The sequence below is a fragment of the Bos taurus genome, chromosome 18, assembly GCF_002263795.3.
Source record: "Bos taurus isolate L1 Dominette 01449 registration number 42190680 breed Hereford chromosome 18, ARS-UCD2.0, whole genome shotgun sequence".
NCBI lineage: Eukaryota > Metazoa > Chordata > Mammalia > Artiodactyla > Bovidae > Bos > Bos taurus.
In genome coordinates, this window is record NC_037345.1 from 21,544,934 (window position 1) to 22,698,366 (window position 1,153,433).

General features: G+C 42.0%; 6 protein-coding genes, 3 long non-coding RNA genes and 3 other non-coding genes across 46 annotated transcripts; 5 read left to right on the forward strand and 7 right to left on the reverse strand.

Moving 5' to 3' along the window:
* The first annotated feature begins 10,536 nt into the window (after window positions 1-10,536).
* CHD9 (chromodomain helicase DNA binding protein 9) lies at window positions 10,537-237,138 on the forward strand. 15 transcript variants are annotated; one of them, XM_059876867.1, is made up of 40 exons: window positions 72,450-72,508; window positions 95,627-95,693; window positions 103,031-104,650; window positions 145,630-145,961; window positions 158,441-158,552; window positions 162,620-162,766; window positions 163,652-163,720; window positions 163,803-163,858; window positions 164,510-164,627; window positions 168,038-168,124; window positions 168,355-168,492; window positions 171,381-171,502; window positions 174,677-174,920; window positions 178,703-178,879; window positions 180,211-180,354; window positions 180,452-180,707; window positions 181,882-182,092; window positions 183,968-184,163; window positions 185,493-185,660; window positions 186,364-186,543; window positions 191,124-191,234; window positions 196,252-196,448; window positions 196,898-197,097; window positions 200,262-200,421; window positions 200,859-200,948; window positions 207,903-208,006; window positions 208,498-208,615; window positions 209,233-209,290; window positions 211,641-211,683; window positions 212,041-212,260; window positions 214,427-214,629; window positions 217,374-218,282; window positions 219,450-219,613; window positions 220,341-220,613; window positions 221,348-221,516; window positions 226,082-226,221; window positions 226,534-226,755; window positions 228,941-229,069; window positions 232,590-232,694; window positions 233,667-237,133. In XM_059876867.1, the coding sequence occupies exons 3-40, from the start codon at window positions 103,196-103,198 to the stop codon at window positions 234,540-234,542; spliced, it is 8,703 nt and encodes a 2,900-aa protein (XP_059732850.1). In that variant the 5' UTR covers window positions 72,450-72,508; window positions 95,627-95,693; window positions 103,031-103,195; the 3' UTR covers window positions 234,543-237,133. The 15 variants fall into 15 exon arrangements, with proteins under 15 accessions (NP_001192579.1, XP_005218746.1, XP_015331252.1 ...); NM_001205650.2 differs by lacking the exons at window positions 72,450-72,508; window positions 95,627-95,693 and adding an exon at window positions 10,537-10,652 and having other exon boundaries at window positions 219,453-219,613; window positions 220,341-220,565; window positions 233,667-237,138; XM_005218689.5 differs by lacking the exons at window positions 72,450-72,508; window positions 95,627-95,693 and adding an exon at window positions 10,567-10,652.
* A 19,837-nt stretch (window positions 237,139-256,975) lies between these two features.
* RBL2 (RB transcriptional corepressor like 2) lies at window positions 256,976-308,253 on the forward strand. 3 transcript variants are annotated; one of them, XM_005218649.5, is made up of 23 exons: window positions 257,030-257,370; window positions 261,208-261,338; window positions 263,893-264,093; window positions 268,415-268,479; window positions 271,928-272,056; window positions 273,398-273,558; window positions 273,650-273,714; window positions 274,293-274,479; window positions 279,366-279,532; window positions 281,648-281,757; window positions 282,465-282,568; window positions 283,783-283,920; window positions 284,756-284,920; window positions 285,726-285,837; window positions 289,543-289,812; window positions 290,002-290,282; window positions 290,375-290,551; window positions 296,461-296,532; window positions 297,198-297,303; window positions 298,145-298,350; window positions 298,968-299,132; window positions 301,679-301,850; window positions 305,399-308,253. In XM_005218649.5, the coding sequence occupies exons 1-22, from the start codon at window positions 257,131-257,133 to the stop codon at window positions 301,847-301,849; spliced, it is 3,423 nt and encodes a 1,140-aa protein (XP_005218706.1). In that variant the 5' UTR covers window positions 257,030-257,130; the 3' UTR covers window position 301,850; window positions 305,399-308,253.
* Window positions 302,793-312,523, reverse strand: AKTIP (AKT interacting protein). 6 transcript variants are annotated; one of them, NM_001206321.1, is made up of 10 exons: window positions 312,237-312,348; window positions 309,682-309,795; window positions 308,296-308,501; window positions 306,149-306,213; window positions 305,964-306,064; window positions 305,367-305,455; window positions 305,193-305,291; window positions 304,993-305,100; window positions 304,158-304,218; window positions 302,793-303,991 (listed from the first exon to the last, which is right to left on the reverse strand). In NM_001206321.1, the coding sequence occupies exons 2-10, from the start codon at window positions 309,721-309,723 to the stop codon at window positions 303,884-303,886; spliced, it is 879 nt and encodes a 292-aa protein (NP_001193250.1). In that variant the 5' UTR covers window positions 309,724-309,795; window positions 312,237-312,348; the 3' UTR covers window positions 302,793-303,883. The 6 variants fall into 6 exon arrangements, with proteins under 6 accessions (NP_001193250.1, XP_005218761.1, XP_005218760.1 ...); XM_005218704.5 differs by lacking the exon at window positions 312,237-312,348 and adding an exon at window positions 312,436-312,523 and having other exon boundaries at window positions 303,194-303,994; XM_005218703.5 differs by having other exon boundaries at window positions 303,194-303,994; window positions 312,237-312,354.
* A 25,092-nt stretch (window positions 312,524-337,615) lies between these two features.
* Window positions 337,616-337,687, reverse strand: TRNAC-ACA (transfer RNA cysteine (anticodon ACA)). The gene has a single exon. It is a non-coding gene; the product is annotated as a tRNA-Cys (tRNA).
* A 60,654-nt stretch (window positions 337,688-398,341) lies between these two features.
* On the reverse strand, window positions 398,342-496,132 carry RPGRIP1L (RPGRIP1 like). 4 transcript variants are annotated; one of them, XM_059877427.1, is made up of 26 exons: window positions 495,840-496,132; window positions 491,561-491,652; window positions 489,858-490,002; window positions 486,435-486,733; window positions 483,997-484,099; window positions 482,320-482,463; window positions 470,892-470,997; window positions 468,743-468,889; window positions 467,258-467,331; window positions 461,450-461,589; window positions 456,429-456,535; window positions 456,148-456,198; window positions 455,301-455,480; window positions 454,642-454,759; window positions 446,586-447,038; window positions 443,758-443,909; window positions 440,418-440,796; window positions 436,231-436,421; window positions 436,002-436,082; window positions 434,416-434,520; window positions 433,513-433,675; window positions 431,962-432,035; window positions 416,169-416,352; window positions 407,340-407,424; window positions 402,346-402,479; window positions 398,342-399,769 (listed from the first exon to the last, which is right to left on the reverse strand). In XM_059877427.1, exons 2-26 carry the CDS (start codon window positions 491,643-491,645, stop codon window positions 399,657-399,659), a joined length of 3,813 nt encoding a protein of 1,270 aa, XP_059733410.1. In that variant the 5' UTR covers window positions 491,646-491,652; window positions 495,840-496,132; the 3' UTR covers window positions 398,342-399,656. The 4 variants fall into 4 exon arrangements, with proteins under 4 accessions (XP_059733410.1, XP_002694827.3, XP_010812929.1 ...); XM_002694781.7 differs by lacking the exon at window positions 495,840-496,132 and adding an exon at window positions 495,211-495,260; XM_010814627.4 differs by lacking the exons at window positions 446,586-447,038; window positions 495,840-496,132 and adding an exon at window positions 495,211-495,260.
* TRNAW-CCA (transfer RNA tryptophan (anticodon CCA)) lies at window positions 420,071-420,143 on the reverse strand. The gene has a single exon. It is a non-coding gene; the product is annotated as a tRNA-Trp (tRNA).
* Window positions 495,560-919,541, forward strand: FTO (FTO alpha-ketoglutarate dependent dioxygenase). Of its 6 annotated transcripts, none has more exons than XM_059876983.1 (10): window positions 495,560-495,634; window positions 499,455-499,592; window positions 604,764-604,841; window positions 621,813-622,440; window positions 641,348-641,491; window positions 663,052-663,131; window positions 672,305-672,448; window positions 680,631-680,750; window positions 732,236-732,360; window positions 917,154-919,541. In XM_059876983.1, the coding sequence occupies exons 1-10, from the start codon at window positions 495,590-495,592 to the stop codon at window positions 917,305-917,307; spliced, it is 1,656 nt and encodes a 551-aa protein (XP_059732966.1). In that variant the 5' UTR covers window positions 495,560-495,589; the 3' UTR covers window positions 917,308-919,541. The 6 variants fall into 6 exon arrangements, with proteins under 6 accessions (XP_059732966.1, XP_010812872.1, XP_059732967.1 ...); XM_010814570.4 differs by lacking the exon at window positions 499,455-499,592 and adding an exon at window positions 535,335-535,443; XM_059876984.1 differs by lacking the exon at window positions 917,154-919,541 and adding an exon at window positions 892,709-893,603.
* Window positions 615,096-617,429, reverse strand: LOC112442286 (uncharacterized). Its single transcript, XR_009491313.1, has 3 exons — window positions 616,880-617,429; window positions 616,370-616,474; window positions 615,096-615,279 (listed from the first exon to the last, which is right to left on the reverse strand). It is a non-coding gene; the product is annotated as an uncharacterized lncRNA (long non-coding RNA).
* Window positions 850,351-859,419, reverse strand: LOC112442285 (uncharacterized). 2 transcript variants are annotated; one of them, XR_009491312.1, is made up of 4 exons: window positions 859,317-859,419; window positions 858,927-859,136; window positions 858,419-858,514; window positions 850,351-850,576 (listed from the first exon to the last, which is right to left on the reverse strand). It is a non-coding gene; the product is annotated as an uncharacterized lncRNA (long non-coding RNA). The 2 variants fall into 2 exon arrangements; XR_009491311.1 differs by lacking the exon at window positions 850,351-850,576 and having other exon boundaries at window positions 858,380-858,514; window positions 859,317-859,418.
* An 11,517-nt stretch (window positions 919,542-931,058) lies between the features above and the next one.
* Window positions 931,059-931,183, forward strand: LOC112442444 (U6atac minor spliceosomal RNA). The gene has a single exon (XR_003030538.1). It is a non-coding gene; the product is annotated as a U6atac minor spliceosomal RNA (small nuclear RNA).
* A 107,013-nt stretch (window positions 931,184-1,038,196) lies between these two features.
* LOC132342808 (uncharacterized) lies at window positions 1,038,197-1,041,161 on the forward strand. Its single transcript, XR_009491314.1, has 3 exons — window positions 1,038,197-1,038,238; window positions 1,040,069-1,040,233; window positions 1,040,944-1,041,161. It is a non-coding gene; the product is annotated as an uncharacterized lncRNA (long non-coding RNA).
* Window positions 1,041,162-1,070,087: 28,926 nt separating this feature from the next.
* Window positions 1,070,088-1,073,107, reverse strand: IRX3 (iroquois homeobox 3). 5 transcript variants are annotated; one of them, XM_024978460.2, is made up of 5 exons: window positions 1,072,473-1,073,107; window positions 1,071,153-1,072,305; window positions 1,070,957-1,071,023; window positions 1,070,633-1,070,763; window positions 1,070,420-1,070,512 (listed from the first exon to the last, which is right to left on the reverse strand). In XM_024978460.2, the coding sequence occupies exons 1-4, from the start codon at window positions 1,072,737-1,072,739 to the stop codon at window positions 1,070,676-1,070,678; spliced, it is 1,575 nt and encodes a 524-aa protein (XP_024834228.1). In that variant the 5' UTR covers window positions 1,072,740-1,073,107; the 3' UTR covers window positions 1,070,420-1,070,512; window positions 1,070,633-1,070,675. The 5 variants fall into 5 exon arrangements, with proteins under 5 accessions (XP_024834230.1, NP_001098466.1, XP_024834228.1 ...); XM_024978462.2 differs by lacking the exon at window positions 1,070,633-1,070,763 and having other exon boundaries at window positions 1,070,088-1,070,512; NM_001104996.2 differs by lacking the exon at window positions 1,070,633-1,070,763 and having other exon boundaries at window positions 1,070,402-1,070,512; window positions 1,071,186-1,072,305; window positions 1,072,473-1,072,900.
* Window positions 1,073,108-1,153,433: the final 80,326 nt, after the last annotated feature.

Below are 1,153,433 nucleotides of genomic sequence, written 5' to 3' on the forward strand. Positions count from 1 at the left end.
ACATTAGGCTGTATACCTTAATTCATACAGTGCTATCAGTCATGCTCAGTTACTCAGTTGTTGGGCTCTTTGTGATCCCGTGGACTGTAGCCCACCAGACTCCATGGTCCATGGAATTTTCCATGGCAAGAATACTGGAGTGGGTTGCCATTTCCTACTCCAGGGAATCTTCCCACCCAAGGGATCAAACCTGAGTCTCTTGCACCTCCTTCACAGCAGGCGGATTCCTTACCACTGAGCCACCAGGGAAGCCCTATGTCAATTACATCTCAATAAAACTGGAAGAAAAATAAACAAATAAATAAATAAGCAGATTAGCAGGTACCAAGTGCTACTCTGTGCCAAGCACAATTTACATTCATCATCTTGTTTTATCCTCACAACCATCCCAAGAGGTAGGTTGTGTTATTTAACTTTCATTTAACAGATGGAGACACTGAGATTCAGAAAGACTGAAAAACTTATTTAAGGTCTAACAGCCAGGAAATAGCAGGGGTGGGATTTGAACTCGGGTCCCTCAGATTCCCCTCTAATACCATTCTCATTTATTTTAAAGTCCCCATCAGACCATCTTCATGCACCATCATATGTGTAATCAGTTTGGGAGGCCTGTCATTGCTCTTTTAATCTGGACATATGAGTAAAGGTTTTCAAAGCTGTGAACGAATTTCTATATATTTTTTAAGTTTTTTTTTTTTTTTTTGGTGGTGCTGGGTCTGTGTTGCTGCAAGCAGGCTTTCTCTAGTTGCATGCCTGGGTTTCTCATTGCAGTTATTGTGAAGACCAGGTTCTAGGGATTTCAGGCTTCAGTAGCTGTGGCACATGGGCTTAGTTGCTCTGAGGCATGTGGGATCTTCCCGAATCAAGGATCCAACTCACGTCCCCTGCACTGGCAGGTGGATTCTTAACCACTGAACCACCAGGGAAGCCAAACACTCTATATTTGACTTCTATTTTATTTCTGATCACCTTGCTTTTCTTTTCCTAACTCCGAAAGGAGCCCGATAATTCTGGCCCAGCTCCCAGGAAGCTGGAAAGAGGATCAGGCAGGTCTACGAAGTAGCTTTTCAGAGAAGCACAGAGTGTACTCTTTTCCAAGTATGCACGAAGCCATCGAAAGTGACTAGCTCCCATTCACTGATGGAGGGGAGGGTACATGCCAGCCTCGGATATCTCACACAAGTCCCCTCGTTTACTCATCACAATCAGACAGCCCCACGTGGGAGTAGTATTAAGCCACTCTAGAGGTGAAATAATTGAGTCCAGAGTGGTTAGGTCAATGGCCTGAGGTCAACTCTGTGTCTGGCAGTCAGTTCAGGATGCTGCCTGCAAGCTCTGGAATCTTCCCAGTCCTTGTCCCCCGCCCGCCCCCCCACCCGCCGCCCTGCCCCCACTGCCTTAGGTTCATGCCATTTATCTTCCAGGATTTAGGCATTCAGTGATCCACAAGAATGTGGTAAGCCTTCCCTATAAATCACCTGCCTTTGAATGAGCTTCTTGCCAACCAGGCTGGCAGAATGACAATTAGGAAGACATTTAATGTTGTCAATTCACCTCTCCCATATAAACCCCAAAGTACAGTCTGGAGGTGTCAGGGTGGGAGAAGGAGGTTGCATTTGCCTTCCGATTAATTAGAGGCCCTAATTAAGGCAAATGCTCATTCGATACTGAGATGCTAAGCCAATGATTCTCTCGTGAAACCTCCAGATTAATCATGCTTATACCAACTCAGCACAAAAGATAGGCAGCAGGAGCAGCGAGGAGACAGGTAAAACCCTCAGGTTGGGCTTGGCTTAGTTTAGAGGTGTGGCTGGTGAGAACAGATGAGGGCCCTTTTCAGAGTGAATCTGGTGAGAAGCTTTGCCTTGCCCGTGACGCCCACACCCAGGACAGGTTACACAATCGTGGGGCCCACGTGAAATTAAAATGTGGGCCCTTGTTCAAAAATTACTAAGAATTTCAAGACGGTGACAGTAGAACTTTAAATAAAGCATAAAGGCCCATGAAGCCAGACTTGCCCACACCTAACCTCTTCCCTAATTTTTTCAGAAATGGATTCACCTCTGATGAAGACTGTAATTGGCCAGATCACTAGCTGGCTCTGCCTAGGGGACATTGCCCTAGGAACAGAATGAGGCCAGTGAAAAGACAAGGAAAGAGAAATGGGGTATGGACCACCCAATAATGGATAGGACTTCAGTAGGATAATTTCAATACATTTTCAGCTTTAAAATGCCTTCTTAACTTTTACTACCTATACAACATAGCATGCAGAAGATATCAACATACAGAACAAATAGGGAGACTCCCCTTGTGGTCCAGTGGTTGAGAGTCCACCTTACTGTGCCAGGGACCCAGGTTCGATCCCTGGTCGGGGAACTGGGATCCCGTGTGCCTTGGAGCCTCTAGGCCTGTGTGTTGCAACTACTGAACCCAAGCGTCATGATGAAGAATCCCATGTTACACAGTGAAGATACACGTGCCCCAACTAAGACCTGATGCAGCCAAAAAAAAATAATTAATAAATATTAAAAAAAAAAAAAAAAGAACAGATAGGGACTTGCTGGTGGTCAAGCAAGTGGTTAAGACTCCCTGCTCCTAATGCAAGTTTCCCAGTTCAATCCAGGGTTGGCAAACTAAACTAAATCCCTGGTTAAAAAAACTACAAATAAAAACTACTGATATCACATGTTGGCAAAGCTTCAGAGCGACCAGAACTCTCATATGTTCCTGGTGGGAATGCAAAATGGTAACATCACTGTGGAAAACAGTCCGGCAGCTTCTCATACGGTTAAACATACACTTACCATAGACCATTTACCCATATCAGTCTGCTCAGGCGGCCATAAAAAAATGCCACCAAATTGGTAACCTAAACAATAGACATTTTCTCCCAGTTCTGTAGGCTAAGACATCCATAAGCAAGGTGTGGGCAAGTTTCGTTTCTGGAGGGATATTTTTTTCCTGGTTTGTAGACAGCCACCTTCCTGATATATGTTTACATGGCCTTTCCCCTGCGCTCACAAAGATAGAGAACTCTGCAGGCCCTTTCTCTTATAAGGACACTAATTCAATGGGATTAGGACCCCATCAAACCTAATGACCTCGGTGCATGCTCACAAGCTCAGTCGTATCTGACTCTTTGTGTCGCTATGGACTGCAGCTCACCAGGCTCCTCTCTCCATGGGATTTCCCAGGCAAGAATACTGGAGTGGGTTGCCATTTCCCTCTCCAGAAGATCTTCCCAGCCCAGGGATCGAACCCACATCTCCTGCATCTCCTGCACTGCAGGCAAATTCTTTCCCACTAAGCCACCAAGGAAGCCCTAAAGGCCCAATCTCCAAATGCAGTCACATTGGGGATTAAATTCAACATATGAATTTGGGGAGGGACACATTCAATCCATAACAGTGTCTAAGGGAAATGAAAACCTATCAGTTCAGTTCAGTCACTCAGTTGTGTCCGACTCTTTGTGACCCCATGAACTGCATCACACCAGGCTTTCCTGTCCCTCACCAACTCCCAGAGTTTGCTCAAACTCATGTCCATTGAGTTGGTGAGGACATCCAACCATCCCACCCTCTGTTGTCCCCTTCTCCTCCCACCTTCAATCTTTCCCAGCATCAGGGTCTTTTCCATTGAGTTGGTTCTTCGCATCAGGTGGCTAAAGTATTGGAGCTTCAGCTTCAGCATCAGTCCTTCCAATGAATATTCAGGGTTGATTTCCTTTAGGATTGACCGGTTGGATCTCCTTGCTGTCCAAGGGACTCTCAAGAGTCTTCTCCAACACCACAGTTCAAAAGCATCAATTCTTTGGCACTCAGTTTTCTTTATGGTCCAACTCTCATATCCATATATGACTACTGGAAAAACCATAGCTTTGATTATTCAGACCTTTGTTGGCAAAGTAATGTCTCTGCTTTTTAATATGCTGTCTAGGTTGGTCATAGCTTTTCTTCTAAAGAACAAGTGTCTTTTAATTTCATGGTTGCAGTCACCATCTGCAGTGATTTTAGAACCCCCCAAAATAAAGTCTGTCACTGTTTCCATTGTTTCCCCATCTATTTGCTATGAAGTGATGGGACCAGATGCCATGATCTTTGTTTTCTGAATGCTGAGTTTTAAGCCAGCTTTTTCACTCTCTTTCACTTTCACCAAGAGGCTCTTTAGTTCTTCTTTGCTTTCTGCCATAAGGGTGGTGTCATTTGCATATCTGAGGTTATTGATATTTCTCCTGGCAATCTTGATTCCAGCTTGGGCTCCTCCAGTCCAGCATTTTCCATGATGTACTCCACATATAAGTTAAATAAGCAGGGTGACAATATACGGCCTTGACGTACTCCTTTCCCAATTTGGAACAACAGTCCGTTGTTCCATGTCTGGTTCTAACTATTGCTTCTTGACTGCATACAGATTTCTCAGGAGGCAAGTAAGGTGGTCTGGTATTCCCATCTCTTGAAGAATTTTCCACACTTTGTTGTGATCCACACAGTCAAAGGCTTTGGCATAGTTAATAATGTAGGTGTAGATGCTTTTCTGGAACTCTCTTGCTCTTTCTATGACCCAACAGATGTTGGCAATTGATCTTTGGTTCCCCTGCCTTTTTGAAATCCAGAAAACCTGTGCTCACATGAAAACCTGTACATGAACATTTAGAGCAGCTCTATTAATAATCAATAATTAGAAACAATCCTGGAGAAGGCAATGGCACCCCACTCCAGTACTCTTGCCTGGAAAATCCCATGGACGGAGGAGCCTGGTGGGTTGCGGTCCATGGGGTCGCAAGAGTCGGACACAACTGAGCGACTTCACTTTCACTTTTCACTTTCATGCATTGGAGAAGGAAATGGCAACCCACTCCAGTGGTCTTGCCTGGAGAATCCCAGGGACGGGGGAGCCTGGTGGGCTGCTGTCCATGGGGTGCACAGAGTCAGACACAACTGAAGTGACTTAGCAGCAGAAACAATCCAAATGTGAATGGATAAAGAGTGGTACGACAGATAAACCTTCATACAACAGATTATTACTCAGCAATAAAAAGGGAAACTTGCAGTTACATGTAACAGATTTGATGAATTTCAAAGATATTCATAAGTCAAAGAAGCCAGTCTCAAAGGATTATCTACTGCTTGATTTCACTCACATGACATTCTCAGAAAGACAAAAATATAAGGATAGAGAGAACTTCCCTGGCGATCCAGCAGTTAAGACTCTGTGCTTCCACAGCAAGGGGGTACAGATTCAATCTCTGGTCAGGGAACTAAGATCCCACATGCCAATCAGGCAAAAAACTATATATATACACACACACACACACACACACACACACACACATATATATATACATACATATATATGTATGTACAAGGATATATAGGGCTTCCCAGATAGCACTAGTGGTAAAGAACCTACCTACCAATGCAAGAAACATAAGAGATGTGGGTTCCCTCCCTGGGTCGGGAAGATCCCTTGGAAGAGGGCACGGCAACCCAGCCCAGTATTCTTGCTTGGAAAATCCCCATGTACAGAGGAGCCTGGCGGGCTACACTCCATACGGTCACATAGAGTAGAACACGACTGAAGTGACTTAGCACGCACCATATATAAAGATGGAGAACAGATCAGCGGTGTCACTACAAAGTTATAGCTTGAAAGAGTTTTTTTTGGTTTTCTGTGTCCTGTTTGTGGTGCTAGTTACACAAATCTATACACATGCTCAAATCATAGAACTGTACACCAAAATGTTTTTAAAATCAAATTTGCTGTATATTAATTTAACAAAAAAAAATGTTAAGAGCATCCAAACAAGCAAACAAAAATAAATAAAAACTGTTTTGCCAGGAGCCTAGGGGCTTATTTGCCATCTGGTCCTAGTACTCCAGATCATTTAAAATCCTTTCTCTCCTGCTTTTCATTTGAACAAACAAACAAACACACCTGCCCCTAATTTACCTTGACAGCTGTTTGTTGAGCCACATGGTACAAGGTTCCATTTGGGGTGCCATGTGCTTTCCAGAACCATAGTGAATTTCCATTAAGGAGGCCTGGATGTGCAGGCAGAGGGGGTTCTATGAAGGTAACTTGAAAGCTCTGGCTATAGGCAGGGGCGTGGCCAGCCCAAGCACCCTGCAGGAAGGGAGCTGGGCCATAAGCATCCCAACCTCACTGTCCTCTCTCCCTCTAGTCCCTCGCAGGTCTCCTGTCGGCCAAACCCAACTTGAAGTCAGTGGACACAGAAGCCTTTGGCTCTTGCTCGTTTAGGTCAGTCCCCCAGGATGCAGAGCAAGGTAGAAAAGGAGAGCGGATGTGGAGAGTAAAGAAATCATTTAGCACAATCCACGTGGATCATGTTCTCAAGGGCACAGAATCTGCAGGGGGAGGCAACATCTCTGCAGGGAATTAAACTGTGAGGCAGAATGCAGTGCTGTAATACAGGGAAAATGGCACGTTGGAAAAGAGGGAGAGGGAGCGGTTTCCCAGAGATGGACCCAGAAGGATGAACAGAAAACTAGCTGGTAGAGGAGGAACTGATATCCTGGCCCAAACCAAGAAGGCAAATCTGTCCTGAGGAGTTCAGTTCATTTCATCATTCGTTTGTGGAAAGACAGCTAATAACTCATGTGGCTCAGTGGTGAAGAACTGCCTACCAATGCAAGAGGTGCAAGAGATGTGAGTTCGATCCCTGGGTCAAGAAGATCCCCTAGAGGAAGAAATGGCAACCCACTCCAGTATTCTTGCCTGGGCAATCCCAAGGACAAAGCAGCCTGGCACACTACAATCCATGGGGTTGCAAAGAGTTGGACATGACTGAGCGACTAATAGGGTTAGAAGCATCAGATTCAGGAGCTTCCCTTGTGGTCCAGTGGCCAAGACTCCTCAGCCGCCCCAGGTTCATTCCTGGTCAAAGAACTAGATCTCACATGTCGAAACTGAGAGTTCACATGTCACAGCTAAAGATCCTCAGGCCGCTACGAAGACTGATCTTTCATGCCACAACTCTGATTTGACGCGGCCAAATAAACAACTAAAAAGAAGCATCCCTATTCAGCATGAGAGGGACTGGAGACTGAAAACCAACTCTATAGTGCACATGCTGTACATGTACAGCACGTTGTTTAACCTCTCTGACTCTCAGTTTCCTGGGCTTTTGGAAAGAATCAGTGACACAGCATATATGTCATCCTGCTAATACATCTCATATCTGGCTGGGTTTGTATGTGCAGTTCATGACCAAAAAGTGACCGACCTTACTTCTGCCATGAACATACTAGGGCCCCCAAAATCAAGTTGCCATTCAGTGCAAGGGCCAGCCTCACAAGATCAAGTGCCCTTCCTAGGATGGGTACCAGCCCCTTTCCTGTTGGTCTCTGGCATCCTCGCCTCCTTCCTTCTCTACCCCTCCTTCTGCCAGGGTCCTGACTTCCTGCCCATGCCCCCAGTGCCCCCATTTCTAGCTCCACCCACCTTGAAGGGTAGAGGATTCTCACCCTCTTTTGGGGGGTGGGGCTCTCCACCCAGCTTGAGGGATCTTAATTCCCTGCCCAAGGATTGAACCCTCAGTGAAAGCCCTGAATTTGAACCACTAGACTGCCAGGGGCTTCCCCTCACCTTCTATAATGGAGCATCATTCTGGAAGACAAACAAGCTCTTACCTACTAAAAAAAATAGGTTACATCTCACAGCATGAATTTATTAAAAAACAAAATGCAGCAAAAAGAATTCTCCCTTTGAAGGAAAGAATGGACAGAACAGGAGCACAGAGGGATGCAGATGAGATGCCCTTGTCCTCCTGCCCCATGTCTAAGACACGGTGTCCAGCGAGGCTGTCCAGGTGCTCAGTCAACAGTAGTGAAGTGCTCAAAGGCAAAGGCTGTGCAGGCGGGCAATCCAAATTCAGGTCTTGGCCACACGGCTTGCTAACTCTCCTACCCAACAGCAATTACTTAAGAGTTACAGGCCTCAGTTTCTTCCTCAATAAAATGGGTGAAATGATTGCTTCATAGGATTATTATTATTATTAAACCAGTTGATCTAAAATTCTGAGTGCCAGGACTTTCCTGGAGGTCCAGTGGTTAAGAATCTGCCTTGCAGTGCAGGGGACACAGGTTCGCTCCCTGGTCGGGGAACTAAGATCCCACATGCCATGGAGCAACTAAGCCTGTGTGCTGCAACCACTGAGCAACTAAGCCCAAACACCACAACTGGAGCCCAATCACCACAGCTAGAGGGAAAAGATCCTGCATGATGTGACAAAGGTCCCGTGTGCTGCAACTAGACCAATGCAGCCAAAATAAATGTTTAAAAATAATTTAAAAAAATTCTTAGTGCTGGGAATTCCTTGGTGGTCCACTGGTTAGGACTCCATGCTTTCACCACGAAGGGCCTGGGTTCAATCCCTGATTGGGGAACTAAGATCCCCCAAGCTGCACAGCCAAATAAAATTCTTAGCGCCTAATACGTTACAAGACTTCCCAGGTGGCTCAGACAGTAAAGCGTCTGCCTACAGTGCAGGAGACCCGGCTTCTATCCCTGGGTCAGGAAGATCCCCTGAAGAAGGAAATGGCAACCCACTCCAGTACTCTTACCTGGAAAACCCCATGGACGGAGGAGACTGGGAACCAACAGTCCATGGGGTCGGAAAGAGTCGGACATGACTGACTTCACTTTAATATGTTACAAATTATTTTTTTTATTATTGACACTACTTCTACCTATCAAACATGGCTCAGGCCCTCAAGGAGATCATTTATGGAGAAGCTGTGGATAAAAACAGACCTGTTGACAACCACAGTCCCCCAAACTCTGTAATTAGTGGAATGAACAGAATACTAGAAGAACTCAGAGGAGAAATTCTTTAGGAAACCTTTAACCTCATCAGGCGATGCCTGGCATCAGAATCGCAGAGGTTATGCTCTAAAGCTAGGTCCTTGCCTGGGCAAGCGTTGGGGCACAGGAGGGTGGTGTGTAGGGCGGAGAAGGGAGCTCCTGCAAGGCATGAAAGTGACTCAGAGACACTTTAAAGTGGCAGAATGGGAAGTGTACCTGTCAGCACTTCTCTGATAGATTCACCTTGACCAGGGCACGAACGGGCCCTGGGTAGGCTGGGGGTGGCCCCTACGACACACACACACACACACCCTCGTCACTCCAGGTACTGCCCATAGATAATCCTCCCTCCCCCTCCTTCTGTCCTCAATGGTCACTTTGACCAGATGACACCAGTACAGAGAGACCAAAGTTTAAATAGGCACAGGCAGGTGGGGGTGGGGGTGGGAGAATGAATCCAGGTCTCACTGTCACTAATTGTCTCTAATATTTCCACTTGGGTCAACTTCTCCCCAACTACCACCCCAGAGATAAACTGCCTTAAAAGAAGACTTGCCAAACTTGCCTCCATCACCAGGGCACTCTCCACTTTTGGTGCCCTATCGATTGCTACATTAAAAAAAACAAAACAAAAACCCTGTACTTATCCTGCCAAGAGCTCAATTACATTGCATTGCATCTGTGTGTGTGCTAAAAGTTAATGTGTTACATAAAGGTGAATTCAACAAGGGCAGAGACTTCAAGGTGTTTTGTCCTTTCTAGTATCTTCTATTCATAGGAAAGTATCCGGTGCATAGTAAGTGCTCAGTTAACATGGGTTGGAGGAATAAAAATAAATGAAATGTACACACTTTCAATAATTCACCATTTTCCTGACCTTAATAAGCAGCTAACGGGTTCTCAGCCTAGGGCGGTGCTCCCCCAACCCAGGAGACAATTGGAAATATGAAGGGGTGGTTTTGGTTGTCACAATGACTTCAGGGTGGCTACTGGCATTTAGCGCCAAGGAATCAGAGATGTAAATGTCCAGCAGTGCCAGGACGGCTCCAACCAAAGAAATGTCAATGTCAAAGGCGCCCGGGTCAGAAATATAACCTGCATTGCCAACTCCTTAGGAGCCTGTGTCTCTAGGCTCTACAAACAGGGTGTGATACAGACTGGATGTTTAATAACAGGGAAAGAAAGGTAACTGCTAGGGGGTGGGAGGATAGGAAATGGAGGGTGGCATGGGGTGGGGGTGGGGTGGGGTGGGGGCGGCGTGGGGTGGGGGTGGGGGCGGGGCTAAAAGAAAGAATCGCTAGTAGGGCAAAGGCCTCCCTGGGTTTGAGAGAGGCCCAGTCCCTTGCATCTTCTGATGCTCGCAATATATTTAAAAGATTCGGCTCTGCCAAATCGGGGTGTACTGAAAGCTTCTGGATGAAAGGCAAGATCCTTGAGTCCGGCCAGGAAAATCCCAGAATGGATCTCAGGCCAGCAGCCAAGGCCTGGCTGCCTCTCCGTGCCCCCAAGAGAAAGTTCAGCAAGTTCAGGTTCCAGTGCCCTCTAGGGAGTGAAGGTGATCCCACCCAGCCGGGATTTGCGCCCAGGGTGCGCAGCGTGCTGGAAAACCGCCCACGTGGGCAGCCGGGGCAGCATTTCCGCCCGGGACCTACCGCTCTCCCACCTCCCCGCCCGGTCCCCGCGCCTCCGCCCCGCGCCCACTAGGTGGCGCCTGCGCTCTAGTGGGCGCCTCTAGGGCGCAGACGAAAGCGACAGCGGAGCCCCGGCGACAGATCGAACCGGAGTCGCAGGATTCCGGGGACCGGAGGGCAGCGCCGGCAGCCAAGGTAGGAATTCCCGAGCCCCGGGCGTTTCCTGCGAACCTCTGTGGTCCGGGGTGGGCCCCGCGGCGGCCGCCGAGGTCGGCTGGCGGTCTCGGTAGATAACCAGACAGGTCGGAGCGGCGGCACGTGTCGTTGCCTGCGGGGACCCGGAGACCCGCCGTCTGCAAGCTGGGCCTCGGGGCACAGCTGGACGCCAGAACGCTCGCACGCAAACATCCTCCGCTGGCTGGTTCCTCTGGAGAGCCTGCCCGAATCCCCCAGCAGCCAGTCCTAGGCGGAGAAAAGAGTTACTGCTCCCCAAATCGACTTCAGCGTTGGAGCCAAGGGCTGATCCAAAAGCACCATTTCTCCAACTTGCCTGCACGCTGGAATCGCTTGGGGGAGCATGAAAAAAATGCCGATGCCCCGTAGCCCTCCACCCCACCCCGCTCCGAGGCTCAGATGGAAGCGGTCTGGGTTGGGGCCTTGGACCTCTGGATATTGCAGAGCTTCCCAGGCGATTCCAACTAGCAGCTAAGGGTGAGGACCCTTGACCCAAAGGGTTGGAGGAAAAGGAAGACGGTTGTTGCAGCCCACAATGCTGATTCTCCTCCTCCTCCTTCTTCTTCAGGGAGTCTTTTAAGCAGGAAATATCTCCGCCTTTGAGCTGTCAAAGCCAAGATAACAAACCAACATCCTCCCTCCCAACAGGGCTGGTACTGAAAGGGTTGAACTCCAAAGTGGGCAGGGAACACAAAGACACAGATGTAGAATATGAGAGAAGACTCTTGGGGAAAAGGGGGCTTGTCCTTACCCTGATCCCACAGAAGTTCAGGGGGCCACCTGGAGCAGCCCTCATCATTTTAGTAAATGCTATGTTTACAGTGAGCCTAGACTTAGAGTTCCCAGAGCCAGCCCTCCCTGGGCTGTGTGGCCCTCAAAAACTCATAGAATCACTCTTAGCCTCAGTTACTTCATCTGCAAAATGGGTATGATCGTATAAAACTCTTAGATTTGCCATGGAAATTATTGACCACAAGAGGTAATGTTTCCCAAGTGCTCACCTGTGCCTGGCACGATGCTAAATGCTTCCTGTGTGTGGGCACATCTACTCCTCACCCTGACCCACAAGGCATTAACTATACTAACTACCCCGTTTGATGGCCGAGGAAGCTGGGGCTCAGAGAGGCCAAGGAACGTGCTCAGAGTTAAATAATTAATTAGAAGCAGATCCTGTGTTTGAACCCAGGCAGTTTGATTCTAGAGCCCATGGCAAAAGTACAATGAGTTGCTGTTTCCCTTTTTGATGGAGGGAACATAGAAAAAGCACATTACACAGGGCAGCTCATGGTGCCTCCTCCGCAAACACTAGCTGGCATTGCTTCCAGTGGAGCACTTTCACAGAACTGACTCATGGGCTCATTTAAACTGGATGTCTTGTGGAAAGCCTACTGTGTGCCAGGTTGTAATCCAGATGCTACAGATCCAACAGTGGGTAAGAGGCAAACGAGCCCTCAGTGAACTCACACTCTAGTGAATGAGAGAAATGAGAAGGAAGTACAGTGGATCCTCCTTGTTTGCAGACTCTGTATTTGCGAATTCTCCCACTCGCTAAAATTGATTTGTAACCCCCAAATCGGTATCTTCAGCACTTCTCATGGTCATTCATGGACGTGAACAGGATGGCAGAAAATTCGAGTCACTCAACACACTTGTTCCCACCCGAGGTCGAAATGAGATGACCCTGCCTTCTTGTTCCAACTCTCAGAACTGAGCAAGCATCCCTTTTATGGTCTGTTTAGTGCCGTGGCTTGTTTTTTGTTGTTTTCGCATTTTTTGTGTGTTTTGTTGGTTATTTTGCTGTTTAAAAATCACCCCCAAGACCAATTTGCCGCATGACTCAGGGAACTCAACCCGGGGCTCTCTAACAACCTAGAGGGATAGGATGGGGTGGGAGGTGGGAAGGAGGTCAAAGAGGGAGGGGACACATGAATACCTCTGGCCGACTCATGTTGATGTAAGGCAGAGGCCAAGGAAATGGCAATGCACTCCAGTCCTCTTGCTGGAGAATTCCACGGACAGAGGAGCCTGGCAGGCCACAGTGCATAGGGTTGCAAAGAGTTGGACACAAATAAATGACTTAACTTTCTTTCTAACACAATATTGTGAAGCAATTTTCCTTCAATTAAAAATAAGTTTGGGAAAAAAAATCAGCCCCAAACATACTGCTGAAGTGCTGCTATCTAGCGTTCCCAAGCCCAGGAAGGCTGTGTTGTGCCTTATGGGGAAAATGTATATTTGATAAGCTTTGTTCAGGCCTGAGTTGTAGTGGTACTGGCCGTGAGTTCAATGTCAGTGAATCAACAATATATATTAAATAAGGGGTAATGAAACAGAAACACACATAAAACAAGGTTAGGTATTGATCTGTTGAGGAAAATGTGACCAGAGGCTTGCAGAAACCTACCCTTAGGTTGTTCCCTTTAGGAGCAGTGGTTCAGTATTTGCTAATTTCATGTTCATGGCAGCTTCAGAGAACATAACCACTGTGAATAATGAGAATTGACTCTAATTAGAAATTACTGCACATGCAGTGAGAGAATCCAGCACAAAGATGGAGAGGCATACAGAAGGGACCTGCCTTGGATTGAGGGTTAAAAAGGCTGAGAAGCAGCCAGACAGAGGGTGGGATAGGGAAAACATGTTCCAGGGAGGAAAAACAGCATATGCAAAGGCCAACAGGTAGCAAAGTCAAGGAGCTCAAGAAAAGCCAGTGTGCAGGGCGTGTGGAGGAAGCAGAAGTCTAATACTGTAATAATATGCTGGAGAAGGAGTCTGGGGCCGGGTGGCAGTGTTTCGTGGGCAGCTCTCCTTGCGTCCAGTTAGCACAGAAATCCTGGCAGGCGAGGCAGGATAGTTTTTACCTTTGACAGGTGATGAAATTGATGCCCTGGACAACTATATGCCTTGCTCAAGGTTATACCACTGGTAAGCGGTAAAACCCACCTCCCCAACCTGATCTGGATCTAATGTTGAACAGACGTTTGAGTGTTGGTCTGAGATCTCAGCACATGATCTTGGTCCAGGGATTTGGTTTGGTTTGGGGAGAAATCAGTTACTGAATGAAGCCATCCAGAGCGGATGAAACCACCTGGAACAGCAGAGTGTGGGAGAAGACAAGATCTCATGTCCTTTTAAAAATGAAATTATTCTTGGTGTTAAAACGTTAATGTCTCAGGAGAAGAGTCCTAAGTACCTGCAGAGAGCAGAGGGAGGCCACAGAGATGTAAGAAAAGGAAATGTGAGTGGCTGATCCAAAAAACCCCTCAATACTAGGTCTGGTGATAGGCTGTCCACCCAGGGGCAACAAGGTCTCAATCTGCCTCTTGTCCCCACAGGATAATGATCTGGAATAGGGGTCAGCAAACCCTTCTGTAAATGTTTTGAGTGTTGCGGACCATAGAGTTTCAGCTGTTGCTGTTGTTCAGTTGCTAAGTTGTGTCTGACTCTTTGTGACCCCATGGACTGCAGTACACCAGGCTTCCCTGTCCTTCGCTGTCTCCCAGAGCTTGTTCAAACTTATGTCCATTGAGTTGGTGATGCCATCCAACCATCTCATCCTCTGTTGCCCCCTTCTCCTCCTGCGCTCAATCTTTCCCAGCATTAGAGTCTTTCCAGTGAGTTGACTCTTTGCATCAGGTGGCCAAAGTATTGGAGCTTCAGCTTCAGCATCAGTCCTTCCATTGAATATTCAGGGTTGATTTCCTTTAGGATTGACTTGTTTGAAACTCATTAGGGTTTAAGTTGCAGCTACTCAACCCTGCAGTTATGGAGTAAAAGCAGCCATAGATGGTATGGGACTGAATGAGTGTAGCTGTGTTTCCAATAAAACTTCATTGATGGATGTTGAAATCTGGGTTTTATATCATTTTTATGGGCCACAAAACGTTATTCTTGTTTTGATTTTTCCCCCAACCATTTAAAATTGTAAAAGCCATTCTTAGCTTACAGGCTGTGAAAAAACAGGTGGGGGACGGGGGTGCCTGTGAGCCATGGGCTGTAGTTTGCTGACTCTCGATCTAGAATCATGGACCTAAGTGTCAGAAGGATACTAAATGTCCTCTTACTTGAATTCTTTCCCAATTCATGAAGCTCCAGGGAGTACTCCCAGCCATTTCTTCAGCGCCATAGTTAAACTGTGCCATAGTTGGGGTTTCCCTAAAGCACATCATGAGACCAGGATTTGGGTGCCTAAAATTTATTTGGAAGGTGATCCCAGAAAGCCCAGTGAGACTGAAATGGACTGGGGAAGAAAGGAAATCCAGTAAAGGTTGTGTTGATGAATGAGTTACTGTGGGACAAAAGGCTCAGCCTCTCTGGGGATTCTTAGAGAGACTGTGTGTCCCAGTATTCCCCCCAATTTCTGCATGCAGTCTGGAGAACACACCCTGTAGCCAAAAAATGCCTTCAGGTAGAAGGACGTGAGAGGCAGCAGGTGTGACTGGAAACTGCTGCAGGTGTCCTCTGGGGGCGCTGGTGAGTATGGTGGTCTACAACGTGTTTCTAATTTTGCTTTTTGAAGCATACTGATCATACCCTTTGGAGAAGGCAATGGTATCCCACTCCAGTACTCTTGCCTGGAAAATCCCATGGACGGAGGAGCCTGGTGGGCTGCAGTCCATGGGGTCACTAAGAGTCAGAAACGACTGAGTGACTTCACTTTCACTTTTCACTTTTACGCATTGGAAAAGGAAATGGTAACCCACTCCAGTGTTCTTGCCTGGAGAATCCCAGGGACAGGAGAGCCTGGTGGGCTGTGGTCTATGGGGTCGCACAGAGTCGGACACTACTGAAGCAACTTAGCAGCAGCAGCATCAGATCATACCCTTATGGCAGAAAATGAAGAGGAACTAAAAAAACCTCTTGATGAAAGTGAAAGAGGAGAGTGAAAAAAGTTGGCTTAGAGCTCAACATTCAGAAAACTAAGATCATAGCATCTGGTCCCATCACTTCATGGGAAATAGATGGGGAAACAGTGGAAACAATGTCAGATTTTATTTTGGGGGGCTCCAAAATCACTACAGATGGTGATTGCAGCCATGAAATTAAAAGACACTTACTCCTTGAAAGGAAAGTTATGACCAAGTTAGATGGCATATTCAAAAGCAGAGACATTATTTTGCCAACAAAGGTCCGTCTAGTCAAGGCTATGGTTTTTCCAGTGGTCATGTATGGATGTGAGAGTTGGACTGTGAAGAAAGCTGAGCACCAAAGAATTGATGCTTTTGAACTGTGGTGTTGGAGAAGACTCTTGAGAGTCCCTTGGACTGGAAGGACATCCAAGCAGTCCATCCTAAAGGAGATCAGTCCTGGTTGTTCATTGGAAGAACTGATACTGAAGCTGAAACTCCAATACTTTGGCTGCCTCATGTGAAGAGTTGATTCATTGGAAAAGACCCTGATGCTGGGAGGGATTGGGGGCAGGAGGAGAAGGGGACTACAGAGGATGAGATGGCTGGATGGCATCACTGACTCGATGGACATGAGTTTGAGTGAACTCTGGGAGTTGGTGATGGACAGGGAGGCCTGGCGTGCAGCGATTCGTGGGGTCACAAAGAATCAGACGCGACTGAGCAACTGAACTGAACTGAACTGATCATACCACTGGGCTTCCCTGGTGACTCAGCAGTAAAGAATCTGGCTGCCAATGCAGGAGATATGGGTTTAATCCCTGGGTTGGGATGATCCCCTGGAGAAGGAAATGGCAACCCATTCCAGTATTCATGCCTGAGAAAGCCCATGGACAGAGAAGCATGGCGGGCTATAGCCCATGGGGTCTCAAAGAGTTGGACACAACTTAGCAACTAAAAAATAACCATCATACCACTGGGTGACGGTTGAGATGATTTTGTGTGACAGACCGTCATGGCACTGAAGATCACGAAACCTCATTCGAGAAAAAGAAGTTATTTCCTTTTTAAACCATCTCTTTGATCCTGCACTGCCTCCCTCCCCAGCACTTTGCTGCTGTCTCTCCCCAGAGGAGGAGCTGCAGCTTTTCACTACCTTGAACTTGCCAGACTTTCCCTTCTGACCACAGTCTATCCCTGGCTCAGAGGGTAAAGAATATGCCTGCAAGGCAGGAGACCTGTGTTTGATCCCTGGGTTGGGAAGATCCCTTGGAAAGGGCATGGCAACCCAATCTAGTATTCTTACCTGGAGAATTCCACGGACAGAGGAGCCTGGTGGGCTGCAGTCTGGGAGGTCACAAAGAGTCGAATGTAGCTGAGTGACTAACACTTCATTTCCTTTTGACCACAGTCAACAAAAGAAGTCTCAGTGAAGTACCAGACTGTTTTTTGTAACACTTACTTGTCTCCCTTCTTAGGGAAAAAGCAGTAGTCCTCAAATTGAGGGGATGGAACAGGCAACAGTAGCTAGCTAAGATTTAATAACATTGTTTTATGTTTATTTGTACACTTGCCATCTGTACATGGCAAGTGCTTCTGGCTTTGCCTTTACAGTAATAATATGAAGTTTCCTTTCAAAAAAATTTATAGAAATAATGTGTCTCCTTAAAGAAAAATAGTACATAATAGTATAAGTGATATTAGATTGTAATAAAAATAGTAATAATTGCTACCACTTACTAAGAACATACTGCTTACTGGGTGCTATTCTAAGCACTTTGCATGTATAATTTGACCAGTCCTCAGCACAATCACATGGGTTAGGTACTATTTGAGGTAGGTACAATTATTAGTGGAGAAAACAGGCATAGGAAAGTAAGGTAACTTGCCCAAAGTTATGTAGCTAGTAAGTGACAGAACTGGACAGAGGAGCCTGGTGGGCTACAGCCCATGGGGTCTCAAAGAGTCAGACATGACTTAGCTGCTAACCACCAACAACAGAAAGAGACAGAACTGGAAAATGAACCCAGGCGTTCCTGTTCCAATCTGTGTTCCCGATTAGTTACACTGCATCTCACAAACCTGACAAAGAAAGAAGAAAGAAAAAAAAGTGATAATATTTGGGACTTCCGTGGTGGTCCGGTGGTTAAGTTTTCATCTTCAAATGCAGGGGGTTCGGACTTGAACCCTGGTCGGGAAGCTAAGACCCTACATGCCTCACAGCCTAAAAACCAAAATATAAAACAGAGGCAATACTGTAGCAAATTCAATAAAGATCTTAAAAATGGTCCACATTAAAAAAAAAAAAAAAAAAACTTTAAAGAACTTATTTGATGATATTTGAAGGATTGATATTAAAGGGGTATTACCTTCAAAAATTCCCCTTTAGGTGGACTTCCCCAGTCGTTAAGACTCCATGCTCCCAAGGCAGGAGGCCCAGGTTCCATCCCTGGTTGGGGAACCAAGATCCTGCATGCTGTAAGATGTGGCCACCTCTCAAATTTTTTTAAGTTTCTCTACTTTATCTTGTTGAAACCTGTCTCCCTGTATCTGCCACCCCCATGGTTGCTGTACTTTCTTCCAGAACCCCAGGGAACAGATGTATCCCCCCTGCATCACTGCAGTCCTTCAGATATTTGATGGCTAGGAACCCATTGGCCCTCTGGGATCTTCCCTGCTCTAGATTAAGCACTGCCAGTTCCTTCCGCTTTCTTTCTATCAAGTGTTCTTGGCATCTCCCCCACCCCACCGCCCAAGCCCAGAATTTCTTTCTTCCTTATTCTTTTCTACTCAACAGAACTTATTTTGGTGGCTCTAGCACTTTTTTTTTGCAGGCCTCCCACAGCTCATTCGGGGCTCAGGGGAGATGGCTGTGGTCGGAGTGATTGACGTGGCAAAGAGCAGCTGGCTAGTGATGTCGGGAGAAGAACCCCTCAGGGCCAGCGTGACTGGGGCGGGGTGGAGGGGTGGGTGGGGGAAGCTGGAGGCTGGTGATGCCACTCATTCTTTGCAGGTTACAGAGGGAGAGCCTTTATCGCATGTGAAGCTGATCAGGCTGAAAGAGACAGACTCACTAAATTCACAGCAGCCTGGTGAGGAAGCCAGATGACAAATATGTGAGATGGGACAAGCACCATGAAGCAGGCTGAAATCTTCATGTCAGCCTGTCAGCACATTCTTTCCCCTGTAGAAAAGTCACGGGGATGCCAGATTCTAGCTAGTAGGTTGGTATTCATGGAATTCAAACAAGGTGAACAAGATGAATGATTTTCATAGCCAGGATGGCCCGAGGTATTTATATCCTCTGAGGGACACAGGAGTCCAGAATGACTCTCGGCCTAATTCTCCTGCTCATGACTAATCAATAAACCAATCTTTGCCTTCCTATTGCTCCCTGGACCAATCTTAAGATTCTGATTAAGAAAGACTTCCAGGAAGCTCTGAGCTGCCTGTAAGGCTCAAGGGATTTCCACTACTGTGGACAATATGAAAGAAAAGATAAACTCTCAAAGGCTTGCTCTTTCTTACCCTTTTTTCTCAGCTCCTCACAAGTTTACCGTGTCTCTCTACCCAACATTCCTTCATTTTATGTTCATACAATTGGCCTCTCCCATCCCTCCCATTGTCAAGTTTTGATTTGATTTCCAGGCGTTGCTCTTCCTGCTTTGACCAGAGGAACATCCTGTCCTATCCTTAAGAACTTTTGCAGATCAGTAATCACAGACGTTTCGTGTGCATACTACTGATATACTGCCCCCACATTTCAGGGTGACTTGCTGTGTCCCTCTATGTCATAGCTTCTTGCAATCAAGAAGCAGCTTTCCAGGATATTGAATTTTGTTCCATTATAGAATTGGCAGGATCACAATTTTAAGCTGTTACTACTGTTATCACTCGTCTATGCCTGAAGACTGGGGTACAAGGTGTGTTGAAGAAAAAGGGGCCAGGAGAGGATGTTTAAGGCACTAAACCCAATAAATTGTGGAGTATGCTGCTCGTGACCAACACTTACGCTTATCTGTAGAGTTAGGAGTGGGGCTTCCCTGGTGGCTCAGTGGTTAAGAATCCACCTGCCAACACACCTGCCAACCTGGGGACAAGGGTGCCATCCCTGGTCCAGGAAGATCCCACTTGCTGTGGAGCAACCAAGCCCATGTGCCCCAACTACTGAGCCTGTATTCCAGAGCCCAGGAACCGAACTACTGAAGCCCATGCACCCTAGAGCCACGCTCCGTAACAAGAGAAGCCACCCCAAAAAAAAAGCACGAGAACCACAACAGAAAGTAGTGCCAGCTCCCCGCAACTGAGCACAGTGACGAAGACCCAGCACAGCCAAAAAGAAATAAAGGAATCTTTAAAACAAAAAACAAGGAATTAGGAATCCTGTTGTTTTGGAGCAAAGAGACCTTTTGCCAGCCATTAAAAATGTACATTTTGGGGACTTCCCTGGTGGTCCGAGCTCCCAATCCAGGGAGTCTGGGTTCAATCCCTGGTCAGGGAACTAGATTTCACATGCCACAACTACGAGCTCGCATGCCTCGAACTAGGAACCAATGCAGCCAAATAAATAAATATATATTTTTTAAAGTGTACATTTTGTTGGGACATCCCTGGTGATCATGGTGAAAACTCCTTCCCTCGTGGTGAAGACTCCATGCTTCCAACGCAGGGGGTGCAGGTTCAGCCCCTAATAGGCGAATTAAGTCACACGGTGTGGCCCAATAAGAGATATTTATATATGTATAACTGAATCACTTTGCTGTGCACTTGAGACTTAACCCAACACTGTAAATTAACTGTCCTTCAAATTTTTTTAATGTGCACTTTGCACGTAACCTCTTTTCCCACCCATATAAAGAACCTTGACTTACATAAAGGAAGATAAAATGCATTTAGAGAAGGGTCTCCTGGAGCACCTCAAGAGGAAACGTGGGCTGACCAGGGAGCTCCACTTCTCACTTGAAGAAGCCTGCCAGTCTAATGAGAAAGGCACAGCCCCTCAGTTAGGGGAGTCGGATGGAGGAGGTTCCTGCAGCGTCCTTGGAGTGAAAGGCCCCCTCTCCCTGCGGGCTCTGGCTGTATCCGCTGCTTCTCCTCAGTCTGTCAGCGGGCAGCTGGTGGGCCTGGCTTCCTTCACAGCCCCGCTACAGCTGTGCAAATGTGCACCACAAAGCCAAGGGTTCTGAGGGTCAACCCAGGAATTTGTTTTTAGTAGACTTTGGGGTTTTTTTTTTACCAGTTTAGATTTACAGAGAACTTGTGATGACAGTAGAGAGTTCCCATACACCCCATACCCAGGTTCCCCTACTAACCGTTTGGTAACCCACAGTCCATTGGTTCTAATTAATGAACCACACTGATACATGATGGATAACCCAAACCCACAGTTTATTCAGATTTTCTCAGTGTTTACCTAATGCCCTTTTTAAAATTCCAGGATCTCGTCCACTGTCCTACATTATTTCATTTTATTATTTCTGGCTGCATTGGGTCTTCATGGTGATGCTCGGAGTGGGGGGCTCTCTAGTTGTGGCACGGCTTGTGTGACCTTAGTTCTCCAAGCAGGGATTGAACCCACGTCCCCTGCATTGGAAGGCAGATTCTTAACCACCAGATCTCTAGGGTCATCCCCTAGTGGTCACGTCTCCTTAGGCTCCTGTTGGCTGTGACCGTGTTTCAGAACTCCCTTGTCTGACTCACCTTGCCAGTTTTCAGGGGTACCAGACAAATGTACTGTCAGAATACCACCCTGTTGAAATTTGTGTGATATTTTTCTCACAGTTGGACTCAGGTTATAGGTCTTGGCGAGGAAATAAAGTGAAAATAAATTCCGCAGATATAAAGTGCCTCTTTTTATCACATCACATGTCCGTGATACCAACATGACTTTCCACTGTTGCTACTGCCCTGGGTCACCCAGCTGAGGTTGCATTTGTCATACTGTTCTCTTGAAAGGAAGATTCTTATGTACAGTTCTACCCCTCCTCCTTTAGGGTCATGTGTCTACATTATTTATTTATTTGGCTGTCCAGTCTTAGTTACAATGTGTGGGATCTTTCTTATGGCAATAGAGCTTCTCTCTACTTGTGGTGTGCAAGCTTAGTTGACCCGTGGCATGTGGGATCCTAGTTCCCCAACCGGGGATCCCCTATATTGGGAGGTGGATTCTTAACCACTGGGGAAGCCAGAGTTTAGAACTGTGCAGGGGAGGTTGAACTCCTCTCTCCCACTGATTAATTTTTCTTGTTATTAGTAATAGTATGGACTTGTGGATTTTATCTTATACCCCAGGCTATAATCCAATGCTACTTTGTTTTGTTGCTCAAGTTATTCTAGCTTTGGCCACTATGAATGGAGTTTGTGTTTTTAAACTGGCTCGCACGCATTGTCCAAGTTGCGTGTGCATGCTCAGTTGTGTATGGCTTTTTGTGACCCACCAGGCTCCTCTGTCCATGGAATTCTGCAGACAAAAGTACTGGAGTGGGTTGCCATTTCCTTCTCCAGGGGGTCTTCCCATCCAGGGATCAAACCAGTGTCTCCTGCTTTGGTAGGCGGGTTCTTTACCACTGAGCCACCTGCAAAGTTCTCTTTAAAGTAGCTCCCGAGGCCTTTTTTATACATGTTGGAGTTTGGGACCCATGTAGGCCTGGGTTCACACACCGGCTCCACCACTTCCTGGCCGTGTGTGTGTTCTTGGCAGGTTGCTCTACTGCTGGGGCGTCGGTTTTCCCAGCTGAAAATGGAGCTGAGATTGCTGCCCGCCACTTAGGGTTATTAAGATGCTCTTAGTTTCAATTTACATTCCCACCAACAGTGCAAGAGAGCTCCCTTTTCTCCACACCCTCTCCAGCATTTACTGTTTGTAGATTTTTTCATGGTGACCCTTCTGATCAGTGTGAGGTGATAACCTCATTGTAGTTTTGATCTGCATTTCTCTAATAATTAGTGCTGTTGAGCATCTTTTTCATGTGCCTTGTGGCCATCTTTATGTTTTCTATGAAGAAATGTCTGTTTAGGTTTTCCACCCTTTTTTTTTTTTAATTTTTTGATTGGGTTGTTTATAAATTGATATAGCCACTATAAGGAACAGTATGGAGGTTCCTTAAAAAACTGAAAGTGGACCTACCATATGACCCAGCAATCTCACTACTGGGCATACACTCTGAGAAAACCATAATTCAAAAGGACACATGCACCCCAATATTTGTTGCAGTAGACAGGACATGGAAGCAACCTAAATGTCCATTGATAGATGAATGGATAAAGATGTGATACATATACACAATGGAATATTGTTGCTGTTGTTACTGTTCAGTCACTAAGTCGTCTCTGACTCTTTGCGACCCCATGGACTGAAGGACACCAGGCTTCCCTGTCTGTCATTGTCTCCCAGAGTTTGCTCAAATTCATGTTCTTTGAGTTGGTGATTCTATCTAACCGTCTCGTCCTCTGCAACCTCCTTCTCATTTGCCTTCAATCTTTTCAGTGAGTAGGCTCTTCCCATCAGATGGCCAAAGGAGTGGAGCTTCAGCTTCAGCATCAGTCCTTCCAGTGAATATTCAGGGTTGATTTCTGTTAAGTTGACTGGTTTGATCTCTTTGCAGTGCAAGGGACTCTCAAGAGTCTTCTCCAGCACCACCATTTGAAACCATAAATTCTTTGGCACTCATTTGTAAAGCCTCATCAGACAACCACTTTGCTTTCTTGAATTTCTTTTTCTTTGGGATGGTTTTGGAATATTACTCAGCCATAAAAAGGAATGAAATAGATCATTTGTAGAGGTGTAGAAGGCAATGGCGACCCACTCCAGTACTCTTGCCTGCAAAACCCCATGGACAGAGGAGCCTGGTAGGCTGCAGTCCATGGGGTCGCAAAGAGTCGGACACGACTGAGCGACTTCACTTTCACTTTTCACTTTCATGCATTGGAGAAGGAAATGGCAACCCACTCCAGTGTTCTTGCCTGGAGAATCCCAGGGATGAGGGAGCCTGGTGGGCTGCCATGTGTGAAACAGATAGCTAGTTGGAGGCTGCTGTATAGCACAAGGAGCTCAACTCGATGCTCTGTGGTGACCTAGAGGGGTAGGATTTGGGGGGATGGGAAGGAAGTCCAAGAATGAGGGGATATATGTATGCATATAGCTGATTCACTTCATTGTACAGCAGAAACTAACACACTATTATAAAGCAACTATACTCCAATTTTTTTTTTAAAAGACATACTTAGCATGTCCTCTGTCAATATAAGTTGTTATTATTGTTAGTTTGGCATTCACATTCCATCTGATTCTGGTTCCAGATGGTTAGAAATGAAGGCCAACATCCTTCACAAGGAATGAAGGCATCCTTATGGCTTCAAGCACTTCCTTTCCCAGATGACTGTGCCAGAGTTCCTGCGAGGGGTCCCCTTCTCCCAGGTCACCTCCTCTCCCCGCCCACCAGCCTTCTCTCCAGCTCCAGGTGGCTGCACAACATTTTCATCTTCCTTTTCAACTTCTGCCTCTCAGTCACACCACACGCCCACCAGACAATCTACCTCGAGTGCCCTCCAGCAGTTCACACAGCTGCACATCCTCAGCCCCTCAACCCCGCTTCAGCACCACTTCCTGGGGCACCGCCCAGCAGCCCAGCGGGAAGTGCCCCCTCCCTCTGCCTCCCAACTGCCAGAGCCCTGCTGCGCCTACTCTTGCCCAACAGCCCTTATCGCTTGAGACCCCCGAGTCCTCCCCTCAACAGTCCTCGTCTTTGTTCATCTTTATATCCCGCTTGCACCCTCTGAGACCCCGACACCAGTCTGTGGTCTCGTCTGCACCTGTGCTGAGTTTCAACAAGACAAAGGAAGCAGGGGAAAGGCCATTTCCTCAGCCTACCAGGCTCCTCTGTCCATGGGGTTTTGCAGGCAAGAGTACTGGAGTGGGTCACCATTGCCTTCTACACCTCTACAAATGATCTATTTCATTCCTTTTTATGGCTGAGTAATATTCCAAAACCATCCCAAAGAAAAAGAAATTCAAGAAAGCAAAGTGGTTGTCTGATGAGGCTTTACAAATGCCTTTACAAAGGCCTAACTGGACTTCCCAGAGGTCGAAGTGACCCTAGGTCACTTCCAACTTTTATATACGTGTGTATGTGTGTGTGTGTGTATATATATTTAAATTATGGTAAAATATACAGGGCTTAACATTTACCATTTTAACCATTTGAAAGTATACAGTTTGGTGGCATTAAGTACAATTGCAGCCATCACCAAAATCCCTCTCCAGGTGGTTCCAGAACTTTTTCTTCCTAATGAAAACTTCATACTCATTGAACAATGGATTTAACTGTTTAATCAGTTTTGATTTCCTCCCCCATTTTCTCCTTCCTCCAGCCTCTGACAACCACCATTCCACTTTCTGTCTCTGTGATTTTGACGACCCTAGATACCTTACATGTAAGGATGGATCACTTAATAGTTGTCCTTATGTGACTGGAGTATTTTACTTAATATAATGTCTTTAAGGCTCATTCACGTTGCAGCATATGTCAGGATTTCCTTCCTTTTTAAGGCTGAATTCTATTCTATTGTATGCACCTACAGCATTTGGTTTGTCCATTTTTCTGCTGATGGACATTTGGGCTGCTTCCACTTTTTGGCTGTTGTGAATAATACTGCTATGAACATGGGTATACAGATATTTTTGCTTTTAACTCTTTTGGATATATATCCATAATGGATCATAAGGTAACTCTACATTTTATTTTTTGAGAAACAGCCTACCATTTTCTACGGAGGCTGTACCATTTTACATTCCCACCAGCAATGCTCAGAGGTTCCTATTTCCCCACATCCTTGCCAACACTTGTTATTTTCTGCTTTGATTATTTGTTTTTTCATTAACAGTCATTCTAATAGGATCTCATAGGTTTGATTTGCGTTTTCCTAATGATTAAAGATGTTGATCATCTGTTTATGTGCTTATTGGTCACTTGAATATCTTCTTTGGAGAAATGTCTATTCAAATCTTTTGTCCAAGTTTTAATCAGATTGAGTTTTTTGTTGTTGAGTTGTAGGCGTTCTGTGTGTATTCTGGATATTAATCCCTTATCACATACGTGATTTGCAAATATTTTCCCCCATTCTCCCTTTTCACTCCCTTCTCCCTTTTCACCAGTGTCCTTGTGAAGTTCTATTTACCTAGTATGTCCTTGTGAAGTTCTGTTTACCTAGTTTTTCTTTTGTTGCTTCTGCTTTTGCTGTCATATCCAAGCAATCATTACCCTAACCCTGAACCTAACCCTAACATTGCCAATTCCAATGCCATAAAGCATTTCCTTTATGTTTTCTTGTAAGAGTTTACAGTTTTAGAGCCTATGTTTTAGTCTTTGGTTCATTTTAGGTAAGTTTTGTATATGGTATAAAGTGAAAGTCCAGCTTCATTCTTTTGTATATGGATATCCAGTTTTTGCAGCACTGTTTGTTAAAAAGATCGTCTTTTCCCTGATGAATGGTTTTGGCACCCTGTTGAAATAAGGGCATAATGGTTATTTGACCATATATATTCCAGGGTACATTTCTAGGCTCTCTTTTCTATTCTACTGGTTTACATATCTGTCTGTATAGCAGTCACATGTTCTTTTGTTTACTATACCTTTGAAAGATTTGAAATCCTAAGTCTGAGTTCTCCAGCTTTGTTCTTTTTCAGGATTGTTCTGGCTTTTGGGGTTCCTTGTGATTCCTTATGAATTTCAGTATGGATTTTTCTGTTTTTGCAAAAAAAAATTGTTATTGGGATTCTGGTAGAGATTGCAGGTGAATCTGTAGATCACTTTGAGGAGTATTATCTTAATATTAAGTCTTCCAATCCATGAACATGGGATGTCTTTCCGTTTATTTTTATCTTTCATTTCTTTCAGCAGTGTTTTGCAGTTTTCAGTGTACAAATCTTTCACCTCCTTAGTTCAATTTAGTCCTAAGTGTTTTATTCTTTTTTGTGCTCACTTGTACTTTTTGAAGCTCCTGATATATTGCAAAATGAAGAAATATAAAACAAGATACCAGAATGATGGTCAGTTTAAACCATATGTTCTTCTCAGTGTTTCTCAGGGACAGCACATATAGTAATGGGACTATATAGTGACAAAAGCCTAACTTGGAGTCCCTTCATGAATGTGAGGTCTCCCTGTCCACTATCCCCCACTGTGATGGGAGGAAAGAGCGTGAGTGGTTCCTGTTACTGGGGTGGGTGTGGGAATGACAAAATATTCCCTCAGGTGGGCCCGGCTGAGGGATCCAGGAGAGGCTTGAAGTCCCCGAGGCCTTATCAAAGCATCTTCCCAGAATGTGATGTTGAGAACTTCCAGACCTCTTTAAAGCCTCAGGCTGGAAGACCCCACAGTCCTGGATACTTTCTCCCTGGAACAAAAGCAGTCAGCCAGAGGTACAGCTGAAACAGAACAGCCAGCTTACCCACACCATGGTCTTGCTAACGCTGTGGGGATTTTATGGGTTGTGTTACTGGCCCACGCCAGTTTCAGTTTGAGGAGTTGAGTGAGGACAAAAGGTGAGGGAGTTCAGCGTGTGAGGGCCAGTCCCTGTTCAGGCATTTCCCCAGCCTCCTGGAAGGGCTTCTAAATGGCAGGCCTCTCCTCTCCAGCCCTTCAGCTGTCTTAGCTTTTTCTCAGCCGCTCTTTTTCAGGCATTGGATTTATTTTCCTTCTCCTTTTTGTGGCCTGTGAGGACACGCACACAGCATAGCCGCACACGCATGCACACACACCCCCACCCCCCGTTCTGTAGCCCTCCAAATGTCTGCAGAATTTATAGGCTGTGGTGTCTGGAGACACAATCTCTGTCTCCTCTCCTGTCTTCTTTCCTCCTTCTCCTTCCTGCTAAAGCCTGTTGTTGTCTTATCCCCAGCCGGAAGCCCCCCTCTGTCATGGGGCCAGGTTCCCGGCCACTAGCTCTGCTCCAGCTGCTGCTCCTGCAGGCCTCAGCCAACTCCTATTTCCATGGCAACCAAAACTCATTTTTCTATCCCTGCATTTCCACTTTGGAAAGGAAACCCATAATAGTTTTTTTTAAAGAAAAAAAAAAATTGAGCTACATCTGGCATCGTCAACTTGGACTGTACCGAATCCCTATCTCCCCCGACTCCCTTGGTCTCACGGAGACCCTCCCCCACTTTCCTTCACCTGCCTCTACCCCTCCCACACCCTGTGGCTCCTGACTCAAAAGCAGGTTTGAGGAGGAGCCTGGGTGAGTTCTTTGTCTCTTTAAATTAATGCAAGAGGACTCTGTGCTTTGCCAGTTCAAGAAGAGGATGCGATTAGAGGCTGTTTACCGTGGCATCATGTAATGCTAACCTGTGCCATCTGTGGTATTTGTTTATTTACCCTCCCCTTGGCTGGTGAGGTCAGAGGTTGTCTGAATATGTCATTATGTCATCTCTGAAGATGAAGCTCCCACTCTTGGGCAGCATGACTCTGAGGTTCTGAGCAAGATTTGATGACTACACTCTCAGTGTGGTGGGTTGGCTGGTTGGGCTGGCGTTACACATACAGGAACCTAGGAGAATGATGTGAAGGGGTTTGACAAAGCTCTCCCCTCCCCACCCCCACCCCTAAGACTTTCCTTACTGACTTGGCCTATCCCTGGTGCCTGGAAATTCCACGTTTGGCTGTGAATGCCATTGGGCTCACAAGCCATTTGCTATTAAAAAGGTAAAGTGCGTGTTAAGTTGTGGTCAGCATGGACATTTCACCCCTGGCACCGTACCGTGCACATGAAATGTGCTCGGTTACTGTTTGTTGAGTTGCATTAACGTGTTAGCATATGGCAGTTCGACAGATAACTTTGGTTTGTTTTGTTGTACTGCTCTGCATGGCTTGTGGGATCTTAGTTCCCCTACCAGGGATTGCACCTGGGCCCCCAGGAGTGAAAGCACAGAGTCCTAACCACTGGACCACCAGGGAAGTCCCAAGAAAGGATTTTCTGTATTATTATTCACGACTTCATTGCACTCCCCTGAACTACCCACCGCCATCAGTATTGATAACAGAGAGTCACGTGCGAAGTGCAGGCATCAGTTTCTACTACAGCAGTTGGCTCTTCCGGCTGCTCAAAACACAACGTGGGCTGAGAAAACAAGGAGCATCATTCAGCCCCTCCAAGGGGAAGACACTGTTTGTCTAAACATGATTCTTTATCTCTACAACATGCTACCCCCGCCCGCTCCTGCTACCCATGCGGGCCTGGCTTTTTGAGTCACTCGTGCTGTGTTTTTGAACATAACGTGGGGGAAGAAGAGCCTCCACGGTCTGTTCAGCTCTGGCTCTGAAAAATACAAGCTGCATTCAACTGAATGACAGAAAGAAATCTGTCGAGCCAGGAAGCGTAGTAAATACCGTGACTCTCTGCAAATGTGCACAGCCCAAACAGCTTTTTCCAGTCTGGAAAAATGAAGAGATGTGTCTGTGCAAAACCAGCCAAGCCTCCACCCCTCCTCCCTTTCCACCGCGCCACCCCCCACCTCCTGGCAGGGCCTCCCACCCAGCCCCAGACATTCAGTCATCAGCTTTCATCCTTTGTGACTTGCTTTGCCCCAGGAAATAACATTGCCCAGGCTCTGGGGAGATGTACCAGCCTCTCCCAGGCATCTGAGGGCCGTCTGTCTGGTTGGGTGTCTGTCTGGTTGGGTTTTGCTAGTCGTCTCCGACCTTGGCCAGCTTTGGCTCACAGCACTGTGGTGCGGGAAGCCGGGTGGGTCTGGTGTCTCCTCTTCCCTTGCTTGCTCCCTGCTGCTCTTCCCCTCAATCTTCCCCATTTTGCTCTGAAAGAACCTTTATCCCATCCCGACTTCCATGAGACAGTGTTTAGAGGGAAGGCTTGGACAAGGTAAGGGTTTAAAAGCATTCGCTTTGGACTGGTACAGGGGGTGGAGGTGGAACAGGAAATTTCTCAGTGACTCAGAGACCACCAGGGCCAGGACAACCTTTGGTGGGTACAGTTTCTAAAGGGGAGGGGCTTACAGGGAAAGTCTGGGTCTGCACCTTGCCTTGAAGATACATTTGTGTAGCAGCTCTGGTGTTTTTGCTTCGATGGTATGTTTAGGAATGGGATAGTGCCGACAAAAACATTTGTCTCCTGCAATGTTGACCCCAGAGACCACATATCCAACTGCAGTTCAGTGTATTGGGAGGGGCGCTGGGATGGGGACTGGAAGCAGTGGGTTTGAACCATGACTCCTGAGTGAGGGGTGGGTGTGTCATTCACCGCTGTTTCCGTAGCAGTGAGGGCCAGCCTGCCAGCAGCACGTGCTCGACTAATGGTTGCTGAGTCAGTGAAGGAATGAATGAGCCCATGACCTTGGATACTTTGCCTCCTTGAACCTCAGTTTCTTTCTCTGTAAAAAAAAATAGCATAGGGATGTCCCTGGTGGTCCAATGGCTGACTCCATGCTTCCCAACCAGGGGGCCCGGGTTCAATCCCTGGTCAGAGAACTAGATCCTGGTGCAGCCAAACAGATAAATAAATAACATTAAAAAAAAACCTAACCTGCCTAGTTCACCAGGTGAGTGCTCCTGCACACATGTGTGCATGTGTGTGTGAGTGTGTGAAAGGGAGAGAGACAAAGCAGCAGTATGAATGTCCTCTGTTGTAAATTGGAATTTAAAAGTCAGTTTGACTCAGGTTCTGGGCTTTACCCTTAGTGTTTGTGTCTTTCCTCAGAATAAGGGTCTATATTTGTGTCCCCTGAACACTTCGTTCTCCATGCTGTATTCTAGGAACCCTAACGACTGGAGTGCATTTCATTTATTTTTTTTTTAATTTTTATTTATTTTTTAAATTTTTTGACTATGTGGCATGTGGGATCTTAGTTCCCTAACCAGGGGTCAAACCCACACCCCCTGTATTGAAAGTGTGGAGTCTCAACCACTGGACCACCAAGGAAGTCCCTGGGGAGCATTTTAAATGCTCTTAACTGAGCAGTTTAAATCAGAGAACAAAAAAATAAATAAATAAATAAATCAGAGAACAATGATTTTCAAGGTTGGCTTCTGACCAGTGCCATGTTGGTCCCATACTTGGCTCCAGAACGCCACGAACCACCTCCCCCACCCCACTCCCACCCCCACCCCACCACACACACACACACACACACACACACACACACACGATGGAACTCACCCTAGCTCAAACAGCAGGTTTTCATCCAATGCTGGGGGACTGTGATCCTCAGATCTTTGCTCATCCTGTTTCCTCTGCCTGAAATGCTCCCCTTCCCTATTGCTTGGCTCATTCTAACTCATCCTTCAGATCTCAGCTTAGACCTCAGTTTTCTCAGAATACCATTTCCCACACTCCGCCCCCAAGCCTATCAGGTCACGCCTTCTCCTCCATGGCCTTTCCTTATCCACGTCCCCTGTCTGAGAATGGCATCTTCCCATTCACTTGTCTGCCTCCTTCATGAACTGTGGACCCCCTGCAGATGAAGACTGAGTCTTTCTTGTTCATCGATGGAATCTCAGTGCATATCACAGTGCCATATGCCAAGAAGGTGCTCAATAAATATATATTGATTAGATGAATAGCAAAAGTGTGTTGGTGAGATGAGAGACAGGAGTTAAGAAGGTTCTCTTAGGAAAGTATTGTATTTACTGAAGTATAGAAACAACACTTCTCCTTTCTCCTCCTACCAGAATGGCTTGCATACAAATGAAGCATGCAAATCCACACACACACACACACACACACACATACACACACACACCCTGAGATTCACGCACACACCCTGCTGCAGGCAATCGCTTGTGCAATGTACTTTCCCTTGGTCTGAAACTCTGCTCTTGTCAACTCCTCCCATGTAGCTTTCTCATCCCATGTATACAGGGAATTGCAAACCTAACTGGCAGAGTAAAGGTAATGCCAGGGAAAGAGATTCCATGATCACACCTTTGTGACTTGCTGGATCCAGGTTCCCCCACCAGGGATCGAACCGAAGCCTCCTGCAGTGAAAGCGAGGAGTACGAACCACTGGACCTCTGAGAATTCCCATGCCTAAAATCTTTTCTCATCTCTCTCTCTGCCCTCTAGATTACTGCACCATCCCATTGTGAGGACATTCTACTTAACCTTTATTATGTACAAATCAGGAAGACACCTGAACTTAAAAAAAAATAAAGAAAAAGCTTAGTGCATGGTTCTGCCAGCTGCTCAGAGTCCTCGCAAATGTGTCTTTGGGCAAATAGCTCCCAACTCTGTGCCTCTTTTCTATCTCACAGAGAGGAACAGAAGTTGTCCTCAAAGCACCATGTGACTTTTAAAAAACCTTTTTATTTTATATTGGTGTACAGCTGATTAGCGATGTTGTGATAGTTTCCAGTAGACAGCAAAGGGACTCAGTCATACTCATACATGTATTCGTTCTCCCCCACAAACTCCTTCCCGCCATCCAGGCTGCCACAGTGTGACTTTTCTGGGGGGAGGAAAAGAGCTCCTTAAATATGCGTGTACTGGTCATGGTTTTGTTGAGCCTGAGAGACAGGAAGGTATCACTTGCTCTTCCACAGGCAGGTGAATTTTAAGTTGTCTTGAAGGTTATCTTAAATGTGGCTAGAGGCTGAAGTGTCGACTTGCCTCTCCCAAAGAAAGAGTTCTGAGCTGGCCACGTGAACTTCCTTGGGGAGCAGAATTTCCAAAGAGGATGGGAGGGTGATTGGTAAGGACCCAACTGGCAGCTGATCCAGTGTGATAACATGACAGAAGCCTCCAAGTGTTTTATGAACCAGGGATCAGCAGGCAGGGCCACCTCCTTCCTGGCCTGGGTGGGGCCCTTTGCCCCGTGGCTGCATCTGACCTCCTGGCTCCTTCTCCCAATGGCGTGCTGACCACGTATAGAGCCTCTAGGTTGGGGCCGCAAACCCGGGCTAACCACCAGACAGATCTTACTGAGCTCATAAGGTCAGCCTTTGCAATATTTTTCTTCTGAAATCAGTTCCCAAATTGGAAGACTTCATATAAAATCCAGATCTCCACGTCTATGGAAAAATGCAAGATCTGGCAACACCAGGCTCACGTTCTCCCACAGGAATAACCAGCCAGAGGTGAGCAGCTGCTGTGCCTTCCTGAGAAGATGTGCTGTTTCCAGACCCCACTGTTACTGCCCCGGCTCCAACAGGCTGAAGGTGGTTTCCCTGATGGCTCAGTTGGTAAAGAATCCACCTGCAATATAGGAGCTTGCCTGCAATACAGGAGACCAGGGTTTGATCCCTGTGTTGGGAAGAGCTCCTGGAGAAGGAAATGGCAACCCACTCCAGTACTTTTGCTTGGGAAATCCCATGGACACAGGAGCCTGACGGGCTGCAGTCAATGGGGTCACAGAAGAGTCAGACGTGACTGAGCAAGTAAACCACCACCTCCTCCAGGCTGAACCCAGCATCCACTACCTTTCATCACTAATGGTATCTGCTGGGCCCCTGAAGGCACCTGCAGGTCTCTCCCTGGATGGGGATCTTCTGTCCCCCAGATGCTTCAAGAGCCCCTTTTCCTCATCCCTCACCCTGTTGATGTTGATGTGTCCAATATTTCAGTGCCCAAAACTGGGTTCTTTCTGCCTGTAAGTCATACATTGCCATCATCGTGAAGAAATACCAGGCCACAGGCTAAGGAGCAGGCAAGGACCTGTTCTTCCCTTCCCAGATAATACACTCCCACTTCAGCAATAACCTGGGAATCATGCCCGTGACTTTCCTTCTTTCTATTCCATTAGTGACTTTCAAAGTGCATGTTTCAGCCAGATAAAGGAAGCAGACTGCACTGTATCAGACCTCCTGCAGGATGAGCATTGCGGGGTGGGGTTGAGGGGGTGGGGTGGGCAGTCAGGGCTTTCCTGTGATTTGCTCTCATACCTGGGAAGTCAGAATCTGCCGGGTCATAGAGGTGCGTTCTCCTAAGGAAGGAATCAGGCCTTGCTTAACTTTGATCACTGAAATCACTGTTCTCCTTGCCCTTCTTTCATAAACAAGGAAATTGGAACAGAGCTAAGAGAGGCTTTTTCATGCACTTTAGGAAAGAATGAGCAATGGAAAAAGGAAATTGAGAGCTTTGGGGGAGTTTATAGCAGAGGAGTTGTTGAGTTTGAAATCGGAGCTGGGAATCCATATGTTTGGGAGGAAAGAAAAGAAAAGACCAGCCACACTCACAGAGCTTCAGTGGTATGTGCGGAAACGGTTATGGCAGAGGTGGTGGAGAACCCCACGTGGGCTTTATCAGACCCAGATGTTCAGGCAACAGTCCTCAGGATGCCCATGAAAGGGGCTGGAGCCAGAGCCTGCTGTGCCAGACCCAGTGTTTTCTTAACTACCGAGGAACACATGAAATCGGAACACGTGAAATCAGTGGCTGGGAGCTTCCCTGAAGCCCTGCCACTGTCTGTGCCACACCCGTTACACACAGGCTGGGCCGCCTCCGGGCAAGACAGATGTGGACGGGAGTGGCTCATCTTGTCCCCATCCTTGCCTGTCAGTCCCTGTCAAGCAGGGGCTGCCAACCTGCCTCTGCTGCCCTCCACCCCAGACTAACCTTGGAATACAAGAGTTGGAAAGCCTGGGTTCGATTCTACCTTGTGTAAGTGACTTAGCCTCTCTGAGTCTCAGTTTTACCATCTTTAAAATGGAGGAAAAAAATCATTTGTGAGGGGCACACAAGACATGCGTCAAGGGCTCTGCAAAGAATAAAAGCATAAAACATATTTAAAAAAAATTATTCATTATACTTTAAATATCACTATGGAAAATTTCAAACATATGCTCATGTAGACAGAATAAACCCTCACACACGGGAAACCTCGCTTCCACAATGACCAACTAATGCTCAATCTTATCTCATCTATAGCTCCACCTCCTTTCCCCAACCCCTGTTATTTTGTAGCATATCTCAGATAGCTTATTTGATCTGGTTATCAAAATGACATGGCTGACTTGCTCCCTCAACCAACTGAAATGTACCCAGTTCTCAGATGTCCCTTGTTGCACCCTTTTCCTCTTCCAGCCCCACCATATACCTAGTACCCTAAACCCTTCTCGAAGCCATTATTCCTATGAAACTGTCAGCTCAGGTTGTAAGCCCTGGATTTTACCAGACTCAGGGATCTGCAGAGAAAGGAGTAGAACTCTAGGGGATTCCCTGGCGGTCCAGTGTTTAGGACTCCATGCTTCCACAGTTGGGGGTAGGGGAGAGGGCTGGAGAAAGAGTTCAATCCACTATGGGCAATGACTTAATCCATCAGGCCTATGTGGTGAGGCCTCCTTAAAACCCCAAAAGGACTCTCTTCAGAGAGCGTCCTGGTTGAACATGTGAACTGGGGAAAGGGTGAGCTGGAGAGGGCATGGAAACTCTCCACCCTTTCCCCTCCATCACTGGCTGGGGATCTAAGATCCCATATGTCGTGTGGTCTGGCCAAAAAAAAAAAAAAAGAGAGAATAGAAGCCAAAAACATAGACACTGAAGCATCAGTCCTTGGAAGGAGATGATATTGGGCCATTTCAAGCCCTCCAGGCCTTTGACATCCAAGCTTAAACCCTGCAGAAGTTGACTAAGCTCCTCCTCTATCTGTGCTTTTCTTCCAGGAGGAGGGCACATGGGGGCAGGGATCACCAAGTGAATTAGGTCCTCCCTCAACCACTGGCTGCAGGAGAATCAGGGCTCTCCTCTGCCAGCAGATGCTCTGGAAGTGACAGTGTTAGTTGCACAGTCATGTCTGACTCTTTGGGACCCCATGGACTGTAGGCCACCAGGCTCTTCTGTCCATGAGATTCTCCACGCAAGAATACTGGAGTGGATTGCCATTTCCTCCTCCAGGGGATCTTCCCGACTCAGGGATCGAACCTAGGTCTTCTGCATTGTCTGGCTAGAGTCTGTGATGGAGCTGATTGTGAGTCTTGGATGTATTCTCAACCCCTGGAGAGTGGATAGAATGCAGGCTCCGGAGACCGGAGTTCAAATCTGCCTCTACTACTTACATCACTTCTTTGTGCCTGTTTCGCTCTCTCATCTGTAGAGGTTCCAGTACTTAGCTCACAGTTGGTGAATAGATTAAATGAGATAATGCCATATCCATTAGGATTACCTTGGTAACCAGGAACAGAAAATCCAACCCAAGACACCTTTGGGCAAAAAAGGAACTTAGGGGCTTATCTTAAGCTAAGAAGTCCAGGAGTGGTGAAAAGGTTTCGGACCCAATTTCCATTGTGTGATTTTGGGGTCGGTCCCCACAACAACAAGGAATTCTCTGAGATGCCAGCTGAGTATCCCACAATTCAATTCAGTTCTGACACCATCTACTTGGAGATAGTACAAGATCCCACAGGTTACATGACTGCCCTTCACTCGAAGCCCACCCCATGTCAGACACCAATGACAAGTCCAGCCTCTGCTTCTGACCAATTAGCTATATATCAGAGATTCCCTGGACCTCTTCCTCCGGTGTTTTTAATTTGCTAGAGCAGCTCACAGGACTCAGAGAAACTTAGTAGATTACCAGTTTATTATAAAAGGATGTAACTCAGGAACAGCTAAATGGTGGAAGAGGTGCGTGAGGAAGGTGAAGAGAAAGGGTGGAGAGCTTCCATACCGTCTCCAGTGCACCACTCTCCCCAGTTCACGTGTTCAACCGGAAAGCTCTATGAATGGAGTGCTTTTGGGGTTTTTTGTAGGCCTCACCACTTAGGCTTGATGGATTAATTCATTGCCCACAGGGAAATGAATTCTGTCTCCAACCCTCTCCCCTCCGGGGAAGTCCACAAGGGTGAGACTGAAAGTTCCAATCTTCTAATCACTTGTTTGGTTCTCTTGGTAACCAGCCCCCATCCTTAGGCACTTTCCAAAAGCCACATTATTAACATAACAAAGGACACCTTTATAGCTCTGTTCACTTAGGAAATTCCAAGAGTTTTAGGACCTCCAAGCAAGCAACTATGGAAAAAGACCAAATATTTCTTATTATAAATCACATTATCACTGGTGGCCTTGGCTGGGTTTGGGGTTCTAATCTCAAAATCAGGACTTGATTTCTGTCTGCTTCTTGGCTCCATCTTTTATGTTTCAACTTGAGTTTTGGGTTAAAGTCGTAAAGTAGATGACAGCGTCTGTTTTAGCCCCTGTATCCTTTCCAGATCTTCAGAGAGAATCTCTTTCTCAAAACTCCTAGGAAAAGTCTCACTGATCCTGATTGGGTCGCATGACTATCTGTGACACAGTCATGTGATTCAGGGAAATAAGATGCACTCATTTGCGTAGGCAGAGTCCTTGGATCTGTTTGACGGGGGCCGGGGAGGAGGGGTGTGTGTGTAGGTGATTATTAGAAGGAAATTGCAGAGGGAGTTGGGCAAGGTTACCAGAATGAATGTGGCTAAGCACTGGTGACAGTATTGAAGATATTCACTTTAGATGCTGTGTAAATCTCTGGGCACATTATCAAAGCTCATGAATATGATTTTTAAAAATTCCCTTCTATCTCATGGATTATTTTTATTCTTTTTCAAATATCTGAGCCACCAGGGAAGTGGGGGTTTTTCAAATATGTGCTGCATCTTTGATCTTCTCGCAGTCCTAGGAGACAGGAGGACAGGTACTATCCGCTTTTACGGATGAGGATATCAGGACACAGAGCAGTCACACAGCAAAATCATAAGGGTGTGATGGCCGTCAGTCCCACTTAACATGAGAGTGTGTGCTCAGTCCTGTCTGATTCTTTGTGACCCCATAGACTGAAGCCTGCCAGACTCCTCTACCCATGGGAATTTTCCAGGCCAGAATACTGGAATGGGTTGCCATGCCCTCCTCCAGGGGATCTTCCGACCCAGGGATTGAACCCTGGTCTCCTGCATTGCAGGCAGATTCTTTACCACCTTGCCACCATAACTGGCTCTGAATTCCCTGGCAGACCCGCTGGAACTGGAAATTGGGATGTACCGTGTATGGGTTAATCAGGACCTGACAGGGAGTTTGGATCAGCTGCCCAGGTTCATTCCAAAGTAAGCAGTGTAGACTGGCAGCAGTCTGGGTGGGTCAAGTACCCATCACTGATGCCCTGGCAGATGGCAGTGGAGAAAGCTACTACATGGGCCAAGCCTCTGCCACCCCAGGAACACCCTCTCATGACCCACTCCCTTTACCACAATAAACTGAGTACAGGACTTAGTTTTCCTCATTTCAGAAAAAAAAAAAAGTGGGGAAAAAAAAAAAAAAAACGAGGGGTAGGGGAGGGTTAAGGCTGTGCTTGTTGCTGGGCTGACTTTTCCCAAGGGAAATTGGTCCCAGAGCCAAGAGTATCCTTTGCCAAGAAGTGGAGAGAGAGAAGAATCCCCGGTCAAATGGGGGTGGTTTGGCCAGAAGTCTTCGGGATCCTCTTAAGTGTCGTTGGGCTCTCCAAGTGTTAGTCACTCAGTCGTGTCCGACTCTTTGTGACCCCATGGAGTGTAGCCCGCCAGCCTCCTCTGCCCATGGAATCCTCCAGGCAAGAATACTAGAGCGGATTGCCATTCCCTTCTCCAGCGGATCTTCCCGACCCAGGGATTGAACTTGGGTCTCCTGCATTGCAGGCAGATTCTTTATCATCAGAGCCACAGGGGAAGTCCTGGGCTCTCCAAAGAGCCTCCCAAAACAGAGCACCCCTCTTCTGCATCCAAGTTCTTAACACACTGAATAAAAAGACAAAGGAATGGCAGAGAGCCAAGGTACCACCTTAATTATCACGAAAGCTAGCATGGGCGATGTCACTTAGTGGAAGGACAAAAACTGGCTTCCTAACAACCTGGAAGGCAGAGGGAATGGAGCGGAACGTGGCGGAATGGCCTTCCTGGGCTTTCTAATCAGATGTCATTCCATGGGCAAGGGCAGTGAGAGTCAAGATCCAAAGTGTATTTAGGGAAAACCCTCCTCAAGGAAACCAGAAGTGGAGAAAACATGTGACCGTGGCAAGTTATTCATCTCTCTGGGCATCCGTCTCTTCTGGGCACAGTGGGTGATGACAGTACCTCCCTCGCGAAGGAGGCGGGAAGGACTGGCCGGCATGGTTACTGTGTGTGACAGCCCCGGCATGTAGTAATCACTCAGTAAAAGCTGCCTGTCTCTGTGCAGAGTCCAGGCTCATGGCAGGTGGCCTTGCTTTTCTCTCCAGCACTGAAGCCCAGGGCCCCCTGAGTCCCGCTGTGTTTGTGTACGGGCTCTTTCTCTCCAGCTGTAAAAATTCATGAGACTGTGGGTGTGCAGCGGCTTCTCAGTTCTTGGCTTCTTCCCAGGCTGTGTTCTCCCCACTTGGGGGGTAGGGGGAGTGGGGTGGGGTGGCAGACATCCTCTCTGCAGTGGTGGGAGCCCTCCTCCTCCCCCCCACAACCACCCCCAGGCCCTGTTCCAGCAGAGCCTGGCTCAAAGTTCAAAGCCGAGGTGGCTTTGTTGAGTAATTCGGTGACACTGCCTGCCCGCCCGCCATCTGAGGGGATGGCTCCCTCCCACACACCCATTTGCCGAGCATCTGCTGCCCTGTGTTTTGCGGTGTGGAGGCTGGGAACGGGCACGCCGCCCCTACTGACCGCCGCGAGGCTGTGCTTCCTTCCTCTCCCCGCTGCCCTTGGGCTCCAGGTCTCAGAGCCTCGCGCGGGGAGGTTTCAGATCCGCTCCCAGGCTGCCTGGCGCGGACTGCATCTGGACTCACCCCAGCCTCTTCCTCCTGGGGGTTCAGAGTGTTCTTGGAAGGAAGCCTGGGAAGGGAAAGGCCTTCCCCAGCCTTCCCCATGCAGCAGTTGGCCGACAGCAGAGATCCGAGCTGCCAAGGGCTCCGAGTCAGACAGACCCGAGTTCAAATCCCTGGGTGACCTTGGGCAGGCTGCTGTCTCTACACTTAGGTTTCTTATTCATGAAAAACTGTGACAGCAACAGGATCTGCCTCGTGGGCTCATTGCCAGGATTCAGCGAGATGTTCCCTATGGGAACGCTCACCCCACATCTGGCAAGTGAGGCATGCTGGAGAGATGGTAGCCCTTGACCATCAGGAGGGGATCTTCCTCCCCAGGAAGGGAGGGAACATCACCTATTTGGCCCATCCCACCGCCCAACCAAGACCCCTGGGTAGTTGCTCTGACTTGACTAAACTGGGTTGTTTTTTTTATTGCAGAGACCTTTTGGGCAAGGACTCGATCTCATTTATCTTGTAACTCCCCCACCTAACATGGTAGCTGGCACTTAAAAAGCACACTAAGTGTTCTGAGTAAATAAGTGGAAGGTAAAGGAGCTAGGGAGTGTCCGGCGGCTGCTTCTGCTCCTGGGCTGTTTTCTGAACTCTGGGCCATTCCAGTCTTTCTGCTTTTTTCTCTTCTCCCTCGCTTCCTCCCCTCCTTCCTTGCTCCCTTCCCCCTTCCCCTCCTTCCTTCCTCTCTCCTTCCCACCCTCCCTCCTTCCTTCTTTCCTTCCTTCTGACCTTCGTTTTGCTAAATAAAAATAGCTTCCGTGTTTCCTTTTCTTGTCCTCCAAAGCTGTGAGAGCACCCCTTGAGAGCCCTTCACCCAGCCGAGAGAGCTGCGATTCCTCTTTCAAATTGAGTCTGTCCCCTGACTCATTCATTAAAATGCATAGGGCATGTGACCAAACTGCATAATGAGTCTCTCATGAGGAAGGCTCAGAGGCACGGAGATGCTGCCAACTGCAAAGGCAAATACTTCCCCCCCAGCTGCGGATCAGGCTCATTGGCCGCCGTGCCCTGAGAAGGCCGGGGGCTGCCGTTCATCTCCAGTAAATCAGCCAAGCCCTGGAGAACTGCAGCCTGGCTCAGGCTGTGCAGGCTTGGAAGCTGCGTTCCTTTGGAGAATCCAACCCACGACCTTTTCTCAACCTTCCCCCACCCCTGCTTCACTTCGTTTTTCATTTCTCTCAATAGATTTTTAACCACACAAGTAGTATGTGAATATATTCTTTTGATAAAAATTTAAGCAGAAAAGTGAGGCTCCTATGACCATTGCCCAACAGTTCTACTTCTCTCTGAGACAGCCTTCTTCCAGTGTCTTTCAGCTGCTCTGTAAAGGTGCCCCATAAAAGCAATTTAGGGACCCAAATCCCCTTTTGCCCTCCTGAAGTCCCAAGGCCAGTTCTCAACAGAACAGTCAATATGCATCTTAGACCCTTTCTCAGCCCTCTTCCTAGCAGCCCTCCATTCTGCCACGTGTAATCCCCACTCATTGAGGCATCTCCCTTGAATCCCATCCCTACAAGAGAACTCTACCATCCACACTTAGGAGGCAAACAGATAAACCAGATTACTCCCTGATTAGACATTATGTTGAACTGTTTTCCAGAGGCATCTGCACTTTTATTTGGAATCTTGAAGCATGAAAAAGGTGTTGAAATCCAGTGATCATCACGGTGACCTCTCAGATACCAAGGCCATCTGCGTTCCACTTTCAGGGCTTGAGCCTCTCCAAACCCCCTAAATTATATTTCTTGGGTAACAACCTATTTCACCAGGGTGTGGCCTTGGAAAAATCACTAACTTCCCTGTGTCACATTAACTCACCTGCAAGATGGGAACAATACTAGCACCTCCTTCAATGGGTTGTTGTGAAGCTTAAGTGGAAAAGCTTTTGGCATTTTGCCTGGCACGTAGTCAAGACATGATTAATTATCATGTCATAGTAAAGAATTATCCTCATCATCGTTAGTTTTGCTCTAATCCATAATACTCCAGTTCATTCATTCCGGAAGTATTTTTGTTGAGCACCTACTATGTGCTAGGCACTGTCCTTGATCTTAGGAATCCAGCAAAGAAAGGGTCAAATATGGTTCCCACCCTCGACATTCTGACACAAATGTATCAGATCTTTCTGTTTGTTAAGTACTTTGTTCTCAGGTATGTCATGTCCTCACTGATGCCTTTTAGTCAAGCAGAGGCTGTATGATTATCTCTGTTTGGGTTTAGAGAATTAAGCTAATGTGACAAGTAGAAACTGCCCCCCCTACAACATGGTCTGGAGTCTTTCTGGTTCCAGTCTCTTGAGGTATCAGTGATTGATCCCGGGCATGGGGGTGGGTGAGCGGCTTGTAAGCAGCTCCCAGAGCCAAGGTGTGTTTTTTCCAGTAGTCATGTACAGATGTGAGAGTTGGACCATAAGGAAGGCTGAGCACCTAAAAATTGATGCTTTTGAACTGTGGTGCTGGAGAAGACTTTTGAGAGTCCCTTGGACAGAAAGGAGATCAAACCAGTCAATCCTAAAGGAAATCAATCTTGAGTAGTCATTGGAAGGACTGATGCTGAAGCTGAAGCTCCAATACTTCAGCCACCTGATGTGAAGAGCCGACTCATGGAAAAGACCCTGATGTTGGAAAAGATTGAGGACAGGAGGAGAAGGGGGCAACAGAGGATAAGATGTTGGATGGCATCATCAACTCAATGGAGATGAATTTGAGCAAACTCTAGGAGATGGGGAAGGACAGGGAAGCCTGGTGTACTGCAGTTCATGGGGTCACAACAAGTCGGATACAACTTAGCAACTGAACAACAAGAGCCTGAAAGCCCTGACCCCTCCAACAGTAGAACAAAAGAGAGAGAGAGGACAGCCTTCCATGTGCCTCTCAAAGAGTCCCAGTTAGTTCTGTCCATGAAGTCAGTCAACTGTGCCTAACATGCAAACGTATTCTCTGTCTGGGTGCCAGTTTCCAGGGCTTTGAGACGATTTCATTAATGAAAAATCACTTGCTCCAGCCTGTGGCCCGTGGGCCTGGCTATGACAACAGGCAGCTCAGCTGTCTAAGAGCATCTTCCCCTGGACTCCCCCCAGCGCAGGAGAGAGAAGGGCTGGGACTGTGGGCTCAAACTGACCAAACTGCATCTCCTTGGGGAGGTGTCGGAACCCCCAGCTAGAACGGGGTTCTCCGCACACAGCCAGGATCATCCCCCGAGTCAAGGCCAGGCCACAGGACTGGTCCTGTCTGAGAAGACACACAGAAACTGAAAGTCTGTGCAGGGCAGGCCTGGCAAAAACCCCATGGAAAGGGCACTGCAGGCCCACCACCTCTCAGAGATGCCCAGGACCCGAACAGGGCTCTGCCCACGGCATTTCCCTGACCCCATCACAGTGACCACTCACCCTGGCCCTCTGACCATGGGTGAAAAATCTGAATCTACACAATAGCATGACTGGTCAAGGGTCCCCCACCCTCAAGGTCAGCACTGCCTAATCCTCATGGAAATTCACACAGCCCTGTCCTTCTTTAGGGTCCTTTATTCACTCTGTCTGGACAAGCTCACACCTTTCCAAGGTGTGCTTCATACCCATCCGAAGAGTAGAGTTGCATTTTCTTTTATTGACTGCAAGTATACAGGATCATTCATAGTCTTTGATTCATGATATGCTTTCATCTTCATTTGGACCTTGCACAGCATTCATCTAATTATTATTTATCTATGATTACTTATTTATTTATAATACGGTAAACATCTATGAGGGGGCTCGCCTGCCAATGCAGCAGAAATAAGAGTTGCAAGTTCGATCCCTGGGTTGGGAAGATCCCCTGGAGGAGGACATGGCAACTCACTCCAGTAGTCTTGCCTGGAGAATCCCACGGACAGAGGAGCCTGGCAGGCTACAGTCCGTGGGGTTGCAAAGAGTCGGACAGAACTGAAGCGACACGGCACACATGCACGCAGACACCTGTGATCCCCACCCCCTACTTCTTCCTTTTGATGCGGAAAGCTCAGCATTTCTGCACTGGTACCAAATCGAATCTCGGAGACAGGGTTTGGGGTGAAGTAGGAAAGGGTAGCTTTATTGCTTTGCCAGGCAAAGGGGGACACAGCAGGCTAACGTCCTCAAAACCATATATCCTCACTTGGGGAAGACAGTGAGAAGTTTTATATTAATTGTTCTAAGCAGGTGTGGTCAGCTCGTGGACATTCTTCTGATGCGTTGGTGTTGAGGTAAGTAGGAGTCGGCGTATCAGCCTTCAGGTCCAACTGGTCTGGAGTCTACGTGCTTGTGGGCAGCATATCATCATTAATCTTTAACTTCTCCCACCTGGAGGGGGTTTCAGTACCTGTGAATTAGCTCAGAGATATTGTTGTGTGTATCCCTTGATGGGGAAATAGGACCTTGCTCCAAGGCTTCTCATGACTGTTTCTCCCTGGTCTCCCATCTTCTCCCTTCTCTAACAACTGCTTGCCCACTGAAACTCAGGGAACGTCATGGAGGCTGAGTGAAGGCTGTTTCCTATAATCAAAGAAAAGGGGGACACAGGAAGGCTTTGTGCCCAGGAGCCCCACAGGGCCCTGCAGGGTATCGCTATGTGTTTCTGCCCTTCCCATCACTTGACCTCCCTCATCCATCCTGAATCCTTTTTTTTGGCTGCATTGGATCTTCGCTGTGGCATACAGGCTCTCTGTAGTTGTGACGCTTGGGCTTCTCATGCTGTGGAGCACAGGCTCTAGAATGCATGAGCTCAGTGGCTGCGGCATGCTGGCTTAGTTGCCCCGAGGTGTATGAAATCCCAGTTCCCCAGGCAGGGATTGAACCCGAGTCCTCTGCTTTGCAAAGCAGATTCTTTTTTTTTTTTTTGTAAATTAATTCATTTTAATTGGAGGCTAATTACTTTACAATATTGTAGTGGTTTTTGCCATACATTGACATGACTCAGCCATGGGTGTACATGTGTCCCCCATCCTGAACCCCCCTCCCACCTCCCTCCCCAGCCCATCCCTCAGGGTCATCCCAGTGAACCGGCCCTGAGTGCCCTGTCTCATGCATCAAACCTGGACTGGCGATCTAGTTCACATGTGGTAATATACATGTTTCAATGCTGTCTCTTGAATCATCCCACCCTCACCTTCTCCCACTGAGCCCAAAAGTCTATTCTTTACATCTGTGTCTCTTTTGCTGTCTCACATATAGGATCGTTGTTACCATCTTTCTAAATGTTAATATACTATATTGGTGTTTTTCTTTCTAACTTACTTCACTCTATATGGCTCCAGTTTCATCCACCTCATTAGAACTGGTTCAAATGCATTCCTTTTAATGGCTGAGTAATATTCCATTGTGTCTATGTACCACAGCTTTTTTATCCATTCATCTGCCGATGGACATCTAGGTTGCTTCCATGTCCTAGCTACTGTAAACAGTGCTGTGATGAACATTGGGGTACACATGTCTCTTTCAATTCTGGCAACACAGATTCTTAAGACCACCAGGGAAGTCCCCCATCCTGAATCTTGACTTTCCAATTCCTTTGTATTTCTAAAAATTAATTTTAGTATATTTTTCTGAAAGTTGCATCCTTTAGATCTTGTTTTCATATTGCTTAAGAGAATATTCTGCTGTGTGTAGCCTTCTGGAATATACTTTTTTCTCAAAATGTTATATTGCTAAAATTCATCCACATTGTAGTATAAAGCTATGGTCTCTTTGTTTTCACTATTACAGTCCTTTTACTGTTATGTCCCACAAGCATTTATTTATCCTCCTGACAATCAACATTTGCGTTGTTACCAGCTTTCCACTGTGAATGGCTGAGTTAGACATTCTTGTTGTGGCTCAGCTGGCAAAGAATCCGCCTGCAATGCGGGAGACCAGGGTTCGATCCCTGGGTTGGAAAGATCCCCTGAAGAAGGGAAAGGCTACCCACTCCAGTATTCTGGCCTGGAGGATTCCATCATACCAACAACGGTGATAATAGATTACAGGGGACTTCCTTGGTGGCTCAGACAGTAAAGAATCTGCTTGCAATGCAGGAGACCTGAGTTTGATCTGTGGATTGGGAAGATCCCCTGGAGAAGGGAATTGCAACCACTCTAGTATTCTTGCCTGGAGAATCCCATGGACAGAGGAGCATGGTGGGCTAGAGTCCAGGGGGTCCCAAAAGTTGAACACGACTGAGTGACTAAGGATGTACATCCCTTGGTGGGCCAGTAGCAAAGACTGTGCTCTCAATGGAGGTGATCCGGGTTTGATTCCTGGTCAGGGAACTAGGTCCCACATGGCATAGCTAAAAGATCCCACATGCAGCAACTGAGACCCAGCACAATTTAAAAATAATATAATAGATTAAGCACTAAGTGCCAAGTGCTATGCTGACTAACACCTTTACTTTTATTATCTTGTTGCATCATTTCAGAAACTCTATAAAATAGGTTCTATATTACCCATTTATAAAAGAGGGGGAACTGACATTAAATGTCTTTCCCAGAATCACACAAGCAGTAAATGATGGAGGCATTTATTGTACCTGAACCCTGGCATCTGACATCCAAGCCCTTAACCATGGTATTATAGGTGTCCAATAATATTTGAATGAAGTGTCTTTACTTACAGGTAACCAGAGGCAGGATCAGATGCCTTGTCACTTTTACTTTTTATCTCCTATCAGATTATTTAACATGCACCTATATTTTGGTTACAAACAAAGCTTAGAGGATTTTTATAGTTTTACTCCAGTCAAATGCAACTCACAATCTATGATTGGTTATAATTTCTCAGAAATCATTATGCAGACTGGAGAAGTCCCACTGTGAGAGAGCTCTAACCTACAAATTGTTCTTAAATGTCATAAGATGTTTATGAATTTCTCCTTTACCAATAATTCCCCAACCCTGCTCTATTTTTTTCTCTTATCAACGCTTATTATCTCTAACCTACCATGTAATGTACTTATTGTTGTATCTGTTATTCTCCCACAAAGACAGGAATATTTGTCTGCTTAGCTCTGTCTACCTCTTTAATTGGTTTAGCGCTGATGTGGCCATAGCGCCTGAAACTGTACATGGCCAAAGAAACAGCTCAACAGATATTTGGTGAATGAATGGCAGAAACATATGCTTCCAGGAATGAATGAATGGGTGAATGAGTGAATAAGCCAATGAAGACTAAATTGAACAGCTAATGCAAATCGGCTATGTTATTTTGATTTGCTGGTTTCATTTTTTCTTTTGAAGCCAAGGATTTTTTTTTTCAGGGTTCAGATTTCAAGCATTTCTATAGGTCTGGGAGGCCAGAGATTTTGTGTCTCTGTGCCTAATGGCTAAAACAGTCCTGAGGATCCAAAACCATGTTCTGTTGCCTTTTCCTTTATCTCTTAAAAACCAAAAACATCAGCAGTGTGAGCAGCCTGCCTCAAATGAGACTAGCAGGAGGCATTTTAAAAAATAATAAATAAAAAAGCTCCTGGCAACTTCAATATAGGAATTGTTCTAGCAGTCTCCGTCAGTGTCCAGGTCCAATGCACCCTGTTATGTGTGCAAAACACCTGACGTGTGTAACAGGCCTGACCCCCTGGCTATTAGTCCAGACGAGGGTGCACTGGATAAAGGCAGGCATCAGGAACCACCCACCCCTCCCAGTTAAGCATCTGTGGCTCAGTTCTCAGAGCCGGGCCAAACGGGTAATTATAGCTTCCCTCTGTGGTGTACAGGGCAGGAGGCTGATTTAATAAAGGAAGCCTGCTGTCTGTCTCCAGCCCGGCTCTGACTCATGGAACCAGGGAGTCCCAAACTCGCTATCCTCGGAGGGTGGCGAGCCACCAGGGGCGGGTGGGAGGTGAGGGTGGCTGCCTTCTCAGAGCCAAAAGCCCCAAGAATGAGGAAACTCCCCACTTGGCCTGGAGGAACCTGCAGCTGGAGCCAGAGGAAGTGAGGCTCAGACAGAGCAGCTGCTGTTCCAGCAACTGCAGCCCCTGCCGAGCACCCTTGAAGGGAGGCCACCCACCCCCCCCCTTCCCCCCCCCCCCCCCCGCTGCATGGAGATGTAAAGTAAAAGGAGTTAGTAATTTTCATATTCAGGATTAATTGGGGGAAAAACCAGATCCCCTCTAGAGAGATGTCCGCCTTTGCCTGCCAGGCCGGGGGCCTTGGGTTTCTTTTAGGAGCCCAGGTGGACGGAGGCTGGAGTCCTGAGCGCTCTGTTCTCCTGATTTCTCACTTGGGGAAGGGGAGGCAGCTAATTGGTTCTTTGCAGCCACAGTGGCAGTTTGACCTGGGAGTGGCTTCAGCTCCGGGAGAGGGTGACAGTCAGCTCCGGGGAGGATGTGAATGCCGCCCTCCGTGGGTCACCGGAGGTCATTTTATCCTTCCATCTGCCTCCAGCAGCTTCTTTCCCCTCCTCCTGACTGGCAGCCCGACGGAGACAACTTGACCTCTTCCCCCAGCCCCCACCCTGTCATCCCTTCCCGCTGAGTCACCCCTATCCTGGTCAGGTGATCCTGCCCTGAGCCCTTCCGAGAGCACCTTGACCTATATTCCGAACTCTCCAGGATAGCGGATCTGAATGGTTCCCAGAGAGGGCCCGCCAGGGCCAGTGGGCAGGATGCCCGGGTGCCCGCTGCTGGCAGCCCCAGGCTGCTGAGCAGGCGCCCTGGGGGCAGTGGGAGGGGATGGTTCTCCCCCACCCTCCCCTGGCCCCAGAAGGAGAACCACCAGACGGGCTGGAAAAATGGAAAGTTAGGAGGCTGTGTGCCCGGCTGGGGAGGGAGGTGTTGAGTTGAGTCAGCTGGGAAAGCTGACAGCTACTAGGAGACGGGCCTCCTCCCCTCCTGCTCGGAGCCAGAGTCCCTGGCTCTGTGCCAAGCCCTGACTGCAGCAGGCTGCCGGGGACAAGCGGGGCAGGGAAGGACACATGCCATCCCGGCTCCAGGGTCGGGCTACAGGGCTCCCCGAGGGGAGGGGAAAGCTGAGGAACTATGCAAACCCTGGGATCAACTTCGTCCCAGATGACTCATCTGGTTAATCCCAGCCCAGAACACAACCCCCACCCCACCCCAGCCACCAGGAACAAGTTCCCATCCCCAAATTCCCCACAGAATGAACCCGACTTATTTTGTCTATGAGTTCTTTGTCTGTTCAGGCTTTGTGTCCCTGGGATGTGAGGATAACTGGGGGGTTGGCGGAGGCCGTGGGGTGGTGGAGTCGGGAGGCCACAAGGGTTGGGGGAAGGAAGCAGCGCTGTGGAAAAAGATTAACAGGGAAGAGTTCAGAATCAAACTTCAGTCACTGTGGGCCTCACTCTCCAGTCTGTCGCTGAGGGTGTGGGTTTAATAGAGCCACACCACATCCATCAGATGGCGTGAGCATTAGATCAGATGATATGTGTGAAAATGTTCTGTCAATCATGTATCATTATGTATAACTGTATACTTTGGCCACCTGATTCAAAGAGCTGACTCACTGGAAGAGACCCTGATGCTGGGAAAGATTGAGGGCAAGAGAAGAGGGTGACAGAGAGTGAGATGGTTGGATGGCATCACCAAATCAATGGATGTGAATTTGAGCAAACTCTGGGAAGTAGTGAAGGATAGGGAGGCCTGGCATGCTGCAGTCCATGGGGTCGCAGAGAGTCAGACACGACTGAGTGACTGAACAACAGCAATATGCTCTCCTCTCTAACTTGTTATATCACTCCCCCGTCCCTTCAAGAGGATCATTTTATTTATTGAATGTCCCAGACACACAAGAGCCTGCCTCTGGGTGTGTTCACAAATGTAAACAGAAAACCGTAGCTTCTAGCTCCATTGTGGTCCGTCAAGTCTAACGCCCAGGCCCACGTAGCTTGATTACACAGTACCCACAGGTTAACTGTACAGCGTTTTTTTTCTTTCATACCAAGAAAAGATGTGTCTGTATCGTAATTTGGACAATAATCTGTAGACTGGAGCAAAGTCCATTTTTTTTCATCAGAATGTAAACTTAGGAAGCCTGGTGCCCATGGGTGCTTGAGGAAAGGGCAGGTGCAGGTGACTCGGCTGGAGGCAAAGACGAAGGGAAGAGAGAAGGAAGGAAAGGAATTAGTAACTTTAAGAGCAGAGCTGATTTCCCAGGAAGCTAATTATGCTTAAATTTTAGGGCCTTTCATTTGCATGCATTCCAAGGCCTGGTACCTAATTTTTAATTCATAATTATGTATTCTTTCCTTAAAGAGAGCCCACAGTATTTACACTTCGAACCCCACCAAACCTGGATCTGCCCCTTTGCAAGAGGTCTCTGAGAGACCCAACCATTATTCTGCTAAAGATTCACAAGCACGAAAGAAACCTACATGGTGTGGGAGGTGTGGCCTTTCCACGTAGTCCCCACCGTGGACGCCAAATCTGAAATTTGCAGGAAGGTCCACATGTAGGCCAGGCAAGGACAACACCCCACGGAATGGGATGTAGAAAGAGGGTGGAGGTCAGGAATGTGCAGAATTTTTGGGCCAGTTCCAACTGACTTCCTGAATCCACTCTGGTGCTTCCAGGACTGGGTAGTGTCCAGGTTCAAATCTGGTTGCATAGCCCAGAGCAGTGGAGAGACAGTGGCTTGCAGTCTAGAATTCTCTTACTGGCCCTGGCTGGTCTTCTGTGTGTGTATGCACTCAGTCGCTCAGTCGTGTCCAACTCTTTGCAACCTGTAGCCCACCAGGCTCCTCTGTCCATGGGATTCTCCAGGTAAGAATACTGGAATGGGTTGCCATGCCCTCTTCCAGGGAATCTTCCCAACTCAGGGATTGAACTTGTGTCTCTCGTGTCTCCTGCACTGGCAGGCGGGTTCTTTAGTAGTAGCGTCACCTGAGAAACCCATGAGTCCCGTCTTAATAACTAGCTACTGGCCTTGGTGGAGTAACTTAACCTCTTTGGGCCTACATTTAAGATAACAGTGGGTGATTTCAAAGTGCTTTGCTTAAATCGCCTTGTCCATCACTGTATTCCCATTGTTGAGTACAATGTAATAATATTAAAAGTAATTGTTAGTATTGTTTTATATTAATGGCAAACATTAACATAGTGCTTATAGATGAGCAAACTGAAGTACGAAGCTGTTACTAAATTTCCCCAGATCATTCATCGAGTAAATGGTGAGGCTGTGATTCAAATCCATGCAGTCTGGCTCCAGAGTCCCCCTTTTCAATATGCTACATTTTCAATAAACATCTTTTTTTTTTTTTAACTAGTAGAGTTTATTTTTTAGAAAACTTCTAGATTTACAGAAAAATTGAGCCCACAGTACAGAGAGTCTGAGGAATGTAGCAAATCAGCAAATGAAGTATCCTTTGATTGAGACCATGATTCATTACCAAAGGTACAAGGAAAAGGAATTGGTGAGCTCTCTACTTGGGTAGGTTCCTCCACTTAATTCTCACAGCTAGCTGCTTTGTTAAATAGTAGCATTAACAGCATTTTGCATTGAGGAAACTAAGGCTCAGAGAGGGTAGGGGGCTTGTCCTAGGTCACATAGCAGATGAAGGTTGAGGACTAGAAAGCTACAATATGTCCGATTCTAAAGGTAATGTTTGCCTCTCTATAAACTTCACCATTATCACTAAAAGGTATTTCGTGTTGTATTTAGTAACCTATCGTTTGCCTCTAGTGCCTTAGAGAGTTCTAAAAATGCTTTGTAGGGACCTCCCTGGTGGTCCAGTGGTTGAGACTCAGGGCTTCGGGTGCAGAGGGCGTGGGTTCGATCCCTAGTCAGGGAACTAAGATCCCCTATGCCTCGTGTGCACCCAAAAACAAGCAAACAAAAGCTTTGTATTCTTTTTTATCTTTTGGTCCAGGAAGGTGGATGAAGCAATGACTGTGATTTCATTTTACAGAGGAGGCTGTGTGTGTGTGTGTGTGTGTGTGTGTTAGTCACTCAGTCGTGTCCGATTCTTTGCAACCCCATGGACTGTAGCTCTCCAGGCTCCTCTGTCCCTGGAATTCTCCAGGGAAGAATACTGTAGTGGGTTGCCATTTCCTTCTCCAAGGGATCTTCCCGACACAGGGATGAAACCCAGGTCTCCCACATTGCAGGCAGATTCTTTACCATCTGAACTACCAGGGAAGTACTCGGGCTTTAAAAATTAAGATCCTGTGGTAAGTGTTGAGGTAGATTCAGGACAGAAACACTAGTTTGTTAACTCTCCTCCCTTTTTCATCCAAGCATCCCTCCATCAAAACTACCTAACTGCACGTTGACTCTTGCTGAGCCCGTACAGAGGAAATCCCTTGTTTGCTATGAGTCCCCAAGGGGCTGCCCCTTTTACCAGGGGTTTGCCAAGAAAAACTTTTCCAGAACTGAAGCTTTGACTCCATTTAGGTCCTGTGCTACATATTTAGCATTTTATCTGCTGGGTGGCCAAAGCATGGAGAGAAAAGGTTAACTGTGACATTTTGTTTTTTCACCTGTGTATAACCAGGCCAAGGTGAGGAGTTGGGCATTTTCAGTTAAAGAAGGTTGTGCCTGATTAGGACGGCAAGGTCAGAAACCGCATCGCCAGTGTTGGAAACCCATTTTCCGATGGCGGCAAAGAAAAGATGTCCACTCTGCCCTCAACTTGCAGGCCAACATAAGGATACGTCTGAAGCACGCAAATTATCTTTGGCACTTCCCCTTTCTTGACAGCCTCGAGCTGGAGGCACCCAACTTACTGCCCCAGAGCAGAGCATATTCCTGTTTGTTTGCTTTTGGTACATCATCTTCATCTTGAAAAAATTTCAAACCTACAGAAATGGTACCTCCTAGATTAAGAAGGGCTTCATTCACTTTTAAAATATTTGAACTTTTAGTACAATTTTGAAAGATTACACTTCATTTGCAGTTGTTACAAAATGTTGGCTATATTCCCCATGTTGTACAATACATCCTATCTTACACCCAATAGTTTATACTTTTTCTAGAAGAAGCCAGTGATTCGGTTTATTATGCACCCTTCCAGAGATATTTCATATATATATACAAGAAAATATAACTGTATGTGTGTATTCTTGGGTTTTCTATTTTTATTTTTCAAGTTTTTAAAATGTTCCTAGATCAGTCTTTTTTTTTTTAATACTTATTTATTTGGCTGTGCAGCATGTGAACTCTTAGCTGAGGCATGTGGGCTCTAGTTCCCTGCCCAGGGCTCACACCCAGGCCCCCTGCATTACGAGCATGGGGCTTAACCACTGGGCCATCAGGGAAGTCCTTGGACGTATGCGTCCTTGTTTTACCTTTTGTCCCCACGATCGCATACTCTATTATTCCACATCTTGGTTCTGTCATTTGAAATCATTCTAATTCCGTTCATAAAGAATATTCTCATTAAAAAAAAATTTAATTGTATTCCATTGTATGGATATTCCATAATTCGGTTAACCAGGCCCCCAAGATGATCACTTGTTTCCAAACTTTTGTTTCCAAACTTTTACTGATGTACTGTAATGAATAACCTTGAACATGTGTTATTCCTTAGAATGGATTGTAATATAGACCAGAAATGAGGTTCTACTGTAAGATTATGTCTGGGAGGTTTCATAAGTTCAGGTACTTAAAAAGCAGGTCATTTCTTGTCTCTCTTCTACACTCCTTTGATCTGGGGTTGGTAACCTAATCTTATGTGCTCTATGTCTTAAAAGTTTCACTGATGATGTCTCCGGTGACAATGGTAATAAAATAACTTTTCTGAAGAGGTTACTTTCTTGTGCTGAAACTATCTGTTTCTCACGGATACCCTGTGCTCACCCCTGCTCAGGACATTAGCCAGTTAGTTCCATACAAATAATGCATATGTTACTTTAGCACCACGAATCTAATCTAGTCTGGGGTCCACCAGTGCCTTGGTGCCAGGTTAGAACACGTGAACCAGAAGTTCAGGCTTCATGTTGTTTGTATTTGGGGAATTAATCCAAGTTTCCCATGCATGCTGTTCAAAGATTTCAAAGAAGCATAGTAAAAAGGTATAAATACCAATAACAACAAAAAATAATAAAGTTATTTCCCAAAGGACAGCTGGAAGGCAGGGCTGCAAAGTTAAATAGCCAGAAACATCCTCTGTGGCTTTTTCAAATTAGGTCTTATTATATGTATTTACTAGGACATATTTCAGATAAAGAACTAAACTCCATCTTTGTTAGCTCAGAGGAAATGAAGACAGGTTCATAATCTAGTTAAAGGTGCAGCTGCTACACTAAACACACACACACACACACACACACACGCACACAAACACCTCACCACTGCCACCACATCATGTCCCACATCCCACATCTTACACATGTTTGGTTACATTGTAGCATTTTGACAAAAAAGTCATCTTATTCAGTTTCCTCCTTCCCAGATGGGCTACCCGTCTGATATATATATATATATTTCAAACATATATGTATATATATGTATGAAAGTGGAGGTGTTAATCACACAGTTGTGTCCAACTCTTTGCAACCCCACGGACAGTAGCCCAACAGGTTCCTCTATCCCTGGAATTCTGCAGGCAAGAATACTGGAGTGGGTTGCCATTCCCATCTTCAGGGGATCTTCCCCACCCAGCATCGAACCTGGGTCTTCTGCATTGCAGGCAGATTCTTTACTGTCTGAGCCACCAGGGAAGCCCAATATATAAATGTATACATATATGTAAAGGACGGAGAAGGCAATGGCACCCCACTCCAGTACTCTTGCCTGGAAAGTCCCATGGACGGAGGAGCCTGGTGGGCTGCAGTCCATGAGGTCGCTGAGTCAAACATGACAGCGACTTCACTTTCACTTTTCACTTTCATGCATTGGAGAAGGAAATGGCAACCCACTCCAGTGTTCTTGCCTGGAGAATCCCAGGGATGGCGGAGCCTTGTGGGTGCCGTCTATGGGATCGCACAGAGTTGGACACGACTGACGTGACTTAGCAGCAGCAGCAGCATATGTAAAGGAAAGATCCTGGAGAAAGGAATGGCAACCCACTTCAGTACTCTTGCCTGGAGAATTCCATGGACAGAGGAGCAGGACCAGGCTGCAGTCCATGGAATCGCAAAGAGTTGGACACGACTGTGTGACTAACTTCAGTTTTTCAAAGGAAAGACATCACAGCTTCTGAGAACCCTTCCAGCTTTAAAATATGTAGCCACTCTCATCATCAAGAAGTTCTATGTATCCAACTGTTAACTATGGAAATAATTGTCACCTGAGGCCTGGGCATGATACATGACAAGTTCATTTGTTTAATAAACCTTGGTTGAGCATCTTCTGTGGGCCAGGCACTGCCACAGCACAGAGGATGTGGTGGACAGACAGAGATCCTGGTCCCATGGGGCTTACGTTCTATTGGAGGCAGGGAGACAGTAAACAACAATAACAACAAGATACAGTGTATCATATGGTGCTAAGTGATATGGAGATACAAGGGATACAGTAGGGAGTGTGTTGGGGGAATGGTCATAATTTTAATTTATGTGTTTAGGGAAGGCCTCACTGAGAGAGTAGCATTTGAATAACATCCTTGAAGAGGGGAGGTGGTATAATTGGTAACCCTTCAGGCACAAAGTAAATAAACTTCCTCCTTTGTGGTATAATTTGAAGGTAAGCCTTTTTTTGTTTCCAGCTGTTCTTTTCATCAACTAATCATGATCCCTAAAATTCTGTTATTAGTGATACACACTTAGGTTAAAAAGCTAAAATAAAAAGTATCCAGTTTTGCAAACATAACATTGTAAAGCAACTATACTCCAATAAAAAAAATAATTTAAAAATACACAGTTCTGAACTATTAAAACCTTAGGGTGAATTTGTTTATCTGCTACTTTTGTAAATTTTATCGAGGGCATAGAGTAAGGTGATTGAACTGGTAGAGGTGTGTGAGGCAATCACAGATGTGGGGACGTGCAGGGAGCAAGAGTGTGACACAAGGACCCAGGTTGCTGCAGCTGGGAGCCAAGGACCGAATGCTCCTTAAGAATTGTCTCATTTTTGCCTGCTGTCCCCCAGCCCACGTTGCCCAGTCCTGGGCATGATTCCTCCTAACTATACTGCTGAGAGAGGCGCCCTGGGACGCAGGATGCGGCCTGATGTGTGGTTTAATAACGCATCTCCCGAGGGGCTCAGAGTGTTTGGAGTCATGCTACAGAAGTCATATGGAAGGGGACACACAGGGAAGCAAGTCTGAGTGTTAGTCTGTGGGTATTTTAACAGCTCTCAGAAAAATAAACGAGTCAGGACACCCAAAAGTTTAGTCCTTAATCAATGAAAGAGAGCAGCATTATATATGGTGACATTCACCTCATTTTTTCCTTTAACTGTAAGGCTGTGCTGGGTCTTCGTTGCTGTACCTGGGTTTTTCTCTAGTTGTGGGGAGCAGGGCCTCGTCTCATTGCAGTGACTTCTTTTGTCGCAGAGCATGGGCTCTAGAGTGTTCGGGCTTCAATAGTTGCAGCACCCAGGGTCAATCGCTTCGGCGCTGGGACTTAATTGGCCCAAGGCACATGGGATCTTCCTGGACCAGGGATCAAACCTGTGTCCCCTCCATTGACAGGTGGATTTTTATCCACTGGACCACCAGGGAGGCCTCACCTCATCTTTTAAAATGAGATTATCCCCTGTGTCTGATTCTTAGGTTTTACCTTTGTTTTTATAAGTTCCATTCTCAAAAAAAAAAAAAAGAAAGAAAGAAAGAAAAAAAGCTTCTATAGAGAAAAGCTTTAGACCGTGGGTCACAAATTCAAATGTCTACAGGGGGCAGACGGTAATGGACACAAACAGGTAGGGATGGGTGGGGACGGAGACACACCAAAGAGTGCCTGCCTCTTCTCAGCTCCTGGGAGTGTTAACTAGGAATGAGAATTCAGAATTAACATTTGAACAACTGTTTCTATTACAAAGGTAGTTCATGTATGCTTATGTTAATAAGCATTAGAAATTGTAGAGGGTTTTCTATAAAGTTTAAGAAACTACTAAGTTTCTTAACAAGTTTCTTTCTTCAAAGAAAATTTGAACTTGTTTATATAGATTTAAAATAATGCTGTAAAAACTGATGTCTAACGTTAATTTGGGCTGAGTGACTTCTATTGATGATCTTTCTCAGATGTTCTCTATTTTCATGGATCTACTGAAATTAGCACTTTGTGTATTACAAAATAAGTCTACATTTGCTTACCTCTTAAAACCTTTTGCTGGCCTTTCTTGGTTGATGTGCTTATTAAATAGGGTCACTGAAATCAGAGACCTGGGATATGGCTCAAAAGAGGAGTTCCCTGAGTATATCCAAACATTTTTGCTTAAGGCTTGTCTTGTTCCAGAGCTTTGGTTTTTGCTTTAATTGGTTGAATGAATTTTCTGTACTGGTATCTTTAATATTTTTATTTACTGATCTGTATCTTAAGCATATCACAGTATTGGTATAAATAAAACTCTAATAGGACAACATAGAATAAAGGACATGTTAGTTAAAAAAAAAGAGAGAGAGAATTCAGTATTGCTAGGATTTCTCCATTTTCAGCAGAAGTTGGAAATCCACATTTCTAGGCCAAAATCTTCTGATTTTTAAATGAGAGCAACCAGCCCAAGAGACTTGGATACACTGGGCAGACCATTTATGATGTCTGGTATAAAACAGAGGATTTTAGTACATTATAGAACATGATGGCAGAAGTAGACAGAGGAGGGACATCTGATCAACCTTCCATTAAGAAGATAAATTTTTTAGAGAGTTGACTGGCTTTGCCAAGGTTCTGCCTCACCTATTTAACCAGTTATCTTGGGAAATAAATCAAAGTTTCCCAGCTATGCTGTTTGAAAAATTCAAAACTAGTAACCTCTGAGTCAAGAAAATGCTGAACAGAGAAGTCAGAGGCCTGGGTCCCAGGGTTGGTTCTTTCATAGACTCACAGGACCACCTTGGGTGGATTTCTTAGTCCCTTGGGGTTTAATCTCCTTATCTGCAGAATGAAGGCCTGAACTGAAGGGATTTTTCAAAATGTTCCCCTCCAAGCCCAGGAAGTCTTCAGAGATGCCTTTCTAAGGGTGGGGAAGGGCAGGGGGTGCCTAAGCTTACAGAAAGGCTCCTCAGCCTTGGTTCTGTTTTTTCATTCAGGACTTCTGCTTTTCTGTGTTTTAGATCTTGAGCTCCTGGAAAAAAAAAAAAAAATTATAATAATCTTTTTAAAGAAAGAAGTTCCTCGTCTTCAGAAAGATTTCAAAATCATTGAATTAGTTTATCAATATCAGTAAGATGTTATTAGGTAAGGTTTGCAAACTCTGTGAGGCCTGCAGCTAATCAGAACGATAGGACTTTTCTCCATTGGTCTACCACAGCTTGTCTGTTTTACCTGCTATTACACCTATAAACCAAATCAACATGCAGCCAACAAATAATGTGGGAAGACTAGACACATGACCCAGTTTGTTTTGAGGGGATTTAAGAAAGTCTTTGTTCTGATGAACAGAGGTTTTTTTTTTTTTTTTTAAATTAATTTATTTATTTGTCTGCATCAGGTCTTAAGTTGTGACATACGGAATCTTTACTTGCATCACATGGACTCTCCAGTTGTGGTGTGTGGGCTTAATTGCCCCATGGCATGTAGGATCCTAGCTCCCTGACCAAGGATGGAACCCCTGTCCCCTGGAAGGTGGATTCTTAGCCACTGGACCACCAGGGAAGTCCCCAGATGTGATCTTTTGTGATACCATGTATACACATACAGTAGAGTCATATGTGCTACTAAATAAGCTTTTCTTGGGGTTGGGGAGCAGCACGTGGGGGGCTTCCCTTGTGGCTCAGATGGTAATGAATCTGCCTGCAATGTGAGAGACCTGGATTTGATCCATGGGTCAGGACGATCCCCTGGAGAAGGGAATGGCTACTCACTCCAGTATTGTTGCCTGGAGAATCCTATGGACAGAGGAGCCTGGTGGCTACAGTCCACAGGGTTGCAGAAGCATCGAACACGACTTAGTGACCAAACACAGCAACAACAAAGCTTTTCTCGGTTCATATGACTTGGTAAATTGTATCAGCAGTTTACAGTGATCTGTCAGTGGGAAAAATCTGAAAATCACTCAACTGGCTCTTAAAAATTAGCTATGATTTATTGATAACCTAATTTGTGCTGGTTTTATGTATATCATCTCTAAGCTTCGGATTATTTACACTGTAAAAGAGATGTTTTTAATCTCTATTTTACAAATAAATAAAGTCTAGGTGAGGTTAAAGACTTACCAGGACCACATAGGATTCTAATCCATACCTGTCCCAGCATATTCTCAGCCAGACAACCTCTAAGGTTGGCTTTTAACCTTGAAAAGTTAGGAGGCAGGAGTTCTGTTGTAAGCTGTCCTGGGATCAACTGCAAAACTGCCATCAACTTGCAACTTTCTATATCCTCTTACCTACTGAAACCCTGGAATAGAATTTTAAACTCATAGCTATTCAAATTCAGTGCCCTGATCTTGACTAAATAGAGGCTCTCTGGATTAATTGATTTTTAAATAATTTTATTCATTTATTTTTAGCTGTGCTGGGTCTTTGTTGCTGCTTGGGCTTTTCTCTAGTTGTGGCGAGAGGGGGCTACTCTCTGGTGGCAGGAGGGCTTCTCATTACGGTGGCTTCTCATTGGGGAACACAGGCTCTAGGGCTCTTGGGCTTCTGTAGTTGTGGTTCCTGGGCTCTAGAGCACAGGCTCAGTAGCTGTGGTGTACGGGTTTAGCTGCCCTGCAGCATGTGGGATCCTCCTGGGTCAGAGATTGAACCCCTGTCTCCTGCATTGGCAGGTGGATTCTGTATTCCTGAGCCACCAGGGGAGCCCCAAGGCTTTCTGAATTTAAATAGTCCCTTTTATAGCCTGGACATCTTTTGCAGGAGATGAAAGAACTTTAAAGGGTGGAAACAGACTTTTGGGGATGAATAAGTGGATTTATTGTGTTATTTCTGGATTTGGCCGAGCTGAGTTTCTCCTGTTGCAGAGGAAATGGCTTTCCCTGTTGGGTGATCTGGTTTAATGGATTCAGGGACAACTTCTTCAGCACTTTGCTGGACACTTCGTATATCCTGGGTCAACATTTCTAATTACTGTAACCACTGTGGTTTTTTTTAATAGTTGTTTGTTTTTTGCTTAAAAGTTCATTGTAAGACGGAAGACCGGTAATTTTCATTTTTTAAAATTAATTTTTATATTGGAGGATAATTGCTTTACAATGTTGTATTGGTTTCAGCCATACAACAACTTGAATCCCCTGTCTCTTGAGCCTCCCTCCCACCCAGGAATTTTCATTTGCACACTGCAACATTTTCAGAGGAAGTCTATGAATATTACTAGCAAGAAACAATGACATGGGGCAGGGAGCATAGGTGTTCTGATTCTCATTTAACAGGCAAGAAAAATTGCGGATCATTCATTCAGTTGGCAAGTGATAGGGCCTGGATGGTAACTCAAATGTTTCTACTTCTAATCCTGTGTGCACACTCATTTTACTATAGTTATTTAGGTTTTCTAACTGGAGGGGAAACAACATTGACTTTTAGCATGAATCTAGCTTTTGTGAACAGTTCTGATGGTGGTTTTGAAAAATAAAGAAGAGAACAGCTTATTAAGTTGCACAGTTTGAGGAAAATACCAATAACCATTGCTTTACCTTAAAAAAAAAAAGAGGTCCCAATTTTATGTAAGGTCTTAAAGTTTAGAGTTTGCCATAACAAAAAGTATGGACAAGTGTTTCTTTTCCGTTTTTTTTGTTTTTTGTTTTTTTTAATATTTATGTATCTTTTTGGCTGTCCAGGGTCTTAGTTGTAATCCAGGGGATCTTGGTCTTCACTGAACCACAAGAGATCTTTAGTGGCAGCATGTGGGATCTAGTTCCCTGACCCAGAATGGAACCCGGGCCCCCTGCATTGGGAGCTCAGAGTCTTAGCCGCTGGACTACCAGCGAAGTCCCTGGACAAGTGTTTCTGAGCCAACCACTACTTGATCACTGTTTCTTACAAAGAAGGGGATGGAATTTGGACACATCCCTCTTCTGGGAGCATTGTTTTTTTGCTTGCTTTGCACTTGAGTGATTGCTTCTGATTTCTACAGCTAAATGAAGAAGTTTGTTGATGACTTTCTTTTATGAAGGAAGAAAAATGCTGGAACTTTCCCCTTTGAGTTTGAGGTTTTCAGAGCAAGTATTAACAGATGAGGGGTTCCCAGGTAGCTCAGTGGTAAAGAATCCTCCTGTCCCATTGCAGGAGATGCAGGTTCAATCCCTGGTCAGAAAGAATCCCCTGGAGTAGGAAATGACAACCCACTCCAGTATTCTTACCTGAGAAATCCCATGGACAGAGGAGCCTAGCTGGGTTGCAAAGAGTTGGACATGACTTCGAGACTAAATAAGAACTAACAGATGAACCTAGGTTACTTGAACACCTTGTCTTTTTCCTGAGAGGTAAATTTTTCATTTGGTTTATGCCGAATTCTGCCCCTTTGTGATAACAAGGCAGGTATTCAGAAGCCACAAAGGTAAAGTCTAAAGAATACTTTGAGTTTCCCTAAACAGAGGTGACACAGGAATGACTCACCTAGAGGAGAAGAGCATGGTAGTTGGGTAGTTATTCAGTTCCATGTCACTTAGACCAGTACTTTCTACCTTGGTCACACAAGCAAAGACACAAAGAGCTTTTAAAACATATTGGTGCCCGAGACCCATCACCCCTAGGTTGGGGCGGGGTCTAAGCAAAGGTAGTTTTGAAGTTTCCCCAGTGATGCTAGTATGAAGGTTTGAGAATTTCCAGTTGAGGCTTCCAGTATCTTGTTCAAAACCAGGTGGGATAACCCCAAATGACAGCAGTTCTTCCAGCCAGGACATTACAGATATGTTGGGTAAGGAGTTCATCAGGATAAAATAGACATTTATCTTTTTGTAATGAGAGTTTTTGTGTTGGAGCATAGTTGATGAACATGTTGTGTTGGTTTCAGGTGTATAGGAAAGTCATTCGGTCATACATATAGGTGTACCTGTTCTTTTTCAAATTCTTTTCTCATTCAGGTTATCACAGATAGTGAGGAGAGTTCCCTGTGCCATACAGTAGATCCTTGTTGGTCATCCATTATAAATACAGTAGTGAAAATACGCATTTCTTGAGCACAAGCGTTCTAGGTGCTGGAAATACTTCCAGGAGCAAAAGTGGCCCTGCCTCGGCCTCCAGAATCTTGCTTTCTAGTGGGCAGAGACAAACACACAAACAGGACTGTGGTGTTAAGAAGGAAACACACTGAGTAATTAGGCGTCAAGGAAGGCCTCTAAGAGGAATCATTTTTGCAAAACCTGAAGGAGCAGCTGAACCCAGAGCCTATGGTAAGGCAGAGGGAATAGAGGGTGAAAAAATCCCAAGACAAGGAGAGTGGTGTGTTTGAAGAACAGAAAAGCCTGCAGTCCCTTTCGTTTATCTAGAAAGGGGAGTGGCAGAGAGTGAGCAAGCTCTAGCCTGACATTACTTATAGTTTGCACACATCGCTCAGCATGTCCCTGCCAAACAGCACACACTCTGCAAAGGGAACCCAAAGAGAAGTGTCCCCCAGGAGCCAGGGTACTGTGTGCTGGACACAGGGTTCCACAGGATTAGCCAAAAATTGCTAACTATGAGAAAAAGCTAGGCAGACCTCCATGACACTGAGATAAACTGTGAAAAGGGGTAAATTCAATTATATATTTGCTATCAAGAAGATTTGGCCTAACATTTTAGTCTTTTATCTTGTTACTAGCCATCACTCAAATACAGTCTATCAGTGTGGCAGAACTGGCCTCATTTTGGAAGAAATTCAGTTTTCTGAAGTACTGTTTTTGAGGTTTCTACCCAACCAAATTTTTTGGAAGGTGAGCTGTTTGTCAAATATCTGTAATGTTGGAGAAATCAAATTTGTGCCTATGGTGGTTTAGTCACAAAGTTGTGTCTGAGTCTTGCGACCCTGTGGATTGTAGCCCACCAGGCTCCTCTGTCCATGGGATTTCCCAGGCAAGAATATTGGAGTGGGTTGCCATTTCCTTCTCCAGGGGATTTTCCCGACCTAGGAATCAAACCCCAGTCTCCTGCATTGCAGGCAGATTCTTTAAGGACTGAGAGGCTTAATTTCTATCAATATCTTGTTTAAAGAAACATTGACTCAATTCCTTTGCTTGTTTTCATAAAGATTTCTACTTCAGTTGTGCAGGATATGGGAATTCCCTGGTGGTCCAGTGGTTAGTACTCTGTGATTTCACTGCTGAGGGCCCAAGTTCAATCCCTGATTGGGGAACTAAGATGAGATCCCCCAAGCCATGAAGCGAAGCCAAAAAAAAAAAAAAATGTTCAGGGTTACTAACTGCTTACTGTGTAATGGTAACCAGAGGGAAAAAAAAGCTACACTGATTTATTTTCAGCAAAGCTTTCTAAGGCCTCTCTGCTCTTGAATTTAAAACAATTTTTTTTCAATCATGTAACCTGGAATTAATTTTCCTCGTTGGCATGTTGTTACTCATTTTCTATAAAACAAACCATGGGGTTCAGTGCAGGGAAAACAACTATAATTAATATGTATCCTCAACCAGAATGTCCAAGAATTCCAATAATCCCCTCATGCTTTTACATAAGAGATGGTATGTTACCCTGATAAAATAAAAGTGCTGTAAAAGATGATCTTAATAAGAAAGACAGCCCTTCTGAAGAAATTCATATGAGGCAAGAAAAAAAATTTCAATTTTTTTTTTAAATACAAGACTAAAGTAATTGTTAAAGATTTTATTCCTAGCAATAATACATGAGTTCTGTAAGCTCTTTCCCAGACACAACAGGAAGTGTGAAACCTGGCCGATTATGGAAAGATGGTGACCAAATTATAGTCGTGGCTATAATGAATAAGGAAAAACAAGTCAAGAAATATTCACAGGAAACCTGGTGCAATTTTCTCTTTTTTGAAGCTGAAACAAGACAAGATGGATTTCAATTGCACCAGGATGGATTTCTCCTTGAAATAAGATGCCTGTAATACCTCTAAAACAAACTAGTTGATTAGAAAAATACAAGTCTACAGTTTCCATTAGTCCTTAGGCTCTGTGATATAGAGCATACTTCTTTTTTTAAGTACACCAATCACAGTATCTGTAAGTTAAGTATTAGAAAATTAGTAAAAATAATTAATTAGTGGGTGTTTATTTACTTTACAAAACTTGTCACAAGGCAAAGGACCATGCCTATTTTTTCACTGTTGTATTTCCAGCACCTAGCACTGCGCCTGGCACCTCACAGGTATTCTTTTCTTTTCTTTTTTGGCCGCACCATGAGGCTTGCAGGATCTTAGTTCTCTCACTAGGGATTGGACCCACATACTCTCTGACACGCTGTTTTTGAGTTCTCTACCCAACCAGATGTTCTGGAAGGTGGGATGTTTGTCAGAAATCTGCGTGTGTGTGTGTATGCTCAGCTGTGTCCGACTCTTTGTGACCCCATGGCCTGTAACCCTCCAGGCTCTTCTGTCCGTGGGATTTCCCAGGCAAGAATACTGAAGTGGGTTGCCACTTCCTACCCCAAGGGGTCTCCCTGACCCAGGGATCGAACCCTTGTCTCTTGCATCTCCTGAATTGGCAGGCTGTTTCTTTACCACTGCACCACCCAGGAAGCCCAAATATCTGTAGTGGAGAAATCAAATATAAGCCTGCAGAAGGCTTAATCTCTATGACTTTCACTGCCCTAGGCAGTGAAAGCGTCGAGGCCTAACCACAGGACTACCAGGGAATTCCCATTCACAGATATTCTTTAAATATTTGTTGAATGAATTAATTTCTTAAATAGCAGCTGCACATTATACACTTCATCCCCTCTAACTTGATTTAGAAACTTCTCCAGGACTGCTTATGTTACCCAAAGAAAAGCAGATGGACAAAGAGAGGGAATAAGATGCTCAGGATGTCTTATCAAAGAAAACAGCAAAACCTCTTTGAAGATTAGGACAAGCAACTGTTGTGTTGTTGTTTTTTTTTTTCGCCGTGCCATGAAGCATGTGGGATCTTAGTTCCCTGACCAGGGATCAAACCCAGACCCTTGGCAGTGAGAGCATGCAGTCCTAGTCCTTGAACCGCCAGGAAATTCCCAGGACAAGCAACTGTAGAAAATCAAAACAGTGAAAGATTTGAACTGTCAAGTAGGATCATGCTTAGAGGTATATTCCTAACTAAAAGCAGGGGATAAAATAGATACAATTTAGAGACTCTAAGATCTTTCCCTGATTAAGTAGGCCTAAAATAAGAGTCTGAAGAACAGCCGCCTGGCTGAATACATCCTTTGGATGTTTTTATCAGCAGCCTCTAGATTTGAAAACAGTGCTGAACATGCTTTTAATTGATCTTTGAGGTGCTCTAAGCTACAACTGAAAGCCGACCCTCTTTTCTATTTGCTTGAACAAGAGCCTGAAAAGGAAAGCTAAAGAGCTTTCTAGTGATGTCCTTTACCCCTGTTCTAAAAAGTACCTGTATTCTCCATGGAATTCAGGAAATTTCACAACACCCAGGGGCTAATGTGAAGTTAGTTTTTACTCACTACTGAAGGAAATGGCAACCCACTCCAGTATTCTTGCCTGAAAAATCCTCTGGACAGAGGAGCCTGGCAAGTTATAGTCCATGGGGCTGCAGAATCAGACACAACTGAGTAAAGTGGACAAGTATCTAAACTCCTCAAGCTACTACTTATAATTGCGGAAAGATGGAAAACATGTTAGATTCCATAATACAATGGGGCATAAAACATTTTAAGTTATGAATGTACTAAAATGTGTAAAAGATTACAAAAGTATACTCTGTGAAAGAACATTTACTTTAGTGCCTCAACCTGTGAATGAATGTCAAAGAAGATGAATGAAAATATTTTATCTACACACATTTGTTCAGTATTTATTACTAATAATTCATGATTATTTATATGGGAATAACAATCCCTTCTTCTGTAGCCAACACAGTTCCCAGCCTGGTAGACATACATGATGAGGGTATTTCAGTTCAGTTCAGTCACTCAGACGTGTCCAACTCTTTGCGACCCCATGAATCGCAGCACACCAGGCCTCCCTGTCCATCACCAACTCCTGGAGTAAATGCATATAAATTACCCCAAAGTCACCAAACTGGTGAGCTCATTGTGAGAAGTAACAGTGCCACTCCAATAATCTTCAAATTAAAAAAATTATTTGCTGCTTAATTGATAAATATAATTAAAATGTATCTATTCCTTTTGCTCAACATGTGTGTATGTATGTATATATGTGTATGTATATATATGTGTGTGTGTGTATATGTATATATATATATATATACATATATGTATATATAAATATTGGAGAAGGCAATGGCATCCCACTCCAGTACTCTTGCCTGGAAAATCCCATGGATGGAGGAGCCTGGTGGGCTGCAGTCCATGGGGTCTCTAAGAGTCGGACACAACTGAGCAACTTCACTTTCACTTTTCACTTTCATGCATTGGAGAAGGAAATGGCACCCCACTCCAGTACTCTTGCCTGGAAAATCCCATGGATGGAGGAGCCTGGTGGGCTGCTGTCTCTGGGGTTGCACAGAGTCAGACATGACTGAAGTGACTGCTAAGTCATACATAAATATATGAATTTAATGATCGTAATACTGTAACAAAGTTGAAAGTTGCTGGTAGGGATTACTTTTTAAAAAACAGCTTTAATGAAATAGTGTTTACCTACCATAAAAATTCATATTTCAGTGGTATTTAGTTGTACAAACATCACCACAATCTAATTTTAGAACATTTTCATTATCCCCCACCCCCCCATAAATATCTATTATCAGTCACTCTTCATTCTTCATCCCTTTCTCCCCAACCCAGCCATAGGTAACCACTAATCCACTTCGTTTCTCCCTTGATTCCTTAATCTGGACATTTCACGTAAATGGAGCTATATATGTGGTCTTTTGTATCTGGCTCTTATCATTCTGCAGAATGTTTTCAAGCTTCTTCCATGGTGTACCAGGTAGCAGTAGTCAATCAATTCTTTTTATGGTTGAATAATTTTCCATTGTATGGATGTAACACTTTGGTTCAGTTCGTCATTTGATGGATATTTGGGTTGTTTCCACTTTGGGGCTATTATGAATAACGTTGCTATGAACATCTGTGTGTAAGTTACACACATGTGTTCATCTCACTGGGGCTTCTGGGTCATATACTAACTATGTTTAACCTTTGGAAGGACTGTTGACCAAAGTGGCTGCACCATTTTTTGAATACTTTCCTACCAGCAATGTATGAGGGTTCTAACTTCTTCTTCACATCCTCACAGACACTGGTTATTGCCAGTCTTTTTTATGATAGCCATCCTAATGGATGTGAAGTCATATTTCATTGTGGTTTTGATTTGCATTTTGTTAATAACTACCAATTATTAGAGTGCATTTTTCATGTGCATATTGGCTGTGGTATATCTTCATCAAAGAAATGTCTATTCAAAAATACTTTGCCTATTTTAAAATTGGATTTTTAAAAAATAGCTGAGTTGTAAGAGATCTTTATATATTCTGGATACTATACCCTTATCAGATGTATGATTTGCAGATATTTTCTGTCATTCTGTAGGTGTCTTTCTTTGCATTTTCTTAATAGTGTCCTTTGAAGCACAGAAGTTTTCTATTTTGACATTCAGTTTATCTATTTTTTTCCTTTGGTTGCTTGTGCAAAAGTTTTTTTATTTTAATGAAGTCCAATTTATATTTTCTTTTATTCTTTATGCTTTTGGTACCATATACATGAAACCATTGCCTAACCCAAGTCCCTGACGATTTACTCCTGTGTTTTCTTCTTAGAGTGCTATAGTGTTACCTCTTACATTGGGGTCTATGATCCTTTTTCATTTATTCTTTTTTGTATTTGGTGTGAGGTAGGGATCCAACTTCATTCTCTAGCATATAGAGTTGCCATTCTCAATTTAAATGTCTTGGCAGTCTTGTTGATAATCAATTAACTATAAATGTAAGATTTTTTTTCTGGACTCTCAATTTTAGTCCATTGATCTATATGTCTATCCTTATGCCAGTACCACACTGTCCAATTTCTGCAATGCTGTAGTAAGTTTTGAAGTCAGAAAGTGAGCATCCTCTAACTTTCTTCTTTCTTTAAGGTTTTTTGACTGTTCTGTGGGAATCACTTCTGTAGGTCTCACTGAAGTAGGGTCTAATCCTTAGTTTTGCCATCTTAGAATCTTGATTTTACCAGTTATTCCCCAAAGTGCACAGTACCAGAGCATTGGTTCATACCCCTCAAACTTGCAAGAAAATGCCAAGTTTGATACACTATATGCATTTTGAGATATTCCTTTCTTGGTAATCTTAACTAAAATGGCTATGCAGGGAATTCTTCCTTACAAGGTGCCAAATTAGTTAATATAAGTTTCCTTAGTAAACTTGGAATTGGAAACTAAAGCTCAGGGAGGGATATAGTATAATAGCAAAGAGTTACAGGCTTTTTAAAGTTTGAATCCTATCTCTGTTACTCAGTGATTGTGTAACCAGGGCAAGATTTTTAACCCTTCCCATCTATAAAATAGGGGAAAATAATCCCTTTCTCATAGAATCACTGTGAATGTAAAATAAAATACAATTATGTAAATAATACTATAACAAAGCTGGAAGTTGCTAGCTTCCTGAGCAACCTTTATAAACCCTTACACAGTGCTTGGGACTAGTTAGATTTCAGTAAATGGTACCGACTGGATACACTTGTAGAATGCTTCATTCAGGGTGTGAAGAACAGCTGTCTGACATAGCACAGCTTCCTAGAGACCTGAAACATTGTGTTTGCAGATATGGGATCTTTGGGGTTTGAAAGACTTTGGGTAGGAATGGAGCCATTTTTAGAGTGGGATACAGGGACCTGGAGAGCGCATTGCTACCACCTGGTTGTGGATATTCCATTGCCTGAGGAACTAGTAAGCGATTATTACTAGATTTAGATGTTGATGATTATTGATTCTTATTCATTTAAATTGCAAAAAGTAGTATTTACTGATGTAGCCTCTAAATCCTCAAATGTAGAGCCATCCTTTGCAATGGTTTTTCTAGAGTGCACATATTCAGACACTTCAGTTATCAAGAATACTACTAAGATTTAAGAAATAAGTAAAAACTAGTTATTGAGCAGTTAAAATAGATGTCACAGAACCTCATGTGCTTAATACACAGGACAGCCCCACAGAAAATCGTTACTCAAAACTTGAAAGTCTAAACTAATAATAGAAGTTTATCTGTGTCTAAGTTCATAGTGCAATAGAATCATTAAAAACAAACAAACAAAAACAGGAAACAAGGTTGTTAGGTAGAAGAATGGAGAAGTGTCAGCCCAGTAGTGAGAAAGGAGACATAAAACAAACAGATGTAAATCTAAAGTAATCATAAAACAGCATTCTAGAGGTAATTTATTATAGAGACATCAGTTCAGTTCAGTTCAGTCGCTCAGTCGTACCCGACCGTTTGCGACCCCATGAATCACAGCACGCCAGGCCTCCCTGTCCATCACCAACTCCCGGAGTTTACCCAAACTCATGTCCATCGAGTCGGTGATGCCATCCAGCCATCTCATCCTCTGTTGTCCCCTTCTCCCCCTGCCCCCAATCCCTCCCAGCATCAGGGTCTTTTCCAATGAGTCAACTCTTCGCATGAGGTGGCCAAAGTATTGGAGTTTCAGCTTCAGCATCTGTCCTTCCAATGAACACCCAGGACTGATCTCCTTCAGAATGGACTGGTTGGATCTCCTTGCAGTCCAAGGGACTCTCAAGAGTCTTCTCCAACACCACAGTTCCAAAGCATCAATTCTTCGGCGCTCAGCTTTCTTCACAGTCCAACTCTCACATCCATACATGACCACTGGAAAAACCATAACTTTGACTAGACGGACCTGTCTCTGCTTTTTAATGTGCTATCTAGGTTGGTCACAACTTTCCTTCCAAGGAGTAGGAAGAATTTCAAATCCTGAAAGATGATGCTTTTGAAGTGCTGCACTCAGTAAGCCAGCAAATTTGGAAAACTCAGCAGTAGCCACAGGACTGGAAAAGGTCAGTTTTCATTCCAATCCCAAAGAAAGGCAATGCAAAAGAATGGTCAAGCTACCGCACAATTGCACTCATCTCACACACTAGTAAAGTAATGCTCAAAATTCTCCAAGCCAGGCTTCAGCAATACGTGAACCGTGAACTTCCAGATGTTCAAGCTGGTTTTAGAAAAGGCAGAGGAACCAGAGATCAAATTGCCAACATCTGCTGGATCATGGAAAAAGCAAGAGAGTTGCAGAAAAACCTCTATTTCTGCTTTATTGACTATGCCAAAGCCTTTGACTGTGTGGATCACAACAAACTATGGAAAATTCTGAAAGAGATGGGAATACCAGACCACCTGACCTGCCTCTTGAGAAACCTGTATGCAGGTCAGGAAGCAACAGTTAGAACTGGACATGGAACAACAGACTGGTTCCAAATAGGAAAAGGAGTACGTCAAAGCTGTATATTGTCACCCTGCTTATTTAACTTATATGCAGAGTACATCATGAGAAACGCTGGGCTGGAAGAAGCACAAGCTGGAATCAAGATTGCTGGCAGAAATATCAATAACCTCAGATATGCAGATGACACGACCCTTATGGCAGAAAGTGAAGAGGAACTAAAAAGCCTCTTGATGAAAGTGAAAGAGGAGAGTGAAAAAGTTGGCTTAAAGCTCAACATTCAGAAAACTAAGATCATGGCATCTGGTCCCATCACTTCGTGGGAAATAGATGGGGAAACAGTGGAAACAGTGTCAGACTTAATTTTTTGGGGTTCCAAAATCACTGCAGATGGTGATTGCAGCCATGAAATTATAGAGACATGCTGCTGCTGCTGCTGCTAAGTCACTTCAGTCGTGTCCGACTCTGTGCCACCCCATAGACGGCAGCCCACCAGGCCCCGCCGTCCCTGGAATTCTCCAGGCAATAGAGACATAGATCTACATAATTTTAAGGGCATTCATTGGTCTTAATAGAATGCAGTAATGGTAATAATGATAAGGATGCTCCTTAATCACCAAGCGTGTATTTTTCAAAGGGCTGTATTCAAGAAAATGTGGGTTTTCTTGGGGAGAGGAGTTCTGTAAAGTAGGTAGAGGTTTCATTTAAAGGGAGTATCTTGCCAGATAAATGAGATGTTACTGGCCTTAGATTTGACTCAGCAGGTAGAATTTGCAAGCTAAAGTGGCATTCAAATAAGTAGTGTAGGGAGCTCAAAGGTGAACTGGTTTTTGTGTATTCTTATCCTAGAGTGTAGTTGTTATTAAGTATCCAGGGGAATCAAAACTGTAATTGTACCTTTTCCCTCAGGAGGGTTTTCTCCCAACCCTTTCAGTATCTCAGCTAAACAACGCTGTGTTGATCTACTCTGGACAGCCTTAATAAAGAGTGAAATTACTTGGCAACTAGCTGTCTGTATACTGCAGCCATTCCATTCTGGTCAGGCATAAACATGCACAGTGACATTGCTCTATCCTTCTTTGTGAAGACACAAATTCAAGATATTTCTGTCAACTTCAAGTGCGGTGCAAGTCACTCAGTCGTGTCCGACTCTTTGCGACGCCATACAGTCCATGGAAGTCTCCAGGTCAGAATACTGAAGTGGGTAGCCTTTCCCTTCTCCAGGGGATCTTCCCAACCCAGGGATCGAACCCTGATGTCCAGCACTGCAGGCGGATTCTTTACCAGCTGAGCCACAAGGGAAGCCCAAGAATACTGGACTGGGTCGTCTATCCCTTCTCAAAGTGAATGTTAAATATCACCCTTCTAGGATGGGAAACGGAACAAACAAGGTGGTGCTGCATATTGCAGGCAGATGATTTACCGACTGAGCTATGAGGGAAGCCCGACTGAACTTGTAACCTTCCGTTATTTTGTCTTCTCTCGTTCAAATATGGATGTTAAAGTTTTAATCCGGTATTAAAGCCAGCTCAGGACCTAAGAGACCCGTAGAATTTTTAGAATCGGAAGGCTTTTAGAAAATGTGTCCACCCTCTTCATTTCACAGAAGGGAAAACCGAGGCCTTGGGACACGTTATGATTTAATGTAGGTCACCCAGTTAATTAGTGACAGAGTAGGAACCCAGGTGTCCCCAGGCCTTCGTAAGCCAGTGGTTTTCTAGTACGCTCCCTAGTCTTGGACCAGTTCCTTCCCCTCTTTGGGGTGGGGGGGGGTGGGGGTGGCGGGCGGGAGAGTCGGAGGAAGTTGTTCTTTCTTTCCCTTCAGAGCTGTGCAATTTAGAACGCGGGCCTGATCATGGGGATGACGAGGTGTCAGCCCGGCTCTCCACCACTTGAGGTGCGCGCGCTCTCTCTAGATGGGGACATGGGGCTGGGTCTCTCCTTAGCCTGGCGCCCCTTTCGCGGTTGGTGCTTAGCACCTGGACTGAATCGCTGTATCATCGCGGCGACACTCTCCTGGCTCCCGATTTTACGGCACAAGCGTGTGCCACCGCCGTCTCAGACCGAAGGGAGAACCTGGGGTTCGAAATCACGACAGTGTCAAGAGGGAGGCTCCGGAAACCCTCCCGGTTCCTCGGAGGACCCCAGCCTGGCGGGGAAATGCCCAGCAAGTGAGTGACCTCGGCGCCGACCCCGCCGCCGGTCAGCTCGCGGCCGGGGTGTGCCTGCCGGGCCTGACGTGGCGGTGAGGCCGCGGGGAGGGGAGAGAACGCCGCGAGGGCGCGGCCTGACGTGGCGGCCGCGGCGGGGCGGCGAGGGGAGCCCGGGCCACTGCACTGCCCCGCGCTCCGGCCAGAGGGCGCCCGGCCCCAACACTTCCCCGCCCCGAGGCCGCCCAGGGCTCCCGGAGTAATCGCACCGGCGATTGGGTCGGCGGCGTGGCGGGGCCATGTTGGAGCCGGGCAGCGACCCCGCCTCCCGCCGCCCTCCACCCCAGGTCAGACCGGGTCGTGTGGGAAGGGGAGCGACAGAGGGGAAGCCTCCCTCCCCGGTCGCCCGGCGCGGCGGGAGCGGCGGCGGGAGCTGCCGCGGCCTCGGCACCCCTCCGAACCCGGGCCAATCAGCGGCGCGGGCACAAATATGCAAATAGCGCGCCGGTGCTGCCGGAGTGCCGCTCGCAGGGGCTGGTGGGGTCGCGCTGGGGGAGTGAACTGGGCCAATCAGGCGGATGCGTGGCGGCGCGGGGGAGGCGGTGCCCCTTCACTCCTCCCTCCGCTCCCTCCCGGCCCCGCGCTGACAGGGGGGCCTGGCCGCGCCGCCGGTAAGTGCCGCCGCCACCCGTCGCTGCCACCCGCCGCCCCGGGCGTGGGGAGGAAGCCCCGGGGCGCCCCGGGGCAGCGGCCGCTGCTCAACTGGTGGGGAGAGGCGGGGGCGGGTTCTGTCATCCGGGTGGTCGCCTGAGGCCGCCCCCGCCCGGCCAGCCGCGCGTGTCAGTCTCGGTCGAAGCGCGGGGCGGCGGGGGCGCCTCAGTCATGGCGATGCCCGAGAGCCTGCGAGCTGCGGTGAGTACGTGCCGCCACCGCCGCTCGGCCGGGGTGGGGGTTGGGGGGGGTCGGGGCAGGCCGGGCCGCGTCGCGGCCGCCGAGGTGAGGGGCCGGCGCCCGGGGGCGGGCGGACGCCCAGGGAGGCCTGGGAGGGGGCGCTGCCCGCACGTGCGGCCCAGCCCGCCCGCGGCCCGCCCCGCGCCTGTCATGGCTGCGGGCAGCTGCCCCCGCCTCCCAGCCCGCAGACCCCGGGGTCGGGACCGGGTCGCAGAGCCTGTTGCGTCGGATGGAGGTGAGGGCAGGGCGGGCAGGGCGTGGGTTGGCAGGACCCCCCCCCCCCTTCCCCTCCCCGCTTGAGGTCCGGGCCTCCCCGTCCGCTCCCTTCCCTCCCGAGGGTCGGGCTTCCCTCCATCCTGCAGCTTCTTCCCCCGCCCGCCTGCTTTCTCGCCTCCGTGACTCATGACAAGGCGTCCCGCGCGAGTGCTGGGTGCCCTCGAGCCCGGGACGCCCCCGGAGCTTTCCCAGGCCTGGGCGTCCGGGTTACGACCGCAGTGCTTCTCTATGATACCCCGCCCCGAGGGCCTCTCCACGTCTGCAGCGGGGCCCCGACCCCACCAGCCCCTGTGTGTGTTGGGCCTCCGCCGTGACTGCTGCTTTCTTGGCATCTGGGTGTGGGACGTGATGGGTGGTTCCAGGGCTCTCTCGCGGAGATCCATCCCAAAGCCACGCACGACCCGGAAAGCCTGGGTGTCTGACTGGCCTGTAGCAGTCGCCAGCTCAGAGTGGTTTCTGTTTGTTCCTTTTTTGGTTTTGTTTTGCCCCCTCCCCCGCCCCTTTTCTTAAGGAAAATAAAACTTTTCAGAACAAAGTAGACGAGGTTTTTTTTCTTTTTCCCAATTGTGATTATTTACCAGTGTTACACAGTTACTTTCTTGGAAGACTAAGATTTGACTCTATAGTGACTTTTAGTCAATTTATGTGAAATACTCATAAGTACTTCAGAGCCCCTCCCCATTAAATAAAGTTTATCTTCATGAATGCAATCATTATCACAATTTAATTTCTTAGTTTTGCACTTCTCAGCTTATCCTTTTCTCTGATTTCAGACTCTAGTTTTACTTAAGCATCTATGATCTTGAACAGAATTTTTGTTATTATTTAGCCTAAACTCTGCATAATCGTACAGGTACTTAGAACCATTAGGTTTACAAATACTTGAATGTACCTAAGGGGAACTTGGAGAAGGAAATGGCAACCCACTCCAGTATCCTTGCCTGGAAAATCTCATGGACTGAGAACGGAGGAGCCTGGTGGGCTGCAGTCCATGGGGTCACAAAGAGTTGGGCACGACTGAGTGACTAACAAGGGAAACTTAAGGGAGGATTCCTCTTTTCGGGACGGGGGTTGTTGGGTTTGGTTTTTGGTTTTTGCAATGCAAAAGGATGAATTTAGTGTTTCTTTTATGTTAGATATACAGAACTTGAATTTAAATGTGACTTTTTGCTAACAGGTAGCACAGAGCCTTCCATATGACCAATGTTTGATAAATACTATTTTTGGGTTTCCTGGGTGGCTCAGTTGTAAAGAATCTGCCTTCAATGCAGGAGACTCCAATTCCATCTCTGGGTCAAGAAGATCCCCTGGAGGAGGAAATGGCAACCCATTTCTGTATTCTTGCCTGGGAAATCCCATGGGAAGAGCCTGGCGGGCTACAGTCCATGGGGTCCCAAAAGAGTTGGACATGACCGAGCAACAAAACATTTTTTGTTAAATAATAAAATATTTTTTTATTAAACAACAAAATATTTACTAAATGAAAAATATCTATTGCTACCATGTAGCTTTCAAGATTTTTCTGTTTATATTGCCTTGTTTAGTCACTAAGTGGTGCCTGACTTTTTTGTGACCCACATTGACTGTAGTTCGCCAGGTCCCTCTGTCCATGGGATTTCCCAGGCAAGAATACTGGAGTGGTTTGCCATTTGCTTCTACAGGGGATCTTCCTGACCCAGGGCTCAAACCTGCATCTCCTGCATTATCAGGCAGATTCTTTGCTGCTGTTGTTCTGTTGCTCAATTGTGTCTTATTCATTGTGACCCCATGGACTGCAGCACACCAAGCTTCCTTGTCATTCACTATCTCCTGGAGTTTGCTTAAACTCATGTCCACTGAGGCGGTAATGCCATCCAACCATCTCATCCTCTATTGCCCTCTTCTCCTCCTGCCCTCAATCTTTGCCAGCATCAGGATGTTTTCCAGTGAGTTGGCTCTTCACATCACGTGACCAGAGTATTGGACTTCAGCTTCAGCATCAGTCCTTCCAGTGAATATTCAGGGTTGATTTCCTTCAACCTGGTTTGATCTTGCTGTCTAAGGTGGATTCTTTACCATTGAGCTACCTGGGAAGTCCTTCACGTTAAATAGTTATGGTATACTCCAAAGTCTTGGCAGGTCTCAGTCCTTGGGGAGTTTCCTATAAAATCCACTTCATGTAATATAGACATAAAATGATCTCAGAAAGATCAAAGTAGTTGCCTCCCAGGCTTGCCTCTGGTATCTCTGTCATCCTTGAACAGTTTTAGGATAGTGGGTACTGTAGAGTTTAAAAACAAAAACCGTTGTGATTGATTAACTAGGAGAAAATGGTGTCCTAAGGATATTGGAAATAATATTAGGAAGAAAATATTGTGCTGGTGTAACCAGTAAAGCCTTCTTGTCTTGGATGGCGTGCTGATTGGAGAGACTCAGGACTTTGTCAGTTTACTAGCTGTATAGTTGTAGTCCAGTTAATTAAATGCTGTGAATCTTCATTTTCTCCCATTTAACAAATCTGTAATTCTAAATATCCCAAGATTTTTCTCTGAAATGCAAATTATTCTTGGATTTAAGTTTTCAAAAGGCAGAGGTTTTGAAAGAGATAGTGGTATATTGGTATTTCAGGTAAATTGGCCTTTCTGGGAAACATTTTTAGAATAACCTCAAGTGAGCAAGTATGAATAAAGGTAGGAAAGCAGTGTTCTCAATGGGAAAAGCCCACGACAAGAAAAGATTAATGAAATCATAGCCTTTTCAACTTGGAAATATCTTTAGATACTTCTAACTCCAGACCCTGTATCTAATATGACTGCATGCCTTCCATAAGGCACTGAACTAACTACACCTTGGTAGTTTACCTGTGGAAATAAGATAGACTCGAAGGAGAGGCTTGTGTAAATTTAGGATGGGGAACTGAAGTAGCATTACAGATTTAGAAGTAAAACCTATTGAAGCTTCTACCAATAGTAAAATGAAAATGTTGGATCAGTGATAGAAATGTAATACAAGAAAAAGTCAACTATTACACTTTGACAGCAAAGGGAAAAAAGTCTCAGGTCAAAGTCTAAAAAAGAAAAATGAATATGATTGAAATAATCTACTGGGGAAATTTCATCAGGTGTTAGTATAATGAATAAAAAACATAGCAATGAGAATATAGAAACTTGAGGTGGTTGGTCAGAGTGAAAATGAATTATGAAAACTAATTATGAGAGTGTGTTGTCATAAATGTTTGAAAAACTCTAAAAGCCAAAGACTAATTAGAAGGGATTCATGGAGACTGAGATAGAGTGATTTTATTGTAACCTTTCATATGTTTTGTAGATGTGGTCTTAACATGATTAAGGTGTTTTAGCAAAATATACAGATTTAGCTTTTTTACACTTATCTACTTTGTAAATATAAGTTGCCACATTGCAGTTTTGTAACTGTCGTCTAATACTTTGTGTCTCTTTACTCCTTATTTGGGCTTCACTCCCATACATTCCACCTCTCTGAGTTTTACCAGTCTGTGAATACTCAAGTCAAATTCCACATTGTGTAAAATCATCTCTTATCATCGTAGCCCTTAAGGATTTCTCCTTCCCATGAAATCATAGGATTATTATTTGTCTTACTTTTTTGACATTGTGTAGTTTCCTGGCATTCCTTCTATTGTATTGCCTTTGAATTTGCAAGAATACTTTTTGCTCCTTTCTTTTAGAAGCAGTTGGAAAGTTGAAAGAGTGATGGTGAGAAACCCAAAGGAGGGGAAAGCCACTTTGAGCTGTAATTTGTTTCCTGGACTCCAGGTCATAAACATCCATCTGTCCATTAAGCAGATTTATTAAGTGGTCCTTTTATTTAGTAATTTATTACATGTACTATAATGTGACCTCTGCCTTTCTAGAATATACAGTCTAATAGTGGAAACACATAACGAATAAACAATAAACAAATGTCAAATTTCAACTTAGGATGAATACAGTAAGGAAAGAGAACAGAATGCTATGAGAGGGAAAAATGGAAAAGGTTTTAGTGTCTATGGTCAGAGAAGGCCTCTTAGGTGGTGCTGTGTAAGTCACGACGACAAGACTAAGAAGCCAGGCAGGAGAAGAGATTCCTGGAATGGAGAAAAATACATATGAAGGCGAGAAAACAATTCATATCTTGAAGAAATGAAAGAAGTTCAGGGTAGCAAGAACATAATGGAGGGAGACCATGCAGGATGAAAAGAGAGAGAGGCAGAAAGCAGATCATGCGGGGCCTTGCAGGGCACGTTAAAGACTTTTGGGTTTTACTAAGGACATTTCAGTCATTGAAGATTTTGAAGCAGAGGAGTAATATAATTTTTAAAATATAACTTTCGTTTAGATTGGAGCTAAAGGCAAGAGTGAAAGCAAAGACATTATGCTACTGTCATCATTGAGGGAAAACAATGCTAACTGGAACTGGGGTAGCAGCTATAGAGATGAGGGAATGGAAAAGGTGATATGTGTATATGTATATATAAAATTGGATCTGCTAGAGACAAGGAGATGGGAATGATAGCGAAATTGACAACTTCATGGTGAACTGAATGTAAATGAAAGGTGTCAAAAATGACCTCCAGGTTCCTGGCTTGAGGAATTAGGTGGTGGTAAGATGTACTGAGAAGAAGATGAGGGAGAAAAAAGGTTTGGTGAGAAAGCTTTGAATACTGTCCATACACAGGTGTCTTCAATGGTTTTATCTGAGTGGTAGATGCCTCAGTCAGGATAGCTTTAACTATGTGTATGACACCACACTATGACATGTTCATAGCTTGTGTTTTGAGAGAAAGGTGTAGACTTCCTATTTATGTTAGAAAAATTGGTAACTGAAATGACCTTTATAATAGTGTCCTTCAGTTTTTGAATGTTTGTGAATATCTTAATGTAGATTGGGCTTCCCTTGTGGCTCAGCAGGTAAAGAATCACCTGCAGTGTGGGAGACCTGGGTTCGATCCCTGGGTTGGGAAGATCCCCTGGAGACAGAAAAGGCTACCCGCTCCAGTATTCTGGCCTGGAGAATTCCATGGACTGTATAGTCCATGGGGTCGCAAAGAATCAGACAAGACTGAGCAACTTTGACTTAATGTAGATTACATTGATACAGAGGTTTAAGGAAAAAAAAAAACTTGAGTGTAGTATTAGATGGGTTTATGTATTACTTGGGTGATGGTGTAGAATACAAGTCTTATAGTCTTGGTATCTTCAGGAAATCAGCAGTCTTTAAAGTTATTAGCTTGTAAGTAGCCTGATAGTAAACGTATCATTTTTAATGAGGCTTCTGGTGCTTATGAGTAAAAATTATACCTTAGGTTATTAGTAGCTATTGTTTATCAAATAGCTATAGATGTTGATATTTTTGTTATAATTTGGCATAATTAAGTGAAGTTAGCTAAATGAATTTAAGGTTTTTGTTTTTGTTTTTGTTTTTTTGAGGGGAGTGGTTTGTGCTTTAAAACTTTTTTTAACCAGTAATTTTGAACGTTGTTATGGCCACCTCATGCAAAGAGTTGACTCATTGGAAAAGACCCTGATGCTGGGAAGGATTGGGGGCAGGAGGAGAAGGGACGACAGAGGATGAGATGGCTGGATGGCATCACCGACTCAATGGACATGAGTTTAAGTGAACTCCGGGAGTTGGTGGTGGACAGGGAGGCCTGGCGTGCTGCGATTCATGGGGTCGCAGAGTCGGACATGACTGAGAGACTGAACTGAGCTGAACTGATTGCTCCAAACAGACGGGATTTGAAATTTGAGGAGAGGGGTATTTATCTTTCTTGGCCATTGATTATGTCAGGTTAAGTTCCTGACTAAGCAGCAGCCCTCTATTGAAAATCGGGAATTTCCTGGTAGTCTGGTGGTTAGGATTTCTTACTTTCACTGCTGAAGGCTCTGGTTCAGTCCCTGGTTGGGGGCCTAAGATCCTGTAAGTCGTGTGGCACACCCCCCAAAAAAAGGAGTATTGGAAATCAGTGGTTATTCACCTGAAAGATAAATGCTAATGTATCTTACTAGGTTTTTTTGTTTTTATGAGAAGGAAAAGATGGTGAAGATAATGTTTAGGTTTCATATATTTTGCATAAAATGTTTTGTCTTAAAATTTTGTGCTTTACTACAGTTTGGGTAAATTAAAAAATTTTTTCATCGAATTAGCTGACTCGAATTCAGTATGTTTCTGCATTTTCTCAGTTATTTTGAAAGAGTTGCAGTAATTTTATGGGGGCAGAAACTGAAGTACAAGAGGTTAACAAGCATATAGGTATTTGGAAAATGGAGTTAGTGTAGAATTTATTTTCAATATTTGTTTTTGAGTAGAAGGATAGAAAACAAGATGATTTTATTTGTACATTTACATTTTTGCTAAAGTAGGAGATATTTGCTCTTGCCTAAAGTTAGAAGGGAAGCAGGTAATTGCAGAGGGTGATTAAAGATCCTCCAGAGGTGGAACATTTAAGTCCCTTTGAAAGGCTGGATGGAATGGTGACTATTAAGAGTTGAAAGATTAATCTTTGGGAAGGAGTCATACTTCCTCTTTTGAAAAGAGTGTAATAGAAGAAAAAAGGAATAGATTCAAAAACAGATACATGCTTTGGAAAAGATGATTGGTGAATTTCAACTGAAAAACCTCAGAAAACTAAGAGGCAGAATTGTTTGGGGTGAAAATGGGGAAGTTAGGATTGCAGAATTGGGAGAAAAACAAAAAAAACTGCAAAGAGATAGCCTCAAAGCCTGGAAAAGTGAATTTAAACATTAAGCAAAAGCAGGGACTGCATTGAAGGCAAATGTTAGGTTCCAGGCATGTAATAATTGTTAGGAATATTATAAATATTGAAATTGTTAGTTGAAATGGACTGAGGCAAGGAGGTAAAATTACAGTGGTGATGTTAATAAAGTATGGTGGGTTGAGTGAGTGTAAAAGGACCCAGGGGTATTGAAAATGATGAGAGGACAGCATTGGAGATAATTAGTGAAAGAGTTTGAGGAGGTCTAGAGAAGCCTAACAGTCTTCAGAAGGTTTGGAGGACTATAGGTTCTTGGGAAGTCAGAAAAGAGATAAGAGGTATGAGAGGGAAGTCAAAGTTGCTCAGTTGTGTCCAGCTCTTTGCCATCCCACAGACTGTAGCCCGCCAGGCTCCTCTGTCCAGGGAATTCTCCAGGCCAGAATACTGGAGTGGGTAGCGGTTCCCTTCTCCAGGGGATATTCCCAACCCAGGGATCGAACCCAGGTCTTCCACATTGCAGGCAAATTGTTTACGGTCAGAGCAAGCTACATTTGTTAAACACTTACTGTATTTTAAGAACTTTGAATGTGTTTCTAAACTGTGCATCAACTTTGCAAGTTAAATGGTGATAATCAGCCTGAGTCTCAGTTTTTAGTGTATTTCGAATTTTGGAAAATTCTGCATTTAAATCAGTTTCCTGTTTTTAATGTTAATAGTATAGACACACACACTTAATTTGGTTATGAGTAAGACTAATATTCAGGACCACTTAATTAAACAGCTTAACCTGACTCAGTAGCAAATAGGAAACTTTTAATCTTTCTTCAATATCAGCCTCAAATTAATTTTCCCAGTTAGCTTTTACTAAGAGTAGAGATGAGATTATATTTTTAAAGATTTTCTTTCTGTGATATGTAAACCAACACTAAATTAAGTATGAATACCTACAGAGTAAGTAATTGAATTTAGTAAGTGGTGATCTACAGACCAGAGATGTTAATATAAGCGTTACCTGAGCGCTGTTGAGTAGTTGGAGTTCTTTTAAACCAAGGAATGCTTTGTTTTGAAAAGATCCTACTTGAAAGCTTAATCTGTAAAATAAAAGAATATGCAGGGCGAAATTTTACAGGGGAAGAAATGGGGGAAGGGGTAGTCTAAAGCCTTTCCTTCCTTTGGCTAAGTGTTATCCAGTAATCTAGAGAGAGCACAGTTTGAAAACAGCATTTACAGAGTGCTTTTTGTGGGTTATTTATTACAGTTCTAGGAGATTGGTATGAGTATATTACGCTCCCCATTTGCAGATGAAGAAACTGAGCTTGAAAATGATTAAGTGACTCGTTTAAGATTACATAGCCCTACTCCAGTATTCTGCACTGGGAAACCCCATGGACAGAGGAGCCTGGTGGGCTATAGTCCGTGTGGTCGCAGAGTCTGACACGACTGAGCAACTGAATACACACACACACAACAGGTGATAAAGCTGACCAGTCTCTTTTCAAAGCCCTTACTTTTACTTGCTGTGTTATAGGGTCCTTGTAGAATAACTTATCAATGAAAGCAGAATGCTTTGTGGGATACTTGGGCATTAAGCTTCAGTTGGATCACTGAAGGCATTCTCATGTACGCGACTGTGTGTGTGTGTGTAGGGTAAATGTATATAACCTAAAATTTACTATTTTAACCATTTTTAAGTGCAGTCCAGTGGAGGCATACTTCAGGTCATAAAAATGATATATTTTTGCTTAAAAGAATGCTTTTGAATCTCAATTTTTGGTGCAGCTATTAGAATTGAGAGGTTTTGTTTTGTTCAACATTATGACATTGAATTCTTGAAAACATTTGAGGATTTACTATGTGGCAGGAATTACACTAGATGTTCAGGATAAAGATGAGTAAGGACCATTCTCTGCACACCTCTTATTTTGTAGGGAAGACAGACAAGTAGACCAAGAATGATAATGCAGTGTGTGAAGTGTGGAACCCAAAAATTGAATGCTTGGGACTTGCCTGGCAGTCCAGTGGTTAAGACTCTGGGGACACAGGTTCGATCCCTGGTTGGGGATCGAACTAAGATCCCACATGCCACATGGCATGCCTCCCCCACTCAAACTCAAAACAAACCAGCCCTAAAATGAATGCTTAACCTTTCTAGAGGGCTGTGTGTGTGTGTGTGTGTATGTACACCATGTATTAGCTTCCTAGAGATTGTAGAACTTGAATTTAATATCAGAGCATTATCAGCTGAAGGAACAGGGGTGGTGGGAAGTGATATAGGTGAAGAGAACTTCCTGTGTGTATTAATGGAGATGTGAGAAAATTTGATGAATTCAAGCAGCATTTCAATGTGGTTAAGTCATGGGCTGTTGTTTAGTTGCTAAGTCAGGTGCGACTCTCTTGCAATGCCATGGACTGTAGCCCGTCAGGCTCCTCTGTCCATGGGATTTCCCAGGCAAGAATACTGAAGTGGGTTGCCATTTCCTTCTCTAGGGGATCTTCCCAACCTAGGGATTGAACCCACATCTCCTGTTATTGTAGGTGGATTCTTTACCACTGAGCCCCTGGGAAGCCCCAGGCATGGATTACCTATGGGGAAATAGAAGCAAAAACGGGTGGAGAGGCAGTGATATCTTCAGCAAAGGAATGTAAAGTGAGGTTGCTCAGTTGTGTCCGACTCTTTGCAATCCCATGGACTGTAGCCTACCACGCTTCTCCGTCCATGGGATTTTCCAGGCAAGAGCACTGGAGTGGGTTGCCATTTCCTTCTCCAGAGGATCTTCCCAACCCAGGAATCGAACCCCAGTCTCCCGCATTGTAAGCAGACGCTTTACCATCTGAGCCACCAGGGAAGTGCAAAGGAATGTAATGAACAAGCAAATATATTGGGAGATGAGTTTAGGCATATAATGATACTATTGGCTGGTATAAATACTTTTTTTAAATGAGTTGGAAACTAGGTACAATCAGATGCAACAGGCGCTTACTAATTTTTCCTCTAGTTAACATAGAATCTTGATATATGTTCCTAGTTCTGCAGATCAGTGAGAAGAAAATACATATTTATTGAGCAGTTACTATATTTTAGACTTCATTCTTCTGAACACTGCGACAACCCTGCAGTGTGGAAGGTTAGGTGAGGAAAATGAATTCCAAAGAACCATTGAAGGTTATAAAACTTAGAAATGGCAGTTAGAATTTGAACTCATGACTGATCTTCTTCAACTATGCTATGGCCGATCAGTATTTGCCAGAGACTTTTCTTATTGAGTAGTAATCTAATTTATTTTATAACTAATTAGCTGGATGGATACCTAATGCAGTTAATCTGAAACATACCAAGTATACAGGGAACAGAGGTAAGGATGGTCTTTAAAAGAGTTGTATAAACAAATGTAGTAGAGATTGGAATACATGACTTGTACAACTTCTTATATGGGCTTCTGTGATGATTTAGTGTGTTGTACGTTAATCAGATCAGATCAGATCAGTCACTCAGTTGTGTCCGACTCTTTGCGACCCCATGAATTGCAGCACACCAGGCCTCCCTGTCCATCACCAACTCCCAGAGTTCACTGAGACTCACGTCCATCGAGTCAGTGATGCCATCCAGCCATCTCATCCTCTGTCGTCCCCTTCTCCTCCTGCCCCCGATCCCTCCCAGCATCAGAGTCTTTTCCAATGAGTCAGCTCTTCGCATGAGGTGGCCAAAGTACTGGAGTTTCAGCTTTAGCATCATTCTTTCCAAAGAAATCCCAGGGCTGATCTCCTTGTACATTAATAAAACAACCTAAATTATCTTGTCTACTGGGGAAAATTTTGAAGGATATTCTTCTGTATAACTATTAACAAGTTAGTTTATCTTTCTGTTGTAGTTTTTGCTAGTATTGATATTGTTATGTAATAGGGTCAAATTAGCCTGAAAATCTTTTTCAGTGAGGACAGTGTTGTTCATGCAAATAGTGGAAGGTTAGAACAATCTTCTGTAGCATAATTTCTTTTTTAGAATTTGAGTATAGAACATTATGGGTGATATCTTCACAGGAAAAAAAGTAAGTTTTTTAAAAGTTAAGAGGTATTTGGGGGGCTTCCCAATACTGGTGGCTCAATAGTAAAGAATCCACCTGCAATGCGGGTTTGACCCCTAACCTGGGACGATCCCACGTGCGGTAGAGCAACCTAGCCCATGCGCCATAACTACTGACCCTGTGCTCTGAAGCCTGGGAGCTGCAGCTTATGAAGCCCACATGCCAGGTCTGCTGAAGCCCGTGCTCCTCAACAAGAGAAGCCACCACAGTGAGAAGCCCACATACTGCAACTGGAGCGTGGCCCTACTTACCGCAACTAGAGAAAAGCCCAAGCAGGAGCAAAGATCCAGCACAGCGAACAAGCAAATAAATAAAATTATATTAAAAAAATGTTTTTAAGTAAGCTAAGTTTCATAAATGTTTATTGGGTTGGCCTAAAAGTTTGTTTTTTCCACAAGGTAGTATGGAATAACTTGAACAAACTTGGCCAACCTAAATATTTTAGAATATAGAGCACTACTTTTTATCTTCCTAGTGTTTATTCCGTAAAGAAGATTTTAAGCTTTTTTCCCTGATATCTCTAGTTTGGTTAGGGTAGGTGTTTGTGTGAGTAGAAATTTAACCAAGTGTACAGTGTTGATTAAGGACACCTTCATAAGCATTTAGTCCAAGCCTGTTATTGACAAGGAAACTGGGGGGGCCAGATGGTTGTTAAATATGCTGTCACACATTTAAGTAGTTCCAGGAATTAGAATTTTGGTCTCTACACTATATAGGAGAAAACAAATAATACTAATAGGTTTTAGTTTATAGTGTTATGTAAGGACATTTTTCTTTTGAATCCTTTTAGTTTACTTGGAAAGTTTCTGTTCAGGCTTATAAGGCACTACCAGTAAATTAAGCAGAGACAAAGTTGATGTTCATCAGTTTCACAGTATAATATTTTGGTTAGCCCTGAGCAGGTTAGGTCTGATAATTGGGTCATAGTTTGGGGTTTGGTATCCTGACGTCTTTTAGTCTACTAACCATAAAATAGTTAAGTGTACTACACAGGTTAGATTCTATAGCATATCATGCTTCTTATTCACAAAGACTTAGAAAAATTTTTAATGAACCATCAGTTCAGTTTAGTCGCTCCGTTGTGTCCATCTCTTCACTACCCCATGGACTCTGGCATGAACCGTAATATATATAAAATTTATATATACCATAATATACATAAAATGGAATATTGTTCAGCCTTAAAAAGGAAAGACATTCTGACATGTGCTACAACATGGATGAACCTTGAATACATTATGCTAAGTGAAATAAGCCTTTTACACACATATACACAAATACTGTATGATTCTACTTATATGAGATATCTAATGTAGTCAAATTCATTACAAACAGACATTAAAATGATGTTGCCAGGGGACTGGGATTGGAGGAAGGGGAATAGTGAGTTGTTTAAATAGAAAAGATTTCAAATTTGCCAGGGGAAAAAATTCTGAAGATTGGTTGCACAAAAATCAATATGTTTAAAACTACTGAACTCTACACTTAAAAATGGTCAAGATGGTAAATTTTATGTTTTACAACAATTAAAACTTTAAAATATTTTGTGTTTTGCAGATTAAAAACATTAATTTTTTGAAAAGATACGTGCACCCTTGTGTAAATTGCAGCATTATTTATAATAGCCAAGATATGGAAACAACCCACATGCCCATCAAATAGATGAATAGATTAAAAAGATGTGGTATATATATAGAAAAAAGAAGACAGTCTTGCCATTTGTAACAACATGTATAGGCCTGGATGATATTATGCTATGTGAAAGAAGAGACAAATACTATATGCTTTTACTTGCATGTGGAATCTAACAAAACAAGTCATAACAAAAGAGAAACTGGAGTTATAGATACAGAGAACAAACAGGTGGTTGCCAAAGGAAAGATGGTGGCGGGGGGGAGGAAAGAAAGAGGTGAGGGAGATTGAAAGGTACAAACTTTCAGTTGCAAAATAAACGTCACTGGTATGAAGTGTACAGTTTGGGGAATACCGTTAACCAAGTAATCTCTTCGGTGATGTCATAACTAGTCTTAACATGGTGGTTTTTTGAAATATATAGAAAGAGACTATATTGTGTAACAGGAACTAACATAGTGAAGGTGAATTATACTTTAAGAACACACAAACAAACTGGGAAACAGATCAGATTTATGATTACCAGAGGCAGGAGTAGGGGCTGGAGGGAGGGGAATTGGATGAAGGCCATCAAAAGGTACATGATAAGGTAATTAACACTTCTGTTTGTTGTCATATATGAAAGTTGTTAAATGCTAAGAGTTCTCATCACAAATTTTTTTCTGTTTCTTCAATTGTGTATATATGTGAGATGATGAGTTGGAGAAGGCAATGGCACCCCACTCCAGTACTCTTGCCTGGAAAATCCCATGGACAGAGGAGCCTGGTAGGCTGCAGTCCATGAGGTTGCTAAGAGTCGGACACGACTGAGTGACTTCACTTTCACTTTTCACTTTCATGCACTGGAGAAGGAAATGGCAACCCACTCCAGTGCTCTTGCCTGGAGAATCCCAGGGACGGGGGAGCCTGGTGGGCTGCCGTCTATGGGGTCACACAGAGTCGGACACGACTGAAGTGACTTAGCAGCAGCAGCAGCAGAGATGATGAGTGATCTCTAAACTTAATGTAATAACCATTCATGATGTGTGTCAGAGCATTTTGCTGTACACCTTCAACTTACACAGTGCTGTATGTTAAGTACATCTCAATAAAACTGGAAGAAAAAAATTAAAAATAGTTTTAAATAGGCCATAAGCTCATTGTCCAGATAACCACTAATCCCATTTTTTAGAAAGTTTCATGTAAGATTTTTAAAAAGGACAAAAACAGTTTCTGCTTTACATTGCATTCGTTTTCCCCTCACCCAGATAGTTTTATGTGCATATTCCATGGATAAGTATTTTTTGATTGCTTATTGTAAGATAAAGATAGATTTCTGACCTCTTAGATAACGTACGTTTTCTGGAGAAATGTAAGCTTTAAACAAGATAAATATGAAAAACGTATAGCTAATACTAAGGTGAATAAAGGGAGGGGCAGAGATATGAAGGGTTGGAGGAGAGTGACATTTTAGATAGATTGGTCAGGAATGACCTTACCAAGAAAGTTATTTTGAAAAAAGCATTTACAAAAAATGAGGGGAGAATGTACTCAGCAAGTGCAAAGGCCCTGAGGAAGGAGCATGCTTGGCTTTTGTGTGTGTGTGTGTGATGGGGGATTATCGTATATGTTACATAAAAACATAAAATAGACCCTTTTAGACATTGTATATTCAATTCGGTGGCATTTCCATTCACAGTGTTCTGCAACCATCAGCACTATTTCCAGTCTTTCATTTTTCATCACTGCAAAGAGAGACTCTATTCATTAAGAAATAGTTCCCTACTTTCAACCCCTCTTACCAGCCCCTGGTAACCTCTGATATTTCTGTTTCTTTGAATTTGCCTATTCTAGATATTTCATATAAGGAATCATACTGCGTTTTTCCTTCTCTGTCTGCCTTTTATACTGGGCACAGTGTTTATAGGTTCAGCCTTGTTTGCAGGTATCAGAATTTCATCCCTTTTTTGTGGTTGAATAGTACTCCATTTTACCAGATTTTGTTTATCAGTTGATGGCATTTGGAGTTTTTTTCGACTTCTGGCTATTATGAAGAATGCTGCTATTAACATTGCTTTATAAATGTCTGTTTGAGTCCTTGTTCTTAATTCTTTTGAATGTATATTGTATACCTAGGCATAGAAATTCTGGGTTATATGGTAATTCTGTGTTTACCTGAGGAACTGCCATACTCTTTGCCTCAGTGGCTGTACCATTTTACATTCCTACGAGCAATGTAGGAGGGCCTCAGTTTCTCCATTCTCCTCAACACTTGTTCTCTTATTTTATTTTATAGCATCTCTAGTAGGTATGAAATGATACCTCTTTGTGATTTTGATTTGCATTTCCTTAATGACTGATGTTTAATATCTTTTCATATGTTTATTGGCCATTCCTTTAAGTTGAGTTGTCTTTATAGTATTGATATTTAGTTGTAGGAATTCTTTGTAGAGTATTGAAACTTTATTAGATATGATTTGCAAATGTTTTCCATTTTGTGAGTTGTCTTCACTTTCTTCATACTGTCCTTTGATGCACAGATTTTCAGTTGTTATGAAATTCAGTTTACCTGTTTGTTTGTTTATTTTAGTCACTTATGCCTTTATTTAAGAAATCACTGCCAAAACCAAAGTCATGAAGATTTGCCTCCATATTTTCTTCTCCGAGCGTTATAGTTTTAGCTTTTAAGTTAGCATCTTTGATCTATTTGAATGAATTTTTGTATATATGGTATGAAGTAAGGGTTTAGCTTCATTCTTTTGCAGTTGGCTCTTAAGTTTTTGCAGCATTAGTTGTGGAAGAGACCGTCATTCCCCACTGAATGGTCTTGGTATCCTTGTCAAAAAATCAGTTGATCATAGATGTGAGGGTTTATTCCTGGGCTTTCAGGTCCATCCCATTGGTCTGTTTGTCTGGCCTTATGTCAGTAACACACTGTTTTGATAGTTGTGATTTTGTAGTAAGTTTTGAAATTGAGAAGTGTGAGTCTTCAGCTTGTTCTTTCTCAAGTTTGTTTTGGCTCTTCTGGTTCCCTTGAAATTCAATATGAATTTGTGCAAAAAATGTCATCAGGATTTTGATAAGAGTTGCACTGAATTTATAGGTCACTTTGAGTAGTATTGTCATCTTAACAACATGAAGTCTTCCATTCTTGTCTTTGATTTATTTATATTTCATTATGCACAGATGTCTTTGAATTTATTTAGATGTACTTTAATTCCTTTCCTGGTGGCTTCAGACAGTAAAGTGTCCACTGACAATGCGGGAGACCAGGTTCGATCCCTGGGTTGGGAAGATCCCCTGGAGAAGGAAATGGCACCCCACTCCAGTACTCTTGCCTGGAAAAACCCATGGATGGAGAATCCTGGTAGGCTACAGTCCATGGGGTCGCAAAGAGTCAGACACGACTGAGCAACTTCACTTTAATTCCTTTCAGCTATGTTTTGTAGTCTTCAGCGTCCACATCTTACACAATATTAAAAAATATTTAAATATTTAAATGCTTCATCCCTCAGTTCAGTTCAGTTCAGTCCCTCAGTCGTGTCTGACGCTTTGCGACCCCATGAATCACAGCACACCAGGCCTCCTTGTCCATCACCAACTCCTGGAGTTCACTCAAACTCATGTCCATTGAGTCAGTGATGCCATCCAGCCATCTCATCCTTTGTCGTCCCCTTCTCCTCCTACCCCCAATCCCTCCCAGCATCAGGGTCTTTTCCAATAAGTCAACTCTTTGCATGAGGTTGCCAGAGTACTGGAGTTTCAGCTTCAGCATCAGTCCTTCCAGTGAACACCCAGGGTTGATCTCCTTCAAAATGCACTGGTTGGATCTCCTTGCAGTCCAAGGGACTCTCAACAGTCTTCTCCAACACCACAGTTCAAAAGCATCAATTCTTTGGTGCTCAGCTTTCTTCACAGTCCAATTCTCACATCCATACATGACCACTGGAAAAACCATAGCCTTAACTAGACGGACCTTTGTTGGCAAAGTAATGTCTCTGCTTTTGAATATGCTATCTAGGTTGGTCATAACTTTCCTTCCAAGGAGTAAGCGTCTTTTAGTTTCATGGCTACAATCACCATCTGCAGTGATTTGGGAGCCCCCAAAAATAAAATCTCACACTGTTTCCACTGTTTCTCCATCTATTTGCCATGAAGTGATGGGACCAGATGCTATGATCTTTGTTTTCTGAATGTTGAGCTTTAAGCCAACTTTTTCACTCTCCTCTTTTACTTTCATCTAGAGGCTTTTAGTTCCTCTTCACTTTCTGCCATAAGGGTGGTGATATCTGCATATCTGAGGTTATTGATATTTCTCCCAGAAATCTTAATTCCAGCTTGTGCTTCTTCCAGCCCAGCGTGTCTCATGATGTACTCTGCATATAAGTTAAATAAGCAGGGTGACAATATACAACCTTGACGTCCTCCTTTTCCTATTTGGAACCAGTCTGTTGTTCCATGTCCAGTTCTAACTGTTGCTTCCTGACCTGCATATAGGTTTCTCAAGAGGCAGGTCAGGTGCTGCCTGGTATTCTCATCTCTTTCAGAATTTTCCACAGTTTATTGTGATCCACACAGTCAAAGGCTTTGGCATAGTCAATAAAGCAGAAATAGATGTTTTTCTGGAACTTTCTTGCTTTTTCGATGATCCAGCGGATGTTGGCAATTTGATCTCTGGTTCCTCTGCCTTTTCTAAAACCAGCTTGAACATCTGCAAGTTCACAGTTCACGTACTGCTGAAGCCTGGCTTGGAGAATTTTGAGCATTACTTTACTAGCATATTGATGAGTGCAATTGTGCGATAGCTTGACCATTCTTTGGCATTGCCTTTCTTTGGGATTGGAATGAAAACTGACCTTTTCCAGTCCTGTGGCCACTGCTGAGTTTTCCAAATTTGCTGGCATATTGAGTGCAGCACTTTCACAGCATCATCTTCCAGGATTTGAAATAGCTCAACTGGAATTCCATCACCTCCATTAGCTTTGTTCATAGTGATGCTTCCTAAGGGCCACTTGACTTCACATTCCAGGATGTCTGGCTCTAGGTGAGTGATCACACTATCATGATTATCTGGGTTGTGAAGCTCTTTTTTGTAAAGTTCTTCTGTATATTCTTGCCACCTCTTCTTAATATCTTCTGCTTCTGTTAGGTTCATACCATTTCTGTATCCCTACGTATTTTTAAAAATGCTATTGTAAATGAAATTGTTCTCTTAATTTCTTTTTTGGAATGGTGATTGCTACTTCATAGAAATGCAACTGATTTTTCTGCATATATTTGTATCCTGAAATTTTATTAAATCCATTTATGAACTCTATATGTTTGTTATTTGTATTTTTCTATAAAGTCACGTTATCTGTGAATAGAGATAGTTGTATTTCTTTTTTTCCACTTTGGTTGCCTTTCATTTTCCTTTTCTTTTTTTTCTTCTATTTTGTCTGACTGAATTTTCTAGTACTATGTTGAAAAGAAGTGGTGAAAGTGGGCATCCTTGTCTAGTCTTGATATTGGGGAAAATGCATTTCCTAATTTTTTGTAATTTCATATCATCATAAGATTTGAGGTACTTACTATGAAATTCTTAGATCAATTAAAGATGTAGTATAGATTGGTCTATATGCCTATAAACCTTGTTGAAACTCACTAATAAGTAACTTTGAAGCACTACATTAAGACCAAGAGTTCTCAAATGCCAGGATTCTTAAAGTATCAGTGATCAGAAGGAACTTTAAGACTTGTCCAGTCAGTTACAATATGCTACTGGGCTCCTTTTCAATATCTCTATTGAGGTCTTGGTTCGTCTGTTAAAAATTGGAATATGTAACTTTAGTAATAAGGAACTCATTATCTTTGCCTTTGGATAGCTCTATTTCAAATTCCTTTCTTACACTGAGCCAGAATACTTTTCCCTATAGTTTCCTGGTATCTTATCATTCTAGATCAGCTGCTTGGGGTCCTACGGATGGCATGAGTAATAGCGTGGAAAATGAACAATGAAACATGTTAGACAACAAGCAGATTGGTGTGATGAGATTGTGGAGGATGTGGAGAGATGGTGGGGTGGTAACTGGAGATGAGAAAAACTTGAAGGGCATATATTTAGCATTAGGGAACAATAAGTTTTCATTGGCAACTAACATAAAATCTCTGTTTTACAAAACTTACTCTGGTCACAATGTGCAGGATAGATTTACAGTGGGAGAATATTTGGGGCAGAACTGTTGGTTTTACAGTGCCATTAGCCAAATAAAGCATGTAGGAGAAAGATTTTAGAAGAATGATTGGTTTTGGATCTCTTTCGTTTATACTTGTGGGCAAGTCCAGGGGGCAGCTGAAAAAATGTACTGGACATAAAGTTTGAAGTTGTCAGCATATAGATAATAGAGAATGCCTTTACCTGGGGAGGATGTCTAGAATGAGGCGAGTACTGAGAAGAGGAATTCTGAGAAGCATGGTTTCAGGTAACTTCACCAGTCTCCTTGTTGTCCTCTGAGTATATCCCATTTTGTCTGTGTTCTTCTTTAGTCAAGCTTGAATGTTATACCCAGGTTTGGTGTTACTAGCGTAAGTGAATACTACGTTTTGTTTAACCAGCATCCTGTTGTTGGACATCTAGGCTGTATTCAGTCTTTTGCTGGAGCAAGTAATAAATACCTGTATCTGCCATTTCACTCATACATGAACATATTTATAGAATAAATCATTAGAAGAGAATTTGTTCAGTCAAAGGGTATGTGCACTTGAAATATTTTAATACTGTTTTAAAAAAAAAATTATTTTGGCTGTGCTGCGTCTTTGTTGCTTTGTGTAGGCTTTCTCTAGTTGTGTGGGTAGAGGCGGCTACTCTTCACTGTGGTGCATGGGCTCATTGTGGTGGTCTCTCTTGTTGCAGAGCACAGGCTCTAGGCACACGGGCTTAGTTAGTTGCAGCTCGTGGGCTCTAGAGTGCGAGCTCAGTAGTTGCGGCACATGGGCTTAGGTGCCCCGCAGCATGTGGGATCTTCCTGGAACAGGGATTGAACCTCTGCCCCCTCCATTGGCAGGTGGATTCCCATCCACGGCACCACTGGGGAAGGGAAGTCCTGCCCTTGAAATATTTATGGATATTAGTAAATTTCTCTCCTTAGAGGTTTTACCATTTTAGCTTTCACAGCATATGAGAATTTTTAAGTTCATTAATGTGTTATTAAACTTTGGAATTGTTGTGAGTCTGATAGGTGAAAGATGGTATATAAGTGTAGTTCTAATTGACATTCTCTTATTTCAAATAAGAATATGAATTGACTGTTGGTATCCTTTGTCCATTTTTCAAATAGGCTATTAGTATTTTATAGTGAATCTTGATATATTTAAAAATAAGCACCTCAGAGAATTCCCTGGTTTTTCAGTGGTTAAGACTCTGCTTCCCCTGCAGTGGGTCCAGGTTCCATCCTTGGTCGGCTTGTGAGACCAGCTCAGCCTTAGAAAGATGAGCACTTCATCAGTAAATGAGTTGCAGATCAGTTTGCTAATTTTCTTTTATAATCTGATTTGTGATCTTTTTTTTTTTTTTTGCCACACATCTTGCAGGATGTTAGTTTCCCAAGCAGGGATTGAACCTGCACACTTGGCAATGAAAGCCACTGGACAACCAGGAAATTCCCTAATTTATGAATCTTTTCATAAAACTTTATGAAAAATTTATGTAATCTAATTGGTGATTCTTTAATGACATCTATATTTTGTTCCATAAATAGAAAATAAGGTATCCTGTCCATGTTTTCTTCTGGTATTTTCATGGCATTTCATTTCTGAAATTTTTTATCTTTGATCCATTTGTAATTTATCTTGGTTTGAGAACAAGCTATGGATCTAACTTTTTTTCAGGTAGCCATCCAATTGTCTTATTTATTTATAGTTCATTTCCCCTCAATTTGAGATACTAAATCACTTTCTATTGTATCTGTATGGCTTCTCATGTGTTAATACCACAGTGTTTGAAAAATGAAATTTTATAATACTTTACTATTTAGTAGGATTAGTTCTTCTTGGTTGTCCTTCTTTTTCAGATCTTTTCCTGGTTTTGGTTTTTGTCTATTTAAAAACACCTTGTCTGCCTCTTGAAAAAACTATTGAAATTTTTATTGAGACCACAGTAATATCAGACATTAGTATAAAGAGAGTTCACATATATATACGCACACACACACACACACACATATATGTATAATAGTATACAGAGAATTTGTGTATTTATAGTGTTGTTTTCTTTTTTTAATTTTATTTTATTTTTAAACTTTACAATATTGTATTGGTTTTGCCAAATGTCGAAATGAATCTGCCACAGGTATACATGTGTTCCCCATCCTGAACCCTCCTCCCTCTCCATACCATCCCTCTGGGTCGTCCCAGTGCACCAGCCCCAAGCATCCAGTATCGTGCATCGAACCTGGACTGGCGACTCGTTCCGTATATAATATTATACGTATTTCAATGCCATTCTCCCAAATCATCCCACCCTCTCCCTCTCCCACAGAGTCCAAAAGACTGTTCTATAGCATTTTATATAAAGAGTGTAAATTAATTATCAGCATTTAAAAATCAGGAAATTACCCAAATAAGTCTGGATGAATTTCCAGCTCCTCTTTACAGCTTAGAAACAACAATTAACTGAAACTGACTGGTGGCTTCCCCTTTGTTCTTTTTAGCTAGCCATAGTTCTCTTCTGGCCAGCTTCTCTCATTATGTCAGCCGCCTGGCCTCTGTAGAATTTGCAGCCTGAATATTCTTGTAGAGTTGGTCATCTGCACTGAAAACAGAACTCCAGGATTAAAAAGTATTAGATTTGACCCATTGCTCCATTCTCTTGAGATTGTTTTGTATCTTGGTTCTGTTAACTATTGTGATGAAGGCTGCCTTGCAACGTAAAATCACCTTGTTAAGCAAAGTTTCTATATCTTGGTTTAAGCTGACTCACTTAGACAAGCTGATGATAGGCCTTCTATGATACACTATTGGAAAATTAATTAGTACTACTTAAGTGTGGTTTCACCTAGTTACTAGTATATTATCACATAAATTTACTAGTATTAGGCTAGTAAACATTGTCACATTCTGTACTATCTGTCATATCCTTAATAGCACTATAGAAACTCTAAGGAAATTAGTAATATGTGGCCAGTAGTTGAAGGTTTAATCCCTTTAACACTAAACCTTTTATTTTAACCATTTGAGATAAAAAATTTCACATTTCAGTAAGCTGGAACATTTTGCAGATAGCTTTGAAAAGTTTTAAAGGGAGACATAAATCTTCAAGAATTTGAAGGTTTGTCACAATTAGATTTATTTTATAACAATCTCAAAGTAAATCCCTAGGAAGGCAGGAGGAAATTTGACTTGATGAAGTTTTGAACAGGTATTCAAGCATAGTCTGAATGCCTTAACAAGAGTTTGTTTCTAGACATCAACAGACCTTTTTTTCTTTAAACAAAGAAATGGCAAACTCCAGTTTGCCAGCTTTTTATTTTGCCAAATAAGAATATTCTCTCTTTTTTAATTTTAAAAGATCTAGTTGGCTTTATTAAATGATTCATGAATTGGGCATCATCCCATCTAGCAAATAGGAATTCCCAGGAAAAATCTTTAAAATGACTAATATCATTATCATCTTATTCTTTGAAATATTGGTCACTGTCATTAGTAGAGGTGCTATTTGCTATCTAACAATAACTTCAAATAGTAGTAGCTACCATAAAAATGTTCATCAAGTGTTAAGCCAGAGAAGAAATTTTAATCGGTGAAATAGTTCCCTATTGCCTCCAGGATAAAGTCCAGATTTCTTAACAGGGCTAATAAAAGGCCTGGATATCTGACCTCTGCTTGCTTCTCACCATCTCTCTATTTGGCTAGTAGCATGTTCTGGCCACATTATGCTATCAAGTAGTTCCCAAAATGTCCTGTCCTGCCTCACCTCTGGACACTTCTTTAGTGTTTCCTCTGTGCTGTTGCCAATTTTAGGTAACATGCAAGAGAGTGAGGGAATTGTAAAAGACTTATTCTCTACATGAACAGGGATTACTGCTTGCTGGTAGAGTCAGTATTTTATCTTACACATTTGAAGCAGATAGGACTATAGTTAATTGTTTGTATAGTTATTTTTGTTCTTTTGTTTTTTACAGATGAAAGCAGAAAGTATGTGATCTTCTCAAGGTCATACAACTAGATGGTGGTAGAGCCAGGACTCAGGTCTATGTTTGTTTGTTTGAAGTATCATGTTCTTTCTAATTTCTTTGTAGTCATTCACTGATTTAGTTAAAATATATCACATGCCTACCATGCTAGACAACATATTAATAATGATACAAAGGTTATAAAGGTGTTCCTTTTTCCCAAGGGTAGAGAGTCTATTGGAGAAAAAAGGTAATATATTATTATAATGAAAAATTATTTATTGTGTGCACAGGTTACTAAACCAGGGTTGAGTAGGCAGAGGCCTTCTATAGGAGGAGAATCCTAAATGGAATTTTCTGCAGGTACAAGTATGAAATACCTGTAAGTAGCTCATAAGCAAAGTAAAAATTGTGTTGTTTAGTCATTAAGTTGTGTTCGACTCTTTTACAGCCCCATAGACAGAGCCTGCCAGGCTCCTCTGTCCATGGGATTTCCCAGCCAAGAATACTAGAATGGGTTGCCATTTCCTTCTCCAGGGGATTTTCTCAACCCAGAGGTCTAACCCACATCTCTTGCACTCAGCTCTCTACTGCTGAGCCACCAGAGAAGCCCAAAGTAAAAATTAATGCAGCACAAATTTAATACTGTATAAAAATGCTATGGACATGACTATAATAGAGGACTGAATAATTTGGTAGGGATCAATGATTATACTAAGTTGGAAAAACTATTAATATGTAGAACTTACTGGGAAGACATTCATTTAGTAGAAAAATATTGAGAGACTTATTTAGAGAATATAGAAATGTTTTAGAGAAAAAGCAACTATTAGACACTGAGGAAAGTAAATTTACCACTGAAGGAAGTTTATATATATGTGTGCATGTGTATATATTGTGTTATAGAACACATATTTAGAGGCTTTATTTTTTATTCTTATGGCCCAGCTCTTTATGCCTTTCCTGATCTTTTCTGTACATAATTAATTACCATCTAATATATGCTACTGTAATATAGTGCTTTGTATCTCTGCTAAGATGTATATCATATTTTTTATGTGTTTTCTTCCCCTCTAGAATTTTTGAAGGCAGGGACTCTATCCTATTGGTTTTTGAATCCATTTTATATGATCATCATGTTTGGCATCAGATAATTGTAGAAACAAAGATAGATAAGTAATTTAATTTTGATTCTGAATACTTGCTTTAACTTTAAAATTCTGTGCCCCAAATGTCTTAATGTACTTAATGATAAGGTCCCCTATAGTGTCGCTCCAACTTGTATTTCTATGTCTATTTTCCAGTTTTCTCCTTTTGTATACTCTAAAATGGTCATACTACGCCTAAATATATACTTCCTTCCTTCCATTTCTTTATTCCTGAATCCTTTGCCTGGCCTGTCCTTTCAATCCCTTTATAAGATCCCTTCAAATGCTAATTGTTCTAAGAAGCTTTTCCTAAATACCTTGCCAACTGTGCTCTCTCTTCTCTTAATAATCACCTTATACATAAACTTGTGCTTGCTTCTCGTAGGCCATGTTTACCATATTTTATTCGGTATATGATGTGCTCTTCTTGTGCCATTACTCCTTATCTCCCCCATTTAGATTCTGAACTTCCTGAGGGTAGAGGCTTTTGTAGTTTCTGCAGAGTTGCTTTGGATGTAATGGACAGTCCATAATATTTGCTTAATTAAATAGAAAGTTAAAATTGGACTGATGTGGTCTTTTTATGAATTTGTACGATAGTACATTTATTAGAATGAAATAAGATGATAGATCTTAAAGAGGAACTTAATTGAGCATTGTGTCAGTTGTAGAATGAAGTGTTTAAATCAGAAAAGGTGACTTTTTTTTAGATTTTATGGGCACTTTTTTCTAGTTTATCTTTAGTTTCTATTTGTATAACTAACATTGACTACTTACGTGTGTCTTGTCACATACGAAATATGTATCTTCTTAGATATAAGGTGTCCATTTTCCTCATAGGATGTTCCTCCTCTGAATGTACTTTAATAAAAGCACAAGTATTGTATTATCTTGGTAATGTATTATATTGGCATTTACTTGTCTGTATCTCCTCTCAGAGGCCAGTTATTCATCATCCTAGTGCCTGGAAGTTGCTTCTCAATAAGTATTTGTTAGAAGAGTAAGCAGCAAAATTGTTTTATTATTTAAAGCCTCTCATATTTTTGATAAACTTTGGGTTACATAAATGTAGAAAATACTTTGCTATAGTATAATCAATCATAATGTACAAAATTCAAAGACTATCATTTCCTTCCTAATTGGAATATTACATCATAAGCAAATTTCCAGAACAGTGTTCTAAAAAACCTTTAATTATTTCTTAAGAATAAAACAGATGTACAAGCCTATAGTACATAGTGTAAATTTGGAAATGTTTACTGTTATCACAATAATTGGGAATGTATGAACTAATGTCGTATGCTTCAGGTAATTTACTTTCAATCAATTGGGCAGCAGTTTTTGTAGTTCTGAACTCTTGAAGTAATAGATTCTGTATATTCAAGAACTTATTTTAATCAATTCTAAGATGCATATTTTTTCTCCTTTTAATATCTCTGAAATTAGGATGTGTCTCAGTCACTGTCTGCCTGTTGGCTGTAAACTTAGTCATAGCTATTTATGTAGCCATCACTTCAGTTGGGCTGTGTACATTGGTACTATACATGTTTAATTATTTTAAAGGTCTCAAAAGATATACAGTTATTCGGCTTTTAAACAAAAAGTTATTGATTTTGCAGAGAGGCACAGAGTAGCACAGCATAAATTTAATATTCAGTTCAGTTGCTCAGTCGTGTCTGACTCTTTGGAACCCCATGGACTGCAGTATGCCAGGCCTCCCTGTCCATCACCAACTCCCAGAGTTTACTCAAACTCATGTCCATTGAGTCAGTGATGTCATCCAACCATCGCATCCTCTGTCGTCCCCTTCTCCTCCTGCCTTCAATCTTTCCCAGCATCAGGGTCTTTTCAAATAAGTCAGTTCTTCGCATCAAGTGGCCAAAGTATTGGAGTTTCAGCTTCGGCATCAGTCCTTCCAATGAATATTCATTTATTGAAATTCATTATTCATATATTCATTAGTGAAACAGATATTTGTTGTTGAAGAAATGACAGCAATTCTACATTTTTTTACAGAGCAACAATCAGGTGTTTTATGGACCAAAAAGTACTTCTTGGAAGAAGAAATTGTCAGATCCTTCAGAATAAGTCTACTTCTAAAAATGTTTTTTAAAAGTTACAGATAGATTATAAAATAAAGATTCAAAGTGATATAATGTCATAATTTATTTCTTCATGTTATATCAACTAATAATGTTCCTTATATTTGACAACATACTGGATTTCGTAACTTCTGTTGTATTTCTTCTTTTTCGCCTCTCGGTAAATGATCATACATCCATTACAAAAATATAGGACATTGCTTTCTCTGATTAACGGGTTAGGTATACATAGATGTTCCCTTGTCTAGTGTCTAATAGCGGAACATAAGATATGTTCCAGAGAATTGATTTAACCTACTTTTTTCTTTCTTTTTCTTTTTTTTGGCTAATGCTGTGTTCAGATTAGAGCACATAGCCCTCTGTCCATTTAGTCTCATAGTTATAAAATCTGGAAAAATAATTTCTCTTTTTCTGTATTTTACTTTTTCTAAAATTATGTATTTGTTAAAGTACTTGTATATCATTGTGATTGATAAGTCCATTTCCAGGTAAAATTAATGTAAATTTACATAGTTTTTCCTTCTCAGAAAATTTTCAAAAGTATTTTTTCATTTAAATTGTGAGCAGACATTCTCTTTAGGAAATTTATATTTTCTAATACGGACCTCCCAAAATAGAAGCTCTGGAAAAGTTTTTTAGACATTTACTAGTTTTTGAATAAACTAATATGTAGAGGAGCAAGAATCTTCATTTGGGTTCTGTATACAAGACAGTGAGGGCAGAACTCTAAATTCCCTTTTTGAAAAGGTTTGGGATAAATAATACAAGCCTGAAACAAAATTGGCAAGTAACCTATTAGATCCTTTCCACACATAAATTCTACATATGTTATGTGATGTGTCTGTGTATAAATGCTGCCATTTTTTTTCTCTTGCAATTATCATAAGACTAATTTATTGCTTAGCTTAAGCTACTGTTTGTTTTTGCCTCAGCTTGATTATCAGTACATTTTATTTTGCACAGTTTAGTAAATATAATAAGCGATAGGTATATTCCAAATGATTTAATGGTGGGAGACTTAGGGGTAGAGTGATGAATATAGCTGTTAACAAAAACGTGCTTGGTTTTGCTACATGGATGTCTGTATCACTTGGCTCTCAGGAGGCTGATCTTCCATGGTAGCTGAACAAGAGAACCATGGTAGCAATATGATACAGCATCTCCAACATACCACATGTCTGTGTTGTCTATCAGCTGACCAGATGGCGAACTTTTATCTCATTTAGGGCCAGCTATCATGACTTCATACAATTGCTCTTCTTGCTGTAATTTCATGTGTACCCTATAAAATAGTAGCTTTATCTGCTCAAGAGGTATAGAGCAAAAGATCACAACATACTTGCTAGTCTGAGAGGATCTGTTGTCAGTTACCTTCAGTTCAGTCGCTCAGTCGTGTCCGACTCTTTGCAACCCCATGAATCGCGGCACGCCAGGCCTCCCTGTCCATCACCAGCTCCCAGAGTTCACCCAGACTCATGTCCATCGAGTCAGTGATGCCATCCAGCCATCTCATCCTCTGTCGTCCCCTTCTCCTCCTGCCCCCAATCCCTCCCAGCATCAGAGTCTTTTCCAGTGAGTCAACTCTTCGCATGAGGTGGCCAAAGTACTGGAGTTTCAGCTTTAGCATCATTCCTTCCAAAGAAATCCCAGGGCTGACCTCCTTCAGAATGGACTGGTTGGATCTCCTTGCAATCCAAGGGACTCTCAAGAGTCTTCTCCAATACCGCAGTTCAAAAGCATCAATCCTTTGGCGCTCAGCCTTCTTCACAGTCCAACTCTCACATCCATACATGACCACAGGAAAAACCATAGCCTTGACTAGACGAACCTTTGTTGGCAAAGTAATGTCTCTGCTTTTCAATATACTATCTAGGTTGGTCATAACTTTCCTTCCAAGGAGTAAGCGTCTTTTAATTTCATGGCTGCAGTCACCATCTGCGGTGATTTTGGAGCCCCAAAAAATAAAGTCTGACACTGTTTCCACTGTTTCCCTATGTATTTCCCATGAAGTGATGGGATCAGATGCCATGATTTTCGTTTTCTGAATGCTGAGCTTTAAGCCAACTTTTTCACTCTCCACTTTCACTTTCATCAAGAGGCTCTTTAGTTCCTCTTCACTTTCTGCCATAAGGGTGGTGTCATCTGCATATCTAAGGTTATTGATATTTCTCCCAGAAATCTTGATTCCAGCTTGTGTTTCTTCCAGTCCAGCGTTTCTCATGATGTACTCTGCATATAAGTTAAATAAGCAGGGTGACAATATACAGCCTTGACGTCCTCCTTTTCCTATTTGGAACCAGTCTGTTGTTCCATGTCCAGTTCTAACTGTTGCTTCCTGACCTGCATATAGATTTCTCAAGAGGCAGATCAGGTGGTCTGGTATTCCCATCTCTTTCAGAATTTTCCACAGTTTATTGTGATCCACACAGTCAAAGGCTTTGGCATAGTCAATAAAGCAGAAATAGATGTTTTTCTGGAACTTTCTTGCCTTTTCGATGATCCAGTGGATGTTGGCAATTTGCTCTCGGGTTCCTCTGCCTTTTCTAAAACCAGCTTGAACATCTGGAAGTTCACGGTTCAGGTATTGCTGAAGCCTGGCTTGGAGAATTTTGAGCATTACTTTACTAGCGTGTGAGATGAGTGCAATTGTGCAGTAGTTTCAGCCTTCTTTGGCATTGCCTTTCTTTGGGATTGGAATGAAAACTGACCTTTTCCAGTCCTGTCGCCACTGCTGAGTTTTCCAAATTTGCTGGCATATTGAGTGCAGCACTTTGACAGTGTCATCTTTCAGGATTTGAAATAGCTCAACTGGAATTCCATCACCTCCACTAGCTCTGTTCTTAGTGATGCGTTCTAAGGCCCACTTGACTTCACATTCCAGGATATCTGGCTCTAGGTGAGTGATCACACCATCGTGATTATCTGGGTCGTGAAGATCTTTTTTGTACAGTTCTTCTGTGTATTCTTGCCATCTCTTAATATTTTCTGCTTCTGTTAGGTCCATACCATTTCTGTCCTTTATCGAGCCCGTCTTTGCATGAAATATCCCCTTGGTATCTCCAATTTTCTTTCTCTAGTCTTTCCCATTCTGTTGTTTTCCTCTATTTATTTGCATTGATCGCTGAAGAAGGCTTTCTTATCTCTTCTTGCTATTCTTTGGAACTCTGCATTCAGATGCTTATATCTTTCCTTTGCTCCTTTGCTTTTTGCTTCTCTTCTTTTCACAGCTATTTGTAAGGCCTCCCCAGACAGCCATTTTGCTTTTTTGCATTTCTTTTCCATGGGGATGGTCTTGATCCCTGTCTCCTGTACAATGTCACGAACCTCATTCCATAGTTCATCAGGCACTCTATCAGATCTAGGCCCTTAAATCTATTTCTCACTTCCACTGTATAATCATAAGGGATTTGATTTAGATCATACCTGTATGGTCTAGTGGTTTTCTCTACTTTCTTCAATTTAAGTCTGAATTTTACAATAAGGAGTTCATGATCTGAGCCACAGTCAGCTCCTGGTCTTGTTTTTGCTGACTGTATAGAGCTTCTCCATCTTTGGCTGCAGAGAATATAATCAATCTGATTTTGGTGTTGACCATCTGGTGATGTCCATGTAGAGTCTTCTCTTGTGTTGTTGGAAGAGGGTGTTTGTTATGATCAGTGCATTTTCTTGGCAAAACGCTATTAGTCTTTGCCCTGCTTCATTCCGTATTCCAAGGCCAAATTTGCCTGTTACTCCAGGTGTTTCTTGACTTCCTACTTTTGCATTCCAGTCCCCTATATTGAAAAGGACATCTTTTTTGGGTGTTAGTTCTACCTTAGCACAACATAACTTTCAAGTGTAATACATAAATATTTTGTACATGCTAGAGCTGTTGGGGAGTGATGGCCATTTCATGGTATGGGAGAGTCTGACATTCCATTCTCAAGTTTGCTTTACATTCTGTCATTATAATAATGACAGAATGCATATATATGCATAGTCATGTCCCCTGTAGCAGCAACTTTTTCCCTGTAAGGAATATCACTGAGCTATTTGCCATGAATTACTATACCAAAACATAGTATACACTGAGATTGTATGTTTTTTAAATCATATATAAACTTTGTTTGTAAAACTTTAATGAATATTCATTATTAAACTTTGCTTTTGTTCTTATTTCCTAGGATTCTGACACTTCATGACATGTCATTATCCAGAGCAATAATGAACATTGACCTGTTACGGATTAGTTGTTGACCTTTGGAAATGATCCAATAATATCTACTACAGAGAAACTGAATGTACTCCATTTGGAGTGAACAGCCCAGATTATTATTGAAGTTTTCAAGATGACAGATCCCATGATGGACTTTTTTGATGATGCCAATCTGTTTGGTGAGACCTTAGAAGGTTTGCCAGATGATGCATTTGTACAACCAGGACCTGTTTCACTAGTTGATGAATTGAACTTGGGTGCAGAATTTGAACCTTTGCACATAGACTCACTGAATCATGTTCAAGGTACTCCAACACATCAGAAGATGACTGATTATGAACAGTTAAATCAGTTTGATTCAATGAAATTTCACCAAGTTAATCAGTCTTTTGGTAGCCCAGCTGAACATGTGTTATCGCCACACTCTCAGTTTAATTGTTCTCCAATCCACCCCCAGAACCAGCCCAACGGTTTGTTTCCAGATGTAGCAGATGGCAGTCCTATGTGGGGCCATCAGACAGCTACTAGCATTTCAAATCAAAATGGGTCTCCTTTTCACCAACCAGGACATTCTCACTCTATGCATCAAACTAAAAGCTTTGTGGCACACCATGACTTTGCCTTATTTCAGGCCAATGAACAACAAACACAGTGCACTTCGCTACGCTCACAACAAAACAGAAATAATCTTAACCCAGGGCAAAATTCTCTTAGTCAGTCTAAAACTTTTATGGATGTTAATGTTTCTGGTCCACACAGAGTCAGTGTTAACCATCCACCACAAATGAATAATGCATCTACTTCACAACAGTCCCTTTCGATGCAGCAATTTTCCCAAACATCAAACCCTTCAGTACACTTCCTCAAGTGTAGCAGTCACCAAGAAGGTAATTTTAATGGACCTTCTCCAAATATGACTTCTTGTTCTGTCAGTAATTCACAGCAGTTTTCTTCACATTATTCCTTTTCCAGTAATCATGTGTCACCAAATAGTCTTCTTCAACCCTCTGCAGTTCTTGCACCTAATCATACAAATCAGACTTTATCTGATTTTACTGGGAGTAATTCCTTTTCACCTCACAGGGGAATCAAGCAAGAATCGACTCAGCATATGCTAAATCCTAATACATCACTGAATTCAAATAACTTCCAAATGTTGCATTCATCACATCCTCAGGGTAATTACAATTCAAAATTATCTCCTGTGCACATGAACTTCCCGGATCCTGTTGACTCAGGAACTCAAATGGGCCATTTCAGTGATCATGTAGAAACTAATGGCTTTTCATCTTTGGAAGAGAATTTACTTCATCAAGTGGAATCTCAAACTGAGCCATTCACAGGACTTGACCCAGAAGACCTCCTTCAAGAAGGTCTCCTTCCCCAGTTTGATGAGTCAGCATTTGGGCAAGATAATTCAAGTCATGTTTTAGATCATGACCTTGATCGGCAATTTACTTCACATCTTGTAACACGGCCTTCTGATATGGTTCAAACTCAGTTGCACAATCAGGCTCGGAGTTGGCATTCATCACTTTCTAATCATCAGCATTTACATGATAGAAATCGCCTGTGTTTACAGCGACAGGTATGTAACTCTTATTTTGGTTTGGGGTAGCGTGGGGGTTTTACTCACTGAGTTTATTTCACATGAGACATACTCAGAATTTCTCAAACTCAATAATTTTGTCAGGTGAATGTGCATATTTTGACGTAGATTTATAGTGTTTCAATAGTCTTATATGTGAAAGTCCTTCATTGATTTGCTCAAAGCAATAAACTTCTATTATTTAGATTTTTAAAAAATATATATCTTTTATAAGATACTAAGATATCTTTTGTAACTTTCAGTTATGATTGCCTTTGACAGAAAGATTTATTATCAAAACCAAAAAATAACCATAATTAAAAGAAAATAGATTGGGAATGTTTTATTGCCAATATAATGGACATAGAGTTAATATTCCTATAAAAATAATTTGATAATTTGATGAGATCTCATTAGTTGATAATTAAATAAAATGTAAAAGCTGAAATTCACAAAAGAAGTCAGTAAACGACATTCAGAATGATATGCAACTTTAATAATAATTCAGTTGCAGTGTGGTTCATTTTTATCTATTAGAAAAATTTTTTAAATTTGATGCTTAATTTATGCAAATTTATGGTGAAATTGGAATTCACATAGTTTTGTAATTGATACAGATATTTTGGAAAGCAATTTGGTGGCACGTGGCATATTTGGGTATAAAAACTTTATTATAATAACCCAAATATGGCAAAAGTAATATACCCAAAGATATTTCTCTTGCTGTATCTAAGAGGGAAAATTGGAAACAGCACAATTTATTATCATATCTATATTGGATGAACTGTTGTAGGCATTAAAAAGACTTTGAAGACTGATAATATGTTAATAATGGTGGAAAAGCATAATTCAAAATTAAGATCCCAGTAAAGTGGTTAAGAGAACAGGCTCTGGTACCACACTACTTGGGTTAGAATCTTGGTTCATGTTACTTATTAAGTGTTAATAATTTCGGTGCATCTCATTTGCTTCATCTTTAAATATGGGATAATAATAGGGCTTTGATAAGAATGAATCGAGTTATAATATGTAAAGTGCTTAAAACTGTGCCTGGCATATAATACATGTTTAGCATATAATAAGCACTTAACAAATGTTTTTATAACTATACTTTTTTCATAGCAGTTTGGAAATATACTTAAGAAAAATACTAAAAGGAAATAGGTTGTTTTAGGGTAGCACAATTGCTTTTCTTGCCTTTGTTTTTTTTATAGTTTTTGTCATATGAATGTATTACTTTAAAATTCTTTTGGTATATTTAATGTAGTATTTTATCAGCTTTCTGAAAGTTTGTTGTTAAAGATTTATAAAATTGCTTTAATACTTTGCTTACTGTGAGATTTGGTAGACAATGAAATACAGCATGGTTCTTGAAATTAAGTATTTACAGACCATTTTTTTATTTCAAAACTTTGAAGTATCTGAAAAGGATAAAATCTTTTGCTTCGTGGGTCATGATGTTTTTAGTACAGCATTTGAATTATCTAAATAGATTTAAGATACTTAAAAGCAACTTGTAAATTCTCTTTCTATCTTTTTGTTGCCTGAATATATTATGATTTTGCTCCCTCTACTGGAAGAGGGTCAAGCATCTTGGACTTTGGGGAAAAACTACTGATCAAACCCAGGATCATCTATTCACTTTTAATGTATATTTCTGACTAGTTTGACTAATTAATTTGTCCAGCATATAATTGAAGTTATTAAATCTGAAATTTATTAACTTATTTCCTTATTTTTTCTAAGGATTTTTTTTAAATTCATGTTTTCCTAAACATGTTCTACTGACTTTAAAAAGAAGACTCTTCTTCTATAGATTTGAAATGAATGGAGAATAATTATAAATATCTAAAATAGTCCCCAATACTAATATTTAGATATTAGTACTAAATCTAATACTAATACTCAACCTTAATGCTATCTGAGAGAAATTCTTTTCACACCAGTTCATCAGCCTTTAATAAATCATCTCATCTACACTGATACATTCATAAGGCTTTATTTAAATCTACTCATCTTCTTGTTTCAGCGTTTGTTTCATTTTGCTAACTTCTTATTCTTTTTGTTACATGTTTAAAAACTGATAAAGGGCAAATGTTTTTGAATACTTATCTGATTTACTGCAAGTCTGTTCTCAAGTTTCCTATTACTTCTTTGTGTTAAGACTTAGAGTTGTGAGTTTCTGATTGTGGGGGTGGAGAGAAGAGATGGATTGGTAGAGAAGATAGGAGATTATAATATGGTTAATAAGGATTGGATATAGATTTTTTTTTTTTGGATATAGATTTTATATGTATAGAATTATGTCAGATATCCCAATATGTGAAATCAAACTATTCAGTATGTTTAATTTATGATAAATTTTGGCAGAGCATATGTAAGTCTTTTATCAGAATTTTTTGGCATTTTCTGAACGATAATGGTTACTACATAGCCAAAATGTTGTATTATTACAGTTTTCCCCAAGTTCTATGAAAAGAAATTTTTTCTTAGGTTTTTTTTTTTTTTCTAAGTCTCTTGCTTAAATGCAATAATTTCATTTCAGACTAAATTAGCATTATTAATTATGTGTATAGAAGTTAACAGATTAAAAACTAAGAAAGTGGCATAATTTTTGTTTTATTAGAATTTTTAAAAGGACACATATTGTTATAGCCAAAACAAGATATGAATTAATCTGTCGTTGGAAAACTCATGGATGGCACTCTATAATTTTAGAAAGCTTCACTGAGAATATTAAGTATGTAAAGAATATCTGTAAGCCTTGTGTTTTCTTATTCCCCAATTGAGGTGGAGTATTTGTGGATACAATTTCAAAATCCTAGAATCTGTGTCAGTCATTAAAAACTGAATATTGCTGAGAAAATTTCTTTTATAATTGACTCTAGAATTTTACCATTTAAAAAAGAGAAAAGAAAAAAAGTGAGGTGCTACAGGAAGCATTTCTAAATGTAAATACAAAACATAATAGAGAAAATACTAACTTATTTTCATCTCTGGTTGTTAGAGCAGAGGAATATTGAGAGAATAATACCATAAAAATTTCCTAGCTCTTTTATGATAAATACTGCTCTTTAGTGACATAGAATCTTTCATTTTTGTCTGATTATTTGTTAAGTGGGAACACTGTATGGAGCACTGTGTGATCTTTCAATGTTTGTAAATTAAATTTACTGTAAAAGTTCTATAGCAGTGAAAGATATGTGGGATAGCTAAAATAGCTATCAGCATAGGAAATAGAATTTTAGGATGTATGTAATTGTACATAATTCCTTTTTGGCTTTTGTATTCTGATGAATTTATAACTTTATTTACTACCTTGAATTTTTTTTTTAAATTTTCCCTGAAGGTAGGGAAACCTGCCTTTTTTATAAGCTTTAAAAAAACTTAGAGAAAGATTTGAACAGCTTCTGTAAGGCACATTTTAAAATACTGGATTTGGGGGAATTCCCCAGTGGTCCATACTCTGCACTTTTCACTGCCAAGGGCCTGGGTTCATCTCTGATTGAGAAACTAAGATCCCACAGGCCACACAGTGTAGCCAAATAAATAAATAAGAAAATATTGGGCTTCTTTTCTGACAAAAAACTTAATACATAATTATTATTTAAAAATTGAACAACATAGAAAACAGATGAAAAATAAGTTACTTGTAATATCACTATGAGAAGATACCATTGTTGACATTCTGTAAGTTTCCAATGAGATCAGCTGTCTGTCTCTTCCCTATGTATTTTTGCATTTTTAAGAACAAAGTTGGGATCATATAGTTTATGCTGTTTGGCAAATTGCTTTTTTGTAGTTATTATTATTGTAACAAATTATTGTTACATTTTGCAACAAATTAATATGTTGCAGGCATTTTTTCATGTCCTAAAATATTTTTCTGAAAATGATTTTAAATGGCTAAAAGTTTGCCATCTTAAGTTTGCTAAGGGTGCTGAGTGCTAAGTCACTTCAGTTGTGTCCACCTCTTTGTGACCCTGGGGACTGTAGCCCGCCAGGCTCCCTTATCCATGGGTTTCTCCAGGCAAAAATACTGAAGTGAGTTGCCATTCCCTTCTCCAGGGGGGTCTTCCTGACCCAGGGATTGCACCTGTGTCTCTTATGTCTCCTGCCTTCACTGGCCAGCCGGTTCTTTACCACTAGCACCTGGGAAGCCCAAGGTTGCTAAAATGCGATATAAAAGTAAAGCTGTTATTGAGATCTGGGAAAAATCTGAGTCAAGGTAATTAAAATATTTTATATTTTTGTTGTATTTATTACTATAATAGTTCAATTTGAAGTAGGTATGTGATAGTAAGCAAAAATTAGAATATGCCCTATGATAGAGCCTTATGTTTGTGCCAACACCGTTCTAAATACTTAATATATGTTATTAACACATTGATCCTCCACAGCAGTCCTTTTATTTGGAGTTAGTTAACTCCTCCAGTTTCCATTTGAGGAAACTGAGGTACAGAAAAGTTAAGTAATATACCCAAAGTCACACCTGACTAGATTCAAATCAGATTTAGCTCCATTATATATGGTCTTAACTACTTTCACTTTCCTTCAGAGTATATTAATGCAGTGTGATGTTTACCAATAATACACTAAGTGATTCCTCCCTTCTCACCCTGCCCCTCCCCCAACCCCTTCAGAAATATACCTTACTGATGAAATAAAAACTTGCTTTAGAGTCTTTAAGTGAAGGCCATTCATCTCATGTATTCTGGCAATATTGACAGATAGTTTATCTGTTACCAGAGGGAAAGACAACCCCAAAACAAAGAACAAAAGTAAAGTGAAATAGCTATTGCTTCCAAAAGTGTTTTGACTTTTTAAAGAATAAGACTGTGTTTTAGATGATAATAACAAATGCCCTAAAGGTAAACCTCATAATTACCTTCAAATATTTGAAGAACCTTAGAGGCTAGAATTGCATCTACCAAGTGGAAGTCACAGAAAAGTAGATTAGTATAAGGAAGTTTGAAGTAAAACACTTGCACTGAAAGCCAGGAGGTGGAAAATGGACTAAATTGGTAGGTTCTTTTCAGCTATTCTGTGGTTGTAATTTTGAGTTTCTTAGTGAGATGTATTATTCATATTGCCTGTTTAGCTCCTGAGTGGCAATTACAAATAATGAAGAAAGGTAAAGATATGTGACAAGTTACCTGCTATCCAGGAATACCTGGGAATTATTTATCACAGATGGGTAAATTTTCCAGATAGTGGAAGTATGTTCTATTAAGCTTTAAAACCTTTAATTATATGGCTTTCTCCCAACCCCCACCCCAAGAGTGATGGTAATGGTGGTAGAATGATCAGTTAAGAAAAGATGAAAAAACTCTTAAAGTTTTATAGGGAGGTCCTATATGTTCAAATTTGTAATGATTATTGTTACACCTCCAGGAATCACCCTCACTTAAGTAAGGATTTTAGATATTTGAAAGTTATCTTAGAAGCACAACTAATTTTTCCTGTAAATGAAATTACTATTAAAAAACAAAGCGGAAAACTTCCTAAAACTGAATGTAAATCTAAAGCAAGAAATTTGCTATACTTTGCTCAAAGCCATTGAGTTCTGAGGATCCTGAGGTCTTTGCTAGTTATTTTTGGTTTGGGGTTTTGTTAATAGTGGTAACTTTTCCTACATCAAAAAGCCAACATATAATGAGTAATTTCAAAATTTGTCATTCCATTTATGTCCCAGACAAAAAGAAGAGAAAAAAATGACCTAACTAGTATTTAGATTGTTTTATTGAATAATTTAAATTCTTATAAAGTAACATCCCTCTATTTATCAAAATTTATTTGCATCTTTATACATTTGGTATGCTATTGCTTATAAGAAGTTGCAAAATTCTTAGTTGTCTAAGCTAATACACAAAATAGAATTCTGTGAAGGAATTTCCTGTTCAGTTGGTTTTTGTTTTTTCAGATAAAGTGGACTAAGTTTTTTGGTTTTGACATTTCTGTTGAATCTTCTAGATTAAAATGTTCTGTTTGGACTGGAAATTTGTGTAATATTAGCTACTTCTGAAATATCTTAATTATTAAACTGTGTATTATATTGTATTAGAGGGATTGAGTTCTGCACTGAGTAATGACATTCTAGTTGTTAACAGTAGCTTTAAGGCTGTTGACTTCTAACTTGCATACTTAAGGGTGAGAGGTGAACAGGAAGTGAATTCCAGGGGTGGGGAAGAGGCGGCAGTTGGTGAGAAATTTGTGGATTTGTGCAGTGTGTGAAGAGTATGAGATTCAAGCCAAACTTCAAAGTAGGTCTAACAGAGTTTATTGTATTCAGTTTTTTTGCTTTTGTGTTTTACTCTTTCTTGCTATTTTTTTAAATGAAAGTGCAGTTGATCATATAAGTTACAGCTATAGCATTGTAGTTAATTTTATTGAGGTGCATTCCCAAATGCCTTAGAACTACTCAGTCATTTATCCTTATTAATGTCTGAAATTGAAAAAATTGTGTTTGGGGCTACTGAACCATCAAACTTTATTCCTGTTATGATAATATGAATACTTTGGAATATTTAAATATGAGAGATCAGGTTTCTTTATTTGGATAGTTGGACTGAAATGATTTTAAACTACTGAAATATTTTAATGCAATATGCTATCAATAATACATGGAAGGAGATGGTAAGCACACAGGAAGCTTAGACTGCAGTTTTCAGTTAAATAAAATCTGGTAATTTACTATAGGCAACTATGCAAATAATAACTTGCACATTTATTATGCAAATAATACCTTACAAATTATGAAAGGAGGGTAGTCTTTTTTGTATTGACGTTTTATATTATTTGCAATATTATATTCATTTCAGGTATACAACATAGTGATTCAATATTTTTATGGATTATATTGCATTTAAAGTTATTATGAGGTAATAAGGGCTAAGAGCCAATCTTTAAGCAAAGTTTTTTGCTAGATTAATGTACACTTGTGTACCTGAAGAGTTTATGTTGAACATTTCCTAGAATTATAGAATTTTAGAGCTGGATAATATTTCACCCTATCCTAATACAAAAAGCAAAAACAGGTCATTTTGCTTGCTGTCATACAACTGGCTAACATTCCTTCTTATAGTTTAAACGCTATAGTATTTAAGCGTGATCAGAAATGAGAATGGCCAGGCATTTAAAATTAATGTGTTATAAGTATTGATATTTTTTGAGTTGCTCAGTTTTGTTTTTGTGTGGGATTTTTTTTGTATATCTTTCAATGTATTTTAAGTTTTTAACCATACTTCTAGTGTTAAAAAATGCACACTTATTGTATCTGTCAAATATAGATATAAACTGTGTATGTGTGAATGACTGAATTTTGTGTAACATCCGTGTTTTAGAAATGTTGCATTTTTGCTGCTTCTGTTTGTTCAGCATTTATTAGGTATCTACCAGGTGTAAGATGGAGAAGGTGATGGCACCCCACTCCAGTACTCTTGCCTGAAAAATCCCATGGACAGAGGAGCCTGGTGGGCTGCAGTCCATGGGGTCGCTAAGAGTCAGACACAACTGAACGACTTCACTTTCACTTTTCACTTTCATGCATTGAAGAAGGAAATGGCAACCCACTCCAGTGTTGTTGCTTGGAGAATCCCAGGGACGAGGGAGCTTGGTGGGCTGCCGTCTATGGGGTTGCACAGAGTCGGATACTACTGAAGCGACTTGGCAGCAGCAGCAGCAGCAGCAGCAGCAGGTGTAAGAGATTGTGCTGGGCACTGAGGTTGCAAAAATGAACCAGATATGGTCCTTTGCCTTTGAACAACTCAAACTGAAAATTAAGTCATACTTTCCCATTGATCTGTATTGTAATTTCAGAGGTGTTCTCTTTTCAGTTGTGATTCAGTTGACAGGTTTCTATCACTCCTTAGCTCTCCAACTAAGTGATTTTGAATGAGTGATAATTATAAACAATTCATTTCCTTGATCCATCCTATTTAAAGAAGGTATTCCTCTGAGTTTCTAAGATTAACTCTTTGTTACAGGACATTTTGTCATTCTGTATCTACTTGATCCTTTGTATGCGTTTATATCCGTATTATAATGCATGTACATATAATATCCAACTGCTCTTGTAAATGGCAGAGTCAAGAAAGCAGGCCCTTTTCTTTTGAGCTTCTAATCTGTTTAATTTTATTACAAACTATTATGTTACAGAACTGTTTTAAAAAAAACTATGTGATTCAACTTTTAGCACTACTTTTTTTTTTTTTATGTCAAAAGAGACATAAGTAATTACTGAGAGATACATTATACTTAAAAGATTACATTGCTAGATAAATTTCCTAGGATTTTTTCCCTCTAAATACCTCAAATGAAAGTAAGACTTTCAGAAGTAATTTTTAAAAATTAATGTGGTAAATAAACATTGAATTTAATTAGAAATAGAAATAATAAAACATTTGCATAATATTTTAAGTGGTTTACTTACATTGTTTGAATTTTTTAGTAATAACCTGAGGTATATATAAGTTGGTATTATTTCTCAGAGTTTATAGATTAAGTACTTGAGGTATCAAGAGGGAAAGTAACCTATCTAAAAATCTTTAAATTCATTGTGTTTTTTACCACATCAACTCATAAGAGCATAAACAACAAATATATTCATTGAGCACCTGGTGTTTATATATCAGGTACTGTGCTGGGTACTGACATTACAAATACAAAGAGACCTCTAAGGCTACGCTTGCAAATCTGTATTTTTGTTATATTGCAAGAATAAAGATGACTTTCAGTAAACTTAAGCAATATTAGAAATATGAATATTATGAATTTTTAAACTGTTTATATTTATAGTAATATTTACTTTTCCTGACTTTTTATTTAGGAAAAAAATAAAGTCAACTTAGGAGTTGAAAGGATAATATAGTGGACATCCATGTACCATCACATAGACTCACTAGTTTTTTGCTTGTCTCATTTGTCTTCTTACTCTGTTTTCATTTTAAATAAAAGTTACTTTTCCTATGTAATAAAACTTATCGTCAATAACAATATCATATGACCAAAATTCAGATACCTTTTAATTATCCTAGTAATTTTTATAGATGTTTATTTTAAAATACAGGATCCAGTCAAAGATCAGGCATTGCATTTAGTTATGTCTTGTTAATATTCTGTATCCTAATACAGGGGTTTTCATGCCTTTTTGTTTTCTTTTCCAATGTCATCATTTTTTAAAAAAGTCTAGACCCTGTCTGTTTTTATCTAATTGTTTCTTCATACTTCAAATGAAACATTTCTTGGTGAGGGTGCCACATAGATGTACTTCTCTTGGGTCACATTAGGTCATATTAGGAGTTTGTCTCATTAATGGTGATGCTAAGTTTTATCACCTATTAAAATTACCTTCAGACTTCCCTGGTGGCTCAGACGGTAAAGCGTCTGTCTGTAATGCGAGAGACTTGGGTTCAATGCCTGGGTCAGGAAGATTCCCTGGAGAAGGAAATGGCAACCCATTCCAGTACTCTTGCCCAGAAAATCCCATGGAGGAGGGGCCTGATGTCCATGGGATTGCAAAGAGTCAGACACAACCGAGTGACTACACTTTGTTTCTTTCTAAAATTACCTTCACTCCTTTTTAATTAGTAAGTGGGATTTGGCTATAAAGAGTTGGATCCATAGGTTAAAAAACACTGAATATGTTATAGTCATTTGCCCTTATTCTTTTTGAATATTTGCCAGTGGGAATCTTTGCAAGCCAACCCTGTGCCCTTCTAATGTGTCCTCTTTCTTCTCTAAATACTTCTACTTTCTGGTGTAAGAAGATGTATTTAATTGCTTTGCCTCAGACCTGGAATCAGCCATTTCTTTAAGGAGCTCATTTGCTTTGCTTATACTATGCAATGTAATGGATCTGAGTACTATTTGTAATTTCTTAGTTGGGTTTTTGTGTTAGAACCTTGAGATCCAGAAATTTTTGATTCACTTTCATAAGTACTTTGTCACCATCTAGTATTTCATGTGGTGCTATGTTATGTACGAAATAAAATGTAGTCCTTGCTTGGTATTTGATTTAGGTTAAACTCATGTTGAACAGAGGGGTTTGAGTTTTCTTTTTATAAGGTAGATAGAAATTTTTGAGAGCATACTATATGCTAAGCACTAATATAGTTGTAGTTCTGACAGCTTTGTTTATAAGACATTCATTTGTTTATGAATTCAGTAAATATATTCTGAACACCTGTCATATGAACAAAGTTAGTGGAGGTGATGGAATTCCAGCTGAGCTATTTAAAATCCTAAAAGATTATGCTGTTTAAGTGTGGCACTCAATATGCCAGCAAATTTGGAAAACTTAGCAGTGGCCACAGGACTGAAAAAGTTTTCATTCCAATCCCAAAGAAGGACAATGCCAAAGAATGTTCAAACTACTGCACAACTACACTCATTTCACATGTTAGCAACGTAATGCCCAAATCTTTCAAGCTAGGCTTCAACACTACTTGAATTGAGAACTTCCAGATGGACCTGCTGCATTTAGAAAAGGTAGAGGAAACAGAGATCAAACTACCAATATCTGTTGGAACATACAGAAAGCAAGGGAATTCCAGAAAAACATCTACTTTTGCTTCATTGACTATGCTAAAGCCTTTGACTGTGTCGATCACAACAAACTGTGGAAAATTCCTAAAGAGATGGGAATACCAGACCACCTTACTTGCCTCCTGAGAAACCCATATGCAGGTCAAGAAGCAACATTTAGAACCGGACGTGGAACAATGAACTGGTTCCAAATTGGGAAAGAAGAACTTCAAGGCTGTATACAGTCACCCTGCTTGTTTAAATTCTATGCAGAGTACATCATGTGAAATCCCAGGCTGAATGAAGTTCAAACTGGAATCAAGATTGCCAGGAGAAATATCAGTAACCTCAATATGCAGATGACAACACCCTAATGGCAGAAAGTGACAAGAAACTAAAGAGCCTCTTGATAAAGGTGATGGGGGAGAGTGAAAAATCTGGCTTAAAACTCAACGTTCAAAAAATGAAGATCATGGCATCTGGTCCTGTCACTTCATGACAAATAGTCGGGGAAGTGGAAACAGTGACAGACTTTATTTTCTTGGGCTCCAGAATCACTGAAGGTGGTGACTGCAAGCATGAAATTAAAAGATACTTTCTCCTTGGAAGAAAAACTATGACAAACCTCTTAGATAGCTTATTAAAAAGCAGAGACGTTACTTTGCCAGCAAAGGTCCTACGTATAGTCAAAGCTATGGTTTTTCCAGTAATCATGTACAGATGTGAGAGTTGGACCATAAAGAAAGCTGAGCGCTGAAGAATTGATGCTTTTGAATTGTGTTGGAGAAGACTCTTGAGAGTCTCTTGGACTGCAGAAAGATCAAACCAGTCAATCCTAAAGGAAATCAGTCGTGAATATTCATTGGAAGGACCGATGCTGAAGCTCCAATACTTTGGCTACCTGATGTTAAGAACTGACTCAGTGGAAAAGACCCTAGTGGTGGGAAAGATTGAAGGCAGGAGGAGAAGGGGTCAGCAGAGGATGAGATGGTTGTATGGCATCACCGACTTGATGGACACGAGTTTGAGCAAGCTCCGGGACTTGGTGAAGGACAGGGAAGCCTGGTGTGCTGCAGTCCATAGGCTGCAAAGAGTCCGACATGACTGAGCGACTGAACAACAACGATTGGGAATCTACTGTTTGAGGTACTGAGGGAGATGCAGAGACAATGCCCATATACTGTTTTTATGACTCAAAACTTCTGTGAAACTGCCTGAAAAGGTGTCATGGGAAGTTAAACATGGGGTGGTTTTTTGTCCCTCTGGCTCCTGCATTCTTCTGTAGCCCTGTTGAAGACAATCCACTGGAACTAGGATTTGAGACTCCATCATCTTCCAGTTGCATTCCAATGCCCACTGCTAGCAAAGCTTAACATTGTGCCACTGGCAGAGAAAAATGTGTACAAGTTCCTTTATTGTAGTGCAGACAATGAAGTATAGATTTAGACCTGAGAGGTGATAAAGTGACATCTGGCATGTAAAGTAAGCCTTTGGTGAGGTACTGTTTAGTACTTTTTTTATTATTTTAGTGGTTGCTTTAAGATTAATGGTATACATCTTTGACTTATCACAGTTTACCTTCAGTTATAATATACATCTTCAGTATGAATACATATGACTGATATCACAGTGTACTTCCATTTCCCACCATCCTGGCCTTTGTACTTTTGTTGTTGTCTATGTAAGTTATAAACTCCACACTAAATTTCTACTAATGTTCCTTTAGGCAGTCAGCTATCTTTGAATACAATTTTATGAATAAGAAAAAAAAATATTTTATATTTAATTAAATGTCCAGTACTTTGGCCACCTCATGCGAAGAGTTGACTCATTGGAAAAGACTCTGATGCTGGGGGGGATTAGGGGCAGGAGGAGAAGGGGACGATAGAGGATGAGATGGCTGGATGGCATCACTGACTCGATGGACATGAGTCTGAGTGGACAGGGAGGACAGGGAGGCCTGGTGTGCTGCGATTCATGGGGTCGCAAAGAGTCGGACACAACTGAGCGACTGAACTGAACTGAACTGATACCATTTCCAGTATTCTTCATTTCTTCATGTAGATGCTAGGTTTCTATCTGATACCATTTTTTCTGCTTGAAAGACTTCATTTAACATTTCTTGTAGTGCAGGTCTGATAGTCATGAATTCTTTTAATTTTTTGATGTCTAAAAAGTTTTACGACCTCTGTTTTTTAAAGACACTTTTGCTGGATATAGACTTCTAGGTTGACAGTGGTTTTTCTTTTTATCCTTTAAATATGTTGCTCTGCTGTCTTCGTTTTTGCCTTGTTTCTGGTGTGAAGACTTCTGTAATTCTTACTTTGTTCCTCTGTGTGTAACATATGTTTGTTCTCTGCTAACTTTTATAAATCTTCTTCTCTTTTATTATTTTTAAGCAGTTTGATTCTGATACGTGGTGTGATTTTCTTCATGTTTCTTGTGCATGAGTTTTGTTGAGCTTTTTAGATCTGTTCTTATAGTTTTTTGTCAAGCATGAACATTTTTCTTTGAAATTTTTTTGTTTTTGTTCTCAAATATAGGTATATTAGGCTGCTTGAAGTTGTACCACAGCTCACTCATGTGTGTATATGTGTATGTGTATTTTTTTTAGCTTTTTCCTTGTCTTTAGTTCTGAGTTTTATTTTTGTTGTTTTGTGTTTGGATAGTTTTTATTAATTTGTATTCACTATTTTCTTTTGTTGTATAATCTGTTAATTCCAGCCAATGTATTTTTTAAATCTCATTTTCATTCATTTTATGTCTTCCATGTCTATACTTAGCAGGCTTAATCTTTCCTCTAATTTACTGAACATTTGAAATATAATTATACTATGTTACTTTTGCTTGTCTACTATATCTATTATCTGTCATTTCTGAGCCTGCTTCTATTGATTGATTTCTCTCCTTAATGTAGGTTGTATTTTCCTGCCACTTTGCCTGCCTGATAATTTTTGAATGGATGCCAGACATTGTGAATTTTACCATTTAGTGCTAGGAAAGTTCTGCATTTTCTATAAATATTCTTGAGTTTATTCTGGGATAGAGTTAAGCTACTTGAAAATTGGTTTATAAGATCTGTTTTCAAGCTTTGGATGGACAGTCTTTAGGACTAATTTTCCCCCACAACTGACACAATAATAGCATTGTGAATTCTCTTTCCAATGCCTTGTGAAATAGAAAATTTTCCACTCTGGCTGAGGTGGACCATCCCTGGCCTTAGTGTGAAAGCGCGGTTCCTTTCAGGTGGCTTGTTTTGGGCCTTAGGGAACTTCACAAACTGGTAGTATTATTGATCAGTACTTATCTAAAGCCTTGGGAGGAGACCTTCTGAAGATCTCCAGAGGTCTTTCCCTGTGAAGCTCTCTCTGCTGCAGAATGTTCCCCTGCAAACTAGTAGCTTTGATTCCCCTGAACTCTCAGCTCTGTCTCCTCAACTCAGGCTGTGAGATTCCACCTGACTTTCTGATCTCCCTGTTCTGCAGCTTAAAGTAGGCTAATAGTCAGCCTTGGCTTGTTTCTCTTCTCTCAGGGGTTACTACCATGGGTTGCCTGATGTCCACCATCTAGAAATGATAGTTTTACATATTGTGTTTGGTTTTTTGGTTGTTTTAAGTGTGAGGATAAATCCAGTTCCTATTACTCCATCTTGGCTTTAATTGGAGGACTTAAAACACCATTTAATGACTATATGATAATTTATAATATAGAAGTAGTATGATTTATGTAGCCAGTTTGCCTTGTATAGTATAGCGAGTATCTTTGTAGATAAATTATTGTGTGTGCCTATAATTAGATTCCTAGAATATCAAGGTTAATGTACAGACTTTCCTTTAATGATTTATACAGTTATGAATAATAATAAGAATACAAGTAGCCAATAAACATTGAGCAGTTATACTTAAAAGATCATGTCTTTACATATTTTTTTCATTTAATTGTCAGAACACCTCTGAGGTAGATCTTATCTACTCTTTTTACAGATACTGACTTGAAGTACAGAATAATTATATAGCTTGTTCAGGGTCATACAGATAGTGTTGGATACATTTTTATATGTCATCACATTTTATCCTACTCTTCATTATGGCACCTTAATTTGTAATTTAAAAAAAAAACCCAAAACTCAGGGTATCACAGTTTATAAGTCACAGAGCAAAGACAACATGGATTTGAGAAAACTAGATAGTGAGAAAAGATAAAGAGGGAATCCCTTGAAAGTCCAGTGGTTAGGGTTCTGTGCTGTCCCTGCCAAGGGCCTGAGTTCCATCCCTGGTTGGGGAACAAGTCTCACTCACCACCCCCCAAAAAAAGAGAAAGAAAAGGTAAATAATTGATGATTTTGTAATACATAATTCAGTAGTTTGCTTAGTTGTTTTAATAACTATTTACATAATATTTATTATAAAATAATCTTATATAATTCCAGGTTAAATTCATAAGCATCTTAGATATTGTAGTACTGCAGGGAATGGTACTTTTTTTTTTAATCAGATAATCTGATTTCCAAAGTGTTGTATTTTATCTTGTAAAACTGCTGTTTTTGACTTTCTTTTTTTTCTTTTTTTGGCTTGACTCTGTTTCTTTGTAACTTACTCTTTCAGCACTTTCTTAATATTACTCATGTGGTTATATCTCTTACTGAATTGAGCCATAATTACTAGAAAGTTTAATTCATGAATTTTTGTCACCAGACAAATGAGCTATTTATGAAGAAGATAAATTAGTTTTTCTGTTCTTGGTATCTGTCATTCATTTCTCAGTTCCATTGTTGGATAATAAATATTTTGCAGGTTGATTTTTGAATGTCAGTTTCTTTTATAGAGTAGGAATAGCACTGACTTTGTAGTGAGGAGAACAAAGCTTGAATCCTAGCCCTGTTGTCTACTATCACAGTAGTCTTAGGCAAGCTTTCTCATCTGTAGTATGTGGCTGTATATTTTTTCTAACATTTTTGATTAATGTGACAGTAAATTTGAAAGTGCCCTGTAAATTGTAAACTCAGCTTATTATTTGATAATGATTCCTTGCTTCAAGGATTTTCAAAAAATATTATAACTAGAAAGACCTTTAATTATTAATCAACTTTTAAAAATCTTATCATTATAGAAACTGAAGCCCAAATATAAAGTCTGTATAACTTTTTAGTGGCATAATCTAAAATCTGATTCTATTTCCTTTTATTGTTCTTTTTCTTACATAACATTTTTTTACACTCCCCCTACTTTCTTATGTAACTATTTCTTAACTCATTTTTAAGCTGGCTTGTCCCTAGAATTTTTGAGTCCCAGGGAAAGAGTACAAATGTAAGCTCTTAAATTGTATGTCAAAATATTTAAAGTTGTGAAGTCAATAAATTGTCAAATATGTTCTGTTCTTCTTTGAGAAACAGAAGCATTTGTTTGAAAATAGAATCCTTGGGCCCTATGGAGTCCCACACCCAGAATATGGCAGAAATGGGTCATTCTACTTTTCTTCCCACTCCTGTTGCTATCTTGTATTTCTGGTGGCCTCATGAACACAATATGGACTTCTCAGCCTGCATATCCAGGCTCCCCTTCGCTCTTGCCATCTCTTTACCCTTGCCATACAAAGTGTTCCTTGCCAAACAAGGACTTCCTTGAGAGAACAAACCTAGGGAATAGACCCAGGTGAGCTCTGCAAGTGAGTGTGAAACTGTTTTAGGTAGGGAATTCCTACATACCTGGAGCATGTTCTAGAAGAGGGAAGAAGTAGTACATTCTTTTGGCCTTGAGGAGGGGTGTGACACAGGAATCAAACCCTCTAAACTGTGCAGCTCAAGGAAGAGGGACTCCTCTTACCTGATGTAAAGAAAGATGTTTTCTTTACAAGCAATGACACAGACATGTGAAGTTTGTTGGTGAGAGCTGGTAAGTTAGTGCAGGATGTAGGTAGCTAGCTTGTCTAAGACCAAGAGAAAAATTTTCTCTTTATGGAAATCTTTATCATTATCCATACCTTGGGCTTTATATCTGTCAATTCAAGTATAGCTGATTTGAGAATTAAGAGTTTGTAGACTGTATAGTTTTAAAATTTTCTTAAAAACAAAGCTGTCTTGGGATTAAAGTGAAATTGTCCTATTAATACATATGTGTGTTCCAGTCAATGAATTGTTAGTATGGTAGTGGATTAGGACAAGTTATTTTCTAATGAAAAATATTCGGTATCCAAAAACAAATAAAAAGAAGTAAATAAATAAAAGTAGTAAATAAATGTTCTTTCATTTCAGTAGGTGTTAACATTTTGCCTTTTTTGCTCTAGTTATAGTTAAGTACGTAGATTTTATTGTTTTGGGTGGTATGATTTGAAAGTAAATTCCAGTCCTCACAAGACTTTACCTCTCAATACTTCATGTTAAAATCTCCTAAAGAATGAGAGATAGGTTTTTAAATACAACCATTATCACACCGAAGATCAGTTAGTTCAGTCGTTCAGTCGTGTCCAACTCTTCGCAACCCTATGGACTGCAGCACGCCAGGCTTCCCTATCCATCACTAACTCCTGGAGCATACTCAAACTCATTTGCATCGAGTTGGTGATGCCATCCCACCATCTCATCCCCTTTCGTCCCCTTCTTCTGCCTTTAATCTTTCCCAGCATCAGGGTCTTTTCCAGTGAGTCAGATCTTTGCATCAGGTGGCCAAAGTATTGGAGTTTCAGCTTCAGCATCAGTCCGTCCAATGAATATTCACGGCTGATTTCCTTTAGGATGGACTGGTTGGATCTCCTTGCAGTCCAACAGACTCTCAAGAGTCTTCTCCAACACCACAGTTCAAAAGCATCACTTCTTCGGCACTCAGCTTTCTTCACAGTCCAACTCTCACATCCATACATGACCACTGGAAAAACCATAGCCTTGACTAGACGGACCTTTGTTGGTAAAGTGATGTGTCTACTTTTTAATATGCTGTCTAGGTTGGTCACCGAAGATAGTCAATAGTAATTTCACATTTCATTTAAAATCTTATTCATATTCAAGTTTCTCCAACTGTTAGGATATACTACTGAATTGTTTAAATCATTTTTACTTAAAATATACCACTGAAATGTTTGAACTCTTTAGTTTTGGTCATGACTTTAGAATTAAAAATATATCCAAGTCTTCATTGCTTTGTCATTAAAAAATTTTTTTAATAATCCTGGCATACCAATTTAAATTATCATGACATACAAGTTTTATATATTTTCTTGTTGCCAGGATGTTCTTTGAAGGAACAGTGGTCTGTAAGTAGCTATGAGTTCTCTCTGACATTTTAAAAATTAATTACTTGTCCCCTTTATTTTAACGTGCCTTCTAAATTTACTTTTTCCTTCAGGGAAAACGTTGGCTAAAATTGGGATAAATGAAAGGGATTTACATAATTTGAGGAGAACAAGTGAGTTACTGAAATCTCTTAGATTTCTTTTGAGGGAAGAGAAGAATGAGAGATTATAAATATTTGAAAACTGTTTTAGTGATATATTAAGGCAAAAATATAGATGACAGTACTTCTGGTGAGAATAAACCATCTAGACTTCTTGAAATGTAGAGTAAGGGTTATACCAATTACTTCTCATAGGTACTCAGTTTTTGACACTGTTCAGTTCAATTCAGTTGCTCAGTCGTGTCCAACTCTTTGCGACCCCATGAATCACAGCACGCCAGGCCTCCTTGTCCATCACCAACTCCCGGAGTTTACCCAGACTCACGTCCATCAAGTCAGTGATGCCATCCAACCATCTCATCCTCTGTCGTCCCCTTCTCCTGCCCCCAGTCCCTCCCAGCATCAGGGTCTTTTCCAATGAGTCAGTTCTTCGCATGAGGTGGCCAAAGTATTGGAGTTTCAGCATCAGTCCTTCCAATGAACACCCAGGACTGATCTCCTTTAGGATGGACTGGTTGGATCTCCTTGCAGTCCAAGGGACTCTCAAGAGTTCAAAAGCATCACTTCTTCGGCGCTCAGCTTTCTTCACAGTCCAACTCTCGCATCCATACATGACCACTGGAAAAACCATAGCCTTGACTAGATGGACCTTTGTTGACAAAGAAATGTCTCTGCTTTTGAATATGCTATCTAGGTTGGTTATAACTTTCCTTCCAAGGAGTAAGTGTCTTTTAATTTCATGGCTGCAGTCACCATCTGCAGTGATTTTGGAGCCCAAAAATTAAAGTCTGACACTGTTTCCACTGTTTCCCATCTATTTCCCATGAAGTGATGGGACCAGATGCCATGATTTTAGTTTTCTGAATGTTGAGCTTTAAGCCAACTTTTTCACTCTCCTCTTTCACTTTCATCAAGAGGCTTTTAGTTCCTCTTCACTTTCTGCCGTAAGGGTAGTGTCGTCTGCATATCTGAAGCTCATCACTTTTTCTGGGATCTGTTTCTATGGATTCAGGGATCTGAATTCAGGAATCCATATGGATTCTATGGATCTGTTTCACTACAAAGTCTTAGGCTGATTATTCTTTCTCCAATTTCTTGGTTCTTCTTTTTTCTCCTCCTCACTATTCCAGATTCTCCAAGATACTTGCTAAAGCTCTCCTAGCTTCTCGCTCTATATTTTCTACTTCTTTTATTTTATGGTATCCCAAGCTTTCTTATATCACTTTGTATAAGATACTCCCTAAATACATACCTTCTTTTTTTTTTTTTTCTTTAGCCATGGACTTTATCGTTTGAATATTTGCAATTATTATTCTATACACAAATGTTAATTTCTTACAAAACTCTGTATTCCATATTGCTAGGTCACTTCACTCTTCATTTTATGTCACATTTCCATCAAGAACTATTTCCCCAAATCACAATCTGCCTGATTGTGTGTTGTTGTTGTTCAGTTGCTAAATTGTGTATGACTCTGCGATGCCAGACACTAGCCCACCAGGCTCATCTGTCCATGAGATTTTCCAGGAAAGAACACTGGAGTGGGTTGCCATTTACTTCTCCACCAAATACATACCTTCTTAAATCTCGTTTAACATTTTTCATTTGAATGTAGACCTCTTTACGGATGGGCAGTGAGGGCTGATAACTTAGATGTACCTCCTCTAAATTACTGCCTCTGCTTTGTTCCACTTTAGTGCCAGGTTAATCTGGTATAGCTTTTATCGTAATTTTTCCTGCCCAACGTCTTCACTTAGCCTGGCACTCAAAGCCTCGTACATGACACCATAACTTCCCAAATCTCTCACTACTGTAAGTATCACTTATTCATTAAAATACAATGTTTCCTTTTCCTTAAAAAAGCAAAACAATTGAACCACAAATCACTATATACAAACACTTTTTTTTTTCTGTAGCTATCTCTTTTAGTGACTGATACATGTAAGATTAAATAGGATAATATTTGTAAAGAGCTTAAGAAATAGGCACTCAAAAAATATTATAGCCAATTATCACACTATGTGCTGCATGAATTAGCTTGTTTTAATACTGAACACAATCTTTTAGCTGGTAGGAGAAGGCAGTGGCACCCCACTCCAGTACTCTTGCCTGGAAAATCCCATGGACGGAGGAGCCTGGTAGGCTGCAGTCCATGGAATCGCTAAGAGTCAGACACAACTGAGCGACTTCACTTTCACTTTTCACTTTCACGCGTTGGAGAAGGAAATGGCAACCCACTCCAGTGTTCTTGCCTGGAGAATCCCAGGGACGGTGGAGCCTGATGGGCTGCTGTCTGTGGGGTCGCACAGAGTCAGACATGACTGAAGCAACTTAGCAGCAGTATTATACGCATTTTATGGATGAGGGCACTATAGTTTGGAAAGATTAACAAACTTGCCCAAAGTTACATGGCTGATATGTAACAGAAAGAAGTTTTAAACCCAAGATTGCCTAACTCCAGAGTCACTATTTTCTTTTTATTGTTAATGGTTATTTACATACTATTTTTAACATGGAGAAAATAAGCTAATCTTCATGAAATGAGATTAAAAATATATTCATATTTGCCTTATTTATTTGAAATCTCTCTTAAGGTTGAGAAGATGAAAAAATAGAAATGAATGGGTTTTTTCTTATTTTTTAAAAAATTGCAGTATAATTGCTTTACTGTCAGGTAAAGCAGGTATATGTATGCGTATATCCACTCTCTCTTGAACCAACTTCCCCCCACCCCATCCCATCCATCTAGGTCACCACAGAGCACCCAGCTGAGCTCCCTGTGCTATGCAGCAGGTTCCCACTGGCCATCTGTGTTACACACAGTAGTGTTTATGTGTCAGTCCTGCTGTCCCAATATTTGTCTCACCCACCCTTTCCCCCCATTTCCACATTGTCTGTTCTCTGCATCTGTGTCTCTATTCCTGCCCTACAAACAGGCTCATCTGTAAAATCTTTCTGGATTCCATACATGGGCATTGTGTTGTTCAGTCACTCAGTTGTGTCTGACTCTTTGTGACCTCATGGTTGCAGCACACCAGGCTTCCCTGTCCTTCACCATCTCCTGAAGTTTGCTCAAGCTCACATCCACTGAATCGGTGATGCCGTCCAACCATCTCATTCTCTGTCATCCCCTTCTCCTCCTGCTGTCAGTTTTTTCCACCAACAGGGTCTTTTCCAATGAGTCGACTCTTTGCATCAGGTGGCCACAGTATTGGAGCTTCAGCTTCGGCATCAGTCCTTCCAATGAACATTCGGATTGATTTCCTTTAGGATTGACTGGTTGGATCTCCTTGTAGTTCACAGGGCTCTCAAGAGTCTTCTCTAACACCACAGTTTGAAAGCGTTGATTCTTTGGCTCTCAGCCTTCTTTATGGTCCACCTCTTACATTGGTACCTGACTGCTGGAAAAACCATAGCTTTGACTATATGGACCTTTGTTGGCAAAGTGATGTTTTTGCTTTTTAATATACTCTATAGGTTTGTCATAGCCATAGATATTGTGATTATCCTCATTGCGTAGATGATGCAACTGTACCAAACACTGGCTAGGTTTTAGAGATACAAATCGAATATGACCTTGACTTCTAAATAACTACAATATGCTTTGGCAAACATAGCAGTAAAATTACATATTATAAAAAGGAAGTGATATCTACACCGAATTTTGAATAAGATGTTTGCTTGGCTGCCTTTGAGAGAAAGGGCACTGCAAACAACCAGAACAGTAAATTCAAAGTTATTGATATAACTTAAAAAAGAAAGTATTTCAGTATTTGGGAATTGGAGATAATAACTGGCAAAAGAGAAGATGATCATGTTATGTAGAAATGCTAACAGTCTAAAATGATTGTAGACTTAAAATATTCTATTTCTGTTTAAAATCTTCACATTTTGATTGTAGGTTTTAAAAAATTTCCTTTCCTTCCCCCATCACTAATTACATTGGTTGAAGTAAACTCTCAGATGTCTTTCAGTATCTTATAGGTTTCTCCTGGTATTGGAGGAGATATATAATATTTCCTTTTTATTTTTTACTATTTATTTTCATAAAAAACACTAAATAGCAGTAAAGAAAAATAATTTGTTTTTTGTGTCAAGACATCAATGCATTAGAACAGATGGTTTTTTTCTTAAATAGCTGGTATAACAAATCACTATTTACTTAGATTAATGATAGTAAGATTAAATAGTAGGCACTTTTAGAGTTGTAGCCTTTTAATTTGTTGTGTAACATACAGAAAAGTACACAAATTAGAAGTAAATAGTTTGATAAATTTTCAGACTCATCATCATCTACTTCACCAATCCAAATCAATAAATTGAACATTATCAGAATCCTAAAAATCTCCTCAGGCCTCCTACTAGTCTTGCTTGCCCTCATCCTAAAGGTAATCACTATTTTGACTTACACGTTCATAGATTAGTTTTGCCTGTTATCGAACTTTCTGTGTATTTATGTGGAGTGTGTACCCAGGAGTAAAATTGTTCAGTTGTAGGGTATGTGAATGTAGTGCCAGATCAACCACATATTTAGTAATTTAAAACAGCATCCATTTATTATCTCATAGTTTCCTTGGGTCAGATGTCCAGGCCCAGCTTAGCTGGTTTCTCTGCTTAGGGTCTCATAAGACTGCGTCCAGCGAGTCCACTTGGGGCTGTGATCTTATAGAAGACTCACACCCTCATCTAGGCTCACGGGATTGTTGGCAGAATTCATTTCCTTGAAGCTGTAGGACTCATAGCAGCTTGCTTCTTCAAGGCCAGAAGGAGACTGTCTCTGAGTTCTTAGGAAAGACTAAGCTGTCTTCTTTAATTACACATTTTTATCTTGAGATAATTGCAGATTTATATGTAATTATAAAAACAGCTAAATCTACTGTATTCTTTACTGAGTTTCTTGGCATATTGATATTTTCTTATGTACAAATTTTTTTATTTTAAGATTTGCATAGGAATATTTAAGGAAACAGTTTTCTCAGTCCAGGTTTCATATAGATAGGCCTTTAATAGAATGGAATCATTGTTAGTTTTATACATTTTACAAAAACTTGAAAATCTTTGCAATAGGCTAACATTTGAAGATAGTTGTCAGATCAAGATCTCTTTGTTTTCTCATCAAACTTTTGTTTTCATTTAAGAGTATTAGTCATGAGTTAAATAAACTGCAGAGCTAACATAGTCCCAAAACTGCCTTCATTTTTTCTTCTAATTAAAAAAAAAATAGTTTTATTTCTTTTTAATTTTTGGTTCTGCCGGGTTGTTACTGCTGTGCCATTATTACTGCTTTTCTCTGGTTGTGGAGAGCAGGGCCTACTCTGTAGCTGTAGTGCATGGGCTTCCTCACTGTGGTGGCCTGATGAAGCGCATGGGCTCTAGGATGCTCGCACTTCAGTCTTTGGGGCATGTGAGCTCAGTACTTACGGCTCCCGGGCTCTAGAGCACAGGCTCAGTAGTTGTGGTGCATGGGCTTAGTTGCTCTGCAGCATGTGGGATATTCCCAGATCAGGGATCAAACCCGAGTCTCCTGCATTGGCAGGCGGATTCTTTACCACTGAGCCACCAAGGAAGCCCCTGCCTTGACTTGTGACACCATCTACACATGCTGGAGGTTCCCAGAACCACCCTTAGTTTAAATAATAGGCTAGCAGAACTCGCTGAAGAACTATTATACTTATGGTTACAGTTTATTACAGGGGAGATTATAGGTTGTGTGTGTGTATGTGTGTGTCAGTCTTGTCTGACTCTTTGTGACCACATGGACTCGTGGGTTAAAACTTGTCAAAAGAAGGGATGCATAGGCAGCTTCAGAGGGTTTCAAACACCAAGTGCTCTCTTTGGTGGTCCCACCTTTGAGTGTGGCAGTATGCATTGGACATTGTTGGTCAGCGATGCTCATCTGAGCTTCAGGGTCAGAGTTTTTATTTTTATTATATCCATTAAATAGCTATAACTGTTTATCTCTTTGATTGATTAACTAATTGCCCAATATGGTCGATCCCATCTTCCAGGTAGACTAATACCAGGTGACTCAAAGCCCTCCAACCCTAAGCGAAGAGTCTGCGTTGAACCCCTAAGAAATAAAATTGAAGCGTTCATTAACCTCTCAGAACTGTGTATTTCAAAATTTTTTACTGTGACCCAGCATAGGTGTGTTTTTTAATGTTTATGAATGTGTATATGTAGGGGCGTGTGTGTATTAAGCTGTAACCAGTGTTTCTGAAAACACTAGTCCACTACATTTATAAAGAGTGTTAATGGCTATCCCCTGAACTGATGGCTTGTAATGAGATTTTAGTTCATAGTTAAAAATCCTGACTCTGAAAATCAGACCATTGAGAATAGTGATGGCTAATTATTAGAAGGAACCAGCTTAAAACTGTAGGACCTGAACAGATAAGATCTGAAGAGGAATTGAGGTTCTCTTGCATGGAGTGGTCTCCAGAAGTACAGACTGGAAAGGATAGTATAGTTGGTGCAAAATGTTATCCAATAGGGAAACTTGGATTTTTAAAATATAAAAATCAGAATGTTCATTTTTGTGCTTTGTTGCTAATTTCTCAAAGCTGCTTAGAATAATTTGATTCATCTTTCCTCAGATCTTTGCATGCTAATTCTTTCTTTTCATTCCGATTTCAGTATAAGTGGTCTCCTCAGTTAGACTTTCCTTGTGTCCATTTTAAAATAGTCACCCCATCACTTTTAATCTTGTCATCCTGTTTTCATTCTTGGCATAGCCATTATCCTTACCTGATTTTTTCCCCCCTATTTGCCTATCTCCTTCTCTAAAATGTTAGCTCCATTAGATCAGGGGCTTTATCTTGCTCACTGTTTTATTCCCGGTATTTATACAGCATGTCTGGTAGGTAGTATGTACTCAAATAATGTGTCTTAAATGAGTGATCTAGTCAGTGTTCCTCTTAAACCTCAAACAGAATACATTTCTTTTGGTGAGACTAGAGTATACTATAATTATCACCTCCCTTGTTCATTATACTTCTTTCCTGTTTGTGCAGTCTAAGATTGCATTTACTTTTTTGGCAAGCTCATTGTACCATATATTCATTTAGTTTACAGTGAGCTAAAATTTCCTGGTATTTTTCACATGAACTGTTGCACATACTTTTTCTCTCCCTGCCTTTTTTTTTTTTTTTTTTTTTAAGTAGGTAGTAGGGTTTGTGTGTGCGTGTGTGCATGTACACATGTGCTCACACGAATACCCATTTATAGATTTGGCCTTTTACATTTTTTTCATCAGCATTTTTGAGTATGATCTAAGAGGGAGGCTAATTAAGAACTAATGGTAGGTTTGCTGAAGAGATCTTAAGATGAATTGAAAGGCTAGAGGAACCCAGAAGATTGACCGGATCCCAGATTTAAGCTGAAAATACTCATTCATTTGGAGGGGCTATGTGCAAGCTGAGGAGGTAGATTCTCTTAGACAGATTTTGGAAGATCTCAGTTGACATGCATAGGTTTGCTTCTTCCTGTTCTTAAAAGAAATGTAGCATGATTTCTGCCAGGTTCAGACCTAGCATTGGAGTTAAACCCTTCATGAATCTAAATATTACTCTCTTTGAAACTTAGTATGGACATGAGTATAGTAATACTTGAAGAATTATGTTCTCTTGCATCTGTCCCCTCTTCCTTCCCTGATTTTCCTTTCCTAGCCATCCCACCCTCCCACACTGTGTCCTCAAGATCCTAACCTTCTTGTTTAAAGCAGTCAGTGGAGCATTTTTAATTGCCCTTTATCATTTATAAAACCTTAAGTCATTGTGAACTTCCCAGCACTATTCCTACAGGTCAGTGCCTCTTATATTCTTCTTAATTCTGTCTTTTGTACTCTGCGTTTTGAAATCTGGCAAGTTTGCAACCAGTATTTTTAGATATACTACATCTGTCCTTGTTAGAATCATTTCTTATTGAATTGTTGGAATTTGATTTTTGAGTCCTGACTTGCTGAACTGTATTTCCTGACTTTGTTGATCTGTCTTGTGCTTTTGTAAGTTTCAGGCCACATGATGATACTTTTTTTCCTTTAACATCAAAAGGCCTACATTTATGACACACAGCTAGTATGCCTAAGCATGTTGTGGATGCCAAAAGGTCATGTTTAGTTTTTTCATATAATTCCCATCACTTCTACTTCCACAAATAACTTCTCTTGTGGTTAGAGTTACATCCAGAGATGCAGTTTCTCTCACGACTTCCTTTGCATTCTGCAAGATGAAATTATAATATGAAATTAAGTATATTTTGTGATTTCTAAAATGCTTTTGACTTTTTATGTATAGCTACTCTTCAGTATTTGATTTTCTCTTGCCTAAAGCTGTAAATCAAATTCAAATACCTTATTTAAAAATTTTTCCTTATTGCAAATGTATTTAAATTAGCCTCCCCTTACCATCATTTTTATTTATGTTAGTAATTACTTGAGTGTTCAAGTAGTTTTTTAAATATCTCAGAATTCTGAAAGTAAAATTGATTTTTCATAAATTGTATACAAAAAACCAGTGTCTTTGAACATAACCAATTCTCAATCTTCTCTTTAAGGATTTGAGGGTTGTTTTTTTTTCCTTTATATTTATTTTATTCAGTTCAGTTCAGTTCAGTCGCTCAGTCGTGTCTGACTCTTTGTGACCCCATGATTCGCAGCACGCCAGGTCTCCCTGTCCATCACCAACTCCTCGAGTTCACTGAGACTCACGTCCATCGAGTCAGTGATGCCATCCAGCCATCTCATCCTCTGTCGTCCCCTTCTCCTCCTGCCCCCAATCCCTCCCAGCATCAGAGTCTTTTCCAATGAGTCAACTCTTCACATGAGGTGGCCAAAGTACTGGAGTTTCAACTTTAGCATCATTCCTTCCAAAGAACTCCCAGGGCTGACCTCCTTTAGAATGGACTGGTTGGATCCCCTTGCAGTCCAAGGGACTCTCAAGAGTCTTCTCCAACACCACGGTTCAAAAGCATGAATTCTTCGGCACTCAGCTTTCTTCACAGTCCAACTCTCGCATCTATACACAACTACTGGAAAAACCATAGCCTTGACTAGACGGACCTTTGTTGGCAAAGTAATGTCTCTGCTTTTGAATATGCTATCTAGGTTGGTTATAACTTTTCTTCCAAGGAGTAAGCATCTTTTAATTTCATGGCTGCAGTCACCATCTGCAGTGATTTTGGGGCCCAAAAAATAAAGTCGGACACTGTTTCCACTGTTTCCCCATCTGTTTCCCATGAGGTGATGGGACCAGATGCCATGATCTTCGTTTTCTGAATGTTGAGCTTTAAGCCAACTTTTTCACTCTCCTCTTTCACTTTCATCAAGAGGCTTTTTAGTTCCTCTTCACTTTCTGCCATAAGGGTAGTGTCATCTGCACATCTGAGGTTATTGATATTTCTCCCGTCAATCTTGATTCCAGCTTGTGTTTCTTCCAGTCCAGCGTTTCTCATAATATACTCTGCATATAAGTTAAATAAGCAGGGTGACAATATACAGCCTTGATGTACTCCTTTTCCTATTTGGAATCAGTCTGCTGTTCCATGTCCAGTTCAACTGTTGCTTCCTGACCTGCATATAGGTTTCCCTAGAGGCAGGTCAGGTGGTCTGGTATTCCCATCTCTTTCAGAATTTTCCACAGTTTATTGTGATTCACACAGTCAAAGGCTTTGTTTGGCATAGTCAATAAAGCAGAAATAGAGGTTTTTCTGGAACTCTCTTGCTTTTTCGATGATCCAGCTTTGAAAATATTGTCCAAAGAATTTAGAATGTGATGATTAGTGTTGTCCACCAAATTATGCAACTGTGTGGTGGTTAATTTGCTTACACTATTTCCCTTATACTGTATCAGGTTTTCTCAAGACTGTAAAAATGTATTTCACCCATGGGTTTTGTCAGACTGCCTTTACCACACTTTAGTCTCTCTTTTTATCTGGAAGAAATAGAAAATAGCAAATGGATTTACTGCTTTGGAAAGCCTACTGATGCCTTATTCATTGTCTTAAATGTAATGCTTTATGGACTTTGGACCAGTAGTCATCTATGACAATAACTTAGCAGAAGAGTTGAGCTTTGCTGTTATTTCAGTGTGATAGATATTTGTCCTGTCTGTGCCTGAACTCTTTCATCTGCAGTTAGGAATAATTAATATTTGATTAATTTTAATAATTTGATTAATAGGAATATTGTGAAGTCAAATAAGAAATAGTGAAAACTTTTGGGAAGGAAAATTATTTTTGAATTAACATATTCAAGAAATCTTACAGTAAATAGATGGGGAAACAATGGAAACAGACAGACTTTATTTTCTTGGGCTCCAAAATAATTGCAGATGATGACTGCAGCCATGAAATTAAAAGACTCCTGCTTCTTGGAAGAAAAGCTACGACCAACCTAGACAGCATATTAAAAAGCAGAGACATTACTTTGCTAACAAAGGTCTGTCTAGTCAAAGCTATAGTTTTTCCAGTAGTCATGTATGGATGTGAGAGTTGGACCATAAACAAAGCAGAGTGCTGAAGAATTGATGCTTTTGAACTGTGGTGTTGGAGAAGACTCTTGAGAGTCCCTAGAACTGCAAGGAGATCAAACCAGTCAGTCCCAAAGGAAGTCAGTCCTGAACCTTCATTGTAAAGACTGATGCAGAAGCTGAAGCTGCAATACTTTGGCTACCTAATGTGAAGAGCTGACTCATTAGAAAAGACTCTGATGCTGGGAAGGATTGAAGGCAGGAGGAGAAAGGGACAACAGAGGACGAGATGGTTGGATGGCATCTCAGACTCAATGGACATGAGTTTGAGCAAGCTCCGGGAGGTGGTAAAGGATAGGGAAGCCTGGTGTGCTGCAGTCAGTGGGGTTGCAAAGAGTCAGACATGACTGAACAACTGAACAAGAAGCATTTTAGAAAAGATGCTGTGGGAAGTTTGTATTATTTACCTAAGTGATATTTATATATAATATTTTAATTTTTTTGATAGAGTTTCTTTTTCATTTTCTTCTTTTTTATCCTTTTCTTTATTTTTGGTTTTGGCTGTGCTGTGTCTGTGTTGCTGCATGGGCTTTCTCTAGGTGCGGCAAGCAGGGGTTACTGTCTAGTAGCAGTGCATGGCTTCTCACTGAGGTGCTTCTCTGGTTGTGGAGGCTGGCTTCAGTAGCTGCGGCACGTGGGCTTAGTAGGCTTAGTTCCTTCAAGGCGTGTGGGATCTTTCTGGAACAGGGATCAAAACCGTAACTCCTGCACTGGCAGGCAGATTCTTAACCACTGAGCCACCAGGGAAGCCCTAATATTTTAATTTTTTATTAGTGGTGTGATAATTTTGAATTGTTTTATGGAAAGGGCTTTAAATTTTGTACTTGTGATAAAACTCATTCTCTAATTTCGTTTTCTCTCTCTCATACAGTGAAGTGAAGTGAACTCTCTCAGTTGTGTCCAACTCTTTGCAACCCCATAGACTGTAGCCTACCAAGGCTCCTCTGTCCATGGGATTTTCCAGGCAATAGTACTGGAGTGGATTGCCATTTCCTTCCCAAGTTTGCAATTCAACTGTAGCCTGCCATTTTCCCTTCATTTATTTAAGAAAAGTATTTAACACTGTCACTTTCTTCCCATTTACTTCTTAATCTACTGTAATATGGCTTACACCTCAACCACTGTGTTAAACTATTCTTACCAGTAACCTGGAATATCTTACAGTGCCAGAAAGTAAAGAAGTGTTCAAAATATGGTGCTGGTAAACAGAGCTTAGGAACCAACTTGAAGGAGCTCTAAAAGGTCAAAGATGGAAAAATTTGAATGACAAATAATCTTGTTATCAGATTATAACCCATAGAATAAAATAAGTTTATACCAGTCCATGAGTCTATACAAGTATAAATAATTGAATAAGTGAATGACTGAATGAATAGATAAAGAGAAGAGGCAACGTTTGTTTGTAGTAGAATTCCAGTTGAAAATGTGGAAGGAATGATGGAAATAAATATTTTCCATTAGGGAAATAACCACAGTAATAATAATTGTTAAAGGCAGCAGTCATCAGTTTTAGCTAAAATAACTAGGCAAATATTTATGAGAGGCAAGATATTTGCATAGTCTGATAAGATACTTAATAATTATAAAAGGAGAAATTTATGATAGTCATGGCAGACATTACTTTAACCAAGGGATCAAAGTTAACAGTACCAGTTATAAGACATACTGTCATCACAGTAAAGCCTGATACGGTGATGCAGTGAGGTGGGCACAGTATCACATTATAGCAGTAACAATAGTATCTGACATTTCTGAGTATTTGTGTGCCAGACGCCACACTAAGCACTTTACTAGCATTATCTGTTAGGCCTCACATAGCCCTAGAAGATAGACACTATTATTATCTCCATTTTACAGATGATGAAACTGGGACCCAGGGCTGGCTGAGTCCAAAGCGCTTTGCTTTAATCACAACATTATGCTGAGAACAGCTTTTAGTGTCATTAGTAATTTGTGGACTGCTGAATTCAGTATATTTAATGTTGTCAGTAAGGAACTTCATGAAATTTTGTGGTTTAATGTGTTTAAGATATAATTTTGTTTAGAAACAAAAGACAAAGTTTTGAACAATATGGCATTGAAAAAGCAACACAAACTAATGTAAAATAGGTTAAATATTATTTGTTTTTATATCACGTATAACCATTTTGTAAACAAAAAAGTTTTCATGAAATATTTGATATTTTTATTGAAACCACTTAGCAACTCTAACGGAGAAGGCAGTGGCACCCCACTCAGTACTCTTGCCTGGAAAATCCATGGACGGAGTAGCCTGGTGGGCTGCAGTCCATGGGGTCGCTAAGAGTTGGACACGACTGAGCGACTTCACTTTCACTTTTTACTTTCATGCATGGAGAAGGAAATGGCAACCCACTCCAGTGTTCTTGCCTGGGAGAACCAGCCCACCAGGGGGAGCCTGGTGGGCTGCCGTCTTTGGGGTCGCACAGGGTCGGACACGACTGAAGCGACTTAGCAGCAGCAGCAGCAGCAACCCTAAATGTAAAAATCTGGTCCTATTACTTCCCTGTATGTAGTGAATTACTGATTCCCTATTTCAGTTTAGCATAAAGTCCAGATATTTTAGCATAACTTACAACACTTGATAATCTAACCCATTACCTTTCTGTCTTAATTGCTTATCATTTTTCCACATGCATTGTTTTCTTGTCATGCCAAATTACTTGTTATTCCCAGAATACAACTGTTTAAATTTCTTTATTATATATAACATTTCATGTGTACACAAAATCAGAGTATCTGTCACTCAGCTACAACAGCCATCAGTTTATAGGCAATTTTTTGTCTAGATGACCCTATGGCTATCATTACCACCCCCTCCAGCAACTATCTTGAAACACACCTCAGTGATATCGTGTCATCTGTAAATATTTCAGTTTATATACCTAGAAGACAAAGGTTTTTGCTTTAAAACACAACTTTAAAATTAGTTTCACACTTAATAACTATTATTCCTTCATAATCAAATATCCAATCAAAGTTAAAGTGCCCTAGTATTAACAAATATGGTCTTACACACTTTCTCGGGTCTGTATCAAGACAAGGGCCACATATTGCATTCAATTGATATGAATTTTGAGTGTCTTCTTTTTTCTTTTTAATTTTGGCATTACATTTAGTCTTAAGTCTCTTGATCTGTGGTTACACTTTGTTTCTTATAGTTTCTTTGTGAAGAAACTGAGCCATTTGTCTTTAAAGTTTCCCACGTTCTGGATTTTGCTGAATACATTCCCATGGTATGCTCTAACATGTTTTCTCTCTCTGTATTTCCTGTCACATAATAATAAATTTTTATTTAAAAAAAATAACTTTTCATGAATATCTACTATTTGTCTGAACTACTATGTGGATGATTAAATGAAATACAATAATATTATCTTACAATGTACAATTCAGGACTTATGACAATAAAAGAGAATGTCATCACTAGGTAAAAGTGGAAACCTGGATACTAGCACAAGTCATAAGAATAAGCCTTTTAATTTGTGAATGTGGGAGTTCACAGATGTAAAGAAAACAAAATAAAATAATTGCCTCACGTCTATCAAAAACTCTGAAAACAAATCTGTGGGTAAAACTCAGAAGACTTTGACATAATAATTTGGATCAATTTTTCCTGCTTTTTTTTTCTCTTTAACAGCAAGTCTTTATTGGTACCCTTGGAAATAATGTTATGTAATGAATGCATAAGAAGTTACCACTAATGTTTGATAAATATTATTAAAATCAACTATAAATTTATTGTTTTTAGAGTTTAGTTTAATATGAGTACTTAAGGAAATAATTATATAATTCACCCTAAAATAAAAATATTAAAAACTAGCATCCTGGCTTACTATAAACAGTTTAACAGAACTAAAATGCCTTCTAAGTTAGGTTTATAATATCAAATTGTCTTCAGATATTTACTTTACATTTATTTATTGAAAATTTTTTTTTATTTGACTGTGCTAAGACATATAAAGGATCTTAGTTCCCCAACCAGAGATCGAACCTACACCCCCTGTAGTAGAAGCTCAGAGTCTTAACCACTGGATCACCAGGGAAGTCCCTTTGCTTTCCTTTTGATGGCAGAGTTTTTAACTCTTCCCTTTTGACTTCCATTTCAACACTCGTGATACTCACCTTACCATTTTTGTAGTTTTCTTTTTGTTTTTCTTTTTTTGACTCCTTTTCATCTCCAGCTATTCAAAACTTGATGTTTTGGGTTGCACTACTGGTTCTCTTCTTTTATTCTGTTGTCTCTTGGCAGTAAAACTCAGTCTTGCTCAAGTTTCATTATCTCTGTTCTGTTGTATATTCTCTTCCATTGGAAGCTCCATTCACCTCATCCCCAAAGTCTGAATCCTGAGAGTCCTCTCTTCTGAGAAAAGTTGGAAGGTTTTTAGCTGTAATACAGTTTAAATATGTTGTTGAAAATTCCTCATTTTGTGTTTTATTATTACCAAAGACGTATATCAGTTTTGTTACTTGAGATACTGTATTCCTTTGTATTGTTGTAAAAATGTGTGAAATAGAACTTTAATTTTTTTATATTTTTCCCTAAGAAAGGAACCTGTGCTCAGTAGAAGATGTATAGTAGTCATGTGACCATTCTCCCCTTCTTTTTGAAGATTTTTGATTTCCATTCATATCTACACACTGGTGATTCAAGTTTTTAACTGTTTGTATGTGGTGTTAGAGAAGACTCTTGAGAGTCCCTTGGACTGCAAGGAGATCCAACCAGTCCATTCTGAAGGAGATCAGCCCTGGGATTTCTTTGGAAGGAATGATGCTGAAGCTGAAACTCCAGTACTTTGGCCACCTCATGTGAAGAGTTGACTCATTGGAAAAGACTCTGATGCTGGGAGGGATTGGGGGCAGGAGGAGAAGGGGACGACAGAGGATGAGATGGCTGAATGGCATCACTGACTCGATGGACGTGAGTCTCAGTGAACTCTGTGAGTTGGTGATGGACAGGGAGGCCGGGCATGCTGCGATTCATGGGGTCACAAATGGTCGGACACGACTGAGTGACTGATCTGATCTGATCTGATGCAACTAAAATATTTGAAATGGATGAATTGAGAATGGGCCAGTATGTGGGAAAATTATTCCACCAAGAGGAGAAAGAATTGAGTTCCCACTTAGATTTTAACGTCTCTAACTCCTTACCCAAATCTCTTTGCTTCTTTTATGAAAGAAAAGAGGAGTAACTGTGGTATTAAAACCTTCTAATTTTTAAAAGGTAGCATTCATAAAGGCTGGGTACCACTCTTTTTCATTCTATTCTACTTCATTTTTTTAGTACTAGTCTGGACCTACTAAATTTATATTGTGACTTGTTATTAGGTCATGGTTTATGGTTTGAAAAACACATGTCATAAATCCTTGAGTTTCTCCAACATTGAAATATGACATCCAGGGTCTTCTGTATATTCTTCCAATTGCTATCAAAATAATTGATATGTCACATATATCAAATCTTTATGATTTGCTATGACTTGTTTTTATAAATATTTGTATTTTATGTATTTTTTTTTTCATTTAGCATACCCAATCCTTGGGGAGGAAGACCTTTGCCTTTATTTTTTTTAAGTTGTGTTTTGAAACTGTGACAAACCTAGAGAGAAATCAAAAATAAAATACAAAAAAATTCTATTATTTTGTAAAGAATTGGAGAGTGCACTGCAAATCTGATGTTCCCTCACCCCGAAAGACTTGATCTATTTCCTATTTAATAATAAATATTTGGGCTTCCTGGTGGCTCAGATGGTAAAGAGTATGCCTGCAATGCAGGAGACCTGAGTTCTGACCCCTGGGTTGGGAAAATCACCTGGAGAAGAGAATGGCTATCCACTCCAGTATTCTTGCTTGGAGAATCCCATGGACAGAAGAGCCTGGCGGGCTGTAGTCCATGGGGTCGCAAAGAGTTGGACACAACTGAGCAACTAACACACAATAAGTATTAATAAATATTACTAATAATAAATATAATAAATATTCTACAGATAATATTTTCCTTTATAACTATAAGCATAATGAGTGGGAAATTAATACAGCAGGAGCTGTTGGGACTGAGAGAAAGATTGGACAGAATATGTTGAATGCTTATGTGGGCGAAAAAGAAAAATTGTAACATTGAGAAAAGTTACTATTAACTACCCTTTTGTATATTTGTGTAAATTGGGAAATTGCCTACATTAAAAATGATTAGTTACTTAACATTTCAGTGTTCATGTTCCATGAGAATATAGTTTTAAAGTATAGTTTTAAATATATTTTTATAAAAATGTAATATAGTTTTAAAATCACTAGTAAAGTAATGCTCAAAATTCTCCAAGCCAGGATTCAGCAATACATGAACCGTGAACTTTCAGATGTTCAAGCTGGTTTTAGAAAAGGCAGAGGAACCAGAGATCAAATTGCCAACATCCACTGGATCATCGAAAAAGCAAGAGAGTTCCAGAAAAACATCTATTTCTGCTTTATTGACTATGCCAAAGCCTTTGACTGTGTGGATCACAATAAACTGTGGACGATTCTGAAAGAGATGGGAGTACCAGACCACCTGACCTGCCTCTTGAGAAACCTGTATGCAGGTCAGGAAGCAACAGTTAGAACTGGACATGGAACAGCAGACTGGTTCCAAATAGGAAAAGGAGGACGTCAAGGCTGTATATTGTCACCCTGCTTATTTAACTTATATGCAGAGTACCTCATGAGAAACGCTGGGGTGGAGGAAGCACAAAATGGAATCAAGATTGCCAGGAGAAATATCAATAACCTCAGATATGCAGATGATACCACCCTTATGGCAGAAAGTGAAGAACTAAAGAGCCTCTTGATGAAAGTGAAAGAGGAGAGTGAAAAAGTTGGCTTAAAGCTCAACATTAAGAAAACGAAGATCATGGCATCTGGTCCCATCACTTCATGGCAAATAGATGGGGAAACAGTGGAAACAGTGTCAGACTTTATTTTCTTGGGCTCCCAAATCACTGCAGATGATGATTGCAGCCATGAAATTAAAAGATGCTGACTCCTTGGAAACTTATGACCAACCTAGACAGCATAGTAAACAGCAGAGACATTACTCTGTCAACAAAGGTCCATCTAGTCAAGGCTATGGTTTTTCCAGTAGTCATGTATGGATGTGAGAATTGGACTGTGAAGAAAGCTGAGCACCAAAGAATTGATGCTTTTGAACCGTGGTGTTGGAGAAGACTCTTGAGAGTCCCTTGGACTGCAAAGAGATGCAACCATTCCATCCCAAAGGAGATCAGTCCCGGGTGTTCATTGGAAGGACTGATGTTGAAGCTGAAACTCCAATACTTTGGCCACCTAATACGAAGAGCTGCCTCATTTGAAAAGACCCTGATACTGGGAAAGATTGAGGGCAGGAGGAGAAGGGGACGACAGAGGATGAGATGGTTGGATGGCATCACTGACTCAATGGACATGAGCTTGGGTAAACTCCAGGAGCTGGTGATGGACAGGGAGGCCTGGCGTCCTGCGGTTAATGGGGTTGCAAAGAGTTGGACATGACTGAGCCACTGACTGAACTGAACTGAATAGTAGAAGGAATGTTTGATTATAAATATTTGATTGTCTACTGTTAAGATTCATCGTTAAATGGATTTTGAATCGAGTAATAGAATCTATTGAGAAGCTTTGTACGAGAAGTGAGATATTTTGGAAATCACCCTCGGTTCTGTGAATAGTGTCAGTGAGTTAAGATATTGAAAGAAAATGGCAAGAACATCTAAATTTTATATTCCAACCCTTACTTCTTTCTGAGGATCTAGTCCCAAATTTCCAATTACTCAAACTTTCCATTTCAAGCTCAGTGTGAAAAGAATTAAATCATGTACTCATACACACCCTTTCTCAACTAGATTTCCTGTTTCTTTTGTCTTGTCCTGTACTAGTACTTGGTCTAGAAAACAAGTATTGACTCTTCCTGCTTGTCAGCCATACCCACCCATGTATAGTTTATTTCTACATCTTGGAAAGAGGACTGGAAAAAACTGAATTTGTTTCTTGCATCGTTACTAGTATCTCTGCAATTTTGAGAAAGTCATTTACTTTCTTTTGTATTCAAATTAATCTCTATATCTTAGGGTATTTGAACCAGTCTCTGTAATATATTGGTATTTGAACCAATCCATGTAACTTACAATACAAATACAAAACTTACTTGTATTATACAGTGGTTAAGAGCATGTTTTCCATTATAAGGCTTTCTGCCTCCTCATCCCTGGTCCATCTTGGAGTAGCCGTGTGGTTTCAGGCAAGTTATTTCTCTATGCCTTAGTGCGTGCTTGCTTGGTCACTTTAGTCATGTCCGACTCTCTGCGACCTTATGGACGGTAGCCCGCCAGGCTCCTCTGTCCATGAGATTCTCCAGGCAAGAATACTGGAGTGGGTTGCCATGCCCTCCTCCCGGGGATCTTCCCAATCCAGGGATCCAACTGGTGTCTCTTATGTCTTCTGAATTGGCAGGCAAGTTCTTTACCCCTAGCGCCACCTAGGAAGCCTCTCTGCCTTAGTATCCTTAGCTATGAGGATATAGTAGTACATATCTAACAGAGTTGTTTTTGTTTTTTCATTTTTATTGGAGTATAGTTGGTTTACAATGTTGCATTAGTTTCAGGTGTACAGCAAAGATTACACATATATTTATATATATACATCCACTTTTTTTAAAGATTCTTTTCCCATATAGGCCATTACAGAGAATTGAGTCGAGTTCCCTGTACTAAACAGCAGGCTCTTATTAGTTTACGTCTTTCATATGTAGTAGTGTGTATATGAGGCTTCCCAGGTGGCTCAGTAGTAAAGAATCCGCCTACCAAGCAGGAGATGTGGGATTGATCCCTGGGCCAGGAAGCTCCCCTGGAAATGAAAATGGCGACCCACTGCAGTATTCTTGCCTGGGCCTGGTGGGCTACAGTCCATGGGGTTACAAAAAGTCAGACACGTCTTAGTGACTAAGCAGCCACAGTGGTAATGTGTATATGTCAATTTCAGTCTCCCATTTATTCCCCCCTCCCATCCCCTGGGAACCATACATTTGTTTGCCACCTGTACTCTACTTCTGTTTTGTAAATAAGTTTATTGGTATCCTTTTTTAAGATCACAATAAGCAATATCATATGATACTTATCTTTCTGTGTCTGACTTTCTTCACTGAGTATCACAGTCTCTTGGTGCATCCATGTTGCTGCAGATGGCATTATTTTGTTCTTTTTTATGGCTAATATTCCATTGTATATTTGTAGCACATCTTCTTTATCCATTTCTTTGTTGATGTACATTTAGGTTTCTTCTGTGTCCTGGCTATTGTAAATTGTGTTGCAGTGAACATTGGAATGCATGTATCTCTTTGAATTTTGGTTTTCTTCGTAGGGTTGTTTTTAAGATTAACTGAGTTACTGTACTGTAGATCCTTGAACAATGTGGGGTTAGCGACTCACTGAAAGATCCAATTATAATTTATAGTCAGTTTTCCCTTTATGTGATTCCTCCATATTTGTAGTTCATGATTCCTCCATATCTGTGGTTCCACATCCTTGGATGAAACCAGTGGTGGATTACGTAGCACTGTAGTATTTATTGGAAAAAATCTGTATATAAGTGGACCCAGGCAGTTTAAATCCACATTGTTCATGTGTATATCATATTAGGCATAGTGCCTAGAACATAGTAAGGATAATATGTGTTAGCTCTTCTTATTATTATTTCTAAAAATCATTTGTGCCCCTAAGTCTCTCATTTTGAAATACTACTATAAGAATCTCTCCCATGTGCTATACCTCTCCATTATCACTATTACCCTACTACTCAGGATTGAATTAATTATTACATGTAAAATGCTTAGAATAGTGCCTGTCACCTAATAAGCATTTGGTGTTAGCCATTATTATTGGTTATTATGATTTTTACATAGATGACCTCTCAGGTTACTAAGATCCTTTTCTTGCCATTAATGATCCTATGCCTTTAATATCCTTTCCTGCTCTTTACTTTAGTCTTTCTAGGATACTATTCATATAATGTAGCTCCATTTCGGGAGCTTTGATGCCTAAAAGGAAAAAAAAAAACTAAAAACAGGTTCTTTGATGCAGATGTTAGGTGATCTGCCAAGACCAGTTGAAAAAATGGCATTAATGAAAGAGGTCAATGTGAATTTTGAAACAGTGAAAATTTTGTTTTAGGTATTTCATTCTACTAAAACAGTCTCAATATTTTATAGGAGAAAAATGGTATTAATTATCAAATTCAGGAGGACTTGCTACTTATTTTTAGTAACTGACCAAAACTCAAATTGTTATATGAAAAACTCAACAGTTTAGTTGAAACAGAATGTGGAGAGTAAAGGTCAGGAATGTTTTAGGAGTTTTTTGAGGTTAGGAAAATAAATTAATGTATGAATTCAGGTTTAAGTAAGAGAAAATTTTAAGTAGGATTAGTTATTCTTTATAGACAGATCTTATGTGTTCATTTCAAAATCTTAAGCTTCTTTTTAGAATTTAAATGAAAATAGCTTCAGTTCTCTGTTTTAAAAATAACATTGTTAGCTTTTTGTTAGGAGAATAATGAGAGACCTTATCTAATTTCTTAAAGAGAAGTCACTTGTTATGTGTTCATTTCCATGACCTCCTCTTTAACCCTTCACTCCTCTTCAGCTGTGTTTATGCTTTAAATATTTTAGAATTGTCACGGAGAAAAGTATTTTTCTCTGTAATAATTGCATTGGACTTTGTTTTTTTAATGATGATAGCTACATAAAGCCACTTCACTACTGTTTTTGTTTTCAAATAATTTTTTGAAATCAAGTTTTTACGTATATTTTTTAAAAACTTTACTACAGGAAATGGTAGAGTGAGAGTTAAATATGTTACATGGAGGGAAGAACAGTCCATTGGGGGTTAAATTGCAGAGTCTAATGGAATAATAACTGGTAGCACCATCTGCTGGCCTACTTCCGCAGAAGGAGTCAGTATTTTTAACGACATCTCTAATATTCATGCTGATGCATTTTGATGCTTTGTGCATTCATTTCTTTCTGTGCTTTGTTGGAATCTGGCTATCTGCTTACAGCTATTGAGGAAACTCAGCTTTTTAGGAGGGGTTTACGCCTTTTTCATATCTAATTAGGATGAACAGTGGATATAAACTTGCCAAGGCAGAAATGTGTTGATAAATCACAATGTGTATTTGTGGAGGGTTGTGCATCTCTTGGTTGCAGCTTGCTAAATAGGCCATTTAGGAATCTTCTTTCAATGCTTTTTTCTTGAGCACTGCCTGGGGTGGTGAAAAAGCAGAGGGCAAGCCTTTGTCTGACGCCAAAAATGTCTTCAGTGAAGAGGCCAAGAGGAAGGGTAAGTGAAAGCCTGAATGAGTGGGAGGAGGAGGGGTTCTTTGGGCTAAAAGGCTAATGGGATTGAATAACCTTCCTTATTACTGGCTGCTGCTGCGGGAGTCGTACTGCATCGCCATCTTGAGCTTGTTGCTGTTTTCTCGCGTCTTGGTTATTTGTTATAGCCTGTAGGCCTTAAGGTGGCATTTTAGTGAGCGATTCTAAACCCTCCTTCCTTTCTCAGTGCTGTAGCACTGCTATGAAACCTTTGATGAGGCAGGTATAGAAAAGATATCCAGTGAAGCACACTGGAATCAGCATGAAAATGTGTTTGGAAATTCCTGGTGGTTTTTCCCCTTGCTGTAGTCAGAGGCATGTTTACGGGTAAGAATGTAACAAAACTGTGATCTAAGAATATGTGGATGAATGCGTGTTTGAAGAGGATATTCTTTTTAAAATGCTGTTGATTTGCTTCCTGTGATATTGCTAAAATATTAATAATTTTAACGTAAAACTATAAATTTGTTTTTTTCCAGAATTGCTTGAGCAAAATATTATGATATGGAAAGAGAAAAAAATCCTCATTTAACTCTTTCACAGAAGAACTAAAACTTTCTCTAATTTTTAGTATGGTTTTGTCTGTTTACTAACTAGCTATATTGCCGCATAGACTGCACATTAAAATGATTTAAATGGTTTCAGGTTCTAGTTCCAGTTTCTTGTAAAGCAGAGAGGCTTTGTTTTTCTAAAAATCATAATAAACTATGGGGAGTAGTCATTCTGAATGAAAATTGATATTTTAAATTTGTTAATAATTTTCAGAGTTCTGGAATGAAGAGGAAAGAAGATACTTATTCCAAATGCCCAGAATATTTATATGACTTAATTTGGATTAGCTGTATTTATAGGACAAAATTTGAATCAGCTAATTAAGAATGCTGTGAAAATATCAGTGAATCTATATTACCCTTCTTTAATCTTCATTTTTAAAAGCAATAGTTTGGCTTTTTATTTTATACCTAGACTAATATCTAAATCAGCAAAGTGTTTTAATTTTAAACTGTAACACATATATTTGCTTATGTATTTTACTTCTTTAAGCTTAATTCTAAAGTTTTGGTTGTGTGTATTAATTGTTTAAATGTACTTTTATATATTGTGTAAAAATTATTTTGATTTCTCTAGCCTCCATCTTCCAAGAAGAGTGATGGTTCTGGGACATACACTAAGTTGCAGAATACCCAGGTGAGGATCATGTCCGAGAAGAAGCAGAGAAAAAAGGTGGAATCAGAAAGCAAGCAAGAAAAGGCTAATCGTATAATATCAGAGGCCATAGCAAAAGCAAAGGAGCGAGGGGAACGCAATATTCCACGAGTAATGAGCCCTGAAAACTTTCCTAGTGCTTCAGTTGAAGGAAAAGAGGAGAAGAAAGGAAGAAGGATGAAATCCAAGCCAAAGGACAAAGAGAGCAAAAAAACAAAAACTTGTTCTAAATTAAAAGAGAAGACAAAAATTGGGTGAGTTGGTTAAGAATTAAATCTTCCTTAGAAGTTTTTGTAAAGGCAGTCTGTCTAATCTTCTACTTTTGATTTGCGTGTGATGTGTTTACTCTCACTTTGGAGTTTTAAGTTGTGTACCTCATTGCCTTTTTGAATGAATTAGGTATTGATTATATTCCAGAATTTTACTAAATTTACTGATATGTGAACATACCTTTTTGTTAGTAAAAAGAATTTAAAATAGGAAGATATTTTATATATAAAATGGAAAAAGGAAAAAGAAAATCCACATTGCTGTGCCAGTTCCAAATTTACTTTATTTAAAATTTAAAAGCGCCTTGAAATTCTTGATAATTGTAGATTTATTTCTCTCTTAGTTGTACTTCACTGGGTACTTTATAGTTTGGAAACATGAAATAGAGTATTTTCTCATAAACCCACAACTTTGAAATAAATGGAATGGCAAGGAAACTAAGACCATTTAAATCAACAATAAGCAGCTCTCAGTTCTTACAGACTTACTTCCTTATAGTCGTTCTGATTTACTTTATGTAATAAAGAGGCCAGGTGAGGATTAATCCTCCAAGAGAATTATAAGGGTAAAGAATTGCTTTTGGAGGGTACATTAATCCTAGGTGTTTTTATTTGACTACTTATTTTCAAAAAATAAAATGTAATAACTATTATTTGTTTTATGTGTTTGTTTATTTTATGTATGCAAGGGTAAAACTAATGTAAGGCTAACAGAGTTTAGACTTGTTTTTATGGGAATATTTGGTTATTTTTGAAGGCTTTATATGAAATTTTAATTAAGTATTTAATTTTTGTCCACATAAAAGAGTACACAATAAAGGAGAAATTTCATTATTATTAAAATCTTCATTTGCTTAAGAAATTGTTTATATATTATATAGATATTTAGAACTAAATTTATAACAGTTTATTCACAGCATTTTCAATGCAACCATCAAACTAAGTTATATCATTAGGTCATGAAGTCTTTCAGTCCAAATCTTTAAATAATATGGGCTCTCTTGTTATAATAGAGACATAATTAATATTATTGATTTTATATTTTATTTGCAGATAGCTAACATTAAATTTGAAGTTTAGATTTTTGTTCCTTTTATGTTTAAAGGTTTTGGTATGAAAGTATCTTATTAGTTCAATATTTTGTCTAGTTTTAATTTAGGAAACCCCATATATAATCCTTTAATGTATTAAAAGTTACCGTAATTAAAATTTTCCAGTTTTAACTTGTACAGGGATATGGACAAAGTAGTAGTACTATTGGAAAGGATATTTAAAATAATCATAAGAGGAAACCTTAGAGAACCTTCAAGAGTTACAGTAAGTTTAAATGGGGGAATGGGAGGATAACTAGAAGAAAGGAAAAGATAACAGAGGTGAACCTGGTTCAAGAAAAAAAATAATATATAAAGGGAAATTAGAAATAATAAATTATAATAAAGAAACATGGATTTTTTAAAAAGTGTAGATTAATATGGTAGGGGATAGTAATATATTAGAGTATCTGTAGTCTGTGATATTTGTATTTTTGTTAGATTAGTGACAATAAATTATTTTAATATTGTACAGCATGATCAATTTAGTGTACTTGTTTTTTAGAGATAGCATTCGTGAGAAGAGGTCAGAATTGTATTGGAAAGATATTTCTATGGTTAGGTATTGAGTAAGTGATAGAAAAATCACTTGCTGAAAGTGGATGAGTTTTTGATAGAGGAATTTATAAGTTGCAGGCAAGTAGAACTGAAGCTTGCCCATATATTATTAAGCTATTGGGAGTGCAGCAGTTTTTTGATCATCTTTATTAGACAACCAAAGATTACTTTCATGTTGGAAGAAAAAGCGTGGATGGAAATGAAATGCATATACAACCTGGAGTTCTGTATTGGTCACTTCTAATATTTCATTACTGTGCTTTCTAGTTAGCCCACTACGTTGTATTATTTTGAATTTGCAGTTTTAAATTTTTTGTGAAGAACGATCCTTTAAATAGTTAAGTTTATTTGCATCATTTTAATAGTATTTCATGATGTATTAAATATTTTCTTGTAAAGGTTTTGTTTTTCTTAGTTTTAGAAGAATCGAACTTTTGCTAGTATCAGATGATTTATATCAGATAAAATTAAAGTGAGTGTGTGCTGGAACTTAACCAGGAGCATCGATGAATGCTTATTAATGAAACTTAAATTTCAAAAATAGCTCAATTTGTAAACAGTAAGTTATGATTGTATAGTCAGAGTTGTTCACTTAATGCACATACGTGATATCATATAATCTAGGAATTATTATATACTAAGACTAATCTGAAGAAAACCAGTACTGCCTCTGCTTGCTAATATGCGTGAAACCTTTGTATTTTTTCTGCCACTTTCATAGATTAATTTTTTTAAATACGAGGAATAGAGTTTCCTTTTCAGAGACTTTGATATAGTGTCATTTAATCTTTGCAGCAGTTCTGACTTAGACGGGGCATGCAGTATGATAATGAGGTTCAGTGCTTTGACTTTGGAACTAGTTGCACTTATGCACATTCCCCCTTTATCGCTTACAAGCAGTGTGACCCTGGACAAATACTTAACCTCTCCAAATTTAGTTTCCTCATACATAAAATGAGGATAATGGTAGTGCTTGCCTTATAGTGTTATATTGAGGGTGAAATGATTTAATAACATTTAAAGCATATAGAACGATACCTGTAAATAATGTTAGCCGTTATTTTCTGAAAACATAAATAGCATTTAGCTATTTAAGGAAAAACCCAAGGCTAGGAGCTATGCCCCTTGTTTGAAACAAGTTCTCACCTATCTGTTTAGGTTCTCTTTCTATTAAGGCTCTCTTCCTGAATAAGATGAGTTTAAAAATGAAGCAGACAAAATAAAAACAGAAGCAGTTGGTGAAACTGATAAGAAGGAGAGTAGTTTCACTTCCCAATACTTTTTTTCTTATTGGTATGCCTCTGTTTATCAGATTAGCTAGAGTGGCATTTAGGACAGGTGGGTGAATTTTGTTTTGAAACATGCTTGGAGTTTGAAAGGAATTACATGGTTATATGGAAGGGGTTGTGTGAGTTAAAATGGAAATGCTAGGTATAAAATGAAGAGTGAGGTATAGGACTTTTTCTGCTTTGACATTTTTCATGATCTTGGCAGTCAGGTTACAACAAGCCACCTTTCAAATACAAGAGTGGGTATTTCTTTAATGATCTTTGCTACATAATAGAAGCTCCATGAATGGAAAGGAGTGAATTTTATGAAAAGAGTGAATGAATTGAAGATTAAATTTTAAATGATGCCAAATGGTTGCATTTGGTTTCTTAAAATCAGAAATGGCAAGCTAATCCTTCACTAAGTCACAGGAGCAAAATTAATGGTTTAGTAGTGATAAAGTAAATTCTAAAATAAATTCATTCTAAGACTTCTAGTAGAATTTTTCTTATAGCTCGGTTTTAGATTTAATTGAAGCATTTTTAGGTTTATGTTTTATAGCTTTGACATTTAAACTATGTTTCCATGTTGTCAATTATGATTTATACTTCTTTGCATTAGACTATCAGACTGACAAGTAGAATGCTTTTTACACTTAAAAATGTTCTTGTAGCCCTGTAAATTTAATCAGTAAAGGTAAAACCTTCACGATTAAAAGTTAAAAAAAACTTTTTTGTATTACTCATAATTATTCTTTCTGTTGTTACAAGAGTGGCAGTTAACAAGTGCTAGAAGTAGCTTTTCTCTTTAGTTAAAGCAGAAAACATCTAAATTAGGAGATATTTATCAAAGCAAGTTGGAATTAAGGGTGTCATGTTATAAAGAAAAACAGTAAAACATTTAATAAGATTTGGAAATTACAATGTGCCCTTCTTTGCGATTGTCATTCTGAGTGCCCAAGGGATAAGCAAAATAACATTTATTAATTACCTACTATGCATATACATATATATGTATGTTTGTATTTTTAAACAAACATGTAAGTATATCCATATGTGTGTCTAGAGAGAAACACACATTTAAATAATAATGGGAAAATCATATGAACAAAATCTGAGGGGAAAATAAGAGGAATCAGCAGAAATTGGGAATTATCACTTTATATTGCATAATAGTGAAATAACAAATGAGAGCCTTCCCTGGTGGTCCAGTGGTTAAGACTCCACAAAGGGGTGGGTGTTCATCCCTGGTCAGTCAGCTACTCCACGTGTCACAGGAAGTAACAACTGAGACCCTGATTGCAGACATTCAGAGTAGTAGGAATTTAGTGTGTGTTTGGATAAAATATAAATGTATTAATATAAATGTATTAATTAAATGTTTCTCAGCATATGATAAGAAAGCACTTTCAAAAATGTGTGGTATAAATTTATTATGTATTTTTAATTGTTAATCATGCCATTAGTAGACTGTGTAAGTTCTATAATTTTTAAATGCTAAGAAGATAAAATGTTTTATTGATTTGACTATTTCTAAACTTAAGTTCAATGAAAATCTGAAATATTCATCTGCAGAAAGAATTAATGTATAATTTATATATTATTTATGAATTTAAGATTTACAGGTCCATTTATAATACATATATTTTTATGTAAGATGTATTATAAGGTTTATCACTAGCAAATAATGTGTGATTATTTTGTTTAATCTAAAATGTCATTGATTATGACACTTATTTTATGTGTCAGTTAGAAAAAATATATTAACAGTTAAAACTTTGGCATACCTTTGATTATTAGGTGAATCTTGATTTCATAGATGTTAATTTGTGGGGGAAAGGTGTACTTTAGAGACACTATAGTATTTGATTTTAATTTTCCTATATTGTCAGTATTTCTAAGCATAAATTTTTTTTTAAAGAAAGGAAATAAGTTTTTTAAAGAATAAGGATTAAACTATGCTGATACATATACTGACTATGATTAGCTAATACTTGGACCTTAGTGACTATATGAAACAACTTGGTGAAATAAACATTTTGAAAAAAATGATGCCCAATCTTAAACTGGAAGTCATTATTTATTTGTTTTATTTAGTATTATTTTTTGTCCATGCCACATGATGTACTGGATCTTAGTTCCCAGCCAGGGATCAAACTCATGCCCCCGACAGGAGAAGTGCAGAGTCCTAACTACTGAACCTCCAGGGAATTCCCTAAACAGGAAGTAATTTATAATCCACCTTATTAAAAACCTCGAATACAGTCCTCCTTTCATAAATTTAAAGATTAACTAAAAACCGTTTTAAAAGTTGATTGTTTTTTTCCAAGTAAGTTTAAGCTAGAGTCTTGAGTTGAACTTTAAACTGGAATAATTTCATCAAGTTAAATATGTTTCTTCTTAAAAAAAAAACAATACACATGTATATATCTGATGATTTTAAAAATAGCCCCAGTGCCTGCAACTGGGCTTACAAAGAAAAGAAAATCATAATGTAAAATAGTAGGTTTGTTTGTTTGCTCTATGTTTGATGAATTGGATGCATTAATTACAACAAATGGACTAAATTGGATAAGATTCATTGTTTGTCCAATTATTGCAATGAGAGAATCTATAAGGGGCAATTACAGATTGACACCGCATAGAATGTAGCTTGTTACACAGCTTCTACTAATAACACGTGGGCAGGATTTAGATGAGTGCATAAATTACATCTGAAAATCAAATATAACCGTCAAGTATATAAACACTGAGGTTTTCTAGTATGTGTACTTATCAAATGAATTAACATTTCAAATTTATACTTAGTTTGAAATTGCCCTTTGCTGTCTGAAAACAAGCTATGTTTTGATATTTAGTTCTTTTACATGCCTGGACACTTGTTGCTGCAGTTTGCTAACATTGATAACAGATCCTTTTACTGTTTTATTTATTTTTTTTTTTTTTCCTTTTACTGTTTTAAAAAACAAAACTTGCTTAGAGTCTTTATTATCATTATAGTCTGTATTACTTTGTTGCTTTACTTTGTGACATTTCTAAAAAGCAGACTATCGATTTATTTGAAGAATGTACCTATAAGGACATTTTATTTTAGAATTAACATAGTAAACTTTCTGTAATTCATCATAGAGGAATGAAATGCTCTTTGGTAATTGGATATTTTGCTTAACTGATTTTATCATATTTCTTCTACTTGTGGATCATCTGATTTCCTTCAGATAACATTTATGGCTATCAGTTGTCAATGTACAAGCAATAGATATCCCTGGTTGTTCAGAAATAACAAACTTTAACCGTGGTATTTTCTAAAATATAATGTAGTTTCATAATCCTCTTTATTCATTAAAGTGTATTTATTGATATTAAATTATCTAGTTACTGGTTGAAGTATAGGATTTTATTTTAAAATCAGTAAGCTATGTTGAAAATAGCAGAGTAGGAGTAAGGAGACTTTTGTCTTTTACTAGACGTGTGGTTTTGGCAATTTGTTTTATCTTTTAGGGCTAAAGTTTCTCTGTTTAGTGAGACTGATGACCTCCTCACCTATATATGAACTTTTCTCAGGGTCAGCTGAGATACTATAGACAAAAGCACTTTGAAATTTTAAGTATTCTGTAAGTATAGAATAGTTTTATTATCCTGAATATTTGTTCCTGGAGTTTTCTTCACTAATTATTTTGAGCCAGTGGTTCTAAAACCTGGTGGGAATTCTTATAAAGTCTGATAAGGGATCCCACTTACTAGATCAGAATTCTGGAGTTGGAACCTACAAATCTGGAGTTTTGTTTTGTTAGTTTTTATTTTGAACTAATCTCACACTTGTGAAAATAGGTTAGGGTTCCCTTAGGCTCTTCACCCAGCTTCCTCAGATGTTAATAATATTTTACCCAAGCACAGTGATCAAAATCAGGAAGTAAACACTTAACACAATCCTGTTAACTGAGTTACAGCTCAGTGCAAATTGTGTCAGTTCCATTTTTTTGGCCAGGATCCAGTTAAGGATTTTATATTTTATTTGTTGTCTTATCTCCTCATACTCCTCCATTTTAGAATGATTCTTCAGTCTTTGACATTTTCCTCTTTGGAGTATACTGGGCATTTATTTTGTAGTGCTCAGTTGCTAAGTCGTGTCCATCTCTTTGCAACCCCATGGACTGTAGCCCGCCAGGCTCCTCTGTCCATGGCATTTTCCAGCCAAGAATACTGGAGTGGATTGACATTTCTTCCTCCAGGGGATCCTCCTGACCCAGGAATTGAACCTGTGTCTCCTGCGTCTCTGCATTGGCAGGCAGATTCTTTACCACTGAGCCACCTGGGAAGTCCCTTATTTTGCAGAATGTCTCTCAATTTAGAATTTTTATTTTTAACAAACAAACTTCTAATGAAACCTGACTCACATGTTTAGGAATTACTGATCAAAACTAACCAAATGTTTGTTCTTTGTAATATCCCTTATATACCATTTTAGAATGTTTAATAAACTGATATGACTTCATTATTTCTAAGAACCAATGTTCTATGTAAGTACCCATAGAATATGTGTGTGTATGCACATATATATAAACTATATATTTTATATAAAATATATATTTTTTAAACTCAGAATTATGTCAGTGAAGAATGACTTCAAATTTTAGAATAAACCTTATTTCTACAGACGAAATGTAGCTTTTTTGAACAGAATGGTCATATGTGTAAGTATTTGGACCTCAGAAGTTTAGTAGGAAACTATTGTATTTGAAATATTTCTTGCAAAGTTAGAATTTGAAAAATACTTTTGCATGGGTTAATGATAGCTAATTAGTTTATGAATTAAGATTTATTCCAGGCCTATACAATAATATTGGAAGAAAATGCAGAATATAAGAAAAATAAATTTTGAAGGTATTTTTGTAAGTACATTTTTCAAATAAAGTAATGAAGGTTTACCTTAGGTATTATCTGTTTAGTTTAGTCGCTTAGTCGTGTTCGACTCTTTGCGACACCATGGACTGCCGCACACCAGGCCTCCCTGTCCATCACTAGCTCCTGGAGTTTACTCAGACTCATGTCCATTGAGTCGGTGATGCCATCCAACCATCTCATCATCTGTCGTCCCCTTCTCCTCCCGCCTTCAATCTTTCCCAGCATCAGAGTCTTTTCAAATGAGTCAGTTCGCATCAGGTGGCCAAAGTATTGGAGTTTCAGCTTCAGCATCTGTCCTTCCAATGAATATTCACAACTGATTTCCTTTGGGATGGACTGGTTGGATCTCCTTGCAGTCCAAGGGACTCTCAAGAGTCTTCTCCAACACCACAGTTCAAAAGCATCAATTCTTTGTCTCTCAACTTTCTTTATAGTCTAACTCTCACATCCATACATGACTACTGGAAAAACCATAGCCTTGACTAGATGGACCTTTGTTGGCAAAGGAGTGTCTCTGCTTTTTAATATAAGATATTAAAACACTTATATCTAACTTATCCACCTCCACGAAAAAGAGTGAGTGTTCAAGACTAATTTGGTAGCACTTAGTATTTTTTTTTAGCACTTAGTATTTAGTCAATGTTTATTTATAAAAATATTATTTAAGCAGCTTAGTTCAGTGTCCTTAGAGTGAAAACTTACTTTACCTACTAGAAAGGCAAAGTACAATCTCTTCATAGTCATAAATATAAAATTTTAAATCTCTCTGCTCCTGATTTCATTGAAGTTTTTATTGAGTGGGATTTGAGTCTTTAAGCAGCAATATAGATACCATATTAGATTATATATTTCACATACAGAATTTATTTAGCATACCAAACACTAATAAAATGCCTTTTTAAGCAATGTACTGAAGGGTATTATCGGGCCTTGATCTGCATGTCATAGGAAGTCATTATTAACAGCTTTGCTGCCGCTAGTGTTGTCCTCATCTACAAACCAGTCTAAATTATGTTTGGGTTTGGCAATGGATAGCAGATGAGGGAGTGCCATGAAAACTGTATTTCTATCAATCATTTTTAGTTTGAGTTATCCCTTACCTTGCCATTGAAGATCACCTGCCCAAGTGCCTTAGGTTATATTAAATAACCAGAAGTAACACAAAGGTTACTCTTAGAAGGAGGTTGTTACTTGAAGAAAAAGCATGACAGGAGACTTCTGGGAAACCAGTGTCTTGTTTCTTGATCTAGGAGCTGGTTATACATTATGTTCAGTTTGAGAAAACTCACTGTGCTATATATACTCTTTTGATATGTGCACTTCTCTGAATTTACATTATATTGTAGTATTAGTACACTTTTTAAAGGAAACTGAGGAATTGCATTTGGGACCATTTTGAGATTTTAATATCTGTGGTATATCCATGTGGATATGTCTTATAAACAGTTGGTTATATGAATCTGAAGTTGAGGAAAGGTCTGAATTAGAGATAAGAGATTTGAGAATCTTCAACTTCTAAGTGGTTGTTACAAATGGATTAAATTTCCTAGGAATAGTATATAGAGAGGAAAGAAGTCTAAAGACACAACTTTGAGAAATACCAAAGTTTAAGGGACTGGCAAAAAAACAAAAACAAAACTGAATCCTGCTGAAAAATGACAAAGTAAAGAAGAGCCAAAGAAGTTTAGTCAGAACCAGAAGAATGTTGTGTCATGAATCTGAGAGTGGAGACAAGGAAAAATTAGTTATGTGTTGGTAGATAAAATTTTTTTTTAATTTCCATCGGATTTAGCATTACAAGGGTCATTGGTGGCCTTAAACATTAGGAGGTCAGTCTTTGGAGTGAGGCATATTTAATTTCTGTCTCAGTTCTTACTATTGGTATGACTTTAAACAAGTAATTTAATTCTCTAAGCCTCAGTTTCCTCCTCTTGTATAATTTGCCTCTCAGAACTATATGAACACAAAGTTAGAGAATGCATATAAAGTCAGCAGAGGTTGACTCAGTAAACTTTGAGTAAATGGAAGCTATGAATATGGAAAGTTGTTTTAAGAGTTTTGATTATAGTGGATTGAGGAGTGAAAGGAACAGTATAAGTGACTCGAGAGCTGTGGATAAGGAGGGAAGAACAAGATGATGTGGTATCTAATAGTAGGTATTACCTCAAGGGAGATTTTTATTTTAGGGGAGAAACCAGAGTAAAGGAAGAGGGACTGGAAGTTAGAGAGGAGATGACCTGTGTAAACAGAGGGGATAGAGTATGACTGTGGGTAGTTCCTTAATGTTGTGTCAGAGTATCCTTTTAAACTTTCTCTGATTTCCTGGTTTCAATGTAAACTGTATGTTTACTGTATGTCATTTATTTCACATACTCAGAAAAGTACAAGTGAGATAACCAAGTAAAAATTACCATTATCATGTTGAAAGTGGTGATCAAACCAATATGAGAATATCCTGGGAATTAATCATTCTAGAATTTTTTCTCACTTCATATCTCATTATCCAGTCAATAACCAAGTCTATTGTTTCTGCTTCCAAAATGAAAAATTATGTATCTTTTTTGACTTCTTCATCCACCCTACCATGGTCCTGTATTTCATTCTTCATTTCTCACCTGAATTGGCAGCTGGTTTCCCTCATTTACATTTCATTTCCTTCTAGTTGCATTGCTTCCTTATTTAAAATTATTTTCCCCCCAATTTTATTGAGAGGTAATTGACATATCACAGTATATTCATTTATGGTGTACAACATAATGATTTGATGTGTGTATATATTGTGAAACTGTTACCACAATAAGTTTGTTAACATCTGTCACCTCACAGTTAATATATATTTTTCTTATAAGAACTTTTAAGGTTTACTCTCTCAGTAACTGTCAAATATTTAACTCAATATTATTATCTATAGCCACCAGGCTGTACATTACATCCCTAGAATTTGTTTAAAATTCTTACATCTTTCAGTTGCTTTACTGTTCTTATCCATTCAAAATATCTCCATGCCATTTGTTGTCAGTGGTGAGCAAGTCAGATTTCTTTTCAATTTCTGCCCTATGGAGCTTAAAGATGGCCTTAAACTAAAACATTAACCCCTTGCATGTAAGACGGGGTCTTCTATGACCTTGACCCAGCTCTTCCTGTAGTATACTTTGTGTGGTCCTGGCGGTTCATGGGGTCGCAAAGAGTCGGACACGACTGAGCGACTGAACTGAACTGAACATGCTCTTATTGTTGGATATTCTCATATATCCTGTGGTATCCCCCTGTCTGGAATGTACCCAGTCTTTTCTTTCACTACTTGTTGGGCTCCCTTTCATCTTTCAGTTCCCTGTCTCAAACATTGTCTTTTCTGTAAAGCCTTCTTTACTCTTTAGTAAATATAAGCATTTCTTCCTTTGTCTTCACATTACATCTTGTTCTAACTTCCTCTTTATTTTAGCTGTGATCGTATTCTAACAATGATATGTAAAGTTAGGAACCTTATCAACTTTACCTTCAAATCCTAGAACCCAGGAAAGTGGCTGGCATGTCACAGTCAGATGTAGTTACTATTAGTTGAGAAACTACTATGTGTTAAAGGCTGTGCTCAGACGTACATTATCCCGCTTAATTCTCAACCAAAATATGGCTCTAGCTATTGCAATATCCCTGTTTTACAGGCAAGGACGCTATCAAGTAATTTCCCCAGTGCCACACAAGACAGGTAAATGGTGACATCAGGCTTTTATTTTTGAAACTATGATTTCAAAGTAGATGCTTTTAACCTTCAAGTTTTCCCACATTAGTAAATAACTGTTGAAAAAATTTTTGATATATTTCTAATATATCATGCCTGAATATAATCGGGAAGCTTTCTATGTTTAGAATATAGGTATCTAAAATAGAACTTTCCTAATAGTGATCATGTCATCTCATCTCTTGAACTAGATAAGAAAATGTGGGCTGTACTATGTATTTCCATCTTTCATCAGGAAACAAACATAGAAAACACATTTTCATTTTAGACATTTACATTCAGTGTGTGTTAATGTACATATATACGTGTATATGTTAGAGACAGGTAAATGTATGCATACTGTAGAAATATAAAAACTCTTACTCTTTAGAAAGATAGAGTGTAGCTAAGAAAAAAGCCTTAAGTGAAATAACCAAAGAACAATTAATTGTTTAAGTAAGGGAAAAACTGCTATAGGGTAGAAACAGTGGAGACTTGGAGACTAGGTGGGATTCAAAGAAATTAAGTGGAATTTGAAATAAAAAGAAGTAGAAGGAAAAAGAATCCCTCATTGCAAATCTATCCAAGATAATAAAATAAATGAATTTATGTTAATTATTAATTAAATCACCTGACATTTTTCTCATGAAAAATAATCATGAGCCTAAAGAAACAAGGGATAGAATTTAACCGTATTTCTAAGCTTGAAATATGTTAGTTGTATTATTGGTTTCTATTTGTCCCATTGGAATAGAGTTTATCATTTGAAAATACCATTTTTTATTTCATGATAAATAGCATCTTTGAAAGTTGAACATTCAAGGGATAAAAAACAGAAGAAAGTTTATCATTGAGATCTTACTTTGACCAAAAATGGAGAAATACAAAGAGATCTTACTGTTTACTCTTTTTCTCTTAAAACAGCAAACTCATTATTACATTGGGTAAGAAACAAAAGAGAAAGAATGAGTCTTCAGATGAAATATCTGATGCAGAGCAGATGACACAGCATGCATTCAAAGAGGAAGACTCTCAAGTGAGTATGAAATTTTTTTCTGAGAAATGAACACTGGCAGATTTAGATAGCATAATATTGTTTTATGGATGTTTATACTGTAGTTTAGTGGTAAAAGTACATTTTATTTTCATACAAGTTATATGACAAAACATTATTACAGTATGGTCCTACAGTGTTAGACCTGGGAGGAAACTTACACATCGTCTTCAAACCCTCTCAGTTTTCAGATAATGAGACTGAAGCCCAGGAGAGTTTAAGTAACAATCCAAAGACCCTGGTGGCTTTTAGCATGGAGAGTATCTAGTGATATTATTACCCTGTACTTATAGAGCATTATTAAATGAATTTAATGATGGAGATACTAATTTTAAAAGTCACATACAAATGATAAAGCAAATGGGTTGAATCATTCTTGAAGATAATTTCTTTGGTCTGCTTCTACTGAGGAAAAGATGAACAGGTATATTAAAAATCCCCTAAAGCAGACAAAAATACTGTGCATTTTTACTTTTTATTTTTTTAATAGCTGTATATTCAAAATAACCTTGTGAAGTTAAAAAATTATATAGTAAAGGTCATAATAATTCAGGCCACCCTCTGCTCTCTAATAATTAAAGTACGACCCTAGGCCGTAGGGGTGGTGGCAGTTGTTGCATTATGGGGCCAGAAAGCCCCTGAATGGCCTTTCTTCTTCCTTATGCAGCTTCTTATCCAATGGGAGAGTAGTGGCTCAAGGCTCCTGGGCTGCTGCAAGAGTTGAGGTAAGGGCAGTGACTGAAGCTCCTAATATTATATGGCCTGGCTTTTTCTTCATATGTTATCCTTAACTTAGGCAAACTTATCATTATTCAATATGAGAAAATGTAGTTAAATTTTTACTAAAATAATGCTGGCCATTTTTCCATTATGTAATTACCAAACAATGCAATGGTAGAATAGGTTAACATGCATATTTCTTCCATGCCTTTCACAGTACTTAACTAGGTTGCTTTGACAAGTGTTTTGCTTTAACACAAAAATTTTAATGGAGAAGGAAAGAAATATTTTCTGGTAAACAATCATAAATCTGTATTATTGATATATTTAAATATATTAATATATAAATTATGTATAAATATCTAAAAATAGTTTTCAACCACAATGGATTGTTAAGATTTGAAGGCTTGAAAAGTAATTGAAGGTTTAGAGTCAAGTGAAAAATCTAAAAATATGGTTATGGTATTTAATTTTTTACCTGATAGAGAAAATTCAATAATCTAACTACATTTAGAGACTTAAATTATTTTTTAAAGCCCCATAGCACATTTTAGCACATTTTATTAGGTCTATGATAGGAAACAAATGGTACGTTATCATAATGAAGTATTTAGTCATTTAAGAACATAATGTTTCTGACCTCTTATATAAAGTGCTGTTGATTGAAGCCTTTAAAACATTAAGGAAAAGTTAGAAAAAAGAAATTTGAAGAAATAGTTTGTCACTTTTAAGTTGTCCTTTGAAAAATACTATGGAGAAAAAGAAAGCCAAAGCAACCCACATTGGCCTAAAATATGGACATTCAAATTAGTTCTGTATTTTTAAGGTAGTGAAACTGTTATGTAACAGAGAAAGCTAATTGGTAAGAGTGGCACCTTACTTCTCTTTGCTGAATGTGTATCTATATGCTCTAGTGGAATGTAAGTTTTGGTGAAATCAGTTGGAAAACTGCAAAAAAACTCACAGTTTTTTAAATTACTCATAGACTGATAAATCTTCATAGAATGAGGGAGCAGTTTATAGTATGTGGCTCTCATTCCTTCTTGTAAAGAATTACCTGAATGTGCATTTTTGTGAGTTAAAACGATTGTTTCAGGCCACTTGTTTACTACTTACTAAGGATTGTGTATGGCATTTCAAAGTACCTGACCTAAGTGATCAGAAAGGAAACTTTAATGTTGAAATCATCTATAGAATCTTCTAAAAGTATACCAAATTATTACCAGACTTCATTATATAAACTATTTATACCTAGTGAGACATAACATTCATAATATATGTTATTGTTAGAATAATAAGTGTCCTGAATGGTTATTAAATTAAGGTATTTTTGAGCATTAAGAACTGATGCCTGTAATAGAACTCCAAACATTTCTTTAGCCTGGTATTAGAGATCCATCAGAGAAGGCAATGGCACCCACTCCAGTACTCTTGCCTGGAAAATCCCATGGATGGAGGAGCCTGGTAGGCTGCAGTCCATGGGGTCACTAAGAGTCGGACAAGACTCAGTGACTTCACTTTCACTTTTCACTTTCGTGCATTGAAGAAGGAAATGGCAGCCCACTCCAGTGCTCTTGCCTGGAGAATCCCAGGGACAGGGGAGCCTCATGGGCTGCCGTCTGTGGGGTCGCACAGAGTCGGACACGACTGAGGCGACTTAGCAGTAACAACAGAGATCCATAGACTCTTCTCTCCCAGGGAATAATAAATGTTTCATATCTTTTCCAAAAGAGAATGTGGGAGAATTGGCTTTCTATAAGTCCCTTGGGCTTCCTCAGTGGTTCAGTAAAGAAACCTCTTGTAGTGCAGGAGCCCCCAGGAGATACAGGTTCGATCCCTGGGTCAGAAGGAAATGGCAACCCACTCCAGTATTCTTGCCTGGGAAATTCCATGGACGGAGGAGCCTGGCAGGCTACAGTCCATGGGTTCACAAGAGTAAGACACGACTTAACAAGTAAACCAAAAGCTAGTATATTTCTTAGTGAACTCCCCAGCCTTTATGGGCTTCCCTGGTGGCTAAGATGGTAAAGAATCTTTCTGCAGTGCAGGAGACCCATGTTCAGTCTCTTTTATATAATTTTTGTTTGCCACCTTCCTGCCTCCCATAGTGACAAAATTGTCACCTTGAGCTTTGAAAATATGAATATCTTCGTGGCTAAGAGATGGTGACCCATCCTAATTGAAGCATGGAGTTTTCTACTACATTTGGCTGAGCTGCCTCACCACAGTAGTGCCTTTCTTTCTCTCAATATTCCACTACTTTCAAGAGAAGAGGCACTACAGCCTTTCTGAATACAAATAAGTTTGTCCCCACACTGCTGCGCTGATTCAGTTTTGTTATGGCAATGGTAGCATGAAAGACCTACCACATTGAAGACATTGGCAGAAACCAAAAGGAGAACACATGGGTATTCTGTTAGTTGCATTTTGGGGAAATGTTATGGGAGTTACTAAATACACAGAAGGATAGTAAAAGGAAGATGAAATATTGAGTAGAAGAACAGTTGACTGAGGTACCTCCATCCATGAGATTTTAGGGAGGTACACAAAGTTAAACCTAAGTCCTTAGGGATTTTCAGGCAATTGTGTAATTTGTTTTTTAGTGGGAACATCAAATATTAGATTTTTAGGGAGGTAAGTAAAGCCATGTGCATTTGATACTTGCTTTTAAATTATTTAGATTATTTTAAAATCATGTTACTGCACAGAAGACTTTCTGAAGAGCTTTCTTCCGTTTTTATGATAGTGCTGATCTTTATTTTTAAGGGAAGCTAGTAAAGGCAGTACAACAGTGGTTCCTCCTTCATTCACATTTAAGTTTTTAGTAGCTTTCATACTTTGTTATTTTGTGTATCTCTTTTAAAACATTTTATGTTATTTGTTTTTTTTCTGTTTTAAACACAGGTTCATGGGTTTTGTGTCAAAGTTTTTATTTCTTTTAGTTTTACACCCCTGATATTAAACTAATATTCATCTGATGACTTTCTAGGTTTGAAGCAAAAACTGTGCTAGTATTAATATTTTAAAATACATGTTTCCCAATCTGTGAAATAGTTAAATAAAAAGACCTTTTTATTCTTAACAAATTCAAAAGAAAAGTAATAAAGGTATTATTGTTAATCATTCCTACTTGACATTTTAGGAAGTAAACTAAAGATAACTAAAGATTGCAAATCTTTGGCAAAGGTAAAATTATAATCTTCCTTTAATTAAAAGTAAAAATGAGGAAAGATGAATACAGAATACAGTTTTGAAAATTTAATGTACAAAATTGTCACATGACCCTTTAAAATAAATCATGTGAATATGATCCTTATCATTCATTACAGAAAAGAAGATCAAATCGACAAATTAAAAGGAAAAAATATGCAGAAGATGCAGAAGGGAAACAATCTGAAGAAGAGGTTAAAGGCTCTATGAAAATAAAAAAGAATTCAGCTCCTTTACCTGGTGAACAGCCTTTACAGTTATTTGTGGTAAGACAGATTTTGGGTTGTATGACAAAAAACATTTTAAACCAATGTAAATTAAAAATCTTTAAAAAAAATAAATAAATAAAAATCTTCATTATCTTTCCTCCTAAAACCTACATTAACTTTTCCTCCTAGGTTCCATATTATAGTTAATAGAACCATTAGTTATTTGGATCAGAAACCTAGGTATTTGTTCTCTCTTTTTTTATCTTTACTTCTTGACATTCAATTTTTTGCCTCCTAAATATATTTTCATGCAACTCCTCCAAACTCTATGTTTTTTGTGGAGTGTTTCTAAATTACAAGTTTAATTAAAGTACTTTTCTTGAAAACTCCTCTAATGGTGTCCTAAATCAGAAACAAATGAAACTGCACTTTTTACAGCTTATAAAGCCTTTTGTATGGGTTTTTTGGCCTTATGTCCTTCCACTTCCCTCTAAGCTCTCAGTCCTCTGGTTTGATGAACATAGTTGTCTCAGTGCCATATTTTGATACCTTTATGTCTTTACATATGCATTTTCCTCTTTGTAGAGTTCTTCTACTCTCCCTTATCTGGACTGTAACCCAGCTACTCATTTCCTTGCTGAATCATCTGACACCTTGAACAAGTACTAATCTTCTCTATACCTGAGCTTTCTAATCTGCAAAATGTAAACTATTGAGAATAATGCATAAGAAATTAAAAAGCCCAATATGTTTACTATGAGGGTGATGCCAGTGATGATGAGGACAGTAACAACATTTTCATTTTGTATTTCTGACATTTAACATGATCCCTGACATGTTAAATAAGTGTTTGTTGGATTTTAGTATATTTATAGACATACAGAGTAGCAACTGAAATGTTTTCAGAATGTATCATCATACTTTTTCTCCTCCTTCACATAGGAGAATCCAAGTGAAGAAGATGCTGCAATTGTGGACAAGATACTATCTTCTAGAACTATAAAAAAGGAAGTAGGTAGTGATACATTACATTCTGTACTTTATATTCCATGGCCTGATTGTAAAACTCATAATTATTGAATCTTTTTCTTAGATATCATCTGGAGTGATGATTGATACAGAAGAATTTTTTGTAAAATACAAGAATTAGTAAGTATTTGAGTTGGAAAAAAAATAGAAAGATATTATTTCAATATGAATTAATATTTTGAATATATTAAGTTAAATTCTTATTTTTCTTTTATTGGTATTTTAAAATATTTTATTTGTTATTGCATGAACTTAAAAATCATTAAAAAGTGAATAGACTATGAAAACTTTTCATGTTAAAATTGAGTAGTTTTTTTCCCAAAAAAAACTACTGACTAACATCAAAATGCAGGAATATTTATAAATCATGCTTTTGGAAATAATAGACATTTTCCATCATATTATACTGTTAAACTTTTCAGATTTTGTTCAACTTTTTCTTCTGCTTTAGTGAAAGAAAGTATTTTAAATAAAATTACATTGCTTTCAAAACAAGTTTGCTTTCTGGTCATGACAAAACTGTTATAATGAAGAAATGAATGAAAAGTCACATCTTTGTTATCCTTATGATTCAGTTTACCATTCTGTGTAGTGATCACAGTGGCTTTATTTTAGAAATTATGTGAGAGTCTGTTGACATTAAATGAAATGATGAACAGCCTATTTGGAAAGTTGAAGATAATATTTTTAGAGGCCATGATTAAAAATAAATCTAAAAACAAAACATGATTTTCTATATCATTCTAATATACTACTTTTATAAAATTTTAGCTCTTATCTTCACTGTGAATGGGCCACAGAACAGCAGCTTCTGAAAGATAAAAGGATCCAGCAGAAAATCAAACGATTCAAATTGAGACAAGCACAAAGAGCACATTTTTTTGCAGATGTAAGAAGAAAAAGACTATTATGTGTTGAACTCTGAATGCATGTCATATTATGTATCAAAAACTTAAGTATTATTCATCTTAATTCTTAGGCTTCTACTTTTGATGTTTGACTATAAATGATATCTACATATTTTCCCCCCTAAATTTAGCTTGTGAGTGAAGTAGCTCAGTTGTGTCCAACTCTTTGCGACTCCATAGACTGTAGCCTACCACGCTTCTCCATCCATGGGATTTTCCAGGCAAGAGTACTGGAGTGGGTTGCCATTTCCTTCTCCAGAGGATCTTCCCAACCCAGGGATTGAACCTGGGTCGCCGCATTGTAGACAGAGACTTTACTGACTTGACTTTACTTCCCTGGTGAGGGAAGCCCTAAATTTAGCTTGGAAAGTAGCTAAAACAGGAACACTAATAAATCAGAATGGTAGCTATCTCCTGTATTTTAAAGTTAACATTTATTTCAATACCTTTTAGAGTTGAATGTGAGTATATTAATATCTTAAAGTATTTTATCAGCAAACTTATTCAAGTAATGGTGACATAACAAATAAATGAAAAAGAAGATTTTTCAGTATATGAGATACTGCATATTTTCTGTATCAGCTTTGTGTATGCATGAACAGAACATTATTGGAAAAATTCATTAACTTTTCCAGGCCTTTTTAAAAAGTCAGATATCCTTTCCTGCTCTAAACTTGTTAATTTTTCTTTTAATAGACTTTTTTAGAGAAGTTTTAGATTCATCTAATTATTTTAACTTTTTATTTGAAAATGTTAATACTGGATTTTCCCACATATATTTTAACTGGATTCCCTAAATGTTAACATTTTACCATATTTGCTTTATCATTCACATTAATTCTTCTGTCTCTGTGCACCTCTCTCCCTCTTTCTGCCTCTCTCTCCCATGTACATAATTTTTTTTCTAAACCATTTGATAATTCTCAATTTCAGTATTCTCTAGAAGCATTTTCCCATAATAATAGTACAATTAACACAGACATGGTAATATTATTTCATCTATTAGACCTGAATTCATATTTCACTAATTGTTCCACTAGTATTTTTATAGAAAAATTTTTTTTAAAGTATGTTTATGCTAATTCTGATCCAAAGTCTAGTTCTGCAGTGCATAATACATTTAGTTGGCATGTCTCCTTTAATCGGTATTTTTTTGTTTTCCATCCCTTGAACTTCTTTCTTTTTAAAGAATTTAGGTGGTTTATTCTATAGTGTGTCCCTCAGTTTGGGGTTGTCTTGATTTTCCTCAGCTTCAGGTCATGCATTTTTTCAAATGAACATTACAGAAATGATGCAGCAGCATTCTCAGTGAATCATGTCAGGAGGTATATGATACCTATTTACCCAATTACTGGTAGTGTTAACTTTAATCACTAGATTATGTTAATATCTTATGGCAGATTTTTCTACCATGAAGCTATTTTTATTTCTTTGTAATTGTAAAGTCTACTTCAAAAATTTGTTGATTGAAATGACCTATCAACTTATGGATGCTGGGAGGTCCTCAAAAATTTCTCTCTTCCTCACTCTGGTAAATCTCTTATTGAGCTGATGGGGCTTACCAGGTGGCTCAGTGGTAAAGAATCTGCCTGCCAGTACAGGGGATGCAGAAGATGCGGGGTCGAAATGATCCCCTGGAGAAGGAAATGGCAACCCATTCTAGTATTCTTGCCTGGAGAATCCTTGGACAGAGGAGCCTAGTGGGCTGTAGTCCACAGACACGACTTAGTGACTGAGCACACACAATGAGCCAAAGATTTTAGAAGTACTTAACTAATAATCTTTTAATTTTTCGTGAAGGTTAATTTTTTTAATGTGCCTCAGGCACAGATAAACTGGAGCTATGCAGATTTTCTTATAGAGTACTTTTTTACCATTCTGGTGTTGGGTAGTGCTCTTTTATTACCAAGTGTGTCTTGTACATGGAGATGATAGTATTGATCAGGAATGGATTAAGATAGTGAGAACTAAAGGCAGAGCCATGGAGTACTGTAACATTTAGAGGTTAAACAGAGGAAGAGATGCAACAAAGATAACTGAGCTGGGCTTTGGAAGTAAGGCTTTCAGGCATGATTAAGAATTAGCTAAGCAGATGAGAGAAGGAACAGCGATCTATTCAGAAGAGAGAAAAATAAGTATAAAAACATGAAGGTGTGACAGAACATGGAATTTGAAAAGCATGTGGTTTTGTACTTTTGAAGCATAATATCTTGGGTATGGCTGTGTCAAGCAGTAGGAGATGAGGCTGGAGGAAAACGTTTGAGCCTGTTTATTCCCCAGAAACTAATGTGGGCTTGTTTCCCAAATAGGGAAGTCAGTAAAGAATTTGAAGCAAGGGAACAATATGTAAGATTTATAAAGATCCAAGTAAGAAGACATGAGGCAGTGAGAATGAGGAAGGAGGAACCAATTTGAGTTATAAACAAAATTAGAATCTGTGTGAATCAATGAGATAAGGGAGGTGGGAGATGAAAGAAGAGAAAGAATCTAAGACGACTTCTCTGTTGCTGGCTTGTGTAACTGGGAGTAGCTGCTGCTGCTGCTAAGTCACTTCAGTCGTGTCCAACTCTGTGTGACCCCATAGACAGCAGCCCACCAGGCTCCCCTGTCCCTGGGATTCTCCAGGCAAGAACACTGGAGTGGGTTGCCATTTCCTTCTCCAATGCATGAAAGTGAAAAGTCAAAGTGAAGTCGCTCAGTTGTGTCCGACTCTTCGCGACCCCATGGACTGCAGCCTACCAGGCTCCTCCGCCCATGGGATTTTCCAGGCAAAAGTACTGGAGTGGGGTGCTATTGCCTTCTCCCACTGGGAGTAGAGTGTGGCCTAAAGTTGGTGCTGTGTTGGCCATTAGCCCAGTTAGAAACTACAGGCAGAAGTACAGGTTGAAGTGTAAATGAATGCAGTTGAGTGTGAAGTCGCTCAGACAGTTTGCGTTTAGTTAGGTAAGGGGGTCTTGAGCACAAGAACCAGCACCAGATAGTGTTTGATACAAATGAGAGAGGACCTTTCAGGTCAGGTGATTGGTCTTCAACTCTTGGACCTGGTTACTACTGAGGAAAGTAGCGCAAGAAGGTAAAGGAAAGCCTCTTTTCCAACTAGGAAATTTTAAAGGATATACCTTCTAGAGTAACTTACTTGTCTGAGGTGCCTCATTTTTTTAGTGCTTTTTAGTTGAGTTTTTTTTTATACATAACTTGGTGATTCATAGTACAGACAAATCATAGAAATCTTTTAGAAATTAAAATGGAAGTATTCCATTTTTTGAAATTCAGTTACAGTCAAACTGAAGTGTTTGTTCTATAGTGAATAGCTAGTAATAAGTTTGTCTTTATTTCACTTTTATTTTTCTACTTCTTTGTCAAATATCAATTAAGTTACTTTTAATTTTAGATGGAAGAAGAACCATTTAACCCAGACTACGTTGAAGTAGACAGAGTGTTAGAAGTCTCTTTTTGTGAAGATAAAGATACTGGCGAGGTAAATATTTGGTAGAAATTATTTTTGAGTAAGTAAGAAAAATCTAAAACCTTCCAGGTATTAAAACATTACTTTTTTAGAGGTAATGATCTAAAAACGTTAAACAAAGTTTCATAAGTCTTTACCAGTAAAGATTAATATATTTAAATTTTTTCTGGGGATTCTCAGTTTAAACTGTTTCTTACTATTCTTTTTCAAATTAATAAAGTGAAAAAAACTTTCTTTTACAGCCTGTTATTTACTATTTAGTAAAGTGGTGCTCATTACCGTATGAAGATAGTACTTGGGAACTAAAAGAAGATGTAGATCTTGCAAAAATAGAAGAGTTTGAGCAATTGCAAGCTTCAAGGCCTGACACAAGACATTTGGTAAGAATATGCCTTATCATCATGAAATCTTAGCATTTCCTTAATCAAGAGGTGTAGTGTGATTTTTGAATTTCGAATTTAGTCTGGTGTGCAATTAATACTGTATTTTTAAAATGACTACATAGTAAGTAAAATTACTACTTAGTATTGTATATATGTTAATTTAACTATTCCTCTATTAGTGGATATCCAGGTTTTTTCTATTCCAAACAGTGCTACATTGAAACATGGAACCCTTTATAAGTGAAATCAAAAGTATTAATATAATTGTTTGGTCAGAACATATGTGCATTTAAAATTTTTGATAAGAAGGGACTTCCCTGGTGGTCCAATGGCTAAGACTCCATGCTTCCAATGAAGGGGGCATTCAGGGGCCTGGGTTCAATCCCTTGTTGGGAAACTAGGATCCCTCATGCTGCAATGACTACAACAACAAAAATGATCCCATGTGCTGCTGCGGCTAAGACCTGGTGCAGCCAGATAAATTTTAAAAATGTTTAAAAATTTTTTGATAAATATTTCCTTTTAAATTTCCCTCCAGAAAAGTTTCAAATACTTCTACTTAATCTTGAATTTACTCAGGTCATTTATAAAAATGTCAAAGGTATCAGTTTTAGCTCTAAGCAGTGTTATTAATTCTCTGTCAAAGAAAAATCTTTAATATACCCACCTTTCCCTTGCTTTCTGTAAACCAGTTATTTCTTTATAACTGAATAGCTCTTCTACTTCCATAGTAGCTTTATTTTTAGAAAAACCGTTTGAATAGAATATTACTAAAGATCCACGTAAATTAAGTACACTGGTTTCCTATTGATTCATCCTTGTCTCTCCTTGCTTTAAAAAAAAAAAACTGAATCAGTTATTGATTTTTCTAGTACAAAGACTACAGAATTCTAGAAGGTTATATGGCAAGTTGTGTTATTTTAATAATTACATTTTTTTTTTTACTTAAAGCATAGGATTGTTACCATGTAAATCCAGTTTGCAGAACCAAGCAAAAGAAATTCACAAAGAGATATACTATGATTTTAATTAAATATTTTGGCCAGTCCTCTTTCAAATGTAATTTGGTCATAGAAATTTCTTCACTAAAGAGGAATTTGGTATATGAAAAGACTAGAAGAGATTACTTTTCAATTAGAATCAGAATTAAGGAAGGCTCTTATGAAAAATGTGGAGATGTAATATAAAAGAAGAAAGTTAATTGTTCCATGGAAGAGACCATATTGTTTTTATAACAGTTTTTTTTCTGGTTGTCATTTTATTTACTGGTCTTCTTAATCTGTCTCCCAATAATACCCATAGCTTATTACCAAGAGGACAGCAGCTCACCTCTATTCCTTTTGTCTTCCAAGTGCCTTTTCTTGAGCCAGGAAAGGAAAGTGTTAATTCAGGGAGGAACAGTCTAAAGGATATTATGAAGAGGAAAAATTTTCTTTTTGGAGTGGGGTCCATATTTCAGTGGTAACCTGATCTTTAGCCTTATTAAGTAAGCTGTTTCTTAGATTAGTGGTTGTCCGTCAGAGGTGCTTATCAGTACCACTTTGGAACTTTTCGAAAATAAGAGGTGCCTAGTTTCTGTATCCTGGCTCCAGAATCAGAATATCTCTGAGTGGACCCCAGGTGTTAAAAGTCTTTCCCACATGGTGGGAAGAGCCACTGCCTTAGATACATTTGTAGTCTTTGGTAATGTAGCCAATAGAATTAATCCCTTCAGTTAAAGTAAAATCAATTTGACAAAAGTGCTAGTTTATCAAAGTCAAGTAATATAGAAGGTAAGTGATTTTTTTCTTTTTGCCAGTCTATTATTATTAAATAAAACAACATATAAACGTGTTTTTGAACAAATGAAATTTGTTCCTAAACTAAGGAAATAGTGATTGGATTACTGAAAGGAAAATTATTAGAGAACATTATTTAATGTGGAAATTGTTTTAAAGTTCATTGGCTACTATTTAAGAAATTTTTTTTTTTTTTTAGTAAACCCTGGATATTTCATATTTGGGTGCTATTGTAAGATAGTACTTTTAAAATTTATTTATAGTTGTTTCTACAATGTAGAATACAATTTTCTGTATACTGATCTTATGCAGTGATGGTAAAATCACTTCTTAGTTTGTGTTTTTTCTAGATTCCACAGGATTTTCTGTATAGTCAAATCATGTCTTCTGGAAATTAATAAAGTTTCACTTCTTCCTTTTTCATCTTAATGACTTTTATTTCTTTTTCTTGCTTGATTACTCCTATTACAACCTATAGTACAGTGTTGAATAGAAGTGATGAGAGTGGACATCCTTGCCTTTTCTGATTTTAGGGAGAATGTATTCATTTTTTAACCAGGACATATGATAGGTGGTTTTTTCATAGATGCATCTTACTAAGTTGAGGAAATTTCCCTCTATTCAAAATTTAATTAGAGTTTATTTATTAGGAATAAATCCCTTTTTTTACATCGATCTGAGATTATCATAGGTTTTTTTAGCCTGATCAACACTGATTAATTTTCAAATTTAATCCACCTTCCATACCCAGAAAAAACCCCACTTGGTCTTGCTGTATTACCCCTTTTATATGTTTTTAGATTCCATTTGCTAAAATTTTGTTACTAATTTTTTATCTAGATATTGGTCTCTAGATTTCTTGTAATTCATTTGTCTAATTTCAATATCAGAGTTTCACAGAAAGAGTTGAGACTATGCCTTCCTCTTCAGTTTTCTAGAAGAGTTTATGTAAAACTTATTTGGTCCTTAGATGTTTGTAAAATTTCATCATAATGCCATATATGTTACCCTTCTGTGATTATTTTAAAAACAGTGCTTTTACCATGTATGAGATGTATGGAAAATTTAAAAGTCTGAAATACATCATTCATTTGTTTTTCTACAAAGGATCGTCCTCCTCCTAATATTTGGAAAAAAATAGATCAATCCAGGGATTATAAAAATGGCAATCAACTCAGGGAATACCAACTGGAAGGACTCAACTGGCTCTTATTCAATTGGTACAATAGGTATGTAGTATGTATTAATAAAAAAATATTTTATGTGTGTTTTAAAAATGTGTTCCAAAATACATTAAATAAAATTGATACTAATGTTCCTATATTATTACTATCATGGAGTCTTCATTATTGAAAGAAAAATTGTGGTTACCTCTGGAAGATAATGTACATTATAATTTAGAATTTTGACTACAGTTGCTTCCCTTAAATATGTAGCAATCAGAATAGAAGAAAGTTGATATATTGATTCTTAATCAAATTTGAGATAGCTTTCTTAACATCATCAAACATCAACTATGTTATCGAATCTTTTTCAACTTACACTGCTGTCTGCCAGTAATTGAACCTAGTTACTAAGGTGTGAGCAGTTTCATCTAAAAAGTTAAATAAGTCTGTAATGTACATCTTCAAGGAAGCAGATTTTCAGTAATTGCTAAGGAATAGAATACAAAATATAAGAACCTAGTAATGAATTACCCCCACTTATTATTAATTTTCCAAACTGTTTAAAAAACTTTTTGGAATATTATGTCACCTTTTTTTAGTGAGATGGAAAATTAATTGCAAAAGAAGTAAAAAATGGTATCTCGATTGATAAAAAAGTCTGATTATGTATATAAAAGAGCAAATGAAGGTACTATTACTAGTAATGGTAGCAAAATTTTATGACACTTATTCAGAATCATTTTTCTGTGTTTTTACTTGTCACATGATTCTTCTGTTTAACTAAGTAACAGTTAGTCATGAGTCCATGGCAATGGTGCATCCATCAACTCCATCAGATGGAGTTAGGGGGATCTGTTATCCCACACAGTGCTCTTCCCCTTGTTTATATTTTCTAAGTGTTATCATTTTTCCCAAGAGAATCTTCCTGGTAAAATAGTCAACAAAATTTTAATTGTCTTCTCTTATCAGTACCCTTTCTCAGTTGCTTGTTTTAAACTTATACCATTTTCCTAAAGCACTTTATCAGAACCCTACCCCCTTCACTCACTATATATGACTGCTTCTTAGAGAAGTCTAGGACCAGTATTTGAATTCATTGAGATTGTTGCCTGCCCTCTCACACCCAGGCCTAAAAATGTATCTTCATCCTTAGCCATTCATGCCTCTGTCCTCCTTTCAGAAGTTAAATGGTGCCTCCCCAGAACCAAGATTGATGCTACAACCTCAACTCTTGACAGGCATCTCATCTAGTCTTCAGAACCTCACTTCAATCACTTATCAGCCTTCTCTGTTGTATCTTCAAACTATCCCATTAAGACTAATGCCATCCCTTCAGTCTGTGAACAAATTTGGGTTTAACCTATATATAAAAATTTTTAAGGAAAGGATTAATCTTCTCTCAGCTCTGTTTTTCCTTCTAGCTACCTTGATCCCTCTTTGTAACTTCCAAGGTAGAGGTCTAGGAAGTATAGTCATCATGAACTCTTCCTGTTTTCTTATCTCCAATTCTCCTTAAACCTGTCGTTTGGATTTTAATTCTGCATCATCTCTGAAACTCTTAATTTTCTAATCCACAGTGTTTTTTTCAGCCTTAAATTGCTGTCTCTGCTGCATTGGATAGTAGTTCTAGACGTTCTTTAAACTTTTCTCCCATTCTCACTTCCAACAGCTTCCATAGCGTTAACCCTCCCAGCTCTCCAATACCTCTGTTACTATTCCTTTCAATAGTCTTTCCTGGTTCTTCTTCCTCTGCCTACCCTTTCAGTGTTGGTTCTTTTTCTTTCCCAATGTGCTGTCTTCTCATATTACATGTTTGTTCTGCCTAAGCCAAACTTTATACCGCCCCCTGTGTCTTCACTTATCAGTAACATCTCTAAGGCGTTAATTCAAGCCCATATTTGTTTGCTTCTTGCTTCCTTAATGTCTATCTCAGTGATATTTTAACACAACAAATTCACAATTAACCTTATTATTTCCTGTTTCATCCATATCAGACTTATTCTTCCACATTTTACATCTTGGTTGAGAATAATACAACTTACTTAGTCACCCAAATTTAAATCTGACTGTCATCCCACACTCCATATATCTGATTGATCATTAAGTCCAGATCATTCTAACATGTATTTAACTTCAGAATCAGTTTTCTCTTGATCCCTCCTACCTTAGTCCACAGGTCCACTATTCTTTGCTCTATTATTTTGGTACTTTCCTAATTACTGTCCCAACTTCAAGTCACCTCACCTTCTAGTATTCCCGTGGCACCAGAGTCAGCTTCAAGTACAAACCTAATCTCATCAGGTTTCTTTAACAATGTTCACTGACTCTCATTCTCAATAAAATGATGTCCATAACCTTTATGACCCCTGCTTATCTTAGTAATATCCCTTCCTTTACCATTCCCTCAAAACCATATTAAACTACTTCTTGCCTCCCAGTTAATCATATTCTTGACACTTGTACCCCTTTGTTCTGCCCTCTGGCAAAACCCTGCTCATTACTGACCTCCTCTCTGAAGGCAGTCTTAACTTCTCTCAGCCTTTCTAGATGCAGTTAGATACTTACTCACCTGAGCTTCCATAATGAACTTAACACTGATGATTCTTAATTGGCCATATATCACAATCATCTGTGCAGCTTATTTTAGAAATTTCAGTTGCTTTTATCCTACTTTGCATATTGAATCAGAATGTAAAGGAGAAGGCCATGGGTAATTGTTTCTTAGGCTGTTCCAGTACACAGCCAGAATTGAAAACCAGTTCTTAATTTGTGCTTCTGTGATAGCACGTTGCATGATTATTTATTTATGTCTGCTTTCTAATAGATGCAAGCCCCTGGAAGGCAGAGAACATGTTCTTTATATACATATACATATACATATATATATATATATATATATATATATATATCCCTGAGATAAGAAGGCATTTAATAAATGTTTCCTGAATAAATAACATTTAGTTTGCTTTGTTCTTGCCATTTTGTTCTTTTAAAACCTCAAGTATCTAACAGGTGGTATCTTTATTTTGGAGCTACAAAAAAATCTATAGTTTTCCCTTTGCAATACTATAATAAAATTATAATCTTTAACCAAATCTGCACTTCAGAAACTTTCACGTTTTTATAAATGCAAGTATTTTAACCTGATCTCTCTGCTTTTTTTATATTTATCTTTTAAAACATTGTAGTATACAGAAAACCCAAAATATACATGGGTAATATATTTGTTTATTTCAGACGAAACTGCATTTTAGCAGATGAAATGGGTCTTGGCAAAACCATTCAATCAATTACATTCCTCTACGAAATCCTTCTGACTGGTATAAGAGGACCTTTCCTGATTATTGCTCCACTTTCTACTATTGCAAACTGGGAGAGAGAATTTCGTACGTGGACTGATATTAATGTTGTGGTTTATCATGGGAGCCTGATTAGCAGACAAATGATACAGCAATATGAGATGTACTTCAGGGACTCACAGGTGTGTTATTGGTGATTTTGTTTGTTGTTTGAAAGGTCAGATTTTAAAAAGATAAGCATTACATATTAATTACTTTCAAATTTGTGATAGATTTTAATTGCCTACTTAGATCTTAGTTTGATTTCTTTATTCATCATATTTATTTTACAATAAATTTTAGTAGCTGAAGAAAAATGACCAAAGTAGGCAAGTTCACACTGTAGTTTACTGGAAGGAAGTATGCTGATTTATACAAATGTACAAATTTGATTTTCTACTTAATTTTTTAGCTAGAATAATTGTTTTATTAATTGTTTTAAATACACATTAAATTTATTTTAAAAATAATGACTGTCTCTTTGATCATCTTCCGGTTTTTTCCCTCCATTTAAAAAATTTACTTCTTCACTGACCACCATGGGTCTGAATGCCCATTGGGTGAAACCGTAGGTTGTCTTGTGTGTTCATTGAGTTTTGATGTTAGACATTTTGGGTTGTTTTGTATACTGGTACACACATACCTCTATGTCTTTCTTCCTTTGCTTTGATGGTTTTCTTCTCCATATTCTAGAGGAATATTTTCCATTTTACTTTGACCACTTTTCTTTAGGAAGGGATACCTCTTTTTCTGCTAAATATACAGATCATAAAATTGAGATGACATTATATGAAAGAATTTCCTAGCAGAAGGTTAAGTTTAGAAAACATGAAATGCCAAGTTGCAGTTTTTAGTAGTAGTTTGACTCTTCCTAGGTGAAACTTTTACTAAGAAATAAGAAACAAAGTTAACTAAAACACATTTCACACAAAATTGTGTTGTTTCATTAGAAAAGATTATGGCACTCTGCCTCAATAAGTACCTTAATATTTTATTTTCTTTTACTGATTCTTAACATTTTATAAGGATCATTATAACATACGGCCAGGTCATGAGATATGGTATAGGTTAAGGTAAGATAAAGTGCATAGCCTTTTACTTTTGCCTACCAATTATAACTGATTTTCTATTTAGTTAAGGCTGAATATCAGTAAAATTAACTTTCTTCTACTTTAATGTTTGAAACAATTAGATTTCTGTGAAATTAGGCATGTCTGTAATTAGTTCTACTGAAAATTATCAACTTTGCATTTTTGGAGCCTATGACAGCTTAAGTTGTTCGATTTCCTTCCGTAGTGTTTTATTATTCTTAATTGGACATTTGTAGAATTTTAGAGCTGTATAATATCATTAAAACCATTTACTCTAGCTTTTTTAAGGTATTTTAAAAATATTAGAAGTTTAAGATTTAATATGTATTTCATGAGTTTGGTATAAATGTGATAGCCAGAAAGCTGAAAGATTCCTGATGTGTTATAAACTGAATAGTATGTAATAAATTATATTTTATGGTAAATGTTATACATTCTAGAATATTGTGTGAAGGGTTTAAAATTTCAAGAGTTAAGGATGTCTCATGTAACGAGATAAATAGATCTATACTTTAAATATAGAAATAACTTTCAGATTAAACTCTTTCAAATATATATATTTTTTAATTAAATGAACATTTAACTTCTGCTTTTTTCCAAATTATTAAATAATTTGAAATCACAGAAATGGCAAAATTATGCTGTAATTTTCTGAATTGCACTGGAAAAAGTAATAGATAATAACACTAATATCTACAGACATTTATTGAGTATTTCCCATGTGCCATGTATTATGCTAAACAGTTTGCATGTAGTATTTCATGTAATCTTTGTAATAGCTACCCTGTAAATAGGTGATATCTTCCTCATTTACAAATGAGGAAGCTGAAGTAAAAAGAAGTGGTACTGTTTCTCCTAAAATCACAGAGCAAAACTGGTATTAATAAACCCAAGTCAGACTCAAGAACCTTTGTTTTTAAACAGTACAATACCCCTGAAACTGAATGCATCATATCCCGGGTTTTTAGAGCTGTGTAGACTTATATTTTGTACCTATTCTAATATTCTACTAGAGTTATTGTTCAGCTTAATGGCCAGTGTATGCAATCAATATGAATTGTTCTAAAATTACTGTAATTTAAGTTGATAGGAATTTAAAAATCTAAATCAGATCACATGATTTTCTTAGCCCTTCATTTCTCCTAATAGTTTATAGTTTTCAATGCCATTTAAACATTGTCTTCACTTGGAATCTAGAACTTTATTCTGTTCCTATATCACTTTCCTTTTGAAACCCCCTTTAAGTGATTCCTTCTTGTCTTATCTAAACTTGGGGGTGACCCAGGGCTCAGTCTTCTACTTTTTATATCCGTACTCATTCCATCAGAGATTTTATTCGGTCACACAACTTAATTACCATCTGTACTGCTGGAAACTCCCAAATCTATATCAACAATTCTAACCTCTTTCCTAAATTCAAGTCATATGCAAATGCCTACTCAGTTACTCCACTTGAATATCTAATAGACATCTCAAACATAACATGTCCAAAACTGAAATCCTACATTTCCTCGTGGTAGTAAATGGCAACCCCAGCTTCTAGTTGTTTGATCCCAAAAGTTTAGTCAAAACTTGAATCCTCTCTTAAACTCACTCCATTCCTATCCGTTAGTAAATCCTGTTGGTTCCACCTTCAAATTAAATCCAGAACTGGCCTCCATTGATGATGGAGGCCTCCAAATCTCATGGCCTCCATTGATGATCTCTTGTTTGAATTACTACAACAGCCTCTTAACTGGTTTCTATGATCCTGTCCTTGGCCTTTTTCAGACTATTTTTTACCAGAACAGCCAAGGAATTCTTTTAAAATATGTCAAATCATGATACTTCTTGTCTCAAAACCCTCTAATAGCTTCTTGCTCAAAGTAAAAGCCAAGAGTCCTCACCACAGCTTTCAAGACCCTATACAGCCTCATGCCCTCCATTCATTGGATTTTAGTCTCACTGGATTTCTTGCTAATATTTGAATACTGCCAAAGATATTCCCATGTTATGGCATTCACATTCTCTATTTCTACCAAGAATGCTTCCTGGTCCAGATCTCTAGATATCAACATGCCTTCCTCCCTGATCTTCAGGACTTGGCTCAAATGTCACTTCTTAGTGATGGCCTCCCAGCCATTGTAAATAGAGTTGGAATGGTCACCTCCAAGCCCATACTTCCCATACACATCCCTGTGTTATTTGAGTCTGTGACCTTTATTACTTTCTAACATAATTTCTTTGATTTTGTTTTTTAATCTTGGGGTTTCTTTTTTCCTTAATGGCTATGTTCTATATTTGAGTAATTGGAATGTAAGTTCCAATTGGATAGTTTTGTCTGTCTTGTTTACTGCTCTATCTCGTGCAGCTAGAACAGAGTCTGGCACATAAACACCCAATAAATACTTGCTAACTAAATGACATGAGTGGCCAGTTTTTATATTTACTACTTATTTGCCATTATATGTGTGGAGTCATAGATATAAATAATAAACATAAACACTGAAATTTATTTGGCTAGATTTTATAATAAGCATTTCTTTTTTGACTTAACATTGTTAATAAGATTCTTAAAAATTATCAAATGTCTTATCAAGGAATACTTTTTTGGATATAATTAATTGTATCATTGTTTTGGCAAAATTTTTGACAACATTCTTGAAAACTACAATCTAATAGTTTTAATGCTAAGGTTCCTCATTTTAAGGGAGTATCTCTGCATATATAAAAATTTCTATGGAAAATAGTTTTATAGCAAATGTCATTAAGTGATTTGTATGCTGCTTGATAGGAATTAAAAATTATGATCAAGACATTCTAGCAAATTATTACATTTGGTAATAAATTTCTAGGGGCGTATTATTCGAGGAGCTTACAGATTCCAAGCCATCATCACCACTTTTGAAATGATTCTTGGAGGCTGTGGAGAGCTTAATGCAATTGAATGGCGATGTGTAATTATTGATGAAGCACATAGGTTAAAAAATAAAAACTGTAAACTTCTAGAAGGTCTGAAACTCATGAATCTGGTAAGTGACTTAATGTCATTTTAATGACTTCCATTTCTTAGCTACATAGTAAAAAGAGCTAGTGCCAAAAACTTATTTCTTTATTTTTTTAATTTTAAAATACAGATTTCTAATTTCTATCTGATAATTAAGATTATTTTGCTTTAATTAGTAAGGGGAAAAAATCTTATCTGTTTTCTAAGACTTAAATTTTTTAGCACTTTTCTCTTAAAAGCTTTAGTAATTTTGTAATTTAAAAAGAGAGGAAAACCTTTGAAGAGTGTCCTATTGAAAAGAAAAATATAAGTTTTAAGGCTAAATTCCTCAATAAAAAGCCCTTTCACCAAAGTTAAAATATTATTCAGATCATTTTATCATAGAGGAATAAAGTATCTGCATGTATTTATTATAGTTAATGGGATTTTTGAAAGTCATCTTATTAATGTGTTTGCTTTCAAATCAAAGTATTTTGTGTTTTTTAACATTTCGATTTAATTAGCATCACATAATTAGTACGTGAGCACTTGAACAAATGACTCAAGTACATTTGCACAGAACTACATAAAGTAAAAGAACTACATAAAGTGCAGAACTACATCAAGTAAAACAGTAAAGTGCTCCTTCATAGTCTTCATCCATGCCCACTCGTACTCTCCACTCCTTACTCCAGTATTTACAGATTGGTATATATCAGTCTAGACTATTTACTAACATCAAATACTTACGTAGACATGCAGATACATATAGAAATATTTTGCTTAAGAATTGAGGTATTTTCAAATCAGATTTTAAATACTTTATACTAGTATCACTAAAATATTTTTATTTCCTTTTGTTACTATTACGTTTAATTTGTAATGCATTTCTAGCTCAGAAATATTCCAGTCAGCCTTTCACATTGTTGGATTGTTACTTTAATGATGTAAGAACTTGTTCTTTTGTAAGAAGTCAAGTGATGATCTGCTAAATTGTAAAGAATGAGCACTGTTTTGTATACTAATTACCATACCAAGAATGGCTAAGTACCCCTCAAGAATTTGTCTGTTTCCTTGAATAAAAACCTAAAAATAAACTTTTAATTATTTACTATTTTTCTTTTAAAACCAATAGGTAAAAATTAATAGCAGACAAAGTAAGCTATTATGAGAATAATGCAGGGTCAATTAATGAAGATGAGTGGGTAGAGATATATTTTGAGTTGATTCTTGAATTATGGTCAGAAAAATGTTTGCTTTTCAAAAACATGGAAACATTTGATAATCTATATCAACTTTCATGTCATCTTAGCACAATGCTGATTGAGATGGACTTGATAGTATATGATATTGGCATGATGTTCTTTCTTTATATAGGAACACAAGGTGCTTTTGACTGGCACACCTCTCCAAAATACAGTTGAAGAACTATTCAGTCTTCTTCACTTTCTGGAGCCCCTAAGGTTTCCTTCTGAATCAACGTTTATGCAAGAATTTGGGGATCTGAAAACAGAGGAACAGGTATCCTATTAGTCTTTGTAAATAGGTACATCAAATCTCTTCTCATTGTAATTATGCATGTGTATGCTACCTATATTGTCCATCATTTTTTATGCAGGTGCAGAAACTTCAGGCTATCTTGAAACCAATGATGTTGAGACGATTGAAAGAAGATGTGGAAAAGAAGTTGGCACCTAAGGAAGAAACCATCATTGAAGTAGAACTTACTAACATTCAGAAAAAATACTACCGGGCTATTCTGGAGAAGAACTTTTCATTTTTATCCAAAGGAGCAGGGCAGACTAATGTACCCAACTTAGTCAATACCATGATGGAGCTCAGGAAGTGCTGTAATCACCCGTATCTTATCAAAGGTAGTCGAAAAGGATTGCAAAGAAATCCTTTGCTTTCAACAGATACTCATGAAAAAATAACAAATGCTCAATAAAAGTAACACAGATGTAGTAGCTGCTACAAGGAAAGGCACTGACCCTGTGACTGTCCACCCTGGTGTTCTGTGGGATTACAGTTGTTCCAGAGTCGGGGGCAGTGTGAGCTACTTCGTAACAGTGTCCCATGTTAGCATTACCAGATTACAAAAGCAGGAGACGTGATCAGTCTAACGTGGAGTGCAGTTCCTCCACCAGCTTAATCCTCCTTATGGACAAAGACAGTAAAGCCCATGTTTGAATCTCTGAATTTACATTTTTCTTCCTGGTTTCTTTTCAGTCTGGATACACTAGTTATTGTCTCTAAATTTGTGTGCTCTGATAACAAGGTCTTGTTAGCTCCTCTATTAATGATCTGTCTGTACAGTTGAGTATTTTTACTTCCTGGGAGTATATATAAAGAGTATATATATAGATAGATAGATAGATAGATATTATATATATATAAAGATAGATATATATAGATAGATAGATAGATAGATAAATATATATATATATAAAGAGTATACTTCCTGGGAGTATACTCTTTATGCAAGACAAGCTATTTCTTAGGCCAGTATCTAACTTGCTTGCAGTTCTGGTACTCTTATAGCTAGACAGGCTGTAGGGAAGGAGAGCACCCTTAATGCTAATCTAGACTATAGGAGAAGTGTGGTCAAACTTGACTTCCCTTTTAATTTTTCCTGTTTGCTTGTTTTGATGGCAAGCAGGATGCCTATAGACACATCTAGGTTATTATCACCTTGCAGTGGTAATGACTGTTGTATTGGTTTTTAAATACTAGAAATTTATTTAAAAGTTTGTGTTTACTCACTTAGGATAGAACTGTGTTTTCACTAATTCTTATCCTAAGAACATCCATTCAACATTTAACAAACATAAATTTATGTAAGACATTATGCCAGTTATCTTGGGAGATTAAAAAAATGCTTAAGACACTGTCTTTATCCTCAGTGGAATTATAGGCTGGTGTTCTAGTACCTACATTAGAAAAATTTAATGTGTTAAAGAAGCACAGAAGATCACTAATTTAAAAAGAAAGTAGTTGAGAGTATCTGCATTTGTGTGTTGATGCTATTTTCTTATATTTTTTTTACAGGTGCTGAGGAGAAAATACTTGGAGAATTTAGAGATACATATAATCCAGCTGCTTCTGATTTTCATCTTCAAGCAATGATCCAGTCTGCTGGTAAATTGGTCCTTATTGATAAATTGCTTCCCAAAATGAAAGCAGGAGGTCATAAAGTGCTCATCTTCTCTCAAATGGTACGCTGCCTTGATATCCTGGAGGACTATCTTATACATAAAAGGTAAGGCATGTAATTCACCATGAATTATACTATAAAGTATGCTAAGTGTATGGTATTAAAGTTTCTGCAGAATGGTTTACTGTAACCCAGCTTTACTCAAGTCTTCCTTTTTACGTGGATTAGAATCTATTTAAATCTGTACATAAAGATTGTTTAAGATTATATATCAGGTTTTCCTAACCTACATATTTTGCAATAGTAGACAGGGCTAATGAGACTAAGACAATTTTGCACATTGACAGATATTTGCTGACCTATTGATGGGTGTATTAGGTTACATTTTATTTGATGTGTTTGTTAACCTTGTAGTAGCGACATTTTAAATGGATTTAATAACCGTCTTCAAAATTAAAGAAAATGATTCAAGATCCTTTTTCAGATCTTTTTCAGTGTTAAAATTAGAACCTGAACTTGCTGGACTTTGACTTATTGTACACTGTATAATATTTGCTCTTGCTTTCACCTTTTCTCATGTGTTTAATGTGGTTTTTTTGTTTTGTTTTGGTTTTTTGATGTATAGTAAGATAATCTCTGCAATAATATCTAATCAGTATTTAGATAAGTAAGATATTTATCAGAGTATTTGTGGGCCAACTAGAAATCAACACATTAATATCAAAGAGAATCTGAAGATTCAGCTGTAATTTTAGTTTATGATATTTTGACCCTTATTAATAAGTAAAGATCAGTCTATGCTAGTTTATATTTTCAGATATTTTATAGTACATTTTTATTTTTCATTTTGTTTTCAGTTCCGCTTTTAGTGTCAATGTTCTCTCATTTAGTCTTATTCCAAAATTTGTATGCTCCGTTTTATACCAAGTAGAAGGAGGATTAAATTGCAATAGTCTTAAAATAGCCATTCTTGTATTTTCTTGATGTCTTTACACAAAGAACTTTATAAGATAAAGATAAATTTGACTTAAGATGAATTTCATGGAAAACCTCAGATTTCTTTGATCCAGAAGTAACAGTATTAGGAGTCACACTCCCCCATTCACAGGCCCCAGAGATAACAGTGCAACTGCTGATAAGACTTAATTATAGGTGGAAAGAAGTGTCTTAAACCAGAAAAGGTGTGGCAAGAGTCATGTGTATTCCTCTTCTAGTTCCAAAGTCTTTATGTATTTTATATTTATTGATGTCTAGCAATTTCTCAGTTTTATGTTAAATGAGGAAGGATAAAAGAAGTTAAAATTTAATTATTTGGCAGTGATGACTTTGAAGAATTAGCATTGTAGTTTGCTGTTAATAAATTACAGTTTACAAGCAAGTATATCAATTGAGAGAGTAACATGATTAAGGTACAGAAAAATCTTGTATCAAGTTTTATTTAAACCTTTGCTTCTTGACCCCCACCAAAACAAAATCACTTGTTATAGTGAGATTGGTGCATGCATGCTGAGTCACTTCAGTCCTGCCAACTCTACGACCCTATGGACTGTAGCCTACCAGGGTCCTCTGTCCATGGGATCCTCCAGGCAAGAATACTGAAGTGGGTTGCCATGCCCTCCTCCAGGGGATCTTCCTGACCCAGGGATCAAATCCACGTCTCGTTGGCAGGCAGGTTCTTTACCTCTAGCACCACCTGGGAAGCCCAGTTAGATCAGTAAAGTATATTAATTGTAAAGCTTTTTACCTGTACATCCAGTAATGCAGAGATTTTGTAACTTTATATTATTTTGTGTTTCCTGTTTAGCACAAACACTGAGAATTATAAAACCATAGAAACTAGTTGGGGTAATATCACTTCTTAATTTTGTAGTAAACATTAATGTTGCAGCAAAACTGATAGCTATGTGTCTGTCAATTTGATAGAATGCCTTTATTTTCATTATATCCATCTATCTAAATTTATTGCATTTCACTTGATAGATATTTATATGAGCGAATTGATGGAAGAGTCAGAGGGAATCTTCGACAAGCTGCTATAGATCGATTTAGTAAACCTGATTCGGATCGATTTGTCTTTCTTCTGTGTACCCGAGCTGGTGGATTGGGCATCAATTTAACTGCAGCTGATACATGTATAATTTTTGATTCTGATTGGAATCCTCAAAATGACCTTCAGGTAAACCAATTCCCTGGCTAAGAGAATTTTTTAAAATTTCCATAGTTATCTTTGATAACCTGTTTTATTTTTATTTGAACAATTAACATGTATGTTTCCCTAAGAAATATCAGTGCCACATAAAATAGGTGAAATTATTTTATTTTAATTTAATGACAATAAAATATAATAAAATATACTTATTTAGATTACATATCTTCTAAAAATGGCTTACCTACTTGAGTATAATATTTAATTGTTTAAAATATATCATATATTTGTGAAATGCATAGAATAAGTTTAAGAATAGCTTATTTTACTTCTTTAAAAATAAGTGCTTCTGATTTCATCTTTTTAATCATTGCATAATGTAGTATGCATAGAATTGAGACATAATTGAATTTGCTTTTTATGAAATACTAGAGAAAATTAATGTATACATTTAAATTAAGACTACTTGAACTTCATAGAAGTATGGGAATATTAATTAGTGGTTACAATGAGTCAGAGTTTACAGAAAATGTGTTTCTAGGAAGGATACTACATGAGAACAAAGTATTGGAGAAATGCTTCTTTTATTGTTCATAGTAGTCTCAGTAGTACTGTAATTGATATTATTCTTGAGAATATACCTGACTTAATAAGCAATAATGTTTTAACCTTTCATTTGTATAATCTAGTTCAAAATTTATCAGACAGATTTTAAGTTCAGTAGGAATTTGAGATAATATATGAAGCTCTTACGTAATCTCTGCTGTCTTTACTTTCAAAATGTCTACATATTAGATAATTTGTTCTTTGCATGTTTAAGTAAAATTTAGGCCTCCAAAGTTATTCACCTTAAGGTTTTAGCCCTCTCAGAATTACCCAGCTTAACTAAAATATATTGAAAGAATTGTTGATAATGTAGCAGGGAGAAAAAAAAACTAGAAATTTAGAGTTAAAATTTATGTTTAAAGCCAGCGGCTAAAAAAGTTTGTTCATAGAATTTATGTTCCTGTCTAGAATTATATTGATGACACGCTCTTTAAGAAATAGTATTACTTCATGGATTTATGTTCTCCAGCATAGTTTAAATTTTAACTCATTGCTGATTGTGATATTTCTTCATGGATTCATATTCTCTGAAATATACATTTAAATTTTAATTTATTGCTGATTTTGGAATCATTTCTCATTTTAGTAAGCTCTGCCTTCATTTCCAGAGACAGGTTATATGCAGTTCAGTAGCAGGAGTTTCTAAAATATTCTTATACATATTTTTATATTCCTTCAAGATAGCTTAATGTGTAATGCCTTTTGTGCTATTTTATAAAATAAATTGAATCTATAACGTTTCATTTTTTACAGGCCCAAGCTCGTTGCCATAGAATTGGTCAGAATAAAGCAGTTAAAGTCTACCGACTGGTGACTCGTAACTCATATGAAAGAGAGATGTTTGACCGAGCCAGTCTGAAGCTGGGTCTAGATAAGGCTGTGTTACAGAGCATGAGTGGAAGAGAAAGTAATGTTGGTGGTGTATGTATATTTTCTTCTTTACTTGGAGTTTTCCTGTTTTTGTTTACATTTAATTTAAACCCCAGATAGCATATTATTTAATTTTGACCCATATTGAACACTAAGTAGATATTTTTATGTAAGGAGGAATTTCAGAATAGAGCTGTATTTATTAGATAACACTTTTGGAACCTGTTCTGTCTATATAGCTCCAATATTTGTGAATCCTAAGAGTAGGATTCACTACTCTGAAAAGAAGAAATTCTTCTTTTTCAAGATGTTTGTATTATGACACGTCAAAATAGAATTCCTTGTTTTTCCACATTTTTTCTATGAAAAAGTTTTCAAACTGGTCTCTTTAGGGCTAAACTACTACCATTGGCTTTGTCTTGTTATAAATGATGTTTTTGGCATTTTTCCCCTCAAAATCTTTTTTGTACCTTGTGATTATAACAACTACTGGATTCTAGTACTAAAAAGAACCTTGAAAGATTACCTGCCCCAGAGGCTTTGTTTTAACTGAAGTTATCATGGGCAAATGGCAGATCTTAGTTTAAAGACAGTGGAGTCAACAACTTCAATATGTTCTTCAGAGAATTCTCTTGGTACTCCCCAAGCCCAAAATGCAACTTAAACATGACTTCTGTGGTTTTTAATGTTCTTTAGGGATACTTTCTCATTTTATGAACTTTACAGAATTATTACCAAAATTTTTACTCTTTAGATTCAACAGCTTTCCAAAAAGGAAATAGAAGATCTGCTTCGAAGAGGTGCTTATGGTGCCATTATGGAAGAAGAAGATGAAGGTTCTAAATTCTGTGAAGAAGATATTGATCAGATTTTACTACGTCGTACAAAAACCATTACAATTGAATCAGAAGGACGTGGGTCGACATTTGCCAAGGTAACAGTGAGTGATATTTTATAACTATACTTATAGTGTTCTCTCCTAAAAAAATTTTAACGGTCTTTTACTTTACTATTATTTGAGGAGCACCTACTTAATATTTAAATAAACAGAATTACTCAAAAGAAGTAGGTAATATATTCTTTTCCTTCATTTTTATCTGCTCTCTCATATCAAATTTCACATGTATTCTTATGCTAGTGAAATGGATGGAGTAGGGGTTCATAACTAGAAATGGTTCTAAGTATTAATTAGAGTAGAAGTTAAATTAAGAAATGAAAGAACATACATGTGAAAATTAGAGAAAAATATAAGTAACAGTGTAGGAGGTTAAATCATTTTACATTAACTTATAATAATTTAGAGTACTTAAAGGAGAGAAAGGATTTCTAATTTGATTTTAAGTGTTTAAATGAAGTTTAGGGAGAATAAGATGAAGTTTGTGTATTGAAAATAAATATTATTTTAACATTCCTATTTGGGGAAAACATTTTTAAAATGTACTAGCTGCCTTTACACCCACCCTCTTCCCTTCTTCCCTCCCCCGCCTCCCTGCTGGTAAACGTATATCTTGTGTTCTTCTAAAGAGTTTTTTATTGCAGTATTCTGTCCCACCTATAGTGATTCATACAGATTTCCCCTTCACACTTTATTTCCTTTCTGCATTTTCTTCTTTTGTCCCCTCTCCACTTCCAACCCAGAAGTCTTTGTACATCTTTATGGAGATTAGTGTAGTATGGCAGGTAGTCCAGGTGCTACATCAAAAATAATGGTATCAGTCTTCATATGAAAATTTTCCTCTTGCATTCAGGAAGCAAACTAATGTAATCGTGTTGTCAGGTACTTTACTAAGTGGTAGGAATACTAAAATGAAAGGATTCTAGTCACTGAAAAGAGTAAAAGAGAAAGTATTAATTCTGCATAAAAAGGGAGAACAACAAATCAAGAAAGTCTTTGCAGAGGAAATACATTTAAGCTGACTCTGGAAGGAAGTTTGAATTTAGTTGTGTTACAAAAAGAGAAAGCCACAGAAATGAACTATATGTTGCTAAACTACAAGGAAGATTTCAAGAACTGTGGTGCAGGTGTGTATGGATGTGCAGAGTAAATTAAAATGGAGATGAAATGAAGGTTAGGGAGATTGGACCTAAATTGTGAAAAGCTCAAAAAAATTCCATTTTGAGGAATTTGAACTTGATCGTGAGGCAGTTGAAAAGCTTTTAAATCCCTTCAAGCAGAAAATGGACATAATGGTGTCTGGTTTAGAAATTTAACTCTAGCAGCAGTGTAGAGAATGAGATTGAATTGTGAAAGACTGAAAGTATAGAGACCAGATAAGAGACTTCTGTAAGCTGTGTCGATGGGCTGACCAGAGCAGTGGAGACCCATTTGGATCAACAGGAATTGATGAGCAGTTAGAAATTTGTGGAAGGAGGTGTCAAAAATAACTTTAATGTAAATTTCTAGCCCTATTTCTGGTGTCATTAAAGTAAAATAGAGAATGCAGAAGAGGAAGTTTATATGGAGAAGATAAAATATTGGAGCTGCTATATTTGTGACATTTATAGGGCATCCAAGCAGAGATATCCAGGAGAGTTGCCTAAGTTACAGATACAGATTTGGGAGTCAATAGAGAACAAAGCAGAAGAAAGTAGTGTTGTGGAAACAAGAAATACTGTAGAAGTATAAGGTTAAGAAGTAAAACTAGTCATGATTGGTTAGATATACCCTGGGTCTAGCTTCTTTCCTGGGAATCTTGTTTCCTTTGGATTCCTTACTCAAGTTGTCAACGTACTATGTACACACTTTGTATTTTCCCCCTCTTGCCTGAAATTATCTGAAGTTTAGTTAATTTAACCAAAAGGTATTAGTCATAGAAATGACCTTTGTTAGTTAAACTAAGCATAGGGATATTCTCCTTAATTATTTTTTAATTAATGAAGGCATATCTTCATTTAGAGTGTTAATTCTAATAATCATGAAAAGTCAGAACAGCAAAGACTTGAATTCTGGCTCAGAAGCTTAGTGACCCTGGGCAGTTAACATGGATGAGTTTTTCTTGTCCTGAAAGGAGAACATAATAATCATGCTTGACCTTTTCCTTCCATACTATAAAGTGCTCTGTGAGTTTTATTTTCCTCAGGTGTCTAATCATAACCAGCTGTACTCTAAGAATGCGAAATACTTAAGCACTTGTGTCTATTTTAAACCTTCAGACCAGATAGTAATTGTTGCATTTGAAAAAAGAGCTTACTGAAGAGGTAACACACTACAGTAGCTGAAGAGGTACCTCATACGCCTGCACTTAAAATTTTTCATTTCTGTAATTGTGTGGAAATGCCACTGTCTGATGGCATTGGGCATAGTAGGATGTGGCACTACTATGTAGTGGCACCCAAGGCATTAAGTTGGTACTATTTTTGGCTTTTCCCTAGAACTTCCAGAACTTCAGTTCCTCAGTTGTTTTCAGTGGTTTTGGTAACTAATTCCAGTACATGTTTCTTTGCATTTCCAAATAGTTTTTGATAAGAAGCTCCATATATGGAACAGGTTTCCTTGGTGGCTCAGACAGTAAAGAATCTGCTTGCAATGCAGGAGACGTGGGTTCGATCCCTGGTTTGGGAAGATCCCCTGGAGAAGGGAATGGCTACCCACTCTAGTATTCTTGCCTGGATAATCCCATGAAGAGAGGAGACTGGGGGGCTATAGTCCATGGTGTCACAAAGAGTTGGACACAACTGAGTGACTGACACTTTGATTTTCTTCACTACATATATGGAGCAGGGTGCATAATAAGACTAACTAGATTTAGTTAAATATAGTAAACACTTTTGGGGGATATGGGGGGCTGGGATCTTAGTTCCTCAACCAGGGATTGAACCCACATCTTCAGCAATGAAAGTGCAGTGTCCTAACCAGAGGACTGCCTGGGAATTTCCAACACTAATTCCTTGATACCATCCATCAGTTTTTCAGTGTTAAAACTTTCAGTTATCTATTACCTATGTGTAATTTTCTGCATTTTAAAGTTCCATTGAAATGCAAATGAAGATTTTTATCATTTGATTATACCTCAGATAATTAGCCATTATCCTACAGTCATTCACTAATTATATTCTCCTTTGAAAATCGTTTTATGTGACTATATTCCATTTATTTTCATAGAAGTTTTGTTGTTCAGTTGCTAAGTTATGTCCCATTCTTTGCAACCCCATGGACTGCAGGCTGCCAGGATTTCCTGTCCTTTACTATCTCCCAGAGTTTGCTCAAACTCAAGTGCGTTGATTTTGTGATGCGTCCAAACATCTCATTCTCTGACGCCCCTTTCTCCTCTGGCACTCAGTCTTTCCCAGCATCAGGGTCTTTTCCAGTGAGTCAGCTCTTTCCTTCAGGTGGCCAAAGTATTGGAGCTTCATCTTCAGCATCAGTCCTTCCAAGTGAATATTCAGGGTTGATTTCTTTTAAGATTAACTGGTTTGCTCTCCTTGCTTTCCAAGGGATTCTCAAGAATCTTCTCCAGCACCACAGTGCATCAAAAGCATCAGTTCTTCGGCGTTCAGCCTTCTTTATGATCCAACTCTCACATCTGTACATGACTACTGGAAAAACCGTAGCTTTGACTATCTAGACCTTTTTCGGCAAAATGATGTCTCTGCTTTTTAATACACTGTCTAGGTTTGTCATAGCTTTTCTTTCAAGGAGCAAGTGTCTTTTAATTTTGCGGCCACAGTCATCATCCACAGTGATTTTGGAGGATGAAAATAAAATCTGCCACTGTTTAGGCTCTTTTCTTAAAGTATTATATATCTTAACCACATATTTCATTTTTATAAAGCACTGTGATGACTTTTCTCTGAAGCAGCATATCTATTTTTAGGAACTTAAGTTGCAGATAATCACAGTTAGTGAATCACAGTGTCAAACTATAATGTCTAAAGTTTGATTTATTTAAAAGATTTTATATAATTTCTATAATATTTAAGAAAATAAATCATTTTTATTTTCTTTTATTCCTCTGTAGTTTCTTAATTTTTGCAGTGCTTATGCAGTATTTTTGTTGTTAGGAAAAGAGTTTTTAAAATAAAAACAGGCAGTGACTCATTTTTCTTTATTTCTCATCTTCTGTATTGCATTTTTAAGGAGACATATCTACTTTAAAATGGGATGGAAATAAAGGAGAAGAAATACCAGAAAATTAACTGTATAGGGCAAATACATTTAAAATTCTTGTAACCTAATTTCTTTATATTCATGTATTTTTAAAAATCAATTCTGTATCATGTGGTTTTTTTGACCAAAAAGATTTGATACCAGCTTACCCAAAGTTAAATAATTCTTTTGACTTTGCTCGTAAAACTCCAGCCTCTGTTGGTATTAAGCTTTTTGCCATAAGCAGATGCTGTGCTGTGTTTCAGATCATTGCAGTTTGGAACATCCTTTGAGTGTACATGGTATGTATATGCTGAATTCAAATTCTGTCCACAGTAAATATGAGGAGATAAGATTTTAGATATACTTTAATAGATTTTTCCTCTAAGCTTCAAAGGATTTTGAAAAATTACCATTATGTATTTCAGGCAAGTTTTGTGGCATCTGGAAACCGAACAGATATTTCATTAGATGATCCCAACTTCTGGCAAAAATGGGCGAAAAAGGCAGAAATAGATATAGACGCCATCAGTGGTAGAGTAAGTATTTCCGTCCCTTAAAAAAAAAGTTACCTTTTGGAATACTTTATTATTATAATATTTTAAGGTGTTCAACTATGTACTTACTGAAATTTATCTGCATAAATAAATTGATACAAGGCAGTTAAATGATAACATATTTTACTAGGCACTGCTTCAATTTAATTCTTCAGGTACCTGACATGTTAGGTTGTAATACAGGGAGAGTTAAATTTTGGAGGTCATTTATGTCTTAAAATTATAATGCGTTTTTAAGTTTTCTAATTGTCTTCAAATAATGGATTACTTTTATTTCACTCTTTAGCCTTCATTTTGCTTTTTTGGTGTTAGATCTCATTAATCATGATCTAGTCAACTATAAAAGGAGAAAAAAGAAATCAAGAAAGTGGCATTTTCAAATTCTGACAACTAAAAAAATTTAAAATCCGGTTCTCCTTATGTACATGAATCTATTATGCTTAATAAGTATTATGAAATTTAAAGAAAAAAGAAAGTGGCTTTTTAAACTTAAAACCCTTTGGAGTTAAGAAAGGGCCAAAAGCTAACACAGAATTCATGGAACTGATAATATAACTTCACTTCGAAAGACATCTGTCTAATAATTTATAGGAATCAATGTTTGTAAGTCTTACCTACTGTCAAAATAACTGCTAATGGTTTAAAGAAATTTATATTAAGCATTGATACATGGGATCCATTTTAATAGATAGCCTTTTAAAATGTAAAACTTTATGATGAAGAATAATGTGACTGCCAAATAATCATTACTGTTTATATGTTTTGGAAATATGTATAATTCTGTGTGAAACATTATAAATAAGTAAATTAGAAAAGAGATGTTTATTAAAATATTACTGTTTGCATATTGGCATGTTTATATGCCTAAAAAGTCAATGGCATCTGCAAACCACTATAAAATTAATGAATTAGTGAATTAACAGGATAGAGGATAAATATGACATTTAGCCTTCTTAATTATCAGTACTACCAGAAGTAGAAAAATTATGGAAGAGAAAATCTACTTCATAGTAGAAAAACTATTTAGAACACTTAGGGGTATACCTACTGGTCATGTATGATTTTAATAAAGTGAATTACCAAACTTAATTGTAAGATTTGTCAATTAGAAAAACTATACATTTTAAACTTGAGTTTAAACATAGAAATGCAATCCCAATCAAAAATGTTAACAATTTGTTCATATAACCAAACAAAATCTAAAAATTCCTCTGAAATAATAAATATTCAAGAATATTAAATCAGCTCTTAGGAATCTGACTCGGCAATAATCACATGTTTAATGATAATGTGGTACAGTGATGTACATCACTGCATTGTTCATTTTAGAAAAAAATTAGAAACTAATCAGTACTTTTATATTATCTAATGCACTAAGTAAAAATCATCATGTAAATCCCTAAATACTCACTTAGAGCTCTGAAACAGGATGTGTTAGTCACTAAGTCATGTCCGACTCTTTCCACCAGGCCCCTCTGTCCGTGGGATTTCCCCGGCAAGAGTACTGGAGTGGGTGGCCATTTCAGCCTCCATGGGATCTTCCCCACCCAGGGATCAGGCCCACATCTCCTGCATTGCAGGTAGATTCTTTACCACTGAGCCACCTGGGAAGCCCCCTAAGATAAGATAGTTAATTTCAGAGAGTCAGAGAGAGAGACCAGTACTTACAGTGTGATCTTGGTTTATAATTTTTTTAAAGTATATAACGGTAATACACAGACACTTGTGTATTTGGCCTGGCTCCAGCTAGAGCACACTGTGAAGTAGATACCATTCTTGTGCTGTGACTAAAATGAATGAGACAGATGAACTGCTGCTTTAATAGGGCTTATAAATTCCGGTGGGTATGTAAACAAATATATAAGATAATTTCTGAGACCAAAGAAAATGAAATCGTAAGATGGTAGAGAATACCTGAAGGAATGGAGATAGCATTAGGTAAAGTGGTCAAGGGAGATCACTCTGAGGGGACATCTGTCCTGAGACTTGAATGATGAGAACAAGGCAGCAATGTAAAGACATGAGAAATAAAATTGCAAGGTAGAGGGAATAGTAGCGAGCCACTGGTTGAAATAAGCTTAGTGTGTTCCAGAAATAGAAATGGCTTTGTGTCAGAACATAGGGAGTTGTTGAGAGTGGTGACAGCTTAGGTCAGAGATGATAGATATGGCTCAAATCAATAGTACCTTATAGATAATCTTATAGAGTAAGGATTTTTTGAATAAATGTATATAAGCATATAGATGGCTCCATAGTAAAGAACTTGCCCTCCAGTGCAGGAGGCACAGATCAATCCATGGGTTGGAAAGATCCTCTGGAGGAGATGGCAACCCACTCCAGTACTCTTGCCTGGGAGATCCCATGGACTGAGGAGTCTGGTGGGCTACAGTTCACAGCGTTGCAAAGAGTTGGACATGACGTAGTGACTAAACAACAACATAGTCATTTAACACTTGTACAGTTATGTTTTCTGATTTATACATTGTTTAAAATTTTTTATATTTTCCAGCAAGAAGTATCATGAAGACAGATGGGTATATATGTTTAAAATGTAAAAGTATATTAATGTATAATAAAGGAATTAAGATATTGAAAGAAATATATAGAGAGCAAAGAATAGAATAAGAATAGGAGAAAATCAATTTATAGGATGTAAATAAGTAGCATTAGAGGAAAAGGAAGTATGTAATAATCATGATTAGAATATTCAGTTAGCATTGGTGAAGCATTTTAATAATATGCTCTATACCAAGTAAACTCCAATTTGTGGTAAATGTATTTTTGAAACAAAACATGAAAAATAGGAAATCTGATTTCTATTTTATCAAATATTTGATGGGAAAACATTCTGAATTAGAAATCACAAAGGAAGTAATTGGCATATTTAAATATATGACAAAAAATTATGTAGTGGCAAAAGGTGCTGACTGGTGACTATTTGTAACAGAAGTATATATGAAAGTATTTTTATTATATAAAAGCTGATGTATTATAGCTGATTCATGTTATACAGCAGATACTAACACAACATTGTAAAACAGTTTTTTAAAAAAGCGCTAATGTAAATTGATCACAGGTAGAAATAAAATCTTTACAGATTATAGGCCAAAAAAACTTGAAATTTACTTGAGAAAGTAAATTTACTTGAGAAAATAAAACTAAGGGTTTTTTTGGGAGGGGGACAGGGGAAGGAATAACTCTTTGTTTTGTTTTTAATTAAATTTTATTGAAGTATAGTTGATTTACAGTGTTGTTTTAGTTTCACATGCACAACAAGGTGTTTCCATTATAAATACATTTTTTTTTCAGGTTCTTTTCCCTTACAGGTTATTACAAAATATTGAGTATAATTCTCTGTGTTATAGACTAGGTCCTTGTCAGCTTTTTCTTACATAGAAGATGCCAGTTAATAAGTGTAGAAGGAATAAGAGAGGTGAAAAATCTCAATTAATCCACCCTATTGATGAATTCTAAAATTAGTTTAAAATATAAGGAGAAGCTAAACTTCTATATATCTTTCAAAATATTTATTAATTACAAAAGGAAAACTAGTAAGTTTGCAGTCAAAGAACTTAATAGAGAAGGTTAGTGTCATGAGTCGGAGAAGGCAATGGCACCCCACTCCAGTACTCTTGCCTGGAAAATCCCATGGACGGAGGAACCTGGTGGGCTGCAGTCCATGGGGTCGCTAAGAGTCGGAAACGACTGAGCAACTTCACTTTCACTTTTCACTTTCCTGCATTGGAGAAGGAAATGGCAATCCACTCCAGTGTTCATGCCTGGAGAATCCCAGGGATGGGGCAGCCTGGTGGGCTGCCGTCCACGGGGTCTCACAGAAGTCGGACACCACTGAAGCGACTTAGCAGCAGTGTCATGAGTAATGACATACTAACATTCTATAACCCGTTAAATTCAATGCCCTGTGTACATAACTTACTGTGGGATAGCAGAACCTGCCTGGTCTGCTTCCCCCACTACCCTTTACCCTTTTCTGCTCTAGGACTTGAACAGAGAATACCTTTTCAAGGTCCATTGCTCTTTTCGTCACTTATAATGCCATCTCTTTCTTGGATGCCTAGCAAACTACTTCTCATTCTTGAAAATCTCTTTCAAGAATCACTACTTTGTAAATCATTCTGCCTTTTTTGTACCCATCTTGTATCATAATGTATTGTATCCTGAAAAGCATTTGTTTACACATTAGTCTGATCCTCAAGACTATCAGTTTCTCCTGAGCAGAAAGCTGTCTTAGTCACAGCTACGCCTGCAGCCCATAACATAGTGCCTAATTTAGAGAAATTGCTCAATAAAGGTAAGTTTGTCAACTTAAGTTGTTTTGAATGAATTAAAGTGCATTGAACGTAGTGAGGTTCATATACTTACTACCTTGCTTGTTGTATATTCAGTTCACTTCAGTCACTCAGTCATGTCCGACTCTTTGCGACCCCATGGACTGCAGCACGCGTATTAGTATGAATCTTTTGGAACACACTGAAACATGATTCCAGATCCATTAAAAAAAAGTATACCCTTTGACCGATATTTGTATTTCTGGATATTTCACTTCTTTGGACTTATCTATAGGATAAAGTATGAAGATTTACTTTAGCATTGTATATTTTAAAAATTGAAGACAATCTAAATTAAATTATGAATTAGGTAAAGAAAATGATTACGATGCATAAATTCAGTTTAAAATATAGTTTATGGTTGTAGAAGCACAATATAATAATTTTCAGATTAATAATAAAGTAATATACCAAATTCTTTTTATCCTATGATTGTAATATGAATTTATGACAAATGGTAATAAGGATTTTAAAGAAATACTAAAAATTTTAAGTTGATTTGGTAGGTCAATGGAATCGTTAGTATTTTCTTTCTTCTGGCTTTATGTAATTATTTTGTCGTTTGTACAGCTTGAAAGGTAAAAATGTAAAATATTGTTAGAAGCACAATAGTAAAAGGACCTTCAAGTAATAGCTGTTAAATTTTACAGAACAGCTTGGTTATTGACACTCCAAGAATTAGGAAGCAAACAAGACCCTTCAGTGCCACAAAAGACGAGTTAGCTGAATTATCTGAACCCGAAAGTGAAGGAGATGAAAAGCCCAAACTTCGGAGACCCTGTGAGCGTTCGAATGGCTATGGAAGAACTGAATGCTTTAGAGTAGAGAAAAATCTGCTAGTTTATGGGTAAAATATTATTTTTAATGTTTACTGTTAGTAGTCTGGTATATAAATTATAGGAAAATATACTATATTCTAGTATACTTTTTGTCTTGTTAGAATCAATAAAATTATTTTTAAAGTATCATGCATTTATATATTTAACATATTTAATAGAATGATGAGTACCTTAAATTTTAAAATTATAAATGTATTGCTAATGTCAAACTCCTTATTGTTCTCACATTTGCATATTCAGTAACAAAATGGATAATTTTGTTATCCATTATTGAATAAAATAATACTAGAAATTACCATGATTCTGCATGTTATTCATTGGAGACAAAAAAACTATTAGGTAAATCCTGTTAATGACAAGATGTGTTTTTTGCAGTTTTCAGGCCTTTTATCCATGAGTTATGTTTTTCTCTAGGATTTCATCCAATATTAATGTAAATATACCTTTTTTTAAACAGATGGGGCCGATGGAGAGAGATTCTGTCTCATGGCCGTTTTAAAAGGCAGCTAAACGAGCACGATGTAGAAATAATTTGCCGAGCCCTCTTAGCATATTGCCTTGTTCACTACCGAGGAGATGAGAAAATTAAAGGCTTCATATGGGATCTCATTACTCCAACTGAAGACGGGCAGACACGAGAGTTACAGAATCATCTAGGTAGGAGCATACTTTATTTCCTTTTTAAATTCAGCTCTGGTTGTATAACTAGCACTTAACATAGTACCCTATAAAATACTGAAGTATTTCAGATAATGGTAAAGAACTCTTAATCTTCCCTCTCAGTACAAGTTCCAAGTTGGAAAAGACTAGTCTGAGTTTTATATATTGTTATCAAACATGTATTGGTTTACAAGTTGTTGACCCAACAGTATTTCTTAGAGGTTGTCCATCTGTATTCATGTAGATCTATTTTATCTTTTAAACTCCTGCTTAGTAGTCCATAGTATGGGTATTTATTAATTCATTTAGCATCTCCTTTAATGATGGACATTTAAGACACTTCCAGTTTTAGACAATTGAAAAACAGGTATCATTGAAGATCCCTGTACATTGCTCGTTGTGCACAGGAACGAATCTTTCACGAAAGTAAATATCAAGAAATGGAATTGTTGAATTACAGCATACATACATCCTTAGCATCTAAAATGTGGTCTGTGAGCCTTTCCCGGGAGCTTTTTAGAAATGCAGAATCTTAGACCACGGACTTACTGCATCAGAATCTACATTTTAACAAGGTCCTCAGCAGTTAGTATGTATATTAAAATTGGGAAACAGTGATATCCATTTAAATTTTTTTTAATATTTTAATTTGACATCAAATGTGGCTATGCCAACTTACAGTCTTATCGAAGGGCTGGAAATTTTTCTTTGTAATCTTTGTAACCTTGCTAACAGAACATTCTTTTTTGCATAAGATAACTGAATTTTCTATAAAGATAAAAAAGATGACTATGCCCTTAAATTTGTGTTACAGTTTTGTTCGCTTTAATCAACAAATACTTGTCAAAGCACCTGTCATGTGCTTCTTTGCAAAGTACTGGGAAAATGAGAAGGAACAACACAGACAAGATCCCTGAGCTCATGAACCTTACATTCTGGTCAGGCAGAGTTAAGACTATATGGACCTTTGTGAGCAAAGTGATATCTCTGCTTTCTAATGTGCTATCTCAGTTTGCCATAGCTTTTCTTCCAAGGAGCAAGTGTCTTTTGATTTTTGTGGCTGCAATTACCATTCTCAGTGATTTTGGAGCCCAATAAAATGAAATTACTAAATACTTTTAGATTATGATGAATACTGTGAAGGAAATAAACCAGAAACTGAGATCGAGAACAGAAAGCACGTGGTTTAGATTTGGGGTGGTCATTGGGGTTCTATCCCAATAGGAGGGAATGAAATTATTAATGTGAAGAGCTGATTTCTGGTAAAGATGGAAGATTGTGTATTACACAAATATAATTTCATTCTTCCTTAAAACCCAACTTAAATGTCAATAAAGAGGAAAAAATTCAAGGCATTAAGCTTGATGAAGTATACAGGTAAAAATTTTAGTTTCTTAAATAGTAGAAGGGAAGGAAATGGAGAGGGTATCTATAAATCAGTAGTTCACAACCAGACATGATTTTGTGCCCTAGTCTTGCTCTTACTCGGGGTTGTTACAACTTTGAGGATGTTAATGGCATCTAATGGGTAGAGGCCATGAGTGCACAGGCAGCACCCACAGTAAGAAACTGTGCAGCTCAAAATAACAGTAGTGCCAAGATTGAAAAGCCTGCTATAATCTGAAAGAGATTTAAATGTCCTCAGCCAGTTATAATGTATGAGCCTTATTTGGATCCTGATTGAAAGCAGCAGCCCAGGGGAAATTTTTCTTTTATTTTTATTAGATAATTATAAATTTGAATACTAAATATTAAGTAAGTATTACTGCATTTCTTGGGGCTGACATGTTGTAGGGTATTGTAATTATTTTTTTTAAGGAAGTCTTTTACATATGTTAAAAGATACGCAGACATTTATTAGAGGTGATTATTGTCTTCAGTTAATTTCAAAATAGTATTGGAGGTTCAGGAGCAAACATAATATAGATGAAATAAAATTGGCCGTGAATTGATAATGAAGTTGGAAGATAGGACCCAATGCTCTATCGTATTATTCCATCTATTTTTGTGTATGCCTAATTCCATAATTTAAAAATAAATAAGAATAAACCTTTAAAAGTAGACAGGGTAGGAAACAAATTTTGGAATCTTGGAGTGTTAGATAAGTGGTAACTAACTTAACCAACCAGAGAGAACTAAATCTTAGGTCAACATTAGGAAAAGGCAACAACCAGCTGATTTTGCTTAATAGATTAGCCAAAAGTTTCAGGAGTTTGTGACATCCATGACCTCTGAAAGTGGGTATAAAAGACAGGGGCTTTGATTAAATGTTGTCTAAAAGGGAGATCAGACCCATAAATACCCTCTTCAGCTCCATGTAGCCACGATATGAAGACTGACTGTTTATTCTCTAGAGAAAATAACATAAGGTGTGCATTTCATTGGGATTTGCAACATGGACTTACCAAATAGCTGTTAAATTAATATGTATAATGGACAGTGTCATACTCAAGGAAGAAAACTAAGAAATTTTCCTTGGTTAATCTGACCAGAGCAAAACCTAAAGATAATGACAGGACAAAGCCAGCCAGATTACCCTTCAAAGAGTCCACAGTAATCTTCATTAATTCAGACGGCCCGTCAGTTTTCCTTTCATTCTTAAATGTGAGCAAGTAACCAAGAGTATCAGACATCTGAGGAAAGTCTCCAACATGAATGAGAGACTAAAAACAAATTGTTAAAATGTAATTGTAGGAAACAGGCTGTAAAAAGAAAAGTTTTTAAATATTAATATTTGAAAAGATACTTCAAGTATACCATGATTTTGAAAGAAGAGTAAACACACTTTTGGAAAACAGATCTTTTAGCCACAACTTAAACTTTTGTAACTAAGGCAGCAAAAAGTAAAGCACAGGGAAAGGTTTGATCTTTTGGTTTTTACATTTAGAAAAAAAATGTTTTGGAACATAGAGGTAATCAGAATGATTAATTAGAGATATTAAATTGGGTGTTTGGCAGAAATTGTGTTAATATGTGTGGAGTCATTGTATTGACTTATCTTGTAATTGAGTTAATATTGATACCATTAACGTTTCAAAGATCTCTGTATAGCCTCCACAGACCTCTGAAAGCCTCCAGAAGTTACTTGCATTGTAAAAATGTTTCAAACTGAATATCTTTATACAAATTATCCCTGATTTCATCTGTCCTCATTTCAACAGGCCTGTCAGCCCCGGTACCGAGAGGTAGAAAAGGGAAGAAAGTAAAGACTCAAACAAGCTCATTTGATATACAAAAAGCAGAATGGCTTCGAAAATACAATCCTGAGCAACTACTTCAAGATGAAGGCTACAAAAAACATATAAAACACCACTGTAATAAGTAGGTAGTAGGGTATTTTTAACACAACTCATTAAGAGTTTACTTTTCTGAATTTTAACAATCTTAAAGCATGCTGATTTGGAATACAGAGACAGTGTGGTCTAGGACCAGTCCTAATCCTAATCTTACAGGGTGTCCTTCAGCAAATCATGGTACCTCTTGTGTCACTTTTCATCAACAGAGAGAGAAATAAAACTGACCTCCAGGTGATCTCGTTGTATCTTACTTGGCTCTAAAATAATGATGATTGTGAAGATTTTGGAGAAACCTATTATATATATATATGTATGGTAGTAATGGGGTTAATTTAATCAGAAGTAATTATTATTATTTCATTATAAAAATTCTGTATACAAATTCTTTTTTAATTTTAACCCCATGAATGAAATTTCTTTAATGATGATTAATGTCTTTTGATTTTTTCCCCTCATTTTTAGAGTTTTGCTTCGTGTAAGGATGCTGTATTATCTAAAGCAAGAAGTCATTGGAAATGAGTGTCAGAAAGTTTTTGATGGAGTTGATGCAAGGTAAATAACATGTTTATATTTAGTTTTTAGCAACATGATGAGGCAAAAGTTAAATGACTAGGAAATTGTATATTAAGTGGCTCTTTATTCAGTGAAATTCACGGAAAGGAAAATCTACCAAATTTAGAGTAATCCTTGTCAATTTGTTGCCTTTCATCAGTAATCTCATTGTTGGCTCTGTCACTGAAAATTACAAGAAGAGTGAAAATAGCAGTAGTAGCAGCTTGCTACTACCATCTGAAGTGAAAGTCACTCAGTTGTGTCCAACTCTCTGCAACCTCATGAACTATACAGTCCTTGGAAGTCTCCAGGCCAGAATACTGGAGTGCGTAACCTTTCCCTTCTCCAGGGGATCTTCCCAACCCCAGGATCAAACCCAGGTCTCCCACATTGCAAGTGGATTCTTTACTGGCTGAGACACCAAGGAAGCCCTCCTTTCTGGTTGTGGTGGTTAAACAGCTTATTTATGTTTAATCCCATTTGAGATTAATGATCATAAGTTTGAAGTGAGTCATTTGACAGGGCTCATGCGATTTTCTCTAGCAGTGTTCAACTGCTTAGTTATAGGCAAAAAGGTAAGTGGATTTTTAGGTTTAACATGAATTGGGGTTGTGTCATGTGTGTAGAACAGAGGGAAAAGCCGGCAAAGAATTTTAGTGAGTACAGTGCTGGACTCAGTTCAGTTCAGTCACTCGGTTGTGTCCAACTCTTTGCTACCCCATGAATCCCAGCACGCCAGGCCTCCCTGTCCATCACCAACTCCCGGAGTTCACCCAGACTCACGTCCATCGAGTCAGTGATGCCATCCAGCCATCTCATCCTCTGTCATCCCCTTCTCCTCCTGCCCCCAATCCCTCCCAGCATCAGAGTCTTTTCCAGTGAGTCAACTCTTTGCATGAGGTGGCCAAAGTACTGGAGAGAATGCTTATTTATAATGAGGAAAGTGGGGGATGAAACTGGGGAAGAGAGTGATGATGGATACTGAGTGGTAAGATGGGGGACACCATGATGAAGCTGGAGAATTGTAGTGAAAAGTACCCAAGTTAATTGAGTTGGAAGGAACTGACAGTTGGAATTCAGATTGAAGAGATAATGCTGCTATTGGTGATGGTAAGATTAAGTATATGACCGTGTGCATGTGTGGCTGTGGTAGAGAGAAAAAAAAAATGATGTAAAGGTCAAGGAACTGAGAGACCAAGTATTGGATGGATCACATGAGGATGCACAAGTCTCTCATTGTAGTAAGAGGGAGGAAACTTAAGTTTTAGGGCTCCTACTACCATATCTAAGCCCTAAAACTGTAATTCTCTAGCTTCATCATGGTGTTGGTGTCCCCATGTTAACCACTTACTATTCATCATCACTTTCATCCCCCACTTTCCTCATTATAAATAAGCATTCTGTAGTCCAGCACTGTACTCACTAAAATTCTTTGCCTGCTTTTCCCTCTGTTCTACATACGTGACACAACCCCAATTCATGTTAAACCTAAAAATCCATTTACCTTTTTGCCTATATCTGAGCAGTTGAACATTGCTGGAGAAAATCACACAAACTCTGCCAAATGACTCACTTCAAATTTATGATCATTAATCTCAAATGTGATTAAACACAAATAAGCTTTTTAACCAACATGACCAGAAAGTTCATTTACCAGTTCTTCAAGAGGACCATTCCATACCTCTCTCCTCAAACCATCTTCCTATCCTACTAGCATCCCCTCCAGTAATGACTTCGGTATATATTTCATGAAGAAAATAGAAACAGACAAGAGCCACCTTCAGTTCTACTTGTCATATGTGTCCCCCTATTTATTCCTTCTCTCGGGATGCCCTAGAAATCTTCCTCCTCATCCTCTTAAGAGCAGCCCTTATGCTTGGAACTCATCTCTTACCTTTTAAAGATTTTACACCTTTGTTTCCTGAATCATCATTTCCCCCACTCTTTACTGACTCATTCTCTTGGCATATAAGCATTCCTTAATATCATTCACTTTAAAAAGAACAAAAAACCTACTATAATATACCTACATCCTTCTAATCCATTTCTCTGCTGTCCTTCACAAAAATAGAGAGCTGTGTGGGTTGATAATCTTATACCTCTTTACTTTGCATTTTCTCTTCTGCCTATTCCAGTTAATCCTATATCTCCACTCTGATTTTTAGTAAGGCCACTAATAACCTAGAGTGTGAAGTTTAGATGTCTCTGAACTTACTCTCTTTCTCCCTTCTTGAAATGATGTCTTCAGGAGACATCCATGCTACTACACCCACCTGGTTGTGCCTTTTTCCTTGTTGGTTTTCTTATTTTCCTTTGCTAGCTCTTCTTCTTCTAAAAGAGGCTTCCCAGGTGGTTCAGCTTTTAAGCATCCATCGGCTATTGCAGGAGATGCCGGTGCAATCCCTGGGTCAGGACGATCCCGTGGAGTATTCTTGCCTGGAAAATCCCATGGACAGAGGAGCCTGGCAGGCTACAGTTCACAGGGTCACCAAGAGTAGGATATGGCTGAGAGACTAAACAACAGCAGTCCCTCTGATAGAGCTCTAGATGTTGGATTGGTCAAGAGCTGTGTCCTCAGCTTGCTTTCTTGTCTGTTCTTTCTCCTTAGGTGAACCTATGCAGCCTCATCATATCAAATATAATCTATACATAGATGACTGTCATATTTACATATTCATCCCAGACCTTTCCCCTCAGCTCCAAAGTCTAAAGCAGCTGCCTCAAACATCTCCACTTGAAATATCTGATTAACATCTCAGTCTTCCCCTGCATCTTCCAAATCTTCTATCTCCTTTTCTTCCTTCCCCACCTTCCCACATTCGGGCCTTCTGCATCCTAGTAAATCTACCACCCAGTTGCTCTGGTATTATTCTTGATTATTCTCTTCTCCTCAAATCCTACAGGAAGACTTGTTAGTTTGACAAAGTATATGCGAAGTCTGAGCACTTTTTCACTCTTGCCTCTGCTGACTCCCCAGTGCAAGCCTCCATTATCTCATGTTTAGACTTTTACAATGGCCTCCTTATTGCGTCTCTTTGCCTCTTCTTTTTCAAGAGTCGTTGGATTTTTTTGTTGTTGTTTTGGCACAGCCCCACGATTTGCAGGATCTTAGTTCCCCGACCAGGGAGTGAACCCAGGCCCCCTGCAGTGGAAGCACAGGGTTCTAACCACTACTGAACTGCCAGGGAATTCCCATTTTTGCATCTTTTGCCTCTCTACAGTTGGACCTTGATACAGAAGCCAGAGTGGTCTTTGTAAAGCAAAAATCAGGCCAAGGCACTCCTCTTCTTAGAACCTTCTCATTTCTCTTAGAATAAAGACCTATCCTATAGTGCCCTACATAAGTATGGGCCTTCCTCCTCCACTCTGTCCTTCATCCACAATGTTCCTCCAGCATGTTAGGCTCATTCTGTGCTGTTTCCCCAGTGCAATACTCTTTCCCCTCATTTTCCACAGAAGTGCCTGCTCCCATCATGCAGGTCTCAGCTTAGGTTTCACTTCTGCAGATAGGCCTTCCCTGCCCACTCTAGCTAGAGCAGCCCACCGGTCACTGACTATGACTTAACCTTATTTTATCTCATTCATGATGCCTACTAGTATTAAAAATTGTATTTATTTTTAAATTATATTTCTCCTGTCAGTACAATTTAAGCTGACTGAAGGTGACATCTGCTTTCTGTCTTATTGATGATCATATTCCTAGCCCCAGAACCTGGGAAATAGTAACAGTCAGTAAATATAATTTGTTGTTGACTTATCGGCTCCTCTTTTTCTTTGCTCTGATTGAATTCAACCCCTCTGTGATTTCCTAGGAACTGTGATCTTTGAATTATCCTCTTTCATTATTCTCTCCTTCACTGGTTTCTCATTTGGGTTTTATTTGGATTTTAACGTATTCATTTCTCTCACAACATACTCCCTCATTGCCTCCAGGCCTTTGTGTTCTTGAGGCAACATTCTCTTTCCCATTTTCCTCCCTTCTCCCTCTCTTACTACTCAGGTGACCTCAAATCAGCCTCCCTGTCTTCTCAACTGGGTGCCTTGTCACAGCACTCATCACAGGTGTTGAAGAGGTTTTGCAGATACTTCTTCAAAAGGGAAGGGATCTGTCTATCTTATTATTGCCATTGTTAGCATGTAGTGAATACTGTTTAAATCTATTTTGAATGGATAATCTGGCCAGGGGAAGTCAGAGGCTTTATGCAAGAGATTGCAGAAATTAACAACAGGAGTATATGCACCTTATTGTATTCCTTTCCCCAGCAGTTAACGAACACTTAACATGCATATGGCGCATTTAAACGATGAGGTATATACTGAGTGCCCTTTACTAGTCGCTCCGTCGTGTCCAACTCTGTGACCCCACGGACTGTAGCCCACCAGGCTTCTCTGCCCCTGGAATTCTCCAGGCGAGAATACTGGAGTGGATTGCCATTCCCTTCTCCAGAGGAACTTCCCACCCTAGAACCCTGGTCTCCTGCATCGCAGGCAGATTCTTTACCAACTGAGCTATCAGGGAAGCCTCCTTTACTCTTTAAAAGAAGGAAAAAAACCTTCCACCTCAGATGTCACAGTGTTTTGAGCTTAGAGTGCCACCTGCTGGTTTGTATAGGGAAATACAGTATCTGACCCACTTGATAATTCCCCTTTGGGTATCCTGTCTCCAGTGTTCTTTTCCTCTTTTTCCTTTATCATTCTGTGCTTCTGCTTTGATTAATCCTGACCAGGAATGCAATCAAAACTAAATATCTTCTTTAACTGTGTTTTTCCTCATCTGTTTTTCAGCTTTTGCCATATCACAGGAAAACCTCTCTTCCTCTTTCTGCACTAAATTAAAAAATATTGTGATTGTGACACTTCTGTTTTTAAGCAAAATAAGATATAATGAGATGTGCATTTTAGAATGCTGAAAAATGTCTTTCAGTCTCCTGGCAAAACACGAAAAATAAAAAGTGATTTCCTTATGTTTTATTTACTTATAAAACTTGTAACTCTTTTTCATTGTCATTGTCTTTTATTTCAACTATATTAGTGCTTAAATATTGGGTTCTTGTGAACCAGACCAGAAACGTTGATCACTTATTTTATATCTGTAAAAGTTTGAGTTCCCAAAGATAACCAACTTGTAGATGAACTTTTGTCACACAACTTAGGAAACTCTTCATATCTTACATCCATAGTCCTTTGTTAATTTATAAAATTTATGATGCTAAGATGAAGAGATGAAATGTAACTAAATTTGTGGGGGTTTTTTGTGTGTGTTGTGTCTTTAAATCATATCTGTGATTCTTTGAAAACTGATAATTCATTAATTTCATAGAGAAATTCTCAAGTAGAATTTTGATTCCCTGGGGTATTATGCTGTGCTTAATCACTCAGTCGTGTCCAACTCTTTGCAACCCACTGGAGAATAGCCTACTATGCTCTTCTGTTCGTGGGGATTCTCCAGGCAAAAATACTGGAGTGGGTTGCCATGCCCTCCTCCAGGGAATCTTCCTGGCCCATGGATCGAACTCAGGTCTCCTGCATTGGAGGTGGATTCTTCACCCTTTGAGCTACCAGGGAACCCCAAGAATACTGGAGTGGGTAGCCTATCCCTTCTCCAGGAGACCTTCCCAACCCAGGAATGAAACTGGGGTCTCCTGCATTGCAGGAGGATTCTTGCCAGCTGAGCTACTAGGCAAGCCTTATTCAATCTCTGCCCCTTTGGCTGTTGAATACAATATAAGAATGACATATATTTGTATAAAAATTAGTGATATTTGCTAATCCTTGTCAGACATTATTAACTCTATGTTAGGCTGAAGGAGACAGTGGCTTGAATCTCTGGTAAAGAAGTGAACATTTCAGTCCTTTTATGTGTGGCATCTTTCCCTTTTTAGAGGTATATATTACTTTAGAAGTGTGTTACTTGCAGAATGTTTCTGGGAAAATAATAATTTCAAGTGATAAAGGAAAAGAAAGTTATATTTATAAAATTATAAGTGCTGTAGTTGTTTTATATTAATGTAAACCACCAAATTACCAGAGCATCATGGATTTATCATTGTGTTTTTAGTAACTTATCATATTATCGTTTTGTGGCATGGTATTATAAACAGCATAAAAACAGCACTTTGAGTGTTTTCATCAAATTATTAATCAAAAACTTGCATTTTCCTCTGCTTATAAGCAGTGCTTCATTTTTCAGTGTGACTTCGTAGCAATTGTTGCTGTTGCTGTTCAGTCACTCAGTCATGTCCAACTCTTTGCAGCCCCATGGACTGCAGCATGCCAGGCTTCCTTGTCCTTCACCATCTCCCAGAGCTTGCTCAAACTCATGTCCCTTGAGTTGGTGATGCCATCCAACCCTCTCGTCCTCTGTCATCCCCTTCTCCTCCTACCTTCAATCTTTCCCAACATCAGGGTCTTTTCTAATGAGTGGGCTCTTCGCATCAGGGGGCCAAAATATTGGAGCTTCAGCATCAGTCCTTCCAATGAATGTTCAGGATTGATTTCCTATTCCTAGCAATAGCAGTCTAAAAGAGACATAACTTGTTTTACAATGTAGAGCAATTGATTTGCTTTTTTAGGGCCTCAGTCTCTTCATATACAAAATAAAATATTTGAACCAGATGATTCTGGTCACATTGTTTGCTGACATAATCAGGTAGAACCTTTTGTCTGTATCTGAAGGAAATCAGTGAAAAGAATATTATTCCTTAAGGATAAAGTAAACCTATTGGAACTTACTTCTTCTGTTGTGCTTAAAAGTATTAATTCATTTTATGATATCTTTGTAGTTATTGTGCAATTTTATAATTTTAATTGGTGATAATTGTGGGAAATAATAAAATAAAGTTATATCCGCTTTTTGTTAAAAACCACAATGCTTTTTAGAAGCTGTGTAAACTTTTGCCTCCTCTTAGACTTGTTTATAGTAACTCATAAAGTCATATCATGCTTTTTTTTAAGTGACATTGATGTTTGGGTCCCAGAACCAGACCACTCAGAAGTTCCAGCTGAGTGGTGGGATTTTGATGCTGATAAGTCACTCCTTATTGGAGTTTTTAAACATGGTAAGTGAGAAGTAAGATAGGTAGAGTCTTCATCTCTGTATACTGTTAAATCAGCTATGTCTTAATTTATTGATTTCCACTTACAGCCTTATTTCAGTAACACCCATTGAATACACTGTATAAAGTATATACTCTCAAATTGTCCATCAGTCACTACATTTTCTTATGAGTGAGTGGCATATATAAACTACTTCTCCCGGACATGTCTCATGTAACATTCCCTCTCAGGAAGAGTTTTTACGTGAGATTTGTTGCATGTGATCAGCTTTTCCTCTTTTTCAGTGTAACTGATAAATTTAATCTAGATTCCTAAATATACTTATTGTCAGACCATGTAATGTTTGTGATAATTTCTAGAAAATGTTTAACCTGTATCATTTTAATATATGGTCCCTTTAGTCCAGGAACATCACCCATCATAAATATGAGAAATACTTACATGTTTTTCTTTTTTTTACCCTTTTTACCTCCAAAATTGGTGGTCCCTCTAGGTTATGAAAAATATAACACTATCCGAGCAGACCCGGCATTGTGCTTCTTGGAAAGAGTGGGAAAACCTGATGAGAAAGCAGTTGCTGCGGAACAGAGGGCAAATGATTATATGGATGGGTACGTGCATTTCAGAAGCATGAGTTCTCTGTATATCTCTGTCAACATCAGCATGTTCTATGTCAGTGATGTTTCTCTTTAAATAAAGTAGTAGTAAGAGATTTTGGAGTTTACAATCCAAACGAGCTAATGATAGTCTAATAAATCAGCACTTGTCAAACAGAGTGTGAATGAAGAAAGAGACTGGACCTTCCCCACACCCATTCATTTGATGAGTTCTTCACTTGTCCATTCTTAGTAGTCACAGCAATTAAGACCATAAAATTCTGAAGGTGTAAGAGGGAAGAAAAAGGCTAAGCATACACAATTGAAGAGAAACATGGTGTTCATTATACCTGTTTCTTTTCTCACCGAAAGCGAAAAGTAAGAAACTGTGTTAAGATTAATATCACATTTATAAGTGAACTTGGGGGTAAATTAGAACTAGCTTTCTTCTGACTTGCCATGTAATTGCCTTCATGCTAATAGACTTGAGCTCCTCTGGCTAAAGAACAGAGACTTCAGTCTGACCTTTAAAACATTAAAAAGTCTTTCCAACAGTACCCCATTTGTTTGTCCAGCCAAGGGAAATTTGAAGTTCGGGAACAATAATGATGGCATTTGTTCGTATTTAACAGGGATGTGGAAGATCCAGAATACAAACCTGCCCCAGCTATCTTTAAAGATGATATAGAGGTATGCTTTGGATCATGTTTTTAAGTCATCAATTCTAGTTATCCATGTTTTCTTTTGCTTGCTTTTTTTATGTGTGTTTTTCCTTCATATGTTTTTATTATGCATCATTTCTCAGAAGTTAGTGACCAGCTTAGGTTGCCAGACATCACAAATAAGCATTTAGAATTTGCTTGATCTCCCCTTCTAGACAAGCTGGAGAGTGGTTTGGACATATGGATGAAATGGAACTTGCCAACATGCTACAATGCTAGGAACCAAAGAAACACAGTGTTCAGGGGCAAAATCCCAAAGCAGAGTGAAAACTAGATACTAAGGTACACAGCAACAGGTAGAAACTGTGCCTCCGTAAAACAGTTTGAAATAGAGGGTAGAGCCTAGAGGAATTTTGAGCTGCTAAAGCACAGTTCTAAGTGTTCTATTTATGGAAAGTCAAAAAGAAGAAAAAGAGTTGTTGAAAGTACAGAAAATAATCTGTTGGATTGGAGAAATGATATTAAAAGAGGAGAGGAATTTCTCCAGTATTTCTAAGAGCATAGTAAAGACTAAACAATGCTATGGCTGTCAGGTAGGATTTGCTGGCCTTGGTTGCCAAGGGAATGGGACATTGGTGTGGTGCCTACATGAGGTTTAGGCCAGTGTGTACCAGTGAGAATGATATCCAGTAAAATCAGAACCGTTAAATAGTACTTTCTGCCAAATTGTGCATAAAAACGTAGAAATTTATCTCAGCATGGGCTTCAGGTAAGGAGAAAATTATCTCCTCTGAGAATTCATAACCATAGGCCTACCTTTTCTTGAGTTTATGGTTTGATTTTTTTTTTTTTTTAATTTAATCTGCATGGTCCAGGAATTCTCAAGGCAAAAAATGTAATATAAAAAGAGATCCCAAGCTGGTAATACACTTGAGGTACCTGGTGAAAGAAAACAAACAAAGATAAAGAAATAATAGAAGAAACAACTTCAGTTGAGATTATATTTGCGTCCTGAAGATAAAAGCCTTCCATGAAATAAGGTCAAAATCCAAAACTTAATCTATGAGGAACAATTTACCATGAGTTAATGTTAGCAAATACAACAAAGAACAAGATTAGATCTCTAAGAATTTCTAATAATAGATCTCCTGAAATAGAAAATAAATAAATTTTTTACTGATTAAAGACATTAAAGAAAACTAAGAACAGAACAAAAGAAAGCATATGATTTTAAAAGGGACATGTGAAGGAGAATTATATATAACTTTAGAAGTGGAAAATATTGACCTTGAAATTTAAAACTTAACAAATAAGTTAAACCTTGTGCTGGAGAAGCAAATTAGACACAGTTCATGAGAGAAGAAATTATTTACAATATAGAAGAAATTATCCATAATGTAGCATGATGAATCAGTTTGAGCCAAAAAGAGAGAAACCACATAGTGATTTCAATAGGGAAAGTATGATGTAAAGACTTACTGATTGTGATAGAGGAATTGAAATAATGAGAGAGAGACTAGAAAGCAGTGTCAGGAACTCTAAAGAATGTAAGAATAGCCACTGCTCCTAAGGCTGAGATACAGCACCCAGGGAAGGATCCTGTCCCCACGAGGGCTAAGGGTATATGGCCTTAGTAAACAGAGGACTGTTATCGAAAAGATTAGAAATAACAAGTATTGGATAGGATGCAGAGAAAAGTGAAACCTTATACATGGTTGGCGGGAATGTAAATTGGTGTGGCCACTATGGAAAACAGTATGGAGGTTCCTTAAAAATTAAAAATCGTCATGTGATCCAGCAGCCAAACTACAGGTACTTAGCCTTTAAAGAAAAACACAAATTTGAAAAGATATATGCACCCCTATTACATGTTGTTTCAAGTATTTATAATAACCAAGATGTGGTAACAGCCTAAGTGTCTCTTGATGGAAAAATGGGTAAAGAGATTTTGAGAGATATATACATAACACACATTTTCATATATATGTTTATGTATGTATGTATACAATGGAATATTATTCAGTCTTTAAAAAGAGTGACGTCTTCTCATTTGCAACAACATGGATGGACCTTGAGAACGTTATGCTAAGTGAAATAAGTCAGAGAAAGACAAATACTGTGTGATCTCTTAATATGTGGAATCTAAAAAAGAACATATTTTTAAACTAAATTGATAGATAAAGAGAACAGATTGTGCTTGCCAGAGGCTAGGAGTTAGAGATGAGGTGGAAATGGGTGAACTGTTTTTGGTTTGGGTTTTTTTAGTTTAAATACATTTTTAAAATTCTATTGCAAACAAAATATTAAAAAGAAAATCGATTCTCTTATTGTATCTTGACCCAGTTTCCCTGTGACAGATTTCTGTTTTCTTTTGAAAGGATGATGTTTCCTCACCAGGAGATCTTGTTATAGCAGATGGAGGTAAATAACGTTTCTTTCTTTAGTAGTATTGTAAATTAACATTGCCATGATACCATGAGATAAGTAAACTAGTACACTGTTATATGTTTCAAATGTACATGAAATTTATTTACAGTTGCAATCATTATAAAACATAGTTGATTGAAAGTTTAACAATATTTTTAGTTCTTAGAGCTCTAATTAAAGCTTTTTTAAAAGATTTGTTTTTGCGTTTCACTTAATTGGATTAAAAGAAAAAATTAAGTAGGGAAATTTTGCTGCTTTTGTGAGCTTCATGACAGTATTTAGTTTTTGTGTGTGTTTGTTTTTTAGTTGTGTGTTTTTTTTTTTAATTGACATGAGTTTGTTTAAATGTAGATGGTCAGCTGATGGAGGGTGATAAAGTTTATTGGCCTACTCAGTCAGCTTTAACTACCCGTTTGAGGCGTCTCATTACTGCATATCAGCGTACTAATAAAAACAGACAAATCCAGCAGATACAACCTACTTTCCCTGTGCCTGCCAGTGTTATGCAGCCTCTTTATGAAGAAGCCACTCTTAACCCTAAAATGGCAGCCAAGATAGAAAGACAGCAGAGGTAAGACTAAGTTTTTAATATATAGTATCTAAATATATTATTCATTCTGAAGTCTGTTAGGCTGTGATTATCTCACTTTGCTAAAAACATATCTAGGTAGAGAAGTTGGTCACAGCAAAATGCTTTATGCACACATACATGTGTACATAAGTATATGCACACACAAAGATGGTTAGACTAATACAGATTGCATTTTATAGTTACTAGGTCTTATTTTATGTGTAATTCATGTTTATGAACAGTGAGGTGTAAGGAAAATGAAGGTGAAAACTCAACAATTAAATTATAAATGAAATGTATTTTTAAATTATATGAAATAAATTCCACTGTGTCTTATTTCACATGATGGCATTAATGAAGTACAGAATTCATGAAAGAGAAGTTCGTCTCTGCTTTTTATAGAGGATGAACCCTTAAAGCTACTGATGTCAAAGGGAAATAAATGGTAGTAGAACTTCTTGCAAGAGATCTTATTAGGAAGACAGGCACACTTCTCTCATCCCCAAAACTTTAACTTCTTAAAAAGGATAGAATCCCTGGAAAAGAGTAAAGAAAGTTTAGCAATAACCTGGCCTCCTTGTTAAACCTGGATCTTTGGATTTTTTCTGAATGATAAATCACTGTTCCTTTGTTTCACTCGAGGCACATTCATTGTAACCAGAATTTACTCCAACATTTAAGATTTTAGCTATCCTAGATGTAATATTCAAATGCCGCTACCTATGTAAATACACTGTTTCAGTTACCTGTCCTTGCATAACCTCCCATCCCATTACACAGTGATGTAAAGCAACATCGGTTTTTTATTTCTCACGATTCTGTGGGTTGACCAGGTGGTTCTTCTGCTTCCCATGGTGTTAGCCAGAGTGTGGGAAGGGTTTGAAAATTGAGTTAGTTGCACAGTCACATCTGACTCTGTGATCCCATGAACTGTAGCCCACCAGGCTCCTCTGTCTGTGGAATTCTCCAGGCAAGAATACTGGAGTGGGTTGCCATTTCCTTCTCCAGGGGATCTTCCCAACCCAGGGATCAAACCTGGGTCTCCTTCATTGCAGGCAGTTTCCAAGAGGGAGCGTTCCAAATGCCAAAGGCTGAAGTTGCAGGTTTTTTATGGCCCAGCCTTGGCAGTTACAGAGTGTCACAGCTGCCACCCTACTGTTGGTCAAAAAAATCACAGGGCCAACCATGATTTAAGGGAAATGAGTTGCATCTCTCAAATGGAAGAGTGGCAAAGAATTTGTGGCCATCTTCAATCTGCCACATACATTTTGCCTCAGTCTATATCTTTAGGAAGATTTAGATAATCTTCCTAAAGTTTTAGTTTTATCATAATATTCAGTACCCTGTATTTCGTACAAGGATAAAGTCTAACTTCTTAAGCCTTAATTCAAGAGTCTCTTCAGTTTAGGCCTTAGCATGCATTTATAATTTTATTCACTACTATTTCCTCAGCCTGAATGCCCCACTTAGTCTTGATTCAATATCCTGCTTAAGTTGTTCTTGTCACCGAGAATATTCTTATTAACTCTTTAGTCTATACATGGCCCTACTATTCCTTCAGTGTTCAACATGGGTTCTTTATCCTGTGTTGGTTTTTTCCTGCACTAGACTAGCTCACGGTATTCTTTGTTTTCTGCACTCGTATAGCACTTAGCTAAAAAAAGCTAGTCATTTTCAAAATGATAAAAGATCCTGTAATAACATTTATCTTTTCCTTTCCATGTCTTATCTAACCTGTAAACAAATGCCATTTAATTCTGTGATGTCTTTCTTGATTAGTCAAGTTTGAACAAATCCTTCCATCTTCTGTGCTGTCCTAAACTTGTGGTTTCTATAATACATACAACTATAAAATACTACCTTATACTGTAAATATGTTTGAAATGTTTTATCCAAAGGGAGGGTCATCATGTCTTACACATTCTTGTATCCCATGCATATTTTTTCACACAGTTAAGTATGCAAAAAAACCATTATTGTCTGAAGGAAAAGAAACATGGGTAGAGATACTAGCATTTTTAAATGTGTTTATAAGGCAGTAACCCTGGATTTAATCTTTTAAAGTGTTAGGTACTTGAAGTGTTTTTGAATTTTACAATAGTTATTTATATTCAGCATTAATATTATTTCCATGAACAATGTGACTTTTTCTTTAATTCAAAATAGATGGACAAGAAGAGAAGAAGCTGATTTTTACAGAGTTGTATCTACATTTGGAGTGGTATTTGATCCTGACAGAGGCCAGTTTGATTGGACAAAATTTAGGGCTATGGCTCGGCTACATAAGAAAACTGACGATAGCTTAGAGAAATATCTGTACGCATTCATGTCAATGTGTCGGAGGGTTTGTCGTCTTCCTTCCAAAGAAGGTATGTATAAAATTTTTTTTTCCTTTGTTTCAATCAAAGAAACAATTAAAATCCAGAAGTTCCCAGCTTTTTAATACAGTTTCATGTAATTCAACATTTCACCAGTTTTTCTGAATTGTAAGTAAACTCTGCTTAACAGTCCTTTATTCCTTAATTCTACTATTGAAATGAGAGCTAAAGAGAATACAGGTACACATTTAATTTTGAGAAAATAGTGTTTTTATTTAGAACTAGATTTATGATTGTCGAGGGTGGGAAAATAAAGGATAGCTTTTGGTAAATAGAACTAACCTATATTTTTAGTCTGTCTAATAGGAACTGTGCTGGAGGGCTTATTTAGCACAAATGATTTTGCAAGAAATGAGGCCTCCATTCAAAAGACATTTTAGTAGGAAAATCCACCCAGTGCCTTCAGAAAACAAAACCAAAACAAGAGCAATTAATCAGAGCTGCTAATTCTCAGCCAATTTAATTGATTTTGAATCCCAGGTGGGGAGTTTTCATATATCCCTCACGTTTCCTCCCATAATATTAAAATCTTAAATCACTAATCATCTTGCTGCTGCTGCTGCTGCTAAGTCACTTCAGTCATGTCCAACTCTCTGCAACCCCATAGACGGCAGCCCACCAGGCTCTCCCTTCCCTGGGATTCTCCAGGCAAGAATGCTGGAGTGGGTTGCCATTTCCTTCTTCAATACATGAAAGTGAAAAGTGAAACTGAAGTTTTAGTCGAGTCCAACTCTTGGTGACCCCATGGACTGCAGCCCACCAGGCTCCTCTGTCCATGGGATTTTCCAGGCAAGAGTACCAGAGTGGGTTGTCATTGCCTTCTCTGAAATTATTAGTCCAGGAAACTAACATTAGTACAATACCATTAACTAAACACCTTTTCAAGTCTTATCTGTTTTTCTACTAATGTCCTTTTTTGTTCCAAGAGCCCATGTTGAATTCCATTGTTGTTTTCCCTTCACCTCCTGCAGTCTGTCACAGTTCCTCAGTTTGGGTTTGTTTGTTTGTTTCGTCTTTAATGACGCTGATACCGTTGATCAATTTTGCCAAAAACCCTTCAATTTGGATTTGTCTTGTGTTTTCACATGACTGTGTTGAGGTTATGCCTTTTTTTTTTGCAAGAATAGCTTAGAATTGATGTTGTGTCTTTCTCAGAACGTAACATCAAGGGGCTCATGATGTCAGTGCGTCTTTTTACTGATGATGTAGCCCTTGATTCTTTGTTAAGCTTAGGTAGTTTCTGCTGCGTTTCTCCAGTGTAAAATTATGTTCTCCCCTGTAGTTAACAGATTATCTTAAGAAGATACTTTGAGACCACACAAATCCTATTCTCCTCAAACTTTCACCCACTGATTTTAGTAACCATCAGTAGATCTTGTCTGCAGCAGTTTTTTTTTTTTTTTTTTTTTAATTTTATTTTATTTTTAAACTTTACATAATTGTATTAGTTTTGCCAAACATCAAAGTGAATCCACCACAGGTATACATGTGTTCCCCATCCTGAACCCTCCTCCCTCCTCCCTCCCCATACCATCCCTCTGGGTCGTCCCAGTGCACCAGCCCCAAGCATCCAGTATCGTGCATCGAAGCTGGACTGGCAACTCGTTTCTTACATGATATTTTACATGTTACAATGTCATTCTCCCAAATCTTCCCACCCTCTCCCTCTCCCACAGAGTCCATAAGACTGTTCTATACATCAGTGTCTCTTTTGCTGTCTCGTACACAGGGTTATTGTTACCATCTTTCTAAATTCCATATATATGCGTTAGAATACTGTATTTATGTTTTTCCTTCTGGCTTACTTCACTCTGTATAATAGGCTCCAGTTTCATCCACCTCATTAGAACTGATTCAAATGTATTCTTTTTAATGGCTGAGTAATACTCCATTGTGTATCTGCAGCAGTTTTTAACTGTGCAGTTCTACTGCAAGGAAAAACTGTTCCTTCTCCCCAGTCTACTCAATTATTTATTCATATTCATATTTATTCAAATGTGTGTTTATTTTTTATTCTGTAGGTTATAATCCAGTACTGTCAGTGTTAATTCTGGTGTTCATATTGTTCTAAATCTGGCCATTAGTAGCTCTTCAGGTAGTCTCTACATTATTCCAACAAACCTCTCTTTTTTTGAGTACTTTCCAACTGCCAGTGTCTCTGCTGATAAAGATATGACCCCACCAAAAAGAAGAGTGTGGTCTGATGTTGAAATGGAACTGTCTCAGACTAGTAGTCATACACCATTTGACAATTGTTCCTATGTTTATATCAAATTTTAAGAAAGACTTTGGTGTCCCTGTGAGTCCACTGTAATACTCTGAGTTACCTCAGTGCACTTAAAGACATACGGACTTAAGTTTGCCTATGGGATGTTATTTTAACGTTTAATTTGTATTTATAAGTGAGTTTGAGTGCTTTTCTCTTTGATTAAAACGGAGTAGTGTGACATTAGCTCATAGAGAATTTCTTAAAAGTTCATCCTAGTTCTATTAACATACTTACAAAGTAATCTTAATGTTTTATTTAACTTTCTATAGATCCAGTGTTATGTGTTACATGGTTATTAATACTTCTTTCTAAAACTTACATTTCTCCTCATTTAAAACTGTTAAAATGAAATTCTGAAACTATACAAGATATTGAGTAGATGTATATTTTAGAAGTTGCATTATTTGTTTTAAACCTATAATGAAATATTTTTTAGGGTAATATGTTTGTTCTTGTCTCAATATAGAATTGGTGGATCCAAGTATTTTTATCCAGCCAATCACAGAAGAACGTGCTTCTCGGACTTTATATCGCATTGAACTTCTAAGGAAAGTAAGGGAACAGGCCCTCCGACATCCACAATTGTTTGAGCGCTTGAAGCTTTGCCATCCAAATCCAGACTTACCAGTCTGGTGGGAATGTGGCTCTCATGATAGGGACTTGCTCATTGGAGCTGCTAAACACGGGGTGAGCCGAACAGACTATCATATTCTTCGGGACCCTGAACTCTCATTTATGGCCGCTCAGAGGAACTACAGTCAAAGTAAGATGGCTCATTCAAGGACTTCTACCCCACTTTTACAGCAATATCAAGTAGCACTTTCTGCTTCTCCTCTTACCTCTCTACCTAGGCTCCTAGATCCTAAAGCTGTTATTCTAGAGGATGTGAAAGTTAAAAGTGAAAACCTTAAAGAGGAGCCTCAGTCTTCTGAAGAAGAGTCTATGTCTTCTGAGGAAACCAGGACACTAATAAAGTCTGAGCCTGTAAGTCCAAAGAATGGTGTTTTACCACAGGCTACTGGAGACCAGAAATCTGGTGGAAAAGGTGAAACAGACAGACGCATGGTTGCAGCCAGAACAGAGCCTCTAACTCCAAACCCGGCTTCTAAGAAACAGCGAGTCCACAAGAGAGGATCAGAGTCTAGTTCTGATTCTGACTCTGATTCTGAGAGATCATCCTGTTCTTCCAGATCATCTTCTTCCTCGTCTTCCTCCTCTTCGTGTTCCCACTCTCGATCAGGCTCTAGCTCTTCTTCTTCCTCCTCTTGTTCTTCAGCATCATCTTCATCCTCATCCTCATCTTCCTCTTCCTCATCCTCCTCCTCATCTTCGTCAGAAGAAAGTGACAGTGAAGAAGAGGAAGTCCAAAAGCGAGGTATATGCATAAAGTGCTTTTGCTATTTTAAGACATTTCATATGCAAATGAGAAGTGATTCAGATTGCTTAAGCATGCTTAAAATTGTTAGTTTAAATTTTACGTGTACAGATTTTCTTAAAGAAGGACTGCTGAAAATGCAACTAGATTACTGGTTCATACTCTGTATTCAGTATTCACATTGCAAAATGGGTTAGTCAAACAGAGGATTAGAGACTTGGCACAGTAATTTTATTTCTTTGTGATTGCCTTAAATTTAGTATTGTATTTTTCCTAAAACAAGTTCATCAGTGAGCAAATAAAGATAATAATTTTATAATAGACACCAGTCCGACTAACAAGACCCTACTTGGGCCTACTCAGAAAGGTCTAGCGGAGGAACTCCAGCCTGTCCATAGAGTAGTGGTAGGCGGTCCTCTTCTGTGGGCGTCCTTGTTGCAGTCTAACAGTTCAGGTGTAAGGAAATGTGAGTGAGTATGAGTGCATTAGTCGCTCAGCCGTGTCCAACTCTTTGCTACCCCATAGATTGGGGCCCACCAGGCTCCTCCATCCACGAGATTTTCCAGGCAAGGATACTGGAGTGGGTAGCCATTCCCTTTCCCAGGGGATCTTCCCAACCCAGGGATCAAACCCAGGTCTTGCAGGTAGACTCTACCGTCTGAGCCACTAGGGAAGACTAAAGAATGAGTCAACATCAAATGGGCACAGGAGCCATAATAGCAAGCATCTCCTGGAACAACTCCACAAGCATGACTTTCTGGGTTTTCACACAGGACATGCCCAATTACAAGAGTTCCCTCCTGAAAGAATGATACCCTCCCCAGCAAATATTTGTGCCCTCCCAGTCCAAATTGATAAACTCCTGAGTTTACCAATCACGAATGTATGTGTTTTCAGGGAAACAGACCTAGAGAGTTACCACAGGTCAAATCTTCTTGCAGAAAGGGATGTTTGGTTAACCCTATTCCTTCAAACTCCGTAATGCCACTTATTTGGCTTTTGCTATAATTTAAAAAATAATGAGTACTTTATTGTATTCTAGGTGATTTTTTTTTAACTTCTCAACTTTTCATTTTCAAATCCTAATTATATAAGATTTGAGAAGTATATGCAAAATTGTGTTACACAGTCTTTAAAACAATTATAATTGGTCATAATTATTCTTAGCAGAAGGTACCCCTCACATGAAAGCCTACGATGAAGAAAGTGTCGCATCACTGAGCACTACCCAGGATGAGACCCAGGATAGTTTCCAGATGAACAACGGGACCGCAGAGTCTGCTTACATCCTACAGGGTGGATACATGCTGGCAGCGTCATATTGGCCAAAGGTAAGTAAATCATTTCTTGGTGATATAGTTCATTTTTTAAAATATTTTTCTGTCTATCTTTAATGGTAGATAATCTTATTATGTAGGAAAATAGAGTCACTATCATGTGTGGGATGACCATTTGGTGTTAGCATTAAAAGTAACAACTATTACTGTCCACTATTACTCCATTAGATCTATGTCCTTAAATGTATATGATTATCAACCTTAGAATATTCAGAAGAAAAGATAATGAATGCTTATGTTCACATACAATTCAGATGCTTCTTTATGAAATAAGTGCTTTTAAGTGGGTCTTCTTTAAGAAAATTTACGAACCAGTTGTGACCTAGAAAAATGTTCGTTTAAGTACATGTACATACAGTGGTGGAAGCTCAGACTGGATTAAGACAGTTCTTCCTTCCTCCAGTATGTGACTGGATTAGTAGAAGAGTACTTAACTTTAGAAATGAGAGAGAAGAGAACTCTCTACTCTTCTGTATACTCCTGAGTTTGACTTTTTTATGAAGACCCTGTATTACTCTTTAAAAACAAAAGAACAGCAAAATATCTTTATACTTTTTAACTTCACCAATGGAAATTTATACAGAATTGTAATATGTATGTGAGAAAATGTATGCATACCAAGTACACACAAGTTGTACCAGGGATAAATCCATCAAAGCTGTGATCCCCAAAGGTCTGGCTCAATTACTGAAATTACCCTTTGATGTTCATGCTGTTGTAGGATCGTGTGATGATCAACCGGCTGGACAGTATTTGTCAAACAGTCCTGAAAGGGAAGTGGCCTTCAGCTAGAAGAAGTTACGATGCCAACGCAGTGGCTTCTTTCTATACCACAAAGCTGCTGGACAGCTCTGGTGCAGCAACAGAATATAGCGAGCCCAGCGCGCCCCCTCCTGCAGGTGCCGCAGTCAAAGAAGAGCATGACCAGTCAACACAGATGTCAAAGGTGAAGAAGCATGTACGAGAAAAGGAGTTTACAGTGAAAATCAAAGACGTATGTTTATTTTTATTGCCCTAGGACCTGATTGCGATTGCGGTGTGCAGCATGCTTTTCCTGCAAATGGCTGCCTGCTCTTACTCTTACTTCCTTCACATACTTGTTTTCTGGTATTTGGATTGTTTTTTTCTTTTTGATATCCAGGTTATTAAACTTGAATATTCTACTAGAGGGATCATCATTAAATATGTTTCTCTACCTATACTTCTGAAAATAGTCCTTCTGCTGATCAAGATGCTTTCTTAAACAGTCTGACAATTTCTTATTGTTTAGTTCTTTTATATAATATTCGAATGGTATGTCAGTGCACTTTCTGTTTTAAATATTTAGCATGCCTTGTTATCAGTAACATTTCATTGTTCAGTATGATTTTTGAAGCTGAATTGATGCCTAAAACATGGGTAATATCTCTTAAAATGTCATGTGAATAATGTACACAGAAGATATATGTCAATCGCTGAACGGGTTACAATGTACTAGTCACATGAAACATTTGGTTTTGCTCAGAAAAGTGTATGTAATACCTAGGTCTTTTTTTTTCACTTAAAGATAGAAATTTTAATATTCATTATAGAAATTGATTAAATGTTTTTCTCTAGTTGATGTATGAACAAGAAGAGAACATGACTGATTTTTCAGGGTTTTTACCTCACTTTTTCTAAGTAAAAAATTTCTTATATACTGCAATGATTTTAATCATTTCTTTCTTGATAATGGCATCCGTTTAACAGGAAGGTGGTTTGAAGTTGACATTTCAGAAGCAAGGGCTCACTCAGAGAAGGCCACTGGACAGTGAAGACTGTGCTCCTGGGCAGCAGCAGTACCTCACTCGACTTCGGGACCTTCAAGGTGCGTCAGAGAGCAGCCTCGCCAGTTTCCCAAAATCCCTACCACTATCAGGTGAATATGCTAGTAATCATTGCCTCAGCATGAAATACTCCATTCTTCCTAAATCCTTCCTAAGTCCTCACTTACTCACAGAATACTTGCAAGGACGAGATCGTTTCTACTTTAAAAAGCCCCTTTATCATAAGAAAGCTCTTATCACAAAATTTCTTCTTTGGAAGCAAATTCTGCCCACAATTGGGTCTTCTCAATGATTGTATTTTTGTCTTTAAAGGCATCACAGAAATAACCTAGTCAAATATCTGCATGATAATCTTAACATTTTGAAAACAATGATAATATCTCCCCTTGAGACTATGATTTGTTCTAATTTTTTGGCAATGTGACTCAGTAATTATTAAATACTGAATTAGTGCCATGTTTTCTGTACTCCAAAGGCACTGAGGAATCCATCCGTGAGATTTTGTTTTATTTCTGTTGATCTGGTTGTATTTTGGTTTGTCTGTGTCCCTCTTAAAATGTGCTATCAACAATTGAGAATTTTAGTTAAGAGTAGTTGAGTCTTAAAATGTATGGACCACAACATACTGATCATAAAAAAATGTATCTTTTCAGTTAAAAGCAGATGAATGACTGGAATTTCCTTTGTACCTCTGTATACATAAAGTTAAGGACTCTAATTCGGTTGCCATCCACTACTTGAAAACATTTCAAAACTCCTGTGCTTGTGCTCAGTGTGTGACTTTCCTAAAATTTGGGAAAATAATCCTATATTATAGATGTTAAATGATTGCTGTTTCCAGTAGCTACTATTCAGTTCAGTTCAGTCGCTCAGTCGTGTCCTACTCTTTGCGACCCCATGAATCTCAGCAAGCCAGGCCTCCCTGTCCATCACCACCTCCCGGAATTCACTCAGACTCAGGTCCATCGAGTCGGTGATGCCATCCAGCCATCTCATCCTCTGTCGTACCCTTCTCCTCCTGCCCCCAATCCCTCCCAGCATCAGAGTCTTTTCCAATGAGTCAACTCTTCGCGTGAGGTGGCCAAAGTACTGGAGTTTCAGCTTTAGCATCATTCCTTCCAAAGAAATCCCAGGGCTGACCTCCTTTAGAATGGACTGGTTGGATCTCCTTGTAGTCCAAGGGACTCTCAAGAGTCTTCTCCAACACCACAGTTCAAAAGCTCAGCTTTCTTCACAGTCCAACTCTCACATCCATACATGACCACAGGAAAAACCATAGCCTTGACTAGACGGACCTTTGTTGGCAAAGTAATGGCTCTGCTTTTCAATATGCTATCTAGGTTGGTCACAACTTTTCTTCCAAGGAGTAAGCATCTTTTAAAAATATCATGGCTGCAGTTACCATCTGCAGTGATTTGCGAGCCCAAAAAATAAAGTCTGAGACTGTTTCTACTGTTTCCCCATCTATTTCCCATGAAGTGATGGGACCAGATGCCATGATCTTCGTTTTCTGAATGTTGAGCTTTAAGCCAACTTTTTCACTTTCCTCTTTCACTTTCATCAAGAGGCTTTTTAGTTCTTCTTCGCTTTCTACCATAAGCGTGGTGTCATCTGCATATCTGAGGTTATTGATATTTCTCCTGGCAATCTTGATTCCAGCTTGTGCTTCTTCTAGCCCAGCATTTCTCATGATATACTCTGCATGTAAGTTAAACAAGCAGGGTGACAATACACAGCCTTGACATTCTCCTTTTCCTATTTGGAAACAGTCTGTTCCATGTCCAGTTCTAACTGTTGCTTCCTGACCTGCATATAGGTTTCTCAAGAGGCAGGTCAGGTGGTCTTTCAGAATTTTCCACAGTTTATTGTGATCCACACAGTCAAAGGCTTTGGCATAGTCAATAAAGCAGAAATAGATGTTTTTCTGGAACTCTCTTGCTTTTTCGATGATCCAGCGGATATTACCACTATGATGATCCAGCTACTATTACCACTTTCTAATTGTAAATTATAACTAAATAATGAATTAGAGTCATCAGAATTTTGTCGCATAGTTTCATTAACCATTCACTGTAATTCTCTAATTACTAGACTTTCAGACAAGTATGAATGAGCCATAGTTCTCTTGCTGAAGTATAAATCCCCCAAGTGTGCTTTACAATGGTAGTGTTGCTATTATTTCTTTTTTCCATGAGAAAATGGGAAGCGGTGGGAAAGATAAGTTCTGGGATTTTTTTGCCCAACATAAGTGTGTTTAATAATTCTCCTGCTTGTACCTTGATAATTCCAGAACTATAGAGTGGGATTGATACTTCTGTCTTCTGAACATTTTATTACTATTGCAGCTGAAGACTTTCAAAGACTACAGCCTTTGCCTATAAGTAATTCTTTGGTAAATAATACTGTTTTAATAGTGTTAATAGTAATTATAATGCTAACTTGCACCTATACAAAATATTAAAAAGCCAAAACATTAAAACTAGATAAAATTATTTAAGAATTATATCTCATTCATCTTGATAATTCCAAATGTGAAATCTTTCTTTTGGCCATGCAACACGGTATGAAGGATCTTAGTTCCCCAACCAGGGATTGAACCTGTGCCCCTCCATTGGGAGCACAAAGTTTTAATCTAAACTAGACTACCCAGGAAATCCCCTTGAATGTGAAATCTAGCTCTGTCTTCTTACAGGACTCTTAGGAAATCTGTTAACATTTTTGAGCCTTTTCTTGTTTGTGAGGTGAGGGGTTGGGGTCAGAGGAAAGGTAGCATTGTTTGGTAGATTAAATAATATATGTGACGTGACTGGAATGGAACTTGGCACATAATTAGATGCTAAACAGATGTTAAAATTAGATTTTAGATTGGATATTGAACAAGTACTATTATAATTCTTCATATTAAGCCCTTTTATGTTTATATGAGTATGCCTCTGAATTTTATCTAAAAGCTTTGAATGAAGAGAGATTGTATAACGTAAATTATGTAATGTAAATTAATGAAAGAAAGTAAAATAGCATAAATTATAAGTCTTTAGTTTATTCCAGAAACCACCTGGAATAGTAATCAAAAGATGGTAGAACTAAACAGCCTGGAGTTGAATTCTGTCATTTACCAACTGTTGTGACATTGGGCTTGCAACATAACATTTCTGATCACATTTATAAAATTGGCTTAATACCTCTCTGTTTTGTTTGTTCTGTTTTTGGTAATTTAAGAAGACATTTGTAACACTTAGTCTAGTTTATGATGACACCTAGTAAGCACTCAATAGAAAGTGATATTTATTTTAAATTTTAATATTATTATAATTACATCTTAGAAAAGACAACACAGGCTTTATGAAATAGAGTAAGTTAAATTTTCCATTTTGGATTCTAGCCCAGAATAAATCAGTAATGTTTGTAAAAAGCACTCTCAAGAAGAAATTAAGGGAGCTGGGTTTTTTGTTGTTTTTAAAAAAGAAAGAAAGGGAAGTGTCTTTCATGAGTACACAGGACTTGCTCAAGAAATTCTCCTCAGATGATTGAAAATGTATTTCTCGCTACAAGCTGAACCATTATAAGCAAACATCTCATTCTTAATAATATTTTCTCTCATAAGAGTATTCTAGATGATGTAGTCTTTAAGGACGGGAACTGTGTCTTACCTTTGAACCATCCTAGTGCTTTGTACGTAGCTGTTTAAAAATATGTATCCATTGGGAAAAAATGAATGCATGGAACTGTTGGATTCATACCTCTTAAAAACTTTTTTTTATTGAGTGCCTACTGAAATAAGGAGTGTTTAACTGGCAAGAAACACTGGTGATCTTAGGGAAAATACCTTAAATAGTCTGGTCAGGGGCAAATTTTGGGAATTTGAGGAGTGAAGTTTGTTTTGAAAAAGAGGAGCATAACAGATACCAATGTTTCAGAAGTTTTGAAGGCTATGAAAAAGCCAAAATAAGTTTATTTTTTGTTTGTTTTGAGCCATGATTTTAAGTTGATACAAATCTAATGTAGATTAAGATATTTCGACACCAAAAAAGCAAAGATAAATGGTAAAGCAAACTTATACTTAAAAGATAAAGTAGGAATTAATGGATTCAAAAAAGGTGGAAAGGTTTGCCTTGTACATTTGAAAGGCATGCTTCTTCTCTGAAAGGGTGTGAAAGAAAAGATATGTGGATATCCAAGGGAAAATTTTGAGGAGACATGTTAAAACTTGAAAGAGGCCTGGATTGCAGTTCTCCTGGTTTTTAAATGAGAAGTATTTTTAGTTTAAAAAAAAAAAAGTATTGTTTTTTTTAATTAAACATTTTGTTTTATTTTGATCATAAGTCTCATTACAAGCATTCATTATTTTATTCTATTTTATTGAAGTATAGTTTACTTATAATGTATTAATTTCTGCTATACAACAAAGTGAGTCATTTAAACATCTATATCTATACACACACACACACACACACACACACACTCTTTTCCATTATGGTTTATCATAGGATATTTAACATAGTCCCCTGTGCTATACAGTAGGACTTACTGTTTATCCATCCTGTATATGATAGTTGGCATCTGTTTATCCCAAACTCCCAGTCCATCCCCCTAAAAGTGATTACTTTTAATTTAAGAACTAGATTTTTATCACTCTTTTGCATTTTTAATTTGTTAGGTACTCCCATTCAATCAACCCTTGGTGCCAATGGAGTTTTATTAGACAACCAGCCTGTAGTCAAAAAAAGGCGGGGAAGGAGGAAGAATGTAGAAGGTGTTGACATCCTCTTTTTTAACAGAAATAAACCACCTAATCATGTAAGTAAAGTAATGCTTAAAAGCTACTGATTCTTGAGTCCAAAATTCATCCCAGTAAAGATACATATTGCTGCTTTGTGAATTTTTTGTGACTAATAAAAATAACTGAAAAATTAGGAGTATACTGTATAGTTTTAGATTGTATCTCAGTAGAGTCCAGCACTGGCCAAGATTCATGAGAATTTTAAATTTGAAAGACTTAGAAGAAATTTTAAACAATTTTTGTTTCTCTTCAAAAAGAACTGCTTCATTGAACCAAAATCAGAATGCTAAAGCGTGGAAATAAAATTTTCATTTGGTGTTTTTCTACAGGTTACGTTAGGCTTAACCACCTCACAGATTTCTACAGGGATAAATCCAGCACTGTCCTATACTCAACCTCAAGGAATTCCTGATACAGAAACTCCTGTTCCAGTTATTAACCTTAAAGATGGGACAAGACTTGCAGGCGATGATGCACCGAAGAGAAAGGATTTGGAAAAGTGGCTTAAGGAGCACCCAGGTTATGTGGAAGATTTAGGAGCTTTTATTCCTGTAGGTGATACCTTATAAATCTTAGTATATTTTATGTCTATGATTCATTACATCTATAATGATGAAGCATAAATTGTCACCAACTTATGTTAAATATGTGTTCTGCCCAAGATTTAGGAAAGATGAACAGCAAAAACTAATGACCATCTTTCCTATGATATAATATCATTTTCCATTTTTCATTCTGTATTCAATGTGTTTAATAAAAGTCACCTGTCATATACAGAGTACTATCATAGACCCAATGACAGTTATAAAGGTATAAAACCTCCAGTCCTTTCCCTCAAGGAGTTTATTTTAAAATAATAAAAATGATCATAGTAAACACTTATTGAGACTTAACTCTGTACCTGGCTTTATACTTAGCACTTACATGCATTATCTCATTTAACACTCCCAGACTTTATCAGAATGGCCTTGTTATAACTTTATAGATAAAGAAATGGAAACTGAAATTTTAAATTAATAGTGCAAAGCCACACAGCTAATGTCTTAAATCCACTGTCCAAACCTCTGCTCTTAAGATCTTATAAGAATACAAGTACATAGACAATATTAGTCAAGATGAGAATAGGTCTATTCATTTGCATTTTCCTTATCCTCTAAAATACTTCCTACTCACTATCTTATGGGCATACGGCTTTCTTATAGAAATGTATTATTTCGGTTTGCAGTGCTTTACTATCAGATGCTTATGTACCAGATTTTGTGTCAGTCTCCCTTGTTGTTTCTATATATTTTATAAGGTAAAAGAATAGTCGCATATCCCCTGTATGCCAGTTAGTAGCCTTATTCTATCTGCCTCCATTATGAAGATTAATTGGATAACCCAGTAATGTTGTTTCCTACCCTGTGAGCTGCTTAAGGATTGTGTCCTATTCACCTTGTAGCCCCAGGATTTAGCACCTAATTTCTGATACAGAGAATGGTATCTAGTTCCCTGTAAATATTTACTGAGTCAGTGATTTGTAAATGAAAATCTTTTGAAAATGAAAGAATACCGTATAAAGGTAAAATGATTATTAACAGAAAAAAATTTAATTGCCTTATTTTTTCATGCAAAAGAACCACAAAAGCTCCAGTCCCTAGAATGTGACTGTACTTGTAATGTGTGTGTGTGTGTGTGTGTGTGTGTAGTGTCTTACATTGCTGTTATTATCACCAAAAGGTAACATGGTAGTCTAATACCGAGAACCTCAGTCTTGGCTTTCATATCCTAGTTTTTTTCAGAAAATGCCACTAATTCTCAAACTTCCACTTAATTCTTTTTATTAAAAAAAAAAAGGCCAAATAAAGCTCTTATAAGGAACAGGTTTTCAGTAAGATGAGCAATAATAAAACGAGTATGGCAATTCTGAAGATAATGAGAATCATTAGTTTAACCCTGTAACTTCTTAACATGTTAGAAAATAACATTCATTTATTTAGTCAATTTTTATTGAGCAACTGCTATATGCTAGTTACTGTTGTAAGGTATTTAGGATAAAAAACAGTGAACAATATAAAGTCCTTGCCCTTTTGGCAGTTATGCTCTCGTCTCTGAAGATTCTCAGACCTTTCTCTTACTACTGCAAAGGAATCTTTATTACTCTTTTTAACTTAGAGCCATTCATCATTTTCACTGCAAATAACCCTTTTATCACAATGTTTTATATTATAAAACAATTTTAAGACATTGTTATAAGCCACATTTGTTTAAGTAGCAAATACAACATAATGTTGGCATGATTTCCCAAGGGCACTTGATGTTAATGGTTTCTTGGCTCTCACATGCTACTGTGGTATGTCTACAGCAAAAGGATTGTACCATGGTGTATGTACTATACCTTCAATATATAACATAAATAGCTGGCCTTTGAACAACACAGGAGTTAAGAGATACTGATGCATGCCACCCTCCACAGCCAAAAATTCAAATATAATGTTACAATTAGCCTTCCATGTCCTCAGTTACACATCCTTGGATTCAATCAACAATGGATTGTGTAGTCACTGGAAAAAAAAATCCACGTATAAGTGCACCTATACAGTTGAAACCCATGCTGTTCAAGGGTCAACTGTATTAATATATCTTATATATACCATATATCTTCAGTTTTACATGGTTAAATTACTTGGATCAGCTTATTTGTGCCATTTGCATAGTTAAAGATTTTACAGCTATTTCTTTGTCTATATATTTTAGCGAATGCAACTCCATGAGGGGAGACCCAAACAAAAAAGGCATCGCTGCAGAAACCCCAATAAATTAGATGTTAATAGTCTCACTGGAGAAGAACGTGTTCAGCTGATTAACAGAAGAAATGCCAGAAAGGTACTTGCATATTTGTTGTTAATTTTTCATACTGATGCACTATGTAAGAGATCTCTAGAACACTGTTTCATTATGCAGTATTTTCTAACAGACCTAGTTGGGTTAAATCTAGAAGATTTGAGGGGAAAGACACGGACTACAATTTTATGCAGTCTAATTTCAAATCCCACACCTTTGGCTAAGCTGTTGAAGGAAATAAGTTACTTTCTATATCTGTACCTTTGCAGTGGCACCGAACCAGGGCACTGCATCTAAAGCAGTAGTTCTCAAAAGGGGGTAACTTTGTCCTCCAAGCGACATTTAGCAATCAGGGGACGTTTTTGATAGTCTTAGCTCTAGATGAAGGAGGTGGGTGTTGGGGAGGTGGTGAGCTGCTAGCCGGATGCTGTTGGCCTTGGCGGGTGAAGGCCCAGAACGCTGCTACACCTCCTGCAGTGCACAGGACAGCCCCCACGACACCAGTCCAAAATGGTCTGTGGTGCAGAGGTTGAGAAACTGCTGAAAGGGAACATTATTCTCATCACAGCCATTACAGATTTATATATATTTATCATGTATTGATAATTCCATCATTAGGCCTTAAAGTGTCTTCTTCTGTCAAAATTGGCATATTACATAATTTTCTGATAGATGGAAATTAAATGTTTTAAATCAAATGTCTTAAGGCAAAGATAAAACGTCTTATCTTAGAGACAAATGATACCCCTGTGCTTATCTTCTTGCTTTACTGATTGATGAATGGTAAGAGCTAGGTTTTTCCAGGTTTTTCTTATTTCTGAATAAAATGTGGCTCAACATTTGTTTCCCCGAGTTGTTTCTGTTTTATGTATGTATTGGTATATGTCTCTCTTACCTCACAAAGTAAATGATAGAACAGTTGAGGCACCTTTTGTAAGTTATGGCTTTGACACTTTTATTGTTTTTTACTCTGATGGGCAAGCAGCACAATAAGTAAAAAAAAAAAAGAAAGAAAGAAATGGCCTTCAAAGTAAGAACATCAAGTTTTCCATTGAATTCCTTCACTCACAAATTAAATTACCCTACATAGATCCCTAGTTAATTCCCTACTTCTGTTTGCTCTCTGTTGAATGACCTCACTGCTAGTATAAAAATACATGAAGTCATTTTAATTTCTCAGAAGTATTGAAATTGGAAGAATACCATTTTTAAAATAACAATATATTAATATTATTCTATGTACTAACTCATTAAAATTAATACTAATTTTCCCCCAAGTTTATTCAGCTTTTGTTAGTAGATTAAGATGATGTCAGATGTATTAGGGGAAGAACAAGATGACATTTTAGTTGCATTTTACTTAAATTTTGTGCTTACACAGATTGTGTTGTAAATCTTTGCACTTCATCTTATAACAAAAATTAACCTTTCTAGATATGAATGAATTTGTCTTAGCCAGTTTTAAGGAAATGGAACTATTTTGAAATTTTTACTTGGTTTAATATTAAACATCCTAAATTTTATTTTTAATTGTAGTAGCCTGGTAAAGGACCTGTTAATTTCCCTTGGTTTGTAGATTTCTTTATTGTTCTGAGTTTCTAGAGTACAGGCTTTAACATACAGAGGGCCTCTAGTTTAAACTGGAGTTTAATGAAGGAGATAATAAAAAGGAGATAGCAACAAAATTGAGAGGCTAAGTAAAAACTATAGAAAATAATTAGATAAGAATATAGATATTATAACTGGCCACATTAAACCCTGTCTGTATCCTAACAAGATATAGTACATATTCATTCAGAAAGCTGTGGGAAAAGGAATTATTTAAGAAGTGTCCTTAGACTCCAAAGGAACATTAAATTGGTAGGTTGAAATCATTTAAATATTTAAAGGGATATGTTTATTTTTATACTTTCAGGGTTCAGTTCAGTTCAGTCGCTCAGTCATGTCCGACTCTTTGTGACCCCATGGACTACAGCACATCAGACTTCCCTGTCCATCACCAACTCCTGGAGCTTACTCAAACTCATGTCCATTGAGTCGGTGATGCCATCCAACCATCTCATCCTCTGTCATCCCCTTCTCCTTCTGCCTTAAATCTTTCCCAGCATCAGGGTCTTTTCAAATGAGTCAGCTCTTCACATCAGGTAGCCAAAATATTGCAGCTTCAGCTTCAGCATCAGTCCTTCAATGAACATTCTGGACTGATTTCCTTTAGGATGAACTGGTTGGACGTCCTTGCAGTCTAAGGGACTCTCAAGAGTCTTCTCCAACACCACAGTTCAAAAGCATCAATTCTTTGGTGCTCAGCTTTCTTTATAGTTCAACTCTCACATCCATACATAACTACTGGAAAAACCATAGCTTTGACTAGGCAGACTTTTGTTGGCAAAGCAATGTCTCTGCTTTTTAATATGCTGTCTTATGTTGGTCATAGCTTTTCTTCCAAGGAGCAAGCATCTTAATTTCATGGCTGCAGTGACCATCTGCAGTGATTTTGGACCTCCAAAAAATAGTCTGTCACTGTTTCCACTGTTTCCCCATCTTTTTGCCATGAAGTGATGGGACCTGATGCCATGATCTTAGTTTTCTGAATGTTGAGTTTTAAGCCAACTTTTTCACTCTCCTCTTTCACTTTCATCAAGAGGCTCTTTAGTTCTTTTTCACTTTCTGCCTTAAGAGTGGTGTCATCTGCCTATCTGGGGTTATTGATATTTCTCCTGGTAATCTTGATTCCAGCTTGTGCTTCATCCAGCCTGGCATTTCAGCCTGGCATCCAGCCTGACCAAAAAAAAAAGCTCCAGTGATGCCTACAAATACAACTTTTATGGTATCAGTTTGCATAAAAGATACATGCATTGGTTTTTGAGACCTGAGTTTAAAGCTGATCCTGACACTTACTAGTTAGCTTTAGGCAGCTTGTATAACTTCTCTGAGGCTTAATTCCTTCATTTGAAAAATAGAAATAATCCATTCTCAAATGGATATAGTGAGAACTAAAATAAATTATGTACTTAAAGTCCTTAGCATAATACTTGGCAATATAATAATAACAACTTATATTTATTATGTGCCAGACCCTGAAGCTACTTAGCAGCAGCAGCAGACCCTTTCCGGAGGTGCTTGAATTATCTCATTTTCATAAAACCGTTTGAGGGAGGTATTATTGTTATCTCCATTCTGCAATTCAGAAAGCTGAGGCTCAAAGAGATTTACTGATTTGCCTGAGTTCATGTAGGTCGTAAGTCTGATGACTCCAAAGGATATACTCTTAACTAGGCTACACTGCCTACCCAGCATAGTACTTCACAGTACATGGTAGTTATTTTACTGTCCAAAGAATATACATGAAACATCTAAAATTTATGTTAGCATGTTCATGCAGTATATTGATAGTTCTTATGGGTTGTGGTAGTCCTTTTTACTATAAAAAAGATTGTCAGGGTGGTTCCAAGAATACATGTGTTTTAAAGAAATAAACTCTGTATAGCACAGATTAAAAGAAAGAAATGTCTTCACATTTAATATGCTTTTAAGTGTCTAAAAATCTGTTTTTTATTTATAGGTTGGAGGTGCATTTGCTCCCCCTTTGAAAGATTTGTGTCGGTTCCTGAAAGAAAATGCAGAATATGGAGTAGCTCCTGAATGGGGAGATGTTGTTAAGCAGTCTGTGAGTATTTCATGAACACTAATTTAGACATCATTTAATTATATCTTAGATTTTAAGTTAAGAATTAACAATATTTCATAAATATGTGATGATATTTTTTAGTTCACAGTTTTTATCTTGCAGAGTATGTGGCAAACTTCTCAGATACTTGTTGAATTAGAGTGCAGAATCAGTGTATACTAACTGGTGTCATATTTCTGCTTTACCTTTTTATTGTGGCTACTAGAAAACTTTAAGTTACATATGTTGTTTACATTGTTTCTATTGGACAGTGCCGATCTAGAGGTTGTAAACTCTTAAAATTTAGGAATTTTGGGTTGTTTGTTGAGGGGGAGGGTTGTTTTGTTTTATGGTTACTTCTAGGAGTTTTGAACCCCAGAAAATCTTGGGGGAATTTCAAGAAAGTACCATAGGTTGTTCTCCACTCAGGACTTGGTGCTTCCCAGTCTGCAGGTGCTACTACTGTTCTGAGCCAAGTGATTTTTTTCCCTATTGAGTATCTTTCCATCTTGGCTCTATCTCTATTATTCCCAAAGTGATAGAAGAGTCAGAAGCATCTCGTTTCAGTCATTACTTAACTTCTCTCCTTTCCATACTGTTCTTGCAGATCAGAAGAATGGCATTTCTTTAGTCTTCTGGTGATGTGAACAGTGTAAGGGCATGGCAGTAATAAAATTTTTTGGATCTTCCGGTTTCCAGAACTATTTTACAAACCTATGCCTCATAGTTATAAAAGAGAACCAGAGGCTCTCTTAAAATAAAATGAGAAGTGGAAGAACTGTTTCAAGCCCTACTTAAAAATAAGATAAAATTGGGTTACTTCTTTCATTATTGGTTATTTTGTATCAATAAATAACAGAATAAGTTTATGAATAATTTCATGTTTTTAATGGCTTATTTGTATCACTTGTTAATAGCTATTGATTTTATTTTTAAATGTTTATTGTTGATTTTTTTTTTTTTTTTTTTTAGGGATTTCTTCCAGAAAGTATGTATGAACGTATTCTCACTGGTCCCGTGGTAAGAGAGGAAGTAAGCAGGCGAGGGAGACGACCTAAAAGTGGAATTGCGAAGGCCACAGCGGCGGCGGCAGCTGCAACTGCCAGCAGTATTTCAGGCAATCCTTTGTTAGCCAATGGGTTACTGCCAGGTGTGGACCTCACAACTCTTCAGGCCTTACAACAAAACCTACAAAACTTGCAATCACTGCAAGTGACTGCAGGGCTGATGGGAATGCCTGCTGGCCTTTCTTCTGGAGGAGAAGCTAAAAATGTGGCCGCCATGTTCCCCATGCTGCTGTCGGGAATGACTGGGTTGCCAAATCTGTTGGGCATGGGAGGGCTCCTGACAAAGCCGACAGAATCTGGAACAGAAGAAAAAAAGGGAAATGACTCTAAGGAGGTGGAAGGGAAAAAAGAAAGGACAGAGAGCCAAAACCCCGAGAACGGCGGTGAAAACTCTGTGTCAAGTTCTCCTGCATCCTCTACTGCTGCGTTAAGTACAGCTGCAGCTGCCAGCCCATTAGCTCTGAACCCACTGTTACTATCTAATATTCTTTATCCAGGGATGCTTCTCACTCCAGGCCTTAATCTTCATATTCCAACTTTGTCTCAGTCCAACACTTTTGATGTACAGAAAAACAAAAACAGTGACTTAGGCTCATCTAAGTCTGTGGAAGTAAAGGAAGAAGATTCCAGAGTTAGAGATCAGGAAGACAAAGGGGGAACTGAACCGAGTCCTCTCCATGAAAACAGCACAGATGAGGGTTCAGAGAAAGCCGATGCTTCATCTGGATCTGATAGTACATCATCGTCATCCGAGGATTCAGATTCTAGTAATGAAGACTGATTCCCAGACTGCACTTAAATTATGAACTGATTTTGGATTTTTTTTTCCCCTTTAATTATTAATTGTAAATATGCCAGTGTTGAGTGCATCAATAACTTACTGACCGAACATTTCAGTTATTTGTTTAGAAGTGCAAACTGCTTTCAGAGACGTTTTGCATGTAATATTTCTTAAGATTCATAAGTTTCTGAACTCGTATGTACTATCAAATACATAAAGGTGTAAAATTACAACAAAAGGCATTATAATTTTGTTGGGGGTTAATTTTATGAAAATTATGCTCAATAAGAGTTGTATATTTAATATATTTGCAGTGAACACAGAATACTTTATGCATATTACTGATTTAATTTGAATATAGTTTTACAGCCTCCTTGACACCTATAATTTACAGATCAAAACTCAGCAATAATTTGGGCAGCTAATGAATGTCATGAAAGCTGTAGAATCTACATCACCATCCATTGCTTTAATTACATGAAAATGCTCTAGTGTTGTGATGCACTGCTGATATTTCCAATTCAGGTACAAGTGTGTTTTAAAGAAGAAATAAGTTTCCCAATCGGCCAATTTAACTGGCTACCTGTTACCTCAGCTGAGTTAGTTTAGGAAGTTTACATTCGTTTCTAATTCTATACTTGTTTTCAGGGGTTTTTTAAACACATCCTATATATCATGTTAATCGGGCAAGAAATATGACTTGCTTTTTGCTGAGCTTAACTCTAAAATCAGTAAAATTAAGTCATAAAATAATCCTGTGTCATGTGACTTTGACACCCTCTAGACACATTTAGTTTTAACTTTTCAAAGTTTGGCCTCCTATTAGAAATAATTATGTCTCAGATGAGTAATGTCTGTTTCCAGGGTTCAGAAAAGGTAAATCATGAAATACCACTGAAAAGAACTTTTCAACACAGCATACTTCATGTAAAAGAAATTGTTTGTTTGCTTTATTTGTGTAGATTTCTATTTGTGTTTTATGTCACGGAAATATTCCAAAATTAACAGATAATAGGGTAAAGTAATATGCAGATAGTCTAAATTCATTTTGCGTTTCTAGGTATAAGCAGACTAAATGTTGGCCCAGAATCAGTGTTGGGTTATCAGTTTATATTAAATATACTGAGTTGCCCATTTTGAAAATGCACTTTTAATAATCTCAAAAAATATATACATAATTCCTGTAAACCACAAAAAAAGGAAGCCGAAGGTTTCTGATCAATTTCTTAGAACCCTTTACCATGTAAAATTTGTCTGATATTTGATTTGTGATACAGTTTCTCCTGCTAAAGCTGCTATTATTCTGACAAGGTAGAGGTCCAGGTTCACCTTCATATACATTGAAAACAGAGCTGAATTGGTTATATAATGTCATTTACATCCTAAGGAGAGATAAGCATTGTTCTGGTACTTAAATAAATAAGTCAGTGACAAACTTTGCTAGGGGGGAAACTACCCCACTTCTCTCCCACGGAAAAATTAACTTTCAGTTCATTTTGATACAACTCTATTGCTTTGTCAGGAATTAAGCAATTATATTGGATTTTCCAAGACCTTTACCAGTAAATTATGTTTCTGTATGTAAAATAATCCCTTATTAGAGAGACAGTGTTACATGTATTTACAAAATTATATCGGTTCCATTGGGATTGTATTGATTTTTGTATTTTCCCGAAATAGTACTTTGAATTGATAGTCCTTTATGCAATGTCTTAGCAATAGTCACTATAATGCCCTTCCAGGAGAAGTGGGTAGTAATTCTTCATCATGAAAATGATATATTACATATTTAGTATCTTCCCTTTGCAGTATTGCACTTTTGTTTGACTAGAATACACCTATGAGATAGCCAAAGTTTTCAAACACAATTAACTTAGGTTGCCAGTGGAGTATTTCAGCACCATCCATGTTTCCCTTCTCTCCCTCTAGTCCTACCCACATGATCTTCATTCCTTTCTGTCTCCAGTTTAAAAGGGAAATAAAAAACCCTAGATCTTGTCAGTAAAATCTAATTTATATCAAATTTATGAGATAAAGTATTTTCCTAATTAGATCAAATGAATTTGGTTAACATCTTAGTGATTCTCTTTCTATGTAATAAAGGCAGTTGCAGTTTTCAAAGCATTAAGGCTAATATTAACTTTAAACATTTCTCTTGGGATTCAAGATACTTCTATCTAGTACTGATTGGGGAAAAGTTGTCCAGCTATCAGCTTAAAAAAAAACATGCAAACATGGTTGTGTAAAGTTAAGGGTTATAAGAAAAAAAGAAATCAGTAGAATTACGTAATACTAAAGTTGCAGTTGAAAGGATATCCAAGTATGTGTTGGTAGTTACTAAAAGAATTATAGCTGTTATTGCCTTGTATTTATAGCCCTGTTTCAGGTTTCATGATTCAAGTCTTAGTCCAATTTTTCTTTTGGACATTTGCAATATTTACCAGTTGTGTTTTGTGTAGTCTGAATTTGCTTTCTGTAGTTAAGCAAACGTCTTAAAAAGTCATTTGTAATTTATTAAATTACTTTCTATGATGTTCTATAGAGCAAATGGAAGTTTAATTATTTTTTATTAAACATATTCTTTGACTACCCATGATGTCAGCCTCTGTACATGACAATACTTTTATTATTTTATATGTAGTTTTTATTCCAGTTATGAAAGAACTACCCATGATGTCAGCCTCTGTACATGACAATACTTTTATTATTTTATATGTATTTTTATTCCAGTTATGAAAGAAACATTAGTCATAAGTCTTTAAAAGGAAAGTGAACATTGGAAGAATTTTTAAGAGACAGAAGCAGGCTATAATTATACCCACAATGTTATTATTTCCTTAAGTTCTCTTCTCCCAGACCTTTAAAAATCCAGAAAGCTCAGAGATACACCTAACCTCTTAAAGAAATCCATTTTGGAAATCAGTAATTATTTTTCCTTTGGTCTTAGAGGCTTTTCTAATTTATCACTGTTGTTTGTAGTGTTTGGCTGTTTTTTTTCTTTTTGTAAATACAAAAGAAATTTGTTTTCCCTCAAACTGTCAGAGTGGAACAGTGGAGTCTCATCACTCACTCATTTAACTTGACCACACTGAATTATACTGTCATGCTTAGAAAATCTTTTTTTTTTTTTTTTTTTTCATTTTTGTAAAATAAGGTAAACAAAAGTCAACTGCTTCATCTGATGCTTACCCAGAGGATCAGTAATATGTTCAGTGCTGGAGGAAGAATAGGCTATGTTGGATGTTTTTGCAAGAAGATACATATAAAATGATGTATTCTATATATTTTGAGCTGTAGGAAGAAAAAGAGTGAGTTGCAGGGAGAGTAATTTTTGGCTACAAGTGATGTTCAACTCACACAATAAATTTAGAACTTACATAAATGCAACTCCAGAACATAAGCTATTTATTTTTAAATGCAGAAAAATGAAAAAATTATTTAAATAATCCATCAACCTACCCTGAAATACTGTTCATGGAGCTATCAAATCTTATTTATATGTATGTTATATACATATAGTGGGTTGAATAGTTACGGGTTGACTTAAAAAAATTCACATCAACCCATAACTTCAGAATGTGACCTTAATTGGAAATAGGATCTTGGCAGATAAAATCAGTTAAGATGCAGTCATACTAAATTAAGGAGGGCCCTAAATCCAATGACTAGTGTCCTTAAGAGAAGAGGACATAAACACAGGGAGAGGGCCATGAGACAATATGCAGAGATCAGTGCAACGCAGCTTCGAGCCAAGGAACACCAAGGATTGCCAGCAACCACGAGGAGCTAGGAGAGAAGCATGAAGCAGATTCTCCTCCAGAGCCTCCGGGAGGAGCCAGCCTTGCCAACACCTTGATTTTGCACTTCTGGCCTAAACTGCGGTAGGAGTAAATTTCTATTGTTTGAAGCCATCTAGTTTGTGGTAGTCTGTTGGTAGCTTTAGGAAACATACATTTTCATATTAAATCAGTATTATATAGGACATAATGTTTGCTGTTTTGCCTTTTAATATACAGGCCTGTGTGTCAATAAGTACTCTGCAATGTGATTTTTAATACATATATTGCTCATAAAGATGGAATTTATCTAACCAGAAACCTAAAAATGGACAGTTGAGTTTATATATTCATTTTTTTGCATCCATCTTTAATGATTTGCTTAAGCCCTAGAATTGAAATACTTCTGTTTTTAAGGCTTTTCATTTGTGTTGCCAGTGCCAGTGATGACATTAGTTAACAGTTCATTCTACCATTAGCAACATATATTTTATGTATGATTTGATTTCTGTCTAATATTGTATTGCATTAGAAATCATCTTAGCCATTACTAACAGGCAAAAGTAACATTTTTTAATTGAAGTATGGTTGATATACAATATAATGTAAACAGTTGTTGTTCAGCCAGTAAGTCGTGTCTGACTCTTTTGCAGCTCTGTGGACTATAGCCCACAAGGCTCCTCTGTCCATGGGATTTCCCAGGCAAGAATACTGGAATAGGTTGCCGTTTCCTTCTCTAGGCGGTCTTCCCAACCCAGGGGTCAAACTCATGTCTCCTGCATTGGCAGGTTTGTTCCTTACCACTGAGCCACCAGGAAAGCCCCATTATATAAATTATAGTGTGCAATATAGAGATTAACAATTTTTAAAGGTTATACTCCATTTATAGTTATTATAAAATATTGGCTATATTCCCCATGTTGTACAATATATCCTTGTCGCATATTTTAGATTCTACATATAAGTGATATCACACACTGTTTGTCTGACTTATTTCACTTAGCATAATACCCTCCAAATCCATCTATGTTGCCAAAAATGTCAAAATTTCATTCTTTTCTATGGCTGAGTATTTCAATTGTGTGTGTATAACCACATCTTCATATCATAATAAATTTTTTAATTGTTCTTCCTTTTTCTTAGTAAAAAATAAGACAATATAAAAAATCAGGAGGAGGAGAGGAAGAGAAGCGCAAAGTAAACAAAAATCTCATGCTGAATACGCAGACATAATTGTTAACCTTTGAGTCATTATTTGGATATACATGTTATATATTATTTTAGTAAGGTTAAACTGTATGTGCCATTTTGTAACCTTTTTTCATTTACCATATCATACTAATATCTTCCCATGCCATTAAAGAATGTTTCATATTTTTAAGGGCTTTCTCATTCCACTTTTTAAAACCTTTGTCAATTTAATAGATTAGAAATAGACCCTTAATTGAGTTTATTTTGGTAAGGAATCTGAATTTCTCCAAAGACTTAATGCACTGTCCTAGCAGTGTGTAGCATATAATCTCTCCACTGATTTGACATGCCTGTGTTGGATTGGTCATAATCTAAGTAATGCATACATTTATCTGTATATGTGAATTATTTAGGTATATGTGATTTAGATCATATCTATCATAGATACATGATAATATCAATGATATGTATGAAGTAGCCATAAGAGTAACTATACTGATAAAAGAGTAATAGATTTGAGAACAAACCAAAAAAATGTTACTAGAAATAAAGGAGAACATTTTACAATGACTGAAGGGTCAATCTATCAGGAAAATAAAACAATTATCAACATACGTGCACCTAATAACAGGTCCACAAAATACATGAAGACAAACTAACAAAACTAAAAGGAAAAATATACAATGCAGCAATAATAGTAGGAGACTAATAGCTCACTTTCCATAATGGATAGAGCAAGTAGGCAAAAGATCAACAAACTGATTTGAAGGTCATTATAAATCAACTAGACCTAAGAAACATCTATTGGACACCACCCAACAATAACAGAATACATGTTCTTAGAGTACACAAAGACCATTCTCCAGGATAGACCACGTAGCAAGTCCAAAGTTCTCAAATTTAAAAATATTAAGTCATACAAAGTATGTTCTCTAGTCATGATGGGATGAAGTTAGAAATCAGTAACAAAGCTTGGAAATTTACAAATATGTGAAAACTAATAACTTATCAATAATAAGTCAAGGAAATCTCAGAGGAAGTTAAAAAATATTTTGAAATGAATGGAAACAAGTAATATACAAAGACATCATATAAAAAAACCAGTGCATGAAGGGAAATGTATAGCTCTAAGTATCTACATTAAGAAAACAAAAATCGCAAATCAACCTAACTTTCTACTTTAAGAAACTAGGAAAAGCTCAAACTAAACCCAAGACAAGAAGTAAGGAAATAAAGACAAGAGCATAATTACTGAAATACAAAGTAGAGACAATTAATGAAACCAAAAGGTAATTCTTTAAAAAGATCAACAAAATTGACAAACTTTTAGCTAGACTGATCAACCAAAAAAGAAAAGACTCAACTTAGTAGAATCAGGGAATTTCTTGGTGGTCCAGTGATTGGAACTCTGCACTTTCACTGATGGAGGCCTGGGTTCAATCCATGGTGGGAAACAGATGTTGCAAGCCACGTGGCATTACAAAGAAAAAGAAAAATTATTAGATGACTCGAAAGAACATCATTTGTACCAATATTACAGAAATAAAAATGTAAGAATATTATGAATAATTATATGCCAATAAATTAGATAACCTAGATGAAGTGGCTAAATTTCAAGAACACAACCTAGTGAAACTGAAACAAGAAGAAATAGTAACTAATAAAGAGACTGAATTACTAATTAAAAATTATCCACAACATAATCCCTAGACTGGCCACTTCACTGAGGGACAAAAAAAAAAATAAAGAATACCTATTCATCACATATTCAAATGGAAAAGAAAACAATTCCCAACTTGTTTTATAGGCAAATATATCTCAGTACCAAAGTTAGACAAATATTGTAAGAAAACTGGAAACAAATATCCCTTAGGAATACAGATGCCAAAATTCTTAACAAATTGCTAGCAAACTGAATCCAGCAGTACATGAAAGGTACTGTACACGACGACCAAACTGATTCTTTCTCAAGAATGCAAGGATGGTTCAACAATACGAGAAATAATCAACGCACTGTTAATGGGAAAGCGCGGGATGGGGGAACATGAGTATCCCAATAGATGCAAAAAAGACATTTCACAAAGTCCAACACCATTTCATGATTAACAAAAAGGCTAGATTACACTTTGCTCAATAAAGGTCATTTATGAAAAACGTACAACTAACATAATACCTAATGGTTAAAGACTGAATATTTTCTCCTAAGTGAAGACAAGACTAGGATGTCCTTAATTTTATTCAACATTGTTCTGCAGATTCTATCCAAAGCAAAGAAAAACAACAACGGAAGACATCTAGATTGGCCAAAGTAACCCAAGAGAGAAATGACTGGGAGCATTTGCGTTTTTTTTTCTTTATTTTAATCGAAGTATAGTTGATTCACAATGTTGTATTTATTTCAGGTGTACAACAAAATGATTCAGTTATATAAAATTTGTACTTCATCAGAATTAAAGTCTTTAGTTCTTCAAAGGACACCTTTAAAAAAGTGAAAAAACCCACAGAACAGGGGGAAAATTGCAAATCCTGTATCTGATCAAGTACTTCTATCAGAATATGTACAGATCTCTTACAATTCAGTAATAGAGACAAAAATTCAGTTGTGAAATGGGCAAACGATTTAAAAAGACATTTCTTCAAAGAAGATATAAAAATTAGCACATAAGCACACAAAAAGATGTTCAGCATTATTAGCCATCAGTTAGTTCAGTTCAGTTCAGTCGCTCAGTCGTGTCTGACTCTGTGACACCATGAATCGCAGCACGCCAGGCCTCCCTGTCCATCACCAACTCCCGGAGTTCACTCAGACTCACATCCATTGAGTCAGTGATGCCATCCAGCCATCTCATCCTCTGTCGTCCCCTTCTCCTCCTGCCCCCAATCCCTCCCAGCATCAGAGTCTCTTCCAATGAGTCAACTCTTCGCATGAGGTGGCCTAAGTACTGGAGTTTCAGCTTTAGCATTATTCCTTCCAAAGAAATCCCAGGGCTGATCTCCTTCAGAATGGACTGGTTGGATCTCCTTGAAGTTAGTAGCCATCAGATAAATGCAAATCAAAACCAAAAAGAGATACAATGCCATACTCCTCGGAATGGCCAGAATCAAAAAAACAGATACTAACTTGGGTTAGCCATGATGTGAAGAAATTAGAACTCACATATTGCTGGAGGAATGTACAACGATGCAGCCACTTTTCAACACAACTTTGCAATTTCTTGTGGTATTCCCTTATGACAGCAATTCTATTCCTAGGTGTATACCCAAAGAAATGAAAACATGTCCAAACAAAAGCTTGTAAACAAACATTCATATTATTCACAATAGCCCAAGAGTATAAAAATCTCAAATGACCATCAATTAATGAATGGATAAATAAAACATGATATACCAATAAATATACCAAAAATGATAGAATGAGCTCTGTTCATTTCCAAGGCAAACCATTCAATATCACAGTAATCCAAGTCTATGCCCTGACCAGTAATGCTGAAGAAGCTAAACGGTTCTATGAAGTCCTACAAGACCTTCTAGAACTAACACCCACAGATGTCCTTTTCATTATAGGGGACTGAAATGCAAACGTAGGAAGTCAAGAAATACCTGGAGTAACAGGCAAATTTGGCCTTGGAGTACAGAAAGAAGCAGGGCAAAGGCTAATAGAGTTTTGCCAAGAGAATTCACTGGTCATAGCAAACACCATCTTCCAACAACACAAGAGAAGACTCTACGCACGGACATCACCAGATGGTCAACACCAAAATCAGATTGATTATATTCTTTGCAGCCAAAGATGGGGAAGCTCTATACAGTCAGCAAAAACAAGACTGGGAGCTGACTGTGGCTCAGACCATGAACTCCTTATTGCCAAATTCTGACTTAAATTGAAGAAAGTAGGGAAAACCACTATACCTTTCAGGTATGACCTAAATCAAATCCTTTACAATTATACAATGGAAGTGAGAAATAGATTCAAGGGATTAGATCTGATAGATGGAGTTGATGAAGAACTAGGGATAGACGTTTGTGACATTGTACAGGAGGCAGGGATCAAGACCATCCCCAACATAAAGATGCAAAAAGAAATAATGGTTGTCTGAGGAGGCCTTACAAATAGCTGGGAAAAGAAAAGAAGCGAAAGCAAAGGATAAAAGGAAAGATATACCCATTTGAATACAGATTTCCAAAGAATAGCGGAGATAAGAAAGACTTCCTCAGTGATCAATGCAAAGAAATAGAGGAAAACAATAGAATGGGAAAGACTAGAGATCTCTTCAAGAAACTTAAAGATACCAAGGGAACATGTCATGCAAAGATGGGCACAGAAAGGAAAGAAATGGTACAGACCTAACAGAAGCAGAAGATATTAAGAAGAGCTGGCAAGAATAAACAAAAGAACAATACAAAAAAGATCTTCATGACCCAGATAACCACGATGGTGTGATCACTCACCTAGAGCCAGACATCCTGGAGTCCAAAGTCAAGTGGGCTTTAGGAAGCATCACTATGAACAAAGCTGGTGGAGGTGATGGAATTCCAGTTGAGCTATTTCAAATACTAAAAGATGATGCTGTGTAAGTGCTGCACTCAATATGCCAGCAAATTTGGAAAACTCAGCGGTGGCCATGGGACTGGAAAAAGTCAGTTTTCATTCCAATCCCAAAGAAAGGCAAGGCCAAGAATGCTCAAACTACCGCACAATTGCACTCATCTTACACGCTAGAAAAGTGATGTTCAAAATTCTCCAAGCCAGGCTTCAACAGTACATGAACTGTGAACTTCCAGATGTTCAAGCTGGTTTTAGAAAAGTCAGAGGAGCCAGAGATCAAATTGCCAACATCCGTTTAATCATTGAAAAAGCAAAAGAGTTCCAGAACACCACCTACTTCTGCTTTATTGACTATGCTAAATCCTTTGACTGTGTGGATCATAAGAAACTGTGGAAAATCTTCAAGAGATGGGAATACCAGACCACTTGACCTTCCTTCTGAGAAATCTGTATGCAGGTCAGGAAGAAACAATTAGAACTGGATAGGGAACAACAGGCTGGTTCCAAACAAGAAAAGGGGTATGTCAAGGCTGTATATTGTCACCCTGCTTATTTAACTTATATGCAGAGTACATCATGAGAAACGCTGGGCTGGATGAAGCACAAGCTGGAATCAAGATTGCTGGGAGAAATATCAATAACCTCAGATATGCAGATGACACCACCCTTATTGCAGAAAGTGAAGAACTAAAGAGCCTCTTGATGAAAGTGAAAGTGGAGAGTGAAAAAGTTGGCTTAAAGCTCAACATTCAGAAAACGAAGATCATGGCATCTGGTCCCAACTTCATGGGAAATAGATGGAGAAACAGTGGAAACAGTGACAGACTTTATTTTTCTGGGCTCCAAAATCACAGCAGATGGTGATTGCAGCCATGAAATTAAAAGATGCTTGCTCCTTGGAAGTAAAGTTGTGACCAACCTAGACAGCATATTAAAAAGCAGAGACATTACTTTGCCAACAAAGGTCCGTCTAGTCAAAGCTATGGCTTTTCCAGTAGTCATGTATGGATGTGAAAATTGGACTATAAAGAAAGCTGAGCACCAAAGAATTGATGCTTTTGAACTGTGGTGTTGGAGAAGACTCTTGAGAGTCCCTTGGACTGCAGGCAGATCCAACCAGTCCATCCTAAAGGAAATCAGTCCTGAATATTCACTGGAAGGACTGATGCTGAAGCTGAAACTCCAGTACTTTGGCCACATGATGCGAAGACCTGACTCATTTGAAAAGACCCTGATGCTGGGAAAGATGGAAGGCGTGAGGAGAAGGGAACGACAGAGGATGAGATGGTTGGATGGCATCACCACCTCAAGGGACATGAGTTTGAGTAAACTTGGAAGTTGATGATATACAGGGAGGCCTGGTGTACTGCAGTCCATGGGGTCACAGAGTCGGACACGACTGAGTGACTGAACTGAACTGAACTGATACCCATAAAACAAAATATTACTCAACAATAAAAAGCATGAAGTACTGATACATGCTGCAACATGGATAAACCTTGAAAACATTATGCTAAGTGATAGAAACTGTCACAAAGACCACATATTGTATGATTCTATTTCTGTGAAATGTCTAGAACAGGCAAATCTATAGAGATCGAGATATAATCTATAGGTCAGATAGATAGGTAAGGCTTCCCTGGTGGCTCAGATGGTAAAAGAATCTACCTGCAACGTGGGAGACCTGGGTTCGATTCTGGGGTCAGGAAGATCCCCTGGAGCAGGAAATGGCAGCCCACTCCAGTATTCTTGCCTGGAGAACTCCATGGACAGAGGAACCTGGTGGGCTACAGTCCATGGGGTCTCAGAGTTGGACACGACTGAGTGACTAACACTTTCGTAGAGATAGAAAGTATACTAGCAGTCACCTAGGGTTGGGGGCATTGAACTGCCCATGTATATGGGATGGATGTCTCCTTGGTATGACGGAAATGTTCTCAACAGATTTTGGTTTGTTGCATAACTGTGAATATAATAAACTAAAACCAACTGCATTGTATACTTTAAGTGGGTAAATTTTATACTATGTGAAAATAAAGTTGCTTTTAAAAACCGACAGAAAGTACAGTGTACAAGCTCAATGTGAAATCTTTAAACTTTTAAGCTTAATAAATACCCTCTTGTCTCCCTACTGGAGCCCCTGCTGAGATGTGGAAACCTCTGCCCCTTCAACATTTATTGCTGATCCATGAGGCTCAAACTAGCTAACAGCTCCTTCAACTAAGGGCACCCCCTGGGGATCAAGAGGAAAAGCAAGAATTCTGGAACCTCTTTTTTCCTCCTCTGTGCATTTACTCCCAAGATGGTCTCACCCTGTCTTTTTTTTTAAATTAGATTTTTGCTATTTAAAAAAAAATTTATTGAAATATAGTTGATTCACAATGTTGTGTTAGTTTCAGGTATACAGCAAAGTGATTTGGACACATGCTGCTGCTGCTGCTGCTAAGTCGCTTCAGTTGTGTCCGACTCTGTGCAACCCCATAGACGGCAGCCCACCAGGCTCCCCCGTCCCTGGGATTCTCCAGGCAAGAACACTGGAGTGGGTTGCCATTGCCTTCTCCAATGCATGAAAGTGAAAGTGAAGTCGCTCAGTCGTGTCCGACTCTTAGTGACCCCATGGACTACAGCCTACCAGGCTCCTCCATCCATGGGATTTTCCAGGCAAGAGTACTGGAGTGGGGTGCCATTGCCTTCTCCGGATTTGAACACATACATATACATATATACATACACATACACATACATATATACACATATATGAATATGTATATGTACACATATACATATATATAAACATATGAAAGAGATTGTTTTCCCTTATAGGTCACTACAAGATATTGAATATAGTTCCCTGTGCTACACAGTAGGTCCTTGTTGATTCTCTTACGTAGGATATTGTGTATGTGTTAATCCCAAACTTCTAATTTATCTCTCCGAACCTTTCCCCTTTGGTAACCGTAAGTTTGTTTTCTATATCTATGGCTCTATTTCTGTTTTGTATATAAGTTTATTTGTATCATTTTTTTTAGATTCCGCGTATGAGCGATATCATATGATATTATTTGTCTTTAACTTCACTCAGTATGACAATCTAATGTTGCTGCAGATGGCATTGTTTTCATTCTTTTTTGTGGCTGAGTAGCATTCCATTGTAAGCGTATATCACATCTTTTATCTATCATTGGACATTAGGTTCTTTCCATGAATAGTGCTGCAATGAACATTGGGGTGCAAGTATATTTTTATATTGTGATTTTCTTATGGAGGGTAATCTGCTCAAAGTCCACTGATTTAAATGTAAATCTTATTCATAAACACCCTCACAGAATCATCCTAAACAGTATTTGACCAAATATCTAGGCACAGGGGCCCAGCCACGTTAACGCATAAAGTTAACCATTACAGCTTCTATGTGAAGAAGAAATTGTGGTCAAAGGAAAGACAGAAGCAGAGAGGCCAGATAGAAGGACTTTGCAAGGATGCTGGTAAGAGGAGATGCTCAGATCAGAGAACGGGCAATGGAGGATCTGAGAGGTGGTTGGATTTTGAAAAGGTGAAGACTGAGCTGATGGATTAGATGGAGAAGGTAAGAGAAAGAGAAATCAAGGATCACTCCAAAGTATCTTGACCTAGTCAACCAGAAAAATGTTGTTGCCACTTACTGATGGGGGAAATGGAGACAGCAGGGGATGGGCTTCCATGACCTGAGGATGAGAGAGTGAGGGTCCAGTGGGCCCGGGGGACAGCAGAGAGGGGACAGCAGAAGGGACACAGCCCTTGCTCCTGACCTTGAACCTGGGAGACATGAGGCAACGTTGGACATTCCAGAGTGCACAGTGAAAGGGCTGAGTGGTCACGAGAAGGATATTTCTTCCTGGCCAAAGTATTGTTTAACTCTAGAGGGAAATGACTGGTAGGGTAAGCAATTTTTTTCTTTTTTTTTATTGAAGTATAGTTGATTTACAAAGTTGTGTTAGTTTCAGGTGCTCAACAAAGTGATTCAGTTATATAATGTTTCTGTTGTTGTTCAGTCACTTCTGACTCTTTTGTGGCCCCATGGACTGTAAGCCCACCAGGCTCCTCTGTCCATGGGATTCTCCAGACAAGAATACTGGAGCAGATTGCCATTTCCTGCTTCTGGGTTTGATCCCTGGGTCAGGAAGTTCCCCTGGAGGAGGAAACGGCAACCCACTCCAGTATTCTTGCCTGGAGAATCCCATGGACAGAGGAGCCTGGTGGGCTACAGTCCATGGGGTCACAAAGAGTTGGACACGACTGAACAACTAACACACACACACACACATCTATCTATTTACCTATCTATATATACACACACATATACACATACATACATAATACACATATATTATAAATATGTGTATATATTTAAGTATGCATATATTCTTTTTCAAATTCTTTTCCCTTGTAGGTTACTATAAAATATTGAGTATAGTTCCCTGTGCTATACAAAGGTTTGCATCTTTAATGAAAACTGAGGGAATCAGTTTGATCAGTATGATTGATTTCATTTTGACCTGGGCCTCACAGATTCAGTAGAGGCCTTGAAGTCAAGCTAGGTGTTTAGTTGCTGTTGCTGTTGCTAAGTCGCTTCAGTCGTGTCCAACTCTGTGTGACCCCATAGACAGCAGCCCACCAGGCTCTGCCATCCCTGGGATTCTCCAGGCAAGAATACTGGAGTGGGTTACCATTGCCTTCTCCAATGCATGAAGGTGAAAAGTGAAAGTGAAGTCGCTCAGTTGTGTCTGACTCTTCACGACCCCATGGACTTCAGCCCACCAGGCTCCCCTGTCCGTGGGACTTTCCAGGCAAGAGTACTAGAGTAGGGTGCCATTGGTTAAATAAATATTAGTTGAATACCTGTTAAGTGATGAACACTCTTCTAGGTTTTGGTAACAGAGTGTCACTGCTCTCCTTGCCCTAAAACCTTAACCTTCCAGTCACCTTTAGAATCAAGTCCAAAATCTTAACCAGGACTTTGACATCATCTCTATCTGTACCTCCTGCCTTTTCCTCTTGCTTTTTACACTTCAACCACATTCTCATTCCTACAACTCCCTGAATCACCCACGCTTTTTCCTGATGCACAGTCTTTCCAAAAGCTTTTTCCTCTGCCTGAAATGAACCCTTCCCTTGTACTGGCTATAACTTTTAGATTTTTTCTTGCAGAAGTGAAGGGGAAGAAGGGAAAGCCTTTATCCACTTCCATCCACCCAGGCAGCCCTACTCCTGTGCCTGGTAAAGCTCTTCCAGAATGCACTCCTGTAGTTTCCTGACTTTCTTTTTTTGTAATATATTCACGCTTGACAATTTCTGTTTGTTCTAGGTCTGTTTTCCCCATGTTAGCATAAACTCTGGAGGGCAGACACCATGCATTTATCATTCACTACTATATCTTCAGTGCTTGGCCAAGTACTTGACACATAGTAGGCACTCTAAACATCGGTTGAATATTTGAGTGGACGGATGGCACAATCTCTGGAGTGAAAGAATAATCACAGCCCAAGAACCAAATCTCTGGAATAGCTGAGGTTGATTTCTTTTTTTTTTTAATTCTTTTAAAAATTGACATAAAATTGACATATAACATTGTATTAGTCTTCGGTATATAATAATGATTTGATATATGTATGCATACATATACATATATGATTATCACAAGTTTAGTTAACATCTGTAACTACACAAAAGTACAACTTTTTTCCCTGTGATGTGAAATTTTAAAGTTTACTTTCTTTTAAGATTTCTTCTTTACACATACAATGTGGTGTTTTAACTGTAGTCACCATGCTGTACTTTACATTCCCCATAACTTATCTATTTATAACTGGAAAATTGTACCTTTTGTCCATGATCACCCATTTCACCTACCCACTCCTGCCCACCTCTGGTAACCACCAATCTCTTCTCTGTATCCGTGAGTTTCCTTTTGGTTTTTCCTTTATTTTAGATTTCACGTATCTTTCTCTGTCTGACTTATTTCACTTAGTATAATACCCTCATGAGCCTATGCTTGTTGTCACAAATGGCAGGATTTCCTTCTTCTTATGGCTGAATAATATTCCACTATATACAACTATCTTTATCCATTCATCAGTCAATGAACATGTAGGTGACTTCCATGTCTTGGATGCTGTAAATAATGCTCCTATGAATACAGAGGTGCAGATATCTTTCTGAGCTAGTGATTTCATTTTCTTCCAATAAACACCTAGAAGTGGAATTGCTGGATCATCTGGTAGTTCTTTTTTCTGAGGAACCTCCACATTGTTTTCCATAGTGGCTGCTCAATATACATTCCCATAAACAGTGTACTAGGTTTTTTTTCCTCTACATCCTTGCCAACATTTGTTATTTATAGCCTTTTTGATGATATCTATTCTGATAGGTCGGAGAAGGCAATGGCACCCCACTCCAGTACTCTTGCCTGGAAAATCCATGGACGGAGGAGCCTAGTAGGCTACAGTCCATGGGGTTGCTAAGAGTCGGACACGACTGAGCGACTTCACTTTCACTTTTCTCTTTCATGCATTGGAGAAGGAAATGGCAACCCATTCCAGTGTTCTTGTCTGGAGAATCCCAGGGACAGGGGAGCTTGGTGCGCTGCCATCTATGGGGTCGCACAGAGTCGGACACAATTGAAGCGACTTAGCAGCAGCAGCAGCAGCATTCTGGTAGGTGCAAGGTGATATCTCATTGTGGTTTTGGTTTGCATTTTCCTGATGATGAATGATATTGAGTATCTTTTCATGTGCCTCTTGGCCATTTGTATGTCTTTTTGGGAAAATGTCTATTCAATTCTTCTGCCCATTTTAAGAACTGGGTAGCTAATTTTTTAAGAGAATTTTTTTTTTTTTTTTGCCTGTCTATGTGGCTTGCAAATTTGGAAAACTTAGCAGTGGCCACAAAACTGGAAAGTCAATATTCATTTCAATTCCATAGAAAGGCAATCCAAGAATGTTCAAACTACTGTACAATTGCACTGATTTCACATATTAGCAATGTAATTCTCAAAATCCTTCAAGCTAGGCTTCAGCAGTACATGAACTGAAAATTCCAGATGTACAAGCTGGATTTAGAAAAGGCAGAGGAACCAGAGATCAAATTGCCAACATATACTGGATCATAGAAAAAGCAAGAGAATTAAAAAAAAAAAAAAGTGCTTCATTGACTATGCTAAATCATGTGACTGTGTGGATCACAACAAGCTGTGGAAAATTCTTAAAGAGATGGGAATACCAGACCACCTTACCTGTCTCCTGAGAAGCTTGTATGCAGGTGAAGAAACAACAGTTAGAACTGGACATGGAACAATGGACTAGTTCCAAATTGTAAAAGGAGTACATCAATGCTGCATACTGTTACCCTGCTTATTTAATTTAAATGCAGAATACATCATTTGAAGAAAAAGGCAAAATGGTTGTCTGAGGAGGTCTTACAAATAGCTGAGAAAAGAAGAGAAGCTAAAGGCAAAGGAGAAAAGGAATGATACACCCATCTGAATGCAGAGTTCCAAAGAATAGCAAGGAGAGATAAGATAGCCTTCCTCAGTGATCAATGCAAAGAAATAGAGGATAACAATAGAATGGGAAAGGCTAAAGATCTCTTCAAGAAAATTAGAGATACCAAGGGAATATTTCATACAAAGATGGGCACAATAAAGGACAGAAATGCTATGGACCTAAAAGAAACAGAAAATATTAAGAGAAGGTAGTAAGAATATACAGAAGGACTACATAAAAAAGATTTTCATGAACCAGATAACCATGTTGGTGTGATCACTTACCTAGAGCCAGACATCCTGGAGTCCAAAGTCAAGTGGGCCTTAGGAAACACGACTAAGAACAAAGCTAGTGGAGGTGATGGAATTCTAGTTGAGCTATTTCAAATCCTAAAAGATGATGCTGTGAAAGTGCTGCATTCAATATGCCAACAAATTTGGAAAACTCAGCAGTGGCCATGTGACTAGAAAAGGTCAGTTTTCATTCCAGTCCTAAAGAAAGGCAAGGTCAAAGAATGTTCAAACCGCACAATTGCACTCATCTCACATGCTAGCAAAGTAATGTTCAAAATTCTCCACACCAGGCTTCAACAGCACGTGAACAGAGAACTTCCAGATATTCAAACTGGATTTACAAAAGGCAGAGGAACCAGAGATCAAATTGCCAACATCCATTGAATCACAGGAAAAGCAAGAGAGTCCCAGAAAAACATCTACTTCTGCTTTATTGACTCTGCCAAAACCTTTGACTGTGTGGATCACAACAAACTATGGAAAATTCTTCAAGAGATGGGAACACCTGATCTGCCTCCTGAGAAATGTGTATGCAAGTCAAGAAGCAACAGTTACAACCGGACATGGAACAATGGACTGGTTCTAAATCAGGAAAGGAGTACGTCAAGGCTGTACATTGTCACCCTGCTTATTTAACTTATACACAGAATATATTGTGCAAAATGCCGGGCTGGATAAAGTACAAGCTGGAATCAAGACTTCCAGGAGAAATATCAACAACCTCAGATATGCAGATGATACCACTCTTATGGCAGAAAGTGAAGAATAACTAAAGGGCCTCTTGATGAAGGTGAAAGAGGAGAGTGAAAAGCTGGCTTAAAATTCAACATTCAGAAAACTAAGATCATGGCATCTGGTCCCATCACTTCATGGTAAATAGGGAAAAAATGGGAACAGTGTCAGTGTTTATTTTCATGGGCTCCCAAATCACCATGGACTGTGATTGCAGCCATGAAATTAAAAGACATTTGCTCCTTGGAAGAAAAGTTATGACAAACTTAGACAATGTATTAAAAAGAAGAGACGTCACTGTGCCAACAAGTCAAAGCTATAGTTTTCCAGTAGTCATGTATGGATTTGAGAGCTGAACTATAAAGAAGGCAGAGGTACTGAAGAATTGATGCTTTCAAATTGTGGTGCTGGAGAAAATTCTTGAGAGTCCCTTGGACGGCAAGGAGATCAAATCAGTCAATCCTAAAGGAAATCAACCCTGAATATTCATTGGAAGAACTAATGCTGAAGCTGAAGCTCCAATACTTTGGCCAACTGATGTGAAGAGCTTCAGTTCAGTTCAGTTCAGTCGCTCAGTTGGGTCCAACTCTTTGCGACCCTATGAACTGCAGCACGCCAGGCCTTCCTGTCCAACACCAACTCCCAGAGCCTACCCAAACTCATGTCCATTGAGTTGATGATGCCATCCAACCATCTCATCCTTTGTCATCCCCTTCTCCTCCTGCCTTCAATCTTTCCCAGCATCAGGGTCTTTTCAAATGAGTCACCACTTCACATCAGGTGGCCAAAGTATTGGAGTGTCAGCTTCAACATCAGACCTTCCAATGAACATCCAGGACTGATCTCCTTTAGGATGGACTGGTTGGATCTCCTTGCAGTCCAAAGGACTCTCAAGAGTCTTCTCCAGCACCACAGTTCAAAAGGAGGAGAAGGAAGTAAGGGAAATAAAAGTTTTGTAACCCTAGTCTAAAAGTCTAATGTCCAAGTCAGTTAATCGCCACCATCAAAAGTGCCTCTGACTTAAGTGCCTAGTTCTTTTTTTCTGGAAGGAATGTTAATGTCAATTATTAAGTAATTTTAGCTTTTCAAAGTTAAAATTTTTAATCTGTTGGTAAGAGTAGTGGTGGCATAAATATTGACCAAGAAAAAAGTTTGTTATTAAGTGATTTCTTTTCTTTCATCGTAATTGATAGACATATGTCTTACACTTAACAGATGTTCTGTTGTTTGTTGCTGTATAACAAGCCACCCCCAAAATTCATGATTTGAAACAATAACAATCATAATAATTATAATTATTTTTGTCCATAGATCTGCTGTTTGGCAGGGTTCATCTCTGCTCCATACAGCACTAGCCAGGACAGCTTGACCAGAGGCTGAAGGATCTGCTTCCAACGGGCTCATTCAGCATGCCTGAGTCTAGACCAGGGGACTCAGGTCCTATGGGCAAAAGGAAAACAGCAGAACTTCTGTCCAAACCCTTGCTCTAAGAGATGCCCAAACTCTTCATGGCTTCTAGCAACATAAGACTGTGTCCCAGGATGACTCCAGTCCCTATTAAAATGCCTGCCTGAGAAAGCTCAGTGCTGCCAGAATTTAAAGATTGTTCTTGCTAACATCTGATGAAAAGCCCCAACTGTCCCTTTCCTACAGCATTTACTAAATACGGCTTACAATTGTGATACCTTCCTCTGCCCTTCTTAGATGTACAGTCATCCCTTGGTATCTGCAGGGCATTGGTTCCAGGACCCCTACAGATACAATGTCTGCTGGCGTCGAAGTCATATAAAACATCATAGTATTTCCATACAAGCTATGCACATCCTCTTGTAAACTTTAAATCATCTCTAGATCACTTACGATACCTGACACAATGTAAAGAAATTGAAAGTGTTAGTTCAGTTGTGTCTGATTCTTTGCAAGTCCATGGACTATAGCCTGCCAGCTTCCTCTGTTTATGGAATTCTCCAGGCAAGAATACTGGAGTGGGTTGCCATTCCCTTCTCCAGGGGATCTTCCCAACCCAGGGATCGAACCCAGATCTCCTGCATTGCAGGCAGATTCTTTACCATCTTAGCCACCAGGGAAGCCCCACTCAATATAAGTGCTTTGCAATTAGTTTTAAATACAATGTAAATGCTGTGTAAATAGTTGCTAGGGTGTATGGCAAACTCAGGTTTTGCTTTTTGGAAATTTCTGGAAATATTTTAAAATTTATTTTTAATTGAAGGATAACTGCTTTACAGTATTGTGTTGGTCTCTGCCATACAAAATGAATCAGCTCTGCTGCTGCTGCTGCTGCTGCTAAGTCGTTTCAGTCATTTCCGACTCTGCGACCCCACAGACAGCAGCCCACCAGGCTCCCCCATCCCTGGGATTCTCTGGGCAAGAACACTGGAGTGGGTTGCCATTTCCTTCTCCAATGCATGAAAGTGAAAAGTGAAATTGAAGTCACTCAGTCGTGTCCGACTCTTAGTGACCCCATGGACTGCAGCCTACCAGGCTCCTCCGTCCATGGGATTTTCCAGGCAAGAGTACTGGAGTGGGGCGCCATTGCCTTCTCTAGAATCAGCTCTAAGTATACGTATATCTCCTCCCTCTTGAACATCCCTCCCACCCCCTTCTTGGGAATTTTTTTAAAAAATATTTTTTGATCCACAGTTGGCTGAATCCGCCAACGCACAACCTATGTTTACCGAGGGCTGACTGTATCATCTACAAATCAAGAGTGTCTTTCTCAGAGACCTGAAAGCCATTCCTTTGAAATGTAATCCTCAGGAAGGACAGTCACTGTTCCCAGTGTTTGTGAGAGGATACAATTCTACCTTCAACAAATTGACAGTTGGCAGGCCCAGCTGCCCTAATTATATTTATACTCATTAACCCTCTTAACAGTTTTGCTTGAGCTCTTCTCTCTTCCCCCACCTCTACTCTTTCATTCTGCTTTTAAATCCCTAGTCCTCTCCACACAAACCAGGCCTGAGCCTGGCTCTTTCCCCTATTGTCAGGAGTGATGGAATAAAATGTTTTCATCCCTTTCACTGATTTCTGGCTTTATCTATCTTTGATAATAGGCTACCCTAAGTGACCTGGGCTTCCTTGCAGTAAGGTGGCTATGTTCAAAGGGTCAAATGAAGAGAGAGAAAAGTGACCTCATAGCAAAACAGCAGTGCCTTCGGCTCCTGGAGCAGGAAAACGTTTTATACTATCAGTTCAGTCGCTCAGTCATGTCTGACTCTTTGTGACCCCATGGACTGCAGCACGCCAGGCTCCCCTGTCCACCACCAACTCCTGGAGCTTGCTCAAACTCATGTCCAGCGAGTCAGTGATGCCATCCAACCATCTCATCCTCTGTTGTCCCCTTCTTCTCCTGCCTTCAATCTTGCCCAGTATCAGGGTCTTTTCCAGTGAGTCAGCCCTTCTCATCAGATGCCAAAGTATGGGAGCTTCATCTTCAACATCAGTCCTTCCAATCAAAATTCAGGGTTGATTTTCTTTAGTATTGACTGGTTTGATCTCCTGGCAGTCCAACAGACACTCAAGAGTCTTCTCCAACACCACAGTTCAAAAGCATCAATTCTTCGGCTCTCAGCTTTCTTTATGGTCCAACTCTCAAATCCATACATGACTATTGGAAATAGCTTTGACTAGATGGACTTTTGTTGCAAAATAATACTCCTACTTATTAATACTATAGCCCTTTATAAACCAAAGAGGACTAGAAATAAAGTGATTCATATAGATTTGAAAAGAGAAAGCAAAGAAAAATGAAGTTTAAGCCAACTGGGCAACTAAGAACAGAACAAATATGTCACTTAGGGGTAAATGTAAATTCACACTATGGGGGAAAAATGAATCAAATAAAAAAATCAAATAATTATTTGAAAGTCTCACATAAAAGTAAAACATAGAAAAGGAGAATTCCCTGGCGGTCCACCGGTTAGGACTCTACTTCCATTGAAAAGGGCGCTGGTTGAATCCCTGATGGGGGAAATAAGGTACCATAAACCACTGCAGCTCGGACAAAAAAGAGATATAGGAAAGAACTAGAATTTGTAAGAGTGATGCCAAAATTTGAATTTAGGCAGACAGGCCCTGACTTTTACCTTGGTTTTTCAGATTAGGACACGCAGATGATAAGTATTATTTCTGAGGACACTTTGAGCAGTAAACCTTCACGTGTCAACGTTTCTTAGATACTTTCTCTTCAGTACAACCCTGCTGAATGGGTCTCTCGATGAAGAGGTACTTGAAATGTAGAGAAGTCGGTTTTATTTCAGGCCAAGAGAGAGGACGCGAGATGACTTTTTTTTTTTTTTTAATATGATTTTTGATCCCCGTGGGTCTCCGGCCTGGACTACATTTCCCGGCAGGCCGTGCTCGGAACTACGGGTGCCGGCTTGAGGTCCAGCGCCGTTGGCGGCGGCGCAGTCGCCGAGAGCGCGGCCGACCGGCGGGCGCTTCGCGGTTTGAATGGCTGCGGGCCCGGGCCCTCGGCTCACCTGAGGACCTGCCGCACAGGTGTACGCTATGCCGTCGGGAGGCGACCAATCGCCGCCGCCCCCGCCTCCCCCTCCGGCGGCGGCGGCCTCAGATGAGGAGGAGGAGGACGATGGCGAGGCGGAGGACGCCGCGCAGCCGTCCCGGTCGCCGGCCCCTCAGACCCAGCAGCGGTTTGACGAGCTGTGCAGCCGTCTGAACATGGACGAGGCGGCGCGGGCCGAGGCCTGGGAGAGCTACCGGAGCATGAGCGAGAGCTACACGCTGGAGGTGCGCCCGGGGGAGGAGAGCAGCGGCTTTCGGGGCCTAGCGGTCCCGCCCCGCCGCGGGGGATGGAGGCCCTTCTCTCTCCGGCTCGGGCGCCCCGCGGGGGAACCCCCCAAGTCAGCCCCGGCTTTCCAGGTCCCCAGCCTGGAGCGGGAAGGGAGTCCTTTCTGCCCACTTTCGTCTTGGAAACCTGGCTTTTGAAAAGCCCTTAGCGGTCCTAAAAGTGAACTCTGTCTCGGTGCTCTTCCCTCTCCGGTTCCGAAGGGGGAACAGCTTTTGCCCTGAATTAGCACCTCGAGGCTGAGGTCGTGCTGGGGTCTGATTACAAAAATACAGCCATCTGGTTGGCAGACTGAACAGGTGCAGTTGTCAGGACCGTACTCAAAGGGGATGGGGGTGGGGGGCTTGCCTGCGCTAGGCTGAAATTAACCCGATTTTAGCGTCTGCGTTTCCAGGCTTCTCCTTAAGTTCTTTGCAAGCTGTACCTAATTGCCTTTGTCCAGGCATTGCCATTTGAGTAAATGCGTTACGTTTCGGGCTGTGTTTGTGTATTTGTAAACAAAGACGAATCTTCCCGTGAGCGGATGAAACGGGCTTTCTGCCTACCTGGATATAGACTCATATCTGTCTCTAGGAAGTCAGGACTGCGGCGATCTTGAGGACCTATTGGTCACCCCAGACACTGCACAGGATTTTTAAGAGTCGCTGTCATCTAGACATGTTTTGTCCCTTTCTTCGGACGGGGCTTGCAATTAGAAAAATGGCCATTCTAGCCAGTGAGACTCAACTCTGTAGGCACCTCCCCTTTACGGGCCAATGGGAAGTGACACGGAAGTCTGTATTGTTTATCCGCTGTCTGACTGCCCGTGGGAGTGATATTTAAACTGCGGGCCATATGATTTTCTTAAGTTGTTTAATAGTTTGTGGAAAGAGTAGGGCAAATAGGCTCAGAATGGGAAGGCTAACCGAGGTGTTATTTAACTGTAATACTGTGTTTTTGCCTGTGTGGCACTCATTAAGTTTATTCTTATTATTTTTTATTCTTGCATTAATAGAATTTTAATTTAGTTACATCTGGGGGAGGCGGGGAGCTAGTAATGTACTGGCTTTAGAACCTGACAGGTCTTGGTGACTTCGGGCAATTTACTTAACCACTCCAAACTCAGTTTTGTGATATGTCAACTTGAGATATTTGTACCTACTTTACACAGCTGTTCTGAAGGTTAAGTAAGGTTGTGGCATTTCTGGAGCATAAAGCATTCATGGATAGTGCTTTAGAATTTACAAAGCTCTTTCACATGCTTAGGTGATATGACCGAATAGGCCATGTTATTGTTTATTTCCTAGTGGTTCCTGTGACAAAAGAGAAGAACTGTTTTTGGTGATGGGTGTAAGTGCCTCCAAATAAGCTCTTATTTTACCCTCAGGGTAACCTTGTAAATTAAATAGAAAAAGCATAATTTTACACTTTTTATGCTTAACTCACAGTGGTTAAGTCATATGAAGCCCAGGGTTATATAAACAAATGACAAATAATAGATGGTTCAGTTCAGTTCAGTCACTCAGTCGTGTCCGACTCTTTGCGACCCCATGAATCGCAGCATGCCAGGCCTCCCTGTCCATCACCAACTCCTGGAGTTCACTCAGACCCATGTCCATCGAGTCAGTGATGCCATCCAGCCATCTCATCCTCTGTCGTCCCCTTCTCCTCCTGCCCCCAATCCCTCCCAGCATCAGAGTCTTTTCCAATGAGTCAACTCTTCGCATGAGGTGGCCAAAGTACTGGAGTTTCAGCTTCAGCATCATTCCTTCCAAAGAACACCCAGGGCTGATCTCCTTTAGGATGGACTGGTTAGATCTCCAGTCCAAGGGACTCTCAAGAGTCTTCTCCAACACCACAGCTCAAAAGCATCAATTCTTCGGCACTCAGCTTTCTTCATAGTCCAACTCTCACATCCATACATGACCACTGGAAAAACCATAGCCTTGACTAGACGAACCTTTGTTGGCAAAGTAATGTCTCTGCTTTTGAATATGCTATCTAGGTTGGTCATAACTTTTCTTCCAAGGAGTAAGCGTTTTTTAATTTCATGGCTGCAATCACCATCTGCCGTGATTTTGGAGCCCAAAAAATAAAGTCTGACACTGTTTCCACCATTTCCCCATCTATTTCCCATGAACTGATGGGACCAGATGCCATGATCTTTGTTTTCTGAATGTTGAGCTTTAAGCCAACTTTTTCACTCTCCACTTTCACTTTCATCAAGAGGCTTTTTACTTCCTCTTCACTTTCTGCCATAAGGGTGGTGTCATCTGCATATCTGAGGTTATTGATATTTCTCCCAGCAATCTTGATTCTAGCTTGTGCTTCTTCCAGTCCAGCGTTTCTCATGATGTACTCTGCATATAAGTTAAATAAGCAGGGTGACAATATACAGCCTTGACGTACTCCTTTTCCTATTTGGAACCAGTCTGTTGTTCCATGTCTAGTTCTAACTGTTGCTTCCTGACCTGCATATAGGTTTCTCAAGAGGCAGGTCAGGTGGTCTGGTATTCCCATCTCTTTCAGAATTTTCCACAGTTTATTGTGATCCACACAGTCAAAGGCTTTGGCATAGTCAATAAAGCAGAAATAGATGTTTTTCTGGAACTCTCTTGCTTTTTCGATGATCCAGTGGATGTTGGCAATTTGATCTCTTGTTCCTCAGCCTTTTCTAAAACCAGCTTGAACATCTGGAAGTTCACGGTTCAGGTATTGCTGAAGCCTGGCTTGGAGAATTTTGAGCATTACTTTACTAGCATGTGAGATGAGTGCAATTGTGCGGTAGTTTGAGCATTCTTTGGCCTTGCCTTTCTTTGGGATTGGAATGAAAACTGACCTTTTCCAGTCCTGTGGCCACTGCTGAGTTTTCCAAATTTGCTGGCATATTGAGTGCAGCGCTTTCACAGCATCATCTTTCAGGGTTTGAAATAGCGCAACTGGAATTCCATCACCTCCACTAGCTCTGTTCTTAGTGATGCTTTCTAAGGCCCACTTGACTTCACATTCCAGGATATCTGGCTCTAGGTGAGTGATCACACCATCATGATTATCTGGGTCATGAAGCTCTTTTTTGTACAGTTCTTCTGTGTAATCTTGCCACCTCTTCTTAATATCTTCTGCTTCTGTTAGGTCCATACCATTTCTGTCCTTTATTGAGCCCATCTTTGCATGGTTAGTTATTTTTTAAAATATGTGTATGATTGCTCAATTTTTAAAAAAAGACTTTGATCTCAGATTCTTAGATCAGTTTACCCAATAAGTAAATCAGTATTTATTTATTTTCCAAATACTTGTTGATCACCTGTTCTTTGCCAGACACTCTTATCCAGGTGCTGGGCAGAGAGCAGTGCACAAAAACGTCAAAATCCCTGCCCTTGTGGAACTAGTAGTTGGGCATGCTGTCAGATCATGTGGGGTGTCAGTCTCATGGAAGTGTACAGTGGAAAAGAAAAGTCATTTGATATTCAGTATAGAATACTGGTTATAGACTTCTATCTTTTGATTGCTTGTATTTCTGTTCTTGTTGGGACTTCTAAGGTGTATGTCCTGAGAGAGAGAGCCACGTGGAATCCCTGTTGCTTTCATCACCTTGAAAGTTGCATCACTTTCATCTGTGCTCTTGGTGGAGCCAGAGCAAAGTGAAAGAACAAACTTATACTTCTCCTTGGAAGAATGTGTCATAAAAGCATTTGGGACAGGAACATGATTGAAAATGCAGTTTCCCACAAGCATTTTTCAACTGAAATATGTATAGTTCATTAGCTCAAACTCAATTGTCTTTTTTTTTTTTTTTACAGGGAAATGATCTTCATTGGTTAGCATGTGCCTTATATGTGGCTTGCAGAAAATCTGTGCCAACTGTAAGCAAGGGGACAGTTGAAGGAAACTATGTATCTTTAACTCGAATCCTGCGATGTTCTGAGCAGAGGTAACTATGTTAGAGTTGTTAAAGTGCGGCTAATATAAAAACATCGAGACAGTAGGAATTCTCTTTCACTTTCTGAGCCTTTGTGCCTGTGGAATGCTAAATTTAGAAATTAGGTCATGGTTTTCCTTTGCCACATCCAAGTACCCGTTATATTTTATTTCTTTGGAGAAAAATATTTAAATTTTAATGTATTTAACACTTAAATGAGGAGTTTACTACTAAAGGTTATGACTTATTGTAATTATTGGGAGAATTCTAAGTAAAGATACTCTAAGTTGAAAAGATAAATATTTTATGGTATTAAACCTGCAACTATATGCACAGGACGGGTATCTTCTATAAGTAATGTGTAAATACTCAGTTTCCTGTTTGGGGGATAAGTAACACTATTACAATATCAGAGAGAAGGTCAAAGAATATTTTGAGGAGGAAGAAATTGCTTTTTCTTTCTGTTGTGTAATTGAATTGATTATGTTTCATTATTTGGGCACTTTGGGTTAATTTTCTCATGGCTTATTAAAGGCTGGTGGGAAAAGGATGTTTGGCATTTTGGAGGAAATACCACTGTCAAAACTTAATGGACCTAGTGGTTTAAAAAAATCACTTACTTTAAAATAATTAACAAGAAATGTAATCTTTTAGCTGTGGTCTATTTATTAATCTTGAATTTCATCCTGAGTTATATTTAGGCCTAAGAACAAGAGGCAATTGATAAAGAATTGAACACCTTGGCTATAAACCTTAAAAAAGGTGCTAAGTATAATCATTGCAAAGAAGCAAAGTGGAGACACAGTAATCTAGTTAAATGACAGATAAGGAACTTTAGAAGCAAAGGTCAAATTATGGAATAATCATTATAGACTTTACTAGACTAAACTTATCTAATACTTTAACACAAGTAATTTCTCAGACTTCAGTTTTATTTCCATTTCAAAAACTCAAGTTTTTAACTTCTTATCTATGGGTTCAGGTTATTTACTTTTCTGCCATAATGGACTAAATGAATTAAAAGCAAAGAGCAGTTTGGGAGAAGATATTTACAATGTAACAATGGTCAATATCAAGAATTAAATAACCACTAACACTAGTTAATAATTGGTAAATAGGTACTAAAAAATGGGAAGAGTATATGATTTCACAAAAGCCTAAACTCAAGTAGCTAACAGATGTAACAAATATATTGAATCTCACTAGTAATCAAAGAAGCTCAAAGTAAAAATTAGATATTATTTCATTCTCATCAGATTGGGGAAATTTGGAGTCTCATAATACCATTATTTGGGCTTCCCACATGGCGCTAGGGGTAAAGTACCTGCCTGCCAATGCAGGAGAGGTAAGAGACGTGGGTTCGATCCCTGGGTCGGGAAGATCCCCTGGGGAAGAGCATGGCAACCCACTCCAGTATTCTTGCCTGGAGAATCTCATGGACAGAGGAGCCTGACGGGCTATAGTTCACAGGGTCGCACAGAGTCGAACACAGTTGACTGGAGCAACTTAGCATGCACGCACAGTACCATTATGCAGGGAAATAGGAACTCTATTGCTAATGTACATTAGAGAGAGTATAAATTGGCACAGTCACTCTAGTGGGAAATTTGGCAGCAGCCAGTAAAGTTGAAGATGCATATTCTCTGACTCAGCAATTCTATTTCTTGGGGATAATTCTTAAAGAAATTCCAATATACATGTATAAAAATGTGTTCCTTATAGCATTTTTTGTTACAGAGAAAAATTAGAAGCCTCAATTTCCATTGGCTGGGGAGTAAATGCAAAAAATAGTAGTTCATATGGAGGAATATTTTTAGCAATTAAAATGAATGAATTCGATCTATCCATATCAACATTACTCTGATAAACAGTATTGAATGGGGAATTCTCTGATGGTTCAATGATTGAGACTTCACACTCTCACTGCAGGGGGTGAGTTTGATAGGGAACTAGGATCCCACATGTTGCAGGATAAGGCCAACAAACAAACAAAAAGCCATTATTGAATGGAAAAGTAAGTTATAGAATGCTACTTACATTATACTATTTATATAAAATTTTAAAATCAGACATACAAAAGATACTGTTGCTGGGTATGTATATAACCACATAGTAAGTATAAAAACTTGGATGAGAAGGACTCAGACTATAGAATGATGGTTATCTTTGGGGAAGAAGAGTGAGAAATAGGATTGGGGAAGAGTACGAATGAGAACTTTGGCTGTTTCTATAGAATCTGAGGCAAACGTCAAAATTTATGTGCTGCGTTAATATCCGTTGGTACATGAATGTTGGTTTTGTTCTCTGGTTACTTATTTTATAGCGTGGATGTGTATTTCATAATTTAAAAAACCTTTAATCTCAGAAAAAGAGATTAGGAAAGCTTTGGATTAGGAAAGATTTGGAAGATGAGAGAAATAAACCGACCCGTGAGACTAAGCTAGTCAGTCATGAGTTGTGATTTTATGTCACTGTCTGAAAGTAACAGTGAGGTAATGTTGATTTACTTTTATTTACCTATATTTGTATTAATTATGAAAATCTCACTTTTTATTTTTACTATCAGCTTAATTGAATTCTTTAACAAGATGAAGAAATGGGAAGACATGGCCAATCTCCCTCCACATTTCAGAGAACGTACTGAGAGATTAGAAAGAAACTTCACTGTTTCTGCTGTAATTTTTAAGAAATATGAACCCATCTTTCAGGACATTTTTAAATATCCTCAAGAAGAGCAGCCGCGTCAGCAGAGAGGAAGAAAACAGCGGTATGTTAAGCAGGAATACACGCTCTTCTGTCCGTGCTCCGGTTTGGATCCCTTGGTCTGCGTCCCTCAGTTTATTTTGCTAGTCCTAAGAAATCAGTGTGATTTCATAAGTAATCTTTTTTTCTCATCATAATTTCTTGCTTCTCATTTTATTTTAGCTCTGAAGAGTTGAGCTTCTTTCATGTTGCAAAATGCGTGGAATCTTTGTTCATATAAACTTTTCCTTCTAGCAACCAGCTGCAACAACGGGACTGTCGGTGCCCTCGCCCGTTAGCCACCTTGGGTATAGAATTTGATTACTTAATTTTCTTATATTGACTATTGACTTTTTCTATTATTTTCTACATATTATAATGCATATAAACTCTTTATTTGACTTCTATGTCAAACTGAGTAAATTCCCCTGAAAAGGCTTCTCCTTGTATTTGGATGTTTGCAACCAGTGAAAAGTAGAGAAATTCGGTTGGGGGAGAGTAGTCTAATTGCAACTGTCATGACATTGTGCTCTGACTGTGTCTGCAAAGTCTGAAAACGTACTCTGGCTCAATGTCTTCCATCTTTCCTGGCAGATAAGGGCAGTTATGGGATACAGATTCTCTACTTTTCTCAGCAAAGTTGTTTCATAAAGTAGAAGAGGAAATAGAACTGGAAAGATGTTGACAAGAAAAGTAGAGGAAAGGGAGTTATTATAATTGAATGAATAAAGTTTGCTTCTCTTTCAATATATAAAAATGTTCCCAGATTGTGATGGATGTTTATAGTAAGTAAGCATCTTTAAAAATAAAACAATGTACATTTTTATATAGTTGACCCCACTGCTATGGAAGCAGCCAGTCTACTTTGCTTGCAGTTTTGGGGAATTGTCTGTTTATAATGAAGTATTCTAAAGTTTGGATACAAGCTTCTTTCTGAGCCTGAATGAGCTGATAGGATCATTTATAGAAAAATATAGAGTATCTTCTTTCCTTAAAGTGTTGCAGAAAATGATTTCAGATTGCATTTGCTTTGATATATATTATTACATATAATATATATATTATCAGTTCAGTTCAGTCGTGTCCAACTCTTTGCGACCCCAGCACGCCAGGCCTCCCTGTCCATCACCAATTCCCGGAGTTCACCCAAACTTACGTCCCTTGAGTCGGTGATGCCATCCAACCGTCTCATCCTCTGTCATCCCCTTCTCCTCCTGCCTTCAATCTTTCCCAGCATCAGGGTCTTTTCAAATGAGTCAGCTCTTCACATCAGGTGGCCAAAGTATTGGAGTTTCAGCTTCAACATCAGTCCTTCCAATGAACACCCAGGACTGATCTCCTTTAGAATGGACTGTTGGGATCTCCTTGCAGTCCAAGGGACTCTCAAGAGTCTTTTCCAACACCACAGTTCAAAAGCATCAATTCTTCAGTGCTCAGCTTTCCTTATAGTCCAACTCTCACATCCATACATGACTACTGGAAAAACCATAGCCTTAACTAGACAGACCTTTGTTGACAATGTAATTCTATAATATATATTATAGAATTTTCTTAATTATATATGTATATATATTATATTGCTGGAGAAGGAAATGGCAATCCACTCCAGTATTCTTGCTGGAAAATTCCATGGACAGAGAAGCCTGGCAGGCTACACTCCTTGGGGTTGCAAAGAGTGGGCCACAACTGAGTGACTGAGCACATACATATTATATTAGGTGTATATATTACTTAATTCTAATTAAGAAAATTCTAAGATAAGTTTACTAAAAGGTCTACATTTATATCACCCTAATCATAGTAATAATAATCCATACCATTTACTGAGCATTTATTATGGTGCAGGGACTCTGCTAAGACTTAAATTAAGCATGTATTACTTGATTTAATCACTACTTCAGCTTCATGAGGTTGATACTGTTGTTACAGGTGGGGGGAACCAAGCCTTTCAAAGGCTAAGTGATTTGGCCAAGGTCACACAGTAAGTGTGGAGCTTTTACTGAAACTTAAAGAGTCTGCCTGAGAGCCCATCTTCTTCTTATAAACTGTTCTTTGAAAATTTGTCATTGACTATTGAGAGTTTACTATATGAACTACTTTGTTAGGTATTATGTAGGACACAAATATTAAAAGCAAAAACAGGCCAAAACCCAAACCCACAGTTACTGTCTTTTGAGAGCTTACAGAAAGTATTATAAGGGAGAGGCACGTATAAATGCAAAAGATAATAGAAATGTAGGACTTCTGGGGCAAAAATAATTCACTCTGTATAAGCCCGTTAGGTAATGTTCCATGGAAGAAGTAGAAACATGTCTGAAAGGATGAGTAGGATTTTGGTAACCATCATTGGGTACCCATTTTGGTGAATTTGGAGAGATAGATGTTCTTCTATGCAGAGGATGAAGAATGAAAATACCACAGCAGCAAAGAGGAAATTTGGCTTAAGTTGGTTGGTTGTTCCAGAGTTTTCAAGTTACAGAGCCAGTTTTGGGAGTACCTTAATTTTATTTTCTTCCTTCCAGTTTTATTGAGATAGAATTGACATACAGCACTATATAAATTTAAGGAGTGCAGTGTAATGATGTGACTTATGAAATGATGACCACAATACGTTTAGTGAACATTCAGAATCTCACATAGCAATACAAAATTAAATAGAAAAAAAATGCCTTCTGATGAGAACCCTTTAAGATTTATTCTCATAACAACTTGCATATATTAACCTACTGCAGTGTTAATTATATTTATTATGTTGTACATTACATCCCTAGGACTTATCTTGTAACTGAAAGTTAGAATGGCTTGAAGGTTAAGCCTAAATGTTTGACTTTTATCTTGGTAGGCATCAAAACCACACAGTTTGTCCTGTGTCTGTGGTGGGAAGCCTGCTTTTTAAAGCAGGGCCATGACGTTTAACCCTGGCCATCAACTGGTGAATGAAGCCCTACAATGTGCTACCCAAGGAGAAGTATCTCTTAGTGGATGAGGAGACTAGACACATGGAGAGCAAGGGTACTGAGTTAATGACAGTGTGGGAACTAAACTCCAGTCTTCAGCTTCTTCTCCTCACAACACCTTGTAAGAATAAGGGTATTGGGATATGGAGCCAACACATGTCTGATCTAAACATTGGCAGAGGTTTTGGTAGAAAAGCCAGTTTAAAACAGGTCTAAAACTCCCTTTAGCAGATGACTTAGCAAATACAACAGGTACTCTTTTATTTTTTTCTCCCTCTTCTTCCCTACAACAGTACCTACAACAGGTACTCTTAATGATCGAAATATAAGGAATTATAGGACGCCCCGAATTTCCACTGAAAAGTCCTCTCGTAGGCCTTCCCTGGTGGTCCAGGGGGTAAGACTCTGTGCTTCCACTGCAGGGGGCACAGGTTTGATCCCTGTTTGGGGTAAGATCCTGCATGTCGTGCAGCATTCTCCCCCAAAAAAGTCTTTTCGTGACTTAATATAATCTGGAACGTATTTAGAGAGTGAGGGTTTACAGTTCATCAGCTGTGATGGAAAAAAACTGGAGGATTGTCTGACTGCATGAGTGTGTGCCAAGCTGCTGCAGTCATGTCCGACACTATGTAGCCCGCCAGGCTCCTCTGTCCATGGGATTCTCCAGGCAAGAATACTGGAGTGGGCTGCCATTCCCTTCTCCAGGGGATCTTCCTTACCCAGGGATCAAACTCACGTCTCTTACATCTCCTGCATTGGCAGTCAGATTCTTTACCACTAGCGCCACCTGGGAAGCCAATCTGACTGTATACATGGGTCTTCAAGCAACATTAGCCTTGCGATGTCATCAAAAGAGCTATTGTTATTTTGTTCATTTCATTCTTATTGTTATTTTGTTCGTACCCTTATTCTAACAAGGTGCTTTGAGGAGAAGAAGCTGAAGACTGGGATTTAGTTCCCACACTGTCCTTAACTCTGTACACTTGCTCTCCATGTGTCTTAGTGGCCTCATTCGCCACAAGATCCTTCTCCTTGGTTTATATTATAGGGCTTTATTCACCAGTTGATGGCAAGGAATAAGCATCATTGCCCTGCTTTAACGAACTCGTTAAAAAATAGAACTCGTTTTATTTTCTGCCTTAGCTATCTTGACCTGGAAAAGCTTCTACAGTTCTTCAGAAGTTTTCTTCTGAGCGAGCTTTCCCTCGCTCCCAGCTGTTTCCTTACCTGTGTTCAACTGGAGCAGAACTTCTTGCACGTTTTCCATGAGAAATGAATCTGCTGTCACTCCCTCCAACTGTGGGTTTTGTTTCTCACCCAGTTTACAGTCGTGTGTCGTGTCTTTTTCTGATTCTTCTGTTATCTCATGACTTTTTTCTCCCCCCAAAGGCGACAGCCCTGTACCGTGTCTGAAGTTTTCCATTTTTGTTGGGTGCTTTTTATATATGCAAAAGGTAAGGAAAGAGTAATATTTATTTCAATATTAGCTTACTTAAAAGTTCAGGTACTACTACTGTCAACCTATAATGTGTATCAGGAAAAGATGCTCACCGAAAAACTTCTCGAGGATTTGAATCCTGCTTTCTTTTTTTTAAGTATTGCCATTTTATAAATCTTTTGAATTTCTTTTCTTTTTTTTTCCTTTGATATTTTCTCCCTTCCTCCCTCTCTCTCTCCCTCTGTTTTTTAAAAAATGTATTTATTCATTTATTTATTTTTGGCTGCGCTGGAACTTTGTTGCTGTGCACGAGCTTTATCCAGTTGTGGCGAGCAGGGGCTGCTCTCGAGTTGCGGCGCGCAGGCGTCTCATTGCAGTGGTCTCTCTTGCGGAGCACAGGCTCGAGGGCTCTCAGGCTTCAGCAGTTGTGGTGCACTGGCCTAGTTGCTCCGCAGCATTGGGTTTCTTTGCAATATACCAAATATCGTACATTAAATGGAATATCCTTTAGTTTTTTTCTTACACAACATCTTTTCCAAAACATATTATCTCTGAATTATGGGCTGAAAACACATTAGTGTGTCTGTGCTTTTGTCTTGGACTTATATTTTGCACAAGACATGCATTACATAATGGAGTGGGACTAATCATTCTCAAAGTAATTTAGATTACTTTTTATGCCTTGTTCGGATAAACATGCTTGATCAAATGCCTTTAGATAGAACTCATTTTTGCTACCCTCTCTTCTCACTTAACCTGCCCAAGGTCTGCATTCAGTGAAATACATTTTTATGACTATCATTGTCCTTTCTGTGTTTCTATGTAAAAATGATTCTTAGTAATTTAAGGAAGAAAACAAAGTACAGTTCCTTAGCTTTTTCTGTAGACTGTGTAGAATGCCTTTGGCATTAAGATAGCCTAATAAAACAGAAAGTTAAAATCAAAGAATTATAGAGCTGAAAGGTGTTTCTTCAGTAGGAGAGAGTCTCACTATTAGGTCAGCTTGCCCAGTGTATTTATTTTAAAGAGTAAGTTACTGAGGCCCAGAGACCAGCTGCTGGAGCCAGAGCTGGGATGTGAATCCACGTCTTCTAGCTCTTGGTCTCATGCTGGGTGTGTGGGCCCTCCAGCAGGGATGTGTCACTCTGTTGGTGTCACTATGATTTGTCTGATTGTTATAGGTTACAACTTACCCTGCCTTCCCCGAGCTGCATGCTTGACTGAAAATAAAAATAATCTTTGTCAGAAGTAAGCTCTTGGTTACTTTTGCTTTCTATCACACTGCATGTTTCTTTAGTGCAGATGAAGGTGGTGTGATCAGTGGCATGAAATGTAGAACATCTTCAGAGCGCATAACTGTTTTCATGATGGTTTGAACATTTGCTGCCCCTTGGCTTACTGTGGCTGGTGTTATATATGATATTAACCTGGGCAGTAGGTTATGGGCAGGTATATATGACTTAGAGGATTTTTATCTGTTTTTGTGGTATGTGTACACTTGGAGGTAAGTATTTAGTACTGGTATATAAATTACTGGAAAAGAAGTGTATTGCCCTCAAGTAGGTTTTGGTCTCAGCTGAGCAACTGGGGTGGCATATTTTTGTCTCCACAGTTATCTCAGTGTTTGAATTTTATTTTACTGTTATTAATTCTGTGTGTAATTATTTGGTCTGAAGGGCCTTTGTCCACTCACAGTCCAGTGCTGTGATCACTTATGCTTCACTACGATCTTTTCCAGTAGAGGAGATTAGTTGGTTTTCTTCAGTTCTTGATTTCAGTATTTGGTGGGGGGAGGTGTATTCTTTATGGGCGTCTTTTTCATGACTTTGTGCACAACGGTGGGCATCCCAGATGATCTCATTCCTGATAAATAAGCCAACACTTGCCTGTTATCTTTGTTGACTTCCAATGGCAAGGACATACCAGTGACAAGTTTGGGCTTGTCATGAAGGGCTTTGTGGCCTGAAGACCGTTAGGCACCACTTCCTGTTTTACATGATATCCCAAGTCTTTACTCAGATTATCTTTGTTGATTGAAAGATAAAATATTTCACAAAGTGGGATTTATTTCTAAAGTCAGGATTGGAAAGGTAGACTCTGTCATGTTAGGAGAGTTCTGGAATTTAGATTCTGATCTTTAGGGGCATTTAAGTTTCTCATAAGAAGTTACTGGGCTGCAGGTTTTTTCCTTCTATGGCAAGTGCACACCAGCGACAAGTTTAGGCTTGTCAGAGTGATGGGCTTTTTAATTTGAAACTGGTAGGTACCACTTCCTGTTTTACATTTGAGGAATTGAGTGTATTTTAATATTAAGCATATTTATAGTCAAACCAAGCAAGTTAGTTTGGTTAGATCAATGCAGAATTTAACCTACTAATTATCATTTATGTTTTTGGCAACAGAAAAATATTTTTTTCTCTTTCTTTAATTCATTTAAATTGATTTGTTGAAATGTTTCACCTATTAAAAAAATGAATTTCTTATCCTGATATGCTGAGGTAAGTGGTAACTTTCTTTAGAGGAAAGAAGAAAAAAAGCCTGAAACCAAGTAGTATGAGTGTGTGTTTGTATTTAGTGTGAAAATGTCGAGGCTTAGAAATAATTCTTCAGATGTATGTTAGCTATTTAGATTGAATTCATCTGTTACTATGAGAATGTAAAATCAATATGGAGCATGTATAAGCAGTGTTTAATGGAAAGAGGGATATGCTTAAAGATACAGAATATCTAGAACGATATTTTAATTTCTAAGAATAACTCTTAACTGCCTGTAAAAACCTATTTTCAATGTTAGGGATAAACCAGAACTACAAAAGTTATATATTTCTATAGGTTTAGGTTTTTGGTTTATTTTTTTCTCGGTTACTAGGCATCAACAATTATTCCCAGGATATTTTCTCTAGAACTGAAATATATTTTATTGTGATCTTGTTGTGTTAGTTTGTATGAGCTTGTATTACTACTTCAAAAAGCATTGAACTATTACTGTTAGGAGTCTGATTATAGTTTCTGGTCTTTTTAAAGTACATATATGCTAAAAAATAATTATATTAATAATTTTTGAGCTTTTCCCAAATAAGTATTTATACCGGTTTTCCTGACAGAAAAGTATTTTCATATACAACAATTTCTTACAGCTTGAGATAGTTTATGAAGTTGTGTTCAGAGTTTTCAAAAGAAAAACCAGTGAGAGCAAGTTTGGACAGGCATTTAATAAATGCTTATTTAACAACTATTAAGTGAATGGCATTTTTAGTGAAGTTTTGGTTTTTCTTAAACTCTTAGAAATTTATTAAACAATAAGTAATATTTCAAAATGTAAATTTGCCAAAATACTTTCTGTAGCTCTTGAGTCAGGCTTGCATATTGTTGTATAATGTCATGTTAATTAAAGGAAGAGATTATTTTTATAATATTGTAAAGTTGATGCAAATTTGACTCTATAATTGTTTATAATCCTATAGGTAATTTTCCCATGATTAGTGATGATTTGGTTAATTCTTATCATCTTCTGCTGTGTGCTTTGGACTTAGTTTATGGAAATGCCCTTCAATGTTCCAATCGTAAAGAACTTGTGAACCCTAATTTTAAAGGTGAGTTTGTAAATCTGGGACGCAGATGACTCATGTGTCTACACTATGTTTACTCTTGGGGGTTGTGTACATAGTACAGGTTTCCTAGCATCAGAGAACATAAATGCTTTTCCACGCTTCATCACCATAGTTATCCCAGAGTACTTAGAACTAGGAGTTGAGCTCTCTGTAAAAATATTTGTAGAAAGAGAAATTGCAAATATCACAATGTTTTAGAAGTGTTAGATGACAACTTTAGAAGTTTCTGAAATATATACTCAATGAGAAGTAGGAATTTAGAAATCTGGAGTAGGAACGATGACATTCGAGCTGACGGTGGTTTTGTGTGTTGGCAAGTTTCATGCCTGACACACAGGAGGAGGTCAAAGAAGATTTATTGAAAGATTTATTCATTCAAATCTTTTCTGCAGAAGAGGAGTACCTATGGTTCTAAAATAATTAAAATGCATTTTCAACTCTAAAAGGTGTGTGGAAATGATCATTATTTTGGTAATGCATTTAGTAGGCTTTAAGCTGTAGAATTTCTATGAATGATATACAGTAAGAGGCCAAATTATGACTTATAAAGCAAATATTTAAAAAGTACTTATTGAACTAGTATGTAATGCTCTTGCTGCTTGAATAATACCTCGGTAGGATTCTGAGTGATTGTCAGTTTTGAAGTGGTTATGATTAGAATTTCAACTTGTCTGCCTCACAAGATAGATTTTTAAAGTTAGATGAGTTAATTACTTCAGTTGCTCCCGGTTTGGTAAGTCTAGTGTTCTCTGTATTCTGACCTTTCATTTATTTTCTTCCTAACTCCCTTTTGTATTTCTGTATCGCTGGTTCCCTTCATTTTTTCCCTCTTCTTTTATTTATTATTTGTGTTTTTTTTCCTTTGCCTTGCATTGAGTCTAGGGCAAGAAGGGCTGTAAAGTAATATAATAAAAACATCTAACATAATTAAAGTATATAAAGAGTATGTGCTTTGAACAGTAACTTTTCTCAAAGTGACTTTTTTATTTGAATGTAATACTTTTTTGCAAAATTTTATTTATCTGTTTTGTAGATATTATAGTAGTATAAAAAATAATTTTTTAGTTTTTCTTTTTTAACTTTCTCCAGATAGATAACTGAATAACTGAAATCTTTTGAGTCATAATAAAAGCTTTACTGCTATTTGCTATTTTTGAAGTGTATTTAAACAGTTAAATTAGCACCTTCCACTATTTCCTATACACATATGTGCTAACAACTCCTGTGCTGATTAGACTCTCTGTTATTTATATTTTAATTTATTACAGTTAGGCTTGTTGAATGCTACCTGATATCTCTGTTCTGTGCTTTTACCCATCATAGGTCTATCTGAAGATTTTCATGCTAAGGATTCTAAACCTTCCTCCGACCCACCTTGCGTCATTGAGAAACTGTGTTCCTTACATGATGGCTTAGTTTTGGAAGCAAAAGGAATAAAGGAACATTTCTGGAAACCTTATATTAGGAAACTTTATGAAAAAAAGGTTTGTAAGTAGAAAGAAATGATTTGAAAATATTTTCTGGGTAAAGACTTGATTTAATATGATGACTTAAGGATCTTTTTTTTCATCATAGCTCCTTAAGGGAAAAGAAGAAAATCTGACTGGTTTTTTAGAACCTGGGAATTTTGGAGAGAGTTTGTGAGTACTTCTATTATAAAAAGTGTTTTCATACTTTATGTGGTCAGGAAATAATGTTTTTATTGTTTGTATCCTAGAAATTTAGAATATGTTTTATGGCAGAATATAGGGATGCAGTAAAAAAATCTATCAACTCTTACTCAAAGCACAAGTTTTGAGGTAGTTGAAAATTGTGCGGCTGTTCTTTAAAGTTTTGATAGTTAAGTTTTGGGATCATGATTTTTGAAAGAAATCCTTTTGGAACTACCCAGGTGGCGAATGGTGCTGTGGAAGCACTGACGTCTTCACAGGTGCCTGGAGCAGCCAGGAGAGAGAACTCGGCTGGCAGCTTGGTACAGGGCACCCACCCTGGGGTACTGTCAGCGAGATACACTTCCTGTGCAAGGCCTGAGCACAGTGGAGCACGCCTGCATTTTTATGCTCCTCAGTTTTTATCTTAGTGATCCCACTAAAATCTAACTTTCACAGAACTATTAGAAGTTTTAGTAAATGAAAACAATGAAACAAGTAGCCTCACACAACTTCAAATGGCAGTTCTGCAGGTGTACATTTTGCCTGTTTTTTTTTCCCCCCTCTAGTAAAGCCATCAATAAAGCCTATGAGGAGTATGTTTTATCTGTTGGGAATTTAGACGAGCGGATTTTTCTGGGCGAGGATGCTGAAGAGGAAATTGGGACTCTCTCAAGGTGCCTGAACACTGGTTCAGGAGCAGAGACCGCTGAGAGGGTGCAGATGAAAAACATCCTGCAGCAGCACTTCGACAAGGTGAGCCAAGCCGACCCGAGAGAGGCAGCGCGAGCAGACGTGCCGAGGGCCTGCTGTGTTCTGGTGGTTGTGTGTGTGTGCATTTTACTGGCTTCCAGTACGAAGGAGAAAATTCACATCCTACCTCTCACAGTTGAAAGGTTATCATTATTTTAATTTTTGTTGACATGACTTTCACAAGTTTTGGTTAGAACTGTGAAAAAGAGTTTAATATAAATGTCAACGAATGCCTCATGCTGGTTGTTGGTTCTGAAAACAGAACCAGGGATATACAGCTGTTACATACTGAACATAGCAGGCATTTCGGAAATGTTGATTGACCCCAATCAGTACCTTCATCTAAGACACTAGGGAAACTGAGAATCTATAGCCTTTAAGAAAACTCTCTTAAACTGAGTTTTGGGATCATGTGTAATTTCAGGCAGGATGATGGAGACTGAGAGTTTCCCTTCTGTTGTGTGGTGTTCATAGAAAATAAGCAACTCCTGACAGGTACTTCCAGAGGCAGTGTGGCTAATTCCAAGGGGGTAACTCACCTGTAAGACCAGACTCAAGGCTGGTTTGCTTTTTTCATTCAGCAAATATTCTCAAGATATTCTATATACCAGATTGTATCCTAGACACTGGGACTACACCAGTGAACAAAACAGCTATGAACATCCTGTTTAGTATTCTGATGTGGGGAGATGGATAAGAGATAACCAAACAAGTAAATTTATAGTTATCAGATGATGATAAATGAAGAAAGCTAAAATCGAGTGGTAGAGCAAAGTATTGAGGAGAAGAGAGAATGGGTGGGCCTAGGGCTTCTGGTGTAGATAGGGTGGTTGGAAAAGGCGTCTCTGAGGAGGTAGTATTAACACAGACCTGAAGAAGGTGAGGAAGGAAGTTACAGGAACAGCTGGGAAATGTTTCTGAAACCAAGACAACAGCAAGCACAAAGCCACGAGGTACAGACATGGTTGGCTTTTTGGAGGAACAGTGAGTGAGAACACCAGTGTGGGAGAAATTGAATGAGTGAGAGAAACAATGACCGAGAAGTGCAGGGGGGTGGGCCAAGGGGAGAGGCCAACCATAGAGGACTGTGAGAGCCATGGGAAGATGCTCACGTTTGCTCTGCTTGAGAGGAAAGCCGTTAGGAAGGTGTTGTAGAGAACAGTGACTGATGGAATCTGGTTTACATTTTTAAAAGGGCTCGTGAAGAGGTGGGATGGGGCAGGGGTGGGAGTAAGGAATTAAGAGGCTATTGCAGTGATTCTGGTGATAATTCATGGTGTCTTGAATCAGAGAAATGGTTGTATTTAGGCTCTGTTATGGAGACAGCATCCACAGAATTTACTGATGGCTTGGATCTGGGGTGTGCAAGAAAGAAAACAGTGAGGACTCCAGTTGGGTGCATGGTATAAAAGCTAATGTCCTTACAGATGTCTGGAAGGTCATCAGTGATCTAGCCCCACTTCCTCTCTGAATTCATCTCTCACCACCTCTTCCTCACGTTTCCACTCATGTCACATTAACCTCCTTTTTCCTTCAGATATGCCAAGCCTACTTCCAACTCAGAGCAAGCTGTTTCCTTGGCCTGTAGTGTGTTTCTTCAAGATACTCATGTGGTTCACTTGTTCACTTCCTCCAGATCTCTAATAACCTGACTACCATATAAAACAATAACCACCAGCATCCTCCCATACCTCAAGACTTCCTTTCCCTCTCACTCTGTGATTAGTGTTAGTATTAATCACTGTCTGATGGTAGGTAGGTAGGAAGAATTGTTTATCTGAAGATGATAGAGAAAGACAGAAGGAGGAAGAGGGGAAGGAAGGATAGATGGGCTATTTATCATCTGTCTCCTTGCATTAGAGTCAAAGCTTCATGAGGTCTGTGACGGGTGTTGTGTTCAGTGCTTGTAGGCATTACATAATTATTTACTATTGACAGTTACTGAGGGGAGAAAGAACAAGTCTAGGGGGGTAAAAATCAAGAGTTACAGTTATGAGCATGTTCAATGTGAGATGTCTTTTAGACATTCTAGTAGAGGAGCTGAGTAGGCAGTTAAGAGACACACAAGACTAGGGCTTCCCTGGTGGTCCAGGGGTTACGAATCCAGCTGCCAATGTAGGGGACACAGATTCAGTCCCTGGCCTGGAAAGATTCCACGTGCTGTGAACTAAGCAACTAAGCCCATGAGCTGCAACCACTGAGCCAGCACACCTAGAGCCTGTGCTTGCAACAAGAGAAGCCACCAGATGAGAAGCTGAGCATCTCAACAAAGAGCAGCCCCCACGTGCTGCAACTAGAGAAGGCCTGCACACAGCAACAGTGACCCAGTGCGGCTAAAAAAAAAGATGAATACATCTTTAATAAAGAGAGAGAGACGTAAGACTAGCGTTCACGGCAAATGTAAAGGCTATGTATATACGTTCCTGTGTGTGTGCGCTCAGTCGTGTCTGACTCTTTGCAACCCCACGGACTGTAGCTTGCCAGGCTCCTCTGTCCAGGCAAGAAGACTGGAGTGAGTTGCCATGCCTCCTCCAGGGGATCTTCCTGATCCAAGGATCAAACCAGCATCTCTTATGTCTCCTGTATTGGCTTCTCTACCTCTAGCGCCACCTGTGAAGCCCATATGAAAGGACTTCACACACATATACATAGAGTCATTAGGACACAGACGGCTTTTAAAGTTACGGAATTAGGAGAGGTTACCTAGTAGTATGAGTTGACAGGCAATAAAAGAGGTCTAAGGAGTTAAAGACGCTTCTTGATCAGAATGCACAGGAAGTTTTAAGCTAAGAACTTAAACGGGGCTACCAAGCAGCCCTGTGCCGACCTTGAGGATGTGGGCAGGAAGTTGCTTGTGGTTGTCTTACCTCGTTTCCTTTGTGGAAGCGCTGCTGCGTGTAGGCACGGGGGTGGGATGCTGCTGGCTGCTGTTGCTTCTCCTCCCAGAAAGGCTCCGGGTCATACACAGGGAAGATGGTGGCTGCAAGAGAAGCTGCTCAGGGACTCCCCTGGTGGCCCAGTGGTTAAGACTCTGCTCCCAATGCAGGGGGCCCAGGTCTGATCCCAGTGCTGCAACTGAAGAACCTGCACACGGCAACAAAGACCCCAAGCGCGGCAACGACGAACTGACGGAGCCAGGAAAAAGCTGTTAAGCACCGAGAGAAATCTGCTGAGTGTAATCAATCTCGATCATCTTGTTGACCTAAAAAACGATAGGATTAATTTCTTTGAAGCAGAGTGGAAGTCTTGGCTCTACTCTTAAGTTACAGAGAAGCATATAGATTTATTTCTGTATAGTGGATTTCTGTGTTTTTCTGTATGTTGTGGAACTCGAACAGTTCTGTTGCCAGGTAAAATTTTTGGTGGGTGTTTTTACAGCTGTCTCTGGAATAAGTACATTCTACATAGGGAAACATAGTCTGTCTTGAGTATTAAAAAAGCTCTTAAGCTATCATAACCTTTCAGAGTTTGTTGGAAATACAGAAAAAGATATTTTATTAGACTGTGTATTCATGCTTAAATTCTTTGGCGTCAGGTTGTGTCTTTTTCATCTTTGTGTTCAAGAATTTCATTTGAACTTATTTCTCTGAAGGTCTGTCTGCTTTAGGGGGGAAGCCTACGATAGATTCTAGAAACTAAAGGAGGGGCAAGAAGACTGAAAAAGGCTCTTCTACATCAGGTTGTGTTCTGCATCTAGGAAGGCTTGCTTTATCCTCTCTGAAGCAAGATTTGATTATTCAGAGGGGCTTTTGTGAAATCATGGATTTCATTTGGGCCAGATTTAATTCTCAGTTTTCTTTTGTAAGTCTTTGAATAATTACGAAAATAACAGTAGATGCGAGTTATGAAATTATGTTTGTCAGAGATAGCCTTAATATTTTCATGCTTCTTTTTGCTTTCAAGTTAAGTTTTGAAGGAAAAATAATAGGGAATCACTGCAGATGGTGACTGCAGCCATGAAATTAAAAGATGCTTACTCCTTGGAAGAAAAGTTATGACCAACCTAGATAGCATATTCAAAAGCAGAGACATTACTTTGCCAGCAAAGGTCCGTCTAGTCAAGGCTATGGTTTTTCCTGTGGTCATGTATGGATGTGAGAATTGGACTGTGAAGAAAGCTGAGTGCCAAAGAATTGATGCTTTTGAACTGTGGTGTTGGAGAAGACTCTTGAGAGTCTCTTGGACTGCAGGAAGATCCAACCAGTCCATTCTAAAGGAGATCAGCCCTGGGATTTCTTCGGAAGGAATGATGCTAAAGCTGAAACTCCAGTACTTTGGCCACCTCATGCAAAGAGTTGACTCACTGGAAAAGATTCTGATGCTGGGAGGGATTGGGGGCAGGAGAAGGGGACGACAGAGGATGAGATTGCTGGATGGCATCACTGACTCGATGGACATGAGTCTGAGTGAACTCCGGGAGTTGGTGATGGACAGGGAGGCCTGGCGTGCTGCGATTCATGGGGTCGCAAAGAGTTGGACATGACTGAGCGATTGAACTGAACTGATGCCTTATTTTAAACATTAACTTTTTTTGTCTGTGCCACATGGTGAGGCTTGTGGGATCTTAGTTCCCAACCAGGGGTTGAACCCCGGCCCTTGGCAGTGAAAGTTCAGAGCCCTAACCACAGGACTGCCGGGGAATTCCCGTAAATATTTTTTAAGAGTCAAACTTCTTGGTTGGCTAAAGTATAGATTGTCCTTTAACACAATTTCACATGGATAGTGATGTCTCTTAATGGTGTTATAATTAAATTCCAAGGAAGTGGTGACATTTGAATCACTAATATTTATCAGTAATGTAAAGATAAAGTCTGATTGGCTTGAATTCCCATTTATGAAGTGATTGACAGTCTCTTTGACCTAAACTAGTGTTCCTTTCCCCTCTTTAGTCTAAAGCACTTAGAGTCTCCACACCACTTACCGGTGTGAGGTACATTAAGGACAGCAGCCCTTGTGTGACTCCAGTTTCTACAGCTACACATAGCTTGAGTCGCCTTCACACCATGCTCACGGGCCTCAGGAATGCACCGAGTGAGAGACTGGAACAGACCCTAAGGTTAGTCTGAGCCCTTCCTGCCCTCTAAGATTTGGTTGTTGACTGTCTTCCAGTGCTTTATTTTAATATTTTGCCATTTGTACCTTAATTCACCCATTGATAATTTTATATCAGTGTTATGCTCAGTTCTGTTGTTAGTCCTTAGAGGACAGAAAAGGTATGAATAGCAAATGATCCTTTTTTCTCAGTATCTTAGTCCATTTGGGTTGCTATACAGAATATGGTAGACTGAGTGGCTTAGAAACAACAAAAATTAATTTCTAACAGTTTTAAAGGCTGGAAGTCCAGGATCAAGATGCTAACAGTCAGTGCCTGGTTCGTAGACAGCTGTGTTTTTGCTGTGTCCTCACGTAGCAGAAGGAAGAAGGGAGCTCGCTTGTGTTTTCTTTATAGGGGCTCTAATCCCATTCATGAGGACTGCCCCACTCATGACCTAATCACCTCCCAAATTCCCCACCTCTGTACATTAACCTTGGGGATTAGATTTCAATACATGAAATTGAGGTGGGAGTAGGGAGGGGAGCAACTGCAACGTTCAGTTCGTAGCTCTCAGATTTTTTTAAACATAGTTCAGGAGACAGTAACTAATAACACTAGATACTATAGAATAAAACACTAACCTATCTATTATCAGTTACTCTATCTTAAGATTTCAAGGAAAAAAGGATCAGTAAACATGGGCATCTGTCAAAGAACTTCAGAATGAGGATTGAATCTGAGCAAATTTCTGAAGGGTGGGTCACATTTGAAAAGATAGCCAGTTAGATTCACAGCCAATGTAAAACCGCTGTAACTTTTCTAAGTTCTATAAAACACCTTTAGCCTGGAAAGGAAATAAGCTGCCTTTAGTTCCTTTGATCTGTCTGATACTAGTAAGAATATCAGGGAACTTTAGTGAAAAACACAATAGACTGAATTTCATTACCTGTGCATAATTTTTAGCAAATTTATTTGACAAAATTACCTCCAAGACTGCTTCTATTCCTAAACATTTATGATTTAATAACATAGACCCCTATGGGAGACCATTTAATTTCTGGCAGTATAGTATAAGAAAGCCCTGTATAAGCATACAGTAATTTTCCACTCATAGCCACACATATTAAATACCAAGGCTGATCAGTTTTCCTGTACATTTTTATGAAGTCTACTTTATTCATAAACTCGATTGTGATTGACACCCACTATGCTTTTTCTGTATGACCTCTTCCTAAGTCATATTACTCAGATGAATCTTGTTTACCTAGAATTCAGAAACATTTTATAAATACATTTTGGAAGGCTGTCAACCTCTGTGTCTTCCAGATCTCCTTGCAGTCTCTAACTAGGTGTAACAGCTTCTTTAATCCTAAATACCATTAGTGGGGTTAAATATTGCCAGTAGATACTAAGTAGAACAAAAGAGTCCTGTTTTTGTAACCTCTGTGTGTATTCATAAATAAAATTCTGCTTACATACGATATTCAGTAGCCATTAGTATCAGGACTATAATTGATTTTTACTTCCTTTGTAATTTTCTAAACTTGCTGCATTTCTACAGTGACTATATATGTTTATGATCAAGATAAAAACATAGTTATTACAAAAGCCCACATGGTGATCATTTATATTATGCTTCTGAATTGAACATATAGTGCCTTTCAAGTAAAACTAGAAAAATCAATGAAATAAACTTCATTTCGGAGGAAAAAATGTAGCATGCCAGTAATGATTTATATGACTTTGTTTTAGTATAGATTACATAACTCTTCATTCTGTTTCCTTCCAGGAGTCCTTAGTAAGAGTTGTGCTGCTATCTGGGTAAAGAGTTGAGGGCAATTTTGTTTGTCAAGAGTGATTGCAGATGTGTAGGGTAGGTGGGCGCCAGTCACATGCATCAAATGGGCACTGGTCAGAGTTGCTCCATGGAATCAATATTTTTCATTCAAATGGTAATACTAACAGCTTTGATAAGGAAGTATGGGATTGCCTGGATTAATTGGGATGTGTATAGTTTCTGCTCAAAGTATTTGATATTTACAGGTTAAAATTACTCTGAAATTCCAGAGTTGTAAACAGTTTATCACTTTGTGACTTGGCAAGACCCTTAAATCAGATAATTTCTTCTTTTTTTAGGTCATGTTCCAGAGATCCAACCCAGGCTATTGCCAACAGATTGAAAGAAATGTATGAGATATATTCTCAGCATTTCCAGTCAGAGGAGGATGGCAGTAATTGTGCTAAAGGCAAGGCTTAATATTACCCATATTGTTCTCATTTTTGAAATTTAACTATTAATATGTGGATTTCTTTCTTGGAAACCGAGTCAGAAATTGACTCTAGTCTGAGGGCCACAATACGGATATCCAACTTTTCTGTCAACCAACCGATTTCTGGGCTAATCTCAATAAGAGAGAAATTTTAGATTGATAATCTTTATTATGTTGGACTTCTGGCACTTAAAAAATCTTTAATTTTCATTTGTAGACTGGATATTAAGTATAGAACTATAGTGATTCCTCATAATATTAAGAACAAGGACAGAAGATATAGCTGTTAACCTGCCCAGGCTTGTTCTTGGAGTTGTTTGATGTCATGAAGTATAAGTACCAAATAGGACTGCAGTAGCAAGCCAGTTACATACCTCTTAGCATAGAGCTGCTCTATTTGGAATTAAAAAAAAGAAAAAAGTGTGATCTTGATGGAGTGCTATTACAGTTTTTATGTATAAATTTTATTTCCAATTTTAGAAAAATTTCAGTGTTACCATGAAGAAAATGTTAACGAATCTTAGGGACGGTTGAAATAGTAGTAGCTCTGGGAAGTACATACGTATATATGAAGTGTTGGGGTTGGTTTTTAAATTGTATTCTGTGGGTAGGAGATGGGATAGACCCTCATTTTCCACAATACTTACGTTCTTTGCATGTGACTTTTTTTTTTTTTAATTCAGATATTGCCAGCAAACATTTTCGTTTTGCAGAGATGCTTTACTATAAAGTATTAGAATCTGTTATTGAGCAGGAACAAAAAAGACTGGGAGACATGGATTTATCTGTGAGTAAATAACCAATGTACTGAGAAGCACAATAAATTGTAGTTCCCTTTCAGCCCAACCCACCAAGAAAACAGCCGCTATTGAAAAAATAATATATGACTTTGAGAGAATAAGATAAGGAAACTTGTGTTCTGAGCCTCTCATCTCCGGTTGCCCACTTAGTGTTTCTCATCGCAGCAGGCTGTGTGTTATCACTTAGAGATTCTGTGGGTAATGAGACTCCTTAGTCAAGGTTAACACGTTCAGACTTAGCCTTAATTGAGGTTTTTAAATAACATGGAGTTTTAATTCAAGCCTTGTATAGAATAAATTGAGTATTGACTATATAGGAATTTAACATAAATATTCAACCATTGATCTTTGACTAAGGTAATTTTTCTAGATTGTGGAAGTAATGCTTGCTTTTAATGACCTCAATAAAGATAATTTAAAAATAAATTAACTTTAAATAACATTTTAATGAAAACTGTAAAATTGACAAATAATGGTTCTGACTCCTTATAACTATCTACACTGCTTTTATTCTGTATAAAAATATGGCTGCATATACAATGGAATGTTAACCATAAAATAGAATGAAATTCTGCCATTTGCATGGTGTGGATGGACCTAGAGAACACTAAGTGAAATAATGTCACCTACATATGTAATCTTAAAAAATGCAAAACAGAAACAGACTCACTGGTACAGAAAACAAACTTATGGTTACCAAGGGGGAGAGGGAAGTAGGAACGGATAAATTAGGACTATGGGATTAACTATGCTGCTGCTGCTAAGTCGCCTCAGTCGTGTCCGACTCTTTGCGACCCCATAGACGGCAGTCCACCAGGCTCCTCCGTCCATGGGATTTTCCAGGCAAGAGTACTGGAGTGGGGTGCCATTGCCTTCTCCGATTAACTATATGGGATTAACTATACTAACTGCTATATACAAAATAGATAAGCAACAAGGATATTCTGTATAGCACAGCAAATTATAGCCATGGTCTTATAACAACTTATTTCCAGAGTATAATCTGCAAAAATACTGAATCATTACACTGTACAGCTGAAACTAACGTGACATTGTAAATCAACTGAACGTCAATAAAAATAGTATATGGTTGTAGAAGTTTAAAAGGCTGTTTTAGGACAATTTTTCTATTTTTAAAATTTTGAGACATACAGAAGAGTGTAAAAATGTTCCTACATGTTGAAGCTTTGTTTTTTTATAGGGCATTCTGGAACAAGATGCATTCCACAGATCACTCTTGGCGTGCTGCCTTGAGGTCGTCACTTTTTCTTATAAGCCTCCTGGGAATTTTCCATTTATTACTGAAATATTCGATGTGCCACTTTATCATTTTTACAAGGTATTTTTGAAAATCTGATACTGATGAGGAAATTGTAGAAGAGAGTAACATTTTGTTGTTAGTCATCTAATCCATTTTAATATGGAAGTACATTTCTTCTGTTTTTAACTACATATTTAATAATTTCCACTCTAAATGGGGAGCAAAGAATAGGAGAGTCTTAAGAACTATATAAATTCTTTTAATGTTTATAGACCTATTTTGTATAAAAGTTTCATATGGTTCCTCCATTTATCTGATAGTCTTTTAGAATACTTCTTTTTATAAGGTAAGAAAGTTTATAAAAAGTAGCAAATTATCACTAGCTAATCATGATAGCAACCTTTTTAATTTTATGAAAATTAAATGAAAGTGTATTTCAGAAAAGAACTTTTCACATGTTACATAGAGGCACACAGTTACAGCACTGATTTGGTTTCCCTCTTGATACTGATTTAGTATATAAACTTATCCTAATTCTTGTACAGTAGTCAAAATGAATTTTTATAGTGGCATAGACTGTTCAGTTTTTAAATATCACATTTTGAGTCATGTTTCTTAATCTCAATAGACACAGCATGTTTTTTAATTTAAAGATTTTTGAAATGTATTACCGTACAAAAGATTTTAGATGGTTCATACCTGCAGTTTAAATAATTATTTATTTAGGTAATGAAATGAAGAGCAGCTGTTTCGAAATAGTATTCTTTAACCTTAATTTTTCATTAATTGACTTCTGTTTCTATACATATGTAAAAAATATTGAAATATGTTTGCCCATTTTGCTTTTCCACTTGAATAATTTTCTTGTTAAAATTTATTACTAAACAAACCAAGACATTTTTAAACATTTCAGGTGATAGAAGTATTCATTAGAGCAGAAGATGGCCTTTGTAGAGAGGTGGTAAAACACCTTAATCAGATTGAAGAACAAATCTTGGATCATTTAGCCTGGAAACCAGAGTCTCCGCTCTGGGACAGGATTAGAGACAATGAAAACAGAGTTCCCACATGCGAAGAGGTTTGTGAAAAGATCTTAACATCTTTCTATGACAAAAAGCCTACCAACGTCTATCCTATTCATAATTCTCTTTCACTGACCACAGTTAAACTTAGCATCTTGCTCGTAAGTGTGGGAGGGTAACAGCTGGGTGTAATTTGGTACAGTCACCTCTGTATCTACGAGGAAACAAGAGTCAAATGATTAGTGACTGCCCCAAGGTTTAGTGACAGAGTAAGAATTCAGTGTTGTGTCTTGATTTCCTAGTCAAGTTTCTATACTTTAAAATGGTTGATTGTCTAATTCTCCAAATGAGTAATGAAAGTTAATTTGTATTTAGTATCCAGTTACTAGGTTTGAATTTTTTAAACCTGCCAGACTTTTTTTTAAAGATTTACTTATTATTTTGTTTGGCTGTGCTGGGTCTTCATTGCTGCCCTTGGGCTTTCTCTGGTTGCTGCAAGTAGGGGCTGCTCTCTAGTTGCAGTGTGCAGGCTTCTCATTGGGTGACTTCTCTTGTTGCAGAGCACGGGCTCCAGGGTGCACGGGCTTCAGTAATTGCTGGGGGGCATGTGGGATCTTCCTGGACCAGGGATCAACTCATGTCACTTGTATGGACAGGCAGATTCCTATCCACTGCACCACCAAGAAAGTCCCAGAATTTTTTTTAACTTCAGTATGAAAGTAAAAAAGATAGGTGATTTTATTTAGGTGGAAAAACTGATGAGCCAAGATAATTTCCTTTTGCCTTAGATTATTTTTTGGTGTTTAAAAAAAAAAAAAACTTTTTTGAATAATGGTATTTTGTGTAAACATTTCTTAATAGGTCATGCCACCTCAGAACCTGGAAAGAGCAGATGAAATTTGTATTGCTGGCTCCCCTCTGACTCCCAGAAGGGTGAGTGAAGTTCGTGCTGATTCTGGAGGACTTGGAAGAAGTAAGTTTAAAATACTAAGGGAAGTATTTTGGGGATTTAAATTCCATCCAAAACTACAAGTGAAGTTAGTAGGGTATATATTCTGTATATAGAAGAAAATAATCCGTGCATTATAGTGTCACATGGATCAGTTAAAGAGCACAGGAAAATGTATGATAAGTATCTTTTTAAAATACATAGAATGCTATATATTAATGTGATTCCTATTTTTTAAGTATATTTTTTCCTATAAACACACAAAAGGGCTGAAATGGAAAAACCAAACCATAAATGATTATTGTTGGGTAATAGAATTCCAGATTATTTCTATGAAGTTTTTAAGATGAATATGTATTACTTCTAAAATCAGAAGAAACAGAAAAAGGTTTCTTAAAGGTGGAGTCTATGATGGAATTAGGTATAAACGAGCCAGTGAGTTGAGAGGACTGAATGGCCTGAGTGTGTTCAGGTTTTTCATTTTTCTGACTATGCCTTGCTGCTTGTGGGATCTTAGTTCCCTGACCAAGGATTGACCCCGGCAGTGAAATCTCCAAGTCCCAACCACGGATCACAGGGAATTCCCAGGCATGTTTAGCTTTGACTCTTGTCAGTTGAGCAGTGCTACCTACCCTGGTTAACATCACAGCATTGCTGGCCCTGAGGTGCAGCAAAGGGAATTTTTGCTATTCATCTGGTTACAGTTTCAGTTCAGTTCGGTCGCTCAGTTGTGTCCGACTCTTTGCAACCCCATGAATCGCAGCACGCCAGGCCTCCCTGTCCAGCACCATGTCCCGGAGTTCACTGAGACTCACGTCCATCGAGTCAGTGATGCCATCCAGCCATCTCATCCTCTGTCGTCCCCTTCTCCTCCTGCCCCCAATCCCTCCCAGCATCAGAGTCTTTTCCAATGAGTCAACTCTAGACAGCTCTTTATAACAGTTGCCAAGTGCAACACATACTTCAGATAAAACTTCTTTTTTAAAAGCAATTCTGTAAATCCAGAGAGTTCTAAATTGTTAGATGCCATTAGAAAGATATTATTTCTAGATCAAATTTTTAATGTAATTGATAAGCACTGGCTATAGAAGATCAGTTTTAAAATCAGAAATCACTCTATGTCAGTGTATAGTCAATGGATATGAATCATCTGTATGAAAATGTCCTCGTTTTTTAAAGAGGAGGCATAATGGCTTAAGTTTTTCTGCTTGTTATCCACTTTAAACTTCATTTTTTGTACTTATATCTCTTCCATATTCATGCTGCTAAGCTGCTGCTAAGTCGCTTCAGTCATGTCGGACTCTGTGCAACCCCATAGACGGAGCCCACCAGGCTCCCCCGTCCCTGGGATTCTCTAGGCAAGAACACTGGAGTGGGTTGCCATTTCCTTCTCCAATGCATGAAAGTGAAAAGTCAAAGTGAAGTTGCTCAGTCGTGTCTGACTCTTAGCAACCCCATGGACTGCAGCCTACCAGGTTCCTCCATCCATGGGATTTTCCAGGCAAGAGTACTGAAGTGGGTTGCCATTGCCTTCTCTACCATATTCATGAGGTCTTTTAATATTTTACAAGATAATGATCATAATTTGAAACACAAAAAACTATTGAAGTGTAGTTGATTTACAATATTGTGTTAATTTCTGCTATCTAGCAAAGTGACTATACATGTATATATATTCTTTTTTCATATTCTTTTCTATTATAGTTTAGCACAGGATATTGAATATAGTTCCCTGTGCTATACAATAGAACTTTTTTTGTTTATCCAGAGATAATGATCATAATTAATGTATTCTTCTTAACTCTGCAACTTTGTTCCAGATGTAAATCTAGTTAATTTGTTTCCTTTTGTATCATCAAGAAATTGAAATGTTAAGCCACAGTCTGTCAGAAATACTCCTATCAATCCTCTTATGTCCTCCCTACATATATTTTAATACTTAAAACCCACTCATGTGCAGTTTTTACAGCTAGACATGGAAAAGAGAAAGGGATGCTTCTCAAAAATTCAGATTGGTGTGGATTCAAACTTAACAATAGATGAAGCTACAGTGGTTAACAGAGTTTCTGTTTGGGATGTTGAAAAAGTTTTGGGGAAAGATGGTGGTGGTAGTGGTGGTCTGCACAGTAAGTGAAAGTCACTTAGTCGTGTCCAACTCTTTGCAACCCCATAGACTATACAGTCCATGTGATTCTCCAGGTCAGAATACTGGAGTGGGCAGCTGTACCCTTCTCCAGGGAATCTTCCCAACCCAGGGATCGAACCAAGGTCTCCCGCATCACAGGCGGATTCTCTACCAGCTGAGCCACTAGGGAAGTCCAAGAATCCTGGAGTTGGTAGCCTATCCCTTCTCCAGTGAATCTTCCCAACCCAGGAATCGAACTGGGGTCTCCTGCATTGCAGGCAGGTTCTTTACAAGCTGAGCTATCAGCAAAACCCTCTGTGAATGTGATACCACTAGATTGTATACTTAAAAATGGATAAAATGCCAAATTACATGTATTTTATCACAACTTAAAAAAAAAGTGATGTAATATACCCCAAACCATTGAACTGTACAATCTAAATGGGTGAAATATATGTGAATCATATCTCAGTAAGGTTGTTTAAAGAATAGTAAACTAAGCTTGTTGCTGCTGCTGCTGCTAAGTCACTTCAGTCGTGTCCGACTCTGTGCGACCCCATAGATGGCAGCCCACCAGGCTCCCCCATCCCTGGGATTCTCCAGGCAAGAACACTGGAGTGGGTTGCCATTTCCTTCTCCAATGCAGGAAAGTGAGAAGTGAAAGGGAAGTCACTCAGTCGTGTCCGACTCTAGTGACCCCATGGACTGCAGCCTACCAGGCTTCTCTCTGTCCATGGGATTTTCCAGGCAAGAGTACTGGAGTGGGGTGCCATTGCCTTGTCTAAAACATGTATGTCCATTCTTACTGAATAACATTATTATATTTTAGTAACTTTCTACATGTAAAAAATGACAATGATGAAAAAGCATAAAATGGAGAGTAAATGCCCCAAATGTTACTGTAGTAATTTCAAGTCCATCAAGTCTTCATATCAAGTAGTAGCTTTACAGTGAAATCGTGTTATCTGAGTGTTAGGTAGAAACTGAATATGGTAGAAAAATAGTTATTCAAAATGCCCCTAAATCATCCAGACTTCATGGGAGTGGAGGGAAAAGTCTTGTTTGATTTAGCAAAAGATGTAGTGAAAAAAACAACAGTGTGAGACAAATAGAGAAAAATCCTTCCTTTAAATTTTGCTCTTAGTAGTACTCAGTTCGGAGAAGGCAATGGCAACCCGCTCCAGTACTCTTGCCTGGAAAATCCCATGGACGGAGGGGCCTGGTGGGCTGCAGTCCATGGGGTCGCTAGGAGTTAGACACAACTGAGCGACTTCACTTTCACTTTTCACTTTCATGCATTGGAGAAGGAAATGGCAACCCACTCCAGTGTTCTTGCCTGGAGAATCCCAGGGACGGGGGAGCCTGGTGGGCTGCCATCTATGGGGTCGCACAGAGTCGGACACGACTGAAGCGACTTAGCAGCAGCAGTAGCAGTATTCAGTTGAATTTTCATTCATTGAATTTAGCTATGATGTGACGCCTGTTATTTTTGTTTTTCAGTTATAACATTTCAAACACTTAGTTGTGAGCATAATACCTTGGATCGAAGTCAGATCTGTCTCCTTGAGTTAAATGCTTCAATCTTTTCTTTTCTCTGACCCTAGGCATATCATCTCCAACCACGCTGTATGATAGGTACAGCTCCCCAACAGCCAGTTCTACCAGGAGGCGGCTATTTGTGGAGAATGACAGCCCCACTGATGGAGGGACCCCCGGGCGCACTCCCCCGCAGCCTCTAGTCAATGCTGTCCCCGTGCAGAATGTAGCTGGGGAGGCTGTATCTGTCACACCGGTTCCTGGACAGACCTTGGTCACCATGGCAACAGCCACAGTCACAGCCAACAATGGACAAACAGTGACCATTCCTGTACAAGGTAACGAAGGCAGAGTTGGATATTGAATTCTTTCTCTGGCATTTATTACTTGAGATTTGGCTGGAATGATGATACGAGACAAGCACGGACTGGGAAAGGGGTTGGGAGGGGGAAAATGGGAAACCTCTGCCCGGAGAATCTGGTATTAACAACATTTTCTTTGTGCTTTTTCTTTGAAACAAACTTTAGGTATTGCCAATGAGAATGGAGGAATAACGTTCTTCCCAGTCCAAGTCAATGTTGGGGGGCAGGCGCAAGCTGTGACCGGCTCCATCCAGCCCCTCAGTGCTCAGGCCCTGGCTGGAAGCTTAAGCTCGCAACAGGTGACAGGAACAACCTTGCAAGTCCCTGGTCAGGTGGCCATTCAACAGATTTCCCCTGGTGGACCACAGCAGAAACAAGGCCTACCTTTAACCAGCAGCAGTATCAGACCCAGGAAGACAAGCTCTTTATCGCTTTTCTTTAGGAAGGTAATTTTTCACGTACCCTCACCAGGTCTAGAACTTGGGAAATACAAGGGTTAGATAAAGTTTGAGATATAATATTTTTGTTTATCTACTAGGTTTATCACTTAGCAGGTGTCCGCCTTCGGGATCTTTGTGCTAAATTGGATATTTCAGATGAACTGAGGAAAAAAATCTGGACCTGCTTTGAATTCTCCATAATTCAGTGTCCTGAACTTATGATGGACAGACATCTGGACCAGTTGTTAATGTGTGCCATTTATGTGATGGCAAAGGTGAGTACCATTGGGAATATAAGAGGAAAAAGATGCTACTTCCTCATTCTTAGAACACTTTTAACAGCTTTATACTAAGGTAAAATTCACATACTCAATAATCCACCCATTTAAAATATACAGCTCAGTGGATTTTAGTGTATTCACAGATATGTGTGACAAGCACCACAGTCAGTTTTAGAATATGACATTCCATTGTATGAAGATATATTTTGTTTATCCATTCATCAGTTGATGGACATTTAGATTATTTTTACTTTAGGGCTGTTATAAATAATGCTGCTGATGAACACGTGTATACAAGTTTCTGCATGGACATTTTTTCATTTCTCTTCTGTATATACCTTGGAGCATATTGCTGGGTCATGTGGTAAACTCCATTTTTAACTGCTTGAGGAACTGCCAGACTGTTTTCCAGTCACTGAACCATTTTACAGTTCCACAGATAAAATAATTTACTGAGGTGAAACTCACATAACATTATGCATTTTAAAACAAATGGTCCAATAAAGTTTTAAAATCGATTAATGTTTTTCTTCTTTTTCAAGGTTTGGCTAGTCTAAATTGCTTGACATTCTTGGTGAATTTTAGAATCAACTTGTCTATTCTTCTTGTTATAAAGAAGTCAGGTGGGGTTCAGATAGAGATGATGTTGAATCTGTAGATTAGTTTGAGGAGTATTGTTATCTTAACCATATTTTACCTCCTGATTAATGAACATTTCGGGCCCATGCTTTTCTTTGTGGGTAGTTTTTTCCTGGTTGCGCGTCTATTCAGACTGTCTATTCCTTCCAGAATCAGTTTTGGTAGTGTGTATCTTCCAAGGAATTTGTTTTCTCCAGGCTTTCTAATTTGTTGGCACCATTGTTTATAATATTCCTTTTAGTTCTTTTTATTCTTTGTCAGTAGTAATTTGCCAGTCTTCTTTAAAACTTTTGGTCAGTCTAGCTGAAAATTTTGTTGGTTTTGTCAAAGAACCACTTTCTGGTTTATTATTATATGCTCTAATCTTTACTATTCCCTTCTTTCTGCTTGCTTTTGTTCTTTTTGTTTTCTCAAGCTTTCTGGAGGCTTATTTATGTTCGTTTTCCTGGCTCTGCCACATGGCTTGTGGGATCTTAGTTCTCTGATCAGGGATTGAACCCAGGCGTTTGGCAGTGAAACTGCCAAGTCCAACCACTGAAGCACCAGGGATTCCCTAGGCTGTGTTTGCTCTTTTTTTTTTTTTAGTGTCTTAAGATGGATGGATAGGTAATCTTTCTTTTTTCTTACTATGGGCATTAAGAGCTGTAGATTTCCCTCTAAGCACTGCTTTAGCTGTATCTCATAAATTAGGGTATGTTGTGTCTTTATTTCAAAGCATTCTCTAATGTCTTTTGACTTACTGGTTATCTAGGTGTGTTGTTTAATTTCCATGTATTTGTGAGTTTCTCAAATTTCTGTTAATTTCTAGTTTCAATCCACTGTAGTTCCAAAACACACTTTGTATTAGTTACTTTAATCCTTTTAAATTTATTGAAGTTTTGTAGCCTAGCATATGGTCTATCCTGGACAATGTTCAGTGTGCACTTGGGAAGAATATATATTCGTTGTTGGGTGTTACATCTGTTACATCTATAGATGTAAGGTTTTTTAGTTGTTTTTTTTTCTTAATAGTGTTAAAGTCTTTCTTTGTTGATCTTCTGTCTAGTTGATCAATCCATTATTGCCAGTGGGGTATTGAACTCTGTAAATATTATTGAATTGTCTATTTCTCTATTAATTTCTGTCAGTTTTACTTCATGTATTTTGATGCTCTGTTATTAGGTGTATGTATGTTTTTAATTGTTAGATCTTTCTAATGGATTGACCCCTCATAATTATGAAATGTCCCTCTTTATCTTGAGTAACTTTTTTGTTTTAAAGTCTGTTTTATAGTGTGATCTTTGTATAGCCAGTCAGCTTTTTTGAGTTGCTGTTTGCATGATATGTCTTCTGTCCATCCTTTTCTTTTAAATGTTTGCTTAACCTAAAGTGTGTTTTTTGTATATGGGGTATATAGTTGGATCTTTTTTTAAGTAATGTGACAATTTCTTCCTCTGTGTTAATACATTCACATCTAACATTGTTGTAACTGGATTTATGTCTGGAACTTTACTTTTTTTGTCTCCTGTCTTTTAGATCCTCTCCTTCACTGCTTTCATTTCCATGTGCATTCAGTAAATACTTTGTAATGTGGTGTTTTCATTTCAGTATTGAGTTTTAAACTTTTTTTTACTAGTGGTTTCTTTACGGTTTTCTATATTTTTATTTTTGCCCTATCTGCCTTTTTTTGGTCTCATCTTTATTGAGATATAACATCACATTTCTTCACATATATATTGGCAATATCTAATCCCTTGAATCTATTTCTCACTTCCACTGTATACTGGTAAGGGATTTGATTTAGGTCATACCCTGAATGGTCTAGTGGGTTTCCCTACTTTCTTCAATTTAAGTCTGAAATATATCCATAAATTTTAACAAATTCCAAGTAGGACAAATGCAAAGAGCTCCATACCTGACACATAGTAAAAGAGTTGAAAGCCAAAGAAAGGGAGAATCTTGAAAGCCTCAAGAGAAAAGCAACTTTTTGCTTACTAGGAAACTCTAATAAAGTAACAGATAACTTCTCATTAGAAACTATGGAAGCTATGAAACAGTGTACAAAGTAAAATCTAAGAATCCAGTATGTAACAAAATTATCTCTTGTAAATGAAAGTGAAATGAATACAGTCTCAGCTAAACATAAAGACAGAAAACTTGAACCATCTTACATGAAAATACTAAAGCAAGTTCTTCAAGCTAAAAGTAAGTGACCCCACACAGTAATTCAACTACACATGAAGAAACAAAGAGCAGTGGTAAAAATAATTATGTAACTGGAAAGAATACATAATGTGTATTTCTTCTTAACTGATTTTTTTAATTGTATAAAACAATTCTATGTATTCTTGCCACCTCTTCTTAATATCTTAGACAGTGCCTGATGAACTATGGATGGAGGTTCGTGACCTTGTACAGGAGACAGGGATCAAGACCATCCCCAAGAAAAAAGAAATGCAAAAAAGCAAAATAGCTGTCTGAGGAGGCCTTACAAATAGCTGTGAAAAGAAGAGAAGCAAAAAGCAAAGGAGAAAAGGAAAGATATACCCATTTGAATGCAGAGTTCCAAAGAATAGCAAGGAGAGATAAGAAAGCCTTATCAATGATCAGTGCAAAGAAATAGAGGAAAACAATAGAATGGGAAAAACTAGAGATCTTTTCAAGAAAATAAGAGATATCAAGGGAACATTTAATGCAAAGATGGGCTCAATAAAGGACAGAAATGGTATGGACCTAACAGAAGCAGAAGATATTAAGAAGAGGTGGCAAGAATACATAGAACTGTACCAAAAAGATCTTGGTATGATCACTCACCTAGAGCCAGAAATTCTGGAATGTGAAGTCAAGTGGGCCTTAGGAAGCATCACTACAAACAAAGCTAGTGGAGCTGATGGAATTCCAGTTGAGCTATTCCAAATCCTAAAAGATGATGTTGTGAAAGTGCTGCACTCAATATGCCAGCAAATTTGGGAAACTCAGCAGTGGCCACAGGAATGGAAAAGGTCAGTTTTCATTCCAATCCCAGAGAAAGGCAAGGCCAAAGAATGCTCAAACTACTGCACAATTGCACTCATCTCACATACTAGTAATACTCAAAAGTCTCCAAGCCAGACTTCAGCAGTACGTGAACCGTGAACTTCCAGATGTTCAAGCTGGTTTTAGGAAAGGCTGAGGAACCAGAGATCAAATTGCCAACGTCTGTTGGATCATCGAAAAAGGAAGAGTGTTCCAGAAAAATATTTATTTCTGCTTTATTGACTATGCCAAAGCCTGTGACTGTGTGGATCACCACAAACTGTAGAAAATTCTTCAAGAGATGGGAAGAATACCAGACCACCTGACCTGCCTCCTGAGAAATCTGTACGCAGGTCAGGAAGAAACAGAACTGGACATGGAACAACAGACTGGTTCCAAATAGGAAAAGGAGTACATCAAGGCTGTATATTGTCACCCTGCTTATTTAACTTATATGCCGAGTACATCATGAGAAACGCTGGACTGGAAGAAGCACAAGCTGGAATCCAGATTGCCGGGAGAAATATCAATAACCTGATATGCAGATGACACCACCCTTATGGCAGAAAGTGAAGAAGAACTAACGAGCCTCTTGATGAAAGTGAAAGTGCCCGTGCCAGACGGCAAAGTCGATCAGGTCCCGAGAACGTGCACGGCGTGGCTGAGAAAAAATACTACAGCAAAAGAATGCTACAACAAAGATGGGGTCGAGAGGTTCAGACACGTCTCCACAAAGGGAAGCGGTCTGACCACGACTTTATTCAGCATCTTATATTTATACAGGAGAGCGTGAGAAAGACAAGACAGTTAACATTTTTTCTTGGTTGACCTATACATCTTACAAAAAGTCACAAGAAATCTTGAGAGCATGGGAATGGCACCCTGTTATTATTTCTTACACTAGATAACATTTCCCTGTGCGTGAGAAGTTTGTCCAGAACTCCAGGTGTCTGCAGTAAAGAATCGCCTAATCTCTGGGGTGGCGGGACAGAGAGCTATGTTTGCAAGCAAACCCTCAAGGACTGAGGCAGCTCCCAGAGCTGTGTCCTTCAGACAAAGGACCCCATTCTCATGGGCAGCTCCCCGCATGAAAGAGTGAAAAAGTTGGCTTAAAACTCAACAATCAGAAAACTAAGATCATGGCATCTGGTCCCAGCACTTCATGGCATATAGATGGGGAAACAGTGGAAACAGTGGCAGACTGTTTTTTGGGGGCTCCACAATCACTGCAGATGGTGACTGCAGCCATGAAATTAAAAGGCGCTTACTCCTTGGAAGTAAAGTTATGACCAACCTAGACAGCATATTAAAATGCAGAGACATTACTTTGCCAACAAAGGTCTGTCTGGTCAAGACTATGGTTTTTCCAGTAGTCATGCATGGAGAGTTGGACTGTAAAGAAAGCTGAGCGCCAAAGAATTGATGCATTTGACTGTGGTGTTGGAGGAGACTCTTGCAAGTCCCTTGGACTACAAGATCCAACCAGTCCATCCTAAAGGAGATCAGTCCTGAATATTCAATGGAAGGACTGATGCTGAAGCTGATACTCCCAAAACTTTGGCCACCTGATGTGAAGAACTGACTCATTTGAAAAGACCCTGATGCTGGAAAAGATTGAAGGTGGGAGAAGGGGATGACAGAGGATGAGATGGTTGGATGGCATCACTGACTCAATGGACACGAGTTTGAGTAAACTCCAGAAATTGGTGATGGACAGGGAGGCCTGGCGAGCTGCAGTCCGTGGGGTCGCACAGAGTCAGACATGACTGAGCAACTGAACTGAGACTTAATGTTTTTTAAATAAATTTGGAAGGTTTCAGCCTTGGAATATTTCTTCTGCTGCACTCCTCTGGTACTGTCGTTATATGACCTTGATGTGCTTAATGGTATGCCCCATTTCTCTGAAGCACTTTTTTCTTCATTCTGTCCTCTGTTCTGTGAACAATTCCATCTCAAGTTTGTTAAACTTTTCCTTTGCCAGTTTAAATCTAGTTTTTCATTCCTCTAATGAATTTTCTGTCACTATGGTTTATTCTAGGTCTTGATTCAGATACCACGTATTCCCTCTGTTGTTACTGAATTAGTAGATTTACTTGAATATGTATTTCTTCATTTGTTGTATGCTTTTTAGAGACATTTCCAGAGACTTGAAATGGTTGTTTTTAATACGCTTTTCCCCAGTGTCACTGGGGAGCAGGCTCATGGACCATCTCATACTATATTATGCTAGAAGTCAAATTCACTCTCCGTGTACCCTTATTCTTTGCCAGGTCACAAAAGAAGACAAGTCCTTCCAGAATATTATGCGTTGCTATAGGACTCAGCCACAGGCCCGGAGCCAGGTAACTACATTTTCTCTCAGGGCTGAAAATAAAGATGAAAGTCTTTTTGATGCATATAAAACAATTAACTACAGGTGATTCTGTACCCTCTTCTCCAGGATAAAAAATAGGACTCTATTTTAATCTTATTTAATTATTGACAGCCACACATCTTGATTAGTTTAAGTTTAGTTTAAGTTCTCTTTTCTCCCAAAGTTAATGATGTAAAATATTTGATTCCTTTTTAATTCAGATAATTACAAGATAGGTGTAAATTAGGAAGCTGCTGTTTGGATTCTATGTCACCTTGAAATCAGTCTGGTTTAGGACACACAGTGCTGCACATTTAACCAAAATAGCAGTAAGTGAAAGTTTAAAACCCATTTTACCTTAATGCTATATACTTGTCTCGAAGAGATAGGTAGGTATGTAAGATCTTTGTATCTGACTTAGGATGGCTTGATTTTACAATTAGAGATTATTGCTGCTCTGTAGTATTGTAGGCAGCACTTGGAAGGTGAAGCCTGACAGGCCCTGATACATAACCTTGGCTGCATTTACAAACCTCCCCTGAGTAGGACAGCTACTGTAGGGAACTGTGAGAATGAAATAACATGTTAAAGTTGTATAGTCTAGGATGTGCTCAATAGATATTGTTCTGTTGCCTTCTCATGCTCTGTTTAAAGGTGTATAGAAGTGTTTTGATAAAAGGGAAAAGGAGAAGAAGAAATTCTGGCAGCAGTGACAGCAGAAGTCATCAGAATTCTCCGACAGAACTAAACAAAGACAGAAGTAAGTGGGATCTTTATGAATGTATACAACTAAATTAGGAGCTCCTCTTATTTTTTAGGTCTAGGACTAAAGAATTAGTAAAATTACTGTTGTAGAAACTGTGAAAACGGTTTATTCCAACAAAAGATTTGTTGGAACAATAAACTGAATTCTAAATTTAGTAGCAAAGTTGTCCTTTATTTCATGGTTTTGAGACACATTGTGCATAAACATTTTTCTTTAGGGGTACTAGAAAAGGTTAGAGAAGACAGGCATTTGTTGACCTGAGTTCCAAAAAAATGTGGCATGTCAACAGAAACCATGCTATGGAAATACCATCCTTAATTGCTGGTTTATACCACTTAATGCAGGGCTCGGTCCTAGAAAACTGGTGTCAATTAATGAATACTTGCTACAATTAATGAATACTTGGTGTCAATTAATCAAGCCCTTGCTACATTAATAGCATGATAGTAGTTAGTGGGGCTTCCCAGGTAGCTCAGTGGTAAAGAATCCACCTGCCAATGCAGGAAAGCAGGAGATATGGGTTCGACCCTTGGGGTGGGAAGATCCCCTGGAACATGGCAACCCACTCAAGTATTCTTGCTGGGATAATCCCATGAACAGAGGAGCCTGGTGGGCTACATCCCATGGATTCGCAGAGAGTCGGACACGACTGGACACGCACACACACAGAGTTAGTACTAAATACCTTGTCTGTGCTTTGCTGCTCGGTGGCGAGGGCCCATTTGCTGCCATTTAACAAGGAGAGCTTGTTAAATGCTCTTCCTGAATTTTCTTTTTAAAAGCACCCTGCACCAGCAGTCTCCCTGTTTAACACCTTCTGTTCTACCCGGTACAGCCAGCAGAGACTCCAGTCCTGTCATGAGGTCCAGCAGCACCTTGCCAGTCCCACAGCCGAGCAGCGCCCCTCCTACCCCGACTCGCCTCACGGGGGCCAACAGTGACGTGGAGGAGGAGGAGAGGGGGGACCTCATCCAGTTCTACAACAACATCTATATCAGACAGATGAAAACGTTTGCCATGAAGTACTCACAGGCAAATGCAGTAAGTTTGAGGAGGATTATTTCATACTTTTTTTTCACTTGTGAGGAATGAGAAATCACGTGTTTTTGAGCTACTTCTGTGTAAATTAGTTTGACAAATAATTATTTTGTTAAGTAAAATATAACTGAGAAAGTCTTTAACAGAAATAATTTGCTTAATGAACGTAACTTCTACTGTTGTGAAGGGTTAAACATGAATAACATTGCATTTGGACTCCCTGCAAAGTATAGTCATATGAGACGGACTGCCTAAGTTCAAATTACCCAAAACTTGCCAGCTCTGGTGACCTTGCAAATTATTTAACTTTCTCTGTGCCTATTATTTCCTTGTATATAAAATGGGAATAGAAATAGTCCTTTGCTTATAGGGTTGTTGTGAGGATTAAATGACATAATATATTAAAAATGGTTAAAACAGTGGCACAAAGAAAGCATTTAACCGATTCCTATTGTATGGTTTTCTTTAATTTTTGCCACAAATACATCACTATCTACCATTCATAAAGCATTTAGTTTATTATACCTCTTCACTGATTCAGCAAGAATAACCATTTTCCCAAAAAAGTAATTGGTTAGGAATTTTGTTTACCGTAGAATGTTTTGGTTTTTTTTAAACAGATGGATGCTCCTCCACTCTCTCCCTATCCATTTGTAAGAACAGGCTCTCCTCGCCGAATACAGTTGTCTCAGAACCATCCTGTCTACATTTCCCCGCATAAAAATGAAGCGATGCTTTCTCCTCGAGAAAAGATTTTCTACTACTTCAGCAACAGCCCTTCAAAGGTGAGCCTAATGTAAAGCCTGGCCTTTACCAGCCCCACACTTGGGATTCTAAGGGTTGTTGGGAAACCCTTCAGCACGCACACGGGTGATGGGATCCGCGAAGGAAGGGCGACCAGTAGTCCCACAGCAGCAGGAAACAAGGGTTTAGGGGAGAACTTTCAAGTTGGAAACAGGGTAAGGGGTTTAAATTTCCATTCCTCTCTTTTCCTATTTGTGCATCTGAACATTCTGCTATAAATCTGGAATTTTATTTTTTTTTCCCATTTGTAAAACTTTAAAATTCCAAATTTCTGTTAGGGAAAGAAAATCCAGATTCCTTGACGGATTACTTGGTGCCTATCTCTGGGACAGGAATTGTCTCTGTCCTTTGAATTCTTAGTCTAAGAGGAGAAATGGGCATTTTATAACAATATGCACATTAGCACCGATTTAAGTGGTAGCATCTGCCTCAGTCTGCAGTGGGTAGGGAAGCTTGAGTCAAGCCTTAACGGATGAAAAATTAGGAGGTTGCTGAGGTGTGGAAGGAAGGGCATCCAGGATAAAGTGGACAAGAAAGGGAAACAAGTCCTTGAGGCAGTAAGGCTAGAGCTCTGGGAATCATATGTTACTTACTGTTAAGGAGGCAGCTAGATCTTAAAGGTCCTTAAGTGATAATTATATTTATAAAGATTGTTCAGAAAACACACACAGATAACAAATGGCCCAGGAAAAACACATACAGATTCCTAAAAAACACAATGTCAATACCATGGAGAGATGGATGACAGATAGATGGTGGGGAGAGTATGCTGTTTCCCTATTAGTAGATTTTCATCCTATACCAAATTAAGTTCCAAATGAATTAAAAAGTTAAACAGAAAAATAAATTGGAGTAGGACTATTCAATTCAAAAGCAGGCCTAAAAAGGAAGAAGACAGCAAACAAAGAGCAAGTAAATACAAATGGTCTAAATACCCCAGTTAGAACTCAGGCCTTGTTAACAGTGGATTAAACTATGATACAGATTACCATAGCATACTATGTAGCAGTTAGAGATGTGATCCATATATACTGATAAGAGAAGGTGTAAGACATAATGTGGACTGAACAGTATACCAGTTTAATTTTTTTGAAACCCCACTTAATGAACATTATTAAATTTCTAATGCGTGCTTCCTAGAAAAAAGAGCAGAAAGCTACACAGTAGCCTGATCTGTTTGGTGAATGAATGGTAACAGTAAGTGTCCTTAGGGACTGGGTGAGGACAAGAAGGTGTATTCTGTATGATCTGGGGGGGAATAAGTATTCATTTTTAAACTGTCATGTACATATTATATAAATTATGGTGTATAAAGCACTGTACTGTATATAAATTTTATGTATTAATGTGTAATTAATCTATATTGTTATGTATATAGTAAGGAACACAATTATACTTGAAATATGTTGTATATACTTGTATACAAATACCACTTATACAATTAGTGTATAGTTAACAATTTAAGAACATTCAAGTAAGTGGGAGACTAGAGACAGAAAGTGCAGAGCAGACTTTTAGGGAGGTAAGGGAGTAGAGGAGAAAGAGGAAAACTTGCTTAAAATGGTTAAAATTTGGGAAAGATGCATATACTGATTATAGAAAACCATGGTGGTTTTAAGCCTCATTTAAGAATAAAAACTAAATATCTAGGATCTGCTTTGAAACATCTGAGAGGTGAGAAGTGAATGAAGGCACAGATCAAGTAAGACTGGCCAGCATCGCTGAACTGGGTGATGGCCATGTGAAGGTTCACTATACACGCTTTTCCGTTCCCATGCTTGAAATGTCCTACAACAAATGCATGTAAATCTGCTCAGTATGCTTTCTACTAGGAAGCATGGACAATGAAATCAGTGGCACATGGTAAAAAAAATCATCCGAAAATAAGGTACAGCTGACTTTTGGGACTCTGGGGAAACTTGGTGCTGAAGGCACCTGTACACAGATCCAGTCTTTGTAGCCCCCTGGCAGTATTCTTCTCCCTCCAGGTTCCTCACGTGAACCAGAGAATGCAGAAAGTAATGCCTTTCCTCAGTTCTCCCGAGGAAGATGTATAATGCATTTTAGAATTTAGACTTCTCCTATGAAACTCCATGGCTGCTAAAAACAAATGAGTAACACTAGACTGGGGGAAAAGGGGACATAATACTCTCTAGTCATGTTACTTTTTTAAAAAAGGAAAATGGAAATGTATGAAGTTGATTCCATATGGCATAGCAACGTGATGCTATGTGACTTTTGTAAAAAAGAATCAGATTTGTGAACTTTTACATTGTTAAAGTGTATATCAAAATCACCTCTGGAGCATGTTAGAAAATGAAATACTCTGCCTCTTTCCCGGTCATCATCTCAGCTAGCTGAGAAGTGAGACCAGAAGGGTGTAAAATTTGCTAGTTCTTTCCTTTATAACGATGTTCAAACTCCTCAAGTAAACTGCTTAACTCATTTGAGGTTCTTTGATCTAACACTGAACTGTGTGTATTAGAATTTTAACGCTTTTTGTATCTATTTTTACCTCCGCCACCAGAGACTGAGAGAAATTAACAGTATGATACGGACAGGAGAAACCCCAACCAAAAAGAGAGGGATCCTTTTGGAAGATGGAAGTGAATCACCTGCAAAAAGAATCTGCCCAGAAAATCATTCTGCCTTATTACGTCGTCTCCAAGATGTAGCTAATGACCGGGGTTCCCACTGAGGTTAGTCCGTTGTATTGAAACTGTCTCTTCACAAACTCTGTTTAGCAGCCACATTTAATGTATGCTAGATGATGGGGCTCTTTTCCTGGATCCTTCCAGTATCCTTAGGATATTTTTACTTACCCCAACTGCCTTTTTTCCTACCTTGCAGTGCTTGCCATCAAGGCTGCCTAGAATCCAACACAGTTGGATTTTTTAACTCTTTGGCAAAGCTATTCCAAGTATTACAAGTACTGCAGAGAACGAAGCGTACTCGTGTGTAGAAGAGGTCTCTGTTAACGTGTTCCAGCAGAGGAACCATATTTCAGTTCATTCCTGTTTTGTGGTCAGCCCTGGCCCTCATAAAGAGTGAAACTTGGCATTTCGTCCTGAAACACTTAGTAGGAGTGTGAAATTGCATTCCTAAAAGGTAACAAATTGGGAAAGCGCCCAGATTTGGAGGTCCTGGGTAACCAGTCCAAGTCTCCCGTTGCCTTTGTGTAATTCTTCCCTACCCCAGTAGGTGTGGTGCAGTGTGACAAGTCTTTGATTAGTGTGCAATGTGTGAGTGAACTTGTATAAGAAGTGGCACTTTAGGGCTGTAAAAAGCATGATTTTGTAACCCAGATTTTGCTGTATATTTGCGATGGCACTTTCTACAACGTGAACTTTATTAAGTACAAAACTTCTAGGCTTAATATCTTCTTTGATGCTTTTGTACTTTTTTAAAATTGTTAAAGCCCCAGTAGCTACCTTTTGGGCAAGTGTTTTAAATTCTCCATTTTTGTTGATAGGGATCACCTGGCTAAGTAAAGATTTAAAATCAAGTTGAATTAAGGGGATTATTATGAAAAATTATGACCTCTTCCTTTAGGAGGTAGTTACCCAAAAAGACATGTGTCTTTATTAAGGTGGTATTTTTAAATATCTTTGGGTGTGTTCCTGGAAGTTTAAAAAAATAGATTGGAGAATTTTAGGTTTTTATTAGTACACAGTACCATTTATACAGATTAGAAAATGTTAATTTAACAGCTACTGAATTATCTATATATACCTTTATTAATCACTATTGTTCCAGCAGTTTTAAAGTTGAATGAATAATCTTATTAGGGAGAAAGTTCAATTGTAAATTGAATCAGTATAAACAAAGTTACTAGGTAACTTCATATTGCTCTGAAAGAAATATGGAACTTACACTGTTCACTTAGAATAGTGTTTTGCAAAAATATTTATAAAACCTCTCAAGATACTGCTACTGTAATTTTATATGAAAATAAGTGTATTTTTCAATAAAGCATTTATAAATTAATCTTTGTTTAGTTATATTGAGAAAAGGGTAGTTTCCTGCATAAATGACAAAGAACAATCATTCACTGATTTATTGTCTCTACAAAACACACTAGCCATTCATCGTTTAAATCTCTGACTTCATTAGAAACCGTTTTAACACTTTTTCTCCCTCCTGCCATAAAAATACAGTAATCTGCTTAAAAAAAAAAAAACAACAAAACACCTAAGAACAAGTGTTCTGGTTTCCTCTCACTCACCTAGTATGTCCCTCAGTGACAGCAGTTTGTACATCAGTAACACAGTAAGCTGAAGACTGAGGTTCGTTCATTCCACTGCTCCTCCACTTGAAAGTGCTAATAAGCTATGGAAACTGCTCTCTCTCTCATCTCTGCACCCTAACATATGTACAACCGAAACCACCAATTAAGAAATCACTGTAGTGTTGAACTTTGCTTAACTTCATTAGTTTAAATGAATGCAACTTACCTTTAGCATTATATTCAAAAAAATACGTAAGCTTCAAGGTCCCCAATAATTTGGAGTACTGAACTAGATAACCACCTTAAAGACACTTCTGACAGAAGTAATGCATTACGTAAAGAGAGGTTTCCAGAACTTGCTGTTAGAACCTAAGCATACATGGACAACACTGACGTCAGCCACTGTTCACAATGTTTTACTCTGCAGGCAGTCCTTTGTCATTGGTCAGCTTTAGGAGCCGAAGTCCAGCAGGAAAGTGCGTGGTGCACCAGATTCAGCAGCTCTTAAGTCGCTACCGTTTTCTCTTCTTTACTGAAAGGTTGTACTGAGCCGGGCTTTACCCATGACAGGCCAGCAACGTGAACGCTTTTATTGTGCTGTTCTTCAGGCTTCTTCTAGGCACAATGAAAAACAGACATACAGACTGATAAGGAGATTTCAGCATCGTACCAGTCTGTCTCCCCAAAGGCCATTGTGTACACTCAGTGGTCACCAGTGAAGATATACTTTAGAAAGGAAACAGCAAGTGAACCTATTTCTAAAATGGCATCTACTTACTTTCTGAGTCAGCATCTTCTCTCTGGCTTCATCATGGACAGAAGGATTCCATGGAGAAAAGCTTAAGGAAGAGAGAAACACTAAAGAACGGCTCACGAAATTTAATGTCCATTTTTAAGCCCGTTCCCCAAACAGAACTTAACAAGGAACAGTCTTAATCAGTTGTCAGTATGTACGTTTCAGACATTACCTAAATGATTTTCTCACATAATTATCCCTTACAGAGCGCTTTTCCTGGGTTAGCTCACATAAGCCTTGCAACCACCCCTGATGTCCTATTACAGATGAAGAAAGCAAGACACGGTAAAATTAAGTAACTGCTCAGGGTCACCAAAGCCAATTAAGTGCAGATGTCACCCAGTCTAACTGCAAAGCCCAAGCTCTTGAACACTATACTACGCTCCTCTCTCCCAGCAACACCCATGCTGCCCAACAGCTAAGTCACTTCAGCTCTCAACACTCTTGAAGACACTTCCCCAACACACACTAACAGTGCTCGGGGAACCCATGATTCGGACTGTTCACTCACACTGATCAGTTTCCCTCCTTTCACCAAATCTGTAGGTTGATGGGGTAATGACCATTTAAGAGGGGCTCCAATTGGAAGGAAAAGTCCTGACACTTGAGCAAGCACATTACCAGGATCTTTGAGAAACCAAAGTCACTCCATAGCTTGCTCCTGGCACAGTGTCACCCATGTAAAGCAGAAATCAAGTTAGAAATGTTGCAGGCTAGCAGATGACTCACTTTCCTTTTAAATCCCCATTGTAAGGCCACCTGGAAAACAGAAGCCCAGTACTCCAAGTGCAGCTTATCTGGGTAATGTACCACTCACCTAATTGCATAGGGGTCTTCTATTTTAGGTTGATCAAACAAGCGAGCAGTGCACACCTTAACACTGTCGACCACTTTACTTTTAAAAAGCTGAATATCTTTCTCGTACCTGTGTCAAAAGTTTAAATCAAAAGGTTACCAACACGACCTCCTCGGCTGTCTTTTCAAATGTATCTTAAATGACAAAGCAGAGTAACATACAGTACTGCAGCCTCTGGGTTCAGGGGGCTTGCCGTATCGATCTTGTAGAAGACTCGCCTTGCGTACATCAGTACTTGCCAAATGTGGTTATGGTTCCGCCTAAAGGGAAACACAGCGGGGTGACTGAGGCTTCCCCTTGCTGGCTTACATCACCACATGCAACTATTTACTGACCTCCATTTTGCAAACGCTCTCTTCACATCCAGTTCACCTGAGGCGGGATCCACTAGCGGGTGAAAGACGGGAACATCGAACACCAGACGCTGCGGTGAGAGAGAGACACTGCCTTTAATGGAGCAGCGGCGCTTGTTAAACCACACACAGACGCTGTAAAAGGAGCTTCAGGACAAGGCAGTCTTGCTGCTTAAAGTCAAAGAGCTGCCTTGAGAAGGACACTTAAGTACTTTCACGATTTTCCTGTAAAAGTGAATTTTGCAATGAAGCAAAGGGAAAGTCGCTCTCCTCCACCACAGCGTAACAGTCACCACTCACATGGCAAGTGCTGTACCACAGCTTCCAGCCTCAAAGGCACACCCTGCACAGAGAAGCAAGCAAAGCTGACAGCAGAAGCCAGCAGGGCAAAAGATGGAACAAAGCAAAAAAAAAAAAAAAAAATCCCCTCAAAGGACTACACAGTATATAGACAGAACATTCTGGGCAACTGAAATCATAAAAGTTACTAGGTCTGGAAAAGAACCAAGACATTTTGAAAGCCCCGTTCAGCCCTCCTCACTGACCTAGCAATGAAGCCAGAGTGTATCCCCAACTTACTGGACAGTCACCATCTGGGTAGTTATCAGGGATGTAAACTGTAAACTTAAATACGCCATCTTGATAAAGTCCATGCCGGATGAATATTACTCCAAACCACACTGCAGGACAAAATAGAAACAGTTAAGGGCTAAGTTTGCGTCAGTGGAATCAAACATGCTATGAAAAGAGGGAATGCTTCTTACTTAATGCAGATCGATAAGATGGCTGCACATAGACACCTGGTAACTTCTGCTTCACAACCAAGGTACTAAAACAGAAGCAGCAGAACAGTGAGACTGCAGGGATGTGAAGGACACACACAGACCAAACCACCCACATTCATCTTTTAAAGAAGGAACAGGTTCTCAAAGGGGACCCGATGCCCTGACCACGTAGACGGAGTCATCACAGTCTCTCACCTGGCCCTAACTGCCGTCTGTCTACTGGCTTCATAACATATGCGTGCAGAGTAGCACAGCCAAAATAAGGGCCCCAGATTTAGAAACGAAAGCCAAGCAGGGATTCACAGTCAAGTTTTCCTCCTAGAAATCAGCTTCCCCAAAACACCATCTTGTAAGCTAACCTGTATAGTTAATGCTGGACATCAAGTTTTAGGTCAGTGAGAGTTATTTGTAAGGTTATTGCTTTTGTGACCACGGACAATAGATCTTACCCACACACATTCAAAAGCTCTTTGAAGGTACAGTTTTAGGTAATTAAGACATTAAAATTCCATGGAATGTCCTTCCCTTGGGGGTCATTTTAAGTGTGAACGGGCAGCGTCTGACTGTACTCTGCTCCTGAATTCACCCCCAACTCAGGCCCTTGAACGCTGCAGGCCTCGGCGTGGGAGCCGGTGGGAGCTGAAACAAGGGAAGACAGGCTTCACTGGCTCTTCTGGGACCTGGTCGTTCTGCTCTGTTCCCTGCTGCTGAGCCACGAGCCTACACAAGTCATGCTGTGACCGGACCTCGAGAACTGAGGGCCTTAAAGCACATTAACCTGCCAATCCTCAGTTTTACTGAGAAGAAACTTATTAGATCTCAGTTGACATTTTATTACCTATTTGCTACCACACTTATTTTTTATCATTTTAAAGTAGTTATTCCATTTTTAAATCACTAAAACTCAGCGCATCAACAGCAGTGTGGATGGCAGATGTATCTCCTACAGAGGTTTGCCAGAAAGGCAGATTTTGTGGCCTAATACAGCAGACTTAACACAATAGAAGCCTGTCCAACTCACTGCCTTGCCTCAAACACAGGCGTCCATTATAAAGTTACCAGCTCATGCTCAGCCATTCACACTGGGGCCTCAGACCCTCTGACCATTACATTAGTAAAGAAAGGGGGCATTGGAGGATGCTTTTAAAACAGCTTCATGGGCAAAGGCATTTTTAAATGACTGAAATTCAGAATTAATTCTCCAAATTTGCTGCCTATATCACAAATGACCAATATAACAAATGCCATCTGCACTCACTCACTGCGTGAGCCCCTCTGATGGGCCAAGCACTGTTTCATCACTACCAGGCTATGCAGAGGTGCCCATCTCCTCACAATCTGTGGATGGTACACGCTCAGTCCAATCTGTGACTTCTGTGACTACTCAAGTTCTTACACGGAGCCCAGATCTTTTAAAACTTCCCAACTGCCTACTTCTGCCGTTGGGGGTCCTACAGAATAACTCAAATCCTCTAATTGATGGGCCTTCAAATATATGAAGACAGCTTTAATAAGTACTTTCTAAGTTTTCTCCAAGTTAGTGCTTCCTGTTCCTTCAACTGTTGACTCCTATCGTCAGGCTTCCTGACCTCTGCCTCCTGGGACTAGCCTCTCAGTCTGTCAGGAGGCCTCTTAAGGGTGATTGCCAGAATGGAGCACCAGCCTCCAGCTGCATCTGACCCAAGAAAGAATAGAGCGCCGCCCTCCCACCGTCCTGCCCTCTACAACAACCTCTTCAGGGGGTGAATTCCGCACCTCATATAAAGGCAGACCAAAATTAAGTTCCCGGATGCTTAATAAATCTCAGTTTCTCCCTCCTCTTGCTTTTCAAAACAGACATGGAAATTAAAGCACGTATTTGTCTTCGAATCTTACTTACCCAAGCTCTCAGTAAGAACTGTTACTTTTAGAAGCAGAGATTTATATACCACCACTGAGGCCTTGGTGAAGAAAGATTACATTGCCAGCGACAGAGTCCATCCTATATACGTTAAGGCTCATACTGAAGGGGGATGGGTTTGACCGTCAAGATTAAATGGCTGCTGTTTACTGAGTCCATCAGAATAAATTTCATTCTTCACATTTAAGGGTCATTCAAAATTTAACCGGATAGTTTCAGAACTTACAACTCTGCAAGAAGGGAGTACTCCAGGTAGAAAGGTCCGTAGGAAGCATGCGTGCCATTTGTTGACTGTGTTGCTGGGGCAGGAGATGTAGGCTTAGTTATGGGCAAAGCATTTTTGGGAATAGAAGGCAGCTGTTTCTTTGGAGCAGTGCGTGGAGGACTGGTTTTCACATCCCCTGTTAATGTCTTCTCTTCACCATCAGACCGCTATTCAAGACGAAGTGGTGAGAACATTTGTTAGCATGATTCTTAAATCATAAGGCCAAGTGTGATACCCTTCAGTCCTTGACTGAAAAGCTGGAATGACTCTTACAGGGACCTTCTAGCACTGTGATCGAGATGACCTGGAAGTCTGTTGAGTGGGCAAGCTATTATAGAGAGCAGAATCGAGCTGATGCAAGACTAATAAACTATTAGAAAAACTCATTCATCAGCTGTATCCTATAGACAACAAAGCCAATATTTACAGGATTTACATGAAACAAAGAAAGAAAGGGTTTCTCTTCAAGGCCCCAGAAAGAGGGCAAGGGGTTACTACACAATTAGACCAGATTAGAAAGGTGCCCTGGCATGCCGATGTAGGAAATTGGGTGCTAAGCATCTCAAAACAAATAGTGTAATGACTGAAATTAGTCACTCCCTGATGTCGGCACTTTGGTTAGAAACAAAGGGTGAACCTCTTCTCTTGCGCGCATGGGTCTGAGTTTGATCTGGTCCCTAACTGGTGTGTTTTCACATTTGGACTATCATTAGCATAAACCGTCATTCTTAGTCAAAGACAAAGGTCTAAATGATTCAGAGACTAAACTACCACCCCACAGGTATTTCCTTGGCTCCAAGACCATCAAAGGCTGTATCATCACCTGTATTAAAAATGTATACAGTATCAGGTACAGAAAAAAAAAAAAAGATTACAAGGGTATTTTTAGACATGGAATTATGGGTGACATTTTCTTTTTGTTTGCATATTTTAAGCTTCCCTAAAACATATTTTATTTTACAAAATATTTTAGTTAGATAAATTAAACCAGTGCTCTCAAGTCTGACTTGACCACATTGGACTGGCCTTTCCCAAAACTTCTCTAACCATGAAATCTTGAAGTTTGTAGAAAAACTACCTACAATATGTGTCACAAATTTCATCATGTGTGAATATAACCTAAAAGTCAAAATAACAGAATTTTGATTATCAGAATGGTTTCTGAGATGTGATCTCGGTCTCAGAAGCTGACTTTAATCAATGAAATAATTATTTCTCAAAAGTAAAACCTAAACTAGAAAACCAAAGTTAATTCTGCTAAGACAACAGGCAACCTTAATATGGATTATTCTGACCTCTGTTTTGACACAAATGGGTTTCCTCCCTAAGTTCATCAACTATACCTACTTTGCGTACAGAGCTTGTAGACATGCTCCAGAAAGGGTTCATAACGTGTGCTCCAAACAAAGAAATTCAGTGGTCTGTGTCATCAAATTCTTCTGGCCTCAGAATTCACTTCACCTTAAAATGAGACGGGAAAACAGAGAAACATACTGATACCAACAGTTAAGACTTCTGAAATAGTTAAGAGCTAAACCTGAACCTCTAAACAGAAATACAATAGAATGTTATATAATATGCAGTTATAAAAACCTAGGGGAGAAAGTCTTCAGAAACGGTTTCCTTCTACACCCCCTCCCTCTTCTGACTCCAGTTTCTTTCCCATCTTTAAATGCCGACAGGAATCTGTGCACTGAGTCTTTGGCCAGGATTCAGAATATTCAGTAACACAGTTCAGCTCTGGTGCCAGCAGTGCAGAAGATATGGACTAAACAGTTGCTACTAGCAGAATATCTAGGCATTTGACTGCTGGGAAAGCCAGGTTCAGAATGCACTGTACCCACAGACACAAAAGGTCTATCACAGTTCTCAGGGTTATGGGAACTGAAGATCCACGGGAGTTGATTTAAACGTGTCTTAAACAAGTGTCTTAAATACAGAATGATTCTCGCCAGCAAAACTAGCAACCAAAAACAAAGCATGAGAGACACAGAAAACTGGATCCTGTTGGGACCATACAGGACCACACACACAGAAAAACCCGATCTTTTCAACTGCTTCAAGTGGAAACAGCAGGACTATGCATTTAAGGAATTGCCAAGCAATATGTACAAAAGCAACAGAAGGGGGCCAAAGAAACCTTTCACAAACACACATCTTCCACCAAGGCTTCATGAAGTGGATAAGAAACCCTGTCTTAAAGGTCACAAAGTCAGTGGGTCATTTACTAACAATACAAGGGAGAAGCAGCAAGCGGAGCTGTAAGGACAGCAGCTTGTCTGCTCTGGTGACATTCTCCCCAGGCTCCATCATGTTTAAAACAGAGCTCTGCTCAATTCCTACTTGCACCAATCAAAAGGCTGAAGGTGAAAAAGGTCAGAGCTTAAACAGTATTTTACCAAATTTATAAGCAAGTCATTACAGTAGGATGTGCCAAATGTCCCCCATTCAGCAACAATGTTTCCTGCTGAGCTCATACACAGGTGGGCCTCTAATCCTGCCAGTGCCCATTACTGCTGTTCTGCTTTCCAAAATACAGTGCCACCCAATAATTAAAAGAATGTGGGTTCTGGTTCTTCCACTTACCTAATGACTTAAGCCCAGTAAGTAGCAACTTATTGCTGAGAGCTCTCTGCAAACCTGGTGACTATTATACAAGCCAAAATGGCAGGGCACCAAAACTGTAGTGGGGGTAAATGTTCCTGTTTGGTGCGAATGAAAACACGGTTTTCAGATCCAGAGTAATGGGCAGCACCCGCCCGCTGGGTCAGACCTAATTTGACAGGGGAACCCTGTTCCCCTGGAACACAGTGCTCACCACCACGTAAATTGACTGGGGTGGATTACTCACCTGTAAGGTCTCTTCCAAGTCTAATACCTAGTAATTCTATGACTTTGCCTTTAAGAATCAAATATTAATCAAACTTACTCCCAGGTTCCTCCTGTCTTTAAGAAGGAGGTATTGTCTACTGCTGCCTTTGTTTCCAGCAACGACATAATCACCTAGAGAAACTGCAGCACGCTTTTCAGGAGTAACTACATCATTTAATAGATGTCTACTGGGCAGGTACAGCATTTTTCCAAGATGTGACACAGATGTAAGAAAACACAGGACAGGTCCTAGTCATTCCGAAACAATTTAAAAATCTCTGATCTGGTCGTACAAACAACAAAAGACTGTCTCTTAATATCATACAGCTGAGAAGTCGTAGCTTAGCCTATACGAATTATCCGCACGTGTACTGAGCCAAAACTTGAGACAGGCGGTGCTACCTCCTATGCCTAAACAGGCACATCATCCCGAACAGACTTAAATCACACGTTAAGAGGTGGCAGAGGAGGACCCAGGGAGAAGATGAAAACTGCCTCGGCCCCGGATCTCTGGGGACAGCCGGGACGAGCACCCTCGCTCGGGGCGTAAACCCATCTCCGCGCACGTAGGGAATCTGGACAAACCTGTCTCGGGATGATGTAAGGCAGGAGCCAAACCCTGTCCTCGCTGTTAGCTCGAGGCCGGCCCCGGGCCCGCGAGACCCTCGGATGAAGGGACTGCGGTCCTCGGACGCTACCCTCAAGCTGGAAGCAGGGACGGAGCCGGGCAACGAGGGAATCCCCGGACGGGGCGAGCCGGCCCGGCCCGCCTCCCCTCCTCAGGCCGGCCCGGCCCGGCTCCCGGTCAGCCCCCAGTGCCAGGCCCCGGGGTCGGCGGCGGCCGGCGTAGCAGGTGCCTGCAAACGCGGACAGGTGCCCGGCCCCGCCCCCGTGTCCCAGCGCGGCCGCCGTCGCTACAGTCTAGAACCCCCGGCAGAGCACACAAATGCCGGGCCTGAGGACGCTGGCGGCCCAGGTATGAGGACTCCACGGCCCTCGAGCACCTACCACAGCCTGGCAGCGCACCTCACCTCGGTGTTTTCAATGCAGTGCTCCCAGCGGCTGAGCGCCGTCGCAGTCCCACAGCATCTCTGGCCGCAGCGCCAGCCCAGCCCCTGCCTACTCTCCGCCCCGCCCGGCCCTGTTCTCAGCCTCCGGCTCCGCCCCGCAGCCCAGCCCCAGGGCCCGGATGCTTCCGCCCAGCCTCGCGGGGCAGAGTGGTTCCTATACCTGTCGGTCAAAGACGTTCTTCCGGGGGCGTTGAGGCGGTGGCCCTAGGTCCTGCCAATCAAATCTGCTCGGCTCGGGTGGGGCCGCGCTTGACCCTCCCCTTACGTAACAGCGCCCGGAGAGAAACGTCAGTCACGGAAGTATCTGTCCCTGCGGGGGAGGCGGAGGTGGTGGGGTGTTTAGCCGGGAGGGGGCGGAAACAAGTGCCCGGACATAATTGGTCACAGCGTCTGTCAGTCACCATGGAGACCCGCCCACGGGCCTGTGCGTGGCCGCCGCTGCTAGTCGGGAAGGCTGTGACTGCGGGTTTCCCAAACCTGAGTCAGGGCTGGGTAGGGTCGCGGAGCCGGGGTCCCGAACAACGAGCCTGGGGGCGGGGCCGGCCGCCGCCCAACCGCCCCGGTGCCCGCCCTCGCTCGTCCCTCGGTCTCCGGAGACCGCCACGTCTGGCCCACTCGGGTCTGGCCGGCCCGCAGTGGGAGGGGCTGGGGCCGCTGTCAGGTTGGGAGAATTTAGGAGAACGCTTGGTGTATCCTTGAGAAATGCCCGTTTTCTATGTCAAAGAATAGAGGAGCGCATAGGTACAGAAAATGGGACTAAACTCCCAAGTCACCCCATGGCAGTAGCCTGGCTGCCAGAAGGGCTTTTTAAAAGTGTACCTATCGGACCTGACCTATAAAATCCGAATCCGAGGGGCGATGAGTACCAGGAATTTACATTTGTTGTAAGTTCCTCTGGCGATTCGGGTATGCCTTGAAGTTTGAGAACCTCTTGCACGGTAACGAAGCTCCTGGTCCTCTGATTTTTAAATTTTTATTTTTTTACCTAACAAAGGTGATCTGGAACATCTTCACTACATCTAACCCCTTTCACGGGAGTCGTTTCAGACTGAATAAAGTCTAAACGCAGCCATCTGATTCACAAGGCACACCCTGTGCTGGCCTCATTCCCATATTCCCATCTCATTTCCCACGTTTCTCTCCGGCCTCATTCTGTGGCGGTTGCCCTTGGTTTTCACACCTCCGAGGCTTTTCTTAGAATGGTGCCTACTCTTGGGTTGCTTTTCCAATCCCCACCTAACTCGGGATCTTATACTCAGAAGAGGAGAAATGTTCTCTGATCTGGCTGTTTTGTTCAATTTTTGGTGGCCTTTCACATTCTGGTAAAATGACCTTCTTGTTAAATGGCAAACAGCCAAACGCTCCTAATCCCAAGGGTTGGTTCTGAAATCCAACTTCCTCCTCTAGTGAACATTCCTGAGCCACTTCCGTTTGTCCAGTTAAAATACACTGGGGAATGTTGTAATGCCCTTACTATTAGTGCCAGTCAATATAAAGAGGAAGAGAAGCAGTAAGTCCTTTCTCCTGACCACAGGTGATCTCCCTTGGCACCTCTCTGACCCAATCCCTCCTCAACTTCTTGGCAGTCTCATCATTCTTTCCTGAACTTTTTTTCTGATCCCACCTTCTACCCTTCTCCTTGACAATCTCATCTCTTTCCTAAGCTTCACCAAGGACTCACATATGTTTCTCCAGCTCAGACCTCTCCACTGAGCTTCAGCATCCATTTGGCACTGGATGCTTCAGACACATATCAGAATCCTTATAGCTGCACACGCCAGAAAATCCAACTCCAATCGACTTGCATAGCAAGGAGATTTGCCTCATATGGGAGGGCAGGGTCCGGTGGTGGCAGTCTGGACTTCAGGCACTGCTTTCCTTCCAATGCCTGGATGGTTCCTTAGACACACCCAGGTGTGACAATGGCTAGCAAAACAGAGAGCACCTGTTTCTTCCATGGGTCTCTTCCACAGAGCAAAGATACGTTTCCCAGAAGCTCCCCAGAAGCAATGCTCTCGTTTCAGTGACCAGAAAAAGTCACACGCCAGTCTCTGCCCACAACAAAACCAATCAAGGTCAAGTGGAATGAGTCTGCCACGATTGGCTAGGGCCTCAGCAAGATTTACCCTGGATCCCTGGCCTTTAGGCAGAGGAGTGACATGATTGGTTTGTATTTTGAAAAGGCTCATGGAGAGGGAAATGGCAACCCACTCCAGTATTCTTGCCTGGAAAATCCCATGGACAGAGGAGCCTGGTGGGCTATAGCCCATGGCGTCGCAGAATCGAACATGACTGAGTCACTGAACAACAACAGCTTTGCCCGGAGAACAGACTGTGGGGGTCATGAGAGCACTTGGGAAAACATTGCAGTAGTTCAGCAAGAGACAGCTGCATGAATTTGATGGTGAAGATGGAGAAGTGAATGAGTTCAGATATTCAAGAGGTGGATGGACAAGTCAGGACTTGCCCATGGATTAGATACGGGGATGAAGACTGTCATGGAAGAAGCCTAGATTCTGACTTGAGCTACTGGATGAATGGTGAGGACTTTCACTAAGATGAGAAACAGTAAAAGCCATGCTGTTTGCAGGGGTGGAGGGATGGGGAAATAGTTCGGTTTCAGTTAGGCAATGTTTGGGGGTGTTTCTTTAAGTTCTCTTGCCTGTGTATTGTTAACCATTTCCTCCTCCTTCTTGGCTAACAGAGCCTTGATTTTTGTTGAGAAGTCCTTCCCTTCAGTGGTTTCCTGTTCTTGGGGCAACATAGTCACCGTGGGCCTGGCCTGGCAGGGCCTATCTGTCCAGCCCCATAGGCCCCAGGCTCCAGCCACTCACCTTCTTCTAATTCCTTGGACGTGTGATGCTCTCCCAGTCTGCCCCACCACAAGAGGGGGCTTGGGTGTTCCTTTTGCCTGCACCATCCTCAAAGAGTCGGGACACAGCAGCTAAACAACAACACATGTCTCACCACTTCCTGAGGGCAATTTTCTATCTATGTGGGAGATGACTTGTTAGTATCTATCTTTATACTATATAGTAAGCTCTGTGAAGCAGGCACCATGTCTGTTTCATTGTTCCTGGCCTCCCCAGCATCCAGTACAATGCCTACCTGTGGTGGGTATGAAACAGATCCTTGACCAGTTCAGAAGCAACTCAGTTCAGTTCAGTCGCTCAGTCAGGTCCGACTCTTTGCAACCCCATGGACTGCAGCACGCCAGGCTTCCCTGTCCATCACCAAACTCCCAGAGTTTGCATAAACTCATGTCCATCCAGTCAGTGATGCCATCCAACCATCTCATCCTCTATCATCCCCTTCTCCTCCTGCCTTCAGTATTTCCCAGTATCAGGTTATTTTCCAATGAGTCAGTTCTTCACATCAAGTGGCCAAAGTATTGGAGTTTCAGCTTCAGCATCAGTCCTTCCAATGAATATTCAGGACTGATTTCCTTTAGAAGTAACTACAGTATATTTAAAATACTGACCAACCTGCATGCCCCCAGATCTGCACCAAGAAAGGAGCTGATTATGAAAATGAGGATGATTTATTTAAAGGGAAATGAAAAGGTAGCCTTGAGGTACCATTTCTTCAAGAATAAGATATAAGTACTAAGAAAAAATAAAAAAGCTACTGACCCTAAACCTTACCTGTAAAACATTTTTAATCACTTCATATTATATTCATTAGTCTAACCTTTTGGAGCATATCTGATATTTGTGTCAAAAGATGAATTCTTGGGACTTCCCTGGTGGCCCAGTGGTTAAGACTCCGTGCTCCCAATGCAGGAGGCATGAGTTTGGTCCCTGGTTGGGGAACTAGGATCCTGCATGCCACATAACCAATAAATAAATAATAAAAAATAAATTTAAAACAGGTTTAAAGAATTTTAAATGATTTAAAAAGAATTATTGCATCAAGACTTCAGTAGACGTGTGATCTCTATGAGTAGTCAGGACTCCTGCTCATGTTCTAATAAGCAAAATATTCACTGAGTCCATTTTTCTTTTGGTCTCTGGGAAATTAACTGTACAAAGCCAGTTTAGATCACTGATTTACTACTAAAGGAAGGCCTGAACAGAAGGAAAGGGCCAAATGATGGTTAGTTGAAATGTGTTTCATATACATGAACCAGTATTTTAAGCTCACTCCATTTACCTCCTAAATCCTTTTCTGAAAGGCAGATTCCTATATAATATGGTATGTATATCACCGTTTACGTGATTATTGTTAAAGATACATGAGATGATTATATAACTGTGCGTTTATTTTAATACATCAGAGAAAAATGCAACAACACATCAGTACCAAGACTTTATGGATAGGAATGTTTAGGCTGAGACCACAGTAATCTCTTTTTTAAAGTGAATAGGTTTAAGGGAGGATATTAAGTATTATTAGTTAATGATCCTCAGATATGGCAGAAATTTTTGACAATGATTTAAATTTGAGAAACTGCTATAGAGGATGGTGTGGCTTTTATCCTTTCTACATCCTTACCGATCATGACAATTTTCGCTTATAACATCACAAATGTGCTTCTAGTTTCGGGCTGCATCCCATTTTCTTCCCTGACCTAGTTACTATAACTCCTGACTCATGAATAAATTAGTGAGTGGATGGTTGGATTACTGGATAGATGAAATAGATAGATGAATTTTACAGAATACAATATTTCAAATCTAAATCAGAGTAGCTGACAGACTGTCAGTAAATAACGGAGTAAATACTACTCTGTGAGTATTTACACCTTAAGGAAAAGCAATCAGTATACAACACTGCAGTTCATAGAGGGCCAGAAGAGAACTGATTTTTCTTTTATAAACCAAAAAGTGCTTTGAACGTGGCATGACACTGCAAATTACCACCCACTCTCTTAGCGTGCTCCTGGCTATTCCGCCAGCCACAAGAACTCCTGTTCTCTGATTGGCATTGTATGAAAAATCACCTCAACTCTGCAGTTTCAAAGCATTTGGAGAGATGATAAAGGCTTTAAGGTTAGTTTTAGCCAGAGTGGTAGATTTCAGACAAGGAAAAAAGAGAAAGCAATATTCATCCATTAATAAATATTGATAATTCAGGGTCTGCTGTGGGCAAAGTACTGTTCCTAACATAGACGCCTTTCTTTCTTACAATAGGTAAATAGAGATCTGTGAAAGCCAAGAAGTCCCAGTGATTCTGAGAGTCTGCCACCCAAAGTAAATGATGTTGTCACTCTCGTTTCTATGTCCCAACTTTCTATTATGAAAATTTTCAGCCATACAGAAAAGTAGAGTGAAAGGACTCTCCTTAAACTCACCACCCAGGTTCAACAACATATTAATGGTGCAACAGTTCTGCTGTATTTCCTTTAACTGTCTAATTTTTTCCTCCCGAATCATTTAAAAATAAGTTGCAGAGGAAGACCAAGATGGCAGATGGGGAACTCACCTCCCCCCACAAATACATCTACATGTGGAGCAATTCTCATTGAAAACTGGAAATTGGCAGAAAGATTTGTTCAATCGAGGCTGTAAAAAAAGATCCACATGGACCTGGGTAGGAAGGGAAGAGAACCCATCAAGGTCAGGACCTGTGCCCCTGGGAGAGGACTCAGAAAAGGAGGGGGGTTACATGGGCTGAGGTCCTCCCAGGGGAGTAAGCAGTTTAAGCCACATATTGGCCACACCAGCCCTGGGGGAGTGGGTCCGACTCCAGGGAGATGAGTCCATTTGGCTGGCTGGAAGGCTGGTAGGGCTAACAGGTAGGCTGTGGGAAGCTGGGACTCCACCTGTGAGGACTGCATATGTTTGCTTGCTCCAAGAACAGGGCAGGGAGGGCAGACTGAAACTGCCTGGGACGCTGGCAGGTTTCTTGCACTCACCCTGGCACTCAGCTCAGCCTAAGCTGAGCATCCACACCGGCCCTGCCCGCTCTGCAGCACAGTTCCACAGTAGGGGGAGGGCTGCAGAGGCCAAGGGGAGAGCTCGGTTGTGAGGGGCAAAGGTGGCTTGGACCCAGAGTGGCTTCTGAGGGGGGCAGCCATTATAGAACCTCAAAAAAACCCTGGACTGCCAAAGCAAGTTTGAGAAAAAAGAAGAAAGTTGGAGGTATCATGCTCCCCAACTTCAGACTATACAATGAAGTTACAGTAATCAAAACACCATGGTACCAGCACACACACAAAAAAAACAGATGCAGAGATCAATGGAACAGAATAGAGAGCCATAAATAAATGCACACACTAATGATCAATTCTTGCCATGAGAACCCCGTGAACAGTATAAAATGGTCAGTTAGTCTGTGACAAAGGAGGCATGAATACATACACTGAAGTAAAGACAATCTCTTCAATGCGTGGTTCTGGGAAAACAGGACAGCTGCGTGTAAAAGACTGATAATAGAACACTTTCTCACACCATGTACACCAAAAGACTCGAAGTAGATTAAAGACCTAAATGCAAAACCTGAAACCATAAAACTCCTAGAAGAGAATATAGGCAGAATACCCTTTGACACAAATTGTAGCGATATTTTTTGGATCTGTCTCTAAGGCAAAAGAAACAAAAGCAAACTGTAAACAAATGGGACCTAAATTTGTTAAATTTGAGAACTGCTGCTCATCAAAGGAAACGATCAACAAAACAAAAGGCAACCTACCGAATGGGAAAAAACATTGGTAGATGAGATGGATAAGGCATTAATATCCAAAATCTAAAAACTGCTCATAAAACTCTATATCAAAACAAGCACCCTGATTTAAAAAATGGATAGAATACCTGAATAGACATTTTCCCAAAGAAGATATACAGATGGCCAACAGGCAAATGAAAATACGCTTACTGTAGCTAATCATGAGAGAAACGCGAGTCAAAACCACCATGAGGTATCACCTCACACCCGTCAGAATGGCAGTCTTCAAAAAGTCTGCAAATGACAAGTGTTGGCAAAGATGCGGACCAAATGGAGCCAGAGTCCACTATGCAAAGTGGTGGCAAGTCCTTAAGAAAATAAAAATATAGCTACCATGTGATCCACAGATTCCACTCCTGGGCATTATATGCAAAGAAAATGAAAACACCTGTTTAAAAAGATATATGCATGTCAGTGTTCATAGCAGCATCATTTAGAGCAGCGAAGATGTGGAAGCAACCATGTACCCATCAACAAGTGAATGGATAAAGAGGATATAGGGTGCGTGTGTGTGTGTATATACAATGGAATGTATATATGTGTGTATATATATACACCCATTCAATGGAATATTGCTCATCCTTTAAAAAAAGAACGAAATTCTGCCATTTACAACAATGCGGATAGACCTAGAGGGTTTTATGTTTCGTGAAATATGTCCCATTGAGAAAGAAAAATACTGTATGATGTGACTTATATGTGGAAATTAAAAAATGAAATAAATGAATAAATCTAACAAAATAGAAACAGACTCACAGATATAGAAACCAAACTAGTGGTTACTAGTGGGGAGAGGAAAGGGGGATGGGCAAGAAAGGGTAGGGGGTTAAGAGGTACAAACTACTTTATATAAAAAATAAGCAACAAGGGTATATTATATAGCACAAGGATATACAGCCACTATTTTGTAATAACTTTAAATGGAAAGAAAAAAAGGGGGCTTCCCTGGTGGCTCAGATGGTAAGGAATCCGCCTGCAGTGCAGGAGACCTGGGTTCGATCGCTGGGTTGGGAAGACCCCTGGAGGAGGGCATGGCAACCCGCTCCAGTATTATTGCCTGGAGAATCCCCATGGGCAGAGGAGTCTGGTGGGCTACAGTCCACGGGGTCACAAAGAGTCGGACACGACTGAGCTACTAAGCACAAGCACAATCTATAAAAATATTGAATCACCATGTTGAACACGTGAAACTTTCATATTTTAAAGCAACTATATTTCAATTAAAAAAAATAAGCTGAGGTCATCGTGAACTTCACTCCTAGGTACCTCGGCATGTATCTCCTAAGGTCTAGGGCATTCCCCTGCCTACAGGGCCACAGTCACACTTGAGAAAATGCTCTAAATTCCTACCCGCATTGCATGCCCATACCTATTTAAATTGTCCTTATTGTCACATATCATAAAAATGCTTTAATTGTCATTTTCTGAAGCCACGATCCAATCAAGATTTATTCAATGTGCTTGGTTGCTCTGTCTCTTTAATCGCTGTTACAGAACAATTCTTCCTCCCGCCCCCATAACTTGGACCTCTGGAACAGACCAGGATGGGTTTCTGGTGATTTTATTCACCTTGATCCTCTACCCCTGATTGATTGATTGATTACTTTTGGCTGTGCTGGGTCTTCCTTGCTGCATGTGGGCTGTCTCTGGTTGCAGCGAGTGGGAGCTACTCTTCACTGAGGGGGTGTGGGCTTGTCATTGAAGTGACCTCTCTTGTGGATCACGGGCTCTAGGCACTCGGGTTTCAGGAGTTGCACTACATGGACTCAGCAGTTGGGCACAGGCTCAGTTGCTCCATAGCATATGGGATCTTCCCGGATCAGGGATTGAACCTGTGTCCCCTGCATTGACAGGTGGATTCTTAACCACTGGACCATCAGGGAAGTCCTATCTCTGTATTTCTTGAATACAATAAGGGCCAAATACCTGATTAGATTTAGCATTTCTGGCAGGAGTACTTTGTGGGGGAGGAGTTTATTTTGACTCCTTGAACTCCTGATTTAGCAGAATTGCATCCTAATGATTGTGTGTGAACAATTAAAAACAGAAATATTGTCTGTGTTAATATAAGTTGCTTGACTCTCTAGCAGTGTAAATAGTAGTAAAATTTGAAGTTTCCATTTTGGAAACGTACTTTTCTCTAGTAACAGGCATTCGGAGAAGGCAATGGCACCCCACTCCAGTACTCTTGCCTGGAAAATCCCATGTGTCGGGAGCCAGCGTGAGGAGCTCTACCCGTGGCAAAGGTCATGAGGAAGGAGGCTCGGCATACGCAAAGTTGGGATCGAGCCTCAGGAGTCTCCCTGGATATCTTTGAGAATATTTTTAACAGTTTCAAGATTATTTGTATAAGGAGTTGGCGTTCTTTAGTTTCATTGTTACCTGTGTCAGGAAAATCTACTATCTTTTCTACTTTTCTCTTCGAAAAGATTTCACTACTTCCCACCCTTCTTTACCCTACCTATCTTACGAAGGGGGGTCCCGGGCACCCTTGAGTGGGGTCCTAGCCGTCAGAAAACTGCACAATTAGGGGGATTACCTGACTGGAAGCCTGGTTCGGGCACCACTTGCCGAGGTCCAGCCCCGGCTGATCCAGGGTATTCGAAGGGGAGATGGCTTCGGCGAGTTTCACTGGATACAATAGTTTTATTTAAATATTTATCAAAGATATAAAGAGTAATAAAATGAAGATAGCTCAGCAGGAAAATTCAGTGGAGAAAAGAGGCTGAGTAGCTTGGTTTACGTGGAAAATCAATATAACCTGTGACATCAAGTTAGCTCTGACCACGGAGGCCGCAGGCGCCCTCTCGAATAGCGGAAGGTGCCCCACCTTAGGCACCTTTTCGAGTGGGTCTTAGAAGCCCAGGCAAATAAATGGTCGCAGAGGACCTCCATGCTCCAGATGGAGACTCAGCCGGAATGTAAAAAGAAAGAATGACATGGGGAGACCCAGCTTTGGTGAGCAAGGCCCATAGCTTTATTTTCAACAGGGGCTTTTATACCCTAAGTTGCACATAGAGGATAATAGGGGATGTAAAATCATGCAAAGTTAGCAGTCTTTGATCTTTATCAAAACCAGGGTTTCTTTCCTGCAAATTTATCGTATACAAATGGTTTAGGTGATTTACATCATCTTCTGGCCAGAAGGCCTATTAACATTTTATGACTCTTGACAAAGGTTTGTCAACCCTAAGACTTATTTTCTCTAAGAGTAATTATTTTAAGGTTTGGCGCCATCCTCCGAAGGTGTTAGATAAAGTTGCATTCCTACTGCACTTCCTACAGAAGTGCAATGGGTTTACAACAAAAGAAAGAATTTATTACCTTAAGGGTCTAAAGTTGCTAACACCAAGGCCACTACTTATTTTTTCTACATACCAACTATATTAATAAATACACATTTAAGGATACAATACAGGGGATGTGGAAACTTGGCAGCAAGCATTGGTTCATCAATGAAATCTTTTACTAGTTTTACTTTGACAGTTTCTAACTCTCTGAGAGGCTCTAAGCTATTTGAATATCTTAAGCTTCCCGTGCCTCTTGAGGCTAAGAGACTGTAAACAATCGTATGCATAGCTATAGGAGTCTGGGTAAACTTGTCAGGCGAGTTAGAGAGCTATCTAAGGGGTTTGGATTTAAACACTCCTAATGCCCAGGAACTTTATTAACTGGAGCTGTAAGTTAACTCTTTATCAGAGAGAGAGAGATGGTGGTGAGGGACAGCCCCCAGTAAAGTCAGAGGTGAGAGCACAAAGCAGTAAAGTAGGCAGACTCTGGTTTTGGGGGGTAGATGCTCGAGAATATCCAGGGGGACTCCTGAGGCTCGATCCCGCCTTTGCGTATGCCGAGCCTCCTTCCTCATGACCTTTGCCACGGGTGGAGCTCCTCACGACGGCTCCCGACACCCATGGACGGAGGAGCCTGGTAGGCTGCAGTCCATGGGTCGAGAAGAGTTGAACACGACTGAGCGACTTCACTTTCACTTTTCACTTTCACACACTGGAGAAGGAAATGGCAGCCCACTCCAGTGTTCTTGCCTGGAGAATCCCAGGGACAGGGGAGCCTGGTGGGCTTCCGTCTATGGGGTCGCACAGAGTCGGACACGACTGAAGCGACTTAGCAGCAGCAGCAGCAACAGGCGTTGGATATTTTGGCCATTACTACTTCTCACTCTTAAGGCTGACTTCCTGTCAATGACTTCTGTCCTCACAAATATCAATGAGGCCATAAATCACACTTGCTATGTGCCACGTGCATTAAGTATTTGTGGTACTTACTGCCAGCTTAGTTGTGGTGGTGGTGGTTTATTCAATAAGTCGTGTCTGACTCTTTGCTAACCCACAGACTGCAGCCCACCAGGCTCTTCTGTCCATGGGATTTTCCAGGCAAGGATACTGGAGCAGGTTGCCACTTCCTTCTTCAGGGGATCTTCCCGACCCAGGGACTAAACCCACGTCTACTGTATCTCCTGCATTGGCAGGTGGATTCTTTACCACTGAGCCACCTGAGAAGTCTGCCAGCTAAGCTGAGTCCAGTTGAAAAAAGGAACTGAACGTGGCTCAGAAGACATCAGGTGGAACAGGGTGATTGCGGTGCTAGCAACTGTTAGGAGAAGAAGGGGCCCTCTTAAAGATTTGTGTATGCAATTCACATTTGAACATTTGCTACTTTCCACCTGTAGCCAAGCCTGGCCTTAGGTTCCTGCTAACTGATACACTGTAAACCTTAAGGACACTCACTTATCTCTTTTTGATGCCTCAAGGTACCAAACATTCCTTAATGTGCAGAGTAGGGAAAATGAAGACTGCGTGAAGGAACAGTAAAGCCTGGTGCACTGCTGCTTTCTGTGCCAATGTGACTCTAAACAAAGGCGACAGCAGAGACTGTTACTGTATATCCTAGTGGGTTCATATGAATATATTTGTATTTTCTCTAGTAACAGGCAGCAGTTTCTCCTGACACCATGTATATGCCCTTCCTTTTCAGTTGACACTAGCTGGCAAACCTTGCCCTGCTTCACCAAATACAGCTTCAAGCCAGGGAAGGTGCTGGGTGAGCAAATTATCCAAAGGGGGTTGACTTTAGCACCTCCTGGTGGAGGGTTGAGTGCCCTCTGGTGGCCAATGGGAAGAATGCATGCAGCAAAGCAGGAATTAATTTACCGGAGGATGTTTGTTTTAGAGAATACTACGTGTACATTTTAAATAGGCCCCTGCTGTTGAAACCCAGTGCCTACATCAGGATTCTTGAAAAAAGTCACAGCTAAAAGAGTTATGTTTCCCTTACACAAAGTTGCTTAATAGTCTCAACATCTCCATCAAGTCCCCAGAGATAAGAAACGGATTCAAAAGAGAGATTTTTACTGAAACTTTCACCGAAGATGCCTTCAATAACACACTGTGAGTATTATTCCAGAAGCCATTCCCCAGGGCTGCCTCACCGACGAAAGGTCATGCCTTTGCTCCCCAGCAACTCCTCATTGGTATTCCTGGGCTTGACGTTATCCCTGTACAACTACCTTCCTCTCACCCCCATCAAAACCAGAAGTTGGAATCTTTATTCCCTGAAACATGAATGACTACAGAAAGCTGAATCCTTCTGCACAGTCTGGGACCCAAAGCCCGAAATTAGAGATGAAATGCTCATGGTGGCGTTTCCGGCACTGACCCAGAGCACGCTGACCGATTCTATCCTACAGGGAAGGTGGTCTGGGGAATGAAGGGTGGGGGGAAGGAATCAGGAGAAATTGGGGGCTGGGACGAGCAGGCGACTGCCGCACCCCCTCTCCAAGGCTCTACACTTATAGTTCAAGGGCTGCAACATTGCTGAGGAAAAGGCCAGCCCAAATATGCCCACATGACAAAGGGTGAGGGTGATCAACTGGGCATCAGGTTTGTGTTAAGGTAGAAACTCGGGAGCAGAGGTGTCCGTAGGCGATGCAGCATTCCCGGTGATCCCAGTCACTCAAGAGTTAGGCCATCACCTGAGGGTCACGTGATCCGGCTTCTCAGGACAGATATTTATCTTAATCACTGATGAGTGGAGGCTGCACTGGTTGCCCTGGTCTGCTGGTATGGGCAGGCTCCTTCCCTAAAGCTGAATAAGCCAGGTGATGAGCCCACTGGGGTCAGCTGGGGAAATCCCAACTTCCAGGAAGGTTTGAAACCGCCATCCATCCACATCTTCACAGCCTGTATCTGGGTCTGCTGGGGTCTTTCTATCTTAAATCCCAGCATGAGCTGCAGTAGGAGGCCCTGTCTACACCCACCGGGGGAGTGCTCCCCTAGCTCTTCCCTCCTGGAAGAGCCACGGTGACTTAACACAGCCACAGCTCCTTGGCTGTGCTGTCTTGCTATTAGAGGGTGTCTTGCTATTGCTTGCTGACCAGAAATATCACCCAGTGGCAAAATGCAAGGTCACACACACAGAGAGGAAGAGGGGCAAAGAATTATGCCACTGAACAGATAATCCCTAAGCCATTCACACGCCTCCACTGCTATGACTCCACTCCACTATGACTCCACCCCACTGCGATGTGGTCCCAGCCACCATGATCTGGATGACCTCTCTCATCTGAATGAGGGCACCAGCCTCCCCACTGGGCTCTGGCTTCCCCCGCCTCCTCTCAGTCTGTCCTCAACACGGCAGGTGCAGTGAGCACATTCAGTCTCAAGTCAGGCCACATCATTCTCTGTTCAAACCTCCCGCAGTTTCCCGTCTCAGGTCGACTAAAGGCCTAAGAGGCTCCAAGTAATCTAGCCATTGCTACTGACTCACCTGTGTTCAGCTCCTTCTCTGACTCTGTTGTTTTGCAGAATACAACTGATTTTTGTGTTGGTTTTCTATCCTACAACTTTACTGAGTTCACTTATTTCTAACGGTTTTTCAATGGAATGCTTAGCATATTCTACACATAAGATCATGCCATCTACAAAAAAGATGTGATTTTACTTCCTTTCCAATTTGGATGTCTTTCTTTAGTTTTCCCTCTTTCTTTTGCCTAATTATTCTGGCTAGGATTTTTAGTGCTGCGTTGAATTGAAGTGGCAAGTGGGCGTGCCTGCCTTGCTCCCAATCTAAAAAGGAGGTCTTTCAGGTTTTCACCACCAGGTATGATGTTAGCTGTGAATTTTTCATACATGGCCTTATTTTGTTAAGGTAAATTCCTTCTATACCTGATCTGTTGAGAGTTGGGTTTTTTTTTTTAATCATAAAAGGGTGTTGAATTTTGTCAAATGGCTTTTCTGCATTTATTGAGATGATGATGTGACTTTTGTCCCTCATTTTGTTAATGTGGCACTATCACATTGTGGTATCAATTCGCATATGTGGCGCCATCCTTGCATCCCAGCAATAAATCCCACTTGGTCATGGAGTGTGACCCTCTTACTGTGCTCTCGAGTATAGTTTGCTTGTATTTTGTTGAGGACTTTTGCATCTACGTTCACCAATCTTTTCCATTTTCTGCTCAAACACCCTTTACCAGTGAGGTCTTTCTTGACCACCATATTTAACATTTGACTCCTCCCAACCCTCTATACCTGCTCTATTTCACCCCTTAGCATTTATCACCAAGCATACTAAATATTCACATGTTTGTTTATGGTCTCTCTCTCCCACCTCCATCTCTGACCCATGTAAAGGCAGGGGTTTTTATTTTTTGTCTGTTTTGGTCACTTCCATAGCCCTTTTACCTAAAAAAAAAAAAGGTGTGGCACACAGCAGGCAAATCATGGGTCGAATTGTATCCTTCCGAACTTTTTATGCTGAAGCCCTTACCCCTAGAACCTCAGATGTAGTTATATTTTGAGATAGGGTTTCAATGAGCTAAGTTAGCAGGAGCCCTAATCTGACTGGTGTCTTGGTAAGAGGAGGAAATTTGGACACACAGGAGACATCTTGAACTCACACTCTTAGACGGATGACCATGTGAAGAAATAGTAAGAGGGAGGCCTCAGGAGAAACCAACCCTGCCAGCATCTTGATCTTGGACTTCTAGCCTCCAGACTTTGAGAAAGTAAATTTCTGCTGTTTATGCTACTCAGTCGGTGTTGTTTTGTTATGGAAGTGTGAGCAAACTAATACAGCACGTAAATATTTGTTGACTGAACGAATATCTTCGGAAGGCCTAAAATAGCTGCATCCTTTTTCTCCTTCCCATATTAAGATGAGTGTCCACTGGGTATCTCTCACTCCTGGAGGGATCTGCTGGCCCCAAGGAGAGCTGGCCTGTGAGGAAGGTTACCCCACACCTGTACCAACATGTGGATGGGCCACATTGGAGCTTTTCAGGAGCTGATGGTACCAAGGTGCTTCTAATGATGCTTTATCCAATGGCCTGCAGTGTGGGTCAGCAGAATTGGCCATCTCCTATGATGACCCTCTGATCACAGTTAAAAATCAGAAAACCCCATAAGCCAGAAGGGGCTGTAAAGATCCCTGTAATAGTGGTAACAGATGTGTGGTGATAACAGCTGTAATTATTGTTGCTGCTATTTAGCGAGCTTTTACTCTGGGTCGGTGTGGGAAGCACTCTGTAAATCTTAGCTCTTTAATCCTTGGGATAATCCGGTGAGATGGGACCTTGCACTGCCCCTGCCTCACAGATAAGGTAGCTGAGGCTTGGAGAATGAGGCCGCAGTCAGTGAGAAAAAGCAGAAATCCAATCTGTTTTCATTTTCTGCCTCTCACCAAGCTCTGCTCCTCTTCCTCCAGACTCCCTCCACCCTAATGTCCCTTGAGAAGTCATCCTCCCCAGTTTGCTCTTGTTCAGGTGAGACTGAACAGATTCAGATGGGACTGACCCCATCCCCTCAGCCCCAGCTCCAAGTGGACCAGGACTGACCAATCAGAATACTCCATTCCTTCCAACTCCCCACTACTCCAGGGATTCAAGGACTGGTCACATGATACAAATTAGTCCAGAGAGGCCCCACCCTGAGGTTTTAGATATCTGGGAGAAGTCCTGGGTACAGGAAACTCCCATTGGTAAGGATGAGAGAACTTCAACCCTGGACACTGCCTTCAGCAAGATTTAGTTCTTTTACCATATGACCCAGTAATCCCACTCCTGGGCATAAACCCAGAGAAAACCATAATTCAAAAAGACACATGCACCCAAATGCTCAGTGCAGCACTATTTGCAATAGCCAGGACATGGAAGCAACCTAAGCTTCCATCAACAGAGGGATGGATAAAGAAGATACTGGTGGTGCCTCAGGGAGGCCTCCTCTGCCTGCCAGGGTCCTCCTTTGGTGGGGCAGGTATCTACCCTTATTTCTGCTTATAGGGGGTACAGTTGACAGCGTGTCATGAAAAGGGGGCAAGGAAAAGATGAGTCTCAGCACAAAACAGTGGTCACGATATGCCCCTTGGGTTGGTTTGACAGTCAGGGGGACACTGAGGATTCTCCAGTGACAGCAAATACTTCTGCTCGTCCCCTCCCTTCTGCTAACCACACATCCACAAAGTCCTCCCAATGGTGGAGGAAGGGGCAGGGCTGTGTGTCAAAGGGGCAGCCCCATCTGAAATAGGATCTGGATGGATCACACACATTCCAGCTCCAGAGCTCTCTCAGTGGATTGGTCAGGCACGGTTTCTGCATAACTCAGGCTGGGCTGCTGCTGTGTCAACAAGCTAGTAACTTTGCAGCCTAACCTACTGAAGGGCGGGGACTCCAGGCTCAGAGGTATTTCCTGGCACACACACCCGTGCAGGAGCCTGGAAGAGCTAGAGCCAAGCTTCAGCTTCTCCCACAGTCAGCCCTTCAAGAGAGCACACACAGCCACTTACACACTCATGAGTCAAGACAGTGCTTCTTATTTGTGTCTTTCCACCCAACCCATTGCTCCAACTACAACAGGACATCTGACAACCCGTAGTCAACTGCCTGAGTGTCGAGACTCTAGAAAGTCCCTTGGATGGCAAGGAGATCAAACCAGTCAATCCTAAAGGAAATCAATCCTGAATATTCATTGGAAGGACTGATGCTGAAGCTCCAATACTTTGGCCACCTGGTACAAAGAGCTAACTCACTGGAAAAGACCCTGATGCTGGGAAAGGTTGAAGGCAGGATAAGGGAGTGACAGAGGATGAGATGGTTGGATGGCATCACTGACTCAATGGACATGAGTGTGAGCTAGCTCTGGGAGATAGTGCAGGACAGGGGAGCCTGGTGTGCTGCATTTTACGGGGTCGCAGAGAGTCGGACATGACTTAGCAACAGAATAACCACTCCAGAAAAAGGTCTTTGTTGTCACAACTTTGAGTCTTTTTGCTCCTGAGAAACAGAAAAACGCGAGGCTGCAGGGAAGTGGGGTTGGTGGAGCGGTGATCAAGGAGTCCATTCCCCATCACTTTCCTGTCATGGTCGTCACACAGCTGGGACACGGGTCCCCTCTCCCACAACGTGAACAGAAGAGTTTGGTTGCAATTCCCTCGCACCTTCCAGCTCTCAACTTGGTGGTGTTGAAGATCTCAAGTGAGAAAGGACTTTAAAGATAAAACAATCTTTTAGTCCTTCGAAGAGCAATCCTTCGATTTTTGAGACCAAGGGAGGCAAACTGAGGTTTACTGTCTCGTAGTCTATCAGTTGTATATGTGGTGGTGCATGGGCCTGAGTGTGTGTGCACGCGTGTGTGTGCAATATGTGTGCAGTGTCTGTGCAGGGAAGGGTCAGAGAGGCTGGGAGGTGGAGAGAGAAGTGCAGACAGTATGTCTCTTTCCTTTCACAGATCACCCCAGAGATTTCCCTGACTTTACAGGTGGAACTGAAGATAAATGGATTAGCCAGGTGAATAAACCTGTATTAAAAACTTTCTGAAAAATCAATTTGAGAGAGAAGATTTGGGAGAATAAAATATGATCAACTGTGTCAGGTAGCTTGAATAAATCGATGCCTGCAAGTCTGGTAAACAATTTCTGATCTACAGCCCCCAGGGTCTCCTTGCTGGTGATAGTTACCTCGGTAATTGGACCGTGGGATGAGGCCAGGCCGAGGAGGAGAGGCATTAAAAATGATGTTTCTTCAAGTGAAAATTAATTTCTTTGCTGACCAACAAAGACCAAAGTAATTTCAGAATTTTAAGGATGGCGAGACATCATAAAATCGTTTATGCTTTTCATTCCGTCCTGAAATTAGACATGGAAATGAAAGAGAAATGAGTCTCTGTCCCCATGCGTGATATTTCGGGCACTGAGGCAGTCGGCTACTATTCAGAGGAGCATCTGATGGCTCCAGGAGTAGGGGAGGGGGAGCCTCTCGCATCGGGGTACACAGAGTACACATCTGTGCACACGCCAGGAGGGAAATCAACCCTGAAAGCCAGAAAGGGCTTTCTCTTCTGCTCTGGACTTTCTCCACACAACAGTTAAAGAGATGTAGCTTTTGGCCCTGGAATGGAATGAATCAGCCTCCAAAAAAAAGAGATGAAATGTACTGTTAAAATTAAGACCTAAGACTAGCGTTTCTATACAGAATGGATCAACAACAAGGTCCTATTGTATAGCATGGAGAACTATATTTAATATTCTCTAATAAATAATAGAAAGTATTAAAAATAATATATACCTATGTGAAACAGAATCACTTTGCTGTACAGCAGAAATTAACCCAACATTGTAAATCAACTATACGTCAATTTTAAAAATTGATTAAAAAAAGAATCCACACAGGAAACCCAGCACTCTATAATTACTTAAAGAATCTAAAAATGAGTGGATATATGTATACGTATAACTGATTTTCTTTGTATAGCAGAAAATAACACAGCATCATAAGTTAACTATACTTAAGAAAATTGTTTTAAAAAGAATCTAAACTCAGTGCTTATGCCAAATAATATCTCCTAATGTATTATTATTAGGATATGACTACAACAGGCCCCAAATTCCCTTATAAATCTTCATAAGGAATATTCAACACTTTTCTTATCAGTAGAATAAAGTGAATGTATGAATAACTAGCTTTACACGAGTGGATAAACCATATGCGTGCAGCATTAACAAAAACTGTCATTGTCTTTGAAATCTGTAATTTCAGAAGTGTGTACACTTAAAAACAGTTGGAAATACTTAATTTTCTAAATGTAAATAAGAAAGACCTAAGGCTATAGTACACACTGTAGCAGAAGAGGAAGGTGGGACATAGGACAGAAATGCAAGCAAGTGACAGGCTCGGCCGTGTACTGAAGGTGCTGTGGGCCTGTGTGATTTCACGGACCTCAGCGTGCCACGTGACGGCCAGAGCAGCCTTGACACGAATCAGAGCATCCCGCTCTCCAGCTTAAACCAGTGGCGTGCTGCGGCCCCTCTTTCCAGCTTGAAATGTTTTGTTTTGGAAAATGCCCTTCGGGACTTCCCTGGTGGCCCAGTGGTTACGACGTCCAGTGCAGGGGTGCGGGTTGGGTCCCTTGATGACGAGCTAAGATCCCAAATATCTCACGACCAAACAACCAAAAACATAAAACAAAGTGATAGTGTAACAAGACTTTAAAAATGTTCCACGTAAAAAAAAAAAAAAATACCCCTTTTAATGTGTAAAAAGCAGAACACTTTCAATAAAATGAATCCTGAGATGCAAAGAACTAGCATTTTCACCCAGTGGATGGTCTTTTGTGCACACCCCTTCCCGGCCCCAGCTTCAGGGACCTCACTTCAGTAACTTGAACTTGGTCATGACGGGGTATCTCCACCACTGAAATCCGTCTACATGCCCAAGGGACTGCTGCGCGTTTACCAGCCCACTGTTGCTAAAAAGTCTCCTTACTCTTTAAACTGTAACCTAAGACATTCCGCTGTGGCCTCGGGCTCACCTCTCTACCTTCAGCTGGTATTTATCTCCCTTCTTCTGCTCTGCATCAGCCCACAAGGCCTACACCTACTCCTTGAATGTTCTCTGTTCAACCTGTGCTCTCTGCCTAGAGAATTCTTTCTTCAGATCCTTCTTCAGGCCTCAAATGTCAACTCCCTAGAGGCCTTCCCTAACCTCCTCCTCTTCCATCACTGTTACAGCATCCAATTGTATTGTCTTTGCAGGATTCACGACTCCCTGAAATCCTCCTTTGTTTTCTTAATTGTTGTCCAGGCCACTGGTAGGATATATGCTTCCTTAAGCGTGGAGATCCTAACGTTCTCATGTCTTCAAAATCCAGCCCTGATACATGTCCGGCTCTCCAACATAGAGGCTGAAATGAATGAATGAATGAGTAGCCCAGAGCCTCAAATACCATCATGGACCAGATATCCTTTTTTGGTAAGTGTGGCTCCTCCTTTTCTGTTCTGAAAATAAATCATTTCAGGGACAATCCCACTTCTAGTCACTGAAACCCTTGAGGGAATAAGTTTCTTAATGTATTTCCTCCTGGGCTAAGAGGCCCAGAACAGTCTGGGCCGTTGGAAGAGGGCGAGCAAAGAAAAGGGCACCAAATACCGACTTTGCCCCTATAATTCTTCTGCTGAGTGACATTTCTGGGTGCTGTGTTGACAGCCACAGGCAATCTTACCTGTAATAAGAGTAATGCAAACTAAAACTCCATTTTTAAAAACTCTGCGATTGGGAAAGATGGAATAATTTAGTTACAGACTGTTGGAAAATGTGTCAAAACAGACCCTCATATATTGCTTGTAGGAGCTTAACTTTGTACCAGCTTTGGCAACTTCTATTACAAATCCAAATATTCAAGCCCTTTGACCTAACGATTGCACATCCATGAATTTATCCAAAAGGTTTATGTTCACAGGGGTGCAGAATTCCAAGCATGCAAGGTTATGAATTGTGGCAAAAGACTGGAATCAATGTAAAAGTTCTTCACTGGGGCCTGGGTTAGACAAATGAAGAAAATGAACTGCTACAGAAACAGAAAGGAATGAGGAAGTTCCTTATGTACTAACCTGAGACAATCTTCAAGATACAGTCAATGAAGAACCATAGGCCTATGATACCGTTTGTGTAAAAGTGGGCAGAGAAGTGGGTGTCCACACAGACACACCAATACCTGTATATGCTACGATGCTCTCGGGAAGAATGTACAAGAAAATGGGGGGACCCCCCTGGTGGTTCAGTGGCTAAGACTCAGCACTCCCAATGCAGGGGGACCAGGTTCGTTCCCTGCTCAGGGAACTAGATCCCTCGTGCCACAACTGAAAAACGACAAGCCACAACTAAAACAATCCTGTGTGCTGTAAATAAGACCTGGTGCAGCCAAATTAAAAAAAAAAAGAAATTGGGAACCTGGTTGACTCTAGGTAAGAAGTCAAGTGGCCAAGCGGAATGGGAAGAGGAGGCCTTTTCACTCTGCTTGTTGAATCTGAACCGTGTAACTATCTCTCTTATGCAAAGAAAATTTTAATTGAGAGTTTAAACTATAGGTGTGGCCCTAGAGCAGTTACAAGAGAAAATGCTGCATTTCAGTCATGTTAAAATGTCAGCAGAACTTTTCCACCCAACTTTCTTCCCTGTAAAAGATGACGAGGTGGGGAACGACTTCTAACCCCAGTGGCAACTGACCTGATGTTGTTGTCTTCTATGCCGATTTCACCACTTGCTCCTGCCCTGAGGCCCGGGACTTCCTTTCTTTTCTTCTACACTCACTTGGAGATCTCATCCAGTCGACACACTCCCAATCTGAGTCTCCAGCCTGGCCCTCTGCCTGAACTGCAACCAAATGCCTACTCTGCGACTTTACCTGGACATGGTCCTCTCATCTCCTGTGATACACGAATGCTCCACGGGCTTCTCCTGTTGTGTCATCCCTCTCTCACCTGTCCGCAATCTGGGTCGCCCCTGCCTCAGCTATGTCCTGAATCCAGTGGCTTCTCACCCTCAACCTGATCATCCTGGCCATCACCGCTCTCTCTGCTCACCTGGGCTTTTGTCAACCATTGCGTCTCCCTGTTTGCCCTGAAAACTGCCAACATGATCCTGTTGAAACTTAACTCCGATCATGTCATTCTTCTGCCCTGAATCCTCATCTCTGTCCCATCTCAGAGCAAAATCCAAAGTCCTTGCGGGGTCCCTGAAGACCAAGACAGTCTCCTGTCCTCGGCCCATCTGTGTGATTTTGCCTCCTACCACTCTCCCCCTCCGGCCTCAGCAGCCTTCCTGTTCTTCCTCAAAGATCCAGATGCAGGGCCTGTGCACTTGTTTTTCTTTCGTTCATCCTGGAAAATTCTTGTCCCAGACAACTGCACAGCTTGCCTCCTCCCTTCCTTCAGGGCTTTACTCAAACACCACCTCCTCAGAGAGGTCTACCCTGGCCGCTCTATCTACAGTCACAACCCTTTCCCTGCCTCCACCACCAGCCTCCTTTCCCCTGCTTGGCGATCACCCTTCTCAGTTCAGTTCAGTCGTTCAGTCATGTCCAACTCCTTTCAACACCATGGAATACAGCACACAGGCTTCCCTGTCCATCATCAACTCCCGGAGCTTGTTCAAACTCATGTCCATCAAGCTGGTGATGCCATCCAACCATCTCATCCTCTGTCGTCCCCTTCTCCTCCTGCCTTCAATCTTTCCCAGCATCATGGTTTTTCTAAAGAGTCAGTTCTTCACATCAGGCGGCCAAAGTATTCCCATTTCAGCATCAGTCCTTCCAATGAATATTCAGGACTGATTTCCTTTAGGATAGACTGGTTTGATCTTCCTGCAGTCCAAGGGACTCTCAGGTCTTCTCCCACACCACAGTTCAAAAGCATCAATTTACTCTTCTCACCATTTACTAAACCATGTGCTTTATTTCCCTGCCTTGTATATTATCTGTTTCCCCATCTCGGATGTCCATTCTTAAAGGGCAGAGATATTTATCTGTTTTCTTCATGGCTGTTTCCCCAGAATTTAGAATAATGTCTGACACACAATAGATGCTCAATAAATACACATTAAATGAATGAATCACCCCCTTGGCTGGCTCTCTGGGAGTGTCAGCTTCCTAGAGTTGGTGTTACATGGTTGAAAGGCAGAATTCAGGGGCAATCTTGATGGGCCTAAGCCACATCACTGCTCATCATGCTGTCCACCTGCCCATCACCTCCATCACTGTCAATGTCCCTGCCTGCACTCAGCAGACAAAGAGTCCTGTATATTCCTAATATCTGTTGTTTTTTTTTTAATGGACATCCCCTAGTTTTATTTTTTAACTTTTAAAATTATAGTTGATTTACAATGTTGTGTTAGTTTTAGTGTACAGCAAATTGATTCAGTAATACATGCTGCTGCTGCTGCTGCTAAGTCGCTTCAGTCGTGTCCGACTCTGTGCGACCCCATAGCCCACCAGGCTCCCCGTCCCTGGGATTCTCCAGGCAAGAACACTGGAGTGGGTTGCCATTTCCTTCTCCAATACATGAAAGTGAAAAGTGAAAGTGAATCATTCAGTCGTGTCCGACTCCTAGCGACCCCACGGACTGCAGCCTACCAGGCTCCTCCGTCCGTGGGATTTGCCAGGCAAGAGTACTGGAGTGGGGTGCCATTGCCTTCTCCTCAGTAATACATATACACTACCTATTCTTTTGCAGATTCTTTTCCCTTGTAGGTTATTACAGACATTAAGTAAAGTTCCCTGTGCTGCACAGTAGGTCCTTGTTGGTCCTCTATTTTATAAATAGCAGTGTGTATGTTATTGTCCAACTCCTAACTTATCCCTCCCCCTGTCACTTTTCCCTTCGGTAACCACATCTGTTCTCTATGAGTTTGTTTCTCTTTTGTAAATAAGTACATTTGTACATTTGTACTTATTTGTGTCATATTTTAGATTCCACATAAAAGTGATATCATATGGTATTTATCTGACACTTTACTCAGCATGAAAATCTCTAGGACCATCCACTTTGCTGCAAATGGCATTATCTCCACTCTATTTTATGGCTGAGTAATGTTCCACCCTGGGCTTCCCTCGTCACTCAGCGGTAAAGAATCCACCTGCCAACGCAGGAGATGCGGGTTTGATCCCTGGTCCTCAAAAATCCTCTGGAGAAGGAAATGGTAACCCACTCCAGTATTCTTGCCTGGGAAATCCCATGGACAGAGGAGCCTGGTGGGCTCGAGTCCATGGGGTCACAACGTTTCTTTAGCATCCACTCAGAGCTATTGTCTGCCTTGTAGTAGCAAGAGAGTCAGGCACGACTTAGCAACTATACAACAATATTCCACTGTGTGTAGGTATATGTATATACGCATAAATATATACACTAGCGATCTCCTAATTTTAAAAGCAGAAAATTAAAAAGTGCTCAAGCATTGAGGGCTTGGTCCACTCACCTTGAGTCACTGCTTGAAAACGTGGACCTTGCAGAAAGCTGAACTCTAGATAGGATGAAGAGAAGCAGTCCCTGGGATAGAATCTATTGGCAGTTTTCATAAGTTGGGAAGTATTATATCGTCTCTCATTGTTTTTTTGGGGGGAGGATGGACCCCAATGACTGAAGGATCTTGTTTACTGAGTTCAGGCTTAGCCTCCCTGTTGTAAGGCCTTCCATGGCCTTTTCTCTGCTCACAGAGAACATTAACAAGTCCATGGGGGTAGCAGGCTTGAAGGAGCTGAGCGTGAGCTCACATGTGTATGAAAAGAGCACTGTGAGGGGAGAAAACCGAGATGGATTGAGGAAAGGTTGGAGGAGCCAAGAGAGGAGAGAGAACGAAAGCAAGGAGGCCAAATGGGGACTTTGGTTCATCAAGAACATGGGATATCACAGCGGCCCCTTCCTCGCTCTGTCTACACAATCTTTAGCAAAACATATGCGACCGACTCCATGTGCTTGTGCCAAGAGAAGTCATTGTTGGCGGGGGAGGAGTTTGATAAAGAAGGACAGGAGACAATTGACATGTGAGGAACAAATCTAACACTTGGACAAACTTAATTTTAAATATTGATCAAAAGTTGGTGGTGATGTCCCAGTGAGTCTACTCCTAGGAGTACATGTATCCAGAGTTGAAAACAAGTGTTTCAACAAAAAGTTGTACCTGACTGTTCACGGCAGCACTATTTCCAATAGCAAAGATGGAAAACAACCCAGACGCCCTTGAGTGGATGAACGATAAACGAAACGTGGTCTGTTGTTACGATGGAGCGTTATTTGGTCCCCGAAAGGAACGCAGTACTGAAACACGGTCTGATGAAGCGTGGAACCGAATGAAAGAAGCCAGTCACAAAAAACCATGTGACATAAGTCCACTCATCTAAAATGTCCAGGACAGGCAAATCTGTGCTGACATAAAGTACATTAGTGATTGCTTAGGGAGCAGGGCACCTCTGGAGGTGACGGCTTAACGGTATAAAGACTCTCAGACCAGGACAAAATTCTCAGATCAACTGTGGTGATGGCTGTGCAACTGTGAATATACTAAAATCCATTAAACTGTTGACTTTAACAGGAGAATCATACGGTATGTGAGCTCAGTAAAATTATTTAAAAATAGAATAGTTGAAGATTTCCTTGGTGGCCCAGTGGAAATTTAAGACTCTGAGCTCCCAATGCAAAGGGCCTAGGTTCAATCTCTGGTCAGGGAATTAGATCCCGAGTGCCACCACTAAGAGCCGGCATGAAAGTGAAAGTGAAGTCGCTCAGTCGTGTCTGACTCTTTGCAACCCCATGGACTGTAGCCTACCAGGCTCCTCCATCCATGGGATTTTCCAGGCAAGAGTACTGGAGTGGGGTGCCATTTCCTCCTCCAGGAGATCTTCCCAATCCAGGGATTGAACCTGGGTCTCCTGCATTGTAGGCAGATGCTTTACCATCTGAGCCACCAGGGAAGTCCAAGATCCAGCATAGCCAAATAAATAAATATCAAAAGTAGAAAAGTCGGTGGAACACCTGCAGAAGATTCACAATATATAAGATGCCATGACTCATCCACCCAAAACCACAGCCTGATGTCTTCGTCAAGCGGGTAGTAGGGTCTGGACCATAGGGCAGAACCAAGGGGCGAGGGTTGGACTAGACATTTCCTTAAAGACCCCCATTGAAAACAACACCAGCCTCTTTGCCACATGAAAGAGGGGAAAGGTGGAGGAACAGAAGTCACCAGCACCCTCTTCTGTGGGGCAAACCCCTCTCAGCCCTTCCCTGTTGACTGTCATGGCTCTGCCCTCTGAAAACATGCTGTATTTCATAAACTGGAAGTAGCACCCAAGACAAAGTGTGTCTGTTTAGAATTAAGGCCCTTTTAATATTAGAGATTAATGGGGGTCAACCAAGAGGAGAGGGTGGAGGGCCTTAAAGGCTCCCCCTTCTCTCCTTGCAGTATGACTTGAAGCCTGGGCCAAGCATCAGTGCGGCCTCTGGGACTGTCTGTGGTCTGGCTGGGACCAAAGCAGGGCCAGGATCCTCTGGGTCTAATTCTAAGCACTGAAACTTTTTTTTTTTTTTAACTGAAGGAGAGTTGATTACAATGTGTTAGTTTCTGGTGTAAAGTGACTGAGTCATACATATGTATTTTCTTTTTCATATTCTTTTCCATTACGGCTTATTATAGGATATTGAATACAATTTGCTGTGCTATATACTAGAACCTATATACACTGGGACTATAATTTTATACGCAGTGTTTTTTACCTGCTAATCCCAAACTCCTAATATATCTTTTCCCCATCCCCTTTTCCCTTTGGTAACCATAAGTTTGTTTTCCGTGTCTGTGAGCCTGTTTCATAAAAAGTTTATCAGTGTCATATTTTACATTCCACATATAAGTGATATCATATGGTATTTGCCTTTCTCTAACTTATTCCACTTAGTATGATAATCTCTAGGTCTACTCATGTTGCTGCAAATGGCATTATTTCACTCTTATTTTCTGGCTGAGTAGTATTCCATTGCATATATGCACCACATCTTCTTTATCCATTCAGGGGTCAATGGACATTTAGGTTGTCTCCATGTCTTGGCTACTATAAATAATGTTGCAATAAACATTGGGGTGCATGTATCTTTTTTTAAATATTTTCACTGGACTATAGTTGATTTACAATGTTGTCTGGAAGGTATCTTTTTGAACTATCAGTTCAGTTCAGTCACTCAGTTGTGTCCGATTCTTTGTGACCCCATGAGCTGCAGTACGCCAGGCCTCCCTGTCCATCACCAACTCCCGGTGTTCACCCAAACTCATATTCATTGGCTCGGTGATGCCATCCAACTGTCTCATCCTCTGTCGTCCCCTTCTCCTCCTACCCTCAATCTGTCCCAGCATCAGGGTTTTTTCCAATGAGTCAGCTCTTCACATCAGGTGGCCAAAGTATTGGAATTTCAGCTTCAACATCAGTCTTTCCAATGAACACTCAGGACTGATCTCCTTTTGGATGGACTGGTTGGATCTCCTTGCAGTCCAAGGCACTCTCAAGAGTCTTCTCCAACACCACAGTTCAAACCCATCAATTTTTTGATGCTCAGCTTTCTTTATAGTCCAACTCTCACATCCATACGTGACCACTGGAAAAACCATAACCTTGACTAGATGGACCTTTGTTGGAAAAGTAATGTCTCTGCTTTTTAATATGCTGTCTAGGTTGGACATAACTTTCCTTCCAAGGAGTAAGCGTCTTTTAATCTCATGGCTGCAATCACCATCTGCAGTGATTCTGGAGCCCCCCAAAATAATAGTCTCTCACTGTTTCCCCATCTATTTCCCATGAATTGGTGGGACCAGATGCCATGATCTTAGTTTTCTAAATGTTGAGCTTTAAGCCAACTTTTTCACTCTCCTCTTTCACTTTCATCAAGAGTTTCTTTAGTTCCTCTTCACTTTCTGCCATAAGGGTGGTGTCATCTGCATAGCTTAAGTTATTGATATTTCTCCCAGCAATCTTGATTCCAGCTTGTGCTTCATCCAGCCCAGCATTTCTCATGATGTACTCTGCATATAAATTAAATAAGCAGGGTGACAATATACAGTCTTGACATACTCCTTTTCCTATTTGGAACCAATCTGTTGTTCCACGTTCAGTTCTAACTGTTGCTTCCTGACCTGCATACAGGTTTCTCAAGAGGGAGGTCAGGTGGTCTGGTATTTCCATCTCTTTCAGAATTTTCCACAGTTGTTGTGATCCACACAGTCAAAGGCTTTGGCATAGTCAATAAAGCAGAAATCGATGTTTTTCTGAAACTCTCTTGCTTTTTTGATGATCCAGAGGATGTTGGCAATTTGATCTCTGGTTCCTCTGCCTTTTCTAAAACCAGCTTGAACATCTGGAAGTTCCCGGTTCACGTATTGCTGAAGCCTGGCTTGGAGAATTTTGAGCATTACTTTACTAGTGTGTGTTGTATGCAGCTCAGGAAGCAACAGTTAGAACTGGACATGGAACAACAGACTGGGTTCCAAATAGGAAAAGGAGTTTGTCAAGGCTGTATATTGTCACCCTGTTTATTTAACTTATATGCAGAGTACATCATGAGAAACGCTGGACTGGAAGAAGCACAAGCTGGAATCAAGATTGCCGGGAGAAATCTCAATAACCTCAGATATGCAGATGACACCACCCTTGTGGCAGAAAGTGAAGAGGAACTCAAAAACCTCTTGATGAAAGTGAAAGTGGAGAGTGAAAAAGTTGGCTTAAAGCTCAACATTCAGAAAACCAAGATCATGGCATCCAGTCCCATCACTTCATGGGAAATAGATGGGGAAACAGTGGAAACAGTGTCAGACTTTATTTTTCTGGGCTCCAAAATCACTACAGATGGTGACTGCAGCCATGAAATTAAAAGACGCTTACTCCTTGGAAGGAAAGTTATGACCAACCTAGATAGCATATTCAAAAGCAGAGACATTACTTTGCCAACAAAGGTTCATCTAGTCAAGGCTATGGTTTTTCCAGTGGTCATGTATGGATGTGAGAGTTGGACTGTGAAGAAAGCTGAGCACTGAAGAATTGATGCTTTTGAACTGTGGTGTTGGAGAAGACTCTTGAGAGTGCCTTGGACTGCAAGGAGATCCAACCAGTCCATTCTGAAGGAGATCAGCCCTGGGATTTCTTTGGAAGGAATGATGCTAAAGCTGAAACTCCAGTACTTTGGCCACCTCATGCGAAGAGTTGACTCATTGGAAAAGACTCTGATGCTGGGAGGGATTGGGGGCAAGAGGAGAAGGGGACGACAGAGGATAAGATGGCTGGATGGCATCACTGACTCGATGGACGTGAGTCTGAGTGAACTCCAGAAGTTGGTGATGGACAGGGAGGCCTGGCATGCTGCGATTCATGGGGTCGCAAAGAATCGGATATGACTGAGCGACTGATCTGATCTGATCTTACTAGCGTGTGAGATGATAGATATATGCCTAGAAGTGGAGTATATGGCAACTATATTTTTAGATTTTCGAGAAACTTCCATACTATTTTTCATATTGGTTGCATCAATTTATACTCCTACCAACAGTGCACAAGGGTTTTCTTTTCTTCACATCCTCTCCAGCACTTGTTATTTGTAGACTTTTTTTAATGGCCATTCTGACTGGTATGAGGTGTTACTTCATTATAGTTTTGATTTGCATTTTTCTAACGATTATAGCTTTTCATATGCCTATTGACCATCTGTATATCTTCTTTGGAGAAATGTCTATTTTAGTCTTCTGCTCATTTTTTGATTGGGTTTTTTTGTTTCAAGTTGTATGTTGTTCAACCCCTAAGTGTGTCTGACTCTTGGTGACGCCATGGACTTCAGCATGTCAGGCTCCTCTGTTCTTCACTATCTCCTGGAGTTTGCTAAACTCATGGCCATTGAGTCCGTGATGCCTTCCAACCATCTCATCTTCTATCAACCCTTCTCCTCCTGCCCTCAATCTTTCCCAGCATCAGGGCCTTTTCCAACGAGTTGGCTTTTCGTATCAGGTGTCCAAAGTATTGGAGCTTCAGTTTCAGCATCAGTCCTTCCAATGAATATTGAGGGTTGATTTCCTTTAGGATTGACTGGTTTGATCTCCTTGCAGTCCAAGGGCCTCTCAAGAGTCTTTGCCAGCACCACAATTTGAAAGCATCAATTCTTCAGCGCTCAGCCTTCTTTATGGTTCAACTTTCACATCTCTACATTGACTACTGGAAAAACCATAGACTATACAGACTTTTGTCGGCAAAGTGATGTCTTCACTTTTTAATACAGTGTCTAAGTTCATCATAGCTTTTCTTCTAAGGAGCAAATGTATTTTAATTTCATGGCTGCAGTCATCATCCACAGTGATTCTGGAGTCCAAGAAAATAAAAACTGACACTGTTTCCACTTTTTCTCCATCTGTTTGCCATGAAGTGATGGGACTGGATGCCATGATCTTAGTTTTTTGAATGATGAGTTTTAAACCACCTTTTTCACTTTCCTCCTTCACCTTCATCAGGAGGCTCTTTAGTTCCTCCTCACTTTCTGCCACTAGAGTGGGTTATCATTTGCATATCTAAAGTTATTGATATTTCTCCTGACAATCTTGATTTCACCTTGTGATTCATTCAGTCCAGCATTTCTCATGATGCACTCTGAATATAAGTTAATAAACAGGGTGACAGTATTATACAGTGTTGATGTACTCCTTTCCCAATTTTGAATTAGTCTGTTTCATGTCTGGTTCTAACTGTTACTTCTTGACACACATACTCATTTCTCAGGAGACAGGAAAAGGAGTCTGTAATTCCCATCTCTTGAAGAATTTTTCACAGTTTGTTCTGTGATCCACACAGTCAAAGACTTTAGTGTAATCAATGAAGCAGAAATAGATGTGTCTGTGGAATTCCCTTGTTTTTCGTATGATCCACTGAATGTTGGCAATTTGGTCTCTGGTTCCTCTACCTTTTCCAAATCTAGCTGGTACATCTGGAAGTTCTGAGTTCACATACTGCTGAAGTCGAGCTTGAAGGATTTTGAGCATTACCTTGCAATCATGGGAAAGGAGCACAATTGTACAGTAGTTTGAACATTCTTCGGCATTGCCTTTCTTTAGGATTGGAATGAAAACTGACCTTCAATTTGTATGAGCTGTTTGTAAATTCAAGTTGTATGAGCTGTTTGTATATTTTGGAAATTAAGCCCTTGTCAGTCACATCATTTGTAAATATTTTCTCCCAGTTCATAGGTTATCTTTTCATTTTATTTTATGGCTTATTTTGCTGGGCAGCAGCTTGTAAGTTTGATTCGGTTCCATTTGTTTATTTTCTAAGCACTGACACTTTTTAACAAAGGGCAGAGAAAAGACTGTTGGAGGCCCAGCCTTGGCCGTGAACCTTCAAGTGTTTCTGATTTGGGTGATGGTTTTTCCTCCTGGGGCTGGTCTACAACTAGCTTCCTTGAACACTGGACCTCCATGGAGGACAAAGAAAGCCCAGGTCCATGGTGGTCTTTTGACTGTGGTCCCAAGAGCTGCTCATGGAAGCTGCCTCTTTCTTCCACCATGGCTTGCCCTCAGCCCTCCTCCTGGCAAAGCCCCTTCCTTTGCATTCTGTGGGCTAGACTTGGTGCTCCCAGAGCCCTCATCATCACGGCTGCCTTACACCCCGGCATCTTCATTTTTCATCTGCATGACAAGCTTGATACTTATCCCTGATGCTGTCTTCACAGACATTTAATGAACAGGCTATTAGTGGGCAGCTTATTCCCACCTAACTGCTCTACTGGATGTGAGCACGTGTAGAGGCGAATGTGGTCCTAAGGATGACGGCTGCCCATGTGACCAGGCTCTAGCTATGTGGGCAAGATACAGCTGCCAAATGCATATTTGAGCTCTAGGAAAAATGGTGTCCTTTGTGGAAATACCAAAGCATAAACACACACAACTTTGAAACTTTCGTGTTTTCTCCCCTGCTACAGCTTAACAGAGGCTTCCCAGGTGGCTCAGTGGTAAAGAATCTGCCTGCCAAACAGGAGATGTGGGCTCTATCCCTGGGCTGGGAAGATCCCCTGGAGAAGGAAATGACAACCCACTTCAGTATTCTTGCCTGGAAAATGCCATGGACAGAGGAGCCTGGTAGGCTATAGCCCAGGGGGGTCCTAAAGAATTGGACACAACTTAGGGGCTAAACAACAGCAATAACTTAGCAGAATCTGGCTTCCTGTGGAGGCAGGGTGTTACACGGCAGCCCCTAGCTCAACATCAAGTTACTCCATGGCTTCAGTAGGGGGTGTCCTCCCAGCCAATCTGCCCCGGTCAGCCACCCAGGGCCCCACTATCTTTCTGTCTGTGCTCTGCACACCCACCTGGGTGTCCAGCCACCACCGAGGTGATCGGGAAGTACTAAGGCAGTACGCTTTCCTTGCCACCAAAATAATCACCAGGAGCCCCTTTGATTTGCAAGGAAATCGGGGCTTCTTAATGCACTTGCTGTCAGGCTGGCCCTTTGAACAAGCTCACTCCATAATTTAGAGTTTGAATCTCGTTTTAAATGGCAGTTAAAAATTGTATGTGGCAGTTCACAATGAAATTTAGCTTGACAGCTTGGACATAAAACTAAAAATAAATGACTTCACATCCAAATAATAAGTAATAACAATGTTAGGCTGCATAAGAATAGCAGGGCTGGATTCAAATACAATATTAATTTTAGGAATATGAGTGACTGGGGAGAGACAGAGGCAAAGAAACAAATCCTTCATATAGCAATCGTCTCCTCTTATCCCCCAGGCAACTGGCTGCCTTTCACCTCCGCGGCACAGCAATTATGTGGTGTAATGGAGGCACCGCAAATAAGCAGAAAGATTTTATTAAACCAAATGAGCAAATCATCTGCGTATTATTGCGATTTGATTGACACTGACAAGTGTCGAGCAGACTCGGATGTGAATATGATAAAGAAGCTTGCAGGAAAGCTCTTGATAATGTTACTCTTGATAAAGTTGCCCGGCCACCCTCTCTAAGTAAATAAAGGGGAGAAGAAGATGACGCATATTAATTCGCCCAGTTTGCAGCCTACTGGAGGACGAGAGCGGGGGGAAAGAAAGTTGCAATGGGTTCAGCGTATGGCATTTTCTATGAATACCAAAATTGCATTCATGATTCGCATAGACTTTACGGTAATATATTAATATTAAAACTAAAGGTCATTCCACATAACAGTTAAGCTGCCTGAGCTTCAACCTTTATATCAATAACAGACTCGGGAAAGTAAGTAAGAGATATTTGAATACTCTAAAATATATATATATATTTCTTTTTATTTGGGAAGATTGCTGGGCTAACGTGAGCTCAGGTGGCCCCTCACCCATCTGCCTTCTCCAGGGACAATTAAAGGGCTACCTGGAGGATGGCTGCATCTGAGACAGCTGGGGCTGCCAGGGAGGAGAGGTGATTAATTGCCACAGGCCTTCGGGCCCTCGCACAGGGCTGCGTTTCACTAATGATTCCCTTATGAGCTGGCGGCGGGTGCTGCCACCGATGGGGCTCTACGGAGTCAGCACAAAACTTTACTCAGCTGCTCAGGGTGCTCCGAGCAAAGGGCCTCCAACGAGGCAGTCTCTGTCGAGGACGATTTATGGGAGACCTGCCTGGAGGCAGGGGGCTGGCTGCGATGACCTCCGGAGTGTCCTCCAGGGGGTGGTTTGCTCTGATTCTGTCAGCTGGGCTAGCTCCAGAAGAGCATCCTGGCTGGCTGGGTGGGTTGGGAGAGTGGGTGCATAGACCGACTCTGAAGTTTTCTTGGATGAGACAAAAACGGTCATCAGCTAAATCGAGAGGCTGTTGACATGAGGGTAGGGTGCCATTTCTGTAGAGGGAAGTAAGTCAGTGTTCAGAGAAGGGAATGTCTGTTGATGGAAAGTTTATCAGACCCCCATGGGCAGATGCCCAGGTCTGGTTGGCTCAGAAAGGAGGCCAGAGAACCTGATGGCTGAGGATCACCATCCAGTGACCTTGCCGACAGCTTGAAACTGGCCACAGATAGAGTCTTTCCACCGTAGAAATTGGCAAATGCTTTAAACCGGGGCTCCCTCTCCACTAGCCAGCTTGCATTTTAGCAGCAGTCCGATGGCTGACTCAGGACGACATGTGGGAAATTTCACTTCCCATGAGCAGCTGGGTTGTTGCTCTGTTTACTCGCTTATATGGGCATAGAACGTAGATTTTTGTCTAAAAAAATTTATATTTATTGAAGTATTATATAAGTTACAGGTGTACAATATAATGAGTCACAATTTTTTTTGGGCTTCACTGTTCATTGGGAGCTCAGAATCTTAACCACTGGACCATCAGGGACATCCCAGTGAGTCATAACTTTTAAAGGCTATACTGCATTAATAGTTATTATAAAATATTAGCTATATTCTCTGTGTTGTACAATATATGCTCTGTCACTCAGTCATGTCTGACTCCTTGTGACCCCATGGACCGTAGCCCGCCAGACTCCTCTGTCCATGGAATTTCCCAGGCAAGAATACTGGAGTGGGTTGCCATTTCCTTCTCCAGGGGATCTTCCTGACTTGAGGATTGAACCTGAATCTTTACGTGTCTTGCAGATATGTGGCAGGCAGATTCTTTATTACTGCGACCACCTGGAAAGCCCCATGTATAATCTATCCTTGTGGCTTTTATCTTTTTAAGATTTTCAGGGGGGGGTGTGGATCATTTTTAGTCTTTATTGAACCTGTCTGCAATATTGCTTCTGCTTTATGCTTTGATTTTTTGCAACGAGGCATGTGGGATTAGCGCCCTGATCGGGGATTGCACCTGCACCCCCTGAACTGGAAGGCGAAGCCTCAACTGCCGGATCACCAGGGGAGCCCCTCTCTGTAGCTTATTTTATTCATAATAGTTTGTACCGTTTAATCCCCTACTTCTGTACTCCCCTCCCCCTCCCTTCTCCCCGGATAACCACTAGTTTGTTCTGTGAGTCAGCTTCTTTGTTACATTCGCTAGTTTGTTGTTCTGTTTAGATTCTATATATTAGTGAGCTCATCTAGTATGTGTCTTTCTCTGACTTATTTCACTAAGCATCATGCCCTCCAAGCCCATCCATGTTGCTGTAATGGGCAAAATGTCATTCCTTTTTATGGCTGAGTAGTAGAGTATAGTTTCTTTCACACAGAAAACTTGTGAAGTCCCATTTGGTGCAAAGCAAACGCGGGGGGAAGACTAGATTTAGCACCACTTAATGCAATGATCCCAACCATGTCTTTTGGTAATTTTCTGCCTGTTTTGAGAAAAGAATTTGGGCCTCTGACTTTTTAGTCTTCTCCCTGCCCAGCCGGCTCCTCTCCCAGGTGGCACTTGAGTGAGTGGCATGGGCAGGTGGCTTCAGTGCCTGCATCTCTCTGGAGGAGTCCCTTGACTACTGGCTCTCCCTCACCTGCCTGGCATTTTAAAGTGTTATAACTAGAGGTCTAGTCAGTCTCCCTGACGGTCTCGTCTTGGACAGGTTGAACTTGCTTCCCACCCACAACCTTCTGGCCTAAGTAGGGCTCTCATCTGGCATCTGTTGTGGCATCTCCTTGGGTCCCCTGGACGAGGGAAGCTCCTGGTGCAGCCACACCGGGAGGGAATGGAATGGGAGGCAGCTCCGGGTAGTTGAGGTCTGGTGCCTGATCACATACCACCTCCCCATTGTTGGGGCCCCCTCCAGGCTGGTGCAGAGGCAAGGGATGAATTTCCAGGGTCCTAAGGAGAGCTGGGGGGCTTCCCAGGTGACTCAGTGGTAAAGAATCTGCCTGCAATGTAGGAGGTGCGGGTTTGATCCCTGGGTCAGGAAGATCCCCTAGAGAAGGAAATGGCAACCCACTCCAGTATCCTTGCCTGGAGAATTCCATGGACAGAGGAGCCTGGCAGGCTACGGTCTATGGGGCTGCAAAGAGTCGGACATGACTTAGCCGCTGAAATGCAGCCACAAGGGGAGCCAGGGCAGACATGCTTCTTCCTTTGGCTTCTGCCATTTCTGTCTCTCTCCAGGCCAAAGTATGGAGCAGAGACAGAAGGTCCCGCATCTGACTGCTCTCCTCCCCACTCCATCTCTCCCGTCTTCCTCCTCCCACACCTGCCAGAGCCAAAGACTCTATCTCAGTGTTCTTGAAATGAAGTAGGTGGATCATGACCAGCATCCATCAAAGAGACAAAAGCAAAAGCAGAATTTTAAAAGTGAGCAAATACCACATATAACAAGGCGAAGAATTGTTCCTTGAAACTTGTTTTGATTCTATGTACATATGCGCGCACACATGGCAGTTCTGGTTAAAATGTAAAATGAAAAGATGCTCCACACTGCTGATTGTTAGAAAAATACAAATCAAAACAACAATGAGGTGTCACCTCACACCAGTCAGAATGACCACCATCAAAGTCTACAGATAATGAACGAGGGAGAGGGCGTAGAGAAAAAGGAACCCTCCTACGCTGTTCCTGGGAATGCAAGTTGGTGCAGCCACTATGGAAAGCAGTATGGAGGCTCCTAAAAAACTAGAGTTGCCATGTGATTCAGAATCCCACTCCTGGGCAAACAGCTGGAGAAAACTCTAATTGGAAAAGATACCCCAATATTCACAGCAGCACTATTTACAATAGCCAAGACATGAAAGCAACCTGAGCGTCTATCAGTAGATGACTGGATAAAGAAGATATGGTGTATATAAACAATGGGATAGTACTCAGCCATTTGCAGCAACATGGACGGACCTACAGACTGTCACACTAAGTGAAGTCAAAGACAAATACCATATGATACTGCTTATATACGGACTCTAAAAAATGATGCAAATGAACTTCTTTATGAAACAGAACTAGACTCACAGATATAAAGAACAAACTTATGGTTATCAAAGGGGAAAGTTGGGGGGAGGAATAAATTAGGAGTTTGGCATTAACATGTACATACTTCTACATATAAAATATAATAGATAAAAAACAAGGACCGGAAATGGAAACCCACTCTAGTATTCATACCTGGAAAACCCCATGGATAGCGGACCCTGGCGGGCTATAGTCCACAGGCTCACAAAGAGCTGGACACGACTGAGTGACTAACGTAACAACATATAGCACAGGAAACTAAACTCATCTATATAGTGCTGCTGCTGCTGCTAAGTCGCTTCAGTCGTGTCCGACTCTGTGCGACCCCAGAGACGGCAGCCCACCAGGCTCCCCCGTCCCTGGGATTCTCCAGGCAAGAACACTGGAGTGGGTTGCCATTTCCTTCTCCAACACATGAAGGTGAAAAGTGAAAGGGAAGTCGCTCAGTCGTGTCCGACTCTTTGCGACCCCATGGACTGCAGCCTACCAGGCTCCTCCATCCATGGGATTTTCCAGGCAAGAGTACTGGAGTGGGTTGCCATTGCCTTCTCCTCTATATAGTACAGGGAACTAAAATCAAGATTTTGTAATAACCTATACCAGACAAGAACTTGAGAAAGAATATATATATGTATATGTGTGTCGAGATACTTCAGTCGTGTCCGACTCTTTGTGACCCTATGGACTGTACTCCACCAGGTTCCTCTGTCCATGGAATTCTCCAGGCAAGAATACTGGAGTGGGTTGACCATGCCCTTCTCCAGGGGTCTTCCCAACCCAGGGTTCGAACCCACATCTCTTATGTCTCCTGCATTGGCAGGCTGGTTCTTTATGATTAGTGCCACCTGGGAAGCCCATATACATTTATATTAATATATGCATTATTTGTATATGATTTATGTTATATAAATTATATATTATATAATATACATTATATATTTATGTATTAATACGTGTATGTGCATATTAATGTGTAAGCTGAATCGTTTTGCTGTACACCAGAAACTAACACAACATTGTAAATCAACTCTACTTCAATTAAAAATACGTAGAATGAGCTTGTGCTGTGGGTCCCAGAAGAACGTGTTTGGCAGTCACTTTTCCACCCTGTGTTCTCCTGCCCCAGAGCGACAGGCCGCCCACCCCAGGGCTCACAGGGTCGCCTCTTCACAGCAGGAGACCTCTAAGCATGGCCCCCTCCAAGCTCGGCTCTGAAGAAGCTAACTGAAGAGACGAAACAACTCAGAAAGTCTCCCCAAGACAAGTCTGGCTGGCCACGCAAAACCACTTTTGAACGTCAGACCCTGAGCAGGACTCTTTCTCTTATTTTCTTCTGTAAACAGCTCTAACCTCTCCTCTCTCCTTAAGGAAGACTGAGGCCCCTAGCCTACAAGGAAGAAAACACATTTGGAAAAAGCTAAAGAAAAGAGGTGATTAGGAATATGACACTTCTGCTGCTGCTGCTTCTGCTAAGTCGCTTCAGTCGTGTCCGACTCAGCCCACCAGGCTCCCCTGTCCCTGGGATTCTCCAGGCAAGAACACTGGAGTGGGTTGCCATTTCCTTCTCCAATGCATGAAAGTGAAAAAGTGAAAGTGAACTCGCTCAGTTGTGTCCGATTCTTAGCGACCCCATGGACTGCAGCCTACCAGGCTCCTCTGTCCATGGGATTGTCCAGGCAAGAGTACTGGAGTGGAGTGCTGACCCAATCAAAAAATGGGCCAAAGAACTAAACAGACATTTCTCCAAAGAAGACATACAGATGGCTAACAAACACATGAAAAGATGCTCAACATCACTCATTATCAGAGAAATGAAAATCAAAACCACAATGAGGTACCATTTCACGCCAGTCAGAATGGCTGCGATCCAAAAGTCTACAAGCAATAAATGCTGGAGAGGATGTGGAGAAAAGGGAACCCTCTTACACTGTTGGTGGAGTGGGGTGCCATTGTCTTCTCTGGACACTTCAGCTGTCACATGCTGATTGTTGAAGAGGCTGTTTTGCTTTGACTCACACCCACTGGGTCCTCCTCTAGCTTAGCCAGCCACCAGCCCGTGTGTAGTGATGGGCCCTGAGCTACACACATGCCAGGAGATACTCGGAGCTAAACTGATCACTGCTGAGAAGTCTCCGTCATACATCCTGGCTTTGGATGCCTAATGAGTCATGCACGACTTTGATGAGCAAGTCCACGTGAGATTATAAAAAAGACAAACCAGGACTTCCCTGGTGGCTCAGTGGTAAAGAATCTGCCTGCCGATGAAGGAGACCTGGGTTCAATCCCTGGTCTGGGAAGATCCCATATGTCACGGAGCAACTGAGCCCGTGAGCCACAGCCACTGAGCTGTGGCAATATTAGTATACCGTGTATACCAACTAGTACACGTACACTAATTCCTGCTCTGGAGCCCGGGAACTACAACTACTGAGCCCCCAGGCCTAGAGCCTGTGCTCTGCAACCACAGAGGCCACAACAGTAAGAAGCCCTGGCACCACCACTAGAGAAGAGCCCCCTCACCGCAACGAGAGCAAAAGCCTGCACAGCAACGAAGACCCAGCACAGCTAACGACAAATGAAATTTTAATTTAAAAAAATTAAAAATAAAATAGATGTACAACTCACAGCGTGATACACCAGAGTACTGCATGCTCATTCACGAGCTCTTTACACACATCCCATTAGTGCTAGTAAAAGTGAGATACATACCCATCAATATATTTTATGCCTTCTGTTCAAGAATACACACAATGATCGTATCCTTCCCTGTTTAATTTTGTATACTGCTCTGAGGGAAAAATAAACAAGGCTATATATTTTTTGGAATAATAGGTCTTTAAATTCTAAGAAATTCCAAGGGATAAAATCAGTCAGATATATCTTAAATGTTAACTGCCATTTCCCTGTATTCTTCTGCTAACAGAATTAGAAACCACCCCTGTAGTGTATTTGATATCTGTCAAGATGTATATAGGCTTCCCTGATAGCTCAGTTGGTAAAGAATCTGCCTGCAACGCAGGAAACCCCAGTTCGCTTCCTGGGTCAGTAAGATCCACTGGAGAAGGGACAGGCTACCCATTCCAGTATTCTTGGGCTTCCCTTACGGCTCAGGTGCTAAAGAATCTGCCTGCAATACAGGAGACCTAGGTTGGGAAGATCCCCTGGAGAAGGGGATGGCTACCCACTCCAGTATTCTGGCCTAGAGAATTCCACGGTCTGTACAGTCCATGGGGTCACAAAGGGTCAGACGTGACTAAGCGACTTCACCTTCTTTCAAGACATATATATATATACACTAATTCTTGCTTTCTTTACAGCCTACTATTACCAAAACTTCATTTTGAACCAAGAGACTTTTCCCAAGGCCCCATTGTAAACACTATTTTCCCATGGCTGACATACAGAGCACTCTGTAACCTGGCACTCACACCTTATATAAGCTGAGCCTATGAGACGCTCCCAAACTTACCTATCCATTCGTACAATCATTCCATTAGAAAGTACCAGCATATGTGCTAAGACCTTAGCAAGTCAAAGCCTTTCTCCTCCTAGAATTTACATTCCGGTAAAGGAGAGAAAAAAGCAAACAAACAATTATAGACTGTAAGAGGTGATATGAAGGGAATGCGCAGAGTGAGGGGATTGATTGGGGGTGACTTTAAGGGGAGGTGTCAGGGAAGGCCCCAGAGGAGGCGGCACTGGATCTGTGAGTCAGCTACGGGAGGGCCAAGTAAAAGCTAAGGGGACAGAATGCAAGGCTTTGTGGTGGGGAGTACCTGGCCTACTGACACATCAGCTGAGCAGGTGGGAGCACCTTGAGAAGAGATGGAAGTGGTCAGTGGAAGCCAGTTCACCCGGGACCTGAGGATCCACTTTATGTTAAGAGCATCTGAAGTCAAAGATCACTCCTTTGTCTTTATTCGTGTGTGTGCTGCACTGTGCTTAGTTGCTCAGTCGTGTCCAATTTTTTGCGACTCCCCGGACTGTAGCGCCCCAGGCTCCTCCGTCCATGGGGATTCTCCAGGCAAGAATACTGGACTGGCTTGCCATTTCCTCCTCCACGGGACCTTCCCAATCCAGGGATTGAAGCCAGGCCTCCCACATGGCAGACAGAATCTTTACTGTCTGAGTCACCAAGGAAGCCCAAGAATACTAGAGTGGGTAGCCTATTCCTTCTCCAGGGGAATTTCCTGATCCAGGAATCAAACTGGGATCTCCTGCGTTGCAGGCGGATTCTTTACCATCTAAGCTACTAGGAAAGCCAGTCTTTACTCATAACTGCCCCCAAATAGGGGGAAACTCTCATATTCCTCACCTACTAAATGGATAAACAAACTGTGGCACAGCTGTTTAAAGCCATGCTACTCAGCAATAAGAGGGAACGAACAGCTAATACATGCAACATGGCAGATGCAATTCCAATGCATTATGCCAAGTATATCTGTTATCTATGTGCGTGCGTGTGTGTTCAGTCATGTCCAGTTCTTTGTGACTTCATGGATTGTAGCCCACCAGGCTTCTCTGTCCATGAGATTTCCCAGGCAAGAATACTGAAGTGGGTTGCCACTTCCTCCTCCAGGGAATCTTCCTGATCCAGGGATCGAACCTGAGTCTCCTGCATCTCCTGCATTGGCAGACAGATTCTTTACCACTGAGCCACCTGGGAAGCCCCATCTGTTATCTATGCTGTGTAACAAATCATCCCCAAACTCAGAAGAGGCGAAAAATATAATCTTACCATGTGTCAGAAAGGAAAATTGGAAGTATCAAATGAGAGGGACAATAGCCCATTATGAAAGTTGCAGTTATACTGGTTCAGTTCTAGAGAGAAAGTGAACGCTTCGTCAGTCTTCACAAATGAGGATCACCCGTGGGGGTCTGCAATGTGGTAGAGACAGAATCATGTAATTCACAGTTCTTATTAGTCACATTCTTGCTGTTGCTGTTCAGTCGCTCAGTCGTGCCTGACTCTTTATGGACTGTAGCCCACCAGGCTCCTCTGTCTATGGGATTTCCCATGCAAGAATACTGGACTGGGTTGCCATTTCATTCTCCAGGGGATCTTCCTGACCCAGGAATAGAACCTGCTTCTCTTGCAGGTCCTACATTGGCAGGTGGATTCTTTACCAGTAGCACCACCAGGGAAGCCTTAGTCATGTTACTGGAAGCAAAATGTACTATTTTGTTGGGTCATCTGGGAAAAGAGAACGTCCCATGACATGACACAGTCTTGATACGCATGAGATGGCGTGTGGCTGATATAATCCTTGGCTGTGAGTACAGAGCCACGGAACCCAGTGCTGGTTCCCTGCTGACACCTCTGGGACCCCAGACCCTCAGTGCTTCAGAGCTTTGGTTTCCTTCACCTGCATTAGTTGTGGTTGGGAATCCATCTCTAAGGCTCCTTCCTTCTGTGAATTATTAGCCATCATTCTGTGACTTGACCACATGCTGCTTCTTGTGTGATGCTCTTTCCTGCCTTCCCAGGTAGGGCTGGGGGCTCCTGCATCCCTCTAGCACATCCATGAGACTTCCTAGGGCCATTTGGGTACCACCTGCACGAATCTGCTATATCTGCTGGCCACCTGCTCCACCTGTTTAATCTTTTCTGTCAAATGAACTCACTTTTAAAAAACTTAAATTTGACTACGTTTATTTTAAAAGTAAACTTTATGTCACAATAGAAGTGGAAGAAAATCGGCGAGACTAGTTAGCTTGAAGCCAACTATAAAATGAATACGATGAGGGCATAGTGATGGAGCCAATTACAGCTGGAAACTTGGGGCTAAGTCTTTTTTTTTAAGATGGGGGCTCTATGTCTTTTCAATTTTTTAAGTGATGGAAGAACGGCAATAAAGACCTATTAGCACCAAACTGAGGCATTCTCCTTACTTTAACTAAAGTCTTAAAAGTTAACTGAAAAGTGAATAACTTTGTCCTTTGGTGATTTGGGCTTATTTAATGCCATGTCTGTATACCATCCAATACCATTTCCCATTACACACTGATGTGTCTGTCCTCTATAGGGCTTCCCGGGTAGCTCGGTAGTAAAGAATCTGCCTGCCAATGTAGGAGACGCAGGTTCGATCCCTGGGTTGGGAAGATCCCCTGGAGGAGGAAATGGCAGCCCACTCCAGTATTCTTGCCTGGAGAATTCCATGGACAGAGGAACCTGGCGGGCTACAGTCCATGGGGTCAGAGAGAGTCAGACACGACTTAGGGACTGAGCCATGCAAACACACATATGTCCTCCATATTCGGGGAAGTGTTGAAACTGTTATGCATTATAATTATTTCAAAGTTGTTTCTCTTGACTGATCTCCCGGAGAACAGGTGGGTTCTGGTTTATCCGTCTCTGCATCCTTAGCAGACATCCCTTTCCCTCCTTCAGAGGACTCGGGACACCCGGCACAGGTCGAGCCATCAGGGGGAGTGAGGAGGAGATGAGCAAAGCTGCCATCATCAGTGAGGGTGCGATTTGAGTTCCAGCAGGAGCTCTGCCTGAAGTTCTAAAGAGGGGAAATTAGACTCCAAAGGAGGATTTGGCCCAATTTCAGGTACTGTTTTGAGGTGATTTTCAGAGCTATGTTAAATCTCCATGTGGGTTCAAGGCTGCAAAACAGCAGCTACCCAGAACTAACACGTACAAGCAATGAAGGGACTTCCCCGGCGGTCCCGAGGTTAAAACCCCACGCTCCCAACGCAGGGGGCCTGTGTTTGATCCCTAGTCAGGGAACTAGATCCCATGTACTGCAACCAAGAGTGCGCACGCCGCAAGGAGATCAAAGGTCCCGCGTACTGTGCCTGAGACCGAGAATGGCCAAAAAAAAAGCTAAAAAAATTCATCTTGCCTCTATAATAATTCCCTAAAAATTGAATTACAAAATAAAGAATAAATAAAAGCAGTGAACATTTTGGAGTGAATTTTTTTTTAAATGAAAAGACATGGAGTTTAGGGTTTTCAATTTTTTTTTTCCTTGAAAAATGAGAGCATCCCTACAGGGTGCCAACACGGGTAGAAGGTACCTTAAAAGGCTGGAAGGGCCGTAGACTCCTTGTATACCTGTGCTCAGAGCAACACTTCACCACAGTCAAGAAATAGAACAACCCCAATGACCACCAACTGATGAACAGGCAAACAAAATGTGGCTTGAATATTATGCAGTCATGAAAAGGAATGAAGCACAGAAACATTCTACAACATGGCCAAATGTTGAAAACATTGTGTTAAATGAAAGAAGTCAGATACAAAAGGTCACATATTATATGATTTGGTTTACATGAACTGTCCAGAAGACAGCAGATGAGTGGTTGCCAGGGGCTGGGAGGATAAGATACAATGAAAGGCTGTTGAAATTTCCTTTTGAGGTGGTGAAAATGTTCTAGAATTGATGCAGTATGTGAGTGCCATCACAATAAAGCTGTTACCAAAAAGGCTTGGAGGAGCACAGCTTTGTAAACCAGCTGGGAGGGTAATGGGTAATGAGGTTTGTTTACAGCTGTGGTCCTCAGGCCTGACTGCCCATGAGAATCACCAGGGGAGTGTCAGGAACCAATGCCAGCCCCACTTGGACTGCTCACATAAGAAGTTCCTGGGGGTGTGACTGGCCTTTACAGTTTTTAAATCTCCCCAGGTGATTCTGAGAGGTAGGGAATACTGGCTCAGGAAACTGGTAAATGCAGATGCAGACTTGACCCAGATGCGTGTCCTTGCTCATGACCAGACCGGCCCACCTTGCTCTGTCCCCATCAAAACCCCTTCTCCATTTTGTGACCTTTGAAAATAAGCCTGAGAAGCTATGTGCTCAACCTTCATTATTCATTAGGGAAACACAAACCAAATCCACAATGAGATACCACTTCACACCCATGAGGATGGCTATTATTGAAAGATGCAAAAGTGTTGGTGAGGATGTAGAGAAACTGGAACCTTTGTGCAATATTGGCAGGAATGGAAAATGGTGCAGTCATTAAGGAAAACAGTATGGAGATGCCTCAAAAAGTTAAACTTAGGGACTTCCCTGGTGGTACAGTGGTTAAGAATAGGCCTGCCAATGCAGGGAACATGTGTTCAATCCCTGGCCCAGGAAGATCCCACATGCCTCAGCACAATGCAACAAAGAGTAGCTCCCGCTCTCTGCACCTGGAGAAAGCTCGCATGTAGCAACAAAGACTCAGCGCAGCCAAAAATAAATAAAAAATGTTAAAAAGTTAAACTTAGATTCTTTTGTAACCTTGCAATTGCACTCTTAGGTATATATCCAAAAGAATTGAAAGCAGTTAAACAAGCTTACACAGGTTCATAGAAGCTTTATTCACAATAGCCAAGAGGTAGAAACAACCCAATTAATTACTGGCAATGAATGATTAAACAAAAGCGGCATATACACACAATGGAATATGACTCAGCCTTAAAAAGGAATGAGATTCTGACACATGCTACCACATGGATAAATCTTGAGAACATTATGCTAAGTAAAATAAGCCAGACATAAAAAGGCAAATATTGCATGATTCCACCTATCTGAGATATTTAGAAGCAGCAGTTTCATGGAGACCAAATGTAGACTAGGTTACCAAAGGCTGAGGGAAGTGGGAAGTTACTTTTGATACAGTGGGAACAGAATTTCTGTTTGGGATGATTTAAGAGTTCTTGAGATGGATAGTGTGACGGTTGCACAAAACTGTGAATGTACATAATGCCACTGAATTGCATAATGGTTAAATGATAACATCTGGACTTTCCTGGTGGTACAGTGGATAAGAATCTGCTTGCCAATCCAAGGGACCCATGTCTGGGAAGATCCCTGGTCCCAGAAGATTCCATATGCCACAGAGAAACTAAGCCTGTGTGCTGCACTACTGAGCCCGAGCACTGCAACTACTGAAGCTGTGTGCCGAGAGCCCGTGCTCCGCAACAAGAGAAACCACCGCAATAAGAGGCCCCGAGCACCGCAAAGAAGAGTAGCCCCGACTCATCGTAACTAGAAAAAGCCTGCACATGACAACGAAGACCCAGCACAACCAAAAAATAAATCGTTAAAATTTTAAAAAAGCAGCAGCAGTGGAGGGGGAACTTTCCTGGTGATCCAGTGGCTAAGACTCTGTGCTCCCAATGCATGGGGTCTGGGTTTGATCCCTGGTCAGGGAACTAGATTCCATATGCCACAACTAAAGAGTTTGCATGCTGCACACCAGTGCATGCTAAATTAGACCCACTGCAGCTAAGTCAAAAAAAAAGAAGCAGTGGAGGCGTAGGGCATGCACCACCCTGGGTTCAGACCCTGTGACGGTGGGCTGCCAGCTTCATCTCTCTGCACCTTGGTTCCCTCACCCACAAAAGCAGGATAACCATAGGGGCCACCTGTTTGGGGTGTGGTGCAGACTGAATGAAATAATAGGCAAAACGCTCAGTTCAGAAGCTGGTATACAGTAAGTGCTCAGTAATGGCTATGGGTACCACCACCACCACCATTACTAGCATCATTATCCAGACCCACACTGATATGTCTGCCTTCACTCTGACGTCCATTCAAAAGGCAGAGTGTGTTTGGGGGTGATGAAAACGTTCTGGCATTAGATAGTGGTGATGGCTGCACAACCTCTGTAAAGTGGTGCATTTACGGAATGTAAATTGGATGTAGACAAAACAGTTAGCTGTGCTGTGCTCAGTCATGTCCAACTCTTTTGCAAGCCCATGGACTGTAGCCCACCACGTTTCTCTGTCCTGGGGATTTCCCAGGCAAGAATACTGGAGTGGGTTGCCATTTCCTCCTCCAGGGAATCTTCCCAACCCAGGGATCAAACCCGCGCCTCCTGCATTGGCAGGCAGATTCTTTACCACTAGCGCCACCTGGGAAACCCGTAGAAACTATAATCACATAGTAACGTAGACACATGTAAGAATCGCATAGTAGGAAATACGTATTTGCTAAGCGGCAAAGTCAGGACCACACAGCAGAGAAATACTTGAGCTGCTGTTTGAGAAGAATCTCAGTTCCTGGTATCAGTGACCAGCTGGGGCTGGGTCTTGGGACCTCAGTCACCTCTGTTCTCTCTGGAGCTGCCCCACCATTCTTGGGGGCTTGTCTGGCTCCCGAGAGGCACACAGAGGAAGCAGGCAGGAGTCTAGGCCTTCGGGAACAAAGCCGAGATAGACGACCTGGGGAATGAGTGCTGAAAGGGTCAAGTTCACTGACATTCCAGATCTACAGACTGTGCCCCTTCCCACGTCACACCTACCGCCTGAGTGTTCCCTCGGCCTCCTCCTGGGAAGATCTCTTCGCCTCAGACATCAAAACAAACCTGCAGGGCAGAAAAGGGGGAGTAAGATGATGACGACCAGCTCTCCCAGCCCCGGTTTCCTCATTACTGACTAGAGGCTAACAACGCTGGCTTGAGAGCCCATTGGGATGGGGAGGGGTGATGCAGATTCCTGGGAGTGGGCTGCAGGCCCAGGTAAATGCTAAGAGCACCTGCCTCGTGACGTTAAGCAGCAGCACCTGCTTGGGCAGTGGGCGGTCCCACACCTTTCATGTGCTGGGCAGGTAATTTCTACCTGGAAGACTCAGCAACCCCAACCTGGGATCTGAGAGCCCAGCTGGAGTGAAGATGTGGAATCAAGCACTTGGCAGGGTGTGGGAAGAGTTCCAGCTAAGTCACTTCAGTCATGTCCAACTCTGTGCAACCCTGTGGACTGTAGCCCGCCAGGCTCCTCTGTCCATAGGATTCTCCAGACAAGAATACTGGAGTGGGTTGCCATTTCCTCCTTCAGAGGATCTTCCCAACCCAGGGATTGAACCCGTGTCTCTTCTGTCTCCTGCAGTGGCAGGCGGGTTCTTTACCACTAACGCCTCCTGGGAAGTCCTCATGGAGCTGGACATAGAGGGTGGAGTCTCAGGTTTCTCAAAACTCAGACCTTGGAATTCTCTGAACTGGCTTAACATTCCCTCTGGGGCAGGAAAGACAATCCCCCACCCCGCCCCCTGCCCCATGACTGTGTGATAAGGTGGAAACCTAGCAACACCCACCCTGAATCCACCAGGGGAACACTGGCTGGAAAACGTGCAAACTACAGTCACAAAGCCAATGTGTGGGACCTCATGAGAGAGGAAGAGAAGAGCCTGCTCACTCTGGAGGTTCAAAAAGATGAATGAGGGAAAATCACCCCAAACAATGTGAAGTTCAATGCTCTTATGATTATTTAGGAAAGCTATTACAGTATGCTTTAAATATGCACTGTTCATTGTATGCACATCTCAAAGCATTTGAACTGTAAGAGGTGAGCTATTGTAAGTCCCCTGACCTTTGGAGTTTATCTATCTGGTCTCATCTCTTTTCAGAAACAGGGTGAAAGGAGCTATATCTGAAGGCTGAGACTCCTGGTGATGGGTTGGAGGTCAAACAGCCAGCTGGTGGCTGGGCCGCCGATTCCAGCCCCTGTGAAGTTTCCACAAATATTTATGAGCCTTTCGATGGCCGGATGGTGGGGAAAATGTTGAGAAAAGTTACAGGGAGTGTTTGCATTTAGAATTTGCCAGCAACTCGCTGTGTAACTGAGGTGGCTTCTCTTTGGGCCTCCGTTTCCTCATCTGTAATATGGGGCCAGAAAAAGCAGCCTCCAAGACCTCTTTTTGCTCCAAGAACACAGTGAAGATTTGTGAATAGTTTTTCTAATTTCTAAAGCAATGTAGGGACTTCCCTGGAGGTCCAGTGGTTGGGACTCTGCACGTCCACTGCAGGGGGCATGGGATCAACCCCTGGTGGGGGAATGAAGATTTCATATGTTTTGTAGCTCTGCCAAAAAAATAAAAATAGCAATATCTCAATTTAAAAAAGAGGCAGTGTAGCCTCTCCTCACCTAAGTATTATTAAAAAAAAAAAAAAAAACCCATCTGTTTCTAAGTGGCACTTTTTCCCCAAAATGTAACTTTGATTCTGCTCTGTCTGAAATCAGCTTCCTACCTCTTATGTAGGACCTCAAAGTTATGAAATTTCTAATTCCAATGTCTTGGCTATTCAGGTGTTAGAGAATTATACAATATTTCTATGACTCAAATCAGGCTTTTGGCTTTAAGACTAAAAGATCTGAGTATCTGGGTTTTTTTTTTTTTTTTTTTTTTAAAGAAAAATGACGGATATCAGCCCTTAGAAAAATCAGCTCACTTGGAGACCTCCATGGCGTTATTGCCTCCTTTAATATTGCTGACAGTCTCTTGCAAATGTATCACAAGTTGGCATTTATTAGTGCGAGGCACAAGTAAGGGGCATGTTATTTGATTTGAATAACAGCTTGGAGCTACAGTTTGAGTCCAGAAATATATTAGTCAGAAACAATCTCATTTAATAACACAGAAACTAATAAAAGAAAAGTATTCCAACTGATTCAGAATTGAATTTATGAATATTGCTTTAGCAGGATTAATGATCAAAACCCCAACCTGTTTGTCACGTTATAACTGACTTTTCCATTTAAATGCAAAACCAGAAGTCAATGAGTCCGAAGGATTGTATATTGCTTTGAAGAAAACCAGTTCATTTTACATGTAAGCTTCCAAATTGGCAATAAACTTTAATTACAGGGTCAGATAATCAAATTATAATCAAATAGCCTCACATAAAAATCTATGTTTGAAATTAATGAGATACAAGGCTGCCACTCGGTACCAATACACCTCTGTAGCTTACTAGCAGACATTTCATTTTCATTTAAAAGTCACCTTAAGGACTTTCTCCTCAATTTTCACCGTGTAGCTTAATTTGATTTAGAAAACATTTCATTCTTAGACCATACAGTCCTTTGGATTTTCAGACTCATCTCTGCCTTTCCCTCCTCCTCTCAACCTCGGGGGAGGTCTGTTTTATAACTGACAATGGAATTTCCAAATGGGCGCTGTTGGGAAAATTTCCAGCTGCGGGGTGAGTACGTGTCTATCTGTGTTGAGAAGAACCTTGCCCCCGTGTCAGGTGTCATCTGGCGGAGGCAGCATCCAAGCCATGGGATACCGTCACCTGGGAAATTTTGCCCGAGAAGGGAAAACATGCACTTGCCTTAGAAATGCTTCAACTGTTTTGAAATCAACCAATCCATTGGCAAGCGAATGGCATTAACACTTACACGTGCCTCCTTATCTCATTAACTTACAAACAAGAATGTGGAGTTGTATTTTAAAACCTCTGTATTTTATTTTTAAAAACCAGCAATGTCTTTGTCTTCATCAGTAATATTTCTTTTGGGTCAGAATGATGAAGAGCCAGCTTCTGGGGCTTCCTCTTACTGGCAGGTAGGAGACCAGAGAGAGAGATGCCGAGGGACAGCTTTCTATCACTGACATGCTTTCGCTTTCTAAAAATTAGACTTTTGAGTCTTTCCATATTATGCAATAAATGAGGTGCACAGCACCTGACCAGGTTGCCAGCTTTAAAGAAAAAAAATATATATCAATTTTTAGCATAAGTATATCCCAATTATTGCTTGGGATATACTTCTAAAAATATTCATTCATGAAATTCAAATTTAACTGGACATCTCGTGTTTTTGAGAATGCTTGGGATCCTAATCTGTAATAATAATGATAGTAAAGTTTGGTATCTTCTATAACATTAAAAGGGTTTCATGGGGACTCCCTGAATATTTTGCAAACTTGCCTGATTACCCAATCACATGGATCAGCTGGGAGTTTTCTAAAACTACAGTTGCCCAGGGCCGTCCTAGCAATGCCGATTCACTAGGTCCAGGGTTTGGCCTGGGAGTCTGTATTTTGACAAGTTTCCCAGGTAATTCTTGGCATCAGACAAGTTTGGAAGAACACTGCAAATACCTCTTTGTCACGACATCCCTGAGAAGGAGGTGGTGATGGAGTAGGGCAGGTAAGGCCAAGTGATGCATTTTTTCAGCTGGGGAATTCATGTCCCAAAAAGGAAGAGGGAGTGTTCGGCTCTCTTCAGAATCTTGCACCAATTGAAACACCAGCCTCGGAGTATTTTATTTCACTGTGGCATAAAGTTAAAGGTTATTTGCCTTAATTACTATCTTTGCTGTTTTGTTTGGCAAGCTCAAGGGTCCTACTGTGAGCTATGTAAGTGTGAAGCATCAGTCGAACCTGCCTTGGGTTTTTTATTTGTAATAAGGACATCCTCCCACCTCCAGCCTCCTCCATGGTTTTACCACTAGGACACAAGAGAGACAGGAACTAAAAGCCTTTGGGAAGCTATATCCGTCAGGGCTCAGTCCCAACTGTGAGAGGGGAGGGGGAGTGTGCCACACAAACTCCGGTGTGCTGCCCCCCACCCACGCCCAGGACCCCTCTAGCTCGTCCGCCACAGCAATCCACAGGGACCCCTGGAAGATGCTGCCCCACACTGCAGGGCAGGGAGGAGAACACCATTTCAGTGTGAACCACAGCCTGTGTCTCACCCCCACTCCCTACACATACACATTAAACAGAAACTGTAAGGATGACAAGGTGATGAGAATATTCAGTAAAAACCAAGAGGACCATGGGGCACGCACATGCCACCCTGCCCTGCGCTATTACCTCCAGGGCAGGAACTGTGGGTTTGGAGTCAGCCATTTCTCTCTCCTCCTGCTGTTCACCAGCAGAGGCATGAAGCAACACATAAAAGGGAAGTCCGGTTTCTCCTGCTCCCGGCTCCCCCTTTCCACCTCGTATTCGGAGTGTCTTCTTGCTCCCCAACAACCTGGGCGTTCATATTTTACTTGCATAGTACAAGCAGCCTCTTTTGGTCAGCGTGGACTGACCACTGAGCCAGCAGTCAGAAAGGGAGGGCTCCCTCCACCTCGTCTCTTGCCATGACCTTGGGCAACCCTGGTCTCTGCCTCACCTCTACTCAGGTTGTGCTTCTTTCTGACATCCTCGAGTCTTCTGCCACGCCTTCCCTTTTATTGGTGACTGATGAGAGTGTCAATTAGGCAGCCTCTAAGATCAAAAAAACACAATTTAATTTCTCCTTTTCACCTGAAGCAGGTTATGTCTGCCCCTTCTCATTAGAAAATTAACTCCTAAATGACTGCCGCTGTGCACCTTTATCTCGACAGATCTTTTCACCATTGCTTGATTTGGCTCCGCCCTCTATGAACCCAACGACTCAAGGGATAATAAGGAATATGTTTCACTTGTAAAGAAGATGGTCTACAAGTCCTCCCGAAGCTACTGACCCTGCAGATTACACCTCATGTGATCCCGATGGGTGCCAGGATTTTTCTAAAGACCTGATGAATGTAGTTGCCTCTTACTCTGTTCTGAGGAATCCAGAGGAACCCAACTCAACTGAATGAGATGTGCAGGAGAAGGCAAAGCATCCATGGGAACAAACAGGACAGGATATGGAAGAAGGAAAAGCAAAGTTGGGATGATAATGATCATGGCAAGTGGTGGCATTTGGGCAATGAAGATGAGTAAATTATTCTTTCTTCCTAATCTGAGCCTGTGGTGATGTTCTATTGACTACATATGCACCAGACCTGAAACATGGCCTGTGGCATGTCTTCCAGAGACATCCGAGTCTAAATCACTCAGGAGGTAAGGAACTGATCAAAAACAGTCCTGAGCCACTCTGCTCCCTCTGGTTGTGATGCTCGGCCAAGCACCCCTTAACTCTGAGGAGCACCACTCGGCGTCGCAGCCAGTTCTTTCTGCAATGATGAACACTCAGGGCCCCTAAAGTAGGATTTTGGTTCAGACGTGATGTGAAATTCTGGGAGATGGATGCTGGATGGGTCTCATAGGCCCTCTTTGATCCAGAAGTTCTACAGCTATGGGTTCATCATAAGGAATATGTGTATAAAGCTTACGGTTCTGAAAACCTAGGAATCTTGTACCGAGTGAATTTTTGTGGCTCATTCCTATGAAAGAATACCCTGAAGCCATTCAAAATCATGTAGAAGAGGACTTCCCCGTTCGTCCAGTGGTTAAGGATCCGCCTGCCAATGCACGGGACAGGGGTTCGATCCCTGGTCTGGGAAGATCCCACATGCTCCAGGCAACTAAGCCCGTGTGCCACAAGTACCGAACCCATGCTCTGCAACAGCTGAAGCCGCTGCAGGGAGAAGCCCAAGCACCGCAGCTAGAGAGCAGACCCTACTCACAGCGACTAGGGAAAGCCCAGGCACACAAAGACCCAGGGCAGTCAAAATAAATACGTGTCACACAGAAGAGCACGCTGGGACATGGGGCTTTGGGTTAGTGAAGCCAGAGCACAAGCTACATAAAGACAAAAGTAGTGCAGGGCCCCCTGTGGACAAGGAGCCTGGTGGGCTGCAGTCCATGGGGGCGCTGAGGGTCGGACACGACTGAGCGACTTCACTTCCACTTTTCACTTTCATGCATTGGAGAAGGAAATGGCAAGCCACTCCAATGTTCTTGCCTGGAGAATCCCAGGGACGGGGGAGCCTGGTGGGCTGCCATCTATGGGGCTGCACAGAGTCAGACACGACTGAAGTGACTTAGCAGCAGCAGCAGCAGCAGTGCAGGGCCACGTTAAAGTTAACACTGGTCGTCTTCAGCTGACAGAATGATGAATGCTTTCGATTTCGTATTCCTTTTTTTTTCTTGTTTTCCATGTTTTCTACACAAAGGTAATATTTATTATATATATATATATTTTTTTTTTAATTAGGAAAAAACGAATTACACTTCTGCTGGGAAAAAGTATTGAACAGGACAAAAATCTTACTGACCTTTAAGGAACTTTCAGCTTCCATTTTGTCCTGAGTCAAAGGACTTTATGTTCTCTGTATATGGAGGTTGTTCCAAGCTCTACAACCACTGGCGACCTGGGACTTTCTCCTTTCCTCTTTTTGACCTATGTGGAAACGTTCCAGCCAACAAGAGGAAGTATCAAAAGTTCTTATGGGTCAGTTACGGGATGTTTTCATACCTCACCTACCTCTGTGCTTTACCATGGAACCTGACTCAAAGAAGGTGCTGAGTGTTCCCTTGAATGAATGAAAGAAAAGGCCATCTTGCTATTTTGAGGGTTTTCATCTTTGTTCCATTGTTAAAACCTGGTGGAGGGAGTGGGGAAAAAAAGACATTTAACGCAATTCATAACAATCGGGGGTTTAAAATAGAAACTCCCAACCAATTTTGGCTGAAAGGGTTCTGGAATAATCTGAACAGCTGCTGTTGTAGACTCAGCCTGAAACAACTTCCAGCGAAGTTCCAAGTCTGCGTTGGATAAAGGCGCAGACGGGGGCAAGGGCTTTAATTAGCATTAATTGCAGTGCCGGCCGGCTGTTTGTGGAAGCCTGGCGGCGAGCATCCTTCCGCAGGCTGTAGATGGAGCCATAACATTACTAAACGGCCTCCCGGCGCACAGGGTGGGGGTTTTGTGCCGGGAGAACCAGATGTATGAAAGTTTTTCCGCTTCCGTTTCTGAGTGTGAACAACCAGCGAACTCAGACCTAATTCTTTCCGAAGCTGACTGTGTTGGTTGAAGCCCAGAAGCTGGCGCTGGGGTGGATTCAGATTCCATGTGCCCAGCAATTATCACCTTCTAGCACCTTCCCCTCTGACAATTTCTCTGCTCCAGGGCATCCCCAGGGCTGTCAGTCCCACCTGGGCAATGAAATGCATTTCGAACAGCAGATATGGTCCTGCTCTTTACAATCTCTTGCCTTCTTTCCATAAGAGCCACTCACCCAAGTGGCCTGGGCTCCCCAGGGCTCACCTGGCGTCCTGGCCAGAGGGGAGCTCAGGGAGGGTTTCACACCTGCAGACAGGGCCTTGGTTAGCTGGGCAAGCCTCACCTCCCCTTTCCCACCGAAAGGCCCAAACTTGATGAATGGTCCGACTTCAAAACCCTCCCTGGCTTGGTTGATCACTCACATTTCTTTCTCTTCTCTTTTCTGTCTTCAGGACACCTCTCCCTGGCTTTCTTTCTCCTCTCTCCATCTCTCTCTGCCTTCTTCCCCTCTCCTCTCTCCTGCCTTCCCTGCACCTTCTCTCTTTCCACACACAGATTCTTGAAGCCAGAGTCAAATCTTAAATCTAAGGCCATTTCACATTCACTATGCTGTTTTCCTACTGACTTCACTACATCTCATCAGGTCACTGCTTTTCTCGCAAATATTCCATGGCTGCCGCCCTGCTGTCATTCAGGGAAGGCCCACCTTGGCTTGACACTCTCGGGTGCACAGACCATCTCCTCCTCTCCTGCCCTGTTTGGGCTTCCCAGGCAGCTGCCTTGATTTATACCTCCCCTCCACTGGCTGGACGCCCACTCGTCTCTCCAGGCCCACAGCACATGTTCCCACCTCTTTTACACTGCTTTCCTTGCTTGCCTCAGTGGGATTCCTCTCTCCTGTGAAAGGACTTCAGGATGGCACATGTTTTATTTGCTTTGGATTCTGGCTGCTGGAGTGTGTGTCTGTAAGATAAGATAATCCTTTAAAGGGTTTTCGTTGTAGTACCCTCTTCCCAGGCTTACCCTTGCAAGAGAAGGACGGCTGTTGACCAGGGTGATGAGTGAACAGGGTGACTTCCCGAGCCCTGTGGGGAATGGGGAGGTCCCTGGCAAAAAATCGATAGCTTCAGGTCACCGCGTGTTGGTGGAAGAGGACCTCTTCCCATCCCTGAGGTGAGACGGCAGGTCCTCAGACCAGCTGTGGGGAGGGCAGAGGGAGAGGTGAAGAAGATGGGGAGTGTAGACACTGATGGAGCCTTGAGAAGGGGTGGTGCCCTTGCCCCGTGGTAGGTGGGAAACCAGGCAGCTTTGTTGGATCTGAGAGCAGAGGGCCTCTGAGCTTGAGGGGAGAGTCTAGTGGCAAACCAGCTACAGGACGGGTCTGGGCAGAAAGGGCCTTAGTCTTATAGAGTGAGCTTCCAGTCTCCTGGCCTGGCACGGACAGATGCGGGATACACAGACACAGGCGTTGCAGCAGAAGTGGTCAGTGTTCCCTGGCCCCTGTAGCTCTTGGACTGCACCTTCTCCTTGCCTGCTGGTCTACCAGCTGCCAGCCCCTGCGTCTCCTTGCCAGAGGGATTCCCCTGGTTGCTCTGCCCATGCACAATGGTAGGCCAGTGTGCTTGGAAAATGAGACCACAGCAGCCCTGATGTCAGCACTGATAGAGCCGATGGATCAATACCCCAGCTCTCTCGCCCCTCACATGTACTCATTCTCCACTTTCTCAGAGTTCCTGGCAAGACTGAATGCCACTTGCCCACCGGGTACTGTGATAACACGCTCTGTGGCAGCTTCTTTCCCTTCCCTGTCTCACTGCTGTATCCCCTACTACTGTGGGTATCACCTCCAAATAAACGATCGACCTGATTTTGGAGGAACTCAAAACCAATACAAACTCAAAAGAGGCCCTTGGGAAGGAGTGAGAATGATGCAGCAGGAAGCCTCAGGGCCTGACATGGGTGTGGAACTCTCCCAGGGGACTCGGCACAGGCAGATGATGCCTCTTCCCAGAGTCTGTGTCTCATAAGCCTTCTCCTTCCTTTCCCTACAAAAACACAGTAGGACAGCTAGGAAGAAAGGGAATGGGGGCTTGTGCTTTAAATTAAATCGATTTGTTGAAAGAGGGGAATTGCATGTTCTTTTCATCTGCCTTTGTGGGTGCCTCCTCCAGCTGTGGCCTTTACCTGCTCCCCTCTCCATCTGAGCTGCCTGAAGGCAGGAAATGGGCCTTGCTCGGCTTGTGGTGGCTCATCCCCTGGTGTCTCCCACGAGGGACACTTGAGCCCGATTCAGTCCACTGGGGAGTATGCCAGGAAGTGCCGATGGCCCTAAAGAGCGCAGAGCAGCCCCCAGCTGATGGCCAGTAGGGAGGTGGGGACCTCAGCCTGATAGGTGCAAGGGACTGAACTCTGCCAACAACTGAGTGAGCCTGAGTGGATTCGTCCTGGGTCTCCAGTTGAGAACCCAAGTTGGCCAACACCTTGACTTTGGCCTCAGGAGACTTGGAGCAGAAGAACCAATTGAGCCTACCTGAAATTGTGACTTGAGATAATAAATTTGGGTTGTTTGAAGCAACTACGTTTGGAGTGATTTGTTACAGCAGCAATAAGAAACTAATACAGAGATTATAACAACCCCGTGACTGCTACTTTCTGTGGCAGCTCTGGCTGAAGTGTTGAAAGGCAACCTCTACAGCATGGCCCTTTGTGCTTTGGTCCATCCTGCAGGTTACACGTGCACTTCCTATGCAGGTGGCTTGTTAAGGATAAGAAGTGAATGAAGAAAGCTGCAGGCTCCTTTGGGTCTGAAGAAGGGAGACATGGATATGGATCTGGGGTGGCTTTAGCTGGTTTTGGTATGATGTGCGGGTGACCTCTGAATCACAGAGTTTGACGATCGTTTTCTGACTTCATTTCTTCAGGGCTTTTGGCAGGGAGAGCCCTGGAATCTGCCAAGAAGGCTGGTTATGTGGGCAGAAGCAGCGGTCCAGGGAGAAGACTTGACAGCACCGCGCCCGGTTCATCTCTCTATCCAGGTGGGATGATGCCCTGAGGTTTACCTTCAGGTTTTCTTCAACTCTTTTGCTTCTCTTCACCCAAGAACAGGATGCCTGGACGGGATTTGCTTTTCCTTCCCAATTCAACTTCTCTGTTTCAACAGGTTTTAAGCTAATGGTTGCTATGGCTGCCCACTGGGGCTGTTCATATACATCCCACGGGTTGTGGTAGGGAATGGGGGTTCACACTTTGATTTCTGCAAGGAACATAAGCAGCATTTTCAGCTCCCAGATGGAGGAAGTGGGAGCTGGCTTCTTGCCTTGATCGCGGAGCTCTGTGGGACCGACTTCTTGTCTGGAACGCAAAGCCCTTGTGTTTGGCTGGACTGTCGTGTCAACCTAGAAAGACTGTGGACTAGAGAAGCAACCATGTGTAGGCTTTGGAAAACCGCCTCTGCCAAGGTTCAGGGGAGACTGACCACGGGGTAGGGGCCAAAGCCCGCCTCACACATCTGTCCTCTCTGGCCCTCAGCTCCCTCCCAGGTGAAGACACTTGGCCTCCTTCGCTTCCAAGGTTCCTTTTGACTTTAGAATTCTAGGTTTGAAAAAAAAAATCTGGTAGAACAAACACTAGCTGTTGACAGCAGTAATCTCTGCTGGGGTGGCAACGGGGAATAGTATTAGCGATTAACTTCCCAGGTCAAATTTTAGAAAATATTAAAAAATAATTTTTGGATCATATGCAACAAAACATTAATTTTTTAAATTGTGGGGTTTTGTTTTTCTTTCTAAAAATGTGCTTTCTGTTATGGAAAATTTCAAGCATACATAGACATATGGGGTAACGAATTCCCACATACCCATCACTCAGCTTCAACCATGGTTGGCTCATAGCCCGTCGTTTCACCAGTATCCCCACCTACTCCCCCTCCTTCTGTCTTATTTTAAAGCAAATCCGAGGCATAACATCATTTCACTCAATACAGCATGTATCACTTTTGTAATTAGAAATTAAAATTTACCTGAGGCATTCTGAAACTAAATATACCTCCATACTCTCCTGCAGAAGCACCACAATAGGATGGAAATAAAATGGAACTGTTAGTCTTCTGGAGATCTGGAAGAAATCTGTTCTCTACCCATGATTGACTAATAATGTTTAATCCAAAGGAAAGAATCTCTAACAGTGGAATTTCATTTATCTGTGGGAGGGGCTGTATTGAGGGACAGGGCACGAGGGAACACTGTTAGCTACTCCACTGTGGAGTGTGTAGAGCCAGTCCTGGGAGGGAATGGCTTGTTCATTATCTTCCCCAACTGTTTTGCACTGTATGTGTCAAATCCCATAGTAAATACTGAGAATTATTTTAAAGGATCTCTCAGGAGTTTGGCAGCCTCTCTCCTCCAATTCAACAGTTTCAAAATCCCTGTTACTACCACCACCCTCATCAGCTTGTGCTTATTAAAGGTCCACTTGGACGCACAGCCCCACCTGTTTCCCACTGAGATGGGTTCTTGACTTAATTTTGGGGGTGAGTTCTCCTGCTTTGTTCATTTGGATTAGAAACCCCGTGACGTTCGACCTAGTTTACGTTTTTCCTTTTCTCTTTTGAAACAATAAAAATGTTCCGTGGGGATTCTGGACTACATTAAAGGGTCATTTTCAATTTTCATGCGAGACATATGGAAAGACTCACCTCCACTTACAGTTTATTCCCTGAGACGGTCTGACCCACAGCCGACACTCCGAAATGGAAAAGACCTTCCAGGCAGTCAGCATTTGAGCACATTTCCCGCCTGCGGCCTGTACTGACCTCACCTCAAGTCAAAACTCACAGGAACGCTAGACTTGGATGATCCGGGACATGGAAACTTTCAATCCTAAAGTGTGCCCCCTCCTCACTGAGACTGGGGCTCCCCAAACTCTTAGAGTGAGATTGGGCCTGAGCCTGGGGATGGGGCGTGGGCTGCTACAGTGTTTCTCCTCTTTCTCTTCTTTGCCAGCGGGAGAAAGGCCCCTGGGACTTGTTCTATATGGCTGATGGTGCTTCTTTTTGCTTGCTTGAGTTAATGGAGAAAAGCTATACATGGATGTCTGCTGGACTAGTTATGTTTTCCTTGCAAATACAAATCTAAATTGCTCTAGCACAGACAGCTTTAATGCCTGAGTAAACGCTTGACCCTTGGTGAGTTTCCAGAATTAAGGTGTTCGGGTCTTTTGGCATCACTAGGAAATGGGCTTACACCTGACAGGTTAAGGGGTGACAGCAGTAAATACAGACAGGATCAGAGAAGCTGGGAGTCACAGGGTGGAGAGCTGGAAAATTCGGTCCTGACGTCCAGGCTCTCCAGCCTTTTGACATGGGGATTAAGAATGGCCTGCAGAGGCAGCCCACAGTAGGGAGATTTTAAAGGAAGGATTCTTTGGGTGGAAGCAGATCTGGCAAGGCAGGGGGAGAGGTTTTTTGAGAGAGAAAGAAGAGACTGAAGGCTATTTGGGGGGATGGGGACTAGGGGAGATTGGGGAAGGGAGGGGAGAGATGGAGAGATGAGTAGGGAGAAGCTTTGCGGTGGATGAACCTGGAATCTCTGCAGCTGTTTTCCCAGGAACCCTGATGAAGATTTTGCTTTCTTCTCAATTGCTTTCAGTTGTTGCCCCTGACACTGATGGGCTGTGATGCTGATGGGAGCCTGGAGCCTAAGGTGGTCCAGATCTTTTGGGTCACAGAAGAGGGTAGAAAAGCAGGGTGCATCCTGGGAAACAACGGAGGTTTCACCATGAAATAGATTTTGGCCTTTTGTTGGACTTGACCTCCCCCCTTTCCCTTTTGACCAGGAGTGGGTCATGGGGTGGCTCCTTGCATCCAGGACCATCAGTGTATTCCCAGCATAGTGTGGAGAATGGGTGTTGCGGGAAACCAGGGATGTGCCGGGGCTGGCTTTCCCAGCCTTGCATAAAGGGCTGAGCCGCGGTGTACAGCACAGGCGGGGGCGGGGGTGGGGGTGCTGAGCAGCGCAGGACAAAGGCGCATGTCAGCAAGTCCTCCATCCGGCGGTCCCGGGGACTTGGCAGACCAGCCAGAGTTTCCTGGCATTTGGTTCTGAAGTAGGTAAGGCCAGCTGGCTCCGGAGAGTTTTTTGTAAAGCTTATGTCAGTCTGCGTCTTGGGGTCCTGTTTGCTGCCTGGGGGGTGATGGAGCTGGCTGGCCGAGTCCCAGCTGTTCCTTTGGGGGCCCATGTGGAGATTCTGGACTCCTACAGCATCTTTCAAGCCAGTAGAGGATGGGGGGCAGCGGGTTGCAGGAAGGTAGGGCTGGGGCTAGAACACGGTGGGGGGTGGGTCTAATAGCCGGAGCTTGTCTCTGGGGCTTAAACAAGCCAAGGAATTCTCACTGACCTGGAGAACAGACACGGGGTGTTCCCTTTTCCCTCCTACTGTGAAGTTTTCTGCCGGAACCTAACCCTCCCTGGGGCGCAGGGGTGTAAGGCACGCTTTGAAAAGGCATTCTTGACCCAGTACACCCACACAGGCTTTTTCTCTGGAAATTAAAAAAAAAAAAAAAAAAGGGCTCCAAAACCCAAGTTTTATGCAAACACTTAAGAAGGCAGGCTTTCTGCCTCTTCGCATTACTATCACTAGACAGATTCCATTCCAGGTCCGGGCTGGGGGGAGGGGGAAAGCTTGGGGTTTGCCTCCAAAACCAGGGATCTGTTTCAAGTGATGTGTGTGCACACTTGACTCCCACTGCTCCGGCCTTAAAGGTCGTTCACACTTGAAAACCTCAAGTTTCTTCTCTGGAGCAGAGATCTTTTTCCAGGGGCTTTCCGCTAGTCCCTCTAGTGCTGCTGGGAATGGCAAGACCTCCCCCATGCAACCAAGGGTGAATGGGAGAGCACCCCACCCACGGTCTCAGGCACGCTAAGACGACCTGCTGCTCTTCTGCCTCCTTCACCCCGAAAAATAAAGTCCCCGGGGGCCAGGAGGTCACAGGAGTGGCTGATGCGCATGCGTGCTTGCCGTGTGCCCAGCACGCCTTCTGAGTGCTGTAGCATGAAATAGCTGATTTAAGCTCCACACTAATGATGACTATGATCCTCACTCTGCAGAGGCAGAAACTGAGGCCCAGGGACACAATGAAATGAGCACATGTCGTGCCGCCAAGGCCCCGGGGGAGCTGGGATTCGAACCCATGTTCTTCTCGCCTCTCTCTGCACCTGCGTAGACTGAGCGTGGGAGGGAGGGCTTTGGCTTTGTGCCCTGGGATCTGAAGCTGAGCATCTTCTGAGGAGGAGCCTTGATGGGAGCGGGGAGAGGGAGGGGGCTGGAGCCAAAGCAGCACTAAGGGAGATGCGGGTGGAACTAGCTTCTTCCCGGAAGCCCACTGGGGCTCTGGAATCAATGAAGTCTTAGAATGAGCAGCTTAGAGGCCACGGGCTTGGGGGTGATTGCCCCACCCCCACCCCGCCGTCCCCAGGAGCCCAAACTACACCCATGGATGAAGCGGCTTTCGTCTTCATCCAGCGTTCGCCCCATGTCAGGCCCAGGTTGTGGGGCTGAGGACAGAGAGGAACAAGATGCAGCCTTTACATTAGATTCTCAGGTCATTACCTCCTGTATTTGATGGGAAGGGGTAAAAAGAAGGTTGGTGTAAAAGCCGCTGCTATTGCAGCGCTTTGGCATCTTGGGAGAATTCCACACGGAGGATAAAACACTACTGCTATTAGGAGAGACCCCTGTAATGGGCCTGTGGGACTGAGAAAGGCTGGACGAAGAGGTTTGGACAAAGACTTCAGCTGTGCTACGTGCAAGGAGTTATGGACTTAACTTGCTGAGACCTTGAGAAGGAGTTTGGGGTCCGAGAATAAATAGGAGTGAAGAGCTCCGCCACGCCCCTGCCCCAGTTATATCCTTATATCTTATCTTGCTAGGATCTGTGGAGGGTGTGAGGCAGGCAGTGGTTAATGAGATCTAGCAAAACTGAGGCCTAGAAACTTCCACTTTAGAGTTATGTCCCACCAGTGCAGTAGTTATTGCTGTGATTTCCTCCTTGCCCCTCTCTGCCCGAGACCTTAAGGGAGTAAAAGTCGGTCACTCACGCACGATAGTGCGCCTCGGAAATGCTGGCGTAGTTCCAGGCAGTAACGTGGCCGGCCATGAGGAGATAACGGAGTAAGGGGCTGCAGTGACCAGTGACCAGGAACGGATTCTTCACAAACCCGGTCTTCCTCCAACCATCTTGAAGGGAGGTGGATGGGGGGCCGACTCTATTACTGCAGAGAGCCTGGGGCTTGGGGCTGGGACAGCATGAGGTGGGTGAGACACTGCCTCTGGCACATTTCAGGGTGTGCCCCCAAACTCAGCCATCAAGATAAATCATATTTTGATGCAGCCTTTAAACTGTCAATATACAAAAGTCTGATGAACAAAATATCAAAATTTTAAATTAAGATAGAGCCAGTGTATTACGGATTATTTCTTTTGCCTCAGGCTGCAATATGACTGAGCAATGCATTGTTATGGATCCTGTCTTTATTTAAAATGTTGATAATTCATTCATCATTGATTTTTTTGCATTGATTTATGATTCTTAAAACCTTGCGTTAAAATAAGACTTATCTTGATGGCTGAGTTTTTGGCACACCTTGAAATGTGCCCAGGGAGGAAATCTTACTCACCTTGCCTTGGTCCTGGCCCTGCCTGGGTACTTGAGACATCATTTTATTTGGCCTTAAAGAAAAGAGTAATTCATGAATCTGTGGGTTCATGGGGAAGAGCCACTGCGTGGGTGATACACTCTTGCAGAGTACCGTCTGAGACTGGTTCACTATTGACAGCTGTCTCTCCTCTGGCTGGTTAGTGCTGTCAAATGACAAAAATTAAACAATTCATTACCAGGTTTGATGTGCTTTATTTAAGGGAAAATAATCCATGGACTGGGGGAGTACAGTGCTTCACAAGCAGTGGGGCATTCTTCCCAAGGGATTTGGGGCAACGGGGAGTTTTATAGATGTTAGGAAAGGCGATGCAGAAATAGGGCATGGTTGGCTAGGATGCTGGGACTTCCCTTAAAAGGCAAGTGGGTCCTGTTTTGTAGGAGAAGGTGAACTGGGTAAAAGCTGAGTTGGAGGGACTTTGCTGGTCCAGTAGCTAAGACTCTATGCTCCCAATGCAGGGGGCCCAGGTTCAATCCCAGGTCAGGGAACATGATCCCACATCATGCAACTAAGGGTTCACGTGTTTTAACTCAAGATCCTGCATGCCGAATCTAAGACCCGGCATAGCCAAAAGAGAAAAACAGCCAGCAGAATTGGAGGATTGGGGTTGGTTTCTTTGACATTGAGGTGTGTTCTGGCCCACTAGATTGGCCTGGCTACCATGGGTCCTGGTACACGAATGACCTTTACAAGTGCCCTGACTGGGAGCAAGCCCATATTCACACATCATGAGAGGCAGCAAGGCTGGGGCCTCCCTGAGCCCAGATGGTGGGCACTGAGCCAAGGGACCCAGTGTTCCGAGAGGGACGTCTTTTGGGAAGGAGGTTGATTCGATTTTGTCTCAGTGAGAACTTTCTTTGGATCTCTGTTCCCCGACTTCACTGCACATTTCAAAACAACATTCTTTTATGAACAAGCACCAGGACATCAAATACTTCCACACCCTATGCTAGAAGCGCTTCAGGCCATGTTGCTCTTTTACTTTTAAATAGTTCCATGTAAAATCAGATGTTAACTCTCTCTGAATAAACCCAACTGGAAAGGCTTTTTCTTTAATAACACCAATGACAATCAGAACAAGTGCAAAGAATATGTGCCCCTAACTATAGAGCACCACGCTTTGGAAGGAAAACACTTAAGTTGTTACATATGTAACAAATAATTCTTATTTATGGATGGTGAGAAAAATGAGCAACAAAGCTTGGAGGGAAAGTACAGCAGGAAATATATTAGCAGGAAGCATGATTTATGTCTTTGAATGGGGCCCATTTCTTTAATAAATGGATTTTGTTTGGCATCTTGGTCAACTGCAGCTCCACCCCACCTTTTAATTATTAAAGCTTGCGTTGGGTTCATCACATATGGCAGCTTTTTGAAACCTTTCTTCAGCCAGCAAACAACGAAACAGAATTCCAGGATTTGCAACTCAAGGGAGGTGTATGTACTTCTCAGAGTCCTGAGATTACGGAAAGCTGCAGCTGGCCAGGATCTTGGAGGTTGACCAGTGCAGCATCTCAGTCCTCACCTTGGTCACCCTACACCCCCTCCATTTGTGGTGAGGAAGATAACTCTGAGGGGAAGGAGTCCAGGCAGCATCGCACAGTTGGCCGGTGGTGGAAATGAATTCTTGTGTACGAGATGCTTTGTGGGAAGACTCAAGACCTAGAATTCTAGACTTGGTTTCTTTCTTTTACTTTTTCCCTAAAGTACGACGTTAAAGAACCATGTCATTAATTGGTCTTGAGTATTGGATAGGTGGCCTTGATGATAACTCACAAAAAGCCGAGTGAAGTGAACGTTGCACATTGTGTCTGACTCTTTGTGACCCCGTGGACTGTACAGTCCATGGAATTCTCCAGGCCAGAATACTGGAGTGGGTAGCCTTCCCCTTCTCCAGGGGATCTTCCCAACCCAGGGATCGAACCCAGATCTCCCACATTGCAGGCAGATTCTTTACCAGCTGAGCCACCAGGGAAGCCCCATGAAAAGCCTGGGAGCACTCAAATCTTTGATTCACCTCTATGATGGTGATGTTCAGTCGTAAGTCTTTTACATTATTAATAGCAAGTTTAATGGAGACTTTCTCGCCGGTATTGTTTCCCTCCAACCTGAAGAACTTCCTTTTGGATTCTTTGTAGTGGAGGACTGCTGGTGGCAAATTTTCTTACCTTTTATTTATAGAATATATAAATATTTTGCCATACTCTTGAAGGATATTTGTTGGTACTGAATTATGAGTTGACTTTTTTTTTCTCTCCGCATTTAAAACATGTGATTTCCCTGTTTCCCGGCCTCCATTTTTGTCCGAAGATAAGCCAGAGATCACTTGTAGCATTGTTGCTTGTAGTACGTCATTTGTCTTTGTCTGCTCAAGATTCGCTCTGATTTTTAGTTTTCAGCAGATTGACTATGATATGTCTAGGTGTGGTTTACTTTTGTGTGTCCTATTTTGGTTTCTTCAAATATCGTTTCCATTTTGTTTCTCCTCTAAGTTTAGGATTCCAAATACATGTGTACTAGATTTTTTTTTATAGTAGCTTTTCCCACTGAGGCTCTGTTCACTTTTGAATTTTTTTCCACTGTGCTCCACAGAGTAGTTTCTACTGATACATTTTTAACCTCACTCTTTTGTTATCTACAATCAGCTGTGTGTTTTTAATTTCAGATTTTAGTTTTTGGTTCTGGGATTTCCACCTGCTTTTTTTTAATTGTTTCTATTTCTCTGCCTAGAGTTCCTATCAGAGAAGGCGATGGCACCCCACTCCAGTACTCTTGCCTAGAAAATCCTGTGGACGGAGGAGCCTGGTAGGCTGCAGTCCATGGGGTTGCGAAGAGCACGACTGAGCGACTTCACTTTCACTTTTCACTTTCATGCATTGGAGAAGGAAATGGCAACCCACTCCAGTGTTCTTGTCTGGAGAATCCCAGGGACGGGGGAGCCTGATGGGCTGCCATCTATGGGGTCGCACAGAGTCGGACACGACTTAAGTGACTTAGCAGCAGCCACAGCAGCAGCAGAGTTCCTATATGTTCCCTTATAACAAGCATATTTTTCTTTACTGAGCATAGTTATAATAACTGCTTTAAAATCCTGTCTGAGAATCCTAAGTTCTGGGCTATCTTGGGGTTAGTGTCTCCATTGGTTACCTTCTCTCTTGAGTATGAATCACATTTTCCTGTGTCTTTGTAGGTCTAGTAATTTTAGGTAATTTCCTGAATATTATGGATGAAATGTTACCAAGACCCTGGATTCATTATATTCCTCTGAAAGACTCTGTATTTCTTGTTTGTTTCTCTGCTTAATGTGCAGTTTACTGGGGTAAATTCAAACTCCAAACTGTTATCTCTTCTGTGGCGGGCAGCAACTGAAATCTCAGTTCTTTTATCCTTAGTTGGAACTGCTTGAAATCTGCCCCAAGGGTGTGTGTAGGTTGGAGGCAGCCAGAGATTGGAGCAGAGTTTTTAGACTGAATTCAGGGCTGTTTCTCTGTGGATTTTTTCTTTTCACGATGTTTCTCCAACTTTCTAACTGTTGTGGTCATCCTAAACTCCTCTGATTATTCATGCCTCCGAGACTAAGGGGTTAGTTTTAGCCAGCTGCACAGTAGCTGACTAAGGCCTGCCCTCAGGCAAAAAGCTGTGTGTGTGTGTGTGTGTGTGTGTGTGTGTGTGTGTGTGTGTGTGACAGAGAAAGAGAGAGAACTTTCTGTAGTTTTTACCTGCTTTGGAACTTTCTCCAGTGCATTCAGATAGTTATTTTTTTATATATTTATCCAGAGGTTAGTTTAATTGTTATTCTGCCATCAACACAGTGTAATCCTCCTTTTTACCTTTTAAGAATATAAAATACAATAAATGTTCACAGTTCTTTTTCCATTTCATAAAGGTTTTTCCTCTGTGTATGTGATGTGTTCTGGCTGTGTCCTGTTCGAATGTCTCTACTGCATCATCCAGTTCTTCCCTTATTGGGGAGGACTCTGCCTGCGAACCTCTCTGTGTAAAGCACAAGGGATCTTCTGTCAGCTCAGAATCCTCTGCGAAGGACAGAGTGACGCCGAGTTTGCTGGCTGATGTCTCGGGTCCTGCAACATCTTTCTTCTTGTTTATCCAGTTCAAGTTACTGCCTGACCTCCAGAGTTAAGTTCTCTCTACACTAACTGGGTACAGGGTGACGGTGGCCCTGACACCTTACCACTTTCTGATTGTGGAAATAAAACTGGAAAATGAAAAGAATTACAATTTCAAGGTGCAGGTGGTTCTAGAACAACTATGCTCATATTCGGGTTGAGGTATAAGGTCAAGGAAGTTGGCCTAATTATGGAGATGTGGTCAGTTAGGAGCAGATGTGGTGAATTTTGCTCAGTGGACTCAGCGGTCTCTGTTTCCACATATTGATAGTTTGAAGCTATACTTTTCTTCTGTTACCCAAGACTCATCTATGAAAGAGTTTCTTAATATCTAAATAGCTGCAGGGCTTCAAAGAAGCAGAAAATGAGAGAGAAAAAAAGTTCGGCTATTCTGTAGTTTTAAAAATACTTTATTTTTTAGAGCACTTCTGGGTTCATAGCAAAACTGAGTGCCAGGTACAGAGCGTATATGCTTGTCTTCTCCCATCCCCCACCCCCTGGCACAGGCACAGCCTCCCTGCGATCAACATTCAGCCCTGAGTGGTACATTTATTATGTTTGGTGAACTTACACTGACACATCACTAACTCCATGGCTTACATTAGGGTTCACTGTTGGTGTTGTGCATTCTAAGGATCTGGACAGATGTATAATGGCATGTGTCCACCACTGTAGTATCAGACAGAATAGTCTCATGGCCCTTGTAAGCCTCTCTGCTCCCCCTGTTCATCCCTCTCTCCCCTGCTACCTCCTGGTAACCACGGATCTCTTCTCTGTCGCCTTAGTTTTGCCTTTTATCGAATATCATACAGCTGGCCTCATACACTATGTTGCCTTTGCAGATTGGATGCTTCCACTTAGTAGTATGCATTTAAGTTTTCTGTGTGTCTCTCCATGGCTTCCTTGGTTCATTTCTCTTTACTACTGAATAAGTTGCCATTGTCTGAATGTACCACCGTTTATTTATCTAGTCATCCATCGAAGGACATCTTAGTTGTTCCAGGCTTTGGCATTTATAAATAAAGTTCCTATAAACATCCATATGTGGGTTTTTGTGTGGACATAGTTTTCAGTTTGCTTGGGTGAATATCAAGGAGCTTGACTGCTGGACTGTATGGTAGGAATACATGTAACTTTGTAAGAAACTGCCAAACTCTCTTCCAAACATTCCACCAGCAATGTTTGAGAGTTGCTCTGGTGTCACATTCTTGTCAGCATTTGGTGCTATCAGTATTCCAGATTTTGGCCATTCTGCTAAGTGTATAGTGGTAACTTGCTGTTATTTTATTTCATGAGAACATATGATGTAGAGCATCTTTTTACATGCTTACTTTCCATCTGATTATCTTCTTTGGTGAGGTGTCTGGTTCAGATCTCTGGCCCATTTTTAATTGCATTGTTATTTCCTTATTGTTGAGTTTTGAGGATTCTTTGTATATTTTGGATTAACAGTCCTTTATCAGATAGCTCTTTTGCAAATGTTTTCTCCCAGGCTGTGGTTTATCTTCTCATTCTCTTGACAGTGTCTTTTGCAGAGCAGAAGTTTTAAATTTTAATGAAATCCAGCTTATCAATTATTTCTTTCATGGATCATGCCTTTGATGTTGTGTCACTGGTTTTAATAACAAAAACAACCATAACGAGACCATAACGAGACTAACCCAAGGTGGGATGTCAACTGCCACAAAAGCAATCATTTTGTATCAACTAGAGCTCTATGGTAATGTTTTATTTAGCATGTGAGGATCCTTCCACGCAAACCATTCCCATGGACATGTAATACGGAAACATATATGTTTACAATTACTTTGTAAATGGTATAGCTATTTCAAGTGAGATGTCAGCGGTGGAAATAGATTAGGCTGTATATGTGAGTCCTGATTTGGGATTACAAGCAGCAACCACTGTTTGAGCTGCTGCTTCTGACATTCTGCTTGAACTGAAAGCCAGGTCTTATCAACAGAGGTGTTTTTCCATTCCCTGTGAAGCTGGTAATCATGTTCCATGGAATAGTGCGTCCCCCTTCACTGTTCCCAGCCGTAAGACTACAGCTGCTAATGACTGTACTCTACAGAGGCCCTGAACATCAGGATTTGTAGTAGGGTTGGGATGCCATGGCGAGCAATGATGGTGACAGTAACAAGTCGGTTAGCTTCCAAGGGGTTGGATTCCAGTGAAATACATGTCAAGGAGAACTCTGGCAAAAGATATTGGCACTCCTGATCCAAGAGACACCACAGCTGGTGTGTTTATCAGCCCAGTGAGTTCAGATGGAGGGGTAAGTGATGAAGAACTCAAAGGAAATGGGGGACTTCTTAAAGGTGACATCAGGAACCGCCAGAGCATCACCTTCACTGTATTCTCCTGGTCAAAGCCCATCACGGGCACAGCCCAGATACATGGGGGAGGAAGAAAAGATCCTATCTTCGTGGGGGGAGTTTGTGGCTATCATTAATCCACCACATTTAGTAATTTCTTCCGCCACTCCATCTCTTAGACCATTGACATGAAGAGCCCAAAATAACGGTGCACTAATTGTGGCTTCCGTGGGACTTTCCCTGTTCCCTGGGGTGAAACGGTTGCCCTCGGAACCAGGATCTCACAGAACCTGACTCTGGCTGTGGGAAGCACCTATTCTGCAAGCGTGCTCCTGGGAGTGGTGGTGACGGGGGCATTCCTACTTCAACCTTTCGGTTTCTGGAGCCACATATTTTACTGCTGGGGACGGAGGGCCACACCACCTGGAGAGTCAGTGCAGAATTTGTATCCCGGAGGACAGGACCTCAATTCACTCAGTTGTCTCTAAGAAGGCACCTCAGCTGGGCCTGTAATAGGCCATTCCTTCACTCTTGGAGAATGGCTGCCTCTGGACACTGAAATATTGGGCAGAAGCAGTCACCCCTTCATTTCTGTGAAAGGCCTCCCTTGAGGCATGAAAGGCATACCTCCCTTGAGCTGAGGCATGTGACATGGGATCTTGTTTGGTCAGTCAGACATTGTCATCCCTCCAGTGGTGGTACTGGTGGAGGCACTCTGCACGGGGCAGACAAACACATCTCCAGAGGAGGCAGCAGCTGCAGGAGGAACAAATTCCTGCCTCCTCCAAAAGAGAAGGAATCCAGTGGGATCAACCTGCTACCATCAGAGATTGGCTGGTCTCTTTGAGATATGGCACCATAGCGAGGGCTCAGTGTTAATCTGGCTGCTAGCAGGCTGAGCAGTAGCCAGGACCAGCCGTGGTGACAGAGAGGCCAGCATCTGGGCCCACACATGGGCTCCATTCCTGTCCTTTGGGGCATCCTTAAGTGAGGCCTGGTGCGGCAGTTCACACCAACAGATCGGGCCTGCTGACCCCTAAATCAAACTCAAGATTTTTTTCTCCCTGATGAATCTGGTAGCATCAAAGGCCCTTCCTAAGCCGAGAGACCACAGTGTGGGTTGAAGACAAGGCCCTGCTGTCACCCCATCAGGTGGCATGGGAGCTTGGGCCATTTGTTTGTATATCTCATCAGCACTGTCTGCGCTGCCTGATCCCCAAAGAACCATTTCGATCATGCTGTGGATTGCTGTAGCATGGGTACAGGCTAAGGAGACTCCCACAGGTGTACACAGCTTATGCAGCAAAGAACACAGTGCACACCTGAGGCAAGATGCTGGTAGAGGGAAGTGAGTGGAAGCTGTCGCAGAACTGGCCACCAGAGCCATTGCTGGAATTTGAGATACGGCGGTGGGGATGTGAGGTGGGGCCCCAGAGGCCTCCGGTCTCTTTCTACCCCATCTGCTTTGGTTCTGCTATCCAAAACTGATTTAGATTCTCTGCCCCCAACTCTAATCAGTTTTTTTGAGAAAACAGAAAGATGAGATGGGGAAAGCAGAACAAGAGACCTTGGAGGATCTCTGCTGCTGCTACTGCTGCTGCTGCTAAGTCGCTTCAGTCGTGTCCGACTCTGTGCGACCCCATAGACGGCAGCCCATCAGGCTCCGTCGTCCCTGGGATTCTCCAGGCAAGAACACTGGAGTGGGTTGCCATTTCCTTCTCCAATGCATGAAAGTGAAAAGTGAAAGTGAAGTCGCTCAGTCATGTCCAACTCTTAGCGACCCCATGGACCGCAGCCCACCAGGCTCCTCTGTCCGTGGGATTTGCCAGGCAAGAGTGCTGGAGTGGGGTGCCATTGAGGATCCCTAGCCATGAGGAAACCACGTGATACTCATTGTAACCATTAATATGTTCCCTCTGTTAAAACTCTTGTCAGTTTTATTTTGTTGTTTGTGGTTCCCTAGGTATATACCCAAGAGTCAAGAAAACATACCTCTAAGGAAAAAGCCCCTTCCTTTTCCTTCCTATGGACATTGTACACAAATGTCCATAACAGCATTGTTCATAATTGCCCAGAAGTGGAAAAAATCTAAATGTCTGTCACTCGATGAGTGAATAAACAGTGTCGTAAGTCATACAGTGGAATATTATTTAGCAATAAAACTGAATGAGACACTGATGCGTGCTACAATGTGAATGAACCTTGAAAATATTATGTTCTTTAGTGAAAGAAGCCTGTCACAAAACCACGTATTATGATTCCATTTATGTGAAATATACAGAACAGGCAAATCCACAGAGACAGAAAGTAGATTAGTGGTTACCTGGGGCTGAGCGGAGGGAAGCTGGGAATGGACAATGATTGCTATCTTTATGTGTTTTCTTTTGGGGTTGCTGAAAATGTTCTAAAATTTGATTTTGGTGATCACTGCAGAACTCTGTCATTATGTTAAAAATCATTTAACTGTATACTTTAAATGGATGAATTTTATGGTATGTGAAATACATCTCAAAATAGCTGTGAATAATATACAAATGGAAACCCAGTAAAAAGTAGGTTTTTTTTTTCCTTCTTCTAGCTGCCAATTCCCTTCCCCAGAAGCTACCACTAATCAACTTCTTAGATGTAGTTCCAAAGATATTTTATTTATATTCAAGCACATGTACATACGTGTTTTTATGTAATTTATTGCATAAACCAAACACTGTTCCTTACCTTGCTTTTTCATTTAAAAATGTATTTTGGAGACATAAACAGAGAGAATGCCCTGTTAAGATAGGGGCAGATAGGAATAAAAGGTCTAAAAGGCAAAGAATGCGGAAGACTTACCAGTAACCACCAGAAGCTAGGAGAGAGACATGGAACAAAGTCTTCCCTGGAGCCTTCACAGGGACCATTGTCCTGCCAACACCTGGCCTTCAGAACTCTGGATAAATATCTGTTTTTAAGCCAAAAATTAAACAAAAATATACCTTGGAGATTATATCTAAAGTTGATTCCTCTTAAATAATCTAAGACACAATCTAAATTATATCTGACTCCTTTTAAATAGTGGCATAGTGTTAAGTTTCATGACCATAAGAACCATAATTTATTGAATGAATTCCTAATTGGATATTTAGGGTGTTTCCAATTTTTCCTCTTTTAACAAATGATGGAATAAACAACCTTGTCAAATATTATTCCTTACATTTGCAAATACAACTCTGGGATAAAGTCTTCAAAGTGGAGTTATTGGATTAAAAGATAAGTGTATGTTAAATTTTGATAGAATTGCCAAACTCATCACTGTAGCATTTGTGGGAAATTACCCTCCCACTAGTAATATTTGAGTGTGCCTCTTTCCTGTAGCCCTGTTAGCACTATGTACTATAAAATTTTTAATCTTCTCAATCTGATAGTTGAAAATTTTTATCTCACTGTGATTTTTATTTGTATTTTTGTTATTATGAGCATGTGGACTGTCTTTTCCATGTTTAATACCACCATCAATATCATTACATTCAGTAATGTTATATTCACTTCATTAAGTCAGTTGTAGTTTCTTTTCTGTAAATTATTTATAATATTTACCCATGTTTCTATATGCTATTTTTCTTTTACTGTTTTAGGAGCTCTTTATATATTAAGAAAACTAGCTATTTGCTCCATTTTTAGCAAATATTTTTCCAAGTTTTTTCATTTGTTTTGATTTTATGATTTTTTTCCTTGACTATGAGGGCTTCCTTCATAGCTCAGTTGGTAAAGAATCCGCCTGCAGTGGAGACCCTGGTTTGATTCCTGGGTCGGGAAGATCCGTGGGAGAAGGGCTAGGCTACCCACTCCAGTATTCTTGGGTTTCCCTTGTTGCTCAGCTGGTAAAGAATCCTCCTGCAATGTGGGAGACCTGGTTCGATCCCTGGGTTGGGAAGATCCCCTAGAGAAGGGAAAGGCTACCCACTCCAGTATTCTGGCCTGGAGAATTCCATGGACTGTATAGTCCATAGGATCGCAAAGAGTCGGACATGACTGAGCAACTTTCACTTTCACTATGAGGAAAATTTTATTTTTGTGTAATCAAATATATTATTATTTCATTTCATAGCTCCTGGATTTTGTGTTATAGAGGTTATCTCCATTTGAAACTGTAAAAATAATTATTTGTTTAGTTCTAGTGCATATATAGTTTCATTATTTTACATGTATGTATTTATAAAATTTATTTTGCTCTATGGTACGAGTAGGGATCCAATTAACTTTTTACTAGATGCCCTTTTATTGCTTCTAACATCATTACTGAGTGGTCTGCTGCTGCTGCTGCTAAGTCGCTTCTGTCGTGTCCAACTCTGTGTGACCCCATAGATGGCAGCCCACCAGGCTCCCCCGTCCCTGGGATTCTCCAGGCAAGAACACTGGAGTGGGTTGCCATTTCCTTCTCCAATGCATGAAAGTGGAAAGTGAAAGTGAAGTTGCTCAGTCATGTCCAACTCTTAGCGACCCCATGGACTGGAGACTGAGTAGTCTACTTTTCTCTATTATTTAATAAGCCACCTTTGCTGTATCGACTTCTTGTTTGTATTTGGGTCTCTTTCTAGATATTCTGAGCCACACTACATTTCTGTAACAAACATTTCTTGATCATGTTGTATTTAATTTATATATATATATATATAATACTAATATTTAAATTGTTGTTGTTGTTCAGTCATCAAGTCATGTTCAACTCTCTGCAACCCCATGAACAGCAGCACACCAGGCTTCCCTGTCCTTGATCATCTCCCAGAGCTTGCTCAAACCCATGTCAATTGAGTATTTAAATATGTGTTTATATATATATATATTTATGTTCAATTTTATTTGGTAACATTTTACTTGGAAGATTTTTGCTTCAATATTCACAGGTGAGATTAGTCTTTAGTTTTCTTTTGAGTATGTCTTGCAATGTTTATTGGTTTGCAAAACAGTGATATATTCACTTCTTTAAAAGATTATGGAAATTTTCACTCATCTTATATCTCTGAAACAGTTTAAATAGCTTAAAATTTGAATAGCTTAAAAAGATAGTTTAAAATTATCTAGTCTTTGTAGGCCTTTTAGAATTCATCTGCAAAACCTTCTGGGTCTAGTGCTTTTGGGGGATTAACCCTTTAACAATTATATTTCTTCTATGGAAACTGACCTTTTAAACTTTCTATCTCTACTAGGGTTAATTTTGGTAAGCGATATTTTCTGGAAAATCATCCACTTTATCTAGGTTTTTAAATGTATCTGCATAGAATTGTTCAATTTAAGATTCTTGATATTGTAGAATAGCCACTGATTCAAGAGTTAAATCTCCAGTTATCATGTTTTAATCTGTACTTGTGCTTGCTTTCTTTTATAACGATTACATCTATTTTGTTGATTTTTTTTCAAAGAAAGATCTTTTTATTTATTAGTTCTATTTGGTTTTTAACTCAATTGCGTCTGCTTTTATCTTTGCTATTTCCTTCTCTCTACTTTCTAAACTTCCTTTTCTAATTTTTGAGCTAGGTATTTAATTCATTTATTATTACTTTCATTTTGATTTTTATAAATATTTAATCTATGTATTCCCTTTCTACCTTTGCTTTAATTGTATCTCAAAGACTCTGATACATACTGTTGTCATAATCATAATTTTTAAAAGAAATTGTTTAATTTCAATTTATATTTCCCCTTTGGCTAAAGAATTGTTTAATAACTGAAAATTTCCCAGATGGAAAAGACTTTGTGCCATTTTATTTAAGCCTTATCACATTGTAATGTTGGTTTGCATTATTTTTACTTAAAAAACCTTATTGATGTTTTCTTGGTGACCTTACTTACATATGGTCAGTTTTCATGAATGTGCCATGTATTTGAAAAGAAAAAATATTCTCTTTAATAAGGGTGAAGGCTTCAATGTATATTCATAAGATCTATCCTGGAATTATGTTGTTTATAGTTTCTACATGTTTATTTATTTAGCCCATTTGCTCCGTCTTGAACTAAGAATGGATTACAAGGCTCTTCTAAATATATTTCCATGTGTTTCTCTTCTGTATTCTGCATGAAGGCTGCTGCTGTGTTATTCGATGCAGTTATTAGTAACTCTTGTTTCTTCACTACGAATTATGGCTTTTAGTTTTATGAAGTGTCTTTCTTTGTCTCATTGAGCCTTATTCCCTCCATGAATTTCATCTTGTCAAATATCAACTTCACAGACTCTGATTTCTTTATGTGCATTTGCCTGGTTATAGTTTTACCTATCCTTTTAATAATTGCACTTTGTTTTAGGAGTGTCTCTTACAGTATAGAATTGAATTTTTCCTTGAAAGATGATCTGAAAATCTTTTCTCACAAGTTAGTTGAGATCATTTACATTTATTATAACTTAAATACTTGGTCTTAGCTCTTACTGTTTTGTGCTGTATTTACTATGTGTTTTTCATTCTCTGGTCTGTTTTCTTTTCACTTTTCAGTTTTTAAAAATGGTGGTGACTAGAATGATTTGTGGGTTTTGCTTTAGTAATTATCTTTTCACTAATATCTTTATATAATGCCCATGATTGCTTTATTTAGGCTTCTGCTATCTGTCTGCTTTAAATGATATTTTTGACTCTCACCTTTAATCTTTGTGAAACCAAAATGAATTTATTCTACTTTCACGTATCTTTTATCGTTTCCCCTCTTTATAAAATGGTGTTAAATCTACCTTATCAGAGCACATAATTTTTGCTGCATACTGTTCTCCATCTTGTTGCCCTAGAGTTAGCTACAGGCAGTGCTTACCACCAGTCTTTTGAACAGTTTCATCATTTGTCTTTTAGTTGGACCAAAGCGGTCTTTCAGTAGATTCCTCAGGAAAGATTTAATAGTACAATACTCCCGGAATTCTTGTCTAAAATTTTTTTTCTGTAAAGAAGCACATGAAAAGATATTCAACGTCATTAGTCATTAGGGAGATAGAAATCAAAACAGTAATGATGGGGAGGGAGATGGGAGGGAGGTTCAAGAGGGAAGGGACCTATGTATACCTATGGCTGATTCATGTTGATATATGACAGAAACCAACAGAATTATGTAAAACAATTATCCTTCAATTAAAAAAAAACTATAATGAGATGCTACCCCACACTCATAAGAATGACTATGAAAAATTTAATATTTTGAGTCTTTGCAAGTGTTGCAAGGATGTGGAGAAATTGGAACCCTTGACTATTGCTAGAGGGCTTCCCGGGTGGTGACTGCAATGCAGGAGACTTAAGAGATACAGGTTCAGTCCCTGAGTTGGGAAGATTCCCTGGAGGAGGGCATGGCAACCCACTCCAGTATTCTTGCCTGGAGAATCCCATGGACAGAGGAGCCTGGTGGGCTACAGTCCGTAGGGTTGCAAAGAGTCGGACATAGCTAAAGTGACTTAGCATGCACACCACTGCTAGTGAGGATGTAAGATGGTTCAGTTGTTGTGGAAAGCAGTTTGCAGTTCCTGAAGAAGTAACAGAATTGTCACATGACGCAGCAATTGCTCGTCCAGATTTATACCCCAAAGAGTTGATAATAGGTACTCAAACAAATGTTTGTACCAAGATGTTCACAGCAGCAATGTTCACATTAGCCAAAAGGTAGCAAAAATCCCAATGTCCATCAATGGATAAATAGACAAATTGTGGTTTTTAATACAATGGAATATTATTCAGCCACAAAAAGGAATGAAGTATTGATAATGTTACAGTGTGGATGAATCTCAAAAACATTATGCTAAATGGAAGAAACCAGACACAAAAGGTCACATATTGTATGACTCCATTTATATGAAACATCCAGAATAGGTGTGTGCATGCTCAGTCATGTCTGACTCTTTGTGACCCCATGGGACTGTAGCCCGCCAGGCTCTTCGGTCCATGGGATTGTCTAGGCAAGCATACTGGAGTGGGTTGAAGATCTGCCTCCAGGGGTCTTCCTGACCCAGGGATAGACCTGCATCTCCCACATCTCCTGCATTGCAGGAGGATTCTTTACCACTGCACCGCTTGGGAAGCCCCAGAATAGGTAAATTCATAGAAACAGAAAGCAGATTAGGGGTTGCCACGGGCTGGGGAGAGGGCAATAGGATATAAACGCTTACTGTATGCAGGATTTTATACGAAAGTGTTTGAAACTAGAGATAGTGGTTACACAACAATGTACTAAACGCCACTTAATTGTTCATTTTAAAATAATTTTATGTTATGTGAATTTTATCATAATAAAAATCGATTTTCTTAGCCAAGTTGGATAAAAAAATAATCCTTGTTTTTCACTTCATCTGAGTTTTTTGATCAGTATTTTACGACTGTCTTGTGAGTTGCTCTTGCAAAATCTAATGCCAACCAGATTTTATTTTCTTTATAAGTGTTATTTATTTATTTTTTTTGGCCTGGGGGACCAAAGGATATTTTTTTGTTTAACCTTAATGTTTCCTTATTAGGATATATTTCAGAGTTGACTGTTCTGAAGTAGTTTTCATGCCTGGTGGACCCTTTCAATATGTAGATTCAGGTATTTAATTTCAGGAAAACTTAATTTAAGTTTCCCTGTCTATATTGAAACTATCATTTTCTCACTGGTTCTACCTATTTCTTTAATTTTCTTGGCTCCTTTTACTTCTATCCACTGTCATCCCTAGTCTATTCTCAGCCATATTTATTTTCTCTTAGGTACATTATAATTTAGTCATTTCAAGATTCATTTTGTTTTCCCTTCAATTTCTTTCCTAACATCAGTTCCCATTTTATAAGTTCCAGTTTGTATAGTTTGAGTTTTTAAACTCCCAATCTGTTTTTTTCCTATCTGCAGTTCCTTTCTAAATTTTATTTAATTCATGTTGAAATACTGAATCAACATTTTCTTTTGGCATCAGGGCTGGTTTTATTTCTTCTGGAGTTTTGCATCTACTGAGAAGTTTTTTTAAACTTACAAAGTTGAAATATAAATTCAGAAAGTAAATAGCTGATAACCATACTTCACTTTTTCCCCCCACCATCTTAATCCACCATAGTTAAGAATCTATCACATGGTAGGGTATATCACACCACTTACCATAAATCATGTCACCCTTTTTGCCATTTGATGAGTGAGCAACCCAGCTTCAGAGTCCCATTGTGATCTTCTGCTTTCTAGGGCTATTCCTGGGAGCTACCCTTAGCCTAGGTTCCTCCAAAGCAGGGTCGGAAACAAGGACTTGCAGGCAGGTACTTTATTTGGGTTCCCAGGTGGCTCAGTGGTAATGAATCTGCTGCCAGTTCAGGAGATGTGGGTTGTATCCCTGGGTCAGAAATATCCCCAGGAGGAAATGGCAGCCCACTCCCAGTATTCTTGCCTGGGAAATCCCATGGACAGAGGAGCCTGGCAGGGTCACAAGAACTCATGGGGTCCCAAAGAGTCGGATATGACTTAGCGACTGAGTACGCAACTTTATTTGGGAGATGGTCCCAGGAAGAGGAAGGAGGGCCTGGGAGGAGTAAAGTAGAAGGAAAACGCCAGTGCAAAGTTGTATTTCCAAGTTGCTCACCTCTGTAAGTGGTGGGACTTATTCTTTTTTTTTTTTTCTTTTTTTAAATTTTATTTTATTTTTAAACTTTATATAATTGTATTAGTTTTGCCAAACATCAAAATGAATCCACCACAGGTATACATGTGTTCCCCATCCTAGACCCTCCTCCCTCCTCCCTCCCTATACCATCCCTCTGGGTCGTCCCAGTGCACCAGCCCCAAGCTTCCAGTATCGTGCATTGAACCTGGATTGGCATCTCGTTTCCTACATGATATTTTACGTGTTTCAATGTCATTCTCCCAAATCTTCCCACCCTCTCCCTCTCCCACAGAGTCCATAAGACTGTTCTATACATCAGTGTCTCTTTTGCTGTCTTACTGGAATCCTATAGAATGCCCTTCAGGGTTTTCCATCTCCACTGGCTGCTGACTCCTATTGGTCAAGAGCTTCCCTGGGGAGTTAACTTTGTTGGTTGTGAATAAAAGATGGAGAGGAGAAGATGGAAATAAAAGATGGGAAGGAGAATGTGAGGTAGGGCCCAAGAAGTATTTCATACTCTTTTTCTAATGACTTCCAATGTTTCAGTAAAGAAATCAGCTCTCAGTCTTAGTGTGGTCTCTGACTTTGAAGATTTTCTGTCTTAGGTTTTCAACAGTTTCTCTACAATGTGCCTCAAATAACTTTATCAAACTTGAGCATATAGTATTAATTCATTCTTCTAATTGTGTCTTATGCATAGTCTGGAAAATTCTTAGCCATTATCTCTTGGAATATTGAATCTGATTCTCTTTTTTTTTCCCTCTTTGGGACTTCAATTATGTGTACAGGCCTACTTCGTTTTATTTTACTGTGCTTTGCAGATATTGTGTGTATGTGGCTTTTTTTTAAAAAAACAAACTGAGGCTATATTGATCAAATCTTTTGACTTGATAATTTTCCCAAGGTGCCATTTTCCCAACAAGATTTTTTCATTTTGTGTCTGTGTCACATTTTGATAATTCTCATATTTCCAGCTTTTTCACTATTATTTTATTTGTTATAGTGACCTCTGATCAGTGATCTTTGTTGTTACTATGCAAAAAGATTATGGCTCACTGAAAGCGCAAATGATAGCAGTTTTTAGTAATGAAGTATTTTTAAATTAAGGTATGTACATTTTTTTAGACATAATGCTATTTGTACACTAAATAGGCTGCAGTATACTACAAATATAACTTTTATATGCACTGGGAAATCAAAAACTTTGTGTGACTTGCTTTATTGTGATATCCACTTTATTGCAATGGTCTGGAATCAAACTTGCAATATCTCCAAGGAGTGCCTGTATAACTTTCCATACAATCCAAGGTTTATTAACTGCTCCCTCTTTTTTTCTTCAGTATTTTCCATTTTTCTTTCCATGCATCCAAATGGATTTTTAATTTTTTTTAAGTTTCCTAAGTCTCTCTTCAATTGTGTCTGATTTGCTGAATATCCACTTAATGAATTCCAAGTTCATGATGAATTTCATAGACAATGATCCCATTATCTGAATTACTTATGTGTGTTTCAAGTCTGTTGTCTTAGTCTTCAGTCATGTGGTCTTTTCTCCTTATGTGCCTAGTTAATTTTATATGTGTACCAAGCACTGTATGTAAAAAAAAAAAAGTAGAAATATATAATTTGTGTCTGGGGTATTTACTGGGGCTCTTAGTCTTTGGTGGACCCTGGATTACAATTTTTATTCTTCAGAGCCCTGTGAGTCTGCTGGAAGCTCTATTCAGCTTCTGAACCTGTTACCCATGCTTTCAGATTGGAGCTGCATCTAGGAGAAAAGCAGCCTTTGGGGTCAGCTCACTTTCTGGGCTTTCCTCTGTTCCCAGATCTTGTTCCTATAATTTCTTACAGCTTATGTAAAATGAACTTCCCAAGTTGCTCTTAACAGGAAGGGTGATCCAAACTATCAAATTTACCATTCCTGGGGTAGAACGCCATCCTGCTGAAAAGTTTTCTCATTGTTTCCTTATGGAAAATGGCTGTAAGATTCTATTTTTAATTAAAAGTTGATTTGGATTTCCCTGGACTAGCCAAGGCAGAGAATCATCTGGGTGGTTTCTAAAGACTTGTTAAGTGTGTCCTCTATTGCTGTTATAGTGAAGTGCAGTTTTAACAATAAATGACCTTCTGTGGGGCTTCCCAGGTGGTGCTAGTGGTAAAGAATCTGCCTGCCAATGCAGGAGACATATTAAGAGACACAGGTTTGATCCCTGGGTAGGGAAGATCCTCTGGAGGAAGGCATGACAGTCCACTTCAGTACTCTTGCCTGGAGAATCCCATGGACAGAGGGGCTAGCCTCAGATGGGCTACAGTCCATACAGTCACAAAGAGTTGGACATGAACGAAGTGACTTAGCACACGCGCACACAGATAATGACACCATCTTCTTTCTCTGGGGTCCATAGTTTCAGCTGGTTCCTTCTTTATTTCACTATTATGCCTCCAAGGGAGACCTCCCCTTTCCAAAATGCCCCGTTCTCTTCCAGAAGAGGTGTCTTTCTAAGACTGCTGCCTCTGGTCCTCTGCATTTCCAGCCCCTTCCATTCACTTCCCCAGTGACCAGTACTTTGATTCACTAAGCCTCAGACCTGTTCTCGGTATTTCCTCTCTCAGGTGGACTGTCTCCTGGGAGAACCTTAGTTGATATCATCTGTGTTCTGCCACCACCAGAATCGTGTCACAGGTGCTTCTCTTATGCTTAACCCTTGCCCTTCGCACCCTCTGCTGTGGGCTTCTGAGCTGATGTTTATTTCCCTCACTTACACATAAAGTGAAGTTTGTAGAATTTTCTTCTAGTTATGTTGTAGGACTGGGTTATTTCCTGTTGTAGTAGAACCCTGAACAATAAAAACACATATTTTGAACTTTTAGATGAAATTATTTTTTAACTAGCCTTTTGCTATTCAGTTCTAATTTCATTGCATTTTGTTCAGAAACAAATTCTAAGATTTTGATTCTTTGGAAAAAGAGACTTCCTTTGTGGTTGAGTACATGGCTAATTTTTCTTTGAATGTTTTACATGCACTCTATATCCATTTGAGTTTAGTAATCATACTGAATAAATCTAGACTTTTTCTTATTTTTGATATATCACTTTCTTGAGAATTAAACTCTGTTAAAACCCATGTACTCATTATAGTTCTGTCAGTTATTGCTTCATGAATTTTGAGGCTATATTGTGAAATATTTACTGTATATGTGTATAAATATATGTATGTGTGTGTGTATATATATATATATATATTTGTGTGTGTGTTGTGTGTGTGCTGTGTGCTCAGTTGGTAAGCTGTGTCTGACTCTTTGTGACCCCATGAGCTATAGCCCACCAGACTCCTCTTTCCATGGCATTTTCTAGGCAAGAGTACTGGAGTGGGTTGCCATTTCCTTCTCCTGGGGATCTTCCTGAGCCAGGTATTAAACCTGAATCTCCTGAACTGGCAGGTGGATTTACAGCATGTGTGCGTGCGTGAATGCAGGTGGATTCTTTACCATTGCTCCATCTGGGGAGTGAGTGAGTGAGTGAGTGAGTGAGTGAGTGTGTGTGTGTGTGTGTGTGTGTGTGTGTTCAAGTTGGCTACATCTTTGACCTGTTGTTCCCTTAACAGTATAAAATCTTTGTCTCTTGTTTTCCACATTGCATTAGATTTTGTCTGATATTAAAACTGTCACTGTACCTTAATGTTTTACATATTTAATGCTTCTATCTCTTGTTTTATAGCTTTTCTTTCCTCTCTTGGTTAGAAAAGTCTCCCCAGTCTTTAGGCTGTATTGTAGTCTCTAAGTTTTCTTGCAAAATTTCTCTTACTTTTTCTGTTGTTAATGCTGATGTGTAAACTATGACAAAACACATTTATAGAATATATAGCTTGATTTTTAATGACACATTTCCTTAAAATTTCTTAAAAACACCTTATGTTTCAGCTTCTTATCAGTGATAAGAGCTTTCTGAGTTTCAGCTTCTGTTACTTCACTGTAAAAAGGTACAAGAAGCAAAGACATAAAAATTAGCTTGCTGTTTCCTTAGTTTCATAATGGCTAAGAGTGCCCCTGTTATGTTAAATTAAGAGAAGACTTAACACAATGAAATGTTTTGGGAAGGCCGTTTTAACTGTCATAGACGCTGGTATCTAAAGAAGTGCTTCGAGTGGGAATGTAAATTGGTACAGCCACTGTGGAGAAGAGTAGGGAGGTCCCTTAAAAACTATAGAGAGACTTACCATATGACCCAGCAATCTCACTCCTGGGCATATACCCAGAGAAAAACCGTAAAGACACACGCGCCCCAGTGTTCACTGCAGCACTATTTACAACAGCCAGGACGTGGAAGCAGCCTAAATGTCCATCAGTAGAGGAAGGGATAAAGATGTGGTACATGTTTAAAATGGAATATTACTCAGCCATAAAAAGGAATGAAACTGGGTCATTTGTAGAGATGTGGACAGAACTAGAGACTGTTATACACAGTGAAGTAAGTAAAAAACAAATATTGTATATTGTTGCATATATGTGGAATCTAGAAAAATGGTATAGACAATCTTATTTGCAAAATAGAGACACAGATGTAGAGAAGAACAAACATATGGACACCAAGGGGGGGAAAGGGGAAGTAGGATTAATTGGGAGATTGGGATTGTCATATATACACTATTGATACTGTGTCTAAAATAGGTAAGTAATGAAAACTGACTATATAGCTCAGGGAACCCTACACGGTACTCTGTGGTGACCTAAATGGGAAGGAAATCCAAAAGAGGGGATACATGTATACATATAGCTGAGTCACCTTGCCGTACAGTAGAAACTACACAACATTGTAAAGCCACTATACTACGATAAAAATTAATTTAAAAAAAGATGTGGTTAGAGCACAAGAAAAGAGGAAGGAAATACATGCGCTTTGACTAATAACTAAAAATGAGCAGGGGGATAGACAGGTGGGAGGAAATGTCACAGCAGAATATAGGTGTGAAGAGAATAGAGGACAGAAATATAAAGATCAACACGTACATCTGATTTAAAAAGAAAACTGATGACATTCAATGGGAGAGAGCTGATTCTGTTATGGGGATGAGAAAGGCGCATCTCAATAAAGAGTGAGAAAGGGCAAAAAGCAAGGAGAAGCCCAAAGGCATCTACCACAGAAAAGAGCTCCGAGTCTGAGGCAACCAGGTTTTACTTCAGAAAAACTGAAGGAGAAACATGGTTTAAATATATGAGTCAATGTTACAGGGAAAACGAGAAGGGCAAGAACAAAAGGTGCGACGGCACCAGGAACACGGGCCCGGCTTCCCAGGAGGTCAGACTGCCGGGTGCAGTCCACTGGTGGTGCTTTGAAATGGAAGTGAAGACTCTAGCTTGTAAGATCAAAGAGATTGGGATGAGGAGATGTTTTCTCATTCTGAATTTTCAGATTTTGAAACACTTGTTTCTGTAGCTTTGATATTTTTTAGCTTTCTGGTTGACCCGTGGGTTGTTTTTGTTCTGAACAAAGAGGATGGAAAGCTGCCTTTGCTCCCATTCATGGATCTAATTAGGCATGTTGCCCAATCTGTAATAAATCATGGGTTTAGTTTTTCTTTGCTAAGGTGGTCAGAGGCCTTCAGGCATGAGTGACTTATTAAAATGTACTCTCATAGTTGGGGATGAATGATCATCCTGGTATTGTCAATCACCCAATAATTTTATATCCCCGAAGCTCTCCCTTGGTTATTCTGTACTACCCAAAGATGACATTTTATTCTCGTATTTGTTCTTAGACATGATTCACATTTTGCGATATCTAGAGCATAAGGAAATCATTCTAAATTCAGCAATTGTGCCAGTTTGACGAAAAAAACTTATTTTCCATATCCACAGAAATGTTAATCAGATTCTTGTTAGAACATGTGTAAGAAGTGGTTTTCATTGTCACAGCTCCTGATGTCAGATTACTAAAATAATTTATGTTTTGTTGTGGGAACATGGGTGCAGGCAGAGCCTTCCCAATCACACGACCACTCTAGGCCCACACGTCTTCATAATACACAGAAATTATTTGCATTTTGTGGTAACGAGCGAATGGCAGCAACAGCAGAATTTCAACGTGGCTGTTCTTTATTTGATTAAATATATTCTCTATTTATTCTTAAAAAAACTAATTTAAGTTAAACGGCAATAAACCATGATAATTTAGAAAACATGTTGAAACTGAGAGTGAAGAGAAATGTTCTCTACGTAAACCACACTGTAAACCATAAAACTTATTTTTGTCAACTGCTTCTCATGACAGTGGCTAGGAATCTGACATTTCTACTACAGTAGGCAAAAAAACATGTAAAATACACTCTCCCACATACCACATCACATCTCTATTTATATTTCCAAACTAAAAGCATTTCAGCCCCCAAAAGTGCTGAGTGTACTGTGTCCGTTTACACCAAGAGCTGTAAGTTCACACAGGCCTTACCTTAAACGGGTGCATTTGTGTGGCCAGGCCCCTCTACCCTCAAGCCATACTTAATGGATCAGGCCTGGCTCACCAAGAGAAAAACACTGCTCTTGATCCTAAAAGGTGGGGAACTGTTCAATGAACTCTGGTCAACACAAGACAAAATGAAAAGCTATTCTAGAAACCCGTCTAAAGCAGCCAGGATCACTTATCCACTTCAGGATGTGCCAGCAGTTAGTTATTCAACTACTTAATGAAAGTGAGTTTTGTGAAAATTCATGTAGTTTGAGGCTGAGTATTTCAAAACTAGAAAAGGAATCTTAAGTTATGTTATGGTACATACAAAAATGACAGAAATGTGGCTAGTGCTCTGATGTCAGCTGAGATATATATTCTATACAGTTGACTAGATCTCAACAGATTTATAATAAAAACTTCCCCTTTCCACTTCGAGATCATAAGAAGTCAGCACAATCCGGTCTTATCCCTACAGAAAGGGCATTTACTTTGGGATGTAACGTTTTAAAACAATAATACAAACCTCCTGGGAGAAAACCACAATAAATGTCTCAAAAACCACTCAGTTAATCCCAGGGTATAATCCGGCTGTTTTAAATTACTGCAGGGAATATTACGGGCCTTAATGACACTATAACTGCTTAAAGCCAAAGAAAGCTAGAAAGAGAGGCCAAAAAGATGAGCTCAGAGCCAGCTGAAGTGACAACAAACATGTGGCTGTTTACTAGGGTTGGAGAGGTTTAGTCTGCAGATGTTTGTGGTCTCTGGAAGGCTTCAGAGGAATGAGTTGTTATGAAGATTTGCCGAGTTTGATGAGAGCAAGATTCTTCTTGGAGATGGCAGGCCCCAGACAGGGAGGCCCAATGGTAGAGACAGAATTTATAGATTTCTGTGGTCAGATCATACTCTACTGGTTCCACAATGTACATCAACAAATTAATATTGTACGGATGTCATTTCAAAGCCTCTTAAAGACGAGAGTCATTATTGAAGCCATTAGAGCACAGATGGTTCAAACTATATGCAGATATTCATACTTGCATTTTTGCATTATAGCTGCTTTTTTTTTCTGTTGAACTGTAATGAATTGTCTCATAATCTATTCCATCTTCTTGCCATTAGCAGGCTTTGAATGTTCACAAATAGGAGCAAAGAACTCATTTTCCAGAGCTTTAATCACACAAAGAGGGAATGCCTAATTCTCTAAATGAAATGGTCTGTGATCACTGAAGCAGAGATTTAATATATCACGGCAAATTAGGTAGATTTTAATAAATTACTTATCTCTCTGAATACTTTACATATGCTTAAGAAGGAACATAGCCTGTTTGCAAACAGTGAAAACCCACAGCCTATAAAAATCCTTTGAAGAAAATGACAAATAAAAAAGTAAATTAAAAAATGAAATGCATTATATCCTAGACCTCTAGAGACAATTCCTTTGCAGCATTGATTCACAGCTCCATTAAAAATATCAATTAAATCCTTCAGTGAGATTGAGTAAAAGCTAGAAAATTAACTTTCTGAGCTGCTTTTCAAGGATCTGGTTATCCAGATACACCCGAGCATTGTACAAGCTTGATGTAAATTTTTAAAAAATGATAAAAAGATACTCCTTTCAGGTCTAACTAAGCATATCAAAATCTGAGTCATATTTTTAGTATTTTCCTTCTCTGCCATAAGCTAAGTTTTCAAAGTGTAAATTTCATGTATAAATATTTCTTCTTTATATACACACATCCCTGGATCCATATGAGCATTACAAATATCTGAAAACAATACAAATATTAATAAGAAAAACTATACTTTTTAGGAAAGAAAAACAAAACTTGGAGTGATTTAATAAGTTGGTGCCAAGTCTTATTCTTTATATTTAATTGATAGAAACGGCATGCATCAAAGAAAATGCATACTGAGCTTTAATGTGCATAAAATGGATATTAGCATTTTAAAGAGGAAAATTAACACATTAATCCAAGTAATTTTCATATAGTGCTTCTAATAAAATCTTCACAGTATAAAACTCTTAATGAGGCTAATCATAGGCATTCCATTTAGTGGGACAATTAGGGATAACATAAAAGTATTTCTTTTTCAGAGGTTTTCTAAGATTTATGCTTTTTTGCTTATTAAAAATAAAAATGGGAATTGCATTTCAGTTCTTCATAAGGAAATGTTGAAAATGCAAATAGACTTTCTCATGTTATCATGTAGGTATAAATTATTGAGAAGGTGTTGCCCACTGTGGAGAACTTAAGTTCTCAAGGGGTGGCAGTCATGGGAAGAAGGGAATAGAAAAATAAACAAATGAAAAAGTATACAAAACATGAACACTTCAAACCCCGGTCCTCCCCGCCCCAGCTTGCTATGAATTATAGATTATATACACCAGAGTAATTACGGAAACCTCATCTAAGCGCTTTCATGTGAGCATTTACTCAGGAGTAGGAGATGCCTCTGGAACAGTTTCTTTCAAGCCTCCAAGTCATCTCTGAATTGCTCGTAGACAGACCGTAGGGCATGGAGTGCTTCGACTGTTACCCTGAGCTTGCCAATACCTCCACCACTTGCTCTGGCATCCAAAACTAGGGAGAGAATAGCAGAAAAGTGTTAATATCATTCAACAGATTTTTCTTGAGATAAGCCTAACTGAAATAGTAGTCGAAAAGATGAAAACAGCTCTATAAAAGTCCAAAATTCACTGGTATCAGAAATCTAAGAATTAAAGTTTGTCATGTGTGTATGGGGAGAAGGCAATGACACCCTACTCCAGTACTCTTGCCTGGAAAATCCCATGGATGGAGGAGCCTGGTAGGCTGCAGTCCATGGGGTCGCACAGAGTCGGACACGACTGAAGCGACTTAGCAGCATACATATTTCAGAGGTATGGCATGTAGGCATGTATGAATACACACTGCTTGTAGAGTTAAAACTAATTATCTGATCCTGACCTTTACCTAGTGGAAAGGCTATAGGATAATGATTCCCACATAGAAATCAGAATTTCTTCGGAAGAAACAAAAAGTCTAAAAGGGATCAAGATATGACAGTGAAGAATTTGTTCTAACATACAGTGTTAGCAAATCACAGAATGGCAACCCACTCTAAAGAAATTATGTGATCATAATTTGGAATGCTTCTTTATCTAAGGAAAGCATTCCATTTAAAATAGATTATATGTGGGACTTGCCTGGCGGTCCAGTGGCTAAGACTTCTTGTTCCCCATTCAGGGGGCCCATGTTCGATCCTTGACTGGGGACTAGATGCCACATGCCACTAAGGGTTTGCATGCTGCCACTAAAGATCCCATATGCTACAACTAAGACGCAGCAGAGCCAAATAAATATTAAAACAGATAATAATAAATAAAAAACAGATGATATGTGAAATGAGAAAAAGTTAAAATGGCAGACCCAGAATCTTAAGGTCTATGGACTCGTTTTGAGGATCTATGAACAGATGTTGCAGGAAAGGAGATGTAACATTTTTGAGTGTCAGTGGGCTTCTCTGGGAAGGAGGCATAGCTTTCAGTGGTGTGCCAAAGGAAGATTGTTTGATCATTCTCTGAGTTCGGGGGTGGCAGTGAAATGGGCTGCTGATTCAGACTCCACCTTCTGTGAACAGGATACTTACTAGTGATTTAAGGCCAGAATTTTGGACCTGGTAAGTCTGAGAGCGCTTGGGAGTCTATATAGTTTCTTTTGTTTTTGTATGTGTGATTTTCTTGAACTTTTATTGTGTGTGTGCTTAATTCCAAGAAAATTTGTAAGGAAACCTTCATATAAAACTTAATATACAAAGATTTAGGTAGAGAAATGAGCAGGAAGGGAGACTTGGGGGCACAAGTGGTCCCCAGCACACAGAGGAGTCGTCACCTCTTCTTTGGGATGTTTCACCTCTGTCTGGCAAAGCAATAAAAACCTGACTCGACTAGTGTTTTAATTTTCTGACTCTTTCCCAGAACAAGGCCACAATAGCTGTCGACATCAGGTCAATATGGTCATTTGTGGTCTTGCAGGATGAGAAGATGGTGTGTGAAACAGAACTGACTGGAGAAGAGATTAAGAATACAAAGCAGAGATAATTTTGATCCTTTTTGACTCTTGGTTCTGGCTGTCTTTATAGGATTTAGGTTAATATTTTAATCCTCTCATCTATTCTTCTATGCCTGCCAAAGTTGTGACATGTATATGATATGTATGTGATATGTACAGTTTATAAAATTTCCCAGAACAGGTTTCTAATTTGGTTACTTGGTCTAACTTGGTTAATTATTTGGCTTGATTCTGAATTTGGAGCACTTGATGCACATCCAGGGCAAGCTTGATGGCTGAATTATGCTATAAGCAGAGTGCCTGGCACTTAAGAGGTCCTCAGTTAAGTGTTCACTTAATGCACAAATCAATGAGTTAACAAACCATTTACATTCTTCCAGCTGTGGATGGCTCTGCTGACTTAAGAAGTGAGACTAGGACTCAGCCTCATTGCTCCATTTATTGTACAGCTCAGGCCATCCCTGATTATTATTATTAAAGGTCTTGATTTCGTAAAGTACAATTCCTTCAGCAGATTCTAAATGTGTTATATAAGGATAAAGAGTAGAAAATAGGCATTGGTGGGACTCACACCTGGTGAGGTGAAAGTCGAGGGGCAGACTTTTTGTAAAGAATCCCTAACTCCACCCTGAATGCTGATGAGAAGCAAGTGACCAAAATGACTCAGAGTTATTAGCTGTGACTCTATCACCAGACTGTAACATTGAATTAAAGAGAAGCCTTGCAAAAGACACTATAACGATCACTCAGAATAGCATGCCTTAGCTGAAGTGAGGCTTAACAGCATGAGGCTTCTATAAACAATATTAAAAACAATCCAGTGGCCAAATTACTGTCACACTCCCCAACCCCCCCATACTAACAAAATGAGTAATTCCTTGTGAAACACAATTAATTATTTTTAAATTTCTGTTGACTCAAAGGAAGGCAGAGAAGGAGGGGGATGCAGGGAGAGATTCCAGCTTTAGCAGAAAGTCAGCTTGAGTTGCAAAGGGTTCAGCTAGTGTGTGACTCAACATCTTTGCAGCCAGCAAAAAGGTTTTAATAAAGGCTTTGGATTTCAGCAATTGCTGGTGGTACAGATTGAGCAATACTTCCACCCGTACCATCGATATTTTGCTCAATGATGTCTCTCCCTTCCCGAAACACGTCAGCGAGGTCAACGTTAGCGATGCCAATGTCCTCACACTCCAGGTCCTGCTCGTCCTCAGGAGGGTCACTGACCACAGTGAAGCGAACACTGAGGAGGGGAAGGACAGAGAACATCACCAGAAAGTGAGAAGGAGACCACCACAAGCGAAACAAGACTCCCGAATGGGTGTGTTTTAAAAATCACAAACTGTGACACTTCAAAGTTTTCTATCATTCCAATAAAAAGAAAATTGTGTTAGATAAATTATTCTATGAATGATTAGCGCACACCCAGACTTCACATGAACACTAATTCACTTTTCTCAGCACTGATTACCATTTATCTCTAGAATCTGAGAAAATTACTAGGCGAAGAGAAGAACCAGATGTTCACTCTATTACACAATTATCTGATCATATTTTGACATGTCTACTGTTGAAGCTAAAAGGATCAAGTGAGTCAAGACCATGGAGGTTAGGGCAGTGTTTTCAACAGAAAGGTAACATTTTCTATAGAAACGCACAACTTTCGAGTTTCTACTAAGCAGCTTAACCAACTGTGTTCTATATATTCTGATTTATGTTAGATAAATGCTGTAGTTCCGCCCAACAGCTATATGAAATGTTTGTATTACTTCAGCAATCTTTTAACTTACAATCATAGCATCCAAGTTTTATTTTACTTTTAGACATATAATTGTAGGGTTCTGATGGAACTGATTTGAATTAGTGGCTTGTGTTGAGGCCAAACACGGATTGACCAAATGACAGGAATTTACAGTTAAGTAGTCTTTTGATATGTCTTGGCAGCACAGCTTAAACCATGAATCCTTGTAAACTACCATATTAACCATTTTCAAAATGTATCCATCCCAAATCAGATGCAAACAAGAAACTTGTTTCTTAGATAACATTCTTTGGTAAAAATCTAAGTCTCTGAGACAGTGTGCCTTGAAAAATATGCACAGTTAAAATCCTTTCCAAATACTTACAGGTAAACATGACAATATTTTAAAATAATTTGCTAAAAGTATTCAACATTTCATTTCTTTACTAAGTCTCTGCTTTTTGGCTAGCAGTACATTTTGTTCAGGAAATAGAAATCCCTTAAGTTGAAACCAAAGGTAATACCTATTTACACAATAACTGTATAATTATGAAGACTACAGAATGGTCTGCAAAGTGGGTGAGATGGATATTTTATATGATGCATAAAATAGAGAAATTAAGTGGTTAACAACAAAGCCCTACTATACAGCACAGGAAACTCTGCTCAGTGTTGTGTGGCAGCCGGGATGGGAGGGGAGTCTGGGGGAGAATGGATACATGTCTGTGTGTGGCTGAGTCCCTTCCCTGTTCACCTGAAACTGTCACAGCATTGTTAACCAGCTATACCCCAACACAAAATAAAAAGTTCAAAAAAAGATTAAGTGGTTAAGGGCATCCATTTTGGGCTCAAATTTCTGCCTTACTATTTATTAGCTGTGTGACTTTGTACAAATTACTTAACCTCTCTGATCTCAGTTCCCCTATCGGTAGGACAGTAATAATTTATTTGGCTCTTGTTAAGATCAAATTAGATGATACATTAAGCAGTACCTGGAACATAGTAAGCACTGAATAAGTGTTTGCTCTTTTATTATTTTTAACCTAGGTACAGTTCCTTAAGCCTCTCCATTTCTAAGGGGAGAGAAAAAGAAGGCATGGGAAAAGCTTGTTTCAATAGAAAACAGAGACACCCAAATTACCCAATGGCTATATCACTCAAACAAGAAGAATAATGATGAAAGATATTGTCCTAAAATGAGTGTGCTTAGAAAAGCATGAATTAGAAGTGATATTTGATGCACATTTTATACCCACAAGACTTACAGAGAAGACAGAGGCTACAAGATTATAATAATAATGTTAAATGTTATCCTTAAATAATGTCTCATTTAAGGATAATATCTATCACTTTACAAATGCAGACTACAACCTCCACTGAATATATGAGAATTCCGAGACAAAAAGGGAAAAAAAAAAAGCCTTCTAAATGCCAACTAAAGGGCTAAACATTAGAAAAAGCAATACTTCTGGTTTAAATTCTATCAAGAGCAAAGTGAGATATCAAATACAAAAATAAGAAATTAGTGTTAGGCTGAAAAGGGAAGAAGGTGCACTGAGACAGTTTAAAAACTATTTAGTTTAGCCTTGGTTTAGGCTACACTGTATATACACATACATGGACTCATACGGACACATCTCATCTTACCTTGAACCCTGTCAGACAAGAGAGATGGAACCCTGCTTTATGTGCTGAAGAGGCTTCACTAACCAGCTTAAATGTCATCTCCTTGGATATGCCTTCATGTTGTTATTATTTTCTTTACTCCTACTTTTTTTTTGGCTGGGCTACATGGATCTTGAGATCTTAGGCCAGGGATCGAGCCCAGGCCTGGCAGTGGAAGCTTGGAGCCCTAACCACTGGACTGCCAGGGGATTCCCTTCATGTTATTTTCTATTTTAGCAGCTTGTTTAGCTTTCTCTTAGTACCTACTGTAATGCATAGTTGGTCGACTATACATTCCATGAGTGCAGAGACTTCCTCTTATCCAGCATTTTCGTTCCTGATACTTAGGTAGGGATCACAAATGTTTGTTGAACTACTATGTGAACTGCAAAACTGAAGTCCTAGTTGAAGACTGGCTGGAGAAGGCCAGCTTTGGGCTGGGTGGGCCTCAAGATTGAGACCTCAAACGTTGCTTGCTGTCATTTAGGAAACCAGAAGACATTGGAACTCCTTAGATCATTTTCTAAAATGACATTTCTGATTCCTTCCACATTCTGAAATACTTCCTTTTTATATGAAACCGGATAGAAGAGACTAAGGGTCACCTGTGAGTTTTACGCTGGATCTGCACAGTAGAACACTTGCAGGGAAGAAATGAAACCAAAAAGGAGCCTTAAGTCAGTAACAAAACTATGACTTCAAAGAATAGTTTTCAGACTCCCATTTCAATGCGTTGCCTCACTTTTAATGTGACGCTTATCTACTTGTAAATATAGCGTGGGGCAGCAAGCAAAGGCGCTACATGTAATTCACTATATTATACAATGCACATCATTTTATGTGTGTCAGGGAAGTTTGGTCAAACTTATCTAGCTGTGGCTGAATATGGTATCACCAGTTTACGAGAGGGATGCTGTCTGAGCAAAAGCGTTCTCATAATCTAGGAGGTACTTGAAGTAATGTGACCTCAGAGTATTTATAAGAAGCAAGAACATTCACTGGAATCAAAACTGTCTGTTGCCTGTGGACAGATGCAAATTCTTTTTTTTTTTCCCTAAGAAAATGACACTGCCTCCCGCGATGGCCCCGTCCCTCCCCTGGCAGTCAGAGGAGCTTGCGGCTGGTGCTCCAAGGCCTCACTCGGCTGTCATCAGCCCTGAGTCAGTCACTTTGCCCCTGCAGTGCCTTTTGCTGCGTATTTCTAAAATGACATGAACATTTGTGTCTCTGGGGGGCATTTGGAAATGTTAAGGGAAGCAATGATGGGAGAGTGGGAGTAATTATAGTTATTGTGGACTTCTTTATTTTTTAAAGCTCAGTTCTGGACAGTGATAACCTAGCTTGTTGACTGCAGAGAAGCAGGTGACACGGCCAGTGCTGTCTAATCACTAGTGACCCGCGGTGCCTGAGGGACTGGTGGTATGTGAGGGGCCTTGAAAGAAGCCCAAGTATACAAAGTAAGTAAAACCTGAGTGATTATCTACCGTCCTGGGAAAAACACCAAACCTCGAAGTAATTAACAGGGTTTTCCTACGCTTTCTTCAGAATCAAGATCCAAGGAAACAATACATGTATTTCAAGGACTTAAAGAAAAAGCCACTGTCAGATCCTAAGAGCTAAGAATTTCAGTTTGCTTTCATGAAACAGAAGATTGGATGCTAGTTTGAAAGCTCTTTTGAAAAATCTAATGTTGTGAACATTCACTTCATGACCTCCAGGAAAGAGATGAACTTGAGACTCTTTCTCAGGCTGGGGCCTAAGCTCAGGTAAGGCAGTGAGAGGCTGTGTCATCATGGGCCATAAAGGCAAGGAGAAGACAATGGGGAGATAAAGGGTCCCCCTCCAGGCCAAGGGGGACAAGCCAGTAAAGCGGCACCACTGAAGCCCCACTCAGCATTCACAGGCAGCACTGAGATAACTCCTGAGACTGCATGGATGGGAGTTCACTCAAATGCACGAAGTCACTAAGATCATGTGCTTTTTCTCCTTCTCAAAAGGGTTTAACTTCTATATGGACCCAAAATGCAAAGTGCCCTGTTTAAATTGGCCAAAAAAGACATTAAAAATAACATGAAATGATGAATTATTAAACCCTGATAGTGATGTAAAAATGTCTAAAAGGCTGAGGAGCTGTTACAAGTAATATTATTATATACTTACTACTGCTTATCATGACTGCAGTGACTACCTACCATGCTGCACTTAAGCTCTTGTGTGAGGAGTTATTCTATCCATCTAACATGTATCATCTCATTTAATCCTTACAACCACCCTATATGGAATTACTGTTTCCATTTTACAGGGGCAGAAAGTGAGGCATGGTGGTGGTCTGAGGTTCGACAGCTAGTGACCGAACAGGAAGTTACACTCCAGACACTGGGTCCAGAGCGCCCCCTCCTGGCAATCCTTGTTGGGAGCTTTACAGTCACAGTGGCAGTGGGGTACTTTATATACTAACTACACTGTACAGGTCTTTTGGTTTGCAGAGCTCTGTAGGATCTTTACAGCTACTTTGTATGATAGGCAGGGCTATGATATTTCTAGGAGGAAAGAGACGCAGAGAGGTCACATACTCGTTCAAGGACACAGCGAATGAGAGAAGTTGTGTTCTGCTTCCTTATCTCGTGCTTTTTTTTTTTAACCACACCATGCTACCTTGTATAAACCATCAGGTAATTTAGAATGCTTAAAATATACCTTCTATTAGGCATCTCTTGTTTCAGCAGTATAGCTTTTAAGATGTCTCTCTTGGCCTGGTTGTTTTCTTTATCCATGTAGATCACTAAACCAAAAAAAAAAAAAAAAAAACCACAAAACTCACAGGAGGCAGTCACTCAGGAATATGCTACATCAGTACCATTCTGTATTTGTATAAATACCTGTTTTTAGAGACGCGTGCCACCTTGCTTGTACGCCTGGGAAAAGAAAGCAGCGCTGGAAACCAGAATCAAATCTGAATAGTCATGTGATCTAATGTCATGTCACTGGCAGGCCTCTGTGCACACTGTCAGAGAAGATACGAGCAACATCTGAGAGTGCCACATCGCTGTCACTGCCTGTTAATGGCAGTGGCAGTCATGACAGTAAAAGCCAGCGGTCTTTATTGCTTTGTATTTGAGGGATTTACTGCATTTTCTTTCACCCAAGGAGAGAGTGATAATGATAATGTATGGCAGAGAGCTTGTCCTTCCTGACAGCCCCGGTAATTTAATCCTTCTTTCCTGCCACAATAAGAAATAAAAGAGGCATCCTAGTGCGTTGGGTTGAGGAAATCCACAGGCTGATGTTTGTTCGTGGTTGGGTGGGGGGTACGGGATAGACTTCTGGAGGGAGGCGGGGAGAGGCTTCTTTGGGTGTGAAGTGTCTGTGGTTTTAAAGGTACATGCTGCATGCAGGGATGTGGCTAGACTTTACTGAGCTGAAATATCAGATTAGATAACTCATCTGAGTCCCACCAGGAAGAAGACGGTGAACACGTAAAAGTAAAGAAGTGTCTGCACTTTGGGAAAATGGCATCTTGGAGTGTGAACACTTCAATTTTCATCCGCTTATTTTTTTTCTCATCTTGGCAGCCCTTCAGCCATACCTTAGCTGTGGAAGGAAGACATTTCTTTTTCAGGTGCCATTTTGGAGTTAAAGTCTCTCTGGTGACCAGATCTCAATTTAGAGATTATCCCTTTATCACACACAGGGTGAAAGATACCACAACAATTCTAAAGCCAGGTTGCACTGGGAACAAACATATTTTATACTGAGAATGTTTCCCTGGACAATTTGAGTTCAATCTCAAATTATGATGCTATCAACTCATTTAATCCTTGGCTCAGGTGACTAAAAACTGAGGGCCAAAGACGGTACATGCCAGGCACTGAGTTAGGCACACATGCTGAGGGGCACAAAGGTCTGTGTAGGGGTGGGCTGGTGGTTTAAGAGAAGGAAGAACCAAGGTCAAACTACAGCCTTGAGCTTATTGTTCTTTGCACGATACCGTACTAGTGAATGTGGCCAATTATATAAGTTACTGTGATTTACACAAATCGAAAAAGACAAAGGGTTCGTGTAAATTTTATAAATATAGTGTGTTACCTATCAATGCTAAAATGTCATGCTTTTTAAAAAAGTCATTCTCTTCCACTATGGGAAGAGCAACGGGACCTCATTTTAGCCACCAGAACCCACTTGCCAATGCAAGAGATCTAAGAGATGTGGGTTTGATCCCTGGGTGAGGAACATCTCCTGGAGAAGGGAATGGCAACCCCCTCCAGTATTCTTGCCTGGAAAATTCCATGGACAGAGGAGCCTAGTGGGCTACAGTCCACGGGAATGCAAAGAGTCGGACACGACTGAAATGACTTAGCATGCACAGCACACCACATTTTATGTCTTCTGATGGGTATTTAGGTTGTTCACCACCTGGCTGTTGTGAATAATGCTGTGCTGAACATGATGTACAAACTCTGTCAGAGTCCTTGCTTTTAATTCTTTTAGGTGTGTTTCCAGAGTATAATTGCTGAATCTTTGGCAATTCTATGTTCAACGTTTTAAAAAAACATCTTTACCACTGAATAATACTTTGGCTACCTGATGTGAAGAGCTGACTCTTTAGAAAAGACCCTGATGCTGGGAAAGACTGAAGGCAGAAGGAGAAGGGGACGACAGAGGACGAGATGGTTGGATGGCGTCACCGACTCAATGGACATGAATTTGAGAAAGCTCCAGGAGATGGTGAAGGACATGGAAGCCTGATGTGCTGCAGGCCATGGTGTCGCAAAGAGTTGGGACATGACTGAGCGACTGAACAACGGCACTAAAACTGGTAAAAACTGGTATAGCTGGGACACGTTTTGCTTTTGCTTCATTCAGTTGACTGCTGCTGCTAAGTCGCTTCAGTCATGCCTGACTCTTAGCGACCCCATGGACTGCAGCCTACCAGGCTCCTCCGTCCATGGGATTTTCTAGGTAAGAGGACTAGCACACTGTATTTCCTAGTCTCTTAACAAAGATAAAAACAGTGATGGCCACCATTTAGTGAGTGACATTCATGTACTACATCCTACACTCAATATTTTGCTTACTGCAATCACATCTGTTAAGAACCATGCTGACCCACAATTTACAGACGATCATGCAGACCTAGAGAAGGTAAGTAATTTGCCTCAAGTAACATGGCTAGGAAGTGGCGGAGCTAGAATTTGAATCCAGGAAGGTGTGCCTCATGGCCTACCTTCTTAACCTCCGTGCTAAACCTCCTTATTCCACATGAGGCCAGAACTCTTCCTGTTGTTTAAGCTGCAACCATGCTGTTAGCACAGGCTGAAATGTGAGCGAGTTCCATCACTGTGTCAAGAGAAGCCACCTCACTCTCCTTTCACGTTTTCTTAAAAGGGATATTGCTTCCTTAAACTTGGTACCTTAACCAATGCTCTTGACTGAACACTTCCAAAAATTCCTTTCGACAAATAATAAATGCCGGAGAGGGTGTGGCGAGAAGAGAACCCTCCTACACTGTTGGTGGGAACGTAAAATGGTGCAGCCACTATGGAGAACAGTATGAAGTTTCCCTAAGACTAAAAACAGAACTACCATATGAGCCAGCAAGCCCACTCCTGGGCACATATCCAGAGAAAACTGTAAGTCAAAATGAAACATGCACCCAAATGTTCACTGCAGCACTATTTACAGTGGTCAAGCCACGGGAGCAACCTACACGTCCATCAACAGATGCGTGAAGAAGACGTGTGGGAGGGGTGTGTGTGCACACAGTATACACCACATCTCGCAAACAGATGTATGTGTACACGATGGAGCATTACTCAGCCACTGAAAAGGATGGAATAATGCCATGCGCAGCAACACGGATGGACTGAGATGACCACACTAAGTGAAGGAAGCCAGACAAAGAAAGACAAGCATTATGTGATATTACTTATATGTAGAGTCTAAAAAGAAGGAAAAAAGACAGATGAACTTATTTACAAAGCAGAGAGAGAAAACAAACTTACGGTTACTAAAGGGGAAAAGGTAGGGCGAGGGATAAATTAGGAGTTTTGGATTAATAGATTCACACTACTATACATAAAACAGATAGACAATAGGGACCTACTCTATAGCATATGGGACTATACTCAGTATTTTGTAATAACTTATAAGGAGAAAAGAATCTGAAAAAGAAAGATATATATATCTGTATGTGTGTATATATATATATATATATATCTGTATGTATATATGTAATTGAATCACTGTACACCTAAAACTAACATACAACACTTTACAACTATACTTGAAAATAAAAAATTTCCTTTTAGAAAAAACTCCAGCTACACACTGATGAGTTTGGTTCGCCAAAAGTGTACCAAGTGAGAAGTACAGCTCTCCTGCTTGTATAAATGAGGCCTTCGGGAACTTAATCTATCCTAATGGTTCTTAGTCCTTAATATGCATCAGAATCCCTGCAGGATGTGATAAAATGCAGATGACTGGGCTCACCTTCAATTTCTAACTCCGTAGGTATGGGGAAGGCCTGAGAATCTGCATGTCTAACATCTTCCCAGCTGCTGGTCAGGATACTATTGAGAACCAAGGTTTAGACCCTTGGTGTTTTTTAAATCAGCTCCTTCTCTGATTTTTGAAAAGGATCAGAAACTAGTAAACATTTTTTTGTGTGTTAAACATGTGGGAGACACTTAGGTTACCTCTAATCAGGTTATGATCCCAAGAATATCCATTTGATATTCTGAATTATGTGGGTTAAAAAAAATCTACATTTCAAAACTTAAAATATCCATTAAAAAGCAATCCTGGTGATTATGAAATGAATCTGAACTCTCCAAAAAGTAAGATAATTACCTTTCATTCTCATCAGAAGCCACATGGGTATAGGATTTGCTAGAATTTGACATAAATTTACTGAATGGATGTGTCTCAAAAAAGATACAAACCAGTAGTCCAAACACTTGAGGTGATCTTGAATTCTCTACCATTAAAAACACAACCCACGTACACGTATAACTGATTCACTTTGCTATACAACAGAAACTAGCAAAACACTGCAAAGCAACTCCAATAAAAAGCAAAATTCAGAACGACATCCCTCACTTCTGCAGGTTGGGGAAATCCCTGTTTTCTTTAGCAATGTTATTTGGCAAAAGAAATACAGATAGTTTAATTATATAAGGGGGCTTCCCAGGTGGCACTAGTGGTAAAGAACCCACCTGTCAATGCAGGAGACATAAGAGATGCAGGTTCGATCCCTGGGTCTGGAAGATCCCCTCGAGGAGGGCACAGCAACCCCCTCCAGTATTCTTGCCTAGAGAATCTCATGGACAGAGGCACCTGGCAGGCTAAGGGTTGATAACCTTGAATCTCAGATAACTTCTGTGTTAAAGTATTATCTCCCCTTAGTCCTTATCTTTGCCAAGTTTTTCCTCCCATTAGTAACAAAATCTAAAGTTCTGCTTCTTTTTCATCTTCTGAATTAAACTTTAATTGTTCCAACAGATAGACTGTTCAGTGCTCAGAGACTAAAGGCCTAGATCTGTATAAGACTCATAAAAACTTTGGACGATTTCATTAATCTTTTTTCCTTCCCACTGTCAGCTCTCTAGAAGATGTTATTCAGCCCAGACAACATTCTTTAGCTCTACCATTAATCTTATTTTTTTTTTAACCAAACTATTCTCTTGCTCTCTCAGCATTCTCCAAGCAACATTTTCAAGCTCAATAAAATATAACTTTTGTTTTTGCTACCGACGTCTAGCAAGTTAATTCAACTTTGATTCTTTTTTTTCCCCCTAGTGTTAGTAGCCCTAAAAAAAAGATCCATTTTGTGTATGTGAAACTGGTACTAACACCTGTTAATAAAGACTGAATTAGGCTATGAATAATCCTGGGGATCACTAGTCTAAACCTCTCATTTTATGTACCTAATTCAGGCCTCAGTATACAAATCCCTTCTGAGTAGATTCAAGTCATACTGCAGAGTAAAATCATCGCAAGGTTCAGTTCACCTCTCAACTGGAATGGTGTTCCAAAAGGAGACAGCATGTACTAGTTGGCCTTTAAATTTTCTGTCTCAGTTAAAAAGTCAGTTTGGAAATAAAACTACTTTCACTAACATTTAATAAGATTTGGAAGATGTAAGGCTATATTATATTGACCTTTTATATCAAGTAACTTGTGAATGCTAAATCATTACAATAATTAGATAAATGAGATAAGTTATTTATGAAGCAAAGATTCAAGGAAATTCTCCTACAAGGAAGGAGATGCAAACCTATTAATTTAAAAATAAGCACTTTCAATATGTCTTCCTTAAGTGAAAAATAAGCCTTCTACAAGGTTAATAATAATTATTTCTCAAATTTGCCGATGATCTAGGACTTCGTTTTTTTAGATACAATAGATATAAGACAGCATTAACTTGCTTCTAAGCCCAAAGTACATTTCTCTCCCTTCCCACCATATAAATATCCTTAAAATTCTTTTCAATTAACCTTGAAAATTCTGTATAGTCAAAACTCAATAGGTAGAAATAGAAGCTGCAAAAAGTATAGTAAATACTTCTAAAGAATTCAATTCTAATAGATTATTGGTTTTCTTGTTGCTATCAGGTGACTATTAATAATTCATCAGAAATACTAAAATACCAATTAGTTAGTAGTATATCTTGTAGTAAAAGGAAAATATAAAAAAAACAAAAACCAAAAACCAAATGAATGCCAACTAACCAACCTGAAGTGAGTGAAAGTTGCTTAGTTGTGTCCGACTACCTGCAACCGCAGGGGGTATACAGTCCATGGAATTCTCCAGGCCAGGATACTGGAGTGGGCAGCCGTTCCCTTCTCTAGGGGATCTTCCCAACCCAGGGATCCAACTCAGGTCTCCTGCATTGCAGGTGGATTCTTTACCAGTTGAGCCACAAGGGAAGCCCGAGAATACTGGAGTGTGTAGCCTACCCCTTCTCCAGCGGATCTTCCTGACCCAGGAATCGAACCAAGGTCTCTTGCATTGGAGGTGGATTCTTTACCAATTGAGCTATCAGGGAAGCCCCAACCTAGCAACTGACAAAAAGCCCAAACAGACCTAGGCCATCATGTGAGACTGAACAAAATCCAGGAAACTTGAGCATGTACCACAGGTTTCCCCCAAAGAATAACGTGCATTGCTCCTTAAGCAAATGGAAACATCTGTTGTGCTGCATGGCCAAATTTCTCAATGCATAACCAACTTCTAAAAAACAATTTTGTTGTCAGTTCAACCAAACAGTCTCCTGCTAACCTTTACAATGAATAATAATTAAAAAAAACAGAAGAGCTTGTCTCTTTTCTTGGGAGTACCTTCATTAAAATTAGTTTAGTAACAGTTTTTTCATTACTAATAAATACTGTGATTATGGCTTACTTTTCTGATACTTTGCAGTTAAAAGATCTCTAGAAAGTGTGAGGTAGTTTTTGGAAATGTTCTGTTAGATCAGGTCAGTGATAGGAAGGAGAAATCAGATTCTTATCCTGACCACACTACTTATTCCCCAAGTGACTTCTCAACTTACCTCTTAATCATAGAATGATAGAATCTGAACCGGAAGGGTTCTTAGCACCTTATTCAATAGATAAAATGGGGAATCATGAAATTTAAACACCTTGCCCAAGTTCTCATAAGTAGTAAGAACTTTTGATACAAGGTAGACTAGACCTGCTCTCTGGATACTCATGATTACTATCTCAAGCAATGAACATGTTTCTAAAAATGCCAGTTGCAAAACAAACAAACCATGAGCATTCACAACCCTATTGGTACAATAGTATGATTGTACATATTGATCAAAATGAAATTTACAAACCTTGTGAGAAAAAAATATTGGTGTTCAACTAGCATGAGATGGCCTATTTTGCTAAAGATAACACAACGCTCCATCTTTCTGGTTTGTTTTAACATAGGGCTTTTGAAGAACTTAATAAGCAGTTTTAATTTATGGTCATGGCAACCTGATAAGATTTTTTACTCCCCTCTAATTAAAAGACGCTTACTCCTTGGAAGGAAAGTTATGACCAACCTAGATAGCATAGTCAAAAGCAGAGACATTACTTTGCCAACAAAGGTCCGTCTAGTCAAGGCTATGGTTTTTCCAGTAGTCATGTATGGATGTGACAGTTGGACTGTGAAGAAAGCTGAGTGCCGAAGAATTGATGCTTTTGAACTGTGGTGTTGGAGAAGACTCTTGAGAGTCCCTTGGACTGCAATGAGATCCAACCAGTCCATTCTGAAGGAGATCAGCCCTGGGATTTCTTTGGAAGGAATGATGCTAAAACTGAAACTCCAGTACTTTGGCCACCTCATGCGAAGAGTTGACTCATTGGAAAAGACTCTGATGCTGGGAGGGATTGGGGGAAGGAGAAAGGGACGACAGAGGATGAGATGGCTGGATGGCATCACTGACTCAATGGACGTGAGTCTCAGTAAACTCCGGGAGATGGTGATGGACAGGGAGGCCTGGTCTGCTGCGATTCATGGGGTCGCAAAGAGTCGGACATGACTGAGTGACTGAACTGGACTGAACTGAATTATACACTGATACCTACTATCCTTAAAATCATCCTAAAGTTGGTTGATCTAAGAATTTACAGAGTGCCTATTGGGTCTGTACTGGCCTAGCAGATTTTCATGTGAACTAGCTAATAGGTGATAAAGCCTTAAAACAGAAAACCTGCCGGCTGTTATGAAGGGATGTGTGGGCTAAAAATGAAAAGATACTGTAAGAACATATATCAATTAAAATCCTGAACATCTAGACACTAGGAGAGATAAACATGTATGTTGTAAAAAAACATCTGTGTGACGATACTGAGCAGAAATGCGGAAAAAAATAGAACATTCAATTGTTAGCATCATATGATTTAAAAAAAACTAGTACTTTTATTCCCCTTGAAATACATTTTTTTGATTAAATTCAACTTTAGATGCAGGTGGCATTTTTCTACTGATACTGTGATATGGCAGGAAGATCTAGAACATCTTTTTCCCACTGTTTTTGATATAACTTTTACAGTTAAACATTACAGTTGTCCCTTAGTCAGTTGTCAAGGGGGGTTGGTTCCAGGATTTTGCAGCTATCAAAATCCAAGGATGCTCAAGCCCCTTATATGAAATGGCATAGTATTTGCATATAATCTGTGCACACCCTGTATACTTTAAATCATCTCTGGATTACTTATGAAACTTTATGATGTAAATAGTTGTGAATGCATGATAAGTATAAGTTTTGCTCCTTGGAATTTTCTGGAATTTTTTCCCCCAAGTGTTTTCCATTGTGTTTTAGTTAAATCTGAAGATGCAGAATCCACGGACACAAAGGGACAACTGAATTTTAAATTTAATTTCTTAATCCTTATGCTACAGGTTTGACTTTCATTAATCTATTCTGATAATACTTCCATGATTTTATGTGAACATTAGACAATTGTACTTTCTCGTGTTCCTCTGGCTTCCTTCACAGAAAAAAGTCTATATTATAAATACCATACCTACCATAGCTATAATTGTAGTAGACCCACTGGCCGCTCTTGGGTTTTGGAAGTGACACGGGTGTCTCTTCAGCGGGAAGACTGTAGAATCGGCACTCCACGAAGAGTCGCTGGATAGTGTCATCTGCAGTTACTCGGGAATCATTAAGGCTAAGGGCTATGATCTCAATCCGGATTTTTTCTGGTGGCTGTTTAAAGAGCAAAAACAAAACACAATAAAGAAACAACAAAAAAAAAATGAACAAAAAAAAAATCCTTTACTCTTTTTTCACTGTCAATTTTAAATAAAACATGAAGGTACTTGGCCTTCATTGATTTCTTTTTTTGGAAGGTATTGTACCCTACAGTCTAGTTACACATGATAGATTATTCACGACAGAGAGAGAAAGAATGAGCTTCCAGTGCCCCAGGGTTTGAAGTTAACAGTGTCATGGCAATAGTCTCCTGATTTACATTTGAGGCTATAAATACCCGCTAGTAGTCCATCAGGAGTGAAGATTATGAGATCTTCATCTCCAATTGCTTTCAGAATGACACACATCAGTTGGCCTTGTTTCAAACTATGTAGTGAAATACGCGTTTATCACTGCTTTTATTTTACTCTCTGGTACCTGAGAAAGTTTTGGTTATTCAAAGATCAAAGCCTGTTGAACACTTTATACTATTATGCTAACATAAATAACTGTATGAATCCATATTAAGCAGGGCTACAGCTCATTCTCTTGTGTATTCTTCCATAACATATTTCATTTAATGAGCAATAAGTTTTCAAACAAAAGACAAATTTTTATTGAATTTAACATAATTTTCTTACAATTACCTCATTTTTACAGAATTAATGAAAAAATATACTTGTGTAATTTTCATCTCAATCCTTATTTAATAGATTTTAGTGTAACAAACATTATATGTGAGTCATATGTTTCCTTGAACAATAATTTAAAACAAATGATAGACTATGACTTAAAAATTAGATCACACCAAGATAATTCCTCAGTTAAATGTTTACATTGAATTTAATTTTAAATGTTTACAATTTAAAATTTGTTCTTTATTCCCCCTTACTAAATTTCTCTTTATTAAATTCAGAGGTATGCTACTGTAAATTATATAACTTAAAATAATACTAAAAATCCTGATACTAAGACCTGCTTATATAACTTTTAGGAATTCATTGTCAAATGTAAATCAGTGTGTAATTTCACCATAGCAATTACTATTTTGATATTTCAAAGTATATAATATAATTAATCAAACTGAAAAGCATAAGTACCCTATTGTAAAGAATATTCCCATAAAGAACAATTTCCATTGCTGGCAAACCCCCTCAATATTTGATGAAGTAATTTTACCCCCTTCTTTCAAAAGACATTTTCTTTTATTATGTATTCTAAGACACTTTAACTAAAAACCCAAATCTGAATATTTCAATAAGGTTATTTTATTATTCAGTAGATTCATGGAAATTTTACTAGGATGACAGAGAAAATTCCACACCATTCTGTCTCCACTAATACAGGTACAAGGCTGCAGCTGGCAATATTACTAGGATTAGCATAGTATGATGAAATATTTAAAGGAAAATTTTTTCTAAAACCTAATAAATCAAATGACTGCCAAATGTCATTAAAGTGATGGTCTTTGACTTGAATATGCTTTTCATATTCAAATTTGAAAAGAAAGAGATGAAAGCCTGGAAAGGTTACTCGGTTTCAACTAATAACCTCAAGCCCTCTCTGTTCATGTGCATAAAAAATGAAGTTGGCTCTATTGTCTAATCTCACTTCAGAAAAGCCCTTCCTGCTTGCCAAAGACTAACATAGTAAAGAAAACATTTTAAATATTATTTTTCCTTAAAATGTATTGTGGTTGTCAAAATTGCATACACACAAACTATTTTATACTTCTGGTTCAAATGCAGCACAATGCATAATTAAGTCTTTTACATAACTTGTAATTTGACAAACTTAGAATTGTTATGACAATAACATAAAACATTCCTGTGCTGTGCTGTGGTTAGACTGTTTCTGCACAAAAGAATTAAAAGAAAACAGCTTATAACAAAGGCAAAAGAGGTGTATACATTGTTATTTTCACATTGTGAATGAGAGGAATTTAAAATCTGGATATCACAGAATCCAATGAAGAGACAAATTAACTTTTAAATAGGGGAATCAAATTTATTTAAGTGTTTTTTTAAATTAATAATAACTGTACAATCCCGGTATGAAAACTTGTATTACTGCAAGAACGAACTTGGGCTGTCAAATAAGACTATATACAAAATTTAGTCTACATACTAAATAAATGCAGATACTTGGATAACAAACAAACAGAATACCAAAACCAAATAAACCAAAAGAAACCCACTATATCACCCCCTCCTCCCAAAAAGCTTTAAAATTCTTTTTATGATATCTGTCTGCTTTCTGGCCTAGATCGTTTTTTTCTTCTTAGTTTCCCTCCCACCACCCCAGCCTCATTAACTCTAGATTATGTTCTTTTCAATTCTCTAACTTAACAGAGTTATCAGTTATCATTTCTTTGTTTCTTTAAGGGATAAGTTCCAAATAGTATGTATCTAGGGAAGCATGCCCTGAATAAACAATTTCCAAACATTATAAATTTTGGCTAATCGGCCTAGCCAACTTCTTTTTCAACATTGGAACAATTCTGGTTCTGCTCATGCCTCTGTGAATCCAAAGTTCAACTAGATGATATGCAAAGATTCTGAAGATTAAGAAGCACATCAACTGTGTAGCAGACAACTCCAACTTAGTGTAAAAACTGAACTCACGATCTCTCCTCTCCACCACTAACATTCATCCTGATACTTGTTATCTCAGGTGATGACATCACTGTCCACCTGGTCACCCACAACCTGGAGACCTTGGAGCCATTCTTGCAAATCTCCATTTTCACACCCACCATATCCTATAGATCATTCATTCCTGTTCCTTTAACTTCCTAAAGTTATTCCTAAAAAATACTAAAGTATTTCAGTGGTTCACTGAATTAAGGAAAGCTGAAGATATTTCAACACTGTGTCAGCTACTGGAAATACAAAGACAAAACAAGATGCGGTTTCTTTTCTCATTTTTCTCTCTAGAGAAACTTCTTTTATGTTCTCACACGATCTGAGGAAGGAACTAACTCAACAGCTTCCAACAGTTACAAAACAGTTTCACAGAATTAGCAGAGAGAGTTTCCCAGGTGGCTCAGGGTTAAACAATCCACCTGCAAAGGCAGGAGATGCAGGTTTGATCCCTGGGTCAGGAAGATGTCCTGGAGAAAGAAATGGCAACCCACTTCAGTATTCTTCCCTGGGAAATCCTATGGATAGAGAAGCCTGGTGGGCTGGAGTCCATGGGGTCACAAAGGAGTTGGACTTTGTGACTAAACAACAAACAACAATAATGACTACAGAATAAGTGGGGAGAAATCAGAAGGAATCACAAAAGATAATTGGTTGGTAGAGCTGTAAGCAGACAGATGGGTGGTATGAGGCTGTTTTAGTTATAGAGGGATTATAGTCTTGCTGTGAAAGTGTTAGTTGTTCAGTCATGTCCAACTCTGAGACCCCATGGTCTGTAGCCCACCACGCTCCTCTGTCCATGGAATTCTTCAGGCAAGGATACCGGAGTAGGTTGCCATTTCCTTCTCCAGGGGAGCTTCCCGACCCAGGGATCGAACCCGGATCTCCTGCATTGCAAGCAGATTCTTTACCATCTGAGCCACTAGGGAAGCCAGATCTTGCTGACTGTATCAGTGAAGGTGAAGGTGAAGTCGCTCAGTCGTGTCCGACTCTTTGCGACCCCGTGGACTGTAGCCTTCCGGGTTTCTCCGTCCATGGGATTCTCCAGGCAAGAATACTGGAGTGGGTTACCATTTCCTTCTCCAGGGGATCTTCCTGACCCAGGGATCGAACCCGGGTCTCCCGCATTGGAGGCAGACGCTTTAACCTCTGAGCCATCAGGGACACACTCAAAAAATAAATGGCTCTATGCTCATGGCTGTGAGAAAGGTGAGGCCCTCCTCCCTCTAGTCTCCTGCCTGCAGCCTCAACTATTCTTCTGGTGGCAGAGTGCCTTCTCTAAAACAAATTGGGTATCACCTTTCTGCTTGGAAACCTATTACCCTACACTCAAGCCACTTCCCAGACCTGTGGTGTACTGTTTATATTGCTGAGCTTTTGCATCTGAAATCTTCTGTATCAGACAAAATTCCATTTATCTGAAGCCCTGGGCCACGTATGTACTCCTTTTATGAGGGCATTACTCCTGATTTCCAAGACTGACTTGGTTCCTCCTCTGGGCCCGCGCTACACTTTTCACTCACACTGGATTGCATGGATTTGTTTACATATCTGCCCCGCTCTGTAGACTGTGAATTCCTGGAGGCCAGAACCATATCTTATTCATCTTTTGCTCTTTACCATCCTCTCTAGGATCTGGCATTTAGGAGGCTCTCAATAAATACTTAATGACATTGAGTCAAGGGAATGCTGAGGATCTTCTATTTATTGCGGATATCTTTTATATATTGCCAGAAATATGTGAAGCTGCAATTATTAGTGCAGCTCCTTTAGCAAATATTGATTGTGTCTGCTACATTTTGGGAAGCTGGGGATTATTAACTGTTGAAAACATAGATATCTTGCCAGTCTAGATTTTAATTGAATAATACTGTTTCAAAAACTGGTCAGTTTTGTAGAATCTAGGGGTAGGGTATTGTCATGTCAGCTTCTCTGTGTGAAAATTCTCATCATGATATAGTGGAAAAAAAAGTTCAATTAGGTGAACTGGAAGGGATATATATATCTTATATATATATACTCATTCACATGACAGTGACTGAAGCATAGTGTTTCAGACGGATGCAGAATACCTTCTGTTCAAGACCGCCAGAGGAACCCACGTGGTCATTCCTCTGAATAACACTCTGCTCATACAGTACGTTAGCTAGCCAGAACGAGCTTTGGGCCTCTCAGTACTTCTCAGTACATTTCCTCTCCTGTTCACCGGTTACCCTATTAGCCTCCCTAGTTAGCCAGATGTCAGCATCGGCATACAAAAAGAGCATTTAAAATTTCTGATTGTGGTGAGCAGCAGTAATAGAAATCTCTCAAATAAGAACTGTGTGCAACTTCCTTTCAGTTGTCTGTATGGATGGACACTATACTTTATGTGATTGAATGATCTGGAAATGTGATGACAGCCTGTATTACTCTCAGAGAAAAAAAAATTAGAGTTCTCATGATTTTGGCTCAATTCCACTCCTGCTTCCTGACTGATGCTATAATTCTCATTTTAGGCCGTATTTCTCTATAGTATTTACTTGGGCTTTTATTGGCAGGCTTACATTTTTTTTTTTTTTTTATGTTTTACTTCAGAAGATCATGCCGAATTCTTCCTCTGGTTTCAACAATCATAGCAGCCACACTGGGGTTGGATTGTTAGGCTTCTAAAAACTTAATTCAACTTGACAGCTCTTAAACACAGTATTGCTTAACTGAGAATGTCCTCTGATAAAGGTTTGGAACTTGTTTCAGTCAGTTAGATTTAAATCTCACTATTGCAGGAGATTGTATGTGAGTTTTATTTCATTCTTAATTCTTCAGCAAACAAGCATTTCTTTAACTTTTTAAAGTATACAGAAAATAATTTGACATGTTCAAGTACTCAACATCTTTAACAGATTTTACTTTTTTGCTATATCTGATTTAAATCTTTTTGTTTTTATTGTGGGAGAAATAAAATATTTCAGATTCAGGGAAAAGTGCCCCCTCCCAATTCCTTTCCCCCCTTTCTTCTTTCCCCCAGAAGTGACCACTATCCGGAAGTTGATGTGTATCATGCCCAGTCACGCTTTTATATTTTCTACTACGTATGTATATATCGATCAACAACTGTTTTCTGTTTTTAGATTTTATATGAATAACATCCTCTGTGAATTATTCTGCAATTTATTTTCACTCAATGCTATATTTCGAGATTTATGGTTATAATTGAAATCTAACTCATTAATATTACCTGTTGTACAGAATTCCATTTATATTATATATGTAATTAATTTCTAGTCTGTTTCTCTTCTGAACTGTGGTGTTGGAGAAGACTCTTGAGAGTCCCTTGGACTGCAAGGCGATCCAACCAGGCAGTCCTAAAGGAAATCAGTCCTGAATATTCATTGGAAGGACTGATGCTGAAGCTGAGACTCCAATACTTTGGCCCCCTGATGTGAAGAACCAAGTCATTGGAAAAGACACTGATGCTGGGAAAGACTGAAGGCAGGAGGAGAAGGGGATGACAGAGGATGAGATGGTTGGATGGCATCACCAACGCGATGGACATGAGTTTGAGTAAGCTCCCGGAGTTCGTGATGGACAGGGAAGCCTGGTGTGCTGCAGTCCATGGGGTCGCAAAGAGTCAGACACGACTGAGCGACTGAACTGAACTGAGTCTGTTTCTCTACTGTTGAACAAAATGTTTAAAATTTTTTGCAATTAAAACAATGTTGCACTGAATATCCTTTTGTTTTCTTATGTATGGGAGTGGTTCTCTTAGAACTGGGTGACAGATATAAGAAATTTAACTTAACAGGATTATCAAGTTACTTTCCTAGTGGTTACACAAATTTACATGAGTATTATTTTATTGTCATAAAAATGTTTTGTGTATGTGTGTGTGTGTAAATAAATTCAAATAAAGCCTATGAAGAACTTGGTACTTTATAATAATCCAGACAAAATGGAAATGGAAGGTTATGAATCTATGCCTGTGACCTTTAAGAATAAAAGTTTAATTGAAGTGAGGTCTAAGACAAGCTCAAAATGTTTGGTTCAAAAAGTCAAACAGCATTGGGACTGACAGAGCCATAAGTAAGTAGAGTAGGTAGGAATGGTTAATGATTAAAGATGGGGGTAGGCACAAACACCTCAGAGACTCAAAAAGAGTCCCCTAGACCTCATACTTGGAGAAGGCAATGGCAACCCACTCAGTATTCTTGCCTGGAGAATCCCAGGGACAGAGAAGCCTGGTGGGCTGCTGTCTACGGGGTTGCACAGAGTTGGGCATGACTGATGTGACTTAGCAGCAGCAGCAGCAGCCCTCATACTAGTCTCCAGAGCTTCCACTTATTAGTAATCAAATCCATTCTTCATGCAAGTTTTGATTGAAAAGTCTTTGACTTTAAAAATAATAATAGTTCTTTGGGAGAAATACGAGTAAAGAAGAGCACAAACTGTTAAGGTGATAATGTTTTTAACAAACAAAACAAACAATCCAGTTTTATCAGTGGCAGTAAGTAACCTTTCTTTTATCATATATTCTGTTAAAACATACTGTGTTGAACAAATAATACACATAGTAAAAACTTCAGTGTTGGAGATCAAAATGATGCTGAGGTTAAGAGTGTTTATTTTTAGAACATTGTCTCCTTTATATACCATGAAAATTACTGTATCTATAATGGTCAGCAAATTACAGAAGCTCGTTACCACATGTTCTAAAGCAATGGTTGGAGTATTTTTTCCTAATACAGCTGAGGGATACGACACATCTCCATCAACTGTGGCTTACTATGGCAGTACTGTGAAGAAGGGAAGAATTTTTAAAATGACCCTCAATTTCAGGTGATTTTGATATGCCGTTCCACTTTAACCATCATTGAGAACAGATGTGATAAAATAGAGACTCTTAATTTTGGCTGCCTACTGATATCACTCGGGGAGCTCTAAAGAAAATTCTGGTCTAACTGATCTGAGTGGAGCCTGGGCCTTGGCATTTAAAGGTGCTCCCTAGGTGGTTCTAACTTGTAGCCATGGTGAGAATTACCTCCTTTCCCTAAAGAGGTGGTTGTCAAATTTTAGCATATCCCAGGACAACATGAAAGAGTTGACGAGGCACAGATTGCTGGGCTCCAGACTCAGAGTTTCTGATTCATTAGGTCTAGCGTGGGGTCCAAGAATTTGCATCACTCACAAATTCTCAGGTCATGCTGATGCTGCTAGTCTGAGGACCACACCTGGGAAATCCATGGCTCTAAACCAGAAAAGACTCACCCTCTATTGACCCTCTCTAAGACATTTATAGAAAAGCTTCTACAATTCACATTAAACTATTCTTTAGTTATTAGTTAACATTTTAGTACAGAATTAGCTAACAAATTATTCCCTTTTTAGAAGTAGTCTATGCGTGTGTGCATGCTCAGTTGCTTCAGCTGTGTCTGACTCTTTGTGACCCTATGGACTGTAGCCCGCCAGGCTTCTCTGTCCATGGGATTCTCCAGGCAAGAATACTGGAGTCAGTTGCTGTGCCCTTCTCCAGGGGATCTTCCCAACCCAGGGATCTTACCCACATCTCCTGAATTGTATGTGGATTCTTTACCGCTGAGCAGTCTATACTCATCACTAAAAATAATTCAACAATATAAATCCTAGAAAGTAAAATATCAAAGTTGTTTCCTCCCATTCCCTAACTTAGGAGTTGGCAGATGCTTCCTTCCTGTAAAGGCCAGATAGCAAATATTTTTTGCATGGCAGGCTATAATGGTCTCTGTTGGCAATACTCAACTCTGCTCTTGTGCATGAAGAGGCCACAGACAACCTGTAAATGACAGGTGTGGTGTGTTCCAATAAGACTTTATTTACAAAAATAAGTAGAGGGCTGGATTTGACACATGGGTTCTGGTTTGCTGACTCTTGCCCAGACCCATGTCCCAGAGATACTGCAGTACAATGTTTTTATTATATACTTTCAAACATTTTCTTTGATTGTTTGTGCTCATGTCTGACTCCTTGCGACCCCATGGACTGTAGCCCGCCAGGCTCCTCTGTCCATGGGATTTCTCAGGCAACAATACTGAAGCAGACTGCCATTTTCTCCAGCAGGGCAGATCTTCCTAAACCATGGATTGAACCCATGTCTCCTGCTTCTCCTGCACTGGCAGGTAGATTCTTTACCACTGAACCACCTGAGGTGCCTTTCCTTTGCTTACGTGAACCCCAATGTTAGATCTGCACGCTCATATAAAAATACATAAGCATTATGTACAAATATATCTTTTTGCTTGCTTTTAAAATGGAATCATCAGTGATATAATTTCTTACTCATTAGTTTGACAAAAAGCGTGGTGTCAGAAAACAGTAATTTTCACACATTATGTATAAAAGCTTTTCAGCTGGAAATGTTTATATTGGCAAAAATTGATAGAAACCAAAGGGTCCATGAAAAGGCACTTATTTAAACAAATAAAGTTTCGCTATACAATGTAATATTATGCACATGTGTAAAGGAGTATACTGCTATATACTATATACAGTATATACTATACATACAGTATATATACTAGTATATACAGGATATACTATATATACCGCTATATGTAGCAGTATATAGTTCATAGTATATCAGCAAGAGATAACTAAGTTGCAAAATATTAAAAATAATTTTAAAAGCAACTAATATCAGGAGAGTAATACAGTATTTTTGGTTATGTAGCTTAAGCTTCTATATGTAAAACAGTGGGAGGGGTGTACTTTACCCACTGATAGGATATCGTGTTTGACTCTGAAGTGACTTAATCACTTTTAATACAGGAATGCCAACAGTAGTGAATCATTTTATGCATTCTGTCTTTTGCAAAAGCTTTAAAACATTTTCGCTGGACATCACTACTGTGATTGCCTGGGAATGCCTGCTCACTTTGTTCAAGAGAACCTGGCTTCCAGGTGGAAATGCATTTTAATCCGATTGACTATGGCAGCTTTTACAAAACTGCTGTTAGTTAGAAATGGCGAAAGATGTAAACATGCATTGCACAAAAAAAGAGTGTTACTGTTTTAGCCTGTGATTTCTCATTCTCACCTGTGGGTACACTTTAAGAAATCTGTGAGCTGAAGGCAATGCATTTAGTTGTGAAATCTGAATGATGCACTGCTTAAATGGTAAAAATTAGAAATAATGTGAAAGAAGGATTATAATTCTCTTTTCCTTACTGCCATGGCAGATGCAAATTTTCAGTTTTGATATCTATTTTGAGGACCTAAAACAAGGCTTTTAATCAATGTATTATATATTAAATTGATACTGTTAACTTCTGATTATTCAAATTAATAAAATATTCATAGAGAAATGTCCAAAGTTTTACATTTCTCAGACACCCTCCCCACCCCCACCCCCATTAATTATCATGCCTAGAAGCTTTTTAGTAAAAGCAGCAGTCATCAGGCTGACGGAATCTGACAGGCCAGCAAGGCCCAATTACACTGGTGCTCTGTGGCACTTTGATGTCCTGGAAACAGAGAGAGATAGGGGCAAATTGGGTAGCACATTATGTTAATGACTTGATTTAATCCAGCCACTAAACTTTATGTAGCCTGTTAAAAAAGATGCTAACACTAATTATGCCACTTTGGAGAGGAAAGGAGGGGACAAGCATTTCGTTCTGACAAAGTGAAGCTCATAAATGTTGTAAATGAAATGAAACAAAATGAAGTAATCTATGATTAATTATACATCACAGACATGAAGAAAAGAGGAAGAACCGAGTAATATGTCTAAGTCCTGGGAAATCTGTTAGATTCCTTTTAAGGATCGACATTTCTAAAAAGTAACTATGAGCTGTCAGATTCTGTAACATGAAAAAAAGAAACTGAATGATCTTAAATTGCTTACATAGTACAGGCGATGACTGAAATTCAGAGTGTAATTGGCATAAATGATTTTTATCTAGGACACTACTTTTAGTCTCAATTTGGTGACATTATAGCTATAGGTAAAGGCAATTTAAAACATTTCTACACAGTGGAGATAACCACAGAGTAGGGTTAATTACCTTTTAACTAATCTCTATGCCTCTATTCTTTATCCTATTGATAACAAGATCTTTTAAAATGTGATGTAAGAGTGTAAGCTCCCCCAAAGCAATAGACTTATTTCTCTTACCGCTAAGTTCCCAGTCCCCAGAACAAGGCTGGGGACACAGTAAATGCTTACTGACTCCACCTGTTTAATGAATGAGTGATCATCCTCCCCCCTTAAAAATCTTCACTGGCTGCTCACAGAACTTTAGGATAGACTGCAGCTTCCTCAACTGATACACAGAGGCCTCAATGCTCTGGACAGGCCTATCATTTCAGAATCTTCTCCTGGGGCTCCCTCCATATGCCCTAGGCTTGGCCCATCCTAAAACCATTCTGACTCTGAGAATAAGCCATGTTCTCTGCACTCTCTCAAAGTCTCATGCTTTTTATTCCTTTGGGCTATAATGACTCTCCTTTGCTTTCACTAACTCTTAATCACCTTCCACAGCTGGCTCAGGCTTCACTGACTCTAGGAAGCTCTCCCTGACGACGGTCCCTCATGCTGAGTTAGGCACCTCTCTTGAATGTTCTCAGAGCAGTTGTGCATCCCAGTCTCCCAGCACTGACCTCTGCGCTCTAATTGTATTTCCCCTACACTGTAAATTTTTGGAAGCCATGGATTGCTTCTTGTATGACACACAGTAGATGCTAATGAACGAAGAACAGTTGTGAGAACTAAAGAAGATATTACATATTAGCCATTCAGTAATACCTTCCCTTCCAAAGAAAGCTATTATAATAGTGCCCTGAGATTTCTACCTGAAGCAGTTCTTAAAGAGGAGATGAAAGAAGAAATTAAGGAGCCACAAAAGTTTTTACGCTTAAAAAGTGAATATCAGCAGTGGGACAAAATGACATTCTGTGTCTCCTGGTTTCATGCACTGAAAAGGACACAGCACTGCTTCTGTAGGGCTCCTACCCAAACAAATGAGCTGAATCCAATACGGGGAGAAATCTCACAAATTTAAATTGAAGGACATTTTACAACATAAATGGCCTGCATTCTTAGAAAAAGTCAGTGTTATGAAAGACTAACTCAATGGAATGCTGAGGAACCATTATGGATTGAAGGAGGCCAAAGGGGCATGACAACTAAATGCAATGTGTGATCTAGATTTGATCCTGGACCAGGTCAATAACTTGCTATAAGTGATAATACAGGGACAACCCGCAAAATCTTACTAAGAATGGTAGATTAGATAATAGTATTGTATTATTATTCTAAAGTATTTCGGGATAAAGGGGTATGATTTCTTAATTATGTATGTAAGAATGTGTGTATATAATGCATACATACATATAAATGTATATAGGAGAGAGAATAGAAATGATTAAAAAGAGTGTAGCAAACATTAACAACGGATGAATCTGAGTGAAATGTATTCAGGAGTTCTTTGTACCACTTTTGCAATCTTTATAAAGAAAAAAGTTCCATGACTGGTATTAAATGATTGCAAAAGGAGCACACAGAAAAACTGGTACAATCATTAGAAAATGCTGTATTTCACCATTATGATGATCTCCTGAGTTTTGTTCCTGTGTTCACAGATTATACTATTTTACTGTATTTGTTATATAATTTAATAAAACTAAATTTCACCTATTAACGTAAGGTACTTGTCAGTACCTTCTACTAAACATAGAATTTGAAAAACCACATGGGAACTTGATTAATGACTACCAAGGCATAAAGCATTGCTTAGAATAGCTGGTTGCTTGAAACAATAATTCACACTTCTGAGATGGCATCAAAAATCATTATAGGAAGTCGCATTTGAGTAGTGAGGGCTGTATTAGGCTGTAGCGAAGTAACAAAAATTACTTTTCTGGAAGTAATAAGGAAAAAATGCAATTTACTCCAAAGGAAAAATATATGTATACATTAGACTTAGTTGACTATTTTAGAAGAATAGCTCTTTCATTAAACTTGTTACATTAAATTCTCTATTCTTAGTTAAGAGCACTGTACAATTGCACTGAGGTGCTAGCAATGCTGTCAATATACACATGATTCCGTTGAAAAATCTGATAAAGGATTTCTCAACCTCAGCACTACTGGCATTTTGGGCCAGACAGGTCTTTGCTGTGGGGCCTGTGCTCTGTAGCATGCTAGGCAGCAACCCTGACTTCTATCCACTAGATGCCAGTAGTAGTCCCTCCCAGGGTGACAACCAAAAATACCTCCAGACGGTGCCAAAATGAATCCCTTGCGAGGCAAAACTGCCCTGGGTTGAAAATCTCTGGTCTGAGATGATAAAATTTTAGATAACATTTCCCCATTCTTTGAAACTGACTTTTAGATGATGAATACAATGTTTAGAAAATAAAGTTAACTGTTGCAATGTCTCCCTAGTATCTCCTGGATAAAATCTAAAATATATTTAGTCTTCTCCATCATATCTGAAACCTTCTATCCTGTTCTGCAGAAAGGCTGCTCTAGTGAGTGTATTCTTATTTCTGAAACATACTGTGCATCCCCTGCCAGCACCAGCATGCACATGACTTTGTGCTTGCTGCCATGTATCCCCATATTTGAGATGTTACAGTTAAAGCAGATACTCCTTTTCCCTATGTGACTGGCTACAGTTGAATGGGTCAAAGGACCACAACTGATAAACATGGATCCAATCCAGAGGCTAGACGTAGCTGATCAGATCTTTCTCTCTGGGCCTGGGCATTTTGTGGGGCTATCTTTGGGCAAGTGAAGCAGAAAAAAATCAGCTTAAAATGAGAAAAAGCAGACATGAAACTCACAAGAAAGAGGGTGGGTGAGCAGATTATGGGCATCTCCTTAATGAAGTCTATTGAAAAATCACTCCAAATTTCTCTTTCCTCTGAACTTCCTTAATTAGTGGCATGACTGTCAGCAAGTCACCTTACTTCAAGGTCTCAGTTTACTTATTTGGAAAATGAGGAAGATGGGCCCTGAACAGCTTTATTCTTTAGCTCAAATATCTACTAGTCATTGGTGGTATTGTCTCCTGATTGTTTTAGATTGTAATTTAACTGATGATTTAATACTTGACTTTTCATGAACACATCTTCCCAATTAGTATGATATTTCCTGAGGGCAGGGCCAGAATGCTCTATTTACTCCCTAGGGAGATGTGATTACCAGTTGCAGATGGTGAATCCCTGGGAATCACTGAGTTATAGTAAGAGAGATGAGTGCTGTTTGTAAATCTGCTAGAGAAGTAAATTCTTTGGTACTAGTCCCTTAGGCCCTAGGACTGATTCAGTATCTCATACTTTTATGTTCAAAGGCTAAACCATGTAAAGTATCCAAAAATCATGATGAAAGTAAGCAGAGTCTTGCAGAACTACTGAGAAAGAAATGTGAAGAATGTGAGAAAGAAATATCTGAGTCAAACTTGCAGGCTTACTACTCTTAAATGGAGTGTTCTTAGTAAAATGATGTGATGGTTAACTTTATGTGTCAAGTTGACTGGGCCATGAGATATACAAATGTTTGGTCAAACATTATTCTGGGTAAGTCTATTACGGTGTCTCTGGATAAGATTTAACATTTGAGCTGGCAGACTGAGTCAAGCAGATTATACTCCTTAACATGGGTGCATGAGTGTGTGCTCAGTCGTGTCCAACTCTGAGAGCCCATGGACCCCTGCCAGGCTCCTCTGTCCATGGAATTTTCCAGGCAAGAATACTGGAACAGGTTGCCATTTCCTACTCCAGAGGATCTTCTGATCTAGGAATGGAACCCATGTCTCCTGCACTGGCAGGCATATTCTTAATCACTGCGCCACCTGGAAAACCCTAATGTGGGTGAAAGTGAAAGTGTTACTGTCTTAGTCATGTTTGACTCTTGGTGGCCCCATGGACTGTAGCCTGCCAGGCTCCTCTGTCCATGAAATTCTCCAGACAAGAATACTGGAGAATTCCATATATCAGTATGCTATACATTAAATGATATTATGATAATTAACAATCATGTAACAATGATAATAAAACTTTGGACAGATGAAGTATTTATCAATCATCTGTTTGTATTTCTCAATCACAGAAACAATGGGTTTCTCTATTTTATGGAGGCACCTGTGACATCTGAAATGTTCTGTTCTATGAGTTTGTTCAGCAGAGAGATTAAGCTAAAAATATGAGATTTTAAGAGTTGAAATAAGTATTGCAATTCTTAAAACAATAAAGTAGAAATTCTATTTTTTCTTTTATTTTTTTAAAGGGGAAATTCTAAAAAAATTAAAGGAATACAATTAATCATTTCAGGAAAATTGACTTGGATGAATAAAAAAGCTACCACTTTTCTTATGTTTACTTTATAAAACCTTTTTTCTCCCCGACAATGAAAAATGCTCTGGTAAGTGGGATACTTCCTATGTAAATTAAAGTATAGCTTCTTTTCAAAACTTCAATTTACATATATACTACTTTTCAGCAATGTGCTACAAAACAAGCAAAGTATATGTATAAGAAATGCATTACCTTCTAAGAAAGTTTAATTTTTGGGTAGAATGAAGTAACTTTAACAGTTTATCAGTGACATATTTAGATATGAACAGTCTATGAATTTACATATGTAACTTACTACAGTTTTAAAGGCAATCTCACATTTTGGAAATCCTTTAAAGTTCAGATTTGATTTACTATATCTTTGTATAATGGTTCTGCAAAGGAGTCAGAGAAGTCAACTGATTTGAACAAGTAACTACTGTAGCTACAGATGTTAGGTACTCTAAAACACGTAAGCAAAGCTAACACTTAAATGTTATGGCCCATTACATAATGAAAGTATAAATAAAATTTTCTTATACTAGATCATTATTTGGAAAAGATTATGATAATACATAAATATTTTTCCAGAAATATTCTTCCTTAAGATTTTCATATATGAAGACTGATAAACTATGAATGAAAAGCAGCTTTATTTCAGAACATTTTTGGTTGATATCAGGTTACTGACCTGTTTGATATTCTTGGAGACAGGACCTGGGATAATACACTCATCACTGTCAGAAGCTGATCTGTCTCCTTCATCTGTTAAGAAACAAAATTTTATTGGTTTAAATCTGTTAAACCAATTACATTTGTACCCTGTGAAATGGAGAGAAATAAGCATATATTACAAGGATAACCATAAAAGAAAAATATGATAATCATGTCTGAATTTTTTTAGCACTAAAGATAATTAGATTTACATTACATTTTAGTACTGATTCATTGGAAAAGATCCTGATGCTGGGAAAGACTGAAGGCACGAGGAGAAAGGAACAACAGAGGATGAGAGGGTTGGATGGCATCATCAACTTGATGGACATGAGTTTGAGCAAGCTCCAGGAGATGGTGAAGGACAGGGAAGCCTGGTGTGCTGCAGTCCATGGGGTTAGAAAGAGTTGGACAAGACTGAGCGACTGAACTGAACTACATTTTAGAAAAGAGAAAAGGAAATAAAAATATTGCTTGTTCAAGTATAAAATTAAAGTAAAAATTTTTTAAAGAACATGATAATCATAGTTTCCAACAGCCTAACCTAAACTACTGTGTAAAAAATAAAGTTATTCCTACTATTTAAAAATATTTTTAGAAGTTTTACAGTAATATTGCAGTAAAGTTGACATACAATAAACCATACAAATTTGTGTGCAAAATTTGTATTTACATCTTGGAAACATGTATTTTGCTGCTGCTGCTGCTGCTGCTGCTAAGTCTCTTCAGTCGTGTCCGACTCTGTGCGACCCCATAGACGGCAGCCCACCAGGCTCCCCCATCCCTGGGATTCTCCAGGCAAGAACACTGGAGTGGGTTGCCATTTCCTCCTCCAATGCATGAAAGTGAAAAGTGAAAGTGAAGTCGCTCAGTCGTGCCCGAATCTTAGCGACCCCATGGACTGCAGCCTACCAGGCTCCTCCGTCCATGGGACTTTCCAGGCAAGAGTACTGGAGTGGGGTGTATTGACAAATATATAATTCTGTGAAACCATCACCATAATTAAGAGAGTGAACATGTCTATCACCCCCAATATTTCCTCATGCCCCCTGTAAAGTTTTTCCTCTTGCATCTTTCTATTTCCATTCGTCCTTCCCTAGGCAACCACTTAAATGCTTTCTGTCACAGTAGATCAGTTTGCCTTTTCTAGATGTTTATATCAGTGAAATCATGTTGTAAGCCTTTCTTTCTTCATTTAAAAAAAATCAAGTCCTCTAGAATAACCTCTAGAATAACTAGATGATAGTACTGAACCCAAAGAGAATATAAAGTCATTTAAAATATATATTTGGAACATGGTCAGCAACAATACTTGCATTCCATTGTGGTGCTCTGAGTTTGAATAAGAAGATATGCAACAATTCCACCTGACCACACCTGACGAGACTGAACTACATCCCATCATTTCTGTCAAGAAACAGCTATCATGAAGTAGACTCATGATTAAATGAAGATGTTCTATGAGGCGTGAACAGATTAAACAAAGCAGAGTCAGGGAAATAATGGTAATTTTAAAAAAGGAAGTCACCTTCGGGTTCCAGTTCTTCAGTTATTTCTGTTTCATCTTCGGAAGACGTCAAACTTCGTTCTGCAAGCTGACCCTCAGACAGTAAAGACACATCGTCGTCCTTTCCTTGCTGCGTTTTCTCAGTATTCTCTTTTACCTTATCTACACTGCTTTCCTGAGGAACCTGAAGAAGCAAAAGCACAGTGATATATTATTGCTTATATCACATTTATAGCATTCTTGCTGAAGCCCTTGAATGATAATAAAGCAAGTAAATATACTGGCATGCACTTTATATTTGATTCATGAGAAAATAATCACTTAAGCTGCACAAATGAAAATATGCAGATAACTTAAAATCTGATTACAAATTATATATCAAAAAGCATTAATCTCAAAATGAATTTTACATTATACTTTAATTTGTATGTGTATTTACTACCTACTAATGTCTGCATAATTATAACTATTCCACTGGTAATATGTTAGACCTTTCTATTCCAGGGAAGTCATATAGAATAGGATCAATGATTTCTTAAAAAAAAATTTTTTTTTTCATTTTTGACTGCACTGGGTCTTTCTTCATCGTGGCACATGGGGCTCTTGGTTGCTGCACGTGGGCCTTCTCTAGTTGTGGCGAGCGGAGGCTACTCTCTAGTTGTGGTGTGCAGGCTTCTGGCTGCGGTGGCTTCTCTTGTTGCAGACCACAGGCTCTACAGTGTGCAGGCTTCACAAGCTGCGGCTCACGATCTCAGCTGCCCTGTGGCATGTGGGATCTTAGTTCCTGGACTAGGGATTGAACCTGTATCCCCTGTGCTGGCAGGGGGATTCTTAACCTCTGGACCACAAGGGAAGTCCCAATGATCATGACAAAGTATTTAAAAAAAAGAAACCTTTCAAGATAATTTTAATGTAAACACATACCTTGGGAATATGTGAAACAGTTGGCATATCAATTTCTCTTTCTGGTATATGTTCCACTTCTGGCGAAATTTCCTTTCTATCTTCAGGAAGAGTAGAGGTCTCCTTCTATTAATGTGAAAATGTGCATATATGTTATTTTCTATTTTTTACTAAATCCTAAATCATCCCGAGACTTTTTCACACACACATACGTACACACTTAGCATTTACTCTCATAACAACTTTCATACATAACATATAGTGGTATTAATTATATTTATCATGTTGGACATTACATCCCTAATACTTATTTTCTTTACAACTACAAGTTTGTACTTTTGAGCACATTCATCCAATTTGCCTTCCCCACCCCCTGCTTCTGGTAACCAGAAATCTGATCTCTTTTTCTATGAGCTTTTTAAAGTTTATTTTTAATTGGAGGATAATTGCTTTATAATATTGTATTGGTTTCTGCCATACAACAGTGTGAATCAGCCACAAGCACACGTGTCCCCTCCATCCTGAACCTCCCCCAACCCCTGCCCCATCGTCATCCTCACGGTTTTCACAGAGCACCAGGTGAGCACCCAGTGCCCATACAGCAGATTCCCACTGGCTATCTATTTAACACATGGTAGTGCATGTATGTGGTTTTGAAGTATAACTGACCTATAACACTGTATTAGTTTTCTGTTAAAATACACAGTGATCTGATGTTTCTATACATTTCAAAATGATCACTACAACAAGCACAGTGATTAGGCTGTGTCAGCCTACAAAGATACTACACAGTCACTGTGTTCCCCATACTGTACATTTCATATCTGTGACCCATCCATTTTACAGTTGGGAGTTTGTATCTCCTAATCTCTTTTGTCTATTTTTTTCTTTCCCTCAGCCCCTCTAGCAACCACATTTGTTCTTTGTTTCTGTGACGATCTATGACTATGCTTTTGTGTTGTTATGTTTGTCCATTTGTTTTGTTTTTTTTGGATAAGGTCTCTTTCACCTAGATGCAGACTGAGAAGAGAAAGGGTCTAGTCTGAAGCTTGACTGCTGAGGAACTTCAGCATTCAGAGATATGCTCCAGGTGAATGAGAAAAGTTAAGCTGGAGGGAAACTAGGAAGGCATGGTATCCCAGAGGCCAAGAGGGAAAGTATTCCACTCTGTCAAAAGTTACTGGGAGATTAAGAAAGGGACAGGGAATTGATCACTGGATGTAGCAAAGTGACAGTCACTATGACCTTAGCAAAAGTGGTTTTAATGAGGAAAAGTTTTACTACTGTGAGCAAGGAACAATTTGAGGAAAGGGAGACAGAATTAAGACAACTTTTTGAAGAGTTTTGTTCTATTTTGCTTTATGGTAAATGGGGAAAGAAGACTGGGGGTAGTATCTCGAGAGAGACATGGGGCCAATGGAAGATTCAGATCAAGAGTAAGATCGTTTAACTTTTACACAGTGCCAATTACAAAGGTAACATTTTACAGGAAGAAGAAGTGTTTTATATCTGTTTCCCTTTAATCAGGTACGGAATACTATTCATTTGTTTCAAATATTTGTTTGAAGGGGGCGGAAAAAGCAGTGTTCTGAATGTTTACTACTTACATAATGCTGATGTGGTGTGATATCCATAAAAGATACCTTCTTATCTTTAGTTGTTAAACGTCTTGGTTTAGGTGTGGGTGCCTAAGATAAACCAATATGTCAAACTGAGTATAATGAACATACTTTTCAGATTTTTTTTCTCTTTTATGTGGCTATTTATTAAGGAATAATAATAATTATGTAGGAATAATAATAATTTTATAGGAAATTCAAAGTCACTGTTACTCACTGCAATTATAGTACTAAAAGAGGATGTTGGAAGTAGTCTTTGAACAACCTCTGACTCTTCTTTGTGTCTGAAATTTCCTAAGTCTTCAGTTGTTATACAACCACTTGGTGGAAGGTAAGCAAATTTCCATTTCAATATAACATGAATAGTTCCAGCAGGATGCTTTTCATGATCTGTTAACTCAAATATGCCTGTCAAATTACAAAAATAATTGTAATTAATGCTAGAGGGAAGTTTTATTACCATAAGAATTAAAGAACAGCAAAAAGAAACTACCCCACAACTTTACAAATAAGTTTAGCTTTTACTTACAACTCAAATGGCTTAAGAGAATAAAATAAGACAAAAGGATCTATGACAGGCTCATTTCTCAAGCAGACTGCTTTTAAAAGTTAAGACCTCACAGATAATACCTATTCAAAGAGGAGAAAATTAGCTTATAAATATTTTAATTCATTGAAATTAAATTCAGAGATTCTTCAGAATTTTTAGCCTTCTTCTAAGATATTATCTGGGTTATAGCTCAAATAAGAACCTTCATTTTTTACTTGATATTCTTGTGTCTCTATACATTATACATTATATATATATATATTATATATTATAATGTACAAAATACATTAAAACTTCAAAATTTATCTATATATAATACACAATAATGTATATATCCTAAGGAGTCCTTATATTACTACATTATTCTAATTTTAAATACATTTTACTGGGATCTGTTAAATCATTTCAAATTAACAGTAGCATAGCAAAAAAGTCTATAAAATAAACAAACCATCCAAAACATAAAGTATCACCTAGCTGAATATGTAATACTGAGTCACACATTTTAATCCTTATACTAGAGTTTGCAATATGAAAATCCCTGACTTGAAAAAAACAAACCTATATTTCAAGCATAACTTTTGTTTAGGGTATCCTTTACTTGGTTCTCAAGTGTTTGACACTTCTTCTAATGGCTGGCTAGGAAAAACTAAACAACAGCTCTAGACTTTAAGTAGAAAAAAAGGATACAGGTGGAATATAGGGAGGTGAGAAACTTCTATAATAGGCATAGGTGAGATTTACAGAATGGCTGAGTGAAGAGATCAGTAAATATTTTCCACAAAAAGCAATGATAACACCACATAAAATGGTCAAAAAAATTCATTTAAGAACTCTGGAAATTGATCAAAGGTATACAACAAATTAAGAAGCACTTGTTCAAGAAAATCTACGAAACCTCAGTAAGAACAATAGGAGTCAGAAAAGGCCCTAGTAAAGCTACTTGGCAAATAGATGGGGAAAAAATGGAAACAATAACAGACTTATCACTGCAGATGATGCCTGAAGTCACAAAATTAAAAGACACTTGCTCCTTGGAAGAAAAGCTATGACGAACCTAGTGGTTTAGTCGCTAAGTCGTGTCCAACTCTTGCAACCCTGTGAACTGCAGCCTGCCAGGCTCCTCTGTCCGTGGATTCTCCAGGCAAGAATACTGGGGTGGGTTGCCATTTCCTTCTCCAGGGGATTTCCCCAACTAGGAATTGAACCCGGGCCTCCTGCATTGCAGGCAGATTCTTTATTGACTAAGCTATGAGAGCTACCTGACAAACCTAGACAGTATATTAAAAAGCAGAGACATCACTTTGCCAACAAAGGTCCATATAGTCAAAGCTATAGTTTTTCTAGCAGTCCTGTACGGATGTGAGAGTTGGACCATAAAGAAGGCTGAGCACAGAAGAATTGATGCTTTTGAACTGTGGTGCTGGAGAAGACTGTTGAGAGTCCCTTGGACAACTAGGAGATCAAACCAGCCAATCCTAAAGGAAATCAACCCTGAATATTCACTACAAGGACTGATGTTGAAGCTGAAGCTCCAATATTTGGCCACTCAATGGACATGAGTTTGAGCAAACTCTGGGAGATGGTGAAGGACAGGGAAGCCTGGCATGCTGCAGGTCATGGGGTCACAAAGAGTTGGACATGACTTAGCAATTGAACAACAAGAAGCTACTTGTCCCTGGCTGAATGTGAGACTTACAGACTATCTAAACACTGAATGCCTCACCTAAGCCATACATTGATCCATAGGCAAAGGGTGGGGGCCTGACAACTCAAGGTGTTTGAACACAACTTTCAACAACCATAGGCTGATCACTAAACTATGTTCAGGCTTAAAATGAAAACAAAAACTTAGCAGAGATATCAGTGGCTATAGCAAGGGAAACAAAACTACAGAACTAGTACAGGCCAAGTCACCAAACAAACAATAACAGCAACAGAAACCCTGTGGAGGGTTAGAATCTACAGATTCTAAAATACAGTGTCCTAAAGGCCCAAATTTAAACAACAGCAAAAAAAAAAATTCATGAGATACACAAAGAAACAGGAAGGAGAATGTGCTACATACACAGATAGAATGTCACCTAGAGATGCTTTCTCAGGGCATCCAGATGTTAGACTTAGCAGACAAAGACCTAAGAGCAGCTATTGTAAATACGTTCAAAGAGCTAAAAAAAACCATCTTTAAAGAATTAAAGGAAAGTGTGATGACAATGAATTATAAAACAGAGAACATAATAAAGAGAGAAATTATAAAAAAGAGAACTAGAATATATTATAAAATATGGAATATAGCTAATATTTTACAACTATAAATGGAGTACAACCCTTAAAAACGACAAATCACTACGTTGTATACCTGTAACATATTATACATCAACCATATCTCAATAAAAAGAGAGAGAACTAAAAAGGAGTTCTGGAGTTAAAAAGTATAATTACTGAAATGAAAAAATTCAATAGAGGGGCTTAGTAGGAGATACAAGCTGGCAGAAGAATCAATGAACTTGAAGACTAATCAATAGTGATTATCCAAGCTGAAAAGAAAAAAATGAAGAAAAATGAACAGAGCTTCAGAGATCTGTAGGACACCATTAAACATATGAACATATGTGTAACAGGAACCTAAGAAGTGGAAGAAAGGGCAGAAAAAAATAACTGAAGAAATAAGGGCAAAAAACTCCCCAAATTTGATACCTGACAGTACCCTATACATAAAGAAGCTCAACAAATTATAAGTAGAAAAAGCACAAAGGGATCCACAACTAAACACATCAGAGTGGAATTGTTGAACGCCCTCCCCAGCCCCCCAAAACAGAAAGAAAATCTTGAAAATTGTATCATGTATTAGGGAACCATAACAAGATTAACAGATGATTTCTCATTAGAAACAATGAATGCCAGAATCAACTGTCCGATATACTCAAAGTGCTTAAATAAACTGAACCTGATAACTAAGAATATGATATCCAGCAAAACTATCCTTCAGAAAATAAAAGCTACATATAAAGACACTGCCAGATAACAATGCTTAAGTGAATTCACTGCCAGCAGACCTGACTCACAAGACAAATTAGAAGAATTTCTTCAGGCTAATAGGAAGTAATACCAGATGGTAACTCATATCAATATGAAGAAACAGAGGTGAATAAAGGTAATTATATAGGTAATTAGAAAAAGTATAAATATGTTTTTTCCTCATTTCTTAACTGATTTAAAAAACAATTGCATAATTATAAAATTATTATCTTGGGGATTTATAATATATAAAGATAAAAAATACATGAAATAATAACACAAAAGATGGAGAGGAAATAGAGCTATTTGGAATACAAAATTGACATCAGACAGTAACTCAAACCCAAATGAAGATATAAATACGAGAGATGCCAAATACATAAGTTAATATAAAAGTCTCCTATAATTACATATATTCTCCCTTCTCTTAAAGGCCATAAAGTTATATAAAGCAATAACTAACATTGTACTGTTGGGTTTATAACACATAGAGGTATACCATGTATATATATACATATATATACACACACATATATGACAACAGTATCACAAAGGAAGGGGGAGGGAATGGAATTATATTGGGGTAGATTTTTCTAGCTTTCAGTGAAAGTTATTAGCATTAAGTTTAAGTGCATTGTGTCACGTTGAGGTGCATATTGTAATTCTTAGAATAACTATTAAGAAAATAACTACAAAAATATAATATTGTGGGTCCAAAGTTTAAGATTATCTTAGAAGGCTAGAAAGATTAGTTACAAATAGATCATATCAATAACACTGAGGAATAATTTAGGTCTTTTTTTAAATAATTTCATGGATTCAAGAAATAGGCTTACCTGAAATACATCTGTCATGTGCCAATGAAATCAGAGGCACACTGACTTTTCCTATGTAAATATTCTCCTGGGTATCACTATCATCAAATACATAAAAACTCAGAGACTCTGACTTAAGGTATCGATCCAAATCCATATTCATTGGCACTGGGAAACACATATGATCATCAAACTGTGGATCATTGCTACTGGGAATGATGGCTGTGTCATGGTCTGCAAAATCAAAAAACTTGTACACAACATATGGGTGTGGCTGAAGGTGGCTTGCTCGGGACTGCAGGTGGTTGCAACATCTTATTGTAATATGAAGTTCATTTAAGTTGCCATCTGTGGAATCAGTAGAACTGAGCTGAGCAGTTTTGGGTGCTTGATGACTTAACTGGAAAAACATACATATTTATATTACAGTAGTAATACAATGAAAAGTAAACAGCAGCTGCCAACCCCCAAACACAATAATTTTGTAAATGGACCAAAAGACTGCAGATTTTCACTTCATAGTGAATTTCTCAGTTAAAGACTCTTGACACTTACTCAAAACCAATATTCTCTAGAACCTGTGTACAGACGCTTTTAGCAGCAACTATAAAAGACTGAGCATACATGTAGAGATTGATGTTAAAACAAACAAACAAAAATAAATAAAGCCAAGACAGTAGTCTGATGTTTTTTAATTCTATTTAATGCTTAACAAGTGAGCAGATAGGTTCAAAGTTAGTTAGAATTTTATTAAGAGCTAATCCTTCAACTATTCCAGTTATTCTCATCATATCTCATTCTTAAGTGAGAACTAATGAACTTGATGGTACCCACTCAGAGAGACAATTTTGTTATATTTGGGTTGGCCCTCATCCTGAACCAATGGGATTTGAGGACAGCAGATACCTGAGGCCAAGGAACAAGGGAACAGAGTGAGAGATAAACTTTGGAGGGGTAAAATCTTGAATTGGAGGGACTTTTCAGAAGAGAGATTAGCAAAGGGAGTTATCAGGCAGAGTTGGAAGCTACTCTGTGGCCCTCTATGGAACTATGATTACTCAGGCAATCGGTGCACAAGTACTCTAGCGAACAACTGCCTTGATGAAATGCTAAGCCTTTCCTAGCCAATGTGATCTGGGGCAAAACAATGCAGTAATGCAATGTCAGAGAACTCTCCACCTCCCATGCAGGACCCCTCTTTTACTCTATTTTTGAATCTGGATTGAACATCTGGAACTTTTGATTCTAGAGAAGCTTATAAGAGAAAGAAAACAGAACTGAAGTCATAATCTCCTTAGTGGAGACATGTGGTGGTATGGATAGGGGAAATCTGAGAAGGGAATCACAGTACTGCTTTCCCAGGGCTAGTTAGCATCCGGCTATAGAGGGCTGAGTGGAATGATTTACAAAGTACCCCTTCTGCTTCTCCCCTCAACCCTACCCACAAAAGCTGAAGTTCCACCACTAAATGGCTCATTCAAATCATAAACTGAAATCTAAAACTCTTCAAATTACAAACATTAATAAATCATGTGGTTTCACTATTTCTAATTCCCTTTTTCATAATGGCATTTCCCAAGGTGTGCTCTGAAGAACATTAATCCAGAACGATGATTGCTGGGACATGGGTGCCATTCTTTAAGTTTGGGAATCAATGTTATATTAATCATGGTTCTTTTAATAAAGCTATAAAAACTGGTTTCACCAAGCAAATACAATGAAAAGAGACTTTAATATAAGAGCATGCATCGTCACTCAGTCATAGGTCTGATTTTTTTGTAACCCCATGGACTACAGCCCACCAGGCTCCTCCGTCCATGGAATTTTCCTGGGAAGAATACTGGAGTGGGTTGCCATTTCCTTCTCCAGGGCATCTTCCTGACACAGGGACTGAATCCACATCTCTAACATCTGCTGCATTGGCAGGTGGCTTCTTTACCACTGCTCCACCTTGGAAGCCTTTAATGTAAGGCTATAGGGCTATTTCACACAACTGTGTAGCAGAAATGTGGTTGTGTCTTAGGAAGGGAATGGGACTGGAAAACTATAGGAATTTACTCTCCATCTCGTTCTTCATTTTTCTCTGTACGCTTGCTCATTATTCTCTTTCTAGATACATTTTCTTCCCTTTGCAGTTTAACATGATGGCAGATGGCTGCCCTATAGCTCCCAGCTTCCCACGTTTCAGCCATGGAGAGTCTTACTTTCTCTTGATCTCAGAAAGCAGAATCTGATTGGCTCAGTTGGAGGCAGGTGGCTATTACTAAATCATTAATTATAATTGGGTGGAGTGGGAGAGAGCAGGATCATCAAATGTACAGCTGGCCACCGGGGGCCCAGCCCCATGGATTGGAAGAGAGGCCAGTTCCAAGTGAAAAAAGAGAACTGTGCCTTGAACAGACATTCCAAAATATTTCTACTATATTCTATCCCTTTGTTACTTAAGTGTATACTTCATGTTTCCTCTTGAGATTTGCGTTATACTCAAATCTCAAAAGAAGCCCTAAAGTCAAGGACCTTATTTAACTTTGCTCAATTCAGTCTTTTCTGAATTTATTGGATCATGGAATTCTTCTGGAAATAAGACTGTTAAGATTTCATGAAACACAGTTTGGAAAATGCTCCTCTGAGGAATTGCTTTTAAACCTCCAATTCTCAGTAAAAGAATATTCATTTTATATTCTACTTTGCATTTCAGAAAGCTACAGGTTTCTGAAACAGCTTGGAAGAAGTTGGAAACGGTTGGAAAAAAAGAATAACTGAAACTCCAAGAACAGCTATTCATTTCCTTAACAGCAGAAATTGTAATGCAAGTTACAACTGATGTGTAATATTAGCATTGCAATTCTATTTTTCAAAAGTGTCCTGAATAGCACAAGGGAGTTCCTTTGGGGTGACGGATCACTTTTGTATCTTGATTGTGGTGGTTGATACATGATTATATACAAATGATAAAACTGCATTGAACTCTGTTTCTTCCTACATAAACATACACAGACACACACACACACACACACAGTGTACACACATACACACATAAGTGCACGTAAAAACTTAGAAAATCTGAATAAAGTCTGTAGCCTAGTTAATAGTACTGTACCAATGTCAATTTCCTGGCTTTGATACTGTACTATAGTTACATAAAATATTACAACTGGGAGAAGCAGGGTGAAGGCTACACGGACCTCTGTACATTTTTGCTACTTCCTGTTAAGTCTATGATTATTTTGACATAAAAAGTTTAAAAAAAAGCCACTTGATGGCTGTGAAAGAAAGTGATTTCAGTTTAAAGCATGGTAATATAAAGAAATACTATAAAATTTCTGTGTCATAAAAGGGTTGTAAAGTCAAACAAGCTTACCCATTGCATTTGCTCTGGCCCCTTAAAATTTGATGTTATGTATCCCAAAGCCTTTGCCCGTTCTCGATAAAGCCGAATTGCTTGATCCATGGGAACTCTTAATCGGAACCAGTATTCCACTGTGCCAAAATTGGAGATGTCTCCTTTAGTTCCTACAAACCGATACATAATTCACTGTTAAAATGGCCCCATAAATCAAAATACATACCAGTAAAACAAACATCAATAGTATTAGACATTAAAACTATAAATTTTATACTGAATAAAATAATATATGACTTGCACAGATGGTGTGTGACTGGCAAATAACAGAGAAAAAGAGAATAAGTTACTTCTGCAAGTATGAGTTTCACTGTGTGTTGAATATTATTAAAAAACTATGTTTGAGGTAGTCCAATTCACACTATTCCAATCCTCCTAACATGTAAAAAGATTTTTTTCTGATGCTATTTTTTCTTTTTTTTTAAACAAGCTGCAATCAATGCAGTCTGACAGATACAATATGAAATCTCAAAACTATGAATGTGATATTCCACATTATAATTCAAATTTCAAGAAATCTTTGGCACCTTCCTAATTTTTCTACTGTACCACAAGTACAGGGGAAAACACCATACCTATTGCCAAATCTATACTGTACGTAATACACCCGTGCATGTCTGCCCTGCACATCTTCAGTCCTCACAATTCTGCCGCTCTTTATCTCTCTTCCTCTGTGACGACTTCCTCCATGGCTCCTGGGGGACCGAAGAGCTCCCTGCTTCCTTTGCAGGAATCGAGGATTATGTCCTCATTAGGACACTGACTGCTTTGGCAACTGTCACTTCACCAGTTTACTTCTCTACCACACTAAGTTTCTGAGGGCAGGATTTTTTGAACCACGTGAATATATTATCTATGCAATCAATAAAATAAAGTCCCTCCCTAGAACCTAAGTCACCTTCTTTCTTTCTTGAGAAGGCTTCTTCGCTTGGCCTCTAGGATCTCTTGGTTTATCTCTTGGTTTATCTCCCTCTTCACTGGTGACTCCTTAGTTTCCTTTTGCTGGCTCTTCCTCTTCTTCTCGAATGCTAAATTTTAGAGTTTCTCAAGGCTCAATCTTTGGTCCCTTTCTCTTCTTTATGTACAGTTACTCTCTCTGTGAAATTATCTGGGTCCAAGGCTTAAAATATATTCTGCATGCTAATGAATCCCACTTTTATATTTCTATCCCTGACCTTCAGACTATTATATCCAACTGCTCATGTGACATTGCCACTTGGCTGTCTAATAGGCAGGTCAATCTTGTTCAGATACTATTCTTAAGTTTTCTTCCTCAAATTTGTTCCTCTACCCGACCTATTTCAACAAATGGCCTCATCATTTTCCTAGCTGTTCACACCAAAATTCTTACCTTGTCTGTTTCTCTTGTTTCTCTACATTCAGTTGATGAACAAGTTTTAAAAGAAGAGTTAATCAACCTACACTGAATATGACTACGTCTTATCACTACTTTCATTACCATCTTAATCCAAGCCACCATTCTCTTTGCACAGATTAATGCAATCGCCTGAAAATGGTCCTATTCCCCCTCTTGGCCGGTATAGACCATTCTTCCCACAGCACCCAGCATGGTTCTTCCAGGATCTGTGTTGTTGGACTTCCCTGGTGGTGCAGTGGATAAGAATCCACCTGCCAATGCACAGGACATGGATTCAATCCCTGCTCCGGGAAGATTCCACATGCTGTGGAGCAACTAAGCCCAAGTAGCATAACTACTGAGGCTGTGAGCTGCAACTGCTGAGCCCGAGTGCTGTAATTACTGAAGCCTGTGAGCCTGTGCTCCGCAGCAAGAAAAGCCACCTGCAGCTAGAGAGGAGCCCCACTTGCTGCAACTAGAGAAAGCCAGAGTGCAGCAATGAAGACCCAGCACAGCCAAACAAACAAAAAACAAAAAGAAAAACTATGTGTGATCTCTTACCTCACCTTCTCAAAAGTATACAATGACTTGCCTCAGTCAGAGAAAAAGACAGTCCAAACATGACCCACAAAGCTCTACAGCATGATCTGATCCCTGCCTACTGCTTTAACGTCATCTCTGCTCTAGTCACAGGCCTCCTCGACGTTCCTCCAATTGGTCAGGTTTGTTTTTCCCTCAGGCCCTTGTACTTGCTGTTTCCTCTGCCTGAAAACAATCTTCCCCTGGATCCTGACATGCAGGATTTGTTTGGCTGTGGGTCCCAGTTGCAGCACACGGGCTCTCTAGTTGTGGTGCATGGGCTTAAGCTGCCCCATGGCTGATATGGATCTTTATTCAGGTCTCTTTATCAATGTCATCCTGTAGGGAAGTCCTTATCTCAATAAGCAACCTTCCATCTCTCTCTCTAGCCTCTTGCTCCGATCATCTTTCTTCACATCTAAGGATAGGTGTATAGTTTTACGGCCCGTCTTCCCCTCTAGAAGGTAAGCTACAGGAGGGCAGGGGCTTCATCTGTCTTATTTATCACTGATCACAGTATTCGCAGTGCTCAGTAACAGTGATAATGATACTCTCTTTAAAAAATATTTGATCAACATACTATAATCAATGTTTTAATCAAACAAAGATATCAACATGGTAAATAAACATTTGTACTAAGAAGCTTTAAAAAATTAACAGCCATTGTACTGACATTATCAATGACATTTAAGAGTGCAATCAACAGTGGGCAGCTGAATCAGACAGAGAACACTGTCCTTACCCTAAAGGCACCTTGAATCTGTGAGAGAAGATATTAATGTGAAATGCCTTATTAATATAGAAACCAATCAGGGATTCAAACAGCCGAAGTCTGTAAGACTATACTCACCAACCAAACTTGCTGTGCAAAATATTCTACCACTTTTTTCTAGAATTTCATGGAATCTCAACTGACAAGCTGCGATTGTTTCATAATCTGTGCTGTAAGCTTGGTGAACCTCAAGAGTCACAGTATTTTTCTGAATGTATTGTAAGAATAAGTCATTAACATGAACGAGGTATTGAGAAGTAAAGTTATATTCTGGGTGAAGGCCCCGTACTATGGGAGTTGTCTGTAGTTCAAAATCATAGAAAGCGTAGGTACAGAAGGTGACAGGCTCTTTATCCCCAGATGCCTGTAAAACTTCGGAAGAAAAGGTTACTTTGTTGATATGGATTTCAAATAGGTTTTCGCCTCGTTCTAAGTGAATGGTTTCATCAAATTCATCAACTGAGTCATCTGGCATGATTTCTGGCTTAAATTTGTACTGCTTGGTGCCATAGGCAATATCCTTTAATTGGGCTGCAAGAGAAGACACACAGTTTAGAGGTTTTAAGGTGTTGACATATAAAGATACAAAGACACATATGAAGTGGTGGGGAATCTGAGGGCTTGCAGTGTATAGTCCCAATCAAATTCTACAGCTACACTGTTTTTCTGTAACTGATACTGTGTTTTAAAGAAATCTATCACTTATTTTGACATCATTTAGTTAAAAAATTAAGTGGTGATACAGGATATACCAGGGAAAAGGAGAAAGAAGAAAAAAAAAAAGCCTTTGAATGAATAACTGAGGTAAATATTTAGATTCCACTTGCTCCTTTGGTTTGGCTCTATTATCTTCTCTCCTTTAAAATCAATTTCTCTTTCCACTGCTACCTTCTTGTCAGTTTATCCAAATATATATTTTTCTACTTTTGGGGATGATGGATATGTTCATTATCTTGATTATGGTGATAGTTTCACAGGTGTATATATATGCCAAACTCCCAAATTGTGCACTTTAAAGATGTGCAATTTAAAGTATGTTTATCCAAAGAAATGAACATTTTTAAAAGTTGTGGTATGATCAGAAATTTAAATACTGATTAGAAATTTTATGATAGTAAAAAATTATTGTTCATTTTTAGGTATAATTGTATTGTTATTTTTTAAGACCTCAGATGCATCCTGAAATATTTATTGATGAAATGATATGGTATCTGAGATGTGTTTCAAAAGAATATGGGTAAGATAGAAGGGAGTTGGGGATACAGATGAAAAAAGATTGGCTATGAATTGACTGGCTATGTGGTAAGTACATCAGAGTTTACCATACAATTATTTCCACTCATATATGTCTGAACTTTCCCATAAAGAATTAAACAAATTTTTTTAAAATAATAAAACCATTATGCTGGGAAAAAAAATAAAGTATGTTCATTATAATTCTATAAAGTTGCTCTTAAAAATATATATATCTTTCTAGATTAGAACATTCCCTCACATCATATACAAAAATAAACTCAAAATGGTTTAAAGATATAAGTGTAAAACCCAAAACCATGAAACTCCCAGAAGAGAACACAGGCAAAACACTCTTTGACATAAGTTATAGCAATATGTCTTCTGGATCTGTCTCCTAAGGCAAAAGAAATAAAAGCAAAACTAAATAAACTGGATCTAATTAAACTTAAAAGCTTTTGGACAGCAAAGGAAACTACTGACAAAACAAGAAGATAATCTACTGAATTCAGGAAAATATTTACAAATGATGTGACCTACAATGGGCTAACACCTCAAATACATAATATAAAAAAATGAAACCCAATATGAAAAAAACCCAAAAAACTTCATTAAAAATGGCAGAAGACCTGAATAGATAACTCACCAAAGAAGACATACAGATGGCTGACAGGCACATGAAAAGATACTCAACATTGCTAATTCTCAGAGAAATGCAAGTGAAAACCACAATGAGCTACCACCTCACACCTGTCAGAATGGCTATCATGAAAAAGTGTACAAATAACAAATGCTGGTGAGGGTGTGGAGAAAAGGGAACACTTGTATGCTGTTGGTGGGAATATAAACTAGTACAGCCACTATGGTAAGGAGTATGGAAGTTCCTTGAAAAATTAAATCAAAATTACCATATAATCCAGCAATTCCATTCCTGGATACATATCCAGAAAAAACAAAAACACTAATTGAAAAGATAATACATGCACCCCAATGTTCACGCTGTTGTTCACTTGCTAAGTTGTGTCTGACTCCTTGCAACCCTGTGGACTGTAGCACGCCAGGCTCCCCTGTCCTTCACTATCTCCCTGAGTTTGCTCAAATTCATGTCCATTGAGTCGGTATCTAACCATCTCATCCTCTGCTGCCCCTTTCTCCTTTTGTCTTCAATCTTTCCCAGCATGAGGGATGAGAGTCTTTTCCAGTGAGTTGGCTCTTCCCATCAGGTGGCCGAAGTACTGAAGCTTCAGCTTCAGCATCAGTTCTTCCAATGAATATTCAGGGTTAATTTCCTTTCTGATTGACTGGTTTGAGCTCCTTGCAGTCCAAGGGACTGTGAAGAGTCTTCTCCAACATCACCATTTGAAAGCATTGATTTTTTGATGCTCAGTCTTCTTTATGGTCCAAATCTCATCTCACATTCATACGTGACTACTGGAAAAACCATAGCTTTGACTATACAGACCTTTGTTGGCAAAGTGATGTCTCTGCTTTTTAATACACTGTCTAGGTTTGTCACAGCTTTCCTTCTGAGGAGCAAGTGTCTTAATGTCATGGGTGTACCCACAGTGATTTTGGAGCCCCCCAAAAATAAGATCACTGCTTCCACTTTTCTCCCTTCTATCTGCCACCATGAAGTGATGGGATCAGATGCCATGATCTTAGTTTTTCTGCATGTTGAGTTTTAAGCCAGCTTTTTCACTCTCCTCTTTTACCCTCATCAAGAGGCTTTTTAGCTCCTCTTTACTTTCTGCCATTAGAGTGTTATCATCTTCTTAACTGAGGTTGTTGATATTTCTCCTGACAATCTTGATTTTAGCTTGTGATTCATCCAGCCTGGCATTTCACATGATGTACTCTGTATACAAGTTAAATAAACAGGGTGACAATATACAGCCTTGATGTACTCCATTCCCAATTTTGAACCAGTCTATTGTTCCGTGTCCAGTTCTAACTGTAGCTTCTTGACTTACAAACAGGTTTTTCAGGAGGCAGGTAAGGTGGTCAGGTATTCCCATCTCTTTAAGAATTTTCCACAGTTTGTTGTGATCCACAAAAAGGCTTTAGCATAGTCAATGAAGCAGAAGTAGATGGTTTTCTGGAATTCCTTTGTTTTCTCTGTGATTCAATGAATGTTCATAGTAGCACTATTTACAACAGGCAAGACCTGGAGGCACCTAAGTGCCCATCAACAAATGAACAGATAAAGAAGATGTGATTGATATACACACATACACACACACACACACACACACACACACACATACACATATATGTATTACTCAGCCATAAAAAGAATGAAATTCTGATATTTGCAGCAATGTGGATGGACCTAGAGAATATTATACTTAGTGAAATAAATCAGAGAAAGACAAATAGTGTATGATATCACTTATACGTGGAACCTAAAGATGATACAAATATATATGTAAAGCAGAAGCAGACTTCACAGATATAGAAAAAAGCTTGTGGTTACCAAAGGGGAGAAGGAAGTAGAGGGACAAACTAGGGAGTATGGGATTAACAGATACAGACTACTATGTATAAAATAGATAAGCAACAAGGGTATATTGCATAGCACAGTGAATTATAGCCATTATCTCGTAATATTTTATAGTGAAGTATAATCTACAAAAATACTGAATCATTATGCTGTACCTCTGAAACTAATATATTGCAAATCAACTATATTTCAATAAAAAAATAAAAAGATATGTCTCTTTCTAAATACATGTTTTCCCCCAGGTTACATCCAAACTTCTAAAAAGAGTAATGTCTACTTGTGTCTCCCATTCCTCATGTAACAGACACTCTTCCATCTCCTGTGAAAAGCATCTGCTTTACTTTTCTTGTGAAACTACTCCAGAAAAAGTCACCAATAACCAACTGATTTCTAGAGTGAATGGACTTTGGTCCCGTGTTACTTTGGGATTGGAATGAAACCTGACCTTTTCCAGCCCTGTGGCTACTGCTGAGTTACTTATTTCCTGTGTTACTTGATTTCCTTGCTTAATTGACAATGAAGACCACATCCTCTTCCGTGAACTTTTGTGGGATTCCATGTCTCATCTGCCCTGCTTCTCCTCCTACCACTCTTCTCATTCTTTAAGGGTTTCTCTGCTGGTTTGCTAGGCTTCTGTTTTTATCCGTTTTTTAGTCTATGTTTCATGAGTAACTGTATCCCTGTTTATTTTTTAATTAATTAAATTGAAATATAGTTGACTTACACTCTTGTGCTAATTTCTGCTGTATAGCAAAGTGACTCAGGTATACACATATATACATTCTTTTTCTCTACAGTTTATCCCAGGAGACTGGATACAGTTTCTTGTGCTATACAAGGACCTCGTTGGTTTTCCACTCTAAATGTAATAGTTTGCATCTATGATCCCCAACCTCTTGGTCCACCCTTCTGCCCCTTCCCCTCCCCCTTGGCCACCATGTCTGTTCTCTACGTCTGTGATTCTGTTTCTGCTTTGTAGACAGGTTTGTTTGCGTCATATTTTAGATTTCACATATAAGTGATGCTGCATGGTGTTTGTCTTTCTCTTTCTGACTTAGTTTACTTAGTGTGATCATCTCTAGCTGTATCCAGGATGCTGCGAAAGGCATTCTTTTGTCCGTTTATGACTGGGCAGTACACCATTGTATCTATGCACCACATCTTTATCTGCTCCTCTGCTGATGGACATTTAGGTGGTTTCCATGGCTTGGCTACTGTGAACAGTGATACTGTGAGCATAGGGGTGCATATATCTTTTCGAATCATAATTCACTCTGTTTATGCCCAGGAGGGGGACTGCTGGGTCATATGGTGATTCTGTTTTTAGTTTCCTGAGGAACCTTCATACTGTTTTCCAAGGTGGATGCACCAACTTATATTCCCACCAATAGTGTGGGAGGATTCCTTTTTCTCCACACCCTCTCCAATATTTGTTATTTGTAGACTTAAAAAAATTTTTTTTTATTTATTTGGCTGCATGAGGTCTTAGCTGTGGCATGCAGATCTTCAGCTGCAGCATGTGGGATCTAGTTCCTTGAACAGGGATTGAATCTGAGCCCCCTGCATTGGGAGCACAGAGTCTCAACCACTGGACCAGGGAAGCCCTGTTATTAGTAGACTTTTTGATGATGGCTCTTTTGTGAGGTGGTACCTCATTGTAGTTTTTATTTCCATCTCTAATAATTAGTAATCCCATCCCCTTTTATGACTTCTGTTACTATCAATATACTGAAGACTCGATATTTCTATTTTTGAGATTTTTTTTCCTAAATAACAGACTCACATATTAAGTGGCTTGCTGAGCCCTCTATCTAGATACTCTCTAGGCACATCAAACTTAATACACCTAAAGGAGAATGACTCATATTCTCTTCGAGTTATTTCTGGACTTTGAATTCCAAGTGAATGTGTTAGCCTACATCCAGCTGCCTAAGCTGGATACCATGGAGTCACCCTAGGTTGCTCTTTGGCTTTGCGCTCCCCACATGTGTAGGGTCACTGCTATTCAAAAATATTTCCTAAGTCTTTAGCAAATCTGTCCCTGTCTTCTCCACCTCCACTAATGCTACCTTACTTACACCCAGAGTGTTTATTACCTAGATTATTAATGGAGCCCAAACTTCTTCATTCCTTCAAATTTTACTCATTCTTCCCAAAACCTATAGCATAGTCTCCAAAATGTGGTTTTGTGTACTACTTCCTACCCAAAGATTCCTTGGTGCTTCTCTAGGTTAATAAGGTTCAAACTCATGCAGGTGGCGAACACGGCTTTCAGCATTTGGTTCTTTCCAGTTGTATCTCCAAGTTTTCCTCCTTTACCAATCCTGAGTTCCAAACTGATGAAATCATATGCAGTTTCTCAAATCAATGGTGGTGCTTCACATTTGGGGCATTTTTACCTGCCTCATCTACTGCGTGGAATGCCTTTCACTGCTTTTATTTAGTGGTGAATTCTGTCATTATTAAAGACTCCAAGCCTACTGTGCGGAGTCATCCCTGAATCTTCAGATACAAACAGGCATTCTCTCCTCAATGTTTCCTAGGTAGCTTTTTCATTTTCCTAACTTCACACTCTTCACAGTAAAGTGTGTCTACTTACTTGTTGACATCTTGTGAGTTTGAGCTTTTTTCCTATTTGTATTCTCACTGCCTAGCACTTTGCTTAGGATATGTTAGGAACATGAGCATGTTTATGGAATTAATCAATGAATTTAGGAAACAAGTAAAATATATTGCTAAAGACTTAGTGACACTTGAAAGGAATGAACATCTCAAACTATGTGACCTTCCTGTTATTCATGAAAATTTCATTAAGCAAATTTTTATTGAATACTACTTGAAATAAAAGGAACACATGCTCTTTGACTTTCAGAAACCCTGTTCATTCAGATAGATTATTTATTGAATTCTTCTACTTAGAGCAGTGGTTCTCCGAGTGTGGTCTGGGAACCCTTGAGGGTTCCTGAGGCTGTTCTGGAGGTCTGTGAGGTTAAAACTATTTTTAAAATAATACTAAGATGTTATTTGCCTTTCTCATTCTTATTCTCTTACAAATGTATAATAGGGTTTCCCAGAATCTACAGGATGTGTGATATCATAACCGATTGACTGCAGAAGCAGATATAAACACCCAGCTGTTGTCTATTAAGACAGACACTAAAAAGACTTGCAAAAATGTTAAACAATTTAAAAAGTTTAAAACAGTGTCACTTGTCTCAATGTTTTTTTGGTATGAAAAATGCAGCTTTTAAAAAATAAATACTATAATTTATGTTAAATATGTATTGGGTTTATTATTATTATTTTAGCATGACAAATATTTTTAAAATTTCTCATTTTTAATTTCTAATATGGTAAATATCTTAAGTATAACCCATATAAACTCATGCCTTTTGGATTCTCAGTGATCTCTAAGAGTGCAAAATTACTGCTGGCATAGATTACCGAGTTTAAGTGCTGCATGGCAGAGAACATGAAAGAGAGACAAAGTATTTATCATTGGAGAATTTATATACTGTAGTCATAGAGAATATGCAAAACTGCAATGGTGAAGAACACATATAATACAATCTCCAAACACATCTTTTAAGTACAGTTCAGTTCAGTTGTTCAGTCATGTCTGACTCTTGGCGACCCTATGAACCGCAGCATGCCGGGCCTCCCTGTCCATCACCAACTCCCGGAGTCCACCCAAACCCAAGTCCCTTGAGTATGTGTGAGCAAAAGTGGTAAGTGCTGAGGTAGTCTTTTTCAAAGTATAGTCTTATCCCTGTATCTGAATTGCTTGGAATTATTTCTAAATATACAGAATCACAGGCTCCAGGATCTCTAGGAGTAGGACCCAGGAAGCTACCTATGAAACAAGTTCCCAATGTTATTTTCTTACTTGCTAAAGTCTGCAAACCACTGTGGGGGCATTTCAAGGAGAGGGGTGGCTAGGAGTAATGGGAGCCAGCTTCCCGACACAGGCATGCACTGAGTTAGATTTTGAAGTGGGGAAGGGTTATATCTTGGAGTGAGAGAAGAAAGGAGGTTCAGTTGGAGCAGACAAAGGCCTGGTGGTGGGCCAGAGTAAGATGAATCTGACCAAGAGCAAGCAGCAGACTTTTTGGCTGAGAGGCAAGAGAAATTAGAAATGAGGTGCTTAAATTTAGTCTGTGGTACTTTATGAAGTACTCTGAAATCTTGCCTGTGACACCAAATTAAAAAAGCAGTAGGGCATTCTTGAGTAGAGAAGTATCAGATAAAATCAGCCTTTCTGGTAAACTACTATTATCGTTAATAAATTGGGGGAAAAAAAGAGCAAAAAGAAATTGTGAGTGTACACTTGGATGACATTTTCAACTGCTGTAAAAATCCACTCCTCTAGTCACCATGGACAAAGAACTGTGCACACTGTACCTTCTAGTTTCTGGATGCGTGCAGCCCGGATATCAAGAAGATGAACATACTGTTCCACTTTAAGTTCATAATCTTGCTGCAGATTTTCCATCTTCTGGGTCACTGCCTCAACTTCCATCTAAATAAAATACAGATAAACAGCTTCATTACTTAGGATCTGTTCCATTAAAAAAATTTTTTAAAGCAACTATGATTCAAGCAGATTTTAGATCCTGGGGATACCAGGAGCTGTAAACCATTGTTTCCTGACTTCAAAGAGCTTACAGTTTAGAAAATTATGCTTGATGATGTTCATTAATTAGGAGTGAAATCCACACAACTCTGGATTCCTTTTAAGGAGTGATATTCCCATTAGTTAAAAGCTAATATAAACATGGCTGTGGCAGGACCTTAGGAGAAACTATAACTCAGCTGCAGAGTGTGCTAACACTAGTAAAGGGGGAATTCATCACCACAGTTCACTCTCTAAAACCAAGGACTTAAAATTATTTGTTTTAGAACTCTTTAGTCTAAGTATCCAGTTACAAGGCTAAATTCCGAGCATGTGGTAACACATGACAATTTATAATAGATGATAGTAGATGATACTGCTTTAAAATGCAAATCATCAGTAGAATATTATAGGAAACCTATCTTCTGGATTTAGTGTATTACAGTACCTGATAATCTTTATTAATTTTATGTTGCATAATTAACATGTTTCTTGTCTTTTCAAGTTCTTGCACTGTTTCTGCATGAGTTGCTTGCAGCTCTTTCATGGACCGTTCTAGATCTTTATTAATTTTACTGTCTACTTTTTCTAAAAATGAAAGGTCTCCATTTTTTTGTGATTTTTGAGCCTAAAACAAAACATGTTTTATTACCAAAACAATAGTTTCTAAAATGTAATTGTGAATTACACAGATATAGCAAGAAATCATTAACTGAAAACAGATAGATTTTCATTTTCCATTAGGAATAAAGCAGTCCTGATATAGAATACAATATTTGGATAGATATTTGGAACAATTACAGAGAAACAGAAAAACAGTTTATTACTCCATGATGCAAAAAAGAATCAAGTGCATTGATTTCTATTTCTTCATTTGATTAAAATCTACACTGTGATGACCTAAAAGAAAAGAAATGTATTTTTGTGTGTCTCCTTATAAATAACAGAATATTCTAGAACTGGAAAATATCTTCTGGTGACATGTATAATTCAGTATTTTACTTAAGATAATAGGGTGCACCAATGTCTCATAGGACAGAAAATTGTTAATTAGTCTTATAGTGGGGCACATAAAAGTGAAATGTTTGTTACAGTTGGAGAAAGTGCTTTAAACATGAGTTTTTGAGGTCGACTTTAATGTGATTTTGATGTCATTATGAAATATGTATATGCTATAACTAAATGTCACCTAAATGACCACTTTCCTGAATAATTCATTCTGCAGATAAGGGTCATCATTATGCTGAAACACTTATATGTAGACATGAAATTCATGGTGAAGTTTAGAAAGTTACCTTTATAAGCAGGAGAGCTTCACTCAGTTCATCAGCATTAATATCACTCTCCTGCAAAAGACAGAGTAAGTAAAAGCTCACCATGAGATATTCATGGAAAGTACAAGAGATATTCCAACTACGCAGATTACCCTCATGGAACATAAGCTGCCAGATACCATGGGTTAATAAACTAAGTTGTATATTTGTATTCTGTTGCTTCGTGGTACAGTGTTTTCTTGACGTATAAAGTAGTTAGATAAAAATTTGGAGTTCATTTTCTAAATAAGAAAATGGTTCACCTGGTTGTAAAACTTCATGCGGTTTTTAAGTTCATCAAGTTGTTGCTTTTGTTCCAGGTACTGTAACTGGAGTTGTCTATTTTCTTGACTGATTTTCTCATTTTGGTCTTAAAAATAAAGTCAACACAATTAGAAAGTTAAGTGAGAAAGAGGTAGAAGAACACATTTTAAGTTAACTTAACTTGTGATACACACCCAGCTTGAGCTAGTATTGTTCTGGCCAGAGAGGAAATTAAGCTCACACCTTAGACAAAGGCAGCAGGGGAGTGAGGAAGAAACACACACTATCATGTGTCTACCATATGATTCACTGGCTTATCAGAAACTTAAGACTGAGGTTCACAGTATTAATATAAGGAAATTGTGCCTCTGGGACTTCAAAGGAACATACTATCTAAAATACCTAAGAAAATATGTTTCTAAATCTATGACTTTTACTTACTTATTAAGGGTCCTGAAAGGCATGCAAAAAAAAAAAAAATTGTGTCTTTTAGTGTTTTTAAAATCGACTTTCTTGAGTTATCTTTTCCCCATTTAGCATAAGGTCTTTTTTAATTAAAACAAGATAATTTCTCTGACAATAACTCTGGATCCATAATTATCATCAACCCCATTGTTTTAAAAACTCTGTTAAGGTGAGAGAAATGGATTCTCAACCAGTGCATGGTAGTATCAATAATAATTCATGGGCATTCTTTATTCATTGAGTTCATGATATTAATTAGGACATGGACTCAGAGCTATCATTATGGGATGGAGATAGGTTACCCTTGCCTATGTGCTTATTCACTAGGACCCACAAGCTGGGGTACAGGGAAGAGCTACAGAAGACAGCAAATCCATAGAGAGTCGAATTTTTTACCCTTTGCCTTAAATATGCTTAACTTAAAAAAAAGCATAATGGCTAGCTAACAAATCTATCCTTCAGTCCTATGTTCTTAAGTGTCTTCTCCACTAGAGATCGTTGTGGTGGTCAAGTATTCTCCTCTGTTGTCTCCCTGTGGACTGACTCTAAACCATGTCATCCAAAGTGTCTCTACTAATTTCATCGTGCTCACAGAGATTTATGGTTATCATAAGTCCTCAAGTTGTACATTTTTGTTTCCTTTTCTTAAAAAAAAAAGGGAAATCAACATATTTGCCAAGAATTTCTTACATGAATACATTTGCACACTGACTGCACTTTATACAAAGCTGTTTCTGACTTTTATAAAGCTTTGCGTTCCCAAGACATAAATGCTACATATAAGCAAAAACTGTAAATCACACAGTTAAGAAGAAATGGATTAAATTAGAATATTTTTAATATGACATATTTCTGGCAAACTAAGAAGAAAAGTTACCCTAGGGTATGTGAAACCATTTAAATATCAAATATGTAAATATTTTTCTTATTGATGAAAGGTTCAAAGGTTATCCTAGAGTATAAACTGCTACTATTGGGTGAACTAAATGAAAGAATTTTCCAATGTGAACAATACTTGAAAAATTTTAAGGTAAAGCTCAAATATTTATCTCTAAACTAAAAATTAGGATTAATAATAAATGTGAGTTATTATGAGATAAATTTGCTTTTTTGGTCAGAGAGTAAAACAATAATGTGAAACCCTTTATTTGATGTTGATCAGGTTAAAACAAAATCCAGACTAGGTAACAAAAAGAAGGTAAATGTAGTGAGAAAGATGTAAAACCAAGGTCCTAGGGATAATGTAATTTCCTTCTCTGGCCAGTGAAACTTTTAGGGGTTCTGAGGGGGACCTAAAGTGTAAGGACATGACTGCTCCATCTGGACTGCTCCATCCAGATGCAGTATATATTACTTCTATGCTCTAGTTTTTCTGGTCTCTCAACTTTTCAGAGCAGGGTATATGTTACTGGTGTAAATAAACTTATTCAAATGTTCCTTCCTTTACTGACTTTTGTTTCAACAACCACATCCCCACTTCACTGGTTATTTTTAAAACCAAGGCTTTATTAGTGTGAAAACAATTTATTAATGGGAGAAGGTATTACTGAGTAACAACAACTTTCTCTCTGTAGAATTTTATGTAGAATTATCTACTATATTTTTCCTTTCTTAAACTGTTTATTGGGGGATATAACTCCTGGAACTTTAAAAGTACGGAGACGTTATAGTTCAAAGAGGAAATAGACTTGCTGAATTATAATATGAAAAATCAAAGCACTCTGTACAAGATGAAAAATAACCTCCTTACCTTATGATTTGACAAAAAGCAGGTTAAGCTAAACAGCATTTTATTCAAATGAGATAACATTTCACTCTTTTAAAATTATGTTCTTCGAGCACACCATTAATAAGCAGAGTGCAGAGAACGATTCAACTAAACAATTTTCAGAGCTCCTTTGTGCTAATATCTTCAGCTGTGATCAATATAACCATATGTATTATGCTGAATTATGCATTTCAGCTAAAGATAGAAAGGAACTTTCAAAAGCAGGCCCTTAAACACATGCAGTTAATTTAAGCATTAACCAAATGCAAACTGCATTTACATATCCTCCCCCCACATATTCACACAATCTGAAACTAATTTGTACCTTGAATAAAGAGGTGAGTATTCTCTAAAAATAATTTGCCAGTTAGATGAATGACTACAAGAAGCCAGGGAAACATCTTCTGGCAGAGAACACTTGATACATAAGAAAGTAAATGTGTGAAGAGACTTCAAAGTAAAATGAAACAGTTTCAAAATCTGTAATACAAAAAGGAATTTTCTAAATATTAAAAGGTTTCCTTAAATAGATAAATTCAATTTTTGGTTTAATACTTCCTGGAAAAAAATTGTTTAAAGGCTGTATTATTTTTCTTATAATCTATCTGAACATTTTCACAAAGAAACAAAAACTTGAAACTAGTAGAACTGTAAATTTCAGGTATTCAAGCAAAAATAACTAAAATAAGTTGAACTAAAAAAAAAAAACAGATTTGGTTCTAGCAGTTTTTCTTAAGCAAATAATTGGATAAACGTGTAAAGATCTGTGCAGAAAGATGTTCATGATACTTAAAAAAGCTGAAGCTATTTAAAAATTCATCAATAGACGGCTGTTAAACTGTCTATGGCAGATCCTCACACTGGAAAACTATGACAGCCATTATGAATGATGATGTGGATTTACCATATACTTTTTTAAAAAGCACATTAAATTACATGTATACTTATAGAAACAACTCTGGAAAGACATATATAAATAATAGTGATTATTTTGTGGGTTGTGGGATTGAGTGACTTTTAGAAGAAATTTTTTTGTTTATTGGACTCTTCTTTTTTAATAATGCACATGAGTTATTTTCATTATTTAAAAAATCTGAAAAGACTTAAGAACCAGTAAGAAAAAAAGATAAGGAATGCACTAGTTGCATTAAAATAACTTAGCAATTGTTGTTTTAAAAATTTATAAGAACCCCCAGAATTAATCCAACAGCAATAAATAGGTTTTCTTAACAACAACAAAAAAAGACCACTAAGATTCTATCCTCTTAAAAGAGTTTCTTTCCAGAGAACAATGTAAATGTGAAAAGATGAGAGTTTGGAAATTTGGGTATCTAGGGAAGAACAGAAAGCAAAGGAGAAAGGTTTATTTCATTTCTCTTTCCTTTAGAACGAACAGAGAGGAAATATAGAGAACTTCTACTTTGGTGGAAGACTTTATTGAGCAACTACTAAACAAAGCACTCTGTTAGGTATAAAATGCTACACATTAAAATCAGGAACTATATATCTTTGACGTAGAAACTTTAAAATATCCACCCAGTCAGAAATCACGTCACCATTTTATTCTACTCACAATCTTCTAGAAAAAAATTCAGAAACCATCTGCCATCAAATTTAACCACTTGGTAAATATAAATACTGCATATATATTTCATTGAGATTAACACCCCATTGATTACAAGATGTGCTCCAATTTCAGACTTCTTAAAATGCTAAAAAAAAATCAGACCATAATTTAAAAAAATGTTATCACCTTTTTAATGATGCTAAAAAGATGCTTCTCAAATTCAGAGATATTAAAATGGGAAAAAAAATCTTTCTTAGAGTTAACAAAATATGGCAGTGTGATCTAAATCAATATAGAGAATACTGCCTAGATATGTAATTGTTTTTTTTAACTGAGTCCGTATTAAACATTTAAATGTTCTCATGCAACTGAACTGCAAATGTTCAAAAGGAGCAACCTTAATCAGTGGGTTTATCTAGCAGATGAGCAAACACGTACAACACTTGGAGCAAATAATTCACTTTCCTGGTTGTGCATTTGTGAGTATACGTGTGTATAAGATAGTAGAGCAGACATCTACTTTAGTATAAATTATTTTACTTCTATGAGACAAGAAGGGTGAGATCTGGGACTCATAAAGTATAACTTATTAATGATTATTATTTTAGCAGGGACATCTTGACAAGGCTTCTGTGTTTAAGTTCTCTGTCACAGAGTAGAATTGGACATTTCACTATTAGAGAGGTCTTCCTTGTCTGCCAGATCAAAAACAGCCAAGAGAGACTTCCGCCCTTCTCGGCTGTCTTCCACTGCCATTTTTCCCCCTTTGCACTTGCCACCACCTGATGTACTGCATATTTATTTAATTACTATCAGTTTCTCCCTCTCAAATTTATGCTGCATGAGGACTAGGTCTTTGTTTTATTCGTTGCTGGATCCCTGGAACTTAGAATAGTGCCTAGCACATACTGGTGCTCAATCAGCACTTGTTGAGTTGAATAAATTTAGGAAAATTAAACAAACTAAAGACAACCTGAACAAGAGTAACTCTGAGGAAAACTAATTTGTTTGGCATGTATGCTAAGCTGAGTAAAGGGAAATTTGCAGCAAGCACTAAACTCATAAAAGCGAATGACTCTTCATACCGGCTGTGTCCCCAGTACGCAGCAAGGTGCCTGGCAAAGCAACAGGCACCACAATGGGTACTTATCAAGTCAGTGAATAACGATGAATAACATGCATGTTCGAAATGAGTAAGTCAGGAGTCATTTCATATGTACCTCTTTCAGTTTTTAATCTGTCAAGGATTTCAGTTTTGTCTGTTAAATCGGATTTTAAGGCTGTCTCGAGTTGAGCAATCTGTATTTTCAGCTGCTGTTCCTTTAACTTCCATTGCTCTTCATGGGCGGCACTGAAGGCACTGCAAGACACACGTGACAGGCAGGGAAAGCTTGGAAATCAGCGTCAACCGAAAATAATAAAGAGAAAAGCTTTTAGTGGCACAGAGACCACTGTCATCATGTCTTAGGAATTAAGTAAACATATGCTGGTCTGCTGCTGTTGAAACCAAGGCGCCTTTCTCAGGCTGCGGTTAGGGAACATGAAAGAGTTTGTGGGATGAGCAAAGGAACTGGCCTTAATTTAGAGCTCTAAAGTCAGAAAAGTTGGCAGTGTGCAGCTTTTGTGGGACTACTAAAGGAATTCAGATACTGTACATAGTCCAAAGGAATCCACAATTCCAAACCTCAGCAGTAGACCTCAGACAAAACCATCCTCTCCCACGAATGCACCCTCTTAATACAGAGAAATGGGACTCTCCACCTGATCGTTAATTCTAGAGTTTGAACTTTTAAAGAGTCTGTGATAAAAACATATCCACAAAATGTGGCGATTCTGATATTAAACAGCAGTGATCATATAATTTTTTTCCTAAAAAGCAAACAGCAGCAGGCTAAGAACAACCAGTTTTACACTGTTACACATGATTGGGGTGAGAACCCAGTGAGAGGACCTTGATAATAATGTTACAGATAGAATTATTATTCATTAATAAAAGTAGCAGTTTAAACTATCATAAAAATCTACTAATGATCAGACATAGGACACTGGAAGAATCAGCTGCAAAATAACCAAGTAGTATACAGAAGGTATACAGTAAACATTTGTTTAGGTCACTGGTTTCCAAACACTGGCCTAAAACACTGGTGCTAGGTTAAAAATGCAGATCCTGGGGCCCAGGAATTCATAGTTTTATAAAGTTCCCCAGGTGATAACCAGGTTTTGGAAAAACTGACCTTGATTTGTATTTCAGCAGAAAACTATTATCTGTGAGCCTTGATATGACTGAATAATTATCAGCAGCTTTGACCCTTCTACTTATTTTTAAACCCAGTAAAGGAAGCAGAAATTTACTAAATCTGGTTTTGAACTGATGATGAAACAAATGGAAAAGAAACTTGTTACTGAAAATTGCCGAAACTTGTTACTGAAAATTGCCGTAAATGTTGCTCCACCCCCCCCACCCCCCGCCCCGGCTAGTCTGAGGTTTTATTCCAAAAGAGATACTTTTCTGGGAGGCATATCTTTCAAAAGAACAAAAAACTGTGTATTTATTTTACAGTTTGAATGTTTTTATTGCATTTAAAATAACATGACCTTAAAAATAAATAGAATTCTAGAAGTTTCTCTAAATATGACATCTGTTTTTTCTATCAGTATTCTCATTTCACATATGGAACCTTAAAAAAATACATGGATCTGATATATCAATGTTTCATGTTAATTTTATCAAAGGTAGAGTTACCTAGGTTTAAATGAAATCCAAATATGTACTTTAAATACTGAAGTAAAGAATATCCCCTTACATTTTCATTTTTTTACACAAATATATTTCCATGTCTGGTCAAATTATGTATACCAAACACATAAAAATATGCATATACGTGAGTGTATATGTGTGTATGCATGTGTGTGTGTGTTTTATATTATTAAAAACATGTACTACCCGGAAAAAAAAATTAGCATGATGAAATAGGCACAACCATACATTATATCAGCTGCTAAAAATTAGAAACAGTAGTATTCCAATAGCATTAGTACCAGCAAAAAGATCACCAACAGTTAATCTGGCAGAAACATCAGAAGCTGTATGTGTTTAAATTAAGAACAATTTAGCAGCCTGGTTTTTCCAAACCCACAAAATACTAGTGTAAATCAGCATAAGTCACTCTGAATTTAGTCCACTGCTATCTTCCCTCTAAATTTAGGATTACATTCCACTGGAGTTTCATGAGGAATTCCTTTTGAATTTACTGTATTCCTCTATGCTTGGAGCCATCTGTGTAACTATAAATGGTAAACCACATCTGGCTCCATTTTCTTTGTAGAGGCTGTGTACATGATTAAATCTGCATATGTGAACAGTCTTTGAGAACCCTTTATTCATGAAAATGTTTTTGTACATTGCCTACAGTGACAACTGAGGAAGGGATCATAGTTGGTCTTTGTGCACATTTCATTGTTACATTATGTTGCTGGAGTGATAAAGAATCCATCTGCAATGGAATGCCCATTGGTTCCTGTGGTCACTGGCATGTCCACTGGCAGTCATGGGTCAGCATACTGTAAGTACACACCCTTGATCAACAACATGGTAAGATTAAAAAAAAAAGAGCTGAAGAATTCACCTCTACCCTAAAGTCTTTTTTCTTACAGAAGGAATTCCTTTTATTCCAATGTTCAAGGGCATCGTAATGTGAGAGATAGGGAAGAATAAGCTCTAATCCTCCATAAGGAAATCCATAGGTACCTTAGTTAGGCCTAATGGAAATTAAATGCATATTAACATGGGGATATTTCACTTACTAAAGGAAAAATGATTGCCCCAATGTACCCAGTTTGATTTCTGAGAAGCACAAAGTGCTCATTTAGGATCATATGAGCTTCCATGTTTCTTAGAAGATTATAGGGGGTCAGGTGTTCGATTTACAGAAATAGAACACAGAGACTCTATGGATGGTCAGTAGCATGCCCTTAAATTTTGGATATTAGATGACTATCACGTTGTAAAAACTTGAATCATTCAATTCTTAAAATGGTTACTATCATCTTCAGAAACTGGACCAACTCTTCTTTTAAATATGCATTGGATTAGTGTCTCTCAGGAGTTAATACCTTAGAATCACCTTTAAGAGAGTCTCTGGATTTAAAACTCAAATTGGCTGAATCTGAATTGAATGGTGTTGGGGGTGAGGGACAAGGGCAGGTGGGGAGGTTTCACAGGGGGGTTAAACCTCCATTTCACTGTTTTCAGGTTACTGATATACATTATAGTTGAGGGACTATTGCATTCATCAGCTGCATTACCCTAAAACTATATACTAATTTCAAAAATGGGACACAGCTTTACTATATTATAGTATAGCTTTTCTCTCTGACCAAATTGAAAGATTTAATTGCAAAAAATTTTAATGAACATTTCTTAAAGTTATACTCATTGCTTGGCAAAGTATCAAAAATGTTTTGACATATTAAAAATGGCTCATACCAAATACTAGCATGAAGATTTTATCTTACCAGATGTTTCTCTAATATGTCATATGTCAAGTAATAAACACATTCAAAATACCATTTGAAAAGGAAGATGAGAATGCAATCTGCACATCACATTTTTCTACTGAAAACCAGCCAATTCTGAATAACAAACAAATGCTCCCCTCTTAAAAACATGCTATCACTATGACTAACCAAACAGGGAATATATGTAGTTTGTGATGAGCCTTACTTATTGGCAACAATGAATAACACTGCCATGAAATCCAAGAGCTGTAAAGAATCCTGGCGAGGATGTTGATTTTTGTAGAGTTTTTTCAACTATGCTTCTGAAAACACATTATATATTTAAAAAACTGTATTAGAGAATTTTATAGTCCTATTTACTATCATGTGTGCTTGCTGGATTTTGTCCCTAAGTGACATTTTTTTTTTTGACACAAATGTTTTGACACTCATTATACCCATTTACTTCTACACACTTCACACAAAATTCAAGTGTAAGCAGCATAATGAAGTCTGTTTTTAATGTGGCAGGGAAAAAAAGGTTGCTCAAGCACAAAACACTAAAATAAAACCCTCCAAAGTCAGATTTACACTCTTAGATCACCTTCTAATATGGAAAGATAAATTTCATGATGATAAACTGAGAAAAACATGCCTTTCTTAAAATGTCATTTATGCATTATTCCCAACAAAGTTTAATGTTTTTTTTTTTTTTAAAGTTTAATGTTTTTTATTACAAGAAAGTATATTCAGTAGATTCTCATACTGAAGGGGAGTAGAAAATGTAAAAGTAATGACCAAATGGCACTTATACACATGTATTAAGTTCATGCTAAATTACTTGAAATTATAAGACGTTAAGATAAATATTTATAAATTAATAAAAATTTCAAAATCTATGAGAGTTCTATTATTCCATGAATGTTTCCCTCTTGCACATATAATTTTCCATTGCAATTAAAATCAGAGAGATAGACATAGGGAAAAAAAAATCAAGTTTCAGGTTCAGAAGAAATGGATTCTAGTCTTATACTGGGGTTTCAGCAATGCTGAAACTGACTCTGTACAGGTTTCTTAATTTTTCTTGAGTCTTAATTCCCTCATTTATAAGATATGGGGATAACATTTTCTCTGCCATATTATATGGTGATTGTGTGATCTATACAATGAAATTTTAAGATTTCAAACATACAACTACCAAACAGGCATATATCAATATAAACCTATGCATTATTCTGTAGAGACAGATACAATAGGATAATAAATGCTTTACATAAAATTAATCAGGGCTGATGAGAGTGGGACCAGAACAAAGCACTAGGGCCACATGGTCTGGAAGGGGGTCCAAGGGAAATTTCACATGAAGAGTTTTTGCCAGTCTGTCCTCGCTGGAGAGCCCAGGATGTTACTTTGATGTTTGAACCTGCTACTGGTCACCTTTAATATAATAAGCCACTGTGCAAAGATAATTAACACTAGGATAAGCAACGCAGGTGATACTATACAATGACATGTCACATTAATTTAGGTATTTTCTCAAAGTAAACCAAAATAAAAGCCTCTCCTTGCTACTTGTTTAATTTGTAAGATGTAAATTTAGCTTACAAAACATATCAAACAAAACCCAGTTAAAAAGTTAAAGCTATATCTCTAGATCAGATAGCTATTTTCTGATGTTTCAGAATGTGAACAATTAGAAGCAACTGTTGAATATCAGCTCTAACATAAATATATATGTCAATATATACAAAATTTACTTACATGTAAATCTGTATTTATCACTTATCGGTATCATACATTGAACAGACTTATAAGTACACACACGTGTGTATCACTTAATTAAACAGAGTTGTGGAGCAGAATTTTGTTTCTAACATTACTAGAAAGGATTAGTTTTTAAAATACCATAATTATGAAGCAGATTTAAAAAAAAAAGGAAAGCAGCTCTCTAAAATACATCTTAGGATAAAGATGCGGTGTTTCTCTTTTTAAGAACCAGAAAAAACTAACACCTTTACTTCTCATCAACGGAATTAGGCTCAGCTAACAAGCTGGGTAGCCGAGCAGAACAAACAAGGGCTTGAAGAGACCAAGAGAGGTTCAAATATGATCTCTATTACTTCATAGCTTTAAGAACTCAGGTAAATTTCCCTAATTCTATTTTATTTTCAATTTCTCCAAAGTGGGCATTAACAATACCTGCATTTCCAAGTTGCTGTAAGGAATTTATACCAATGCATAAGCAGGGTATTTATCACAGTGCCTGCACACTTGCAGTCTGTGTTCAAGAAATGAGAGCAGTTTGTCCTGACAACAAAGTGATAGTTTCTTAGTAACAGACTGCTGTTCAGGTTAAAGAACTTATTACCAATCCCTTAAAAAAAGCTTATTTTTCTTTTGTTACATGTATAGATTTCTTGCAATCAGCTGTGGCTAATTCTTTCATCAATATTAGGTTTTCTGACATTCAGTGTTTTGATAGAAAAGATCTCAAACAAGAGAAGGAGAGAACACATGGAATCACGATTTACCTGTTATAAAGTTTATCATAGTTTTCCTTTAAAAGTTCCCGCTCCTTTTCTAAATCACTAATTCTATCCTGCAGCTGAAATGAAAAGAAAATTACACACTAAGGATATAAAACCACCTAGGGATAAAAAACAAAAACATACGAGGAGACAAACATGTTTCAGTCTTGATTTCTACATTGCAGCCGTGAGCTAGACCACGTATGTTGTCTGAATCTAATTTAGCATCAGTTTTTTCCAAGTTGCTAAGTAAACATGAAATTAATATTTCTGTTTTAATTTACTAAGAACGTATGCACTGCTTTATGGCAACATGTGCCAAAACTCAATAAAGGATGTGTTAAAAGCTTGCTATTAGGTTTGGGGAAACATAATATTTTTTTACTCTCCTCCCTGATGGATTCCATCATTATATTCATTTTGTATAAATTTCCAATTCCTCCCCTCCCAAAATTAAAGGATTAAGCTTTCTTTTGGTTTGTGGTTCAAACAAATTGTGTCAGTCACTACTTACTCTGAACACACAATTTCTCATGTTACCTGGAATTTACAAAGAAACAGTAGTACATCTTTCAAATGACTGAACAAATTAAACTATATACCTTGCTTTATCCCAATATATAAATGAATAATATTTTTAGAAATAAATGTAGGTCAATAATTATATATTGATGACTAAAATGTAGCTTTCTGAATTTATTTCTAGTATTTCAGTTTAATTCACCAGTATATTTTGTTGTTACAACCTTTTCCCATGGATCAGAGTACTCTTAAAATTCATTCCCTTCTCAAAATTCTCTTTTGATGCCAGTATGAGACACTGTAAAAGATTCTTCCAAGATGACAAGAGAAAGTAGGCATCTTATTTCATTTCCATGCTCTTTAAGGACAAAGTTATCAGACTACAGAAAGATTGTGCTAGCTGGGGAACATGAGAAGCAACATGAGTAGGAAGATGAGTTTTTAAACAACTTCTTAGAAAAAAAATAATTTCTCAAAATTGCTGACACTGTACGGCAGAACATTCTCCTCCTTAGAGACAGATATATTCCTATAATTGTTCTGACATCTCAAATGACTAATAAGCTGTTAAGACTGAGACAGTTATATTCCTCAGGTAATCTGGTATCCGTTTAAAAATGTCATGGTTAAAAAAAGCCATGGTTTTCCTTTCCTCAAGGATCCTTAATCCTTTAGATACACAGTGGATCTCAGTACATTTGTAAGTATTGTTAAGTACCGATTTGCCATGCACATATTACTGGGTGTGCTCAAAGTGCCATGGATGTAGTTTAGGATTCTGAAGTCAATATAATATTTAAAATGTCTCTATTTGACTTTTTCAAAACAGTTACAGACAAGTTTTAATGCAACGAATGGCTAAACATTTTAGGAGCTTACCTCTTCTATTCTTCTTTCAGAAAATGTCATGGAACAGTTACAGACAAGTTTTAATGCAACGAATGGCTAAACATTTTAGGAGCTTACCTCTTCTATTCTTCTTTCAGAAAATGTCATGGAACGTAACTGTTTCTCAAGACTGCAGCATTTTAAACGTTGTTCTTTAAGTTGCAGATTTAGCTCATCTCCATTTGCCATTAAGGCATCATGGCTGATCCGGAGAGTTTTTTGCTTCTAAAAAACAAAAAGAAAATCCTTTCAAAACTATTTTTGGATTCTGCTTTGAATGAATGATTACCACTCCAAAAAATGAATTTACTCCAGAAGTTCATGTTACACAGTTTATTCTTTATCTTACCAACATTGTATATGTGCTATTTTATTAATGTGCTACTATACAATGTATAATGTCTCCATACAAGGTAGTCTTGGCCAAAGGGTTTCACGAGGAAGAAAATATTTTAGCACAGAGTCACACAATGCAGTCTGGTTTTGTCCTTTATTTTATTTTTTCCTAGTTTTTTGACTTGGTGATAGTGGCCAGTGAGTAACTTAGTTTTAACAGATAATTTTTTTTTTTTTCATTTCACTGTGGATGCAGTGGTTGGAAATGCTGTCTAAAAAATGCTGCTGCATGGGTTAAAAATAAATTCTGATCACAAATACTCAAACTGAAAAGATTTGTTGCCACACCAGATAAACAGCTTTGGAAGGTTAGCTTCTAATTTAATACAATTATGAATTTCAATTTCATAAAATAGATACTGAAGTCTTCATTTCAAAAATGGATCTACTAATGAATGTTTTAAATTCAGTTTTATATACTTAAATGCCACATACTTCTTTGAGAAATAAAAAAGGTGATTACACTAAAGTCTTTTCACACAGTCTATATGACCATAACACTTAATGCCTCCTCTGCTAATTTAAATCATTCAAGTTCTACTGAAGTTCTTCAAATTTTTAAAAGAAACATGGATATTGAGACCCTTGAGTTTAATTTTTGTTAATCTTGGTATTATTATAGAATACTATCTTTAACTAGCTTTCTTTGGGCTACCTCAGTGAAGCTGTTGGTCTGAACCTCTCAAATCTCTACCCAACGTCAATCCCAAAAGATGTATCTGTGTTATCAAAGACACTTGCTACTCATGGTATTAAACAAATACCTGGAGTCACTGTAAAATGGAAATCAAAACAGTCAAAGGGATAAATGAATGCAGAATCACTCTTTAATTCCTTTCTTAATTCCTCCTTTAGAGATGGCTTACAACTACATATATTTTAAACCTCCTTCTTCTAACTATCTACTGATAGCACTATCAATCCCACTATCTAATTTCTCTTTCGTACACGCTCATATTTATATGGAAGTCAATGTATTACTTGACATTTAAAGAGGTTACTGCAGGATGGAAGACACTATCCAGAGTATGGTTGAAAATATTTATCTAATTCAACAGTGAATTTAGGCTTCAGATGACCCTATGCTTTGCATCAATTTACTGCTTTCCTTGTTTCAGTACTTCAAAGAAAGCATTGCTTAATATGAATTCTGCTCATCTGGAATGCTTTGGAGTTCATTAATTCCAGAAACTATATTAATTATGCAGTGCCAATAAACAGGAATGCTCTGATGGCACATTCCTGTGGGGCCACAGTCCTTGTAAAAACAACCATGGGGACAAGAGTACCACATACTGTCAACCTCAACGGTGAGGATTTAAAACAAATACACTGACAGGAGACGTGATGGGTATTCAAATATTTTCTGAAACTAGTAGTAAAAAAACAAAATACCACATATCAAAATAGATTTAACAAAACTTGGTTATTAACCTATTCTAAGCACTGATCTATCTCGGACACTTCATAAATGCGTGGAACTGAAGATATATACAAATACATCTAAACCTTCATTGCTATATGCCCATACGATTTCAGATAAAAGGAGTGAAGAACAAATGTTCTCGACATGAGATGACTTATGGTAAATGTGTTTATTATTTTAAGATGACACAGGTATTCATAAAAAGTCCAAGCAGTTATTTCTTTAATTAAGTTATAAATAACTAACCATATCAGAAGGGAAATAATACACACTTGAGAATAAAAAGAGCAATCTTTAAAAATTCCTCTTTAGTGTTATGACCATTCTACTTTAAAAAATGTTTGAACGCTATTTTTGAATCTCTGTATCTATATATCACCGTAATAAAATAATTTATCACAGTACCTCTTGAAGTTGAATAAATTTTCCTTCCATTACTGAAAGGGCATTGCTTTTTTCCACTAGTTGCTTATGAAGCTTAATCAGTTCTACGTTGTCCCGAATGTTTGACCTTCAATGATGTATTTAAGAAAACGACAGAGACAGAATTAAAAATGCAAGACAAAAGGAAAAAAAAAAAAACTGTGGTGAGACTATAATTTTTCATTGACTGTTACGTAGAAAAAAATTTACACACATGCTTATCAGTCATTGAGGTTTCTAGTTTATTATACACTCAGGATAGACTTACTGTTTAAGACCAACCAATAATCATTCTTGAACTTTCATAAATACATAGACTCTCAGAGTTTGAAGGGAGCCCCATATTTGATTTTGTCACTTCTACATCGTATCATTTTATCGTGTCCTGAAAGATGTGCAAAAGGACATCAGTCTTTAGCACAGCCATCATTCCACCACCAAACTTCAGGCTTATTTTAGGGAGGACTATCATAAAATATGCCATACAGCTACTCATCTTTCCACAACTCCCTCGAAACAAATGGTATCATAAGATTATCATTTATTGGAGTTTCCTCCTGGAGTTCAGACTTTTCAAAATATTTCAAAAAAAAAAGTGACTTAGCATTTTATACTAATAATGCCCAAAGCTGGCATTTAAATACGTTGCAGATGTGCCTGTAGCTGTAAGAGATCATTTAACGTCCACAGGGTATATAGAAACTCTATATGCTGCAATACTAGTTTGTATTTTTCCTACTGAGATTAAAGCAAACGCAGAATTTAACAGGAAGATCTTGTTAAAGGTTAATCATAGATCTAAATGAATACCTGTTTTCAAAAGGCATTTATTTTCCTGACAGAGAAAGAAGGTTCCTTAATTTAATATGTTTTACATTCAAAAGTATTTTAAAAATTGTGAGATTTGGTTTTAGACTTCATTTTCTAAGAAAAATAAACACAAAAATCTTAAGTTCAGAAAATATTTCAGTATTTAAAGTAAGTAATTTTACTTCCAAAACTTATCTAGTATACACATATTGGAAAAATTGTCACAACGCCCTACTGGAACCAGAAAATGGACTACAAAGCTCACACATCTGTAAACCAGCTGAGGACTTGAAATACTTAATTTTCCTCTTTGATATTTGAAAGTTCATTGTATTTTGGCATCGGACAGTTAGTTGTCCTCGCACAGAAGATAAACAAGTCCAAGAACCTGGATCTTGCCCAGGGTACAGTCTTAACACAATGTTAAAATAATTATGTGTCTAAAACATGTTATCTAGTAGTTCCGAGCACACATTCAACAGTACACTCACCAATATTCCCCTCAGTATTATTTTTACTTACTAAAAAAATAATAATAATATGAAGGGAAAATATTTTTTGAATAGGTCAATAGAAAATATGCATATTTTTTCATATTTAAAAGTCAAAATTAACTTATCTGTTTTCTCCAGAATTACTTGGTTTGACTGCTCAACAGTAAGTGACATTTACTCTTACAGGAGAGAACATTGTTCAAATAATTTCAATCTCTACTTATATTTTCAGCTGTAATTCATCTTTCATTTTTCTTGTTTTTAAGCATGTTAATATTTTCAAGATTGAATATATATGACATATGTATGAATAACAACTAGTATGTGATGACATTAACAAAAAATTAAGTCCCAACAACCCATTCAGCCTCATAGGGTCATATAAACAGCAGGTTTTAATTTTCAATTTTCTTTGTAAGACAAAGGCCAGTAAGTATCTTGGAAAAACTGTCAGTGGTCTAATTGGTAGATGTTTTCTTGAATATTTCCTAAAGTCCTTGGAGTTTAAACTTTTCATAGTATTGCCAAGAAAGGTGACTTGGTGTTTTATACGAATGATGCCCAATGAGTAGGCACAAATACAACAGAAGTACTATTTAGAAAACAATGATAATAATGTGGTACTTTAAAAAATCAGTTCATTACAGAGTACACCTATTCTGAAACAACATAGCACCTGGAAGTCTTTAATAATTATTCTAAAGTTTTAGGGGCTCTATACATAATGGCTGGGGCTTCCCAGGTGAAAAAATCCACCTCCCAAAGCAGGAGGCTCAAGAGATGCAGGGTTGATCCCTGGGTCTGGACGATCCCCTGGAATAGGAAATGGTAACCCACTTTAGTGTTTAGTATTCTTGCCTGCAAAATTCCACGGACAGAGGAGCCTGGCGGGCTACAGTCAACGGAGTCGCAGAGAGTTGGATACAACTGAGTGACTAAGCATGACAGATAATGGTTATCATTATGATGGGGTATTTCTGATAGTGACAGTGAAAAGGAAAGATCACTTACTGTTAAACTGAGAGTGAAGAGTCGATGATATAAAGTGCATGAAAGTTAAAAGCAACACTGTGATGAATGTGGCCTGGTCTTCAGAAAGGTGTACAATGAAAAATCATCTCAGATCTGCCAATCAACATTTTTACACAGATGAAATACAGTAAAAGGATGCGAGTGTATGTGAGAGAGGAAAGAGGTCATGGAAAGGTGACAAGGAACGTGAGAAGGCTACTCGAAGGCAAGAGGGAGCTAGAGTCCTTGCTAAGTGGCTGGTCCTAGACCTCTGCCTGCAGAGGAAGGCCTCAGGTTGGTTTCCTCTGAAGAGCAGAGACAGACAGGGCTAATTTTATGAACAATATTTTAAGTGACTGCCACATAATATGTTCCTGCCCTGTTCTATGCCCTATGAACGGAACATGAAGTCTTCAGGATGATGACATTTGAACAGAAAGAACAATGCATAGCAAACACATTCAGATGAACTCAGACGGTCATGTACCAATTCATACATGCTGCATTATACATGGTGAAACGATCGGCAAATGGATATCAAGCACACTAATTATGTGCTTTGTAAAAATAAATTTCTCATATTTTTCAACAGGGATTTTGAAAAAAAAAAAAAAACCTATACAAAATTAAGTTGGAAAATGTGGTTTCTTTTCTTTTTTTGCAGACATATTATTTAGAATTATGATCAAATCTTTTAAAACTATGAGAAGAGCTGTTGGCCCATCTCTAAGATTAAAAACAAACTAAAATAAATTAGATTTTATGTTGAAAAAAGTAATCCAGCTCTCAAACCTACGTGCCAAGTTTCTCTCATATAATTTGAAACAGTCAAGCAATAAACTCTGGAAGAGGAATTTCTAATGGAAGCCTTGAAAACACTTGACTCCAGCTCTGCTACTGGGTGCCATAATAAATCCAGAAACTTAAAACCTCAAATATACTGGAGAAGGAAAAACTTTCAGTGGTGCTATGTAATGTATAGTCTAATATGAAAGCTTAAGAAGCCAAAACTTTGCTCCAGTGAAAGTTTCTAATACTTCACTTCCTAGGCACACAGTTCCTCCCCGCCTTCACACACGTTAACCTTTCTTTCTTGGCTACAGTACGGATTATGAATGCTAAAAAAAAAGCTTCTTGATTATTTGATGCAAAGATGTTATAATACCATTTTTAGCACCATTTAGAAGGGAAGGTTTTAGAATACAAAAGGTAGGCTATGAAATTCTGGAAAGTTATTAGGTAAGATATTTATGAGATAGAATGAAGAGGTTCTTTGTGAGTAATAGTGTTAGGCTGACTTAATTTGGAGGATAAGCTTGAAAACAATCTTAGAATTCAAAAAAACTCCACAGGTTTTTTTTTTTTTTTTAAATAGTGGCAGACAGTCTAAGCATACAGGTCATTCCTAGCTCTTTTTAGGGAAACACGTGTGTGCTAAGTCACTTCAGTTGTGTCGAACTCTGTGTGATCCATTGACTATAGTCCACCAGGCTTCTCTGTCCATGGGATTCTCCAGGAAAGAATACTGGAGTGGGTTGCCATGCCCTTCTCCAGGGGATCTTCCTGACCCAGGGACTGAACTCGTGTCTGTCTCCTGTCAATAGAGGACAGAAACGGTATGCACCTAACAGAAGCAGAAGATATTAAGAAGACGTGTAAGAATACACAGAAGAACTATACTAACAAGGTCTTCATGACCCAGATAACAACAATGGTGTGATCTCTAACCTAGAGCCAGACATCCTGGAGTCCAAAGTTAAGGATGCATCATTATGAACAAAGACAGTGGAGGTGATGGAATTCCAGCTAAGCTATTTCAAATTCTAAAAGATCATGCTGTGAAAGTGCTGCACTCAATATGCCAGCAGATTTGGAAAACTCAGCAGTGGCCACAGGACTGGAAAAGGTCAGTTTTCATTCCAATCCCAAAGAATAGTAATGCCAAAGAATGTTTAAACTACTGTACAATTGTACTCATCTCACATGCTAGCAAAGTAATGCTCAAAATTCTCCAAGCTAGGCTTCAACAGTACATGAACTAAGAATCTCCAGATCTTCAAACTGGATTTAGAAAAGGCAGAGGAACCAGAGACCAAATTGCCAACATCCTCTGAAAAAGCAAGGGAATTAAAAAAAAAAAAAATCTACTTCTGCTTCATTGACTATGCTAAAGCCTTTGACTGTGTGGATCAAAACAAACTATGGAAAGTTCTTCAAGAAATGGGAATACTAGACCATCTAACCTGCCTCCTGAGAAATCTGTATGAAGGTAAACAAGCAACAATGAATACCAGTCATGGAACAACAGACTGGTTCCAAATTGGGAAAGGAGTACATCAAGACTGTATATTGTCACCCTGCTTATTTAACTTATATGTAGAGTACATCATGAGAAACACTGGGCTGGATGAAGCACAAGCTGGAATCAAGATTGCCGGGAGAAACATCAATAACCTCAGATATGCAGATGATACCACCCTTATGGCAGAAAGCGAAGAGGAACTGAAGAGCCTCTTGATGAACGTGAAACAGGAGAGCTAAAAGGCTGGCTTAAAGCTCAACATTCAAAAAACTAAGATCATGGCATCTGATCCCATCACTTCATGGCAAATAGGAGGGGAAACAATGGAAATAGTGACAGACTTTATTTTCTTGGGCTCCAAAATCACAGCCAAGAAATTCAAAAACGTTTACTCCTTGGAAGAAAAGCTATGACAAACCTAGACAGCATATTAAAAAACAGAGACAGTACTTCTCTGGCAAAAGTCTGTCTAGTCAAAGCTATGGTTTTTCCAGTAGTCAGGTATGGATGTGAGAGTTGGACCATAATGAAAGCTGAGCGCCGAAGAACTGATACTTTGAAACTGTGGTGCTGGAGAAGACTCTTGAGAGTCCCTTGGACTGCAAGGAGATCAACCCAGTCAATCCTAAAAGAAATCAGTCCTGAATATTCATTAGAAGGACTGGTGCTGAAGCTGAAGCTCCAATACTTTGGCCACCTGATGCGAAGAACTGACTCACTGGAAAAGACCCTGCTGGAAAAGACTGAAGGCAGGAGAAGGGGACGACAGAGGACGAGATGGTTGGATGGCATCACCGACTCGATGGACGTGAGTTTGAGTAAGCTCTGGCAGTTGGTGATGGACAGGAACACCTGGTGTGCTGTAGTCTTACGGGGTTGCAAAGAGTTGGACGTGACTGAGTGACTGAACTGAACTGTCTCCTGTATTGGCAGGAGACAAAGGTAACAATAGAGTATCACTCCTAAGTAGAATTACAGGAGGTTACTAGAAAATTAAATGGAATAAGCTTCACTAAAATAGCTGAGCAAAGTCTATTTGAAAGGTCATGACTTTGTTCAAAACTGCAACTTAGTTCATAGATGAAAAATAATGCTCCCTCATTTTAGATGCATAAAGGAAAAAGTTTGTATGTGTATGCTTATTTGCCTGTGGATTGCATCTTTCTTGTGGTATTGGGTCAAAACATAAATAAGAACTCAATATTTTCTTATTCTCAAACACCTACAGGGAATGGAAGGGGACAGTTATATAGGCCTTTCTACATGGACATAATCATACTCTTCTGAAAATAGAGGGAGCACTCCCAAAGATTGGTTGGGGACAGGAAGGACCCAAATCCTGGCTCATCTTCTTAAGGGGCCATTTTGAAGTTCAAGTTTGTGGATTCTGACCAGTAATGAGAATTTGAGAATTATATTCAATATATCAGAAAGCCCAATGAGAAATGTAGACTTACTGGCAATTGAGTTTTACAAGTGAACTAAAGGCCTTATATTGTTTTTACTTTTTGATAGAATTATAGCAAATCAGTGCAAAATTATAGGCTATGTCACAATTATCTTGAAATGATTAGCATGATACAGGTTTTGGATGAAAAAAAAAACAAACCCCAACAAATTGATTAAATTACTGTATACTGCTTAGTTAAGAGGCAAAAATCTTTCAGAATCACAAGGTGCCTGGGGATAAAAGCAACTGTTGTTTTAAAGGACAGAGAACCACTCACTCATTTCAGCCTTTTCATTTCACAGCTGGGGCAGCTACCTGAGGCTTGGAGAAGTAAAGCATTCTGCCAGTTTCTACATGAGGGAGCCAGGTCTAAGAGATAAATTCTTCCCACTCTTGTGCTTCCTTCCTCTGAGATGTTCCTAAGTTTTAGCTTTCCTTCCACTATGAAGTACACTTTAATACATTAGTTACTGTTAATTTTGATAATTTCTGTGGTTTAAATATAAAGTGCCTGGGAAACATGCCAAGCAGCTATCACAAACTAATCTTAGATAACAGTCATAATAAAAAACATGGGGATAAAAGACATAGTATTTGAGCTTGATAACTTTTCACTAGGCAAATTCTAAGGTACTCAAAACACCAGTAGGAACTTGTTGGATATATTTTTTAAAGATGACAGATCACCTCTCTGTATCAGTGATGTCTACATGGTTGTCCCTAGCCCCAGTTTCCCTTCCATCTGCGAGCCAGATGTGCCCTCTAAATTAGGGGGCTGGGCAATCGGACAAATCCAAATGGAGGGGCACTCTGCAAACAACCATCATCAGTGGTCTGGAAGACTAGGGAACCTCTTGAGAATGAGGGAATCCTAAAAAGTCGTGACGATTAATTACAATACATGGTCCTTGGTTGGATACGAGGTTAAAACAAGAAAAACAAAAGAAAAATAGCAATTAAAAACAAAATAAAAAATAAAAATAGCTATCAAGGATATTAATGGGATAATGGGGTGTTCACTGGAAGGACTGATGCTGAAGCTGAAACTCCAGTACTTTGGCCACCTCACGCAAAGAGTTGACTCATTGGAAAAGACGCAGATGCTGGGAGGGATTGGGGGCGGGAGGAGAAGGGGACGACAGAGGATGAGATGGCTGGATGGCATCACCGGCTAGATGGACATGAGTTTGAGTGAACTCCAGGAGTTGGTGATGGACAGGGAGGCCTGGCGTGTTGTGATTCATGGGGTTGCGAAGAGTCGGACACGACTGAGCGACTGAACTGAACTGACTGTATCATTCATTGTGAAATGTCCTGAATGTGTGATAGGTGTCCTGTGGTTATGTAGGAAGATGTCCTTGTTCATAGAAGGTGCTCAGCAGTGTAGAGACGGTGGCATGGTATATGCACCTAACTCTGAGAGAGAGAGAGAGAAGACACAGGGAAGGAGGGGAGTGGGCCTGTGCCTGAGGGGGCAGAATGCAGGACAGGCTGTGCCATTCACAAACATGCCAAGAGGTGAAAGGCATGTGTGTTCAAGGTACTAATTCTTGCAACTTTGCTGCAGGTTTGCCATTTTTCAAAATGAAATGCTGGGGAAGACCTCTGAGTGCCAGGAAGTAATCTGCATCTGTGCACAGCTGGAAAGATGGAGCCCCAAAAGCCAAGCTGCACGGCTGCAGAAGGTCTCTGTGTTTTTAAGATCCGAGAGTGTGCCGTCAACCAAAGGGAAGAGGACAAGTCAGAGTGTTTGAAATATTTATGGGTTAAATTTCTTCCAGTGGGACATTATGGCACTTACACGATTTTTAATTAAGAAGGTAAACACCCTAACATTTACTTAAAAAAAAAAAAACAAAAACACTTAGTACAAACTACTTACACATTTGGTAAGAGTATAAATATTTGGGGAGTTGAAAAAGTCAGTAAAAGGTAAAATCATCCTGATTTTAATGTTCATGTACATGTGTTCACTGGTTACTGCTTTGCATTTAATTTAAGAAGGCCTTTTTAATAAGCAGAAAATGTGCATTTTTATATTGTTTAAATTTTAATATGGATTTTTGTTCAAAACAACACAGACATTCAGGCTACTTGTAAATGATACAAGATTTTTTGCTAATGAGGCATTATGTAGAACATATGCAAAAATCACAACTCAGTCTTCCAAAATAGACCACAATAACAGGAAAAAACATGATTTTAATAAAAAAGAGCAGTACTGGGCTTTTACTTCAAAGCAATTAAGGGCTTTGGATAACCAAAAGTTTATGTCAAGCTGATGCCAAACCAAACTGGTCTATTAAACACATACTACGAAGAGTTTCTGTAATATTCTATGAAAAGGCTCTTTGCCATAAATATCAGGCACCACACTCTGAAGATTACAACTACTTTAGGTTCATGTTTGAGAACAAGGAGTCCAACATTCAGATCAGACTTCTAGAATTTCAAATCTGAAATAATGTACCCGTGAAAGAGAAGTTTAAATATGTTTTCCATTTTGTGATTTTTCTCTACAGTAAATTATACCAAGTCTTATATTCTCCCCAACATTTTTCAACAGTTTTCCATTAGTCTCAAAAAAAATTGCTGTTACACATAAAATTCTGAGCTATGTGTAAACATATAAGAAAAAAAAAAGACTTGAAGACCCTTATTTGAAGTCATTTCTTCAGTTTTCAACAACTGTATCTCAAGAAGCAATATGTTATTCACCTTCTTAGAAGAAGGTACCCTTCCTTCTAAACAAATAACCAGTAATTTTCAATTTATAAAATCTGTGAGACAGGGTGTAAGTTGCTTGCTTTCTTTAGTCTCTGCAACAAAAGTTTCTCTAACTGTAATACTCACTTTGTCTATCCCTTCACATTAAGTGACAAAAAATCGGGGTGAATAATACAATCCCCTAAAGAAAGCCTTAGTTTACTTTGTAAGGAAAACTTTTCTCTGTGTATATGCTGATGTCTCCTGCTGACAACACGTATACTGGAAAATAGGCAGACCTGTCTATTACTCTAGTTGTGCTGTTATCTAGTCCTAAGATTGAAGAGCTCTTGGATTTCCCTTTCAATTAACACTAAACACTAGTTCTCAGATGATCATATCCCTTTGGAAGGAGGAACGGCCAACATAGGGTCAATCTTATCCTTTGGGAATTTAAGAAATATAAAATAAATTGGGATTTCCCGGTGGCTTAGAGGTAAAGAACCCGCCTGCAATGCAGGAGACATGGGTTTGATCCCTGGTTTGGGAAGATCCCCTGGAGAAGAAAATGGCTATCCACTCCGGTATTCTTGCCTGGAGAACTCCATGGATAGAGGAGCCTGGTGGGCTATAGTCCATGGGGTTGCAAACATGACTTAGCAACTGAGCAGGCATACAACTGAGAAAGTAGTTTGATAACCCTGTATTCAGCTGTTGAGGAATGGCTCCAAGCTTGGGCTTGGACTAATGCACAGTTTTTATATTCAGATAATATTTAAATATGGCTGTTGGCAATTAAGATCACCATATTCAGTGTTGGGGTCTTCAGCACTGTTCTTCACAAGGTACAATTTCTTGGTTTTCCAAGAAGGCTAAGTTTATTCTTAGGGGAACATGGGTAACTCCCAGGTATTTAAAACCCTGGTTCAAGGCCAGCATTCAAATTACATTCCCTAATACAAATACAATTCTCAAAAATATTCATTTTTCTTTTGCTCTGCACTTAGAAGGGTACAGAAATGTCAACATATAGAATTTCATTACATAATTTAATTTTACACATAACTTTTTAGGAATAGAAATTAGTAGGGATAATATTAATCTTTTAAATCTCTGAAATAAAAAGTCTGCTTTATTTTTTTTACAAACAAATCTATTATGTATCTTAGCTTTTTCAAATATTACCATGTGAGGTTAGTTTGTGAAAAGAGAATTAAACTCTGATTCTGAAATGAAAAAGTGGAAAATCATGCTTGGTTTTTTGAGAACCAAGTCACATATCACTTGGTAAGGGGAAAACCAAACAGAGAATCTAGGACTGGTTTTAAAAAAAAATCGAGAGAAATAAAAGGAACAAGATCTAATAATCATATGCAATGTGTAGACCTCATTTGGATTCTAATTCAAACAAACAGCAAGAAGTCATCTTCAGAGAGACTGGAATATAAAATAAATTATTAGATGGTGTCAAGGAATTGCTGCTAATTTTGTTAGGTGTGATAATGGCATGGTGATTACATTTAAAATTCCTTATCACACAGAGCAAATATACTAAAGTATATATAGGTGTGATGACATGATATTTGATAGGGGCTAATTAATTAAAGAACATGAAGGTGAAGGAAAGATGAAACAAGACATGTTGATAACTGTTAAAGTTCAATGATGAGTATATGAGATTTCAATATATTACTCTTTCTGCCTTTGGATATCCTTGTTCCAAACAAAAAAGAAAAGGGCCAAAAGGAAGAAAATAATTCAATAAAGAATACATTAAAAAGGTAAAGTCTTACTGGAAGAACAGCATGGAAGCACAAAAATGAGAGAAGAGGTATTAGAAACCAACAGATGACAAAAGAGGATGAGAAAGAAAACACTACATATTATCCAACATCAAAAATGAAGAGGCAGGACTTCCCTGGTGGCTCGTGGTTAAGAATCCACCTGCAAGTGCAGGGGACACGGGCTTGATCCCTGGTCTGGGAAGATTCCACAGGCAGCTAAGTCCGTTTGCTGAACCACTGAAGCCTACACACCCTGGAGCCTGTGCTCCACAACAAGAGAAGCTACTACGGTGAGCAGCCCACACGCCGCAGCAACAAACACCCAGTGCGGCCATAAATAATAAGCCTTGTTACAAAAAAATGTAGGGGCAGCAAGGAGACTACTGAAGGGCCCCAATGTCCCCATAATGATCAGCATAAGTCAGTGCAAGCTCTCAATGTAAGGAGAGGTAACATCTTTATGGGATGGAGAAAACGGGTACTGTACTACAGAATTTACTACCTTTTATGGGTGGGAAAGAAACTTGAACAAGGTTGGGCTTATTCACAAGGTATGCCAACAGCTGAGTCCTTGTCACACCTGTTTTTCTTGGTAGGTACAATCAAATGGTATCAGCGCTTCCTACGGTTTTGGTAAATGAGCAAAGGCGACAAGGTGAGGCAGAGTAGGCCAGGGAAAAACGCCATTAGCCTTGAGCTGTTGATACCAGTAGGTCTGCAGCAGGCTTATATGAAGAATGCAAAGTAAAAACATGATTTTTTAAATAGACTAGACTTATCCTTCTATGGCACATGATAAAGTATTTTAAACTAATTTTGACCTTATCAAAGTGCTATTTCTGTTTTAACATACCTTTGATCTGTAGCCTGATGTTCTCGAAGCTGAAGAAGAGATAACTCAATTTCATTTTCTTTTCTCCTCAACTGAGTTTTCAGGATCTCTGCCAAGCGCTCTAACTCTTCTATCTGGCCTCTCTGTGACTCAATAACATTTTCTCTGAAATAAAGAATCTTTACAAGAATTTGTAGTTTGAGGCAAAATCTGCAGGATTTAAGATCAGTACAAAGAAAGTGCTTCATAGTAAAGGGCAAGCAAAAGTTAACAATTTTAGCTTAACTGCCTCTGAACAGTGAAATAGTAGCAGATTAAGTCTTATGATTTGGGAATACATATGGAAGAACTCAAGGGCTTCCCTGGTGGCTCAGCAGTAAAGAATCTGTCTGCCAATGCAAGAGATGAGGGTTCGATCCCTGGGTCAGAAAGATCCCCTGGAGTAGAAAATGGCAACCCACTCCAGTTGCCTGGGAAATCCCATGGGCAGAGGAAGCTGATAGGCTACAGTCCAGTGAGTCACAAAGTTTGACAGGACTTAGCAACTAAATAACAACAACAAAATGAAAGAATTCAAGGTACTGCTTTATATTAGATAATGTCTTAGGCAATGGGCTAGACTGCAGTTCAATTCAACATAGTATTTACTGGTTACTTGCTATACACTCTGAGATCTGGTCATCTTCAGATAATTTATGCACCTTTGTTCTTTTATATGCACACTTGCCAATACCACCCAAATTAACACTTTATAGAGAGAAGGCAAGAAATTTGCAAAACATAACTTAGTGGTCTTTGGTTTATATTTTCTCTCTACCAGGTCTGGCAGCATCCCAGTGTACTGAGCCTCAGCACTGGTGTGAACCCCGGCTTTTCTGCTTACAGGTAACAAGATTAGGCTAGTCTTTTAGTTTTGTTCCCTCACAGGCAATCATTACTGTAATTGGTATTTAAAATATTCAGAAGAAAAAAATGAAGCCCATATTATTCTTAAGCAGCTACCTAAAATATGATATTCTTTGTCTCATGTTTTCTCTCATTTAGAATTGTGACTTTTTGATGATCCAGGTGAAGACCTGTACTGTAGATAAGGTAGATTCTTATCTTTATTTGTGACTTACAGACACTGAGATTACCATGAGGCTTTCATTAACGGAAAAGTAAGCTAAATGTGGCAGAAGTAACTTTTTTGAAACCATAGTATGATGAAGAATGAAGTACCGTAGAATCACAGGGAAACAAAATCTGACATCCATATGTATTTGATAGCTCCAAACTTTTAAGCCACTCCCTCCAATTCCTTTTTTAAACCACAGAAAGGCTAATTAATTCATGATCTTAAAAAAAAAAAAAAAATGAAAGAAAACTACCTGTAATTCTTCTGAGAATGAAAATGTTGCCTGTTAAACTTATACTATTCTAAATGACTGGGCTTTATGCCATTCCTTTGAGGGGGAAATTATAATAAAGAGAACTATTCTCTCTCTAAACGCTTCCAATGATGCAGTTGGTTAAGATATTCATTTTCCTCATTGTACGGCAAGCATGCTATGTAATACCTGTTCTTGACTCACAGATCTAGCTAGAGGAAATTTTTTGTACATAAACCAATTTTGTTTAAAATAAAGGAGAGGGAGGGATCAAAAGAGACATGATCAATATAAAGGGGTCTAAAGGGATCACAAAAAGCATACATACAAATTTCTTATTTCTCCTCTGGCTTCTTTGAGTAAACTGTTGCTATATTTTGTAGGCATGGTTTGCACAGTTTCTGCTACATCTGTATCTTGGAATTTAATACCTAAAAATAAATTAATAGGATCATACAAGCGAAGTTAGAAAAGAATTTGCTATCATAAGGAAATCTGTAATATAAGCAAGTCTCTTCCATACTGAGAGATGCGGGCTGTACAGTACAGAGAATGAGACATACATTGCCAAAAGAACGGTTAGATCTCAGCCACCAGCTGGCATGAAATAAAGCACAGCACCAAGTACTGCTCATTTAACAAATTCTACTATGTAAACCAAATTACCCAGAAATATTTATTCAACTTAGATTTAGAACTTCGGAAGTAAATTTTGAAAGAACCAAAGTTTTAAATTTAGGTCTTTACAATATAAACTGAGGTATGAAGGAAAAAGTTTTCAAAATCATGATTTTTTTTTTTTTTAGTATTTTTGATAAAGGTTTCTGGATTTTTAAATTACTCATTCACACCATTTGACTTTACATTCTGAACCTTATCCTTATTTGTGTGACTCATAGATACTGTGAACATAAGTAAAAATGTTTCCTCTATTTTGATTTATTTTACCTTAATAAGAAAATCCATATTTCAACAAAGGTAAGTTGAGATCATTAATAAGATTCCAAATAAAACATTTTGTTGCTGAACTTAAATATAATTTTGCTTATAAAAATAATTATATGTAATTTTTATAAACCTAATCCCATTGTTAAAAATAATGAGACATTCTTTTAATTATAAAAGTTACTTCACACTTATACAATAATTAAATGATTAGCTTTTGGTAAATAAAGTGAATACAAAGAAAATTTAGTCTATATGAGTAACATCTTCAAGTCTCTTCTGTTCTGTGGCTCTTCTATAAGGAGAAACTTCTATCAAACAATTTAGACAGAAATTCATAGCACTAATACCTTGTCATACTAACCTAATATTTGGGCATTGTCTTTATTTAGCATAAATAGACCATAGGGATCATCTTTCCCAAGTCACAGGTGACAAAACTAAGGTTCAGACAGGATAAATGACTATTTAAAGGTAAAATAAATCATGGTATACCTACCATCTCCTGAACTTTCTTCTAATCTGGTGTTATCACTCCATTTTACAGATGGGGAAAATGAGGCTCTGGGAAGTCAAGTGCTCTCAAGATGTAAAAAGTTAATTAGCAGCCAAATGTATTTTTGATTTATAATTCATTATGATTACTTTGATTATATTCAAAGCCTATTGCCAATCTCACATAGCTCTGAGTAGCCAAGCCCTTTCATCCTGCAGCTGCCTCCTGCCTGCATGGAGGCCTTATTGACTTCAAAGGAACCCTGTCTAGGGAACAGATAGTGTTAACATTTTGGCTTGCAGAAAAAAAATAGAACAAATTTTTCTCTTTTTCTGTTCAGATGGTGTTTTTTATTCCCTTGATGAACTGAAATGAAAGTTTTACATGATTTTTTATTTCCCTAAAAATGTTTGGTCTTTATGTGAAGCATATTCCAAACGAGGATGAATTAGAACTAAAATTCTATTTCCTTCCATGGTGGTTGTAATGAAAAAAAAATTTAAATAGTTATTGATTTTTTGCTTCATTAAAAATAAAGTCTGTGGGTGGAGAGAGCAAGTTTTATTAGAAATACGTAGGTTCTGTGTATAGTACTGAGTCTTCTATATGCAAATAAATTGCTTTGTAAGCTGGGTAGGTTTTAGGTGATCCATTTTCAACATAAGGAAAGTGATTGACCAGTGATGATTTCTTGGAGCGGGAAGAGACTTTTGTGGTCACTTGTTTACATCCTTTTATTCTACATGTAAAGAAAACTCAAGTTCAGAATCACTAGAAAACTTGTCCAAGGTCACCGAGAACCCAACTTTTTAAACCCCGAGTTATGTGCACATTTCATGGTCAAGCTGTCTCCCATGATGAGAAGATTTAAACAGTTCTGTAAAATTTATGGAAGGCCTTTGGACAAAGAACTTAAGTGTGATCATTCAGAACAATAGTGTGACCATATAAGCAAGCTAGTGGTTTCTCCATTTGCTTGAGTCAATGCGATTTTCATCACTGCCTATAAAAACCAACTAAAACTAAACTAAACCTGTATTTTATGTAATTTCATATATGCTTCTTTTACCTGTTAGGACGAATACTTATGTTCAATGTTTTACTAGACAAATTTGAGCATGATCTAGTGATTCTTATATAAAATGACCTTCATGTTAATGTGATTTTATCAAAGTGTCAAAAAAACGTTTTTTTTTTTCTTTTAAAAGATGCTTAAAAACATAAATAATGTAGAAATAAAACTCTGTGTGTGTGTGTATGTATGTATGTGAGTGTAAAACAACCTATTAATTTAAATTTAGTGTTTAATGTAAGCTTTAGTTTACCTTTCCTGGGGCATTCCTGTAAGCCTGCGTTTTCATTCACTCTTCTACGCCCGGTGTTAACACGAGATTGCACATAACTGTACGGAGTGTGCCTGTGACCCTGGATCTGAAGTTGCTGCTTGGTTGAAATCAGTCTGCTTTTGAGGACTTCATTTTGTCTTTCAAGCTCATGAACTTTCTCTTGTAGCCGCTCAATCATTTCTTCCATTTCCACATCTCTTCCCAACCGCTTGGGGCCGCCACCAACCTGTTCATATCTTTTCTTGTCATTAACTAGCCGTATTAACTTGGTGGCCATTCTAGGGAAATAATAAAAAGATGAAAAGGAATGTGAGAAGTCAGCATAAAATGCATTCTGTTGAAAGGAACATAATCACTGTGAAGACTTCAGTGCAGAACCTGAATAATAAATTTCAGGTTTTGATGTAACTATTACTGCCTGTGAAGAATCCTTTGATGATAATTGAAACCACTGGGCAACAATCTGCTTTATAGCACTGACAAATAACAGTTTCCTAAGGCTTATCATTTAAGGTTAGTAAAGAGAGGACACATATTTACTCCATATGTTCCTCAAATGCAATTTTTAACGCATGACCTTATGTAGGAATGCTGTATGCACTTAAATGTAGCTACAGATTGTGGATGTGGTGGGTTATATCTGCAAGCCACAGTAAGTTAAAACTTTTCAAAAGTTTATTAAGACTATGCAGCATTTAGGTGATATATTGTTTTCAGTTTCTCTGGGATTAAGATATATTACAAATATAAAACTGTTAGAATGCATAGATACATATTAAAAGCCCAATGAAAAATTAAAAAGAAACCCAAATGCACCATTAAATGTTGCTCAGTGCTCCAGCAACATGCCTGTTTAATGGTAGAAAATAATTAGACACAAAAAAAGTTTTATTTCAATGTTGCTTTTAAATTTAGACATACACTGTGCTTTTGACATCTCAGGAGTTTATACCTTGGATTCTTTTAAGTTTTGATAAAAACTGGTTAGACAGAACAAAAGACAGAAAGGGCACATGGGGGTGATGTAATATACACGTACGGAAAACATGCTTGACAGTGAATGGAAAAATCTTGGCAGTACAAGAAAGAAAAGGTGGCTTTGATGAGAGACACAAGTTCAAGACTTTACAAAATTGGTCGCACATCTTCAATAGCTGATTCTAGTTTATAGTGAATCTATTTTTATAAAGACCCAGACAGGAGATTGAAAATAAAAACACACTTCATTTTTCTTTAAACGGAGTTTTGCTTTATTTTAGCCTGGTTATGGACAGAAGCTTTTACTTAAGAGAACAAAAGTGAAATAAAAAAAAACCCTTAATAGTTTTGGGATGTCATAGTACAACCTTTTGTTGCCCTGAGCGGAGTGCTCTGTAAAAGCGGTAGTAATACATGTCTATCTACACTTCTGGCTACTCGGCCTACAGCATGTGGCATGGCGGGGAGAGCTATGCATAACATAATCAGTTAAGATTGTTTTCTCTTTCCCTTGAGGCACATCCATTAAACATGCTTTATAAGGGATATAGGATAATAAAAACCAAGATCCAAGAGTACCACAAACACCCTAGTAAAATAATCAATGGATTAGTTCCTTTTCCACCTAATCCTGAGAAGGATATATCATTGGGAAGTTTGGGCAGGTATTGCAACCCAACAGAGCCATGCATGCTACCCAGCCCTCTCGGACCCTCAGCCCCACCAAATGCAGCTGCCACAGAGAGATGGTGGCCACTAAAATGAGATGCCAATCTAAATACCCGAATCTTCTGTTACACAGAGACTTTCACACAGAGATAGAGATTACGTTCAAAAGAAAGACATAGCTTTAATGTGGAAAAGCAGTCAATATCTAGAGAAAAGTAAACAACTCGTTTTTAAGGGAAGAGGAGTACACCCATAGAGAGGCTTACAATTCCTCCAAAGATATTGAAGGAAGCTTTGCCAAGAAAGATGATTGCCTCTCTTTGTCCGGTGATAACAACAATATTCATTTGATTATTTTCTATTAATGAAATAAGTGACCAGGTAAAGTCTGAGTACTTCTTTAGAAAGGTAGTTTATCAAATCTACATTTATTCTAAAGTAAGTGAATCTAATTATATCTTACGGATAAAGTTCTATCCATGTATCTACGTAGTGTCAGTGGTGTGAAATCGAGAAGGAAATTAGAGCTTTGGGTTGTAGTGGTCAATGGATCACTATTCTCAGGGCTGAGTAAAATAAAATCCCTGGGGGTTAAATGGCTTGAACATGCCACAGGAGAGTGGCAGAGAGATAAAAGAACAGATGCATACAACTTGACTCCTAGCACAGTGCATTTTCCATTAAACTATGTAGCTCATTATTAAGTTGTTTTCTACTTTCTAGCTAGGACAAATTACTAATGAGGTCAAGGTTGTGAATTTAATTCTTTTACTGACCAATTAGGTTTACAAAGAAAAAAACTGTTAAGCAGTCACAGACTAAATGCCTCATTTAGACAGGGTGATGGCTGTTACTGATCAGGAAAAGAGTCAGGCAAGTGAGTCACATGTCTTGCAAAAAGACATCATCATGACTCAAAAACCAACTCAAAGTAAAAGCTCTGCACAAAGCAGGTCAGTGGGTCATTAAAACAAAGTCCACAGAGTAGAAACTGACTAGAAGTCATTCCTTTAGAGGCTAAGTTCCAAGCAGAAAAAAATAATCTCTATCTTCCTTCTTCGATCACTGTCTCACCTTTGCATTGTATCTAGAACATGAATACAGATCTGTCCATGCTCACACATGAGAATGAACTTTAAGTCACACATTCAGAAAACAGTCGAGTGTTCCTGAACAAGAAAGAATGAAAGATATCTATTCTTAAGAAATAATTCCTGCAGAAATTGTGCACACAAAAGTGAGTTTCTTCAGAAACAGTAGACTCTTTGAAATAAATATAGATTCTAGATTAATCCAAGCGAAGTAAAATATGTTCCAGATAGTGATGTTTTTACTTAGTAAACCCCAAATCTTAAAGTTAGAACATGCATTCTAACAAGTTAGAATAGCTAATTACTTTTTTAAACTTTCATTTCAAATCAGGACCTCTAGAGAACAGATATTTTGGCCATTTGTTTATTAAACTATATATTAAAACAAAAGTTACTTAGAGATATGATACACTCACGGCACTCATAGCTATTAGCTCTTTCTTTCAAATGGCAATTTCAGACATAATAAAAACTCCTAATCTTTTTGTTTTATTATACTAGTTTGTAAGATTTTCCATTTTTAAAATTGTATTTATTTACAACCTGCCTTGCTCCAAAAAAAGATTCAAGGTGGGGTTTTCAATTAAGTTTATAGAAAAGCATATCCTCCAAACTTTACAGAGTCAGGAAAAAAAAAAAAAAGCTAAAAGCTTTTTATCATAACCTTTTAATTTTATCCTCTTGCTTGCGGGCATGCTGTTTAAGTAAAATGTTCTCATCATGCAAACGCAAAAATCTGTCTTCCAGTTCCTCACGACTGATACGTGACACTGCCTGGCGAGACTTCATTGTCCGTGTTGTTGAAGTTTCTGCAAAAATGCCAAGGTAATTAATAGTAGGATTACTTAAAAGAGCCTCTAAAAACAATAACTGTTGATAGTAACATAATCTCTGATGCTTTAGAAAATGTTATAGCATTGTTCATGTCACTGATTGGACCTAAGAACAAAAATCTTTGCTATTAATACTTTATATGCAATATTAAGGATATGAGTAACAATAGTTTCCATTCAAAAATGTATTCCAATAACTGTCTTTAAGAACATAAGATGGAATTCTGATTCAATAAAGACTTTTCAATTTGTATGCTGAATGTTGAAAAAAACTAAACTAAAAGGGTATCTGGAAGTATTTTTTTTTTTGCAAAGGTAAGAGTTATAACAAAAACAATATGATTATGATATTTTTCTGAGCTATGGGTGTTGGGTTATAGAAAATAAACTATAAAATCTGCAAGACCAAACAAACAAAAACCTTTGCAAATCATTTATAAGCTATCACACTTTTTTAAAGAACTTTTACACCTTTTAGCAGGTGTGTATGATATTTCTTTTACATATGCTTAAATTTGATATTTTCCTGTGAAGCTGGTCAATTTTCAACAGTCCTCCACAAGAAACAAAGAACAAATGGACAAAGATTAAACCCCTATAAGGAGGTTACTGAGGGCAAGGATTGAACTTAGGGTATCAAATACTAAAAAATAGCCTTGCACATTTAAAATTTCTTTGTATTTGAATCCCCGACATTCCATTAAAGATCTAAAGCAATGCTGATACAGTCTATTTACTCTTAACAATAAAAGCTGTACAGTCAAATTTATTTTTTTCAATGAATAATGTTTTGACCACCTTTCTTTAGTACTTGAAGGTGGCTACCGGTAACACTTTGATTAACAAGCTTGTAGAGAAGACGTAGTGGAATATATTTGACATCATCGGCTTCTCGGTGACAAATGCTGTGGCATGACAGCATGGCTGACATTCTGTACACACAAACAGGAACACAGACCTACACTCTAAATTGTTCCTTAAAGCAGTACTTTTCTTTTTCAATTTGAAAGTGCTTTTTAGCTCCATAGCAACCACTAAAGTGATAAAAGGACAAAGAAAACCTTTAATGTGTATTAATTTGATAAAACAAAGTCAATATTGCTTCGATAAACAAACCATTTTGAGATACTCTACTTGAAAGGCAAAATTTTTTAAATATGGCATTTCCTCCCATATAAAACTTCAGCATAAAGAAACATTTTAATGGTGAATGTGATTTAAACCAGGCAATTCAGTTTGGAGGCTTGGTACTCTCTGTGTAGTTCCACTGATGTGTGGAATTTTAAGAAGATGATTTATAACAATTCTTTATCAGAACAGAGGGGGATTTTACATTTTCTATGAGCTGTTGATAATTGATGCTTGCAGTAAAATACCATATGTTGTTCTAAATTCTCCATCTTCTTGTTTAGTCCAATCAAGAGCTATATAGTTCCTTTCAATGGCTTTGTTTGTATGAATATCAGAAATACTTTAAAAGTAAAGAAGTTACTGATCAAAGTTCATAACTGTAATATGTAACAGCTGGCCATACCTTGCAACCCTCCCATGCCAAAGAGATTTAGACCTATATCTTTCACAGGCAGGTCTCCTGCAGTCTCATCAGTGGGACCAGACATTGCCTATCTGTGGAGAAGAGAAAATTCAAATAAAATCTTTCCAAGTTGTAACATTAACTATGCAATGGAATGAACCAAATAAAATGAATAAGGCACTAGAACTTTAATGGACATCTTATTGCCCACATGTGCTGCTTGAAGAAGATGAAAGCTTCTATTTTAAAAGTAATACTACATTCAATCATGGAGCCAGTGTTCCTTTCAACAGTATATTTCCTATAGTTTGCTGAGGAAATGAGGTAAGATTATCATTCTTCCTTCTCTCTTCTTCTTCTTCCTCTGTTTGCAAAAAAAACCCAGAAAACAAAACCTTCCCCAAATTTAAGAAAGACCTCCTGTCCATCCTCCATCCCTTTCTCTGCTCCCCAAAAGAAAGCAGGTATCAAAATACTTCAGTCAGGAACTTGATTCAAATGGTTGTTCTATTACTTACTGGCTGGTCAAGTCACTAATCATGTGCAGAAAACACCACCTGTTGTTAAAAGTGGAGAAAACAACACCTGTTCTCACAGAGTTATTTTAAAGGTACATGAGATAGTAAATTAAAGGCATTTAACACATTTGCCGGGGATGTTAATGTCACTTGAATACTAATCTTCAGCTTGATGCACAAGGGAGTTGGTAGTTTTCTGCGAAAGAGGTTTCATAAATTCACCAGCTGGCTTTGTTTTTGTTGTGTCTTTTGTTGCCATGAAGTCTAGGTCCCAGGGCTTCCTACCTCCATGTACATGCTGTCCAGCTAATTCTGGCATTTTTACAGTTTCTGTTCTTTACAGAGATGCACCATAGTAACTTAGTTTCATATGTGGATGTGGGTGGTTCATGCAACCTTTAGTAATGCAAAGAACCAGTGAAGATGGCCTAAGGCAGAGGTTCCCAATCTCTAGCACACTGGTCCTAGAATACAGTCTGAGAGAATAAACCAATGCCTCATTCACCTCTGTATTCTCAAACGCTGGGACAGAGCTAGGCACATAGCTGGCGTTCATTAAATAGTTGGCAAGTGAATGAATGGAGTCCTTGGGGCTTCAGGGTCTGGAGCCAGAGGTGGTTTCCAAAATCTTGTACGCATTATGTGTATATGCATTATCTTTTAGAGACAGGGTTAATAACTTTTATTATAACTCATCAACATTGCAGACCACTGAGTTTTTACTGTGACGTAAACAACAGACATATGCCTGGGATATCATCTACTTCTTTTGGAAACACTCCTACAGGAGAGGACAATTTAGGAACCAAATTATCAAGAAGTTTAAACACAGGACAACTGTGAAAATGGTAACTTTTCCACAGTAGAATTATGGTGGCTTTTATAATAATAACAATAATGAAGGTGATGGTGTTAACATTAATTGAATGCTTAGTAAGATGTGCCAGGCACTCTTGAGGTTGTTACTAAAGTGTGTCCTACTTTACAAATGAAGAAACCAAGACAACAGCTTAGGGAAGCTGCCCAAGGTCACACATCTATGAAGTATCTGTTTGGCACTATTTTTGATGGTCAAAACTGGGAAGCAGGCAGGTGGTGTTACTGGCATCTAGAGGTCAGAGATGATGCTAAATATCCCAGAGGTCTCCAGTCTTTTTTGGCCCCAGGGATCAGTTTCATGGAAAACAATTTTTCCATGGACCAGGGTGGGAAGGACAGCTTCAGGATGATTCAAATGTGTTACATTTACTCTTTATATTTCTGTTATTATTGCATCAGATCCACCTCAGATCATCAGGCACTGGATCCTACTATAGTGTACAGGAACCACAAAAAAGAATTATCTGGCCCCCAATGTTAATAACGCCAAGGTTGAGAAATAATGCATGATGTTGCAATGCCTCCCCAACAGTTTCATACAATCATTCCTGGTTCACTATGTGCCACTCACTGTTCTCTGCTGCTGCTGCTGCTAAGTCACTTCAGTCGTGTCCGACCCTGTGCGACCCCAGAGACGGCAGCCCGCCAGGCTCCCCCGGCCCTGGGATTCTCCAGGCAAGAACACTGGAGTGGGTTGCCATTTCCTTCTCCAATGCATGAAAGTGAAAAGGGAAAGTGAAGTTGCTCAGTCGTATCCGACTCTTTGCAACCCCATGGACTGCAGTCTACCAGGCTCCTCCGTCCATGGCATTTCCTAGGCAAGAGTACTGGAGTGGGGTGCCATTGCCTTCTCCGCACTGTTCTCTAGATTCTTCAAATCCATGGTACCCTTGCCTTGCTCAAGGTCTTTGCACTAGCTGGCTCCTCATTTTTTGGGGCTCAGCTCAATCATTTTTTTCCCAGAAGCCTTCCCTTAGCATCCAATGCTACCATTCTCTTCCTCCCAACTTCAGCACTGTTTATTTCTTTTACAGCCATCATCCCCATTTGAGATTATCACGTGTGCAAAGCAAGTCGCTTCAGTCATGTCCAACTCTGTGCAACCCTATGGACTGCAGCCTGCCAGGCTCCTCTGTCCATGGGATTCTCCAGGCAAGAATACTGGAGTGGGTTGCTGTGCCCTCCTCCAGGGGATCTTCTGGGCCCAGGGATCGAACCTGCATCTCTTATACCTACTTGCATTGGCAGGTGGGTTCTTTACCACTAGCGCCACCTGGGAAGCCCGAGATGATCATATTTACTGCTATTTACTATCTTCATTGGTCTTCCCTGGTGGCTCAGACGGTAAAGAGTCTGCTTGCAATGCGGGAGACCAGGGTTTGATCCCTGGGTCAGGAAGATCCCCTGGAGAAAGAAAGAGCAACCCACTCCGGTTTTCTTGCCTGGAAAATTCCATGGATGGAGGAGCCAGGCGGGCTACAGTCCATGGGGTCGCAACGAGTCGGACACGACAGAGCGACTAGCACTTGCACGTACTTGCACTATCTTCATTACTACTTCTTCTATACTAATAAAGTAGAAGCATCTTGAGACCCGCATCGGTCCTGTTCCTAGCTGGTAGAGAATAGTGCCTCAGGGCACAGGGTGGACGCCAGTATTCATGTTTATGGAATGAATAAATGAATACTTGGTACTGAGGCTAAAGAGTAAACAAAGTCTCTACGGTCACGGAGTTCATAGTCTATAGGGTACTCACGATAAACAAATAATTGTAAATAATTAAGCAAATAAGTCACTTGGGAGGCTTAGGAGTTTCTCAATCAACTTGTTGTTCAGTCGCTAAGTCGTGTCGGACTCTTCGCGATCCCATGGACTGCAGCTCTCCATGCTACTCTGTCCTCCACTATTTCCCTGAGTTTGCTCAAATTCGTATCTACTGAGGCAATGAGCGAACTACTTGCAGGTGACCTTTTGCCTGAAGAAGGACCTGGATAAGCACTGTACTTAGCCTCACCCCTCGACAACTAAGGTTCAGGGCTGGGATAGAAAATTTCAAACAGATGCTGGGAGTCGGGATAATGGGCGGGCTGTGATTCAGGCCTGAGTAGGTGAGGTGTCTCGTGCTGGGCTGCTCTTCACGTGAGCAGAACGCCAAGGCCTTCTCCAGGAGGTAGAGCAGACCCCACGACCCCGGCCCGTGCTAGAGGTAGAGGGTCGGCTACCTGCACCCCTCTACTCCCCGGGTGTACTCACCGCCACTCTCCCAGCCGCTAGCTACCGTTGCTATAGCGCCGACGGCTTGTGAGGCAGCCGGCCGAGAGGAGCACGGGAAAAACATGGCAGGCACCGTTGCCTTCTGGGAATTGTAGTTCTTTTCGGGCCCTCGCCAGCCCGCTTGCTGAGCAGCAGACTACGCTTGCCCAGCTGTCGGACCTGGGAAATTCTCTAGCTTCCAACCCCGAGGCACATTCCGGCCTTACCGCGGTGCACCCTGGGAGTGGTAGTTCTCTCCTTTCCGAGGGAGAATGGCGCCAGGCGGGAGCTGGACGCCAAGAGAACTACATGGAGGAGGCGGGGTCCAGGGCTAGGAATCTACGCGATTAGTAGTGGCGAAGGCGGCTATAACGGCAGCATGAAGCGGACCCCGACGGCCGAGGAACGAGAGCGCGAAGCTAAGGTATTTCGGGCTCACCCAAGTCTGGGATCTTTCGTGCACTTGTAGCTGGGGTCTGGGAACCGGAAGGGCTTGGTTGGATGGCAAGCGGACCCACGGTCTTAAGCGAAGGGGTTACAAGGCCTTGTCAGCAAGGGAGCCAGAGACTTTGGGGGCTTTGAATACGTGCTGCTCGGGATGCAGGCCTAGTCCTAGTGGACCGACTCACATGAGAATTAAGACACCCATTTCCTTGTCCTGCTTCTGCACTTCATTCCTTGGTTAAGTTTGTAGTTACCCTTGTGCCTCAGTTTACCGGACTCTTAGACGCTTGTGATCATATCAGTTGTGCTTTCCTCTTCGGTAATGATTTCTGTGGATTGAGATCGGGTTAGGTGAGAAAATCTGTGCGATCAGATGTATGTATTTGAAACAGTTGTCTGTGTTCTGTGTCTTCCGCACAGCGGATGTAGAGTTTTAACTACAATACCGTTTTCTACTTTGGGGGGTTCACGCTGTAGCAGTTGTTCCAAGGGATGACAATAATAATTGTTATGGAATTTTCTTTTTTTAGTATTTATTACGCATCAGACTCTGCGGTTCCATAATATTTATATTATTTCGTATTCTTATCACAGCAGATCGCGAGATAGCTATTATACAGATGGAATATCAAGAGTCCTGTTTTACAAATGAAGACTTGAGGCTCAGAAGAATTGAGTGTTTCTCTCATTCCCCAAATCAAGTCCTATCAATTTGTCTAAAAATATTGGTAATCTCTTCACTTTTTTCCATCTTCACCACCTGGGACCGGGCTACCATTACCTCCTCAATGGACTGTTCCAGTGATCTCCTTATTGGTCTATATTCACTTCTGCATCCAATCACTCCTTGGTCCCCTTTTGTCCCCCCTTCCACAAAAGACACTTCTTCACACTGTAGTGTGTGAGCTTTTCAAAATGCAAATGCAATCATGGCCCTTTCCTTCTTACCTCCTCTGTCAACCAACTGTTTAAAAATCTTTCATGGGATTCCTTGGTGGTCCAGTGGGGCTCCTGAAATGACTTGAGTTTGATCCCCAGTGGGGAAACTAAGATCCTGCAAGCTGGGTGGTGTGGCCAAAAAAAAAAAAAAGAAACTTTCATGGCTTTCTGATGCTCTTAGGATAAAAAGGAAACTTCACATGACCTACAGTGTTTTCCACAGTGTAAACTCTACTTGCATCATCCACAGCCTCAATGGATGTGACCCCTCTCTGCTCCCTGCCCATCAACCACATTGGCCTTCTCAGAAGTCCCTATTTCCCCTGCTTTATATGGTTACAGGTTTTTTTTTTTTTTGGTTGTTGTTGTTGTTCAGTCACTAAGTCATGCCTGACTCTGTGATCCTGTGGACTGTAGCACTCCAGACTTCCCTGTCCTTCACCATCTCCTGGAGTTTGCTCAAATTCATGTCCATTGAATCAATGATGCTATCCAGCCATCTTGTCCTCTGTCTTCCATCCCTTCTCCTCCTGCCTTCAGTCTTTCCCACCATCAGGGTCTTTTCCAATGAGTTGGCTGTTTGCATCAGGTGGCCAAAGTATTGGAGGTTAAGGTTCAGTATCAGTCCTTCCCATGAATATTCAGGGCCTTTATACATGCTGTTTGTTGGTCACTCTGTATTAGGCAATTATTGGAAGTCAGAGCCATTGGTAAATGAACCAGATGCTGTTTATGCTGTCAGAATTTGGAGTCCTCAAGTGAACTCACTTTACTTTGTCTTAGGGCAGTATCTCTATGGATTGAAGATATAAAATATACTGTATTATAATCTGAGTTAGAACTTCCCTGGTGGCTCAGATGGTAAAGCATCTGCCTACAATGCGGGAGACCCAGGTTCAGTCCCTGGGTTGGGAAGATCCTCTGGAGAAGGAAATGGCAACCCACTCCAGTACTCTTGCCTGGATAATCCCACGGACAGAGGAGCGTGATAGGCTACAGTCCATGGGGTCGCAAAGAGTCGGACACGACTGAGTGACTTCCATATATATATATATATATATATATATTTACACTATAACCTGAGTTAGGGCTTTGCTGGTGGCTCAGTGGTAAAGAATCTGCCTGCAATGCAGGAGATGTGGGTTTGATTCCTGGGTTGGGACGATCCCTTGGAGAAGGAAATGGCAACCCACTCCAGTGTTCTTGCCTGGGAAGTCCCATGGACATAGGAGCCCGTGGGTTGCAGTCCATGGGGTCACAAAGAGTCAGACAGGACTGAGTGACTAAACCACCACCACCATTTGTGACCTGAGTTATAGCAAAGTTTCTTTAGAGTCCTGAAGTTTTCATGCTTGAAGCTGTATGTGATAAGGCAGTATATAAAGATGAGTTGTTGTTCAGTCGCTAAGTTGTGTTTGACTCCTTGTGACCCCATGGACTAGCCTGCCACGCTCCTCTGTCCGTGGAATTTCCCAGGTAAGAATACTGGAATGGGCTGTCATTTCCTTCTCCAGGGGATCTTCCCGACCCAGGGATGGCACCAGCGTCTCCTGCATTGGCTGGCAGATTCTTAGCACTGAGCCACCAGGGAAGCCTGTAGAGATAAGTGCAAAGGAGAAAGATCCTTCTGCGTTCATCTACAATGGTTCAAAGGAACAAATGTCACACAATGGTATTGGGCGTGATGTCTTTCTTACCTTTTGGGTTTACACTGAAAGTTACTCATTTCTTTTGTAAAGACTTACTTAGCACCTATTATTTGCCTGACAGGCTTCCCAGGTAGCTAAGCTGGTAAGGAATCCCCTTGGAATGCAGGAGACCCTGGTTGGATTCTTGGGTTGGGAAGTTTCCCTGGAGAAGGGATAGTCTACCTCCCCCAGTATTCTTGGGCTTCCCTGGTGACTGAAGAATCCACCTGCAATGCAGGAGACCTGGGTTTGATCCCTGGGTTGGGAAGATCCCCTGGAGGAGGGCATGGCGACCCATTCCCGTATTCTTGCCTGGAGAATCCTCATGGACAAAGGAACCTGGCGGCTATAGTCCATAGCGTCCCAAAGAGTTGGACATGAGTGAGCGACTAAGCACAGCACAACACATTCGCCAGACCCTGGGATTCTGATCTTGGCTAAGATAGAATCCTTGTTCAAAGGAGCTTTTACTCTTTTAAAACTCTTAACAGTTGCCTCTAAGATAGCTTAGTGTTGTTGACATCTGATGGATGTTGAAACCAAGGCTTGCAGGAGTTAGAACTTGCCCAAGGTCACCTGGTTGCTCTGTGACACTAGGGCCCAAAGCAAGGTCTTCTCATTCCAAAGCTTTTTTCCATTTTCTGCTCGTAAAACATGTTGAAATGATAGAGCAAGTTGTCTGCCTGTTTACTTTAAAAAATTTCTTTGATCTTTATTTAAAAGTTAATTTGAGAAATATTACTGGTTAGAGCAAAGTATAGGAAAGCAAGTTTTAAATCTTAAATAGAAAATGTTCATTTAATCATAAATTATTTTCTCTTTTTCTAATCCACTTTATTGAGGTGTACTTTCCGTACCATAAATAGCACCCATTTATAGTGCACAATTTGGTGAGTTTTGACAGATGTTTACACCTGTGAAACCACCACCACAGTTGATACGGAGAACATTTCGATCCCTTCCAATGATTTCCTCTTGCTGATTTGCAGTCAGTCTCTTCCCCCGCCTTGGCTTCCAAGCAACCACTAGTAAGTTTTCTATCACTGTAGATGAAGTCTGTGTTTTCTAGAATTTCATATAGATGGACATATACTCTGTGTATTATTGAGTCTGTCTGCTTTTAATCAGCATGGTTTTTAAGATTTATTCATGTTGTTGCCTGTATCTCTACAGTCACTAAGTCGTGTCCAACTCTTTGTGACCCTGCTGTCCATGGGATTCTCCAGGCAAGAATGCTGGAGTGAGTTGCCATTTCCTTCTCTAGGGGATCTTCCTGACCCAGGGATTGAACCTGTGTCTCCTGCTTGGCAGGTGGGTTCTTTACCCCTGAGCCACCAGGGAAGGCCTGGATCAATAGCTTGTTCCATTGTATTGCTGACTGTGTACCGTGTGGCTCTGGCGCATTTGTTTATTCATTCGTGTGTTGCTGAACATTTGGATTGTTTCTGAGACCATTATGAAGGAAGTGGCTCCGGCCATTCATGTGTAAGTCTGCGTTTTCATTTCTTTTGGATGAACACCAGGAGTCCACTTGGTGAGCCCTATGGTAGTTCTGTGTTTAATCTTATAAAAAACAGCTCAATAATTTTCCAAAGTGATTCTCCCGTTTGTATTAGTTTCTCAGGACTGCTGGCACAAGTTACCACAATGTCCGTTTTTTTAAAAAAATGGTTCCTTTTTTTTTTCTACAAGGACCACTTTTAAAGTCTTTATTGTATTTGCTACAATACTGCTTCTATTTTATGTTTCTTGGTTTTTTTCTTTTTTTTGCCACAGGGCATAGGGGATTTTAGCTCCCCAACCAGGGATTGAACCCACACCTTCTACACTGGAAGGCAAAGTCTTAACCACTAGAACTTCAGGGAAATTCCAGCCTTGCTGTCTTAACACAACAAAAATGTATTCTCTCATTGTTCTAGAGATGTGTCTGAAATCAAGGGGTCCATAGTACCCCTGATGGCTCTGCTCTAGGGGAGAATCCCTCCTTGAGTCTTTTAGCTTCTGGCGACTCTGGGCATTCCTTGGCTTGGGCTGTGTAACTCCAGTCTCTGCTCAAGTCTTCCCCGTGACTGCCTTCTTTGTGTTTTTCTGACGCATTTCTCTGCGTCTTCTCTCTTGTAAGGACACCGGTCATTGCAGTGAGGGCCTCCCCTAAATCCAGGATGATCTTAATTTCATGATCCTCAAGGTCCTTAACTTAATTCCATATGCAAATACCCTTTTTCCAAATAAGATCACATTTAAAGGCACCGGTGGTTAAGACTTGGACGTATCTTTTTGGGCGTGCTATTCAAACCTGCTGCACCATTTGACATTTCCATCTCAGCTGCGTATGAGAGCTGTGGTTACTCCCTGTCTTCACCAATACTTAGTATTGTCTCTTGTTTAAATTTTAGGCCTTTTAGTGGGTGTGTGGTGGTATCTCATTGTGGTTTTAATTTGCATTTTAGTGATGACTAATGAGAATTAATATCTCTTTGAAAAGCTTTTTCCATCTTGTAACATGTATGAGTACTTTGTTCCTCTTTGTTACTGAATAATGTAGTACTCCAGTGTCTGAAAGGATTACACTTGGTTTAATCCCTTCCCCTGTTGGTGGATATTTGGGTTGTTTCCACTATTTGGCTATTACAAATAATGCTGCTATGAACATCTGTGTTCTACTTTTTATATATACCTATGTTTTCATTTCTCTTAGATAGAGATCTAGGAGTGGAATTGCTAGGTCATACGGTAAATCTGTGTTTAACATTTTAAGAAACTGGCTGTACTGTTTGTTATGGTCTGAATGCTTGTGTTCCCCCCAGATTCTCTTACTGAAATTCTAATCCCCAAGGTGATGGTATTAGGAGGTAGGGCCTTTCGGAGATGATTAGGTGGTTAGGAATGGAATTAGTGTCCCCTTCTACAAGAGGCCTGAGAGAGCTCCCTTGCCCCGTCTGCCATGTGAGGATACATGATTAAGTTGGGTGTCTGAAACTGGAAGAGGGCCCTTTACCAGAACCAGACCATGCTGACTCCCAGATTTTGGACTTCCAGCCTTCAGACCATGAACAATAAATTTCTGCTGTAGATAAGTCACCCAGTCTATGGTATTTTGTTACAGCAGCGTAAATGGACTAAGACATGGTGCTTTCCAATGTGGATACATCATTTAATATTCCTGTTTGAAGGTTACAGTTCTTAACATCCTTGTCAACACTCGTCACTGTCTTTATGAAACCGGGTGTGAAGTGGTATCTCAGAGCACTCTTACATTTCCTTCTTCTGATGTCCAGTGATGTGAAACTGCTTCTTGTGTAGGTTGACCAGGTATAAATCTTCTTTGGTGAAGTGGCTGTTCAGATCTTTTGCTCTTTGTTTTTTTTTGGTTGGTTTGTGTTCTTAATATTAAGTGTTACGAGTTATTTGTATTTTCTAGATATCAGTCCCTTGTTAGAGATATGTATTGTGAGTACTGTCTCTCTTCTTTAGTTTACGTAATGGTCTTTTGAACAGCAAAATTGTTTAATTTTGATAAAGATCCAATTTATCGATATTTCTTTTTATGATTCTTGCTTTTTGTGTCATATCTATGAAGTCTTTGCCTATCTTAAGGTCACAAAGATTTCTTGTTTGCTTCTTAAACTTTTTACCCCCATCATGGGTAATTGCTTTTGGTTTTCCTTTTCTCTCTGAAATAGATTACATTTTCTTCTTGTGATTGCTTATGTCATAGACTTTTGTATAGTTCACATGTCTGGAGGGTGAATAAAAAGGTTGGAGTAAATAGCTTTTTATGATGGCATCTGTTTAATTTGTGTTAACAGCAGAAGAGGGTGCCAAAGTATATTCATGAATTTTTAAAATCAATTGTTAAAATAAGGCATGCAGCAGGGTAGTTCAGCTTAGTATTTGAAAAGCTGAGTTAGAATCGTGCTCAGTTGCTCAGTTGTGTCCCACTCTTTGCCATGTCATGGACTGTAGCCCGCTTCTCTGTTCATGGGGTTTTTCAGGCAAGAAAACTAGAATAGGTTGCCCTTTCATGATTAAGTTTGGCCACAGTGCCAGGGACCCAGTAAGTATGGCTTTGATTGAGGGTTGCCCCAAGAACCTTTTGCTGATATAAGGCTGCCCCCGTATTTTTGTGTTGTTGCTGTTTTTTTTTTTCCCCAGATGATATAATTTATTATTTTGAAATGATTTAAAATTTATAGAAGAGCTTCAGGAGTAGAACAAAGAGCCCTCACAGCCTTATCGTCCAGATTTGCTCACATCTTGTTACATTTGCTTTACAGCTCTCTCTCTCTCTTTCCCTATATATAAATACATGAACTATTATTTTTTTTTTATGAACCATTACAGAGTAAATTGGTGACATCAATCCTCTTTACCCCTGAATACTTCAGCATGTATTTCCTAAGATGCTTTCTTGTATATAAACATAGCTGATTGTCAATTTCAGAAAAGTTAACTGATAAAATACTCTTATTTAGCCCAAAGTCCATATTTAAATTTTGCTAATTGTCCTAATAGTATCTTTTATAGCATTTTTGTTTACCTGGTCCAGGTTTTAATCCAGGGTCATATGTTACCTTTAATTGTTATGTCTCTGGGGAAAAACAACAGAATGGGAAAGACTAGAGATCCCTTCAAGAAAATTAGAGATACCAAGGTAACGTTTCATGCAAAGATGGGCTCGATAAAGGACAGAAATGGTATGGACCTAACAGAAGCAGTAGACATTAAGAAGAGATGGGAAGAATACACAGAAGAACTGTACAAAAAAGATCTTCACGACCAAGATAATCACGATGGTGTGATCACTCACCTAGAGCCAGACGTCCTGGAATGTGAAGTCAAGTGGGCCTTAGAAAGCATCACTACGAACAAAGCTAGTGGAGGTGATGGAATTCCCGTTGAGCTATTTCAAATCCTGGAAGATGATGCTGTGAAAGTGCTGTGCTCAATATGTCAGCAAATTTGGAAAACTCAGCAGTGGCCACAGGACTGGAAAAGATCAGTTTTCATTCCAATCCCAAAGAAAGGCAATGCCAAAGAATGCTCAAACTATCACACGATTGCACTCATCTCACATGCTAGTAAAGTAATGCTCAAAATTCTCCAAGGCTTCAGCAATACGTGAACCATGAACTTCCAGATGTTCAAGTTGGTTTTAGAAAAGGCAGAGGGACCATAGATCAAATTGCCAACATCCGCTGGATCATGGAAAAAGGAAGAGAGTTCCAGAAAAACATCGATTTCTGCTTTATTGACTATGCCAAAGCCTTTGACTGTGTGGATCACAATAAACTGTGGAAAATTCTTCAAGAGGTGAGAATACCAGACTACCTGACCTGCCTCTTGAGAAACCTATATGCAGGTCAGGAAGCAACAGTTAGAACTGGACATGGAACAACAGACTGGTTCCAAATAGGAAAAGGAGTACGTCAAGGCTGTATATTGTCACCCTGCTTATTTAACTTATATGCAGAGTACATCATGAGAAACGCTGGGCTGGAAGAAGCACAAGCTGGAATCAAGATTGATGGGAGAAATATCAATAACCTCAGATATGCAGATGACACCACCCTTATGGCAGAAAGTGAAGAGGAACTAAAAAGCCTCTTGATGAAAGTGAAAGTGGAGAGTGAAAAAGTTGGCTTAAAGCTCAACATTCAGAAAACGAAGATCATGGCATCCAGTCCCATCACTTCATGGGAAATAGATGGGGAAACAGTGTCAGACTTTATTTTTTTGGGCTCCACAATCACTGCAGATGGTGACTGCAGCCATGAAATTAAAAGACGCTTACTCCTTGGAAGGAAAGTTATGACCAACCTAGATAGCATATTGAAAAGCAGAGACATTACTTTGCTAACAAAGGTCCGTCTAGTCAAGGTTATGGTTTTTGCAGTGATCATGTATGGATGTGAGAGTTGGACTGTGAAGAAAGCTGAGCACCGAAGAACTGTGGTGTTGGAGAAGACTCTTGAGAGTCCCTTGGACTGCAAGGAGATCCAACCAGTCCATTCTAAAGGAGATCAGCCCTGGGATTTCTTTGGAAGGAATGATGCTAAAGCTGAAACTCCAGTACTTTGGCCACCTCATGCGAAGAGTTGACTCATTGGAAAAGACTCTGATGCTGGGAGGGATTGGGGGCAGGAGGAGAAGGGGACGACAGAGGATGAAATGGCTGGATGGCATCACTGACTGATGGACGTGAGTCTGAATGAACTCTGGGAGTTGGTGATGGACAGGGAGGCCTGGCGTGCGGCGATTCATGGGGTCGCAGAGAGTCAGACATGACTGAGCGACTGAACTGAACTGAACTGAACTGAATCTGGTCTCCTTTAATTTCCTTTAAATTGCTTCCTCACCCTTTCTTTGACTTTTAAGATATTGACGTTTATAATGAGTAAGGCTGTGACCTTTGTGATGAGTACAGGCTATTTGTTTTGTAGAATGTCTCTGTGTTCTTATGTATCTGATATTTCCTTATGATTAGATTCAGTTGTTTAATAGCTCAGTAGTGTCCGACTCTGCGACCCATGGACTGCAGCGTGCCAGGGAACCCTGGTATGCTGGCTTAGTTTGAGAATATGCATTTTTGGGCTTGTATATTTTTGAGGAAAGATAGGGGCCATTGGAGATCACATTCCTGCCTATAAAATTGTTCTTTTTGACCTGAATGAACTGTGTTTGAAAGTTTCTGAATTATTTTCCATCCAAGAGATTTCACATGAAAGTCTGGATGGCAGGCTTTCTTGAAAAACTAGACTGTCTGGCCACATTGGGCTTGCATTTCACTAGCTAGAGCTGAATAGTGGCTGCCCCTTTGGATGGGAATATACTTTCTCTTCTGCCACACCCCACCTTTGCCCATTTAGTCACAGTACAGGCTTCCCTGGTGGTTCAGACAGTAAAGAATCCACCTGCAGTGTGGGAAGACTGGGTTCAATCCCTGGATCGGGAAGATCCCCTGGAGAAGGGAATGGCAACCTACTCCAGTGTTCTTGTCTGGAGAATCCAATGGACAGAGGAGCCTGGTGGGCTACAGTTCATGCGTTCTCAAAGAATCAGACACGACCGAGTGACTCACACTTGCACTTTTCTTTCACAGTGGTTTAGAGTGTGAGACTTTAGAGTGTGAGATTTCTGGGAAATCCCAGAATTGAATCCTGTTCAATCACTTGCTTTAAGTAACTTAACTTCTCTGTACCTCTGTCTCCTCATCTGTAAAACTGTGGTGAGTGCTCAGTGGCTCAGTCGTGTCCAGCTCTTCGCGATCCCATGGGACTGTAGCCTACCAGGCTCTTCTGTCCATTGAAATTTTCCAGTCAAGAATACTGGGGTGGGTTGCCATTTCCCTGTCCAGGTGATCTTCCTGACCCAGGGGTCGAGCCCACGTCTCTTGTGTCTCCTGCGTTGTCAGGCGCATCCTTTACCACTGCACTATTGATGATTGTCCTGAGGATGAACTAAGATACAGGTGAAGCACCTGAACATTGTGTTGCTGTTATTACTGTCATCTCATTGTCATCATCATCATTACCACCTGTCTGATCCCAGTAGCTATTTTAGCTTATGTTGAGAACATTCATTCTGTGAACTTATACTGAGTGTCTAATTGAGCTCTGGTGGCCTCGGCCTGCAGCAGCCTGAAGTGGGGCTCTGATTCCTGACCAGAGATTGGGGTTGGGTCGCAGTGGTGACAGCACCAAATCCTAGCCACCTGACTCATGGGCCTGGCTCTTTGGCTTTGCAGAAGAGAATTCACAAAGATGGTAAGTAGTGAAACAAGTGAAGTGTTTATTAGAAGGAAGAAGAGTCCACAACCTATGGATAGACAAATAGGCAGGCCGAGAGAGAGAGTCACACTCTCATGGTAGTTTGAATCACTTTTATGGGACTTTTCTTCCCGGTTTCCTTTGACCAGTCATCTTGCTTTGCCTGGTTCTGAGTCTGTATTTGGTATTTACCTCCTGTGTGTGCCTGCACATCTCTTAGACAAGATGGATTCTACCGAAGAGGCCTATGGGTAGTTAGCACCCCTTAGCATCACTCCCCTTTTGACCTCCAAGGTGCCTTTCTTTGCATGTGTAGTCAGGGAGGCCTCCTCACTTCGGGAATGGGAAATATGTGGTCTCTTATCTTCTCTCTGGGCAGGGCCCAGCCTGTTCTTTTGACCATCCTGCAATTTTTGTCTTTGAGTGTCTACCCTGTGTGCCGGAGGTGGGGAGCAGGGACATGTATCTACCTCCTACGTCTTAATCAGGCAGATTTTCTCAATTAGGGATTCCACTATCCTTCCCATTCGTCCCAAATGGTGCTAGTTATATGCCGCCCTTGGAAGAATTGAGAATATAAACTATTTTCTGGGTTCCTTGGTTCAGTTGAGGGGCCTGGTTAAGTGCCAAGCAAGGTCTGGCAGGTTTGGTCCTGCAGGACTGGCTTCTTTTCTAAGGAAAATACGTAATTAAGCAAGTACCAGCAGTAGAGTGGTGTGTTTCACCATGGGAATGGCACGTGGTAGCAGGGAGCATCTACTGTGGTACGGGGATCATGGAATCTCTTCCCCAGGAAGATCTGTTTAACCTGGTCTAGGGACACGAGAGAGGAACATGGTGGGCGACAGTCCATGGGGTCACAAAGAAGCGGACGTGATTGAGCACGCATGCAGCGGTCGTGGAGTTCCTTCCTAAGGCTTCTTTAAGAGTGTATCCGTATACCAGGCCCAGGACTCCGTTAGAGGTTGCTTAGAAATACGATAACTGTTCTTATGTGGGTGTTGAACTCCAAGTGAGCTTTCAAGGTTCTTAATGCTGGCTTGGGTGAGATCATCATTTTTTAAGGTGTTGAGCATAGAAACAGTTTACCTTTATTACTGAGAGAGTTATATACTAAATAGGCACATAATAATTTTGTTTAAGAAATGTACATTTTAACTTTACAGTGGAGAAACCTGGCAGTCACTCCCCCAGCCTGGTAATCAAGACCAGCGTCGTCAGTGGCGACAAGTCATGGTGATGACATGAACCCTGGATCTGTTTAATTCATAATAAAGTGATTCAAGTGGTGAAAAAAAAATGTATTTTTATCAGTGAAGGAATGTATCCAGAATAGATAAGCCTGCTGTTTTTCAAATAAAAATCATTAAAAAGTCTTCCATTTTTGGTGATAATTGTCTTAATATCATCTAAAATAAGCCTTAGGTTACAAGACCTGATGAGCTGTTAATATATAATAACTCAATTTAAAAAGTTTGTTATTTATGTATGAAGTGTTAGTCTCTCAGTCATGTCTGACTTTTTGCGAGCCCATGGACTGTAACGCACCGGCCTCCTCTGTCCATGGGATTTTCCAGGTAAGAATACTGGAGTGGGTTGCCATTCTCTTCCCCAGGGGCTCTTCCTAACCCAGGGATTGAACCTGGGTCTCCTGCATTGCAGGCAGATTCTTTACCGTCTGAGTCACAAGGGAAGCCCACTTTTTTTTATTCTACCTCAGGTTATTTTATTTTTTGCAGTTTGGTCCTTTAGTGAAGTTCTGAGAAGGTTCTTTTGGTCCCTACCTTCATCATGGGCCATCCTGGACTGTTTTACCAGTTTATCTGATGGTAGTTTGGGAAACTAAATGCAGAACATTTTTGGTGGTGGACCAATGACCAGGGGACTTAAAGAAATTAAAACTTCATCTGACAGATTCTACTCTGTTTTTTCCCCCAAATCCAGATTATTTTTTTCTTGATCTGTCTTCCAGGGTGTGGGTCAGTCAGTGTGTGTGTGCTGAGTCACTTCAGACTCTGCAGCCCTATGGGCTGTAGCCCGCCAGGCTCCTCTGTCCATGGGATTCTCCAGGCAAGAACACTGGTATGGGTTGCCATGCCCTCCTCCATGTTATCATTCTGACCCAGCATCTGACCTGTGTCTCTTATGTCTCCTGCATTGGTAGGCAAGTTCTTTACCACTAGTGCCACCTGGGAAGCCCCTTAGGTCAGTCTTTAATCCTCATTTGATAGTTTAAATCGCCTTCTCTAGGTAGAAGAAGGGTTAGGTTTTTTTGCTTATAAGTGTCCACACCACTTTAAATACCTTCCTTGAAAATTAGCTAGTTAAACCATCGAATCACAGTGAGTTCTTGTTACTTTTTATTATTTTCAGATTTTTTTAATTGAAGTATATTAATACAGTGTTGTGGTAGTTTCAGGTTTATTCAGTTCTGTTTCTTAACCTTACTTTTTCTTTTATTGAGAGATAATTCAACATACCGTATAATCCACCCACTTAAAGTGTGCAATTCAGTGGGTTTTGGTGTATTCAGAGTTGTATAATCATCACCGTGGTTAAATTTAGAACATTTCATCATCCACCAAACAAACCCTGCACAGACCCAGCCGTTTAAAAATTAACTCCATTGGTTTCCATCAGTAATATGTGTTCATGGTACACGGGGAAAAGAGGGCCCAACCTTCACCCTTATCAGGAACGCATCCGTCCCCCAGAGGCACATCCTGTTAACCTTTTTGATCCTAATGTTGGTTTTGAAAACTAAGTTTGCCATTGGAAAAGAGGTCTCTGACACTTTAAACAACCATTAACTTCTTTGAAGACAGCATTGATGTCTCATTCATCCTTCCATCTTTCCAGTGTACTTGGTGGAGAGTCTTGCACATAAAAGAAATTTGTAAATATCTTTTTTTTTATAGATTTTTTAAAAAATTTTATTTTATTTTTAAACTTTACATAATTGTATTAGTTTTGCCAAATATCAAAATGAATCCGCCACAGGTATACATGTGTTCCCCATCCTGAACCCACCTCCCTCCTCCCTCCCCATACCATCCCTCTGGGTCGTCCCAGTGCTCTAGCCCCAAGCATCCAGTATTGTGCAGCGAACCTGGACTGGCATCTCGTTTCATACATGATATTTTACATGTTTTATAAATATCTTTTGACTGAAGAGTGAATGATCAAGGCCCAGCGTCTGAGACATGTTCCATGTGACCCCCAATAATGATCATACTGGCTCCCTAGCTGCTGATTGGATTTATAGTGGCTGAGTTTAGCAATACAGGTTCTGGCGTTTGGACTGGATGCATCAAGAAAGTTTAAAGAAAGTTTGAGGGACTCCCCTGGTGGTCCAGTGGCTAGAACTCTGATACTAGGGTCAGTCCCTGGTCAGGAAACTAGATCCCCATATGCTCCAACTAAGAGTTTGCATTGTTGCAACTAAAGTTCCTGTGTGCAGCAACTAAGACCCAGTGTAGCAAATAAGTGTATAATAAATATTAAAAATAATAAATTGGTGAATTATTTAAAAAACACAAGTTTGGCACCATGTCTTTTTAGTTTTGTTATCATGTTCTATCCATGGCTGGATGGCATCACTAACTCAATAGACGTGAGTCTGAGTGAACTCTGGGAGTTGGTGATGGACAGGGAGGCCTGGCGTGCTGTGATTCATGGGGTCGCAAAGAGTCGGACACGACTGAGCGACTGATCTGATCTGATCCATAGTACTTAACATGGTGCCAGACATACAGTAAGCATTCCATAAATATTTATCAAATGAACGAATGAATTCCCAAGAGCATAGCCTGTTATTGGTTGTTAGGCTTTCATTAGTGAGAGATGGAACCAGAACCTGAGAGAAATAATGGAGAATGGTTAAATATCAACACCTGTGGATTTCAAATTACTTTACCTGCCACATGTGCCTGGGTGTTCAGTTGCTTCGTGCCGGATTCTGTGTTCCCAAGACTGTAGTCTGCCAGGCCCCTCCGTCCATGGGGTTGCCATGCCCTCCTCCAGGGGATCTTCCCAGCCCAGGGACTGAACCCCCAGCATACCCTGCTTCTCCTGCATTGGCAGGCAGATTCTTTGCCACTGAGCCACCAGGGAAACCCAGATGCTCTCTAGGGTTACATTTTTGTTTCTGCTACAAACATCTGACCTGATGCCATGCCCATCATATATTTACCCTATAGTTTTGTAAATGACCCGCTTGTGAAGCCAGCGTGCCTTCCTTTATGTTAAAGAACTGCCCTGTGGATAAGTGTCTGGGTTGAGACCATTATAGCTGGTAGAAGGGCTTCCCAGGTGGCGCCATGTTAAAGGATCCACCTGCCAATGCAGGAGATGCAAGAGACTTGGGTTTGATCCCTGGATCAGGAAGATCCCTTGGAGGAGGAAATGGCAACCCACTCCAGTATTCCAGCCTGGAAAATCCCATGGACAGAGGAGCCTGGTGGGTTGAGCACAGCACACACATGCAGCCGGTAGAAACTAGGTAGACGACTTAGTTTGAAGGAACAGATTCTGTTGCGTCCGGTCTGTGGGGGAGATTTGTTCCCAGTTGCATGAGTGTCTCCATAACTGTTTGTGATCAGAGATTCAAAGGTCTGATTTTTGCATTAGCCCTAAGTCTGCCCTTTGGCGCCTTCATTTAGTGACCAGATCATTCAAGGCTGAGCCTTAAAGGCTAGAATTTCTTCAGTAATAATATAAAATGGGCTGATGTGGCAGCCTTAACTCATTCTGTGGAATTGGGCATGATTAAAGTCTCAAGGCTGCATTAATTCAGATTTTCTCTTTCCATGTACAGCAGTCGTTTATCTCACTGTTTTCCAGGTTGCCATTTTTTGAAAACAGAGATGGAAAATTTTGCTGATTTTTTTTTTCTGTCAGCATGAACATTCAGCTTTTCTTTTCACCCCCCTTTTCTTACCTTTTTACCCCTTTGAAAATAGCATCAGGCAACCGAATGCGGACAGTATAGTTTCCGCGGACTCCAGCCTGTTGTCACGACAATCTCGTTATTTAGGTAAATAGTGTGTCATTTTTTGCTGACTCAGCAGCCAATATGCTGCGAGCAATTTTTGTGTCGGTCACGTGATTGGCTGGGATCGCTATTAATGAGACAAATAATTGGGACGTCTTCGTCGTTGTTCCCCTAAAACCTGATCCTGGTGTTGGAACCAACCAGGCAGAGGAATTGCATATGCAGTCCTCAGAAGGAAAGGATGAGTAGCCAGGGTGCCCAGCTTTTAAATTCATCAGACCCCTGCTGCTTAAATTGCCCCAGCTGTTAATGCTGGAACCATTACAGTAATGGACTCACCAAATGAAGGGGAACGAAGACACGCACACTTTATTACCAGAGGGGCAATTTTCTTTTCATCTGTAATAGCAGCAGTGCCTCTGTATTGATCAGCCCATCAAGATACTAATCCTCTGTAAAATTACTCGTTATAACTGAAAATGTGTTAATCCAAGTCAGTCTGTGTCCCGACTGTCTACTTACTATTGAATACAGGCGATGAGATGGTTTATTTTTCATGATTTAAAGCCTCTGCCCTGGAAATGGCTGGCATTTCCCTCGGAACACGGAGCGCTTAATCTTAGCTCTAGCCCAGGGTTGTCTTTTTGTTTTAAACAGAACATCACCCACTTAATTAAGGAGTGAGTGTCTGTCTTGCTGTCTGAATTATGCCGGTGTTTTATGTTCTGCGGGATTTATTAAGCATCTTGTTTTACATTCCGTGTGTGGTTTGTGCTGTAAATAAAAATAGGCCCATCTTGCACACATTAGAAATTTGCAGGTAGCAAAACGTCAATAAGTAGCAGGGAGGGAAGGTTCTTTGATTTATATTTCAGGCACCAGGCTGTGCTTTGTCGATTGAACTCATAGGCAGGATGCTCCTGGTGTCTGCTATGTGGCAGATGTGTTCTGGCATCGTTGTGTGAGAAAGTTTATGGTTATTTCTGCACCCTTGGTTCAGTAGATTGCTTTTTAGACAATGAAGCATATCTACTCTGCCCCTTCCCCTTGTGTTTTGTGAGAAATGACTATAGCTAGATATTATTATAAGAAGACCTGTTAAAACTGAGTTCTATCTTCCTTAATATTCAGAATTTGAAGAATTACTCTTTAAAACTTCCATTTTTTAAAAAAAAATTCAGTGTAGTCTCTGTGTACATCATGTATTTATTTGTACACAGACCCAAATACCCTCTTGGCAGTATTTTTATTTATTCTAATACACTGTCATTGCTCAAAGCATTTGTGTGGCATTATTCATCGAATTCATTCAGAAATCCTTAACTAGTACTTTCTTGTGTCAGGACGACCCGGGGCTGAGGATTCAAAGATGAAAAAGGTACAGTCTCTGCCAGGGAGGAAAGGGCAAAACTCAGTCTGAAGATAGGCATGTGAACAAATAATTACAGTAATGCAGTATTGTAAATGTTAAAATCCACTTGCGAATGTAGTTTCTAGGAGCAGATAGGAGTTATGGGCACCATAGCAAAAGCAGCCTCATCGATTTTTCTTGCTGTATTACCCAAAGCAGAATTAAGCAATTTAATCACACCTGAAGACTTGCATCTGAATGATTCCCAGCTGTTTGAAAGAAATCTCATCTTTCTGGAGACTTGTTTACTGCCCCCTGGGGACAGTCAAAAGAAAGATTTCCAAAAATGTATGATCAGTGACCACATCTTTGGATATGTGTAGCTTCCCACGGAGACTACTTTGCAGGGGATAGTGTTTATTTGATTGCTTATGTTCTGGCATTATATTGTAGGTCAGTCTTGTTGCTTTAGAGTATAGTTAATCAAGAGAGACAGTAGCCTGTCCTGGTTAAGAGCATGGATTGGCCAGCCTGCCTTGTTTTTCCCCTAGCGCTCTCTAATAGCTGAGCCGTCTTGAGCAAGTCATCTCATCTTCTTGAGCCTCAATCTTTATCTGTAAAATGGGGATAATCACAGATGTGAGCATTAAATGGTTTAATATATGTAAAGCATTTAGAATAGTGATGGCATATATAAGTATTGTGTTTATAAGCATTAGCTGTTATTGCTGTGGATGTGACTGTAGGCTAATGAAATTATTTTCTGCATGTAGTTCATGAAAGGTGACTCTGTAAATGTGTGACCACAATATGTGTGGCATATAAGGTGGAGAAGCATTTTTTTATTTAAAGTACTGGTTTTTTCCTGATTATGTAATTTGTTATTTTAGAAGAATTTTAATACATAGAAAAATACCAAGCAAGGAAAAAATATCTCATAATCCTTCAGAGGATTCACTGTGTTACATATTTGTTAGAATATTATTATTATGCCTGTTATATGTACTATATATGTAATATGGTCCTAATTTTACCTAAAATAAGTTTATGATGCATATTTATACAAGAGATATTTTAAACAAAAATTGGAATCATAATGTGCATATTATGGACTCTGGTTTTGGACACTGGTCTTTTTTACTTACCTGCATCCAGTATATTGTGAATATTTTTCCATATTGTTACAAGTATATGGATTTTTTTTTTCCTGCTGTTATAAATTATCCTTCAGTGACCATTCTTGTGCATAAATCTCTGCACAAATATCTGCTATTTTCCATAGGGTAAATTAAAGGAAGGTGAATCGTCAGGTCAACATTTGTAAAGATTTTTGGCTCACGTTGTCAAATTGCCACCCAGAGGGGTGATGCCAGTTTCCATTCTGACAGGCAGTGCATGAGAATGCATATTTGTCCATCCTTTCCAACACCGGGAACTGTCACGAGATGAAAATATTTGCCGTCTGAAAGAGATGAGTAGGAGCTTATTGTAGAACGAGTTTATATTTTCTTAATTACTAAGTACTGTATGATTGAAGTTCCTTCTACTGGGTTTATTGGCCAGATACAGTTCTTTTGTAATTTGTTCATTCATATCGCCTTCATTCATTTTACTAATGTATATCTTTTCTTATTGATTTGTAAGAACAGTTCATAGATTAAAGGTATTATTATTTGTTACTCATGTGCTGGAAATATTTTTCCTAGTTTCTTTTTTTACATTTGTATTTTTGTTATTCAAAAGTTTTCCTTTATTTATGAATAGGAAAAATTTTCCCACTGAAATATCTAATTAATGGTCACTTCTATGTCCGTCTAGTTATTTTACATTTTAGTTTTTCCACATAATTCTTGTAATGCATCTAAAATCTAGTTGGTGTATGGTATGGAGTAGATGTCTCATTGCTCCTAAAAGATTAACCAGTTTTCCCTGCTGCGTTTATTTACTAGACTGAATGCCAAAACACTCATAGCTGCTTTTTATTCTGTTTCCTTTGTTTTGTCTGTTATTCTGAAAAATCACTTTAGTTACCAGAGTTTTGTGGTACCTTTCAGTATCTGGCAGTACACGGCCCCCATGGTTATTCTTTGTTTTAAAAGTTCCTTGGCTCTTACACTGAGAAGGCAACTTAAACATTTTTACAGAGAAACTTAAAATTCACTTTTTCAGGATCTCCTGTATATTTTACCAGCCCTTTGGTGGTGTTTTGTTATTGTGTTAACTTTAGAGCTTAAATTGGAAAGAACTGAAGTATTTATAGTAAAGAAAATTTCTTATTTAACAGTGTTATCTTTTACATATATTTAGGCTTTCTTTTATGACCCTCGGGAAGTTTTGTAATTTTCTTCAACCAGATACTTTTATTACCTTTTAGGATTATTCCTGGGTATTTTACATATTGAATTACTATTTTTGGTTACTGTTGTAAATGGGGTATTTTTAAATTGTATTTTTAAAATCGTTCTTGAGAAAACTTTTCTTCTGTGCTACTTGACCGTAGTACAGAACGCATGCTTATCATCCTAACAATTTTTTGTTGTTGCTTTTCTTGGGTTTTCTAGGTGTTTAGTAGTTAGATAATTTAATCATTTGCAAATAAAACTTGGTCTCTCTCCCCACTTTCAGTAATACACTCTCCCCTCCTTTTTTTCTCTTCATTATTACATTGTCTAGAACCTCTAAATAGTGGTGATAGCATAACCATGCCTTTAATAGTGATGCTTTGGGATTCTAGTATTAAGTATAATAGTAGTTGTTGGCAATAATCTTTGATTCTTAGTTTACTTTTTTTTTTTCCCTTTAGGACTGAGGTTGAATTTCTATTGAATATTTTTTGACATCTATTTAGATGGTAATATCTTTCCTTCTCCTACTGATAAGATATAATCTCTTAATACAGCTTCTAACATTGTCTCCTGGTGACAAATCCTAATTGGTCACATTGTGTTGGCCTTTTAGCATGCTACTGAATCCAACCTTTTTGTATTTCAGTTAGGAAAGTCAGATGGGTCTGAAGCGGTGAGCTGGAGAGTGATACCCTCAGGGGGTATGTCAGAATCTTCAAGGAGGCATATTTAATATACATGTTAAGGTCATAATTCATACTCGAGTTAGTAAAACTTAATAAAGCTCTTTTGACTAATATAGAGGGAGATAAGATGAGTTAAAATGCTGTGAAATATTCCTTTTTGTGCTTTATTTAGTTTTGATAGCTAGTTTAGTTTTGATACATAGCATGTGTCATAAAATGAATTACGCCATTTTCCTCCTCTGTGCTTTAGAGCCATTTATAGAACACCAGCATTGTTTGTCCCTGGAAGTTTGAACTAAATTAACTTGTAAAACTCTTCATGCGATGCTGGGGAAGATAATTTTTGGATGACTTTTTCAGTATCTTTTCTAGTTAATGGTCTATTTAGTTTTCTTCTTTTTGAGTAAATTTTGGTCCTTTTGGTTTCTCAGAAATTGAGGTTTCAAATGTATTGGCATCGTATTGAACATATTCTCGGGTTTACGAAGATAGAATTGTACCGTTTCATAATTTAAAAATTCCATATTCACTCTTTTTATCTCCTTTTAAATTATAACTTCCTGTATACATATATTGTCTTCAAAAATTGATTTTACTTGTTTTAAAACTAGCTCTTGGATTTGTTTATGTTTATTCACCTATCTTTACCTCTGCCTTTGTTGTTTCCTTCTGCTTTGCTTAAATTTCTTTTGTTTTTATTTTTGAAATAAAGTCTGAGTTCTTGAATAATTTGTTCATTTATTTTCATTCTTTTTTTAATATGGAAAGCACTTCAAAATCTTAAAAATAATTTTCTGTGTTTCTGTAACAATTTGTGCCTGTTTTTGTGGCACTTACCTTTCAGTATTATAATGATTTTTTGTTAATCTCTTTCTCTGCTTCATTTTACAAACAACATTTTATTTATTTTTTCATTCCAGTCTGTGTAGAATCTTGAACACCACACGCCCTAAATAATCAGTCTCTCCCTTCACAAAGGAATTAACCACTTCCCAGATTTTTCATTGTGCCGTGTAGACTTTACATGAAATAGTAGCTGCCATGGTGGGAGCACTTCACTGGTAGTTAGGAGCCTAAACTTAGGACCTTACATCTGTCACTTACTAGGCATTCATTAACTGGTACGAGTTCCCCAGCGTCTGTGATGTCTCCTCATCTGTAAAATGGCAATGATCATTCACTCCCCTCTGCGTCTTCTGAGTTGTTGTCAAATGATAATGAATGTAAAAGAATTGTGAACACACACAAAAAGTTATATGGATGTAAATACGATTGAAAATAAAAGGCTTTTAGTATTCTTGCCTTATCCACTACTCTACCATCCCCATTCCCCAACAGAGAAATTATCAAGTTTTTTGGAGCAGAAACTATTAAAAAAAAATGTGTGTGTGTGTGTGTATAGTGTGTGTCCTCTGAAATATCTACCACAGAACTTTGTTGGCAGATATAGTAAACATTTGTTGATTGAATGTTTTCTGAAATTCACTTTTCAACTGCTTATTACCTACTGATCCTTAAGTTTACTAGAGAAGGCAATGGCACCCCACTCCAGTACTCTTGCCTGGAAAATCCCATGGACGGAGGAACCTGGTAGGCTGCAGTCCATGGGGTTGCTAGGAGTCGGACACGACTGAGTGACTTCACTTTCACTTTTCACTTCCATGCATTGGAGAAGGAAATGGCAACCCACTCCAGTGTTCTTGCCTTGAGAATCCCAGGGACAGGGGAGCCTGGTGGGCTGCCATCTGTGGGGTCGCACAGGGTCGGACACGATTGAAGCGACTTAGTAATAGTAGTAGTAGGAGGAGGAGGAGCTCTGTTCCAACCATGAAATTTCTACTGTGAAACAGAGCTTCTGATTTATTGGAGTTTATTGGAGTTACGTAGATAGCTGCATCAACACACAGTGAAATGGATGTGCATTGTTTGAGGACATAAATTTTTTGGTACAGTCCTGTTTTCTCTGCAGAAGAAAACTGAGCACATATTCTCCTCCCAAAATACAGACTAAAAATCTAGTGTCATTTACATATATTGATAACAAATTGTAAAATTCATAAAAATTCGTTTCCATTTTTGTATGATATCACTTATATGTGAAATCTAAAAAATGATACAAATGGACAGAAATAGGCTCACAGACATAGAAAAACTTAAAGGGGAATGAGAGGGAGGGAGGGATAAATTATAAAGTTTACCCATACTATATATAAAATAAACAACAAGAACCAGGGGACAATAATCAATATCTTGTAAGACCCCATAATGGAAGAGAGTCTGAAAAAGAATATAAATATATATGTCTATCTGAATCGCTTTGCTGTACACCTGAAGCACTGTAAATAACTATATTTCCATTAAAAAAAGAAGTCTCTACATGTTCTTTGAGGAAGTGTATGCCATCTAATAAGTCAGTCTTAGATTAACAGTTTGCTTTTAAATTGCTAAATGCCATCCAAATGCAGACTGGTTGTATTCTGTGTAATTGTTAAGTAGTTTCTTTAAAAATAGTATTCATTGAAAGAGTTCATGTAACCACTGACATTTCAGTATTGTGGCTTCTCGTACAACATGCATATGTATAATCCTCTTCATAACCGCCCCCCACTCCCCTACTTTTTTAACAGTTCATTGTAGCTGGAAAAAGTTGGTATAACTTTAAAAACACATACCCTTCAGGCAACTTTTAAAGATGCCTGTGAGACTTTATATCTCAAATAATTGATGGCCAATTTTGTTGGGTTGTTTTTAAGCTCAAACTCTGAGGATTTACCAAAAAGAAATAAAGTTTTATCTCAGAGAACTAGAAACTAATATGATGGTGTTGTGTTAGATCCACTGGTCCCTGAGGAGTTATCTTAAGTTCCCCACTCTTTCACAAACCTTTTGAGGATTATTCTTTTCATCTCTTCCTTTGCTGACCTTATTTCCTATGTTGAAATGTACGGTAATAACACTAATGATGCCCGTGGCACACTTACTGGTGGATGGTACCTGACATCTTGACGTTTGGTTATATTAAATTTTTGTTGTTATTTCTACTTATTTGTGTTTTATGTAATTATCTTTTTCCTAGGGAGATTGTAAGCTCCCTCTGGTTAAGAACCATGGTATAAATTTGCTTTATGTATCTAACAAGGGCATGCATGGGAGCATGATAAGTTGCTTCAGTCGTGTCCGAGTCTTTGTGACCCCATGGACTGTAGCCCGCCAGGCTCCTCTGTCCATGGTATTCTCCAGGCAAGAAGTCTAGTGAGTTGCCATGCCCTCCTCCAGGGGATCTTCCCGAAGCCCATCTAACAGTGTACTACAGACAATTGGTTTTCAACATTTCCAGTCAAATGGAAGAAGCATGTATAGACTGGATGGTGACGTGTTTTTTTTTTAACTTTACAGAGCATTTGTTTATCTTCATCTCTTGATTTGTTTTCCATCAACAAAAAATATTCCGTTTAGAAACATAAAAAAAAAAGTCCCCAAGGTCTTAGTGTATAATGCAGGGATTTATTGGTATCCTGTGATAAACCATAATGGAAAAATATATAAAAAAAAAAAAAATATATGTATATGTGTATATAACTGAATCATCTTGCTGTACAGCAGAAATTAATACAACATTGTAAATCAACTTTAATTAAAAATAAATTACAAAAAATAAAAAAGAAAAAGAAAACAAACCTGAATCCCCGTATGATAGAATAGATCTCAGGAAATTCTATTTGTGGACCATAAGAAAACCTTAGATTTTGGTGGCCCTTTACCTATCACTGTGTTTTTTTTTTTTTGAAAGAGTTATATCTGAACCACCTATGTGTCCTGGTTCATTTTGCCACTTCATCTACTGCTCTTCCTCCTGTTTTTATTTAAGACTATAAAGTTACTTTAGTGTATCTGCTGCTGTCACCTTTGCCCTTAGCTAATCAAATAGTTTACCTTGAGGGAAACATTTATCTCCCACTTTCATTATTATTATTTTTGTAGCTGTAAAGATATATATTTTATGTCGGCAGAAGGCTGTAACAGTGAAACGAGGTATTGATCTGCTGTATTTAGCAATTTCTTTCCACCTTGCCATCAATAGCATGTCAGCATCTGTCTGTACCGTGGTTGACCTCACAAATAGCTCTTTATGCTCCCATTGGATTCAAATGATATAGTATGCTGAAAACTAAATCAATGAATGATTATAAAGTTTTTAGTACTATTTCATGACCCAGAGGCAACTGGTACTCTTTGCACAGTATAGTTCAGTGTACAATGAATATGGTCAAGTGAGTGTGTCTGGCTTTTGTTCTGTCAAAAGGAGGAAAGCAGGGTACCAGCTTGGGTTCAGTCATCTGCTAAACCAAGGATCTCAAAGGACTTGGGCGTCCCCGGTAGCTCAGTCAGTAAAGAATCTGCCTGCAACGTAGGAGACCAGTGTTTAATCCCTGGGTCAGGAAGATCTCCTGGTGAAGGAAATGACAACCCACTCCACTGTTCTTGCCTGGAATATCCCATGTATAGAGGAGCCTGACAGTCCATGGGGTCACAAGAGTTTGACCCAACTTAGTGACTAAGCCACCACTAGGCTTTCAGTGAGCATTTCACATTATGGAATCAGACATGGAGAAAGCAGTTCCTCCATTTAGTTTAAATTTAGTTTACTGCTGCCCCCCCCACCCCCGCATGTAGCAATATTTCCATAATTATTTGAGCTTTAAGCTTACAGGTTTTTGCTTTCATTTACAAAAGAAAGATAAAATTAAATGCTGTTTCACTGTATCACTGAAAAGTGAAAGTGTTAGTCACTTAGTTGTGTCCACTCTTTGCCCAGCCCATGGACTGTGGCCCACCAGACTCCTCTGTCCGTGGAAATTTCCCGGCAAGAATACTAGAGTGGGTAGCCATTCCCTTTTCCAGGGGATCTTCCCTAACCCAGGAATTGAACTCGAGTCTCCTGCATTGCAGGCAGATTCTTTACCATCTGAGCCACTAGGGAAGCTGCATCGCTGAGGATCTAACAAAAAAGGCACATAGTAAGGGGAGGGAGAATAACGTTGGTCAGGTCTAACAGGACTCTGGGCTTCTCAGCACGTGGAGCAAATACCAGGGTACCGTTGAGTCCACATTCTTCAGCCTTCATCCTTCCTGTGGGTGTTGCGCTCACTTTCCCTGATCTGTGGAACCTTGAAATAGCAAGAGTCACCAATTTGACTGCTTGTGAATGTTGCTGAATCCAGCCACATTAAGCAATTTTTTTTAAAACTGAAGTACAGTTGATTTACAGTGTGTTAATTTCTGCTGTGTGGCAAAGTGATGTGCATACACGTGCATACAGTTCTATTTATATTTTCCATTATGGTTTAATCCCAGGATATTGAGTGTGGTTCCCTGTACTATACAGTAGAACCTTGTTGTTTAATTCAATTTTTTTTTTTGAATCTTGCTGAATCTTATGTGTATATATGAAAGAACCTTTTTGATATTGAAATTTGGGATATGTGGAAAGGTACAGGAGGATTATAGGGAGTGAATGGGGAAAGTGAAACAGAGCAGGTGTCATCCTGATCTTTTGAGGATATGAATCAAATGCGTTTCTTTCCAAGAAAATGCCATTTTGATGCATTCCTTTGTCCATCAAAGGACAACCCTGCCCCCATAAGATATTTGAAGGGGGAAATAAATGATGGATATTACGACCACAGGTTGATGTTCTGTATGGCATCTACATGAATGTGGGCACCCTCCATGCAACGTCACAGAGGAAGAAGGCCTGAGGAGGGAATTTAGCTTGTCCTCTTAATCTGGGCTTGTCAATGACAGATTAGGCATCACACTTTCTTTTTCCTGTAGTATTGACTTTGCCTATATTTTAATAATTGGAGCACTGGACTCATCCCAGTGAATTTTTTTGGGATCTGCCCAGGGATCTGACTCTCCTAAATTCTTAGTTTAACTTTGTTACCCATTGAGAATCTGTGACTGATTAAGCAGCTCATCTGTTTTTGAAACCATCTAAAATTTTGTTCTGTATCATCCCTTAAGAATATGAGTGCCATCAGTTGACTCGGTAATACCAAACGAAGTATTTCCTTTTATTTGTCCTGTGACAGTTCACATTAAATTTGGGGGTTTGCAACCCAGGTTTAAAGTAAAGGGATTTGGGGAAGAAATTCCTGTCTTGGAATTCAGCCTTTGTGATTTTTGTGTATCATACTTGCCTGAATACGAACTAAGAGATTTTTTTACCCCTAGATTTTTATCCCTCAGGGAAGAGAAGTCATCTCGTATTCAAATTCTTAATCATGTCTCTTGTATTACAGAATGCTTGCTTGGTTTCTTTATTTTGAACAATAGGTACTTGTGGCTTGAAGTATTTTTCTTGATCAGAGTTACAAATAGTAATCTAAGTTTATACACCATAATTTCTGGTTTTGCCTGGGGTAGAAGGTTGGTACATTACATATTCATGCATGCTTAAAGAAACTCTTGTTTGGCTATCTGTATCTCTGTATTAGAGACTAGCTATGTTCTTGTCGCTAGAGCAAAGGGCAGTTAGTTGACCTCTGACTGTAAAAGCTTTAGTAATTGTGTGTCTTTGTAAGCTTTGCTCTTTAGAGTTGATAGGTTATCTCCTCTCCTCAGACTTCATTAAGGAACAGTAGGTGATAGTGATCAAAGCTTAAAGACTGACTAGTTAGTGCTTCAGTTGGTGAAGACCAACACCTTCAAATAAGGTTCATTTTCAAGTTCATACCTCTAAGGCTTTCTCTTTTGAGGGCCACTTATGGCTTTATTTGTGGATAGAAATCTCATTGATGGTGAAAAGGGTGTAAGAAGAGTTGTTTAAATTAATTCTTGATCCTAGCCAGTCACTTTCTGTTATAGTCATATAGCTTCTGAATAAGATGAGACATTTCTTTTTACTCAATAAAAATAAAGAAGAAATCTCTCTGTTAATATGTTAACACATACCTGAGTGGGGTCATGTAATTCCACTGTGTAAAAAAGCAGTAAGATCTCAGAATGGTAGAAGGATGTATTTGTATTGTGTGCTAAACTTTGAATCATTTTTGAACTATATTTTTGGAACCAGTGCAAAAAATATAAAAAATATTGATAAGTTACTGTATACTTAATATTATATTGCTTTCATTAAATAAAACTCTCTCCATATATTACATTCTTATGCTGTCATAGTAATATGATATTAAGGTGACATAATTCATTTTCAAGATTATTTTCTTTTCTTTTGATGCTTAGGAACTTTCCTAGAAAACTGGCACCTGGGTTCTTCTGTGCCGTTTTGAATGATACGCTTTATTAGAAACTCCCCGAAGAAGAATACATTAATTTTGCATTTTCTTTCTCTTCTTTAGGCTCTGAGAAGGTGTATGTGTCTGAGACTACGTTCGTGTCTAAAAGCCTAGCGGTGCTTAAAACCATGGCTGAAGAGTTTTGCTTAACTGTATACTTTGCATGGATTTGTGATTTGAAATAGGGGGAAAAAAAGTCAAATCGGAGACAGCTTGAATGGCATGCTGTCAGTTTGGAGCTTCATGAATTGGCAATGGTCTCATTTAGGACCTTCAGATGTGTCTTTGCCTGGACAGAATGAGACCGTTGTGCATGTTGTGGAAGAGACAGCCACTCCTGGCCGCCTCACCACGGGCAGTGGTGCATGACAGTTGCCCTTCATTGCTGGCTTCTTGGAGCTTAACCTCTGACCCTCCACTTAGTCGCTGTGCAGTGGTTGGAGCAGGTTGGAGATGTTGGTGAATGACGGGCATTGGCCTGCAACGTGCTTGTCATTATTTGACTGTCAAAAGGAGCCTGCCATTGGTTTCCATCAAGGTTTGAAACCTCTGTGCAGCAGTCCATATTACTTAACTTCCAAGGCTGTCAACAGCATGATCAAATGTGCATATAAAATCAGAGGGCTGAATATATCTTCCATCTGGAAGTTTCTCCCCTCTTCTTCTCTCTCTCCGTCTCTTTCTCTCTTTTCATTTTTCTTTTGGTTAAATATATTCAGATGACTTTCACAGGGCCAAGAGGTTGAATCTGTTGCCACGGTGAAAAAAGTGAACTGTTGTCTCCTGTGGTCTGAGTTTCAAACAGCACAACATGAATCTGAGCAGCTCTGCCAGTTAAGCTCTTGGACTTGTCTTGCATATTCTATCAGCTTTTGGCCGTTTTGCTTAAGGGACTGATGCTCTCCCAGTGATACCTGGGGTTCACTGACAGGATTAAACGTTTACTTTAGTATTTATGTAATTTTGCAAAGGGATGCGAGCTCAGTTTGTGTGATTCATAAAGCAGGGATTGAACTTTAAAATAATTTACAAAGGGATAATAAGACTTTTTTTTTCTTCTTCTCACGGTAAAGAAGTTCAAACATAAAGAGTTTCATTGGCTGTGACCAAGTCTTAGAAACTTCAGAGGTCAGTCTTAGGCAAGGTATTTCTTGAGAAAAATATGATGGTGAAAGCCATCTTTTCATCTGAGACTGAAGAAATTCATCTGAGACTGAATTAAAAAGCATCCTGAGGTGGAGAAGGATGAGGGGCAGGCTCCAATATTGTTAACGTATATGAAAAATGCTGGAAATCCAACTTGATATGCTTCTAGCTTTGTAGAGTAAATGGTTGCAAATTCTAGTTTTGCTTCTGCCACATTCAACTGTGTCACCTTGGATAAGTCAGTTAACCCTTTATTCTCAGGTTCTTTATTTGCAGAAATAGGGGTACTAATGTCAGGATAAAAGGAGATTTTGTTTGAAAAGTTTTTTAAAAAATTATTTTTAATTGAAGGATAATTGCTTTACAATGTTATGTTGTTTTCTTGCCTTACAACATTGTGTATCAGCCTTACGTATACATATATCCCCTCCCTCTTGAGCCTCCCTCCCAACCCCCATCTCACCCATCTAGGTCATCACAGGGCACCAGGCTGGGCTCCCGGTGTTACATAGCAGCTTCCCACTAGCTATCTGTCTCATGCATGGTAATGCGTATGTTCAGTGCTACTCTCTCAGTTTGTCCCACTTTCTCCTTCGCCCGCAAGTCCACAAATCTGTTCTTTATATCTGAGTCTCTATTCCTGCCCTGCAAATAGATTCATTGGTATCATTCTTCTAGAATCTGTATGTATGTGTTAATATATCATATTTGTTTTTCTCTTTCTGACTTACTTCACCCTGTAAAACAGGGTCTAGGTTTATCTACCTCAGTTCAACAGACTCAACTTTGTTCTGAGAAGTACTTGCTTTTGTGCAGACCTCTGGGACCCCTATAGGTACTTCCTGATTTCTTTTTTGTCTTTTTCTTAGCAGGAAAGATGTATTCTATAGTCCTAAGGCAACGCTTGGGTAGTTAGCATACTCTAGAACTCAAGACTCTCTGTGTTTCATCTGCCCCCCCAATGTTACTGATTTTAGTTCATAATATCACATTTTAGTCAAACAGTCAAACCACAAATCTGAGTGACCTGCCTACCCTCTCCCTCCTTTGCTCACTCCACAAATATTGTGTTGTCCAAAAAGTTCATAAGGATTTTTCCATAACAGCTTATGGAAAAACCTGAATGAACTTTTTGTATAACCCAATATTTTCTGAGCTCTTACTGTGTGCTGGGCTGTATTCTGAGTTCTGGAATCCAGCCATAAACTAACAGACTGATGGTACCTGCCTTCATGAGCTCAGATTCTGCAAGTAGAGACAGCTAATAAACAAGCCAACAAATAATTACTTCTTTCATAGTTCTAAAGGCTGTGGAGAAAAATAAAGCAGGGTGAGAGGATCAAGGATTGTTTGTGTTGTCAGGAAAGAGCTCTCAGTGGAGGATTCTTTCAGCAGAGACCTGACCAGGGGAGACAGAAGGCCCTGGGAGGATGGGAGAAGGGCTTCCGTATGAAAGGGGATCACACTTGTTTCTCCTGCTCCTCAGCCAGCTGGTCACCAAGTTCTGACCTCTGTCCTAATGTCTTCCTTCCTTCCTGCCCTCTCTCTCTCCTTCCCACTCTCCTTCCCACTCTCTGTCTCCTCTCTTCATCTTCATGTCACTCCTGTGTTCATGCCATTAAAAAAAAAATTCCTTAGGCTCCTAGCTTGTGGTCTATCTCTCTTGCCAGCTTTAGACGTGTAAAGTGGCCGTAGCACTCCACTATTGACCATTTCTCAGAGATTTGCCACTGGCTGCATGTTAAAAATTCAGGCCCTTGGGCTTGCCATATGAGGTTTCAATTGTTTCAGTCTCCTTCATTATCTGGGCTTGACCCCTGGCCTCTCCCCTCTCCCCCTATAACTTCACACCTGATACCCTCCTATAAGAAAACAAAGCAGTCCTGAACATTTTGACTTCTGTGCCTTGACACATGACTTTTTCCTCCCTGGACTCTTCTCCTACCTCACTGGCACTAAGAGAATGAGAAGATGAGATTTCTGTCAACAGTGGCCTTGAGTGCCACCTCTTCTGAGACTTACCTGATTCTGCTGCCCTTAGTGTTTCATCTGCTTCTTACCTTTAACCTCACCGTACCTGTTCGTCCATTTACATGACTAGTTCATTGAGCTCCTCAAAGGCAACGACTGTGTTTTTATTCAGCTCTTGTATTTTCAGTATCTGACTTAGTATCTGGAACAAAACAAACTCTCCGTAAACTGTCATCTGTTGTGGTGTAATATACAGAATTGTTTACGAACAGATTTATTATGGAGTTTAAATATGATCAGAGTGTATATATGCCTTTTGAAGATACCTTAGGTCAAAATATTCCACTACTGTTCGTGGGATTTCTTCCCTTAGGCCTGCCTCAAATAACCAACATCATATTAAAGGAAACTGAGGGTGGAGTGTGAACACATTAGAAAACAGTATATTATGTTAATTTCTTAATAATTATAATACCACTAGGATATGGTGTCAGTGAGTAAACTAGCTCCAGATAAACTTTTATGTTGCCTTTTAAAATAATCCAGCATGCTATGTATTTTTGGCCAAGGAAGATAGCACTAAATTTAGTATCTAGTTCAGTCGATAAGTAAACTTTATAATATATCTAATCCATACATGTATCTTTACATTTTCCAGCTGACACTGTAAAGAGTTGTCATGCATTAAAAAAAAATTAGAAGCATTTTAATGCCAAAGCATGGTAGACCCTTCATATGTCTTTAATAGTTAAGCAGTTCCTTATTGTTGACCATTTAGCTTATTTCATTTACTTTTATTAACATAAATAATGCTGTGTTTGTTCAGACGTCTTTAGGTGCATTATTTGTTTGTTTTTTTTTTTAATGAATACATTTCTAGAAACTGTGAACAATTAGGTCAAAAGATTGTACCATTTTTTAAGGCCCTTTGATGCATATTACCAAATTACCTTCTGGAAAAGGTGATAAATCATTGTCAAGATAGGCTGTAAAAAGTATTGAATATCTTCTTTGTGTTAGTGTGTTTCTTAGATTAGGAGAAGGGGGCGACAAAGGATGAGATGGCTAGATAGCATCACTGACTCAATGGACGTGAATTTGAGCAAACTGGGAAACAGAGGAGGACTGAGGAGCCTGGCTGGCTACAGTCCTTGGGACTGCAGAGAGTCAGACATGACTTAGTGACTGAACAACAACAAGAGGAGTGTTCAGTATGGCTATTAAGAGGAGACAAAAGAAGAGAGAGAATGGAAAAAACAAACCGCAAATCTCAAGTTTTGCCCTTTTCAAATGGTATGTGGTCTTCCCAGGTGGAGCTAGCCGTAAAGAACCCACCTGCTGATGCAGGAGATATAAGAGACATTGGGTTCGATCCCTGGGTCATGAAGATCCTCTGGAGGAGGAAATGGCAACCCACTCCAGTATTCTCGCCTTGAGAATACCATGGACAGAGGAGCCTGGTGGGCTATAGTCCCATGGGGCCGCAAAAAAGTCAGACACGACTGAAGTGAGTGAAGCATGGTCTCTGGTGCATGATTTGCAACCTGTGTCCTGGGCACTTCTAGGACTCTGCTCCAGGAGGTGGAGGCCTGCGAATGGCTTGGCTTCTTTTTATGTATTTTTAAAATGTTTATACTTTTGAAGAAGATTTCTTTCGAATTAATGGTTCAAAACGTTACAAAAATTTGAAAGCTATGAATTAGCAGCTAAGTTCACTAGTACTATTTTCAAATGAGTGATTCAAAATGGATCTGATTCTTGGCTCTGCTTTTTTGTTTGAGAAACCAGTATCCTGATTCACTTTTGCTTTCTTAAAGGAACCATCTTACTTGCCCAAAGGAAAGAGGAATAACCTTCTGAGTTAGGGTCTCTCCTGTGCTTCACAGCTTTCTCTTGGATTACCTGGTAGATAGGTGTCTGTGTGCTTAAGGCTGTGTGGTGTCAGATCACTTCCTGATTCCAACTTCAGAGGAGAAACTGTGAAATCTCTTATTTTAGGTGAGGGAGAGGTTAAGGCACCTTAAGGGCATGGACTTCTTATCTTGCTTTTATTAGCAGTGGTGTCAACATGCACTAAAATGTGATGACCTCCCCTCCTTTCTGATAAAAGGAAGATGACCTGCCTGGCCTGGATGGAGAGACAGGTGCCTGAGGCACATTGTCACCTCTCATACCAACAGCAAGCATTAAAACAAACAGAAAGGCCGGCAGATTTCTGTTTATCCACGGAAATGTTTGACATTTTTGGCTTCCCATGAAATGTGCTGGGTCCAGGGGAAGAGGGAATAATGTTATGGTGGAAGGAATAAATGAACGAGGGAAAAAAGGAGTCTGACTTCTTAAGAGAGATTTGAGGACTCAGAGGGGCTCCAGTCACAACCCTGTAATAGTCTGTTGGCAGAGTGTGTGTGTGTGTGTGTGTGTTATTTGCTCAGTTGTGTCTGACTCTTTGCAACCCCATGGACTGTAGAGGAGTCTGACAGGCTCCTCTCTGTCCATGGAATTCTTCAGGCAAGAATACTGGAGTTAGGGTTACCATTCCCTTCTCCAGGGGATCTTCCCTACCCAGGGATCAAACCTGGGTCTCCCGCCTTGCAGGCAGATTCTTTACCGTCTAAACCACCAGGGAAGCCCATTGGCAGAGTCCTAAGACTCAGACCCTAGAGGGAGCTCATCTTTCAGAGTTTTATTTAATCTTCATTTGTATGGCACCAATATTGCTTGGCTGAAACTTCTCTACAGGTGAACTTAATTAATACAGGGCTACTGTAGAGTTTATACCTAGAGGAGATGCCCATTTGGAAAGGAGAATTAGCCACTCCTAAGTGAAGGAGAATTTTTCTCCTCAGATGTATTTTCCTGAGGGGTTTGAAGACAGAATCTGAGAACTCTTAGAAAAAGCTGTAGCTATTTTGAGACATTTGATGTAATTTAAGGCTTTTTTTAAGACAATCATGGTGTGGTTTAACCAGTCATCTTGAAATATGAATCATATGGAGATGACACAAGAAGTGATATGTGACACTTGTAGGTGTCTTGGGGAAAGGTTGGGTTTGTCTCCTGTCTACCATGGCAACACTCTTGAGGTATCACTAATAATGTTGTATACGGATTTCCTCTAGAACTTTGAATCTTAAAATGAAACTTACTTTAGCCAGAACAAAAGAGTTTTGTATTCATGGAAAACTGATTGGAAAGAAGCTGGAAAGCACACACCAGTAGCAGCAATGAAGCAAACAGTACTTGAGCCACATAATAGAAACATGTGGGTTCCACAGGTTGAAGGTATTTTTGGAAGTTTGTTTATTTTCCTAATTTGAATCAACTCATGACAAGACATTTTTTAAAAAGTGTACAGAATGGAAAAATGCTAAAAAAGGCGTTTTTTGCGGGGGGAGGTGCTGGTGGTTAGTGGTATTGCCAGAACAAGTCTAACAGTGAAGATCCCTGCCTGACCTTTTCTTTCTCCTTAGTTTTGAACATCATTTGTAAGTGGTAAAAAAACTGAGTAGTACCACAACTTCAGATTCTTGATTTCTGCTCTGTTTATTTAGGTTTCTTATGAATAAGAGATTGAATCTCTTTATTTTTTTAAAGGAAGTTATTTGTAATCATAGCTCTGTCTGTTCTGTTCTGCATGTTATGAACCTTCCATACAAAATTTGAGAGCAATAGACATTCTCTGGTGATGCTGGGGCTTTTAAATGTTTCCAAAATTCAGTTCTTTCCCCCTGGAATAGATGAGCTTGGTGTTCACTTGATTGCAAATCCCATATGTATACAACTCAGTTTGAGTGGTCAATATCACATTCGAGGAAATGTACATTAACAAGTTTTGTGCATCTACTTAGTATGAATTTGAAAACTTTGACTTCAAGTAACAGAATTTCTATCTAACAGTGTGTTAAACAGGACTCATTACACATCATAAGCTGTCTGAAAGAAGGAAGGTCTTCTGGAGCACTGACTTAGTAATATAACCAAGGATGCTGGTACTTTCTATTTTCTGCTCTCCGTCTTTAGCACAGGGGCTTTTTGATCTGTTGGCTTAACCTCGTGATCACAAGATTCCATTCATCGTGTCCTCATGTAACTGTTCAAGGCTGGAAGAGGGTGGGAAGATAAAGGGGGGTTTTATATTTGGTGGAAAATCTTTCCCACAAGGCTGCTAGCAGACTCTTCATTATGCCTTTTTGGCCAGTGCTGGATTGCTTGACCATTCCCTGTTGCAGAGGAGGCTGGGGAATCTAGAATCTAGCAGAAGTGAATGATATTTCCATGTGTTATGGGTGAATGTTTGTGTCCCCTCAAAACGTATTTGTTGAAACCCTAACCTCCAATGTGATGGTACTTGGAAATGGGGTTTGGGGGAGGTACTTAGGGTCAGATGAGGTCATGAGGATGTAGCCCTCATGGTGGGATTAGTGCCCTCATAAGAAGTGATACCAGAAAGCTCACTCTTTCTCTGTGCACACACAGAGAAAAGGTCATATGAGCATACAGTGAGATGGGGCTGCCCACAAGCCAAGAGAAGAAGTCTCAGAATTAAACCTACTTTGTCAGCACCTCTGTCTTGGACTTCCCAGCCTCCAGAATGCTAAGCAATAAACTTCGGCTAAGCCACCCAGTCTGTGGTGTTCTGTTATGACTGCCCGTGCTGACTAAGATGCCATCCCTGGGTTGGAACACTCATAATCCATTCTGTGGAGTTGTGCTCATTGCGCCTTTGTTGAGGTCAAAGAGAAGGAAGAGCTGATGAGTAAGCAGGCATGGTTTCTGCCACACTCAGTTAACGTATGAGTGGGAAAGAGATTTTTATCTTTTATTCTGGAATGACCAAGCAATGTAGCCTTAGCTTCTATATGTATACAAAATAATGTATATGTGTATGATATAACCTTTTGGGACAAATACATATAAAACGGATTGGAAATTGGTATCAATCATGCAGCAAGTTTAACTGGCACTTTCAGTTAAGCTGTTGTGAGTTGCTGGTCAAAGCTGAGGATCTTGTAGTGAATAAGATGGAGAGCCCCCAAACTCACAAGGTCGGTAGACCAGTAGGATAGAGAGATTAGGGAGTAGTTTCAGCACAATGGCATTAGTGCTCAGAATGGGGGACAGCACCATTTCCTCTGCACTGAGTGGATATCAGTGGACACAGACTCAGGGGTCAGGGAGGGGTCTCTTGGAGGAGGTGACATCCTCACCCGAGTCCTGAGATGCAGGAGCCAGTTCTTCTCAGAAACTGATGAACTGACCACCCTTTTTACTTAGGTTCTCCTGCAAATCAAGGCACAAGCAAGTCAGCTCTTCCCATGGATGTAGTGGCTATTGTATCAGCAGCTCTGGAGGTAGCGTAGCACAGGGGAAATATTATTGCCTTTGAAGCCTGACGGATAAAGGATTTTGCCTTCAACTAGCTGTGTGAGAACCTGGTTTCCCTAAGCCTCAGTTGCTATTGTATAAAATGGAGTTGATATGTCGCTATGCAGATGCCATACATAGGAGAACTAGCAAGTGCTGTTAGTGCACTTAATATTTGCAAGACACTTTTCTAATCACTTTATCTCCCTTGATACACATGGTATCCCTATGAAATAGGCCTTTTAATTACCACTGTTTTACAGATGAAGAAACTGGGGACAGAGAAATTAAATCATGTGCTTGAAGATCTCTAGCTAGTACTGGTAGAGCTGGATTTGAACACAGGCTGGCTGGCCCCTGAATCCATGCTGTATGTTGTGCTGAGAAAAGTCAGCTGCGCTCATTCAGTACTCTGGCCTATTAGATAAAACCAGATCAAACTCCTAGCTTAGTGGCAATTAGTAATTTCTGCCCTTACCCACGGAGAAGGCAAAGGCATCGTACTCCAGTACTCTTGCCTGGAAAATCCCATGGGCGGAGGAGCCTGGTAGGCTGCAGTCCATGGGGTCGCTAAGAGTCGGACACGACTGAGTGACTTCACTTTCACTTTTCACTTTCATGCATTGGAGAAGGAAATGGCAACCCATTCCAGTGTTGTTGCCTGGAGAATCCCAGGGACGGGGGAGCCTGTTGGGCTGCCGTCTATGGGGTCGCACAGAGTTGGACACGACTGAAGCGACTTAGCAGCAGCAGCAGCAGCAGCCCTTATCAAAGTCAGTATCGCTTTCTTTCCAAAAGTCTTGGGTTACCATTCCTTTCCCTCCCCATCTATCTTCAGCCTGTGACTGTCTTTCTAGTTTATCAGCAGCTCTAAAATCTGACCCCTGCTCATTCCTTCTGACTCTGCTCTAGTTTAAATGATGTCAAAATGATGACATGGTTGGATGGCATCATCGACTCAGTGGACATGACTTTGTGCAAACTCCGGAAGATAGTGAAGGACAGGGAAGCCTGGTGTGCTGCCGTCCATGGGGTCACAAAAAGTCAGACATGACTTAGTGACTAAACAAAAGAAATTTCAACAGCTTCTGAGCTGTTTTTTTTTTTTTTTTTGGCCTTTCTCCTTTCCTTCTTTTCCACATGCATCCTCTGTCCTTGCCAGTCTATCTTTTACTTATTTAACAGAACGGATTTTCTTACTGTTTGACTGTCGTCTTAATTCTCTGTAGATCTTAGTTAAATGCATTGCTGTTGACTGTAGGATAAAGTCCAAGTGCCACAGATGCACACATGCTCTTATTAATATTTCCAGACCACTATCTAACTTAACCTTCCCCTCCTGGCTCTAGCCCTCTCTGCCTCCCCGCTTCCAGGCATATCTATTTACTCTGTATTTTGTTCATCCCTGCAATCCACTGTCTTCCTTCCCTGGAGTTCATCTAGGGGGAGAATCGTGCATCTTCTCAAGATTTACTTCGAAAGTTTCTGCCTCTGTAAATCCTTCCTTCCATTGTGCCCACTTAGGTTTAGTTTGGTTTTTGATCACTTAGGACTTCTCTGTTGCACTGATGTCGTCGGTGGCTCTTTGATGGTGAGTTCTGGAGAGTCAGGACCTCGTCCGCATGTGTTGCTACGATACACAGCACCGTGCAGTTTACGCCAATAGGAGGGCTATGCTAACACTTACAGAAGGGTTGGTATGATGTCCTGAGAATATATTTTTCATTTTGTACAATGGCCGTACTTTACTTCTTTCTCTGTGTGAAAGAGATTCATATGTGTACACACACACACACACACATGTGCACACACACCACATGTGCGTGAGAGTGCTCCTTCTTACCTAACAGCAATCCCCAGGCTCCTCTGTCCGTGGGGATTCTCCAGGCAAAAATACTGGAGCGAGTTGACATATTCCTCCTCCAGTGGATCTTCCTGACCCAGGGATTGAACCCAGGTCTCCCTTGCAGGCGGATTCTTTACCATCAGAGCCACCAGGAAAGCCCTGATTTTCCCTGTGTGGTACTTTCTAGGGCAGAATGTTGTTTCTCTTAGTTTGACTTTATGAGCAAAGAATGTGTGTCCTCGATGATATCTGTACCATTTTGCATGTACTTTTTCCAATAATTATTTTTACTTTTTCATCATATTAATAGTCATATGTAAAATATAATCACATTGTGCAGAGGGATTATGGGGCTTCTCTGGTAGCTCAGTGGTAGAGAATCTGCCTGCCAACACAGGAGACATGATCCCTGGGTCGGGAATATCTCCTGAAGTAGGAAATGGCAACCCACTCTAGTATTCTCGCCTGGGAAATTCCATGGACAGAGAATCCTGGCGGCCTATAGTCCATGGGGTGGCAAAGAGTTGGACCTGATTTAGTGAATAAACAACAACAACAGGGATTATGATGGAAAATAAATGACATCTCTCCCCTTTATTCCTCCCCAGCTGCCCACTTAGAGATGACTGTTCTTTTCAAAGAAAAAGAACTTTGTTGAGATATAATTTGCATATGTGCAGTTTGCCCATTTAAAGTATACAATTCAGTGTTTATGGTTGTTTTTTTTTTTTCTTTTTTGCCTATTCACAAGATCGTGGAACTATCGCCACTGAAATCTAACTTTAGAACATTTTCTTCACCTCTAAAATAAGCTCTGTACCCGTGTGTTGTCATTCCCCATTCACTTTACCAACTACCCACCCTCAGCTCTGTCTGCGAGTGCTCAGTCATGTCCGACTCCTGTAATTCCATGGACTGCAGTCTGTTGGATTGCTCTTTTCTCCTCCTGGGAATCTTCCTGACCCAGGGATCGAACCTGCATCTCCAGCATCTCCTGCATTGGCAGGCAGAGTCTTTAACACTGAGCCACATGGGAATCTATTTTCTCTGTTTATAGATTTGCCTATTAGAGACATTGCATATAAGTGGAATCGTAAAATAATACGTGGTTTCTTGTGACTGGCGGCTTTTACTTAACATAATCTGTATGTTTTCGTCATTTGTCCATGGTGTAGAATGTATGAATACTTCATTTTTCTTTTATGGCTGAATAATGTTCCATTTATGGATAAAGCACATTTTATTTACCCATCCATCACTTGACAGACATTTGTTGTTTTAACTTTTTGGCTATTATGAATAATGCTGCTATAAACACTTGTGAACAAGATTTTGTATAGATGGGTTTTCATTTCTTTTGGGTATATACCCAGAAGTGGAATTACTGAGTTATGTGGTAACTCTATGTTTAAACTTTTTGAAGAACTGCTACACTGTTTTCCAAAGCAACTGTACTGTATTACATCCCCACAGCAATGTAAAAAAGGTTTTAATTTCTTTGCACACCCTTGCCAACACTTGTGTGTTCGTGTGATAGTCGCTCAGTGGTGTCTGACTGTTTGCGACCCCATGGACTGTAGCCCGTCAGGCTTCTCTGTCCTTAGGATCCTCCAGGCAAGAGTAATTGAGTGGATTGCTATTCCTCCTCCAGGGGATCTTCCTGATCCAGGGTTTGAACCCAGGTCTCCGGCATTGTAGGCAAATTCTTTATTGTCTGAGCCATTAGGGAAGCTGTATTGTCAATTTCTTATCTCTTTCAATTTAATTCCCATAATCCTGTGAGTTAGCCAAAGAAAAATATTCTTGCTGTTATTTTATAGGTGAAAACTGCAAGTCAAAGGACTGATGAAATGAGATGCCTACTTTGTGTGTGAATAGAAGGGAGGAAGAGACATGGATAGTTCAAAACATCTAATCATCCAAAAGAAATTTAGAAGTTTTTGAATTAGCTACTTCTGTTGGGGGTCACATTTCCCATCCCCTCTCTCTTTCTGTCTCTCTCTTTTTTTAATCACTATGGTTGTATTTTTTTGCCTGTGTTAAAAAAAATTGAGGTGTAATTTACCTGATGTAAAATTCACCATTTTAAAGTCTATGAGGTGACAGCTATTATTCCTCCCTATTTCTTAGTGCTTCTTTTTTTTTTCAATTTATTTTTAATTGAAGAAAAATTGCTTTACAATGTTGTATTGGTTTCTGCAGTACAACAATGCAAGTTAGTGTTTCTAACAGTTGTCTTGAAAAAATTTACATGTGGTTAAAAATACCTTTTCTATATTAGAAAAGAGGGAGAAATACAAAGTTTGATCTCTGGGGAGCCATCCTTGATGCACAGAAGGGACAAGCATAGAAAGACCAGAAAGCAAATAAAAGTCATCTGCTTTGAAGAGGTAAGGTAATTATGTTGACTTTCTTCCATACTTTGTATAGTGCCTTTTCAAAATTAGAGGGAGACGCCAGCCTTGTGTTCTGACATGAATATTTAGCAGCGTCATCTCTAACCCTTAGGATCATCTGGTAAATGTTAACAAGAAGCACCAGGACTTGTGTTTTCCCTGTCTTACTGTTTTTCTACAGGAATGATGACAGCTAGAATGGCTTTATGACATAATGCCTACAAAGCTGAGTGCTACCCATGTAGTTACCTGGGTTGGCGTAGAGTGTATTTTTTTACAAGCTGGACATAGTGACTAGATATCATCAGTGACATCAGTTTTGTGATCCTGAAGAGTTTTACATACAATTAATTGGACCAAAATTACAAAGGAGAATTTTTATCGTAAATTATGTTTCCGTGTTATGCTTCTGCTCAGTGACTGTTTTCTGAAGGTGTGAAGCTTCTGACATACATATGGGATTAAAGAAGTGCTTTGTGTTGTATTTTCAGGCTTTTCTTGTGTTTCTGGTCAGCGTGGCAGAGTTTTATTTTTTATGGGCACATGTCGTGCTCTGTTCCCCAGTCTGTCTCAAGTCTCCATCTCATGTCACTTCTTTGTATGATAGATACTTTCTGTCTACTTTGGAGAATCATTAGGGCCACTGAAAATGTTATCTCTGGCTTAGTTAACAGTTTTTATTGCTCATCTGGTGATTCCCAGGTCAACAGACTTTTTCAGTGCATTTCCCAAGTCCCTGTATCACCCAAGAAACATTTTTTCCCTTTCTCTCACCTCATATGAACAAAATTTCACTGCATATTCTAATTATAAAAATGATGGTAGGGACTTGCCTGGTGGTCCAGTGGTTAAGACTTCACCTTCCACGGCAAGGGGTGTGGGTTTGCTCCCTGATTGAGAAGCTAAGATCCCACATGCCTCAGGGCCAAAAAAAAACCAAAACATGAAATAGAAGCAATATTGTAACAAATTCAGTAAAGACTTTAAAAATCGTCCACATCAAAAAAATCTTTTGAAGAAAAATATTAGAAAAAAATGATGGCATATTCAGACAATGCTGAAAGTTTCAAGAAGAAAGCACAAGTCTTCCTTTAGTCTTCCTCCCCAGACAAGCATATTCACTGCCGCTGATTTGGAATGGGGGTGAGTCACCTATGGCCTGTGGACCAGATCTGGCTCACCACGTTTTTGTATAGCCCCTGAGCTAAGAATGGAATTCACATTTTTAAATGGTTGGGGAAAAAATGAAAAGAAGCATAATATTTCATTACATGTGAAAATAATGTGAAATTTACAATTTAGTTTCCTCATATAAAGCCTTCTGAGCTTCCCTGCGTGTCCAATGCAGAGGGTGCATGTTTGATCCCTGTTCAAGGAACTAAAATCCCACATGCCATGGGGGCTTGGCCAAAAAATGAAAGAAACAGAAAAGCCTCTTGGAACACAGCCGTGCTCATTCATGTTCATATTTTATGTGCCTTCTCTCAGGTGACGGCAGAATTGAGAGTTGAGCTGCTGTGACAAACTGGCAGCCTCCAAAGCCTGAAGTATTTACTGTCTGGTCCTTTACAAAAATATATTTGCTGACCTCTGATCTCTGACCTTCAAGACTTTTTTCCTGTGCCTTTGTGTGAATATTTGTGCGTGTGTAGTTTTTAAACAACGGCCATTCGGTGTGCTTTTGTAATCTACCCTTCGACAGCATATTATGTTGACCAGTAACTTCTGTTGAGTTCCTTTTTTGTTTTTATTCCATTGAATTAAAATCTGAGAACCACTGCTTTCCATTTTATGTTTGTATTATGTAAGCCCATTAGGTGTTACCTGGGAATAATAATAAAATAACTATATATAATAATAATAAATGAATAATAAATAACAATAAATAATAAAATAATGTGTCACTTAAGATTTATTTTAATTGTTTAATGAAATAAAAGTTTTTTTTTTTCCCCTCTCAACTATGAGATAGGTGGTGGTGGACCAGCCTTTGAAAGTCATGAGCACCCAGCATCTCTTATCATCCTGATTTGCCATTCTAAGCATATCATCTCATTGAAAGATGGTGAATAGATTCTGTCATTGCTGTATAACAGATTAGCAAAGTGTAATGTCTTAAAGCAACAAATATTTATTCTCTTATAGTTATATTTCTGTGGATCAGGAATCCAGACCCATCTTAGCAGGGTCTTAGCAGAGACCCGGGCTCAGGGTCTCTCATAATGTGGCACTCAGGATGCTGGCTGGGGCTGCAGTTATTTTCAGATTTGACTAGGGTTGGAGGGGCTCTGTTTTCAAGGTCACTCTTGAGGCCATTGGCACAATAGTAAACTTGCAGGTCAATTTCATCAACCGGAACAGTGCCGCATGGCTGCTCCAGCTATGAGGAAGTCTGGGGTAGCCACTGTTTGGATGTGCCCATTGTTGCCTACATCAAAATCAGGATTTTGTTAATAAGAAAAATTGTCAGAATAGGTAGTAGGTGGGCCAAAGATGGTATCTGCCATGTTGTTGTTGTATAGTCTCTAAGTTGTGTCCAACTCTTTGCAAACCCATGGACTGTAGCCCACCAGGCCTCTCTGTCGGTGGGATTTCCTAGGCAAGAATACTGGAGTGGGTTGCCATTTCCTTCTCCAGGGGATCTTCCCGACCCAGGGATGGAACCCACGTCTCCTGTGTCTCCTGCATTGGTAGGTGGATTCTTTATCACTGAGCCACCAGGAAAGCCCAGGTATCTACTACACTGGCTTTGTAAAGTAGTTTGAAGAGTTCAGTGAAGTAACAACCTAAGCCCTTGTCTGATTTATAATATACATTCAAACACTAGCTATGTTTTTTGTTACTCCTTATCAATTATATAGTATAGTTTTGAAGTTTGTGGATTTAGCAGGATCTTTGTACAGTTCTATTAAAAAATAGTATAGAAAGAAGAAAACAAACATTTATTGAGTACTTTATGTATGCACTAGTACGTGCATTTTATGAATATGAAGTGAAGTGAAAGTCGCTCAGTCTTTTCCAACTCTTTGTGACCCCATGGATCATACAGTCCATGGAATTCTCCAGGCCAGAATACTGGAGTGGGTAGCCATTCCCTTCCCCAGGGGATCTTCCCAACTCGGGGATCAAACCCAGGTCTCCCACATTGCAGGAGGATTTTTTTATCCAGTTGAGCCACAAGGGAAGCCCTGTGTGTGAATATATATTCATACATATTATCTCATTTAATCTTCATAAAAATGGGTATTATTTGTAAAAATAAATGGGTATTATTTGTAAAAATAGATGAGGAAACTAAGGCCCAATAATATTAAGTAAATTGTTTCAGGAGCATATCCCACTGGTGTGCCTGGAATGGATTCTTGCTTGTGGAGAGAATGGTTCCCTTAGTCCTTGGAGTGGGTTAGTAGAGAGTTTGAACTTTGGCCCCAGCACCTCTTCTGATTACTCCAATGTGGTCTGCACATTTTATAATTTTCTACATGCTTCATGATGTGGAAGAGGTTAGAAAGTATTGTTCAGTCAATGAGCACTTGGCAGAGCTGGAATTTGAACCCAGGTGTGTATAACTCCAGAGCTTCCCAGATGCTGCTAGTGGTAAAGAACCTGCCTGCCATTGCAGGAGACCCAAGAGGTGTGGGTTCGATCCTTGGGTCGGGAAGATCTGCTGGAGGAGGGCATGGCAACCCACTCCAGTATTCTTGCCTGGAGAATACTATGGACAGAGGAGCCTGGGAGGCTACAATCCATAGGGTTACAAAGAGTCAGACACAACTGAAGCGACTTAGCATGCATGCACGCACGTGCGTGTACAACTCCAGAAACCTGTCTTCCATCCTGAAAAGAGTCCTTCCCAATCTGTAAAAGCAGTGAATTCTAGTTAGGCTGACATAGCAGTTAAAATGCAGCTTCATTTAATATGTAAAGCATTATGTTTCTTTTATACTTGGTGTGTCTCTCTGTGTCTCGCTTTTAATTGACATCAGTTCAGTTCAGTCGCTCAGTCGTGCCCAACTCTTTGCGACCCCATGAAGTGCAGCACGCCAGGCCTCCTTGTCCTTCACCAACTCCCGGAGTTTACCCAAACCCATGTCGATTGAGTCGGTGATGCCATCCAACCATCTCATCCTCTCTCGTCCCCTTCTCCTCCTGCCCTCAATCTTTCCCAGCATCAGGGTCTTTTCCAATGAGTCAGCTCTTCGCATCAGGTGGCCAAGTATCGGAGTTTCAGCTTCAGCATCATTCCTTCCAATGAACACCCAGGACTGATCTCCTTTAGGATGGACTGTTTGGACCTCCTTGCAGTCCAAGGGACTCTCAAGAGTCTTCTCCAACACCACAGTTCAAAAGCATCAATTCTTCGGCGCTCAGCTTTCTTCACAGTCCAACTCTCACATCCATACATGACCACTGGAAAAACCATAGCCTTGACTTGACGGACGTTTGTTGGCAAAGTAATGTCTCCGCTTTTCAATATGCTATCTAGGTTGGTCATAAGTTTCCTTCCAGGGGTAAACGTCTTTTAATTTCATGGCTGTAGTCACCATCTGCAGTGATTTTGGCATCAGTTCAGTTCAGTCAGTTCAGTCGCTCACTCGTGTCTGACTCTTTGTGACCACATGAATTGCAGCACGCCAGGCCTCCCTGTCCATCACCAACTCCCGGAGTTCACTGAGACTCACGTCCATCGAGTCAGTGATGCCATCCAGCCATCTCATCCTCTGTCGTCCCCTTCTCCTCCTACCCCCAATCCCTCCCAGCATCAGAGTCTTTTCCAGTGAGTCACTCTTCACATGAGGTGGCCAAAGTACTGGAGTTTCAGCTTTAGCATCATACCTTCACATGCTAAAAAAGAGGTTTTCTTGATTATAAAGTTGTTTGATATTATTTGCTGTTTAACTGTAGTCTGAATGGAAGGTCACTTGGCCACTAGGTGTCTCCTTTTGGTTTTGCCCCTTCTGTTGCCACACTCTTAGAAGGAGCCCGAAATGGATGTAAGGGAGATTAGACAATGAGAACATTTAAGAAATGAATGGAACCTGCTCTCTGATGATCCCAAGTGCCTGTTTTAAAAAATTGTTGCTTTGCAGTGTTGTATTAGTTTCTGCTGCTGCTGCAGCTAAGTTGCTTCAGTCGTGTCTGACTCTGTGCCACCCCATAGACGGCAGCCCACCAGGCTCCTCCGTCCATGGGATTTTCCAGGCAAGAGTACTGGAGTGGGGTGCCAGTGCCTTCTCCGGTATTAGTTTCTACAGCAAAGTGAATCAGCTATACCTAATATCCCCTCCTTTTTGAACTTCATTCTTATTCAGGTGATCCCAGATCCCTCTTTTAACCGTTTCCTCTTTACTTCTGTTCGTCTTTGCTCGCAGACTGATATTTAGGTAATAGCTTAATTCTCTGGAAGCTGAAATGAGTCTTTGATATGTGTTTCTCATTTATAAAAGTAGTGAAGTGGAGGAAAAGAACTCTGTGCTTATCTAGATAATGTTAGGTAATAATTGTAACAAGTTTGCAGAACATTTTAGGAGTGATTTTAATATCATGGGAATACTTGTGTTACCAGGCAAATGATAATTGCATTATTAATATCAATTCCCCTTATTCTTTAATATAATAATACTGGCTGTCACTTAATGTATACTATCTTCTGTAATCCTTGCAGGGATCCTACATGGATGCTATTTTCCTCCAGATGTAGATGAGGACAATGAAGCTTAGAGAAACTGGTTAATCTGCTCCAAGTTAAATAGAGCTTGGTTACTTTCAAGCTTTTTACGCTCCTCCATTTTGTTGTTGATATTTAGCTGCTAAGTGGTATCTGATCCTTTTGTGACCCCATGGACTATAGCCTGCCAGGCTCCTCTGTCCATGGGATTTCTCAGACAAAAATACTGGAGTGGGTTGCCATTTCCTTCTCCAGGGGGTCTTCCTGACCCAGGGATCAAACTCGTTGTCTCCTGCTTGGTAGGCGGATTCTTTACCACTGAGCCACCTGGAAGCTCCCCCAATTTGAAAGTTGTTAATTGACAATAACGTCAGGGAGACTTTAACTTAAGCACTCAATTCCCATAGGATAATTCAGCAGAAAGCACTTCTGGAACCATGGTTTTGAGGGCAGAGATCCATTTTCTGCAGTTGTCTTGTAGAAGTGAGCACTGTGCTCCGGACATGGGCTCCCTTCAAGAAGGCTTCAGTCTGTTTGTAGAATTACAAATCGATACACTCAGGGATCACTTTCTGTCCCTTGCCTACAAATGCAGCAACTATTATCATAGGAACAGCCGGGCATTTGACAGCTCAGGTTCAGACCTGGAGCTTCATTAGCTGGAACCTTCTTCTTACTCAATTAGGGGCATACCGAAAAGCTGGGAATTCAGCTGGACTTAGGGTTTTCTTTTAAGACCACAGGCTGATAAGATCTCTTTTACCTGAATTTCCATTCTGCACTAATTTCCAGATTTCTCCAGTTGTCTTAAATCAGCTCATGCTAGGTGTTCCTTGGTCTCGAGTACTTTAATTGTACATCGCTCTCCAGTTGACTCCCCACTTGGGCTGGTGGTTTCTGCGGACCACAGGAGAATGTATAACAAATATGAGATGAGAGGGCCTTGTCAGGCAGGGAGCGCTGTCTCCTGGAGGTGGGAGCTGGGAGTGGGAGCAGCCCCCAGCACTAACAGGCACACCCCCAAGCTCTGCCCGCCCCCCCCCCCCCCCCCCCCCCCCCCCCGACACTGTCAGCCCTCTCTCTTTGTTCCCTTTCCCGACTCACTTCCTGCCAGGGATTTGTGACATGTTTCCTAGCAGATCAAATGAGCCCCTGACACCTGATTGCCCAGTGCTTCTTGTTTACAGTTGCTTTCCAAGGGCACCTCGACAAGATGGAAGGCTTAACGCACTGTAATTAAATTTGCATCTGCTCTGTGACAGGACTCAAAAGAGTTTTCCCCCCTCCACCTGTGAATCTCATTGTAGAGCTCCTGGTGTCTTTGACCATACAACATCTAAAAAGGCAAGATGTGGACAGGTAAACAAACATTGGTTCAGTCTACTGCCTGTCAGTATAATGATGAATACTAAATAAGGAGATCCCTTTCTTGCTTGACTTTCTACTCTTCACCTACTTGTTTAGGCAGATTTTTTAACTGGTCTTATAAATGTAAGAACTGTAGATTGGAGGTGATTTTTTTTTATAAGTATTTTTAAAGGAAAACAAACATTGCTGAACAATCTGGATTGATTTAACACCCTTTGGGTTGTACATTTCTCACAAATGCTAATGAATAATTCAGCAAGGCCAAACAGAGTCTGCTGGTGGTATCCAGTGTGATTCACACTCGCTAATGAATAATTCCTTTTGGCTTTTATAGAGCAGCTCTAAGGAGTGACTTCTGAGACTCAGATGGGTTATTATTGGGCTATTTGTCAGTGTCCTTGGGGGCATTGTGAGCCAAAGTCCAACTTGATGACCCTCTCCACATACCTTCTCTGATTCTTCTGGGAAACAGGCAGCTCTTTCTGTCCCAGCCTTTTAGCTCTCAAACATTGTTGTGAAAGAGGCAATGCTATAACAGGATTCAGCTCCATCGTAATTTCACTGATGCACTTTCTTCAGTGTTTCATTCAAAGAAGTACTGAGCACCTTACTTACAAAGTACTGAGCATAGGGTTGTTTGTATATCGAAGTAACTTAGATTTTGTGCAATGTGTCCTCAAAGGGACCATAGGGTATGTAGGAGAGGCATGAGGTCGGGGGGAAGATGCTGAGCAGCTTTTTGTCAAAATGGCCAGTTACCATTTTCTCATCACGTTCTCAGGTACGCATTTCAGTGCATATTTGCTATTGATGGTGTTGTGTGAAGGTTATATTGTGTTGGATGAGCCTGAACCTTGATTAATGTTGGAACTGCTTAAGGGATATGCTCTATAATGTGACTGCAGAAACACCTAGGTTTGCAGTCCATGTTCATTTCTGCTGCACTGAAGTTAGAAATGTGGTATGACCGGCTTTACTAGCTTGGAGAGTGTGAGGATGGTGAACGGGGATTTACTTATCTCTGAATATTCCCAGGTGGCTCAGTGGTAAAGAATCCGGCTGCTAATGCAGGAGACACAGATTTGATCCCTGGGTTGAGATAATCCCCTGGAGTAGGAAATGGCAGCCCGCTCTAGTATTCTTGCCTGGAAAATTCCATGGACAGAGGAGCCTGGCGGGCTATATAGTCCATGGGGTCCCAAAGGGTCGGACACAACTGAGCAACTGAACCCACACACACAGTCCACGTATGGTATCTTAGCAGTTGTACTGCATAACTTGTAACTCTGACATCAGTGAGGCACACCCAGCCTTGGGGAGGTTATCTCTGGCATCCTGTATCTGCTTCAGCTTTTTCTGTTTAACGCCTGGTTTTTGCTCTTCATTGTAATTGTACTGGAAGATCACAACCCCTACCTTCTTTGCAGTTAGGTGAAATTCTGTGATTAGTTTTAACCAATGAAATGAAGTAGAAGTGATAGGTATCAATTCCCGGTCAAGACGCTTAAGAGCTGGTGTGCTATTCGCATGCTTTCCCTTGCCCTGCCAGAGTGACCTTGGGGGCTGTGTGTTCCAGTCGGTGGAGTCTCCTTTAGACTGGGTTCATGAAAGACTGTGTGTAGAGCCCTCAATGGCCCGTATTGGGCAGGGAACTTGACCAAGAAAGACCTTTCTGTATTAAGTCCCTGAGACTTGGGAGTTTACCCTCAGTAGAGTCTAGACCATTCTCACTAACACAGAGGGATTAGGATAGGAAGAGACCTTTGTGTGTGTATGTGTGTCTTATCTAGGGCCTGGTACTTAACAAGATTCCAGTTAGCTTTGTCAAATGTATTGTCAGTTGGGAACTGAAGGGTGGACTTTATTTAGGGACAGAAAAAGAGTTTATTTCATCAATTGCCAGAGCATTTGTGGGATAAAAAATAATGGTATAAACAGAGTCGTGACAATGAAAGGCTAATTAGTGAGAGGAGCCAGAGTTGAGTTGAGGCTGTTGTAACTCACATTCATGAATTTTAAGTTGTATCCAGCATGTTTAATTGGTTAAGATAGTGAACCTGTAATTTTTTCTCTTTGCTTATAGTTTGTACTAGGGGTTGGCTTTTGAACTGAAAATGGTTTTTACATTTTTAAAGGATAAGCAAGGAAAAACGAAAAATGAGAATATTCAGTAAGGGCCGTATGCGGCCTGTAGAGCCTAAAATATTTACTATGTGGCCCTTTATGGAAAAAGTTTGCTCTCCTTTGGTTTATACCCTTAAAATCTTTGCATACCATTATCAAAAAGTATCAGACATTAAAATGTGAGTTCCTTGAGCATGAGAATGGAAAGGTTTTATTAATTTCTGTGTCTTTCGGCCTGTCAAGGTGCATGGAACATTGTACAAGCTCAGAACAAGTTTACTTTATTAAATTGTATGTGAAACATGGGAGTTAAGACATTTTCAAGGATAAGAACTGAGAAGAAATCATGGAATGTCGTAGCTCTGAAGGAATCGAACTTTATCTCCTCTGTTCACTTGGCCGGTGACATTTCTGGATTTATTTAAACCTAATATGTGTGGACATCTGTTTAATTTTCATATTGTTTTCAAATAAATGCCATCTTATTTAAAGTGCCATTTTAAAGATACTGACTTCTGCTCTAGCATCAAAGTATTGTTAGTCTTCTTTGTTAACCTACCAACTGTCAATGTTTTGCTTTCTCTCTTTTGCTATGTAACATTCATATTAAAAAAAAATTTTAATGTGAGTTTCTATCTGTTCACTCATTCATTTGCTCACTCATAGATATATACCCGCAAGAGATGAAAACATATGTCCACTTAAAAACTTACACACAAATGCACATAGTAACATTATTCATAGTAGCCAAACAATAGAAGCAACCCAAATGACTGTCAGCTGATGAATGGATACACAAAGTGTTGTGTAGCTGTGTGATGGAATATTGTTTTGCAACATGAAGATACGAGGTTACAGCATGTATAGTACAACATCAATGAACCTTGAAGGCATAACACTAAGTGAAAGCTAAGCACGAGAAAACGACATGTTATCTGATTCCATTTGTATAAAAGTGACTACAGTGGGCAAATCTGTACATAACAGGAAGATTAGCAATGGCCTTGAGTAGGAGTGGGATGAGATGGGAATTGTGGGTGACTTCTAATGGGTACGAGGTTTCTTCTTGATATGATGACAAAGTTCTAAATTTGGATTATGATGATTGTTGCAAAACTCTGTGCCTATACAGAAAATCATTGAATTGTACATTCTAAATGGGTGAATTTTATGTTATGTGACTTATATCTCAATAAAGACATTAACAGAAATTATGCAGCGATTGCTCGTTTTCTCGTAATGCTGCTGATTATACACCTCTTATTCAAACAACAGACAGGGCTTGACCCTCTTGTATTTTACCTTCTTGAATTAAAATCTCCTAGAAAGAAGACTATATTCAATTATATTCAAATCCCCTTTGGCCCAGCTATTCTACTTACATGAATTTATTCCATTTCTTTACCTGTACAAAGACATATGTACAAGACTCTTCACTCGGCATTATTTGTAATGGTAAAACCTAAGAATGCAATCTAAATGTCCATCCATAGGGGACACTTTAAGACTGGGGACAGGGGAAGAGAAGGGGGTGACAGAGGATGAGATGGTTGGATGGTCATGAGTTTGAGCAAATTCCAGGAGATAGTGAAAGACAGGGAAGCCTGGTGTGCTGCAGTCCATGGGGTTGCAGAGTTGGACATGACTTACTGACTGAATAACAACAAAGGGGACACTTTAAAAACCTGGAGGGGGGGGCGGTGGGGTGGGAGGGAGTCTCAAGAGGGAGGGGACATGTGTATACTTATGGTTGATCCGTCTTGTTGTATGGCAGAAAGCAACACAGTATTGTAATTATCCTTCAGTTAAAAATGACTAAATTAAGAAAAAATATTAAGGAAAATGTAGCCAGTGAACTATTCTAGTACCATTAAGAGGAGACAGTTCTAAATGTACCAATATGAAACAATCTTTAAGATATTAAAAAAAAACAAGGTACAGAATACTTGTTGCTCTTTATATAAAATGTTTACGTGAAGACAGTATATCTCAGCAAAAATTCAATAATAGTTACTTCTTTAGGAAGGAAAGTTTGGGTATTCAAGCAATAGGAGACTGACTTTTACAGGGTTAGACATTATTTAATACACTTTTTCCCTCATGACAGTAGGATTCATAATCACCAAAAAGTGAATATCACACAACTGTTTATCAGCTGATGAACAGATAAAATGTGATGTATCCATATAGACATTTAAGTAGAAGAGCTGGGTCAGTGGGGATTTGAACATAAATCGGGTTTGATTCTAGGAATTTGAACTCAACAGGGTAGGTGTGTTCAAATATTATCAAGACCCTAAATGTCCATTGACTGTTGAATGGATAAAGAAGATGTGGTACATGTATACAATGGAACTCAGCCATTAAAAAAAGAATGAAATTGGGTCATCTCTAGTGACATGGCTGGACCTAGAGGCTGTCATACAGTAAAGTAAGACAGAAAGAGAAAAATAATGTATATTAACACATATTTATGGAATCTAGGAAAATGGTATTGATGAAACCTATCTGCAGGACAGGAACAGAGGCGCAGATGTAGGGAATGGACTTCTGGACATGGTCAGGGGGAGGAGCGGGTGGGACAAATTGAGAGAGTAACATTGACATATATACACTACCATGTGTGACATAGTGGGAGGCAGCTGTATAGCAGAGGGAGCTCAGCTGTGTGCTCTGTGACAGTCTAGAGGGGTGGGAGGGGGTGGGGGTGGAAGGGAGGCTCAAGAGGGAGGGGATCTGTGTATCCACGTAGCTGATTCATGTTGTTGTACAACAGAAACTAACACCACGTTGTGAAGCAATGGCACTCCAATTAAAAAAATCAAATTCTCAAAATTAGCAATACATTTAAGTGAAAGCATGATTTGTACCAAAAAAAATTTTTGTAAAAAGTTGATTTCTGTACTACAGCTCAGCAACCAATCTTGCATCTATTTGTGCCCCTCTCTTTTTCAATCCATGTGGAATAATTTGCTTTAAGACTTAATCCCCCCTCAACCCCACCCCAGCCACTAATGATGGAGCAATTATGTGGTTCCACAGTGATTTTAACACCATCTTCTAACCCAGCTGTGTGGTAGCAATGTATCTGCAGGGCAGAAATGTGGCCTACAAGGGACAATATCAGATTGCCCACAATTATTTTAATGTCTCCTGTGAAATGATAAATGAAGTTTACAGTTATAATAAAAGACCAAGTTTCCCCAAGGTATAAAAAGTTTGCAAGGAAAATTCATGTAGTTACAACTTTTTTTTTTTTTTAAAGCAACAACAAACATTCTTCATTGAGAGCTTAAAAAAAGCACAACCCAGAGATAGGTTTTCACTGTAGGCATTTATTTGATGAAGCCCAGTAGGGATGCGGGGCTTTCCAGGTGGCACAGGGGTATAGAATCCACTTGCCAATGCAGTAGACACAGGAGACGTGGGTTCGATCCCTGGGTAGGGAAGATATCCTGGAGTAGGAAATGGCAACCCACTCCAGTATTCTTGCCTGGAAAATGCCACGGACAGAGGAGCATAGTGGGGTTGCAATGAGTTGGGCACGACTGAGCACGCACGCACAAGTAAGGCTGAGTAAAGTATGAACATGTTGTAAGATTTATAGCTGCTTCTCTAGGAACTTAGACTTCGAGGTTGGTATAATTGAAAAAATTCTTCCAAGTTTTGCATCTGTGTTGTGCCTTGTTTATAACACTAACTTCATGCAATTTACAAAATACTTGCTGGGATTTTTTTCCTGGTCCTGGGAGGTCCCATAATTTGGCTGTAACTCCTGCTTTTATTATTTGGTGCCGCTTGGGTTCGTGTCTTTCCCAGTCATTGTAAATCCTCCAGCTGGCCCCACATATGCTTGGTAAGACTGCCATCTTGAGAGGTGAGCGGTTTCTGTTCACAGTAGTATTTGATGCAGTGCCCACGACTATAATTTAAATGTGTCTTTGAAAGACAGCAGGCTTCCCTGGAGGCTCAGATGGTAAAGAATCTGCCTGCGATGCAGGAGTCCTAGGTTTGATCCCTGGGTCGGGAAGATCATCTGGACAAGGGAATGGTTACGCACTCCAGGATTCTTGCCTGGAGAACCCCATGGACAGAGGAGCCTGATGGGCTACAGTCCATGGGGTCACAAAAGAGTAGCACGTGGCTGAGTGACTGGCACTGGCTTTTCCTTTGAAGAGGGCACACCTGGCTCAGTCTCACTATTTCCCCAGCTGGGAAGTGGGGCATAGCAGAAACAGCACTTCTCCCCACGTCGGAAGATCTCTGCTGTCACATGAAGCTAGCATTTCCACGTTGGCTTTCCTTCCAGCTGTAGGTGATCTGGCTGCAGTGTTTTTGTTTAAAAAAGATTCCACTTTCTTCGTGTTCCTGCTGCTTGCTACCTACTGACCCACAGCTAGAGGCTGCTCTTGCTGTAGTGTATCTGTTTGCATGACAGGGCACTTTCCTTTATGCCACTGATATCTTGGTATACTTCTTTATATCATATTTGTATTGTTGGTGAACTGGTTTGGAAGTGCCCCTGACTTAAAGAAATGGTGCTGTAAATTCTCTTATAATCCTTCTTTCAGGTAGATCCAATTGATAGGTTTAATATTTAGATAGATTATTATTATTCAATTATTATTAAATGATACCACTTATTATAGGTTTATACAAACCCATCCATCTGTACTGTTGAATCTCTGAAGAGTCAGGTGGCCTTTTTGAGTCAAACTTCGCCATAGTATTGAGCTTCCCTGGTGGCCCAGTGGTAAAGAACCTGCCTGCCAATGTAGGAGACAAAAGAGGTATGGGTTCACCCCCGGGTTAGGAAGATCCCCTAGAGGAGGGCATGGCAACCCACTACAGTATTCTTGCCTGGAGAATCCCATGGACAGAGGAGCCTGGCGGGCTACAGTCCATAGGGTCTCAGAGTCGGACATGACAGATCCCCGTAGTATAGCTGAGGCCCAGCAAAGCCAAGGGAGTCTCTTGGTGTCTTCCAGATTACGAAGTTGCTTAACCACAGAACTGAATCTGTCATTTAGAATTTCAGACTCAGAGCTTTTCCCACTAACTAGAAAGACTTACAAGTTCAAAGATACCTTGAATCGAAGAGGAGGCGGTCCAGAATGGATGGTGAATTATGACAAATGGCACTCCATTAAAATACCGGAACAGTGAAATACTTAGGAAAAAAACAATGCTTAAGTATTTAAAATTTTATTTCCCTTCATTATAATCAAAGGAAGTAACAAATCTTCTCGTATAGTGTTTCAAATAGTCTTCGAATAAATATTCTTGCAGCTGCTTCTACAGCTTACCGATAGTCTGACAATATTGCTGATAGTGGTTCTTTCTCTTGATATTGTTAGATGAGATTGAAGAGGAAGTCGGGCTGGGGCAGTTGTGCACCATTCCAGTTGGCTGTAGGCAAGCCAGGAGCCACATCTTTCCTAGGTCAAAAGGGCTGACCCTTTACTACTGCTAGTTGGTGTGTACAACATGTTTTAGAAGAAGTAATTATTTTTAGCTGACTGACTATGACCAAGATTAATAGCTCTTGAAAGGGCTGTGATGAAAGGCTGCCCCAACTGACTTCTGCATTATTCTTTATTTATCCTGCTCTCATCCCTGTCACCTTTGGGCATCAGCCAAATGTCATTTGTATGAGATTTGCCCCTTGGATGTGAAGGGCCTCTCTTTCTTAATGATGGGATGTGAATTGGGCTGTGAGGCTGAGGTACTTGTACAGTTGACACGACCCAGGGGAGAATCTTCTAGGTCTGTGGGAGTCATAGGAACAGGACATTCACTCCTGGCAAGGGCTTGGGGGAGAGGGGGGATGGGCGGAGAAAGAACATGAGAATATTCAGCTATCTGATCCAGATCCTTGATACAGGGAGTAGTTCAAGGGCTCCACCGGCAAGTCCATATATCTCAGTGGCTCTTCTGTTCAGAGCATTTGCAACTTTCTTCTTCTGAAGACTTTTTTGCTTGGCATTGTCAACTATCTCTGGGCTTCCCAGGTGGCACTAGTAAAGAATCCCCCTGCCAATGGAGGAGGTGCAAGAGACGCGGGTTCAATCCCTGTGTTGGGAAGAGCCTCTGGAATTGTTGTTGTTCCGTCACTAAGTCATGTCTGATTCTTTGTGACCCCATGGGCTGCAGCATGCTAGGCTTCCCTGTCCTTCACTGTCTCTCATAGTTTGCTCGAACTCATGTCCTTTGAGTCAGTGCTGCCAAACAATCATTTCACTCTCTGTCGCCCCCTTCTCCTCCTTCCTGGAGGAGGAAATGACAACCTGCTCCACTAGTTTTGCCTGGAAAATACCATGGACAGAGGAGCCTAGTGGGGTACAGACCATGGGGCTGTAAAGAGTGAGACAGGATTGATCAACTGAGCACATACACATCAACTACCTCTAGTTTTATAAAACTAGGAAATGTCTTTATGGCAGTGACTGCATGTTAACCCCCAGATCCCTTCTTGCCTCCTTCCGTCAGGGACTTTTCAGGGCAGTTAGCTTTCTGGAATACAGACTGCATTTCCCAGCTTTCCCTGCAGTTCGGTGAGGCCATGTGACTAAGAGGATGTAGCCTCTGGTAATTTCTGGGATTTTTCCTTTAGAGAAAGCTGCTGTGTGCCCTTTGCCCTTTTCTTCTGAGGCCTTTCCTTTTATCCTGCTGTCTGAACTGTAAATGCTGCTTTTGGATCTTGAGAGTGAGGGCCAGTCCTTAGTGGTGAACTGAAAGTGGCTTGAGTCTCTGAGATCAGCATGGGAACCACCATTCCAGCCTGGTGAAGCCACTACCACTTCATATTTTCTGTCACTTGCAGCAAACCTAATCCTAGATCATACATGGTTTCTGCACATTGCACAAGAGGAACTCTCAAGCCGTTAGATTTCCTTCTGTGGTGCTGAATATGGATGTCAGAATTCAAACAGATCCCTCACTTTTCCTTCTTTTAACTAGTATTGAAAGTAAAAAAGGGAAAGTGTTAGTTGCTCAGTCATGTCTGACTCTTTGTGACCCTATGGACTGTAGCCCGTCAGGCTCCTCTGTCTATGGAATTTTCTAGGCAAGAAAGCTGGAGTGGGTAACCATTCCTTTCTCCAGAGGATCTTCCTGACCCAGGCATTGAACCTGGGTCTCCTACATTGCAGGCAAATTCTTTACCATCTGAGACAACATCGACTACTATTGGTGGTGGTTTAGTCGCTAAGTCATGTCCAACTCTTTCAACCCCTTGGACTGTAGCCCGCCAGGCTCCTCTGTCCATAGGATTCTCCAGGCAAGAATACTGGAGTGCATTGCCATTTCCTTCTACAGGGAATCTTCCCAAAACAGGGTTCAACCTGGGTCTCCTGCATTGCAGCCAGATTCTTTACCAAACTGAGCTGCGAGAGAAGCCCTTCAACTAATGCAAATTAAAACAACCAGTGGCTCAGTGGTAAAAGAATCTGCCTGCAATGCAGGAGATACTCAGGAGACCTGGGTTCAATCCCTGGGTTGGGAAAATCCCCTGGAGGAGGAAATGGCAACCTACTCCAGTATTTTTGCCTGGAAAATCCCACGGACAGAGGAGAAGCCTGGCAGGCTACAGTCCATGGGATTGCAAAGAGTTGGACAGGACTGAGCGACTAAACAATAGCAATGATAACAATAATGCATTAATTTATTTAAGAAATAAAGACCTGAGAGATATATGAGTATGCAAGATACATGAGAGAGAGGTTGGGATGAAGACTAGACCACAATATAGGAAAATGATAACCAGGGCTGATCCTAATGGCCTTCTGTAAGAGTTGGGTCAGGAAGCCCTTCCCACCTTCTATTGCCAGCAACAGCTTCTTGTTTTAGATTCTTAGAGGGCCTTTGAGATGTAACTTCATCTGCTTTCTTTTTTTTTTAATTAATTTATTTATTTTAATTGGAGTCTAATTACTTTACAATATTGTAGTGGTTTTCATCTGCTTTCTTAAAGACTTGGGGAGCTTTTTAGGTGGCCAATGTCAAGTCTGTTCAATGCTTTCAGTTCTCTTGCTGGTTAACACTGTTTATATTTTGCCTGACTCACTGGTTTTAGGCCATAATCTTTGCATGTAGCCATCCTTTCTCTAATATTATCTATATTAGATAATATGTACTATATTAGCTGTGTATGTATTTTATTTTTAAGTTGCTCAGTCATATTTGACTCTTTGCGACCCTGTTGCTATAACCTGCCAGGCTCCGCTGTCCATGGAATTCTCCAGGCAAGAATACAGGAGTGGGTAGCCATTCACTGAGGGATCTTCCCAACCCAAGGATTGAATCCAGGTCTCCCCCATTGCAGGCGCAATCTTTACTGTCTGAGCCACCAGGGAAGCCCAGTATTAGCTATCATGCACTGCAAATTGTTATTTACACAACTTTTAAAAGAGATGCTGAGATGTGTAATTACTTTGCACAATTTTTTAAACTTTGGAAGGAGAAAAACAGCTATTCACTTCTCTGGTTCTCATTAGCATTTGTAACGTGGACCATGGGGGCGGTTTTCTGTGCTGTGTTTTTCCTCGCTGTTTCTTGCCTTTTCATTTGAAGAATAGCAGGATCTTGTCTTTTGTTCACACAAGTAAAAGTCCATTCAGCCAGAAAACAGAACAGTGTGCTCCTTGTGCACTCAGAGCATCTGAAGGCTTTTGGTCCCACACTAGTTGCTGTTTAACTGCAATAAAATTGTGACCAAAGGAGATAAACATTTAAAGGATAAATGACAGGGCTGTTAATCCGAAAGCCAGTTTTGTAGCATTGTTGTTTTTAGCTAATAGGTATATAGCCTGGAGTCATGGGGATGCCTTTCAACTCTGAAACACAGCAAAACCTGTTTTCCAGCCAGTTAAAAAAAAATTGTCACTGGGTATTTTTAATGGCCGATCACTTTGTGTTTTAAAAAGTCACTTGAATGTGTCTAAATGGTCTCTGGAAACTTCTAGGAATTTTCCTGATGTGTTTGTTAATCTCGGTCATGTCATTCATATGTAAATTATGAAAAAAATATAAATTCATGTATAATGTGACAATTCGATGTGTGTGTGTGTATAATACCAAATCTATTATCTAAGAAAAGGCTTTCATAAGTATGAATTCCGAACTTGATCTGGCTTTATTCCTATAAAGCATGATTTGCCTACCCTTTGGTGGAGGAAAAGCATTTTTGAGAATTTCTTTTCCCTATGAGAATGCGGTACTCCAATACTCCAGTGCTGAAGCTCTAATACTTTGGCCACTTGATGCAAAACACTGACTCATTGGAAAAGGCTCTGATACTGGGAAAGTTTGAAGGCAGGAGGAGTAGGGGATGACAGAGGACGAGATAGTGGACGGCATCACCGACTCAATGGACATGAGTTTGAGCAAGCTCCAGGAGTTGGTGATGGACAGGGAAGCCAGGCATGCTGCAGTCCATGGAGTCACAAAGAGTCGGACATGACTGAGCGACCGAACTGAACTGATGAAAATGCAAAGGATAAATCTCTGTTCCGTTTTCTCATGCCTCTCTTTCCCTTTCCTTCCCTTTATGTTTTTTTAAAAAAGAATTTATTTTTACTTAGAGGATAACTGTTTTACAGTGTTGTGTCAGTTTCTGCCATATATCAACATGAACCAGCCTTACGTATGCATGTCACCTTCCTAGTGAACCTCCCCTCACCTCCTACCCCAACCTTCCCTTCCTTTTTCTCTCTTCCCCCGGCTTCTTTCTCTGTCTCTGTCTTTTTCTCTCTAAGCTGAAATTTGAGTCTTTGGCAAAATTGAGTCTTTGAGAAGAGATGCTTCTGGTTATGGTAAGGGTACTCAGATGTTGGAGTGAGGTTTATTTTTATAAATGGTTTCACTTGTTTTTAGTTGCCAAATGCTGGGGTCTCTTGTCTCTTATTGGCTGGATTATTCAGGTTTATCTTTTCTAGGATATCCCAAAATAAAAGAATCTAAGTATATTGTACAAATGCATTTCCCTTTTATGCAGTGGCATCTCATTATAGCAGGAAGCTTATACTTTACCTACTTAGGAGGCCTGGAGGTGCCAGCGGTGAAGTAAGAAGTAGGTTTACCACTTACTGGGGCCAGCTGTAACTTAGCTTCAGTGTATGAATGTGGGCCCAGTGTTTGCAGATAGTCAGAGTTTTCAGAGGAAACTGAAAATGTGGATTTTTATTTGAAAGCTCTTTATTTTAAAGAGCAGTCTACTAACTGAAATTTAAAGCCCATATGATCCAAATATACCATATTTATTTTCTCAGACTGAAAGCAACTGAGGGTCTGCCCTTTGTGATGTCTATTATTTAGAGAGATTATATTACTAATGTTACCAAAGAGGAATCTGTGAGGATTCCTCTTCAAGGAAGTGGACCAGCCCAAAGAAAAATATGAAGGTTGACATTAGGGGATATCTAAAGAAGAGGCCGGGTTTCCATCATATCGTCCTACAGTGGGGGCACATCAGTGGACAAACTCAGTTTCCGCACACAGTGCTTCCAATCCCTTTTTTCTTGCCTCACTTGAAATTATAAACTGATAGGCAAAGATCACCAAACACTGTGGGATGCCTCCAACAAGAAGGACAACACAAAGCAAACAGCAGAAAGAAGGGAAGCCAGAGAGATAGGACGATGGAGAATAGAAGAGAAAACTTCAAAAGAAACGATGATGAGTATTCTTAAGTAGATGAGGAAAGATGCTGTATACATGAAACAGGAACAGGATAATAATAAAAAGGAACATTCATATTGTTAATTTTGTTGTGATAGTATATTGTGGTTATATATATATTTTTGAAAAGGCTGTCCTTATGTATTAGAGTTACATACCAAATACATACATACCATATGTATTTCAATGTACAGTTGAAATATAATGCTTGAAGTTTGTTTTGAAGTAATTCAGAAAAAAGGTAGGGTAAAGGAATAGAACAGTTAACATTAGGAAAATGTTGATAATTGTGTAATAAGTATACAATTATGTAATAAGCTGTGTAAAAGTATGTGAGGGCTTGTTATAATATATAATTTTCTATATGCTTGTGTACTTGAAATTTTCCACTGTGAAATGTTTAAAGTGGGGGGCATTTAGAGACTCAAGAAAGAACTCTTGAAAATTAAAAATATGGTAACAGAGGTAAACATTTCAATAGGATTTGAAAATAAGGTAGAACTTAGAAAGTAGAACAAAAAAATGCAATGAAAGATTAGAGAGGAAAGATATGAAATTAGATGATCAGTCCCAGTGAGCCAGTATCTAACTGTATGAGTTGTAGAGTAAGAGCCAATATATTAAAAGGGAAGGAATTATCAAAGAAATATTACAAGGTAATTTTCTTCATCTGCAAGATGTGAATTTTGAAATGCAAAATAGCCCACTGAGTGTCTAGCATGAGATCTGAAAAATGACCCCACCAGGGCCCTTTTTTGTGAAATTACAGATACCCAGAGAAAATGAGGCGGTCTTCAGATCTGACATGCAGCCATGTCACTTCTGTCCTCGGCTGGGCTGGGTACTCTGGTGCCAAACTCCCTGGGCTAACTGCTTTCAGACTGTCAGGACTGTGCTGGCTGCCTGATGCTTGGGATTGAAAGGGCATGCTGTCTAACCTCTGTCCCTGGACTTCTAACCAAGCTTCTTGTTTTCAGCTCTGCTTCTGAAATGCACCAATTGTCAGAGGCACCTGGTTGCTGTAATACCTGAACCTTTCTGGAGATGTTAACATCAACCCCCTCCTGTTAAGAATGACTATATCTTTCCCTTTCCCTTCTCAACCCCTGCCCTGCCAATAGGCTTCAACTTTTCCTGTTCTGTTGCATTAGTTAATACTCCCTCTTCATCTTCCAAAAGGTGAAGCTGACGTATTTTTTAAAAATTATTTATTTATTTATTTATTTAATTTTTGGTTCTGCTGCGTCTTTGCTGCGGCGGGCTTTTCTCTAGTTCGGCCAGCAGGGGCTACTTTCTGGTTGTAGCGCACAGGCCTCTCATTGCAGTGGCCTCTCTTATTGCCGATCATGGGCCCTGGGGCATGCGGGCTTCAGTAGTTGTGGCATGTGGGATCAGTAGTTGCGGTCTCTGTATCACAGACTGAATAGTTGTGGCGCATGGGCTTACATGCTCTGCGGCGTGTGCGATCTTCCTGGGGCGTGTGCGATCTTCCTGGATCGTGTGCGATCTTCCTGGCTCAGGGATCAAACCTATGTCTCTTGCGTTGGCAGGCTGATTCTTTACCATTGAACCACCAGGGAAGCCCTTTCCTACTGTTTTGGGTCTTACTCTAAGTTTCCCAGGTGGCACAGTGGCAAAGAATTTGCCTGCCACTGCTGGAGACACCGGAAATGGGGATTTGCTTCCTGGATGGGGAAGATCCCCTGGAGGATGGTAACTGAGACTTCAGTACGCTTGCCTGGAAAATCCATGGACCGAGGAACCTGACGGACTGCAGTTGATGGAGTCGCAAAGAGTTGGATACGGCTGAGTGACTGAGCATGTATACACTGCTGCTGCTGCTAAGTCGCTTCAGTTGTGTCTGACTCTGTGACCCCATAGACAGCAGCCCACCAGGCTCCCCTGTCCCTGGGATTCTCCAGGCAAGAACACTGGAGTGGGTTGCCATTTCCTTCTCCAATGCATGAAAGTGAAAAGTGAAAGTGAAGTCGCTCAGTCGTGTCCGACTCTTAGCGACCCCATGGACTGCAGCCCACCAGGCTCCTCCATCCATGGGATTTTCCAGGCAAGAGTACTGAAGTGGGGTGCCATCACCTTCTCCGATGTATACACTATGCACTCAATATATGCTTTGTCAGCCAACTAGGTTTTGTAGCCTGTGAACATAGGGTAATGTCGAAGTTTACTTACATATTCCCTTATGGCTCCTGATGAATTTGAATTCAGTACTTGCTGATTGAAGTATATACTTAGTTTTATTTTATTACTTTTGTGTATGTTTTATGTGATTTTGTTTCAGTGTCCTCTTATCGCTCAGAGATTGTAGGAAGGACTAAGCATAATGAGTCATAAAGTTAAAAATATCATTGAGTGATATCAGTAAGTTAAGTAGCTCACTGGCTTACAGCTTCAAAAAGATTTTACTGAAACGGCAAGTTTTCAGTTGCATTTAGAGAGGAGGAATGGAGGCCTGACTAGTCATTATACTGGAAAAGGGGAAATCTGGGAGTTGTGTCTGATTTTAGACTGGGAGTCTATTTCAGTTCACTTAATGACTTACCTGTACCCGGGTGCTGCCCTTTGATTTTAAGCTCGTCCCTCTCAGCCTGGGAGAGTTTCAGTTGTTGAGAATATGCCCCTCCAGTGTAAAGAAACAGTGCTGTCATCTTCTCTAAAGTCACCTTTTTTCTTAAAGAAACTCTTTTAATAGTTCCACATATTCTGTAGTTATGCATTTCTGTGAGTGCTTACCGGCCCCAGCACTGTGTTTAATAAATTATTGAACTTTGAAGAACCTTTGAGAAGCAAGGGCTTTATGTGACTGAGCAGCAGACATGAAAAAACGCTATCCTCCTGAGTATCTAACAGACAGAATAGAGGCTTGATCAGACAATATAAGCATCGAGTGAATGATGGTAATACCATGAAATATTTACACCTGGAGAGCATGCTAGGGTGGGAAGGAGAGTGGGTGGGTTTTTATCATTTGGGGTTGAACGGGATGCCATACAGCTCACCACTCTGTGATCTTAAAAGCAAAACAGAAAGAAAAAAAGAGAGACAGAAAGATAGGAAGAAAGGAAAAAGAAAAGAAAGAAGAGAAAGAAGAGTTATTGATTTGGTGATATTTTATTGTTTGCAGTAGTTTTTCATAAGAGCAAGGCTCCTTTTGCAGACAGCAACCTTACAAAAAGCCAAGTTTTTATTGATCCTTAAAAGAGACTAAAAGGTCATGGTTTCTTTTTTTTTAATTTTTAAAATTTTATTGAAGTATAATTGATTTGCAATGTTGTGTTAATTGCTGCTGTACAGCAAAGTGATTCAGTTATATATATATCTATATTCGTGACTATGTAGAGTCATGGTTTCTTGCCATCATAAGTCTAAAGTTTTAATTTACTCAACATCTCATGATTTAACATACCTTAAAAGCCTTCATTTTATTATCTGTGAACATAGAGACTTGCACAGCAAAGAACCAAATAGCCTATCATGTTCTTATTTTCAAACCAAATATGTGATTTATTTATTTCTTATTTCTATTTTAAATTGGCTTGTGTTGTGTTTATTAAAATGATTATTAAATCATTATTAAAATGATCCACAGAGAAAGTTAATATAATGGAAGAAGTGTCTAGATTACTTCCAAAAAGTTTAGAAGATACTTATCTGAGCTGATATATTTAGAGAATTTCAAATAAGTTCCAGTATAGAAGTAGGCTAAAATGAACATGCCAGACCAATTTGTTTTGTCCCTCTGCCAGTATTTTGTATGTAAATTGTTCTTATAGTGATAAACCTTCTTAGATTTCATGCCACTATGTAGTATTATTGAAAATACTTATTGTTGATAGTGAATATGTTGACAAAAACTAATTTGATTTATTAAGTTTAATTTTACTCATGAGATATGTGCAAAGAAAACAAAGGCCACAGATTGTATTTGGGAGCTATTTTAATGTAATATTTTTACTTTTTCTTTTTATCAGTAGTAGAAAGAATTGAATCACATATTCATAAGGGAGCTCAGAACTAACATAACATTATACATTAACGATACTCCAGTAAAAATTAAGAAAAACAATATGGAAACTCAGATTGACCACACACATTGGCCTTTCAAGGGGATCATCTGCCTTTGGTATCTATCATGAGCTCCCTGGATATTCGGGATGAGTTATGCTAAACAAGGATGAGATGGTTAGATAGTATCACTGGCTCAATGAACATGAACTTGGACAAACTCTGGGAGATAATGTGGGAGAGGGAGGCCTGGCATGCTGTAGTCCATGGGGTTGCAAAGAGTCGGACGTGACTTAGGGACTCAACAACGACAGCATACTAAGCAAATTTGGAAATTTTCTCCATGATCACATTGTCCTAAACTGACAGATTTTGTCACTTGTAAAGTCAAAGTGATAACGTCGGAAGGGAAGTTTGGTAAGACTTTGCTTAGAAAGTGCAATGTTTTGTCCATTGATTCTAAGTAAGGGAACTTATAATCAAAGGAGTTTACTGTTTATAATAGTAGGAATCCATTGCATTTAGAGAAGTTTATAGTCTAAGGATCCATTAGCAGTGAAATCTGGTAGGAACCTAGTTGTGAAAAGATGTATGAATTCCCAAATTGAAACAGTAGTGGTAAGACAATAATGGTGTGCTTATTTGTTGCTAAAGCGATAACTTTGGAATTTTAGGGTTTGATTGATGTGGATTTAAATTCTGCCTCTGCACTTAACTTGTTGACTTCTGGCAGTTCGTGGGCCTGAGACTCAGTTTTCTTGTCTCCAATAATGGGGCCAGTGATAGTTTATGTCTCAGTGAAAAAGCATCTAAGCGCTCAGCACAAGACTCGGTACATAGGACATGCTCCCTCAACATCAGCTCCTTTTTTAGACCAAAAAGGTTTTATCTAGGAAACGAGGAAGTGAGACTTTTAGAAGTTCTTGATTGATAGAGGTAGAGAAGCAGGGAGCCAGATGGGCACCCCAAGCCTGTGGACCACTACATGAGATTGGTGAGAAGTGTGTGTGTGTGTGTGTGTGTGTGTGTGTGTGTTTTATGATGGACAGATAGGGGAAGGAAGGATTGAATTCACTGGTATATAGAGGTAAATACGATATTGGTGGTTTGAGATGCCATCTGAAATTCCACTGTCATTATTTGCTGTTCCAAATTGGGCTAGAAAGGCGTGTGCACAGTTGAGAATTTTATGTCCTCCTGCGTTTTCCTGAACTTCTCACTCTTTTCAAATGCAAACTGTTAGAAATGTTTGAGCCCATCTAGGGCAAGTCAAAGGTTTGTCTGTTCGTAAATTCTGTCTCTGACCAGATATGCTCAGGGCTGTTCCGTACTCTGGGGATTCGGTGGTGACCAACAGACCAGACTCCCTCCTCTTGTGGAGGTTAGCATCTTATTAGAGGAAGAGAGGTAGTAGACAGTATTCAAGATGATGATAAATAAGGCTGTGTTTACTAGATAAAGAGTCGGCTACCATGACTGAGGGGTGGGGCCTGCTGTGGAGAGAGTGGTCTGAGGTTGGCTTTTGATGTGAGATCTGAAGGATAAGGAGGGTGTTCATTCCAGCCACAGGGACATGTCTGAACCACATAGGAGGAGCTCAGAAGCTCGGTGGCCAGATCTTAAGGAGAAAGAGACAAAAGGGGGAAGGAATTGAGGCCAGATCACTTTAGGGCATCTAGGCTGTGGTAAAGGTTTGGGTTTTATGCCAAGCCTGATGGAAACCCATTGGAGGATTTGAAGACGGAGCATATATGTGTGTGTGTGTGTGTGTGTGTGTGTGTGTCCACATCTGATTTGCATTTTGTAAACATCACTGTGGCTGCTTTGTGGGGAATAGTGAAGAAAGGATAGAACTAGGGAGAAAAATCACGGGGAGAGCTAAGCTGATAGCTAGGCCCAGGTGGTGATTATGGAGGTAGAGAGAAGGATTTAGAATATATTTCAGAGGCAAAGCTGACGGGACTTGAAAGGGTTTTGAAAGTGAAGAGGAAATCAGGGATAAATTCCACGTTTTGAGCTTGACAGACTGGACTGTGCCCACTTACCGAGATCAGAAGACCGAGGAAGAAGTGGGTGTGAAAGCACACGTGCTCCTTTGCACCTTCACACACATCCGGGGCTGTCACCTGGGCTCTGGGGCAGGGGGAGTCTGGCGGTCGGGGCTGGATATAGAAATTTTGAATCATCAGCATAGAGCCACTCTCTGGTTTTAAGCCTGGGAACGCCTCTCCTCGTGAACCCCTGTTCTTCCTTAGCTTGTAAGGAATTTTTAGGCCCTTTCCCTGAGCTGATGTTACCCCTTCACCTTTCCTCCCTGAGTTCCACTACCAGACCGTCGTCTCCAAGCCCCACAGACGTGTTCCTCCCAGGCAAAAACAGAAGATGACGCGCACCATGAACCAGATTTTCCATGACAGACTTGTAAGGAACAAGATAATCTCACTGTTCCTCCTGCTACTTAAAATAAAGGTAATATTGATTTTAGAGTAGCAGTTCAGGTCCTAAGGCGTGATATTGATCAGGCATCTGATGAGAATTTGCAGGGTAGGCTTCCAGCCCTGCAGCTACAGGGCATCTCCCCACTGGGTCAGGCCTCCGTGCTGACCTCCACTATTACACGTGGTGTTTTTCTTAGGAATTCTTGGCCCTGTTTAGTCTAGGCACTGTCCAGGAGCATTTATTTTACCTGATGGATGGCTCAATCCAGCCTGTCTCTTACCTTAATCTGACCTTAAAAATGAGAACTCTTTTGTTCTTAGTAAAAATGAAGACTAATTTGGACACTGCTTAGAATGATTTTCTTCTCCATGGCCGTGGAGTTCATGTTACATCTTTGGCAGTGAAACTTCTTATTAAAATGTTTTAATCTAGCTTTCCTCTTTTTTTTTTTTTTTTAAACTTGTTCTTTGGAACATGGCTCACTTTATCTGTATGGATTTTTTTTTTTTTTAAACAGGATAAGGTACCTCTTTTAAAGATGCCAATATTAAACCCACGAGACTCCTCCATTTTAATGTTACATCAAGGAAAGTAATGTCCTTGTGGCTATTGTGATATGGTGTATTCAACATACTCCATTTATAGGTTAGGCTTAACAATATTTACAAGTCAGGTTCTGAGGATATTTTGAATTTAATAACAATTTAATAACAATCAAGGGATAAATTGTTTACTGGCCTGAAGGATATAAAGAATCCCTAGAAATCATCTGAAAAGAATCTTTTCATATTAAAAAGTTCTGACTTCCTGCTGTCATAAGACATGTATTTGCCTCCTGTGTCTGAAAATTCTGGCTGGACTACCCATGGGGTTACTTTGAGGTTTAAAAGCGTTAACACAGGCACTCAGCACAGAGCCTGACACATAGTAAGTGCTCATTGATGTTAGCTATTATTAGTTGCTGTGATGAGACATTAGCTGCAGAGTCCTTTAAAAAATTATGTATTTATTTCTTTATGACTATGATGGGTCTTGGTTGCTGTGCTCAGGCTTTTCTCTAGTTGTGGCAGGCAGGGGCTACTCTAGCTGCAGTGCGCAGGCTTCTCATTGCAATGGCTTCTCTTGTTTCACAGCACAGTCTCTTGGGCACTTGGGCTTTAGTGTTATGGCGCATGGGCTTAGTTGGCCTGGAGCGTGTGGAATCTTCCCAGATCAGGGATCGGACTGGTGACCTTGGCATTGGCAGGTGGATTCTTAACCACTGGAACACTGGGGAAGGACCACTTCCCTGCAGAGGAAAAGTCCTGCAGAATCCTTTTCTGTCAGTCACAATACCTTGCCTAGGTCTGAGCACACAGCACAGTGTTCAGGTAGATGCAGAGTGACTGGTTAGCGTCTCCAACATTTGGGATTTCTTTCCACATGTGAAGTGTCAGAGCCAATTTTATATCTTTTCTAAAATGATCTAAAGTACCTGATATCCTTGGATTCTTTACTTGGTTACTCACAAAAACAGCTGCATGCATTTTGACCATTTCCCTTATCAGCCTGTCTTCTTTGTTAGCTGCCAGATAGGGCTCTGCTTTCAATTTCTTCATACTTAGAAGAGATAATAAATGTTCACATTTCTAGTGCATTACCAGGCACAGAATGGGTCACTGTCACTTGACTTGGCATCATGGCTGCTGGTCCATTCTGCCTTTGCTGCTAAGTAGCTTCAGTCGTGTCCGACTCTGTGCAACCCCAGAGATGGCAGCCCACCAGGCTCCCCCGTCCCTGGGATTCTCCAGGCAAGAACACTGGAGTGGGTTGCCATTTCCTTCTCCAATTCTGCCTTTAGGGAGACTGTTTTGGGAAGTGGGGATGTGGCTTCTTTTAAGGCAGATGGTGAAATAGTTATTTCTTATCCTAGGAGTGGGTACCAAGGGGATTTTACGCTTTCTTAAAATTCTCTGGTGGCTGCACAGAGGGGCCACACACTAGCCTTTTGTGTAGCAGAAGGTTGGTGGAATGGACAGGCAGCTTCATCAGTGGAGACATGGCCTCTGTTTGGCTCACGAGTACCCAGTTATTTTGGGGGTGGTTTGTGAGTCATCTGAAATATGCATTTAATCTAGACTTGTGGCCTGTTGGTGAGGCTGCTGCTTTTTTATGATCTCAAATGTCTTGTCCATGTTCAGACTTGCCTTATTTCTCTGTTTACTTTGAACTGGGAAAATGTTCACCATGGCATTTGGAATCCCTCCTCAAGTGTGCGTTCGGTCACATCACCCCTGGCTACCACCAGTACAGGGCTGTTTATTTTGGATGTCCTTTTCTGATGTTCAGCTAATTTAACCCACAATGAAGTTAATCCTTGCTTCTTTGGAAAAGTACAGATTTACTTATTAGCTGCTTTCAGAGATATTTGCATTTTCAGGCCAGTGACTATATAATTCCAGTGACTTTTGGACCCATCTACTCATGTATGCAGCGGGCACCTTTTTCAAGTCAGGGTTTAGATAGAGCAAATCATAACCATCCTGAGTTATCTGAAGTTCTCTTGAAGGTTAATAATGAACGTACTGGGACAAGGGCTTCCTAGATGGCTTAGTGGTAAAGAATCCACCTGCCAAGCAGGAGATGTGGGTTTGATCCCTGGGTTGTGAAGATCCCTGGAGAAGGAAATGGCAACCCATTCCAGTATTCTTGCCTGGAGAATCCCATGGGTAGAGGAGCCTGGCGGGCTAGAGTTGATGGGGTCGCAAAGAGTTGGGCATGACTTAGCAACTAAACAGTGACGAACAGTATGGGAAAAAAATGAAGGAGTTGTGTTGAATATTCTGTTTTGTCCATTTATCTTGCCTTCTTGTGCAGGAGAGCGAAGAAAATCAAGTTGTTTTTTAATTCAAGCATGTTGACTAACAGCATGGAAGCCACTTCCATGTCCTACTTGGACTTGAGTCTTGGCTCTGTCACTAACTAGCTGTGTGACCTTGGGCAGATTACTTAATTTTGACCTCAGTTTCATTATCTGTGAAGTGAGGATCATTATAATAACTACAAGGAGGGTTGTTACGAAGATCAAATGAGTTAATTTATGTAAAGCATTTGGAACCAAAGCGAATACATGGTAACTGCTATACAGTGTTAGGTATTATATTTTTATTTGGAATTAGTAATTGCATAAATAAAAAAGATGAAACTGTAAATCATTAATCAGAGCCATTTATCGATGGGATCCTTAGGCATTGCATCTAACCTTTTGGTTAGATTTATATTAGGGAGGTTACTGCTTAAACAAAAATATCAAAATACTGTATCATGGCTTGAACATGAGGAAAATGTGTTTCTTGCTTATGTAGCGGTAATGAGTAGGGAAGCTGGTTGGTGGGATGGCTTTCTGCATGGGTTTATTTCAGAAAGGAGGTTCTGTCACCTTCGGTACCTTGCCTGTGAGGTCACCTGAGCTTATCTCCATTCCAGTCAGTCAGAAGGGGAAGAGAGCAGGCGGAAAAGTGCTTAGGAGTTTGCATGGGTCAAACCCGGAAGTCGCACTCATCAATTCCATTCACATTCCATTGGCCACAACTCAGCAGCTACCCGTTTTGGCTCCAGAGTTTTTCAGAGGTCTATAAAAATGTACAAGACTTTAAAACATGTGTTGATTCCCAATTCCAAACATAAAATGGCAGAATTGAAATGAATTGACATGGTTCATTCATTGATTATAAAATGTAGCCTTCTGTTAGCTCCATAAGTTGTTAACATTTAGTATTCATGAAATGTTATTAAATTTGAAGTGAATTTATAAGTTGGATTTTCCGATTTCTCAAGAATTCCCAAATATGCCTGATGCTGATGATCGCTGAGATTATAGTCAATCATTGGTGAGCTTCTCAAAGTCCAGTGAATTCAAATGGAAAATGCTAAAAATCCACTCATATTTTTCTATTGCAAAGCAACTTTAATGTGACATATGGGTACAGTGTTGTGCTGCGGTTCATGGGGTCGCAAAGAGTCGAACACGACTGAGCGACTGATCTGATCTGATCTGATATGATGGCTTAGATGATCTTAAAACAGTCCTGTTGCTGAGTGTTAGTATATGCAGACCATATTTTGGTTGTTTTGAAAAGGTATGTGATTGGGTTGACTAAACACATTTTGCATGTCCCCCCTGCCCCACCTTATCTTCTTCTCTCCCCCAACCTCTCTTCTTCACTTCTAATAAAATATTTGCTGCTGTGATATCCAAGAACATAAATTACACTACATTTAATAACCTAGGTTCTTGATCTTGGTGATGGCAGGGAGGAAAAGTGCCTTTTCTTTTTCAGGTCATGATTGAAGGCTGGGGTTGGATTGGTCTTTCTTTTGAGTCATTCCTGGCCTCTCGGACCATGGTGTCCTCTTCCTGAACTTTCTTTCTCGTTCTTCCAAAGTGAGGCACTACTGAATGGCCGTTGGGAGATGTAGGTTTTTTTTTTTTAATACTTCTTTTTTTTAGCTGTTCCACATGTCTTGCAGGATCTTAGTTCCTCCACCAGGGGTCAAACCCAGACCCCTGGCTGAGTCCTACCCACTGGACCACCAGGGAATTGGGAGATATAGTTTCAAAAACCACTTCTTATGAAGGATCTTGTCAAGGGTTATTTCATTACAATAGCTTTTGGTTCTTCTGTGTTTTTTTTTTTTTGCTCAGCCTTACCAACTGGAATTGATTCGTTGATTATAAAAACAAAATGTCCAGAATAGATCAGAAGAGACCTTGATGTAGGTTGGGGCTGTGATATAGACTTTCATGAAAGGGATAGGCAAAATAAGAAATATGGCTGTTGCTTTTGATCAGGCATTGCAGGGAGCCCTGAGAGTGGAGCGTGGGGGAACTTCACGTTTCTTATTCCTCCTACAGTCATCTCCACTTCAGTACACAGCAATTTCATCCTTCTAGTTGCTTAGGCCAGCAACCTCAGAGGCGTCCTTAACTCGTCTTTTTATATCCCACATCTTGGGTGCTTGCTTAGTTGCTTCAGTCGTGTCTGACTCTTTGCGACCCCGTGGATTGTAGCCTGCCAGGCTCCTCTGTCCATGGAATTCTCCAGACAAGAATACGGGAGTGGGTTGCCGTGCCCTCCTCCAGGGGATCTTCCTGGACAGGATCGAACCTGCATCTCTTATGTCTCCTGCACTGGCAGGTGGATTCTTTACTACTAGCGCTACCTGGGAAGCCCATCCCACATCTTATATGGTAGCAAATTGTTGACCCTGTCTTCAGAATTTATTTAGAATCCAGCTGCTTCTCGGAACCCCGCACCTCTGTCATCTTCTCCAGCCTACAGGCCTCTGTCTCCTGGATCATTGCCATGTCTTCCTAACTGGCCTTGCCATGACTTTCCTTGGCTTTCTCTATGTGCAAAAACCAGAGCACGTATTAAAAAAATTCACATCATATCATTCTTCTGCTCAGTACTTTTTTATGGTTTCCCATAACATCATAATCCAGCAATTCCACTGCTAGTTATCCAAGATGAATGAAAATGTCTGTCCATGCAAAACTCATGCGTCGAACTTCATAGCAGCATTATTCATAATGCCAAAAATGCCATAATGCCGAAAAGTGGAAACAACCACGTGTCCATCAGATGATAAATGAATAATCGAAACGTGGTATATCCATACAGTGGGATATTCGGCAGTCAAAAAGATGAAGTACTGATCCGTGGTACAACATGGATGGATTTTGAGAACATAAAGCTTCGTGAAAGAAGCCAGGGACCAAAGGCCAGATGTTATACGATTTCATATCCAGAGTAAACAAATCCATAGGGACAGAAAGTAGATTAGTGGTGGCCAGGAGCTGGGGAGAGAGGCATGAGGAGTGATTGATCTCGGGTGCAGGGTTACCTTTTGGTATCATGAAAATGTTCTGTGATTAATCTGTGGTGATGATTGCATAACTCTGTGCATATACATTCTGAATTATAAACTCTCAAAGGGCAAATTCCATGGCATGTCAGTTGCATGTCAGTGAAGCTGCTATTTAGACAATAAAACACAAACCCTTTTAACTTTCTGTCTGATCTGTCCGCCTTCCATTCTGTTGTCAGACCAGGCAACGGCTTCCTGCCCCAGGGCCTTTGGACTTGCTGTTCCGCCTTAGAACTTTCTTCCCCCAGATATCCACATGGCTGGTTCCCTCACTTCCTTGAGGTCTCTATTTCAGCAGTACATTCTCAGGAGGCTTTCTCTGATCATGCTAAAATAGCACTCTCCATCTCATTGCCTGATGGCCATCTCTGTTCCCTTTACCCTGTTTTATTTTTCTTGCCATCCCTTACCATCATCTGATATAGTATGTATTTTCTTGTCTGTTTTTTGTCTACATTCCTCTATTCCAGTGTGAACTCCAGGAGACAGACAGTGACTCTGCTTGTGTTCACTCCTATATCTGCAGCAATGTAGCAGGTCTCTTCACCAAACCATCAGTATGAGAAGGGCAGGGATTTCGGTGGCAGTGTTTTGGGAATACACTATATTTGTGTGGAGTATTCAATGTATCTTTCTGGTGCCACTTTAGAAATCAAGAGACTGGAAACAGACTCTATGGGAAAGGTAATTTTGGGTCAGAGGGTAGAATGGAAGTCCTCAAAGGTATTGTCAGATAATTCTTCCTGTAGATTGGTAAGTTTTCCTACTTTTTTAAAAAAGCATCTGCTTTATGCTGCTGTGTTATGCAGAATGTGCTAGTTTTCATATATGCCTTACGGGATCAGGGCCTTTGGTTTTATTGCATCTTAATTTACCACCCTCTCTGCTATCTTTTCCTACTTTCGATGTTCTTGACATTTTAGTTTTGAAGAAGTTTTCTGCCAGAAGATGATCGGCAAAGCAGACTCTTTCTAGAAAGCCACTGATTGGTTTGGGGCTTTGATTTGGTTTTAGAGGAGTTTAAGCTGAAACATACCTGCTTTGTGGTTATTTAGAGATGCAGAGGTAGAAATAGAAGTAAAGAAAAGAATGCATTTATGTTTTAGATAACTAATGAGAACCTGCTGTATAGCACGGGCTTCCCTTGTGGCTCAGCTGATAAAGAATCCGCCCACAATGCGGGAGACCTGGGTTCGATCCCTGGGTTGGGAAGATCGCCTGGAGAAGGGAAAGGCTACCCACTCCTGTGTTCTGGCTTGGAGAATCCCATGGACTGTATAGTCCATGGGGTCGCAAAGAGTCGGACACGACTGAGTGACTTTCACTTCACTTCACTTCACTGTATAGCACAGGGGGAAAAAAAAGAAGGTATAAAAATAAAAACAGTATAGGTCTGTTTTAAAAAGCAAGTATTTAGTTGGAGAGGCCCTCACCATTCCTGTTTCCTTTTCTTACTTCCAAGCTTAGGTGGAAGATATCCCCAGTTGTCCTAACTCTCTGCAGGTTAAGAAGCACATGTCACTAGATGGCGCTGAAGTGTCATTTTTTCACACAACAGAGCCCTGGAACCCTTGCGTTATCTTGCTTCAGGCGACTGGCTTTCTAGGTGTCAGGGAAATTGTTTTATTGGTCGAGGGCATAGTGTAATATATTCATCTCCACCCTAGGCAGCTATTTAATGCCCTGAAACATGGCCCTCTTGTGGCCATGGCCTGTTAACTATGCTTATTTGGTGTAATAATTAGCAGAATTTCTCACTAACAGGCATACTTACCAACACTTCACATCTTCCCCGTACGTGATGGATCGTACATTCTGGAGAAAAAAGTTGGGAAGGTCAAAGCTTAACCTTCTTCTATCAGGGCTACTTTCTGCACATTTGCTCAGAATCGGTTTATATTAACTTGCTTTTGAGCTTCTTCAAACCAGAGTTGTGAGTCGGGTAAACATGTTTGAGCTTTTAGGTAATAGCCCAGTGATGGCTTGTAAACACAACACTGTTAATTTTCCAACTCTTAGAATGATAGGAAAATAAATGAATAGCTGCCCAAATGGTTGGATGACACTTGCTACCCAGACTGTGTGTGTTGGAAGCGTGTCCTAGGAACGGTGGGTCTGCCACAGACACCACATTTTAGGTTAAAATTGGAGAAGAAAATTACACACGGGATTTTAATTTTTTCCATGGTTGTAAGTTAGGCCCCATTGAATTCTCTGTGGTTTTACAAGCCCTCTTAGGCTCCTAATATTTCCACACCAACAATTTTAACATTCACTTTAGGACGTGGTTAGAGTTAACTGACAGAATGCCAAACAGGAGAAATTAGGTTTAAAGCAGGAAGTACTTCAGTTGGACCTGTAACTCACCACCTCTCTGACCTTAGGCAGATTGTTGACCTTCTCTGTGCTTTGGTTCTCTCATTTCTTAAAATTAAGATGATGATACCCTTTTGGTATCCTGTGCCAGGTAAAATGAAGTGAGAACGCTTCAAAATGCCTTTACTTATTTTCAAAGCTTCAATAAATGTAACAAATTGTTTTATAGTTCGTTAAGAAAGCTAAGAGGATTTTTCTTTGTTGATTCAAAAGATGAGTTGTGGACATTTTAAAGACTGAATTAAGATAGTCCCTGACTGCTGTCGGGGACAGTCCCTGACTGTTTTAAAGCCATTCATCAAATACTTTCACTTAATTGTTCTGCCCTTATTTAAGCCTACTTGTGTGTCTGCATTTAGTTGTGGGAAACAGAAATGAGATAAGATAGGGAAATGTGTTGTTATTTATTCGCTAAGCTGTGTCCGACTTTTTGTGACCCTGTAGACTGTAGCCTGCCAGGCTCCTCTGTCCATGGGATTTCCCAGGCAAGAATATTGGGGTGGGTTGCCATTTCCTTCTCCAGGGGATCTTCCCGACCCAGGGATAGAACCTGTGTCTCCTGCATTGGCAGGCGGGTTCTTTATCACTTTATTTTCTTTTCTAAGGAAATAGATTCTTATAGAGTCATTGAGAGGACCAGAGAAATGGAAGCTGAGCCTCTGGAGGTGGGCTTCTGAAACAGACTGGCCTGCCAGGTGGACTGCTAATCCATCATACTTGAGGAGGCAAGGGATCAGGAAGCCGTTACTAGAATGTTCACTGTTTTAAGAACATATGGGCTGTGGTTTCTATCCAGGAACAGAAAGGTACCACCATTACAACTGGCCTTGGATAACACCAAAGTTATTGGTCAGATCCTGGAATGTTGCTGCAGAAATCCTTTAATTTTTCCATAACTGTGTTGCCTATAGAAAAAATCAGAACAGCAAGAAGATGGCCTCCATGTGACTTCTGCCTTCTACATCTCACACGGAGCCTTGTAATTGGTACAACTGTGAAAGTTAAAGTGAAGTTGCTCAATCGTGTCCGACTCTTTGTGATCCTATGGACTGTAGCCTACCAGGCTCCTCCATCCATGGGATTTTCCAGGCAAGAATACTGGAGTGGGTTGCCATTTCCTTCTCCAACTATACCCTCACCCAGAACCCTAGCCGTGAAGGGCTCTGGGAAATGTAGTTTTCAGCTTTTCATCCTCTGCAGCATTGGAAGACACAGGATAGGATTGGAAGGCTGCTGAGTGCCAGTCCATCACATCCATACCCCTCTCTCTCAGTATGTTTTAAGTCTCTTATCTTTACCTCCAAATCAGTATTTCATTTACAGCCTAGCACAGCAAGAAGCTTAGTAGACCTTCAGTAGATGCGCTGTTAATGACCTTGACTTCTTTATTTCTATGTATGGTCTTCCCACCTGTTATTACACTCTTGGTACCAGATTAGGTTCCAGATTTATCTACCTTGATGTAGCTTTTGATGCTTTTTCATTTCCATCGCCATCTCCTTGTTCAAGCCCAGCCCTTGTCTGACTGTGCTTCTCAGTCTCCTTACCTGTCCCCCTCTTCCTTGGTCTCTAGTCTTGGATTCTTATAACTAGACTGTATTATTAATAAATAGCTTAGTGTTTTAAAAAGCAGAACAGCAAATAAAATAGCACACTTCCATTGTGCTCCTGTCCTTCTCAAAAGGCTTTTGTGGCCCCTCATTACATGTGGGATAGATTCTACTTACCTGAACTTTCAGAACCTTCCATAATCTGGGTAAAATCTAACATTCTAATGTCATCTTACATTTCCCCCTGTTGAAATGGCGTCTTAGCCAAAAGGTCCGATTACTGGTGTCTGAGAAGATCCTGTCCTTTACTAATCTTTCAGCATTCTTATGCCTTACTACCTGTGTTTAATTTTCTACTTTCTTCTTCCCATTTTTTTGTGCCTTGGTCATGTTGGTAAGTATTTTTTAATTTTTATTTTGTCCTTCTTCACACTTACACACCACTGTTTTATGTGGGCTTTAGTTTTCTTTTGTGTATTCTTAGTGTTCTTAGTTTTCTTTTGTGACCATGTATGTTCTCTCCTTTTTTTTTTTTTCCACGTAGACAGTATAAATATTTGTTATGGATTGATTGACTTGTTGATTCTTCATGGTGTAGACATTTACTTGCTTGGGACAGGGGGATGGGGAAGGGTTAGTGTAGGGGCTGAAGCCACGTCTAGCTGTGTGATTTTTGTCCTTTTGATTTCTTGTGAAAGGACAAATTAACTATTTGCTTTGAGCAAGCTAATGCCGTGTTTTGTGGATTTAATGTTTGAAAAGGGCCCTTGGCTCGAAAGCCCTGGAGCTGAACTCCTTCCCCCTGTTTGCCAGGCTGGATGAGCTCCATGTCTGTACCGCCGCATCGCAGTTTGCTTAAGAGGGGGTTGTGAAATAGCGATGGAATTTGTCTGTGGTTTCTTGCCAGGGAGGAGGAGGAAGAAAGGATTTGGAGTAAATCAGACATGCAAATTAGCAAGGCCCATGGGCCTTAAGTAAATTGCACAATAGAGTCCAAAGAAATTCAGTTTGCCTTCCTTTCTGCTTTTCGTTTGTGCAGGATGTGTGTGAAAAAGGGCAGCTATTCTATATTTGATCTAAGCCAAAATTCTCAACTTATTGGCTCCAGGAGCCTTTTTAGACTTACACAGTCGACCCTCAGTATCTGTAGGAGGTTGGTTCCAGGCCCCCTTGCAGATACCAAAATCCATGTCCTTTGTATAAAACAGGGTAGGTTTTAGTTATAACTTACACACATCCTCCTGTATACTTTAAATCCTCTGTAGATTACTTATAATACCATATACAGGGTAAATGCTATGTAAATACTTGTTAAGTGAGTGAGTGAAAGTCGCTCAGTCGTGTCTGACTCTGTGACACATGGACTATACAGTCCGTGAAATTCTCCAGGTCGGAATACTGGAGTGGGTAGCTGTTTCCTTCTCCAGGGGATTTTTCCAACCCAGGGATCGAACCTAGGTCTCTCACATTGCAGGAGGATTCTTTACCAGCTGAGCCACCAGGGAAGCCCTTGGCATGTGGTAAATACAAATTTTGCTTTTTGGAACTATCTGGAATTTTCCCCCCCTGAGTTTTTTTGATCTGTGATTGGTTGAATCCACAGATGCAGAACTCATAGATACAGAGGGCTGACTCTACTGCTAAAAGTTATTGAGGAACCCCAAAAGCTTCTATATATATTGGTATCATGGTAGGAACTAAAATTGAGAAATTTAGAAATATGCATTAATTTTTGAAAAGATGTTTGCCAAATTGCAAAGTCTGACTAACCACGTTTTGTGTGTCAGATGTTTTCTCAAGTAAAAATGGTGTTCTGTGAAAAAATTGGCTAGTTTAGTCCACAACTCAGTAATCACACAAGGACTTTTCTTTGAAACAGCCATCTCACTTTGAAGTGCTTTAGGTAAACGTCCCATTTTGACACACAGAATACTAAGAAGACAACTTACTTACTTTACTTACTTTTGAGGTTTAATAAAGTTAATCATGTTTACTGCTTTAACAGGGGCATTCTCAAGTGAATGAATGTTTTTCTTTTTTCTCTTTTTAGTGGACTGCATGATGTAAAGAACACAGTGACTGGTAGTGCGGTTTTGTGCTTTTGGCTTGATTTGTGCCAAGGTACCTGAAACATCACCCACCATTCTTTTGAACCATTGGTGCAAATGTCAACACAGTGAAAAAAGCAAATAGTAGTACTATAAAAATAGTATTGATCTTGAAGAACTTTGGTTGAACCATTGTGCTAGAGCAATTAGGAAGACTGAAATGTTGAAAAATTCAAAGAATGGAATAAGAGTTTTATGAGTTTTAGCTTCAAGGCTGATTTCTTCTTCACTCTGGAGCTTTGGCTGAGTGAGGCAAGGCAGAGGAGAAAATTTCTCTCCTCTTCTGTGCTTGCTCTCGGCTGAGGGTTTCATTCCTTGGGCTTGAGCTTTTTGAGTTTAGGAAGCACAAGGAGATTCTCTATTTTCGGTAATTATTAGTATTTACCTTAGGTCAATTGATGGTGGTTTTTGTTATTAGAAAAGAATACATAAGTGCTATTTTTGAGATGAGTTCACCATAGGCCTTACTGTTTGGGACATTTTTGAAGGATTCTCTAAAAATAACATATTTTGGACAACATGTGAAACTTATTTCAGTCAGTTGGCCTCATTGACAAGCTTCTGATTGTTTTATTGGTTAGCTTGTTTGCTTCTTTCTTTTTTTTATACTTGGAAGGTACTCTTTCCATTTCTTGAATTGCTATCAGGCTGTGAGATCTCCCAAGTAGTATCATCCCATCGCTGGGGTGAATATGACCTGCACTGGAGACAGCAATGAACCGATCCTGTAAGAGAAGAATCCCAATTTTCCAGTTTCTTTTTTTTTTTTTTTTTAACTTCTTGGGTGGTTGGGGCACATTATTGAGACAATTATTACATTTACTCAAGAGTTTGTCTTTTCTATTAAAAAAAATTCCATCTAAGTGCCTCACGGTGAAGAGGAGGAGATTGTGTAACTGGAGTCTCCTCTTAACTGGTCTTTATTGTTGAAGAAGACTGGCCCCTTTGTGTCTCAGCTTGGCACACAGGAACGGTTTTAATTTAACAGTCCAGCTCCTTTAATAGATCAATTCTCCATTGTGTTTTGAACTTGTTGCATTCCCAGGGTACTCTCTGAGCTATGGGCTTCTTTGGAGAAATTGGGGTGGGGGTGGTGGTGTCAGGGAGGTTTAGTCATTTGGGGTATGATTTATGGTTTAAGCCTAAGCCTCCTTCCTTACTGTTAGACCGGGAAGGTAATTAGCATATGTAAATAGCTGCTGTGTGTCAGATACTCTAGTAGATGTTCTGTTCATCCTCATCTAATCCTCATGGCATGTCTCTGATACATCCGGAGCCTATACACTTTCTCTCACCTCTGTTACTTCAAGTCATCATTTATCTCTCTTTTTTTTTAAAAAATTATTTATTTATTTGTCTGTACTGGGTCTTAGTTGCAGCATGTGGGATCTAGTTCCCTGAGCAGGAATCAAACCCAGGCCCCCCTGCATTGGGAGTGTGGTGTCTCAGTCACTGGACCACCAGGGAAGTCCCCATCATTTATCTCTTGATTGGACTTGCTTACCCCCAAATTGATCTCCCCACTTAAACTTTAAGGAAAAAATTATTTAATTTAATTTTAATTTGTGTGGCTGCGTTGGGTCTTAGTTGTGGCACGCAGGATCTTTTGTCGCGCCTCCCAGGCTCTTGGTTGCTGTGTATGGGCTTCTCTCTAGTGACGTGCAGGCTCCAGAGCAGGCAGTAGTAGTTGCATTGCACGGGCTTAGTTGCCCTGATTCTAGTAACCAGCGCCCCGCCTGCCCCCCAGCCCAGGGATCGGACTCACTTCCTCTGCATGGGAAGACAGATTTCTTAAAACCCCTGGACCACCAGGGCCGCCCCGCTTCACTTCAGCTTTGCCCAGCCCTCTCCTTATCATAGTCCATTCCCCACACATCTGGTGGACTCAGACTTTAAAAATGAACATCGAATTGTGTCCCCTCCTTACTTAAAGCCCCTCCATGACTGCTTGGCACACAGAGTGAAATCCTGCGTTCTGGCTGACCACGCCCCATGTGACTGGGCTTCTGCCCACTCCCCAGACTTGTCCACTGTGCTCAGACCTGCTGGGCTTCTTTCTGTTCCAGGCTGGTCTTCCTCAGGGCATTTGTACAAGCTGTTCTTCCTGCCTAGAACTCTCCCTTTAGATCTTTACTCTGAGCCTGGCTGCTGCTTCTTGTGATTTGTATCTTACCTGAAATGACACCTGCTCAGTGCAGCCTCTCCGGCCAGCCAGGCTGCAACAGTCTTGCTCTGTTTGTGTCGTTCATTTTATTTGTGTTAATTTACCTGGTGCAGGTGATGAGTGAGGCTCTACTATCAGATGGTCTGGGTTTCCATCTTGGTCGGCCCTGCCGCTTACCAGCTGTGTGACTTTGGGCAAGTTACTTAACCTTTTGGGCCTTTAGTTTTCTCCTCCAGAAAATGGATATCATAATTTTATGTTGCTCCATTATGAGAATACAGTAAGTCAAGACTTACAGTAGTTTCTGACACATTGTATACATTCAGGAACCATTGTTGTTCAGTTGCTAAATTGTGTCTGACTCTTTGTGACCCTATGGACTGCAGTACTCCAGGCTTCCATGTCCTTCACTATATCCCAGAGCTTGCTCAAACTCATGTCCATTGAGTCAGGGATGCCATCCAACCATCTCATCCTCTGTTGCCCCCTTCTCCTCTTTTTTTTTTTAATTAATTTATTTTTTAATTGAAGGATAATTGCTTTACAGAATTTTGTTGTTTTCTATCAGACATCAACATGAATCAGCCATAGCCCTTTTCTCCTCTGGCCTCCAACCTTTCTCAGCATCAAGGTCTTTTCTAATGAGTTGGCTTTTCGCATCATGTGGCCAAAGAAAACCCCATGAACCCAATGAAAAGGCAAGAACCATTAGCTATTATTTTATTAATGTGATCTCTTGTTGCTGTTGTTGAGTCACTGTCAGGTCCGACTCTTTGCGACCCCATAGACTGGAGCCAGACAGGCTTCTCTGTCCATAGGATTTCCCAGGCAAGAATACTAAAGTGAGTTGCCATTTCTTTCTCTGGGGCATCTTTCTGACCCAGGGATTGAACCCGTGTCTCCTGTGCCTTCTGCATTGGCAGGCAGATTCTGTACCACTGCGCCACCTGAGAAGCCCCATTAATGTGATTAGTGTTATGAGAATTATTTTATATATTTTTTACTTACTTGTTTGGCTATTTTAGTCTTACACTGAGTATATAAGCTTTATGAAGAAAGGAACTTTAGCTGTTACGTTAAAAATGTACCCCTAGGGCCTGGAACAGTGGCACAAATCAGGACTCACTACAAATCTGTTGATTATTAAAATCTGAAAATCCTTATCCCTATTTTCCTTTTTAAAAAATATTTATTTATTTGACTTCATTGGGTCTTAGTTATGGCACGTAGGATCTTTGTTGCATCATGTGGGATCTTTCATTGCTGTGCACAGGCTCTTCAGTTGTGGCTCATGGGCTCAGTTGTTACAGCATATTGTGGCTTAGTTGCTCCGAACATGTGGGATCTTAGTTCCCTGACTAGGGATCGAACCTGTGTCCCCTGTATCACAAGGTAGATTGTTAACCACTGGACCATCAGGGAAGTCCCTTTTCCTATTTTAGAAATTGTATAATCAGGGTTCTGCCAGGTAAAGTAACTTACACAAGGTTACACAGTTTCTAAGTAGCAGTCCTAGGTTTGCAGCTAACTCCAGATTCCAAGGGCTTCCCTGGTGGCTCAGTGGTAAAGAATCCACCTGCTGATGCAGGAGATGCAGGAGATATGGGTTCCATCTCTGGGTCGGGAAGGTCCTCTGGAGAAGAAAATGGCAACCCACTCTGGTAAGACCATATTCTGTCCATTACACCAGAATACAGAAGTGTAGATTTCTTTCCTTCAAAGTGTGTCATGTTGGACACATTATTTTCAGGTTGCCTTTTTATATAAATAATTCCGATGCTTCTCATGAAATGAATACAACCATTTCTGTGAATATAAAGGGTGAAGGCCAAGAGTTAAATCCAGAGGGAAGTTCAGAAAGTGAGATTACGCAAACCCACCAATTCAGGGGTGGGGCGAAGTTACCCAAATCCTGTCTTGGGGATGTGCAAGACAGTGACCTTGGGATTGGACTGCCTGGGGAAATTCATGTGCTTCGACTCCTTCAGGGAAAAAAAATCTCTAAAGTCATAAACCCCTATTTCGGGCTCTTGTACTTCTTCTGTATCTTAGTCTGGTGAGGTGGAGACAGAATTGAGAAATAGCGGTGTTGGCATCTGCAGCTTTCAGGAAATAGTGGACTTGACTCTGATTTTGCCCCTGACAGCATATGACAATGGTCCTTGGTCCATGGGGCTTCACTGACTCATTCTTTTAAGCAGCCTTTGTCTGTTTTTTGTTTGTTTGTTTGTTTAATTTTTGGTAAGCTATGCAAATAGTGAGAGAGTGCATGACACACAGGGAAAATATAGACTTTGGAGATGGGCAGATCAAGGTTCAAGTTTCTGCTTGACCACTTCTAGGCTGCCTCTTGGCACGTTAACTTCTCTAAACCGCTGTTTGTTTATATAATGGGGATTCGCACGACAAGTCAAAGAGAGCCCCTGCCTCAAGCATCTTGTGTCACGTCTCCAGTTTGGATCATCAGCCCTTTTGAGAATTTAGTAAAAGCTATGGATTCTCTCCTTGGAAATGTGCCCATACACCCCAAGTTTGGCATTTAATTTCATGGGATTCATGGAGCCTTTGAAACCCTGGTTAAGCATCCCTGCACTGGGATCAGGGTCCTTATGGTTATGGGGAGAGCCTGTGTGTGTGAGCGTGTGTGTGTTTTCCTTAGGAACTGGACCAGTGCTTCCTGTAGCTTCTTATTAATGTTTGTTGAATGAGGGAATTCAACTAATTTCTGGATTCCTTAATCACCTTGCACTTGATATTTGGTTTCCTCTGCCCTCGGGCGGGTGACAGTGCCAGCTTCGGAACTTTGTCCAGGCATGCCAGTAGTTACTACACTGTGGCAATAAATATCCGAGGCTGTGGTTTTGCCTGAGGTAAACCGTAGAAGTAGGCTCAGGAAACGCTTGGAAAATATCTCTGGTTTATAATAACACGTAAATGTCACGAGCCAGCCCTTGTGGGATGGTACCTGAAAGTATTTGGACACTAGATTGGGCTTGACCATCACAGTATGTGACATTTTGCTCGTACATCTTAACTGGTGGAATGTATTAATAAAATCCTAGGGCCAGGAAGTCTTAGAGACAATTTCCTCTAATTTCTCCTAATGGGTTGAATGATTTGTCCAAGGTCACTCAACTGGTGTGGTGGCAGATGTCAGGGCATGTAACTCTCCATCTAAATTTAAATTCCCCCTCTAGGACTTCCCTGGGGGTACAGTGAATAGGAATCCACCTGCCAGTGCTGGGGACACAGGTTTGATCCCTGGTCTGGGAAGATCCTTCATGCCATGGAGCACCGGGGCCCATGCCACACGACTAAGCCCATGCTCAAGAGCCCATGTACTGCAACTGCTGAACCCCATGTGCCTGGAGCCCGTGCTCTACAACAAGAGAAGCCCCCGTGATGAGAAGCCCTTGCACCCCAACCAGAGAGCGGCCCCTGCTGTCCGCAACTAGAGAAAGCCCACGCACAGCAATGAAGCCCAGCACAGCCAAACATAAAAATTAAGTTTAAAAAAAAAAGTCTAAATTCCTCCTTTACCCCTCATCAAGTGGGTATTCTTCACCTTCTCTGAAATCAGTACTTACCATTGACTTCTCTGTGGTTTAAACAACCTTTGAGACTAAATGCAGCCATGTTAATGCTGAATAAACAGCACTGTGTGAAATTGGCTTATTTATGAATGTTTATTCCCCTCCTGCTACCCCAGATGTCAGCCCCACATGGACAGGAATCTTGTCTATTTAATTCAATATCTTTAGAGCCTTATATACATATTAGATATGTAATAAAAAGATTTTTTTTTTTTACCGTCTCGCACAGCTTGTGGGATCTTAGTTCACTGACCAGGGATTGAACCTGTGTCCTCGGCAGTGGAATCAGGGAACATGTGGACTGCCAAGGAAGTCCAAAATTTTGGTCGAATGAACAAATGAGGAGTTTCTCTGATAGTCCTTTGAATCATATCAGAAGAGTTGGGATTTCACCTCATTTTCATCAGTAATTTAGCCAACATTGACTGAACCTATGGGTATCAGACACTATATCAGGCACAGAAGTGAATGAGATATGGTACCTAGCTTCAAGAAAATCTAAATACAGAAATAACAAAGTCAAGAACGGCAGACCAAATTTGGCTGGCAGTTTTTTTTTCTTCCCTTTTCCTAATACAGTTTGAATGCGTGCTCCGTTATTTCCTGTGTCTTTTATTCACCTGCTTTGCTCATTAAACTGCCTGGCTTCTGATGGCATTTCAGTTCAGATTGTAGGTTCTGTTGATGAGTGATTTCTAAGTATGGCCGATCACTTTATCTCAGAAACAGCACACACATGGGCATGCGTGTGCGTGCTAAGGCGCTTCAGTCGTGTCTATTTGCAACTCTGGACCATATTCCACCAGGGTCCTCTGGCCACAGGGATTCTCCAGGCAAAAATACTGGAGTGGTTTGCCATGCCCTCCGGGGATTCTTCCTGACTCAGGGATCAAACCCGTGTCTCTTACGTCTCCTTCATTGGCAGGTGGGTTCTTTACCACCAGTGCCACCTGGGAAGTAGCCCACACACATGGGCAGCCAGATGCTGTCCCTGGAGATTTGGCATCAGTAGTGCTGGGCTGGGACCTGGGAGGCTGTGCAGAAAAGCAGTACCTCTCTAGACAGTTGCAATGAGCAGACAGTCTAGCTAGATACCTGTGCTTTACAGGTAAGCATTGAACATGAGTCCTTGCCTTAGAACCTGGACCTGTTATTCTATAGTAATCACATTTCCTCTTCCTCAAAGATTTTTTTTTTCTCCCTCTTTTTAAAAAATTTTTAATTGGAGGATAATTTTTTTTACAGTGTTGTGTTGGTTTCTGCTGTACAAAAATATGAATCAGCTATAAGTATACATATATCCCCTCCCTTCCACCCCTTACCCCATCCCACCCATCTAGGTTGTCACAAAGCACTGGGTTGAACTCGCTGTTCCTCAAATATTGTATGTTCTTTTCAGTACATGATTCTGTTCCAGGGGGCTCTAGAACAGTTAAATCATGTATTTTCTGTCTGTACTGCTGCTGCTGCTGCTAAGTCGCTTCAGTCGTGTCCGACTCTGTGCGACCCCGTAGACGGCAGCCCACCAGGCTTCCCCGTCCCTGGGATTCTCCAGGCAAGAACACTGGAGTGGGTTGCCATTTCCTTCTCCAATGCATGAAAGTGAAAAGTGAAAGTAAAGACTCTGAATTGTGTCTGAATGTAGCAACCCCATGGACTGCAGCCTACCAGGCTCCTCCGTCCATGGGATTTTCCAGGCAAAAGTACTGGAGTGGGGTGCCATTGCCTTCTCCGATTTTCTGTCTGTACACTTAACTCTAAAAACTTCCTTGAGATCATGTAGACAACTGAATGCAGACATCAAACAGATAACCCCTGAATGGTCAGAGCCCCATTTGACTCTTTTGTGTCTTTTCATGGGTGGGGGTTATCTCTTTGATTAGATGCTGGCATATAAATTGAGTATGCCTTGGTCACATGGTGACTTTCAAGAGTGAATCCTTTTTCTGTGGAACACAGGAGCTGGTTGTGTTGTTTTTCAGGATTTCTCTTCCTTAACTTGGCAGAAAGATAGCCAGGCCTATCTTGGCAGACCTGGAAATGGGTGAGCTGTCAAGGTGTTGGCAGTGATAGGCTCCTCTGGGTGGGACTCAGGGCATCCTACCAGCAAAAAGGAGAGGAGGCTTAAATGATTTCACATCTGGGCTTTACTTATTATACTTGCTGGAAGTGTTAAATTGGAGGTGACACAGGTAATTGCCAAGTGGGTTTCATTACCAGCCATGGAATAGATAAACGAGGTTCCTTATGTTAAAGACCAAAAGCAAATTAAAGAAAAAAAAAATTAGACTCCATTTGAAGTTAGAGTTCAGAAACTATAGATATGTTCACACATATCAAAAGTGTTTCAGTCCGCCGGTTAACTCAGTTCACGTGTCTCTGTCAGGGTGGGGGTTGTGGAGTGATGTGAAGAAAGGCTGTGATTGATGAGAACTGTAAAAGAGGTTAGGATTGCTAAGCAAAGTCTTTTTGTCTAAGATCAGTACATGTTGCCTTTGGACAGCACTCAGCTCTTAAAATTAATACCTGTGTTAGAGCTAAGATTTTTGACATTATCATCGACTGTATTTTACTGATGTATATATGACTAGTCTCAATAGGTTTCATTTATTAGTAACTTGATTGGTTTAATGAAAATGTTTTTAAAAGGCGTATTAAAGCACAGCACCAAGACTTGAGGATCACATCACTGTATAATGTTTCATTCATTCAGTAAATATTTGTTGAATAACCACCTTGCACGGGGATACAGTGGTGAACAGGGCAGGCTGGCAAAGGATAAAGAAAGGGATTTTTGCCTTGTTGTGTTACTATATTCTAATAATCTAGCTTTGCATAAAATAGATACAAAATAATTATAGATGGTCCCCGACTTAACAATGGTTCAATTTAGGTTTTTTTATTCAATAAATTATGTGATATTCAGCACTTTATTATGAAACACACTTTCTGTTAGATGATTTTGCCCAACTGTAGGCTACTGTGTTTTCTGAGCACATTTAAGATGGGCTGAGCTATGATATTTGGTAGGTTAGGTATATTAAATGCATTTTTGACATGTTTTCAACTTACGATGGCTTTATCAGGATGTTCTTTCATCATAAGTCGAGAAAGATGTGCCCTATGTGAAAGAAGAAGGGAAGATAGACTTGATCTCTTCTTTCATGGAGCTTACAGTCTGGTGGGAGAGACAGACAAAAAATAAGCACAAATAAACAGAATTTGTGATCGTGCCTGGAGTGAGGAGGCTGTTCTTGATAGGCTGGCCAGGAACGGGCCGGTTTGGAAAGAGACTGATGAGAAAGAGATAGGCTTGCAAAGTCGGGGAGGAAGAGTGTTTAGGAACAGAAGGAAGACCTGATGACAGGTGAACAGTGATGAGGGGAGGCTTGTAGTAGGTTGAAAACGTAGGTGGGGGCTGAATTGAGATAAGGAGTTTGGATTTTATTCTGTGGGCACTGGGAGCTGGGGGCCCATTGTGTGTGTGTATGTGTGTGTGTGTGTAGGCACTCAGTCATGTCCAACTCTTGTGACCCTTTGGGATTTTCCAGAAAAGAATACTGGAGTGGGTTGCCATTTTTACCTCCACGGGATCTTCTGACCCAGGCACTGAACCTGCATCTCCTGCATTGCAGGCAGGATTCTTTTTGCTGAGTCACTGGGGAAGCCTTGGAGCTCATTAGGAAGGTAGAAGATTTTAATCAAGGGAATGATCTGATCTGATCTGCTTTTTTAAAGAGGTTACTCTGATAGGCAGGGAACCAGAGGAGGACCAGGAGGCGACTGTTGGAATGTGGTCAGTGAGAGGTGATGGTGGCTTGCCCGAAGGGCATAGCAGTGGAAATGGAGAGAAGTGGGTGGATTTGGAATGTATTTTGCAATAGAGAAAATTGTTCAGTGGTCTTGGAGAGTTGCATGAGAAAGTTGACACACACACATACACGCATTCTCTTTTCATGAACATTCTATAAAAAGTATTTGTCGGATTATGGGTTTATTGGCCATAAGTGAGAAAACGACTGTTTTTGAAGTGTGGAGAGTCCTATAGAGGAGAAGGTGAACCGAGTGTGTTGCTCAGGGTGGTACACAGCTATGGGTCTGTGGGTCCAGGCATTTTTGACAGCCTGGATTCAAGGTGAAACGACAACTTACACTGTGTATCTTTTGGCAGATCAGAGCATAATGAAAATAAAATCAGAAAATTCAGCTCTGGCTCTTGAAGGAAATAGGATTCAGAAGAGATTATCTCAAATCTAGTTTATGAGATAATGTGCCCTCTTATAAACACAGACATCGGTTATGCATTTGGAATGTCTGATTTATTCTTCTGGATTCTTTTTGACTGCTGTGAATTCAGTGATCCACTTGGGTAGTCTCTGTTACTGTGAAGTTTTAATAGGTAACAGTCAGAAACGGAGAGGGCAAACATAAAAGCGAACTGAAATGCTAATCGCTCGTACTCTGAAACCATTAACTCGAAGCCGGTTCTTCCTGGCCTAACGTTGTTGGAACATAAGACGGCAGAGAGGTGGAGTGTAACTTGTGCACTGGTCCTTTAGAAACATCATCCTCATGAAAAGCACACACACCTTCAGTTTCCAGGGCAGCAACCTTGGCTTTCCAACCTGCACGGCTTTGTGAAAGAGCTTGAAATTCCCACCGTCACATACGGATCAAAGGGGAAAAGTGAACACGGCCCTAATGCTGGAAGGAGCAGAGCAAGACGAGGAGTTCCTCTCGCTGGAAAGTGCAACCAGTGTTTGCTAGCTAATTTTGATTCTGGTGGTCTTAAAGTCACCCTGGATATAAGTCCAGATGGAGGTCATCTACTTTCACACATTTTACAGATGAGGAAACTAAAGGTTCATCCGACATTAAACATTAACTATGCGTGTACACGTGGCCCAAGGAAAATTGAGCAAGTGGAATTTTAAAAACAAAATTAACTTTCCTTTATGCTAGATTTCACATAAACCTGATTGTCCATTTCAGGTTGACTCATTAGCAGATTGTTCATTTCAGCAGGTTAAATTTGAGACCTAATGTTGAACAGAAAAGGGAATGATATTGACAAGAATAGATGAGATTAATTTTATGATGGCAGGTGAACATTTTTCCCAGGCTTTTGAATTTTTCCTTCTCCTTGTCTTTCAGTTCATTTGTAGTCTGGTGTATTAACTAATCATATAAACATCTTTCATCTTGGACTACTAAGTGTGTCCCTAGCAGACTAGGTGAGTCAATTGTAGTTCAGTCAAGCCAAAAAATATAATATCAGAGAGAAGACAATTGAGTCTAGACTCCATATTTGCGTGATAAAGGTTCAGACCAGTCAGGGACACTGAAATATTCCTTGTTGCTAGTTTATGACAGAGCAAATCCAGAGATGTGTTTTGCTGATGCCACGTGATTGGGTAATTCTAGAACTGGTCACTTTGCTTCCTGTCCCACTTGAGTCTCCTCGCTTCCTTTAGCATGCATGGAAGTTGCTTTAATCATGTCCAACTCTTTGCAACCCCATGGACTGTAGCCCGCCAGACTCCTCTGTCCATGGGATTCTCCAGGCAAGAATACTGGAGTGGGTTGCCATGCCCTCCTCCAGGGGATCTTGACAGCCCAGGGATCAAACCTGCAGCTCTTAGTCTCCTGCATTGGCAGGCGGGTTCTTTACCATTAGCGTCACCTGGGAAACATGGGTATTTGGAAATGCCATGCTTTTGTTAAGAATAGCAGGACTGGTGTGAAGATCAAGAAGAAGCCAAGTGGGCCATGTTTCCTTCCCATCAAGTAATGTTCTGCCAACATTTATACTGTATGTGCATTGAACTGGGAATCAGCTATAGAGTTTCCTTAGTTGAGGGAATTATAGTCTAACGGGTCTTCTTTACGTTTAAACCTTAACTAAAGTTTGTAAATTCTTTTTCTTTCATCTTTGCTCTTTCTTTACTCTTGACCTCCTTTTCATCTCTTGTTGTTGTTGTTGATTTGCTCAGTCATGTCCAACTCTTTGCAACCCCATGGACTGCAGCACGCCAGGCTTCCCTGTCCTTCACCATCTCCCGGAGCTTCCTCAAACTCATGTCCGTTGAGTTGGTGATGCCATCCAACCATCTCGTCCTCTGCCTTCAATGTTTCCCAGCATCAGGGTCTTTTCTAATGAGTCGGCTCTTCCCATCAGGTGGCTTTTAGTGTAAAACTGACCTTATACATGCTCAACCTGTCTCCATTCCTCTGTCATCCTGAAGAATACTTGGTATTGGAAGCCTTTTTTGTCTCATTGGGGTAGGTCCCTCCTGAGGAGTAGGGAGAGCTTGGGCATGTGTCTCTTACTTGTATATCCACTGTACTTGCTCAGTGAGTGTGCAAACACATTGTATTTTCCTAGTCAATAAAAGTAATAAGAACCAGGTGCTTGAATAAATTAATTACATGCCACATTTCATTTTGGAAATATTTTAGTCTAAGACTGCAGTACATTTTAAAAGCTATAATAGATCACTGTGATGAAAGCATCTTAAAATCTGTTAGAGCTGTGCACTTGTAAAATTATTCACTATTACCTGTGTTTTGTGTGTGTGTGCTTATTCACATACATACAAATAAATGAACATGTATATGCTAATTTACATAACATGTAAATAAAGGTGTTCTCTGAGCCAGGACTTTGTGTGCCAGCTTTTTCCCTGAATTAAATTTTTATGGATGAGAGAGATACTCTGAAAATTGGACCATTGGCATAACCCTGTGTACAGTCCTACTTGCAGGCAGAGCTGTAATGATCTGTAACATAAGCTCAAGATTGACAAAGTGTTCAGAGAACACAGGCAGAAGCATTTTTTCTTTCCCTCCTGAGCTATGTTTTTCTCCAAAAGCAACAAGTACTACTTATCTTTTCAGAGAGCTGTGATGAAGGCCTGAGACTCTTTGTGGTTTAGACTTCATGTGAGTAGGATACCTCTGTACGCTCAGCCTAGAAAAACTTTACAGCAGTCTTGGAATTTTATGAAAGTTTCCTAACTTTGAAGCTCAAGAATATCCTCATTTCTGATTAGGCAGTTGCTAACAATTTTTTTTTCTGGTCTGACTCCATGATGCCAAAAACTCATACATGATTGCTCTATTTGGAGGATAGTATGTGGCCTCAGATGCTTAAGATCATATCTAGTTTCGAAATCATGTCAACTGCAAATATGTGTTTTTCTTTTTCTTCCAGCCTTCCTGAACTTTTTGATTTCTTCAGATTCTCTATGTTCTTTTTTTCTTTCTTTCTGACCTTCATACATGCTATTCATTCATGTTATACTAAGTATCAAAATTTCCTACCTTTTTTAAGGATGGATAATATTCTGTTGTATCAATATACTACATTTTGTTTATCCATTCATCTGTTGTTGGGCTTCCCTGGTAGCTCAGCTGGTAAAGCTGGGAAATTCGCCTGCAATGTAGGAGACCCCAGTTCGATTCCTGGGTTGGGAAGATCCCCTGGAGAAGGGATAGGTTACCCACTCCAGTATTCTTGGGGTTTCCTGGTGGCTCAGAGAATCTGCCTGCAGTGCAGGAGACCTGAGTTCGATCCCTGGGTTGGGAAGATGCCCTGCAGGAGGGCATGGCAACCCACTCCAGTATTCTTGCCTGAAGAATTCCATGGACAGAGGAGCCTGATGGACTACAGTCCATGGGGTCACAAAGAGTCGGACATGACCAAGCAATTAAGCAGCAGCATCTGTTGATGGACACTTGGGTTTCTTCCATGTTTTGGCTGTTGTGAATATTACTGCTATGAAGATGAGTGTATAAATATGCCTTTGAAACCCAGGTTTCAATTCTTCTGGGTATATACCCAGATATGCAATTGCTGGATAATACAGTTATTGAATTTTTAATTTTTTAAGAAGTGGCCAGACTGTTTTTTATCACAACCTTCACTATTTTACATTCCCACCAACAGTATACAAGAGTTTCAGTTGCTCTGCACTCATGCCAGTACTTGTTATTTATTTATTTCTTTTTTTGGTAATAGTCTTTATCTCTGGGACACTTTTGACCACGTTTCCCTCTGCTTGGCTAACACCGACTAGTGTTTCGGTTCTCTGCTCAGATGTTACTTCTGGAAAGCCTTCCCCTGGAGCTCTGTATCCTGTCTTATTAGCTAGGTGCTACAGTCTTTGCTTTCTGTATCATAGGACTTCCTGCTTTTGATTATAGTTTCCTTGTTTAATAGTCAGATACTTCTACCATGGGTTGGGATCCATGATGGCAGGAACATCTGTCCTTGATAGATCTGTCATGATCCCTATTGTCTCCTTGCGCCCTGCTGCTGCTGCTAAGTCACTTCAGTCGTGTTTGACTCTGTGCAGCCCCATAGATGGCAGCCCACCAGGCTTCCCGTCCCTGGGATTCTCCAGGCAAGAACACTGGAGTGGGTTGCCATTTCCTTCTCCAATGCATGAGAGTGAAAAGTGAAAGCGAAGTCGCTCAGTCATGTCCGACTCTTCGCGACACCATGGACTGCAGCTCACCAGGCTCCTCCGTCCATGAGATTTTCCAGGCAAGAGTATTGGAGTGGAGTGCCATTGCCTTCTCCTCCTTGCCCTCTGGCTCTCAGTAAAGGCAATGGTTAGAATGTGTGTCCGTAAGTTTAAATATCCCCCATGTAGTGTATCATGCAGCTTGGGTTTAGTAGATAAAGCATATGAATTCAAACTCCTTCTTTGACTTTTACCAGCTTTGAGATCTTGAACCAGGTATTTTATCTAAGTCTCCATTTTCACTTCTTTAAAATGGGGGAAACGGTTTCTGCTTCATCCTCATAAGATTTTTGTAACGATTAAGAGTTAGCGTAGGTACAAGTGCCTGTTAAACCATGAGTGACGTGAGAAGAAGCAGGGAAACAGAACTCCAACATTTTCAGTCTGGCTGATACTGATGCTAATATGAGAACCAGGAGACACAGACTCCAGGAAGTTAGGAAACGAAAACAGAGAGCTAGTGGGGACTTCCCTGTTGTAATATTCTGGAGAAGTTTCGGTGTAGATTTGGGGTGGAGAGGGCTTCCCTGGTGGCTCCAATGGTAAAGAATCTGCCCACAATGCTGGAGACCCAGGTTTGATCCCTAGGTTGGGAAGATCCCTTGGAGAAGGGTATGGCAACCACTCCAGTGTTCTTGCCCGGGGAATCCCATAGACAGAGGAGCCTGGCGGGTTACAGTAATCCATGGGGTCGCAGAGAGTCAGACGTGACTGAGCAACTAACACTTTCACTTTGGGTTAGAGATAAAGATTGGAGTGTTAGATGAGATTGCTTAAAGGAAGAATGTTTTATCAAGGGAGAAGAAGAAGAAGGGTAGGGGATGTCTGCTCTTCAGGGCAGCAAACAAAGACCTGAAGCAGGGACTGAGAAGGAGGGAGCAGAGGGCATAGGAATAAAAGGGACGGATGTTATAGAAACAAATGGAAGAGAAGATTTTGAGAAAGGGATGCAGGTACCTCACTAGGCCCAAACGACCTTCCCAAGTGCTTCCCAAACGACCGAGAGGATGATGCTGCGTTTCAGCAAATGAAGTTGGTCACTGATCTTGGGAAGAATCCTTTTAGTAGAATGACAGTGATAGAAGCCAGGTCAAAAGTAGGGTGAGGGCAAAATGAGACAGTGAGAGCTCATGTCGCTTATCTTAAATGGTTTTTCACGACGTTTGGTAGAACATCTTGAAAGATGTTGAAGGAAAGAATGCATTGAGATGGTAGCTGGAGTGGGAAGTAGGAAAAGCCAAGAAAGGGTTTAATTAATTAATTAGCTAGTTAATTAACAGGTTCTTAAGATGGCAGGATTTTTTTTTTTTTTAAGCCTGAGATAGTGCATAGTGAAGTCGCTCAGTCGTGTCTGACTCTTTGCGACCTCATGGACGGTAGCCTGCCACGCTCCTCCATCCATGGGATTTTCCAGGCAAGAGTACTGGAGTGGGTTGGCATTTCCTTTTCCAGAAGATCTTCCCGACCCAGGGATCGAACCTGGGTCTCCCACATTGTAGGCAGACGCTTTACCGTCTGAGCCACGAGGGAAGGTGGTCCAAGCCTGAGATAATATAAGTGCAAATGATGAAGAGAAGAGACATGGGAAGAGAAAGAGGTTGCTTGATGATGTAAAATAGAACTGTAATGACTGGCTCATGATGCCGAGGCAAATGGGAAGGAATGGGACCTTGAGGACAGGCAAAATTGTTGGTCTATTTTTAAACTTTTATTAACATGTATAATTAAATAAAATGTATCAAACACTTATATAGTGTTTTGTAAAAGGAATTGCATGCATGTTTGTTTCTTTACAAATAATAACCCATCTAATTTAATTTTCATAACAACCTTTGAGGTAGGTATGGTTGTTACTATGTCTGTTTTATAGATGGAGCAACTGAGGGATAGAGAGGTTAAGTAACTTACTCAGGATCACACAGCTATTAATGGATGGGGTGGGTGGTGAGATTTCACCCAATAAGGCCTACATCCTGTATTTTTAACAATTATTTTGGGCTGTGCCTTCTTTCATTTTACCTTGTGTTTAGAGGATACTTAAAATATCTGTGTGTCTGAAGTTAAAATCTGAATAAGTAAGTAGAAAGACTAGTTCTCTGCTTTGTTTGTTGTTTAGTTACCAAATCATGTCCAACTGAGGCTCCTCTGTCTGTGGGATTTTCCAGACAAGAACATGGGAGTGGGTTTCCATTTCCTTCTCCAGGGAATTTTCCTGACCCAGGGATCAAACCCATGTCTCCTGCATTGGCAGGCGGATTCTTTGCCGCTGAGCTGCCAGGGAATCCCATTCCTCTGCTTATTGTATCTCAGGTTGGAGTTTTATGTTTTACAGCACATTGACATTAACACATGTGACGGTTAGGTTAGGCTGCAAGCCTTAGCATATTTGCAGAAGAAGAATAACTTCATTAGAATTATTATTTACTTTTTATCAAGACAAGCCAGCAGTGGTAATTTTTCATGTGTGATATAATTGGAAAAGGAAACTTGTAAACATAAAATGCACATATTGAAATAAAATTAAATGTATGCTGGTGACGTTATAGGGTTTTGCTCAATACCTCTATCAAGAAATTTTGATAATAAAGAGTGTGTATTGACTTCCTGGAATCCTGGGAATGGATAAATGAAAACAAAAAGAAACATCTACTTTGTATTATAGACCTCTAAAATAGTTATTAAATAACTTATTCTTTTAGGCATTTTTATTTCCTTTAAACTTTTCATCACTGCTAGGCAGAAACTATTAGTTGCTGTAGCTGTGTCAGCAGCTGAGGGATTTCTGTTGTTGTTGTTGAAGTAATATATCATGTCTTGCATAATTCAGTTGTGGCTACACAAGGGGAAGTGTTTAATGTTTGATTATGCAGCACTTGCTGTGGAACTGCAGAGAGGGACAGTGGAGAGCTAAGAATAATTAAATGGACAGTCACTGAGGTCACTTCCTCATGTTTTTACTGCAACACCATGTACATTCTGCTTTCCCGTGGCAGGTTGTTTGATCATGGTATAATGGTTAAAGCTTTGCAAAATGACAAAGAAGTCAGACATCGTACTGGTCTCAAGTGTGATTATTTACAATTGGACTGCTTGCGGGAAAGTGCTTAGTTTGATCAGACTACTGCTAAGCTGGGCAAGACACATGGTGATATCTCGCAGAGCTCCGTGCTCTGACCTTGGAGTAGACGACTCAGGTATCAAATTTCCAGGTAGAAAGTTCCCTGAAGATTGAACCATGATTGAGAGAATTTGGTTTTTTCATACAAACAAGTGTGGCCCAGAGGAGTCTTTTTTCCGCTTGAAAATGTAAGCGGTCCATTATTAGGTCTTTGGAGCTAGAATGTAGGTACAGTGGCCATGAAAGAGTTTTAATTAATCTGTTATCTCTCTCATGGTTTGGAAGGGTATTGCCCTTGCTCTTGTAAAATTAAGGGCAATATTTTGATTGTGGAGAAAAATCTTGGGTAAGTGATTATCTCTGTTTTCAGTAGAATACTTGGAAGTGGCTCAAGGAAATTATAAGGCAGCTACTCCAAAGGAAGTCAGAAGACATTAGACTTCTGAGTTATTATCCCTGAATGAAGAACCCAACCTTTTACTAAAGACAATTATTACTTTGATATTAATATTATATCCTTCACATGTGTAAACTGCACTTCCCCCAAACTTTCAGTACATTCCTCAGCTTATTTTTTCTCGTTCTTTACTTTTTTATCTTTCTTTTCTTTATTTTTACTTACTTGACTTCACGGGGTCTTAGTTGTGACACGTGGGATCTTTGATCTTGATTGTAGCATGTGGATTTCTTAGTTGCGACATATAGGGTCTAGTTCCCTGACTAGGGATCGAACCCAGGCCCCTGCATTGGAAGCACGGAGTCTTAGCCACTGGACCACCAGCGAGGTAACTTGACTTTTATTTCTTTTTAGAGCCTGTTTAGCTGCTTTTTATCATAGAAATTTTTCTCTTCAGGAAACTTTCTTCTCTTTTAAAACTTGGACTACATTCTTAACATTAATGATCATGGGTGGGAACTTAAGATCAAGTTGGTGAGGTAAACAGGTTTTGCTATTCAAATTATTATATGAAGAGCTAAAGTATATATTTTGTACATGTCATTTTGCTTATTTAAAAAAAAATTTCCTCGAAAGATAATTTATGAGGTGAAGGAATGCTAACTTTGTGGAGTGCTTGACAAAGTATGACATGTAGGGAAAGGTGCTATCTTAGGGAGGATATTTTAAAAGTGCTGGAAAATGTAGCTTGATAGCTTGATGCAAGAGAGGTGAACTCCATTAGTAACTAAGTAATTTGTTAGAAAGGTGCATATCATAAAAGAATGAAGGAGAAATGAATTCTAACTAATCAACTTGCATAAGACCCAGATTCATTGTCTTTATGTGGACACAAAGTATAGATTCTTAGATATAGAACAGCAAAGGAAAAAAATAGAGAGAAAAGACATGAACAAGCAATTCACAGAAGAGCTACTGCAAATGGCAATTAACATGAGAAGTTACTCCACCTGAATAACAAAGAAGTATAAATTAGTATGAACTTGTTTTTTCATTTGTCAACTAGCTTAAGATGTAAAAGTTTGATAATAACTGGTATTTGAGTATATGAAGAAATGGTTACTGTCTATTGATGGGTTGAAATAGATACCATTTTCCTGGAGGGCAGTTTCACAATCTGAATCAAGAGGCTTTAAAAGAGCGTGCCTTTTGACCTAGTGAATCTCCTACTTAGGATTTTTATCATTAAGAAATCATCTGTGCCTTCTTGTTATATGCTACAGTTAAGCTCACAGTTTGTGTTTGCCTTCTGCTCCAAACACATGTCAATGACAGGTAACACATTAAAAGAAAAGAAAGTAATAAAAGAGTCATAGCTGGGCTTACAGAGATGTTGTTGTTGGCCAGAAAGAGAGCAAAACATAAAGGGATAAGCTGGATTGAAACTGTGGCGCTGCAAGGGCTTCTGGTATGGAAACAAAAAGTGAGTTTAGGTCCTATGGATCACAGGGACCAAGGTCTACCACTTGAGATGGGACCAGAACTAGGCTTACTGTGTGAAGCCAAGGGTGGAGGTGAAGTTATACCTTTCACAAAAGAAGACTGAAAAAAGATTGCCATGTCAGGAACATAGCTCCATGGAGCTATGGGTTTTGAGGGGCAGGAGAAGATCCCTAAACCTTTAAGAGTAGAAATTGAATCAGACTGATTGATTTTGGAGTGATGGGGGAGAGACTGTTGTGCTCTGAATCACCACTGTATGAGGCTTAGTCCTGGACTGGTGGTATAGGATTATCGTGGAGGGAACTGCTGAACCATTATGGAGGGAAAGGTGAACACACGTGGGAAGCGAGAGGAGGGAGTAAAAAGGAAAGACAAAAAGCCACCCACTCAAAATCAGTCTTCAGAACAAAATACTGAAATACTTAGGAAAGCACAAATAGAATAAACAATGTGAATAAAAATCCATTTCAGATGAGATTAATTTTATAGAAAAGTCAATGAAAGACTGAAATAATCATGTTCAAGAAATTCAAAAGAATTAGGAAAGACATCATACTGATAAAAATGAGATCTAAAAATGCCCCCCAAATATCCAAAAATGGAACAGGAGCAACTTTACGTAAAAAAGAGCCAGGTACAGATTTCGAAAATGAAAAGTATAGTCATAGATGTCATAACTCAATAGATGGGATTAACTTTAGCCCAGACACAGCTGGAAAGAGAACTGATGAATTGGAAGAGAGTACTGAGGAGTTCGCTTAGAATATATTATACAGAGACAAAAGACTGCAAAAAAGAGAAAGCAGTCAGAAGACTTGGGAGAAAAGATGGAGAGATTCCAACCAAGTCTAAAAAGAGACCAGAAAAAGAGAATGAAAGTCATTTGGTCTTGGAGTATGGAATGAAGCAGGGCAAAGGCTAATAGAGTTTTGCCAAGAGAACACACTGGTCATAGCAAACACCCTCTTCCAACAACACAAGAGAAGACTGTACACATGGACATCACCAGATGGTCAACACCGAAATCAGATTGATTATTTTCTTTGCAGCCAAAGATGGAGAAGCTCTATATAGTCAGCAAAAACAGACCGGGAGCTGACTGTGGCTTAGATCATGAACTCCTTTATGCCAAATTTAGACTTAAATTGAAGAAAGTAGGGAAAACCACTAGACCATTCAGGTATGACCTAAATCAAATCCCTTATGATTATACAATGGAAGTGAGAAATAGATTTAAGGGACTAGATCTGATAGAGTGCCTGACGAACTATGGATGGAGGTTCGTGTCATTGTACAGGAGACAGGGATCAAGACAATCCCCAAGAAAAAGAAATGCAAAAAAGCAAAATGGCTGTCTGAGGAGGCCTTACAAATAGCTGTGAAAAGAAGAGAATCGAAAAGCAAAGGAGAAAAGGAAAGATATAAGCATCTGAATGCAGAGTTCCAAAGAATAGCAAGGAGAGATAAGAAAGCTTTCCTCAGCAATCAATGCAAAGAAATAGAGGAAAACAACAGAATGGGAAAGACTAGAGATCTCTTCAAGAAAATTAGAGATACCAAGGGAACATTTCATGCAAAGATGGGCTCGATAAAGGACAGAAATGATATGGACCTAACAGAAGCAGAAGATATTAAGAAGAGGTGGCAAGAATACACAGAAGAACTGTACAAAAAAGATGTTCACTACCCAGATAATCACGATGGTGTGATCACTCACCTAGAGCCAGACATCCTGGAATGTGAAGTCAAGTGGGCCTTAGAAAGCATCACTACGAACAAAGCTAGTGGAGGTGATGGAATTCCAGTTGAACTATTCCAAATCCTGAAAGATGATGCTGTGAAAGTGCTGCACTCAATATGCCAGCAAATTTGGAAAACTCAGCAGTGGCCACAGGACTGGAAAAGGTTAGTTTTCAATCCAATCCCAAAGAAAAGCAATGCCAAAGAATGCTTAAACTACCGCACAATTGCGCTCATCTCACACGCTAGGAAAGTAATGCTCAAAATTCTCCAAGTCAGGCTTCAATAGTACATGATCCGCAAACTTATAGATGTTCAAGGTGGATTTAGAAAAGGTAGAGGAACCAGAGATCAAATTGCCAACATCCGTTGGAACATCGAAAAAGCAAAAGAATACCAGAAAAACATCTACTTCTGCTTTATTGATTACCCCAAAGCCTTTGACTCTGTGGATCACAACAAACTGTGGACATTTCTAAAAGATGGGAATACTGGACCTCCTTACCTGCCTCCTGAGAAATCTGTGTGCAGGTCAGGAAGCAACAGTTAGAACTGGACATGGAGCAACAGACTGATTTCCTAACTGGGAAAGTAATAGGTCAAGGCTGTATATTGTCACCCTGCGTATTTAACTTCTATGCAGAGTACATCATGCAAAATGCCAGGCTGGATGAAGCACAAAGTGGAATCAAGATTTCCAGGAGAAATATCAATAACCTCAGATATACAGATGACACACACTACCCTACGGCAGAAAGTGAAGAAGAACTAAAGAGAGATAAGTGGTTAACCCACCTTTATACTAGAGATAAGTGATTAGCACATCACCATGTTACAGTATTGGAATTTTGGATTTTACTGTATATGTTATCAGTGTGTTGTATATTTCTGTGTTCCTTAGTGTTCTTTCAGTACAGTTTACAGAATTCCTTTCAGCATTTCTTACACGGCAGATCTAGTGAAGATGAATTCCCTCAGTGTTTGTCTGGAAAAGTCTTTTTCTTCATTTTTGAAGGACAAATGGAAGCTTGATTTCTTTTTCTCTGTTAACCATATTCCATCTTTTCCCAACTTCTTGAACTTATGATCTGCAGTTATATTGCTATTTTTACTGTACTTGTCTACTACAATAATTCTGTCATCTGTTCCATTTTGGCGACAGTTCCCATCAATTGACTTTTATCTTCTTTATCAGTCATATTACCTTGCCTTATAGTGTTGTCTTCCTTTCCATGCATAATAGTTTTTGACTAGTGTGATCCTTTCAGTCTTACTTTTAAGTTGTTTATAAAGGAGCAGAGTGGTAGTCCAGGGCTAACTTTGTACCACTCTTGAGGCAGAATCTTCCTGAGAATTTGTCCTGCTTTGTGGTTTATGTTTTTGTTTTTTTTTAAACTGTGGCTCGATTTTTAGTCTACTACAGCATAGGCTTCCATTATTAGAAACTGAACAAGAAATGATTAAAAAACAAAATTTTTGAAAGCATCGTAGAACTACCAAAGCAGTGAGGACTTGAGAGTCCAAAAGTAGTGATTATAGTTTAAAATTTTTAAAGTAGCATTGGTTTTAAATTTTAAAAGTAGTATTGATTTTAATTAAAATTGTGTAAAGTGTTTGCATTTATATATGGTTTTTTAAAAATTTTAATAGTGAAAAATAGAACATTTCTTGAAAGATCGGATTTCTCTAATCTTAGGGTTGTGTGGTATAGTGTAGTGGAAATGACCTTTATACTTAGGAAATGAGATTATGAGTTGTGACCAGTAGTGTAATTTCTTGCCAGTCACTTTATGTCTCTGGATGAGGCTTTGTTTTATCATCTGTTCTAAAATTTCACAGCAATTTTTATTTTTATCACCACTGTAGTTAATTGAGGCATTTTATATATATACAGTTTCATGGAGTGTTAGACAGTTCTTCTGTAGTTTGTCCAGGAAAATAAGTATCTGAGTTTCTTATGTGGCATTGATCTATGACATTTGATGGGTTATACACAGAATTGCTTGTAGATAATTCTCAAGTAATAAATGAAGTTGTCCTTTTTGGAAATGGGTAAATGATAGCAGCAAGTGGTTGCCAAAGTGTATTGAGGGTTTTTTATGTGCTTGGTGACATTCTTAGATCTCTATATGTACTGCTTCATATATATGTCACAGGGAGATAAGAAACTAATCCCAAATCATACATGTAGGCCTGTAGTACTGGTGTTAGAACTAACAGGCTTCTTTGGTGCTCCAGTTTTGTTGTGGACCCTTCCTCCATTTGAATACTATTTGCCTAATAGCTGCATAGTTTATAATTTCTAAAATGTACTAATATATGATCAATTTTATTTAATCTTCACAATACCTTGTGAAGCAGGGTTTTTTATAGATAAGTAAAGTGAGGTTTGGAGAGCTTGATTCAGGTGTGGTACTACATGTAGGAAATGATAGAATCAGGATGCAAATTCTACTGTTGGCCACACCATGGTACATGAGGGAACTAGTTCCCTGACCATGGATTGAACCTGTGTCCCCTGCATTGGGAGTCTGGAGTCTTAACCACTGGACCTCCAGGAAGTCCCTTGAACGCTCTTTGGTGAGATACTTTTTCTTTTTAAAACAAACATGTCACATGGATACATGAAATATTTATTTATACTTCTTTTGGCTTAGCTACTTCTCACTTGTCTTTCTGGTATTAGTTTTGAAGAGTCTTCCTCGGGGAGGCTTTCCTTTCTCACTAAGGCCCTGCTGAAGCACTCAGTCACTTTTCCCACTTATTATTTGAGACCCTCAGAAGATTAGGTGATTATTTTTATAGTGAACTTTCATAAACTTTTATTTGTGATTGTATCTTGAAGACTCAGATAAAGTTTATTTTTTACTGAACCTGACAAAATATGATTCCTAGTGTAAAAATTATGTGGAAAATGAAAAATGTATGAAGAACAGCTGTTTACATAATCTGATGAAGCCAAAGCGACAGCAGTGGGAAAATACACTTCATTTGTAGGTGAGATACACCTTCCCATTACAAGTCATGATCTAGTTAATCTTTCTATGTAATTACTGTAAGATTTGCAAACTATATGCCTATTTGATAAGATATGGAAACTCAGGTACAAGTTAGTTTTTCACAGTGAGTCAGAATCTTACTAGGGATAAAGTTTTTGACATCCAGCCTTTATGGTTTTGAGTTGTGATATGGGCTTCCCTGGAGAAGGCGATGGCACCCCACTCAAGTACTCTTGCCTGGAAAATCCCATGGACGGAGGAACCTGGTAGGCTGCAGTCCACAGGGTCTCTAAGAGTCGGACATGACTGAGCAACTTCACTTTCACTTTTCCCTTTCATGCATTGGAGAAGGAAATGGCAACCCACTCCAGTGTTCTTGCCTGGAGAATCCCAGGGACGGGGGAGCCTGGTGGGCTGCTGTCTGTGGGGTCGCACAGAGTTGGACACGACTGAAGCGACTTAGCAGCAGCAGCATGGGCTTGCCAGGTGGTGGCAGTGTAAAGAATCTGTCTGCCAGTGCAAGTGACACAGGAGATGAGAGTTTGATCCCCAGGTTGGGAAGATCCCCTTGAGTAAGAACTGTCAACACACTCCAGTATTCTTGCCTGGGAAATCCTGTGGACAGAGCAGCGTGGTGGGTTACAATCCATAGGGTCACAAACAGTCGGACGTGACTGAGCACAGTCGCACCCATGATTTACCTAAGGCCTGTGTCTAGCTATCCTTTCCTTGCAGGAGCTGTGGAGGTAGATGGGTGTAGCCCTCATGGAAGGGTCTTGAGATGCTCCTCCTGCAGGTGGGAGAGCCAGCTTTGCTCTCCCTCTGGCTTTCTATGTGACATTCGTGAGCTGCTTGATGTATTTAACACTAGGGTGACAGCAGAGACGCCTGTGAGCAGAGCGGTGTGCTGGAGGGCCCAGCTGTGTGTATTTATCTGTATCTCAGGCTGAGGAGCAGCCGTTAGCCAGATCTGACAGTCAAACAGGAGCCGCTTCTGCCTCCACTCCAGAGTGCATTTGAATATTGTGTCTGTTTACCAACTGCTTGACAGTTGACACAAAGAAATTGTCAGAGCTGTTTTTCTTTCCCCTCTTCACTCTACTGTGCTAGTCCTCGAGTCTCTCTCTGAAATACTTTATCATGCATCACAAATATCTGCACTTTCTAAAATAAAGCCCCAAATCACATTGTCTTCATCTTTATATTGAGTTCCACGTGAAGAATTAATTGGTAATATACTTGAGCAAACTCCAAGAGGTAGTGGAGATAGTGGAGGACAGGGAAGCCTGGCGAGCTGCAGTCCATGAGGTCGCAAAGAGCTGGACACCACTTAGTGGCTGAACGGCAACAAATACTTGAGTTGATAATTGGACATATGTTGAATAGGCAATATGTTTACAGAGTTCAGAAATCAAAACAATACAGAAAGAAATCTTCCGTCTTGTCTTGCTCTATCTGTGGTCCCTTCTAGTTGTCGTTTCCCACCCCTGTCCCTGACAGCACATGTGCGTGCTTGCTCAGTCACTCAGTCACGTGTGACTCTGTGGCCCCATGGACTGTAGCCCACCAAGCTCCTCTGTCCATTGCATTCTCCAGGGAAGAATACTGGAATGGGTTGCCATTTCCTCCTCCAGGGGATCTTCCCAACCCAGGGATCAAACTCACGTCTCCTGCATATCTCCTGCATTGCAGGTGAAGTCTTTACCACTGAGCCACCCGGGAAGCCCTCGTCCCCGAGAAAGAACCACTTAAATAGTTTCTCACAAATCCTTTATGTTTCTTTATGCAAATACAAGCAGATGGTTTGTCCCTTGCCTTTCACGTCCCGAGGTATCCTGGAAAGCTGTTTATGTCACTGAAGGGAGCCTCCTCATTCTTGTTGACTGTTGTGTTGTATTCATCGTGTGGATGTACCACCATTTATTTAACCGTCTTCTATGGACATACACTGGCATTGTTTCTAATCTTTTTTTTTTTTTTTTAGTTAATTCACACACCATAAAATTCAACCTTTCAAAGCATACAGTTAAGTGGTTTTTAGTATGTTTCTAAGCTTCTGTTCGGAGAGGGCAATGGCAACCCACTCCAGTACTCTTGCCTGGAAAATCCCATGGACGGAGGAGCCTGGTAGGCTGCAGTCCATGGGGTCGCTAAGAGTCAGACATGACTGAACGACTTCGCTTTCACTTTTCACTTTCATGCATTGGAGAAGGAAATGGCAACCCACTCCAGTGTTCTTGCCTGGAGAATCCCAGGGACGGGGAAGCCTGATGGGCTGCTGTCTCTGGGGTCGCACAGAGTCGGACACGACTGAAGCGACTTAGCAGCAGCAGCAACAGCAGCAAGCTTCTGTTCTGCCAGTTGTGATCTGGTGTATGTACATTCTTCTGAACATGGTACCCATAAAAAAAAATCTTTAGAAGTAGGATTTGGGGGTCAAAGGGAATAGATTTGAATTCTGATAGGAATTGTCTGTGCCATGCATTGAGATTGTGCTATTTTGCATTCCTGAGTATGAGAAGGCTTGTTTCTCCATTGTTCTGCCTGCATGACTTTGCCTCTTCTTAAAGCAATGTTAATTTTTAAGAAATGTGTGATGTTCATAAGCAGTTTAATAATCATTCCGGATTGAGTTCACCAAGGCAAATATGCCCCAAACTTCTTTTTAAGTTGATAGTGATTTATCAACTTAAGTTATTGCTTTAAGTTATAAATCAATCATTTATAATTGATTTCATTAGTTAATCAGTAGAATTACAGGTTGTGAATGTTGATGTATAGAGCAGATTTCATCCATGTGGCCTTAAGTCGAATGTGGCCTGTTCTCTCCTGTCATAGAGATATAACAATGCTCACAGTGTTAAAATTGCCAGGGGAGGGAGACCACTTATATTCTGCTTGCTCTATGATAGGGATATTCTTGTAGAATTTTATCCTTTTGGACACGTGCACCCCAGTGTTCAGAGCAGCACTACTTATAGTAGCCAAGACATGGAAGCAACCTGAGTGTCCATCCACAGAGGAATGCATAAAGAAGACATGGCACATATATACAATGGAATATCACTGAGCGATTAGATGATGAAATAATGCCATTTGCAGCAACATGGAAGGACCTAGAAATTGTCATACTGCATGAAGTAAGTCAGGTAGTGAAAGACAGATGTCACATGATGTGACTTAGGTATGGAATCTTAAAAAAATGATCCAAGTGATTTACAAACAGAATAGACTCACAGTCATAGGAAAGAAACTTACAGTTGCCAGAAGGAAAAGGGAGGGGGAGGAGCAGAATTTGAGATGAACAGGTATAGACTTCTGTTGCTGCTAAGTCACATCAGTCGTGTCCGACTCTGTGCGACCCCATAGACGGCAGCCCACCAGGCTCCCCCGTCCCTGGGATTCTCCAGGCAAGAACAGTGGAGTGGGTTGCCATTTCCTTCTATCGTTATATAAAAAAGAATTTTATCCTCTCAATAGAGCCTTCCAGGTTATAATGTTTTATGTCTGTCTGACACACTGGACCTCAACTGAGCTGATTGTTTTTATAATAATTCAGCTGAAGTAGAAACAAGTATAAACAGTAATTATAAACAGAATTTCATCCTCCAGGGGTGCTTTTTCTTCTTTGGGCCAGGTCTCTTGCTGTTTAATCTGGTCAAGGTGGAATATGTAATTCCTAATATGAATCTGTATGGTTGTGTTCCTTCTTGTATACAGATTAGCTTTTTTGGTTCTCCTGAGGAGATTTTAAGGTGGTATTTGTAAGGTGGAGCCATCTCAAGGTCTGAGATATCATGTGCATTTCGATCATCAAGGCTTTTAAACATATTTTAAACATTAAAAAAATTTTTTTTTTTTTTTTTGGCATTTAAATGTTCTATCTGTAGAAAGGACTGGTAAAAGAGTCATAGGAAAATGCAGGCTTTCCTGAGCTTGAAGTGAAAATTGAGGTGTAGATTTTGAGTCAGTTTGTGCTGGAGTTCATAAATGTACGAGTATAGGCGTGGAAACATCATTAGCTCTTTCTGTGTCTCAAATAACGGCTGATGCAGAAAACAGATACACCACTTAGCCAGTGATTTATCTAAACCAATGTTTTTGTGTTAGTATGATAGGTCTTTCATAAAGGAAAACTCTTCATAGTTTAACTGGTTGTTGTTGTCATTTAGTTTCTAAGGCGTTTCTTGACTCTTTGGACGACCCCATGGAGTGTAGCCTGCCAGGCTCCCCTGTCTGTGGGATTTCCCAGACAAGAATACTGGAGTGAGTTGCCATTTCCTTCGCCAGGGGATTGTCCCAGGCCAGGGGTCGAACCCTGGTCTCCTGTGTTAGCAGGCGGTCTTTACCACTGAGCCATCAGGGAAGCCCCATTTTAACTGGTAAGCCAGTCTTATTATCACAAATGAAAAACTACTTTTAGAGTAGCATTAGACAAAGCAGAAAGTTTAATTAGATAGACGGGCTAGAATTTTGCATAAGAGTAAATTTACTGTTTTGTCTCTCTTAGGTCAAGTGGTTGCTATTTTTCTCTTCCCTCTTTTTTTTTTTTTCCCCTCTCTCTCTTTATTCACTTTGGATAATTATACAAAAGATCTGGAAATAACTTGAGTTCTGCCCAATAGGGTGTTTGCTCTGGACTACTCTGTGATGGGTTGGGGCTTCCCTGGTGGCTCAGCAGTAAAGAATCTGCCTGCAATGCAGGAGCCACAGGAGATGCGGATTCGATCCCTAGGCCAGGAAGATCCCCTGAAGAAGGTCATGGCAACCCACTCCATTATTCTTGTCTGGAGAATCCCATGGACAGAGGAGCCTGGTGGGTATAGTCCATGGGGTTGCAAAGAGTTGGACACAACTGAAGCGACTTGGCACACAAGCACTCTCTGATGGGTTAGTGAGAAGGCTGTGCAGACGTGGGGAAGGTGATTCTCAGGGCCCCTCTGTCTGGGTTAGCAGGTTGTCCACTGCGTAAAGACAGTGCCCGTTGGGGTGGGTTGAGGCTAAAGTCTAGTCTGTGTTTTCCAAGTCCTGCTTTAGGGCTTAGCGCTGCATTAACCCAGAGTAAGGTATACCATTTTTTAATTCTTAAAATTGTTCCTCAATGGCTGATAACAGCCTGAATATGCATTGCATTGCAGTTTTATTTGAAAATCAATTGTTTCTGCCTTTTCTGTTTTTTTGTCCTTCAGAAGATTTCTGTAGCACCCAGATGATTTCTGTGTGTCTGTGTGTCTGTATACACATTGTTGTTGTTGTTCACTCGCCCAGTCATGTCTAACTCTTTGTGACCCCATGGAGTGCGGCACGCAAGGCTTCTCTGTTCCTCACCATCTCCTGAAGTTTGCCCAAGTTCATGTTCATTGCATCGGTGATGCCCTTCAGCCATTGCATCCTCTGATGCCCTCTTCTCCTTCTGCCCTCAACCTTTCCCAGCATCAGAGGCTTTTCCGATGAGTCAGCTGTTTGCATCAGATGATCAAAATACTGGAGTTTCAATTTCAGCATCAGTCCTTCAAACGAATATTCAGGGTTCATTTCCCTTGAGATTGACTGGTTTGATCTCCTTGTTCTCCAAGGGACTGACTCTCAGGAGTCTTCTCCAGCACCACAGTTCGAAAGCATCAATAAACATCAGTTTAGTTCCATTCAGTTGCTCAGTCATGTCTGACTCTTTGCGACCCCATGGACTGCAGCACGCCAGGCTTCCCTGTCCATCACCAACTCCCGGAGCTTACTCAAACTCATGTCCATTGAGTCGGTGACGCCATCCAACCATCTCATCATCTGTCATCCCCTTCTTCTCCTGCCTTCAATCTTTCTCAGCATCAGGGTCTTTTCAAATGAGTCAGTTCCTCACATCAGGTGGCCAAAGTAATGGAGCTTCACCTTCAGCATCAGTTCTTCCAATGAATATTCAGGACTGATTTCCTTTAGGATGGACTGGTTGGATCTCCTTGCAGTCCAAGGGACTCTCAAGAGTCTTCTCCAACATATATATATACACATATACATATATATATACACACATACATACATATATAATAAACATATATACTATTTATGTGCTACATATGCATATATACAAATATATCATGTATGCTTGAATATAAGGTCAGATATTCTTTGAAAAAAATCCCTCATAAGAAAGGTGTCATCTCAGATGTATTTGATTCCTTATAAAGTATGTTATAATATGGGGTCCTCTCTTAGTTACTTTGTTTGAACTGCCTGGTACTGTTTGGGGAAGACACGGTGTCTTGAGATAGCCTCATGAGTGCTGGTTGTAGGTGCTTGAAAAGATTTATCAAATTGGAAAAGAAAAGAGGCAAAGATGCTCAACATAGGTTTAGTAATTATTCTAGAGATAAAAGATTACTTTTAAAAAGTAATATGGAAGTGGATACGATCTCAAATAAATGTTTACAAGATGAACAAATAATTCATATACTTTGACCCTGGATCCTTGTGGCTTAGTTGGGTATTTTCAGTGAAAGTAAGGGTTTACAAACTGCTGTCTTAAGCAGTTTTTACAGATAGGAAGGTTTGTTCTGGAAAACTGTATTAGATGACTCAAAAGATGACTCTAGCAATGAAGAAAAAGATCTTGGTATTAAAGAGTGAAGCAAATTGCTTCCTGAAATGTGAGAGTGAATAAAATAATTATTTCTAAGTTAATATTTTATATGATGTAATTTAAATGCATATGTAATTAAGTTGATACATTTTATAACTGACTTTTGGCTAGCTTTTTCCTCTAAAGTTTATACATTTAAGTCGGCTAACTTTTGGAGGGTATTCTTTTATTAGAAAAATAAGGCATTGTCAGCCTGGATGGGAGGGGGTTTGGAGGGAGAATGGATACATGTATGTGTGTGACTGAGCCCCTTTGCTGTTCACCTGAAACTTTCACATTGTTTGTTAATTGGCTGTACCTCCAATGCAAAATAAAAAGTTAAAAAAAAGAAGACATTGTCTTATATTTTGAGTCTGTTTATAATTTAGTCACCTATAATCATTATTTTTAAACAGAAACTGAGGCTTCTTGAAGAGCTTGAAGACACGTGGCTTCCCTACCTGACCCCCAAAGACGATGAATTCTATCAGCAGGTAAGGTCTTTTAACATTTGTCAATTTCCATTGATTTTTTTTTTTCCCCCTTGATCTACCTTATTTTGCCTATGAAGCAACTGTGGTCTAGAGAGATTAAATGAGAGGTTAAGGTCTGATTTGGTCACCCATTGATTCACCCCCAGAACATATACGTTCCTGCGCAATGTTTCTGCTGTGAACTTAGTGCTTTAGAATAGTGGACTGTCTTTTCTTCCCCAAACGTTCCATGTTTTTCCCTACTTCCTTCCCTCTGCTTCTGTTTCTTCTGCACGGAATCTTCTTTTGCCCCTTATCCTGTTGCCAGATGACTAATTCTTGAGGACTTCACTGAAACATCACCTCCTTTGTGAACGTTTCTTTAACTTACCTTACCTCCAAATGGAATTGATTGCATTCGCCTGGTGCTCCTTGTACCATATAAATCACAAGGGGTCCTTGTGATTGTACCCCTCACAGTGTATTGCAGTTATAGGATTCTGTGTCTCTCCCCTGAATTAGTCAGCACTCTTTCAAATACAACTGGCAAAATCGCAAACAAACTCACTGTGGCAAAAAAGGGAATTTATTGACTGACAACTTAGATGTCAAGGATAAGCACATGGCCGAATCCAGTTTCTCGAAAGATGTCATCGGATCACTCTTTTTCCCTGTTTCTTGGCTTGGCTTTTCTCTGGTGACTTCATGCTAGATAGGCGCTCCCCTGATGGTATAAGAGGACTCTGACAGACCTGGGGGTGTGTGGTCTTAAGCCCATAGGATCTCAGAAGAAGGTGGTGATGTCTTCTTTACTGGTTCTGACTCCCCCAGGCGTGATCTTGTTGGCCTGGTTAGAGGCATGTTTCTCTCCCCAAATCAGTCCTTGTGTTCAGGGTATTGAGATGCTTCTATCAGCCTGGCCTAGTTCCCTCACCCACTTGTGGGGTAGGGTTGGAGTATGACCATTCTCACTCAAATTGCAGGGAGGGTAGGTCAGAGATGGAGGGTTTTTCCCTGTTAACACCAAAGAAGGAGAGGAAGGCACGCTGGGAAATAAAAATAGCCCCTTTTCACCCCTTCTTTCCTATGAGGATGTTAGCTCTTGGTGTATAAGAGCTGGGCCACATCATCTTGGTTTCTCCAGCACCCAATGTATGCTTGTCGTCACACTCTTGATTCTCCATGGAAAGAAGAGAGAAACAAATGAGCTTTACCCATCCAGAATCCCAGGTCTCCTGACTTCCAGGGTATTCTCACTTCCAGGACATCATGTGTCATCTCCCTTGTCATTAGAACTTCATCATCTGTCACCTGATCAGTCCTTTTTTGGATTGTTCTAGTTTTCCTCTTTGGAGAAGGCAATGGCACCCCACTCCAGTACTCTTGCCTGGAAAATCCCATGGACGGAGGAGCCTGGTGGGCTGCAGTCCATGGGGTCGCTAGGAGTTGGACACGACTGAGCAACTTCACTCTCACTTTTCACTTTCATGCATTGGAGAAGGAAATGGCAACCCACTCCAGTGTTCCTGCCTGGAGAATCCCAGGGACGGGGGAGCCTGGTGGGCTGCTGTCAATGGGGTCACACAGAGTCGGACACAGCTGAAGTGACTTAGCAGCAGCAGCAGAGCAGTTTTCCTCTTTACCCCTTTTTCTTAATCCTTTAAGCTGAAGTAAACACTTTTTTTTTAACCAAAACATAAATCTGAGCCTGTCAGCTTCCTGCTTCACATCCCTGTGGCTGTCCATTGCCTGGCTCCTGCATTTCCAGCCTTGGCTTCCCCATTCTTTTACCTTTTTACCCACGCTGAGCTTTGTCACTACCTCTCAGTGCTTTGGGGCTTCCCCGGTGGCTCAGCAGGTAAAGAATCCACCTGCAAAATAGGAGACACAGGAGACTCGGGTTCGATCCTTGGGTCAGGAAGATCCCCTGGAGAAGGAAATGGCAACCCACTCCAGTATTCTCACCTGAAAAATCCCATGGGCGAAGGAGCCTGGTGGGCTAGAGTCCGTGGGATCACAAAGAGTCGGACATGACTGAGTGACTAGGTACACACTCAGTGTGTTATGTTTTGGGTCTTCCAGTTACATCCTCTCCATCTCCCTTACTTGGTGAACTTCCGCATTACCCGTTAGTAACAGTTTACGTGTCATCCCCTGTAGGGTGCTTCCCTGACACCTCTGTAGCCCAGAGGGTTGTCTCTTTTCCCTCTCGTGTGTACCTGTAGTACTTCATGTGTACTTTAATTATCTGAGGTTATTGTAATGATTATATCTACTACTGTGGGCAGGAATCCCTTAGAAGAAATGGAGTAGCCATCATAGTCAACAAGAGAGTCCGAAATGCAGTACTTGGATGCAATCTCAAAAACGACAGAATGATCTCTGTTCGTTTCCAAGGCAAACACAGAAGAACTGTACAAAAAAAGATCTTCACAACCAAGATAATCACGATGGTGTGATCACCTATCTAGAGCCAGACATTCTGGACTGTGAAGTCAAGTGGGCCTTAAGAAGCATCACTACAAACAAAGATAGTGGAGGTGATGGAATACCAGTTGAGCTATTTGGAATCCTGAAAGATGATGCTGTGAAAGTGCTACACTCAATATGTCAGCAAATTTGGAAGACTCAACAGTGGCCACAGGACTGGAAAAGGTCAGTTTTCATTCCAATCCCAAAGAAAGGCAATGCCAAAGAATGTTCAAACTACCACACAATTGCACTCATCTCACACGCTAGTAAAGTAATGCTTAAAATTCTCCAAGCCAGGCTTCAGAAATACGTGAACTGTGAACTTCCAGATGTTCAAGCTGGTTTTAGAAAAGGCAGAGGAACCAGAGATCAATATCCGCCAATATCTGCTGATAATTGAAAAAGCAAGAGTTCCAGAAAAACATCTATTTCTGCTTTATTGACTATGCCAAAGCCTTTGACTGTGTGGATCACAATAAACTGTGGAAAATTCTGAAAGAGATGGGAATACCAGACCACCTGACCTGCCTCTTGAGAAACCTGTATGCAGGTCAGGAAGCAATAGTTAGAACTGGACATGGAACAACAGACTGGTTCCAAATAGGAAAAGAAGTACGTCAAGGCTGTATATTGTCACCCTGCTTCTTTAACTTATATGCAGAGTACATCATGAGAAACTCTGGGCTGGAGGAAGCACAAGCTGGAATCAAGATTTCCGGGAGAAATGTCAATAACCTCAGATATGCAGATGACACCACCGTTATGGCAGAAAGTGAAGAAGAACTAAAGAGCCTCTTGATGAAAGTGAAAGTGGAGAGTAAAAAAGTTGGCTTAAAGCTCAATATTCAGAAAACTAAGATCATGGCATCCGGTCACATCACTTCATGGCAAATAGATGGGGAAACAGTGGAAACGGTGTCAGACTTTATTTTTCTGGGCTCCCACATCACTGCAGATGGTGATTGCAGTCATGAAATTAAAAGATGCTTACTCTTTGGAAGGCAAGTTATGACTAACCTAGACAGCATATTGAAAAGCAGAGACATTACTTTGCCAACAAAGGTCTGTCTAGTCAAGTCTATGGTTTTTCCAGTAGTCGTGTATGGATGTGAAATTGGAGTATAAAGAAAGCTGAGCCCCGAAGAATTGATGCTTTTGAACTGTGGTGTTGGAGAAGATTCTTGAGAGTCCCTTGGACTGCAAGGAGATCCAACCAGTCCATCCTAAAGGAGATCAGTTCTGGGTGTTCATTGGAAGGAGTGATGTTGAAGCTGAAACTCCAGTACTTTGGCCACCTGATACGAAGAGCTGACTCATTGGAAAAGACCCTGATGCTGGGAAAGATTGAGGGCAGGAGGAGAAGGGGATGACAGAGGATGAGATGGTTGGATGGCATCACTGACTCGATGGACATGGGTTTGGGTGAACTCCAGGAGTTGCTGATGGACAGAGAGGCCTGGCATGCTGCAGTTCATGGGGTAACAAAGAGCTAGACACAATTGAGCCACTGAACTGAACTGAATTGTAATGATTTTTTTTCATGCTACTCTCTCTCATTTTCTGTACTGTGATATATACGGGGCCTGGCACCTAGTAGGTATTTAATTAGTTTGCTTGAATGGATGAATGAATTACTGTAGGCATTAGTTCTTTATTTATTTTTAGTAAATATTTATGTATCATTTGGCTGTGCCAGGTCCTGTTTGCAGCATGCGGGATCTTTAGTTGCAGCATGTGGGATCTAGTTCCCTAATCAGGGATTGAACCTGGGTCCCCTCCCTTGGGAGCACAAAGCCACTGGAACATTAGGGAAGTCCCTAGTTCGTTTTAAAAAAGGCATGATGTGTAATAATATTTGGTGTGATTTGAGTTTTGTGTACTCCTCCTCAGGGAGGTGGTATCTATAATAATCTACAGGATTTATATAGAAATGTTATATCCCACACTAGTAGTCTTTTCTCTTTTGAGCTTTTCTAGTTTTCCAAAGTATCTAAATGATCACGTATTCTTTGGTAATCAAGAAAAAAATAATTTGAAAAAGTACCCTTAAAACAGGTAAACCCTCCAAGTGTAATCAGTTCTTAAATCCTTGCTAATATTTTCATAGATAGGAACTTTTTGGTACACGATAACACACACTGTTACAAAGCAGCCGCTGACCCACTTTAGCTTTTGTATGGCAGAAGTTGTGCACAAAGAATTAAACACCAAGGTTAGCCCAGGTGTTCTCAGCCAGACATACCCTGAACCAGGAAAGGAGACGCCAGGGCAAACAGAACAACTCTCAAGCTTGGCTTTTATCTTGCTAAGACCCACAACAAACCTGATACCAATATCTAATCGCTTTAAGTGCACCATGTAATAATGGAGTGTTTCAACCAAACCTTAGTCCAGTAAATCTCTTCTCTTAAAAGATGAAGTGAAATACTTTTTAATGACACGAGTGAATAGAAAGTTCAGCCCTGACACTGAGTCCCTTACACAGGTCCTAGCCACAGGAATGCCAACCCAGCTGCTAGTCATCAAAACAAGACTTTCTGCAGTTTCCAGATTGGGTTTGTTTATTGACCCTTCCTGCCGGCGTGCCAGGGACTGTGCTCAACGTTTTCTGAATGCTTGTCACATTTCATCCACACAGCAGCCTCTTGCATTCATTCCACAATTACAGATTCACCAACTTCCTCTTCTTCAGGCTTCGATTGCTTGAGATAGAGATACTGACTTCCTCTTTTACAAATCAGGACAGACTAAGCTCCGTATCTGAGAGACAGAGCTGCAGTTCATCCCAGATTTTTCTGACTCTGAAGACCCAGACTCTTTCTGCCACACTGTTTGCCTCCCAGTATGCCTTGATCAAATTCACAGTGCCTTCAAAGAAGTTTTTTTTTTGTTTCTTCTGATTAAGACTATAGAGAAAACCAATGAAAGAAAACAGCAACAGTAACAAACTCCAAGCAGAAGAGCCAGAGGACCTCTTTTGGTTTACTGCAGAGCACAGGGAAGTGGATTCCATTGAAAATAACCTCTGGATTCCAGATACGGGAGGTCTGTCCCCCTTATCCAGAGACAGTGCCACCCTTCTTAGCATTCCCTGTTATTTTCATGCATTCTGTGCTTTCTTTGTGTGGGCTTCTCTGGTGGCTCAGTGGTAAAGAATCTGCCATCAATGCAGGAGACAGGGGTTTGATCCCTGGGTTGGAAGATTTCCTGGGGGAGGGGGCGGCAACCCACTCCAGTATTCTTGCCTGGAGAATCCCATGGACAAAGGAACCTGGCAGGCTACAGTCTACAGGGTCGCAGAGTCGGACACGACTGAAGTGACTTAGCAAGCAGGCAGGTGCTACTTTCTACGTGTCAGTGTTATCTCAGTGCTTTACATGTATTTGCTCATTTAAATCTTATCATTGACACTCTGAGGCAGGTTGTTTTAAAAACCCTACTCTAGGAACTTCCCTGGTGGTCCAGTGGCTAATACTCCATGCTTCCAGTGCAGGGGACCTGGGTTCTATCTCTAGTCAGGGAAGTAGATCCCACATGTGGCAACCAAATAAATGAATATTAAAAAAAAATTTTTTTTTTAGAGATGAAACTCAGAGGCACCGAGAGGTTTAAAAATAAGCATGAAGTGTCAAAGGCTGGGATTGAGACTGTCTGGGTCCTCAGTTTAACTAAGTGCTGCCCTTCTGTATCTCCTGGTGATTCTGGAATTGCTCTGATTTTATCCCGATGATCCCATGCCTCTGTGTCCATCCCTTTTCTCCCTCATAACCTGTGATGCTCTCAGTCCACCTGACTGGGGGTGGTTCTACCTGAAAGTCTTGTAGGGACATTGAACTACTCATGATCTATATGAATTCATTGTGTGTGTGCTCAGTTGCTGTCATGTCTGACTCTTTGTGATCCTACAGACTGTAGCCCCCCAGGCTCTTCTGTCCACAGGATTCTCCAGGCAAGAATACTGCACTGGGTTGCCATGCCCTCATCCAGAGGATCTTCCCAACCCAGGGATCGAACCTGCATCTCTTACATTGCAGGTGGATTCTTTACTGCTGAGCCACTGGGGAAGTCCATGAATTTGTTACTTAATTAAACAAATGTACTTAGCCTTGGCTTCCCAAGTGGCGCTAGTGGGAAAGAACCTGCCTGCCAATGCAGGGGACTTAAGAGATACCAGTTCGGTCCCTGGGATACGGGAAGATCCATTGGAGAAGGGCACGGCAACCCACTCCAGTATTCTTGCCTGGAGAATCCCATGGACAGAGGAACCCTTTTGGCAGGCTACAGTCCATAGGGTCGCAAAGAGTCAGACACGATTGAAGCGACTTAACACTTCATCGCTTCTGGACAGAGTTAACAGCAAAGCCTCTAAGATACATTTGAGGACATCCAGCTGAGGCTGAAACATCTGGTGGGGAGTGAGAGAGTTGGAGGGCGTAGAAGGAAATGAGATCGGAGCATGGTGGCCCGATTCTGCAGGAATTTGCTGTCCACAGTGAGAACACTGGCCATGACTTTGAGTGAGATGGGAAGACATGACAGGGTTTGGAGCACAAGAATGATAGGATATGACTTAGGTTTTACAGGGATCCTGCCTTGCATTCCCTTCTCTAGTGACATTATCCCTGCTCCTGTTGTTCAAATCAGGCCTTTGCAGTCCTCAGCTTCTCTTCATGCCTTCCAGACCTTGTTTACTGCCTGGGCCCTGGCAGTTCTAATTTTTCAGAATCTCACATTTTTTCTTTTTGAGCGTTAACAGAATATATTAATGATAAAAAGAGAGTTCTGTTTTGGAATAGGTTGCGTGTGTGCTAAGTCGCTTCAGTTGTGTCTGACTGTCTGCGAACCTGTGGACTGTAGTCCACCAGGCTCTTCTGTCCATGGGATTTCCCAGGCAAGAATACTGGAGTGGGTTGCCATTTCCTACTCCAGGGGATCTTTCCGACCCAGATATCAAACTCTCATCTCCTGCATTGTCAGGTGGATTCCTGACTACTAGTGCCACCTGGGAAGCCCTAGTAGTAGGTTAGATTGATTTTATAAACAGAAAACTCTCAGTAAAGAACACAGTAAATTAGCATTTGTCTCCCAGATGTTTTCTTCTCTTCCAGTCTCACCGACTCTGTGTGAATTCAGGTCCTCATTTGTCATCTTCCACCTGCACAGTTTTAAGAGTTTCCTAGTTGGTACGTTCCTTTGCTTGCCCCAACTCCATCAGAACTGCGTTCCGATAAATATGGCCGGCAGATTCTTCACCACTGCACCACCGGGGAAGCCCTGAGGAAGTTGAATTTTTAAGTATATTTTGAACCTGTTTTGTGTACCTTATTGTTTGTGTGTTAAGTCGCTCAGTCGTGTCTGACTCTTTGCGACTCCATGGACTGTACCACTGGGTCTCCTACATTGCAGGCAGATTCTTTACCAACTGAGCCACCAGGGAAGCCCCCAAATATGGCAGACTTGTCATTCCTTGCTTTGTAAATTTGGTTGGGTCTCTCTTGCCTCTGAGGTCAAGTCCAAACTCCTCTGCATATGCTGTGGTCCCAAATTACCTCTGCTGGTCTAGTCTCCACTGCTTTGCCTGATGTTGTGACCAGCCTCCAGCTCCGGTCAGACAGTTTCTCACTAGTCTTGGCTCTGCCGTGCCCTGCCATCCTTTCATGCTCTTATGTCTCTTGTCCCCTGGGTCTAGAGTACCCTCAGCCCCTTTTCTATCTGGTGAGCATCTACTCATCCTTAAAGTTTTCCTTACTTAAGTACAGTCTCTTCTGTGTTGATACCAGGAAGTCCCACTTGTGTTATTTTCAATATCAGAACGCTTCTCACTACCGCTGCCACGTACATCGTGGCAAAAGCTGCCTCCGTTTCCCTCTCTTGAGTGGTTGCAGCGGTTTCCTAATTTCTTTTGCCTCCATGTCCAGTTTGTTTTAACACAGCATCAGTAGTAGTTTTCTTCTTAAAGCATAAATCAACTCATGCTTCCTCGGTGGTCCAGTGGTTTGCCTTCCAATTCAGGGGGTGCGGGTTCGAGCCCTGGTCAGGGAGGTGGGTTTCCACATGCCTTGGGACCAGAAAACCAGAAGATAAAACAGAAGCAATGTTGTAGCAAACTCAATAAAGACTTAGAAATAGTCCACATCAAAAATAAATAAATAGAGCAGCTCATTAGATTTTCTTGCTCAAAGCCCTTCATGGCTTCCCATCTTTTCAGAGTAAAAGCCTAAGTCCTGATGGTTACTTACGGAGCATGGCAAAACCTGTCTCTGACTTCCCTCCCCTCATTTCCTGCTTGTCCTGGCCCCTCCCCTCCCACTCTGGCATTCTAGCTCTTCCTGGAATAAACCGAGCACACTCTTGCCCCAAGGCCTTTGCACTTAACGTTCCTCAGCCTGGAACTCTCTTTGCCCCCAGGTGTCTGCAGGGCTTGTGTGCTCATTTCTTGCCTTCCTTGGCTCAGATGTCACCTCATCAGAAGCCTCCTCTGCCCATCCTGTGTAAAATTCAGCCCTGACACTCCTATCCTACTTACTTGGGTTTGTTTTTCTCCATAGCACGTATCACATTCTAAAATGCATGAATACACCATAATACAGCAATACACAATCTAAACTATAAAATAAATGTATTTTACTAAATAAACAAGTAATTAATGAATAAATAAAATACTCTCTATATACATATGCATAATGAACTATATGGTGCTTCTCTGGTGGCTTAGTGGTAAAGAATCTGCCTGAAATGCAGGAGACGTGGGTTCAATCCGTGGGTCAGAGAGATCCCCTGGAGAAGGAAAGGGCAACCCACTCCAGTATTCTTGCCTGGGAAATCCCATGGACAGAGGAGCCTGGTGGGCTACAGTCCGTGGGGTTGCAAAGAATCAGACACAACTTAGCAGCTAGACAACAACAGTGAAGTGTATATAGTTTATATTCATAGTGTATAAATATATACTAAATATAGTATGTGTGTGTATATATATATACACACACATATATGGGCTTCCCTGGTTGCTCAGATGGTAAAGAATCCATCTTCCATGTGGGTGGCAGTTCCATCCCTGGGTTGGGAAGATCCCCTGGAGGAGGGCATGGCAACCCACTCCAGTATCCTTGCCTGGAGAATCCCATGGACAGAGGAGCCCGGCGGGCTACAGTCCAGGGGGTCACAGGAGTCAGACATGACTGAGCACATGCGCACCACAAAGAACAATTTTGTTTGTGGAAGGATTTTCCAGACTCCATTCCTAATCATTTATTCCCTGCTCCCAGAGTAGTATATTCATACTTCTGTTGTGAAAAGTCTGAGATCTCTAACTCTTGGTTCTTATTTCTATTTCTACTGTTAAACTATGAGATGCTATAAAATGGGACCTAACTTGTTTTTATCATTATATTTATGGCACTTTATGCAGTGTTTGGTACAAATAAATATTCAGTAAATTTTAAATAAATTCAAAATGAACTACTGAATGAATGAGTGAACCGACATGTTATCTCAGTTTGTAGTGTACTTTGTAGCGTGTTCACAAGACTCTTTGTGGGAACTGTTGCAAGGCTTAGGCAGTGCCTTGGGAAGATCGCCCGCCTCCTTTGGGAGACAGCTCAGCATCTTGCAGCCGGGGGGCTGGACCAAATAAGTGTCTAGCCCATTTGTCCTGGGATGGCTGCCAAGTCATACGTAATTTACAGTGAAAATCTTGTAGAAAATATTGTGATTGATATAGTGTGAATTTCTATAGAGTGCAAAATAAAGTGTTAACTGGCAAAATTTATTAACAGCCAGATTAGAAATATACTCCCATGAAATCAGAGTGTCCTGGCACTTAAATGAAGTCCATTTCCCAGATCACTTGAAGGTTTTAAATTTTATTTCACTCTAGGAAAGGTTGAGTTCCATTGGTCTTCGTTTAGGAGAGCCTCCTGTGAACTGGTACCTTATTCAATACCATGTCTTGACTTCAGCATATGATGAAATTCTTTCAGAACCATCCCTTGATGTAAGAGGAAGGAGAATTTTTATATAATGGTTTAAAATAGGTAGAAAATAAAGCTTATGCTCCAGAGAAGCTAACATTCCATGTCTTTTAGCCCTTGATAAAGGTCTGGCATGTTGGCAGCTTATATCTAAAATACCTTTCCAGTTTACAAAACAGAAATAGACTGACAGACACAGAAAACAAACGCCATAAGGGGAGGGATAAATTAGGAATTACACTACTATAATAAAAGAGATAAACAGCAAGGACACAGTGCATAGCTCAGGGAACTGTATTCAATATCTTATGATAGCCTATATTGGAAAATAATCTGAAAAATAATACATATAACATATATATATATAAAACTGAATCACTTTGCTATATACTTGAAACTAACACAATATTGTAAATCAACTGTACTTCAATTAGAAAAATACCTTTCCAAATACTTACTAAACTCTTAATATATATTCATCATTTATGTCATAGAATCTTTTATAGATCTTAAGGAATGTATTATGTGACCAGATAACTGCTAATATTATAATTACATAACCGTACACTCCCTGGAAAAACTTTAATGGCATTAAATAACAACCAAAAATTCTAACGTATTTGAAAATCTGCCAACAGGTGTTCCAAATTATTGTGTGATATCTGATGTTCTACTTGTACCTGTCCAAAATGGAAAGTGGACTTATTTGTTTGATGGAGTGAATTAATATTAAATTATTTAATGTTCAGTTCTTTTCTAAAATTCATCTCGTGTTCATTTCTTGAATTACAATATTTAATGTGCATTTCTTTACCCATTGTTGTCTTTAAAGAAAAATTTAACAAGCGCTTCATGGCACTTTTATGTGTCAAGCACTCATCTAATTATGTCATAAATAATAAGAGAGGATATTTAAATTTAGGTTTGGAGAAGTTTTCTCCTGCATTTTTGCAGATTATGACAAAATTAGTTAGTTATTGTTATTTGTATTCCTTGTGGTAAAATCAAAATTTCCTAGAGCATTGAGCAACATGCCAAGTCAGATTTAGACAGTACCAGAAGATATCTTGCGGAGAAGGCAATGGCACCCCACTCCAGTGCTCTTACCTAGAGAATCCCAGGGACAGCGGAGCCTGGTGGGCTGCTGTCTGTGGCGTCGCACAGAGTCAGACATGACTGAAGTGACTTAGCGGCAGCAGCAGCAGAAGATATCTTGAAATATTTTGAAAATTTAGAGTCATCAAAAAGAACCTCCTGGCACATGCAAGAGATGTTGTATTATTCGAAATTAAGAATTAGCTATTTGAAATTAAGAATTTTCAAATGTAACATCTTTTCTGATTTAAGAAGTGTTCTGCATTTATTTTTGAAAATTTGAAAATTATACAGATGTCTAAAGAAAAAAATTAAACTTACATCCAAGTGCATTACCCAGAGAGAACTACCAGAAAATTTTGGCTCTGTTTTTTTCCAAATCTTCTTTTCTTATTTTCACATATACCATTTTTCTTTGTATGAAACTATGACCCTATTGTCTAAATATCTTGTTACTAATTTCTCATACAGCATTAGTTCTAAAACATATTCTAAAAAATCCTTCTAAAATGTGTTACTTACAGAGGAGCCTGATGGGCCTGATGGGGTTGCAAAGTGGGATACGACTTAGCAACTGAACAACAACAGCAGCAATTCTGAAATAGGCTGGAAAGAGAAGCAGACTTGCATTCAGATAACACTGTAAATTTGATAATAGGCAGATGAGTGAGTGTCAGGGGGCATTGCAGAGATGAAGGAGGGGCAGTTCAATGAAAATCTGAAATGAATCACTAGTTCAGAATGTGTGCCGATCCTTAGAGCTGATTGCCAAACGGTTCTCCACCCCTTCCCCATCACCCGACTCTGCAGAATTACACTTCCGGGTCCTCTCATCCTGTATGAAACATGTGACTGTCTCTGTCCAGTGATAGAAGGCGGCCGTCACTTCTAGCCTGGAGTGTTTCACTGGCAGTGCCAGACCCTGCCAAACCCTCTTTTCCCTTTCAGCATAACCACTTGGTGGCTGCTTGGATCCCTGAGTTACTGCTTTACTGGACAGTAATTCTCTGCCAGCCCGCAAACAATATGTAAAATGATCAATATCACTGGGTGAAGCCACTAAGATTTGAGGGCTTTCTGTCACTCCAGCGTTATCTACGCTATTCTGCCTGATCAGGAAGGCAAGGCATAGTAGAAGGGATGCAGTAAGTTTGAGGAAGCACAGAGGAGGGAGATGAATCACTCAAATCTAAATGTGGGGCAGTGACTAGGAAAGCATGGTAGGACTACCCTGCTTTGCAGAGAGCCTGTGTTAGATCTGATTGCAGAGTGACAGGCAACAGGTTAGGTGGCATCGCTGTGCACTACCACGGAGACTGCCAGGATCCATTTAGGAGTTCTGGCTTCTATACCTCGTTTATCCCAGTAGAACAGCAGGCACAGAGACATACTTTCTGTTTACACAGCCCATGAGGAGTGCAGCATAATCCAATAAACAAGAGACAGAACATTCTGGAGCCATGAGCAGTAACCCTAATTTTATTGCTAAACTGGCTACTCTCAGAGCAAGGTCCCTGAGGCCTCAGTATACTGAAAGCACAGTTAGCTAGCAGCAGTGATTAAAAGGAAGTTTCTCCGTACTTTCTTAACAATTCCAGTGTTCTTTAAATAATCCTTAGTATAAAACATTAAAGGAAAGGAAGATTGTTCCCAGGAACTTGGTTTTGAAACACACTCCCTCTGGGACTGAGAGAGGAAGAAGCCTGGAAATAATACACACACGCATACACTCTCGCTGCTATTGTTCAATGCAGACTGGGCCTAGAGACTAATGAAGTTATATTTAACACAGGGGAATTATAACTCTAAAGACCTGGGAAATTCACATAACCATATGAGGATCACATATAAATACCTTAACATTAAAAACAACACTAAAAATATAACAATAATAATGACATGGGAAAGTATTAAAAAAGTTTTTTTTTTCACTGGTAACTCTTGTTCCTCTTGCCTTGGATCACACGAGCTTCTTTTTCTTTGGCCTCAAGAGCCCAGGACTTCAGTACTTCCCCTTCAAGGCATTCTCTTTCCCCCAACTTTGTACCTGGCAGATCCTTCTCATCCTCCAGGTCCCTTACTCAAATAAACCCTCCCTGAATGTCCATCCTCCATTAGATATCCCCCTGCTCAAGTGCTCAGCGACTTTGCTCCTGTAGTCAGTCACCCTGTCTTCTGTACCATCTTCTTCTTCCCCTGTCGTTCCCATGAGCACGCTGACAGACTCTAGCGTACCCTTTTCTCTTCCATTGTCAAAAGTCATCCCGTGGTCTAGCATTCCCCTGCATCAAGTCTGTTTTTCTCTTCCCTACCATAGCAAAACCATGCCAACAGACAAATGCCATCTCTGCCACCTCCTCTTTCATCCCCAGCTGACCCCCATCAGGCTCTTGTCCCCCTCACTCTGTTGAAATGACCCTGGTCATTGTCATCAGTGATTTTCATGCTTTTCAGTCTAGTGGATAATTTTTTCCCCATGTCACTTGGTCTCTTAGGGGAAGCTGACATAGTTGACGTGTCCATCTTTCTTGAAATGCTCCTCTCTTCTTGGCTTTTGCATTCATACACTCTCCTGGTTTTCCACCTCAAAGTTCTCCTTTGCTGAGTCTTTGTGACTCAGGAAGTGGCTTCGGGTTTCCTTCTGGGTTTGTGCTGTTCCCCTAGGAGACCTCAGTCATTCCCATTCTTTAAAAATCAACTGTGTGGCGTGCTGACGACTCCCACCTTAAGTTCCCTGGCCACACTCTCCTCTGAGATCCTGATGTATGTCTGCAGTTGCCTCCTTATTTCCACCTGAAGATTTTGTTGCCATCATCTTGGCTATAGCTTCAGAGTAAAGCTCCTCATTCCCTCCTGTCCTTCTACCTGTTTTGCTTTACCTCAGTCTTTCTTATTTAAAAAGAAATAGTAAATTGGGACTTCCCTGGTGGTCCAGTGGCTAAGACTCCTCGCTTCCAGTGCAGGGAGCCCAGGCTCAGCCCCTGGTCAGGGAACTAGATCCCACGTGCCGCAACTAAGAATTCACATGCCACAACTGAAGATCTCGACCTGGTGCAGCTATATAAATATTTGAAACAGCAAACAAATAAAAAACCCAGAAAATTGTTCAGTTATTAAGTCCAGAGTCTGGAAAAGTCATCTGCCACTTTTTTCCCTTCTTAATTCCTCACAGCTAATTCATAGTGTTTCCATTTGATCTGCCTACAAAATACATATTTTACCTGTTCATTTATCTCCGTCTCTAATCCAGACCCATTATCATTTTTCTCCTGGATGGTTGTAATAGCAGCAGAGTTTTCCACTTTGACATTTGCCTCTTTCCAATCCATGCCCACTATTTTAATTAAGAGTGATTTTTATGAAATGTAAATCAACCATATAACACAGGGAGCGCTGCCTGGTGCTCTCTGGTGACCTAGATTGATGGGATGAGGGCTTGGTGGGAGGGAGATCCAAGAGGGAGAGGATATACGTATGTATATAGCTGCTTCACTTTGTTATACAGCAGAAACGAACACAACATTGTAAAGCAACTTTACCCCAAATTAAAAAAAAAAACAAACACAACATAAATCAAATTGTTCTTTGCCCTTTGACGTCCTCCAACGCACTCAAGAGTGATATCTAGAGTCCTTACTTTGCCTTCCCAGGCTCTGTGTGATCCAGCTGTGCCTTCCTCTTCATCTTTAGTGCAAGTCACTCTGCCTTGGGCTCTTTTGCTTTGGTAAAACAGGTCTTATTTTTGTCTCTATAACAGGCTGGTCTCCATCCTCAGTGTCTTTGTAGGTTTCGGTCCCTCTTCATGGAAGGTCTTTCTCTAGTTCATCTCACGGCCTGTACCTTCTTTTCCTAAAGAGCTCAGTCTATAGGCTGGCTCCAAGAATGTCTTTCCTTCTCCAATGACAGATTTTCCACTCATTTGTTTCTGTCCAAGTACTTAAGACAACTTGGAATCGTTCTTCATTTGTATGATTTGGTATAATAAAAAGCTCTGTGAGGCCAGGAACCTTATTTCTGTGTAGTGTGTGGTATATGCTCTACAGACATACATTGATTGAAAAAAATGTATGGAAAAATAAATGGTCTTGCCCTGTTGAGCATATAAATGATTACTGAATGAAGATGTAGAAGAAAACTGTCAAAAATGGTAGGCAGTACAATACTGAAAAGGCACCGGTCAGATGACACTTTCTGGGGGTAATGTGAGATCCTGGGCTTTGGTTTGAAAAAAACTCAATTTCACTGTGTAGAATCAGGGAGCTGATTGGCTGAAAAGTGAATGAAGTCCTAAACTGCATCAATAAATCCCTGTGTTTCCATGTTATGGGAGGACATTATCTTATAGTGCTCTCCTCTGGTGAAACCAGTAGAATTATTACATCTTTCTAAATTGCAGTGGGATGTCTCATCCATTCATTCAGCCAGTATTTACTGAGTACATCCTGGGTACTCATATTATAGTTGGAAGCAAAACTATCATGGCTTTTGTGTTCATGGGACTCAGTGTCTGACTCACAAAGAAAAGTTATTTCTCTTTCAGTGAAAGCATTGAAGCAGAAGCCAGTTTTTCATTTATTGAGAGGCTGTGCAATCTTGTGGTTAAGAGCTCATGCTTCTGGAGCTTGACTCTGAAGCCTGCAGGTTTTAAATTCCAGCTCTCCTATTATCAGTCCTTGTGACTTTGGGCGAGTTTTTATTTATTTTATTTATTATTTTTTAATTTTGCTGTGCCATGTGCCATGTGGGATCTTAGTTCCCTGAGCAGGGATTGAACCCATGACCCCTGCATTGGAAGTGTGGAATCTTAACCACTGGACCACCAGAGAAGTCCCCAAGTTTTTGGAATGTCTCTCTGCCTCAGTATTCTCATCTATGACCTGGAGATAATATTAATAATAGTACCTCCACATAAAGTTGTAAGAAGTAAATGAGTTGGTATGTATAAATCATTTTGAATAGTACACAACACTTGGTAAGCCCTTAAAAAAACAGGTGTTAAGCAGCAATTAATCAGGTTGTGTTGTTTTGGAAGGCCAAAGCTGGAAGACAGGTTGAGGGTGGGGAGAAATGGTCACAGAGGGAGCTTGGAAGACCAAAGACCAAATCATTATTATCCTTTTATTTATGTTGTTGCTGTTCAGTCGCTCAGTCTTGTCTGACTCTTTGCAACCCCGTGGACTGCAGCACGCCAGGCTTCCCTGTCCTTCACTGTCTCCTGGAGTTTTCTCAAACTCATAAACTTTTGTTTATAATTGTCTGTAATGGAGCTTGGACCTAAAACTCTTTGGTGGAGAGTTGATGACTTAGTTTTCTATTTTAGGCTAGAGAGATATGTGTTTAGAAATACCCCTGACAGTCTTTTTTATTCTCCTGAGGCTTATGAAGAAACACACTTTTGAAATAATAAAATTATAGCTCTCCATAAACACATATTTTTGCTTTGCTTTTGTTCTAGTGGCAACTGAAATATCCTAAACTAATTCTCCGAGAAGCTGCCAGCGTGCCTGAGTTGCTCCATAAAGAGGTTCAACAAGCCTTTCTCACGCTGCACAAGCACGGCTGTTTATTTCGGGATCTGGTGAGGATCCAGGGCAAAGACTTGCTCACTCCAGTCTCTCGCATCCTCATCGGTAACCCCGGCTGCACCTACAAGTACCTGAACACCAGGCTCTTCACGGTACCCTGGCCCGTGAAAGGCTCTGATGCAAAGTACAATGAGGCCGAAATAGCTGCCGCCTGTCAAACGTTCCTCAAGCTCAACAGCTACCTGCAGGTAGAGACCATCCAGGCTTTGGAAGAGCTTGCTGCCAAGGAGAAAGCCAACATCGATGCCGTGCCAGTGTGCATAGGTCCAGATTTCCCCAGGGTTGGCATGGGGTCCTCCTTTGACGGGCACGATGAGATTGACATGAAGAACCGAGCAGCGTACAACGTCACTTTGTTGAATTTCATGGATCCCCAGAAGATGCCATACCTGAAAGAGGAACCGTATTTTGGCATGGGGAAAATGGCCGTGAGCTGGCATCATGATGAAAATCTGGTGGACAGGTCAGCGGTGGCAGTGTACAGTTATAGCTGTGAAGGTACAGTCTGCTCTATGAAGAAGCAGCCCCGAACATAACATGACCAGAGTCGCGCAGGCTCTGGAGATATGATTGGATATGCGTGCGTGTGTTTGTGTGTGTGTGTGTGTACGTAGATATGTGTCCTTCTAAGGTTTGCTGCGCCCATATATCTACAGAAAATGCTTCTTTCTCATCCATTTGTGCTATTTGGCTCATTGTTATCCTGTGCTCAGAATATTTTCCCTCGTAAGCGCTGCTTGTCATTGTCTTTCCCAAGCCCTGGAGAGCCGCATCTTGGTTTCACACACCCAGCTGCCTTTTTCTAAAGCTCAGAGTAGATTGTACAGTTGTTATAATTGACTTGCTGATAAAGGGCCGGGAAAACAAAAATCTGTCAAATCCTTCCAGGTTCCCACAGGTGTACATTTCCAGTCTTGCCAAAACGTTTTATTACAATTGACATTGCTGTCTTGAAGGGAGTGATTTGTCAACTGTGGACTTGTTCTTGGCTTCCTCCGGTTTTGACTACTGTCCTTCCTCATCAGAAACAGCTGAGGTGGGTTTTATAAGCTGACAGACCTCTATTTTCAGGAGTATCTCTAGCCCGCCCCCCTCGCCCCCCCATCAGTTCTGCAGTTTTAGACCTGAGAGGGTTTCTGTGGACAGCCTGTTCTTGCAGTTTCTGAAACCTGGTGCCCTTGGAGCAAAGATCACAGGCTACCTTTTCTGTGGTCTGCACACATTTTCCTTCTCTGATTGTTCAGGTTCTGTGTTTTGAAGGTCCCCAGTGTTTTTCAGAACAGGATTATAAAAAAGGTAGGTGGACAAATCAAGGACAGAGTGACCTTTTCTGACTTCTTTGCCTGATCATTTGGCAAAGGAATATAAGATGTAGTGTTAGCTCTTTTGGTGATGGAGAGGGAGGCCTGGCATGCTGCAGTCCATGGGGTTGCAAAGAGTCGGACACAACTGGGTGACCGAAGAACAGCCATTAGCTCTTTTGCCAGTTTCTCTCTTCTTGTTCACTGAAAAATGCTTGGAAAACCAGAGTTCTAGATATACCATCGGGAATCAACTGGAACTTTTAAGGGCCATTGTTTCCTGAAAGCTTGTTTTTTAATTGGATTTTGTTGTTATTTGACTCTTATTTACTAAGACAACTGTTTTAGAAAAGGGATTTTCAAAAAGAAACTGTCCTTGCTTGCTCTCTATCTTACCATTTCCCAGTCTCAAAAATTTCCTCTGGATAGCTAAAATGTTTTCCACCTTTACCTTTGGTCTTTGGCCAGGATCAAGGAACTAGTTTAGCAGTTAGAAAGTTTACTAGTTTCACTGGCATCTCAAATAATGATGCTGACCTAGGAAAATTGCTTGCAGGAGATTTGATGCTTTCCTAATGGAAAGAACCGCGAACCTCTGATCTTTAATAAGGTCTTGCCAGGGATTTAAGAACTATCACATCCAAGAACTCTGATGTTAACGAACAATGGAGTTTGCTAGTTTCTTTCTTAAGGAGGCAACTCTCTGAAACCGAGGCAGTGGTATGTGATAGCTCAAACAGCTACAAAGATGTCTTTGTGCTCCTGCATGCTCTCAGCCTTTCTGTTTAATAGTCCTATTGTACTCCCAGAGCGTGGGTGATCAAATAGTTTTTGAAACCTAGAATATCTTGTGGAGAGGAATGAAAATTTTTAATGACTGTTTCTGTGGTTGGGAGTAGTTAAGACTGATAAACTATACAAATAAACCTAAGTACATAAAGCTTCATCCTTGCGCTTATCACCTAGACGAGGGAACTGCAGAATGCAGATCTATAGGGGCAGGGTAATTCCTTTGTGTTCTTAATCCCCAAAGTTCCCAGAACTCGATCTCATAATAGTAGCAATACTGGGAGCCCTCATTTATTGAGCACCTACTGTGTGCCAGGCACTGGTAGAAGCATTTTACATTTATTTACTGATGTTATTTTTGCAACTCTGTGAATGAAGTACTACTGTTATCCTCATTTTACATATGAGGAAACTGAGGTGCAGGAGGATGGTGAACTTTTCCATGGTTATACAGCTATGATCAGCAGAGCTAGGATTTGAACTCAGACCATCTGGCTTCAGAGTCCTAACAGCTAAGGCTAAATGCTTTGTGAGCGGGTATTTCCTACCTCTACAGTATAGCTGGGCTTCCCTGGTGGTTCAGTGGTAAAGAATTTGCCTGCCAATGCAGGAGATGCACGAGACACAGGAAACATGGGTTCGATCCCATGTCTCTGACCCTGGGAAAGCTGAATCCACTGAAGCTTGGACATTTGTTTCCATAATTCTTAAGTCTTTATTTCAAAGTGAGTAGCTTTATACTTCTTAGCTGTCTTTGAGACCAGGAAAAGCTAGGTTATAATTACAGCTAGAAGTTTTAGAGCACTCATAACTTAAAAAAAAATTTTTTTTTCCCCTTAGCCTCACAGCATCCCTGTCTAAGGTCTCAAAGCTCATTTGATCTTGTTTATTTCAGCGTGTCATGCCATATCTGTGTTTGTTGTTTCTGAAGTCACTTCCACTGCTCAGTAAAACTTGTTTGATCTTATAAGTCACATTTTTTTAACCCCCATGCAATTATTTATTCAATTAACAGTACGCATCTACTGTTTGCCAAGCACTCTTCTAGATACTGAGAATATGACAGTGAACAAAAATTGTTGCCCTCGTGGAGCTATGTTTTAGCAAGGAGAGACAGGAAAGAAACAAATAAGCTTATATATATTGCAAAGGTAAGGCACAGGCTTACAGTTTTAAATAGGAAAGTTAGCCTTCCTTCAGTTGGGTAACCTTGGAGCAAAGATTGGGAGGAGCATATGAATGAATTGTGAAGACTCAGAGATGGGACATGACTTTGGGATGTTTCAGAAGCAACAAGTATGGATGGAAGAGAGGCAGAGAAGAGGTGAAGTAATAGAGGTGAAGACAGACTGGAAGACTAGGGGTCAGAAGACTAGGTGGCAGAAGATAGGACCTTCTAACACTGCTACAGTATGTGCTAAGTTGCTCTGTTGCATCCAACTCTTCGTGAGTCCATGGACTGTAGCCCTCCAGGCTCCTCTGTCCATGGGATTCTCCAGGCAAGAATACTGGAGTGAGTGGCCATGCCCTCCTCCAGGGGATCTTCCCAACCCAGGGATAAAACCTGGGTCTCTTACATCTCCTGAACTGGCAGGCTGTTCTTTACCACTAACACCACCTGGGAACAGGAGGCCCCCCCATCGACAGGGGATGCCTTCCAAGACCCTCTGGTTTCCTGAAACCATGGACAGTACTGAACCCTATGTAGATTGTGTTTTCTCCTATACATCCATACCTATGATGAAGCTGAGTTGATAAATTAGGCACAGTAAGAGATTAACAACTATAACTAATAATAAAATATAACAGTTATACCATAATAAGAGTTCTGGTTTCTCTCTTAAAGTATCATATTGTACAGATTTCGTACCTTGCCTATCTTAACTAACCGCTTATCACTCACTGTCACCGTAACATTTGGAGTTTGAGGTGCAACAGCAAAACTAGCTTAAATTTCTTTTTCCTTCTTCACGACTTCACAGGTAGAAGATTTGTTCTTACCATAGATGTTAGAAACATTGGCATACAGCTCTTTTTCTTTCCATACTAAGTTGAGAACGTTCACCTTTTCACTTAAAGGAAGCACTTTACAACTTCTCTGTGGCCTATTGGGATTGCCAGCATCACTGTTCTTATGCTTTGGGATCATTGCTAAGTATAGTAAGGGAATGCAAGTGCTGGATCCAGTAATGCAAGCTGACTGGAATGCAGGCACTGTAATACCATGACAATTGACCTGATAACCAGAGGGCTACTAACCACCCCTGGACAAAGGGGTGAGTTACTTTCCAGGCAGGACAGAGCAGGATATCATCATGCTGCTCAGAACGGCATGCAACTTAAAAACTTAGGAACTGTTTATCCCTGTAACTTTCCATTTAATATTTTCAAGATTGCTGTTGACTGTGGGTAACTGAAACCACAGAAAGCGAAACAGCAGATAAGGAGAGGCTATTGTATTAATAATAACAATCCTGGGCTTGTCCTTGGAGCGGGATGGGGAGCCATTGCAGCAGGGGTAGAAGGGAGGCAGGACTGGAAGCAGGGGAGCTGCAATAGGCCATTGGGTAGTCCAGACTAGAGACGGTGGATCAGGTTAGAAGAGGCAGAGGTGATGAGACACAGTTCTATCGAGTCCCATATCTTTTCACCAGAAAAGATGGCAGTGCCTGTCAGAGGAGAAGCCCAGCAGCAGCATCTCCCAATTGTCCAGAGAGGGCTAGGGATTTCCCTGGTGGTCCAGTGGCTAAGACTCAGTGCTCTCAATGCAGGGGCGGTAGATTTGACCCCTGGCCAGGGAACTAAATCCCACATGCCACAACTAAAGATCCTACATACTGCAACAAAGATGGGAGATCCCAAGTACTGCAATTAAGACAGTGCTAATTTGTTTCAGTCATGTCTGACTCTTTGCAACCCCATGAACTGCAGCCCTCCAGGCTCCTCTGTCCATGGGATTCTCCAGGAAAGAATACTGGAGTGGGTTGCCTCCAGGGGATGTTTCCAACCCAAGGATGGAACCCTGGGTTGTCTCTTACATTTCCTGCATTGGCAGGTGAATTCTCTACCATTGGAGCCATCTGGGAAGCAATTAAGACCTGGTTCAGTTCAGTTCAGTTGCTCAGTCATGTCCGACTCTTTGCGACCCCATGAATCGCAGCACACCAGGCCTCCCTGTCCATCACCAACTCCTGACGTTTACCCAAACTCATATCCATAGAGTCGGTGATACCATCCAGCCATCTCATCCTCTGTCGGCCCCTTCTCCTCCTGCCCCCAATCCCTCCCAGCATCATGGTCTTTGCCAATGAGTCAACTCTTCCCATGAGGTGGCCAAAGAATTGGAGTTTCAGCTTCAGCATCAGTCCTTCCGATGAACACCCAGGACTGATCTCTTTTAGGATGGACTGGTTGGATCTTCTTGCAGTCCAAGGGACTCTCAAGAGTCTTCTCCAACACCACAGTTCAAAAGCATCAATTCTTCGGTGCTCAGCTTTCTTCACAGTCCAACTCTCACATCCATACATGACCACAGGAAAAACCATAGCCTTGACTAGACAGACCTTTGTTGGCAAAGTAATGTCTCTGCTTTTCAATATGCTATCTAGGTTGGTCATAACTTGCCTTCAAAGGAGTAAGTGTCTTTCAATTTCATGACTGCAGTCACTGTCTGCAGTGATTTTAGAGCCCCCCAAAATAAAGTCTGACGCTGTTTCCACTATTTCCCCATCTATTTCCCATGAAGTGATGGGACTGGATGCCATGATCTTAGTTTTCTGAATGTTGAGCTTTAAGTCAACTTTTTCACTCTCCTCTTTCACTTTCATCAAGAGGCTTTTTAGTTCCTCTTCACTTTCTGCCATCAGGGTGGTATCATCTGCATATCTGGGGTTATTGATATTTCTCCTGGAAATCTTGATTCCAGCTTGTGCTTCCTCCAGCCCAGGGTTTCTCATGATGTACTCTGCATATAAGTTAAATAAGCAAGGATATACAGCCTTGACGTACTCCTTTTCCTATTTGGAACCAGTCTGTTGTTCCATGTCCAGTTCTAACTGTTGCTTCCTGACCTGCATATAGGTTTCTCAAGAGGCAGGTCAGGTGGTCTGGTATTCCCATCTCTTTCAGAATTTTCCACAGTTTATTGTGATCCACACAGTCGAAGGCTTTGGCATAGTCAATAAAGCAGAAATCGATGTTTTTCTGGAACTCTCTTGCTTTTTTGATGATCCAGCGGATGTTGGCAATTTGATCTCTGGTTCCTCTGTCTTTTCTAAAACCAGCTTGAACATCTGGAAGTTCACGGTTCACGTATTGCTGAAGCCTGGCTTGGAGAATTTTGAGCATTACTTTACTAGCATGTGAGATGAGTGCAATTGTGCGGTAGTTTGAGCATTCTTTGGCATTGCCTTTCTTTGGGATTGGAATGAAAACTGACCTTTTCCAGTCCTGTGGCCACTGCTGAGTTTTCCAGATTTGCTGGCATATTGAGTGTAGCACTTTCACAGCATCATACAGCCAAATAAATAAAATAAATAAGTGTCTTTTAAAAAGATAAAAGGCTAGGACCATAAGAATGGGTGGACTTTCCCCCCTCTCTCCATAGCTTTATTGGAGCATCATTTACATACAATAACTGCACATATTTAAAGTCTGCAATTTATGAAGTAGGATGTGAAGTTTGAGGTGGTTCATTGGCACAGACTAGCCCAGATGTCCCATCTGGGGAGTTCTTATCAACATAATCGACTCTACTTTGTCGGAGTTTCAGATTCCTGAGTCCCATGCTCTTCCTAATTTTTTTCTTTATTTTAGTGAAGCATTAGAGATTAGTATCCTCTAAAGATATCTTAAGAAAGGGCATTTAGAAAGCACATTTTGGAGACCTTGAATGTCTCAATTTATCTTTATTCTGCATTGACATGTGTAGATACTTTACGTAAGGAAATCTTGATGGAAAATAATTTTCCTTCAGAATTTTGGGGACATCATATGTACCAGTGTCTTTTTATCTTCCAGTGTTCATGTTGTGAGCTCTGATTTTTTTTTTTCTTTATCCCTTATTTGATAATGATTTTTTGATTGGGTTTTCCCCTAATATTTTATACATTCACAGTGATTTTTTTTTCATCCATTATACTGGCATTTGATGGGTCCTTTCAATCTGGAAGGAAACTCATGTCCTTCAATGTGGGATATTTTCTCGAATCACTTTGTTAATTATTTCTTCTTCTCCAGCTTTCTTTTCTCTCTAGAATCCATATTTTTTGATACTCAGACTGTTTCCTGTAATTTTGTTACTTATTCTCTTGTTTTTTAATCTTTTTTGTATTTTAATCTTTTTAATCTATTTGTTTTTAATCTTTTTGTATTTTTTAAACTGAGAGTGTAACCCACTCTCAGAAGTTTTCTTACCTTTATCTTTCAACTGGTTACCACTATCTTAACTTCTAAGGCCATATATTAGTTTTATGCATATTTGAATTAGAATTGTAAGCTCTTTGAAGGAATGGTTTGTGTCTTGATCCTTCTTTGTATGTGCATATAATGCAAATCAGTATTTTTTTGCCCCAAATCAGTAGGTATCTTTTGTCCTTGAGTAGTTCATGCTATTTAACTACATTGTGGCCATTGTCCAATAACTGATTTCTGCAGCTGCAACGTCTGTTTAATACTAAGATTCTTTAGATTGCACATAGCAGATGCTTGGCCTAAACAGGTTCATTTAAGACAATATGAAATTGTTTTATTTAATACTAAGACCAGTCTCGCTGGCTTCAGGCACCTTGTTTCAACAGTAATGGTGTGGCCAGCTTCAGACTTCTCCCCCTTCATATTTTGGCTCTTTTTGAGCTGTAGCTTTATTCTCTTGAGGGAGGTAAACTTCTTGTGGCCCCCAAGTGCCTGCCTCCAGCTTTTGTGGCTACTTTCTTTCTTACGGAGGCGATTTGAGAAGGAGAGAAACTGTGCCTTGGACATGGGTAAAGCTTTGCCCTAGGGACTTCCCTGGTGGTCCAGTGGTTAAGAATCCACCTTCCAATGCAGGGGATGTGCCTTCTGTCCCTGGTCAGGGAACTAAGATCCCACGTGCTGGAGGACAATTTAGCCTGTGCACTACAACTAGAGAAGCCTGGATGCTGCAACGAAGACCCAACACAGCCAAAAATGGTTAAAAATGAAACAAAGCAAAACAAAGTAGTTAAATAGAAAGCTTTGCCTGAAGATAGGTGAACAAATAATTATTCTTTTTTTATTAATCCAGGTTGATTGTGGTCTTCTATGCTGTTTACAGTCTTCCCTGGTGGTTCAGTAGTAAAGAACCCACCTGCCAATGCAGGAGACGTGGGTTTGATCCCTGTGTAGGGAAAATCCCCTGGAGAAGGATATGGCAACCCACTCCAGTATTCTTGCCTGGGAAATCCCATGGACAGAGGGGCCTGGCGGGCTACAGCGCATGGGGTCACAAAAGAGTCAGACGTGATTTAGTGACTAAACAACAACAACAATATTGTTTTCAACATCCAGGTTTTCTCTAAGGCTCCAAGACTCTGTACTTTGCTGAGGTTGCCCACAGAATTGCAGCCTTTGTTGTTTGAAGCTCTGGTTCAAGGAAGTTTATTTGAGAAGCATTTCGGCTTCCTCTCCTCATTTTATGTGTGTGTCTGTGTGTGTGTGTGCAGTCACTCAGCTGTGTCCCACTCTTTGTGACTGCATGGACTATAGCCTGCCAGGCTTCTCTGTCCATGGAATTTTTCCAGGCAAGAATACTGAAGTGGGTTGCTACTTCTTCCTCCAGGGGATCTTCCTGACTCAGGGATCAAACCCGCGTCTCCTGCATTGGCATATGGGTTCATTACCACTGAGCCACCAGGGAAGCCTCTCGTTTCATATTTTATTTTAAATAATGTCATGGTCTTAGAGCTTTAGCCAAGAACCCCCAGAGCAATTTTTCTCTCCTCTTCTCACTTTCACTTTATTCCACCATGTCCATGAAACATGATATAATGAGGTTCTCCTATGATGTGAATATTTATATCTTAAAATTTTTTTTTCCCAAATGCTTAATCTGGAAGCTGACAGAGCCAGACATCCTGTTGAAAGGCTTCAGATTTTTTTGGTAAAGAGTTCTCAATATTTCTCATGAAATCCTAGAAAACTTATAATTAATTTCATAATTTATCTGTGTCGGGGGACTACATTTGTCCCTGAATTGCTGCTTTTGAGACATGTTAGAACAGCTTCTTGTCATGGATTTTGAGCTGAGATTGATAAGGGTTTTTTTTTCCTTCAAACTTCTGAATTCTCTATTTCTTCAGACCATGCCTTGCCCAGTGGCTAAGGAGTGTGCTGTGGGTTAGCAGCTGGCTTGACTGATTGTTCCTCACAGCCAATCAAGGAATGCATTTTTAACTGGTAGAGCTCTTCCAGGAAATCTTCTTGGCCAGCCCTTCTTTACAAGGAGCAGAGACCTTCAGGTTGTTATTGTTGTTTAGTTGCTAAGTCGTGTCCAACTCTTTGCCACCCCAGGGACTGCAGCATGCCAGGCTTCCCTGTCCTTCATTTTCTCCCAGAGTTTGCTTAAACTCATATCCATTGAATCAGTGATGCCATCCAACCATCTCATCCTTCGTCATCCCCTTCTCCTCCTGTCCTCAATCATTTGCAGCATCAGGGTCTTTTCCAATGAGTTGGGTCTTCACATCAAGTGGCCAAAGAATACCAAAAGGAGCTTCAGCTTTAGCATCAGTCCTTCCAGTGAATATTCAGGGTTGTTTTCCTTTAGGATTGACTTTTTTGATCTTGCAGTCCAAGGGGTTCTCAAGAGTCTTCTCCAGTACCACAGTTTATAAACATCAATTCTTTAGCAGTCAGCCTTCTTTATGGTCCAACTCTCGCATCCATACATGACTACTGGAAAAAGCATAGCTTTGGCTATATGGATCTTTGTCGGCAAAGTGATGTCTCTGCTTTTTAATACACTGTCTAGGTTTGTCATAGCTTTTCTTTCAAGGAGCAGACATCTTTTAATTTCTTCAGGAATATTTCCCAAGTGTTCTCTGGCTTATGCCATTTGCCATTATTTTGGAAACCTGTCCAGAAAGATTATCCAAAGTCAGCACTTAGAAGCATCTACCTTCCAGAGGGATCATTCTGGGAAACAGATCTGACCTATGGAAAAGTCACCATCAGTGTCTGCCACTGCCCTCAGCATGAGCCTAGCTTGCTTACGTGGTTCACGAAACCGCCATGCCTCTTTGGGCCTTTCCCCACCTCTTCAGCCTTTTCACTTGCAAATCCGTGTCATTTAAGTAACAGTCCTTTGCTGTTTTTGTTGTTCAGTTGCTAAGTCACGTCTGACTCTTGGCAACCCCATGGACTGTAGACCCCCAGACTCCTCTGTCCATGGAATTCTCCAGGCAAGAATACTGGAGTGGTAGCCATTCCCTTCTCCAGGGGATCTTCCTGACCCCAGGATCAAACCTGTGTCTCCTGCTTGGCAGGCGAATTCTTTACCACTAAGCCACCTGGGAAGTCCGTAACACTCTTACCACTAAGAATCATTATGTTTGTAAACATCCACCTGCCATATCCCTTCTAGAGTGTGTCTCCCAGCCTTATACCTTTCCCCTTTCACCTTTTGTGTTTCTCCATTTTGAAAAATGATTCCTGGTCCCAGACACTGGAATGTCATAGATCAGTGCTGGACAGAAAACATCCTTAGACTTTGTCTACCAGCTGAGCCTCTGCAACTTCTGGGTTTCTCCTGCCTCAAGATTTGTGACATGAACAGGATGGGACCTGCTGTGTAAGCCCCTCTAGGTATGGGGTAAGGAAGCAGAGGAAATTGTTGTCTGGGCCAGAGTCTTAGAAACGTTAGCACTTGGCTAAGGCAACACAAGTGTGCGTGCGTGCATGCTCGATTGTGTCTGACTCTTTGTGACCGCATGGACTCTGGCCTGCCAGGCTCCTCTGTCCATGGGATTCTCCAAGCAAGAATACTGGAGTAGGTTGCCATTTCCTTCTCCAGGGAATCTTCTTGACCCAGGGAATGTACCCACGTCTCCTATGTCAGCAGACAGGAGAAGCCCCAGCTAAAGCAATAAGAAATAGGAAATAGAGCTATTTTTTTTAATGTGTGGTGATGAGAAATATATATATATATATATACACACACACACACACACGCATATATATTTGCACATCAGCAAAATTATTGCCATAGAATATTAATGGTATTATGCTTTAAATATGGTAGAAAATTTCAAGTGATATATTTTACTTGATTAGAACTGTCATCTCTTCTTTCATGCTCAGGCTTCTGTATTTGTTGCCTGTGTAACAGTGGTTTGCACACAGCTCTGGGAATGCACACAAAATATTTGATGACATTTATCTTTTATTAAATGGAATTAATTTTTTCTCAAAAACTAGTTAGCTATTTTTTTCTCCTTTATTTCTTAAAGCCTTTTAAAGATGTGACAGAAAAATCTTATAGGTACACATGGAAAAGTAATACTTGATTGCAGCTGAAAATTAATTGGTTAACCTGGGGGTTGGCGTTTAGGACATTTTAAACTTGACGGTTAAATTTCACATTCTTTTGCGTTTTGTCACATCTTTCACTTCTTTAGTCGTTTGGTTAGTGGGAGCTGGGAATGCACTGAACACACCGAGACACGTAAAACCCTTTCAGTGTTGCTGAAGTTCAAAGGCAAGTAGGAGCCAACTGCCTCTGCTTCTTTCCAAAATAACATAGGGAAACAGTAATCAGTTGCAGTTGCTATAAATAATTACAAGTTGATTTTATTGAGAAAGTGAGCAACACTGTATTTATGCAATAAAAAATTTATCAGACATACATCTTCCCTCCTCCCTTCCCAGCCCACGGAGGAAACAAACCTTCAACAAAACATTATTTTAATGAGCACATTTCAAAGGTGCTGGATTTATGGGAGACATCAGGCAACACTGATTGCAATTACTGTCTCTCTTTGTCGTTCAGGACTTTATTGATGCCATATTGAGAAGAGTGTGAGGATGAAAGTTAGAGGGGAAAGTAGTCAACCAGCCTGTTAGCCTGTAAACATCCATACTCGGTGGCATCAAAAACCTCCTTAAAATGGTTGTCTTTGTAGTTTAAAACTCATTTCTTTTTCAAGTTGTTGATTTGACCAGAGATGGATGTACAAAAAAACCTTCTTAAAATGTCTCTATTCTTTTCCTTGGGCTTCCCAGGTGGCTCACTGGTAAAAATATCCACCTGCTAGGCAGGAGATGTGGTTTCAATCCCTGGATCTTGAAGATCCCTCGGAGAAGGAAATGGCAACCCACTCCAGTATTCTTGTCTGGGAAATCCCATGGACAGAGGATCCTGGCAGGCTACTGTCCATGGGATTGCAAAAGAGTTAGACATGGCTTAGAAACTAAACAACAGTTCTTTTTCTTGGGCTACAAGCTACAGCTATTATCATTGGGACCCTCTAGAATAAAGCAGCCTGAAGACTTATAGTATAAAAGATAATAAATACTGATTTTTCTTATTAATATTCTTTTGTTAAATCAATCTGCTTATCAAATAATTGAGTATTATTGCTTTATTATGTTGTATGTTGGTATTGGTCACGTGAATTAGTTGGTATTAGTCACATTACATCATCTTTTTTCTACATTTTTTTTTTAACATTTTGGCCACACTGCGTGGCATGTGGGGTCTTAGCTCCCTGACCAGGGATTGAACCCACACCGTCTGTAGTGGAAGCACGGATCCTAACTGTTGGGCTGCTAGGGAAGTCCTACATCATGATTATTGTATTCAGCCTCAGCTTCCTCACTAATGTGTGCTGTGCACATCTCTATCACATCACAGATACCAAGCCTATAGAGCAGGAGTCGGCAAACACTTTCTGTATAAAGGACCAGATAATAAAGATTTTCAACTCCAGAGGCCTCTGCTCTGTGTCTTAGCTACTCAACCATGTTGTTGTGTGTGAAAGCAGCTGTGGATAGGATGTCAGTGAACGGGCCTGACTATTCTTGTTAAACTTCACAGAAGCAGGTGATGGGACTGATTTGCCTATGGGCTAGAGTGGGGTTCACGGACTTGAATGCCTGTTGGGGGCCAGGCAGGTATCTTAATGGAGTCACGTGGCTGACGGAACTGCCACTTGTGCCTTGTCTGAAAGATGCAGCTACTTCTTACTTATGGCCACTTGTGACCGGCTCAGTGAGACCTGAGTTTGTAATTCACGAGTAGCTGGAGCAACTTCCTGGTGGTCCAGTGGCTAAGACTCTGAGCTCACAATGCATGGGGCCCAGGTTCGATCCCTGCAACTAAGACTGGGCACAGTCACATAAATGAATAAATCTATGTTAAAAAAAAAAAAAAAGAATAAGCTTCAGAGTCAGACAGACCTAAATTGAATTGTGCTTACTAGCAGTGTGAACCTAGACAAGTTATTGTTTTTTTTAAAGAATAACTGGAAATTGGTATTTTAGGCAAAGCATTTTTATCAGTAGGCAGCTAAATTAGATTCAGAAAATGTTGTACAGGTCAGGCTATATACCTTTGAGAACACTTTTCTGGTCCATAGGATCTAATTTAGAAGTGCTGGTCTTTTCAGGTATAATTATGTATAATGAAGAACTTCCTGTCATACTTTGACCACCTGAGGAGAAGAGTCAACTCATTGGAAAAGACCCTGATGCTGGAAAAGACTGAAGGCAAAAGGAGAAGAGAGTGGCAGAGGACGAGATGCTTAGATAGCATCACTGACTCAATGGACATGTATTTGAGCAAACTCCGGGAGATAGCAAAGGACAGGGAAGCCTGGTATGCTGCAGCCCATAAAGTTGCAAAAAGTTGGTCAAGACTTGGCAACTGAACACCACCACCAAAAAGAACTTGTTGGTGAATATCATTAGACACTTGTTGGTGAATATCATTAGACATGGGCAGCACATATCTAGTTCAGGTGCTGCTAACTACCCATTCTAGTGCTGTGACAGACATCAATAATCGATCATACCACTCTATCCTGCTGAGCTTAGAGTGATTCACCACCAGACCTCAAAAAAGCTACAGCTGGTAAATTCACTGTGTCCTTTGTAGCTCAGCTGGTAAAGAATCTACATGCAATTCAGGAGACCCCTGTTTGATTCCTGGGTGGGAAGATAGGGAAGGGATAGGCTGGGGAAGGAATAGGCTATCCACTCCAGTATTCTTGGGCTTCCCTGGTGGCTCAGACGGTAAAGAATCAGCCTGCCATGCAGGAGATGTGGGTTTGATCCCTGGGTTGGGAAGGTCCTCTGGAGAAAGGAACAGCTACCCACTCCAGTATTCTAGCCTGGAGAATTCCATGGACTATTCATTCAGTTCATGGAGTTGCAGAGTTGGACACGACTGAATGACTTTCACTTTCTTCTGATATGTAAGGTATTTGTCAACCCTGTTCCAGAGGATTCTCTTTAAAATGTATTTTGGATTAACCCAGAAAATGGCATTGAACTTTTAAACTCTGTGATTTTAAAGAATCTAGCCAGAAATTGCTCTTAACCACAGAGTATTTGAGAAAATAATATCATAAATAACAACAGATAGGACAGAAGGTAAAATCCTGTTCCTATGGCAGTATCAGATTTTAGATTCAAACTTAGGGAATTGAAGACTATCCACAGTTGGATGTGTCCTTAAAAACTTTAGTAGCATTCCTTCTTTGACGACACCTGAACTTGTTTTTCTGGTGTGTCTTTTTTCACCATACCTATGTGAAGTAATGGGAATGAATAGTTATAAAGGGCAGGTCCTTTTTTTCTTTCTCTTTCTGTCCCTGATGCTGGTTTACAGATACTAGATAGAGTGTAAGATGTTCAGAATTTAAGGACTCTGTATTTGAATATATGCCATCTGGGATGCAGGTAACTTTTGGATTGTGTATGTGACATGCTGGATGTGATGCTGCCTAAGTAAAAGGTGTTTTATTCATTTTGATTGCATAAAATGTACATCTTTTGTATTCTGCCCTCTGTGAGTCTAAACTATTCTTGTCTTTCAAGTTTGATCATCTCTAAGAATTTTGTTCTACTTGTTCTAGCCTGCATTGAACCTATCCTTTAGATTTCTTGAATGTTGAGAACTGTGCTAATTCAGCAGTGTCATACTTTATTATTACATTATTTGACTTATTTGCATTTGTTATTCCCCCACCCCCTGCCATAATTAACATTTTCTTTTCCTGTCATCTTGCACAGTAAAGACCATGAATGGTGTGAACTGAGAGAGCATACTATGTTTAAGTAGGCAATTTAGAACAAATGTTCATTGGATGTCATTTATATGCCACTTGTTGTTCAGCTGCTAAGTCATATCCAATTCTTTGCAACCCCATGGACTGTAGCACGCAGGCTTCCCTGTCCTTCAGTATCTACTGGAGTTAGCTCAAAGTCATGGCCATTGAGTCGGTGATGCTATCTAGCCATCTCATCCTCTGTCACCCCTCTCCTTTTGCCTTCAGTCTTTCCTAGCATCAGGATCTTTTCCAGGCTCTTCGCATCAGGTGGCCAGAGTATTCAGCTTCGGCATCAATTCTTCCAATGTGGAGTTCTAAATGTGGATGAAACAGAAAAATGGACCCTGCATTTGAAGACCAGAGTCTAGTGGTTTAAAGTCTAGTGAAGTGTAGTTGCTCAGTCGTGTCCGACTCTTTGCGACCCCATGGACTGTAGCCTACTAGGCTCCTCCGTCTATGGGATTTTCCAGGCAAGAATACTGGAGTGGGTTGCTATTTCCTTCTCCAGGAGATCTTCCCAACCCAGAGATTGAACCCGGGTCTCCCACATTGTAGGCAGATGCTTTACCCTTTGAGCCACCAGGGAAGTCTAGTGGATTAAAGTCTAGTGGAGTTTAAAATGTTCCATTTCTAGTAATCAGTGATGAACATTCACAACTCCGCTGTAAGTAAAGCTCCACTGGGCATAGGTCTTTGTTTCATTTACTGATAAACCCCACGTGCCCAGGTCAGCACGTCGTTTATTGTAACTGCTCAATAAATATTTCTTAGATGAACTTTTACATGTTTTTATGTAGGTGTGGGACAGTTAATGTAGGTGAATCATAGGGTGTGCCTTCTACTTCCTTTACTTGTCTCTCCTGTTTATTCCAGCCATGTAATTCTCTTTCCAGAAAAAATCAGTCTTGAGTTTTCTTCCAGAAATATTATTAATATATGCACATATACACACATATATGTGTATGTGTTTTTTTTTTAATACAAATTATAGCCTATTCCTTTCTTTCTCTTAAAAATATAGGAGATAGTTTTCTATCATTGCATGCCCATATTATTTTTAGTGGCTATATAGTGTTTTTATTGCCTGAACATTTCATATTTTATTAAACCAGAAATTTATTGATGGATGTTGAAGTTATTCTGATCTTTTGCTTTTATAAACAGTGCTCTAGTAAATAGCCTCCTTCAATTTGCAACCTCTGCAAGTAGGAATTTTAGTATACATTTCTAAAAGTGGTATTGTGGAATTCCTACAAATTCAAAGGTTTTTAAAAATAAAAAAAAATTTTTAATAATAAAAACGAGTTACATTTGTAATTTTGATAGGTATTGCAGATAATCTTCCATAGAGAATATGAATGTGCCATTTTGCTCCACTCTTACTAACATTATATTTTATTAAAGTGCTTATTTTTTTCTGATCTAATAGGTGAAAAATATCTATTATGGCTTTGTTTTGTGTGTTTGAACGTCTTTTTATATGTTTACAAACTCCATTTTATGTCTTCTGTCTTTATAACTTTTGCCCATTTTTCTCCTTGATTATTGATATTTATCTTTCTGATGTGTAGAAGTTCTTTATATGGTTAAAAAAAAGTCCCTGGCCAAGCTTGCTTGTTTATATTTCTGTGTTAATTATAGAGTCAGCTTGTCTAGGACCAAACCCAGTGAACTAAAAATCAATCCTGTTGGTATTTTTATTGTGTTTATGTCAAATTTATGGATGACTTAGGGAGAACTGGCATTTCCGTAATGTTTCACCTTATTTCTCAAGAACATAATATGTCTTTGCATTTGTTTGAGTGAGTCATTATGGTGATAAAGGATACTGTCTTAACTTTTTCTATTAACTTTCCGATGTTTTCCTATTAAAATATGTTGGCTTTGAGATAAATCTATATTGTATCATGTAAAGGAACTAGTCACCTATTGCTCTTATTGAGGTTTTTATCATGAAAGGATGTATGTTATCAATTATTTTTGTGTATCTGGTGACTCATGTATTTTTTGTTTGTTTTCATCTATGAATATGATGAATTTTAAGTATTGTTGTTGTTCAGTCACTAAGTCGTGCTCAACTCTTTGCGACCCTGTGGACTGCAGCACGCCAGGCTTCCCTGTCCTTCAGTATCTTCTAGAATTTGCTCAAACTCATGTCCACTGAATCAGTGATGCTGTCTAACCATCTCATCCTCTGCCACCCTCTTTTCCTTTTGCCTTCAATCTTTCCCAGCTTTAGGGTCTTTTCCAGTGTGTTGGCTCTTCCCATCAGGTGGCCAAAGCATTGGATTTCAACTTTAGCATCAATCCTTCCAATGAATATTCAGAGTTGATTTCCTTTAGGATTAACTGGTTTGATCTCCCTGCTGTCCAAGGGACTCTCAAGAGCTTTCTCCAGCACCACTGTTCAAAAGCATCAATTCTTCAGTGTTCAGCCTTCTCCAGCGTCCAACTCGCATATCTGTACATGATTGTTGGAAAAACCGTAACTTTGACTAGATGGACCTTTTTCAGCAAAGTGATGTCTCTGATTTTTAAAATGTTGTCTATGTTTGTCATAGTTTTCATTCCAAGGAGGAAGCATCTTTAATTTTGTGGTTGCAGTCATGTCTGCCGTGATTTTGGAGCCCAAGAAAATAAAATCTGTCACTGCTTCTACTTTTTACCTTCTGTTTGCCGTGAAGGAATGGGACCAGATGCTTGACCTTAGTTTTTTGAATGTTGAGTTTTAAGCCAACTTTTTCATTCTCCTCTTTCACCCTCAAGAGGCTCTTTAGTTCCTCTTCACTTTCTGTCATTGGCATGGTGTCATCTGCATATCTGAGGTTGTTAATATTTCTCCCAGCAATAGACTTTTGCATATTAAATTATCCTTCTACTCCTGAAGTAAGTTCTACTTCGTCATGTTATTCTTGTAAAATGCTGCTGGATTTTGATTCTTTTTCCTTATATAGATCTTCCTCAACTTTCAGTGGGATTATCTCACAATAAACCCATTTTAAGTTGAAAATAGCATAAGTCAAAACTGCATTTAATACACATAACCAGCCAAACATCATTGTTTACCCTAGCCTGCCTTAAACCTGCTTGGAACACTTACATTAGTCTGCAGTTGAGTAGAGTCACCTAACACAAAGTGTATTGTAATAAAGTGCTGAGTATCCCATGTAATTTATTGGATATTGTACTGAAAGTGGAAATTAGGATGATTTGTTTGCATAGTGAGTAGTTACCAGTGTATTGATTCTCCACCCTCCTGATCACGAGGCTCACTTGGAGTGGCTGCTGCCTAGCATCACAACAGTACTTTTCTGCATACTGCTAGCCCCTGATGGGACCAAAATTCAGCATCAAAGTATGGTTGCAACTCAATGCATATTGTTTCACACCATTGTAGAGTTGAAAAATCATTAAGTTGAGCCATAGTTAAGTTGGGGACCGTCTATACTATTAATATATTTAGAAATTATGCATTGGTTTTGGATGTGAGACTGGTGTGTGTGTGTGTGTGTATTGGATTTGATACATATTCTTGTCTTTATGAAAAGAATCTGGACACTTTTTTGTGTTCTTGAACAATTTACAATTTATTGAAATTGCACTCTTCTTAACTGTTTGATAGAATTTTCCTTTGCAACTCTCTAGTCCTGTGTTCCTTGACTTCTTTTATACCTTCTGTGGCTTTTTAAGTCATTCTACCTCTTCTGGGGTCAATTTTGGCCATTCATATTTTCCTAAAAACCTATGCAGATTTTCTGATTTAGTTACATGAAACTGAACAGAATAATCATCTTTAATTTTCTTTGATACCTGCGGTTATTTCCTTACCACTTTCAGATTTTTTTATCAACAAAACAAATTAATGACGTGTTAAAATATTTTAAAGAATGTGTTTTTTTTTAAATGATGCAAATAGAATATATAGTTCACTTATCCATATTTTATTAAAACTTCAGTTATTCTTAAGGTAACTATGAAATTCAGAACTTTAGATGAAACATTCCTGACAACTCTCTTTTCTTTTGACAGGCCCTGAAGAGGAAAGTGAGGACGACCCTCAGCTTGAAGGCAGAGATCCTGATATTTGGCACGTTGGTTTTAAGATCTCGTGGGACATAGAGACACCTGGTTTGGCGATACCCCTTCACCAAGGAGACTGCTATTTTATGCTTGGTAATGCAAGGATCAAAGCTATACTGATGCTCTAGTGTCTTAAGTTTTAGATTATTGGGTACATATTTTGCATATGTCTTTTGAAGTAAACTTTGTAAGTTTTTCATATGATAATGAAGCTTCTACATGTAACTTGATTTTTTTTTTTCTTTTTAAGATACTGCTAATTTTAAAAGTTGCTTTTCTTTTCATTCTTAGTGTTGATGGCGTTCCCCAAAGTACTAACCAGTTTTCAAGATTTTTTTCATCAGAGCTACTAAATCATCTCAATCACCTTATTAATGTGAAGTTTAAAAAAATATGTCCCTGTCTCTGTAGGTTTTTAGTGAAAGTTTTTTCTAGTTTTGAATTTAGTTTCCTCTCAGGAACAGCTGGCCTGACAACACAGCCTCTTCCTCTACTCCCTGCCCCCTACTCCCTCCCAAGTTCCGCTCATTTCCCTCACTTAGTTCTCTGGGAAACAATATTTCAGCCCTGGTCAGCCTTGCTGAAGCTACGAAGTTTGGGGAGTTTGGAGAGCTTCATTTTTTGTTTCTTACTCTAAGTTTTTTTTTGTTTTGTTTATTTTTAGACTTTCTGTTTGCTTTCTGATGCACAGCATGCAAACATTATCCTTTTTTTCCTTACAGAGCCTCTTAGGGTTTATTTTGTCCTTGGCTCTCACTCCTAATTATTTTGGGGTTAATCTCACTCTTACCTGCCTAGGGGAATCTACTCATGTGTTTGGTTTTAGAGCCAGGAACATCAAGGCTCAAACCCAGTGTTTATAATAAGAATTATCTCCCAATAATAGAGTGTCTGTAGAGGGTCCTCTTTGTGCTTCGTAAGTTTCAGGAGATACTGGAAATGGATAACACTTGGTCCTTGCTTTCTAGGAATTATGAGTTTGGGGTAGCCATTCAGTCATGACCTCACTAAATGTTTTCCAAATTTCATTCATTCACACACTAGCTTCAAGTTTCTTGCCATATTCCTGTGCTACCCATACTAGTATTGTTGTTGTTGTTTAGTCAGTAAGTCTAGTCTGACTCTTTGAGACCCCACGGACTGCAGCATGCCAGGCTTCCCTGTCCTTCATTGTTTCCCGGAGTTTGCTCAGATTCATGTCCATGGAGTTGGTGATGCTATCTAACCATCTCATCCTCTGTCATCCCCTTCTCCTTTTGCCTTCAATCTTTCCCTGCATCAGTGTCTTTTCCAGTGAGTTGGCTGTTCCCATCAGGGGGCCAAAGTATTAAAGCTTCAGTTTTAGCATCAGTCAGGGTTGATTTCCTTTAGGATTGACTGATTTGATCTCCTTGCAGTCCATGGGACTCTCAAGAGTCTTCTCCAGCACCACATTATTACTTATGTAATATTTCTCTCTAGATAAACTGTTTTTTTTTTCTTGAACAGAAATGAGTTTATTTTAGGTGATTTTATATCTGAAATGGAAAACCAGTATCACTTAACATAGTTAGAAGAATCGTACAGAGTGAAAGTAAAGTCATCTTAGTATCTGGTGCTTTTGTTTCCTGAAGACTCTGAGACTCAGGCCTGTTCTGTCTTCAGTCACTATTAGGGAGAGGTGTTAACCCAATCATGGTACCAATTTTGGGCTTTCTCCTTTGTGGCAGCAGGAAGATTGGAAGATCATGATGCAGGGAATTACTTTCTCCCAGTGCGATTCAGTAGTAAATTCTTAAATTCTTTTCGTGGAGGAGTCCTGCATTTGTCGCACACTATTCTTCTGTTGTTGTTCAGTCATTAGGTCGTGTCCAACTCTGCGACCCCAGGGACTGTAGCCTGCCAGGCTCCTCTCCTCCACTGTCACCCGGAGTTTGCTCAAATTCATGTCCGTTGAGTTGGTGATGCTGTCTAACCATCTCATCCTCTAAGTAAGCTCCAAATCTCTTGCCTTCTATTTGCATGTTGCTTTCCAGTTTACAGATCAGTTTTGCATAAGCCATCTCAATCAGTCTCCAAACAGTCTTGCTAGGGAGATGGTGCAGGGTATCAATCTGTTTTTAAGTAATTTGCCCAAGGTCACTCAGTTCGTGTGAGGCAGAACAGAGGGCAGTATGTGGTCGCGTGTTTCTTATTCGGTGCTTTTCTTGCTCTCAAAGGGACCATTTAGATTTGATCCCAATTCATTGAAGATGTCGAGGTGGGAATGCTTTTAGGGGTAAAGTCATCTCTTATCTGCCCTGCTCCTGCTTATCTCAGGATTTGAGTTTCTATTCTCAAGTCTTTGCCCCATCGTTGAGCATCATTTATAGGTAAAACAGATTATTATTTCATTTTTTAATATACCACCCAGACGTGGATATTTACCATGAATATAAATAGGTTGTCATTTCAGCCAGTAAATCACTTTCCTTTTGGGTACTCTGAGTTTCTATTAATATTTTGCATCTTTAAAAGAAATGGGAGTCAGAATAGTGCTATTTTAAATAGCTTTATTAACTTTCTATGTATAAAAGTAGTAAATGACATTGTAAAGGTTCAGCTACTTTCCATTTATTTAGTAACATCTCATGTTTTCTTTTCTGATTGAAAAAGCAGTATATGCTCATTGTAGGGAAAAGAAACTCTGAAAAGTATAAAGTGAAAAGAAGAAAATAAAAATCAGGTTCGTGCCTATTTCGGTATATTCCTTTTCAGACTTTTTCAACATGTACATAAATATGTACCTGGAATGGCAGTTGTTGGTGTCTTAGTGACTAAGTCATGTCCGACTCTTCTGTCACCCCATGGACTGTAGCCCCCCAGGCTCCTCTGTCTGTGGGATTTCCCAGGCAAGAATAATGGACTGGGTTGCCGTTTCCTACTCCAGGGGCTCTTCCTGACTCAGGGATCGAACCTGTGTCTTCTGCCTTCTCAGGCGGATTCTTTACCACTGAGCCACCAGGGAAGCCCAGGAATAACAGTAGTATATGAATAACAGCTATGTTTACTGTGGACTAATGACAAGTCAAGCCTTCTGTGAATCTTCTCAGTAACCCTGAGAAGTAGATACCAGCTCTGTTGAGAAAGAAGATCAGGTTAGATTGATGTAGTGACTTAGCCATGGTTACACAGTGGGAAAGAATCATGGATTGAAACTTGTCACTTTAGCCCACCTGTGCTCTGATACCCATGTCAGGCCATCTGGACCCTGTACCTGGAGGCCTTCTGCACCCCTGTCCAGCACTGACCCCTGCTCTGAGCTTCTCTGCCTTACCTGAAGGTTTAAGACTTAATTGTTCAGAAGGGCAGAAAGGAAGGTGACGATGGTGGTCTGTTTGCTTCTTTCTTTTCCAGTTCATTTTTTAAAACTTATTTATCCGTTTATTTATTTTCGGCTTGTTGCTCTATGTGGGCTTTCTCTAGTCGTGGCGAGCAGGGGCTACTCTTCATTGCAGTGCGTGGGCTTCTCATTGTGGCTTCTCTTATTGGAGAGCGCAGGCTCTAGGGCACATGGGCTTCAGCAGTTGGGGCTCCCAGGCTCTCGAGCATGGACTCAGTAGTTGTAGACCATGGGCTTAGTTGCTCCGAAGCATGTGAGATCTTCCCAGATCAGGGATGGAACCAGTGTCCTCTGCATTGCAAGGTGAACTCTTAACCGCTGGACTACCAGGGAAGCCCTCCATTTCTTTTTAAAGTTATGTTTTTCTTGGCTCAGAAATTACATTAAAAATGAAAATATTAAATAATTGCATTGTCCTTTTAACTTATAATGAATATACATTTTTATAATATACATTGGTTCCAGTTAGCTGTTGTAGGTGATAAAGGAAGATAGTTGTCATTTTATAGCAGCTGATATCTGAGACATAACATCTAGTTCTGATTTCCAAACTCCTGCCTTCAGATAAAGGTGAAGTAACTGATAACTTAGTGAACTAGGCCAAACATAGCATGCTGCACCTCAAGTTTGTGCTTGGAATCTGTTTTCTTATTAAGATGTCATATTCGATTTCTAAAATGACTTGTCCCGCATCTTCTCTTAGGCTAAACAAAACAAAAATAAAAGCAACCATGGTGGAAAGCCACCTTTTCTCTTTACTTTTTAAAAGCCAAGGACTCTAAAGAACCCTGTCCCGGGATCCCTGCCCTGTGCTGATACCTGAAATCTGAACTTCATAGCACTTTTGAAAAGGAAACAGTTTAGCTCAATTTATAATAATATATTGGTCTGCAGAGGAAGTGCAGACCAAACCCTGCTGTCTCAAGTCAGTCCTCCAGGGGTGTCTGATGGGGAACGTGCCGGGTGCCTGTAATAAATCCACTGCCTGTGGAATTGAGTGAAGGCCCTGCTGGCAGTGCCTGAGGACACGCTTAACTGGGGTTGTCACGGTTTTACTTTTAAATTGGAATCTTTGCCCTAATCTCAGAGTTAGACATGACCAGATTTGCAAGCAGATTTACAATTTTCACTAATTTTCCAACCAGGACTTCAAAACACACTTAGAGAAGAAAAAAAAAATACACTCTGGTCTTTCTCAGAATGGGATGATTTACTTTGCCACAGATGTTTTCCATAGACTGAAGGCAACTAGGGAGTTAGGGACTTAAAAGTGGCTTGGAGACAAACTGTGGGTTTGTTTTTTGTGTGGAACCGATTATACAGTTCAAGGGACATCAACCAAATCATGTTCATTAAGCCGGAGCCGACTGTAGACGTGGGATGGTTCAGGACAAAGGTGAGTGTTAGATAAACATTTTGGACAAACCTCCTCCCCCCACCCCTTTATTTATTATTTTTCACATATCACTCTTCATGACTCTGTTCTCTCTACTCTCTTTACTTTTGTTTCCTTAAAACCAACTACATCTCATTTTCACATGTCATTATTGTGCCAATTAACTATTTTGAAGCTTCGGTTGCCAAGTAAAAATTGCACGACAAAAAAGAACAGCAATATAAATTGAAATGCACAGTATCTCCTTTTTGGGTTGGCGTTCCCTCACCAGCAGTTTAGGATGGAATAATAGAAAGGCCAGGTGACTTTCAGGTTCAGGGTGGAATAAGAGAAAGGTCAGGTGACGAGCTTCCCTCAGGTTCCCCTCTTGTCTGTGGGCTGTGCGTTGTTAGCACCGCTCTGAGCCTCTGCCTCCAGTGAAAAGCTGGTGCTTCATGACATTTGCTTCCCAGGGTTACTGTGAAGTCAAATAAAAAAGTATAGGGGACCTGTTTATAGGGCAGGGATAGAGACGCAGATGCAGAGTGGACTTGTGGACACAACGGGGAAGGAGAGGCTGGGATGAATTGAGAAAGTAGCACTGAAATGTATACACTGCTGCTGCTGCTGCTGCTGCTAAGTCACTTCAGTCGTGTCCGACTCTGTGCGACCCCATAGACGGCAGCCCACCAAGCTCCCTCGTCCCTGGGATTCTCCAAGCAACAACACTGGAGTGGGCTGCCATTTCCTTCTCCAATGCATGAAAGTGAAAAGTGAAAGTGAAGTCATCCAGTCGTATCCGACTGTTAGCCACCCCACAGACTGCAGCCTACCAAGCTCCTCCATCCATGGGATTTTCCAGGCAAGAGTACTGGAGCGGGGTGCCACTGCCTTCTCCGAAATGTAAACTCTACCATGTGTGAAATAGATAGCTAGTGGGAAGTTGCTCTATAGCACATAGAGTCAGCTCAGGGCTCTGTGATGACCTAGAGGGGTGGGAGGGAGATTCAAGAGGGAGGGACACGTGTATACGTTTGGCTGATTCACTTTGTTATATGGCAGAAACCAATACAACATTGTAAAGCAGTTATTCTCCAATTAAAAAGAAATTTAAAAAGAAGTATCGAGACTTCCCTTGGTGGTCTAGTGGTTAAGACTGAGCTTCCAATGCAGGGGACCTGCGTTCAAGTCAATCCCTGGTTGGGGAGCTAAGCTCTCACATGCTATGTGGCAACAACAACAACAACAACAAAATATTAAAAGAAATGTAAAACATTTTTTAAACAGAGAAAGTTTATGGAAAGCGCTTTCTGAATTACAACTTGAACATGAGGACTCGTTATGAAGACCGGGACCTGGGTCATGGTGTATTGGAGAACCAGTGAGGGGAGGCTGCCAGAAGAGTGCTGAGTGCTGGGTTCTTACCTCGCTCCATGCCCTGAGCTTGGCCGGCTTTGCACCTAATCGTTCCATGTATATATTTCTGTAGCCACATAAAGGAACTACAAGGAAGGGAAATCTCCCCAGTTGATTCTTGCGGCTGGGAAGAGTTGCCATCTGGCCATTGTTGAATCAGAGCTCTGTGGTAACCGCAATCTTGCCTTGGTGGGGGTCACATTTACTTATAGAGCCTGACCCGTGGTTTTCTCCTTGATGAGGTTCACCTTCTCTGAAATACCTATGGCTTCGAGCAGCCAGAGCTGGTGCACTGTGAGCGTTTGATGTGGTGTAACCTGAAAATGTGCCATGCATCTACTTCGGGAGTCAACACGAGCAGCGGAGTTGGAGTTTGTAGCTCTGTGAGCAGGAAGAACAGAGGCCTCTAGGAGTTTAAAAGTCTCTTGACTGGGGCTCTTCGGGGGCTTCCCGTGGAGACCATGGTAGCTTTGTAAATCCTCCAGGTGTCTGTCAGTCCTGCCCTGTCTTAGACCTTTTGTTCATAGGAAAAGGCTTGTGTTATTTTTTCCTCTGACCCCTTTCCCTCCCTCCTCCAACCTCTGACTGACCAGCTGAAGCAAAAAAGACCTCTAATATATGGCTTAATCATAAATTCTAAATAATTATACTTTATTACCTCTCATGGGTCTTGAAATGTAGGTGCTACATTCTGCTTTCTGCCGAGGCAAGGGAATAATACAGAAACAGTAGTAAATTATAACTTCAGGCTGCAGTCGTAAGCTTGAGGAATTGCCATTTAAGTGGAAAGTGCTTGAACAGCCCAATGAGCAGCTGTCATGTCTATTTTCACTCTGAAACGTAGGAACATGACAGTATAGTTTCCGCTGCTTGTCCAATGTGAACTTAGCATGTTCTCCTTCCCTGCTCGGCAACCGCAGTATCTGCTTCTTGCTGTTCACTTTTTTTTGCACGGTTGAGGATGTGTCTCTCCTGAAACTTTTTGCTCTAAAATATGCCCCTAAATGCTGACATTTTCAAACTTGGGGTTTCTGACTTGATATCCCTGGTGGCTCAGATGGTAAAGAATCTGCTGCAATGCAGGAGACCCAGATTTGATCCCTGGGTAGGGAAGATCCCCTGGAGAAGGAAATGGCAGCCCACTCCAGTATTCTTGCCTGAGAAATCCCATGGATTTCTGCAGTCTATGGGATAGCAAAGAGTTGGGCATGACTGAGCAACTAACACATACTTTACACACCAGATTTTTTGGTCTTCAGACAAATTGGGGAGAGGACAAGGCCAGTGTCATAGGCTCTGAGAATAGGAACCTGAGTGTGTTCCTACGTCCTTGGAAGGATCTGCCATTTTCTTATCATATCTAGTCTTTTTGTTTATTTCTGTAGTATTTCTGTTGTGAACTTTACTTGAAGTATATGTGATGAGTACCTCCTGAGGGCCAGGCACTGAGCTGGAGGCTTTGATATATTTTATTTATTTATCATAACAAACCTGTGAGGTGTGTAATCGTCCCCTTCTAGTCACCTTTTTTTTTTTTTCCCCAGAAAAGAAAATTGATGGGAATGGACTGCTAGTGGGTAGTATATGGTTTCTTTTAGGAGTATGAAAATACTCTCAAATTAGTTTATGATGATGGTTGCACAATTCTGTGAATGCACTAAAATGCAGTGAGTTGTATATTTTCAATGAGTGAATTATTTGATACGTGAATTGTATCTCCATAAAGCTCCATAAAGTGAAAATGTTAGTTGCTCAGTCGTGTCTGACTCTTTGTGACCCCATAGACTGTAGCCCACCAGGCTCCTCTGTCCATGGGATTCTCCAAGCAAGGATACTGGTATGGGTTGCCATTTTCTGCTCCAGGGGATCTTCCCGACCCAGGGATCGAACCCAGGTCTCCTGCGTTGCAGGCAGATTCTTTGCCGCCTGAGCCACCAGCACCAGGAAGCAGGTATGTGAACTGTATCTCCATAAAGCTCCATAATGGAGAAGGCAGTGGCACCCCACTCCAGTACTCTTGCCTGGAAAATCCCATGGGCGGAGGAGCCTGGTGGGCTGTAGTTCGTGGGGTCGCTAAGAGTCAGACATGACTGAGCGACTTCACTTTCACTTTTCACTTTCCTGCATTGGAGAAGGAAATGGCAACCCACTCCAGTGTTCTTGCCTGGAGAATCCCAGGGACGGGGGACCCTGGTGGGCTGCTGTCTATAGGGTCGCACAGAGTCGGACACGACTGAAGTGACTTAGCAGCAGCAGCAAAGCTCCATAAAACCCCATTTTAAAAAGGAAATTGAAGCTCAGAGAGGTAAAATCACTTGCTTGAGGTGACATATCTAGTGAAGCTTATGTTTAAGTCCAGATTTTTCTGAGACCAAACCTATTCTTTCTTCCATGGAACTATGCTAGCTCTACTAATTATATCGTTGTGGAATCTTTTTCTTTAAAAGTGTGGGAAAAGAATATTAGTTGACCAACTAATAGATGAATACATATATATTCTCACTGTTAAGGATTCAGATAATATGGAAGTGCATAGAATAAAATGTAGAGGTACTCTTTTATCTTCTGTCTGTTCCTTTTATAAGCATTAACATAAATAGTTATGTAGATATATTTATGTTACGGCTGCTTTTTTAAAAAACACAAATGGGACAGTACAGTATTGTGTTAGTTGAGTACCTAGGCTTTGTTGGACTTAGGAACTAATTGGCCTTCAGATTGTACTCTCAGAACAAAACTCATTTGTATGTAGGGGACTTATTGTGTGTTAGTAGGTACATATGTGTATGTGTGTATGTGTGTGTATACTACTTAGTTTTTTTAACTTAATAATATGTCCTGGAGATTTTTTTCATGTCAGTACCTCATCCATATTATTGTTGGTATTATAATAAAAATAATATATGTACTAGGAAATAAAAATTTAAACAGTGGAGGTTGATCTAAAATGGAAAGGGAAAAAAAAAATAAATAAAAAATAAAATGGAAAGGGGGAAACTTTGCCACCTACCCCCAAGTTCCATTTCTTAGATGTAACTACTTTTCACTGTATTCACATTTTATTCCTTAGGCGATTCTTTCCTGCTTAACTGTTAAAATATCTTTAATACTTCAGTTTTTTCATTTAACAACTTTAAGGCCTGTCAGTCTTTCATGAAGAAAAATGTGGGATTGGCTCTCTTACACTCTCAACTCTTCCTAACTTTTGTCACTTGATGTTTATTTTTAAGTTTTTTTTTCTCTTAATTGATCAACTTTATACCAAGACATAGATGCTCTCACTTGACTTCTGGTATTTCAGCCATGTCATTGCTGTCATATTTTTGAACTATATAATGTTTACAGGCTCATCTGTAATTTTGATGAGGGGACCATGCTTTCTCTGTATGTCGACAGTGTACAGTGTGTGTTATTAATTGTGCTTATGTGTGTGTTATTAATTGTAGAACCAAATGGAGTGACTGGACTCCTGCGTAGAAGGTCTCATCCACTGTAATCACTAAACTTACATCAGTTGAAAGAACATGCTGCAAATGTCAGGTCAAGATTTCCGACCTCACCAAAAGCTCAGGCTCGAGCTGCCTTATTGAGGTGGTTTTGTGTTCGAGCCATGGCTTTCTTGTTGCTTAGTTCTCCCTCTCTCCCTGGCGTTCATCACTGCCTTTCTCTGTCTTTACTGACTGGAGAGTCATGCCATGGTGCTGGCTCGATGCTATTAGATGTTGCATCGTATGACTTAGTTAATGTTTTGATAAACACTGCCTTCTTCAAACACATCTGACACAGTTTTACTGAGATTGCTTCTCATTGCACTCCTAGGAGAATTCCGTTGTCACTCAGGTCCTGTGTCTTCGTTCTTTTTCTGGAATTTTCTAAGAATGCCTTCTGACTACTATATTTTAGATTCCCCAAAATGTGTACCCTCTCCAGGACCCACCACAGTACTTTGAACATGGTAGGTGCTTTAATAAATATTGAATCAATGAGTGAAATTCCTCTTCATTCATGGCAGTATAGGCAAAAGGAAATATTTATTCTATCCTTAAAAGCTCCTGGCTGGAAAAGGTTTTGAAGACCCCTGCCAAAACAGATGGCCATTCATCTTATATTCTGGGATCTCTAGAGACAGCTTTTAGAATCTTCCATGACAGTCTATTCCTTCAGTGACCCATGCTTTACTTCCTTATAACTAATCCAGATAACAATGTGGCATCATAGAATTTTCCAAATGACACAGTGTCTGGATCAATTTGTACGTTCTCTTTCACGTTTTTTTTTTTTTTTATAAGAACACCATCAAAGGTAAAAAAAAAAAAAAAAAGTGCCTATGTGTTTTTTTTTTTAAGCTGAGGATGAATAATAATATTACTATGAATTATGAAGACCTTTTAATCTCTTATGGTTCATTCAATCAGTCATGTGGTATTGAGATAATTCTCTATACGGGTTGGGTAGCTGGAGTGTTCCTCGTTGAGTGGCAGTCTCTCTCTCTGTCTCTTTTTAAATATTTATTTATTTACTTTTGGCTCTGTCGGGTTTCAGTTGCAGCATGTGGGATCTCTCATTGGCTTGCTGGCTCTTCATTGCAGCGTTGGCTCTCTGGTTGTGGAGCTTGGGCTTCGTTGCCCCACAGCATGTGAGATCTTAGTTCCGTAGCCAGCGATCGAAAGGAGTCTCCTGCATTGGACGGTGTATTCTTAACTACTGGACCACCAGGGAAGTCCCTGGCTGGCAGTCTTCCTATGCCCTCTTTGGCTATTGGGTTCTCTCTACAGCATAATTCATAAAAGTACAGGCTATGGGAAGGAATTTTTCAGGCTTTTAATTTGATTGCATATACTGTGTATGCTCTTTGCTCCTTCTGTAAAAACAGTGGGAGAATGACCATGAATGAAACCTTTAAAAAAATTTATTTATTTAATTGATTTTTGTTGACTGAGCTCAGGACTAGACCAGGAATGAATCTGACTTTTCTTGAATCAGTCAGTTCCTGCAGCAGATTTCAAGCCCAATGTCCTCATTGGGCTTCCTTGGTGGCTCAATGGTAAAGAATCCGCCTGCAATGCAGGAGACAAAAGAGACACAGGTTTGATCCCTGGATGGGGAAGATGTCCTGGACAAGGAAATGGCAACCCTCTCCAGTATTCTTGCCTAGAGAATCCCATGGACAGAGGAGCCTGGCAGGCTGTAGTCCGTGGGGTTGCAAGAGTTGGACATGATTTAGCGACTAAGCCACCGCCACTACTGTGCTGGCACTATCTATACCCCCATTAAACTGTCTCTGTGGAATAATTCTTCTAGGCCCAATAAACATTTCAACTTTTTTTTTTTTTTTTTTTGACACAGTTCGAGGCTTTCAGGATCTTAGTTCTCCAACGATTTCTGGACACGGCATCAAAAGTGCCAGGAAATTTCCTACAAATTTTAAAAAGGTATAAATTATCGTCCTTAGTTCATTATAGTGACTTTGTTCTAAAACTGATCCTGGCATACCTCTTTCCCCTTACATTTTCATATTGTTCCCTCCACCTAGTTATATTTTCTCCTTCATTCTAGGTACACGTATAACTCACCTATTTAGGGTTGACATTAAAAAAATTTAATAGCCACAGTGACAGTGACACCAGCCATTCAGTATGGTTGCCATAACTCTCTTTCCCTCCAGACTGTAGCAATTGATATAGCAGTCTTATGTCACCTATTAGAGCTAAGGTTTTTCAGAGCCACTATTAATTGTATTTCTGTACTGTGCACAGCACTTAGTGCCTTGTACAGAATAGGAACTTGCCGAGTATCTGGAGAGAACAGCCTTATTTCCTCCCTAAGTATTAGCCAGAAACCTTATCTTGGGCTTCTGTGGGGGCTCAGGTGGTAAAGAATCTGCCTGCAATGCAGGAGACCAGGGTTCAATCCCTGGGTCAGGAAGATGCCCTGGAGAAGGTAATGGCAACCCACTCCAGAATTCTTGCCTAGAGAATTACATGGACAGAAGAGTCTGGTAGGCTGTAGTCCATGGAGTCACAAAGAGCTGGACATGACTGAGCAACTAACACTTTTGCTTTTTTTTAAAAAAAAACTATCTTCAATTGCCAATGGAAAATCAGATATTGAAATAGGAGTGACTAAAGAAAGTAGTCAAAAGGTGTTTGAAGGAACAGAACTGAAAAGTTTAAGTGGCTATTCCAGTTTCATTCATTAGCTTTACTTGGAAGTTCTGGGGCCTGGAGTTCACTGGAGCAGTGGCTTTGTATATACAAAGTGGGAAGAGAAGAGACTTCATTCAAGTTTTCTGTTAACCTAACCTTCTCATCTCTCCATTTCCATGATCCCCTCTGCCCTTCTGTCTCATGGGAAGAGTTGCTACCAGGATGAGAAAAGGCAGCCCTTCCTAAAGTGGGATTAAAGTTCCTTTTGCTGATTTAGAAATCAAGAATGAATGATTAACCTCAAGAATGTATTCTCTTCTCAGCCCAACAATAAAATAAGCATTCCATAAAAGTTAATCTTAGAAAACAAAGAGAGAGAAAGGTGTGTACCCTGAGGTCATCTTCACCTCTGTACTTGTTTCTATAAAAGAGTTTTCAGTCCCCTGGAAAATACACTGCAAAAGATGTATAAAACGAACCAAAGCTCTTATTGCCCTTACTGATTTCAGTGTTCTTTCATTTCTTTTTGGGGAATGAATATCTCTTTTCTGAGGACCTCTTCATTGAGCATTCCCTTTTGCATTTAAAAAAGTCATCATACTTACTGTTTTATTTTTTATTGTTAAGTACAAAAGTAATAATGTATGCTATCCAGTCAAAGATGCTGTGAAGGACTTCTCTGGTGGTCCCATGGTTAAGGATCTACCTGCCAGTGCAGCGGACATGGGTTCCATCCCTGGTCCAGGAAAATCCCACATTCCACAGGGCACCTAAGCCCCTGTGCCACAACTGTGAAGCCTGCGCTCTAGAGCCCGTGAGCCACAACTACTAAATCCGTGAGCTGAAGCTACTTAAATCTGCACCCTAGAGTCCGTGCTCTGCAAAAGAGAAGCCACCACAATGAGTAGCCCATGCACTGCAACTAGAGAAAGCCTGTGTGCAGCGATGAAGACCCACCCAGCCAAATTTAAATGTATAAATAAAAGAAAAAACCAACTCCCCAAAAAACAATCAATTTTAAGATGTGCTCTAAATTCAGAGATGCTAAAAATGAAATATTAGAATTGATGCTCACTGTAAAGAATTTGTAAACTATAAGAAAGTGTAAATTGGATAACAAAAATACATCACATAATGTGACCACACAGAGCTAGCAACATTCATAACTATTTGATGTGATTCCTTCTTGCATTTTTTTCCTATACCTGGGAAAATATGTTTTCCCAAATATGGGAAAATTAATATCAGATTATATGGTATTAGATATAATGTTAATATGATATTAATATCATTAGATATGATGTTTAGAAAATTAATATATTAGATATGTTTGGGAATACCAGGCCACCTTACCTGTCTCCTGAGAATCCTGTATGCAAGTCAAGAAGCAACAGTTAGAACCGGACATGGAACACCAGACTGGTTCAAAATTGAGAAAGGTGTGCATCAAGCCTGTATATTGTCACCTTCCTTATTTAACTTATATGCAGAGTACATCATGTGAAATGCCAGGCTGAATGAATCACAAGCTGGAATCAAGATTGCTGGGAGAAATATCAACAATCTCAGATATGCAGATGATACCACTCTAATGGCAGAGAGCAAAGTGGAACGTAAGAGCTTCTTGATAAAGGTGAAAGAGAGTTAAAAAGCTGGCTTAAAACTCAGCACTCAAAAAACAGATCATGGCATCCAGTCCCATCACTTCATGGCAAATAGATGGGAAACAATGGAAACAGCAACACTCTTTATTTTCTTGGGCTCCAAAATCACTGCAGATGGTGACTGCAGCCATGAAATTAAAAGACGCTTGCTCCTTGGAAGGAAAGCTATGACAAACCTAGACAGTGTATTAAAAAGCAGAGACATTACTTTGCCGGTAAAGGTGAACATTGTCAAAGCTAAAGTTTTTCCAGTAGTCATGTATGGCTGTGAGAGTTGGACCATAAAGAAGGCTGAGTGTTGAATAATTGATGCCTTCGATTTGTGATGCTAGCAAAGACACTTGAGAGTCCCTTGGACTGCAAGGAGATCAAACCAGTCAATCCTAAAGGAAATCAAGCTTGAATATTCATTGGAAGGACTGATGCTGAAGCTGAAGGTCTAATACTTTAGCCACCTGATGTGAAGAGCTGACTCGTTGGGAAAGATCCTGATGCTAGGAACGATTGAAGGCAAGAGGAGACGGGAACAACAGAGGATGAGATGGTTGGATTGTATTACCAACTCAATGGACGTGGGTTTGAGCAAACTCCAGGAGACAGTGAAGGACAGGGAAGCCTGGTGTGCTACAGTCTATGGGGTCACAGAGTCGGACACGACTGAGCAGCTGAACAACAGCAACAACAATAATGTGTTATATCTTGTTTTTTTCCCAATAATTTTTTGTCTTTTTTCTCCAATGCTTATATATCTTGAATATTTTTCCTTATTAAATATTCCTCGAAAATGTGATTTTAAAAAATGGCTTAAATAGGAGTCCTCTACTTTTGTCATGCCATTTATTACCAGTGCCTTGGTATCAAGTATATCTCTCTGGTGAACATCTTTGTACCTAATCTTTATCTGCACCTATAGTTATTTCTCTAGGAAGAGTTACTAGAAGTGAGCCACCTGAGTAAGGATGAGAGTGTTGATAGGTAAAGACTGTACATATTGCATGGTTAGACTGTTCTTCAGAATGTTCTCAGTTTGCCTTCCTACCTACAGTGTATGAAATGTGTTTATCAGTTCCTTTTACCAACCTACCTTATTGCGCCCTAGGCAACACCAGGCATTACAGTTAAAAATGTTTTCTCCAATTTAATGAGTGAAAATAACATGCTGTCGTTTTAAAGTACACTTACTTGTTGATGATGTTGAACACTTTCCGTGTTTTCATGGCCATTTGTATTCTTCTTTCTATTACTATTTATTAGCTGATCATCTTTTGCCCATTTTTCTGTTGACATATTATTGACATGCATCTTGATGCTCACTTTATTCACCTCTTCTGTTCTTTTACTGGGCATTAAAAAAAAACAAACATACTCTTTAAAATTTTTGACTTAGATTTTTTTAAACAATTCTTAAAAAAAAAAAAAAATTTTTTTTTTTTTTTAATTTTTGACCCTGCTGCACAGCATGTTGGAGATGGCAATGGCACCCCACTGCAGTACTCTTGCCTGGAAAATCCCATGGACGGAGGAGCCTGGTAGGCTGCAGTCCATGGGGTCGCTAAATGTAGGACACGACTGACCGAGTTCACTTTCACTTTTCATTTTCATGCATTGGAGAAGGAAATGGCAACCCACTCCAGTGTTCTTGCCTGGAGGATCCCAGGGATGGGGGAGCCTGGTGGGCTGCCGTCTATGGGGTCTCATAGAGTCGGACGTGACTGAAGCGACTTAGCAGCAGCAGCAGCAGCACAGCATATGGGATCTTAGTTCCTGATCCAGGGATCAAACCCATGCCCCTTGCATTGGAAGCCTAAGGTCTTAACCACTGGCCTACCAGGGAAGTCCCTAAAATAAATTTTAATATAGAAAATTTTTTAGATGAAGTGTACTTACTTTCATTTATTATTAATTATGTTCTTATTTCATCACTAAGTCATGTCCAACTCTTTGTGACCCCATGAACTGTAGTCCACCAGACTCCTCTGTCCATGGAGTTTTCCAGGCAGGAATACCTGAATGGGTTGCCATTCCCTTCTCCAGGGAATCTTCCCGACCCAGGGATTGAACTGGGGTCTCCTACATTGGCAGGCAGATTCTTTACCATTGAGCCACCATGGAAGCTCATTAATTATACTAGCATTGAATTAAATAGCCGTATTAAAATTATTTAACAACTTGTATGTTCCCTGCTAGTCTTTTTATATTGTGGTTTTAATTATTTTGATTGCCATCTTGTCAGCTAAAGTATAGGTTCTAACTGTTTGATGAAGGCTAATGATAGGGAAATGGTGGTAGTGTGTTTTCTGAGTCTTTGCATTGTTTGAGTGTGACTTACTGTACCTACATGTATTCATATCTCCTTTAATGGCTATCGGAATCTTGAGTAAGGAGGTTTCCACCTTAAAGCTCTATAGATATTGTTCCCTTGACCTCTAATATTTGATGTTAAGGAGATACCTGAAATCATCTCCATTTTGATCCTATTATAGCAAGTTGTGCTTTTTCTTTGGACATTTTTCGTATTTTGTATTTAATTTTTGAATGGAAAATGTTTATGCACTTGGTTAGCCATTTTGTAGTACAGACTCAGGCCTTTTTACAACTTTGGAAAATATTCTTCTGTTATTTCTTTGATTATTCTTTCATTGTTCTATTTTCTGCTTTCTAAGATTTCTGTTCTATCTCTTTTGGCTAAATCTGCCCCTCATCTCTTATCTTTTTCTGTCACTAATTTTTGTTTTCTGTCTGAGTTCTGGGAGAATTTCTTGAGTTCCCATTCACTTGGGTGATTTGGTTTTTCTGCAGCATGCATTCTGTTGTGTAGTCAGGCTCTTATTGTTTTAAATGAAGGCAGACTTACTAAAAAAACAAATCAGCCCCAAGCAGCCTTTCCTGATCTCATGCTGTTCCATCTTCATGATTACTTTGCCCCATTATTACAGGTGCAGTGCCTTCTTGAGTCAAGTGGCTTCTTGAAAAATTGAGACTTTTATGAAAATTTTTTCTGACCATTTGAGTAACACTTTTTCAGAAGAGGCAGTTTCTGTCAAACTGGTTCCTTTCCTTAGAACTATAGTAATTTTGCCCGAGTTTAGTAATTTTTTCCTTGCCTGTTTTTCCTTATAGAAAGAAGACTAGCACCAGCTAAGAGGCAACTTGGTGTTAAGACTGGTTCTATGAAAACTTAGTACAGATTCCTGGCTAAATACTTCACCTGAAGGCAGAAAATGCACCTTTGCAGGGTCAGATGAGAGACTTGATGAACTGGAGCGCACTGAATAACTTGTTTTTGTCTTTGGGTGGTATGGATGCTCACGGTATGAGCAAACACGGGCAGCTTTTGGACTGGGGATCGAACCCTTACCCCCTGCCTTGGATGGGGAGATCTGAACCACTGGCCTGCCAGGGAAGTCCTGGTATTTTTTCCTAATTGAAGTATAATTGATTTATAGTACAGTGCTACCTTTCTTTAATCTCATTCCTCTTATACTGTATCCAGCAGAGTTGCTTGTAATTTCTGGCATATTGAGCACCTTTCTCTGATATTGAGCACTGAAAGGAGTCTTCATTTTTTTGATATTTCTTTGATGGTCTCATTGAGAATCTAGGAATGGGGTAGGTAGAGGTCTGGGTCTGTACTGTCGTCTCATCAGGAATACTCCCTTCCCCCCTTCCATTGGCTATTAAATTCTGAAAATGTCCTCAGTCATGGATGTCCCCACATCTAGGAAAAATAAGGTCATAAATATTAAGATTGAGGGATGAGAATGGACAGGTGAGTAAGAATGAAAAGCTTCAGTGATTGTGTGAAAGTGGGAAGATTGGATTTCAGTATTGGGCTTATTTAGCTCTGGAGTGCCTTTAGCAAAGCTCCTGATTGTTACTTTAAGAAATTTGGGGACGCAGTAGCCCCTGGTGAAACACTGGACAACAAAACCAAGAAAATAAGGGCTGGGTTACATTTAGGGTGACCAGCTGTCCCAGTTTGTCTGGGTAGGGGAGAGGATCTCAGGATTCGGGACTTTGTATTAAAGCCAGGAAAGTACTGGGCATGAACTGATCACCCTAGCGTGAATTATGCCTTTGCATCTGTGGTCTCTTATATGAGATGAGATTTCATGCTACAGTGAATGTCCAGCGTTCTCTCCTTCCACTGATAGAGCAAGCAGCATTTAGCCTGCAAAGAGTGAGAGCTCTTTTTCCATTTGTTTTGTTGAATAAATTCTACAAACTCTAATTGCTCCTGAGTATAGTCAGTTTTTTTAGCTGTTTTCTGAGATAACTCTGGCAAATAGGCATTCTTTAATGTTTTCTTTCTAAAAATTATTAGGATTAGTCTTTAAAGCTGGGGGCATCTTTAGTACATCCTTTGAGATGTACAATCCATGAGGTTTGAGCCACGTTCATAGATTTAGAGTTTGAGACAAATTAGAAGTCCCACAGTGAAAATACAGGGTTCTTTCTAAAAGTCATAAAGGACTAGAGACATTTGGGAGCAATTTCAAAAGAGTCGTTTGATTAGAGAGTTGCCAAGGATTTAAAGAAAGGCACACACCCCGGACTGTTACTTCTAATGTTGTGTTTGCCACTTGGTCTTCCTTCTTAAGTGCCTTTGAGCTGCCCGTCAGCGGAACAAAAGCTCTTAAGAAATCTGTCTGTTAAGATGATTTTCTCCCTCCTTGTGATATCTTTAGAGCCCACTGTTAATAGCCGGGGAGTAATGAGGCTTTTATTTGGATAGGTGAGAATGGCATCTGTATATTTCTTAGAAATTGTTTCAGTCCTTTATGGGCATCTGGCCTGGGGAAACTCCTGCAACCCCTGCTTTTTGTTTTTGTTCGGCTTTGAATCCCCCTTCAGACAAAATAGTTCAGATCAACTAGAAATTCTCAGGTGTGTCCTTAACTGAAATCCTCAGAGGGCAAATTGAAGAGAGAAGGGTCATCCAGTCGTCTTCAGGCCGTAAGCCACACTTAAAAAAATTTTTTTTAATTTAATTTTAATTTTTTAAATTGGAGGATAATTGCTTTACAGTATGTTAGTTTCTACTGTACAGCAAAGTGAATCAGTTTATCAGTTATATATATATATTCCTTTCCCATTTAGGTCACCACAAAGCATTGAGTAGAATTCCTTATGCTGTATGGTAGGTTCTCATTAGTTATCTATTGTATCATATATCTGTTATTTCTCTGTGTTACTTTTTGGGTGAATGCTGGTTATGGCCAATTTTATTTATTGGTGTCTGATTTTGTTATACTCTTTTAAGTAGTGTTGGACTTTGCTCTAGTGAGTAATTAAATTATTTGGAATAAGTTGGATTCTTTTGAGGCTTGCTTTTAAGCTTTTAGGTGGATCTTGGGCAGCCTTTCATATAGGACTTGTTTAACCTTACTACTAAGATTATGCTTTTGTAAAGACTCTTATCTGGGCCTTGCCAGGCAGTGCAGTGGTGAAGAATCCACCTGCAAATACAGAAGATGCAAGAGACACCGGTTAGTTCCCTGGGTCGGAAAGATCCCCTGGAGGAGGAAGTGGCAGCCTGCTCTAGTATTCTTGCCTGGAGAATCCCATGGACAGAGGAGCCTGGCGGGCTACAGTCCATGGGGTCGTGAAGAGTTGGTCATGACTGAGCGACTGAGGACACGAACACAAAGACTCTATCTATTATTGTCTCAGATAGTAGGAGCCATTCTGGCCGCTGAGAACACGGTGTTCTTGGCCTAATGTGAGCCTGAGGTTTCTGGAGCTTCTTTTCCTACAGCTTTCTGGAGCTTCTTTTCCTGCTTGGAGCAAGTTTTCATTCACATATGCACAGTTTAGTGTGGAGTCAAAGACTGGAAGGAACCCTTCTGCAGATGTCTCCTTGATCTCTCCCTGCGCAAGTTCTTCTATTGCAGTATTCTGCCTTACAGATCTCTGCTCCCTGGTCTTCCTACTCTTTGTCTTCACAACTCAGCAGGAAGGAAAGCTGAACACTCAGAATTCTGACTTCTCCCTCCCTACTCTGTGGCTCTGAAACTGTTTCCAGCTGGAAAGCCAGGCAATTGTAGGGCTCACCTATTTAATTTCTCTTGTATTTGGGGTTATGTCATGCTCTGTCTTCCTGTGTTTTATAGTTGTATAAGGCAAGAAGGTCAACCTTGTCATCATTCTCAGTGCTCATCACTTAGTTGTGTCTGACTCTTTGCAACCCCATGGACTGTAGCCCGCCAGGCTCCTGTGTCCATGGGGTTTTCCAGGCAAGAATACTGAGTGGGTTGCCATTTCCTTCTCCAGAGGATCTTCCCCACCCAGGGATTGAACCTGTATTGCCTGTGTCTCCTGCGTTGGTTGATGAATTCTTTGCCACCTGGGAAGCCCATCCTTGTCATGACTACTCCCTAAGATCCATGAACAAATGTCCTGCAATTGTCATTTTGTGTTTCCTCTCTTAGGTTTAGAGGAAATTTTATAGGTTGTTTTTGCTGACATGTAGTTGGTCTTTGCCTCCTAATTTAAATCATTGTCTTTCTTGGTATCTTCCTAAGAAGTCTTTGTCGCTTATGTAGGAAGTCATGTGTTGCCAGGGACAGTCTGGTTCTCTTCTTATTAACAGAGGAATAGAAGCAATGCTCTAAGCAGAGGTGATACAGATTTTTGCCTCACATGTGGCATCATTTCATAGAATACACAAGAACTTGGCCATTGAATTTTCTCCAATTGCATGTGGTTTCAGGCATATTCTTTAGCTGATGAATTCACCACCTACTCCATTCTTGGGTCATGAATCTGTAGGCTTGAATTCTGTTCTGAGAGCCAAAGCATTGCAACGTGCTGAGTTGGTTGGTTTGCTGCCTGGAAAATTGTTAGGGCAAAATTGATACTTTGATTGGGGAGGGCAGGAGGCAGATTTTCAGATGAAAGATGTTCAATTCCAAAGAATACAAAAGAATTTTGGCTTATTCATAAAGCATGAGTAGAATTAGATGTATAATGAAAAAGAGAAGTTCAACCCATAAATAGTGGTGAGTGGGTATCATAAGACTACAGGTAAGTAGGGTGACCATATAGCCTGTTGGCTAAGTACAGTGCTGGTTTACGCCTGTTGTCCTAAAGTAATTATTAATCACATCCCCTTTCTCTATTGAAAGTGTCGTGGTTTTTGATGGCTTTACACCACAATGGTTTTATACCATATGACTATATATATATATATATATATATATATATATGCACACATATATGTATATCTGCTGCTACTGCTGCTAAGTCACTTCAGTCGTATCTGACTCTATGTGATCCCATAGACGGCAGCTCACCAGGCTCCCCCGTCCCTGGGATTCCTTCTCCAATGCATGAAAGTGAAAAGTGAAAGTGAACTCGGTCAGTCGTGTCCTACATTTAGCGACCCCATGGACTACAGCCTACCAGGCTCCTCCATCCATGGGATTTTCCAGGCAAGAGTACTGGAGTGGGGTGCCATCGCCTTCTCTGATATATCTATCTATCTATATCTATTTATCTCTCTATATAAAGTCATCCTACTTGCAAAAAATTGTTTAGATTATACAAAGTAATTGTTATATTTTTGGTTCTTGTCATTCTTCTTGAATGATGGATTTACTGTTTACTTTGTAATTTAAATACTATTTAGTGACTGATAAGTGGCATGTTGGATGCTTTTTTCCCTTTAATTTTTGGTATTTTTCCTGCAGATGATCTCAATGCCACCCACCAACACTGTGTTTTGGCTGGTTTACCACCTCGGTTTAGTTCCACCCACCGAGTGGCAGAGGTAAGTGTAAATAAAAATGTGACTCAAACTTAATTGGATGTGACAGAAGTGGTTGCATGAGCAATTTATCATAGAACTTTGGAAGACTATTTGATAGGAAAATTGCTTCCATCTAACTAGATTTTAGCCTCTGTTTACTTGCTTTTTGAGCTTTGAGTTGTGTTGGATCCAGTTGTAAAAAGTGTCTTCACAGCCTGGGCTAAGTCTGTTTTGCTTCCTTCGAGTTGTGTTTCTTGGAAAAGGTGCCTGCAAGAGGGGACCTTGGCAGGTGTTGCTGGTTGGAGATTTTCTAAAGTGTTGGTACCTGTCAAGGTCAAGGTCAAGGTCAAGGTGGTGACTGGAACGAAACTGGGTAGATCCGTGTGCTTGTGCATGTGTTAGTTGTAACTGGGCTCAGAGGGTTGAGAATTTACATTCCCATTAACTTTGGGTCAGGCTTCTGGGCATGTGAATGTAAATTAAAGAGACAGTTAGAGTGGTGCCAGGGAATTTCTGAACTCCCCAGTCAGGTTCCTAACCCAGGCTTGATTGCTGAATTCTGCCACCACTTGCAGTGGCTGATAGTCAGCTGATTAGACTAGTTCAGAATAGAAAGTTAAGAGATGAGGGAAGCCCTTAGTAGTCATCCTGGGGTGTTGTGTGTGCTTGCTTAGGAAGAGTTGTAGAGAGCAGGGAGAATGATCATGAAAAGGATTACAAGTTGACCTCGTATCCAAACTTGTTATCTGTGCTTTGCTTTTATAGCTTGACTTTTCACCATACTGCAGGGGGACCAGTGTGAGAAAGTTGGGCAGAAGGGATAAAATAAAGTGTTAGGGAAACACAAACACACAACCTTTCTAGTCCTGATACTATAGAGTCTATAAGGCAATGTCATGTTTGCTGGTAATTAAGCAGCTTTCCTGGTAAACTGGTCAAACTGCTCGGTGGCTGAGATGGCGTGTGTCTAAGTCAAGATGCCAGCAAGCCCATCAAGCATTCCCTCCTCCCCGCTTTCTCCTTATCTCCCTTTCTTGTTTCTTGCATTCAATCATTCATCTAAATATTCGAGGGCCTGTTCTGTGTCCAGCAGCACTAAAGGCTTGAGAGAGAGAGAGAGAGCCATTAGCTTGACGGGTATGCCCACTAGTTTTGCTGAACTAGCTTTTCAGTTTGAGAGGCAAATATTAAATAGATAAAAACACAAATAATTTATCTTAGAGACCTAAAGTAAGTTCTATTAGAAAAGAAGAAAGGAAGGAAGGGAGGGAGGGAGGGAGGAGGCAAGGGGCAAAAGGAAGGAGGGAAGAGGAAGGAAGGTGAAAGGGAGGAGTGAAGGAAGGCAAAAAGAAGTGAGCAAGCAGTTATCGAGCATCTTACATGTGCTTTGTGTTGTGCAAAAGAGATTTCATTTTTGTATAATACAAGATGGTATAGACATCTGTCTTTCTAGTCAGAACTTTCCCAAGAATTCTTTTGAGTGTGTGGCTACTTACACATATCTGCATCTTTCCTAATTCAATCTGGAAGAGTGGACAAGGTGATTAGTGCTGTGCTGAGAGGGCTAGTGTAAAATGATGAATAAGAAGTTTGGGAAAATGTATTTGATAAGGATAACAATCATATCTAATTCAGAGTGTTCTTATGAGGATTAAATGAGTTAATACGTGTAAGTGTTTTAGAACAGTGGCTGATAGAGTATGCCTGCAAAGAATGTTAGTTGCTATACATATATATTAAATTGCTACTACCTCTACTAGTACTGTTGCTACTGCTATTACTACTACTATTACTATTACTGCCTTTTTCAATTATCCTGATGAAAAGCTAGTGGGAGACAGGAACAACCAAAACTCTGTGTGGAAGGTGATACTGTCTCCGTTGATACACTGGAATGAACACGGTAAAGCAAGAGAATTTATGTCATCAACAAATCTTAATTGAAACAGTTGCTATTGACTGAAAGCTACTACTCAGAAGAAGGGAAGTGATTTTAGTTCTATCATCCATTCTGCAAACTTCTGTTGAACTTTCCAGTGTTCAAGGTATTCTTTTAGACACTTGTGGATAGCAGTAGTTGACGTGTGGTATCTTTAAGATGTTTCCCGTCTAAGAGGAGGTAAGTACAGAATAGAGAATAGAGTAAGACTTCATGAGTGACCTGACAGGTAGATGTGTAAGACTTGAATGTGTAGGGATTAGGGAATTTTAGGACAGTTGAGGTCAGCTAATGGGATGAGGACTCAGGTGCAAATACTGTGATTGGTTTGGGATGAGGATACAAGGGGAATATTGAATGGCTCAACTTTGACTGAATCCAAGGATTGCCAGAAAAGGAGTATTAGCAGATAAAGGCTGATTCCTGAATGGGACTAGATTGTGAAAGATCTTGGATATTAGGTGTGTTTGGAGTTGGTGATGGACAGGGAGGCCTGGCGTGCTGCAATTCACGGGCTCGCAAAGAGTCAGACACGACTGAGCGACTGAACTGAACTGAACTGAAACTTAGATTAGGGGATTTCCTGGTGGCTCAGACAGTAATGAATCTGCCTGCAATGCAGGAGACCCAGGTTCAATTCCTGAGTCAGGAAGATCCCCTGGAAAAGGGAATGGCAACCCACTCCAGTATTATTGCCTGGAGAATTCCACGGACAGAGAAGCCTGGCAGGCCACAGTCAATGGGGTCACAAAGAGTCGGACTTGACTGAGCAACTAACACTTTCACTTTCACAAACTTAAATTGGTTGGTGAACTGAAAGTCGCTCAGTCGTGTCCGACTCTTGAGACCCCATGGACTGTAGCCTGCCAGGCTTCTCTGTCCATTGGCTTCTCCAGGCAAGAATACTGGAGTGGGTTGCCATTTCCTACTCCAAAATTGGTTGGTAGATGGGGGTTATCAATGATTTATTTATTGCAGTATTGACATATTGGAGATATCTTTTGGAAGATGAAAATGATAAAGACATCAATTAAACCTGTTAGTCTGAACTAAAGTAGTGGCAACAGGAGAAAAGAAGAAATTCCCTTGACTAATGTAGGAAATGTAGTGACAGACTTGGCAACTGAATGCAGTGGAGGAGGGAATGGAAGAGTGAATGAGTGGGCGAATGAATGAATGGATGAACAAGCCAATGAATGAACACACTGACCAACTACCTCTTTACTGTATGCTTGTCATGTGCCAGGCTCTCGGGTGACTCTGAGGTTGCAAGCCTGGGTGATTTGGAAATGACATTACTGTAAGCAGGTAGTTCTAAGACACTAGGGAAAGAATATAGTTCACTTTCAAACAGTTTGAGTTAGAGCTGCCAAGTGGAGAGGTCCAGCAGACAAATGGAAATTTGGGATTAAAACTTGTAAGAGATCAGGACATCTTTCCTTCTCCACCTCCTACAATAAATACATAGTCAGAAGTTCCCAAAAGGAGCCCTTCAGACTGCGTTTTTAAAGGACACCTCTGGTCTTAATTCCTTTTTTCCTAGATGACTAACTTTACTAAAGTGGCAGTGCTGTAAAAATATCCTGAGGTTTAGCTTTCTCTGTTTAGTTATAGATGTTTATTTGTGTCTTCTAGTTTTTAGGGAAATTTTTGAGCATTGATTTATTTATTAAAAGAAAAAAAAGAAATGGAGATATACAGTGATGCCTTAGGAGAAAAACATAATCCCAAACCTACATCTTTTATCTCTACTTTAGTTGAAGCTTATGATATTTTAAATTCCATGGGTGGAGAAGCCTGGTAGGCTGCAGTCCAGGGGGTCGCTAGAGTCGGACACCACTGAGCGACTTCACTTTCACTTTTCACTTTCATGCATTGGAGAAGGAAATGGCAACCCACTCCAGTGTTCTTGCCTGGAGAATCCCAGGGACGGGGGAGCCTGGTGGGCTGCCGTTGTGGGGTCGCACAGAGTTGGACACGACTGAAGTGACTTAGCAGCAGCAGCAACATGATATTTTACTGATTAGATACATACAATGTGAAAGATGTGACTATCTTGCTTTCTATATCGTAGATCATAGTCAATACACGCTATGGTCTGTGGGCCAGCCAGCTATTTTTGTAAATAAAGTTTTATTGGAACCTAGCCATGCTTATGTATTGTTTATGGCTGCTTTGGAGCTACAATGGCAGAGCTGAGTAGTTGAACACAGACCTTATGACCTGCAAGCCTAAAATATCTACTATCTGGCCTTTTTTAAGAAAAAGTTCACTCACTCTGTTTTGCGTGATCCTGTATATACAGGCTTCAAAAATTATCTTAAAGTTAAATGTAGTCTTTTAAAAAAAATGATCATTTTAAGGTTAACTTTTTACTTCTACCAAAAGTCAAAAATGATAATATTCAATGCTGGTGAAGTTACAGTGAAACTGTACATTAATGCACTTCTGTTAGTTTTTCTAATTGGCATACTTTTTGGAAAGCTGTATTAGGATATGTCTAAAGCACCATGAATATTTTTATGGTATGGTAAAGCTATTGAATAATATCTTTGACCTCAAACCTAGGAAAAAATTCAAAAGAAGTATATATAAAAACCTATTTGCCTGGCATGATTAATAGTAGTGAAAAGTTGGATAAAACCTTAACGCTTTTATATTATGTGACTCACTAATTAAATTGTTAATATCATCACCTCATTGAGCAGCATTGCAAACGGTAGTTTGGAATACTTATGTACAAACAGTGAAAAACAGCATATACATTGCTAAGTATATATTGATTATAGCTGTGTGTGGATGAAGAATCACACTCACTAAAAATAAAATAGGGTAAGGTGGCAGGATTATGTTTTTATCTTATTTAAAACTTTTAATTTCATCTTATTGTTTTCAGTAACAGAAGAGGGAAAAGATTTTTTCCCCCATCACTATAGTTAACATTGCTGTTTCCTTAAATATATATGGAGAAAATCCATGCAACTTTATAGCCTTGCTTGTTCTACACATGACCTTTCCCTCATGAAGTATAAAATTTGACGTCTTTTCTGTGCCAGACAAAATGATTTGCTATTTTCTGCCTATTCACAATATGTAGGAAGCACATTGTTTTAAGGAAATGATGTTCTGAAATTCATTTTAGTTACTCAGAAGAAATTGATTCAGTTTTTGGTTGCAAAAATGTGATTAGATTGTATCTGATGACTCGCACAGAGAAGGCAATGGCACCCCACTCCAGTACTCTTGCCTGGAAAATCCCATGGATGGAGGAGCCTGGTAGGCTGTAGTCCATGGGGTTGCTAAGAGTCGGACATGACTGAGCGACTTCACTTTCACTTTTCACTTTCATGCATTGGAGAAGGAAATGGCAACCCACTCCAGCGTTCTTGCCTGGAGAATCCCAGGGACGGGGGAGCCTGGTGGGCTGCCGTCTATGGGGTTGCACAGAGTCGGACACGACTGAAGCGACTTAGCAGCAGCAGCAGCAGCAGATGACTCTCAATCTTTATTTGATTTTAGGTTTTTTTTTTTCTGGTTGTGTAGAATGTTCTGGGGATTCAACACAGAATATCTGTTTTTTTCTAAATTTAAATTTTATGTATAATTATATTTTGAATAGGTAGTTACTCAAATGGTTCAAAACTCAAAAAGTATCTAAGTGTGTACAGTTGATATGTGTCTCTCCTCACCCCAACCAGCTCCTCTTCCCCAGAGGCAACCAATATTATCAGATATTTTTTATCCTTTCAGTGATATTTAATAAATATGTAAGCAAACACATATGTATTTAATGATAATTTAAAAAATTTCTTACATAACTAGTAGCCTGCACACTATTCTGCACTTATTGTTTTGCTTTATTTTAGTTAACCTTGGTAAATAATAACTTATCTGTATGCGATTCTTAGAGTAGGAAATTTTTTTGAAAGCTATGATACCAAAAGCATAAGCTATCAAAGAAAAAATAGACGATTTGAACTTTATCAAAGTTAAAACTGTGATGCTTCAAAGGTTACCATCAAGAAAGTAAAAAACAGAAGCCACAGAATGGGAGAAAATATTTGTAAATATATTATAAATATATATATATATGTCATGTATCTCACAAGGTGCACATTTTTAGAATATGTAAAGAACTTCTTACAAGTCAGTGATTGAAAAGATAAATAATCCAACCTTTTTTAAAATTAAAAAAAATTTTTAATTAATTAATTTTAATTGGAGGATAATTGCTTTATAATGTTGTGGTGGCTTTTGCCATACTTTGACATGAATCCAGTCTTTTAAAAAGGTAAAGGATCTAAATAAACATATCTCCAAAGGAGATATACAGATGGCCCATAAACACATGAGAAAACAGCTGTAATCAGAATCACAGTAACAAGTGTTGCTGAGGATATGCAGAAATTGAAGCCTTCATACATTGCTGGATGGAATGTGAAATGGTGCAGCCATTTTGGAAAACAGTCTAGCACTTCTTCAGAAGGTGAATACAGAATTACCATATTGTCCAGCAATTCCCATGCCTAGGTGTATGGAAGAGAGAAATGAAAGAGAAATGAAAACGTGTATGTGAATGTTCATAGTAGCTTAATTCATAATAGCCAAAGAGTGGAGAGCCCAAAGGTTCATCCTCTGATGATTGGATAAACAGGTGACATATCTCTATGGCTGAATGATTTGATGATGATATTTGACAGTGAACAGGAACGGGATACCGACACATGTTCAACACAGGAGAACCTTGAAAATGAGACTGAGTGAAAGAAGCCAGTCACAAAGGAACGCAGATTGTATGGTTTCCTTTATACGAAATATACAGAGTAGTCAAATCTATAGACCCAGAAAGTAGATTAGTGCTTGCCTAGGGCTAGGAAGGCTGGTAGAAATGAGACGGCGTGACTGCTGAAATGGACAGGGATTCTTTTTTGGAGTGATTAAAATGCTCTAAAAATAACTGAAAAACATTGAATTATGTGCTTTAAGTGGGTAAATTTTATGACATGTGAGCTATTAATATATCTCAATTAAACTGTTACCTAAAAAACTAGTCCTGATTATAGGTTCCTTAGGAATATATATACATCTTCTGGGTGATTAGAGTTCATCTTCCTCTTTATATCTGCTGCTGCTGCTGCTAAGTCACTTCAGTCGTGTCCGACCCTGTGCGACCCAATAGTCGGCAGCCCACCAGGCTCCCCCGTCCCTGGGATTCTCCAGGCAAGAACACTGGAGTGGGTTGCCGTTTCCTTCTCCAATGCATGAAAGTGAAAAGTGAAAGTGAATTCGCTCAGCCGTGTCTGACTCTTAGCAACCTCATGGACTGCAGCCCACCAGGCTCCTCCGTCCATGGGATTTTCCAGGCAAGAGTACTGGAGTGGGTTGCCATTGCCTTCTCCGCCTCTTTATATCAGATGACTTCTAATCACCCAGAAAATGTATATACATTCCTACCCCCTCTTTTTTTTTTTTTTTTGGTGACAGCAGGTATGGCTTCACCAGAGTTCATTTAACTGGTCCCTTATTGATGGGAAGTTCTGTGTTGTTTTTAATTGTTATAGAAGATGGCATTTTAATTAATTGCCTTTCATGGAGGTTACACCATACTTGGAAAAGTAAAGGTACAGGCAGAACATGTTTATAGACAGAATGTCATGAAAAAAAAAATGTTGTAGAGTTGCCCATGGGACAAAGGCGAGTGGTAATTTAATTCTAGTTTTTGTTTTTTCTTTGTAGCACATTAGAGCTGCTGCCCTTCTATTCCCAGCACTTTGGGATCGTCATATTAAAATACCTATTAGTCAAGCTTCTGGTTTTGGCACAGAAACTTTGTTGTTTTTTTTCCCCCCAGGCGTGCCCAGGTCACATTGTGTAAAGTGGCAGTAACCATGCAAAGAATTTTTGTACCAGGGGATTAGCTTTCAAGGTTATTCCGAAGGGATTCGTTTAAATTGTAAATAATAAAATAAAAATACTTTGGGGAGCCATTTCCCTCATTGGGTCTAAAGGATATTTATAGCTTGCTTTTTATCATCCTAGGAAATCATGTCATTATCAGAACAAACGGATGCACACTCTGCCTGCATCCTCTTTTTTTTCTGACATATGCTCATTCAAAGGAGTTCGTCCCTTTGACCTCTGTTTGCTCCCACAAATCAAAGAAGGATGGGCCCGTTACCTGTTCCTTTGCTCATGCCCAGGTACTAGGTGAGGCCTTTGAACATGCCTTGAGGGCAGGAGTCACAGATTCTCCATGATTTGAGGATTCTCTTCTGCCAGTGACTTGCAGCTGCCTAGTGTACACTGTCTTGCCGAAAAGGAAAACGAATCCTTTGCTCTGTGTTTATAGCTTCATTTTTCCCCCGTTGCTGTTGTATTTTGGTTGTTTTTGAACCAGTTCCACTGTCTGTTTACCTTTTTATTTCCCTCATTGTTAGGTGCAGGGCACTTGAGATAAAGTCAGCATCCTTGACTTCTTGGTTAATTAGTTATTCCTCCAATATGTACTTAGGGCCTATCCCCTGGTGGCTCAGATGGTAAAGAATCTGCCTGCAGTAGACCCAGGTTCGATCCCTGGGTCAGGAAGGTCCCCTGGAGAAGGGATTGGCAACCCACTCCAGTATTTTTGCCTGGGAAATCCCATGGACAGAGGAACCTGGTAGGCTACAGTCCATGGGGTCGCAAAGAGTCGGACACGACTGAGTGACTAACACTTTCCAATAGGAGCTTATTAAGTTTTTGTTTTATATATACATACATATATATATATATATATGTATGTGTGTATATATATATATATAAATATAATTAAGACTCAGGGACTTTCCTGGAGGTCCAGTGGTTAAGACTCCATGCTTCCACTGCAGGGGGCACAGCTTCAGTCCCTGGTCAGGGGACTAAGATCCCACATGCCTCACTATAGGGCCAAAAGCAAACAAAAAGAGTCAGTTCTAGGTGCTGTGGTATATGTAGAGTATATACATTTGGAAACAGGGTGTTAGCCTCCAGAAGCCTACTCTCTGGAGATATGAAGCCTATGCAATAAGAAAACAGCAACATGAGTGGCCCAGGGGAGGCCAGGGTGGGAGCGCAGAGCCCGAGGAGAAGGCTGCTGTAGTCAGTCTTGGGTTAAGAAGCATAGGCTGAGTTGTGAGGGCAGCAGGTAAGTGCCCAGGAAGGGGACAGACATCCTAGGAAGGGAGGCTTGGTCAACGTGGGGTTCACTTACTGTGTCGGTGGCTGGTTGTCTCTGCAGTGCTCAACAGGGACCTTGGAGTACATCTTACAGCGCTGCCAGGTGGCCCTGCAGAATGTCCGCGAGGAGGCAGACAACGGTGAAATCTCTTTGAAATCCTTGGAGTCAGTGGTTTTGAAACAAGGAGAAGAAATCCACAACGAGGTAAGGGCTTCTGAGAACTGTGGTGATTCTGTCCTACTTGTAGCTAACAAAGTAATCGGCCACGGTTTGCTCTAAGTGTAAGAGCCCAAGGATGGTTCATTGCTTACAAGGCAGTAGCCAGAGCATCGGCATTTTCATGCCAGTGCTGCCAGCCTTTGTCTGCACAGTGCACAGTGAGCCAGATAGCATATGCCGGATAGCATGTGCATGGAGGGTTCACATTCTATTAATAGGAGAGGGGACTTCCCTGGTAGCTTAGCTGGTAAAGAATCTGCCTGCAATGCAGGAGACCCCTGTTCAATTCCTGACTCAGGAAGATTCCCTGGAGAAGGGATAAGGGCTTTCTGGTGCCTCAGATAGTAAAGAATCTGCCTGCAATCTGGGAGACCTGGATTGGGTTCAATCCCCGGCTTGGGAAAATCCCCTGGAGGAGGGCATGGCAACCCACTCCAGTATTCTTGCCTAGAGAATCCCCGTGGACAGAGGTGCCTGGCAGGCTACAGTCCATGGAGTTGAAAAGAGTTGGACACAAATGAGCGACTAAGCACAGCACAGTAGGCGAGGAGCCCGGGCTGGAGTAACCTGTTCGTGATGGGCAGGCATGCCTGTCCTTTGCTCCAAATCAAGGCACATCTTTTTCCTCTAAGTCTGTTATCAAACCTGCCCTTTATTCTGGGCAGAGAAATTATATTTTCCAAGGATATTAACCATACACACATCCTTGCAGTGAGAGTCTGAAACAAAAGGCAAGGCATGTAGAAATGCAAGAGGCCCATGAAGGCTAAACTTCCAACAAGGACTGATGGAAACTGAAGGAGAATCCTCAGAGCAGGTGAACCGTAGGAGCCATGCCTTTTGTTTACAAAATTCTGAAGTCTGTGAGACCAGCAGTTCTGGGTCCCCTAAGTCAGTGTTTCACAAACTGTTCTTTTCATGAATACCCTGTCAATTTTTGCTATATCTTTGGACTGCATCTGTTGTTATCTTTTCAATACTTTTTAAAGAATCAGCTCATTTTTTATGTAAATAAAAATCTTTAAAAAGGAAGCTTTATATTACCACTTTTAAGTGGAAAGCCAATATCAGCAGCCAAAAGAAAAAGTAACCAGAAAACTCTAGCCTGTGAAAACAGCAATGTTATGTTATTCTAGCAGATGCTTTTGGCTAAAGAAGGTTCTGGGCCTACAGTCTTCATTTTTCATGTTAAGAAGTGAGGTTAGTGCAGAACTTCATACACTTTCTAAAAGTCATTGAATTCTACACTGAAAATGGGTGGATTTTGTAGTGGGTGCGTGTGTGTGTGCTCTGTCGCTTCAGCGTATCTGACTCTTTGCAACTCTATGGACCGTAGCCCACCAGGCTCCTCTGTCCATGGGATTTCCCAGGCAAGAACCCTAGAGTGGATTTCCGTGCCCTCCTTCAGGGAATCCTCCCAACTTAGGGATTGAACCCACATCTCTTGTGTCTCCTGCATTGCAGGTGGATTCTTTACCCACTGAGCTACCTGAGAATCCCTTTATGGTGGGTAAATATACCTTTAAGAAAAAAAAAAAAGGTTACCAAGTGGTAGAGAATTATTGAAGATTATCATCAATCAAAGACTTTTTCTTTGGTGTAGTTAGAACGATTGGTGGAGAATTTGGAATACAAAAATGTTCTCAATCATCTTTTCAATAAATAATTACTGAACATGCACAAAGCACTCTTTCTGGGTGCTTTTGGATAGAGTGGTAAATAAAATAGACATTCTAGTGCAGGGAGATGATGATAAGCAATAAACACCCTCCATCAGGTCATTATATAATATGTTGGAAAAAGTTAAAGCAGAGGAGATTGAGATAAGCAGAGAGCATCCCCACTGTAAGATGTCCTCTGAGCAGAGACTTAAAGGAGGTGAGGGAGGGAGCCACGTGGACATCCAGGTCACAGTGTTTCAGGCAGAGAGAAAAACCGCTGCGTGGGCTGTGCAGTGGGAGAATGCCTGGTGTTCATGGACTAGCTGAGGGACAGTCCCGTGTAAGTGGTGGGAGTGGGGCTAAGAGTTCCAGGAGATGCGGTCATGGAGAAGGTGCCAGGGGACGTGGAGCCGAAGGTTGTATTGGTCATTGGAGGTGTCTGTAAGGACCAGGACTTTCCTTTTTACTTTGAAGGTAATAGGGAACCACTAACGGGTTTTGAGCAGAGAACAGAGTTCAAACAGAGCCATTAATATTTTCTTTCAATGTTTTTTTTACTGTGATACAAGTCACATAATATAAAACATACTGTTTTAAACATATTTAACTGTATGGTTCAGTAGCACTATGGTTCACCTTGTGGTACAACTCTAACCATCATCCGTCTCCCAAATTTTTAGCTTTCCTAAACTGACACTCTGTCCCCATTAAACACTAAACTCTATCCCCATTAAACACTTAAGTCCCCATTCCCCGTCCTCAGCCCCCCTGCCCCACCACACCCCTGACCCCTGGCATCTATGTGTACTTTCTGACTCCATGGATTTCCCTGTTCTCATGTAAGTGGAATCAAGCAGTATTGGTCTGTACCTCCTGTATATTGGAATGTGTTTAACTTAATGTATGTCCTATATGTTTTGTGCCACTTCCTTTTTTCCCCCCATGCTATACAGTAGGTTCTTATTAGTTATCTGTTTTATACATATTAGTATGTAAATGTCACTGTTTCCCAATTTATTCTCCCTACTTTCCCTGCTTCGTGTCCATACATTTGTTCTCTACATCTGTCTCTATTTCAACGTCATGTAATATCTTTAAAAAGATATTTAATTATCTTATGAGCTGCTCCGTAGTTTGTGAAATATGCCATAATCTCTAGAACCAAAGGCAGAGAAATTCTGCCTTTTAGGGAAATAATCACTTCTAACGCTCAGCTAAACCCAGGAGTGACTTTCTTCACTCCCTTTTGTCTGCTAAGTAGCCTGTGATCTCTGCCACCAATTCCTGCTGGAGACACTGCTGAGAACTAGAACTTGAGGAAAGAGAAGCATCTGTGGGCCCAGTGACCTCAGTCAGTTAGACTTGGATGCAAAGTTCTGTCTCACTCCATATCGCCTTCTGTAAACACCCTACTGTTTTAGGATCGCTAGCCTGCTAGCGATGCACCGGGGTGGATGTGTTCTTTAACACGTATGTGGGCTCTTTTCCATCCTTTCTGGTCTTCTGTGACTGACTGTGATGTTTTGTTACCAGTGATGGGTGGGGGTTGTCTGTAAAATCACACTGTTTATCTAACCAGAGGGAAAATACTGTAATCTGAACCCATGTGCTTCAGAAAGTGGCTGGCTGCTTTTGACATTGTATATGTTAGTGGGGTGGGGATGGGGCAGAGATGTATCAGAAATGTTAGCCCCTTGAGGCTAGCCTCGGCTTGAATGGGGAGGTCTTAAATCTAAGTAGCATGTTTACCAGTCTTCTCTAGTCCCCCAGTCTTTGATTCTTCAAGGTCATGTCCTTGCTTTCAGAATGAATTCCATATGTCAGGGCACATCATCAGATGCTCTTCTTTCGCCCTGCGAGTTGGCATGCTCACACTCTTCTGCGTTCTGTTGTGTGAATGAGAGCAGGAGTGCCCAGAACCCTTTCCACACTTCTCACTGTGTGCTTTCCTCTCTCTCAAAGGCCTTTGCTGGACTAATTATAGGATGAAGCCCTTGGTTTTATGTCTGCAGACTTCTGGGCTGTGCAGGTTTAACTGTGGTTGATTTTCCTTGTCTTAGATAGTTTCTAACTAAGCAATTTGGGGACTTTGGAGGTTGGAACTCCGTACCTGAAGGATATATTGTTTTTCCAATTTAAGATGCTTAAACATATTTTTGGTCAAGTTTAATAGAACTTTCCTCTGTGTTTATATAATAGTCTTTTCCTTCTTAAAAATTATCAAATGTGGAATTCATTCTTGTCACTTAGTAAATTTCCTCTAGGAGAATGTATTGGGTTGGCCAAAAAGTTTGTTCAAGTTTTTCCATGGCCAAAAACTTCATTCAAGTTTTTCCATAAGATGTTACGAACATAAGATGTTATGAACATCATATGTTGGTCAAATGAACTTTTTGGCCAACCCATTACTATTTGATGTCATCATTTGGTTCTCATTTTGTCCTGATCAGACCTGCATCTTCCTTAGAACACCTGGTAAAAGGCTTTCATGGATTAACTCTTTGTAGATTGGACCTTAGCATCTCTCCCTGTTCTAATACCTAATATTAGATATTAATATCATTCTAATATCTTTCTGCTTGAAAACACTTATTTTATTTATTACAGTGAGACATTTACCCCTGTGGGCAAGTTCCCACCCCTCATGCATAAGCTGACCTGGGATCAAACCAAGGATTGAAACTAACTTGGCAGAAGTAGGTGATGTTTGCTTACCTGTAAGAGTGATGCAAATGATTTCCAACTGTACAGTGATGTAGTGACTCAGAAATGTGATTTGGGAATCTTATAAGCTTTGCTCCCCATTGCCTAAGTTCCCAGTGACTATGGTTCAGGTCGGCAGATGGCTTCTGCTTGTGCTTCACCTTCAGATTTTTCTAAACATTTCTAGGAGAAAGCTTTTCTTGATTGACCTCTCTTTTGACTATCCCACAGAGCAGTCAGGTGCAGGTGAATTAGAAAGGTTCCAAGAGGTGATTCTCTGGGTCACAGCTCCGTAACTAACACTGTTGGAAACATGTGTTCATTTTTCTCTGACGATTCAGAAGGCCCTTCAAGATCCTGCACGTTCTCTAGACTTGTCAGAGTTCCTTCCAACACTGTCGGTATTACGTATCATTGTATTGCCATTACGCCAAAGATCAGATCATAGTGAATTTCCATTAAGTGCATGTCTGAGACCTGGGAGTGTGGTTTAAAAGCATCATGAACAATGACGGTACCTCAAGAGAAGCTGAGAGCCTGGCGGGAGGGACTACCCCCTGGAGAAGGGTTGAAGAGCCTCCTCTAGTCATGGCTAGACCATTGTCAGTCAGCCAGTACGGTGATACTGATTCTTTTCAGCCTTGAAGTAGTAGGATTTGTGCTCTATTCTGAGTCCTGACCCTTTCTTTGGTTTTGTGCAGCATCTGCCCTGCCTCTTTCCTTCCTCATCAGCAGACTTTGGGGTAGAAGGGTGGACGACTGCTTTTATTTTGGTAACTCAAACTGAATCAGGCAGATGGAAATATTTTTTGCTTTCTTAATTAATTTTAAGGAAAGTGCCAACTGCTTATCTTGGCAATGTTAGAACTGGAGAGGGCAGCATTTGATGAATATCCTGTAATAGTTTTTGCCCACAATGTCAAAGTGAAAAAGCCAGGTTACGGAGTTGATTAAAATGCATGCCAGTGGGTTTCATGCCCACAAAGATTGTATCTCATGGGCAGGACTTCCACCCCTGAAAAAAAACTCTGTTGGGTATAAGTTTCAGGGGTTGAACTTTCCTGGACCGGCCTCAGTGGAACAGGGGGTGAGCATGAATTGACAGGGTTGTTAAAACTTTTCTTGCTCAAAAATTTCATAAGATCGTGAGATTCTTGAGGACAAGGACTGCTGGGCCTTGTGGTCCCCTTTGGTCTGTATTCTTCGTATCTCCCAAGTGTCTGGCATGTTTGGCTATTCATTATTAACCCACTTAATCCTCACCATAAAACTATGTGGTGATTATGTAATTATCTTTATTTTACAGATGACAGAGCTGTTCAGGAGTAGAGCCTAGAACTGACTCCAGAGACTTTATTCTTAACCATGACACTGTCTGCTTCAAAAGATAGTTGGGGCATCTAAAGAGGAAGTGAACATCATTATTTATTAAAGTGGACAAGGTCTTCCTTTGCTTCCTTGTCCTATAGCAGAGTTTCCAAGTATTCTCCACTCTTTTGAGCTTTCATTTACTGAAATCCAGACTCTGTTGTACCTTTACAGGCTGAATGAACTAATTACAAACGATAATTATTTTGTTTCCTGGGATATCATGGTTGCCAAGGCTTGTATGTTTTGTTCTCATAATGGAAGTAACCAGCCCAAAGATTATAAAAAAATTAAAAGCAAAACCCTTTCAACTCTCCCTAACATAGAGGCTTGATGCTTTGTTGACAGGCTGTTCCTGTAATGTCAACAAATTTCATGTGAAATCTAAAAAGAACTCTTTTTTTTTTCCCCTTGTAATAAATAATGTTGTTAAACCTGTATTTTTAGAGAAGTTGAACTACACTTGTATTCATTTTCCTTTCAAAGCAGTTAAGTTTACCCCCGTTAACCACTGTCTTTTAATACCACAGATAAGGTTTAGCAGCTATTGTCTGAATATTGTCTACATTCCCTTTTTTCCCTGTTTAAACAGCTTTAACTGAAATCGGTTCTACATATCAAACAAACATTTAGTTAGTGTAAACTAAAACCCTTTCATATGACTTGGTGTTCTCAGGTTAGTTATTTGAGTGATTTTCACCATTGTTAAATCTTCACAAGTTGCTTTTGTTTGCATGAAAGTTCAGCATGGATAAACAAACAAAAAATTCTTTGTGGTAACAGGTGAAGACTATTATAACTCGGTGCCTGTATATGGAACATGATTACCTTAGTAAAGCCAACCTTAACCAATATTAAGCTGTGAAAGCTCTACATTTCTTTAGACAGCAGAAGTAAAAAGAGCTTTGGGATGAATGAAGTTGTACTTTTGATGGTAAAATTTGCTTTTCAAGTTGAAGATAAGTGATAGAAAATACATAGGAAACAACTTCTTATTCTTTTAAAGCTTAAGTTAGTCTCTCACCTACATATGTTGGAATTATTTCAGTGCAGGAAGTGGAAAACTCAACCTGAAATGGTTTAAGCCAAAGGGGCTTCAGGAATAACTTGATCAAGAGTCAGCTGATCTGACTAGGACCTGGTTTTTTAATCTGTTCATCTTGTAGCTGCTTCCTACTGCGTTGCCTCCATTCTTCCCATTCTGCAAAATGGTTGCAGAATCCTTTTCCTGAATCTTCTGACAGTCTTACTCTGATTGATCATATGCCTGTCTCCCCCAAGCCCATTTCTGTGGCTGGAGAAGTGTGGTGGGCTGATGGGCTCAGATGGGGTTGCATGTTCCACTCCCGGTATTAGTAGAGCGCTACCCAGACCACGTGGACTGAGACCGGGAAAGGCAGTGGGTTACCAGATGAATCATGGGATTTGGCTAGAGTGAAAGGGTGCTCGGGAGAGAAATATTTGAAGTTTACCGTAGTAGGTTCTTAGGAAGGAAGAGAAATGGTTAGTGGCTTTACTGTGCTTTTTACCTATTGTCATTTGCCCTGACTGAATTGAAAGTGACAGTTTGAATGGCTCTGTAGGTGTAATGTGTCCCTCCGTAATTATATTGTTCAGTTACATGAACACCTTCCTGCCAGCTCCTCCTGGCCCATGGGTAAATTCTTTGTTTATTTTAGATCCAAAAATACTTAAAATTGGTGCCTCCTGATACGTGTCTGTGTTTTGCTCTTTTTGTTGTTGTTTTTCAGTCACTAAGTCGTGTCTCACCCTTTGCAACCCTGGACTACAGCGCGCCAAGCTTCCCTGTCCTTCACCGTCTCCCAGAGTTGGCTCAGATTCATGTCCATTGAGCCTTCTAACGATGTCATCTTCTGCCGCCCTCTTCTCCTTTCAATCTTTCTCAGCATGAGGGTCTTTCCAGTGACTCAGCTCTTCACATCAGGTGGCCAAAGTATTGGAGCTTCAGCTTCAGTCCTTCCAATGAATATTCAGGGTTGATTTCCTGTAGGATTGCCTGGTTTGATCTTCTTACAGTACTAATCTTTAATAAAGATGTTTAATGAAAACATATTTTGTTTGATTTTGCCTTTCCCACCCTACACAGCGCAGGCTGTCATGTGCTTTAGGATCTCAGGATTTGTTGTGATTGACCGATAGCTTCCTCTTGTCTGAGTGATGAACGGTGACTGAAAACCCCCTCCCCAGCCTGACCTGGGTTGTCTCACTAAGCTCTATGTCTACTTCCTCCTTGACTTTGTTAAAAGGCTCCAGAGACTTTGAGTTATATTGGGAACTGGTTAGGCTGAGTTTTCCTCTTTTTCTCACCCTATGGCTGTGAAGTTACTGGAGGAGAACTGAATGACGAAGTTCATTGTCCTTGATTGTCCATCATGGGGACTTTATAACCACGGTCTTGTCTTTATGATCCCCAGGTCGAGTTTGAATGGCTGAGACAGTTTTGGTTTCAAGGCAGTCGATACAAAAAGTGCACTGACTGGTGGTGTCAGCCCATGAGTCAGCTGGAAGAGATGTGGAGAAAGATGGAGTGGTTGGTAAGTATCCAGGAGTGGATTTCTTGGGATGTTGTGCTCTGTCAGTCCTTGGCTGCCTCCTTGGCCTGGGTAAATGCAAGAGAAAGACAAACATCATATGATATAGCTTATACGTGGAATCCAAAATAATGATGCAAATGAAATTATCTTCAAAACAGAAGTTGACTCACAGACATGGAAAACCAATTTATGGTTACCAGAGGGGAAAGGGAGGCAAGGAGGGATAAATTGGGAGTTTAGGATTAACATAGATACACTACTATATATAAAATAGATAATCAGAAAAGATCTATTGTATAGCAAAGGGGGCTCTACTCAGTATTTTGTAATAACCTATAATGGAAAAGAATCTGAAAAAGAATAAGTTTATATATGTGTGTGTATATATATATATATATGCTTTGGTATATGTGGCTTTGGTCGGCGCCTGAAACTAACACAACATTGTAAATCCACTCTACTTACTCTTTGTAAGGTAATGGGAACAGCCAAGATTTGATCAGCACAAGCTGAGTTCAGTGCAGTGAACCTTTACTGAGCACTTCCTACATGCAGGGCTTCGCTGATAGCTCAGTTGGTAAAGAATCTGCCTGCCATGCAGGAGACCTGGGTTCGATCCCTGGGTTGGGAAGATCCCTTTGGAGAAGGGAAAGGCTACTCACTCCAGTATTCTGGCCTGGAGAATTCCATGGACTGTGTAGTCCATAGGGTCAAAGAGAGTCGGACATGAAACTGAGTGACTTTCCCTTCTCATTTTTCCTATGTGCAAGGCACCATGTTAGACATATGTCGGGAAGTGACCATGAGAACCATGCAGCAATAATTCCTAAACTTCATCTGCATTTTTATAGGCACCAGGCACTATTCTAAGAGTGTTCCCTATATTAACTTTTAAAGTTAAACTGTTAAAGTTCTTATGACAGTCTGGTGAGGTGCAGAAACTGTTTATTTATAGATGTGAAAACCAAGGCCTAGAGAAATGAAGTGCCTCGCCCAAGGTCACGGAGTAAGTGGCAGAGGGAGATTGAATCCCAGGCTGCCTGGCTCTGGAGCTTGTGCCCTTAACTACTGCATTCGGTTTAACAAGGGGAGAAGCGTGAATATAGCCAGGTGTTACATTAACTCAAATGAAATCCTGTAATGGAGATTTAAAGGAAAAAAAATCACCATCCAGAGGCAGAAGTATTAAATTCAGAGCATTGGAGCTGGGACAGTTGTGAAGAACAGATGTGGCTTTTGGGGACCTTGGGTGGGGAGAAGGAGGGTTGGTTGCATAAGACATTCTGAGAGAAGTGTTAGGTTCCGGTCACTGTAAGAACAAGATCACCAGGGGGGAAGTACAATGTGACCAGAGCATGGAATTCAGGGCATGTGTCGTAGGAACTCTCACTGGAAGGTATATTGAGGCCATTTGGGTTAAGTCTAAATTTAAATAGTAGTAATAATGCCAAAAGGGCTTCCCAGGTGACTCAATGGTAAAGAATCCACCCACCAAGGCAGGAGATATGGGTTTGATCCTTGGGTTGAGAAGATCCCCTGGAGGAGGACATGGCAACCCACTCCAATGTTATTGCCTGGAAAATTCCATGGACATAGGAGCCTGGTGGGCTACAGTCCAAGGGGTTGCAGAGTCAGACACAACTTGGTGACTGAGCATGCATGCACACACATGATACTTACTCAGTTCCATACACTATTCTAAATATTACATGTATAATTTAATTTCTATGATAATTTCATAAAGTAGGTATTTTTCTCCCATTTTACACAGAGAGTTTTTTGTTGTATTGTGTGTTAGTCACTTAGTCGTGTCCGGCTCTTTGCAACCCCACAGATTCCTCTGTCCGTGGTGATTCTCCAGGCAAGAATACTGGCCTGGGTATCCTATCCCTTCTCCAGCAGATCTTCCCAGGGATCGAACTGAGGTCCCCTGCATTGCAGGCGGATTCTGTGCCCTCTGAGCCACCAGGGAAGCCCAAGGAGACTGAAGCACAAAAGGTTTCCCTAACTTCTTCAAGGTCATACAGCTAAGTCGGGGAACTGGAGTTAGAACTCAGGAAGACTGGCTCTAGGGTCATGCCCTGCACCACCTCACTGTTCTACCTCCAGATCATCAAGTTTGGAATGTAGTGGAAAAGTGATAAAAGCCTGCTAAACTCTTGAGAGAGTACTGCTGTGCAGACTTTATGAGATGTGCTAGAAACAGTGAACCAATTTGAGAAATGGGTAGTTCTTGCTAATCCCTATTTTATAATAATGAAAATACCAAGTCACAACCATGATTGGCACCCCAGTTTGAAAGTCCGAATCAGAATCCAGAAGTCCCGGCCATCCAGCCTTTTCCTTAAATCTCTAAACCACACCTTTTCATGGATGTATGTTTAGGGGAAGGAATGTTGTAATCCTTTTAGTGTACTAAAAGTATCACAAAAATTGATTTCTCCAAAGACATGAATCAGTTCAAAATGGAGCATTGTGCAACTGGATTGGAGGTGATGAAAATTTTGTGCTGAAATTTCCTGCTAGTTCTCTTCCTAAAATTAGGCTGTGCAGAGTATGCTCCAGTTTTTCCTGGGATGTATATATAAAGGCAGGTTTATTTTGAGAGAATTTCTTTTTCACTGTGTAATTCTGGTTTTATCTATTTATCTACATGAATTAGAAACTTCCCTGGTGGCTCACGGTAAAGAATCCACCTGCAAGTCAGGAGCCGCTGGAGACGTGGGTTCGATCCCTGAGTTGGGAAGATCTTCTGGAGAGGGGCATGGTAACCCACTCCAGTATTCTTGCCTGGAGAATCCCCATGGACAGAGGAGCCTGGCGGGCTACAGTCCATGGGGTCACAGAGTCGGATATGACTGAAGCGACTTAGCAGGCATGTACGAGTTAGAACTTCTTTACTTGCTGAACCTTGATCTTAAGGTATAGGTTTGACTTTGGGACTGTAATTTAACAGTTCTTTGAATTAGAGTTGGCAAACTGTAACAATTAAACAATTAGAATTGGTGAAATAAGAAAGAAACTCACTTGTAGTGTTTTAAAAATATATTTTTGAATTGCTTTTGTTCAAGGGCTTCTTTTTTTTTAAGTGGAATCTTTGGTTTTGTGAGCTTACCAGTGATGTTCATTACGAATTCACTTTAACTATTTAGTTATATATATATATATATGTTTAATTTGGTGGTGCTAGCACATTAGATAAACTATCTGTTCTTCATAACTCTTGTGTAAAAGTACTAAAAAGAAGAACAGTCTTGGGAATTGGCCAGAGCCAGTTTCCTTGCAGTTGGTATGGTGTTACTGAGTGTTCTGAGTGAAATCAATGGGCTCTGTGTCTCAGCAAGTCTAAGGATGATGGTTATCAGCAGAGTGAAGGTTTGGGCCAAGATAAAAGGAATGACACTTCTAAATTAAATGTAAGCATTGCTTCAAGCCTTTTTGTAATGACTTTTAACAAATTCATAACAATGTACTTTTGCTATTGGAAGAGACGAGAATGATCCTTGGAAAAATCTCTGATCCTGTGACTGGTAGTGCCGTGCCAACCGATAGTTGTGTGGGGATGGAACTGGCACTGGCTGGTCGGTCACATTCCTACTTTGTACCAGTCTGCCTCCGATGTTTTCATTTGTGAGCAGTAGGGGGCAATGTTGAGCTACCAGTTTGAGGCCCCCGGATGCTAACTAAGCCTTTCAAGAAAATGCAGACAAATGTACCATTAACTGTCCAGAATTATCCCTGTTGCTTCAAGTTAGCTGTAATCTCCAAGATTCCATAACACAGGAAATCAGTTGTGGGTTAACAAATTCAACAGCAATTTAACATAAAAAGTGCAGTGTTTGGTGCACATTTGGATTCTATAGAATTAGACTAATCCAAACAGCCTTTCTGAATGCACTCACTTGGCTTCCAGGGAATACGAGACTCAATATGATGATCCTTTTAGACAAATGCTGCTTCTTTATCATTATGGTTTTCTGCATTTGTTGCGTATGTGTTGTGGAAAGATTTCTCTAATTAATGCACTTTTTCTGTTGTGCAACATAGCATCGATCTCCTTTGACAAGAAAATAAAACAAAAAAACCTCAGGCAATATGTACATTACTTTTCACCTTTTGCTTGTGATTAAAGCAACCTTTGACAGCCCTCGTACTGGGGAAGAGACTTGTGTTGTAACTCTTCTCTGTCTTTGTGTTCTTTTTTTTTTTCCCCTTTGTGGTTGGAAGGTATAGTCTCAGGTAGGATCTAAAAGAAGAACGGAAAATGAGCTTTGAAATCACATTTCTTCCATTAATGGTAATTGCTTTACATGTCATAACCAGTCACATATTTTAAAAAGTTTAGTCAGCTATCTCTAAGACTCCCCTAGCCTCCATTGCCCATCCCCTGTTCCAGTAAGCACCTTTTTTTTTAATCACACTGTTTATTCTTGCCATTTTTTTTTTCCCCCTGAGGATAGTTCTTCTCTGGGCATGCTCTTGTGATGTAAATGTTAAACCTTATATTTGAATGACATTCTGATAAAATATCACATTTCCCCTGAATATTACCGCATGAACTTATGAGCCATTAAGCCCCAAAGCACCAGAACCCTTTCTTATAATCCAGGAACTTAGCCTAGTTGTTCCTCTCAATTCTGCTCTTCAGGAAGGTATGATGACACTCTAACACTATTCAAATATTTGTATTTTATTTTATTTTTTAAACTAGCCCACCACTCCACATCTGAGATTAGCACGTTATAGGGAGACTCTTCAGGATAAGAGAGAGTTACCATTTGAAAGAAAGTGCACAGGCTTTGCTTTCTGGGTAAAAAAAAAATATGAAAAGCTCAACTCTCCTGTGAGGTGAGGAAGTCTTACTGCAGCCAGAGATTCAGCGGATAGGCCATTTGTCTCATAGGGTCTGGTATCGCACTCTGCAAAACTGACATTTATTTTACCTATAAAAAATGTTTTAACACTATCAAGTTCACTGAGATATAGAAAAGAATGCTAGATGTGATGTCCTCTAAATTGATGACATTTATTCCTTGCCTTTTGACCTTAAGAAAAAAAAAAAAGAGGTCAATTTGGTATATAACCCAATAGAATATTCTAGGAGAGTTTCCAGAGTAAACATTTTCAGAATACAGATGATTTTTGTAGTGGAGAGAAATTTCCTCCTCCTTCCTTTATGGCTTTTAAATTTTTTTTTTGTTTTTCTAGAGGAGAAGGGTAGATCCTGATCATTTTCAGTGTTTTGAATTGCATTTCCTGTCTTGACAGTTCCTCACCCTGGGATAGCCGTGCATTTATATGGCAGTTGGCCTTAATAACCTTTATTGACTTTAGTGGATTGGAGCCAAGGCTGGATTATTTTAATGTATCTGTTTTGAAACAGTGTAAAACACAACATATAATTATGTTAGGTAAGCTATCGGCTACATTTAATTCTACCCATTTATGTTAACATTTGGCACGGGAGAGCAGGGAGACGTGGAAAATGAGTAGGTGTTTTATTTCAGACTGTTACCCGTTTTTTGTTGTTAAAGTTTTAAGAGAGAAAGGTACTTAAGAATGTGAAAGTTGTCCTTTACAAGTCAGTTGTAATAGTTTAATTTCAAGATGAGTCATGCGTTTTAGCTTGTCATTCTGGCCCGTGTAAATCATCTGAGAAGGCTCCGAGTGCGGAGCCTGATCGCTGCTGTCTAGCTAAGCCCTCCGTAGTGTAGGTTACACAGAGGTGGGGAATGATGGAGCCAGGGCCAGTTTGTTTGTTTTTGGAGAGATTAATGAAGCTATCATCACAGTGCTTTAGATTAAATTCTTTGTAACTGAATAAAGGAACAAGGCTGCTTTTTCACATCCTGAAATATATCCTGGGTATACTGCTGTTTGCCATCATATTATAGTTCAGTTAGCTAAGTTCATTTTAAGCTTCCAGGATTAACAATTTTTAAGGGTGTGAGGAAGAAAATGATATAAATATAAATATTGATCTTTTTTGTCTTATGAATGGTGAAGTCATTAACTTATACGTGTGTGTGTATATATATATATTTACATATCTCTTGCCTTTAGTGTTAGTGCATATACTAAATTATATTTGCTAAATTAATAATATTAATTTTATTAATTTAATATATTTGCTAAATTATCTATTTATTGTTTATATTATTATTTATTTATTTAATATATTTGCTAAATTAATAATGGTTATTAATTCTGCCTTCTGTTTTTCAGAATTAGCATTTCTGATGTAGAAGCAAAGCGTATTACAGTAATTTAGAATCTGGTGTGAAATGTCTAGTGGTTTTAAATGAAAATTTAAATTCCTTTTCCCCTTTTGGTCCAGTGCTGAGTGAGTCAGAAGAAGCACAGGTTGGAGGCACGCAGACAGTCGCAAGCACCCAACAATTCAAATTACGCGTGCAGACTCTGAGCTCTGGGGATAGTCTATGTTTAGCTTTAGAAATTTGGAGAAAAGAAAAAAGCCACTTTTTTGGCTATAGTGGCTTAAAATCCTGGGTTCACATTCTTTTTGTTACCTTAAATGTCTTCCCTGAAGGTTGGTTCTTTCCATTTGCCTCCCTCCCCCACCTCCTCCCCCACTTCCACACCTCTGTATTGTTATATTAAAAGTAAAATATCTGGGGGAAAATTGTATGGATAATTTAGCAATGAATTTCGAACAGGTATGGATTCCTTTGATTGCCTTCTGGGTTTCTCTCAGATTTTTCTAATTTTTTTCCTTTGTTGCTACAGACTTAATCATGAATTAAGAAAAAAAAAAGTGTTGTGAATTCTGTCTATTTGGAAAGAAATTTCCAATTCCAAGAGAATTCAGGCTTAAGCCTTAGAAGCAGAATGTGCATGGAAAGCACAAAGGACTCTGTTTATGATTCTCTTTGAAGTGTTTTTGCAACTGGATAAGGAAAATTTTAGAAACCGTCTGATAGTGTTCAGGGTAAATACTTAAACCCCTTTAGAGAATTTCACACACAGATACTGTGCAGCAGAAAAAAGGGATACTTATGTTTCTTAAAGCTGCTACAGCCTACAGCTTTGTACTTAAAGACAGAGGTGTTGAATAGAATTCTACTGAGGATACATCCAGTGACAATATCTCCAGAAACATCAGAGCAAACCAGTGGGTAGGACTTTCTGTTTTTAACCCTTCCGTGAGCTGTATGAGAGTTGAGCTTTATTGGTACCAAGGACTAGAATGTCCCTGTTACATTCCAGGAATTGTTAAGAGGATTGTTCCAGTACTGCCGCTCTGCACACAATGAGAGCACGACTAAAAATGTTGAAGATGGTGAGACAAAGTGACAGGAGCTGGGAAATTCCAAGTGAAAAAGCCTTGCCATCTCTCGTAACTCTGTGTGAGAAAAACACAGAATAAACAGCCAAGCTTTCTAATATTTGAGCCTGATTTCATAGGCTTTAGCTAAATTTTGTTAGCGTGTGTTAATAAACACACGCACTCACACACATACACATTTTGCATACATTCTGTGCATTTTTCAAGTAAACAAATTCTATTGTTATATATGATTTTCACTACGCTGAAATTCAGATTTATACAAAGGTGTGAAGCGCCTGCTAGTTTTCCCCAGGGAACTATGGGAGCCTAGGCTGCTAGAATTTATTTTGGATTGCTTTGACTAGCAGACCATCTTAGCATTTCAGATGTAAATTCAGAAACCTTCGTGCCAGATTGGGCTGGTGGGAATTTCCATTTTTCCTAGAAAAGATAGAGAATAAAACAAATTGTATACTTCCTCTGGTTTCTTGGGGCGGGGGTAGGGAGTGGGACATTAAATTCAGCTCTAGGCTGTCATTTATCTTTTTATAAATATCTTTGACATAGTCTAGAAAAGCTCAGTCTGATAGAATGAAATGATTTTTTTTTTTAAAACAACAGACCTACAGTTTTGCAAGGGAAGCAAGATTTCTAAAGGATAAATATGCCAACTGTTGGGGATATGATCAAGATCTTACGATCTTATTTCCCAGGTTGGTTACTGAATGGTTCTTAAAACTGTTCTCTTCTGAAAAAAAACTGTTTTGATGATCAAATGAAAGAGTAAAGTATAAAACACTGAACATGCAGAAGGCGTCACCAGGAGTGATTTTAGAAGTGTGAACAGGTGGCCACTGCAGATTCCTTACTTAGAGATCGTTTGACTCAGCCTCCTTAGTGTCAGCATTGCCCCCATCCCCCACGCCCATTGCCCATTTCCCTTCCTCCAGAACTGGGATCAGTCCTGGAGCTAAAGCTACGCATAGTGATTTGGAGCTCAAGGCTACTCTGGTAATGTTTCTTCTTGACTGTGGGCTAGATACTTTGGGAGGCGGGGCCAGGAATCTTCCCAGACTTTGAAAAAATGTCTCTCTGGACAAATGTGCTCCAGGTGTCAAGATCTGACTTACTAGAGAGCTCTGGGAACATATTAAGTTGACTTTTTCCTGCATTAAGGGTAACATAACCATCATCCTGCTCTCTTCTTGTCAACATCTGCAAAGGATGACCTTTTTAAAAAAAAAAAAAGACTAAAGAAAGCTGAGGTAGCCTTTCCAGTCTTCCTGAAAGTATCTCTGATCATTTTCATTTTTTTAATGACAATATATTTTTAAAATTGTATTTTATTTTTGATTGGAGGACAGCAGTACTCCACAACCTCGTGTTGGTTTCTGCCATTCATCAATATGAATCAGCCGTAGGTATACACATGTCCGCCCCCTCTTGAACCTCCCTCCCACCTTCCTCCCCATCCCACCCCTCTAGGTAGTCTTAGAGCACCAGCTTTGGGTTTTCTGCATCATGCTGCAAAAATTCCCACTGGCTAGCTATATTGTTAACACCATCTTTTCCCTAACACATAAATTAGGATCATCTTTTTTTGTATCTCCTTGCATGATCTCAGCCCATCTGGAACCACCTGTGACAGTCCTATTTGTAAATTTTTCCTTGATGTGGGGAAAAATCTCAGATAATCTCCAACTTGGTTTTGATTGATGGACAAAATTAGCCTTCACATAAAAATCTGGAGTCTCCTAGCCATCTGCAAAATTAATTTTCAGTGTGTAAGACATACCTGCCCTGGTTATAAACACCTGGAACAGGTGGTTGCTTGATAATATATATATCCCTCTAACTTCAATGTTATTAATTTAAATGAACAATTATGAAATTGACCAAAATTATGCATCAGATCCTCTTTAACAGATGTTGGGGGATTAAGAGGGCTTGTATTTTATTTAATGTCATAAACTTTTCATGCAGTCACCAGTGAATTATTTTTAACGAATGAAAGTTGTGGAATATGCCAGCACCAGCAATAACTTAGTGTTTTGTTGGTACTGAGGTCTCGTATCTTGGGGCACATGAACAGTAGTTGGGAAGGGAGTACCCTCTTCAGCCATATAGTAATAAGTATCTCAAACTTAACAACTCAAGAAGCAAACTCTTGATTCCCATAACTTCCCCAGCCTTCCTTGCACAGGTCAATAATTTGCACTCCTCACTGCCCCGTCAGAAACCTTGGAATTCTCTTGGTTTATCTCTTGATCTATCAATGAAGCCAGTTAGCTCTGTTTTCAAAATAGAGTCATGATCTGACCACTCTTCACCACTCTCTCTGTTACCACCTTGGTATAAATAACCTCCCCATTTTTACCACTTATGTTCACCCCTGTCAGACTGTTCCTTTCAAATGTGTCAAGTCATTTCACTCCCTGGTCCCCATCTCACCATCCTGTCCAGAAGCCCAGTTTCCCTCAGTGTGATCATCTCTAGTTGCGTCCATGTTGCAGCAAGTGAAGTAAGTCAGAAAGACAAAACCATATGCTATCACTCATATGTGGGATCGTAGGTATGACAGGTGAACCTATCTGCAGAACAGAAACACACTCATAGAGAACAGACTCGTGGTTGCCCAGGGGGATGGGGTTAGGGGAGGGATGGAGTGGGAGGCTGGGATTAGCAAATATAAGCTTTTAGATACAGGATCGATAACAAAATGGCACCCCACTCCAGTACTCTTGCCTGGAAAATCCCATGGACAGAGGAGCCTGGTAGGCTACAGTCCATGGGGTCGCAAAGAGTCGGACACGACTGAGCAACTTTACTTTACTATACAGCACAGGGAACTTTTAACGAGAAACTATAATGGAAAAGGATATTTTAAAAAAAGAAAAGAAATCCAACTTCCTTCTGAGGGGCTTAACGCCCTCTAGGATCTATCTGTTCCCACCCCCACCTTTTCTCCCCAGCATAGTCTTTCTCCCCTCCCCCTCCTCCACTAGCCTTCTTTACAAACACACACACACACACACACACAAACAGAATGAGCTTTTTAAAAAAGATTTCTTTATTGGGCTGTATTGGGTCTCAGTTGTAGCACGTGGGATCTTTGGCCATGGCGTGCGGACTCTAGTTGTAACGCATGGGTTCTGTAGTTGCAGGGTAAGGGCTTACTTGCTCCGCAGCATGTGAGATCTTAGTTCCCCGATCAGGGGGTGAACCACGTCACCTGCATTGCAAGGCGGATTCATAACCACCGGACCACCAGGGAAGTCTCCCTTCTTTACCATCTTTAGAACATGCCCAGTTTCCTCCTGCCTCAGGGTGTTTGATTTGCTGTTGCCTGTGTCTGGGACATTCTTCCCTCCGTTATTTGCCTGACTCACTCCCTCATTTCCTTTCCGTCTCTCTGCTCCAGTCCCTCCTCTGGGAGAGTTTCCTCTGACCAAGCTCTCTAGCTGTAGAGAGAGTATAGCGCTGTTCTGTTTTCCTCCTCCTGCTCTCCCCTGCCTGCTGTGATACCATGTACATGTTTATAGTCTGCCTCTACTTATAATCTCATAAGGGCAGGAACTTTGTTTCATTCACTATTATTTCCCCAGCTCTTAAACTGTGCCCCATACTTTGTAGGTTGCTGTTGTTAGTTGTTCAATCATGTCCGACTCTGCGACCCCATGGACTGCAGCACACCAGGCTTCCCTGTCCATCACCAATTCCTGGAGCTTGCTAAAAAGCATGTTCATTGAGTCGGTGATGGCATCCAACCATCTCCATCTCTTGTCATCCACTTCTCCTCCTGCCTTCAATCTTTCGCAGCATCAGGGTCTTTTCCAATGAATCAGTTCTTCACATCAGGTGGCCAAAGTATTGGAGGTTCAGCTTCAGTATCAGTCCTTCCAATGAATATTCAAGACTGATTTCCTGTAGGATTGACTGGTTGGATCTCCTTGCAGTCCAAGGGATTCTCAAGAGTCTTCTCCAACACCACAGTTCAAAAGCATCAATTCTTTGGTGCTCAGCTTTCTTTATAGTCCAACTCTCACATCCATACATGACCACTGGAAAAACCATTGCCTTGACTAGACGGACCTTTGTTGGTAAAGTAATGTCTCTGCTTTTTAATGATGCTGTCTAGGTTAGTCATAGCTTTTCTTCCAAGGAGCAAGCATCTTTTAATTTCATGGCTGCAGTCATCATCTGCAATGATTATGGAGCCCAAGAAAATAGTCTGTCACTATTTCCATTGTTTCCCATCTATTTGCCATAAGGTGATGGGCTGCATGCCCATCTTGGTTTTTTGAATGCTGAGTTTTAAGCCAGCTTTTTTAGTCTCCTATTTCACCTTCATCAAGAGGCTCTTTAGCTCCTCTTCGCTTTCTGCCATAAGAGTGGTGTCATCTGCATATCTGAGGTTATTGATATTTCTCCCGGCAATCTTGATTCCAGCTTGTGCTTCATCCAACCTGGTAGATACTCAACACTTAACTTGTTAAAGCAAATTAGGAGTTTGGGATTAACACATACGTACTGAAGTGAAGTGAAGTGTTAGTTACCCAGTGTCCTATTGGTGAGTTGGACATGACTCTGGCTCATGGTGGTTCAGTGGTTAGGATTCCAGGCTTCCACTGGAAGCCTGGGTTCAGCCCCCCAAAATAGTAATATTAAAGGAAATTAATTCATGTTGGGTCATTTTTCCAGCCCTGCCACTTCCTCACTTTCAGGCTCAATGGCACAACCTTCAATGCATTCTTTTCTTTTTATTCCCATTTTTAAAGTCTTTATTGAATTTGTTACAATATTGCTTCTGCTTTTTCAAAAATTTAGTTTTAATTGGAGTATAGTTGCTTTACAATATTTTGTTGCTTTCTGTCATACATCAGCATGAATCAGCCATAGGTACACATATGTTCCCTCCTTCTTGAACCTCCCTCCCACCTCCCACCCCACTTACCTCTCTAGGTCCTCACAGAGCAGCAGGCTGAGCTCCCTGTGTTATACAGCAACGTCCCACTAGCTATCAATCTTACATATGGTCATGATGCATTCTTTTTAACTCTGTACGTTTTCCTCAAATGTTTGGTCCTGATCCACGGGAATATTTAGGGGTTAGTTTTATTTTTAAGCCAACACAACCCTCTCAGCAGTACCCCCCAAACATCTTGAAAATTAAAAAATAATAACAGTATCAAGAGCACAGATGATGCACCAGAACATTCTGTTTTATGCCTTTGGCATTTGCACTGTGAAGATGGAGCAATCCCTGGCAAACAACTTACGCGAATATGAAAACTCTAAAAAAAAAAAAGAGAGACATAAGTAGGTTATTAAGTTTCCCTGAGTAGCAGTGCTGCAAAAACTTAAAATCATGGGGGGTTTTTTGCCTCATTTGTTGGCATCCTTCACATTTTAGATTTTCCTCTTCTTGAAAAACTTAATAAAGTACAATTGTCATAAAAGTAAACGTCTTTCCCAACAAAGCTTGGACTTTTTATGACTCATTTCCCAAGTGAGAGAGGGAGAAGACCGTGGACTGGACAGGTTTGGGGCACAAAACTAGGGAAGTCTCTGAGGAGTAAACTGACTTCCGCTAGACAAGCCGAACACTGATTAAAATATTTATCATCCTTTGGGTATGCAATAGCTTTTGATGATGGAAGGCATATTAATATTCATCTTTGCTGCTTGTCTGCACTTCAGATGGATCCCAGGAAAGAATGTTCAGTTGACCAGTTTTTTCTCCTCTCCAGGAGTCCTTGAGACCTAGTACAGCTTGGAACCAAGAAACTTGCCTTGTGATGGGATTGAGCTTTTTCTGGGGGGTGGGAGTAGGGGTGGGGATGGCCAGGGGTAGTGGTGTGTGTGGAGGGGTGGAGATGGGAGGAATACAAACCAGGAGAGACCTTTGGACTGGGAAACTTTAAAGGCTGACTGCTTTCTTACAAGAAGCCAGTTGCCAGAACAAAGGGAGGAGTTTGGTCATAATTTTCTAAGCAGCAGAACTGGCATGGCTGAGTCCGTGAGGCTGACATGGCTCCTCGTGGGGAATCTAAGCCTTACAGAGGATGTTGGGGTGAATACCACTGGGGGCTGAAGCTTCCCCTCTCCTTCCCCCTCCTCCCCTGCCTTTACTGAGGAAGATGTTTGCTGCCGATACCCAGGTCTTCTGAAAACTGGTTCTTCTGGAGTGCACCATCTCATTGTCATCCTGAGACAGAATAAATATAGATGGTGTCCACTTAGGCAGGCATGCACAGCACAAGGTGGCCTCCTGGGGTTCTCAAAACTTGTCTTTTTAAAAAAAAAATTTTTTTTTAATTGAAGTATAGTTGATTGACAGTGTTGCATTCGTTAGCTTCAGGTGTATAGCAAAAACTTAATAAAGTACAATTGTCATAAAAGTAAATGTGTTTCCCAACAAAGCTTGGACTTTTTATGACTAATTTCCCAAGTGAGAGTTATATATTCAGTTATATATATATGTATGTGTGTATACACACACACACACACACACACACACACACACATATATATATATATACGAATTCCCTGGTGGCTCAGTTGGTAAAGAATCTGCCTACAGTGCAGGAGACCTGGGTTCAATCCCTGGGTGGGAAAGATCCCCTGGAGAAGGGAATGCCAACCCACTCCAGTATTCTTGTCTGAAGAATTCCAGGGACAGAGGAGCCTAGTGGGTTACTGTCCATGGGGTCGCAAAGAGTCGGACAGAAATTCATAAATACAAACACACACATATATATGTATATTCTCTTTTAGATTCTTTTCCCTTATAGGTTATTACAAAGTATTGAGTATAGTTCCCTGTGCTATATAGTAGGGTCCTTGTTGGTTACCTATTTTATATATAGTAGAGTGTATATGTTGATCCCAAACTCCCAATTTATCCCTCTCACCCCTCCTTCCCCTTTCATAACTGTAAATTTGTTTTCTATGTCTGTGGGTCTATTTCTTCTTTTTAGACTTTTAATTTTATGTTAGAGTATAGTTGATTAACAACGTGATGGTCTCAGGTGTATGTGGATCTGTTTCTGCTTTGTGTGTAAATTCACTTGAATCTTTTTTTTTTTTTAAGATTCTGCATATAAGCAATATATGGTTATTTGTCTTTCTCTGTCTGACTTAACTACACTTAGTATGGTAATCTCTAGGTCAAGACCTGTCTTTTAATTTTTTCTTTTTTTCTTTATTGGGAGGAAGAATCTGGCTTATTAGTTTAGTTAATTAAGCAGTGTTGTTTTCTGTCTTGATGGGAATAGCCTTGATTATATTTTTGAAGGCAAGTAAGAGCCCTGAAAGAACCTGACCTTTTTATTGAGTTGTCTTAAAAAAAAAAAAACCTGGCAATTGAATAGGAAATTTTCATAAAAGCAGCAGTGTGTGAGGACACTTAGTTTCTGTCTTTAAATTCTGAAAATTCAGAATCTTCGCCCCTTTGCATTTTAGTTTCTATGACTCCATGATGAGATAGTCTTATGAAAGATACCTTAGAAAATTGGACAATAATGATAAATTTGAAGACTCAAAAGAGTAGAAGTGTATTTTTTTCCTTGACCCTAGTCATTTAATCGTTCATCTGCTCCAGCTTATGTAGGTATTGTGAAGTTATTCAAAAAATGAGGGCTTGTGTCTCCCACACTGATAAGGCATGAGGCAGTAGGTAATTCAGAGAGTGGGAAAACAAAGGAGAAAGGTGGGTTCTGAGAGAGGTTTTTGGGACCACAGAGGAGGATTTTCATAGCTGGATCTGGGTGGACTCTATTCAAGGATGGCTGAAGCCGGAGACACTGTTGCAGGAGAACGCAAGCTCTGCTCACAGATTTGGAAAGACTGGATGGAGCACACTTTGGGGAAGTCCAGTAGTGAGATGGGAAGATACACAGGGGCCTTCTTTTTCTAACCATTTCTCTGTAAGGCACAGCACTCTCACCCCTTCATAACTGGCTTTCCTATCAAAGGCATGGGCAGCCAAGTGCCACACGTGCACAGTGGAAAATAAAATGAAACTGCCTTATTGTCTTGCATTTGTGAAGATTTTCCTTGGGAAACAAGTCAAGATTGTATTGTTTGCACTATTTTCATCCTGAGTACAGCAAACAAACAACACTACATTTTCAAAAGAATTGCAAATGAGGCATTTTTCCAACCAAGGTCTTTTATTATTATTATTATTATTTTGCCTCAAAAATGAGTATCGAGCCTGGGGTATAGTACTGGGAACTATACTCAATATCTTGTAATAACCTATATTAGAAAAGAATCTGAAAAGGAATATATATATACAATATATAAATATATAGTATGTATATATCTGAACCACTTTGCTACCCTTGAAACTGACACAACATTGTAAATTAGCTATACTTCAGTTTTTAAAAATTGAATACAAGCCTAATAATTTTGGACTTTTGGTCAAAGGTTTTCTCTTGAGTGAACCAGTGAACTCTTTTTCTCTTTGCTTTTCTTCTCCTTCCTGCTTTCCTTCCTTCTTCCTCCCTCCCTTCCTATCTCTTTCTTTCTGATATTGGAATTGGGATCCAGAGGAAATGACATCTTCACCGCCTCTTACAGAGGCGACAGTCTTGAGGACCTAAGTATTTGCACAGAAATATTTTGAAACACAGCCAAGAGTGTCATTCATGAGTTATTTGATTTGATTCAGGACAGCGGGTATGGTCATCTATCATTTCCACGGCTGAAAAAGAGCATTTTCTTTCCCACGCATATCTCCCCATTCTTCAGCTAATAGCTCCCGGTTAGTGACTGAGCACTCCACGCTGTCTCGTATTTGCCGTTGCACTTTGGCATGTCAGTCACACCACTTGAAAGGCTGAGTCACTGTTCGGAATGTAAATGGTGGCTGTTCATTCTAGTCTCTCCCACCTTTTATTTATAGATTTCTGCTAGGCATTCACTTTTTCTCTTTGTGTGATGTTATTATTTTCTAGTGACTAGTTTGATTACTTCGAAGGCATGAGGTGTTAATTCTTGAGTGATTAACAGCTCCCTGTGAGTTTGATCTTCAGACTCAAGCTTCTGCAATATTGTCGTTACTTTGATCCCCTCAGTTTGTAAAAAACAGTAATATCTGCAAAGTGCAATAAGGCAAAGTGCAATAAAATAAGGTATCCCTGTACGTAAGATTTTTACATATAACGTCTATGGTAATACCTAGGAGTAAAATTGTTGGATCAAAGAATATGTGTATTTTCAGTTTTAAGAGAGATGGTCAAATTGCCCTCCATAGATAGAGTTTGTCATAGAGTTTCTATGTGTGTGTATGTATGTATATTTATATGTATGTATTCATATGTAGTGGTAAAGAATCCACCTGGCAACGCAGGAGATGTGGGTTTGATCCCTGGGCCCAGAAGATCCCCTGAAGTGGGAAATGGCAACACACTCCAGTATTCTTGCCTGGAAAATCCCATGGACAGAGGAGCTTGGCAGGCTGCAGTCCGTGGGGTCACTAAAGAGTCAGACATGACTTATCGACTAAACAACAACATCAACAACAATTCATATGTAGAGTTTATGTGATGCAATGCCTGTTTTCCTCACGTCCTTACCAGTGGCAGTATATTAACAGACTTTTTGCAAGTATGATTGGTGAAGAGCGATTACTGTTTTGCGTATAAAGAAACTGAGGCTCAGAGACATTAAGTGACTTTATTAAGATCACAGAAGTGCTGAGCTACAGAGCTGGGGTTTGCAGTTCGCCAAGGCAGTCTGGTTGCAGAGTCTGCTCTCTGAATCACTATAATAGTCTTAGCTGAAGCTCCATTCTGTTAGATATGACCAAAGAATTCTGACAGATTTAGAGGTTCCAGCAAGGACCACTCATATTTCTTTGGCTGGTAACTGTGGGAAGTTGTTCTTTCACCATGGAGTTGTCTGCCAAGTCAGCTGAATCAGTCCAGGTGATCAGAATCGTTCCTCTGACATCCAGTGATATTAATAAGTAGTGGGATTGAGTTTTATATGGGAAGTAGGTGGCCCTTTACCCTGCTGAATCTTAGGACCCAATGCTGTAGCTGTTTTCATCAATGGAAGGGAAAGGTCAGGGGGTGGTCTCCTTGCTGCCAGAGACATGGCCTGTTGCCTGATTTTCTGTTTAAAGTTACGTTCCTGCTGGACTGTGTTCAGGTTTGAGTTTTGGTGGCTGTGTTCCGCTGTGATGAACCTCCTTGGCCTCTCCTGCTCACCTTCATTCTTTCTCCACCTGTCAGTCTTCATTAGGTCCTTTAAACAATGATTCATCTTCTGTTCTGGCCCTTTCCTGCTTGGCTCTGCAACTGTGAGTTCAAGCCTTCACCCCGCACACACCGTTTCTAAGTAAGAGTTTATGGCAGGAAGACTTTGGGCAGGATTGAGATGATCAGAGAATGGTTAGAATTATATTTCCAGGTAAAGGCAAGGATGAGAAGAGGTCTCAGGAGGAGTAGAGAGGTCCTCTTTGACCCCTTCCTAAGCTGTGTTGATAGACTCTCATTCTCAGGAGTTGGGTGGGGTCCCCTCTATGACTCTGGGCCCTGACGGGTCACATCCCTTGCTGTGTTGTAAAGTCAGGTTCTACTGTTGATGGCATGACCCACAGTATCTGTCATTAAGTCTTGTCGATTTGAGTCCTATCCCCTTTGAAGTAGTCAAGGTTAGATCCTTTTGGGTTAAGAACTTCAGGTCTCAGGCTAGCCAAGTCTGAGCCCTGGCTGAATTAAGTAAGAGTGTGTGATACTGGGCAGTGACATGGGGAGCCTCAAGCTTCCGCTTCTGTAAAATGTGTGTGCTGAAAGTAATGCCCTGTTGGGATTATGGTGAGATTTGTCCACAGTAGTAAGTCTAATGTTTCGTATATTGCCTGGCATGTTTTCAGCATTATTGTTTTGAACCTGTCCTCTTCTTTCATTCCTCCTGCCATCTGCTAATTCAGTGCCCCCTCAACTTTCACCTAAGTCATTCCTCCAGCTCCCGTAGACTCCCAGCTTCATCTTATGGTTACATTTGCCTAGAATCCATGCTTTCCATTCAAGTCTCTGTTCAGAAGTCCCCTCAGAGTGGCCCTTTCCTCTCCCTTCTCTCTCTGCTTTATTTTTCCTCAGAGCATTTATCACTCTCTGATTGGATATCTAATACATACATCTGTTTCCTGTGCTAGAATTTTAAGCATCTCAAGGGCAGGGACTCTATCTTGTCACTTCTGTGTTCTCAATGCCCAGTATAGGACCACAGCTGTTTGTTGTGCAAGTGAAGACTCACATGCTTTGTGAGTGTAGACTCTTTCTGAGTTGCCCCTTTTTACACGTATAGTGCTTCATACCGGAGAAGGCAACGGCACCCCACTCCAGTACTCTTGCCTGGAAAATCCCATGGACGGAGGAGCCTGGTAGGCTGCAGTCCCTGGGATCGCAAAGAGTCGGACACGACTGAGCAACTTCACTTTCACTTTTCACTTTCATGCATTGGAGAAGGAAATGGCAAGAAGTTGCCTGGAGAATCCCAGGGACAGGGGAGCCTGGTGGGCTGCTGTCTATGCGGTCACACAGAGTCGGACACAACTGAAGCGACTCAGCAGCAGCAGCAGCAGCAGCAGTGCTTCATACATACATACATATAAATATATAGATATATTTAATGTAAAAGATTTTTTGGGGGTCATGCTATGTGGCATGCAGGATCTTAGTTCACTGACCAGGGATTGAACCCACCCCTCCTGCAATGGGGGGTCTTCCCTGCTGGATCAGACTGTAAAGAATCCACCTGAAATGCAGGAAATGTGGGTTTGATCCCTGGGTCAGGAAGCTCCCCTGGAGAAGGGAATGGCTGCCCACTCCAGTATTCTTGCCTGGAGAATCCCATGGACAAGGAGACTGGTAGGCTACAGTCCATGGGATCACAGAGAGTCGGACACAACTGAGCAACTAACACTTTCCCCTGCAATGAAAGGGAGGAGTCTTAACCACTGGATACTGGACATCAAGTCTTAACCACTGGACATCAAGCCCCTGTGATATTTGTTGAATGGCCTGCTGTCCCTTCTTCTTGGTTTAGTCCATTTTACAAACTCCTTTGTTTAAAAACATTCAATAATGATCCATTACCAACTGCCAAAACTTTATCTTTTCAGCCTTTTCCGGAATGTGATTTCTCTGCCTTCAAGGTCTTCAACCTTAGGTTGTACATGAGAGACCCCATGCAGCTTTTTAAGGACTTGAGCATAATGTCCAGGGACTAGGGTTCAACAGCTATAACTTTCAATCTTGGTTGCACATTTGAATCATGCAAGATTAATTTTCAAAAGTCTCACGTGGGTGTTGGCTCCAGCAATACTGATTTAATTGGTCTAATCTGTGGTGCTTGGTGGATTTCAGTGTTTGGCCAAGTTGCAGTAGGTTTAAAAACCCTCACAAATGATTCTGATATGTATTTAGGGCTGAGAACGACTGTTCAACAGGTATCTGACCTCTCACCAAGTTCATTTTGATCAAATGGATGAATACATGGACGTTTGAGCAAATTAATGGGAAATGCTATCTCGCTTTGAAGTAAAGTGAAGTTGCTCAGCTGTGTCTGACTCTGCAAATCCATGGACTGTAGCCTACCAGGCTCCTCTGTCCATGGGATTTTCTAGGCAAGAGTACTGGAGTGGGTTGCCATTTCCTTCTCCAGGGGATCTTCCTGACCCAGGGATCAAACCCAGGTCTCCCTCACTGCAGGCAGATTCTTTACCAGCTGAGCCAGCAGCGAAGCCCGGTGACTTTAAACCAGGTCAAATATATTGTCTCACTTTAAACATTTTTGAACTTTAAAAATGTGTTGCCTCACTTTAAAACAACACAAATGTATTGAGTGCCTGTTGCATTTCCAAGATTCTGGGGAGGACTCAGAAGGGAAACAGCCATCTTTATAATTGGTTTACAGGGTAGAAGAGGATGTCAACAAATGTACAGAATTGTAAAAGCTTGGGAGATGGTGGGGCACATGTGAATGGGTAGGATTTTGGAGTCTTCTTGATCAGCAGGGACTTCTGAATTGAGTCTTATGGAGTGGAGAGAATTTCAGCAGGTGACGATGGCAATGGGGAGAGAATATTCTGACATCTCCCATGGCGGGAACAGCACATGTAATGGTTGAGGTCGGGAAATGCAGTTTATATTCAAGCTGCCTACAGTGGGGCTGGCAGTCCCCCAAAGCTTGTCTCCTCTGTGCTTATTCGCTCAGTCATGTCCGACTCTTTGTGATCCCATGGACTGTAGCCTGCCAGGCTTCTCTGTCCATGGGGATTCTCCAGGCAAGGATACTGGAGTGGGTTTGCCATGCCCTCCTCCAGGGGATCTTCCCAACCCAGGGATTGAACCCAGGTCTCCTTCATTGCGGGCAGATTCTTTACTGTTTGAGCCACCAGGGAAGCTTAAGAATACTGGAGTGGGTAGCCTATCCCTTCTCCAGGGGATCTTCCTGACCCAGAAATTGAACTGAGATCTCCTGTATTGCAGGCGGATTCTTCACCATCTGAGCAACCAGGGAAGCCAGTCTTCTTCTAGAGTTCTCTAACTCAGGAAATGGTACCACTGCTCAGTCAGCTCTTCATGCAAGAAGTAGAGGAGTCATCCTTGCGAGTTACCCCTTTCCCTCCCCACATATCCAATCTGAGAACTTTTATTCCTGAAGTATCCACTTTTTTCTGCTGTGTGTGCTCAGTCACTCAGTCATGGTCGACTCTTTGTGACCCCATGGATTATGGCCTGCCAGGCTCCTCTGTCCACGGAATTCTCCATGCAAGGATACTGGAGTGGGTAGCCATTCTGTTCTCCAGGGGATCTTCCCTACCCAGGGATGTCTGGATTTACAATTAAGGGCAGTATTTTCAAATGCAGTTTCCAAACATTTTGGCACTAGGAGCCATGCAGAATCTGGACAGTGGTTTCAGCAGTGTCACTTAGAGGCCATTCTTTCTTATGCTTCTTGTGTCAGTGCCCAGAGTCACCATCCAGCTTTGAAGGGACCAGAGGGTCTCCAGCCCAGGGTATCTTTGGCACAGGTACAAGAATCCTCATGCTGACTGACTTGGAATCTCCTGGTGAGAAGTGATTTGTTACCCTGATTAGAATGTAAACACTTGCTGGAGTTGAGTTTTGTTTCTTATGTGAGTTTTATTATAGCCTTCTGTGTTTATAAACATGTCTCGAGCATGAGGGAGAAATGTGATAACCTTTAAGCCCCCAAGAGAGTATCCATTTGTTTACTCTGTGGGCTGAAATTAAGATAACTTAGCATCCTTCTCTGAGAGTCCTGTATCCCTCTTGCTTTGACCAGCTCACATGGGATGGTGTCCAGATTACCATTCCCTAATTGTTCCGTCCTCTTCTAGTAGAGTCTGTAAAGTCTTTTGACAGATTACTTCTGTAGTCAGTTGGCATTCACTGGAGGGGTGCAAAGTCCAGGTGAGATGTCTGTTGAATCCAACAAACAGATACTGACTTTTTAAAGATTTAATGTATCAGGCAATGGAGCAAATCAAGAGTTGCTATACTCATGGAGCTTACATGCTTGTTAAGGAAATAGACATACATGTAAATAAGGCATGATGTGGAATGTCAAATGAGAGGGAGAAACAGAGCATTGTGGGAGTGCCCAGAGCATATGGGTCAGATTGAGAAAGCTGGGGAAGGCTTCGTGGAAGAGGAGTGTCCATTTGATTGTCTTGAAGAGTGAACTGACTTTTGATAGGCAGAATTTTCACAGGTAAAGAGGAGGGACAGGCCCCATTTTCGGCAAGGCCAGCAGCAGGCACAGGGCTCAGTTCTAGAACACTAGGGCATGCCTGTAGAAACAATATAGTATCTTGTCACTGGTGTTTCGGGGACCTGTTTTTGGGCTGAAATGGAAGCGAGAGAGGTAGGCACCTAGAAACTAGCGAACCAGTGAAAAGGAGGGAACGGGATGATCTTATGAAGAGCGTTGAATGGCATGCTTAGGAATTTGGCCTTAAAAAATTATTTATTTATTTGGCTTCACTGGGTCTTTTTTTTTAATTAATTAATTTATTTTAATTGGAGGATAAGTACTTTACAATATTGTGACGGTTGTTGCCACACATCAGCATGAATCGGCCACAGGTATGCATGTGTCCCCAGGTCATAATTGCGGCCCACAGGATCTTCGATCTTCGTTGTGGCAAGTGGGATCTTTAGTTGGAACATGAGAGCTCTTTAGTAGAGGCCTGTGGGATCTAGTTCCCTGTCCAGGGATTGAATCCGGACCCCCTGCATTGGGAGCATGGAGTGTTAGCCACTGGACCACCAGGGAAGTCCCAGCAAATGTGGGGGTTTGGTTTCAAAGATTTTTGAGTAGCTTTCGTTTTTCAAAATTGTAACTGGCAGCAGCACAGTGGATGGATTATAGAAAGGAGAGGCTGGGGACGGGAAGACCTGTTGCAAATATACTTGTGAGCAGTAATGAGGTTCCAAACCAGGGAGGGTGATGGAGAGAATAAGAAGAGGGATGGATTCCTGAGTCTTGCTTAGTTTTTAGAGAGGTACATAAGGCAGACTACAGTCAACAGGTTGCAAAGACTCTACTTCAGTCACATGATGGAGGCGACTGAGCACACACGCACACACATAGACCTTCATAATTGGATGTTAGGGACCAGAGATGAGGAAAAGTCATGGGAAACTTCACAAGGTATCCAATCTTAGTTAGGATGGATGAGGATACCATTTACCAAGCTAAGGAACAGAAGAGAAGGACTTGACGTGCCATATTGACTTTGAGGAACCAGTAGAACATCTAAGATGGTCTAGAAATTGCAGAAGGTCTGGAGCTGGGTAGAGATGCCAGAAGCAAGTGTAGACATGGGGCTTGGATTCATGTCTTCAGCAGGCATTCCTTCCATGCCTATCATGTGCCAGGCAGTGTTCTCCCATCTGTTCATCCGTGTTTGAGAGCCCCTAACTTGTGGCAGCCATCAACATGGAGACACAGCAGAAGGAAGTGGCGTGAGTGAGTAAGAAGGTCGGTGAAGAAGTCAAGGGGCATCACAGGTGAAGTCTATTAATAGTATAAAGGTTAAGCATAGGAGATGGCAGTCAGAGGGCTGCAGAGAAAACCAGGGGCAGGTGGTAGAATTGAAGGAGACGTCGTGTCAAGCCCCAGGAGAGGTCAGTAGGGTCAAGAGGGACCCTACTGTTGAATTCAGCTTGGAAAATTCCAGTAGGACGGTAAGGGCAGAAGGACAAGGAGGGTGAAGACTGGTGGACCAGGCTGCACATTATTGTGATGGGACTGAGAGGAGGTTTCTCAGAGCAGCTCTGTCTTCCAGGGATGCTGTAGGGCAACCTGAGGGACCTGAGAAGAGGCACGTTTTAGCCAGATGGGGGCGCTGCAGTTAGCTCTCAGAATTCCTGAGTTCCTCCAGCTGTCAGCCTGTAGACCTTCACTTGCCCGGTAGCTGACTAAAGGCTGACCTGGAGCCATAAACATTTTAATTTGCAAAACCATTGTCGTATTCCAACATAAACGGGGGGCAATTTAGCAATGCATCTCCAAAATAGCACTGGGTGCTGGCTCAGGCTTTTGCGGTATATGTTGAAAATGAACACTGAATGCCATGGCATAAAAAACCAGATTGTTGATTTTCATGATTAATTTGGTCTCTAAGGCCAAGGAACCTGTTCATGGCCATATATCAGTTGTGGTTATAATTGTGGGGCAAAATGAAAAATCAATACTGGAACTACAGGGCTGTACTCTTAAAATCCAAGGCGTGTTTTGTTGCAAATGTCATAGAAGAAACTGACCTTCAAAGGGACAGACATACCTTCATTATTGCACAAGTGTGTGTCCGTGGTGGAAAAGCCAAGGAAAGGGATTGGATCTTATCAGAGTGTAGCTGGGGTGCTTGGAGAAGGTTCAGATGGTTGCAATTTCGAGTAAAATCTCACTTCCAGTTCTGTGTGTGGGCTTCCCAGGTGGCTCACTGTAAAGAATTGTCTGTCAGTGCAGGAGACGCAGAACTCATGGGTTTGTCCTTGTGGTGGGAGGATCCCCTAGAGGAGGAAGGGGCAACCCATTCCAGTATTCTTGTCTGAAAACATCCCATGAACAGAGGAGCCTGGCAGACTACAGTCCATGGGGTCACAAAGAGACGGACATGACTGAGTGACTGAGCGCCCATGCACGTACAGTTGTATGTGTCCTAAGGCAGCCTCAACTAGTAACTCTAGAAGGTTGTGCAGATGGAAGCCAGGACACCTGGGTATACTTTAGCCTCCGCTAATCACATGCTGCTGTCAGACAAGTCTCTTCCTCACCCCAGTATGTTTCTGTGGTTTTCTGTGTTAGGACTTCAGAGATGCTTGAAGTCCTCTGAAAAGATTGACATACTTGAATGGGAAAGAAACATCTTCCATTAGCATCATTATGAATAAGACACCCAAGGGGCTTGTTTACATTTTCCATTCCTTCGATTGGGAATAGACTTCTTTTCTGTCAAGCCTGTGTTGTTTAAGTCTGTGTGTAGGGGATTCTTTTCTGTGTTTCGCCTTTTGTTTTGGCAGAAGTGCCCGATCCCCACTTGCCATGGCGAAAGAATCATTACCTGCAGACTACATTAGACAAATAGAACGTGAAGGGAAGAACCTCGTGTAGGTAGATGGGAGTGTGAGAACCAGGAAATGGCCTGCCCATGGGTCCAAACGTTGGCAGCAGTGCCATGGCGAAAAGAAATCTCAACATCCAGAAAAAAAAAGCAAAAGTGTTAGTTGCTCAGTCGTGTCCGACTCTTTGCAACCCTGTGGACTGTGCCTGCCAGGCTCCTCTGTCCATGGAATTCTCCAGGGATGACTACTGAAATGGGTTGCTATTTCCTACTCAAGGAGATCTTCCTGACCCAGGGATTGAACCTGTGTCTCCTGCATTGCAGGCAGATTCTTTCCCATCTGAGCCACCAACATCCAGGTGAAGATTCATTCTCTGATCCGACCTGCCATTTTTCTAAGCCAAGCTGGAATTAATTAAGTAGACGAATGAGTCAGTTGAAATTTACTAGCAGCTTCTTGACCTAATGCCTTAGAAAGTTCTGTCCTTACAGATCAGGTCTCACATTGAGGTCAGAAGAATCACATCCAACTCAAAGAAAGGAGAGCTAGTGGAAACGCCAAAGGTGCCTTCCAGTGAACTGTACCTCTAGCGGGCCCCCTTGACGCGCTTCTGTTCCATGCGACTTATGATTATTTGAGTGCTAAGGTTTGCGGCAGGCTGCCTTGATGTATAGGCTGAGGTGGTGATTTGTTTCTTTTCCCATCTCCTTTGCGTCTCCTCGTTTCAACTTAAGAAATGAATTGTGTGGCCTTTTATTATATAGAGATTAGCGCAGCCTTTTTTTAAGTCCCTCTTCTGTGATCTCTCTTAGGAGTTGACTCTTTGCAAAAGAAACACTTCTCTCTTGTCAGAATGACAGTGATTACCCCACAGTTTGGAAAATCTCCAGCAGCTTTTGTTCCCTGAAAAAAAAAAAAAAAAAAGAACTTGATTTGATGAATAAAAAGTTGGGGGATTTGATGAGTCAGAGGGCAAGAAAATGTCCTCGCCTCACATGAGGCTCTCAGAGTCAGACACAGCGAACATCGGGGAGAAAATAAACCTTAATCTCCCAAGGAAAAAACCCTGGAGCATGAAAGTGTTCCCTCTAGAAATGCTGTAAATCTTGCAAACCCTATAGGTTTTCTGTTTGGGGCAACATCAAAGCCCAGCGACTTTTGAGATTAAAGTGTGTTTGACAAACAAAACTTTCCCCATGCCACACTCTTTACGAGATTTGGCCTGTGTCTTGCCTTTGTTTTACCTCCGTGGGACTTCCTTTCTTCCTGAGATGTGGGAAGTCTCACCTCCTCAAATCTGGGGCAGGCTGCGACGGTTTGTGCCTTGAATGGCGGGTGCAGACCCCAGCGGCAGGCCCTCCACTTTCCAGCATGTTCCTGCCCCAGCGGCGGCCCACACCTTCTCCCGGTCGCTTCCCAGGGACCCTGTTACTTGTGGACGAGTTTCAGAGTCTTCACTGACTCGAAGAAGATCAAACAGCAGGAAGACAGTGGTTTCCCTCCGCCGAGACAAAGGAGTTTGTCTTTTACCTCAGAATTTCTGTTTCTTTTCAAACTGTCTTCCCCACTGTCTCAGAAGAAATGCTTGTGTATTTTTTTGTTTGTTTGTTTTTTTGTTTTGTCCTGACCTGTTTCCGTGTCGGGGATGTCTTGGAGCTTTCTCTCTTGCAAACTGGAAATAGATGATTCTGTTTTTGTGCAGGGAAAGTTCTTTTTTTGGAGAAATTATCACTTAACAGAAGAAAAACTTTCCTTCAGTAAGATCGTTTTTTTGGGAAGTAGAGAGTGATAAGATTTTGCTTTAAAAAAAAAAAAAACGCCTTTGTCTTTTAACGGAGTTGGGTTCTCTCAAGTCACACATTCCAGCCTTCTGCCAAAGTCCCCAGTATGGTCTGATCTGTGGCTGCTCCTCAGGGTGGTCAGATCGCAAGTGGAGGACAGCTTGGGGAGGCAAACGGCTTTAAGGGTAAAGCCCACAGCGTAAAAATCTCATTACTGGAAAAGCGCTTGTGTGGTTCAGGCTAGGTACTCCCCAGTGGAAGGATGGTGACGGTGAATGGTTAAGGGACTCACTAAAATATCTTAAATTGTCTCCGTTAAACACGTAGCGTCCTTCGAGGTCACACAGAGCTGAAACTTGAACAGCTGTACAACAAGCATCTGAGATTGTTTTTAATTGTGTCCCCTTTCTCGAACAGCAGTAATTCTTGTTGATACTGTCAAGAACCTTTCCACCGAGCACAAGCACACCATACTTGAAGGTCAAATGCTTAACCCTTCTGCATGGTTACAATGAAAACGGACCCCTTTGTTTTCATTAATGTATACCCCAGCCGCGCACACGGGGAGAATGGGGGCCTCAGGCGCTCACCAAGCTGAAGTAACTTATTGTCCGAGCACCACAAAGAGAGCATATTTTTGTTTTCATCCAGCAGTTGCTTCGCCTTTGCCTGTGCAGCCAACCACGAGACAGTACGGCCATTTATCAATGGGCAGAATTTTTGGGTACCATTTTGTTCCTCTGACCTGTGTTACTTTTTACTGACCCGACCAAATTGCTTAAAAATTTTCCCTTTTCTGCTGTCAGTGTTTAAAGCTGCTTAATGTCTCTGAAGTGATCCACGCACCACCACCGCCCCCACCCCGCCCACCGCTTTTTTAAAACACTTTATATTCCTGTTTACCAGCACACCTGTTACTGTAGCGAACCATGAAATCACAAATGTTATGCAGCTCTTAGTGACCAATAATACTTGATTAAATATAAAGAACATCTCTTATACTCTGATACTCTGATGCCATGGTGGTGTATGAAGGTAAGCGGGCTGATGATCTACATATATTTATTTGTCGGGAGCCAATCAGGAAAGTAGGTTGGTGTGTTTGTTTGTTTGTTTGGTAAAAAGAAATCTCTCTTGCTCTTTTTTTTTTTTCCTGCTCCTTAAGAGTTAAACCAAAGGGACCAGTTCAGCAAACATTAAATATGAGCCTCAAACATGAAGGCTGCATTGTTACTGAAACAAAAATGCCGCAGCAGGTGGTGGACTTGAACAGGAGGGAGGAGGAGGTTCAGTTGTTGCCCATTTTTCTAATCCTTTCAGAAAACCCATTGTCTAAACCCCAAAGTTAAAGTGTCCTGGTTCCGTCTCACGGAGACAATTTCGACATGAAAGGACCGTGCCCACCACGGGTTTTCTCCAACGGTTTAATCTTTGGGTATGGAATGCATCACCACTAAACAAGGCAGGAGAGGCAATTATCTCTGTGAGATGAGCCAATAATATCTGCTTATCAAAGCATAAAACTGTCCTGAGTACAGCCAGTTAGTTAAGTAGGAATTCGTGCCAGCAGCGGTAGTATTAGCAGCTTTTAGATTGTATCCCTCAAGATAGAAATGTGCTTTCTGTTGTCTTCGGAGCTTTCAGAGCAAATTTGTGGTGACCACATAAAGCTCAGGTGAAACCCCGCTTAGTCTGTACCTGTTTATATCAAAGTGTTTCATGGAGGGGATAGTTTTTAAAAGGTATCAATAACTGAAGTTGAAATAATTGCTTTCTTACCCCAAAGATGAATAAAATATAGTTTATAGCTTTAGAATCAGAGTTCATTAAATAGGAGGCACTGAAAAATGAGTTAGGGACTTGCCTGGCGGTCCAGTGGTTAAGAGTCCACCTTCCAATGCAGGGGTTCTAGTCCTGGTCAGGGAACTAAGATCCCAGATACCGTCGGGCACCTAAGCTCTCGTGTTGCAACTAGGGAAGCCTGCCCACCACAACTACTGAGCCCGTGTGCTGTAGAGCCTGTGTGCCGCCATTTGAGAAGCCCATGTGCCACAACAGAGAGCCCGCACAGCCAAAAATAAATGAAAAATAAGCCTTTTTTTTTTTTTAATAAAAAATGAGTTAAAGGGCAAAGGCAGACTCCTGGACTGATTCCCATTATCGCTCCTGCTGCAGGGGATGAAGTAGCCCATTTGTGTGCAGAGTCCCTCTGTGTTTTGTTTTGTTTTTTAATATTTCTTTATTTGGCTGAACTGGATCTTAGTTGCAACTCCTAGCTGTGGCATGTGGGATCTAGTTCCCTGACCAGGGATCAAACCTGGGCACCGTGCACTGGAAGTGCCAAGTCTTAGCCACTGGATCACCAGGAAGGACCCCTTCTGTGTTCTCATTGAGCTGTTTTGATTGTTGGTTTTAGTCCAAATCGCAGTTGGAATAATTTAAGAAAGTGAGTGCAGTGTAGTGACAGTTTTCTATTATAAATTCCTGAGAAGTCTGGAGTTGAAAAATCTCATTTTCATAAACTTCAGACACAAATTCGGATACATTTGTAGATGTTCCATCAGCCATGTTCTTGTATTAATGGCTGACGTGAACACCAGGTTTATCAGCCTAACCAGAAGGAAGCTACATTTCTACTGCTTAAGCCACATGTAAGATCTAATGATGGCTGCTGTCTGTGGCACTAAACATATAAACAGGATAAAATCTGCCCAACTCAAAGATTTTTGTAACTTTCTGTATAACACTGGCATTCAGAAGTTAGTGAACTTACGGTTGCCAAAGGGGAAAGGTCTGGGGGGGTGGGGATGAATTGGGAGTGTGGGATTGACATATGCACATTACTATAAAAATAGATAACCAACAAGGACCTACTGCATAGCACAGGGAACTCTGCTCCATATTATGTAACAACTTAAATGGGAAAAAATTTTGAAAAGGAATAGATACATTTATGTGTATATCCGAATCACTTTGCTGTATGCCTGAAGTTCATACAACGTTGTTAATCAACTCTACTCCAATAGAAAATAAAAATGAAAAAAAAAAAAAAGTTAGTGTCTCCATCCGACACTCATATTCCTTTCATGTGTGATATTCATAAATGTGAGAAAGGGTGAAAAAAATCCTGACTGAAGTAATTTTCAGCCTTGGTTTGGACATTATAGCTGGACAGGTCTGGATATCTGAAGCAAATTTAGGTGGAAAGAGAGTTGGGTAGAGATGAGGTTCAGCAACCACTTGGTGTCTTCAGGATTCAAAAAACGGCACTGTTCCCTGGGACCTCAGGTCCGCTGTCTTTGTGTCTAAGTGGGACTGCAGTCGACCAGAAAGTAAGCCACTGTTTCTTCTACAGGTAGAGACCACCTCTGAACCCTAGTCTGATACTGAAATGATTGTTGAGAACTTAGCAGCATTTACCCTGGTTCTGGTAACCACCCTTACTCTACCGCCTGCTGGCAATGAGATCCTGGACCAGTTACTAAGCACTGGTAAAATGGATTTGTAAATAATACCAACCAACCTTAAGGGGTTGTTGAAAGGGTTAAATGAGATGCTGTATCCCGGCTTCATAGGATGTGCTCCAGAGTCATTACATAGTTTTGTGGTTGAGTCATTACAGAGTTTCATGAACTCTGCTACCAGACTGCCTAGGTTTGAATCCTGACCCTACCGCTTAGCACCTGTGTGACTGGACACCAGTTATTTAATACTTGTGTGCCTTGATTTTCTTGTCTGTAAATTGGGATAGTGATAAAACCTGCTTAACTGAACTGTTATGAAAATGTAACAAGGAATCCATGAGAAGCGATCAGGATGGGATCTGGCATGTGGTAAACTTCCAATCAGTGATCATTTTTGTGGTTGTTTTTGTTATTAATACCTCTCTAGTTGTATTTATTTAGCCACCAAAATGTGTTTTTCTTTTCATAGCTACTATTAATGCTTAATAGTAGCTATGAAACTCAGGGCTCAGGGTTCCCTGGTGGCTCAGAAGTTAAAGCGTCTGCCTGGAATGCAGGAGACCCGGGTTCGATCCCTGGGTCGGGAAGATCCCCTGGAAAGGAAATGGCAACCCACTCCAGTACTCTTGCCTGGAAAATCCCATGGAGGGAGGGAGGAGCCTGGTAGGCTGCAGTCCATGGGGTCGCAAAGAGTCAGACACGACTGAGTGACTTCACTTACTTATTAATGCATTAGTAATATGTACTTAAATTACTGCTTTAATAGGCATTTAAATAATTCCTGAACTCCTGTTTGAGAACTCTGTCTCCAAACCGTGTGCATATGTGTTCTCTGAGCAGATATGTGCCAAGCAGCAAGTAATGCTGCCATTGAAGACTTGGTAGGCAGTGGTGTTTACAGAGAGTGTAAACAGGCAGGAACTGCATTTTTCTTGGGTAGATTTTATCTGTGGACAAGTGCAGCAACTCTGCCCACGTGACCTGTCCTGAATTATCTTTCCCTACCAGATTGTTACTTCATTTAGAGTTTTAATAGTCACATTGTCAATAGCATGTTCAGCTTCATTACAGCAGGACATAGCTCTGACCTCAGGAATCTTAAGAAAAATAAGACTTTTTTTTAAGGGTGGGCAGATCCTTATGTTGAAATTTTTTAGTTGTATCTTTGTTCTTACGGGTTCACATTTTAGTTTTCATTGCCTCAAAATGAAAAGGATAAGAATATTTAGCAGATCAGGGTTAAATAATAATGTAATGGTTATGCTTGGCAGTGAACAGGACAGTCTACTGTTCTATAAATCAAGTCTGACAGTTCAATAGTTAATTTACATAACCGCTTTGGTCACCTTCCACCCCATGTATATATTTTATTTTTCTATCTGGAGAGTAAGCTCCTGGTAGCCAGGTACTGTGGCCTTACAGATTACAGACAGCCTTATAGTAGAGACTCAAATTGTTTGATTTATTACATGGAAATTTTGCCTTCAGAACAGTCTGTTCCTTGTGCTCTGTGTGTTTGAAATGTATTGGGCCTGGAGTATGGAGCACCATAGCTTGACTTCTATATTCATTTTGATATTGAATGAGTTATTTAATGTAGCCGAGCCTCAGAGTCCTTATCTGTAATAAGAAGGTTAATAACACTTGCTCTACCTAACTCACCTAGTTGTTGTGAGGATTACACGAGCCATTGTTCATGAAAACACTTTGTAAAGTGTAAATCAGTTTACACGTGTGTTGGCTTTGGTCCTGGAGGCTGATGCAGGGGTTAGGTTTGGCTCTGTTACTTACTCATGGTGTAAAATTTGGCCAATTACTCAACCTTTCTGAGAGTCCCTTGGACTGCAAGGAGATCCAACCAGTCCATTCTGAAGGAGATCAGCCCTGGGATTTCTTTGGAAGGAATGATGCTAAAGCTGAAACTCCAGTACTTTGGCCACCTCATGTGAAGAGTTGACTCATTGGAAAAGACTCTGATGCTGGGAAAGATTGAAGGCAAAAGGAGAAGAGGGTGGCAGAGGATGAGATGGTTGGATAGCATCACCAACTCAAAGAACATGAACTTGGGCAAACTCCGAGAGAGGGACAAGGAGGTCTGGCATGCTGCAGTCCATGGGGTCACAAAGAGTCAGACACAACTTAGCAACTGAACAGCAATGACAACCCTTTGAAGTAGGTGCTAGAAATAGTCTCTTTTATAGATGAAGATACTGAGGTACGAAGGGTAAGTCACTTGCCATGGCTAACTCAGCCACGAAATAGATTCAAGAGCCTATGTCCTTGCTCATCATCCTAAAATCCACAGGGCAAGAGACTTCCTGACTTGCTTCCTGTAGCATTCTCTTCCTTACCCATTCCCATCAGCTTTGCTTAATAAATTTGAGTTCCGTGCCATCCAGTTGTCAACTCAGATAGAGTAATAAGTGCAGAATGATGTGTGTGTGTGTGTGTGTGTTATTTCCCCAAATCTTTAAGTCTGACATACATGTTTCTGTCATACTCTAGACCATCTGTCTGCTAAAATGTTCCACTAGCATTTCCAGCTTCATGTGTCTACAATTGGACTCTTCCCTGCAGCTTTGGGGAGTTATTTACTCTCTCCATCCCTCAATTTCCTCATTTAAAAAATAGAGGATGGGAATTCCCTAGCGACCCAGGGGTTAAGACTCTGCACTTCCACTGCAGGGGGCACACGTTCAATGCCTGGTCTTCAGTGCCTGGTCGGGGAACTAAGATCCGGCATGCCATAAATTCATTTTAAAAATGTTTTTAATAATAAAAAAAAAGAGGTGGCACTTAAACAGTTGCTTTCTTGATGAAATAAGATCCTGTTGATAAAATGCTTGATTCGATCCCTAGCATCTAGTAGGCACTAAAGAAATGAACCTTGGGCTGTTACTGCCACTTTGTGGGAAGCAGTTCTCAAAGCTCCGGGGGGCAGTCGAAGGTTCTTGGCAGGGCCCTCTGGCCTCGGTCTCCTGAGCAGTTACAATTTCTACCCGGGCTTTGGTCTGGATGTGACTGAGAAGGGGGTGGGCAGAAGGTAGGGTCAGGGGAGCCAATAGATACAAAGGAGTGAATTATAACAAAGAGCCTTTTCTGCTTCAGTTCTTGTGTAGAAAACATATGTTCAGTGATGCGGGCAGCAGTTGGGTTAAAGACACACTGTAGGGCTGCAGACAAAAGGCCGCACTCTTCCTGCATCACAATGTTTTCAGACATATTCACTTGGCTCACTTGTGAGGGACTGAGCTGTCAGCTGGATCTTCTTGCAAGTGTGATTTCTTTTTCCTGCCCGTTCCCTTTCAGAGGCCTCCCCGCCTCCCCTCCCCTTCTTCCCCCAATGTTTTACACTTCATATAATCCAGTGTGCATGACAGACCACTTCAGCCTTTGTGTTCCTGATGTTTGCGGGGGCAGGGGGAGCAGATCTGATGGAGATCTCGGGGACCTTTTCACTGGCCCAAGGATTGGAAGGCGCTAAGCCACTGTGAGGCCAGACCCATCATCTGTGGCTCAATTACAGAACGCTTGGAGTAGCTACCCATTCTCCATCTTCAATTAACAGTTCCGACAACAAACAGATTAGCGCAGCGAGATTCTTAGAAGTGGCGGCTGGGGACTGGGGGCGTGTGTGTGTGTGTGTGTGTGTGTGTGTGTGTGTGTGTGTGTGTGTGTGTGTGTGTTGCGGTGGCCTTGGGAGAGTTCTTGCTCTTATGCGTGGAGTGAATAGATTTTGATGAAAAGACGAAGATACGGCAAGGCACTGCTGGAGTAGCTGAAGAGAAGTCGGCTGTCATTCTATTAACAGTATTCATGATGTGAGGTGTGTGTGTATGTCGAGACTGAATTGGAGACCTGGGTGGTGTTGCTGTGCACCATGGCTATCATTGAAACATTTGTGTTTTCTTTCTTTCTTTAAAAATGGTGGAAAGGCCCATTCCCTTATTACTTTATTTTTTTTTTTTTAATATTTATTTGGCTACGTTGGGTCTTGGTTGTAGCACATGGAATCTTCGTTGCAGTGTGCGAGATTTCATTGCAGCACATAGACTCTAATGGTGGCACGCCGATCAGTAATTGCAGTGAGAGGGCTCCAGAGCCCCATGGCTTCAGTAGTTGCAGTGTGCGGGCTCTTGAGTTGTGGTGTGTGGGCTCAGTAGTTGCTCCAAGTCAAATGGGATCTTTGTTCCCCAATCGGGGATCGAACCCACGTCCCCTGCATTGCAAAGTGAGTTCTTAACCTCTGGACCACCAGGGATGTCCCCAAACCTTTCTGTTTCCTTTATTGAAGATTTTGCGCTATGGTAGGTTTGTTTCCTTGCGCAAGACTTTAGAAAGAGACTTTTAGATGTATTTCTCTTTACTAGGTAGATGCACATAATATAAAGCATTACACATAGTATCTTGATGTATTTATTATCTAGTAGAGCTTCCCTTTCAGTGAACAGTCAGCTAGAAATGTAAAGAATTAGCACTCTAGGCCTTCTGCCACTGATGTGTATTTACTTTGGGCATTTCACCTTCCCAGTCTCAGTTTTCCCATCTATGAAATGGGAATCTCATTATCCTCACACCTTATAGAGCATACTATAATAAAACAATCACTGTAAGATAATGGTCAATGAAAATACTCTCTTGTCTTTTTTCATACTATTTTTATTTATCTGGTAGTTTTTTTTCTTTCTTTCTTTTTTTCACTTTGGCTTTTTCTGGATTTTTTTTCTATTTTGGCTGCATGGCCTGTGGGATCTAGTTCCCTGAGCAGCAACTGAACCTGAGCTCCCTGCATTGGGAGCACAGAGTCTTAACCACTGGACCACCAGGGAAGTCCCCACACTCTTTTCTTTGTAGAAACTGTGTGTTGAGTCTTCATTGTCACATCACTGAGTCACTTTCAAGGCTTTTGCTGCTTCTTTCTTCCAATGGCCTTGCTCAGATGCTCTTGTGTCATGATATTGTTGATTAGTTGAGTTGCTCGTCCAGGAGGTCACCAGCATCTTGCAGGGAAGGCGAGGCAGCGGGGAGACAGGGACTTTCCCATTGACTTAGAGCCCTCCATGGGCCGTTAGCTCATTTCAGCAGTAGATGCAATTACAGCCCTGCTAATGAATTGGCCGTCAAGTGGAATTTCCCATATATGGTGTCTTCTGGTGTGAGGATAATTTCAACACCTCCAAGTCCTGAGACATGAAACAGGATATAAATATTTTCTAATGAAAAGCACCAACAAAGTCATCTCTGCCAACACATGTCAGAACTGACAAAGGAAACTACTGATGCTATTAGTTTTTAGTGCTGTCATTTGGAAATCCTTGAAAGGAAAGTATTGTGGAAATGTATACCTGGTCCCCTTAGACAGAAAGTAACAGTCTGCAAAGATTTTAGTAATGGAGACAGCTAAGAGGATGTAAGTTGGGACTAGAATGACACCTGAGGTGGCACCCTCTTTGGCCTGGAGTGGAGTGTTACCCTGGGCCAACAGGAGAACAGCTGGAAAATAAATGGATATTCTTTCCCACATCAAATGGGCTCATTTCACAGAGTGATGGGAAAGGGAGGCGAGAGTAATAAGGGTGTATGTGTGAGACTTTACCCCCTAGTGTATAGGTTTTTTTTCCTTTCTTTCTTGTTTTGAAAGAAAGTGAATGTTTCAGAAGCTAGAATGATTCCTGGGCTCTCTTGGCAAGAATAATTATGCTGTTTCTCTCACTTCCCCATGAATCAGCTTTATTATATAGACTGCACGAAATAGTGACTAAATGTTGACTCTGCTGAAACAAACGAATCTATTAGACTCTTTGGAAAACAGAGGGTAAAGAACAATGATTTTTGTAAACTCCATAACAGTCAAAAAAAAGGCTCTCAGTAAGTATGCAGAGACTAGAAATCAAATCCCATTTCCTATCATAGAAGCCTGTTGTTTTAGCCCCGGTAGTTAATGTACTGTATGTGAAAGATTTAAGACTGGTTGGAAAGCTTGGCTTCTGTTTTATTAGGCTGCTATTGAAAAGCCAACAGCCTAACTTCGACTAGGTGCTTTGAGATTTCTTAATGGGCTGTCAGGGGCAAGACACCAGGGCTGTGCTATTCTAGCTCTTTCCTGTACATTAAAACAACAGGGGCCAAGCGATCGCATACAGAAGTATGAATGACTTGATGCTTTCTCTGTTCCATATGGCCAGCCATGTCTTTGGCAATTAATCATGTACAAAATCAGTCGAGTGCTCTCTGAAGCATTGAAGTCAACATTCAGTTGTGCCGGTGCCAGTGGGGGCAGTGGGGTTGCAGGCGTAAAGTAGCAGGATGAGGGGTCGCTGGCGCCACGGCCCAAGCAGCTGGCTTCTATAAACAACACTTTTTTCCCTCTCCTTTTCTTTCTGTCTTCCTCTTTCTTTTACTTTTCCCCCTCTCTTTATTTCTTCCCCCCTTTTCCCTTCGCTTTCCTTCCTTTTTTCTTTCCTTTTTTTTCTCCCTCCCTCCTTCCCTCCCTCCCTCCCTCCTTCCCTTCTCCCTTGCCTTCCCCCCTCCTTCCCATCTTCCTTCCTTCCTTCTTGCTTTCCTTGAGAATCACAAGGATCATTTTTCACCATCCTCTGAAACACCATGGTTGCAGCTTGGTTCTAAGGTTTAGCTTCTGCTCACTGCCCTGGCACCCCAGGTTTAACACCTGGAGCAGGCTGCTGTTTTCCTCCAGCAGCCTGGCCGTCCCAGCGCTCACCCACATGACTTGTCCTGAGAGCTCACCCAGCACCAGACAGGCCGCTGTGGCTCTGTAGCTTTTAGTGAACCACATTAAACATGGTGATTTCTATACTGTTCAGAGGGGAAAAGTGGGAAGTAACTATGAAAGTGCCTTGGGGAAAAAAAGTAAGTAGTTATTCCCATTTATGGCTATAGTATTTTAGGATTAAAAAAAAGTCAGTATTCATTATCTTCTTTGATCTTTCTTCCCCTAGGTTTTTTTTTTTTTTTTTAAACACAGAATGCTGCTGATATCAGTCATGACAATTTCTAATATCTATTGAGCATTTTGTGTGTGCCAGGCGTTGGGCAGAATACTTGTGCTGGATAATCTCATGTAATCGTCCCAAGAAGTCTAGATGCTGTTACATAGACCCCTTGACAGATGAGAAGACGGATCAAAGAAAGGTTTGCCCTGAATTCTTTTCTCACAGACATTCCTGATTACTCTCAGTTAGCTCCCGCCTCTCAATAGCACACAATGGATAAGCGCCAGAATATATCTTCTGGGTACATTTTTTTGAGGATTCACTTGGTAAACTCTGCTGAGATGTTCATGCACCTTAAAGCAGGTCTTTGAGATGAACTGAACCAAGTGTCTCTTTAGGCGGAAGTAAAAGCCCTCTTTGTTGGCTGCCTCTTGGAGACTTCTGCCTTTGCATCTGCCTTTCAGGACAGCCTAGCTTATCTCCTGCCCTCCTTGGTAAGACTGTGAGGGGTGGGGGAGGAAAGGGATGGGGGGCGGAGAAGACGGCAGCCTTAAGTCATCCGGTAGACGGGGGCACCCAGTGGTGACTTGGTGTTATCTCTTAGCCCAGGTCATGCAGGATGTGTCTTCTCAAATTCAGGAAACAGGGGGAAGAAAGTCTGAACATTGTGTAAACATTAGCACCCTCAAAACCTCTTGCTCCCGGAGAGGGAGATAAAGTAGGCAGAAAGTCCAAGGGGGAATGTTTATTTGTTCTGCTGGGCTGTGGATCCAAGCACGCTGGAAATCTTCGGCGGTGCCCAGTCCAGTTTAGACAAGGCGGAGGCATCACTCAGCATCGAGCTGCAGAGGCCTCACAAAAGAGCCATCTGAAACTGACAATCAGTCAATGAAGGCAGACCCGAGATCGACCTCTCTTTGATGGGACCAAGGCTATCTCAGTGGGTTCTGTGCCTTTTTTCTTTTTCTTCTTTTAAAAAAAAAAAACAAAAAACAGGCTGGGTTGGGGGGAGAAAGAAAGAAAAAAAAAAAAGTGTTCCTGGACTTTTGAAGAAGGGAGCCCTGGTTAGGTTTTTGACAGCCCATGGCAATGTTGATGTGATGAAATAGCTTTCCCAGCTGATAACATCTTAAACCAAGTTTCTTCGCAAGTTGAACCTTTAGCCCTCATTATCAGTCAGGGCATATCTTTGTAATTTGTGTGTGCAGCAGGGAACTACAGCCCTAACATGAGGCAGCTATGTATATAAAAAGTGTTAGGAATAGCATTTTTTCCCACCACAACAGTAGGACTTTTTTGGTGGTAGTAAGGGTTGAGAGATGCTGAGAAGGTGGGAAATGTATGCAACTTCTGGCATCCTAGCATTTATATGGCTTTTGAAATTGGAAAAACAGCAGCAGACTTTTTTTTTTTTAATGAACTAAGAGAGATCACAAGCCATATTTGTTGAATGCCTCCTGTTTCCATGCATTTTCTTAGACACAGTTCTCTGATTTGTAAGAAGGATGGATTAAACCTAGGTTTTGGAGTTGAAGGCCTGTTGGAAGCTGTTACTCCAGATCAGAAAGGAACCAAAAGAAGGAAGGACTTACTTTCCATTATTAGTAAATGAGTAAATACTGTTATTCTCCTTTTAAATCTAAGAATGATTCCTATCTACAAACCTTATATGGTATAAATTATGCATAGTGCAAGTTATGTTCATAATGTGCTTTCCTAAAGATGCCCTAGAATTAGGACATATTGAAAGTTACCAAATGTAAGAATATAACCAGCAAGAATTAGGTGAATTACTCAGGGTTAGTTGAATGAATTCTGGATTGGGAGACTTTTTTCCCAAGAAAGATGTGAAACCTATGCCTAAAATTTAAGTCCTCTTAGAGCTTTAGAGTTTTGGTTTTTCTTTTCTTGTTCTCAGTCAGTCTCTCTCTCTCTCTCAACCTCTCTCTTTCTCTAGTTCTGGACATTTTACTTAATCTTTTATGCATAAAGTTTTGAGCCAGGAGAAGCTAAAAACACTGCAGAATTCTTGGAGGTCATTAGAATGCTGTGGGTTGCCAGAGTTCAAAATAGTTTTCTCTGCTGCAATGGACAAAGTAAGACTTCTTCTTTTGGCTTATCAGGAGACTATGCATAGATTAGATGCTATCATAGCTTTGTGGTAAAACTATTTTTGGATACATCCATCCAAATGAACATTGCCCTAAGCAGTCGCCTAGGGATTGCAAAGGCTTCATTTTTTTCATGATACTTTTGTTTAAAAATAGGTGGTATAACTTTTTTTCTTAGATTTGTCTTTAGAAATAGTTTGAATCAGACCAAAGCTTGTTTCACACATTGTTCTTGGTCTTGAATAATACTCTGTCCACCTTCTTCACCAGACGTGCTCAGACATGTCATATGACTTCATTTGTTCCACAAGCCTCTATCAGGAGTCCACTTTCACAACTGGCGCCAAACTTGGCATCTTAGAGGATTTGAAAAGAAATGGGTATGGACCCTATTTGTTCTCGCAGAGCTCACACTCTGGAAGAGGAAAGCTCTAGTGCATAATTAATCACAGTGGAATATGAAGTGATTTATGGGATGCTCAAGGGCGGTCCGTAAGAAGGGGTGACACTCTACTTAGTTTGGTGGAAGGATGTGGTTCCTGGAGGACTTCACATAGGAGGTGTTATCTGAGATGTTTCTTGAACAATTAGTAGTTACTGGTAAGTTATATAACCAGGTACAAGTAAATATATAATCTACAATAGGCATGTATTTTCAGGGAACTGCAATTAGTCTAATGTGGAATAGAAGAGAGACAGAGCTAAGACTTGAGACATCAGCACTGCCTATATAAAAACGAGAGGGTTTTTCATTTTTTTTCTGATTAAGGAATCTGGGCTTTAAAAATTATTGTTTTGTACCTCTCAAATACAATAACTGAAGTCTGCATGAACCTGAAGTCTGTAAGCTGCTCTGGCTTAGGTGGAGTTTTGGAGGCGGAAGTTTCTCATCTCCTTTGACTCTGACATACTCCTCTTGTAGGAGGTAAATTCATAGAAGGGGTGAGACTGACCCAGAGATGCTAGTTGGGACACCATTTCATGGCCCAGATGAGAGCTGTCCTGTACCAAGTCTAATGGCCGTGGGGAAGAAGTAAGTCTGAGTCCTGCTGAACAAAGAGGAACGATAGGTGTTGATGTTTAGGTGCAGGGAGGGCAGGAACACAAAGAGACGAGGCTAGGATGAGTCCTGGATGTCTGGTTTAGGTGACTGCATTGGGAGTGGTGTCATTCGTCATTCTAGGGAGGTAAAAGGAGAAGGGGACGACAGAGCATGAGATGGTTGATGGCATCACCTACTCGATGGACATGAGTTTGAGCAAGCTCCAGGAGTTGGTAATGGACAGGGAAGCCTGGTGTGCTGCAGTCCATGGGGTCACAAAGAGTCAGAGATGACTGAACTGAACTGAAAGGGAGAAGGAGCAGATTGATGGGGAACAGAAATTGCAGTTCACAAGTGGACGAGTTGAGGCTGAAGTATTATTTTGAGATGTATGTCGAAGGGGAATCAACCATCTAGTGGTTGATTCTATGGGACCAGAGTTTAGCAGAGAGGTCTGCTTGTAGGTAGAAGTCCGTGGGAAGTGGTTGGTCTGCAGGGACCTGTAAAGCCATTGGAGGGGAAGGTTGCCCACAGAGAATGCAGGCAACAGAGAGAACAGGAGAACCAAGGACAGAACCCTGGGCTAAGCACAGGTGAGGGTCCCACAGTGAGGAGCCCCACTAGAAGACTAAGAAGAATAGGGCACATATTGGATAGTGGCCTCAGAGAGAGAGAGGCGTCTACTAATAATGCCATGTACAGTGAAATCAGAACTGATTCTAAAAATAAAGCCCACCGTCCAAGGATCAAGATTTTTCTCCTGTGAGGGATATGCAAAGGAGGGTGCCTCTGGCTTCTGAGAGAGGCTTCTGATGGCTGTGGCCATTCAATGGTTACTTGTTCTTCTTTGGAAAATTTTCAAGTTGTAGACACTTTAGGGGAATCCTCTTGCTAAAATAGCAGAGCCTAACACAAGGTGGATGAGGGCATTTAAGATGAAACTAAAGCTCATAATCATAATGGCACAAGACTGGGTAACTAGGCCTCGCGAGAATCCGTAGGGAGGCTCTGTGGTCATCTCCATCCTGCAGTGTAGGAGAGGCCATAGGGAGGAAGTGGCAGCTGGGATTTGTGTAGTCAGCTCTCTTCAGTTCAGTTCAGTCACTCAGTCGTGTCTGACTCTTTGCGACCCCATGAATCGCAGCACGCCAGGCCTCCCTGTCCATCACCAACTCCCGGCGTTCACTCAGACTCAAGTCCATCGAGTCAGTGATGCCATCCAGCCATCTCATCCTCTGTCATCCCCTTCTCCTCTTGCCCCCAATCCCTCCCAGCATCAGAGTCTTTTCCAATGAGTCAACTCTTCGCATGAGGTGGCCAAAGTACTGGAGTTTCAGCTTTTGCATCATTCCTTCCAAAGAAATCCCACGGCTGATCTCCTTCAGAATGGGCTGGTTGGATCTCCTTGCAGTCCAAGGGACTCTCAAGAGTCTTCTCCAACACCACAGTTCAAAAGCATCAATTCTTCAGCACTCAGCCTTCTTCACAGTCCAACTCTCACATCCGTACATGACCACTGGAAAAACCATAGCCTTGGCTAGACGGACCTTTGTTGGCAGAGTAATGTCTCTGCTTTTCAATATGCTATCTAGGTTGGTCATAACTTTCCTTCCAAGGAGTAAGCATCTTTTAATTTCATGGCTGCAGTCACCATCTGCAGTGATTTTGGAGTCCCCTCCCCCCCAAAAAACTCTCAGTTTCCACTGTTTCCCCATCTATTTGCCATGAAGTGATGGAACCAGATGCCATGATCTTTGTTTTCTGAATGTTGAGTTTTAAGCCAACTTTTTCACTCTCGTCTTTCACCTTCATCAAGAGGCTTTTTAGTTCCTCTTCACTTTCTGCCATAAGGGTGGTGTCATCTGCATATCTGAGGTTATTGATATTTCTCCCGGCAATCTTGATGCCAGCTTGTGCTTCTTCCAGCCCAGCATTTCTCATGATGTACTCTGCATATAAGTTAAATAAGCAAGGTGACAATATACAGACTTGACGTACTCCTTTTTCCTATTTGGAATGAGTCTGTTGTTCCATGTCCAATTCTAACTGTTGCTTCCTGACCCTGCATATAGGTTTCTCAAGAGGCAGCTCAGGTGGTCTGGTATTCCCATCTCTTTCAGAATTTTCCACAGTTTATTGTGATCCACAGAGTCAAAGGCTTTGGTATAGTCAATAAAGCAGAAATAGATGTTTTTCTGGAACTCTCTTGCTCTTTTGATAATCCAGCTGATGTTGGCAATTTCATCTCTGGTTCCTCTGCCTTTTCTAAAACCAGCTTGAACAACTGGAAGTTCACGGTTCACGTATTGCTGAAGCCTGGCTTGGAGAATTTTGAGCATTACTTTACTAGCGTGTGAAATAAGTGCAATTGTGCAGTAGTTTGAGCATTCTTCAGGGATTGCCTTTCTTTGGGATTGGAATGAAAACTGACCTTTTCTAGTCCTGTGGCCACTGCTGAGTTTTCCAAATTTGCTGGCATATTGAGTGCAGCACTTTCACTGCATCATCTTTTGGGATTTGCAATAGCTCAGCTGGAATTCCATCACCTCCACTAGCTTTGTTCATAGTGATGCTTTCTAAGGCCCACTTGACTTCACATTCCAGGATGTCTGGCTCTAGGTGAGTGATCACATTGGTCGTGAAGATCTTTTTTGTACAGTTCTTCTGTGTATTCTTGCCACCTCTTCTTAATATCTTCTGCTTCTGTTAGGTCCAAAGCATTTCTGTCCTTTATCGAGCCCATCTTTGCATGAAATGTTCCCTTGGTGTCTCTAATTTTCTTGAAGAGATCTCTAGTCTTTCCCATTCTGTTGTTTCTTACATGGATATTAAAGGGAAAGAGGCGATGGGATGAACTGGGAGACTGAGATTGACATATACTGGAGTGGGTTGCCACGCCCACCTCTAGGGAATCTTCCCAATCCAAGGATCAAACCCAGCCCTCTTAAGTCTCCTGCATTGGCAGGCGGCTTCTTTACCACTAGCGCCACCTGGGAAGCCCATATATACACTTCTGTTGTTCTTCAGTCACTAAGTTGTGTCCAACTCTTCGTGACCCCACGGACTGCAGCACGCCAGGCTTCCCTGTCCATCATCTCCCCGAGTTTGCTCGAACACATGTCCATTGAGTCGGTGATGCCATCAGCCGTCTCGTCGTCTGTCATCCCCTTCTCCTCTTGCCCTCAATCTTTCCCAGCGTCAGGATCTCTTCCAGTGAGTCAGTTCTTTGCATCAGGTAGCCAAAGTATTGGAGCTTCAGCTTCAACATCAGTCCTTCCAATGAATATTCAGAGTATTCCGTACTATAAAATAGATCAGTAGTGAGAACCCACGGTATAGCACACTGGACGTAGTTCACTCTGTAGCACAGGGAACTCTACTTAGTGCTCTGTGGTGGCCTAAATGGGAAGGAAACCCTGTGGAGCCAACACTATTATAAGGATTAAAATATCACAATTTTTATAAAAAGAATGCCCTTTGACACTCTGAGATTTCCTTTTGTGAAAGAACTTCTTTTCACTCTAAATTTTATGAAATACTCTATTTTAGGGTCTGAATGCTCAATCTAAGTTCAGCCAGCTTTTTCCAATATCTTAAAAAAAAATTTGTAACAGAATTTGTTTTGTAACCCAGATACATTTTTTCTGTATTTTTTACTAACTGCTTCTCTTTTAAATATATTTATATGTAAACATGTTATCTACATTCTTTCTTGTCCTAAAAATGTGATAAAAGTGAACTTTTATAATTAAATTTTGTAAAAGTTACATATGATAAAATTGACTTTTTTGGATATACAGTTCTGTGAGTTTTAACATATGTCTAAACTCCTATAGCTACCACCATTTTCAGGATGCAGACTAGTTTTATCATTCTTAAAATTCCCTCACTGATTTGATCTCTGTCCCTATAATTTGCTTTTTCCAAATGTCCAGTAAATGGAATCAGGCTGTGTTTTTTATCTCTGGAGCGTCACCTCTCTCACTCAGCATAATGATGTTGAGATTCATTCGAGTGGGCTGCATGTATCAATTACCCATCACTTTTGTTTGCTGAGGAGTATTCCATTGTATCACGGTGTGTTTATCCACTTGCCCTTTAAGGAAGGACATTTAGGTTATTTACAGTTTTGGGCAATTATGAATAAAGCTGCTATCAACATCTATATATGTGTTTCTGTGGGAATGTAAGTGTTTATTTCTTTAGGTAAAGCCCTAGAAATGGGATTGCTGGTGATAATATTAAGTGTGTGTGTAACTTTATAAAAAACTGCCAAACTCTCTACTAGAATGACAGTCTTTTGCATTCCTACCAGCAAACAGATGTATAAACTTTTGAACACTTAAATGCTGTTTTAAACACTGTTGGCTTGAGGTTGGCAAATTGTGTCTCACAGTTCCTTAGACTTTTGAAGAGATACCCCACGACAAGGGGAGAACCTCCAGTCCTCCATACCTTCAAAGCTTCAAACTGTTTTATATATTGAGTTTCATAGAAGAATACCTTTAGGGAGAAAAGCGATTTATCTGTGAAGTATGGAAAAACCAGTGCAGTAGGGCAGGCAACCCATTCTAGTATTCTTGCCTGGATAATCCCATGGACAGAGGAGGCTGGCGGGTTAGTCCATAGTGTCGCAAAAAGTTGGACACTCTGGAGCAAAACGGCTTGGTGCAGCATGGCAGTTCATCCCGAGCAGGGGTGCAGACCTGGGATGATGCTAGGTGGTATTCCAGGACTCTACACATACTGAGAGTCACTCAGAAAAGGTGATTACATCTTCAGCTCCTTTTCTATTTCTGTGACTGTGTCCAGGAGGTCTTCATTTAGACTCATATGTCTCTACGTTCTCCCATACACGTTCATGTCCTCTTTTACAAAGAAGAAGCCAGCTTCAGCCTCAGAACCTTCAGCAAGCAACAATAATATCCGTCTGGAAGGAGAGGAGATTACAAGGAGATCAAACCAGTCAATCCTAAAGGAAATCAGTCCTGAATATTCATTGGAAAGACTGATGCTGAAACTGAAGCTCCAGTACTTTGGCCACCTGATGCGAAGAACTGACTCATTGGAAAAGACCCTGACGCTGGGAAAGATCGAAGGCAGGAGGAGAAGCAGACGACAGAGAATAAGATGGTTGGATGGCATCACCAACTTGATGGACATGAGTTTGAGCCAGCTCTGGGAGATGGTGATGGACAGGGAAGCCTGGCATGGTGCAGTTCATGGGTTTATAGAGTCGGACACGACTGAGGACTGAACTGAACTGAGAATGAGAGGAACATTTAACTTTGTTTTTAATATATTATTTTTCTGGTTATGTTCTTATTTATGACAAGTAGCACTGGTCTTCCATTTTTCTTTTGAAGAGAATTCATTTTATATTTTAAAATATAAGTCGATTGAAAGAAAAATATTAGGTATTAATACAAGATCTCCGGGAGGAGGAAATGGCAACCCACTCCAGTATTCTTGCCTGGAAAATCCCATAGACAGAGGAGCCTGGCGGGCTGCAGTCCATAGGGTCATAAAGAGTCAGACACAGCTGAAGCGACTGAACACAGACATTAATACTTTATACACAAATAATGGGTATTCTATTATAATATGTACCTGAGGACATGGTCGTAAACTGTATGACTTTCTGAGGTCAGGATGCAGGGATACATGTGCACCTGGGGCTGATTCATGTCGCTGTATGGCAAAAACCACCACAGTAAAGTAATTATCCTCAAATTAAAATAAATTAATCAATTAAAAAAAAAGAATTATGAGATGAACTAGAATGACTAAAGTTTGGGAAACTCAGAATGAGGAGAACTAGTTGTTTAAACAGACCAGGAAGTGAGTCCTTTTGTGAAGTGACAAGAGCTCCGTGGTGGAGCACGTGACTCTCTCAGCTTCTATGAGTTTTATCAACTCATGAAGTAGTAATAATAATAATAATGTGTGTGTGTGTGTGTTAGTTGCTCAGTCGTGTCTGACTCTTTGTGACCCCATGGACTATATAGCTCATCGGGCTCCTCTGTCCATGGGATCCTTCGGGCAAGAATACTGGAGTGGGTTGCCATTCCCTTCTCCAGGGGATCTTCCCGACCCAGGAATTGAATCCGGGTCTCTCAGATTGCAGGCAGACTCTATAATAGTAATTTCTTAAAAGAAGACAGTCTTCCATTGCTCTTTGTTTTTGCAATGCTTGTTTTTCTAGTTCCTACTTTTGTTACCAGTTTGACGAGCATTTATCAAAAGTCATTAGGGGAGCAGTGGGGATACAGTCGAAACTAAATAGGATCCTCTGCCCCCATGAATTCAGCTTTCTTCAACCCTTCCTCTTCAGGATCCATGGTAAACTAGGGCTTCTGGATAAAACGTAAACTATATGAAAGGCCAAGAAGATACAAACGACTTGTTTGAAAAAGTCAAATAGAGAAATAATTTTATTTTCATCATGTCTTTGGAGCCATCTAGATGTGTGTTTTATTTTCCATGTGAAGCACTTTTTGGTAAAATAATGTGTACCAACAGGCATGGTGATAAACTGCATGACTTCCTGAGGTCCCTTCTGGCTTTCAGTGTTTGAGGCGGGGTATCACAGACAAGGAGCAATGCTGTTGTTAGAGTCCCCATTGATGCCAAGACCTCTCTGAAATGAGACATTGTTTACACTATAGGCCACAAATTGGCAGCTGCCTGAGTTCCGTTTAGCCATTGTTTCTTGTTTATCCCACATGGTATTTAAAAAAAATTGGGGGGCCAGAGAGGGGCAATATAGGAATGGGGGGGTGGGAGGTACAAACCCCTGGGTATAAGATAAGCTCAAGGATGTATTGTATAATGCAGGGAATATAGCCAATATTTTGTAATAAATGTAAATGGAAAGTAACCTTTAAAAATTGTATTAAATGCAAATAAAACTACAATGGAGTATTACCTCATACCAGTCAGAATGGCCAATATCAGAAAGTCTACAAATAATAAATCCTGGAAAGGTTGCAGAGAAAAAGGAATCCTCCTGCACTGTTGGTGGGACTGTAAGTTCGTGCAGTGACTATGGAGAACTGTATGTTTAGTTGCTCAGTCACGTCTGGCTCTTTGCGACCCCATGGACTGTAGCCCACCAGGCTCCTCGGTCCATGGGATTTTCCCGGCAAGAACACTGGAGTGGGTTGCCATTGCCTTCTCCAGGGGATCTTCCTGACCCAGGGATCAAACGCCCACCTCATGCACTGGCAGGCAGATTCTTTATTGCTGAGCCACCAAGGAAGCCCATGGAGAATAGTATGTAGATTCCTTAAAAAGAAAAAGCAAAATAAAACTGAAAATAAAGCTACCATATGATCCTGTGGTCCCACTCCTGGGCATATATCTGGGGAAAAACTTAATTCAAGAAGATACATGCACCCCAGTGTTCATAGGGGCACTGTTTACAACAGCCTAAGACATGGGAGCAACCTCAGTGTCCATCACCTGAGGAATAGATAAAGAAGATGTGATGTATGTACAATGGAATATTACTCAGCCAGAGAATGAAATGGTGCCATTTGCAGCAACATGAATGGACCTAGAGATTGTCATACTAAGTCAGTCAGATGAAGGCACATATCATGGGATATCTCTTACATGTGGAATCTAAACTATGACACAAATGAACACATTTATGAAATAGAAACAGGCTCACAGACATGGAAAACAAACTTACGGTTACCAAAGGAGAAGGGGGATGAGGATGGGTAAGTGAGGAATTTGGGATTAAAATTTACCCACTACTGTAACATAGGTAACCAACAAGGACCTATTGTATAACACTGGGAACTGTACTCAATATCTTGTAATAACCTATAGAAGAGAATGTTAAAATATATATATAACTGATTCACTTTGCTGTATACCTGAAACTAACACAACATTGTAAGTCAACTATGTTTCAATAAAAATTGAAAAAAAAATCAAATTTGTATAAAATTAAAAACTAAAAAATAATTAGTTTCTGACATTTTAAAATTAGGAATTTTCACGTTAAAAAAAGAACAGAGTTCTTGTTTATTTTGAAAATTCATGAATCTGGCCCCACCAAAACAGCTTTTCTGAATGGCAGAGTTGCCTGGGGCTGAGGCTGAGTAGCGACTGTCTTTTTAGACAGAGCACATGCTCTCTTCAGGAACCTTGCTTAACTTACTCTTGTTACCTTTCTGGTCCTAGTCAGTATTTGAATTTACAACCCCTGCTTTAGACACTGGGAGCCTGGGTGTCATGCTTTAGAATCACCTAGAGAAACCCACAGAGAAGGCAACGGCACCCCACTCCAGTGTTCTTGCCTGGAGAATCCCAGGCACGGGGGAGCCTGGTGGGCTGCCGTCTGTGGGGTCGCACAGAGTCAGACATGACTGAAGCGACTTAGCAGCAGCAGCAGCAGTAGCAGCAGAGAAACCCAGCATTCCTCCCGGTGCTGGGGGGCCACAAGTATTGTCCTAGGAGCTCGTGTGTGCTTGGTCGCTCAGTCGTGTCCAACTCTTTGCGACCCTGTGGAGTATAGCCCACCAGGCCCCTCTGTCCATGGGGATTCTCCAGGCAAGAACACTGGCGTGGGTTGCTATGCCCTCCTCCAGAGGATCTTCCCAACCCAGGGATCAAACCCAGGTCTCCTGCATTGTGGGCGGATTCTTTACCGTCTGAGCCACGAGGGAAGCCCTAGAAGCTTCGTATGCATTTGGTTATATCACCAGTAGAGTAGCTGTCATTCTGGGTCCAGGAGGCAGAGATAGGGTCCTTTTCCTGACTAATGCTTGGCAGAGTATTGTGGATCCTTTCCAGTGGACATACTGTTTCCTGTCTGATCTGTAAGGTCTGCACTTTGATTTATTTTTTCTGGTGCACCACACAGCATGCAGGATCTTAGTTCCCCGACCAGGGATTGAACCCATGCCCACCACACTGGAAGTGCACATTCTGAACCACTGGAGCAGCCAGCGAAGTCTCTCCTGTCTTACCTGTTTGTATCAGTTAGGACGTTTGATTGTAAGCAACAGAAACTGATTCTGGTGAATTTGAACAAAGTGGGACTTTATTGAAAGGATGTTGGATAACTAAAGTTGTCCAAGGAAACTCTAGAGTTTGAGAGAACAAACTTATGGACACGGGGTGGGCAGGGAATAGAGGGTGGGATGAATGGAGAGCGTAGCATGGAAACGTATACACCACTATATATAAAATGGCCAATGGGAATTTGCTGAATGACTCAGGGAACTCAAACCAGGGCTCTGTAACAACCTAGAGGGGTGGGATGGGGAGGGTGGTGGGGGGGAGGTTCAAGAGGGAGGGGACATATGTATACCTATGGCTGATTCTTGTTGATATTTGGTAGAAACCAATAAAATACTGTAAAGCAATTCTCCGTCAATTAAGAAGAAATACATTTGATTATGTATATGAAAAAAAGAGACTCAAATTTCAGGAAGCCGGGAATACTTTGAGGACCATGGGTGGTAGGAACTGTGGGAATATAGATAAATTGCTACTACATTCCGCAACGCCCCCCCCCCCCCCCCGCCAACTTTCTTTGTCATCTCAAGTGTCTAAAGTCCTGGAAAAGAAAATTAGGCCAGCCTGGCCCACATCCTTGGTGGGGGAGAGCAGAATGCTTTGGGTGACAGTCCCTCTAAGATGACATGCAATAAAAGACTTCGCCCACAAGGAGATCTAGATGCTGTCACAGGAAAGGGGACTGGGTATGGACGGAGGGCATCGAAAACTGCAAGTGTTTGTCACACCTCTTCTCACGGTTGTCTTGAAGATATTAAGCATACAGTGTAAAATGTTATAGAGGAGTAAGCAAGTGGTATTTCAAGATCCGTGAGAATCAGATGTTGAGTGTGCTCTTCATGTCAGCGAAGGTGTGGGCATCAGTTACATACGGAATTGCTGTTTACTCACTAAGTCGTGGCTGACTCTCTTGCGATCCCATGGATGGTAGCCTGCCAGTCTCCTCTCTGTCCATGGGATTTCTCAGGCAAGAATATGGGAGTGGGTTGCCATTTCCTACTCCAAAGTAAGGAATACACCGACTGATTAGAACAGAGAAAGTGGCAGAATTGCTTTGGTTATAACATCTCCAAAGAAGCCCCCCACCCCACCAGCCTTTCATGAAGAACAACATTTATAAATCCTAAAGATTTCTACCCCAATTGTTAATATGTGAAGGTAAATTTTCATTTGAAAAAGAGTTCTGTGATTAGAACTTGAAAGGTGTTTTGCTCACTCAGATTTCAAGTACCAGTAGAATACTTTCCATTGTTTTCTTAATTGTTTTTCTAGTGTCACAGACATTTGCATGTTTAAAATAAGACCCTACAGAGGTGAGTTGTAAAGTTGAAATGACAATGTCAAATTTGAGTTTCGATGTAACGTTACTTACTAGAGTGACCCAGGTGTGATGCGCTTGCTTTTCAACTACTTAAAAAAGCAGCATCTAAATTTCGAGTGTTTTTGTACTCACCTGTGAGCCTAATTTTTTTTTTTAAAGACCATAGCCATAACCATGGAGTAGCAGATTCTTCCCCAAATCATGTGTCTACCGTGCTTACGAATCCCTGTATCTACTATTTGAAGTATGCGGTGGATTTTCAAACCTGGAAAGATATTCATAGAGATATACTCTTCTTTGATTCTTGTGCGCTTAGTGTTCCTTTCTTTGTAAGCTCTTGATTTGCAGCAAGCAAGGAAAATGGAGTGAACCAAAAAAAAAAAGAAAAGAAAAAATTCCTGGCATGGCTGGAAATAGAAATTAATGATTCAAATAAGAAAGGCAGTGCAGTAAGCCTCAGCTGGTTGGCAGGAAACAGAGAGGGAAAGTCAGAGACTGCTCTTTTTTAAGAGGCCAGACACACAACACACAGTGAAGTGTACGTGAAAATAATTTCTAATAGTAGCTCATGGTCGGCAGTTGCCAGGGAAAAAAATCATTGGTGCACCGAGAAAATTAGAGTGAGAATGCACAGCGTCTTGATGTGTTACTTAAGGCAATGGAGCTTTGGAGTTTACCTTATGTGCCATGTACATTGATTAAGTACAAAATATATGCTGGCCATTTTTGACCATCATTTACTGTATTGATTTGTTAGCAGGGGAACTGTAATAAAAAAGCCATTGATTTACTGTCCTTATTTGCTTATGGGCTTTTTTTCATTATTAATTTTTCACTTTCACTTTCTCTTTTTGGGGATTGTTTCTTCTAGACAAGCGCTGTGCTTCGCGAAGTTAGAAGAGAGGGGGTCCCCATGGAACAAAAGAATGAGATGTTGACATCCATCCTCGCCTCGATCACCACTCGCCAGAACCTGAGGAGAGAATGGCATGCCAGGTTTGTTCTGTTACGAAATGGGATTTGTTGTCCCTGGAAAATGAGGGCTTTCTTTGGGGAAGCCCTTCCTGACGGCTGGCCTCATCCCTCTCAGTGTGGAGGGGCCATGAAAAAAAAGAAGCAAGTGACAGATGCTTTCAGCCAAAGTTTTCTTTCCTGCACATGGTACCTGTGTTAATTGCAGTGATCCATGATGTCATCTGTATGCATATATGATTTATCCTCGAGTGTAGCGTTTAGCATAAATGTTTACATCTTGAGCATAACGTAATCTAAGTACCTGATGCTGAAGAACCCTTTTAATCAACCGTCTAAAAGTCAACACTGCTGTTTAGCTGGGGCAGGTGTCTAGGAAATTCACAGTGTTCTTACATCACGTGGGAGGCAGCTTGCTTGCACTCAGTCTATGCAGCAGCCCCGTTTTCAGAACTGACCAAAGAGAAATGACTTTGGCTTCAGCCTCATTTCTGTGCACATGGACTTAGCTGTGGTTAGACAGCTGTGGCTGGTAAAAAGTGTCTGTAGATTATCAGTTTTTACAGAATGGATTCTTACATGCTAAGTACCATGTTATCCTGCTTTTTTTTGAAAAATGCTTTGCTGGTAGAAGCCTTGAACCAGTTCCTTCAAATGTTAAAATTATCCTTTAGATGTGTAATTCGTGTTGTTGAATTACCATCAGTCTCTGAGCAAGAGGAGAGGAATCAGAAAAATTATGCTGGATTCTGCGTCCGAGTCTTATTCGATGCTTAAAAATTCTGTGTGCCTGGGAGTGAAGAACATTTATTGATAGCCATAATATTCTCCAAATGAGTTCATGCAACAGAATTTATAATAATTAATGGCTTTACTAGTAACAATTATCATAAAAATAGATTTGCTTGAACAAGGCTGAAGATGAGCATTTTCCAAAAAAGGAGACAGTGAAGAGTAGGAACTATCCATTATGTTTCGGTATCAGAAAGCTGCTTTTTCACATATGCATATTGTTTCTGAATTTAGAAACAATAAACCATGAAATCATGGTTTGAAACCATGGTTTTGAAACCATGATTGAAACCATGATTTTAAAAATTCCCAGTCACTTTTCCCCCTTACCCCCTTTTTGTAGTGTGGTTAGGGAGCATGACAGTTTCAACTATAGTCATGAAATGATTTTCAACTGAAGTTTCAATAATTAATTTAAAATGTTTCTTTCTATTACAATTTAAATATGTATATTCACTAAAGTATGCATATTTTATGAAATAGTGGAATATCCTTGAGGGGACATCTAAGAGATTGCTCTCTCTCTTTGACCTTTTATATCTTTTCCCCTGGTGATTTTTTTTTTTGGGTGTGCTGTGAGGGTTGTGGGATCCTAGTTCCCAGACCAGGGATGAAACCTGGGCCCTCAGCAGTGAAAGCCTGGAGTCTTAAGCATTTCACTGCCAGGGAATTCCCCTGGTGATTCTTATTAAATACAAAAGGAAAGAACTTCCCTGGTGGGCTAGTGGTTAAGACTTTGCATTCCAGTTGAAGGTGTATGGGTTCGACCCCTGGTCCGGAAGCTAAGATCCCACATGTCTTGTGGCTAAAAAGTCAAAGCATAAAATAGAAGCCATATTGTAACAGATACAGTAAAGACTTTAAAATGGCCCACATTAAAAAAAAAAAATCTAAAAAATATATATTAAAAGAAGAAAGAAAGAGAGCGGAAGATAGAAGGAAGGATGGGTGGGAGGGAAGGGGAGAGAGAGAGAAAGAAAGAAGGAAAGAAAAGAAAGGAAACAATTCCCCTGTGAACCCTCTCCCATCCCCGCAACCAGACAGCGCAGCTAGAGAAAATGTTGAGAACGAGAACGGACTGCCTCTGTTGAGTGCATTCGGTTTGTTAACAATAATTTCCTAATACACCAAGTCATCAGACGGCGTGGCCAGAAGTGGCCTGTTTTTAAAAGGAGTCTGGTTGCTGCATTTCTGGCCCTTAACTGCTAACAATTTAATCAGGACTTGGAGCCAGGGCTGAAGTTGATGTAGTCTAGCATCTGAAACAAAACTTGTCGAGTTTCCTTTGTGGCAGGGGAGGAGACAAGAAAGAGCTTAGCTGCTGACACTCTGCAGACCTCCTTAAAACCAAACACCTGAAAGAAAATTTCAAGAGGGCAGTGTCTTGAGAGCTCAGAAGTGTCCGCAGAGTATTCAATAACCGTAATCCTCCCCCTGCCACCCCCCTCCCCCACCCCTCTGCCAGCCCCATTTGAAGTTTCCCATCCCATTGATCTATCTAAAAGACTCGTCCATGCGGTCTGTATAAACAGACGGTTACCATCCACCTTTCTTTTCCTCATCAAAGCTTCCCCTGGCCGTCTGGAACCCGGCATCGCCTGGAGTGGCCATCAGGCGCGCAGTGGTGAAAGTTATAAAACACCCTCTCTGGCACCAACCCAGAGTGGCCTGGGTTTCAGAGGTGGGCCTGTTGTGTACTTCGGAATTACATGAGGAAGAATGTACTCTGACAGATAATAATTAGTGCTTGCCAAAGGCCAAGCAATGGCTTACAGTATTTTACTTTTCACCCGAGCTATCTGGGGATCCGTGAGATTTAGATAATAGAAATTTTTTCTTTTTTCCTCCAAAAGTTAAATACAGATGACTCTAATTACCTGATACTGCACCTTAGAGAATGCATTAGAAAGAGTACGACTTGGAGAAATTTAGGTCACTGAGACTCCGCAGCTGGTGCTAGCTTTAGTGGAGGTCTTGTTGTAATAAAGGCTTCAGTAGGTTCGTTTATGTGAACGGTATTAGGGAGACTGTCTTCCCCGCAACTCGTAACTTGGTTTTCAAATATTTGTCTCTCTCTGCGAGGGCCAGGAGCCGAGCCATTGTTTGGGATGCCCTGAAGTCTCTTAAACTGAAAGCATATGTTCCCTGTAATTTGGCTTTTGGAGGAAAGTGTCAATTCTGCGTGACTCGGAGTAACTGAGTTTGTCACAGTGTCACACGACCCTGGGATTCTCGAGGCATATCTGAGTCCTGTGGGTTTCCTTCCCCAAGCCCGGTAATCCCATAAACAACCCTCTCCAAATAGGCTTATTAGGGCTGTCTATTCACTTCCCTGGAGTTGAAAGATCCCAAGTACATCGGGAGAAGCCGTGTGAATGCAGGGTAAGTGTTAACAGAAGTGGTACCGAATTTCTGAAGATTTGGCTTTGTTTATACAGTCCACTCCGCCTGATGGACAGCTTGTTATAGCTTGTAAAGAACTGGCCAAGCCCTCTGATCTGACCCCTTCTTGACCTCTGCAGCCCGAAGGTCAGTCTGCAGCTAATAAACTCGAAGGTTCTTAAGGTCTACTGTAGGAAAAGGCAGAAAAAGAGCAGCTGCAAGGGCTGGGTATCCCGGGATCGGCTGCTCAGGGGTCACTCTCTGATAATGAAAATGATTACCAAATTATATGGAAGTTTAACCGCGGTAGTGAGTGAGAGGAGGGTGGAGCCCAGCGTATTAGGTTTGATAAATGAACTGTGAAGAGGCCCATCTGGCCCTCAACATCTTTTCTCCCCCTCTTTCCCTACCAAGGGGAAACATTTTAAAATAACAGCAGTACATATAGACTCAATGACCCATGCAAGGAGCTGGAATGGATTAAGATTTAATGGTGACAGTGGAAGAAATTATCATTTGAAAAGTGCACTAAAGAAAAGGTACAGTTCCATATCCAGGCCCGAATTGTTTTTCTAAATAAGAAAAAAAAGAAAAAAATCAGTGCCTTTGTTTATTTTACTCAAATCCCTGACGTCTTGCCTAGATCACTGAAAAATCTGAGGGTGTGTTTGTTATGGAATAATTATTTGTAGTCAGCTTAAGGAAAGGAATGGGCTTCCTTTGCCTTGAACATGTCAGAATGTGAAGCAAATTATTTTTTTTCCTGCTTGCATGCTTAGTTGAGAGAATGTAACTAAGTCAAGCCTTAGCAAAAATGCTTTACAAAAAAATTGCAATCCGTTTCAGCAACTGGCCACTGAATGTTGTACATTCTTTTTTTTTTTTGATACTAAATATTATTGTGACTCTCGCACACTGTTTTACTCCCATACTTGGCAGTTTTCCTATAAAAATAAGAAAGTGCCTAATTTTAGTTGAGTAGATATGTATATTCCTTTCTTTATCCCTTTTTCAAAGAAACGTCATAGCAATGCTGATTAGAGCCAACAATGGGTCAGTCTCAAGCTATATGTTCCTTTACTTGTGAATTGATAAGAGTAATCTGTCTAAGGGGTTTCCCGTATGGCTTAGCAAGTAAAGACTCCACCTTCAATGTGGGAGACACAGGAGATGCAAGTTCCATCCCCTGGGTCGGGAAGGTCCCCTGGAGGAGGAAATGGCAACCCACTCCAGTATGCTTACCTGAAAAGTCTTGCAGATAGAGGAGCCTGGTGGGCTACAGCCCATGGGGTCGCAAAGAGTCAGACGTGACTGAGCAACTAAGCAATCAATCTATCTAAAACTCTCTCCCAGCTTCCTCTGGGCACTGATTGTCCTGGTTTCTGACCAGCGACACTGGTGTTCGCAAACCTCTGTGCTCTTCTTCAGAGGAACATCCTACGCTTCTGCTTTCAGAAAGATGATTTTATTCAATGAGCATTTTAGAAAATACATTTTTCAAATTTATTCTTTGGCTGCCTTGGGTCTTAGTTACGACACAAGGGATCTTCCTTGTTTCAAGCCGGATTCTTTGTTGCAGTGCATGGACTCTGTAGTTGTGGCGTGGGCTCAGTACTTGGCTGTGTGCTGGCTTAGTTGCTCCACAGCAAGTGGGATCTTAATTCCCCCACCAGGGATCGAACCCATATCCCCTGAAAGGTGGATTCTTAACCCCTGGACCACCAGGAAAATCCTGGGCATTTTTGTGTATTTTGTATGCCTATTCGATATAAAATACTGTGTGAGGTGCTGTGCATCAGATAAATTCTTAATGTGTGCTCAGCAGCCAATTTAAGTTTATCTGGGGATGAGAACTGAGCAAATTCCTAGAAAGAGGCTATGGAAAGCAGTGGAAAAGAAAGTAGTAAAGCTGTCATGACCACAAGAGTGGCCCTTTGCTCTAACCCTCCCTGGAAAGTATTTAATTGTAGATGTCTCTGAAATCTAACATTGCCATGCTGTTGAAAACTCCTTAATTGAACACTGTTGCCTACCTCATATAAGCCACACCCAGACAATGCTTATGTTTAAAATAGAAATAAAAATCTACTAAACATTACTCAAAGTTACCATATTTTTCATCTTAGGTTTTGACTTGACTGTGTATACCCACAGGGATGTACAATGAGCAGAAGTCTCACTGGGTTGGGTGAAGGATAACTCAGGGAGATGAAGTACATTTCCAGAATGAAGTGTGCTTTTTAACTTTAAAGCATTCTCCTTTAAATTTTTGCTCAGCAAGGTGCTAATATAAAAAATAAGATGCAAGCCAGGCCATTTGGGGGTTTTTTAAATTGAGATATAATTCATGTAACATAAAATGAATCATTTGAAAATATACAGTTAAGTGATTTTTTTTTTTAGAATATACACAAGATTGTACAACCATCACCATTATTCAATTTCGGAGCATTTCCATTACCCCCAAATGAAACCCTGAAACTGTGAACAACCACTCTCAAGTTTCCCAACCCCTTTCTGTCTCATCTACTTTCTGTCTCTATAGATTTGCTGATTCTGAACATTTCATACGAACGGAATCATGCAATATGTGACCTTTTGTATTTGACTTCTTTCATTCAGCATAATGATTTCAAGGTTCATCCCCATTGTATCAGTTCTTCGTTCCTTTTTATTGCCAAAAAATCTTGCATTGTATGCATAGACCATGTTGTGTTGATCTATTCATTGGTTGATGGACATCTGGGTTGTTTCCAACTTTTTGGCTCTTACAAATAGTGCTGCTGTGTACATTCATGTACAAGTTTTTGAGTGGCACGTTTTCAGCTCCTCCGAGTAGAAACCCAAGCCTGGAATGGGTGGGTCACATAACAACTCCGTGTTTAACTTCTTGAGGAGCTGCCGAGCTCTTTTCCTCAACTGCTCCACCATTTTACATTCCCACCAGTAGTACATAAAGGTTTCAATTTTTCTACAATCTTGCCAACTCTCGTTCTTGTCCTTTTTTTGGATTATATTATAGATATCCTAGTGTTATCGCCTTGTGGTTTTGGTTTGCATTTTGCTGATGGCTAATGATTTGAGCATCTTTTCATGTGTTTATTTAAGACCTTTTTTTTTTTTTAATTAGGAGATTTTAAAACACGACAGACTTAAGGACTTACCTTTCAGTGGTAAAGAGGTCATGAGCCTGTTAAGGTGTATGGCCTGCAGGATGGATAGAGCTCCAAACGAAGCTGGCATGAGTGTGCCCAGTCCTTTATTTATTTGCGTGTGGCCCGTGTGTGTATTTATTTCTTTCTGATTCTCCCCTACATCACCCTTCTACCATTCTGCTAGATTTCTTCCATTATAGAATCTCTGAACATTGCACACTGAATGGGAATGTAGCCCAATCCAACAGAAAGTCTGTTCACCTAAGCTCCACCCACTTCTAGGCTCAAACAGGGCTTACTATATTTTCCTAGTAGACAATTTAAGTTGGGTCCAAGGAGCTTTAAAATGGTATTGAGTAAAGTTTTTTTTTTTCTTTTTATAGCCAATATTTTTTGGTGATAGAAAAGAATGAAGAACTGATATATGCTACAGTGGGGATGAACCTTGAAATCATGATTTTTTTGTTTATGGCAGTTTCTTAGAAAAACTTTTAGAACTACTTCTTTCCAGTTAAAAGTAACTTTGTAGACCTAGTTGTCTTTTTTTTTTTTTTTTGATGTGCACCATTTTTAAAGCTTTTATAGACTTTGTTACAATATCGCTCTGTATTATGCTTTGGTTTTTTGGCCAAGAGGCATGTAAGATCTTAGGTCCCCTGCCAGGGATCGAACTCACACCCCCTACACTGGAAAGCGAAGTCTTAGCCACTGGACACCAGGGAAGTCCCCTTAGATGTCTGTGTGTACGTGTCTTTCCCACATTGGGCTTTGGCTTCTCAAAAAACTACCAAGTTACCATCTTTTTCTGGACAAGTGAAGTACCCAGACATCTTATTATTGACCATCCTGTTACCTTCCACAGCCCAATCATCACCACTCACCTCCAGGATGGATCCACTTTGGACAGGCTCCAAAATCGAGTTGTTATAACCCAGATCTTGTAACGAGCAGCATTTACTTTCCTAAGCTAATCAGCTTCAGAACTCTGATATGGATGCAACGGGTAAAACATTTTGTGTGGATCGACTTTGGTTGTCAGGCTTGTACCGTTTTCCCCATGGTTATCTGATCTCTCCTTTTGTTTGCTGGCAGGCCCGAATTCTACTCAAGCCTGACAGGTTGCCCCTGTCCAATTTTGCAATTATAAGCTGTTATTTTCTGAGTGCTTACTATATACAGGTAATTGTGCTCTATGCTGTGGGAAATGGAGCAGACGCATTAAAAAGAAAGATGCATTAAAAAGAGGGAACAAAGGAAGTTCCTCCTTCATAATTTTGAGGAGGACTGAGCATTTGAGATATTGGCCTATTGCTTTGAGTTTATAGTCATCTAATCCTACCAAGGATGGAAACCTTGAAATTGGATATAAGGAGAGATCTCTAATAGGTGCTGAGTCTCTGGTACTGAACTCCCAACCCAACACCTCTGACCCTCGCATCCAGCATGAGGGAAGAAGGGCGCTCTGGGCACAGACTGACTTGGGCTCTCGAGGAAGAGCCCAGGAGCGAACAGCATGGAACTGAGCCGGGACCAGTACAGAAAGACATGATCTCCTCCCTGAGCCAGCCGTTCCTGAGTCCCTGTCCTTCCTGGAAGTGAAATTGAATGAATGAAGGCAGGGAGAACAGGGGGAGGGGAAGGTCCTCCCCAGGGTCATTTCTCTGAGTAAAGGGTCGGTTTCATGCCAGGAGGGCAGAGCTGAAGCTGAGTATGGCTTCAAGTCCATATTTCAAAGGGCAGCTGATCTTTGCTGGTTACCTGCTGATGTCCTGATGGGCTTTGATGGTATCAGCACAGTGATGAGCTCAGGCTTGGCAACTAGGCATTGGGACCAAATTTGTCTTTAATACTAGGAAGTCATGGTCACAAAAAGTGGACTCAGTAGCCTTGAGGTTGGGCTATGGGGTGATGCTATTGTTTAGTCACGAAGTCGTGTCTGACTTTTTGCAACCCTGTGAACTGCAGCCCGCCAGGCTCCTCTGTCCATGAGATTTCCCAGGCAAAAATACTGGAGTGGGTTACCATTTCCTTCTCCAGGGGATCTTCCAGACCTGGGGATCAAGCCTGCATCTTCTGCATTAGCAGGCGGGTTCTTTACCGCCTGAGCTACCAGGGAAGCCCATGGGATGATGAGGCTGTTGTCCTGTGAGACAACACGTGATGAATCATCTGACCATGTCAGTTGACTGGTCAGGTTCGTTGGGAACCAGAAGTTGTGGCATCTCTAGTTCAGGGGCTGCCCCCTGCAATGAGCTAACTGTGTGTGCAGCCTTGAGGGTAGGGGAGCAGGGAGGCACTGGCCCACTAGTTGTCATCCGTGTCATTCTTTTTAATGTGTCTGCCCCATCTCCTTTAATAATTGCAGTCTCCACTTTCTGCTGCCCTTAGCAGAAGAATGCCCTTTGTGTCTCTGAACCAGATTACTCCATAAAATCGGATAACTCCATAAAACCTCCTCATAAATATGTAGGAAATGAAACATTGTATAAATTTAGAGCATAGGGATTAAATGAGTCTAGAGATAAAGTTACCTTTCTTCCAAGATACAGCAACTTATCTTAAGGAGGCAAGTGTTGTTAATGTTATTACCATTGTTACTGTCATGATTTGAACAGTTTTATGGGGGACAAAAGCCAATTGACTTCTGCACATCTTATTTGTAAAATCAACACATAGGCTTCAGTATGAGTCCTGCGCCTGGCAGTTTTCTGAGTGGTAGCTGGCTGTTTCTTAGAGGCAGTGCTTCTTCAGTTTTTTGAGAAAACATGGGTTCATTCATTGATTTATTCATTAAATACTTACCAAGCACCAGCTGTTTATCAAGCACTGTTCCAGGTGTTAGAAACAGCATTAAACAAAACTGATGAGCATTTTTCTCTTATGGAGCTTCAATTCAAGTGGAAGAACCAATAAAAAGTGTTTTCCTGAGTAGAACTCTGAACATTACTTTAAAAAAATAATGTGCGGCAACTTTCCCGGCTGTCCAGTGGTTAAGACTTCACCTTCCAATTCAGGGAGTACAGGTTTGACCCCTGGTTGGGGAGCTAAAACCCCACATGCCTTGTGGCCAACCCCCCCCCCCAAAAAAATTTTTAACATAGAAGCAATTATGTAAACAAATAACATAACTTTGTTAAATTTATGGAATTTAACAAATTCCATAACGACTTTAAAAATGGTCCACTCCAAAAGAACTCTTTAAAAAAATGTGCACAGTTGCCATGTCCTACCTATTCAGCACACAGCAGAAGCAGAATATAGTCATTCAGTTGAAACAGAGATAAAATTTCCTCTTCTCATGTTCATCCTAAGATGATCACTTGTTATCGCATTTGCAGCTCTAGTCCTAGCGGGTCAGATTTGTGACACGGTCAGGGCATGTCAGTGTTCTGAGGCTCACCATCCTTGGAGTCCACAGCATTAATTTTTTCTTAGATAGTTTGCACCCTAGTTCGCAATGACTTTAACACAAAAGAGGTGTCACTTTAAATGTCTTCACTTTAAAGAAGGCTTAAATTCATGTCACGTTGTATTCACAAATACTCTTAAGGGTAAACAGTAGAAGCTATACGTATCTCCTCGGTGTTAGGGAGGGGAGATTATACGTGGCAGTGTGACGGTGCGGTCCGGCATTTAATAGATGGTATTGATGAGTACTGTGAGTGAGCAGTCAGTCATGCACTCACTGACTTAGCAAATATCTGTCACGCGCCTACCTGGTACCAGATGCTACTGTACTCCCTGAGGTATAGGAATGAATAACACTTGACCAGGGGAAATAATAATCTTGTCTAATAATGCAATGCAAGGGGTTAAATCTGGATTCTGGAGAAGTCCTTGTCCCAGAGACGAAAGTGGCAGGCTTACCAGAAATGTTCTTGTGTGATTCCTTCTATGCCCGGCCTTTGTGAGGAGCACTGCTCTGCTGAGTGATTGTACAGCCTACACGTGGGTAAGAACCTCCTGTCTTCAAGTGTGTGTGAGAGAGGGGAGAAACCTCGGTGCGGTTATGGGCCAGAGGATAAAATCTGGGTTACCTTGTCTCCAGAGAGTTTTCAGTGTTAGTGGGGGAAAAATGATTTCTTCCAGAGTAAAGTGTATGACTATGGTATAGAGGTTGGGTGCATAGATGCTGAGTAGATGGCCTAGGTTTGAATGTCAGATCTACTTCTGAAACTCCAAGCAAGTTGTGAGAAACTCGACAAGTTGCTTAACCCCTTTGGACCTCAGTTTTCTCATTTGTAACTTGCCTGAGCGGATAATAAGAGAACCTGTTCCTTAGACGTGTTTAAGGGATTCCATGGAAAAAAACCTACAGCAAATACCTGTCACATACTCTGTGCTCAGTAAAAATTATCCCTCCTCTTCAAGGACTTCCCTGGCAGTCCAGTGGTTAAGACATTTTCCTTCCACTGCAGGGGGCACAGGTTTGATCCCTGGTCAAGACACTAAGATCTCCCATGCCGCCTGCTATGGCCAAAAATTAGGAAAAAAATTCTGCTGCTCTTCAGATCAAAACAAAAAAGTGAAGAGCAGTGCAAGCCAGACTCACTCAAACTGGCTTCTCCTTTGCGAGAGTGCCCCCATGTAAAACCCAAGCCTCATGGTATGGCTGGGTGTTGCTGAATTGGCGAAGGAGGGAACATTAGATAGAACTCAACCTGTGTCAGGCCCTGTCCTGAGTAAGGACTGTCACATCAAGTTGACAGAGGCTTGGATACCAATTTGAATCCTGTCTCCAGCTGGCTTGTAGACTCTGGGCACGTCAGAGACATCGGCTCTCAGCAGCTCTGTCTACAAAAGAAGTGGCTTGATTCAGTGACCTCGAAGGCATCTTCCGTCTCTGGCAAGGTGTGACCCTCTGAATTAGAGCCCAGGGGGCCACTAAAGATGGGGTGGTTGTCACTCAGGAAGGCTTTTAGGTTTCTGCCTCCACTGTCCTTGAAACCTGAAGTTGTCCTAATTTTAGCCATACTAGCAGTGAACATGTAGTGAGAACTCTCTAAGTGCCAGACAAAGTTTTAAATGCTTTAGGAGGTGAGAAAAGGGAGACAGAAAGATGCAAAGTCATTGCCCAGGGCCGCAGAGCTAACAGTGCAGGCGTGTCTGCTCAGTTGCTTCTGTTGTGTCCGACTCCGTGTGACACTATGGACTGTCAGCCGCCAGGCTTCTCTGTCCATGGGTTTCTCCAGGCAAGAATACTGGAGTGGGTTGCCATGCCCAGGGATGGAACCTGCGTCTCCTACATTGCAGTGGAGATGGAATTTAAGCCAAGACAGCCCAGCTCAGACCTCTGCTGTGTGGTCACAGCCAGAGCTGGAGTAACAAAACTTTCCTCTTTGTCAGCCACTCACATGTTCTCCTGGTACTTGACCTGGGTCTCACAGTGTAAGCGTTAGAAACCTCCCAGGGACCTTCCCAGCATGGAGATAGACGGGCGTGTGTCTGTAAATGTGTATTTCCTCTGGTACCTAAGCATGCTTCATACTTTTTAGTTGTGGGGGGCATCTCTCTCTCTAAGGAAGTAGTTTCCAGCTCATACTTTATAAATCTCCCTAGCTTAAATCCTTGAAAGTAAAGTTATTACCTTTATGGCTATGTCATCTCTTCTATACTGGTTACAATCTCTTAGAAGTTGGGAGAGTAGGGGCCCAGATGGGAGCATCAAAGTTTAGCGTCCAAAGATCTGTAAATCCTTTAAGTGGAGTAATTTCAGAGCCAGGTTAGTTAAGGCTGATTTGAGTAGATTTCCTTGTTCTGAATGGGTAGCATTTATCTTCTCTATAATGGGTTAATCACTGCTGTACAGTATGTTTAGGAAACAATTTACCGCACGTGAAGAGCAGTAATTTTATTTTATCTCAGGGGTGTCCCCAGTGTATTTTACAAATTTTCCCTGTAATGGATATTCCAGGTTCTAGATAAAAAGTTAAACTCTGGCTTTCAGTTGAGGAAGGAATGGGGTGAAGGGTGGGGGTAGGGAATAGCCCTGCCGGCCTGTAGGGGACACTGTTGCCTCATTTATCAGGATGATTTTTCACTGTCTTGTCCCAGGACAGAAACAAAACAAGTAAACAACAAAAATAGGTCCGGTCACCTTAATATTGCTTATTGAAATTATTTGAGTGATTCCTGTGTGTTTAGAATATTCGCTGTTTGGGGGGGTATTGATCAAGCTTTTTAGTATCCACGCCAGGAAATCATAGCTTAGTGTTTTCTTTCCAAGAGACGAGTGATCCATAAGCCTTACATTTCTTACTAGCTTTCTCTTCATCCTCTTCTTTGGACAGGGTGCCACTTTGTAGTTTAATAAACCTGAGGTTTAACATGGATCATCTTAGTTTTTTAGGAACTTCTGCCTACGTTACGTTGAAATGCTTCAATTCTGTTAACATTGTATTCTGAATGACAATCCTAAGCCTTGGGGAGGGCATTTTGGAAGTTCCAGCTCCCTTCTTTTGATCCAGATCTTTATCATCACTGAAAAAGATGCGGTTTACGGAGAAAATGAAGTCATGTCTAGGAGGCAGGCGTGTGGAGGGCCTGGTCTGCAATCCGGGAAGCATCCTGCCAGATGCTCGACCTGCTCTGGGTTCAGCCTGCCTCTCTCTCCAGCCTGCCGCTAGCCTCTGCCTCCGTGTCCAGGTGCCCCGGGACCCTGCCAGGAAATCTCCAGCCCTCCCTGGCCAGCTCTGGCCTCTTGCCTCCCAGAACAGCGGCCCTAGAAGGTGATTGTAATTAACCCCTGGAAAGCATCAGTTCTGCTAAGGCAGCGTGTGCCGTAATGATACTGTTCGCTCGCCCCCTTTCCAGTTTCACCATCAATTATGCCATGTGTTTCATCCAGTTGGTGCTACCCTCCCAGTGTTAATTATAACCTACAAGACTGTTACAGTTAATTTTATGGCAAGCATATTGTCTCTTCAAGGCTCCGGAGCAGCTCATAAATTATCTTGAAGGTAAAATGTAACTTGGGGAACCAGTTATGAAAATTCCATCCATCTCGCTTAGGAGCCACAGCTGCTACTGTCAGCTGCCTCACGGCCGCATTGTGAAGGAATTACGGTGGGTCAAGTTTAAGAGGGGAGGCCCAGGCTGTCACCGAGGAGGAAGGCTGTCCTGGCCCTGTCAGAGCAGCACCTCCTGCCAATCCCTGGTGGTTTCACTTTGCAGGCAGGAAGAGGCAGGCAGCACAGGTGAACGGTCCCCAAGCTGTCTGTATTCATTACTTTACAGAAACTTGTTGTAGGTAGGCAGGTCCAGAGACCTCGCCTCTTTTCTGTTGTCATGATGTTAGGCATCATCTGCAAAGTGTGAGAGAGATGACTCTATAACTAAGTCTGGGCTTGGTTCTGGAGAGCCCAGGAGGAGAGGGGCAGGAGGCATCAGGGGCTGTGTCTCCCAGGAGCCCCACGCTGGACTCTCCCAGTGATGCCCTGGTCTCTCCAGCTAATGCTTGTCTGGCCAAAGCCCTGGGCTTCAGCCGACATCTTCCTTGTGGCTGTTAACTCGTCTTCCAGTCTGATCAAGTGAGATTTCGCTGTGAACGAACATCCTCTTAAAATCGCCTACTAAATAAATTAACAGGTTCTCTGATTGGGATAATAAACACCCTTCTTTTCAGTTTCCTCGCACGAAGTGGAAGCTTTACATTTCAGCCCTCGGGGCTTTGGCATTATTATTTTTAATGACTTGAACACCAGTCTTTCATTTAGCTTGTTTGTATAGTTACTGTAAATGATCTTTCCGCTGTTGGTTCTTCATTTGAAATTCCTCATGTTATGCTCGCTTTAAAAGCTTTGAGGGGGCCTCTGAGGATTGGGAGCCTTCTTAAGCACCGCATCTTGCAGCAGCACTAGAAGCAGGCCGTGGCAGAAAAGTCAGAGTGGGTGTGCTGAGAAAGTAGGCAAGCGTGTGGAAATCTCAGCGCGAGTCTGACGGATGCAAACACAGAACGGCGCCGGCTTGGTGTTGGGTGACGCTCTGCATGGTCAGGAAAGTAGGCCTTCCCTGAGCTGTTCACTTCTCCCTGTGTATTTTGGAGCATGTCCCGTGTGTTCACACAGGTACCTGCCTTTGTACCAACAGCCCCAGAGACCATTACACCTGGGCTGTGTGACTGAGAGAATGAGACTTGGTTGTTTGTTTGCTTTTTTAATAGAAGTATAGTTGATTTACAATGTGGTATTGGTTTCAGGTACACAGCATAGTGATTCTGTTTTATATATATATATATTCAGATTCTTTTCTATTTTAGTCTATCACAAAATACTGAGTATAGTTTCCTGTGCTACACAGTACCTACGTGTTTATCTTTTCATATATAGTAGAAGGCAATGGCACCCCACTCCAGTACTCTTGCCTGGAAAATCCCATGGACGGAGGAGCCTGGTAGGCTATAGTTCATGGGGTCACTGAGGGTCAGACAAGACTGAGCGACTTCACTTTCACTTTTCACTTTCATGCATTGGAGAAGGAAATGGCAACCCACTCCAGTGTTCTTGCCTGGAGAATCCCAGGGATGGGGGAGCCTGGTGGGCTGCCGTCTCAGGGGTCGCACACAGTCGGACACGACTGAAGCGACTTAGCAGCAGCAGCAGCAGCAGTGTGTACCTGTTAATCCCAAACTCCTAATTTATCCCTTCCCAGCCCTTACCCTTTGGTAACCATAAGTTTGTTTTCTATGACTTTGAGTCTATTTCTGTTTTGTAAATACTTTATCCTTTTATTTATATCCTTTTTTTTTTTTTTCTGATTCCACATCTAAGTGACATCATATTTGCCCTTCTCTGTCTGACTTCACTTAGTATGACAATCTCTGGGTCCATCCATGTGGCTGCAAATGACATTATTTCATTCTTCTTTATGGCTGGGTAGTATTACACATTATTACACTCAGTATTATGGCTGAGTAATATACACGCATTGTATATGTGTGTGGGGCTCACCAGCTGGCACAGTGGTAAAGAATCCACCTGCCAATGCAGGAGATGTGAGTTCCATCCCTGGGTCGAGAAGATCCCTTGCCTGGAAAATTCCATGGAGCCTGGTGGGCTCCAGTCCACAGGGTCACAAAGAGTCAGACACAACTAAGCACACACACAAACACACACACATCACATCTTCTTTATCCATTCATCTGTTGATGGACACTTAGGTTGCTCTCATGTCTTGGCTACTGTAAACAGTGCTATTATGAACATTGGAGTACCTGCAATTTTTCAATTTTGAGTTTTCATCTTTTTTGGAGAGACCCTGTGTTGAGGGCACATGAAACTGTGAAATCCTGCCCGAAGAGAGGTTGGACTTAATCATGGACGTGTTCTTCTGAGCTTTTGACCATAAAACAGCTGAATACCTGGGTACTTGTGAGTTTTCTAGTGAATTCAGACAAGAGGTTGCAAGTGCAAATGTCTGCAGGGAGGGCCTGGCAGATCATTTGGATGAATGAAGACAGAGAAATGGGATTGAAGGAAATAGGGAAGTTCACACCCTATCCAAAGTGGGCAGCAAGGAGGCTGCATCCGTCTTACTAGGTCTCCTATATTTTCGAGAGGGGGGGCGGGGAAATTCAGACTGTGTGTGTCAGCTAACAATTTGTATGTTAGCCATAATTCAAACGTTTTTATTTGAAAATAAGATTTCCTAAGAAATCTGTATGCAGGTCAAGAAGCAACAGTTAGAACCGGACATGGAACAGCATACTGGTTCCAAATCAGGAAAGGAGTACGTCAAGGCTGCATATCGTCACCCTGCTTATTTAACTAATATGCAGAGTACATCATGCAAATGCCGGGCTGGATGAACCCCAAGCTGGAATCAAAATTGCCGGGAGAAATATCAATAACCTCAGATACGCAGATGACCCCATCCTTATGGCAGAAAGCAAAGAACTCCAGAGCTTCTTGATGAAAGTGAAAGAGGAGAGTGAAAAAGTTGGCTTAAAACTCAACATTCAGAAAACTAAGATGATGGTATCCGATCCCATCACTTCGTGGCAAAGAGATGGGGAAACAATGGAAACAGTGAGAGACTTAATTTGGGGGGGTCCAAAAATCACTGCAGATGGTGACTGCAGCCTTGAAATTAAAAGATGCTTGCTCTTTGGAAGAAAAGCTATGACTAACCTAGACAGCATATTAAAAAGCAGAGACATTACTTTGCTGACAAAGATCCGTCTTGTCAAAGCTATGGTTTTTCCAGTAGTCATGCATGGATATGAGAGTTGGACTATAAAGAAAGCTGAGCACCGAAGAATTGATGCTTTTGAACTGTGGTATTGGAGAAGACTCTTGAGAGTCCCTTGGATTGCAAGGAGATCCAACCAGTCAATCCTAAAGGAAATCAATCATGAATGTTCATTGGAAGGACTGATGCTGAAGCTGAAACTCCAGTACTTTGGTCACCTGATGCAAAGAACTGACTCATTTGAAAAGACCCTGATGCTGGGAAAGATTGAAGGCAGGAGGAGAAGGGGACGACAGAGAATGAGATGGTTGGATGGCATCATGGACTCAGTGGACATGAATTTGAGCAAGCTCTGGGAGTTGGTGATGGACAGGGAAGCCTAGTGTGCTGCAGTCCATGGGGTTACAAAAAGTCAGACATGACTGAGCAACTGGACTGAACTGACTAAAAGGTTTTTATGTGTTATTCAGGCCGATCAATACATGTCTGCAGACTGGATGGTATGGCTAGGGTTCTGAGTATAGAATGCAAGTCCCTGCCTGCTTTGAGTGAAAAATCTTCTCCACCATCTTAAACTTGTAGAGAAGACAGGCAATGATCCTGGCCAAGGAACCAGGAGGCAATCTGAATACTGCCTCCTGTGACCTTGTAATGTTCTGTTCTGTGTCAGTTCTTGCTTGGAGGAAGCATTTGCATGTGTTTTTTTTTTTGCCTTTAACTTGGCAATCTTTCATCTTTCCTTTTACAGAGGAAGCATATGAGAGTTTTCCAAACTGAATGAGGTGTATATGGTGCTCATTGTCACTGTAAAAATGGTGTCTGCAAAAATGTTGGCAGTTTGGAATCCAGTGAAGAGTTTGGTCTTCAGGAAGGTAGGGCAGGGACTCCATTGCTGATGATCACCATTTCTCCTATTACACCCTCAAGTTTATGCCTCTTCCCCAGCACTGCCACAGGGGAACCCAGCTGTTCCTTCATGGCACAAAGATGTCATGTGGTCAGAATAATCTTTCAGTCTCTTTGCTCAGACTGATGGCCCCATGAAGGTGTGGTCAGGGAAGTTGTTAAATACATGTGGGTTTGATCTTCTGGAGAAGAGGAAAATATAAAAAACGATTTCTTTCCTTAAAAGAAAAGGATAATCCTAGACCTTGGCGGCCGCGAGAGTCAGCTGCTACGCATGCGTGGTTCAATTTCATTGTAAATATTTCATAAAGGTTATTAGGAAGGAGCCAGGCTGACATCACAACCCCAACTATACCAGAGGAACCATTTCACTGAAATAAGTGAACATTTCTAAAGAAACATGAATTTCTAATGTAAAGTTAACATCAGGTCAGAAAACCCTCTGGAAGAAACGCCTGTATCAATGTTTATAATCTCTGCATTTATGGATTTGCAGTTTGTGCAAAAGACTCCCAAAGAGACTCTATTTTGGTTAAATAAGACTAGCTTGTGAAATAGTCTGTATATCCAAATCCATCCTAACCCAATGTCTTGGCAGCCTTTTGTATAAATAATGTCTTATCCAAAATATGTGTATTTGAAAAAGGAAGAGGAAAATTAAGTGGCAAACTGTGTCTCTGGGTTGCCATAAACTGACAGAATCCTAGAAACAGAAAGCAAAGGCTGACAGCTCATTCATTCTTTGAGCAAATTATAGAGCTGTACATTAATTTATGGATTGTATTGATGTATGGAAGGTTGCCGTGAGAGGCAAAATGTTCACCCTACTTTTTTTTCCTTTTTTTTTTTGGAGTAAAAGTTTATTTAAGCTTTTGGGGTTTGGTGCGGTGATGGGGGGAGTATGTCACAGAAATTACGAGTTTTAGAGGTGTTTGGCAAAGGAAAAAATGAAAGAATATTCACATTTTTTAAAAATTTAATCTGCATTCACAGATGGTCGTGTTCAGGTGCTATTTTAATTACGAGGTAAAGAACAGCCCCACACGGTAGGAAGTCATCTTAATAAATGGAGAGAGGCTTTTGTCTTCAAGCGTCAAAGATCCTGGCTATGGAGAAATTTAAATACTTTTTGCTACAGGGGAGAGTCTCAAATGACCAAAATCCTTGGAGAAAGCAAAAGGATGGACTCTACTCAAGATCAAAGGAGTCCACTAGACATGTTTCACCAGCATGTGGCTTTGAACTTCCTCAATAGTGGTCATTTTAGTGATGGCCTTTCCAGTGATAAACGTCCACCATGGATATCTTCATGTGATCAGAGGGAAAATAAACAGAACAAATTGCAAATATATCTTGAAAATTTTAATCCCAAGTGGAAATTATTTCTTTATGGCTCTTCAGCTCCGAGCACTGCTGTGCCCTTCAAGATAGAGTGCCCAGAAGAACTAAGAATAATTCAAACACTGCTGTAACTTACAGCTTGCATTAATAACACACAAATAGAACAGTCTTCTTATTAAATATCGGTAATATATTATAATAATGTTTTACTGTCTTTCCCTTAGTGGGGAATTATGAGGGCCTCATGTTAGGACCTCAGTGTCCTGACATAGTTAATTATCCATGGATAATGGTTTTCAGGCATCGCTGTTCTGAGGGATGCAGCTTTGTTGTGGAGGGCCTAAGTGTTTGCAGACTCAGGTGTGGTGCACCTATGCACTTTCCTACAGAAGCAAACAGCTGCGTTTTCTTTACCATATTATACATCACATAGAGCATCTCATTTATTATAGCTAAGCTAATGGTGCAAGTGCAAACCTTTATGTCCTGTCCTATACAGCGATAATATATTTGCTGTAGAGATGTTCACTTGATTTTCGTAAGTAATTAATCTTTTCCTGTACCAAATGTATCACAGGAAAATGGGTTAGCACAGGGGTCAAAATACGTTTAATGTGGTCTGCAGAGATTGGAGGAGACCTCTGGTATAGCATCATTTTTTTTGTCTTTCACAAGGGCCTCGCCCTGTCTGGAGTCTCACCCACCAGCACGATACTCTCATTACTAGGGACTTAGGCTAATGAAAGGGAGTTCTTTACAATCCTTCAGCACCAGGACAGGGTTCAGACCTGAGTATGTGCTACGGGAAGTAAGCTCAGTAACTCACCCACATTCAGTCCCTTGAAAAGGCTGTGTGTTGTCCATGTGGATGGTGGTGGTGGTAGGTTTCTGTTAAATCTAAAGTGTTCACTGGTTCATTTGACCAGTTCATACATAGGTGGGCCCTTTGGAAATGTGCCAAGGCCTCACTCAGAGGCCCCTGAAGAGTAACACGCAGTGCACAGGTGGTACAGAAGGTGATTTTGTAATATACCCAAGATTGTTACTTTAAAAGTTACATATTTTGCTTTAGATTGACAGGCGTGATTGACATTTGGATCCATGGTTCCCAAGTCATATTTTTGAGGACAGGACTAAAATCCATCTTTAAGTTGTTGGTTTTTTGTTTTTGTTTTTTTTTTAGTTCTTTTTTTTTTTTTTGGCCACACCACGTGACATGTGGAATCTTCGTTCCCTGACCAGGAATGGAACCCATGTCCCCTGCAGTGAAAGTACAGTCTTAACCATTGGACGGCCAGGGAAGCACCTAAGTTGTGTGGTTATTTTTTAAAACTGATTTAAAGAAAAATTCTGGAAATATAATACTGTAGGTGGTTCATGAATATTGCTAAAAATCATGATGGTGGAGCACATCACAACATGCTGTCCTTAACAAACTGAAGGGATTAGGAAACATGTATCTTAGTCCTAATTATGCTGTTAGTTATGAAGAAGATGATGGTGACGATCATCATTGTTAATAAGAGTAGCTAGCCTCTGGTGAATCTTGACTATGTGCTGGGTATTGTTCTAAGTGTTTCCCCCATACTTCCTGGCTTACTTTTCATGCCAACCCGGTGAAGGAAGAGTTGTTTTAATTTCCATTTTATAGAGATACCTTAAAATTCAGGTGATACTTCAGTTAAGGTAACTAAGACCCAGAAAGACAAGGAATTTACCCAAACTAGCAAGTTATAAGTGGCCACACAAGAGCTTCGAGCCTAGGGAGTGAAGTTCTTGTGTCTTCTCCCCACCCGCTTTTCCCAGCTTTATTGAGATATAATTCACGTGTAACATGGTGTAAGTGTAAGTTGTACAATATGATAATCTAATATATGTATATATTGTAAAATAATTCTGGTGTCTGCCTTTTAATTATTGTATTTTTCTACATGTTGTTGGGTTAAGGAATATTACCCTCTGTTCTCCAAAGAAGAAAGGTAGACAAATATGAAAACGCATACTGCATGTAATTATATATTATGTAATGTGAAAGCGAAAGTCGTTTGGTTGTGTCTGACTCTTTGTGACCCCTTGGATCATACAGTCCATGGAATTCTCCAGGCCAGAAGACTGGAGTGCGTAGCCTTTCCCTTCTCCAGGGATCTTCCTAACCCAGGGATCAAACCAGGTCTCCCACATTGCAGGTGGATTCTTTACCCTCTGAGCCACAAGGGAGGCCCACTGTATAATGTAAATAATATTTAAGTTTGTAGATATTATTTACATATATTATACATATAATGTATGTGTAATATAATAATGCAGTGGTCATCCATGTTCTATGAAGGCTGTAACCTGTGCTACTGGTCGGGTCCTGCTCTATGTTCCAGAGTATGCTAAGTATTGCACAGATGACTTGGAACTTGAGATTCTTTATTGAAGTTAATGAAAAGGCGGGGGGCAGGGAGATTATAAAGCTGTGTTTTTTAGTTACTGCCATAGACCCTTCTGCTTGTATGTTATTAGGGGATGCATGTATGCGTGCGTGCTCAGTCATGTCTGACTCTTTGTGACCCCATGGACTGTAGCTCCTCCAGGCTCCTCTGTCCATGGGATTTCCCAGGCAAGAATACTAGAGTGGTTGCCATTTCCTTCACCAGGGGATCTTCCTGACCCAGGGATCGAACCTGCATCTCCTGCATTGGCAGGTGGATTCTTTACCACTGAGCCCCATGAGAAGTCCAGCCCCATTAAGTGACACTTATTTATTACCAAACAAGGGCCTAGGGAGCAAAAGATCTTTGGCAACCTCTCATATTTCAATGCTTAGAAAAACGTCCTAATTCTTTCACCCATTCACTTCAAATATATAGAAATAATGTCTGATCTTGTCTGAAACTTAAAATGGAGATCTTGAGCAAATAACATGGTTATAGTCCCAGAAAGAAAAGACAGAGAGTTAACCTGTGACAATTCATCTCAACTCTTAACAAATGAAATACATAGAAGATCAAGCCCCCAGGACCAAAATATAAGTGGGAATTAGTTCTCTTGGGTCCCAGAGCAAGGCTGAATGTGCACATCTGAAGTTCTTCTGTGACTCTTGGTTCATCTTGATTTAAAATTCCAGAAAGATGCTCAAACAGGCAAGATCTCATCTGATATTTTTCTGAGCTAAGTGCTTCATTTTTTTCCCAGTGTTTATGACTAGTCACACTGCACAAGGAAACTTTATCTGGATGAGGTGTGAAGGTATGGAGAAATCGCTAATAGGGTCACTTAGAAAACTTCAATAAGTGTTTTCAAGCCAAGGTCCCCAAGGACCAAGAGTCATCATGAACAATTACTTGAGAATCGCGAGATGCTCAAAGAGGAAAATTGCTGAACAAAATGAGTTGGAAGAATGTGTATCTTTGTCATTTCACGTTGAAGCCAGGGGCTAAAACTCACGTTTTGCACCATTGTAATCTACAACCATTTAATTTGCTAACAAGACTTCACTCATCAGGATTGGCAGCCTCCTCCTTCAGGATAATCAAAACAAGAAGTTTTTGGCTCTGGAGAGTAAATGTTGTCGATCTTTTATTGTCCAGCCCCACCATTTTCTTGCTGGCAGGCTGAGATGAAACAGAAAGCTGATATTTGGAGCCACTGGAATTGCAGGCCTTGTAATTTAGAAATATCCATTTTATCCCGTGTAATTTCTTTCCCTAAGATTCCTCCGTCTAAATCTGATACAGGTAGGAGCCAAGACAAACAGTAACCATTTATAGTCATCCAGACCAGTTTGAATTTCACCCTAATGTAAAGCAAAGAGAGTTTTTGGCTTCATTTCAGGTGTGTAACAGGGGTAGAAAATGCATTTAAAATTTAGCAGCAAATGTTACCATATGTTTCCATAACAACTGCAAACTTTTATGTTAGAAAAGCAATAATATAAACACGGAGGAATCTTGGAACAGTAAACTATTAATTTACCAAATATAAAAAAATCCAGCATGAAGGGGCTTTTATAGCCACAGAAGCCATCCTGGGGGCCAGCATCCTGTGAATTTCTCCATTATGTGGCAGAACATGCTGCTGGTTGGTTTACATGAGCAGATCTTTTGAAATTATAGGTACAGTGTCAATTCTCCACAGTGCATTTTTCTGAAACAATGTGTGATGGTGCCAGCTATGGCTGATTTCTTTGACCATAGTGAGCTAACAGAATACCCTTTAGTAGCTGCCCCCAAAGCATGTCTGTAAAATAAATGCACTTTTTTTCCCCTTCACCCATGGCGTCAGACTTAATAAGGAAGGCTAAGGTCCTATGGAAAGTGTAACACCCAGGATCAGGCTCTAGTGGTTATCAAGGAAAAGAGGCTCATAAATGGTTGATATATATGAAGACAGTTCACAGCTTTCTCTCTTACTCATTTTGGAATCTCAAAGAGACAAGGGAAGGGGTAGGGGAGGAAATGGATCTGAAAATGCATTGATTGATTGATTGGCTGTGCTAGGTTTTAGCTGCTGCATGGGCTTTTCTCCAGTTGTGGTGATTGGGGGCTACTGGTGCTCGGGCTTCTCACTGCGGTGGCTTCTCTCGTTGCTGAACTCAGACCCTCGAGTACGTGGGCTTCAGTAGTTGAAGCGCGAGGGCTCAGTAACTGAGGTTCCCGGGCTCTAGAGCACAGCTTCAATAGTTGTGATCATCGGGCTTGGTTGCTCTGCAGCATGTGGGATCTTCCTAGACCAGGGATTGAGCCCGTGTCTCCTGTTTTGGCAGGCAGTTTCTTTACCACTGAGCCACCAGGGAAGCTCGACTGTATCTTAAGAATAAGGAATTAGTAACTAGAGTTGTTCAAATCACCACCAAGGCAAACTCAGAGTTCTCAGATTTCTCTGTGGGGCAAAGAAACAATCTTCTTTTAAGGGATGTGTCAGAAACTTAACAACATGTGGATGGGCCTTTTATTTGGCAAGATATATGATTGTTTTTCCCCTAAAACTACCTCAGAGTGTGGGTAGGGTTTTGAATATTTTCCTGGAACAATGTTACCTTGTCATTTAAGGGAAGACAAGGCACCTTGCCCAGCCCTGAAACCTGGGGTGATTAAAAAAATGTTTTTTAAGATTTTTTGATGTGGACCATTTTTTAAATCTTTATTGAAATTGTTATGATATCACTTCTGCTTTATGTTTGGGGTTTTTGGCCCTGAGGCACGTGGGATCTTAGTTCCCCGTCCAGGGATTGAACCTGCACTCTCTGCCTTGGAAGGCAAAGTCCTAATCACTGGATCACCTCGGAAGTCCCCTGAGATAACTGTCGCTGAAGGTTAAAAGTCAAAGAGAAAAGAAGGTCAGAGGGAGATAGGTGGCCCCAAAAATGAAGTGCAGAACTCTAGAGGGGGCATGCCTCCAGGAAGGGCCCTTGTACAAGTTCGAGAAGGGGTTAATATTCTCAAAATTTTAGAAGGTGGAGGAAAGTGCTTCCGCTGTTGCAGCTGGGGTAGGGTGTGCATCTTGGCCTCCCTGTCCTTCATGGTGGAATTCACAGGCTGCTGAGCCAGAAGGGAGGCAGCGGGGGCCTTGGTTACAGCAAAGCTTAGAGTATGTGTGCCAAGGAGAAGACAGAGAAGAAGACAGAGAAGAAGACAGAGACTGATGTTTAAGGAGCTGAGAAAACCTGTCCATGCAGGAATAAGAGGTGTGATGAGAGGAGGAGAATGTGGGACGGGGCTGGAGAGGCAGGAGCGGTCAGAGCTTAGGGTTGGGGTAAAGATTTCATTCCATCATGGTGTTTGCTGTCTCTGAATAGAAATGGATCCAAATTCCATTTACAAAACATTTTGCAAGTTTGCATTTTGTGTTCAGTGCTGTCTTCTAATCGAGGTTTGGCAGGCATCAGAAAGCGGACAGAATTGATTGTGAGAGAAGTGCCAGATTAAATGGCAAAAGCCATAAGTAAATCATGGGCTCTTTGAAATCAGTAGTCATTATGAGTTGGGAAGGTTTTTATGGAAAGAAAGAGGGAGTCAAAATGGAGCCCAGCAGATACTGGGCACCTACTGTGTGTTGATGCTTTATATGTATGTTCATGATTCTTCCTCTGAGTCATTGTACAAATGTTGAGTACTACTGTCTATAGAAGATGAAACTGAATATGGAGAAAATTAAATAAAGACAGTTATGGTCAGAACTTAAGTTCAGGCCAATTTAATGTGTTGCAAGAGCATCAGAAGCTCAAAATCACTAACCATGAACTAAAAATGTTACAGGTTTTCGAGTAGCTCTGTGAGGTAGTCATTCTCCCACTTGCTCTCTCACTTATCTGCTGCTGATGTGCTAAAATGTCAAGACAAAAGGGTCTGTGTGTTTGTTTTTAGGGATGTGGGGAAGAAAGGGGGCCCTCGGGAGGTGGTGGCCTACAATGAAGCCAGTCTTGGGGAGGAAATCCTCTCAAATAGAGTAGGCAGTGGCAGCTACTAAGTGGCAAGGAAAGCAGACTGAGTCCCTGGAGGAGGAGAGGAGAATTAATGGAAGAAGTAGGCGTCAGGTGTGACCTTGTAAGGCTGAGGAGAGCACCGGGGTGGAAAGACCTGAAGACATTGGAATGTAGAACACATTATCACTGGTGTTATTTCCTGGAGGCAAGCAGAAATGCCTTGAAAGGAGACATAATACAGCCCATGAATCACCAACATTTTCTTCTTTGGTCCAAGCATCTCTAAACAACCCTATTTAAAATGTGTTTCTCTAGGAAGTCATTGTTTGCTTCAGGGGTTCTGTCCTTAGGTTATCTTTTGAGGGATGGCCCTGGGTGGTGACAGGTCAACCTTAAGGTGACCTTTTTTTTTTTAAACAGAGGCCGTAGCCCCGTAAAAGTTTTCTTCTCCCCTGGCTTCAGCTAGGCTGGCATTTCTGACAGACGTGTAAACAGATGCCAGCATTGTCGCTAATGACAGGTGATTATAAGAGGCATGGGGGCCAAGGTAATTAAACCACAATTTGACAGGAACATTTGGCCGTGTAATATTTCAGCATAAAAAAATATCTTTGCCACGTGCATCTTCCCCACTTGGTTTGGTAAAGAGACTTCATTTTATTCTTCAGAGCCTGGTACTTTGAGATCTGAAACTTTCCTCCCTGAATTCTTCACGGTTCATGGTAGGGCTCCAGAAAATGCTTAGTATTGGACTGTAGGGATCTAGAGAGGGTCTGCTCTCTAGCAGTAGTGGGAACAGGGTTTGTGACGCTTTCCTGGGATTGTACTTGACTTATTATTGTGTCCAGTTTGATAGTGGTAATGCCTTCAGAGAGAGATGTGAATTATTTTTATACCAGTATCATTTCAGCTTCTCTCTTTATTGCCAGGATCTACCTGATATTGCTCCTAGAGATCAAAAGATAGCATCTTCAATTCTTGAGTCCCCTTCATTCCCACTACTGGAAGTAGGAGAAGAAAAATCTGGAATCACCGGTAACCTTTTGTTACAAGGAATGATAGAAACAGCCATCTAGATATGGAGTCTGTTCATTTATCCCTTAGATTTAAATGTAATATGTCTTTTAAAACCCACTACATTCTTTCTGCTGCCAGGATATTAGCCATGCCTGTAGATCTAGACACTTAGAGGCTACCCCCTGCTAACTGCTGATGCCTTCTAGCTTGTGATGATATGTTTGAAGGGATCTTGTCTTCTGTTGGATAAATAGCAGACCTTCCTAGACTTACAGTTTTCATTACTGGACTAGCTATATGAGTCTTTTTTATAATCAGTATAGTTAGCATGTTTTCTTTCAATAAACAACAGCCAACATTTACTACTTAATTATGGTTCTGGTGCTTGTCTAAAATGGGAGCTTTTCCCAAGCAGGTTAGATCATTCCTTTGCTGCAAAAACAGCCTTTTAATACTCTTGGTGTGTTGTATACCTGCCAATTTGAAGAGATTGTTGAAGCAGGCCATTCAAAGAAGGCCAGCTTACTGGCCGGAGAGCTGTTTCTTTTCTTCGGCCGGTTCTGATTTTCTCAAGGGAGGAGTCGAGGAGGAGATGAACTGGCGAGTACAGTTTGATTTCTGCCAGAGGAGGACTGAGCGATTGTGACTCTGTGGGCTGGCCCCCTCCAGCGTGGAAAGCTCACGGCCAGCTTTTACATTCTGCTTCAGGCTGCAGTCAGTTTCTAAGCAGAGGCTTTTTTAAAGCTTTGTCAGATAGGTTAAAAGGTGTCCCACCTCTGGTGTATTAAAAGAGAGAGAGAGATTAAACTCACTAAGCCTGCCATGTTCCCTGTAAAATATCAAGTCAAAATGATTTTTAAATCCAAAGTTACCAGGCTTAGGGGGTGTGACCTTTAGTGAAGGTAGCCTCCAAACCAGGGAGGGGATCTGAGCAAAAGACAATCGGTCCACAGGCTGGGGGCCTCGGGAAAGCCGCTGCTAAGTCTGGAGTGAATTGTCTTGTTTCTCTGCCTTGCGGCCGACACAGCATCAACCGCAGATCAATAGCCAACCTGCCTTCTGGGCCTCTAGGTTCACTACAGAGTTCCAGGTAACCAGGCCTGAGCTCAGCTCCTGGGGGTTACAGAGATGAATCAGGCAAGCTCTCTGCCTGCAGGAGGCTGAACATCAGGTGAACACTGCTGCAGGAGTAACTCTAATGGAACTCCTGCTAAAGCATCCAAGTGCTTTGTGTGTATCAGTAATAATAGGACTGGGGCAGGAAATGGCAAACCACTCCAGTATTCTTGCTTAGAAAATTCCAAGGACAGGGGAGCCTGGGGGGCTACAGTCCGTGGGGGTGCAAAGAGTCGACAGGCCTGAGTGACTGAGCATGCACAATATGAGTTCATTTCTCAACGAGTGCTTCTCTGTGCCAGGCCCGGAATTTTTAATAAGAGCTTTATGTGAATTAATTTGACCTCTACAACAATAAGTACTTTTTTTTATCGTATCCCTAATTTTAACAAGGGCAAGACAAGCCAAGGCAAAAAGATGTTAAGTAAGTTTCCCAGGAACATGGGTCTGGGGGGCAGAGGAGCTGGAGTGCTGTAGCAGGAAGTCAGGACACTGAGCCCAAGCCCGGGGGCGTGTCCTCGGGACCACCGTCAGGACCACTTTGTGGGCGTGCACACACGGATTGCAGGTGGGGCTTGAGAGTGTGCATTGCTAGCAAATTCTCAGATGGCGTTGGTGCCCACAGCCCTGTGCCAAATGGGAGAGCACGGCGGAAAAACATGAGACACTGTATTACTACTATAAACAGAGGGGCTTCCCAGGTAGCTCGGTGGTAAATAACCCTCTTGCCAATACAGGAGCCACAGGTTTGATTCCTGGGTTGGGAAGATCCCCTGGAGGAGGAAGTGGCAACCCACTTCAGTATGCTTGCCTGGAGAATCCCATGGACAGAGGAGCCCAGTGGGCTACAGTCCATGGGGTTGCAAACAGACACACTTCGTGACTAAGCAGACACACAGGATAAAGAGAGTGCTTTGAGAATACCAATTGCAGTGATATAATTATTGTTGTTGTTGATGTTTTATGAGCATCATTATTATTGTCATGAAAGCAGGTCTTTATTGAATGCTGCTCCTGCCTGGGTACTGTCTGGAAACCATGTGGGCATTGTAACTGCTACTGTGGGCTATCTCATGTAATCCTCACAGCAGTCATATGAGGTAACACTACTGTTAACCCCATTTTAGAGCTGAGGAAACTGAGGCACAATGTTCAAACTTGTTTCAACGTCAGAATGAGGACTCAGATTACCCCCAGGGTCTTTCCAGGTTCTTAACCACAAAGAGGGTGATGAACCACTCAGGGGCATCAGCCACCTCCATAAACAGGGAACCTATGAGCGGGGCCCTGAGGGAGGTGGGGGAGGGAGAGAGCCCTTCCCAAGTGAAACAGAGATGTGCAAGGGCTCAGGGGCATGAAAGCAGGAGGTGTGAAAAGGAGTGAGTAACACGGAGCCTTCTGTGTACACTGCGTGGCAAGAAACACAGCACGGTAAGGCTGGGAAAGTAGGCTGCAGGCCTGGAAAACCAGGAGTCAGTGGTGCTCCCGAGTGGACCTGGAGCTTTTGAGCATCTCTCTGGGGCACCCTTTTCTCAGAACTTATGCTGAGACTTCCAAACAGTGATGGAGTCATGCTTTGTTCAAGGTGCTGGCAGGCCACCCCCTCCCTGCCTTCCATAGCGTCAGAGTGTCCAAAACACATTCCAAGAAGGGTTTGATTTCTAAGGTCACTGACCCCGTGACAGTGACTCATGCATCACCTGCCCAGGGACAGGTGAGTTTTGTACACCAGCCGGATCAAAAACAAATGGGCGCGTGTGCGCGTGCACGGCTGTGAGTGTGGGGTGTATAAATCCACATAGCGCACTTAGAAGAGGCCTGCTGTGGCCCTGGTGCAATGGCACCATCGGAGCTGCCAGCTTGTTTTATTTCTGATCTCGCCTGGCAGCCCCTGAAGGAGGGGAGAGTATGAATTTTTATCTCCCATTGACTAGACTTTCATTATATTGTGCTTACAGACACAATGTCAGCACATAAAATGTTAAACATCACTGGCCTGAAAGAGGTTCCCATTGTCTTAGCTCTGGTGCTGGGGGAATCTCGCTCGCCTTGCCGTAGTGGTTCTATCAGTGTAATATGACATGAAGCATTTCTCAGTAATGACAGACATTGCATATGAGTGACAGGAACTCTGACCGCGAAGAGTGGGTTCAATTACCAGAGACGGGGGGATACCTGAGATAAAACGAAAGGGCCCAATTGTGCTTGCTTTCGACCCCTTGACTCCGAGATCCAGAGCAGCCAAGACAAATGGCTGATTAACCAGTCCCTAACCCTCTTTTTTCTGTGATAAACTTGTTTGGATTTCTCTGTCCGGGAATTAAAAAAAAAAAAAAAAAGTCTGTGGTTGGAGTGTTTCTAAAGGAAACATGATCAGAAAACAAGAGGGCTGCTTGGTGTGAGTCAGTTTCGTCTCTCATAAGCACACAGCCAACAACTGTCATTCTATCTTGGAGTGGATCTAGGGCGCCGTGTCCAGAAATCAATGCAAGATCAATGATGGCTTGCTCTCTGAACCCCGCCTCTCTCCGGCTGCCGCTCCCATGCACCTGTAGCCAGGCTGACGCCAGTGTCAATGAGAGATCCCGCCATCAGAAGCTCTCCTTTTTCCCACTTCTCCTCCTGTAGTCCGCTCTGCTCAGCATCGGGTGCCATGTTATGGGTGTTTAGGGACCACCGCTCCCAGCTCCCAGGTAGAATTCTCGCGAGCTGCCCAATTAAACTGTCTCAGGCCGCCCTCAGTTGACTAGCTCTGCAGAGTCACTTAGCCAACAGACATTCCTGACTATTAAAGCCAGTAGCAGCATGTCTCCAGAGCTGGAGATAAAATGAGTGAAATTTGTTATTCTGGGCTGACACTTGATCCCAGCTGTTGAACTAATGCTGTTGCACCTGAAGTTTTCCTTTATGGTAATTGCTGTCTGTGTTATTATTTCATAGACTAAATTGGAGAAAATTGCAACAGGTATTAAATTCTTGGAGCTCATTCATGGGAGTTCTATTGTGCATTCTTCCAGGGTAGATTCCAACTTCAGTTCGAGGCTGGGAAGACGGATTTTGCCAGCCAGATGCACTGGCTTGTGTTTCATTATTATCGGAGACTTTCCAATTTTAGGTCTCGTCAGCCATTTATCAGCTTTACCTGAAATCTGCTTTCCAATCCACTTTTGTTATTAATTCAGTCAGCACATGTTGGGATGGGCCCTTGGGGAATTGTTAGGATAACCGATGTCATCAGCAATTTGCACCAGTCCTGATCCATGACGCATCCTTGGTGGTATCACTGAATCTCTTGCATCATGAACTCTTAGGTAAAGGGCAGTGTGAAATAAGACTTCTCACAAGGCGCCTCTGGCTTCCACCACTCTAGCTGGTAGTTCTTGAACACCTCAAGTAGTACCACTTGCGTGAGTACTCACTGGAACCAGTGTGCTGGGGAGGTGATGTCTGCAGCCTCCCAAAGCATCTGAATCACTGGTCCTCACTCCTAAGTCCTGTTCACTGTCTCCTTGTTTGTGTTAACCTCTTTCACGGGGTCTCTTCCCAGAGCTGTGTGTGTAGTGTGTTAGTCATTCAGTCGTGTCCAGCTCTTTACAACCCCATGGATTGTAACCCTACCAGGCTCCTCTGTCCATGGGATTCTCCAGGCAGGGATACTGGAGTGAGTTGACATTCTCTTCTCCAGGGGATCTTCCCGACCCAGGGATCAAACCCAGGTCTCTTGCATTGCAGGCAGATTCTTTACCATCTGAGCCACCAGGCAAGCCCAATATAATAGCTGCACATGTGTATTTCAGATCCAGAACTCGTTCTTCTTCAGATTTCTGCTTCTGTATCACCAGCGTGAGTGATAAGCTCTTCTCTCCAAATCTTACCTGCACTTACTGTTCTGTATCTTTTGAATGACTGATAGGGCCTTGATTATTTGGCCAATTTTGTGTGGATTGCATGGAGAACACGGTGGCGACCTCAGCCAAAGAGCCTGCCCAAGAGCTTGTTATGTGCACGCTGAGTCGCTTCAGTCGTGTCCGGCTCTCGTCGACCTTATGGACTGTAGCCAACCAGGCTCCTCTGTCCATGGGATTCTCCAGGGAAGAATACTGGAGTGGGTTGCTCTGCCCTCTTCCAGGGAATCTTCCCCACCCAGGGATCGAACTTGTGTCTCTTATGTCTCCCTTCTTGGCAGGCGGTTTCTTTACCATTCTGTTCTTCTCTCCTAGACTTGAGTTAGAGAGTGTCAGACTTTGCGTAAGGGCCTCACCTTCATTGTAACAACTCATCTCATTCACCTTCATGCAGAGAGGTTTTTTCCTCACTTTCCCAATGAAGAAACTAGGTCTCTGAAAGCTAATGAAATGATTCCCACTTCACATTTTTATTTTTTAAGTAATTTATTTGGCCGGGTCAGGTCTTAGTGTGGTACGCCGGCTTAGTTGCTCCTCACCGTGTGTGATCTTAGTTCCCTGACCAGGGATCAAACCCATGTCCCCTGTATTGCAGGGCAGAGTCTCAACTGCTGAACCACCAGGGAATCCCCCCTCTTCACATTTTTAAAGTCATTTTAGTGGCAGGGACTCAACTTGGGTCTGTTGTTTCTGAAGCCACGGTCACCAGCTTTAGATTTGCGCCTCTGTGAGATGACTTCCTCTTGTCTTGGAAGGTAGTGGAACTTTCAGCAAGGAACTTTCAGCAGATGGCTAAAATTCTCTGTAGTTGTTCCTAATAATAATGCCAACCCAGCACTAGGCTTTCAGCCACTACTATGAAAACGAAAAACCCTGCCAGAGCATAAAACAAAGTGTAATTCTTCAAATATAAACTTTAAACCCATTTCCACAAGCCTGAGTTATTTAGAATTGGTTGAGCTCCCTGCCACATGGATCACAGCAGGTCTTTTTCAAGGCCAGGAGTTGGCAGACTTTTTCTGTAAAAGGTCAGATAGTAAATATTTTAGGCTTTGGGCCACATGGTCTTTGTCACAGTTGCTCTCGAAGCACACGAGCTGCCGTCAACAATATATAAATGAACCTGGTCGAGGGTGGGGGCTGCGTTCTAGTGAAACTTTATTTACTAAAACAGGTGGCAGGATTTGGCCCATGGACCTTAGCTTGCCAAACCCTGGCCTAAAAAGCCTTGAAGAAGACATATGTTTAGAGGAACCAGAACACAACCAGTATTTTATTCTCTTTTCTCTATTTTCTTTATTAGTTGATACATAGATTGCTAGTAAGTGAGATGTCCTCTCAGCATAATTTGAAGCCCTTCCCATTGGCTTGGATTTTAAAGTTGTTTTCTTTCTCTTTTTGAAAATTTCTTCTTTAAGCACATGTTTAATGTGTCCATGTTCTTTCCATTAAATATCTTGGTTGCCTTCCCAGACTTCAAATTGCAGTGAATTTATCCCCAAAGGATGTTTGGTATCAATTCTCAAGATGCAGTTTGAATGTAGTCTGTCTCTATAATGGAAGCAGGATTCCAAATCTTCATTATTTAAGTTCCAGAGAAAGTAATGAATCATTGACATGGCTATTACTCAGCACTGTTAAGGTATACTGAACCCATTGTTTTCTTGTCTTATAGCTTTATACAGCTCAAAGGATAAAACAGTATAAAGATTTAATTTTAGGGCTGTGTATGAGGCATTAGATTATGATTTCTACCTAAGCCATGCTAAACTCAGATTATAACAAAACTTTTTTTGTTTTTTTCAACTCAGCATTTTCCCTGAGGTAAAGCTAAAAACAAACAACAACCAAAAAAAAAAACAAAACCCTAGTTTGTGAGTCCCAGAATCATTTATCCTAACAGTTTCCTTGTTGTTACTCCAGGCATATAATAATGACTCCTTTTATAAAACATCGCGTCATGTTGTCGCGTATAATAGGGATTAGTGGCATAATTTTATTTTATAAAGAAGGAATTAGCAGTGGCCCTAGGATGACAGTGCTGGTGTTGTTTAAGTGGTGGCATGCTCAAGCGCTTAGTTGTACTCTTAGGACTTTATAATCTCTTTGAAAGTCCTAATAAAGGCATCTCTGATGTCCTCATCTTCCCCACCCAAGGGCAGCTATGTTGGGGAGAAGGGAAGATACTAGAAGGAGCTGCATTTCAGCACCTTGCTACCTGCCTGAAGCCCGCTCCCTACCCTAAAGTGAGGTACTGGTGTTCTCCTGATTCGTCCAACCCTGTGCACACGCAACATTCAGTTACTTCATCCTGTCTTCCTTCTGTGTTTCTAGAGCAGCAGCACAGCGCAGTATGCATTTTGTGGTCAAAAACCCCATTATCTTGGATGAGCCTTCTAACTTGTCTGACCTTCAGTGTCCTCTTATATAAAATTGGAAGACTAATACCAACCTTACAGTGTAATTTTGAAACTTCGTGCAGACGTATATATATGTAAGTGCTTTGTAAATGGTACTTGATGCCTAGAGTCATTTTTGCTATTTGACTAGCTACTGCCTTTGTTTTGTTTGGGAGGCTCCTCTACTATCATTAAAATAGCTAAATCCATAGTCCTTTTGGAACTTATTTCGTGGAGTTGCCCATGTGAGAAGCAGCTTAATTTCAAATCAACCAGGATTGGTCCATGATCGAATGCCAGGGGGCACTGTTCCCATTGTGTTGAATATATGGTACCCTCAGAAACACAATTGCAATACTACAATCAATTAGTAAAATTAAATGTGCATTAATTTTTAAAAACACCATCCTTGTAGAGAAGGGAGACAAAAAGAAGCAAATGTAGAATGGGAATTGAAACCTACAATAGGTTTCAATGGGAAACCTATTGAAAATGTGTTCATTTCTCATTTCCCTTGTAGCTTCTAATTTGGTGCTCATTTTTTGAAACTACTGTTGGTTTTCTCAGCATACAATGTTTTAATACACAGGGCAATTCTTTCTCTTTTACCCCCCTTTTAGGATCGTTTGCTGATCTTGGTTTTTATTGCTCTGGAGAAGTGCCTTCCAAAGCTCCTGAAAGTAAATTTCATTTATGTCCTTTGTCTGTATTTAGAATTGAGCCAAACCAAGAATGGCCTCTATGTTGGGTGACCGTCTTGGTTGTCACCTATATGCGATGTGATCACAAACAGAAAGAAACTTAATTTTCTGTATGTAGATGTGAGAGACAGGTGGATACAAACTGTAAGATTCTAGTACCTTCTGCCCATGTCAAATGAGCTAAACCCTTCCCAAAAAGCCAGCCAGAAAACATATGATACCATTTGCAATGGTAGAATGTTGCACGCTGTTCTTCTGTAATTATGGCCTGATCCATGTGGGGCTATGAGTCTTGCTTAACCATCATTAATCTACTGAGTCTTGGTATCAGCATCCCATCTTAAGGAGCAGCAGTGCTTGGCTGGCTGAGTAGGGCTTTGATTTCATTGTAATAAGGATAGCTGTGTTAAAATTCTGCTGCTCGGTGGTACCCAAGGATTCTGGGAAGAGAAGGTTTGTCTTTTTTTCTTTTCTCCTCTCTTTTCTGCTTTTCCCTTTTTGGCGTGGTGGGGAAGCATTGTTTCTGTCTCTTCCATCCCCTAGGTTACTATTTGTGCTCTCCCTTGATCTCCTGCTTGTCCCTTTATTTCTCCACATCATGAAAGTTTCTGTGTGACCAGGAGTCTGTTTAGTAGACCATATTGTGAGTGAAGGGCCAGCGTTTGTTGCCTGATTTTGGCAATGCTGGGCAGTCAGCTGGGATGTAATTAAGACTCTGAGAACAGGCTGTCTTCTCCACGGGAAGGGCATGTTAGATGGTACTGGGATTTGGGGCTGTCAGTTTGGCCAAGGCTGGAGACAGAGCTAGGGACAGAGATATTTCCTTTCATTTATAATCCCTTTATGTACAGTGTATGCACTTGGCGAAGTTTACATCTAACCTAGTGGCTGGAGCTTACAAGCCAACGCAGTGCAATTAGCATATGTTACATGTATATTTTAGTAACATTTTAAAGCAAGTGCATATTTCCAAAGTGAATTATGCATGGATGACAGCAATAGGGTTGTGTTGCACTGGGTGTCAAATCCCACAACTTTTTGTCGAGACTGTGGATTTAACACTAAAAAGGCAGAAAGACTAAACGAAGTAAAACAGTTTTAATTTTTAACAGTTTGGTTCGACCCAAGGAGCCAGGCTGTGACAGATATAACTGACATTTGAATAATTGGATTAATTTAGAGAAGGGCAAATCCGGTTTTGACGGTTGTGCTTGTGTGTATGTCTTTTTTTTTTTTTCAATTTTTTGCAGGAGTGGAGTTGTGTGGCTTAGATATGCACTTTGTGTGACGCCAAGCAAAGCTCAAGGAAACTCCACCAAATGATTAAAATTGTCACTTAATTAGCTTGTTTTCATATATGTGTGTCTGTGTGTGCGTGTACATTCTTCCTATGTTATAGAAAAGAAGCCCACAATATATACTTCCTTCACCTCTATCTGTGGCATGCATATATACATTTTGGATATATAAGCAAATTATGTGTGCTCTTGGGAACTTAGGCAATACAGTTGGAGGAAAATATACACCATTTCAGAGGCATTGCAGAAAACATGCAGACAAGGAAACTCACCATGACATTGGCAAACCCTTTTCCTCCCCGTATCCTTGTGTTAGAAGCCATCACAGGGCAGCAGAAGAAAAGCCTAATTTGGTATCTGGGGTATCAGTAGCCGAATTCCACATGGTTAAGTCCTCAATCCGAAATTCCTGCAGATTTATGTGGCTTTTTAAGCTTCTTGTGTGGAGATCATCTCAGCAACTTGAAACCAAATACAGTGCCCTAGCACCCCTCCCCCTCCAAAGTGCTGTTAATAAAATACACCGTCTAGAATCAACACGCCAAGGCTAGAACCTGCGGCAAGCAGTCTTGAATTGTGGCGCTGGGCTGGTTCTAAGAGCCTTTTCCCCAGCAGGACATTAACAGACATTAACACCCGGGCAAGAAGTGTTGATGTGTAGTTTACAATGTTAGCACCCAGTTAGGCAGGGCTCACACATGCTGTAGGAATCTTGTAGCAACACATGTGTGTGTGGAGTCAAATTAATGAGAACCATAAAGGGAGAGACATTCCACTCGGGCTGGGGACCTCATCTTAGCCTCCTTTTACCAAGCAAACCCAGTGCTCAGCTGGGTGGCAATGGCCCGGTTGGATGTTTTCGATATTAACAAAACATATACACACCAGTGTCTATAAAACAGGTAAGCAACAAGGACCTGCTGTATAGCAAAGGGCACTATACTTAATATCTTGTAATAACCTCTAATGGAAAAGAGTCTGTAAAAGAATAGATATATACATATAACTGAATCACTTTGCTATTCTCTTGAAACGGACACAACATTGTAAATTAACTATACTTCAATTTAGAAAAAGACGAAGGAAAAGCAGGAAAAATGAGGAGGCTTGAAAGTTGTGTTTTGCTCTCTCATCATTTGATGGTGGAGCCCTGCATGCTCTTCAGCACTTTCGATTAATACCCTTTCTCATCAGGTGCCCTTCAGGCTGAGAGGAAAGGAAACTCACGAGACTCACAGTCTGACTACGAGGCAGACATTATTATTTTCCCCTTTCGGCTTCCCCTGGCTCTTCTTCAAGTGTTTCTGGATGGTTCGGAGACACTTTCTGGTTTACTTTGTAAATGGGGCGATGAAGCTTTCTTGTCTCCTGCCTGGCTCTCCTTAGGGGATTCTCAAAGCCTTTTAAAATTGTGTGTTTTTCTGGGGCAGCCTTGAAAGTCCCAAGAGTGAAGTTGCCATCTGTCCTTTATATTAAAAGAATCTTCTGTATTGTATACCTGATGGGCTTGTCCCAGAGATAGATGTTGTTAATTAAAGGACAGCATTTGTCCTTTATCTGAAATAAATCTTCTCTCTTGCCTGAAGAACAGTTTTCCCAGCTTTAGGAAAGAGTTAAGGACATTCAGCTTGGAGTCCTTGTGTTTACTAAAGGTCCTCACTCCAGAATCACTCCCTTGGCTTTTATGTGATCAGATATGAAGAATAGTAAATTACTTAATAAAAATTTTTTTTGCTCGTTTTCTTTCTAATTCATTTATCTACCAAGGTTGTAGCTTGGCAGAGGCTTATGTAAATGAATGTAACACAGAGTGTTAATGGTAATTGGTGATTTTGGGGTAGAGATTTGCAAACAGCAGGCTCCCAGACATTCTAAACATGAGGCATCCTTATGCAGTAGATACGATGGTCCCTACACCTTGCAATGCCACGTCTCTAGTTTGCTACGACACAGGCTCTGTTTTTATACCCCCTGCCCCTGGGAAAAGAAAAATGCCAACATCTGCCCGCAGTAAAAAGAGCTGGAGTTCCGTCAGATCACAGCTCAAATACGTACGTACATGGAGAAAGAAAGTACCTTCTTTAATCTGCTGGCTCTCCCTGTCTCAAGAAACTCAGAAAATAATTCGGATTTTTAATGTGGAAAAGAAGCTCGGGCAATGTGGCTGTGAACTGGTGTCTAAAGTGTGTCAGCCTCTGTTGTCCTGTTAAACTCGGAGAAGGAAGGTGGCCAGGGCCTTGCCAGGGACGAGCTTCAAGGAAAAAGCAGACCGATTGCAGTGGCAGAAATGTTGCTTGAGGAACATGATCAGGGTTGAGAATCGAGGTGGGTACAACTGTCCTTTTGTTGGTAGGAAAGACCCCAGAATCACCTATGCCATGTATTGTGAAAATAATAGTGGAGTGGACCATGAATTTCTGGTGATATAATGGTCCAGCCAAAGCCTAAGCCTAATATGCAGTGACTCACCTTTAGAGAAGGATTTCAGTTAGGTACCATTTTCCATCATCTGTTCTTTTTTTTCCCCTCTTAATCATACAGACCAGCAATCAGGCAGGTTGCAGGTTAGAGTAAAGCAGGCTTGGATGAAGACTTGTGGCAGCTGTGATGAACAGGCCACCACTAAGACTTTTTGCAGGGGCCAGCAGCATCTTCATTCTGACCAGTTGTACCCTGTGGGGATGTGAAGAATGCTCAGATTTTTCACTAGGAGCTGTGGATGTGAAACTGTTTGAACTTCTTAATATTAGCAGATAATTCACTATTTTAAAACCGTATAGGCTCCCAATATGGTGTGCCCAGGTTCAATCCCTGGTTGGGGAACTAGGGATTGTTCTAAGGAGTTCTCATGTTGCAACTGAAGATCCCGTGTGCTGCAACTAAGACCCAGTGCGTGCATGCTTAATCATCAGTGGTGGCCAGCTCTTTGCAGCCGCATGGACTGTAATCTGCCAGGCTCCTCTGTCCATGAGATTTTCCAGGCAAGAACACTGCAGTGGCTTACCGTTTCCTACTCCAGCAGATCTTCCTGACCCAGGGATAGAACCTGGGTCTCCTGCTTTGCAGGCAGATTCTTTACCTGCTTGAGCCATCAGGGAAGCCCCAAGACCCAGTGTAGCTAAATAAATAAATAAAACGTTAAGTTAAAAATAAATAAAACCATCTAAGTCAGATCAAATCATCTGTAGTAAGATGTGCTTTCTGGGCTGCTAGTTAATACACACTGATACGCATAATATGGTAACTTTAACAAAATGGGGATCTCCTCAGTAATAAATTGACCACGTGGAAACATTTTTAAAAAATAGAAAGACACTCAGCCACAAGCAACTATTAATGTTTTGGGACTATTTCCCTTTGAGTCTTTGTCTATTGTATATGCTTTTTATACACGTTTTAAAATAGTTGTCATAGCCTTTGTTTTCTCACTTACAATTATAGGCAGTTTTCTTATATGGCTGCAAGATATTCCATCAAGGAAATGTATCGAATATGCAAAATCATTCCCGTTGGTGGACGTTTAAGTTGCTTTTGATCTGACACCATTTTAAGTACTGTTGCAATTACATATTTACTGATACTGCTTTTCCCTTATTTTGGATTACTTCCTTAGGCTCTGAAAGGAGGATTGCTTAATCAAGGTATGACTGTCTTTATGGTTTTCAGTCCATATCACCAAATTGCTTTCCAAAGGGGTTGCACCAGTATGCACTGCAGTCAGCAGAATAGGAGAATGCAACTTCTCAGTGTACCCTTGCCAACATTCTTACAGTTTAGGGATTCTAGCCAACTGATAGGTGAAAATCAAACCTCACTGATGTTTGGATTTGCCTTATTTGAGTTTTTTCATACATCTGTTGACTAATTGTACTTGCTCTTCTAACATCTGTATTTTCTGAGGCTAAATTCTGTTGAGGTTTGGGTTGCTTTTGTGTGTGTGGTTTAAAGTTGTCTCTGTTAACAATTGATAAGTAATTTGGGAAGAGCCTCCTTGGCCAGGCCCTCCTCCAGGGGACCCCCTATCTCAGCACGGCTGCAGCTGCCACTTTTAACTGTGCATTAACTTGGACTTGAGCCAGGGCCCAAGCAGGGTCCCCTTCCTAAAGAGGGGCTCTTGTGTATCTGGTGAACCGCAAGCTCAGGGCTGTATCTGCCAATATGTTTCTGGCAGAGCCTTCTAATAAAATCCCGTCTACACTCTTCTATGAAATGCAGTTGCAAAACTGAATGATGATTACCTGATGCCCTTTTTCAGCCACAGCCAATCTCCATGTGTCAGATAGTTTTGTCCGTTGCCTCCCGACTTCTGTCCTTCACCTCTGTGTTTCATGCATGTTCTAACTACAGTATAGATGATGTAAATTCAGAGTTTCTTATAATATGAACGAATGGAATGGGCCTCGAGCCAGTAATATGGAAGAAGGTTCTGTTATTGGCTCTGTCCTTTGTTTAATAATAGCTAACAACAAGAATATATTGAATGCTGAGATACTTTCTTAGCATTTTTCATATGTTATTGAAATTTCATAACAGTCCTACTAGGTAGAAAATGTTATTATCCCATAGGGGAAGGAAACGGAAGCTCAGAGAGGTGAATATTTGTCTAATATCAGACTTCATTGTTCTGGACGAAAGTGAATTTTTCATTACTCAGGGTCTCAGTCTTCTCATTTGCAGAATGGAGTTGCTTCTCTTCACCTCATTGCATTGGCATGGAACCAAAATGATGTCCTGTATTTTATTAAGGTGGCTTCCTAGGTGGCACTAGTGGTAAAGAATCCACCTGCCAATGCAGAAGACATAAGAGGTGTGGGTTTGATCCCTGAGTTGGGAAGATCCGCTGGAGGAGGGCATGGCAACCCACTCCAGTATTCTTACCTGGAGAATCCTATAGACAGAGGAGCCTGGTGGGCTACAGTTCATAAGTTCACACAGAGTCAGACACAACTGAAGCAACTTAGCATACTCACACACAGACACACATATTATCAAGTTGCATTGAGTATTGAACCTAGGACATGTAAACAAAGGTGTAGTTTTTAATTAGTTTACCTCTCCAGTGATCAGCTTCTTCATTCATAAAGTCGTAAGTACAGGACCAGATTATTTTCATTGGTTGCTTTCAACTATAGCATCTTCTCATTGGCTACAGACTCAAGCCTTGGTGAGGAAAAAAAAAAAAAAAAGCCTGTGTAGTTCCCAGGGGCTGTACTGATGATTGCATGCAGGTTAAGTCAACTCTGCGTGCCAGGGTTATCCAACCCCCTCAGCCATTTTTCTTGGGAAGAAAGTGCACACTTTTAAGAAGGAGGAATTTCACTCTTCCATGTGCACAGAGTGCATGTGAGCTGAGTCTCTTCAGTCACGTCTGACTCTTTGCGACCCTGTGGACTGTAGCCCATCAGGCTCCTCTGTTCATGGGATTCTCCAGGCAAGAATACTGGAGTGGGTTGCCATGCCCTCCTCCAGGGGCATCTTCCTGACCCAGGGATTGAACCCACATCTCTTATGTCTCCTGCATTGGCAGGCGGGTTCTTTATACTGGTGCCACGGTACACACACAGAGAGTACAGGAAAATTCTCAGAATGGGGTAGTTGAGGTTCCAGTGTCTCGTGGCTGCTTTAAAGCCATATGGAACTGCTTACTTTGGCCCCAAGGATGCTGTCACCTCTTAAATGTAAAAGTAGGAATATACCTTATTTCTGGTTTTCCTCATACAGTACCTTACCCTCAGGTGGAAACTGAATCAACCAAAGGGATTAATGGAGAAAGAAAAAGGTGCTGAGTCAACTCCACACAGAAATGCATTCAGGTTTAATTTCATACATATCATTTAAAAAAAAAAATAGGGGTTCAGGATCCCATATGGCATTTAGCCTCCTAAACAAAGATGAGAAACCCCAGACGAGAAGCAGGTGGCCTGGCACGGAGAGCAGAGGTTATTTTTGCCTCTGGGCTCCTGCCATTTCAGAGTTTAGCAGTGGCGAGGCTATACAGCAGGACGCTGACCCCAGATGCTCCCTCGATGGTGGGGACGGAGCAGGCTCATCACAACTTCCGAGAGAGTAAACTTGCTCATATCTAGGTCACAGTGACCCTCCCAGAAAAGTCTCCGTCTTAACTTATTCCTCTCTACGGCTTAATTGCTACTTCCAAACCTGATTCATCCCCAGTGAAGTCACAGCCTTCATCATCCACCCATCCCCTGTGATCCCGTGATTCCGTGCAGTGAGGGCGCATTTCTTTCAGGTCACTTCTTGGGCAACAGGTTGAGAGGGCTTCGTCTTGAGGGTGGTGTTAGGAACCAGAGGTTCGGGAGCTTCGCTTCTCCTTCTGGCTCTCCCTCTCCTTAGGGTTTAGTTTCCCTGACTGAAATCTGAAGAAATTTGAAGTAGGTCGGGAATTTTAATGTCAAGTGCTGGTAACATTTATTACCTGGCCAGTAACAAACGTGAATGAGGAGAGAAGAGAAAGAGGAGGGAAGTAGCTGGAAATGAGGGAACTTGGGGATGAGGTGGAATGGATACTTTGATTGGGTGATGGTTATATGGGCATATACATTTTTCAAAACTCACTGAACTTATTACTTGAGATCTATGCATTTTATTGTACGTAAAGAAAGTAAAATGGACAACCTAGTGAACGGGGGGACACATACTTTATTTAAAGACAGCAATGAAAAAAATGCTATTATCATTATAGCCTATTTTTCTACTGTTTAATTAAATTGAGAAAATAAAAGTAGCATTGAGTCTATGTAATTTATCTATTTATGAATAAAAATAACTGATATATATTTAAAAATAAAGAAATGAAGGTGGTGGTGATGAGCTTCATCTAGCTGCTTCTCTGCAGAAGGTGGCCCCAGTGTGGCTACATTTTCAAGAAAAGGCAGAAATTTGGATATTTTTATAAAATCTCAGATTATGTAGGTTTGTGGGTCTTGTTTAGTCAAATAGAACATCAGTTCATGCTGTTTGAATTAGAGGCTTCTTAAGTCTACCCGAAAGATCATTTGAGCTCTAATATTGAATGATTCTGGTTTGCTATCAGACCTTGAACCAAAAAATTGTGCTTGAACCTTAAATTAAAAAAGGAAAATCAAACTTCAGTTTTCTTCCCCTATAAAATGTTGATAATCCATGGCTAATTTTATAGGGATCTGGTGAAGAGCATATGAAGTAGTACCTTGTCTAAAACCACTGTGAAACATGAATAAGTAGCGTATAAAGCCAAGTCACGATTCTCATTATTGTTATTCAAAAGAATTATTTAGATTTTTAGAACTGTTAATGTTCAGAACAGAAGCACTGGGCTTTTTCGGGATGGCTAATAAAAACATCAAGAATTCACCAGGAGTCCATTGCTTGCCCTCAAATGAACATGCAGACTTTTCATTATCCTTGGAGGAGAGTGTTTCTGTGGCGTGTGAAGAAAAGAGAAGGCGTTTCATAGGTACAGCTGCTCATATAAATTGCAAAAATTCTGGGAGCTGAAGTCCGAGGTATGGCAGTAGCATATAAAGAAATGCAGTGGGTGCTGTATTAAAGATTCCTTGTCGCAGGCACTCATTGCCCAGAAATCGGAATGCTCTATCTTGTCACTGACATTTTGTGAACAAGCAGCCTGTATTGGATGGTGATAAATGGATTATCTTAAATGTCATTCTGCACTGTTTTAGAGTTGCAACGAGAGTTTTGATATTGAGTTGTTGGTTAGTATATTCTGTACCAATCCTTTATGATGAAATAATCTCCTCAAGTTACATCTAGAAATGTCAAAGTTGCTTATTTCTTCAATCACCTGTAGCAATGTTTCCATTACGAGAGATGCAGAGCAGATTGTGTAATAATGTCAAACTATTTATAGAAACATTTCCTAGGAATCTCTTCTCTCCTTGAGTTGTTTGTGTATTTAATACTAGAGATTTGTTTTTATATTTATGTATAGTTTTCTATTTCTAAATTAACTTCAGCTGAGGTTGTTTCACTAGTCTTTATAGAGAGTGCATTTAAAAATTGATATTAGCATTCAAAATAAAACTAAGGCCAGTCTAACCTTTTTAAAATATAAAGATCCATTTCATATGGTTTCCAATATTGTAATAGTCATGTGTGTGTGTTACAACTACATCCTATATATGATATGAATGTTATCATCACAACAAATTGAAAACATGCTGTTTATTTAGGATAAAGTGGTATGTAATACTTTGACAAAAGAAAATTTATTATTTATTTTATGCTAATTTAGGCATTATTTCAATTTGTAGTATTTCTTTGAAATTCCAGGTTTAATCAAATTATAACTATAATACAGAATATAGTCATTTATAGAAAGATTTGGTCCAGTGAATTTATGTGGAAGTATGTACAAACTAGATTTTGAAAGCATGTCTCAAGTTTTACTTGGCAAAGGTATTCTAAATATTGACTTTCTTCCCTGAAGATAAGATCTTTCTACACTCAGATATTGAAATTATTTAATACGTCTGTACATACTGACTCTTCCTTTCCCTCTGTACTCCACTAATCTTACCCGGAGCCTTCCTTCTCTACAGTCCTTTAAAAAAAAAAAAAAAATGTAATGCATATTTAAAAGAAAAAAAAATATAAATAATAACATTAAGTTGAACCGTATAAAATTACTATTTTTGTACATCAAAAAAGTCACGTATCAGCAAATTTATGCAAATTACCCTAACTGTTAATATTTATGTTATGTTTACTATATGCCAGACATGTGCTTGATGTATATGAATTTATTGATTACAGTAAATCTTATGAGTAGGTACTATTATTACCCCAACCTACAGATGACATCTGAGGCATGGATTGATTTAAATAACTATTAGAACAAGGCATCCTACCTCCAGTGCTTGTAACCATTGCTCTGTGTTGCCTCTCCAGAAAAGCAAACTTTCTTTGGCTCTATCACCAAATATTGGTTTCCCCTGCAAAAGTCATGTAATCAGCTTGATGTGTATCCTTTTCAATCTGCCTCTTATGTTCTTGTGCACATTTATATATGTACCAATAGAAAATAATGGTATTATCTGATTATTTCCATTCTTTCTTTTTTCTGTGCAATGTCTTATCTTAATTTCATCCTTTCCGTATTCATTCCTTCTTTGCTTCTCTCTTTATTTTTTACAGATAGTGCAAACTATATAGTTCTACAACTTGTGTTTATTCACTGTAAACTCACTTTGAAAGCTATTTGTGTTAGTACGTACAAATCTAAGTAATTCATTTTGACTGCTGCATGATATTCCATGTCTGACTTTAACTGCCTTGCTATTGGTGATATATGAATTCTTTTCTTTTGTTTCTGCTATCACAAGCCATATTGTAGTGAATATCCTTCTTCATGCCTCTTGGTCCATATATAGACCAAATATTTCTGTAGTGTAGAAGTCAAGAAATGGTAATAATAGGTTAAAGTACGTACACATTTAAAACTTTAGTGACTGTTAAATCATCTCTAAAAAAGCTGTGTCAATTCTGTTCCCATCACTTGCATATGAGGAGTTGTTATTCATTTGACAATCTTGATTATTTTATTTTTGCCACTTTGATAGATGAAAAATTCTATCTTGTAGTTTTAATTTGCATTTTTTTGATCACTGCTGCTGCTGCTGCTAAGTCGCTTCAGTCGTGTCCGACTCTGTGCGACCCCATAGACGGCAGCCCACCAGGCTCCTCCGTCCCTGGGATTCTCCAGGCAAGAATACTGGGGTGGGTTGCCATTTCCTTCTCCAATGCATGAAAGTGAAAAGTGAAAGTGAAGTCGCTCAGTCGTGTCCGACTCTTAGCGACCCCATGGACTGCAGCCTACCAGGCTCCTCCGTCCATGGGATTTTCCAGGCAAGAGTACTGGAGTGGGGTGCCATTGCCTTCTCCGTTTGATCACTAGTGAGCATGTTTTCATGTTATTATTGAATATTAAATATGTTTCTTCTCATATTACTTGTTTATACCCTTTATGCATCTTTCTGTTATTTATTTTTCTCTTATTCATTTATAGTTATTTATATTTCTATATATTGATTCTCTTCAATTTTCTGTTACAAATTTGTTCTCTTAATCTGTCACTTATTATTTAATTTTGAAATTATTTTATTGTGATATCTTTTATCTCAGATGTATTTTAATCTTGTCATATGCGTTTATCAAATATATTATTCTTTTCCTTTATAGTTTTTGCATATTATTGCTTTCTTAAGACTGCCTTTCTTACTCCATGTTTTGAAATAAATCCATTTTTATTGTATTCTAGTGCTTTCATAGTTTTGTTTTTAATGTTTATTTCTTTAATCTACCAAAATTTTACCTTTGTGACTGGTTGTTAGGTAGAGATTAACTTTACTAATTTTTTTTTAAATGGGAAAACCAGTTGGAACAATAACATTTTTAAAATAAACCATTCTTATCTCTACTAATTTGAAAAGACACTTTTATCATATACTGAATTCCCATAAATGTGTATGTCAGTTTCTGCACTATCAATTCTGTTTGAATTATATTTTTGCCTAAGTACCAAAATATTATGTTCTGATATATCATAATGCCTGTCCTTCCTATTTTTAAAATAATTTTGTTGCTATTCTCATGCCTTTTTCTTCCAGATGAATTTCAGGATGTGTCAAATTTCATTTAAAAACATCCCATTGGTATTTTTATTATGAGTGCATTGAATTTATAGATTTATATGTTAGAGAACTTTTTAAAAATTAAGTTTCCTCATCCATTAAGATGATATATTTTATATTTATTTATGTCATCTTTTGTGTACTTCAGTAGAGTTTTAAAAGTTTTCCTCACATCTTCCTAAGTTTATTTCTAGGTATTTCATGGTGTCTCTTGCTCTTGTGGTAAGAGTTACAAGTATGTAAGATAGCTGTTGGTTTTTTACATTTACTTATCTTATTAAACTCTTTTATTAGTTCTAGTAGTTTTTCAGTTGATTCTAACACAGGCACTTGAAAATTTTCTTTCTTTCTGCCTTAGCTGAAATTTTCAGAGTAAAGTTGAAAAATAGCAGGAATAGTAGGCATCTTTATGGTTTTCCTGTTGGTAATAAGAATACTAATGTTTTATAAGTAAGTTTGAGATTTGCTGAGATTTCTGGTAAAATATCTTTTACGAAGTAAGGGAATTTTTGTTCTCTTTAGTGGATATTGCATTTAATCAGATCCCTCTTTTTTAGGAGGAGACTATTGAGATGATCATATGTTTTTTTCCTTTAATTTGTAAATGTAATATAGTAGATTATTAGATTTTATTCTGTTGAACCATCCTTGTACTCCTAGAATAGACCTTTCTTGATCCTGATGTAATGTACAGATGGATTTGATTTTCTGGTGTTTTATTTATTATTTTTATGTCTTATTTTCATAAGTGAGATTTCCCTGTAGATGTCTTTTCCCTGTATAGACTGTAGTTAACAGGTCTCAGTAGAACTCATTCATTTCTAACCTTTCCATGAAGTTGACCCTTTTGAAGTTTGTCCAAGGCTTGATTGGTTTTGGCTATTTTAGCATCAAGGCTTTTGCATGCAGCTTCCCTTATGTCTTTGAACTTTATTTCTATTTATAGCTTTCCAGAGTCAAGGCATGAGTATGCTCTTTCAAATTTTTTTTTTGCTCTTGCCTCCCAGCTTCTTTATGGAGAGAGAGTATAAATATTTCATTGAAGCATGATGCTGCACCTTTATGAAACCTGTAATTGCCCCTTTTCAGTTGGAAAGGATAAACTTTTCTTTCTCTTCATTTTTTTTCGTTGTTAAAGCTGTAGTTTTATTAATGCCTAATTAATGTTAAATGTCTCCCTAGAAATAGACATTTCCTATTTTATAGGGACAAGCACCTGGTTTGGAGAGGACAGTATTATATAAGTTTTTGCAGGAATGTCAAACATTTGACAGGCCCAGCACTTACTCCCTTTTCTCCCACCTATGGCTGATACCACTGATCTTAATTCATGTTTTCCTCCTGAGTTTTCTCAACACAGGATATCAAACAGCTACTCCTGGCACTTGTAATTTAGATGAAACCTATTTGCAGTTCCTAAAGTTATGGAAATGACACAGATTGGAAAGCAGGAGTCCTGGCTTTTTAGTCTCTTAACTTGCAGTGAGGGATCAAGCCACTGTGATACTTAATCTTTGTTTCCACAACTGTGCAATGAAGAGATTAAACTAGGTAATCTCTAATGGATCTTCTGTTTTGAATATTTTCTGATGCCTTTTACAGGTTCCTTCAAGGTTGTTTCAGGGGCCCAAATGTTTATATCTTGAGGATTTGTAAATCTTCACCCAAATGTACATATGTAATTTTGCAATTACCATTTTGCTATTTTCTTGTTCAGTTATATGTTTTTCAGATTCTAAATGCATCTGCTATTTAGCTAATTCCTTTTTTTTGTTTGTTTACTACTTCCTACTACTTTTAAAATTGATAAATGTTCATTGTAGAAAAAGTGAAAATTATAGAAAAACACTGGAAGAAAATAAAGAACATCCAGAACTGTCAATATTTGGTAATGGGTTAGGAATGTTTGTTTTTAAATTTTGTGTACCCTGTCCCTTTCACAGAAAAGATTTTGTTATCATTTTCTGACTCTTCCACTTCATTCAAGAATCGTTCTCCTCAAAATAGACAATACTTTATTTAACCACATCTCTTGTTTTTCACTTTTAAATGTTATGACAGACATCCATTTGTAAGAATCTTTGACCCTTTATTGAACAGATTTCTAGGTACGAAATTACAAGGTTGAAGGGACTAGACATTTTAAATCCCTAACAAATCATAGATACCTAATAAATGTGTGCAGTGAATTTTTGAATAAAACTAAAATATTTGATTTCCAGAAAAATGTACCAATTTACATTTTCATCAACAGTTTTTAAGACTGCTCATCCCTTCTCATGTTTGTGAACATGGAGTAGTGCCATTAAAAAAACTTTTTTTTTTTTGCCAATTTTATGGGCAAAAGTAATATCTTACTTCTTTATTGTTACTGTGGTTGAATTTTTTTTCAAGCCTATTGGCCATGTATAAACACACACACACGTGTGTGTGTGTCTGTGTGTGTGTTTGAACTTCTTATGTCTTCAGAGCATTTTCTCCTTCCTTTGCTGCTACTGCTGCTAAGTCGCTTCAGTCGTGTCCAACTCTAGGTGACCTCATAGACGGAAGCCCACCAGGCTCCCCCGACCCTGGGATTCTCCAGGCAAGAACACTGGAGTGGGTTGCCATTTCCTTCTCCAATGCATGAAAGTGAAAAGTGAAAGTGAAGTCGCTCAGTCGTGTCCGACTCCTAGCGACCCCATGGACTGCAGCCTACCAGGTTCCTCCGTCCATGGGGTTTTCCAGGCAAAAGTACTGGAGTGGGATGCCATTGCCTCCTTCCTTTGGAGACATACATATTAACGGTTACTAGCTACAATGGCTCTGAACTCATTAACAACATGCTGCTACATAATTTGCATTTGGAGCTAATCTTAGCAGAGTGGAAATCCCAAGAAGGAGGTAAAGGAGAGAACTTCAGAAGTCTCTATACATCTGGTAAGACTTTATTGTTGCTAACCAATAATTATATAATTAAAGAGTTATAAGATTGGGATTGACATATAAGTACTACTATATATAAAATAAATAACTGATAAGGAATTACTGTATAGCATAAGGAATTCTTCTCAATACTCTGTAATGACCTCTATGGGAAAAGAATCTAAAAAAAGAGCGACTATATGCATATATGGATGTCAGATTTGTTTTGCTGTATACCAGAAACTAACACAACATTGTAAATCAACTATATCCCAAAAAATTTTTTTGAAGACTAAAAATAACTTAAAAAGGAGTAACATTTTGGTAAAATAATAATATTGTGGTAAAATCTTGGTACATTTGGAAGCTCCTTCCATGCACGCATCCTTACAGGGGAGCTTCAGTTTGCTCTCTCCCTGGAAACTTATTTGGGTTATAGGAAGCGTTAAGCCAAAGCATGTTGCCTCATTAAGTCAGATCTCAGGACCTTAAAACCTGGCTTCCATATTTATGATGTTCACCAGCAGAACTCCGCTCATGGCTCTTCATGCCACTGAAAGACCAGACCTGCTGATCTCAGCTGTGTGTGTGCCCTTTATGAGTCAAAAATATGAAGATAGAACCAGTCCAACCCTGAAGTCAAGAAGAACTGGTTAGTCATGAAATGAAACCACATGACTTTGCTCTTTTCTATTTTGTGTCTCTATAGAATCTCTTGATTTATTCCTAGTTCTTCTAACTTGGTGCTGTGGGAGTCATTTTACTAAAGAGTTGTAAAATGATCACTGATCATCTCTGGTGAGATTACTTGACAAGACTTTTGTACCCAGAAACCAACAAAGTGGCTGAATCATGCATTTTTCAGGTTCAGTACTAGGTAAACAAGTTAGACTTTTTTCATTCAGGCTCCCAGCAGAGGGAGGGGCTGGCATGAGGCGGGGAGGAGCTGAAATCCAAGGCAGTCTCCCCTCTCCAAACTAGGACTCTGTTTACCCACAGGGGCACCTTCTACTAATTTGCCTAAAGGTGCCAAAAAGGCCACCAAAACCCTAATCAGCAGTTTCTACAACTTAAGAAAGAGCCTCTCCTTGCAAGGAGATCCAGACCCAAAATCTGGATCCCAAAAGCTGTCCCTAAAACCTTTTGTCTATAAATTAAGAGTGGCATTAGGCAGCCACTGGCAATACTGTTGAGGACATAATTTTGCTCTAGTATTTAGGTTTGTCCCTATCAATAAATCTAAACAGAAAATTATTAAGGTCTAGATAGAAAGTTTCTTAAGAAACTGTTTAAATAACTCAGTGAACAACTTTTATATTTTTTATTGCAACATTAGGGCTTTATTTATTTTTTTTTTTTCCTGAAGTGACCATAACTAACACAGGATTAGACGCAAAAACTGTTTTCTGATACAGCTTGTCATTACAAAATTCTCAGTTCCCATAGAGTCATGTTATCCACAATTTTAAACAGAATGTCGCCAGTTTTCTTCTCAGTGAGATAGCAGGGTTTTCCACAGTGTTTCAGGCCTGACAAACTACTATTAAATTTGGAGGTAAAGTCCTAATGGCATCCACATGTGAGGGACCATATTCCTTTGTGTTCCCCAGATGTCCTACCAAAAACAAACAAACACACAAGAAGATGAAGTCACTTTTCTGTGAGTAGTATCAGTAGAAAGTGAAAGTGTTAGTCGCTCAGTTGTGTCCGACTCTTTACGACCCCATGGACTGTAGCCCGCCAGACTCCTCTGTCCATGGGATTCTCTTAGGCAAGAATACTAGAGTGGGTTAGCCATTCCCATCTGCAGGGGATCTTCCCCACCCAGGGACTGAACCCCGGGTTTCCTGCATTGCAGGCAGATTCTTTACTGTCTGAGCCACTAGAGAAGCCCCACTATACATGAAGGAAAATCTGAAGCCTTTCTGCTCTTAAGAGCGATTCTGAGCCTAATTTCAGTATCACAGTCCTGAACCTCATTGAGAAATTAAGCAAAGGCTCACTCCACCACCCTCTGTGATTAGAAACCATTAGAAAGGAGGCATTGGGCTAAGTCTCAAGCTCATTGTTGAGGTAGGTTGAGAGTCACTGTTATGGAAGGGCATGGTGTACCTCAAGCGCCTTTTGCCTGCCTCAGCTGGTGAATATGCTAGAGTAGCGTGCTTTATGTGAGATTTACATTTTCCTTTTTCATGAGGGAAATTAAATTTTAAATCCTTTTTATTAAACGTGTTGTTCAAATACCATGACAATAGATAGATGAAGAAGAGCTTAACTTGATGGTAGTTCATGTGCCCTCATGTTATAAGCAGAGGGATTTTAGTGAAGAAGCTTGCCTGTAGGGGTCAGCTTGCCTAGAGATGGTGCTGGAGAAGACTCTTGAGAGTCCCTTGGAGAGCAAGGAGATCGAACCAGTCAATCCTAAAGGAAATCAGCCCTGAATATTCATTGGAAGGACTGATGCTGAAACTGAAGCTCCAGTACTTTGGCTACCTGCTGTGAAGAGCTGACCCATTGTAAAAGACCCTGGTGCTGGGAAAGATTGAGGATAAGAGAAGAGGGCGACAGAAGATGAAATGGTTGGATGGCATCACCAACTCAATGGACATGAGTTTGAGCAAACCCCAGGAGATAGTGAAGGACAGGGAAGCCTGGCATGCTACAGTCCATGGGGTCACAAAGAGTCGGATATGACTTAGCGACTGAATAACAACAACATAGGCATCAGGAGGCTTAATTCTCTCCTATACCACATGCAGAAGTTACCATTATAATACCTGCTCACGAGAACTTGTTCAGCCTCACTGGTACAAATTCACATCTTCAAGTGACAGAAGGCTCAGAAATATTACGCTCTTGGAAGCTCTGTCCAGGAAACAAGAGTTTTCTAACTGGGCTTTTGCAGCTGTTGAAACTTCATCACCTTTCACCTGAATCTCTACTATGATTTGCAAATAAAGAGCCAGTGAGAAAAACATGCAGCTCGAAGCTGGCAAAGTTTTAAGTGGGTAAAGCTTGTAGCGTTTAGATCATAGCCCCAAATTACTTAAGGCTTCTACTAAGATGGAAATCAGAATCTTTACTGCTGAGAGACTGGATATTCAGATAGATTTTTTTATGAAGCAAATAAATATTTTAACATGCAAACACTACCCAAGCGGGTAGTGATGCTTCAAACAGGATCAGAGGTCAGTTTTTTTTTTTTTTTTTTTCTGTCTGTTTTGGAGATGGTGCCAAGTTGAAAGGTATTGCATATTACTACCTACCCTGGGCCTCATGTAGTAAAATAATTACTGCTGGCTGGTGCAAAATATGTACATGCATTTCTATCATCAAAGATTCTGAGATTTCTTCCTGCATTTTGTGTGTGTGTGTGTGGCCCTCATTATAAAAAATATATCATGAGGAAGAAGAGGATTTTTTCCATCACAACTGTGAGAGTTAGGCTGAAAATGCGTGTTGGATAGTTCAACTTTTAACACACTTAATTTTGGAGTAATAAGTAAGAATATGATGGATTTTTCCTTTAGAGGATAGTAAGATTCATTTTCATAGTTTGCCTTTAAAACATGCACCAGAGCCCTAGGGTTGTATGCCTGCTAAGTTGTTTCGGTCGTGTCCGACTCTTTCTGACCCTGTGGACTATAGCCTGCCAGGCTCCTCAGTCCATGGGATTCTCCAGGCAAGAATACCAGAGTGGGTTGCCATGTCCTCCTCCAGGGGATCTTCCCAACCAAGGGATCAAACCCACATCTCCTGCGGCTCCTGCATGGCAGGTGACTTCTTTACTGCTGAGCCACCAGGGAAGCCCAGGACCCTAGGAAACCAGATGCTATTTAGAGTTGCTGCTGACTGGTCTGAGTGGATGGGGTCCCAGCACATCTTCAGGCGAATATAAGGGTCTGTGGTACCTTTTTCCGAAACTCAAACACTGACTCAGTGGAGTGGAATTTTCATCACAGCTGGAACTGCTAGAGAGGACTTGGTGCTTCTGACATCCTTTTCTTCTCTGCCTTCAAGTAGGGAAAAGTAGTATTGGTGGGCAGTTCATTAATAGGTACACAAAGGAGCAGATCCATACCGGAGCCAGGTGCCATGTGACAGGGAGGCGTGGGGACCAGGAAGAGCCAGGAAGCCCACCTTGAGTTTAAAGAGGACAACTGGCTGCCCTGAGGGAACAGGCCCGCTGTCGTGGACTTGTCAGATTTCTTTTTTCCGACGGAAGCCGGAAATCCTGACTTTTATATGAAGTGTACTTGTATAAACATTTTGGCAACTAACGTTTTAAAGTGTTTTTAAACCTGTTGAAGGCTGGAATTTACCTGCAAGCCACATGTTTGTGACTTAAGCTTTCAAACACCACAGAAGGTGGAGCTGGCAGCTTAGTGGCAATACTTAATTGTCCCCCCAGGGAAGTGTTCATAGGCTGGTATATGGGGGCTTCCCTGTGCAGCGGTAAAGAATCTTCCTGCCAATGCAGGAGACGCAGGTTCAATCCCTGAGTCTGGAAGACTTCCTGGAGATGTAAATGACAACCCAATCCAGTATTCTTGCCTGGGAAATTCCACGGATAGAGGAGCCTGGCGGGCTACAGTCTGTGGCGTTGCAAAGAGTCAGATACAACTTACCGACTGAAAACAATGACACAAATTTGGGATGATGAGTGTTCTGTGGTTTTAAACCTTCCTGCAAAGAGTGCAGAGTTACTCTGAGGTTGAGAGCAGCTTGTCACATTTATTTCATTTCCTTTTAATGACATAGATCCTTTGTCAAGGCCGACTTAAGGGAGTTGTTCCAGAAATGTTTGTAGGGCAGAGCCACCCTCAGCTTTCTTTTCTTACTGACTTTTAACCCATCACAGAGTAATTACTTTCTCTCCTCCTCCCGCCCATCAACTTTTGGAATGTGGTTATTCTTCAAAGTTCATTCAGAGGCAGGACATTATTCATGTTTCCTTTCCCAGAGCCACTAAGCATCAACAGGGGATAGTGTTTGTACCACAGTCAAACAGATAAATCATCACTTAATGTGTGCTTTTGAGTAATGACTGGTTTAGCAATGATCAGATAGACAAGAAAAGACCTTGGCTAAGTCAGTGATGTTATGACATGATTATTTTAATATTGTTTCTTTTGGTTTCTTTCAGGATGTCTAACTGGCATCTGAGTTTCTTGGGCAAAGAGTGCTGTGATAGAAATATGTTTGTTTTCCAGGGCAGAGGGGAGTGGTGGTGAGCAGAGAAATTACAATGTGTCCTCAGCTACCATTGATGTCCTTCCAAATAGATGAAGTTTAGTTTAAAACCCGCCATTAATTCTTGGCCTCTGGCAAGAGTGATACAAGATTGCCTGTTTGTTCCAGTGGGCGTATGGGGGTGGGGAAGGGGGACAGGGCAGCAATTAGTCCATGACATTTATGACCGATTTATAAAATACAAATGAAATAATTGGTTACAAAATCAAGGCAAGCCTTCGCTTGCCTTTTGCAAACTTGTTCTCAACACATTGTGAAACTTTATGAACAGTCTTTGCAGAAAGCAAACAGCAGCCAGCCTGAGGAGATGAATCCAGGGCCCTCGACCCAATCCAGGGCACTCGACCCGGGGAACAGCAATGGGACAAGAAGATTCTCAAAGAACATTTGCTCCCTCTTCACAAATACACACCTCACTGTTATTTCAGATCCAGAGATAGTCTCAGGAACTCACCACATTTTTGGTATTCCAGGCCTAGTTAGGGAAAAGAAAAAGAAAATGTTTCCCACTCAATGTTACATGTATGGGATCCCTTTTAAGTCATTGCTTATGATTCAAGTACAGGGCATTTGCAAAAGAACCTGAATAAGAGACCGTATGCGTCTTTGCAGCCCTTTCTTCACCCATTAAAATGCACGAGGTGGTGTTCAGACTTAGAGAACAAACTGTGGTTACTGAGGTGGGTAGGATGGGAAGACATGATAGGGAATTTGCGGTCAACATGTGCACACTGCTATTTTTTCATAACCAACAAGGAGCCTGGCAGGCTATCGTCTATGGGGTTGCAAAAAGTTGGAGATGACTCAGTGATTAATACAAACAAGGACAAGGACTGTAGCCTGCCAGAATCCTCTGTCCATGGAATTTTCCAGGCAAGAATACTGGAGTGGGTGGCCATTTCCTCCTCCAGGGGATCTTCCCAGACCAGGGATTGAACCTGCATCTCCTGCATTGGCCGTTGGGTTCTTTACCACTGTGTCACCTGGGAAGCCCTTTATTTTCTACACTCCTGAGCAAAATTTAGAAAAACTGGCTGGACTAGTTTAGGGAAGAAGGCTAATGGGGGTTTATTTTCAAACTGCACTCCTACTCTAAATGGTCTGCTTTTAGAAATAGGCTGTTCTAATTTTGAAATGAATTCATACTGCTCATACACTCTGAAAGTTCAGTTTTCCTCTCCAGCTGCTTAAAATTACAACCACCATCTCCAAATGCCCGGAATTCACTTTGGTTAAAACTGAAATTGAAAAGGGAAAGCCAGGACAGGACACTACCCCGCAAATCTAGGTTAAACCGGGTTGAGTTTTGCCAGAGTCCGCCGTTTACGGTTTCAGCCACCCCAGCCCGGCACGCCGTGTTTTCCTCTGCTTCTTTGTGAGGACTGACCACGTGCTCTTTCGCCATGCTCCAAAGCCGAACATCACCCCAAAGGCTCCGGAGCCTTCTGTGGGGCCTTTGTGCGGCTCCCGGAAGGGCTGGGCCATGAATATGCAATGCCTGATGTGGCACGTTGTCTTCTTTTAAGAATACGGAAAGGGCGTCCTGATCTCCAAGTTGGGAGCCGACTTCTGATTTCAGCCTAGACAGGTCTGCTTAAAACTATAATCAAGCTGATTGTATTGCCCTGGAATTCTAATTTCCAATTTAGGGTTTTGCTATATAATCTCTAGTAGAGTGTGTCTAATCTTCATGAAACCCAGAGTCTTTATAAAAACTCGATGGATTTTCTTCCACGGGTCTAGGCTGAGCTCTAGAGACATTAGATTACTGAGTAATTGAAGGCAGCGTTGTTATGTCACTGTCTTTTTGAAAGACCAACTCAAATTCTATATGCCGTAGCTTTGATCCTTTTCATTTAATTCTAAGTACACTTGTTATTATAGTAACTGTTGTTTGTATGTTATTTTAGCTTTTTACTTAAGTAGCTATTTAGCAATTTAAATGAAAATGTAATTAGGTTACATCTGTTTTACATGCATGTAATACCACGCAGATGTAAACTTCTATTAAAGCCATATTTTCTTTTTGGCAAGGCAAGGCAAAAAACAAAATTGCACCAATCATTGGAGTAAGTCTTGCTCTTAAAAAAAAATATATATATATATACAAAGCACTATGCTATTATTTATGTGGTGGTGAGAGTACATCACTTCAGTTTTTTTTTTTTTTTTTTTAAGTAAAAGAACAAACAAATGCCTTTAATATATCTGGATACAGAGTTTAAAATGACAGTGTAGCTTCCTCCATTCTGTGGGTTTGTGCAGACAGAGTTGTACCATCTCCACATCATAAACACAAGCTCTTACAACTCCACATCCTGTGCGTCAGGGAGCTGCAAGGGTCTAACTCAGCTTGGCTTTCACTGACTTTGGTGAAGCACAGAGTCGGACATGACTGAAGTGACTTAGCAGTAGCAGTAGCAGTAGCAGTAGGTCAGGTGGCTTAGTGGTAAAGAATCCATCTCCAATGCAGGAGACCCAGGTTCGATCCCCTGGAGGAGGAAATGGCAACCCACTCCAATATTCTTGCCTGGGAAATCATTTGAGTCGCAAAGGAGTCGGACACAACTTAGTAACTAAACAACCACCACCACCCCTGGCTTGTGAAAACGACAACACAACTAAAAAACAACGATTATTTAAAAAAAAAAAATCCACGAGTAATATTTACTTAAACTGCCTCATAGGCTTTTTGCAAGGATCAAAGTGAGATAATAAGTGTACATGTATTTTGAAAAGTATAGAACGTAACTGTTAGAGAGCATTATTATTATATTAATCCAAAAACAGCATCAACAGTAAGCCCCCTCCCATCCCCCTCCCACATTTTTGTGTGTACAATGGGGATTGAACTCAGAAATTAATTCTCCTGTTTTGGGAGCCATTGCGTCCCTTATAGCCTCTTAATAGGATTTATAAAACATCATTTCAGACAAAGTCATCTATCTTACTCGCTAACGAGACACAAAATTTGGACTGTCTGGAACCAGGTAATATTTTAAGAGTTGCCCATTTGTTCCATACATGTTCAGCTTTTCAATGCAGTCATTTTTAATGGTGGTTTTTATAGCATCCATAAAAATATTTTCATATAATTCTTCCTTGTAAATATGGTTAAACTTTTAGCTTTCTGCTACTTGGTGACCTGTTAAATAACTTAATGTACTTTCAAATTGATTGTTCAGTGCCAAGACAATAAGAAGCCAGGAGGAGCCAGCTTTATGGCGTTGCTCTGTTACATTGGGGCCCTAGGTTGAGCTATGAAGAAAAAAAATTCCAGCAGGGTTTGCCATATCCAACTTGTTAGAGCTTTTCCATCCCTGATTCTGAAAGAGGGAGCATGGGTTTCATTGCTAACATCTTTCTCATACCTGTTTTAAGTAGTATTTTAGATGGCAGGGAAAGGAAATCTACCCTTCACGTAATGATCTATGTAGCACTTATTGAACACTTACTGTATGCCAAGTGCTATTCTAAATGCTTCCTATATCATTTCATCCTTGTGAGCAAACTCATGAATAATTACTGTTGTTATCCTTCATTTGTTAGATAATTTTTTATTGAAGTATAGTTAATTTACAATGTTGTGTTAGTTTCAGGTGTATAGTCAATCAGTTTCATATATATAATATTTTCAAAGTAATCTGAAAGAGGATAAATAGTTTTAATATATATTTTTATAAAATTTTCTATTTTCTAAATAAATATATATTTACCCTCTTTCAGATTATTTTCCATTTTTAGATTATTACAAGATATTGAGGATAATTTCTGGTGCTATACAGTAGGTCTTTGCTGTTTACCTGTTTTATATATAGTAGTATGTATATATTAGTTCCAAATTCCTAATTTATCCCTCTCCCACTCATTTTGTGGGAAGTGAAGAAATCTAGAGAAATGAAGAAGACCAGCAAAATTAAGAATTTTCCCAAGGTTGTAGAGCTACCAAGTGACAGAGCTAAGATTTTAACCTTGGCAATCTAGCACCAAGACCTAGATTTGTACCCCCTATACTTCTCCATACCTCATGTAATACCAGGAGTTTTGCTGTTACTGTCATCTCTTTGTTTTTTATTGGTTCCATCATCCAAATCAAGCATCTGTGAGCTAGAAAAACTCCTGAGAGAGTCTTCCTCCCCATAGCCCCCTTTTCCCAGTTCAGAAAACCATGTTTGAAAGACCTAGGTGACACAGAAGTAAAAATAAGTAAGACATGGTGCTCACTGCACTTACAGTTTTCTTTGTGAGGGGTTGGGATAAGAGATAGGAGAAAAAAGACCGCCAAGGAGGATGGAATACATACTAAATAAAGATTCAGCTGATGTGTTCTGGGAGCCCAGGTCAGAGTCATCAAGATCATGGGAAATATCACTTAACCTGGGCCTGGAAGAATGGATAGGATTGTGATAATACAGGTGGTATTTCAAGCTTCAAGAATAGAGTGAGCAAAGACTTAGAGAAAAGAAAATGCAAGCTGGCCTATTGAAATAGTTAAAGCGAGAGATGCTGAAGCCTCGATTGGCCACCAGCAGGAAGAGCACAACTTAGGAAATAGAATGACCTTGCAAAGGCAGGGAGGGGGTTGCGATGTGGCAATCAATTAGCAAGAGAGGGGGTGAGGGAGAGTTTGAGGAGGATACTGGGGTCTCTGACCCAGTAGGCTAATAGGAACTTACATCATGTAATTAGGAGGGCAGAATCCGGTCCATCAGGTAAGAACATGGACCCTTTATTCTAAGAGTCCTGGATTGGGAAACTTCCCTGGCAGTCCAGTGGTTAAAGATTTTGCCCTCCAATGCAGGGGGCTACAGGTTCGATTCCTGATCGGGGAACTAAGATCCCACATGGCCTCATGGCCAAAAAACCAAAATATAAAACAGAAGCAGTATTGTCAGAAATTCAACAAAGACTTTAAAAATGGTCCACATCAAAAAAAATGAAAAAATCTTTAAAGAAAAAAAGAAAGAGAGTCCAGGCTCTGAATCTGTTCTCTCTCACTTTCTGGTTTAGTGACTTTGAGCCAGTTACTTGTTTCACTCCCAGTTTCCTCATCTCTCAGATGGAAACAGTCTTCATACTTACCCCGTAATATTGTTGGGAAAAAGCTAATAGCTGTGGCATGCTAATAGCACAGTGCCTCAAAGCACACGATAGATAAGTATCAGTTACTAGCCTCTTGGTTTGGGTGAGTGGGCTTTCATCCCCATTTGAGCGATGAGGTTACCTAAGTCTGGGTGGGTGGCGTGGCTTTGTAAGGTCCTGCGTTCAGCAAGGGCTCGCAGGGGTGAGTAGAGACCAGTAGTCTTGCCTCTTGGTACAGTGCTCGGTACTGTACACTCAGTCGGTGTCAGGGTAAATCTCGTGGTGGTGTGACTTTGACCTTTTCTCCATAGAGGATGGACCTAGCCGAAGCCAGTACTGTCCCCTCTTATGCCTTTTATGGCCATTTGTTGAGCATGGGTTATGTGTCTAGTCTGCGGCTATATGTTTTGCCTACATTTCTTTTTTTTTTTTAAGATTTTTTTTTTTTCATGTGGACCATTTTAAAAGTTTTTACTGAATTTCTTACAGTATTGCTTCTGTTTTATGTTTTGGTTCTCTGTCAGGATCTCAGTTTTCTGACCAGGGATGGAACCCGCACTCTCTCCACTAGGAGGTGAAGTCTTAACCACTGGACCGCCAGGGCATCCCCACTTACATTTCTGATGACAGAATATAGATTTAAATGTTCTCCCTTTGCTTTCTTTGATAACTTAGGTGTTCACTTTTTCAGAGTCTTTTGGGTCCACCCAACGCAGTGGTGGATAGGGAGGCCTGGCATCCTGCGATTCATGGGGTCGCAGAGTCGGACACGACTGAGTGACTGAACTGAACTGAGCTGAAGGCCGTGGTAACCGTCAGTGTGTGCCCTGCAGAATGTTCATGACAATGTAAACTGTATTTCTTGATGACTTGCTGGCACAGGAAGGCCACCCAAAAAGTACCCGCTTCTCTATCCTACATCACGGTGTGTGTCCTTTTCTTTTTTTCTCCTTTTGTGCCCAAGTTAAGCTATTAAGTAGGTAATACCCACTTAAACCCAGATCGTGGTGCTTGTGAAAACAACGCCCAAGACTTGTGAATAGTCCTCACTGTTAATTGTTAAAAGCTGCTGATGCCGGTGGCTGACCTCGGAGCGCCTGTGTTGTGACAGCTTGTTTGTGTCGATGAGGCGAATGTGTATCTGCCGTGGTGGCAGGAGTCAAGGATGAGTCTGGGAGTCCCGGACACAGTGTCAGAGCATGTTTCACCGAGAGAACAAGATTGATTGATTGTGTTCCATGAGGGCAAGGTGGACCCGGCACCACTGTACCACATGCTTTTTTTATTTCCCCGTCTGCTAACTATGCAAGTACAAACAGCTTTAACACAATTTTTTTTTTTTTTTACCTAGAAAGGAGCCTGAGGCTGCATCCAAGTACATTTAACATATGAAAATTGAGCTGCTTTGAACTTGTATGTTTTTGATAACTGCTTGGTATGCTTCCTGGAGAATCACCTGTAGGCTTTTCTTTCCAAATCCTAATCCCTTTGATTGAATGCCAGGACAGATAAGTCTCATTGAATCACTCCAGTCTCATAATTCTTCCTTCATTCAGAGTTGAAAGGGAACAGCACCAGATTCAATAGGCAAATCCTCAGATTTAGCGAAAGTCATTCAAACACTTTAAAACTGAAATGGTTTTGTTCTCAAATAGGGTTCAGATGGGCTACCGAATGTTTACACAAGCTAGTGGCCGCCATGCACTGCAGGACGGACAGAAAAACACCCTTCTCTCCACCTCCATCCTCCCCCCAACCCCCAACCATTGCTGTCTCTGAGACCAGGGACTGGAAGGAAGACAGCTTGGAGAGTGAAGTTTCAAAGCAAGCTGGCATGACTGTTTAAACTTGGGCATAAGAACAAGCCTGACTTTTCTTGTTTTCTCGCCTCCTTGAGACCAGTCGAAACATTCCTGTCCTCTCCTCCCAACCCCCTTTCGGAGGAAGGAAAACAACCATGTTCTTTTTATCTTTACAAATGTGCCTGGTGGGGACTAATCTAAACCAGTTCAAGATGCTTTTATTGAAAACTGTTCAGAGGAACGGAAGGTGCTGCAGAATTAGAAAGAGAGTGGCATCTGGGCCTCCCCGCCCCGAGCTTGCTCTCTGTCTCTGTGTCTTTCTCTCTCTTTTGGCATTGACCTGGATTTCTGCTGAGACCTCTGTTAAGAGCCTTTTCAGATATCATGTTTATGGTTCCTTTCTGCTGCACATCCTGTGTTTGCCCTATTTGGCCAAGAGAGCGCTTCGGTTGGGAAAGGCCATCTTCTTTGTCTTTGTATCTAGTTCCCTGTTATACCTGAGATGTCATTTCTAGGTTCTCTTGTGATAGGACACCTGCATGGCTTTGTCAGAGTGGCTGTCCCCTCCTGGGTGAACAGTCCTTCCCTCCTCTCGGCCACTGGATGAAGAGATGGACTTGTTATCAGAGTACTGGGAATCCGAGGGCCCCACTCAGCTTGAACTTGAGGCTAGACTGGATGTATTCTTGCCTGGCTCGTTTCCCCGGAGCTTCCCAGGTGGCACTAATGGTAAAGAACCCGCCTGCCAATGCAGGAGATGTGGGTTCGATTCCTGGGTTGGAAAGATCCCCTGGAGGAGAGCATGGCAAACCACTCTAGTATTCCTGCCTGGAGAATCCCATGTACAGAGGAGCCTGGCAGGCTATAGTCCATGAGGTCGAAAAGAGTCGGACATGACTGAAGCAACTTAGCATGCATGCATGCAAAATAAAGCCACTTTACGAATTGTTGACACCAAACCTTTGTCAAGAACCTAGTATATTAGGGAACTTCCCTGGCGGTCCAGTGGTTAAGATGCCACACTTCCAATGCAAGGGGTGTGGGTTTGATCCCTGGTTGGGGAACTAAGATCCCACAATGCTGTGTAGTGCAGCCCCCCAAATTAATTAATTAAATTAAAAATGGCTTTTAAAAAAGAGAATATAGTATATCAGTGAAGTGAAAGATGCTATGTGATTATGAAAAAGGTTCAAGATTTAAACCTACCCCGAGAGTGTGTTAGTCACTCAGTTGTGTCTAACTCTTTGCAATTCCATGGACTGTAGCCTGCCAGGCTTCTCTGTCCATGGGATTTTCCAAGCAAGAATCCTGGGATGGGTAACCATTCCCTTCTCCACTAGGTCTTCCCAACCCAGGGATCAAACCTGGGTCTCCTGCATTGCAGGAGGATTCTTTACCCTCTGAGCCACCAGGGAAGCCCCATGAGGGAGCACACGAAATGATTCAGCAGTGATCCAGACAGCTCTCATCTGAACATATCATTTTCTCCTATTGGACTCCATGTTCCATCTAGATCTGTACTAAGATTTGACCTTGCCTTGCTTGTGGATTTTCACTCATTGATGGTATAAGTTTATTAACAACCTTATTCATTAGACCCTTTCCGTTGCTCTTTTTTTCTGTTTCTTTCCCTGGAAGGTTTTTATGACGTTGTAATCATTTATAATTTTTAAGTGCCTCTCATAATGCCTAAAAACAGCACTAGATTTTAATGAGTGCCATTTAACCATAGGAGGCTTGTGTCTGCATCCATGTCAGTTCTTACAACAATACTTTGGAATGGAAGTAGAAAGTTTATGACACGTTTTATTGTATTCCTAAATGTGAAAGAGGATTCTAATTTCAAAATAAGTGGCTATACTTTTTAATTCTTATTTAGCCTCTGTAGCTGTTTTAATATCCCTTTTATGGTTGACTGGTTGATGTTTTAAAACAAGTTCTTTGGGGACTCCATGCCCATTAGTCCCTGGCCATAAAACCTGAACTTGACTAAAATAAAACATGATGCCATGGAGCAATTAAGAGGAGAACTTTCAGAGATGACTGTGAATATGAAATGCAGTGATTTATTTTATTAATGGATTTGGGGGAAAACCAGCCCACCTCTCTTAAGCTCAACTCTGTTTATTTGGGGATTTTTATATTTTTAATTTATTTCTTTGTTTCTCTCAGGGCAATAGAGGGTTCCATAGCGGGTTCTTAAGGTATAGCAACCCTTTTGTAGCCTACTACTTCTGAATATGAAACTTTATTTTTTTCATTTTATGTGGAAAATGGGGGTGATGTCACTTAGGAAAGCAATTTTTCCCCAAAGTGGTTTTGGGGAACCAGGGTCTGGTGATGTGTTATTTAAAAAAGTGGTAATGTAGTAAAGCTAGGCTTTGTGCTTTAAATAATCGCAGGATTTATGGGATCTATCCCCAACCTGTTCAGTTTTATGGGAGGACAAAATACAGGTTTTTCATTTCATCAGAGTTTCTTAAAAACCTGGAAAGGCAGTTGACAGTGGTTTCTCTAACATTATAGTAACGTCTTTGTTTATTAAACCTGGTTTGTAATCATTGGGGAGTGCTGCAATTTAGTAGCCGTTGAATTTGCAAATAGGATCGGCATCTTTAACCTTTGAAGGAAAGGGTTACTTTTAACGCTTTAAAACTTCATTGACTCTCAGCTGCCGAGTAAAGGAGAAGGTAGGTTCAGGCTGTAAAAGCCCTTACGTGCTTTCCAGCCTCCTTCGTTTCCTCTGATCCCCCCTTCCCCACCAATGGTAGGTCTGCTCCAGAGCACTTACTGTAATTCAGCTTTTCCATCTACTGTACTTTCCAGTTTCCATTCCTCTGCTCATGTTTTCTTCCCTTCGTATATTCCTTCTTATTCTGCCTCCTCCCGCTCAGTTCGTCCCTCGCTGGCCCCCCGCCCCCAGGTGCACTTTTCTTTTGCCTCCAAGGCAGACGTTTCCTCCTTGAAGAGGCCTTTTTTGACTCGCTGCCTGGGACTTCCTCCTACACCTATGCAACATGTGTGCAGTATCTGCTGCTGCTGCCGTGTCAGCATTCCTCCCCTGCCCAGCAAACTGACCTCCTCTCTGGTCCATGACACTTCCTACGGATCTTGATTCTTGCACTTATCACATTAAGCTTAGCTATTTGTATGAATGCTTGTCGTGTTCACCCGAAACCCAGCCTCTTGAGGGCAGAGGTGGTCTTATCTGTCTCTGTGACCCAAACAGCCACATGGAAGATGGACGTGCCAAGTCACTTCAGTCGTGCCTGACCTTGTGACCCCATGAACTGTAGCCTGCCAGGCTCCTCTGTCCATGGGATTCTCCAGGCAGAAATACTGGAGTGGGTAGCCTTGCCGTCCTTCAGGGGATCTTCCCGACCCAGGGATCGAACCTGCATCTCTTACGTCTCCTGCATTGGCAGGCAGGTTCTTTACCTCTCGCGCCAACTGGGGCAGTGACTCTCGAATGCACGAACAAATATTTTCTGGCCTTAAGAAATGTCAGGGGATGCCTAACCTAAGAATTTGGGTGGATAGAAGTGCTTCCCCTCCCTTCCCCCATTTTAAAAGTCATTAGTCAGCCCACGTGATATGACTGAGAAAACCTCCTATTGGAGCTAATGGACGTTAAACTCAGAGATCGTCAGGAGCTGGCCAAGAACCCAAGGGTGGCCAGTGAGAAACCACGGCCTAGAAACTTGAGTCTTCTGGTTTCACAGCCAGATCCCCTGGCAGCTGTACCAGTGTTGTTCTGGCAGGCACACTCTGTTGCCTGTCTGACAGCCAACCCCCTGTCCCAACCCTGCTTCTTCAGCCCGCTGAGAGAGTTGAATTTTGTTCAGCTGGTAGATAGAGTCTTTGATTGCAGGGACCTTCTGCCAGCTCCAGGGGTAAATCAGAGTTGAGTTAAGCAAGTCATGGCATTAGATGCTCACACTCCCAGCCTCCCTTGCACATAGGGGACCATGGGACAAACTCTAACCTCGGCGATATAAGGCAAAGTCTGCGAGGGCTTCTAGGAAGGGTTTCCTTCCAGTGAAAAGACACAGCCTTATCCTCTGCCCTTTCAAAGGCTTCCTGCCTTGGTACCCAGCGAAAGGACATGATGTTAGAACTTTAACAGCCAGTTTACAACCACGAGGGGACACATGAGGATAAAAACCTACACTAATGCTGGAGGAATGGATGGACAGAAAGGGCCTAGATCCATGATGACCAACTCAAAACCTTCCACCTCCAGACTTCTTAAATAAATTTGTGTCCTGATGGTTGCAGTTGTTGAGAGTTTGTTTTCTGCTCCTTGGAGCAGAGCACATCCTAGCTGATTCAATTGCTTGTTGAAGAAAAAATAAAAATGAAGACAGCATTCTAAGAGGAAAGATAGTGACTGAAGGAGAAGTCTTGACAACATAGTGGTCAAGAAATTGGGTGGGAGACTTGTACAGTTCTGTTAAGTTCAGGGAAGACTCACTGAGAAGGCCTGGAACAATCATCATTCAAGAAACGTGAAAGTGTGAGCTCTGATATTCCCGGCACTAGGCAGGAGGTTGAGGATACAGAGGTTTTAAAAATAAACAGTTTCTATCCTTCAAGGAACTTTTAGTCTACTAAGGGAGACTGGTGAATAAGCAGGCAATTAACTAAGAATGGGATCAGTGCTATCTTTTGATAGGGGTGCATTCAGGAACTCTGAGAGTTCACAGGAAACCATGGAACCGTGATAGGCTGGGGAAAAAGAAGGGTTAGGAAAGATTCCCTGGAAGTATTGATATCTGAGTCTTGAAGAAGGAATAGGATTTTTGCCAGCTGAAGAACTGTGGGGAAAGGAGAGAAGGGACACTCAGGATAAAGGGGAAAAAGCACAAGAGTGGAACTTTGGAAAAGTTGAAGAATCTTGCCATCTTTGATCTAGACCTTTTTCATTGAGATTTGGCAAAACTGTGACAGCTATAAGTGTTCTGTATACTTTTGGTATTTAAAAATATTCATAATAAATTTTAAGTGAATAAGTGGGAAATAAGAGATGAAAGCAACAAGTACTGGGGCTTCCCTGGTGGTCCAGTGTTTAAGACTTAGCCTTCCACTGCAGGGGTTGTGGGTTTGATTCCTGGTTGGGAAACTAAGATCCCGCATGCCTCGTGGCCAAAAAATCAAAACATAAAACGGGAGCAATCTTGTAAGGAATTAAATAAAGACTTTAAAAAATGGTCCACATAAAAAAGAAAAAGCGTTAAAAAAAAGAAAAAACAGGTATTAAAACATTATTTCCCAGTGCATCACTCTAGATCCTTGGAATGTTCAATGATTTTAAGCAGAATAAAAGAGAAGAGTGGTTTATATGGTCAAATAAATTTGGGAAACATCGATTTTAAATAAAATCGAATAGTTTTCATTCCTGCAAGAATCTCCAGAGCCCTTAATCCTCTCATGTTAATTGTAACTAACCAAAAGGAGGCTGGATCATTTCCTCACATATATTTGACCATACGCTCTTTTTTAGGCAACCGTCTGCAGAACTGAGGCTTTGAGAAGGGTCAGTATAGACTATTCCTTCAGAGAGTTTGACTGAGAAAGAAAGTAGATTTATAGGGTGCCGACTAGAATGGGGTCTGAGTAAAGATAGACATTTCATGAAGTGGGAGAGTAAAGAGCGTGTGTCCACACCAAGGGCGAAAAGCAGGGTGAGGAGTTATAGACACAGGAGCAGAGGTGCATGACTGAATGCAAGCAAGGTACTTGAGATTCTAAGAGGGATAGAATTCTAAAGGAATTCTGCCAGCATCTTTGCCCAGGATGTCAAGATTGTTATAATACTGTGTTTCCATGTACTAGGACCATGTAGGACTCTAGATCAGAGACTAGACAAACACACACACCAGAGTCTTCTTACTGAATTTAGGTATCAGTTGCAAGAGACAGAAAAGCCAACTCAAACTGACTTAAGGAGAAAGAGTTTAGTGGTTCAAGTCATTGAAAAGTACATGGTAACTAGCTTTTGCTGCTGCTGCTAAGTCACCTCAGTCATGTCCAACTCTGTGCGACCCCATAGATGGCAGCCCACCAGGCTCCCCCGTCCCTGGGATTCTCCAGGCAAGAACACTGGAGTGGGTTGCCATTTCCTTCTCCAATGCATGAAAGTGAAAGTGAAGTCGCTCAGTCGTGTCCGACTCTTAGTGACCCCATGTACTGCAGCCCACCAGGCTCCTCCATCCATGGGATTTTCCAGGGAAGAGTACTGGAGTGGGGTGCCATCGCCTTCTCGGGTAACTAGCTTCAGGCATGGCTAAATGTAGATTAACCATATCATCAGGACCCATCTCTCTCTTCTTAAGTTCTTCGTTGGTCACATTCTTAGTTTCCTCATAGCTCCTAGCAGCTTTGGCCTCTTCTGTTTGTAATATGGTTGCAGTTCCAGATTTCACGTCTACCATCACACCACTAATCCTCTAATGAAGAAAAACTTTCCTTTCTCAGAAGCCCTAGGCTCTTTCAATACCTCCTTAGTCTGAGTGAATTATGTGTCCTTCCTTGAATCAAGCCCTGTAGTCAGGAGATAAGGCATATACTTAAATCAGTCAGTGCCCAAGAACCCTCATCACCTTCCTCCCGTGAATGGTGCTAATTCCCATAAGGAAAACCAAGAATTCTGTATCTCAAGAGTTGAATATGTTTTAAAAAAAAACAAAACAGTAACTCCCTCTTACTTCCTAAGAAAGGAAACTAACTCCCAAAACAGAGGCCTTAGGTTTTCACCCAAGGTGATTTTAAATTCTAAATGTCAGATTGTGTAGCATCCCAGATCTGACAGCATGAATTAGATCCCTCCGTGTGGAGCACCCAAGTAAACCAAGAATGTTGACAGCCTTCCTGGGGAATACTGACTGATGCTCACTGAAGAAGTCCTGCAAGAAATCCTCTTTAGAAAGAAACAAAAAGCAGTTTTTGAGAAGCCAGCTTTCACCAAAGACCAGAACCTGTCAGCCACAGGCAGAAGTCATTAGCAGGATTTATACATGCCCGTAGCCAGCACTGAGTCAAAAGGAGATACGCCAAGGGGATTTCTCTCTTCCGGAAACCCACCAGAGGAATGAGGAAGACTTTCCGGGTTAAGTTTCAGAGAACCTAATGCATAAATCCCCTTAACAAACACTGGGATTTGGGTCTGTAACTCATCCCTCTCAGCTTGGGTCCCGTGGAGACGAGCTGCCGTGGCTGCCTTGGGACTAACACAACGAAACCGAGGAAGAGTGGGGTAGGATTTATGGTGACAGCGTGGAAACTACTGAACATGGTGACTTTTTCATATTGTCGCCCTGGATGCATTTCTGCTTTCAGGACACTTGGTGATCCCTGAGCTGTGGCTAAAGATCCCAGGGAAAACAGCCAGTTGCTGGGCGGTAGGCATTGTCCCCTCTCTGTGGTTTACAACTCCGTGACTTCATTTCTCCTCTGATAGAGACTGTGCCATAAATTGGCTGGATCCTCCTCCCAAACTCTGAGGCCAGTTAGACTGCGAAAATCTGGATTCTCTCCCTGTCTGAATCATAGAGGACATCATTACTTTGCTAAGTTTCTGCCTCATGAGGAGATTTTAAAAACCTGCACCCAGAATGTCTGGATTGCCAGACGTTCTTCCTAGAGGTACCTCTGGCTTGGAGAAAAGTAGCCAGAATTTTTAAAAAATCTTTTTATGGTTTATTTTTATTTATTTTTAATAATTTTTTTAAATTGGAAGATAATTGATTTACAATGTTGTGTTGGTTTCTGCCGAACAGCAACGTGAATCAGCCACGAGTATACCTCCCTCTCCCTTCCACCCCACCCCACCCGTCCCACCCCTCCAGGTTGTCACAGAGCAATGGGTTGAGCTCCCTGTGCTACATAGCAACTTCCAGTAGCTGTCTGTTCTGCATATGACAGTATATGTGTTGCAGTGAGGAACCAGCATTTATATCCAGACAGCGTGCCATTTACTCTGTTTACCTACTTGTTGCATTAGATATAAAGTCAGAATGAATGATGACACTCAAAAGAAAAAGATCCACAAGGCAGTCTGTTGAACAGGAAAGCAGGGATGATCTTGTGTGGCCAACACTGTACTCCATTAGCACTCTGGCTGTGGATTTGGCCGCCATTCAACAGCTTCCACGGTCGGCTTTCTGCACCCCTTTTCTCTTCCTCCTCCTGTTTGATTGCAAATTTATTTTAACTGAGGATTTACTTGTCACCTCATGTTGACATTTCAAGTTATTGCATTAAGGAAAACACAGAAGAAAGCAAACAAGCAAGTGTATTCCAACAGGTCACCAGGCGTAGAAGTCATACTCAAATTACAAAGAAAAGGAAGGGAGTTGGGCTAGGGGAATGGAGGCCAGATATATTTACGGGGGGTGGGGGGGTTGGGGAACCCTCCTAACCAAGTCAGATCCTGGATCGTGGATATTTTTCTCAGCTACTGGTGATTCCTGGGGCTACTAAGCAGGAGGAGATTCTGATCCAGCTGAAGTTGCCATGTAATCCTGTGGAATCACGCTACTATTCTGATTCCTCTGATTATAAGTGACTGCAACAACAAAAAAGATTGCTCTGCTTAACTGTTGCCACAGTGTCTCTAGGGGACTGGTTTGCTTTGGTCTGTACATTCCCCAAAGGCAAGCTGAGACCATGTAAATTAAAGAGAGAGAGCTGGTGACAACCAGCTCTGTGGTTTTATTTGATTTTCCAGAACACATGTCCATCAGCATGTTGTAGACAACACAATATGATTAAAGCCCAGCAATAATCACCTCTATATTGCATTTTAATTGGTATAATGTATGACGAATAGTTAAGTGGGAACCACCAGGTATGCTTTTACCTTTGAGCAATGTGTTTGATTCATCAGATTTTATTTAACAGCATGAAATAGGAGTTAGGAAGTCTGCACCCTGAGCTGCGCTGTGCCACTCATCAGCCTTGTGACCTTGGATAAGTCACCAAATATCTTTGGATCTCATTTTCCTCAGCTCTAAAATGATAAAATCTAAGTAGTCTTCCATTTCCAAAATAAATCCAAAACTTTTTCTAGTGTCTGGAATTTTATTACTGAGTTCAGGGATCTTAAGTCTCTTTACCAATTGAGTCTCTTCCTTTTTAATATATGACAAAGATGGCTTTGTCTAAACTTTGGATTTTTGAAACTGATTTCAGTGAATTGCATCATACACGTCTTAACTAACTTATATTAAGCAAGAGAGAGAGAAAAAAAAAAAAAAAGCAATAGAAATCGTTCTTTCCCTGCTGTGAGCATTTGCCCTGGAGTAAATGTGAGACAGGAGTCAGGAATCTATGCCTGCCTTTCAGAGGGTGAATATCTTCCTATTTTGAGTGTGATTCTAACACCTTTAAGACATATATTGTTTTTGCACAATATGGCCCCAAAACATAAGGCAGCTTATTCGACCCTAACTACACATTTGGTGGTTAAGCGATGAGCCATACCAGTGATGGGGGATTGGACTTAACTGAAAAATGGTAAATTGACCTACAAGTGACAGGTAAATATTTGAGTTCAACTTTGAAGGATTTTTGAGTGTAATTTTGTCCCTTCATAATTTTTGCTTTCTCTGATGACTTTAGAGTCAGATAGCCCTGCCCTTTATCCTACTTCCAAAGCATAAAATAGGACTCATCAATAAACACCATTAGATTTTGAACATTTTGTCTCTTGCAGTTTGTCTAAGAAATGATAAGAGTGGAATTTGGGATGGGAAACCATGTCAGAGCCTACCTATTGTACTTTATGGCTGTTAAGTCTGCTAAACTAGCCTCCCAAGACTTAGTCTTTCTCAGTGTCCCTTGGGAACTTGCCTTTCAGCATGTGGTCACCAGCTTGTGCTCGTAGAAAAACATAAGCCACTAGCTTTGTGCTCAGCCTTCCAACCCTAGTAGAATTTAGCCTCAGAAAGGGCTTCCTTTAGGCTAGATGATCGGTGACGTTGTGTTCTAAACACTTAAGGAAAAAGACCACAAATTTCTACTTGAATGCATCTTATTTTTTACCACCTAAAAGCAAATGAATTGAAGAACACAAGGAGAAGACACTAAGAAGAGTATTTCAGTCTCTCTATTTATGAAGCTGCATGCATTTTTAACTGATTCTAAGCTAAATTATAGATTTCCACTTTAACCTCTTCATCCTTATGTTTCTCTGGTGTCTGTTGTATGGAAGGAAGTTTCTATTTCTCTTGATATTCACATTTCCTTTTACAATTCCAGAAGTACTTCAGGCCTTCAAAACTCTTAATAAATAGTGACTTTCACAATTATTTTTAAATTGGTACTACTAAAAAATGTGTTGTGATCTCTTAAAAACATGTTCTCATGAAGACAAACTCTAACAAGTGTTGATGATAATAGGGATTGATTGCAGTTCTTGTATATTGCTGGTGTGGATGTAAAATGGTGTAACCACTTTGGAAAACAGTCTAGAAATTCTTAAAATTATTAAACACAGAATCACCATGTGATCCAGCAATTTCACTCCTAGTCACCCAAGAAAAATAAAAATATGTATCTACATAAAATTTGCATACATATATTAAAAGGAACATTATTCATAAAGGAAAAATGGAAACAACTTAGGTGTACCTTGAATAATGAATGTGTAATCAAAATGTGGTATATCCATCAGTTCAGTTCAGTCACTCAGTCATGTCCAGCTCTTTGCGACCCCATGGACTGCAGCACACCAGACTTGCTTGTCCTTCACCAACGCCTGGAGCCTGCTCAAACTCATGTCCGTCAAGTCAGTGATGCCATCCAACCATCTCATCCTCTGTTGTCCCCATCTCCTCCTGCCTTCAATCTTTCCCAGCATCAGGGTCTTTTCCAAAGAGTCAGTTCTTTGCATCAGGTGGCCAAAGTATTAGAGTTTCAGCTTCAGCATCAGTCCTTCCAATGAATATTCAGGACTGATTTCCTTTAGGATGGACTGGTTGGATCTCCTTGCAGTCCAAGGGACTCTCAAGAGTCTTCTCCAACACCACAGTTCAAAAACATCAATTCTGTGCTCAGCTTTCTTTGTAGTCCAACTCTCACATCCATACATGACCACTGGAAAAACCATAGCTTTGACTAGATGGACCTTTATTGGCAAAGTAATGTCTCTGCTTTTTAATATGCTGTCTAGGTTGGTCATAACTTTCCTTCCAAAGAGCAATCATCTTTTAATTTCAAGGCTGCAGTCACCATCTGCAGTGATTCTGGAGCCCCCAAAAATAAAGTTTTCTGTCACTGTTTGCATTGTTTCCCCATCTATTTGCCATGAAGTGATGGTAGCAGATGCCATGATCTTAGTTTTCTGAATGTTGAATTGTAACCCCAATTTTTCACTCTCCTATTTCACTTTCATCAAGAGGCTCTTGAGTTCTTCTTCACTTTCTGCTATAAGGGTGGTGTCATCTGTGTATCTGAGGTTATTGATATTTCTCCCATCAATCTTGATTCCAGCTTGTGCTTTACCAAGCCCAGCATTTCTCATGATGTACTCTGCATATAAGTTGAATAAGCAGGGTGACAGTATACAGCTTTGATGTACTCCTTTCCTGGTTTGGAACCAGTCTGTTGTTCCATGTTGGGTTCTAACTGTTGTTTCTTGACCTGCATACAGATTTCTCAGGTATATCCATACAGTGGAATATTCTTCAGCAATAAAAAATGAAATACTAATACATGCTTACAATATGGATGAATTGTGAATTGCTAAGTGAAAGAAGCCAGTTACAAAATACCATATAATATGATTCCATTTATATGCAATGTCCAGAACTGACTAATCTGTTAAGAGACAGAAAGTAGTTTAGTGGTTGTTGGGCTGGTTTGGGCAGTACTATAAGTCACCAAAGTATCCTCTTTAAGTAGGTAAATCATATGGAATGTGAATTATATTTTAGTAAATATAATTAAGAAATGGGCTCAGAATATGTCTAATTATATTTGAGTGAGTGAGTGAAAGTCACTCAGTCATGTCCAACTCTTTGCAATCCCAGGGACTATACAGTCCATGGAATTCTCCAGGCCAGAACACTGGAGTAGGTAGCCTTTCCTTTCTCCAGGGGAATCTTCCCAACCCAGGGATTGAACCCAGGTCTCCCGCATTGCAGGCGAATTCTTTACCAGCTGAGCCACATACTTAGCATGTTGCAACTTCAGGGAAGTGATGCTATTAGATTTTTGTAAGTAAAAGCAGCAGAATTTCCCATGTTGGGTTATTCTTTGGCCATCTTGTAAATCAAATTGAAGCTGATGTTTGCTCATCATTACAATGAGCTGAGCTACTGCATAAAAGTAGAGTGTAACTATCAAGTGATTACAAAACACCCATGTTAGATACCACATGCTATTTGATGAATTAGCATCCTTAACCAAAGAGGACAGATACAAAATGGGATGTCACACATGTACATGAGAATTTTCCCATAGGCCAAATGAATACTCCTGATTTTGATACCAGGCACCAACTCTAATGTAATGAAGTTATGTAGCCTGATGATGGGGAAATTCAATGGAATGCCTTAGCATTATGGGTTATCTCCAGGCAGAACCAGATCTCTTGTCTTCACATCAAGGTAGAGAGAGGAGAATGTATATTTATATGTACATATATAATTGTTGTATTACCCTGTACTATATTATTAGTTATAGTAATAGCTATATAACATAACTGTTTTCTAAGAACTATACTAATATAGTATATATAGTACATATTACTTGTGTGTGTACTCATTTGATCCTCATGAGAGTTTTTTGAGGAAGATGTTTTTAGCATTTTAGGGATGATAAAACCTGGAGAATAGAAGTTGTGACTTGCTGTGATTACCCAACCACCTCTCACTCATGACTCAGGAGGCATTTATCAAGCAGCTACTACATACAGCCATTAAAGATGCAAAGAGAAATCAGACACAGCCACTGCCTTCAAGAACTTAAAGATCTGTGCTGTGCTTAGTCGCTCAGTCGTGTCTGACTCTTTGTGACCTCATGAACTGTACCAGTGGGGCTCCTCTGTCCATGGGGATTCTCCAAGCAAGAATACTGGAGTGAGTTGCCATGCCTTCCTCCAGGGAATCTTCCCAACCCAGAGACTGAACCCAGGTCCACTGTAGGCGGATCCTTTACCGTCTGAGCCACCAGAAACGGCCTTAATCCAAGTCTGATATCCTGTCATGAAAGTGAAAGTTGCTCAGTCTTGTCTGACTCTTTGTGACCCCATGAACTGGGGTCCATGGAATTCTCCAGGTCAGAATACTGGAGTGGCAACCCGTGGATCGAACCCAGGTCTCCTGCATTTCAGGTAGATTCTTTATCAGCCGAGCCACAAGGGAAGCCCACCAATACTGGAGTGGGTAGACGATCCCTTCTCCAGCAGATCTTCCTGATCCAGGAATCAAACCGGGGTCTCCTGCTTTGCAGGCAGATTCTTTACCATCTGAGCTACCAGGGAAGTCCTGTGCTGGAGCAGAATTCAGCTATGTCATTTCAAAGGTAGTTTTGGGGCATCTGTCTCAGGACTCAATGGCCAAGATAAATTGATACATAAATGTAAGATCACTGTGCTAATGGGAAAAGGTGTTATGGAGAACATTTCATCAAATATATGTAAGACTCTTCTTAGGAACTACTCGTTCATTATTAAGTTCTTTGATGATGCAGACCATTGCTCAAGAATCTCTCCCAGAGCATTTTATAAACATCAAGTAATTTTCATGATGGGTAGTTCCAGAAAGGGTTAAACTCAGCTTCTCTGGGACACATAATGGGAAAGTGGCTGAACATGATTTCAAAGGGATTTTTTAGGAGAGAATTCCAATTACAGAGAAGTAATTTCCCTTTCTAGCTTACTAAGCTCTCTTTCAGACTAATGCAGTTTCAAGATTCATATCCCTTCTCTCCTTATTTCAACAGATATTTTGAATATGAAAATCTTATGTCAAAACTTAGCCGAAGCCTTCATCAGGCTTTTGAAAGGCTAAGTAAGAATTCTGTTTCTAGGAATAAAAAGATTCGGATCAGAAAGATTCTTTGCTGGCTAGAGTTCCTTTTTGGAGGGTAGTTCAAGCAGTCTTTAATCATATTTTTGTTGATTATTTATTAGTTTCCCTGGGAAATCAAAGACTCGGTAACGTAAAATGTGTTTTCCTTAAGATATTTTATGAATCAGAATCCCCAGTCAAGATATAATGGAAAATACATTTCCTTTGCCGATATGGACTAATTGGGAATTAGAATACCTTTCTCTGGTGAGCGCCCCACGTGGAAATGCTAAATGACCCAACTGGCCCGATTGTACCAACCCCGGTTTCTGTACATCCAGACAAACACAGTTTGTCTCCTGCCACCCAGATGAAACTCTTATGCCGCTGCTAGAGGAAGAGAGTGCTTTGTCAGTAAATCAAAACTGCAGAGAACTAGAACTAATTTAAGTGAAAGGATAGGCTCCAGGCCAGCTGTGTGGGTAAATCCACACTGAACCAAATGGGGGGACTGTTGAAACCTAATACATGTGTATTCCAGCCATCATCAGCATAGCATCTGTGTAACGAAGCTCCTAGGGTTTGTCAGTGAGAGAAGTGTGAAGGTTGACCTCCATCCTCAACCATGTGGGGCTACCAGCCTGTGGCAGTTTGGGCCAATACCGGGCTTGCTCGTTAAAGAGCCAGCTTTGGCTAGCTTCCTAATGGAGGTGAGGGGAATTATAAAATATACTTACTTGTATACAGATCATCTTGATCAAATGAAATCAAAGGGCATTTGAGAAAAAAGTCTGTCAAAAGGGCAAGAATAGAGACTCAGACAGAAAGAAAAGACTGTGGCCACAGCGGGGAAGGAGAGGGTAGGATGAATTGAGAGAGTAGCATTGAGATATATACATTACCAAGGGTAAAATAGCTATGGAAAAACTGCCATATAGCACAGGGAGCTCAGCCTCCTGCTCTGGATGACCTAGGAGGGTGGGATGGGGTGAGAGGTGGGAGAGAGGTTCTAGAGAGTGGCTGATTCATGTTGATGTATGGCAGAAGCCAGCACAACCTTATAAGGCAATTATCCTCCAGTTAAAAATAAATTTTTGGAGAAGGAAATGGCAGCCCACTCCAGTATTCTTGCCTGGAAAATCCCATGGATCACGGAGCCTGGTAGGCTACCGTCCATGGCGTCGCAGAGTCGGACATGACTGAGCAACTTCACTTTCACTAAAAATAAATTTAAAAAGAGATTTGATGCATTTTATACTGTTGAGTGGGCTTCCCTGATAGCTCAGCTGGTAAAGAATCTGCCTGCAATGCAAGAGACCCCAGTTCGATTCCTAGGTCTGGAAGAGCCCCTGCAGAAGGGATAGGCTACCCACTCCAGTATTCTTGGGCTTCCATGGTGGCTCAGACAGTAAAGAATCCATCTGCAATGCAGGAGACCTGGGTTCGATCCCTGAGTTGGGAAGATCCCCTGGCAGAGGGCATGGCAACCCATCCCAGTATTCTTGCCTGTAGAATCCCCATGGACAGAGGAGTAAGACAGACTACAGTCCATGGGGTCACAAAGAGTTGAACACGACTGAGCGACTAAGCACAGCACAGCATACCACTGAGTCCACTATAGTTTTGGGAAACACGAGATGCACTTTCATGAAAAATGCAAAAGCAATTCAGAATAATAAAGTGTGTGTGTGTGTGTGTGTGTGTGAGTGAGTGTGACAGAGGCAAGTGGACCTTGGTAGTGAAGCGCACAACTCTGGAGTCAGTCTGAGTTCAAAGCCCACTCTGCCACTTCCTGAGAATGAGACCTGGAGCAAGTTGCTTATCCCTTCACTGTTTGGATCGTCATTTGTAAAAAGATGATAAGAGTGTCCACCTCGTAAAGTTGCTGTGAATTAATACATGTGAAGGTGTTGAAAATGCTGGCATGTTATAAGCACAACACAAATCGGTTGTTAATATTATAGAGCAGAAATCACAAACTTGAATGCTTACAACACCCAGGAGTACCAGCACAGTCATCGCGGGCAATAGAGACAGGGCGGAGTGAGAGGTGGGACAGTGTAAACTACTCACTGGAAGCACCACTTTGCACTGCACTGGATGTGACTGCTGCCTTGTATATGACCCCGTCCCATGTTGCCATATCTTCTGGTATTTCAGAGGAAGCTGAAAATCTGGGTTTTATTGAAAATCACCCAACTCTTTTCACTGCAGTTGATTTATTTTAAAACCCTCTGCAAGCCAAATAAAGCTCTGTCTGCAGGCTATGACGGAGAAGGCAATGGCACCCCACTCCAGCACTCTTGCCTGGAAAATCCCATGGATGGAGGAGCCTGGTGGGCCTCAGTCCATGGGGTCGCAAAGAGTCAGACAAGACTCAGCGACTTCACTTTCACTTTTCACTTTCATGCATTGGAGAAGGAAACGGCAACCCACTCCAGTGTTCTTGCCTGGAGAATCCCAGGGACGGGGGAGCCTTGTGGGCTGCCGTCTATGGGGTTGCACAGAGTCGGACACGACTGAAGCGACTTAGCAGCAGCAGCAGCAGCAGCAGGCTATGAGCCACCAACCAGCTCATGACCTTTTTTGTCTGATAGGGAAACATTTTAATGGAGCGTGTGGAAATCCATCTGATGAATTTATTCTCACACTATGAAACAGGTTCATTTTGATTCCAGAAATATTCAGGGGGTTTCTACTAAGTGCCCAGGCTGCAGTAGAGGCCATGACAGACAATCTGAGGAACACACACACTTTATAAGGCTTTTGAAGAGAAGGCAACACGTGGCACTCAGTAGATACTTGATAAATGTAGGTTCCAGCTCCCTTTACCATTAGTCTAGGCTTGATTCAGTAAGTGTTTGGGAGCTAACTCAGATTTCTGTGTAATAATCGTTGTGATGCAGTTAGAAGTGAATGAACCTCCAAATACTGTTGGAGAAACACTCTCCGACAGCTCTATTCCTTTTAAGTTTCCTGATTCTTCTTTGGTTCATCTTCTTAACTCTTATTTGATATCACATCAGTACTGAAGGGATTTGGGCTATGATATTTTGCAGTTATTTGCATGTTGCTCCACAAATTTTTCTTGTTTTCTTCTTTGAGAGTACGAGCTCCCTTCATGATTTCAAAGGTGTTCCATGGGACACTAATTCTGTGAGCTAAGCCACTATCATTTGGAGAGTATTATACAACCCCCTGCTCGTTCTTGGAGATTCACAAAGTATATTAGCAGAACCCGCTAAAGGCTCTCGGAGGGGAACACTGAACCCCTCCTCCTTTCTCCCCCGTTAACGCATCTGAATATGCCCGGTTTCTGATACTGTTTGACCCATTAGGGGAAAAGCTGGATTGTTCAATTACAGTTCCCGTTAGAACTGTAGTTGCCTCCAGTTTCTTCCCTATGCCAGCTTCTACAGGTAAACGTGTCTCCGAAGACTCAGGCTTTATTTTCAGTTTGAGTGTGGCAGTGGCCATCTTGTTGCTGCCTAACAATTGATTTCTAAGTTTCCTGAGGAAAGAGACTGTCATCCTGTCCTCTCCCCAGCATCAAGCTTCCGCAGGAAGCGTTTAGCAAAGGTACATTGAATGCTGTCTCAAATATATATATATGAGACATAGATAGCCACCAGCTTACCTGGTGGCTCGGTCAGTAAAGAATCTGCCGGCAGTGCTGGAGATGGCCTGCAAAACAAGAGATGGGTTCGAGCCTAGTGAGCTACAGTCCATGGAGTAGCAATGAGTCGGACACCAACCACTTTATATAGATACATGTATATCAGTCATAGGAGGTGTTAACAAGAGATGAATTCTGATAAAGAGTGGATGGGTATTCGGGGGTCCTATTTTTGTAACTTTTCTGCACTTTTGAAATGATTTCCAAACTTTAAAATTTCCTTCAATCAAATTGTGCTTTTAAACGGTGTAAATTATACCTCAGTTTAAAAAAAAAAAAAAAAGATTTCAAGGTCTAACAAGCTTGAGAGATAGGAGTAAAAGAAAGGAAAATGGAGGGTGCCCATAAAACAGGTCAAGAAAAGAGGTGGAAATTTACTGGGAGAAGAAGAACAAGTGAGCAATCAATTCTGCAGCTTGGGATTTCCCCAAAGATCAGTGCCTGATAGTGGTTTCAAGATAATATCTCCTGAGAGCCCAGCTCCCAGACTGCATTCCACCTCGGGTCTGCCCAGGCCTCCCAGCAAGCCTTGTGTTATGGTGTCTGCCAGCACATTATGTCTTCACAGGTTGCTGACTCCTCCACTCTCTGTCCACCCACTCCCCCTGCCTCCTACATACACATCTGGTGTTTCTGCTGTGAGTCCAGCCCAGTAATCTCCTCCATCATGATGTAGCTTCCTCCATGATTCAGTCACCCAGGCACACTGCTCAGCACTTCATGGCAAGACTCAACCTGACCCTTCTTTAGAGAAAGAGGAGTTCGTATCAGAGATGAAGGTTCATCTGTAAAGTGACATTTCCCACCCATCAGCCACTGAGGAACTGGAGTTTATTTTTGACCATCCCCGTGAGCTTTCTGCAGACCCTAACAGACATGGGAACACAGAGCTGTTGTCCCCATCTTTCTGAGCCTCAGTGGCTCTAGTATGTCTTTTTGTTGTAGGCAGAGTGCTCATTCTTTGGCTTTAATGTAATTCCTTCCCTTCTAGATCTTTGCGTTTGTAAATACTCAGTAAAACATACATGGGAAATCAATATGACATGCCCCAACCCAATTGTAATGGTCATAGAAAGACCATTGTAGCCTTTAAAATCAGGCCTGTTGACACTCATATTTTCACAACCAGTCCCTCTTCCTCACCTCTCGAGCTTTATGAACATGAGCGATTTAAGACGATAAGAGTCACAGGATTTTAAATAGCTTAACTCCTAGGTGTGTTTGGTATGGAAACAAAGATAACCCTGTTCAAGAGTGAATTTGTGCCTCTGGGTGAATGGCCAGGTGTTCTTTTAACTGAACCGTGAGACTAATTTCTTCCTGGCCTCTGGAAACCAGCTGAAGCAGTGGCCCAGCTGGTATATCTTCAATCTTGCATACCAACATCTTTCTCTGATTCACAGATTTCCTTTATCCCCAGCACTTCCTCTGGTATGTGCATCCCCGACAGTAAGCGATATCTCTTACTGGATTTGGGCGTTTTTAAGTCGCAAGTCTTCTGGAGCAGGGAAAAAGAAGGGTGGATGGTTACAATAGACTGTTTCCAGAGGGAACCTGCCTTTAATCTCACTCACCTCTGACTCTCCTGCATTGGATGGTCTCCACACTTACAAGGAGATGACACCGAAGTCATTGAGGATAACTTTATGAACATGACTCCTTTTAATATTTCAGTGATCTCAGAGAAAACAAAGTTAACCTAGATCCAGTTGTAATATCCTTGACTAGGAGTGTAAAACAACAAGAAAAGTATGCCGATGGTTATCTAAAGAAGAAATTTCTTTTGGAAATTTTCCAAGAACTTTCAGTTGCAGAGCACAGCCTTTGTTATTAATTGACTCACTTTCTTTTTTTTATTGGACTGTAGTTGATTAACAGCGTTGTGTTAGTTTGGGGTATACCCCAAAGTGATTCAGTTATATGTGTATCTATTCTTTTTCAGATTCGTTTCCCATTTAGGTTGTTATAGGGTACTGAGTAGAGTTTCCTGTGCTGTATGGTAGGTCCTTGTTGGTTATCTGTTTTAAATGTTGCAGTATGTACATGTCAGTCCCCAACCCCCAATCTGTCCCTTCCCCCTCTCTCATACTCCCCTACCCCAGTAACCATGGGTCATTCTCTAAATCTGTGTTAGCTGACTCACTTTCAATGATTTGGGATTTGGAGAGCCCTAGGGATTTACTTGGTGACTCACTGAGTAAAACTTGATATTGCGAAAGCAGAAGTCTATACCTGATATTCTGGTGATTCTCAGAATACCAGATCATATCCATAATTTATTTCTCCCAAATAACTGTGACATATAAGATTCTCCATGCACTAGCAAGGGTATTTGAAAGTCATAAGTTAAGTGATAGAAGACCTGTGGTGACTTGAAGCACGCCCACTGTCGGCAGCGTGTGCCTGTAGACACTTCTACTATGCTCTGTATCCTATATTGCTCACAGTTATTTGAAAGGAATTGCAGTTTCCTTTGCTACTGATAGATGGGCTTTGGTTTTCAAGAGGCTGTAGTGTTTCAGTTGAAGCTCTGTCTCTGTTAGAGAGGAAATTTACAGGGGTTCCCCAACGTGAGCTGCAACAGGAGGCAACCTGAAAAACCTCCTTCAGTCCTGTGTGCGTGTGAGGATCTTGGTCCATTAAACCAAGTCATCACTCCTACGGCTCACCTGGAGAATGCTGTTCTCGTTGGCCCGAGTCTAGCTTGCCTGAAGTGTGTGCCATAAGATGTGAGAGGTTTTCGGGCATTTTATCTTTTAATTTTTGAAAATGTTTGTGTATTTATTTTAGCTGCACTGAGTCTTCGTTGCTGCACATGGGCTTTCTCTAGTTGGGGCAAGTGGGGGCTACTCTTCATCATGGTGCACAGGCTCCTCCTTGCAGTGGCTTCTCTCGTGGCGCGTGGGTGCTAGGGCACACAGGCTTCAGTAGTTGCGGTGCATGGGTTCAGTAAGTTGGGCACCCTGGCTTAGTGGGTGGCATGTGGGACCTTCCCGGGCCAGGGATCAAACCCACGTCCCCTGCATTGGCAGGCAGATTCTTAACCCTTGGACCACCAGGGAAGTCCTGCCGGGTTATCAGCCATTTTTAAATGAAGAGAGGTGTCCTGGTTATTTCAACGGCAGAGTGCCTTGAACTGGACGTTGTCAGATGTCTCCATGTTACAGAAACAATGAGGTTTCATGTAAAGTAGTATAGCAATGTTCACTCCTAAGACTGTACGTTCCTTGTTCTGTTTACACAGAGTCGTGTTTTACCGCAGTTCTTTACACTCAGTGACAAGAGATTCATTTTCAAAAAGGAATTTCCTGTGACTAATAATAAAATAATAGAGACTTGCCTGGAGGTCCAGTGGTTAAGACTTCGCCTTCCAATGCAGGGGGTGTGAGTTCAATCCCTGATCGAGGAACTAAGATCCCATATTCCTCTCGGCCAAAAAACCAAAACATAAAACAGAAACAATATTGTAATAAATTCAATAAAGTCTTTTAAAATGGTCCACATTAAAAAAAATTAATAATAAAGTAATAAAGCTGTATCCATAGTAGAAGGGACTGGGACCAGAGCAGAAAGTCTGGACTAGCTTTTGAAAAAAAAAGATTTAAAGATGTTAAGACTTTGGAATAAGTCAACTTAAAATATAACATGAGTAATGATAACAATCATATTTCTTGGTTGCTTATCGTATGCCAAATCCTATGCTACACGATTGTGTAGATGGTTAAATTTCATCTTTACAAGACTCTCCGAAGCAGGTGCTTTGTTATCCCTATTTGCCTGATAAGAAAGGTGAGATGTCACCCCGTGACTGAGGGTGTGACGGCATCCAGCAGGGAAGGAAAACAGGCTTCCAGCTCACATGGTTGGCCTTAGAGCGCTTGCTCTTGGCTGTTTTTTTTTTTTTTTTTATCTTACCTCATATATCATCTCTTCCTGCAGCAGAGGTCACACACGAAGAGCCAGGAGGCCAAGTCTGGCCTCAGGTAACAGCAGTGGAGCTCCTGAGCTATGGAGCAATTACTGTGTGTCAGGATTGTTTTATGTACCTTCTTTTATTCCTTCATTTTATCCTCAAAACAACTCCATGAAGTAGGCAGCGGTTACTATCCCCATTTACATGTGAGGAGAAGTGACATTCAGATTAAGTAATGTATCCCAAATGTTGGCACAGCTAACATGCAACTCCAGACAGTCTGGTCCCAGAATCCATCCTTTTAACTGTTTTGTTAAAAAAAAAAAAAAAAAATGCAGTTGCTTGCCAACACTTTTTTAATAAAATTTTTTTAAATTGAGGTATAGTTGATATATAATTTGTGATAGTTTCAGGTGAGGCATACACCGAAGTGATTCAGTTATGCATGTATTTTTTTCCTTCAAATTCTTTTCCCTTACAGGTGGTGGTTGTCGTTATTTAGTCGCTAAGTCATGTCCAACTTCTGCAATCCTATGAACTGTAGCCCTCCAGGTTCCTCTGTCCATGGGATTTTCCAGGCAAGAAAAACCCACTGGAGTGGGTTGCCATTTCCTTCTCCAAGAGATCTTCCCAACCCAGGGATCAAAGCCTCTTCTCTTTCATTTGCTGCCTTGGTAGACGGATTCTTTACCACTGAGCCACCAGAGAAGCCCCCATTATAGGTTATTACAGAATATAGTTTATTCTGTTATTACAGACGTGTGCTTTACAGTAGGTCCTTATTGGTTATCTATTTTATATATAGTGGTGTATATATTGGGGCTTCCCAGGTGGTTCTAGGTTCCCAGATGGTTCCCAGGTTCGATCCCTGGATTGGGAAGATCCTCTGGAGGAGGGTATGGCAACCCACTCCAGTATTCTTTTTTTTTTTTTTTTTTAATTTATTTATTTATTTTAATTGGAGGATAATTACAGTATCGTAGTGGTTTTTGCTATACATCAACATGAATCAGCCATGGGTGCTCATGTGTCCCCCCATCCTGAACTCCCCTCCCATCCCTCTGGGGATGGGGTGGGGAGAGAGCACCAGCTTGTCCCAGAGCACCTGCTTTAAGTGCCTTGCTTCATGCATGAAACTTGCACTGGTCATCTATTTTACATATGGTAATATACATGTTTCAATGTTATTCTGTCAAATCATCCTACCCTCGCCTTCTCCCACATAGTCCAAAAGTCTCTTCTTTACATCTGTGCCTCTTTTGCTGTCTTCCACATAGGGTCTTTGTTACTGTCTTTCTAAATTCCATATATATGTGTTAATATACTATATTGGTGTTTCTCTTTCTGACTTACTTCACTCCGTATAATAAGCTCCAGTTTCTTCGACCTCATTAGAACTGACTCAGACGCATTCTTTTTTTATAGCTGAGTAATAGTCCATTGTGTATGTATGTACCACAACTTCCTTATCCATTCATCTGCCGAAAGACATCTAGGTTGCTTCCATGTCCTAGCTATTGTAAACAGTGCTACAGTGAACACGGGGGTAAGTGTCTCTTTCGATTCTGATTTCTTCCATCCCACTCCAGTATTCTTGCCTGGAGAATCCTATGGACAGAGGAGCCTGGCGGGCTACAGTTCATGGAGTCACAAAGAGTCAGACTCATCTGAAGTGACTTAGTACGCATGCACACACAATGTGTATATGTTTCCCAAACTCATAATTTATCCCTTGCTCTGTACCCTGTTCTCCTTTGGGTACCATACATTTGTTTTCTGTGTCAGTGGGTCTGTTTTATATATAAGTTTATTTGTGTCTTTTTTAAAGATTCCACATATAAGTGATATAATGATACTTGTCTTTTTCTTTCTGACTTACTTCACTTAGTATGATCATTTCTAGGTCTCTCCACGTTGCTGCAAGTGGCATTATTTCATTCTTTTTTTTCTTTTTTCTGATGTGGACCATTTTAAAAATCTTTATTGAATTTGTTACAGTATTACTTCTGTTTTTATGTTTTGGTTTTTCGGCCCTGAGTTTTGTGGCATCTTAGCTCCCTGACAAGGGATCCAACCCCTGCCCTGGCAGGTGAAGTCTGAACCACTGGGCTGCCAGGGAGGTCTCGCCTTCTTTTTTTATGGTTGAGTAATATTTCATTGTATAAATAAACCACATCTCCTGTATCCATTCATCTGTAGATGGGCATTTAGGTTGTTTCCATGTCTCGTCTATTGTAAATAGTGCTGCTCTGAACATTGAGGTGCATGCATTTTTTAAAATTAGCGTTTTCTGCAGATCTATGCGGCAGGAGTGGGATTGCTGGATCATATGGTAGCTTTGTTTTTAGTTTCTTAAGGAACATCCATACTGTTCTCAATAGCAGCTGCACTAGTTTACATTCCTACCCACAGTGTAGGAGGGTTCCCTTTTCTCCACTCTGGCACTTATTACTTGTAGACCTTTTCATATTTGTTTGCCAACATTTTAAAACCAAGTCGACTTCCCTTTTAAAAATTAAGAAGAACAGATGATTGGACAGTACTGGTCCCCTTCCACCTGGCGACAATCACTTGGCAGCAGTGGGTAGCTGCCTGTTGTACAGGGAACAAACATCTCTTACCTGGTTGGCACTGCCCCCTCACTTTGACTGTGTTTACTCTTTGGTCGCCCACCTGGCGTGGGCTTCTTATCTTGCAATTCCAATCTGTGATCTCCCTAGTACTGGAGCTTCCTCTGCAGCAGCCTAAATGGCTTTTATTGCAGCACAAGGTATTCCATTCATTTCCCCCAAAGAGCAACAAACTCCTCCTCCCTGCCTTCCTCCCCATCTTCTTCCCCCAGTTCCTGCAGGTCTAGTGTTTGTGCACAATCAGTTGGGGAGCATGTGAGGTTTATAACATTTTCTGTCTGCCGGGTCAGTGGCACTCTGGTGCTCGGTTGGCAGTAACCAAGGTGGTAACAGCATCTCCAGGCTTTGGCACACAGCTTGGTAGGTTCTTGTGTGACACAGAGATTCCCGGCCTCTGTACATGTCAGAGCAAAATGCAACTCTTAACATCCAGACATGCAGAGAAAGATTTTGGCAGGTATCTGCCTCCTTCTCAAACTGGAGATTTAAATATTTTAAAAGGGCTTTTCCAAGAGCTCAGTCTCGATTATTTGTTTCATGTCGAGCCCAACCAGTGCATTATTGGTAAGATAATGAGTGGCATTCACCCAAGGGTAATCCTTTCAGGGATTTTGATGATGCAGTAAATCATGAGTGTAAAGCCTGAGTGGTTTATGCCATTAAAACCTCAAGATAGAATTAGACTTGTAATCACCACTTGCCCATGTTTTGTCATTTATGATAATTATGGTAGTAATAATCCATGTATTGTTGAGAAGTAGCAGTCAGAAGCATCCATCAATTTTTTATCGACACCAAATCAAGTTGATACTTCATCTTTGCTGCAAAAATGTAGATTGCACCAATTAGTCTAAAGAAATTGGGCAGTCATTAGCAATGAAGTCAGCAGTTAATCTACAGGACATTTCTGGTCCCTCTGATGCCAACAATCCCTCTTAATTATGTGGAATATCGTGAGCGTCTTTGGGAGTCTGTCAATAGTGCCATTGTTGGCTTAGAACTAGAAGAAGCATCTATGTCCCTGCATTTTATTGTTTTTTTAAAAATGCCCTAATGCTTCCCAGTTCCCACCTTGTACCCTTTTGCGCTTCTGGGCAAATTTATTCTGAAGCAGAACACTCAAAACAAAGCAGTTGGAATTTTTTTTCTCTTATTTAGAAATAGGAATTTTCCCCCAATGGGCTGCTTTCAGTGATGTGTGCTAGCTCACTGTCCCATACTTCTTAACTATTCTTGTTACCCAATGAAATAATCATCTCTAAAAAAAAAAAAAAGGAAAGGAAGGAAGGAAGGAAGAAAAAGGAAGCCAGAATTTAAAGGAGAAAAATCCAACTAGTTGTGAAGAAATCCTGGGGCTAATGAGCTTTCTGCATCTGCCTCAAGTCTTTTCCCCAGGCTAGCCCCATCTCCCTCTCAGACATTTTCAATCAGCGTTCCCCACAAATTGTATTAAGCAGCTGAATAATAGAGGGTAGAAATTTCAAATATATATATATATATATATTTTGTATTTAGGGAATTTGGAAACGAAAGAACAGGAAAAAGCAACTCATTCCTAATGTCCTACCATGGCACCAACTCTCTGACCATTTTCATAGGTTTTATTTCGAGCTCGTAAACCTTTGTAACATGTTGAGCTTTATTGTTGTTGATTTAGTGTTATTATTATTATAATCTTTTCTTTTCCTCTTATAAATATTTTTCACTTTACTAACAGTTTTAATCATCATTTTTAATGGATGCATAATACTCTATTAAAAATATGTCTCTGTGTTTTAGATTATTTCCTTGAGAGAAATTGTTCAAAATGAAATACTAGATCAAAATTTATAAGCTTCTTTATGACTCTTGATATATATTGACAAACTGCTTTCCAAAAGGATTATACCAATTAAAAAGAAAACAAACCCCACCAGTAATATATGCAGATGCCAGTTGAGTTTTAGTAAATGAGATTTAAATTCAGATGTGTTGTTAGGCTTGTAGCTAAGCTAAAAATATAAATGCTAGTTTCCTTAATGGACAGATGGATACGGTATCAAATTGTGCTCTGACTCAAGTTGGCTTAAACAAGGCCTAGTATTATCTCACATTACAGGAAGTTCAGAAGTAGGACAGCTGTAGGTTGATACGATCATAGGTCCCATGATGTCACTGAATACCTGGATTCCTGTCTTGTAAGCTCTGCAATTGTAACCTTTACCCTTATGCAGGCTTCCTTCATGTTCCAAATGGCTGCAGCTGCTCCAGGCATCACATCCAGATGCAGAAGCAGCAACAGTGGAAACAGATCAACTCTTCTAGTGTCTCCTTCTCTAGAGTGAGAAAATCGTTACAAGAACTCCCAGTTGACCTTCCCTCTGGTCTCATTGCCCAGGTCCGGGTCGGCTCTCTCCTCCTAAAGCAAGGACTGGCAAGGGAAGTGGAAACACCATTATTGGCTTTATTAACCAGGACTTCCTCCTGAGCCAGCACTGGAGTCCATTTCCTCTGAATATTGAACACATGAATAAAATAGAGGTTCTGTTAGCGAGGAATAAGAAGGAAATGGTTGCCGGGGAGGTAACCAGCAGTGCCTCCCACAGTCACCATGCTTTTCTTTCTTCAGTCTCTGGCGCACTCTCAGGACCATTTAAAATTCTTTAGTAACAGTTCATGCATCTAATGAATATATGCAAAATACATGCAAGCACTTGGTTTGGCCCGTTCTGGGCAGACACTTGTAGGTCCTCACGTAGGCTGATCACTCTCCGTTATTTCCTTTACATTTTTCTAAAAACTGACTTCAGTGCTGGGCCCCTAAGACGGAAACCAGGAACTCCTCTATTTTTATATACCTTCGGTGCTGAGGGTCTCCTTAGGGGGAAGAGGTAGAAGTTGGAGGATTTTCTGTTTGGTAGAGATTTGACATCTAGTAATGCTATGGTCAGGGCTGCTGCTGAGATTGAAGGTTTACAGCCTGATGAAACAAGCCTGCTGTCCAGGCTGAATCACCTGGGCTCTGTGCATCTGATTCTACTGCGCAGCATTTCAGTCCTGATGAGCACCTCCAGGAAAAGACCAGGAAAGAAGAAGGGGATTGAGGAATTCACGTCAGTCACATACTTTTCATCTCCTTGTAGGAATGGCTGAAATTCCTGCCTCAAAGAGTATTCTGAAAAGAATGTACTTTATTTCTACACATATTTCCCCACTAGTGGCACAGATTATTTAGGAACATTATAATTTAGGGTAAAATAAGTAAGAAAAACATTTTTTAAGGCTACAACAGAGGAAAAAAAAATCCATGTGTCTCCTGATTGAATAAACCAATTGTTGTTTAGTCACTAAGTCATGTCCGACTCTTTAGTGACCCTGTGGACTATAGCCCACCAGGCTTTCCTGTCCATGGGATTCCCCAGGCAAGAATACTGGAGTGGGTTGCCATTTCCTTCTCCAGGGGATCTTCCTGACCCAGGGATTGAACCCGTATCTCCTGAGTTTGCAGGCAGATTCTTTACCACTGAGCCACCAGGGAAGTGAAGAAACCAACCTAGACACCGTATGCCTCAGAAATTCAGTACTATTTTGCATTTTGTATGGCAGCTCACTCTGGTCCTGCCTGGAGAATCCCATAGACAGAGGAGCCTGGCAGGCTACAGTCCACAGAGTTGCAAAGAGTCAGACACAACTGAAGCAGTTTAGCACACAGCGCATATGCGGTTGGGTCTTATGATACACATGTTGACTCTGTGTCAGTGCAGGACTTGCAAATACTCTTTGGCACCAGGATACTAAAGGTGATCTTGGGTCAGAGCTGCTAGCTCCTACACCCAGGTACGTGGGGCTCCGAAGTTACCCATTTCCTAGCATGCCGTGATGGAGTCATTGAGTCCGTTGTTTTTTTAGGAGTGGGGATTTAAAAAAAAAAAAAAGGGAAAAGAAACCCCACCTACTATTTTCTTGTGCTTTCTATTTTACAGTTTCCAAAGGATTTTTACAACATAATTACATGTCCTAATTATGAGATTACATACATTTCCACCACTTACATAATCAGGCGTAATTATACCAACTCCTTGGACAGACAATGGTAAAAATACTTGACGCAAAAATGACACAACAAAATGCTGTTTCAGAAAGACTTTGGGAGTGTATGCTCCCCAGTCCCTCAACAGAGGCGGATCAAGATGACTGGGATAGCCTTCAAGTAGCTGTTAGAGCTTTTCTAGGTTACGACACCTGCAATAACTCGTGTAGCCCTCCTAAAGTTAACCTTTGAGGGAGCTGGTGGAGTTCTGGAAGTTCTGGTTTGGTCTCCTTCTTGGCCTCACCTTCTGTCCCTCTTTCGCTTGCCATTTCCATCTTTTCTCCCCTTCCCTCCCTTCTCTCCTCTTCCCCTACCCACTTCCTCTCATTTAGGGGCCAGGACAAGGGTTTGGAACTGTAGGCTAATGGGGGAGAAATGGCATAGATCCCTGGGGCTTTACCTCCCACAAAAGGGATCCATGGATGAAAATACTTTAAGGCACTGGCTTAGAAGAGAGAATGCGGTCCTTAAAATCTTCTAACTTACTCCTCAGAAGGTAGACTGGATATAAGGTCAAGGCCCGTTGGGTTTCACAACCTTTTTTTTTTTTTAGCATGGTATCATTGTTCTATAGGAGATTAAAAAAGGTAGAGCGAGGGCAAGCAGACTACAACGTATGTATTAAAATTAGGAGTCTTTGAAATGAAGAATGGTATTACAGACAATTCCTTAGAAACAGCATGCTAGTTTATTAGAATTGTTTTTTTCATCACTGATAACAAAATATATTGAAAGGGTGATTGTTTTCCAACTCAACTCCTTCCCCTCCTATTTTTTTTTTTTCCAAGAAAAAATTCTAAGCAGAAGGTTTTTAAATAGATGTTTAAAGCCTTTTTTTTTTTAAAGAGGGGAGGATAGGGTTATTGTTATATTCTAGAACTTTTCCATCATTCACCTATTGAATTTTTGTATTAAAAAATAAAATACAGTTCCTAATCACTACCCTGAGTTTACAGTTCAGAACAGTTTGGGGACTGGCTCATGACTTTCTCTTAGGGACAGTATCTCTTAGGTGTACTGCCTATAGTCCATCTGGAGCAAATTAGAGAGTGAAAGGATGGAGTTGCCACTGTTTCTGATTGGTTACGGTAGTATTGGGGGGAAAAAAAAATTGACTTGCCCTGCTCTGGGAAGAAAGATGGATAAAATGCTCTTTGAACACACCAGGCTTTTTTTTTTTCTTCTTCTTCTTCAGTGTCGGTACAGAAGGGTTGCATTTATATTTGGCTTTCCAGACCTGTCTCTTGACCTTCTAATTACTTTATTTGAAACAGCACTGAGGGTATAATAAACCTGGAGGTTGCCTCTCCTTTGCTTTATCATAAATTAAAGCTGCCGGTTGGTCGAGGTGAAAGTGAAGGCAGAATGTTCATTACCGCACAAGTGACGGCTTGTCAATAGCAGGGCTTTTTAGTTTGTTCTAGTCAGCACTTGCTGTGCATTCTGTTGGACCACTGGGAAATAAATACAACAAGATTATACATTTGGAATACCACAAGAGTTCACCAGGAAAAAAACACACAAATGATGAATTATACACTCGGTAGAAAGTGACATGCTATCTTGTGCTATTAACAACCACAGATAATTGCAACGAATTGTAATTGCAGTTTGCAACTTACAGTACAGTGTGTCCGACATCAATCTTAATAGTGAACAAAGCAATTTATATTAAAACTTAATTCACTTGGTAACTTTCAGCTGTATACACGGGAGCTAACAGATGTAGCTTTTCAGAAAGTTCAAAGGCATTTGAAACGTGGCAAGAAATGCTAATGCAGTAAGCCTTGGAGAAATATTGCATTACTCCTTGTAATGAAAACAAATGTATGTCATTATCTCCCAGTTTGTGTTTATTTAATAAAATATGCAGTTTGCACATTGGTGAATTCAGTGTTTCTGAATGGATGTAGAATGCTGTTCTATTTGGAATCAGAGACCAAATAGGACTGGCAATTATGCGTCTAGTATAAATAGTCTGCCTTACTATTTTAGTAGCATTCACCTTAATGCTTCGGTGGATTTTGTATGAGGTGTAACAGCAGACTGGCGTAACTTTATTCATGACTTTCCTTAGATTGGATGTCTTTGAAGCAAGAAAGGGAGATCTCCTGGAATTACTTAAGAGAACAAGCATATTTGTTTTGTGAGCTTGACTGATGGCCGGTAGAGCAGTTGAGTGAAATCTCTAAACTGATTAGGGCTTTAGTTCAAATAATCTTCTACCTTTTTCATTAATTTATTCCTTAATGCTATTTTGCTGCTCTTCTACCAAGGATAATAATCTCACACTCGCTGACCTCCATGAGTGGATGACCTGGAGCCCATAACTAATCTTATTTACTCTCCTGACCAGCCGAACTTCATTTACCTTGACTGGATAAAGAGCCTTGCGTGGCTAAGCCTCCCCTCCTTCGAAGCATTCTAGTTAATCTACAGTGAAGGGGTGACGATAGACTTTCCCAGTCAAGATCCAGAAGCATCTAAGGGCAGTGGAAACTTGGTGCCTTTCCTCCTTCTTTCTTCAAAGCATTTTTCCTGTGTCATTTTTCATCCTTCCTGAGATTTTAAAAATGATAGAGAAGAACTCAGTGGGGTGGAGGCGCAGCGAAGAGGGGACATAGCCACAGTCTCACTGTCGTAACATAACCATTTTCATTTTGAAAGTCAGTTTCCAGCTGTGGGCTGTGTGAATGTGAGTACAGTGTTGAATTTAGATGTCACCACTGAATACATCTAATTTTGTGTTCTGCTTTTTTAAATACCAGTGTTTCCTGTGTTGCTGGATAATTTAATAGTTGTGTATTTTCATAATGATGCTAATAATCCATTAAGGTTCAACAGTGTATTTTATTTACTCATTCCCCATTATTGGAAAGTTGGGTTACTTCCACTGTTAAGAATAATGATGTGATAAAAATCTCTTTAGGTGTTTTCTTTGTTTAGATTGTCTACCTGGAGTATAGTATTAGAAGTGTACTTGTTAAGTAAAAGATATAAATGTGTGTGTGGCTTTTTGCCTTACATGACCAAAATAGCTTCCTGGACTAGTTATGGTAGGTTATGTTACCACCAGCAGTGTAGGAAGAATATACAGTTTTATCACAGCAGTACTGAGGTTTATCCTGCTTCTTCCATGTACAAACTAAATGATGTTGGCTAAGTAAATTAACCTCCCTGCCTCATCTGAATCTCATTATTCCCCATCTGAATAAAAGGGATAATAATAGTGCTTGCTTCGTGGATTATTATGAGTATTATATAACTTTATATATGTCAAGTTTTGGGGACAGGAAGCACTCAATAAAGATTACTTTTTATCAATATTACTGTGATTCTTACTAAATTTACACTTTTCTCCTAATTTAATATCACCTTCTATTTAAGCTGCAGTTTTTAAAGCAAATGTCATAATCCATAATGAGCAGACTTATCTCATTATCCGTAGTCATATGATCCATAATCAGCAACTTCTGTCCTTTTTCAATGAAAAAGTTAAATTGCTTAGGCCATGAGCCGTCAGGAAGACCTTCTAATGGGGTGAATATTCTGTCCGTAAAGGAGAGGTTTTTGGAAGCTCCCTCTCTTAATTTGTCATAATAAAATGCCTCTTGTGCCAGAACACTCTAAATGGGCCTTGAAGCTGCAGGGTTAGGGCGCACTCATTCTGCAATTCTCACATTCAGTGAGAACCCAAGTTCCCTACCTGTGTATAGGTATTGGGCTGTGCGGTAAATCATGTCGGGTGTCTGCTGGTTTTTCAATAAGACAAAGAACAGGTTTCCTGGGTCCCTTAATTTTGGAAATTCGATTTCAAATTTATTCGAAGAAAAACCGGAACGAATCTTCTTATCTCATGGGATGATTTTGTTGCAGAGCATCTGCCGCCTCTTACTGAGCCCTGAGTACAGTGCTTCCCAAAGCAGGGAGTCAGAGCAGCTTGCCCTGCCTGACCATAGAACCCCTGCTTAGACTCGGCTGGGCATTACCCACCCCAGGCAGAGACTGGAAATCACTTTTCCCTGAGACAGTCTTTTAAGCAAAAGAAAGGTGGCTGCTTCATAGTTCCCTTCTGAGGATAATTTCTGAGTTAGAATGCTTTGATGGCAAGCAACAGAAACAAATGCTGGTTAACTTAAGTCCAAAAACAAAAGGGCAGGAGAGAAAGGTTATTTTTATAAAAGGCTATGGGGTGGTTTACAGTACCTGTGAAAAATGACTCAGATGGGAGAAGAAACCTGTCGTTTCTAGGATCCAGGCAGCAGGGAAGTGTGTACACTCAATAATAAGAGGGAATAAGCTCTGCTCCACTCAAGAATCAAAATCTGATGGGGCCCAGGGCTTCCCTGGTGGCTCCGTGGTAAAGAACCTGCCTGCCAATGCAGAAGACATGGGTTTGATCCCTGGTCGGGGAAGATCCCACATGCCGTGGAGCAACTAAGCCTGCGTACCACAGCTACTGAGCCCGTGTGCCGCAACCGCTGACGCCTGCATGCCCTAGGCCTGTGCTCCACAACAAGAGAAGCCCCCGCAATGAGAAGCCCTCCACTGCAGCTAGAGAGTAGACCCCCCAGCTCACCTCAACTAGAGAAAAGCCTGCACAGCAGCGAAGACCCAGCACAGCCAAAAATAAATAAATAAAATTAGAAAGAAACAAATTTGCAATCTTTAAACAAACAAACAAAAAAGTAAGGGGACCCAGCCTGAATCTTGTGCCTAGTTCTCGGCTAGGGGAGGCGCAGTCACCCTGAGGGCAGTCCCGCTAAGTCCCACTACTGGGGGAAACAATTTCCCGAAAGAAAATTGGAGTCATGTTACTAGAAGGAGTTATAAGAAAAAGAAATGGAGACTGCACAGCTGAAAATAACAAATATTTACTGAACTTTTAAGATTGTATTACTATAGTAATTCCTCCACACTAATGATTAGAAAAGCAACTGAATGATCATGGACATTGTGAAGTATTTGGACAACCCAGTAGCTATTGCCTATGACATTAGAGACAAACGTAACTCATTTTTATTACTCATTATGACATTGAGGACCCACATAATCAGGTATTTTGTAGGAGAAATATCTCATATTTGGCTATAAATATTGCAGATCTGAAAGACAGTGTCTTCAACCTTATGGAGATTTATATTTCCTTCATGTGCAAGGAATCCACAAAGACTAGGACCCTTATGGACGCCTCACAACATTACCAGTGTTCAGAGCTCCTTCAGTCTTTCCACTCTGTCAAACTTTTGACATGGGTTCTATCTTAAGGTTTACTTCATGATCACAATAGAACTGCTCCAGCTCTTAACATCTCATCTACATTCCAGGTAGGAAGAAGAAAGAAAGAGGGGAAGGTAAATGTGCCTGACAATGGAGTCACCCCTCTACTCAATCCCCATTTTAAGGAACTTCCCCGGGAGCCCTTACCTAGGGGCAAAGAACCTGCCTACGAATGCAGGAGATGTTAAGACACTCAGGTTCCATCCCTGGGTAGAGAAGATCCCCTGCAAGAGGGCACGATAACCCACTCCAGTATTCTTGCCTGAACAATTCCATGGACGGAGGAGCTACTGGTGGGCTACCATCCATAGGGTCGCAAAGAATCGGACACGACTGAAGTGACTTAGTTGTTGTTCAGTCACTCAGTCGTGTCTGACTCTTTGTGACCCCATGGACTGCAGCACACCAGGCTTCCTGTCCTTCACCATCTCCTGGAGCTTTGCTCAAACTTATGTCCATTGAGTTGGTGAAGCCATCCAACCATCTCGTCCTCTGTCGTCCCCTTCTCCTCCTTAGCACACAACAATCTCCCTCTAGAGTCCATTAGTCAAAACTTCATCACACCTGTCGATAAAGCAAACAGAAATATTTTTCAGCTGAGTACAATGTGACTCCCAACAAAAGCAGTTTTCAGTAACGGAGGGAGAAAAGGAGGATGGGTGCAAGAAGGGAGCCAGCAGTTTCGGATACAGTCCCCTTGTGGGGAGTAGATACTCTTCAGCTCTCTCCTAGGAGTCCCTGATGTCACACCACTATTATAGACGAGAAGCCAGGAGAGTTATAATGAAGCGTTTTCACAGGTAGAGAGAGAAGGAAGTGGATTGAATGATGAAAACTTTAGGTCATCAAATAAAGTTCCAACATTTTCTTCTTGCCCCAAACATTCACAACAAACTCGGTGGAGTAGAAATTGAAGGCAAATGTGCCCTGCCATTTTTCTTTAGCCTTTTTGCAATGCAACAGGACAATCAATACAAATCTTTGCAGTAATCATATATTGATTTTCCTAGAATATAACTCCATTTAAAGCACTTTTATCCCCAAGAGTAGAAACATTGGAGGCTATCAAAGGAGGAAGTAGGTTTCCTTGACCCCTATCTGCAGTGCACAATTGATTAACAGAGAGTAGTTATGAGAGAGAGAGAGAAAAGAGAGAAGTCACCGAAAGGTTAATACTAGCTAAAGAGAAACGTGATTATAGGACGTTAGGCTTTTGGAAAAAATCATAAGGTCGGGATAAGATAATGATACCGTCTAAAATTACATGAGATTTTGAGTACTTAGCATCCCCTTACTATGTACCTCCCTTCCCCCAACAGCTGCAGCAAAATTTGGGTAATCGACAAAGCCCTGAAAGGACAGAGGCTGATTGATAATGCTTAGGTTTGGACTGGGGATGAACTGGCTTGATAAGGGAATGAGAGATGCTTTGGTAGTTTTTCTGGAGTCATTTAGTCTTTAAGTACTAAACTCAGGCTTTCACATATATCATATTGAAGGTTTCCTTGCCTCCAACAAAGCCAAAAGGAAAAGAAAGAAAAATATTTTAAAAGACTCATTGTAATCCCTTTTCTTAAGAAAACGAAGAACAAAAGTCCTAGTCCTTTCCCTGCTCTTCATCATTTCAGTCCCTAACAGTGACAAAAATTAACAACCACCTTCTGACAATCCCAGGAGTTTAGATCTGCTGAATATTTCTATGGGCCAACACCTTCATCCCAGAGACAAAAATGATTGGATGGTAACATTGAAAAAGGAAGGCCAATTCTGCTCTGGCTCAGGCCTGAGGAACTGTTGTTCAGTTGCTAAGTTGTGTCCGACTCTTTGTGACCCCATGGACTGCAGCACACAAGCTTCCCTGTCCTTCACTATCCTTCCTTGTCCTTCACATGAGTTTGTTCAAACTCATGTCCATTGAGTCCATGATGCCATCCAACCATCTCATGCTCTGTCACCCCATTCTTCTCCTGCCCTCAATCTTTTCCAGCATCAGGGTCTTTTCCAGTGAGTTGGCTCTTCGCATCAGGGGGCCAAAGTATTAGAGCTTCAGTTTCAGCATCAGTTCTTCCAATGAATATTCAGGGTTGATTTCCTTTAGGATTGACTGGTTTGATCTCCTTGCTGTCCAAGGGACTGTCAAGAGTTTTGTGCAGCAGCGCAGTGTGAAAGCATCAATTCTTTGGTGCTTAGCCTTCTTTATGGTCCAACTCTCACACCCATACATGATTACTGGAAAAATCGTAGCTTTGACTATCAGTTCAGTTCAGTTCAGTTGCTCAGTCGTGTCCGACTCTTTGCGACCCCATGAACCACAAAACGCCAGGCCTCCCTGTCCATCACCAACTCCCGGAGTCCACCCAAACCCATGTCCATTGAGTCGGCCATGCCATCCAGCCATCTCATCCTTTGTTGTCCCCTTCTCCTTCTGCCCTCAATCTTTCCCAGCATCGGGGTCTTTTCAAATGAGTCAGCTCTTTGCATCAGGTGGCCAAAGTATTGGAGTTTCAGCTTCAACATCAGTCCTACCAATGAACACCCAGGACTGATGTCCTTTAGGATGGACTGGTTGGATCTCCTTGAAATCCAAGGGACTCTCAAGAGTCTTCTCCAACACCAGAGTTCAAAAGCTTTGACTGTAGGGACCTTGAATAACTGGGATGTTAGCAAACTGAGGTTGACACCTCCTCCAGCAACCCCAAGTACCCAGCTCTTACACATTGCTTGCTCAAAAGGCAAGAGGGCGTCCTGGGGTTCTCTTGTTTGCAATTTATTGTTCCCAGTATATGTCTTTCCTTAATCCCTCTTGTTTTGTTATCAGGGCTGGATCCTCACAAACAAGCTCTTTAGTAAATTAGAAGGTGCATGTAGCCTCATTATCCTTCTCAATGTTCTCTACTTGCTACTGTTTATTTTCCTAACAACTTGAGGAGTTTATGTTTTGTTTTGTGTTGCTTTTTCTTTTGCTTCAGGCAAAGCAACTAGTACACATTGTCAGATAAAGTATCTTATCTGTCAGCAGCACCCTTGTGAATTAATCATAATTCAGTGGGCTTACTAATCAAGATTTGAGATGAATGTTTTGATAGAGCAGTCAGATTTGTCTAATCTATCATTAGTTGACAGTCACTTCAGGCAGAGTGTGAACTTGGCAATATTAGACTTGTTTCTGATCCCTTTGGCTTGGCCCACCACTTAGGTAGTGTGGCTGAGCCTAAGCAGTGGACCTAGGCATTACAGATAATTAACTTCTGCTTCTCACTCCCCCCAATCCTTCTTCACCTCCCACCAATTTTCAGAATACCTTAGGAGGGATTCAGCTCCTGTGAACTTCCTGTTCATGGCATCTAGAGTTTCAGGAACATGGCATTACCTTTGTCATTTTCACCTGATAACAAAGGTGGGCCAAGCCCAAGTGACAAATCTCCTGGGTAATTTATGATATCACTTAGAAATGATAGTCAGACAAAACATAGACATAATCCGTTGTTCAAATCCTAAAAGATGATGCTGTGAAAGTGCTGCACTCAGTATGTCAGCAAATTTGGAAAACTCAGCAGTGGCCACAGGACTGGAAAAGGTCAGTTTCATTCCAGTCCCAAAGAAAGGCAATGCCAAAGAATGTTCAGACCACCACACAATTGTACTCATCTCACATGCTAGCAAAGTAATGCTCAAAATTCTCCCCAAGCCAAGCTTCAACAAGTACGTGAACCGTGAACTTCAAGATGTTCAAGCTGGATTTAGAAAAAGCAGAAGAACCAGAGATCAAATTGCCAACATCCGCTGGATCATTGAAAAAGCAAGAGAGTTCCAGAAAAACATCTACTTCTGCTTTATTGACTAAGCTAAAGCCTTTGACTGTGTGGATCACAACAAACTGGAAAATTCTTAAAGAGATGCAAATACCAGACCACCTGACCTGCCTTCTGAGAAATCTGTATGCAAGTCAAGAAGCAACAGGTGGAAGTGGACATGGAACAACAGAGTGGTTCCAAATTGGGAAAGGAGTACGTCAGGGCTGTATATTGTCACCCTGCTTATTTAACTTATATGCAGGGTACATTATGCGAAATGCTGGGCTGGATGAAGCACAAGCAGGAATCAAGATTGCTGGGAGAAATATCAATAACCTCAGATATGCAGATGACACCATTCTTATGGCAGAAAGTGAAGAACTAAAGAGCCTCTTGAAAGTAAAAGAGGAGACTAAAAAGTTGGCTTAAAACTCAACATTCAGAAAACTAAGATCATGGCATCTGGTCCCATCACTTCATGGCAAATAGATGGGGAAACAGTGGAAACAGTGAGGGACTTTATTTTTGGGGGCTCCAAAACCACTGCAGATGGTGACTGCAGCCATGAGATTAAAAGGTGCTTGCTCCTTGGAAGAAAAGCTATGACCAACCTAGATAGCATATTGAAAAGCAGAGACATTACTTTGCCAACAAAGGTCAATCTAGTCAAAGCTATGGTTTTTCCAGTAGTCGTGTATGGATGTGAGAGTTGGACTATAAAGAAAGCTGAGCGTGGAAGAATTGATGCTTTTGAACTGTGGTGTTGGAGAAGACCCTTGAGAATCCCTTGGACTGCAGGGAGATCCAACCACTCAATCCTAAAGGAAGTCAGCCCTGAATATTCATTGGAAGGACTGATGCGGAAGCTGAAACGCCAGTACTTTACCCACCTGATGCGAAGAACTGACTCATTTGAAAAGACCCTGATTCTGGGAAAGATTGAGGGCGGGAGGAGAAGGGGATGACAGAGGATGAGATGCTTGGATGGCATCACTGACTTGATGGACATGAGTTTGAGTAAGCTCCCGGAGTTGGTGATGGACAGGGAAACCTAGTGTGCTGCAGTCCATGGGGTCACAAAGAGTTGTACACAACTGAGCAACTGAACTGAATCTGTTGTTAACCTTTATTGATTACAACTCTTGTCACGTCGTGTGTCACTAAGATCTGTACCCTATGTGACTGAGTTGTATGTACTTGGGAGTAATTTACAGCATAGCTTGTACTTTTTTTTTCAATTTGATAGTATAAATGAAAGCTTTTGTTGTAGATTAGTATTTTGTTGTACACAATGTTTTGAGTTCTGAAATAAAATCCCAAAGTAGCAAGTTACACTGTGTATATTACTGAAGCTGAAGCTACGGTACTTTGGCCACCTGATCTTCTTGCTGTCCAAGGGATTCTCAAGGGTCTTCTCCAGCACCACAGGTGGAAAACATCAGTTTTTCGGTGCTCAGCCTTCTTTATGGGCCAACTGTCACATCCATACATGACTACTGGAAAAACCATAGCTTTGACTAGAGGGACCCCTGTGGCAAAGTGATGTCTCTGCTTTTTAATTTGCTGTCTAGGTTTGTCATAGCTTTTCTTCCAAAGAGTAAATGTCTTTTAATTTCAGGGCTGCAGTTATCATGCAGTCACAGTGATTTTGGAGCCCATGACAATAAAATCTGCCACTGTTTTCTTTTTCTCCTCTTTTTATTTGCTATAAAGTGATGGGACTGGATACCATGATCTTAGTTTTTTGAATGTTGAGTTTTAAGCCAGCTTTTTCACTCTCTTCTTTCACCTTCATTAAGAGGCTCTTTAGTTCCTCTTCACTTTCTGTCATAAGGGTGGAGTCATATGCATATCTAAGGTTATTGATATTTCTCCCAGCAGTCTTGAGTCCAGTTTGTGACTTATCCAGCCTAGCATTTCACATCATGTACTCTGCATATAAGTTAAATAAGCAGGGTGAAAATATACAGTCTTGATGTACTCCTTTCCCAATTTTGAGCTAGTCTTTTGTTCCTGTATGGTTCTAACTCTTGCTTCTTGACCTGCAAACAGGTTTCTCAGGAGGCAGGTAAGGTGGTCTGATATTCCCATCTCTTTAAGGATTTTCCACAGTTTATTATAATCCACAAAGGCTTTAGCATAGTCAATGACACAGAAGTAGATGTTTTTCTGGAATTCTTTTACTTTTTCTCTGATCCAACAGATGTTAGCAATTTGATCTCTGGTCCCTCTGCCTTTTGTAAATCCAGCTTGTACTTCTGGATCATGTACTGTTGAACCAATTCTTGGTTCATGTACTGTTGAAGCCTGGCTTGGAGGATTTTGAGCTTTATATTGCTAGCATGAGAAATGAGCACAATTGTACAGTAGTTTGAACATTCTTTGGCATTGTCCTTCTTTGGGATTGGAATGAAAACCTACCCTTTTACAGTCCTGTGAGCACTGCTGAGTTTTTCAAATTGGCTGCCATGTTGAGTGCAGCACTTTAACAGCATCATCTATATATAAATACATGTATTTATCTAGATGTATATATCTTTATAAAGATAAATATAAAGATATTTCCTTGTAAAGTGTTTGGGAAATTCCAGAAAAGTCTAAGGGAAAAAAATTTTAATTTCCCAGAATTCCATCAACACTGAGTTAATGTTAACAATATTAATTCATCCTATGAAAGTTAAATAAATAACAGTACAAATACCAATGAGTGATGGCCTGAGTAAAATGGAATTCTCCTGACATGCTGTTCTGGAATCTATGAAACACCAGAAGAAAATCTAAAGGCATCCGGGAAGATGAAACTCTCAAGGTTTCAGTTTCTACATGAAAGGCGCATGGGAAAGCTCATTTACGCTTTAGTTAGTGTATCCAACATGTTGAAAGTGACAACTTTTCAATTTCCCAGGTATGTCACAAGGCTTCCTAAATGAATGCTAGTCACACTTTGAGAGATGACCGAGACAAGGAAGAGTGGAGCGTTACCTAATTAGACTCCAGGTATAATTATGTAGTTGCTTCCCTGATAGCTCAGCTAGTAAAGAGTCCGCCTGCAATGCAGGAGACCCGGGTTTGATTCCCAGATTGGGAAGATCTGCTGGAGAAGGGACAGGCTACCTCCTCTAGAATTCTTGGGCTTCCCTGGTGGCTCAGATGGTAAAGAATCCACCTGCAATGCGGGAGATCTGGGTTTGATCCCTAGGTTGGGAAGAACCCCTGGAGGAGGGTATGGCAACCCACTTGAGTGTTCTTGCTGGAGAATCCTCATGGACAGAGGAGTCAGGCAGGCTAAATCCATGGGATCACAACGAGTCAGACACGACTGAACGACTAAGCACACACATAATTACGAAGTTACATAAGGTGCTCCAGGCAGCAGTGTTCTGTGTGTTAATTAACTTTCATGCTGAATGTACAGTAACACTTGAACAAAGAACAGTTCCCAGAGGAAGAGAAGCTCCCTCACTTGCCCTGACTTAGTCATTTTCTTCCTAAAACTACTTTCCCTATCCCCTTTTGTTAGTTGAGATGGGAGCCATAGGGCAGGCTGTTTTACAAGAAGTTCATCATTGGTTCCTTTAACTGCCTACTTTCTTCCCTAGCCCTCGCACATTCTTTAAAATGATCTTTGAAGAAGTAATATGTGTCAGAATTTACTTATGTATTTATCTGTTCAGTTCAGTTCAGTCGCTCAGTTGTGTCTGACTCTTTGTGACCCCATGAATTGCAGCACGCCAGGCCTCCCTGTCCATCACCAACTCCCGGAGTTCACTTAGACTCCCTTTCATTGAGTCAGTGATGCCATCCAGCCATCTCATCCTCTGTCGTCCCCTTCTCCTCCTGCCCCCAATCCCTCCCAGCATCAGAGTCTTTTCCAATGAGTCAACTCTTGGCATGAGGTGGCCAAAATACTGGAGTTTCAGCTTTAGCATCATTCCTTCCAAAGAACACCCAGGACCGATCTCCTTTAGAATGGACTGGTTGGATCTCCTTGCAGTCCAAGGGACTCTCAAGAGTCTTCTCCAACACCACAGTTCAAAAGCATCAATTTCTTCAGCGCTCAGCTGTCTTCACAGTCCACGTCTCACATCCATACATGACCACTGGAAAAACCACAGCCTTGACTAGACGGACCTTTGTTGGCAAAATAATGTCTCTGCTTTTCAATATGCTATCTAGGTTGGTCATGACTTTCCTTCTAAGGAGTAAGCATCTTGTAATTTCATGGCTGCAATAACCCATCTACAGTGTAAAATCCAACCAATTTTCAACTTTGATCTTTTTCTCTTCATGAAACCGCACAAGTCTCTTCCTCTAGTGAAGAATGACATTCACTGGACCACAGGATGAGTTCACATCCCAGCAGCTATCTTGTGTCCTGGACCTCTCTGGTTGATCCCATTCCTGTCTGCAGGTGACAACAATGGGAAAGGCACTGGTTAAACAATATTCTTTCTTCTAGTAAATTAGTCCATGGCTTCATTTGTGCTAGCCTCTCTGTTGATTGCTGCCTGAGTCCTTAACTAACACGATAGAGTACACTCTGTAAATCCATATATATCAAGTCTACATATTTGCATGAGAAAAGATTTCAGGTAATCAATGATGCACTGTGTGTGGATAGGAGCCAATTAATTTTCCACTCCTCTCTCAGTCCTCAAGTGGGAAAATCCCATTTTGAGGTTCTCTGCTCCTTCTAATCCTGTCTCCTTGACATCTCCTGGCTTCATTTTGCTACTAATGAAGTCTTTGGGATGACACACAGGACCACCCTGATCATGTGGGAGATGGACAGTACTTCTAGGATTCTCTGTACAATAGCAGGCAATTAACATAGATTAAGGGTTTACCAGAAACTTTAATAACTCAGATTCACCACCTTTTTAAAAAATTCTAGTACCTCTCACCAGTTATGAGAAACAAGTGCTTCAAAATGGTCTTGATTTTTGTTGTCTTATTAGAAGAAAGGAATAATGAAAGCCTTTGTGGTATAAAAAGCTTCACTGAGGAGCCCTGTGATTGGACAAGAAATGTTTTCAAATAATGCAGCCCTTGTGCAGATAAGGCTCACCTCATGCAGATAAGTACTTACATTTGGACTGCTTGAGTACTTCCTTTCCATAATTTTCGGTTGGATAGCTGGTGAAACTGTCCTCACTGTTTTATTCCCCTCTGGTGGGTTGCCGTCTATGGGGTCACACAGAGTCGGACACGACTGAAGTGATGCAGCAGCAGCAGCAGCAGCAGCCAGTGTCAATGGATCAGAGGGGAATCCATCAGGGAATCCATTGACCAGATCAGCCCTTCATAGTCAAAACGAGAACGACCAATTTTGACCAAGCACTTGGCTCTTTGCAAGATTAGATTTGGTACATCCAAAACCCAAAGAAGACTAAGACATAATCCTTGTCCCCAGAGAGTTTTCCATCTATTTTGGAAGATAAGACAGAAACGTGAAGGACCCTGATGCTGGAAAAGATTGAAGGCAGGAGGAGAAGGGAGTGACAGAGGATAAGAGGGTTGGATGGCATCATGGACTCAATGGACATGAGTTTGAGCAAACCCTGGGAGATGGTTAAGGACGGGGAAGCCTGCTGATCTGCAGTCCATGGGGTTGCAGAGTTGGACATGACTGGACGACTGAACAACAAAAAAGGACTCAAATAACAGTTCAAGATAATACTAGCGAAGATATGTCACATGACAACACATGATTGTCAAAGGCATTTATAGATTTCTCTTAGAAGAAAAGTATTCTCAGATCCTTCTAATAGTCAAATCTCATAGATGCCAGTTCTGAATCCCCATAATATTAAGTACTAACTCTATAAAGATGCTTTTCAATTTCAAAATGTCAGCTAAAGAGAAATCTGGTCTATGTAACTTATAAAATAATTATTTTAGATTATCACTGAACTAGTGGTAAAGAACCCACCTACCAATGCAGGAGATGTAAAAGACGTGGATCTTTCCTGGGTCAGGAAGATCCCCCTGAGAAGGGCATGGCAACCCACTCCAGTATTCTGGCCTGGAGAATCCCATGGGCAGAGGAACCTGGTATCTATAGGAACCGTATAGTCCATAGGGTCACAAAGAGTCAGACATGATTGAAGCAACTTAGCCCGCAAAGGCATAGAATTTTAAAATTCTGATAAAACTCACAGATCTCTGAGAAGATGCCAGTGGGGCTCACAGACCCAGAATACAGTCATTTCATTAGCAGGATCCAGGTTCACTGATGGGTTCATTTCAAGCCATGTTGATCAGACTTTGGGGGAATAGTTGGCTTTCAAGTTGGGTTAGATGTAGGCAGGTGAAGAGAGGTCATTCCAATTAGGTAGAATTCATTAGGAGGGTCAGGAGAACCTAGGATAAACCAGGTTCGATGCGTTGGGCTTCCTGGCTAAAATAGAAAGTTTCAGAAACTTAGACCAAGTACGTAGGAGATACTAAGAGATGGCTGAGTTCTGAGAAGCCGTCAAAGGCTTCCAGTGCTAAGTGTGACATGATGCTCATGATATTAGTATTTTAGAAAGATTAGTTTGGTGGCAGGTATACAATGGATTTGGGTTGTTCTTATTTAAAGGGATGTATTTGGAGGAAAGCAAGATTCTTGAAATAACATGATGTGGACATGTACTCTGCAGAGCAGTGATACAGAAGGGAAATATAAATTTCAAAGGACTTACGAGAGAATTTTATAACCAATTATTTACAGAGATGAAGAAGAGGACAGAGTCAAGGGTGATTCTCGATTTCAAACCTAGCAGTAAACAGACATTTAGAGGGAGCAAGTTGTACATGCCAACACTTAGCTTAAGCACAGGGAGAAGTTTTAAGGATACAGCCATGTGAATAGCTATTGATAAGACCTACAATGCAAAGAAAGAAGCACTGTCTTGACATTCCCCTGGTTGAGAAAATTATGAAATTGTCCTACAAAGAATTACTTTAATTTTCATGTCAACTCAGCAACCTGAGCTATAAGAATACTTAAAGTACAAAGCCAGTAATGGAAAGTAAACAGATTGCCAGATGTTTTCATGATTTTGATATTTTATTGCATTGTTAGTAATCACCTTAAACTGTCTTCTTACGGGGGCTTGTGATTAAGGGTTTGGTGATTCTTCCACCAGTGGACAGCCAAATTTTCCCTCTTTGTTCCTATTTAGGTTAAAACTCATATCACCTTGGTTCTCAGAAACTGACAAATTGACCAATGACCTGTCAATAACCAACTGCCTTTTTTTTAGCTGATTACCGAGATTCTGTTGTCTGTGAAGAACAAGTGCTCTTCTAATCATGTGACTTGGCCTCTGTAATGCTTGAAGAATTGGCTGCTTTCTGTCTAGTGGAGCAATGAAGTTGAGGCTGTGGGGCCGGGAAATCTCTGGGGTGACACCCTCAAATTTGAAGAGTGAGGAGAAATGGAGCAGAAAAACCCTGTACCTCCTGCCAAAGCTGTTGCCTTGACCTAGGAATCTACTGGGTTGGCCAAAATATTTGTTCCAGTTTTTCCATTAGATGTGATGGAAAAACCTGAACGAGCTTATTGGCCAACCCAATCGATCCGGGCTAAAGACTGAATTGAGTGCAGACAGTTGTCTAGTTGAAGACTGTCTTTATGAAACTTGCACTCACCCCATTTCAGAGAACAGGGAAAATTCCACGTTCGTCAGAAACATCTAAGTCCTGTGAGCTCCAGACTATGTGACTTTTTAATAGGCAGTGGCCTTTAAGGTCCTTACAACTTTCCAAGTGTCTCACTTACAATGCCTTCAGTCTCTTGCTGCCCTGTCCACAATTTAGCCATCTCAGCATCACTTCTGAAAGGTGAAGGTCCAAGGTCTGTGGCACAGGCCCCCTGACACTTTGAGGGGGCAGAGCTGTGCTGGCCAAATTCTGAAACCATTTACAAATTGGAAAATAACAAAATTAAGGGTGGTTATTTCCCCCGTTACCGAGAGGTGGTATATGTGAAATCACCTTTTTAAATAGACTTTACAATAAATATTGGCTTTCCTCTCTCTGGGAAGGCAGACATTTGTGTAACAAGGAAAGAAAGCACTCTTCTAATAAAAGATCCCGTCGCTTTTCCATCTTAAAATGAGAGCTTAAGAGCTTTATGATCCTAAAATGAAAAGAATTCCCTGACTATATAAGAAAAAGGAAAGAGTGATGGAAAATTTGGGCCTCCCCCCCGCCCAAAAAAAATGTACTTCACCTTGCCGTCTCAGCATAGCCCATTGGCATGAGCACCCTGGGAGGATGGAGCTTTTATTAGGACATAATCATTTCCAGCTCTCTTGCAGTCATTATCCTCAGAGTTTCCCAAATGCTGTGCTATGTTGGCACTTCACCCTGGAACCTGCGTAGCCACAGGTGGGGAATGAACCGAGCTTTCGAGACCAATAGGATGGTGTGAACATAAGACCAGGTAACAGAGCTGTTTTAGTCATTTTAGGATCATAAAAAGGTCGTTAATGCTTTGCTTTCAAGCCACTGCAGTTTCTCTAATTCTTCTGGAGCTATACTTTTTTTTTTATAATCATAGTTCACATTTTCACATATATTGGCTTGAAATAATTTCCAGTAATAAGCTGATGTCTGTAGCTACACTTATATCAGGTTCTCAGTCTAATACAGGTATTGTATTAGTGGCTGTGTAGAGGACAAAGCACACTGAGTCTCCAGCAAAACATAATTGGAATAAATCCCTTTCAAAATAATAATATATGATCACCTTTCTAAATATGGGCCTCCCTGGTGGCTCAGATGGTAAAGAATCCACCTGCGATGCAGGAGACCCAGGTTCAATCCCTGGGTCGGGAAGATCCTCTGGAGAAGGGAATGGCAACCCACTCCAGTATTCTCCCCTGGAGAATTCCATGGACAGAGGAGCCTGGAGGGGCTATAGTCCGTGTGGTCACATGACTGTACAACTAGTGCTAACACTTTCTAAATATACAAAGCTTGGAATCACCCATTTAATATCATTTTTTGTGTGTTACGGTAACCACTGAGGTCAGAAAATGCAGAGCTGATTCCAATTTTTTCCCTTATGGTCCGAAAGAACTCACATATCTCTCAAAGTGACTGATAGCAGGAAGTACCTTACTGATGGAACAGGAACTGATGTGTCCATTTTGTTATTTTGGCTGTAAAACAGATGTTCTCTTTAGTCAGATCATCTACTTTTAAGGTGTTCCTGAATGCAGACTTGCAAGATAACTTGCCAGTTAGTCCTCGATAGGTACAAAAGTTAAAGCACCAAGAAAACAGGTGTCTTTCCAAGACCACATAGCTATTCACATCCAGAAGTGAAGTGAGACCCACTGTGAGGCCTTTTCTTCATTTTGGTGGGGTCGCTGTGGTTCTGACCCCTCAGTCTGACTTATAGTAACATGAAGGGGGAGGTCTCAGCTGAATGTGCAGTCTTCATTAGATGTCCTGGAACCATGTCGACACATGACTTCCCAAAGATCTCTTAACCAGACACTGGCTCTAACAGCTCCTCCCCTGGGACAGAAGGGTCTTTAAGGTATTTTGAGGGGAGGAGAAGGGTTAAGAGGTCTAATCCATAACTCTAAATCCCCATGCTTGGGGGAGCTCATTGACATGGTGGGTTTTAAGGGCTCCTCTGGAGCCATTAGGGTTTGTCATGCTGAGGCCCACTAGAGAACACTTAATTGTAGATCATTGCCCCAGTGTGTTACGAGGGCTTTTCAGGGTCTTTAACAAAGCAGCTTCTTGCCACTTACGGGAAACCTTGGGAAAGTTCTGAGGCAGACAAACCCAAGCATATTCTTTACATCTGTCCTGAAGTAACTGGAATCGTCAGATTCTTTGTATCTTCCCCTCACTTTTTCCCTCTTAAATAAATCAAGCCTCGGTTGTACATAGATCCCTGGGTGCTGGATGTATGTCGAATACGTTTCTTTCCCTTTTCAATTTCTTGCTTTTGAAGTTGGGGTTTTTGGTGGTGGTGTGGTATGGTGGAGATGGTGTAATGAACACACACAGTTATCACATCCAGGGGCTGTGAAACTTTAATTTAGCAGCGTAATAAAACCACATTGTTTCATATGGAGCCAATTCCTCCTCGCCTTCTTCCCCCAAGGACTGAAGGAAGTATCTCTGGTATATGTTTAAATACTTGATAGATGAGACCTGCAGATAGATGGGTGGGTTAAGGCAGAGCACAAAAGAAAGCTCATGTTTTCAGCTGTCTATCCTATTTTTAGGTTCCAATTGCCCCTCAGTGTTCAGAATTTACATTAGTCCTAATCTAACATGTAGCTCTTTAATGTTTCCAATATTCTGGGTGAACTGAGTTCCCAGCTTTCACATTGCCTGTCTCTGTTAGCATCTCTGCATCTATAAGAGGGCATTCATTAGGGCTGTATGGAGGGAAATCCACCAAAAGACCCGACCCCACTTCTGGGGTATCCACTTCTGGGGTATTCTTGGGGAATCCAAGTCCCCAGCATTGAAGACAATGAATTGAGAGGTACCCTGAATCATAAAGATAGATCCAAGGATCAAAACTAAAAACCTAGAGTCTCTTTTTGCCCTGAACTCTCAAGCTCTTTCAAAAACGGGTTCACTTCTGAAACTGCTGAAGTTTTGAGAGTTCTAGCTCCTTCTTGTGGTTTCCCACACTGTCAAACAGAAGTTGAGCTCTGGGGTCAGAAATAATTAATAGGTAGTCTTTGTGTTAAGCAGGAGCCTGTGCATTGAGCTTGCGCTCCGCCGGCACAGTCCTGTGTTGTTGGGTTTTTACAAGCGCATCGCCTCTGTTCTTCTACTGATGGGAACAAATAATACTGTTTTGTTTCTTTCTGTTTAAATTACCAGGAGGTGGGTGGATGTGTAGAAATACCGAGGACCCTGAATGAGGATTGTTAACTCTGAGTGCTTTTTGCTAGGTCAGATATGTACCAGTGAAATAAGGGACACGATTGTTTTGGAAGAACTCTGTGACCGATTCAGAAGATCTCATTAAACCCGATCTTAGGAATAGTTGGGAAGATTTTTGTCTTTGATTTCCGCATCTCCCTGCGTGTCTGCTTGCTCCCTTCTTTCGCAAAATCAACTTCTGCTGTATCTCTATCCGCGTGACTGACTGAAAGATGGCTGCCAGTTCTGGAATAATCCACTCTGGCTCAGGAGGTTGGGGGTGGTGGACTGTGAGGCCGCCCTGAACAGACATGGCCGCCAGGATCCTACTGCTGAAGCCACGCGTGTTCAAGAGGCAATCCAGTGTATTTCCATCGTACCACTTCTTTACGGAGTACGTCAAAGTATCTATAGTTCCTTGTATCCCTCAAAATAGAGTTACTTTAAGGCCTGAACATAAAATTTTAGAGCAGGAAAGGATTTTAAAGTTCACCCAACCCTACCCTCTGTGTCTCATTGGGGGATAAAAAAGTGAAGGCAAAGAGAAAGTGATTAATTTCCCAGAGGTCCTAAAGCTAGGGAATGGTGTCCAGTGCGCACGCTTTTAGGCAAAATCATCTAATATATCCTTTATTCAATTTTTTCCTGCTGTGTCACAGCTACACATACTTCAGATGTTATTTTTTCCTATTGCCTAGAAATTTTTGGATTACAAGGCATTTATATTTATAGTCCCTTATTTAATAGATGGTTTGTTTTAGGTTTTTATAGACTGTTTTATGCTAGCAAAAACATAGGTAATGTTTGTGAAGACAAGACGGAAACATGGAAACATGCTTATGATGTACCATTCAATGAAAACAGCCAATTAATGATTCTGTATTCTTTATGTTCAAAAGTATGTAAAAATATTCGTGTGAATGCCAGCTAGGTTTTTTAGAATGGTGGTATTGTGTGTAACTTTCAATTATCCTTAAGACTGCCGTTATTTTTAGTATTTTAGAAAGTACACTTAATGAGAAGACAACCTACCCTACTTCTGATTGTATTCTTGCTCACAGAAGTGAACTTGCCCTAACATAATGCTGTATTTTTCGGAGCCACTGGAATCTTTATTCCAACAGTGAACACATCAAAAATGAAATCCTCATCGCTGTGGCTCCAGCTGCATTAAATTAGGGTCTAAGCAGAGACTTGGCCCCAGGAAGATGGCCCATCATCAGAAGCCATCAGAGGATATTTTCAAGCACTGGTAGAATCAGGATTTAGGAGTTGGGAAGCACCTCTCATCATGTAATTTCAGAGCCACTGGGTTTCAGAAGTGGTAGAAGCGTGGAACATTGCAGGTCTGTAGAGGCAAAAGTTTGGTTAAAATCCAGATAGGGGACTCCCATTGCAGTGGCCTCCCAGTGAAGTGCTTTCTGCAAGGGAAATTAGATGCATCAAGATTGTGCTTCAGGAACTCCCCTGGTGGTCCGCTGGTTAAGTCTGCCTTCCAATGTACGGGACACAGGTTCAATCCCTGGTCAGGGGATGAAGATCCCGCAAACTGAGGGGCTACTGAGACTGTGCGCCATAAATAAGAGAAGCCCACACAACACAACGAGGATCCTGCATGCTGCAACTGACCCGAAGCAGCAGTAAATAAAGAAAAAAAAAAGATTGCCCTTCACCTGGAAAAGGCCTTCTCCACCCTCTCCACTGCCCTCCCCCCACCCCACCCCCAAGCTTTGCTGTCTACTTCTGACTGCAAAACTAGGGGAGAAAATGCAACCCATTAGACACCATCTGATTTTTAATCTGCCCTTATGGCAGTCCATGTGTAAAGCAAGACAGGACAACTAGAACAGCCAGCAGGGCTTGTGAGGGCTGGAGGGCGCACCTTGGAAAGGGGGCCTTTTGCTTGCACGCTCCTTTTCTTCTACTTGAAAAGGGCAAACCAGATTGTCAAGGAGCATGAGAAGTAAAGGGAAGGGATCAAGAGGCGAGCTGACACTACATATCCCACACCTGTCAGGTGCTTTTAATCCATTAGCTCTTAGATCCCAGGAACCTGCTCCTTCTGGCTCTTTCTACCACATTTAACAGTGCTATGTGGTTGGGGCTTAATGAAGGTAGTGCTTAATGAATTTGATGAAGAGGGCAGGTTGTCAGGAGCCTCCACCGAGGCACCTCTGCTTCTCTGAAAGTAGGACAGTCTTTGTTTCAGAGTCGATACAGAGGGATGGCAGAGAATGAAAGATATTTCAGTATCTGGAAAGAAACTATGTAGAGTTTGGAAGAGAAATTTCAACACCGTTACAGGATTATCAAGCATCTTATCCCCATAGGAATGATCTGGCCTATTCATTCATTGATGGATTTATTCATTGATCTGTGCTTTTCATTCAACAAACTTTTTTACCTCCCACCGTGCTGAGTACTGGAGAAACAGGACCTTGACCTCATGGAGTTTATAGGGAAGACGTCCTCCAGACTCGCGCCACCACATCTATCTTGAGTGCTTAATATTTTAGATACTATGCTGTGCTGTGCTTAGTGGCTCAGTCATGTCCGAGTCCATAGGGTGGGCTACACCCTGCGGACTGTAACCCACCAGGCTCCTCTGTCCATGGGGATTCTCCAGGCAAGAATACTAGAGTGGATTGCCATACCCTGCTCCAGGGGATCTTCCCCGACCCAGAGATTGAACGCGGGTCTCCAACATTGCAGGGAGATTTTTTACCATCTGAGCCACCAGGGAAGCCCAAGAATACTGGAGTGGGTAGCCTATCCTTTCTCCAGGGGGTCTTCCTCACCTAGGAATTGAACCAGGGTCTCCTGCATTGCAGGCAGATTCTTTACCAGGTGAGCTGCCAAGGAAGCCCATTAGGTACCATGAGGAGTCATAAAGGTGAACCAACGGAGTCCTCAGGAAGTGCAAATGTCAGGGATGGATCCTAATTGTAATCTCTCCAGAGATTTTTAGTCAGTTAGTCAATTAGGCCTCTCACTTCCTGTAGATATTTGTTTTCTTGGTTGGATTCCAGTTTCCCTGTTCTAATTGCTTTTCTGGTCCTGGCCAGCCCTCAGCATGCAAGATTGCCATTGGTACCTGCTGTTTGAAGCACAAGCCAACGATTCTTTATTTAATTTTTTTTTCTTTTAGTTTAGCTGGATTGGGTCTTTATTGCTTTGTGGGGACTTTGTCTCGTTTCAGTGAGTGGAGCTACTCTTTGTTGCGATGTGTGGACTTCTCATTGTGGTGGCTTTTCCTGCTGTGGAGCACAGGCTCTAGGCATGCGGGCTTCAGTAGTTGCTTCTAGCACACGGGCTTGGTTGGTCCACAGCATGTGGCACTGTAAAGGAGGGAAAGGGACAGGGCACAACTTCTGAAAGAATGACATAGCCCAGGGACACAACATAAACTGATTAGAATCAAATGGGAGCAAGATGGCAGACAAGACTAGACCTTGATCCTCAACCAGCAAGTGAAATGACAGACCCAGAGGCGCCATGACGGTTCCAAGGCACTGTCCAAAGACCAGGAGTTGGCGGTGGCCCAAATCCTGGAAATCTCCACCCCTTCCCAAAAATAATCCTCCTGGCTCACTAAAGTGAAATGAAGTGAAGTCACTCAGTTGTGTCTGACTCTTTGCGACCCCATGGACCGTAGCCTACCAGGCTCCTCCATCCATGGGATTTTCCAGGCAAGAGTACTGGAGTAGGTTGCAATTTCCTTCTCCAGGGGGTCTTCCCGACCCAGGGATTGAACCCGGTTCTCCCACATTGTAGGCAGATGCTTTACCGTCTGAGTCACCAGGGAAGTCATATATGAAATTACCCAGCCTGTAAAAACTAACCACGCCACATTTCTAGGCCGCACTCGGCTTCTGCAATGGCCCACACTCTGTGGAATGTGCTTCTCTCTGAATCTGAATAAATCTACTTCTTACCTATCACTATGTCTCTCACTGAATTCTTTTTGCAATGAGACATGAGAAGGAAATGGCAACCCACTCCAGTACTCTTGCCTGGAAAATTCCATGGACTGAGGAGCCTGGTAGGCTACAGTCCATGGGATCACGAAGAGTCAGACATGACTGAGCGACTTCAGTTTCAGTTTCAGTATGAAGAACCTGAGCTTCATTAGTTCCTTAAACCAGGTAGGTACCATGGGTTTTGGCTGGGTTTGAGTCCCAGCACATGAGTTCAAGTCCCATCTGAGATAAACTGTTTCAGAATCTTCCAGGGTCAGGGAAGTCCACAAGCCAACAGTTCTTGTTTCCAAAAATCTTGGCTCTCTGTGCCCCAATGCCAAACAGAAATACAGAGACAGAGTTATGGAGGAGAAAGAAAGAGGAAAGAGTCGCTTTATTCCTTTGTCAGGCAAGGGGAAACATAGGAAGCTAGTGCCTCAAGGACTGCACCTTGGGCTTCCCTGGGGGCTCAGACAGTGAAGAATCTGCCTGCAGTGCAGGAGACCTGGGTTTGATCTCAGGGTCGGGAAGATTCCCCTGGTGAAGGGAATGGCAACCCACTCCAGACTTCTGCCTGGAGAATCCCATGGACAGAGGAGCCTGGTAGGCTACAGACCGTGGGGTCACAAGAGTCAGACACGACTGAGTGACTAACAGTATTAGCGGTCCTTGGTGAGTAGGGAAAGGTTATCTAGTCAGGCAGGAGTATGTGATAAGACTCAAGGCAGTCACAGTCTTGGATTCTTTGTTCTGCAGTTGCAAAAGGGTGGGGTTTGCTGACAAGATGAGGGTGTGTGCAGGGTCCCAGGTGGTCCCCTCCTAATCTCAGTGAACCTCTGCCTCAGGTGGTTTCCTTGCTGCTTCCCCTTTGATGAGCAACTGTGCTGCCCTTTGAAACTCAGAAGGTCATGGAGGCCAGATTCCTGCTCTTGAGAAACGGGGAACAAAAAGGCCTCCGTGCCCTGGAGTCCCACAGGGCCCTGCTAGGCATGAGTCTCACCTTGGCCACAGCTGCACTTAGTTGGGCCTCTCTGAAGCTGCATTTAGCAGGGATTGGTTGAGCCTCTGCAAACCTCAATTCAAATCAGAGTTCAAACCTGGTGAGCAAACTGCTTTAATACTAACAGTGAAGGGGGTGGGGGTGGGGAGGGGGAAATGAGTTTAAAATAATCCTTTTAGAGACACAAGATGCACTGACTTGACCTTTTATTCAGATTCTTTTCTTTCCAGTAATAGTGATTTCAGGTCAACATCTCTTTCCATTTGGTTAATTCCATTAGGGTCATGCCAAAAGAGAGGTTCCATCTGTGCCTTTGAAACCCAAATGGGATGAAGAAAAATCATTGACATGGTCAAAATTTCAGTTATGCTAACCAGATTAAAGACTTTCTGTGGAATTAAAGAAAAATTTGACACATAGATTATTCGAGACTAATCATTTAAGCACATAGGGAAATCTTCCCTGAAGTGGTATATTGCCAAGCTCTCTTAGTACTGACATGTCAGCAGTAGAGACCAGTTTTAAACCAGTATTGGGTTGGCCAAAAAGTTCATTCCAGTTTTTCTGTGTAACACTGATGGAAAAACCTGAATAAACTTTAATAAACTATAAAACAGCAGACATCATTTTGCCAACAAAGGTCGATATAGTTCAAGCTATGGTTTTCCCAGTAGTAATGTACAGATGTGAGAGTTGGACCATAAAGAAGGCTGAGCACTGAAGAATTGATGCTTTTGAACTGTGATGCTGGAGAGGATTCTTGAGAGTCCCTTGGGCTGCAAGGAGATCAAACCAGTACATCCTAAAGAAAAAGTCAACCCTGAATATTCATTGGAAGGACTGATGGTGAAACTGAAGCTCCTGTACTTTGGCCACCTGATGTGAAGAGCTGACTCATTGGAGAAGACCCTGATGCCGGGAAGGACTGAGGGCAAGAGAAGGGTGCAACAGAGGGTGAGATGGTTAGATAGTATCACTGACTTAATGGACATGAATTTGAGCCAACTCTGGCAGATAGTGGAGGGTAGAGGAGCCTGGCGTTCTGCAGTCTATGGGGTGGCAGAGTTAGACACAACTTAGCAACTGAGCAACAACAATATAAAAAGAAGATCATTTCAGAGAGTGATTTAGGAAATGGGGGTAGAAGGGTGGGTAATATTAGAGGGGCCAGAGAAAGCTGCTCTGAGAGGTGACATTTGAGCTGAGATTTGAAAGACAAGAAAGAGACATCTACCTAAGGACATGGAGTTAGTGTTCCCAACAGAGGGGACCCTGGTAAGTCAGAGTTCCTGAGGTAGGATTGGGCTTGCTGTCTTAGGGGAAGAGGAGGAGGTCTGAAACATGTTCAAGGCAGAGCGATAGGAGATGGGAATAGTCAGAGAGGACACAGGGCCACAGGATGAAGTTTCAATTGTGTTGGAAGTCCAGAGAATACTTTAGACAACCAAACACAGACTTTTCAGCAAAGGAAAAATGGGTGAGGTGTATGTTTTATTTAGGACTGAAGAACGCACAGAGGTTTCTCCTGCTTCTGGTACCTCCACATTGAATTATGCAAGGATTAGTAAAATCAAATCATATTTACTAAACTGCTTTGAAAATTTTAAAACACTATACATTTGAGGATATTGTTATGAAATCATTAAACACCATTGAAGATATTACTTTATGAAAGTGTTAGTCGCTCAGTCTTGTCTGAATCTTTGCGACCCCATGGACTGTAGCCTGCCAGGCTCCTCTGTCCATGGAGATTGTCCAGGCAAGAATACTCAAGTGGGTTGCCGTTCCTTCCTCCAGGGGATCTTCCCAACCCAGGGATGGAACCTGGGTCTACCTGCACTGCAGGCCAATTCTTTACCATCTGAGCCACCAGGGAAGCCATTATTTGTGGGAGAAGCCAGTTCTCCCTGTTAGACCCTCCTGGCCATTCTCTGAGGCCTGTGTCGCTCTGAGGACTCTGTTGTCATTTTCCATACATCGTGAGGGCTTCGGGGAGGAGGATTCCCGCCGTGTAAACCCACAGACACTGAGGAGAGGATCCTGGTTTGGCCCAGTGCTCTCCTCTGAGTCCCTGCGAGCAAAGGTGAAGATGTCCTGAGGCTGTGATTCCCAGAAAGTCCCCCGCTTCTGGGGCCACATGAGCTAAATGGAAATTATGAAAATATCCAGGGCAAGAAGCTAATAAATAAGAAGTGACAGGCATTGCATATTAGGGGATTATTTGACTCTCCTGCAAGACCCATGATGAAGGCTGAGGGCATCTAATCATCGCCCCGTAATGTGCTGCCTGATGAACTCCTGATACAAAAGGAAGTCTGGTCCTTCGAAAGAATTAACCAGAAGATTTATGTCCTGAGGAGGATCGCGCCCTTTGACGTGGGCCATTTCTAAGAGCTTTTTTTGTGACCTTTGGCTTCTAAATGTAGTCCTTGGCTGTGATCTCTAGAAAAGGTAAAGGAATATGGCCCAGGTTTGTTCCATGGCACCAGGAATAAGGGAGCTAAGATACAGGATGGTGATCACCATTCATGCTGGCTGTTGTCTGGGCCTGGCCCCCTCCACGGAAAGCCCTGGCAGGGATGCTGTAATCGTGTACTCAATGAAGGTACAAGTTGTTTTGATATCTTTTTACTAAGTAATTCTACCAGTGCTCTCCAAGCCAGAAGTGCAGCACAAATTAATTGAGCAAAAAAAGTGACTTGCATTCAGTTGGCCTTTCTGTTCTTATTAGGATTGGAAAGGACCATTGGATGCAGATCATTTCAGAGGGGGAAAAAAAAGAGGCATATGTTACTTATTGTTTGGGGTGAGTGTTTTTAGGATTTAAAAAGGGGATGCCGTGTCCTTAATAACTCTGGCATGCCACACCAATTCTGGTTGGCCTGACAGATTAAACATGAGCGCTCTCCCATTATTCTTGCAGCCTTGGCTTCCCCTCCAGCCTGATATGTATTCCACGCACAGTCAAGCCTCTGAGTTGACATCTTCTTCTAAAATTGTTTGGCTGTAATAAATATAAAACTTTCACCACTGATGTAAAGCATTGCTGGTTGGCATCATTTTGTACCCCCTTTTAATTATTCCTGACACTGTGGAGAAACATCTAATATAAATCTGTAATGTGTGCCGATGACAAACTACACGGTTGAAGGACCATGTAATTTCTCCACAATTAATTAAAGTGCATGGAGATTTTTTTCCCCCCTTCTTCCTTGCTTGCTTTCTTTTTTTTTTTTTTTTTGCTTTCCCCTAGCAGCCAGATGCCACTGAGTGGCTCAAATAACACTGCTGTCAACTGTAAAAAATTAAGATCCAAACCGTAAGAAAGGTACTTAGATAAAGAAACCAGATGCCGGGTTATTTTGATCCCCACATACATCTTGATGTAAGCCGCCATTGTTCAACATCTGTATTTCCACAGCCTTAATTATGTACTTAACTCTGCAAGTCTGTCAGCAGTTGATTTCCACAAGTATCGTCACTTTGGTAAATCTTTTATTTAAAAAAAAAAAAAAATTGAATGGTGCCAATCAGCCAAGGGATGAGAGACACTAGGAGCTAGGAGACCTTGTGCAGAAAGAAGCCGCTGCCTGTTTACAGCCCTGCAGACTGGTGTTTATGGGCACGTGTGTGTGGTCACTCAGAGAATGGGGCTGGGTGTGGAGGGGAACAAACGCTCTGCTACCATTGCCGGCTGATCTGCCACCTGGAATTGATCAAAAGCAAATTAATTTTCATTTTCAATTAGGAATACAATTAAATCGAAAGTGGTGAGGGGGGGAAATTGTAATGTTTACATACAGCTCGGGTGGTGGGAGGGCGGAGGAAATGGCAGATGACATGAAATACACGTCTTTGTATCTGGGCGTTTAATTCATTCAAGTGTGAAGGGGGTGGCTTGGGCTGCCGCCGCCGCAGCCGCTGCTACTGCCTTTCACTTCCCCAGAAGCGGCCCCCTCCTTCCCTTGAGCAGAGTTTTCAGGGAAAGGGAAGAGGGACAGCCCATCAGGGGGTAGAGACTGTGAGCGGTCCCTCCGTGGGGCCCTGCCCTCTTGCTCTGCCGGCTCCTTTTCCCAGGATTCTGCAGTGCGTCAAAGAGGTGGATGTTTTCGAGAAGCGCTTGTATTTGGAAACAGGAATTTGACTTTGCAGTCTGCCCCCAGCCCGCAGGCTCCCAGCGTCAGAGCGGTACCTGGCAAACGGATCCCCCGTCTCAGTCTGGCCATCATCAAGAGATATTGAGTGATTGTGTGAAAGCAATCTGGCTGCTGAATGCCTCATGTCACAGGATCCGAGCTCTTTCGCTTGACTTTTTCTCTGCATTCAACGGTTGCCTTTTGTTGGAGTAACTGAGTGGGGGCCTGCTGGGCGGACAGGATTCCTCCCGGCTGCCTGGGGAACACTTGGCCCACTGTGTTCATCACCAGGGGTGGTAACTGGGGGGAGCTTTGACCCTCATTGGAAGGCAAGTCAATTATTTGTCAATTATGAGATCTAGAAATCCAGATAGGGGACTCTTGTCAAAGGCTCAGCTCTGGGGTCTGGGAACGGATAAGATAACCGTGGTTTGGTGAACAGGCAGCACATGTTTCTTCCCTGTATCCACCTGTCTGTATCCCAGGGCAGTCACATTTTGGCCTGCCCTGAGCCTGCTGCTGTGCTGGTGAGAAACTCCCAAATACCCATCTTGGAGATCAGCCCCTTTGAAAAAGCAGAGTTGGTCAGTGATAAATATTTTGTCATATGAATAACAATGAAGATAGCTTCAAATAATAGCTGACATCTTTGTAAAATCCTCCGGGTGATGGATTAAGAGGAAGAGAAGGCTCTGGGTCAAGGCAACAGCTGCTTCTGGTGGAAGATCCTCCAAGGCAGTGTGATTACTAATCCCCAGCGCTCCAGTCCACATTTTCCTTCGTACCACCCCCACCTTCCTGGTCCCGGTGCAAGGGTGTAAGTTTCTTCCCTGCATGATATTTGTGCTTTTAAAGAAGATTTTATGACTTCTGCTACGTTGGAATTCCTCTCTTTACTAGACAGTTGGCATGACTGCAGCCTGAAACCAGGATGGAGTTGTTAACATGCTGGGATCAGTTTCCCCCTCCCCCTCTTTAAATCTATTCTTTTCATTATTTTTTTTAAAGGCGGGGAAAAAACACTCCAACAAATCAACAAAACTATTAACTTTCTGATTTATTTGCTACAGAGAGTGAAAAAAAAACCCAAAAAGTCAATGTGAAGTGACAGAAACACCAGGACAGACAGGAGGAAAACATTCTACATGCAAGTTTCCATCTGAAATTGCACTACAAGCAGTGGGTTATCTGGAGATAGACATCTTCAATTTCCTGACTGCATAATAGAAATAGGATTTCTTCTTCCTCTTACAAAGAAAAAGAGCGTGCTCCGTAGCGTTGACATAAAGTTTTCTGTGATTTGGGTTCCCCAAAGTCCGCCTCTCAAGAATAGGCTTCTCTCATCTCCGCTGTTAACAGTTTCCACCGCTTCTCCTTCAAAGGCATAGGTCAGTGTTGCTAACATGATGAAGGCCAGAAGACGTCTTCACAGGAGCCTGGGAGATTAACTCTGCCCACCTGGCAGATATCATGGCATTTAGTAAATAGACAGGTCAGGGCTAGTGGCTCAGCTGGTAAAGAATCCGCCTGCAGTGTGGGAGACCTGGATTCAATGCCCAGATTGGGAACAGCTACCCACTCCAATATTCTGGCCTGGAGAATTCCATGGACTGTATAGTCCATAGGATCGAAAAGAGTTGGACATGACTGAGCGACTTTCATTTCCACCATTCAGCGAAACAGCAGTGAGAAAATCAATCTGGATTGGTGACCTAATAGCTGCATCTCTCTCTCTCTTTTTAAAAATTTTGACTGTTATGGGTCTTCATAGTGGCATACGTGTTCAGTAGCAGTGTGTCGGATCTTAGTTCCCCAACCAGGGATTGAACCCAGGTCCCCTGCACTGAGAGGTAGATTCTTAACCACTGGACCACCAGGCAAGTCCCTAATAGGTGCATTTCTTGCACACATTATCACTTAGCAAGTGTCTTAGTGTTAGAAGTTTCTAACCCTAAGGATTTGAGACTGTGGTTGGAGGCAGTTCAGGACAGTATGGACATTTGTCCCAGCTGAGGTTGGGCTAGACTCTGCAGGTAGCTGACCCGCCCTCCTCAAGAACTGGCCCAAGTGATGTGTGGTCTTCAAATGCACACATCTTCCTCAAATGCACTATATTTTCCTCGCCCCCTAAGTTTCTGATGACCCATTTCTGAGATGTGAAATTCTTGGCGTTGGCGCATAGCTTGCATCACTTTTACACTTGAAAATGCCCCATGATCTCAAAAGCAGTCCTCGTTTTTCAATCACTCTGTATATCGATACTTCATTTTATTTCATGGAATGTTTTAAAATTATATTTAAGAGGCAGCCTCTTTCGTCTCATGTGCCCTTCCTTGGCTGGGAAACAAAGGCAGTCTCTTAAGAGGTGTTTTATATTTTATGAATACAGAGAGAGAGCACAGTTCTTTAATAGGTACGTATGTAAGAGAGTTCCACGTTATAGGTTTTCAGAGATTAAAAGTTCTGGAACAAGGCTGTTTGATCACATCTTTGAAGGGCAAAGGAGCAGATAGAAACCTTACAGGTCTGGATGCCCAAACAGAATACTCCCAGAACCTGGGGACAACAGGAGCTTTTCTGAGGTCATATTATTCTCACCAATAAGAGCATCCTGCCTCAACCGCGGGTGAGGGCTGTGCAAGATGGATCATTCTCATCTTATGCTTCATGGTTATGGGCATGTAATATGTTCTTCATTGAGCCGGGCAATTGACGGAGACGCCAGTGCATTTAAGACTCGAGTCTACTGGAAATGAGACTTGCATTCTTGCCAGAAATGGATGCTTTTCTGTGTCCGCCACTATCACACATCTTGATATTTTTTGTAATCCTGACTCTTAAAACAATAATATCAAACAACTCCAGGGGAAAAAAAAAGTTAAATATTTCCATATGAAGAGCTGATTAAATTTGTATGGTTTTCTTTTCAGTAAAAATTGATACGTGATGAAACGCAGTGCAGCTGGATGGCTGGTTGGAGCTGATATTCCCACGTCCTCTGATCTCTCTACCAGTTCGAAGGGCGGGTGCCCAGTGACCCGCCGTGCTGTGACTCGGGTTCTGAAATGCTCATTCGCTGGGCACCTGGACCGCAGAATGCATGCTCTAAACAGAGTCAGCAGTCACCTGGTTCAGGTCTCTCTTCTTAAGTCATATGGTTATCCCCTGAGCTTTCCTTCAGCGGCAGGCGGAGTCCATGGGAAGTGTTGTAGTTGACAGTGGGCAGGTGACACTCTTTCAGGATCTTTTCAGTTGAAACGGGCAAAAGCCTGGCAGGGATGTGTGGGTAGGTGGTGGCAAAGATGATTTATTGGCTCATGTGTTTGAAAAGGGGCTTCTCCCGTCACTCAGTGGCAGTCTGCCTGCAATGCAGAAGACACGGGTTCAATCCCTGGGTTGGGAAGATTCCCCCAGAAGAGGGAGTGCAACCCACTCCAGTATCCTTGCCTGGAGAATCCCCATGGATAGAGGAGCCTGGCGGGCTCCAGTCCATAGCGTTGCAAAGAGTCAGACACAGCTGAAGCGGCAAAGCACACACGCACGTGTTTGAAAAGGTCAAGAATATCTGACTTTGGAACAGTATGACCTTGAGTTGAGATAAGGTGGCCGTGACCTACATTCTTCTGCTCCGTGTGCTACTCCCTCCCAGCAATGTTGGCCCCACCATCAGTCAGACTTTCTTCCCTTGCTCACAAGATTTTGACCAGTTGCTCTTGATGCTCTTTCCTTCCGTGTTCATATCCCACGGTGTTCCCAGCACAGATGCTCCTTTGCCTTGATGGAAGCTAAGGGAGCAGGGTGAGCCAGGGCTGGGGTTGGCTGCACTTGACACCCTGGGGCCCAGAGTCTGGAAAGAAGAGCTTTCGTGGAGGACAGCTAGGATAAGATCACAGCCTGAGTTGGTGACCAAAACAAGAGTATTCTGGGGGACACTTCCCTAGATAGAGAAGTCCAGTGGTTGAGACTCTGCCTTGCAATGCCAGGGACACAGGGTCAGTCCCTGGTCCAGGAAGATCCCACATACTGTGGGGCAGCTAAGACCTCTGGCTACAACTACTGAGCCCAGGAGCTCTGGAGCCCAAGCTCCACTAGAGAGAAGCCCGCATGCTGTGGTGAAGAGGCTGCATTCAGTAACACGATGCAGCCAAAAATAAATATTGAAACCAAAACAAAACAAAAAACCAAGGCTATACCAAAGGCCATTCCACCAAAACATTAAGACAGGAAAGTAGACCTCTTTGATCAGGAAACTTGGTGTCACAGGTTAATCATATTCACTGCTTCTATATCCATTCCCTGTAAAATATGGATAATAAGAGGGAGGGGCTGCTCAGTTATTCCTGCGGATGGCCAGGCTCGGCTTCCGCTTTTCCCAGTGTTCAGGGTGGGTGGGTGTCTTTCTGCTGCTGCTCACAGTGGCCCAAGGTGACAGAAGTGTATTTTTCTTCAGCAGACTTAAAAGAGATGAAACCATCCTGCCATGTCTGTGCTTAAAAACCATGTCCATCTGGCGACCTCTGCGGACAGGAAGTTGTCAAAGAGTCAGGGATCCCTCTAGGTTTTGGCCAGCTTTGATCCTTGCTCATCACACATCCTCAGGACTCTCCTTGACCGCTAGGATAAGAAAGCACCTGTTTTCTCTTTATTCTGCCTGTTCCTCTCTCTGCTGCTGCTAAGTCACTTCAGTCGTGTCCGACTCTGTGCAACCCCATAGATGGCAGCCCACCAGGTTCCCCCATCCCTGGGAATCTCCAGGCAAGAAGTTCCTCTCTCTGCTGCTGCTGCTAAGTTGCTTCAGTCGTGTCCGACTCTGCGCGACCCCATAAACGGCAGCCCACTAGGGATTCTCCAGGCAAGAACACTAGAGTGGGTTGCCATTTCCTTACCCACCCTCATTTTCTCCTCCTCGGGGCTTTCAAAGATCATCTCCTGCTGGATCACTGCTCAAAGTTCCCTTGGTCTGCTGGTCTTGCCATGAGAAGCAGAAGTACCTTGAACCACTTCTAATGGTGGTGACTTTCCTGGGTGAGGTCAGGCACTGGGAAAATGGGTAGGAGATATTTACAGCGGCTCTCTTCATGTAATTCCTCAGTCAGGGATGGCAAAGGTCCCCAACTCAAGGACTTCAATGTTTGTGATTAGAGAAAAAGACAAACTTGACTCTCAACGTTGGCAAGGCTCCAGGGAAAGTCGTGTGTGCCACTGAGCTATTAGAGATCTCTGTTTGTCAAACGGAGTGCTTACCATGGGCTCCTTTTCCGCCCTCCCCCCAGCCCCCCCACCATACCAGAAACCTGTCTACAAACAAAGCATTTACCCTCTGAGGATTTCTTTCTAATTAAAATTTTACATATACCCAATAAACAAGGGCACGTTTGAAATGGAAATTTGTCATTTTCCTAGGCAACTTAAATCAGCCCCGCCTACCTTGAGACCAGGGTTTCTCCTTCAGCTCAAAGCTGCACAATGCTGGTTTCCCTTTACTCTTGGGCGGCTCATACTCCCTGTGTCCTTAAATCCTGGGATGGGTTCTTCTTGGGTTTGTTTTTTTTTTTTTTTCTTGAACACTTTCTGCAGTTTAGTTATTTGTTGTAATTATCAAGTTCATTTTTCTCTAATAGATGTGATTAAGTATATTTAGCACTGTGTAATGAGTTTTCTGCCTGGTTGCATCTTAGCTAATAAGGAATTCCTCAGCGGCATCTCTTGACAGCTGCTGCGAATCCCAGGTCTGTGCAGCCACAAGAGACCCCTTCCATGAACTGCCAGCATTAAAGAAATTAACTCCATTACACTCACCATAAAATTGAGGCTGAAATTTGATTACTCATAGACCCTCAATTCAACTAGAAACTGTAGAAATAGGGTGGGGCTAGTAGGGAGGAAGGTGAGTGAACGTGAAACACCAGTGTTCACTTTTCCATCAGTGTGTGTGTTCAGATGCTTCCAACCGTACCTCTGATTTGGTACCAGAGCAGGACCAGAGAACAGTGCCAAGCTGGTGACTTTATAGCCGTGCACTTTGGTGGGTGTAAGAGACTGGAAGTCTTTGTTTCTGCCATGATGGTGGTGCCTTATTTTTCATGCTTTTGCCTTCCTTGGGCTAAGAAAACCTGTTGGTGTGTTTTTGGCCATCGGAACTGCTTGCCATTGTCATAGGCGGTCCAGATTTGTCAGGCGAAAGTGCTGAGGGCAATTAGTTATTGGTGACTGGCTGCTATGATGTATAGTTGCCTAGCAACGGCCTCTGAATTAAGTCTCTGGAAAGGGGCATACAGGAAGAGACAGGAAGATGAAATAGGTACCATTTCGATGGGTAGGTGAGTGGGTAATGAAAAAAGAGTAAAAGGTATTTATAATCATAGAAACGGCTGAGTGGAAACTTGGGGCCACAGGAGAGAAGAGACAGAACTTAGTTCTTGCTTAGTTCTCCCTTGCTAAATAAAATAAGAGTAAGCAGCAGTCGAACCAACCCCATTAAAACAAAAGCTCATCTTTCTTCGACACTTTGTGATTCCCATGCAGGCAGGACTCAAGGAGCGCTCTTTATCCCAAGCACAGCATGAAAATTCGTGGAAGGGAGAGATGGAGACCCGAGTCATGCCTGACTCTTGAAATCTTGAGGACAAGCTTAATTCATACCAACTTTAGTTCATACCAACGAACTGGGGTTAACTGGGGGACAGGATCCAGTTTTGATTCAGTCCTGCTGTAGTACCAGGTGGAATTGGTACTCTCAGATACAGATGTTCCATCTCAATTCATGTGAAGTCAGGAAGTATCTTGAAGAAGCCGAGAACAGCACATCCGTTTCATTAGAGTCGGCTGAGTTTAGACACGTGGCAGACTAAGCCATCACCCTGAACTCCCTGATTTATTTAGTGAGCTGGTTTAGCCTCTGGAAGGCCAGACGAGCCAAAGAAAGTAGAGAAGCAGACTATGGCCTTGATCCAGATACGGAGCCTTGTTAAGGGGCTGCCTTATCTACATGAGGAGCTACGTCTAGAGGTCTGCAAGGGTCCGGATCATTACCACTGGTAAGAGCTGGTTTGCAATTAGTGTTGAAACACTGAGATAAAGAAAGGATATATAGGAATTAAAAACAGATAATGTAAACACTAACAAAGAGTCTTAATCCCCTCAAATGAGTGTTTTGCATGTTTACCTCTGATCGGAATTCTTAATAATATCGAGTGAATTGCAATTCAATAAAGATCCCCCAGGAAGAAAGAAGTCGATCCTTGGATTACAAAACAAAACAAGAAAAACAAAATCCACCGCCCCCCCCAAAAAAAGAAAACTTACACTCACTGCCTTTCCATTACTTGAAAAATAAAAAAAGAACATTTTAAATAGTAAATACATGACACAAGAAGGTTTTGTCTGGATTTAGTCGGGTTCAGATCACTTACAGATACAGTGGAATCCCCCGTTATGTAGTAATTAGAAGGGCATCTTTCAGGCTTGGAAAGCAGATTTTCTATCTCCACCTATGACTTGTTTTCTCTCTGTAGAGTGAAGGTGTTTTGATATAAAGTTATTATCGTGCAATTGAGCAAGTCTTTGCCCTCCTGGCCTGAAGGTCCTCACTGGAGAGAGGAAGTTGATAACCATCTCTGATTCTTGCCTGCTACCTATTAAAGGCTCACCCTCACTTACAATCCAATACTGTATATTCAGGACACTATATAATTATTTGGGAAGAAGCCAAAATGATGGCTAGGGCATAATAATAGCATGTATAATAACAGTCTGTCTAATGGCCTATGGTTCCAGTTTAAATATCTTAAGCTAAGGGTGCCCTACACTCCTACATTCCCACCCCTGCTCCCATCTCTTTTCCGTATGTAATATTCATATAATTTCTTAACACCCAGCTTCCCTACTGGACTGTAAACTCTGTGAGAGCAGGAGACATACCTTGCTTTCCACTGACTGTTGTAGCCATAGCACCCAGCACAGGGTCTCTTACATAGAAGGAACTCAATATTGATTGAATTCATTGTTTTCTTAGCATCCAGCAGTGGTAACTGATCTCTCAGATGGCCCCGCGTGATCCCCAGCTTCCAGAATTCACAGCCTAGTGAAATCCTCTCTCTTTCAGTGAGGGCTAGACTTGCTGACTTGCTTCTGACAAACAGAATAAGGGGGGGAACTAGGTCATAAAGGGCGTCATGGTAACTCTCGATGTCTTTCTGTCTGGACCACTCATCCTGGGGGAAGCCAGCTGCCGTGAACAGCCTTCTGGAGAAGCCCTTAAGGAACTGAGGCCTCCAGCCAACAGCCGTGGCAGTGAGCTTCCAAGTGTACCTTCTAGCCCACATGAAGCCTCAGGTGCCTGCAGCACCTGCTGACACGTTGAGTGTGCATCCTCGTGAGAGACCCCGAACCACATGCCTGACCTACAGAAACACTGAGATACTCACGCTTACTGTTTTAGGCCCCTAATGTGGCGGGTAATTCGTTACACAACAGTAGATAATGGATATACTAGTCAGTTGCCATAGGCATCACTTTATTCCCTTGTTCATTCAGTGAGTACTTACTGAATGCCAGCTCTGCCAGGGACTGTGCAGGATGCTGGGAACACCAGGACAAATAAGGCAAGGTCCCTGCCATCAAGGACTTGAAGTCTAGGAGAGGGAGATGGACGTGTAAACAGAGAGCATTGAAGCACTGCCCATCGAGGTGCAGTGGGCGGGAGGGTCCCTAAGACCAACACAGTGGTGTCTTATATACACACAAGTCCATCACAGGAAACACCGTTTCCCAGTTGTAACTTAGCTTAGCTTTAAACAGTCTCAGCAAATTTTGTTCCATGTCCATCCACATAGCATTGAGTCATCATAGAGCGGGTCTGCCGCTACAGAAGAAACGTCCTAAGTTCTTGGCCCTGGGGCGTGAGCATCCCATGCTGAACCTGACCCCTTTTGAATGGTTCTTCTCAGTCTGTCAGTTTTCTTTATCCTCCCCTGATCTCTCTGTCACTAACACTCTATTATCCAGGACCCTTTGATTAGAAACAAATGGTTTGATTATTTTTAAAAGAACAAAAAACCATAAGACTGTTTGAATGCTTTGTATGTTTGCTGGCTGTAGAAACACTTGTTTCACTGCGGCTGGAGGCTGAACACGATAGGAGGAAGAGGGCCCACCCATAGTGTAGGCCCACCAGTGGAATGCTTCTAGAAAATGATGAGAAGATAAAGACATCAGCCAGTATAGCCCGTGTGTGTGTGTGTGTGTGTGTGTGTGTGTGTGTCTGTGCATGTGTGTGTTCAGTTTCACAGTCGTGTTTGACTTCTTGTGACCCCGTGGACTGTAGCCCGCCAGGCTCCTCTGTCCATCGAATTTTCCAGGCAAGAATACTGGAATGGGTTGCCATTTCCTTCTCCAGGGGATCTTCCTGACCCAGGGATCAAACCCGCATCTCTTGCGTTGGCAGGCAGATTCTTTACCACTGAGTCACCCATATTTTATTATTTGTTTAGCTGCACTGGTCTTGGTTGTGCCATGTGGGATCTGGTTCCCTGACCAGGGATCGAACCCAGGGCCCCTGCATTGGGAGTGGACCCTTAGCCACTGGACCACTAGGGAAGTCCTGCCCTGATAATATTGATGGTCAGTATTAAATCGCCGTGGAAGGAGCGCATCTCCATAGGGACCTCCTATGGTAGCTTTAGAACAGCGGATTCATTAGCAGACGCATTTCCAGAACCGCATCCTCTAGGCTAAAGCAAGCTTTCCCTGCACAGGGATGGTGTTCTATGGCTGACCTATGGCTGACCAAGGATGAGTGACAGAGAGGGGAAAATTCATTTCGCAATAAAGAAGCAGCTCTGCTGGGCCTGGGCCCTCTACCCTCTAGGGCCTGGGTCTCAGGAACAAGAAGGACGAGGCACCAGAGAACCACAGTAATACTGTCAAAATGCTCCCAGCTTTAGAGATGACTCCGAGGAGGAAAAGAACGACACATTCTTTTTCCTTTTGCCACAGGCTGTGGTGGGAAAGCAATAAGATGCTGATACTATCCTCTTGCAGGTGTAACTGATTTGAGTGGGGGAAGGGAGGCAGCCTAGCAGAGACACCAAAGATTGTTTGGGCTCTTCCCACCTCCTGTTCGTGAACAGGAGAACGGAGGAGCCATAGGTGGTGTGTAGGAATTTTTTGTTTAGATTCTTTTCCTCCCCTTTAAAAAAAAGGACAAGCGCCTCCTTTGTATGCTGCGGCAGTGTCTGTTTTGTGTTGTGGTGGTTGTTGTTTTAAATAGGAGAACTTGTGAAATGAGACTGCATGAAAGATGGACTTGTTTTATATATGGGATATTGCCTGTCCTTCAGATCTATGTGTCTCGCTTATGGAATGAACCAAAGTAGGAGAGATAAACTAATATTTTGTATAAGCTCAGCCAGACAATACAGATGATAAAGATGTTTCATCTTCTTATGCATGCAGAAAATATGAAAAATCGTAGTTTACACATATTTGCTCAATTCAAGTGTAAAATTGGGCCCCTCGATTGCCCTGGGCCACAGTGGCTGTGTTAAGGAAGCTCGATTTACCTTGCAGCCGAGTGAAAAATGATCAGAATATTAGACTCATCTAGCCCACATTAAGGAGCCATTGCATTTCCCGACAATTTTCTGCTATCTCAATATGAAAACAGAGCAATTTCGACTCATATCAGGTTATGATCGGCAATTACAGTTGCATAATTCACCTAGTCGCCTCTTTGCAGGGCCTTTATTTTCCCTCTTGGTGACATTCCTGAGAAAGTGCCTGATAAAAATGTCATATATCATCCCAGCTTTAGAACTCGTGAGGGGGTAATCTGCTGTGCCTTGCTGAGCCCATATTCATCACTGGATTTTTGACTTGGAGGGGTCATGGCACTCATAATTTCCTGTTTGATATTGTCCTCACCAGCTCTGACAAGGGCTGTAAAAGCTGGGTTGTAGGCAGCGGTTAAGCCCTGTTCCAATGGGGCTCATCACCAGCAATAACAGTGCATTACCGCGGCTCGTGCTGTAGTTGGCCGTTTCGAAGATAATTAGATTTGATGTCAACATTTCTTTATCACCTGCATCCTTTTGTGCATCTGTGTGTCAAGTTGTTATTTCCGGATTTATTAGCACCCTCAGAGCTCTTCTCTATCTGTCAGCCTGTGGGCTGTTTGTGTTGACAGTTGTAAAGTTAATTACTAGTACTAATGAGCGCCGGGCTTTTGGTGGACATGGCGCTTTGGACATTTAAAACTATAATTAGTTTTTTTTTTTTTCCTTGTGTAGTGCTTCAGTACAGGAAAACAGTGTTTAAAAAATACCTTCCGTTCCATTTTGACATTCTGTGTGCAGTCAACTTATCTTTTATTCAAAGGCTCCAAAAATTCAGTTCTGTTTATTTTTCAAATAGACTTCTTTTCCATTGTAACTCCATGAATAATTTCTCTTGTTCCTTCTCTTTCAACTTGATCATGTGACCATCTCATCTGCCTTGAGAATTAGGCTAGTGATGGTGGAAGGCTCAGAAAACGTGCTGGGAAAACGTTGACCTCCACCCAATCAGTAGATGACAAATTTTCCCCGGATAACTCTACTCTTTTTAAATCTTACTCTGGGTTCGACTGGAAGATTCAATGACTGGAGAAGACTGGGTGAAATTAAAAGAGTAATAGGTAGTTCTCCAGGTGGCCGGTCCCTAACTAACAGCCAGTATTTCTGTCGTATTAATTCTGTGCCCAGGAATCATGGCACAGTGTCCCTAGAAACATCCTTACAACAAACCTAAGAGGGCATTACTGGTATCTCCATCTTATAGATGGGGAAGCTGAGGTTGAGAAAGGTTAAGCAACTTACCCAGGGTCTCGCAAGTAGGAAGTTGCGCTGAGATTTGAATCTAGTCAATGTAGCTTGGAACCTGTGCTCATAACTAGAACTCTAAAGACACAAAGTACGCTTTCACAAAAAAATTAGCAGACTCCTGGGGCATGTATTCTAGAAGAACGAAAAGCCATCACTTAGTGAATCAGATGGGCTCATTTGTATTTCACTCCCAGTCGTCCAGGGATGCGAGTTTCAGTGTAATGGCAATTATCTGTGGCATGTACTTTATGGACGTATTTTGTCTGGTCTTTTGCAGCGGCAGAGTACCACTCCCTTGCTGCTATTCATATTTACTTTCTATTCATCATTATCTGCCATTTTGCTAAATAACTATCCTTCCCGGACATAAATCATCTATAAAAATACTCTGGCTCAGAGAAAATTTCGCCCTGGCACTGCAATGATGAGATAACTATTTTCATCTCTTGTTGAAGCATTGAGATTTATTGGCTTTCGATGGGCAGCAGACCAGGCATCACTCTCTGCTAAACAGACTCCCACTTGCATTTATTCTTATTGCATTTAGCGATTCAAAATGGAGCGCTGGGAATCCCTCGAGGGTCCATTCCCAGCCTGGGTGGGGTGTTATTACTTTATATTAGATAAGGGAAGGACACACAAAGAAACATGTGGAGATGCGGATGATTTTTTATTTCCGTTTAGCAGTGATGACAGAATGTCATAGTGAAATGACTTCAGAAGTCATTTTTCCCCACTGCCCCGGTGCTGCAGCCCTGTCCCTCGAGGGCTCTTCCATTGTACAGTGTTATTAATTCTGCTAACTTTCAGACTTCATTGCTGACAACAGGCCTCTTGGCTTTCGCAGCCTATTACATTAAATTTCCCATCAAACCATGTCAGCCTCTGAGGTCACAGATTTCGAGAGAAGCTTTAGATAGTTTGCCATCTGACTTCACGGGCAGGTGTTTTCTAAATTGCTTTTAGGTTTGTTTTTCCAGTGTCAGAAATCAGATTGAACTTATTTAAAAAAAAAAAAAAAAAAAACTCAAGACAGTGAGCGCTCATCAGGGTAAGAACAAAGCAGAGTGCAAGACACGTCTGAACTGGCGCGTGTGTTTGTGTGTGTGTGCACGCCCCCGCCTTGCACTTGTATTCCAGTTGACCTTCCAGTAGACTATCATCCCCGACCCCACCTGGTGAGTAGAATGTCTTGTTGACTTTTTTTTTTTTTTTTTTTTCGCATCTATTGAAGCCCCCAAATAATAGTGTGACGGCCCTGGTGAGCAGGGCTAGGCTCCGCTGACCTTGATTTTGGAGGGATCTGTGAAACTGTGGCTGGCGTTAGAAGGTCACTGGGCAGGCTGGTGAGAGGATTGTGGGTCTGGTTTGACACTAGCGTGGCTTAATGTAGAATCTTTGAGCAAGTTCCCAGTGGCAATAAAAACTCCTGTGTTCCCCTTCCTGTGTTAATTTCAGCACACTGTTGTGGGATTAAAATAAAGGAAAGGCAGAAACCTTCCTTCCAACTAACATGGCCACAGGCACCACGGTGCTGTCAAAATTACATTCCGAAGGAAGCGTGGGGAGGAAAATGGAGCCGGGGCTCCCGTCTCAAAACAGAAAAGAAATGAGATGTTATTTTTGAAGCAGTCAGCTCCCAAAAATGATTACAAATCATTTGGCGAATCCAACGTGCCCTCCAAGTCCTTATTTATTATTAGTTCCAGTTAATATCTCTGCTCTAAAAAAGACAACATTCGGGTCTCCGCTTGCTGTCCGTGGCCGTTCAGATTTACAGGCTTGGCGGGGAGCAGCCTTGAGGTTCCCTCACTGCCTGTTGTATGTGGGCTGGGGAGGGTGGCCAAGTGACAGGCCTTAGGGGCTGGAGAGGAGGGGGGTTATCCACTCTCGGGCCTCCGCAGTGGGGGATGTTCGTCACTTGGATGTCCCACCTCTGCGCAGGTGACAAGAGCCTGGGTGCCTTGAGGGCAGGGGTGAATGCCGGCCCCGCCTCCTTTTTCCCTCTAATATTTAGAGACCACACATCTCCCCTAAACCCCTCCTTAGTTTGCTCTGCACACAGGAGGAGGTGGCGGAACCAGGCTCGGGCTGGAGAAAGGATGTGAGTGCGACGAGGCAGTATCACCGCGTTTCCCCTGCTAGCAGCCATAAGGAGAGAGAGTCATTTGTGACACTCTGGGGACAGTTTTGTCACCCTGACAGTAATGCTGTTATGCGCTGGCTTGACACACAGGATGAATCCATAAAGACAGATAAGTAACTGTGAAAGTGGCTGGGGATCAGGCTGAGTGCCACCACTCACCTGCAGTGACAAATAGAGAGTCATGAAGGATTGCAAATCCTGCCCAACACGGAGATCTGTCAGCAAAGAGATGGACGGCAGCCCGGGTGACACAGGCGGCTGGACTGACGCGTGCGCACGCGTGCCCCCGGCCAGGGGGGGTGTCGGGGGGTCGACTTCAGAGCCTCTCTGGGCAGGGCAGAGGCTTTTCCCAGAGGGGTGTTTGTTGGGGTGCGTGGTGGGGGGCAGGGAGAGGATTTCAACGCTCTCCCTGTACTTTTCTTGATGAAATGAAACTCTGGGTGTTGTGTCTTTTTATTAGTTAAGTTCAGACTTATTTGGTTAAGAAGGCTGTATTTCGTTTCCATTTTCTTTCCCTGGGATTTTTTTCATACCAATAGGGGTCCCCATCTGCAAATCAAATGAGTCCACTTTTGATAGTTAGCAAAATATGACTGCTAAGCCGTTGCTGTCAGGGGCACCAGGCAAAGGGCAGGAGGTAGCCAGGAAGGCGCGGGGGGGATGCTTAAATTTATCTTTTATGCTGGAGAGGCTTGTTATTTCTGGCTAAGAATCTGCTTTTCTTCACTGAAAGAGATTCAGAGGGAATCATTGGGGGGAGAAAAAAAAAAAACAACAGGCTGTATGCTGGACCTGCTGTTTCCCAGTTGGGCTGGAGATGCAAAGAGAACTGTGTGTTCAGGTCCTGAAATCCATTGTGTTACCATGCGGGATATGCCATCTTTGTTTTAATTATTCTTGAGGTCGTTAAAGCCTGGCTGTGTGTCATGTCATCTTCTTGGGAAGTTATGAAAGAGAGTTGAGGTGACAATTAAGCATACACGATAAGAGTGAAAACCTCCTTGGGTCCCCATCAGGGACTGGGGCAAAAGGTATTTAGAGCTCTTCTTTTACCCAGAAGGACTCTTTTGACCCCAGGGATGAGTGTAACCATATTGGGGATCCAAGGGTTTCAGGCAGGGTGGGTCCTGAGACTTATATGCAGATTAGCAGGACGGCGAAAGGAAAGCAAACCCATAATCAAGAATCTGTTTTCTGTAACAGTGATCAGTATTGCTGCTATTGATGTTTGTAAGTGGCATATGAAGGCTCATCTAGCAAATCCTTTTTCTGACTATTTTAAAGTAATCATTTTTAAAGAAAAGAATTACCATAATATGTCCCCCCTCTAATGAGTCCTCTTGGCCTATTGCACTGCTCTCATTTTTGCCACCTACCTTTGTCATAGGTGAAAATGTCCTTGTGCTGTGCTAAGTAACTTCAGTCACGTCCAACTCTGTGTAACCCTATGGACTGTATCCCACCAGGCTCCTCTGTCCGTGGGCGTCTCCAAGCAAGAATACTGGAGTGGGTTGACATGCCCTCCTCCAGGGAATCTTTCCAACCCAGGGACTGAACCCGTTTCTCTTATGTCTTCTGCATTGGCAGGCAGGTTCTTACCCCCAGTGCCACCTGGGAAGCCCTGAATATGTCCTTGATTTATGTCAGTTGTACCTACTCTACTAATTTTACTTTTAGGAGCTTAATCTAGAGCACCTCGTGTTTCTGAAACTCTTTGTTTCCTCAAAACTAGTTACATACAGCTTAAACTATTACTAATGCTGCGGCTACTCTGACTGCTACCACTTCTATTTGAGCTGTATATATTTAAACATTTATTCTCCTCTCTAGGCAGACCCTCGCAACGAGATTTTTCTTTAGAAAACCTTGGGGCCTATTTGTTGGTTTTAAGATTCTTTTAGTTTATAATTTGGGGAGGCTAAGAATGTTTTAAAGCTATTCAACAATAATGAAAACAGTTTTTTTTTTTGACCCCAGGTTCTCAGTTTGACATGTTTTGACCCTATCATTCTAACCATGATTTAAATTCTGAATTTCCAGAAGCCTTATTAAAGATGTCAATTTGTGCCCCCAGAATGGTAAATGTTCCTGTGAACTTTGACTCCTAAAGGAAACTCGATTTTAAAAGAATAAAAGATTTTCCTGATAAATATGTTCCTCATTTTGGGCTAATACTTTCAGTCTGAAGGCTGGAATGGGGAAGGGCCAGCCCATTCCCTGACCCCTCTAGCTCCCTGTTTCTGTGATCCAGTGCTCTTTTACAACCCATGGCCTTAGATTTTTATTTTGCCAAGATCCCTTTTGTAATGGGATGTAAATCTCCCAGTGCACACCTGATTACATAGGCTTGTCTGTGAATTTAAAAAGAGGGTGGACCACTTACCATCGTGGAGCTACAGGTGAGTCTGCCAGGTATCTGGAACTCCAGAACCTAAAGGGAACTCTTGGCTTATTTTGTTCATTTGAGAGCCAAGGTCACACTACTTCTTGGGGCCTTGGTGATGCAATGCAAGCCAGGGGCTTTTCCCAGCTACAGATCTCCTTGCTCTGATGTGCACAGGTTCTTCTGGAAGTCATCCAGCTCCTACCCGCCTCTTCTCCTTGGATGGCCACAGTGGCCCTGACGGGGGGCCCTGTGACCGGGGACAGCTGAGTGGTGCTAATGTTTGTCATAGTTACCCTTCTCTTCTCCATCTATCTGCTGCTCTTCTGTATATGTGCCAACTTCCTGGCCAGGACACCAGCTACCAGAATTTGTCACTAAAAATGCATCAGATGGGGCTTCCCTGGCGGTTCAGTGGTAAAGAATCTGCCTGCCAATGCAGGAGACACAGGTTTGATCCTTGGTCTGGGAGGATCCCTCAAGCCTTGGGAGCAGCTAAGCCCAGGCATCACAACTTCTGAGCCTGTGGTCTAGAGCCCGGGAGCCACAACCACTGAAGCCCACGTGCCCTAGAACCCACGCTCCGCAACGAGACGCCACCTCAATGAGAAGCCTGTGCACTACAACTGGAGAGTAGCCCCTGCCGTCTGCAACTAGAGAAAAAAGCCCGTGCAGCAGTGAAGACCAGCACAGCCAATAATAGATAAATAATTTTTAAAATGTATCAGATGATGCTCACATCCTCAGTTTTAGCTCCATACCCAAATTCTCAATGAGAGTGCTTTGGGAGAGAAGTTTCTTTTGCAGAGTGTAATCTACCTTATCACTGGCCCTCCCCGTGTTCACCTAGTCACTGCTCACAGAGATAATTCACCCACCTGTACTACCTTCCCAGGAATCAAAACGCTTTTTTGGTATTAAGATTTTTTTTAACTTGTTTTTTAAAAATATTTACTTAGTTATTTATCTGACTGCATTGGGTCTTAGGTGCATCACGCGGGATCTTTTGTTGTGGTGCACATGCTCTAGTTGCCGAGCGCAGGCTCAGTAGTCGGGGCTTGTGGGCTTAGTTGCCCGTGGCATGTGGGATCTTAATTCCCCGACCAGGGATCGAACCCAAGTCCCCTGCATTGCAAGGCAGATTCTTTCTCTCTCTCTCGTTTTTAAATTGGAGGGCAGTTGCTTTACAATATTGTGTTGGCCTCTGCCATACATCAACATGAATCAGCCACAGTGTACACACGTCCTCTCCCTCCTAAACCCCCTTCCCATCTCCCACCCCATCGCGCCCCTCTAGGTTGTCACAGAGCACCGCAGGCTGGATCCTTAACTACTAGACCACCAGGGAAGTCCCAAGATGTAATTTTTCAAAATTGATGCGCCCGGCCCATTTTTGTATCGTGCTCACCAACACTTGGCATTGCCTCAGCCTCCTCAAATCCTCTTCACCAATCTGCTTCCGGCCTGAGTGATTGTGAGGGACACTGGTGTCTTTGGAAACCTTGGGCCAGCAGCACCTTGGGAGATTCTCAAGAGGAGACTTGGTTCAAATAAGAGCACAGCAGTGCTCTTCAGGGTTGACTATCCACTTCGTACACATTATTATGATGATGATGATGATCCTCTTAACTTGGTGAGGTGACTAGGCAGATACCACTGGCCCTGCTTTATTACCAGAAAACTTGGAGATGGAGAGGTCCCATTACCAAGTGGCTGGGCTGAATTTCCTGTCCCAGGAGATTTGTGGGCAGTGTTCCCCAGAGTCCTTAGAGCAGTCCTTGCTGTAGATGGGACAGGTGATGATGACCCACTTTGCAGAGGGGGGGCCCGAATCTTAGGGAGCCTGACTGGCTCTCTTGGGGATGCAGCAGATGACAGGTAACACAGCTGGGAAACATATCCCAGACCTTCCGACTCTTAGACCAACACCCTTTGCATTATAGTGGGATTAACCCCACAATCAAGAAAACCTCAAGAACAAAGCTACCCTTAAGTCTCTGTAGAGCATCACCCTTCAGATGATACCAAATTCCCGTGTCAGTCAAGCAACAATTCCTTCTGGGGAATCTTCTCCCTCATGAGAAGAAAGTCTCCTTTGGCCAGCTGTTGAGACCAGAACCAGAGAGGGCTTAGTGGAGTGCCCCTCACCTGGGGCATGCTCACCAGTTCATGGGCATCGGGGATGCTGATGATTGGGACCCAAATTCTCCCAAATTCTGGCACTGCTTGCCTTTCGCTGATTCACGCCCTGAGTATTTGCAAAGGGCAGGGGCTGTAATGCAAAGATGGCGTGGATGAATGAAAGAGGAGTGTCAGGTATTGCTGAGGAAAGGTGTCCCTGGCGGGGGGACAGATTGCAGACGCAGCCATCCCTCAGAGCAGACACTGGAGGCAGGAGAGAGAGGGAGGGAGCTGTGGAAGGCTCCCATCCCTGAAGCCCGGGCTAGGATCTTGAATCACAGGGGATGCTGCAGCAAGGCCGAGTGTGCTGCCTTGCAAAGGTCAGGCTTTAATTACATGCACAGTTAAATGGAAATACTGTAGAGAGGTCACACTCATATTTCTTCAGCCTTCATTAATGTTATTGCTCCATCACTTTCTCTCTCCTTGGGTTTGTAAATGAAAGTTCCTTTAAGTACATTTAAAAGGATTATTTATTTTTAATTGTTTTACCTCTGGAGGGAGAGGTTACCTTTTTTTTTTTTTTTGAGCAGTTAAAAATAAAACTTCACCTATGCATTTCTTGCTAATTTATTTCAAAGCCTGTGCTTTTTATAGTCTTATCTACTAATGCTTTTGATTAAAACACAAGCAAAAACCAGCCAACATGAACAGGTTGAATGGCACATCTGTGCAGAAGATAGCAGCTCACTTATTTATGGCTCAAAGAAATGGAGCCTAAATGAAGCTAGCTATTGCTGGAGAGTGGATAAGCGGCCATTATGAATTATCCTTAATTATAGCGATTTCCTAAACTAATAAACCTGCTAAATCTTTATTGCAAAGGTTAGTTTACGCAGTGCATATAAAACCCGCATGTGCTTCGAATCAGACACCAGCTGTCTGACAGTGTGTTCCTATTTCCGTGAGTGTTCACATAAATTTTATGTAGGTTATATTAACAGTCAGTCCATATCACTAGCCACAGATGCCAGGAGACATAAAAATTGCTCTCTAGTGAGCCTAAATATCCCTAGAAGCTAGTTGTGTCTAATGTTCCATGTAGTATTTGTACGTGAAAGCACCAGATTGGAGGGTTATTTACAGATGAATATTTCAATCCAGTTAGTTCATATAGGCCTACTTAGCCTTCGTCGCTGGTTTATTTGTATGCTAAATAATTCACCAAAGGTTCTTGTTTACTTTCTATAGTAGTTTCTATGAAATGCAAACAAGGGAGCCAACTTTAGGTGTTCAAAAGGCTAAGCAGTTCTGTGTTTAAATGCAGGTCAGAGCAGCAAATGCAGGCTTGCCGCCGGGCTGTCACTCAGTTTTACCCATTCTTCGTCGTCTTCTCTCTTTTTTTTTTCTTTCTTCGTCATCTTCTCTCTTTTTTTTTTTCTCCTTTCCTCCTCCAGATATGACTGGAGCTTGCTGCTTTCATAGGAATTTTTGGCTGGGCTATCTTTAGCCTAAATTTATCTTTTTCAATACCTGCTATAGGCTGCCTTTGGTTTACACAAGTAACCACGCAGCACCAGCAGACAAGAACACCCCTTTGGCTTCCCGAAGCTTCCCCATAGTCCTCTGGGCTGACAAGAACAGGTCAGTCCTCGGCTGTTGGATGCCCTTGTTTTCTTCCCCTTTTTCCTTTGGCTTTCTTTTTTTTTTCTGTTTCCTTTTTGTCCTCCATGATTTTTTTTTCTGGTACATTTCTAATTCTCAAGATCTGAGAAGACAGCAAGTAGGACCTTTCTCTTTTCCTGGAAAGCCCTGAGGCAGCCCGACCTCTGTCACCCTGAAGGACAAAGGAGCCAAATCCAGTTCTAAATTAAGTCGCCTTCCGTGGCCCTCAGAACGTATGTTCACCTGGGTGGGAAGGGTCGTCGTCTTCTGAGGTGGCGGTTACCTGGCCTGTTGTTCGGATGTTCCCGTGGCTCAGTCTCTATGTGAAAAATACCTCTTTTCTCCCCCTATGTTTTGCAAATGTTTCTGATCCTAAACATTTGCCCCTAAAGAGATTGGAAAATAGCCTCCTTCATTTTCAGCCAGGCACTGCCAAGACCGTGAGAGGGTTCAATAGCCGTGCTAACTTTTTATTTAATAATATTGATTTTATCATTTTTACTACTTACAATGGGGATTGGTCTGCTGATAGTTATTTGACCTCCCTTTGTGCATGGCTGTGGAGTGCTTCGTTAAAGCTATCGACATACCTCTCTCTTCCCCCATCCCCTTCCAGCAGCCCATCTCGGCAAATAATATTGAGATGCAGTAACTGTTCCCTGATATTGATTTCAGACCGTGTTCATCACACCCTTCCCAGAGCCAGGCCAAGAGCATCAGCCCCCGTTCTGTTAAACCCTTGACTGCTGTAGGCCGAAGTATCATTTCCATCTTCTGAGCGAAAATATCAACCATATATGTTTCAAAAAAAAAAAATTACCCAGGAAAATGAAAGCGTTTTTTGATCTTGATTAGTTTTTACAAATACATAATTAAACTGATCTTTTCAGTTTTATATTGAGCGTTTTCTTTTTTTTTTTTTTTTAAGGAATGTTAGAAGATCCGTGGGTCTCTGAGCTGGTAGGAGGAACTCTGATTACATTTTAAGCCTCTGGGATTCAGAGTTTGGCACTTTCAGCCAGACTCAGGGCCTCTCTGACCTTCGGTTCTCAACCAGCCGGGGCTGTTCTCAGCACCTGGACCTAAAAAAAAGCTCCATGTTTTGCCTCTGTGGAATCAGTTGAGATGACAGCACATTTAAAAGAACCAGGGGTTTCACATTCAAGAAGTGGCCGATTTAATCCGGTGATTATAAACACACCTACCCATAGGAAGCATGTGACATAGGTGGATGTGTATATTCACCGAGAAAAATACCCAACACTGAGCCAGTAATCCTGGAAATCATACGTTTTATTGACCGGAAAAAAAAAAGAGCAGTAGAAAATTTGCACCAAGAGCGATTATATCTAAGTGTTTGAATTATACGTGATTTAAATTTTCTGCTTTGGGCATTTCTACATTTTCCAAATTTTCTTTTGGAATTAGAAAAGGAATCCTACTCAGAAGTGTGACTTTTCAAAATGGAGAGGTTATAGAAGGATTGGAAATCCAGAAGTTTCCTGTCTACCAAAGTGAATATGTTAGCCAAGGTTGAAATTGACTCAGCGGCCATGCTCGTCCCTGCTCCGAGCTAAGCAAGACAGACGCTACTGCCACTGTGCACCTGCTGGTCTGTATTTTGTGAATCTAACAGGGATCGAGCCAACCTTTGCCTTTGAAATGTAGGGCACAGTGGTTGTAAAGATGGATTTCGGAGTCAGACAGACCTAGGTTTGATTCCTGGTTCTTTCTCCTGCCAGCCAGGCCTTTGAGCAAGTTAACTTTCTCTGTGCCTCAGTCTTCTCATCTGGAAAATGGATTATTGAGAGGATGGAGTGAGATTCTGTATATAAGATCTTCACACAATGCCTGGCATCTAGTACTCCATCAGTAAACTGTAATTGTCATGAATGGCATCTGTATAGCAATTTCCTTGTCATATCAGAGCCATAATAGAAATTAGCATATTCGTAGTCCACAGAATGGTGATTTTTTTTTTTCTCTCCTGAAGCCCAACCAAGACTCAAGTGAGATCAACCCAGTTGTCTAATACATTTCAGAATTCCAGGACAACTCTGATTTCCTATAGCACTCTTTGACTAAAGGCAATTCATTTTTTAATGTCTATCTAAATGAAACTTTATGTTTTTGTTAGGATTTTTAAAAAGTTAAATTATTATTATTATTTTGTTTATTTGGCTGCTCCGGGTCTTAGTTGGGGCGTGCAGGATCTTTAGTTGCGTCATGCACAATGTAGCTTGCTGATCAGGGATCGAACCTAGGGCCCCACCCCCACCCCATATTGAGAGTACAGAGTCTTCACCACTGGACCACCAGAAAGTCCCATCATTAGAGGATTTTTAAAGAAACAAACATTTGTAGCAGGAAAAAAGAAAACCTTATAAGTCTTTATTTGTGGTTCTGAAACTGTGATCACCATACTAAGTTCTTTAGCATAGAATATACTCCTCCCCCAAAATATGTACACACGTGCACAGATGTACACGTGTGCATGAACACATGTGCACATGCGTGTACACATGCATGCACACACGCAAACACACACACCTCCTCTCTGAAGCAAGGATTCTTCCGGAGAAATGCTAGACAAACGTAACTGGAACCCTCAGACTGTCATCTCATTTTTGTCCTAGGGTCAGTTTTGCTATTCTGTCCGTATGGTCAGAAACACTTTCTAATACCACGGACAGCAGAGGTTCTTCCCTGCAGGCAGCCATTTTCAGGGCTGAAAGCAGAATATAAAAAAAGCGGCTAAATTAGAGACTTTACACAGTTGCTGGAACCGGCTTAATGAGAGACAGCGAACATTTTGCAGGCTACTGAACTTCTGAAATGTGACAATCCAAGCAAATGAAATCATGGTACCTCTCATTGTAGTTTAATTGGACTCAAACTTGGCACGAGGGGCTTGCTGAAAGCTGTATTCCAGGAGACAGACAGGAATCGTGCACCAACGAATTCAGCCTACACCACGCATCATCTTACAAGCACCCGAGCTCCGCGCGGCTCTCAGGACGGACTCTTGCAGTCAGGAGAGAGAGAACCGCAGCGAATGAAAGCAGAGATGATAAGGCGGGCCAAGCCCTGGCCTGCTGAATGGCATACCTGTCACCCCGAGTTATGCACTCGAAATAGCTCAGCCTCGTGGCAGCCCATGCAGGCCAATTTATTTTAAAGAGGCAAAAAGAAGTGAAACAAACTTAGGCCCTCTCTTCTGCCTGTTAGAGTGTCAAGATATCAGTGTCAAGGAGCCCTCTTCACAGAAGGGTGAGGGTGAGCTGAGCATAAACACTAACAAGAGAAGGGCTAAGCACGGGCCTCCTGTGGAGTGGAGCTAAATGGAATCCCAAAAAGCAGAAAATTACCATAGCTGTCAGGAATGGGACGTGTCAGGCAACAGTCAAGGGAGTGAAACTATGAGGGGAAGGTGCATTTGGAGAGAGGATGATCTGAAGAATCATATCGTTTGGGGATGTACCTGTCTGGAGTCAGGAGACCCTTGGAAAGCTTAGGGGGGCGTCTCTCGGCTTCCTCATTTCGTCCCTGTGTCCTTTGAGTTCTCAGGGTTGAAACTGAGTATAGGCTCCCAGCCTCTTCTGGTCTAACCATCCCGCCTGACCACTCGAGCCCATGTGTCCTCTTTATCAGGGCTTCAAGTTCTCGCCGGTGAGGCTAGGGAGAGTGGACAAATGGGGTGCCGGCATGTAACAGGCCATCCTGGACATTGATTTTTGAAGGTTCATTAGATAAATGCTGACATCAGAGATTGATGTCTCTTTAAACCAGTACCTACTGCAAGGGTGTCTAGGGAATCAAAAATATTGATGTAACATGTTTGAGCAGAAGGCCCACTGGAGAATTCCCCTGCCTAAATGGGATCCATCAATTTAGACTTTCTTTAATTATTCTAATTTGGTGCATCCCATCAGAAGTGGAGTTTGTGTGCAGATCTGGTTTTTATGGAGAAGGCTGCTCCCACTTTAGGGGCCAAGGAAAGCCAGCCAGGGTGTGTGCGGATCTATTTTTCATTGTTGTTTTGAGCCGCTGTTTAGTAATTAAAATTTTTGATCATAGCCTGATTTTCCCATACAGTGTGGCCGTGAAATTGACAAGGGACTGATTAATGGGCCGACCCTGGGGCCAGGAGGCTACTGGGTTGTTCTCCCGTGGAAGGCATGCTGGCAAAATAAAGTTGATGGTTTTGTTTGTGTTTAACCCTTCACCTTGGCACTATCAATAGATTGAAGACATCATTTGTATCTGCAAGTGTTTCTTTAATTAAGACCTTCTAAAAATCTTTCCTATTGATTCATTCCATTATCCTATTGATTAACTGCAGTGGATCATGTACTCGGTCTTCAGTGGAAGGCAACAGTCTGGGCCGGCTGTCATGACTACAGATGCGGACCACAGGCGGCTAGCATCCAACGCCCAGGGCCGGCGGGAGTGTCTTGCGTTCTAATGAGGCACTGGCAGTGGCTCGGTGGGGCTCGCTGAACACCGCGGAGAAAGCCAGTTGTCTGCTGCTGGAGGGGTGGCCAAGCATAAAGCATTGCTTCTAGTCATTTATAAATGCAGCCGCTTAGCGAGCTGGGGATCTGAGGAGGTGGGGCGGGGGGGGCGGCGGTGCGGCTCATAGGCTTGAGAGGAGGATAGGAATGGCAGATTCTGCTTTGCATTTGAAAATTTAAGCTTTGGAACAAAAGCAGTCTCAGAAATCTCGGTGTGAGCGGTGTGAGCGAGGCATGGCTCAGGGACGAGATGTTCCGTCTTCCCTTGCCCAGGCTGCAGCTCTGTGCCCCTCCCCCAATGTTAATCCGCCTCCTCGCCAGACTGGCTACTGGTACCACACAATGGGTTTCCTGTTTTAGAGGAGCGTCCCCATCTTCAGGGTTCCCTGGTGGTACAGTGGTAAAGAATTCACCTGCCAGTGCAGAAGGCACAGGTTCGATCCCTCATCTGGGAAGATCCCCTGGAGGAGGAAATGGCGACCCACACTAGTATTCTTGCCTGGGAAATCCCATGGACAGAGGAGCCTGGCAGGCCACAGTCCACAGGGTCGCAAAAATCAAACATGACTTAGCAACAACAACCCATCTTTGTAGTTCAGAAAGAAGAGCTGGCCACTTTTACCTTCTGTCTAGACTCTAAACCATCCCCTGGTATTAAAAATGAAGAAATCCGCAGCTGAGCTAGTTCTTAAACTTAGTGTTTTGAAACATGCCTTAATATTGATGGTCATAATGAATTATCCTAGCTGGAGTTTGAGGACAGAAGGACTTTACAAGGCTGTAGTTTGGAGTTCTGTGATGTGCAAAATCAAATGAGATAATATGCAAATGAGATAAAGCACTCACCACATAGTGAGTGCTCAATCAATAGACCAATGACTTTAAAAATTTATTTATTTATTTGTTATTTATTGTTGGCTGTGCTGGGTTGTTGTAGCTACGCAGGCTTTCTCTAGTTGCTGCAAACAGGGGCTACCTTTCATTGCGGTGGGCAGGCTTCTCATTGCGGTGACTTCACTTGTGGAACACAGGCTCTAGGTGTGCAGGCTTCAGTCATTGTGGTGGACGAGCCTAGCTGCCCCACGACATGTGGAATCTTCCTGGACCAGGGCTTGAACCTGCGGCCCGTGCATTGGCAGGTGGAAGTCCATCAATAACTGTTGGCCTGCCCAATATACATTTTTCTTCTTCTCATCATGTTCTATTCCATTCCTTGTGCATTCCCTTCCTCCCCATCCTTCAAATTAGACCAGAATTGATGGTCTTCTCGAGGATCAGGAGGCCTTTCTTCCCAAGTGGAATCCAGCAGAAAAGAAAAAAAAAAAGCAGAAGCACAGATGCTGGGCAGGAGGCAGATAAAGTTAGAGAAGATAAGAGGATCTCTCTCTGCCCTGACTCTTTAGTTGGCAAATTAATGAATTTTCACTCTCAGAGTGGAAAATCCTGCGACTGTGAAACATCTCACCTCCTAAGCAAGGTCGTAATGGTCATCATCTTCACAGTCAAGCTGGGCCTGGGCTTTCAGTAGTGGGTGTGGTCCCTAAGTTCACGCCAGGGCTTCACAGACCCCGAAAAAAAGAAGTCACAATGTCCCTGCGTATTTGTGTTTGGGGGTTGAGAAAGGTGTGATAATGGCTGAGAGAAACTCTTCTTCTGAATACGAATATTTAAAATAAAAATTTCCCCATTGATAGAATTTTAAAATCAGAATGAAGTGCACATCCCTGCTGGTTTGTTTCTCCCGTGGACTCTTAGGACAGCCAGTTGTTTGTGCGAATCCAAATGCTCAGTCTCCCTTGGCACCAGATGTCACGTTTCGGGTGTCCTGCGTTCCGTCCAGCACGATAACATTGCAAAATGAACAAACTCTGCGGCCTGACCAGCCTAACATCCAGGTCCAACCTTGTCAGATTTTAAAAATGCCTAATTTCCATGTATCTGTAAAGTTTGCCATTGGTACATACCCTAGACTCCTCTTCTTCAGAAAAGAAATGTATTTAGATCTAAGTGTACTTTCCATAAGGGAAATTATTTCAAATATAGAGTAGGGAACATTTGAAAATAAACAGTATTTCTGAGTTTGCTTTTTCCATGAGCATGTTTTAAATAAGCATGTAATCTTCACTTTATTGAATCACTTTTTTAAATTTAAAGACATATAAAACTGCAAAGAGATGTCTCCTATAATCCCATCACCTTGAGATAACCACTATGAATGTTTTTTAGTGTATTATCTCCTAGTCTTTTTAAAATACACACATACATATGTATATACTTTTTTTAAACAAATGAAATAGTATTGCTTTATGATATTGTGTTAGTTTCAGGTGTGCAGCAGAGTGATTCAGTTATGCAGTGATTCAGTTAAGTGAGTCACTTTTTCAAATTCTTCTCCATTATAGGTTTTTATGAGATACTGAATATAGTTCCCTGTGCTATTTAGCAGGTCCTTGTTGTTATGTATATACTTTTTAAAGCAAAATTATAATTTTTTTCACTTATATCATAAGCAGTTTTTCATATCTTTAAATATTCCCTGAGAACATGATTGTTAATAGAAACTAGAATTCCCTTGTATAGACATCCTGGATTCATTTCATTTTTCTCCTGTTGTTGAACACTTAGGTTAATTCCTTTTTTTTTTTCGTATTATATAAAACACCAGGATAAGTATTCCTGGCTGCAATTTATGTGTGTTTCTATCACCTTAAATTACTAGAAATTGAATTACTGAGTCAAAGAATATGCACATTTTAAAAGTTTCTGATACATGTTGCCAAAATATTCTTCCAAAAGGTTGAACTGATTATATAGCTTCCCCCAGTAGTTTGTGAGCATGCCTGTGTGTGTGTGTGTGTGTGTGTGTGTGTTTTCAATTTGACAGATTAGGAAAACAGTGTCTCCTTGATTTCATTTACATTTTTTTGATTAGTAATGGGGTAGAAATGTTTTCTTCTATTTAAAGTTATTTACATGTCTTCTTTTGTAAAATATTTGTCCAGTCGTTTCGAAGTGTTTGGCTTTTTCTAATTGACATGAAGAATTGTTTTCTTTTCAGTTAAAAATTATGGCTCCTTTTCATAGATAATCAGATGAGATTGCTATAGATAGTCCAGTTGGATTCTTCATGAAGACATTAAGTTGTATTTGGAATGTCTTGATAATGGCAATGTTGTTCATGCACTTCTTACTTTTTATAAAATGGCTGTTTGCCACTGATAAAAAAGATATATGAGAAAGAATCTGACAGTGTCAATCCAGCTCAAGTTAACTATCCCAGGACACTACCAGCATTTTATTACAGTTGTCAAAAAAAGGAAAAAACCCAACAATTTTATTGTTTTGATTATTGAGATCCAGCCACAGATCAACTGAGCAATTAAAATCTCTAAATAACGTTCTCTGAATTGTCAAACAAAGGATTCGTTCCCAGTGGAAAGGACTTTTTTGAAAGAAGATAGTTTTCGCTGTAATGTCTGTGCCAGTAAATGGTCACACTAATTGGAATATACAGAAATATTTTACCAGTTTAACAATGCATGACATCCTAATAAGATTGTGATGACAAGCTTTTCTTTTTATGAAAGGTGATGCTACCACTTGCTTCTAATATACATGGGCTCATGTGTCTTTTTATGACATGTTATAAATGAAATGTTTAGTAGGAATTAATCTGCCCTAGTCAAATCTTTCCTGTATGTGAAATTATGTTTTAAAGGCAGGACAACAGAATCTTGATTTCTGTTGTTTTAAGTGCTCGGAATATTAATAATATATTTGAAGGCATCTTGGAATGGGATAGTAAAGGATGACAATTAAATGCATATTAAACTGCTTGTCCCAAATCCTACTCATCTGCTACTAGAATGTGTGAAGCCGGATTCCCCTTCTTGCCCCAGCTCAGATGGCTGGCTGAGTGCAGGCTTGGGACAGTTAATGACAATCTTCCAAGACAAGCAGGACTTAACATCAATATCCCTCTCCCTGATAATCTATATACTCTGGAGGTGGTGAGCCCTGGCAGGGTTTTGATGATTTTATGATGGCTTGTGTATATTTACAGTGTGTTTAAAATACTCTTTTTAATTATCATTTGAGTGACAAAGCTTAATCTTTCAATCTTTATCTGCACCTCCTGCTGATGTTGGGTAACTAAAAAGCGGAAATTTACTAAAGCCCGAGCTTTATGCCAGTAATAAGACTGAGGAGTCAATAGATGATTAACCTGCCTTTCTCCTCTTTATGAGAATAAAGGAATCACTTTAAAAAATCTTTGAAGGTGGCTGAGGTTTTTCAAAACCGCCTCCTAGAAACGTAGAACAGCCATACAGCACTGGGCAACATCTGAATTGCAGAAAGCAAGCATGTATGGAAAAGAACATTTAAAATATCATTTGAATACTGTTCTTCAGGTACATTGATATAAACCCTTTGTCTATATCCTAAGCATTTCATATACACGTACATGTTTATGAATATATGTGTGACATATGTATACATTGTGCTATGTATGTGTTATATACATACAAATTATCTCGTGGAGTTAGGCAGCCTGTCTGATTGGATATTGATATTTTGTTAGATTTTACGGGCTAAATAAATACAACATAGTCATCATTCAGCCTATCATAGCTATGTCTTAAAATGTTCCCTTTGTATTATTTCACTTGAAATGAGATGAAAGCCTGGGGTTATTGGTCCTTGGCGCAAATGAGTAAAGACACATATGTTAATAATGGATGCCAAGAATTTAGAATGAAGTATTGAGACTCTGTCTTGGTTTTTCAGAAAGATGAGACACAACCACTACTCTTTTTGAAAGCTCTTGTTTCTGATAGTAATAGGTCAGAATTTTAAGCAAAAGCAAAGAAAAACAATTCCCAGTAACTGGCCTGTGTGGTTACTAACATGTGCGATTCTCTGATAAAGTTACTGATCGTCATCTTCGGCATATATAAAGGACCTGCAGGCTGCCTAAGCCTCCTCTCAAAGAAATCTTAAAAATCATGGATTGATTTGCAGATTTAGTGGGATATTAAAAGCTGATGTTGTGCCTGAATAAGATAAGCATTCTATATTAGACTGTCCTGGAGAAAACCCTCACGTGGCTAGGTGATTTTATTGACATCTTGGAACTAAAGACCATAAATTCTGCTATCAGGCAACATACTGTCCTAAGAAATAGACATCACGGATGCCAAAGCTGCCTCTGGGAGCCCAGCAGACATAGCATGGAGTCAGATAAAGCATTAAATCCCAGACCCAGCCCAGCATCTGCAGCCTTGTCACCTCTTTCAGCCTGGTTATTGGTAAGCTTGGCTGCCATTCGTAACACATCCATGCCCTTGAGCAGGTTGTCGTTAGCACCACCAGTGAGTCATACTCAAGGCCAAGTGTGCATCCCTAGCAGCCCCCTCTGCACCCCACCCCACGGCTACTCCTATCAAAATGATGCTTATCCTATGGTTGTCACATGGAGATTTAGGCAACAACAGCAGAATTTGTTCCAAGAGTTCAGCTAAACAAGGCAGAAAACTTATTAAGGCTCCTTGGTCAGGCAAGTGCTCATTTTTCGAGAAATCATGAAAGGGCCAAAGCATGGTAAGCTGAAAAAAAGCAGACAGCAGGATAGAGGTAGATAAGGGGTTGGGTGTGGGGAGCTGAGTCCGAAGGAAGAGGCCAGCAAGGTCCGGAGGCCAGAATGGCAGGCAGTTGCATCAAGGATCCAGATTGAGTGGAAAGGCTCCGACTGAAGTTCTAGGCCAAAAGGTGCTTGGAAACTGGACCAGAATGTCTTAACCATGAAAAGCTGAAATCAACGTAAAAGCTGGGCAGTGACATAGCAAGGGTGGGGCAGTGGGAAGAGTCCACCCCATCTCTCCCTCTCAGAACCCTTCCTTCTATGCTGGCAGGAAAGGGCTGCATTGTTTATAGAAGGTTGTAACAAAAGAGACAAGAGTCTATGTGCCTTTCGTTATCACCATTCTCTGTCAGTTCTAAACAACAGCCATGATGGAATACGCATTCCTCTCTAAAGAAATCTTGTGTTGGTCTAACATCCATCCAATTTCTGAATTACTCGTGAAGTTTACTTATGTGTGTTCAAGCTTCAGATTAGCACTTTTTAGTAAGGCATCGTTTAAGAAACATTGTATTTGGCATAGACATCCACTCGAGAGAATTTGTGCAGTCAGCAACTGACACATACATACTCAACTGTACCCATTCATCTCAAGAGTAAGTTCATCACCATTTGGAAATGATTGAACCGTGCTTCGAGTGTGGTGTATATCTCCAGCCACCATGCTTGCCATATTCCTGCATCTGAACAGTAAATGGGAAATAAACAGTGATCAGCAAGACCAAAAAACAATTGGGGTGCTTCAACTCTTCCATACCATGTGACCACTTGAAGCTTTTGTTTTTTGTTTAAAATTTAAAGCTGTGAAACAGTTGACAAATCTCTCTGTAACAGTTGTTATTTGGTAAATGAAACTTTTACTTCCCTATGTAAAATATTTTATTGAATTTGAATCATAATTTGAAGTTAAATAAATTCTTTAATTGTTCATTGATTATTTGAAATTGAAGACTAAATCAAGGAAAATATTATTACTGATTATAATATGCTAATTATTGAGAAAATGTTATGATATAGAGGCAAGGGGTATGAAAAATGATTTGCTGCAGCTGTCACATATGCTAAGCACGTCCCTGGAGATGGGGTAGTGTTTATGAGTACCGAGTGAATTCAGTCCCTGGAGAAGGGGATGGCTACCCACTCCAGTATTCTTGCCTGGAGAATTCCATGGACAGAGAAGCCTAGCAGGCTATAGTCCATGGGGTGGCTAAGGGTTGGACACGCTGAGTGACTGACGCTACTACAGTGAATTCAGTGCCTGTTGACATAATCAATAATGATAAGGAAACATAGGCACAGGATGACCAGACCCAAAAAGAACTTGATTCTGGACTTTGTGATCTGATATCGCCTGATATTCTTTGCATCTAAACTGGCCCCCAAGTGAAGCCAGGAATGCTATCACAGAAGGAGACATGTCCATCAGTTTACCTAGAGTTCAGTTCAGTTCAGTTCAGTTCAGTTTGCTTAGTTGTGTCTGACTCTTTGCAACCCCATGGACTGCAGCATGCCAGCCCTCCCCATCCATCAACTCTTGGAGTTTACTCAAACTCATGTCCATTGAGTCAGTGATGCCATCCAACCATCTCATCCTCTGTCGTCCCCTTCTCCTCCTGCCTTCAGTCTTTCCGAGCATCAGGGACTTTTCAAATGAATCAGTTCTTCACATCAGCTGGCCAAAGTATTGGAGTTTCAGCTTCAATATCAGTCCTTCCAATGAACATTCAGGACTGATTTCTTTTAGGATAGACTGGTTGGATCTCCTTGCAGTCCAAGGGACTCTTCAAGAGTCTTCTCCAGCACCACAGTTCAAAAGCATCAATTCTTCAGCGCTCAGCTTTCTTTATAGTCCCAACTCTCACATCCATACATGACTACCGAAAAAACCATAGCTCTGACTAGATGGACCTTTGTTGGTAAAGTGATGTCTTTGCTTTTTAATATGCTGTCTAGGTTGGACATAACTTTCCTTCCAAAGAGTACATGTCTTTTAATTTCATGGCTGCAATCACCATCTGCAGTGATTTTGGAGCCCCCCAAAATAAAATCTGCCACTGTTTCCACTGTTTCCCCATTGATTTGCCATGATGTGATGGGAGCAGATGCCATGATCTTATTTTTCTGAATGTTGAGCTTTAAGCTCAACTTTTTCACTCTCCTCTTTCACTTTCATCAAGAGGCTCTTAAGTTCTTCTTCACTTTCTGCCATAAGGGTGATGTTATCTGCATATCTGAGGTTATTGATATTTCTCCCATCAATCTTGATTCCAGCTTGTGCTTCATCCAGCCCAGCATTTCTCATGATGTACTCTGCATATAAGTTAAATAAGCAGAGTGACAATATACAGCCTTGATATACTCCTTTCCCGATTTGGAACCAGTCTATTGTTCCATGTCCAGTTCTAACTGTTGCTTCCTGACCTACATACAGATTTCTCAAGAGGCAGGTCAGGTGGTCTGGTATTCCCATCTCTTTCAGAATTTTCCACAGTTTATTGTCATCCACACAGTCAAAGGCTTTGGCATAGTCTGTAAAGCAGAAATAGATATTTTTCTAGAACTCTCTTGCTTTTTCGATGATCCACCAGATGTTGGCAATTTGATCTCTGTTTCCTCTGCCTTTTCTAAAACCAGCTTGAACATCTGGAAGTTCATGGTTCACGTATTGCTGAAGCCTGGCTTGGAGAATTTTGAGCATTACTTTACTAGCATGTGAGATACATGCAATTGTGTGGTAGTTTGAGCATTCTTTGGCATTGCCCTTCTTTGGGATTGGAATGAAAACTGACCTTTTCCAGGCCTGTGGCCACTGCTGAGTTTTCCAAATTTGCTGGCATATTGAGTGCAGCACTTTCACAGCATCATCTTCCAGGATTTGAAATAGCTCAACTGGAATTCCATCACCTCCACTAGCTTTGTTCATAGTGATACTTTCTAAGGCCCACTTGACTTCACATTCCAGGATGTCTGGCTCTAGGTGAGTGATCACACCATCATGATTATCTGGGTCGTGAAGATCTTTTTTGTACAGTTCTGTGTATTCTTGCCACCTCTTCTTAATATCTTCTGCTTCGGTTAGGTCCATACCGTTTCTGTTCTTTATTGTGCCCATCTTTGCATGGAATGCTCCCTTGATATCTCTAATTTTCTTGAAGAGATCTCTAGTATTTCCCATTCTATTGTTTTCCTCTATTTCTTTGCATTGATCGCTGAGGAAGGCTTTCTTATCTCTCCTTGCTATTCTTTGGAACTCTGCATTTAAATGGGTATATCTTTCCTTTTCTCCTTTGCTTTTTGCTTCCTTTCTTTCACAGCTATTTGTAAGGCCTCCTCAGACAGCCATTTTGCTTTTTTGCATTTCTTTTTCTTGGTGGTGGTCTTGATCCCTGTCTCCTATACAATGTCACAAACCTCCGTCCATAGTTCTTCAGGCACTCTGTCTATCAGATCTAGTCCCTTAAATCTATTTCTCACTTCCACTGTATAATTAGGGATTTAATTTAGGTCATACCTGGATGGTCTAATGGTTTTCTCTACTTTCTTCAATTTAAGTCTGAATTTGGCAATAAGGAGTTCATGATCTGAGCCACAGTCAGCTCCTGGTCTTGCTTTTGCTGACTGTATAGAGCTTCTCCATCTTTGGCTGCAAAGAATGTAATCAATCTGATTTTGATATTGACCATCTGGTGAGTCCACGTGTAGAGTCTTCTCTTGTGTTGTTGGAAGAGGGTATTTGCTATGACCGGTACGTTCTCTTGGCAAAACTCTATTAGCCTTTGCCCTGCTTCATTCTGTACTCCAGGGCCAAATTTGCCTGTTACCTAGAGTTAGGGAATGAAAATAAGTGAGGGACAGGCTGTTTGTTGATGGTCACCCTGGGCAAAACATGCAGAGCCCACCAAGGAACTCCTGTGGAGTGAGGCAACTCAGGAGACAACAAGGAAGCCCTCCTCAGCCAAGGCCCTTCTGAACTGAGAGTTCAGAAAGCAAAATGGCAGCATCCTAGCAGACACGAGACAACCAGCGGATGGTGCATGGCCACAGACAGGGGTTGGCCCTTTTACAGCCCAGTGAGCTGGAGCAGAACATAACAGAGATGAATGAAGCAGGCCGAGCGTGGAGAGGTGGGATTTGATTCACACTGGAGCACGTGTGTCCTGTCTAAAGGGGACAGCCAGTACTCAGCTCCCCCTAGTTATCATCCTGGGAGGATATTGACCCAGATAAGCACGTCTTTCAGTTTTTCAAGCAAAGCCAAACATCTGACTGTTTGAGCAAAATCTCTAGATTTCTTTTTCTTTTTCAAAAAATAACTGATTCACTTCTTAAAAAAAAAAAAAGTATTAAAGCCAAAACTATTGGGGCCACAATAAATATTTGGGAGCAAAATGTCACCCTTGAGCCACCATTTTGTCAGCTCTGCACCAGAGCCTTATGCCGTTGCTGCCGTCCTCACGCGACGCCAACCATAGTGAGGTCATGCCTTGGAATACTAGAGAGGGCTAAGCATCACATTCAGGACGAAAGGAGAGGCATCTCTTGACTTAAAGACAGTGATGGGGACTTCTCCGGTGGTCCAGTGGTTAAGAATCCTCCTTGCGATGCAGGGGATGTGGGTTCAATCCCTGGCTGAGGAACTAAGTTCCCACATGCCACGGAGCAACTAAGTCCAGCTGGTTGCATGCAGCCAGGGAGTGCATGCGCCACAACTAGAGGGCTGTGTACCTCAGCGAAGGATCCCGAGTGCTGCAGCCAAGGCCAACACAGCCAAATACATACAAATAAAATAATTTAAAAAAAGACCATGATGGAATAACTGTCACAGAAACTGTCACAGTCTGCAGTCACCAGGGCTTCCCAGGTGGCTCAAACAGTAAAGGATCTGCCTGTAATGCAGGAGACGTGGGTTCGATCCCTGGGTTGGGAAGATCCCCTGGAGAAGGGCATGGCAACCCACTCCAGTATTCTTGCCTGGAGAATCCCATGGACAGAGGAGCCTGGTGGGCTACCTACAGTCTATGGGGTCACAAAGAGTCAGACACAACTGAACGGTAACACTTCCACTAACACTTGCAGTCACCAAGCACCAGGGAAGACATTACACTAAGAACAGTAGCTGTCATCTGTTGAGCTCATGACTCTGTGCCAGGCCTTGGGCTACCCTACCCTTCACAGCTGTGACCTTGGGCAGTCTTCCCAGCAGTGCCATGAAATGGATTTTTACTTCCCCATTTATGGATAAGGATGCGCAGCAAGATTTTGTCATTTTCCCAAGTTCAGTCATACAGTCAGGGCTCCACCCCATGCCTCTCTTGGACTTCAGAGCTCAGGGTCTCAACCAGTGAGCCTCAGCTGCCCAGTGGTGTGGGGCCTCTGTTCACTATGCTAGGACACCAGAGCCAGGTTGCCTTGAATGCCACGCACCACCCAGGAGCTTCGGTGGCTTCCCCAGGAACACAGAGATAACAGTCTCCTTCCATGGTTTTTGTCACCTGGTCAATAATTGTTTGAACACCAAAGCTGGCCACCGCCCTTGTCCCATTATGGAAACTTCTCTTTAGCAAAGCCCAGGAGAGAAGGGACCAACTCAGACAGTTTGGCCCTGGAGCGCTTGCGTCAGCGTTCTCCTGCAAGAATATACTTTGACTTATGCATTGCTTGCTTAATAGACCACAAAAGTCAACATCCCTCTGGAAGAACAGCTCGTGCTCGGAGGCATCACGGGGCCTCAAAAGATCCTGTTGGGGCAGGATGTTGTGTAAAACCCACAAGTGGAGCTAAACCCCATGTCTTCTCATTATAATGTTAATATTTAAGAAAGCTTCAGAGACGGCCTCTGTGCTTTCTCCCAAAAAAGGGGGTTGGGATTTTTCTTTCTCCTATTTTGCTTTTCAGACCTGGAAGCACATCAACACTTCTTTTTTTTTTTTTTTTTCAACAAAAGAATGTGTCTCTTGTCCCTGGGTATGGCAATGAGACAGAGAAGAAGTCAGTGTGTAGAGGGGAGGGAGGGGAGGTGACTGATGGAACATAGCTCCCACTGGAAAGAGATACAGGCAGAGGGGCTCCCGGGGCTGTCTTAAGCCCCGCCTTCCCAAAGGAGGCAATGAGATCTTATTTCAGATCGTGTCCGCATTCCATTTTCCAGGAACCTTGTGGCAGGTCCCCAATTTCTATTGTCCTCCAGCCCAGTCTGGGACTGGGCTCGCACTAGTGGCTGAGCCAGCCATGCAGGTATCGGCATGGCAGACACAGAAATGAGATCCAGCCTGACACCCACTCAGGACACATTCTTGAGAGACTGCGTGGCCCCAGAGTGCCCAATAGTCACCCCACCACCACACACACTGGCCGCCTCTTGTGCACAGTGGATTGAAATAAGCTCTGACCATGTTCAGTCCATGCCATGCCCTGCCCTCGGGTCAGTAGCCAAAGAGGCAGCAGATTTGAACCAAAAATAACGAGCGCTATAAATCATCAGATGCCCCCAAACACTGCAGCATTGTTCGGAGATTACAGCGTGCCCTGGATAGTAGGAGATATCTAATCAGAAAGTCAGAATGAACAGCCCCATGGAACAGATGGGCGAATTCTATGGACTTTCCTTCCTTCAAAAGGGGAGGGGCCATTATTTAAATTTATATATAGCGGAAGCCACTGGAACCCCCATCCTGATGATTAAATCTGGATGATCGCAACATCCAGATGCATTAAACAGCGACCTTCTCAAATCAGACACGAGCAGAGACACCACATGGCCACAGCCAAGGACACAGAGAGTTCACTTCACAGGCTTGTGAGTTTCAGTGCTGGGTCAGTTAAAGACATTAGCAGAAAGCAGACTGATTTCCACTAGCATCTTGGGCCAGGGGAGTTATCGCTTCTACTAAGTTAAATTCCACCCCCAGTCCGTGAGTCTAGGAAATTATTTCAGTCAGAGTTATGCAATGTCAAGGAAAGAGACACGGCATATAGGAAATAGAATTTGAACTGTTGAGTCAAGGGCAGTGTCTCTGCCTCCAAGCTCTCCAGCTCCTTTCACTGATCTGTAGAACGCAGATGACCAACGTTACAAAAATTTTGCCATTCTTGCTTCAGAGGCTGAGAGCAGAGCAACTTCACATGGAAACCGACATTCCCACAAATATAAAAGTTATATGTAGGAGACTTCACTGGTCCATTGGTTGAGAATCCTGCCAATGCAAGGGGCACAAGTTCAGCCCCTGGTCCAGTAAGATCCCACATGCCCCAGGGCAACTAAGAACATGCGCCACGACTGCTGAACTCCTGTGCCTGAAGACTGCGCCCTGCACCAAGAGAAGGCACTGCATGAGAAGCCCCGTACATCGTAGCAGTTAGAGAGTAGCCTCTACTCACCGCGATAAGAAAAAGCCCACTTGCAACAACAAAGACCCAGTGCAGCCAGAGATAAATAAATCAATTGTTTTAAAGTTTATGTAGGAAATGTGACCTCGAAAAATCACCATATTGAGTGAAATCTGGGAGGTGCCCAGGATGTTTAGTTCGCAATTCTGCATCTGGTTAAAGTACTTAGAAGCTTAGTCATATACTCTCAGTATCTTTAGCATCACCTTCATGTATGCTATGTCACTCTTGATCCATTATCATACTCTTGGGGAATTTCAGGATTCCCATAGTCTATAATGGCAAAACTACAATTGAATTTAACAGATTGAGGGGCCCATGTTGTTTCTCAGCCAATTTTAGAAATTCTTAAAAGTCAGTTTCTCATGATAAGCAAATTTTAGTTTGAAAACTTTATGAGGTGGGAGGGATCATTCTTCATTTTGGCTCAAGGGCCTCTTTTGGTTGCAACGGACAAAAGAAAATCTTTAAAAGCAAACTTTATGAGAAGGGAGAAAGGGTTGCAGTTTGGGGGCTCTTTTTAAATTGGGTTTGTCTTCTTAGCTCCTGCCTTGAGCAGGAAACAGAATATATTGCATCCACAGATTTTCTTAATTGTAAAAAGTGAATACTCTAAAATGTATTTTTTTAAAATTGTGATTATGTTACAGTGGTTTCTATGTACCATCGATTAGATTTTGATTAAGAGTTTTATTAAATAACTAGTGTTTCACCAGCATCTAATTAAATCTTCTATCTAAATTGAACAGAAAATTATGGGTGAAAAGAAAGCATTTGTAGCTGACTTTATTACAGATAAGACTATTATTTGTTCATCTTAAGAATTTGAGATCAAATTTACAAGCAGCATCCTCATCAAATTTCTTTTCTGGGCTGCTGAGCCCTGGCCCCTTGAAAGCAGCCCATTATCTCCCCGCCTCCTTTTTATTATAGTGTCCTGGTTGTTGGCAACACGCCCGCTGTTTAAGGTTACTTTCATTAATTAACCGAAAGTTAATTTCTTTGCAAGCAAAATCTCTGATCTCATTATGTTGTCTTTAAAGCTGAAAGCTTCAGGTTTTCTGGTCTCCTTTGATGGCACAATAAAAAGCATGCTCTTTATCTTAAGGGAAACTGTCTCCAGGGTTTAATTTAATAGTCCTTGAAATAGTTACAGCACAGCCAGGCAGACTACAATAATCTGCCCATTTTAGAAAACCTTGGCTTTGTCATGGGTAAGAGAGCCCAGTGCCTGGTACGGATGTGGACCATGCGGACCCTGTGTTCACAGAAATCCTGCATTTTACCTCTTGGGGTCCCATGTTTACACCCCCATTCTGTGTCCTGGTGGAGATCAGAACAAATGCCAAAAGCAGTATCCCTTCCAAGGCGTGCCTCTCATTCCCTGGGAGTCTGGAAGTTTGAAGGAGTGACATTTCCTCTCTTAGCCTTTACTGTGTCTGCTACGCTGTCTTTTGTCCCTCTGGTAGAAATGAAGCAACATTCGATGGTACTCAGAGTTTGGGGTAGTGGTTTGGAGCCTGCCAAACCTGAGTTTGAATCCCAGTCTTTCCTTGGAGAAGCTCCGTGTCTTTGGACAAGTTACGTAATCGCTTTGTCTTAAGTCTCAGTTTCTTCATCAGTAAACTTTAAATGATTATGCAGAGTTAAGAAAATTAAACCCAGAACTTGCCCTGGCAGTTCATCAGTTAAGACTTGCATTTAAAATCTTGAGGGCTTGGGTTCCATCCCTGGTCGGGGAACTATCATTGAATTCTGCAAGTAAAGCAAGTGAATTGTATGGTATATAAATTATGACTCAATAAAAAAAAATTTAAGTTAAATCAAGTAACTAATCCATAGTAGTAGTGTTAGTCGCTCAGATGTGCCCAACTCTTTACAACCCCATGAATTATAGCCTGGCAGGCTACTCTGTCCATGGGATTCCCCAGGCAAGAATACTGGAGCAGGTTGCCCTTTCCTTTTCCAGGGACTCTTCCCTACCCAGGGATTGAACCGGGGTCTCCTGCACTGCAGGCAGATTCTTTCCCATCTAAGCCACCAGGGAAGCCAACTAATCCATAGCAGATACTTATTTGTTAAGTCCTCTTCTCTTGATGGTCCTGCTTTAGGCTTTACCAGCTACAACTGTGTTTCTCAGTTTAGGGTTCAGCTTGATATTTAAGGGCTAGGATCTACAATGCTATAACAGAAGCAGCAGTTTGGGGGAGATGCTCAAACTCCACAGAGCATTTTTGGCGTGGATTTAATGAGTTGGGTTTTGAATAGCCCCGAATGCTCTTTTATAGATGTGGGAACATGAAGAGTGTATTTCCTTTGTCTCTCTGAGTTAGCTTCATTCTCAGTGATGAAATCTGGTTACTTTCTGGAGCATTAAATTCAGTGAGCTGAGAGGGGCCAGAATGTCTTTTCAGAGCCTCCAGGTGTAGGTCACACGGAGGGAAGAGAACTCTTCAGGTGGCTCAAGTCTCAGGAGCCATCCAGGTACATGGAGAAGCCATTTGTATTCCACTGAGCCCAGCGATGTTGCACACACACAGCTGAGATTTACAGAGGCCGGGAGGGAGGGCTGCCGGGAGCCGGTAGTGGCATGACCCGACACGGTGCTTCCGATGCCTGGGAGACTGGGTCTGCGCCATTTGCGAACGTCCCCGGTACCCATCGCTGGTGAAGGATGCAATTGACTCAGCTCAAGCAGGTCAAAGTCACTTAGGCAGAAAATCCCAGGTCTTGGGAAGAAAAGTCCCATGCCTCTAGGGCCCTTGGCAGAAGTCAAAGGTCCAAGGTAATGTATTGGCAAAGATTCTGTCTGCTTTGGTGCCTCACTTACTGCTCCCCCCACCTATGCTTTTAGGCAGGAATATTGTCAATGCTATTGATTAGTTGATCTGATAATCCGGCAAGCTCCCTGATGTGTTAAGTCTCCTCCTTTGGGCTGACTGCAAGTGAGGGCAGAATGTATGCTTCAGTTGGGGGCTGTCTCTCGGCGGACCTTGCTTAGACACCACTTCTACAGTGAGATTGCTACAGGCATGACAGTTCCCATTATTCTTTTGGCTGTCACACTTAACCCTTCCTGAGACTTTTACCCTAGTTATCTACATTTTCTAGCCTTACTTTATTTTTTTTTAACTTTTTATTTTATATTGGAGTGTAGCTGATTAACAAAGCTGTGATGTTTTCAGGTGGACAGCAAAGGGACTCAGCCATACATATACACGTATCCATTCTCCCCCCAAACTTCCCTCCCATCCAGGCTGCCACATGACATTGAGCAGAGTTCCCTGTGCTATAAGGTAGGACCTTGTTGGTTAACCATTTTAAATATAGCAGTGTGTACATGTTGATCCCAAACTCCCTAACTGTCCCTTCCCCACCTTCCATCCCCCCTGGCAACCATAAGTTCGTTCTCTAGGTCTGTGAGTCTCTTTCTGTTTTGTAAATAAGTTTATTTGTAGCCTTATGTTAGATTTGGGAAAACACTTTGTCTTCTGCATTGGGCCTCTAGGGTCTCTTGATTTCTTAGCATTTATGACATTTATGTGTTTAGGTTTTTATTTTTTATTTTCCTTTTCTGCTGTGAGTGCACTCCATTCTCTTCAACTTCCCCTCCTGGACAACCCCCACCCCCATCCCCCGCCATGGCAGAAATCATATTTGCCTTTCTCCTCATCTGGTAGTGATCTTTAAGTATTCCATCAGCCACATCCCTCCTTTAAAAACTATGTAGCAACTCAGTGGTATGTGATGCATGGTGGGAAGGTATCAAAAGAAAGACTGGTCTTTGGTAAGGGCAATAGAGTTATCCAGAAAGAGCACAGAGTGGTGATAAATAAGCTAGCAGCGTGTCATTCACTGCACTTGGTTTATCAGTTGCTTGTTTAGAGTCTGGTCTGGAATAGCTAGAAACCTCAGAACCCTCTGATTTGTCTTTCTTTAACTTGTTATTCATTCACTCCACCCTCTCTTTGGCTTCCATCTCCAGGGTCTTCAACCTTGTGGAAAGGGCATCAAGGTACCACTGGAAATCCAAGCCACCACTTGGATAAATTACGCCTTCAGCTGTTGGGGTCCATCGTGCTATTTGTTCTACCTCCCAGCTCACTGTGCTTGACATCAATTACATTCTCTGCCTTGGTTCAAAGAATGCAAGATGAGTACTTTAATCCCCTTTGCAAAATAATCATAACAACAACAACGACAATAAGGCCTCTGAGCAGAGAAGGTTAAGCCTAATTCAGATTTTTTAAAAGTGGAAAACGAATCATAAATACCTGAGAAATGAGGTTCATAATGCAAACCCCAAGAAGCCCTTTAACCTGGGCAAAATCCTATAACACAATTATATACAATTTCACACTTGACTGGAGCTGTTATTTGAGCAAAAATAACCATTTTTCTGCTTGCGCTAAATGAACCACGAGAGCCACGTATCCAGCTACAGAAAAATGTAGGCTCGCACGTTCAGTCTGCATGTAATCAGCGTACTTGATGGCAAGGGCATTGTAGGATCAAAAGAGTTAATCATTGGATCCTGCCCACAGCAACCACACAATTAAGGGCAAGATTAGCAGAGATGAAAAATTTATTGTGAAAATGCAACGCTGGGTCTGCAAAACAAAATGATTTCGCCGAGCAGTTGTTCTGTTGCCATAATCCTAATGATCAAGTCTATTACACTAATAATAGGAGAAAAACTAATTGCAGAGAGGACAGGACAAATCTTTTTTAATCTGCGTTGTCATCCCAACTAAGTCCCAACCCATTTGTATTAACCTTTGCTGACAGAGTCACATGATGGACATAATTTCTTATAATTTACCAGCTATGGATCTAACCTTTCTTCATCAAATATTCATAAAGGCAGGATTCTCAATGATTTTCTGTCTCTCTTCATATTTACAGCTTGTTGTCTTCTTCCTTTTTACAGTAATTTGGACACAATTGAAGTCAAATGGAATTAAAGTTAAATGCCTTTAGCAACTGAGGTGCCTAAAAGCAGAGACTTGGGGGAGGGGTCGTGAACTGGAGGGGAAGAGCCTGTGTTCCCAGGACCGTTCACATCCCAGAGGAGTTCCAGTGGGCTGCCCTGCCCGCAAAGGGAAAAACAAAATCAGTTGGAGAATAAAATGCCATTGCCCTGACTTGGCCTGCAGAGCATGCACTCTTAGGCCTGTGGATCGAGATGCCCAGAGGCTGAGCTGATCGGGAGTGCCATGCCTTCCTCTGACCACAGGGCTTGCTGGGAACCTAGGCTTCTGGGGCCAGGTCCTGTCTAAGCATGCATCAGAGGGGCCCCGAGAAACATGCCGGGAGCTATAATGGTGGACAAGAAGAGCTGGTTGGTACCGTTACTTAGAAAATGAACGTGAATATCTGAAACCATTCCTGAGAGCATTTTTGGTAGAAAAACATCTGTTTCCACTTTGCTTCTTTGTTGCTTTGACAGTTTTCTTAAGAGACATGTAGATGAAAGAAGTTTTATAAAGCTTAGGTGTTTAAAATAAGTATAGCCACTGGTCCTGTATTTTTTTTCCTCTCCCCGCTTGCAAGGCTTCAGTTTCAGTGGAATGGCAGGAGTTTGGGAAAGATGAAATAGTCTGGAGAAATCCCTTTTCTACTCCAGTCCTCAGAGGATCCTACCTTTACTGAAACCACCAGGATGTTGTAGGTAAATTCTCCTTTAAGATGCAAAGGAGTTGTTTTACCTGGTTGACTTCAAATTCCTATATTGACTAAACCAAGAATTTACTTCTTGCTGAGTTTCCAGAATTCTGGCTGATAGAACAGAAGTGAGAACTGAAGCTGCTTATATTCTTTAATAGCTGATTCGCATCCCTAACTCTAAGGTATTTTGGTTTTTTCACCATTAAAACTTCATCAAGTACTCTTTGAGCACTACCCCTAAATCTCAGACCTTCTCACCCTTCCAAATATTTTTCTGTGCATTTATAGACCTGTAGATGTACTTCAGACAAATATGTTTTCTTTGTTTTACCTAAATGGTCATGACAAACCACCATTGGTTCTGCCAGTCAATACCCAGCTTGCTTTTGTTACTCAATAACAAACATACCTAGATTTAGGAATCTCCCTATGTTAGAACATACGATATAAATCTATTTAATTGTTGCAGAGATGTCCATAGGTTGTATATACCATCGTTCAGTATTAGTCCCATGATAATGGACATTTAGGCTGTTTCCAGTTTTTCAAATTATAAGCAGTTCTGCAAAACACCATTAAATGTTTAGGACCAAGATAGAGCACATGTAATTGTCTTAACAGCAAACCTGGCTTTTGCAAATACAGTTTTGAGAATGTTTATACTGACCTGACCCCATACTTTTTTAATGTCTTCTACCAATCTAAGTCTCCTTTCTGATGGGAAGGACCAAAACAATTATGAGACATTTGGTATCATACGCGCCCCACACATAAATAGACATTCCAGATGGCAGTGAATTAAATGTTTTCAATAGGGGGAAAATGATAATCAGCTGTAAGAAATGCCCAAGTAGAGCTATTATTCAAGGAGACTATCATTGTGGTGAGTTTGCTGTTATGCAGATTGAGTTATACTGAAGGTCAGACTGTGCGCCCTGAGCTGCAGTTGCATCCTGGGAAATTCTCCTCCATGGTACTGGGTTCTCTATTTGCCTTGTTCACCAACACTCATGCTATAAAGAGGTGTCTATGATTATGTAAAGGATGACTTGCCAATTAGGATACACGTACGTGTATGGTGTTAATAACCATACCTCAGTCTCTTATAAATCTAATGGAAGATGGCAGGAAATTCTTTTAAAGGACTAAAATCTTTGGCCGGAAGGTTTGAGGGGTAAGTTCCTTGAAAATGTTTACTAGGGATATCAGATACTGTCATTCTTCTGGGCTAGCTAGAATCGGATAGGTGCAGAGATGCTCATCAGCTCCCTCTGGGTTAATGGAAGAAATAAGGCAGGTACACAGTCAGATTCTATACATTTGTGGAAGTGCAGATTGAAAACTTCCAATCTGAGTGGGTGTAAAGATTCTAAGTTATTTCTTAAATAATTCACATTAACTACTGTTAGGTTTAGGGTTAACAATCTTGTCAGGTACTGTTTAGCTTTGCTGAAAACCAACAACTGACTTAAGAATGACACACAGATGGAAAAGATCCTTCCACCAGAGTTCATGAAACATTGCTGCTGCTGCTAAATCGCTTCAGTCGTGTCCGACTCTGTGCGACCCCATAGATAGCAGCCCATCAGGCTCCCCCGTCCCTGGGATTCTCCAGGCAAGAACACTAAAGTGGGTTGCCGTTTCCTTCTCCAATGCATGAAAGTGAAAAGTGAAAGTGAAGTCGCTCAGTCGTGTCTGACTCTTAGCGATCCCGTGGACTGCAGCCTACCAGGCTCCTCCATCCATGGATTTTCCAGGCAAGAGTACTGGAGTGGGGTGCCATTGCCTTCTCATGAAACATTAGGTATGTCTTATTCCTGCAACTCTGTTTAGGCTGTTAACTGGCCCCGTCTCTCATTCCATACTGGGCACTCTTATCCTTATCTTATAAAAGGGGAAGTTGAGAGATTCTGCCAAAAGTTAGTGGAACCTAAGAAAAAATAGATAAATTCATCAAAAATGAAAAACTTGTGTGTGTCAAAGAACACTATCAAGAAAGTGAAAAGATAACCTACAAAATAGAGGAAAAAATCTTGCAAATCATGTATCTGATAGAAGTTTACTATCCAGACTATAAAAAACTCCTAAAATTCAAGAACTAAGAGACAAACAACCCAATTAAAAAACGGGCAAAGGAATTGATAAGATATTTTTCCAAAGAAGATATACAAATATCTAGTAAGTCCATGAAGAGATGCTTATGACTATTAATCATTAGGGAAATGTAAATTAAAACCACAGTGTGAGACTACTTCACACCTACTAAGAGAGCTATAATAATTTTTTAAAAATAAGAAAATAGCAAGTGTTAGCAAGGATGTGGAGAGATTAGAACCCTCATACATTGCTGGTAGAAATGTAAAACCACACAATGCCTTTGGAAAATAATTTGGGGGTTCCTGAAAAAGTTAAATGAATTAGCATCTATGTGACCCAGCAAGTCCATTCCTAGGTATAAATTCAACAGAATTGAAAACAGGGATTCAAGCAGATACTTCGTAACATTTTTCACAATAGCTAAAAGGTGGAAGCAATCCAAGCATCCAGGAGCAGATGAGTGAGTAAACCATGCATGTTATATACATGGAATGGAATACTATTCAGCCATAAAAGGGAACAAAGTTCTGTCACATGCTATAACCTGTACAGACCTCAAAAACACATGCCAACTGAAATAAACCAGACACAAAAGGACAAATTCATGATTCCACTTATACGAACTGTCTAAAATAGACAAACTCAGAGAGACAGAAAGTCAAGTAGAGGTTACCGGTGCTGCAGCAAGAGGGAATGGGGAATTGCATGATGAATTTCTGTTCGAGGTGCTGGTGAGAAAATTTTAGAAGCAGATACTGGTGATTCTTGTACAACATTGTGAATGCAACGAATACCACTGAGTTATATGCTTAAAAGTAGGTAAAACGGCAAATTGTACATTATATATTTTTTAACACAGTAAGAAAAGTGAATGGAACCAGATGTAGAACTTAAGCATACCATCTAAAGTTCCAAAGGTATACAATTGAGGAACTAAAACTACAGAGAAACTCTATTGCAGTTGCTTGCTTCGCAGCGAATCACTCTAAAACGTAGCAGCTTGCAACAACCCAGTTGCTGCTGTTGTCTAGTCGCTAAGTTGTATCCGACTCTTTTTCGACCCCATGGACTGTAGCCCACCAAGCTCCTCTGTCCATGGGATTTCCCAGGCAGGACTACTGAAGTGGGTTGCCATTTCCTTCTCCAAGAGGGAATCTTCCTGACCCAGGGCTCAAACCGTGTCTCCACTGGCAGGCGGGTTCTTTGCCGTCTGAGCCACCAGAGAAGCCCTCAATCACAGTTACTAATTCTCATATAAGACCCTGGTCTTCTGTGCGTTGACTCATCTGGATAGAAGGCTCTTCTACTGGCCCCACTGAGGGTCTCTCACCTGGACTGTAGTCAGGCAGCAGCTGGAGCAGAAAGTCTGAGTTCAGCTGGGGACTCTGGGATCACTCAGCCTCCATCTTTCCACGTGGCCTTTCTGTGTGGTCTCTCCTGCAGATACCCAGACTTCTTGCAGTGAGGCTCAAGATACCCAAGTGCACAAAAGCAGAAGCTTCCAGGCTTTTTAAAAGAATTGTTCTCATGTCACCCATGCTGCAATCTACTGTTTAAAGCAGATGACAGAGAGGGCCAACTGAGCCTCGGAATATGGGTAAATCCTGGAACACCAGTCTCACATGCACAGGATAAGGAGAGTCAAACCTTAATGTCACACTGCAGGAAGACAAAGGATTATATCTGAAGTTGAAGGATCAAGGAATAGGAGTGTGGTACATATTGGTGAGAGATACACCAGGTAACCACTGTTGGAAACAAATCCAGGGCTGAGATGGATTAGAGCGGGGAACTCCTGCTTTTTTCATTGTATACACTCTTCTATATCATTAGATTTAAAACTGTGGCTGTGCACTGTTTCAATAACATGATAGGGTAGTTTGGAGTATGGCTGTGGGGCCAGATCACCTGGGCTCATATCTTGGTCACGTCAGTTATAATCTCTGTGACCTTGGGCAAATGACGTCACCACTCAGTGCCTCAGTGTTCCCATCTGTAAGCTGGGGATAAAAATCGTAACCTCAGGACTAACCTGGTCCTGTGGCTAAGCACCAGTGGCTAAGACTCCAAGTTCCCAGTGCAGAGGGCCCAAGTTCGATCCCTGATCAGGGAGCTAGATCTCACGTGCCACAACTAAGGATTCCACATGCTGCAACCAAAGCTGAAGATCCCGAGTGCTGCAGCCAAGACCTGGCACACAAATAAATAAATATATAAGTAAGTAAATACTTTAAAACAAAATCATAACATCATAGGGTGATTAGGATTAAATGAATAAAGCACTTAGAATGCCGATGAGGCACAAAGTAGACCCTCAAATAATGTCAGCTCTTAACAGCTATAACTTTAAAAAAGAAGAAGCATGCAAACCCACAGTGAACTAGGGGTCCTCAGACCAGATCCTTAGTCTCCTAAAGTGAAAAGTATTAGTCACTCAGTTGTGTCTGACTCTTTGCAACCTCCCGGAATGTAGCCTGCCAGGCTCCTCTGTCCATGGGATTCTCCAAGCAAGAATACTGGAGTGGATGGAGTGGGTAGCCATTCCCTTCTCCAGATCTTCCTGACCCAGGGATGGAACCCGCTCTCTGGCATTGCAAGCAGATTCTTTACCATCTGAGCCATCAGGGAAGCTCAACTCTGCCACAGATGAGCTGAGCAAGTCTGTTAACCTCAGCTTCCAACTGAGAAGGATATAAGCTAAGATGAGCTCCTAAGAATAGAGGTTGTGTCAAATCTGAAACCTAAAAGAGCCACGACTGTCAAAAATTACCCTGCTGAAACATGAGACTCCCCTCCCTCTTCCAAGAGATTCTTTACAGCCGAGCCTGTTCCTTTATCCTCATACTCTACCCACTATGGAGGCATAATTCAGAGCCTCACTGGCTGCCTGTCCAGAGACCTTCTCCTGGGACAGAACTTTATAAATCATTTTAAGTTAGTGGCCATAACTCCCAGGTGCTTACACGAGACCAAGTGGAAAAGGACATTAACTTGGAACCAATTAAATTGCTGCTAGTCTGTATTTGCTGGCCTCCTGGACGGATCTCTCCCAGAAGGCTGCTCATGTGGTCAGCCCTGGGTGAAACTGTTACGAAGGTAAAATCGGGCTCCAGAGAATCCCCCTTCCTCGCACCCCAGGGAAGGCGGAGTTCACATGTCCCTCCGCTCCATCAAGGAAACAACGTGATCCGTCCAAGAGGTGACTTAAAATCATCTCATCCTTAGAAGCAGTTGCGTTTTTAAATGCCTTTCCTTTTTTTCTCTGTACACTAGGGGGAAAAAAATGAATGAATGGTACACTTTCTGGTCTGGATTAGAGGCCAGAGCAAGAACTGTTGTGCAGTGAGGAGGCTGTCCTAAAACCTGTGCTCCCGTACCACGTGGGCAGGCCACCTGCCAATAGCAATTACACAGATGACCCCAGCCTCGTAACTTACTAGTGGGTGCTGATGGGCACTAGGACCTGGGCCAGTCCGTCTCCAGCTAGAAAGAGCAATTTAAATTAGGAACAGCAAGCTCCTTCCATCTCACCGAGCTCCCCTAGCAGCTGGGGGGTGATGCGGAGAAAGCATAATGGCCCCTCAGTCGGCTAGTCTGTGCCAACTCCCAGGTGGTCTCAACTGCAGAACCATTCTTCCAAAAAGTGTGAAATTCTAACTTAGCAGTCGGCTGAGAAGCCTGGCTCGCTGGCAGGCCAGGCACGGGGGCAGGAGGTGACAGCCGCTAATCAGGCCCTTGCTGTGCCAGCCTGACTCACCGCTGCGCCCTGGCCCATTCCCCGCTGACCCTGCTCCTGTCGCGCTCAGTCAGGAGCCGAACCTCTCCACTAATCGGCCTGTTCGCGGGAGCTGGAGAGGTGACTTGTAACAGGCCTCTCGTTCCCAGCCTCCTCTATAATGACATTCTGCACAAGCAGAGTCGTCCTTTGATTCCCTGTGACCTTCTGGATTTTGGCAAATGAGAAAGCGCCTGGGATGCACGGCGAAGACCCAAGGGTGTCTTTCCTGCAAAGAAATGCTCTGGTCTTCCACCCCCGCCTCCACCCGCATCTCTCACTTGTACCAGGCAAGGACACGGCCTCATTCATTTTTCCCTGGTGGAAAAAAGCCTTCTTCTTCCGGTGCCAAGGGGGCTCTGAGATGAGGTGGCCGGTATTTGGCCCATGTGTGAGTATTTACCAGGCGAAACTCGGGGGCTCAGTGGCTGTCTCGCCTTGACAGATGAGAAAATGCTGTCTTCGTGCCCTTGCCAAGGTCACCCCACTAGCCAACACCCATGTGGGGAGAACACATTGCCCCCCACCACCACCCCAGAGAGTAAGGGAACTGCAGACCCAAGCTTTCAAAGCCACAGCGTAGAAGGCTTTGCACCAGCCTGCGGAAGGCGAGACCCTACAAGGCTGTAAGTAATAAATAGATAATGGCCGGTCTCTCTGCCTGCTTGCTCCTTGGAGATGTTCGGATGGGAACCTGGTGGCTGTGATGATTAATGAATCAACCCGCCCAGTTAACCTGCAGTTTGGAGGCCACGCGCAGCCCCTAAGGCAGTCTCTGGGCGACTCATCCTTCCTCGCCAAGGCGCCCACGGGCTTTTGTCCATGGGTGGCAACACCGGCAGCCCAGCAGAAGCTTCGGCTTGGACGGTTTCAGAATTTGGTCCGCTTTCTACTGAAGTGCAATTATAAAAAAAAAAAACAACTGCTTTCAAACTGTCATTTTAGAGGGAACCCCCACACTAACTCAGAGCCCATCTTAGTCTTCTGTGGCTCCCAGCATCTAAGATTACACTTCTTCCTCAGCCTGAATCCACAACCCCCCCCCCCCCCCCCCCCCGGAAGGAAAAGAAAAGCGAAAATTGGATGTGAGTTGCATTCGAAAGATACACTTCCAGTGAACTTTGGAATGCTGGGAGGCTCTCCTTTTCTCTTCCAGCGCGCAGACGGGAACAAAGCGTCAAAGCGATGGGGGTGGTCAGGTTCAGTGCTGCCCCTCCCTCTCAGCCAGCCTGGGGAGGGCCCTTCAGGCCAGGAAAGCGATTTAAGGAGAATACTTCACTTCATCAACTCAACACCGGGAGTAGGTTGAGTGTAGAAGTTTCTTCTCATGAAATGACCACCCACTTCCTAAAGAAGAAAGTTTTCTGCAGAGGATGAGACTGGATCCTGTCACTTCCTTCTTAAGCCCCCCAGGGCTTTCCCACCTCACTTAGAATACAATCAGTCTGTACAATGGCTGCCAAGGCCCTGGTCCTCTCTGAGCCCGCCACCTGCGTTCCTTGGTCACCCTCCTTCAGCCTCCTTGCTGTTTCTCTTGACCATGCTTGACTCACGGTCACCTAAAATCTCTTTCCCCTGGGGGAGATGCCTGCTCCTCCCACTCCAGGCAGAACCATTCCCCCATCTCTCATTCGCTGTCTTACTCATTTCCTGTTTGATTTGCTCCAGACCATTTATCTCTAGCAGAAATTACCTTAATGTCTATTCACTGACCTCGTGTGGCAGAGAATACTAGTTTCTCATTCTGTCCCCTTTCTTTCCTTGTTCCTGAGTACAGAATCCCAGGTTGTTTTTTTTTTTGTTTTTTTTTTTTTTAAAAAGCTTTTTATTTTATTTTGGAGTATAGCTAATTACCAATGTTGTAATAGATTCAGGAGGACAGCACAGGGCCTCAGCTATACATATGCATGTATCCATTCTCCCCCAAACTCCCCTCCCATCCAGGCTGCCACATGACATTGAGCTATGCTATAGAGTAGGCCTTTGTTGGTTAACCATTTTAAATATAACAGTGTGTACGTGTCGATCCCGAAGTCTCTAACTATCCCTTCCTCCCTGGCAACCGTAAGTCTGTAGAATCCCAGTCCTGATGGAGCAAAGAAGAAGGTGGCACATCCAGTTAAAACCCAGCACTTCCCAGCCTCTTCTGTAGCCCAGGGACTGAGTTCTAGTCTGTGAGCTAGAGGTGGAGGTTGGTTGGCTGTCTTCCTTAGAAGGAGGAGGTAAGGGTGTATTTTACCCCTCTCGCCTTCCTGCTCCTGCTTGGGATACCAGATACAGTGGCTAGGCACCTGGACCTTAAGGTGAGCTCAAAGATGGCAGCCATCAGCTAAGAATGGCAGAGCAAAAAGATAAATGGAGCAGCCCAAGTCCTGGATGTCTGTGGATTGCTGTCGTGTGACCTTCCATGAAAAAGCAAAAACAAGCTTCCCTCTTCTTTAGCCACTGTTAATTTCTAATCCCTCTCGCTGGCAGCTAGATGCAGTTTATAACTAATACTGCTGTTGCTGAATCGCTCAGTCAGGTCTGACTCCTTGAAACCTTATGGACTGTAGCCCTCCAGGCTCCTCTGCCAACGGGCCCTTTCCAGGCAAGAATACTGGAGTGGGTTGCCATTTCCTCCTCCAGGGGATCTTCCCAAGTCAAGGATTGAACCAGCATTTCCTGTGTGTCCTGCTTGGCAGGCAGATTCTTTACCACTGAGCCACCTGGGAAGCCCCTTATAACTAATACATGTGCTTCTTCTGTCTTCCTTCAGTAGAATAGGTACCTCCATGAGACCTGGAACTTTGTCTAGTTCATTACTGTATCTCTAGATCCTTGTGAAGTGAATATCACTCAGTCACGTCCAACTCTTGCGACCCCATGGACTGTAGCCCGCCAGGCTCTTCTGTCCATGGAATTTTCCAGGCAAGAACACCGGAGTGGGTTGTCATTTCCTACTCCACTAGATCCTTGTACCTAGTAAATGTTTGTTGAATGAATGAATGAACTCAGGCACACACACAGAGCACTAACCAAACCCCTTCTGCCCCAATCCTGTCTTGATCAGTAGGTCAGTAGGCAGGCACTTAGTAAGCTACACTGAGTTGTCATCCTTTTTTAAAATTGAAGTATAGTTGATTTACAATATTATATTAGTTTTAGGTGTACAGCAAACTGATTCAGTTATATATACATATATGTGTAAGGATTCCCCAGTGGCTCGGTGATGAAGAATCTGCCTACCAATTCAGGAGACGTAGGAGACTTAGGTTCAGTCCCTGGGTTGGGAAGATCCCCTGGAGAAGGGAAAGACTACCCCCTTGCCTGGAGAAACCCATAGACAGAGGAGCCTGGTGGCTACAGTCAGATATGACCGACTGACTAAACAACAGCATATGTATATATCTATACTTTTGAATTCTTTACCATTGTAGTTTATTGAGTTTTCCTCCTTTTTGATCACTGAACCCAGGAGCATAGCTACTTATGTGGGTAAAAGCAATTTTAATTTGTAAACATTAGCTGCAGAAACATCATTTCGTTCCTAGGGGTATAAAACGCAGGTTTGCTTTGGCTTCAAGATGAGGACATTTCTGACGTCTTTGGAGTTTGAGGCCTTGTTCGCATAGCAATCCTGATGCTACAGCTGCTTGGACTTCTTACCCTTCTACTGAAGAGCTCCACTGAAGTATAGTTTTATTCCTGTCATAAAACACCCGTAGGTGGCGGGAGCTGTTTATTATCTCTAATCTTGAAATGGCAGCTTAGAGAATCCGTGGGTTCTTGGGCTAGAGTAGAATCGTGTCCAGTGGAGGCTGTGATACACATGTGTTACCTCGAGGGAATGAGAATTTGCTGGCAAAAGTAGTTTCTGAATCAGAGTACAGTGAGCGGTAGTACTTCCAATTCCACCAGTAGAAGTGAGGTTTCCTGGAAAAATGCTGAGCTAGCAAATCACCTAAATTTCAGTCCCAGCTACATGACTTACAGCCATGTGACTGACCTAGTGCAAGGCCTCCACGTCCATATCTCTCCAGTCTCCAACCGGACCCTATCCTAGTAGTGACGGTCACTTGAGATAAGGTACGTGGAGGTAAACCATAGTATTTATATATAGGGGCAGACTTCCCTGGTGATCCAGTGGTTGAGAATCCGCCTTCCAATGCAGGGGACACAGGTTTGAGTCTAAGATCCCACATGCCATGTAGGCAGCTAAGCCCGCATGCCGCAACTTCTGAGCCCAAGAGCTACAATTCAAGAGAAGTCCACGTGCCGCAACGAAGGTCCTGCATGCTGCAACTAAGACCCACCACCACCAAAAATAAATAAAATAAATATCGTTAAATAGATTTTTATATCAAATCCCAATTTTTTTAAAGATGGGAAGAACCTTAGGGATTGTCTAACCCAGCCCTTCATTTTACAGATCTGAGTACCAGTGGCCAGAAAGTCAAGGTTTTGCCCACGGTCTCAGGATAGGTTAGTGGTAGAGCTGGGTCTTGAATTTCCAGACCAATATTTTGTCCTACCCTCTCATCCTCCTTGTCCGTGGGTAATAAGATATTCTCATTATTCCTCCTCTGATTGTGCCTTGTACTTTTACTGTCTTCATCATAAAATGGGTGCTCTCACAGAGAGATGAGTTCATCTTTGTACACTTGGAAGTTCCCACAATGCAAGTTGCTTTCCATCATCTGTGCGTCCCAACCCTATTTACTGTGGCTGCCCTTTCCTCCTCCAGGGTCTATTCCCAACCCAGGAATCAAACCCGCATCTCCTGCATCTCCTGCATTAGCAGGTGGATTGTTTACCACTGAGCTGCCTGGGAAAGCCCATTTATTGTAGCTACAATGTGCCAAACTCTGCTTTAGGCTCGGAGGATACAGCAATGAGTAAAACAGAAATTCCTGCCTTCAGAGAGCTTACACACACACACACATACACACATACACACACGGTATCAAGTGTTGTGGAGCAAAAAATGGGGCAGGAAAAGAAGACGGGGAGAGGGGAGCATGGGGTTGGATATGGAGGAAGGGGAGAAGCTGCTGTCTTCCGTAGGGCAATCTAGGAAGGCCTTGATCATTGGATTATGTTTAATCGATGACCTGAAGGAACAGGGGAATGAGCCACATGGATATTTTAGGGAAAGAGTTTTCAAAGCTGAAGAAACAGCAGATTTAAATACCTGAGAGTGTTCTTTGCCTGTTGAAGGAAGAAGAAATAAGCCAGTAGGACTGGATCAAAGTGAATAATGGGACAAATGGAAGGAGAGACCAGGAGTAGGGGTGGGGAAGGGGTAGGTCATGTAGGGACTTAAGGACCATTGTAAGAATTTTGACTTGGACTCCGTTTTTGTTTTTTTTAATTCTTTATTGAATTTGTTTTGCTCCTGTCTTATATTTTATTTTTTGGGGTGTAAGGTATGTGGGATCTTAGCTCCCCAACCAAGGATAGAACCCGCACCCTCTGCATTGGAAGGCCAAATCTTTAACCACTGGACCACCAGGAAGCACCAGGACTCAGCTCTTAAATGGGTGCAGAGCATAGATTCATCAAAAGACTGGGATGTGTGTGTGTTAGTCACTCAGGCATGTCGGACACTTTGTGACCCCATGGACTCTAGCCCGCCGGGCTCCCCTGTCCATGGGATATCCTTCATCAATTGGCACTCTGTTTCAGCCCGCCATTTTCTCACTCCACATTTGGACAGCCTTCCCCTGCCCACTGTTGGTTTCGGGCTCCACCGAGTTTTCTATGTGAGTGCTCTCGACCTATTAACGAATGTTCTTAAAGGAGAGAAGAGGAACAAAGGCCCAGTTAGCCTCATGTTCGGTATAAGGTTAAAATAAACTTGGGAGATGCTTCTCGGCCTCCAAAAACCAATTAAGCAGGTTACTCGCAAGTATTTCTAAGAACAGCAGCCCAGTGGAAAGAGACTGACAGGTGAGCAGATGGGAGAACCATCAACTCAAATTTATTTCACAGCTTACAACTCAAATGAGCATTCCAGAGTCAGAACAGCTGGCCTTTTATGCTGTAAGCCATTGTCCTTTGCTTTGCTCATCTCTTAAGAGTATGAGCGGGTTATGTGGCAGTGGCCGTCTGTCTGTCTGTCTTTGACTTTGCAGGGAAAAATCCTTTGTAGGAAATAAGCTCTTGATGTAAACCAGATTCCTCTGTAATGTCTGCTGCTTCCATGGGTTTTGAAGTTTCTAGATCCTGAAAATCAACGGCTTTGACCCCTTAGCTTTCATTTTCATAACTATATTCATTATCTCTGTGACGGCTATTATCTGATTCTAAGTAAATGGAATTTAACCGAATAGTCAAAAAGCAAAAATCTTCAGGTTTGCAAGAAGAAACATTTTTTTTAAAATGTTACAGTGCATCTGAAAATCACAGCTGTCTTGAATTTCTGATCGTAAGTTATTCTGGGAGCTTTCTGAAGTTTGAGACTGTCCCATGCAAACTTTACTTAAGTTTCAGGCAACGGGGGAAGTCGTGAAATTTGGAAAGGGTTATCTTTTGTCAATCATGGCCTTTTGTGGGGTACGGTGCTGACAGAGGATGGAGGAGAGACCGTATTCTATGGCTGAAAGGAGGGCTTGATACTACCCTGTGGGGATTTTGTTCCAGTAATTGCATCAAATCAGACCTTCTGCCATGTTGCAGGTATAGCATTAATATCACTCATTAAGTCATAGGGCTGTATGCTTTCCCTCCCAATGGCAGAATCACTGGCAGAATATATTTTCTTCCAAAGTGTTTGTTTTCATTGTTGCCCTTTAAAAATAATGAGTTCATTCTATTCCCTTGCAAGGAAAGTTACTCTAGACTGCTTTGAAATTGTATATCTTTTGTTGAGCACAGTTCTGCAGTGGTTCCATAGCTTTGTGTGCTGGGGAACCCAACCCGGCCTCTCTTAAAACTCCTAACCAAGCTGCCTCAGACCTGATTCATATAATCGTCCAGCCGATTTGACCTTTATATTGTTACCCTCAGCCAGGTAGAAGTCATGCCAGTTTCAGATGACCCTATCATGTGACCAGAGATCAAAGGTCAGCAGCTCCTAAACGTTCAGCTGTCAAGGTAGCCCATTCATCACTCTCATTATGTAACTGACAAGCCGACAAATGAAGCTGGGGATAAAATTGTTTTCTACGCTCCACCTCCTGGGCTTACACCCCAGTGGTGGGCCAAGCAGTCTCACATATTAAGTGGTTCCACGAGCCTGCCGGAGTCCCTGGAGTAAGGGGAAGGAGTCCAGGAGGCCTGTTCTCTGTGCTGGACCCTGAGAAGTCACCAGTTGCCTGCTTAGGGGGCCAAGCTGCAGGTCTACAGGAACCAATGCTAAGTCTGGTATCCTCTGAAATGGAGATGAATTTAATGTGAGTTCTCTATGGACCCAAAGAAACCCTTGTGTCCCCTCCCCACCCCACATATGACCTTCAGCATTTTTGTGGTCCTTCGTGGCAGGTTAAGATGATGTGTGTTTTTGCAGACTCGAAGTCTGAAGAGTCACATGCAGAAATTCACATCAACAGGACCTTCCTCTAGGGAGTCTAGCTTGGGGCCAGGTGCCTTCAGGAAACTTTTTAAAACCAGGATCCAAAATTATTCTTTTGATGTCTATATTTTGGAATATTACAAAGAACTGGAGATTAGGAATCAGACAATTTTGCCAAATCCCAACTCTGTCCTTTCTTGAGCTGTGAAAGCTTGGACAAGTTAGTTAATCTTCTGTACCTCCACTTCTGTTCAAGGACATGCATTTAATGAGAAGACTTATACAGTGTCTGGGCTTCCCTGGTGGCTCAGATCGTAAAGAATCTGCCTGCAGTGTGGGAGATGTGGGTTCGATCCCTGGGTTGGGAAGATCCCCTGAAGAAGGGAACGGCTATCTGCCCCAGTATTCTGGCCTGGAGAATTCCATGGACTGTAGAGTCCATTGGGTCGCAAAGAGTCGGACACAACTGAGTGACTCTCACTTTCACTTTTCACAGTGCCTGATGCTTAGTGTATATGATTGTGTGTGTGTTAGTCGCTCAGTCATGTCCGACTCTTTGCCATTCCCTTCTCCAGGCGATCTTCCCGACCCAGGGATCGAACCCACATCTCCCACACTGCAGGCAGATTCTTTACCACCTGAGCCACCAGGGAAGCCCAGTGTATATGATTGGCTATGTTTAATGTTTCTATTACTATTATTACTATTCCTTTGTTCTGAGAGGAGATGTCATCAGGGAAGCAGAAGCATGAAATAGAAATTCTTTATAGGATCTCCCATAGCAACAGAACCTCTGAAAAACCTCGTAAGGGCAGATGGGTAAGGAGATGGCAGGATTACACAGTGTAGTCATGTGGGTTGGGAGGAAGCCCTAGAGGAGGCAGCAGATTGTACTGTAGAAGGGAAAAGCATGTGCTGTCCTCCTGGGCCCTGAAAGAAAGAACAGAGATGCCTTTAAGGCCTATTAAATGGCTCAGCAAGCCATTCCATTGCCGAAAAGCATCCCTGACTTTTATACCAGCAAGAGGTCTTGGGACCTTGCCTTTTCCTCTCCTGACCTCTTGGAGGTACTATCTGAGCACCGTATCCCTCACCCCAGTGCTGCTCTTCTTTGGTGGAGCCTTCGCCCCAGGTCACAGGGGCTCTTTCAGTGATCCAGAGTGGGACAAAGCCTTGGTTCCATACACCAGGTGGGCCGGAAACCCCGGTCAAAGGGAATTTCTTTTTGGATCCCAGGTTGGAACTCTTGACACCCTGCTATTTATGGTTACTGGGCTACTTAATATATTAATATTATATTTCAGAGAAATTCTAGGTAATACTGGTGTTGAGGTGAAGAATTAGGAACTATGAGAACCACTGTTAACATAGAAAATGTAATGTTTGAGTTCCAAACAAGTGTGGGAAACAGCTGTTAATATTTACAGCAGCTGGGCTTTGCTTGGGTTATTCCCATCCCCTCCCAATGAGAGAACAGTATAGGATCAGAGTTGTTGTTGTTTACTCACTAGGTCATGTCTGACTCTTCTCGACCCCATGGACTGTAGCCCACCAGGCTCCATCCATGGGATTCTCCAGGCAAGAATACTGGAGTGGGTTGCCATTTCCTCCTCCAGGGGATCTTCCTGCTGCTGCTGCTGCTAAGTCGCTTCAGTCATGTCTGTGTGACTCCATAGACGGCAGCCCACCAGGCTCCCCCATCCCTGGGATTCTCACCCAAGGATTGAACCCGCATCTTCCGCATTGCAGGCGGATTCTTTACCACTGAGCCACCAAGGAAGCCCACACGTAAAGTACTGCTTGTCTTTAAACACTGGGATTACTCTGCCTGGCGAGACGTTTCTATTCTACTGGGCCTGGGGAGACTAAGAACAGAGAGCAGTCAAAGTCCCGGATTGATCTGAGCTCCATCCAAAGCGTAGAAGCCACTGAAGAAATTATTACTCCTTTACATTGTTATTTCCTACTTTTTGCACGCTGGTCCTGGCAGTTGGGTTTTGCAGGTTAAATGTATTAATCGATTTGATGTGACACGTCAGGATTTTCTACTTGAGTGAAGCCTCTTCAACTTTGGTGCTGGTTGACACTGTTTGAGGGAATGAATATATTCTGATGTGGCCAATATCCTGAAAAAGGCTTCTGTTTGATGTGAATCAGAAGGACGGTCAGCTCCTCAGCATGAATGAAAATTCCAGAAAAAAACTCGGACTTGGAGAAGAGTGTACTTTTTTTAGTCTTTGGTTATTTTCTGATGACGCTGTGAGTCTAAATTGTTCTAGTCTTTAAAAGTGTGATGTCTTTCACACTAGCTTTTTTTTTTTTTTTAATGCTTTCTTTTTAACGGCTACAATATGTTTCATTGTCTGGATACACATAGTTTATTCATTTTTTTCCCACACATTTTAAAGCGTTACAGGCCTCCCAGCCAATGTTGCCTGAGCTGTATTTTAAAAATAGGACTTGTATCACATTGGAAAGGGCTGTTACTGTTGTTTAGTCGCTAAGTCGTGTCCAACTCTTTTGCAACCCCATGGACTGTAGCCTGCTAGGCTCCTCTGTCCATGGCATTTGCCAGGCAAGTATACTGGAGTGGGTTGCTGTTTCATTATCCAGGGGATCTTCCCAACGCAGGGATCAAACCTGTGTCTCCTTCTTGGCAGGCAGATTCTTTACCACTGAGCCACCTGGGAAGTTGGAACGAACTATGGAGGTGTAATTCAACATTTGTGCAGTAGTCTACATATTTTAAAGGACTTTTATGTACATCGTTTAATTTTTATCTTCACCTAGTCCAGTGAAGCAGGGAAACACAGACTTCACACGGCAGTTGAGGAAACTAAGAGGTCAAGAAATTTTTCTCAGGGTCACCCCAGGAATACAGTTGACCCTTGAATAGATTTGAACTAAGAAGATTCCCTGATACATGGATTTTTAATAAATAAATATACAGTCAGACCTCTGTATCTGGATACATAACCTGAGGATACGGAGGGCCAGCTGAAAGGGATATGAGCATCCATGGATTTTGGTACCCAAGCAGGGGATTCTGGAATCAATTCCCCAAAAATACTGGGGGATGACTCTATATACCTGGGGGTGACTGTCTATACCCGTGGATAACTGTATAATTAGAAGTAGTTTAGGCTCTTAAAAGATAAAGGAGTGGGACTTTTCTGGTGGCCCAGTGGTAAATACTTCACACTCCCACCGCAGGGGGCATGCGTTCGATTCCTGTTTGGGGAACTAAGATCCCACATGCCACAAAGCACAGCCAAAAGAAAAGAAAGCTCTGTCAGAAGATGAAGGTGTATCTTTTACATCTATAGACAAAAGATACTTATGCTCTGAGAACCTCAAAGTCATTGGAATGAAGAGAAGAAAGTTTTATCAGTTCATTTGCTGTAATTATTTTTGTAGAAACATGACGAAAACATTTTGCTCCTTTCGTTCCCCTGAAATGGTTTGGAATCTCCTGAATACCTGAATTTGGCAGGAATAGCCAAGGAATCAGGGGATAGGGCCCATTTTGGTCCAAATGGGAATCCATGAGAAAGATGGAACATGGTAGAAAGGGTAGCCTACCAAATGTCCAGGGTCTGCCCATCCCCATGCTCTCCCACCTGCCACTGAATTAACCTTGCGTGAGGCAGCTCTCTTGTGAAACATGGTTCAAATGCCAACCTCTTCCTCTCTCAGGTTATTGTGAAATCAGTGCTGCGGGTTAAGATTCTTCAGGATGCTCAAACAACATGCAGAATGTACTTACTTTATCAGGAGTTACTCTCTTCTTTCACATTAAAGAATTCTCTCTTAGGAGTTTGTTTTCCTTGTCTCCTCAAGGCCTGTGCTTGGTAATATTTAATCCATTAAGTTCTAGTTTCTGGTACTTCTTTCTTTCTTTTTTTTTTTTTTTAATGCTTGCTTTATCCCAGTCCATCTTTTAGCAGGAGCCATTTGTTCCGAATTCTTGTCATTTCATCAAGCATACTTAATGGAAATGTTACCTGTCCTTCTTTATTTGTCGCAAAATTTAAGGACGAGGAGGAAGACCGTACATGTTTTCTTAAAATCAATGGCCAGCACATTACTGTAAAACCTATTGATTAAAAACACAAAGTATAATGTTAGTCATTTAGTCTGTGAAGTGATGCAATAAGGGAAGAAATTTATCCTCTGACTCTTGCATTAACCTTTTATTGACTGCTTGCATACCCATAATTAACACACACTTTAGCTAAAGTGGTTAATTTCAGCATGGCGACCAGTGCTCCCTAATGTAGCTGCCGTCCTGATGATCCAGATGGAAGTGTAGCCCTGGGGGAAATCAGCGAGCAGTGGGGCCCTGCATGAGTTACACCTGTGGGCGGGGACGAGGAGGGGACCTCTGGACAGTCGGCTCACAGACCAGCCAACGGGACACCTTTCAGCTGCTTCCTGTTTCGTCACTAGGTCATTCAGGGAGAACTCTTCCTCAGTAGCAGGAGTTTTGAGGGTGGCTTATAGAGTCCTTTGAATTGAAATAACGTGATTTTCGGAGGGAGAGAGATGATGTATATGTCATTTTCCTCTGCTCCCCTGGCAATGCTCCATAAAAGGAGCAGGGTTTTCTAAGTGAAAATGAAAGCCACCAAGGCTTCCCTGGTGGCTCAGATGGTAAAGAATCTGCCCGCAGTGCAGGAGACCCAGGTCGGGAAGATCCCCTGGAGAAGGAAATGGCAACCCACTCCAGTATTCTTGCCTGAAAAATCCCTCAGATGGAGGATCCTGATGGGCTACAGTCCACGGGGTCGCAAAGAGTCAGACACAACTGAGCAACATCACTTTCTTTCTTTTCTAAGTAGATCTAAGTTTATTTGTTAATCCAAAGCATTCAAAAGAGGATTTTTTTCTTAAGGATAGGAGTAGAGAGTACAAGGTGGAAAGGGGAAACTGTAACTTTCTTACTGTTGAGCTGAGTTTTTTGCTGTTTAGCTTGAGTTTCTTACTATTTAGCTTCTCTCCTCTGTAAGAAAAGAAACTGAAGTCACTCAGTGGTGTCTGACTCTTCTCGACCCCATGGACGGTAGCCTACCAGGCTCCTCCGTCCATGGGATTTTCAAGGCAAGAGTACTGGACTGGGTTGCCATTTCCTTCTCCAGGGGATCTTCCCAACCCAGGAATCAAACCCGGGTCTCCTGAGTTGTAGGCAGACGCTTTTACTCTCTGAGCCACCAGGGAAGTCATGTCTGTAAGAGATGGAACCAATTCCACTCAAACCACATGGCCAAGCATAGGGACGGGACAAATTCCCCATAGGAAAATTAGAATCTTCTTTGTGGCAAAGATGGGAATAGACACCAGACAGCCAATGTCCACCGCTGTTAGGATTCCTAAATCATTGCTTAAGAGAACTCAGGGCCCCTTGATTTTGCGAGAACCACAGAGTATTCACGCTGAGAAACCATCCAACTTCGTTTCCTGGAAATGCCAAGTCAGCCTGAAACAGCTGCCACTGAAGTAGTCCAATGCCAGTGCCTATTAAGAATTCTGGGTCTTCAGGAGCAACCGCTATGTCTTTTCTGCATCTCAGTAGTTTAGCCTGTCACTGGAGAGTTGCAGCAGCTTGCATACATAAGCCTTGGCATCCTGGAATGTCACATTGTGCTCGGATTCAGCCTCAGGCTTCATCTGATTCAAGCCAGAAAGAGTTGCTCTGGCTCTCCAGTTTCCCCCACAAAGAGCCAATCCAGAGGCCACCCCGCTCAGTTCGTTGAAGGGAGGGGACGGTCAGAGGAGCAACAGGCAGCCCCCTCATTGGCATCTCCTGTCGTCACTGGAGACACCAGTTCACTACTGGCAGGAGAAGTAACAATAGTGACAATTCAGTTCAGTTCGGTCGCTCAGTCGTGTCTGACTCTTTGCGACCCCATGAATCACAGCACGCCAGGCCTCCCGTAGTATTTAGTAATAATGTGCCAGGCGGTGTGCTAAGTACTTCACATGTGTTAATCCCTATAACTTTCACAACAAGCCCAGACGGAAGGTACTATCATTGTCGTCATCATTATTCTCATGTGACAAGTGAGCAACTGAGGTTTGGTGAGTTTAGGATACTCAAGATGTCAGGCCCCAGGGAAGTGGCAGTGCTGCGTGTCCAGAGGACACCTTCACCACTGTGCTTCCCCGTCTTAGGATGGGAGAGAGACTGAATGGTGGTTTCAGCAGGGGCTTCCCTGGGAGCTCAGCTGGTAAAGAATCCACCCGCAATTCAGGAGACCTGGTTCGATTCCTAGGTCAGGAAGATGCCCTGGAGAAGGGATAGGCTACCTGCTCCAGTATTCTTGGGCTTCCCTGGTGGCTCAGACGGTAAAGAATCCACCAGAAATGGGGGAGACGTGGGTTCGATCCCTGGGTCGGGAAGATCGCCTGAAGAAGGACATGGCAACCCACCAGTATTCTTGCCTGGAGAATCCCCATGGACAGAGGAGGCTGGTGGGCTACAGTCCATGGGATCACAAAGAGTCAGACGCAACTGAATGACTAAGCATAGTACAAGAAAATATGCCTTCAGGTCATTCTCAAGCCTTTCTTTTTCAGTCCCAGTATCTGGCATGGTGTTGAAGTAGACGGTATGACTTGAGTCAGAGCTGACTGTCCTTGTAGGTGGATACATGACCTCAACAGCACGCCCTCTGCGGAGCCCAGTCATGATCACTGACAAACTGGCAAGGAGCGCTGAGCATTAAAGGAAGAGTTATGTTTTTGTTTTGCGGCTTGCAAACTCTTAGTGTGGCATGTGGAATCTAGTTCCCCGACCAAGGGTCGAACTCGGGTCCCCTGCATGGAGAGCGTGGAGTCTCAGCCACTGGACCACCAGGGAAGTCCCTAAAGGAAGCTCTTTAAAGGCTCTTGAGGGGACTTCCCTGGTGGTCCAGTGGCTGAGACTCTGCACTCCCAGTGCACACGATGCAGGTTTGTTCTCTGGTCAGGGAGCTAAGATCCCACGTGCCTCGGAGCAACTAAACCCTAAATTAATGAACTCTAAACTACTGGAGTCCGTGGGCCACAACTAGAGGGTCCTTGCCCTGCAGTGAAATATCCCACATGACGCAGTGAAGATCTTGAGTGCCGCAACCAAGACCCAACACAGCCAAATAAATGAATAAATGAATATTTAAAAACAGTGATCTTGAAAGATCTAGATTAAGTGGCCCTAAAGAGCCCCAGCAAGGGGTTCTATCTCTAGTCCAGAGGGAGGCAGTGAGTATACACAGCTCCTAGCCTCTCAGGGCCAGCATGAGGAGGTAGTCCCCACATCAGTCAGCCCTTCCATCAGAAGAACAATAGTAGAAAATCAGAGCCACTTCACCCAGAAGAAAACTGGATGGGCTTCGGACGTGTGCAATACAGTGTCAGCAAAAGTCTGCAGGAGGTGTTCATATTTCCAATACTTTCTCAAAATGAGGGGGCCAAACCCATTTGACAGATGAAAAAGCATCTCTATTGACTTTGGACAAACCTTACACCAGCCAGGGTGGATCAGGACTTATCAGAGCCCTTTAATCTGCCAACCAGGATAATGTGTGCAGAGATCATTTCCCTGCCGTGAGATGGAAGTGCTCAATTTGGAATAACTCTCCCTCTCTGGTAAATTGAGCCTTACTCTCTGATTCCGAGGCCGAGAGACAGCGCAATTTAAAAAGCTTCGCAGAGTTCCTTTGTAATTAGTCGCAGCTTCCCTTGAATATTAATTTCTCCCCCATCCCTTTCATGTGATTTAGAGACTATATCTCTAGAACTGAAGTGAGCGGCAGCGTCTCAAACACCTATTATTATTAAGTAGTCTGTAGAACAGCCTCTGTTCTTCGGTGCTGTGTGGGCTTATCAGTGCAAACAGTTTAATATTTATGCTAAGAGGATTGTCAAAAGCAGCTTCTGTTGCTTTAATTCTTGTTTTAAATAAATAATGAGAACATTTAAACACATTACTCTTCTTGGGGCCCTGAGGTCAGCTAATCTTATTATTTATGAAGTGATGTGCTACATAATAGTACTTAGTGCATGTTAACAGACGCTATTATCAGGGCCCGATGCGGAGAGCCGAAGATATATTGGAATGTTATGTGTAATGTACGACGGATTGAGTGCACAGAATGCCGGTGGAGCAATTAACCACCCGAGAAAATAGGTGTAAAGTTGAAGTATGTTTTCCCATGGGGATCCCCTCACCATTAATAATTCCCCAGAGGAGAAGATGTCTTTTAGTTAGGAGCCTTCTCAACCATCAAGGCTTGGAAATAGGGTCGGGATGGTCCATTCTTTGATCTCTTCATAGTTAGTCCTACACGGAAGGCACATGATGGATGGGTAGGGCCACTTTTTTAATTGATTTAGAGGGTAAGGCCGAGAAGGTGGGGGTGGCGTGGGAGAGGACCAGGCAACTCTCCCAGATGTACTCAAGAGTAATTCTTTTTGGGGGCACGCACTGTCCCCGCCACGTACTCCAAGAGAACAGAGAAATTGTTCGTTTCTTATTGCAATCTGTGTTTTCTTCTCTCTGATCCTCATTTCTCAGATACATAAAGCCAAAGCCACCGAGTTTTCCCAGATCAATTTCCAGTAAGCTGGTCTCTTGGAGAGGTAGCTGCCTGCCAAGGTGTGACAGTGTGGCCCCAACTTTTTTCCTCCGAGGCTATAATTTAGTTGCATATGATAATTAATTTCTCTACTATTGATGAATAATCCATTTAATAAAAACCGTGATTTAAGTGTTTTCCTTAGGGAGTCACTCTTGCTAGCCTCTTAATTTAATTTTGTGGAAGTTTTCCCCACCTATTCATCAGTGGAAATGATTATTAACCTCTATTTGCATATATCCTTATAAATTGGTCTCTCCTTGGAGTGCCTTTTTCCGAGCACAGCAAGCTGGGACACTTGTAAATCTCCAGGATCTCTGAAGTCAATCCCAGTCTGTAATATTGTTTAATCTATTCTTGGATGTTTTAATGGCAGTAAATTCAATTTAATCTTTCCCAGTAATCTAGTAATACATGGAAATCCCACAAACATTTAAATCTGATAATGGTTTAATCACATACTTTAAATAACAGTCGAGATAATGAAAAAATAATTCACCATTTTAAAGGCAGAGTAACTGAATTTCCCCCCCATGATTGGCTTCTACAAAGCTCTTGAGAGAGAATACAAATCTGGGAATTGAAATAAAGAAGTTCCAGCCTCATCAAGAACAGTTCTTCCTTCTTAAAAACACACCTGCTTTCTGCCTCCCAAACTCATTTTTCCTTCCTCCTCATCACCACCATCACAGTGGATTGCCAAGGTTGCCCCAAGTTGCCTGAGTATGGGTCTTGCAGTCTTTTCTTCCTGGGAATTAACTGCCTATTCTTACTTTTCCAGGTGCCAGTCTCGAATTGCCCGAACTTTACCCGCTGATCAGAAGCCAGAATGCCGGCCGTACTGGGAAAAGGGTGATCCTTCGATGCCTCTGCCATTTGATCTCACAGAGATCGTTTCTGAACTCAGAGGTCTGCTTCTGGAAACCAGGCCCTAGAGGCAGAGCGCAGTCCTCAGGTGGAGGAGGAAAGGCTATTTTCAGTTCCTCTTCTCCAACCCTGTCGTGGGCTTAGGCAAGGGCGGTATGGGGTAGACTTGGCCTTGAGATTGTAGAAACTGTTGAGATGATAGAGAATGGCCTTGGAGATTGTTTCCAGTTGGGAACAATTAGGGAGTGGAACCCATGAAGATTAAAATGTTTGAAAATGACACAGTGTTATAGTGATTTGGTATTAAATTAAAAATACCCCAAAAATATAATACCCCCCCCCCAAAAAAAGAAACAAAAAACTATTCCCCACTTGGATTTTTAATGCAAGCTATTCCACTCCTGAGGCCTGGGGAGTGACCAGGGTGAACCTGGCCTTTGGCAGAACCTAACCTACTTTGCTCTTTCCCAAGCCTTTGCAGAGTCCCTACAGGGGATCTCTCCAGTCATGGAGGAGAAGATCAAATTTAGAGACGTTTAGCCCATTTTCTCAACACATCCTTCAGAGTCTCTGTGGTCCAATATGGTAGCCACTAGGTAGATGGGGCTTCTACCATTTAAATTCCATTTTAATTGTAATTAAAAATTCAGTTCTTCAGTTGCATGAGCCACATTTCAAGTGCTTAGTAGCCCAGGTGTGGCTAGAGACTACTGTGTTGGACACAGAACGTTTTCATCTTTGTAGAAAGCCCTCCTAGACGATACTTCTGTCAAAAGTTTGAGAGCGAGAGAGTCAATCTTCCAGTTCTCTGTAGCTGCTCTCCCCACCTGCAAAATAAATGAGAAGAGCAATGCCTCGTTGGAAAGTAGCCTCTTTCCCTTCTCTAAGGCAGCCAAGGTTGTGAGCCCTGTACTCTGCACACAGGAAGAGAGCAGTGTTGAAGATTAAAATAAAACTGACATCTTGTCTTTAGGAAGTTCCCCTGATCTAATGAAAGAGACAAAACTCTATTTACATTGCTTCTTGGATTTAACCAACACACTACATATTTGTTTTCCTTTAATTCCCCCATTCACACATAAGGGCTAGAATTGAGGCTTGAAGAACCCTAGTGCCCCATCCTGGTGATGCTGGAGCACCAGAGAAATGAGAAAGAGGTTAGAACTTGGGCTTTGGTTTTCGAGTGCCTAGATGCAAATGCCCACTGGCTTGTGATCTTTGAGTGTGACTGTGCCTCGGTTTCCTCATCTGTATAATGGGGATACTACAGGCACACTGATTCCCAAGGTGAAGATGAAATGAAATAATCTAGTTCCAGATTTAGAACAATCTCTGGTACGTAGATAAACACGCAGCAAATATTAGTAAAATATTATATATCAGTAAGCTGACCTGCTGTAGGCATTTTCCCCTCCCTTCCTCAATCTTGGTGCCAGTTTGTCTCATGATGCCATGAACCCACCTCTCGCTTTCGGGCCTGGCTTTCACCCTATGGTGGCCCCAGAAATCACAAGATTAGTCAGCCCCTCTCCCCAGCCTGTCGCTTTCTCTTGTCATCTGCAGTATTCGGGAAGCCGAGGAGCTTTTTCACCCATTCAGAGGTACCCTGAGAACTAAACTCTCCTGCCATCAGAATCTCACCGGTTCAAGGTTTGGGCTCATTTCTATAGAGTTTACCTCAGAGAGATCACATCACACAAGGCAGATGGGGTTTCACCATCTTGAGACTCTCAAATCTTAGATGAGTTCCCTGATGCCCTTAAGCCTCAGTCTCCTCATCAGTAAAAGATGAAGTGCTCCCTCTTACGGTTGCGGGAATGATGAAATGAAATCATGGAGGCAGGGTGTGCAGGGCAGCCTCGGGACCATATCGCCTCCTGTTTTATTTCACCCCCCAGAATGTTTGTTCCTTGTCATAGTTCATGAGGAGCCAGTATTTAAAAATGGAAGATTTCATATAACATAAAGTTGTGTGCGTCCTCTTTAAAATTCAGAGCACCCAGCAGCCTCCATCCTGACATGGCAGAGAGCTAGGTAGCATCCTCTTAGGTGGGGCCTGAACCCTCCATGGCCGCCGTCACTCCCAGTTACCATTTATTGTGAATCTGACCATCTTTACCCCTTCACGTCAGCACCTGCTTGCTTGCACCCGTAGAGTAGAAATAAATAATAACGTTGCGTGCTTACCCCCATATGTGTGTATTACTATCCAGCTATTGTTGTGGACTGCTTGTACTAATATGCCATGTACATCGTAAAACACGCATAAACAATAAAAATATTGAAAGGATGAGATAAGAAACCCAGAGAGTGCCTGCTCTGTTTCTCCTCTCGCAGGGGCAGGTGAGCATGCTTCCTGGGCCCGGCGGGGGCGGGGCGGGGCGGGGCGGGGCGGGGCGGGGCGGTGGGGTAGCAAGTGAAGAGTGTGCTCAGGGTCTTTCAGGTGGGGAAACAGCCAGTGTTGGAGAAACCACTTCCAGCTGCTGCTAAGTCGCTTCAGTCGTGTCCGACTCCGTGCGACCCCATAGACGGCAGCCCTCCAGGCTCCTCCGTCCCTGGGATTCTCCAGGCAAGAGTAGTGGAGTGAGTTGCCATTGCCTTCTCCAAAGCACTTCCAGGAGTGAATCCAAAAGGTGAGATCATGTTTTCTCAGAAGAAGTGGTGGCTTTCAATGAGCTTGAGCCCAGTGTGTTTGAGGATTACCTACGCTTGCTCTCGGAGAGGGGTAGGGTAGGTTTCAGACAGGTAGAAGGGGGAAGGGCAAGAGATGATTAAAAAAAGGGGTGGCTGGGGACACTAAGCTGACAATCAACTCAGTTCCTGCTCCTCCCCCGTGAACTACTGAAGGACTTTTCTGGGGACATGGGCCATGTGGGTAGTGGGGGCGGGGAGGAAGCTTTGCCCTGGTTCCACCTTTAGTCAGCAGTCGTCACTGCTACCTGTAAGGCTTCCCCATCCCCTGGTCCCAGCTATCATCAGAAAGTTATCTGAAGAGATAGGTCCCTTTCTGCTAAGATGCTACTGACTTTCCCTCCCACAGATGTTTCTTGACCACCTACTGCACCTCAGGGGCGTGGTGAACCCTGGACGTCCAAGGAGGTCCCTGCCTTCCAAGGGCTCCCGTGTACCGACCCCCATGCAGGAGTGGGGGATGTGGTAACCCCAGTAGGAACTTAACTCTATAGTGGGGAAACAGTCAGCCTGCAAATAAACAACACGATGGTTTCCAATCATTTTCAATACCAGGATGGAAACCCATAAGGCAAGGGGACAGAGCATAGCTGGGGACTGAGGAAGGATGACTTGGCTTAGGAAGTCCAGGAAAGGGGGTGATGAGGGAAGAGCTTCCCAGGAAAGGGAACAGCAGGTACAAAGGCCCTGAGGCTGGAAGGTGCTTAGAGTGGGAAGATCAAGGAAGAGAAAGGACCACGATGGCTGAAGCAAAGAAACAAGGCCAAGGAGGGAAGGAGATGCAGGTAGGGCGGAGGCGGGACCAGCCTTTGAATGTGATTCTCAAGTGCCCAAGAAGCACGGAAGGCTCTATGCAGGAGGGTGGGGGTCATTGGTGTGAAAGTCTCACGCTTCCAGATCATTGCCTGGTTGCTCTCTGGATTCCAAAGGGTCTCAGTCTGAAGGCACGGCTTTCTAACCAGGAATTTCCCTATTCCTAGGGCCAGGTGGAGAAGATGTCCTGCCAGCTCCTCCAAGAGCATGAGGTGGCACCCCATCCTCCTGTTGCTTCACTTCCAGCAGCACCCACAACTTTGTGTCCACTCCGCCCCCCCTCTTTCACAGGCAGCCTCTGCTCAGGGGAGTTCACTAGAGAGAAGGAGGGGGTGGTCATGGCATGGCTTGTGACACAATTTTAGTAATAAGCTTCCAAATCCATCACTAACCAAACCGAGGTGTGCTAGAAATGATTCCATCACCCTATTAAATGGACACACCACGTTCAGTAGTTTTTTGGTGTATATTTCGAGGGAAAGTATTTTGGAAAGCAACATTTTTTTTTCTTTCCTAATCTAGTTAAGGCTGATTTTTACCACTGGGCAAATTGCATACATTTGGATCTATGCCATGCTAAATACTGTTTATTTTGGAGATCTGTCAGAGGCAAGCCCATGGAAGACGGGGCAGGGGGTGGGGGTTCTTATTTGAAAAGGCAATTCTCATCCAAACAGATTGAGAAGGACCGAGGAGCAGTGCGGATTAAAATGCGCTGAAGTGGTAATGCCGTTCATCCAGTTTGCCTTTGTTACTTTGTGATTAAATGGTATTTTTAATTAAGTTTCATTGGGAGCCATAGGTATGGCAGTGGTGAAATCAATTTGACAACCATAAAGGGGGAGGGAAGGCCCAGGAGTGTTGTAATGATTGTGGCTGCAGGGAGAGCCGGGCAGCTCTGAGAGGCTGGGGTGAGGAAGGGGAGAAGCAGGGGAGGGGGAGGAAGGAGCAGGCAGCCAGGGATGACTTCCTGCACGATGCCCAGGGCTCCCGTGGCTGCTGCTGCATCTGCGGGGCTGGTTGTAGGGATTATCGGGAAAAGGGGTACACCTGGCTCTCTCGATTACCCAAGTCCCACCCCCAGACCCTGTGCTGTAGCCTCACCCCAGCCTTACTCCTGAACAGGGCTGACCCACCAATCTTCAGCCCATCCCCTTCCTTTCTCCCCATAACCTGTCAAGGCAATACAGTCTATTAACATTATCCAGGTTGTTATGCAATCACGGTCGTGTCCAACTCTTTGCGACCCCATGGGCTGTAGCCCGCCAGGCTCCTCTGTCCATGGGATTCTCCAGGCGAGAATACTGAAGTAGGTTGCCATGCCCTCCTCCATGGGATCTTCCCAACCCAAGGATCAAACCCATGTCTCTTGAGTCTCTTGCATTGGCCGGCAGGGTCTTTACCACTTTGCACCTGGGAAGCCTGTTATCTCGGTATCAAATGTGATGGTAACATATCGTTCTGGAACTAAGTAGGAGATACAGCGTGAACCACTGGGGTGACAGGATAGGCCAACCAGTTAGGCGTTACAAAAACAAAGACTGGATCACAGGGAGCCCCCAGATCCTCTTCCCATGATTGCACACCCCTGCTCTGTATCCAGTTACCATGGATCAGATTTTCAGAATCTTCTGATTCCTGGATGTCAGGAGAGTCTTTTGGTTGCAGAGTCCTGATTCTGTGTGTATTCCTAAGGCTAGCCTTTGTTTTCTTATCTGCAAAATGGAAACAATTGTAGTATATCTACCACCTGAGGTTGTCATGAAGATTAAGATGTTGATGTGCACAGAGCATGCCTCCGGCCCTGGTTGGGTCTTCAGTGACATGCCAGCTCTAATAATTATGATCCCAGTTTCTTGTGATAACAGTTGTAGCTTCATGACTGGGGCAAATCCCTTGACCTCCCTGTGATCCAGTCTTTGTTTCTATAACACCTAGCCCTTTAAACCATCCTGCCACCATAGTGGTTCACACTAGTCTCCTACTTAGTATCAGAATAATATGTTACCATCCCATTCTATCCCATTTTCCTCTCCCAGCTTCCACTTTTTTTCTTTTTCTCTCAGCAGATGGTGTGGACCTTTTTATAAATGAGATGCTCTGAAAAATGATTCCCTCATACTCCCCATTACTACAACGGGATTAGGTCACCCCCTTGCAATTTTAGATCTGCTTTAAAAATTCTCGCCATCACCTTTTAATAGATGATCTGTGTTCAACAATTGTTTATTGACTCTGAATGTCTAAGTACCAGGGTCTGTCTCTTGCCAGGGGAAGGAAGCATTAATTAACTCCCAGCATTAGATTCAGTGATTCTTTTCCAATGATGCAGTTCGTGACTTTTGCTTGCATTTTCTTTTCATCAGTCCTGAAAGAATTGAGGGAAAATAGTTCCGCTGCACATGTGTGTCAAGCTAAATGGATAACAGCAGATACAGATCTGTTTGCCTGTCTGCACTTGCCTTTAGACAAAATTCATCAATTTTACAAAAGCCACTGACTAAACATGGCACCAATACAAATAAGTGCTTCTAGCATGCGGGTTTTCCTGTTGTTTTTAATCTGGTAAAGTGCTGTAGCTTCCTGCTGAGGGATGGGAAGTGCTGGCTTAGGACAGCGCTGCCACAGATGGAGACCAAAAGGTGAAGGCCGTTTTCCGGGAAGTGTAGGAAAAGCCCAGTGGTTCCGGACTTGGTGTGCTGGAGACCATCCCAGACTGCTTGGTTAATGACTGCTACAGGAAGCGGATTCCGGCTCTCATATTCAATATTCCACAGAGACCATATGTTAGCCACCCTTTGGTTGTGCTGAGGTCTCAAAGGTACCCTGCTTGCCCTTCCCAGCTTCTGAGACAGAGCCAGAGGATATACAGGAAACCGACAGGAAAGTTCACCAGCGCTATGAGGCCAGCACCTCTCCCGCCAGAGACAATGTTTAGAAGGACCTTGTCAATACCAAATGTTAGTTGCTCAGTCGTGTTCGACTCTTTGTGATCCCACAGACTGTAGCTCATCAGGCTCCTCTGTCCATAGGATTTCCTAGGCAAGAATACTGGAGTGGGTTGCCCTTCCCTTCTCCAGGATATCTTCCTGACCCAGGGATCAAACCCAGATCTGCTGCATTGCCAGCGGATTCTTTACTGTCTCAGCCACCAGGGAAGCCTGTGAATACCAAAGCCCTAGGCAAATCCAAAGAAGGAGGATTATTATTATTTATTTTGTGAGATCAGTTTCATTTGGATGCGTAATGGAAGAGTTTGTGTACGTTTATCACTTCTGATCAGGCAAAGCCAGTTTGACACTTAGTGACCTTTTGAGGTCACAAAAAAACTCCCTTTTGAGGCCACAGCAAACAGCCAGAGCTTGGCTGCACTTTCACAAAAACAGTCTTGAAAAATACTGGTAAGGCCACTTTTAAAACTTTTTCAGACACCATGAACCCCGAGAAAACACCTTTCCAGAGTGAAGAACTGTTCAGTCCTTGCTAAAATAATCTTGGGTCCTCGGGACACATAGATACAGAGAGCAGACATTCATTTGTTACTTTGCAAATTGGCCATTCCCAGCTTAGAATGCTTTTTATCTTTTCAAACAGGGAATTGAGTTTTTCCACTTTGGAGCAAGTGCAGTTAACCTACCAACCTCGGAGCCCCAAAAGGGCTGAGTCAATTTCTCAGGGCAACTCGAGCTCCAGCTCGTAACTCATCCAACTCAGAGAACGGTACCCCTGGTCACCCTCCCACCCCCGCCCCCGCCCCCGCCCCTCAGCTCTTCAGACAGAGATTTCCAGTTGATTACCCCTTGATTAGAGCCCAGAGAGAGGCAAGCCAGGTATATAGGATTCCCATTGTCCTTCCCGCCTCTGCTCCCGACCAGGGTCAGGCCGAGAGGGCTCTTGGTGAACACTGAACAATCAAGCCCTGTTTACCATGGACGTTTAGTTTTCTTTTCTCAAAATCAAAACAGAGTTTAGTAGGCAGCGTTATTTCATACATGCCTCTTGATCAATGGAATGATCTGTCAGAAGCCATTAAAGCCCCCATTAGCTTGAATGCATTCAAAGCTAAACTATTGGATCATTTAAGGGCCGCGGTGATTGTTTTTAATATACTGTACATTGATTTCTCCCTGTGAGCGGCAACATAAGTTTGAAACTAACTGTGTATGACTAAGGCTTCATTTGCTGTCTCCAGTCCTCTGTGACAAGCATGGTTTCACTTCGACCAGAAATGTCTGTGTATAGTTTTTAAAGAGATGCAGACCCTGGTAGATTTCCCAAGGTTTAGACTGAGTTGAGTTTTTTTTTTTTCCTTTCCCAAGCTTTCTCCCATTTCTTTGTGCCCACTCAGTGAGCTGGGCGTGCAGAATGGGAGAACCATCCCTGCCAGGGATCTCAAGTGAAAGGCAGTGGGGGAAATTTTTCTGAAAGCATGAAGTCCCAGTCGAGGCCAAAATCGAAGTGAATTTGACAGCCTTGGGCTGACGAAAGTCTGTGGCCAGCGCAAAGCAACAGAAGTGTGGCAGTGTCGGGGCATCCTTGCTGGGGCAGAGGCAGCACATACCGCCATCTCTTGGTAGGTTGACCCTTCCTTAGCCAAAATGGATTCTTCTAACACTCACTCACTGATTCCTTCCTAAATACCAGACTCTGTGCTAGGGGTCATCTGGCTCCCAGGTGGTGCTAGTGGTAAAGAACCCATCTGCCAGTGCAGGAGACATAAGAGACATGGGTTCGATCCCTGGGTCGGAAGGAGGGCATGGCAACCCATTCCAGTACTCTTGCCTGGAGAATCCCATGGACAGAGGAGCCTGGTGGGCTACAGTCCATGGGGTTGGATGCCACTTAGGGACTTTAATTTCAGTTCTTCTCTTTCAAGAATAAAAGAGTATTTTAGTCAAAGAAGCAAGGCATGTATCCCAAAGAAAAGTTTTCATATGCTGTACCTGTTTGACAAATGAGGCAATTAAAGTCTGGATGAGAGAAATTAAATTATTTAAGAATTACAGAAGTGGGTTTTCAAGTTTCTGGTTCAGTTCAGTTGCTCAGTCATATCTGACTCTTTTTGACCCCATGAGCTGCAGCACGCCAGGCCTCCCTGTCCAACACCAGCTCCCAGAGCCCACCCAAACTCATGTCCATTGAGTCCGTGATGCCACCCAACCATCTCATCCTCTGTCGTCCCCTTCTCCTCCTGCCCTCAATCTTACCCAGCATTAGGGTCTTTTCAAATGAGTCAGCTGTTCACATCAGGTGGCCAAAGTATTGGAGTTTCAGGTTCAACATCAGACCTTCCAATGAATACCCAGGACTGATCTCCTTTAGGATGGACTGGTTGGATCTCCTTGCAGTCCAAGGGACTCTCAAGAGTCTTCTCCAACACCACAGTTCAAAAGCATTAATTCTTCGGTGCTCAGCTTTCTTTATAGTCCAACTCTCACATCCATACATGACTACTGGAAAAACCATAGCCTTGACTAGATGGACCTTTGTTGGCAAAGTAATGTCTCTGCTTTTTAATATGCTGTCTAGTTTGGTCATAACTTTCCTTCCAAGGAGTAAGCGTCTTTTAATTTCATGGCTGCAGTCACCATCTGCAGTGATTTTGGAGCCCCCCCCCCCAAAAAAAAATCTCTCACTGTTTCCACTGCTTCCCCATCTATTTGCCATGAAGTGATGGGACCAGATGCCATGATCTTAGTTTTCTGAATAATGAGCTTTAAGCCAACTTTTTCACTCTCCTCTTTCACTTTCATCAAGAGGCTTTTGAGTTCCTCTTCACTTTCTGCCATAAGGGTGGTGTCATCTGCATATCTGAGGTTATTGATATTTCTCCCGGAAATCTTGATTCCAGCTTGTGCTTCCTCCAGCCCAGCGTTTCTCATGATGTACTCTGCATATAAGTTAACCAAGTTTCTGGTATATCTTGAGATTTAGAAAGAATATGAACATTCTTTTCGGAGGTGTCTGTGCTGGGTCTTCGTGGCCACACATGAGCTTTCTCTGGTTGCGGTGAGCAGGGCTACTCTGCATCACAATTTGCGGGCTTCCCATTGGGTGGCTTCTCGTTGTGGCGCACGGGCTGTAGGGCACACGGGTTCAGTGGTCTTGGTGCACTACTAGTAGCTGTGGAATCTTCCTGGATCAGGGATCAAACCCGTGTCCCCTGCATTGGCAGGTAGAATCTCAGTCACTGGGCTACCAGAGAAGTCCAATATGGACTTTCTCAAATCTACCTCCCAAATAAACCTTAGATATGGGGAAGAAGAACAAGGATAAGATTAGCCTACCCCTCCAATTGCACCCCAGAAGGGAGAAGTTTTCTGAAGTCTAGAAAATAGTTCAGTTCAATCACTCAGTCATGTCCAACATTTTGTGACCCTATGGACTGCAGCACACATGGCTTCCCTGTCCATCACCAACTCCCAGAGCCTAATCAAACTCATGTCCATCATGTCGGTGATGCCATCCAACCATCTCATCCTCTGTTGTCCCCTTCTTCTACTTTCGATCTTTCCCAGCATCATTTCCAATGAGTCAGTTCTTCACATCAGGTGGCCAAAGTATTGGAGTTTCAGCTTCAGCATCAGTCCTTCCAATGAATGTTCAGGACTGGGTGTCAAGCCCTCCTCCAGAGGATCTTCCCAACCCAGGGATCAAACCCACATCATGTCTATTACTTACTAATTACTCAACACATGTAAAAGATGATGATAATTCTTGCTATAGCACCCCAACGAAAACACTCATGCCAAGGCCACTGTCTATACAGCAGCATGGGAAAAAAAAAACATTCAAGGGCAATACCGTTGCCCTAGTAGACTAGTAGCAAGAGCTGTGTTTCTTCTTGAATTAAAGGAGCTTGAGTGGGGCAGGCAGGGGACAAGGGCAAGCCATCCCAAGGGTGGAGCCACTGCCTGTCTTTCAGGGTCAGGCATCTTATTTAAATGGAGGGCAGGCCTGCAGGAGAGCGAGCTGCAGGCTCATCTTCCTTCAACAGATAGATAAAGAATCGTTTCTGAGCGCTCCCTATCTCTCTTGCTCCTGTAACACTGCTAAGGTTATTCTAATGCCTCATTAGGAGAGGCGGTGATCTGGTCTATGATTTTTTTTTTTCGTGAAGGTGGGTGGCAGGAAGCAGGAGGGGTGGACCTGTGCTTTCTAACTTACACGACTGACTAATGTGTCATTATAAAGGATCAGAAAAACACAGCTGCTGCTTATTCTGTGGTTGAACTTATCACCCCAAAAGCTCTGGTGGCTTATAGAGTTTTATGAAGGAATTCACAATTTATCATTTTTGCTCAGACTGTTACCATTGTAACGAAGTTGCAAGGTGAGTCTAGCTGTCCATAGATTTCTCCTCCATCTGGTGTGCTGGCAGGTTCCTGTTGCCTCCTTAAAGCTTCTGCATTTTGCCCTACCATCCAAACTCTCCAGGAATGCCCTAGGTCTTTCCTGTCGCACTAATCTCTTGCCATCTGAATCCCTGAGTCACTTATAAACCACTCTGTTTTCATTTGTTGATCATTTCCATTTGTTCTGCCACCAGCGTGTTTATAAATACTATTTCACTTTGTCAAATTCAGTTTCCATATTGGACTATGAAATACCAGAAGGCAGAGCTCACAGGATCTGATCTTTATACTTCATTTTATTAGGCTCCATAACACTCAGAATCACACTTAATCTCTCCCAAAGCATTTAATATTTATTAGCTATCAATCCAGCTAACTTTTATCTGACACATAATAGATACTCAATAAATGTGTGTTGACTGGCTGTTTGCTAGAGGAAAAAAATCTATCATCATCCTCCCCTGCTTTAAAATCCACCCCCAACCCCCCAGGCCCCCTTCCCCTAAGATTTTTCTGACCACAGCTTACAAGGCTATTTGAAATTTACCCGCAACTTCTCTCTCCAACTTCATCTCCCCAAACTTACTTCTCACCTTGTTCCAACCACACCTAATTTTGCACGATGTCCTGAGTCCTCCCATGGCTCTGGCTCTGCATCTAGGTGAGTGGCCTTGAACATGGTGGGACTTAGCAGTGGCTCAAATGGTAAAGCATCTACCTGCAATGCAGGAGACCCGGGTTCATTCCCTGGGTCTGGAAGATCCCCTGGAGAAGGAAATGGCAACCCACTCCAGTACTCTTGCCTGGAAAATTCCATGGACAGAGGACCCTAGTCAGCTACAGTTCATGGTGTTGCAGAGAGTCGGACACGACTGAGCAACTTCACTTCACTTCAATTGGTTAAAGCTGAGAATGGGTGGAGCTGGGGAGGATTTGATCAACAAAATCTGTGTCCCCAAGAGGCATTTGATCAAGGAGACACTGATATGATAGCCAAGCATCTGAGACGGTGGTTGGGACATGGCAGCAGGGACTATATGGGGCCTTGATTCTGCCTCAGATTAAAGGGAACAGAGAAGGCACCCCAGGAAGCAGCAGACAAACCTCCCATGCGAAGTCAAGGCCCAGCCAAGTCGTGCAGCATTCAGTATAGGCATCCAGGGCCAGTGCAGTTCTGAGAGCAAGAGCACAAAAGACACGTGCCTTGGCCAATGATACTGAGGGAAGACTGGAAGACCTCAGTGGACATGGACTTGGGGCGCTGGACTTGGGTCAACAAGACTAATTTCAGATCCCATTGACCTGGGATCATTAGGCTACTCTACAAATAACAGCAGTGTCATATCATAACCATTTACTCAATTCAATTCTCCAGGCATAGCAAACACACACAAAGCGAAGGGCAAAACAACAGAATGATTCCATTAAGTGGCAGTCAGCAAGTGCCCAGCCTGGAGGGTGAGCTGGGGGGCAAGAATCCTGTTTTCTCTTTGGGGAAGGCACCACATGGCTTCTAAACACAGTCAGTTACTTCACCTGGAGCTTAACTGAAGAGACACGATCTGTTCCAGCAATGGGGAGGCAAAGCTGCCTAAATATTTGACCAGAGAGAACTTACCAGTGGCAAATAAGCTCATGAAAAGATGGTCAATATCATTAGCCATCAGGCAAATGCACATTTAAACCACTACACACCTATAGGAATGGCTATAATTTTATAACACCACTTGCTGGGAAGGATGTAAGAAGCTGGAGCATCAAAAATAGCTGGTGGGAATGTGAAATGGTACAGCCACTCCAAAAAAAAGAATTGGGCAGTTTCTTATAAAATGAAACAGGAAATTAACCATAGGACCCAGCAACCATACTCAATCATTTATCCCTGAGAAATAAAGCCTCTACTCCTAAAAATGTACATGACTGTCCACAGCTTTATTCATCATAGCCCAAACTGTAAAGAAACTACAAAGGATGTAATTTGGGTGTATCCACATCATGGAATACTTCTAAGCAATAAAAAAGGAATTACCTATTGATACACACACCAACTTGAATGGATCTCCAGAGAATTGTGCTGAAAAGCAACAACAACCAAAAAGTCTAATCTCAAATGGTTATATGCTATATATGTATGCAAACCAATGATTTCACTTCTTAAATAACCTTGAACTATCAAAAGTATAGAACTGGAGGGCAGATTGGCGGTAGCCAGAGGTCAGGGATGGGAAGTAGCTATCAAGGAGCAGCATACAGGCAGACTCGTGATGACCAAAGAGTTCTGTATCGACGGAAGAGTTCTGTATCTCGATGCTGGTGGCGGGGATTTTATGAATCTACACATGGGAAAAAATTGTGCTTACTGTTTCTACATGCACACGCAACTGTTGGAATCTGAATGATTCCGTGGACTGCAGCACTATCAGTTTCCTGGTTTTGATATTACAGGACAATTTGATATTGTATTACAGTTATCTAAGATGTTACAATCCTGGGGAACTGGCTGGAGGGCACACAGGACCTCCCTGTATATTTGGGGTGGGGGGGGGCAACTTCCTGAGAATCTATCAGTTCAGTTCAGTCGCTCAGTCGTGTCTGACTCTTTTCGACCCCTTGAATTGCAGCACGCCAGGCCTCCCTGTCCATCACCAACTCCTGGAGTGCACTCAGACTCACGTTCATGGAGTCAGTGATGCCATCCAGCCATCTCATCCTCTGTCGTCCCCTTCTCCTCCTGCCCACAATCCCTCCCAGCATCAGAGTCTTTTCCAATGAGTCAACTCTTCACATGAGGTGGCCAAAGTACTGGAGTTTCAGCTTTAGCATCATTCCTTCCAAAGAAATCCCAGGGCTGATCTCCTTCAGAATGGACTGGTTGGATCTCCTTGCAGTCCAAGGGACTCTCAAGAGTCTTCTCCAACACCATTGTTCCCAAATAAAAAGTTAAAAAAGAAACTGGTCCAGTATTGTATGAGAGGGGAGAAGGTGAGCACTCCCTTGACAAGAATGGAAGAGGCCCTTGGGCCTGACAACACCCCCACAGTTAAGGCATTGCCACCTGCTTCGTGGCGTCTAACCACTGCTTTTGTAGAGAATAGACTTGTGGGAGCAGTGAGGGAAAGTAGTGAGAGTTATGAATTGAGAGAGCAGCATTTCCATATATATATATATACACTACCAGTGTGAAATAGCTAGCTAGTGGGAAGCATAGCACAGTGAGCTCAGCTAGGTGCTGTGATGACATAGAGGGCCGGGGGTGGGGGTGGTGGGAGAGAAGCTCAAGAGGGAGGGGATATATGTATACAGACGGCTGGCTGACTCACATTGTACAGCAGAAACGAACGCAATATTGTGAAGCAATCACATTCCAATTTTAAAAATTAAAAAAAAAAAAACTAGTCAGGCTGAACAAAATAAAAGTCAGTGTTCCCATTTCCAACATACCACCTCCCTGGGGGACTCTCAAGAGTAATTGTCACTGTAGATGATTCCTCGCACATAAGATGCAACTGTACTCTTGAAACTCAAAGCTCGCTCACGCTTGTACCTTAGAACTGCACTCATCCCTGGGGACCGAGCTTCCCCCGGGCATTGCTGCCGTGTCTTCATGAATCCTGCTGGAAGGAGACCCCTCTCCCCATTCATTGATTGCATGAGACTTCTTCAGACAAGGTCACAGGCACATCCAATAATCCGAAATGATCCTTTAACCAAACATATTTGGGATGCACTGGGCTAGACTGTGTTCCTAAGTGTCCTCTGAAACCTATGGATAGAAACAGTAACTACCATCTGGGCCTGTGCTGTAAGCACTTCACATCACTGTCTCACAAAACATTCACAGCAACCCCATCTGATAGTTCCTATTGTTGAACTCCATTTTTTCCACGTGAGGAAATTTAGGCACAGAGAGGCTGAATAACTTGCCCCAGATCACACAGCTGGTAGCTGGCAGAGCCAGGGTTTGAACCCTGGGAATCTGGCTCCAGAGCCTAAGCACTTAATCTCTCTTTCCCAGCTTGAGCTTGACTAAACCTAGAAGGTACTGCTGCTGCTGCTGCTGCTGCTGCTGCTGCTAAGTCCCATCAGTCGTGTCCGACTCTGTTCGACCCCATAGATGACAGCCCACCAGGCTCCCCCGTCCCTGGGATTCTCCAGGCAAGGACACCAGAGTGGGCTGCCATTTCCTTCTCCAATGCATGAAGGTGAAAAGTGAAAGTGGACTCGCTCAGTCGTGTCCGACTCTTAGTGACCCCATGGACTGCAGCCTACCAGTCTCCTCCACCCATGGGATTTTCCAGGCAAGACTGCTGGAGTGGGGTGCCATTGCCTTCTCCAGTGCATGAGAGTGAAAAGTGAAAGTGAAGTCACCCAGTCGTGTCCGACTCTTAGTGACCCCATGGACTGCAGCCTACCAGACTCCTCCACCCATGGGATTTTCCAGGCAAGAGTACTGGAGTGGGGTGCCATTGCCTTCTCTGGTAAAGTCAGGAACCAGAGTTACTTTCAGCCACTGCCACGTGAGAGCAATGCATTATAGTGGAGCAGTTAGATCCCTGGACTTCGGAGGAAGTCATACCCAAGTTCCAGTCTCAACAGACCTCCACTACCACCACACACACACTCACAAATAGCTGTGTGACCATGGGTAAGTGACTTAACCTCTCTGTGCCCCAGCTTCTCTCCTGTTAAAAAGGACTACTAACAACATCTATGACATAGGATGGTCTGAGGGTTAAAAAGAGAGAGTACACAAATCTCTTAGCATAGGGCAAAACAGAGTAACTGCTCAAAAAAGAGAAACATAGCTTTTCGAGGAAGAGACTTTGCTCTTTGGTGCTGGGGAGTAAGTAGGGAAGAGGGGCAGGTTTCCATCAGCGTTATTGTAGAAGAGAGCAATTGCTGATCCTTGATGGAAAAACAAAGGCACCTCCTCAAGGAACCCGCAGTGTGGAAGCAGTCCCTGCACTTCAGAGCCTGGAGGCGGTCTAACGACCATGTCCCCTCTGAACAGAGTCGGCAATTGCTTTGGATGGGACCACCTGCAAAGATGGCAGGACTGCTAGGGTCGCTTGATTCTTAAACCATTTGAGAAGCTACCAAGGTAGAGTTTAGGTGTGAAATTGATAAGTACATGCTCATCCGCTTGGTCGTGTCCCATTCTTTGCAACCCTATGGACTGTAGCCCACCAGGCCCCTTTGTCCATGGGATTTTCCAGGCAAGAACACTGGAGTGGGTTGCCACTTCCTCCTGCAGGGGATCTTCCCAATCCAGAGACTGAACACACGTCTCCTGAATCTCTTGCATTGGCAAAAAGATTCTTTACCACTGAGCTGCCTAACCCACCCCCAAAATGTTTTTTGAAGAATATTCTTAATATTCCTAAAAAATTTTTGTTCAGCTTCATAGAAAACTGGAGGAAATTTTTATCACCTGGAGGAAGCTCTAAAAAAAAATTTTTATTGGAATCTAGTTGATTTACAATGCTATGTTAGTTTCAGGTATACAGATACATATATACACTCTTATTTTAGATTTTTTCCCATACCGTCCATTATAGAGTTTTGAGTAGAGCTGCCTGTGCCATATAGTAGGTTCTTATTAGTTATCTATTTTGTATATCATAGTGTGTCTATGTCAATCCCAATCTTCCAATTTATCCCTCCTTCCCTCTCGTCCCCTGGCAACCATTAGTTTTCTGTGTCTGTGACTTGACTTCTGTCTCATGACTGAGTTCACATATACCCTTTTTAAAGATTCTGCATATAAATGATATCATATTTACTTGTCTTTCTGTATTCGATTTACTTCATTCAGTATGACAGTCTCTAGGTCCATCATGTTGCTGCAAATAGAATTATTTTCTTCTTTTTTGTAGTTGAGTAATGTTCCGTTGTACACATGCACCACATCTTTATCCATTCCTCTGTTGATGGACATTTAGGTTGCTTCCATGTCTTGGCTGTTGTAAATAATGCTGCAATGAACACTGAGGAGCCGGAGTCTTCTTTTCTAATCGTGATTTCCTCTGGCTATATGCCCAGGAGTGGGATTGTGGGATCATATGGTAGTTCTATTTTCACTTTTTTAAAGACACCTGCATGCTGTTCTCCATAGTGGTTGTCACAGCCTACACTCCACCAGCCATGTAGGAGGGTTCCTTTTCCTCCACACCCTCTCAGCATTTATTGTTTATAGATTTTTGTGACGATGGCCATTCTGACTGGTGTGAGACAATAAATCATTGTAGTTTTGATTTGCATTTCTCTAATAATTAGTGATATTAAACAACTTTTCACTTTTTTTTTTTTCCATCTGTATGTCTTCTTTGGAGAAATGTCTATTTAAGTCTGAAACTTTTATTTTTGCCGTCACCTTATTGACCTCATCTCCTGTCAACCTCTCTACTCCCACCTCCAGCCCTGGTTATCTCTCTCTGCATCATTCACTCCGGCTTCCATACACCAAGTCCTGACCCACCCCAGGGCCTCTACATTTGCTTTTGGCTCTCTTGGAACCCCCTTCATCCCGGTACCCACACAGCTCCTTCATATTCTTTGGGTCCTTCTTCGACTGTCACCTTCAAAGTGAGGCCTTTCTTGGCTACCTTGTACACAATTGAGTATTAGGATTTTCAGCATTGAGTCCAAAATAACATTTAAAAATAACAGCTTTATTGAGCTATAATTCACCTACTGTAACCAAGATAACAGTTTTAAGATTGATGTTAATCTTTACCTCATCTAGTTTTATGGATTATATTGAGTGAATTCTAAAATACCTTCTCCCCCCCAGTTTTAACATCTCTGACATCAGGATGTACCTTACAACAATGGCATGTCATAGTTTAATTAGCAGCATTTTATTTTTTCTTTCATAACAATACATAAAATAACAGTGTATAACCAAGGGTCTCTTTGCATTGAGGAAATGTGGCACCTAAAATTTCTATCACCATTTACTCTAAAGAGCTCAAAGTACAGAGCTGGACTGTTGATAAAGATGTAAAGTACACCATTAAACTGCAATAAAAAGAGATTCCACTCGGAGTGAGATAGCATCACCGGGGTGGGGGCATTGATTCCGCAGTTGCTTCTGAGTTCATCTGTGCTGGAGGGTGGGAAATGTTTTTGTTAATTTATGAGTCCTGCTCTTCTATTTAGAATCTTTTCCTTGTCTTCCCTCCCGTTTCTCTTTCTCTCTCTCTCTAATGCTTGCTGAAGGATTTCTTTTCTTTTGAGAATGTTAAAAACAATCATAATGAAAAACCTTCACAGCGACTCAGTCTTTGAAAACTGACATCAAGGTGAATGTCTAGTGGAAATTTGGGGCTTGCTGGGCTGCCACGGGCCGTTTGCATTTAAACAAGTGGTGACTTTGATTTAAGGATTTGACTTGATGGGTAATATATCCAAAGCAGGAGATGATGTATATACTGTTTCCATCAGAAATATCAAGTTCTGTGTGTGATGTGTTTATTTCTCTGAGTGGTTATGTATTTAATAAATAATGTGTTTCAGTGGGTATTATTTTCATTTCAGTCTGTAATTCCTCCACAGTATGTCTCAGTTTCGGGGGTGAATGACACTTCATAAATTATGAGCTGTTATTAGCTGCTTTCTCGTTGCATCTTAATTATTAGGCTGCAAAGAGAGGGCAGACTTTTATAAGCATTCATATTTTCTGTTTACAAGGCTTTTACTGACGTCTAATAAATTTAATTACCTCTAATAAGAAGAGGAAATGGAGTTCTATTTAGCAAATTCATAGCTTTGAAATGCATCTTGTAGCTTTATGAGCGTGGCAAGCTCCAGGAAGGTGAATGCCATTTAAGAAGCCGTGGCTGGGTTAAACTAACTGCAAAACTGTTAAATTATTTTTGTTTCCATTTTATTGCTTAACCTCCAGGGTAAACTTCAGGCTACCTGATAAAGCAGCCACTCAGGAACTTTAAACTTTACATGCTTTGCCCCACAGGGCCAAAGCCGACTCTGGTATTAAAGGTACATTTTTCAAACATAATTTTAGATTTGGAAATTGATTGTGTCTTGACCTACTTATTTCCAAGAGCTGTTCATTCCCAACTCCTTTGTTTTGCTCGTATTATAAATCTATTGTTCTTTCAGGAGGACTCCCAGCTGGTATGAGGGTGGAGGGAGGGGAATCAATGCAGTGAAGACGGACTCATTCTGCCAACACTGCTATCATTTGAATCAAATCCACAATTAACCGGACTCGGGCTGCAGAAAAGACACGCCAAGATCTCTGATCAACTGCTTCCTACAGAGGGTGGGAGTGGAGTAGACGGCTGGTTTATAAAGATCATGTTTGAAGGAAGAGGGATCCTATAAAATATTTAATGACTTATTTTATAGGGCATCAGATAATTTAGATTTTCCTTTTGGTTGGATGTCTTCCCAAATAACATTTTTAAGGCATCTAGATTTTCATTTATTTTAGCAAACAGACCCTTGGAAAAACCATACTACTTAGTGAGGAATGCTTTCTTTTCTTGGTCTTTCTTCAAAACCTAAACACAATCTAGAGGTTAATAGGAGGGGCTTGTGAATGAAAAAGTGTCTTTTAAAAGTGCCCTCACGCCTGGAGTCTCTCTCTTTCTATGGGACTTGGCCACACTGCTCTGAAGCACTCCTAGGGGCTTGTCCTCATCTCTTTCTTGGTCCCCACCTACACTCTCCATCCATCCATCACGTCTGCAGCCTCAGAATCCTGTTTTTCCTCTATTTGCCAACACCTTATTTCTGTTCCTTGTTATTTCCTCTGGGACAATGACAGCAGCTTTCCCAGGGATCTTTCGTCCAGTCTGGACCCTTTGAGTCTGTTATCCACAGCAATGGCCAGAACCAGCTTCCTCTAAAAGAATAAACACATGTGACCCAGCCCTACAGTAGGGTCCCAAAACACTCCTCTAGTCTCATCTCCCATCTCTGTGCCTGACTCCTCTCCTCCCTGAGTCCTGCCAAGCCTCTGGTTCCAATCTAATGGTGCTTCCTGTTTCCTAAATACAGTCAGTCCTTCCAGGGAGCTGAACAGACTCCACTGGGACATTTACCAGAGAGGTGGAGATTGATGGCAATGGATTTAAGAGTAGAGACAAAGTGGACACTGTGAGAAAATAATTTTTGTTTCAAAAAATCTATATTAGACAGGAAAAAGAAACGATCAAGATAGGGTATTTTTAACATATATTTTTGGCATACCAGTCATTTCAATTTCTTTTTGTAAGAATTGCTTCTTCCTGTCCTTTGTCAGGGGCTTCCGTGGTGGCTCATGCAGGAGACCTCAGTTCGATCCCTGGGTCAGGAAGATTCCCTGGAGGAGTGCATGGCTACCCACTCCAGTATTCTTGCCTGGAGAATCCCAGAGACAGAGGAGCCTGGTGGGCTACAGTCCATGGGGTTGCAAAGAGTCGGACATGACTTAGCAGCTAACACTTTCACATTCTTTGTTATTAAAAAAAAGAAAAAATAGTCCTTTTAAATTGATTCCTAGAAACTCTTTGTATGTTTTGAATATCATCACTCTCTTGTATGTGTCTCAAATATTGTCTCCTGGTCAATCATGCGTCTTTTAATGTTGATTATGGTATCCTTTATCACATATTGTATATTTCATCATATATGAATATTTGGATTTTTAATATATTCAAATCTGTTCATATCTTCCATTATTGTCTTTTGTTTCTGTCCTACGAGCACTCCCCATCACAAATTACTCTTAGTTTTCTGCTGGTGCTCTGTTTTCTGTTTAACTTCAGATCTTTATTTTACCTTACTTTTATTGTGGTGAATGATGGCAGAAAAAGTTCTGGCTCTGTGCGCTACCCCCAGTGTGTCCACTTGCCTTGTAACCAGTCAATGGACGATCAATGATTCCTACGCTGATTTGAAAATTCATCTTTTTAAAAATTCTAATTTTTAAAATGTGTGTATTTTTTATTTATTTTGCTGCATTGGATCTTAGTTGCAGCACGTGAAATCTTTTTTTGTGGCATGCTGAATCTTCGGTCACTGTGGTGCCCAGACTCTATCTGTGGCGCCTGGGCTCTGGAGTTGTGACGCCTAGCCTTGGTCGCTCTGCAGCATGTGAATTCTTAGTTCCCCGACTAGGGAACTTAACCACTGGACCACCAGGCAAGTCCCTAAACTCTAGTTTTTAAAGGAGAATCATCTTGAGTATGTTTACACACATGAAACAAGGTCCTTTGGACATCTTTTCACTCTGGCGCGTGCTGCTGTGTCTGCCGGAGTCTCCGAGTTAGGATGAGCAGAGCCCCCCGGGAACCCGTGTTGGAAGCGCAGCATGAGTGAGAAATGCAGGGATCGGTTGTTACCAAGCATAACCTAACCTGTCACAACCAGCGCATCTTCTGCTCTCATCTAAATTCTGGCCATAACTGTATTCCTAGAGGAAAGGGAAGGGATGCTTACTTTTCTGTTACTGAATTTCTTTTTTTTTTTTGTCCTTAAAAAGATTTTTTAATAGTAAAACATCTTGTACATAACTTAAAGTTTACCAGTTTAACCATTTTTAAGTATACAGTTCTGTAGCATTAAGTACATCCACAATGATGTACAACCATCATTACTGTCTTCAGAACTTTAAAAAATTTTATTCATTTTTATTGGAGTCTAGTTGCTTTACAATGTGTGTTGGTTTCTGTTGTACAGCAAGGTGAATCAGTGATACATATACATATATACCCTCGTTTTTAGATTTCCTTCCTATTTATGTCACCACGGATTACTGAGTAGGGTTTCCTGTGCTAAACAGTAGGATCTCATTAGTTATCTATTTTATACATAGTAGTGTACATATGTCAATCCCAATCCACCAATTTGCACCCCCTCCACCTTGGTAACCATAGTTTATTCTCTACACCTGTGACTCTATTTCTGCTTTGCCAATTAGTTCATCTCTACCATTTTTCTAGATTCCACATACTGCTGCTACTGCTAAGTCGCTTCAGTCGTGTCCGACTCTGTGCGACCCCACAGACGGCAGCCCACCAGGCTCCGCTGTCCCTGGGATTCTCCAAGCAAGAACACTGGAGTGGGTTGCCATTTCCTTCTCCAATGCATGAAAGTGAAAAGTGAAAGTGAAGTCGTAGATTCCACATAGAAGCAATATTATGCAATATTTGTTTTTCTTTTTCTGACTTACTTCACTTTGTATGACAGTCTTTAGGTCCATCCATGTCTCTGCAAAGGGCACAATTTCATTCGTTCTTGTATCTGACTAACATTCCATTGTGTATATGTACCACGTCTTCTTTATCCATTCCTCCATTGATGGACATTTAAGTTGTTTCCATGTTTGGCTATTGTAAATAGTGCTGCAGTGAATATTGGGGTGTGTACATCCTTTTGAATGATGGTTTTCTCTGAATATATGCCCAGGAGTGAGATTGCTGGGTCACATCACCTAGGCTTTGATAACCACTGTTCTACTTTCTGTCTCAATGAATTCAACTATTCTAAGTATCTGCAGCCATGAAATTAAAAGATGCTTGCTCCTTGAAAGAAAAGCTATGACCAACCTAGACAGTATATTAAAAAGCAGAGACATTACTTTGCTGACAAAGGTTTATCTAGTCAAAGCTATGATTTTTCCAGTAGTCATGTATGGATGTGAGAGTTGGACCATAAAGAAAGCTGAACACTGAAGAATTGATGCTTTTGAACTGTGGTGTTGGAGAAGACTCTTGAGAATCCCTTGGATTGTAAGGAGATCCAATCAGTCAATCCTAAAGGAGATCAGTCCTGGATATTCATTGGAAGGACTGATGCTGAAGCTGAAACTCCAATACTTTGGCCACCTGATGCAAAGAACTGACTCACTGGAAAAGACCCTGCTGCTGGGAAAGAATGAAGGCAGGAGGAGAAGGGGATGACAGAGGATGAGATGGCTGGATGACATCACTGAGTAGATGGACATGAGTTTGAGCAGGCTCCAGGAGTTGCTGATGGACAGGGAGGCCTAGTGTGCTGCAGTCCATGGGGCCGCAAAGAGTTGGACACAACTGAGCGACTGAACTGAAGTATCTCATTAGGGAGAATCATACTTATGTGTCTTTTGCGACTACCTTATTTCACTTAGTAAAATGTTCTCAAGGTTCATTCGTGCTGTAACACGTGTCAGAATGTCTTTCCTTTTTAAGGCTAAATAGTATTTTGTTTATCCACTCATCCATCGATGGACATTTGCGTCATTCCCACCTTTGGTGGAATGCTGCTATGAACACTGGTTTGTGCATATCTGTTCCAGCACCTGTTTTCAATTATTTTGAGTAATATACCCCTAAGTGGAATTGCTGGATCATATTGTAATTCTGTTTCTAACTCTTTGAGGAATCGCTCTACAGTTTTGCACAGTAGTTATACCATTTTACATTCCCACTAGCAACAAACAGGATTTCAATTCTTCCACATCCATGTCAACACACTGTTTTCTCGTTTTTTTCTTTGTTTGTTTAATATTAACAATTCTAATGGGTACGAAGTGGTTTTTCACTGTGGTCCAAATTTCTTTTTGATTCATTCCTTGCCACAGGAGAACAAAATTTCCCATTTCCCCTAAAAATAGGGAAAATGCTTTCAGCTCCACTTTAGATTTGAAAGCAGCCCTTAGCCAGACTCTGACATGGCTGAATTCAGTCTTTTATCCCTGTTCTTCTTGTGTCTTATGCCCATTTCCAAATGCCTCTCCTGACAAGCCCTCTTCTCAACCAAAGCACTCATTTACACTAAGAAGATAGTGAGATATCCTGAGAGGATTTGTTGTTTAAACACAAGGCTGGGATAGGGGCAGCATTCACTCAGAGAAATACATTGCTGATGGCATAAGTACAAAATTTAGTGAGAAGATGTGTGGGGTAAGGCACCCCGGAAATCGTATAGACAAGAATGCCTCACAAAAAGGATGCCTCATTCCCACAAGCCACATCCTGAGTCCAGCCTCCATCTGGTCCTGTGCTGCTCTCTGGTTTACTGTTTTTGGAGTTAGGCTCTCTTGGATGTGTCTTTATGTTTCTGGTTTTTTTAAGAATTGAGTTTGTTAATCCTTTTTTAAAAATTTATATAAATTTCACATAGCATAAACTCACCATGTAAACCATTTAAAAGTGCATAATTCAGTAGTTTTGAGTATATTTACAAGGTTGTACAACGTCATGACTATCTTTTTCTAGAACACTATCTGATTTCATCACCCTCCCCCCCACTTCCCCCCCAAAAAAACCCTAGTGCGTGTGTACATGCTAAATTGCTTCACTCATGTCAGACTCTTTGCAACCCCATGGACTATAGCCTGCCAGGCTCCTCTGTCCATAGGGATACTCCAGGCAAGAACACTGGAATGGGTTGCCTTGCCCTCCTCCAGGGGAGCTTCCCGACCAAGGGATTGAACCCGCATCTCTTATATCTCCTGCATTGGTAGGCACCAGCTTGTTAGTAGTCGATCCCAATTCCCAATCATTTTTTCTCCCTTTTTCAAAATTGAAATATAGTTGATTTACAAGGGTGTATTAATTTCTACTGTACAGCTAAGGGTTTGAGTTATATACAAGTGTGTACACGCACATGCACACACACACCCTTTTAAAATATTTTTTCCATGCTCTTTAAGTGTCAGGATGATTGTATGACTTTATCCAGAAGTTTCCTGATGAACACATAAAGCTCAACTATAAAACTCAGCATCTTCATCGGAACTAAGCTTTTAATTGGACTTCTAACATTCTGAGATGTTCTTAAGATCCCTCCAAGTGATGAGTCTGTGCAGAATGGGAGGACTGCTGTGAGCACTTGGAATGGGGCTAAAGCTCTACCATGGAGATTCAGGCTGAAGGCGTCTGTTCAGCCAGGCCTGTCAGATTCTATCATCAAACGTGACATCATTGGCTCTGACAGTGCTTCCGAGTGACGACCAGAGAGGCACCATCACTCCTTAGCTGGGTCTCTTGGGACCTGAACACTGGGCATGCTGCTTCTTGCCACCCCTGGGAAGTCCAGGGCTTGGAGCTGGGCCAGTGAAACCGGGGCTTTGCCTGCCCACCTCCACTCCACTCAGGGTGCCCCTTGTTTTACTCCTGGGCACCTCCTGAGTCCTGTAAGAAGAGCCATCACGGGGAAACACATGTTCTTTTAGATTCCTGCTCACAAAGGAAGACAAGAATCCCTCCTGTAGCTCCTCATAAGAAAGCGGAGACTGCACAGCAATGATGAACAAGGGTCATGTCAAGGTTGATGACAGGTTGATGGTAACTACAGGGACCAAAAAGTCAAAGTGTCAGTCACCCGGTTGTGTCAGACTCTTGGCGACCCCGGGGACTGTAGCCTACCAGGCTCCTCTGTCCATGGGGATTCTCCAGGCAAGAACACTGGAGAGGGCTGCCATTTTCTTCTCCAGGAGATCTTCCCAACCCAGGGATTGAACCCATGTCTCCCACATTGCAGGTGGATTTTTCACTGCCTGAGCCACCAGGGAAGCCAACACCAAGAAGGAACCAACACCTACAGGAACCAACACCAAGAAGGAAAACCCAACAAGAAAATCCTGAAACCTGGATTCTCTCCACCTGGAAGCCAGCAGTGTCTCACTTTCACCAAAGGCCTGAACCTCTCACCTCTCCCCTTGACCCTCCAACTCGACACCATATGGTGGGTGCTAGATTTTCTTCCCAGGCAAGGAGCTCCTTTCTAATGGTTCTCTTCTTTCCCCATCTCCAGCCCAAAGGCATCACTACCAACCCCTTTTAAGAGAAAAGTCATTTTATTTTGTTTTTAAATTGGTGAATATTGTAACAGTCTGCAGAAACAAGCCCTGTCCTTCATGAGGTCAGCCTCTGACATGAAGAAGCAGGCCTCTTAGCATGTCTTCAGAATCATGTGTCTCTGGATGACTCCATTCCCATAGCATGAGAGGTTCTTACTTAATCTCTACATGAATAAACGTACCCACCAAGTGGTCCCTCCCAAAGTGGGAGTTACCCTGAAGGACAAGCCCAGCATCTACTGTTGAAAATACCAAGAGCTCAGAAATATTGGGCTCCAGTCTCAGACCTTCCTGCTAAGACTTCCTAATTCTCAACCTACAGAGTGGCCAGTCCGCATAACTGAAGGGAGACAGCAACTAGATCATGAACTGAATCCCAAAGAACATTTCAACTCAATGTCCATTGGCATTCAGTGGAAAACTACCCAGAGCTGCACTTCCTGCCAGATCCTGTCGGGGAGTCAAGACTGTGGTCCAGGATATCCCCCGAGGTCCAGTGGCCGAGAATCTACCTACTAATACAAGGGACACAGGTTTGATCCCTGGTCCGGGAGGATCCTGAATGCCATGGAACAGCTAAGCCCATGCACTACAATTATTGAGCCCCTGTGCCAAACTGCTGCACCCCACAAGCCTAGAGCCTGTGCTCCGCAACAAAAGAAGCCACTGCAAAGAAGAAAAGCCTCCGCTTGCCATGGGGGCTTGCTGCAGCTAGAGAAAGCCCATGTGCAGCAAAGAAGACTCAGGGCAGCCAAAAAAATAACTCTGACCTGGACAAACCTCCAGCCTAGTTTCAGTAGGAAAAAAGGGATAGGATGGAAATAGCATAATATGGTTCATGATCAAAGACTGATTCAGAAAACGAGACTTCAGGAAATAGGAAAAGTGTCATTTTCTATAGGAGGTCTGTTATGGAATCCTGGAATTCTAGAGCTAGAAGGATCTTGGAAGTCAATTGTCCCAATTTCTTCACTTTTGAGGAAGGAGGCTGAGATCCAAAATATTTATGAGTTGTGCAAGGTCACATAGCTAGTAAAGTCAAAACTGGGGCCGACCACCAGGACTCCTAATTACCAGACCTTTGTGTGTGTGTGTGTGTGTGTGTGAGATGGACAGAAGTGATGCTCTCAGGGAATCCTCAGTGCCTGAGGCTTTGAAGGACCCAGAAGGATTTGTTCAGCTGCCTTAAGCTCATGTAGGTTTATGTTAACTGGAAGCAGAAGGAGCTTCCTTTGCCTTTAAAAACTCAAGTCTGACTCATTTATATCTGAACCACTTGCCTGAGCAGCCAGTAGCAGCCTGACTGATCCTCTTGCTCCATCTCTCCCGTTCCATTCACCAGCAGACTTCCCCACACCCAGCTCTGGTCAAAGCTGTGCCCCCACTCACGCTCTTCCTGTACTTCCCATCGCCTGCTTGGGATCTTTTAAAGTTAGCAAAGGCGCTCTTCCCCAGGTTAAGTCTGATTTTGTGTTCACTACCAAAGAGTTTTTCTTTAATCGAGATATAATTCAGTTCAATTCAGTTCAGTCCCTCAGTCGTGTCCAACTCCTTGCAACCCCATGGACCACAGCACACCAGGCCTCCCCGTCCATCACCAACTCCCAGAGTTTACCCAAACTCATGTCCATTGAGTTGGTGATGCCATCCAACCATGTCATCCTCTGTCCTCCCCTTCTCCTCCTGCCTTCAATCTTTCCCAGCATCAGGGTCTTTTCCAAAGAGTCAGTTCTTTGAATCAGGTGGCCAAAGTGTTGGAGTTTCAGCTTCAGCATCAGTCCTTCCAATGAACACACAGGACTGATCTCCTTTAGGATAGACTGGTTGGATCTCCTTGCAGTCCAAGGGACTCTCAAGAGTCTTCTCCAACACCACAGTTCAAAAGCATCAATTCTGCAATGCTCATCTTTCTTCGATGCTCTAGTCCAACTCTCACATCCATACATGACTACTAAAATTCACCCTCTTAAAGTTATACCATTCAGTGATTTTTCAACATTCTCAAAGTTATGCAACCATCACCACTAGCAATGTTTTCATTAGTTCAAAAAGAAACTGAATACCCATGAGAAGTCACACCCACTATCCCTTTCCCCAGCCCCTGGCAACCACTAATCTATTTTCTGTCTCTATAGATTTACCTTCACTGGACCTTTCATATAAATGAAATCATATGATTTGTAGCCTTTGGCTCGTATAATGTTTTCATTATACAAAGAAGCCTTTGGCTTTGGCTTCTTCGTATAATGTTTTCAAGGTTCATCCATGTTGTAGGATGTATCGATGCTTCATTCCTTTTTATGGTTAAATAATATTACATCGCATGGATAGACCACACTTTGTTGATTTATTCATTGATTCTTGGGGACTTCCCTGGTGGCCCAGTGATTAAGATCTGCCTTCCAATGAAGGGGGCTCAGGTTCCATTCCTGCATGCTCTTGAGCCTGCCAACCACAATTAGAGACAATCCTGGGCGTCAAAAGAAGCCCTTTGCCACAGCAAGGAGCCCAGGTCACAGTGGAGGACCCCACGTGCCCCATCTAAGATCCAACACAGCCAAATAAATAAAGAAGAGTCATTCTCATTAAATTTTTTAAAAATTCATCAATTCATGGATATTTTAGCTGCTTCTACTTTGGGGCTTTTATGAATTATGATGCTATGAACATTTGTGTGCAATTTTTTTTTATGGATGTGTTTCAAGTTCTCCTGCATATATACCCAGAAGTGGAATTGCTGTGCATTTATTAACTCTATGTTGAACTTTTGGAGCAACTGTCAAACTGTTTTCCAAAGCAGATACACCATTTTATATTCTCATCAGAAGTTTACGAGATTTCTGGTTTCTGCATATCTTTCCCAACACTTATCATTGTCCATCTTTTTGATGATAGCTGTCCTAACCTAACAGGTATTAAGTAGTATTTTCTTGTCCTTATGATTTACTTTTCCCTAACAATTAATGATGTTGGGCATGTTTTCAGGTACTTATTCTCCATTAGCATATTGTCTTTGGAAAAATGACTTTTCATATCCTTTGCTCATCTTTTAATTATTTCTTTTTTTATTATTGAATAATAAGTGCTCTTTATATATTATGGCTGTTAGTCCTTTATCTGATATGGACTTCCAAATAACCTCACATTCTGTGAGTTATCTTTCACCTTCTTGGGTCTGTCCTTTGAAGCACAAAAACTTTTAATTTTGATGAAGCCAAATTTACCCAATTTTCCCTTTGATTGCTTGTGTTTCTTGTATCCTATCTATCCAAAAAGTTAAAATTTTTTAGTATTTCTTTGGCTGCTGTGGGTCTTAGTTGCAGCACATGGAATCTGTAGTTGGGGCAAACACGATCTTCTGGTTGTGTCACGTGAACTCTTCTTTTAAAAAATGGAGTTTAATTGCTTTACAATGTTGTGTTTGCTTCTGCTGTACAGCAGCCAATCAGCTGTATGTATGCGTACTCCCCTTCTTCTTGGGCCTCCCCCCATCCCACCCCTCTAGGTCAGCACAGAGCACTGGGCTGAGCTCCCTGTGCTTCACGGCGGCTTCCCACCAGCTCTCTGTTTACCAATGGCCGTGAATATGTGTCAGTGTTACTCTCCCAGTTGGTTCTGCCTTCTCCTCCCCCAATCCCCGTGTCCACAAGTCTGTTCTCTACGTCTGCATCTTTATTCCTGCCCTGCAAGTGGGTTCATCACTAGTCTTAGTTGCCATGTGAGATCCATTTCCCTGACCAGGGATCAAACCCAGGCCCCTTTCATTGGGAGCACAGAGTCTTAGCCACCAGGGAAATCCCTGTTCAAAGACTTTTAAGAGCACCTTTAACTTCCTGTCCAAGATGATACTGAACAACATTCAGATGGTAACTACACACCTCTCTTTTAAGAAATAATCTTTTCCTGTTTGAGCTGACCAGCACTTTCAAAATACTCTTGGGAGGGAGAAATGTGGAAGACTTGTACTATGGCCATAGCTGGAAACTGCTCCCAAGTGTAGGGACAGAAAATGTTCAAATGCTCACATTTTGAGCCATGGCAATAGCCAATTACAGCTTTCTTTTACCTCATTTAGGAAGAGCAACTAGTTCCAATTTGCTTTCAAACTCTAAAAAATAGAGACAGATACTGAATTCTTCTCTGTGGGGTTTTTCAAATCTTCCCTTGGGGCTTCTCAGGTGACTCAGTGGTAAAGAATCCATCTGCCAATGCAGGAGACCCAGGAGACATGGATTTGATCCCTGGGTCAGGAAGAACCCCTAGAGGAGGAAATGGCAACCCACTCCACTATTCTTGCCTGGAGAATCCCATGGACAGAGAAGTCTGGCGGGCTGCAGCCCAGGGGGTCACAAAGAGTTGGACATGACTGAGCAGGCACATCTGTGCACCCTTGGCCTCTTGCCTCCTGGTCAAGGTTAAAGGTTAGACTGAGTGACAATTTTCTCCTCCATGAAGATCAGGTTTGGATGGCAAGGAAACCTCCTGACTTTGTCTTGAATCCAGATCAGTGATACTTTCTGCTGATGTGTGTGTGTGTATATATATATATATATTTTTTTTTTTTTTACTTTATTATTATTATTTTAATTTTTGGCCACACCTCGCAGCATGTGGACCTTAGTTCCCTGACCAGGGATGGAACCTGGGCCCCTGTATTGGAAGGCCCTGGCTTACCAGGGAAGTCCCCATTCTGCTAATCTTGATACCTCAGGGCATCCCCTCTGTGCTACTCTCTACAGGGCAGATGGTCTGAGCCACAGCAGTCCTTATCTCATTGAATGACCAATTATGGCTTTTGCCCTCTTAAGGACTTGTGATTCTAACAAAACCTGCCTCTGGGCTCTGAGGGAATTTACTCATAAGAACGCTTGGAGTCCTCAAAGTGTCCTCCAGAAACCTAATCTGTCCCAGAGTAGGAAGGACCCAACAGGACTCCTGGGCAGATGGCGGCACTCTGGAATTTGGGAGATACCTATTGTCATCTTGCTCTCCTCATCCAACTAAGATCCCCGACATTGGATGTGTGGGGTCTGAAGTCAAATTTTAGCTTTCCTCCATCTCTGCTGTCTTGATACCCTCTGCCAGCTTCCAACTATAAGCCTGGGCACAGCCAGATTTCCAGAACTGTGCAAGCTGGAACTGTGTAGTTTCAGAACTGCCCACTCCCCTGTGAATTGGCCAGTACTGGGATATGCCCTTGAGTAGATAGCAGGGATAGGGAGACTAAGCGGGAATGGGCTGAGAAGGCACCTCGAATAGAGGTAGAAAGTATGATGAATTCACCGCCTAATGAGATGGATCTGTCATGCTCCCAGCCTCACGGCCGCATCCCCAGGATAGATCATGCAATTGATAAGCGGGAGATGAAACACTCTGCCTCCTTCTCATTTATTAGGACTTAGAGAAAATGAATCTCATTTGGAGCTCTCTGGGGTCACTTTGGGCTCGATTCCTTTTTAGCTGGGAGGTGGAGAGTCTGGAAAGGTTAGCTGCCTGTCCCCGAAGCTGTTAACCAGCGTGCTCAGAGCTCAGGAAGTGTTGGGGGCTGGGGATCAGAACATTAGGGAATGAAGTTTGCCGTCTGACCCCACTGGCCATGAAGGTTAAGGAGCTGGTGACAACTGATTTCTCAAGTGCGTTTTGTTTGCAGATGGCTTTCTAGCGATTTAGGTGGGTCGTTAGTGGATCAATACTTTTCTCAGGAGTCTCTGAAATCCCTGCCTGCTTGAGAGTTGAGCAGAGGTAGTTATTTCTAACGAGCAATTGTGCCCAATGGCAAGACTCCTCCCTAATTTTTAGCTGCCATCAGCGCTCTGGGTGTTTTGTTTGTGATATATATGTGTGTGTGTGTGTGTGTGTGTGTGTGTGTGTGTGTGTGTGTGTGTGTATATATATTTTTTAAATGAATTCTATGCTTAGTCACTCAGTCGTGTCCAATTCTTTGTGACCCTATGGGCTGTAGCCCCTTAGGCTTCTCTGTTCTTGGCATTCTCCAGGCAAGAAATACTTGAGTGGGTTGCCATTTCCTTCTCCAGGGGAATCTTCCAGACCAGGGATGAAACCCACATCTCCTGCATTGGCAGGCAGGTTCTTTACCTCTCATGCCATGTGAGAAGCCTGCCGGAAGGAAAAGTGAGCCTCAATGGCTGCCACTTAAGCAAGATGGGTTAACTGTGGAGCAGGGAGGCAGACAGGGTTGAACTCAGGCCTGGCAGTCCTTTTCCATCTGATGCCTGATTTTATTTATTTTTATTTTTAGTATTTTATTTATTTATTTGGCTACACCAGGTCTTAGTTGTGGCACGCGTGAGTTACATGTGGGATCTAGTTCCCTGACCAGGTATTGAACCCCAGCCCCTGCATTGGGAGCTCTACTACTAGAGAAGTTCCGGTATTATTTGGATAATTGTGTAGATAGAGTTGTGTTTCCCTGATGGCTCAGTGATAAAGAATCCATTTGCAAACCTGGAGGCACAGTAGACTCGGGCTCGATCCCTGGGTCAGAAAGATCCCCTGGATCCCCTGCTGAAGCAAATGAGCATGTACCCATGCATGCACACATGTAGATGGAGTTACATGAGACGCAGAGGGATTAAGTGTCTTAACTGGAGTAATTTAGTCCAATTGCCTGAGCTGGAATGTTCTCCCTCTGACTGTGAGCTTATACAAGCTACTCAGCCTTCCTAAGCTTCAGTTTCCTTATCTGTCAAATGAGACATTATGTGCTATGATCGTGGCTCTGTGCCTGGAAAGTAATCAGTAGTCAATAAATGATAGCTGACCCAGATTTTCTACCTTAGAGTCCATTTCCGCCGCCCCCCCCCCCCCATAAAATTACAGGAACCTTGAAACAGGAAGGAAGGAGTGTGGTTGGACTTTGAAAATGTGTAAACGTGTGTTTTTTCTTCAAAGGTGTACTATAGTGTTATTTGTGGTTGAGTGTAACTTGGAAGAACCCTACAAGCACTGATCTGATCAGGATGGCACTGTAGGTAAATGCCCAGGCTCCAAAACCAGGCTGCTCCCGATCAAGGCCCAGGTCCACCACTCAGTAGCTGGCTGACCTTGGGTAAGTTAGGTAACCGTTCTGTGCCTCTGAGTCGTCACCAAAACGTGAAGCTAATGATACTGTCACCTTATAGGTTGCTGGGAAGATTCAGGGAGTTAATACCTGCAAGTGCTCAAGGAAGGTTAGCTGTTATTAGTGCCATCCTTTTATAGGCTGGGGATGGAATCATGGCCATTTTGTTTGCCAGAATATGAATAAGTCAATGGTTAGATTCATTGGGTTATAAACTGCTGATTGAGGGTTATATGTTAAACATAGAGGAGTTTCTGATCTCAGTAGAGGTTACATACAGGAACAAGGAAGGAAAAGAGACCAAAGAACCTGAGAAGGAGGAAAAGAGGTGTGACCTAGAGAGGAAAGTGTTGATTGGATGGGGTTAGGAGATCTGGGTTCTTCTACAGGTGATGCCATTCGCTAACTGGGGGATAGCGGGTATCCCAGCCAGGTACAAACTCCCTGGGAATCAGTCCTGGTCTCTTCACCCATATGGTGAGAAGGTTGACTAAAATCATTCCATTTATGTAGACATTATTTAGCAAATATTTATCAAGTGCCCATGTGCCACGGGATGCACCAGTGAAGATAACTGACCCTTCTCTCATGGGGTTTACATTCTGTTCTCTAGTGGAGGGGGCAGACAGGAAGCGAAGAAACCAACAAACAAGACAATTACAAATGGATGGGAACCACCTTTGCACTGAGAGTTGGGGGTTGGGGGAGTTGCTCAGGGATGAACTCTCTGAACAGGTGATGTTTGTACTGATTCCTGGAGAAGTGGCCAGATCTGGGGAGGAGCATTCCAGGCAGATATCTGGGGACAGCAAAAGAATGGGCATGTTCAGGGCGGAGGGAAGGGATAGTTAGGGAGTTTGGGATAGACATGTACACACTGCCATATTTTAAATGGATAACCAACAAGGACCTACTGTATAGCACAGGAGACTCTGCTCAGCGTTATGTGGCAGGCTGGACAGGAGGGGGGTTTGGGAGAGAATGGATACATGTATATGTGTGGCTGAGTCCCTTTGCTGTCCACCTGAAACTATCAGAGCATCCTTAATCAGCTATCAGTCAGTTCAGCTGTTCAGTCAGTTCAGTTGCCATCCCATGGACTGCAGTATGCCAAGCTTCTCTGTCCTTCACCAACTCCCAGAGTTAACTCAAACTTATGTCCATTGAGTCGGTGATGCCATCCAACCACTTCATCCTCTGGCATCCCCTTCTCCTCCCCCCCTAAATCTTTCCCAGCATCAGGGTCTTTTCAAATGAGTCAGTTCTTCGCATCAGGTGGCCAAAGTATTGGAGTTTCAGCTTCAGCATCAGTCCTTCCAATAAATACTCAGGACTGATTTCCTTTAGGATCAACTGGTTGGATCTCCTTGCAGTCCAAGGGACTCTCAAGCTGACTCTAATCTGCTATACTCCAATACAAAATAAAAAGTTTAAAAAAAGAATGGGCATGTTTGAGGAAGAGAGAGCAGAGAAATCTGAGCTACAGTGGAGAGAGAGAAAGCCACAGAAACTGTGGGCAGGGTGAGGAGTTTGACTTGTGAAAAATATGAGAAATCTTGGAAGCGGGTTTAAGCATGGGAGAGGCATCATTTAATTTTCATTGTTGAAAAACAGACTAGCTGCTGAGTGGAGAAAGGATGGGAGAAGAGGAAGAATGTGAACTGGGAGCAGAGTGCTGAGTGGTCCAGGAGGCAGAGCATGGAGATGGAACAGGAGGGATGGAAAAAAGTGGGTCGATCTCAGACAGAGTTGATGGTAGCGATAGGAGAGCCTGGTGCAGATGGATGTGGAGGCTGAGGGAAAGAAGGCAATCAGGACAAGCCCTCAATTCGGGATGCGAATTCATCCAATTTTGCTGAGTTATGCCACGATAACAAACAGCCCTAGAATCTCAGTCGCTTACAAAACAGTTTTATTTTTCACTTAAGTCCCATGTCACCTGAAGGTTACTGGGTGCTCAATCTTCTTCCCATGTCTATTTCACTTTAGGATCCAGCCTGAAGGAACAGCCTCTCTTCTTCGGGGTAGATTAGGGGAAAAAAGGAAGAAAACAATCCAAAACAAGCAATGACTGGGAAAGCGTCTGCCTACCTCACGTCCTCTCGTGTGCCATTGGCTAGAGCTAGTCACAATGGCCAAGTCAATGACAAGGGCAGGTTATATATACTCCTCCCACAAGACACAGTGCAAGTCTCAAGTGGGGAGTGGCTCTCCTGAAACAAATTAAAATCTATCGAAAGGCCTGGGCTTGTGCCTTTTATTGAGAGTGGGGTGAGCAGTGATGGGAGGAGATCAGGACTAGTTTTGGGGGGGACACCACATAACGACCCCTTCTCATCATCTGAATTCCCATCAAGGGCTTCGATCTCATGTGAACTAAATGAGTTGGATACGAACCAGCCGAGGGAGAATGTCTGCCTTAGAGGCAGCACTGAGTTGTTTCGGAGAAGACAGACTGGATATTCTAGAGACCAGGGGGCATGCAGGTTAAGTTCCCTCAAGAAAAAGGCCCGTAATCCAAGCCCATCTGCTTTGTTCAGCCACTCATTTCAGCCCGACCACCGAGTCCTCAGGGGTGAGCCGGGGCCCCCACGCTCTTCTTTGTTCTCTCTCCTCTACTCCGGGCTCAGGATTTCCAGGGCCTCTGGGGAGGTCAAGTGCTGGTTCCCTGCCCTCCTCTTCAGAGATCAAAAAATGGTTCCCTGGTTGAACAATGGCCCGACCATCTGCGATATGTTAACTGCATAATGGAATGTAACTCGAAGGGCTTTTAAAAACACGAAGAGAGATTTTATTGTAACTAATCGTGATGGATGGTGAGTACGGTCACACCAGGAACATAAATCTTTGTGCCAAGCCTCGAACTAAAAAGCCGACTAACTCCAGAGTTCAGAGAGCCTTGTCCTCAGCCACGGGCAAGTCCCACGGGAGAGGTTTGGAGACCTCGTCTGCATTAAGAGGGCAGATACCTTCCCTCCCTGGGGCCCCCGACCACCCATCTCCAGGTCCCTCTGCAGTGAAGTCACTCGGGCTGCTTCTGCTTGAGTGATGGGCTGCCCGCTGCATCCTCCAAGGCTCTCAGGAGTGGACCAGGAGGCAGGGAATAGACCAGGCAGGAGCGATGGCAGTTCCTACTACTCTCCTGATTAATTAAAGAGAATGAGTCGAAGACCAAGGCAAGCTCTCAACAGAAAATATCATGTGTAATAGCTGCTCCTCTTCGTTCTGTTCACTCTTTTAGGACCATCTCAGCTCCCATGAATGACGCCAAGGCTCTTCCTTCATGAACGCTATTTGGTCAACGTTTTATGGTCATTGGCGAAGGAATAAGAATACCACTGTTAGAAATTCTGGACTTGAGAGTCAGCTCTGCCACTCTATGACTGTGGGCAAGCCACTTAAATTCTCTGGGCCTCAGTTTTCCCAATGATAATCTGTTTAATGGGCACAATAATACCTGGGCTACCTAATTACAAGCATGAGTTTGAGGGACAAATGAAATTATGTATGTCTCAAAGCAGTTTGTAAAACATGAGACTATTTGATTTTTATTCAATATGAATTTGGTAAAGAACTCAAAAGACATTCCTAGATATATATCTATATCTATATCTATCTATCTATCTATATATATATTCCCCCCCGCCCTGGAAAAACAAAAACCAGAAAGAAAAATGAGAAAACTGGGTTGGCTTCACTTTCAAAATGAAGATATGGCTTGGCTTCTGGTTCCCATCTCCCACCACCAACTTAAAAACAACAATCTCTAAATTCAGCATTTTAGAATCTGAGAATGAAGATGCTGCATTTTTTTTTTTTTTAATACAAGGGCTGTGAAAAATTTATGCTTTGAAAAAGCATGACACAATGATGACTTTTCCCTGGGTCTTTACCACCCATCACTATCTATAAGGCAAGGAGCCAGAGCCTGGGGACCACAGGGAGCCCAGGAGACAGGAAGGGCACATCAATTTCACCCTGGTGACCCTACTCATCACTGGTAGTGGCTGGATTGTCGTTAGGATCTTAAAAAGGGCTGTGTTCAAATGCCTCCATTGGCTACTTCTGGGTCATCCTCATCCTTAGCGTGGCCCTTCTGGTATTAGAGGTTCTCCTGGACTCCTTGAAGTGTCCAGGTTCCTCCATGCCTGATCCTCAATGCAGGATCTTTGTCACTGGATGGGGTGTTTTTCAACCTATTTCTGAAGCTTGCAGAAGTTCTTTAAAACTTGAGTCCACTGAATTGCATTCTTCTCAGTTTCCTAGGACAACAGTAGATTGTTTCTTATTCTTAGATGTCTTCAAAAATTCCTTTGGGGATTTTGGGAATGAAGGGGAAATCATTGTTGCCTTGATTTTCAGTCTTAAAACCACCTGTTGGGAGCTCGGTACGTTTTTTGGAATTGATTAAAATCAATATTGGAAACTAAAAGATCATTCTTGCACATGTTTTATGGAAAAATTTAAAGAGTATGGTCTTCCTTTGTAGGGAATATAATTTGATATTAAATCAAACTTATTATATTATTCAAATTTTATCCTTATTTAATACTCTTGAGTCCTTTTGTTTGAGGATTATCTAATTAAATAACATTTTTAAAATTCTGAGAACCTCTGAATTTAATAGAGTTAACTCATTTATCTGGTTTTGTATTTAATAGTTAATCTATTTATATATTATGACTAATATTTGGCTTTCTATTATTCCATTTTGCTTTTAGGCTTATTTGCTTTCCTCTTCTTTTTTAAAAAAATATAATGTTTAATTTCTTTCTTTTATTAAAAAATTTTAGAAAGGCAGACCCCAATTTTGTTCTGTTAGTGGCAGTCCTTAAGTTTTTAAAGTACATCTTTGATCATTTTTCTCTGTCACTATAAGTCGGTATCACTCCGACTTTCCCATGTGTATAATAGAAAATGTCTTGAATTTGTCTTTTACCTCATTAAATTGATTTTCTGCAGTATCCAACCTGCTGTTCAGATGATGGTTTTTAATTAATCAATTGTGTTTTTTCTCTAGTCGCTCTTCTCTTATCTCAGATTGTTTCTTTCTCATCCTGCTTGCTCTAGTTTCTGGACTCATTGTCCTTTGAATATTGTTGAAAAAGCAAATCAGACATTTTCTAAAGTTGTCTATTTCTTGCAGCGAGTCTACATGGCAAAAAAAAGGGGTTTCTAAAGCCCTTCAGGTGGCCTTTTTCTCAGACCTGCAGGACTTTCAGCATCCGGTGTCTTCTCTGCCCCATTAGCAGGAGGCTGGCTCTCTCTGCCACCTCTCCTCCAAGAAAGGACGGTTCTGTGGGCTTTTGTTAATGTCTCCTCCACGTACTTCCCAAGCAGCTCCTCTGAAATGGGAAGAGGGATGAAGAACTGGTCTCCTGAACTCTCCCCCCATGTCTCTGGTCATCCTTATGGAGGGCAGTGATATGTGACAGACAAGAAAACACCAACCAAGTCTACTGATTTCTCACTGCCTTGTGGGGAAAACAAAATAAAGCCACGTAACATCACTCAATCAATCTGAAGCTGTCCCTAGATCCTGGGTTTTCTCTGATCTCATACAGAGTTAATGCTAACAGGTTTCTTTCAGTGACAAGTTTGATCTTTTTTTTTTTTTTTTTAACAAGTACATTAGTAGATGTAGCATCTCCTGTTCTTGAAATTGATTCATATGCAATCATTATGGCAGTGTACAAAGATTCAGTCTACAATGCTGAATACACAGTGGTCTTACATTAGCATACAACTGGAAGCAGCCTAGAGGTCTAAAAATACAGGACCGATCGATCGATCGATTGGTTAAAGCTTGGTGATGCAGCCCTTCAAAACAGAGCAGGACTATTTTATTACATGGGCATATTTTCATTGTTAAGCAAGTGAAAAGTCACAAAACCTTGTTTGATCCCATTTTTTGATAAAAATAGTATAAGTAAGTGTGCGTGTAATAGAAAGGAGAGAGAAATAACAGAATAATAATATGCATGCTTTATCTCTCAATCGTGTCTGACTCTGCGACCTCATGGACTCTAGCCCATCAGACTCCTCTGTCTGTGGAATTCTCCAGGCAAGAATACTGGAGTGGGTTGCTATTTCCTCCTCCAGGGGATCTTCCCAACTCAGGAATCAAACCCGTGTCTCCTGCATCAGCAGATGGATCCTTTAGCACTGAGCCACCTGGGAAGTCTGAATAATAATATACCAATATGTTAATCTCTGCGTGAAGCTAACTACTTAGATTTAAACTTTTTTTTTTCTTTCTTGATTTCACCTATATTCTCTTCAGTGCATATATAATTTTCGGTATTGAGGGAAAGAAAATATTTTTTCTTTTTTCTTTTCAGTTGAAGGACAATTGTTTTAAATTGTTGTGTTGGTTTCTGCCATACAACAACGTGAATCAGCCATAAGTATACACATGTCCCCTTCTTCTTGTACCCCCCTCCCACCTCCCACCCCATCCCACCCCTCTAGGTTGTCAGAGCACGGGGTCGAGCTTCCTGTGTTATATAGCAACTTCCTACTAGCTGTCTCTCCTGCATATGGTAATATATATGTTTCAATGCTACTCTCTTAATTCATTCACCCTCTCTTTCCCCCACTGTGACCACAAGTCTGTCCTCTATGCCTGCGTCTCTATTCCTGCCCTGCAAATAGGTTCATCCGTACCATTTTTCTACATTCCATATATGTGTGTTAATATATGATATTTATTTCTCTGTTTCTGACTTACTGCACTCTGTATAATAGGCTCTAGAAAGAAATTATTCTTTAAAATATTAGTTCATTGGAAGATTTCTGGGAATCCTTATAGATGTTATCTCAGTATCAGATGATCTTGCTATTGTCTTGCTGTTCCCCCTCCCCTGAAAGAACAAAATGAGAAAGACCGGATATTCTGGGCATCCTTCTCCATGAGAAATCATATGGATGTTCATTATTAGGACCCTGGTATGCTGGAGGGTTCTGAAACAATTTCTGAATTATCAGAAACAAAAAGTATAATTCTCTTCTTGTGTATGTGCATTGAAAATTTGTTTTTATTCCTTCTCTGAAAGCCAGTACATTCATAAAGTGATGAAATTCTTGAACTAGAAGGGATCTCAGGGGCAGTGGTAAGCTGGAACTCACTCAAGGTGGCTTGAGGCATCATCCCAACTATACATCCAGTCATGTCAAACCCGAGGCTTGAAATCAGCAACAGTGGGAGTATTGACACCATGGGAATGGGCGAACACTGCCAGTCAGAGGCCTTCCCCCTCTAAGAGCTGGTTGTTTATCAGAACACCATCACTTTAGAGACGATCTAATCCCTGAAGGAACGGGGAGGGGACGGTGCCTAGGAGAAGTCATCTGCCCAGGGTTACATGACGGCTTGAGGACAGAGCTGGCCTGACAGCTGGGGCCCTTGAATTCCTCCAGCCAAATATACCACAAGGGCTCTGCTAAAAACAGCACAACTCAGGTTTTTCCAGTGCTAAAGGGAAGCCTGTTCATTTCATTCAGGAGCAGGGAAAAATCTCACTTCTAGAGTCTGAAGGAAAATGAGCAGAGTGCCCATAACCATTATTTAACTTTGTGCAGGTTCACAGAGAGACTTGGAGCGATGAGTCGAGACAATTAATCTGCATGGGAAACTAAGCACTTATCAGATAATTGTTAAAAAAGAAAAAAAGCTGAAATCCCTGTATTAGACAACACAATATTCTTACCGTTTCTGCAATGATTTGTTAATTAAATTGCTGCTAAAACAATATTTATTTTTCACCTTAAAATCAGCTGAATATCAATCTACAATCAATACAATGTTGCCTGGAGGCATCACTTGCTTCAAATTTGCTTCACAAATCTGCTGCAGGTAATTTATACCCAGTCAATAAGACATGTTTCAAAAGCCACTTTTCCCTCCCAACAGGCAACCCTGGTCTAATTTACAATTGGATAAGAACTAGCGAACTATACTCACCTGAGTTAAATGTAATTTGTAATAGGATTTTTTTTTTTTTTTTAAGCAGTAGTGAAAGATTTGATTTCGTCTGTTCGGTATGCAAGTAATCTTTGGCTATTTCTGGGACGATAACTGAAAACATAAATTGCTTTTGTTTCCCTTTCAGGCATCATTTTTTGTTGTTGTTATTTGGGTGGGGAGGGGGGAACTTCAGGGACAGCGAACATCGTAATTGCCCTCTCCTGTACACGTCTGCAGAATCCACTGGTAAAAATTTAAGAGGTGATATGATTGTTTGGGTTTATTTCTTAAGAAAAGGAAATCTTTATTCCAAGACAAATCTTTCTCTTGTTATCTGGGAGGAGGCAGCGGCAGAGGTGAAGCAAGAGCCGTCAAATTTTGGCTAAATGAAAGACTTACAAATTAATTCCAGGGCTTGAAATCTCAACAAACGTTGAAATCTATAACTAGCATTAGGAAATACAATTAACTTATTCGGCAGCCCCGGTGCAGTTTGGGTACATCTTCAGCCGCGGGTGGATACCATCTCTGGAAAGTGGGTCTCTAAGCTCTCACCCACCCTCCCCATTTCATTCCATCAGCTGCCCCATTTGATTGGTTAAGTAGTTCGGATTGCACAATCCTCTCTTTTTCTTTTGGATTGATGTGTTTATTACTTTTTGTGACAGTGGCTCCCAAGGCAGATGTTCAATAAAGGGGGGAAAAAAAATCTGATACAGACCCAAGTAAAGAGAGAAGCGGTGGAGATTGCAGAAAATTGGGAAAGTTATCATAAGCATGGAGCTGTTATTGGCGATTTTGCTCCCAGCGTTTGTAGCCGTTGTGTTATTTACTCTTCTGCAGCCAGAAACCTAGCGGGGAATTATTGAAAGCCGAGTTTCCCGAGTTTTAAATTGCCCTTGTTTTTTTGTGCACATCGTGCCAGCAGCTCATCAAAGGGAGGACTAAATTGAAGCTCTGAGAGATGCGAGCTATGCTGTCTCTCTGTCTCTCTTTCTCCCTGTCTCTCTTTTTCCAGAATGAGAAGGGTGGACTTAGCTTCCTAAGGATATTGTTGTGGTTGAGTTGCTTAAATTGTGTCTGACTCTTCTGCGACTCCATGGGCCATAGACCCTGCCAGGCTGCTCTGCCCATGGGATTTTCCAGGCAAGAATACTGGAGTGGGTTGGGATTTCCCAAGCAAGAATACTGGAGTGGGTTGCTATTTTCTTCTCCAGGGGATCTTTCTGACCCAGGGATCGAACCTGTGACGTCTGCATTGGCAAATTCTTTACCACTGAGCCACCTGGGAAGCCCCTCTTAAGGATGAGGTTGTGTTTATTTGATGGTACCAGGGAGCAGGGTCAGGCTTGGGCATGACTGTGACCCTCGTCTTCAGGGTTCCTTGGGGCCCCAGCTTCCCATCCCTGGCTGCCTCTATGGCTCTGCCCTCTCCCCGAATTCCCTGCTCTCCTGGCTCTCCTCTTTCCTCATCTTTCCCAACTCCTGATCATTCCTGGGTCCCTGGAAGATTTACCTGCCTTAGACATCTGCAGGGGACCCAGTGACAAATCCATGCAAATCAACATCCTCTGATATATTTAATTGAAGTATAGCTAGTTTATAATGTTGTGTTAACTTCTACTGTACAGCGAAGTGATTCAGCTATATATATATATATATATACATATATATATACACACACACACACACACTGGTTTTTTTTGGGGGGGAACTTCCTTTGTGGCTCAGCTGGTAAAGAATCCATCTGCAACTCGGGAGACCTGGGTTCGATCCCTGGGTTGGGAAGATCCCCTGGAGAAAGGCTACCCATTCCAGAATTCTGGCCTAGAGAATTCCATGGATTGTATAGTCCACGGGGTCGCAAAGAGTTGGACCCAACTGATTGACTTTCACTCTCACTTTCTTTTTTTTTTTTTTAATATTCTTTCCATTATGGTTTATCATAGGATGCTGAATAGAGTTCGCTGTGCCATACAGTAGGGCCTTGTTTTCTATCCATTCCATATATAATAGCTTACAGCCACTAATGTCAGCCTCCCAATCCACCCCTCCTCCCTTGGCAACCACAAGTCTGTTCTCCATGTACATGAATCCATTCTGTTTCATAAATAGGTTCATTTATGGCCTATTTTAAATTCCATGTATAAGTGATATCATACGGTCTTTGTCTTTCTCGTTCTGACTTACTTCACTTAGTATGACAATCCCTAGTTGCAACCATGTTGCTTCAAATGGCATTATTTTGTTCTTTTTTTATGGCTGAGTAATATTTCATTGTGATTATATATCACATCTTTATCCATTCATCTGTAGATGGACATTCAAGTCAAATCAACTTCCTCTGAAACGCTATGTTCTCTCCCTGCCCCTGATGTAATTGAAACACATTCAACCAGTTGCCTTCTAGAGACAACACTCTCCATCAGGATTTCCATCAAATGGGCTTTGAGGTCCTCCAGGTTTCCAGGTTTTCCACTGGTCCCCGTCTATGCAACTGCCTCTCAGTCTGCCCAAAGTCCATTTTTATCAGGTTTATCCCCCTTCACTTGCTTCTTAATGTTCTTCTCCCACACAGCACAGGAAACTCTTAATCTATAAAAATTAACCCCCCCCAAAAAAGAAACAAAAACTACCCCATAGGAGAACAAGAACATCTCAGTTTGGCAATTAACTGGATTTGGGAATATTGTTGTTCAGTTGCTAAGTCATGTCCGACTCTTTATGACCTCATGGACTGCAGTAGGCCAGGCTTCCCTGTCCTTCACTGTCTTCTGGAGTTTGCTCGAGTTCATGTCTGTTGAGTCAGTGATGCTATCTAACCATCTCATCCTCTGCTGCCCTCTTCTCCTTTTGCCTTCAATCTTTCCCAACACCAGGGTCTTCTCCAATGGGTCAGCTCTTTGCATCAGGTGGCCAGAGTATTGGAGATTCAGCTTCAGTCCTTCCAATGAATATTCAGGGTTGATTTCCTTTAGAATTGACTGGTTTGAACTCCATGCAGTCCAAGGGACTCTCAATAGTCCCAGACAAATATGTTTCCAAGGAAGCTCCCTCTCGGCCTTTCCTACGGCACATCCACTCATTAAAGCTCTGCAAAGGCCCAAAGTAAGAAAACATGCTTCATACTGGCTTTCATCTGATGTTTCCAGAAATTATCTGGCTGGTTAAATGATCATTCAGAGAGATTGACTGCATAGTCTATGTTGCAGGTCTCATGCTTGGGTCTGGGATGGCAATGTGTAAAAGAAGAGGTAGTCTCTCTTCCTCACCACCCCACAAGCCAAGGAGAGATGCCACAGAGGAAACCAAAACCGCCGACACCTTGACCTTGGACTTGCAGCCTCCACAGCTGGAATAAAATCGATTTGTCTTGTGTAAGCCACCCAGCCTGTGGTACTCTTTATGGCAGCCCTGGTAAACAGAGGGGAAACTGGCTTTGGGTGCAGAAAATAGTCATAACTAAGTGTCAGACTTGGAGAAGGCAATGGCACCCTCCTCCAGTACTCTTGCCTGGAAAATCCCATGGACAGGAGAGCCTGGTGGGCTGCAGTCCTTGGGGTCGCTAAGAGTCGGACACGACTGAGCGACTTCACTTTCACTTTTCACTGTCATGCATTGGAGAAGGAAATGGCAACCCACTCCAGTGTTCTTGCCTGGAGAATCCCAGGGACGGGGGAGCCTGGTGGGCTGCCGTCTATGGGGTCACACAGAGTCGGACACGACTGAAGCGACTTAGCAGCAGCAGCAGCAAGTGTCAAACTGGTTAGAGAAAGTAAATGTGCAGACAGTGAGGAAGGAGAGAGAAAAAGGGGAAGGAGCTTGAGCAAACATCCAGGAGGGCAGTGAACTTTCCCCATAGACACTTGGGGATAAGCCCTCCTTATCACTTGGGAGATGCTGGCCAGACGGAAGCAGCCTGAGAACTTGGAAAGAAGCATGTGGATAGCATAGCTGGTTTCCTGAGTGATGGCAGTAGATCCATTGATCCTACCTTACTGTCTTTTTTTTTCACATGAAAAGTGAATTTTTCATGCCACAAGGGGCATCACCCATCAAATGGTTTCATTTATTTCCAACCTCCATGTTTGACAACTTTAGGCTCAGAAACACTGGTGCTGGTCTCTGTAGAGGTGGAATGATGGACGGGAGGGAAGTGAAGACTCTCAGGTATGCGTTTCAAAATAATTTTTTTTAAATCAAGAAATTGCCAGATGGCCAAATGATCAATGGAAACCTCTAGATGGAATGGGTATTTGGTTGAGGCCAGGAAGAAATACTCTAAATAGCACTGGAAAATGACCATTAAAAAAAAAAAAAAAAACCTCCCTCAGATGTCTGCATCATATAAATCTAATAAGACAGAGCAAAAAATATTGGATTTATTTTTACAAGTTAGCAATGACCTTCTGACCTTCTGAATGGATTCACTTCGCACAGTTCCTCTTAAGGGCCTTAGGGTGATGACTAACTCATAAAAATAAATCCAATATTTTCCCCTTAGCCATGTCATAGCCAATGTAGGAATTCAGATGATGGGGTAAGGGAGGTGGGTTTTCATTTCATTTGACCTCCCATTATGAGAGGTGCTGAGCCCTCAGCCCTGGCGGGGCCTCCAGCTTCCAGCCCTCCTATAATCTGTGAACAAAGGAAGAAGAACAAGCTACCTGTGTTGGGACCAAGCCCAGGGCTGGGCATCATGAGGGTGTGGTGGCCAGACACAGGAGACCAGTATACCTGGAGGGAAAACCCCACTTTGGTCCAAGGTAAAAGGTAATCCCCTCCCCTTGATTGTGGGTGGGGCAGTGGGTTGGTAATGGGGCTATTCTTCAATGAGAAGAGAAATCCCACCTTTGATGAAGGGTGTTCACAGAAGAGGGGATTTGGCCTCATGGAATAATCAAGGTTGGGTCTTCATAAGGCTGGAAACACCACTTGGATCAGCACTTTGACTCCTGTCACTACCAGGAACCCTTGTTGATCAAACATATATATCCAGGCATGGGATGGCTGTGAGGATATGCAGTGGACAAAACCAGGCACTGGCCCTGTCCCCATGGGGACAGGGGATGCAAGACTGTGAATGCAAGATTCCAACAGTAGCCCAATAAACACCATCATCACAAACTGAGATCAAGTCCCCAAGAGGGCACACCTGAGTCCTAGGGAAGCCAATGATGGCAAGACCCTGACTGCAGAGGGAAGAGGGGCAGTCCAAGGGGACTTCCTGGAGGAAGTGGCACTGGAGCCGAGAGATGACAGGGAGCTAACAGGTAGCAGGGAAGTGGAGAAAGAGGGACCAGCATTCGTGAGGCAGGTGGGGTTCCCCCAAAGCAGGGGGACTCTGTGACAAGCTGTGTGCCTGGGATCGCCACTTGCAGGAGGAGAGGGAGGGAGTAGCTGGACTCATAGGTGGAGGCCTTGGGGAATCCCCAGGAGCTGAGAGGCTGGGATGGCCCCTCAGATCAGTCTTGAGCTGGGCTGAGGGTGCTAGGCCTAAACACTCCCTCCCCAAACCCCCACCCCTCTGCCACACCTGTTAGTCACAGGGCCACTGAGTGCAGGCCCTCTGGGGTAGGTGGGGGGCCTGGGTAAGGCAGCCCAGCTTCACCTGGGGCATAGCTCTGTCATTCAGAATTAGGCCCACGTCCTTCTAGTACCTGTTCATTTCTTTCTGCCAACACCCCTTGGGACCTAGGGAGCACTGGAAGTTTCTCAGCTACCTTGTGAAGGAGTGTTTATTTCTCCTTTATTTATTTATTGGCTGTGTCGGGCCTTAGTTTTGGCGCACAGGGACTTCATCGCCAGTTGAGGGGCTGTGCGGGGAGTTCCCTCTAGTTGTGGTGTATAGGCTCAGCAGTTGGGCACTCTGACTTAGTTGCTCTGCAGCATGTGAGATCTTAGTTCCCTGAACAGGGATCAAACCCACGTCCCCAGCATTGGAAGGCACATTCTTAACCACTGGACCACCAGTAGTAGTGTTAATTGCTGAATCATGTCTGACTCTTTGCGATCCCATGGACTGTAGCCCACCAGGCTCCTCGGTCCATGGAATTCTCCAGGCAAGAATACTGGAGTGGGTTGCCGTTTCCTGCAGGGCATCTTCCTGGGTGAGGGATTGAACCCAGGTCTCCCGCATCGCAGGCGGGATTCTTTACCGTCTGAGCCACCAGGGAAGCCCACTGGACCACCAGGGAAGTTCCCTATTTCTCCTTCCGACCATTCCTTCTTCAGGTGTCCTGCCCTCCTCAGGGAGCTCAGTTTGGTGTTTGTCCTCCTGGGAGAGGTTGGTTGCTTTCTCCTCAATGTGCTCTTGTCTTTTCTAGGGGTATCGATGGTTGTTTCTCTACAAGAGGCTCTGGGAGGCCAGCCTGAAAGGGCAGGAGGTGGGCATGGCAAGGGAAGTTGTGTCTGCCAGCACTTTATACCATCCTGAGGAGGTGTCAGTCATGCATGCCAAAGGTGGGGAGCCACTGGCATAGGAAGCCTACAAGAGGATCCTTCACACCAGAGTCTAGGCCCTGTCTCCAGCACAACCTGCCTGCCTGCCTAGTAGAGAAGCAAGACACACCATGTTTCTTTTTATGCCTGTGCCCTGAGGCTTGTGGGATCTCAATTCCTCAAGCAGGGACTGAACCTGGGCCATGGGAGTGAAACCCCCAAATCCTAACCATTAGGCCACCAGGGAACTCCCAAGATAAACCTTTTTTTTTTTACTTCCCAGTACCTGCCTGGAGTTCTTCCCATAACCAGGGCTCCATTTACAATTAACCCCTTTTCCGTGTAACAGAGACACATGACAATTCTGTGGAGGAGATAGCAAAGCTCCCCAGTACCACCTTAGGTATTGTGGCGGTGGTTTAGTCTCTAAATCGTGTCCAACTCTTTGTGTCCCCGTGGTCAGCCCGGCAGACTCCTCCATCCATGGGATTCTCCAGGCAAGAATATTGGAGAGGGTTGCCATTTCCTTTCCCAGGGGATCTTCCCAACCCAGGGATCGAACCTGCGTCTCCTGCACTGCAGATGGATTCTTTACCGTTGAGCCACTTGGGAAGCTCCTTTGCATATTTTACCACAATATAAACAAATGATGTGCCCTTTGACCAGTGCCTCTTTATATCTCCCCACCCACCACCCCCGCTTCTGGCAACCACCACTCTACTCTAGGCTTCTGTGAGCCTGACTATTTTAAATTCTACATATAGGTGAGATCGTACAGCATTTGTCTTTCTGTGTCTGGCTTATTCCATATAATGCCTTCTAGGTTTATCCATGTCGTCACACACAGCAGATGTCCTTCTTTTTTAGGGCTGAATCATATTTCATTGTAAAAACAGACCACTATTTCTTTTGACCAAAGGGTATGGTGTTTGAGTTATACAGGATGTTATGAGTTCTGGGGATCTAATTAACGGCATGGTGATGATAGTCAACAATACTGTATTGCCTATTTGAAACTTGCTAACAGGATAGACTTCATTTATATCTCAACACACACACACAAATGGAAACTCTGTGAGGTGACAGATATGTTATTTAGCTTGATTACAGTGATCTTTTCACAATGTCCACATATATGAAGGGCTTCCCTGATGGCTCAGCAGTAAAGAATCTGCCTGCCAATGCAGGAGATGTAGGTCTGATCCCTAGATCAGTAAGATCCCCTAGAGAGGAAAATAGCAATCCCCCTTCAGTATTCTTGCCTGGAAAATCCTGTGGACAGAGAAGCCTGGCAGGCTATATAGTCCATGGGGTCACAGACAAGTTGGACATGACTTAGTGACTAAACAACAACATAAATCAAAACATCAAGGTGTACATCTTAGATATACATAATCTTTAGTATTTTTATATATTTTTTTAAAAATAGAAGTATTACTGATTTACAATGTGACAGTTTCTGGTGTACAGCAGAGTGGTTCAGTTATGCTTCTATATGTATATATATTCTTCTTCATATTCTTTTTCGTTATTGGTTACTACAAGATACTGAGTATTTCCTTGTGCTATACGGTAGGACCTTGTTTATCTCTTTTGCATAGTAGTGTATATCTGCCAGAGATATATACCACTTTTATACATCAAAGTTATCACCAAAAAGTTGTTTACGAATGGTGTGTTTTCTCTGCCATCCACGTTTAACTGGCTGTTCAGCATGTTGTTGGGCACCATGGTTCCTACGGCCGCAGGAGCTCTGGGGTCTCCTCTCCACCAGGAAAGCCGCTCGGCTCCGGCGGCTCAACCTGCAGCCTGGAAAGGATGGGAGGTGGCTGGCTGAGACTCTGCTAGGCCTGTTTCATCTTCTATTTTTTTTTGTCTCTTGGTCAGCAGTGACCGTGTTGCCCTGTCCTCTTGGCTCAGCCTGCAGGGAGAACCCCATCATTGTGGAGGACCTCACGTAGTATCTTCGGACTAGTTGAGTGGCTTATCTTGATATGGGGAAGTGGGGGGAAATCAGCAGTCAGAGGCCCTCTCTCCACCTCCTGTGTCTGGTTCCATATGTTCAATCATGGGCTCCTCTTTCCCGGAGCTGCCCTGGAGCAGGTCAGGGCTGGCTTCCTCCTCCAGCCTGATCTTTAATATAAGCAATATCTTCCCAGCCAGGGCTCCTGTGACAGCAGTTTGCTTCAAGAGCACAAATTAAAGTGATGCCACCCAGGGCATGAATGGTCTTAGCAGAGTCAACAGCAGGGAGCATCGGCATCCTTATTTAATATGAAAGGTGACTAAGCAGAGACACTGCCCTTGCAGCCAGACCTGGTCTGAATACCAAAGGAATGGCAGGGAGGAAGGGGGAAGGGCAAGCTTGGAGCTGTGGGGTCACACCAGGCACGGCTCACGTGCCTGCCCTGGGGGGCTGTGGGACAGGAGGGAAAGGTCAGGAACTCTCTGCAAATATTTGGAGGGCTGTTCCCACGCCCGGTGGGTCTGGATGCAGGGTAATCCTCTTCTGGAAGGGGCCCAGTAATCTCTGAGCAAATGCTGGCCTAACCGGTAAGGCCCTGGCTGAGCCGGCCTCTCTCCCCTGGGGGCAGCAGCCAGGAAGAAGGTGAGCACCCCAGGCTGGGGCCTGAACGGAGCACACCTGCTGAGAAATGCTTTTGTTCAAGACCCGAAGCGGTGGGATGTACAGTATTTCGTTATCTATAAAAACATTTATGAAGCCTGTGCTGTATATCAGACTATGGGCTAAGGATGGGGCTTCAGAGATGAAAGACGTGGTTCCCTAGAGTCTGACCTGTAAGCTCCCAGAGGACAAGAAGCATCTCTTCTGCTCACTGTTAGATCCTCGGGAGTTAACAGTGAATGGATGACTTGTAATACAACGGAGTCTCTTGCCCATTCCGTGGGGCTTGAGGATGGCTTCTTGGAGATGAACTTACAGAGCAGTTGGAGAGAGCTGGGCAGAGAGGTAATGGAAGGACAGAGGGAACAGTCTATACAAGGACATGAAGGTTCTGTGGGCTGTGAGACTTGAAGCTGGAACCCGGGCGGGAACCAGGTGTGGAAGGACCTTGCAGGTGGTGGTGAGGAGCTTGGATTCCTTTTTGAATCTCCTGAAAGATTTTAAGTAGCAGAGTGACAAGATCTGATTGGCATTTCAGATCATGTGCCTGGAGGATGAATTTGCTCATTGTGTTTATTAAGACAGACAAAAAGAAACCCCTCTTCTACATCCTATATTGTGCTGGATCTAGACTAGCACTGTCCAACAGAAACACAATGTGGGCCACATCAGTAAATTTATATTTCTTACTAGTCACATTGAAACATTGAAGCCTAGTAGCCACGTGGGTTTCCCTGGTAGTTCAGCTGGTAAAGAATCTGCCTGCAATGCAGGAGACCCTGGTTCGATTCCTGGGTCAGGAAGATCCCCTGGAGAAAGGTTAGGCTACCCACTCCAGTATTTTGGGGATCCCCTGGTGGCTCAGATGATAAAGATTCCACCTGCAATGTGGGAGACCTGGACTTGATCCCTGAGTTGGGAAGATCCCTTGGAGGAGGGCATGGCAACCCACTCCAGTATTCTTGCCTGGAGAATCCCCATGGACAGAGGAGCCTGGCGGGCTACAGTCCATGGGGTCACAAAGAATCAGACAGGAATGACCGACTAAGCACACACACACACACATTGAAAAAAGTAAACAAAACCGGTAATAGACTTACTATTTTATTTAACCAATGGATCTGAAATATCACAATACCTTTTATGTTGTCTTGGTTCTACATCTTTGAAATCCAGTGTTTCTTTGACTCTTCCAGCCCTTCTGAATTCAACTTGCCTCATTTCAAAGGAACAGTGGCTACTATACTGAACAGTGCATGCAGGTGTAGACAAGGGTGCTGGTGTAGACAGTGGGGAATGAAGCCATCGGTCTCTGTCCTCACAGAGCTCAGAATCTAGCAGAGAAGACCCATAATTAAGCAAACAAACAAAATAGTACAATGAAAGTTCCAGTGGTGGTGAGAGTGGAAGGAGGATCGTGACACGTAATTCAGGGAAAATTTGAATGCTTAAGGATGAATGGGGGTTCCGCTAAGTGAGAAGTAGGCATTCCTGGTGGGCAGAACTAATGTGTGAAGGGCTAATGGCCACACTTAGTGAGCTGCCCTAAGGCCAGGGAGCACGGCGTGAGATGAGTCTGTCAAGGGCACCAGGACTGGGTCAGGCCAGCCTCCAGCCACGATGGGCATTCAGACCTTCTGGTAAGAGCAGTGAGAAACCACTAGCGGGTCATAAAAAGCAGGGGAATTACCATGACCAGATCCTTAAGAATACATCACTGGGGTTGATGTCGCCAGGTTTGGAGGAAAGGGGCCACTGAGAATGCGAAGCAGTGGAAGGAGGTAGGAGAAGCCAGAAGTTAGAAGCAACAGGACTTGTAGGGGGTTGGAGGGGTGTGTGGGGGGAAGCTAGGTTGAGGTTGAAAGAAAAGAGGGTAATAGTGGATGACTCCCAGGTTTCTGGTGCTGTTTCTGAGACTGGGGACCTAAAGGACAGGCAGCTTTGAGGGGCCCAGGAATTAATAAGTTCAGTTTAGAGCTGTTGAGTTTGAGGCACGTGTGAGATCTCCAAGATCTGATTTTACATGACAATAAGTAAGGCCAAACTTGGGAGAGAGGTCTGAACTACAATCACATTTGAGAGATGGTCTGTGTTCACCTGTGTGGTTGGTAATTACATACACAGTAGCAGGAATTAAGCTGAAGCTCCAATACTTTGGCAACATGATGAGAAGAGCCAACTCATTGGTGAAGAGCCTGATGCTGGGAAAGATTGAGGGCAGGAGGAAAAGGGGCCAACAGAGGATGAGATGGTTGATGGCATCACAGACTCAATGGATGTGAGTTTGAGCAAACTCTGGGAGACAGTGAAGGACAGGGAAGCCTGGCATGCTGCAGTCCGTGGGGTCGCAAAGAGTCGGACATGACTTAGCAGCTGAACAACAAGCAAGAGTTAAAGACATTGAACCCCATCTACAGCAGTGGTTCTCAACCAAGGGTGGTTTTGTGGCCTCCATCCCTACACCGGGCGATTTGGCAATGTCTGTATTGATTGTCCCATTCATGGAGTTAGGAGGAGTGCTGCTGGCCAGTTTTATCATACTAGGAAGCAGGAAAAAAGGCACCAGATCATAAAATCTTTGAGGGCCCCAGGCATACCAGGCCTTTTCAAAGCAAAGGAGAATAAACTTGAACCATCCTTCACCCAGCGTCCCAGGGTTTGGGATGTGATGCAGGCAAGTGTTAGGTAATAAACTCCAGAGAAACATTTTCTTTTAAGTCCCCTGTTTCATCTTTAAAAATCAATAGATTTAAATTATAGTCATAATATATCACTGTGCATCTTAATATAATAATAAAAATGTTATATTCTTTCCTAGCTGAGTTTCATGATCCCTCCCCATGCTGTTAGTTTTCCCAAGCCTCTGAGAGACACCACCTTATAACCCTGGGAGAGCAAATCCAACTTGAGATCAAGTCCAGCTTGATCCCCATAAACACCCACATGCTCTCCTCGGATACCATGGACCTCTTGGATGGCTGACAGATCCCTAAGGATGTAGGGGATGATGAAGTGATGAAGGAACAGCCATGGAGAACATCATGCTGGAATAAAGAGTTCTCCTGGAAAATGGGAGGAGGGTTCCTGAATCCTCTACATCTTCTACAAGAACTGTGATTCTGATTTGATTTTTCGAGCTGGCAAAATTTTTCTAAGTAGAGTTAGTAGTTAGCAGGAAACATTGCCAACTTCTTGGAGGCACCTATTGGAGGTGCTTGACATAGTTTCTGTTTGGTAACAGTTTAACCCTCACAGGTATTGAAGTTGGAGGTGTTTGCCTCCTGCAAATCATCCATTACAGACACCCTCTACAATAGCAGACATGGCCAAGCAAGCTGGCTGTCAGAACCTCCGAAGAAGGATGCCAGGAGAAATGGGATGTCGTAGATAATGTCCTCTTCTTTGTCTCCTGGGAAAGAAGTCATCCCCAGGTTGCTCAGGCCAGGATGGAGTTGACTCTTCTCTGCCACTTCCCACGCCTTGCAGCTAAGTGTGCTGCGATTCCAGGGACTACATTTCCCTCTATGGAAAAACAGTCTGCTGATTTTGAACAAAATGGCTCCGAATTTACATAATTAAAATTCCAGTGTCTTTCAGATCACAACAATGGGTAATTAACATTGTTACTTGTCGGTTGGGAAATACCTCGGGGAGGAGGAGATCAGAGCCCAGCCGCTTTATTTTGGGCCACATCTCACGGACAATCGGGGCTAATTGACTCACCCCCATCTCATCGAAAATGAATGAAAAGAACATTGAAAGTCACTCAGCCCGGCTGGCGATCCATGCAGAAAGGCCGCTGGCTCAAACAATCCCGTGTGAGACCAGAACCCCAACCCTGCATTCGAGGATGGTGGCCTGACAGTCTAATTTAGAAGCGTTGCTTAAAATCTTAATCAGCGTGTTGAAATTAGCAGAGGCGAGTTTTGACACTGTGTTTGTTGTCTATGGTTATCATTTTTAATAAACGTTAAAGTGTTTTTACAGGTGTGGAAAAAGCACATCCCTGGGATACCTATCTCCTAGGTTTGTACTCTTCACTCAAGGAAAAAAAAAAACATGTCATCGTCAAGAATGAAGACGTAACATATTCATCAGAGCCCGTCTTCCTTTTATTTTGCGGTTCCCCGAAAGCTATCTGCAATCCTAAGCCTGCGTCCATCTTCCCTGCACAAGTATATCTTGATTGACACATCTCCAAATAAGCTTGTGAACAGCTTTCCGTATTAGCCTCAGAATAATTCAGATGTCAAATTACGGCTCACAGACTCCCTGACTCCTCTCGTGCCCCAGAATGAATTTTTTAAATATTTGGGAGAAAATATTAAATTTTGTTCAGGTTGGGTCAAAGTTCAGACCATTTGGTAATAAAGAGCCACAGAGGGTGTTTGCACAGAACTGGGGGCGGCATTGATTTTATTTTGTGCGACAGCTGCAGGTCAGGCTGACCCTTGGTGAGCTGTTTGGAGTTTGCGAGCCTGCAGCTTTCGGCATCTCTGGCAGTTTGCCGTGGGTTTCCTTTGGACAGAAAAGGGAACGAGGGAAGAAAGAAGGGGAAAAAAAACGCGACTCCTCTCTCTGTGTGCTGGAGTCCTAGCTGATGTCATCTCTAAATATGCAGCTTTAATTGCTCCTCTCGGCAGCAGCAAGGGGAGAGGTGGTCTTCCGTGTTTTCATCCCTGTTGAAACTACACTGCCGATTCAGCCTGGATTCCTGTCCTGCAAACCACACAGAAGCATCTCTTACCAGCAAAAAGGCAAAGCGGTGCTTGCCTGGATGATAATGACCACTTTTCATAATATTTGTTGGATGCTCTGTAACGTGTGGCTGAGAAACTCTCATTATTACTGGCTGTTTGCGCAGCTGTAAATATTTAACCAAGAATGCTACCTGCTTTGTGGAAAGACTGGCTAATTACACCTGCTCCTGTCTATAATTACATATTGTTGTAAAAATTCCAGGATAATGACACAACTGTGTCTTCTTCGTGCAAGGGGTAAATTTATACCGAGGACAGCGCTTGAATTTCCATAAGCAATTAGCCTACACGTTTTCATCCTTGTGTTTTCCTGTGATTTTATTGAAATGAAAGATAATGAATTAAATCCAATTACAGCAAGAAGACAGCCAGCAACTGGATGTTCATTGGGAACCACAGTTCTACTTTGTAAGCAAAGTGAGGAGGAGAACTATGTCCCTGCTCAAGACAGGAGAAGCATCTCGATAAATTAGCAATATCAGCCTGATAGCACGATTCCTGCTGAACAGCCCTTAATGGAGACACGGGTTCTATTCACAAAATGTTTCTTCTAACGGTGCATATTTCTAGTCTGATGAATGTGAGGTACTGCTCTTGGCTTGTAGCCTGATTATGAGTGGAACATCTCTATAAAAAAAATGTTTCCCCAGATGCCATAATAAAGCCCAAGACAATAATCCATAGTTCACAGGGTTTGTCAAAGAGAGCGAGAGAAAGAGAGAGTGCTCTGGAATCCAGGAAATACGAGGCAGGTAATATCCTTATCTTCTTACTTTAAAACATGGGCATTCCTATTCTTTTGGAAATCTTAGCTCTCCAGGAGATGTAGAGAGATGTAACCCCTCTCTAGGCTACAGAAAAGGCTCACTTGCTTTAATCAGGAGACTGTTCAAAGACGCAGAGCCACGGTTCCCGAAAAACAAAACAAAATGAGTGGCTTGACGGCACAGACATTTCCCAAATCAATACGCCTCTACATCTTTATAGCTCTCTTTTCCTTTTTTGCTCCCTCACCATCTTTCCTCTTCACCCTTCTTCTCCCTCTGGATAAATGCAAACACCTTCAAATGTCAAAAGCGGAGACATGACCCATCCTTTAACCGCACACCGAACGATGATGTTCTGAGTACCGCATCATTTCAGACACAAACACATCTTCCCGGCTTACGGGCTCCCTGGAACAGTTTTAAACCTGATGGTGATGAATTCACTTATTTATCTAGTGGTCATGACTATTTCTACTAACACTTTGGTAAATATGAGGGTGATGGTGGAATTATAGCAGGCAGGGGGAGAGGAACAGTGACAGCCCAGCCGGCCGGGGATGGGAGCTGACAGGCTGCCCTGCCCAGCCCAGCCAGGCAACTACTCTCTTCGATTTCCTCTCAGTGGCCGGGCTGGAGTGTGGCTGCCTAATGGTTTGCTGTCGATACAGTAAAAATGCTCGCCCGTCTTTACCTCTAATCCATTCTGAGAGCACTCTTTACGTAAATGGTCTATGCCGTTTTCTTCATTTTCAGAAAAGGCAATCGAGTAAGATCGAACCACACAGGCTGTTGGTACAGGGTTTGGGGAAGCATGTGTGTGTTTAAAAAAGCACGATGATTAATTCAGAGACACAGCATTTTGTGTTAAGTTGTCTTTGACTATTTTCTTCCTAGCTGTTTTTTTCTTTTAAAGGGCTCTGAAAATCAATGCTATGTTTCACTACCATCCATCTTTATATAGTAATAAATTAAGTGGGAGGTATTGATATTTTTGACTGAGCTTTTAAAATTTACATACTAATGACAATTATACCCTTGTGACTGTTGATTTCTGCTGCTGTTTACTGCTTGTGACTTGGGAAAGACTCAGTAGAAGTTTGCCTGGTTTCCCTATGTACATGAGGGTTCTGAAACCTCTACCCATGGCTCAGATGGAGGGCAGTCAGAGACCTGGTCCCAGGGAGATGAGAGCTCAGAAAAGCTTTGCCTGTCTGCTGTTTCACTTGTTCTCCTGAAGAAATTCTGCAGGAACTCGCCAAGGCTGAGTGACCTCAGACTGGGCAATGGGTGTGCTAGAGCTAAGCTCGGGTGATATCAAAATATCTAACACAGGTGTGGGGTGGGCAGTGGCCCTCCACCAGCCAGCTCGTGGCAGAGATGTCCTGGAGGTTCTCCTGCTTTGCCAGCTGTTAACCCTTTAGGTGCTGAATTAAGGGAAGGGAAGAGGTTCTAGGGAAAGGCCAGGGCAATGGGCAGCAGAGGGCTTGGGAGAAAATGACTCTTTATCAGCTAGTTCAAAATATCCCAATATTTACTACTGGTATCCATTGGGTGAATTTTAGCCCTGGATATGAGTCCCTCCACCCACAAATTTAGGAATCTTGGGGAATTCTTAGATGTATTGTGTGCCCTTCCCATTCCTTAAGAAAAAAAAGGCTAGAATTTTGAAACCTTGACATGGCCTCATGCTTCCAAACTATTCCTGATAAACTCTGTTCTTGTTCTTTATTTGCAAAGTAGTGTCCGACTCTTTTGCGGCCCCATGGACTGTAGCCCGCCAGGCTGCTCTGACCATGGGAGTGTCCAGGCAAGAATACTGGAGTGGGTAGCCATTTCCTCCTCCAGAGGATTTTCCCGACCCAGGGATTGAACTCGTGACTCCTGCATGGCAGGTGGATTCTTTACCACTGAGCCTCCTGGGAAGCCCTGATAAACTCTGAGTTTTGGCAAAACTGTGGACAACCACCACTTGCCCTCATCTGTACTCCTCCTGTCAAGTAGGTTGAAGGCATCTTCTCAGCATTTGTAAATGTTTGCTTTGAAGCAGAGGGAAAGTCCTAGCAGAGAGGGGATTCAGGGAGCAAGGTCAAGCCTCCTATATGATTTTATTTTAGGAAATCAAATCCCTCTGGACACTCTGAGTGCTACCCACAGGCAGAATCCCAGGAAAACTACCCGCACACTGGCACATGGGCCTCCACTGCATTTAAAAGATTATTTGGGAGGACTGGGACAGCCTTAAAGTGCACAACAGTTTATTCACAGAGATTAATATGTCAGTAATATTGATTGTCGGAGGCCTGCTTCATTCTATTTAGGATTCCACAGGCCACAGACAGCAGTCATTCAGGCGTGATTTTTCCCTCTAGAATTTCTAGCAGGTTGAGGCGCCTGGTCCGCGAGATGCTGAATGGCAAATTCTGTCAAACTAGATACTACCAAGGCGATCCCCAGGGCAAGGTGCGTGGATTTTGTTTACATGTTGCCGAGGCAGGCATCAATTGTCTGCTTCTATGTCAGGGTCCTTTCCCCCATCCCCTTCTAAATAAAGTAGGTCACCCAATGGCCTAGGCACCTAGGGTGTAGAGGAGCCAGAAGAGTCTTCCAGAATCAATTCTGAAATCATGATGCAGAATTAACCAATATTGTGGTTGTGGTTTAGCCGCTAAGTTGTGTCCAACTCTTGCGACCCCATGGACTGCAGTCCGCCAGGCCCCTCTGTCCTTGGGATTCTCCAGGCAAGAACACTGGAGTGAGTTGCCATTTCCTTCTCCAGGGGATCTTCCCAACCTAGGAATTGAACCCGGGTCTCCTGCATTGCAAGCAGGCTCTTTGCCAGCTGAACTACAAGGGAAACCAAATATTAAGGGTGCTAACAGTTCGGTGTCTCTGATTTCCCACTGCTTGGAGATTGCTCCGTTACACGCAACTGTCCAGGAAGTGCCTTTGCAAGAGTGTCTTCGATGAAAGAATGGAACCTATGAGAGGTGTGGAGAAGAACTCACTTTCATCAAAGGATCGGCTTTCAGGATGGTCTGGGAGCCCAGAGCATTATTGTATTACACACCACACTGAAACGCGCCTTGTTCTGATTTTTCTCCCTCCCCCTCCTCCTCTCTTTTCTTTGAGTGTTTTCGAAATAAAAGAGTTTTTTCTTCCAAATTGCGCTGGGAGGCAAATTCTTGAACGGTGTAATAGAAAATGTTAGACAATATTCCTTACCGGAGCTATTGACATTTTGGATAGTTGTGACACTTTGATTTTTCTCAAAACATATGGATCAAGCCTGGCTGCCTTATTGGACAGGAAGTCCGGATGAAAGGGCTTCCTTTATCTTTCTTTGTATTTTCCCCCCTCTGTTTGTTCGTGCCTTTCTCTCTGAATAGAATCGTGGTTTTCTTAAGCTGTCCGGGGAGTCGTTATTGCCTTACTAAATATTTCATGGTGCACAGCACACCATACCTGCCAACTGCTTCTTATTTGTTGTCAAAAATAAAGGGTTCATCCTTCAGAGGGGGAGGGAAAAAATAAAAAAAAGATAGCAGGTTTCTCCTATTGTTTTCATTTTAAAGTTTCTCGTAGGCACCCCATGCACAGGAACACTGGAAACCTGAGAAGGATGCTTTTATTTTCCCAGGGACGCACGGCTGGCCACTTATTTATTTATTTGCGGCTTATTTATTTAGTTGCCGCACACTCTTTGCTATGATTCCCAGCACTTGTTTCTTGGCGGTTTCCCTTCCGATTTGTTCAAAAGGGAAAAGTTCAAAGCGGCTCTGTCAGCTGAGGGAGAAGCCTGCTGAATACTAACCCTCCAGCGCCCGCCTGCGCTGACCTTGAGAGAGGGGCCCTAAACGGTTCCATCTCGAAGCCCCGCATGTGTGTTTTGTTAGACCAGGTCGGGAGGGGTCAGGGCTCACCTGAGGCCAGCGGAGCCCGGGCCGACCTGCCCGAGCAGCAGGGTAATGCATTTTTAAAAGGGACATTCTCGCCTCTGAGTGGGCCTAATATGGTCTCTGTTTAAAAACCTGTCAGAATCCCAAGCACACACTCCATAAAATATAAATAAGTACTTACTGTTTGCAGATGTTGCTTGTTTTTTCTAATGTGTGTATTTGAAGTCCCAGAATCCTCACTTCCTGTCAGGCTCCCCCATGCCTCTCTCCTCCGGTTTCTGAAGGAACAAGGAGGGGGGAACTTCAGATCGCAATTTCTCAATGAAGACACCTTCTGTCAAAGCTGTCAGCATCCCTGGAGCAATTAGCATTCCCTTTTTCTTTCTCTCTCTCCCCAACCTCCCCCCTCTCCCTTTCTCTCTCCTTCAACACTGAGGTTTATTTCTTGTCACAGCTTTACCTGGGCCTTGGAGAGCCACCTCCCTTGTTAGCAGCCTTTGAAAGAAGCTTAAAGTCTCGGGAAAGAGTGATTTTTGGAGGCTCTGAAAGGCAATGCTGTAACTCGATAGGCCTGTAATCTGCACGCTGAGATTAATTGGAAAGAATTAGGGAAGGGACTACAGGGAGCCGCCATCATCCTTCCCGGGGAAATTCGTAGATGGGGCCTCGTACGTCTTTGCCACCTCCACCCCGAGAGTCCCATTGATAAATGCGCAGTGCAGGTGTCTGATTAATTTAGACCTGTGTTTGGCTGCATCTGGGCCATCCGCTCCCTGAGTCTGACCCACGATTTCTAGATTCATCCACAGCCGTCTTCCTCCTGCTTCAACTGCACTGCACCCAGCTCACCCGCAGCTCCAAACCTGCTCCAAAGATGCTGGGTGGGAGCCTGATGGAGAAGTCAACTCCTGGTTCTGCATCTGTTGTAACCCCTTCTTTCTCCTCCTGTTTCCTTTCTTGGTTACTGCCTGCTGCCCTGGTGGGAGTGTTGAGTAACAGGTGGAACCTGGGCACACGTTCCTACGTGACCAAGCCAAGTAGCTCATTTAGGCCAGCGTTCCCGATGGGCAGTGACAGAAGAGGGCTGTGGAAGTGACTGTTTTCTCTGCAGCCCTCCCAGGACGCATGCCAACATTTTAGTAACTCACTCTCTGGGGACCCTGCCACATGTACTTAGAAAGCAAGTCTGTGGACTTGCCAAAATTGGCAGTTTGGGCTTGTATTTTTTAATTTACTTATTCTTTGTCATGTATGCACTCCTCTGGTTAAAAAGGCCAGCTGAGCCCTTGTTTTTTGGCCCCTTTCTTTCTTTACTTAGAAAGTGGTGGTTCAGAAGGAAACCCACTGCTAGATCCCCACTCTGTCTGCACATCCTTTTATTTCTGACTTTCCCAGTTTTGGAGCCAGTGGTCATCAATAGTTTATCAATAGCCTCATGAACTGAAAGCTTGCTGCCCCAGACCCAAATTACTGCTAAGAATCAAAGACTTCCCCTCCACCCACTTTAAGCAGAGACTCTTGACAAATGCTATTCATCTGCCACGTGCTTTAATTATCTATTATTTTTAAAGAAAGAAAAGAAGAGACAGACACCAAGCCTTCCCTTGTTTCTAAAACCATTTGGGGAGGGTCTGATTCTGAACACACACCCAGGACAGCGTGGCTCCATGCCCGAGTCGGGCTAGTTGAGTTTGCTTCATCTTTAAAAGCACAGGAACCATAAATCAAGATGAAAATCCTACAGCCCCAAAGCCTTACCAATTGATACAATTTGAAAATGGGCAGCCGGAGAGGCTGGGGAGAAAGCTGACATGATGACTTTTATAATAGCAGAACGTTTAAGGTTATAGAAATAAAAGGAAGAGGATGAAATCAGGAGCGTTGATCTCTGCCTGCAGGCTCTCAGCTCACTGGAAGCTCCAGCAATTATTTCTGCTCTGGCTTTCCCCTCCTTTTTTTTTCCAGCAGTCTGTTTGAAATGAAGCAGAACCGGGCATGGCAGGCTTATCAGTGTCGTTAGCTGACAGGGCGCTCAGCACACCTGCTTTTACTTGCTGCCATTTCAGGCACTAATGCCACAGAGAATGTTGCTTGGGTCCTTATAATGTGTAAAGATTCATTTATTTCACCTTTTGAACCTGCCTGACCCCCTGGGCTTGTGTTGCGGAGTAGGGGGAGGGCAGGAGAGGTGTTTTTTTTTTTTTTCCCTGGCACTTAGAAGAAGCTGGCAATTAGGGATCTGGCCCTGGGGCTGTTGCTATGATAGAATCTTAAAAGAGAGGTAAGGGCTTAGCCAAGGAGGCGCTGGGAGCCGGGCAGGACTTAGGCCACCGAAGGGGACTGGGGGATGGTACTGGGCAGAATTCCCCTGACTGCTGCCTCCCTGGCTCCAAGGTGTCCCAAGTGCTGTGCTATTTTGACACGTGGGCACCCCAACTTTTGGAGACTCCCCCTATCACATCAAATGTACCTACCTCTCTCATCGTCACCAAGATTGTTGACATGATATTAAAAAAAATATGCATTTATTTATTTTTGGCTGCACGGGGTCCTAGCTGCCCACAAGGGCTCCGTAGGCCCGTGGCATGTGGGATCTTAGTTCCCCCACCAGGGATCGAACCTGAGCCCCCTGCACTGGAAGGTGAGGTCCTAACCACTGAACCACCAGGGAAGTCTCTGCTGACAAGATCTTTAAAAATCCTTTTGCCATTGCAATGACTTGGCCATGGGTACCTCGTTTTATTGACAGTGGCTAAGACTTCCTGGCAATCATCACATGCACCTAGGAATTCCTGTGGAGAGAAAGACCTACCCTTCAAACTGGTGTCCAATGTAATGGAATTTTTATGAATACTAAATTTAGCCATCAATGAAGTTGACATAGTATTAAGTTTTGCAGACATTTTAATCGAACACCTATTCAATTTCGTGGTTTTCTTTTTGAATTCTGGAGCCAATAAACATAGTATATGTTTTTTGGTCTCAAACATTTTAATAGGCCCCAGAAAAACAGAATCTGGTCACCCCAAACCTGATGGCCCATGTGCATAATGATGCTTTTTCTTCCCTTTTCCTTCTTTTTTTCTTGCCTTCCTTTGATATGGGTTTGACCAATACATTTTCCCTTCTAGAAGTCTTAGTTTAAGGTTTTGGTTTCTCAGGAGTAAAATTGTAATTCTTGTTGGTGGGTATTATACTCTTGTAGGAATTTGATTCTGTTTCCTCCTTCTATTTCGTATCTCATGACAAGTACTGGAGAGAGTAGGGCATATTCTTTAACCTCTACGTGGAAATCTGGGAATTCCTTCAATTCTTGATGTTTCCTTCTTTTCAAGAGGTTGATCATATACCTCTGTTGTTTATGCCTCAGCAGCACTTCCTCTTCTTTCATTAATAACAATTCCAGTTTCCTCAGGGAGAGGCATCCCTGCCCAGTGATTTAGTCCATTTGTTTCCAGGTCAATTAGAGCATCCCATCATCCTGGCCAGTTATTGGTTTCAGAACTGCTATAACTATTTGGAAAAATAGAGCCTTTATTTTAATGCAGAGATTGCTGGCTTAAGAAGCTGCCAAGAACCAATTGTGCAGATAGTATGGTTGAAGCAGAGAAAAACAGACTAAAGAAGTTAAGCTAGAAGAACAAAGTCTTGATGATAGTACAAAGGCCCCTGGATCCAGCCATGCCTGAAAGTCATAAAGCGATACCACCCCTAAAAGAATTGATTAGATGAACAGGTAAATTCCTACTTTGCTTAGGCCAGTTTGACTTGGGTGGCTGTCACTTGTGATCAAAGGGATCTTGACATGTTCTGATATCATTAAGCAGGCAAGGCCAGGAGAGAGATCTCATTTCATCTCCTCTGTTAGGAAGCAGTTTGAATTGGAATGTGAGATGTGGGTGTTAGAAGGTCGGGGAGGGGAACAATGTTATCAATAAGGAGAACAATGTCGTGGACCAGTCACTGTGCTCATGTCTCCCAATAACTCTCAGAAATTCATTGTCCCCAGTTCACAGAAAAAAAAACTGAGGCTCAAAGCCACCTACCCAGGAAAAACACAGCCTGATTGGTTTCGGACCTGTTTTACTCTAAAGTGGCTCAGACCAACACCTAGAACTAAATGTTTGAGCTCATGTTTCTAATCCTTAGGGCACAAAGCCCTGGAGGCTCAGGTTCTCCTGTTGGGTCCTGTGGTCTTGCATTGCTTTGCTGCTTAGTCACTCAGTCGTGTTCAATCATTTACAACCCCAAGGACTGTCGCCTGCCAGGCTCCTCAGTCCATGGGCTTCTCCAGGCAAGAACACTGGAGTGGGTTGCCGTTTTCTCCTCCAGGGAATCTTCCTGACCCTGGGACTGAACCTGCATCTCCTGTGGCTCCTGCATTGCAGGTGGGTTCTTTACCGCTGAGCCACCTGGGAAGTTTTTGTGCTCGTTATTCCGCTTTTTTTCTCACTGCTACCTCCATGGAATTCCTACCATTTAAAGTCCTATTCCTATGAGTCTGGAGAAATTTTACACTGCTTAGAATCTTCTATGAATTTGCAAATTCCAGTTGATATTTCAGATATTCAGACTCCTTGGGATGAGTTTGGGGAGGGTGGGAGATAGAAGCAGGTATCAAAGAAAGAAAAACTTACTTATGTCCCAATCATTTCAAGACTTGGCCCTAACAAAGGAAAAGAGGCCAGATCCTTACCTGATAAAGAAGAAGTAAGGGTCTAGAAGAAGTGGATCTTGGATGATTCTGCCTGTTTTCAGTCTTGGTGTGACTAAGTTCTCTTTTATATAACCTTCCTCTCTCCATCCTCCCACCTGTGATTCTGACAGCTCTCACTCATCACCAAAGCCAAAGAATCTCAGAAAACATCTTAGGAGGTGCTTCATTAAAACCAGTTGACTTGGCATCTGGGTTCCACTATTGATAAACTCCCAATAGAAACCAACTGAGCCTTTGATCTAGTGAGGGCAGGTGTGTGTGCGACCTTGTTGCCCAGGCTAACCAAGTGGGGGAAGGTACCAACCAGAAGGTCTTAGTAAGAGTAATGACCTCCTTGCTGTAAGTCTCCTTCTACTGGTGCTATGGACTCTCCACCCATTTAGACTCATTCCCGCTCATTCTGGGAGCGATCAGAGGTGTCTCACGACTACTTACACTCCAGTCATCTCAGCTACAATCAAGAGTCCACCATTTTCCTCGCATCCTACTTTTAATTGCTCAGTTACCACTGCTAATGCCACACGTGAAGTCTTATCCATTTTCCCAGTGCATCCGCAGGCGGTCCTGTCCCCTGAGTTCATTCGTTCCTTTAATATTAGCTCCTCCCCGGCCCTACTCTTTGTGCCTCAATGACAGAGCAGGTCTACCTTATGTTTTCAGTATTTACAGAACTCTTATGATGCTTTGAGAAGTTTTTCTCATTAGTTTTCTAATGAAGCTAATATCATTTTCCTCTTAGCTCTTTTCATTTTACTTCCTCTTTCTTTTGGCTTCTTATTCCTAGAATTCAGATATCAATTCCCGGGCTGGACTGGATGACCACCTGAGTAGTAGACAGCCTTCCTTTCCCACACTGACCCATCATTGTAACATTGTGGGTCTGCAGCTTGGTTCTCATTTTCTGTAGGGTAAGCTCTTTCCCAGGAATTCCTAGGTCCAGTGAAACTCACCCTCCCCACTCTGCTGAACCCAGGGTGAGTTTTCTAACCGAGGGCATCAGTGCTCTACGTTCTGAGGTCCCCCTGAAATTTGAAAGAGTTTGTGCCAGAAAAGGGCTTGCTCTTCAAACAGAAAACAGACTCGTTACTGCCCAAGTTAAAGATTTTAGGGGCTTAGCATCTTTTTGTGAGTGCATAATTTTCCAGTGGTTCTGTTTTCCATTCTTGGTGGCAAAGTGTTCCTGGATTTGTGAGAAGGTTTGTTTTCTTTCTTAAAAGCTGAGAATTCCAAGTGGAACCCTCCATCAGTGGACTTCTATCTGAATCCCTTCCCTGGTGAAATTTTTATTCTTGCAGATGCTGCACAGTTCAAATTTCATAGACTTGAATTCTGAAGATTCTTTGGGATAAAAACATTCTTAGTTCACAGGACTGGGAAGTGAATTTCGCTGCCTATAGTCTGGGCATGTATATGGCTGCTCTGTGAATTAATACTTGTCAGACCTTGTTACTGTGAAATAGCTGTGGTGAGGTGATGACCATCATTTATTTTATTTTATTACTGTTTTTTATTTGATTTCATTTAGGCTTTGGCAAAGGTGAGAGTACTGACTCGTATTTCCCGTTTATGTTTGATACACAAAAGCCCCTTGGGAAGGGGAGTGATGCTAACTGAAATTGCGTAAATTAAAGAGGAAATTTGCTAAGACACCTTGATAGACTCAGAAATGAGAACATCTTAAGTGTTTGGTCATTCCCGTTGTTGGCTTTGGCGCTCATGCTTAGTGGAAGAGTTCTGGAGGCGGCATGGAACAGGTGTGGTGGCCTAGGGAGTGGCTTTTTAATGTCCAAGTGAAATGGTGATTAGGGCTTACTGTGCACAAGCAACAAAGCTAAGACTGGTTTGGCCAATAATTTAGAATAGGGAACCAGCAGAGTGATGAGACCAGGTTTTATCAACCTACGAATCCTCCCGAGACCTGCAGAAGTACTTGAAATTATGAGCAGGGTCATTCAGAGAGGCATGGTGCTGGTGGGGGAGGCGGGTGTCCCCCTGGGAAAGAGATCATTCGAAGTGAACAGAGACTCAAGAGCAGACATTTGCTGCTAGGACAGAAATCAGCATGGTGTCCTAGAGAGCAATATAGGTTCAAATCCCACTTTTGACATTTACTAGGTATGGGGCTAATTGTAAAATAGACTTTTATCTCTTATTACAAAAGCAATAAATTTCTTTCTTTTTTTAAAAATAGAAGTAAAAAGAAGAAAAGGGAAAATTCACTCAATCTCTTTCATCCAGAAAAAAAATCTACTCTTACTTCTTTCAGGGCTATTTTCCAAAACCTGTTTTGTGTATAGACACATGTACTTACCTATGTTACAAAAATAAAATTGCACATGGCATTTTGTAAACCTCCTTTTAATGTTCAACTCTGAACATTGTCAGCATCATTTTTAATGGCTGTACAATATCCCATCTTATGGACGTACTTTTATTTACTCAATCCTCTCTTGTTGGACACATAGGTTGTTTGCAGAATGGCTGTTGTATACACTTGTAGCTGTGAGTAGGAAGGGAAGGTGTGGTATGGTACATTTGGGTCATGACATTGCTCCCCTCCTTCTTCCTTTGCATAGTCTCGCAAAATTGAAGTAGGTCCTCCTGTCCCTCTGGCCAGAGACAAGGCTGAGATGGGAGCCCAGGCTTGTCAACCACTGCATCACCGGGTCTCTTGTTGAAGGCCTTCCAGGAGACATGCCCAGTAGGGTCAGCTCACTGGAGAGAAGCTCTGGAGCGGTCTGACAGGCTTCAGGGCACCAAGCAAAGCTGAGTCACTGTGACCTGGACTTGCCAGCCTCTGGAACTGCACTTTCCAAACCGGTCTTGGAAGTCTTTCTTATGAAAGTTACGCTCCACGCTCTATTCAGGAACTGGTCTCAGACAAGTCTCGCTGGGGAATCCTCGATCTTTAGATCACTCTCCTCTCTACATTTGGGGCAATCGTTTACTTCTCCTGGAATCCTCCAGGGAGAGAAGAGACGGAGGCCACACAGAGAGACAGGTGTGTGGTCTGTGCATCCCAAGGAGACACAGGGGCAGGTGAGCGAGCTGGTGCTGGCTTTGGAATCTGCTTTGGATGCTAAGTAGGGCTTCCCTCATAGCTCAGTTGGAAGGGAAAGGCTACCCATTCCAGTATTCTGGCCTGGAAAATTCCATGAACTGTATAGTCCATGGGGTTGCAAAGAGTCAGACATGACTGAGTGACTTTCACTTTCACTTTGGGTGCTAAGTGGAGTCTTTGCTTCTGGAGTCATGACTGGACTTCAGTGTCCTTTCCTCCTGGTGATATTGTCATTTGAGCCGGAGCTTTAAATAATAAAAATTAAAAGCCATTAGAGGATAAGACTTGCATACTTTATACCTGTGAAGATGGCTCTTCTCCAAAAATCAGAAAAGAAATATTGACAAGGATGTGTAGGAATTAGAACCCTTGTGTCCTGCTGGTGGGAATGTAAAATGGTACAAATTCTGTGAAAAACACCATATGTATGGCACAACTGTATGATCCAGCAATTGCACTTGTGGGTTTAGATCCTAAATAACTGAAAGCAAGGACTGCCTTAGCAGCATTATTCACAATAGCCAAGAGGTAGAAACAACCCCAATGTCCCGGTTGTCCCATCAACCCAGTTGATGAATGGATAATAAAATGCGGTCTATACCTACAGAATAATATTATTCAGGCTTAAAGAGGAAGGAATCTGATTCATGCTATAATTTTGAAGATATGCTAAGTGAGCTTTAAATAATAAACATTATCAGCTACCAGGAGGCTTCCCTGGTAGTTCAGATGATAAAGAATCTGTCTACCATGCAAGAAACCTGGGTTCAATGCCTGGGCCAGGAAGATCCCCTGGAGAAGGGAATGGCAACCCACTCCAGGATTCTTGCCTGGGAAATCTCATGGACAGAGGAGGCTGGTGGGCTACTGTCCACGGGGCCTCAAAGAGTAGTACATGACTTAGTGACTAATGCTTCATGCTAAGTGAAACAAACTGGACATAGAAGGGCAAATACTGTATGATTCCACTCATATGAAGTACTTAGAAGAGTCAAAGTCATAGAGAAAGAAAGTAGAATGGTGGTTGCCAGGGGTTGGGAGTTACTGTTTAATGGGATAGAGGGTTATGGAAAAGGATGATGGCGATGACTGTACAATAATTGTGAGTTGAATGTACAGAATTGGACACTCAAAAAGGGTTAAAATGGTAAAATTTATGTTACGTAGATTTAAAGAATGATTTATCCTTTTTATAACTGAAGAAACAGGCTCTAGGAAAATGGAAGTGGCACAACGTTTCACCTTTTGGGGGAAATTCAGTTCTCTAATGACTTTTTTTAAAGAAAATTTTTTTGATGTGGACTATTTTAAAGTCTTTATTGAATTTGTTACAATACAGCTTCTGTTTTGTGTTTTGGTTTCTTGGCCATGAAGCATGTGGGGTCTTAGCTCCCTGACCAGGGATAGAACCCTCACCCCCCACACTGGAAGGTGAAGTCTTAGCCACTGGACTACGAGAGAAACCCCTCTAATGACCTTTTCAGCGCATGCTTGCTGCTGTTGCTGCTAAGTCGCTTCAGTCGTGTGCAACTCTGTGCGACCCCAGAGACGGCAGCCTACCCGTCCCTGGGATTCTCCAGGCAAGAACACTGGAGTGGGTTGCCATTTCCTTCTCCAATGCATGAAAGTGAAAAGTGAAAGTGAAGTCGCTCAGTCGTGTCCGACTCTTAGTGACCCCATGGACTACAGCCTACCAGGCTCCTCCGTCCATGGGATTTTCCAGGCAAGAGTACTGGAGTGGGGTGCCATTGCTGATCATCTAATGAGGGTAAATTACATGCACTCCCGCTGTGCGATGAGGACTCCAGACAGTGCCAAGGGGCTCACATTTTAGCTAGTGTGGGTTGAGGAGTGGGGGAGAATCAGGAATGTAGGTGAGGGGACTCTTGTGCGTTGTAAGGCAGAAGGTCACCAGGCTGAGGAAGGTGGAAACGGGCTCTGGAAACGCAGGGGCGTGGGGTCTCACTCCTGCCTGGGGAGGCTGGGAGATCCAGCAGTAGGATGTTGATCAGCAGAGCTGGTGAGAGGGGATTCCAGAAGGATACAGTGTTGATAGAGTAACAGGAATGAGAAGATTAACAGTGCCTGTTCCATGCCAGGTGTATGCTAAGTACCTGACACATGGAATCTCATTTCATCCTCAGAACACTTCAGAAAGGCAGCTTCTTTATTAGCCCCGTTTTACAGATAAGGAGAAAGAAGCCCAGAGAGAGAGAAAGCTGTCCAAGATCACACAGCTAGTTTTAACAAATACACAGCTTGGAGTGGGGTGGTGAGCTTCCATATCTAGGGATCTTCAGGTCATTGCAGATGGCAGAAGAGAAATGGTAGAATCAAGGTAAGAGAGGATGTCAGATCCCCTTGGACCTTTAATACAGGATGATAGGTGGGCATTGTTTCATTAAACCGAATAAGTCAACTTATGCTTTCTTCTGTTCCAAAAGGAATTTGAGAGATGGTAGCAAGTGGGAATCTTTGTGGATCAAGTGGGGGGCCTGGGGGCCAGTGATAGGTGGAGTCGAGTCAGAGATGGTGGTGCTCGGGGTTACTGAATATGAGTGTTAATTACTATGGTAGCCAGTCTTCAAGATGGCCCCCAGTGAGAAATGCCCTTGGGGTGGTTGAGACTCCTTGCTTCCACTGCAGGGAGCATGGGTTCAATCCCTGATCAGGAAACCAAGATCCCTCATGCCATGTGGCACAGCCAAAAAAGAAAAGATGACCCTCAATGATCTCTGCCTCCTGGTATGCATGCCTTTGAGTGATCCCCTCTCATACTCAATGGAAATGACCTGTGTAACCAGTAGGATATTATGTAAATGATGGTGTGCAGCTTCCAAGGCCAGGACATACAAGACACTTGGCTCTCACCCCACCTCCACTGGCATCGCTTGCTCTGGAGACAGCTGGCGGCCGTGTTGTGAGGCTGCTCCAGCAGCCTGGCGGAGAAGGTCCACATGGTGATGAACTGAGGCCTCCCGCCCACCCTGGAAATGGAGTCTCCAACCCCAGTCACACCTCCTGGTGACTGCAACCTCATGAAGAACCCCTGGACCTGCTCCCAAATTCCTGACCTGGAGAAACTATGTGAGATAAGAAATGTTTATTGTCTTATTAAGTTTAGGGCTTTAAACGTTACCCCCAGGTAATTTTTCAATGTAATGCCTAGACAATAAATAGTTAATGTAATAACTAAAATGACTCATTCTCTAGCCCCTGCCTAGACTGCAGTGTTTCCTTCAGAAGGAAACATGGTTTATTGGTAGTTGAACTTTTAGCTTAAAGGAATATTTCATTTCCATGAGGAGTAGAGGGGAAATTACGGAGTAATTCTTACATGCTGATACCATATTCTTCATAACCTGGAGATCTTCCCACCATTGACATCCCTTACATGCAGAGTCTAAAAAGAAACGGTACTAACGAACTTATTTACAAAACAGACTCACAGACTCAGAGAACAAACTTATGGTTCCCGGGGGAGGATGGATAGTTAGGGAGTCTGGGATGGACATGTACACACTGCCATATTTAAAATGCGAACCAGCAAGGACCTGCTGTACAGCACAGGGAACTCTGCTCAGTGTTATGTGGCAGCCTGGATGAAAAGGGAGTTTGGGGGAGAATGGATACATGTATATGTATGGCTAAGTCCCTTTGCTGTCCACCTGAAACTATCACAACATTATTAATTGGCTATATGCCAATATCGGAGAAGGCGATGGCACCCCACTCCAGTACTCTTGCCTGGAAAATCCCATGGACAGAGGAGCCTGATGGGCTGCAGTCCATGGGGTCGTGAAGAGTTGGACATGACTGAGCAACTTCACCGTCACTTTTCACTTTCATGCATTGGAGAAGGAAATAGCAACCCTCTCCAGTGTTCTTGCCTGGAGAATCCCAGGGATTAGGGGAGCCTGGTGGGCTGCCATCTATGGGGTTGCACAGAGTCGGACATGACTGAAGCGACTTAGCAGCAGCAGGATATGCCAATATAAAATAAGAAGTTTTTTTAAAAGGATACCATATATAACTGGGAAGAGGTGGAGGCAAGAGCAGCTAGGAAATTTCTTTCATCTCCAGGCCTGCTGGTCTGTTCCTCCCAGGCTCACTTAGATGTCCTGCCTGGCTACTGTTGCCCAACCTCCCCTCCACTGGCCTGTAAGCTCTGTGGAGCTGGGCCTGAGATGCACTGCTTTTCTTGCCCGTCCCTTATTTGTTGTAATGTCTAGGATACATAATCTTGTACTCAGCCAGGTTCTGGTATCAGACCATAAAGTTGTATCCAGTTATTTTGCTAGTGTAAGTAATGCTGCCATGAAGATATTTTGGAAAATTTTGGCTGATATATCCATACGGTAAATTCCTGGTACTGTGTATCTACATAGGATGCTTTAGTTCTTAATTTTCTGAATCTGGGAGATACCATTATGACAGGAGATGGCAGAGTTGTAACAGGAGGGTGAGCAGGTAGTCCTCTTAGAGGGGAAAATCTTGCCCCAAGGTAGGGGAATGGAGGAGAGGGTCTCTTTCCCCTTGTTTACCCCCAGATACATATCATATTTAAAAAACATTTTATTTGGCTATGCTTGGTCTTAGCTGTGGCGTGTGGGATCTAGTTCCTTTACCAGGGATTGAACCTGGGCCTTCTGCATTGGAAGTGTGGAGTCTTAACCACTGGACCACCAGGGAAGTCCCTATGTGTCGCATTTTAAATGAAGGAGGCCTTTTAAATAAAGACGGCCAGATGGAGGGGCTCATGTTAGGCAGGCTTGTCGGCCGCACACCCTGGCTCCTGTGCGTGTGTGTGTTTGAGTGTGTTCCTTAGGCACTGTGGACCAACCCGTGTTGATCCCTCCTCTTAGCCCGGCTCAGCCTGAACCTCTGCAGTGTCCCTGCACTGCTTTATGGGGCCAGCAGAGAGCATGTCATTGTGGAGAGAAGGTCCAAAGAGGCCGGATGCGGAGGGAGGGAGGCCTGGAATCAGGTGGGCTGGCCTCCCAGGGGTCTGGAGCTGCACATCTGCAGGGACCCCTGGGCCTTTCTGGAGATCAGCTCTTGAAGGCCGGGCTACTGTGGGCCTGGCTTTCCATCCCCTGGAAAGGAGAGGCAGGGACAGACACCAGGGGACAACCTGCAATCCCGTGCTGCTGTAGCCTAGGGTGGTACAAGAAGACGATCTGATTCAAGTCGTGAGTAGTAACCTCCTCTCCATCAGGTTGAATTCTGAGACTCTGGTTGTCAGGAGTCAATAACGCAAGCCACCTTGGGCCTCAGCTCATCACATTTCAGCCACCAAGGCCACACTGTCTAACAATTTGCGGGTGCTGAGTTTTCCTCTCCCTCCCTCCCTCTGTCTGCCGACGCTCCCAGCCGACCGACAGTGCCCTTCGCCCCAGAAGTCTGGCCTCCTCCCTCTTCCTGTGGATGCCCGTGGGTGAGTTGCTTTAGGAATGGAAACCAGACTGGGGCGACCACCGTGCCCAATGCCATTGGCACGAGTCGGGGCCTCTAATGCACACAGCATGGCCCCAGACGCCCCAGACGTGTGTGGTTAGCCCCCGCCAGTGCGTCATGGGCGTGTCAGGGAACTGCCACCCCTCCCTAAGCAGCCGTGAAGCCGTGGCTGTGACAGCCCTGCGGGTCGGGTGTTGTCCGAAGGGTATCCTCCTGGGTGGTTTGTGGGCTTGGGATGTCAGGGAAATCTGGGACAAAGGCCCTGGGGATGCAGTTGTGGGAAGCGGCCACCTGCTGGAGCGCCTGTGTTCCATCCTGCAGGTTGTCCTGCCCCTTGCCCAGCTCCGCCTGGGTACAGTTTTGTGCCAGATATCTCACTGTCCAAAAAAATATAAAACATGTAAACTCTTTTAAAAAAAATTTTATTTGCAAGGTGCCTGTATTTGGGTCCCAGAGCTGTTCCATCCATGGGTTGGGATCCATCTTTGGCTGAAAGTGGGCGCTTAGCCCATGAGCCAGAAGAGCTAAGGAACTCTCCTGATGGGCTGAAGTGTGCCCACTGAAACCCTAGTGGCCGGAGCTGGGCAAGCAGGGGCCTGAAGAGAAGCCTGACTTGTGTCTGCCGCGGTGACAGAGGGAAGAAGGAACGGAAACCTGGCATTCCCTGCCTTTCCTCTGACTCACCGTGGTTTGACTGGGGAATTGGCCACACGGTGCAAAGCACAGACACAAGGACTTTTGAGGGGCCTCGAGCCACACTTGTTTCTGCAGGTCCGCCCCGTCTGTGCAGGTCTCCCCACCCAGCCCCAAGGCCTCCAAGGGATGGGAGACAGACGATCTGGCAGCCCACGTGAAAGGCCCTTTGTGCTCTTGCCTGGAAAGGTCTCCGGTGCTGCTTGGAGCGCTCTCGGAGAAGGGGATTTGTTCCTTTAATTGATAATGAGTATCAGAAAGGTCATATTTACATTATGAGCTGGGTGGGAATTGTGTGTGTGCTGACAGCGGGGGCAGGGAGGGGGGTCACACAAATAAATGACATCCAGCTCCCTGTGTCTGCGGCCTCCAGAGGTTCGGAAAAGGTGGGGAATCCAGGCGGGCTGAGAACAGAGAAATGGTGGAAATGAAGACGCGGGGGAGAGGGTGTGGGAGAGGGAGAGAGACAGAGCCAGAGGAAAAAAGGGACAGAGGGTGGGAAGGAGAAAAGACAGACCAAGGGGAAGGGAGCCCAGAAGGAGAGGGGCAAGCTCAGAGAGATGGGGATACAGAGAGTCCAAGTGACCCCATGTAGCCGTGATGCTGTCTCACTAGATTGGTGTCTCAGTTATGGGAAGAGAATGCACTGCAGGAGCCAAACCATCAGACTCCTGGGGTCATTTCTCAAACACCCACCCTGTGACCCAAAGTGAAAGGAAGTGTTAGTCTCTCAGCCATGTCCGACTTCTTGCAGCCCTGTGGACTGTAGCCCGCCAGGCTCCTCTGTCCTTGGAATTCTCCAGACAAGAATACTGGAGTGGGGAGTGGGTTGCCATGCCCTCCTCCAGGAGATCTTCCTCACCCAGGGATTGCAGCTGGGTCTCCCGCATTGCAGGCAGATTCATTTCCATCTGAGCCACCAGGGAAGCCCTAAGCGAAGTTCAAATAAGATTGCATCACTATTTAAAGTGGTTTGATGACTCGCCATTGACCCTAAGAGGAACTCTGCAACACGGCTCACCAGTCCAGGGTGGCCTGACTTTTCCTACCCTCTGCCCTTGCACGCCTTGCATTTCCCTGGCCAAACCCCTCCTCCACACAAAGCCCTGCCTGACTTCTGAAAATTCCCTCTGCGTCCTGCCATCCCCAGCCTTCCCAGATGTCTCATGCTGTGTTGTAATTGCCTTTTGAGTTGTCTGCTCCCCTACGGGACTTCTGGCTCTGAGGGTCATCACCACTGCATGTATGCACACGGTCCTGGCTGTACATACATATGTGAGTCTGACCTTCCGTGCGTATCTGTTGACTTGGGTGGCACCATTTTAGCCTCTTCTAAAGTCTTCTAAAGTCTTCTTTAGTCTCCAGAAAAGGGTCTTCCTCCTAGTTCTCATAGATGGGGAAATGTGATGTTTTGGAGAAAAGACCTTGAAGATAATGCATCTGGGTTTTTCATCGGAGTCTTAGTGTGGGGAGTGGATAACCCCACTGCATCTCAGGTTCCCTCTGGCTGCATTGTGATTGGAAGAGCGTCCACAGGAGAGGTCCCCCGTGCCCCAGGGTGCTGGCAGGGAGTGCCCAGGAATGGATGGAGAGCCTCTTTTCTCCTGCTGACATCACTCAGGACATTCATGGAAGGACAGGAAGCTGCCACAGGGATAAGCCTGTCGGTGGGACCATCACAGAAAGGCCCCCACCACCTGAGGGTGAAGATTTTAACCTTCAAACAAGGTCATGCTTCCTGATGTCACTGACAACAAAAGAGTCAGCGATTTGGGGACACGGCTTCCGGCTGGTTCGCTGACTGAGGAGCCCAGCATGGCATCAGGGGCAGTTGATGAATTGCAGGGGAAACCCAGTCTCCATCCACATGGGAAGGTGTGAGATTATCAGCGTAGGAAGAGAGTTGGCAAGTGTGCGAGAGAGAGAGACAGAGACAGAGAGGGGAAGACATGGGGGTGATGAAGGAGGGAAAGGAGGGCCAAGGACCTTGTTATTTTCCAGATAGAAGAGGGGAATTATCTTTCTTGATTTTTATAAATGATGTTATCAGACTTTCCTGCTTGTCCAGTGGTTAAGAATCCTCTTGTCAATGCAGAGGACATGGGTTCAATCCCGGGTCCAGGAGGATTCCACATGCCTTGGGGGCAGCTGGGTCCAGATGCCACAACTACCGAAGCCCCCACACTCCTACCCATGCTCTGCAATAGGAGAAGCCGCCACGACGAGAAGCCCACATGTGGCAACTAGAGAGAGGCCTCTGCTCACTGCAGCTAGAGAAGGCCCGCACACAGCCACGAAGACCTAGCACAGCCAAAAAAAAAATTATCATTTGCTTCTTTGAAAATCTAAAATCTAAGCTTGATTGTTATGTGTATAAATGGCACTGTACAATAGTCATTTGTTCCTGAGAAATGAATTTGGCATCAGGAGTGGGTAGAAATGTCCACCACCCTGGTCGTCCCCATTAAGTGGGCCAGTTGGATGTCGTCAGTGGGCGCACATGTTGTCAGCGCCCTCCTGCAGAAAGGCTTAGGGGTTAAAGTCTGGGCGGCGGAGATCTGAGTCGGCATCCCTGTAAGGGACCATGTTTGCGTCATCTGTTCACGGCAGAGTCAGGCATTCAGGAAGAGAGTTCATATGTGTGACCAGATGAACAGACCCTGGGCCTGTTATAATTATTCATTCTCCAAATTTATGAAATCTTCCTGTGGGCAGCATGGTTTTAGGCACTGAACATACAATGATGTATAAAGAAGACAGTCTATCACATTTTATAATAACATCCTAGATTTTTAAAAAGTATAAATGTTTAGTGGTGTATTTAAAATAAAATAGGATATCATCTATTATAAACAACTGTTTGTTGATCTATTTAAATTGGAATAAGGATAATAGCGGTGCTCATTAATTGATCTCACATGATAATCAAGGTTTGCCTTGATTATTTTTATGGGATTTTTATTATATATATAGGATTTTTATTATATATATATATTTTAAATTATATATATATATATTTTATTTTTTATTACATATATAGGATTTTTATTATTTTTACTATTATTTAATAGTTTTATTTTTTTAGGATTATCCATAATTTTTAAAATTTATCTTTTATAGAAGTATACTTGATGTATAATGTTATATAAGATACTTGTGTACAATATAATGATTCACAATTTTTAGAGGTTATACTCCATTTATAGTTATTATAAAGTATTGGCTATATTCCCTGTGTTGTACAATATATCCTTACAGTTTATTTTTTGTTTATTTTTATTTTACTTTAAAAACATTTTATTTATTATTTATTTGGGTGTGTTGGGTTTTAGCTGTAGCACGCAGGATCTTTAGTTTTGGCATCTGAACTCTTAGTTGCAACATGTGGGATCTAGTTCCCTGACCAGGGATCGAACCCTGGCTGCCTGCATTGGAAGCCCAGAGTCTTAGCCACTGTACCACTAGGGAAGTTCCCTCCTTGTGGCTTATTTTATATGTAATAGTTCATCTCTCTTAATTTCCCCCCTACTTCCCCTCCCCACCACGCCTTCTCCGCACTGGTAACACTAGTTTGTCCCCTGTATCTGTGAGTCTCTGCTTTTTTTGTTATATTCACCAGCTTGTTGTAGTTTTTAGATTCCACATATCAGTGATATTACATTTGTCTTTCTCTGTCTGACATTTTCACTTAGCATAATACCCTCTGAGTCCATCCACTGCCTGTTTCATTTGATTTGATCTTCCCAGCAGTCCTTTATAGGGGTATTTAACATTCCCATTTTACATGCAAGAAAACAGAGGCTCCTAGAAATTAAGTGGCCAAAGCTAGGACTGGAATGTTAGAGCAGACTTTTTGACTCAAAAGCCCACGGTCTAACCATGGCATTTATTATGTGATTAAAGGGACTCAGAGGATAAAACAGTGGGCCCCCCCGGGACTGTTCTGGAATTCCTCAGGTAGATATTCGGGAATGCCTGGGTCCTGGGAAGGGCTGGAGGGCACGACAGGGAAGCCTGATTCCACATGAGATGCCCTGTGATGAGTCAGTTCCTGCTTTTTGAGATTTAATCCTTCCCCCTAATGTGTGTTCATCGTGTAACCCAGGGAAGATTGGTATTCGGGGAAGGGGCGTCAAAGGCGGTAATTAAACTGTCCCCACTGATGCGCTCAGGCTCTGAGAGTAGACTTGTTTGATTCTGCAGAGGAAATCATTGGTATTTTAACAGGAGGCAGGAAACTTTTGATTAGCAAGTGATAGATAAACAGATCAATGCCTTTTCTGGCGACATTTTCAGCTTCATTATTGTCGCCAGAAAAAGCCGGGAGTGGGGTCGGGGGAGGCAGATGTTGGGGAGAGAAGAGAGGAGGTCATGATGGGTCCTTCGGGGCTTGAATGAGTGAGGGGCTAGGGAAGGGGCTGAGCTGGGGCGGGGGCCGTCCCAGGAAGATGAGGCTGCCCTTCAGTCCCTGATGGGGGTGGTGGAAGAGGGAACTGGAAAGCCTCCACTCCTGAACAGGCTCCTGAGTGGTCCCTGCCGCAGCATCGCTGCCCCACCAGGGTCCGATGGGATTCTGCCCGCCCGGCTTCTCCCTGATTGTCTAAATCTCTGCTCCCTGGTGCTCCAGCCCTTCCGCTTTACTGCCGCTTTCTCAAGGTCAGGGGGAGTTAAGACCAGAGATTATACTGTGTCAGGCTTGCCTTTTTGAAATATGACTCAGTGTAATCTCTTTCCACACCAGAGGAGAGATGCCAAAATCGCACTTCAATCTCCAGCTCGCAGTGGGCTTATTGGGATTTTCACAGGGCTCTGGCGAGATAAGACTTTCTTCTCTCAGGGTGCCCTTTGACAAACTTTGGTTAAGTGAGGCCATAACTTAGCAAGGGCAGGTTTCCAGATGTCGCAGACTCTGGGCCCAGCAGACAGAGCAGGGGCCAGGCCACCCCCAGCACCACTGATCCTGGTACCAGGGCAAGAGGGAAGGTGTGCTCCCCGGCACCCACCCCTGCTCCTCGCTTACAAGCCTTCCAATTGGGTGGGCTCAAATTCCAGCTCATCTTTCTGAGCCTCAGTCTTCTTATCTGTAAAATGGAGATAGCACGCCCACCTCTCAAGGTTCTCCTGGGGATTGGGAGTAATGTTGGAAAAGCTGGTGCTGAAGAATAAGCCATGACTCTCATCTCCAGCACGTGGAGCAAGCTGGCTCCAGATCCCCTCTGACCCTATTCAGAATTTCTAATTCCTTTCTCCTTCCCTGTGTTTTAAATGGCCTTTTAATTTTTGCTAGTTACCCAAACCCAAGTCAAACTAGTAAGAGAGGGAATATTTTGCCTTAGTTGACTATAACGGTCTTCAGGCACAGGTCTATCCAGGGGCTAAGACACTGTCATTGGGATTCTATTCTTCCTCCAGCCTCTCTCAGCTCTGCTGCCCTCTCTTTGGCTCCATTCTCATGGTGGCAAGATGGTGACCAGCTGCTCCAGGCTGTCCCCCTGTGCCCTCAGGCACAAGTCCAGTGAAGAGAATATTTCTTCCCTGATCACAGTCATGATGATTCTGGAATTGACTCTTTCTTACTCTGGTTTGCCTAGATTTGGACACGGCACGTATACCCGAGTCAATCGCAGTATCCACAGAGATGTGATGCTCAGATTGGTCAGGCTGAGGTCACATGATGGCTTAGAGTTGGCCCCATCAAACTGCATGGACAGAATGTGTGATGGGTGGAACCCCAGATGCTGTTTCCAGAAGAATGGGAGGTGTGCTGGGCAGGCAGATGTCTGCAACAGAACTTACTACCAGAGTCTAGTTTTGAGACAGAGGAAGTGCCTGGCTCTTTCCAGTGCAATTAAATAAGGAGAGAATTTTGTTCAGGTCAACCTTGTTTAGCTCTTGGGATCAGAGCCTCACTGATAGGAAACAGTGTTTGTGGCTGAAGTTCTTTTTGTTTTCCTACCTGACCAAATTCTGGCCTTACCTTGAAAGCAGCTAGCACAGGGCTAGAAAAGGAATCAGGACAAAGATGCAAGTTTCTGGGAGGGTGGACAAAGAAGGGAGAGACCTTCTCCATTTCCCTGAGCCATGGGTCCCCTGGGCTTGGCACCCAGCCCCTACCCACAACCTGACAATCTTGGCTTGCTGGCCAAGAAGTATGACTGCTTCTTGAGTGCCCATGGGAGTGGCCATTGTCCTAGAGGGTACCTTGCAGGGGAATAAGAGAGCCCATGAGATCTGGTGGGAAGAGTCACTAATTTAGCATCTGGCTTCTGCCAAGGACTGGGTTCAGATCTGGACTCTACCACATTCATGCACAAGTACTGTAGACTCTTGGGCCTCGGTATTCTCATGTGCAATGGGGTAATGATGGTTATGATACACATGGGTAATACTCATAGAACATGTTATGTGCCTGCTAGTATGAACTGAGTTATGTCCCCCTCCCCAACTTATATGTTTAAATTCTAACCTGCAATGTGACTATTTCCAGATAGGGCCTCTTGAGGAGGTGGTTAAGGTTAAATGAGGTCACGAGGGTGGGGCCCTAACCCAACAGGTTCGGTGTCTTATTTGTTATTATTATTAATTTATTTGGCTGAATTGAGTCTTAGTTGCAGCACACAGGATCTCTGTTGTGGCATGTGGGCTCCAGAGCACACAGGCTCAGTAGCTGTAGTATCTGGGCTTAGTTGCTCCACAGCATATGGGATCTTAGTTCCTTGACCATGGATTGAACCTGTGTCCCCTGCGTTGGAAGGCAGATTCTTAACCCCTGGGCCACCAGGGAAGTCCCAAGGGTTGGTGTCTTCTAAGAAGAAAAAGAGACATTGACTCTCTCTTTCCTTGTGAGCACAGAAGAAAGGCCAGATCACAGTGAGAAGGTGGCTGTCTGCAGGCCAGCACTTTGATCTTGCACTGCCCAGCCTCTGGAACTATGAGAAATAAATTTATGTTGTCTAAGCTACTCAGTCTGTATATTTTATTATGGCAACCTGAGCAGACTAACATGCTTGGCTTTGTTTGTTTCCTCTATTAGAAGCAAATGTTATTTAAAGAAATGTTTTAATTAGGGTATAGTTGCTTTACCGTGTTGTTAGTTTCTATTGTACAGCAAAATGAATCAGCTACAGGTATACATATATGCCCTCTTTTTTGGATTTCCTTCCCATTTAGGTCACCGCAGAGCCCCTAGTAGAGTTACCTGTGCTATACAGTAGAGTCACATTAGTTATCTATTTTATACATAGTAGTGTATACATTTCAATCCCAATCTCCCAATTCACCCCACCTTACCCCCTGGTATCCAAACATTTGTTCTCTATGTCCCTGTCTCTGTTTCTGCTTTGTAAATAAGATCTTTTATACCAATTGTTTCAGATTCCATATATATGCTTAATATATATTTGCTTTTCTCTCTCTGACTTACTTCACTCCGTATGACAGTCTTTAGGTCCATCCAGGTCTCTACAAATAACTCAATTTCATTTTTTTGGCTGAGTAATATTCCATTGTATATATGTACCATATCTTCTTTATCCATTCCTATGTTGATGGACATTTAGGTTGGCTTTATTTTAAATACTCTTTGTCTCTCTCTCTATTACCTCATTGAAACTTTACAGCAATCATGTTTGCAAGGTGCTGTTATTTATATTTTACACATCAGTTACAGGTATCGAAAGCCCAAAGAGATTAAGTCACTTGCTGGAGGACACACAGCTAGTCAGTGGCAGGCAGGCTGGCTCCAGAATCCAAGCTTTCATGATGAATCTGTATGTATTTAGCCAAGGCTTGGTGTGCAGAATAAATGAGATACCATGTGTAAAGGGCTTCTCCGGGTACGTGGCATGTGGGAAATAGCAGAAGTTCCTCACTTTCTCTGCTGACCTATGACCTCATAGGCAGGTTAACCATCATGCCCCATGCCTGCAAGAGCTAGATGAGCCGCATTGCAGGGTTTCCATGGCAGGCCAACAGCTCACATCAAAGACCAACGATGGGAGGCTCCTGTTTGCCCATCTCACCCATCACCAGGCAACACAGTACTGTGGGGAGGCTGAGTAAGCACATACGAAATGAAAATGGTTTTGGAAACAAAGAGCCACCCCGGGAGAGATGTTTGTCTACAGGGCCTTGTGATTTTTGAGGTAGCTGGCAGGGTGGGGGTGGTTGGCAGTGAGATGGTATCATCAGACTACATGTGGAGGTCTTGGGAGGCAGTGTCGGGGGCAGAGGCTGATGACTGCCCCATCTGCTTGCAGCTTTGATCTCAAAGCATCTCCGTTTTCATGATGACTCTGGCAGTGGGGGGGCTTCCTAGGTGGCACAGTGAAAGAATCTGCCTTCAAAGCAGGAGATGCAGGAGATGTGGGTTCAGTACCTGCATGGGGAAGATCCCCTGGAGGAGGGCATGGTAACCTACTCCAGGGTTCTTGCCTGGAGAATCCCATGGGGAGAATCCCATCCACTATAGTCTGGTGGGCTATAGTCCATAGAGTCATATAGAATCGGACATGACTGAAATGACTGAGTATAAACACACACACACACACAGAGGTAGTGGGGACATGGCAGCAGGGGATAGAAGGGTGGGGTTAAAGACAGGAGAGTGGAAGAATCCTGGGAGCAAAGGCAGAGGGGTGGGGCAGTGGGCAGGGCTGACCACTTAGTGCCAGGGACCTGATGGACCTTCTCGTTCTATCCACAGAGCCAGTCTTTAAAGCCATCTCGGTTTAGGAAAGCTCAAAAAGGACAGCGCATTTATGAGACCATCTTCTATGACCCAGTGAGGTCCCAGGCTGGAGAGAGACCCTTCAAAGGCTCCTGCCCTCCTTTCTCAAAGTGACCTTGGCCTTGAATGAATGTTCTGTCTCATTCTACCCATGATGGAGGGTGGTTATTAACAAAAGTGGGACTCACCGCTGATTACTTCCCCACTCCATTAATTTTCATTTTCCCTGGATCCTTTGACGCAGACTGTGGGCTGAGACAGTGAGGACTGGAATTTGCTTGTTACTTACTCCTGAGTTAGAACATCTTCCCATCTGCCAGGCATCTTTCTGCTCAGTGTCCTGGCTACACATCTGTGCTCACTTATCATCAGCCAGTTCTTCTCTTCTCCTCCATATAATCCAGAGTCCTTTCTACAGTCCCTACATCAGGAGAACTGAGAAACCACAGGTAGACTGAGGCATCCACCTCACAACTGGCCCAGGTCCTTGGCCAGACATCAGAGCTTACCCAGGGAAGAGAGCAGTGCAGCCCCCAGACTAAACAGTCCCTGGCCTCTCTGTGGGCAATCCACAAACAGTGGTCAGTGGTGCGTCTCCTGGTACATTTCAGTAGGTGAAGACTTGCCTGGCGAAGTAGTGCTCGGTGCTCATATTGCATCAGAAGGACCTGGAGAGCTTTTCCTAACTCTGGATGCCTTGGCTCTGTCTCCAAGAGACTTAGTTTCAATTATTCTGAAGTATGGCCCATGTGACTCTAACATATAGCCAGGGTCAAGAACCACTGATCCATGGCCTTCTTCCCTTCATGTGGTGAATGCATGATGCATGGACTTCCCCCAAGTAATCTGTACTTTAATACTGCACGTGGTCAACACAAAGGAATGAATCCCTAATGGTGACATATAGGACACGCAGAAGTATGGGCTTCCCAGATGACTCTAGTGGTAAAGAACCCATCTGCCAATGCAGGAGACGTAAGTGATGCTGGCTTGATTCCTGGGTCAGAAAGATTCCCTGAGAAGGGCATGGCAATCCACTCCAGCACTCTTGCCTGGAGAATCCCATGGACAGAGGAGCATGGCATGCTACAGTCCACGGGGCTGCACAGAGTTGAGTCAGACACGACTGGAGTGACTTGGCACACACACGCGGTGATGGTACATTATCTTTTGAGATGTAAAAGTTTCTCTGCAACTCAGAAGACAAGCCCTCATTGCCATAATGGGCACTGCTGCCTATCTTTGGAGGGGATGCCCTGCCAGAAATTAAACTTGCATTCTTCTCTTTTCTTCACAGGAAGAGTTCCCATGTACAGGAACAGACTGACCGTCCCCATGTAATCCACATTTCAATACTGCATCTTGTCAGCACAAAGGAATGAATCCCTAATGGTGAGATTTAGAGGAAGTGGAAGTGGTGAAACCTCCTTGGAAAGATAGGGGAAAGGTCAATTACCCTGAGAACAGAAGCAGCCCAGCCAGAGCTGGGTGTTTACTATGGGGAAAGAGGGTGGTGGCCCTGAGTCTGTGGATGGTAAATGAGAAAACTGGTCCAACCAGGGCTTCATGGGGAGACTTTCCAATTGTGGAATAGCCAGGAGCTCTGAGCACAGGCCCTTTGGGCTTGTTGGTGGCTGCATGGACCCATGGGAGCTCGAGTGCTACAAGGGGGGCCCAGTCCGGGCTGGGTCTCCCACTTTGCTTTTTTCTGCAGAGAGGTTGCAGAGAGGCCTCTGGTCACATTTTGAGCCCCTCATCTGTGAGGCCTCCTCCTTGGTACCTGGTGGTTGTTGGATTTTCTCCTCTCTCCTGAGCTTGCTGAGGCTACTTCCTCTTCTGGTAGCTCGTGACCAGGACCACAGGTCACCTCCTAGTCTGTGGAGGGTGAGCACTGCACAGTGTGGGAGTTTCAGGGACCTGTACACGCCTGGATTTCAGGGACGCTGCTTGGGCAGCTGGGGTTCTAGGGACTGTGTGTGTGTGTGTGTGTGACTACACACGATTCTATTTCCTTTCAGCAAGCTGGGTCCAGAAGAAAGAAGAACAGTCCCCACTCAGGGAACACTATGTCTACAGCCATACCACCCTGAACGTGCACAATCGCATCTGATCTCAGAAGCTAAGCAGGGTCGGGCCTGGATAGTACTTGAGACTTCCTGGGAACACTGGGGTGCTGTAGGCTTTCAGATTCCCTGGTGGCACAGATGGTAAAGAGTCTGCCTGCAGTGCAGGAAACCTGGATTTGATCCCTGGATCAGGAAGATCCCCTGGAGAAGGAAATGGCAAACCCACTCCAGTATTCTTGCCTGGGAAATCCCATGGACAGAGGAGCCTGGCAGGCTACAGTCCCTGGGGTTGCAAAGAATCAGACATGACAGGGAGACTTCACTTCATTGGGAACACTGGAGCTCAGTGTTCCTCCTTCACCTATGAAGGCTCTTCTCAAATGGATGGAATGGGATGGATGCAGGGAAGGGCCCATGGACTGCTCTAGGTAGAGCTTTGGAAGCTTGAGGACTAGACCTTCTTAAATGGACCAGATACCTTGATGGTGCGAGTGATATAGACTTGTGGGTCTTCAGTTGGGTCTCCAAAGGGCTTGAAATATGAAAGGAGGCAGGAGGCAGAAATAGTAGAAGCAAAGTCCTGGCAGTGGCTGCTCAACACAGCTAGCATATCTGCTCGAGTTCCATGGCAGCTGGGTCATAATTTTACAAGTGGAGAAACTGAGTCAAATAAGTGGAACCAGGTCTTAGGGCAAATGGGTGTCTAGCCACTGAGCTTCCCTTCTCAGAAAGGGGCTACTTCCTGAGAAGCTTGGTCATATCAAGGAGCTCATTCACTCACTATTTCCTGAGCACCTACTGTGTGCCAGGCACTGGCTATGGAGTCATGCGAACGGCTGGGAGATGAACTGTGTAGGAAGTCGGGGAAGGGCTTCTCTGAGGAGGTAACACTGGAGCTGAAGCAGGTATAAGATGCTATCTATAGGGACTCCTTGGTGGTCCAGTGGTTGAGACTTTTCTTCCCAACAGAGGGGGTGTGGGTTCGATCCCTGGTCAAGGAGCTAAGATTCCACGGGGCTTGAAGCCAAAAACCCAAAATATAAAAACAGAAGGAATGTTGTACAAGTTCAATAAAGACTTTAAACATGATCCACATCAAAAAATCTTTAAAAATATGATATCACTAGATGTAATACAGAGATACATAGATATACATACGCATGATACAGGAAGGAAGGAATTTTTGTGCTCAGTCATGTCCAACTCTTTGCGAGCCCAAGGGCTCTAGCTCCTCTGTTTGTGGAATTTTCCAAGCAAGAATGCTGGAGCATGTTGCCTTTTCTTTCTCCAGGGGATCTTCCCAACTCAGGGATCAAACCCATGTCTCTTGTGTCTCCTGCATTGGCAGTCATTGAGCCGCCAGGGAAGCCTACGTGTATGGTATGTTATGTAATGATATATCACATCACATCACAGTCCAGCATTTGAAGACACGGGGGAGGCACAAAGAGCAGTCCAGGAGGGTGCCACAGCCTTGGCAAAAACCCTGAGGTCAGAATAAACTTGGAGTGTTCAAGAGCACAGCTGATTGTGCGGCCTAGTAGTCTACAAGGGGTTGGAGAGGTAAGGGTGGGTAGGGGACACTTCCTGAGAAGCCTGGTCACTCCAAGCACTGTGGGAAGACACGAAGGGTTTTATATATAAGAGCACCAAGACCTGATGGATAATTTTTAAAAGACCTCTTTGGTTGTCCTCTGAAGGATGGATGGGGGTGGGAAAGAAGCCGGGATGGGCTGGGTTGCTCCCAGGAGTATTCCGGTAGTCTGGACTCCAGGCGACACAGGCTTGATGGCAGCAGCAGACACAGAAAGCTGGGTGAATTCATCCTACACGTTAGCAGGAGAGAGGCCAGTAGTCCAGGATTCTATCCCAACAGGGGGGCTTTCATCAATAAGATTGTTTTCAAGAGGGGTCCTAAGTGTCGCTGCCTCCCTGGCAGCGCCAGCAGCTCCGGGAGTGCCTTTGTTTTCCATCTGCTCTGGTGTTTGCGATTAAATTGATCTGCATGTAACTGATGCTGCTTCTCACCGGTCTGCAAACCAGACCTGCATCCACGGGGCCGCGACATTGTCCACAGCACAAGTGCTCTGCAGAACCCTCCTCCCCTCTCCTTCCTGGATGAAGGGGGGAGGTGCACCCCGCAACAGCAAAAAAAATCCTGGCCCCTATCATCTTCATGATTCCTAAAGAGTGTCAGCCAGAGTTTCAAGACAACACATGTTCCCAGAAAATAGCCCTGGCTTCGAGACGCTCCAGGCATTATCCTATTCAAATCACAAACAGATAAATCATCGCTCCACACCATCTCCAGTTAGCCCACGTTGGAAATTAGAAGAGCTTGCATATTCACCGTAGTCGGCTTCTGTCAGATTGGAAATGCTTATGCTAATCGGGATTGCAGCCTACATGCAAAGTTGCGGAGTGTGTAAATAACCAATTATGAGGTTTTTAAAGGAGAAGCTTGTTTGGTTCTGAGAGACAGATTCTCCCCAGTGGAACTCGCTTTTACCTTTGTACGGTATGGATGTAATTTAAAGCATCCCTGGGTGTTCTCCTCACACTATTTATTTAGGGTATTTATACAAGAATAGACTCTATTGAGATGAAGCAGTGTAGATTGAGAGGCGCTTGCTGAAGCTGGAGTGATATTGATTACAATGGCAGAAGATGGTGGTTGTCAGGTCACCTTCCTACCATTGATTGTTGACTGCTCCTTAACACCCCTTCTCCAGCACTCCTGTCCTTCCCCTCTGCCAATCACAGCCACATTAATTGTGGGGACAAATTTAATCATTGCTCCCTTGCAGTCCTGTTGCAATTCCAAGTCATTTTTCACACACAGTAAAATTGTGGTCAGGCTGCGGGAAGGGAAATTGTGAGAGAAGCAGGCTACTGCAAAAAGATACAGTGCATTTCCATCATTTAATGAGGAGAGCTGGAAGGCTAGTTAATTCTCTCTGATTATGCTACGGCTCAGTCTGGGTATTGGGCTGTGCAGAAGAATGCAGGATTGACTCTTTCAATTGCTAGGAAAATTTCCCTGTCTTTGTCAGTAATGGGTGGCCCTCCACCCTCTGGGGGTGTGATGGCCGAAAATTAAACAGCCTGGCAGATCAGCTACCTACTTGCTTAATAGGGGCCAGACCAGCAGTTACCACTGTGGTTGGTGTCAATTTCATTGTCTCTGTGGCCTGTTTGAAAGAAAAAAAAAAAGACTAACTAAGCACTTTGGACTGCAAAGATTTTAATCTTGCCAATACAGATAGCTAGGCAAATCCTTAATTAACTTTGCAAAGTAGGATCTAAATCTTTACCACTTCAAGTTCTCTCAGTGTAATGGAAAGATCATCAACATCATATAGCAAGTGGTCATTCATTCATTCACTGTATAAGGATTGTGGCGCTAGGTGCTGGCAATAGAGGGGTGAACCAAACTTGCCTTTATGGAGTTTATATTCTAGAAAGAGCAGTGTTTTTTCTTTTTTTTGTGATAAGAACACAACATGAGATCTAGCCTTTTAATTTTTAAATGTGCAGTATGTTATTACTGACTATGGGTGCAATGTTGGCCAGATCTCTAGCACTGATTCATCTTACTTAACTGAAACGTTATACCTGTTGATGAATATGTCTCCATTTCCCCTTCGCCCCCCCTCCTCCTGGTAATCACCATTCCAGTCTTTGATCTTATGGTTTTGCCTCTTTTAAATACCTCATCTGAGTGGAATCATGCAGTACTTGTCTATATGTGTCTGGCTTATTTCAGGAGCATAACTTCCTAAAAGTTCATCCATGTTGCTGTATATTGTAGGACTTTCTTCTTTTTTTTTAATTCAGACTGCATGGCCTTGGCACTTATTGCCACCTTGGCCAAGAATGAAGACCTCCTACTTTTTGATGTCTGTATAGTATTACACTGTACTGATCCACCACATTTTCTTGATCCATTCATCTGTCAGAGAACATTGAGGCTCCTTCTGTATCCAACAGCACTCAGGTATTTTGCCTAGTGCTGCGATGAACTCAGGCTTGTACAAATGACCAACAGGTTTATGAAAAAAATGCACTTTGTCACTAGTTATCATGGGAGTGTAACCCAAAACCAGCATCATCTCAAATGTCAGGGTAGCTTTATCAAAGCAAGCAAAGTGAAAGTCACTGTCGTGTCTGACTCTTTGTGACCCCATGGACTATACAGTCTATGGAATTCTCCAGGCCAGAACACTGGAATGGGTAGCCTTTCCCTTCTCCAGGGGATCTTCCCAACCCAGGGATCAAACCCAGGTCTCCCACATTGCAGGCAGATTCTTTACCAGCAGAGCCACGAGGGAAGCCCAAGAATACTGGAGTGAGTAGCCTGTTCCTTCTCCAGAGGATCTTCCCAACTCAGGAATCGAACCAGGGTTCTCCTGCATTGCAGGTGGATTCTTTACTAACTGAGCTATCAGGTCCCAGGTAAAGCACGCAAAGAATCCCCAGAATCAGAAGACATCAAGTGCTGGTGAGGATGTGGAGAAATCAGAGCACTGGAGCGCTGTTGGTGGGAATGCAAAATGCTGAAACTGCTATGGAAAGTGATACAGCAATTCCTCAGAAAGTTAAAAATAAAACTACCATATGATCCAGCAGTCACGCTTCTGGGTTTATATCCAAAAAATCCCCTGAAATCAGCATCTCAAAGAGATCTTAAACCATGTCTAGAACAGTGGTTTTTAGGCTTTAGAGTGTTTCAGAATTACCTGGAGGGGTTGTTAAACTATCAGTTACTGGGCTCCTCCCAGCTCTGGAGTTTCTGATTCAACAGGTCTAGGGTCAGTTCTGGACTTTGCATTTCTTTTTTTAAAAATAGAATTTTATAATTTTATGTATTTATGTATTTATTTTTGGCTGTGCTGGGTCTTCATTGCTGCACGGGCTTTTCTCTGGTTGCGCTGAACTGGGGCTACTCTCTAGTTGCCGTGTGTCGACTTCTCATTGCAGTGACTTCTTTTGTTGCAGAGTTACAAGCTCTAGGGCTCGTGGGCTTCCATAGTTCCAGCACGAGGACTCAGTAGTTTCAGCTCCCTAGCTCTAGAGCACAGGCTCAGTAGTGTGTCACACGGGCTTAGTTGCTCTGAGACTTGTGAGGTCTTCCTGGATCAGGGATTGAACCTGAATTAGCAGGCAGATTCTTGACCACTGAGCCACGAGCCTGGACTTTGCATTTCTAACTAGTCCCCAGGTACCACTGCCGCTAGCCCAGGGAACACCACTTTGAGAACGACTTTGACTGTGTGGATCACAATAAACTGTGGAAAATTCTGAAAGAGACGGGAATACCAGACCACCTGACCTGCCTCTTGAGAAATCTGTATGCAGGTCAGGAAGCAAAAGTTAGAACTGGACATGGAACAACAGACTGGTTCCAAATAGGAAAAGGAGTACGTCAAGGCTGTATATTGTCACCCTGCTTATTTAACTTATATGCAGAGCACATCATGAGAAACGCTGGGCTGGAAGAAGCACAAGCTGGAATCCAGATTGCCGGGAGAAATATCAATAACCTCAGATATGCAGATGACACCACCCTGATGGCAGAAAGTGAAGAGGAACTCAAAAGCCTCTTGATGAAAGTGAAAGAGGAGAGTGAAAAAGTTGGCTTAAAGCTCAACATTCAGAAAACGAAGATCATGGCATCCGGTCCCATCACTTCATGGGAAATAGATGGGGAAACAGTGGAAACAGTGTCAGACTTTATTTTTCTGGGCTCCAAAATCACTGCAAATGGTGACTGCAGCCATGAAATTAAAAGACGCTTACTCCTTGGAAGGAAAGTTATGACCAACCTAGACAGCATGTTCAAAAGCAGAGACATTACTTTGCCAACAAAGGTCCGTCTAGTCAAGGCTATGGTTTTTCCTGTGGTCATGTATGGATGTGAGAGTTGGACTGTGAAGAAGGCTTAGCACCGAAGAATTGATGCTTTTGAACTGTGGTGTTGGAGAAGACTCTTGAGAGTCCCTTGGACTGCAAGGAGATCCAACCAGTGCATTCTGAAGATCAGCCCTGGGATTTCTTTGGAAGGAATGATGCTAAAGCCGAAACTCCACTACTTTGGCCACCTCATGTGAAGAGTTGACTCATTGGAAAAGACCCTGATGCTGGGAGGGATTGGGGACAGGGGGAGAAGGGGACGACAGAGGATGAGATGGCTGGATGGCATCACTGACTCGATGGGCTTGAGTCTGAGTGAACTCCGGGAGTTGGTGATGGACAGGGAGGCCTGGCGTGCTGCGATTCATGGGGTCGCAAAGAGTCCGACACAACTGAGCGACTGATCTGATCTGATCTGATCTGATACTAACAAGATCAGTAGATGTCAAATCTGGCTGCACATTCACATCACCTTCTGAAAGCTTTGAAAGAATCCCCATGTCTGGGGCCCCACTGCCAGTAATGCTGATTTAATTAATCTGAGCAAGGGTCTGGGCAGGGGTGTTTTGAAAAAAGCACTCCAGGTGGTTCTGTGCAATTGGGTTCAAAAACACTATTTCATCTGAATTTAAGAGTAGAGGATGGAAGATTTTAGTGCATGAGTTGAGAGTCTGACGTATGTCACTGAGCACTCTGGGTCCATTTCTAACCCTGGCAAATTAAAAAATTTTTTTTTCTTAATTTAATTAAGAATTTATTTTGACCTCACACACAGTATGGGATCTTAGTCTCCCGACTAGGGAACCCAAGCCTCTTGCATGGGAAGCATGGAGTCTTAACCACTGGACCACCAGGAAAGTCTCCTTATCCTGGTAGATTACTTGATCTTCCCGTGTGTCATTGTTCTCATCTGTAACAATCATAATATCCAATTTGTAGAGCTGTGGTGAGGCTTGAGGGATATTATATATATATATATATGCCTGGCACATAGCAAGCCCTTGATCCATGCTGGCTTTCTGCATTGTTTTTCCAGCAGTGCATACAGCAGGACTCTACCAATTTTAATTATTCAATATGTGCTTAGTTGCTTGGTCATCATGTCTGACTCTTTGCCACTGCATGGACTATAGCCCGCCAAGCTCCTCTGTCCATTGGGATTCTCCAGGCACAAATACTGGAGTCGGTTGCCATGCCCTCCTCCAGGGGATCTTCCCAACCCAGGGACTGAACCCAGGTCTTCTGCATTGCAGGCGGATTCTTTACCATCTGAGCCACCAGGAAAGCCCAATTATTCGGTATATTTCCAGTTAAATGCCTTGCCTATTAAGATACCAGCAGAGGCTTACTCTGTCTTTCTTAGGCTTGCCATTTGCCCTGATGCTGTCTAGAGGGATCCCTGCCACCTCCCTTCTCTGTCTTCATTCAAACACCAATAATAAGGTCCTCCTGCTGCTCTGACAACCCCAACTTCTTAGCCAGTGTCTTGTTTGCAGCTGTGGAAACATTCGTCATTCAGTGTAACCAAGCAAAGTGCCCCGCCCTGGGATGGGTCTAAAACACACGCTGGAGATGCAGTGCCAGAAGAGCAAATGGTACCCGAGGATAATTCCTCAAATGAGCCACAGGCACATAGTGAAAGCTGTTGGAAGCCAGAGAACCCCTTTTTTAAAAATTCGACTGACAGTCAGGTTTGGGCCTCTCTCCATCACTTTCTCACGCTCTGCTACGCTTTGGACGCTGTTCATTTAAAGAAAGTCATTCTCATTGGGGTGTGGGTGGGGAGAGGGTGGTGGGACCGACAAGAGTTTGGGAAGGAGACGAGGCATGTGCGTGAGGGTGGAAGGCATGACCAGGGATCCTGGGTTGCTCTAGGAGGTGACTGTGGGTGGAGTCAGAGTTCCCAGAGGGAGGGGCAGGGGAAAGAATGTGCTCTCCTGTATTCACCTTGTTAGACTTGGTGCATGCGCACTCACTCAGTCGTCTCCAACTCTTTGCGACCCCATGGATTGTAGCCCACCAGTCTCCTCTGTCCATGGAATTTCCCAGGCAAGAATTCTGGAGTGGGTTGCCATTTCCTCCTCCAGGGGATCTTCCTGAACCAGGGATCGAACCCATGTCTCTTGTGTCTCTTGCATTGGGTGGGCAGATTTTTTATGGTTAAGCTACCTGTAGGACTTCATAGATGGAGAAGGCAATGGCACCCCACTCCAGTACTTTGCTTGGAAAATCCCATGGATGGAGGAGCCTGGTAGGCTGCAGTCTATGGGGTGGCTAAGAGTTGGGAACGACTGAGCGACTTCCCTTTCACTTTTCACTTTCATGCATTGGAGAAGGAAATGGCGACCCACTCCAGTGTTCTTGCCTGGAGAATCCCAGGGACGGGGGAGCCTGGTGGCTGCTGTCTGTGGTATCACACAGAGTCGGACACGACTGAAGTGACTTAGCAGCAGCAGCGGCAGGACTTCATAGAAGCTATATTTGTACATGGCGCCTGCTGAAACCAAGAATCCAGACTAGTCTTGAGGTGGGGAAAGCAGGGAAGTGATTCCAGGCCCAGTTACTCAGAAGCTCTTATAAAACAGCCTCGCCTTTCACTTGGGTGATGTGGGAGACAGCATCCTTCTTTTGGGTCATCCACAAATTGAGGTCGTATAGCCTAGTGGTCAACAATACAGGCTCTGGGATCAGAAATAATCCTGGGCATGCGTCCTCACCACCTCCTCTTGCTAGGTTGTGTGATCTCAGGCAAGTGCTTCATCTGGTTTTGTTGTTGCATCTATAAAATGGGCATTATAATCGTCCAGTGGCCAGAGTACAGGACTGTCACAAGGATTGAATGAGGTCATGTCTGTAAAATACTCACACCACCTGGTGCATAGTAAGTTCTGCCCTTCAACCATCCAACAACTCTTTACTTGTTAAGCCCAACTACGGGCCTGGCCTCACTCACATAGGAGCTGGCACACAGGGGTGAACAAGGCAGGCATGGTCCCTGTCCTCAGAAAGCTTATCTTATATCCTGGAACAGAGAGGTTGAAGAAAGAACAACAAAACAACAATAATAAATATACAAAGGCAATACCCCGAGAAAACCATAGTTCAAAAGATACAAGTACCCCAGGGTTCACTGCATCACTATTTACAATAACCAGGACATGGAAGCAAACTAATGTCCACTGACAGAGGAAAGGATAAAGAAGATGCAGTGTATACACACACACACACACACACACACACACACACAATGGAATATTACTCAGCCATAAAAAGGAATGAAATCGGGTCGTTTGTAGTGATGTGGATGGTCTTAGAGTCTCTCATACAGAGTGATGTAAGTCAGAAAGAGAAAAGCAAATATGTATATTAATGCATATATATGGAATCTAGAAAAATGGTACAGACAAACTTATCTGCAGGGCAGGAATAGACACGGACATAGAGAACAGGCTTATGGACAGAGTCAGGGAAGGAGAGAGGGGGACAAACTGCGAGAGTAGCTTTGACACACACACACTGCCATGAGGAGAACGGATAGCTAGTGGGAAGCTGCTGTGTAATGCCGAGATGTTCAGAGATGTTCAGTCTAATGCCCTGTGATGACCTAGAAGGCTGGGACGGGGGTGTGTGAGGGAGGTCCAAGACGGGGGAGTATATGTATACATATTGATTCATGTTGTTGTGCAGCAGAAACTAACACAGCACTGTAAAGCAATTATGCATGTGTGTGTGTGTGTGTGTGTGTGTGTGTGTGTGTGCTAGGTCACTGCAGTTGTGTCTGAATCTTTGCGACCCTATGGACCGTAGCCCGCCCGGCTCCTCAATCCATGGGATTCTCCAGGCAAGAATACTGGAGTGGGTTGCCATTTCCTGCTCCAGGGGATCTTTGAGACCCAGGGATCGAACCCACATCTCTTATGTCTCCTGCACTGGTAGGTGGGTTCTTTACCACTAGCAATTATATACCAATTAAAAAAAAAAAAAGCAAGGAGGTGGCATTGAATGCTATGGTAATAATTAGAAAGTGGCATGAAGGGGGGGCCACATTCAACTGAGTGGGCAAGATAAGGTCTCTGTGAGGAGAGAACACGTAACCTGAGATAATGAAGAGGCAGCCATACCAGTATCTGGAGCACCACCATTTCGGGGGGTGGGCAGCATGTGCAAAGGTCCTGAGCCTAGACAGAGGAAGGATGGAAAGGAGGCCTGGGAGCTGCTGCAGAGTGATCCATGGTGAGAGCAGGAGGGGATGACGTGGTGGAAAGAGGCCCGAACCAGATCCCGTAGGGCATCGTGGGCTCTGGAAGGACTGTGGAGTGCAGTGGGAGGTCCTGGGAAGATTTGAGCAGGTGAGAAAGGGACTTGTTTGGGTTTTCAGTCTCAGATGATCCCCGGGGCGGCTCAGGGACAACAGACTGAAGGGCGCGAGCAGAAGCAGGGAGACCAGCTAAGGGGCTCCTGCCACCTTGGGGGACAGAGATGCTAGCGGCTCAGCTGTCCCTGCTGATGTCTGCTTTCAGCCCTCCTGCTCTCTCTTGGGGTGGGAAGCAGGGAGAAGAGCCTCCAGTCCAGGTCCCCGGAATGGCAGCTGCAGGCTGGAGAATGGGTTTGGTCCTCCTCACTGTGCATCCTCCGGCCTCAGGCAATAGCGCTGAGATGCAGCAGGAGGGAAGACCCCTCCCTTGCCTAGGTCCCCCAAAGCCCCTCCTGTCCTCCAGGGAACCAGGATGCTGCCCATCACCTGCCCTGGAGGTGACACTAGGTGGTTGCTAGGGGTTTTCTGGATCACTTCCGCTCTTGGAGGCAAGTACATCACCAACAGGTATAGGAAACATGCCTGCTCTGCCTGCCGCCCAGATGCCCAGCCAACCATTAGGAAGTTGCTTGGAACTTTTATCCCCATCTCATTGGGTCCATCTGGTTTTGATACTGAAGAGGCCTAGGCCCTGATGTTTTACTGGCTTCCCACCCCCATCCCCAACCTTCTGGCCTTCTAGCAGGATTGGGTCTATCTGAAGGCCTCTGGGGTAGAAAGGAATTAGACATGAGGTAGAAACCTGGTCTCACAGAACGCATCCCTGGACACAGGACTTGCTGGACAGGTTGGCACACCTGAATCTATCAAACCAAATTCCTTCTGGGGTCCCCACCCATCCCCCAGCCTGTCTCATGCAACCAGAGAATTTGATTTTTCACAAAAATAGATTTCTCTTCCTCCTCTGGTGTTCTATGGAAGCCCCCAACTTGAAGAAATCCCTTCCCGTCCTGTGCGGTTTGTTGTTTTTTTTTTTTTCAGCCCATCTTTGTATTCCTTCGATTTTTATAGCCGACCATTTCGAACGTGAACTAAGTACTAAACAAGCATTATTACCGCTTTGTGCACTGCACACCGCCGAGGCATAAATCCCACATTAACCTCATCCTAAAGAGCAGCTGAATGCATTTTAATAAATGTCCCAAATGGCTTCAGTGTCTAGTAGCCAAACGGAATAAAAAATGCACACATATTACAGGATGTTATGAACCTTTCGATCAAAAGTAATAATAAACAGACTGCTTGTTGGGCTTGGTGATTGGGTTACATTTCTAAACAGTAGATAGAGAGACAAATCAAGGTAGAACTGAGATGATGCTGTGATGTGATCCAAGGGGGCCTAGCAATTTCCAGGGGTTTGTGATGAAAAGGTAGACAGATCTCTTTGCCTCACGATACGTTTTCATTCTAAGCTCTCCATCTAAATGGTACCAAGAGAAACGAGCAAATTAAGAAATCTTTGCTGCATTCAGATATTGAATCTAAGCAGCTAGATAAAGGCTGGGACGCACATCATTTGTCAGCGGAATAAAAATTCAGATGAGGTCTTTTCCTGACGCTGTGCCAGGCACATTAGGAAAGCATTTTATTTTCATGTGTCAGTGACGGCGTGCCGTTGGGGCCAAACTTCCTCCTCCTACAAGGTGTGACTTGAAGGCAGGCACGGTATGGTCTTCTGTTAACGGGCAGCACATCAAGATACAGGGCCTCTGTCACCAGGCTGCCTTCTTCATCCCCTGTCTGGGATTTCCACTCAGAAAGTTCCAGAAGTTAATTAGCCCTTTCGGTCATCAGCCCGGGGTAAATAAGCTATCCTGCCCGTGGCCATTTCGGATGTGCAGATGTTTTGGTCTGGGCACATCTGTAGGCAATCACTCTGCTTTCTGGGCAGGAATGGTGTTTTATTATGGGATTAGATGTGTAATCTTGGATAAATAGTAGAAATTGGAGGACTTCAGTTGGACGACTTGTTTTCTCTCCCGGAGAGCAGTGTAAATAGCAAACCAGAAACCATTCGCTCATTATTGAAGCAATAATCGAACTTGCCAGTCTTCTCCCTTCTGGCGGGACCTCCGGGGTCAGCGTGAAACTCTTGGCATGCGAGGCGCTGAGGGGTGTCGGGCCAGGCATGGGATACAGCGTGGGGGAAACACTGGCTGGGGCCTCTGCTGAGGAGGTGGCTGCTTTGGGGGCCTGGCCACCAGGGGGTCTGGACTGCATCTCAGTGCCTCCTTGCAGTTTTGGAGGGGTAGGTCTTCCGCCAGCCCCAGCCAAACGCCTTCCAAGTGTGAGTATTGCTGAAAGAGGAGGTGGTCCAGGCTGTTACTGATACCTTTCCCCAATTCTAGTAATACATATAATGATGTTACTCAGTTTTGTTTTACATTTCCAAAACAGATGTACCAAATCCCTGTAAACTGATCTATGGTAATACACTTAATTTTAATCTTCAATGTTAAAAGTAAAAACTGATCACGCAAAGCAGAAACATGTGTCACTTCACCATAAGCTGGCACAGGATCCAGCCTCCCCCTCGCCACTTAACCGTTTGGGTCCTGCTGTCGGCTCTTTCCTGATTTGGTCGCCCTTGTTAATTTCCTCCTCGTTTCTCTGGGAGTCTTCCTCTGCCAGGTGTCCTCTGCAGCTGCTGGGCACTTCTCCCCTTGGGCGTGTCCCAGGGTCACAAAGCTTGCTGCTTTGGGCGACCATGAGTGGGCTCTGCAAGGCACATGTCCACTGTGGTTTGGAAAGTTGGAAAAAGATGTCTCAAAGTTATGTCAGATTGTGGAAAACCATTGTAAAAATCAGGATTCCCTGGGAACTCAGCTGATAAACTCCCTGCAATGCATGAGACCCCGGTTCCATTCTTGGGTTGCGAAGTTCCCCTGGAGAAAGGGCAGGCTACCCGCTCCAGTGTTCTTGGGCTTCTCGGGTGGCTCAGATGGTAAAGAATCCACCTACAATGTGGGAGACCTGGGTTCAATCTCTGGGTTGGGAAGATCCCTGGAGGAGGGCATGGCAACCCACTCCAGTATTCTTGCCTGGAGACTCCCCATTGACAGAGGAGCCTGGCAGGCTACAGACCATGGGGTCACAGAGTCAGACACGATTGAGCGACTAAGCACAGCACACATTGTAAAAGTCAATGGAAAAGGGCTTCCCTGGTGATCCAGTGGTTAACAATCTGTCTGCCAATGCGGGGGACACGGGTTCGATCCCTGGTCCGGGAAGATTCTATACACTGCGGGGCAGCTAAGCCCATGTGCTGCAACGACTGAGTCCAAGAGTCACAACTGCTGAAGCCTGTGTGCCTAGAGCCTGTGCTCTGAAACAAGAGAAGCCACTGCAATGAGAAACCCGCACACTGTAAAGAGGGAGTATCCACAGCTTGCAGAAACTAGGGAAAGCCTGCATGCAGCAATGAAGACCCAGAATAGCCAAAATAACTAACTAATTAAATACATAAAAAAATTTTTTAAGTCAATGGAAAGCAAGTGCTCCCTGCCCAAGATGCTGGTTAAATATTAAAGCAAGTTGGGTAATAATTACCAACAATTTCATTCGTGAGTGGACTTCCCTGGTGGCTCTGACAGTAAAGAATCCACCTGCAATTCGGGAGACCTGGGTTTGATCCCTGGGGAACTGTGTTGGAGAAGACTCTTGAGAGTCCCTTGGACAGCAAGGAGATCAAACCAGTCAATCCTAAAGGAAATCAGTCCTGAATATTCATTGGAAGGACTGATGCTGAAGCTGAAGCTCCAATACTTTGGCCACCTGATGCTAAGAACTGACTCATTGGAAAAGACTCTGATACTCGGCAAGATTGAAGGTAGGAGAAGAAGGAGGCGAGAGAGGATGAGATGGTTAGATGGCATCACTGACTCCACAGACATGAGTTTGTGCAAGGTCCAGGAGTTAGTGATGGACAGGGAAGCCTGGTGTGCTTCAGTCCATGGGGTCACAAACAGTCGGACATGACTGAGTGACTAAATTGAGCTGTTTCATGAGTGAAAGTCACTCAGTTGTGTCTGACTCTTTGTGACCCCATGGACTATACAGTCCGAGGAATTCTCCTGGGCAGAATACTGGAGTGGGTAACCATTACCTTCTCCAGGGGATCTTCCCAACCCAGGGAGCGAACCCAGGTCTCCCAGATTGCAGGTGGATTCTTTACCAGCTAAGCCCCATTCATGAGTAAGGGTCAAGGTAAAAGCCCAGAATTTTTCTTCTAGAAGTTGGCTGTAGTTTCTTAACAGAGGAGGTCCTGCTTCTCAGAGGCTCAACATAGGTGGCAATTAGGAAAGTCGACCTGGAAGAAAGGAGGGATTCTTTGGAATATGACAGTAGAGGTGTACCTTCATCATGGATCAGAGGGGCTTGGGATGGTGGAGTGCACGGAATAATTTTTAAGCCAGTGCAAGGCCTCTGGCCCCAAAACTTTGCTCATTCCCAGCTGAGCATCCTATGTGGTACCAGCTTTTTTTCTGAATAACTCCTGGTGGCCATCACCGAACGATGTGGCATTGCTGAAGCTTCATCCCTTGATCAAGGTTAAGAAGCGTTGTTGGCGGATGGACATCTTTTATAACAGAGTTGGGTGGAGGTTAGGGGAAAGTAGTGATTGCCATGACTGTTGGGGTTGACCTCTTGGGAGCAGATACCTCCAGGAGATGAATAATCTCAGACAGAAGGAAAGGCATACAGAGTCTGGAGACCAAGAGGCCAGGCAGAGGGTGGGAACCAGAAGCTGTGAGTACCAATGAGTGCTCAGCATTAGGGGAGGTAATGGGGCCAGGTTACAGAGGGCCTGTGCTAGGGAGTTTCAGACTCGAATCTGAGGCTGATGGTGCGAGCCTCGGAAGGAAGTGACATAGAGATCTGTGACTTAGAAAGATCTCTTGGCCAACTCAGTGGGCGGCACTGAAGAAGACCAAAGAAGAAATGTTGGTCTTTTTCAGCTCTGACCCCTGTCCTTTGATCACCTGCAGGGGCATCTCATTCTCACTGGGCCCCTGTTTCTGCTCTTCATTCTTTCCATTACGTCACTTCCTCTCTAGGCTTTGCATACAAGATTGAGATAACTTCTTTCTTCTTCTGGGACCCTAAATTCTTCATGTTGGCCAAGATTAGAGAGAACTCTTCCCTTCAGGAAGTGAAATCCATCATATGAAAATGCTGAAGGCCAGTGTGGCATGGAAGACTTGAGAAAAACACAGGTTTCTGGGCTCCAGCCACAGAGTTTCTGACTTGATAGGTCAGGGGTACTGGAGGCCTGAAAATCTGCATTTCTACAAGCTCCCAGGTGCTGCTGCTGCTGCCATCCAGGGACCACACTCTCAGCAGCCGTGACAAGCCTCTTGGTGCAAGCAGCCCCTCTTCATCTTTGCTGTGTGATCTGAAGGCAGCGGAGGGATGATCAGATGGTCCTGGATGGTGCAAGTGGAGACATTTCCCTAAGGGAGCTTCAGAAATTAAATTCAGAAGAAGGGTCCTGTGCCCTGGGCCCCGGAGAGCCTGTGCACTTTCTTTTGGGCTCTTGGGGGAAGAGTCCTCTCAGCCCTAACCATGCATGGAGGGTCCTGTTCTTTATCCAAAAACAACATGATGAACAAGAATTCAATTTGGCAGGGGCACTTTCTGTTGAAGCATACTTTCTCTTAATTTAATCACCCATGCAAGAGCCTTCCAGACGTACGGATGGAAGTTTTTAGAAATTCAGCTCATTTTCTCAGATAGTTTCATTCTGGAACATCTGGTGGGGGATGGGAGCTGAGAGGTGGAGAGACAGACTGTCAGATGGAGAGTATTCAACTAGGAATGGGAACCCAGATGGAAAGATTTTTTTTTTGAAAGACACAAAAATGGAGTTGTGGGAAAAATGCATTTCTGGAGTCAGGCCCACCTGGCTGGAATTCCAGACCTGCCACTTACTGGTGTGTGGCTCTGGGCAAACTATCTGATCCCTCTGAACCTCACTTTCTTCATCTGGAAGATGGGTCCATAACAGCTACTTTGCAGAGATGCTGTCAAGATTACAAGTGACATATGTACAGCCTCAAGCACACATTGGAAGCCCAGGAAACCCTCAGATAATGTCATCTATTCTCATAATGTAGTTGCTATTATTTTTCTTCTTCTTTTTAATATTATCTCCATTTCAGAGGATTTATTTTATTCATTTATTTTAGTTTTGACTGTGCTGCATCTTCACTGTCGCTTGGGCTTTTCTCCCGTTGTGAGCGGGGTGGTGCACGAGCTTCTCAGGGCAGTGGCTTCTCTTGCTGTGGCGCATGGGCTCCAGGGCATGCAGGTTTCCGGAGTTGCAGCACGTGAGTTCAGCAGTCGCGGCTCCCCCGCTCAATAGTTGTGGTGCACGGGCTTTGTTGCTTCAAGGTACATGGGATCCTCTCTGATCAGGGATTGAACCCGCGTCTCCTGCACTGGCAGGCAGGTTCTTTACCTCTGAGCCACCAGGGAAGCCCTCAATGTTCTTTCATTCTGCCAGTGTTCTGAGGGGGTCTGCTCTGTGCCGGCTTCTGCTCAGGGCCACAGGGACAGAGTGTGAGAGAGATGTGCCTGCCTGGGAGGAGTTCTGGCCTGGCCCAGCGGAAGACATGGACGATGTGCATATACGCAGCTCCGTGACAGAGGCATCTGCTGGCGCTATACCTGGCACCGTGGAAAGAGATGGTGGACAGTTGTGCCCAATCTAAATTGGGGGCTTGTATTTCTGGACAGAGGCCCTTTCTGGGGACAACAACATGTAAAACCTTGTCTAAAGGAAAAAAAAGACAAAGCTTATCTAGCCTGGGAAAAATATGGCTTCTCTCTTGCCCTCCCAAACTGTGCTTCCTGCCTCTGTGACTCTGTTGTTTAGTCAGTTGTGTCCAATTCTTTGCAACCCCGTGGACCATAGCCTGCCAGGCTCTTCTGTCCATGGGATTTTCTAGGCAAGAATACTGGAATGGGTTGTCATTTCCTCCTTCATCTGTGACTCTGCATGGAGGAAAATAGACTAGAAGGATGTCTTTGTAGCTGGGCATGGGTGGCTTGGGTAGGTGGTGTGACCTCTCTTAGCCGTGCTTTCCAGGTCCAGGCAGGAAGATGGGTGATAAGAACGCAGTGATTGTCACCACAGCTCACCTGTGTCTGGTGCTTGGTGGGTGCCCATCACAGATTCCCAGGCATCAGCTCATTTAGTCTCTGCAGCAACCCCATGAGACTGGCACTATCATGTAAGACCAAGCCTAGGGTGAGGCAAGTGAGTCACTCACACAGGCTCCCAATTTAAGGAGGTACCCAAAATTCAGTAATCAAGACAATATTTTAGGGACTTCCCTGGTGGTTCAGTGGCTAAGACTCCAAGCTCTCAAGGCAAGGGGCCCAGGTTGTTCAATTCCTGGTCAGGGAATTAGATCCTACATGTTGCAAGGAAGATCAAAGATCTTGGATGCTGAAACTAAGACTCAGCACAGCCAAATATATAAATGAAAGAATGAAGAAATACATATTTTAAAAGAACACATTTTAAACAATTATTTATTTTTATTTATTTATTTGGCTCTGCAGGATCTTAGCTGCAGCATCTGAACTCTTAGTCCAGAGGCATGTGGGATTCAGTTCCCTGACCAGGGATTGATCCCAGGCCCTCCTCACTGGGAGCAGAGTCTTAGCCACCAGACTGCCAGGAAAGTCCCAAAAGAAAATATTTTAAAGCCACTTTAAAACATCAATGCAAAAAATTTCTGAGGAACATGTTATCAACATTTTAAATAACAAAACATCCTACTCTCCACTTTTGTAACCCGCCCTCACTCACCTAACCTTTAATCCTGGCCCAGCATCATCCCCATTTTACAGATGAAGAAACTGAGGTGCAGGGAGACTGTCTTTGTTCCTGCCTTGTAGTTCAGGGCCTTCTAATTGAAGGCTGGTGACCAGACAGATGGACTTCCCAGGTGGCTCAGTGGTAAAGAATCTGTCTGCCAATTCAGGGGACGCAGGAGAGGCAGGTTTGATCCCTGAGTCAGGAAGATCACCTGGAGGAGGGCATGGCAACCCACTCCAGTATTCTTGCCTGGAGAAGTCTATGGACAGAGGAGCCTGCTGGGCTACAGTCCATGGGTTGCAAAGAGTCCGACACAACTGAGTGCCTGAGAGTGCACGCACGCACGACCAAGCAAGCAGCTTCCTTCTGCTCTGAATGGTCCTCTGGGGGCATCTGTTCATCCACCCCTCACAGGGAAACAGGAAAATAGATGGTGGATAGCAAGGAGGCTGGGGCAGCTGGGCCGTTTCTGTTGTGGTCGCTGCTACTGTTTAACATGCATCAGACCCCGCAGCGCACTTTGAAATCAAAATGTACCAGGAAGCATCCTGGTAAACTTAGCTCTTTAGTCTTTTGAGGAGGGGGGCACCTGGCTGTACTTCAGAGAGAAATCAGATAGAGCAAAGACAAGACCATTGTCAGTGACCCCAGATGGGAAGAAAGGGAGAATGAGACACCAAAACAGAGCCTGTGGCTACTTGAAAGAGATCACCCGGGGATGGAGGAAGGATCCATACACAATAATATTTTCCCTTTTTTTAATGACTTTCACAAACATTAGTTCATCTATTCATGGCAAGCTAGATGCCATGATTTCCATTTTACTGCTGAGAAAACGTTAAGGGAAGAGAAGGTAGGGATTAGCTTATGATTGGTAGCCTGGCGAGTTGGGGAGACTAGGGCTTAGACCCTCTGCTCCCCTTCCTGCCCTTTTTTCAATACTTCTGTACAGCAGGAGTCCCCAGCCTCCGGGATCGAATGCCTGGTGATCCCAGGTGGAGCTGACATAATAATAATAGAAACGAAGTGCGCAAGAAATGTAACAAGCTTGAATCATCCTGAAGCCATCTCCCCCGTCTGGTCTGTGGAAAAACTGTCCTAAAGGAAACCAGTCCCTGGTGCTAAAAAGTCTGGGGACCACTGCTGTACAGAGCAGCCCACACATGACACAGAGCTTGTTTCTATTTAACTCATAAGCGCAGCACTAAACTCATTGCATCTGTGAACTGGAAGGAAGCAGAGTTCTCTCACCCCAAATCTACCCCAAACGCACCTGCGTTCCTTTTACTCTGCACATGCAAGTTGTTCTTTGAAATAACAGTCCTGGACTTTGCATTCATAACCTGTTTCATTTCACTGAGCTTCGGTCGAGATCTCTCTCGATGTCAGTTCTGTTGTTTGCTTCTGCAGCAGATGTGAATTATACGATGGTCCTAAGGAATCTGGTCTCTGCGTCCATGGGTCTCACAATGTGATGCTGCTGCTCCTCCCATCCGTTGATCTGTTACTCTCCCCTCCTGGGTCTGGGCTGTCCTTGGGGTTTGCTTTGACCTGGAGAATGTAGCAGAAGTGAGGTTGTATTATTTGCAACAGTCAAAAGGTGGAAACAACCCAAGTGTCCATGGACAGAAGAATGAATGAACCAAATGTGATACGCACATACCAGAAATGTTATTCAGCATGGAAAGAGAAGGGCACTCTGACACATGCCCCATAAAGGATGAGGCTTGACGACATGACGCTAAGAGAAATAAGCCAGTTACACAAAGGACAAATATTGTATGATTCCACTTCTGTGAGGTTCCCAGAATAGTCAAATTCATAAAGGCAGAGGTAGAAGGGTGGTTACCAACAGCTAGGGCGAGGGAAGAATGGGGAGTTAGTGTTTAATGGGTACAGAGTTTCTGTTTGGAAAGGTGGAAACGATCTTAGAGATAGATGGTGATGATGGTGGCCCAAAAAAGTGAATGTACTTAATCTCAGTGAACTGTACACTTAAAAATGGTTAAAATGGCAACTTGTATGTCAAAAGTATTTTATCGCAATAAAAATAAATTTTTTTAAAAAGTGAGAATGGGCAAGTTTGGAGCCTAGGCCTTAAGAGGCCTTGCAGTTTCTGCCTTGGCCTTCCTAGAACGTGGCCCCAAGAGCACCAAGCAAAGACCATCATCCCCAGTCTAGCCTTGGAAGGGCGAGAGACCACTTGGAGGGGCACAAAGCACCCCAATCAGCAGCCAGTGTGACAGGTCTTCTGGGGTTTTCCAGCCCAGCTGACATGAGGCCAGGCAGAACCCATGGAAGAACTGCCCAGCCAACCCACAGAAGAAGAATGGTATTGTTGTTCTAAGCCAACCTCTGTGTCTCTCCTTTTAGTTGCTCACTCTCCTTCAATTCTCTGCTTGTTCATGGATTGGGGGAAGATGTATATTGTACTGTTTCATCCAACTCCTATTTGGTATTACTATTTTTTTTTTTTTTAAGCACAAAAGATCTTCCCTTTCATGGTGACAACCAGGCTAGGAATTTTCATCTTATCATGTTTTAGTGATTCCTAGTGAATCAGAAAATAAAATCTGACCCTTAGCTCTCCTATCACCTAAAAGGCTCATAGGTGTCCCATGAAGACCTGTTTACAAGCCATGGACTCTTTATCATGAACTCTCCCCCAGTCCTGTTAACCAAAGGTGATTTTTTTTCCTGTTCCTCCAGACGAAAGTCATACTCCCAGGAAATCTGTCATTTTTCCAGGTAGAATAATAACTTATCAGAGGGTTTCTTAACCAACTGAGTTAAGACTTTACAGCAATGAAACATGGACTCTTACCCCTGCTGAAGACAAAATAAGTGATACAAACTTTCTAGAGACGATGTAGCAATCTTGATAAAAAGAATGAAAAATATACATAGCCTATGAGTCCCACATTTCACTTTTAGGAACTTGTCTTAAGTAAATAATTGTGGCTGTGAGCTAAGATTTAGCTACACAGAAGTATATTATGGTATTGATTGTATTAGTGAAAAATAGGAAACAACCCCCATTTCCAATAAGAGGGGATTTATCAAATATTTTTAAGTTGTAGCCATAGAAGAGAATGTTATGCAGCTGTTAAAATTTTTTTGTAGAAGACTACTCAATGATATGGGGCTTCCCTGGTGGCTCAGATGGTAAAGAATTGACCTGTAATGTGGGAAACCTGGGTTTGATCCCTGGGTCAGGGATATCTCCTGGAGGAGGGCATGGCAACCCACTCTAGTACTCTTGCCTGGAGAATCCCCATGGACAGAGGAGCCTGGTGGGCTACAGTCCATGGGATGGCAAAGAGTTGGACAGAAATGAGTGACTAAGCACAGCATGCAATGATATAAAAAGATGTTCAAAATCTGTTGCAAACCAATATTCAATAACCAATTGAGTGTGATTTTGCTTTTGTGAAAAATGTATTTATATAAAATGTTATAATACGGATGTATATAAAATGCACAGAAAGAGTTATAACAAAATGTTAACAATGGTTACTCCTGGGAAGTAGAACTAAGATTGATCTTGAGTTATTTTTTCCCAGCTTGTCTATGTATTTTAAATAGTTCTCAAATATTCTACACTCGGTGGTTAATTGCTTTTGTTTTAGGAGGTAACACAATAGAAGAAGTGGTGATATTTATTTTAAAATAGTCTTCATACAAAGCATGTATTAATTATGGGAGAGAAGTTGGAGAAACATAATCTTCCTTCCCTTGTGGGATCTTTTTTTCAAGAAATTTAAAATAATTTTCTATAGTTGTTTATGTATCTTTGGCTATGTTGGGTCTTCATCGCTTCTCTCTAGTTGCAGCGAGCAGGGGCTCCTCTCTAGTTGCGGTGCACGGGCTTCTCCTTGCGGTGGCTTCTCTCGTTGTGGAGCACAGACTCCAGGGCGTGAGGGCTTCAGTAGCTGCAACTCCCAGCTCTAGAGCACAGACTCAGTAATTGTGCTTAGGTGCCCTGCAGCATGTGGGATCTTCCTGGACCAGGGACTGAACCGCATCACCTGCGTTGGCAGGTAGATTCTTTACCACTGAGCCTCTAAGGAAGTCCTCACTGAATATCTTTTTAATGCATGATTTGGAAGTAGTGAGGCCAGGTGTCCATGTCTCCACCATGAAGCAGCAGAGTGAGATGCTGAGGACCTGGACAGTATCGTGAAGGGACATCTGTCCACTCAGCTTCCCACAGATCCTTATTTAGGGAGCATAGCTCAAGGAACCTAAGTGTGGTCTCCACCTGGCTAGCCCAAGGCAACTGGATTAACACAGTGGCTGGTGGAAACAGACCTCTTGGATTGAAATCCTGGCTTGGACTGCTACCAGCTTTGGGATCTTAGAAAGGAAACAGAGACTTCAGCCATTTGTTTACATGAAGCAGGGTCAGCTGCCATCTTGCCGGTACTGGCCCATCAGTTGGTCAGAGTTGAAGTCAGAAACTTCCTGAGCACCTACCACGGAGACATTTTTTCCCAGAAGAAAGCCCTGGAAGTAATTTTAAAATATCTAGGACCCAGGATTGCTTCCTGGGGCCATGAGTGGTTCACCACCTTCTGCTTACTGGAGCCTTGCTTTGGCTCTCTGGGTGCTCCCACGGCGAGGAAGGCCAGTGCCCGTGGGACAGCCCCGTTCAGCTTGGACTCGGTGTTCCTGAGTCTGGTGTCAGCTGCTGAAACCCCAAATGGCTTCCCGAGGGTTCAAGGCGTAGAGAAATAGCCTGTCTGTGCCCCACGTGGAGAGGCCAGAAGGAAAGACAAATGTTTTAAACTCTCAGCCACCCGGCCTCCTGTTCTTGCTATTTCCCTAACATATGCTAACATATGCTTTCCTCCAGAACTTCAAAAACCTGCTTTTAGCAGCAATGAAAATAGGACCGTGCATCCAATTCAACTCTGAGCTTCAGAGTTTCCTCTAATACCATTACCTCATGTACAGAAGAAAATGTAAATCTGAAATATGCTGGTGATTATAACCTTTCTTCCTGACAGACATTGTAATATAAATGCACATAAATTGAATTTCTTCTTTAAAGAAATTTGAATACCTTTGGAGCATTTTAGCAAATCATCTGCAGTCCTCGCGGCACTACATCAGTGATCTGTGGAAAAGTGATCTGTCTGTAGCATGACTTCTGCAAAAGAAGGATGGAGCAGGGCCGGGACATGCCAAGAAAAATAGGACCCATCTTATTGATATTCAAAATTTATTTTTATTAAACTTGCACAAAAGACAGAGACGTAGGGAGCGGGCGCTACCAGGGAAGGGGATTCAAATATTAACTCCCAATGTCCTGCTCACTATCATCTGCCTGCCAAAATTGAGGAGAAAATGAAGAAAGAAGGGGAATGACAGATTTTTGGTTTTCCTTCATTTTGACTCTGCCCACTGGGGCTGTGTTTGGAGGCCCCGTGTTAACTATTAAATCAGAAATAGAGTGGAGTGTGGGCGTGGGAAGCTGCGTGCATCAGATAAGAGTTCTTGGGCCCAGATGCCTCTCCGGGATGGATGGAGAAGGGAGGTCAGAACAGTGTGTGTTCTCCAGCTTGTGCTTGGACGGGAACCTGACCACTCAGAGCTCTCGTCCCTCCCAGGGGCTAAGGACAGGGCTTCCAGAGGCTTGATTGCTGATTGTCGCTGCTAAGCTGATAAGACTCGAAAAATCATCATAATAAAAAGTACGTTTCAGTTTGAGTCTTAGCTTTATAGGGTCTTGTTTGCATGACCTTGAATACAGTACAATCTGGGTCACAGTTTCCCCTCTGTGTAGAATGGATCCTCCTGTGATTGTTATAAAGTTCAGCTGATTTTTGTATTTAAATCACCAAGTTCCTTTCATATGGAAATTTCTTATTTTGAATAAGAAAACAGAAATTGTTAAAGAAAGAAAGTGCACTAGCTTTCAACCCTTGGCTCCCACAGCTTGAACCCTGGTTCTGTGCCCAGGTTCATTTTTCAGTTCTGAGTTGGCATTTGAAAGTGACCAGTGGACTGGGCCCTTTGGATCTGGGCCCAGTGGGCGCCCAAGAACTCTAAGGCTGTGGTTTGGGGGCTTGGCCTTCGCTTGGCTTGGAGTTTCCCACTGTCTAGAAACCTCCAAGATGGTAGGAAAGGAACCGGTGGATTTTGGTCAGAAGGAATTTTCAAGCTAGGAATGTTGCTTAGGAGCCCTTCAGCCATAAACGCTGGAAGATTAACAGAGGATGTTACTTCCTGGTGGCTCAGACGGTAAAGCGTCTACCTACAATGCGAGAGACCCGGGTTCAATCCCTGGGTCGGGAAGATCTCCTGGAGAAGGAAACCCACTCAACCCACTCCAGTATTCTTGCCTGGAAAATCCCACAAACAGAGAAGCCTGGTAGGCTACAGTCCATGGGGTCGAAAAGAGTCACTCACAACTGAGCGACTTCACTAACAGAGGATATTGTCCTCTGAGAGCAAACATGGTCTGTGTTCCCCAGAGTGATCCACCAACAATAAGGAATTACGGGTATGTCCACTTCCACCATCACCTCCCAGCTCCAGGGGTCCCGTAACTATACTTTTCTTCAGTCAAGAAGCCAGCTGGGGCCACAATATCCTTTGGGCTACCTGGAGGAAGCATCTGGAAGTGCCTTTCTTGGTCTGCTGGCCCTAAGATGGGTCAGGCTCCTGGGCTGCTCTTTCTTAATCTATCAGATCACACATAACCCTGACAAAACAAAGCCCACCAGTGCCTGACCAATGACAGGACTACTCTGACAAGACAGTCTGGAGGCAGGTGGGTGATTCACAGCCCGACCTCATACCATAGATTGCCCAGTTTGGAATCCTGATTCCATCACTCTGGGAGTGTCGGGCAAGTGACTTCCCTTCTCTGTGCCTCAATTTACTCATCAGCAAAATGGGAATGATGCTATGAGACCAAACCACAGGAAACTGCCACCTGTATAGATCAGAAACAGTCAATGGCAACGTCCTATGATTCATCCTAATAGTATATACTAATGGAGTCATAAGAAATTCACAAGCAGAAAAAACGTGCAAAGTATGTGGTAAGAGCACAGTAGTGCCTTGACCTGAGTACTTAACAGGGCAGCCCTGTACACTGGCCGTCTCCTGACAAATGCATTCATCCAGCAGACACTAGGGGAAGGCAACATTTACTTCCAGTTGGAGCTATATTTGCTTTTATTTTCCGTGAATTTTGATCTTGTGACTTTTGTTTGAAAAAAGCCAACAGCAGCAACTACAAAGCACATGGGACCGGGGCTGCGTGTCAGGCGAACAGAGCTACTGCCGGCCACGGTCTGCCCCCCTGACAGCGCTTGTTGCAATCACATAATTACTTGTTAGTCTGAACTGTACTGATTTATGGAGGATCAATCTTTCTGCTGGTCTCCATTCCGCAGGGTTCCGTGCCAGGAGCTTGTCAGAGAAGCTCATTTTCCTAGAAGAGAGAAAACAAACAGTGAGACAGTGAGTGTGCCCTTGCAGATGTGGAGCTCAGAGAACAAAGTTCTGTCCACCCCATCTAGTACCTTTTATTATTTAAGGGCCACCCAGCCTCAGGTGTGGAGATGGTACCTTGAGAACAGGCCCAACTCTGGCCCAGGTCAACTGACTTCTCCCCCAGCCCCTCCTTACGTGGAATCCATAAAGGATGTGAAACTTAAAAAGCTGAGCTATGGAGCTTCCTTGGATGTCTGGTGGTTAAGACTCGGCCTGCCAGTCAGTGCGGGAGACATGGGTTCAATCCCTGGTCTGGGAAGATCCCACATACACTGTTGGGGCAACTAAGCCTGTGTGCCACAACTACTGAAGCCACATGCTTTAGAGCCCATGCTCTGCATTAAGCCCCCGCAATCAGAAGCCCGTGCACTGCAATGAAGACCCAGGACAGCCTAAATAAATAAATAAAAATTTTTTTAAAAGCTGAAGCTTCTCAGATCTATTCATTTAGAGACCCGGGGGAGAGTTTAATAAGGGGGATTTGTAAAACTCTTAACCTTAGGGGTACAGGAAGGTTCTGGTGCGGACTGGTAAGGGGCAGCTGGTCGCAAGGAGGCTGAGAACATAAGCTCTGAAGTCAGAGAGTTCAGTTCAGTTCAGTTCAGTCGCTCATTCGTGTCTGACTCTTTGCAACCCCATGAATCGCAGCACGCCAGGCCTCGCTATCCATCACGAACTCCTGGAGTGCACTCAGACTCACGTCCATCGAGTCAGTGATGCCATCCAGCCATCTCATCCTCTGTCGTCCCCTTCTCCTCCTGCCCCCAATCCCTCCCAGCATCAGAGTCTTTTCCAGTGAGTCAACTCTTTGCATGAGGTGGCCAAAGTGCTGGAGTTTCAGCTTTAGCATCATTCCTTCCAAAGAAATCCCAGGGCTGATCTCCTTCAGAATGCACTGGTTGGATCTCCTTGCAGTCCAAGGGACTCTCAAGAGTCTTCTCTAACACTACAGTTCAAAAGCCTCAATTCTTCAGTGCTCAGCTTTCTTCACAGTCCAACTCTCACATCCATACATGACCACAGGAAAAACCATAGCCTTGACTAGACGGACCTTTGTTGGCAAAGTAATGTCTCTGCTTTTGATGCTATCTAGGTTGGTCATTACTTTTCTTCCAAGGAGTAAGTGTCTTTTAATTTCATGGCTGCAGTCACCATCTGCAGTGATTTTGGAGCCCAGAAAAATAAAGTCTGACACTGTTTCCACTGTTTCCCCATCTATTTCCCATGAAGTGATGGGACCGGATGCCATGATCTTCGTTTTCTGAATGTTGAGCTTTAAGCCAACTTTTTCACTCTCCTCTTTCACTTTCATCAAGAGGCTTTTGAGTTCCTCTTCACTTTCTGCCATCAGGGTGGTGTCATCTGCATATCTGAGGTTATTGATATTTCTCCCGGCAATCTGGATTCCAGCTTGTGCTTCTTCCAGCCCAGCGTTTCTCATGATGTGCTCTGCATATAAGTTAAATAAGCAGGGTGACAATATACAGCCTTGACGTACTCCTTTTCCTATTTGGAACCAGTCTGTTGTTCCATGTCCAGTTCTAACTTTTGCTTCCTGACCTGCATACAAATTTCTCAAGAGGCAGATCAGGTGGTCTGGTATTCCCATCTCTTTCAGAATTTTCCACAGTTTATTGTGATCCACGCAGTCAAAGGCTTTGGCATAGTCAATAAAACAGAAATAGATGTTTTTCTGGAACTCTCTTGCTTTTTCGATGATCCAGCAGATGTTGGCAATTTGGTCTCTGGTTCCTCTGCCTTTTCTAAAACTGAAGGGCAAATCCAGGCTCCAAGCCTTCCTAGCTACACGGTTCTGGGCCAGTCAGTTAACCTGGCCAAGCCTCAGTTTTCCCATCTGTAAAATGGCACTTTCTCACTGAGCCAGTGTCCTGTGAAAAGAGTTGATGTGTGTGAAGCAGTAGGCATAATGCACTGGATATAGTTAATGCTCAGTAAATGCTGGTGAATACAGAAAGGTCACAGTGCTGCAGTAAGAGTTTTAAGTGTCTTCTTCGGTCCTTCTGCCATTCTCAAGGGTAAACTCTGGGAAACAGGCACACTCGTTCTCTTCTGTATCTAGCACAATGTCTCATATCTGTGGGGTATCTAAAAATGAAGGTTAATTATGAAAGAAAGGGATTGGGAGCTGGAATATCTGCCTTCTGGTCCCAGCTCTGTGACCTTGGGATAGATCCCATCTCCTCTCTGGGACTCAGGTTTCTCTCCTAGACTGGAACCAGCATTTCTCAAAGTTTGCCCTGAGATTCTAAGAATATTACCATGTTATATAGCTCAGTGGGCGAAAGAAGAGGAGAGATGGGCTCTGTGGTCAAGTTCATTTAGGAGAGGTTGAGATGAATCATCAGACCAAGTTTCCTTACAGAACTTCTCAGAGCCCTTGGGAATTCAGCATTTCTGGGATCTCTCTGACCTAGGAGGCCCACTTCTCTGAAATCTTTCTATACCCGGATGTGATTTACAAGGGTGACCCTAGAGAAGTTAAATCTGTTTTGCTGGACTCATTTCTGAGTCTCCTAGGAGGACAGGAAGTAACGGGGCAGTCAGGCATTCTCCAGGACTGGGAGAGCCCCTGGCAGAAATCGTGGCTTCTTTCCCTTGGTGGGCTTTGCAAGCTTCTCCAGGACTGGGATGGGCCTGGGGAATCTTTGGGCTCCTCAACTCAAGGTCTGAACACAGATGTCTATGTTCAGGATAATAATAGTGACTTTGAGTGCCTGGAAAATTGTGCCAAGGAATGTGTCTGGTTTATCAGAAAGGCCACCTCACCTTAGCCCAGAGGGGAACCTTCTCTGGGAGATTAATGTCCATGATTTCCCTGAGACTTTGCTAAAGATGAGGGGTGACTAGAGATGTCCACCCCACAATGTGGAGGCCAGCAGACTCGAGAGGGACGGAGAAGAGAAAAGGAGCTGGTTTTCCCAAACTGTGGTTGTTTAGTTGCTAAGTCGTGTCCGACACTTTTGCAACCCCATGGACTGTAGTCCGCCAGGCTCCTCTGTCCATTGGGATTTTTCCAGGCAAGAATACTGGAGTGGGTTGCCATTTCCTTCTCCAGGAGGTCTTCCCCACCCAGGGATCGAACTCACATTTCCTGCATTGGCAGGCAGATTCTTTACCACTGAGCCACCGGGGGAGCCTTGTTTTTCCAACAGGGTGAGGATATTTACTGAGGGAGTTGCTTTTACTTTCTTAATCGATGATTCATCCGTTTGTTCAACATATTCATATTGAATACCCAGCGCATGCCCGGCATTGTTCCAGGCTCTGGAAGTCCTGCGGTGGACAAATACAGAGTCTCTGCTCTCAGGTGGAGTTTACGTTTCTATGTGAGGAGATAGTAAACAAAGATATAACAGGTCAGGAGGCTGCTACAATACATGCTCAGAAGAAAAATGAAGCAGGTTAAAGGGACAGAGTGGTTAGGAGGGCTCCTTTAGGTAGGGTGATCAGGAAAGGGCTCTCATATTTGGCGACCTCTGGGTAGAGATCTGGATGGAGTGAGGAAGCTGTGTGGATATCCAAGGGAATGTAATTCCAGGAACCGGAGCAGTCAGTGCAAAGGCCCTGAGGTACATATGTAGTTGATGTGTTCAAACAACAGGGGAGAGGTCAGTGTGACTTGAGTGGAGTGAGCAGTGGGGAGAGAAATTGGAGAAAGTCATCAGAGAAGCCTTTAGAGCTTGGATTGTATTTAAATAAAATAACTTTATTGAGGCATATTCTGCACAGTGTATAATTTGCCCTTTTCAACTGAATGACTCAATGCTTTTTAAAGTGAATTTACCAAACGGTGCCACCATCACTCTAAATTTGAGAGCCTTTTCATCACCCCAGTATGAGCTCTTGTGCTCATTTACTGTTAATCCCCGCTTCCGTCTGCCCCCACTCCAGGCAACCAACTATCTGCTTTCTGCTGTCATTATAGCTTCACCTTTTCTGAAAGTTCCCTACAAATGGCATCTCTTCTGTCTGGCTTCTTTCACTGAGTATAGCATTTTTGTTTGTTTGTTTTGGTTTTTTGAGATTTGCCCATGTCTTAGCTCATATCTTCGATTCATCCCTTTTTATTTCTAAATGGTATTCCTACTTGGATTGTGTTTTAAGCAGTGACAGAAATCCACGGGAGGGTCTGGGGTGTAAGAGAGACTTATGACAGCACCTGGGCTTTATCACAGAGAAGCAGAATTTCTGGCAGGGCGAACCCATGGCTTTGGCATAGATGAGTCTGCTTCTGCCACTGACAGGCTGTTACCCTTGGACAAGTCATTTTACCTACTTGAGTCTCAATTGTTTCATTTATTTTTTACTGGGGTGAAATACACCTAGCGTAAAATGTATCCTTTTAACCATTTTTAGATGTGCACTTCAGTGGCATTAAGCATATTCACATTGTCAAGCAACCATCACCAACACCCGTTTCCAGAACTTCTCCATAACTCCAAACTGAACCTCTGTACCCATTAAACTGTATCTCCACCCATCCTCTTGCCCAGCCCTTGACAAGTTCCATTCTATTGGGCTGGCCAAAAAGTTTGTTCAGGGTTTTCCATACCATCTTAGCCAAGTAATACTTCCAGTCTTTTTTGGATTTGACTCAGCAGTTCCCCGACCCTTTTGGCACCAGGGACCGTTTTCATGGAAGACCATTTTTCCACAGACCTGGGAGGGTGGTGGTTTCAAGATGATTCAAGAGCGTTACATTTATCGCGCAGTTTATTTCTATTATTGTTACATCAGCTCCGTCTCCGACCGCCCAGTCACTAGATCCCAGGAGTTGAGGACCCCTGCTCTAGGTAATTTATACACGTGGAATCACGTGGCATTTGTCCTTTTGTGTCTGCCTTATTTCATCTAGCCTGGTGTCCTCAAGGTTCATTCCTACTGTAGCAGGTGTTAGAATTTCCTTCCATTTTTACACCGCATTCCGGTTATCTGCTCATCCATCGACGGACATTTGGATTGCTTCCACTTTTGGCTGTTATGAATCACTTGGGTGCACACCTCATTTTTAGAATGCAGATGCCAGTAGTCATCTACCCGACAGGAGTGTCACGCGGATGGAATGACACGATTCACCTAAGCTGCTTGGCACGGAGCCTGACACGCGAAAAAATGCCGTAAGAACACCATTCACTAACGACTCAGTGACAATAGAGTCATTATTATTAATGATGATCTGTAGCCAAGTATTTGATAGAGAAATGTCACAGAAAGGCAGGCTCATCGGGAAAGCCGTGCGTGCTTTGTTTTTTCTTCATATAAACACAATTTCTACTATAAAAGTAATGTAGCCTTAATTTTTAAAATTTAGAAACTAGAGAAGGAAAAAAAAAAAAAAAAACCTCCACCCATAATCCTACCATTTTCATGGAGTTTCGATTTCTTTCTATTCCAGAGGGATTAAACAGACTGCATTTCAATAGAACAGAGAAAAACTGGATTTCGGGGGTGGGGGCGGCTGGTGGGGGTGGGGAAGAGACCCTGTTGAAGATTCTTCTTTGAGAGGAATCATGTTGGTGTTTTGCTTTTAAAATCCCAGGGTCTGGCTGATTCAGCCAAGCTGGATGCATTTTTTTTTTTTTTTTTGGCCTCAGCATGGAGAGAGAGAGAGAGGGAGAAATCAAAAAAAGGAAATATCATTTCCTTAACGACTAGGTATTAATATCCTGTTTAATTTAATTTCGGCTTTCTGCGCCGGTGAGCTCTTTTCCCTCTAACGTACAGTGTCAGCTTGGCAGGGAGTTTCTGACAGTATCAAAAGAGGATTTAGCTCTGAACCCTTGCCATAAAAGTGTCTCTATCTGCGCCCAGCGTAGGCTTTCAGAAGAGAGCATTGTGTCCTGTGAAGACGGTAATTGAGTGAATGAGGCCTGGCACCTGGGCCTGCCGTGGAGTCCTGATAAGGACATAAAGACAGGCCTAAAGGGCCTGCTTGCCAGAGGCAGAGAGCCTGGTGCGTCCCCGCGGAGCGCTGAGCTCGGGGACTCAGCCCCTGCCGCCCAGCAGAAGAGGATCCTGGGCAGAGGGGAGACTCTAGTATCCTGCACTTCAACACGGTGGACGGCACGCTGGAGGAGATAAGCATGGATGAATGGGACGGAGTTGGCCCAGCCAGCTGGTACACCCCCTATTTCTTGATCAATACAATCTATTCTTTGGCCAATGCCAGTCTAGAGAGCTGTCTTCTGTCTTGTCTTGAGGGGCTGAATGGCCACTGTAAGACTGAATGGGGATCTCTGTGAGTCTGAGTGGTTAATTTTCCTAATGATTCCAACCTATATCCAACTGCCTTTGGTCAGGATTCACAGCTCCAAACAGGATTGCCCATCCCTCTGAGGACTCAAGAATGATCACTTCCTCTCTGAACTGAAGACAATTAAGCAGATAAGTGACCATGGGAATATTGCCTACCCACCCATCTACCTATCTGCCCATCCATCCACCATACCATCCATCCATCCATCCATTGACAATCCCTGCTGCTATCCCAACACTGCAGTTACCCATTATTCATCCATCCACCCATCCATCCACCCATCCACCCATCCATCCACCCATCATACATCCATCTGACTTTAGAGAGCCTTCAGGAACTGATGGATATGTTCTTTTAATAGGCTTTTAATAGTGAGAGCGTTGAACAAGAAGTTGGAGCCCAAATCCCCAATTAGCTGTGTGACCCCAGCTAAGTCAGGCTTCCCTGGTAGCAGCTGGTAAAGAATCCGCTGGCAGTGCAGGAGACCCCAGTTCAATTCCTGGGCCAGGAAGATCCCCTGGAGGAGGGCATGGCAACCCACGCCACTATTCTTGCCTGGAGAGTCCCATGTCAGAGGAGCCTGGTGGGCTCCAGTCCATGGGATTGCAAAGAATGAGACATGCCTGAAGTGACAGAGCATAGCACGGCATCCAGCTAAATCACTGCTTTAGAGTTTGCCAAAACCGTGGCCTTATTAACGAGGGGCAGGCTAACTTTGTAAACCATCACTCCCAAATTTCAGTGGCCTAATGTAAGGGCCAGGAACACAAAGAGAACACAGACATCGGGAATGCCAGGTGTCTCTGCCCCTGGGTCTCTGGACGGCTCTTGATCCTAAAGAAACAGTAAAATGTCAGATACCAAGAGATAAAGTGGGTCCAAAGCCTCCAGATTTTCTTTATTCCCTAAGGATGAAATTAGATGTTATCTGCATTACTTCTGATTGCTGCCAAGGTGGGAGATTCTTCTACTGGCCACTGGAGAGCAGAGAAGATAGAAGACTGAAGAGCAGGAAAGTTTTTCTGTCTTTCTTTCCTTCTTCTATTAAAGTACAGTGATTTACAGTGTTGTGTTAGTTTCAGGTGTACAGCAAAGTGATTCCGTTATACATGCATATATATCAATTTCAGATTCTTTTCCCTTATAGGCTATTATAAAACATTGAGTATAGTTCCCTGTGCTATACAGTAGGACCTTGTTGGGTATCTATTTCATATATAGCCGAAGTTTTTTCTGATCCCTGAATTCAAAACTTTTCAAATATGACCATAGGACCCCGCTCCAAAGTGGAGGAAAGAAGGTCGTATTCTCATCTCTTTAAATATTTGACATTGGGAAGAAATGAAAGGCCCATAATATCATCTAATTATAGTCTTCTTTTATCTGGAATTCTGATGGACAAGTTTATACCTAGTCTTTTCTAGGAACCTATACAAATATATATTTCAAAATCATCATCATCATTGCTGACATTGACTGAGTACTTATTATGGCCACCTGATGTAAACAGCCGACTCATTGGATAAGACCCTGATGCTGGGAAAGATTGAAGACAGAGGAGAAGAAGGCACCAGAGGATGAGTTAGTTGGACAGCATCGCTGGTGCAATGGACATGAACATGGGCAAACTCCAGGAGACGGTGAAGGACAGGGAAGCCTGCTGTGCTGCAGTCCATGGGGTCATGAAGAGTCAGGACACAGCTTGACGACTGGACAACAAAAACATTATGAGCCAGGCATTATTCTAAGAGGTCTATACAAATATATAGTTTACTTGCAACAACCTTATGAAGTAGGTATGATTATAGCCCCATGTTTCGGAAATCTGTGATGGGATGAGATTTACCTAAGATCACACAGCTACAAAGTGGTAGAACAAGCAAGAATGATTTGAGTGACTTGACTTGCACCCAACAGCATGGAAGGTATCATGGCGGCTCCTACAGGAGATTTTCTTAAAGGTCCTTCTTTTGGCTACTTAAACTCTATATATCAGTTTTCTCTTCCATCAAGTGGGGGTGCCAGTCACTGACTGTCTGGCCTCTGTGGGCAGCTTTATTGCAGAAATCATATAAGAGAATGGATTTAAAAGCACTTGTCCAAGTACTAGATGCCACAAATGAACAGAGTCGCTGCTCTGGGTGTAGCATCTTTTGTCTGCAGGTTTTATGCTGCGCTTGCCTCAACCTTGCTAAAAGTCATCAAGGGAGTGATTCAGCAAAGTGAGGGCTTACCACAGAACACAGTGTTCAGATGCAGTCCTTACCTTCAGAATATTAACCTCGGAAGGCTGGGGTGAGCTGGGAAGTCTGGAGCCTTCCCCGAGGTCCCTGGCAGTTTCTCTGCTGTGCATGTTTTTCCAGCTCAAGGAGAGATGAGCCTCATCTCTACACTCCAGATGTTTCCAGGACTGCAGAGACAGCAGTGTTTGCAGTGGGCTATCGGGCACCAGCTCTTCCGGTCCTGTTCTCCGTATTTGATTTACAATGTTGTGTTAATTTCTGCTGCACAGCAAAGTGACTCAGCTATACATCTGCATATTCTTTTCCGTGATGGTTGATCATAGGATATTGAGTATGGAGTTCCCTGTGTTATACAGTAGGGCCTTGATGTTTATCTATTTTATATATAATAGTTTGTATTGGCTAATCCACCAAACTCCCAATCCTTTCCTCCCCTCCCATGGGTTGTCTTTAAATGGCTTGGTTTCACTGCAGGGAATGCTGAGGAGATGGGAGTATTTTTATTTTTTCTCTCAAAAAATTAAAGAAACTGTAATCTCTTTCACATCTGGGTCTGACTGCAGATAGGCAAGAGCGGGCGGAACAGGCTGGTGGGCAAGTCAACCTCAGGAAGAGGCAGGTACCCTTTAGGAGACTGCATACCCATGCAGGTGTGACTGCTGGCCCCCCATGCAAAGTCTCAGCAAGAAGAGGTGAGGTGCCTCCAGTGGGGGCTAGGGGAGGGCGTTTGCTTTTATTTTTCCGTGATGTTGGGCTCTTTCCTCTTGGAGTATTCTGTCTGCATTTTCTGGAAGCAGTTAGAAGAAACAGTTAAATGTTTAAGGGAAAATGGCTAACATGCCTAGCATCTTTGTAGAGCTGGTTCCCACTCAGAGAAAGGCTTTATCCAAATTAATTCTTCCCTAACCAACTCTATTCTCTCTATGCAAAGGGGTTTCCTGAAACTTCCAAATGTTTATAGGGCAGATTAAACAAGCTTGAGGTCATAAAGTGCAGCTGCTATTTAAATATAAGCATCCAGGTCCCAGGCATCTGATTATTGGTAGGTGTTGAGTACCACTTGCAGAGCGAGTGGCCGGCCTGCCTTAAATAACTCTAACTAGGCCCAAACAGTCCTTAAGAGGTTTCTAGGATTAGATCACAGCCTGGCAAAAGCAGAGAAAGTCTGGAAAAGTCCTAGGAGGATTTTAAATTTTTTTCTTTTGTTTTAATCTAGCAGATCAAGCAGCTGAGGCAAGCTTTGGACCAAATTAAGCATTTCAATAACTCGTATTTTTAAATCACAATCAGCTGGAGGAATGCTGGTTTGTGCCTGGCCCAGAAGAACATTCTTGAGGATATTTTGAAAGGATCACCAATAGGGAGGCTGGGGAAGCAGATTATTGCCATTGCTCCTAAAGGAAAGAAGGATTTGTTTTATTCCGAACTGGAGGGTGCTCAGTGGGGTGACTGGCAGATGGAAAAGGACCTAGCCAAGTGTCTTAGCACAGGCTGCTATGACAAAATGCCATAGACTGGGTGACTTACACAACATGGACTTATTTCTCACAGTTCTGGAGGCTGAGAAGTCCAAGTTCAAGGTTCCAGCCGATTTGGTTACTGGTGGAAGCCTTCTTCCTGGCTTGTAGATGGCTTCTTGTGTGGTAGAGAAAGACAGCTCTTTTTTCTCTTGAATCTCTTCTTGTGGGCATGTGTGCTAAGTCACTTCAGTCGTTTCCGACTGACTCTTTTTAACTCTGTGGACTGTAACCCACCAGGTTCTTCTGTCCATGGAATTCTCCAAGCAAGAATACTGGAGTGGGTTGCCATGCCCTCCTCCAGGAATCTTTCCAACCCAGAGATCAAACCTGTGTCTCCTGGAGCTCCTGCATTGTCAGGCAGGTTTGGATTCTTTACCACTAGCCCCACCTAGGAAGCCCCTATCTCTTCTCTAAGGGCACTAATCCCATCACAAGGACAGGCCCTTGTGACCTAATTACCTCCAAAAGCTCCGCCTCCAAATACAATCACACTGGGAGACAGGGCTTCAGTGTAACAATTTTGGGGAAGCACAACGTAGTCAATAGCACCAAGGTACCCCTTGAGACCATCAAAATATTTAACAAACCAAGACGCAAGCGCCTCCCCAAAATGATATCTGCTAGAAATGCTTCTGCATTAACAAGCACAAAAAACATAAGAGTCCTAATCACCGATGTAGGTGACAGTGCCACCCAGGAAGTATGGCCCAGGACGTCTTATTTCATGCCTGGTCCCTGATGCTATATGCTAGAACAAAATCAAGTGCCAAAGGACGAGCACTGCATGGGATTCTCCCTCAACGTTTATTCCACGAAAGATGGGTTTGGTCCTTTGGGGCTTAATGTTGAAAATAAACTTGGCTGAGCAGGTAAACTCTTAAGAGGCCAGCTAATGCCAGGTGATTCTCTCGGCTTGTGAAATCTCTGCCTTTTACTTGGTCATATTTTCAAAAGAGAAGACAGCTAATGGGAGTAAGTTCCTTACATTAAAAACATACTTTGGTTAACAGCACAAAACCACTTAAGTTGGCAGCAGACCAATTATTAATTAGATGAATGGCCTCTTATAAATCCCTCTGCAGCCTCTGGACAGCCGATGGGTTTATGGCCCATGCATTAGGGAACATGGTTGCTCTGTGGTTATAATTATCCACAGTTGCTGGCAGTTTGAGAGTCACAGAGCCAAAAACATCTGCCCTGTGGACATGCTGTCCCGTGCTACCACAGGGGTGATGGGGAGAAAGCTGACATAGGAGAGGATGGTTTGTTCTATTGCCTTTCTTAGCTGTCTGTTGCTGGCAAAGTCCTGAGAATTGTTTTCTTTTTTAATTGTACATTCCTTTTTAATTGAAGCATGGTTGACTTATAGTATTGTGTTAGCTTCAGATATACAGCAAAGTTATTCAGTTATATATGTATTTTCAGATTATTTTCCATTATAGGTTATTACAAGATACTGAATAGTGCTCCTTCTGCTATAAAGTAAGTCCTTGTTGATTATCTATTTTATGTACAGTAGTTTGCATCTGTTAATCCCAGTCTTCTAGTTTATACCCCTCTCCATCTAATTCCCCCGTGGTAACCATAAATTTGTTTTCTATGTCTGTGAGTCCGTTTCTGTTTTCTATATAGATTCATTTGCATTATTTTTTAGAGTTCACATATAAGCAATATATGATATCTGTGTTTTCCTGTCTGACTTACTCCCCTATGTATGATAATCTCTATGTCCATCCATGTTTCTGCAGAAGGTACTATTTCATTCTTTTTTTATGGCTGAGTAATGTAATATGTATCACATTTTCTTAAACCAATCCAAGAGAAGTGCCTAGAATTTTTTCTTAGTTTCCTCATCTGAACGTGTATCCAATTGGTACCTCTAGTTTTCACCTGCCTAGCATCCACTTCTCCTTTCTTTTGATAACAGCACCTTGATTTGCCTTCAGAAGCTATCTCTTCTCTACTCTCAGTCCCTGGGTTTCTCTTAGCACTGGAGATGGCCACGTGACCCCGGCCTGATCAGTCAGAGCAGTCCCCCTTGCTTCAGTGACTGGTCCCATCTAGTTGGAAGCAGAGCTACTCAATTCCCTGGCACTATATCAACAACTATTGTTCATGAGGAGCAGATCCAACTCTGGCAGTCAGCTTTGTTCATGTCTGTGAATGTCTGTAGTTGCAAGGTTTTGAAAGTTAGTATGTTCTTATAGTTCTTTTAAAATATATATATTGAAAATACTGGAAAAGAACCCCATTGCTCTCATAGCACGAATTATAGAAGGGAGAGACCCTCAATATTTTAACCAATGGAGCCGAGAAAGACTGATGCAATGGGGAACCCTATAGGCGTGTATTAACCCAGAGTCTAACTATTGATGTAAAAGCACATGGAGCTCAGTGGCTTCACACACACAGTTTAGTTTTCACCAATGTCCTGTCCTCCTGACAGTGGGTAGGAGGGAGCTCTCTTCCTCCAGTCATTCAGACTCTAGTTTCTTTCCATCTCGTGGTTCTGCCAGCCCCTGCACCTGCCAACCCTACTCTGGATCTTTGAGTTTTGATAGTAGGCAGCAGGAAGAGAAAGCATTGAGTATGATGCTGAGGCTTGATGGGCCAGGCCTAGCAGTGATGCACATCAACCCATATCCCATTGGCTAGAACCCAGTCACATGGCCACCCTAACTGCAAGGGAAGCTGGGAAATGTAGTTGACCTTGTTGCCCAGGAGGAAGGGAAACATGTAAGTAGACAGCAGCTAGGCTCTGCTGCACTCCAGTGACACTATTACAAGTTGGTGGTTCAGTTGACAGCATGTTTTCTTTTTGTGACTATGAATATCACAAGTGTGCTTTCTTTGGGGCGACAGAAAGGTACCAAAGAAAATAGCAAAAACTCAAAGCCAGCCATTTCTCAGGCCTTCTGGCTCCATGAGATTGAAAATATTTAGAGGTCATAGGCTTCTTGGTTCTCACTGAATGCCTCGTTTGTCCTAAGTGATTAGTTTGACGTTGGGTAACACAGTTGAAGGGTCCAGTGTTGTTTTAGTCAAAACTGGGTTTTCCTCTAACTGTCTGTTCACTTGTTTATTACCGTCTGGAAACCTAGTTCCCAAGAAAGCTGGAGTTTCGTACGTGTCCAGGCATCTGAAGGCTCCACACTAGTTTGATGGGTGACATTATGTGTGTTCATGAGAAAATCATTTCAAGGGCTACAAATGAGTCCTTTAGTAATACCCAGGAGTCATAATGTCTGTGACATAATGAACCTTCCTAAATTACAACCTACACTAATTAGATCACTTATTGCCACATTCCAGGCCCTGAAACAATTTGCTTAAAGTGATAGTTACCTCTAATGAAAAGATACATAACGGAAAATGTCAGCAACCTTTTAAATCCTCCACAACTTATCATGAAGACCGTCTTGTGCAAAGTGCTCGTGGTGAAGCAACTTCTTTTGTCTCCGATTCCTCCTAAATTAGGTGAGTATTTTATGATCGCTTAGAAATAGAGGGAATTCCCCGGGGTCATCAGGAGATTAGGTAAGGTCTGTCTGTCTCCTCCAACCCTCTTCTGACCCCTTCCTGCCTCTGCTCCTCTCTGCCCAACCACTCTCCTCTCTGTGGCTGAGACACTCACAGCATCTTGCCTAGAATGATTTATGGTTGCCAGTTTCTTAGAAAGTGGGCTTTCCTGGGCTGCCTGGGGGCCCTGACGGCCTGGCAGGGGTGACATTCCTTGTCTTTCCTCAAGCCCTCCCCAAGAGTGCCCTATGTCACAGCCACCTCTCTGGTGAGGTTGGAAGGGGTGTCCCCATCACGCATACTGATGGAAAACAAAGTCTGGAGCAGGCTGGTACCATCGATGCCAGACTGGCAGTTAGAGCTTCAGTAGGAAACAGAGTCATTCGAGGAGGCCATTGAAAGGTACTATAAGTCCCCTTCATACAAAGAACTAACATGCAAACATGCCTCTGGTTCCAGCAAGGAACCAGAACCTGTGTCATCAACGTCAGAAAATGAAAGTGGAAGTCCTTCAGTCGTGTTCGACTCTTTGCGATCCCATGGACTGGGGTCTGCCAGGCTCCTCTGTCCATGGGATTTTCCAGGCAAGAATACTGGAGTGGATAGCTGTTCCCTTCTCCAGGGTGTCTTCCCAACCCAGGAATTAACCAGGGTCTCCTGCATTGCAGGTGGATTCTTTACCAGCTGACCTACCATGGAGAGAAATTGCAGCTTGCCCTCCGTCTCCTATTGCTGATGATCCTTCAGTTCTACCATCTCCCGGTTCCTGTCCCTCCTCTAGTCTGTAACTCTTCTTGCCTGTTCAGCCCCTTATTACCAGCAGTTGTACTGTACTACTGTACTTTTCAGGGTACTGTACGATTAAAATGTTTTAATTTTTTGTTCATTTTAATGTATTATTTGCATGAAAAGCATTGTACACCTATTACAGAACAGTACTATATAGCCACTTGTGTTAGTTGGGAACCCAGGCTAAGTTTGTTGGACTTAATGATCAAACCAGACTCACTAACCCTCTCTCTGAATGGAACTCTTTCATATGTAGGGGACTCACTGTATTTGCAAAGATATGGGCAGGGTGCAGAGAAACCCAAGGATGGCACTGAGCTGTTGCCACCTCTCGGCCCAAAGGGACCAGGGTAAGGAGCAGCCATCAGAACTGAGAAGTCAGAATCTCTAGAAAGGACCTCCGTGAGCCTCTCTGCTGACCTCACTGCCTGTCCCAGGTGCCCCAGGGAGGGATCCAGAGAATAAATTCCCCGGAGGGGAGGGGAGCAGGAAGCACATTGGACCTGTTTGATCCAGACCAGTTGGATCAGCTTCCAGGGCCACAGAGCAGGAGAGGAGAGGGGAGTGCGCTTTGAGGGGTGAGGCATGCAGATGGTCTGCGCCCGGCAGGTTCTGCCCAGAGCCCTGTTGTTTGGGAAACCATCTTCCCTGCCATGTCCTTTTCTTGTTCCCTTGGGTCCTGAGTTGCCACTCTCCTCCGTGTAGGCGAGGAGCAGAACTCTGGTCAGCCTGGGGTCTCACCCTCGTCTTGGCTTCTTCTGGGGACAAATGGCTGCCCTTTGGGGACATCCGATGACATCCTATCTGTCCTCCCAGGCCCAGAACACAGCACAGGCTCCCTTGTGCTTCAGAACTCACCCTGACAGCCTGAGACAAAGAAGTCGTCTCATCAGAAAAACAGACCACACCCATTTGGAAAATGAGATCTCTCTGCTACACTCCTCTTTCTTGGGGGAAAAAAAAAAAAAAGAAGAAGAGGAACTGAGAGGGACTTATTTATTGCCTGGACCTTCTGGCTTCCAGAAAGCTTATTTGGAAGCACCTGGGGAGTTAGTTGCCTGCCACAAAACAGGTGCTAAGAACCCATCGGGGAATCTGAGTGGTAGGGCCCCCGGGAGAGTTCTCCAAGTTTGGAGTTCTCGTTAAAAACTTTCCTTGATACCACCATCCCCTGGAAAAGAACAGAATCCATCTTCCAACTGAAAAGACATTCTTTTGCCTTCAGGCTTGTGTGTCAGTAATAACTGTGATAATAGCAATAGCCCCTTTTAACGCATTAGGTAATTTATTTATGTTTTCCCATCTTGGTCCTCACATCATCTCCGTGGATCAGTTAGAGGTGAGGAAACAAGGTCTGAGAGCTTCAGGCACTTCCCCGGGGGCAACACAGCTGGGCGATGCTGTGAGCCAGTCCTTCCAGACAGTAAAGCTGGTGCTCCCCAACCTCCATCCCCCCTTGGCAGGCCCAGCTGAGGCAGAGAAAAATCCAGAAGTATTCTAAAATAGTATTCCTGCTCTCAAGGAGCTAAAGATCTATTCGCAGAGACAAGGTAGACCTTCAGGGAAGAGTTGCGGTGCTGTAAGCTTCAGAGCCAGATGCCAGTGTGCGTGTGTTTGTGTGTGCCTATATGTGTGTGTGTGTAGATGGGGCAGGCTGCATCACATACATCCTCTCATGTAAGCATCTCAACAATCCTATGAAATGGGGACTTGGGATCACCTCATTCTTACAGATGAAGAAGTTCAGTCTCAGAGAGATTATGTGGCTTGTCCAAGGTCACACAGCCAGTAAATTCAAGAGCCCAAACTGTAACCCAGAGAAGTCTGTCTCCGCAGCTAATGCTTTTGACTACTGTCTAAGGCTCTGAGTTGATCGATACATAACCCAGCCTTCCTGCCCAGTCCATGCAGTGGAGCCTGGAGAAAGCAAGGACAGTCCTGTCCTGGGATTCGTGTTAATGAGATGAGACGGGATTTCCCCCAGGCAGGGACCTGGGGGCCAGAGGCCAGACAGAAAAGGGCAGTCCTCCTGCTTTGGGGACAGCCAGGCTTCCCAGGGGTTTGCAGACTGCTGCCTGTAGACCTGGGCAGTGTCCCACTCCCTAGACCTCAAATCCCTCCTGGGCCACTTGAGAGAGATGGGAGCAAGCTCTGACGGGGAGGACCCCCAAGATCCCTTCTCAGGTCCTGCTCCCTTGAAAATGTTTTTCTTCACAGGCCAGCAAGGCTCCTTTCCCTCTGTAGCCAACATGTCCAAGGCTGACAGGTTAAAACTGCTCGCTTGCTTTTAAGTGTCAGGAGATGTAAATAGTTTTAGTCTTCAGTGGTTTCTGATTGAATCTCCTTTTGAAGTAATGATAGCTATAATTTAAAGCAACAGTTACCATATTTTCCTTGCTGACTGGCCTGCTTTGAAGCACTAAGTATAAATCTGCTTAAAATCTTAAAATAGCTGTAGCTCTGTCTCAATATTCTACCAGGAGCCAGGGAGATTCGGCCTCTAATTGCCATCATCTGTAACTAATATCAGCAGCACAGCGGGCTCGTGACAAGGTGGCTGGGAGAATTGCTCTGACATGGACAGGAAGGTAGAGGCAGAGACATGGTCTCTCTTGGGGACCCTTGGCTTTGGTTGGAGTTCGGAAGAAACCCGTCCCGAAATTAGGACCAAATGGGCTTGGAGCTCTGAGATTTTTCAGGACGGTCTTTTCCAGCCCCTTACAGGAGCCTGGGGTGAAAATGAGAGGGGGGCCTCCTTGCAAAATAGTATGCGGAAAGTTTAAGGGTGGGCAGACACTCAGTTTGAGCCAATGCAATTCCCAGGGACTGCCTCCAGGCTTCCTTATTCTTCATCAGAAAAATAAGGGCTGGAGGGGAGATTCCAGTGTGGCTGGTGATCCGTGCGGAATAATGGATAACCTTTTCTGCTGTGTTCCAGCAAATGCATTGAAAACCCAGTTGATATCTTAAATTGGCAGCTATGTTTCATTCATTCACAAACATTAGTTGATTCAACGAATACTCTCTGAATCTCTGCAGTACGTGGGGCAGTGAACAAAACAGTCGGCAATCCCATCTGACAGGGTTTCTGATAAGCACAGGAGAGTTGGATGGTGATGAATGTAAGGGGGTAAAGTATAGCAGGAAAGAAGGTAGGGAGGACCAAGGTTGCCATTTAAAAAATCATTGTCAGTCTTCTCTCGTGGCTCAAGTGGCAAAGAATCTGCCTGACAATGCAGGAGACACAGGTTTGATCCCTGGTCCAGGAAGATCCCACATGCTTGGAAGCAACTGAGCCTCTGAGCCACAACTATGGAGCCCATGTGCTTCGCAACAAGAGAAGCCGCTGAAATGAGACGCTCATGCATCACAACTGTAGAGTAGCCCCCTCGTCACAACTGGAGAAAAACCTGTGCAGCAGCTAAGGCCCAGCACAGCCCCAAATAAGTAGTTAAATAATTTTAAAAGGCTGTCACCCAGAAGGCGGCATAAAATGACATTTCTGTTTTTGTGTGAACTGGTCAATGAAAAGTGTACTAATGTGAGCAGAGGCAGACTATTATAAACAGAATGGATAAACAGCAAGACCCTACTGCTTAACACAGGGAACTATATTCAATATCCCATGACAGCCATAATGAAAAAGAACATGAGAAGGAATGGTGTATGGGTATACATATATGTATAACTGAATCACTTTGCTGTATAGCAGAAATAACACATTGTAAATCAACTATTCTTTAATAAAATAAAATTTTGAAGAAAGTGTACTAATATGGATCAACTTACCATTCTAAAAAATCCTGGTGGGAAACATTCAGAGAAGTTGGCAAGGCTTAGGCCAAGACGATGGGTGATACTAACTTTTTCTTCTCTCTGTACACATTTTCTAAACAACCATGATAAAAATGTATGCCTTTTGGGAAAAACTGGTAATTGATTTTGGCAATTCCTCACTAAGTTAAACACAGAATTACTGTATGATCTAGTAATTCCACCCCTGATTATATACTTGGTGTTCAAACAAAAATTTGTACTTGAATGTTCATAGCAGTGCTATTCAGATTAGACAGAGGACATTAAACAACCCAATGTCCTCTAAGGGATGAACAAATAGTATGTGGTATATCCATATGATGGAACATTATTTGACCATAAAAAAGAATGAAGTGCTAACCCCTGCTACAGCAGAGATGAACCTTGCAAACATTATGCTAAGTGAGAGAAGTCAAATGCAAAAGTCCATGTATTGCATGATTCCATTTAAGTGGGGTATCCTTACGGGAAAACAAATAAGTGGTTGCCTAGGGCTTCAGGGAGAAGGCTTAATGACTATAGGGGTTCTTTTAGGGTAATTAAAATATTGTGGAACCTAGGTAGCGATGATGGTTGTACAACAATGTGGATGTACTAGATATCGCTGAATTGTGTACTTTATTTTTAAATTTTATTTTATTTTTATGCTGCATCACACAGCTTTCGGGATCTTAGTTCCCCAATCAGGGATAGAACCCGGGGCTGTGAAAGTACAGAGTCCTAGCCATGGGCACACCAGGGAAGTCTCTAAATTGTTAACTTTAGGGTAAAATGGTAAATTTTATGTTACATATATTTTATTGTAATAAAGAAGACATGGCAGCCAGGTTAAGTTACTGGAAAACTTAGTGGCCATAGATGCCTGTAAGAGTTGCCTGAGGGATCTTTGTCTGGTAACCAAGAAGTCGGGTTTGGGGACTGGCAGAGACCTCACTGAAAGACTCATTACTTCCTGTAATTCACTGAGCACCGCCTGGGTGCCAGGCAGTGAGGCTGCAATATTCATAATGACAGGCCTTCTCGGATGGATCCCCTGCTGGTCTGGCTCCCCAGGTGATGAAGCAGTTGATGGGCAGAGGTGAGGAGTCAAGGTGAAGCTGTCTGTGTGGACCACTGGCCCTGACATGCCCCTCTGTGCTGAGGATGGAGGTCTCAAAGAGAAGCCAGGCAGGCACTCTGGGAAGTACCTGCTGGGAGTTCACTGGGAAACCAGCTGGGTGGCTCTGGGGGCCCATAAGGAATTAATGATTTTCCAGAGATGATCCACAGAGAGGGTACAAATCATTGAGAAAGAGCCTGTTTTCCTGAAACCTGGGCATTCCAGTTGTTCCCATGCTTTCTAGGATGCAGGAAATCAAGCTGTCTGTTCATGGGGAGGGAAGAGGGGCATCTTCCATCATGGGGGCAGGAGGAAAGCCCTCTCATCACACCTGCCTCCTGGCCTTTGCCTCCCCGAGAGCCCAGGAACCACCTCTCACGTGTACCTCTGAGACTCTGCCCCATGCCCTGGGACTCACTACAACTTTCTAGGTCAGGCTTTACAGCTGAAAACTTTGGTGCCAAGAGACGAGAGAGATTTTCTCCAAGCAACCTGCAGATCCTTGCCTGATTCTCCTCCTTTATCCAGTGAGAAGGAAGGGGCAAAGTCCCGGTCCAATCTGAGGCCCACAGACGTAGGCAACTCCCGGGCGCAGTGGGGGCTTGGAGCCCACCCCAGCCCCAAGAGAAGTCACCCTGCCCCTGGGCATAGCTGGGTGAAGCCCTCCCACCCCAGAAAGGGGCATCCCTGTGTGGGCATGCCCCACAGCTGGTGCCTCTCCCTACTCCTTTCTGCGTCTCTGATTGTGGTCTAGCCGAACTCAACCATATGCCTTCCTGGAGCAGCCCCTGCCCTTCCCACCTCCGACCTACTTTCTGTTCTCTCTTCCTGGAATAACCTCCTGCAAAGCACCTCCTGTTGAACACCTAGCCGTCCTTCCATCTCATCTCAAACGCCACCTCCTCCGAATGCTGTCCGTCCTTCCAGCCGAGTCTTTGCCCCTGAACAGGGTCCAGCTCTCCTCTTGTGAATGTCAGGACAATCTGCCAAGCACAGACTTCATTTGTGCTACTCTCTAACCTTCAAAGAATCACACAGCACCCCGTGGTTTAAGACACAGCTTTGGAGTTGGACAGTCTGGGGTTCAATCCGGAATCAACTTGGGGAAATCACTTTACCTCTCTGATCCAAGTTTTCTTATCTGTGAAATGAAAATAACAGTAGTAATAATAATAAGGGGACTTCCCTGATGGTTCAGTGGTTAGGACTCCAAGCTTCCACTGCAAGGGGCATGGGTTTGATTCCTGGTCAGGGAATTAAGATCCTGCATGCTGTGTGGTACAGCCAAAAAAAGTAATAATAATAGTGTGTTGAAAGTGTGTTAGTCAGTCACGTCTGACTCTGTGACCCGTGGACTGTAGCCACAAGGCTTCTCTGTCCACGGGATTTCCCAGGCAAGAATACTGGAGTGTGTTGCCATCTCCTTCTGCAGGGGATCTTCCTGACCCAGGGATCAAACCCAGGTCTCCCACATGGCAGGCAGATTCTTTACCACCTGAGCCACCAGGGAAGTCCAATAATAATGGCACCTACTTACAACACTGATGTCCCCTGAGGATTAAATAAGATGTATATTGCAAAGCAGGACCACAGCCGAGGTTAGGATGAGGAAAATGAGATGCCCAAGGTGCAAAATTTAAGGAGGTATCCAAGGGGTCATTAAAGTGCAGGCTGCCCCTTCCACCTCACCTTGGTCCTGACCCTAATGCAAACTACACTGGACAGGCTAGAGAACACAGTGGGGGATTGTGGGATACACCAAGCACACATTCAGAAGCATGTGCAGAGATTACGCCTGTATTTGTACAACTCCCAATGTGTGTGAGTGTTGGTAGGTACATGTATAAGTGTGTATATATAGACACACATACGTACATTTATAGGTGCATATATCCATTCTAAAGGAGATCAGTCCTGAGTGTTCATTGAAAGGACTGATGTTGAAGCTGAAGCTCCAATAACTTTGGCCACCTGATGCGAAGAGCTGACTCATTTGAAAAGACCCTGATGCTGGGAAAGATTGAGGACAGGAAGAGAAGGGGATGACAGAAGATGAGATGGTTGGATGGCATCACCGATTCGATGGACATGAGTTTGGGTAAACTCTGGGAGTTGGTAATGGACAGGGAGGCCTGGCATGCTGCGGTTCGTGGAGTCACGAAGAGTCAGACACGACTGAGTGACTAAACTGAACTGATACATATATACATATGTATGTACATTTATAGATGTGTATGTATATATATACATGTATGTGTACATTTATAGGTGAATAGAAATGCCTGGAAAAATACATCAATAGTGATTTCAGAACTGGAATGGAGGAACTTTGCCATTATGCTCTTTAGTAGTTTTTCACACTTTTATATTACTTTTGTAATTAAAAATTAAACAGAAAGATATCCAACGAAGCAATTTTGACTCAGGATGGGGTTTTTTGCTCTAATATTTTCCTGCTGTGTGACCTCAACACCTTTGGCTCCCCACTATTCTCTTTGTTCTTGATTAAGAGAATGGGGAAAATTGTCCCGGCATGCTCAGATACCTGTCTCTTTATCATCTGCACTTAACTGCATGCATGCTCAGTCACTCAGTCGCATCCAACTCTTTGGAACTCCCTGGACTGTAGCCCGCCAAGTTCCTCTGTCCATGGGATTTTCCAGAGCAAGAGTACTGGAGTGGATTGCCATTTCCTTCTCCAGGGGATCTTCTCGACTCAGGGTTTGAACCCATGTCTCCCTCATCTCCTGCTTTGGCAGGCAGTTTCTTTACCGCTGAGCCACCTGGGAAGCCCTATTCTGCCGCCTTATCCTGGGACATTTCAGTTCAACAAATACAAACTAATCGATTCACCTACTTGCCAAATATTTGTTGAACTCCTACTATGTGTTGGGCAACATGTTAAAGTCCAAGGACTCAAGGATGAGAAAGAAGATACTGGCCACTCTCCTAGACTTGGCATCCAGTGTAGAAACAGACGGTGGTCCAGCAACCAACGAGGACGTGCGTGGTTACATGTGCGCTCACCATGTACAGCAAAAGACTAGCACTGTTCACGACAGAGGGTTCTGGGGGCTCAGGGAAGTTTGGGGGCTCAGAGAGGACCCTCTGGAGAAGGGGGCTTTGAGCTAATAACCGAGGAAAGAATTGGTTTAGAACTGAGCAAAGACAGTGATTGGGGAGGGGAAGATAACTGGTGGGAACAGCTTGTGTAAAGGCCCAAAAAAGGGATTGTTGAGGAATTACACAAGGACCAACAAACTGGGACAGAGAGAGCACGGGGTTGAAGGACAAGTAAGATTTAGGCTGCAGCAGTGGGCAGTAAGATCCTGGAAAATTCCACTAGATTTCTGATCTTCCACCCCACAGGCAACAAGAGGTCAATGAAAATTGAGGACGTAAGAGACTGGATCAGAACTGTGGTTTAAAAGGATCTTTCACTCACAGACAAAAAGAACAAATTAGTGGTTAAAATGGAGAGAGGGAAATGGGGAGCCATATAGAGGTAGGGGAGTAAGAGGTACAAACTGCTATGTATAAAATAAGCTGTTAATACAAGGATATAGTGTGCAACACAGGGAGTATGGCCAATACTTTATAATGATTATAAATGGAGTATAACCTTTAAAAACTGTGAATCACCATTTTGTATACCTGTAACTTACATAATATCGTACATCAACTGTACTTCAATTAAAAAGTAAAAAATAAAGAGATGTCTTTTCAATCCGAGATATTTCAAGGCAGATGGGATATTACATATCACGGGCCAGCAAGTTTTCTGTAAGGGCAAAGGTAAATATGTTAGGCTCTGTGGACTGTATGGTTTCTGTTACAACTGCTCGACTCTGCTGTTGCAGCTCGAAAGTAGCCCTAGGGAATAGGAAAGCAAACAGGTGTCACTATGTTCCAATAAAACTTTATTTACAAAAACAGACAAAGGGCCAGATTTGGCCTGAGGTCTGAAGTTTACTGACACCTTTTGTATGATAATGTTAATTTTGTCAGTGACAGCAATATTATAATTATAGTTTTTTAAAAGTTCTTATCTGTTAGAACTAGGGACTGTAGAAATTGTGGATGACATGCCATGATGTCTGAGACTTATTTCCTATCTCAGGCAAAAACATAAGGGATAAACAGATGGAACAAAACTGACAAAGTATTGATAGCTGCTGAAGACGGTTGACAGGGGCCCATCCAACCGTTCTCTCTGCTTCTGTTTACAGAAATATTTTTTTGGTGTGTGTTAGGAAATTTCCATAATAAAAAGACTTAAAGCTCTCTCCAGATCTTTGAAAGCAGAGTAGAGAGTCGGCTGTGGGGGTTGGGGGCGGAGGGGCACTGACCTTGTGTGAGGCCCAGGAAAAACAGACATAGACAGATACGGTCGGATCCTCACCCTCAGAAAGTTGACCATCTCATAGGCGTGATTAAGGATTCCACTAATAAGAGCAGCTGGGGGTGTGTGGTTGGGCAATGGAGGAAATGTGTTTCAGCAAAGATGTTAAAAGGATGTTGATGGGTGAAGATGTGTCCATCTGAGTGGTGGACCTGGCGTGGCTGGGACAGGAGGAGCCAGCAGGGCGGTGGAAGGCCAAGATAATGTTCCTGGCAGTCTGTGAAGGGAGGTGGGACCATGAACGGGTGAGGCACTCAGCTTCTGGCCCCATATTGCCCAACCCCAAGCCTACTCTTGTCATCATTTACTAAATGCAAGGTCTTAGGCAAATTGCTTAGCCTCTATGTGCTTCAATTTCCAAGTCTTCAGACTAGGAAAAATCATGTAAGACATAGAGCAAAGCAAGTGCTTAATAAACCTCACCCACAATGATGCCTGAGGACGATATTGTTTGAGCAGGTGAATCTGTGCATTGAGAAATCCCTCTGGTTGCAGTGGGTAGGATGAATTATGGAGAAATGAGGGCAGGGAGGTGCTTAGGAGGCAGGAAACCGGATAGTCAGAGTGGGAAGGAGAAGGATGTTAAGAGCTGAAAGATATAGCAGAGTAAAGCATGATGAACTGGGTGATGGGTTAGATGGAGGAGATTGGCAGTGGGGGTGGGAGAGGCGTGAGAGGTAATAAGGCAGGGGGAGTGAAGACACAGTTCTAGAGCCTGGGAGGAGGGTGCTGTTGTTAGGGGGAGGGTCGCTGTGTAGTGACACTGGGTTGGGGACCCTGAGTTTGAGGGACTGTGGGAATGCAGATTGGAATCCTGAAGCAATGAGGGTGTGGCCCTAATGAAACATAAGTGATGTAAGATTTCCTGTCACCTTTAAAGTAGGTTCCTGATTTATGCATCCTGAGGTCTTAGAACTGATTATTAAAAATGTAGTGTCACATGCACATCCCAGCTGCCTTCTCCTAAAGGTAATACAGGGAACTCTGGTTGCCTTTATTACAAGGAAGCATGTTGTTTCTCAAAATATATTCCAGGTCTGCTTGGAAGGGTGTGTGTGTATGTGTGTGTGTGTGTGTGTGTGTGTGTGTGTGTGTGCAGGCATACACATGCGCATGTGAAATACTTCTTTTGAAACTACCCAATCATCTTAATTAGATTGAACAGTCTTCCAATCCCTTATTTAGAATGGAATTTGGGGCCCAAGCTCTGCTTTCCTTTAACATGGAGAAGGGGAGAATGAAAATAAACTTTGATTTCACTGTGGCTGAGAAGCAAAGTGGCCGGGGGCGTCTGGATTTTGAGCTGTGGATGCCCTGTGCCAGCGGTTGTCACTGGACACGGGCACGTCTCCCAAGGCAAGGAGGTTTCTGGGACATGAGTACCCGCCCCACGCCCTCCCATCCAAGCCCTGGTCTTCAGCCTTTGAAAGGTCCTCTGCTAAAGGGCCTAGCCTTTTCAGACTCTTAAGTGTGGGTTATATGGCACTAGGTTTCAGTCCCAGCTCCACTATTTCCTAGATCTGTAACTTCAGACATGCCCCTTAAGTTCTCCAAATCTCACTTTGAAGCTGCTGCTGCTGCTAAGTCACTTTGGTCGTGTCCGACTCTGTGCGACCCCATAGATGGCAGCCCACCAGGCTCCCCCGTCCCTGGGACTCTCCAGGCAAGAACACCGGAGTGGGTTGCCATTTCCTTCTCCAATGCATGAAAGTGAAAAGTGAAAGTGAAGTCGCTCAGTCGTGTCCGACTCTTAGTGACCCCATGGACTACAGCCCACCAGGCCCCTTGGTCCATGGGATTTTCCAGGCAAGAGTACTAGAGTGGGGTGCCATTGCTTTCTCCAAAATCTCACTTTAGTCTCAGTAAAATGGGGATAATAACAATTGCTTCCTACACCTGGGTGATGGTTGTCAGGCTGAGAGGAGATACGCATATACAGTATAAAAGCATAGTTGTTTAGCGGCTAAGTCATGTCTGATTCTTTTGTGACCTCATGGATTGTAGCCCACCAGGCTCCCCTCTCCATGGGATTTCCCAGGCAAGAATACTGGAGTGGATTGCCATCTCCTTCTCCAGGGGATCTTCCCGATCCAGGGATCAAACTCAGGTCTCCTGCATTAGAGGTGGATTCTTTATCAGTGAGCCACCTAGACCCAGCTTAAATATTTTGAAATAAGTGTAGTGTACTCTGAGTGACTATATGACTACAGACTATGATAATAGCAATACTGAAGGTAAAATGCACCAAAGGGGACAATAAAACATAGTAGGTGCTCAGTAAATGCTGACTTTTTTTTTTCTTTATCCAAGAGAATCCAGGGAGTCAGAACTACTGTGCTTTCCACACATTTGCTTTATGGGCTTGAGCACTTTCTGATACTTTAACTATTCAGAGCGGGGCTTTGATTGACTTCTCCAAACAGCCTGAGGGAGAAACAAGGGACGTTTCCAGAGGCTGAGATATGGTCAGGGCTGCATGTCCAGTGGACACTGGGACATCACTAAATTATAGGTTGACATCCCTGGAGTCCTGAGTATGAGGGAATTGACTCTTTAATGGCCAACGCCTTGGGGACAAAAGTCCTTATGACCCAGCATGTTGAAATGTGAGAAAGGAAACGTCAAATGTCCTCCCATATCTTATGTGAGGGGGCCTCTGTTGGCCCCTGAGGCCATCCTCCTAGCCTTACCTAGTGGAGGGTTACAAGGTTCAGCCAAGGAGAGTGGAGAATCCTTTAATGCTGCGTTTCTGTCTTTGTCCTCCCAGGGCTTCCCACAGGCAGACTTGCCTTGTGCGGGAAGAGCTGGTAACTAGACACTGACACCCGGGGAAGGACCGCCTGAGAGCCTTTGTAGCCAATGTTACAATAGTGACTATTAATGAAATAATCGCTTTCCTGGATCTTCTGTTTGTTTTTTAATTTTTACTATGCTGTGTTGGCTTCTGCCATACAACGATGCGAATCAGCCATAATTATACATATATCTCCTCCCCCTTGAGCCTCCCTCCTCTCCTCCCATCCGACCCCTCTAGGTAACCACAGAGCGCCAGACTATCTGTTTCACACATGAGCGTGTGTATACGACGATGCTACTGTCTCCATTCACCCCGCTCTCACCCTCCCCCACAGCGCCTACAATCTGTTCTCTACAGCTGCTTCTCCACCGCTTCCCTGCAAACAGGTTCCCCAGTATCATTTTCCTAGATTCTATAAATATGTGCTAATATACAATATTTGTTTTTCCTCTTTCTGACTCAATCCATCTTTTAATTCCTTCCACACGCTGCAAGCTAGAGAGTAGTGTGTGGAGGAAAAAACTGAGCCCCAAAGAGGGGAAGTGATTTTGTGGTTGTTACACGTAAAGCTGGGTGTGAACTCACCTCTGTTGGACGCCAGAACCCTAGTGTCCTTCCCCACATCATCCCTGGGATCCCCTTTTCTGGGTCCTGGTGCTTGAGTCCATCAGCTCAGTCTCACCACCTCCCCACCTGACCTCATCCCACCCTAGCCTCTGCTTCCAGACTCACACAGAAACTCTGCTCTTCTGGAACCTCTGACATCATTCAGTTTGTACTTAATGCTGCTTCAAATGACAGTCCTCATCCCTCCCTGGAGTGAACCAGGGTGCTTTTTAATGTCTCCTAATACATTTGGTTCTCTGGCTGACATTGAATACCTTGTTACTCTCACCTCTGGTGAAAGACACTGGCATCTGGCTTCTGGGCTTATCTCCTGTGCTTGCTGAAGGATCACTGTATTTCCTCTTCTCCTGAAAATACCTGACCTTCCTTGTGGCTCAGATAACAGAGGTGGTCCCCAGTGCCTGCTGTCTCAGGGGCATTCCTGGTCTCCAAGGGGAGGAGAGCCTTGCACTGGCTCAGAGCTATGAGAATTCTCCTAAAATTGTCCCAGGTACCCTAGGGAAAGAAATGACTTTTTTGGTTCACTCTTGTATGTGAAACATTTACTAGTTGTTTAGTAGAATGGAAGGGCTGAAACATTCATTGTAGTAACATGGTAGAGATTGCCAGTTGCCAGTTAACGCCTAATCTTCCCTTATTCCTCACCAAAAGGACTCTAATCACATAGTAGTGCAGCTAGCTATTAGACTGTTTCCCCCAATCTTCTCTGAGACTTAATTCTGGCCAGTGAAATGCAAGTAGAAATTGTTGGGAGAGCCATTCAGGATGTCTCCATAAATAATGACTGCTGAGGAAGGCCTTTTTTGTTCTTACTTCCTTCTCCCTTCTGAAGCATAGATGTGATGGCAGGAGTATCAGCAGCCATTTTAGATCATGAGGTAGCTGCAGATGGAAATAACATACTAAGAAGAATGGAAGAATAGAATGAGCCTGGGTCCCTGAGGAACCATGGAGCCACTGTACCAACCCCGGACTGCCTGCCTCAGTATTTCTTTCATATATATAACAATAACCCATTAAATGTTTCTATTATTTTGAGTTTTCTATTACATGCAATTGGGTCTAATCATTACTGATACATAACACTTAAAAGCAGGTGGCATTCCGGCAATGAGAAAATATGTATGTGAAAGGTTGTTCACTGCTGTATCATTTGTAATTGCAAAACACTGAAAAACCTCTAAAAATCCACAATATGAGACTGGTTGTCTAATTGTGATATAGCTACCCAATGGAGTTCTATGCTGCTATAAAAATGATTGAGGATAAGATCTGTGGCCTTAAGTGGGAGTGATTTAAAGGACGTATTGTTAAAGTAGGATGCTACCTTTCGTGTAGAATGAGGGGGGAGAAAAAATATATGTATTTGCTCATTTGTGCAAAAAAACATGCTAGAAGGATAAGACAGAAACTAATGAAACTGTTAGTCACCGGAAGTGAGTGGGAGTGGGGTTGAAAGAGGAGAAGGAATGGGAGGGAGTAACAGGTCTCTAGTATACTTTTTTGTACACTTCTGACTTTTGGAACCATGTTACTATTTCATGTGCTAAAAAAAGAGAAATAAAATCAACAGAGTTGGGGAAAAGTCTTAAAATGAGATACAAGTGAAAGCAAATGAACTGAAGCATTTTCCCAAAAGAAATGCACAGCCACACTGAAAGGAAGGGTCAGGGAGAGCCGACCCCAGCGATTTTGGAACACAGTGTTTGGATGAAAGATAAAAAGAGTCCTGCCTGAGTCTTAATCTCTAGATAGTCGGTTTCTTTTTTGCAGGTGTATAGGTTAGCAATGCTGAAAATACTGGAATTGAGCAGATAAGTAAATACATTGTACATAATGGGAGCCAGGTTTCTCATTGACAGGGAAGGGAATCACATATAGGGAAAAAAGAAAGATCTAATAAACTCTGACATGCTGGATTGGAACTGGAGGTACAGTGTTCATTGGAATTGGAGGTACAATGGGTAGGGGTTATGTATGGAACCCCTTGGTACAATTCTTGCAAGTTTTTCTGTAAATCCGAAAGTAGGTCAAAATTGAAAAATTAAAAGAAATTAAAATGGATGGCTCGCTTGTGAGAGTTGAGACTGAGGCTTGAACCCAGTCCTTCAGGTCCCCGGTCAGGGGGTCTCTTTTTGTCGCACAACCTTCTCTTCCTTCTGGGTGAGGACCTCAGGTGAAGGTCAACACAGGGCAAATGGATTTCCCATCCCCCAGCTCATTCATTGCTGGGAAGGATCCCTGACATGCGCACAGAAGAGGAGTGGGTACCCTCTGTGGGGGCTGAGGCCACATCTCTAGGATCTTTTGTTGCTGCTGGAACACTAGACCAGGAGGTGTCTGTCTGGGTCCCAGTGTGGACACAGGTAAGGGGGTGTGGCTCAGCCTTTGAGGGTCTTCTCTGCACGCTCATCTTCCTCGCTTACCCACTGATCCTCCTGTCTTCCCTAAACATGTGCAGGAAGATTTTTTTTCAATGTGATATATCCCTCCCCTTATCTTTTCCCTTATCTTGGATAGGGCCATTCCTCTCATAGGCTTCTTATATTTCAAAATGTTGCTTCCCTAGAGTTTCAATAGTAATTCAACACAATGGCCAAAAAAAGAAAGGAACCAGTCTTTTCCCTCGTTAGCCATTCCCCCTCTTGTTCAGTAGCTAAGTCATGTTGGACTCTTTGCGACCCACAAACTGCATCATGCCAGGCTTCTCTGTCCTTCACTATCTCCCTGAGTTTGTTCAAACTCATGTCCATTGAATCAGTGATGCTAGCCAATCATCTTATCCTCGGTTACCCCCTTCTCCTCTCGCCTTCATTCGTTCAGGGTCTTTTCCAATGACTTGGCTCCTCACATCAGGTGGCCACAATATTGGAACTTCAGCTTCAGCCCTTCCAATGAATCTTCAGGGTTGATTTCCTTTAGGATTGACTGGTTTGATCTCCTTGCTGTCCAAGGGACACTCAAGAGTCTTCTCCAGCTAGGAGTTTGTTAATATGTGTTCAGAGCACCTGAGTGATTCAGAGTTTGGCAGCGGGGTTAAAAACTTCACCCTGCCTTTGGGACCTCAGTTCCCCACCTGCAATGTGGGGCATGACAATGGTACTGGCCTTGCTGAGTGGTTCTGAGGATTGAAAGAGATAAAGCATATAGGTGTTTATTCTAGCATCAACAAATGTTAAATGGTAGTAGAATTTGATGGTAGTGATCTTGTGCAGCAGTGCAAAAGAGGAGCCACTGAGAAGACCACATTTCTTTCCTGAACCCAAACTCATCTTCTCTGGAATTTCATTAACCAGCCAGTGTGTTTGATAGGTTTCATGGCCTTCTGAATAAATTCATGGGTTTAATCTGCTTGGCAAATATTCTTCTCCCAGTCTTTCTCACACGGTGTGTAACTTAGGGGTCCCTGCCCTGGCCTGGGTGTGTGTGTAGCTCAAACTTCATTTTTCCTGGACACAGAACGGCACCGTGGTGGCGCAGTTTTCCAGAAAGCATTTTCTTCCACTGCCTCTTCATGGTGAGTATCAGACAACAGCAGTTTGCTGATGTGGAGGGAAGGTTGTCTGCTTTTTTAAGCCCCATGCAGATCTCCCTTCAAATATGGCCATTTGGAGTCTTATTACTGTAATAATAGGGAGATGAGCACAATCCAGTAGCTTCTCAAATAAAAACATTTCAGAACATCATTGTTTGAGGGTGCGAAAGCTTATTCTATGGGTAGGTAAAAATCTGTAAAATCTGTTAAGTAGTTTCAACAGGACCTCTTATGCCAAAACTCTGCAACAACAATTCACTTTCCTTTACCAAACTGTTTGTGTTGACCTAGTTCTCTCAGTGTCTTTATCTTCTTGTACTTGTGTCTGGTTGTTTTGTTGTTGTGTGTGCGTATGTGTGTGTATGTGTGTGAGTGCATGTCTGAACATTTTGGGGAGCGTCTTTAAATAGTATGTGTTGGCCAGCGGGGCATACCCAACAGTTTTTGAGATATAATTCACAGGAAATTGTAATTCACTCATTTAAATGTACAGTATTCAATGGCTTTAGTATACTTCAGTGTTGTGCAACCGTTACTGTAATCAATTTCAAAACATTTTCAATCACTCAAAAGAAATCCTGTACCCTTTAGCAGTCACTCCCCGCAGTCTGCCCTGCCCTTACAACCCTAGGAAACCACTAACAAATTTCCTGTCTCTATAGATTTGCTTATTCTGGATATTTCAGATGAATGGAATTACGAAATATGTGATCTTTTAAAGTGGGCTTCTTTAACTTAGCATGGTTTTAAAGCTCATCCACGGTGTAGCACAGAGCTCCCCAACCTCTGGGATCTAATGCCTGATGATCTGAGGTGGAACTGATGTAATAATAATAGAAATACAGTGCAATAGGTATCATGTGTTTGAATAACCCCCAAACCTCCCCCCACCTCTGGTCCATGGAAAAATTCCATGAAACTAGTTTCTGGTGCCAAAAAGGCTAGGGACTGCTGCTGTAGCGTGTATGAGGACTGCATTCTTCTGTAAGGCCAAGCAGTACTGGATATACCGCATTTTGTTCATTCATTCATCAGTTGAGAAGCATTTGGGTTGTTTCCACTTTGGGGCTGTTGACACTGCTGTGAACATTGGTGGACAAGCCTTTGTGGATGTCTGTTTTCATTTCTCTTGAATGTGTATCTAAGAATGGAATTGCTTGGTCATATAGAAACCGTGTTTAACTTTTTGAGTAAAGGTAAATTTTTTTTTTCAAGGGATTGCTCATCTTACATTCCCATCAACAATGTATCAAGGTTGCAATTTCTTCATGCTATCACCAACACATGTTAATGTCTATCTTTTTATTGTTGTCATTTAGTCGTTAAGTCATGTCCAACTTTTCTTCGACCCCCTGGACTCCACCAGGCTCCTCTGTGCATGAAATTTCCCAGGCAAGACTACTGGGGTGGATTGCCATTTCCTTCTCCAGGGGCTCTTTGCAACCCAGGGATTGAACTCAAGTCTCCTGCTTTGGCAGGAGGAGTCTTTACCATATGAGCCACCAGGGAAGCCTGTCTTTTTTATTACAGATAACCTAATGAATGTGAAGTGATATCTCATTGTGGTTTTGATTTGCATTTTTCTGTTGACTAATCACGTTGAGCATCTTTTCATGTGCTTATTGGTCATCTCTCTTTGGAGAAATGTATATTCAGATACTTGGCCCACTTTTAAATTGGATTATTTGTGTTTTATTGTTAAGTTGAAATAGTGTTTTAATATATATATATTCTATATACAGTTCTCTCATCAAATATATAATTTGTATTTCCCCCATTATGTTTGTTATCTTTTCACCTTCACAGCATGTTTATAGCACCTTTATAGTTATCCTTTGTAGTTTTACATTTTGATAAAGTCCAACTCACCTATTTTTTTCTTTTATTACTTGTATTTTGGTTTCATATCTAAGAAGGCTTTACTTTGCTTAGGGTCACAAGCATTTCTGCCTGTATTTTCTTCTAAGAGTTTTATAGCTTTAGTTCTTTCAATTAAGTCTATGACATTTAAAACATTTTAATTTTTATATATGGAATGAGGAAGGATCCAACTTGGTTCTTTTGTACATGGATATCCCATTGTCTCCATTTTTAAAATATAGTTCTGTGCCAGTTTGTAAATTGTGTCCTGTCTTTTGCTGTGACAATTCCCCTACTTCCTGGACATTCCCACGACTCACAGAACAACTTGTCAATGTCTGGCCCAGCGAGAGGCCTCAGGTCCCTGCCAGCCCTGATGCTGGTGAAGTCCCAGTTGTTAAATATTTCAAATGTTATACCTATGTGTTGGTGTGTGTTGTGACACATTCTCGGGGTTTGTGATGCCAATATCAATTCAGAGATATCCTGTAACTTGTCATTAATAACCATGTATTGTACCTGGATCTTCCCAACCCAGGGATCGAACCCAGGTCTCCAGCATTTAGGTGGATTCCTTACCATCTGAGCCACCAGGGAAGCCCTTGAATACTGGAGTGGGTAGCCTGTCCCTTCTCCAGGGGAACTTCCTCTGAGTGACTGAACTGAACTGATTGTACCTGGAGGGGGTGTTGCTAGAGCAAAGAGAAAGGTGAGCTTTTCTGTAATTAGCACATCAGTGAGGACTGGACAAGGGTGGATCCTGCCCCAGTATGAGCTCAGTAGTTGCATGAAAACCTGTGAGCCAAAGATCTCAGACAGCAAGAAGAGAACATTCTATTGTGGTTTCTCCACAGGCAAACTTCTAACCCATCTGATGCTCCCATCACAAATGTGCCATCTGAGGACCAGGGAGATGAGCTGGGTGGGTTCCTCCTCTGCCATCTCCTATGGGGTTAGCCTGATCCTCAGAGTGAGTTTGACCATCCACCGTTTTATGGGATGGAAGGAGCCTCTCCCTTTCCTGGAAAGGTGAAATGGTCAAGACAGCTTCCTTAGACGCCTCTAGTGTGCGGATCAGTCTAGTGTCACAAAAGAGTCAGACACCACTTAGCAACCAAACAACAGAAAGCAACTAGTGTGTGGTGCCTTCTGAGGCCCTGTACCTGCAGCTTGCTGGGCCATGGAGAGGGACGCTGCCAGGCATCAGAGGAACTCCATTTCTGCCAGCCCTTCTGTGCCCGCCCTCCCTCCCCCGTCTCTGCTCAGCCCTTCTCTCCTGCAATGTCTTCCCGCCACATTTCTGGATAATTATATTTTTGGCAATGGCCCTTCTGCGTGCTGTGGTGCGAACTGTCGAGTCAATGGCCTTTTCCCGAGTACTATTTCCAGCTAGGCTGTGCCATCCTGTTCTTCTGCTGAAGTCCAGGACACAAAAGTTCAGGGGTCTTGCCGGGGGAATAGACTGTGGTGTAGAGACCTCCTGGCCCAACTGTTACATGGCCAGTAAAGGAATGTCTCAGGAAAAAATCAGTGAGAGCATATGACAGGTTTCCTCAACCTCATTGACTGGCCTCATGAAAAGTCCTGACTGCACCATAATATATGAGTGGTCAGGAGGAACTGGGCATATATTTAGGGTGCTCAGGTATGGCAGGGGAAGGACAGAGGAAACTAGAAATGAGTGGCTGCTGCCTTCAAACCATTCTCTCAGGCTGACTTCATATAGCAAAACACGATGACAGGTCCCTGACACAGGGCATGCCTGAACAAAGGCTAACTCTTGCTATCTCGTATAATGACTGCATGTTATAATTGTATTTAAAGTTATTGTATTTGATGACTACTATTTTTCCAAAATTCTATTGAGAATGATAATACGTAATAATTCTTGCTTTGTAAAGTATTTGTAGGTGGTTTTCCTAACCATCTAAATACACTTTTAGAAAAAAATTTAATTTGATTGCTGAATTCCAAAGCAGCAATGTATTTATTGAGTGATCACTAACACTAGGCTCTGGGAGGTACCCAGCACCAAGATATCTCCAGCCTAAAGATGCATCTCCCAGCTCAGGTTCAAGTACAAAAGGGCAAGAGAGAGGGACAATTAAAGAGAAGGGAACATGCCAAGCATGTTCATGACTTCAAGCAAAACATGGTCCCCAAGAATCTGACCCATCTTTCTGACCTTTGTCACCCTTCCGGGACATTGGGGTCCAACTTCCACCCCAAGCTAGGGTATACCTCTCTTCCTTAGGCATGCTTATAGCATCTTGTCGTTATCCTTCATGTTGCTGTTGTTCAGTCGTTAAGTCGTGTCCAACTCTTTGCGACCCCCTGAACTGCAGCACGCCAGGCTTCCCTGTCCTTCGCTATCTCCCTGAATTTGCTCAAACTCGTGTCCATTGAGTCAGTGATGCCATCCAACCATCTCATCCTCTGTCACAGTCCACTATGTTTATTATTATGACTATTATTATGAATAAATTATGTGTTTCCAATAGAGTGAAAGCTCCAGGAGGGCAGGGACTTTGTTCATTTTGTGTCTCTGGCACATTAGTGAATGAATTAATAAATATTGTTATCCTTGATAAATATTCTTGAATGAATGAATGAATAAAACTAAGCAGAGGAGTCAATCCTTGACCCAGAAGTTCCTACCTGTTTTGTGCCCATCTGGTATAGCTGCCCTGCCTTCTTTCCTTCCTTTCCCACTCCGTCCCTTCCTCCTTCTCTCCCCACTTCTTGCCTTCCTCTTCTCCTTTCTCTCTTTTCCTCCCACCTCTCCTTCCTGCTCTTCATGAGATGTACCCAAGTTTAGTGGGGATCAGCCGCAAGGCAGTTTATAAGAAATCAGTTCCTCTGAATCGAGTCCTACACTTTCTATTTATGTATATTCCAGAGGAAAAAATGGCAACCCACTCCAGTATTCTTGCCTGGAGAATCCCATGGACAGAGGAGCCTGGCTGGCTACAGTCCATGAGGTCACAAAGACTCAGACACAGCTAAGTGACTAACACACACACATGCACCTATGTTGTGAAATGGGGCCTCACCGGTGGCTCAGTGGTAAAGAATCTGCCTGCAATGCAAGAGTCTGCAATGTAGGCCTGGCGGGCTACAGTTCATGGGGTGCAAGAATCAGACACGACTGAAGTGACTTAGCTTACACTGTGAAGTATCTGGAAGGGCATGTGGGCAGAGGCTGTGGCCCTGAGGAGCCCAGTGTTACTCATAGCTGATCTTGAACACATGTGAGGGTGGAAGAAGGGGCGAAATGCCTCTTGAGCCCTGGCAATCTCAGCCTCGGGTTGGCATGTGGCACTTTCTCCCTTGACCGCTTTCTTCCCTTCTTCCCTGCCCTTCCTCCAGCATCCTCCACCCTGTGCATCCCACAGAGGTCCACATCTCAGAGCCGGTTCCTGTCTCCATCCTGGAAGGACCACAGGCTTTGCTGAGGAGCATCTAGGCCAGTGTTTCTCTCACTTCAGCAAGCTCTCTCATCACCCAGAGAGTCCTAAGCAAATACAGCTTCTGATTCAGGGGCTCTGGAAGGGGCCTGAGAATCTGCATTTCCAACAAGCTCTGAGGGTGATGCTGATGTTGCTGGTCCAGGGATGACACGTTGAGTACTAGAGACCTGGAAGTAGGACAAGCCTTTCTTCTGCTAATGTGGATGGCCTCTTACAGCAAACCATTGCTGTCTGATCTCTCCTGGAAACCCTGTTCTACCAGGACTGGAGATGGAATGAAAGGAGTGGACAGAGCCCCTCATCCTGTCCTGTGCTCACTTCAAAGGATAAAATCAAAGGTGACAGATGCAAACTTCCCCCTCTGGCACATCTGCTCCCAGGCCCAGGCCCTGCTCCCAGGCACTGCCCTCCATGCAGAGGGTGGGCTGCAGTGAGAGCTGGTGCGCTGGGCCTATCTGAGACAGGCCGGGCCCAAGTGCATCAGGGTCCCAGGGTCTGGGTCAGAACACTTGGTCAAGTTGAACAAATGGCTGAGCTTGGGTTTCCTTATGCACACACTGGGGATAACAATAGCTATTGCCCAGGTTTGTTGTTGTCATCGATAAAAATAATATTTGTAATGTAGTAAGTATTAGGCAAGAGGCAAATCATTATGCACAATGCATTGTTCTAAGCATGAATTAACTCATTTAACTCTATTAACAATGAGGAGGGGTTTCCCTGGTGGTCCAGTGGTTAGGACTCTGAGCTCTCACTGCTGAAGTCTGGGTTCGATCCCCAGTCGGGGAACTAAGATCTCACAAACTGCACAGTGCTGCGAGAAAACAAAGAAATAAAATAAAAATTAAAAATAAAACCTATGAGGGAGGTAAAATTATAATTATTATAATTATTCTTTCTGTTTTAAAGGAAGAAAAGTTCAGAGAGGTGCAGTGAGTAGCCCAAGGTCACACAGTTAGGGAGTGATGAAGGTGGGATTTGAATCAAGGGCGTCTGACCCTGCTGCTTCACGAATATCAGGGGTGCTTGGTGAATGAATGAATGAGTCTCAGCTCCACTGTGAGGTCCAGAGAAACTGCTCTGTCTCTCTCTCAAGTATATTTGTTATTTAAAAACAACAAACAAAAAAAGCTTTTTGAAGAGCTAACATATTCACATTGTTCAAAAGGAACAAAGAGATAGAAACTGAAAATTAGCCCTCAGGGCCTCGATCCCCCGCCACCCAGGTCCTTTCCTTAAGGTGACCACTCTTACCAGCTTCTTATACAAACAAACGTATATTCTCCTTTTAATTCAGATAATAGCATGCCATATGGAGTATTCTGCTTGGATAATTTTCACTCCATGAAGATCATTCACTTTACCAGAAGACTTTCTTAAACTCCGGCCCCCTCCCCAAAGCCTGAAATGTCTTCATCTGTGGCAATGAACATTGAATAAAATGCACAGAAAGTGTTTACCATGGGGCCTATCGAATAATAAACACTTCACTCCATCTAATTGATTGTATTTTATTGAAGCAGGGTAGCGGAAGTGAGAGTTGAAATGGCCTCCACTCTGGACAGGCCTCGGAGGCCAATTCTGGCTCCTGAAGGTGACGAGATTTCCTGTTGAAGTTTGTGGTCAGATAATGAACCATTTATCCATGAAGACAGGAAGGGAGGAAGGAAGGAGCAAACCAAAACATGGAGGAAGAAAACTTCAAAACCACTCTGAAAAATAGAAACTGAGCCCCCCAGCCCCACCCTCACCCCCTTTCAGTGGCCTCGCCAGCACTGAGGTGAACACCATCTGGCTTCAGACACTTTCCCTCCACACCCCAGCATCAAGTCAAGTGAAATGGGACAGGAGGAGAGAGATAAATGGGGTTGGTTCACACAGAGCCTCTAGATTCCATGCTACAGTGATGAATAATGTCCAAGACCCAGAAAACACACAGCTTGGTTGGGTCTGGGCCTCTTACTCATACAGAGGTGTGAGCAGAGGGGAGCAGAGCTCCTGTCCTGCTAAACTTGTGGAGCTACGATTCCAGGGCCCTGGCAGGAGCCCCTGGTGACTGGAACAGTCTGCTACCCAGGCAGATGGCCTGCCTGGCTCCCCACTCTGGACGTCCGGCTGGCAACGGTGTCATTGGCCCACACAGATCTGGGCGTGAGAGGAGGGTCTCTTACTATCATGAATTCATTTCTTTCCTCCTAGCCATTGAAATCCCATTAAAAAAAAAAAAGACCCCAACATAACATTTAAATAATAGCAAGTTTCTTCTAATCTTTTCATATTTTTTTAAAATCACCGTTTAAAAGATTTTTTTCAAATTACCCTTGGAAACTCCCACTATCTAATAATTATCAGAAAAAAAGGAGAGAGGAAAAGGAAACGGGGGGGAGAATAAAAAAAAAAAAAAGCCCACCAGAGGCAGGGAAGGTCTGCTTTGTCAGGGAGAAGGAAATAAAGAGAAATCAGCCCAGCTTCAAAGGGCGCATTTCCATAATTGCCCTGTAACTTTGGCAAAATGAATCTGAGCGGCTGAGAAGAGCACAGTCTCTCAGATGAGTGCACTCCAAAGGCCCTGAGGGCTGTGGGCCCACTTGTTAGCCGCCCAGAGCAGTGAGAGAATGCAGGACAAAAGCCATGAAATCACAGCCTTCTTGTCCTAGACGGCCAGCCACAGAGTAAGACCTTACCCCGCCTGCCTCCATCCAGCTCCAGCTCCCCATCATGGGGTGCGTACATGCACACGCGCGCGCACACACACACACACACACACACGCACATTCCAGGTTAAATAAACAAGTAAATAAATAAATGCATTTATGTGCATGGAAAGACTGGCAACAGTTAAGAGGTGGCAATAATTAGGAGGCAGGAGTTAAGCTTTCAGCTGTGACCATATTCTTGTAACCTGCTCCTGATATAAATATCCAGGGGAAAAGGCTCTAACTTTACAGGCACACGTCCTCTTTAGGGTTGACTCTGTCCCTCTGGCCCAAGACGATGCCACCTCTAGTGGCTCCTCAGGCACCAGGCTGAGCTGAAAATCTGATCTTTCTTTTTCCCAGGATGGCATAGTTTCCTGTTTGCCTCCCTCACTCCTGCTTCCCCATTCCAGGGCTAAAAAGTTTTTTTTTTTTTAAGAACAAAAACACTCCACTTAGCGCCCTGTGTTAATGTTTGCCTCCGCAAAGCTGTGGTTTCTGGGAGAAAATACCTTCCGTGATTGCCTCCAGACACCTCTCCCCTCTCTCAACTATATGTTTCTCAAGCTTGGCATTGTTGACATTTTGGACTGGATAATTCTTCGTTGCAGGGAGCCCGACTTTGCCTTATAGGACCTTCCCTGGTTTCCATCCATGAGATGCTAGCAGCACCCCTACCCTATCATGACCACTGAAAGTGTCTCCAGACATTGCCATCTGTCCCGGAAGTGGGGGGATCACCTGGCTGACGACTGCTCTTAGGAGCTCTTCTGGGTCTCTCGCCCTGAGTGCTCATGCTTTCCAGCTTCAGGAAGAGATGCCTTGTGGGGTTTTCCATCCAGACCATCAGGATGGCCTTGAGAGGGGCTGGAGCTTCTGTTCAAAGGGGAACAGCAGCAACATTAAAGCTAAGTTGGTGACACAATAGATGGATTTTTTAATGTGGTCAAGTAGGCTGGCTGGACCAGGTGAGAGTGACCAATTAGGATCCAGGGGTGGTTTCTAGAGAGGTTACGGGGCCTTTTCCTCCCTGTCATTGTCTTGGGAACCCACATTTCTTTCATTTGCGCCTAATCCTAGCCAATGTTGGATTTGTAAGAAATTCTGAACAAATTCATCTAATCTGATCTCTTCCAAGTGGCAGCTGATGAAAGCCTGGGATCTTGAGAGAGTATGAGGCTTGCCCCCACTCAAGTTGCAAGTGCTTCTAACCACAGATGCAATTTTACACACCTGCAATTGCTCATTTTCATTTGATAGAGGTAGAAGGCACATGCAACCACAAACTACAGGATGCAGAGGACATTTCTAGAAGGATATAAATAATTAGGCCCAAAGTGAATTCCTGACAGAAACTCTCAACGAACCAGCGAAGGCATCTGACATCCAATTCCTTCCCAAGCATTCAGTCCCTCTCTCTAATCTTCCAGAACCCAGGCCTAAGACAGAGGACCCACTGGCTCTGCCTGGTCACCAGGTGCCCAGAGGACAGCAGTCCAGGAGGTGGTCCCTCCCTCTCCCTACTCCTCCTCTGGAGCAGGTGAGTGGCTGGTTCCTTCCACCGTTCCTCTCCCCAAAGCCCCCTGGCCCTTCCATGCTGCCTTCTGACTGGAGACCCTGCTTCCTCCTTGCTGCATTCCACCCCAAAATAAATTCAATTGGAAACCATGAACCTGCTGGTCCCAGAGGTGGGCCATCACTTAGGGAGATAATTTTATTCTCCTCTGGCTCCCTAGCCCGGCGAAGCACCCCCACCTCCAGCTCCATGCAGATAATGAGAGAAGCAGTGACATCTACTCCTTCCTCTGACCTAATTGATTATCCCCACACACCTCCCAGTGCTTTGCATAACCAGCCCCGACAGCAGGAACTCCTTCCAGGCAGAGTGATTGACATATTTTATTTCTAATTGAAGCTTAATCAGTACCAAGGATGAGATTCCCAAATATTTTCTCTCTCTCTCATTCTCTGGCTTTCTGTTTTTCTCTCCCTCTCTTCCCCAGTTTCCTTTTTAAATCATAGGGCCAGATGATAAGGGACAGAGGCAGTTTCTAGGATCCCTGAATAGAGAGTGATGAGGTGGGGAACTCCGGAAGGAGGTCCTGAGAGGAGGCTGGGGAATCTATTTCCTGGTGAAATGAAAGTGTTGCAGAGAAATGGTCTCCTCTTCCCCCTATTAGCTGAAAAGCCTGTGGGCTTCCTTTCTGTCTTGATCACATTATCTTATTGGGGTCACCTTAGGACTATTGGGGCTTCCCTCATGGCTCAGATGGTAAAGAATTGCCCACAGTGTGAGAGACCTAGGTTCAATCCCTGGGTAGGGAAGATGCCCTGGAGAAGAAAATGGCAACCCACTCTGGTATTCTTGCCGGGAGAATCCCCTGGACAGAGGAGCCTGGTAGGTTACAGTCCATGGGGTCGCGAAGAGTCAGACACGACTGAATGCCTGAACAATAACACTTGGGGCCATTTGAAGTGGCCATGTATTCTCTGCGACAGGCAAGATACACACATCCTGGGTCTCTCCCAGGTCTACCTCCACTCTCCTCTGGTATCACGTATCCTGCCCTTTCAGTGCGGGTGTGATTGGCCTCCTCCAAGGACCAATATCCCCAGAATAGGATGGGTTGACATGCTGACCAAACCGACAGGCAACCAGACCAGACCTCTCCAAGCTGAGGCTGGCCTCTCCATGCCCATCTCCCTCTGAACAGATGGATGCATGGCTCAGTCTCTTGCTGGACGGTCAGTGTGGAAAGGCTGTCCACCCAACTTCTGCTCTCACTTGCTCTCCCTGCTGCCCTCCTGCCTGGAGAGTGTCCCTTCTCCCTGAGTTCAGCTGGGTCCTCAGATGTCTGACTTTTATGGCTGATGGGAGAGGGTGGGGCAGAACACTACCAGGAGTTTGAGGAGTGGGGATCAAGATTCTGGAATATAAGGACAAGACTAGAGCCATTTACTCCTCCTACCACATGCTAGCACTGGACATGCTTTGTCTCTCATCCTCGCCACCACCCTCCCAGGTCACTAGTCCCATTTTACAGGTGAAGACATAGGGTGCAGAGAAGCTCATTGTCTGCCCAGAGTTTCCCAGGATGCAGAGAGGGGGAACTCTGGTCTGTGCTCCATGAAGCCTGTGAGTTACTAGCTGAGGGGCTATCAGACGTGTCCATGTGCAGACACTCATGTTAACCAGAGGTCTCTGCCCGGGTATGCCCTGGCCTCTGAGGTTCGAGGTGCCGGCAGCTGGAACGGGACTCCACGTCTGGAGGCACTATGTCCAGGGCCAGGGTTGAACCACAGTCTATGCCTGCCACCTGGGAAGGAGCCTAAAGTCTCTCTTCTGGGTTAGAGGCTAGAGGAACAAGTCCCATCTTTGCTGGGTATACGCTTCTGTCTCACACGCCCACAGTGGGCCCCAAAGGCCGAAGACCGACCCTCCCTGCCTGCCCTCGGGGAGCCACCACACCAGGCTCTCCCAGCCTCCAGGCGGGTCAGCTGGGGCACAGAAGTGGCGGCTGTGCCCCCTGGGTGGGTCCTTGCTGGACTCCCTCCGCTTCCACCGGATCTCTAAGATGTACAATATGACGCAGCGCCCTGTTCCATGACTTCGAGTGTGCAGGCTCCCCCAAACTTCCGGGGACCCGCAGAGATGTCACATGCCCCACTGTGCGGAGGCAAACACAGGGTGTCTGGCCGCTCTATACATTTACCAACTCCACGTGGGAAGGGAGATGCAAAAAGGATACTCCCACTTTGTATCCCAAGGCGCCACTCTTCCAGCATCTCTACAACTTAAGTCACAGTTGGCCAGGGCTGGCTGACTTCAAGGGAGAAAAGAAGGCGCGGAAGGGACAAGACGCGCGGCCTGGCTGGAGAGGCCGCCGAGGCAAGCGCCGAGCGGCCCTTTTGTCCTGTAGAGGGAGCTCCAGCCCCAAATTTCCCGGCTCCCTCCCCCGGCCCGCCCACCCCTGTCCGGCCTGGAGCCGGACTCCGGGTTGGACCCTTGCATCGGCCCGATACGCAGCTCCCCCGCCTTCCCCGCGAAGGGACCTCAGAAAGCTGCCCTTCCAGGGCACTTTGGGAAAACCTACTGGGGTGCCAAGACGCACAGATGCCGCGCGGAACCGACCCCTCAACTCATAATGCGGGCTGGGCAGTGTCAACAAGGGGAAAGGATGTGCACCCCTGGATTTCCTGCTCCTCCATACACCCCCACTCACTGCCACCCCACATCCATATATCTATAAGGCGGTGTCTGGGGGTCCGTGTGGTTGGAAGGGGGTCTGAAACGGAGCTTACACAGTCCCTTATACAAGACTGAGTCTCCGTTGTGTCTATGGAAGGATGGGGGGCAGGCTTCCAGATCCTTCTTATGAGTCTTTCTGCTGTGTCATCAGACAAGGCCCCAAGGCCCCGCGGTTGCTTCAGTGGAACTGGGAGCTGGGCCCAGTTTCCCGGCTCCTGGAGGGGAATCTTGCCCCGTTTCCCACCTGTCTCCTCTGCCCTTTCTTTCGAGCGCCCGGGGTACTTCTCCAACTGCCTCTTCTCCAGCGGCGCCCCCAGCTCGGCCGCTTCGGCCTCTCCTTCGCTTCTGCTGTCCCTGACTCGCCTCGCCTTCTTTTCTGCTGATTCCGGCGACTCTTCAAACATGGGCGGGGGGTGGAGGGTAAAACAAAACAAAAAGCACCAAGCAGACCCCTCTCGGGGCAGACAGGCGGTTTATAGTCAAAGTGGCAACAGCTCATTTATTTAGCCAAAAATAGATACTTTCTTGTACAATTTGGTTCACACATATGTACATTTTTCTGTATATACAAAAAAAAAAAAGTCAGACGCGCTTATTCTCACTGAAACTCCACCCCCAAAACCAACCGAACAAACAAACCTCACAAACTCAGCTAATGTGGGGAACAGAAGCCACTGGGGGAGGACTGAGGGGGGGGGGTTTGTTTTATTCCTTTTTTTTTTCTTTAGTTTTCTTTTTAGGTATTCATACACCGACATGCTTACAAGTCATAACTATACAGAGCAATTTTTTTTTTTTTTACAATTATTACAACGATTTAAAAATTTCTTTTAAAAAAAGATCTAGGATGAGGAGAGAGCCGATAAGACCAGAGCGGCATCCAGGTGGTTCTGGGGCCTGCAAGACAGAGGCGATGGTAGTAAAGAAAGAGATTTTTAGGAGAGATCGATGCACCCTAGGACTGGGAGACCCAACCCAGGGTGGAGGCCGGGGGTCAAGGAAGCAGGCAGATCTCACTGTGAAATGAGGTCCAGCTGTGGACGCTGGTCTTCCAGTTTAACTATAAGATTGGGCGGGAGGCGTCAGGACCCGAGGTCTGGGGCTGGTAGGAGGTGGGCTTCACCGGAGCCCCGGTGTCTGGACTGGGACTGTCGGAGAGTCATCTCAGAGCCCGCGGGGAAGAAGGAGGAGTGTGTTTCGTCCCCTGGTGAAAGCGCTTCCTAGCTGCGTTCCCCCGGGGCGGGGTGGGGTGGAGGGACCTGAAACCTAGTTTGCTCCGCATTCCTTCCTTCCCCGGCCTGCCAGTCCCAAAACCCCCACCCCAGTTCGGGGGTCTCTTACCGCCTGGGCACCGGCTGGAAAGCTGTCTTGAGTAACTTTTTCTCCACTTCCAAGGCACTACAGCGATCTACGGGAAGCGGGGAGAAAAAGGAGGGCCTTTAGAGCGCTCGGCGTCCGGGGCTGCGGGAGGCGGGCGCGGCGTGGTAAGCGCTCTGCGCCCGCGAGGGACCTGCCCGGGCGCGACCCCCAGACTCACCCCCTCCCTCCAAATCCTGCGCGCCGCAGTCACCTGTTCCGCCCTCGGGCTCCGCCGGCCGAGCGAAGGCAGCGGCGGCGGCGGCGGCCGGGTGGCCCGCGGCTCCGGGAAGTCCCAGCAGGTGTGGCGGGCCCGAGCCCAGCAGGGAGAGCGGGTGCGGACGTGGGCCAGGCGGCGGGCCTGGGAACGGCCGGTTGGTCCAAGCGGGGAACTTGCCCAGCGGCGCCGAGACGAGTCTGTGGGCCGCGGCGGCGGCGGCCGGAGAGAGCTGCAGGGCCGAGGGCGCGACCGCTGCCCCGGGGGGAGAACCCCCCGCGCCCTGAGGCGAGCGGCGCGGGTTGTCCGGGCTTGTGGCCGTCTCGGCCAGGGACCAGATCTTGGGTTTTTGCAGGGCCGAGGCGGGCGCCGGTGCAGGAGCGCAGGGGTCCAGGCCCGCTGGGGGCGAGGGCGGAGATGGCGGAGCGGTGGCCACGGGCGGTGGCACTGGGGCCAGACTCAGGATGGGCAGGGGACGCTCCTCCAAGCCCTCGGAGCTGTCCTCCGAGTCGCTATTCTTGGAGTCTGAGATGGGCTCCAGGCCGAGGTCGCCGTCCCTGTGCGACGCCCCTGTCAGGGCCAGCTCGGGTCCCGCGACCGCGCCGTCTAAGTTCTCCAAATCGATCTCCTCGTCTTCATCGTCGTCCGCCAGACCCTCGCCCCCGGTGTCCTCCTCCTCCCCCCCGAGCTCCTCCTCCTCCAGCTCCAGTTCGCGTTTGCTGTCTTCTTCATCCTCCTCCTCGTCTTCCTCCTCGCGCTCGCTCCCATAAGCGTTGCCCTCCTCGTCGGTGCGGCTACGGGGCGCCCAGGTCATCTTGTTCTCCTTCTTGAGGCGCCGGCGCGCGTTAGCGAACCAGGTGGACACCTGGGTGAGGGTCATCTTGGTGATGATGGCCAGCATGATCTTCTCGCCCTTGGTGGGGTAGGGGTTCTTGCGGTGCTCGTTGAGCCAGGCCTTGAGCGTGCTCGTGCTCTCTCGGGTGGCGTTCTTGGGACGGGATGGGTCCCCGAACTGATACTGGCCATATGGGTAGAAGGCGGGGTGCGGGTGCGGAAACGCGGTGGCCGCGGCCGTATGCTGCACCCCGGGGCTGTCCTTCAGCTCATACTGCGTGCCCTGTACGCACATGGAGAAGGAAGGGACGCGCGCGGAGGGAGCATGGATGAGCCCCGGCCGTCGCCGCCTCCACCCTCCCGGCCCAGGCCTCGCTAGTCTACTCAGCGCGCACACCTCGTCCGGCGCCCCAGCTCTAACCTCCCTTCCGCGGCTCCCAGGGCACTTACCAGCTGAGGGAAGATGGGCAGCTCGGCGGCGTAGGGCAGGAAGGCGCCGTAGCCTTGGGCGGCTGCGGCTGCGGCTGCCGCCGCGGCGTAGGGCGCCCCGTACACGGACGAGAGCACGTTGGACAGGGACCCCGAGGCAGCCAGCTCCGAGGCGCCGGCTCCCGGGCCGCCCCGGGCCCCAGCGCTGCCACCGCCGGCGGCGGCCCCCGGGCGCTCGGGTGGGTAGAGCGGGCGGATGTACTGGTATCCGAGCTGGGGGAAGGACATGGTGGCCCGCGGGGCACGGACAGAGAGGGGGCCCGGCCCCCCGGGGCCGCCCAGCTCAGCGCCGCTCGCGGGCTCCGGGGCGCATCGGGGGCTGGGCCCGGCTGCGGCCGCGCTGCCTTCCGCGCTGCGCTGCGCTCCGCGTTCGCCTATTGATCTGCTCCGGGGCGGCGGCGGCGGCGGCGGCGAGGAGCCAGGTCAGGTCCGAACAGATTGGCGGAGATTCCCGGGGCTCCGGAATCTGATTGACATTTCTACGGGCCCGCAAGCCCCTCCTCTCTGCGCCGCGCTCCCTCCTCTCGGCCGCCGGAGCTGCCTCTGCCCGCGCCTGGCTTCTCGCTGCCCTCCTCTCCCCGAGCAGTGTCGCGCCTGGCTTCCTTCGCCCTCCTCTAGTTTTCACTCCCCCTCCTCGCCCTTCCTCTCTCCTCCCCTTTCTGCGCTCCTCTTCCCCCCAGGATCGCTTCCGCTCCTTCGGGCTCTTTCACGCTCCTGGACTACGGAACTCTTTCTCGTCTTTCCCTTTCTCTCTGTTCCTTTCTCTCCCCTTTCTGTTCCCGTCACTCTTTCTTTTTAAAACCTATTTTCTCTGTACACACACCACAGTCCCCACACTCTCATCCCCCCGGCCTCTGAGCTTTGGGTTAAGACGGCCTAAACTTGTGGACACTTGGGGTGCCGTGCGCGGGGGGTGGGGTGGGGGGGAGGGGGTGTGTGTCCATATCTGTGTCGGTGTGTCCGTCCCCGCCCTCACCCCCTCCCTCGCCCTTCCCCAAATCTCGGGTCTGACGTCGCGCCCTCTTATTCGACTTTTCCTCGCGTCTCCTTCGCGAGTCGCCAATCGCCTGGGCGCCCTGCAGGCGAGGCCGCCCACCCCGCAGAGAAGGCGCGCGGGGCGGGGCGGGGGCGGGAGCCCCGGCGCAGCTAGTCCCTTCCCGCCCCCTCTGGCCCGCGGCGGAAGGGGGCGCGGGAGGCGCGGGGACCGGGGTTAGCACTGGGTCAGCTCACCCCTCTAGCTTCTCGCCTCTCGGTACCTCTCCCTCTGCCCCAGCGCGTGGGATCTGGGTCGGGACCAGACAGACCCTAGTCCGGGGCAGGCGCTGGGACTTTACTCTGCCCCGGCCCGCTTTCCGGCTCGCACCTCTAGACTCTTGGCCACTCTCAGCGGCTTAGGGAGGGAGTGGAAGAGGCGTTAGGGAAGTGGGGGCGTGTGCTTTAAGGGAGTCTTCAAGGACCGTCTCACTGCCCGGGGCGGGGCGGGGAGGCGAGGTAGCCCCCTTCCCAGAGGACTAAATCCTGCAATTAACCACGTTCACACCACGCCGATGTCAGGGTGCAGAATCCTTTCTTAGAAATGGCGTGCGTTGTGGGGCGGGGTGGGGGGGGGCGGTGCTGCAGAGTGGACACCCGGGGCATCCTGGGGAGCGATGTCAGGGAAACGGAGCCCCAAGCTGTCGTGGGATGGGGAAGAGCAAGGAGCCGGGTGGCAGAGGCTCCAGGAACTTTCAGGGAGCGCTTGGAAAAGTTAATATACTGGAATTTTCGGTCCGTAGAGATTCTTCGTTTCCCTCCCCCTTCTCCTGCTCCCGGGGTCTCCGCGCCAACCTGTTTTCTTTCGGCAGAGATCCTCCCATCCGCGGGGGTGGGGATGGGAGACAAGACTTAGTTTTACAGTGGGGTATTTCCTAAACTAAAGCTGAAATCCCAGAATCCGGGCGCCCACCTTCACAGGTTAGGGCGTGCAGCCGAGAGGAGGATTGAAATTCCCGGTATTGCGGCGACTCGGGCCTGAACGCTTTAGGCCGCTGCGGCGACCTACGCATAGGCCAGGCCGGCAGCAGGAGCGCTCCGGGGACAACCCCCGGGCGCTGCCTGTCTTGGAGTTGCCGGTCCCGGCTCGGAGGCAGAAAGTGGCTGCTTTGCTCTGATTGATAGAAGAATCTAATCCGAATTCTAGCAGAGCGGAAGGATCGGAGAATCTTGGCCCCAGCTGTCTCTGGTCTCAGCGGCTCCAGGGAGCCTCGCTGGGAGTCCCCGTGGACACCCAGTTTTGACCTCGCCCCTACTCCCCGCCTCTTTCTACCAGTCTTCGTGCAGGTCGGCGCCTCGAGTAGGCATGAAGGCCGAGAAAATTGGGTGGTGGTGGGGGGTATACAAGGGAAAGTTTTGGGGCAGCTAGGTTTGGGGTTCGATTGCGCAAAGTAACGTGCGGCCTTCTCAAACTGGGTCATACTGCTTCCCTAGCCTCCTACTCACCTGCGTCTGTCTGGTGCCAGGTGTTGGCCTTAGCTGGAGTCTCCCCAGAAGAGGAGGTATCAGAGGAAGCTTTGAAATGTTTCCCCGGCGCCTGATTTCGTTTTCAGTTAAACCTCTCAGCCGAGTGGCTTAGGGAATCACGGGCTCACCGACTCAAGAAAAATCTCAGGGTTACAAAATTGAGGGTAACGTTATTGCCTGGAGTGTTCCCTAAGTGTCAGACGCGGAGCCTCGAAGGCCCTGCGAATCTAGAGTTTGCACAAAGTAGTGACACCAGACCCGCCCCGGGGAGAGCCAAGCGAGATGCCCAAGTGGGGAAACTGGGGCTGCGCTGGGCCCCTGTCTAACGCGCAGCTCTTCGAGAAGAACAGAGAACAATGAACACAGGAGATGCTTCCTCCGCCCGCATAACTCGCTATCGACCTGGCTGCATTGGACTGCGAGAGGCGGGAAAGAGGCCAGGCAAGGGGCGAAGCTGTGCTCAATGAATTAGCCACGCCGGACCAGGGGACCCATGGCCCAGAAGACGAACCTCCAACCCAGATGAGGACCCAGGGACCTCGATTATTTAGAAACCTCCAGGCGCCCCAGGTCTTCAGCAGAACAGCCTCTCCGCTCCCCTAGTCTCCAGCGGAGACCCTAGCCCGGGCGATCCGCGCCCCACCTCGGGACCCAGAGCCCTAGGCAGCCGAGCCCCGACGTGGCGCTAGCTCCCCAATGCCACCAGGCCAGTGGAATCCGGCTCTGAACTGAACTCACGGGTCCAAGGACAGCCGAGCCTTTTCCAGGGATTTTTAATCCAAGAGATGGGGTCAAAATGACACTCGCACAGGGAGGAAAAGCAGGTGCACGGGAAGTTGATTTGGGAAAGTCGTGCGCGCAAAAACGCACACAAACCCTTCTCCACCATCTCTCTTTCTTCCAACGTTCCCAGAGCACAAAATGCTTCGGAGGCTTGCTGTAGACGTTCTCTCAACGCGGCCGAGGGTGTGGGGAATGAGCAGGGGGCGTCCACAGCACTGGCTTAGCGCGCACTCACTGCAGCGCTCCCGGGTCTCACACTTGGAGGTGCGGGCCCGACGTGTGCCCAGGGCCGGTGGCCCGCCTGGCTCAAGGGCTGCGCCGCGCACTGTACACGGGACTCCAGTCACCAGGCCCCCTTCCTGCCCCCTCCTCGCTCGGCCTCACGGCGCCCACGCGTCCCCATTGGGGGGCGCCGCTGTAGCCCTAAGTTTCTCCGCCGAGGCCCATCTTCTGTCCTTCCCTCCCAGGCCCGAAGTCCCTGGGCTTCAGTGCGGACCCGCGATCCCTCTGCTTCCTGCAGACGCCGCGGCGCACGCTCCCACCGCTCCCTCCCCCCGCGCTCGGGTTACAGGTTAATGAAATGCTCGTTTTCCTCAGTCATTTGTTTTGTTTTCCTGCAAAGTTCTGATAAGTAGCTAACCAACGAAGCTTGTAATTACAATCTTACAGAAACCGGGCCGATCTGTATATAAATCTCACCATCCAATTACAAGATGTAATAATTTTGCACTCAAGCTGGTAATGAGGTCTAATACTCGTGCATGCGATAATCCCCTCTGGATGCTGGCTTGATCAGATGTTGGCTTTGTAATTAGACGGGCAGAAAATCATTATTTCATGTTCAAATAGAAAATGAGGTTGGTGGGAAGTTAATTTCTCTCCGCTCTGTGAAGCGTAGACAAGAATTTAATGATTTAATTACAGTTGTAAGCCCTTTCCATGAGACTTAAATTGAGCTGAGAATATTTTTTTCTTTCTCTCTCTCCTGCGTTCTCTCTCTCTCCGCTATTAGCAGCTGCGTGGACGCCCGAGTGCGTGGCTTGGTGTCCGCACTGGGAGGGGGTTGTATCAGATAAAGAGTCCAGACCCCCAGCATCCCTGGAGGCGTGGGGCGCGGCCTCCCGGGCCGCCCAGGAACGGACTGCCTCTTGCCCCGGGTACTCAGGGCCTCGGACCCCTCTCTGGGCCCAGAGAAGCGACTGGGAAACTTTGGGAGAAAGTTTGCCAACTTTGCTCTCGGCGAGGGAGAGGCTGCCCGAAGGGCCGGGCCAGCGACTGGCCACTACCGGAGGGGTGGGCCCCCAGCCACGCCGGGCACTCGGAGCTGGCCGGGCTGACCAAGGAGAGGCGCGAGGCCGGCCGGCGGCGGGCCCCTCGCTTCCCCAAGCCGCCCCTGACCCCCTCAAAATGGCCCGAGCCCCTGGGTCTCCAAGCAGCCGCGATGCGCAGCAGCACCCAGAGCGGCCAGGATTGGAAACCTGGCCCTCAACGCGAGTGATTTTATTTCTCTTTACCTCTCCAGGATCATCTTTTCCACCTGACTCGAGCAGTTTCACTCCCTCTCCCTCTTTTGTTTTTTCCTCTCTCTGTCTTTCCCACTTTCTATATATTCGATTTCTAGGTCATTGATTTTACTTCTCGTCTCTCAATTCCCTCATTCGCTGTATCTTTTTCTCCCCCGTCTGGACCACTTTTCAGTTCACTTTTCTCAATTGTGCTTCCTTCCTCTTCCCTTAATTTATGTATCTTTTTCCCCTTCTCTGACTCTGCGTCTCTCCCCCTCTTCCTCATTTCTCGTTCTTTCTTTTCTTTTTTTCCCGTCCCTCTCGTTCATCCTAATCTATTTCCTTCGTCGATTTCTTGGTCTGTCTCTCAGGTCCTCTGCGTATATTTTCTCTGCTCTTCCTCTCCAGCATTCGTCCCCTCCTCCCGTGGATCTGCTTTGCCGGCGGCGCCCCCTTCTCATCCATCTTGGGAGATGAATATGTCGCTTTATTAGATGCCGAGGCCAGAGCTGGGTGATGGGGCTCGGCCAGCCTAGCGCATTTTCTTCATGCATATTGACGAGATGGTAATGAGCGCGTTTGCATTGTTGCGTGGAGATGCTGCGTTTCCTGCCGCAGTTCGGAGCCGGCGAGGGTGTCACGGGCCCAAGAGTGACGGCAGTGGGCACCTGGCCTGATGGCCTCAGCTGGCCCTCAGCGGGTTCACGGTGCTCAGGGCCCGGGGAAGGAAGTGACCTCCGCGAGGGCCCGGGCGGGCCGCCGCCTCCTTGGGCTCCTCCACAAAGGCTGTCTGCTCTCCCCTCATTAAAGCCTCGTTATGGGAACCCCCGCCTGGCTCGCGACGGTTCTTTCGGCGCCCCCAGCCCAGGGGCCTCGGACCCCCCTCCCCTGTTGTTTTGAGTCCTGGGATGGAGCGCCACCAGGAAATTAGTGCCTGACAACAGCGTCTAATGGCAATAAATTGTTTGCGATTCCGAGTGACACGTCGCGGGATCAAACACAGCCGCATTGTGTACGGTGTCCGGCTCGCTCCTCGTTAATCTTGCAGCGCGCAGTGGCCGCGCTTGGTCAGGGAAGGTTGCGCTCAGGCCCTTGGCTCTCAGCCTACCTGGAGGACCAGTCTTTCTAGAGGGGCTTGCCCTTTCCCGAGAAGGTCTGCAAAGCTCAGGACCGGGACCTAGGCTCGCCTCTCCAAGAGGTGGTTTCTGAACGTCAGGATCTCCAAGAGCACAAACTCTGAAATGAACTAAGATGGAGCCGACATACTCTTTGCTGGAAATTCGGAAGAGTGTGAAGCCCCCTTTCTAGACACAGTGGAGTGGGGGTTCTTTGGACATTAGACTTTTGCTTTAATCACCCCACCACCACCATTCTCTTCCAACTTCATACTGGGAAAGTTGAGAGTTTTTGGTTTACAAGCAACAAAAGTCAAGATTTGGCCTTGTCTGGGATTGTGTTGGATCTTGTCCCCCAAACTTTAAGCCCTCCACTACCACCTCTACTATTATTTGCTTAATATTTTTCCTTTCTTTGACTCAAGTTAAATATTTAAATACATGTTTTTAGAAAGAAAACTTGATATTACTACTGTAAATGGAAAAGTGGCTATCACTTACCATAAAAGTAAATTGTAAAAGATAAACACAAGTAAAACCAAGCAATGTTAATACATTTTAGCCATGACTGCTTGCTTGGGAATGGCTTCTAGAGGTCCAGCTGTGTGTGAGCGCGCGCGCGCGTGTGTGTGTGTGTGTGTGTATTAGCAAGTGTTGTTTTTCAGTTGCTCATTCATGTCTGACTTGCGACCCATGGACTGTAGCACACCAGGCTTCCCTGTCCTTCACCATCTCCCAGAGCTTGCTCAAACTCATGTCCATTGAGTCGGTGATGCCATCTAGCCATCTTGTCCTCTGTTGTTCCCTTTAGCAAGTGCTGGGAATGTCAAATACTGAATCTTTCTAGAAGATGAGAGAATTGAAAAGGAAATGTTTCTCACTATTTAATAATGTTAGCTAATTCTCTGTCTCCACACTACCTAATATTATGTTCAGGTTCCTAAAAGCTGCATTGATTTAGGGTTTACCAAAGTCTGTTGAAGAGTATGTAAAAAATTCAAGATAAAAGAATAACATGTTGAGTTATTATTACCAAATAGTTGTGTTAAGCATAGTCACCCAAAATCACATCTAATTCTCACAATAGACCTATGAGGGAGAGACTAGCTTAGGGTGACTGCGTCTGGTTGTGCAGAATGCTTTCTGAACAAGGGCACCTAACTGAAGAACTAAGAGGCTCTGAAGTCCAGTCTTTCTGTGCTCAGGGCTGCACTCAAGGAAAAGCAGATTTCTCTAATCTGCACAAAAGTGGGGTATGACCCAGCCCTAGAGAAGGGGAAACAAGACTTAGAGAGCTTGGAAAAGCCCAGGCTGGAGCCCCATCTAATATTTATCCCTCCTCTGGGAGGAAGATCAGGGCCTTTGGGTGATTAGGGGAGGTGGTGTAAGGGTCTGGGAGGAGGTTACTGGAAGACTAGTCCCTGGTTTGACCAAAGGTAAAGGCAATGGGCCTGCCAATGCAAGAGATGCAAGAGACTTGGGTTCCATCCCTGGTCGGGAAGATCCCCCTGGAGTAGGAAATGGCAATGCACTCTAGAATTCTTGCCTGAAGAATCCCCATGGACAGAGGAGCCTGGCGGGCTACAATCCATGGGGTTGCAAAGAGTTGAACACGACTGAGTGCACACACACACACACACACACACACGCAAAGACACACATGCAAAGGCAACAGGACTGCTGTGCTTTCCCTTCCCCTTGAGCCTCACACTTCTTGCAAATATTTGGAGAGGATTTGAGTAAAAATACAGCAGATTGAATGTACATTATCTCAGCTAGCAACCAGGTTGGGGCAGGGGGAGAAGGTGTTCTTGGTTTGCTTGACCTAACCACGGGTGTTTCGACTGTTCCTTACCTTTTTTTGGTTCAGTTTACCTGCATGAGTTTATAGCCCAGAGTCCTGCTTTGTTACCATCCATACTGTTAAGAAGTTTCAGATTCTTAAGGGCAAACAGGAATTGCATTGCATGAGAGATTGAGAATTAGGGTGACTTCTGGAGAAGGGAATGGCTACCCACCCCAGTATTTTTGCCTGGGAAATCCCAAGGACAGAGGAGCCTGCCGGGATACAGTCCATGGGGTCGCAAAGAGTCAGACACGATTGAGTGACTAACACTTTTTTCTGATCATAGACATCTTTGGGGGGAAATTTTGTCTCCATAGAATATTTTTTTTTAAGTTGAATTGCTTGCCAACACTTGCTAATTAGGTGATTTTCTTTAAAAATCTAGATTTCAGTTTGTTAGAAAAACCAGAATGCTAAGAAATCCAAGACTGTCCTCAATGAGATCACAGCAACTACTCATGTATCTGGACACCCATTTGCTCCAATTTGCTCCATTGCCTGCAGGCAGCTGAGTGGTAGCACTGCTTTGCGTCCTTAGTTGAGAGAATGGAAGCCCTTGCAGTAGATGCTGCTCCTCCATTGAATAGCACAGAGTGTGATCTGGGCAAGGTGTTGTAAGCTTCTTCTTTCCTTTTCTCTCTACCACACTCCTGGTTAGCAGAGTAGCTGCTTTTCCAGCTAACCAGGTTGAAGGCAGGTTTCCAGGAGTCGAAGAAATGAATAGCTCTGAGAGGATGTCCAGGAGACCCAGCTAGGCCAATTCTAAAGCTTCTGGGAAGAGAATAGAAAGACTGGTCCCTAAATAGCCATTTGTAAGATGCCCCCACCCCCTTGCTTTCCCATCCTTAGCATCAGCTCCATTCCCCCTTTTTTTAATTTGGCTGCACTGGGTCTTAGATGTAGTTGAATGGGGGATGGGAATCTAGTTCCCTGACCAGGGATTAAACCCAGGCCCCCTGCGTTGGGAGGGTAGAGTCTTAACCACTAGACTACCAGGGAAATTCTGTGCAGCAACCCTTTCTTGATTCCCATGCGCCTTCTTAAAAATGTCAAGCCACAAAGCCTGCTTCCTCCCTTCTTTTCTCCCTCTCCCTTTCTCCTTGCAACACACATTTATTGTTCGGCAAGCTAGGAACTGTGCTAAGTTCTGGGAAACATGAGCTGGACAGGCCAGGACCCTGTTCTCATGGAGCTTACATTTTAGTGGGACAATCAAATACCAATCAGGAAAACAAGGAGGACAAATTAAGATATATTAAGTTCTACAAAACAGCACAAACAGTAATACAAGGTATACTGAGTTGGATGATGTCTTCCTCAGATTCATGTCTTTCCAAGAACCTAAGAACCCAGACTTATTTGGAAATAGGACCCTTGAAGATATAATGAATTGAGGTGAAACTCACATTGGGGTTTCATCTCCTATTGGAGCAGAGTGGGCTTGGAATCCAGTAAGACCAGTGTCATTGTAAGAAGGGGAGAAAAGACACAGAGACAGACACAGAAGGGAACAGGTGATGTGAAGACAGGCAAAAATTGGATTGATGCATCTATAAACCAAGGAATGCCAAAAATTGCTGACAATCACCAGAAGCTAGAAAGAGGCAAGAAAGAATTCTCCCCTAGGGTCTTTTGAGAGAGCATAGCCCTGTCAACACCTTGATTTCAGACATCTAGTCTTCAGAACCATAAATTTCTGTAGTTTCAAGTCATCTAGTTTGTGGTAATTTGTTACAGCAACCTTAAGAAACTAATATGCAGAGGGATAAGAGAGCTGTTACTTTAGATAGCACAATCACAGATCTGCAAGGAGGAGATGATGTTTTAGCTGAGATGGAGTCAGTCGTGAAATTCTGGGAGAAGTGTGTTTTAAAGCTGCTCAGTCCAATACGGTAGCTGCTAGCCACATGTGACCATAGAACGCTTGAAATGCAGCTGGTCCAAATTGAGATAAGCTGAAAGAGTAAAACACCCACCAGATTTCAAAGACTTAGTATGAAAAGAAAAGAATGTAAACCATTTCATTCATTTTTTAATATTGATGGCACATTGAAACAATATTTTGGATAGCTCGAGTTAAATAAAGAATATTATTAAAATTAATTTCACCTGCTTCTTTTACCTTTCTTAGTGTGGGCAGTAGGAGATTTCGAATTACATTTGTGACACACATTACATTTCTATTGCGTGGTGTTGTTCTAAAGGTCAGAACAGCATGTACAAAGGCCCTGTGGCAGGGAGGAGTGGTTCCCTACTCAGCTTGCATGTTGATATTTATTTGGTGATGTTGCTAGACATGGGGAGCTGATCTGAGAAGCCCTGTGGAACTTACAAAGAGTAAATATGTCTTTGTTCCTTCTCAGTGGAAAGAGTGGCCATGAAGTTCAGTGCTTCAACCTGAATGGTGCCTCCTTTCTATTTGCCAACACCCTTAGACACAAACTTTGCCATCCTTTCTTCTTGGTACATTCATCTCATCTTCTCCCTATGCTTGTTAACATGAGGACTTACAACGAGGCCTAACTCCTGGTGCCGAGGCCCTGGGGTGATACATAAGCAGAGTCTGCCCTCCCCAAACCCACAGCTTGCAAAGTGAACATCAAAGACCGTATTAGTCCACTTATGAAGCTAGCATTTTGTTCTTTCAATACAGAGGTCACAAAAGGATACTCTGGACAGGGGGATGTTGCCTCTGAGATGAGACTATAAAAAGGCTATGGCTTCTGTCTTGGGCACTTCTGACTCTTTTGTCTTTGAGATTACCAGCTACCATGTTGTGAAGACGCTCAGACCGCTGTTGAAGGGGTCCACCTGGCAAGGAACAAGGCTTTCTGGCCACCATGTGGGTGAGCTTGGATGTGGATTCTCCAGTCCCTGATGTGTCTTCAGGGGACTATAGCCCAGGCCAACCACTTGAGCGTAACCCTATAAGAAATCCTGAGCCAGCTGCACCTGGAGTCTGACTCATGAAACTGTGAAATATTATGTTTGTTGTTTGAAGCTAAATGTTGGCAAACTACAGGTGGGTAGGCTGCCTGTTTTTATAAATAAAGTTTTATTGGAACACAAGAATGCCCATTGTCTATGGTTGCTTTCAGACTCCAGGGCAGAACCTGTTGAGTAGTTGCAGTGAATGTCATACAACCCACAGGCCTGAAGTATTTACTGTTTGGCTCTTTAAGGAAAAGTTTATTGATTCCCATTTTAAGATGCTGTGTTTTAGAATAATTATTATACAACAATAACTAACTAATACAATGACTTTAGGATCTAGAACAATGGACCTAACATGGCTTGTATGTTATAGGTTAAGGCTTCTGCTTTCAATTTAGCTCCATGTAGTAGGTGTTGCGTCAAGGAGTATGTCAAGGCTGTATATTGTCACCCTGCTTATTTAACTTATATGCAGAGTACATTGTGTGAAATGCCAGGCTGGATGAAGCACAAGCTGGAATAAAGATTGTTGGGAGAAATATCAATAACCTCAGATATGCGGATGACACCACTCTTATGGCAGAAAGTGAAGAGGAACTAAAGAGCCTCTAGATGAAGATGAAAGAGGAGAGTGAAAAAGCTGGCTTAAAACTCAACATTCAGAAAACTAAGATAATGGCATCCAGTCCCATCACTTCATGGCAAACAGATGGGGAAACAATGGAAACAGTAAACAACCTTTTTTTATTGGGCTCCAAAATCACTGCAAGATGGTGACTACAGCAGTGAAATTAAAGGACACTTACTCCTTGGAAGAAAAGCTATGACCAACCTAGATACCATATTAAGAAGCAGAGACATTACTTTGCTAAAAAAGGTCCATTTAGTCAAAGCTATGGTTTTTCCAGTAGTCATATATGGATGTGAGAGTTGGACTATAAAGAAGGCTGAGTGCCAAAGAATTGATGCTTTTGAACTGTGGTGTTGGAGAAGACTCTTGAGAGTCCCTTGAACAGCAAGGAGATCAAGCCAGTCAATCCTAAAGGAAATCAATCCTGAATATTCATTGGAAGGACTGATGCTGAAGCTGAAGTTCCAGTACTTGGCCACCTGATGTGAAGAGCTGATTCATTGAAAAAGACCCTGATGCTCAGAAAGATTGAAGGCAGGAGGAGAAGGGGATGACAGAGGACAAGATTGTTGAATGGCATCACCAACTCAATGGACATGAGTTTGAGCAAGCTCTGGGAGTGGTGAAAGACAGGGAAGCCTGGCATACTACAGTCCATGGGGTCCCAAAGAGCTGGACAAGACTGAACAACTGAAAATAAACTAGTATGTTAATGATACTAAATGTGAACTGAGCATTTACTGTGTGCCGGGCCCAGTCTCAATCATATTCCAGAATGCTGCATTCATCCCTTTATCTATGGTCCCTTCAGGCATTTCTGCAGTTGATGACATTCTGTAGGTGTGACAAGTGTCTGTGGATGTAAATTGCCTTTTAGAGATTGGAATTAGCAGGACATACAACGGAAGACTCTGTAATCATGGGATGGTGAGCAGAGAGCAAACACGTTCAGCTGCTAAGTACGTTTGTTGGTTGTTAAACTCTGGAAACGTTCCTATCACCTTGTCCTGAGCCTCTCAGGGCTCTCCTGCTGCCGCAGCAGCCCACCAGCCCCTTCCCTCTCCCACCGTCACCCCGACCCTTGGCCCAGTGATCCAGCAACCAAAGGGCATAAGGCAGGCACAGCAGGGGCCATCCAAGTCTTTAGGGTCTACCCCGACTGGTCGGGCTTCCCAGGTGGTACTAGTGGTAAAGAACTCACCTGCCAATACAGGAGACACAGGAGATGCGGATTCGGTCCCTGGGTCGGGAAGATCCCCTGGAGGAGGGCAGGGCAACACACTCCAATATTCTTGCCTGGAGAATCCCATGGACAGGGCTATGGTCCATGGGGTTCCAAAGAGTCAGACAGGACTGAAGTGACTTAGCATGCACGCACGCTGATTGGTCAATTCCCATGTCATGCCGATGGTGGCATATTTAATGTCACCCAAAGACAAAACCCCGACTGCCAGCCACTGCTCCACCTTGGTCTTGGCTTGTGGAAGAAGGCCCATCACCACTGCTCTCCAAGGCCAGACCTCAACCCAGTCCAGAAGAGACACTCAGCAAAGCTGACAGAATTCACAGGTGTCTACTGAACATTTGCCCCTTTATGGGATTAACAGGGGAGAGGATGCAAAGAACAATAAGACATGGGAGAGTCTGTAGCCAGACTTTCTGCTCATAATCAAACCCCGCTTCTGACCTCGGGCAAGCGACTCAGTTCTCTGTGCTTAAGTTTCCTCTTCTGTGACAATAATGGTTCCTACATCATGGCATTTTTATTAAAGAGAAAGTATTATAATTACATATATATATATATATATATATATATATATATATATAGTTTTCCCCAATGGCTCACTTCCCTAATTGCTCAACAGATAAAGAATATGCTTGCAATCCAGGAGACACAGGATACATGAGTTCGATGCCTGGGTTGGGAAGATCCCCTGGAGGAAGGTGGCAACCTGCTCCAATATTCTTGCCTGAAAATCCCATGGACAGAGGAGCTTGGCAGGCTACAGTCCAAAAGGGATGCAAAGAGTCAGACATGACTGAGTGACTAAGCACAGAAGCACACACACACACACACACACACGCATATATGTATACATTCCCTTCTCCAGGGAATCTTCCCAATCCAGGGATCAAACCCAGGTCTCCCGCATTCAGGTGGATTCTTTACCAGCTGAGTCATCAGAGAAGCCCAATATATATATACGTACATATATAATTACAATAGGTATGTGTGTGTTAGTCACTCAGTCATGTCCAGCTCTTTGCAACCTCATGAATTGTAACCCACCAGGCTCCTCTGTCCATGAGATTCTCCAGGCAAGAATACTGGAATGGGTTGCCATGCTCTCCTCCAGGGGATCTTCCTGACCCAGAAATTGAAGCCTAGTCTCCCTCATTGAAGGCAGGTTCTTTACTGTCTGAGCCACCAGGGAAGCCCCACTATATATATATATATATATATATTTTTTTTTATGTGAATATATTATGCCACTATAATATAATTATATATAATTTAACAATACAAAGATAGCACTAACACAAGTGCTAAGAATAATACCTGTACTTAGTAAGTACTCAGCAAATCTTAGAAAAAGAGTCTAGGGGCCAGAAGAATAAACTCAGAGTGGGTCCTGACAATGGCAAGATGTTCATTCAGCCAGTGTGTACTGAACATTGCTGAGCTTTCCACGATGTGAACAAGGGCTGGTTTCCTGGGCATGTGGCCTGTGCCCAGTGCCCTGTGCTTAAAAGCACCCTGGACTTAGTTTAATGCTCTGCTGCCGCCATCTCAAGATTCTTAAGTACTTTTTGAACAAGGGGTTCACATTTTCATTTTGAGCCGAGCCCCAAGATTATGTAAGGATCTTGCACACAGCGGTGGGTGAGGCTCAATTCTGTTCCTTGGAGTTTTGCATGCCTGCTGCGTGGGTGGATGGACCGAAGGTAATCCCATCACAGAGCTATACACATCCTGGGGGAGCGTCAGGCCTGCGCATGTGCACCCATGCATCTATGTTGGGGGAGAATGGCCCAGAAGACCTGTTTGAAGCTGCAAAGAGAACACAGCAAAGGCCAAGCCTGCCTGCTTCCACCATGGCAACCCCGAGAGGAACTGCGGCTGGGAAACCAGGTCCCATAATGCCTCTGTTCAGGGAATTCTGCTTGGATTTATTTTCTGCAAGAGGGATAAGGTTTTGAATTCTGAAATATTTTTGAAACCTTTGGAAAATCCCACTTAAATCACTGATGACAGTTTGACATTTTTCCAGCTGTTTGGAAGCAGTAGACAAGTCGAGTCGCTCGGCAGGGCACAGGCTGGCATGCTGGGATGTGTGTGGGTTCTAAACTCCCTCCCCGTTCCTGGCTCCTCTAGGCTTTTAGGAGAAAGGGAAGGAGAAAAAAGAGAGAAAACTGAAACCCAGACTCTTTCAGGGTTTGTGCCCACGTGGACCATCTGCATTTAGTGGGTTTATCCTGAAAGTGAAATCTTAGTTGGGCAACCATGTCTTTCTTCCTTTTCCATATCAGTGGACTCACCTCCTTCTCGCCAGCAAAGATTCCAGTAGCTTGTGTCTTTCCCTCATTAAATTCACATCTTGGTCAGGAGGATTGTTTTCTTGGCTCATCGGGTGCCACTGATGGCTCCTTAATTTTTTTTTTTTCGTGGTCTGCCACAGGCAATCAAGATGTGGGTATGGATTATAACTCAGATTCCATCTTCAGCTAGATCCGTTGGATAAGAGCATGTGCTCAGTTCTTAGCATTGCCTCTCACTCTCTGGGACCTCTGGGAAGTTATTTGGCCTCTCTGTGTCTCAATTTTCTCATCTGTAAAATGCCCAGAGGAGGATTAAATGACTTGATACATATGAAGTACTTAGAACTCATAATTAAGTGTTTTGGTATATAAGTATACATGTATAACATATTTTGAAAGACATCTTTCCCACATATTATTATGTATGGATATACTAATGTCTCCATCATCATATGTCTATCTGTAAACACACATGTATATAATGCTCTTTACATCCAGGTGCAGTTTTAAGCCCTCTTCAAGAATTACCTCACTCAAACCTCAAAATGACAGTATGAGCTAGGGACTGATGTGTCCCTCGTTTTAAAGATTAAGGAAACTGGCACAGAGACGTTAAGTAACTTGCCTGAGGCCACACAGCTAGAACCAAGAGACACTCAGGCTTTTAGCCCTATGGTCACCACCCACTCCCCCAACCCTTACCCTTTGGGATCTGCTCATACATACAACTCAAACTTTGCTAAACATTTAGGATTTTTCATTTTTCAATAATGTCTTCAACTTCTTATTGAAGAATAACTGACTTGAAATGCATGTTTCCTAACTGTAAGAGTGCATTTATTTTCACAAAGTGAAAACACCCATGTAAACATGTAAGTATCCACACCAGAAAACAGAAGATTGTGGTCCCAGGCACCCCCTAGGTCTTCTGGTCACTCCATTTGCACCCCCTACCGGACTAGCCTGACTACCAACAGCAGAGATTAGTTTTGTCCAGTTTTATACTTCATGCAAACAGAATCATGCAACATGTATTCTTTTGACTCTGGCCTGTTTTGCTCAATATTATGTTTATAAGTTTCATGCATATTGTTGCTTGTGGTTGTAGATTATTTATTCTCATACTGCACGGGATCTCATTTATAATTTATCTATCTACTGTTGATGGGCATTTGGGTCATTTTCATGAATGGTGCTGCTAGGAACCTTCATGCCTTTTTTTTTTTTTTTTTTTTGATGTGGGCCATTTTTTAAAAGTCTTTAGAATGTGTTACAATGTTGGTTTCGTTTTATGTATTGATATTTTGGCTGGGAGGCATATGGGATCTTAGCTCCCAACCAGGGATTGAACCCGCACCCCTTGCATTAGAAGGTGGAGTCTTAACCACTGGACCACCAGGGAAGCCCCTGGCACATGCCTTTGGGTGGACATATATATGCATTTCTGTCACGTATACACCTAGGAATGGGGCGTAGGATGCGCATATATTCAGCTTCAGTAGACAGTGCTAAACTGTTTGCCAAAGTTTTTTTTCAGGATGCCCTGTGGTGGTGGTGATGGTGGGGAATGAGATCGGGGGTTGGATATTTTGCAAATGATTTCCCTTTCTGACCATTGGGTGGAAATGAAATGTGACATTTGGACCTAGCGGCAGGCAGAGTCTCATCAAGGCATGCCAGGGGCTTATTTATGGGGTTTTGTTAATCATCCCACCTTTCTTTAATTTCTGCAGGATATCCTCTTCCTGCAAAGTTGGCCGAAAGGGCAAACCATGCAGGACTCGTGATGGGGCTGTTAGAGCTGAAAGGCGGAGTGTCAGTGGGGCTGACGGTGACCCTGGGCGAGTGTGAGTCAGGCATGGAGCCCCTCTCACCCTGCGAGTCCACAGAGCCAATGTGATGGAGTGACGCCTCTGCTCATGGCCAAACGTCGACTAAGCTCTCTCTGTACGGCCTCCCCTGAGCCGGACCTCAAGGACACGGTGGTATATGAGGTCATCTGGATTCCTGTCCTCTCTGAGCTTACCTTTTTCTGGGGAATGCAGACACAAACACGGACCTGAACCAATTGACACAAATATTTTCAGAGCATGATAAGAAAATGAAAAAAATAAATAAAACAAGGAGATGAGAAAGCAAGAAATCAGAAAGACGGGTGGCATTGGAGACAGCCCAGGAAAAAGACACCAGGCATCAGCTTAGAAATACCCTAATATATAGAAATACCTCAATATTTACAAATACTGAGCAGGGCCAGCCTCGTGAGCATGCAGATCTGTGCCCTTGCTGTGATGCTCTGGTCTTCCTGTCCTAAAAGTCTTAATTTTTTTTTTTTTTTTTTTTATCGAGCCTCATGACATGTGGGATCTTAGTTCCCCAATCAGGGATCAAACCCTTGCTCCTTGCATTGGAAGCTTGGAGTCTTAACCACTGGCCTGCCAGGGAAGTCCCCCAAAAGTCTTAATTTTTGAACAAGGAGCCTGATTTTTCACTTTGTCCTGGGCCCTGTGGATCATGTAGCTGGTCCTCCCAGATTGTTGGGGTGAGGGACAAAGAAACTGCATGCAAAACACCCCAAGGGCTGAGCCTGGAGGACCCTTCAGTTTCTTCTTTCTCCTCTCCCTTTCCCCTCATTTCTCTGCATCTTACAAGTTCTGAACCTGGCACTGAGGCTTCAGGGAGAGCAAATTCGGACCCAAATGGGGCAGTTGCTTTTGATGTGGGCTTTTCAGGGCTTAGAAATCCTGCAGTTCCTGTCCCTGGAGGCGCCGGGTGATTAATGATAAAGGGGCTTTCTCCATTGTGTAAGCTGGAAGGAAGGAAGGAAGAGCACTTGAAAAGCAGAGAGTGTCCAAGTGCTGGGCCCTTGGACTTCCAGGCCTCTGGGGAGGGAAGTGGAGCCCTTCAGCAGAGGACCTGTCCCGGGTAGCTCGGGGAGCCAGATGGGCTGGTGACCCGAGTTGGGTCATCAGGCTGTGACCCCGGGCCATCTCTGTTGTGCTTTGATAATCCAGCTATGGCCTCAAGTCCAGCTGAGGCTTGGAGAGTCACTGCTGAGGATTTGAGACTCTGGCAGAATCCAAATCCTGGCCTGGTCCTCCAGAATGTTCCTAGTGTCCTGGGAGACCCTCAGTCCCAGTCACACTGTCAGGGAGGATCTAGGGCCCCTCAGGGTATGAGAGGAACCCTGCTTCTGCTGTCATGAGCCCTTCCATCATTTCAAAAGGAGAAGAAATGCCAAGGTAAGGTTCCCGAAGATGGTGGTTTGCTAGAGACATTTGCTACCAACAGAAGAATTTGTTTGAGAAACACACACAGAATATCATGCAGGGTGACCATGTGAGATGGGATTTTTATATTCTCACTCACATTTATATTTATAGTTAGTTAGCTAATTGATGGGGGAACAAACAGGATCATATGGATACACAGCCCAGCTTACCCATCCCCCTGGGGGATGATTCTTAGGCGGGGTCTCTGTGGTTCCCCCGAGGGTCCCAGGGGCTGAGTCCCAGTGGTAACCTGCTCACTGATGCACCTCTCATGGCTTGCCTCCCTTCCCTGCCTCGCTTTGCCCCCACCTTATTGTGCTTCTGGGATCAGCCCCCTAATAGACTCCCTGCACCCCAGTTCTTTTCTCAGACTCTGCTTTTAAGCTCCAGATTAGGACAGTGCCTTAGCAACTCGGATCTAGCATGTCAGTCCCAGAACCCACGAACATCCTCTAGATTATGGTTATTTATTTATTTACTTATTTTTGGCTGCACTGGGTCTTTCTTGCTTTCACATGGACTTTCTCTAACCTAACAAGCAGGGCTATTCTTTACTGTGACACTCAGGCTTCTCACTGTGGTGGCTTCTCTTGCCTCAGAGCACAGGCTGTAGGCACGCGGCTTCAGAAGTTGCGGTGTGCAGGCTCAGTAGTTGTGGCACATGGGTTTAGTGGCCCTGTAGCATGTGGGATCTTCCTGGACCACGGATCAAACTTGCGTCCCCTGCACAGGCAGGTGGATTCTTATCCACTGTGCCACCAGGGAAGTCCATCCTCCAGATTTTAACTACATTTCAAGGTATTGACACCTCGTTCTGTGACCTTAGGTAAATTACTCTGTCAGGGGCCCAGATATTTCACCCAAATTTTAAGTGAAATAGCATTAAGCTAATAATATCCATATCTCTGCTTTTCCAGTATGGTTATGGACATCAAGTGCCCTAATACCTCGGGAATGGTGGTGATCCCCGAGTAGAGGGATTGGAGTGCGATCAGTTTCCTTTGTTCTTTTTCTTATTTTCCAACTTTTGTGCATGTTACATGTAAATGTTTTGATATCAATCAATATGGGCCATTGGAAAATGAAGTTGAGTTCAGTTCAGTCACTCAGTTGTGTCTGACTCTTTGCAACCCCATGAACTACAGCATGCCAGGCTTCCCTGTCCATCACCGACTCCCAGAGCTTGCTCAAACTCATGTCCATTGAGTCAGTGATGCCATCCAACCTTCTCATCCTCTGTCATCCCCTTCTCCTACTTTCAACTTTTCCCATCATCAGGGTCTTTTCCAATGAGTCAGTTCTTTGCATCAGATGGCCAAAGTATTGGAGCTTCAGCTTCAGCGTCAGTCTTTCCAATGAATATTCAGGACTGATTTCCTTTAGGATTGACTGGTTTGATCTCCCTGAAGTCCAAGGAACTCTCAAGAGTCTTCTCCAACACCATAGTTCAAAAGCATCAGTTCTTCGGTGCTCAGCTTTTTTTATGGTCCAACTCTTACATCCATACATAACTACTGGAAAAACCATAGCTTTGACTAGATGGACCTTTGTCGACAAAGTAATGTCTCTGCTTTTTAATATGCTGTCTAGGTTGGTCATTGATTTTCTTCCAAGGAGCAAGCATCTTTTAAATTCATGGCTGCAGTCACCATCTGCAAGGATTTTGGAGCCCAGGAAAATAAAGTCTCCCACTCTTTCCATTGTTTCCCCATCTATTTGCCATGAAGTGATGGGACCAGATGCCATAATCTTCATTTTTTGAATATTGAGTTTTAAGCCAGCTTTTTCACTCTCCTCTTTTACTTTCATCAAGAGGCTCTTAAGTTCCTTTTGGCTTTCTGCCATAAGAGTGGTATCATCTGCATATCTGAGGCTATTGATATTTCTCCTGGCAATCTTGATTCTGGGAAATGAAGAGAGCTTCTGAAGACTGGAGAACATTAGGTAAGAGGAAAGAAGGGGTTAGAGACAGTGGGCTTTGAGGCAAGCATCTGTCATTTGGGGCACTGGGTCCAGGAATTGATGACAAACATCAGTTTTTTTTGAGGGCAACATGGAAGCCCATGGTCTCAGGTGGGTCATGGAAGCCTGGGCTGGGGTCTAGAGTGGGAGACTCCTTTTAGGAACCTTGAATGAGGGAGAAGGGGCTGATGCTGAACTTAGCATCTGAATTGTAGCAGGATGGTGGGAGGACAGCAGGAGTGTGGAGAGAGGGGATGAGAAAAAGTTGGGGGAGGGGACCCAGCCCTGAGGGATGGATCAGGGCAGAGGAGAGACTTTAAGGACAGATATCCACACCAAAGGACAGCTTGGATGCACTTGGATTTTCCCTCACATTGTTTGTAAAAGAAGAAAGAGAAAGAAGCTGTAATATGTCCAGAACTCCAAGTGTCTCTGAGCACCCCATTTCCTGATTTAAGCCAGCCCTCTACTGGCCTTCCTGATCTGTGAGGATGGACATCTCTCTCTTAGTTATTGCCACAGACCTAGACTATCTGAAAACTAATATTATTCAACTGCGCTGCATGCTATGTTGCTTCAGTAGTGTCTGACTCTTTGTGACCTTATGGACTGTAGCCCGCCAGGCTCCTCTGTCCATGGGATTCTCCAGGCAAGAATACTGGAGTGGGTTGCCAAGCCCTCCACCAGGGGATCTTCCCTACCCAGGGATCGAACCTGGGTTTCTTCTGTCTCCTGCACTGGCAGATGGGGTCTTTACCACTAGCGCAACCTGGGAAGCCCATATTATTCAACTGATTTAACCCAAAATATAAGCTGGGGGGCTCTTTGTGGCTTAGTCTTACCTCAGCATGGGATTTAGAGAAACAGGGTCCAAAATAAAAAATACACAGGATTTAGAAATGATTCTAATTTTATTTGTGACTCACGGGACACTTCCATGTGGATTTAATTCATAATCTGGAGCCACGCCTCCTATGGTGACACGCCCCTCTTTCCCTCTTCTCTGGTCCTCACACATCCTGAGGCTGCTGCAGAGATGCCAGCTCTCCAGATGCCCCCAAGTCTGTTCCTCATCTGTAGCCTCTGTGGCATTTCCTCTTCCTCCTTCCCACATTTCATGCTGCATAGCCTCCCTGCCAGATGTCCCTGGGATGTCTGCTCTGGCCCAAAGAACGTGCTAGAAGGGTTGGCGAACACATGAGCTCTTTGCTCAGAGTCCTTCCTTATTTTTCAGAGAGGGACTCATGCTGAGACCAGTGATCACAGGAACAGATGAAGGAGGACTTGGCTAACCGAAGCATCTGGGTTTGGATCCTGGATCCTCTTCTCATTCGCGACGTGACATTATGCAAGTGATGAAGCCATTTGGAAAGTCAATTTCCTTGTGAGCAAAACAGGGAAGTAACCTACTTACTTTAGAGAGTCATTAGGGTCAAATGAGTTAACTTATTGAGATGTTCTTCCAACACCTGACACGGAGTGGGCTCACTCCGTCACCATCCTGAATGTCATTCACCAGCATGGAGAAAACAGAGGTTGGTCCTCTTCTGTCCCAGGAGAGAAGTAACTGAACTCAGTTTCCTTTGAACCCAGTTTCCCCTGAACCCTCAACATTGGCGCCACCATCCTTCCTTCCCTCCTCCTCATCCTTTTCTGCTCCTCCTCCTCCCCTCCCTCCTCTTCTGCTCCCCTTTCTCCCTCTTCCCCCATTTCCTCCTCCTTCTTCTCATTACATTATCATTTTATGGGCTCTGGGACCAGGCTGGCTGAATTAACATCTTGACTCTAGGACTTAGTAGGATTCAGGTAAACTGCTTAACTTCCATGCACCTTCTTCCTCTGTAAAAAAAAAAAAAAAAGGTTAATATCATGAGAAATGCTGGGCTGGAAGAAGCACAAGCTGGAATCAAGATTGCCGGGAGAAATATCAATAACCTCAGATATGCAGATGATATCTGCCACCCTTATGGCAGAAAGTGAAGAGGAACTAAAAAGCCTCTTGATGAAAGTGAAAGTGGAGAGTGAAAAAGTTGGCTTAAAGCTCAACATTCAGAAAACGAAGATCATGGCATCTGGTCCCATTACTTCATGGGAAATAGATAGGGAAACAGTGGAAACAGTGTCAGACTTTATTTTTTGGGGCTCCAAAATCACTACAGATGGTGACTGCAGCCATGAAATTAAAAGATGCTTACTCCTTGAAAGAACAGTTATGACCAACCTAGATAGCATATTGAAAAGCAGAGACATTACTTTACCAACAAAGGTCCGTCTAGTCAAGGCTATGGTTTTTCCTGTGGCCATGTACAGATGCGAGTGTTGGACTGTGAAGAAAGCTGAGTACCGAAGAATTGATGCTTTTGAACTGTGGTGCTGGAGAAGACTCTTAAGAGTCCCTTGGACTGCAAGGAGATCCAACCAGTGCATTCTGAAGGAGATCAGCCCTGGGATTTCTTTGGAAGGAATGATGCTAAGGCTGAAACTCCAGTACTTTGGCCACCTGATGCAAAGAGTGGACTAATTGGGAAAGACTCTGAGGCTGGGAGGGATTGGGGGCAGGAGGAGAAGGGGACGACAGAGGATGAGATGGCTGGATGGCATCACTGACTCAATGAACATGAGTCTGAGTGAACTCCGGGAGTTGGTGATGGACAGGGAGGCCTGGCGTGCTGCGATTCATGGGGTCACAAAGAGTCGGACGCAACTAAACCACTGAACTGAATTGAACTGAAGGGTATATACCATATAGAATTGCTATGAAGAATGAGAAAGCTCATACCATATGTAGACGAGCTGAGAAGAAAGTTTTCTTACAGTAAGTGCCCAATCAATGTTAATTATTCTGTTGTATGCAGAGTAACAGGCAGAATCTGAATTGGAAACCAGTTTTATCTGGCAGTGAAAGGATGTTTATAACGACAGTCCTGCCTTCTTCCTTCAGGCTTAGCATGGGGCCACTTTTAGTTACAAAAATGTTCCTTCCCCATATGCCCCAAGGAATGAAAAGTAGAATCTCAAAGAGATATTTGCTCATATGCTCATAGCATATATGCTCATATGCTCATAGCAGCCTTACTCACATTGGCAAGAAGTAGAAGCAACTCACGTGGCCGTTGATGGGTGAATGGACAAACAGATGTAAATGCCTACAGTGCAGTATAATTCAGTCTTAAAAAGGAAAGAAGTCCTGACATATGGTACAACATGAATAAACGTTAAAGACACTATGCTGACTGAAATAAGCCAGTCCCCAAAAGACAGCTTACTGTATGATTCTGTGAGAGGGTCAACAGAGCCAGTGGCTCAGGCAGTCAGGAGGCTTTTTAAATTGATTCATTTTGAAATTTGGGGGGAAGCGCCTTATTATTATCTGTGTGTCGTTGAGGGAAAAGGGGGAAATGTGTGAGTTTTTGCAGTTGCTCCATTGGTTCATGTGAGTATCCGTGGCTATAGAGACCTGACTGTCTCCCCAGGTCTCCCGACCACATTCTCTTTAGGGTCTAGGTGGTGAGTGAACCTATTGTGTCAGCTGGAACACACTGCAATGACCTGTGGATAGTGTTTTTTTTTTCTTTTTCCAGTTAAATTGCTAATGTCCACTGGGTCTTTTTTAGCTAAAGTGTTGAGATCTTCTTCTGGGTTGGAAGGAGGTGAGACCATCCACAGGCAGAAATTGCCTCCTTTGGAATAGGCTTGATTGGAATTCAGAGAAACTGAAGGCAATTTGGGACTTGGAAAGAGAAAAAAGCGGTGGGCTAACGGGCAAATGGAGGTTTGTTTTTTTTTTTCCTCCTCTCTCTCTCTCTCTCTTTTTGGCTTAATTTTTCTCCCTGTCTTTCTGGGGCTTTTGGTCTCATTTCTCTCTGCCAAGCTATTTCTACTTTCTACTTAAAATCCCAGTTCAAATCTCTAGCTCTCCAAGAACTGATTATTTCTTATTAAAGCGTTGTCTTTGCCTGGACTCCCCCGAAGGCAGATTCTTGGGCAAAAGCTGGCATGCAGGTAGCTTATTTGGGAAAAATCCCAGGGAGCTAGGCTCCCAGGATGGAGCAGGGGTGAAGTGAGGAGGGTGAGAAAGCCCCCACAGGAAAGCATCATGGACTGCATCTCAGTGCTCATGAGATTTTCTGTCACTGGCAGGGAGCTTGTTGTGGTCTCAGGGCTGTCATGAGCTGGAGAGAGGAGCGAGTGGGAAGGCAGGCTTGCCCACCCCAAGCACATGCCTTCCACCCTTCCCTTACTCTCAAGTTCAGAGACTCCCAACTTCCTGAAGCTCCATTAGGGACTCATTCTGTCTCCTTGTTCAGGGAGATTCTGGAGAGTGGAGCATTTTAAGGTCTGGAAGGCACACAGGTGCTAGAAATATTTTCATGTTCCTGGGCTATGCGTTTCCAGCTGATCAGGAGGGGAGAGATCAGTGTCTAGAATCAGATAGACCTGGATTTGAATTCCAGCTCTGCCACATCTAGACTGTATAAGTTTGGGCAAGTCACTTATCTCCCTAGATTGACTTTTCTTTCCTGAAAAATGGAGACCAAAATATTTGATGTATGTGGCTATGGTATTCATTCGGTTAGTGCTTAACCTAACTGTTTTAATAGGAAGCCTTAATCTCAGTGGTTTAACACACAGAAGATTATTTCTCACTCAAGTGATGTCCTAAATGGTTGTTTCTGATTGGTGGGCAGCCCTTTGCAAGTGATGGGCTTCTTTAATCTTTGGTCAAAGATGCTTCTTCCATCTTTGGCTCTTTAACACATGGCTCCAAAGTTCCCATATTGTGTGTATCAAGTGGACAAGGAGAAATAAGCTTGGAGGTCATGTTTCTCCTGGACTGCTCTCAGTCAAAACTAATCATGGCAGGGACCAGGGACTCTTCCAATGGGTGACTCTAGCTTGAAGATCTCACGTTGGCCTGGCAGCAACTTTCTTGGAGGTGCAGTGCAGTCTGAGACTTTTTGTACTCCTTCTTCCTCCCAACTTTATTCCTACAAGAATCAGACCCTCATGTGTCCTGAAAGTTCTTCATGCTTTCTTTCTGCCGCCCTCAATGAAACCCTTGCATGTCTAATTTCATCATGATGTCTACTTCTCAGCCAACCTGAACTAATGCACATGCCGACTCTTAACTGCAAGGGAGTCTGGGAAATGTAGTTTATCTGTGTATCCAGGAGGGAACGGAAGTAGGTCTAGTGAACAGTGAGCCAATCTCTGGCATAGACATTATGAGACTTAAGATACTATGTAGTAAACTACCTAACTCTGTACCTGATACAGAGACAGGCAGCAAGTGGCTGCTCTTGTCACTGTTGCCGTTTGTACCCTGATATCAAGTCCCTGCAGACATGTGGTATATCTCTTTCTTATCCCCACACTTGACCTGGCCCAGCAGGTAGTCTGACACTCCCTCTGTTTCTTACAAATCAAAGTAGGGAAAGTCACACATGTTCAGAAATGATGGCGTTAGTGGAACTGAAGCCACCTCTAGGAACATCTTTCCAGCAGCCCCAATTCACCCCCTAACTTGGGTAACCCCTCAGATGAGAGCAGAATCCCATGGTGTGATACGACCAGTTTAGCCAATGCTGGCCCTCTGGGAGAACCCCAGGCATTTCAGAAGGAGCATCTTGGCCCATCCCCAGCCCTTTCCCTCCATGCTTGCTTCCAAGGGCCACCCTTGCTTTAAGAGTTCCATAAATGCTGATAATTGTTGCATTAAGCTTCAGTTTATTATTTTTTCTGGGTGCAGGTATGTGGATGATAGGAGGCCTTGCTGCATTTACATACAAATTGAAGATTTTTATTAATCAGTCCAGTACCAGAGATCCAACGGTAACAGTCCATCAGGCCCTTAAATACATTTGGTGACATTTTTACCATGCATTAGCATGGTAGGGCAAGCCGAATATAATGTCCCAATGATTGCTTTTCCATTGAAAGCACAAACGGTTTCATTTTTCCTGTCATCTCAAATAAGTGTTAAAGAGGGTTTGGAGGCTGTTGTGTCCGCGCCGTATGCTCGGGACTTACAAACACTGATGAGGGCATTAAATAACCATTAGCGTCTCGGCCTGGATCACAGGACCGTCCCTCCTCTTCAGAATTTATTCTTTGATTTAAAGTGAAGGCAATCTGTGGTTGCTTTCATAAAGTCCTGAGGCCCCTCCATTCTCCCTCCAACAAAATGCATTACAACAGTAATTTTATGACTGTTAAAATAACTGTCGTTAACAAGCACTTAATTAAAATGTACAATAAATAGCCGACTGCCGCCTTATCTGCTCTCCGGAGCGGCCGCGGCTCGAGACTGCAATGCCCAGGCCTGCTGTTGCCCAGCTTGTTTGCAGATTAATTGCTTTTTGAGCTGGCAGGAGCTGCCTCTTCAGCAGCCAGATCGTAAATGACCAGATAGGGACTTTATCAATCAGGCGAGTGCGCCTGTGACCGCTGGTGGACAGGCGGGAAAGGCTGGGGGAGGGCAGAGGGCAAACCTTGGGTTGGGTAGATGGCCTTCCTGGTTGGGGGTGAGGTGGGCAGCCATGGAGGTGGCAGAGTCTGGGCGATAGCAAAAACCTGGGCGAAGGGGTCCGTGGCGGCTTAGCCTCCTCCAGCATTCATTTGGATAGCTCTGGCATAAAAACAGTTGTGATCATCATAATAATCATCATAGCTAGCACTTACTTTGGAGAAGGCAATGGCACCCCACTCCAGTACTCTTGCCTGGAAAATCCCATGAATGGAGGAGCCTAGTAGGCTGCAGTCCATGGGGTCGCTAAGAGTCGGACACGACTGAGCGACTTCACTTTCACTTTTCACTTTCATGCATTGGAGAAGGAAATGGCAACCCACTCCAGTGTTCTTGCCTGGAGAATCCAGGGACAGGGGAGCCTGGTGGGCTGCTGTCTATGGGGTCACACAGAGTCGGACACGACTGAAGCGTCTTAGCAGCAGCAGCACTTACTGGGGTCAGGAGGATCCCCTGGTGAAGGGATAGACTACCCACTCCAGTTTTCTTGGGGTTCCCTGGTGGTTCAGATGGTAAAGAATCCACCTGCAATGTGGGAGACCTGGGTTCGATCCCTGGGTTGGAAAGATCCTCTGGAGAAAGGCATGGCAACCCACTCCAGTATTATTGCCTGGAGAATCCTCATGGACAGAGAAGCCTGGTGGGCTACAGTCCCTGGGGTTGTAAAGAGTCGGGACCATGACTGAGCGACTAAGCACAGCATAACACTTACTTAGTACTGGTACTTTATTAATTATTATTTTTAATACTAATTCATCTATTTGACTGTATTGGGTTTTGTCATAGCTCAGGGGATCCTCTATCTTTGTTGTGGCGTGGGGGATCTAGTTCCCCACCAGGGATGGAACCCATGCTCCCTGCATTGGGAGCATGGAGTCTTAGCCAGTGGACCACCAGGAAGACTCTGCTACTTTATTTTTATCAGCATATTTAATTCTTACAAGAATACTATGAGATTGTGATTCCTAAAATTCTCATTGACAGATAAGGAAACCGAGGCTCACAGAGGTTAAGAGACTCACCCAGGGTCACACAGTTCATAAGTAGCTCAGCTGCAATTCAGAAAACCCAGGAAGGACTGCTTCATGGAAAGGGTGCTTAACCACTGCTGGGGTGCTGTCTCTTAGTAGATGTGAATTTATTGTGTGCCTGCCTGTCAAGTGCCCAGGACTGTGTTAAATTCTTTATATGCATCACTTTCTGTGAGTATTTATTCCTTTAATAAATACTTATTTATGAAGGGAGATCTGGGTTCAATCCCTAGGTTGGGAAGATCCCCTGGAACAGGGCATGGCAACCCACTCCAGTATTCCTGCCTGGAGACTCCCCAAGGACAGAGGGGCCTTGTGGGCTACAGTCCATGGGGTCGCAAAGAGTTGGACACGACTGAGTGACTAAGTACACACAAACATGTGACTATGTATTAGGTTTAGTTGCTAGGGGTACTGTGATGAGCCTGGGGGATCTGATGTCTGCCCTTACACAGCACACAGATGGTGGGAAAGACAGCTGTGGAGTAGAAAATGGGACCATAGAGCTGAGTTCCTTTAAAAAAGATACATATGTGTGTGTGTGTGTGTGTGTGTGTGTGTGTGTGTGTGTGTGTGAGTGTTAGTGGAGTCAAGGAGAGCTTCCAGGAGCAGGTGACTTTGAAGCTGAGGCTTCAGTGGTGCAGGGACCAGCCAGGTGCTGGGCAGGGGAATGAGTGTTCTGAGTAGGGGTGACAGCATTGGTGAAGGCACAGAAAATGTAGAGCGTGGTGTGTCTGAGCACTTCAGTATGGCTGGGCTTTGGGGTGGCACGTGACAGCGACAGAGGACGAGGCTCAGGACATCGCAGGTGCTAGGTGAGAAGGGACCTCGAACCTAGAGGTACAGACAAGGCTCTGAATTTTGCTTTAGAAGGGCCCTGTCTGGAGAAGGGTAACTTTTATCTAAAGTCAGCAACTTTGTAGAGCAGGTATCATGATTCCCAGTTTTATAGCTAAGAAAGCAGAGGCATGTAGGTGGAGGGGTAAGGGGCTTGCCCCAGCTCACCTGGCCAGAGGTATCTGGGGCAGATCGTGGTGGGTAGGAAACCAGCATCCCACACAGATGCCCAGAGCTTGTCCCCCTCTGCTCAGCTGTCACAGCCCAGGCTAGGGGGGTCACTCCAGGTTTTGAAGCTGGTGTCTTAGAACCCCTGAAACCACTGAGTCATGAAAATAATTATCTTTCAAGTGTAGATTGTCTTCCTTTGGAAATCCGTTCTGCTAGGGTTCTTCCTCAATCCCCACGCAGGAAAGAAATATCGGTAAGTCTGGGAAGGATGGGTAGAAATGCTTCAGGCTGCAAATAGCAGGATAAAGTATAAGACCCTACCGACAGGCTGAAACAGTGTACCCATCGAATCATATTCCACAATAAGAGGTCTGAAGGAGGGCAGTTCTGGTTGGGGCCAGCAGTCTAACCATATCATGGAGGACCCAGCCTCTTTTTATATTCCCTTCTGCTGTTCTCAGCTTGCTAGCCTTTCACTCTTGGACTTTTGCAAAACTGTCACAAAATGGCCACCACATTAAAGGTAGAGGAAGGGAAAGGGCTGAAGCAGGAAGTGCTTTCCAGAAAGTTGGTGCACCCGTACCCTTCTGTGCCATTGGTCAGATCAAAGTCATGTGACCACCTCTAGCTGCAAGACATGCTGGGAGTGCAACTCCAGCCTGCCGTAATCAGTGGAGTCCTGGGCCCAGGGCCACCCTGAACAAAATCAGATCTCTCAGCTGGCAAGAGCAGGCAGGATGGATGGTGAAGGGAAGACATCTGGTTGTGTCTGTCACAGTATCCAGCCATGACTGTGTGCCAGGAGTTAGACTAAGGGCTTTGCAGGAAGGCTGGGGAGACCGAGGCTCAGAGAAGCCCAGGACTGGTGGGTGGGGGAATGACTGTGGTTTGACTTAGATCTGTCTGTCTCCACGGTCTCTGCTCCCAACCTCCAGACCTTAGTTATGTGGCTACTGCAGCTCTGGAGGGGTGTGAAGGAGGCTGACCCCAACCCCTGGACACCTGCATACAGATAGCCCCAATGCTCCATCTGAACCAAGCACACCAGGCCCTCAGCCTGGAGTCTGACTCCTGATTTCCTTGCCCAAGGGTTGCCTTCATCCACCCCATCATCTCCTGACTGCTTGGCAGAGAGCATTTCTCTCTTAGTTTCCAGCAACGAGGTCATCTTGGGCAAAGCGTAGACTCATTTTTAAAAGATCAGTTTCACGATAATAAGGAAAAAAGATGAATAGACAGCAATGGTAGATTTTAAAAAAAATAAGATATGATTACTCTTTTTGAAATGTTTGTGTGTATAAGGTCTTGGGGGACAGTGCATATAAGCCATCCCATGGTGGGCAGGGGATTGGTAATAAAGTGGCTGTGGGCAGCTGAAGGGTCAGGCTGGGTACCTGGCTGCATCCATCAGCCTGGAAATGCATGAGGATCCTACTAATGTGCAAGCTTTATTCAGATGGATCCATCCCAGCCTTGTAAATCAATGGAGACCAGCCAAAGATGATCTGGAAGCCACTGCATACAAGGAAACTGCTGTTGGCGGGTGGGGTGCCCTGGAAAGAAACACTTCTAGTCTTGGCATCTTGGAAGATATTGAACTGAGGTCTCTACCTGACTGTTATTTAAATAAACACAAAAGATGAAGGTAAGCAGTCCAGGGAGGATACTGGAAACAGTCAGCAAACAGAAGAGCTCAGCTGGGAGGGAGCTGCTCGGTGTTTCTGTCAAATCTATTTGCATCAGAATCCTGCAGGGCAGAAAGACCCAAATGCAGAGTGAGTATGCACAGCCATTTGCCAGTGTGAAGGTCAGGGAAGGAGCAGGGCTGTTCCCCCTCCCCTGGGGATGCGCAGAGGGCCCCACATTGCCTGGTGGCCAGTCTCTCCTCTGTGCATTCATTAAAGGGCCAGCTTGGTGGCCTCATGGCCAGAGAGTGACTGCACCACTTATGAACCAGGTATCAAGCACGCACTGTTCTGATTGACGTTGATGAACTGCTTAGGAGTCCTCTTACTGAGTGCAGGCTGTGTTTACAGAGCCTCCTAGCAGCCCCTCTGAGGATGGTCCCTGTCATTGTTCACAGTCTCTGGTTTGGTTTCTCCTGAAACTTGCCCATGGAGACCAGCAAGATTGGGTGGGAAGGACAGAGGCTTATCATTGGATCAAAAAGCCCTGGTGTGGGAGACTTGTGTCACTTTGGCTAAGTTACTGTCTGCATGAGCTATAGTTTCCTCTTTGGGAAAATGGGTATAATTTTTCTTAGCATTGTTGGGAACAGTAGAGGAAACTGTGGTTCCTTTTAGAGGTACCATTCTCTTCCCTTTGTCTGCTGGTAGGTTAGATTCCAATTTTATTGTGTGCTTGCCAGGAGACTACAGATCTAGAAAATAAACCCAGGGACCACGGATGCATCGTTTGCTGACTGTGGGATGGCTATCAGGGGTTTAGGCCCTGCAAGAAGGGTGACATTGTGACATAGAATTCCAGAGCATGAACTGCGTTGCCTTTCAATCCTCTTTCTATCATAATTAAGTAAAAAAGAGAATCTCAGTTTGGTGCTAATATTCCCTCAACACTTTCCCAACTCTTTCTAATCTCCCTTTAAACAAAGACAGGTTATAGAGACAGAAAATAGAATACTGGTTGCCAGGAGCTGAAAGGAGGGGGAATGAGGAGTTACTGTTTAATGCAGACGGAGTTTCAGTTTGGGAAGATGAAAGAAGCTCTAGAAATGAAGCCTGATAATAGTGCTAATATGTACACAGGTGGTGGTAGTGGTAAAGAGATGTTAGAGATGTGGGTTTGATCCCTGGGTCAGGAAGATCCCCTGGAGGAGGGCATGGCAACCCACTCCAGTATTCTTGCCTGGAGAATCCCATGGACAGAGGAGCCTGGAGGGCTACAGTTCATGGGGTTGCAAAGAGTCAGACACGAATGAAGTGATGTAGCACGCATGCACACAATACGGACACAATGTGGAGAGGACACAAAACTGCTGAAATACCTGGACGTGTAAAAATGGTAAATCTTACATTATGTGTATTTTACCATGATAAAAACAACCAAAAACAAGAACAAAGACAGCAGGCTTCAGGCACAGAGGTTGTGGAAGGTAACAGCATCAAAGTGGCCTTGAACAGCATTAGTCTAAAATGTCACATTTACTGTTAAAGTTGCCTTTTTGTTGAGGCTAAAGAATACTGGCTTTCCATTTCCAAATATCCACTGGATTCAAAGTTTTCTTTTGAAGCACACTTAACAAAGCTAGGAGAAATTGTAGGTAAGTAACGGCATACGCAGAGGGCAAAATCACAAATCTGGGGCAGGAATGCTTGAAGTCGGGGCATCAGTGTGTAGTTGCTTCAGTTGTGTCCGACTCTTTGTGACCCTATGGATCATAGTCTGCTGGGCTCCTCTGTCTCTAGGCAAGAATACTGGAGTGAGTTGCCATGCCCTCTTTCAGGGGATCTTCCTGACCCAGGGATTGAACCTGGGTCTCTTATGTCTCCTGTACTGGCAGGCAATTTCTGTACTGCTAGTGCCACCTGGGAAGCTCGGGGTATCAGTCCTAAATTCAGTGCTGGACCAAAGGCCAGTAGTGGAGCACACGCTCCTGTGCACCTTCTCGTGCCCACACATCTCCTGATCCCCTTGAGTCTTTGTCTTGGGCTGTCTTGACTTTCCACTGCCCTTGTAAGCTGAGAAGGATGTAGGGTAGACTAGAAGTAGATGATGAGGCACCCTGGGTCTTTGTCTGTGCATTGACTTTTCAGAGATGTCACCTTTTAGGAGATCTCTGCCCCTCCCTCCCTCTGAATTTGCAGCGTTTAGAAGCAGTTGGCGGGTCCACGGGATGCTCACCTAGTTGGGACCAAATTAATAAAGGTTTGATGGCTCAGCACCAGCTAGAATCTCACATCCAACCTAAATTCAACCCCAGTACAACGTTCCTTCAGCTTCCACAAGCTTCTATGTCTTATTTTTCACATATGAGTGATTGTAAAATATGGGCCCTTTCTTTGGTACCAGTGATCGGGGCCCCTGACTGTGGTGGGGCAGCAAGGGCTTGGGAGTCTAACTTGGCTGATGGTAGGGTGCTGGGGAATCCTTTGGAGACTGGGTGGTGTTGAGAGAAGACTCAGGGCCTCTGTCCCCACTAATGAGGTTGAACTAAGCATCAAAACAGTATTTCCAGGCTGGGATATCAGTGATCTTTGGGATTTGATTACGTTTTGAAAGGCATAACTTGAAAAGGATTCATGAAGCAGAATTGGTAGGCCAAGGAGATCAGATTTCTGGTTAGACAGAGGTTCTACCCTGCAGAGGCTGGTGGTGGAGTAGGAGGTGGGTGCCCATCTTGCTGTTGGGTACTGGGGCCTGCTGCTGTTTAGTTGCTAAGTCATTGTTTGACTCTTTGCAACCTCTACGAACTGTAGCCCGCCAGGGTCCTCTGTCTGTGGAACTCTCCAGGCAAGAATACTGGAGTGGGTTGCCATGCCCTCCTCCAAGGGATCTTCCCGAGCCCGGGATTGAACCCTTGTCTCCTGCATTGGCAGGCAGATTCTTTACCACTGCATCACCAAGGAAGACTTGGGTTTATCCTGGTTCTGCCAGATCTGCTCCACATTTGACCCAGACATTGGTGCCGCCTCCCTGCTCCCTCTCTTCAGGGAGCCACCACAGATGCAATAGGACTGCTTCTATTTCACCCTGGTCTCATGAAGGATCATGTTTTGGTGTTTTTCTCTGCCATGAAGTTTTGTCTCTGATTTTAATGTTTGGATCATGTTCCAGTCAGATTGGAAAGATCTGTCTGTTCATCTGCAGAAAGAACATCCTATTCCCACTGAAATTTAAGTAACAAGACCTCATGGTTTCCGAGAATCTTCCCCTTTCTCTTCCCTCCCTGCCGCATGGAACTCCTAAAGGTTGCCAGAGTAGAGAGACCTGAAATTGCCTCCTTTCTCACAGGCCTGGCCCGCTTATACCAGTCAGGAGAAGCTAGGTTACAATGTAAGGAATAGCACCCGCCTCGTGTCACATGTCACTGGCTTTAAGCCAAAGTTTATGACTCATTCATGGGGGCTTCCCAGGTGGCACAGTGGTAAAGAATCTGCCTGCCAGTGAAGGAGATGCAAGCGATGCGGGTTTGATCTCTGGGTTGAGAAGATCCCTGGGAGAAGGAAATGGCAACCCACTCCAGTATTCTTGCCTGGAGAATTCCATGGACAGAGGAGCCTGGTGGGCTACAGTCCATGGGACTGCAAAGAGTTGGACATGAGTGAGTGACTGAGCATGCACACACCCAGACATCCGCCCACTCACCCACCCACACACACATTACACACTCACACTTCATGTCTGACAGGGCTTGGTGTGGAAACTGGGGCTAGTGGAAGGGGTACTCCCCTCCACGCGGTTTGTCACTCAGGGGCTCAGGCTGAGGGAAGGGCCCAGTTGATGCCACAGGTATCTTTGCATGAAGCTTCCAGGGTGCTCTCTCACCAGGGGAAGTGGTGGCCGGAGAGTTGAGCTTGCTCGCATCTCACTGGCCATGACTAGTGTTGCTGTTGTTCAGTCGCTCGGTTGTGTCCGACTCTTAGCGACCCCATGGACTGCAGCACGCCAGGCCTCCCTTTCCTTCACCATCTCCTGGAATTTGCTCAAACTCATGTCCACTGAGTCAGGGATGCATCACCTACTCAAAGGACTCAACAACTGGTGTTAGAGGTGCGGGATTACCATTCTTCCCGCGTCCCGCAGTAGAAGAGGAGTATATCCTGGTGACAGTGATGTCTGTGCCCCACTGAAGCCCCTGGGCTTTTGGCCCTTTCTGCATGACTCTCCTCAAAGCCCAGGTGCTTCCTTCCTGCTTGGGACCCCCTCCCAACCTCCACCCCTGTGCACTTCTCAGTAGAGTCCTTTATTTAAAAAAAAAGTTAATTGGAGACAATTGCTTTACAGTGTTGTGTTGGTTTCTGCCATACTACAACATGAATTGTTCATAAGTATACATATGTCCCCTCCCTCTTGACGCTCCCTCGCAGCCCCAGCCTATCCCACCCCTCTCGGTCATCACAGAGCACCAGGTTGATCTCCCTGCGCTATACAGCAACTTCCCACTAGCTAGCCACTTTGCATGTGGTGATGTATATATTTCAATGCTCCTCTCTCTATTCGTCCCACCCTCTCCTTCCTGCACTGTGTCTCAGTGGAGCCCTTTTGGAAGAACTTGTCTTAGTCCGTCTCCAGACCTGGTGTAGTGCAGTGGTGATAAGCACAGATTCTAGAGCCAGACTTCTTGGGTTTGAATCTGAGCCCAAGGAAATAGTCTAACGTTTCTGACCCTCACTTTCTCAAATAGAGACAAAAACAGTCCCTGCCTCTGAGGCTTATTGTCAGTATTAAATTTTCCATGTGTGTAATATGCTTTGGAAGTTGCCTGGCACACGGTAAGCTCTCTGTAAGCTCTGTTTAAGTTCTGTTACCTGTGGCACCACATGTGTGCTGTGAATCAGGCTACGAGAACTATCAGGAACATAAATTGCAGGCCAGCTTGGTGCTAGACTGGGGGTGTTGGGGTCAGCAAGGCATTGGCATCCAGCCAGGCTGCAGCTCTTTGCGATTCCTCACTCTCTGCCAACTTTCTTGCACTTTATGGAATGAAAATCCATGACCATGACAGGGACGTTTTCTCATTCTAGTGTACCTTCCAGACTCTAGTGGGGCCTGGACCTAAAGCTAAGGGCAGAGCAGAAAGGAGCTTTGCCCCCTCAAGAGTTTCTGACTCTTCTGGAGATGTCCCCACAGAGCAGCCTGGTTCCTAGAGCCTGGGAAGCAGGGATGAGCTTTGCATCCTTTCTCCGCCGCTAGCAGAGTGACTGTGGCCAAGTCAAGCTTCAGTTTCTTAATCTGTAAAATAGGGATTGTATCTATCAATCAATGATATCATGCAACAACATGCTTATGGTTACAGTATCAATCGATGTTATCACGTAACAACATGCTTACAATCAGGTCTGGCTCAGAGTAAGTGCTCAGTAAGGCTCCTGTTATTTATTCATTGGCTGTGCTCGGTCTTCATTGCAGTGTCAGGTTTCTCTAGTTGCAGCACACAGGCTTTAGAGCAGGCAAGCTCAGTAGTTGCGGTGTGGGGGCTTTTCTAGTTGCTTAGTGCAGACTTGTTTCCCGGTTTGTGGGACCTTAGTTCCCTGACCAGGGATCGAACTCATGTCCCCTGCATTGCAAGGCGGATTCTCTTTTTTTTCTTGGAAGGCGGATTCTTAACCACTGGACCACCAGGGAAGTTCCCCCCTGCCCCTTACTCTTATTAGTACTGAGGAGAGTGTAGGGAACCGGGGAAGAGAAAGTCAGAGAATTAAACAGGGGTGTGTTTATGAAAGCGCTGTAATCATTTGGGGAATTCAAACTATCCCAAGGACAAGAGGCAGCCCTGGAGCTTTTAATCAAAGCATGACATCACTGGGTCTCCACTTTGGGAAGGTTTCTCTGGCTTCCTTCTAGAGAGTGGATTAATGGGAACAGGATAGGGCAGAAAAGCATCCAGAGAGTGTTCTGGATTAGGGTAATATCAGTGGAGGATATCCAGAGAAAAATAGATTTATAATGTGTTAAGCAGACAGCATACTGTTACAAGCAAATTCTTACATAGCATTAACTATGCATCAGGACTGTTCTAAGCATCTCACACTGTTTACTCATTTAATTGCCACAACCACTCTATGAGGTAGGTTCTCCTAGCATCATCACCATAACTTGGCCGGGTTCACACAGCTGGCTAGGAGTTGGAGATGGGATTTGAAAGTAGGAGGTGTGATTCCAATGTCACCCTCTTAAAACTGAGCATCGATTTGGTAACTGATAGGATGTGGAGGAGTGTATCTGCTATCTGTGACTCCAATGATGCTGCGTAACAAATGTACCAAACCCAGCTGCATAGACCAAGAACCACTCTGTGTGTGTATGTGCGCTCCTGGATCTCCGGGTTGGTGGAGGAGTGGTCTGCGGCTCTGAGTTCACTGGAGGGCTCACTCATTGGTCTGGGTTTATCTGTGGGCCTGAAGGCGGCTTTGCTGGGAGGGATTTTCTGACAAGTCCGAGGTGTCTGGTGGACTCACTACTGTCCCGTGTTTTTCCTCCAAGAAGGTAGCCCAGGCGTGTTCTCATGGAAGAGCAGAAGGGCTGGGAGGGATTTGAAACATGAGAAGAGCGGATCATTGCCACGTAGCCACATGTCAGCTCCCAGGGGAGCCCTGATGCAAGGGATGGGGAAATGGACTCCACCTCTTAAAGGACCAAGAGCAGGGGGACAGGAAAAGCCAGACACTTGGGCCATTTTGCTCAGAATTTTTGCTCAGGCAGCTAAGTGAACTTCACATGTTGCTGAGAGGAGCAGAAATAAGGGCAGTTTACAGGAGAAGGTGAGCAGAAATCCACTCGATTTCTTCCATCCAAGGACTCCATGGGGACCTACCTACTCTACAGAGATGGGGAAAGTGAAAGTGAAGTCGCTAAGTCGTGTCCGACTCTTGCGATCCCACGGACTATAGCCTACCAGGTTCCTCTGCCCATGGGATTTTCCAGGCGATAATACTGGAGTGGGTTGCCATTTCCTTCTTCGGGAGATCTTCCCGACTCAGGGATTGAACCCAGGTCCCCCGCATTGTAGGCAGACGCTTTACCGTCTGAGCCATGAGGAATCCAGAGACGGGGAATGGGATACATATTTGTGGCTCGCTCTGATGAGTGAGTCTGAGGGCTGGAGATGTCCAGTGATGGGGGTTTCTTCCTCCCTCCTCAAGAGTGGATTATCAGCTGGGACGGATGATCGTGGCCTGAGATGGAACCCCTGTGGCTGGGAAGCAGCACCAAGGAGGGCAGGCTGTGTAACAGGCTCGCTCAGTGGACAGTAAACTGGTTGGTGATCAGACATCTTCCCTCCTTTCCTGACTACCCCATCCCCGACCCCTTCTTTCCTCCCTTGTGTGACAGAGACATTGCTACTACTCACACTCTGCCCAGGATGGCTAAAAGGTCCCATTGACTGAAATCATCAATTCTTCATAACCCTCCAAAGTTTACCTCCACCGAGGTATATTTTCCATTAAGTTGTAGTCTCCAGGTGAAGTCCAACTCTGCAACAAACATGTAGCCACAAGCCTCTTGCTGCTGGTTTACTATCCATGCTGGCGTCCCTGGGGTCTTGGGTGGTTAGGCCTGGCTCCATGAAGAGGCAAAGAGTGGGAATTCTGCTTCTCCCTTCTGCGCCTCCTCCCCTCTGCCTTGGGGAGACCTGCCTGCTCCTGGCTTCCATGCTTAATGGGTCTGTTTTCCAATTCTCTAAACAGATGAGTGAGTGTGAAAAAGAAGTCAACACAGAAACATAAGCTTCCATCAGAAGACCTTGAAACAAAGTGAATAGCTGCCAGCATCAACGAAGCGAGAACATCCCCAGCATCATCTGCGTGAGGCCAATCCCACTTGCTGTCTTGGAGCCAGAAAACTCAGAACCAAGGCTGGGGTCATACAGAAATAAGAAGGTCATAGTTCCTCCAGCTATTGGCTGTGCAACCTCAGGCAGGGCTTCACTGGTGGCTCAGTGGTAAAGAATCCACCTGCCAATGCAGGAGATGTGGGTTTGATCCCTGGGTTGGGAAGATCCCCTGGAGGAGGGCATGACAACCCACTCCAGTATTCTTGCCTGGAGAATCCCATGGACAGAGGAGCCTGGTGCGCTACAGTCCATGGGGTTGCAGAGTCAGACACAACTTAGTGACTGAACAACAACAACAAACCTCAGGGAAGTGACTGACTGCCACAGTTTCTCCATCTGTAAAATGGGAATGCATAATGGTGCTTGTCCCATAGAACCACACTGCAGGTAACATGAGATAATACATGAAAGCATTCAGAATCATGCCTCACATGTAGTCAGCTAATACAGTTTCCATTCAAATGGTTATCAGTCAAGCTGAAATGGCTCTGTGACCTTGGACAGGTTACCTACATTTTTCATGCCGCAGTTTCTTCATCTGTAAATGGAGGGACAATCATCCCTTGTGTTATGAGGGTAGTTTCAAAAATCATAATTGAAAATTACAAAAACTTAGGAAAATGCTTAGGACATTGGTTAGCACTTTAGCAGGTTTTCAATAAAATTAGTTTCCTTCCTTTCACTGAGGCTGGATCCAAACAAATGGTCAGTTAAAAAAACAGTGTTGTTTCCTTAAGGAAAAACAAAGTTCTTGAAGCATAACAAATCTAAAGTATACATCTCTCTTTTTTTTTAGTTGCAATGATATTTATTATAACGTTCTTTGAAATTAATTAATTTTTAATTGAAGAATAGTGGATTTAAAGTGAAAGTCACTCAGTCATGTCTGACTCTTTGCGACCCCATGGACTATACAGTCCGTGGAATTCTTCAGGCCAGAATACTGGAGTGGATAACCTTTCCCTTCTCCAGGGGATCTTCCCAACCCAGGGATGGAACCCAGGTCTCCTGCATTGCAGGCGGATTCTTTACCAGCTGAACCACAGGGTAAGTCTACAATATTATATTAGTTTCAGGTGTACAGCATTGTGATTCAATATTTTTATGGGTAATTCTCCATTTAAAGTTATTACTAAATAATGGCTGTATTTCCCTCTGCTGTACAATATATCCTTATTTATTTATTTTAGTTCTTTAATTTATAAAATTAAAAAATATAAAATTTATTTATTCCATTTTTTTATTTAAAACAACTTGTTTATTTATTTATTTGACTGCACTGAATCTTAGTCGAAACACTCAACATCTTCTATCTTCCTTGCAGCCTGTGAGATCTTTAGTTATAACCTGTAAACAACTCTTAGTTGCGGCATGTGAGATCTAGTTCCCTGACTGGGAATCGAAACCCAGCCCCCTGCATTGGGAGCACGGAGTCTTAGCCACTGGACCGCCAGGGCATTCCCACTTATTTATTTTATGCATAGTAGTTTGTATCCCTTAATCTTCTACTCTTTTCTCGTCTTCCTCCTTTCCCTCTCCTTACTGGTGACCACTAATCTGTTCCCTGTATCTGTGAGTCTGCTTCTGTTTTCTTACATATTCTCATTTGTTTATTTTTTAGATCCCACACAAAAGTGATAAGACAGTATTTGTCTTTCTGTGACTTACTTCACTAAGCACAATACTCTCTAGGTCCATCCTGAAGTTGTTGTCGTTCAGTTGTTAAGTTGTGTCTGACTCTTGGTGACCTCATGGACAGCCGAAAGCCAGCCTCTGTCCTCCACTGTCTCCTGGAGTTTGCTCAGATTCATGCCCACCGAGTTTGTGATACTGTCCAACCATCTCATCCTCTGTCACCTCTTTCTCCTCCTGTCTTCAGTCTCTCTCAGCCTCAGAGACTTTTCCAGTGAGTGGGCTCTTCTCATCAGGTGGCCAAAGTATTGGAGCTTCAGCTTCAGCATCAGTCCTTCCAATGAACATTCAGGACTGATCTCCTTTAGAATGGACTGGTTTGATCTCCTTGTAGTCCAAGGGGCTCTCAAGAGTCTTCTCCAGCACACAAAAAATATATACCTCTTAAAGGTGAAATCCAATGAATTTCTGCAAATATATTCATGACTCAGATCAAGATAGAGAACATTTCCAGCACCTCTCAGGGCTCCACTGTGCCTCTTTTCTATCAATGCTCTCACCCTTAGAGATACCTGTTATCCTTATTTCTAATACTATAGATTAGTTTTGCCTGTTCCTGAACTTCATATCAGTGAGATAAAGTATTCTTTTGTGGCTGGCATTTTCAGTTCAAGAGGGTGTCTTCAGATCCATCTATGTTATCTGTGGATATGTATGTATCCATCTGTGGACATATATGTTATTGTACATGTCCACTGGTATGCATTTGGATCCAACTTTAAGTTGTTTATGAATAAAGCTGCTGGGAACCTTCTCCTACGTGTCTTTTCATGGATATATGAACTTATTTTTGTTGGGTGGATATCCAGGAATGGAGTTGCTGAGTCATAGCTAGGTGCACATCTACTTCAGAAGATCTCGCCAAACATTTCCAAAGTGAGCAGTTACTCACAGATTACTTTTTGACTTGTTAAGAATCTTTTTAAGAGAAGGAATTAAGTTTAGAAGAGAGTTAATGCTGAATTTACTTCATTGAATTTTATTGAATTCCAATTTCCTCTTTCTTACTTACAAGTCGCTGAGAATTGACAATCTTCCATAGAAACAGCTGTGATTATACCTAAATAAACTGCTGCAAAAATACTCACTGTTTATACTGGAAATAAATGAAAATAATCTAAATGTCAATAGAGGGATGATTAATAAATCATAATATTCCCATATTACACCATTGCAAGATAATGTGAAAAAAGTACTAGCCTGGAGATGTACTAATTTTAGAGAGATTATAGAAGGCATATTGCAGAATATTATATAGAAGATGGATTCTATATGTCTCTTATACATCAGGAAATGTTTTATGGTGGCCTTTTTGAAAATTGTTTTAAAAACTATCTCTGCCTATCATCTATCTATGCATCTAGCATCCATCTGTCTCCATATATATCGCTCTTACCTATCTATCTTCTATCCATCCATTGAAATTGGGCACAGAGTATGAAAAGGCAATTCACAGAAGAGGAAATAGAAAGGGCCAGTAAATATATGAGAGATGCTCAATTTCATTGGTAACCATGAAGTTCAATGAAAATAACCATGAAATATCAGTTCACACCCAGTCAATTAGCAAAAGTCTGATGATGACAACATTGTGTTGGGGGTAGAGAATGTGGAGCAACACAAACTTGCATACACCAATGGCTATTGCAAGATCGTTCTCTGAAGTGATTCTATTCATTAATATTAATGGCAGGAATACAAATTAGGGCAGCCATTTTGCTGAGCCATTTGTGAATGTTCAGTAAGGAGGAAGATACTTACATCCAGACATTCCAGCTAGCTCTATACTGAAGAAGCTTATGCCCATGTATTCAATACACAAGGAGATGGATACAAAAATGTTCACTGCAGCATTGTTCACAAAGTGAAAAATCAGAAACACCACCAGTATTTCTCTACGGGAGAACAGAGAATGTGTAAATAAACTGTGGTACAAGGACACAGTAAAATATGATACTGGGTTAAAAAAGAAAAGAGCAGTATTACAGTGTAACTACATGGAGAATCTGCAAACAATGTAGAAGGAGAATAACCAAGCTGGTGATGGCTTCTGTACTATGATTCTATTTCTATAACGAGCAGCATTGAATAAAACAGTGTAATATGTTGTTTTATGACTAAAAATTCACGAAGTGGAAGTATAACAGGGGTATCAAAATAATAATTTCCAGACAAAGGTTACCTCTGGAGAGGGAGGAAGGGAATGATATAAAGAAGAGACACAAGGACTTTCAATTTTGTCTGTAATGTTTTATTTCTTAAGATGGATGGTGCGTTCTTGGATATTCATTACATTGATCTCTGAAATACTTAATATCAAAGTAAGATTTATCCATCCATCCATCTGGACAGTTCTATATCAAAATGTTAATGGTGGTTATGTCTGAGGAGTAAGATTATGGGGGAGAGTGTTTTTCATTTTCTACTTTATATATGTCTGTTGAATTTTTAAGTAGTATACATTGCTTGCAGAATCATTTTTAAAAGGAAGAAAAAGAGGAAATTGGTAACCTGTGCATGCTAGATGTGCTAATTCTCAGTTAAAGAAAGCATGTCTTTTCCTGACTACTCAGGGTAGAAACGAGGGGGGATGCCCTACTAGAGTGGAGGTAGTTTCTCCTGGAAGGGTCAGTGAGGTGGGCGGAAAGAAAGACCTGTGATGCTGTGAGTGGGTGGGGTGGACTTGGGCTTTGAAGGAGCCCATACTCAGCAGGTAGCAGGAAGATGGGAGGGGTGGAGTGCAGGTGCTTGAAGCCTGAACTCCTCAGATCTTTTGCTCATTATCACACAGCGTCGGTCACAGCAGACCATTTTAGGACCTCCTGAAATGAAAACTCTTAAAAAGCAGAGACAGACCAATAAAATCCTTCTGGGTTATAGTCCGTTCACTTGGAGCCAAATGGATTGCTCGTTAATACCTTCCCCCATTTGCCTTATGACCAATTAGCAGCTATTAAGACCCAACTCATCCTGGCATGAAGTTTTTCCCTAGCAGTGGATGCCACTGCTGAGAGCCTGGGGACTCGGGGTGGATTTCCTGCTTCTCCCTCTGGTGTCCCAAAACTCACCCCCCAGATTAAGCCTGGGGGGAGTGCTGCGTTCCGGGCGCCAGCACTGCCTGACTCCATCAGGGAACCCACAGGAAAGGCGTGGGCTGCTGCTTACCCAGACCTCCTGTCTGCTTCTTCCCTAGGCCCACCTTGAGATGGTGCAGGTTCTCTGACCCATAGGCAGGCTGCCTGCCGCAGAACCTGCAGCTGGGACTCAGATGCTGCTGTTTTCCCCTCCCTCTCTCCGTCCTTCCCTTCCTCCCACTTTCCCTCTCTTCTTCCGTTTCCCCTCCTCCTTCCTTCCCTCCCTCCCTCTCCCTTCCCTCTCTCCCTCCTTCCTCCCATCCCTCCTCCACCTTTATTTCTCCCTTCCTCCCTTTTTCCCTCCCTCCCTCTTCCTTCCCTCCTTCCCTCCCTTCCTCCCTCCATTCCCCCGCTTCTTTCTTTTACATTCTGATAAAACAAGCAAGCAATGGCTGTACCTGTATATTGAGTGCTCTGTGTACCAGACGTCATGCTCAATGCAAGTGTATTTTCTCACGCATTCCTCACAATAACACCGTGAGAATAATCATTTCTGTTTGACAGTCAGGGCCGTGGAGACACACAGAAAGAGGTTAAGTGACTTGTTCGAGGTCCCATCATGGAAAAACTGGCAGAGCTGAGGTTGAGAGCTAAAAGTCTGTGCTTTTCTTTGTGAATCTGAGAAAACTATGTTTTAATGACCTCAAGTTTCTTGAAATGTCAAGATAAGAGCAAGTATAAAATACACACTCCCATCAAGGAGTTCTTGTCTTACTAAGACGGCAAGTGGAGAGGAAGTTTTATTCCTTCTGTGAGTGTTTATTGAGCACCTGCTGTGTACTGGGTGTTGTTCGAGGTGCTGAGGATTTCGCAGGAAATCAAACTGACATCTCTGTTTCTGGTGGAGTTTACATTCTAAGGGGATGATGCGGAATAATGAAATAAAGCTGTACAAACAAGAAACTGAGTCAGAGCAGCCTATGAGAAACATAGAGAAATAAAATTGGATGACACGATAGAGATGTAGATAGGGTGGGCCTGGGGAGGTCTCTTCAGAATCTTGGATGTTGAGAGGAGGTGACTATGGCAAGACCTCGGAGGAAGAGTATTATTCCTGTGAAAGGGCCAGGAAAGACAGAGACTCGGCTTTTTGTTGTTCAGTCACTAAGTTGTGTCTGACTCTGCCACCCGATGGACTGCAGAACACCAGGCCAGCCCCTTCTATCCTCCCCTGTCTCGAGGAATTTGCTCAAACTCATGACTACCAAGTCAGTGATGCTATCTAATCATCTCATCCTCTGCTGTTCCTTTCTCCTTTTGCCTTCAATCTTTCCCAGAATCTGGGTTCTTTTCTTTTTTTTCCCAATGAGTTGGCTTTTTGCATTGAGTGGCCAAAGTACTGGAACTTCAGCTTCAGCCTCAGTCCTTCCAAAGAATATTCAGGATTGATTTCCTTTAGGATTGACTGCTTTGATCTTCCTGCAGTCCGAGGGACTCTCAAGAGGTCTCCAGCACCACAGTCTGAAAGCATCAGTTCTTTGGTGCTCAGCCTTCTTCATGGTCCAACTCTCACATCTGTACATGACTACTGGAAAAACCGTAACTCTGACTATACGGACCTTTGTCAGCAAAGTGATGTCTCTGCTTTTTAATACACTGTCTAGGTTTGTCATAGCTTCCCTCCCAAGGACCAAGCATTTCAGGTTTGAGAAACTAAAAGGTCAGTGCGGTTGCACTGGAGTCAGGGAGGAGAAGATTTGTACCAGATGAAGTTGAAAGAAAGGCAGGGGCTGGACTTATATGGCCTGGTGGCTCATGCTGGTGAGTTTGGATTTTACTCCATTTGCAGTGGAAAGAAGTGAAAGGGTTTTAGGCAGGGGAATGACATGACTCTGATCTGACTTTCACAAGATCCCTCTGGCTGCTGTGTAGATAATAGCAATAGATCACCTCAAGATCCCTGAAGCCTGTGTGGGACGATGAGCAGGCTACTAGGGGTCGGGCTAGAGAATGCACTGGGTAATCTAGGAAGGCTGCCGGGAAGAGGAGGGCTGAAGCCAGAGTTTGGAAACCAGTGCTCTTCTTGGAGGGACATGAACTGGCAGGAGCGTGGAGGCAGTCTAGCCATTGAACCTTTGGGAATAAATGGACACCAAGCCAGGGCTGAAACACAGGGTATGGGTTTCAGGTTCCTGGAGCAGCCATCTGCTGTAGGTCCAATACTGGGCACTTTGCGTCTCTTGTGGGGCAGATGTTTTTATCCTTTCCTGTATAGTAGATAGCTTTATCCTCATTTGTGCCAGGCATTTGATTTGCAGCAATCCAAAGAGGTAGGCATCACCTCCTGTTGGTGAAGGGTGGAGCTCTGGGGCCAGATGGTCTGGGCTCAAGTTCCAGTCTACCACCTGTGGGATCTTGGGCCAGTTCCTTAACTTCTGCAAGCCTCAGAGTTCTCATTTGTATTGTGGACCTGTCAGTGAGAATGCTTTTGGCTGCAAATAAGAGCAAACACTGGGCTTCCCAGGTGACTCAGTGGGAAAGAATGTGCCTGTTAATGCAGGAGATGTAGGTTTGATCCCTGGATTGGGAAGATCCCCTGGAGGAGAAAACAGCAACCCACTCCAGTATTCTTGCCTGGAGAATCCCATGGACAGAGGAACCTGGCGGGCTACAATCTATAGGGTCGCAAAGAGTTGGACATGCCTGAGCAACTGAACACACATGTACAAGAGCAAACACCAGCTTAAACAGTTAGGAGATTTATTCTCTCACATAACTGGAGGTGCCAGCCCTGTGTCAGCTCTGTCTTGGTGACATCTCTCTGTCTCTCTGCTCTGCGTCTCCAGATTAACTTCTTCCTCTAGTGGAGGCAGAATGGTTGCAGCAGTTTCTGATATCACATCCAGATATGACAATGTCCAGGGGAAGAGGAGGGGCTATTTCTTCCTAGGGCAAGGAAACTTTTCTCAGAAGACCCCATCTCCCATTCGTGCCTCATTGTCTGAAATCAGGTCCCATGCTTATCCATGATTCCATAGATAGATAGCGTGAGGGATGGGATGGCCAAACCTGGTCTAGATTCAACACCTTAGGGGTGAGGCGGGGTGGACTGGGAGTTGTTGGGGTGGGGAAGGGAGGGTTTGGATAATGTCAAGTCAACCACTGCAACTACCATCAAAGAGTTAATATCCACACTTAAGTGTTTGGAACAGGGCGTGACACAGAGTAGGTGCTCAATCCATGCTTAGTCGTTCAGTCGAGTCCAACTCTTTGTGACTGCATGGACTGCAACCCACCAGGCTTCTCTGTCCATGGACTTCTCCAGGCAAGAATACTGGAGTGGGTTGCTAATTCCTTCTCCAGGGCATCCTCCTGACCCAGGGGTTGAATCTGTGTCGCCTGTGTCTCTTGCATTGCAGGTGGATTCTTTACCCACTGAGCCATTGAGGTGCTCAATAAATCTTATTAATAGCTATGAGAGGAAGGAGGAAAAGGAAGAGGAGAAGTTGTAAAAAGAAGATCTACCTCTCAACATCCTACTCGGTGGCTGTGACATTAAAGCCAGTGCTCTTTTGATTTCCTTGTGTAGCCTCTGTTCTGAGTTTTCACGAAAAGGGGTGGAGAGCTAAGGCAGACTTGGCCTGAGGATCGAGGACAGTTTGCCACCCAAGATGTTTGGTTCCCTAAGGGCAGAGTCTTGATGTCTCCAGCCACTGCCCAGCAACTCCCCCCCCCCCCCCCCCACTCACACCCAATTCTCATACAGACCAAGCTGTTCCTTAGGCCTTGCTGTCATTCTCAGAATCCCAGCACCCAGCGCTGCGTGGAATCCCTGAGACTCCTTGATCCCTCACCACCCAGGTCAGGATGTCTGTTCTCAGCACCCTGCTGAGCTGACTTACTCACTCTTGAAGAATTTCTGGGCAATTCTGGGACAGCTTCCATGCAGTGAGCGAGTTTTCTGCTCTGCCAGGAGCAGAGCATGAGCTATGGGGCCTCGGGCAAATTATATCGTCTCTTGGAGCCTCAGTTTTCTTATCAGTAAAATGGGATAATAAATCTCATTTTTCCTAGGCTTGTTCTGAGGATGAAATGAAATCATGTGAGTGAAACACAGGGTCGAGCATGAAGAAGTTTCTGACTGTGATTCATTTATTTTTATGGAGGTGAAATTTACATAAGAAAATTACGTAAATTTTATCCTTAAACTTCAGTGTCATGTAGTACATTGAAACGTTGCACATCCATCACCTCTATTTAGTTCCAAAACATTTTTTTATCACCTCATATCCATAAAGCAGTCACTCCTGAGTCCCCGCCCTAGCCTGGTCTCTGACAACCACGAATATGCTTTTTGTCTCCAAGGATTTACCTGTGCTGGATAGGTAACCTGTGCTGGATAGGACAACCATGAATATGCTTTTTGTCTCCAAGGATTTACCTGTGCTGGATAGGTCATGTAAGTGTAATCAAACAGTATGTGACCTTTGGCGTCCAGTTGCTTTCACTTAGCATTTATCTATGTTGTAGAGATTTATCTCTATTGCAGCATTGGTCAGCCTTTCACTCCTTACCGACACTGAATAATATTCCACTTATCCACTACATTAAAAAAAAATACTATTCATCCATCAATGAACTTTCAGTTGTTTTTCCCATTTGACTGTTGAATAATGCTCCTGTCGTCTTGCAGGTACCTGTGCTTGTGTGGATTCCCTCTTTTCAATTCTTTTTGTGCATTTACTTAAGAGTGGAATTTCTGGGTTATATGGTGATTCTGTGTTTCAAGTTTCCACCAGCCATGTAGAGTGGTTCCAACTTCTCACCAACACATGTTAATTTTCCATTGTTTTGATTATAGCCATCCTAGTGGGTGTGAAATGGTATCTTATAATTTACTTTTAAGCAGTGACAGGGAGGGAGATGGATTTAGGGGTCTGAGTGGTTCACATTCCTGAGAAATGGCTTTGTAATGCTCCTCAGCCTAACCAGTGCTGCCTGTTCTTGAGTGTGTTCTACGCGTGCTCCCTGCAGAGATTCAGACGGGCAGGCGTGCCTCTCCCGATTCACGGCTCCTCCCTCACCCCACCAGAGCTGGGGCCTCTGAGGTTGGTGGGAACGCCCCCACCTGAGTCTGTCCTCCATGATTCCTGAGTTGGGCGAAGGGTAGACTCTAAAGGCAATGGCACCCCACTCCAGTACTCTTGCCTGGAAAATCCCATGGACGGAGGAGCCTGGTGGGCTGCCGTCTATGGGGTAGCACAGAGTCAGACACGACTGAGCGGCTTCACTTTCACTTTAAACTTTATGCATTGGAGAAGGAAATGGCAACCCACTCCAGTGCTCTTGCCTGGAGAATCCCAGGGGCGGGGGAGCCTGGTGGGCTGCCGTCTATGGGGTCGCACAGAGTCGGACACGACTGAACTGACTTAGCAGCAGCAGTAGCAGACTCCAAAGGTGCTTCTTTCTTTCCCGTTGAGCGCGGGTCTCCGTTGCTTTGTCCAGGCCTTTCTCTCGTTTGGGAGGGTGGGGCTACTCTCTAGTTGCGGTGTGCAGGCCTCTCACTTCGGTGACTTCTCTTGCTGTGGAACACTCTGGGCGCTCTAGGCACCCAGATTTTAGTAGCTGCAGCACGCGGGCTTGGTAGTCGTGGCTCGTGGGCTCTAGACTTTGGTCTCAGTAGCCGTGGCCCCCGGGGTTCGTTTCTCCATGGTCTGTGGGATCTTCCCAGACCTGGGATCGAACCCGTGTCCTCTGTATCGGCAGGCGGATTCTTGAGCACTGCATCACCGGGGAAGTACTAAAGGTGGTTCTGGGAGAGAAACTGCGATTCTCTCCTGCTCCTGCGTTTCCCGCACCGTGTTGCCGTCCCCAAGATGGCGGGTGGGGTGGAGCGCCGGGCAGAGCTGCCAGGATTTCAGGTGGAAAGTTCCCGGGTCTCCTGTCAGCTGCGACTGGGTTCTGGCCTTGGGGAGTGAAGAGACCCTGGTGGGGCCTCATTGCGGTCACCCTGACGGTCACCCTTCCAGTCAGCGTTCTCTCCTGCCTCAGTCTTTCTCAGAGCCCCAGGGAGGCGGCCCCTTCCCTTCAGGCCTTTCCCTGTGTTTTTGGGTCTCTGTCTGAGAACCAAGCCCAGCCCCGACCACCAACAGGGGTCTGAGTCTGTGCCCAGCTTTTGGTCCCTGGACTGCTGTCTGTAAAAACGGAGGAACCTCTGTCCCGGTCACTGGACTCCTCTCCGCTCTGGGTGGAGGCTGGTTGTGGATTTGGTGACCCTCAGCCCTTCCCCTTCACCTCAGCTGTTGCTGCCATGCCCTTCGTGACCCGCAAGACCAGGTCTAACTCAAACGGCTCCAAAGTGCCCAGGACACCTCCTTGGACTCTGAGCCGGGTGGACTGGAAAGTGGTGGCCCAGGAGAGGAGGGTTTGGACACCACAGACTGTAGCACTTTGAGACCACATCTCTGACCTTCTAGGTCCTTTGGACAAGGCAATGGCCATCAGATCCAGGTTTTCTGAAGCATACTGATGGGCATGAGCTCTAAGCCACCCGTCATTCCTTTTCATTGAGACACACCCCAGTCCGCCTACCCAGTTCAGCTCCTCCTTCAACTCCTTTATTTAATTAATTATTATTATTTTTTGGTCCTGCCGTATGGCATATGGGATCTTCTTTTCCCAACCCAGGACTGAATCTAAGCCCCCTGCATCGGCAGTGTGTGGAGTCTTAACCACTGGGCCGCTAAGGAAGTCCATTCATCTCCTTTATTAATAATCCTCTCCATCCCCCTTGTCATTCCAAGCAAGGCTCAAACCCTTCTGGAGCCTGAACTCCAGTGGGAGGTGAAATGGGTGAGGAAACGAGGGTAGGGGCCCCTGGCACACACCTTGTTTCCAGATGTCTGGGACCATCTCAGCCCAGCTTCCTCCAGACCCCTCACTTGGATGAGAGTTCATGAGAGCCCTGCTACTCTCTGCACTCCTCTCCTGGGAGACAGGATCTATTAGAATGAGGTCCTCACATGCTGAGGTCGCAAACCGGCCTCATCTCTCTTTAGTCCCAGGTTATCTCTTTAAAAGCAACGTAACACCTCCCCCAACAACTTCATCAGTTAAAAAAATTTTTTTGGTCATTGCAAGAGTCATGTTTTCTGGGAGATGGACAAGCTGAAACAACCAAAAATTAAAACCGAGAAAAGTACCTATAATTCTGTCACCCAGCGTTAACCCTTTTCACATGATGGTAATGACAGCAAGAACCACCCCTTACTGAACATTTATTTGGTATCAGATATGCAGATGAATACTTTACATAGATCACTTTGACTGTCACAACAGCTCAATGAAGTAGGATTTTCTGCATTCTACAGACAAAGGTGCAGACTTAAAGAGAGGTTATATAACTTGCCCAAGGTCGCATAGCTCATAAGATGCAAACCCCAAACCTGTCTGTCTGCCTGCAAAGCACACCCATCTCTCAAACACTAGTCAAGTAAATATATTTATAGAAAACATTTTAATGGAATTAACTGTAGCTATTTCTCTATAACCTGCTTCTGCTCCTTCATCTAACAACAGATAATTAATACCTTCCCCGGGTCCTGTGTTGTCTTTTGCAATATTATTTTAAGTGGCTGTTTAGTATCTCATTGTAGGCATGTTCGAAGCTTTGTTTAGCTAATCCCCTATTGTTGGGCATACAGGTTGTTTCTCAAGTTTTTGTTTTTATAAACAACACTGCAAAGAACAGCCCTGTGCTTTTTTTTTTTTTTTTTTTAATTTGGCCGCAGTTCACTGTAGGTTTCTTACAGATAAATTCCCAGAGGGAGAGGTTGGGAGGGAGGGGGCATGGTTTTGTTTTTTAAATGTCTGTAACATCGTTGGATCAATTACATATAATTTGTGGATACAAGTTGTGCCATTCACCGAGAGAAGGTTGACACCTTTCCTGACTTGCTGAGATTTGCACAACCTGGAATTAGATGGGTTGTAAACAAGCCTTCTAATAACCCTAGATTATCTGTGGCTATTGTCAGGTCATGTAGAGGTGGTAATTTATTAAGCAGAGTTTTCAAATGCGTCCAAGTACCCCGGGGTGGAGTTGAGCGTGGGAGGGGCTCAGGGAGGAAGGGGTGGAGCTGCGGTATTTGCGGGGAGCTGGTAGGCAGCTGGTGGCCATTTGTCTTGTGGCTGGCTCACTCCACTACCCTTTCTGTCTGATGTCAAGCTGAAGAAACTTCCCGGGGAGGGAGCTGCCCCCCAGCTGCTAGGGGGAAAAGATGGAGTGGCAAGGGTGGAGGCCATCCAGGCATGTGGAGGTTAACAAGTCCTGCCCTGTTCCTACAAGGCGGTGGGTGCCGTTTCAACATGGTTATTACGCTGCTTTAGCAGCCAAGAAACACCAGCTGGTGATGGTGAAATGCCACAGAAGAATTTCTTCAGGGAAGTTATTCACCAGCTAAACACTTGCTCATTCCATGAAGACTGTGGAGAAGGGGAATTTTCTCAGTGCAGGAGGGACACCCTGCCTGCTGCTGTCCCCCCTCTCCCCCACCTCCCCTGTCCCTGTCCCCAAGACTCCCCTTACTGATCCGGTCACATTCTTTGGACATCACTTGTTTGATCACATTACTTGACTTCCAGGCCACCTGCTCCCTGAACAGAGTGGAGAGGCTGCGGGGTGGGGACTTAATGGGTACACACATCAGTTTAGCTGAAACAGAACCAGTTTGGACTTAACTCTAATTGTTCAGCTTCTCAGGTGGCTCAGCGGTAAAGAATCTGCCTGCCCATGCAGGAGACGCAAGAGACATGGGTTCAATCCCTGGGTCAGGAAGATCCCCGGGAGAAGGAAATGGAAACGCACACCAGATTCTTGCCTGGAAAATCCTGTGGATAGAGGAGCCTGGTGGGCTACTGTCCATGGGGTCCCAAAGAGTCAGACATGACAGAGTGACTGAACACACACATGTACTGGTTGTTCCATGAGACCTATGGCCCAATTTTCTGGATGGACAGGACAGGTGGGTACAAGGAGACAATCTCTGACCAGCGGGACTTTCCTTCAAGTGGGCCACAAACTTGAGTGTTGGGAGGAGACTTTCTCAGGTAGAGGTCCCTATGGTGGGTGACAGCCTATGGACTTTGGTGGGTAAGGACTGAACAAACAGAAGCCTGGTGAGGAGTGGTGAGGTAGGGTCCAGGAGGCAGGGCTGTTTCACCAACTCACAATTCTCCTAGGGCACTAAGCTTCTGGGTCTTTCTAAACCACATATGTTTCCCTTATCTACCCATCCCACCTACTTCTCCAACCCAGCAGTGAGCATTTAGTCCTTTGTCAACAGTCAATGTAGTAAGACTTCTTTGGTGGTCCAGTGGTTAAGACTCAGCGTTTCCAATGTAGGGGACATAGGTTCTATCCCTGGTCTGGGAACTAAGATCCCACGTGCCTTGGCAAGGCCCAAAGATAAAAGAAGTCAATGTAGTATCATTCCATTTATTGAGCAGTGACTATGCATCAGGTGCCATCTTAAACACTTAGTGTGCATTGCTTGTTTAATTCTTCCAACAGCCTTGTGAGGTAGGTACAGTTCTCTTCTCTCTATTACAGGTGGAGAAGTACAGGCTGGGAGTTTGTCATTTGCCCCAGGTCACCAATCATAGAGGTTGCTACTGAAATCCAGGTTTGTTTGGCCCCAAAGTTTAGTCTCTTGACAGCAATGGGCTCACACGTCTCTCTGAGGTTTTCCCTCACTCAAGTCTCGCAGCCCATAGTCGTGTCCTCAGGAAACCCTGAACGCCATTCGAGAGCCTCCATTGCGGTCATGTAACTGTTCTTTTTTTATGTCTCTCTACTCACCCTGCTGGAAGGCGTCAGGGATTGTGTGTGCTTCATGTCCATAGCCCAGGGTTTGGCGTGTGTAGATGTTTAATAAATATTTGAGGGAAGAAATGAGTCGTAAAATCATAATAACTCAGCTCAATGTCTGGGTATTTATAGGCTTTCTCCTCTGGAAGCTTCTTCTGGAATGTCCAGAGAATAGAGTAAATCCAAGACAGATAGAGTGATCCAGGCTAAATCCAAAATAGAGCAAAGCCAAGGGACACACGGACTCTCAGAAGGGGTGAAGTTTTCTTACCTCTTTGAACAACTCTTTTTGACAAATGTGTTTCTCCTTCTAAAATTTCCATCTTTTTTCTTTTTTTCCTTTAGCCATGGACTTTACTCTTTGAAGATTTGCAACTATTATTCCACACACAAATTTTAACTTCTTAAAAAACTCTTATGATCCGCATCGCTAGGTCACTTCATGCTTTGCTGTGCGGTGCTTAGTTGCTTCAGTCGTGTCCAACTCTGCAACCCCATGGACTTCACTCTCCATTTTATGCCACATTTCCATCAAGAAGTGTTTCCCCAAACCACAATCTGTCTGATTGTGTGTTGTTGTTCAGTTGCTAAGTTGTGTCTGACTCTTTGCAACCCATGGACTGTAGCCCACCAGCCTCCTCTGTCCATGGGATTTTCCAGGCAAGAATACTGGAGTGGGTTGCCATTTCCTTCTCCCGAGGATCTTCCCGACCCAGGGATCGAACCTGTGTCTCCTGTATGGCAGGGCGTCTCCTGTATCACAAATGGATTCTTTACCGCCGAGCCACCAGGGCAAGCCCTTGTGGGGATGGGTCTTATTAACTGGCTTCCTGAAAAGCTGACCAGGCTGAGGACTCCCTGGCATTTCTACCCCAGCTTTTGTACATTAAAGAAAATTCTACCTGCTCACTTCTTTAACTACAGTGTGATTCACTTGAATAATTTTTAAAAAGAAATAACTGATGTTAAATCCCTGATGACTCTTCCATGCAGGTGTGCTGCCTCTGATGGGGGCAGAGGTTGTGACAAAATCACCTCCAGTGGCATTGGTGGCTGTCCCGTGTTCCTCTTCTCCTTCCTGAAATGACACAGTCAGGCCAAGCTGGTGGGTGACAGGGTGCCTCTGAGGCCTCCAACCTCGTGTCCTTCACAAGGACATGCCTGGTGTCCACCATGGCTGCTTTGTCAGGCAGTGAACTCAGGGCAGAGGAGGGTGGAGGGACACGCATTGGCTGCCAGCAGCCGGTCCTTGCCAGTGGAGGGTCCGCAAGATGCTGAAGGCTTTAGCGTGAAGGACCAGACGTCTCCAGGAGGATTCACAGTCCGGGCTGATGCTGGAGGAGACAGGAAGTATAGTAAATGTGGCGGCCACCGCTTCTCCAGTTAAATGTTTGTTTTCTGTGGCAGTCAGGGCTGGGGATGGGTTTTGCTTTGTTTTTTTTTTTGATGATTCACATATCATAAAATTCACCCCTTTAAACTATGCAACTTAGTGGGTTTTTTTTCACTAAGTTGTGAAACTATCACTACTGTCTAATTCCAGCAATCCCCAAAGAATTCTCATCGCCCCCAAAAGAAATCCCAAGCCTGTTAGCAGTCACTTTCTATTCTTTCCTCATCCCAGCCTCTGTCGACCACGAATCTACTTTCTGTCTTGATCGATCCGTCCAATCTCGGCGTTTCATTTACATAGAATCCTATGACTTCTGTGTCTGGCTTCTTTTACTCTGCACCATGGTTTCAAGGTTCATCCATGTCGTAGCGTGTATCCAGACTTCATGCCTTTCTATGACTGAATAAATATCTGTGGACATTTCGATTGTTTCCACTTCTTGGTCCTTAAAAATAATGCGGCTACTAACATTTGTGTAAAAGTTTCTGCATGACATATGTTTGCAATTCTCTTGCGTGAATTCCCTTCAGAGCAAAAGTTCTGGGTCAGAGGATAACTCTATCCTCAAACTTCTAAGTGATTTCCAGACTGTTTCTGAAGTGACAGCACCATTTTACATTCCCACCAGCAATGTGTGAGAATTCCAATTCCTCCGTGTTTTATGTCCATCTTTTTGATTAGAGTCATCCTCGAGGATGTGGCCTGCAGTGCTTAGTCGCTTAGTTGTGTCCGACTCTTTGCGGCCCCATGGACTGTAGCCCGTCAGGGTCCTCTGTCCATAGGGATTCTCCAATCAAGAATACTGGAGTGGGTTGCCATGCCCTCCTCCAGGGGATCTTCCCAACCCAGGGATTGAACCCAGGTCTCCCGCTTTGCAGGCTGATTCTTTACTGTCTGAGCCACCGGGAAAGTACTGAGGATGTGGGGGGGATATGCACTAGGTGATCTTGTGATTAGGATGACCCAAGATGAATGGGCTTCCCTGGTAGCTCAGCTGGTAAAGAATCTGCCTGCAATGCAGGAGACCCTGGTTTGATTCCTGGGTCGAGAAGATCTGCTGGAGAAGGGATAGGCTACCTACTCCAATATTCTTGGGCTTCTCTTGTGGTTCAGCTGGTAAAGAATCCGCCTGAAATGCAGGAGACCTCAGTTTAATCCCTGGGTTGGGAAGATCCCCTGGAGAAGGGAAACGCTACCCACTCCAGTATTTTCACAAAGAGTCGGACACGACTGAGTGACTTTCACCTTTCACTTTCAAGATGAATGGAAGGGGGAAAACTGAAGTACTGGGAGCATCTCAGGGTACATCCCTAGGAGGTTTGGGGACACATCCCATCACAGATGAGGCAGGCAGCATGTGTGTTTACTTCTGGCTTATAGCCCCAGCACCTAGAATGAACTAGCTACCTAAAAGGCATTCAACAGTAAACTATGTGTTGAATATAGGAATGACTGAATTAAGGAATCAAAGCCCCAGTCATTGGGGACCCAGTGAGCATGGAAATACTAGAGATGGGTGCATGCATGCGAGTCAAGTCACTTCAGTTGTGTCTGACGCTGTGCAATCCCGTGGACTGTAGCTTGCCAGGCTTCTCTGTCCATAGAATTTTCCAGGCAAGAATACTGGAGTGGATTGCCCTGCTCCCCTCCAGGGGAATCTTCCTGACTCAGGGATCAAACCTGCATCTCTGACGTCTCCTGCATTGCAGGCAGATTCTTTACCACTAGCACCACCTGGGAAGCTGAGGAGATGGGTATATGCTATATATCCCAGAAGAGAACTACTCCTCCTAGAATCTTGTCCTCAGTCTTTTTCTTTTTTAGTAATGGAGAAAGACGTAGCTTTAACCTTTCATGTAAACAAAGCAAAGAGGTTAGTAAGGAATGGGTGGGAAGGAACTGCAGCTTGCGCTGGAGAAGCAGTGGGCTGTGAAGTGTGGTTCAAAACAACCACAACATCCCCAGGATGTCCCACAAGGACAACATCCCCAGAGAGGCTTCGGCACCCGCTGAACTGTTCCCCTGTTGCACCCGACTTCCCTAACCGGCCTTCCATGGGAACGTTCAGCTTCAGATGTCTTCTCTGTTGTCTCCTTTCAGATCTTTCTTTGCACAGGTAGCTGTGATTCTCGCATTCTGTGGCAAAGGAGAGGACAGCCACTTGGCCGCTGAGCCTCCTTCCAGCATGAGCTCACTGGCTCTTCCTGGGATGGTTATGTAGGTGCAGGAGGGGCAGCAGAGCCTATAGATGCTGTGTTTCTTGAAGCTTGGCACTGAGGAGGGGTAGGGTGCTAAAGAGGCCACTTTCTGTGTGAACAGAAATGTTTCTGGCAGAACATTTAGTGCAATAATAATAATAACAGCTTTAGTTACAGAATATTTTATATATGCCAGATTCTGCCCAGAGTACTTCATATAATCTGGTGATGGCTGTTGATTGTCTTCCTGGAGTAGACACTCCCTGCTTCCTCCTTATTCCTGTTAATAGAGGACCAGAGGATAAAGTGAGACAGGTACCTCATTCCTTTTCCCCAAATATTTGTCTTCCCAGCATCCTTTGTAGTTAGGATTGGTCACGTGATCCAGTTCTGGCCAATAAGATGGAAGAAGTGCTGGGTGTTCTCTTTAAAAAAAAAAAGATGTGGGAATGGAAGTCCTCTATACTGAAGATTCTACATTCAGGTCTTCTGCAGCCCCCTTGTGACTATAAGAAGGGGAAAGAAAGCCAACTAGATTGCTGAGCCATTGAGCTAACCCTGAAGATGACTACTCCTGACATCTTGTTATTCAAGAAAATATGTTCTTTGTTGAAGTCACAGTAAATGATATTTTCTGTTTCTTGATGCCAAAAACATAATAGGCAGATCTATTTTATCTGATTAATCCTCATAATCACCCCAAGTATCGTTCTTTACCCATTATAAATGAGAGAATTCATGTCCAGAGAGGATAAGTTACTCGTCCAAGTTGACACAGCCAGAATAAATAGGTGAGTCAGAATCTGAATGTAGGTCTGTCTCCAAGCCCTTCTTATTTTCATTGTTGCAAACCTCTGTCCACTCTGGCCTCAGACAAGGTGAACAATGTCCAGACAGAGTTTTGGCAGAAAGGGATTTTCTTCACCCCCAAAATGTGCCCTGGGTCTCCTGGGTTGCTGGTTCATTCTTCCCTCGTGGTATCAGAGTCTTTGGGCTCCTCCATGAAGCAGGCCTCTGACCATCTGGTGGGAATGGCCAGTATACAGGAAGGCACACAGGGCTTAGAATAAATAAGCCTAGGCTCAAATCCCAGCTTTGACACTTATTAGCTGTGTGACCTTGGGTAGGTTCTCTGACCTCTGTGAGCCCTGATTCCTCATTTGTAAAGTGCATAAGAATTCACTTGGACAGAAAAATCAGGTAGAGCTATCTTGAGCCAAAAGTGAAGACCAATGAGTAGATCTGGCTCTAGTCTTAGGGGTAGAGGTGTTCGTAGAAAGAGAAAACATTGCCCTGTATTTCCAAATTCCACTGCCCAGCTTCATCACCCCCAGGTGTCTGCATTTCCTCCTCCATGCAGTGCGCCATGAAAAATCATGCCTGTTTCCTGGGAATACCACTTACGGCTCTACAACGAACACTCGTGTTTCTGATTGGTTGGCATGGTCACACGACCATTCTGGGAGCCAGGGGATGGAGTTAGTTCCATCAGAACCTTTCTCTGAAAGTGGGATGGTTTGATCCCTATGGAAAGAGGAGGTCCTATACCTAGAAGTAGGGAATAGATGAAGAAAAAAATCCAAAAGATGCCTCCTCACACACTTGATAGAGCAGTTTTGAGCATTCAATGAGACAGATATACCTGTGCGAGTACCCAGCACGTCACTGACTCTAGTAGACAGTTGGTAATGGAGTTGGCCTCTTCCCAGGACTTGCCACTGCCCTCCCTGAGGCCCTTGGCCTGTCCCTTTGTGTTAGTGGGCACATGTGGGGGGGAACTAGCCCATTTCCACTATGCAGCCCCTATCCATCACCCCAGCCTTTGTCCCTGCACCCAACGTGACAATCACCCTGTTGCTTGAGATGAGATTCTAATCCTATTATTCATTCATCAACCAGCGGACAAGAACAGCCCTGGATCGAACATGGCCAAGGAGCCTGGGAGAAGCCTTCTCCACTGCTGCGAAACTAGGCTTAACTCAGGCACAATAGGTGTGTAATTTAAGGTTTTGTTGAGCTGAAATCCAATCACATACTTGACTGGTGGATCACAGAGACTCCCAGGCTAAAAGAATGAGATAATTCCACCTCACACAAACACTGGCATTCGGCTTTGACTTAATGACAAATGTGTGACCAACCTTACACTGTTTCTCCCTCGCCCCTCTCTCTCTGTCTCTTCTTTTTTTCAATGTATTTCCACCTCCTTCCCCTCTCCCCTCCATGTCATCCCCTCCTCTGTACCATTCAGAGATGGGATGGGACTCGGCAGAGTCCTAGAGCTAGAAACAAAGGTAAATAAGCAGGAGGACACTTAATGAATGGTGATCAGCCGATGGATGAATTCACGCTTATTTTATTCACTTAACTGAATGATTACATGGAGGTGAGAGATGGCTTTTGGGGATGGACTTAGTCTAATTCTTACTGGTCTTGGCTCTTCTCTTCCAGGAGTGGCTTCAAATGAGAAAGGGTAGCAGACAATAGAGACTCACGGTCCTACTCCTGAACTGTCCCCTTTATTCATTCAGTGCTTTTTGTCTAGTGGGTATCACTCAGTGTGGGGTGGGGAAGTGTTGTAAGAAGAAATAGTGTATTTAGTTTTTGAGCCCTGTTAAGTGGTGGGATAGATATTTATAAGAGACAGTAGTATAAATGTGTTCACTTAACTTCATGAGTTCACAGAAATGTATTTACTCCACAAACATTTATTGAATGAGTACCACATGACCTGCACTCTGCTAGCACTGGGTGATGCTCTGGTGAAGAAACACATTAAACAAATAAACAACAAATAGCATGGAACTAGGAATGATGGAGAAGGCTATTTTGGAAGTGAAAGGTGTGCAGTGATGACGAATTAAATGAGAGGTGGCTTTTAGGGAAGACTTCTCAGAGGAAGGGACATTTGAGTTGAGAACTGAAAGATGAAAAAGTCATTTATTCTAAAATCTTGGGGAAGACCTTTGGAGTTCATGGCCCGTGCTTAGATGGGAGATAGTAGGGTAAACCAGGGCTTCCCTGGTAGCTTAGCTGGTAAAGAATCTGTCTGCAATGCAGGATAACTCAGTTTGATTCCTGGGTTGGGAAGATCCCCTGGAGAAGGGATAGGCTACCCACTCCAGTATTCTTGGGCTTCTCTGGTCGCTCAGATGGGAAAGAATCCACCTGCAATGTAGGAGACCTGGGTTCCATCCCTGGATTGGGAAGATCCCCTGGAGGAGGCAACGGCAACCCACTCTAGTATTCTTGCCTGGAGAATTTCATGGACAGAGGGGCCTGGTGGGCTATAGTCCATGGGGTCACAAAGAATTGGACACAACTGAATGACCAAGCACAGCACAGGCTGAGCCAGAAGGCCTAGCTTCAAGCTCTGCCTGCCATTTATGTGTGCTATATATGGGAGCAAGTCATTTGCCTTTCTGAGTCTCTGCTTTCTTTCTTTTTTTCCCCCCACTGCGCGAGGTCTTGGTTACTGTGAGCAGGCTTTCTCTGGATGTGGTGAGCAGGGGCCACTCTTCATCGCGGCGCGCAGGCTTCTCAGTGTGGTGACTTCTCTTGTTGCTGAGCCCGGGCTCTAGGCACACAGACCTCAGTCATTGTGGTGCATGGGCTTAGCTGCTCCGTGGCAAGTGGAATCCTCCTGGATCAGGGATCGAAACTGTGTCCTCTGCATTGGCAAGAAGATTCTCAAACACTACACCACCAGGGAAGTCCCAAGTCCCTGCTTTTTAACATGTTCTGTGAACTTCACCAAGTCTCTGTGAGGCCCCATAGTGACCACAGTGGGGTCAAGAATGAAAAGCCATTCTTCTTTGCAGAATGTAACTGCAAGGAAAATGATTAAATTCATGTTTCTTCATTGACTGGGTATGCTGGGTGTAAGGAGTGTTGTCTCCAGAAATGGACGTGAGTAGGGACCAGTCTGTGGAATGGGTTTCAATTAAATTTTCTTTCTTGGAACTTCTGTATGTCAGCTCTTGGCTTGAATTTTCCAGAGAAATAGTTTCTACTGGGAGAGAGCTGAACTGAGCTTTCCAATGAGATTCTGGAGTAATTTAAGATGAACCTGACACTCATCATTCGTGCATTGGCCCAACAAGGGCTTGATTTTGTAGCCAACATTAATTTTACATCAACTAAGTGCCAGATACTCTGCCAAATACTTTGCTTATATCGTCTCATTTAATCTTTACCAGAGCCCTATTTTTCAGACAAGGAAGAGGTTATATGATTTATTGTAGGTTACACAATTACGACAGAGGCAGAGCTGAGATTTGAATATTTCTAGTACTGTTAATTACTGTTGTGAACACTAGTAATGATAGCTTCCACTTATTAAATGCTCACTATGTGTCATGACTATGTTGTTCTGAGAAGTCAATTATTCTTCCATGCCCTCACATGGGTGGGCATGCTGAGTCATGTCCAACTCTCTGAAACCTCATAAATAGTAGCCTACCAGGGTCCTCTGTCCATGAAATTTTCCAGGCAAGAATACTGGAGTGGGTTACCAGTTCTTATTCAGGGGTTTTTCCTGCCCCAGGTATCAAATCCAAGTCTCTTGCATCTCTTGCATTGGCAGGAAGATTCTTTACCACTCTGCCACCTGGGAAGCCCAGATGCTGTCCCTTAGTAGGTAATATTTCTTTTAGTTCAAGGTGCTTTTAGGACCATTTTGTCTTCGGTATTTTTTCGTTAAGACATGTCTAGGCATGGAGGCTGGTTTATTTTCTTTGCTTGGGATTCCTGAATCTGAGGGTTTATAGACTATTTCTGTCCCCACAAATATCCACATGTTGGAATCTAATACCTGATGTGATGATATTTGGAGGTGGGGTCTTTAGAGGGGACCCCATGGATTGTAGCCCGCCAGGCTCCTCTGTCTGTGGAATTGTCCAGGCAAGAATACTGGGAATACTTAATGAATGGGATTAGAATCTCTATGAAGGAGGTCCCAGAGAGATCTCTCACTGTCTCTACCATGAGAGGACACAGCAAGAAGACTACCATCTATGAACTGGAAGTGAGCTCTTACCAGACACTCAGACTCTATCAGCAACTTGATCTTGGACTTCCCAGCCTCCAGAACTGTGAATAATAATTGTTTGTTTATAAGGGGATTTCCTGGTGGCTCAGATGGTAAAGAATCTGCCTACAATGCAGGAGACCTGGTTTGATCCCTGGGTTGGGAAGATCCCCTGGAGAAGGAAATGGCAACCCACTCCAATATTCTTGCCTGAAGAATTCCATGGACAGAGGAGCCTGGCAGGCTACAATTTATGGGGTCACAAAGAGTCAGACACGACTGAGCAACTAACACTTCACTTCACTTCAGTGTATCGAGTTGATAGTATTCTGTTATGGCAGCCTGAACAGAGTAAGACATGAGGATTAGTGACTTCCCTCAATTCTGGATTTTCTCAATTATTTGAATATTGCCTCCCCTCTAATTTTTTATCTTCTCTTTCTGCAATGTAGGCTAGAACTTTCCCTTTGATTTTTCCTACTTTTTATCCTCTCTTCCAAAATTTCCACCTCTATTTCTCTCTGAGCTATAGTCTAATTCCTTCAGACTTGTCATCCAGTTCACTAATTTTCCCTCAGCTGTGTCTAATTGATTTAAGTCATCCATTTTCTTTTAAAAATTGAAGTATAACATATAGATAGAAGTGCAGAAATCATAGGTTTACAGCTTGGTGAGTTTTCACAAAGTGGATGTACATCCATAACCACCACCCAGGTGAACAATCAGAACCTGACCAGCACCCTAGAAGCTCCTTCCCTCCCTTCCCGTCACCATCCACCTTCTTCTCCACAGAAACCATTCTTTGAGACCCACCACCACAGATGGTTTTGGCTATTTTCAACGTTCCCTAAATGGAATAATGCAGTATTTACCAGTCAGCAGTACATTTTTGGTGTTTGTCAATGTAGCTGTATGTGTATTATCCACTTCTAAAAGTTTTGTTTAGTTCTAAAAAACATAGCATGCTGGGTTTTATGTTCTTCTTCTGTTTGTTCACATATCTGCAGACTTTGTGAGTCTTATTCTCATGGTAGTTTGCTTCCTTGTGATTTAGTTTGTGGTCATGTTCTCTTGGCTTTTTACCTGTGGGAATGTTTTCAGGCTGGGCCTTACTTAGAGCTGCTGCTGCTGCTAAGTCGCTTCAGTCGTGTCTGACTCTGTGTGACCCCAAAGACAGCAGCCCACCAGGTTCCTCCATCCCTGGGATTCTCCAGGCAAGAATACTGGAGTGGGTTGCCATTTAATTTCCATTTGCTTCTGCCAAGCTTCCTGATTAGTTATGAAACATGGTACTACTTTAAACAAAATAGTGGGCTTAGGGCTTTTTGTGCCAATATGTGGATACTGTTAGTGGATTTGGATTCCAAACCCATGTGAGGTTTATGACTAAGAGCTTGCAGGGGAGACTGATAAAAACCCCAGGGGATGGTGGGTTGTTGCTAACAACTTTATTGAAATATGGGGTGATATTTTTCATCCTAACTCACTCACTGAGGGATTCACCTTCCTGGGATCCCCATTCTTAACAGCTGCCTTACTTAGGTCTTAAGCCTGGGCTTCACTACTCCCTACATCAGAGATCCTTTAAAACAGAGGCTTAGGTCCACCAGTTGCTGGTGGCTGCTCCTCAGGCAAACAGTTGTTCAGGCTTACTCATCCCCTGCTTTGGAGCATTCTCATTATTTCTGGCCTCCAAGGATTTCAGTCGCTTTTCCTGCTAGCTCAGTCATACATTTAAAAAATGTAATCTTAAAAAATTTTTTATCCAACATTTTTTTGTGTGTGTGTGAATGTGTATTATGTTGCAAGAAGTTTTCTCTGCCATGATGCTGGACCAGGTAAGCGAGTTCTTTATGTGCAGTATCTCTTTTAGACTTAAGAACACCACCTTAAGATAAGTCACAGAAGCATTCCCATTTTACAGATGAGGAAACTGAGACTCAGAGAAAATAAATAACAAGTCCAATGTTGCTCAACTAGTACATGGCAGAGACAGGATTCAAACCCAGGTCCATGTGACTCTATTGGCTTTCTCTATAACAACTACACTTGCTGAAGTCAGTGATGACTTAGGGTTTACTCTGGGTCTCTCCCCCAGTAGGGCAATCCCATCATTAAGAGGAGCTGGTCTATTGCCAAGGGTGACGCCCTCAGTGCCAATCGACTTCCAAGCTTTGGCTCCAGCATTCAGGAGGAACACACAATGAAACATCCAGGCTTCTTTGAAAGTGGGGGTGGCCACACAGCAAAGTGACATTTGCTGATTTGAGCATCTTCAGATATTATAAATGCTCCAGTTCAGACTTGAAAGTTTCCCAGGGGAGAAAACTTGGCTGATAGAACATTTCAGGCAATTAAGTTATTACAAAGGAAGGTTCTTTGAGGATAGCTTCAACACTAGGCTTTCAGAGTCACGCAGGGAACATTCTCATGGTGGACCTCCTATCTTCTGAGAGTCTTATGTTCATTTTTTCTCCAGCCTCATCTGGTCCGTGGGTCCCAGGGTGCAGCCCCCTCTAGCCTCCTCCTAGCCTGGGATCTGGACTCCTGGGCTCCAGTCTTGATGGATAGGGGTAGTAGCAGTATCTGGGGCACCTTCATCTCTTCTGCATCTGTCTTGGCTGCTTCAGAAGAGCATGCCAGCCTTTTGGTCCTCTGAGATGCTGCTTTTTCCTGCAAAGGGAGGTTGTTTGCATGTCAGTTAGAAATACGCTTCAAAGAGTTGGAAGCACAGAAACAAATTCCTGTTGAGCATTTGCTGTGTGCCAAGCACTTGTTTCACAGTAGTGAGCGGGCTTTATTTTATTTTGATACACTTTTTCTGTTTTTGACAGCCATCACCACCTACTTGTATTTTACATCGCTTCGTTACTCTATTTAGAGAGTTACACAGGAAGGGCAGTGTAGCCTGATGAGTCACAGCACCTCTGGAGTCAGAAGTGACTCGGCTCAAGTTTAAGCTTTATTGTTTTCTTCATGTGTGACTGAGTCCATCTGGGTCTCAGTTTTCCCATCTGCAAAATGGGGCTAAGAATAGTAGCTACCTCAGATAACTGGAGTGCGGCAGCCTCTGGGAGGTCACCTTTAGTCAGTTACCATACTTGCCAAAGGCTGAGTGTCTCATGGCTTGTAAGGGGGACAGTCCCCAGAGTTGAAGCCCCAAGGAACACCCTCAACCAGTGAGGCATGGGAACTGGTGCATATAGCCCAGCTTCTTGGTCTACAGGGGGACCATCTTGCAGTATCTTCTATATCGTCTCTCATAGGATGCCCAGCAAGGATGAGCCCTGGTTGCCCACACTGGTAACTGTCCCATTAATACACTCTTTATATACTTTCCTCCCTTCATCCTCTCACTTCCCCACCCCTCATAGTGCTTCCTGAGGTCACCTTCCGAATAAAGGTGGGCACCCAATCTTTCCCTGTAAGCTTTGTTCCCGAAGCACATCAGCTGGGAGATGCTCTGTGCTCAGTTGGAATTCTCTTGCTTGAGAATAACAGGTTCCTGGGCTGATTGGAGGAAAGGATGGAGTAGTGGATCACATCACTTACAGTTTTCATTTTTTATTGCTTTTTTATTTTTAAAAATGTGTTTTATTGTGGTAAAAGTCACATGATATAAAACATACTGTTTTAACCATATTTAACTGTACATTTCAGTGGCACGAAGTATATTCACTTTGCTGTGCAACTCTCACCATCATCCATCTCCCGTATTTTTCAAAACTCTGTCCCCATTAAACACGAACTCCCCGCCTCTCCTCCTCACTTCCCCACCCCTCTGTCCATCTACCAGTGCACTTTCTGAATCTGTGAACTTGACTATTCTAGGTACCTTGTGTAAGTGGAATCAAACAGCATTTGTCTACACCTAATGTATATTGGAATGCACTTTTAAGATTAATTTAACACATGTCCTACAAACAGATATGGCAACCCACTCCAATATTCTTGCCTGGAGAATCCCATAGCCTGGTGGGCTACAGTCCAAAGGATCACATAGAGTTGGACACGAATGAAGTGACTTAGCATACACACACAAACAAATCACAACTTCTTTTTTCCCCTCTTGTGTTATAAGTAGGTTCTCATTCACTTACAGTTTTAAAACAGCAGGATCATTGGTCTGGTGACATTCTCGTACATGCCACGATGAAACTGCCAGCTGAGGGGCACTGTGGTCTTGACCCACACATCCTCTTCTGTGAAAAGGGGGGGAAGTTAACCTTTTTTTTCTGCTGAAACATGACAACCTGCAAGATGCATGCCAGTGCCCCCAGATGGCAGGCTTTGGCAAGTGCGAGCATGAGGGGTGGGAGTCCCTTTGCTTCCCATCCACGTGGACATCTACATTAGGGAGCATGGCTCTACAACTTTGCCCTGAAATAGATGAGGTGCCCTGAACTCAGTGAGCTGTGGTCAGGACTTCCGGCTACCACTCTGGGGCTGGGCAGCTGGGTCTGGGAGCAGAGTGACCTTGTCCTTTCCTCTGTCATTTGCCACCAGCTAATTTTTACCACAACAATCCTGAAAAGTGGGTGTTCTTTCTCATCCCATTTTACGGAGGAGGAAGCTGAGGCTCAGAGAGGGAACGTGACTTGCTGCTGTGCACCCAGGTGGTAAATGGAGAGCTCTGATTTGAAGCCAGGATTGGTCTGAGGGCCAAGGAGGAGATGAGAGTCATGGGGTGGGGCTTGCCTGACATGGATGTACGGACAGGGCTTCCTGGTGGAAGCACCTCTGTATCCAGTTCCTTGGAGAGGCAGTTGCAGAGGCGGGGTGTCTCAGGAGCATGGGGGCAGTGATAGGCTAGGGATCTCAGAGAATGATGAGGCAGGAAAGCCAACAGAGGGGATCGTTAACAACAGAGGGGATCGTTATGCCCTCATTCTGGGAAGGTACTCTCCTCAAAGCTGGGAGAAGGGAAAGAAAGGCTGCGTCTGAAGGGCCTTACAGCCTGCAGGACTCTGTCCCCAGCTGCGTGAGGCTGTGTGAGAACCTGGGATTTACTGTGCTCCGGCCAATCAAGGAGATGCTGTTTGCGGGGAAAAAGCACCAAATCTAATGGGCACCCTGCCTCCTGCCATGCAGGGGTCACGAGGCCTCTCGGGGGAGCCTGAGAGAATCAATCACCCAGGACCCATCACACCAGAACCTGGTTCCTGGGAGGCAGGTCTTTACAACTGAGTCTTCCATGTGGGCAGAGACAATGCTGCCACTTCCTGCGAAATCGGAAATATATCAGAGATGTGACATTTCACTGTGGACTCTTCATCTTCATCATTATCACCACCGTCCAACTAATGTTCTTTGGGCATCTGCTCTGCACCAGATGCCACTCTTTGCATTTATCATTTTATTTTTTAAAAAACAATTTTATTTATTGTTTTTTTTCTTAATTTTTGGTTGTGCTGGGTCTTCGCTGCTCTGTGGGTTTTTCTCTAGTTGTGACAAGCGGGGACTACTCTTCGTTGTGATGCAGGGGCTTCTCATTGTGGTGGCTTCTCTCATTGCAGAGCATGGACTCTAGGGTGTGTGGGCTTCAGGAGTTGCGGCTCCGGGACTGCGGAGCACTGGCTCAATAGCTGTGGTGCACGGGCTTTGTTGCTCGTGACATGTGGATCTTCCTGGGTCAGGGATGGAACCTATGTATCCTGCATTGGCAGGTGGATTTCTACACCACTGAGCCATCAGGGAAACCCCTATCATTTCATTTTAAAGCCCGTAATTTCCCAGTGAGGTTAGCTGGGACTACTGGCGATTTAGCACCTGAGAAAAAAGATGCTCTTCTTTCCCAGGAGGCTGTGGTTCAGCCATATTCCTGGCTGCCAAGTGGATGGGGGCTGAATTTCAGCCCCCATTTGCCCCCTTCACTGGGCATCTTTGCCCAGTCTGCAGACTGCCTACTGTAATGACCTGAAACAAATATAAGGAGGGACTGGCCCAAAGTGATAGTCAGTAATTGGCCGAGTCAGGATTCCAACCTGCCCGAGTCCCAAGGCACTGGGATTTGTATCACACCACAATTTAGAACCACTCCATTTAATAAGAACTCTTGGGTGTGTTGGTAGGGGAGAGAGGTGTCCTTTTATTAGTAGTAGTGGTTTAGTTGCTAAGTTGTGTCTGACTCTTGTGACCCCACAGACTGTAGTCTGCCAGGCTCCCCTGTCCGTGGAATTCTCCAGGCAAGAATACTGGAGTGGGTTGCCATTTACTTCTTCAGGGGCTCTTCCCCACCCAGGAATTGAACCCGGGTCTCCTGCATCGCAGGCAGATTCTTTACCAACTGAGCAACATTAAAACCTTGTAATTGCCAGACTTGTGTAAAAAAGAAGATAATTTGCTACAGTTTTAAAGTCATCAGTGGATGGGGGAGGAAAAAAAAAACAACCCAGACTTGTAAATACTCTTAGCTGCTCTCCAACTCTGTTGAATTTAACTGATGTTTTCAGTGTTGACTTCCCCAGCTATCAGCTTAACTATATAAATCCAGTTGACGTGTCTTTATTCAGATAAAACTCTAATACTGCAAGTGTAGCAAATTAGATGCAAATGCCCCTTTTTTATTTTAAGTATACTTAAAGCTGCCTTTCCAATGCAAATTTCATAGGAAATCTCAACCAGCTAGGACAGACATCTTAGCTGTCAGCAGGCAAATGCTTTCATTTTGGTCTTAGGCAAGGGAGCTGCCTGCTTTTTTTCTTTTTGCCCCTGCAGACTGAGATAATTAAAACTACAGAGAAATAGTTTTAAATATACATGATACACACAGTTCCTTAAATTATGGGATAATGCATAAATTCACCCATTACCATATTTGATAGTAGCCTCAATGACCAAAGTTACGGGGTGGCGGTGGGGGGTGGGTGATATAATTTTCCCTAACTACTTGCTTCTCTTGTCAATAAGCCTCACAGCTCCTATCACTTCACCTGGTGTCCTACGGAGCCCTGGTAATGGTTCAAAACGAGGTGGTGAACACACTCATTAAAAAGCAACCGCTATGGGTTGTTTTTTTTTTTAAAGAAATAAAAATGTTAATGGTAACTTTTTTTCCTTTTTTTTTTTCCCCCAGCAGTTCTCAGTCTCTTTGGAATACATATCCATTTCGGCTTTGATTTGTTGAGCTCCCTGAATGAGTTTATCCAAACAATGTGAATTTACTCAGATCTCTCTCAAATCCCACATCTCTTGTGGTTGATAAAGCTGACTTTAGCTAAGAAGGGCTGGATCAGTGTGATTTGAAATTCACATTGAAAATGATAAGGGCTTTGCTGGAAATAATAAGCACAGTCAAACGCCGTCAGGAGGAAACAGTCGGGCATGCAGGGAGAAATTTGTTAAGGCTGTGCCCCGCCCTCCCCACTTCTCTTTCCAGAATCTAGGTAGAGGATGGAGGGGAAAGGTGAATGGGGCTTTGCTTAGATACACACCTCAGCTCGGCAGATGATGGGGGTGATAATTCCAAAGAGCTTAGGGCATTAGCTTATTCTTTATGATTGAAAAATGGCAGCCATCCCTTGATGAGTGATAGACGCTCCGTGGGCATTGGGGGTGGTGGCAAGTTTTGCCGGCATAGTGCCTGACACGGGCTGGAAGGCAACACACACATTTTCTCTCTTTCTTCCTCCTCCTCCCCCTTCTCTCTCCCTTCCTTCCCCTCTCCTCTGTTCCTTTCTGAGCACCTAATACATGCCTGGCCCTGGGCTACATGTTTTCTCGTTTCCTCCTCTCATTTCTTCCTAGCGACCCTAGGAGGCAGCATGATGATTATACCCATTTTACAGACGTTGTCTTCAAGATGTGACCTTGTGGCAGTCCAGTAGTTAAGACTCTGAGCTTCCACGGCAGGGAGCCTGGGTTCGATCCTTGGGTCAGGGATCCCCGCTGGGGAAGTAAGATCCTGCAGGAGGTGGTGGTTTAGTCGCTAAGTCGTGTCCGATTCTTACGACGCCATGGATCCTGCAAGGTGCAGCCAAAAAAGAAGAAAATGTGACCTTGGGAAGCCATGGAGGACACCATGTCCTGGGATGGAGAGCACGTGGGTCCTGTGTATCACAGATGAACCTTCATCCTCTTTCCAACTTTGGCTGCTAGGTTGAGAAGAACACCCTAAAGAAGTGATGCTTTGGAACCCGGTTGCCGAGACACTCTAAGATGTTCTGTTCCTGGAGCATGTTAACCAGTGAAAGTGACTGATGGGGAGGGGTGGGGGCAGGGAGCATGGGCAGAGGCCGGTGTTCTGGGGGCCAGAGTGGGTTTTTTTTTTTTCTCAGTGAGTGAGATCTGAGTAGATGGGAGGGCTTCTCAGACTTGGCACTATTGACATCTGTGGGGCTGAGTGGTTCTGTTGCTGGGGCAGGGGGTGAGGGATGAAGGGTGGAACTATCCTGAACAGTCTGGGATGTTCAGCATCCTGTCTGATCCCTATATCACAGACGTCAGTGGTGCCTTGCCCCTGGCTGTGACATTACCACACATCCCTTGGAAGTGGGGGATCGGGAATCGTCCCAGGAGAGAACCACTGGTGTAGACTTGAACCCTTCAAAGCCCAGATTCCTCCTTTTCCTTAAAAAGCAGGTTGCATGTAGGTTCCATCCCCACCTCTCCTTTTTCCTTTGTCTCTGAAGACCATGATTTCACACGCCCTCCTCAGCAGCTGAGCAACCTTCCTTGGAAATAGATGGCTCAGAGGAGCTTTGCCACTGAAACCTTATTTCTAATTATAGTAATTGCTCCCCCTTGTTTGCACCATCAGGGCACTGGGATCAGACCCTGGGCTGCTCTTCAATGCCTTGATCTATACAATTCCAGTTTGGCCTCAATGAATGACTTTTCTGACTGCTTCTGCCTTGCCTATGTGTGTCTGTGCGTGGGTGTACACGTGCTCACATGTGTGTTGATGAGGGGTGGGCACGGTGGCCAGGCTAGGGCGGGGTGGGGAATTCATCCTTCGAAGTCCTTGTCCCTGAGCTGCGTCTCAGACCAGGACGCTCCCTCTGCAGAATCCATTTCCACTTTCCCAGCTCAGAGCTGACCTCCCCTCCCCTCCTCTCAGGGCTCGTCTCCGTCTTCCTTTCTTAGCCTGGACCGCCTCTTCTAACCCTGAGACTCAGTATGTCCTAACCCAAGCCACTAATAACCACTGATCACTGAAGGGCAGTTTAAATTCTATTTAGACTTTAAAAAAAAAAGAAAGAAAAGCAAACTTCAAAGGCTGTTTCCTGCAAGCTGAGCGGAAACCTAGTCCAGCCATTATCAACAGAAGCCGGATCGATATTTCAGCACCATCCCCTGGCTGGGTTTTCGAGGAACTTTTATTATTATTGCGGTTAAGCTGTTCTCAAGTGGAGCATCATTTATAAAACAAACGGATCCCTTCCAAATAGGTTATTTTCCTGGTTAATGACCGATCGTCTGCCCTGGGGTCTGTCTGTGTGGAGATTCCAGATGGGAACAGGCACTACCAGCCCAATTATCTTTATTAAGTGTTTTCCTCCCCCTTTTTGAAAAATGAAATGGCAGCTAGCTCAAATATCTCCTTCCCCTCACTCTCACCCCTGTGCCATTTCCTGCATTTGCCTCATTATGGACAAGTATGTCCTTTAAGACATGGAGAGTAATGAGGCGGTTTTATGAGACTAATACATTTTAAATTTTACCACTGGAGCTAGCATCTTTAATTGTACAATTATACATTCATTTAGCACACGCTCTTCCTCTCTTTCTCTCTTTTGCTTTAAAAGATAACAAACCACAGGTGACTAAAAGTGTGTGAAAAGGCAGAATTTATGTCATTCTTTAGGGTTCGAAATCATGCAAGAATAGAAATTATTTTTCTCCTGAATTTTCTGAAGCAAAAATTAGTGACTGTTGCAGAGAGAAGGGTTAAAAAAATTTTTTTTTTAGTAATACAGGAGAAGGTTAGATTATACGGATGGAAAACTTCTATTTTTCTGTCCCTCATTTCAACATAGAGTATAGCTAGAAAGCACTTTGAAAGTTAGATGTTCTGTGTTCCAGCAGCTGCAGCTGGTGAGAGAAAGAAGAGAGAGAGAGAGCAAACCCCATGTAGCCTGTCTTTAACAAAAGCCCCCTACATTCCCCACCTGACAGGACTTTATCGGCTAGTAATAAATAAGGCTGAATTATTGATGATGAGAACTGCTAATATTATTATGACCTCAATTAAGTGCTTTTTTCAGACACATTAGTAACAAAGGGTCTCCCCTCTCTCAGTTGCTGTTTTTTCTCCCCCAGGCCCCACTTTACATTAAAATCTAATTGATCAAACCTATTTGCCATTCGCACAAGAGCGATCACCATAATGGGTCATCTATCAGCACGAGCTCCTCATCAGGGTATTAACACCTTTTGTTGCTGGCCCCAGTTCTGCACCAGCCGAGAGGATCAGAAAGCCAGGGCCTCCGATCTGGAAGGATCGTGCGTGCGTGAGGTCTGACTTGTGGTACCCTTTAATTGCCCTCTTTAACACCCTTGCAGAACACATAAGATGCTCTCGATTCCGAGGAAGTCCCGCCAGGCAGCTGTGGAGTAACAAGGTGGCACCTGCCTTATCAGAGCAGAAGGTGCTGGGGGGCGGGTCTTCCCCACCTCCACTCCTCTGCTCAGGGCCTCCCCATCATTGGCGCCTCCTCTTGGCCTTCATCTGGACTACTTCAGGAAGTCCCCATGTCCTGTCTTTAAGGAGTCGGGAACTTGGTGGTAGACGTAAAGATGTGGCAAGTGTGCAGGCAAACAGTTCTCAAAATTGGTGCTGGGTTCAAATGGAGATAGGTCCCCACTGATGAGAGCTGTTCCATGGCCTACTGGCCCATGGTCACCCACGGAAGGTCGGTGGATGACCCGTGAGGCCCTGAAGTGAAAGTCGCTCAGTCCTGTCCTACTCTTTGCAACCCCATGAACCACAGCCTGCCAGGCCCCTCTGTCCATGGAATTCTCCAGGCAAGAATACTGGAGTGGGCTGCCATTTCCTTCTCCATGAGGATCTTCCCGACACAGGGATTGAATCCAAGTCTCCTGCGTTGCAGGCACACTCTACCATCTGAGCCACCAGGGAAGAGCGTAAGCCCCTGAATTCTGTGCAAAGTTGTGTTTACAGGTGTATTTCTGGGAGAGGGTTGTAGTCAGATTCTTTGTGACCCCATGAACTGTGGCCCTCCAGGTTCCTCTGTCCATGGGGATTCTCCGTGCAAGAATACTGGAGTGGTTGCCATGCCCTCCTCTAAGATAGCTTCCTCTAGATTCCCAAATTTGTCCATGACCCCAAAGTGGGTTTGAAGTGTCTTTGCAGGAGCTCCTTAGATGGGAGAGGTTTTCTATTAGTCTTGCCCTCACGCAGGGTCTTGGGTCTCTGGTTTTGGGGATACAGGGGAGCACTGACATGACCTTTACTCTTGGTATACTGTGTGATGGTGGGTTAAACTCAGTCTCTCCCCTCTCTCTCTGTCTCTGAGCCTCTGTCTTCTCTGCTGATTTGGTTGGGAGAAAAAACTCCAGCCTCTTGTTTTTCATAATGACTGTGAGAATGGGCTTTCTAAATTAATCTCACCCATGCAGTGCCTCCCACTGGGTGTTGGAAGATACAAGGAAATAGGAAGTGCCCTGTGTTAGCTGGGTTGCTGCTTTTTTGAGAGGTGAGAGCTTCCAATCTGACATGACAGGAACTCTCTTCGGGCGACACGAGAAAGCCTGGAGCCGGATTCAAGGCCATTTCGGCTCACACAGCTCCACCTGCCCACATGAAACTCACGTCATCATTTTTTTTTCCTGATTATAAATGAATACATTCAGAAATCAGTCAGAAGGGAATTCAAACCTCCTCCAAGCTAACATTTTGGCTTATCTCAATTTTCACTTTTTTTCTATGCAAATAACTGTAAGAAGAGTTCTATGAGGAATTTTTTTCTTGGTTTTGTTTTTCAAGAATTAAACTAGATACATGGTCTCTTAATTTTCTTATTTACTTGGCAATATATCGTGAAAACATCTAATAAATATTGTTCAGCATCATCATTCCCAGTGGAATAAATCTGCATAGTATTTAATTGAATGGATTTACCAAAAGCTATTTACCAATCCCCTCTCACTAGATACTTAGATGTTTGTTTCCAACATCTAAATGTCTATCATAAACGTGTCTGTTATAAACAGTGCTGCAGCAAGTATCCTCTGAATGTTATTCACTTACTCAATTATGTTCTTAAGATGCACTAATAAAAGTAGAATTTCTGAATTAACGGGTGTGTGTTAAATTTTAAAAAATTACAGTACAGATTAAGGTTTAGGACAGATCATCAATGCAAATTTTAAGGTGTCATCTCAGGGCACTTCTGTCTGGAGGTTGTCTTAGGTAAAGACCCTTGAAAAGGAGGAGAGTTGAGATTCTTAAGGCTGATTTGGGGAGTTTTCTCTCTGTAAGTGTGAGTCTGGAGCAGTTAGGACGATTAAGCTTAGTTTTCCTGCTTGGTGGCGGCAGTGGTGGGGTCGAATCTTCGGGTTCTTTTAGAGATGTTTTTATGAAACACACAGCCCCTGCTCCAAGCAAGCCAGTTCTCTGTCAGTGAAGAGGCTGTGTGGGGCTGGCAGCTGTGAGGTGACGTCCCAGCTCGCCCCCTCACCCTAGAGCCCTGTCCCGACTCCCCTGGACCCTGTGCCAGGCGGCCAGGTGGGGGTCTGCCCGCCCACCGCTCCTCGGGAGAATGGGGGCTGGGCAGGGGGCTTCAGGGTCATGAGGCATTTCACCAAGAAGCAGAGGACATCATTTAGCACTGCCTTGTGGCTTCTCAGCCTGTGTTGTCTTAATTCAAGTTGTCATTCATAGACCAGTAGCAAACTAAAATCAATAAGCGGTGAAAATGGGCTTTAAAGGCAAACTAAAGTCACAGAGGAGGAGGAACACAGCATCTGTTGCCTCAGTGGGTTCTATTTTCCCTTCTGACTTAGGATGGCTGAATCTGGGACCTGGGTTGTTGTTGTTGTTGTTAAGGGGAAGGGGAGAAAACGAGTGAATTTCCCTTTTAAAGATAAACAGGACAGGAGGGGGCAAGTCATCATTTGATTGGATCACAGAGAAAAATGAAAATGATGGTGTTTGTCCTCTGACTCCTGTGCTACTTCCTGAAAGTCTATGCTCCTCTCTGGGCCACAGTCTTCTCAACTGGAAAATGGAGTCAGACAAGGTACGGCAATTTTCAGCCCTTTTCTGTGGTGAGAAACCACAGCAGGTGTGCCAAGGGGTGCATCACAATGTAAAAGTCGGTGGGGGGCGGTGATGGCATTTGGGGCTATGGTCCCAATCTCTGCAAAAAATTTCATCTGAAATTTAGAATTTCACAGCAGAGACAAAGTTTAGGGGAGAAAAAAGTCACTGGAAAAGAGGGTTTCCAAATTTCCTTCCACTTATCAGGGGCTACCGAGATCTTCTGCATGCCTACAAGTTACTACTGAAACCTCAACTTGGACTAACCCTACCTTCTTCCCGTGATGAGGGTGGGACCAGCATGAATGGAGAGACTGCCAGGCGCAGGTGGGTGATGCACTCTGGTTCTGTATTGCTGGAGACACTGACGGCCTCTGTCACTAACGGGGGATCTCAGACTGGTTCCTCTCCATCTCTGCGTGTCATGGGCTTGGTTGTCAGAGATGGAAGAAGAGGAGGCATGTGTTGAACCAGCAATAATTCAAACCACGAGACAACAGCAAAAGCACAGCAACATTGTTTTAGTGGCAACAGAACTCTGTCATCCAATCTCAGTGACAAAGTGAGGCAATAGTTCCTTGGGCTTCTTTTGAAGAAATCAGAGCTTCTGCAGATTGGCACCAAGAAGGTGGCCTGGAGGGGGAGTGGTGAAGGGCGGAACAGGGTTTCAGCAAAAACCATCCACCCCCAGCCACTGATGCTCCCAGCCACTGTAGGCAGGTCCCCTAGCGCCCTCTTCCAGCGGCTTGGTCACCACGCACATTTAGAAATTCTGGGGTCTCCGAGTGCTACACAGATTTGCCCAGTGGAAATACAGAAAACCAATAAGGGTTGAAAAGGTGGAGGAGGAGGAAAATCATAGAAAAGAGAGGTGGCAGAAATAGAAATGTGAGGTTACCTGTACTTAGAATGTTCAAAATAAGTCAACGCATTGGGAAACCTTTCTAAGAAATTAAGCTCTAAAAACTTGACTGGAGCTATAGGGCTGATTTGACTTGGAGTTGGTTTTAGGAAGCAAGAAGTTACTTATCCGTCTGGGGAAACTGAACCCTGGAGTTCTGACAAGTGTGGAAGGACAGCCCAGGTCAGGCAGGGAGCGTGTGTCAGTTACCTCCACATCCAGGGCTGTCATGCATACTTGATTGCTGAGAAGGGTGGACCAGGCAGTGCAGAGAAAAAGCCGTAGTGTGCATACACACTGGCTTCTAGAAACCTAGTGTCTCAGGGTGATCCAGACACAATTGTGGTTCTGCTTTTTTTCAAGCTGTTCCTACATGTCTGCTGTGTGTGCTCAGTCGCTTCAGTTGTGTCTGACTCTTTGTGGCTCTGTGGACTGTAGCCCACCAGGCTCCTCTGTCCATGGGATTTCCCAGGCAAGAATACTGGAGTGGGTTGCCATGCCCTCCTCCAGGGAATCTTCCTGACCCAGGGACTGAACCTGCATCTCCTGCACTGGCCGGTGGATTCTTTACCACTGGCGCCACCAAGGAAGCCCCACAGGCCTGCTAGATTAGGTCTTATTAAAAGGAGTACTTGTCACACACTCATGGTAATAGATTCTAACATTTACTGAGCACTTGCCCTGTGCCACATATCCTTTAGAAGTCGTTGACATGTGTGAGTGGATTCAATCCCTTCAGCAACCCATTTCACAGATGAGGACACTGAGGCTCAAAGAGGTGAAAACAGCAGAGCCAGGATTTGGTGGACTCTGGGAGGTTTGAGGGTGGGTATGCAAACATGAGACCATTTGTCTTTAAGGCCGCGGACTTCTAGGTATAAAGGAAGTGAAAGAGAAGCTTTTGACACTTGATCATGGCCATTTTCAGCACCCCCGTTTCTGGGAGGACCTCAAGAAGCACACCCGGGAGCAGATTATAGCTGAGACTTTGGGCACACGGACCTGATTCAGTGCTCTGTGGCTGGGCTGCCTGGCAACTCCCAGGCTGCGGGGAAGACAAGGAAAATTCTAGATGGCTGAGTTATCTGCTGCAGGCTTTCTCACCTTTTTAAAGAGAGAGGCCACGCTCCTCACAGGACAGCACAGCTCTGTGCTGTTGGCATCCTCGGAGTCAGGGCCACGCCTCCCTGAGACATCTCCCACCTGATCGGCCTGCTGGTGATGGGAAGACAAAGAGGACCCGCCCTGTGCCCTTCCGCTTCCCAAGGCCAAGCCTTCACTCCCCACACATGCCCGTGGGGAGAACCTGGCGGCTCTGCTGCACACATGGGCTGCCGGGCTCAGTTTCCAAGGTGGCCATGACGATGGCTGTTAGCCCATCGGGAAGGTGCAGAGCTCTTGCTGTGTAATCCTTAATTTTTTTGAGTTGTGGAGCCCTATTATTTTATGTGACAGTCTCTTCCTTTCCCCTACCGTGACGGAATGTTCTGTGGCGTATGTTATGATCTTTAATTAAAGGGAACTTAATTTGCTTTGGAGGCATCCTTTGTTCATTGGAGACACCCTAGGGTGTTTTAAAACCAGGTTTGGAATCATTGCCATTGAAGCCTGGAGTCTAGTCGGCCTCGCTGCTACGGCCGGAGGCCGGTTGCCTGGATGGAAGGAGGTGTCTGTCCTCCCCACTCTCACCCTGCCCTGCGCTTCAGTGTAGAAACTGGAGCTTCCCCAGATCCTCTCCACTGGCCCTGGGTTTTTTTTTTTTTTTTTTTTTATGCCCACCTTCCAAAGAACACAGACCCTGCAGCCCGGTGACTAGACCATGGGCCAAAATTACATTTGAGGAGGGGACGGACCATTTAGATGACAAATGGGCTTCAAGACACTGTCAGAAAGTCCGGGCGGGGGAAGACTATTAACGGTCACACGGAGGCAGCCGCATCTGTGATGCCAGAGCCGGTCGTGGGTCCCCACTGCTGTGTTTACCGCTCCTTAATGCGGTATTGTTTACTCACAATTAAACCCTTTACCATTAATTTAACTTTCAGATGCTGAAATTGGTCACACAGCCTCGAGTCTCCAGGCCCGGACAGATGTGTTCTATACACTTGTTTAAACACGGCGCTCATTAGGAGGTAATGCATGTATAGCAAGTTGATTACACCACAAAGCAGGGCGCTTTATCACGGGGGCCTCTCTGGAGGCCGCGGGAGGGGCCGTCAGCTGCCGCTGTCATTCTAACCCCCACCCCCCCACCCCGCCTCCCCGACCCCCACCTCGGACGCTGAGTGACGGCTCGGCCCGCCGCCTGCTCGGAAGTCCACCGCTTCCCGTCAGAGCGCCGCCGAGCTGCCTGGGAGGAGGTATTAATTGTTGTCAGCCTCCATTTCACACCCCAGATAACAAACGGGAGCCACCCTGGCAGTGTTTAAGGAAGATAAACAAGTTGCCCGAGCCCCTGCAATTAAACACGCTTGCATATTTCACTGAGATGTTTCCTGGAAAGAAAGCAGGGCCACCCTAAACCGAGAACACAGAGCGGTCCTTCCGTCCTTACGAACCTGGTGATGCCCACACCGTGGGCATCAGAAAAAGCTCCTCCAAGCCCCCAACTAGTTTGCTGTGTGTCTCAGTAAACTGTATGTCTCCATCCCGAGCAAAACGAACATCTGAGTTAAGCCTAAGGTAAATCTCCTTTATTTCCTGTCTCTCAGGAGAAAAGTAGCATGGTGCAGTGGTTTAAGGAAAGGATGCTGGAGCCAGTCTGTACTGTGCTGTGCTCAGTTGCTGCAGTCGTGTCTGACTCTTTCTGACCTATGGACTGTAGTCCACCAGTCTCCTCTGTCCACGGATTCTCCAGGCAAGAAAACTGGAGTGGGTTGCCATGCCCTCCTCCAGGGGATCTTCTCCCAGGAATCGAACCCATATCTCCATTGTCTCCTGCCTCCTCCTAACCACTGAGCCACCTGGGAAGCCCCGGAATCAATCTGCCTGGGTGTGAATAACAGATCCACTTTTCTCAGTGGTGTGTTGTGTGACTTTGCCTCAGTAGCTTTGGCGGCGGGGGTGGGGGGGTGGGGGCTCAGCTTCCTCATCTGTAAAATGGGTATAACAATAATAATACATACCTCCCATTTTAAGAGGAGTAAAGGAGGCTTAAGTTTGTGGCACCATGCCTGACCTGTGTAAAAAGGTGTGGAGATGGTAGTTATCCCTAGAAGTCAAGTTAGTGGAATTTACTTTTAAGGTATAAAAATGCTTAGCAGTAGATGGTTAGAAGCAAGAAATTTAGGTTACTCCTAAACTGAGGACTGTGATGCCGGTATTTGTTTTCTAGGGCTCTTTTCCTCACGGTTCTGAGAAAGTGGAATGGGATGAACTCAAAAGAGAAGCTGTTGGTGGTCTTTTGCTCAGGGTAGATATAGCAGAACCAGGAAGTGGACAGATTGCCTTCTTGATATTTCCACCCCAATCTCTGCAGAGTGCCACCTTCTGGATATTTCCATCCCAGTCTCTGTCAAGGTGAATCTGCTGAATATCGCCATTTGCTTCTCTAGCCTTCCTCCTCCCACGCTCCTTCCTCCCCCTTCCCCACCTTCCCCCCTCCCTTCTTAACCTTGGCTCACACTGTGTAGCCTTACATTCACCAGCCCACAGTAGCTTGCCCTTTATTTCCTGCCCTGAAACGCCCACCTGCTGTTCGGACCCCGATGTTTAAACTTTGAGGAGAAGCTGAGGCAGCTAGAGGGGAAGTCTCTGCTGCTCTGGCCCCGCCTTTCTGTCCTCATTGTGCAGGTCCAAATTGCTGCCTCCCTGTTGTCATGGGACCTTTGGATGTGCTGTTCCCTTTGTCTCAACCACCTCTACTCACACCAGCATCCCAGCTCTGGTTATCACTCAGCCTTTTCCGGCCCACCAGATTGGAGTAGATCTCTGTTTTGAGGCCCTCTTTTTTCCTTTGTAGTAGCTCTCAAAATATTCATGATTTGAGTAGTTTTCTATCTTCCAGTGAAGACGGGCTGTATCTGTCTCATTCACCATGTAACCCCAACCCCTAGGACACCCCTTGTAGATGATCAAAAGATGTTTGTTACACTATAGTGAGGCTTCCCTGGTGGCTTGGCAGTGAAGAATCCACCTGCAATTCAGGAGATACAGGAGATGCAGGTTCAATCCCTGGGTCTGGAAGATCCCCTGAAGGAGGGCATGGCAACCCACTCCAGTATTCTTGCCTGGAGAATCCCATGGACAGAGGAGCCTGGAGTCCATGGGGTCTCAAAGAGACATGACTGAAGCAACTGAGTGTGCACACATACTATAGTGAACCACTAGGATGAATCAGATAATTTTCCTCAGGGCTCTGGAGAGAGGGAGAGTCCTTATTATTGCTCATGGCTCTTTAGTCTTTTCTTTCTATGACTCGGTGAGGCTGACCTGCTCCTTTCTCTCCATTTCATTGTTGGAGAAAGAGGGAAGGAAGGGTTAAAGTGGACGTCCGTCGATCAGTTAGGTACTTCCGGTGTCTCTTCCCAGGGCACACAAGTCATCACTTTTTCCTTCAGCCTTGCTGACACCACCAACTGCTGGAGAACCCGCAATGATTTGTCTTCGGACAATGCAAAGGATGTGGCTCTGTCTTGTGGGTACATTTTAAGGAGGAGGGACCTACACTTATGTGTCTGCACAGCTGCTTCCTGTGGGCTTTGTGGCTGCTGTGTGCCGCCTTCTCATCTGATCGCGTTACCCTTAATAACCATCGCCCTGGCAGGAGAGGGGTGCCGAATTCAGCATCCTGCATGCATGTGTGTGTAATGTGCCTGGCAAGAGACCCCAGTGAGGCATTCAGCACACCACTCCCCCAAGAACCAGCTTTCAGCTTCTTCAAATCCATTTATATTCCCACTCAGACCTTTGGGATCAACATTTCTGACCCTTTTGCAAAAAGCCAAAACACCTTTAGAAAAAAAAAAAATAATAGAAGAGGGAGGTAAAATTCCCTGAGCCTTCATTTCCCTTCATGGTTGAACTTCGATGACTCAAGTCATTTGCAGTCAATCTATTTAGCTGACTTGTCCTGCCGACTGCCAGGGGGTCAACATTTCTGGATTTGCCCCTTCCGGGGGCAGCATGTGGTCCCAGCTGGTTGTGGTGGGAATGGGGGCAGGGGAGGTGTGGAAGCTAGGTCGGGGGCTCTTCTCTGTTTTGCTGAGATGATTCTTCTAGGGGAAGTGCTTTTGTTTGCTGTTTGCCTGCATTGGTGGGATTAGCTCTGATTACATATTAATAACTTACAGCACCATCTAGTAATTAGATGTTATCTTCCAGATGTTTAAAAGAAACCTTTAATATTTTAAGCTCCTTGGAGGTCTCTCGGCACTTTAT

What these genes read in the sequence shown, in the direction of transcription:
- IRX3 (XM_024978460.2), bottom strand. Translation starts at nt 1,072,739, where the DNA reads ATGTCCTTCCCCCAGCTCGGATACCAGTACATCCGCCCGCTCTACCCA. An exon ending in TGCCCATCTTCCCTCAGCTG is followed by an intron (nt 1,072,306 to 1,072,472) that starts GTAAGTGCCCTG and finishes ATGTGCGTACAG; the next exon opens with GGCACGCAGTATGAGCTGAA. An exon ending in TTCCAGCCGGTGCCCAGGCG is followed by an intron (nt 1,070,764 to 1,070,956) that starts GTAAGAGACCCC and finishes ACTCTCCGACAG; the next exon opens with TCCCAGTCCAGACACCGGGG.
- RPGRIP1L (XM_059877427.1), bottom strand. Translation starts at nt 491,645, where the DNA reads ATGTCTGGTCCCACTGATGAGACTGCAGGAGACCTGCCTGTGAAAGAT. An exon ending in TTGCACAGCAAGTTTGGTTG is followed by an intron (nt 443,910 to 446,585) that starts GTGAGTATAGTC and finishes ATCGGTTTGTAG; the next exon opens with GAACTAAAGGAGACATCTCC. An exon ending in ACATGACAGATGTATTTCAG is followed by an intron (nt 436,422 to 440,417) that starts GTAAGCCTATTT and finishes GTAATTTGACAG; the next exon opens with GCATATTTGAGTTAACAGAT.
- FTO (XM_059876983.1), top strand. Translation starts at nt 495,590, where the DNA reads ATGAAGCGGACCCCGACGGCCGAGGAACGAGAGCGCGAAGCTAAG. An exon ending in ACGATGAATTCTATCAGCAG is followed by an intron (nt 604,842 to 621,812) that starts GTAAGGTCTTTT and finishes CTTTTGTTCTAG; the next exon opens with TGGCAACTGAAATATCCTAA. An exon ending in AGACTGCTATTTTATGCTTG is followed by an intron (nt 641,492 to 663,051) that starts GTAATGCAAGGA and finishes TTTTTCCTGCAG; the next exon opens with ATGATCTCAATGCCACCCAC.
- AKTIP (XM_005218704.5), bottom strand. Translation starts at nt 309,723, where the DNA reads ATGAACCCTTTCTGGAGCATGTCTACAAGCTCTGTACGCAAA. An exon ending in CTACAAGCTCTGTACGCAAA is followed by an intron (nt 308,502 to 309,681) that starts GTAGGTATAGTT and finishes CGTCTTGAATAG; the next exon opens with CGGTCTGATGGTGAAGAGAA. An exon ending in AGAGCGTTTGCAAAATGGAG is followed by an intron (nt 305,292 to 305,366) that starts GTCAGTAAATAG and finishes GTTTCCCTTTAG; the next exon opens with GCGGAACCATAACCACATTT.
- RBL2 (XM_005218649.5), top strand. Translation starts at nt 257,131, where the DNA reads ATGCCGTCGGGAGGCGACCAATCGCCGCCGCCCCCGCCTCCCCCTCCG. An exon ending in AGACTGGAACAGACCCTAAG is followed by an intron (nt 279,533 to 281,647) that starts GTTAGTCTGAGC and finishes TTCTTTTTTTAG; the next exon opens with GTCATGTTCCAGAGATCCAA. An exon ending in AGTACTCACAGGCAAATGCA is followed by an intron (nt 298,351 to 298,967) that starts GTAAGTTTGAGG and finishes TTTTTTAAACAG; the next exon opens with ATGGATGCTCCTCCACTCTC.
- CHD9 (XM_005218689.5), top strand. Translation starts at nt 103,196, where the DNA reads ATGACAGATCCCATGATGGACTTTTTTGATGATGCCAATCTGTTTGGT. An exon ending in GCCTGTGTTTACAGCGACAG is followed by an intron (nt 104,651 to 145,629) that starts GTATGTAACTCT and finishes TGATTTCTCTAG; the next exon opens with CCTCCATCTTCCAAGAAGAG. An exon ending in GAGAAAGTAATGTTGGTGGT is followed by an intron (nt 185,661 to 186,363) that starts GTATGTATATTT and finishes TTTACTCTTTAG; the next exon opens with ATTCAACAGCTTTCCAAAAA.